Raw genomic sequence first — 1,153,433 nt, 5'->3', positions numbered from 1 at the left:
GTTTAGCTTTCCGTACTTTTTCAGTTTCTGCATGATGCGTATTATTCTTTTCGTTTCCTTTGGATTAATTCCTATCTCTTTGATCTTAAAGTCAATGGAATTTCTGCAGATTTATCTCGTGGTTGTTTCTCTAAGTGATGCTCTCAGATAGTAATACTTTTTCCTCCAAATGGAGGAATATCCTGGCATGTTATGTTTTCGGGCATGTATTTGCTGTAATGTTGGTTGTCCAACTATCAGACATACAGTGAAACTATTCTGCTACTGGAAAAAGCTATCATTTCTTATGTATCCAACCTCCACTTTTTACAGTCGCTGACTGTACAATAGTACTTACGTAGTTACTTGTATATACAAGAAACGCAAGGGAAACACTCAGAATAGTCGGCTGCAAGATTCGAGTTCCGGACCTTCTCGGTCGTTAAATAAAAACCATGATTTGGGTGGGGGGAAAATGCTTTAAAAAGAGAGAGAGAGAGAGAGAGGGGGGGGGAAAGAGATAGAGGACCATGCTGATTATCATACGATATTGAAGCGTGAACATTCCCCTCTTTAAAAAAAAAATCCGATTGTCAATGAGGGAGATCTTTTACACAAATCAATACTCTGATTTCATTTATTGTTATTGATTGAAGATTTTTCTTTCTTTCTTTCTTTCGTGCCAAGAACCCAAAGATGGAGGAAAAAAAGAACAAAGCAATTGATAGAGAACATGAGTGAGACGGGGAGATCTTGCAGAGAGAATGTATTAGCCCTGCAGCGGTGGGTGAGGTGCCCATGATGCAAATCTGTCTAGATTGTGGGAAAAAGATTTTTGTCCCATGAATATGCAATGTTCATAAAGCACCGTAGTCATCAATTTAGAGCAATATAAAAAAGCGTCGGGTCCGCCGCTTGTGACAGTAGCTATTAAGTGGACTTTACGTCAATATTTATGGAGAGTGTAAAAGCCAACTCGAGAAAGCAATAACTTGCATTTACGACCTACATTCAAGTGCAACTTTGAAGGTACTCACAAGTGCTCTGCGTTTTTAGTATATAAATATCACGTTTGTAAAGAACGTTATGTACTGTGTCTTGAAGGATAATGCGTCTACGAAGTTTTTTTCTTCGTCCATCCATCTGTCTCTAAGTGGAAGGCCCTTTTTCCAATAGGGTGGTAATTAACTCTTATTCGAAGGCTGTTTTCACGTCCCTCTCTCCTTCCTCTTTGCATTATTATTGGTAGAAAAATTGTTGCAACGTTTATGGTATAATAGTACTTCGTACTTTGTAGTGTAGTTGCGGCAAGGCTGTTGTAATGTTCGCTGTCTTATTTTAGTAAATCAAATGCGTCCTTGTGCTACGATTAATCTCGACTTATATATATATATATATATATATATATATATATATATATATATATAAAAGGGCGGATCCAAGGGGGCTAAGGGGCTATAGCTAAGGGGCTAAGGGGCTCAGGTTTACAGTGGATAAAATGGGCTTCAATTCTGCTTTACACTGGATAAAACGGCAAATTATGGTTTAGCCCCTCCCTTGATCATATCCTGGATCCGCCACTATATATATATATATATATATATATATATATATATATATACATTCTTGTAAATATTTACTTATTAACAGAAGGTTCCAGTTACCTTTACTCGGTGATCTTCAACCTGTGAGACAGTGCGGGCCCACAATTATATTTACGAGCCACTAAGCTATACAAGCGTACTACGGTATTAAGGGTTACTCATGAGACGAAGTGAGACGAGTTAGGGAGGAGATAAAACTCTTCAGTTCGAGTTTGTATTCGATGTAAGCATTCATGCCGGTAATCGAACCGCGGGACCACAACACTAAAGCAGAAAAGTGTTAGCTATTTCATCACAACTTATAAGTCAACAGAATTGAACATGTTGTAAGGAAATGCTGAAATAAAATTATATTATTGGTAACTAAAAGAATGTGTATGTGTGTATAATGATTAACTTTCTGAATGAATCAACTACAATATTAAGGGAACTAATATGCCTAAATATACAGGGTGTTTCAATACAACACCGATAACGTTTGGAAGGTGATTCCTGACACCAAGATAAGACCAAAAAAAAAAAAAAAAAAAGATAAACCAAACTGGGTGCACAAATGCTTTCTTTCGGAGTTATAGGCTGTAGAAAACATGAAAAAAATGAACTTTAAAGGTCCATAGCTCCAAAACTATGGGACCTACCGTAGTTGAAACATTTCCAGAACTAAATCTAAAACTTAAAAAAGTTCTTATTAGTCTTAGGACCAGCCAAAAGGCAAGCAGAATACTTATAATAATAATAATAATAATAATAATAATAATAATAATAATAATAATAATAATAATAATAATAATAATAATAATAATAATAATAATAATTCTTTCGACAATGAGATCTCGAAAACCACAAGTACTAGAAATAGAGATGCAAAAAAGCCGGCTTTTTTGAATTGATGGTTTTTTTCACATAAAAAGCCGGCTTTTTTGGGGAAAAAACGAGAATTTTGGAAATTTTGGCTTTTTTCAACTTCATGATTTTTCTATCTAAATAGCTTTCTTATAGTATATTCTATAGTTAGATAAGAATTCCATGACCTGAATGTGATATTTCGCTCTGAAATTCACCATCAAGATGGTTGGAGCACATGTTTTACGAATTAAAGCTAACATGAAGAATGTAGTACTTGAGGGCAATTTTAGAGGCTATTTAACTTTATTTTAACTTTTGAGTTATCGACGTCTTTTTTCTTCTCTAGATCATTTTAGTTTGTCATCCGTGTTTCATCTCTAAGAGCTTTTAGTACTCTAGCTTCTAGCGCAAAAGTTAAACTTGCCCGTTTTTCTATTTATCGGTCAAAGCGTACGTTTTTCAATATATCCGTCAAACCGTACTTCCACATTTCTGTTATACTGTAGCTGTGAAGTGATTTAGCAATAATTTTCCGGACACAACCTTGAATACCACTTTATACAAATAATCAGTAGCGGATTTAGAAAAGTACTTTAGGAAGGGTTTTTCTGATTGTTTCGTTTCCTAAAAAGTCCTAATTTTATTTGGGAGGTGCTTGAAGTTTATGAGTACAGGCATAACTAATATTTCGTTTCGTTTATATGTTTAGCAATAATCTTCCGGATACAACTTTAAAAATCATTTTATACTGAGAATCAGTGGCGGATTTAGAAAAGTATTTTGGGAAGGGTTTTTCTTACTAATGTTTAGTTTTTTTAAACATTCGTAATTTTTACATATTTGACGGGAGCTTAAAGTTTATGAGTAAAGGCATAAATAATAGATATTTCGTTTGTTGCAGACATTCCGTAACTTTGGGGAACGGGTTTCAGTCCGAAAAACCGCCCCCCTAACCTTCGCAAAACCGTCACTGCTGGTAATTAGTAATAATAACGATTTAAAAACAATAAGAAAGGAAGTCGCCCAACTCACAGTATACGCACTATTTCTACATTCACATGTGGAATGAAGAAAAGCTTTGTCAGAATGGTCGAATGCTGGTTGAATCCCGGACTTCCCGATAGAAGCGCAAAAGCTAATCACTCAGTCATGTTTGTTGTGCAGTTGTATTTAGCTTAACTTAAATATATTCCGTAGTCCTTTTTTTTTGGGGGGGGGGGAGTTCCGTAATGATATATTGAATCTCTCTCGTTAAAAATTCAGAAACTTGAGGATTGGGTAAACTGTGATGGTGGTTCTATAAAACTTAAATGTAGAATTTCAAGAATATACAGAACCAAAAGCTCTAGATGTGCAGCCTTTAAGTGTATCATATAAATCTAAGTATTTCTCTTATATTTTATTTTAATTTTATTTTGTTTCAAAAAGAGGGTATGGAATATTTTGAAGTAAAAATACTACATACTATTTTGCTAGTTATTTGTGTATTCTTTTAAAAGAAGTGTTTACTTTTAGGGTTGGCTGGTTTACACCAACTTTTTTTTTTTTAATAACTGGTTTAAACCACAAAAATAAAAAGAATGAAAAATGCGAATCGTGTGAACTTCATGGTGACGTTTCCAAATATCAAACCACCTGCAATAGTTTTATTTTCCTTTCTCCTTTTAATCAAGGTGTCCCATGTTCAATTCTCGGTCGAACCACAAACCTTCTTTCATGCGTAACCCAAGTAGCGGTTCGGATGTCAGTTTAAGCGAAAGTCTTCTCCTTGATAACCTCGGTATTTCGTAAGGATGTTAAGCCTAAATATGCGGAACAAACCAAATTGTATATTTCTGCATGCCTAAATGCGTGTTGTTTTATAAAGAAGCCAAGATTGCATAAATATATTGATAGAAATTGGCAAAATTTATCGATTGCCTACGTAGCTTCCAACATTAGCTTGGATTGGACTTTCAATGACATCTACGTACTAAATTTGTAATTTAATACCTCAGTTTTAGCGTACTGATTATGGTACGTTGACCTTTAAATTTTACATGCAAAGCAATAACAGGATTTTCCCGTTATTGTCTTACATTTCAAGTAATGACGGGATTTTCCCGATGGCTAGGGCGGGAGATTCTCAATTTAAGAAATTTACTGACCGGACTTCTTTAAGCTTATGGGAGTTCTTCCGGCATAACCCCGCTGTTGCATAATAACACCAAGGCGAAACAAACTTATTTCTGTGAATATGTAATATAAATACATAAAGCAAAATATCTAAATCAAAAAAGCCTGGTTTAAACCAAAAAAGTCTGGTTTAAACATCCCCCCCAAAACGGGTTTTTGGCATTTTCAAAAACAACCATGGTTCTTGCCAACTCTTCTTTCTTTTGTATATAGGAGGTTAAAAATTTCTTATTATATACATTGGTTAATCCTGTAGAATTCATAATGTAAATATGTTGAAGAAAAATTGTTTGAAATATTTTTTTCGAAATTCATAGTTTATTTTCGATGTTTTATATTATTATCAGCATCAACCACTAATTAAATGATTTTTTGTGTTACAGAGAAGCGATACAAAGTCTGTTTTATCAATTTAAAGCAGTATTTTGAAAAAAGCCCAAAAATTCCCAAGCAAAAAAGCGAAGCAGAAAAAACCGATTTTTTTTTCAAAAAAAAAAAAAGCCGTTTTTTTCCGAGCCCTTACATCTCTAACTAAAAACGTGTCGTTCTAGCTTGTCGATTCCAGATTTTGTATAGATTTGCAGTTTCATTCAAATTTTCAAAAAAACTTGTCTTTATGTTTCTATTTCACACTTTAGGCGTCGTTTTGACCCTATTGGTTTAATATTGCCACTAGGACGTTAAGGTTGATACCCTTGTAAAAGGGAACCAGTAGAGGAGCTACGTATAGCGGATTGATGGACATTTCAGGCGCTTTGCTTTAATCTGAATGACAAGCTGGCAACTTCGAAGGTTTGTTGACTCACAATGAGGCGTACTCGGATATAGAATTATAAGAAAAAATGGGATTTGGTATGATCTCGTATTACTTATCCAAGTTTGTCACAAATTCCCCTCAACATTCTATATATTAAAATACTACATTTATATATTTGTGTATAGCAATTCACTCAATTTGAGAGTTTTCCTGTCCTTTACTTGTGTCCGTAAAGGGACTTTCGGAGATATAGTGAGAAGTAGGAAGCAGATTCAAGCTTACATTAGAACTGTGCGCTGTTTAAAGAGCGCAGGTTTAGCTAGTAATAGTAAAAATAGTATAAAACATGACATTCTTGTCACAATCCGAAGTAATAGTGTTTTTCTCAGACAATCCTCTGAGAGGCAGATACGTAGCAAGCCCAAAACTGTAGGGGAGGGGGTACGGTAGAAGTTGGGGGGCCCGATCCAACCTAATTACAATTCATTACCATATTATCCTACCGTGAAAATTTTAGGGGGACAGTAAAAATTTTAGGAGGGCGGCCCCCCAGAGCCTCCGTGGACACGGGCCTGGAGAAGAAGGAATGAACAGCCCTAAGAAGACATTGCAAACTATTGAGATATAAATGAAATCGCTGTTGTTATGGTATTGATTAGTTTCTGCTTAGTCAAATTTACATTGAAGGTCCGTGTGCGTGGGTTTTCTCACGGTTCTCCCGTTTCCTCCCACCTTCTTCATTCCACCATTTCCTTCATATCTCATCATCAACCGTGGGACGTAAGACTTTACGTATGGAAATATATATACAATGGGCAAAGATAGGCAAGGGGACGGCGTGACGTCAAGCATCCCCCTACATTTTCAGATCCATTTTTACCCGTCCTCCCCTTGGAAAATATCCTGCGAAGATTTCATTTCATTTTACATAGAATATCAGTACTATACATAAAAATTATAATCTGTATCTACTTCGATGCCAGACAAGTTTCTGAATTTAACTGCCGAAGGTAAAAAATCTGTTCAGTATGACACTTTGTGTTGTCTAATTTACCACTATGAGGTATCTGTCCCACTTTATAAAGAAGAAAAGAAGGAAGTCATAAGAATAGGATAATCAGCCAACGTCGAGTAATTTCCACATTTGTCATTTTAACAAAATAGAATATTGTTAGAGTATAATTAATAACAGTAGATATCTATATCGATAACGTAGTTGTTTACCTGTCAGATGAGAAGTGTTATTCCAGGTGCGAAGCTACTAGCTACATCTTGAAGGTGGTGTTAGCTTCTGGAAAACGGCTGGTAAACGAAATGATGGATTCACGCTAAAAGGTACACTGAGAAAAATCCATTATCCGGACAGCGGTATATTGTACAAATACAAGGATTCGTTATGTTTACTAAGGAAATCTGTACGGAGCGTACTTTATCCATATACTACATAGGTACTGCCTTTTACCCGCTTAGATATTACATCATGTCTCTGCAGGATGTCTGATATCTAACAATCTTCTGTATTTTACATAGGTATACGTATGTTAAATACTTCAGCTATACGTTATATACGTCCATCTGTGTGTAAGATCCAGACCGCCTATAGACACTCTTTCTTTCGCCATGGCTGACGTCATTGAACTGCCGTCTTTTGCTTGCGAAACGAGGTTGTTTACAAACGGAACAGAAGAGAGGAAGGAAACCTGGGAAGCCTGGGTAAGTACAATAGTTAACTATTACTTTAGTTAAATATTCCCATTAATTATATATTCTTTTAGTGTAACTTGCTTTAATATAGTACTAAGTAAGTAATGTAGTTTATGACTACAATTCTTACTATTGTAACTCGTAAATGATTGAGGAGAATGGAATGGGTGAATCTGAATTTTGAAAAAACTTTGAATATTAATGTTTTGAAACATATTATGTTTCAAGGTAGCAAAATGAATGTTATGTGTTTATTCATTCCGTTTTATATGTGACGATTTATTACTTGGTGCAGATTTACTACAGGACTGCTTAACATAATTGCTAATAAACCGTTTTCAGCGCGGAAATTTCCTTGTGTAGTGAAGATTTAGGATTTAGATTTCTGGGCTTTCGGCATCAATGGCCTTGTTACCCCATATGAGGGATGACTTTCCTCGGCGAGTACACTATCCGGGGAAAGGAAGGGAAGAAAGGATTGGGGAAGGAAGAAAACGGCCTGGGACCTATATGTTAGGTACCACTCCGGCATTTGCCTGCTGTGAATGAGGAAAACCCAAGGAAACCTCATTCAGGATGGCTGGACTTAAAATCTTTTGATACTTTTTCGACCGAGTTCTCCCCCGGGATCGAACCCGGAACCGTTCGCACCGAAGGCGAGAGCGCTAGCGACTACCCTACGCGGGGCCACTTGTGTAGTCTAGAAAACTCATTTTTACTAGGATATTTGCAAAAATTTTTTTTTTTTTTTTTTTTTTTTTGCTTTTAGTTTAACGCCCCATGATTGTACATCAATGTAAGAGAGAAGGTGACAATGAGATACATGATAATGGTGGAATCAAGAAAATGTAAGGAAACTGGAAAGTCTTAAGAATAACCACACCTACAGTGTTCACCAAAAGGCTATTTGTCGGGAGCAGGAATCGAACCAGGGACCTAACGCGTCAGAGGTAAGCGCTCTACTACAAAGCTTTCTTTTGTTTAAAGAACTTGTTTACATTGAAATATATATATTTTACGAAGATACTAACATATTTTACAGCCTCACTGAAATTAAAAAAAAAAAAAAAAGTAGTCAGGGAGAGTTTACTTGTCAGATTTTTATTTTTTAATTTAATTTATTTTTATTTTTATTTATTTTTGCTTTGTTATGTTCCCTAGTTAATTAATGTTTGGGTTACTGAAAATTAAAACCTTTTTAGTATTATTGTTATGTCATCACTTTGGAACCAAAAAAGTTAGATTTTTTTTCTTGTGTTTTCATATAGGAAGTTGGTAAGTTTGTGCCTTAGCATTGGTTTGGTTTCTAGAACGTAATTGAAGGTCATGTTGAGTTGAGTCTTGGCGGGTTTAGAGTTCGTGAAGTGTCAGGCACTGCTTGTGCCCCTGTCTTCTGTCTGTGATGTTTCCTGGCTTTGGGCTGTGAGGTATTTATGTTGAGGAGTACCAACGCAGGCCGCGTGATATACAGGTAGCTTCAACAGCTACGAGTGCCAGATGTTCATCTTTCGTTACGGCGTGACTAATGCAGTATAGTACTAGGTTCAAATTCTATGGGTGGTAAAAATGGTCGTGGTGTGGTAAGAAATACAACGTAATTGTTATTAGTTTATTAGTGTTTCTTCATAGTATAGTTTCACTATTTCTAGAAGGAATTAAGTATTAACGAAGTAATAAATAAGCAAAAGCACACTTTGATTGGCGTTAACTATTTCTCATACTCCATTGAGAATGTTTTGATCCTCAGTTGCGCAAACATCCAGTGTGCGTTTTTTTGTTTGCTTACACTGCCTTATAGATGAGCTCCCTCGTGGCTAAGTGGTTAGTGAACACGCCTTTGGCGTGGGACACCCGGGTTCGATTCCCGGCCGGGGGCCGCGGTGGCTCAGTGGTAGAAGGTTCACCTCTGGTGCTTGGGGTCCCGGGTTCGATCCCAGCCCCGCCAAGTGAACCTTGTGGTGGACAAACACCGTGTGCGTGGGTTTTCTCGGGGTTCTCCCGTTTCCTCCCACTTTCTTCATTCCACTATTTAATTCATTACTCATCACCGTCTCCATTAGCCTAACCATCATAACCGTAGGACATAAAACTCAAAGATTTCATTTCATTTTTTCGATTCCCGGCCGGAGCTTATGTGGTTCGGATTCCACGTTAATCTGTAGGTCCACGTCTCATACAGCCTTGCTGCTGAAAGGAACGTTAAAATCAAATCAGCACTGTTTTACAGATGCAATTGTTCGATTCCGAGTTCGAATGAAGCTTTCTACGGGCAGGGGCCGACTTTTATATATACAATCCAAGGATTTTAGTTATTAGTCAGTGATGCAATATATAGACCTATATATATTACAAAATTGAAAGTGACTATGTGTGTGACTCTTAATCTCTTAAGAGCTGCGGTGGCTCAGTGGTAGAGCGTTCACCTCCGGTACTTGGGGTCCCGGGTTCGATCCCAGCCCCCGTCAAATGAACTTTGTGATGGACAAACACCTTGTGCGTGGGTTTCCTCGGGGTTCTCCCGTTTCCTTCCACTTTCTTCATTCCACCTTTCATTCATTGCTTATCATCAGCGTCTCCTTTAGCCTAACCGGCATAACTGTGGGACGTAAAACTCAAAGGTTTCATTTCATTTTTTCTTAATCTCTTTGGAATCTTGTACTTAGGTTCACAGCGGAAGCGACGAAATAACTCGACTCATCCATTGTAGCTCTCTTCGCAACCAGTTTCCAAAATGTTGGCAATAAGTTTGCGAAACGGGATATGACGACTCCAATTTTGGGTGAAAAGTCGCTATAAAAAATAATAGAGAAATTCATTGTCTATAAGCATTGTTTTAAAGTTGTAGATGTAAACTAAACAATATGTTCTACTCACTGGCGCAAATCCGTGGGGGGGGGATGACGGATACATGTCCCCTCCAATCTTGGAACTGAGGGGGACTTCTCCCCAATAATCCGATTTGAAATGTGTTTTTTGGGAGAAATTTGATTATTTTTGTCCGATTGCTACAAAGGAACGTGAGATAAAATAGATGTCCCCCAGATAAGCCTCAAATCTGCAGCCTCCCAACGCTGAAAACAACTCTGATCCTCCACAACATTGTTTTTCAACTTCATAAGTATTTTGGACATCGTCAAAAAAAAGTATGGTAACGGTCTTACCCCCCCCCCCTCCCAATGTTGAAGACAGATTTGCGCCGCTGGTTCTACTCACATCTTTGTAAATAGGGCGCAACCAATCCTTTAATTCAGGGATCATTTTTTTGTAAAAGAAAAAGTGCAGAATAATTAAAAGACCCCAAAGGACAAATATAACAAACATCTTCTTCGCCTTTATTCACGCAATCTATAGCTAATCTTGTTGCTATCGGTAATGATGTATTACGTGTGTTTCTCAACGGAAACTCTGCGAACTAAAGGACATCAAGTTTGTAGTTGTTCTTCGTTAGAGGGCAAGGGTAACATAACAATGCAGGATTGTGGGGCAGTGAGTATGCTGTATTTCCAAACTCTTCATCAGTTGCGCTGATTAAAACAAACAAACAGAAAAAAAGAACGTAAAAACTGTTTTGAACTAATAATGCTTCTCTACAGATGAACATTTTGTTTGGAGCAGAAAGTCGCTAAATGTGTAAGTAGGTAAATCGTCATTTAAAAATCACCCAAAAAAGTCTCCAATCGGAAAAAAAATATTTTTTGTCGCTATCGTAGGGCGACCATACGTCCCGTTTTGACCGGGACAGTCCCGTTTTAGTGGCGTGTCCCGGCCGTCCCGTCAGTAGATGGAAAAAGTAGTATTCGTCCCGTTCTATGTAAATGAAAGAAGTAAATAACAAACCCAGTATCTTTACTCCTTTTAAAAGTATTAATAATTAATAATAACAAAGAGGCAAAAATTGAACTGAAATTCCCTATATTAAACATACTCTATAGTTCGCAGTACTGCTCGAAAGGCAGCAGAGGTTTTAGCAGTTGGTTGTGTGTTGAACAAATTTCAACGTGTCTTTCCTTTTTCATAAGTACCCGTTCTGTAACAAAGAGAGAGAGGAGGAAATCTGATATCAAGGCACTGATAAGAACAAAGGTAGATCTAAAAGTCTAGGGTTGCAAGAACCTGTCCCGTTTTTAACTGAAAATTTTATGGTCAACCTACGCTATCGTTGAGGTCGAATTCCCCTTATTTAGCGACTTTACCCAAAATTGGCAACATTGACCCCCACCGAACAACCAGGGTTGAATTCAGGGGGTAGCCCGGGGGGAATCTCCCCCCCGAAGAAAATTCATTCCCCCCCGGAGAAACTCCCAAAATTTCAGTCACAAAATGTAGAAATTACTTCACCCAATTATTTGCTTTTCTGTCCGTGTACGTGCAGACGAAATCCGATCTCTCAATATACACATAAATGACGCAGACCCATTCTATATAAATGTTAACATGTAACATCTAAGATAGAATACCAAATAGTGAATAAAACTTGTATTTCTTAACGCTATGACTGAATTTGGCAGAACATGAAATTGTTAACTGTTGAAGAAAGGTTTGTATTTTAGTAGGTACTATACTCTCGCCCTATATTATATATTAGTAGGTAGCACTAGCACAGGTTGAGATACGAAAGGAAAGATAGGGAAGATCTTTCGATCATTCCATATAATCTCTCATGTCAGCAGACTTCAGTTCTTGAAAATATACAGTTCCTACATTATTTGAAATAGGGCGCCTAAATCCCATTTCTCGCATCGGAAGTAACAGACGTAAATGTGTTTTACGATTGTTAAAGTAAACACATCTTTCTTTAATTAAAAATAATTCAGTTAAAGGGTGAGATTCAGTGGGCGTCATTTAGAGGGATCAGGGAGGAACAGTTATCCCTCCTTGATTAGAGACTTATATAGAATTTATCAATATGATAATAGTATATAAGTGAAAGATTGCTATTGAAGGTGGCCAAGATCCTGCTCAGTGCCGTTCCATGGGGGAGGGGCAAGCGGGGCGACGGCCCCGGGCGCCGAAGTAAGGGGTGAAAAATTCGGGAGGGAAAAAGAAAAAAGAAGGAAAGAAAAACAGAGGAATGAAATACATGTGGACATATATAAAATGAAAGGAAAAAAGTAATGAAAAGTGCTCAAAATCAAGGAAAAGCAGGGTTTACTTTTTAAAATTTTCCCACCTTTGGCGGCTGGTCTGTCGACCTCACTCATATATACGGGGATGCCGTCGTATACTCTCGCGCCAAGCGCTGATTTTCCACGACACGGCACTAATCCTACTGAAGATTTCGTCAACTAAACTATTGATGTATATGCAGTGAAGAAACCAAGGCTAATATGTTTGATTTAGAATCAGAAGTGTGAGAAAGAATGATAACTTTTTATTAAGATATTCCTAAGTATGTTTGTTTTAGGAGAAAAAATATTTCAGTTAATTTAAATCTTTTTAAAAATTTTTACATTAGTAACAAACAGTAATTACTGAATATAGGAAATAATAAAAATAGTTACTGTAAATAGCAGTTAAAGTTTAGTCTAAACTATTTTTGCCAGTCTTTATTTAATGTTTTAGATGAAATCAAACGATTGTTTTCTTAAAATTATAATCTCATTGAATATTTATCAGCAATTAGTCTCAATATTAGGTAAGATGTGTATGTGAATGGAATTGTTAAATATGCTGCTTTCTTGAAAAAAATACAGAAAAATAACCCTCCCCCGAGCAGTTGACATTCCCCCCCGGATGTAAATGTCTGAATTCAACACTGCGAACAACACCCCGTTATCTTTAGCCTAGCCAGCATAATAGTGGGACGTAAAACTTAAAGATTTCATTTCGAACAACACTCCCAGAAACCTATTGTTATACCATTCCCAAAACACCCTTTTGTACAGTTCTCCCTATTCGAAAAAAAAATTGTAAATAGCAGTGTTCATATATAAATATGGAACTCAATTTCCCTGAATTTTCCAGGTTTTCCAGGTATTAATTTTTCAATTTCCAGGTCTAGTGGAAGAAACTAATAGTACGAGAACACATAAATTTTAAGAATACTATATTTATATATTTGAGAATGGCCACCCTTCTCCCCAATGAACGATTGCAATTAAATATTGAGTCACAAGAAAATAAATAATTAAAATAAATAAAATTTAAGTTGAAAAATATGAAGTTGAGAAACCTACTAAGGGAATTATATAATACTTTTGTTCCATACTTGAATACATTCAAAATATACAAAAATATTGGCTTGGGGAAGAAAAAAGGGCCCGCGAGATTTTAACTGATTCTTATAGTACTCGACAACAGAAATAAATTACTGAAAGAATTTTCAAAATCGGCGCAGGTAAACATGCAGAAAATCGCATTTTCATGTACCGGTTCAAAATGGGGAAGAAAAGACGACCGCGAGATTTTAATTGATTCTTGTAGTACTCGTCGAGAGAAATCGATTAGTGAAGGAATTTTCAAAATCGGCGCAGGCAAACATAGAGAAATATCATTTTCATTTTCCGGTTCAAAGTGGGGAAGAAAAAAGGGCCGCAAGATTTTAACTGATTCTTGTAATACTCGACGAGAGAAATCGATTAGTGAAGGAATTTTCAAAATCGGCGCAGGCAAACATGGAGAAAATGGCATTTTCATGTACCCGTTCAAAATGGGGAAGGAAAAAGGTTCCGCGAGATTTTAACTGATTCTTGTAGTACTCGTCGAGAGAAATCGATTAGTGAAGGAATTTTCAAAATCGGCGCAGGCAAACATAGAGAAAATCTCATTTTCATTTTCCGGTTCAAAGTGGGGAAGAAAAAAGGGCCGCAAGATTTTAACTGATTCTTGTAATACTCGACGAGAGAAATCGACTAGTGAAGGAATTGTCAAAATCGGCGCAAGCAAGCATGAAGAAAATGGCATTTTCATGTATCAGTTCAAAATGGGGAAGAAAAAAGGGCCCGCGAGATTTTAACTGTTTCTTGTAGTACTCGACGAGAGAAATCGATTAGTGAAGGAATTTTCAAAATCGGCGCAGGCAAACATGGAGAAAATGGCATTTTCATGTACCGGTTCAAAATGGGGAAGGAAAAAGGTTCCGCGAGTTTGAACCGCTACGATGTATGTTCACGAATGTCCCCGTCTTCTCAAATTTAGTTAATTACTGTGACACTGAAACATGTGACACAGAGTCACATTGTGGATGACTGCAATCGGCAACCACTGCACATATACTCCTCCCGCCCCACAGTTTGATTATTTCGATCCATTCCTCACGTGCTAACGGCATGGTTCAACATCTGCAAGAAAGAGGTAAATGTAACGTTCAATTGGCAATAGCTTTTCACCAAATTAAGCTGCATGAAATCTGATTGCATATTTGACATACTGAGAAAATTCTAGTCCGTGGCCATATGTATCACATATCCCATCAATTCATAAAAATTTTGAACACAAAATTACGGTCGTCCGTGTGACGTACTCCCAAAAGGCCTAATGTGTATCACCCACCTCACATTCAATGAAACCACATCCGTGTAGAATTTAGAAAGGAACTTCTTATGATGTATACAGGATGTCTCAAACGTTCCCTGACATAGGATAACTCTGTTATTATCAGAGTTACAACAAAATGTAAGAGGAAAAACATCTCGAAATATGACGTTTTCAATCTAAAGTGAACACTTTTTTAAAAAAATCGGACGAGATGTTTGTGCTGTATACTCTTTATGCACCCAATTTTAAATGAAAATGCAACGTTGTCATTTACCTGGACCCACAACATAAGTGAATGAAGTTACTGTTTGAAACGGGGGCTGGCCATCGACATGTTAGCGTAAAAGACAGTAACTTCACTCACTCACGTTGTGGGTCCAGGTAAATGGCAATGTTGCATTTTCATTTCACATTGGACGCATAGCGAGTGTACAGCGCAAACGGGTCATCCGATTTTAAAAATTCCTTCACTTTAGAATGAAAACATTATATTTGGAGACGCTTTCCAAAGTAGTATAATTTAGTTTGTTTAAATTTACAATTTAATACAAGTAGATTCGGATTTATATGCGTAGGATTTTGTATGCATCTAACTAATGAATTCTTTATTTTCATGCTTAACTTAGTGACTTGGCTTTGGACTGCAACTGATTATTGTAACCCATTATTGCTTGAGAAGAAACAAGATATCCGAATCTTCATTTTGGAGAAATCAAACGTCTATTGGAAAGCTGGGGATTACAATCATTAATTTCTACATTTCAAGGTGCGTAAATTATATATTCTGTGTTTGTTGTTAAATTACTATTACTATTATTGAGTTTAGAATCAATCAAGCACTTCATGGTATTTTATGGGGATCAAGATGGGTGCCGGATAGATAAGTATTTGAGCGTCAGGCTCTTATTTCTTTTCAATTTAATATTTAATCAATGATTATTTTTCTCCCTCATTATTCCACCAAATCGTATTCCAAGATCATATATCCATTTTTGATCGATATATCCATATTTTTGATCTCTTTCATATTTCTATATTTTCGATTTTTGATATTGTTTATATTTCGATATTGCTGTATTTTTCGATATTTCGAACAAGTTTCGATAGTTTGTCAATATCGATTATCTATATCTAAATTCGGATATCCCAAAGCCCTATCGAACCCCCTCCGAAATGAAGTTTTTGGCTATGGACCTGATTAGGGATGCGCACGAGACAAGACGAGACAGAATTTTTGTTACGAAATTCGAGACGAGATAGAGCTCTTCCAATAGAAACGGATCCAGTTTTCGAGACGAGACATAACTTTCGCGGCACCTTTTCGAGAGGAGACAACCTCAAATCTTTTCTCTTGCGCATCCCTACACTTGATCATGAGGTATCAAAAAAAAAAAAAAAAAAAAAAAAAGTTAATGAGAAATACCGGTAACATGTAAATACAATATAGGTAGCTAAAACATTTTTGTTTTCATTCTTCAGTAATGCATTATTATTAATCTCAGGGGGGCGCGGTGGCTCAGTGGTAGAGTGTTAACCTCCGGTGTTTGGGGTCCCTGGTTCGATCCCAACTCGCGCCGTGTGGACTTTGTAGTGGACAAACACCGTGCTCGTGGGTTTTCTCGGGGTTCTCCCGTTTCCTCCCACTTTCTTCATTCCACCATTTCACTCATTTCTCATTATCTCCGTCTCCTGTAGCCTAACCGGCATAATCGTGGGACGTTAAACTTAAAGATTTCATTTTTTATTAATCTCTGTATTTTATAGTGTATTCTCAAGCTTAAGGTGATGTATAATTAAATTTTGAATTCAGTTAACTTATTTTGTTTCTCAGATTGTTTTTAAAATGTATGTACAAACGTTTATTTTCATTCTTGAGAGTTTAAAGTGACGTATAGTTATTAAACATAGTATTTAATATTGTACTCTTAACGTGGAAGTGATATACAGTTAACTTTTGAATTCAGTTAACATTTTTCTCTCTGAAATTGCTTTAAAAAGTATGTAAAAACGTTTTTATTTTATTTCTTGAGTGCTAAAAGTGATGCAAAGTTATTAAGCTTACTACTTTATATTGTATTCTTAACCCTAAACTGATACACAGTGCGTTTTTGAATAAATTATGTCAAGTTATTTGAGTGACGAACACTGGTAGAAAATCCTGACTACTACTGGAACATTTTGATTTTAAGGTGACGACTACTGGTGCAAGGATTTTAAAATATTGTTTTTCCTCCAACGGCTACTCCTTTTTTAATTCTAACTACATGGTCATTATAGGAAGGATCAGTGAGTCTTTCCAACTATGGTACAGCTCCGACAGATTCACGATGCTCAGAGAAGAGACAAAATAGTATGTTTTCAACCTTAAAGTGAGAACCACTGGCGTTTTTACCCTGCTATGCAAAAGTAAGTGAGTACTCCAATGGAGTTCCAATGCGGTACTTAATTTCTGCGTTTTAGATATATGGAAATACATGTCTCTAAAATGTAAAGAACTGATTTTTTTTTTTTACTGAAAACTGCAACTCGGTAAGCCTTATGGATACCGAGGTATGGGAAAATAAACTATAGGTATGTGGGGCTTGCATACTTGACGCTACAATTCGGAAATTGAATTAAAATATGACTAACGGCTATCAAGATGTTGTCAAATAAAGGGAGGACCAACACAGTTAAGGGGTTTTCGTGTTAGATGCTAAAATTTTAGAAATCGGTCATGGAAAGTTAATAAACACCAGTAGCAATTTCATCTTAAAGTAATTAGATATCTTCATGGGGTGTTAGAACATCATGGAGTCTACCAAAATTAAATTTTAAAAGCTTTTGAAAATATAATCTGACATTTGTAAACAGTATTTGAAATATGTATTTACCCAAAACTTCCAGCTAGTACATCTAACATCTGGAGAAACACTGTGAAATAAAAGCTTGAAATTTCGGAAACAATTATTGGTCGCAACAAAATTAAATAAGATGGTACTTCTATGGGTTAAATCAGTACCTCAGTACAATTTCGATCGAAAGATTAGTTCAGTCCTAGGTTTTCTTCAGGCAATTCCAAGGGTTCATCGAGCTGTGCAAAAGAATGAAAATTCGCTGTCAATATCTAAGATAGTAAATAAGATATAAGGAATTATATATTTTATGACGTGAAAATAGAGATCTTTATGGATTTGTACTTTTGGGTCTTTCCTAAAAGAAAAAAATTCAGAAAACTACTGTATATACCTTAATAGACAATTCAGTGGGCGGGGACACAGTAGCTTAGTGGTAGGGTATTTAACTAATCTTTTTTTTTTTTTTTTTTTTTTTGCAGAAACTATTGGAGTATTCACTTAACCCATAGAAATACGATCATACTTAACTCCCTATTTAATTTTAAAATTAAATAAAAGGAAATATTTCAGTGTAGCGACCCACGATTATGCATTTTAGTCTCAGGGAGATTATGATTAAAGCAAGTGAATGTTGTTGACAGAATTGATGGAATGCAAAGGTGGGAGGAGAGTACCCCGAGAAAACCCACGAATACGATGTCCACTACAAACTGACTTGGCCGTGGATCGAACCAAGAACCCAATACACCAGAGGTAAGCACTCTACCACTAAGCCACTGTGCCCCCGCCCATTTAATTGTCTATTAAGGTATATACGGTTGTTTTCTGAAATTTCTTCTTCTTACAGCAAATACTCAAAAGTACAAATCCATGTGGGTCTCTATTTTTACGACGTCATAAAATACATAATTCCTTATATCTCGCTTGCTATATTAGATATTGACAAAAAATGTTCACTTTATTTCAGAGCCCGATGAACGCTTGGAATTGTCCAAAGAAAATTTAGAGCTGAATTAATCTTTCGATCGAAATTGTACTGACGAGTCTGAGGTTCTCACTTAACCCATATAAGTACCATCTTATTTAACTTTTGTTAGGATCAATAATTGTTTTCTGAAATTTCAAGATCTAATACGCTTTTATTGTATGGTGTCTCTCTAGCTGCTAGATGTACTAGCTGGAACTTTTAGGTAAATACATATTTCTAATACTCTTTACAAATGTCAAAATATATTTTACAAAACTTTTAAAATTTAATCTTGGTAGACCCCATGATGTTCTTAAACTCCATGGAAATACCTAATTATTTTAAGATGAAATTGCTACTGATGCTTATTAACTTTACATGACCGGTTTCGGAAATTTTACCACCTAACACGAAAACCCCATAACTATATGGATCCTCCCTTTATTTGACAATATCTTGATAGTCATATTTTAATTAATTTTCTAAATTGTACTGTCTAATATGCAAGCTCCACGTACCTATGGTGTCGCTTTTTATTTCACCATATTTCGGTAACTGTTAGGCGTACCGACTTGCGGTTTCGGTAAACACACACCTCTAACGTTCTTTAAAACGTTATTAAGACATATTTTAGAATATTTAGAAATGAGAGTTCTGGGAATATCATGGTACCCGAAAACCCCCATCAGGGCGTGTGTGTAGTGTATTTAATTGAAACTACTTTTGAGGTTGTTGTAAGCCCTCGTAATTACGTTTCCGAAACTGCACCATCTAGTACGCAAACTCCACAGTTCTGTAGTGTCGCTCTTTATTTTCCCATATCTCGATATCCATAAGGCTTACCGAGTTGAGGTTTTCGGTAAACAGATGTCAGTTCCTTACATTTTAGAGACATATATTTTCATATATCTAAAAAATACAGACATTAGGTACCCCATGGTAGCCCGAACACCATTGAGGTACCCACTTACTTTTGAATGGTAATACATTTTGAGTTGTTGTTCAGCATCAATAAACACTTCATAGTTTTTCTACGTGCAACCCAAAAGTCCATACCTGACCGAACAGATTTTGTCCATTTAATCTCAAAAATGTTAAGATACTTTGTATTGTTAAGTACAACCAAATTAAGCACACTGAATATAACATTTTAAATATTTTCTGATTTTTGTTGCAGGTATTTCGTGCATCAAACCAGGATTCTGCTTGAAAGACAGTCAAAAGAAGCAGTGTAGGTTGTGGCTAAAAGTACGCCCTTTCTGAAGACAGACTCAGTTGTACTTACATTATTTTGTACGAATATATAACCCTAATAAAGATACTGTACTACAAATTATTTCTTTCTTCCATAAATTATAATAAAATATTATCTCTGTTTAAAGAAAATGATTGTTAATGTTAAGTCATTTTAATTCTTTTTCTCTGTAATAAGAACATTATCCCTAGCAATATTTTTTATCTTTGTGCTATTGCGATTGGATGAAGTAAAATTCTATACGAAGCACTATTATTTCAGACATGCATTAATAACTAATGTATTGTTCTGTATGTAAGACAATGTGTATACTGAACATGTCTAGCGAAGGTGTTGTTTTAATACAGAATCTATAACTCAGCTTTTCAGTAGTCAACTTTATTGGGAATCCGAAGAAAGAAGTTTAAAAAAAAATGTTGGACTTACCAGCGTGTGTGTGTTCGAATTCTGGACTAATCCAAATTATCCAGAGAAATCATTATATATTTCTTTGTTGCTATTTCAGATGTATCCTTTATCCAAGTCGTATGAAACGGAGACTTCATACATAGCTATACTTTGTATGAACTATGTTCCGTATTTACTTAATCACTTTGTAACTTTCTCTAGTGTTGACAAGGCCGCAGGTGTCAATCGAATAGTTTAGTGTTTCACTCATGTCACCTTGTGACTAAGGTACGTCCTGTCGGTATATATATGGTACTGGGTTCAATTAGCGATAAAATACATTTTTAGCGTTAAACAAATGCAAAAATCTATACGAAATGAGATACCGTGATCTCTGACTTACGGATAACACCAAGCAACTAATGGTACTGAGTGTGATTGAGTTTACTAATTACTATTTGGCTAAAATCAGTGTTCCTTTATCTATAGTTCTTTTCGTGCTTTGAATTGCAAAGTTTGAAATAACCGTTTTAAATTATTGTGTATATATATCTTCCGAGTAATTCTGAGAATCATTGCTCTTTCTTTAAGCAATGTATGAGACTGTTAAATTGCTCTTTCCTTAAAATGTTGCACTAAGAAGGATGCATCCAGGAAAGTCCAAATTTGCAGAATGTCTATAGCAGGGAAGAATAAATATGTTTAGTCGATGGCTGCACAACGCCTCCGCTGTCACCACGTTGTCACACAGCGAATACAGCGAACGTTTAAGAGTATTCTGCACTTACTATTAGGTATCGGCCTGGGAACTTTGGCGCATCTACCCAGTCTCCTTCTTGGTGTTTCATTTTTAATGGCGAGTACTGAGTAGGAATAATATTGTAAGCGAATGCGTTTCCGGCTGACACCACACTTTTAATTATTGCGACATTAAAAAAAAAAAAAAAAAAAAAAAAAAACATACCTGTTAATTAAAATGTACAGAGAAGTTATTTCTGGAAAATTCTATTCAGGCCTCTTGTGGTAACAACTGCACTTTAGTAGAAGATACTATTAAGGAAAAGAATGAGGTAAAATAATCTTTATATCGTACAAGCAATGGATGATAACAGCTTAATAAATGATTGTACGTAAATCTTGTTTGAGTTTGAATATAGGATTGTATAAGGCTGTGCATTTTGCATTATTATTGAGGTGCTGCAACTAACTAACTGCAAACCATATGATAAATTCTTACAGTAATATATCACATATTGATTTACTCTGTATGGAAACGAAAATAGTTTAATATATGGTTAACCTCCTTTGTGCCAGGGGCGGATCCAGAGGGGGGCGATCGGGGCGATCGCCCCCCCCCCCACAAGAGGAAACTTTCTTATTTTATATATAAATAAACCCATCCATAACAAGTTTGGAGCTCTTAAAAGTAGCAGTATTACCGCCGACCGCCCCCCCCCAGAAGTCCGTCCTGGATCCGCCCCTGCTTTGTGCCCATAATTTTAAAATTAACGCTTGTGTCACTTTTCAACACTTGACTTTGCAGTAGCTTTCCAACGAATTAGCAGGAAGCCCAAACTTATAGGACACCCTGCAGGTAAATACATTTCTTTGGACAGTTTCACTGCTCCAAACTAAGATTTGAAAAGTGTAGTATTGTTAATTTTATTATTATTGGCACAAAGGAGATCAACCATATTTTAAGCTATTTTTGTTTTCATACAGAGTAAAACAATATTTGACAACATTACAGTAAGAATGTATCATGCACTTTGCAGTATGTTGCAGCACTTTAATAATGGTGCACTATACGTACACTCTAGATCCTGCATATGTCCGATCCATACATTACAAGAAGGCAATACGTATTCGATACAGGTAAAATCTGTATATTTCATATGGACAACCTATTAGCTATATACATCCAATCTATACATTACATATGGCCAACCTGTACGCGACATACGTATAATCTATATGCTGCATGCAGACAGTCTGTAAGCTACATATATGCACTCTGTATGGTGCATACGGATATTCTGTATGCTGTATCTGGACAAGCTGTGTGCGACATAAGGAAAATCTGTATAATACATACGTACAATACGTATACTGTATCTAGTCGTACGTATGGGGCACAAGTACAATATAGATGCTGTCTCGGGGTTGAACGCAAGAAACATACGTACAGAACGTATATTGCATACTTCTTGAAATCATGCTCCGTCCTGATAGTCAGTGTATGTCGTCATTATTAACCCACATGCTACATACGACCCTGACGTCACAAAGCTAGATATTACCTCCGTATATACTTGTTACTGCAGATAACGTCACACGAATGACGTCATTGCACTTGTGCAGACAGTACGTATAATACATACTTTTTCAGCTATACGTTTGCTGCAGGATGTTATATACGGTTGTACGTTAAGTCCAGAAACTACAGGAATTACGAATGTAACCTACGTTTTTAAGTATGCCACCTACATTTTTTTTTCTCAGTGTATAACTATCAGAAGCGGTCATGCGAAATGTAGTCGTTAGAACTTCTCTCTACCAAAAAGGAATTGGCATTACCTGAAGGGAGATTGCTTCCTCACGTTTTTTTTAAAGGATCGTTTTAATTCCAAAACATTTATCTTTTATTAATTGGATGATAAAGTAGGAAGGAAGTGGGATAAAAAAAATAAAAGTAAAATCGAAGGCATCTGGACAGCGAACTGAGAGATGATTACTTCCTTAGAAGATCACGCGAGAGCATCAACTGTTAGGGGCGAAAGTTAGCTTCAGGTCCTGTGTACCTTATGAAGACTTACTACGTTGATCACAGAAAAAAAAAAAATACAATCAAGCCTTAAGTTAACGTTTCACGATTACGCTTTATAAATTAAATATCATCATCTTAGGCATTTTGTCGTGAATCAAGAATCTCCAATGCTGCACGATCCTTATCTTAACTCTCAGAGCTATAAGAACTGGCAGTGCAAACGGTGGAACGCTCCGGAACCCCAGAACGAAGGGGGTCTATGTACCCACTGTTTGAAGTTCATATTACTTATTACTGAATACGTACATTTTGTTTACATAAGATTTCTGCATGATAATATTTTAAGTTAGTAGCAAACATTTTTTGACTATCACGCCCTCCCACTTTTATTAAATGCAAATAATGTTCAAAAGTAAAATAGGTCCGTAGCCAGAATAAAAAAGTAGGGGGGCCCAGTAGAAGTTAGGGGGCCCGATCCGACCATATTATAGTTCATTTGCAAGCCTACTGTGAAAATTTTAGGGAGCCGGGCCCCCATGTCCCCCGTGGGTACGGACCTGCATTTAATTATTAAAACATTTCAAATTGTTCTTATTGTACAATACACAATATCTTTGTTATAAGGAGCACTAAGTGGAGAGCTTTGCTTCTCGCAAAGGGCCCCTATCAAGGTTACCCGAAAATTAGAAATTTAAAGATATATAATTTGATACATCATTGAAGAGGTTTTGAAAGACTAAATATATATTTTTTTAAGAGAAAATTTTTCCTATAGGGCACCGTTTATGAGATGACCACCATTTAACTGCAAATTTTTTGCGCAATCAGATAATACTCAATTAAATATTGCTGATTACATAAACCATCCCCCACATGACAAACCTTTTCGTAGAAAAGCCTTGTTTTTCGGTTATCTTTTAAGCAATGTATCACATAAATATTTTGACATTTAAGATTTTCAGATGGTTCCCAAGGCCCCATGATAATGGCTTCTGTGGGGCAAGCAGATAATTACTAATAATTATTAATATCTCACCTTTGGCTTCATTCCTTTATCTCAAGCCTGTTGATGAAGGCACAGTGGCTCACTGGTAGAGTGCTTACCTCTAGTAGGTGAGACTCCGGTTCGATCCCCAGCTAAGCAAGTTTGTGGTGGAAAACGTCGTGTTCCTTGGTGTTCTGGGATACTCCCTTTTCCTCCCGCATTCTCGTTCCACCAATTCTTCCATAAAATCATTTACTTGCCTTAAGAGTCTTCATCCCGGCAAAATTAAAATACCGCTAATTTTACAGTAATTATGTGATATTTTCAAATAGATAAAAGATAATCGAAATAAGGAACAAGAGCGCCCTAGACAATATTATTTTACATGAGAAACCGTTATCACGACTCACTTATCTGCTTTCGATTTTGAGCCATTTTGAAAATCGGCATTTATTTTCGCGTTTCTAAACAGCTGAAAACGGAAAGCCACTAGATGACTTGTGATAACGGTACCTCATGCAAAATAATATTGTCTAGGGCACTCTTGTATCGTATTTGAATTATCTTTTATCTATTTGAAGATATCACATAATTACTGTAAAATTAGCGGTATTTTAATTTCGCCGGGATGAAGTCTCTCATCCGTCTCCCTTAGCCTAAAGGGCATGATCGTGGGACGTTAAACTCAAAGATTACATTTCATTTAATTTCTTTCTTTTCTTATTTATAGGAACTCGACGTTTTATCTGAAACATTCAGTATACGAGGCGCAGTCATAAATGTTCTAGTTTTGGTATTTTGTAATGCGATCACAATGAATCATGTAGAGCACAGTCCTTAGATTGCCCAATTCTGAATTTGACAAGTGCGAACAGGTCATAACAGACAGTGTACGAATAGAGTAGCTGAACGGAGGGGTGTGTGTGGTGATCAGTTGGCAAAACATAGCGGTTGGAGCAACGCGCAAACATCAACTTCATACACAAATTGGAGAAATCTGCTTCAGAGACTTTGAAAGCCTTAAAAACAGTTTAACACCATCGGATGTTTGGCTGTTCCCAAAGCTAAAAATGGGCCTTTTCTGTTTCCTCAACGCAGAAGAGATCAAAACCAACACGACGCCTGAACTTCGGAAGATACCAAAAGAGGATTTTCGCCAGTGTTTCCACCAATCGCAGGAGCGGTGAAAGAAGTCGGTGTGTTCCGAAGGTGCCAACTTTGCAGGTGATGAAGTAAATATGTACTTATATTGTGGTACCGGTAATAAAGAGCTACTAAACAATTCCGGGGCCTCGTGTGAATGAGAACAAAGAATAACAAGGAGGCTTTCTCATAGATTAAAAAAAAAGTGAAAAGAAATGTTTGAGTTTAACGTCCCACGATTATGCTTGTTATGTTAAGAGTCTTTATCCCGGCGAAATTAAAATACCGCTAATTGTACAGTAATTATGTGATATCTTTAAATAGATAAAAGATAATCGAAATGTGGAACAAGAGCGCCCTAGACAATATTATTTTACATGAGAAACCGATATCACGACTCACTTATCTGCTTTTGATTTCGAGCCATTTTGAAAATCGGCATTTATTTTCGCGTTTCTAAACAGCTGAAAACGAAAAGCCACTAGGTGACTTGTGATAACGGTACCTCACACAAAATAATATTGTCTAAGGCGCTCTTATTCCATATTTCAATTATCTTTTATCTATTTGAAGATATCACATAATTACTGTAAAATTAGCGGTATTTTAATTTCGCCGGGATGAAGACTCTTAAGGGAGACTATGATTGAAGCAAGTGAATGATGATGGAAGAATTGGTGGAATGGTGATGCGGAAGGAAACGGGAGTACCCCGAGAAAACCCGATGTTGTCCATCAGAATATTACTTGTCCAGGTATCGAACCATGGGATCCCACGCACCAGAGGTAAGCGCTCTATCACTGAGCCACCGTGCCCCCCCCCCTGTCATCTGATTTTTTGGACCAATTAGAGAAAGAAAATCCAGCCTCTTTTGTCGAGCAAATGAATAACTCTGAGGAAAGTGAAAACAAAGCAAAGCATTCTTTGGACCAAGAAGCAAGAGTTACTGAAACAAAAGGGAACGAAGGAAATTACAGTCGACTGTGGTGGGCCATGAAACGATTACACACTGTCCGTCCGCCAAAGAAGGAGGCAAACTGCAAAGTGTTACGTTGTGTTGTTGCTGAGAGGAAGGGGAGGCTGTTCTGAAGCTGCATGGCAAAAAACAAGGATGGTTGTTCACAAGTGCACCAGTCGTAAAAATGCAATAGGTCATAAAAACGACTGTAACGTCCACTGCTAATTATTATGTGGAATTTATGCTAATCGTATTACAGATAATTTGTAATTAAACTGCATCTTCGCTTGAAACATGTAGTTGGTCCTGAGTTTATTGCCGTGAAAAGTCTTACAGCGAAAAGAACTGAAAACATTTTTAAAAGAAAGGGAAGGGTCGAGTTAAGGAAAGATTGTATGAAAGAAAAAAAAAGACATAGCAGGGTACTCCAAACATGTCTAACGTTGAAAGGTGTGTATCATTTTTTATTTCCCATAAAACTTTAAAACACTGGCAGAATACGTACTGAAAATTTCCTTTACCCCTTCCATCTATTATTTTTATTTTTATTTTTACAAAGTTGATGACTGGTATGAATTCTTTATCGTACCAGATTTAGTTTACTTTTTTTTTTTTCCTTTTTACGTTCTATTAATCTGGTGCTAGGTCCACGTTCTGACAAACAATTTTGTTCTATGTTCAGTGACTTTTTAAGTGAGCTCATGTCTACATTTGTTACATTTGTAACAAGTTCACAATGGTATGTACAGAAACTATGTTGATTCTGAATCAGTTTTTTTCTTCTACGGTAAGACCAACGTAGGTCTTCAAAAAGAAATCCTGACCAGCATTTCTCTTCGAACAGCCCTGTACTTCTTTCTACTCACAGTCAGAATTAAACCGATGAAATGTGAATTTGTTTTTGTCAATTGAGATATTTGTTTACGTATAGCCAAAATATTAGTATTTTCTATAAACAAAGTGGACCTACAGCAACTATTGTCATTTATCTGGTTTAAAACCCATGAGCTTTCTCATATTGGGAACTGAATGTCCAACCCGGCCACATCGTCTCACAGACATAAAGGAGACGATATGGTTGAAACTTGCTCCAACCGAAGCTGGAGCCGTGGTTCTCAAACTACTTCTCTTAGAAACGAGATACTGTGGTGGTTTGCTACTTGTACTGTAAAAGATAACTTTGTATGATTGTTTTCAATTGTTCTAGATTTACACAGTACGTCGGAAGAGTAACGGAACTTTGTTTCTTTACAGATAACCAGTAGCTCCACATATTGAAGCAACAGATCATCTGAAAGCTAGATATCTACTCAACAAAAAATAAACACACTGCTGAACAAGACTGTACTTATTTAATAAAAACACATTTACATGTGACGTTTTGATCTTCATGCCAAGATCCTCTGCTCAACAAAACGAGACCACAATCATGAGAACCGATTAACGGAGTGTCAAGTTATAGTAAGAAAAGGGTGTGTATCTTGTGTCACCTCGTTACAGAAACAAAATGAAGCCAAGAGCCAATATTAAAGTTTGTTTCAAGCTAGGTAAAAAATTTACACAAACATTGAAAGTGATGAAACAAGTGTATGGTGATGGTATGTTCGAGTGGTAATACGCGATTCCGGAACGGTCGTGAGTAATTGCAAGACAACCCAAAAACAGGCAATGGTGTGCGTAAAATGATCGCCTACGATGCGAATTCGACTGTGAGATGGATGGTGGAGGAATTAAATACGACGACAGTCAGGCTTCACGAAAGTTTGACAAAGGATTTAAAGAAACGGAAAGTCTGTGCTCGATTTGTTCCACACACCTTAACTGATGACCAAGAATGAACCATCGCAGTTCGTGACTTTTTGGCTAAAAAACAAATCTGTGTGCTTCCACATCCTCCGTATTCACCTGATTTATCACCGTGTGACTATTTCCTATTCCCAATATTAAAACTGGTCATGAGAAAACAGTTTGCAATAGTGTTTCACACGTCCAGTCTGCCGTGACGAGGATCATTGAAGTGATTCCAAAAAAGGACATTAAAAACTCTACTCAAGCATTGGTTGAACGTGCCCAGGGTATATTGATGCGGAAGGGATGTATTTTGAATAAAACAAACTACAGTTGGTAAAATACCTATTTTTTAATTTAAAAAGTCCCGTTATTTTTCCGACATACTGTGTAAGACCTGCTCATGGTTCGGAACCGACATTAATAATAAATAGGTAAATTATCTCTTTCATAATCTAGGTGTTGCAGAAGAATGTAAAATACAAAACTCAAACTCAAATTGTAAGCCCCCAGGTTTCCCCAGTCATTCACTGGACAAAGACTTCATGAACCTCGGAGCAAGATTTGGAAGAGGGTAAAAATAGATTATAAATCCCGCCTCCACAGGGAATTGACCTGGTAGATAATCGCCAAGGCTTCCTCATATTCTAAATGAAATGGCATTGAAATTATGTGCTTCGTTGCGTGAGAAAACAGGTCTGTTATTGAGCTCTTATTGTCCCATATAAGTTTTAATACTCCACCACTATTGTGAGCTTCTTCGTGGCTAAGCGGTTAGCGTAGCGCCTTTGGCGTGGCAGACCTGGGTTCGATTCCCGGCGGGAGATCATGTGGTTCGAATTTCACGTTAATCAATAGGTTTCGTCTCATATAGCCTCTCTCCTAAAAGAGATGTTAAAACAAAATCAACTCAACTTCACCACTATTGTATTATACGTTTTGTTCCAGTAATTTTAATGCATAATCTTATAGTTTTTTCCCCTCGAAAGTGATAAAAATTTGGAATCATCACGGTTCTTCTTTTATCTTTTCCCTTTTGGAAGGAAGACCAGAAACTAACACACTTGAATTCACATGGCAGCACCGTATCAAGGCAATAAAACAAAAGAAATCTCAACAGCGAACATAAAAATTGTGGGAGGTTAACCTCTCATTGTGACCTCTCATAGGTCTCCAGAAGACGTCATGACATGTGGCCAATTTCCGCTGAAAGAGGGAGGGAGAGAAAGAGAGAGACCCAATCTCCCATTTCTACAACTTCTCGGACAGTATTTATTTCTACTGTTTTAGTCTCTTCCTTCATATACCTCATACCACGCTCCAGCACCATGATACACCCAATAACTTAGAAAATCGTACTCTGTTGCTTTTTCTGTTCCGGTGGCTCCACAGGAAAAAAAATGAGAGAGGAGAAGTCCAGGAGAGTTCCGACATAAGCCTCCTGGCCACATTAACAGTGGACAGACCGTAGACCTACTAGCAAATCTATAATCTCTGTGACAGGAGGCTTCTTGGGGAGGGGGAATTGAGGGGGGATAGCTATAAATAACGTGGAATCAGAAGTCGAGATAAAAAGTTGTTATAAGGCGCGCACTGAAGTGTTATGTACGACCCGATAAATCAACTCCTTAGATTCTTCTTCAACTATATCTTCTCCTTGCTTTGTTCTTGTTCGTCGTATTTAGTTTGTGACCCCCATTTTCTTTTCTTTCGCTTGTTTCTCTACGCCGGGAAGACAATCACATATTTTGCTCACCGACTGGGTTTCTTAATTACCACTCAAAGTTAATACAGCAAGGAGGCTTGAGTTATTAAAAACATGATGCTCATATACTTTTATAGAAGAAAAACTCGCTGTATACTATTAACTTAGCATGTGGTAACATAGGACTAGAGGAAAATGCTTGTTACTATTTCGGTCAAAATATTTTTTTTCTTACGATTAATATTTATCGAAGAAATTAAAAGTAAGAATTATTTGAAACGGTACGGACAGTGATGGGCATGATGCTTCTGGTTCGATCCCAGATCCAATGAATTTGTGATAACAACATTGTTTCTGTGGAATTTTTCGTGATTCTATTTGTCTTCCCACATATTTTTTTTTATCACTGCCTTACTAAAAATAATACAAAATTTACCATTTTTCTTTTGCTTGTTTATTCATAAGTGAAAGGAGATAGTGAAGTGCAACTTACCACAATCATAGATAATGTTATTCTACAACAGAAAATATGAACCTGAAGAATTTTCAGTGTTGCCATGTATAAAAATTACAGTGTTGCCAGTATAACAATTCCCCCGAAATCTAAGTTTAAACAGAGACTAGAGAAAGGAACTCAACTGCATTTGATTACGTATCTCGTTGTTTTAGTTTCCTGTGAACTACTTTTTAAATATCATTATTATTTAATGTTAATAACTGTGTGTTAATACAAACTAAATACAACTATTATTTAAAATAATAATTAACAGGATTGCAAGACAACATGATATGTAATCAAATGCACTTAAATTCGTTTCTCTAGTCGCTGTCTTAACTTGGATTTTTGGGGAAATGTTATTCTGGCAACACTATAATTTCTATGGATGGCAACACTGAAAATTTCGCAGGTTCATACTTTCTGTTGTAGAATAATATTATCTATGATTGTGGTAAGTTGCATTTCATTATCTCCTTTCACTTATGAAAAACAAGCAAAGGAAAAATGGCACATTTTGCACTATTTTAAATAAGGCAGGCTCTTAACCATTCACTTACATTAATCGAGGTTACAGTGGCTCAGTGGTAGAATGCTCATCTCTAATGTACGGGGTGCTTGCTTCGATCCCAGTGCCTCGCCAAGTGGAATTTGAGATGGGTTTTCTCGGGGTTTCCCGTTTCTTTTCCCTTTCTTCATTCCATCATTATTATCTCTCTTATTATCACTTCTCTCCATAAGCCTCGGAGTACAATCATCGAATGTTAAAAAAAGAAAACTTCCATTAGTCACCCATATCCTTTAGTCTAAAGAACAAAACCGCGTTAAGTAAAACTGGAAATTTCATTGATACGGATAATAGCGATCGAGACGTCACACGCATGGGTAATAAGTGCGGTAAGTACAGAGTCCTAATTGGAGACCCTGGTAGAAATGACCTTTGGGAAGACCGAAAGGAAGGTAGCATAATAATGTAAAGCAGAATTTGAGAAAGTTGGGTAAAGTAGTAATACGAGATAGTTTAGCTTAGCAGAGATTGTTGTTACCTGTTAAGATGTCAACGTTTGGACTCCATTAACAAACAGGGAGGCGCGGTGGTTCAGTGGTAAAGCGTTCACTTCTCTCTGGTTGGATCCCAACTCGCGCCATGTGAACTTTGTGGTGGACAAACACTGTGCTCGTGGATTTTCTCGGGGTTCTGCAGTTTCCTCCCACTTTCTTCATTCCACCAATTCATTCATTCCTCATCATCACCGTCTTCTTTAGCCTAACCGGCATAACCGTGGGACGTAAAATTTGAAGATTTCATTTTTTCCATTAACGAACACGAGCGAGAAAGTCTGTATAATTATCTATTTGAAAAACAGAATTTAAAAATTCGCTTTCGTTTAAAAATTATCGTGTGGTGTAATGGACAGAAATATTAACATTACAAATTTATGACTCCTACTAGGGTAATCCTAATAAAGAAGGGTATACATACTGGTAAGAGATTTAAATGTATTCTCTTTGCAGATGGTGTAACTCTTATAGAGGTCTAATGAAAATTAAGTGAACTTTAAAAAAATATCAGGAAAATTTATGAAAATAAATACTGAAACGAAGAAAGCATTACTGGTTGGAAAGAAGTGAACTGTGTCAATTATGCAAATCGGAGGGGAGAAGATAGAACAGATAGCTAGAAAGTACCAAACGGGAAATAAAAACAAGGATAGGAATGGAGAAAGAAGACTTTGGGAAGAAGAAAATCATTATTAGTAAAGATCTGAAATGTGAAGGGGAAATAAAATCAAGGATAGGAATGGAGAAAGAAGCCTTTGGGAAGAAGAAAATCATTATTAGTAAAGATCTGAAATGTGAAGGGGAAATAAAAGCAAGGATAGGAATGGAGAAAGAAGCGTTTGGGAAGAAGAAAAGCATTACTAGTAAAGATCTGGAATGTGAATAGGAAACACAATAGAAGTAAAGAGTGGAGAAAATAATCCTTTGGGTAAAAGAAAAGCGTATTTTGTGGGTCATTAAGTAAATAGTTACGAAAATGGAGTATTATGCTCTATATGACAGAAATATGAACATCAGGAAATATCAATGAGATACGACTAGAAGCATTCGAAGTGTGGTTGTGAAGAAGAATGGAAAACCGATTAGTTCATGAAGCAGAAGAAAGGAAAAGAAACTAGTTAGGATTTTATTTGAGAATATACTATTTTATTGGAGAGATGATTAAATGTTGATAGAAGCCGAAGGGAAGAAGAACGTTATAATTAATGAATGATATTAAAGAGGGCATTTCCTAAATCGAACCAAGATTAGCGGAACACCGTATTGCATTCAAGCTTCTAACTGTAAGTTGTGGCAAGTGGCTTTACAGTGATGGTAGGAGACGTAAGATGATGATATTTCTTGAGATTAGTCACGTGGTTAAGCACAGAGTTTTAGTTTAATACATTAGTAAGTTAACATATGTATAGACCTGAATAAAAGCTAACTGAAGTACGATTTAGGTTCAAAAAAATATCCACATTGTAGCTTACTAAACGAGATAGATTATATTCCTAGAAGTCAATTTACAATATAATGAACGGTTGCAATTTTTCGGAATCCTGATAACGAGTATATAGAGTGGTCTATAAAAATGTTCAGATTGTTTTCTCTCGAAACAAGGTATTGAAAATGACGTCTCGTCTCGGCAAGTGTATCTGTTTCTATTACAAGAACATCTGTCTCATCTCATATCTTGTTACAAAAATTCTGTTTCGTGGGTAAAACCTTTAAAAGACCATTGACGCTATTGCTGCGTGAAGGCTTTAAATCTCAATAGCCCCTAATTAAGCTAGAGAGATAATTTTTGGTCATTAATATATTCCTGAAGGATGAAACTTTCCGCCAATATGCATTGTATGTATGTGGGAGTATCACGGCGAAGGGAAATGTAAAAGTTCGTGTTATTTTTTTACCTCAGGTTTTTTTGGGGGCGATTCCCCCCTTGGGGGTATACTCATAAAAATTGGTATGTGAAAAATGAAGTAGTCTACTACATAGTAATATCCTGTATGTGTAGTTGTTGCTTATATGGGGGAGGAGGAGGGCCAATTTTTTCTGTCACTTTTGGAGGTAAATTACATTTATTTTCAGGTCTAGGAATGCGCACGAGACGAGTCGAGACAGAATTTTCTTGACAAAATTCGAATCGAGACATAGCTCGTCTAATAGAGAAGAATACATTTTTGGAGTCGAGATATCACTTTTACAGCACATTTTCGAGATGAGACAGCCTCAAATTTTGTCTCGTGCGCATCCCTATTCAGGACGGTTCCATATAAGACAACATATCTTTCTACTGAATTGATCTGCAATAATTGAAACCTTGTTGAAATCTGTGTTCCATAAGATTTCCAACGATGTATAAATCATGACTCTGTAATAATTAGGGGGGGAGGGTCACCAGGGTTCCCAACGTGAGAGTCTACAATTTTGTTTAAATCCCCGACGGGCGTAGACAGCTTGAAACGAAACTTATTCGAGGCACTGTGATGCTGGTTTGGCTAGGAAATTCTCCCAACATCAATTGATAATCTTCAGGAAACTATTAGCAGTTTATTGCTAACGAGGACGAAGAAAAATAACCAACACATTAGGCATTCATATAATGACTCTAGTGTGTATAAATAAAAATGAAAGTGACTATGTTTGTGACTTAATAACTCATGAACCATCCGACTGAACTCGATCAAATTTAAAATATTTAAAAATGATTAAAAATGACCGATATTAGTGTCGAATCCATAGTTTTCGGCGTCGCTGAGATGAACAGTGACAATTCCGATGGCGCTTAAATCCAAATTCAGTCCCGCAACTCGCAAAAATCTTGAAATGAAATCTTGGAGTTTTACGTCCCACGGTTATACGAGCTAGGCTAAAGGAGACGGTGATGACGAGAAATGAATGAAATGGTGGAATGAAGAAAGTGGGAGGAAACAGAAGAACCCGGAAACCCACGTACTGTCCCCTTCAGAGGAGAATACAAGTGCGGGGTGAGGAAGTGGGGAGCAGAGGGTATAGTTGTTGCCCTCTGAAAAGTTTTACGATAGTTTATTATTCTCCAAAAACAAACTTTTTTTCAGAGTTGCCAGGTATATGGTGAATGCCATGTTTGTGTAGAAATCCAAAGAAATGTTCCCTTCTGATCATTTGGAGGGAGGAGATGCTGTAAATCAAGCTTCAGTGACACCTGACACATGGCTAGCCAGCAGTTAAGAGTCTGTATCACCCCTCTCTGTAAAATGCGAAATAGAGGTTATCTCCTTTCATCCTTGAAGCCAATTCACACAACCAATCTTCATCAAAATTTGAGGAGAGCAAGTTGAAGGTTGAATGAAGGGTAGCCTTGATACATTTTGCTAATTTATTGTTTATTTCTGCTATTATTATTATCCTAAAGTTGTCAATTTTTCGAACATTACAAACGTGAAAATAGAAGTAAATTCATGAATTTTGATCAAGACCACCACAGAAGTAGTCTTCATTTGTAAAGTTCAAGCACAAGAAACATAATTATTTAATTCGTATATTCATAAACACGAAAAAAGCGAAGTACTTTATTCAAAATTATTGTGTCATTCGTTTTCCGTCTGTGATCAGTAAAGTGAAATCCATCTCCCCCTCTGGTATGGTCAAGCTTCCTCACTCTCCTCACCTCGTGAAGAACAGAGGAACCTTGCCTTTTCGTGAAGACCTTGGAAGCACACAGAAAGCAGGAGGGGGTGGATAACTCTGCAGGAGGGTGAGTGGCGCAAAGGCAATAAACCAAAGGACAAAACAAATGTCAATCGTTCGGTACCAGTCCTATGGTGGAGGAAAATGTTGAGATGGAACTAAATCAGGTTTAAAGAAGTTTTGATGTTTCAAACTCGAGCGTGATATAGGGAGGAGCCGGGGCAAGGGAGAATGTCCCCCTCAGATTTCAATATGACTGAGTTTATATATATATATATATATATATATATATATATATATATATATATATATATATATATATATATATATATATATATATATATATGCAGTGGCGGATCAGGATATGATCAAGGGAGGGGCTAAGCCATAGTTTGCCGCTTTATCCAGTGTAAAACAGGATTGAAGTCCATTTTATCCAGTGTATACCTGAGGGTCATGGGAAGGGGGGCTATAGCTCCCCTTGGATCCGCCCTTATATATATATATATATATATATATATATATATATATATATATATATATATATATATATATATACTGTATATAATTCTAAATAAGAATTTTTAAAAATCTAACTAATACTTATAAAAAGATTTAACAATAAAGTATAGCATAAATACAAAATTATTAGTACAAAATTTGAACTGTAACCAAGCTACTCTAATTTAAAACATATTGAAATAAATATACAATGACTACATAATAACATTTATATCTAAATTATTTTGTTTTAAACCTATACTACGTAGGTATGTAAGAAATAATGTACAAAGATAAGTATCTGTATTAATGGAAAATGTAGATGAAAGTGTGATTCTTAATTCCATACGATATATTATTATTATTATTATTATTATTATTATTATTATTATTATTATTATTATTATTATTATTATTATTATTATTATTATCTCCTTGGAGCAGTACAGTGTGTGCTTTTTTTTAAATGATTTTCCAATGGTAAGTTTTATTTATAGTCAGGAGTTGGTATTTCTGATACTGTTTTGGATGGCACCTCATTATGTTCCACAAAGCAAAATATCATTTTACTAGGATAATGAACAATGAGTAAACAATGTTTAGTATAAATTAAATAAGAAACAGAAATGCATGTAATGATTTAGGCCTATATTTATATTCATTGAGAGATGACACTGTTACAAACTGACAACAAAATTACTTTTTCTCTCACAGCATTCCATTTTGAACAAAGATATGTAATATCTACATTTTTCATTAGTATCACACCACAGTACATGAGAATCGTACATTGAATCACTGATTTTTTATGTTCGCATCAGCATCATACTACAATAAATGAAAATCATACATTGGATCGCTGATTTTTTTATGTTCGCATCAGCATCACACTACAATACATGAGAACCACACATTGGATCACTGATTGTTTATGTTCGCATCAGCATCACACTACAATACATGAGAATCTTACAATGGATCACTGATTTTTTTATGTTCGCATCAGTATCACACCACTAGGGGCGTCGTTAAGGGGGGTAAAGGGGGGAGCCTCCCCCCCCCCCCAAAGTTCCCAATCTCTTGACAAGTTGGCAAATTAAAATACATAGTTGGCAATTTGAAGAATGCCGGTTTGTTCAATTGATTTATCCGGTTTAACATTTTCTTAGGTACCCAGCTGCTACAAATTATCGGTTCTCCTATAGACTTGGCATAAGTTTTGTGTAGTGTCCAATCTTGAAATAAATTGATATATTCGTTTAAAGTTTCTTTAATTGTTGCAAGTGATTACACTTCACTTTTGTTCATTTGATATTCGTAAACATTTTGAAGAATCTTTAATGAAAATCGGGAACTGTACCACTGACAAAAGCAGAATAGAGTTGGCATGCAAAGACAGACAGAAGAGGCGTTTCGGTGGCAAGTAGAGCATTGGACGCAAAAGCATTTGATACAAAGCGTATACAAGGCAACAGGTAGTGTCTGGCAGAATTGATGTTAATAAAACAAGAACAAGGCAGTGACTGGTTAGTATTAAGCCTGACATACGTCCCGTAAAAAAACGGGACAGTCCCGATTTTGGACCCGAGAATCCCGCGTCCCAATAAATTTAGTCGGGACAGGCAAATGTCCCATATTTTAATTCCATCCCATTTCTGCTATCAATATAAGCTTATTCGAAAAGTAATGAAGTGGCTGGGATAATGTGAGTGAACAATAAAGTGTAGCATGTAACAGTTTTGAACAAGTTATCACAATACCCTGTCCGACTTGATAGCGAGCGAAATTTGCAACACTTGTCTTTTCCATTGTACCTGGTGGAAACTCGAACACACTCCAACATAAAAAAAAAAAAAAAAAAAAAAAGTAAGATGGCTTTGAGTGTTTCTACATGTATACAAGCACAGGAAAGATGAGTGACTTTTTCTTCAGAGAGACACTAAATAAAGTAACAAGAATTATAATATTTTTGAGAGGTTATGGGCACAGAATTGTACTTGGCCCAGGGCTTAAAAATATGTAAATTTGGTCCTGACAATTATACACGACACAGGGAGAAAAATCAACTTTTCATCAGATTAAACTGACAAACGTAATTTTTTTTTTCAAATACTACCATGTAAATAAATACTGCTAAACGCGCGAAGAATATTGAATGTAGATTGTGTCACTGATTTAAACACTTTGCATATTGTTTTTCTGTAAAGCATTTTTATAAGACATTATCTTAAGTTTCTAAGGGAATTTTTTTGTAGTTGGATTGTAAACATCTTCAGTCCGTAAAGTTAATTGCAGGGAAAGACGAGAGAAAAGTATCTGCAACTTAGGGAACTTATATTGTTGAAAAAGGGAGCAGGAAAATTCGGTGTAGGAAATTTCGGTGTAAGAAAATTCGGTGTAGGAAAATTCGATGTACAGAAAATTCGGTGTACGGAAAACTCGGTGTGGGGAATGTTCGGTGTAAAGAAAGATTCGTTGGTAGACCGTAGGATTTATTAAAATCTCAACTTTGAGGAGAAATGAGCGTATTAGTTTTAAGTTCAAACTTTGTGTAGAACGTACTTTTACTGTCTACTATACCAAATTTTGAAAAATTGTGATCATGAAATAATTTGAATTCTAGATTTCGACGGATTTTAACATTTCATGGCCCTTACATGACGAGAATTTTTTTTTTTATGTCCGTTCTTGTGACAGCGAAGCGACCATCGATACGAATCGACATTTTATTTAAAACAAGTTTTTATGCTGTTTTGGAAGATGTCTCCTAGAATTTTCTACTTAAAAAAAAAAAAGGTTACTAGACGGGTAAAGTTGAAAATTGTAGATTTTTCAAAAATGTTCTGACGATTTTATGTCTATTTTATAAATAAATATTTAAATCTAAATTCTTCAAAAATGACATTGTTTGTTTATGTTACTCAAAGGTGTAAAACTAAATGCCTCAACTAAAGTATCTACGGCTGATTGGAGGAGAAGTCAATAAGGAGTCAATAGGGTTGCAGTACTTGTTTACCTTAACTTAAGGCAAACAAACTAAAGTGTCTGATTGGAGGAGAATTCAACTATTTGTACAACTGTTATCTGATAAAACCATCCTGCTTTATATTGCCCTTTCCACTAAGACTTTTTTGATCAATATATTTTTTGCATCTTACATATGTATATGCAGATGTTCAAAACTCACGGATTCATTTGGCTCTAGAATTTCTAACTGAAGTCCGGTTTACTTGCGGTTTGTTGCAAATCATCAAGGAAGGATGGGAGATTTATGGGATTATGTTTACTGGTTTAAATTCATCCGGGATAATATCGAGCAGGCCGTAAGAAAAAGAGCAAATATTCGCCATTGTACGTAACAGTTCGAATGAAATATTGGATATTTGAAGCGAAATTGAAGAATACAAATTAAGTGTTAGTTAAATGAAATGAAATCTTTAAGTTTTACGTCCCACGGATATGCCGGTTAGGCTAAAGGAGTCGGTGATGATGAGAATTGAGTGAAATGATGGAATGAAGAAAGTGGGAGGAAACGTGAGAACACCGAGAAAACCCAAGAGCACGGTGTGTGTCCACCACAAAGTCCACACGGCGCGATCTGGGATCGAACCAGGGACCCCAAGCATCGGTGGTGAACGCTCTACCATTGAGCCACCACGCCTCCCAAAATTAAGTGTTAGTGGTAACACACATAAATCACATGTTGAATAGCCGTTTCTCGCTACAAATGACAGAGGGATTTCTTGGATGACTTAAAAGAGTCGGTAACTGACATCTTCCACAACATCCGCCAGCGAGGTCCGATGCTTCCCTGCCTTACTCAGAAGCGATCCCGTTTCCTGCAATTTATTCACTGGCGACCATATTATATTCCTGTTTGGGACAGAACGTAAGGCAAAGTTGCGTGTAACTACCCTTTGCGTAGCAACAACAGATCCCGGTCTCCAAAATTTTTTTAACGATAAAATCACTTTGTTCCAAAGAGTACATTATTGCAACTGTGTCCTGATCATATTGGTACAGTAGCACAGCATAATTCTCAATACAACGGCCCAGTTTCCTGTTTCTTATTGGCCGTCGCGAGGTTGCCATCTAACTAAGAAACTCAAATCTCCACACCGCACCTCACCTAATTCCAATTCGGTACAGTGGCGAATATTTGCTGCTTTTCTAGAGGCGTGGCCGATATTACCCCAAATGAATTTAAACCAGTAAGCATAGTTCCATAAATCTTCCAACGTTCCTTGATCATTTGCCATAAACCGCATGAAAATCGGACTTCAGTTAGAAATTCTAGACCCAAATGAAATCCATGAGTTTTAAAAGAATCACCTTGTATATGTTCTATGATGTACTATATAGGAAAGGTGTTTTTAGTTGTTCCTATAACTATTCTCTGAACTTGTAATTGTTTTATTTCTGACAAAAATGTCAGCTTCATTGTGTGATGAAAAGTAGTTTATAGTAATATCCAGCAAAAGACATGCAAGAGGTATTGGACTCAAGGCAGAAAAATAAATTTGCTTTTCTTGAAATAGGTAATAACATTTTATTCGTTACATTATATGGTTTTCGTTTTCACAATATGAAATGTCGTAAATTGTTGTAAGTGGTAATATTCAATATGTATTACACCGAATCTACCGTACACCAAAATTTCCCCACACCGAGTCGAGCAGAAACAGAAAGGTAACAATCAAATGATATTTCTGTTCATACTCTAAATATATGCCCTTTAATGTACAAACTATATATTTACTAACATTCAGATATAAGAAATAAATTACAAATTAAGAGTACTTTTTAAAAATGCTCACTTTTTAAAGGATGAACAAAGAAGGATTAAGAATGGAATACAATGCAAGCAATTACATACATTATAACCACTCCACCCGCAGTAATAAAAAAATCTTTCTTTAATTTCAGCCATCATATCTTAAATATATGCCTCTTTATCTTAAATATAATATACACTACTTTTTTTCGATTATGGAGTGGTGCTTTGTTGATGATTAACGAAAAGTAATTAGAAAACTTTTTCGAGTTAATCTTTTTAGGTTATGTTTCAGTTTGCGGCTCACATAAAACCAAAGACTTCTTCAACTCTAGACTAAATCATAACTAAAGGGAAAGGCCAGGCCGGTAGCCAGACCAAAAATGTAGAGGGGGGGCGGTAGAAATTACGGAGGCCCGATCCAACCATATTATAATTTATCTACATATTATAGTTCATTTGCAAACCTATCGTGAACATTTTAGGGGTCCGGCCCTCCTAGACCCCCTTGGATAAGTGTAAAATAAATAAGAGGAGCTTACGATAGAGCAAAACCCGTGCAACGATCTGACGGACAGCTATGTCTAATAAGTGCAATAAAAAGAGTTCTCTAAAGAACTTTCTTACCACACGACCTGGATCAAGACATACTTTTTTTTGGGGGGGGGAGGTGTCTTAGAAAATGTTTTGCATTTATCTATTTCAATTGCGTCATAATGCTTTTATGGATAATAGATTTAGCTGAGGACATTATTATTAATTAATATTCTTATATATAAGTTCATATGTAGAAAGGTGAGAAAACTTGCGATTGTTGGACATCAAAATGCCACTAGACTAAACTTCACATAGTTTCCTTTGTTGGCATCTTGCACGTATACTTTTATCTCAAGTTTAAATACCTGCTTACATTTTATGACATAAAATGAGGAAGAAAGTGGTTCAAGCTTTTCTAAGTGTCGGTCCCAGTATTTGTATGATATGAAAAAGGAAAACAGGAAGAGTTTGGGCATTTGGTATCCAACATAGAGGCGGGATCTTGGCCAAATGAAACGAAAAAGTTGCAGTTAGTATTCTTAGTTTTTTTCTATATTGTAGGATACTTTTATGGATGAATTATCAATAAGTGAGAAGATAATCCTTTATCTTGAAGCACGAATGGATACACACTTAAAGAAGTTCACTGGGAGGACTTAAAACGAGTTCTAAATTATCGTGAAATGAGAGTATTCTTTACAAATGTGAACCAGTAGCCATGTGATAAATGTGAAACAGATTGTGTCAAGTGCCATGTTGAGAATGGACAATACACACACCTAACACTATATGCCCTTCCTTTGCTTCGTTTTCTCCAAGACCCTTCCATTTCAAGAAATAGAGTTAGTCGTGTGTTTGTATATATAAGACTGGCCACCCTGAAAAAAATCTTCACAGCCGGGAGTGGGTGGAGCAACTCAGCTGGAAGGGTCGCGAAGATCGAATTCCGTAGACTTGCAACCTCCTGAGATACGGATATTACACGCTGTTTGTCCACCACAAAGTTCACTTGGCGCGAGCTGAGATCGAACCAGGAACCCCATGCACCAGAGGTGAACGCTCTACCACTGAGCCACCGCGGCCCCCGCAACTTGGAAGAGGGGAGGGGAATGTGTATATAATGTATATATAGTAGACCCTATATTCGTAGTATATAGTATATATAGTATAGTACGAGTATAGTATATATATAAGAGTGATCGAAAATGGCCTATATTAGTGCCCAATCCGTAGTTTCCGGGATCGCTGAGGTGAACAGTGACGCCGTTTAAATCCAATTCAACCTCGCAACTTAGGTGAGGAGGAGGGGAAAGATACATAAAAATGATCGAAAGTGACCGATAACAAAGTGCTTCAGTAATAGTAAAAAGTGACTGAGTAACGGGATATGTTACTAATTTTTTAAAATTATTTTAACCCAGTGAAACGGATAATTGATGCTAGTTTATAATGTAAACTCTTATTGCAAGGCTAGCTGGCTTAATAGATGATAAGAGAAGCTACTTGAAGAATTAATAGATAGCGAACTACGACTAGAAAGGCAGGAAAACTGGCGATGAGTTTCCAGACATCCCTCAACCCACAGTACTCAACTAACAGCAGTCTGGATAGCCGTAGCCCTTCCATACCTGTTAATGCAGGAGAAATTAATTTTATAATTTTGTGTTTGAAACAACATAAACGAAGTTCTTGCAGATCAGATATTGTAAAAATAAATTTGAGAAATACATAATATTCTTAAGAAAAATTGTTATTCCAAGAGTTTATCGTTAGTTCTAATAAATTGGTTTAAGATATATTATGTTGACATTCCAAGAAATTACAGCTTCACAAGACCTCCATTATCTTGTATATCGTAAACTTGAAGGAGGACAAAATAACACCGAAGATGCATTATTTATCTTTGAATTAGTAACTCCTTCTTTTAGGATTATGTGCAAAAATATTCCACGAAATTTCGAAGTCTTCGGCTGAAACTAATTTTGTACGCCTACCACCAGCTCTTTACTTGGAAGAATTTTTGTTTGTCACATCCTGTTGTTCTTCGCTCTTTGTTTCTATTTTGTTAAACAACAAGTAATTATTATCTCTTCTTTTTGTCATGTGGAAATAACCCGACGCAATATATTATTGAAGGGAATGAATGGTTCGAGAGTGTCGCAACGCACTGGCACAAAAATTCCCAGAACGAGATCCAATTGATAACCACCAGAAAATTAGTTGGTCTCTGCATAGAGGCGTTATTTATTTCCTCAATACGACAATTTCTAGCGACGCCCAATTTTTCGATCAACAATTTACGACTTTCCTGTCCTGATCAAAATACCAGGTAGGTACGTACCAGAGTGGACACACAAGGGAAGGGGAAGAATTTTTTTTTCAGTATGATTAAAAGGAAAAAAAACGGACCACATAGCAAGGACAAATACACAAGGACCTGTTGGACAGGAATTCTTGCCGTTGGACAGACTACCCAGTAATAATTACAGACCGAACATGTGCGTGCTACATTGAAATTCGTTGGAGTTTAGTAATGACAACACCTATGGTTCCAGGTGCAATTGCTCGTTGATATGTAAGCCTTCAGCCATTACTTTCTTCAGAGTTGGGTGCAGCTGATCTATAATACATTTGACAAAATGTTTCTTTGATATATTCTATTGAACAAATTTATTCAGATATACAGGGTTAGCATAAATGATTCATATATTTTGAAAAGGCTATATTTTCAAAAGTATCTTACATACATACATACATGAAAGATATATGAAAACAACCACAAATTCATCAAATTTATACACCCTCTACAAATGTTCAATATGTGTATCTTTGGTGACATGACACACGTTCAGACGATACTCCATGTATTATTTCTTGCTTTCCCTCCATTTTCGACAGGTACTAACCTCGTACTGCCACAGTGCTACACCCGATCGGTAAAACCATGGACTCCTGCTGCCACCTGGAATATACAATACAAACTTGGTGAGTAAGTATAATACTTTTGAAAATATTGCCTTTACAAAATGAATTAATCATTTATGCTAACCTTGTATTTTTCTTAACTACACGCTTATTCATAAAACATCATACATAATTTCCGTTAATAATTAAAAAAAAAAAAAAAATCCGTGATTTTTTAAATGTAAGTTTCCGTATTGTAAGATTGGTGACGGTAGCGCCATCTACAGTAATTTTAAGTGGCAAATATGGTAATATATATATATATATATATAGGGTGGTAGGTAACTCCACCGACAAACTTTGGGAGGTGATTCCTTATATGAAATGAAAGAAAAAAAATTCTAATAAACATGGGTCAAAAAACGTCTCCTTTCAGAGTTATGAACCGCTGAAAATTCACGTTTCGAAACGCTCTGCCTTAGAAACTACAGGACCGATCCCAAGCGGTTTAAGGAATTACAAAAGAACTAGTATGCGCTCTATCTAAATATCTATGTTCTACCGTGGTCCTTTATCGGCGAAACGAACTGTAAAAAGGAAGTTAAGGTATAGGGATACTCCTTTAAGTACTAATGGCGCATTTATTTCGCCGATAACGGAGGATGGTTAAACATGGATATTTAGATAGATCGCATACTAGTTTCTGTGTAACTTCTTAAACCGCTTAGGATAGGTCCTATAGTTTCTAAGGCAGCATTTCGAAACATGATTTTTCGGATTTTCGGCGGTTCATAACTCTGAAAGGAGACGTTTTCCGACCTATGTTTATCAGAACTTGCATTTCATATAAGGAATCACCTCCCAAAGTTTGTCGGTGGAGTTACCTACCACCCTGTATATAAATGGGTTGAGTTGAAAATTCCTTCTTTTTCTCAACTCGCTAAAAAAAAACAGATAATTGTTTCGAGACGAGGCCTTATTTTCACATCAAAGTTTGGAGCCGAGTCAGCCTCAACTATTGTCTCGCTGCATCCCTATAAATATTGGCGATACTTCGTCTTATAGAATTTGTACTTTTTAAGCGAAGTGTACAAAAGCAAGGCGTGATATAGATAAAAGATCAGAAACGTCAAGAGATGGAGGGAAGGCGTATAGAAAATACGACCATACAATTTTGTTAAACCAATAACTAACTATGTTCCCAACTGAGAAATCCCTTCTGGACAACAAGACAAAGTACATATTCTTTGCTGCTTTATTAGGATTTTACAGGCCACGGAAAAGAAGAAGAAGAAGAAGAAGATGGTGGAAACAAAACGGAGAGTGTCCAAGGATGGATAATTGTTCTACAATGTTTTAAACTTGTGATTACGCACTTTTCCTGTCACCATAAATCTTGAATGAAGGAAATAAAAGATTCTCTTACCTTCTTCAGGATTTACGTCCATTCCTTCGTTTAACGGTCTTTCTTAATTCTTGTAACATTGTCCCATGCGCCTTTCTATATACAACTAGTAATTTCTAAGAACAATAATTCAAAAGAAAATTGTTCTGAAATTCCTTCATTTTTTCTTTTAAGAAAGGAAAAGTTTCTTGTGATTCACCAATAGTTTGAGTTGCCTTGTATATAGAAACCTCTGACCCAGAGGACAATAATACATTCTCGGCGTCTCTCGCGTAACCATAGTATAGATAGCAAGCCTTATCTTTCTTGTGCATTGCTTCTTTGGGTCTTACTATTTATTACCTTAACCCTGAAGCATACATTTCAGTCAAATAACTAATTCCGGAAAATGATTCTTGTCATCTCATGTCACGCCATGTTGTGCTCTTGGCTCTGTTTAGTTTAGTACAACAAGCTTACAATTACATTTTGTTGTTTATTCTTACCGTTTATAATTACGCTTTGTAACTGATTGGTAGTAAGTTTGTATGGAGAATAGAAGTCGTGAACAGTGGCGGATCTAGAAAGTTAAAAACTGGAGGAGGCGGCCAGAATCAAGACTATGATAGGTATATCATAAGTTTACTACAAACTTCCAACAATATATAAATAATAGTTTAAATTATTTTTGTCACTGAAGAAACTGGGGGTCCTACACTGTAACCAATAACCGTGAAAATAAGTGCCTCCTACCAAGAAAAATATACGGTTTACCGTTTTTCTAAAAATAATGGTAGGAGACCGTTTTCCTGTTAGATGCTTGTGTCGGGCATGCGCATTGGAGAGAAAAAGCACATGTTCGAAGCGAGGATTGATGGCGCGTAGGTTCGGATGTGTTGTGCTTTGTTTTGCTTTGTTTCTTTCTTTTGTTTGCTTGTTTGTTTGTTTAGTGTGTGGTTTTCTGGTGTGATATATATACAGTAGGCCTACTACTGTTGAAGATATCCTGGAAATTCAACATTAAGCAAGGTAATGTATGGGAAAGCACCATGTTAATATTTGAACTTTGTTCGGTGACAAACAAAACTTTAGTTGGCTATCGTGGCAAGCAGATCGCTCCAAAGTGCAACGATTCGAAACCAAGAAGCTGCTGGATGTATTAACTAAATTCTTATGATAATGTAGCCAACTACGAGTGCTGGTGAAGCTAGAATTAGAATCACAATGTTGATTAAAAAAAAACAATTAGGAAAAGTGCTTCTTAGTTTACCGTACTTAGTACAGCATTACATAAATTGTGTTGCATCAACTGGAATTTTTCATGTTACAGAAATAAAAGTATACTGTCACTCGTGTGCCCGAAAGAGGGGCAGGGGGTAGCTCCCCTAGTTAATGAAAACGTATTAAATTTCTTAATACAAATAAAATAAAAAGTATCAAATGTAATAGGGTATATACTATATAGTAACCAGGGAGATGAGTCACCTAGAAAATTTTCATCGGGCGCCCATGCTGTCATTATTTTTTCTGGATAAATGAATTGTTAGATTTGAAAAATATTTATGTAAATGTTTTTACCTTTAATTTTGTTCTGAGTACCTATAATCTGTTCTGGTGTCTTGTTAATACATTTGAGCGTTTAATATATATGCAAAAGTTCGATACTCTGGAAGTTTGGTGACTTTTTTTTTTTTTTTTTTTGAGCATTGATACCACTGTTACATAATTATGCAAACACGTGTTTATTAATTTGGGATAGCGGATACTGGATACTGTAGGCAGTGTTGTGAGAAGTCATATGGTTTTACACTTGTTTAGTCGTAGTTCTGGTCATTCTAAGCTATGTTGTCGGATGCCTGCTTGGTTATCTGAAACCATAATGCGACTAATCGAATGAATCGCTGATTAGAATACTTGAGTTCTATTAGTCTACTGGTACTCATAGCGAAAATACATGCGATAAAGCTAGTCTTAACACTGCAACAGAATATCGATTTATGAATATCTTAAAAGAACATGGATGTTTGTTCCAACTACATTTTCAAAGCATGAGAAAACTCAGCTATAAAATTCAAGAAGTATTTCTTTTCTTTCTTTTTTCTTTTTTTTTTTTTTTGTATGTAATATCGAATTCTCTTCTGGTATTTTGTTCAATACATGAAAAATTGGTAATTTTGTAAAGAAGAAGCAATGTATGTTCAAGATGATATCAGAACAAGGGTTCGATATTACAAACTAAGAATTAATTTCAATTTTATTCTTATGGATCTTATGCACGTCATAGGTGTAACGCTTCTTTCGTTCACTTTTGTGTTTTCTTTAGTTAAGTAGTCTTTAACACCAGTGGACCAGTTTGCACTCTAGTTGCATCCATCCAGAAAAAAAATATTGCTAACTAGTGTGTGTACTGATACAGTTTCCAGCAATTCGATGAAACTTGGGTCAATATATATTGCCCAGCAAGAATTCTTACTGGATCTAGCAAGAGGGCAGGCTGGACCGGCAAGGACCTCTAGATAGGAAATCGGTGTGATAATTACCGTAAATCTTGTACGGTAATAACACACCTATGCTTTTTTTTTTTAAAAAAAAACGATCCCTAAATTTTACGGTAAATTACCGTAAAATATACGGTACCAAATTTGTTTCTAAACACGGCCAATATTATTTTGCTTCTAAATATACGGTCTGCCGTTTTTATGTAAAAACGGTGGTCCGTAAAATTTAGGGTAATCGGATGGCAGCGAGAGTTGACGGTAATCGGTCAGTAGATTTAAGGAGAAATTTTTTACAGTGTATGCCCCCGGCCCCGGACTAGATTCGTCACTCGTGAATAAGATACTTATCAACTCAGGAATTACTTTACTCGCTGATCTTGTGGCTAGGGCTTTGGTGTAAGAAGTCCTAGATTTGATTAAAATTTGAAAACAGGGCTTCCAATTCCATGTTAAACTGTAGATCCACGTCTCGTATAGTCTGTGTGTTGAAAATGAGTGCTAAACTTTAATAAACAAACAAATAAACACACTTGGGAATTGTAGATATGAATTTCGTTAGCTGTGTAGAAGTTCATTGGGTGTGTGTATTACAAATTCTCATTATATATTCATGAACATTAGAAATAAAAGGTAGAGCCACCACACTGAACTTTCTCACTCCAGTATCTTAAAATGAACTCACATAGCAGTTATAACTAAAATATCGAAATACATATCTATGCTTTAGAAATTCGCTTGTGCATAACTCGGGAAGCCAAAGCCTGCACGGTGTAATATTTCCCACGCTAACAAACACATCTAGGTCTATCACAATGCCAAGTTTGATCTAGATCGGACGCAAAATTTGACCGTCCGGCCGGATTTCGTCACGTGAGGTTTTGGCCAAGCGAAATTTTGGGTGGCGAGGTTTTGACCCCACAAGATTTTCGATTGCGGGATTTTGGGAGGCGAGGTTTCGGCTGCGAGATTTTGTACGTATACTTCTGGTTTAGAGTACTATACCATTTCTTTAGAGTATTATACCTTCTTTTTCTTCTTTTTCTTTTTTCTTTCTTTCTTTCTTTCTTTTTTTTTTTTTTTACAGGAATTTTGATTGAAAAGGAATTTCAGCTACTGCTAAGAAGAAAGGGTTAGAAATTGGCAATTATAGATAATAGCAGAATTGACTAAAATTATAGGTACTAGCCAGAGGCGGCATTTGAGGAAGGGTAGGGGGCAACTGTCTCCTAAGTTTTAGAAACATCTACTCTTTAATGAATTCTATACTCATATATATATATATATATATATATATATATATATATATATATATATATATATATATATATATATATATATATATATATATATATATATATATATATATATATATATATATATATAACATGAAATTCTTATGTCAGTGGATAACCTTGCCCAACTCCCTGGCCAAACCTGAAATAACGTTACTGGTAATAGCTAAACCATATTTCTATACCTTCTTGGCTGCGTTGCTTGTAGTTATCAGAAAATTTTGATAACTTCTTAATTACATTGCTTGCAGTTATCAGCAATTTTTAATAACTTCTTGGCTACATTGTTTGTAGTTATCAGTAATTTTTTATAGCTTCTTGGCTATGTGGCTTGTAGTTACTAGCAATTTTTCATAATTTTTTGGCTATATTTTCTTACGGGTATTCGCATTATTGCCCTCTTCCTTGAACTCAATTTAACGTTTAAAGTAAGAATCAAAAAGTAAACATACGAATAAATTTTCTCATTAAGTCCAAAACACATGTAGCGAGAAGTGTTCCAGAATAGAACCTTATTTGTATCTCATTTACTAATGATCTGAGCAGCGTAATTAAATTGTATTTTTTCTTTCCTCTAGCTTTTTTTCTTTTTTCTCATTTTTGTTTCTGCTGAGATACAAGATCTTACTGGTAGTCCTGACATCTAACGAGAAAATATGACAGCTAATATCAAAACAAAAGAAAATCAACGACGAGCCACGACAAAAGGTCTTTTGTGACTATCACGCGGCTTGTATAACGAAACGTGTTTGTGGAGGGTGGGGGGATGGAAGAATGGATAAAAATCAAGTGATAGCTATTTCCCCCATACCCCTCGGTTAGTTTACTCTATCAAAATGTGTCCTTCAACAATCAGGCAACGCCGCGCCTCGTTGGCGTCCGTTTTAATTGGGTCCTGAGCCACAAAAAGCCAATCTCATTTGCTCGCAGACCTCAACAATTGGTTTGTGTCCGTTGAAGGACAAAGCTAGTCCGCTGACCTGTCGCATCTTCCACATTAATCATATCGCACTCCCTCGAAAAGAAAAGGCTAAGAAGGTAGTTGATTGTCGGTTGGGGTTCTTCAAGACGATGCGACTTTTTTTTCCGGTAATTGTCTACAAGAGCGAGAAGATACTGCTCATTTGATTAATTTCCTAATCTACCTTCATCAAATACGAACTAATGTTAATTTTTTAATATTATGCCAAAGGGGGTATGAAACTTCATTGTGACTATATGCTTCGCATACGCGTCTTTCGGGCGGAAGATCCAAATTCAATTCCCTAATATGTTTGGGTACCAAAGCTGTAGGTCTATGCCTCATATACGAAGTATCCGAAAAGTAATGGTGAAGAATCAAACCACAGATTTCTTGCACCAAAACAAACAAAAAAAAAAAGTGTTTATATGACACATAGTCCGGAAGTGGACAGGGGCGAAGCTAGACAGCTTCGAATGTAAGGGGGGGGGGGGGAAGAACTTCACACCTGCCAGCGGAATAATGATAGGAGCTAGGATGGGAGTTCAGAAAGACATAAAAATCATATCGGCTTGACATGTTACATAACTGCGCCAGAGATTCTTCATACGTTATTTAGGAATTCTCCGAATGTCTATACGGCAGGGGAAATGGAAACCATACAGAAAAATGTTGTTATCCATGACACGATCGCACGCACATGTACAGTGGGAATCAAAGCAAAGATCACTGAGCATAGTTGCATAATCTCAGAGGGCAATGGAAAGTGGTATACCAGATAGAAATATACAGATGGAAGATAAAATAAGAACAGGTGTAATTAGTCGTGTCATGTAACGAAATAACAGGTAGAATCCAGAACGACGTACTGTATTTGTAACGTAGTATCTGATACAGAGTAGCACTACAAACCACTAGGTCATACGTGCTAACAATAAACGTACCTACAGAAGATGTTCAAAGTGCTGTCCTCCCACACCTATGCAACATGCTAATATCGTGAGTGTAACTGTTCACACGCATATTCAATGCGGTTTTGTAAATCGTTAAGTTCCTTTCCCCCACATTCGAAGCTGTCTAGCTGCGCCCCAGTCCACTTCCGAACTATGTGTCATATAAACTTTCTTTCTTCTTTTGGTGCCAGGAATCTGTGGTTTCATTTTTCAACATTACTTTTGGGACACCTTGTATCACCATGCTGCTGGAAAGAAGCATTTAATTTGAAATCAGCATAATAACTTTTATGTTAGTGCAAGGCATAAATGTGAATTTAGCAGTTGGAGCTAACTCGGGCTCACTACTCTTAATGGTGCTCACGCTCCTACTCTCAAGAAGGCTCATGCTGAGACTCGCACTCATTTGAGCTCGAGCTCACCAACAATGAGATTTTCGCAGACTCCATATCGCGTTCGTTACATTACACGTGGGTTCAGAAATGCGTGGATCAATAAAAACTTTGTATCACTTACTGTGACCCACGACCCACTCTCACTCACCTAAACCCATTGTCATCAATTTATTCTGACCCATGATCCACGCCCAACTCTTCGGACTAAAGAGTAGAGTTGATTTCAGTTTAGCGTCCCTTTCAGAAGCGAGGCTACATGAGACCTGGACCTACTGATTAACGTGGAATCCAAACCACATGAGCTTCCACCGGGAATCGAACCCGGGCCTCCACTGACTAAAGAGTTTACACTTATAATAAAACGAGGCTGTGAAATTATCACTAATCGGAGTTTGAATTTCTACGGTCAATCGCTCAAGCACCGCTCTGTTACAATACCAGTGGATCTGACCTTTACGATATAAAATGGTAAAGTGTTTGTCATAAGATGAATTTCAATTTAACTATCATATATAATTATTTTCTTGTTGAATTACAGATACTTTTCAGTGGAAAATAAGTAGTCTCAAATCAAGATAAAGTAACATAAAGGAGATAAAAAGTGTAAAGTTTGACTGTGTCTCCAAAGTCAAGTAGTAAATCCTGTTGCTGTTATTGCAATTACAAATATGAATATCCAAAAGTGCCTGAAGTTCTTTTTTCACTTAGATATACTCATCTCAAGTAAGTAAACAGAAACAAATAAAAAAGGAAGAAAATTGGATGCCTTAAAAGTAAAACGTAGACAAATTCACCAGTGTTCAGAAGATGATGTCTAGAATGCACTGAGCAGAGTGTGTCGGTGGGTCGTAAGAGTTGGTGGGTCGCAGAGAGTCATTCCTGTTGACCTACCACCCACTCACCAATCTTGACCCACTTGACCCATAATCCATTCTCCAACTCCACCTCTGTTCCGGTTTGGAAACTGTTAAATAAACTGTTAGAAACAGGCCCCTCAGGAAGACAGGGACGCTTGGAGAAGTGAAACCCCAACCTATACTTACTTACGTGCGTGCTGTACTGCATACAGTCAGTAAATCTGAAGCAGTATGTCGAATGTTGTCTATTCGTGAACAAGTACCAGTTTTAATATAAGTCATTTAAAAGTATTTTTACCATTACTTTTACTGTATCCGTGCTCTTGTTAAAAACTTTTTTTTAAAATTTTAATTTGAGACATTTTTGAAGCCACCATGATGATGAAGGGGACAGAACTAGCCAATCGAACAGAGAGTTGTCACTCGAAGTTAAACAAAAGTGTTGAGAATCCTCACTTCAATATATGTGGACTAATTGAGTTACTTATGAGGCTCCACCACGGCGAAATTAAAATACAATTTTACAATAATTATGTGATATCTTCAAATAGATAAAAGATAATCGAAAAGTTTAACAAAAGCTAGGTAGACAATAGGGTCTATTATTTTACATGACATACTGTTATCACGACTCACTTATCTGCTTTTGATTTCCAGCCATTTAGAAAATCGGCGTTTATAAAAGGCTGCAAACGGAAAGCTACTAGGTGACTCATGATAACGATACCTCACGCAAAATAATATTGTCTTGCGAGCTCTTGTTCCACATGTTGATTATCTTTTATCTATTTGAAGATATCACATAATTACTGTAAAATTAGCGGTATTTTAATTTCGCAGTGATTAGGCATCCTAAGCAGGAACAGTCCGAAATAGAATCTTCAATGACCATGCTTTTAGCCGAACATGCTTGAAGACATCAGAAGTGTAAGTGAAAATAACTCAACCAATCGCCTTCGTACTCTGAAATGTAAACTGTGTAGTGAACAAACATCTCTCTGTTCCAATATCTGGATGGTGTTGCTTGTTGTAAGGCGAGATTTGTTGTTGTTCAGTTAAATTTAACGTCGCGTTCAGCAACGAGGCTATATGAGACGTAAACCTACTGGTTAACTTGGAATTCGAACCACATGAGCTCCCGCCGGGAATTGAAACCGGGTCTCTCACGGCAAAGGCCCTTAGCCATGAAGGATTTTCCTCTTCGCCTTACATCAAGATGGAAAGTGGCGATTTTTTACATAAGAATTTTATTGCTGGAAATACATGAACCATGTATCATCTTAGTACAAATTGTTTTTCGTTAAACAGTAACTCTGTGTTACGTTAATTATATGATAGGATTAATTATCGGCGAATATTGCCACACCAATGAAGGAAAACTATTAAACATTTCTTCTTAACCAACTTCTCGGCCTAACAGTTTTTAACCTGTTAATTAAGATTGCCCACTTTTGAAAATGGAAATACCGGACAAAATATACTTGAAAAATAAGTCATCAGATTCGGTGGGGCTGGTAATATTTCATATCGTCTACATACTTTTACTGAATCTGAATGCATTATTTAATTGGAAGATGTAGCTGAGGGTGAAGCAGTGCTAGCCGTGCTCTTGAAAATGTACTTTTGTGGACCTTTAGCAGTTTTGATAAGTTTAGTATATTTTCTGCGTTCAACTCTTTCGCAAATTCCGCACAGTACAGGTTGATATCAAAGCAATTTATAAGCTCTGTTTTAACAATGTTCATCGACAAACGACACCTTTCGTTAGTTCAAAATAATCTGAATAGAACAGAGAATAGGACAAAAATTACCAGACATTTAATTGAAGTCGTACCAGACACTGAAAACAGGCCCGTATCCAGGGGGGATCTAGGGGGACCGGCCCCACTAAATTTTTGCTGCCCCCCTAAAATTTTCACAGTAGGCTTGCAAATGAACTATAATATGGTTGGATCCGACCGGCCTAACTTCAGCCGCCCCCCCCCCTAAATTTTTTTGGGCTGGCTACGGGCCTGCTGGACAAGGAGGTCCAAAACTGAACTGTCAGGTAAAATACCGGACAGTTGGCAACCCTATGTTCAACTTTTGAATTTGACATTAACGACTTTATATCCCGTAAAAAACTTTAAAAAAAACTCAAAAATCATAAACCGGATACTAAGAAGCACAAGAAAAGAAAATATTTTGTTTGATTTTTTTAATCACAGTATTCTGTCTTCAAAATGTGCAATGTATATTTTTGACATAGTGCCATCTAGGAAAATGAAGTGGAAATAAACTTCTCTTAAAAGCATGCTTGGAATAGCACAAAGTTTAGATAGATATAAAAGAGTGCGAGAGCAAGGGAAAATAGAATGGTTGTTAACATACAATGCGCTTGTGTTTGTGTGTGTGAAAGAACTCAGAAAAGAAGGGTACCAAGTTACTGAAGCATAAGATATTTGCATTCTGTCATTACTCTTGTTAATTGCTTAAGCATGTCTCTCGCATATGTCCCCCCAGAGAAACCCTAATTACTGCAGCTAAGTTTTCTTCAGTTTGCGACTGAATCATTTGGCCTCTTCTATCCATGTATTCCCCCCTTCTTCGTTTCAGATCGGAACCTTTCCATCAAGTTTTCTACCAGTTCCCCAAAATGTCTGCAACGGACGGAGGTCTAACGTTAAGATGGAATTTACTTAACCCTATTCCCGCAGCCAGCGCACGGTAACTTTTCCCTCTGATTAAGCTGGAGACATAATAAGTTCAAAGGCTTCTGTTGGAGTTGATTTCCTTAAGGCATGCTATACGGGATCAAGGTACGTACCTACGACAGCCGCACAAAGACACAGCCAAAGTTCGTTCCTTCCATTTCAGAAACTGAGAGAAGTTAGTCTTCGGTTTGACTGAAAGATCAGAGAGAACTAACTCTGCATCAGATGTTGACTTACGAACTCAATTTCTAAAATAAGTTTAAAAAATTAAAGGTGTTGAGTACTTGCACCATCATGTTGGTTTACAGTCCGTTGATTTGTGTAGGTAAGTATTCTTCTTTAAAGTGAACAGTACGTTTAATGGTTTGATTTTACTGGAACTCCAAGTCAGTGGCGGATCTAGAAAGTAAAAACTGAGGGGGCAGCCAGAACCCAGCCTATGTTAGCTGTATCATGACCTTATTATAAACTTTCAAAAATATATTAAATTATTTTTGTCACTCAGGAAACTGGGAAGCCTAGGCCCCCCTTCTCTCAGGCTATATCCGCCCTGCTTCAAGCCAAGTTAGATGTGTCTTGCTTTGCGAAAGGTAAATTATATGGAATCTGTATCTATATCTACAGTATATAAAAAAAAGATGGTGGCCTCCTCACTGGTCTAGTAGCAAGCGTGTGCGTCTTTGTTGTATTGGGGCCACGGGTTCGATTTCCGGTGAGAGGACTATGAAATTTGTACACATTACAGATGTTAGGATTCCACTTTAAAATGTAGATTCACGTCTCATATAGCCTCGATTGTGAAAAGGAACGCTAAATTCCAACCGACAGCTGAAAGAGATGGCTTCATTCATCAATGCCCACGCCATACAGGAATATAAAATTTCGACACAAAACTCCTTTTGTTACACAAACAAGGGATAGGACAGGATTTTTGAAAGTACTGGATGACTCAAAAAACGGAAAATTTTGAAAATTAAAAAAATTTCATGAAAACTATCTTTAAAAAATATTTATCTAATTTAATAGTATAAAGGTAACCAACAAAGTTCTATCGCTTTTTCACTAACCACTTTCGAACACTAATATGTCACCTAAGACGTACCTGGAAAATCAAAAACAGTCCCCATCAGTATCGACGACCTTGTGTCAATGTTCTAGAAGGCCAAGGATTCCATCGCGGTAGAACTTTGTGGGCCGTGAAGCGAAGAAGGTATCAAGTGCATTTTGCATCTCTACTAGGGATTTGAACTGGCGTCCTCTAAGGTGATAATAGGATGCTGCAACGTCCGGGGAGTATGGCGGATGTAATAGGGTTTCCCATCGAAGGGGTAGAATGGTGTCCTGGGTCATCCTAGCCATGTGGGGCTTCGCGTTGTCCTGAAACAGAAGGACCCCTTTGCGATTTAGAAGTGCTGGCTCTAGAATTTTGAGTTTTTTTAAAACACTACTCACCTGCTGACAGTACACAGTTGTATCGATGCTCTGATTAGCTGGTAGCAGTTCCTGATGCACGATCTGCGAGCACTCTACCAAATACACAGTAGGACCTTCTTCTGGTGCAGTGCTGGTTTCGGCTGTTTTGGAACCGGTTCATGGGATGCTAACCAATGATGACGTCGCCGTGGAGCTTTGTACAGGTTCCATTTCTCATCACATGTCAACACCCTGTCCACAAATGGCTTCTTCCTCAGACGAGACAGCAAAGAAACACAGGTGTCTGCTCGCGTTGCCTTCTGGCCCGGAGTCAAATCATGTCGGACCTATCGACCCAACTTGTAGTGCTTTCGAAGATGATGGAGGTGCTGCCGAATGGTCTCATACTGAATTGTATTCCTAGTTCCTCAAATGTCTGGCCACTGTTCGCCTCAATTGCTATGCCGAATATCTTCATTTTGTACATGTGTTGGTCTTCCGGTAAGTGGTGCGTCTTCGAGTGTTTCGTCACAATCCTTGAACTTGTTAAACTACCTCTACATTGTCCGACTAGTCACGACACCCACATCAAAGGCCTGGCATATCTTCCGCCCCACTGCAGTGGCGTTTGACCCCAGTTTTAACTCATATAGCATACACCTCCTTATGACGCTCTGTGAAGGTCCCATGTTCACTCTTTCCTTACGCAAGTTCACGGTGTAACTGAGCTGCCACAACCAGGTAGTATGTTGGCTATACCTGCACCAACAACTGACCTTCGCTTTATATCCATTCGCATTCAACTTACGATGTGATGGCCAACTGAACACAGACCTCCACAAAAAGCGATAGAATTTCCTTGGTTATCGTTATATTAAAATTTCTGATTCTTTATTTAGAAAATACAATGTGAAGATTCGTTTAAGCTTTGAATATGAAATTCGGTATATACACGCTTCATTAAAAATTAGTAAACCCTGGTTGCAGAGTTTTCGAAAACTACGTTCCTCAAAGAGGGATGGATCAATTTTTACAATATTCAGTTTTCAGATTTTATAGGAATGTTATAGAAAATAAAATTTATTCTTTACAGAAAGGTACATTTAACTAAGCTTGAAGAATAAATTAACAAATTCATCACTTAAATCCCGTTCATTTCAAATAGGAAATAATAATAATTCCTCATTTAAAACAGTAAGCTGATAAATCAAAATGGAGGAAATCTGCTGTACCGAAGAATCGCACTTTACAGTAATCCTTTTTATTTCCCCCAACTTATTTTATAGAATGGGTTACGTCAGTACTAGAGGACTATGGAATATTGATAGAGCGCGTTTCTGTGTAATTGCTTCAAAAAGCATGCGAGAGGTCATCTAATTTCCAAGCCAGGAAGTTTTAAAACGTGATATTTTGCATTTAAAGCAGTTTGTAATTTGAGAAGAAGTGTTTTCCGACCCATTTTTATTAAGACTTTTTTCTTTCATTCGATATAGACGAAAGGTTTCTACTTTGTGTCATTGTATCTCAGGGCATTAACGCCACTAGAGTGAGCAAGGGGAGCGAGTGTCCCTCCCCAGTGGCACCATCCACACTTCAACCGAACTCCCCCAGGCACGATCTGTTATAATGCACTTCAAATAATATAAAACTGCTATCTTTGATCTACAAAAAAAAAAAAAAAAAAAAAAAAAAAAAAAAAAAAAAATGGCCCCAAAATGTTTCTGTCCCTCCTCTGCTGCCCCCAAGAAATTAAAGCTGGCGTCTGGTGTCGTCACTGTCCCACGGTGCGGCGCGTTACTATCAAATGTATTGTGAGATGTTTTGTTATGATTTGAATATAAAACGCATGAAGAAATTATGATAAAGTAATACTATATTTTTTCAACGTAGTATTATTCCTAACCGCGGTATCAAATGTTGATTTGTACCATTTTCGCAACTAACATTCAATGATGATACGAGATGTCTCTGTTTGTAATATTGTATATTGGCGCTGTTTATCGGTTCGTGCAGGACCGTAATTTGTAGGGACAGGGAACCAACTGTCTTCCCATTTAAGCTTCCCGTCGTTCGAGAAGGTCCCATTCCAAAATCAAATTTTGTACTCCCTATGATACAATACGAACATACACCGGTGTAAATGTACATTGTATAAATGAATCATGGAATAGTTTCACATCTCAAAAACACTGGCGCAAATCTACTGAAAGGGTTAATCAAACAAAGGCAATACAATGATTGGAACGAAGAGATCTGTATCAAATATAGAAATAGGAGGGAAGGAAATTCAAAACGTGACTAGTTTGCGATATCTCTGTAGTATTATTATTGAAGATATGAAGTGTGAACATGAAATAAAAGTAAGGATAGGACTGGTAAAAAAAAGTCAGTGGGAAGAAAAGTATGTTATGTGGATCATTGAATAAACAGCTAAGAAAAGGAAGTTATAAAATGTTTCATGTCGAAAAAAAGTGAAATGAAATCTCTCAGGTTTACGTCCCACGCTTATGCCGGCTAGGCGAAAGGAGATGGTGATGATATGAAATGGCAGAATGAAGAAAGTGGTAGGAAACGGAAGAGTCGCGAAAAAACCCACGAACACGTTGTTTGTCCACCACAAAGCCCATTTGGCGCGAGTTGGGATGAAATCATAGACCTGTCACACAAGAAGTGAAGGTTGTACCACTGAGCCAGCGTGCCTCCATGTTTCAAGTCGAGTACTCTGAGGTGCAGAAATTAGCTCACTACTCTAAAGCGTCGAAAGAAGAAAAGGGGATTTCGAGATGTGGGCATGTAGAACGAAGAAAATTAGCAGGGCAGAACAGAAATCAAATGTGGAACAGTAGAAAAAGAAAACAATATTAAATGAAATTGGAAAGTTGATTAAAAACTAGTTGGAGCATTGACCGAGAATAAAATAATATGCATATTATAAATTCTTATGCGTAATTTTCGAGAAGATAGAGAAAAACGATTTATTACACCTGAGAATTGATTGTTACACCTGTGTGTGTAATAACCACAACATTATTAAGATGAAAGTGATGCTGAGGAGTACCTTTATTAAGCTTTTCAACTTGACATCCATCGGGTAGTTATTGACGAATACCACAAAACTGTAACTTGTGGACTTTAACCCGGAATCAGTTGTTTTACCTGAAGTACCGCGATTGGTCGCGTGTTGGATATTGTCTAACGTAACATTTTGTCTGTAATGTGCTTAGAAACTTGGTAATTTTAACTCGTACCCTTTTTCACATTTATCTTGTTCTCCAGACCTCTATTTTACACTAACTTATCACTGTTTACTTTCCTGTTGACATCCCACAATAAGCCAACAGATGTTGATGCAGAAGTCATGACGTGAAGAGCTCGTTTCACAACATCCCATAAATATTCTATACGGTTGAGATCCGGTGAATTAGAAGGCCAATTCCTATGCTGCAGCTCCGTGAAATGTTACACAAGCCAAGCAAGTATAGTCCTGGCTTGGTGGCACAATGCATTGTCGTGCTGGAAAATACCGTCTTCATGTGGGGAGAAGTGTTGTATTATGGGGATACGTGATTGTCTAATACCTGCAGGTACACAACGGATGTATCTTTGTGGTCCATGCACACCAACGATCCGAGCTAATGCCAACAGAAACATCCCTAAACCATACAACCGCCCCCACCAGCTTGTACAGTATACGCATCATGCACGAGGTATCTATAGCTTCGTGTTATTATCACAATATATATATTCTATTAAGAGAAGCAATGAAAAAACCATTGCGTGATAGGACATAGAATAGTGAGGGAAATTTGAAATTGAGTGATATTTTGAATATTTTATTATTATAATAATAGAAAGGACAGAGAAAACGAATATAATAAAATAATAAAATTTTAATGAAAGCGTAAATTATATTAATATTTAATTATTTCACATTGAAATATAAAATTGTAAAATGTAACAATGCAATTTGGAATAAAGTAAATAAAACACCAACGAAATACCGAAAATTGAACTTGCTTAATTATAGATGTCTCCTAAAAAAATATGTGGAGTATATAAGGTACATTCTTGTATTCTAAATCGTGGACACCCTTTATTTCTGTCGCTGTCGATAGATTATTCTGAATTTATTTATTTATTTATTTTTTAAGAACAACACAACAGGCTTAATGCCCAGTTATAGTATCATGTACATAATTATCTAACATACACTGTTATGTATTATATATACATAGTTTAATTATATAGAAGTTATTGCCTGACAATTGTTTTGAACTTGTTTTCGGACGTACTAAATACATCTACCACATGAAATCTAATCATTTCGTTATATGAAGCACACATTCTTCACAGAGAACACTTATGTAATATGTTAGTTCTAGCTTTTCTACAATAGAATGCCCCAGTGTTTGCTGTTCTAGTCTTACCTGTTGGGACACGTAATAGTACTTCTGAAACTAATTCTGGACAATCAATTTTACCATTTAATAATTTATGTAAGAATTTCAAATCAAAAGCCCATATCCTTTTTTCTAATGTTTGAAAACTAAAATTGGTTACTAAGTCTTCATAGGGGCCATACTCTAGGTAGAAGCTGGTTTTCTTGTATGCAAGCATTAAAAAAAAAATAAATAAATAAACTGTGTATTTTCTATTGCATCAGAGTACTTAGTGACTTTGTGTCCAAATAGCATAACAGTATTCTAATTTTGACCTCACTTATTAACATTTAAACTTACAAATGTTGATTCTTTGTAGAAATCCTGTCTTATAATATAAATTAAACCTAGGTTTCTATATGGACTACTCGCTATTGCGTCAACGTGTTGAGCAAAGGTTAATTTGCTATCAAATATAACTTCGAGATCTTTGATAGTATTTAGGGTAGACAAGGAAGTGCCACTTATTGTATAGGTAAAGTTAATTGGATTTTTTTTTCCTCGTAAAACAAAAGATACAGATTTATTCTGCGTATTCTTTGGCCAAAAGCCTGAATGAACATTTCCCTATATGTAACAAATTTTATCTCGTACTCAAGGAGCACACACAATATTCAAAAGGTCGAAAACTTAGCCTAGCAATGAAGCTTAAACGAAAGAAACAAAGCTTGCAAAAAATTGCAGTTAAGTTCTCGAGAGAGGAGCCTGAATTCCGTGTGTCTGAGACTTTAACGACATTTTACATTAAACGCTGATTATTTTACGATGTTGCAGGTTTTCTCTGCTAATTACTTCTCAGCTATTAATCAGATTGGAGGAGGGCATTCTGAACCATAAAAGTCAGGCTTTTGAGAAGGTATTTAACAATGGTGTCTGCCTGCCTTCGCATGGACATCTATGAATGACCTTCACATACAACAGTGTTTATCTATTTGAAACGCTAAGGATAGGTTTCCAGGAAAACAATGTCCTCACACTTAAATGTCGTTTATTTACAGGTTATAATAGTCTAGTGTTTCCATTTTCGCCTCTTTCGCAAATTTATGTTGGTGACACTGATGACGCTTGCAATCAATGGAGCCAATGAATATTTTGGGTTCTGGGGAATACTGACATCAAACATTATCTTACAATTACCTAGAAACTCATAGATCCTTTTGTGGTGCAACAGAAGATTTATTTTCACAACAACATTTTCAGAAGATAAAGTAGTTGTCTAAATTTTCTTTTTTTTTTTTTAAAAAAAAAAAGATAAAAATGCAAACACGTCCACCATATTTTGAAAGAGGCCCCATCAAGGCGAAATTAAAATACCCCTAATTTTACAGTTATTATGTCATATCTTCAAATAGATAAAAGATAATCAAAAGTGGAACAAGAGCTAGATAGACAATATTATTTTACATGAGATACCATTATCACGACTCACTTATCTGCTATCGATTTTCAGTCATTTAGAAAATCGGCATTTATTTTCACTTTTCTAAACGGTTGCAAACGGAAATCTACTAGGTGACTCGTGATAACGGTGTCTCATGCATAATAATATTGTCTAGCGCGCTCTTGTTCCACACTTCGATTATCTTTTATGTATTTGAAGATATCACATAATTTCAGTACAATTAGCGGTATTTAAATTTCGCAGTGATTAAACCTCTTAAAAGTGACACATCGCAGCAGCATCATGATGTACAGTATCTGAAGAAATTTGGTTTGGTTTGGGGTAAAACAAACTCCTTAACAAGTTAAAATTTACCGAGACTAAGTACAAATATGGTGGGTTGGGGAAAATCAGATGATGAGAGGAAATCAGGTCGGTCAAAAATATCCCCATCCTAGAGATACTAGGATTGAAGTTGTTACATTACTGCTGTGTGCAATGTGCTATCACATCTCAGAAGAAACTGTCACTGCCAGAACCCATTCTCACTTAGCCTGCATTCAGACCGACCGCATTGTTTAAATAAATATGCTTTTGCGAGTTGCAGCTTAAAAAAAAGAAGAAGAAGAAGAAGCAAGTGTAGAATAAGCTTTTTCTAAATGTATTTTTTAAATATAAATTTGAATTTCAATCGTGAAATTTCATTGAATTATACATACACAATAAACTGTTGGAGGTTTTAGCATTAAGTACATTAAGAACTACACAATCAAGGATTATTTACGAAAAAGTATTTCAGGGTAAATAGAATGATTGCATTCATCATAAATTTATTGCACTCAATTTAGCATAAATATCTGACATCTTTGAAGTAAATTGTGAGAAGCTAGGGATTATTTATCCCTGTACATATCTATGATCAACAGTTTCCAGTTGCTAACATATAAATGTCATAAATAATTTGGGATCTGTACCCAGCGAAAACACATTGATCTCCGATTAATCATCGTAATTTTTCTTAAAATTTTGCTTCATCATCTTAAAGCATAGAAGTTAGCAACAATAGCAGTAGAAAATGATGTGAAAACATTACGGGTGACTGGTTGTCTATTCTACTGATCCACTACCTATTCAATCCACTGGCTATACTACATGTCAAGTTTGTAGGTGAAATTAGAAACAACTCGGGCACTTCTCTTGCTCTAACTTGTCACCAGGGGCGGATCCAGGACCGACTTCTTGGGGGCGGGCGGTGGGTTGTCATACTGCTACTTTTAAGGGCTACAAACATTGGGATGAGTTTTATTTATATATAAAAAATAAGAAAGTTTCCTCTTCTGGGGGGGCGATCGCCCGATCGCCCCCCTGGATCCGCCTCTGCTTGTCACCCTTCTCCAAACAATTCTACCAGCTCTCCAGGTAATCATTATCATCATCATCATCATCATCATAGGTATTCTCCCATTATTGGCAGGACACTTGCCGTAACTAAGAAGCTTCCATGCTCCACGGTCTTCCGTTAACCTGTTCTTATCCACGTACGATTTCTCTGTTTTGATATCGTCCATTAATTGCAGTTTACTTCGCCTTCTCCGTCTCTTTCCTGACACCATACTCTCTAGCACATCCTTCATGATACAGTTCCTTCTGAGCCAATGTCCCAACCAGTTTCTCTTCCTCTTCTTAATAGTATCTATTCTTCCCCATAATTTCTAACATCCTCTCATTTGTTTTTCGTTCGACCCAGCTAATTCTCTCCATTCTTCTCCACACTCACATTTCGAAAGCTTCCAATTGTTTTTCATCATTTTTGGGTAATGTCCATGATTCTGATCTATGCAGTACAATACTCCACACGAAGCATTTTATGAGTCTTTTTCTCAACTCTTTATTCAGGGTCTAACAAAACAGTCTTTTCTTTCTCCTAAAGCAGTGGTTCTCAACCTAATCCCTATCACGACCCCCCTTTTTATCACATCCTGTTACCAGCTACCCCTTATAATTTCTGTTTTGTAATAAGCTTATGTGAGATTTTTAATATACTTATTGCGGAGATTTTACGATATCCATCTATTTCTATAATAGCATAGAATCCATTTCTTGTATATAGTGGATACAGTAACTTCTATAAAAGCGAATGGATTAAAACTAAATTTGGTCAGTTCATTCATATTACAAATTTCGAATCCGATCCGTCACACTGTTTCAAAATGGAGGCCGTTTCAAAATTTTAAAACTTTATAACTCTCTTAATTTTGGGTTATATGATAAAAAAAAAAGTGATTTCTAATTTTGGTTTAAAAAAAAAACTGGACAGTTGTTTAAAAAGTTATTGGGTATTTTTATTTTCGAGTTACCTCATATTGTTGTAAATTTGGTGCATTGTTGTGTATGTGTTCAGTGCCACCAAGCTGTTACATGCAAGTTGTTTTACATTTAAAATTTAGGTAACAAATAAAATCCCACACCAAAAATTTACCTTCATTGTGGCCAGCTTGCTGAAAAAAAAAAGACTATTCATTCACACACATACGTATCTCATTAGATTTTAATTTTAATTGTATTTCAATATGCAGGTTTCTTGCACTTGTATTTTTCTGGTATTTCAATATACAGTATAGTTCCATATTGTATCCCCTTCACTTAAATTGATTTAAACTCTGCATCTGTTGAAAATGTTTAGTAAATTTATTTTTTGTTGTTCTTAACAGTATGTATTAAAATAAAAATATGCCTGCCAGAACAAGATTCAAACTAATATTTAAAGATAATTTCCGGTGTTAGATTCTAATTATATTTATCTTTTCTGCTTATCTTCGCGACCCCCAGGTTGAGAAACCCTGTCTTAAAGGCTTCTTTCGCCATTCTTATCCCTGTTTTTATTTCATCTTCACATTTCAAATCATTACTAATAATACTACCCAGATATCGAAAACTAGTCACCTGCTCTATTTTGCCCCCTTCTGCTTCTGCAGTATATTTGACATCGAGGGCTGACTTGAATAAAACATTTCTACTCTTAAAAAAAAAAAAAAAAGACGCCAAACCATGAGAACTCGTATCTTTACTTCGTCTGACACCACCCAAAGAGGAAATACGGTAAGACAGAGAGGTACCAAGGAGGAAACCTTTCATCTGGTAGTACAAGTGCAGACACTGAAGACTACATATTAGTGAATATTGTAGAATGTTATACTATCATTAAAAAAAAAAAAAAAAAAAAAAAAAAAACGTGGTTGAAGATTGATACAGGTAGTATCAGATTTCCAAAGAATATTACCAGGACTGACATGTTAATGTCTTTGATAGAAAAAGAAATTATTTGTGTAACTATGATATTCTCAAAAATATATGATTCTACGTAATTACCTCATGACTCATTCAACTACGGATGGATTCTATTCCATTTAACGTCGTACATTTTGTGTAGGCTATACAATCAGTCTAGCTTTCTCTTCCACAATGTTTGCAAGTTTACAATAAATTCTCCCCAGGGCTAAACGTGGATCTTAAAAGGTAGAGGGACACACGATGTCATGCCGTCCTCCGTATCCATCTTAGCACATTGTAATATTATAGGAAGTGAAGGGACGGCATATTAAATGTTTTGGAAGTGAGAGAACGGCGGCATATTCCCGCGTTCCCCCTCACTTTTACTCCCTGCCTAACACTCACTATCCAACAAACTCCATCTCCTTAAAATATATGGGGACATGCTGCCTTAGTGATAGAGTCCGTAACTCTGGTGTTAGGGATAACTGGTTCGACTCCAGACCATGTGAGTTTGTGGTGAACAATTTTGTGTTCATGAGTTTTCTTAAGGATCTTCCGTTCCCGCTCTTCTTCTGATTCCACCCATTTTTCATAATCATTTCTCTTTCATTCATTATCCGTGTTCTTAAACCGTAAAATAGACATTTCATTTCTTTTTTGATTTTCTTGAACTATTTACATATTTTCACTAAATGACACCTTTCTGAAAATGCTTTTCCCAATACTTATGTTTGACTTTAATGAATTATTTCTCAAAACATTTTTAATGGTACCTTGAAAAAAAATAATGATTATTCTGTAAATGACATCTTTTGGTTCATAAATACAACAAATTACGTATTTACATATTACCCAACAACAAACTCTGAACTTTGACACTATGTGTTTTTTTGCGTTTCCGTTTTATTCATTGCAGTGCAAGATAGACCACAGATCCACTCCTCTAAGCGAGGGAAGCATTTATTAGAGACTAAGGGACAATAAGCTAGTTTGTTCCTCAGGGGCGAATATATACATTAAAAAAAGACTTAGAAAGAAAGAGAAAGAAAGAGATGAGGAGAAAGAAAGAAAGAATGTTGATGTAATGCATGACGGGTAAACTTTGCCTTCATCATTAGTAGCATCATAAACTTGTGGATGACAGAAGAGTTATAATGTCGCGGCTCGCTGTCACACACAAAAAAGGGTCTTTGCCAAGGATAAAACTTTGTAACGGAAGAAAAAATTAAAAAGTCCTTCGAGGTCCTAACTTGTTGAATAATGCACGTCGCACGGATCCCTACATTTACCAGACTGCCTCTGATTATGGCACAGGTGATAAAAAACGAAAATATGAAAAGATGTCTTGTCGGGAAGTTGTTAGATGTTTCTTCTTTTTTTGCTTTCTTTTCTAAAACATGTTCAAACAAGGGGAAGATAGTCTCTGTAGGGGTACAAACAGCGGTCCACGAAAAAAACAGGTAAAAAGTGCTGCTACTGCTCGTTTTTTGTGTGTATATACATATATTTAAACGTATATTATTTTCTTAAAAACTATCCCTTGTTTAGAAGTGGTGCTCAAACAGGGGAAATAGTCACTTTACACCCTTAAACAAAATCTTATGTCCTATATACTCTCTTCGCCTTATAACACACGGCAATTTGACCCCTTACGCTAACATGCTGTATACGACTTCTGATGCGGAGGTTTTCTCTTTTTCTCTCTCATGGATCCAAGATCAAGAAACCTGGGGAAGTATTCCTCGTTGCCTTTTCTTTTTCTTAAGGCTTCGTCTGCTTTGGTGGTTGGTTTACATTTACATCTTTCACTCCGACAAATTATCAAAACATTTTTTTTTATTAGATTGTTCCTCCTACATTGCTTTTATTTGTACCTTTTTTTACTCACGTTGCAACGTGTATACTTTCTATGCTGATCATGGTATCAGATTCGATTTACGGTACAGTACTGACAATTGAAGTTCGGGAGTAAGCACTCGCCCGCATAGAAACTAAGCATGCCATTTGAAGGAGCAATTCATGCTGATTACAACAAGCGAAGAAAATTCCTATATGGTTGGGAACTGTTCGAGAGATTCAACTTGGAAGCTTATATCAAAATCTGAGTATAAGGGCATTAAAACCCGATAAGTACAACATTATTAGCAATGAATATTGACATACGAATTGAAATCTGTCGGAGATTACAAAAAAAAAAAAAAAAAAAAAACTTTTGCAATAACTAAAGGGTTTGTTAATTAAAATTTGTCATTATACTGTTCGCAATAGTGATTGGTTAGAGGTGAAAATTGATCGCTGTTCTTTTGTTCCATGAAGAAATGACGTAGGCAAAAGACTTCCTTGCACCATGAACATTTTATATGTGCAATTGTGGTGCATCCGTCAAGGGATGCACCAAAGCGAAAAGCACATAACCAAAGCGAAAAGCAAATTCGACAACTGATTCAAAAATTATATAATGTTTTCCAATAACCTGCCTTTTTGAAAGTAAACTGAAAAAATCCAATGTATTTTGATGATCAGAACTGATTCTTTAGCACGAACACGAACTTTATTTGATTCTTTCTTTGGTACATCATAACGTCCGGATGAAGATGTTTCATACTATGTATATGCATACACATCTCCTGCCATAATCTTTGATTGATCGGAATCCAAACACATCAAATGGTTGTACAAATCGTGTGCAGTTCTTTGGTATATTCTAAATCATTACGTGTTTGCCATCCGTCATACAACTTGCAATAGACAATTTGTCTGTGAACGGATGGACCCCAGTGATCAAGCACTAGCAAGTTCGAATCATCAGGTCGCTAGGAGGAGCAATCGTGTGTTTAACATTGAATTTCACGAAAAGTTCTCAACCGTACAGGAATTTTATTAGCTTGTTCTAATCAGTATGAATTGGTCTTTAGAATGGCATGCTTAGTTTCTCTGCAGGCGAGTATTTTCTCCCGAACTTCCCTTGTGAGTCTTAGACGAAAATAAGAGCAGTTCGGACCCCAGTTTAAACATTAGATACCCACTTATCAGCAGTCACCCATTTGACAAGGAATGGGTGAACCTCTGATTGCGGATTGAATGGGGGAATTGAAGAATAAATTCCGTCTATACCGTGAAACAAACTCGGGCCATAGGTTCGCATATAGACACCTTACAGACTGCACAATCATTACGTGGGTACTATGGGGTCATTCCGTGTCAGAATACGCAAAATTTTGCATACAGCAACGCAACGCAAAAATTGCAAAAAATCATAATAATTGATAAGAGCAGCGATGACTCAGTGGTAGAGCGTTCACCTCTGGTGCATGGGGTCCCTGGTTCGATCCCAGTCAATGCCAAGTAACTTTGTAGTGGACAAACACTATGTGCATGGGTTTCCTCAGGGTTCTCCCGTTTCCTCGCACTTTCTTCAATCCAACATTTCACACATTTATGTTCAGCACTGTCTGTTTAGCCTAGCCGGCATAGCCGTGGGGTGTAAAACTTAAAGATTTCATTTCATAATAACTGATACACCGATTTATCGCAAATTAAATCGCAAATTTTGAGTTGGTATTGACCCAAATCGTTATGGAGTGTGCCCACCATATCTTGTACTTAATAACCAGAAGTTTCTTACGAATCTGGAGGCCGCGGTGGCTCAGTGGTAGAGAGTTCACCTCTGGTGCTAGGGGTCCCGGGTTCGATCCCAGTCCCCGCCAAGTGAACTTTGTGGTGGACAAACACCGTGTGCGTGGATTTTCTCGGGGTTCTCCCGTTTCCTCCCACTTTCTTCATTCCACCATTTCATTCATTACTTATCATCACCGTCTCCTTTAGTCTAACCGGCATAACCGTGGGACGTAAAACTCAAAGATTTCATTTCATCTTTTCTTACGAATCTGAACGAAACACATCTTTAAACACCTTTAGGTGTGTTTTGTCCGTGATTAGGGAAAATTACAAAATGTTGACTAAGGCTTTATCTAAGGGGGCTAGACAATATATTTTCTTTCGATTAGGAAGTGGGAAAACTTGGAGTAAACGTCAGTTGAATGGTTTCGTTTCTTTTACCCTTCTAAATCCCCTCACTTCAAAGTGCTGCCTCTCTCTCGCTCCAGAGTTTTTTTTCGCCGTTTTGCACACATCGCAGCTATTTAGCGAACCCTTTGTTCCAGACAAGTTACAAATGATGTGCTATTTCCAGTTGTCACAAGAATATTATTCGTTTCGTTGTTTTCGGACAAAGAGCTCTGGAGTCTTTTGCTTCAGAGGAACTGTGACTGCAATTAAAGCTCCTTACTGAACGCCCATTAATTCTATACACTTCTCTGCTTATAAGTTACCAGTGTACATAAACCGTGTCGCTATTTTAAAACTTGATCGCTAAACTAGTACGCCTTGGCATTACGTCCAACTTCGTGAATGGGAGATTTTTTATACAATGTGGGCTGATAAAACTGGCCAACTCAAGTGTTAAACTAGACGTATTCAATTCACTAGAATTTCAAAAATAAGATTTTGTAATTTTCTTTAAAAAACTAAATTTCTTCTATTAACAACAACAAATGGGTTTCGTTTCTCTTTGTGACGGTATGATAGACTTTCAAACTACAAATTAAAACCGGAAATGATAGATGTCTCACTTCCGGGTTTTAATAAAGAACTAAAGTCCGAGACGGTACGACATTGAATGCATGTCAAACATCATTTATCGCAATCTCTTACAACCTTAGATCTATGCAAATTAATATTGAAAGCAGAAATGTGAGTACACTTGTACCATTTCTAGTTGCAATAGGCAGACAAAGAGGTAAGATCGAGGATATTTTTGCATCCTGAACTGTACTGCAATCCTGATGAGCACTCTACTTTTAACCTTTTTGGAATTTATGGTAACTTTTTACCATAGCGTAGTGTTATCTTTGTCCGCTTATTTAGGTAATATAACAGGCATTTAAGCCGTTTCTTTTATTAATCAAATCAAGCATGGCCCAAAGAAACCCCCGGATGCGTTTTGAAACTGGATGGCCAACATGTTGTCGCCAAGTGAGGTGGAGGGGCGTGACATTTTTTTCTCAAGGCAAATTTCAAAATTTTTTTCCCGTCTGTAGTTTTCAAGATATCAGATTGAAATTTTACATAGTGTTGTGTGAATATTTGAGTATTTTTCATTTTTTTGAGATCCCTACGTTAACCTGGGCCCGAGGGGCGCAACTATTCCGAGGGCTGATTTTTTCAGCAAAGTTTCCGGATTTTCCCGAATTTTCCAGTTCCATTGTAGGATACGGACATGTGAATGGTATTGTCGGAAAGGGCGCATCATACTGAATAAAATTGCCTTTGAACTATGACTAAGGACCAAATAGTAATGACTCACAAGTCAGTAAACTTTATATATATGAGCCACCTTCAGACTTTAAAAATTTTTTCCACCCTTTGTTTTCAGGATACTACATTGAAATTTTGAACACTCATTGTGTACATAACTACGAATTTTTAAAGAGATTTTCAGATCCCCACTTGAACCCAAACCCGGGCGCAAAAATTTTGAAATTTTTATTTAATTTTTTTTTTTCGATTTTCCTGTTTCTGGTGTATAATAGAAGACAAGTGAGTAGTATTAGAAAGCAGTAGCTGTTGGACTGAAAATCTAAAATTTACCTCACAAAGCGGAAATCCTAAAAGGGTTAAGCTACAGCGCACTGGAAACAATAGAAAATTACAATTTAAGGTCCTAAAACTGCCTATGTATAAGGATGTACTTATATGGGGTCATAAAAGAGTTTACATCAACTTAAAGAGAAGAAGGAGAGAGCTACTAGTATTCTGGAAATAGCTCATGGAAAAGTTATAATTCAAAATTGATATTATCCATAAATCCTATATAAGGAGAATGAATGCATACTGAAGTAGTACCATCACCAGCAAAAGTTAAAAAGGCACTCTACGTAACTTCCGTGCAAAATAACCAATTGAAATACAGTTTCATGTATTGTACAAGAAATGACGTTTTATCTATGTCAAAGAGATCGAACTAAAATTGAAGACTTTGGGGCAAAAACCAGTTAAGTCCAAAAAGTGAAAGTGTAAAGGAGATAGCTTCACAAGGGTTTCTCTTCGTCCGATTTTCTTCAAACTTAGCACATATATATTAGACCAAAAATAAATTGACTCGTATTTTTTGTTTCTTTCGGAAAATAGGTTAAGGGGGACAAGGGTCCTCTTGACTAAAAGGGCCACATTAAAGAAACGAAACTCTCTCGATGCAAAGATGACTTCAAAGTAGGAAATACGGGTTTTGTCGATTTTCCCAGAAAAGAGTTTCAGGGGACAATGGCTCCCTTCGAAATGACAAAGGAACCCGCACAATCCTTAAGGAAATTAAATTTCGGTGGAATTGATCGAAAACGTGATATGTTGTAGATATTTTGTACCTGAGAAAAAGTCTCAATGGGTACAACCAAAAATCACTGACCGTTTGGCCACTACAGGGCCACATTTTTGAAAACAGAGAAGGTAACGATATTCTGGATTTCGGTAAAAATTAATGAAACCGTGTTGTGATGTAGATATTGTGAAGCTGAAAGAAAGTCTCAATTTGTACAACCATCTATCAGTGACCGTTTGGCCACTGGAGAGCTTTTTTTTAAAAAAAAATACCAGAAAGTAACGGTAGTCTGAGTTTCAGTGGAATTGCTTGAAACTTCGATATGTTGTAGATATTGTGATCCTGAGAAAACGTTGTAATTGGCAAAACTATCAATTACTGATCGTTTGGCCAGTGCGAGGCCATTTTTGAAATCAACCGAGAAGAAGATAGTGATATGTTGGATTTCGGTCAAAATGACAGAAACCGTGATATGTTGTAGATATTGTCATCCTAAAAAAAAGTCTTAATGCACACAACCACAAGTCACTAATCGTTTGATTACCACAAGATTACTTTCCTGAAAACAGCCAAGTATAACGATGTTCTGGATTTCTGTAAGAATGAGTAAATTTGTGATATGTTGTAGATCTTATCTTCTCATCTTGAGAGGAAGTCGTAATGGACACAACCATCAATAGTTGATGTATGGCCACTACACGCCCCGATTTCTGAAAACAGCTCGGTATAACGATATTTTTGATTACGGTGTAAATAAATGAAACTGTGATACGTTGTAGATGTCATGATCCTGAGAAAAATTGTCTAGCTTTTTCCAGGGTTTTCCTTTGTCCCTCAAAATGAACATCGGAATGTTGTCTATGCTTAAAAGATGTTAGCCGCTACTCTTACCATCCCTTATCCGGGTTGTTGGATAGGACTTTTCGTGACTTCATACAATTCCACCAAAATTCCAGAATATCCTTACCTTCTGCTGTTTTAAGAAATGAGGTCCCGTAGTTGCCAAATGGTCAGTGATTAGCGGTTGTTTCCATTGAGACGTTTTCTCAGAATCACAATATCTACAATATATCACGGTTTCAACCAATTCCAGAGCTCCTCCGTGGCTAAGCGGTTAGCGTACGCGCCTTTGGCGTGGGAGACCCGGGTTCGATTCCCGGCGGGAGCTCATGTGGTTCGGATTCCACGTTAATCAGTAGGTCCACGTCTCATATAGCCTCGCTGCTGAAAGAGACGCTAAACTAAAATCAACTCAACTCAACAACTCAACCAATTCCACCGAAATCCAGACCTACCTTGTGCTGTTGTCAAATAACGTGGTCCGGTTAGTGATGGGTGGTTGTGTCCATTGAAACTTTTTCTCACGATCCAAAATTAACATGTTATGGCTTCAAGCCATTCCACCGAAATTCAGAATACCGTTACCTTCTACTGTTTTCAAAAATGTGGCCTCGTAGTGGCCAAACGATCAGCAACATATCACAGTTTCAAGCAATTATATCGAAATCCAGAATACCGTTACTTTCTGCTCATTTACCCTTTATAGGATGAACGGCTCAAGGGTTAAGTCAGCAGTTTAAACCTTCTAGGTGTCTATCTCTTTAGAAAGAATCAAACTTTCCAACGGTGTGCATTTCGTCTACATCGGGAGTCCAGCAGCGGAAGGGTAGGGGGACAAGTTGGATGTACTAAAGCCTGTGACAAACATCTTGGCATTTCAGCTAAACGAATAAAACGCAAGCTCTGACGCGACGTTGCCAAGTGGTAAAGGCGTGTGGCTATGACTAAGTAGAGGAAATACAACGTGATCAGGTGGCAGAGGATAGACTTGGATGTGTACAAAATAAACGTGGCAATACTGTAGACCTCTCATTTGCTACCAGCATTTAAAGGGAACTTCGAGCGCCGCCTTCAAGTGCCAAGATGTTTGTCACTCCGTTTAGTTCCCTCTCTCCCTCAGCATTTGGGGGAGGGGACTCTCTCTCCAAGGGAGCTACAAGCATAAAAAGTGGTATCAACAAAGATAAATAAACATAATAACTAATGATACTCTGTGTATGGCCATTATTGCGTACGACAAATAACAGTGTTACCAACTTTTAGAAAATGTATTTTCTATTTCAAATTTTTTGAATTTCTTCTTCTTCTTCTTTTACGAATTGGGCACAAGAGTACAAAAGTTATCTCGTTGAAATATGTGTCTCACAAGCTTTCAAACGAGGTATAGCTTATATCTCTGTGCCAATTAGATACATCAGGGTAGACTAAAATATTTCGAAAAATTGCACAGGGTGATTCTCGTAGGAAACACATTCGGAATTTTTTCTCACTTGGTATTGAACTTTCACCCTTCACTTTTTTACAGGATTGTACCCAATGTCCGGCGTATACGTGAAAATATTCTTTTCCTCCGTACGAGAAGTAACAGTGTTGCCAGATTTTAACAAATCTCCAAAAACAAAAAAATCTCATTTTCTTCAAAACTTTCGTCGTCTCCTTCTACTAATTTGAAATGAGGGACACCAAACTCAGCTCATTAAAATCTTCGTTTCATGACCTTTACAACGAGGTATAGTTCATGTTCTTGTGACAATCAGAAGGGGTACTAGGGACACCAACGTAAAGGTCTACGATTTTCTTGAAATCCCTATCCGTCCTGTAAAAATATGGCCCTGTAGTGGCCAAACAGTCAGTAATTGATGGCTGTGCCTATTGAGACTTTTTCTCAGGATCACAATATCTACAACACATCACGGTTTCAGTCATTTTAATCAAAATCCAGAATATCATTATCTTCGGCTGCTTTCAAGAAAGTGGCCATGAAGTGGCCAAACGGTCAGTGATTGGTGGTTATGTCCGTTAAGACTTTTTCTCAGGATCAAAATATCTACAACATATCACGGTTTCAGTCATATTTACTGAAATCCAGAATATCGTTATCTTCGGCTCTTTTCGAAAAAGTGGCCCTGTAGTTGCCAAACGGCCAGTGATTTTTGGTTATGTCCGTTGATACTTTTTCTCAGGTACACAATATCTACAACATATCACGAATTCAAGCAATTCCTCCGAAATTTAATTTCCTTAAGGATTGTGCGAGTTCCTTTGTTATTTCGAAGAGAGTCATTGTCCCCTGGCATTCTTTTCTGGGAAAAACGACAAAACCCGTATTTCCTACTTTGAAGTCATCTTTGCATCGGGAGAGTTTCGTTTTTTTATGTGGCCCTTTTAGTCAAGGGGGCCCTTTTATGAAAAGGGGCCCTTTGCCCCTCCCCCTTAACCTATTTTCCGAAAGAAACAAAAAATACGATTCAATTTATTTTCGGTCTAGTATATGTGTGCTAAGTTTGAAGAAAATCGGTCGACGAGAAACCCTTATGAAGCTACTTCCTTTACATTTCACTTTTTGGATGTGGTGGACAAACACCGTGCTCGTGGGTTTTCTCGGGGTTCTCCCGTTTCCTCCCACTTTCTTCATTCCAACATTTCACTCATTTCTCATTATCACCGTCTTCTTTAGCCTAACCGGCATAACCGTGGGACGTTAAACTTAAAGATTTCATTTTTTCACTTTTTGGACTTAACGGGTTTTTGCCCCAAAGTCTTCAATCGGTTGTCTAGTTTCGTAGCTAATTGATAAATGTGCACGTATGGTATCTGTAAGTGTAATGGTGACTGTACAAGGCTCTTTGGAATTGAAATTTTGAAGGTCATCCGAGAATTTTAAAACGAAAGATATGACGTCTGCCATATCATGGAAAGGCTCAAGAAAAAGCAAATAATTTTTGCAGAAAAAAAGTTCGTGTTGAGCACCGTTTACGGAATGAACATCATATAACTGAAATGCAATATCGAAGCTGGAAGCATGTCCTTGGTCGTTATAAACAAGTGTTCCTCGTAACAAGTTTTCCCTACAAAAGTTGTTTGTTTCTCGTAATATTTTCAGTGATATATCAGATGGCACAACTTCTATTTAAAATTTTTGGGTAACCAGCCAGAACCCGGTGATGTGAAGACACCTACTGGACTGTAAGGTTGTTGTGTTGATTAATCTAATAAATAAATAAATAATTAAACAATTCACGTACAGGTTTACTTTTTTCACACCACTAGAAAGAATTGTTAAAAAATTATAATTCTTTCACTAACTTCCTTCATAATGTTCCCTAAAAGGTTTCCATGTGGCGACATGAAAATATCTCGCTTGGTATAGATTAAATTCAAGGGGACCACCAGAAGTAATTGTTGAAAAATTACAATTCTTTTACAATTTGAGTATAAATACGGCTTCCTGACGTGCAGCATAGAAACTACAGTATGAAAAGCAGAAACCAACCTGTCTAGATGGCCACTAAAAAGCACGAATGCTATCTAACCGAGTCAGGGCAGGGCGAAGCTGATGGGCTCGTGGGATTGCGTCCGAAGGGAGCAGAGTTGAGTATGCGCGCAAGGGCCCTAGCAGCACAGGATGTGCTAGGCATATGCCATTTAGGTGTCCCAGCTACTTTTTAGGTACCGACACTTGGCACATATAATATCCATGTGCTAAGTATGTACTTCAGCTACCTACAGCTTTAGGTACTTGTTACACCGATTTGATATTTGCAACAATGTACCATAAATATAGCATTTATATACCTGGCTAAGTTACGCACTCTAACAGTCATTTGTTTTTGTCGTCACTTGGGACATATATCTGTCATGTTCTAGGTACTTCTTTTAGGTACATATTATTTCAGATACATTAATTAATTAATTAATTTATTTATTTAGAAAACAACACAACAGCCTTAATGCCTAATTATAGCGTCGTATAATACATACATATACATATATAGTTTTACCCGTACAATTAATCAATGCACTTCGAGTGTCAGGTACTCGGTAATAATCCTGTTTCTAAATACATATTCTGACATACTGAATATATCTAATACATCAGTTTTATGACTTAATTCATTGTAGGAGTCACACATTCTCCACAGCGGAGATTTACTGAGAATATTTGTTTGTGCCCTTTCACAGAAAAATATACCAGTATTCCCTGGTCTTGTTCTGCCTGTTGGAACGCTCAGATATATTTTCGTGAGTAGCTCTGGACAGTCAATTTTATTATTTAATACTTTATATAAAAATAGTAAATCAAACATCTTTCGTCGATTCGTCAACGTTAGGAAATTCAAACTCCTTACTAAGTCCACGTAGGGAATCTGTTTGGGATAGAAAGCTGTTTTCTTGTACATAAGCATTTTTAGAAATTTAAATTGTATGTTTTCTATCGCTTGTAAATATTTATTTACATTCGGTGTCCAAATAACGCACGCATATTCTAATCGGGACCTTACGCACAAATTATAAAGTTTAATGAATGTTGACTCGTTTCTAAACTCTTTACCCATTCTATAGATAAAACCGAGGTTTCTGAATGCAGCGTTCGAGATTGCATCGATGTGATGAGAGAAGGTCAATTTTGAATCAAAAATTACTCCTAAATCTTTAACTGAATTTGGTTTACACAGAGATATGCCATTATTTATATACAGATGATTGATGGGATTTTCTTTCCTTGAGAACTATAAAGACTTGAATTTAGAGATATTCAATGAGAGTTTGTTTTTGGCACACCATTGCCCAACACCCTGTAAATCCTGCTCGAGTTGTGTGCAGTCATCTATTGTGCTTATTTTAGAATATAATTTGAGATCATCGGCAAACAACAGAAAGTGAGAGTTTTTAACATAGGTTGAAATATCATTAATTACAAGAAGAAATAATAGCGGTCCTAAGTGGGATCCTTGAGGAACACCTGATAATGTGGTAAATTTCGTGGTAATATATCCCTTGTAAGAGACAGCTTGCTCTCGATTGCACAAGTAGGAAGCGAAGTACTCTATTGCTCATTTAGAAAAATTGAAAGATGCCAATTTCTGTAGTAGCACGTCATGGTCAACTCTGTCGAAAGCCTTACTGAAATCCGTATAAATGACGTCCACTTGACCGCCTTTGTCTAACTCTCTTGCTATGTAATCCGTTATTATTGCTAGATTGGTTGTTGTGGATTTATTCCTTAAAAATCCGTGTTGATGTTCAGATATGACAGGCTTTACATGGTTTAAAATTTTGTTGTATAATATGGTTTCAAGAACTTTTGTAAAGGGAGATAGGATGGCTACGGGTCTGAAGTTCTCTATCTCATTCCTGTTTCCAGATTTAGGAATAGGGCAAATGAGACCTTCTTTCCATTTATTCGTAAATATATTGGTTTTAATGGACATATTAAAGATAATGTGGAGTGGATGCTTGAATATATCTAAACAGCCCTTCACCACATACGGTGGAATGTCATCTATACTACAAGATGTTTTGGGTTTCAGCGCTTTAATAGCCTGCTCAATTTCTTCTAATTCTATTTCCTTTATATGAAAGGTGTCTAATATACTACATTCCGAATTATTTGTTATTAGATAATCTGTGTCGTATTTAGCGGGTACACTACTATATACCGACTGAAAATAATGCGCGAATGCCTGAGAAATTTCTTTGTTATGTTTTAACTCGTTACCATTATATGTTAGAGAATATGACGAAAGATGCTTGGTTTTACTTTTAATAAAATACCAGAACTGCCGTGGGTCTTTTTCTACAGTAAATTCAGAATGTTAAATAAATGCCTTGTACACTCTCGAAATTTCTGATTTAATTTCTTTTCGTAGTTTTAGGAACTGTTCACGATGGTATGCAATATTATTTAGCCCCTCTTTCCACTTTTTACGATGGTAAGATTTCCGTTTGATTTTTTTGATTATTTGATTTTTTAACAGCACAAGATGTGCTAGGCATGCGCCATTTAGATGTTCTAAATTTATCTACCACATTTGATGCATTTGTTGCTTCTTTTTCTAAGCGATTGTGTACTAGAAGCAACAAACGCGTCAACTTTATTAGATGGCTACTGTCGCCGATCATTTGAAAGTGAATATTGAAGAACCATGAAATAAAGTAAATAGACACTCGCCATTTTGTTATAAAATTACGTGGTGAGCAGATTTTATCTGATCCTAAACGGTTTTCGTCTAAAACACGTGGTTAAAGGAGCACTCTGTTTAACCAAATTCAAAAGACCTCAACATTCTTTTCCCTTTACAAGCGGCATCCTTCTCATCGCCTCCGTGGTCAAGTCAGAAGAGCACACGGCTAGTAATCCAAAGGTTGGTGGTACGCGCCCACCCTTTGGTAGATTTTTTAAATTGTTTAAAGTGTCTTTTAGATCTACCTTAATGTAAACTTTACGCATATAGGCGATTTAACATTTTGGAGGAGTAATTTTGTGGTTCATTGACGCTTACTACGTGGAGAACATATCTAGAACATACTATTCACGTTCTGCAGGTACATGTCAGGCATATGCTTAGGAGCGGATATATACTGTGACTATCACTTGTCATCCATGTGATTTCTCCCTCAGAGGTACATAAGGCACATACTAGACACATTCCCATGTACCTGAGGGAATATGATAGGCATATGACTACTATGTAATTGTGCTGTTAGGGTGAGAACAGTAGAAAGAAATGGGTTTTGTCAATGAGACAAGTTTCAATAGCATTTGTCATAGTTTCATACTAGTAACACTCCGCTTGTAAACATAAAATACAGCTTCTGTACACTGTGCAGAAATATTCCACCAGCGGAAAATAGCATCTAATAGAGCCATCTTTCATATGCCTTCATTTATTTTATCCGTTGTAAAGCACTTGCAATGATTTTACACTAGTAGCCCTACACTTGTAAACCTAAAATACAGATCAGCACATTCTTATTTTTCAGTACTTTAATGTAAATTTTCACTGCTCAGTCTCTCTACTTACTCACCGAACCAAAGACCATCGAAGTCACGGATATTTATCAAGACGACTTTTCGCACAGTAAATCCAATGTGAATAACCTGCATGTTTTGTATAATCTTTTCATCAAGTTTAGTATGTATAACAAGCAACTTGTCAGTGATAACAATCATACTGACAGATATATTTAATGTACAACTTCCTTGATCACCCTATTCCCCTCCCCCTCCGATTTACCCGCTTGCTTCACCATCTCGAATTTATTTCACTCGCAATGCCATCCATGACACATCTTGGTAAGCATATTATACAGTGAATATATATGTATAATGCTTAAACATATTCAAAGAAGAGCAAAAACAGAATAAGAAGTTGATACAAGAAGGGGCCGAATAAAAGCAACACAAAAAGGAGAAAAATATAGATAGAACTGATGATGAAAGAGCTAAGGGAAGAAAGAGACCCCCTGCATGCAAACCGCAGGTAACTCCACCTGTTTTTATCTGGTCCCTCGTGGTAGACACGTAAATCAACAATAATTATGATCTTTCAGCGCTGGTGTCGATAACGAAACTCATACTGCAGCGGGACTCAACGGAAAGGAGAATAAGAACGGGAAAGAATATTAAAAGCAGTACCACAAGAGACAGCGAGAACTGGAAACAGTTATTATTGTGTGGGTAGGAAGATGGATGCTCTTTAGGAAATCTGAGCCCGTATTAGAAACTGAAATCTTTCAGTTTGACGTCCCACGATTATGTCCTTTAGGCTAAGGAAGACGGATAATTAAGGCAAGTTAATGGTGATGGGGAAAATGGTGGAATGAAATGTGGAAGGAAACGGGAATACCCCGAGAAAACTCATGCACACGATGTAGTCCACCACAAACTTACTTGGCAGAGGATCTCAAGGACCTTAAGCACCAGAATGAAATTACTGTTTGAAATGGAGACTGACAATCGACATGTTAGCGTAAAGGACAGTCATTTCATTCACTTATGTTGTGGGTCCAGTAAACGGCAACGTTGCATTTTCCTTTATCATTGGGTACATAAAGCGTGTACAACCCAAACGGCCCGTCGATTTAAAAAATGCCTTCACTTTAGATTGAAAACATCATGTTTGAAGATGACTTTTCCTCTTACATTTTGTTGTAACTCTGATAATGACAGTTACAATATGTCAGGAAACTTTTGAGACACCCTGTATCATGTATATAATATACAGTAGACTGCTAAATTTCATACATCCTGCAACAGCATGATGTAACACCTAAGCGGAAAAGTATGTAACATATGGATAACGTATCCTCGGTACTGATTTCCGTAGTGAACATAAGGATTCCGTATATTTGTAGAATATACCGCTGTCCGGATAATGGATTTTTCTCAGTGTTACTTGAATAACCAAGTCAGTGCTCAGGACGCCTCCGAAGAATGTCAGCTCCAGAACGGTGATCTTTCATACTACTAAGATAAATAACCTTGAATCTCGCGTACAGAACTGTTGACGCTGGTTAATTTTATTTTGATTAATTCCATTAAGTTAGGCAATGTAAGACAGTTTGAATTTGGGATTAGAAATATTTCATTAATTTTGCAAGAATTTAATATTAATATACAAATGTGAAGAAATATCCACGTCGTTCCAGTAAATTTGAATTTGAGTTTGCCGATTTCTCGAGAACTTTGCGTACGCGCCTTTGGCGTGGGAGACCCGGGTTCGATTCCCGGCGGGAGCTCATGTGGTTCGGATTCCACGTTAATCAGTAGGTCCACGTCTCATATAGCCTCGCTGCTGAAAGGGACGCTAAACTAAAATCAACTCAACTCAACTCAACTCAACTCTAGAACTTTGGGGAGTCCTTTAAGATATGCGATTCGTTATGAAGCAAAGATTTAAATATAGATGTTCGGATTCTGGGGAACCCAGACAAATTTTGCGGAGCCTCTTATATATAAGATTGATTCCCATAGGTGGGCGGGTCATGTAGCTAGAATGGAAGAAAGTAGAAACACTTTCAAAGTCTTGACTGGAAGACTCGAAAATGACCATTAGGAATACCTAGGAGCAGATGGGAGGACAATATTAAGATGGATCTCGCAGAAATAGGAACACAAAGTAGAAACTGGATCCAGTTTTCTAAGAATAGAAGTTAGTGGAGAGCTTTTCTGAACGCTACATTGAACCTCCGGGTTCCATAGGAAATAGAATTAGTTAGTTAGTCCCGTCATAGATGTAGTGAATGCTATAAATTTGACATTTTTCACGAGAAAAGAATATTTTTTGTGATTTTTTATGATTTCTCTCTGCACATAATTGTATATTGTGGTATCCCACACACGGTTCTATATGTAAACAGTAACATGTGCTCTTATTTACAAGCAATAGCACGTGCATTTACAAGCCCTACGAGACGACAGACCATCAGCACCACCACTCATTATGTGATGGAGAAAGAACACAAGTGCCACCGCTACACTGGAATAGCTATCAAATTCAGAGGACCATCGCAATAGGCATCAGTTAGTCCTTGGCTGGTCAAGTCCTCTTCCTTGCTTGCATTTGTGCTCTGCAAAAACCTTAACTTAACCCAAGGCTTCTAGCTTGTTGTGGAGCTCTAAGACCTTTCCTATTACACTTAGCCTGAAGCGAAGCTCTGTTCGGAACTTCCATCGGAGGTTTGAGATATACTTACCACAGAATCACCCAGCCTGAAGTGGGGCTTCTTGGTTTTCCTTTTTCCGCTTACTTTGCAGTGCAATTCTACGGAACTTTAACCGCTCTTTTTACTTGCAGCGGAGCACTGAGAATCCTATCCCATCTCACGTAGCTTGCAGCGGAGCTTTATGAAGAATTCTTCCTTTGGTCACCTGGTTTTGAGACACCTACTCAACCTAATAGTTAGAGAATTTTAGTGAAATCATACTGTGTTATACCTGGAAGCTTTGTAGTAAAATTGTTACAGGGAGAAAACGATTCTCATATGTAATTTATCTACTTTCTACCTCCTTCAACAGAACATTACAATATAGACGCCTCATTATACCTAGTAGTTATTCAATATTGGCTCAGTTATCTGATAAACTTTTTAAGCATACTTAGAGTATAAGTCTAACCAGTATTGTTTCGAATAATAATACATTTTGTAATTTAAATGTCTTCATATTTAATTCTTTGTGAATATTTTTCAATTTTAAATCCGGGTGTACTCTTCGAACAATATTGCTTTTTGCCAACTGGTGGAGGTATCTTTGTAGAGTTATTTTGTAACGAGTTTCGTCTTAGAAATTACGTGCTACGTTAGGATCAATGGGTTTTATTATAACACCACTTTATTTTTTTTTTTAAAAAAAAAGAAAAAAAAAAGAGAAAAACTTGTATGTGCTGTGTTTGATTTTAGACTTTCCTAGATACACTTTCCGAGATAAGACTTACGTTCAGAACGCCTTTTTCAAGACGAGAGTGTTTTAACTTTTGTTCCACAGACAACCCTATATGAGTGAAATGATATTAATAATAAATTCTGGTAAAGCAGTAACAAGACTCACTCGAAACACATTTTCATAAGTAAATGGGCTTGCGTTTACGGATTACGAATATTTAAATATTTTCACCTAGATGTTATGCAACCCGAAACTCTTGAACGTTTCTAAGGTTGCACTTAAGCGTTACATGAAATGAAAGAATGGGAAATCGATAGGCACCGTCAAAATGACCGTTACATGTGAAGGCATTCAGTAAGGATGATTCACACATAGCATGCCGTTCCCCTCCCATGCTCCGTCCGTGCCACGGCCGTAACCATTCACACAAATCATGCCCTGCCGTGCCGTCCCGATACTGCTTTCTACACCATTTTCCCAGATGGATCGCAAGAATGGTCAACTTTGCCCCGCTTCGAGTACTCCGAGGAAAGCCAAAGCATCGCGGTCGTTGAGTCGCGACGGGGCTGGTTTCTCTACAAGGCGACCTGTCGGAGCGCGGCATGTGAACGCCATAGACACGGCACATGACGTGTGCATTAAAGAAAAGAAAAGAAAATCCAATGAATATTCAATGCCAAAGCATGGAAAGAAACTTTGTGGAGCACGGCTAGGGTACGACACACTTTGTGTGAATTAACCTTTAATGAACTTAGACGAGATAAATGCAGTAGTTATCTATTGCTAACTAAACTAACTAAACTACCTAACTCTATGGGCTATGAAACCCGGAGGTTCAATGCCGCGTTCACAAAAGCTCTCCACTGACTTCTATCCTTAGCTAATTGGATCCAGTTTCTACTTGGTATTCCAATCTCTGCGAGATCCATCTTAATATTGTCCTCCCATCTCCGCCTAGGTCTTCCTAATGGTCGTTTTCCGATTGGTCTTCCAGTCAAGACTTTGAAAGCGTTTCTACTTTCTTCCATCCTAGCTACATGACCCGACCACCTAAGCCTCCTAGACTTAACGACCCTAACAATGTTGGGTAGACCATATAAATTATGTAGTTCCTCGTTATGAAGTTTCCGCCATTCCCCATTCCCGTTCCTCTTGGGTCCGAATATTCGTCTCAGGATCTTGTTCTCAAATACTTTCAGTCTATGTTCTTCCCTCAGAGTAAGTGACCATGTTTTGCAGCCATACAGAACAACAGGCATAATTATCGTTTTGTATATTTAAGGCTTCAAATTCCTCGATAGAATTCGCGACGACAAGAGATTTTGAACCGAATAGTAACACGAAATCCCTGCTTTTAGTCGACATTTAATTTCTTCGTGCATATGATTTTCCTGTGTTAATATTGATCCAGTTATCTATTGCAGAAAATAAAATTCAAAATTTCGCTTTCGTTCAAGAGTTATTGAGGGATGTTAACAGACGGATGGACGGAGATACTACCGTCACGATCTTTTAAGGCTCACTAGCATGGTCCTAATATTTATTAAGTGAAAGCAGAAACAATGTTAAAACACAGTCAATGTTTAAAGTATTTGTTGAGAATGTGGGAAATGTTTGGGATGTACAGTAGAGTACCGCAATCTCGGTACTCGATAACCTGGCTTTAGCCTCTTTGCCTTCATAAAGTACGCACTTTTCCTTTGTTAAAGGGTAATTGGGCAGTTTATTCTCTGTTGTATTCTCAAGCAACTAATATATACAAGTACAGTAGTATATTTTCTGAAGAAACACTGGTACTTATTCTTTTTTAACCCCATTACCAATAAACTGGCATTTTCACAAACTCGGCCACCCTTCGGTACACATTACGCCGAGTTTTAGGTAGCGGTACTCTACTGTATTTTCTCTAATCTTTAATCTTATTTTCATTATTTTTTTAAAAAATATATATATTTAATTTGTAACTCTTATTTCTAATAAAACGTTTGTCTATCACATCATCATTGTCATCGTGTCAGCAATATCTCGATTGGTTTGACGCAACTTTCTATCCTTCTGTATCCACGGCCAGATTTTGATTTCTTTATAGCTTTTTATCCCTATAAATCTTGTATTATTTCGTCTGTGTACTTGAATCGTGGCTTTCCGCTACGCATTTTTCCTTCTAAAATTCCCTCCGTAGCTACTAACGTGATTCCTCCATGTTTCATAATGTGTTCAGTCATCCTATCTCGTCTTTACGAAATGTTCTTCAATTTACTACTTTCTTCTCTTACCATTTTCAACACTCTCGCATTTGGTATCTTGTCCATCCATCTAATGTTCATCATTCTTCTATAACACCCTATTCCGAGGGATTCCGTTCTCCATTTTTCCTCTTCTGGTGTCCATGTCTCACATCCATATAATGTAATAGTACACACATATGTTCTCATCAGCCTTTTCTTCAGTTCTATGCCAATGCTTCCAGTCAGGAACTTCTGATTTTGTTGAAATGTCTTCTTTGTCTGAAATATTTTGAAACTTACATGCTTCTTTGCATCTGTTATCGCTCGTTATTTTACTCCCTAAGTAATAGAATTCCTCCGTAATACCGGAAAAAGATAGTGACAAAATGTACAACTCACAGATGACGACAAGAACCCTAAAACAGGGATAGCGGGGAAAGGTCAATGACATGGTCAAGTCCATTTTCGGTTTTTGAGGTGTGGTCTATACTTAGATGTCGTCTGCTACTCCGGGTAGTTATCTGTGTGCTATTCCGTGGTGTCATTTGAAACCCCCGTGCGAAAAGTGGGCGAGCCCATACCTACGTCACACTATTTCTGCTAGGGTTCTTTTCGTCATCTGTGAGCTGTAGGTGTTTTCTTCTGCTCTGGACAGGCTCGGGGCTTCTTAAAGACCGTAGATATGATGTATGAATTGGAAATGAAATGAAATCTTTAAGTTCTACGTCCCACGCTTATGCTGGCTAGGCTAAAGAGGGCGGTGATAATGAGAAATGAATGAAATGTTGGAATGAAGAAAGTGGGAGGAAACGAGTGAACCCTGAGAAAACCCACGCACACGGTATTTTTCACCACAAAGTTCATTTGGCGCGAGCTGGGATCGAACCAAAAACCCCATTTACCAGAGGTGAACGGTCTATCACTGAGCCACGGCGGTCCCAACTGTATAAATTGGATTATCGACATTAAAAAGAAAAAAGAGAGAGATTATAAAGTCGACGAATATCCTACTCACAATATGAAGCTTTTTTTTATGTTTTCGATTCTGGAAATAATGATTTAAATATTATAATACAAATGAATTCATAAACGGTCTCGTATCACTGTTAGAAGTACGTGTGTCAAAGTCAGGAAAGCACAAACAATTTAAGATGCGTAAAATTTGTTATTTTCTTTACGTGTAAAGTGTATAAATAGTAATGGGGAGGTTTTTGAGTGTTGAACACACGTTCGCATGGTCCCGGGTTCGATTTCCGACTGGTGCTTCCGAATTTTCGACATCCACCCAGCATCGTGAGGCAAACTGGGGGTCATGGGAATAAAAGACGTGACGGTCACTGGGTCTACAAACCTATTGATACGTATGTTCGAAACAGGGTTACGCAGCGCATTGACCACGTATACGTATTCGTCGCTACCTTGGATGTACAGCGTAATTCAGCGTCAGCCGGTCGCTAACGAAGTGTAGGAGCAGCTCAGACCCAAAAAAAACCGACTCTTACGCCAAATGGTTTGCTTTTAATATAAATAGTAAAACTATCTGTTAATATTAGCGTCGAATGACATGCCTTTTAAGAGTCTTCATCCCGGCGAAATTAAAATACCGCTAATTTTACAGTAATTATGTGATATCTTCAAATAGATAAAAGATAATCGAAATGTGGAACAAGAGCACCCTAGACAATATTATTTTACATGAGAAACCGTTATCACAACTCACTTATCTGCTTTCGATTTCGAGCCATTTTGAAAATCGGCATTTATTTTCGCGTTTCTAAACAGCTGAAAACGGAAAGCCGCTAGGTGACTTGTGATAACGGTACCTCACGCAAAACAATATATTGTCTAGGGCGCTCTTGTTTCATATTTCAATTATCTTTTATATATTTGAATATATCACATAATTACCGTAAAATTAGCGGTATTTTAATTTCGCCGGGATGAAGACTCAATGCTAGAAAAAGTTTTTTTTTTTTTAGATTTTCTCAAAAACTACGCATGCTATCATTTTGATCATTTCATCTTTCGACAATATTATAATTGGACAAAAATGAACGAGTTACTCATAATTTTTAGCTATATCCCATTAATCATACTCTATAAGGTCGTCTTGCCATTGTCACAACATAAGCTTGAGGAAAATATTTCAGTTTTAGTTTAATTTTTAATAGGCTCATAAATATACGTTTACCAAACATTCTTAGGGTCATCAATTCTAGCAAGTTCAACTGGGCAGATCATGTAGCCAGAGTGGGAGAAAGAAACAACGCTTTCAAAGTTTTAACCAGAGATCCAATCGAAAAAATGACCATTCGGAAGACCTAGGCGCAGATGAGAGGATAATATTTAGATGGATCTCGCAGAAATAAGAATACAAGGTACAAACTGGATCCAGTTGGCTAAGGACAGAAGTCACGGCTTTCGGGAATGCAGCACAGAACCTCCGGGTTATATAGGCCATAGGGTTAGTTAGTTGTAGGTGGCATGGTTATGGTAGAACATCAATTTAGGATTACAAAAAAAATATAGTTTATCTCGATTTTATCGAAAACTACGCATGGGAGTTATAATCCATATTTAACTGCTCAACACAAGGACGGACTTTTTTGGGGGGGGGGATTGTAATATTGCTACTTAGAGCTGGGATGGATTTTATTTATATATAAAATAAGAAAACTTCCTCTTCTGGGTGGGCGATCGCCCCCCCCCCCCTTCTGGATCCACTCTTGGCTCAACGAAAACTATAAACTGAAATATGAGACACACAGTATTTGGACATTTCTTTTCGTTACACGCTAAGAAGATATTGTAGATTCAAATTTTTATTCTGATTCGTACTGCTCTGCAGTTAACCCATTCGTTCTAGATGATATTGTGTTACTGCAGGAGTCAACGGAAGGGGGCGTGGTCATCAACTTATCTGCGAAAAGAAACTGGAACCCGGGCGTGATTCATGGGAGAACAGAGTTTGCCAAGGAACGGAGGTTCGCTGGACAGCTTATCTCGGCTTCAGTGACAGAGATTGAAGAATTTCAATTTTATCTACTTTCTATTCCCGGACCGTATGCTCTGGGCACTTTATCATCAGGGACATTACATTAACCTCGCAACTGACCGCAGAGCACTCTTGTGGCAGATGAAAGAAACTCTGCTGGAAGCCACTTGAGACCAGAAATCACGCACGTGTTCATCTTTGGTACTGACTGCAGTCACCGCAACACACGGAAATTTTGTTTTTTCATTTATTTTTTTTTAAAGGAAGGACATCAAAATGGAGCAAGAAAAATTACTTCTACGGTTTTTGCATAACTTTTCACGATTCTTTCCATATGTCTTCTTTTCGGAATATGTTTGAAAGGTTCAAACTATGGACGAAACCATGGCACTAAACATTCCAATAACTAAAAGTTCACTCATCGTACTCACTGCGAAATTAAAATACCGCTAATTTTACAGTAATTATGTGATATCTTCAATTCCAAGGTTTAATCTTAAAAGCTCTGTTTACTCGATTCATTCCTGTTTTGCCTAATTCCTGTTCTGCCTAATGACACTATAGCACTTTGTAACATGATTTTTATCTAATCTTATCTTAAGGCAGAACAGGAATTCCTGTTCTGCCTAATTTTCTAAAAAAGAATATTTAAATTAGATGGAAATTTATTAGTACCATTTTCCCTTGATTTTCAAATACCATTCCAGAACACTTTAAATTAAATTCTCTGAAATGTGAACATATATTCATTACAAAAAAAAAAGTCATACAGTAATGTTCAAAAAATTTACTTCTCAAAGTTCTATGTTTAGCATAAACCTCCCGCAGAAAATCACCCCCAAAACTGTTCATTGTAACATAAGTTTTACGGTAAAAACAATCCTAATGAGTCGTACACTATGGTGCAGTATCTTTAGAGTGTTGTGAGTGTAAGATCAAAAATCTAGACTTTACTTTCCTTCAAATGCTACTATATTATTGTATACTAACTCATATCCGGTAAGATTTTTTTTATAGCTTATTTCTTTCATTTTATCCATTTTATGGCCATTAAGTAGAAGACTATAACATAATAAAGTTGTTTCTTATATATGACTCTACCAACAAAAAGGGACCGCGGTGGCTCAGTGGTAGACGTTCGCCTCTGGTGGTTGGGGTTCCGGGTTCGATCCCAGCCCCCGGCAAGTGGACTTTGTGGTGGACAAACACCGTGTGCGTGAGTTTTCTTGGGGTTCTCCCGTTTCCTCCCACTGTCTTCATTCCACCATTTCAGTCATTACTCATTATCACCGTCTCCTTTAGCCTAACCGGCATAATCGTGGGACGTAAAACTCAAAGATTTCATTTCATCTTTTCTACCAACAAAAAGGTAAATTCTGTTTGAAATTAAAACTAAATTTGCATGTAGTTTATTACTGGAAATGCATTTAAAAGTAATACTTTATAATATTTATAAAACCGCCCCTATTAAATAATATAGTAAGAATAATTCAATTTACGTACTTTTGTCAGCTAGTAAGAGCAACTAAATTTGGGGCCTATAATGTCTCCTTATTTGAAATAAGCAACTTAGGTTTCAATATGGAAAAATGGTTGGCCAATTACAATCAAGAATTAGTTATCTAGTTTCGGCCAATGACAAGCAAGTATTTATTGTCGTTTAGAGCTACTTCGGTGAGCAAACTGAATGTCAACGAATTCTTGCTTGTAATAAGCCAAATATTCCTCCACATTTTAAATTAGAATTGTTATATAAATTACGTAGAATTCTCTAATGGTTTTCCACTAAGACATGTATATCATATTTACTCTGAATTTCAAATAAAATTTCATATCTTTGGTGTTAGTGCACCAAAGATATGAAATTTTAGCCCATTATAGGTACGGCATCATAGTGAACAACTCCTTAGAATTGCTTTTGCTGTACTTGAAAGCTAATCTTACAACAGTGTAGTTTACAACAAGCAGTTTTCCACAGAACTTAAACCACTATAGACATATTATGGTGGGTCGAGACAAACACATTTCTTGAAGTTCGATATTTTAATACTCCTTATAAAATAACCTTCCACAAAAATACCATCCACAACAATTACAAAAAAAAAAAAAAAAAAAAAAAATTCATTCTACTTGTGTAATTCAGAATTAATCGAATGGAATCAATCTCCCTCCTGTGAGTGGATTTCTCAGGAACGTTGTGCAGTAGACTTATTTTTTGATGCTGAATACTTGAAATAAATTTGAGTATTATTATTGTTCGTATTATTATTATTCTGTTATAAGTTGTATATACGATCATGAACACATTTCATTTTATCATGAGCGCACTCCAATATCATTTTGTAATTGCTTCAATAATATTTTAACCAGTTTACGCTATGGTACGGTAACGACACTACGGCACTTTGAGTATAAGATCACAAAATTCAAAGTACTTTTTTCTTCAAAAAATAAAGTTTTTATTTTATATTTTCTTTGTGAACTAATTCTCCCTTTTTCTTCATTACGAGTGTATATATAATTAATGCTCTCAATTTTTTTTTTTTTTTACACCGAAACATCCCTTACAGCCAAACGTCCTCACACCGAAACGTCCTGTAGCACCGAAACATTCTACACCAAAGCGTCCTAGACCTATTTGGAGTACGTTGTAATAGAATCGATATGTATAACCAAAAAAGAAAAAAAGAAAAAGAAAAAAGAAAATCAACATGTATCGCTTGACTACTAATGTGATATACAACACATTAACGTATGTAACGTATTAACGTATGTAACTTGTTCTCAAATATTTTCAATCTACGTTCTTCCCTCACAGTAAGCGACCATGTTTCGCAACCATACAGAACAACAGGCATGATTGTCGTTTTATATATTATAAGCTTCAAATTCCTCGACAGAATTCGTGACGACAAAAGATTTTGAACTGGATAATAACACGAATTCTCTGTTTTTAGTCGACATTTAATTTCTTCGTGAATATGATTTTCGTCTGTTAATATTGATGCTAGATATTTGAAAGTACCCACTTTATGAAAAGTATTATTTAATATTTTAACGCATCCATAATTTACAATTTTACGATCCATGTATTTAGTTTTCTCTGCATTTACTTCAGAACACATGTCCCTGGAAGTGTTCAGTAAGACCTAGAAAATCACGTAGTAACTTAAAAACTATGTGCAGATAGAATATTTCTTCTAATAAGGAATAAGACCTCTGTTATGTAGAAATGTGTTGACTCAATAATATAAACACTTCCTACATCGTCCAATCAGGAAACTCTTGCAATGTTAAGATAAGCGGAAGAATAATAACGCCACCAGAAACTAGGAAGAGAAGATAGATTGACTGAATTAATAGAGAACTCTTTATACTGGACAAGTGACCAATGAAGAGGCCCGATCTACTCCGCCATCCTCACAGAACGAATTTTTTAACTACAGAGCTGGCCCATGACTTGATAAACGCATTGCTATATATGACCATAATTGTTCATCTTTTCTTCTTTTAAAATTTCATTCCTCGATTTGTGTATGGTTACATATTGCCCAAAAGATAGCCAAAGGTCACAGCACCAGTTTTGAATATTTAACTAAATATAATGTCTTGAATTTTATTTAATAAAATTAAGACATTACTAACTTGTCGCAATACCTGCAATTATCTGATTTAAATGGCCAAGTTCATTATGAGTATATATTGAATTGCCCCCATAACTAGGCATGATCATTAATTTCTGAGCTACATATGGGTATATGCATGATGTCAGCGTCCAGGTTTCGATTCCAGTTAGTTAACATACGACAATATAGAAAACATCTGACTACAGCATAAGTGCCCTCTCAATTCAATACATGGGTCAATAATCTTAACACTTGTAGCCCATTGGAACCAACAGCGTACGCAAGGGGAGTTTCCCTTTTTAACCTTCGACTTTTGAGCAATACAGATCCCAGCTAGTGCCGTGTGGACTTTGTGGTGGACAAATACCGTTTGTGTGGGTTTTCTCGGGGTTCTTCCGTTTCCTCCCACTTTCTTCATTCCACCATTTCATTCATTTCTCAGCATCACCGTCTCCTTTAGCCTAACCAGCATAAGCGTGGGACGTAAAACTTAAAAGGTTTGGGGGAAAAGATTTTGAACAATACATTATTAGAAAAATTCAAATTTGCCATATTAAAATACGTAGATCAGCGTTTCCCAACCGATGTGCCGCGGCACACTGGTGTGCCGCCAGGAAATCGAAACAAAATTATTAATAGTTATCAAATTGCAAGTCATAAGGAAAAAAATGTATATTCGTATTTCACATTAGTATGAATCTATAATTTTAAGTTTCATACTGTGTAACTTTTCTCTACATTTTTAATGTTAAAAAAGTATTTGTTATCATTGTTATGACCATTTTTGCTTTTTTATTGTTGCAGACTATTTCTTAACTTCAAATTTTAACCTCTTCACGGATATGGCATCAAATGATGCTATATATTTATCAGGAAAATAATCCGAATTTTTTTTTTCACAAAGAAGAGTGCGAACTGAAGGTAAGTAAAAACAAGTGCTTCAGAATATTATTTTTACTGTATGTAAATACTGTATGTGGCATCATTTGATGCCATATCCGTGAAGAGAATAAAATATCATTCAGTCCTTTCGACAAAGCAAACATGCATACAGATAACCTACATGTGTGTTTTAAAAGTACAAGAGATTTATTTGTTCGTTCGTCATTTAGTGCTTCCTTCTTAGTGAAACAGTTTTCGAAAAAGAAAGCGTATTTGTATAAACCTGAGTCCAATATTTCATTGCAATTGTTTTCTATTTTTAAATTAGAATGGAAAATAAGCATAATGGTTTACCACGGGGGAAAACCAATGATAGAGCTTTCTTCTCTGTGGGATGGAGATCAGTAATCATAGAAAAAATACTACGGTATTTTATATTTACAAATAATATCTATGAGTGTGCCGCGAGAATTTAAGTTACACCCATACTGTGCCGCAAGTTGAAAAAGGTTGGGAAACGCTGACGTAGATTATACAAAAATACTGAAATGATATGAATTTCGGAGCTTTGATCGCTCCTTTGCAGTAACATAATTAGGTTAGTTGTCACCCGGGGAAGAACTCTCCTTAGCGCCCCCCCCCCCTTCGTTGACCAATTAAAACAAAACGTTCCCCGACTACACCTGGTATTGCCATCACACAGTAATTCTCTTATTTCATTTTTTCTTCAAGTGGTAAAGCTTGATTTCATAATTGCAGTAAATAATTTAATTTTTAGTACAAGGTAAAAAACCAAACTAATTAGAATTTTATTGACAAATAATCTGAGAGTAGCATGCTTTACATATTCTTATAGTCTTTATAATAACTGCATATCACAATGTGTTTAGAATTATATGAGAAGTGCATATTTATAGAATGAATCAAGTCTTGTGCTTTAGAATGGAATATTTAATTATGACAAACTGTCAAGCTGTTGTATCGAGTATTATATTCGGACATTTTGCAAATCTCTTAAGTCGATATAAGCTAACGTAAGTGAAGATACAAAAAACTGTGACTAAAATTTAACTTTGCCGGCTTTTTTGGCTGCAAACGCTTTTGCAATGCACTCAAAAGGTAGCTTTGAAGCTAACTTATGTTCTCTGGATTTGATCCTAAGGTTGGTGAGTCGTTCTTGTTCTGGTAAGTTTCTGAGGTAACTTTTTATGATTTTAGTTTGCTAAAAGTCTTTTATTTGCCTTATAGTGAAAATATACATTTGCCCAGTTTTGCGCCCCACTAATCCTGCGCCCGAGGCACAAGCCCCGTTTGCACCTCTTTAGTTACGTCACTGCTCTCCCGATGAAATTCTGCGTACTCTACTGACTACAGCTACGATTGTATAATCTCCTAGCAAAACCTTTGAATGAGAAAGCTCGGGTGAATCAAGAAGGAGAGATTGGGATGTGACTATAAATTATTTTTGACCAGTTTGCCTCACACAGAACAGAATTAACTGGCGAGGTTTTCTTCAGAGGCGATGAAGATATTACATAATGGATACCAGATTTAAATTTCCTGAAATTCTGCTGAAAACAAAGCTTCATATTTGGAGATATTGCCTCCCGTTCTTCTTTCATGTGTGCTCTGCAAAATGTGTTGTCCTTTATATGACAGTAAAACAATAGCCTTTCACATTAACTGTGGCAAATAACTACAATAGAACATGCTACAGACAATAAATGTGGATCCTTTGTTTTAATGAAATATTGAGGGAAACGTAGCGATAAGACAAGAACATGAGTTCTAAACCGGATAAGAACTGGTTATAGCGGTGAACAGGGTTTAATAGCTGCAAGAAACGCGACGACTCAAAGAGCACCGATCTCTAAGCATGGGGGTTCTAATCTTGCGACAAGTGCAGGACCATCATTCAAAACGTTGTCGCCGTATCTCTCTCGCAGGGAGGAATAAAGACAAGGAAAATCTTGAGGAAAATCCCGCTGAGAGGCGATGTCAACGTCATCCGACCTCCATGGGGGATGTCACGTGATGAGCGACCATTTTGTGCAGAGTCCCTCGTCCTGTTGTTAGATAAGGAATGAATGATGAGTTTAGCACGTGACATGTCCTCTCTTTGGAGTTTGGACTACTGTGTGGATGAATGGACCATAACCACTGCTGACTGTTGCGGTCTTCTTCGGAAGAAATGAGAATAACAGGTCATCTTCAATCGCTATTTTCTGTACTGACTTAGAACATTATCAAATGAAGGCTTCTCATATAGTTACATAAGACAAACCTTGGGAGGCGATTCTTTGAATCAAACGAAATAATAATAATAATAATAATAATAAATACATTACCATCACTATCAGATTTCTTGACAAAGTTAGTAACTTAAGTTTCTTTTTCCTAACGTCTCCGTTAACGTGCTATATTTTGACTTAAGAATTCATCTCTTGTATAATTAATTAGTTGAAGTTTTTTCTTCACCTCCTTCTCTTACCTTCTACCATACATTCTATTACATTCCACAAAAAGGTTTCTTCTCACATAATTCCCTAACTAGTGCGTTTTTCTTTTTTTAAAACTACTTCCGATATATATCTTATTTTTCTAACTTTCACCAACATATCCTTGTAAGATTTTCTTCCCACCCAGACAGTTTCATCATTCTTTTCTACACCGACGTTTTGAGTGATTCTAGCCATTTTTCGTCGCTCCTTCTGATTGACCATATTTATTTCGTTAATAGTACAATATTCCACACGAAAATGTTAGGAATCTTTACTGTAATATTACAAAATAGTTTCCTCTTTTCGCTTAAGATTTATTTTACCTCCATTATTGATTTTATATTCTATTCAACCTCACTAAAAGTGCTTTCCTTTTTGTATATGACTTCTTTTGGCATTCCTATCCTTGCTTTTGTTTCTTGTTCACATTTGATGGGCGTGAGACAACAACATGGTAACCCACAATTTTACTATTTTAAGAAGTTAGAGGTTTTCTACTACACAATTCATTTTAAAAGTTAGAAATCTGATTTTTCACATAAGACTATGCATGAAGGATTAAAGTAATTGTTCAAATCAATATAGCGAATTTCTAATTTTGTATGCTGTTGTATGGGCTACCATGTTTTAACATTTAAACCATAATTGATACAAACATTATTTTCTGAAGCTTGTGTGTTTACTTTGCGCCATGGCTTACATTTTGTATTGGATTTTCATATCATGAAACAATGTTTGTTGACTCATTAATACAAAACATGAGCATTGCAGAAATGTACCTAACGACATAAAGAAAACTCGAACGAGTGGATTTTAATTCAGCTAATGCAAATATTAGAAATTTTGTGAAAAACCTTATTTTCTAAAGAAATCGATTCTAAATTAAAAAGAAAATCTAATATAAAAACGAATTGTTTTCACAATATTCAAACAGAAATGTACACAAAAATGAATCTTGGAAATTCTTAAGCGGCCTCATCCCGGTGTAATTAAAATACCACTAATTTTACACTAATTATGTGATATCTTCAAATAGATAAAAGATAATTGAAATATGGAACAAGAGCACCCTAGACAATATTATTTTGCGTGACGTACCGTTATCATAAGTCACCAAGTGGCTTTCCGTTTTCAACCGTTTAAAAACGCGAAAATAAATGCCGATTTTCAAAATGGCTGGAAATCGAAAGCAGATAAGTGAGTCGTAAAAATAATCGTATCTCATGTAAAATAATATTGTCTAGGGCTCTCTTGCTCCACATTTCAATTATCTTTTATCTATTTGAAGATATCACATAATTACTGTAAAATTAGTGGTATTTTAATTTCGCCGGTTTGAGGCCTCTTAAGCTTTACGTCTCACGGCTATGCCTGCGAGGCTAAAGGAGATGAAAATGAATCTTGGAGTAAATTACTTTTACTCCATGACGTGTTGGTCCTATGTATCATCAAGTTCTCCTATGTCAATTTGATACACACATTAGAATATTAATATTTACTGTATTTCTGTTTTCCACGCCAAAGAACCATTTCTAACCTAACCTAACCCAACCCTAACTGTAGTCCAGTTCCACTCCATCAGTCTTGAATATTTGTCACAATTAGGTTTGTTTTCTACATCAAACGAAAATTATAGTTACTTAGGATTGGAAAAGTGGGATGTAGGCCCTTGTACTTCCCCAAACTAAAGCAGTGTTTAAAAAAAATCTCGTCAGGCGAAGTAACAATAATAGTTCTTTCGGTTTTTGAAGTACAAGGGTCACATATTAACTTTTTTGCCCAAGTTATAAAATCTTGCTCTACCAGCCACAATTCGGCATGAATTTCCAGAAAGGTAGAGCGGATTCCGGAAGAATGTTTGCGAATACATACTGTGCTAATGGAAGCTTGCTGGTGAAAAACATTGTTTTCCTGGATTTTTATTGGACCAGAAATAGGTCCTAGTAAATTTTCAAAAGACACACAATGTTGCTGGATATACATACTGGATTCTTGGTGGTCCAGCAAAAAAATCTGGGTGAGGTATACTGAAATTACTACAATGCAAAACTTGATATCCCACATTAACCACATATTATTGAAAATACAGGATGAGTCACTAAACACAATTACACTAGTTGGTAACCTTTATCCGGAAACAATAATGGAATATGCTAAAGCGAATGAAATTCTGCAAAATCTTGAAAACAGAACATGGTAAGCCACATACAGATCATAACAGAAAACACAGTGAAATATACCTCATTATTTCCTCACGATGATCTAGTTGTGTCATCTTCGCGACAATACTCACTTCCTGAGTCACTCAACAATAAATCATCTTATTGAATTGGTTGTAAGAAACATCTAGTGTTGCAAATTCTTTTCTTTTTAGATGGGAAGGTGTCACACGGCTTCTCATTGCCCTCCGTCTTAACTGTGGGTTACCGTCTTATGCATTCCAAAAAGATACAAAGAAGCTTACCATAAGTGAATATTGCTGCGATCTATAGATCACAATTTGATCCTGGACAAGATTAAACGAAGCAGTATTGCTTTGCTCTCTATCAGGTGTTGCATAACTCAGAAATTGAAGATTTGTGGGTTATCAACAAGGATCTTATAAAATAGAGGATCTGCCCTTACAACAAAATCTTGAAGCCATACGTCACAGTTTCGCCACCTCTACTCTGCCCACTCCACCCAATAGGATCGCAATGTTTTGAGCCAACAATCATGGCGAAAACGAAAGTAGCCAATCAGACGATGGCAGAAATGAGAGTAGCCAATCAGACGTGCCGATGCTCGGTTGTTTTTTGGCTTTATCGATTTAATAGGATGAAGATACATATAGGCACATCCTGTATTTATAACATCCTTTGTTACCATGTTCTTGCCTCACACCTTTCATTTCAGATCTCAAGTAATAATGCCTTCCGTCTTCCTAAAGACTTATTTTGCCATTCCTATCTCTAAGAGTAGTTCACCAAAGTTTTAGGTCTCAAACTCCGTTTTAGTGTTACATAATTCACAGCATAAAAACTATAAATTAATAAAGGGATTGTACGAACAAAATGAAGACCATGTATCAACATTTAAACGTACGCAAATCATTACAAATATACTTCAATAACAAATATTATTTAAATGTTGTTATACATATCTCAACCTTTGTTACATAAAATCATTCTCATAATTCGTAGATAAAATTAACCAAAAAATCAGGCCATAAATTTTGTGAGTAAATTTACAAAACGAAACGAGATGAGACGAAACTTCTATAAATTTATGAGACGTGAAAATTACTAAGCAACACTAATTAGAATTACATAGTTTAATTACTTGTATCTTACTGGTAGAAAATTGGTAAAACAGCAAAATCTCAAGAAAACTCATGAAATGTACCCTATAACGACTTATCAAAAGATAGTCGTAAACCTGGTTCGTTTGCTGGGATAAAAATCCGAAGTGGTAGTAATTCTTTGGCATAAAAATATTAGTTTCGATATTTAAATACCATTAATTTCATCTTTTTTTAATAAAACTGATAACGTCTATAAACGCTGTTAAACTGATTTATTATTTGATATAACTTATAATATCCTTTTCTTAAAACTGTTAAGTACACAAACTCACTGACTAGTTAACCATAAAACATGTTCATATCATCAACTATCCCATAATAATCACTTACATATATTAAAAACAATCTTCTTTTGTTAATATAAAAATGAACATTCTACTAAGTATAGTGCATATGTATGAGTACTTTCTGCCCAAGGTACAGGTAAATATTACACAAACCAAAGTATTTTGTTATATAAAAATGTCGCTCGACAAAGGGACTGAATATAAAAGTCATGAGTAGGCTTGGCTTTTATCTTCAAGAACCACTGGTCCGTTTACATTAGTGTTCTTATATTATATATGTCCATCATATTTTGATCGCACCTTGTATATCTATTCATTATATTTCACATATACATATATATATAAATACATTCATAACAATTCTTTCATTTCATCAATATTTATCTTTAATTACATTAATTATATTTATTTTATTATTATCCACTATATTATTAATATACTTCCTTATTAAAATATCGTCGCTTATTTAATTAATCGTCGACGGGTGCGATTTCGAAAAATGTAAAGGACAAACGTGGGTTACAAATAATATTAATCTTTACGGGCGCATTAAATAACAAATAAATCGGATGTTGCGTTTAAAGGTATACATAGTAACACTAAGATGTTATAATAAAGAAGAATTTCTTTCAAGGTAGTCGTTGGATAATTGATTTTATAGAATAGAGCTTCCTTTTAACGTAATCTTTGACAATTAAGTTTTCAACATAAATCAATCTAATATAAATAATCTTTGCTTTTAATTAATTATAAATCGAATTATAACTCCTCATATTAACAAGAAAGAATAAAAATCATTTGAAAATTAATTTTCCAGTCTATCTAAAACTCTATTTAAGCATTTCAAGTATTTTTAAGAATCGTTTTCATTATTGATATTAACACATAAACTTAAAATGAAAATTTACAGGAATCTACAACTAACATGAATTTAACCTAATTTCAGTAACGGTAATCAGGTTACATTCGAACTTGCATACGGTTCTAATAAAGTACACTGTACTGCGCTATCATGATTAGGTTCTACATTGTGTTGTACATGTCTTTCATCGTGATTCTGACTTTGGTATGAAGTCCCATCTCTTGATCTCCAATTACGTCTATTCACGTAGTTCGCTGCATTTCTGGAATTTCGCTCGGTACTTCGATTATTTTTATATCTACTGCTGTTGAGTGATCTGACATCATAATTACCATGATTAGTTAGGTTAAGCGGATTCCCTACATAACCTTGTCTATTTTGCTCATTTGGATTGCTAGAGTATACTCGGCTTAGGTTAGGTCCTGTATTATTCACACTCCGAATATTTAAATTCCGAACAGGCACCAAATGATCTGAATTATTCTTATTTTTACCCATTCCTGATTGTGGGTTCATGGCATGGTATTGAGTTTCGTAGCATTGGACAAGCATCAATAAATGGCTGAAACTCATACACTGTGTGGAAAATAAGATCTGTTGCAGTTTAAATGGAAGCAAATTTCGAATCGATGCTATTATTCTCGATTCCGATTGCAAAGGATTAACGACCTTTAAGTCGTTGTAGACATTTACAACAAACTCTACAAGAGATTTGTGCAATCGAGGATTGAAGTGTTGATTTCTAAGGGTGGCATCTCTATTTGCCAGCAAAAAGTCATTTTCATAATTTGCGATCAATGCCGCTTTGAATTCCTCATAGGTACTAATGTGATCACGTATTGCTTTAAACCATAAGGAACAAGGTGGGAGTAATACATGGGGTATTAATTTCATATATTGTGATCGGTCGATAGACATTATATTACATTCGTCTTGGAATTTCTCTAAGAAAGAAGTAGCATTCTCATTACACTTACCACTGAATTTGCTCATAGCTCTGATTTCACTCATTTTAACACTTAATTTTACCTTCTTTTTCTCATTCCTTGTTCTTGTTGAGTGATTGTTCCTATCTGTGACGTGCTGTATCATGACACCATCTATGTTTCGCTCATCAGTGCTCTTCGGACAACTTTCTTCTAGTATAATATCCACATCAGATCCGGGCGAAGGCGAGTTCATCTCTGGTGAGTGGGGCAACTCAAAGCGATCACTACCCGGAAAATGTTGTCTTTAGCCTGTAACATTCTAATCTCTTCCTGAATAGTAGCTAACAACTGTGTATTTACACGTATGTTATTAGAGTTGTTGCTGACCTGGATCTTTTGCTGTTTAATGGAAGATTCTATTACTTCTAAATCTTTTTTTACAGCACTAATTTCTTGGTTTTGTTGATTGTGCTTTTCTTGACAATCATCGGATATCCTTTTTAACTTTTCCTCGAACTGTGAGGAAATGTCGTTCACCACCTGGACAATTGTCTGTTTCGTTTCGTCGGATTTCTGTTCTATCCGTCTACTTAATTCTTCATATTGCTTATTAGCTTCGTCAAACTTCTGTTCTATCTTATGTTCCATGATCTTGTTAGATTAGTTGAATTTCTGTTCCATGGTCTTGTTAGATTCGTTGAATTTCTGTTCCATGGTCTTGTTAGATTCGTTGAATTTCTGTTCCATGGTCTGCTTTATCTCGGTAGACATCTGCATTATTTGTCGCTGTAAAGCTAACAAGATATCTTCCGATGCCAATCCTGGTGTTACACTAGTCTCATCGCTGTCACTAGTGTTTGATTCCTGCTGCATTGTTTCGTTGTCCATTTTTCTTATGATTACTTTACCACTTCGCAATATTGTTAAGTTCGTATTCATTAACTGTAATATGAAAGTAAATTCAGCCTTACTCTTCTTCGGGAATTGAATTTACAAAGTCCCGGGTGAGGTAAACCAAATTTTTATAACGACTTATCAAAAGATAGTCGTAAACCTGGTTCGTTTGCTGGGATAAAAATTCGAAGTGGTAGTAATTCTTTGGCATAAAAATATTAGTTTCGATATTTAAATACCATTAATTTCACCTTTTTTTAATAAAACTGATAACGTCTATAAACGCTGTTAAACTGATTTATTATTTGATATAACTTATAATATCCTTTTCTTAAAACTGTTAAGTACACAAACTCACTGACTAGTTAACCATAAAACATGTTCATATCATCAACTATCCCATAATAATCACTTACATATATTAAAAACAATCTTCTTTTGTTAATATAAAAATGAACATTCTACTAAGTATAGTGCATATGTATGAGTACTTTCTGCCCAAGGTACAGGTAAATATTACACAAACCAAAGTATTTTGTTGTAACCCCACAACCTTACATGAGGCATGAACGAACCAGGGCTCTTCATATCATATATATTACTGCGATATCACTAAATCAGCGTGTGTACCCTATTTTTTCCTATCATTTAAAATGTAAAAAAATAAATGGATTGGGAGTCACTAGCATTTTGCATATCCTGTAGGAATATTAACTACTAACTAACTCTATGGCCTATGGAACCCGGAGGTTCAATGTCGCGTTCATAAAAGCTCTCCACTAACTTCTATTCTTAGCCAACTGGATCCAGTTTCTACTTTGTATTATTATTACTGCAAGATCCATCTTAATATTGTCCTCCCATCTGCGGCCAGGTCTTCGTTATGATCGTTTTCCAATTGGGTTTCCCGTTAAAACTTTGAAAGCGTTCCTTCTTTCTTCCATTTTGGTTACATGTCGTGCCCACCTGAACCTCCTAGACTTGATGACCCTAACGACCTTTGGTAAACCATATAAATTATGTAGTTCCTCGTTATAAAGTTTCCACCATTCCTCATTTCCCTTCCTTTTGGGTCCGAATATTCGTCTCAGGATCTTGTTCTCAAATACTTTCAGTCCATGTTTTTCCCTCAGAGTAAGCAACAATGTTTTGCAACCATACAGAACAACAGGCATGATTATCGTTTTATCGACAGAATTCGCAACTAGAAAAGGTTCTGAACTGAATAATAGCACGAATTCTCTGTTTTTAGTAGACATTTACCGCCTTATGCAGAGTCGTTTTGACGTATGATTAGCACCATGCTAAAAGCCTGACTACCTGCAGGAAACATATGTTAGTCGAACTCTTTAGTATTGCACTAATCATGCGTCATTACGACTCTGCATAAAGCCCTTAGTTTCTTCGTGAATAGGTCTATAGTTTTGTTCTGTATAGTATTGACCCTAGATATTTGAAAGTATCCACTTTGTGCAATGTATTATTTAATATTTTAGTTCATCTATAGACCCTAATTTGCAGTATTACGATCTTGGCTAACTTTCATATGTTTTCTCTGCATCAAATTATGTAAGTTGATATTATTGCAAAATGGTAGGCAAATTAGTAATTTTTGAAAGAGAGAACTTTTGATACTTAAAGATTGCATTATAGAATTAATTGTTTAGAACTTTATAACAATGACTACAGGTTTACTGTCAGCAATCGAACTTGAACAAAACGCATCTAGAGTTAATCATTTGTAAGTGGAACCTCACTTCTTAAAAGATGAAAAAAAAAAAAAAATCCCGGAAATGTCTTGAGAAGTCCGTAAATCTTTCACTGTACAATACAACAAGAAACAGAGAAATCGATAAAATTTACGATGGTCAATTGTTAATCGCAAGTCTTGAAGGAAACAAAAAAGACATTAGAAATTCTTAAAGGGTTCTATTGTCTTTCTTTGCAATGGATTTTCGTGTCTTTGTAGCAAATACAGAAAAAAAAATCTTTGAGTGTAAAATATTTCTTGAATTCAGCTGTTGGGAACTATATTGTTCTGCGTAATAATATCAAAAGTTCTTTAGTACTATACATTTCTTTTGTCCATTTGGAGTATTATTCGTTGTTTTTATCCTTTGTGGAACAGGAAAATGGCAGTTATAATCGTGGACAACAGTTCTCACAGAGCATGAAATGATATGTGAGTGTAATTCGAACGTGTGACACTAATAATGGGGTAGGAACAAACGCTCCAGAATATATTTTTGTTAAAACAAAAGTCGATCGTTTTCCCTTCTCCCACATTTTATCATCTGCTCCCTTCTTTGTTCCATTCTATATCTCCAACTGATTGTTGTGTTCCTGTGTTGCGCCTGTCTCCAAAGATATACTGTTGCTATCTGGGTAATAAATTACCTCGCGAACACACTAATAAATTACCTTCAATCAAATGACAGTTGTTTTTCCTTTAGCATCTCTTTTTCCAAACTTCCTAATTTCTCTCTCTTCATTCACTTAAACAAAACATTATGCAAATATTTGTGTTGTCTTTCAGGGCATAATAATAATTATTACTGTTATTATATATTTCCCGTAATAAAAATGGATTACCCCCTCTTGTCTATTTGTTTTACACATGGTTAGTTGACTTGTAAATGTCCCTCTGTGTTTTTGAACTGAACTTAAAACGAAATGCTCCATAAGGAGTGTGGGAATGTCAGTTACAACTGTACAACATTTACATTTATGCAATTTCTCTTTGATGGTTGTGTTCAACCTTGTATACATCAAAATATATAATAGCAACGTTCTCCTTCTTTTTATTTCACTAGTACTATTAGAGAGTTACGCCATCTTTCAGGGAGAATGTTTCTGTTAACACACATTTATCGTATGGGACACAAGTTAGACACTGGGGTGTCCTCCGGATTCGGACCCACCCAAAGAAACTTCGTAACTCAACACACATTTCTACACCTTTCCAATAAAACTACACTCATTTAACAGGGAAATGGTTGATGTAGCATGAAAATTTGATCTTACACTTCATCTGTACTCTTTCTCTTATAAAAACAGTCTAGTTCTAGCTGAAACGGGCTCACACACGGGCGACCCATGAGGTCCGGATTCCCTCAAAACTTAATAACTCAGCATTCATTTGTACACTTTCTCAATAAAACTATACTTGTTTAACAGGGAAATGGTTGATGTAGCATGAAAATTTGATCTTACACTTCATCTGTACTGTTTCTCTTATAAAAACAGTCTTGTACTATCATTTTTTTTCCTGAAGATGTAGGTAGAACTATTTTTCATTTACTTATCCTCTTTACGGGTGAAGAATAATACCCGTTCAATACTACATAGACCAGGGATGCAAATAACCATTCGCCCACTCGCCCGGGGCGAGTGGTTCATCGGTGCGGGCGAGTCACTATTATTTATATCAAACTGTAAAGACTGGGATGAGGGATAGTAGATTTTTCCTTGGGCGAGTAAAATTTTGTTGCTTATTTGCATCCCTGACATAACATAGTAGTTTGTAGTATGGACCCCTGACCCCAAAGCTTGAACTTTTCCCAACAAAAATTTTTGGATGCGCGCCTGCACTGGTGTATGGAAGACCTGGAGTACTTAGATTATTTCACATAAGATTTGGAAAGTAGGTATAAGTAATAAAAATGTGACTGCAATATGTCTCAATGTAGGGAAATAATAGTACAATATTCTCTCACTCTCTTTCTTTCTTTCTGTACAGTCATGTGAATTTATAGCGTAGAGTATTACAAAATAAGCCTATCGCTTGGTGCTCTATTCAAAATTCTATAATATCAATTTTATTAATGTTTAACGAAAAAAAAATATCCAAACCTGAGACACATATCCATCAATTGATCTCATGAAGAGGATATGAGTGTCAGACGCGCAGCCAGAAATTTTTATTGGGAATGGTCCAATCTTTGAGGAAAGGTTTTGTAATACTTTAAGTCACTACGTCTATGTAGTAATAATGAACGGGTATTTTTCTGCACTCAAAAACACGATAAGTAATTGTAAAATACTTCCACCTATATTTTCAGAAAATAGAAAGTTAGAGTATCACGATTTTTTCTATACTAAGAGGAGTACAGATGAAGTGTAAGGTTAAATTTTTATGCTACATCAATCATTTCCCTGTTAAACAAGTATAGTTTTATTGAGAAAGTGTAAAATGTATGTTGAGTTAGGAAGTTCTGAGGGGATCCGGACCTCATAGGTCACCCGTGGGTGAGCCCGTTTTAGCTAGAACTAGACTGTTTTTATAAGAGAAAGAGTACATATGATGTGTAAGATCAAATTTTCGTTCTACATCAATACTTTGCCTGTTAAATAAGTATAGATTTATGGAGAAAGTGTACAAATGAATGCTGAGTTATTAAGTTTTGAGGGAATCCGGAAATCATGGGTCGCCCGTGGGTGAGCCCGTTTCAGCTAGAACTAGACTGTTTTTATTAGAGAAAGAGTACAGATGAAGTGTAAGATCAAATTTTCATGCTACATTAATCATTTCCCTGTTAAACAAGTATAGTTTTATTGAGAAAGTTTACAAATGTATGTTGAGTTAGGAAGTTCTGAGGGGATCCGTACCTCATGGGTTGCCCGTGGGTGAGCCCGTTTCAGCTAAAACTAGACTGTTTTTATAAGAGAAACAGTACAGATGAAGTGTAAGATTAAATGTTCATACTGCATCAATCATTTCCCTGTTAAACAAGTATAGATTTATGGAGAAAGTGTATAAATGTATGTTGAGTTAGGAAGTGTTGAGGGGATCCGGACCTCATGGGTCGCCCGTGTGTGAGCCCGTTTCAGCTAGAACTAGACTGTTTTTATTAGAGAAAGAGTACAGATGAAGTGTAAGATCAAATTTTCATGCTACATTAATCATTTCCCTGTTAAACAAGTATAGTTTTATTGAGAAAGTTTACAAATGTATGTTGAGTTAGGAAGTTCTGAGGGGATCCGTACCTCATGGGTTGCCCGTGGGTGAGCCCGTTTCAGCTAAAACTAGACTGTTTTTATAAGAGAAAGAGTACACATGAAGTGTAAGATTAAATGTTTATACTGCATCAATCATTTCCCTGTTAAACAAGTATAGTTTTATTGAAAAAGTGTACAAATGTATGTTGAGTTAGGAAGTTCTGAGGGGATCCGGGTCTCATGGGTTGCCCGTGGGTGAGCCCGTTTCAGCTAGAACTAGACTATTTTTATAAGAGAAAGAGTACACATGAAGTGTAAGATCAAATTTCCATGCTACATCAATCATTTCCCTGTTAAACAAGTATAGTTTTATTGAGAAAGTGTACAAATGTATGTTGAGTTAGGAAGTTCTGAAGGGATCCGGACCTCATGGGTTGCCCGTGGGTGAGCCCGTTTCAGCTAGAAGTAGACAGTTTTTATAAGAGAAACAATACAGATGAAGTGTAAGATTAAATGTTCATACTGCATCAATCATTTCCCTCTTAAACAAGTATAGTTTTATTGAGAAAGTGTACAAATGAATGCTGAGCTATTAAGTTTTGAGGGAATCCGGACCTCATGGGTCGACCGTTTGTGAGCCCGTTTCAGCTAGAACTAGACTGTTTTTATAAGAGAAAGGGTACAGATGAAGTGTAAGATTAAATGTTCATGCTACTTCAATCATTTCCCTGTTAAACAAGTATAGTTTTATTGAGAAAGTGTTCAAATGTATGTTGAGTTAGGAAGTTCTGAGGGGATCCGTACCTCATAGGTTGCCCGTGGGTGAGCCCGTTTCAGCTAGAACTAGACTGTTTTTATAAGAGAAAGAGTACAGATGAAGTGTAAGATTAAATGTTCATACTGCATCAATCATTTCCCTCTTAAACAAGTATAGTTTTATTGAGAAAGTGTACAAATGAATGCTGAGTTATTAAGTTTTGAGGGAATCCGGACCTCATGGGTCGCCCGTGTGTGAGCCCGTTTCAGCTAGAACTAGACTGTTTTTATAAGAGAAAGGGTACAGATGAAGTGTAAGATTAAATGTTCATACTGCATCAATCATTTCCCTGTTAAACAAGTATAGTTTTATTGAGAAAGTGTTCAAATGTATGTTGAGTTAGGAAGTTCTGAGGGAATCCGTACCTCATGGGTTGCCCGTTTCAGCTAGAACTAGACTGTTTTTATAGGAGAAACAGTACAGATGAAGTGTAAGATTAAATGTTCATACTGCATCAATCATTTCCCTGTTAAACAAGTATAGTTTTATTGAAAAAGCGTACAAATGTATGTTGAGTTAGGAAGTTTTGAGGGGATCCGGGTCTCATGGGTTGCCCGTGGGTGAGCCCGTTTGAGCTACAACTAGACTATTTTTATAAGAGAAAGAGTACACATGAAGTGTAAGATCAAATTTCCATCCTACATCAATCATTTCCCTGTTAAACAAGTATAGATTTATTGAGAAAGTGTATAAATGTATGTTGAGTTAGGAAGTTCTGAGGGGACCCGTACCTCATAAGTTGCCCGTGGGTGAGCCCGTTTCAGCTAGAAGTAGACTGTTTTTATAAGAGAAAGAGTACAGATGAAGTGTAAGATTAAATGTTCATACTGCATCAATCATTTCCCTCTTAAACAAGTATAGTTTTATTGCGAAAGTGTACAAATGAATGCTGAGTTATTAAGTTTTGAGGGAATCCGGACCTCATGGGTCGCCCGTGTGTGAGCCCGTTTCAGCTAGAACTAGACTATTTTTATAAGAGAAAGAGTACAGATGAAGTTTAAGATTAAATGTTCATGCTACTTCAATCATTTCCCTGTTAAACAAGTATAGTTTTATTGAGAAAGTGTTCAAATGTATGTTGAGTTAGGAAGTTCTGAGGGGATCCGTACCTCATAGGTTGCCCGTGGGTGAGCCCGTTTCAGCTAGAACTAGACTGTTTTTATAAGAGAAAGAGTACAGATGAAGTGTAAGATTAAATGTTCATACTGCATCAATCATTTCCCTCTTAAACAAGTATAGTTTTATTGAGAAAGTGTACAAATGAATGCTGAGTTATTAAGTTTTGAGGGAATCCGGACCTCATGGGTCGCCCGTGTGTGAGCCCGTTTCAGCTAGAACTAGACTGTTTTTATAAGAGAAAGGGTACAGATGAAGTGTAAGATTAAATGTTCATACTGCATGAATCATTTCCCTGTTAAACAAGTATAGTTTTATTGAGAAAGTGTACAAATGTATGTTGAGTTAGGAAGTTCTGAAGGGATCCGGACCTCATGGGTTGCCCATGGGTGAGCCCGTTTCAGCTAGAACTAGACTATTTTTATAAGAGAAAGAGTACACATGAAGTGTAAGATCAAATTTCCATGCTACATCAATCATTTCCCTGTTAAACAAGTATAGATTTATGGAGAAAGTGTATAAATGTATGTTGAGTTAGGAAGTTTTGAGGGGATCCGGACCTCATGGTTCGCCCGTGTGTGAGCCCGTTTCAGCTAGAACTAGACTATTTTTATAAGAGAAAGAGTACAGATGAAGTTTAAGATTAAATGTTCATGCTACTTCAATCATTTCCCTGTTAAACAAGTATAGTTTTATTGAGAAAGTGTTCAAATGTATGTTGAGTTAGGAAGTTCTGAGGGGATCCGTACCTCATAGGTTGCCCGTGGGTGAGCCCGTTTCAGCTAGAACTAGACTGTTTTTATAAGAGAAGGGGTACAGATGAAGTGTAAGATTAAATGTTCATACTGCATCAATCATTTCCCTGTTAAACAAGTATAGTTTTATTGAGAAAGTGTTCAAATGTATGTTGAGTTAGGAAGTTCTGAGGGGATCCGTACCTCATGGGTTGCCCGTTTCAGCTAGAACTAGACTGTTTTTATAGGAGAAACAGTACAGATGAAGTGTACGATTAAATGTTCATACTGCATCAATCATTTCCCTGTTAAACAAGTATAGTTTTATTGAAAAAGTGTACAAATGTATGTTGAGTTAGGAAGTTCTAAGGGGATCCGTACCTCATGGGTCACCCGTGTGTGAGCCAGTTTCAGCTAGAACTAGACTGTTTTTATAAGAGAAACAGTACAGATGAAGTGTAAGATCAAATTTTCATACTGCATCAATCATTTCCCTCTTAAACAAGTATAGTTTATTGAAAAAGTGTACAAATGTATGTTGAGTTAGGAAGTTCTGAGGGGATCCGTACCTCATAGGTCACCCGTGGGTGAGCCCGTTTTAGCTAGAACTAGACTGTTTTTATAAGAGAAAGAGTACAGATGAAGTGTAAGATTAAATGTTCATACTGCATGAATCATTTCCCTGTTAAACAAGTATACTTTTATTGAGAAAGTGTACAAATGTATGTTAAGGTAGGAAGTTCTGAGGGGATCCGTACCTCATGGGTCACCCGTGGGTGAGCCCGTTTCAGCTAGAACTAGACTGTTTTTATAAGAGAAACAGTACAGATGAAGTGTAAGATAAAATGTTCATACTGCATCAATCATTTCCCTCTTAAACAAGTATAGTTTTATTGAGAAAGTGTACAAATGTATGTTGAGTTAGGAAGTTCTGAGGGGATCCCTAGCCCATAGGTCACCCGTGGGTGAGCCCGTTTCAGCTAGAACTAGACTGTTTTTATAAGAGAAAGGGTACAGATGAAGTTTAAGATTAAATGTTCATGCTGCATCAATCACTTCCCTGTTAAACAAGTATAGTTTTATTGAGAAAGTGTACAAATGTATGTTGAGTTAGGAAGTTCTGAGGGGATCCGTACCTCATGGGTCACCCGTGGGTGAGCCCGTTTCAGCTTGAACTAGACTGTTTTTATAAGAGAAACAGTACAAATGAAGTGTAAGATCAAATGTTCATACTGCATCAATCATTTCCCTGCTAAACAAGTATTGTTTTATTGAGAAAGTGTACAAATGTATGTCTAGTTAGGAAGTTATTTTTTTTTTGGGGGGGGGGAGTCGGTGGAGCCCCTGTGGATGCACCCCTGGTGAATATAAAAATCTCATGCGTATTTTTTGAGAAAATCAAAAGAAAGGAATTTATTTGAAAATCTAAAAATTGATACTGCATTAGAGCTACGCTGCCTTTATTAAGGTGTAATAGATATTAAAGTATTATTCTCTTATCAAACAATTTATTGTACTCGTAAGACTAACAAGATAACACTACATAGGATGAAGAGTGAGATATAGCCCAAAATTGATGTTTACTCTTTAACTTTAAATTAAGTTTAACTTAAAGAATGTTCATAGTTGATGTATGAGTCGATAGTCATGAAATTGAAATAAAAAAAAATGATACGTAAGGTAAAGTTCTTGTGCTGAGTTTTATCAGAAAATGAAGAAAAATATTTTTTTGAACCGCGAGAAGACAATGTTTCCCATGAGACGAGAAAAATTTCTCGTCTCGTTCCCTTGTCGAGACGACAAGTTCAATTTCAAATTCGAGACGAGATGAGAACAACAATTCTTGACTCGGTTTCGAGACGAGAAGTATCATGAAAAAAGAATTAATTTCCGCCGCAAAGTATTTCCATACAGTTTAATACAGCTGTACTGGTATGTTGTGTTTACAATCTGAAACCACACTGTATAGGGTTACTAATCTGAAACCATAATGTATGCTATAGGATGGTTTAAATGGATGAGTGCAGATGAAGCAGCATTGTATTGGATGTTATTTTACCCGGCGGAGTATTTCTACACAATGTAGAGAAGCTGTATTTTTTGTTCACAATTGTAGCGTTACTATTCTCAAAGTATTACAAGTGCCATAGAAGCTCGTAACATTGCGAAACCCACATTCAAGTACTTGTGAATACAACATAGAAGCACTAACCTACCTTATCCTACTCAACTAACATAACCTAACCTACTTTACTAACCTACCCTACCGTAACTTACTCTCCTAACCTACCCTACTCTATTCTACTGTAATACACATTGGTTATCGTTTCTTCTTTTCCTTTGCTTGAATAATCGGTTTCATGGCACACGAGTTTGCACACATATACTATCAATCTGTACACAGTTTTTTGTGCATGCTCCAAGAAAATAATAATGCAGGATGTTTTACAAAAACCATTTAAAGCCAGAAAAGTGAAAGATTTAATTTGACAACGAAGATTGGAAAGTTAATCTTCAATTTACATGAAAATATTTAGAGAATATAACTTAAAATTTTATTCTCCTCTATACGTAAATATTATTAAGTAACATTAGCTGAAATATCAAACATTATACAGAGTGTCCGAAAAAGATTCTACCCTTTTCTTTATTCTCTTCTAGGTGTGGAGAAGGGTGTCAAGTTTTGATTGAAATACCCGCCTTTTCCAAGACCACAATATTTTCAAGACGGCGCCTAAGAGATGGCACAATAGAAGGGATTTTATGCTGTGAAATACTTAAACACAACGCCCGTTATCATAGTTCAATGCAACTTTTGGCGACAGTTTGGAGTCGATCCACCCAACAAGAATTCCATTCAGAGTTGGCGAACACAACTCGTGGAGACAGGTTGTCTATGCAAAGGCAAAAGCACCGACCGTCCTTCGCATTCAGAAAAGACAGTAGATAAAGTTCAGCAATCCTTCCAACGCAACACGCATCGAAAATTAAAAAAAAAAATTCCCGCTGTCTTTAGTGTAGACATTTTAATTCCTGAAAAATGATTATTTTAGGGACAGGGTAGTTTTCAGTAATAAGGCGACTTTCCAAATCAACACCAAAGTCAACAAGCACAATGTTCAAATTTGGGGTTCGAAGCTTTATGGGCCATTTTTCTTTGTAGAAATAAAAGGTAACGAGACACTCATATCTTGACATCCTCCAGATGTGGTTCATATCACAACCTAAAGAGGTCTTCCGAGATTTCATTTACCAACAGGATGAAGCTCCACCACACTTCCGGCGCCGTGGTGGTTCAGTGGTAGAGCGTTCACCTCTGGTACACGGGGTCCTTGGTTCGATTCCAGCTCGCGGCAAGTGAACTTTGTCGTGGACAAACACGTGTGCATGGGTTTTCTCAGGGTTCTCCCGTTTCCTCCCACTTTCTTCATCCCACCATTCCATTTATTTCTCAGTACCACCGTCTCCATTAGTTTCCATTAGCCAAAACCTAAAGATTTCATTTCATTTTTTCCACTCTACTTCCATAATGACGTAAGAAAGTATCCGAATGAACGTCTCCCATAATATTGGATAGGTCACACTATTCCTGATGATGAAACGTTGTTGAGATGGACTCTGAGATCTCCAGACATAACCCATGCTACATCTTTTTATTGGGCTCTCTGAGAGACCGCGTCTTTGTCCCACCATTGCCTCGAGATCTGACAAAGCTGAGAGAGCGGATAACAGAAGCCTTTGCTGCCGTTACATGTTGATTCGAGTATGGGAGGAAATGGACTATCGACTAGATATGTACGCTCATATCCAAAATTATTGTCGCATGTCTATAAATATATTGTTGTAGGAATATAATTTGATAGCGAATTCGCCCGGTATTTCTTATAATGTTAGTATGTGTATAATCGGCAAAGACATGTATGTGGCAAATTTCATTTCAAAAGAGCAATAAATAAGAACTATAAAACTAAAATAAAACTTTCTTTTCCATTTAGCAACATTTTGTTTTACTCATTGTAGTTTTCGTATGTATAATTCTTTTCCTATGAAATTTACCACAAATATATATATTCCGATTACACACATAGTGTCAATATTAAAAGTACCCTACAAAATCATAATCAAATTATATTCTTACAAGAAGACAGTTATAGATATGCGACAATCATTTTGGACATGAGTGTAACGTGTCATGAAGAGCGCGGTATATTGAATCTTTGTAAAATAAGTATATATATATATATATATATATATATATATATATATATATATATATATATATATATATATATATATAACCTACCTTACGTAAAACTTTTATATATAAACTTTTATAGCCTATACAGTATTAGTTGATTTTGGTATATAATGGATTCTAATACCATATTAGCAACCTCGAGAATAGTTTTTTGAAAAGAGTACATTCTTTTCCGGATACCCTGTACAGAATTTAAAAGGAAATCTAGACAGTAGAAGCCCCTGTTTGCAGTACACCACTGAAAACATGATTTACTTACCTCAATAATACAAAAACAGTTCCTTAGTTTATTTGCTGCATGCGAATCAACTAACTTACTGTTTAAGTTAAGCTTTATTTACTTTTAATTTCGGCTTTTACGTTGAAAATCTTTTTGTCAAGTGCTGTGCCACTTATGACACATGTATTTAATAAAGCGTTGTGTTCTGTGATGCTTTTGGTCGAATGTGAATGACACAGCAACTTGTGAAACGGGAGTCCATGCTGAAAGTGATCCATCACTGTAGTTGAAATTAACTCTACCAGAGGACAGGCCAGTCGAGCGGACAAATGACGGCGACAGCCTGCGCGTCATTCCGACACTTGCCGTTGTCACCTATATGATTGATTCACATACATTTTCTCTGTGACATTTGATCATAATGCACACAACTGAGCAACACCAGGAGGCGCTGTTATTTCTTGTTTGTAGATAAGATCAAAACAATGGTTCGACTAAAACAATATAAAATATTTCATGAAGTTACTTGTTAGGATTTAATAGAATTATTAGTGTATAGTTAGAAAAATATATGTAATTAAAGTCTATCCCATGCTGAAATGCATACCATCACTAGTGCATTCAGAATGGTTGTTTGGGGGAAGGGGGGGGGAGGATCACTAGGACGATGAACGTAGGCTGGAGGTGCGAAAAATAAATTTTACTTTTATAGCAAATACGCGCGGTCGCCATGGTAACTGCAAATACGACTTTAGCATCTAGATAATTTAAGTGCTAAATATGTAGTACAAGGTGTTAAAATTGGATTTATGTTACTGTATTCTGGCGCCTAATATTGAAATGACATCTTTGAGTTTAACGTCCCACGATTATGGCCGTTAGGTTAAGGGAGATTATGATTAAAGCAAATGAATAATAATGGAAGAATTAGTGGAATGAGAAAGTGGGAGGAAACCGGAGTAATCGAGAAGACCCACGGGCACGATGTTGTCCACCACAAAGTTACTTGAACGGGAATCGAATCAGGGATCCCATGCATCCGAGCTAAGCGCTCTACTACTGAGCCACCATGCCCCCTGCCTAATATTGAGAACTGCCGCCTAGATCAGAAGAAAATTTTGGAGCACTATATATTCATAGATAACTATTTTCAATCCACAGCTGGAAGAAAGTCTTCCTACTCTTCTTTTACAACCACCTATCTCAAGCAATTCTTTCCCACGTAACTTTTCAGTGTTTCTTGATTTTAACACCACCTTGTACGAATACGACTCCTTGTTTTTTTGTTGTCTCTTGGTATCCAATTCGGCAAGTCTACTTTAGACAAGGCAGTGAAAATAACCGGTTCTCGCAGTTACAGTTACAGTTCCCAAGAACGAATGACAGGAAACAACATGCCCTGCGGGACTCTAACCCCGCCTTCACTCGCTGACGCTCGCTCGACAATATTATGTGTATCAGAAACAGCAACGACATTACCGACGAATATCTATGTGAATAACGAACAACAAAGAATCAGTGAAACCTATGAATAATATTAACAGTGACAGCATATCACTGCTTTGCCTAAAGTAAAGAGTTACCTTCAGTTCAACTGCTTTCCTCCAGTTTAGAACTGTTAATTGAGCTGTCTGAAGCCAAACTGAATTAATTACATTTTTGTGCTGAGGGAGCATAGGCCCTATGGAAACATCAGCAACTTGACATGAACTGCTGCCAGAAACATATTTATATTAAAATATGTATAAAAAAAAACATGGACCAACAACACTCGTCACCTACACGCCACACCGTACTATAACCTTGCCGGGAACATCTGCGGATTGCGTCAAATCAATGCCGATTACTATTCGACTAGAACTGCATGTTCCGTTTCTTAACCTCGCTTGACACGTCAAAGCAACATATCTTGTACAGACCACCCCTCCGCCCGGCAGGCGATCAGCGATTTTGGTCAGAAAGCAATATTTTACTCTCTTCCAGATGATTGCTTACAATAAGTAATGGTAGGGTTCCATTTTAAATTAATCTTGTAACTGTCATAAAAAAAAAAAAAAAAAAAAAACTTGCAACCCAATCTTTCTGTTTACTGTTTACATGTAACAACTTTCTGAAAGCAAGAAAAATATCTCCACCTATGCAGCACTGCACTCTAGTGAAGAAATAGTGAACCTCCTCATTAAAAACATATATTTTTGCGCACTTCCCCTCCCTGTCCAAAAGAATCTGTTGGTTCGAAAGCGGCAAAACTGTTTTTTCCTTTAAGTCAGCGGGAGGGGAAAAAAATGTTGTAAGTCCCTTTCAGGACTATGTTTACATGGTGAAATATGGTAAGGATTTTTTTATAATAGCTACAAGATGTAACATGGCAATGCGGTCTAAGGCCTACCGCTCACTGGCAACATTTTGTCGGGCAACTATCTTGTTGCTCTGGCTAAATGCATTGAGTCTTATGGGAGTCCGCTCACTGAGGCGACAGCGACAGAAAAGTTGCCGAGGTGTCGCCAAGCAGGGCGACAGCAGGGCAACAGCTCGGCGACGGAACAGTTGCGCAACATCTAAAAATGCATTGAGTCTTATGGGAGTCCGCTCACTGAGGCGACGGCGACAGAAAAGTTGCCGAGGTATCCTCCAAATAGAAAGGTAAAAAATATATGTTTTCTACAAGTTTTTTCACGTAACAGTTCGTTCCGTGTGTAGCACGTGAAAAGAAGTGTTCGCAATGGAAACTAATACATTCTTTGATTAGTGACCAGCATGTCTTTAGTGATAAAGACTATGAAAAATTAATTAAGGATATAGAGAAACGCTCAGCGTTAAAGAAGAAATATATATAAAGGAGAAATTATGGAAGGAAGTGTGTTTCGCTGTTATAAGAAACTAGAATGAGCTTTCCAGCCAAGAAAAAACAACACAGGTAGGTGCATTTTTCGATAATGACATATCGCTGTCATACTACACAATACTACTTTCATTAATTTCCACAACTAGAAAAAATACAGATAAAATTATAATTTTCAAGTTTCTTTCCATTTCAAATATATATATATATATATATATATATATATATATATATATATATATATAAACTGTACTGCATAAAAATGACCGATTTTAAAACGTGAAGAATACGCGGGAAGAACGAGGATAGCCAATTTTTATTTTATGGCTATACGTAGAACATTGAGAGTACAGTTACTGTACAGTGTTATCGGATTGCCGCTTTTGTTAGTTTCGTTCTGTTAGTTATTTCCAGTCGATTTATATTTTCGTTGTTCTTGTTATCTTTTGATTCGAATAATTGTTCCCGTTCATATTAGCTTACACAATGCTGTTATTTTTGTCACTCATTGACGTTCAGGGACGTCATTTAGGGGGGCAGGAGGTGCAATTGCTTCCCAAGAGTTTGAGGAATATATATACTTTAATCAATTGTCTACTAATATACTAGTACAAAACATGAAAGTCTTATATCGGTGGTGCTCTTGCCCCCTCAAGTGAAGTCTGAAATAACACCCCTGTTGACGCTACCTTCGAAAGTTTAAATAATTAATTTAAATTTATTTATTTAACCATTGGAATGGGCGGTTTTTAATGTCCGAAACCAGCGATTATGCGAACTGTTCCGGTTGCTGATTATGTAAATTGTGATATCAAATGCTCGGCAACTTTTCTGTTGCCGTCGCCAGTGAGCGAGGGTATGGCAACAAAACTGTTTTGTCTCCGTGAAGTTGCTGACTGCAGGCGAGGAGCGACGAGATAGTTGCGCAACTGTTTTGTCGCCAGTGAGCGGTAGGCCTAACATTACTTGTGGGTATGACATTGGCGCCAAGTCTATTTCAATTGTAAAGGGGTGTTAACAACCAACCACACAAAAATTCGACTTTACTGTTCTTTTGAGTTTTTTTTTTTTTTTTTATCTCAGTCTGTACAAGATTCATTTTAAACTAATTAAAAAATCTTTCATCATAACATTTTCTTTAATAAATATTCACATTTAAAACACAACATTTATTTTTCAGTTTGGTGCTCTCTTCACTTGGCGCCTCCTGCGAACGCATAATTCTCAGGATTATAGATCAGGCCGTGTGTGTACGATATGGACATCTGAGTAGTACCGTTTAAAAGGGCTTGTTATACTGTTGACTCTAGGTCAAATGCAAATGAGGCAGTACATTTTTGAAGTGTATATATATGTATAATGGGTTGCCTTCAGACTTTCAAAAATTTCTTCCGACCTTAGTTTTCAAGATACAAGAATGAAATTTAGTGCACATATTATGCACAAAGCAATGTATTAGAAAAAAATCAGATCATTACGTGAACCTAGGCCCGGGCTAGAGGGCAAAAATATTTCTATTTTTTTTTTCAAAAATCTCCCGATTTTTTTTCTTTCGATTTTCCCGTTTCTGATGTGTAATACGGACAAGCGAGTGGTACCGTTGGAAAGTATGATCTATCTTGAAGATATAAAAGACGAGGTATGAACCATAATCCTACGATAAATAGTAAGGAAGCAGTAGCTGTTTGAGTGAAGTCTAAAATTTACCTCAAAGAGTGGAAATCCTAAAAGGGTTAAGAAAGATTCTTAGAGCACTATGAAATTAGGCCACTGGTTGCGCCACTGGTGGAGCTACCAGTGGACGGAGGACGTGATCGGGCATTGAAGTATGCAGAGCCAATTACACTAGATAACTGGTCTCGCCACCAAGAAATCGGTGGACGGCTGTTGGACGAGCTGAGCAACTGCTCTGGTAACCATTGGTGACGCGGGACACACTTGGGCCATTGTTCTTAACATAGCGCGTAGCATTTTACACTACGCCGCTGGTATCGCCACCAGTAGCAGGTTCAAGAGCTGTTTGATCATTGGCGCTCGGTCTGTAACTCATCTGACTGCAATATTTTGACACTGTTTAGTGTTGGTTGTTGCTTTTGATTCGAGAGAAAATAGCAAGTGACAATAAAGGTGATGGCGGAAATACAGAAAACCAGAGCAGAAGACAAAATGCAGGAATTAGGCAAAGTGATAGACAATAAAGTGAACACTGAGGATTTTATTTATCCAATTGAAAAATATCCTGCAATTTGGGACAGCACAATCGAAGACTATAGCAACAGAAACATTAAATTAAATGCGTGGAAATCAATTATAGAGTTATTCATAGAGTTATTCAGATTTTGAAGCAAGGAGAAGTATGCTTTCACTCACTGAAGACATTTTCTCATGAAAATATTAGTCTTATTTTGGTTACACCACTGATGGACAATTCGTGAGAGTGTGGTATTTCCACTAGTTGCGCCATCGGTGGTGCAACCAGTGGCGTAATATAATAGAGCACTTAACCTTCTACATTACAACTCCGTTTTCGGCATCACCTGATCAGATGATTTGTCTTCTATACATGATTCGATACAACATACAATATGTTATATATACTTCTGTTGCCAATGTAAATATTAGCAATACTAAATATCACATATCGTTGCTTATATGACGTACAGACGTAGGCGCTATAAGTGTGATTTTACAGGAGAGGCATTTAAAGAAATTTCAGTGAGAAATTGAACCGTTCTACACATACAGCTAAAAACTATAGCTTCAAATTAATTGCCCTGTGTAAATTATATATGATGGCTCTTTCCAAGACCTGTAGCGTGTTCATTTAATATGACGTCATCACGCTAGAAATTTGCCTTATATGGATATACGTCTGTTCGTCATATATGCAATCTAATACATTTGGCACTTACGTCTTAATTACTTATAACTTTATTAATACATGAATAAATGACTGGATTGTTTTTTTTTCATCCTAAACAAACTGGGAGCTTGTAAGAACGGGACATATAGATTTTGGCAAAGTAGGTTCTGATTCATTACGTTTAATAGGCTTCGGCGGGAAGTGAACCCGTATCCACGCTCTCAAAAACCGAGCGCACTTACTCCTTGGCCTCCCCGAGATCCATTAATACATGACTAAAGTTTCTTATTTTAACGTCGATTTTTATAAATGTTTTGAGTTTATTTATTTATATATTTATTAGGTACTCGTACAAATTGCCGACACAAAGGAATTTAAGAATGGTGTAAAATAAATTTGACATTGGTAACAAACTACAATAATAAATTTTGATTATGTAATCAAAGTACAAATTCAGTTGACAGTTTTTAAATAAGTGTATTACAAATTTTATTAATAGTTTTGAAAAATTATAAATGAAAATTATAATGCTGAAATATTGATCAAATGCCTTTGCCTTCCTTTATAAGTGGGGAAGATCTTCATAAAATTTTTGACAATTTTTTGTCACGGTTGATAGGTGTTAGTCCAGAGCACAGGTGCATTAAATCCTTGTATTTTTTGATCGATATTTGTGGATACATTAAGTTACGGCTGTGTGTGTGTTCCAGTGCACCCAATGTATTCCTTTTCAGCCATAGCTTCTCATAATGTTGACTGAGGTGACTTGTTTTTAATGAAAATAACTGATAAGTCCTCTTTGGTCACCATTACCTCCCGAACCATCATCCAATCCATTTTAATGCCAGAATCAAATTCTCTCGGAGATTTAAAACATATACTTTCCGAAATACTCTTATAGTCTTTAAAATCTTCAGCTTTCATGTACTAGAAATTGATTGAACTGTAGATGTACTTGAAACCGCCAATTCACCACAATTAGCAACATGTGCAAGCTTCTCATGTGGAGAAGGTCTGATCTCTAATTCTTTAGAAGAAACTGATGGGTCGTTTCTGCAGTTGTCAATGTTGGCAATATGCTTGAAGCACAAGAAATAATTACAAAGAGAATATTTTGATATTCACGTTTGCAGTTTAAGAATTCACACTCCTATATGTGCGGTAGGTCACTATCAGAATCATCACTATCAGGTAATTGAACACTTTCTTCTTCATCTTCAGAATAACCACCACGTTCGTTATTATTTTCATCTTCACACTGACTGTCACTTACGTTCTTATCTTCTGAGTTCTTCTTTTTCCAGTACGTTCGTTTGTGGAGTTTTCTTCGAAAACACTGAGAGGAACATATATAAATTCTAACTCGGATTGTCCTCACGCAGGATCCTGTGCTGAATATTCAATCACAGTTCCATAGTAATATATTTTTTTCTGGCAGCCAACTCCTTACATAATTCATTGTTATCAACAGTTTCAATATATTTGGATGATACTACATTCAAGGAGGTATCTTCCCACTTCACTAACAGATTTCATTATCCAGTAACCAGTAGAGAGAAACAAAGCTTGATTAATTCTTGACTGTCTCTGTTCGACTGTGTTTATGCTCTGCAGGGTTGCCACACTCGAGACTCGCGATGATGCCAAACACGGGTCTGAATTATGCTAGATTTTTGTAAATTATGCCAGATTTTCAAATTACCTTTCCTAACTAATTTTAAAGACCCACCCCTATTTATCTTCATTATTTTAATGAAGTGTATTAACTGTATTCATGTACAGCTAACATGATGCTGTTAGGAATGATAGTAAATGGCACTTTATAGGGGAGGATGGTCGAATTTCCGACATAGTCCTGAAGCATTTTGTTTTAGTGTATTACTAACTGTCCCCTGACAGTCATATCCCTCCCCTCCCAAGTTGTAAATTGAAATGGACAGAAACATTCCAGATAACCACACATTCAGGTTTCAGTTGACAGTAATAAAGCTATGCGTAAGTAAATGTGTTTTGCAGCCACGTTTGCTATTTTTGAACATTTGCGTTTGCTCTGAATTCAACAAAAAATTAGAACCGCAGAAATACTGACAGGTTTCATTGCTCCAACCATCGCTTCACCTAAAAGAAATAATTCCCGGCAGTCCTTGAACCATCTAAATTTTCGTTCTTTTTCTGTTCACCAGAGAGAAGAATGAAATTGTGCTAGATTTGGCCAGGATGCTGAAGTCAAGATGCTAGATGCTAAATGAATGTGGATTATGTTAGATCTAGCACCAAGATGCTAGATATGGCTTCACTAATGCTCTGACTACAAGTGTTCCCGGAATATTATTATTATTATTATTATTATTATTATTATTATTATTATTATTATTATTATTATTATTATTATTATTATTATTATTATTATTTTGTTTGTAGTAGTCGGCTTTACAAAGTCTTTAGTAACAGCCATTAAATGATACCGCATAAAAAGCGGCATTGTCACTGAAAAAAAAAAATCAGTCTTAATTGTATTTACTATATAGTGCCAGGGAACGTAACGACCAATTATATTACACATTGACGGAAAGACGTAAGCGACACAAATGGCGCTTAGGTCTTTACGTAAAACAACAAACAGTACAAGAGTGTCGCTTACGCCAGATGATAGACTAAGGTTTGAAGAGTTGAAATATCTCAATTTTTAAAAATTTGGCGCTTACGTCTCTACGTTATATAAGCGACGATATAGCGAATACAATTTAAAACAAGATCTCATCATCACTGTTCCAAATGTAAACAGTGTGCAACCGCATCTACTTAAGTCATCAAGTCTATTACACGTGATTACAACCTTCTTCTCAATGATTTGATTTTCTGTTCAAATCATCTCCTATAACTATATGTAAGCTTTGATTAATTCGGCTTCTTTCATACCTCCAACATTAATAGAAGCCCCATTTTCACTTTGTTCTTATTGTAAAAGTTGTACATATGTAAAAATACTTGGGTGTGCTTTTGTCAGTTTTCTGACGATAAAACTGTATTTTCTCCGCAGCTAGAGAATCGTGCGAAGTAATAAGGTCGATTGTATTCACAAATTCAGATATAATTGACCCTAAGCAATTTCAATTATTTTTCGTTTCCGTACAGTCATTTGGGTTGCGCGTAAACAGACCCTACATATGTAAATTACACTAAAGAAACATATTTAACCCACATATCCATATTAAAATATTTTTATTTCAACGATAAAACTGCCAGTTAGTTTAACTATCTTACATAGTACCTTTGTTAATCTATGGTCTTTGAGTTGGGAGGGAGTATAACATTACAATAGGCGCGTTCACAATTCACATCACTATGACTGCACCATGAATCAGAATAACAACATGGCTCAGTGAGAGAGAGTTCTTCTCTGTTGTATGGGGTCCCTAGTTCGATCCCAGCTCGCGCTAAGTGAACTTTGTGATGGACAAAAATCGTGTGCGTGGGTTTTTCTCGGGGTTCTCCAGTTTTCATCCCACTTTAATCACTTCTTTCATTTCTCATAGTCATCGTCTCCTTTAGCCTAACCGGCATAATCGTGGGCCGTAAAACTCAAAGATTTCATTTTTATTTTTCAGAATATGAACAATATTTAGGAAACCATTTCGCACTATAGATAATCATATATATAAATACCGACGGGTTATGGGAGCTTTAAAGTTAAACAAAAACAGAATTATAAATAAATGTACAGGAAGTCTATAACACTATGACGGTCGTCACACTAACCATCAATCGAAGAGTTTACGTAAACCTAACGTGGAGAAAATTTTGATATTGGCGTTTCTCTAAATAAAAATAAAATAAAAAATTTTAAAAAAATTAAAATAAAACAGGTAATATCTAAACGCTTCATAGCCTAGAAAACTGAAGAAATGAAAGGTGGAGCTACGCATGCTAACGTGGAAGGTAAAAGGTAAACAAACATAACAAAAGGGTCGATGAACGGAGTGTCTCTAATTTGGTCATGTTTTATAGATCAAAAACAACTCAGGCGGCAAACTTCAATAATTTCAAAGTGAAAGCCAAAACCTTTTTGGCAGCGAAAAGATTAATCCAGGGCATGATCTATTGACTAAACTACCGCATGATTATTGGTAATGCGTCTCTCCTATGGTTCGACATGGTAAAACACTAAAATGACCTCATGCGAGTTTCATAACGTCGCAAAATAAAACGTTTTGGAAAGAATTACCTTATTGTTAAGTTCTGCTAGGCATAAAAGTCCCTCTTAGGACTTGTACGACAGCCGAAACGATTCAATTAACACAGATCTTTGGTTTCACCGCAGGATTCTGATGTCTCAACACGTAGGTTCGACGAACCATAAATTCCAAGGTATCACTGTAACTTTGTTCCTTAGCTTCTAAATCGTTACAAGCATCAAACTAATGACTTTTTATTACTGTTTGAAGAGTTCTTCTTCACAAAAATCCTTAAGTTGTTCAAATGAAAAAGTGGAATGACGTGTTCTAAGCTCTCTCTCAGTTAAATTCAAAATTAATACGGTAGTTAATGTATCTTGTAAAGGCTGACACAGACACTCGTATAAATGACACACGAAATACATTACTCGAATATAAGTGATACATAAAGGTTGTCCGGGAATAACACTATTGAACTGTTATTGCAAGAAATGTAGTTTAACTCCCTACTTGCTTCCCAACGATGCAAGATTGATACCGAATATTATGTGCCTTCTGTGAAGACGCTAGCTTTAATTTCTTGAAAGGATTTCTGATTCGATCCATGACGAAGTAAGTTTGTGGTGGACGACATCGTGACAGAGGGTTTTTTTTTTTCAGGATACTCCAGTTTGATTCCACATTATCATCCCACCAATTCCTCCATCATCATCATCCACTTGCCTAAAATCATCCGTCTTCCTTAGCATAATATGTATAATTGTGGGACGCTGTTCGATGGGGAGCGGCAGGGTTGGATTAACCCATCTGGAAGCCTGTGGCTACAAAAAATGTATGGCCCCTTCTGACGTCACCTAATACATTTTTGTGAAAGTACAGTAGAAAAGTTAATTGAATATGTTTCATATTTTTGGTCATATTTTATTTTATGATGATGATTCTATCTTCATGATTCTTTTTCAATGACCAGTTGAGATTTTCATCAAACTTGAGGCCCTTATCCACTGGAGGCCCGGGGCTATAGTCCTCCTAAGACCCTCCTTAATCCGGCCCCCGGAACGATCAGAAAACGGAGTGGTAGACAAATTCTGGGGTCAGATATTTCTTTGTATTCCCAAAACAGTTTTATGTTTCTTGACCTACATTACAATACATGTTTGGGAGGGGGGGCCTTTTTTCTCTTGGCTTCTCTGCAGGGGCGTCATTTAGGGAAGCAGGGAGAGGCAATTCCCCCTCCCTAAGTTTGAGATTTCTATAGATTTTATCAATAAAATAGTAGTAAATCAGTGAAATATGCAAAATTTTACTTATATCAAGGGGTTTTGTCCCCCCCAAGCAAAATCTGAAATGACGCTTCTGCTTCTCTGGCGTCACCACTGTGTCCTCAGCGGAAATCGAAGCCAGTACAAAGCCACGCGCGCTAACCAATTGGACACAAGAAAAATCATCTTTCTAGCATACCTAATAATGCTTGTTCCTGGTCAAGTATTTGAGTAACAAGACAAAGTAACAAGGACGAAAACAAAAACAAAAAACAATCAACAAAGAACAATCGTGGTCTTCTTTAACAATTGCGTAGAAGATGAACTTCTTGAGAATAGTTGGTTCCTTCAGTTGACAAATGGGCTTTGTTGACAAGTAATCACAAGTCCTCTTTCAATTGCTGTTTTTCAATTTCCTTTCTTTGTCTTTCTAAACAATGAACGCTGCTTCTTTGTCGCATTTTCTCTTGTCCAACATACAACGGAAAAACAAGTTGCGTTCAAAAAGAACGAAGAAGAAGTCCATCAGTTCTAGGAACCCTTTGATTGCAACAATTCAAATAAAAAGTGCTATAAATATACATTGGAAGTGACAATGGTAGAGCCATTTATGACGAAAAGAATTTTCTACTTAGAATTGTTCAGTCGTGAGTAGTGAACACATTTCTTTAAAGACTCCTTGAAATTTCAAATTTATAAGCTTTATGGTCTGTTGCAATTTGCTTCTGTAAATAAAGGTGCACGAAGATGTCATAGTGTAGCAAATCCTTCATCTGATAAATGCAACTCTGTAGCTGGGTAGCAACAAAACTACAATACAACATATTACCTATACAGGGTGATTTAAAACAACACCGACAGCATTTGGGACATGATTCATGACACCAAGATAAGACAAAAACTATAGATCAATCTGCGTGCAGAAATCAGTCATTTCGGAGTTGTAGGTTGCCGAAAACATGAAAAAAAAAAAAAAAAAAAAGAACCTTATAAAGCTCCATAGGTAAAATACTATGGGACCTACCGTAGTCGGATCAAGTCTTCACTTAGGAACTAATATGTGCGCTATCCAAATATACATGTTGCAGAATCCTGCGGTACTTTCGCAACAACTTTTATAGAGGTAGTTGGTGAGTACTTCAAATTATATACCCGTAGCCAAACTCTCTCTATAAAAATTGTTGCGGAAGTAACGCATGATTCTAAAACATGCATATTTGGATAGGGCACATACTAGTTTCTAAGTGAAGTCTTGACCCGGCTACAATAGATCCTATAGTCTTGGAGCTATGGACCACTAAAGTTCATTTTTTTTGATATTTTTGGCAGCGTATAACTCCGAAAAGAAGCATTTATGCACTCAGGTTTGCCTATACTTTTTGTCTTATCTTGGTGTCAGGAATCATCTCCCAAACGTTGGCAGCGTTGTTTTGAAACACTCTGTATATAATACTAATGACATTTTTGTCTTGACGCTAGTAAGACGGTAATACACTGTATGGTTAAAGATATGGAGCCCGAAATAACTCTGAAAGTTTAATTTTGATTTAACTATAAAATTGACGAAAGATGAGACTTACAACAGTCCATAGAAGACATCGAGCTGAACAAAATGACATATTTGCGGATAAATTCTCATGCGTCGTTTTTGAGAAAATCGAATTTTTATGCATTAAAATACATTGTTCCAACCAAATAATAATTTATAAATAGTTTCTTTCTACTCTGTTGGAACAGCTTATTTACTTACTTATGCACTGTAATGAGTTAAAAAAAATACAGTTAAGTAGCAGACAATATGTATGTTAATTATCTTCTCCCCAACGGTGACACACACACAAACTACCTAGAATGTTGTCAAGCAATGAATAAGTTAATTAAAATATCCAAAGTTGCCCTTCTTATTGGAAATCGATTGATTTTTTTTTATTTGTATTACGTAATAGTTACTTGGGAACAGATGGTGAAAATAACAGCGTGAAATCCATTAAACGTTTTTAATAAATAAAACCAAAAGAAAGGGGAAAAAAGAACACACAGAGAGATCGGAAGTCAATATTAATAACAAGACATGGAAAATAAAAAAAAAAATCAAAGAAACCAATTTCCTTGCGGCTTCAAACATATGTGATAACAAATTGGGAGCATAAGTGCTTTTATTTTTATTTTTCAATCGTTTTCACACTTCATAGAAACAAACTCCACACAATACATCGCCGTTGGGTCCTCTGCTAACCAGTTTGAAAAGAATATTTATATATTGGGAGAAATCATTTGAAGTTATTCTCCTCCCATCTGCTCCACCGATTCGCTGTCTTTTTGAAAAGTTATGACAAGGTAAGTCCCCCCGAAAGCGATTTTTGCAGGCTGTTAAAAACCATCTAATTACATCACGCAAAGCTCAATATAACTTGTGTCTGCCTTTAGCACTGCTCTTATATATTGTATCTCAATACGCTTTTAATCAAGTAAGGCTTTACTTTACTCACACAGACACATATGCTGTTGAGGAAAAGGGGGGTTAAGGTGGAGAACAGAGCGAAAGCATTTTGTAATTAAGATGTTAAGTCTCACGCACAACAATCAGACTAATCCTCTGCAAGAATAGTTAGTCAGAACAATAAAAAGACAAGTACGTCTGGATCCTTATTTCAACCATCAAGAGATTTACGCATAATTACAAACGAACATTCATTTAAGAAATGTCATTCCAATCACGATAAGAAGTAATGAAATAGTGTAATACATTTTAAATTTAACACTAAGGTAAAATATTGAAGTAAACGTAAGCCTCAACTCGATTTAAGAGAGAACTCATTCGTGGCTAAGCGGTTAGCGTACACGCCTTTGGTGTGGGAGACCCGGCTTTGATTCCCGGCAAAGAGCTCATGAGGTTTGGATTCCACGTTAATCAGTAGATCCACGTCTTATAGACCTATAGTTTCGCTGCTGAACGGGGCGTTAAATTCAATTTAAGTAACTGAGGTTGAGATCTCGACAGAGCCCCTAAGCAGGCTAAGCCAAGAGGAAAGGAATAGCCAAGAGTCCCGAAGTAGGCTAAGTAACTGAGGTTGGGATCTCGACAGAGCCCCTAAGCAGGCTAAGCCAAAAGGAAAGGAATAGCCAAGAGTCCCGAAGCAGGCTAAGTAACTGAGGTTGGGATCTCGACAGAGCCCCTAAGCAGGATAAGCCAAGAGGAAAGGAATAGCCAAGAGTCCCGAAGTAGGCTAAGTAACTGAGGTTGGGATCTCGACAGAGCCCCTAAGCAGGCTAAGCCAAAAGGAAAGGAATAGCCAAGAGTCCCGAAGTAGGCTAAGTAACTGAGGTTGGGATCTCGACAGAGCCCCTAAGCAGGCTAAGCCGTAAGCCAAGAGGAAAGGAATAGCCAAGAGTCCCGAAGCAGGCTAGGCAACTGAGGTTGGGATCTTGACAGAGCCCCTAAGCAGGCTAAGCCAAGAGGAAAGGAATAGCCAAGAGTCCCGAAGCAGGCTAAGTAACTGAGGTTGGGATCTCGACAGAGCCCCTAAGCAGGCTAAGCCAAAAGGAAAGGAATAGCCAAGAGTCCCGAAGCAGGCTAAGTAACTGAGGTTGGGATCTCGACAGAGCCCCTAAGCAGGCTAAGCCAAGAGGAAAGGAATAGCCAAGAGTCCCGAAGCAGGCTAAGTAACTGAGGTTGGGATCTCGACAGAGCCCCTAAGCAGGCTAAGCCAAGAGGAAAGGAATAGCCAAGAGTCCCGAAGCAGGCTAAGTAACTGAGGTTGGGATCTCGACAGAGCCCCTAAGCAGGCTAAGCCAAAAGGAAAGGAATAGCCAAGAGTCCCGAAGCAGGCTAAGTAACTGAGGTTGGGATCTCGACAGAGCCCCTAAGCAGGCTAAGCCAAAAGGAAAGGAATAGCCAAGAGTCCCGAAGCAGGCTAAGTAACTGAGGTTGGGATCTCGACAGAGCCCCTAAGCAGGATAAGCCAAGAGGAAAGGAATAGCCAAGAGTCCCGAAGTAGGCTAAGTAACTGAGGTTGGGATCTCGACAGAGCCCCTAAGCAGGCTAAGCCAAGAGGAAAGGAATAGCCAAGAGTCCCGAAGTAGGCTAAGTAACTGAGGTTGGGATCTCGACAGAGCCCCTAAGCAGGCTAAGCCAAGAGGAAAGGAATAGCCAAGAGTCCCGAAGCAGGCTAAGTAACTGAGGTTGGGATCTCGACAGAGCCCCTAAGCAGGCTAAGCCAAAAGGAAAGGAATAGCCAAGAGTCCCGAAGCAGGCTAAGTAACTGAGGTTGGGATCTCGACAGAGCCCCTAAGCAGGCTAAGCCAAAAGGAAAGGAATAGCCAAGAGTCCCGAAGCAGGCTAAGCCAAAAGGAAAGGAATAGCCAAGAGTCCCGAAGCAGGCTAAGTAACTGAGGTTGGGATCTCGACAGAGCCCCTAAGCAGGCTAAGCCAAGAGGAAAGGAATAGCCAAGAGTCCCGAAGTAGGCTAAGTAACTGAGGTTGGGATCTCGACAGAGCCCCTAAGCAGGCTAAGCCAAGAGGAAAGGAATAGCCAAGAGTCCCGAAGCAGGCTAAGTAACTGAGGTTGGGATCTCGACAGAGCCCCTAAGCAGGCTAAGCCAAAAGGAAAGGAATAGCCAAGAGTCCCGAAGCAGGCTAAGTAACTGAGGTTGGGATCTCGACAGAGCCCCTAAGCAGGCTAAGCCAAGAGGAAAGGAATAACCAAGAGTTCCGAAGCAGATTAAAGGCTTTGAGGTTGAGTTCTAGTGCTCCAGGCAAGCAAGAGGAGTGAGACCAGAAGACTGGTGCCTGTCTGCTGGTTGCTGTCTAATATTTGGGCGTTCCGGCGGCTGCGACGCTACTGCTGTCATGTCGTCATATGGCTTGTAGAAGGTGCAGGTGGTCCGTCGTCTGATTCTTGTAGTAATCTCACGTGGTGTGTAATATTCCGACGTAAATACATGTGGTGATGTTTACAAACAGGAGAATATGACATTTTGTACACAGAAGCCTATGGTACATTGCATATATATGCCTTATATTAACTACGCTACAGTGACTATATTCAATTAAGGTTTGTCACAACACATCTATAGAGAAGTATGCTATCTTTTATCTTATCTTTTCTTTTTAATTATACAACTATTTGATCTTGTGAACATATTATGTGAAACAGAGAGCGCTCGCAGCTATGGTTAATGTTCCCGCCTTTGGCGTGGGAGACTCTATTCAATTTCCGTTTGAGCTCATGTAGATATGATTCGTATCCTATGTTAAGCTGTTGGTTCACATTCCATATACCCTGCGTCGTCTAAAGGGTCCCTAAACTTCAAACCAACCAATCCTCTTTTTGCTTCCTAAATATGCAAGCCAAATTATTATTTTGGTGTTTTGCATGGCCATGGCGAGCCAAAATGGCTTCCCTGTTGATCATCATCATCACAGATATTCTGCCATTATTGGCAGGTCACTTGCAGTAATTTCCATGCTCCATGGTCTTCCGGTAAACTTTTCGTCTTCACGTACTACTTTTCTCTTTTGATATCGTCCATTAATTCTACTGTTCTTCTTGCCCTTCCTTTCTTTCCTGCCACCATACACTCTAGTACGTTCCTCGTGACTTACACAATGTCCCAACTGTAAGGAAAAAACCCGGAGATAAGTCCATAATTTTGTTTCTGTATACAGATAGTCCTCGACTTACTCTTTTGCGATTATTTTCTATTATCTGAACTCAATCTACACTCCAAAATTCGTACTTGAATGACGTAACGGCCAAGAGGGCTACAAGGGTTTTTAAAAGCATTCCACAAAAGAACTTCCATTTATTCTTCTATGCAGTGACAGCCAATACGCAAAAATGTGTGTATGGAGGAGTGTGTACTTTGAATGAATAAAGATAAGAAACTTTCATATATTCACACGTATCATGATTGATCGTTTTGCCAACAAGTTGATACAAAAAGTCGCTAAATAGGAGATGAAATTACTCCAATTTTGGGTGGAAAGTTGCTAAAAATATGTTTCGTGGAATTTTGCCTCTTTCGTGTATATATATGAAATGAAATGAAATCTTTGAGTTTTACGTCCCACTGTTATGCCGGTTAGGCTAAAGAAGACGGTGATTATGAGAAATGAGTGAAATGGTGAAATGAAGATATATATATATATATATATATATATATATATATATATATATATATAGATAGATAGATAGATAGATAGATATATATATAGATAGATAGATAGATAGATAGATAGATAGATAGATAGATAGATAGATATGTGTGTGTGTGTATAAGATACGTGATCAATACAAGGCATAGTACTATATACGCTAAAAGAACGTATATGGAAGACTCATATATATCTAACAATAATTTCACTTTTATATATTTTTAACTTTATGACCAATTCTGCTTCAACGAAATCAAAAATGAGTTTAGAAAAACGAACAAAAGGTCTAGAAATCTGAAGGTCTAGAAAAAAATCTTACTTCACTTCTGCTCACGCTTCTACAGATAATTTGTTTGCTATCGTTAATGTATTATTTGTGCCTCTAAACGGAAGCTCTGTAAACTAAAGGACATTAAAATCTGGAGTTGGTCCTCATTAGAAGCTAAGAGATAACAACAATCAAAGCGGGAATATAGAAATAAATGTTATGTTTATGTACTTTCCCAGCTCGTCAACACCTGCACTTACCCAAATAAGCAGCAGGAAAATAAATATATATTTGAACTCATTCGAGCTAATAGTACTTATTTTATGATGTTGTTCGCAGCACAAAAATCGTTAGATTTGTAAGTTGCCAACTTGTCATTCCAAAATCAGCAAAAAAGTCGCTAATCGTAAAAATTATTTTCGTCGCTATCCTGGAATGCGAATCCCCTAGCTTTAGCGACTTTTTCCCCAAATTGGCAACTATGTGCTTGGTGTTGGATTTCTGCGCTGTATACACACACCTTGTTTCAGCAAAATTTAATATGAATTTCTTGGCAATTTCTAGATGACATCATAAACAAAATATGGCGAACAGAGTGACGATATTTGTATTAAGCGGAATGGCGCCAAACACGTACGGATTTAGAAAAACTCAAAGTAAAAAAGATTATAGAACAAGTCTCAAAACCCTTAAATTCTGACTCAAGTTGATATGTTCTTTGTATGCCTGAGAAGACATCTAGGAACTGGCATTAGAAAATAAAATTAATGATTCAATGAGAAGGAATAGGCAAGGTATTTTTCCAAAAATCCATTCGTGCGTTTTTTTTTTTTTTTTTTGTTTTTTGTTTGTTTTTAATTGCTAGAGGTTAGGGAAATGGGTATAATTGAGACGGAATAATCGATGCTACTGTCGAACATCTCCCCCAAATTTGCAAAATTTTGGAAGAATTTTGTTGTTTAAAAAAAAAAAGTGCTACCGCACTGAAGTTGTGCACGTTGCTAGGGCCGGATTTCCCAATAGGCCCGGTAGGCCCGGACCTATAGGCGCAAGCTCCCAGGGGGCGCACGGCCGAGAGAAAAAAATTAAAAAAAAATATCTAGAAATAAAAATAAATAGCCATAACTTAGCATTTTTTGAATTGATTTAAAAAATCAGGCTAATAAAGAATTCTGATTTTGAAGTTCATTGGAACAAATAATTGTTGGTAAAAACTATTTTTCAACATTATGCATCAACTTCGTTACAACATTGATCTCAAACACGGGAGAACTGGCTGTTTTTTTTTTTTTTTACTTATTTATTTTTTTACTACAGTTTTTTATTTATTTGCCCAAATGGCTAAATTGAACAAAACCAAAGTTATTCACCAATCTTTTGTTAATATATTAACGGTATTTTGTTAAGCCCAGAACCAAGTAAATTCCTCAAAAAACTTGCAATGATAAAATTGCATCGTGGAGTGGTGTTTAAGCAATTAACATATAGGCCTGATATATTTTTTTAATAAAGGTTTTTAGGAAAGTAACTTTAACCAGACTAGGGGGCGGAAAAAATTATTGGGCTTAGGGGCGCCAAAATGCTAAATCCGGCCCTGTTGCTATGACTAACAGTAAGAATACATAATTTCAAGGAGTTTATGTAATGTAATTTCAAGGAGTTTATGTAATGTAATTTCAAGGAGTTTATGTAACAGTAAGAATACATAATTTCAAGGAGTTTAGTAGAGATGTAATTTTATAAGTAGAGACCGGATGTTAGGCAAAATGCCTATTCTTTAATATTAAAGATATGATCAAAAGTAACGTTTTAAAGTTTATATGGGGGGTTATAGTTTCGATTTAAGCCAATTTTATTTTGCCTATTTTGCCTATTTCGCTCCTTACTGCCTAAATAATTCTTTAGTGCCTAATGTTGCCTATTCCGCCCATTTTCTTCAAAATAAGCCTTTATTGGGAAAATATACAATGTAAATAACACACACATATATACAGTATATATTATATATATATATATATATATATATATATATATATATATATATATATATATATATATATATATATATATATATATATATATATATATATATATATAATGCATATCAAACTTCGCTTTTATATGTACAGTGAAAGAAGATAGTAACGAACAAGTATGTTTCTATATTCTTTGAATATTATCTATGACTTTAATCTATTTTTTAATTGTATTGAATATTTGTCTTCATTGTTTTGAGTTACATTTTAGTGCCTATTTTATTGCCTATTTTTTAAATTTTAAGTGCCTATTTGCCTGCCTATTTTCCAGATTTTTAATGCCTAAACATCCGGTCTCTATTTATAAGCAATAAACAAATATAAGATTTTTTTAAGTTGGTAGTTCTTTCGGTTGGTAGATCACAATGGGATTTTTAAAACGGTACGCTAGCTCAGAAGCTTCATTTGTTTGACGACCACTGTTTTACAAAATGAAAGCGAGTGGAGTTTCCACATACTCCTTTTTTCACGTCCGATTCTATTCTCTCATATGCTAATTTTATTTCTCTGTACTTTTAGTTTCAAGCTGTCGGTAGGAGAGAAGAAACTATGGAATTCATTAAAATAATAAGGTTCTGAGACAAGGGCGCACATCAGGGGGGGCAAGGTGGGACGCTTGCCCACCTTCAGAGGAAATTGTTCTTAGGAAGACTGAAAACCCAATAGTTTTTTTTAGAATAGTTACCGTAAAATTTGAGACCACATTTGAAATGCCGCTTATATTTGCCCCCTCTTGGAAACCACAACATGGGCGCCCTTGTTCTGAGATACCAATGAATTTACACGTTTCATGGCCCCTATATCGAAAGAGTGACTTTTAGATGCCTTTCCACTTGTTCATCTGATTGTTCGTTCTTCCCGATGTATCTACACTCGCCTGCAGGCCATAACGTTCAACGGATCCAAACCGAATTTTAAACTTAAGGATTTTCTAAGATTTTCTAGAGGTTATGAGATAGCTTTTCGAATTTTCCTCCCACCCGTAAAAGTAGGGATAGTTTATTGGAGGCTGAAAACCAAAATTTGAAATTTTTCTCTGCAACAGCTCTAACGATTTTATTTATAGAGCTTATTTCATAATTCAATACTCTATTAACAACCTTTAATACGTCATACGTCATTTTTCTAGAAAAAATCCGAAAGTTCTATTTTCTCTTCTTTGTAGAAGATTGTCTCAAAAACAGCTCAGGCAATTTTGTTAATAGAGTCTAGCAAAAAGATCTCCCGTATTTCGAGAAGGTGCTGTGTGAATTGTAGTGAGGATATGGCGTCAGGGGAGGGGGGGGGGTACCGATCGATAGCGGTATACCTGCCATTTTTAGTAGTGCAATGGCGTGGCGCGGTGAGTATCGTGCATATTCGTAATGGTTGTTCTGTGATTACTACTCAGCGTTCCGTGAAAAAAATCGCCTGGTTGACCTATTTAAGAGCTGAATGCTTTGGAGATTGCTGGATGGACGCTCTCACGCGCGCCTCATTTTCCGGCGTTGTTACGGTCCGAGATTGGCCAGGCGATTTTTTTCTCACTGCAAAATCTGTTGCTCTTAAGCTTGATACCCTTGATACCCAAACTTGAATAGTTTTCTATCCGGAACACAATCATTCCGGCTAAGTCCGAGCCGAATGCGAAATGCTCACAGTAATCACAGAACCATCATTACGAATATATTCCTCCACAACAAAGACACGATACTCATTATGCCACGCCATTCCTATTACTAAGAATGGCACGTATACCGCTATTCATTGATATCCCCTGTACCGTATCCCCATCACAACTTACACAGCGCACTCTCCAAATACTGGAGGTCTTTTTTGCCAGACCTTGTATTTCATGAACAAATATTTCATTAACAGACATACGGTGTAAATCATTTCTCCTTTTAATAAAATCCACAATGTTATTTTACTCCTCGGGTGTTTGTTTAGATGAATTTTCAACAAACAACTAAAATGATTTTGCTCGTATTTCATAAATAAGTACGTGAATTTCATTATCTTGTAATGAGACGTAAGCCATTGTCCCTGAAAAATTCCAAAGACGTTAGTTTATTCTTGGAGATGAGATTTTTTTGAATGATTTTCTCAAAAATTTCTTTGACTATTTTGTTTATATTTCGTAAGTAGCTATATTTCATTAACAATGTTAGAACATGGCGTAAAGCAGTTTACTTTGCAAAGGCGAAGGGGTAGTTCTTACAAATAATAAACTATCTTTATGGCCTGGAACCCGGCGGTTCAATGGCGCGTTCATAAAAGCTCTCCATCGACTTCTGTTCTTAGCCAACTGGATCCAATTTCTACTTTTTATTCCTATTTCTGCAAGATCCATCTTAATATTCCCATCTGCGCCTAGATTTCGCGCATCTCATTGTTTTAAGGCATTATCGACGTGAAAGCTCGTGGGCAGGAGTTTTCCTACTCGGACGTTATTAGGGGATTCATTTAAACCCAGCATAATTACTCTAACTAGGTCTTTCGGTATTCCAAATTCCGCAATGTTTCCCTCCTAATCGAGACGTAGGCCTCCTAAAATCAATAAATAATGTACCGGGACATTGTATTCCCATTTCTTTTCGAGTATTTGAATATCTGATTTATAGTTGAACGATTTCGCCTAAATCTGCACTGATAATCTCCAATAATTTCATCTGCGTATGGGACCAATGTTGCTAATAGAATTTTTGAGAGGACTTTATAGGGTGTTGACAGAAGAGAAATGCATCAACAATTTTTACAATCAGTTTTGTAGCCTTTCTTGTGAATTGAAACAATGATTGTTTCAACTCTTGTGGTGAATTTTATTCAACTGATTTTCTCAGTTATTCAGCTGGTTTTGTTCATAGTATATGTGAAACAACTGTGTAATACTCTTCTGAAAAAAACAAAGGATTGTGTACTCTTGGAAGAAGTTTTTTTTTAAAAAATAGTTTTATCAAAAACAGCTCAAGGCATTTTGTTCAAATTTCATAAATAAATATTTCACTAACTGGCGTTAACCACTTCTAAGGAGTTTCTTTCGAAGATATCCACAACAGACAGTTTATTTTGGGGGGCAAGTTCTGTCATCTGAGCTCCCGCCGGAAATAGAACTCAGCTCTCCCACGCCAAAGGTATGAGGGTCTTTTCAGGTGCCTTTGGCATGGAAGATCCGAATTCGATTCCCGGTCGGAGCTATGTGGTTCGGATCCCTTGTTAAACTGTAGGTCCATGACTCATGTAGCCTCACTGTTGAAAAGGACTCAAAACTCAAAAAATCTAAATCTAAATCTTGTTTTCAAACGGTTTCATCAAAAACTTCTCAGCCGATTTTGTTTACCTATATTTTATAAACAAGACTATAATGTGTAATTTCTTCTGAAAATATACACAAGTAGTAGTATTCTTGAGGTGAGGTTTTCAGAAAATCTTCTAAAACAATTTCTCAGTCAACTTTGTTCATATTTTATAAATAAACACAATAACAACACTAAAATATGGTTCATGCCATTTCAAGTGAAAAATCAGCAGTAGTTGTAGAAGTAGTTTGTTCGAAGTTTTCTAAAAACGCCTATTACGAAGTTGTTAGTATTTCGCAAACAAAAGTTTTACTAATAACTTCAGGCTTGCAGTAAATTTTAAGGATATTAAGGAAATATTGACGGGATTTACGTTGATTTTCTATATGATGTGGCTGTCATGAGATAATATTTGAGTCGTTTGAGTACCGCTCAAAGAATCTAGAAAAGTCATACAGGAAGTCCTCTTACTGAGACATAAGTGATAACATGTAGAAAATTTTATGGGTAACTGTTCATAAATGTTATTTATGCAGTATCATCTACTTTTAACGTTAGGCTTATATTTTTAGGCCTAACAACACCTAAACTTTATCCCATATAAATAATATGTAACAAATAATTTAACATCCATTAGCATGTAGCAGACATGCACTTAAATACCATTTTGAATTCCCACATAAACTGATATAAATTATAACGCATATATAAAATTTAGATGTAAGAACCAATACATTTTATAACGCTGTAAAATCTATCAAAAACACATAATTCTTTTTCTTTTTTTAAACAATAATTTTACATTGCGATAAGCTGGCACCAATTACTGCAATATATTCCAACAATAAGGACAGGTATTTCTATTTCTAAGGAACAAAATGTAACTGGGCCTAGAACCTGTTGTGTTGAATAAATAAATAAATAAATAAATAAATAAATAAATAAGTGGGCATGGGATTTCACAGGATCTTCATGGGACGTCTACTGATAAAAGGACTCTCATGAACATCCCATACTCTTGGAACCAATATCCATAAGACGCTCAAGGGACGTCTCACCGTTTTGAAAACTATTTCTTGTTTTGACTTGACAGGAGCAGAGGTGGAAATGGAATTCCAGAACTTTCCATCCCTAGATAGGGGACGAGAAACTTCTCGTATGGTAGGTAACACTAGTCATGACCCCTTCCATTATAATTAACCCTCCAAATATCAAGACGTAAAGTCAAGAAGACAAAGATAATAACATGGAATGGTGTGTAAGTTTATTTAACTGCTTGAAAATACTCTTCCAGGAATATGTTTATTTTAAATTAAATTCACTTCTAGAGTAAGCTATAGTACATTATAACTCGTCATGTGTATAAAAGTGTAAATATATGCGAGTTGGCAATTGGTATGAACTTACTACAACTTTCTACTTATTTTGCAACAAATCAACCACTTATGATAACGGTACCCAAATACTCGATCATCCTGTATATAACAAGCACAATCGCAGTCCGTGATGATTTTAGGGGCTGGTCCATGAGAACCCCTCGAGCTATGAAATCCCTCGGGGTAAATCTTCGATGCTCAATAAGGTTTACCACTATTTTTGCAGTAATACATTAACCCTGTGCGTATTGAAATTTCCTCCCGCTAGAAGTCGCCTGAATGGCATCGTTTATAGCCGACTTGGCTAAACACAATCATACCATGTTTGCTATTGCTATTAGCCATTCGCTTAGAAAAGGAACGTGCAGTCAGAGGCTTTAGCACGAACCACAGAAGATGGAAATCTATCCCATCTATTCACAAATTAGAAAGTGTTCTAGGGAGGTTGCAGAGGAGAGAGATGCCTGATTAATAATGTTGATGATTCCAAAAGTGCCTGTGGGAAGACGCCTGCTTCCACAACAAGGGACGTTGGCTTGATATCATCTGAATGAAAAATCATCGTGCCTCGAACAACAAAGAAAAACAGCAGGTGATGTCCTTCAAGAATCACAGTGGCACCACCTTACGGATCTTCTGGGAAATGTTCTCCTCTGCTTATGTCGCGCGGCGTTCTTCTTATGTTTTATTTTTATTGTCTACAGGGAGATTCTCATTAAAAAGCCTGCTGATGTCAGCCTCCTTGGATTGCGACGAACTAATTTGAAACCGGTCTTGGGACGGAGGATGCCATTTGTTCATTAGCTGCTCTCTCTGTGCGACAGTCGAGGACCTCCCTCAGGGGGCGGGAACGCCTGTGAGTTGTGGATCCATACTCAACCCGTAGGGCGGATTCCATTCGCCCTGTGGTTTATTAATCTGCCCCCAGGAATTGTGGGTGCTTTGTCTCCCACCTGAAGACCCTCTCCCCTTTCAACTCACCAGGTAATGTGTTTCTCAAAGACAAATGAGTTGCGCCTTGAACAATGGTTGCAGTGTTGATTAAAGCACTCAGGTTCCATTGTTTTATTTATATATATAATATCATTCCCATTACACGAATACCTATAGCCTTCAACATTGGGTTGAAAAATTGCTTTCCTCAATTCGCTGGATATTTTCTTAAAGTAATAAAATAATCTTTATTTATTAATTTTTAAAAATGTGTCTAGTTGACCAAAAAAAAAAAAAAAAAAAAAAGTGGATTTTACATTGAAAATTGAATCAATATCCATAATGTATCTTCCAAGTTTAACTATAGTGCAGAAAACCTGGGTTCGATTCTTGTTGGGAGTTCATTTGGTTTGGATCTTTCGTTAGCTATAGGTCCACGTCCAATATAGCTTTGGAGCTCAAAAAGATAATTTAAAAAGTCTAGTTTCATTGTGAAGCAGAAAAGAGGCCCAATTTATTTATTTATTTTTATTTTTGGCCCATTAGTTCTGTGAGAGGAGGCGACAGAGTTATTTCTCTTTACTTGACTGCTGTGTGTAGCTTAACGTTCCATGCTGCACCAAGTTTAAGAGAGACTGTCACAATGATTATTAGATATAAGATTTTTATGCAAATGCATATTTTGTTTACTTACATGCATCTCTGTTAAACTTCGTAGGCGTTTCTAACAACGATAATACATATCAAATTTGAAGTTTTCTAGTCCATATAAATGCATATTTCAAAGTTTAGAGCATATATTAGACCTTAGGAGCATATTCAGCATGTCCTATACCGCTCAAAGAATCGAGAAAAGTCCCACAGGAAATCCTGTTACTGAGACATAAGGACAAATATTTCTATTTCTAAGGAACAACACTGTAACTGGACATAGAGCCTGTTGTGTTGAATAAGTAAATAAATAAATAAATAAGCAGGGATGGGGTTTCACAGGATCTTCATGGAACATCTACTGGTAAAAGGGCTCTCATGAACATCCCAAACTCATGTATGTTTGATAGTTCTAGTTTGTATTTTCAAATGCATTTATATGTCTATGCAGCAGAACGGCTTTTTTCATATGAGAATGGAAGAATGCCTAGTTTATGGAGGACCAGTAATATTAGCAACTGATCGGTAGAGCACAGACAATTGCCAAGACGTTAAGAGAAATCGGATCATGGTAAAGACATTGTAATATCGTGTCGACAAGAATTCAGAAACAAGAGACGACGGATGCTGCTCAGTGAATGCTTAAATGTAGCTGACAAAATTCAGCACGAGCTTCAGTCAGTTCCTGGTAAATTCGGACGCTCTAGGGAAAAGAAACGACCAATGATATTGCAAGAAACTGACTATAAAACAATTGAAGCCATGGGGAAATACAGTATCTTCAAGGATTAAATTTCAACTTGCTACAAAATATAGGTACTAAACTTGTTCCACTATAAATATTGCCCACTAACATCTATTGATGTTAACAGATCATTTTCAGGCTACAAATGTCACAAACGGACTCCAAAAAATGAAGAGAACCATCTTGTGATATAATGTAAATCTAATTATGGGAAGGAGTAAATCCTTTAAAACGTTTTTTTTTTTTTTTCGTAAAGTGAAAACGGGTAGTAAAGTGAGGCTCGTGTTATTTCGTGTAAAGTAAATGGACTCCAAAATACAAATATGAAGAAAAACTAGAAATCTGTTCTCATATCACTGTGTTTATTTTAATCTCATAATTTGTGTATTTTAAAAAATTAGGAGTATATAAATTGTAACTGTCATAAAAAGTAAATTCTGAAGAGAAATTTCTGAAAGCTAAAGTACTGTTTCGATGTTATATTTCACCTACATACTTTGTTACAACTTTGCTGCATGTTTGAAAATTCATTGTAGTGCATATTTTAACACACTTAACAGTATGGTTGCAGGCATATTTCATGAATTTTCAGTGCATAAAAATCCGATGTCTTATGATTATAAATTAAATAGTATAATGGAGGGAAACGGAAGAACCTTGAGAAAACTCACGCGTAAGGTGTTAGTTCACTACAAAGCCATTTGGGGGGAACTCGGATTGAATCAGATACCCCAAGCACCAGAAAGATGAGCGTGTACGCTCTGCAAATGACCCACCGCTACCCCGCTCTGTTATTGTAGAGGTTTCTGTCCATATTGAATTGACAACGATTCCTTTCATCGCTGAAAGAGACCTCGACTTAGTCGTTTCTTGTTTTCAGAAATGCAGGTGTTTTGATTGAACATTTTATTTATTGTGTTGGGCTGACTGTTCAGATATTCCATTTTTTTAAAATATATATGTTAATGGAAGTACGAGCTGGTTGTTTCTTCAGCAAGCAGACATATTTTATGTTCACTCGATATAATTACATTTTCAATTCGTAATCCATTTCCAGTTTTTGGAAGCTGTCAAAATTACAAAATTACTCTAACGGCTGTTAATTTCTCAATGCATTTTAAAGCCTCTTGTTGAAAAAAAAAACATCTATAAATAATGATCCAACTAATACTTTCTTGTAAAGCGAGTACTACGTCTCAAATTCTATTAAATCACCTGATCCCTTAAATTACTGATTTAAGAGTAGGCATAATCCTCTGAATCTCATTTAGAGGATGGTGGATGTGTTGGAAAGTAAAATATGCCATAACAATGGAAAGTAAGTGTTGTGGATGGATATAGTTAATGACAGATTCTAAGAAATAAAATAGATGAATGTAGATATAGGTATATCTAATGAACAATTTAAATGTGAAATATGAAAAGGATTGTGTTAATTGATAACAGATTCTGAGAAATAAAATAGATGAATGTAGATATAGGGTTATCTATTGAGTAATTTAAAAAATGAAAAATGAAATGAAATCTTTGAGTTTTACGTCCCGCGGTTATGCCGGTTAGGCTAAAGGAGACGCTGATGATGAGAGATGAGTGAAATGGTGGAATGAAGAAAGTGGGAGGAAACGGGAGAACCCCGAGAAAACCCACGAGCACGGTGTTTGTCCACCACAAAGTTCACTTGGCGGGGGCTGGGATCGAACCCGGGACCCCAAGCACCAGAGGTGAGCGCTCTACCACTGAGCCACCGCGCCCCCACCCTTGAGTAATTTAAATGTGAAATATGGAAAGGATTGTGTTAATTGATAACAGATTCTGAGAAATAAAATAGATGAATGTAGATATAGGGTTATCTAGTGAGTAATGTAAATGTGAAATATGGAAAGGATTGTGTTAATTGATAACAGATTCTGAGAAATAAAATAGGTGAATGTAGATATAGGGTTATCTAGTGAGTAATTTAAATGTGAAATATGGAAAGGATTGTGTTAATTGATAGCAGATTCTGAGAAATAAAATAGGTGAATGTAAATATATTGTTATCTAGTGAGTAATTTAGTTCTGAAATATGGAAAGGATTATGATTGTTAATTTAATAGAACATGTTAATAGGAAATGAGTTCTTATGAATGATAGTTTCCAACTAATTAAATGGAATTCGTAAATAGAAGACGAAATAATATAAAGGAGATGTGTAAATTATGGATGAAACATGAAATGCATAGTTGAGAGTACTTCGTGGCTCTATTATACAGGGAGTGCAAAACTAGATATACAGTTATTAGAGTTCTTGTTTTCTTTATTAGCACACTGAGAAAAAAACGTATGTTTTACGTATGTGGCGTACGTAAAAACGTAGGTTACATGTGTAAATCCAGTAGTTTTTGGGCTTAACGTACAGCAAACGTATAACTGAAAAATATATTTTATACGTTCTTTCCGTATAAGTGTTCCGAAGAAACCTACTTTCCGTACAAACGAAAGAACTGTATATAGGTGGCCAGAATCTCACATACATATTGACGTATGTAACATATACCGTATGTATACATATGTAATATACGGAAGACTGTCAGATGTGATACAACCTGCAACGGCACGATGTAACATATGCATTTCATCTTCTTCTTCTTTTCGTTATTATTATTATTATTATTATTATTATTATTATTATTATTATTATTATTATTATTATTATCGATAACACGCATAAGATAATGATTAGTATCTTTGCTTCTCCAAAGGAGAGCTCTGGGTTTGAATCAAATGACCTGTCATTTTTATTGAAGTTTTTTCGATGAGTTACTCCCATAATTTGACCAGACAATGCTGGGATAGAATCTTGTAACATAGAAACTGACTGACTTGCAAGTGGGGCCGCGGTGGCTCACCGATTGCCCCCCGGCTCGTTTAGTTGCTAGCGCCGTCTTTGGTCTAGTGGTCCGTATTTGGTGTACGGAGTCCCGGGTTCGATTCCCGGTGGAGAACCTTTGGAATTTTAACTGTCCTGTATATGTGTGTTCGTGTCCCTGTCGAATTTGGCAAAAGTTAAAGAAATCTTGTATACGAGTAAACTCGGATGCTCAGGAAACTGAGGTATGATCGGTTGATCTTTTCTTTTTCTTAAAAAGGAAAGTGATAGAGAAATCATCTCTCATACATCGGGTCCGAGGTTTGATATCAACTCGCGCCAAGTGAACTTTGTGATGGACAAACACCGTGTGCGAGGGTTTCCTCGGGGTTCTCTCGTTTCCTCCCACTTTCTTCATTTCACCATTTCATTCATTTCTCATCATCACCGTCTCCTTTAGCCTACCTAGCATAACCGTGGAACGTAAAACTAGAAAATTTCATTGACTTGCAAGCACTTGGCAATTTATTAGTCAACTTTTTTAAAAAAATATTTTCGGTGTGAATTAGCCTTGGAGACCATATGTTGAAAATAAGTTAATTAATACGCTAATTATTGATAATAAGAACTGATAGCAAGAATTCTTCAGCCTGTTTCTGCATTTCCAGAACAATAATTCGCCGTTTAACTGAACAAGAAATAAATGTCTAGTGGAACGGGAGAGGCTTGTTATCGGCTTTGATAGTCATTGAAAAGTCGATGAGTCACTGGAAGTAGTAAAGACCGTCAAAGACCAGAAGAAATTGCTGTCTCACAGCACAATTTCCGTTCGGTGACAAAATAAGTATGTTGGATTTTGTGGCAACCAAAACTTCTGGTTTTTAGTTCTTTCTTTTAGTGTTTTTTTTTTTTTTTTTTTAATATACTTTTTCTAGCTGAGAGATGATCTGAACCACGTCCCGTCTGCTTGACTCTTAATTTTCACGGCTTGTTTGGTTCTGCCACGGGAATGACTGTGTCCCAATGACCCGTGCGCCATCGCGTCCTGCAGTCACGTCCAGCGTCGGCTGCTGTGATCGAATTTAATCGACCAGAAACCCTTTTTTTCTTTAAGAATAAGAAAAACTTCGCTACAATCCTGTTGTCGTTGTAGTGTACATATACAGTACTTTACTACAGCCGCGACAAAGCGTGACAAAATTTAAAATTGCTTTATTACGTTATTAACCCTACAATTACATCAAAACATTGAGTTTTCTAACCAGAAATTATACTAAAATTCTTAGAAAAAAAAACCCACCCAATTTCTGGCAAATCTTTTGTTATAATATAGATATTAAATTACAGTCAACATAACAGCAGATATAGCGTTCATTAATAATGATTAATACAGGTTATTCAGAAAGTAAGGTAAGGATCTCTCACGGACATACTGTATTCCACGTACACAGGTAATATGACACACATGCACATTATTTTTTAGTGTACATAGTCACCACGTTTTTCCAACTATTTGTTTCGGTAGTACACCAAGACATCTTTACTGGTAGCGAAGAAATCTCCGTCAATTTTCTAAATCCACGTCACGATGGCTTTCTGAACTTTTCTATTCGTTACGAATAGACTATAGATAGAAGTCTTCAATGTCCGATGATCACTCCACTGAAGAATGTCCACTGGTGAAGTATTCTTTGGAAGCAAAGATCTGATTCTACAACACATTTATATGGTTGACTGTTGATCCTATTCTTTGAGCGAAGTCATGTTCCAACCAAGTGATATTGCAATTATCTGATTGAATATATACGTCATCTAAAGGCATGTAACAAAGCATTAGTTATCAGTTGCGACCTGGAGAAAAAAAATCGAATCATAGGACGAATAGGACATCCGTGAAAGGCCTTTCGCATTTTTAAAGATCACAATATTAGACTTCTTTCACACAACACACCGTGCCGTAACGGCGCCGGCCATGTGTACAAAACGTGACATGAAACATACGGCTTTTGTCGTGAACATCACAGCAGATTTTTTTTTTGCCGGCCAAACTGATTTGTCGTTTTTATGATAGAGACAGTATGGATGATCCAGATAGATTATTATATTTGTACTGGTTCTACTTAAAATCTAAAAGACAAAGGCACAGAGGAAGAAAATGGGTTCATTTCTTGAATATTCAAAGACCTGTAGCTATTATTTAATGACTTAAGAAGTGATGAAATGAATTTTCAAATTATCTTCGTATGTCTATGGCAACGTTTGATGAGTTGTTAGAGAAAATAAAAGGACACATTTTAAGGCAAAATACCCACTTAAGACATACCATTTCAACGGCTGGAAGACTTGTCGAAACTCTGAGGTAAATAGTTGGAAATTCTACGTTCCGAAAATGTTTGATCTTCAATATAAGATTAATATACTTTTTTGCTTAATTTATGCAAAAAATAAATGAAACACAAACCACGCATTGCACTTCATCAATAGAAAATTATTTGTTTTTCTTACTGTCGCTCAAATTCTCAAAATTGGAATTCAATCTGGTGCAAACCTCCCCCCAAGTAGCTGTTGTTTCGTTCTTGAACTTGTATGAATCCAAAGATTTGTCCCACAGTATGAGCCTTCTTCCACCAAACTAATTAATATTTCTATATCTTCCCCGAATCCACTTTTTAAAACCTAGAAAACAGAATTTTGTCAGGCTTACGCTGTCTATCTGCAGAAAACCATAAGGGACAATGGTAATCAACATGTCGTGTACAGCGCGGCGCCGCATCGAATCTTGAAATGCGCCGCGGCCAGATAATCTTAATAATCTCATATATACTAATAGTAATCAAATTATTATGTCGCCGTTCCGGATATTACACGTGACAAACGCCGTATAATCTAAAAGGGGCTTTAGTCAGTCATTGTTTAAGAATAATCACATTACTTGTAATATTTTACTTGTAATTTCATAGTAAGATGCTGACAACGTATTCGTCAGAAACTCTTTGTAAGTTTACGGTAAAAAAAAAAAAAAAAAAAAAAAAAAAAAAAAAAAAAAACAGAAAGGGGGAACTTTCATTTGAAAATTTGGACGAGCCTCGATTTAAGAGTTCCTCCTTACGATTCGCTTGGCGGAATTTATCTTAAGAACAACAGCTAGCAGTGTCACGTGTACAATACGTTAAGGAGTTTGATTTTGTGATGGATGAAATTTTCTCAATATTGAAATTCGAAAGGATAGTACTTTGTCGATGAAACGTATCCTTGAAGCGCTTAATTGATTCCAGGAAACCGCTTCTCGCTACCATATTACCATTTTTACTGTATAGTGTTCAAGATTAAAAACATGAAAATGGTTGATTTCTACCGTTGCCGGTGTTAATCGCCTATTTCAACGAACTCGCTTCCTAAAGTTTGTCCCTCTACAACTTGGTCAAAATTGATAGCTGATAGCGAAACTCAAACTCGGGATCTTTTTATTGTAATACAAGAATATTTACTAAGAGGGAATGTTGTTTTATATTTGAACGATGGTTCACTTTGAAGACTCGAGCAAATTTCTAGCACTTCCTCTTGAAGCGAAATTTATCGTCCCATTCTTATGCCCTTTAGGTTAGCCCTAGGCTAAAAGCTTTGGGTATGTTAATGGAACTGAATGATTATGAAAATTATAGTGGAATAAGAATGTGGGAGGAAATAGCTGAACCCAGGGATAGGGTGGTGCTCCCTCACAATGTCACACGACATGATATCGAACCACAGGACCTCTAGCGCCAGACGCGCACCCAGAAAATTTTATTGGAGAGTCCAAATTTTGGAGATTTTCGGGATCGGATTTTCGTTAATTTTCGGGATTAAAATTGAATTTTCGGGAAAATGGCATATCAATTATTCATGTATGTGTGAATATGAATCGAATGATACTCATTTTGTCCCATTGGTCAGTTGTCCGCAATGCACAAATGGTCCCATTTTTTATTTTTGACCTCTAATTTGGTCCTGAATCGGTCGGTTCCAGAAACACAAACTGGTGCCATTGGACACACCTCATCGAAATCTACATTTTAAACGCAAAAATTATGAAAAATACAGGGCCACGGTAACTCCCTTTTAACCCGTTAATCATTTCCCTGTTAAACCAGTATAGTTTTATTGAGAAAGTGTACAAATGTGTGTTGAGTTAGGAAGTTTGGGGGGGGATTCGGACCCAGTGGATCCTGGTGAGTGCTCTGCCACTGAGGTATCAATTATTCTGTCTCACTCACCTTTCTAATTCTTGAGCGCTAATATTATGAAAACAAGCTTCCCTTTTTCTTTTTCTTTTTTTTTATGTGTGTGTGTGTGTGCGCTCATGTACTCTTCCAAAGTGACAAAACGTTCTGAAAGGAACCCGACCGAATAAAAGGAAAAAAAAAAACATTTAATGAGTGAAATAAATAGTTTAGGGTTCAGAAAATCATATACCTTCTTGGTAAAATTGTTCGTCACGTTATAATTACGGGCAAAATAGCCAAAATGTTTTTCTTTTTTTTATTTTTAACGTAAATTTTCTTTTCCTGTCAGTAAGTTCGTACTATTGAGACAGTCCTTGAATTTGGGTTCTGTTTTGTGCACAAATTCTAGCCATCTGTTGTCTTTTAGGCCTACTGATAGAATGACTGTTGTGTGGCAGAAGGAGAGAGGTCCAAGAAACAGAACATGAGAGACCGCCTCTAATAACAGTGTAACACAGAAATAATTTTTGCTGTGGTTTCGCACAAAATTACTTCTACGTCTTAACACATTCCTCTAGAACTCCTCAAGCAGATGACATGGGGTAGGAAGATCATTTTAAATTGAACTCCCTGCCGTTACAACCAACGAGAAATTGTGGTTGGCCAAACGGAATTTTAAGGTGAATGGCGTGTGGTCAGTTGTTATATCTAGCTTTCTCAACCAAAATTAGATACCTCTTAATTCAAATAGCTCTTTGATTGATGAGTAAAATACCGGTAAATTTGTGTCATTGCCCGGAATCGAATCGATATCACGCATATAAATTATTGGGATATACGAGGTCAAGTGTTGAATAACATTATTTCAGGTTTTGGTTGGGAGAAGGGGACATGACACTCTGAAGTTTCACGTTTCTCGTTATTATATTACGATAATATACATTGTCATATCTCCATATCTGCTTACGAGCAGGATCATATTTTACATTTTTGCCATCCTGGGAAAATAGTAAATGCCGCCCACTTAGTATCAATGCTTGCAGCCTAATTTCAGCAATTTCAAGAACTGGAGTATGAAAAAAACTAATCTCAGAAAATTTGGTGGATCCTTAAACTTGCAGCCAACAGACATGGCCCATACGTAAATATGGACCTGCTTAAGAGGGCAATTAAAACTCCCCCCCCCCGCCCAATATACATACACATTTTTTAGATGCAAATTATAATCAGCTGTATTTCTCCTACATAAGCGAACTAGTTGAAATGCCTGTTTCCTCACAGGAAGAAACTGTTATGGAAAATATTTAAGAGGCCCCATCACGTCGAAATTAAAATACCGCTAATTTTACAGTAATTATGTGATATCTTCAAATAGATAAAAGATAATCCAAAAGTGTAGCAAGAGCTCGCTAGATAATATTATTTTACATAAGACACAACTATCACGACTCACTTATCTGCTTTCGATTTCTACCCATTTAGAAAATCGGCATTATTTTCGCGTTTTTAAATGGCTGCAAACGGAAAGCTACTAGGTGATTCGTGATAACGGTGCATCATGCAAAATAATATTATCTAGGTCGCTTTTGTTCCATATTCCGATTATCTTTTATCTATTTGAAGATATCACATAATTATTGAAAAATTAGCGGTACAGGTATTTTAATTTCGCAGTGATTAGGCCTCTTAAATGGGCATGGTAGATCAAAGAGTGATCACCTCTAGTGCATGGGGTCGCTGGTTCAATCACAACTCGCACCAAGTGAGCTTTGTGGTGGACAAATACCATTGCGACAGTTTTCTTGGATTTCCCCGTTCCCTCCCACTTTATTCATTCCACCATTTCATTCATTTATCATCATCACCGTCTCCTTTAGCCTAGCCGGCGTAACCGTGGAACGTAAACTCAAAGATTTCATTTAATTTAAAACCGGAATTAATAAACAAATCAATCATTTCGGGTTAGGGGTATGAAAGTCTACCATTGTAACTCATTTGTTAGTTTTATGCTCTCTGTCATATCAAGCAAACAAATCTTAAATATATAGCATTTTGTAATATATAGCGGATCTAATAGTAGAAGCTAGACTACGCTCGTTTTAATAAATTTATATTTTGTCAAATACGACAGTCGAGACACCGCATTTATGAACTAAAACCTCATATCTTGTTCGTCTTTGGCACATCATTTTACCTTTATTTTGCTCACGAAACGAGACGAAAATTAAGGTTTTCTCATCTCTTTTCGTAAATTTTGTGCAAACCTCGTCTCATCTCGATTAGTGAACATTGCTTTCTCTTAATGGAAAGGTTTTTCTCGTCTCGCCTCGTTTTGTAAATTTATGAACAAAATTTATGGTCTGATTTATACCTTTTCATCTTTAAGTTACCAGAATCGTTCTGAGCCACGAGTGGTCCACGAAGAGTGTGATATACAGAAATGAAAAATGAAATCTTTGAGTTTTACGTCCCACGGTTATGCCGGTTAGGCTAAAGGAGACGGTGATGATGAGCAATGAATGAAATGGTGGAATGAAGAAAGTGGGAGGAAACGGAAGAACCCCGAGAAAACCCACGCACACGGTGTTTGTCCACCACAAAGTTCACTTGGCAGGGGGCTGGGATTGAACCCGGGACCCCTAGCACCAGAGATGAACGCTCTACCACTGATGATATACAGAAATGAAGTACGTCAATGAAATTTTGACCCATGACCACTGACCCAATGTGATCTACCACCGACTTGCCCCAAGACTTATAAGTATACAGTGACCCACTTTGACCGACCACCCACCAAAACCCAAAGTCATCAACTCTGACCGATGACCCATGCCCTTTTCTCCACTGACTAAAGAATTTACACTTCTAATAAAACAAGGCTGTGAAATTATCACTAATCAGAGTTTGAATTTCTACGGTCAATCGCTCAAGCACCGCTCTGTTACAATAACGGTAGATCTGACCTTTACGATATAAAATGGTAATGTGTTGTCATGGGCCATGTTACGATGAGTTTCAATTTAATTATCATATATAATTATTTCCTTGTTGAATTACAGATACTTTATAGAGGAAAATAGGATGAAATTTCAGTCTTAAATTAAGGTGAAGTAGGCCAAGTCAAAGGGAAAAAAACTGTAAAATTCGACTGTGTCTCGAAAGCCAAGCAGTAAGTCCTATTACTATTATCACAATTACAAATATAAATATCCAAAAGTGTATAAAGTTATTTTTTCACTTAGATATACTCATCTCAGGTAAATAAATGGAAACAAATGAAAAACGAAGAAAATGGAGGCCTTGAAAGTAAAAAGTAGACAAATTCACAACTGTTCAGAAGATGCTGTCTACAATGCACCGAGCAGTGGTTCGTAATGGGTTAGTTCGGTCAGTGGGTCATAATGGGTCACAGTGGGTCACGTCATGTTAACCTACGACCTACTCATAAATATTGACCCACTTGGTCCACGACCCACCAACCCACTTCATCTCTGGTGCTATATAAAAACACTAAACTATGTTTATTATTGAAGCATTGAGTAACTATTTACGTATCTTTAAGCATTGATAAAAGCTCTTGATTGTGTTCGTATAATCATTTTATCAACTTATAGTATTTGTAATGTGAATCATATAACATGAAAACATGTTTGGGATCTAAGTCTTGGATGCAGTGGCGGCGGTTGGACGTTAAAAGTGGGGGGGGGGGGAAGACATGATCTGAATATTTGCATATAAATGTTAGTTTTCCTGCTTATTTTTAAATTTTGTTTGACAAAAGGTTGTATAGCTAATAGGATACTATATTTTTCAGTTAAAATACCATATATAGTATTTCATATTTTATTAAGTAAATTGACGAGAGCAAGAGCAACGCCAGTAGGTAGTAGCTCTTACAACAAAACTGTAAGAAGAGATTTGATTCCTTGCACACGAACATCTTAAAATTCTGTCTGGAAAACTGTGTGATCACATTATTGAATAACAAATTTGCAAAACAAATAAATAGAAAGGATAATATTAATCATAGTAATAAATAATGATGCTTGTTTCGCAAAAGTCATATTGAAACAGGGATTAATGAACAACTTAATTTTTAACTCCACACATGCTATTAAATGTATGTTATTACTCTTAGAAAATGAAAGACAGTAAATACTACAAGCATATGCTACGACATTTAAAGAAATATTTGCTTTTGCAACTTCCCGAAACATGTTCGTTGCCATTAGGTGCAGTTTTCTCTTTCAGGGAGCACATCAAAACACAACAATACATAAAATCACTCCATACTCCAATTATACAAAATAACACTAAAACCTAGAATTATGTTGAATTCACTAAATTGTATATACACTCGTACACACCTAACACCCCACTTCACTCATATATTGCACTACAAAACAATGGAAAAGATAGAAATTGTTTCTTATTACGCTTTTTCTCCTTACTTTAGAAAGAAGAAAAGACATTTTAGGAACTGTTAATTTTTGTGCAATTAAAAAATAACTTGTGAAAGTCTTTTTTTTTTTTTTTTTTTTTTTTTTTCGTGAAATGCTCTCTGAATTAGTTTCAAAGCGGCTGACTAATATATGGAGCCCTTGTAAGAAGTGAAAGTATGCTGAAATTGTTGTGCTCCAATAGGTTAATTTTGGGTTTATAATCTGTGGCAATTAAAACGCAATTCCTGTAGTTTTCTTTACTCCACGAGAAGACAACCAACACATACTCACGGAACGGCAAATATATTCCATCATTTCTTTCTATGAACCAGTAAATACATACAAAAACTTTACTTTTCTAAATGAAACTATATACATTAATGGATTACTTCAAAAAAGTGCGGGGGGCAATTGCCCCCCTTTGCCCCCCTAATCGCCGCCCATGCTTGGATGAACTAGTGTTGCTCGCGAGACCCGAGAAATGTCTCATCTCACGGTCAGTACTAGTTCACTTTCAAATATATGAGTATAGAAGATTGCATGAAATGATACTGATAAAAAAGGAAATAGTAGGCTCCCTCGCTACACATGAACCTATATATAGCTAACACATAATAGTGACAAATGTAAATGATTTTGTCTAATTAAGAACCCCACATATCACAATGTGTGGCCGCCCTTTGCCAGACGCTGCATCTTCACTGTCTAAGAACACATTCCAATCGCTGAAATAGTACCCAAAAAAAAAAAAAAAAAAAATCGGTCTAAGAAAACTATGGATCTTAAAGAAGTCCAACATATGTTTCTAACTAACTTATTACTCAGATCTTTTTCAAACTTTTTTCTTTCATTCTGGTTTAAATAAACGGTTTAATTATTACAGTTGTTAAGGATATCTAGATGACAATAATAATTCTTACTTAATTGCAATAATTATTTCTATAGCCATTCCGTTTTAATATACTACTGCAGTTCATTGCTATAATTCTACACAAATTATTAGTTTCTTCGTTTCTTTTTTTTAATGAAAATATTAAATATTATTGGCATTTTCCAGTTCCGTTCTTAAATTCATTAGAACACATTAACAGGAGTATAAAAGCTAGTGGTAGTACATTCTGTAGTTACGGTAGACTTACAAATTCAGTGTCACATCTAGTCTGGGGCCATGGACCCTAGGCCTCCCCAGTTTCTTGAGTGACAAAAATAATTGAAGCTATTATTTATATATTTTTGAAAGTTTACAGTAAACTTATGATATACCTATCATAGTCTGGGGTCTGAACCCCCACCCAGTTTTTACCTTCTAGATCTGGCCCTGTCAAAATTCTAGGGAAAATTTAATAAAAATTTAGTTTTAATAGGAGGGTCCAAAACGATAATCATGCCTGTTGTTCTGTATGGTTGCGAAACATGGTCGCTTACTCTGAGGGAAGAACATAGACTGAAAGTATTTGAGAACAAGATCCTGAGACGAATATTCGGACCCAAGAGAAACGGGAATGTTAAATGGTGAAAACTTCATAACGAGGAACTACCTAATTTATACGGTTTACCCAACATTGTTAGGGTCGTCAAGTGTAGGAGGCTTAGGTGGGCAGGTCATGTAGCTAGAATGGAAGAAAGTAGAAACGCTTTCAAAGTCTTGACTGGAAGACCAATCGGAAAACGACCATTAGGAAAATCTAGGCGCAGATGGGAGGACAATATTAAGATGGATCTCGCAGAGATTGGAATACAAAGTAGAAACTGGATCCAATTAGCTAAGGATAGAAGTCAGTGGAAAGCTTTTGTGAACGCGGCGTTGAACCTCCGGGTTCCATAAGCCATAGAGTTAGTTAGTTAGTTAGGAGGGTCCAAGTGAGATGGAACATATTCTTATGAACGCTCAAATATTTCTCACTATCCCTTACTGTCTTTGTGTGCGTCGGTAACACTCTCGTCTTTGGTGCGAGCGGTCCCGGACTTGATTCCCGGTGGGGACACTCGGTCGAAAAAGTGTAACAGCTTTTCAGGCCAGTCATTCTGAGTGAGGTTTTCCTGAGTTTTCCTCTTTCACACCAGGCAAATTTGGGAATGATATCTAACATACAGATACGTCTCATATAGCCTTGCTGCTGAACGGGACGTTAAACTCAAAACCAACTCAACTCAACTAATATACAGGTTCCAGGCCGCTTTCTTCCTTCCCTTTCCCCGACGAACGCCATCCCTCATATGTGACAGATTAATATGGCCACACATCCCGAAAGCCAAGAAATCTGATTCCTAAATCCTTATTGTCTTTGCCGTGACTTGATTTTGCTAAGCGGGAGGGGGAATGATTCTTCACGTATGTGAATTGAAAGTAGGTTTATCTTTCAGATTTCGTTATAGTAATGCTTAGGTGTGCATTCAGAATATTGTTGGTCACAAGATCGGATTTTAAGGTTCTCTCGTCTCGTCTAGTCTCATTTTCAACACTAATTCTGAATCACCCAACCTCATTACTCTTGGACTATGTTTGACAACTTAATAGCTGTCACTTCCTCGCCTATTTTAGGTTTTATCTCCTATTTGAAGGCACAATTTGAGAGCTTACACATCTATCATAGTGTAGCAGCGACCTTATGGAATCCAAGTTTCAAAGACATATGCAGCAAACAAGTAAATTTGTACAGGGATGAAATAGAGTCACGAGTAAGAGTATAAAATACAAGACATCACAAAATTGCTTAATGTAAACTGCTGTAAACTTAATACATTATCGTTATTCAGTAAAATCTTTCTAGGGACCAACTTTGTTATAAGGATGGTCGTTTCCTTTGTGGCGCTTTCTAGTTACATCTATGGGCTTTGCTGGATAGATGGACAGACATATTCGTACTTATTCGTAACATAATTTGAAAGCCTAAAAGTATTGTTTGCAGAGTAGGCCGGAACATAATCAGAGATGGAGTGGGTCAATGGGTCGTGGGTCAAATTGGTCAAGATTTGTGAGTGAGTCGTGGGTCAACAGGACGTGACCTATTTCTACTTACTACTCACCGTGACCCACTCTGACCCATCGACTTACCATGACCCACTCCAATACACCGACCCTCTCTGACCCACCGATTGACTACTACTCACCGAGTGCATTGCAGACAGCACCTTCTGAACACTTGTGAATTTCTCTACGATTTAGTTTCAAGGCTTCCATGTTTCTTTCTTTTTCATTTGTTCCTAATTACTTGCCTGAGATAAGTATATCTAAGTGAAAAAAAAAAAAAAAAAAACTTCAGGCACTTTCGATATTGATATTTGTAATTGTAATTAAAGCAATAGGACTTACTCTTGCCTTTGGAGACAAAGCTTGTGTGTTTTTTGAGGAGCTGACTACTGTAAAAAATATACATGTACTTTTGAATCACCTGTAATATATGAATTATGATATTTTAAAAAAATGAATGTAACTATGTGTGCGTGATCATTACGGCAAATTGTCAAAGCCAAATGATATGACTATAGTTAGACCCCAATCCCAACTGTGATGTTATCATATCGCTTTCGTTATAATATATATCCTAAGAGGAGAGTGCAGGTTCGAATTTTTGTGAAAAATTGAGTATCTCATGAGTGGGTGACGGTGGGTGGTGGACCAGCGGATCGTGGGTCAGTGAATCAGGGGTCAAGTTTTCATTGTTCCACACTATCTCTGAATATGAATATGATCGAGGATTACATTGCGCCCCACGACAAGGGCTACACTTCAGATCATTCTTAACATTTATTGATTTCATAAATGTTTCTTGAAGTTAAAATGCTTGAGAAGCTAAATTTGACAACATCGCAATATTCTATCTATGCAGTCACGGGATTTTATCACACACTAAAATGAAAGGGTGAATGATACATATTTCGTAATCAAAGCCTAAGGCACTCTTCAATACTTAAACTCTGTACAGGGCTACAAATAATGTTTGTACATAATCTCGAAGATCGCAATAAGTCACTTCCGCGCTTATTACAAGGTTATTGTTACTTTTTTTTTTTTTTTTTTTTTGTAGGAAGGGGAGTGAGAAAGTGAACTTTTAAATGTTCTGGAAACCCAAGTACATCAACTTACCATTTGCTACGTAATACCATATTTGTTTTATATATTTGCATGTGGATTCCAATGTAAATGAATTTAGCACGTTCAAAAAAAATGTATTAAGGAAGGAATGAGAAAGAAAAAGAAGAAGAAGAAGAAAATCAAAAGGAAACAAGATATTACAAATAAACGCATATATTCGGTAGTCAACACATTTCAAAATCTTGACGTTTGACAGCCTACAATTATATATAAACAGTGCGAAGAAACATATTTACAAACGGGAAACGGTTTGTAAAATTTTTCTCAACTGTTGCACTTTAGATTCTTTTTTTTTTTTAAAAAAAAGAAAGAAAATAATAATTTGTTTCTTTAAAAGAAATTGATACTATTTTTTTCCTGCTAATTTCTGGATGAAAAACAAAGGAATGTTCTTTTTAAAAAGCAAGGGAAGAAATAATATTTTCTTTGAAACTTCCGGCAACATGCCATGAGGGTTCCTCAACTTCCGCCCTTAGCACGAGTCAAGACATCGTTAAGACAACTGGAGACGGCCTCAAGAGCTGAACACAGTATTTCCGTTTTCCTATATCTAGAACGCAATGCTGTATACTACCATCATTTATGTATAATAATTATAATATGAATTATTATTATTCGCCTGGCTAAAACGTCTGCTAAGAGACAAGATTAATAAGACATATTTGAAACGCTGTACTCAGGGAGATGTTAAAGAGCCATCTGAAGGAATAGATTCAGACTTAGGAATACGTGCACAAGAATATATATATATATATATATATATATATATATATATATATATATATATATATATATATATATATATATATTGTAAACCCATACTGCTGGCTACTTTGAAGCCAACACAGAGGCAAAGCGTGGCTTGCTGCTTAGGGCAGGCTGCATTATTCTAAATACTTAGTACATTATTGTATTCTTTAAAATAATTCATTATTTTATTTACTCAAGGGAAGGAGTGCTTAATCAACTTCCATGCAGAGCTCCCTCGTGGCTACCGGTTAGTGTACGCGCTCTTGGCGTGGGAGACCCGGGTTCGATTCCCGGTGGGAGCTCATGTGGTTCGGATTTCACGTTAATCAGTAGATCCACGTCTCATATAGCCTCGCTGCTGAAAGGGACCCTAAACTAAAATCAACTCAACTTCCATGCACGTTACGCCCTTGATTTTAAACGCCGAAAGACGCAACTCCTACGTCAAAGCTTTAAACCTTATAACTCAGCTCCTAATTAAGGCAGGAAGATAATTTTGTTATTAATGTATTCCTGAAGGATGAAACTAGCCGCCTATATGCATTTTATGTATATGAGGAGTACCATGCCGGCGACGGGGGTGAAGTTTGTACTTTTTTTGCATCAAGTTTTTAGGGAGCCATTTCCTACCCCGTTGGGGGTACAGTCATACAAATTGGTGTGTGAATCAATGAAGTAGTCCAGTACACGCTAATATCCTGCAAAGGCATTTGTTGCTTGTATGAGGGGAGTAGGGGAGGGTCAAATTTGGCCAATGTTTTGAATTTCAGTGTTTTGACGTAAAGTACATTTATTTTCTGGACGGTTCCATGTAAGGCAAGATATCTTTTCACTGAATTGGTCTAGAAACATATATCTTGTTTCTGTATTTTCTACTGACAATAGTGAAAAAAATAGTGTGCATATAACGTGCTGCTATGGTTGGGGAAGGGGACGGGGCGAATGTGTAATTCAATGAATTGTTCTCCTATGCATATTTTTTTTAAAGAATATTTCCACATAAAACAAATTCATTACGCTTTTTTTTCAGTAAAACATGACACACACACACACACAATAATTTCTTGTAGGAAGAAAAGAGTAACTAACAAAGATTGCCAGGGCCCCCTAAATTCTATTTTATCATATTTTTTAAAGATTTTTTGTTTCTTCTTCTTCTCCTTCTTCTACGAAGAGAGCGGGAATTGTACAAGTGTCACCTCGTTGTAATAAATGTTCCATAAGCTTTCCAACGAGGCATCATATCATTACTCAGTGATAATTAGGTTGGGTCACCAGGACCCCCTACGCGAGAGTCTACGATCTCGTTCAAATCCTTGTCCGGTGTATAAAGGTTAAAGTTCATCAGTAAAATTATAACTCATTGCCAACAAACGTATTGCCACAATAATACTGTTAAATTCCAATCCAGTGTAACACGCGGAAAGGGGCTTATATTACGAAAATGATTATTAGAACTCCACAAGTAAGCGTATGTAGACTAGGGATGCGCACGAGACAAGATTTGTGGCTGTCTCGATCTCGAAAATGTGTTGTAAAAGTGATGTCTCGACTCGAAAAATGTATATTTTTCTATTGGAAAAGCCGTGTCTCGACTCGAATTTTGTCAGGATAATCCTGTCTCGACTCGTCTCGTGCGCATCCCTAATGTAAACATGTGGATTGAATTTCTGATGTTTAATTGGGATGTCCTACTTTCAAATTCGATGAATGGGATTGGTTTAGTAGGAACAAGAGTTAAATGTAATTTATTTGGACATATTGTGAAACATGTAGATATTCAGTCCATCATTCTACAATGTGTGCACCACCTCGATGGTATAGAAATATTCGTGTTGTTTTCAACGATTATTTTCCATGAGTTCGGACTGCACGAGGTGGTCCGATTCCTTGGATCTCAATGTAACTCGGAATAAGTACTTCGTAAAACAATTAAGCTAACTTTTTAATTTAAAGACCCACGATTAGGTCCTTCGTCCTTTAGCAGGGGCAGATCCAGGGGGGGACCTGGGCGATTGCCCCCCCAGAAGAAGAAGCTTTCTTATTTTATATATATAAATAAAATCCATCCCAAAGTTTGGTGCCCTTAAAAGTAGCAGTATGACAACCCACCGCCCCCCCCAGAAAACGCCCCTGGATCCGCCCCTGTCCTTTAGGCTATAGAAGACGGAAAATTAATGAAAGGAACTGTCGGCATTTGTTTTTACTTGCTATCTAACAAGGAAAATGATTTATTTCATCTGTTTTCGTAGATTTCTTTTTTTGAATATTTCGTGGAAAATATTCCCCATGAATTTACACTTTTTCTTAACATTCTGTTCGCGATGCATTTTCTATGAAAGCACTGATAATAATTTTTATAGTTTTCAAAATTTAAATTGTATATATCTATTAAGTATCAGATTGCCTGCTCTTCACACAAGGAGAATAATTTCATTTTGGACATAAAGGGTAATGGGGTCTGAATTTGGATTTAAACGACATCGGAAGTATTACTGTTCATCTCAGCGACCACGACAGCTATAGATTCGACACAAATATCGGTCCTTTTCGATCATTTTTAAATATTTCCCCTCCCGTACTTTGCACCGTCAAAATGAAATAACAAAATCCATCTCAGGAACGAACCTCATCTATGTTGAAAATTTGATCGAAATCGGTGGGGTGAATCAAAATTTATGAACTCACAAACATAGTCACTGTCAATTATATATAGGTTTGACTAGATAATTGCACGTTTATTTTATATAAGGAATTCATTTTACAAAATTTGATTGTTTTCGTCAGCCATGATACAAACCACATGTCTCAAAGAACTGCATATAGTATGTGTGTGTGTTATTTCTAAAAGAAACTTTCTGAATTGTACTCTTAAAAAAAAAAAAAAAAAAAAAAAAAAAAAAAAAAAAAAAAAAACTATCCACTCACTTCCACTTAAACGATCCAATTCTCTCAAATTAAACTGATCAAAGAAAATTACTTGATTCAAATTGCATGGAAAAAATTGATTGATTTGTTTGCAGTTTAATCCTTTCAGCTACGAGGATATCGGAACTGGATCCAGGCGCGCACCCAAGGTCGCCCATCAGAGGGGCAAGGTGGGGCGCTTGCCCCCCCTAAGAGGAAATTGTACTTGGGAATATCGAAAGCCCAATAGAATTTTTACATTAGTTATAGCAAAATTTGAAACTATATTTGAAACCTCGCTTATATTTGCCTCCCCTGGAAACCACAACATGGGCGCCCTTGCGCGCACCCAGAAATATTTTGTTGACGGTACAATACTACAAAGCACTACATCTTTGTAGTATTGAGCGGGAATTATTCTACACCTGAAAAGAATAAGTAATTGAAAAATACGTTCACCTATATTTTCAGAAAAAAAAATGATAGAACTAGAATGTTTTTATAAGAGAAAGAGTACAGATGAAATGTAAAATTAAATTTGCGTGTTACTTTAATTATTTTCTTAATAAACAAGTATAATTTTATTAAGATAGTGTACAAATATGTGTTGAGTTAGGAAGTTTTTTTGGGGGAAAGGGGTTCTGGCCGGTGGACCCTCTCTGTAGCTGCAATCGTGACTGAATCTACAAGATCAAAGTGAACCAACAAGCCCCAACTGGAATTTGAACCTGACTCTCTCACACCTATTAGGCCTGTTGTAAAGTAGTGTTGTAAAGGCCTGAAAAAAAAAAAAAAAAAAAAAAACGGAAAAATTAGAAAAAAATAAATTTTCCAATATTTTACTACATTATGCTTTTAAAATGAGAACTACTTTGTATTTACTAGTGTACAGTTAAGATCATTGAGTATTTATGTTTCTTGTATTAGAATAGGGAAAACATGTGGCAAGAAATATATGTGGACCACTCATTCAAACACTTTAAACTTAGCACCGTGATAGAGTGAAGATATGGCTACAAAAGATTCTAAAATATAATCCTAGTTAGATTAATTAATATAGACGCGTATAAGTTATCTTGAGTAATCTTATAAAGTTACCGTTTTATGAGACGGAAGTGTTAGAATAACAGGGTCAGAATCATTTTAGTTAACACCAGTATGTTATAACCAAATATAGATGTTTTATGGAGATTCGTATCTTCCTTGTGCTGCGTAAAGTTTTCGGAAATTTTGAACCCATTAGAAAAAAATCTTTTGTTCGGAAATATTGGCAAAAACCGGAAAATATAATTTAAAAAACTATTTCTTCGCCTGATGGTAGGGATGCGCTCGAGTCGAGTCGAGACAGAATTTTCCTGACAAAATTCGAGTCGAGACACAGCTCTTCCAATAGAAAAGTATATATTTTTCGAGTCGAGACATCACTTTTACAGCACATTTTCGAGACGAAACAGTCTCAAATCTTGTCTCGTGCGCATCCCTACCTGGTGCTAATCTTATTTGCTGTATCGTGTCTGTAGCATATATACAACGTAATTCGCTAGCGGGAAAACCACTTAAAGCAACAGCTGTTAATTCTACATTTTAGTTTTCTGATTTCTGGTAAAAATCCCTCATTATTATTTGAATATTTTTCGAACAACTCAAAAAGAGAGGATCTTATTTACACATACACCGCACAAGTGCGTAAATTTGAACAACGAGAAATATATTAAAGAATTTAACATGTGAAACTTCCGTTCGTTATTATTAAAGACTAGCAGAATACCAGTTCTTCGCATGGGGAGAATACGTTTCATTTTGGATATAAAAGGAACCAAAACTGTCACCAATGAACTTAGTTACCCAAAAAGCTATGAACTCGACACTAGTATCAGTCATTTTCAATCACTTTTATATGTCACCCTCCCGCTTTAGGAGTACTAATGGGGGCTGAATTTGGATTTAAGTGTTATCGGAAGTGTTATTATTCATCTCAGAACCCCAAAAACCATGGATAGGACACTAATATCGGTCATTTCCAATCATTTATATATATATATCTTCCCACTCCCCGTCCCCAAGTTACGAGGATGAATTTTGATTTAAACGGCATCGGAAGTGTTACTGTTCATTTCAGAGACCCCAAAAACTAAGGATTCGACACTAATATCGGTCATTTTCGATCACATTTATATATCTCCCCGCCTCCAAGTTGCAGGGATGAATTTGGATTTAAACGGCATCGGAAGTATCACTGCTCATCTCAGCGACCCCGAAAACTATGGATTTGATACTAATGTCGGTCATTTTCAGTAACTCTTATATATCTCTTCCTACCTGAATTGCGGGCTTGAATTTGAATTTAAACGGCATCGGAAGTGTTACTGTTCATCACAGCAACCCCAGAAACTATGAATTCGACACTAATATCGGTCATTTTTGATCATTTGAATATTTCTACCCTCTCCCCTGCCCCAAGGTCACGACGCTGAATTTGGATTTAAACGGCATTAGAAGTATCACTGTTCATCTCAGCGACTCCGAAAACTATGGATTCACACTAATATCAATCATTTTGCATCATTTTTATATATCTTCCCCTGCCTCAATTTGCGGAGATAAATTTGGATTTAAACGGCATCGAAAGTGTCACTGTTCATCTCAGCAACCCCGAAAACTATGGGTTTGACACTAATATCGGTCATTTTTGATCATTTTATATATCTCTCCTCCCCTTTCCCCAACTTGCCGTGCTGAATTTGAATTTAAGCTTCATCGGAAATAGTGTTGCCACGAGACGAGACATTTCTCGTGTCCCGTCTCGTCTCGTCTCGTAAACGAGACGAGACACGAGACGAGACGGAACCCTTTTAGACGAGACACGAGACGAGACAGACTACTTGTCCCGTCTCGAAAACGAGACGAGACACGAGACGAGACGGGACGTCTCGTGAAATGTCCCGTCCCGTCTCGTGTCTCGAAAATGCAAACGCTGGCGGGAATGGCCAAGATTGAAATTGTCAGTGGTCATATAGATTGCAAAAGGAAAATCCCATTTGTGAGAAAACATGTTGAAAAGCCTTCATAGAAAAGTGTCCTCTGTCTATTGAATGAAACAATCGTGATACATGAGCTTCCAGGAATATCATCCTTAATGTCTTGTCCCCAATTCCCCTTGCTGTAAACTGAGGAATTCTCATTTTTTTTTTTTCATTTCTGGCTGGAATGATGACAAACAAAATCAAAGAAGGGAAGATTTTTACAAGGTCAAGAAACCGAACTACCACCCCATCTATTCAATTTGAAAACTGGATAAGGCCTACACTCATTACAGACTGTAGTTGAAAGTTCTGGTTGAGAAGGCGGATTCTCTGGTGGCGGTATTCTTTTTGCTATATGAACCGAAATTAACCGAAAACGGCAATTGAAGTATGTCATCTTGCAACTAATATTTTGTCTTGTCTCTCGTTCTCTCTCTCTCTCTCTCTCTCTCTCTCTCACACACACACACATACACATAAAAATACACTTTTACCATTTTACCAATCGCTCGCTTATTATACAGCAGTCATGTTGTAAAATTCACCTCTTCGTTTGGAAGGCGGGCGCAGGAGAAAAAAAAGCAGATATTATCGACGAACCCTTCAAATTGTTTGCTTTCAGCAAATTTATGATACTAACAATAACACTATAAATGAAGAGGTTTTACAGGGGGACCTTCGTTTTGTTACGCGGAAATGTTTGATCTGACCAGTGTGCGAAATTGCCCTCTGCTTCCAAAGTTCGCAAACCCTACTGTTCCTTTCCTCTTTTAAGGTCGCGTCATAACTACCCTTCTTTGAAAACCGAAGATGCAGTAAAATTGTGACGTCACGGCGGGAGCAGAAACAGCTTTCGCCCAAGGTCCTTGTCATTCACCCTTGTTTGTTTCTTTGATTTTTGCAAGAAAGTGAGTGATTCTTGCTTTCCTGTATTAAGAAAACATTAATTACTGTAGTGCTCGTGTTAGCCTATAAGCATGTCGAATTCTACAGTACTTGTCGCAATTATAGTAGAAATACTACGGGTTGCAAAGTTATTTATCATGTATTTCCCTCGATTCCTTTGCGGAAAGTTTGGCAAAAGAATGCTGTCGGAAAGACATCTTTAAAGTTGAAAACGCCAGCGTCTATTCCGATCATTTTATTCCCGAAGCTTATGGACATAATTTAAAATGTGAGATTCTAAATATTCTACCCAAGAAAAAGTTTAAACAAGACGTGCCTTCACTAAACTTACCTTTACTATACGGAACCGTGTTGTAGTGATGAGCGCAAGAGTCTTGGTCTTGCAGTTTTTGCAAGAGTCTTGCATGCAAGACCAAGACCAAGACCAAGACCAAGACCAGGAATCCCGATGCAAGACCAAGACCAAGACCAAGGGGTGCAAGACCAAGGGGTGCAAGACCAAAACCAAGACCAAGACCATGCGCAAGAGTCTTGCACAAGTGCCGAAACTACTTGAATCACTGATTGGAAAAAGGGAATAAGTGCATCAGACCTAAGTTTTCAAAAACGCTAAAAAACCTTCCCGAGGCGTTGTTTGTACTTGTTGCAAAAAGTGTATAATTGATTACTTGTAGCAAAAGAACTAACAAACATTAAGACAAGAAGGAGAACCTTGTATTGCAGCACTGCAATTGGTTAAATAAGCTTACAAATGGAAAAAATATTCCCTTTTTCCAATCAATTAGAGTTGGACGCAATTGTAATTGTGTGTAGGGCATGTAATGTGCAATTTATGATAGAAAACTATGAAAATATGCATGCTGAATACAATGTTATATGTTATCTTGGATATATGTATCCGAACTATCACGCATGTTAGGCTTCTAACACTGTTATTGTCACCGTTCGTTTTTTTTTTTTTTTTTTTTTTTTTTGTAAAGCACATGTTATTCGTACAGCAAGAAAAGTAATACAATAGACAGCTGAAAAAATACGTTGTCAAAATAGAATGACTTTACATAGGGTCCTATCCGTCTTCTGCAGTTTCTTGGTCAGTGGTTTTCCATGAACAAATCATACTATAAAACTTTTTGTATTGGTGAGGTATGCATTTGATGTTTTGTGAAGAATCGTTTATCTTCTTCTGATTGATCGGGACTTGCCAATCGTATGCCTTTGACGTTGGCAGTGGAACGTTTGTGATATTACTTTTGAGTAATCGAAAAATATCAGTTCTTAGTTCATTGATAAACTTATGAGCTTGCACATAACCTAGAGATTCTGCTTTATAAACAGTGTCTCTATTTACTTACTTGGAATTTACTGTTTTGTCCACAATGCTCCCTGAAGATTTCTTGTAAACCGGTTACCACCAATGTTTAAAATCTAAGATTTCTTCATTGACAACTTCGTAAACCTGAAATGGAGTATTAGTATTTCTTGCATTCGTAATCATGTGATTATACTGTGCTGGTAAATAAATGCGATTGTGTCGTTTGAGTTCTACTAGCAGATGAATTTATTTTTAAGACCTTTAGGCAACTTTGGCCCACCTGAATGGATGATGATGGGAAAATTAGTGGAATGAAGAAAGTGGTAGGATACTAGACAACTTCGAGAAAACACACACATTCGAAAAATGAAATGAAATGAAATGAAATATTTGAGTTTTAGGTCCCACGGTTATGCCGGTTAGGCTAAAGGAGACGGTGATGATGAGTAATGAATGAAATAGTGGAATGAAGAAAGTGGGATGAAACGGGAGAACCCCGAGAAAACCCATGCACACGGTGTTTGTCCACCACGAAGTTCACTTGGCAGGGGCTGGGATCGAACCCGAGACTCCAAGCGCCAGAGATGAACGCTCTACCACTGAGCTACCGCGGCCCCCACACACATTCGATGTTTGTCCACCACAAAGCTCACATGGCACTAACCGAGATCGAACCGACTACCACATACACCAGAGGTGAAGGCTTCACGGTGTAGTTACCGTGACATTTCTTGTCTTTGTGTTCTGGTTAATACTTGTAACTTAGTTGTATCTTGATTAGCATGGTGCAGCCTGCTACATTTAACTTTCGTTCCCATGGTATGCTGCTATATTTTTTACGAGACAAGACGAGACAAAACGAGACAAACGAGACGAGACGAGACGAGACGGGACAGAACCTCTCGAGACGAGACACGAGACGGGACGAGCACATTTTTTTCGAGACGAGACATGCTTTGCACGAGACGAGACGAGACAGCCTGAAGTCTCGTCTCGTCTCGTCTCGTGGCAACACTAATCGGAAATGTCACTGTTTTTCTCAACAACCCCGAAAATTATGTGTTCGACAGATAATTTTCAATATATATCCGCGCTTCCTTCCTCCAAGCTGCACCTTCAAAGTGAAATGGTAAAATCCATCCCAGGCCCGAACCTCATCCATGTTGAAAATTTTTATCGAGATCAGTCTGGTGGCTCAAGAGTTGTTAAATTACAAATATAGTCCCTTATATATATATATATATATATATATATATATATATATATATATATATATATATATATATATATATATATATATATATATATATATATATATATATATATATATAGTTACGTAAACTTTTGTACATAAAGTTTACATTAAAGTATGTATTTGAATATTAAATAATAGTAATTATATGTGATAGTGCATGAGTATTAATGAAATTTGCCTAGACCCCTACTGCTCTTTCTTTTAAGAAGTAATTTGCTTAAAATTAACAAAATTTCACCAGATCAAAGAGCACATTAAGAACTTAGTTTTATTCAAGAGACCTATTTGTTGCAACAAAAACGCTTCATGATGGCAGAAGTGTATGCAATTGTAAAAGTTCTGTAATTAATGCACAACGAGGAGTGAACGACTAAAAAGCACATAAAGGAAATTAATGCAGACCATTAATTTTCAAAAATAATTACAATTTTATTTTCGAATACTCATTTTTTTTAAATATTCACAATATTGAAATTTCTCAACTTACATTTTTCACGCGTTCAAAAAAAAAAAAAAAAAAAAAAAAAACGGTTCCATTACTAGTAAAACTAACCTAATACAAAGATTTTCTGTTATTTTCCCAATTTTTCCGGAAAGAAACCGGAATAAACAGTTTTTTACCAACAGGTTCAAAATTTTCGGAAATTTTACAACACTACTCACGCCCAAGCCCATGTCTAACCACATAGCACAATCAATTATGGAGAATATATCTTTCAGTTTTAAGTCCCACGGTTATGCCGGCTAGGCTAATGGAGACAGTGATGATGAGAAATGAATGAGTTGATGGAATGAATAAAGGGAAGGAAAGGAGAGAACCCTGAGAAAATCCACAGATACGGTGTTTGTCCACCACAAAGTTCACTTGGCGCTAGCTGGGATCGAACCAAAGACCGCATGCACCAAAGGTAAACACTCTACCACTGAGCCGCCGCGGCCCTTAGAGAAGAATATAGTTCTTTCAAAAAAGACGGATGACTATTATTATTATTATTATTATTATTATTATTATTATTATTATTATTATTATTATTATTATTATTATTATTATTATTATTTTACAATTCTGTACGTTTACTAAAACTCTGAGCTTTCTTTTAGTGTGCAAAATTACTTCTCATAATTTTAATCAGCTGTAAATGATATAATACACGAAACAGAGAAGCGTTTTGTTACACTTAAATGGTTCGTTTTAAATCAACTTTTTCAAATGCTCCGTCCTTAAAAATAACAATTATAATAAAAAAAAGTGTTGTTCCCACGATTTTCGAATTGTCGTAACATATTTTGTTGCTCCTGTATTTTCCCCTGTAACCCCCGCAGAGTGTTTGACCAAAATCTGCACGAACATGTTGCCATTGGTGCAAGAATCTACATTATATTTTACGTGAGAAAATATGTTCTTCCATTGGGCAAACACAACAAAATAAACCAGTGAACATGAGATATAACAAAAGCAATTAGAGGCTAACGAGTTGTAAGGGGACGGCAATGTATAATAAAAATAATGGTGGAGGGGGATTAAAAGTGACCCACTTGACAAGTCGTGGAGTTTTCAGCGCATTCTCTCTTTAGTTCACTATTTCTGTCTCCTTTTTTTCTCTAAAAAAAGTCGTTTCTGGACAAGCACTTAAATTTATAGTTTTTGAAGTAATAAAACAAGTTTGTGACCAATCCTGCGACGTGAGACTTTCAATCTTTTAACTAAGTGCGTGAGACTTTGCTAACAGCCACTGAATGTTCACATTTCACATATTCAAGTGTATCCAACTGTGGGCACAGAGAAATTGTTGTAAAGTATTCCTTTCCTTATGTTCACATTATTTTAAACAGAACGATTAAGAAGACGGCCATAATGTTCACACTCTTCTTCTAGGTCATGAGGTACCACTAGACATAATATTCACTCTCTTTCAAGTTGTGAGGTACCACTAGTCATAATGTGCATTCTCTTCTAGGTTATGAGAAAAGGCAAGTCATAATGATCACACTCTTCTAGGCTATGAGGTACCGCTAGTCATAATGTCTACACTTTTGTAGGTTATGAAGTACGCCTAGTCATAATGTCTACACTTTTCTAGGTTATGAGGTACCACTAGTCATAAGATTCACACTCTTTTAGGTTATCAGATACCGCTAGTCATAATGTCTACAGTTTTCTAGGTTATGAGGTACGCCTAGTCATAATGTCTACACTTTTCTAGGTTATGAGGCACCACTAGTCATAAGATTCACACTCTTTTAGGTTATCAGATACCGCTAGTCACAATGTCTACACTTTTCTAGGTTATGAGGTACGCCTAGTCATAATGTCTACACTTTTCTAGGTTATGAGGTACCACTAGTCATAAAATTCACACTCTTTTAGGTTATCAGATACCGCTAGTCATAATGTCTACAGTTTTCTAGGTTATGAGGTACGCCTAGTCATAATGTCTACACTTTTCTAGGTTATGAGGTACCACTAGTCATAAGATTCGCACTCTTTTAGGTTATCAGATACCGCTAGTCATAATGTCTACACTTTTCTAGGTTATGAGGTAGTCCCTACGCCTAGTCATAATGTCTACACTTTTCTAGGTTATGAGGTACCACTAGTCATAAGATTCACACTCTTTTAGGTTATCAGATACCGCTAGTAATAATGTCTACACTTTTCTAGGTTATGAGGTAGTCCCTACGCCTAGTCATTATGTCTACACTTTTCTAGGTTTAGAGGTACAGGTAGTAAAAAGATTCACACTCTTTTAGGTAATCAGATACCGATAGTCATAATGTTCACATCTACTAGGTTGTGAGGAATCGCTAACGTTGCTCTAATCAAGACGTAAGAAATGCCTTTTTTAAAACATTTAAAAAGTATACATGAGGAATGATGCTTGCTCCTGTAATGCAGCTATTGAAGGCAAAATAGTGTGGTTAAGAATTGTCTATATGGTGAATTCTCAACTGGTCACCTATCTAGCGGCCAACTGGTTGCCTTTGTACCAGCCAACTGGTTGTCCATGCAACGACCAACTGGTTATCTATGCACCAGTCAACTCCCGGTCTATGTACCGGTCAATTGGTTATCTATGTACCGGCCAACTGCATTGAGTTCAAGTTACGGCCGTGGCTCAGAACCCATATTCATAATGCGCCCGTTCTTCATTACGTTGGTGTTACATTAGGACACAGAACTCAAATTCATTTAAAAAGAATATAGCATAGTACATTACCTGATGTCTTTAGTAATGTACTTGTACCTTACACTTTCTAGAAAGCATCTGAAGTCAGTGAAAATTTTATAAGGGTTGCCAGGAAAGAAATTCCTCATACCCCCAACAAAAATCCAACCTTGATAAACAAGGGTTATCAATTAGTATTTTTGAAATACTGCTTTAACTCCTTGTGTATTGCAATCTCCACCAGAGAAAATCGCCTGAAATTATCACTATCTATAGACCAGCAATTCTCAACCTATGAATCAGTATCCACTGGTGGGTGGCGAAATTCCTGTATGGCACTGTACTGTTACATAGAGGTTATTAATTTTTGAAGGTTGTAATTAACGGATGAATATTCAGAAATTTTAGATCAAATATTAAAATGTCCATGCCACTCAGCGCTACATGGTTGAGTCAAACAATCGAAACATCCTCGATTCAAGTGAAAACCATGGGGCCGCGGTTGCTCAGTGGTAGAGCGTTCACCTCTGATGCTTGGGATCCCGGGTTCGATCCCAGCCCCCGCCAAGTGAACTTTGTGGTGGACAAGCACCGTGTGAGTGGGTTTTCTCGGGGTTCTCCCGTTTCCTCCCACTTTCTTCATTCCAGCATTTCATTCATTACTCATCATCACCGTCTCCTTTAGCCTAACCGGCATAAACGTGGGACGTAAAACTCAAAGATTTCATTTCATTTTTCAAGTGAAACCAGGAAAGAAGCTTGATGCTTTTCATGTCTACGACTTAAAAGAGTGTTCACCACAGCAAAATTAAACTACTGCAAATTTTAGTTTTTCTGCAATATTTACAAAATGAAAATAATCGAAAAGCAAACACGTAGTGCACTAGAGAACATGATTTTGCGTGTGATACTTTTATCACATCTCCACCTGTCTGCTTTTGGTGTGTCGCTATTTAAAGAACCTTCAAAAAAAAAAAAAAATGCTAAATCTATCGACAGTTGCAAATCAAAAGCAAACAGATGAGTTGTGATAACAGTATCACATGCAAAATAATATTGTCTAGTGCTCTACTTCTTTGCTTTTCGAAATTTTTTATTTGTTTTGAAAATAGGTACTATTGAAAAACTCTAAAATTAGCTGTAGTGAAGACCCTGAAGTTAATTGCCATTGAACGCCCTATTCCCGAAACTTTACGAAGGAAACGGGAAGCCCTCTGTCACCTTAATTCCCTGAGTATAAAAATGGTTAATTGTTAGTTTCATAAGTAGCTAATACAATACTTTGTGAAATTTAATATCACTCAAGGTGGATTTCAAGCTGGAAAACTTTGAGAAACATTGCTGCGGATAAAAACAAGTAAATCATGATGGAATGATCTGTAGAATGAACGTAGTCAGCGAAAAATAGAGAAACTGAGTAAAACCCGTTGACATGATACTGTACAACACAAGGTGACACATTCTACTAATGGGAGGCGCTGTGGCACACTGGTAGAGCGCTTACCTCTAGTGCTTGGGGTTCTTGATTCGATCTCCGTCCAAATAAGTTTGTACTGAACAATATCAGGTCCGTGGGTTTTCTCGGAGATACTCCCTTTTCCTCCCACTTTCTTATCCCACCAATTCTTAAATTATCATTCACTTGCTTTAATCATCGTCTCCCTTAGCCTAAAGGACATAATCGTGGTAAGTTCAACTGAAATATTTCAAAGATTTCACATTCTGGTAATGAACAAAGAGCGCTTTCTGTACAGAGAAGTGTTCAATGATTGAACCATGACATCCCTTGAAGATTCTATTAGAGCATATTAAATGTTTCAGATAAAAAAAAAACAACAACAAGTAACTGTGTCGCGTGTACACTACGTGAAGAAGTTTGGTTTCTATGGTGTAATACTTTCTCAACTAATATTGAAACTGGAAGTATTAGTTCCAGTGTTGATCGACAGATGAAAGTTGAGATGGAATATATTCTTGGGAGCTTAATTGTTTGCAGAAAACCGTCTCTCGCTATCTATTATCGTTTACACTATATAGCTATCAGCATTAAATCAGAAGTAGTTGATTTATACCAACTCGATTTCGATTTGAATTGAGATTTAAGAGAGAGGATAATACTTGTTCTTAGACCACAAAATCAATTTCAAAAAACCGTTTCTCGCTATCTTTAATCGTTTTTGCTCTGTGTAAATCAATACTGAAAACGGAAGTTCTACTGGATTTTAACCTTTTCCCGCTTTAGTAAAGAGTTAAGGACAGGAGCGGATCCAGGGGGGGCGATCGGGGCGATTGTTCCCCCCCAGAAGAGGAAACTTTCTTATTTTATATAAATAAAACCCATCCCAAAGTTTGGAGCCCTTAAAAGTAGCAGTATGACAACCCACCCCTTCCCCCCAGAAGTCGTTCCTGGATCCGCCCCTAGTTAAGAATAGAGATTAAATGTATTCTTGGGACGCATAACCGATTTCAGGAAAGTGCTTCTCGGTATCTATTACAATTTTTGTTTGATTGTGATCAACGTTGAAAGCGGAAATCGTTGATTTAGATCACTTCCGGTTTAAATACCACCTCAACAAACACTACATATACTTTCAGGGCTTCTCCTAATAAAGCTTCCATAGTCCATTTTTAATAGCCTAGGGGTATGGTGGCTCAGTGGTAGAGCCTTCGACTCTGGTGCATGGGGTCCGTGGTTCGATTCCAGTTCGCGCCACGTTAGCGTTGTGGTGGACATACACCAAGTTGGTGGGTTTCCCCGGGCTTCTTCCGTTTTCTCCCACTTTATTCATTCCACCAAGCCATCATTTCTCATCATCCTTTAGCCGTCGTCATCTCATCATCATCCTTGTACCGGGCCACGTGGGGCGGTATCCTTTACCCTAGGCGGCATAATCGTGGGACGTATAACAGAAATATTTCATTTCAGTTTAATAGTCTAATAGCACTTCATGCGCCATTATTTCTCTTAAATCACAAATATTTTTTCTTAACTTCCTGATTTGATCTTCCCAATGCTTCTGTTCACTATTAAAGCATATCTCTTGCCACAAGCGATATTAGAGTAAGATTTATGTAGCCTACTCACTTCTCCTGAGTTCTACAGTATTTCTTAATATCTTATCAGTCTCTTGAGAATTCCTTCATCCATTTTTCTGCCACTTTCTTACTATACTCCGTTTGATTATAGGTAATATGTTTGTTCCTCTAGTGTTTCCATTCCTTTTTCGACATCACTTTCCCAAACTCGTCTCAAAGGATCCTATTCCTCAATTACTTTGTTTCTCCCTTTGAATATTAAAGCTACAGTGTCTATTCTTAATCTCACATTAAAAAATTATGAATATATTCTTTGCATCTTTCTAAAAATTCGTTTCGTTCACTATCTTTCCAGTCTCATTTGTTACTTTCTACTATTTTCCATTGATTTCACTTTTCTATTCTACTTCTTAAATTCTTGTATGTTCTCACATTTACTTCTGTAAGAACTCTTCCATAGTGGATGTAAAATAGATTACTTTCTCATTACGCAGAAGTAGTAAGCCTGCATGGGTTTTTGGATTACTTGTTTCCCAGTCGATGGGAAACTAAAAGAAAGAAGGTATGGAATGGCCACCACGCTCAACCAATCTGAATCTTACAGTTTTCGTGCTTTGTGGAATTTTAAAACCTTGGAAACATAGAATCTACATCAGCATTGTAACAGTGGCTGAAACACGATAGATAATAGTCTACCCTTTACAATTTTGTATTCATAAGTTTAGGTCTTTTCCTAACTTATTTTTTCCAAGTTGAAACTAGATCCTTTTGTAGAACCTGCTTTCTGGTAAGTAGGCAAATTGCCCTTTGCGTCTAGCTGAACCTTTGAACGTTATCCCTATGTTGAATTGATATTTCTTGCTACGATGGGCTATTGTTTGCCGTGCTACTATAGTGCTGCTGTTTACCTTAAATTTTTTTTGTCAGTGTTGCTAACCTTCATGAATTAGAACAACTTCATTGTCTCCAAACTTCATAATATTTGCTTCATCATTACTGTTACGTTGTTGTTTTCAGCAGCAAATAATTTCGTTAGTGCTGCTAAACTTCAAAAAATAAAACAACTTCAAACTAGCGTCAGTATGTAGTTAAACTGCTAATTCTCTCCAAAGTTCACCAAATTTGTTCCACCGTTAGTGCTGCGTTGGTGCTGTTTTCTGCCTTAAAATTATCATTTGTGTTACTAAATTATAAGGTTTCCAACAACTTTAAACTGGTGTCAGTGTGAAGTTGACCACAAATTGTTGCCAAACTTTACCAAATTTGTTGCATCGTGTATATGTTAGTAATATTTTTTGCCATATATATATATATATATATATATATATATATATATATATATATATATATATATATATATATATATATACTAGCAGCGTTCACCCCGCTTCGCTGCGGTCACCCCGGAACGCAATAAACTTTGTTACTTAGATAATTTTTACTTTTTCGCTTTCAAGTGATATGATAAAAACCATAGAAGATTGCAGTAAATCTTAACATTATATCGCCTGTCATTTATGTTAACCCGCCCCGCTTCGCTGCGGTCATCCCGGTGCTGGCATATTGTAAAAGTGTCTGTAAAAATAAGCAAATCAATTAAAAAATTTTAAACAGAAGATTCAAGCTATTTTGCGCTGTATATCGCCTGTCATTTATGTTAACCCGCCGAGTGACACGGTCATGCGGGTTGCATATAAATACGTTTATTTTTACCTATGATGAACTAATAACAAAGGATTTGTACGTTATGGACACCTGAATGGTCAATTATCTCAAGACACTGGTAATTAAAAATTAAAGTGATATGATAAAAACCATCTAGGGTCCAAATCCTAATAACCCCCCAAAAATGAAAGAAATTGGTTCAGCCGTATTAGCGTGATGAGCGGACAAAAAATTGTACGTTCTCTTTTATAATATATATATATATATATATATATATATATATATATATATATATATATATATATTGGTCTAGGAATTAATTCGTGCGGGTGGACAAGAGATGGCGCAACGAACGGAGCGTCCCACAGTTCCGTGTATCCACACATGTGTTGCAAACCCCTGTTATCGCGTATCGTTCGTAGTATAGGGCAGTGGATTAAAGCGTCAACAACACCAGTTTATAGTTAAGTGAACATGGCGCAATTTGTGCCTGATAAAGTGTTTTTGCGGGGTGTCCTGCTGCATTACTTTAACATGCAGAAAAGTGCGACTGAAAGTCATCGTATTTTGGTGGAAGTGTATGGTGACCATGCTCTAGCTGAGCGAACGTGTCAGAAGTGGTTTGCACGGTTTAGGAGTGGTGATTTCGGCTTGGCAGACCAGAGCGAGCTGGACAGCCAAAAAAATTTCAAGACGAAGAATTGACAGCATTGCTCAAGCAGGATTCGTGTCAAACGCAGGAACAACTTGCAGCAGCATTAGGCGTTGATCAAACAACAGTCTCCAAACGCTTGAAAGCCATGGGAATGATTCAAAAGATGTCACATTGGGTTCCACATGAAGTGGAAGACAGAGACGTTGAAAGACGAAAAACCATTTGCGAATTGCTGCTTCAACGACAGAGCAGAAACGGGTTTCTGCATCGAATTATTACGGGTGATGAGAAGTGGATCCATTACGAGAACCCTAAACGAAAAAAGGCCTGGGTCAAACCAGGTGAACCAGGTCCATCACAACCAAAACGAGATATTCACTGTGCAAAGGTTATGCTATGCATATGGTGGGATATGAAAGGTGTGGTGTACTATGAGCTGCTGCAACCGGGTGAAACTATGAATGGAGAACGTTATCGACGACAATTAATGCGTTTGAAGCAAGCTCTGGCCAGAACACGACCAGAATGGGAGAACAGACATGATAAACTTATTGTTCAACATGATAACGCTCGCCCACATGTCGCAAAACCGGTCAAAACCTATTTAGAAAATGTCGGATGGGAAGTTTTACCCCACCCGCCGTATTCACCAGACGTTGCTCCTTCGGACTACTATTTGTTCGATTGCATGAACAACGATTTGATTGGACAGCGGTTTACTTCTTCAGAAGATATCGAAACATGGGTCTCTGACTGGATCGCTTCCAAGGATGAGGACTTCTTTCGCTACGGAATCCGTACATTGCCTGACAGATAGGCGAAAGTGGTGGCTAGCGATGGACAATATTTTTCTTAAGGTATTTATGTATTTTGTGTTTGTACTACAGCTTCAATGTGTGCGTACCAACCGCACGAATTAATTCCTAGACCAAATGTATATATATATATATATATATATATATATATATATATATATATATTTGTTAGTGTTGCTAAACTTCAAGAATTAGAGCAACTTCAAAACAGCATCAGGGTGAAGGTGGCCTGCCATTTGTAGTCAAATTTCAAATTTGGTCTGCGTTAAAATTTTCGTTAGTACTGTTAAACTTCACGAATTAGAACAAGATCAGAATGTGTTCGTCTAACTTCACGCCACTTGTCGCCAAAATTTACCAAATTTGCTCCATGGGTAGTGTTACGGTAGTGTTGTTTTCTGTAGTAAAAAATCGTTAGTGCTGATAAACATTAAAAATAATTGCAACTTCAAAATGGCGTTAGTGTGAAGTTGGCCCGCCACTTGTTGCAAAACTTTATCAAATTTGCCCATCATTATTGCAACGTTAGGCTTTATTCTGCCGTACGATTTTTTTTTTTTTTTTTTTTTATAGAGCTAAACTTTCTAAATTAGAGGAACTTCAAAATGTGTCCGGTCACTTCACGCAGCCCGCCATTTGTCGCCAAACTACACCAAATTTCCCCATCGTTAGTGATACTTTGGTGTTGTTTTTTGCCGTAAAAGATCTCATTAATGCTGTTAAACTTCAAAAATTAGGGCAACTTCAAAACTGTGTAAGCACGAAATTCAACGCCCACTTGATGCCAAATTTCACCGAAAATTTATCCATCATTATTACTATATTGGCGCTGTTCTTTGCTAAATTTCATAAATTAGAATAACTTCAAAATGAGTCCGATTAACTTCACTCAGTTTACTACCTACCGGCCAAACTTCATGAAACTTGCCCTTGTTAGTATTGTCTACGGAAAAAAAAATATCGATAATGCTCTAAACTTTAAATAGTAGAGATACTTTAAAACGGCGTCAGTGTGAAGTTGGCCCGCCATATTCTGCCAAACTTTACCAAAATTGCTCCAGTGCAACGTCAATATCTTTTTCTGTCGTTAGTCCTGCTAAACTTAAAGCATTAGATCAAGTTCTAAAACGACGTCAGTGGGAAGTTAACTCACCACTTGTCGCCAACTATACCAAATTAGGTCTGTTGTTAGTGTTACGTTAGTGCTATTTTATGCCGTAAAATTTTCGTTACTGCTGCTAAACTTTATGAGTTAGAGCAACTTCCAAATGAGTCTCGCCAACTTCATGCAGCTCACCACTTCTGGAAAAATTTAATCAGATTTGCACTATCATTAGTGCTGCATTAGTGGTGTTTTCTGCCATTTTTTTACCAGTGCTGCTAAACTTCAAGAATTAGAGCAGCTTGAAAATGGCGTAAGTGTGAAATTGACTCGCAATTTCTAAGTTCTCTTCTTCGAACGCTGAATTCACACCAGAAAGCCTTTGAGGCACTGATATTATTAGGCAAGCTAAGCAGAACCAATCATAATTTGCGTTGCATATAACAGCCTTTAAGACATATGAAACAATTTGAAAACCAATAGTTGTTCATGATCGAACCTATAATTTATGCGTACTGTAGTAATTTTATTAATTATGAAATGTGCTATAGCAAAAGAAAGCTGTTGATAAATGAATTAAAAATAGGGAGAAACTGAAAAAAGGTAAAAATTCAATTTATTTTCGAAAAGAACAAAAAATCCTGTTATTTAAAAAACAACGAAAATTTCCCATATTTTCTTAAAGTGAAAAAAATCAAGTTATTTTGCGTAAAAGGGAGAATTCCCGTTATCGCAAATGATTCAACTTCTCGTTATTTTGCAAAGAGACGAAAATTTCCATTATTTTCCAAAACAAGGTGAAAATTTCTCTTATTTTCTAAAAATGGGGAAAATTTCCGTTATTTTTCTTAAAAGAACCTAAAGGAGCCTATTTCCGTTAGTTTTCTGAAAAGAATAAAATTTCCCTTATTTTCCAGAAACAAAACTCGTGGCTTCTACACAAAAAGACCTGCATTCTCAAAAACCAGGTTTTCTGAAACTGTGATGGGGAGAATTTAATTACATTGGCCAACAAACTTTAAACAATTTTCGATAATATGGAAAGTAAGTACTGCTTTATATTGATTTTGGGATACTGATTTCAGGCACGAACTAGGAAATCACCTAGCACATAAGGTTCTTTTGTTTGATAATCTGTATTTTTCCATTGTCATACAATTTATGTATGGATTTGACTTATTACAAAGTCCATTGCATAATGATTTTACATAGTTTTCTTTGCTCTTTACATCTAGAGTATGTAAAAAATATACAGCTACAATTCAACACTAACACAAAATATTAAATATAATTATAAATGTATAGGTTTACATATTGTAATGTACCACGTGCTAGTGTTTGTAAACAATCACACGTGCTCCTGTTTGTAAACATCACCCACATGTATTTACGTTGGAGTACTACATCTCACGTTGGATTACTAAAAGAAGCAGACGACGAACCAGCAGTACAACCTACAAGTCACATGACGACATGGGAGGAGCAGCTCCACCTTTGCCCGGTACGCCTATATAAGGAAGAAAATTCTACGGATAGGCACTAGTATTCAATTGATCTCTCTCTCCTCTAGCTTGCCTGGAGCTCTAGGAGAAACACAACCACAAAGCCTATAGTCTACTGCGAGACTCTAGGCTTCCACCTAGTTTCGCTTGCTCGCAGATCTGTCGGGATCCCAACCTCAGTTACAGTACTAAGATTGCTTCGGGGCTCTGTGACTCTTAACCCCTTCACTGTTTGCTGCGGAGCATTGGAGTTTCCAACGCCACTCTACTTAGCCTGTCTGAAGATCTGTAGAGAGGGATACGGACAAAATCTCGCGGCCGAAACATCGCCGCCCAAAATCTCGCCGGCCAAAACCTAGCATAGCCAAAACCTCGCCGCCCAAAACCTCATGGGACAAAATCTCGCCGGGCCAAAACCTCGCGTGGCCAAAACCTCGCCGCCCAAAACCTCGCGGGACAAAATCTCGCCGGGCCAAAACCTCGCCACCCAAAACATCGTGTGGCTAAAACCTCGCCGCGAATGAAACTTTTCTTTAAAATTTACCCAATGAGTTTCATAATATGCAATTCCACATTACAAATAATAATAATAATAATAATAATAATAATAATAATAATAATAATAATAATAATAATAATAATAATAATAATAATAATAATAATAATAATAATAGTAATAATAATAATAATAATAATAATAATAATAATAATAATAATAAGAAGAAGAAGAAGAAGAAGAAGATACAAAAACATCGTGTGCATGGGCTTTCTCGGGTTATTCCCGTTTCCTCCCGCTTTCTTTATTTGATCATTTCCTTCATCCTGGTCATCTACGTCTCCTTTAACCTACAGGACATAATCAAGGGACGTCGTAAAAACTCATATATTATTTCATACTTTCATAAATATTATTAGATTTTTGTTAAAATTTTAAGTATATATTATTTGAAGGTTGGCACAGTTCTCACAGCTTTGATTAAAATCAGTCAGGAATAAACGATGAATTTAGCCTCCAACTAAGGGCGAATTAATCCCCCTTTTCCCCGATTTAAAAAAGTTCAAATATGCAGTAATTTTCATTTAAATTAACAGTATTACATATTGACGCAATATGGCGCTTCTTTTTAGTTGTTTTGGAGACGAGGTTTTGGGAGACGAGGTTTTGGAAGACGAGGTTTTGGCAAGGCGAGGTTTTGGCCCCGCGAGGTTTTGGGCGGCGAGGTTTTGGCCAGGCGAGGTTTTAGCCCCGCGAGATTTTGGCCCGCGACGTTTTGGGCGGCGAGGTTTTGGCCAGGCGAGGTTTCATCCCGGCGAGATTTTGGGCCGCGAGGTTTGGGAAGGCGAGGTTTTGGTCCGCTGGGTTGTTGCCGCGAGGTTCTGACCGTGAGGTTTTGTACCCAAACCCTGTAGAGATCCTGTCCTAAGATTGCAAAGTCTTGGGCTACCTTTTTCCACTTGGCATTAGTGATAATTGTATTGTAGCATTTCTGTAACTTCTTAAAGGTAAACTCTCTCTTCGGTATATTTCTGTAAATACTGTTGTTATATTAGAGAACTTTTTTTGTAATAATAAAACACTAGTGGGAGTCGATTCCGAACTCTGATTTACTCAACCTAGATGTACCTATCCTTTCAAAAGGAAGAACTTTTACAATATAAATTAATAGTTTACATATAAGAAGTTTACATATAAGAAGTTTACATATATAATATAATTGGAACATAATTATAAGTTACCAAAGTGACCAAATATCTTGCTGAGGTTTTACTTCTTTCTTTTATATCATAAGGTCTTCCTTTTACAAACTAACAATAATCTCTCATTATCACTGGATTCCATCTTCCTTGGTAGCATTCTTCCATCACTCGAATGTCCTGGTGAAATCTTTTCCCCTTGCTCATCACTGACGTAGCCCAAGTTTTCTGGGAAGAAATAAATGGAGAAAATAGAGTAGCGAATGGAGAAAATAGATTTTCAGTGACAACTTCATAAGCTTTCACACAAATTTCTGGTTCTTAACAAAAGGTCTCAAATGGTTAATATTTTATTTCATATTGTTTTGTAGATAGTCTCTGGATTACTTTCTACATCTTTACATCCTTCTTCGTATATACTAACCGGATCACTTTCTACATTTTTACATCCTTCTTCGTATATACTAACCTGATCACTTTCTACATTTTTACATTCATATTTGTAGAATATTATCTTATAACTGACTGTCACCTCCTGATCCTTAACGATATTATTTTATCGTTGTTTGAGCCACACAATAAGTACACTAAATTGACATAATGCAAAATGTCGTTTATTGTTCACCTTCCTTTTTATAAACGTTATGATTCTTATAAGGTAATTTACATTATATCTATAACCTTACTTCTATTACCATGGCAATAACTAACTATGTCGTCTTGGTGATGATAACAACAACAACACACATTCCTTCTTTTAATACATTGATTTATAATATATATTTTCTTTTCTTCTTCTTCTTAATCCAGCTGGCTAGTGCATATTTTATATACAAGATCAGACATTTTGCCCAAAGAATACAAGAGTACAATTAAAAATACAAGATATCGTTGTAATCTGGAGGTAAGAATCCGTTATTAGTACCGTGCTAACTCGGAATATTGCCGATTGTTTACAGCAAAGTACGCTTTATTTCTTGTCCGTCTAGGAACTTTTTTTTTTTTTTTTTTTTTTTTTTTTTTTTTTTGTAAATGTAATTTCAGTATTTGTGATTCCATGGCTACTAAATCAATACCGAGCATGGTGCAGTGAAATACACCAGGGTTTGTGCAGGACTAACTTCAGTAGACGAAGATGTTTTCATTTGTCCCACATGTTTCGTGTAATATCGGTGTACTTTTTCTTCTTCTTAAAGTCACAGTACAGTGACACTGTTTGTTTATCTTCTTATGGACTAAAACTTTTCAGTTTGGAACTTGATTTCAACTTTAGAGATTATAGTTTTTGTATTTTATCTTTTCATCTTCAACTTACACTTTAGGTTTTTTTTTTTTTTTTTTTTTTTTTTTGCTTTAGCCATGTTGTGTAGTAATACAGTGAAACCTGTCTATGTTGGCCACCATCGGTTCCATCGAAAAGTGGCCAACTTAGACAGGTGGCCAACTTACAGAAAATAAGTGTGATTTGTGTATTTTTAGAATAGGATTTCTAGTATTACTTGATTGTAAAATTTTAACAAGCAGCGCCACGACAGCTACTTATAAATAATATAGGGCTATATAGAGTAATCATAAACATATACAGTTCTAGAAAATATTACTATAGTATTCAAGAGCGCCGATTTCTCTGTAAATTTGGAAGGGGGGGGCATTTAGATGCAATATATATATATATATATATATATATATATATATATATATATATATATATATATATATATATATATATATATGAAGATTTTAAGACAAATTGCACTCGAATTATACCAAATATTGTATACTCATAAATAAAATAGCAGCCACATGAGCTTTGGGGTGCCCGGGCTTCTCGGTCCCCCCAGGATCGGCGCTTTTGATAGTATGTTTAATATATATGCATACCTTTCTCTTCCTGAAAACTAGTCTGGTACATTGGATTATTCGGATTGAAAACACAATAACACAAACAACCATGAAATAGAAGTGTATGTACGCAGTTTATTGAAATTGATATTATAGCACACTGAGTTATTCAGATTGAAAACAAGAAAAGCTAAGTTATAAATTGAGAAATTCATATGCAATTTATATGACTTCTTTTCAGTTGTTACTGAATGGTGGTTCATTCTAGACCAGGCCCGTATCCAGTGGGGTCTAGGGGGCGGGCCCCCCTAAATTTTTGCTGGCCCCCTCTAAAATGTTCACGGTAGGCTTGCAAATGAACTATAATATGGTGATGAACTATAATATTATTGGAACGGCCCCCCTAACTTCAGCCTGGCCCCCCCCCCTAAATTTTTGGGCTGGCTACCGGCCTGTTCTAGACATATTTGCTTTATTCTTTTTGGCAGATATGCACATTCTAATATTGTAGTTAACTACCTCTTGTTAATGAGCTAGAAGTGTTTCCCTCGGAGCAAAAGATGTTTTGAGAAAATCTTGAGGGAATTCATATCTCAAAACCTCCGCTACATTTTGACATGCAGTCAGGTGCCAATAAATGACAATTGAGCTTTAACCTTGAGAATTTTTCGAATTTATAAAGCTTCCCACTGATGAAAGGATCCGATATAGCTGATGGTTTTACCAAAACAGACAGGGTAAACAAATACATACAACCATTTCCTGAATTCCTGTACGTGTTTTTTCTTATTCACATCTTCCTTCACCACCCTTTTATGAGGGTAGTATTCTGGCCAATGATCTCCAAGAACAAATCGTGCTAATCTATGCTTCATTGTGTCCAGCCACAAATACAGAACATCTGCCTCTCATATGGGAATTCGAAAAAGTTAAGAAAAATAACAAAACTGTATTTTTCGTGGCCAAGATACGCAGGTAAATTTATCATTATCATCATAGGGTAAACATTGCTTCAGTGTGGCCAACTTCCAAGATAGACAGGTGGCCAACTTATAGAGTAGCAAGTAACGAATGTCTTATGGGAATATGCAGGTTCAAGACGAACTAGGCCAAGATAAGCAGGTGGCCAACTTAGAGAGGTGGCCAAGTTGACAGGTTTTACTGTATTTGAGTTCGTATAATACAGACGATGTAAGCAGTTGGGAGATTTATTACAGATTTCTAGTAATACCCTAGACTTGGCGTAATAACCTGCAAGTGTTGGTAAATACGCCACTTTGAAACACTTTTTTCTTTTACCTGGGGTACAAAATAGAAGTGAGTCGCATCATTGAAACATTTTTTCTACACTCCGAAAAGGCTACACTCCAACGCACATGTCTTGTTCTTTGTGTTTCACCTAAATTAAGGCCACAAAAAATACAACATTCTTAACATGGCGTATTTACCTGCACCTATCTTAAGGTTGGTTTAAAGGGACAAGTTTTGCCGATAGATGGTACTACAGTTCTCGCATCTCTCCTATGTATTTTTTACCATTCACAAAAAGTCACGATTTATCTTACAAATTTCAACCTCAAACTTTAAGCTTTTAGAAAAGGAACTTCATAATCTATCGAAGGCAATAATCCGTGCCAATTTTTTATTTAGAATTTTCTTCATTGTTGAAATGGATATCCAAACCTTTAACAATGGAACTGTTTCAACAATGAAGAAAATTTTAAATAAAACATCGGCACGGATTGTTCCCTTTAATAGGTTATGAAGTTTCTTCTCTAAAAATTTAAAGTCTCTAGGTGGAAATTTGTAAGAGAAATTGTAAATTTTCGTGTAAAGTAAAGAATACATGGGAGAGATACGAAGACTGTAGTGCCATCTATCGGCAAAACTTGTAATTTTACACTAACCTTAATATTTTAATTTTGTTGTTATTATTCAACTTGTATTTTTCCTTCTTTACTTGTACAATCTTTTTTCTCCCTTCCAATATATAGACATAGATATCTATATATACATATTTCATATGTAATTGTATATGTATAGACTTCCTATGTTCCTTTGTAAATGGACTTTCGCTCTGTAGAGAACTATTATAAATTAATTAATTAATTGCATATTTTGTTCCAAATTAAAATTGAACAGGTTTCTTCTTTGCTTTTCTCGCTAATTCTATAGTACTCGCGCCGAGTCGTGAAGCTTGACCTAGATCTACCGATTTCACCACTCAATAGAACGCGAGGATGTGTTCCAGTCGTGAACCCCCACCCATCAAATTTTGTCAGTGTCTTCTCTCGCGCTACACGGAAAACATCTCCTGAGAGTGCAGTGTTGTCGGATTGGCGTCAAGTTCCGTTTTGTTAATTCTTTTTTGTTGCGTTATGTTTTCGTTATTACTATTTGTGCTATTGTTACCATTTTAGAATAGTTGTTACAGTAGTTATTGTGGTGCAGTGTTATTATTTGTAATTTTTAAATGCCTTGTTTATATACTCGTTTACTATGTTTTCAAAGTTTGGCAACATTGTTGGTGAATTTCAGCTGCTTGACATTTCCCCAAGTATGCGCACAGGAAGCGGCTCCACGAATTGTACCGAAGTTTTCCGATGTATTGGAGCTCAAGCAAAATATTTCTATGATTGGCTTAGAGCCCAAGCTTCACGACTCGGCGCGAGTACTATAGATCTAAATGACAATTAACGAAGTGCTTTTGCATGCTGTTGCCCCTGAGACGAGACGAGAAATATGTTAGGATTTCTTAACTCATGGTAAATTTTGCAGAAGTATCGTATCGTCTCGGTACTCGAAAAAAAGCTTTACTCGTGTCGTCACGTTTTGTACATTTATGTAGAAAATTTATGCCTTGATTTTTTTTTTTTAATTTCATCTAGAAGTTATCAGAATCCTTCCGTATTACGAGAGGTCCACGAAAGGGTGTGATATAAAAACATTTAAATTATGTTTATTATTAAAGTATGTTGTATAATAGCTTGCATATCTTTAAAAATTAATAAATGCAGTTCATTTTGTTCGCACAATCACCTTATCAAATTATTATTTTATACTATGCATTATATAATACAAAAACAGTGCTTGAGATCTAAGACCTGGATGAACTAGTGTTACCCACGGGGCTCGTAAAATTTCTTGTCTGGTCCTCGAATTTAAAAATTTACTTCTTGTCTCAATTTTCATTTCGTGGATAAATTTAATTTTGCAACAAAAAAAAAAAAAACTATGTCGAAGCTTCAATATTAATTGCCTGAAGACAAAATGAACAGAGGGAGTAACAAATGAAGATGCTTTAAAACGGTTAGGAGAGAAGAGGACGTTTTTAGCCAGCATCCTCTGTAGGAAGGTCAATTGGATTGGACACATCTTCTGAAGAAATTGTGTTCTTCATACCACCATAGAAGGAAAGATGGAAGGAAAATGAGGAATAGGAAGAAGAACACAATTGATCGATGAATTGAAAAATAGAAGAAAATATTGAGAGCTCAAAGAGCAAGCTGAAGATCGTGAAACGTGGAATTTCCAGGCCCAAACCTAAGATGAAAAACAAATAAACATACCTCATCGGTCCCAGGACCTGCCAAATGCAGAATATTTTATACTAATAATAACCTAGAAACCAATTATCTTCACTCGACAATGCAGTGATTTAAAAAAATTGAAAATTAAATACTTTCATGAAATCAATTTTTTTAAAAATTATTTATCTCATTTAATAGTAAAAATAATGCCGCTTTAGAAATAGTGGTGAACCTTTTGGTACCAAATAGTAAACCGTGGCCACTGTTCCCCAGATATTGACCAAAAAGTTCCGATTTCGGGAAATTTAAGAAGCAATACCTCGGGAACCGTAAGTCATAGAGAGATGATATTGATGTTGATCAACACCTAAGAGGATGGTGAACATTTTGGTACCAACTAGTAAGCGGTGGTCACTGGCCAAACCAGTGAGTAGTTAGCCAGTTTCCACTGGTTACTAAAATTGTGCTTCATGTATTCTAAAATGGCATTATTTTTACTATTAAATGAGATAGTATAAATAATTTTTAAAAATTGTTTTCATGAAATTATTTAATTTTCAAAATTTTCTGTTTTTTGTAATCACCCTGTATATTATCTGCACCGGAAAAGATCAGATTAGGTTTCATTGTGCTATACAATCATGAAACGTCCATTGGATGAGTTCGCAAAGAATCGAATCATTGAGTAAATTGCATAACGTAATATCTTATCAAGAGCTGTTGCACATGTCTAAAAAAAAAAAAAAAAGAAAAGAAAAAGAAAAAAATCTACTTTTCATTTCTTGGTATTATATAATTTGGAAGTTAGTTGGATCCACTGCTGACGTGTACTTTTAAATTCGTGTGTGATCATACAAAGAAACAGCGAGAAAGTTGTTCTTTTGCCTTACAATGTATTTGAATGTGGATTTTTTGAAAAATAAAGTAAGGAGTGGCTATGTTCACATTCTTTATATACATACACAAACACAAACACAACCAAAAGAAAATGTTGTGTCCCTTCTGTAAGGTCACGCCGTATGGTTGGAGGGAGGAAAAACTTCTTAAGCCAATGAGAATTATCTTTGAGACGATCTGGATCACATCAGCGTGCGTTATATCGTCACGATTCGCACATAAACCGTGTCGAGTGGAGTGCTCATATGAACCAACAGAGGGTAGGAAAATAAAGAAAAGCAAAATAGAAATTCTTGGGTGTAAAATGGCGTCGTTGTCTTCTTTTATCGTGACTCTGTTAACGTTGTTATATTCGATGCTAATTTTTCTTAATTTTACCTTTTCTTCAACACGAGAAAACTCCAATAGAGGGCTCATTGATTCTTTTTATAGTCAAACACCAATTCTCAGTAATAATCGCAAATGGTTGCTTCAAAATTGAACTGAATTGAATCGTAATTTCACTTTTCACATGCAGATTGGTTGTAGATTCAGAATATCCTCACTACCAATGGAAATTTTCAGTTAAAATTCAAATATTCCAGGAGAAGTAAAAGTGAATATTATGAAAAGTGAATATTCCAGAATATAAGTGAATATTTGGGAATAGGATTTTCGTTGCATAATATCATAGGAAAGGTCATTAGACTCTTTTAAAACTATTTAAACATTGAATTTCTAGCAAGGTAATCTCCCAGTTACATCCATTAGTAGCCTTCTCATTACAAATTTTACTAATCGGTGTACAAAAATAACAAATATACTTCACAATTCTCTAGTTTTCAAATAATGTATAATACACAACTCCATTTGTTCACGCCCCCGCCAAGTGAACTTTGTGGTGGACAAACACCGTGTGCGTGGGTTTTCTCGGGGTTCTCCCGTTTCCTCCCACTTTCTTCATTCCACCATTTCATTCATTTCTCATAATCACCGTCTCCTTTAGCCTAACCGGCATAACCGTGGGACGTAAAACTCAAAGATTTCATTTCATTTCCATTTGTTCACATTTTCACTTGGCCGTATTAAACAACTTTTGTTAACTCGTTGATTATGCACACAACTAAATTCGACCATTGCTATTACGAGCTTTAGTATGAAGCAGTACCATTCATATTACGCTCAGCTCACAGCGTAGTTCTCCAAATTAACACCTGGCGGCGCTGATAATCTTCAAGTGAGCTTCATCCCTCAATTTTTAAGTAACGACACATAACAAGTTGTAACAATTTTACTACTTCTCGCTTCGGTAGATTAATAACGGCTCAGGCGAAGTCTATTCTTGAGTTCCTTAATGTATTTAAAAGGGCATTTGACTCCTTCTGTTACCGTTTTAGGTCTATGGAAATCAATATTGGATCCCAAAGTAACAGTCATTTCTAACAGTAGGCCTACCCGTTGCAATGGAGGAATAAAGTCGAATAAAGAACCTATTCTTGCGGTAATGAAAGTGTTTATCGTTACCAAGTACCATTTTTTTACAACATGGTGATTAGTGTTGAAACCTGAAACTGTAGATTTGCACCATTTCCAATTTGATTAAATGTATAAAACTTCAGTTACATGTACAGCGGGGGACACTTCTAAATGGTACACCTTAGCCGTAAATCTCCATATGGCTGTACCATTTAGAAGTGTCCCCCGCTCTACATATGTTTAAAAGTTGTTCTTGGGACCCCTAATCCATACCAAGAATCCATTAATCTCCTTTTTTTTTTTTTTTTTTTTTGCCATTTTCGCTCTGGTAAAAAAAATGAAATGAAATCTAGTTTAACTTCCCACAATTATGTTCTTTAGGCTAAGGCAGACGATAATTAACACGTTCGCTGCGGCAGTGTAAAACTGAGTTTGGATCTCAGTGCTATACGAGTCACCGTGTGTCTCGTTGAAGGTTTGTCCGTCGGTGCGTTACGACTCAGCAGTGACTCGTGCACAAATCTTACTTTGAGCATCTCTCCACAGATGACGACACGATATTTCAAATTCACACTTCAGCCATCTGTTGACCGAATCTGAAGCTACATGACGCCAAAGCAGGACGCGTCACCAGTGTCTCGTGTAGGATGTGAATGCTAGTAATGTTAAAAATATGTTAAAAACGAAAATACACAAACGCAGAGAGGTAATACAAACAATACATAAAATGGCATCGCCCACAAGCGAAGTATCGTACGAGCTACCAGTGACTCGTAACGCAGCGAACGTGTTATGGCAAGTGAATGATGATGGAAGAATTGGTGGAATGAAATGTGGGAGGAAACGGGAGTAGCCCGAAAGAACCCACGAACACAATGTTGTTCATCACAAACTTACTTGGCCGGAAATGGAACCAGGGACCCAACGCACCAGAGGTATGAAATTCCGGTCACATTTTGAAAAAGTCACCATAGACTATTCAGCCTTTCACTTTCGTTTTATATAGGTATACTGTTAAGTCTTATATTATGTAGTAATATTTTTTAAGAACTGGAAACACTGTTTCTACGAAATTTAGATTTCATTTGTTATTCAAGATGGAAAGTGTTGAAGAGAGACGGTGCATAAGGCACGAGGCACGAACATTTCTTCCATAATTTTGAAGTTAAGTTTGTTATTTAAGTGCAATGAACACAGTGAAGTTATTATATGTACTTTGTGGTTTATTTTAAGTGTTAGTTAAAAAACCAGCGATTAGTAAGATACAATAAAAACTAAAAACAAGTATTGGAAGTTTCCATTGTTAGAAGACAGTCCATTACCAGTTAAGTAAATGGCAAACATTTAAGAACGTAAGCATAAACAGTTTTTTGGTCCTCCAGTGCCGAATGGAGGAAGTGTTGTGCCAAGAAAAAGAATAAGTGAATCATTCAAACATTCATATTGACTATGTGTGTGTAAAGACAGTGAGTGTTACGAATCAAGCAAAATTGACGTAGTGGACTTATCACGTACGCGCCTACGCATTCAGCTGTGCATTGCGATCTGAAGAAAAACAAAGGCGCAATGTAGCAGTCACGTAGCTAAGTATATATTTTTTTTTTTTTTGTTTCTTTTACTTGTGTAAAGGTCTGTTGTTATAAGGACTTCAGGTAGATATATCACAAGCAATGGATTCAAATACTAATTCTCTTATAAAGGCAAGAGGCCTAGCTAAAGCGTCCCTTACAAGAATGAAAACATTTGTTGAACAATTTGGGGCAGATGGTGATGTAATGCAAATGAAAGTTAGATGTGCACGTTTACCCAATATATTCAAAGAATATGATGAAGTGCAAAAACAGCTTGAATTAAAGGACGAAAACGAAGAATATACACAGGATAGAGAGTTGTTTGAAGTTACTTACTACGATACTCTTGCAAAAATGACGTCAATTGTTGAAACAGCTGAGAATGCTAGTAGTAGCAATAAAAGTTCGTCAGGTGATTCAACCGCGAATACAGGGTGTCTAAAATTACCAGTCATAAAGCTACCAACATTTAAAGGTCAAGTTATAGATTTCAGACATTTTCATGATACTTTCAGTAGTTTGGTTGTAAACAATCAAAGTTTAGATGATATTCAAAGATTTCATTATTTGTTGTCCTCATTATCAGGTGAAGCAAGCAAATTAGTTGAGAATATACCAGTGACAGGTGAAAATTTCAAACTTGCTTGGGAAATGATATGCAAAAGGTATAATAATCCAAAGCTAATAGCAACTGCTCATGTAAAGGCATTGTTTTCATTACCGACTGTCAGTAAAGATTCAGTGGCGGACTTAAGGACATTATTAAATCAAACTATAAGTAACGTAAATGCACTTAAGGCGTTACAGTTAGATACTCCTTTGGATGATATATTGTTATCGCACCTAATTTTGGAAAAGCTAGATGAACAAACACGTAAAGACTTTGAAAATCAAACAAATAGGGAACAGTTTGCTAGTTTAGAAGAACTTCATGTCTTTTTAGAAAATAAATGCCAGGCCTTAGAATTGGTAAAGTCTACACAATCAAAGTCGCATGTCAGTAAATCTAATGTTGTTAAGGATATAAAAAATGCTAGACAATCTTATGTGAGTACTAATGTTTTGTGTTCGTTTTGTCAACAAAGTCATGCGTTGCACAAGTGTAATGAATTTCAAAAATTAAGTGTATCCAAAAGATTAAGTTTTGCGAAACAAAACAAACTTTGTTTTAATTGTTTGAAAGTTGTCAACCATGTAGCGAAAGATTGTTCGCTAAGTGCATGCAAAATATGTAATCTCAAGCATCACACGTTATTGCATAGTGATTTTAAGAAATCACAGCCTAATCATGCTGCCAGTGTTGAAAATGATTCTGTTACGGAACCAGTAGGGAAAAAGTCAGTGTCTCAAGGACAGGAAGTTGTTAATACTAGTACTTATTGCTCTGTGAAGCCTAAAAGTAATGTGCGTGTTTTACTTTCAACTGCAGTTGTTCAAGTTAAAGATTGCAATGGTAAATTACATATGGTTAGGGCTTTGCTTGATAGTTGTTCCCAATCTCATTTTGCAACAGAATCTCTCATTCAAAGGTTAAAATTAAAGAAATTTCCTATCAATGTTCCTGTACAAGGTATTAATAATGTAAGTTGCAACGTTAAATACGGAAGTAAGTTACAAGTATTCTCTGCTGTAAGTGATTTTAGTGTAGATGTTGAGTGTTTTGTGTTGCCAAAAATAGCAGGAAATTTACCTGATGCTGATATTGACATTAAAGAATGGAACTTTCCACCGAATTTACAGTTAGCGGATCCTAATTTCAACAAGTCTGGTAAGATTGATTTGTTGTTAGGTGCTGGAATTTTCTTTAGTCTACTCAAAGCAGGACAACAGGTGCGTCCAGGAGCATTTCCAGTTCTCCAAAATACAGAGTTAGGATGGATAGTTTCAGGACAATATCAGATGCCAAAGCACAACTACTTCACGCCAGAACATCGAACATTCTTTTTGCACAACAACGATGATTTAAGCCATCAGTTGCAGAAGTTTTGGAAAATAGAAGATATTCAAGAAACTCCTTTATCCAAAGAAGAAAGGGAGTGCGAAGAACATTTTATCGCAAACACTAGAAGACATTCAACAGGACGCTTTATAGTGAGACTGCCATTCAAACAAGAAGTGACCCAGTTAGGTGATTCTTATAAGACAGCTGTTCAGCGTTTACAACAACTAGAGAAAAGGTTAAATAGATGCCCCAAGTTACGCACAGATTATGTCGCATTCCTTGAAGAGTATGAAGCTTTGAAACATATGAAGGAAGCGGAAGGTAGCTCTAATATTACTCAAGGATATTACTTGCCTCATCATCCAGTTATTAAGGAAGCTAGTACTACTACGAAGACTAGAGTAGTATTTGATGCATCCGCATGCTCAACTAGTGGCATTTCACTGAACGATGTTCTCAAAGTTGGTCCAACTGTGCAAGACGATTTGCAGTCAATTATATTAAGATTTCGCACCTACCCTATAGCTTTTACTGCAGATATAGAGAAGATGTATCGACAGATTTTGATTGATGAGCGTAACTGTAAATTCCAGAAGATCTTGTGGAGAAGATCAGAAGAAGAACCCATTAAGGTATATGAATTAAAGACTGTCACATACGGAACAGCCTCAGCGCCTTTCCTTGCTACTCGCTGTCTCCAGCAATTAAGTGCAGAAGAAGCTAGTGAATATCCGAAGGCAGCACAAGTTCTTAAGAATGACTTCTACATTGACGATTGTATTTCAGGGGCTGAAAGTGTGGAGGAAGCTTTAAAGATAAAGGACGAATTAATACAAATGCTACAAAAGGGTGGTTTTTTGCTAAGAAAGTGGTGTTCCAACAATACTGAATTATTGGAATCCATCTCTGAAGAATTGAGAGAAACACAACTTCCATTACGCTTAGACGATAAGGGTCAAGTCAAAACATTAGGATTACTTTGGCATCCAGCAACTGATCAACTTCAAGTGATGAATGGATTTACTCTAAATCAAAGGTCGAATAATAATTTAACAAAACGCAAGATGTTGGATATTATTGCTTCAATCTTTGATCCGTTGGGAATTGTTAGTCCAATAACAATCGTATGTAAGATAATTCTTCAAGATCTGTGGCAAGCAGGATTGGAGTGGGATGAAACATTTCCTAAAGAACTACAGCAAAGATGCAAGACAGTATTTGAATTTATTCCTTCATTATCAGATATCAGTGTAGACAGAATGGTTCTTCAGTCAGGTACCTTGATTGACATTCAAGTTCACGCTTTCTCAGACGCTTCAGAAAAGGCTTATGGGACATGTGTGTATTTAAGATCCGTCAACAAGGATGGTCAAGTTACTTCGAAGCTATTATGTGCTAAGTCCAAAGTGGCGCCCATAAAGAAGATTTCCCTGCCTTGCTTAGAGTTATGTGCAACAGTGTTGTCATCAAAACTTGTCAAGAAGGTAACTAAGGCATTAAAACAACGAATATCCCAGGTATACATGTGGACAGATTCTATGGTGGTCTTAGCATGGTTACGGGCAAGTCCAAATAGATGGAAAACATTTGTTGGCAATCGAGTCGCTGAGGTACAAGAAGTGGGAGGAGAATGGAGACACGTCGCTTCAAGTGACAATCCTGCGGATATTATATCAAGAGGAACAAGTCCTGACAAGTTAATACATAATAGTTTGTGGTGGAACGGTCCTCAATGGTTACAGTGTTCTTCACTTGATTGGCCTAAGACGGAGCCTGGCCCACTCAGAGAGATTCCTGAACAGAAAAAATTAAAATCAAGTTACTTAGTGACAACTCAAGATAATAGTATAATCGAAAGATTCTCTACTTTGAACAAACTTCAGAGAGTCTTGGCTTATTGTATGCGGTTTTCCAAGAATGCTAAAGTAGAAGCATCAAGAAGAAATGTAGACGCTCTTACTTTGGAAGAAATTGAAGAAGTTTTAATCAGACTAATACGAGAAGTTCAAAATTCAGTTTATGCTAAGGAAATGGCTGATCTTAAAGAAAGTGGAAGAGTTAGCAATAAGAGCAAACTCTTGTCTCTCAATCCTTTCATATGTGATCAACAATTACTAAGAGTTGGTGGAAGATTAAAGATGTCTGAACTTGAATTTGATGCTAAACATCAAATTATTCTACCACCAGATCATCACCTAACAAGACTAATTATAGAACATGAACACAGGCGATTGCTACATTCTGGATGTCAGTTAATGCTAGCATCACTAAGGCAAAGGTATTGGATACCTAATGGTAAAAATGCCATCAAGAAAGTTATTAGAAGGTGTATTACATGTCAGAGATTAAAGGCGTCTGGACCAGAACAATTAATGGGACAACTACCAAAACATAGAGTAAAACTAACAAGACCTTTCATAAATTCTGGAATTGACTTTGCCGGTCCTATTTACATCAAAACTGGTACCAGAAAGTCAAAAACAAAGGTGAAGTGCTACATTGCAGTGTTTGTGTGTTTAGCAACAAAGGCTATCCATCTCGAAGTTGTGAGTGATCTTACTAGTCAGGCATTTTTAGCTGCTTTGAGAAGATTCATATCTCGTCGAGGTAAATGCAAGCATATCTATAGCGACAATGGAACTACGTTCATTGGTGCCAACAAGGAACTTCAAGAAGTCGCGAAGTTGTTGCATACAGCTGACCATCAAGAAAGGATTAAGAATTTTGCAACTACTGAAGGAATCCAATGGCATTTTATTCCGCCATATTCGCCCAACTTCGGTGGTCTTTGGGAGGCTGCAGTTAAGTCCTTTAAATACCACTTAAGAAGAGTCATGGGAATGTCATATCTCACGTTTGAAGAATTAACAACTTTAACCACACAAATAGAAGCTTGCTTAAATTCGAGACCTCTTGTAGCATTATCCAATGATCCTAATGATCCAGTAGCATTAACTCCTGGTCATTTTCTTATTGGTCAACCATTGACAGCACTACCAGAACGTGACTTACATCAGGAGAAGATGAGTTCAATTCAAAGATGGCAAAGGATCCAACAACAATTTCAACAGTTTTGGAGAAGATGGTATATGGAATATTTGTCACAACTACAAGGAAGAAATAAGTGGAAGAGAAGCTGTGCCAACATACAGCCAGGTCAATTGGTGGTTCTCAAAGAAGATAAGTTACCTCCTCTATCATGGAAATTGGGAGTCATCGCTGAAGTGCATTCTGGACCTGACGGTTTGGTTCGAGTCGCTACTGTTAAAACTTCCAATGGTTTATATAAACGCTCAATTAGAGGACTTTGTGTTTTACCAAATAATGATGAATCGTAATGTCATTCATGTTAAAGTATATTTATTTCCTGTTTTATTCTATTTATTTGTTGTTATGTAAAGTTTGTTTTCTTTTCTTTTTTTTTTTAAAAAAGGTCACTAGCCCTTTTTTGGCGGGCGGCATGTTAAGTCTTATATTATGTAGTAATATTTTTTAAGAACTGGAAACACTGTTTCTACGAAATTTAGATTTCATTTGTTATTCAAGATGGAAAGTGTTGAAGAGAGACGGTGCATAAGGCACGAGGCACGAACATTTCTTCCATAATTTTGAAGTTAAGTTTGTTATTTAAGTGCAATGAACACAGTGAAGTTATTATATGTACTTTGTGGTTTATTTTAAGTGTTAGTTAAAAAACCAGCGATTAGTAAGATACAATAAAAACTAAAAACAAGTATTGGAAGTTTCCATTGTTAGAAGACAGTCCATTACCAGTTAAGTAAATGGCAAACATTTAAGAACGTAAGCATAAACATATACAAAAACACTTTTGTTTACCTTATCGATCACGACTTTGCCATATGTAACGCAAATGATGTACCCTATTAATCACGATCACTGTCGTATGTAGCAGACATGACATTACCAAATCACCAGCGTAAACCAGTTTTCTTTTTTGAACACAACCCTGAAAGAATGCCAAATTTAATGGTATTAGGAATTAGATGTACCATGATTATCCTACTTATATCGCCAGGAGATAAAAGAAAAATAACAAAATTTATTTTACTAGATATCTTGAGCGATAACAATATTTATGGATTAATTAATTGCATAAACAAAATGTAAAATAATAAAAGTACTTTTTGTATGAGTGTAGTGTAAAATAGTAAATTTGGTTCCTCTGCCATCTATGAATAACTTTATTATGCATTGAATTATATTTTCCATACTGTTGCGAAGTTGTAAGAAATCGGCAACATAAACTACTTTCTTTCACAGAATAGTATTGTATTTAACATCAAACACAATACCATATTTAATAGCCGAGTTTAACCATAATTAATAACGAATGTATTTCTTCGACCCAGAAATATTTAGTTACTTAGTTGAATTATAAAATACTTAAGAACTATAAGAATAGTGCAATATCTTACACGTCAACAATATTGGTGCTTCTTATTTATAAACAAAACTACATGTTTGTCAGTGGTTGATCCAGGGAGCAATTGCTCTCCCCCCAAAGTAAGAAACTTTCTTATTTTATATATATGTAAATAAAACCCATAACAGAGTTTGAAGCTCTTAAAAATAGCTCTAAGTAGCAGTATGATAACCCACCGCCCCCCCCCAGAAGTCGGCCCTGGATCCGCCCCTGATGTTTGTTAATTACTACAACTACTACAAGCAAGCAGACGACAGGAATACTCATGATCATCAGGTCGCGTGACAGAAGAGGGACACTAGTGCCATCGCTGTCCAGAAAAGACCATAAAACCAGCTGTAAGACTTCCATCGACATCACTTTCGGTTGGTTATCCCTACTTTCTTATCTTGCCTGAAGCTCTCAGAGATTTAACCTAACCCAAACCTTCTAGAATGCCTGGACCTATGAGAGATCTAAGCTAACACAAACCTCTTAGCTTGCCTGGAGCTCTGAAAGGTCTAACCTAACCCAAACTTCTTAGCTTCCTTGCTGCTCTGCGATCCAAAATAATCTAAACCTTTTAGGTTACCTGGAGCTTGAGAGATCGAACCTAACCGAAAACTCTTAGCTTCCATGTTGCTCTGAATGATCTAACCTAACCCAAACCTCTCAACTTCCCTGGAGCTCTGAGAGATCTAACCTAACCCAAACCTTTTAACTTGCCTGCAGCTCTGAGAGATCTAACCTAACCCAAACCTTTCAGTTTGAATGGAGCTCTGAGAGATCTAACCAAACCCAAAACTCTTAGCTTCCCAGGAGCTCTGAAAGATCGAACCTAACTAAAACCTTTCAGCTTCCCTGGAGCTCTGAGAGATCTAACCAAACCCAAAACTCTTAGCTTCCCAGGAGCTCTGAGAGATCGAACCTAACCGAAAACTCTTAGCTTTCCTGTTGATATGAATGATCTAACCTAACCCAAATTTCTCGGCTTCCCTGGAGCTCTGAGAGATCTAACCTAACCCAAACCTTTTAACTTGCCTGCAGCTCTGAGAGATCTAACCTAAACCAAACCTTTCAGTTTGAATGGAGCTCTGAGAGATCTAACCAAACCCAAAACTCTTAGCTTCCCAGGAGCTTTGAAAGATCGAACCTAACTAAAACCTTTCAGCTTCCCTGGAGCTCTGAGAGATCGAACCTAACCGAAAACTCTTAGGTTAGGTTAGGTTAGGTTCCCTGTTGCTATGAATGATCTAACCTAACCCAAACATCTCAGCTTCCCTGGAGCTCTGAGAGATCTGACCTACCCCAAACCTTTTATCTTGCCTGCAGCTCTGAGAGATCTAACCTAAACCAAACCTTTCAGTTTGAATGGAGCTCTGAGAGATCTAACCAAACCCAAAACTCTTAGCTTTCCAGGAGCTCTGAAACATTGAACCTAACCCAAACCTTTTAGCTTGCTTGGAGCTCTGAGAGATTTGACATAATCCAAACCTTTTATCTTCCCTGGAGCTCTGAGAGATCGAACCTAACCCAAAACTCTTAGCTTACGTGCAGCTCTGTGAGATCTAACCTAACTCATACCTTTTAGCTTCCCTGGAGCTCTGAGGGATCTAACCTAACCTAAACATTTTAGCTTGCCTGTAGCTATATGACCTAACTGAAACCTTTTAGCTTGAATGGAGCTCTGAGAGATCGAACCTAACCCAAACCTCTCAGCTTCCGTGGAGCTCTGAGAGATCTAACGTAACCCAAAAATTTCAGTTTGAATGGAGCTCTGAGAGATCTAACCAAACCCAAAACTCTTAGCTTCTCAGGAGCTCTGAAAGATCGAACCTAACCAAAACCTTTCAGCTTGCCTGGACCTCTGAGAGATCTGACATAACCCAAACCTTTTATCTTCCCTGGAACTCTGAGAGAATTGAACCTAACCCAAACCTCTTAGCTTCCGTGGAGCTCTGTGAGATCTAACCTTACTCATACCTTTTGCTTCCCGAGAGCTCTGAGAGATCTGACATAACCCAAACCTTTCAGGTTGCATGGAGCTCTGAAAGATCTAAGCTAATCCAAACCTCTTAGCTTCCCTGGAGCTCTGAGGGATCTAACCTAACCTAAACATTTTAGCTTGCCTGTAGCTTTAGCTTGCCTGGAGCTCTGAGAGATCGAACCTAAGCCAAACCTCTCAGCTTCCGTGGAGCTCTAAGAGATCTAACGTAACCCAAAAATTTCAGTTTGAATAGAGCTCTGAGAGATCTAACCAAACCCAAAACTCTTAGCTTCTCAGGAGCTCTGAAAGATCGAACCTAACCCAAACCTTTCAGCTTGCCTGGACCTCTGAGAGATCTGACAAAACCCAAACCTTTTATCTTCCCTGGAGCTCTGAGAGAATTGAACCTAACCCAAACCTCTTAGCTTCCGTGGAGCTCTGTGAGATCTAACCTTACTCATACCTTTTAGCTTCTCTGGAGCTCTGAGAGATCTGACATAACCCAAACCTTTCAGGTTGCATGGAGCTCTGAAAGATCTAACCTAATCCAAACCTCTTAGCTTCCCTGGAGCTCTGAGGGATCTAACCTAACCTAAACATTTTAGCTTGCCTGTAGCTATATGACCTAACTTAAACCTTTTAGCTTGCCTGGAGCTCTGAGAGATCGAACCTAACCCAAACCTTTTAGCTTCCGTGGAGCTCTAAGAGATCTAACCTAACCCAAACCTTTCAGTTTGAATGGAGCTCTGAGAGATCTGAAATAACCCAAACCTTTTAGCTTGCCTGGAGGTCTGAGAGATCGAACCTAACCAAAAACTCTTAGCTTTCCTGTTGCTCTGAAAGATCTAAACTAACCCAAACCTTTTAGCTTAGCTGGAGCTCTGAGGATCTATCCTAGCCCAAACCTTTTAGCTTGCATAGAGCTCTAAAAGATCTAACCTAACTCAAACCTCTTAGCTCCCCAGGAGCTCTGACGTATCTAATCTAACCTATAAATTTTGCCTGCCTGGAGCTCTGAGAGATCTAACCAAACCCAAATCTCTTAGCTTCCCTGGAGCTCTGAAAGATCGAACCTAACCCTAACCTCAGCTTTCCTGGAGCTCTGAGAGATCTGACATAACCCAAACCTTTTAGCTTGAATGGAGCTATATGACCTAACCCAAACCTTTTAGCTTGCATGGAGCTGTGAGAGATCAAACCTAACACAAACCTCTTAGCTTCCGTGGAGCTCTGAGAGATCTAACATAACTCATACCTTTTAGCTTCCCTGGAGCTCTGAGAGATCGAACCTAACCGAAAACTCTTAGCCTTCCTGTTGCTCTGAAAGATCTAACCTAATTAAAACCTCTTAGCTTCCCTGGAGCTCTGAGAGATCTAACCTAACCCAAATCTTTTAGCTTCACTGGAGCTTTGAAAGATCGAACCCAACCCAAACATCTTAGCTTTCCTGGAGCTCTGAAGGATCTAACCTAACCTAAACCTTTTATTTTGCCTGGAGCTATATAACCTAACCCAAACCTTTTACCTTGCCTGGAGCTCTGGGAGATCGAACCTAACCCAAACCTCTTAGCTTCCGTGGAGCTCTGAGAGATCTAACCTAGCCCATACCTTTTAACTTCCCTGGAGCTCTGAGAGATCGAACCTAACCGAAAACTCTTAGCTTCCCTGTTGCTCTGAATGATCTAACCTAACCCAAACCTCTCAGCTTCCCTGGAGCTCTGAGAAATCTAACCTAACCCAAGCCTTTTAACTTGCCTGCAGCTCTGAGAGATCGAACCTAACCCAAACCTTTTAGCTTCCCTGGAGCTCTGAAAGATCGGACCTAACCCAAACCTCTTAGCTTACCTGGAGCTCTGAGGGATCTAACCTAACCCAAACCTTTTAGCTTGGCTGGGGCTCTGAGACATCGAACCGAATGCAAACCTCTTAGCTAGCCTGAAGCTCTGATAGATGTTACCTAGCCCAAATCTCTTAGCTTTCCTGGAGCTCTGAGATATCTAACCTAACCCAAACCTCTTAGCTTGCCTGGAGCTCTGTAGTATCTTTCCCTTAGCTACGTGAGGCTTGGGATAAGTATTTAATCAAACTATTTAGAGAACTTTGTATTAGTCTTTGAACCACAATTTTACGAATTTGTGTATTATATTTGTATATAACAGGAATTTTATAATAAAAATATTGTGGGAGAAAACCGGATCCCCAGAGCTGAATTGCTGTACCTACCTAATCAAAATAATTTTACAATAGGAAATGACTGTTCGAAAGTAAGCGTAGTAGACTATTGAGAGTTGGGTATATTTTGCACCAGAATTTCCAGGTGCACATTTTAAATAGGGCTTCCAGTTGCCACGTTTTATTGAGGACAGTACCAGATTTATATCATACATTTTCCAAAATTGTTCGAAACTCCAAAACTCGCAGCTTTTCTCAAAAACGTATAATAAGTTAACATCAGTCATGAGGCATTTAAAAAGCCTTGCATTAAAACTTTAAAAACATCGATTCCCAATTAATGAGAATAATCTACTTTTTGTCATTCACTTCTGGTAAGTGTTGACATAATTAATTTAATAAAAATCAAGTTGATAACTATATCTATACCGTAAATTTTCATTCGGGGATTGTAGTAGTTTGGATCGATCCGCAATCCTGTGGTTCTGCTGGCTGTTCTTTTCTTTTGTTCAGTAGTCGAACTGGAAAAAATGAAATGAAATCATTAAGTTTTACGTCCCACGGTTACGCCGGTTAGGCCAAAGGAAACAGTGATGATGAGAGATGAGTGAAATGGTGGAATGTAGAAAGTGGGAGGAAACGGGAGAACCCCGAGAAAACCCGCGAGCACGGTGTTTGTCCACCACAAAGTCCACACGGCGCGAGCTGGGATCGAACTAGGGACCCTAAGCACCGGAGGTGAACGCTCTACCACTGAGCCACCGCGCCCCCGAGTAGTCGAACTGGACATCTCTGATATCAAAGGAGTAGTGTTCCGGTTTTTAGTGTAAACTTTTATAGGTTGTCATGATTTTTTAGGATGAAAATCTGGGAGTTCTAATTTTTAAGTATTTCTTGTTAAATATATTTTGCTAAACTTACTTTATAACCAAGATCAGAGCCGACTTAGAATTTCGTAGAGTTTGGAAAACAAGTCCGTATTTCGAAGCCGGGGACGTTGATCTTTGTTCAGTGATTTATCGGTCTGCTCGCTGTTTGTTGTGAATGTCTTCTCTGCTGAAGTTATTCTCTGTAACTTTGGCTTCGTCACCTGCTGATGGAGAAAATCTTTTTGTTGCTTATGTACTAGGTTACACCATAGATTCTTTCTACACTTGCTTCGATTTTAGCTAAGAGGGCGCTATGCATAGAGACAATATATTCAAAGACTATATATTGAATTTTCTAGAGTAGACCTATCTGGTATTTACACATTCGGTCGAGAAAATTTTGACATCCTTCAGAAGAAAACCATAGCTTTTCTTTTATTTAATTGTCATGCGTTTACAATTTGATACATCTTGCAGTTGTCTGTCAGTGTAGTGATTTGAAAAAAAATCACAAACCCACACAAGAAAGAAAGAAAGAAAATTATAATTTAGCAAGAAGAGAGAAAGAGAGGAGAGAATAATGTTTCCTAGAATTACTTTAGCTGCTTCATACTAGGGATGGCCAAAATTTTTCAGAATCGAGATTCCGAAAAATTTATTTTCCGGAATGGAAATTTCACTTTCAGGAATTCAGAAAAATTAAAAATCGGAAAACCGGAATTTTTTTCAATTTCCGGATTTTTTCCGATTTTACTTTCCATAACTACGAGGGTGTTTCGTTTTCTCCGGATATTTTCAGGTCAACGGATCGGAGTCTAACTGCTTCCGGTCTTCCGAGTCACGGGTCAGAAACTTCTTGACCCGTCCAATCGCTCCACAGTATAGAAGTTCAAGTGTCAGTGAAGGCATAATAAGGCAAATTATGGCCTGACCCATCATTTGAGTGATACCATTCGCCAATACACTAACTCTCTCTTAACTGGGGCCGTGGTAGCTCAGTGGTAAAACGTTCACTTCAGGTGCATAGGGTTCTTGGCTCAATCCCAGTTCGTGCCAAATGAGCTTCGTGGTGGACAAACACCGTGTGAGTGGGTTTTGTCGGGGTTTTCCCATTTTCTCACACTTTCTTCATTCCACCATTTCCTTCATTTTTCATCATGAATGTTTCCTTTAGCCTAACCGGCATAAGCGTGGGACGTAAAACTTAAAAGATTTCATTCCATTTCATTTATAGCGTACCTTCACTTCTCTATTATATAAAGCTACTTCAAACAAAACCACCAGAAAACACGGTAGACTCTAAATTTCTATTGCACCGTCTCGTATTTGAGTTTTATTCTTAGATGTGAAAACCATTTGTACCTTATTACATTCCTGTAGTCTGAACAAAATTGAAGGGGCGGCTGAAGATAGGGAGGCCCGATCCTACCATATTATAGTTCATTTGCAAGCCTACCGTGAAAATTTTAGTGGGTGCAACAAAAATTTATGGGGTCCAGTCTCCCCAGACACCCTGGATACGGGCAGTGTTCGTAGATTTCCTGAAGAAAATTTCAATCAATTGTCGAAACTTTTTCATTTTACTCTAGTTTGTTGAGTGTCCTATTCCCATAGTTTTGTATGATAAGATTATTTTAGCTATATTAAAGAAAGTATCAACCATATTTGTTTTATTCATTTACTTTCTGCTTCTATTATTTTTCTTTTTCCTTTATTTTATTTATTTATTTTTTACAAAAAATACACACAAGTACACCAAGTAAATAATAAGTGCAAATTATGCTACTTTGAACAGACACACACACACATACACACACACAAACTATTACAATTATATTGATTTATTTCTGTAGAACAAGAAAAAGTGTAAACATTTTACATTGGACAATCAATCAGTGCCAGAACTTCCCTGGATTTTTACGTTTTATCGGAAAAATAAATCTTTTCCCTTTTTGCTAAATTTACCTACGGAATTTCCCTTTTTGCTAAATTTACCTACGGAATTTCCCTTTTTGATAAATTTACCTACGGAATTTCCCTTTTTGCTAAATTTACCTACGGGATTTCCCTTTTTAAACTAAGAAAAATTCTCTACACAAAAGAATTTAGTTGTAAACTTTGGGTGATCGCCTTGAAGCCATTTCAATGTATTTCATTTTAATGCTATGAGCTCTAATTACATTGTACTTGAAGGAGGCATCTGTCCCTCTCACATTTTGATTTGGTCTGCAACGACTAGATATATACTGTATTTAACTCTTCAATTATTATTATTATTATTATTATTATTATTATTATTATTATTATTATTATTATTATTATTATTATTATTATTATTATTATTATCGGAATACCCGTCCTTCGCAAGGCAAGAATACGTTTAATTTTAGACATAAAGTGTAAATTTGGATTTTAACGGCATCGGAAGTATCACTGTTTGTCTCAGCAACCCTAAAACTATGGATTAGACACTAATATCGATCATTGTCAATTATTTTTGATCATTAATATCACCTCCTCCCCCTCTCCAAGTTGCGGGGATGAATTTGGATTGAAACTACATCGGAAGTGTTACTGTTCATCTCAGCAACTCCGAAAACTTGGGCATTGATATCGCTCATTTTCGATCATTTTTAAATATCCTCCAGTCCTCTTCTCTTAAGTTCCACCATCAAAGTGAAATGGTAAAAATCACCCGAGGCTTTAAGAGTCTTCATCCCGACGAAATTAAAATACCGCTAATTTTACAGTAATTATGTGATATCTTCAAATAGATAAAAGTTAATCGAAATGTGGAACAAGAGCGCCCTAGACAATATCATTTTACATGTGAAACCGTTATCACGACTCACTTATCTGCCTTCGATTTCGATCTATTTTGAAAATCGGCATTTATTTTCGCGTTTCTAAACAGCTGGAAACATAAAGCCACTAGGTGACTTGTGATAACGGTACCTCAGGCAAAATAATATTGTCTAGGGCGCTCTTGTTCCACATTTCGATTAACTTTTATCTATTTGAAGATATCACATAATTACTGTAAAATTAGCGGTATTTTAATTTCGCCGGGGTGAAGACTCTTAACCTCATCTATGTTGAAAATTTGATCAAGATCGATCATGTGTTTCACGAGGTATGAAGTTACAAACATAATCACCTTCAGTTTTATATAATATAGATTATTTACCAGTATTTTTGATTACTAGCGTTGTCTACTAACCCACCTGAAGTAGCCTTTACTATCACATGCTTAAATGTATTAATATCTTTCATGTAAGACGCATAAGCTAGAACTATGTGTTAAACCCTGAATTCTTAAAATATTTTTCATTCTTGGAGCTGTAATAAAACAGTTCATAATTAGAGCAACATATTTAAAGCTATTAATTAAAAACAATAATCTGAAAACGCATTCAAAACTTCATGTCTTTCCAATTGTTGGTTTCCAGCGGCTACGTTCCGCTTGCCATGTATTGACAAAAGGAACAAAATAGTAATCATGAATTGTCCCTAGGGAGTGGCTCTAACAATGTCATTTTCTATGTCGTGATGCTCTTTCAACTGAAGGGTTTCACTTCTTCCAGGTAATTGGTGTTATTTGGCATTCAAATCACGCAGAGAAGAGTTTCGCTTCTGGCCCACCAACATTCGTCTTGTTTTCTGGAATAAAGAATAAAAATGTGTGAAAAGAAACCAGCAAAAATCATGCAATTGTGCATAGTACAAGTGGCAAAATTATAATTCACATATCCCTCTTTAAATTTCTAAGCAATGTTAGGAGATTTGAATTTTGAATTTAGCGGCGCAAATTTGTCATCAACATTGGGGGGGGGGGGACAGGTAAGACTGTTCTTTTCTTTTTTCTTTTTTTTTTTTTTTTTTTTTTAGCGAATGAAGTTGAAAAACAATGCCGTGGAGGATCAGGGGAGTAGAGTTGTCTTCAACATTAAGAAGAGGGCAGATTTGAGGCTTATTCTGGGGGACATTAATTTCATCTCACTTTCCTTTGTAGCAATCGGACACAAATCATCACATTTCTCCCCAAAGAACATATTTCAAATCGGATTATTGGGAGAGGACAGTCCACCCAGTTCCAAGATTGGAAAGGGACATGTCTCCCTCATCCCTCCGACATTTGCGCCAGTGTTTGAATTCATCAAATTGAAACTCGCCCCCCCCCCCCCGAATACACATTTTTATAGATGCAAATTATAATCAGCTGTATTTATCCTGTATAAACGAACTAGTTGAAATGTCGGTTTTTCTCACAGGAAGAAAGTGTTATGGAAAATTCTTAAGAGACCTCATCACGTCGAAATTAAAATACCCCTAATTTTACAGTAACTATGCGATATCTTCAAATAGATAAAAGATAATCGAAAAGTGTAACAATATTTCGCTAGACAATATTATTTTACATGAGATACCGTTATCACGACTCACTTATCTGTTTTTGATTTCCAGCTATTTAGAAAATCGACATTTATTTTCGCGTTTCTAAATGGCCGCAAACAGAAAGCTACTAGGTGACTCGTGATAACGGTATCTCATGCAAAATAATATTGTCTAGGGCACTCTTGTTTTCCACATTTCGATTATTTTTTTTATCTATTTGAAGATATCACATAATTACTGTAAAATTAGCGGTATTTTAATTTCGGAGTGATTAGGCCTCTTAAAAAGGTATATTTGGATTGTATATTTTGAAAAAAAAAAAATATAGAAATTGCTTTGTCACCCCGTCCTTGTATAAGCAGAAATTTCTAAAAGCTGGGGCACATACACACTTATTTTCAATAAGGAATTTTTATTTTAAATTAATCTTTTCAACATGAGAGCATGTGAAATGCTCTATTATTGGGGTAAATCTTGACCCCTGTCTCCCCCTCTTAGGATACGTTTTTATCAAAGTTGTGTGATTAAAAGTAATGCTGAAAGAAACAGGATTTTCGGTTTTTAAAAACTTTAAAATCTGTTCGGATTTCCATAAAAAAAACTTTTATTGTTTTTATTTATTTATTTATTTATTTATTTATTTATTTTGCACTTCTTTTGTTCACTTGTTTGGACGTTAGTACAAGAACAACAAAGCACGATGACTTCGGCGAATAAGTTACTGGCTCCAGTAACAAAAAAAAAAAATGTAATTTCATTTCCACGATATGTACACATTATGGTGACAAAACGAATGGACTAACACCAATAATAGCTAATTCCGACTAATCACTTTTTGTTTAAAGGTATTGAGTAAGTACGCTACTTTTTGGATCAAAAAAATCAAATATACTGTATTTCAGTAAAAAATTTTCTTCTAAGCTTCATATCTGGAGAACTTCTATAATGTAGCCAAACCCAAACTAGATATTACTTAACTCAGTATGATGTGCTTATTCCGTAAGATACGAAAACTCGATTTAGGGGCCGTTCAAAAATTTTATGGACCCTGATGCAGAAACTAATTATTAGCCAAGATCGCAATCTTTTGATGCATTTTTTGGATCATTCGAAAATTCTTGACTAAGATCGCAATCTTTTGATGCATTTTTTGATCATTCCTAAAATTCTTATCCCATCGATTTACGAGTACATGTTGATTTATATGAGAATTGCTATTTTCTTTTCTTTTCTTTTTTTTTTTTTTTTTTTTTTTTTACTGTTTCTTTTATTAATATGATTTAGACATTCATTTTGCAAATTGAATTTGCATTATAGATTAGTTTTATCTTACTGAAATGAAATCTGGTTATAAAATACTAGCAAATGCTCACACGTGTTACTGTGGGCAATATAACCTTTCCGTCTCTTTCATACAGAACTCGAAGTCTCGCAAAGAATTCGAACGTCTTTTGTAGGTATCTTAAGGAAGCACCCTCATCCATTTTTCCTCTATTTGAAATTCTAAAATCACTGAAACATTTGTTTAATTGGTTTAAGTAAATGTCCAAATATCATATTTCACGTCTCTAACCCTAAGATATTTCGCATTATGGACTCCCATTACAGTAATCGTAATCACCACTCACTTTTTCTTCTCATACCGTTTCCTTCCCTTTTAAGTCAAATATCAAAAAAACGCTGAAAAACGTATGTTACTACTTTAAATGAGAAGTCCAAATATCAAATATTATGGAAAATAGTACTACAAAAATGTTGGTAATCTATATGAAGCATGATCGCAGATATGATTCTCAGAGCAGGGCCGCTCGCGGAATTTTTTCCAAGGGAAGTAGGAGACCAATTCTTAGGGGTGAAAGACTGTCACACAAGCACATATGCGAAAACACACACACACACACACATACACATTTTAATGCACTTGTGCACATAATACCTACATCACACTAAAAAAAAAAATGCAATTATTTTGGCACATATCCTTATTAACTACACCAAATAAACTACGATACAATAGTATTTAATGCAGTGGCGGATATAGCCCAGGGCCGGGGAATATGCTCTCCACCCCAATTTTTGTGACGAACATAATTTAAACAATTATTTATTGATATACCTAACAATCTGGGTTCTGGCTGCGCCACCTCGGTTTTTACCTTCTAGATCCCGAGATCCGTCTCAGATTTAATATAAATACATTAAGAATTATAATATGTGAGATCAAATTAGTATGTTTTGATATGTATTTCCAAAAAACTGGACACCCTTCTAAAATCATGGGGACAACCACTTTCCATTGCCCCCCTCTGTGGGCGGCCATACCCGGGGGGAAATTTCCCTACCAGTCATCCCCTGAAATACTAACACAAGGCTATTTTCTTCATGCAGTGATTAAATGCAGAAAGTGACCACTGAGATTTTACTGTACTCATTGCTACATTAAGAGATAATTCTTTTTGTTACTTTCTGCCTTGGTTCGCTGTTCTGGCCTAATTTAACAGTAAAATAACTGCAATACTCATTATCATATCATTTAAGCAGAGCGCCATTATAACATGGATATGGTCGTTGGGACCTCCCATTATGAATAACCTTGTAAGCTCATTGCATGCAGCTCTTTCGTACTAATAATATGTTTTCCGCCTGGATTATTGTTCTCTACCATTTGTCCCTCCCCCTCACTAAAACCTCTAACTGCAGCACTCACATATAAATATATATATCCATGCATATGTATATTTTATTGTTTAAAAAAACAAACACGCGGTTAGAAATATTTAATTAGCACTTTTCTGACGTCACACAAAGTAATTGGTTCAAGCACTTGATTACATTCTCTAAACTTAGAGTTAATCAATTATCGTGGCCTAAACAAAATTGTTAAATATTTTCCTTTTCTTTATATACAGTAAAATTTGAGTGTTTCGTAATACGATTTTCATAAATTCTAATACCAGAATGAAATCTAGTATATACATGTTATGCTCATGTTCAGTGAATGCTGAAACAACAGCAAAAAGGTTAGGTTTCTGAGGCGAAGTTAGAATATTGAATATTAAAAACACGGTTCAAATATCGAATAGTAACAGTTGTGTAATCTTATTTCAATATTCAAAGTTCGTAACTATCATCAACTTTTCCGAGCCTAGTGTCTCCTTGAGTAAATACGATTGTCCTAAGGTCCTACCCTCATCTTAATCCAATCTACTAATGGACAGAGCTGAATGTAAGATTTGGATCAAACAGTAACGAAGCAGAAAACGGCTTCAATTCTTAAAACCAGCCTTGAAGAATCAACATTATTATTAGTTTTAAAAAATGTATACGAGTAAACTTTCGATAATTCGTAAAATGCATAATGGCTTTCCTAATAAGAAAATGGTCTAGTAGGTCATGAAATCTCAAACTCACCCAATCGCCCCTTTTCCAACGCCCCCTTAGAAATCGGGGCACATTCCTGGCGGGTTGTTAATATCCACGTTGAGAGGGGTGTTTTTCGTTCCTTCTTAAAGTGTTCATGCCACAAACACTTTTATAATCACTTACTTTCACTTATATAATCCGCCTCCTTTATTTATTATACGTATACCCGTCAGTGGTTGAGTTAGACATTTTAATCTCAGCTCTGTCTAGAAACGGCCATTTTGTAATCGCGCCTCACTTGGGCAGAAGGTCACTGTCCTCAAATGGGTTTAATTGCGTACAGGTCCACTATCCCCAATTGGTCTCACTTGGGTACAGCCTCGTTATCCTCAATTGGGCGCATTTGCGCACAAATTCACTGACCTAAATGAGTCTCACGCTCACTTACTTCAATGAAACTCAAGGTAGCCACGGGCTCGCTATCCTCAATAAGACTTAGGTATGCTTGGGCTCACTAAACTCATTACGGCTGGCGTCCACGCTATCCACTTACAAAACTTGTGCTAAGATGGTTCGTGCTCATTGATTTTTCTGCAGAGCCGGGCTCGCGAATTTGGACATCCCTTTCTGAGAGTAGTTTTCAGGTCTTAATTTAATTGTTTCGTTGTTCGGGTCTCTCTTTTATATAAAACAACTCTTAAATTAAATTTTGTCATAATATGGCGGACCATTTACAATGATACGATAAAAAAAATGTCCGATAATGCTCGTTTAATAACAAAATATTTTAATTCCAGATGATTATACGAATTCATCTAGACACGGACACACTTTGTCACGTATTCAAAGCGTTAACCCTGTAAAGGGAAAGAATCACTTGAAACATAATTGCTTAGACGTAACGATAATTTACCTATTGCAAAGTTAATTAGTTGGCTGGTTTTTAACGTCTATTTACAGCACTAAGGATATATGAGACTGTTACTACTGTTTATAAAGTGGAATCTAAACTAGTACTCGAGGTAAAATCTAAATCTTGCAACCAAGGCAGTTATACCTAGTGGGGGATCCATCTAAAGATTACGTATACTAAAGATATGCCACATTGACTTGATCCCTAGTCTTCCGTTGCAAGCGCTGCTATCGGCTGAAGGAGTTCCACTCGCTTTCTCTCGCTTAGCAATAGCTGAACCCTTATTGGCTCAACGCGTAGGTGTGTGAGGACGTGAGCGTTAGTTCGCATTTTTGCCACGGTTCAAGACATTTGGCAGCACAGTATTTACTCATGAATGGAAGGAATATAATGTTTCAAAACTTATGACTATTATCTATACATTGCAGAAGGTTTAGGGGAATACAGGATATACCATTGTATTTCCTGCATTGAATTTCTAGAAATATAACAATTTATGTTCTAGTGGCATTAGATATTTGTAATATCCGAACAGAAACAAATATAAACGTGTTCACCAAAGGATCAAGTTCTTAACAGCGTAAAGGTCATTCGAATCAGGTCATTTGGATTTGATTTCGTATGTAGACGCTGTTACATACTGCTTACATTTAGAACAATGAAGGTTGTATATTAGAAGGTGTCAAAATATGTGTCAACTTTATGTGTTTATAAGTACGATTTTTAAAGTTTCAAGGTTCTGTTATCCTTCGAATGGACAACATATATACAGTGAATCCTCTAAGAAATTAAAACTGTGGTTCCTGTTGCGATACTTTAATTTGTTGGTGTTTCTTTGTACTTGTAAAGCTTTCTGCTGTAGATATTTGAAAGTATTTATCTGAAATAAATTATGTAATCATTTTACTCGACGTATTTGTAGTGTTGTGATTTTATATCATACTGGACGCTTTCACTAGATTTGTTATACTAAAAATGATTTTAAGGGCAGTTCGATCACATAAAACATTTCTTTCTGCTCATGCGTTCAACCTAACTAACAAAACGAGAGCTTCAATTTATGCCCCTCACTCGTGCGCTCAAATTGAATTTAAAGGGTTTTGGAATGATATTTGAAAATCAAGGGGAAAAAATAGTACTAATAAATTTCCCTCAAATTTAAATATCTCTTTTGCGAGAATTAGACAGAACAGGAATTAGTCAGAACAAGAATTCCTGTTCTGCCAAATGATTAGATCATTTAAAATATTTTCTATAAAGTGCTAGAGGGTCATTAGACAGAACAGGACGGAACCGGTTTTTATCTATTCCTGAAATTGAAGCATCACTTGCGGGGCAAAAGATTTGAATGTAATGATCATGACGTCATGTGAGTAACAAAGGAAAATTTATATAGCTTCGATAATTTATTTTTTGTTAAAGCGTGTAAGGGTTGGAACATCTACTGTCCAAGTGTGTTGGGGTCCAAGAGGATTACACTAAAAAAAAAAAAAAAAAAATCATCTCTCTTTTCTTTCTACAGGAGGTCGAATACTTATTGATCCACCCTCGTATCGTCATACTACAAGACAATACTGGATTCGATTGTGAACCAAGGGCGCCGATCCTGGGAGGCCAAGGGGGCCCGGGTCCTCTCCAAAAGCTCAAGTGGGCCCCTTACTGTATTTGTTAATATACAATATTTGGCATAATTTGAGTGCAATTTGTCTTAAAATCTTCATATATATACACCTTCTGCATCTGAATGCCCCCCTCCCCCCTTCCCAAATTTACAGAGAAATCAGCGCCCTTGCTGTGAACACGCGCTGTTTACTGCTTTTGTATTACTATTATTAAAAATTTGAATTGACAAACACTTTTGCCAATTCGTAAATACAGTAGAACACGCGCTGTAAGATCTCTCTAAGCAACTTATTCCTGTAGATATGTTTGTGTAATTAGAAGACAATTTGAACTGTGAATTCCGTGACGATGTACTTTACTGTATAAAATCTATGCAGTAGGTACATCTTCATATAAAAAAAAAAAGAAAAAAAGAAACTCTACGAAAGGTTAATAATCGTGTGTAACATGCAAGGCTTTCTTTTTAAAAACTTTTATGTCAAAGATTATGTTAAACCATAAAGCGAAGATTCACAAAAATAATTGCACTTCAATTTACGTAATTAAAGCAATATTAACACAGTATGATATTCACTCCTTGAATGAAATTATTTTGTTCCTCAATAGATGGCACGGAAAACAGTCGATAGCGAAATGTCTTAAAAAAGAAAATTGCGAAAGAAAAAAAAGCTCATTCACGGATGCAATAAAATATTTAGACAGGAAGTATGTAATTAAAAAGATGAAAAAGTGAAGCAAATTACTATATTGTTATATATAACTCAAATTAAAGAAATAGTAAAGCAGGAATTGTTGTTTTGATTTACTTGTCTCTTAAGCATATTACGAGATACATAAAACTCAAGAGTACTGAAATCACTTAATGTTGTTCCAATCAACGTTGTAGAAAGGTGTTATTTCTAAAAATTCTCAGTACTACTTGTTAAGTAATTATAATTTACTTAACTTTCTTTCAAAGTGATTTATAACTTAGGAGCTCTAAAGTTACCTTTTCAAGTGATTCTTTTCGTCGCTCGAAAGTAAAACAATAAATAGGTGTTTAACACGGATTCCTCAAAATAAAAATAAAAAATACCAATGTGTCATGCCTAAACTTCTTATCAAACTCAACATTATATATATATATATATATATATATATATATATATATATATATATATATATATATATATATATATAGGGTGTCGCAATATTTTCGAAACATATTTCTCACATCAAAATAAGGAAAAAGCTCAAATGGGCCTCTGTTCAAAAGTAGATAGTTTCGGAGTTATAGGGTGGCGAAAACGTGTAATAATTGAACTTTAAAGATCCATAGTTCCACTATTATGGGCTACCGTAGTCAGGTCAAGACATCACTGAGGAACTTGTATTTGAACTATCCAAATATCCATGTTTAAGAATGCTCCAGTACTTGCACAGTGATTTTTGTATATTTCAATAGTTCCTCAATGATATCTTCACCCAACTACGATAGGTCCCATAGTAGTGGAGCTATGAACTTTTAAAGTTGACTTGTTTCACGTTTTCGGCACCCTATGATTCCGAAACTATTCACTTTTGGGCACAAGCCCATATGACCTTTGTTTCTTATTTTCATGTGAGGAATCTGTTCTCAAAATATTGTGCTACACTTATGTAACACCCTGTGTATTGTAATCACTGTAACATGTTTATGTACAGCCTTGCTAAAATATTTCTGACCACTCATTCTTTTTCAAAACAAAAAGTCTCATCGGTAGTTCAAAGTAAATCAAACTAGCGCAAACATTACTTCGTTGTTTAAGACCTTTATTCAGGGCTGTATTGGTGCGGGAATGGGGATCCGGCCCCCCCAAACGTTTTTTGCCCTTCATATGGATCCGTCTCGTTTGTTTATTAAATTTACTTAATACTTACAGCAAATGAAGACTGTTTATAATAGAATATCAAATAAATAAATAAATAAATAAATAAATAAATAAATCACTGAACACTAATATAATTAAAGCAAATTAAACATCTTTCTCTTTTTTATTTTCATTTGCCTAGCGAGATGTACACAATTACAAATATATTATTATACTGTTTCACTACGTAATCTAAATGTGATCTCATTTTTTCTTTGATCTTTTTAAAAACAATTTATTTCCACACAAACGCAGTCAAATAAAAGGAATTACATACATTTTGTATCTTTATGAATAGTTTATTAGTCCTTTCCTGTATCTGTTATTTAACTTCTATAGAACGCTCATCTTTAGTGGGAGGGATCCCTGAATCGATCCCAGGACATATATTCGTGGACTTCTTCAAGGTCTTTCCGTTTTCCCACATTCTCATTCCACCCATGCTCTCATAATAATTCATTTTCATTAACCATCTGTCTCCTTTAATCTAGAGAGGACATAATCATCGGACATTAAATTAAAAAATTTAATTTCTTTGTTTTCTCATGTGACTTTGCAAAGGACTTTTTTTCCCCTATGACATTCGGTAAAAAGTAGCCAAAGGAAATGATTCCATGTAAATTTACAACTTTTCAAAAATGTCCACTTCATTTTGCCGCAATCAAGATCAATTATTATCAGAAAAAAAAACATAAAAAATACACTTTTGATTGCCTCCTTATAATGTTGTTGGGCAACTATTTGCTCTTATCAAAAGAAAAGAAGAAACAAAAAAAGGCGTCAATTTGTCGTGATACGAAATAGTTCTTGTCTCTGCGATTCTGTAATCCAGAGGTTCATTGTCCACTCGGGAGCTCATGCGATTATTATGACAGCATGACAAACCGAAATTACATAATAACGAGGAAATGAATATATAATTAGTAATTATCTGCTGGAATTGAAGACGATATAAATTAATGTTTCCAACAGATAAATAGTTAATGCTGGTAATTGTTGATATAATGTGTGAGAAGATTTTTACCGTAGAATTGGAAATCGTTTTATTAAGGCAGTGTTGCTAACTACTGAACATATTGTCTTAATTTTATTTTTTTAAGCTTCTTATGTTGAAAAGAGTCTTGTCAAAGAAAAATAGTCCTTTTAACTATTCGTTTTGCTTCTTGTTTTCTTGACTTAAGAAATGCAATTATTCAAAATATTAGTGGATATCTCGAATGTATATAAATTCAAATAATTCTTTAAGAAAATAATCCAACTTTTAACTGATTTTCAAGTCTTGCCAGTGGCGTATTTAGGATTTTGTTTCGTGGGAGGTTATGCACAACACGGAGAAGCAGGAGGGCAACTGCCCACCTGAGTTTGAGAATTAAATATATTTTAATTTATGCACAAATTGAAGTTTTAATGGCAAGAATTGGAGAGTGGATAATCTTATGTGATATGATACAAAAATTTAGCATGGAATCTAACCTTCTATTCTATTCAAGAAGAAAAAGGAAGCATTCTCTTGCCCTACTTAATTACCCAGGCTACTTATTCCCCCCTCTTGATTTTATTTAGTTCAAACATTTACCTTTCTTTATAACTAAAGGATGTAAATATTCCTTTGCTATAATTACTATAAAGTTTCCTTATGTTCATATCCGGGCAAGTTGGTGTACCAGTTTCGCTTATCAAGTCCTCTTAAGTTTGGTGTTACTGACTACAGTTGACTTGAATCACAACTAACAACGGTCAAAAGTGTGATAGAAGAAACGAAAGAAAGTAACAACTAAGAAAAAGAAACAGAAGAGTAAAATGGAAGAAAGAAAGAAAAAAGAACGCAGTTTTTACATGGAATGAAATTTGACAAATACAGTATTATTTCTGAACAAAGAGCATAAGAAAATGGAAAGTCAATGGCATTCTTAGAAATGGCAAGAAGAATTATTGTTAAACGTAGAATGCGAAAAACTATCAAATTTATTTCGGTGAGGCGGGGAGGCTTGAGCATGATGACCCCCCCCCCCCTAAATAGGCTATTGAGTCTTGCTATACGATATAATTCGGTAATTGATATTATTAATCAATTAAACTCTTTCAGAGACACCATCCTTACTTTGCTCCATGATCAATTTTTGAAATTCTCTGGAATCTCTCTCCCCCACCAAGAAAAGGAATATACATTTTTAATTTACTCAAATAATTCTTATCTTCAATAAGTCCCTTTCCTCGCTCAGGGTTATCTTAATTAAAAAGTGTTTTACATTTTACACTTATATCTTAGTTCTAACTGGCATAAAAGTTTGATATGTTTTTCACCCTCTGCTGTCAATAATAATAATAATAATAATAATAATAATAATAATAATAATAATAATAATAATAATAATAATAATAATAATAATAATAATAATAATAATAATAATAATAATAAATGATGCAGTTTGGGTCATGCCTCCTCTTGCAAATTTATTTATTTATTTATTTAAGTAGTGAACTACCAATAATTGCACATGTCAAGGCTAAAGATATAAGAATATTATATTCTAGACTGCAGTATCTCCACCCTAAAAATGAAATGAAATTTTTGAGTTTTACGTCCCACGAAGGAGACGGTGATGATGAGTAATGAATGAAATGGTGGAATGAAGAAAGTGGGAGGAAACGGGGGAATCCCGAGTAAACCCACGCACACGGTGTTTGTCCACCACAAAGTTCACTTGGCGGGCGCTGGGACCCCAAGCACTAGAGGTAAACGCTCTACTACTGAGCCACCGCGGTCCTTATCCCTATCCCCACCCTAGTCCCACCGGGTTAATTCCTTGACAATATCCCTAAGTAAGGAGGCCCTGGATAACCTTCTTCTGAAGACACACTGACAATAGATGGAGATTTGCTGGTAAATACAGATACTGTGACCCCGCGTAGTGTACTCGCTGAAGCTCTCACCTTCGGTGCGAGCGGTCCCGGATTCGATTCTCAGTGGAGGTACTCGGTCGAAAAAGTGTAAAAAGCTTTTTCAGGCCAGCCATCTTGAATGAGGTTTTCCTGGGTTTTGCTCATTCACATCAGGCAAATGCTGGGATAGTACCTAACATATAGGTCCCGGACAGCTTCATTCCTTTCCTGTCCCCGGATAGTGTGCTCGCCGAGGGACGTCATCCCTCAAACGTGACGAGCTAAATGGAAATAGAGGCCGACAGCCCAGAAATATATATATATTAAAAAAATCCTAGTGGCTAATGGTTAACATAGACGCCCTTTTTTCTCGGGAGATCCGAGTTCGATTTCCAGCTGCAATTCATGTAGTTCGGATTCCCCGTTAAGATGTAAGTTCATGTTTCGTATAACCTCGCTGCGACAGTTGTCATCAAATAAAGATGATGCGTTAGTTGCTTCTAGTACAAAACGAAGCAACAAATGCATCAAATGTGGGAGATGAATTTAGAACACCTAAATGGCGCATGCCTAGCACATCTTGTGCTGTTAGAATATCTGAAACAGTATGTATCTAAAGGACGTACCTAGACATAAAAACAAATGACTGTTAGAGTATGGAACTGAGCCAAGTATATAAATGCCATATTTGTGGTACATAGTTGCAAATATCAATTAGGTGTAACAAGTACCTAAAACTGTAAGTAGCTTAAGTACATACTTAGCACATGAATATCATATGTTCCAAGTGTCGGGTACCTAAAAAGTAGCTGAGACTCCTCAATGGCATATATCTAGCACATTTTGTGCTGTTAGAGCAGTGGTAGAGCGTTTATCCCTGGTGCTTGAGATCCCTAGTTCAATCCCTGGAAAAGTAAGTTTGCGGTGGACAACATCGTGTCCATAGGTTTTCTCAGAGGACTCCTGTTTCCTCCCACATTTTCATTCCACCAATTATTCCCTTATCATTCACTTGCCTTAATCATTATTTCCTTTAGGCTAATGAGCATAATCGTGGAACGTTAAAGTGAAAGATTTCATTTCAGTTCATTTTTTTTCCTTATTCAAAGACCCACCAACACGATGATGTCCATTACAAACTTCCTTGGCCGGGGATCGAACCAGGGAACCAGAGGTAAGAGCTCTATCACTGAGCCACTCAGTAGCGTAACGCAAAAATGTCGCCCCCCTCCCCTGCAGGATTATTTTTGGTCCCCGCTTCCCATGCCCATTTACTTCCCACTATATTATGTCCCTGTATAAGACAATGGTTAATAAATCCATGGAATATAATAAAATTACAATTAAAATTAATACTCACCGAAAAAGGCAAAAATTATTTTCCTTTAAAATTCGAGAGTTAAGATGATTTTTTTAAAACTGATGTTGCTAGAATGGATGAATTTTCACCCAGAGCATATTTTTCTTTTCTAAAGTAAATAATGCTCAGGGAAATGAATATTCCGTATTCAGCTAACTTTTTGTAGCCTATAGTTCTTGACATTTGCTTCGCGGTGGGCACCCAAACCCTGCGGGCCTTGCGGGCCCCTCAGTTACGCCACTGTAGCCACTGTACCTTCTTATGGTAATAGAGAAGTTAACGTGAACATTTCTTTAAAAAAAAATAACTGTCTGAGTGCTCTGTCCCAGGGCAGATTCTATTTTTCTTATTTAACGCATCTAAGGTTTAGGATGGTCAGTTTCTTTCAGCTGTAATTCTAACGAGTATACAGGAAGAAAGAAATTATCGAATGCGTGAGCCGAAAATTTCAATACATATATTTTTAATATTGTTAGTAAATTTCTCAGTATATGTATATGGCAACATTGATTACGATTGTGTTTTGTCTCCTACGAAGTCACTTTGGCGACAAGTCGTGTCGTGACAAGCATTGGGCCTGGCCTGCAATATAAAACAAATTTAAGGAAATCATCAGTCCACAATTACGCAGGACTACATATGTATTACGTACATACTAACCATGAGAAACGTATTCACTATAGTTTCGCAAGTGTCCTGACTTCATTACTTTGTTTTTGAAAAAGAAAAAGAGAAGAGACAGAATTCAAAGGAAATTTCCGAAGAACGCTATTTTTCTGTTAAGAAACAGAGAGTAATTTTGATTTTTGTTTTGTTTTGAACTTCAATATCATGATTATAGAGTAATTGTTATAATGGATAGTAATTGCCAAGTAAGTATTACATTTTTACAATTTTTTGGTAATTACGTATGGTATTTCTGGTATTTAATATACGTGGTTTGCTATATTATTTATATATGTTACGTACATATAATTTGTATTATTTCGTGAGCCAGGGGGGTCCCCTGCCCCACTTCAGGAGACCATGGCTAGAGTGTATCTTCAGGGCACGTGGTCCCGGAATCGATTCCCGGTGGAAGAATACAAAAGTTTAATTTGACAATTATCGCTTTCATAAATTATCCGTCTCCTTTGGTCTAAAAGACATAACCGTGAGACATTAAAGTTTAAAAAAAATCAAATTGGATGGAATAGAGCTAGTTCGGGTTATCGAAAACTCTAATTTACACAGGAATGAAGATAAGCTTTTGATTTCACAAATTTACTATAAGTACAGCATAGTATCAATAAACTACTCTGCATTTATTTTTTAACTAACATTTTTTAAAAATGTATACCTACGTAACATTTGCACTACAGTTTTCTTAGCCTGTGTACTACTTTTATCAATTATGAACTGAAGCTTCGGGAGATTGATGAATGCAAAACTATTCTATTTATTACGAGGTTATTTCGATTTCCTTCCAGTGGTGGATCTAGCCAGGGGACGAGGCGTCCTAGCCCCCCACCAATATTTTGAATGACAAAAACAATTGAAACTATTCTTTATATATTTTTGAAAGTTTATAGTAAACTCATGATATACCTATTATAGTCTGGGATCTGGCTACCGCCTCCCGCAGTTTTTTTTACTTTCTGGATCCGCCACTATTTCCTTCTGGAGTTTTCGAAACTTAGTATATCTATTTGTCAAGCTGAACTAAAATATTCACCCCATGTCTAAAGTGGATACATCTATTGTGGACAACGTACATTAGATGCTCACACAATTATCATTAGGGTTTTATAAAAATGCATTTTTTTCTAATTTATGATAACTCAGTAAGTGTATCATATGAAGCATAGCAATGTGTCAAATGTTCGTTTGATACATTTTCATGTTTCAGTGTATAAACAAGCTTTAATATTATTATTAAAATTTAAAAAAAAAAAAATACTTCTTTTCGCTAAGGTAGAATCGTATTAACATTTTTTAGCTTCTCTCCTTCCACTTGTATAATTCAAAGCCTGAAGTTATATGTCCTTTCTGAAAACCCAGAAAAACACTATCTGTCTGTCAGAGAACGAACTAAACATGGGGGAGTTTTACAGTATAAATGCCTCTTCATTTTCGCTGAAAGCTGTAATTTTCCAGTTTGCCTTTTCTTTTTACCTTTTTTTTTTATCGTATCCTGTAATGACACTTATCTTTTCTCCTTCCCCCTCTCCTATTCGGCAGGTTTCTGATTTGACTCTACCGCAGCATATTTTTGCTTGATATCAGTCCTTCAGTGTGTGTGTGTGTCGGTGCCACATTCCAATGTGGCACGATGGATCTTATAGCATTTATATGTGCAGTATAAACTCACCCATAGTCACAAACATACGACGCCCAAGTTTTTTCCCCCTTGTGTGTGCTTTTTAACAATTTTTTTTAAAAAAGAAAAAGAAATCTCTGCTTCTAGCAATAAATGGTTAAAACACGAAAGGACTCGTTTTTTACCCCTTAAAGAAAGAAAAAAAGAGTAACAATGCATTTATATAGTATGGTCGTCCAAAAGAGTGGGATTCCTATTTTACCTGTGGTTAATGATGCAGGTGTGACTTATCGAAAAAAGTCCACAAATATTGCCCTTCCATAAGTGAGTGTAGTGGGTGGATTTGCCCGAGGGAGGAATTCAATCGAAAGAAAATTGGGATGAAAATTATGAAGAAGAAAGGCAGGCTATAGTTACGGGTAAGGAGGCGAAAAAAATGATATAGCAGAGGACAGTAACTGTGCTTCCAGGACTTTTTTTTTCCTAAATTTTAATTTCAGTTTGAAAACAACGAACAGCCAGTAAACCAACCATTAGATAGAAAATATAGGGATGGGTGGATATTTATTCATATAGTACAGCATTCAGAGAAATTGACGTGTGTCTTCAGGGTACACTTGTTTCACCTTTCTTCGTTTTTGAATCTTAGAACTTATCTGAGATTGAGAAAAGATTGTCTTTTGTATAAGGTTACCATATGACAGACTTCGAAAAAGGCCCTTTTTTTTTTTTTTTTTAGATTTTAAAATGAAGCTTGTATATTATTTGACAATCTCTTAATGACATAGCAAGAAAATATAATTTATGTAACCTTAATTATTACAATACCGATTACGGAAATATCAAGTTTCTTTCCTTCTCAGTGACAACTGGATGTGTAATGTGAACATTGAATCAATATTAATATTAATTATATCATTTACAATATATAACAATTGCTAATATTAATAGATTATTAATCATATATTGTTTACATAATTCTAAGGCAACGCCTGTATTTTGGTATGACTTTCAGAGATTACTTCTCAATATAAGGATTACTTTTGTAATATATGGTGTCCAATATAATAAGACGTGTAGTAACAGAATAGAATCATTCAAAAGAAATGGTTAGATATATCTAGATTTTAGAGATTTTAAGAAATGTCAGCTTATTTAGATGACAATGAATCATCTAAATAGTTTAACTATGAGTTTCTGACAAACGGACCAAAACTATTGTAGTTAACATTCTTATAAAATATAAATTAATTAATGGCATCTTAGATCAGCGTTTCTCAAGCGCTGTGTTGCGACACATTGGTGTGTCGCGAATACATGTCAGGTGTGTCACAAGGTTTTTAATGTCTTCTAAGATTTTCCGCAAAGAAATTATCTTTAAAAGAAAATTTAAAAAATATCGCAAATTGACTTGATTTCACAGTTTCTTCGAAGTTCAAAACTGGATAATTTGGTTTTAATGCTGTTCATTTTTCTTTGGAAAGAAACACTGAACACAGAAATGTACTTTCAATAACAGAATTCTTGGTGGTTTCTTCCCGATAAACTCATCTCACTAGTTTTAAGTTTGATGTCTTCTTATATTTCTGATGGTAATATGTCGTTCTCATATTCCTGCTTAAGAATCATAAGTTTCTTTTATGTTAATATGTTTCTAGTCTAGAGTCTTACGTAATTTGCTTGTGAGATTTGTACCTCATAGTCGTTCCATAATTTTTTTAAAAAAATGTATTGTATGTATTTTTACGTGTTTGCTTTTTTGCATCTATGAAAAAAATCCCATGCCGGGCGTGTCGCGAAAGTTTGAAATGCATTTTGGTGTGCCTCAAAGCAAAAAAGGTTGAGAAACGCTGTCCTAGATAATGATGCGTTCTTGAAAAATATACAAATTAACGCATGGCCATGTAATCTGAGAACATGTAATCTGATAGTGTGTAAAGTATCAAGAACTGTTTTCTACAAAAGTTCACCTTTGTATTAGATTAGTACTACTTACAACAGTGTAGTACAAATGTGTAATGATTTGGATTTTACACTTAAATTTTCGATATTTCTAGAACTAATAAAAGAAGAGTATATTAAAATAACATGTACAAATACCAACATTAATATTTTTAAAAAATATATATGTATTTAGTATGAGTTTGCATTTTTGTAGCCCATGATATATATAATTATGTAGGGTTTGGCCATCGACATACTTAATTTTTTTCTATTACACAATACGATACACTCTAATAATAAAGTATGGTCACTATACAATACAATACTTTAATAAATATGATTTAAATGTTATATCCACCTTCGTGAAGGTCTCGTGATGACGAAGGAGTCTGATAATTTTAAGGTAAAATTAAGAAAAAAATAAAGAAACAATTTTTGTACATAAATTTACAAAACAAGACAAAAAACTTTTCGAGAATCGAGTGGAATGAGAAAGAATTTTTAGAGAATCGAGACACGACGAGACTTCTACAAAATTTACGAGATATTATTTCCCATCACGTAGCAATACTAGTGACGTAAATATGATTTCGAAATCATTGTGTGAGACTAATGAGAATGATATCAGACTGGTGATGTGAACATGACATAAAATTATATTGTAAGAGTGATATCAGACTGGTGATGTGAACATGATATAAATTGATATTGTAATAAGAATGATATCAAACTGGTGTTGTGAGCATGATAAAAAAGGATATTGTAAGAGTGATATCGACTGTGATCTGAGCATGATATAAAATTATATTGTAAAAGTGATACTAGTCTGGTGATGTAAGCATGATAGAAAATGATATTCTAAGAGCAATATCGACTGTGATCTGAGCATGATATAAAATGATATTGTAAGAGTGATATTAGACTGTTGGCGTGAGCATGATATAAAATAATATTGCAAGAGTGATATCAGACTGGTGATGTGAGCATGGTATAAAATAATATTGTAATAAGGATGATATCAGACTGGTGTTGTGAGCATGATATAAAATGATATTGTAAGAGTGATATCGACTGTGATCTGAGCATGATATAAAATGATATTTGTAAAAGTGATACTAGACTGGTGATGTAGGCATGATATAAAATGATATTCTGAGTGATACTAGACTGCTGACGTGAGCATGAAAGATATAAAATGATATTGTAAGAGTGATATCAGACTGTTGGCGTGAACATGATATAAAATAATATTGTAAGAGTGATATCAGACTGTTGGCGTGAGCATGATATAAAATGATATTGTAAGAGTGATATCAAACTGGTGATATGTGCATGATATAGCATTATGTAAGAGTGATATGGGATTGCTGGCATAGGCGCGAGATCCAGTAGTGTTAGGTCAAAATAGACTCGTATGGCTGACAATAAATAGAAAAGTGATGATGATAATGATATCTTATACATATAACTAAATGTTTGTCCCACTGTTTTACAAATCCATGCAGTGTCTCCGTTTGAAATGAATTTTTGAACATAGTTTGCATTTAGCTTCAGATGAGCTTTTATAATATCAATTTCATTAAAACGTCTATCCTAAGGTTTTAGAGGATTTAAAATTTATGCGAAAAATAGAGAATCTCACAAGCCTTATATTTATATCGTCTTGTAGGCTTATATAGAACTAGTTGTTCCAGCTGAGAATTCGTTCCGTGTAGACTATACGTTAAAATCATGCTAAAAACTCTACATTGAAGTCTGTGTGGACGCAGGTTTAGTGGAAGGTATTAGTGGCGGCTTGATTATCAGACGGGACCAAGAATTTTTAAAATTTATTGGCCCGGGCTCGGACCCATAACCCTCAAAATTTTCCGAGCTCGAGCTGGGCTGGGCCTAGGTACATTTGGGCTGAATTGAGCTTGTACCGAAAAATTCGGCCCGTGCAGGTCTCTATTAAACATACAAAATGCTCCATTACCTTCAATAGCTCAGGGTCTCATCAAACTTAAATCCGGCTCGGATACAAGATAAAACTTGTATATGTAATTCAGCGAGCTAGCACTTCCTCATTTGTGAATGGAATTTGTGGCACTACACTGAATAACACGTGTAATCCTGTTTATCCATTTCTGAAGTTAACAAATGTCTCAGCAGTTCAACATACATTAAACAATCCTGGATTAATGCTTGTTCTCAAAAACATCAAATATAAACTACCTGGAAAACTTCGGTAGACAACAATAAGAGAAAGAAGTTCGTGTGTTGATATACAGTAGGCTGTAAGTATGTTTACCTTATTTCTATCACGATAAACTATTAACATTCGTACTAGAAAGTTATGCTAGATTAATCCTCAACTCAAATCCTTCCAGTAACTAAAGCTGAATTAAAAGATCGCAGTCTAAAAAATTATCCAAGGACAAAACATAAACAAAGAACTGAACCGTACGGGCTATTATAAAGGATTGAACCACTGACTTCCGAAAAAAAAAAAGGCGTCAGGAGCTCGTAAATGCTGTTAAAGGAGGGTTTCAGTTAAAGATGTCACCCTTTAGGCTAAAGAAGACGGATTGAGCTCATAATGTTTTTGGTTGCCGCGAAACCGTTAATTTGAAAACTATTGGGAATTACATTAAGCTGATGTTCATTGTTATGATAACGTGGTTTTTATTGAGTACCTACCTAACTTCCGTGTACACGTCTGCAGGACATAAATTTAGCATTTTCAATAACGTGTGTTTTATTTCAAAGTCTTAGGACGTTTGCGTTCTTGATACAGGAAAAAAAAAGCGTTTATTGCTCCCCGAAACAGTGCCTCAGAGTGGAACGTATGTAAAATAACGAAATGTAGTTAGGAAGAATACTTATAGCTCATTTTATTCTCAATATTACTAATAAACAAAGTACATTATCAAAATTTGATCTCCACCCACACAGCACATATTTACGGGACGTCTTTTGAATGAACTTAGAGGTCTGCAAGAGCTCGGGCCGGACTCAGGCCTACAAAGCATATATCACTTCGAGCCCAGGTCGGGCTCAGGTCGTAAATTTTTAAATACACAGCCATATTTCTCCGACCTAACTTTGTAAATATACTGTACGACATTTATTGGACCGTGAACTTTTAAAGCACTACTACAAAATTAAAATTCTAATTGCTGCAAATAAAAATACAATTTTGCGTAAATTATTAAGTTTCTGTAATTCGGGCTTATTTCCAGCTCATTTGATTACCACACGAGCTCGGACCTGGCTCGAACCTAAATGCTAAAACATATTTCGGACTTGGTCGGGCCTCACATTATAAATTCACGAGCCGGGCTGGGTCCGCCTTAAAAAAAACTCAGCCCGTGCAGACCTCTACCCTATTTGTCCCACGATACTTAGACTCTCAGTAATGAAGATGTCCAAAGGATTTCTTTTAGATTACAATACGATGTGTCTATCAGATAAGATTTGTATCTCCCATAATTGTCCTTTAATTATCCCGCAAGGAGCACAGAATTTTCTACGGGAACCCAATAGAAAATCCCGTTTCCTGAACATAACCGGTCTGAGTTTCCATAGCATGTTTACAGAAAGTCCCATATACATCCATATGTACAACTGACGTCACCTGAACGTCCAATGTCCAGTGTCACCTGAACGGAATGTTTGTGCTGTGCTGATACAGAGATCTAGCACTTGGATAAAGCTATCAATTAAAATAGAAACGTGTTTCTAGTAAAGGTGTTAGCAATATATTATTATTATTATTATTATTATTATTATTATTATTATTATTATTATTATTATTATTATTATTATTATTATTATTATTATTATTATTAAATATTCTGGCTTTGCGTAGGCCCTGGGACTAAAAGAGTTTTTTTTTTCTTTTAATTTTAGATTTAGGCCTGAAAATGTTTCTTCCACGTTTTTCGATCCTCAGCTTCCTCTTTTAACTCCCAATATTTTCCCTTGTTTCTCACATCATCGATCAGTTGTGTTCTTCCTATTCCTCGCTTCCCTTTCATCTTTCCTTCTATGGCGGTGTGAAGAAGACAATTTTTTCGCAAGATGTACCCAATCCAATTGGCCTTTCTACGAAGGATTCTGGCTAAAAGTGTCCTTTTCTCTCCTATCAGTTTTAAAACATCTACATTTGTTGCTCTGTCTGTCCATTTTATCTCTCCAACACCACATTTCGAAGCTCTCTAAATATTTATTTTCTAAAAGTAATTTCCAAGTCTCTGAACCATATAGTCCAATGCTCCAGATATAGCACTTGACCAACTTCTTCCTAAGTCCAATACTGAGCTTGCTAGTTAAGAGTGATCTTTTCTTGTTGAATGTTTCTTTCGCTACGGCAATTCTTGACCTAATCTCTTTGGTGCAGTAATCATCTCTTGTCAAAATACTTCCCACATACTTGAAATTCTCGATCTCCTCAAGTTCTCTTTGATCTACTCTGACCCGCAAGGGCGCGATTCCTCGGGATATTCTCATGACTTTCGACTTTTCGATGTTGATTTCCATTTCAATATTATACAATGACTGCCTATTATCGATTATTTTTATGACTTCACTGATGGGCGCTCAGATTAGATCTATTATTATCTCTCTCCTCTCTTCCCTCACTCCATCTCTCTTATGGGTGGGTTGATTTTCGCAAATTAGTACCGTACTCAAAATCTAGGGTTTATGGTTGCTTTGAATTTTCAAATAGTTTGTTTCTAGTTCAATGGATGGCGCCACCGAAATCAATATTATTATTTGGAAACACTATCATAAAAGGAATCAACAAAATATTGAAATAATATTAAAAAATAAATCACCCAAAGCTAACTTAACTCATGACAATGGATTGTGCTAATTTCCAATATTGTTGCTTCTACTGTTGCTGGAGGCAAATTAAACTCCTGTTGGCAGCCTAGGCCTACTAGACACCTTGAGGCACTCACGCATTTGGTGTGATGTGTACTCGGCGCATAATACTGTAGGCTCCTCTCACCGTTAATGCTGGGTTTCTAGACTATAGTTCACTACTTCTTTCGTTCAAGTAGCTCCCGAATTGTCCTCACGACACTGAGTGTGACGCTACACTCCAAACACCATTTGGTGAGCACGAACGGCCACTCATCTTTTCTCTGACCAGCCCTGGCACTACTTGACTTCATTGATCTCATGTGAAATGGTGTTTCAGAGCAGCTACAGCACTGACTTGATTGATGAGGGCAGTTATTATTTAAAATGTAATTCGTTTCTTTTCAATCAAACTAAACATTACAATAGTATTTAAGGATTGGACAGTGTGGAGGTAAGATTTTTAATTTGTGAGCATTGTTGCAAGCAATGATGATTTCAGATTTTCTTCTGGGAGAATTCCAATACAATGGGGGTGAAAAATAATATTAAGAAAATACTGGGAATCCATATTGAGTACGATAAGATATATATGGCCCCAGGGGGTGGGTTCATGGCATCTAGGGAGGGGAATTCCCCTCCGGGTTACTCCTTGAAATTATCACTGGTTGAAAGCAGCTCATTGTTGCGAAATGAAGTAACATTCAACAAAATTTCAAGTTTTTAGATTCAACGGTTTCGCAAATCTGTGATGTGAATTTGTACACTTGGCGTTACGGCCCGATTCACGCCATCTGTTAGCGATTAGTGGAAGTACGTCCAGCCTAACGACCAATGCGTACTCAGCGCGTCGCGTCGCCCAATTGATAACCGGCGTACCGGGAGCTTTCTAGACCTAGTGACTGTCAAGTTTTTTTATTCACGTGACTCCCCAGTTTGCCTCACGACACCAGGTGGACGCCAAAAATTGGTGAAGACGGGACCACGCGGGACGAATCCAACACTCTAACCATTAGAGTACTTTCACCCAATGGGTTTATTATTTCAAACAAATATTGATTGCAAAATAGTATAGAAAATATAGTCTGTTGGTTCACTGTGTTTCTCCATAAATTTTCGCTTTCAATAAGGACAAAACAATTTAAGTTGGATGACGGTTTTAATGTCTAAAGCATACTTTTAGACAGAAATAATACATTCAAGAAAAAAAAACAAAAGAAAAATAAGTAAATTGTTTCTTTTGGGTTTACATGACATTTACGTGGATTAAGCAAAAGGCTTACAACACCACCAACACTGGAAGCAGATGTGAAATAAAAAACAGAGACAAAAAAGGGAAGATGTATGTGAGTACAAGGGATTTTTTCTAGTTAATGGACAGGTACCAGCAGCCCTTGTCGTTTTGGCACATGGACGAAGCATCTGTGAATCGTTGCGCCAGAGCGAATTTGAACAATGAAAGTTGTTAAAACACACACACACACAGAATAGTTGTTGTATAAAAGACGAGGGGATAGAGGGGGTATTAACAGAGAATATGGTTGGTCTTTCTTTGTCTTAGTACAACTCGCGAACGCCAAAGTTCTACAGAAAAAAAGAGCACGTAAGTAAACCATGCATTGCGTGGTCCTATCTTCATCAAAGCAAGATTCTCTTTTTTAAAACATTTTTTTCTGTTCTCGCATTGAGAGATAGGGATTGGTTGTGATGCTTTTTTTATCCTTGTAATTCTTTATGACGGTCTTCGTGAATGAGTTAAAAAAACTACTTCTAATTACCATGACAATACACTTGAGGGAAAAAAAAGTACCTACTTGTAGTATCCACCCTAAGGAATTGCTGACAGCTATCTTTCCCCCTCCCCTCACGTTTTCCGTCTCCCTGATTGCTAAGCATTTCCTGTCTTTTATTCTGCCACCATTTTGTATGTGTGAGTATGTATGTGTGTGTGTGTCTGATTGTTCATCAATTAATACTAATGACACATTTCTTAATGGTCTATCTTCATTAACTTTCAATATTAGCTATACTAATAGTCTCCACAATCGTCCATTATTTTGAGAACGCTTATTTTGAAATCGTTCTAACCTATGATTTTTTTTTTAAAAAAAAAAGGTGGTGGTCATAGGCGCCGACTTGAAGAAAATATTGGGGGGGCCAAAACAATGAGTAAATATATAATCATATTCAGTCGTTTTCTATCAACTGCTGGATAAAGGTCCCCTTCCCTCCAGATCTCGGTCTGCTGCATCTGCTCCGTTGCTAAATTCATGACCTAAGTCAAATTTGTGTAAACGCATTAAAACAAATTCAAATTCGAATTCTGGGAACTTCACTGCACCACATTGATCTTCACTTCTCATATCAGTGTTACCATAGTGTTGATTGAAGCTTCAGTGCTCTATTAACTCTTTTAGGATTTTTGGTAAGTTTTGTTACCATGGCGTACTATGGTCTTTAACCTCTTATTTAGGTTGTATAACAGGTACTTAAGTCATTTTTTTATTAGTCAAGTCAAGGATGGACCAAAGAACACCCCAGATGCGTTTTGGAACCAGATGGTCAACTTGGCTGCGCCAAGTGGGTGAGGAAGGGCGTGACTTTTTACTTTTTCTTAAGGCAAATTTCAAAAAATTTTCACGCCTGTAGTTTTCACGATATCAGATTGGAATTGTATGTACCTTTGGATGTTTCTCAAATTTTTCTGAGATCTCTACGTGAAGCCGAGTCCGGTCACGAGGGCCGTAAATGTTCCGAGGGGCTGATTTTTTTTAATGAGTTTTCCCAATTTTTCCGGTTCAGGAATACAATACGTACATGTGTGTGGCACCGTTGGACAGGGCTTGTTATACTAAAGAAAATAACGTTTAAGCCATGACTCTAGCCTAAATAGTAATGACGCAGTAAATTTTTATAATAAGTACATACGTATGTGTGTGTATAAAGAGAGAGAGCCTAAATTCAGACTTTCAACAATTTTTCTGCCCTTTGTATTTAAGATACAAGTTTGGAATTTTGCACACCTATTATGTACATAACGATGTATTTTTAGAAAAAAATCAGATCCCTACGTCAACCCAGGCCTAGGCCGGAGGGGCAAAATCTTTTGGTTGGATTTGCAAAAATACTTCCGAGTTTTTCCCTAATTATCTGGTTTAGGTGTATGATACGGACATGTGAGTGATACCGTTGGAAAGGGCTTATTATACTGAAGAAAATGGCGTTTGAACCATGACTCTAGGCTAAATAGGAATGATGCAGTACATTTTTTAAAAATATTTTATACCTAGGTATATATAGAGGAAGTTCGGGTATTATGGAATACCATTTTTGTTTCGCTTGTAACTCAGTTAATAATTGCACATTGAAACAAAAAGGAAAACAAGTATACGCCTTACATATTTGGCTTTATTTATGTATATCTTGATAAAGAAGTTTCGTTACAGGGGTAGGTAAAATTTATAATTTGTAAAGAAACCACTTTGGAGGGTATGAAATAGTCGGGTAATATGGAATACAAATGCTATATAGAAAAGAAAAAAAGTTTTCAGTTGAACATACAAAGAATACAATGACAATATATGAAAATTCTGAATGCCAAGCCGTAACTGATTGTGATTACTTACAAAAGTCATAAATATAATACTCTGCTTCAGGATCGGCACAGTCATTGTGTGCTCACATTAAACATGATGAACGCTGGACCCAAGCTCATCCCTTGTATCATCAGACAATTTGCTGTAATAAAAAAATACACTTAGCATTGTTGTCATCATAAATGTATGTTTAATTGCCCAATACCGATAGATATTTTTGTAATCGGAATACCATACGGAATACGGAATACCATGCTTTTCTTGCGGGTATTCCATATTGCCCTCCACGCCAGCTTGGAAACGAAAGAGCTGTTAAACGCATTCGAAGGCGTATAGGATAATGGCGCTTATCAAACTACCACTCTGTATATCCAACGTCATAGTAAATAAAGAATTGTTCTGTTACATTTCAATAGGAAAATACAGGTTGTAAACCATTTACCTGTAAAAGTATTCCTGAATAAGAAATCAGATTTTCACGTCTACCAACACAACGAATGTCACAATCACATGGAAACTGACTGTAGAGCATCATGGGGACGTGAGGTAGTAGTTTCTTTCCTCTGCGCTTGGAAGCAACACATCACAGGCGAGCTAATGAGGTATTCCATATTATCCGACTATTCCATAATACCCGAACTTCCTCTACTTATATACATATATGAAAAGATGGGTCACCTTCAGACTTTCAAAAATTTCTCCTGACCTCAGTTTTCAAGATACAAGAACGAAATTTTGCGCACGTATTATGTATATAACAATATTTTTTTAAAAGATTCAGATCCCTATGTGAACCCAGGCCCGGGCCAGAGGGACACATTTCGAATTTTTTTTCGAAAAATCTAATGCTTTTCTTTCAATTTTCTTATTTCTGGTGTATAATACGGACAAGAGAGTGGTACCGTTGGAAAGTATGATCTATCCTGAGAAAAACTAGGTATGAACCACGATCCTACGATAAATAGTAAGGAAGCAGTAGCTGTTTGAGTGAAAATCTAAAATTTACCTCAAAAAGTGGAAATCCTAAAAAGGTTAAACGCCGATTTGAAAATGGTGCTTTCTATCGAATAAGAAGGCTGTTCCTAATATTGAATTAAAGGCACGACGTAATTTACGACAGAAATTCTTGCTCCTCTTTGGTAATTCTTCCTCAACTGGATTATATTGGGGGGGCGAGGACCCCACCTTTAAATATTGGGGGGGCCAAAAGTGCCCTGCCCCCCCAAAGTCGGCGCCTATGGTGGTGGTATTCTCCACAAATATAATTACAGCAACTTTCACATATTTAAACATGTCCGACATATCCTTGTCGTCTCTAGATCACATTTTACTTTCGGTATCAATCTCAAAATTACATCATCGAAGTAGCCATGAATATATATACTTGCTAAGGCAAACATGTATCAAAAGTGCAGGCCGGTAGCCAGCCCAAAATTGTAGGGGGGCCCTATCCAACCATATTATATTTCATCACCATATTTTAGTTCATTTGCAAGCCTACCGTAAAAAAAAAAAAAAAAAAAAAAAATAGAAGATCAGTTAAAATTTAGGGGGGGGGAGGACGGCCCCCTAGACCACCCGTGGATACGGGCCTGGAAAGGCGGTCCTACTACCTTGATGAACATCAATGCAGAAGTACATTAAACAGCAGAGATGACCTAAGTGGAGTCACTATATGATTCATCTGAAAGAAATCCCCCTTTCACATTCAGTGGAACATATTGCAGTTGAATCCAAATTGTGGTTAAGAGAAGATACTATGTTGTCACTGACTACATCGATCTCATTTATTAAACTTTTGTCCGTAATTTTACTTTTAGTTCATTACTCTTCACAATGCCTTGCAAAGTATGGTGAAAGGAAATTTTGGTAACCTTAAAACTCATTTATGATTAACTTAATAACTCTTTATCTATAAAAAACTGCTTTGTGATTCTGTCTTTGAATTTATTCCACGCACCCGAAGTCACTACGTTACACAACGTCATCTTGTTAGTTCATGCATTAGCAAACATGATGATAAAAGTATATTTCTGTAGGTACAAATACCTACTATTTTAACCACGAGTTCACTAAGAATATGACCTCATCATTGGTTGAAAAACAAAACGACTTGGATTTTCTAAGTCGTGACATTACGATGTTATAGACTATTAGTAAGAGGAGGGCTCCGTATCCAACCTTGAATCCGACTTGAACATTTAGAGTTAGACTTACGAATACTGAATAATATCATCTACAATTATCTACGGCGGGTTTATTAACCCTTAACGCACCAAGCCTAAATCGTCAACGTTGTTGACCAAGCTGGGGTCTTCTAGGGACCTTAAGTATTATTTTAATTTCTCAACTTTTTTTCCACTTCTTTAACGAACGTATCGTTGATCTAATTATGTAACAGATATCCCAAAAGAATTCAGGGCACATATAAAAATCGAGAATAAATTGGTTCTTATATTTGCAGCAGTATTACCAAATATTACTTTCTGGGATCTCTAGAGAACCCCGGGATAAGGGTGTAGGTTAATGGTGCGTTAAGGGTTGATTTCATTAACCCGTGATGTGTTAAGGGTTAATGAAATCAATCCGTTATTATCTTCACAGGTAACGGTATTTTTAACATTTGCAATCCATTTCCTACCACGTTTTAAAATATGAAATATTTCCGAGCTTTTATGCAACCTGGACAATAGCAAATAAATGTTGGTTGCCTATACTAAAGGATATGTAGGTTTCCTTACTGTAAAATGTTCCTTCTAATAATTCTTGCGACTCTATTCTCTTTAGCAGAATGTTTACTGAGATCGAAAGTGAGAGAACACCGCCAATTTTAAATTCAATATTGATTTCAATAGATCAAAAATCGTAAGAGATTATGAGAAGCGATGTTCTAATATGAATTCAGTGTTCCAAGACTATATTCAATCTTCATCTTTATCATTACATTGAAACCGGAAGCGATAAATATCTGACACTCTCGGTTTTAATATTAGATCACCAAACAGGAAGACTGTTAAGAGATAGTGAAAAATATTTTTTTAAATATATTTTCAGCATACCAAGAATTGTCCCCATTATCTCTCTATTGAAAATATTTAGAAATGAAATGAAATCAAACCTTTAACGTCTCACGTTTATTCCCTTTAGACTAACGGAGATATATGATTAAAGCAACTCAATGGTGATAAAATAATTGGTAGAATGAAAATGAGGGAGGAAACGGAAGTATCCGAGGATCGAACCAGGGACCCCACACACTAGAGGTAAGGGCTCTATTACTGAACCACCGTGCCCCTTATAGGATGAATAATAAAAGCCAATAATTATGAAAGAATTCATTAAACCTTGAATGTGGAAAGAAAGGGGAAATCCACGTACACGGTGTTGTGCACCACAAACTCACATACAGTCACTGGAATCGAACCAGAAACCATTCGTAACAGAGGTGAGCAATTTATCATTAAGTCACACCATGCTACTTGCTTGGAAAAAGAATTGCTATATCTATGTTTTCTGTTTTAAACATTGGAGCCGTATTTTGCCAGTGTGTGTGAAAGTGTTTCATAACGTGACACAAAACTGACTTATTTGACGTGAATAAACACAATCATACTACTGCATTAACATAGATAATTCACATCTCAAATTAATATTAATAAAGTCGATTTTCATAAATTTCCCTTTACGTAATGCACCACGCACTATATAATTACGTGATGAGTGGAAGCCTTATGGTTTTTTTTACAGCCAAGGCAGGTGCTTTTTTTTCGCTTTTTTGTAGTTCGGATAGGAATGACATACACATGGCGTAAGCATAAAAAAATTTTTATATAAGAAATTTAAGAAAAAAAAGTAATATATGAAACTCAATCACTTACTAGAGAAGTCTTAAATACTCTTCCGCTCCACGTTGATAACAATGCACCTGGACAACCTAACCTGTATTTTCCATCGCAATATCATATCCACTATTCAACTTCTAAGAGTCTTTAAATCCTAACATTACTTTTTTAAAAAATGTTTATTTACCTTATCAATAACTTTCGTCTTCATGGTCATTTAACGTGGTCTTTTCTCTTATTTTTTTTTTTAAATTTAGATTTGTGAGATAGCAATATGACTGCAATATGCTGTTTTCTTCAACGTTCCGCTAACCCTCTAAGGGATACAGGTGTATCACTTTAATCTCTTTGAGACATGAAACAACCAGAAAGTTTGGTGTTAATGCTATAAATTAATTATATAATATAAAATATTAGTCATAAATGTGGTAGTAAAAAAAAAAGTAGATTTGTTTAATTTGGAAGGTTACACTCTCCGTTTGGTGTCGAAGACTGACACGATAAGAAATTTAATGACATGCTTGTGTATTTGTCAACTTGACTAACGCCTAATTTCTATTATTCTTTAGTTTGCTGTTATTGAAATTCATGTTTTAGAATTAGCTGTACATAATATTCTAAAACAAGAATTTTAAAGAAAAATGGATAAAAAAGTGCAATCTTGTCAAACAATTAATTTTCGGATCAGAGACCAAAAAATTTTTGAACGGCCCTTAAATCGAGTTATCTTATTTTCTACGGATAAGCACATTATACTGAGTTAAGTGGTTGTTTGGGTTTGGCTACACTATATGTAGTTCTCCAGATATAAGGCCTACAAGAAAATTTTTGATGGAAATATATTGGATCTTTTGGGCCAATTAAATATAAATTTTAGTAAAATTGTTCGGGTTGTTGCCTTTTGCAGGCGAGGTCGAGTTTGATTCTCAGTTGAAGTGCATGGGTTCGAAACCCAGTTAAGCTATTGATGCTGTTAGTCTTGCAAAACGAGACAAGACAGTAAGTAAGGTTTCTCTTCTTGTCTCGTGAATTTTTGTAGAAGTCTCGTTTTGTAGGTTTATGTACAAAGTGCATGTCTCTTTCTTGGTTTCAACTAGAAGTTATCAGAATTCTTCCAAGTCACGAGAGGGTAACGAAGGTAGAAGCGGATTAAGGGCGGGGCCAATGAAGCCAGGCTCCAGGGCCCTCAGGCTCAAGCCCCCCCCCCTAAATCCCTGTATTTAATACTAAATTATAGCAATCAACTTATATTATAGGCTTCAGACCCATGCTATTTTTTTTACTCTCGCGTTATCTTTAGAGTTAACTCTTCTTCCACCAGCGTCTTCACGATACTTACTTTGTAAGGTAGTGAGCTATTTTGGGCCTCTATTACAAACCAAATTATTAGCTTGTGGTGACAATTGCTTTGAGATATCTCTGTCTTTACTTAGAGCAAATCTAGGTCAGTTTTTCAAATCTCCTTAACTGTAAAACGTTCCTATTCAAATCAATTTCGGCTCTCTGAGATACTAAAAAGCGATTCCGTAACAACATGTTTTGGGAAAAGTTAGTTAACACGTGAAAAGCATGATGAAATGTTCTCCCATTAATTTTGAAATGTAAAAGTACAATTGGTATCTTGTTTATCAAAAGAGAATTTTGAGTAATTCCTTTCATTTATGTGTCGATATTCAATATCTTAGCCTTAGGTGAAACTAAATCCTCTTTAATCTGGGAAGCAAAATCTAATACTGCATCAGCATTCTTATCTTTATTCGTACCATAGGGCTTTCTTGACATAGTCGGCACCTGGGCCCCGAAAGCCTTAATCCGCCCCTGAACGAAGGGTCTGATATAACAATACTTAAACCATATTTATTATTGAATTATATTGCGTATCTTTAAACGTTAATAAATGCTCTTCATTATGTTCGTACAATCTCTTTATCAATTTATATCTTTCATATATGAATAATGTAACAGTAAAAGTATTTGAAATCTAACACTTGGTTGAACTAATGTTGCTATGAGAATCGGGCATATCTTGTATAGTCTCGTCTTGTATTATTTAGCAATGTACAGTCAGAGACAAAAGTTCTTTCCGTTTAATGAAATTAGTTTTGTAAAATAACTTCAGAATGGAAGGAAACTTTGAGTACAGTACAGTTTTCAGTAAATTAAAAAGAACGTAATTTTCAATACGTCTCAGCCATACCACTGTTGTATGTTCCAGCCATATCGCCGTTATTAACAAAATAACTTTTATCAAACGGAAAGAACTTTTGTCGTTGACTGTACCTCTCGTCTGGACTTTCGTGTTTTTCAACACGAGAAATATTCTGGTTCCATGGGCAATACTAGATGCTGTATATGATAGAAGCGAGCGTTCCTCCCTGTTCCACTTCATTAATTTCAACTCCAGATAGGTTGAAGTATGTCTCTAAACTTCAAAATAACAGTATGTTATATTTAAATCCGAGTGTTTCTTTTAAATTAAATTTTCACTGAAGATATGTTATATCAAATCGGGGAGAATACACTCCCTCAATATTTACTCCTTTCAAGTACAATCAATTGAGACGATTGGAAGTCCTCAGTAAAATATACGCTATATTCGACCCAAATCGATTTTTTTTTTTAACGAAAGCTATCATACGTGTAAAACATTTATTAGAATTTATAAATTTTGACAGCTTAATTGAATCCTTATATTTGATTGTTCAACTCCAAGCAGTAGGGATTATGAGAAAACATCAATAAATATATATCTACACACCGTGTTGTCTTAAAATACATTTTTTTAAAAGAAAGTCTTCAGGGAATATACTTTTCTAACACCCAGAAGGTGGGAGGAGCAAAGTCCAACTTCTCGTTGTTGTTAGATTTTAAGTCCAAGTAGTGATAATGATTGTAACACTAAAACAATATCCTCAATATTCCATGGAAATCTAATATTTTTACGAAACATATTGTGAATCATATATTTTTTTTAATTTAGGGGGGAGTAATCCATCTCATATTAACCAGATAAATTTAATGCTCATTCTTGACTTTCTTCAATCCCAAGCATTGAGGATTAAAAGATATCAGAGAGAGAGAGAGAGCTCAGGTATGGTAAATTCATTGCTTTATTCCTCACCAACTTCAGCTCGAAGTAGAGGAGGTTATTCGAAAGCCTCATAGAAAATGTACAACAAATTACACCAAAATATATCATTCTTTTAATGAAAATGATTGAGAAACATATTTTTTTTAATTGAGAGAGGGTATACAATATTTCATTCTCGACATATTTTAAGTCCAGGTTGTGGTATTATTCCCACTGTTTCAAAGAAATTATACATTAAGTTTAGTCATAATTGAATATTATTTACTAGTTTATGTTGTAAAAATTCCAGCAATTTATATGTTTAATCATACAACATTTATTATTTCAGCAAGTTAAAGGAAGACACACACCAAGTTTCATTAGAATCAGCTATGTTTTAAGTGTATTGCAATAGACTTACAAATGCAGATCGAATTGAATAGCAGAAGTTTTATTACGTTCAATTCAACTAAACAAATACATTTCGTGTTCTCTGTGTTGAAAATAGTCAATATTTCAAACAAACAATATATGTATGAATTTCAAATAAACGAAATAAACGTATTTCAGATAAACAATGTAAATGTGTTTCAAATAACCATATAAATATATCCCAAATAAATAATATGAAAGTGTTTCAAGTAAAAAAATTAATTTCAAGCAAACAAAACAAATGAATTGAAAATAACGAAGTAAATGTGTTTCGGATAAAAAATATATAAGTATGTTCAATATGGAAAAACTAAATTTACTTCACATAAACAAGATAAATTTATTTCAGGCAAACGAAATAAATGTGTTTCAAATAAAGGAAACAAATGTGTTTCAAATTATCAAAATATATGTAACAACCAAAATAAATTAATTTCAAACCAACATTACATGCATTTCAAATAATCGAAAGAAATGTATTTGAAACAAAAAAAACACTTCTAAATGTATTTCAAACGAACAAAATAAATGTGTTTCAAAAACAAAATAAATGTATTTCGAACAAACAAAATAAATATATTTCAAATGTTCAAAATAATTGCATTTCAATTAAATTAAACAAATGTACTTCAACTAACCAAAATAACTTTATTTTTGATTAAAAAAAATATAAACGTGTTTCTAATAAACAAAACAAACGTATTTCAAATATTTAAAATAAATGCTTTTCAAGTAAACTAAATAAATGTATTTCAAATAAATAAAATAAATGTACTTCAAATATACAAAATAAATGTATTTCAAACAAACTAAATGTATTTGAAATAAACGAAATAAATGTATTTCAGATAAACAATACAAATGTGTTTCAAATAAAGAATATAATTGTACTTAAAGAAAATGTATTTCAGATAAACAATATAAATGTTTTCAAAACAAACAAAGTACATGTACGTCAAATAAACAAAACAAACGTTTTTCATATATTCAAATTAAAGTGTAAACAAAATAAATTTATTGCAAAGAAACAAAATGTATTTCAAATAAACTAACACAAACGTATTTTAAATAAATAGAATCAATGTGTTGCAATGAATCAAAATATATGTAACAACCAAAACAAATCCATTTCAAACCAACAATAAGTGTGTTTCAAACAAACAAAAAATGTATTTGAAACAAAAAATACTTCTCAATGTATTTTAAACTAACAAAATAAATGTATTTCAAGTAATCAGAATAAATTATTTCAAGAAAGAAAATAAATGTATATCAAATAAACAAAATAAATGCATATCAAACAAACCAAATAAATGTATTTAATATATACAAAAAACTTTATTTCACATAAAATTGTTAAAAATGAAGAAAATAAATATATTTTAAATAAATAAAATAAATGTATTTCAAGTTAAGAAAATGATTGTGCTTCAAGCAAAATAAATGTGTATCTAATGATGAAATTGAAAGTATTTCAAATAAACGAAATAAGAGAACTTCAAGAAAACAATGTTTTCCAAATCAACAAGGGTAAGCGCTCTACCGCATCCACTGTGGCAACTTAATAATAGTATCTTGTGTTTGTACAGTATTTAATTTAAGGTCTCTTTGTTACAGCATTGGTAATATTTGTAATTAAATATGTAAGTTTATTTCCGTCATTAGCTTTCGCTTCTAACCACCCTCTTACTCGTTCCTTACTGCCCTAGAGCAAAAGCCGGTAAAAAAAAAAATAGGAAGTTTTTTTTCTTTTTAGATTCAACGTCTCAAGAATAGACTCCATTTCTGGAGTTATTACTCTATTAAAATCTCATGTGATAACATGTCTCTAAGAATGTTCTGTTTCTATCCTCAACGGACTGGCTGAAATCAGATATCCTGTACGGAAACGGAACTTACCTTTTAAAATGAAGAGAAGCTCTAATAGCATTTATAAAGAAAAGAGCACATTAATAGATTAGTCCTATGCATTTTTATTTCAGAGGATTATTTTCTTTTTTCTTTCTTTGTCAGTATGTTTTCTTTCGTATCTGGTTTTCTAATACTAAATTTAAGGATATGTAAAATTAACCCAGTGTTATTACTTTCTCTAAATTTAGAAAAAAAAACTAAAATAAAGAATTACCCAGGAGTAGAATAATTCGCAAATATTCTGACTAATAAAAGTGGTCCTCAGTTCGTTAAAGTTTGAGAAATGTTGTTCAAGACTAAACAGTGAGAGATACTGTGACATGGTTTTGTGTAGAAACGTTGGCCTGGAGTAAAACGGTAAGTGATATTCTGAAATTGTTTGTGTGTCAATGTTAGGAGCATGTGTGTCACTGTTACGAAATGCCAAACAAACAAAACATAAAATATGCTACTTAACAGTGTACTGTATATTGTCCATATATAGTACCTAAAAAATATGAACAGACTTTAAAAGAAGTTTCTAAAAGTAGAAAATGATATAGGTCTATTACTATTATTAATAAAAATTTTTGAAGTCGTGTCAGATCGAACAAATTAATGCCTATTATAAAACATTTTTGGATGACTATTTTATGAGACATCAATACATTTGGTTTTGCAAAACTTCAAAAGTTTTTCTTACAGATAATAGTAATAAATTATTTTCTGCTTTTAAGCCCGTTATTATTATTATTTTCTGTTTTTGATTTTCTGTTTTGGCACAGATTTTATTTTTTGTAGATAATAGTGATACATTATTTTTAGCTTTTAAATGCTTCATTATTATTATTTTCTGCTTTGACACAAATTTTATTTTTTTAAATAGATAATAGTGATACATTATTTTCTGCTTTTACTGCTTTCTTAAAGTCAGTTTATAATGTTAGTTTTTCATTTTCCGGTTTTCAGTGCATTATTGAAGTCGATTATATTTCTTTTAAAAGAAATTTATTTTCTGTCTTTTACTGCGTTTTTGAAGTCAGTTATTTTTCTTTTAAAAAGTTTTTGTTTGCTGCTTTGTCGTACGTTTTTGAAGTCAGTTATTTTTCTTTTAAAAAGTTTGTTTTGCTGCTTTTTAGTACGTTTTTGAAGTCAGTTATCTTTCTTATGAAAAGTTTTTTTCTGCTTTATAATGTGTCTTGTGAAGTTGGTTATTTTTCTTTTAAATTTGTTCACTTTCTCGATATCCAAGATGTTTCTCGCAGTAGGAGACCAATCACAGGAAAATGTGGATGATATTCTGCCAAAAATTGAACAAGACCAGCATGTAAGCAGTCATGAAACGCCAATGACCTAAATATCGAACACCAAACGGTGTTAAAAAGTAAAAAACTATTTGGAGAAAGCAGGCTGGAAAGACGTTCTTAACCCTTAGTTATATGCAACCCATTTTACTTTGATGATTATTTGGTTGCCGCATATTTTAAAAGTTACTTTCATCGCGCGTTTGCAGGATAATTTTGATTTTTAAAAATTAATTAATTAATGATTAAATTTTTTCACACTTTATATACGGAAGAATCTTCTTTGGGAATACTTGATTTTATCAATGAAAACCGCATTGAAATATGACCAACGTTTCTCAATATAATTGTGAACAAACGTATAATTGTAAACATACATATAGGTCAAACTGGAAAAGTTCTTTTTATCTTATTTTATTTAAGTTTTAAGACGGTTAAAAATATTAAATAATCTATTCCAGGAGAATATAAATTATCAAATGCATCAAACTAACAATGAAGAACTGATTAGAATATTTTCGAACGCCCTAAAAATTTTGTTGTTCTCTATTTTCTCAAAAACTACACATGAAAATTTGCCCTCAAATGCATCTCATTTTGTACGTTCGATATGACCTATCAATTCACACATGTCTTATCTTCACACAGTTTATCCATCTACGTATATAAATACATATGAAAGTGACTACGTTTGTGGCTTAATAACTCTTGAACCACCCGATCGATCTCGATCAAATTTTCAACATAGATGAGCTTCGAATCTGGGATGTTTTTTAACATTTCATTTTGACTGTAAAATTTAGAGGAGGGGAGATATTTAAAAATGATCGAAAATGACTGATATTAGTGTTGAATCCATAGTTTTCGGGACAGTAGTCGCTGAGATGAACAGTGATACTTCCGATGCCGTTTAAATGTCCTCTCTTTATGTATAAAATGAAGCAGATTCTCCCCGTGCGAAGAACGAGTATTGTGCTAGTTAGATCTGTAGATTGATATCCTTCATTTTTGAACATTTTTTTTTATTTCTTTGTATTCTAATAATATAATCTTTCCTTATTTCCATCCCGTTTCAATCCCAACCAATAATGGGAATTTCGAGATATACTTTTCCCTGACTCTCAAGCCCATATTGAATGAAAAAAATATTAAAGTTATTTGCGAAATAGACACACACATGCATATTCTGCTATATGTTGCATCTGGAAGCTTTACAATCAAATGACACAAGTTGTACGTTACCAATAAAGAACAAATTATTCCTCCGTTATCTGTTCACTTCTTTGTGAGTATTCCTATATTAACCGACTATTTTTTTAAACTTTATTTTTTTAATTGTTGTTTGTCTGTATATACGTATCTAAACTGTTTATTCCTTGGAGGCATACTGTTCCGTCTGATTCAACCGTACGAACAGACGGATAGATGCACAGAACAGTAAAAAAATGGAGGGAAGGAAAGAAAGAGGTAAAAAAAAACCTCGAAAAGGATGAGTCGCTTGGGGCACACACATTCTGCCTCTAATAACAGGGTTTCTTGTACTCTTAATGATAACTCTTTAGAAAAACAAGGGAGATAAAATGTTTGATGAGGGAGGGGGAGTTTAGGGGGTGATAGGCCCCCTCCTTTAGTCTTTCTACTGCTCTGTTCGTGCAGATAAATTACTCTTTGGCTATAAAGTTACTTTAGGACTCTATCTTTATATGGAAGGTCTGCAACTTTCCAGAAATTTAGCACTGTCAGCTTTTGAAGCACTTAAACTGCTATTTAAATGCCCCAACAACGATTTATCGGTCTTTTCTGTCTCTCTTTCGCTCTTGATTTTAACTTGTTCCTTTCTTTCTTTCTTTTTTTGTTTTCTTGAAACGAAATTATAAATAAAAAGAAAATTAGAGAGGTTATATAATTGTAATTAATTAGAGCAAAAAAGTGTAAGGTATTACAGTATCCACGATTGCCATTACTTCTAACAAATTGCTGCATTTTTCTTCTCTCTTATCTTCAAATTATTATTATTATTACTATACTTCTCAGCTGATGTAATGGCTAGCTCGTGCGCCTTTGGCTTATGGTGTCCCATATTCGATTCTCGATGAGAGTTGAAATTTCCATCTTAATAAACTGTAGACCCACGCTTCCTATAGTATTGGTGACGAAAGGATGGCTGAATTCTATTATTATTATTATTATTATTATTATTATTATTATTATTATTATTATTATTATTATTATTATTATTAATATCAGGGTGAAAAATTTCGAAGTTAGATGCACTCGTCAATCCAAAAATGATGGTCGCCAGTACCTCTCACGTACAAATTAGGAGAGGTCCTCCCCTTTCGCCCCGGTGTTTGGTTTGACAAAGAAAGAGATTACATCACGGCATAAAATTTCAAAACCAGACAATTAGATTCAGGATAATCAATTTTGAATTGGAGAACTCATATTTATGTTAAAAAATATCATATCTTAAGACTTCACGTGGGAAAGGACGGTCGAATTACAACGTTGTGAAGACTTCATTCCGTGTTTTCACTCACTAAGTGACAATTATTTTCGTGCGAAACAAAAACTGTGCAGCCCTGTGAGTTTAGGCAGAAACCATTCCAAATAAACACTGGTCGCCAGCTCTAAAATTCTAGTCGCCAATGGTAAAATGTCTACCGGAAATGTTTCACCCTGTTATTATTATTATTATTATTATTATTATTATTATTATTATTATTATTATTATTATTATTATTATTATTATTATTATTATTATTATTATTAATGTGGGTTCCTGTCACCACAGCATGGCACGTCCTCAGGTTGCGGATCGAGGAGAAGGCCTCTAGATATATAGGTTAACTGCGAATAGACAGACGACAAGGAGTGGTCCTCCAGCTTGGGGATTTTGGTGAGGCGAACAACCTCATCCTGTAAAAAAAGAAAAAGGAAAGAAACTTGTTCAGAAACATTCACAGAAGTCTCGGACCAAGACTGATAACTTGGCACGACCTCAGCAAAAGAAAATGGACATGAGATTTGAAACATGGAATATTAGAAGTCTTTATAGGGCAGGCGAGTTAAAATCCGTAACGAGTGAATTAGAGAAATACAGGATAGACCTAGTAGAATTCAGGAAGTTAGGTGGGAAGGAAATGAAACTGTGATTTCCGGAAATTTTACGTTCTTTTGCGGGGAAGGAAATAAAAATCACCAATTAGGAACAGGGTTTTTCGATCATAAACGTATATTACCAGCAATTAAGAGGGTTGAATTTGTTAATGATAGACTGTGACAGACAGATTTTTTTTATTACTCTTAAAAAATCTGACAGATTTTTTTTATTACTCTTAAGGGACGGTGGTGTGATATTATTATTTTAAATGTACATGGCCCAACAGAAGATAAGGATGACGATATAAAGGCAGTTTTTACGAAGAAGTGGAACGGATATTTGACTAACTCCATGATACCACGTGAAAATTCTATTAGGAAATTTCAATGCGAAGGTAGGATATTTTCAAACCGATTATAGGGAACGAAAGTCTGCATAAGGAAAGTAATGAAAACGGTATTAGACTCGTGAACTTCGTAACATCCAAAACCTTTATCGTTAAAAGGACAAATTTCTACATCGCGACGTTCATAAATATACTTGGACCTCACCAGACGGAAAAACACATAATCAAATCAATCACGTTTTAATAGATAGAAGAAGACAATCTAGCATACTTGATGTTCGGTCATTTATAGGAGCTGATTGGAACACTGATCACTACTTGGTAGCAGCGATAATAAGAGAGAGATTAGCGTTGAATAAAGGAAATATTCAATGTCTGAAAACGGAGATATTTAATTTAAAGAAATTAAAAGAGAGAAATATCATATTGAAGTTTCAAATAGATTATCGGCTTTAGAAGATTCGGAGTACACTAGTGTCAAGTATACTTGGATTGAAATTAGAGATAGCATTAAAATTTCACCAAAAATACCCAGAAATACGTAGCAACAAACTATGGTTCGACCAGGAATGCATTTAACTAGCGGAGAAGAGAAAACAGGCAAAATTAAATTGGCTAAAAAAATCCGAATGAAATAACTACACACAATTTCTAGACATCAGGCGGGAAACTTCCAGAAGTTTAAAACAAAGAAACGCGATTTTTTGAAAGCTAAAATTAAGGAAATTGAAGATAACAGTAAAAATAAAAACATTCGGGACATATATAAGGGGATCAACCAATTTAAGAAAGGCTATCAACTCATGCTTATATATTAAAGAAAGCTGACGGAACAGTTCTCACTGACACGGATAGCATCTTAAATAGATGGAAAGATTTCTTTGACGAATTTCTTAACACGCAGCCAAAAATTAGTGTGCGTGGAGAAAGAAAAATACACACCGCAGAACTGTATATCTCAGAACCTAACCGAATAGAAGTAGAAATCGCTTTAAAGAAATTAAAGAAACACAAATTTCAGCGTGTGGACTAAATTCCGGATGAGTTAGTGTTAGCTGGAGGTGAAAAATTGTGGAACAAGATACACACACTCATTCTGCTTATCTGCAACAAGGAAGAATTGTCATAAGAATAGAAATAATCAATCATTGTTCCAATTCACAAGAAGGGCGGCAAAACTGACTGTAATAATTATCAAGACATTTCTCTTCTGTTAACGTCCTATAAAATCCTCTCAAACATTCTATTAGCAAGATTGACCCCATAGGCAGATGAAATTATTGGGGATTATCAGTGCGGATTTAGACGAAATTGATCAACTATCGACCAAATATTTATAATTCGACAAATACTCGAAAAGAAGTGGGGATACAATACACCTGTACATCAACTATTTTAGAAAGGCTTACGACTCAGTTAGGAGAGAAGCAATATTCTTACAGAATTTGGAATACCGAAAAAGCTAATTAGATTAATTAAGATATGTTTAAATGAATCTCAAAGTAAAGTCCGGGTAGGAAAATTTTGTTCACGAACTTTCACGTCGAGAATGGCCTGAAACAAGGAGATGAGTTGTCGCCATTATTATTCAACTTTGTTCTGGAATACGCTATAAGGAAAATGGAGTTCACCAGGTTATGGCAGATGCTGATGATGTAAATTTAATAGATAGGTGATAGCAGAACGATAATAAGAAATGCAGAGGCCTTATTAACGTTTGCAGGGACATGGGTTTAGAAGTAAATGCAGAGGAAACTAAATACATGGAAGTTCTCAGGATCATAATACGGCAAATTATGAATGAGTTAAAATATCGAATAATACTTTTGATAAAGTGGATATTTTCAAATATCTAGGATCAATATTAACAGGAAATTCGTGTTATTATTCAGTTCAAAATGTCTTGTCGTCGCGAATTCTGTTGAGGAATTTGAAGTTTAAAATATATAAAACGATAATCATGCCTGTTGTTCTGTACGGTTGTGAAATATAGTCGCTTACTCGGAAGGAAGAACATAGATTAGAAGTATTTGAGAACAAGATCCTGAGGCGAATATTCGGACTCATGAGGAACGGGAATGGGGAATGACAGAAACTTCATAACGAGGAACTACATAATTTATACAGTTTACCCAACATTGTTAGGGTCATCAAGTCTAGGAGGCTCAGGTGGGCTGGTCATGTAGCCAGGGTGGAAGAAAGTAGGAATGCTTTCAAAGTCTCAATTGGAAGACCAACCGGAAAAAAGATCATGAGGAAGACCTAGGCGCAGATGGGAGGATAATATTAAGATGGGTCTCGCAGAAATAGGAACACAACGTATAAACTGTATTCAGTTGGCTAAGGATAGAAGTCAGTGCAGAGCTTTGGTGAATGTGGCATTGAACCTCCCGGTTCCATAAGCCATAGAGTTGGTTAGTTAGTTAGTTAATTCATATATTTTTGAAAGTTTGTAGTAAACTCATGATCTAGCCCTACCTATCATAGTCTGTGTTCTAGTTCCATTCCTAGTTTTTACCTTCTAGATCGACTGTTCAAAATGTACTTCTTAAAATTAAGGGAGCAATTGCCCCCTGCCTTCTAGAAATTATGCCACTTATTATTGGGCTTACGTATATGTAAAAAATCTCAGAGCTCTCTTTATCACAGAAGGATGTAAAATTTAAGAATCAAATTTAGACTTTAACGAACCGAATAGTATCCTAATAAAGAGATTGTATTAAAAATATGCGAAAATATTGTATTGGCATTGGGTTTACTATATGTACAATCATGTCCAAAATTATTGTCTCATGTCTTTAAATATGTTGTTGTAGGAATATAATTTGATAACGAATTTGCCCGGTATTTCTTATAATGTTAGTATATATATAATCAGCAAAGACATGTATATGGCAAATTTCATGTCAAAAGAGCAGTAAATAAGAACAATAAAACGAAAACAAAACTTTCTTGTCCATTTAGCAACATTTTGTTTTACTCACTGTAATTTTCGTATTTATAATTCTTTTCGTATGAAATTTACCACAAATACACATTTTCCGATTATATACATAGTTCAGTATTAAAAGTACCCTGCAAAATCATTTCAAATTATATTCTTACAAGAAAACAGTTATATTTATGCGACAATCATTTTGGACATGATCTCAGAACCCTAGTTAATATGGAAATTATTGACATTTAAGTTTCAAGATTTGTCTCTAACAACCAAGGAAAGTATTCGAAGAAAGGGATTGTAAAAAAAAAAAAAAAAAAAAAATGAATTTCGTAAGTAGCACCCTATATCTGTGTATTCAGAAGTTATATTTAAAGTAGCAAATGCCTTACTTATGGGCTTTTTTTTTTTTTTTTTCAACGAGCTGATGAAAGAGTTCTTGAGCAACTCATTGGAAAAGAGAAGAAGATATGTAAATAGCAACAAACGAGGAGAATAAGAAGATTGCGTTTTGTCATCATGACTTTGCGATTTCTGTGCAAAAGAAGAAGAAGAGAGACATTTAATATTATATTTTCCTTTACGCAGTCGGACAGAGAGTATTCAAACCGTTGATACAAAGTTCCAGAAAGACGAACGTTGAACAAACTATTGATTAAATATATATACGTAAGAGTGAAAAGAGAAACACTGTATTTATTCCTGTGTCTTATCAATATGTTGTTTTATATTGACGTGGCTTTACCGTCTCCTACAGTATAAGTTGTCATGCAGAGGGGATTTTACATTCTCAATATGAAACTGGAATGTCAAAAGAGCACCCAACACATGAAAAGAAGGGGGACGTGCCTATATGTCTTTTTTGTCTGTGTGAGAATGTAATATATGCATATGTATATGTGTGGACAATGATGAAAGCGAGTCTCTGTAATTTGGACATCATGCCTTCTGGTCGGCAGGCGGGGACGCCTTCAGAAGACAGATGAAGCGACCAATTAAGAAAGATGACTATTCTGTGCCTCGTTACGAGAGACTCTTCTCATCCATCGGCGCCTCTGGTGACAAAAGAAGAAGAATGAAATGCGAAAGAGGATAAGAAAAATAAACACACATACATAAAAGAAAGAGAGAAACGAAATCAAAAGTGAAGAGAAACCTCCTCCTTTTCGTTCCACAGCCGACAAAAGAATAACTTCTGCACACTGACATCAATTCAATCAAAACCGAATATGTATGCAAAGGCACCTTGAGTGTAGTGTAAAGGCAGATTCGTATCATATCTTGGAGAACGATCGATAAAATTACAGGTTTGTCACTTTCACAGTACGAGGCTGATTTAACGAAAAACTCGCACAAGTTTTGAACCTGATACTTAAAAGAAAATAAAACATCAAAAGGAAACTAGGTCCGAAAAATCACCTTCTTATATAATTATGGTGAGCGTGGATAAAAATCAATAAAAATATCAAACCTACTTTTTTTGTGAAAAGGGCTCGAATTGTAGTGATGGCTAGAAATTCTTTATGTAGTGTGTAGTAGCGGAAAACTACATACTACATAGACTTATGTAATTTTAAGTTAATGTGGTAGCGGAAAATTTTGTAAATGATAAAAGTAACAAGAAGCAGTGACACGTGTACATCACGTGAAGAAGTTTGGTTTGTATTGAGTGATATTTTCTCAATTAATATCTAAATCAGAAGTGATTGGAAATTAAATATAAGCTAGGGACACTTAATTGATTCCAGAAAACCGTGTCTCGCTATCTATTGCCTTTTTTTTAACTGTATAACGGGCAACGTTTAAAGTAAAACTATTGATTTGTGTCAGTTAAAGTTTGAATGGAAGGTTAAGAGAGAAAATTGTACGTATTAGAGTATTATAGTACAAAATCGATTTTTAAAAAGTGAGCATGGTTGCTCAGTGGTAGAGTCACTCACTACTGTCACACAACCAATTGTTACAGGCTATGAGCACGGGCGCAAATCCAGAGCAACCAAGGAAACCCGAGTCTCTCGAAGTTTGTTTGGGGCTCCCGATTTTATAACAAATACGAAAGACTCTTGAACGGCCTCCCCAAAGTTATACAGAAATAGATACAGATGGCGATGAGAAACGTATTCCTCGTTCTTTGCATTCATTCCAGTCACATAGCCAACCGTCACGTGTGCTGAAGAACATATTGCTGTTCCTCACACGCATTAGAGTCACACAACCAGCCGTGACCGACTTTGAAGAACGTGGTCTCCGCACACATTGCAGTTTCAATGCCAGCTGTAACAGACTCTGAGGGGAAAAATGTGTTCTTCACAAGTATTGCAGTTACACAACTAGCCGTCACAGATTGAGAAAATATATTGCCGTATATTGCTGTCCCTGACAAAACTAGCCATCACAGAGTTTTATGAGTAAGTTCCTGGTACCTCGCATGTATTAAAGTCACTAACCAGCGTCTTCGAATCTGATGAACTTATTACTGTTCCTCTCATGCATTGAAGTCATTAACCAGTGTCTTCGAATCTGAGGAACGTAGTGCTGTTCTTCGCACGCATTTCAGTCACACAACTAACAGCCATAGACTCTGGGGAATGTGTTGCTGTTTCTTTGCATGCACATAAAAGTGTAATACCTTCCTTCTTTACCAGTAGTAGTCCTAGGAAGGCCAGTAAGGTTTCTCGCTTAGTAATAGATGCTACAATTGACCAAGGATAAAATTATTTTGGAATATTCACATTGCGGCAGATCATGCAGCAAGGAAAATAGTTACGAAATAGCCTAGATAAATCTAGTATATCTCGCTCGTAGTGTTATGCCTTATTAAAACGAAATTAATTCTTTCAGTTTATCATCTCACAATTATGACATTTTGGCTAAGGGAGACTGACTATTAAGGCTAAGGGAACCTGACTATTAAGGCAAGCGAATGGTAATAGAAGAATTGTTCAAATGAGAAAGTGGGAGGAAACGGAAGGACCCCGAGACAACCAAGGACACGATGTCGTAAATCACATATTTACTTGGCTGGAGAACGAAGCAGGAATCCCAAACAAAAGAGGAAGGTGCTCTCCACTGACAACTGAATTTCGGTTAATATCTGAAAATTAACTGTAAAAGTTCGTTTTGGTTAATATCTGAAAATTAACTATAAAAGTTCGTTTTGGTTAATATCTGAAAATTAACTATAAAAGTTCGTTTTGGTTAATATCTGAAAATTAACTGTAAAAGTTCGTTTTGGTTAATATCTGAAAATTAACTATAAAAGTTCGTTTTGGTTAATATCTGAAAATTAACTGTAAAAGTTCGTTTTGGTTAATATCTGAAAATTAACTATAAAAGTTCGTTTTGGTTAATATCTGAAAATTAACTGTAAAAGTTCGTTTTGGTTAATATCTGAAAATTAACTATAAAAGTTCGTTTTGGTTAATATCTGAAAATTAACTGTAATGGGTTCGTCTTTTTGTACACTAATGAAACGCCTTTGCAAACAGTATTTACACGTATTAGAATCAAGATTTTTTCTATTTGATGGAAAGGCCTGGCGTTGCCCGACAGAGTGTGATGCAGTCAGCCAGCATTTTCTTCTAAGAAATTGAATTGTAAGAAGGATCGCGGTGGCTCAGTGGTAGAGCGTTCACGTCTGGTGCATGGGGTCCTTGGTTCAATCCCAACTCACGACAAGTGAGCTTTGTAATGGACAAACACCGTGTGCGTGCGATTTTTCGGTGTTCTCCAGTTTCCTGCTACTTTATTTCCTTCATTTCTCATCATCATCGTCTCCTTTAGCTTAGCCGGCATAATCATGGGAAGTAAAACTTATAGATTTCATTTCAATGGTAGGAAGAATAACAGAAATAAACAACATCAAAATACCAGTAAGTATAGATTTAGAATTATGAGTTTTTTAAAGTTACTCCTCCAAATTCACTGAATCGTTTTACACTTTTTCAACCAGCCACCACGTCTGCATTATGAATAAAAAAAATAAATATCACATTAGTAAATAAAATGTTGCAACTAATCTACTAGTAATAGCGAGTACTATAAATTACTGAACAGAAAGTTTTAGTTCTTGTGTACACGAAAGAACAGCATTGCGCTAAATAATTTGGTTAATTTAATTTAACAAAATTTGTAAACAATAGACTAACTATTTTGATGACAAATAATTTATGTTTGACCGACAAGTAAATGGTATCTTGTAAGCTTATTCGGTACTAAAATATGTCGTGGGATTACAGGTAGTGGTGAACAGCATCGTGTATGTCGGTTTCCCGTGATTCATTCTTTTATAAGGGCCGCGTTGTCTGAGTGTTAGAGCGTTCACCTCTGGTGCATGGGGTGCTTGGTTCGATCCCAGCTCGATCCAAGTGAGCTTTGTGGAGGACAAACACCGTGTGCGTGGGTTTTTTCGGGGTTCTCTCCCACTTCCATTATTCCGCTTTTTCATTAATTTCTCATCATCACTGTCTCTTTTAGCCTAGCCGGGGACAAAAAATTAAAGATTACATTTCTTTCATTTTCTTTTCTTTATATATATGTATATATATAATCATTAACTTTCATTAGTAATCTATCTCTTTTAGGAGAGAAAATAAACATAAGCGCAAGATGTTGAAAAATATAATTTTCATTTTAATAATAAAATGATTGGCTGAGTTATTATGAAGTCAAATTATTCAATGAATTGCCTAAAGTAAAAATCAGCCGATTCCCTTAAAATTTGTATTTAAGACTCTTGTCTCTCAGTAATATGAATGTTTCAGTCGTCCTGTACTGTACTTATCGTATGCTTTCAACTCGTCCAGGAAAGTAAAAATGGTTCAATCTGTTATTTATTCTTTTTATACAGATCTTACTTGTGGACATATGGTTAGTATACGGACCCGCCCTAGTAGCACAGACAACTTGCAAACCGCTTGCTGTAAGCTTGAATTGCAAGTCTGCCAAGCAGGTGCAGTTGACGAATACATAGACCAGTGGTTCTCAACCGATGTGTCGTGACACACTAGTGTGTCACACAGTCCCCTAAAGTAGTATTTCGCGAAATTTTAAAATTTAAAAATCGTGGAGATTTTAATAATTATTAGTTAAAATTGAGATAGACTGTACCAGTCTACACCTCCAGCGGTAGCAATAATGCTCAGTAGTATATAAAGTAATTATAAAACCTAATTGATTTCACTATCATAATAGATATTATTATTATTATTATTATTATTATTATTATTATTATTATTATTATTATTATTATAAAAATATCAAACAAGTGAATCACGATGTCCTGGACTTCAGTGAAGTGTGCCGTCAGTCACAAAAGGTTGAGAACCATTGACATAGACCATCACGCAACAAAAACTAACAACAGTATAGACGGTTCCCCCACAGAATTATTCCTCCACGAGAACTGGATTAGAGAGCCAAGCCACAAACTCTGGCTAGTGACGTCAACCGACTCGGCTCGGTTCAACTGAGCCAACAGCTCGAGCCGGCTCGATTTGAATGAGCCATTGGCTCGATTCGGCTAGGCTTAGATGAGCTATCGGCTTGAACCGGCTCAGGTGAGATGAGCCATCTGGTCTGTTCGGCTCGGCTCACGTGAGCCTTCGGCTCCAGCTGACTCGGTTGCAATGAGCCCTCAGCTCCTTTCGGCTCAGCTCAGGTGGTCGGTCCAACTGAGCCAAGGGTTCGAACCGGCTCGGTTGAGTGAGCTGTTGGCTTGGCTCAGTTCTTGATTCGGCTTGGTGGTGCCTGAGCCGTGAGTCGAGCCGCTCAGCAGTTGACAACACTAACTCCGTTTAACACAGTAGAAGTATGCATCTCAAGGAAAAGATTATGCTCGTAAACATTTAAGCATTATAATAAATAGAGTGTTTAAGAACATAGACAAAATTATGTGCAAAAAGATTTTACTCGTCTTAAAATAATAACTATTAAAAATATGTAAAAATTGCAAAATGTTAAGAAAGGTCAGATGGAAAGAAACTCAATAGACAGACAACAGAACTCATAAAATCTTTTTTTTTCTTCACATATGACTATATGGAGTGGAACACAAAGAGACATTCAGTTAATTACAAAGTTTGATGATGACGAAGGGTACTTATGCAGATTGCGCAAAGAATCTGCTACTCGCATCCCATCTTTTATAGCACTGAAGGATATTGGTTCGGGAATAACATTAACACACCTTAAAATACAGCAGTGGACGTGGCATTACGGCGTAGAACCACGAACATAAAAAGCGAGACGAGCGATTTCAAACCTATAATTAGCGTAGGACAATGCTTAACTTTATGACTTTCAAACAACATGGCTGCGACTAAAATACCTTTCTGTTTTCAGTTCTTTATATTCTTTCAGTTGCATTTTTTTAAAAAGTATTTTTATTTCTTTTTTGCACTTTTCCTTTCGTGTTGTTTTGTTTTACTAAGTGCAGTTAAGAACAAAGTTGCAAAACACTTTCATTGTCTATCCCCATACCTAATTGCTAGTGTGATTAAAGATTTTGCGAAAAGTGCCTTTACAACTACTCCATCTATTGTGCATTTCCAAAACCGTAAAAAGAAAAGTAAAACTATATTTATACATAAGGTAAAGTATACGTTTTAAAATGCTTTATTTTAAAAATATATTATGTCTTTAAAAAGAATACAGAAGCAAACTATTAAAAGTATATACTTATGGTCAGGCCCGCAGTCAGCCCAAAAATTTAGGGGGAGGGGCGATCCAACCACATTAAAGTTCATCACCATATAATAGTTCACTTGTAAGATTACCGTGAAAATTTTAGGAGGGGCCAATAAAAATTTAGGGGGATCCCCCTAAATATCCGCCTAGATCCCCCTGGATACAGGCCTGCTTATGGTTGAAAATGAAAGACCCATGAGACGGCAAAGCTGAAAACACTTTTTTTTTTAAAAAAAAAAGCAGATCTAATCCTTGACCGGGAGGGCCCAGGTTAGCCAGTTCTTTGAGTGACAAAAATAGTTGAAGTTCTACTTATATGTATATTTTTGAAAGGTTATAGTAAACTCATGATATACGTACCATAGTCTTGGTTCTGGCTGCCCCCTCCCCAGTTTTTACTTTCTAGATCCGCCACTGCCAAAGCAGCTAATATATCACATTAATTTTACAGAACAATATTCAATTATCCGTGAATATGTAAATGATTTACTATATCAAAAGTAAGAAGATAACAGAAAGCCATGGAAATACGTATGGAAGAGAAAGCATTGTCAATCCCAGTGTGCGAATTAGGTTATTGGTATTAAAGGGGGGGGGGGGGTAAAATGAGGACAAACATGAGGTGCAAGAGTTCAAAATGAGACAATTACGCTCCCTACCAACACACACACACACACACTAATATGATAATGAGGCAACAATGACGAACAAAACCATATTAAATCAATAAACTTAGCAACAATAATTATATTAATGACGTTTTCCTGACATACCCGCACTTAACCTTCCTGATTTTTTAAAAATAGAATTGAAAGTATGTTACATTGTATATATATATACAATGGAAGAGGTTTGGAAATACACGATTTCGATATACAAAGCTAGTATAATGTCGTGATCAAGGCGTGCACCCATAGACCTAATTTTTTTTGGGGGGAGGGATCCAATTTTCAGGGGTGTCCAATACTAGAAGCCTCTACGTCTGTATAGTATTGAACGGTAATTATTCAGTGGTGGGCACAAAAATAGGTTTTTCGGCTTAAAGGAAAACCGAAACTGTTTTTTGAAAATTATCAAAAAACGGTTTTTCACCGAAGAAAACCGAAACCAGTTTCGGTGAAAAACGAACAGTTTTTGGAGAAAAACGAACCGTTTTTTTTTGGATAAAACCGAAACCGGTTTCTGTGCAAAACCGAACCGGATTTGGAAAAACCCGAAATTTCGTTTTTTTCTAGAAACCGGTTTTTATTTTTTTAAAAAACGGTTTTGCCCATCCCTACTATTATTCTGCATCCGTAAAGGCGATAAGTAATTTCAAAGTATTTCCACCTATATTTTCTAAAAAAAAAAAAAAAAATGATAGAATTAGATTATTTTTGTAAGAGAGGCAGAGTACAGATGAAGTGTTAGATCAAATTTTTATGCTACTTCAATCATTTTTTTTTTTTTGTTACACGTGTACAGTTTAATTGAGAAAGTGTACAAATGTATGTTGAGTTAGAAAGTTTTGTGGAAGGGGGTCCGGACCCGTTGTATCCCTCGGGGGTTCACCCCTGTCGTCATCCAAATTCACCTCTGATGATAAACCGTTCATATGACAAAACGACTACAACTACTATAGGCACAAGAAAATAGACAGGACGACGGTGAAAACAGGAGGAAATAACTTGTATATTGTAGTAGCTATGAATGTAAGATTAGTAACAAATAAAAATACTAAAAAGAGAATTGTTTATATTTTTCATTTAGGGATGCAGCTGGCAGAATAACATTGTATGAAAAGACAAAAAAGAAAAAGCAGTAGGATCTAAGGATTTGTTTAAATTTTTTATCACTCAACGTGGAGGCAGGCCCGTATCCAGTGGGGTCTAGGGCTGCCGGGCCCCCTCTGAATTTTTACTGGCCCCTCCTAAAATCTTCATGGTAGGCTTACAAGTGAACTATAATATGGTGAGTATAGTGATTGGATCGCCCCCTTCCCTAAATTTTTGGACTGGCTACAGGCCTGGAGAGAGGTGAACAAGTATCCTCGGCAAGGACGCTTCAGTTAGCATCTTTGAAAGGGATCAAATGATTGAGGGAGGAAAATCTCGCTTGTCCCCCCCCCTCGATAACACGTAACCTGGAACGCATAGCGGAACGGAAGGTCCGTTACTAAATTTATTACTATTGTGAACGAACTACATGGTGTTTTAGTGTCACAAAAGGAATTTTCCTCGTAAACTACGCATTAGAATTTATCCATAAGCATGTTATTTTGTGCAACTCGATGGGATGTATTTGTCAGTGATACCAACCTGAAACAATATGAAGTCCCATGTCGGGAGGCAAAAAATCCCATTTTACGTGTGAATTTCCCACGTTATACTATGCCTAATTAAAAGTGTGCTTTAATATTAAAAATTAATTTTTTCTATGTTAGTCACTTTTTACAGTGTCTAAATGAATAAGCCGAAAATTTCGATCTTTTTGAAAAATCCCATACATGCTGCTTATTATCCCTTTCCGATAAAATAAGGTCAAAAACTTCCACGATATGGGATTTTTCCCACAGGTTAGCATCACTGATATTTGTCTCAGAAATTAAAATTCAAGAATAAATGATAATTTTAGGCCATTTCTCATTAACTGCTATAGCCTCGCTTTATGCCATAATAAATAGTTTAATATGAGGATATATCTCAATATGAGTATCGCCTCAATAAGCAGGATAGTACAACATTATCAGGTTTACAAAGAAATTCGTTTTTCTCGTTTCTTCAAAAACTACTCATGATGAGGGGGGCGCGGTGGCTCAATGGTAGAGCGTCCACCTCCTGTGCTTGGGGTCCCTGGTTTGATCCCAGCTCGCGCCGTATGGACCTTGTGGTGGACAAACACCGTGCACGTGGGTTTTCTCGAGGTTCTCCCGTTTCCTCCCACTTTCTTCATTCCACCATTTCACTCATCTCTCATCATCACCGTCTCCTTTAGCCTAACCGGCATAATCGTGGGACGTAAAACTTAAACATTTCATTTCATTTTCATTTTACTCATGATGATTTATTCTCATGCACAGCGACGCAAATATGTCATCAACATTGGGGGGGGCGAGCGGGTAAGACCTTTTTTTTTTTTTTTTTTTTTAGCGATGTTCAAAATATTTATGAAGTTGTAAAACAATGCTGTGGAGGATCAGGGGAGCAGAGTTGTCTTCAACATTGGGAGGCGGGCAGATTTGAGGCTTATTCTTGGGGGGGGGGGGAAGGACATCAACTTCTTGTCACTTTTCTTTGTGGCAATCGGACACAAGTCATCACATTTCTCCGCAAAAACACATTTCAGATCTTATTATTGGGGGGGTAGTCTCCCCAGTTTCAAGATTGGAGGGGACATGTCCCCCTCATCACCCTAAGATTTGCGCCAGTGGACTCATACATAACATTTTCTTCAACTAAGTGAAGATCTATAGGTTGCTGTCTGTCTCATCTTTGGTAATTATTTTTCATAAAAACGCTAGACCTAATAATATTTGTAGAATTAAATTTGTTGTACTGGGTGCCTGAAAAGTAAATAGACACTTTTTTAACACTATAAAAAATATTATTGATTTCATGTTGGAAATAGTGCCATGCTTCAGTTAGTTCAATCGTTCACCGCTGGAGTAATTACCACGTGACATTACGTCATGACCGCTTCGTGATGGACCCACTTCTTACTCTTCTGTTGATTTATAACGTCATTGTTTAAAAGGCCAATCAGAAATCTCTAGGTAAATGGTAGAAAAAGCACAATTTATGTATTATATATTACGTACAAGAGCAAATAAATATTATTTGCATCTTATTTTTAATAATAAAAGTGTTATGAAAAAAATTAGAAACTTCTCTTGGACCGGGTTCGAATCACGACTAAAGCGACTTTCATTACTAACCCGGCCGCTAGCATGCGCGGCTACGAGGACCGATAGCAACTGCCATTTGATTTGTGCCATATCTAGGCTACGTGTCGAGAAACGGATAACTTCAACCAATCAGAACCATTCTAACCCTAGCCAAAGTGTATTTAGCTCCTATAGCTAGGGCCGAGCATAATTAAAATATGTGCGGTGGAGCATGATCCATTTATTATTATTATTATTATTATTATTATTATTATTATTATTATTATTATTATTATTATTATTATTATTATTATTATTATTATTATTATTATTAACTACAGGTGTCATTCTACGCTAATCATTAAAGTGCTGCAGCTATTTAGTTTATTTACAGAGAAAAGATGTTTTTCTGTATTTATTCAATGTCTATTTGATATCTCATTTAGCAAAATTATAATTTGATTTGTGAGACCTATAGCCATTCATTTTATCAGTGGCGGCTCGTGGAATAAAAGGTAGGGTGGGCCAATCCCCGAGACAAATAGTTTATGGTTATTATTATTATTATTAGTAGTAGTAGTATTGCTGCTGCTGCTACTACATTATTATTATTATTATTATTATTATTATTATTATTATTATTATTATTATTATTATTATTGTTTGCTTATTAAGAGAATTGCTTTAAAAACGCGAAATTGCAGTCAGAAAAACTTATCATAGTAACACATTTTGTGCTAAACTTCTTTATTCAGGTAATATACTTTTTGTGCGAAGACAACATTGTTAGTGCATTTAGTCTGTCTTGGCTCATTCAGTTCCTTAGACAAGTCTTCACCTTTTTTAACCCTCGGATGCATGTCGCTTTTTTTCTACACTTTTACATATGTGGGGTCAATTTGACCCCACGCAATATTTGGTTGATAATAATATAACATAGTATGCATGTTAGGTTAATTAGATTACGTTAGGTTTGGTTAAGTTAGGTAATGCGGAGGTATGTTAAGTTTGTTTAGATTAGGTTACATTAGGCAAGGTATATAGTTCAGGTTATCGCGTTTTATTCATTAATATAAGGAATAAACCAATTACAAATATTGTTCAGATATTTTAACTGTTTTCCTCTTCCTCGCTTTCCGAATAGTTAAAAATAGTTCACTCTTCTTCATATTAATATGAGTAACAGTTCACTTACACTTATCCGAGCTGCAATTCAGCACCATAATCTTACTTGAAACAAAAGATTTCTTGAGCAAGGAAAACAACACTAAATATGAAGAAAGTACCCATGTTTTGGCTTTGTCACATCAATACACATCACTGACATTCAGAACACACTACTATGAAATTTGCACACATACTTCTCACATCTGCTGCAACGCTGTGATGTCTTCCTGTCCTCTTCCCTTGTACAGATCTGACATCTTACTCTCTTGTTCGAAGATGTAGGAGCCAATGCCTTTGTTTCCCTCTCTACACCGCAGAGTTTCATCGCATCAATCACTGGTTTCTTTAGGTTCAAACTGTGGCACCTCAGCCTGATGTGAGGAAGAATCAGTTCGTTCGCCAACTCAGTTAGAAAGACACGGCGCTTGTGACTGATCCCTGAATGATAATCCGGATGTTGTGATAAGTAGCATGTGTATGCATTGAGAGCGCCTACGTTGATTACATTATAAAAGAGGGCCATTGGCCAGCGACGCGTCTGTCTCCTACAGGTGTATGTTTGAACCAATTTGTCCATGGCGTCAACTCCACTCTTTGTTTGGTTGTAAAATTTTATGATTTCTGGCTTCTTCTTGGAATCTTCCTCATCCACGCCTGTGTCATGATGCATGGTGCTGAGTAGAATGACGTTCTTATTCTTTTTCGGTACGTAGCTTACTAGGGTAACATCTTTATTGAAGACGAATTGTGATGTGCTAGGCTGTCTTGACTTAACATTGACCAGCGCAGGTGGAATTTCACGTCTGTTTTTCTTTATTGTACCAACAATAGTTACATTTTGTACCAACAGTTCCTTAGCTAAATCATAACTTGTGAAAAACTGATCAGTTGTGATATTACTGCCGGAGTTCCGCAGCGTGTAGCACAATGTCTTCACGACGTTGCTGGCGAGGTTAGTTTGAACTGGTTCCCCTGGCTGTCGTCCCAAGTACACTAAACCGTCTTTTGCGTAAAAGTTCTCAGCATCACACAACCAGAAGATCTTAATGCCGTATTTACCTGGTTTACTTGGCATATACTGCACAAACTTGCATCTCCCACGGAAAGGCACTAACTGTTCATCAATCGTGAGGAAAACTCCGGGAACCATAACTTTTCGACAATTTTCTATGAAAAGTGTCCAGATATATCGAAATGCAGCCATGTGATCAGTTTCCAGACGCAAAGCGCGGGTTCGCTTGTCATCGAACCGGAGCAGTCTTCTGATATCTTCGAAACGATTCACGCCAAAAGTTGCTTTGTATTTCGGATTAGCGAATTTGTTGAGAAAAAGTTCGCGAATAGGAACATCCCAACTTCTCTCAGTACCTGCGATAAGAAGGATGCCAATAAAAGCCTGAAGCTCTTCTAATGTTAGGTCAGTCCACTTTTTCACTGATTTCACTGCCACTCTTCTTCCTTCTAAATTCGTGCACTGCACAATTTCCTCCAAAATGTTACGGGAAATGAACAAATCAAAGGCATCTTTGGGTGACGTCAAGACAAAGCCCCGCGGGAGACCTTGTACATTCCTTACGATGTTGTGCCTAGCAGTCTGGTGAACACCGGGTGGTTTGCTTTTCCACTCAATTCCATTCTTCGAAATCATACCGAAAGACGCTTGCTCATCCCTTGCATCTTCTTCTTCTTCTTCATCATCATCACCACCATTATCCATTTCAAAATCACTGTCTTCCCTCGGAATGTTTTCCTCCTCTGAAACTCCATCATCTTCGTCAAAACTGTTCAAGTTGCTGGCAACACCATTATCATCCTCCTCCGTAAGCAGTTCGTTTATTTCATTTAGAGACAATCCTTTTTTTGTCATTACTGTCTATGGCACTTTCAGTCTAATAAACAGGATTTTATAAAATCACGTAAAAGCAATAAGCATGCACTTGTTCAAACCTAAAATGCGGCGTTCTTTCACACACGGTGTGCAATTGTTTCTGCAACACAAACAAACATGAGAGCGGAGCACTGTAGAAATGTCGTCCGACTATACACGCGGTCTGTCAACAACAACTGATTGCAGTGTTGTCAGGTTACAGTGGAAAAAAATATTTTCAAATAAGATAAAACAACCTTTTATTCGCGACAAATTTTTACTATACTTGCAGCAATATGCGAATTTATGGAAATTTTACAAGAGCATAAGTTTATTCCCAGAGAAAATAAGATCTCGAAATCAAAACTTATAAAAGATATCCAGTTTTACAAAAAGATTCATCATCATCCCTCGATAATTCGAATGATGATGATTGTTGTTCTGCCCTAAGGCAGGTCTTTGACCCGAAGGTCCCTGGGCAAGATGAGCCCATGGTGGTTTTTCATTGCCTTCCATGGGATGATGATGACGTCCTAAGGACGGGACCTACAGTTTAACGTGGGATCCGAATCACATGTGTCCCCACCGGGAATCGAACCCGGGACCCCTTGATTACAAGGCGGTGAGAGTAACCACTTATCCACCGGGGAATACTGATTTTAAAAGATTTTCTCTACTTTGGGTATAGCTGAACATTATATCCAGGCCAAACTTTTTATTTTGAACGTTTCTAAACTATTTTGAAACTGGGGTCAAATTGACCCCACATATGTAATAGATGGGTAATGATAAAAAATGGTAAAAAAAAATAAATAATAATAACTTGCAAAACAAATGTGTTTACATTCTTTTGTAGTTGAAGCATCCTGCTTAGATGTCACAGAACATCAGGATTTTTCATTGAGATTTCCTTGTAATACTAGGAAATAAAAGCATGTTGGGGTCAAAATGACCCCACACATGCATCCGAGGGTTAATGTACTGAAACACTTTTCTGATTCTGCTGTAGCTACAAGCGTTGTCAACACTATTTCCACCAGCCAGTTTTGACACTCAGAGAATATATCTGTTAAGTCATTGTTACGCGGAAATAGTTATAAATCACTGGTCTTATTAATTGCGTAAAGAATATCGTTGCTGTATGTGGCCGATAGTTCGAATTTGGGCTTTTCTTTGTTCAATATCGCATAGGAACAGGGTACAAATGTTAAGTCATTTTCCGGGAAGGAATGTTTAAAAGTGGAGTTCTAAAGGGGTTCTGAGGATTCACCTATTGAAAACGCGCGTAATACTTTCTAAAAACACGTTTACTTTATTCAGTTTTGCACAACCACACGAAAACACAGGGGGAAAATAGCACAAAAGACACTAAGAAGATGCACGTCTGAACTGAATTATGGACACGCGGTTGATTTTTGGATCCCTTCAGCAGAAGTAAAAGAAGAGAGCAAGGTCAATGGACAAAACAACTGAAAGTGCGGAATCAACAACCTCTACAGACAAAGCGAATTTTGGCAACAAGCAAGCTTCAAACCTTTTCGTTCGGAAGAGGTTTGCTGCAATCGTGTGATTAGGGCCTATGATTCTTGGCTGAAGCCACCTAAGTTCAAGCTGGGTTTTCACGTTGTTCGCCACACTAGTCAATGCAAGACGATACTAAGTCAATACTGAAACAGCTCAGGCCCTTTCCCCCCCTTTATTTTGTACTGACCACGTGAGTTGCGTGCCCATAAGCGTAAGTAGTACATGGAAAAACTGATTTGAAGGAGTCAGAACTACTGTTTTTCGTTTAGAGGGAAATTATAGAGACAATACTAGCGGGATAACTTAAGATACTTTCATTTTTCTATGTTAATAAAAAAAATGATGGGAGGGGCCTTATGACGGACCGTCTCTGCATTTTATTATTGTAGGTGTCTTAGAATCGCAGAAATCAATGTGTTATGCTGTCCCTTTTTGTATTCCCAAATCGAACTTTTGGTATATCATAAAACTGGTATTTCTTTCTTAAATGCTTGTTGAATACGCATTTTTTTTATATACAGTTTCTTCTCAGAACCAGATCTGGCTTTAGTTTTCCGTAACAACGATTTACATGGATAGAGTTATGGATATTATTTTATTGCACTGACTTTCCGATAAACGAGTTTCCACGATTATTGATAAACCTTGAGTACAGTCAATTTTTGAGTGACTCTTCGTTTGTATCGCGCACCGGTGATAGCCATACTTACTTTTGATTCTCTCTTCCAAGAGATTTTGACCCTTCTTTAACTACTGTTGGTGCATCACTCTCTGCTGCAGTCCTTAAGAGGCCCCATCACTGCGAAATTGAAATACCGCTAATTTTTACAGTAATTGTGTGATATCTTAAAATAGATAAATGATAATCGAAATGTGAAACAAGAACTCGCTAGACAATATTATTTTGCATGAGGTACTGTTATCACGACTCACTTATCTGCTTTCGATTTCCAGGCATTTTGAAAATCGTCATTTATTTTCGCGTTTTTAAATGGTTACAAACGGAAAGCTACTAGGTGACTCGTGATAACGGTACCTCATGCAAAACAATATTGACTAGCGCGCTCTTGTTCCACCTTTCGATTATCTTTTATCTATTTGAAGATATCACATAATTACTGTAAAATTAGCGGTATTTTAATTTCGCAGTGATTAAGGCCTCTTAAACTCATTTGTGGAGCACAAATGTCAATGTTGTTTTAGGTATCTCCTCATGTGAGTCTTTTGTTTCTGTTTTGTTGTTACCACTGCATTCTTTAGCTTTCTTAGACGGTCTGTCCACTTTGATTTTCAACCTTGTACTTGAATTCACATAACCAGTTAATCAATTAGCATTGCTTTAGAGAAATAGGTCTTGTTTATAAGGTTTAGTGGTCCATAGTTTCTCGAACACCAATTTGAAAAATCTCACTTCACTTTTTGATTTCTTAGCGTACGCGCCTTTGGCGTGGGAGGCCCGGGTTCGATTCCCGGCGGGAGCTCATGTGGTTCGGATTCCACGTTAATCAGTAGGTCCACGTCTCATAAAGCCTCGCTGCTGAACGGAACGTTAAACTCAAAATCAACTCAACTCAATTTTTTGATTTCTTGATTTCCTTTGCTGGAGGATGACATTTAAAAAAAAAAATCCATATAATTTATCTTCTTGTCAAGAAAATGCTCGAAGCCCTCCTTAATATAGTCGTAGAATTTCCTTCTGGTAAATTTCATATCATTATCTTCGGTTTCTGTAAAGAAAATAAGTTACATGTTAATATTCATATATTTACGTAATAGCGCATCCTCAAAGTAACAAGATTGTTTTGGAAATAGAACCATTGGATGCTCGAAATATTCCTTCGCTAATACTTTGTTAAAAGGTTATACTTTAGTTTGAGATAATAATTTCTTTTTTTTTTTTTTTTAACACATACTGACACTGTGACGAAACACTATTCATTGTGAAATTCTGACTTAAAAAGTTCACAATGTATTAATAGAATATAATAGAATTATTCTATTTAAGTAAGTCTACACATTTGAACAGATGATATCTCTAGATTTTTTTTGAAGCTAGCTCAAATTTAAGATAACAAAGTATTGTATTGTTTCCGCTCAATATATATATATATATATATATATATATATATATATGTCGAGTTCTCTTATACCTTTCAAACGCGAACGATGCGCAATTTGAATTCACTTCTTACCCCACAAGTTTAACATGTTCTCACTCTTCTGCATCTGGAAGCCAACTAACATATCACATCTCGCTCAAACTCAATACTGCCTATATCAAAGGTTTAGGCTACCGAGCTTACTGGTCGAAATGGGTATAACATCGATAGATGGCAATGTGCAACTACATATATATATATATATATATATATATATATATATATATATATATATATATATATATATATATATATATATACTTATTTTATATATAACTCGACACCGACACATTTTACGCCACGACCCCTTCTTGTGAGGTCCTCCCTGCTGTTCTATTGGTTACAGCGCGTCTTTATGACATTTAAAAAAAAAATCCATATAATTTATCTTCTTGTCAAGAAAATGCTCGAAGCCCTCCTTAATATAGTCGTAGAATTTCGTACAGAGTCACTCGGAGTTGATTCCCGGTACGAAAGCCTTGGAATTTCAACGTATTACGGAGGTTCGGATTTCACCGTAAATTGTAGGTCCCTGTCTCATACAGTCATGGCACTGAAAAGAACGCTTTAACGTCAATCGAAATAATCATCAAACTAGTCCGTCTTTCGAGTATACCTGAACAAGAGTGGAGCTGCTTCGTGGCTAAGCGGTTAGCGTACGCGCCTTTGGCGTGGAAGACGCTACCAGCTCATGTGGTTCGGATTCCACATTAATCAGTAGGTCGAATGTGATGTAGGAAAGAGATGTGATGTGTTTCATACAGTCTCGCTGCTGAACCAGACGTTAAACTCAAAATAAACTAAACTAAACTGAACGACTGTGATAAAATAACAGAAACAAAGAGTTCATCTGACTAAATTTGCAAATATTGTGAAAATCTGGCAGTTTCTCGTACCAAGAATACCGTATTTTGTGTTTTGCCAATTTTATTTCTGGCATTTTTTTGCACAGTTACCGTATTTCCAAGAAAGACATCAAAATGACAAGATTTTTGTTTGGAATGAGATTTATGTTGTAAATTTAGTTAATATGTTATTGCTGGTGGCGCCACCTCATTAACTTGTACTCTAATTCACCTTAAAGTGGAGAATGAACTGCCTCTGTTTCAGCTAAGACAGGAAAGAATATGCACCTTGCCTACATTAACAAAGGAAGAACGTCCACTGGCTGCAAGACGTGCGGAGACGTCTCCGCAGAAACTGACACAAGCCTTGTAGCAGCAGCAGGATAAATTATTTAGCGTTAAAGCTCCATTAGTCCTGACACACTTTGACTTTTGCTCCTGGTTCAAAGCATTCCAGATGATCTTCCCGAGGGAACAAGTCTCCGCCCCATCGCCTCTTGCAGTTTCCCTATATCCTTCTGCTCCATCCCTAAGGATATGTTGTCTACATCCACTCTTGCTCAACACAGCACCAAGGGAAGAAGAGTTGGGGGAGAGATGGACCCGGCAGATAGAGAGGTTGGGAGGAAGCTGAAAATATTCTCTGACCACTTGACAAGGAAGGAGAAACCAAGAGAAAAAAAATCTTCATCTTCAAAAAGCTGACGTTTCCGATTTTGCATGCTTAGAATCTTGACATTTGTTTCATTTATTCAACGCGGCGCGGCGTAGTGCGTTTTGCATGTTTAGGTATTTCTTAGGCCAAATCTTTGAGACTGGGATTTCACTGTTGTGACAGATTGCCTCTTGCATTTCAACATACAACACTCTTAAACCTCTATAACTGTAAGCTTTGTGTTTGGTGATTTGCATTCGACTGAAAAATACGATTCCTTGTTTTCCATTAAAATGGACATTATGTTTTTCCTCGTAATCATCTCTTGATTCCCTGATATATCAAAGTGGTCTCTTGTAAAGAAAGAAAAAAAATCTTAAAACCCATCAGCTTTCTGCCACTACGATCACCAAACGAAGTATTATGGAATGACATTGTATTTTCAAATCATTGTTGTTGCTGTTATGTTTCAATGCAGTTCACGATTCAAAATGTTATTGGTTCGGGTTCCAGGACGACTGTGGCAATCTCATTTGACTGCCCTCTACCTTCAATGGTCACTCTCAAAGACGCCAATTTTTGTTTAACTTTGGGAAGAAGATACAGACTATGTCTAATTCGTTGTCAAGCATCTAAGCTAAGATACCGAGGTACTGGGGGCCCAAGCCTACTTTGGGAGACACGGTCCATCTTCGACCTTCAGAATAGGGGTCCGTGGTCACCAGAGATGGAGTGGGTCGGTGGGTCAATGGGTCAAGTGGGTCCAGATTTGTGAGTGGGTCAGTTTGTCATAGGCCAACAGCACGTGACCCACTGCGACCCACCATCCATATGATCCATTCCGAACCATTGACCCACTCTGACCCACCGACTCACTATGACAGACCAACCCACTATGCTCAGTGCATTGTAAACAGCATCTTCTGAATATTGGTCAATTTCTCTACGTTTTTCCATTTTTCTTCCTCTTTCATTTGTTTCTATTTACTTATCTGAGATGAGTATGTCTAAGTGAAAAGAGAACTTCAAGCACTTTTGGGTATTGATATTTGTAATTGATTTTTGCGAAAAATTGAGTATCTCACAAGCCGTTTAACTTAGGGAGCTGAAATTCAGTGTATCAACTCTATTAAAAATAAACAGAACGTGTTCTAGCATTTTTTTTTTTTTTTTTAATTTTCTCTTATCGGGGTCACTTTCTATATTAGGGAAATTATTACAGACTTGATCTGTAAAAATAATCGAAAACGATCGATATTATCTTGTTGAGAAACAAATTGAAAAATAATTATTAATTGATACACAAAACTACAGTGTTTCGCATTTTTTTATTCACTACTTTCTATCATAATAATTGCTGAAGCTTGTGTCAATTATATGAGGCGTTCAGAGCACAAGGCAATCAAGCCATAGAGTTGTGAGGAAAATAGACATAAAATTTGTAGGTCTACTGTAAGCTGAATTTCATGGAAATTTTAAGTTTGTACGGTATGCTTAATTATAGAAAATTTTAAAACCATTTTTCCTTTTACGTTGGCCTACTTTATCTTAATTTAAGACTTTCAAATTTCATATTATTTTTCACTGTAAAGTATCTGTAATTCAACAAGGAAATAATTATAGATGATAATTTAGTTGAAATACTTCGTAATTTGGCCCACGACAAATACTATTTTATATTGTAAAAGTCAGATCCTCCGGTATTAAAACAGAGCGGTGCTTGAGCGATTGGCCGTAGAAATTCAAACTCTCATTACTGATAATTTCACAGCGTTGCTTTATTACAAGTGTAAACTCTAGCCAGTAGATAGGAGGGCGTGAATCATGGGTCAAAGTTGATAACTATGGGTTTTGGTGGATCGGAGTGGTTCACAGTGGGTTATGGTGGGTCGCGGGTTACTATGAGTGGTGGGTCAGTGGGTCGTGAATCAAGTTTTCATTGACCCACGCCATCTCTGGGGTCACTGTTATTGTTCATATGTGTTCTATGAAGGATCCAAGAGAACACATACTTTTGAAGTTGGGTAGAGATGAGAGACAAAAGCCAACGAAAAGTCGGCATTGAGTCGATGGAGCTTAAAAAACAAAAACTATTATGAAACTTATATTCCTTTATACCTCTTCATTGAAGGGGAAAGGGTAACTTTCTATAACTCAATCACACTTCTGTATATTATGTACTTTTCTATTCAGTGGTAGTTTTAGAATAAAAGTTACTGTAATGACTGCGGCGACTCATGAAGCCTGATCTATAGTTTGTTTCTTCAGTCGAAGTGCACTTCACATACAAAGGATGCCGCCTTCTACGCATGGCGGCTCGTACCATAAATAAATCATCGTCCGCGTAAATTTTGATTAAAACACCCCGGATAAATAAATGGCCAAGCAGAACTCTCATTTCAAACAGTTGATAGTCGCTTGTCAACTCCACATGGAGTCAGTTGTCACAGTTCCAAACGCTGTCCTTTCAGTTAGTGATTAGAAGATTGCCGTTTAACATTGTGCGCGTTAAGACATTGCAATCCCGCAAATGAGAGATAAAGGGAGATAAAGGGAGGAAGGGATATTGTTATAAAATTCGGCATGGGAACTTCAAAGACATTTGCCGAACTGCACTCCTATTGAGTGAACACACTATACACAAATCATAGAATTGCTTTCCTCCTGCTGTGATGCATTGGAAGGATTCGGTACGATTCATGCAGCTGCTTCACAAATCCACACTTGACAAAAAGTAAAACAGCATAAGTGTACCAACAGTGTTGCCAAGCTTTTATGACACGAACACTAACAATTACTCGTGTTAAAGGAAACAAATAATGATACCAAAAATATAAAGCAATAACAATACCAAATTTAGTGGCAATCCGCCAACACTGCACCCTCAGGAGATGTTGTCCGTTTAGCGCGAGAGACGAGAATGTCAAAATATCATGAATTGGGGTTGATGACCGGAACACACCCTCGAGTTCTATTGGGTGACGAAATTGAAATCTAGGTCAAGCTTCACGACTCCTCGCGATAACTATAGTTGTTCACAGGTTATCACATTTGTTACACACAGGATATGACATACAAAAAAAAAAAAAAAAATTGCATTCTTTCGAAAAAAAAAAGTTTTCTTTTACTACAAGTTAACCAGTTTATGAATTACCGGTACCTTTCTACGTTTTGTTTACAATCGCCTAAAACGCTTTCGAAATTAAATGAATCAGGCTTTCAGTCTAGGGTTCCACGACCATGTTCTTTAGGCTAAGGGAGAAGGATGATTAAGGCAAGTGAATGATAATGGAAGAATTTTTGGAATGAGAATGTGGGAGGAAATGGAAGTACACCGAGAAAATTCACAAGTACGATGTTATCCAGCATAAACTTACTTTACCGGGGATCGAACAGGGAACGCCACGCACCAGAGATAAACACTCTAACACTGAGCCATTGTACCCCGCTGGCTACTGGACCAGTGAAGAGGGTTTTGTATAGTAGAAACTGGTTAATATGTGCTTTCAAAGGATCAATATTCAAACTGCACGCATCCCAAGTTATGGATTTTTAGAATTGCGCATAGGGATGCGCACGAAACGAGTCGAGACAGGATTTTTCTGATAAAATTCGAGTCGAGACACGGCTCTTCCAATAGAGAAGTATACATTTTTCGAGTCGAGATGTCACTTTTACAGCACAATTTCGAGACGAGAGAGCCACAAATCTTGTCTCGTGCGCATCCCTAATTGCGCAGTTTTTCCTATCAACTCTTCAATTGGAGGATTTCGTCAGCAATAATTACTTCTCATGCATCATCAATTATTTTATTATTAAGTATGTTCAGAGATACTGCGCAATTATTTGTGTGCTTACAGACAATTCAAAAAACGGTCAATACAAAAATTTAAGCATAAATTAATGATTTACGTATTTTCAAATTATATGCTTTTCCTTCTTCTTTTTCTTAATATCTTCTGTAAAACCAGCATTTTGTGGCTAAAAAATATACTATCTCTGAGGGATCTTTTTAACCATATAAAGTAGTTTTCATATTTCTTTGTTAATGATATAATTGGTTACTTACTTCTACATTTTAATTTGTAAACATATTTTTTTTAGTTTAAATAATTCAAACTGCCTCAAATAAATGACAGCCAATTTGTGGTAATTACGTTTTTTATGTTACCGTAATTCTTGCGATACGGTGAAGGCTCAAATTAAGTTTCCTGGCGTTGTTACATTGTTCTTTATGATTATTTCATTATATTTGTGCCTTGTAAAAATAATTTCTTTATGCATTAATGTAACATTTAAAGATCATACTTACTTTTTGAGAGACTTATATTTCTAAAATCGTTAATGTCATAAACGAAGAAACTTACAATTATTGCGAAGGAAAAAGTAACAAACTAATAATGTTTAATTCCGATTTATTTGAAAGTAAAACGTTGAATTTTCCCGTGAAATAAAGCAACATCGTATAGATAAACTAGAGTTTTGGAATAATGTGTCCACTTGAAATATATAAATGTGCTACCCTTCGGCTAGCTGGGCACTTGGCCCCCCAGACTCCTGCATTTGCTCGGCGTATGGCCTCACACTTCAAACATCCCTAACATATATATAATCTTAAGGGACTTCGAGATATGGCTATCTTATTATAACAACTGCAAGAATAACTCTTTATACTTTACTTCTAAGAGAAACATCAGAAACACTGAAATACGGCTTTAATTAAATTCAAAGCCTAAACATAAATTTTCACGAAAATAACATTAAGGGATTTCGAGATATGTCTATCTTATTTTTAACAATTGCAATCCTTTTATTTATTTATTTATTTATTTATTTATTTATTTTGCCTTTCTTCTTTCCATGTAGGGAAAATATCAAAACATGCTGAACCGCGCCTTTACTTGTTTTAAATGAAAAGTTTAAACACCAGTTTCAGGTCTCTAACCTTAACGAATTTCGAGACATGGCCATCTTATACTGATAATGATTGTAACTGTTACCCATTCTTTTTCCTTTACACCTCTTTTTCTTCCCTTCTAGCTCAAAAATCGAAAAATATTGGAAGACTTGTTTAATTATTTTAAATGAGAAGTCCATATAGGTATACCAAATTGCATGTCACTAACATTCAGGGATTCCGTGATATGGACATTTTAAGATAATAATTGCCACACCTTCTCTCCGCCCTTCCCCGTCGATTTACCAAAAATCCTTGCTCAGTTGGACCTTACGTTATAAAATCCTATACCTGATCAAATAAGAGGTTCCATCACAGCGAAATTATAATACCGCCGATTTTACAGTAATTATCTGATATCTTCCAATAGAAAAAAGATAATCGAAAAATGGAACAAAAGCTCTTTAAACAATATTATTTTGCATGAGATACCGTTATCACGACTCACTTATCTGCTTTCGATTTCCAGTCATTTAGAAAATCGGCAATCGGCATTTATTTTCACCTCTATAAATGTCTGCAAACGGAAAGCTACTTGTTCCATATTTCTATTATCTTTTATCAATTTGAAGATATCACATAATGACTATAAAATTAATGGTATTTTAATTTGGCAGTGCTTAGGCTTCTTAAGTGGTTTGGCCTGCGCTTTGATCAATCTCACTCAGTGAGTAAGTCAATCAAAACTTCTTTTATGTATAGAGATCACACTGAAATTCGGAATGTCCCAAATGATACATTTAAGAAACTTTTTGTAAAGTATTATTATGAAATAATTTTGAGTAACTATATATTTATTTTGTATGAGTTCATTTTTTTTTGTTTTTGTTTTTGTTTGTTCTGATTGTTATGTCAAAGCCAGGAATGATATTTAAAATTCTTCCATTACCTTACAGATTTCTCTGATCCCATATATTTTTAAAAATGTTTTTCCTTTTTTCGTTTCTTTCTTTGGAAATCGTCTGCGTGATTCGTTTGTGTGTGTGTGTGAGTGTGAAATAGCACGAAGTTGAACAAATGCTAGAAGCCATTTTCTGATAATGAAGTTACCAATACACTTGTAGTATAACATGTGAACATTGATTGAGGCGAGGCAACGCTTGAAATGCGAACAACAATTAAAAAGAATCATGTGTTCTTCCAAAAGCAAAATTAGCAATAGAAATCTTTTTTTTTTTTTTCCACGGTATTTATTAGTTAGTTGTGTGTGAACATATATTGGATGATTACTGTTATCTATGTACAATACGTTTACTAATTCTCTTTGTCTAACGATTTTTTTTTTATTATTTTCTTTTTCAGGTCAAGAAAATGTTCTTTTTTCTCTATCACTTCAAGGTTATTTGTGTGCTGTTCCTTACTCTCTTTGGTGTATGTGTGGAGAAGCGTGGGATCTCCTGTCTTTATCGACTTTTATTGGTACATTTTCTAAAGTTTTTGACATGAGAAAATATTTGTCAGCAGGCTCATCCAGGGAGGGGGAGGGGGTAGAACGGAAACTCTAAATGTGTGGGAGACAACACATGTGCAAGCAGGCGACTTTATGGACCAAAACTCTTTATAGCCAAGAGACGAATGAAAAAAGTGTTTGAATTAATGGGTTCTGATGTCTTCCCACGGGTAACTTACCTACGAGCAAGTCGTGTAAACAGTATTTCTTTTTTCATAGACTGCACAATTGCCTGACTTCCCTTATATGCCAAGAATGCATCCTTTAGACAATGGCACCTCCCCTTTGTTAGTCTCTAAAAATATTAGAAAAAAGAAAAAAGAAGTGTAAGTGTTGACATTACTACTGTTGTTATGAATAATAGAATTAGTTTATTAAATAATAACAATAACACTAAAAACTAACCAACTAACTCTATGGCCTATGGAACCCGAAGATTCAATGCCGTGTTCACAAAAACTCTCCACTAACTTCTATCCTTAGCCAACTGGATCCAGTTTCTAATTTGTATTCCTATTGCTGCGAGATCCGTCTTAATATTGTCCTTCCATCTGCGCCTAGGTCTTCCTAATGGCCGTTTTCTGATTCTTCTTCCAGTTAAAACTTTGAAAGTGTTCCTACTTTCTTCCATTCTAATTACATGACCTGCCTACCTAAGACTCCCTAACAATATTTGGTAAACGATATAAATTATGCACTTTCCGCCATTCTCCATTCCCGTTCTTCTTGGGTCCGAATATTCGTCTCAGGATCTTGTTCTGAAATACTTTGTCTACGTTCTTCCCTCAGCGTAAGCGACCATGTTTCACAGCTATACAAGACAACAGGCATTATTATCGTTTTATATATTTTAAGTTTCAAATTCCTCGACAAAATTTGCGATGACAGGTGATTTTGAACTGAATAATAACACAGATTCCCTGCTTTTAGTAGACATTTAATTTTTTTGTGAATAACTTTTTGGTTTGTTAATACTGACCCTAGAATTTGAAAGTATCCACTTTGTCAAAAGTATTATTTGATAGGTCTACTTTAACGCATCCATAATTTGCAGTATTACGATCCGGAAGATACTAATAATACATTTAAATCATGGGTGTCGTTTGGGAAGGGCAGGGGACGGTTCATATTTTTTATTTAAATAAATTGTATACTAATATATTCTACTATTAAATTACGTAAAACTATGGTCGTAGAGAGCCTTGCTCCTCCCCTCCCCTTGACATAACCGGACATGACGCCATTGATTTTAAATGCTAAGAAGAGCATTAGCAATTACAGCATAGCAATTTACAAGTCTGAAAGTATACACTTATTGTTTGGTATTCAAAGTACATACTCTGGGGTTCAGTGTTGCCCACGAGATGACAAATTTCTCTTCTTGTTTCATACTGTGGGTCTGACAAATCCCGGAGTACTTGGATTACATGAGATTTTTGAATGTTATTAATACAATTGTCTGACTTGAAAGTGTCTTAATGTAGGAAGATAATAACTAAACATTTTTTTCTACAACAGTTATGTGAATTTCTTGCATAGATGATCGCAAAGTAAGCCTATCATTTTTTTTTTTTACCTCGGTTCCAAATAAGCCCAAGTGTACTTTAGAAGACATGTAAATAGACACGCCACTCGCAATATTACATCATAGATTTTAAAAGATTTAGCACTTACAAAAGTATTTTTGAAGCTGACACTGGGAACTTAATTAACAATAAATTTCGATTAACTATCTCGTATAATATTAATTTATAGTAATTTTTTTTGGGGGGGGGGGGTTCAGAGCACAACGGAATCAACTACAATTACAAAAATTTTGAGAAGAGATCTAAAGTTTGGATGAGTTATTTACAAAATCTGGATTTGAATCTTTTAAACCCTGAAACGAGTTTCACATAGAGATCTTAAAAATGCAATACATCCAAATGACCCAAAAAAGTGCACTATTTAATTTGATTCGCTTGTGCACTATTTAAAATGTAGTCGAATTCCTATAAACCCTAGTGTGTACTTGTAGGGTTAAATACACTTGCACGCAACACTAGTATAAGCCAACATTTAATGTTAATGAAATGAAATGAAATATTTGTTTTACGTCCCACGATTATGCCGGTTAGGCTAAAGGAGACGGTGATGATAAGTAATGAATGAAATGGTGGCATGAAGAAAGTGGGAGGAAACGGAAGAACCCGAGAAAACCCACGCACACGGTATTTGTCCACCACAAAGTTCACTTGGCGGGGGCTGGGATCGAACCCGGGACCCCAAGCACCAGAGGTGAACGCTCTACCATTGAGTCACTGCGGCCCCTCATTTAATGTTAAGTACAGTATATAAGAGCAATAGCAAAATATCATAGTGTGAAAACAGACATATAAGGCAAAACAAAATCACTAAAATAGGTCTAAAAATTAGAATTATAATATCTATCTGATAATTGTTTAATAGTGAAATATAAACATTAACTATGTATACGAGAACCAAGAATGAATTATGAACAAATTCTTGACTTTAGCAGGATAAGAAATCGTAATAAAAGTTTTTTATAGCCCTAATCTTTGGGATTCTATTTGTTACTAAGCACCTAAGTAAAATGAGTTATAAGAGAGTACCATGTTCTATTTGCACACAATAAATCTTTTCCCTACTCTATAAGTTAGCACTATCAATGAGATTTTATTTACTAGATACTGGTTGTATAATTTATTTTGTAAAAGAGTTTAAGAATCAAACAGTCTTCTCTTGTTCTAGATAAAACGTAGGTTAAAGACCTCTAATAGTCGCTTGTAGTCACAATAATATTGGTATTAATGCAGTAGAAAACCACATATTGTGTAAACTTTTTTGAACCCTTTCTATAATACCAATAGAGAACATATAATAATAATAATAATAATAATAATAATAATAATAATAATAATAATAATAATAATAATAATAATAATAATAATTCTACAACAATAAAGTAAGAAGCAATTCTGGTCAGTTGTACTTAATCTCTACCTCAGTGGTTCTCAAAGTGAGGTACGCGAACCCCTGGAGGTCCGTGGGAACGTAGTCAGGGAGTCCGCGACGCCTAAAAATTGAAATGTGTAATAATAAAATGGAACTTTCAGCTGTTATACAAGAGGTATTTTTTTCAGTTACTAAAACGAAAGCAATTAGAAATTATACTTACGTTTCTTAATTTAAATGTTTTCCTACTTTACTAAATTTCTGACCTGTGAGTGTGAAGAGTTGTCTAGAAAGGCATTGCAACATTTGATGCCCTTCCTTACCACATACTTATGTGAACAATCCTTTTCTGCTTTTTGTAGTATTAAAACCTGAATGCGAAATAATCTTAATGTGGAACCGGACTTAAGATTAATGGTGACAAAACTTATTTCTGATAAAACAGAAAGAATTTCATTCCTCATATTACTGATCTCACATTTGAGATCATTGTTTATCAAGTGAACTTCCTTTTTTTTTTAAAAAAAAAAAAGTACATTGATTTTCAGTATATTTCGTTCACTAGGAAACAATCATGTATCTTTAGAATAAATTACTTATTGTAATATTTTTCTTGATCTGTTTCTTGTCAGTAGTAATTCTAAATCAGTATTGTTTTTAATACCATGTGAAATTTCAGATAGCATTGCAAAGGGGTCCGCGGATCACTTTCCGAATGCACAGGGGGTCCGCGTTATCGGAAAGTTTGAGAACCACTGTTCTACCTAACTGATTGATTTATTCGAATTTCAGATGCAGTATATTATAGTAGATTTAAATTTTAATAAAATACATATTGCTTGAAATTTTAACAACATATTACAAATTATGAAAATATATAAAAAGAGCAATAACTCAAACACTAATACGTTTCGTTTCATAAACCATTTTGAATGGTAACCAAATTTAGCTAGAGGACCATGAATATTCCCTTTAATATATATTAATCAAATCCCTAAGTGTAAAGAAGAGTTAATAAGAGATTCCCTGTTAATTATGCAAGAGTAGTTTAAATATTTGACTAAAATATATAAAACATGACAATAGCTCGTAACGAAATCATTCAGTATTAAACACTATTTATTAAGCATTAAACAGTATTCGTTCAGCATTAAACAGTATTCATTCAACATTAGACAGTATTTATTCGGCATTAAACAGTATTTATTCAGCATTAAACAGTATTCATTCAACTTTGAACAGTATTAATTCAGCATTAAACAGCATTCATTTAGAATTAAATAGTATTCATTAAGCATTAAACAATATTCATTCAGCATTAAACAGTATTCAATTAGCATTCATTAAGCATTAAATAGCACTCATTCAACATTGAACATTATTAATTAAGCATTAAACAGTATTCATTCAGCATTAAACAGTATTCATTCAGAATTAAATAGTATTCATTAAGCATTAAACAATATTCATTCAGCATTAAACAGTATTCATTTAGCATTCATTAAGCATTAAATAGCACTCATTCAACATTGAACATTATTAATTTAGCATTAAACAGTATTCATTCAGTATTAAACAGTACTCATTCAGCATTAAACAGTATTGATTCAGAGTGGGCGCGATGGCTCAGTGGTAGAGCGTTTACCTCCGGTGCTTGGGGTCCCTGGTTGGATCCCAGCTCGCGCCGTGTGCATTTTGTGGTGGACAAACACCGTGCTCGTGGGTTTCCTCGGGGTTCTCCCGTTTCCTCCCATTTTCTTCATTCCACCATTTCATACATTTCTCATCATCACCGTCTTCTATGGCCTGGCTGGCATAATCGTGGGACGTAAAACTCAAAGATTTCATTTCGTTTTAAGAATTGATTCAGCATAAAAAGTACTCATGCAGCAGTAAACGGTATTCATCAAACAGATAGAAAATAAGAGAATGAATATGCATTTCTTCACGCATAATTTTCAGCAGAGTGGGAAACTTTATTCTGCGCTGTGGCGCATAAAGTTTGAAAGCGGTGCACAAATACTTTTTAATCTGAATACAATATCAATTTAAACAAAAATCTAAAACATGGGCAGAAAGAAGTTAGTATTGTGGAAATGTAGCAGAGACGTACTCATGCAGTGGTCCTAAGGATCCGGACCAACCACGAAATCTGAACTTTTCTGTAAATTTAGCCTGATATTAGGGGTGATTTTACAAAATATAATAATAATAACAATAACAATAACAACAACAACAATAATAATAATAATAATAATAATAATAATAATAATAATAATAATAATAATAATAATAATAATAATAATAATAATAATAATATATTATAATTATAATATATCAGTATTGAATTTAAATCCACTTGAAAGCTTAGAGCGCTTCACGAAAAAGTTCTGAAACGTAAATGTCTCTTTTTAGCACCGAGGCTATCTGATACGTGGACCTACAGGACCGATCCAACCATATTATTGTTCATTTTCAAGTCTACCATAAAAATTTTAGGGGACCAGTAACATTTTAGGGGCACCGGCCCTCCTATCCCCTTCTCCCCCCCCCGTGGATACGTGTCTGGCCACGACTCTTCTGAAAGGTTGCTCTTCTCCTATTTTATTGCTTTGTATTTGGTATGTTTACTATTTAGACCCAGTGTAATGTATTTATTATTGTCATTTGTAAAATAAATTCTGTACAAATAAATTTGAAATTGTTTTTCGTAATATTTTTCGGTAGGGTGGTTGAAACAAATTTATATTATGTGCATTGTTTTATATGAGAAAATTCCGTTAGGAATAAGAATTTTTAAAGATATTAGTAATTTTCTGTGATGAATTAATCTCATGACTTCACATAGTAATCTAATAAATAAAACGTTTCGTTTAAAAGGTAATATATTTACGTAAATATCTTTCTATTAATTCATTCTAGTAACTTAACTTTCGAAGACACCATTAAAATTGTATATGAAATCAATTTATATGAACAAATAACAGAAGTGTGTTTTAACACTTCTAAACACGTATTTACACAAATGTAATGCGCACTCTTTTCAGATTAAATTATGCTTCCGAAATCAGGGTGTGCATTATATTCGAGTACAAAAAAAACGACGAATGTCTTTCACTTGTGATTGCGTCCTAATAATTATCCATTTCCGATACAGTATTTAGGGGAAAATATAACGAAAAATTTTATTTTTAAATAACATCGGGTATTTGTTTTCGATTCAACTCGAGATAAATGTATCACTTCTCATTGTATAAAAAAACTTGTATACAATATATTCCTCATATGTGTATTGCATTGTAAAGGATAAGCTTGTATAAAATAAATGCTCCATTTGTGTGTTACCAATTCACCCCATTGTAGAACAAACTTCTATAAAATAAATGCTTCATATACATATTACAATCACATTGTATAAGATAAACTTGTATAAATAAATTATTCAGTTATGTATTTCAATCACGATAAATTTGTATAAAATAAATTATTCATATGCGATTACAATCACTTGTACAAGATAAACTTGAATTTGTGCCTTACTAACTCACCCCATTGTTGAACAAACTTGTATAACCCTTTGTTTCCCAAAGAATGCATTTATGAAGAGAAAGAAAACAACAAACTTTCAACGTCAATTGGCTATACAATTTCAGCGCGAATGAAAATTCTGGAAATAATTTAAATCCCTGTCTTTAGATAGCTTGCAAAGTTCATACTAAGAGATGGTTTCCTTCTAAATCCACTAGGCTGCACGGAAAAAAGAGTTAAAACTGTGGTTTCACACTGAAACCACTGGGCCGGAAAGGGATAAAATAGATTATCGATATGTATATTACAATCACATTGTACAAGATGAACTTTATAAAACAAATGCTCCATATGGGTATTACAAACCCATTATGTAGGCCTACCGTATATGATAGATTTCTTGTATAAAACAAATTTGAATCTTCGAATTACAAAGTTGTTACTATACAGTTCTTCGGCCTATACACATAAATTACATAAATGTTCCATGTGCGTATTACAACCCCGCTGCACAAAAGATAAACTTGTATAAATAAATGTTCCACATGCATGTTACAAACCTATTGTGTAATATAAACTTGTTTAAAAAAAATCTGCTCCTTACAATACAAGTCCAATGCATTGTGAATGTCTAAACAAATGCATTGTATGATCTTGGTTCGTATGCTTCCGAGGTCACTATTTGTTGTGTATTGTGTATTTGTTGCGTAAAACAAGTATTTATTTGAGCTTTATGTTCGGTAATAAATACTTTTTTTTTTCGATTTCAGCATGTTGGAAATCCGAGTGAGCATGAGAAACGAATGACAAATTAGATTCGAGAATAGCCTGATTCTATAATACTTATAATGTTCTGGAAAAAGAACTTTTACGTGTACACCAGAAAGGTTGTGTGACTGGACTGTTATCTTTTGATAATAAAGCTTTTTTCAAGTAACTGGAGTAAAAAAGAAATCTACACAGTTTCTTGATTAGAAGAACGGACGCATAGAAACAATACTTTAAGGTTTAAAAGAATTACCCCCCCCCCCCAAAAAAAAATAAAATACATTATATTTTTCACGCTGATGATTTAAACTATTTTTCAGGGGGGAAACGGTAAAAAAAACTAAACAGTAGCATGGTTAGATTTTTTCTTTCAAAAAGAAGTAATATTAAATGAGAGATGCTCTCTGTCGGTTTGTGTTTACTACATGTTAAACTGAAGGTATAATTGCAGAGTTGTTTATTGACGGAGCAGCTTTAGTATACATGCTGTTGTTGCTTTGAATTATATCAAAGTACGTGCTAACCATCTGGGTATGTTGTTTAGTAGTTTTAGAGAGGAGCTAGCATGTTGCGAGACGTCCAGGACAATAAACGAATGTCTAAACAAATGCATTGTGTGATCCTGGTTCGTATGTGTGTCCGAGGCCACCATTTTTCTTAAACCATCATGCATGGCTTGTCGCTTGCTTAATTTTTTTCTCTCTCTTTTTAAGTTCTCGACCAAGGTTTATACTGTACTTTACAAAGCACGAAAACGACCGCAAGGCATGTAAAAGCATAGGGATTCGTGCAGACATCAACCTTTGGACCAATAGCTTTTTAAAACTTTATGTTCTCTGCATGTCAGTCATTATATGGGGCGTCTCCCTGAGGCGTGGTTTTTCGGAAGTACACTGTGTAAAATATATAACGTGTGTATGTATATACATACTCTTATGTCTATAGAGTGTTCATGTGTGTGTGTGTGTGTGTGTGTGTGTGTGTGTGTGTGTGTGCAAGTGTATGGTTGGCTGTTACAGGCTATAAAGGCTGTATACGAGAGAATGTGTGCGTGAAATTGTATTTGAGCGAGTGTGAGTCAAGGTAAGATCGAAAGATGACTTTCTGCAAAGAATTCTGGTTGACGAATGATTGGCCATGTGGAAAAGTAATTCAGTATTAACTCCATAAAGGACCAATGTTATTATCCCTTCTTAAAAAAATCTGTTGTTGTTTTCGTTTTCTTCTAATTTACCATCACTTATATCAGCACTTTTCTTTCCCTTCAAACGCAATTTAAAAAAAAAAAAATTGCAATCTTTTATTGATAACGAAATGAGAAAATGGCCACATAGCACAGTGACACATTAATCTGAATAATTTGAAGTTAAAAGTGCACTGAAATGCATCGAAATGAAACATATAACTGCATTAATTTCTCTATTATATTAGAAAAAAAGTACACACATAATCCATATAGCGTGTTCTTGGCGAAGGTTAGCAGGAAGAGTTTTAAATTACTCGGCAATATGTTTGGAGCTTTATCATGGGCATGTGTAGTCAGCAACAAAAGTTGTTTCCGTTTGACGAAATTAAAAATGAAATGAAATGTTTCAGTTTTACGTCTCACGTTTATGTTGGCTAGGCTAAAGGAGACGATGATGATGAGAAATTAATGGAACGGTGGAATGAATAAAGTGGAAGGAAACGGGAGAATCTTGAGGAAACCCACGCACACGGTATTTGTCCACCACAAAGTTCACTTGGCGTGAGCTGCGATCGAACCAATGAACCCCTGCACCAGAAGTGAATGCTCTACCACTGAAGTACAGCACCCCTTGATGAAATTAGTTTCGAAAAATAAGTTTAGAATGAACAGATAATTTGAGTAGGCCTATAGTTTTCAGGAAATTACAAAAAGAATGTAATTTTCTGACGTTCAAGTCATACTACCGTTGTACGTTCCAACCATACCACCGTTATTCCCAAAATAAATTAAACCAAACGAAAAGAACTTTTGTCACTGACTGTACATAACTTAGAAATTAATTAGCTACATTTCGACATATTTATTTGTGTGTTAACTTGCAGGTACTACCTGCGAAATAGATTTGCAATGAAATAATCAACGTTCAACAAACAATGAGAGGGGGACAAAAAAGCAGAATGGTGGGTGGGACGTTTGCCTCTACTGCTTTGATCCCTGGTTGGATCTCAAATCATGTGAGTTTGTGGGTGACAGCATCTTGTCCGTGGATTTTCCCGAGATTTTCCCTTTTCCTTCTCATTCCACCAATTCTTTCACAATAATTTACTGTTTTAATCTTTCCTCTCCATTAGCCTTCAAGACATAAGAAAAAATGAAATCGTTTAGTTTAACGTCCCACGATTATGTCCTTTAGGCTAAGGGAGACGATGATTAAGGCAAGTGAATGTTAATGGAAGAATTGGTGGAATGAGAATTATTTCTCTTCTCTTATAAAATGAAATCTTTTAGTTTAACGTCCAACGATTATGTCCTTTAGGCTAAGGGAGACGGATGATTAAGGCAAGTGAATGATGATGGAAGAATTGGTGGAATGAGAATTATTTCTCTTCTCTTATAAAATGAAATCTTTCAGTTTAACGTCCTACGATTTTGTCCTTTAGGCTAAGGGAGACGGATGATTAAGTCAAGTGAATGATGATGGAAGAATTGGTGGAATGAGAATTATTTCTCTTCTCTTATAAAATGAAATCTTTCAGTTTAACGTCCTACGATTTTGTCCTTTAGGCTAAGGGAGACGGATGATTAAGTCAAGTGAATGATGATGGAAGAATTGGTGGAATGAGAATTATTTCTCTTCTCTTATAAAATGAAATCTTTTAGTTTAATGTCCAACGATTATGTCCTTTAGGCTAAGGGAGACGATGATTAAGGCAAGTGAATGTTAATGGAAGAATTGGTGGAATGTTAAAGTGGGAGGAAACAAGATCCCAAGAAAACTTATGGACACGATGTTGTCCACCACAAATTTACTTGGCCGGAGATCGAACCAAGGGGGACTACGCACCAGAGATAAGTACTCTACCACAGAACCACCTTGACCCCCTTTCAGGACATAAGAGCGAGACGGATAACTGAAAGATTTTTTTTCAACAGTGATAATAAAAGTGTAAGAATAACGCACAGGGTTCTTATTTAAAGCCATTCATTCATCATTTCAGCCATTCACAAGATAATACTTACAAGGGACATCACCCAATTGTCCGGCTCCGATTTCAATGAAATTTTTATTGCTGATAGAGGACATGTATTCATTACTTGTGATGATAGAAATTTTTGCCATGGTGCATGTTTTCTATTTTTTAATAATTTTTAAAGGTTGTGATGTGGCTAATAGAGATTACTGCAGAAGTCCCTTACTACCCTTTGTAAACGGAGTGTTAATGAAAGAACAACCATGTAGATACGTATAGGGTCTAGGGAGAAGTCGTATGGTACGTATGACCTTGACGGCAGCCATCTTGAAATCCGCCATTTTGAATTAAGGTCAAGTTTTTTAAATGGGAATAGGGTAACGAGATACATAATTTCGGGCTAGAATTTAATCAGAAAGACAATGTTAATTAAGTTAATTTTAAGATGCACCCATTTGGTGAAAAGTTACAGGCATATTAATTGTTTATACCCACTATGTGCCCAAGTCCCTTACCTCCGCTTCTAACCCGCGTATTAATGATAATAAGTGGATAAAGGTTTCGGTAATACATATTATGCCTAGAGGGAAGTGATACGATAAGGGTATCATGGACGGCAGCCATCTTGAAATCCGCCATTTTGAATTAAAGTGAAGTTTTGAAAACTGAAAACCATAGCATGTGGCACCAAATTTTAATAGTAAATTTTCCTCGAAAGCCAATGGTATGCTTATTTTTGTTCTATAGTTGACCAGTATAAATTTATGACTCTTATAATGTGCACGAAACGTCCATTATTCGATCTTTCAAATTGGCAACATTCCTAATTTTCACCGCATGTTTTAAGATGCCAACTGGCACTTTGCAATTGTTGCCATGGCTCGTGTTTTCTAAATTTATTACATTTTTTAAGAGTTGCGATTTGTCAGTTCATGAATAGTGCTGGGATAAGCATCCAGCAATCTTTCTGAATTTTGAAGACTTGCCATGTAATTATTAATTTCATAGGCAATGTAATTATTTATTTTCTATACCTGCCCTTCAAAAACTCGTTTATTGACATGATTCATTGCAGAACGAAAGAACTCCAACTTTGCATTCAGGTAATACCGGAGACGTAGCTTGTAATGGATAGTACATGAGACGAGAAATCAAATGAAAATTCACTTCAAAAAAGAAAACGAAATATGATTGTTGTGTAAATCAATGGTCTTTTGTTTTGTTTTATATTTATTTGTTTATTGTATATTTATTTATTTATTTATTTATTTATTTATTTATTTTCTATAGCAATATTTTAGCTAGTCAGACAAAAAAGTCATTCGTTTTCTAGCGATTGTTGTCGATGGTTCATGTTTGTAAGATTTATAATCAGTATTGATCGGGAACTCGATTAAGTTACACCTCTTTATAAACAAGTTACCTGTTTTCATATTTTGTTCATGGTACAGTGTGTTGGGAACAGTCATATTATGTCTCGTTGATATGTTCTATCATTGCTGCTGATCCTTTAAAGTTGTAAAGTTGTATTTATTAAAAAAAAATACTGTTTGTCGTTTGCGCAACATGTAGGCTACATTTCATGATAATTTTGAGTTCGTGTTACACCAATTTCTTATAATTTCATTTGTATTTCTTTACATCACATAGGTCCATAGGTTCCTCATGTATTCTGGGTTAAAATAAATAATTACACTGCCTAGGAAATTAATAATTACATGGCAAGTCTTCAAAATACAGAAAGATTGCTGGATGCTTATCCCAACACTATTCATGAACTGACAAATCGCAACTCTTAAAAAATGTAATAAATTTAGAAAACACGAGCCATGGCAACAATTGCAAAGTGCCAGTTGGCATCTTAAAACATGCGGTGAAAATTAGGAGTGTTGCCAATTTGAAAGATCGAATAATGGACGTTTCGTGCACATTATAAGAGTCATAAATTTATACTGGTTAACTATAGAACAAAAATAAGCATACCATTGGCTTTCGAGGAAAATTTACTATTAAAATTTGGTGCCACATGCTATGGTTTTCAGTTTTCAAAACTTCACTTTAATTCAAAATGGCGGATTTCAAGATGGCTGCCGTCAATGATACCCTTATCGTATCACTTCCCTCTAGGCATAATATGTATTACCGAAACCTTTATCCACTTATTATCATTAATACGCGGGTTAGAAGCGGAGGTAAGGGACTTGGGCACATAGTGGGTATAAACAATTAATATGCCTGTAACTTTTCACCAAATGGGTGCATCTTAAAATTAACTTCACCATTGTCTTTCTGATTAAATTCTAGCCCGAAATTATGTATCACATTACCCTATTCCTATTTAAAAAACTTGACCTTAATTCAAAATGGCGGATTTCAAGATGGCTGCCGTCAAGGTCATACGTACCATACGACTTCTCCCTAGACCCTATACGTATCTACATGGTTGCTCTTTCATTAACACTCCGTTTACAAAGGATAGTAAGGGACTTCTGCAGTAATCACTATTAACCATATCACAACTTTTAAAAAATATTAAAAAAATAGAAAACATGCACCATGGCAAAAATTTCTGTCATCAGAAGTAATGAATACATGTCCTCTATCAGCAATAAAAATTTCATTGAAATCGGAGCCGGACAATTGGGTGATGTCCCTTGTTAGATAAAGTCCATTAGAATTCTCAGTTAGAGTTATCGATCACGGAATTCGAAGATACGACCTGACCACTGTACTATGTCCTCTGTTTCTGCTACATTGTAACGTTGATGTGATATTGTGTCCTTACAAGAATCAATCCCTAGATTCCTAATCCCTAGAATACATGTCTAAGCTCGGTACCGTGTATAGTAGAAGTAAGCGAATGTTGTATTTTATTTTATTTTTGTAAGTGGCAAGGAATTCACAGATTTACTCTTCATTGATTTCACTCTCTTGTTATAGGGGTGATTTTGAGAGTAGATAGGAAACACACTCATGCTACATGATAATTGAAAGGTTACCCTGAAATGTGTTCATAAACTTGGGCTGTATTTACCCCTATTCTTGGCTTATTTTAACTCTACGCCTTCTATTTCTGGGAAGTCTGATAGAAAGCACATGCCGTATTCAATTATATATTTAATTAATTAAAGGCCCGCATGATACATTGCGTCACCATTTTAACCTCTCTACTGAAATCGGAAGTAGAGCTCCTTCGTGGCTAACGGGTTAGCGTACACGCCTTTGGCGTGGGAGACCCGGGTTCGATTTCCGAAGGAAGGTCATGTGGTTCGGATTCCACGTTAAACTTCGGTCACGTCTCATGTAGCCTCGCTGCTGGAAAGAGCACTAAACTAAACAAAATAGAAAGTGGTAGAAATGTATTAGCATTTCCCGGTTCAGAAGCCAAACTCCTTCACGCCTTGTACACGTGACATTTTTACTTCTTAAAATTGGGCTAACTCATCCCGTTACTAATTTGTACTAAAAGCAATAAACAGGCTTCATTCAAAAATCTTAAAGACAACACAAGTTATGTTTCAATAAAGTTGGGTAAATTTTAGAACAGTATCCTTAAATTTTTGGGGTAAACACTATCTGGGCACATTTACTTAAACAAGGAAGGAACAGCTCCCCAACTTGCAAATGTTGGCAATGCATTTTTTACCTTAAGACAGAAGGTTGCAATACTGATGTGAAGAATAAAAGAAAGTTCATTCAATTATGAAGTACCAGTTCTGGAGAGGTGTGAAGAGCGATATTGACTTGCTGAGGGAGAAACCTAATTGTTCAGTGTGTTTTGGAAGATTATAAAGATAATAAGGTGTCCCACACAGACAGTTTTAACCAAACGTTTTCTTCTTTTTTTTTGTATGTGTGTAGTCGAATTCATTTTCTTCGACTGACTTCAAAAAATCCTGTGTAATACGGGTAATTCTCAACTTTGTAAGAGAAAATATATGCTTTGATTAACGGAAATTGAAGAAAAAGTTTTGCGAAATTTTACAGAAAGATACATTCTTTATTCTTGTCGAATTTAAGCCCCCAATTTTGATATGGAAATGTTTGGAAAGCCTCAAAGGAATACTGAATTATGTTTCTTCAGTTGTGTAACGTTTACAAAAGTTGCCTTCCATAGTTTCTTTTTTATCTCATTATTTACATACGAACTTTCAAGTTAGGGGTCAACCTTCTCTCTTACCTCTATTCTTGACATGAGCAGTTTCAATCGAAAAAAGAAAAAAAACTGATTAGCACATGCAATGTTTCATTAAAATCAGACAATATTACAGGAAATTTTTTCTTAAAAATCTGAGTACTAATAAAGATAATAGTCAAAATGTGAACTATATGATGAAAAATATTACTTTATTTCTTGTATTTTTTTTAAAAAAAAGACAGTATCGGTATCGCTTAAGAGTCTTCATCCCGGCGAAATTAAAATACCGCTAATTTTACAGTAATTATGTGATATCTTCAAATAGATAAAAGATAATGGAAATGTGGAACAAGAGCGCCCTAGACAATATTATTTTACATGAGAAACGTTTTCACGGCTCACTTATCTGCTTTCGATTTCGAGCCATTTTGAAAATCGGCATTTATTTTCGCGTTTCTAAACAGCTGAAAACGTAAAGCCACTAGACGACTTGTGATAACGGTACCTCACGCAAAATAATATTGCCTAGGGCGCTCTTGTTCCATATTTCAATTATCTATTATCTATTTGATGATATCACATAATTACTGTAAAATTAGCGGTATGTTAATTTCGCCGGGATAAAGACTCTTAAGGAAATCAAACGTATACCTCACGCCCACTTCATCATCTTAACCTCACACATACACTCGACCTCACGTTCACATCACCAATCTGACCGCACGTTCACTCGATCTCACTCACAATATCAGTTCGACATCACGCTCACTCGACCTCACGCTCATATCGCTAGGCTGACCTCACGCTCACTTACTCTCACGTTCACATTACCAATCTCATCTCAGGCTCACTCGACCAACAAAAAACAACATTACCTCGACATCACGCTCACTCAATCTCATGCTCACTTCGTAAGGTTGAGGTCGAGTGAGCTGTAAATTTTGAACTTCTGACCTCATGAGTTCGAGCACCTATGGTAAGAAGACTTTAATAACGTAACACGATTGTTCAAATTGCTAGTTAATTTAGCCCCCTTCTAATGATGTACAAAGATAGTGACTTGGGCTAACTTTTGTACCGTTGGATCCCTGGCTCAGGACTTATGGAGGTAAAAGCTTTGATTAGTATTAGGTGCTACTTGACTTCTAAATTAGCTGATTTTGTGTCGCCTCATCACACATAAATAGTCAAAAGTTGTAAATTTTGTTTCGATCTTCCGCCGGTTTCTTTCTTTTGTCTTTTTATGTTTCTTCCAAATACACACTTCTTTTGTTCGGTTTGCGTACATGTGTCATATTTTTGGGTGACGTCGCATAGCACGTATTATTTACAAGTGCAGAAATGGAAAAGAATATGGAATTATTTTATGCTTTTGTTCAATTCAATGTTTTTGTGTATTGTTAAACAATAAACATAGTATTATTTTATCTCATACATTGTTAATGACACGATTTTAGAAATGGGTAGTGCAAAGTACCATTACCGTGTAAAGACACTCGGCCTTTTTACTCCAACGACCCCTTGGCTGCATTAACACCCACATTGAGAACCATTTATTTAAATGGTTTCAACTTTTCCCTCAACTCCTCCCCAAAGATCTCCTTTCCAAAGAGTCCAGAACTAGAATTGTGGACATCTCGCGCATGTTTTCTACAAGAGTGACATATCCGATTATCTCAAGTTTATTAACTGTGTGATGTTTGGTGATACGTACGCATTGTTAACTTTGGCATTCTGTGACTTTTATATACACTTGATCTTCCTAGAATTGCCAGATCTGGATGCTAAATGGTAGAGTATATAGATACCTCAGATAATCGAAACCCAAATCTAAGATCAAGATTGGGCTATTCGAGGGACGAGAATCAGGGATACAAAAATCTAGACCTGAACTCCAAGACTAGAATATCCGAATTCTGAGATCAAAATCTGTAAATGTATTCAAAATATCTGGTTCTTTATCCCACAATCCGACTCTTTATTCATGAGTCGAAATATCATTGAATCCAAATCCGGGTATCTGATATCCGGATCTTTCTCTTCAGCCTACCCCAATTTGTTCGTATATTTTTGAGCGGAATATATATTTTCAACTAAATCTTGATCTCTTCTAAAGGTCCAACATACTTATATTTAAAATGTAGCAAATGTTTTATAATAGTCAAGTGCCTGTTTTGTAGAGTCACATTCTTGCAACCAAATATGTATATTTAGGTGTCAAAACTTGCTCTTAATTGGCGAAACAAGATAATACTTATATATTTGTTTGTTAAAATTCAACTTATGCACATACTAGTTTCTTAAGAGGCCTAATCACTGCGAAATTAAAATACCGCTAATTTTACTGTAATTATGTGAATCTTTAAATAGATAAAAGATAATCGAAATGTGGAACAAGAGCTCGCTAGACAATATTATTTTGTATGAGGGCACGAGCCACCGAAAGCAGATAAGTCAGTCGTGATAATGGTATCTCATGTAAAATAGTATTGTCTAGCAAGCTCTTGTTCCACATTTCGATTATCTTTTATCTATTTGAAGATATCGTATAATTACTGTAAAATTAGTGGTATTTTAATTTCACAGTGATTAGGCCTCTTGAAGAGTAGAATCTCCAGGTTTATCAACAAGATTGTATATGTATTTTCCTAAGGTATTGAGACTTATCTAGAAGATATAAGATCTCAGATTGGCTTTTGGAACATGAAGATTTTGTGTCACATACATGAAGATTTTGTGTCACATCATTGATCTCTAAAAAAAAGAAATATTCATAGATATTTCTGCAGTTTCAATGTAGAATTATCTGTCTTTTTGAGCCCACCATTTGTACAAAACATAACGTAGAATACAATTTCTAAGAACTTGTATGAAAGTGACAGACACTCTGTTTGCATGCAGGATGTAAAGAAAATAAAGAAACCTGAATAGAAGAAACAGACCTGTCAGTTAGCGTGCAGAAGTGACCATCTTTCAATTGACGCTTGCCGAAGGCGACGGAGCCATACGAAGCCTTTAGGTATAAAAACAATGCAATCCCACCATATTTTTTGATACTCCCATTTCCAGGAACATCTGCTGTAAAAACATTATAAGAAAAGAAATCCTATTGCAAAGTAAAAAAAGGAAAGACACATATAATTATACTGTTCACGTGACAGAGTCCAGAAAAGATGCCAAAGATGGCAGAACTTTTTATCCCGTTTTTATCTTAACATGAAAATCAACAGATAGAGTTGGGACATAAGACTTTTCACATGAGGAAAGGTTTAAGGGCTGCATCTGATACTGTAGATTAAATCTCTCCGTGATGGTCATATTGGTACTCAAGATGGTGACTGAAAAGATCACATTCGCAATCATGTGATCTTTTACTTTCTTGCCCTTCCCATTGGTCTAGTGGCTATAGTGAGTGTGCCTCTGGTCCACGTGATTCCCAATTCTTTTTCCGGTAAGACAGCATTAAAATTTGATCACTTTATGGTATTTTGCAAATGAAATTAAATATTTCAGTTTAACGTCCCACGGTTGTGACCTTTAGGCTAAGGGAGATTAACCAAGATGATTAACCAAGTAAATGATGATAGAACTGGTGGAATGATAATGTGGGAGGAAATTGGAGTTCCCGAGAAAACCTACGAGCACAACGTTGTCCACCACAAACTTACTTGGTCGGAGATTGTACCAGGGACCCCACGCACTATACCCTGGCCGGTGAACGATGATTTCTGACAGCTTTGCACAAGGCCACGGCGAGCGAGCAGAAGACAGCAGGTCAACCAATCTTAGGCTTAGAACCTGTCGCGTCTCCATGGTAACCACCGCACGTTGCCAAACTTTCACACACACCCTCCCACCCTCAACGAGGAAGAAGACGATTCTCCCCTTGAGCGAGAAGTACATGGCAACACCGCACTCCTCAGTCGTCCTCGCGAACTGAGCTGTCAGAAATCATCGTTCGCCGGCCAGAGTATAGAGGTAGGCGCTTTACCACTAAGCCACTGTGCCCCACACAGTATTTTGAATTCTACCTTAAACTGTAGGTCCACACTCCCATATAGCCTCGGTAACCAAAAGGGAGGTTGAACTCCAACAAATAACAGTAATAACTCTCCGTTTGAAGCGACGATAATGTGAGAAGGAAATAAAAAATGGTGATCGTAAAATAAAAATTGATTTTGAGATTTTAACGAAGATACACGTTTCATAACCTCTACTTTCTTTTAAAAAAATATTTTTAGTTGTCTAACTGTTCATTCGTTCATCCGTTCGTACTGATATGTATAATATGTATACAAGCTCAGAAGATATATAATTCAACGTGCCCGGACTGAATTTTAAACTTAAGGCTTTTATAATATCCTACACAGAAAGTATTCGAATTCTGTTTCTACCTCCTAAAATACATGTAATTTACTGAAGAGAGAAAATCAAAAGTTGAGATTTTATATACAAAAAGAAGGTACTAATTATTTTGTTTGTATTTCATAAATCTTGTACTGTATGGAGGCAGAAACATGGACATTACGTAAAACGACTGGAAGCTTTCGAAATGTGGGTGTGCAGAAAAATGGAGAGAATTAGGTAGGTCGAATGGAAAACAAATGAGAAGGTGTTGGAAATGGTAGATAAGAAAATAACAATTTTGGATATTATAGAGAAGAGGAGGAGAAACTAAAGCCTGTGACAAACATCTTGGCATTTCAGCTAAACAAATAAAACGCAAGCTCTGACGCGACGTTGCCAAGTGGTAAAGGGGTGCGACTATGACTTGGCTAAGCAGACGAACTACAGCGCAATCAGGTGGCAGGGAATAGACTGAAGTGAATGTGTACAAAGTAAACGTGGCAATACCGCAGGCCTCTCATTTGCTAGCAGCATTTAAAGGGAACTTGGAGCGCCGCCTTCAAATGCCAAGATGTTTGTAACGCCGTTTAGTTAGGACATTGGATAAGAAGGAATTGTATGATGAGGGACCTTGCTAGAGGGTATGGTGGCAGGAAAGAGAGGGAGGAAGCGAAGAAGACTATAATTAATGCACTATATTAAAACAGAGATATCGTATGTAAAGACGAAGACGTTAGCGGAGGACCGTGGAGCCTGGAAGGTTCTCAGTTGCAGCAAGTGAGCTACCCATAATGACAGTATACCTATGATAATGATGATGATCATAAATTAGTATTTCATTAATGTCTCTATAGCATGATATGTCTTCGAAACATTTTCATTCAACAGTATAAATAGTGTTTTTTAAGTCTTCAATAAAATTGTAAGTCCACTACAGAGAAGGCATAGAAATGCCGCTCGTATATTGAATACGTTCTAAATATTGCTTTGTGTAAAAGATCAAACCAGTCAGAAGATATTAACAGACTTTATAAGTTTCTTTCGTTTCTTTTTTTTTTCTAAGAGAAATTACTTATTGACGTGACTCTATATATAGGGCAAACTGACTCTACAAGGTGTGAGGAACATGACAGCTACTGTATACGTTTTAAACAATACCAAAAAATCGGGGCTAGAAGAACACGCACTGACGCAGAATCATAAAACTCTTCTCGATAGAATAAATTTAGAATAGGTATTCGGAATCTGTAGAAACGAAATACAGTAAAATATATATATATATATATATATATATATATATATATATATATATATATATATATATATATATATATATATATATATATATATATATATATATATATATATATAAAATGAAATTATAAATTTAATTTTCGTTACGGTTACCGTGCGAATCGGATTAACGGAGACAGAATTAAGATGACTAAACGCACAGCGAGATAGAGGGCTTCTAATAGAAAAAGGTGCACTTTCCGAGGCGAGACAGATCTCTTCCAGTAGAAATTGATTCACTTTCCGAGACGAGATTAGGCCAACCTCTCCCAATAAAAACAAATACACTTTTCGAGACGAGACAGTAACCTTCTAATAAAAACAAATGCACTTTCTGAGGCGAGACAGATCTCTTTCAGTAGAAATTGATTTACTTTCCGAGATAATACATGTCTCTAGATGGTCTGGCAAATTGTTGTTTCTGGTTGCCGACATTGCTTGCATTGTTGCTCTAGTCACAAACATTTCGATTGTTGCCTTAGTCTGAAGTTCTTGCATTTCTTCACTCTGTGTCTTATCATGGAGCAGTTTACTATAGCGCAACGTGTACTATTTGTGGAAACTTTTTATCAGAACCGAGAAAGTTACACAGAGAAAAATCCGTTCTCCGGACAGCGGTATATTGTACAAATATACGGTATCCTCTTGCTTAATATAGAAATCAGTACGGAGCATACGTTATCCGTATGCTACATAGGCACTGCCCTTAGATGTTACATCATGCCATTGCAGGATGTCTGACATCTAACAATTTTCCGTATATCACATGCATATGTATACTTATGTTACCTTCGTCAGCTATATGTTATATACGTCCATTTGTATATGAGATCCTGGCCGCCTACATTGTTTCATACGGAAACTACGTATAGATGGAACACTTATACAGAAAATATTATAAAACATGCGTTTTCAGTTATACGTCTGCTGTACGTTAAGTCCAAACACTACAGGAATTACGCATGTAACTTATCTTTTTAAGTACGCCACCTAAATTTTTTTTCTCAGTGTATGCAACAACTGTCAGGCGATTCGAGCGGTTCTAGAGCGAAATGAGGCACCGAATCAATCAACAGTTCGCAGACTTATGAAAAAATTCCTTGAAACTGGTCCAACAGTGAACATTAAAAGTCCTGAATTAAAGAAGGAAATTCGACAAGTCGTCGGCAAAATCCAAGTGAACACTTGTCAGGAGCCATAGAGAATTTTACGAAAAGAGTTATTGCATGTCAACGCAGTGGAGGAGGTCATATGCCCGACGTCATTCACCATACCTGAAATGGGAATGTATGATGAACATGTTTATGAATTTTGTTAGTGTGTTTTGAAAAAATAAATTTCATAATTTGATGTAATAAAACCGGCGAGCTTTTTGAATAACCCTGTACAATTAATTAAGCTGATTATAAAAGTGATTAATTTAATTTTCATACACATCTAAAGTATTAAACTTCAGAGTTATTTCGTTACGTCGTCATGCTACAGCAGTTGTAATTTCTTTATAAAACGATATATAAAAGCTTATTAGTGGATAACATAGTAATACCAGATAGATAGTTATGTAAAGTAATGATATATCGTTTACGGGTAATAACTAGAAGTGAGATCAGAAAGATTTGTGGATAGGCCTAATATTATTACCTATATAATTGTCAATAATATATATCATTACGGGACCTACAATTAACGTTAGCCCAGAACCACTATCAGGCCATGAATCTGTTGCATCTGATAGGTGACAGATCATCATGTAAGAGAAACCGTTCCCCACCCCATTATCTCGGCTCCAGGAGAACTAGAGTATCGAGCTTGGCCAGACTATCGAGCTTGGCTCAAATAAAGTTAAATGTTGTGAATAGCATAATCATCATACGTATTCTGCCCTTATTGGCAGGTCACTTGCCGCAGCCGAGAAGCTTCCATGCCCCACAGTATTCCGCTAACATCTTCGTCTTTATGTACGATTTTTCTGTTTTGATATCGTCCATTAATTGTAGTCTTCTCCGTCCTCTCCCTCTCTTCCCTGCCACCATACCCTCTAGGACGTCCCTTATGATACAGTTCCTTCTAAGCCAATATCTCAACCAGTTTTTCTTCCTCTTCTTAATAATATCTAAAATTGTTCTTTCCTCCCCCACTATTTTTAACACCCTCTCGTTCATTTCCGCTCGACTCAGCTAATGTCTCCATTCTTCTCTATACTCACATTCCGAAAGCTTCCAGTTGTTTTTCATCATTTTTGCATAATGTCCTTATTTCTGACCCGTACGGTACAATACTCCACACGAAAAGCTTTTTTCTCAATTCTTTATTCAAAATCCCACAAGATAGTATTTTCATCTTCCTAAATTTTTTTCGCCATTCCTATCCTTGATTTTATTTCACGTTCACACGTCATATCATTACTAATAATACTACTTCTTTTGTATCGAAAACTCGTCAAGGATAGATTTTTTATTCACTGTGCATTTTCTCCCAGGACAAATAACGATACTTATTTCCTCGTAAAAGAATAAATTAAGAGCATAAGAAGATATTGTTTCTTTTTTCCCTAATAAAAGAAGAAATGTTTAAAAGAATAGTAGAGCAAAGAAATTTGCTAAGAAAGAGATGAAGACAAAGACGAAACGCTTGTGAACCTAACAGATTACCGAGTGTCAGCCCCTTAACAATTATCACTCTCCACAATTCAATCTATATAGTCTACCCTCCCCCACGCTCCCCTCTCCTCCCTGTTTATTTAATATTAAAACAATAAATTGATAGAAGTGATAATAACTAGGTAGTATCCCCTCCCCAGTCTCCCCGCTTTGTCCCCCAATCGCGAAAGAACCTCCTTACATACAGTGTAACAAAAGTGTTTGCTATGAGAAATTAATTATGCCTTCGCGAGATACCAAACAAAAGATGTTTACCTTGGATAGGGAGAGAACATTCAGTGGCGGAGAGAAGGGTGTGAGTTTGGATTTAGAAGGAACATCAGAGAGAGACGGAGAAGGAGGGGTATGCAGGGAAGAAACGAAAAAAAAAACTCTCGAATGAAGTCGGTAGTAGTAGCTATAGGTGAAAGATTGGGATGAGGAGAAAAGAAGCAAAATGTCTATGGTTTTGGTTGCTGCATAGACTGCCAGAGGAGACCCAGACTGATGGGAGTTGTGGAATTCAACAACTGATATCCTCTCGCAAGTTTCAAGTTTCTTTTACGTTTAGTTCTCTGTGTATTGAGAGAGATGGAAGGTTTATATATATATGCGAGTATATCTTCCATTCAGAAAAACCTAGCAAACTAAGCAATAGGGCCGTAGGCTAAGAGCTATATTCTAGAGAAAACGTGGGTTCCAGGTTCCATTCTTCGTCCAGTATCATCGTTCAATACTCCACTGCAATATATATATATATATATATATATATATATATATATATATATATATATATATATATATATATACATACATATATATATATAGTGAAGCAAGTTCTTTGCCTGTTAGTGTTGACGTATACTGAATTATGAATTACACTAATATTAAATTTTGAAAGAAATCTACTAACAGTTTTAAATATTCTGAACCAAATAATGATTGATCATGTATTATTTGATTTTTCTTTAATTTAAAGTCGGACATTTATGTCCTTTAGTTAAAAGATAAAAAATTATTAATAAAATCGAGTGATTATTAAAGAGTTTGTGGGAGGAAACGGAATAACTCAGAGAAAATCCACAGATATAATAATGTTGACCACCAAACCTCACATTCCCTGCGCTTAGGATTGAACCAGGGACTTCTCGCTACCACTGAGTTACGATATCTTCTTTTACGAGATTAACAGAGTGTCGTAGTATAATATTGTTTTTTTTTTTAATGCCAACCTTTTCGTCTTAGAAAAGCCCTTTCTTTACATAGATGAGATCTTTATGCATGTTAACATACGTAATTCACTTCTAAATATTAATTTCACTGAAGAGAGAATGAAAATGAAATGAAACAAAGGAGACATAAGATTAAAGCAAGTGAATGATGATAAAAGAACTGGTGGAATGATAATGTAAGAGGAAACAGGAGAAAATCCACGGACATAATGCTGTCCACCACAAACTTACTTTGCCGGGAATCGAACTAAGGACTCCACGCACCATAGGTTCCTGGGAACAGAGGAATGACCCAAAAAAGGGAGTTAAGTACTAGTAAGGTATGTAAACAGAAAATTATAAAAGAAATAATAGAAAACATGACACAATTCAACACTTGCAATTAAACTATGGATTAAATTACAAACTATACACACTTTCTTACAAGGCTGTCTATAATCTTTATTATAAATTAGCTAGAAATGTTACAGTTTCGGAAGTATATCACTTCCTTCTTCAGACTAATTCTCCAACTGAAATCATAAATAATATTACATCAGAGAAAAAATGATGATTTCAGTTGGAGAATTAGTCTGAAGAAGGAAGTGATATACTTCCGAAACTGTAACATTTCTAGCTAATTTGTAAGCCTTGTAAGCCTTGTAAGAAAGTGTGTGTAGTTTGTGTTTAAGATGGACACAAGGTCTTTTTATCATAGGATTAAAGTAATTAAAATTGAAATGTGTAATTCATTAAAAAAATGTCAATAAAAGTGTTTCATGGATGGATGGATGTCCTATATAGGGACAATTAAGGAATGTAAACATTTCGAGTAAAATATCTGAGAATTACAAAGGACAGATTATAACCGTCAATGTGTTTATGTTATAGATTAAAAACTTATTGTGTTTTAAAAAAATAAGATAAAAACATTCAATTTTCCATGGGTACGTGTGTCATAAGCATAATAATTTTTGTAGATGCTCATTTGATGCATTTTGTATATTTTTTTGCACTAGCAATTATTCCCAAATCATTTAAAAGATAACACCAAAGATATAATTTCTAAATTGGTTCTTGTGCAATAACAAGATTTCGTATATTGTACGTACAGATTGAAATGACCAAAATGGATATTTTCAATTTGAAATTTTAATAAAATGCATGGACCATCACACTCTGAAACTTACTTTCTTCCGCCCCTTAAATTAAATAATTTCTCCTAGTAGCAGAGACAACTTGCAAACCACTTGCTGTAAGCTTGCATTGCAAATCGGCCAAGCTTGCATTTAGCTTGATAGGAAACGTGCAAGCATGCTGCAAGCTGAATTCCAGTAACAAAGTTATATGGGGGCAACCTTGCATTCAGTGTTCAATTCAACCTTGACGCAAGCGTTTTACAAGTCAACTGAATAGCCAATGAACGGCCAGTGATACTATGACGATCTGCGAAGGGGCTAAAGCATCACTTGCAATTACAACAAAAGGCAGGTTGTATAAAAGCATGCGTTTCAAGTGGAAGCGTAGAAAGCCAAAAGCCAAGCACGCACCAATCGGCCGAAAGGTTTCTTGCTACTAGGGTCATGCTGCATCTATCACGGAAACAATTATTTACGAAATATGAACAATATTTTAATAGGTGTTTTCGAAAAACTTTGTCCAAGATTAAAACTCACCCAAAAGATTAAGCCACTCTTTCTTGATTTTTTTAAGATGAGAAATGACACATTATATTGTAGATATATTAATGAAACGTTTATTTATGAAATTTTTACAAAATTGAATTATTCATTTTTAAGAAGATTGACCGAATAGAACTCATTCCAACAGTAAACCAGCTTTTCCGAACGATTTCATGAAACATGACATATTGAATATTATAGTTGGTATGAGACATTTACGTATTTATGAAATTTAAAACAAAATCCAATGAGTCCTTTCTGAGAAAATCGTCGTAAAAGAATTTGCCACCAGAAGTATTTTTTCTTCATATTTCCCTAAACATGACTAAACTATAGACAAGTTATAGGCTTGTTAATAAAATTTTGATTTGTGCAATATAATTAGTTAATTAGTTAAATTCGTTTTCGGGAAAAGTACATTTTTTTATTTCGACCAAAACGTCTACCTTTATATTTAGGTAGATTTTTTAAAAAAATAAACTTGGAGAATCATAAAAACCGTTTAAAATTTTGTTCGAACACATTGAACGGTATGACTATGACCTCTAAGTTATGCCCTTATGCCTCTCCTGAATGTTTTTGTTTTTAATATTATCTTCAAATTCATTGATACTAGCTTTCAAAAAAATCACGTTTCTTTATTCTAAAAGTTTTGGAAGTTTCCCACTTAATGTCAACAAAATCTTGTGTAATTTATCGTTCGGATTTTGTAGTTAATGCACTTTTGCCTGCTTTCTCTTCGCTATTTTAGTGCATTCCTGCTCAAAAAATATGGTTTATTCCTATTTATTTTGCGTGCTCCAATTTTTTCTTTTGCTGAAATTTTAATACTATCCCTGATTCCAACCCAAATATCCCGATTGGTAGTGCGCTCTAGACCTTCTAATACCGACAATTTGGTATTCCTGTCTCACTTGGCTCTCTTCTAATATCTTTTGTGCCGGTGCTGTGCCATCAGTTGTAGCTCATACTACTTATTAAATGAACGCAACGAAATGGGGATGAAACTGATGTACAACACGGTACTTAACTGTAAAATTATGGTTGAATTTAAATGAAATTCAAATGTTTTAGTTTTGAAATAAATGACTAGTTTTGGAAAAGGCAAGAGAAAGAGAAAGGTTTTAACTAAGATAAAGCAATGAACATTAGCCTGATTGTCCCAATGAGGCTGGCGTCGTCCTGATCATCTGGAACGATTAATATCTTTCTCTGGAGGAGCCTGGATTAACTGGAGTCAGTCAACATCTGGATCTCTATCCTGTTGATCTGCAAGGGGCGTCGAGTTCTCTCTTGACAATGCGACTTTACGATTATATTCTCCTACACCTTCATTCCACTAGTTTCAACTTAAGCTCGATGTATCTGCGGTGATAAACTAACAGAGTGATATTCTTGAGTTATGGAGTTGGCTGTTCTCCAATGGTGTGATCCGCTTCTCTTATCGATCCTGCACCATCCTAACTGTGTGTCCAACACCCTTTGTCCATGTGTCCTCCGTGATTTTGTCTGGCTGCAAAATGATGACATGAGTTCAATGAATGGGGAAGTATCAGGCTGTGCGGAAAGGTATGCGGAAAGGCAATAAGAAAACTAGTTGTGTTTATTAACAAATATGTGATTACAAAAGCTGTCTGGAAATGTACACTCTTAATAAAAGTTTTGTTCCGATGGATTTTAAAGAGTTCATAGTTCTGTCGTTGATAAATGTATTTTAATAAAATAATTGAATTTAGCGAATTAAGTTAAGAGTTTACACAATTATCACATGGTCACTTCACGTCTAATACACAGCTACTTCACACTTTAAATTAAACCTCTCAGTTTTCAGATGTTGAATATTTTTACTTTATTCAACGATAATCTCTCTCTTATTATCGCTGCTACCTTTTATGATCAGCTTCACAGGCAGCTTTGAACGACTGAACATGAATCATGCTAGACTGTCTTCTTCTGACTACTAAAACGAGATCAATTTGATTATGATTTTTCATCTGGTGAGGGTATGAACATCACAATGTGGAAATTTTGTACTCTTTACTATGTACATTGTTTTTGGATGTTGCAAAGTTCACGACTGAAGCACTGTTGTTATTACTTTCCTTATGCAAACTTTCATTCCTTATAATCAGTTTGAAAATATTCTTTCGTCTTACCTTTGAATTGAAATTCCCTAACAGAATTTTCATATGATATCGTGTAAGTTGGTCAAATACCCGCTCTCCTTTTTCGTAAAAACTGTCTTTTTATATATATATATTATCATCCTTATCTTCTGTTGGGGCAAGAATTTAGAACAATAATATCACACCAGCAGCCCTTAAGAGTAATTTTTTAAAAAAGTCTATTCCATTAAAATCCTGCAAACAAATTTAATCCGTTTTATTGCTGATATATTTGTGAACGAAAAACCCTGTTTCTAGTTGATGATTTTTATTTCCCTCGCCGTAAAAGAACGTAAGGTTTCTCTTATTTTACTGTTCCATTTCTTTTCCACATAACATCCTGAACTCCTATTAGGTCCAGCCTGTATTTCTCTAGCTCACTCGTTACGGATTTTGACGCCCCTGCCCTATAAAGACTTCTTAAATTCCATGTTCCAAATCTCATGTCCATTTTACTTTGCCGAAGTCGTGCCATGTTATCAATCCTGGTCCAAGGCTTCTGTAAATGTTTCTGAACAAGTGCCTTTCTTTTTCTACAGGATGAGGTTGTTAGCCTCATGCCAAACTCCCAAGCTGGAGGTCCACCCCTTGTCGTCTGTCAGCGACTCCTTATTCAATATGTTCGCAGCTAACCTCTTCTCCTCGATCCGCAACCTGAGAATGCTCAAAGGAACCCACATTACACGGCAATAGAAACTAACCTATGAAAACAATAAAAGCATGATGTGTCAAGTTGAAGAAAGTTGAAGAAATAAACAAGAGAAGGTAATTAATGGCAAACTTCGATATTATAATAATGTTTGGTATATGATTAATAAATAAATATTTATACAATTTGAGTGGTAATATAATTTTGAATCACCCTATAAATTAGGCAGATTTTTTAAATGTTCTACTGTTTAATTAATATGATATCAGATTTCGTATGTAAAATCGATTCGAACTATTTTATCAACCATATTTAACCATATATTTAAGAATACATAAGTACTCTTACTCATAAGTACTCTTTCTTTCTCAAATATAATTTTAATGGGAGAACTAAATTCATGAACATGTTTCCATTCGGTATCAGCTTTAAATGTCTAGAAACTATGGTGAGTCTATGATTTATAGGTTAATTCAAAGTAATGTGTAGTGTTAAAGTCAACTACACAGTGGTTATATACCTACATAAAGTTGAGAAATCAGTAGTCGTTCTGCAGAATTCAATTCAAATATTTGTTACAACAACTAAATAAGTGGTAATTGACAAATTTAATTTTCTCCAGGATTATTTTCGTTATTATTATTATTATTATTATTATTATTATTATTATTATTATTATTATTATTATTATTATTACCATGTCTGTAGTTGTGTTCCGAGAGTAATAGGGTCTTCTTTAAAACTGTTTAGGCTCAAATTTGAATTTTTGTTCTCGATTTTCAGCTTTCTCCTTTAATTCCCAATATTTTCTCCTAATTTTTTAAATCATCGATCAATTGTGCTCTTCTTCTTCTTCTTCTGCTTCTCGCTTTACTTCCATCCTTCCTTCTATGGCGCTATAAGAAAGATAATTTCCTACCAATATATGTCCAATTGAATTGGTTTTCCTTCGACGGATTCTCGTTAAAAGCGTTCTCTTCTCTTCTATCCGTTTTAAAACATCTTCGTTACTCTCTTTCCGGCATTACTCTAGCAGACGGTTCTACCAAATTATCACACATTTCTTGTATTTCATTTTCCGGTTTCTTTTTGCAGAACATGCACTAAATGAGGAGCTAGTGCATAAACCACGAACCAACTTGTGCTTGGTCGCCACTAAAAAGTACGAATGCTATCTAACAGAGCAGGAGTGCAGCAGGGTCCGAGCGGAGCGAAGGGGTGTGTCCGTAGGGATCAGGCGCGTCAGCGACGGGGTGCATACGCATAAACGAGGATAATGGAAAAATACAAAATATCCGTAATAATTTTTACCTTCAAAAACACTTAAATAATCGTAATAATTCTTACCTTCAAAATGGCTTCCTGCTTTCCAGAGTACAAATGGCCCCCTGCGAGGAGAAATTCGTCTGTTTTGAATTTTTACTTCTTTTCCATACTTTGCACGGTTGATTTTACGTTTCAGAATACCATGACGCTGAAAAACTTTATAATATGAAGTTCTTCATTACACAATTCTTTGTAATAAAACGTATGTTTGCACTACATCCATCGCAAATGTCATTTGCTAACACGAACAGAACATTCCCGTCGTTTATTTCCACCTTTTTCGCACTCTTGTATTCTTCTGCCCTCCTCTTCAGTAAATAATTACACTTAGAATACGTTCACTACCATTCAAAATGTATTTCAATCTCATATCCACTGACAGAAATTACTTATATTCACACCCTGCTTCTTTACGAAAAGCGTTTCAAATCGTATTTTACCTATAAATGTTGTTTTCGGTAGAACCGTCTGCTCGAGTAAACCCTTCTTTCCGTCCATTTTATCTTTTCAATTTTCTTCCAATTTTACGATGGTAAAACAAAAAAATTATCCGCAATGTAGCCATAACTTTTTTTACAGTGTTCATACTAACTTCTGTCCTTGTTTATTTTATTGTTATGCTGTTGTGATCATGTTACGAAAATCTGATCATAATTTCTCCATTTGTCTTCCTTTTGTTGCAGATAGATCATGGCCGCTCCATTAGAAGGTTCCACCAAAGAGGAACAACGAGCCATGATCCAGTTTTTGTGATTGGAAGGTGGTGCCATTACTAGATACCAGACTTTTGCCACTTTATCAATGGTCACTCGTCTGTCTAACAGAACCATGTACACTCAATGTTGTCATCAACTGTGGAGTAGATGATGGTCTGACTCCTTCCTCGTGCGTAACACTTGTGCGTTCGCGTTTGAATTTTTCAATCCATTCGGCAAGGCACTGTTCCCGTATTGTTTGATAGGTTGAGGACCCTGATACAATTTCCGATCACAAAAACCGGATCACTGCTCGCTGTTTCTCTTAGGTGCAAATTTCTAATAGAGTGGCCATGATCTATTAGCAAGAAAAGGAAGACAAATGGAGGAATTAGGATCAAACTTTCATACCATGATCACAACAGCATAACAATAAAATAAACTATGACAGAAATCAGTATGAATTTTGTAAGAAAAGTTATAGCTAATTACGGATAATTTTTGAGTTACCCGCGTTAGCTGCGGAGCTCTGTCGGATCCCAACCTCATTTGCTTAGCCTGCTTCGGGGCTCTGTGACTCTTAACCCCCTCATGGCTTGCTTCGGAGCATTAAGGTTTCCTACTCTACTCTGCTTAGCTTGCTTTGGAGCACTGTAGAAATCGTGCTCTAAAGCTGTACGGTCTTGTGCTACCTTTTCTCCACCTCACATTAGAGAAAGTTATATTGTAATATTTCTGTAGATGTTGTAGTATTTAAATTAGAAGATTTTATAATGAACCGGTAGTGGGAGTCGATCCCGGACTCTAATTTACTCCGCCTAGCTCTACATATTGCCACTAAGGGAAGAACTTTTACAACATTGGTTGAAGCATAGAATATTCAAGGAAACCCACCTCTTATTCTTTTTATTCACTAACTTATTCTGTCTGTCTTCTGAAAAAAAAATGGATCACCTCACCCAGTGAAGAATTGTTTTCTGCATCCTCCACAAAAAGTTATCCTATTGAAGGAAGTCAAAATTCAATAGAACTAAATCATTTTCTTGGGCTAAGAATACAAAATATACCAGTACAAAGTAAAAGCTTAGTGAATGTGTTATAAAATAACCTAAATTAGATTGACAAATTAGAATTATACAAAAAAAATATATGATTGCACGGAAGTATTGTTGAAATCTGTAGAAAGAAAAAAAATATTGTAATGTTAACATAAGAACTACGCTAGGGCTCAGGTGAGTTAAAGAAAGTCGAGTCTACTTTTTAAAAGTCAAACATTCTTTAGTTAAATTCCTTATTTTGGAATTTTAATTACCGTAAATTGAGGTTACTTGGGAAATCTGCGTTTATTTGGAAAACTGACGTTTTTTTATATATGGTATAATAATGAGAGAACTATGACAGATACGTCGTTTTCTTTCAGACCAATGAAAATTAGGCACCTGAAAGAAACAATATAAATGGTCATAAGTGTTGTGTCTTATTTATAAACTGGTCTAAAAATTCTCGTAATTGATCTCTTTGTGTGTTTTTTTGAATTTTCTGCAAATTGTTCCTGTGTTTCCATAATGAGAAGTGATTTTTACTCGATTGTGCTAAACATCGTTGCTTTCAGAAGTTTCCTAATTAGTTTTACATTTCCACTTCCTTTCTGGGACAATCTGTGGCCATTTCTCATTTCTTTCCGTTTTCCTACTAAAAATGATGATGTTGATCAGGGGATAGACGATAACATTATTGAAGTTTTGGCTGAACCTACCTACAACCGCAGAGAACTTATTTTTCCATATAACTTTGCAGCAAAGAATTTCAATATGCGAATTTTTGTCCTTATCGTACTGTATTACGTTATTATTATTATAACAGTACCATACGGTATTTTTGCAGAGTTAATGTAAAGGTACACTTGTAAAAATGGTAATATGTAATTTTGTAAACCAATGTAAGGCAATTACTGATATGTAACATACAAAAATTTCATAAAATTATGTAGGACATGTTTTATGTGTCTTAAAGAAGTTTCAAGAGCTTATGCTTGTATTGGCATTTGCCAAAATTTCCCATGTATTGTTCGAAAAACTATCGTTCATAAAAGCATATTACAAAAAAAAAAAAGAAAAAACTCGTTCTGTAGGCCTTCATTCTTACCACTGTACTTAGTTTAGATTGGTTCAACAATTTATTGTGTTTAACTAAAAGAATGTACAAAAAAGCGTCTCTTTTATTCAAATCAGCCTAGGTACACATTACTATGAAAGAAACATAAGCATGTTCCATATCAATCTTCTCAGGAAAGTGTGAACTTGCAAGTGGTTCTTTCCAAATAGTTCCATCGTTCACACAGCCCTTGCTACTATGAAAAGACATATATTTTCCAAGTAGTCCTAAAAGCGGGTCTACTTGGAAACAGCACATTCTGGCTCCTGGCAGGCTTCAGTCCCAGTAAAATTTTGTTACGACTACAGGAAAAAGTAACACGGACTAAGCTCTAAAGAAAAATTAATTGCAATAAATAACAAGAGGTAGTATTAAAAAAAGGGGGGGAACTTTCTAAGTTGGAGCTAAGGGGTTCCCTTGTAATTGAACAATGCAGATAAGTGCAGAACAATGTAGTCACTATGGGTAAGGACTATGGGTATAAATACATTACAGTATTAATTAAATCGTTAATTGGAAGAAAGAAAAATATATGCCAACTTAAAAATCGAATTTTTCCCTGAATTTGTTTCTGTTCTTAGGTTTATTAAATATATCCGAATCTTCTTCTGTAATTATGGCTAAGTCTCCCGAAGTTTGTCTTTTATTTTCTTGGAATGGTTACTGCACCAAAGCAACCAGATTAAGAATTCTCGTAGTCAAAGAGGCATAGAAGAACAAAAGACTACTCCTAATTAGCAGGTATAGCATTGGACAAAAAAAAAAAAAGAAGGCGATCTGATGCTATATATTGAATATAAGACTATGTGGTTCGAAGTCTTGGAGCTTCGAAATGTGCGAGGGTAAGTCAAAAATTATCCGTAATTATAGTGCTGCCAAAATGTCTTGAGCCGTGGCAAAAATGAGAACTAAAGCTCACACCCACGCGTTGTGCCAATAAGGGTTCAGGTGTTGCAAAGCGAGAGAGCTTGGAAGCCGTATACGCCAAAGGGAGTGGAATTCCTTCAACCGATAGCAGCGCTGGGAATGGAAGACTAGGTATCAAGTCAATGTGCTATATCTATAGCTATAACTTTTCTTACAAAATTCATACTGATTTCTGTCATCGTTTATGGTATAGCGTTCACTTCTGACGCGTAGAGTTCCTGGTTCATCCCAGTACACGCCAAACAGTTTTTGTAATGAACAAATACCGTGTGCGTAAATTGTCCCATTTCTTTCCACTTTCTTCATTAAATCATTCCATACATTCTCATCATTACCTTCTTTCTTAGCCTATACAGCAAAAAATGTGGGACGTAAAACTGAGAAATATCATTTTATGTAATAATATATTCATCCTTACATATTCTATGTCATTAATAAGAGTAATACTGTTGTGTTTGTATTATGTATTAAAAAGAGGGAAATCTTCTGGGGTGGTATCCCGTAGAATAATAATAAATATGTTCAGGGTGTTTTTAGCACGCAGAATCAACTGTCTTTTTTCTTTCATGTTTTCTTGGAAAATAAAAAGCCTATTTATAACAAAATGAGGAGAAAAGTATATTATATATTTTTTGGCCTAAAGAAATTTAAGATTTTATTCTACTACTAGTAGTAGTACTAGTAGCAGCAGCACTGTTGTTTCTGTGATGGCACCCTTGTGTGTGCCATATTGTGCACGTAACCGAAAAAGATATCCTTGAAATTGTAATACTGCGGGGTAGCCATAAATAGGTATCTCCTTTTTCTTGTTTTTTTTCTTTTTCTTTTTTGTTTTGTTTTATTGTTCTTATTCTCAGACAAAGAACAGCAAAAAACGAACGTAAGCAAGATAGAAAAAAGAGTGGAAGAAAGCTCAGAGTGATTTTAACGTGTGGTTGGAAAAGCAACAGTTCAAATTAAACCTGTTAGCAGCATTTAATTCATTCCGCTTGAAATGCAAGTTAAGAAGGTTATTTCTTGTCCTGCAATGTAAAATAACTACAGAAGACATAGATTTATTTTTAAAAATCTATTACGTTGATTTAAGGATGGTTTAAAGGAACAAGTTTTGCCGATAGATGTCACCACAGTCTTTGTATCTCTCTCATATATTTTTTTTACCTGTACTTTCCATGAAAATTCACGATTTCTCTTACAGATCACAAACTAGAGACCCCAAATGTTTAGAGAAGGAACATCATAACCTATCGAAGGCAACAATCCGTGCCGATTTTTTTTTATTTAGAATTGTCTTCATTCTTGAAACAGTTATATTGTTTTTCAAAAATCAAGCCATTTCAACAATGAAGAACATTCTAAATAAAAAATCGGCACGGATTCTTGCCTTCGATATGTTATGAAGTTCCTTCTCTAAAAGTTTGGAGTTTCTAGGTTGAAATTTGTAAGAGAAACCATGAATTTTCGTGAAAGGTAAACAATACATGAGAGGGATACGAAGACTGTAGTGACGTCTATCGGCAAAACTTGTCTCTTTACACCAACCTTAAAAAGTTTCAGACAGAACAATATGAGAACATTTTCCACATAGAATACTAATAATGAGAGACTGAAAGGACACACTGAGAAAAATCCGTTATTCAGACAGTGGTATATTGTACAAATATACGGAATCCATAAGTTGACTACGGAAATCTGTACGAAGCATACTTTATCCATATGCTACATAAGTACTACCCTTTTCCCGCTTAGATGTTACATCATGCCGCGTAATCAAATTTCAATGCTCTCGCGCTGGAAGTCGAACCGAGACCTCGAGCACCAAAAGCGCGTACTCTATTCACTAGACCAGCATAGAAGTCAGAAAGAATGTCTCAAGGAAATGTCGGTAGAAATTTATATTTTTTAAGGTACAATTTCGATGTGCATTTGATACATTGAGGAAAACTTTCAGGATACTTGATTCTATAATTAAGCGACCACAAAGGACATATTCAGAGATTACTTAGGGTGTGATAATGCTAAAAAAAAAAAATGCATGAGTTTATTCTAGCATTATATGGGGGTATACAAAAGAAACCGGAATATCATTGTGCTGGGCGGAACTTGTGTAGTACGCATTTATGTTGCTAGGCGTGTATAGCCCAACTCATTGCCAATTCAGTGCCGCCTGTGTTGTCGACCTGGCTTGTTGTGTTCATCTGCAGTGAATATTTTGTCTAGCGCTGTTATGTTTCTGTTTCCTTTTTTCTGATGGCAAGTTTAAGTGACCAGGTCAGACCGTCAATCAAACCTTTTATTTGGAAGTGTTAAGAAGATTGGGCAACAGTGTTCGTCAAAAAAGACCCGATTTATGGCAGACAAGAGACTGGCTCTTCCACCACGACAATGCACCCGCACACACAACCATTTCTGTTCGCCAGTTTTTGGCTAAGAATAACATAGTTCCACTGCCCCACGCACCTTACTCGTCTGACCTGGCTCCATGCGACTTTATCTTATTTCCACGCATGAAAACAGGCATGAAATGACACCGATATGACAACATATGAAGAGACCCCCCCCAAAAAAAAACGAGGAAGGAGCTGTCAGCCATTTCTCAAGATGACTACAAATAATGTTTCGAACAGTGGAAGCACCGGTGGGACAAATGTATTAGTTATAATGGAGAGTATTTTGAAGGGAATAAGGTTGTTTTGTAAAAGGTTTGAAAATATATTCTCCGTAAATTTGGGGGGGAGGGGCATTCAGATGCAAAAACTATGTATGAGGATTTTAAAACAAATTGCATTCAAATTATGCCAAATATTATAAATTTACAAATACAGTAAGGGGACCAAGATGAGCTTTGTAGGGGCCCGAGCCCCTCTGCCCCCGGGATCGGCGCCCTTGGGTGTTATAATTTGAATGCAAATAGTACTGCAAGAAGCAGAATTCAAAAATACGATTTTGTTCAAGAGTTATCGTGTGAACTAACGTACTGACCGACTAACATTACAATATTATAGCACGATCTTAATAAACGCAAGCTTAAATTACGATGTTTGAGTTGGATACCTTAGTTGTATACAAATTTATCAACTTGTGAACTCCTGAAGATAAGATTGACTATTTGTCTTTATCTTATTTATCAGCATTAAGGCTTCAAAGGACGAAACCGATGGCTTAAAATGGGATCTTCTTAATTATGTTCGATGCTGTCCCACCGGGAAATGAACCCAGAATATTGTGCATCAAAAGTGCGCACGTTGTCCAGTAGACCAGCGATGAGGAAGGACTACTACAGAACATTATGCCCAAATTAACCACTGCTTTACTGTATTATTAAAGAAATACACATATAATATCCCAGGTGTCATATAAACATTCAATTGTATTTCTAGCTATAATAAAACAATGCCTTCCTCTCATTTTGAAAACTGTTTCTACTCCATATTTGACACTCTTTCATTGTTTTCACCTTCATGCATTGTGTGACGGGGACTAATTAGTTGTTTAAATAAGATAATGTCACACTCAAGCATACATGCGTATCCGCACACACACACACACACATACCTATGTATATGATAAGGGTAAGAAAAAAGTAAGGACGGTTATTATCGGGAAAACGCAAATAAAAAGCTTAAAACAGAATGAACGGAAGTGTAAAATTACACGTTTCTCTAGCATACCAATTAAGATGGTTCGATTACAACAAGTTTTCCTTTTGCGGCTGGGAGGAAGAGGGAGACGGGGTGTCCCCCTAGTTGTTACATCTTGGATTATTATTATTTTCGAAAGGAAGTTGCGACGAATTTGACTGTTTTGACGAAAAGTCTTTTTATTTATCCCCCCCCCCCCAAACACACACAAAGAATGTCAGTTGAGATGCGAGCTGAGAAATTGAAGTTAGTTTACATCCAAACTCCCTGTCTGTCATTTTAAAGAAAGGAGTTTGTACACAATTCCTAACAATCAAGGGTTGCTGGTTCTTGAGCAAGATGCTCTTTCATGAAGTCTTTTAGATGGCTTTTCGGGACGGGGAGGAGGGGAGATTCGTGTAAAGGGAAGAAGTGAGAAGAATTTTATTCTTCTTATTGTTTTTTTTTTTTTTTTTTAGTGCATGGAGTGGAAGCAGCAGGAGGGGGAGAAATAATAACTTCAGCGAACGGAAACCAGCAATTGTTTAACAGTGAAGATCCTTTGCCACCCGTTCTAAGTGACCCTGCTCAATGCTCACTTTACGCCACTTATGTTTCTTTTTTACGGTCTTAACATAGCGAGACGATTTTTCCTCTTCATACATGGATATTCCTTTAAAATATGTTCTTCTAACTCCCCCCCTCTTTTAAAACTTTCTTCCGCAGTAGAAAATAGACAATTAAAAAATTACAATTATGTTCGTTTGTTTTGTATTCAATCTGAATTTGTTTCCGTTTTCCATGACACGGCTCTAGCTTGACTCCTGTTACTCTATAAATAGGACACAATTTAATCATCATAATGAATTTATTGGATCAAAAGATCCAATATATTTCAGTCAATTTTTTTTTTTTTTGTAGACCTTATATCTCGAGAACTACATATAGTGTAGCCGAATCCAAACTATCACTTAACTCAGTATGATGTGCTTATTCCGTAAAAAATATGAAAACTCGATTTAGGGGCCGTTAAAAAATTTGTGGCCTCTGATCCAAAAATGCATGAAAAGATACAATGTATTTCAATAAAAAATTTCGTGGGCCCTGACCCAAGATCCAATATATTTCAATCAAAAATTTTCTTGTAAGGTAGCCAGACCCAAACTATCACTTAACTCAGTATGATGTGCTTATTCCGTACTTGATTTAAGGGCCGTTCAAAAATTTTGTGGCCCCTGATCCAAATCTAAATTATTGACCAAGACCGCATTTTTTTTTAATTATTCCTAAAATTCTTGTTACATATATCCAACCAGAAGCATCCTTATAAAATCCCTATCCTTGCTTTTTATTTCCTGTTTACATTTTAGATATCTTGCTAATAATATATATACAATCTGGGTACTTAAAATAGTCATTTGTTCTACCTTCTTTGTTCAAACTTCTATAGTTGAACCCAGGTTTCATTCTTCATAATAATTGCTGTCGTTTTATATTATTTTAAAATTAAAACCCAATAAATAAATTATTACATTAATAATAATAATAATAATAATAATAATAATAATAATAATAATAATAATAATAATAATAATAATAATAATAATAATAATAATAAAGTTTGGTTTTGTTAGTACTGTTGACTACACGAAAATTTTTGACGTTGACATTCCCAAATTTTAATTATATGGAGGAAACTTCAAGAATAGATTAAATAAATTCTACTTCGTTAAGTACCTCACAAAGAGAACTTGAAGAGGTTGATAATTTCAATTTATCTGGAAAGTATTTTGACGAGAGACTTCTACTGGTTCGGAGATCAGGTCAAGAATTGAAATAGCCAAAGAAGCATCCATAAAGGAAAGATCACTCTTAACCAGAGGGTTTATTATTGAACTAAGGAAGAAATTGGTCAAATGCTATATATAGGTTGTTTCAAAACAACACCGACAACGTTTGGGAGGTGATTCTTGACACCAAGATAAGGCAAAAACTATAAACCAATAAACTATAGACAAAAACTATAGACTTGGGTGAACAACTGCTTCCTTTCGGAGATATAGGCTGCCGAAATCATGAAAAATTGAATTTTAAGGGTCCATAGTTCCAAAACTATGGGACCTAACGTAGTCGGATCAAGACTTCACTTAGGAACTAGTATGCGCCCTATCCAAATATCAATGTTTCAGAATCCTGTGGTACTTCCGCAACATTTTTATAGATGGAGTTGGTAAGTACTTCAAATTATATGCCCGTAGCCAAACTCGCTCTATAAAAACTGTTGTGTGAGTATCTTACGAGTCTAAAACAAAGATATTTGGATAGGGCACATATTAGTTCCTAAGTGAAGTCTTCGGTAGGTCCCATAGTTTTGGAGCTATGGACCTTTAAAGTTCAATTTTTCATGATTTCGGCAGCCTATAACTCCGAAAGGAAGCAGTTGTGCACCCAAGTTGGTCTATACTTTTTGTCTTATTTTGGTGTCAAGAATCACCTCCCAAACGTTGTCGGTGTTGTTTTGAAACACCATATATATATATATATATATATATATATATATATATATATATATATATATATATATAGAGAGAGAGAGAGAGAGAGAGAGAGAGAGAGAGAGAGCTTTGGACTGTATGATTCAGAAACTTGGACATTACGGAAATGAGAGATGAATATTTCGAGAACTTCGAAATATAGTGTTGGAGGCAGATGAAGAAGATAAAATGGACAAAGAGAGTAACAAAAGAAGATGTCTTAAAACGATAGAAGGGAAGAGGATGCTCTTAGCCAGCATTCTTCGTAAGGAGGCCAAGTGGATTGGATACATCTTGCGAAGAAATTGTCTTCATAGTGCCATAGAAAAAAAGATGGAAGGAAAGCGATGAGTAGGGAGAAAAACACAACTGTTTGATGATTTGAAAATTGATTATTGATTATATACAGGGTGGCCCAAAAGTAGGTATACAGCCCGGTACTGATCAATTCACCGCTTTTTTTATATAATTTCTTATTGTTATCCATCAGATAGACTTAGTTTCTTTATTAGTTGTTCTTAAAGCCTTTTTAGTTATATCTTCAGCTCAGAACAACCGTGACAAATATACCCATAAGCTAGAATGTTATATTTGATAAATGCAGGGGTGTATCCTATTTTTGGGCCACCCTGTATACTTACTAATCGACGCCTGACGGGTACTGTGTCTTGCATACACAAAAACAACAAGTGTAGTGAGTAATCAACACCCGAAACATGTGTTCATGCTAGAATTATACAAAGTTTCAAATGGCGTTAATACCCGACTGGCATTATTTACCAAAAACAAATTAATTTTGGGTCACTTTCAAAACCTAAGACAAGATAAATTTTGGTACATTATTTGGACCTTGATGCAAAAGTACTACTATCATTTTCGGAACATATTGCAAAAATCACGGAACAAGCTAACTTTCGAAACATACTACAAAAATAATAGAACGATTCAATTTTTTGAAGCATATTGTACGAAATAAAGTAAATTTTGGAACTTATTGCAAAAATAAGGAAATAAAATAAATGTTGGAAGTATTACAAAAACAACAAAACAGACTCATTATTGGAACTATTGCAAAAGTATCAAAACGAACTGAATTTTGGAAAGTGTTTTAAAAATCAAGAAAGCACACTGAACTTGTGAAACATGTTGCAAAAATAATAACAATCTAAGTGTTGCAACATGTTGTAAAAATAACAACAGGTACTACTTATTTAACTCTTGTAAAAATACCACAAGGACTTAATATTTGAAAAAAATTGGAAAAGTAATAATAAAAAATACTGGAACTTGCTAGAAAATTAATAAAACACGCGCACTCCTATTTTTGTAATTTATTTTAATATTCTTGCGCCTTTAAAATATTAACGTGTGCTACAAATTTTAAAGTTAATTGACTTAGTATCTTAAAAACTTTTTATAGTTGGGGACAGAGCGTAGCTCATCCGAAATTTGTAACACCGTGTATTTAGACAACTCAAGGATGGATTTAATTAATCTTCTTAGGATAAGAAATGAAATAATCAATTTCTTTTGGATATTTTCGACATCACACCACAAGATATCAAGATTCAAAATAGTTTTAACTATAAAATTCTACTAAATCGTAATGGCACAGAAACTTAACCATTATGACTATCCAACATCGTAAATAGATATAATACTCATAGGATTTAATACTCAGCTTTGATAATCTCCAATCGATGTCTTTTCACTATGCGATCTTAATTCCAACTCCCTAGTCCACTCTCCATACTCAACCAGCACAACTCCTTTCCGGGATTCAGATGCTTCCTGGTTGTAGCGTAGAGCTTAGCTTAGGTCTCCTTATGAAATGCCTTACTTTGTTATTTCCGTATAGGAAAACTTCCAATAACTGTGGTGTGATGCCAACGTTATCTGTTTTTATTTTCCTAACCAAATAGTCTGAACATCGCTTTCTTGTTTTACAATAAACAAAACAAATTTACAAAATATATGTTAGGATTTTGGGTACTTTACAATATGATTGAAGCAATCATATGGAGACTGTCAGTCCTATACAACAATATGATTTTTAGAATTTAGGACCAGGAGAAAATATTGAATATTAACGTAAAGAAGTGAATTATATGAATTCTGATCAGGATAAAGTATAGTCGTTAACATTTGTTTCTGCTGCGATAAATTTTATGACTTGTCAAACCACAGAGTAATTACTAAATTATAAACTAAAATCTTTAGATTTGTGAATGAAATTTAAAAATTATTCAAGAAAAACGCTGAAGATTCAGAAAAGCTCAGCATAAAATCCATTCCTCAAAATCCACCAAAAAGCTATTGGATAAGTAACAGTATCTCGTGTACACCACCTGAAGAAGTTTGGTTTGTATGGCGTGATATCTTCTCATTTTATATTGAAACCGGAAGTAGTAGTAGATTTGTACCACTTCCGGTGTTAGTAGAGGGACTAGAGCAGAAATAAAATGGATTATTGACATTGATTAATCAATTGCAGGGAAGCGATTTTCGCTATCTATTAACGGTTTTGCTCTATAGAGATTAGAATTAAAACCAGTATTTTACTAGTTCCGGTTTGAATACTATCTCCATCAATGAGCTCGATTCCCAACATCCCGATCAAACTTGATGGCAATTCATTAAGTAGTTCTTTCGAGTTTTTGTCTCTCGGACGGACGGACACACGGACAGACAGAATAAATATATAGTATAAAGAAGTTTTGGTAAAATAAACTACTTAAAAGTTAGAAATTACTCATACATTCCAGATAGAAATTACTTATATATTCAAGATAGAAATTACTTATATATTCGAAATAGAAATTACTCATAAATTCAAGGTAGAAATTACTCATACATTCGGGAAGAAATTACTCATATATTCAGGGGCTACTCAGTGGTAGGGCGTTCACTTCTGGTGAATGGGGTTCCTGGTTCAATCCCAGCTCGCGCCAAGTGAACTTTGTGGTGCACAAACCCTGTGTGCGTGAATTTGCTCATGGTTCTCCCATTTGCTACCACTTTCTTCATTCTACCATTTCATCCATTTCTCATCATCACCGTCTCCTTTAGCGTAGCCGGCATAACCGCGCTACATAAAACTCAAAGATTTCATTTTTTACTCATATATTCGAAATAGAAATTACTCATAAATTCAAGGTAGAAATTACTCATATATTCGAGGTAGAAATTACTCATACATTCGAGGTTCAGTTTTTTTTCTTGTAAGCATTACTATAACAAGAGTTAAAAAGTAGCCGTTCTTTCTAATAACCATTTCTAGATGTCAGTGAAACGTATTTCTAAAGTTAATAAATAATACGGTAAAAGAAATCCTAATTTGTTGCCATTCTAATGACATAAGCAACTTATTATTTACAGGTTTCAAAATTTGAAAGTTTAGGACATAGTTTAAGAGTTGTAGAAATGAGTCCAACATCTATAACAACAGTCGATAAAAATGAATAACAATATTAAACTTAAGTTTGTAGAATCAGTTAAGATGTCAGACCATCTATTTCCGAACTTAACTACGGCTTTTGTTAGATATTGGTATTAATTCTTCTAGAAAAATATACCCCATTTTCTAGCAAAGATTTGTTATTCACAAGAAATGAATTGCCAATAAACATGACTTTTGAAGAATGTTTTTGTTGATTCCTTCTTCAATAAAAACCTGATTGATGATTGATGATTGTTAATTCGATATCTCACATCTTAAACCGCTCTTTATAACCTTTAGGAAAAATTCTTATTATAGACGTTTATTCAGCATTGCACGTCTAATGCATAAGAAATAAAATGGAGGGTACCTAACTGTCGTAAGCTCCGAGTGTGTATAAAATGGAAGATAATTCCTCGATTTTTTCAGTATTCTTTGTACTTATACTAACAGTTCATAGTTATAATAATAACAAAAGAGTTTCGTTTAATAGTGTGAAATTACGGTAGGCTTCCAAACCATGCAAATTCATGAGGATGATTAGGAAAAAGATTGCAAAATAGTACAAGATGACTTTTGTGTTATTTACTGTAACTTGACGAAAGTTTATTTGTAGATTAATAACGTTTGTCTTGCAAGTTTGAGGCCTTCGGATTCTGACCATCTCGTATAGCCGGGAAAGAGGTATTTAAAATGGTAGTCAAGAGTAGAAGTGAAGTCAGTGTTGCGGTTTCTGTAGACCAAAAACACTACATCTGCTAACATTCTTAGGCTGATTGTGTACGTGTACAGGAAGGGCTCAATTTCAAGAAAACATATATCAAAGTGGTGTTGTGTCTTCAATAAAGGACAGCTCAATATTTTTACTGACAACCTTGGACACAGCGGTAGACCCAGTGCCTCAACCACTAACGTGGACTGTGATAGTCCGGACAGAAGAATAACATTCCCCTCAATATCAGCTAAGCTGTAACTTCCATATGATTTTGTGCAGTTCATTGTGGTTAGTGTCCTTAAGACCACATTGCCACGTTACATGAATCTTGTAGCTGTCATAAAAAAAAAAAAACTTGCAACCCGATCTTTCTGTTTACTGTTTACATGTTACAACTTCCTGAAAGCAACAAAAGTATCTCCACACATGCAGCACTGCACTCTATTGGACAAATAATGAACCTCCTCATTAAGAACGTGTATTTTGGCGCACTTGCCCTCCCTGTCCAAAAGAATCCGTTGCTTCGAAAGCGGCGAAACTGGTTTTTCCTTTATGTCAGCGGGAGGGCGATAGCAGGTAGCAAGCAAGACGTCCCAGAAAGTTGTACATGGTTCAACTCCTTGCAAGATGGAAAAAATGTTGTAAGTCCCTTTCAAGACTATGTTTACATGATAAAATATGGTAGGGTTTCAAGATTTGTTTAATGACAGCTACAAGATTCATGTAACGTGGCAATGTGGTCTATGTACAGTAAAGTGTGTGCGAAATGGATGCTAAATGTTCTGTTGAGACGTTAAATTGATTGCAAAAAAAAAAAAAAAAAAAAGCACTTTTTCTATCTGTTACCGTTTCTGATATATGGGATCAACATTAAAACCGGAAGTGATCGATTTCTTCTATTTTCGGTTTGAGTATAAGATTAAGAGAAAAGGTGTAGTATTTATTCTTAGAACGCTTTTAGAAATCTATTTTAAACAAAAAAATGCTTCTCTCTATGACTTATCCTTTTTGATATATGAAGATCTATACTAAAGCTGTAATTTGTAGTGGATTTCAAACATTTTTAGTTTTAGTTGAAAGTTAAGGGTAAAGATGAAATTTATTTGTGTGACGCTTAATCGATTCCTCAAAAGGATACTCACTATTTATACCATTGTCTGCATTACTATTTTTGCTCCATAATGATCAATGTAAAAAGCGAAAATGGTTGGTTACTATCACTACTACTTTGAATTTTACCTCCACCAAAGATCCTTATTCCTAACTTTTGGCCCTATACATTCTAGCCAAAATTAATGGTCACCCATCAAGTAATTCTTGAGAATTTTTGTCTCCCGAAGGGACGAACTAGCAACATATCAGATTTTGCCAGGTTGGGCAAAATTGTCCACGAACATAAGTGTTGCACCTTTTGTATTAGTATACAGTGGAGTGTCATTAATTCGAACTTGGATAATTCGAAATTTTGGATAATTCGAACAGAAGTCCATTCCCCTTGAAAACTGTATTGAAAACAAGAGTAAAAAATCGTGAATAAATCGACTTTTGAATCTATGTTTTCGATAATTCGAAGTAAATACAGTTGAAAAATTTTAATGTTGGACAGGCGTAAACAGAGAAATACAGTTTTAACGTGTTTTCAGTTATCCAGATGCAGCCATAGGGAAGAGTAATACAAAAGATAAATAGAAAATCTATGTAATGATAAAGATGAAGGTGAGTTGAGGAAGAAGCAAAGATAGAGAACGTGTGCCAATCTCATCTTGTTTCAGAATTGGTTGAAAATTTAAGATGAATTATTGATAAAGTCAACCAAATGTTATTAATATCGTATTCCACGAGATACATGAAATTCGAAATTTATTGACCGTACCAAAAGAATCAAATTTAAGCAAATGAGGTTTACGACTTCTTAAAAGTGAGAACAGAATATTCAAATTGTTACTAGTGTTTAATTGTTTGGGTTATTCAATGTATGTTGTAGTGTTATACGTAAATATATTTTCCATTGTACACGTAGCTTGAATTATGTGGAGTCAATGTCGTTTGTTAGTTTGCGGTATTCGATCACGCAAATAATAACCTGCTTTAAAGGTAATGTCTACACCATATAAATATGTTTTTGATGCACAGTACTTTCGTTTGTTTGTTGTTATATATGTGAAAATGAATGTTGTTGGATAATTCGAATTTTGGATAATTCGAAGTTTTTTCGTGTCCCCATGGATTTCGAATTAAAAAGAGTCCACTGTATTAATACTGTATACAATTTATTTTAGAAATATGTGTTTCTCGAATGCAATGGGTAAATTGACCCTGCTCTCCTCAAATGACGCCACTGCCACATACACAGACATAAACAGGGTAAATACATAAAGTAATTCTGAACGCCGACAAAACAAACTCTTAAAAAATATTTTTTGCTATCATTTGCAGTTTCTGATGTCAATAAACAGCCAGTCAGACAAAATAGTTCTATATGATTTCCCACGTTTAGTTTTGGAGTTCTATAAACTACGCTTTTCTTTTAACAAGTTATAAAATACGTAATAAAAAATCACAAAAGGGTGCAGTGTTACATTTGAGGAAAAGTGTAGTTTTTAGAGATCAGGGCGTCATTTGGAGAGAGTAGGAGCAATAGTCCCACTACATTTAAGAAACATGTCCTTTAAAAAAAAAAAAAAAGAAAAAAAAGAAAAGAAAAAAAAGAAAAAACTATGCTAATAAGAAAACGTGAACTTCGTATGTCGTTGGACACTCTTCCCCTCCCCCTAGCAAAATCTGAAATGATACCAGTATTTAGAGAGTCTCTCTTTAAATTTTCTGAAGTATTTTCTGCAACAGGTTCTCCGGAAAGAAGTAATCGAGATAATAATTCTTCGGAATAATGGAACAGTAGCTTCAAACCAAGTTATTCCAGCTAATTTGTGGTATCTATGCTATCGCACACAACATCTAAGTAGATAAAAAGATGATATTTTGTAGATTGAGATACATGCAATTCAAATTTATCCATGTTAGCCAAGATTGATTATATTGGAAGGTGATTAATATATAGGAAATAAATTTGGAAACAAAATCATTGTAATACAAGAATTTATAATGCTGTACCTATCTACAGGGAGTGAACAAAAATATGGAGCACCCGACAACAACCCCTACCTGAGACTAATATGGTTTAGGATGAATTTCGACAGGCAGAATGCTTGCAGTCTTCTTGGCATGGAAAAATACAAGTCATGTATAGTTTTCAGGGGAATCTTGTACCATTCGTGTTTCAAAACTTGCCCAAGTTCCTTTAGCGACGATGATGGTGGATAGCGTGCTGGAACATTCCTTTCCAACATTGACTACAAGGGCTCAATAATATTGAGATCAGATGATTGAGGAGGCCATTACACGTATGCAACTTCCTGTTAATGCTCAGAAAATTAGTCCTTCACAAACAGGGGCGTTATTACCTTGAAAAACAGCATCACTATCAGGAAACAAACTTTAGGATGAACCTTTACTTGTTAGAAGGGCTATGTACCTTTATCGTAAAAATAAAATACTATAACAAGAAACACAAATAATAAACCAAAACAACTTTAAGAAAAAAAGATCATCAACTGCAATTAAGAATCATCTACTGCGGGAGATCATCAACTGCAATTAAGAACCATCTACTGCGGGCCATATCTATCATTCGTCTAAAACTTATTATGTGATTATAAGCGCCTCTTAAGAATTTTAGTCCAGTATTTTGGAAAAAATGGACCCTTCCATTGTGTACGGTATGTAGTGAAGACATCTTTTGCAATATAACAATGTTAAGCGTAACTATGATTGTGTAATGTACGAAACGTCTATGATACATTTGTGATTTGTTAGTATTCTGCTCCTGCTATTATAAGGAGAAAAGATGTTTTGAATGCGTTAAAGAAAAAAAGTTAGCCATAACTTTATAAATCTTAACCTAGAGTGGACTCCCTATTCCGAGTTTTATATAAAGCTCGAGTCCATTAGTGAACTCGGTCGTGATAATCGCGATAACTATCTATTACGTAAAACAGAATTCGAAAATTCGCTTTCTTTCAAGAGTTATCGTGTTTTGTAGAGGACGAATATTACAATCTTATAGGCCCCACTACCGTGGTCCATTGGGCTCGATCTGTTCATAAACTTGCAGATGGTAGAGACAAAACGCAATTACCAACATATTGTTCTCTGCATTTTTGAATAAGTTGCTTCCAATTAATAAGCCTGCCTTCCTTGTTACGTTTCCTTCTGACTCATTGACTCTTGTTTATTGGTCTGAAACAGAGTACTTGTACATGATATTCTGGAAGAGTTTCTAAGAAATAAAAGGAATCACTTCCACTTTCAAATGTTCTACTTTAGATAGTCAACACATAGAAGCACAAGTAAATGTACCACAACAGGATAAAGTTCTTGTACTATCATGCAGCCAAGTTCCGAGATACATGGATGGTCAACTTACTGACAAGTAAACCTTACGTTTGGGTGAATCGAGTTGCTGACTGAGACACATATGAGAAAGTAGTACTAAATGTGGTCAGTATTTCAGTGAAGTTGTAGGTGCGAAGCTCCAGGGGTTTAGAAGATACAGCTACCAGAACATCACATGGAAGTATAGAATAGTCTTCATACAGTTGGAGGTAAAAGCTCTGTAAGACCTCTTGTAACAACAAAAGGTGAATAACAAATATATGGGTACATATTAGGACTAGGGGGAAGACATATAGTAAGGGTATACCTGACGGCGGCCATCTTGAAATCCGCCATTTTGAATTAAGGTTAAGTTTTTAAAATAGGAATAGGGTCATGTGATACATGATTTAGGGCGCAAATTTAATCACAAGAACAATGGTGATGTTAATTTTTATTTACGCGCAATTGGTAAAAAGTTACAGGGAAATTAAATATTGTTGCAGCATATGTATTAGTCCTTTACCCCACCTTGTAAATTTTTTGTTAATGATAATAATTAAATAAAAATCAGGTGGATAAATATTAGGTCTATGGAAGAGTTGCCTTGAGGCGGCCATGTTCAAATCCGCCATTTTGAATCAGACAAAAGTTTTAAACAAAACGCATACAAGTGACACCTTATTAGTAGCAAATTTTACCATAAATCCAACGGTATAACTATTTTTGCTTTATCATTAACCAGCACAAAATTAAATGGGAATAGATAATGCAATAGATGACTTCGGGCTAGAAGTTAATCAAAAATACAATTGTGGCGTTACAATGTTAGTTTTCTGATGCTGTACTTGCACGCCATTTCGTTGTTTTTCTTGTATCCTGTTCACATCTATTTCTCGCTCGCTATTTAAAACTTTTGTCTGATTCAAAATGGCGGATTTGAACAGGGCCGCCATCAAGGCAACTCTTACCATAGACCTAATATTTATCCACCTGCTTTTTATTTAATTATTATCATTAACAAAAAATTTACAAGGTGGGGTAAAGGACTAATACATATGCTGCAACAATATTTAATTTCCCTGTAACTTTTTACCAATTGCGCGTAAATCAAAATTAACGTCACCATTGTTCTTCTGATTAAATTTGCGTCTTAAATCATGTATCACATGACCCTATTCTTATTTTAAAAACTTAACCTTAATTCAAAATGGCGGATTTCAAAATGGCCGCCGTCAGGTATACCCTTACTATATGGCTTCCCTCTAGTCCTAATATGTAACCATATATTTGTTATTCACCTTTGGTCGTTGCAAGAGGTCTTACAGGGCTTTTACCTCCAACCGTATGAAGACTATTCTGTGCTTCCATGTGATGTTCTGGTAGCTGTATCTCCTAAACCCCTGGAGCTTCGCACCTACAACTTCACTGAAATACTGACCACATTTAGTACTACTTTCTCATATGTGTCTCAGTCAGCAACTCGATTCACCCAAACGTAAGGTTCACTTGTGAGTAATAGGTATTGCATATACATGGCGAGCATAAATGATTTATTCATTTTGAAAAGATTATATTTTCAGAAGTATTACAGGCACACACATAAAGATATATGTGTAAAGAACCATAAACTCACCAAGTTTATACACACTCTATAAGTGTTCAATATGTGCCCCTTTGGTAACACGACACACGTCCAGATAATACTCGGCCTCATTCCATACATTTTGTAGCATAGTCCTGTCAATTGTCTGCACCGTAGCATTGGTGTATTCTTTGAGCTCGAGTAAGGATTGAGGTAGTAGGAGTACGTAAACAAGGTCCTTAACGTACCCCCACAGGAAGAAGTCGCAGGGCGTTAAATTAGGAGATCTGGGAGACCAGGGAACTAAACTAGATTATTCTCACCAATACGCCCAACCCAGCGATGCGGAAGCTCATTGTCTAGCTAGTCAGCAACTGGGGTGTGCCAATGAGAGGGTGCCCCGACTTGTTAGCTTGTTGGACTTGTTTACGTACCCCAACTATCGCAATCCTTAGCCTAGCTCAAAGAACGCATCAGTGCTGCAGTCCAGACAATTGACAGGTCTATGCTACAAAACGTATGGAATGAGCTGGGGTATCGTCTGGACGTGTGTCATGTCACCAAAGGGACACTGAACATTTGTAGAGGGTGTATAAAGTTGGTAAATTTTGGATCTTTTTAAAAAACTTTCATGTGTGTGCGTGTAATACTTTTGAAAATATAGCCTTTTCAAACGGAATTAATTATTTATACTAGCCTTGTGTTATACGAAAATAAAATTTTATAAAAACGAGACTGAGTTAGGCAATTGATAAATTTAAAAAGTGTCTAAGATAATATATTTTCCTGGGATAAATTGCTTTAGATGTAAATTCAATTAGTGACGAACGATTAGGGAAGATGAGACTAATAATTAAACTCGGCATTCTATCTTTTATACTTCTCTTTGAATCTAACTCTCTTAGAGGCTAAATGTGTGGTGCGGAACAGCATACGCTGTGAGGACGATCTTGCTTGATTATTGAAGTTCGGCGTCCCTTTCCAGCACCGACAATGTCTTATATGCTGACCTACAGTTTGAAGTGGAATTCGAACCATTGTAATTCATTCAATGCTCTTCCACCAAGAATCGAACCAGAGATCACTGAAGTGAAGGTGTGAGCGCTACCCACTAGAGCAGGTGGTGGAGCGTGAGATTAATATTGCATGATGATCTGTGCATCCACCAAATACACTGGATTTTAACCCCGCTCATGATTCGGATCCCATGTTATTAGTAGGTTCCATCGTTCATAACCTCCGTACTGTATGAGAAGGAAAAACCCCAAAAACTCAAAACTATCTTTTACAGTAACAATATTTAAAAAAAAATGTGGGAAACACTAGTTTCAGATCTATAAATAAAGTTCTCTCACAGAAAGACAGTTTTGAAACATGTTGACATAATCTCCCTGAAAATAGGCAACCAAATATACATTATGGTATGGAGGGTTGCATGAGCGTCGGCAAAGGAATGAAGAATAATGGGGCCAGCAGCACTCTCAGAGCTTACATGAATGATACGCCTCTGAAAATTGCATATATTAAAAATGTTTCCACTCGAAATTCAGTCAATGTATTAACACATAAACGTATTTTGAAATACTTCAAGTAGTTCATTTGGATGTATTATTATTTGTTCTTCAATTACATGAGAAATTCATTAGTTTGAAACATTAAGACTGAAAAAAATATACTATTACGCTTTCTCAGACTAATAATTTACATAAAGAAAATTATGTATTTTTTCTTTGAGATGAGCTAATCCTTTTTATTTGATATGACTTGTTTTGTTCTTCAAATCTACATAGTTTTCTACTTTGTGAAAATTAAATCTTTACATATATAATTTTAATAGGATTACGCAACTGATACTCAAAAGATCGAACCAGGGACCTCACGCACAAGATGTAAGCGTTCTACTATTGAGCCACCGTGCAGTCCATATAATAAACTAATCAATTACCCGCTTCGCTGGGTTAAATAAATTAAAAATAGTAACACGTTCTGTTAGCCAGTCACTTTTTACTATTATCGTACTAAAGAGCTCTTTGATATCGGTCATTTTCGATGATTTTTATATATCTCCATGTTGCAGGACACGGCATTGGAAGTGTCATTAATCATCTCACTGTCCCCGAAAACTATGAATTCAAGACGGATTTTGGTCATTTCGATCATTTTTGTATATTTCCCTTCTCCCCCTCCCCTAAGTTGTGGGGATGAATTTGGATTTAAACGGCATCAGAAGTGTCACTGTTCATCTCAGCCACCTGGAAATCTATACTAATTCGACACTAATATCGGTCATTTTCGACCATTTTAAATGTATCTCCCTCTCCCTTAACTTACAAAGTGATATGACAAAAAACATCTCAGATTCGAACTTAATCTAGATTGAAAATTTGATCGAGATCGGTCCAGTGATTCAAGAGTTACTAAGTTTTATTTATTTTAAAATATCTCCCCATCCTATCCCCTTTCCTAATTTCTATCGTCAAAGTGAAATGATAAAAAAACATCTCAGGCCCAAACCTCATCTATGTTGAAAATTTGATCTAGATTGATCGTTTGGTTCAAGAGTTATTAAATTTTATTTAATTTTAACTAATCCCTCTCCCTCCCCCTAAGATCTATCGTCAAAGTGAATAGATAAATATCACCCCAGGCCCAAATCTCATTTATGTTGAAAATTTGATTGAGTTCGGCTGAGTAGTTTAAGAGTTTAGTTTATTTATTTTTATATATAAATCTTCTCTCTCCTCCCCCTCCCATACGTTCTACCGTCAAAGTGATAATATTAAAAGAAAAAAACTTTCCAGGCCCGAATCTCATCCTCGTATGTTTGAAATTTGATTGAAATTGGTCGTGTGGTTCAAGAGTTATTAAGTTACAAGCGTAGTCACTTTTATTTTTATTTATATTGAATTTTATATATCTCTCCCTCTTCCCCTATCCCTATGTTGTTCCATCAAAGTGAAATAATAAAATCCATCCCAGTTCCGAATCTCGTCTACGTCAAAGTTTGATCGAAATCGGTCGGGCGATTCAAAAGATTAAGTCACAAACATAGTCACTTTCAATTTTATACTTATAGATTAAGTCAAACCTTATATTAGTTTATCTCGATTTCAATTAGAGAAATGTTAAGTGATAGGAATACTTTGAGTCAAGTATCAAAATGTGTTCTACTCAGTTTACAATATTTGCTTGGAGCAGAGATTCTTAAATTTTCATGATTAATCAATCAATTAGTCTACACAAAGCTTTGGCTGGCCACGTGGCTTCATATCGAACTGAGTTTTTACCTGATTAGGGCATGAATCACCTACAAGTATAACTTTTAAAAAAATATAGGCCTAACTAATTTTGTTTTCTGAGTGGCCCCACCGCAGATCTTACAATAGGTTCAGTTAAAGCTATGGTTGCCAACCGTCCAGTACTGTACCGAACAGTTCGATTTTTTACCTTGTCCGGTGCAGGTCCGCAACCAGCCACAGAGGTTTGGGGGGGCCATGAATATGTTAGGGGGTCCAAGTCATTAAAAATTCTCTTACAAATAGCTAAATTGTATTTTTTATATTAATAATAGCATTTCGTGTTAAGGTCTGGAGGGGCCACGAAAAGTTTAGAAGGGTCCAGGCCCCCTAGCCCCCCTCTCGTTGCGGGCATGATCCGGTGTCAAGTACGATCTCGAATCCAAAAGTTAAATATCCGGTAATTTTTCCTCTTACTAGTCCCATTCTCTGTCCTATTCAGATTACAGTCCGCGGAAAGTAGATTTAGTTGAATCTAAATTCTAAAATGACAATGTTCCGTAGCAGTGATGTTGCAAGGTTGCAGTGATGCAAATTTGACCTATTTTTCACTAAATCTAGGATATTTGGAGAGACATTTAGCCTTACAAATATACACAATGCTTATAGCCTTAATATTTTATGAAACTCTTGCCATTTTTGGGGGGCGCGGTGGCTCAGTGGTAGAGCGTTCACATCTGGTGCTTGGGGTCCCGGGTTCGATCCCAGCCCCCGCCAAGTGAACTTTGTGGTGGACAAACACCGTGCTCATGGGTTTTCTCTTGGTTCTCCCGTTTCCCCCCACTTTCTTCATTCCACCATTCCACTCATCTCTCATCATCACTGTCTCCTTTAGCCTAACCGGCATATGCGTGGGACGTAAAACTTAATGATTTCATTTCATTTTTCATTTTCTTGCCATTTTTGGTCTTTTATAGAGTTGAAGATAAAAAAATTCACCGAACCTATGAAAACTACGAAAAGTTAACAAAAGTACATTTCCAAGAGCGCAGCTAACACTGCTTCATCTTCAGCTACATCTTGCAATTAAGGTTGGTTTAAAGGGACAAGTTTTGCCAATCTTCGTATCTCTCCCATATATTTTTTTACTTTTCACGAAAATTCACGATTTCTCTTACAAATTTCAACATAGAGACTTCAAATTTTTAGAAAAGGAACTTCATAATCTATCAAAGGGAATAATCCTTGCCGATTTTTTATTTAGAATTTTGTTCATTGTTGAAATTGCTTGTTTGTTGAAATGGTTATCTAAATCTTTAACAATGGAACTGTTTCAACAATAAAGAAAATTCTAAATAAAAAATCGGCACGGATTGTTCCCTTTGATAGGTTATGAAATTCCTTCTCTAAAAATTTGAACTTGCTAGATTCAAATTTGTAAAAGAAATTGTAAATTTTCGTTAAAGGTAAAAAATACATGGGCGAGATACGAAGATTGTAGTGACATGTATCGGCAAAACTGGTCCCTTTACACTAACCTTAAATAAGGCATCTAGATCCAGTAAAAGTGCTATGGCATTATGAGACATTACCAGCCCTAGCGAAGCTGGTAAGACGTATTTTTTTTTAAAGTATATTTTGTACATGCCCTAATTATATTGCAAATTATATTTGCTTTTCTGTATTATGGTAAACTACAAAAAAAAATTACATGTACCTACTCAACCAAAACTGGAATTAGTAAGTTTTAATAAATCCTTCAAAAGTAACTAGAGTTATTAAATTCGAACTCTGAATCCTTCAATTTTATGTTGTTCACAGTTTTGATGAGCGATGATGTCACAATCTTTAAGAGTCTTCATCCCGGCGAAATTAAAATACCGCTAATTTTACAGTAATTATGTGATATCTTCAAATAGATAAAAGATAATCGAAATGTTCATCAAGAGCGTCCTAGACAATATTATTTTACATAAGAAACCGTTATCACGACTCACTTAACTACTTTCGATTTCGAGCCATTTTGAAAAATCGGCATTTATTTTCGCGTTTCTAAACAGCTGAAAACGGAAAGCCACTAGGTGACTTGTGATAACGGTACCTCACGCAAAATAATATTGTCTAAGGCGCTCTTGTTCCATATTTCAATTATCTTTTATCTATTTGAAGATATCACATAATTACTGTAAAATTAGCGGTATTTTAATTTCGCCGTGATGAAGACTCTTAAGAGTATACGTACACCAAGAGGGGTCCGGTATTTTCATTTTCAAAAGTTGGTAACCCTAGTCAAAGCCAATCTAACACGGAGAATCGAACTTGGATTACACTTACACTGAAGAAAACATGCTATTCATTAGGACATGCGTGATCTCTTAGTGAATTTTCTACGCTACGTTTATTACCTAAAATATTGACATTTAAAAATAGTAAATGTGTTATTATTAATAACAAATTCTAGCTGAAAAAATATTTTAAATACATAGATATAACTATAAAAAAAACTTACCGCTGTCTTCAGAAATTTGGAGAAGCAATACTGAGCATATGCATTGTGAGTTATCTAGGTTTCCCTTCCATGACGTGTGCAATACCTGATAATGGCCCAAAGGATTTACCAACAGATGGGCAGTAGTTTCTCTAGAGTTTGTTAAAAAAAAAAAAAAATGAAATGAAAAGTCATGAATGGGAAGGGAGGAAGGACGACCAGGAAAAAAATTAATAAAAGTTTTTCCCGAACGAATTTAACCTACCCGTTGGGAATTTCCATTGGCTTAACAAACACACCTATATATATATATATATATATATATATATATATATATATGCACGCATTACATATAATACCTCTTTGTGCAGTAGCTTGTAGGGATGCCTACCTCCCTGAGAAATTTCATCAAGGTGTGTGTTTTCTGGCTAACTTGAGTGGCAGACGTTCAGGAATTTCAATTTGAAGGCTAACTTTTCTCTTGGTGATTCCAGATACTGGAAACATACCCTTTTCTCTTGGTTCCAACCGGTCACCACACTCTACAATAATTCGGTTCTTTTACAGTAGTTACTGACACGAGAACTTAACGTATCTCCACGAGAAAATTAAAAAAAGAAAAAAAAGCAGTCTACATATTTTTTTGGACTCTGTAACAACAATAACAGCAATTCAGAGGTTCTTCTGATAAGCACAACAATGCTGGTTTGCAGGTACAAACAAACAAACGCCCTCACAGCTAACAAAAATAAGTTTCTTGTTTCTTTTTACAGAGGCACCCGAGTGCTCTTCGATCTTGTGTTTTCACTGTATACCAAGAGACTATCTGTTTATAGCCCCGTTGATTCCCTTTTGGAAAGCACACATCCTGATTTCTGAATAGTTTCTCTACTTTTTTTTTTTTTTTAATTTTTCTTATTCAAATCATTCAAACGAAATGAAACATTGTCGGTTGCTTCTTTATTCTTTTTGCAGGTGTGCAATGGGTTCTATAAGCTGCCAGTCTGTCTGTTTGAACGTCCGCCACATCTATCATCCATCCCTGCCTCTTGTGTTCAACAATTCTGTTGTTGTTTCCGTTGTTGAATTAAATTAAAAGGGAAGCATTCAACAATGACTTCCGTAACGTTCACTCTGAGAGCAGGGCCCAGAAAATTCTCTTGTCTGTCTACCTGTCTATATACAGTACACACAGAACCAAACCACCACTTTTACTTGTAACTCCCCTACGCATACAAAGGGCAAACGTTTATTACGACGACTCTTAGCCATGTAATTACTTTATCATCCAAATGGCCAAGAAGGTTATACTAACAACATATGCAGAAGTAGTAGAAGGGTAGTAGTGGCGGTGCCAGCGATTTAAAGTTAGAGTGGCTGTTGAAATTTAAGACTCTCTTTCAACACAGAGATATACGAGATGCAGACATATAGTTAAAAGTGGAAAATCTGTAAGTTTTACGTCCCACGATTATGCTAGCTAGGCTAAATTAGACCGTGATGATGAGAAATGAATAAATGGTGGAATAAAGAAAGTGGGAGGAAACGGGAGAATCCCGAGAAAACACGCACATGGCGTTTGTCCACCACAAAACTCACTTGGTGGGGACTGAGATCGAACCAACGATCCCATGCACCAGAGGTGAACGTTCTACTACTGAGTCACCGCGGCCCCAGTAGAGTCCTAATCATTGCAATTAGTTTAAATTTCGAAGCTCCCCCACCAGGTATTGAACTTGTACGAAAAAGGCTATGCACTAGCCACTGGATCAGATGAAAGGTCACATTTAGAGTTACTCTTCCAAGGGAAAAGGTGATAAACGTTCCGGACTAAAATCCAAGTTCCATATAATCCGGTGTTATTATAGACTAGCACCAATTACCCGCTTCGCTGAGTTAAATTAACAAAAAATAGTAATATATTCTGTTAGTCAGTCACTTTTTACGATTACGAAAGAGCTCTTTGATATCGGTCATTTACGATGATTTTTTATATATCCCCCTCCCCTGCCCATGCTGCGTGGCACGGCCTTGGAAGTGTCATTGTTCATCTCAGCGACCCCCGAAAACTATGAATTCCACACTGATATTGGTCATTTCGATCAGTTTTATATATATCTCTCCCTCACCCAAGCTGCGGAGCTAAATTTGGATTTAAACAGCATCGGAAGTGTCACTGATCGTCTCAGTGACCCCAAAAGCTATAGATTCTACACTAATATCGGTCATTTTCGATCATCTCTAAATGTGTCTCCTTCTCTTACCGTCAAAGTGATATGATAAAAACAACCCCAGGTCCGAACCTCATCTATCTTGAAAATTTGATTAAGATCGGCGTGGTGGTTTTAGAGTGATGAAGTCACAAACACAGTCACTTTTATTTTTTAATTATTTTTTTTACATATATCTCCCCCTTCCGTCCCCTACGTTGCATCGTAAAAGTTAAATAACGAAAATATTCCAGGCCCGAAAGTTATCGAAGTTTAAACTTGATCAAGATTGGTTGTGTGGTTCAAGAGTTATTAAGTTTTATTCATTTTCATATGTTTCCCCTCCCCTCCCTCTCCACTAAGATCTACCGTCAAAGTGAAATGAAAAACTTTGCAGGTTTGAACTTCATCTATGTTAAAAATTTGATTGAGATCTATTGGATAGTTCAAGAGTTATTAACTAACGAACATAGTCTCTTTTATTTTTATATATACTGTATATGTTGATTTTTGTAATACTCCCCTCCTCCCCCTCCCCTGTGTTGCTCCGTCAAAGTAAAATGATAAAAAAAAAAAAACATCCTGGGCACGAACCTCACCTGTGGAAAATTTGATAGAGATTGGTCGTTCGGTTCAAGAGTTATTAAGTTGTGTTTATTTTTTATAATTCCCCTCCTTCCCCCTCCTCTAAGTTCTACTGTCAAAGTGAAATGATAAGAGCACTCCCAGGCTCGAACCTCATGAATGTTAAAAATTTGATCGAGATCACTCAGGTGGTTCAGGAGATTAAGAGTCACAAACATAGGCATTTTCAGTGTTATAATATAGATTAAAATTGTAATCTCTTTCTAATAATAATAATAATAATAATAATAATAATAATAATAATAATAATAATAATAATAATAATAATAATAATAATATGTAATATCGCTTTCTTATTTATCTTCTATATAAATAAAAATTAAAGTAACTATGTTTCTGACTTAAACCTAATAACTCTTGAACCACCCTACCAATTTCGATTAAATTTTCAACATAGATGGGCTTTGAACCATTTGTGGTTTTTATCATTTCACTTCGACGGTGCAACTTAGGAGACAGGGAGGAGGAAGGTATTTAAAAATGATCGAAAATGACAGATATTAGTGTCGAATCCATAGTTTTCCGGGTCGCTGAGATGAACACTGACACTTCCGATGCCGTTTAAATCCAAATTCAGGTCCCATTAATCTTTATGTCCAAAATTAAACGTATTCTCTCCGTGCGAACAATACGCAATCTCCTGGTAACGTATATAAAAGCAATCAACAAAAATATATTTCATGTAGGAAATTTACATTATGCTTTATAGGTATATATAAAACATTGCATTACATTGTTCTGTTTCAATGTACAATTCATCCATCACCCAGGAAGTTTTTTTTTTTTTTTTTTTTTTTTTGCCTTCTCGAAATGATCCTCCTGGATTCACGAAATGCATTATGGGATACTTGGAATCAACTTTATTCGTTTCTTGACTTTAGTTACATAAGTGACACTATAGCAGTACGCATCGTGATGTTATTTGTGCTCAGCTTGAGAACAATGGTACGGGTTATTTATACTTAATTGGCTTACTCAAGAACTTTATCATATATATGTCAAGTTGTCCACTATTTAAATATTTATTCACACCATTACGTACACATTACTTTAGCAAGTTACAAAAGTAAATGTTTGACTGGACCTATCCATTTTTTTTTTTTTCCTTGGAATGTTTAGAAACCGGAGGCAGTTTACTCACCACTGACATCTAGGGAGGAAAGTTTGACATTGTGATGACAAAGGCTGTTCGTTGAAATAACAATGGGGCGTTACAATTGAAATGTTTGCCGTTCTTTAAAAAAAAAAAAAAGTGTCAGAAGTGGCCTTCCATACTCGAATCGATACAGCAATATTTTTTCCCTACTCTTACTATTTTGTTCAATTGATTTCTATCACAGTCAGTTATTGAGTTGATGTCTTTTATTTTAGCATATTATTACATGCATTCTATTCAAGTACACTAATGCTTTTATGATTACCCTTAATTTAAGGAGGCACGGTAGCTCAGTGGTAGAATGCCTATCTCTGGTGCATGGGGTCCCTGGTTCGATCCCCGATCAACTAAGTTTGTGGCGGATAACATGGTGCTTTCATTTTCTCGGGATACTCCTGTTTCCTCCCACTGTGTCATTCCACCGTTTCTTCTATCATCATTCACTTGCTTTAGTCTTTCGTCTCCCTTAACCTAAAGGGCATAATCGCGGGACGTTAAACTAAAAGATTTCATTTTTATTTCATTACTTTTAATTTGGAATGGAGGCTCAGTAACGCACTAAAGCACGGCCAACAAGAGATGGTCTCTGACGTTTCTTACCACATGCGGTGGGACATTGCAGCCCCTACTTTGATACCAGTGTTACCAACCACGATCACTCTGTCTTATACCATTAATTAAATTGCCACTACAGTTGCACCGAAAAAAACCTTGACACGCGAGTAGTGGCAATGTCACTGCGAGCTGTCAGAGACGTTCTCTTACTGGACGCACTATAACAAACTTAGATAACACCACCCCCATATTTCAAGGACGTCATTTGGGGAGGGCATGGGAGCAATTGTCTCCCGCCCTGAGTTTGATGAGCATATACTTTTTAAAATAAATTATATACTAATAAATTATATACTAAATTTTACTTCCCCCCAGGCTAAATCTGATATCACCCTACTGTTGTATTTACGTATAGGTCACGGAAAGTGGTCGGAAAATTTCCAGGGTGCGACATATACTATTTGAAGAAATGAAATGAAATCTTTGAGTTTTACGTCCCACGATTATACCGGTTAGGCTAAAGGAGACGGTGAAGATGAGAAATGAATGAAATAGTGGAATGATGAAAGTGGGAGGAAACGGGAGAACCCCGAGAAAACCCACGCACACGGTGTTTTTCCACCACAAAATAACTTGGCGGGGGCTGGGATCGAACCCGGGACCCCAAGCATTAGAGGTGAACGCTCTACCACTGAGCCACCGCGGCCGCTACTATTTGTAGAGTCGAGATTGAAATACAGTATTCAGAAAAAGAGAAGAATGATTTCTTTGAGTTTAACGTCAAACGTTTATGTCCTTTAGACTAAGGGAGACGATGCCTAAAGCAAGTGAATGATGATAGAAGAAATGGTGGAATGACAGTGGGAGAAAACGAGAAAACCCACGCACATGATGTTGTCCACCACAAGCTTACTTAGAAGGGATTGAACCAGGGACCCCATACACCAGAGGTAAGCGCTCTACCACTGAGCCGCTATCCCCCCCCCACACACACAGAGAAAAAGAGGATGTTAAAGGGATAAAAATTTAAGGAAGATTTTCATACTGAAAATAAGATGAGCACTAGTTTTCTCGTTACGCCACTACTGGCGCTAGAAGCAGCTTAGGATGTTAGTTTTTGGTTTCCAGCGTGAAGCTATAATGTCTTGTTTTTTATATTTTTGTATTATTTTTGCTTATATATAATTGTATAGATCGTACCAACAAATACGGGGTTATGTTCTCGAACCCAGTAGGGCAGGCAAGGCCAAATTGTTAGAGGCTTAGACCCGGGGATCCAGGTGAAAGGTAGGGATGCGCACGAGACAAGATTTGAGACTGTCTCGTCTCGAAAATGTGCTGTAAAAGTGATGTCTCGACTCGAAAAATATATATTTTTCTATTGGAAGAACTGTGTCTCGGCTCGAATTTTGTCAGGAAAATTCTGTCTCAACTCGACTCGAGCGCACCCCTAGTGAAAGGGGGCCTCCACTATTATCAAAATCTCAAATGGCTGTGTAAAAAGAGTCATACAAGATACAATCATCATCATAAGATAAAATATGATCAAAAATATAAAACAAATTTCTTCGTTTATTACATCCACATCCAAAGCTCCATTAGGCATAATATAATCTACAGATGGTGATCAGAAAAATGGAAACACCTGAACGAAATTGCAACTTATCACATTAATATGGTGTCGGGCCATCTTTTGCCTTCAGAACAGGCTTGATGCGACGTGGGATGGAGGCGTAGAGGTCGTGAATGGTAGCAAGTGGAATTTTACACCATTCCTCGTGCAGGGCATCGGCCAGTTCTGTGAGAGAGGATGGAGGTGGAAATCGTAGCCGGAGTCGTGTTTCCAAAACGGATCACAGATGTTCAATTATGTTGAGATCTGGGGATTGGGCGGGCCAGGGGAGGTGTTGAACTTCATCCCGATGTTCCTCAAACCACGCTGCAACAACGCCAGCTGTGTGAATGAGTGCATTATCATCCCGGAAGATGGCGTCATTGTCCGGGAACAACATCCGGACCATAGGATGCAAGTGGTCTTCTAAAATTGCGACATAATCGTTGGCAGTGATTCGTCCGCTAAGCGTGACCACAGGACCCAATGAAAACCATGATATGGCGGCCCACAGCATCACTGAGCCGCCGCCATGTTTCACAGTTGGGCGGAGACACTGCAGATCATAAGCTTCTTTGGTCGTTCTCCACACATAAACATGGCCCGTGGTTGGGAATAGGGTGAAGGATGACTCATCCGACCATATCACACGTTTCTAGTCCTCAACGGTCCTAGTTGCATGGTCGCGGAACTATTTGCGGCGTGCGAAAGCGTTATGGTCCCTGATGAGCAGTTTGGCCCGTGCAACACGACCCCGTAAGTTCATGTCATGTAATTCGCGGTGGACTGTGATTGTCGAAACAGGGTGGAGGAGGTGCTGATTGAGTTCCTCCGTCACTTACTCCGCAGTGGCACGACGGTTCTGCGTGACAATGCGCTTTAATACCCGGCGTGACCTGTCACTCATGATTTTTTTTCCGCCCTCTGTTCCGCTTCCCCGATGTGGTTTTCCCGTGTGTTGTGTAGGCCGTCATCACCTTCGACACTGTCCCACGCGACACACCTAACACAGTAGCCACTGCCGTCACACTCACTCTACATAACCGCGCACCAACAATTTGCCCTCTTTGAAAATGTGAGAGGTCTCCCATTTTACACTACCTCCGTCTGCTGCAGCCACTGGACACTGCTGTTCCACTGCGCCTGACGTAGTATGGAGACCGATCTAACTCACCACCACCAGCGGTCCGGCGCTGCGGGCTCCACGACACCACTGCCAACCCATACATCTGACGTGTTGCCAACTACAGGTGTTTCCATTTTTCTGATCACCATCTGTATTGGATGACATGATTGATGTCATAGAATTACTTATATTCCCTTAACTTTCGTACTGTACTTTCACAGAAATATATGAGGCGAAATCAGTAGGGGCCACATATATTTTATAACCCTGGGCCCCCAGATAGGTTAATCCGGCCCTGAGTACAGGGGATTACATTTAATTGCCTCAGACAGGAAAAAATGCTCAATGTGACTCTGGTTAATGTATTTGTCTTTACTTTTTGTTGTGCAGGTTCGAGTCCCGATAGCTATATCCCCAAAATCTATAAAATGCCAAATAGTTTTATATCTTGGGCTTTATTTTTAAAAAATCTCCTCCAGGTTACGATTTACAAACAATACATAAAACTCGTAATTGAAGAATATTTAATATTAAAATTTAAGAGTAAATGATAATTTTAGGTTGTTATATCTCAGTAATCACTGTGCGGATTATTCTTTTGCTCAGTGGCGTACGCAAGGAGGGTTCGGATTTTAACTTCTTGTCTTTTGTACAAGATAATATGAAAAATAGTAATCATTCTTCATATAGAGATATATAAGGCTCTGAAATCATATAAACTGGTACCTTGAACCGTGTCTCCCCTTGATGGAATTCTTCGTATCCTACTGATCTTACTAGTAACTTTTCACAAAGAAAGGATTGTTTAGATGTGATTTAGTATCAATTTCACTTACAGTAGTTACTAAACACGAATAATATAATTTTTGGTAACACAAAAATTTATTTTTATCGGTTTTCTTGAAAACTATGCGTATGGCTCAGTGGTAGAGTGTTCACCTCTAGTGTATGGGATCCTGGTTCGATTCCAGCTCGTGCCAAGTGAACTTTTGATGGACAAACACCGTGTGCGTAGGTTTTCTCGATGTTCTTCCGTTTTCTCCCACTTTCTTCATTCCAGCATTTTCATTCATTTCTCATCATTACCGTCTTTTTTAGCCTAGTTGGCATAACGTGGGACGTAAAACGCAAAGATTTCATTTCATTTTTTCGAAAACTACGGTATGCATGAGGATTCATACCCTCACGTATGTTGTTTTGTTAAGCCCAATGAGACCTCTCAACTGATATGTCTCACCTTTAGACATAATATTTTAACTACCCAATGGCGCATAAACGCGGAATTCTACCGGGTTCAAATCTTCCCCAAAACTTCGTAATTTGATATATATTTATATACTTTCTCTATAAAATTATATTTGTTTAGTAGGGAAATAATTGATGTAGTGTAAAGATTTGATCTTACACTTCATGTGTGCTCTTTTCTTATTAAAAATATCTAGTTCTACTTTTTTAGACTATAGCTGGGAGCACTTATCATCTTTTCGGATACAGAGTGATACCGGTTCTATATTACATAGTAATGTCTTTTAGTAGTAATAGACTCCCCCCCCCCCCAAGAAAAATTTCTGAGTACGCGCCTGTAACCACAGTACGTGAACACACATATCTGTTTTTATAGGTATGATTGTGCAGATTATGTGCTATTTTAATAATTTTGGGCACAGTGGATCAGTGATAGGACACTCAGTTCTAGTTCAAAGAGTCTCTGATTCGATCCCAGCCCAAGTGAATTTGTGTTGGACAACAGCATATACGATGGTTATTGAAATTCTCCCGTTTCCTCCTACATCCTCATTTCATCAAATCATTCACTTTCATTATTCATCGGTCTCTTCTTAGCCTAAAGAACATAATCATAGTACATAATTAACATAAGAACATAATTAAAGCAACAGACTTAATTTAATTTCGATTTAATCCCTTTTAACTTGTAAATAGTCGAAAGCAGAGCGGTCTCTACAGAAGGCTTTGGTATGTATGGAATGCATCGATTACTAACTAATGAAGCACGAAATTCAGTATCGATTCACTTCCACCAATAAATTGGAAAACTAATTTAAATAAGACACCCATTGTCTCTCAAATTAGATTCCGCAGGCCAACTCAAGAATTCTAGAACACCTTTTTGAAATTATTTATATGTTAATACACTGGCGGAAATGTTCAAGAGCATTCTCAGTAAGAATTCATAGATGTGGCCATATTGACACAAGGAGAAAATGGTACTACCTATTTTATAGCAGGAATCAATAGGACATTTGGAATTAGTGTTTCCTACGAGACGATAAATAATGTTTTCTCTTCTCGTCCCGTCTCGAATTTTTTTTCAACTTCCCGTCTCTTATTGATTCTCGAAGAAATATTTCTAATCTCTTATCGATTCTTGGAAAGTTTCTCGTCTTGATTTGTAGATTTATGTACAAAGTGTATGTCCTAGTATTTTTCTTAATTTCATTTAGAAGTTATCAGAATCCTCCCACTTTAGCAAAGGTCCGCGAAGGGTGTGAGTAAGAACTTAAAATCCTATTTATTGTTGGAGTATATTGTGTAATTAATTACTTGTGTATCTTTAATCGTTGATAAAATCCTCTTCGTTGTCTTTATACAAATCACTCTAATAACTTATAGCTTTTACATATGAATTGTGCTGGTAGAGGAAAAGGCAGAAGGAAAACCAGGAAGAGGAAGACCAAGAATAAAATATCTAGATGCAGTTACGAAGAAGAGACTTTATCAAAGTATAAAACAGCTCTCCCAAGGGAGAGAAAAAGTTCCTCCCTTGTTGCCCACCAACTTATGGTTGAGGTGAACAAGAAAACAAGTAGGACTTGAAGAATCATGGTTTCCCCCGAGAGTCGAAAATCTATAATCTTGTAGGCAACACTTTACCGAATATGTTATACAGGGTGTTTAAAAAGTATTCATCTTTTATAGCACGTGTAATCATCCTGAGTGGTCATACGAATAACTGTTCGGACAAATAGCGGTCGTACAGATGTTGGATGTTTGTAATAATCTTAAAGTGTTCCTATAAGACTTCTTTTGCAAACAGTGCGAATCCTGGATAATATTCTCATGTGGTTTTAGTTGGAGTAATCTCGCCTTTAACAGAGGAAGTTCTGGTTAGATTACCAGCGGAGATCACGTGATTTGGTCTCCACGTTAAGCTGTAGGTTCACGTGTCATATAGAAATATTATGTCATGACCAACTTAATGAAAAAGTCAGTGTCCGGATGTTAAATAGAGATAGCGAGAAGCGTTTTTTTAATCGATTCAGCGTTCCGAGAATAGGTTCCATTTCCTCCATCAACACTCTATTGAAACAGGAAGTCGTGAAAATGAATCATTTCCATATTCAAAGGTGTTCACAACGATATTAGATAGTGAGTAGTGTGTTTTGGAATCAGTTCCACCCTACCTCTCTATTGAAACTAGAAATGGTAGATATTTGTGTTACTTCTGATTTCAATATTAATCTATAAAGCAGAAATTATAACAGATGACGAAAGATGGTCTGGATTCAGCGGTCTAATTGTATGTTTCGTCCACACCTCTATTCCTCTGTTCAAATCGGAACTAATACAAATCTACGATTTCCGGAATCAATACTGCTGTAGTGGCAAAATGGTCATGGATTGTGACAAACAATGCTTCAATATGAATTCTGTACCTCAAGAATTCATTCTATCACGTATCTTCTTCTTCTATTTCAACCAGAAGTCTTCTGTCATTTTCCATTTTAATACTGATCTTCGTAAAGGAAAAGGTAAGAGATAAACAAAAAGTAGCTTCCTGATATTGATTCAGCGACTCAAAAACAAATTTCATCTCGTTTTCTATTTATCTTTTTCAAACCGGATCTGGTGAAAACTGGTTTGGTTTCAACTCTTTTTATCGTCATAGTGAAGAAACGGTCATTTGAGAAACGTCATAAGTCAACAATGTCAATAATGTCGTAAGTTTTATGACGTTTCTCAACTCAGGGACACTTTTTGCAGCTCGATATTTCACGAGCTATTAGCATGACTTCTGACATATCACAACCCAACGGTATAGCTATCTCTCAAGAATCAAAGCTGAATGTAAACTCATTTTCGGCATATAGCTAACTTATGACGTTTCTCAAATCAGCGATTCATATATATTAATTTAGTCAGCAAAACAGGATACATCTCTGATCATATACCCTCGATTTCAACTGACTTTTTGATATGGATTCAGCGCCTAAAGAATAAATTTCATCTAAATTTTTACTTATGTTTGCTCAAACCGGATCTGGTGAAGACCGGTTTGGTTTCAACTCTTTTCATCGCCATAGTGAAGAAACGGTCATAGATAGCGAGAAACAATTTGTATATATGAATTTAGTCAGCAAGAAAGGTTATATGTGTGAGTATATGTCCTTGATTTCAACCGGCTTTATGACATGGATTCAGCGCTTCAAAAACAAGTTTATCTCGATTTTTATTTATCTATGTTTAAACTAGATCTGGTGAAAACCGGTTTGGTTTCAACTCTTATCGCCTTGGTGAAGAAACTGTCGTAGATAGCTAGAACCAGTTTGTATATACATATGAATATAGTCAGCAAAACAGGTTACATCTCTGACCATATACCCTTGATTTCAAGTGGCTTTTTAATACGGGTTCAGCGGCTCAAGAGCAAGTTTCATCTCGATTTCTATTGATGTTTGCTCAAACCGGATTTGGTGAAAACCGGTTTGGTTTCAACTCTTTTTATCTCCGTTGTGAAAAAACGGTCAAAGATAGCGAGAAGCAGTTTGTATATATACTAGATACATATGGACTGAGTTAGCAAAGCAAGTTATATCTCTGACCATGCCCTCTATTTCAACCGGTACTTATAGATCTAGCACTTTTGGCTCTGAAAGTGAAGTCCAAGTCATTTCTTTCATTTATTTATTGTTCATTTATTTATTTATTTGGAAGAAGCAATAATATGATATTACAACGAAACCATACTTTTATATTACTCCGAGCTATTTAAGTTGCATACGCTGTACATATAAAGATCATAGGAAAAGAGAACACAGGAAGTTTAGAGTTTACTACAACAAAGTAATTAGGAAAATATAGAATATTAATAAAGTCTTTCTACACAAAACGATGCTTGACAACAAAATTCGTCTGTCAAACAGACACTAGCGGAAATGAGTAAATTTATGATCAATATTCGTACCTTTTTTTTCAGCATCAACTAAGAGAGAAAAATTTATGAAAAAGGAAAGAAAGAACCAATGTTTGTTATCATTCTCAAAAATCTTTGTTTGCTTTCCTTGAAGCAGAGATATTGAAAAGTTACCGTCTCCTTACTTTTTTTTTTTTTTTTTTTTTTTTTTTAAGGAATCTATTTTCTTTCCGCTGATACGAATAATGACAGAAACTCTGTCAACAACAGCCAAAGTTTGCATTTTTTTATCTTTTTATTTTTTTAAGCTTCAGAAGACGGGAACGTGAAAGAAAGAAAGAAAGGAAGAGGCGCAAAGAGAGAGAAAAAGTAAAGAAAGTGGAAAGAAACAAAAGTTGAGAAATCGTCATCTGTTATTGAGTACCACGAAACAACTTTATAGAAGTTAACTTAAAAAAAAAAGAGAGAGAAAAAATGAAGCCACAATGAGAGACACATAGACTTTTAACAGCGACTGTCAACTTAAGATAAATTTTGCAAAAGCATTTTATAAAGAAGATCACAGACGTGTTCATAGACAAAAATCCGTCAGTTTAATTTATCCGTGCAGCTAATCAGATCAGTGCATTTGACTCATATTTGAGTGACTAGTGTTACTTAAGGAACAAGTTTTGCAGCTGCCTCGTCTCGAATCTCGTGACGAAAATACTGTCCTGTCTGATCTGGGCAACACCGGTGTTCCTCAAGGATCAAATTTAGAACCTTTACTACGAGGGAATGTCAGAAAGTTCTTATTCTCATCATGATAAAGATGAACTAGAAATCTACAATTTGGTTCATGAACTCGACTTCCTCTGAATTCATCTGCAATTTCTCACATCAATAGATCAGTTTGCTTTGCCACCTGTTGACTTGAAAACAAACAGATTTCCATTACGTTAATGACATCTTCATTATCCGCAGAACGCATAGAATGCATATGCATCTTTATATTTTGGTAGAAGAAATAATCGAATGGAGCCGATCGGATGAATATAGGGGATGGAACAAATATTTGTAGTCACGTTGGCGCACGAAAGTGTATGTTTCTGCTGCTTGGTTTGCGGGTGCATTACCGCTAGCAGCAGCACACATTTCAAGAACACACCCCATCTGTTTGTTTTGATAGTATCCCGTAAGCTTTGCAGCAAGTTTCCGTAATATATTCTTGTGATTCTAGCATTTTTCTGTAATTAATCAGCTAAGATTACACCTTTAAGATCCCAAAACAAGCACAACATGACCTTGCTGGATTAATTCTATAGTTCAACCTTTTTGGGATGAGGTACGTAGTATGTTTCCATGTTTTATTCATTTCTTTGGTTTCCAGGTTAAATAGGTATAACCAGTTTTATTCATAGCCCCTAATCTATTTGAAAAAGTATTCCAATTTCCCCTCATGTTGGAAAGCTCCCATATTATTAAACAAAATCACGTGCTTCAGCTCAAGCACCAGCAAGCAGACGGATGCCATCACCAGCAATGGGACATAACACTCCATGAGCAAGAGGTATTCTCACCTATCTCCGAGCTGCAACGGGTAGGAAATCTTAACCAGCAAACCTGAAGCTTCAGTGCTGCAACGGGCTAATTGTACTTAACTTAGAGGAAAGAACGTTTAGAGACAAATAGACAGTTATTACTTGTAATCCATGTACAAACGTTATAAACATCTTTCATAATAAGAGGTGAATGAAGAAAAGCATCCTTGTACGGTTACTTTACGGAACATTGTAGTTTTCTTGCCCTTATGGTATAGGCCCAAACTGTTTTGTACATGTGAACACATTGCTGTTTTTGATAAGGTATCAATCTTCGGGAAACCCACCTTGCTTCCACTTTACTCATATAATGTTGTGTAAACGGATTCCCCATTAATGTTCACCTCTCCAGACAAATGGTAATTAATAGTTACATACCTATCTTCAAGCACCAGCTGCTCAACTTTTGCCACCACGCTTTAGTGTGTAGTTGCTGAAGGACAAGCTTTTGTTGAGTTACACTGTAGACTTGTGGAACCCCATTTGAATTCTATCTTCCAGAGTTTCACTGTGTTGTAATATAGACATTCACCACCATACATGGTTGCCATCTCTTCACGTATCGTTTGTAGCTATTTTCCTTAAAAGTGCAGGAATCTAATCTCTAACCTTAGCTCGGTATTTGATTCTGTCCAATATGTTGCCGCTGCCTCATTTTCTGTTTGTAACACTAATTCCACAGGACCTGTAAAGACATAAATTAGCATACATATTAGTTAGATCCCAACCTAACATTATGCGTATATTTACATTCGTAGTCTCTGTCATGGTGAGGGTAGGGACTTTCTGTCCTCTTCTCGTGTTTGTAATACTGTAGAGTCGCGAAAATTCGGTCTAATTTGGACCGAAGAGTGGCCGAGTTTGTGAAAATGCCTGGTTATCGGTAATGGGGTTAAAAAAGAATAAGTACGAGGGTTTCCTCAGAAAATACAGTACTCTACTTGTATGTATTGTTTGCTTGAGAATACATAAGAGAATAAATTGCCCAATTACTCTTAAACAAAGAAAAAGTATGTACTTTATGAAGGCATAGAGCCTTTACTAGTATACATAAAATGAAAATTAATGAATACATACTGTACAGTAATTTACCTGATAACACAGACCTCAGAAAAATACCCGGCAATGGCCTTGAACGGGTCTTCGCGCGGGTTTTTTTGTCCTACCAGGATGAAGCCGAGTTATCAAGTGCTGATTTTTTTTAGAGATTCTACTGTATTTATAAACAAACTTCTTGGATACATAAGAGATTCCTAGTTATTATTATGCGCCCGTATCGCCTAAGTTAGGACGGAAGATAGGATAATATTTAAGCAAGGTCACTAAAGCATCAGCATAGGGGCAGGGTATGCAAGTGCCACTTTGGGTCACTTGTTGAGTTATATTGTGTAAAATGCTAGAATAGTGTAATTGTATTAGTATATAAGATTTATATATTATATATGTGGGGGAAATTGGCCAGATCTGTAAATATTATTTACTTCTATCTTAGTTTAATATTACACGTTAAGTGTATTTACAATTTGATATATTTATGTATTAATAGTGTAATATTATGTATCTTATTTAGCATATATCATATATCTGAAAAACATTTTTTACCTCTATTAAAAGTTTATTTAGAAAAAAGTTGATAATTCTATGAAATATCTTTCTTTAAAAGTGCATGAGATATACCTGTTGGGTACTTTATTAAGCTAAGGTTTCTCTAATTATGTGCTGGTGGTAGACAGAAGGGTTAGCCCTCACTAAAAGCGTCCTCTGTCAACCTTAACTTATAAAAGGCATTGACTCACTACATCAAAAGACCTGGCCCACAACCCTATTTCGTGTACTCCCTTAAATAGGAGATGCACTAGAAGGATATCTATCTAAATACTTATTATAGGGATAGGTGGGAAAGGAGAATGAGTTCGCCTTATAGTAGCGAAAGATCCTTAAATAGATGTGGCAAGTAAAGGTTAGATAAGAAATATACTCTCTGAAATAGGAGATGTAATTTTAAAAAAAAATCTAAAATCTCTATCAGTAGCCTCTCACGAGTCTACTTCGAGGGATCGAACCCAGGAATCTGTGTTCAGAGTATTCATTAAAACCTAATGTGTCCTGTAAGAGGAACAAAATACTTTATAACCGACCAAAGCCGTATACAGTTTCAGTTTTGAACACGTACTCAAAAATTCTAATATCAGGGAATTGTTAATCTAAATGCCATATTCACCTAAATATGGAATGTAGCATTTCAAGGATCAAATCCTGTCCCTATTCTACAGGGCCTAATTCCCTAGCAAAAATCTGTTTCTTGAATTAGTATAAGAATTATTTTTCTATATCCCTTCTTCTCACAGGACCTCATTTTAGTCCAAGAAAGAAGTCTCTTAAAAATGAAAACCTACTAGAAGGTAGAACCTAATATATGTAGCTCACGCCTTCTGCCCTATTTAAGACTCGGAGAACCTAACGAGTCTAAGCAAGACCTCCGTAACACTCCCCCTCCATTTACTTGAAGACCTAATCATCGCCGGCTACGATCCCTTAGAGATCGTAGCCGGCGATGACCTAATATTCTCTTACGGGGAGAAAAAAAAAAGTTTCCACTCGGCTCACCGAGCCGAGTCCTATAGACTACATTTTTGGAGACTGCCAGTAGTCTCCCCCAAGACTAACGGTCAACTGGCCCCTTCCCTGTAAAAATCTTCCGTTTATATAGGAAAGCTATCATATTATAAGCTATGTAGAAAAAACGAATGGTAGGGAGGAGGGTGTTCTCCTACCAGAAAGAAGCTTTCTCTGAATGCTTTAAAACTGTTATTCTCTGAAACAGAATTGCTATCTAACTATTGTTTTTACTAGAGGTATTTTTTGATGTAATAGCTGAAAATAGAAATAATATAAATATCATAGTAAATACAACAATTACATTTACATACAATTAATAATAATAATTAATCAACCAATGCCCAGATCTGGATTTCTTAACCTAATAATAATAATAATACCATAACTTAAAACATATAAATCTACACCAATATACAGATATAAAACAATATATAAATTTAAAAGCATTATTTAAACATAAAAACCAGCAAGTGATCCAAAAGTGTCACTTGCAGTTGGCAGGTTGCTTTCTCCCGTCTGGTTCAAGAGAACGAATATGTTAAGTGAGTAGATTGAGAATTAGGACCTGGGGGTACCAAACATAAACTGGATTGGTACATAAATGCAAATAAGTAGATGTCCACTTGTGAACGTCAATGTAAAATTCTTCTGGTGTAAAGCACACTATATATACTCTTAATTATTAGCGTCGTTAGCTTATAACATTGGGGGGCATACTACAAGTTACATGCGCAAGTTATTTTTTTAATGGTTTGGTTTAGTTTAATTTCATAGAGAATATAATGATTTTTCGTAACTCACCTAGTGCAAAGAAAGTCCAATGCTAGTCAATAGAAGTATGAATTTTCTCCCTTTTAATCAAGGGAATGATTAATTTTGTTTACAACTTAAAAGTACTGTTTAGTATTTCAATCGAATTTTACTCCTTTCAATTTACGAACGCAAGCTTAAGAGACCCCATCACGGTGAAATTAAAATACCGCTAATTTTATAGTAATTATGTGATATTTTATAATATATAAAAGATAATCGAAATGTGGAACAACAGCTGAATAGACAATATTATTTTACATGTGATACCGTTATCATGACTTACTTATCTACTTTCGATTTCCAGCCATTTAGAAAATCAACATTTATTTTCACGTTTATAAATGGCTGCAACCGGAAAACTACCAGGTGACTCGTGATAACAGAACCTCATGTAAAATAATATTGTGTAGCTAGCTGTTGTTCCACATTTCGATTATCTTTTATCTATTTGTAGATATCACATAATTATGCAAAATTAGCGGTATTTTAATTTTGCAGTGATTAGGCCTTTTAAACTATTTTCATGCATGTTTATTTACATAAAACTCAGAACTGTTCCAACTTGTCATTAAACATTGCCGTTTAATAAATACTTAATTATTACAAGAAGTAACTTAACAAAAGCTAATAAGTGAATTAATATATCAGAATATACAGATACATACACACAACATGTTTTATGGTAAAGCACGATAGGTCTTTTTCAAGTTTTAATGCTGTAATTTAATCCAACCACATTTAATTTCGTAGAAGAAATTAAACATTGATATGAGAGATGACTAGGATTATCAGCCCTAGAAAAGTAAACTGCCGGGACCCCTTTACAAATTGCCTATGATACCAAACTATCAGCAATATCTATCTCCAAATCTACAGGTAAAATATTGACCAGTTGGCAACCTTAGAGCTAATGCAGAAAATCATTGGCTGGGACATGTACTCCTCGTCCCCATCTTTATCAGCGCCATGCCCTTAACCGCTCTCAATATCTAAAATTATTTAAGTGTATCAAACGAGTTTGTGATGAAGTCCATCAAGATGCTAATGCAGTTGTTGAGTTGTGAAATAATGTTGTGTGGGAGATATAAATCAAGGAATGAAGGATGCTGTATTGGAGGAGTGATATGCTCGTAATGGACAGAGAAGATGGTGAAATCGTTTATGCATAGTGATTTAGTTTTTCTTTTTTGTACTTTATACTTCCTTGTATATTTGCTTTCCTTTTTATTTTCTCTCCTCTCTCTTTCTTATTCTCGATCGTACATTCCTTGTTTGTATTTGGGGTTATGCATGTGTTTTGCTGCAAATTTTATAGGCTACCCAAAATCTTCTTTTTCTTTTTACACTCTTCTTTTCCGCTACGTTTTTTTTTTTCTTTCGTTCATCTGGAGGAAGAAGATGATGCATCACTTTCTGACAAAATGTTGTTATAACAAGAGTTTTAGGAATGATCCAAAAAATGGATCAAAGGATTGAGATCTTGGCCAATAATTAATGTTTGAATCAGGGCCTACAAAATTTTTCAACAACCCCTAAATTGTGTTTTCGTATTTTTTACGGAATAAGCACATCATACTGAGTTAAGTGATAGTTTGAGTTTGCTACACTATATGTCGTTCTCCAGATATAAGGCCAACAAGAAAATTTTTAGTTAAAATTTATTGAATTTTTTGGAATAGCGGCCACAACTTTTTTGAAAGGCCCCTGAATCGAGTTTTCGTATTTTCTACGGAATAAACACATCATACTGAGTCAAGTGGTAGTTTGGGTTTGGCTACAGTATGAGGCGCTTAGTATTAGAAAAGCCGCCGAATCCTTTTTTTTTTTTTTTTTTTTTTTAAGCGAAATTGAGTTATATATCGCTTGTTAGACCCTATATGTTTGATCTAAAGGAATTCCATGGAAACAGAATTTTGTTCAAAAGCTTAATATTTCATACTAAAAAAAACTAGTTCAAATATGGGACTTTGTACGCGTGTACCCTGTATATGAAGCTTCGTTGCACGTTTTGCAAGATTACTCGAAACTAAGCGAAATGAAAATGAAATGAAATCTTTGAGTTTTACGTCCCACGGTTATGCCGGTTAGGCTAAAGGAGACGGTGATGATGAGTGTAATGGTGGAATGAAGAGAGTGAAAGGAAACGGGAGAACCCCGAGAAAACCCACGAGTACGGCGTTTGTTCAATACAAAGTCAACGAGCTGGAATCGAACCAGAGACCCCAAGCACCGGAGGTGAACGTTCTGCCACTGAGCCACCGCAGATAAAGATGAAGAATGGAGAAGATAAAATGAAAGGAGAGAGTAACAAACGAAGATGTTTTGAAACGGATAGGAGAGAAGAGGACGCTTTCAGTCAATATCTTTCGTAGGGAGGCCAATTGGATTAGACACATCTTGTGAAGAAATTGTCGTCTTCATACCGCTATAGAAGGAAAGATGGGAGGGAAATGATAATTTGTAAAATAGTAGAAAATATTGGGAGTTAAAAGTGGAAGCCGAAGATCAAAAAACGTGGAAAAAACATTTCCAGGCCCAAACCTGAAATTTAAAAAAAAATTCCCTCATTAGTCCCAGGACCTGTCAAAAGGAAGAATACTTAATAATAACAAGAGCAATCCATGTCCTGAACTGGATTCAAACCAGTGACAAGCTATGGCACTTGGTCACTCGGCCATGCTAGCCGACGAGTTGTATTTAGTTAGATAAAGTATATGCATTATACACATATGCTCATACCACAAACCGAAAATACGAAGTGAAGCTGAATGTAATTAAAATTTAATTTTAAAATAATCACATCCATGTATGACTAAATAATAGATTGAAAAAAAAACTTTTAAAAATACAAATAATTCTAAAGATATATATTTTCGTGAATAGACACAATAACGTAATAAATTCCTTAATTTAAAATTTTAAATGACAAACAATTGTGACGGAGATTGTAGTAAAAGAAAAAAATCTTTAAGAAAAGTTTTCCTGTACATATTTCAGCTGTTATGTTTTTATATTATTATCTTTTTAAAAAAATAAATAAAAAACAAATTTCTACTAAGTGTTCTCACAATTTCTTCAGATTTGTCGTTGGAAAAACATCACAACTTGACTCTTAACAATAAATTAAAGAAAAATAAAAAAACGCAAAAGGAACATTTAGAAGCCAAAAAATTTGCGTGTGAGCATATTAAGAGAAGCCCTATCAAATTCTTTTTCTTTTTTTTTTCTTTTTTAAGAATTAGGAGAATTAGAGAAGGAAAGAGGACGAATAACACAGCAAAAGTAATAATAAAGAAAACGTAAAAATAAAAACTCTTGAGTACAACCACCATTCCATTCCATCGCATGCAGTGGGTGTTATTATTTGATGGATGACCTATCAGGGACCTGCGTCTCGCTCAAGAGTCCTCTATTCGCCATCTTTTTAAGTTTTTTTTTTTTCATTTCGTTTTCTTTTAATTTTTCGTTTCGTCGTCATGTAAGCAAGGCATTGCTTGACCGGAAATTGATTCGTGCTGAGGAGTCTTCGCACGGCAAAGTCATGCTCACCCTCTGGCGACGAACCAAGCGAATTAAGCCAATTCAAGATGTTAGATGCTATCATAGGGTTGGCTGCGCAGACAAGATGAGGTGGAACTTCACGACACAGCAAATAACGTAATATTCTGCATACACGGAATTATATATATATTTTTTTCCTCGCCACTGGTGTCTGATCACTTTTTTTTTTTCCTTTTCCTGTTTTTGATGCTAAACAGTGAGTTCATGCAAGCTTTTACATTGCATTACAAAGTTGTTAATTGAAATTAAGTTAATTAATTAATGAATAAACGTTAACAAGCTCCATGATAACATGTTCTGCATATGCTTTCCACATACGCTGCTTCCTCGCTCGGAATCCATTCAGGAAATTGACCGACCACCCACATTCACACATATGTGAATTTAAATGGTCTGCATGTATATTGACTTGTGTTCTACACTAGCTTTGATTGCAAAATCGTGGTACTACTACTACACGATAAACGAAAAAAAAAAAATGTGTTTGATTGCAATCACACATTAATCTATATAAATCAATTCAACAATCAGAAACATTAAAATCCGTTTCTATTTAAACATAAAAGTGTATCAATTGAAGACATCGCAGGTGAGGAGAACAAAAATAGAGGTTTCCGGCAAAATAATAATAATAATAATAATAATAATAATAATAATAATAATAATAATAATAATAATAATAATAATAATAATAATAATAATAATAATAATAATAATAACGAAAATAACAATCTTGGGAAAGTGAAAAAAAAACGCATATCTTCATCCCATAAGCACCAAATTCTGTGATGTTGCGTCTAAATACTCTGAAGGCATGATCAGGAATTTTGTCGCAGAACATTGAATGATACCAAATGATATGCTATGGCTGTAAGGATGGGAAAAAACATAGAACTAGTGGGGGTTTGCCGGACTTAAATAAAAAAATCCCACTATCCAATGCATAATAATACTAGTGGACCTACAGATTAGGTGCCTCACGTTTAAAAACTGAAAATGGCGCCCCGGATCGTATATACCAGCCATTTTGAAGTTACTGGATCACCACCAAACTCTAGGAGGCAAATTTAGAATAACTCATGCTTCTTCCTACAAAATTTAGACTTAAAATACAGAAAATGGCTCCCTGTAGCCTCGATGCCCAAAATTGTGAAATATTGCTGTCATTTTGAAATATTCCGTTAGATCACTGTCAAAAGCTATAAAACTGTCTCGTGCTTCTATCCTCAAAATGACCAGTTAAAAGAACGAAAATTCTGTCCTGTAGTGTGGATGGCAGCAATTTTGAAAACTGGAAGCCATATTTAAATTTTACGACGGATCTTCGCCAAAATGTATACTACAACAAATTTAGAGTGTCCTGTTCATCAACCTGAAAATTGAAAGTTAAAAGTCCGAAAATGTCATTCTATTGCGTAGAAGTGCTCCATTTTGAAAACAACTCGCCATCTTGAAATGTTTGTCGGATCGTCGTCAAAATCTATACTGCAACTTTAGAATATCCGGTGCTATTACCTTCAAAATTTCAAAATTGAAAATTTCGCTTGGCCGCCAGTTTGAAACTATACCCGCCATTTGGACATTATACGCTGAATTGTCGCTAAAAGCTATACAGCAAATTTCTGGTGTCTTCTGCTTTCACCCTCAAAATTTCCAGTTAAAATATTGACAATTGCTATATAGCCTGGTACAGACAGACAAACAAACAAACGAACAAAATGCACATCGAGTCACCCCAAGAGCCTAGTGTTGAGCAGAACGCTCTCGCGTAAGCTGTTTGAAGCACCACTAACTTGTGAGGTTTTTGCCTAATCGCCGTATTTTTAGAGGCTTATAGAGTATGAACTTTTTAAAAATACAAAATCGTTTGTTTAATTCTGTGTTAATGCCAAGGGCGCCGATCCTGGGGGGCCGGTATTGTATTGTAAGCTCATGTGGGCCCCCATATTGTATTTATGAATATACAATATTAGGGATAATTTGAATGCAATTTGTCTTAAAATCTTTGTATATATACCTTCTGCATCTGAATGGGCCCCCCGAAATTTACAGAGAAATCGGTGCCCTTGGTTAATGCTGCACCCTACATGATGCCATCTCTAACTCTTTTTCGATTTTTCAGTGGTAGAGCTTTCACCCCTGGTACTTGGGGTTCCGGGTTCGATCCAGGCCCCCGCCAAGTGAACTTTGTGGTGGACAAACACCGCGTGCGGGGGTTTCCTCATCATCACCGTCTCCTTTAGCCTAACCGGCATAAACGTGGGACGTAAAACTCAAAGATTTTTTTTTTTGTTACGTTATGGGGTTTTGGCCGGCAACTCAGAAGTTAATATAATCAAAATGATATTCTTGAGACCAACAAATAAATACAATTAATATGTGCAAATGACACAATTGAAGTAAACAAAATTTCACTCAATTATGTTATTAACAAATTTCTTACATGGAGGTTGAAGTGATAGAATTATTTTTAATCAAATTTAAAAATTGGAAAAGTTAAAAAGCATCTTCTTGAATTATAAAAGTATATCAAATCTATGCAATTGAAGTAAACAAAATATCAGGATATATTTGAGGTGAACGAAAGGCACGCAATTATTTTATTAACAAATTTCCTTCAAGATGAGACATGTACGGAAGTCAGAAGAAAAACAGGGTCGAGAAACTCTAATTATTTGATTGTTTTTAAACTTGTATCGTCATTAACCAATGGAAGACGAGAAATATAAAATGAAATGATAGACGATGTATTAACATGCTTTAGTACCGAAGAGGGCACGGTGGCTTAGTGGTAGAGGATTACCCTAGTACATGGGGGTTCCTGGTTCGATCCCAGGCTAAGTAAGTTTGTGGTTGACTACTTCGTGTCCGTGAGTTTCCACGAGGCACTCCCGTTTCCTCCCACTTTTCCATTCCACCAATTCTTTCATCACCATTACCTTCTCTTAATTCCCTGTCTCCCTTAGCTTAAAAGACATAATCGTGGGACGTTAAACTGAAAGATTTCAATTCATTTAATTTGTATCTACTCCTGAACCAAGTACTTTCTCGTCCTTACTGAAATTATTCCTTCGCTGAGAAATAAATAACAAATAGAATGCAATCTTTGAGTTTTACGTCCCACGGTTATGCCGGTTAGGCTAAAGGAGACGGTGATGATGAGTAATGAATGAAATGGTGGAATGAAGAAAGTGGGAGGAAACGGGAGAACCCCGAGAAAACCCACGCACACGGTGTTTGTCCACCACAAAGTTCACTTGGCGGGGGCTGGGATCGAACCCGGGACCCCAAGCACCAGAGGTGAACGCTCTACCACTGAACCACCGCGGCCCTAAATAACAAATAGAATATACCAGCAGCGTAGCTAGAATGTGTGTTTGGGAAGGGGGGCAAGTGCTGTTAAGGTAAACGCACCTGAATTCGACAGGTACCCGAATTCGACATACCTGTGCTTAAATGTTGTGAAATAAGCGTAAGAGGTCATCCCTGCAATCGTGCATAGAAGTTGGCAACATTATGGGAGTGTCTTTTCTCGTGTCAAAAGTGCAGTTACAGTAGATGAGTCATACGCATGGAGAAAAGAAGTGCATTGTTGTGTGTGTGATATACTCTTCGAAAAAAACACATAATCTTAAGAAAATCATAAGACGGCAGGTTATTTTCGTAAGACTTTTATTAAAGTTAGGTTTGCTTCAAGCAAATAGTGGTACTTTAATGTTGTAAAGGAGTTTCAATCAGTGCGTTTTGTTTTCTTCTGTGAGGACAAAGGTTGTGGTGTAACACGAACGGGGGGTTGTCGAAAACACGTGCCTTTATTTGTAACGTGAACCGGATTTCGACAAGGTTGTCGAATTCATGCTCAGTAGTGCAAATATAATTTTAATTGAATACCTAAACTTACAAGTATGTTCAAAGTCTTTCATAAAGTTATTTGTTGCATAATTCTCAGATAGTTGTAACCTCAGTTCGATAATTAATGTCGAAATCAGGTTCCTGCATGTCGAATTGAGGATCATCGAAGTAACTACTCAGTTCAGAAAATTTAAGTTGTGTTCTTTTGTCCGTCTGATTATTTCTGCATAATAATAAAACAATATTTGAAGCTGAAAAGAGATTATTATTACTAATAATGCCGACTTAATGTTTTACATGGATATAATTGAAAGTGTCGAATTCAGGTACCGAAACTGTCGAAACCAGGTGAAGTGTGTCGAATTCGGGTTCCATTGGCGAGTTTCAGTTTCATAAAAAAATTTAACATTAGCATTTGAGTCTTGAAGTAACTTTTAGTATTTGTAGAGACTGTACATTTCAAGGAAAAAATGGACCAACACCGACCACTATTATGGCCACAATAGGCAATTTATTTTGAAAAACTGTCCTTAACCTGTCAAAATCCGGCGCGTTTACCTTATAGGTACACATAGAAAAATTACAAACAAAAAATATATAAAAAATTACAAACATCAAAGTAGCAAAGTATATTGTCGGACCTTTTTGGGAGGGGCGGCCTCTCTGCCTCCCTTCTCTACGCCACTGGAATATACTGATATAAATACCCTACTTGCGAATGAACAAATTCATTTAAATGATTTCTGGCATTTGTATATTTGTAATTCATCTCTGATTTTTTTAAGAAAAAAAAAACATGTTCTTGAACATAAGTTGACAAAATCACTACTTTATAATGAGCTATGAATATTAGTGAGACAATATATTAGGTGGTTTTGAAATATTTGACAAGTTAATTCCTTTATAATACTAGTTTTTCTGGGGGGAGGGGCTCAGTGGTAGAAGGGCTTATCTTTGGTACGTGGGGTCTCTGCTGCGATCCCCGGCCAAGTAAATTTCTGGTGCACAATTTCGTGGGTCTTCTCGGGATACTCGTTTCCTTCTAGATTCTCATTCCATCAATTCTTCTATCATCATTTACTTACTTTAATCATGGTCTCCCTTAATCTAACGGGCATAATCCAGAACGTTAGACTGAAATAAAGAAAAAGATTTAAAAATTTCATTTCAACTTCATTTCCTCATTACATGATTTCCTTGAGATTTCCTTGAAGATAACAAATTTGTACAAAATGATTTAATTATTAGCAATATACGTACATAATTAAGGTACAGTATGTATTCACCTCCATTCCATGTTTAGTTAATTACTCCATTCCTGCCAATTAACTTTTTTCAAATTTTTGGAAATCTTTTCAATAAATTCTTATGGAAACTTAAGAAAGCATTTTCCTAAAATTTTAAGAGACGATAAGTTAAAAAAAAAAAAAATCATTGAAGAGGGGAGATTATAAAATTAGAAATTGAAATTGAGCGATTTAATAATAATAATAATAATAATAATAATAATAATAATAATAATAATAATAATAATATCCACATTGTTTTGTATATTGTTTTCAAGGAACTTTAAAAAATGTTTACTGAATTCTCTATGTCTGTGCGTGTCTATCTGTTATTTGCGAATTTTTCAATTTTGAGCCCTCCATTCAACAGAGCATCAAAAACTATCTGAGGAAGTAATAGAATTTTTCGCGCCATTCTTACCGTTTCCGAGATACTGGTCAAAAAAGTTCCGATTTTGGGAGATTTAAGGAGCCATATTTCGAGAACTGTAAGTCATAGAGAGATCATATTGGTGTTGATCAATACCTAAGAGGATGATGAACATTTTGGTACCAAATTGTAACCGGTGGCCATCGGCCAACTGGCCAACATTCCCCAGTTATTGGCAAATAAATAAATAAATAAATAAATAAATAAATAAATAAATAAATAAATAAATAAATAAATAAATAAATAAAAATAAAAATAATAAGTTCAGATTTCCGGAGATCTTTTAAAGAGCCATATCTTGGGAACCGTAAGTCATAGAGAGATGCTATTTTGCGAATTTTTCAATTTTGAGTCCTCCAGTTTCAGCATTTGTCTTCGTAGAACAACATATCGTAGAACGTTTTAACAGAACCCTTAAACAAAACATGTTGAAAAAATTTAGTACTTAAGCAAATTATAAATGGATGGATATATTACAAGAATTGTTTAATGAGTATAATAATAAAGTATATAGAACAATTAGTATAAAGCCTGTAGAAGTTAATAAGAAAAATTAATTCTTTTAATTTCGTTCTGTCAATGCTATTGGAGCATTCTCAACTGGTTTTTCTTACATATTTCTGATAATTTCAATGAATTGTTTGTGTGACATATTAGAACGTTGTTAGAAGTTAGGAAAATCACAGAAAAAATGTGCGTACGTGATATACTATAAGATTTAACAATAAGACAATCTATCATACACTAGAATCTTTATCTTCCTATACCCAGTATCAAGATACTATATCCCATTTATTCCAGTATACGAAGCAATCATGTCTTATATATAATCAGAAATCGTGAATCAAATCAAGGACTTTAGTTTTATTCGGTATAAGAAAATAAAGTTTAAAATATTATTTTGCAAATATTCGTGTTTATTTATTTATTTTTTTTCTCATTTTTCGTATGATATCTTTATTTAGGAAATCTCTAGATGTTTTGTTGCGTGCGATCAAGCTAATATTTGGAATAGCTTTCAAGATAAGAACAATTTTACAATTCATTTACGTGAGAGAAATTATTTACTGACTCTGCATGAAAACTTGATAATCTTTCATCAGACGGTAATTTATTCCATTTTTTATCAAACATGGCTTTTCCTTTTCCCAGAAATAAAGAAAAATCTATAAAGGCAACAAGTGTTTGAGTCAGTGTCATGTAATTTTCTTTCAACACAGGCTCCTACTTACGAAAACTTTGCAGACCTTAGATAAATTTAATATAGAATAAATATGCAGAAATATTTTATTTAGGGTAATCTCTTGATACTAAGCAAGGACTTCTTAAATAGCACTAAACCAACAACTGGGCTGTGTTAGCTCACTGGTAGAACGCTTACCTCTAGAGTGAGGTTCCTGGTTCGATCCCAGCTCCCGTCAAGTGAGCTTTGTGGTGGACAAACACCATGCGCATGGGTTCTCCCGTTTTCTCCCACTTTCGTCATTCCACCATTATTATCTCTCTCATTAACACGGCCTGCTTTCAACTCAGTGCATAACCATGGAACGTTAAACTCTCTCTCTCTCTCTCTCTCTCTTATTTAACAATCACCAGATACAGTTCAGAGGCCATTTTACACTGGATATCTAACAACAACAATGGAAAGGATTTTGGGAAGGTATAGGCCAGGGCCTGTTTTTAGTAGATACCATCCCGGCATTTGCCTGGTAGAACTGAGGAAAATCCTGGAAAACCCCAGTCAGGATGGTCGGCAGCGGGAATCGAACCCGCGACCTCCCAAATGCGAAGCCAACGCTCTACCACTTCGGCTACTTCGCTCGGTTATATATATATATAAATGCGAGAATCTGAATGGGAATTATGTGGAGAGGTAAGGAAGGACCCAACTACTTATGTAAGTATAGCTTACAAATGTACCTTAGAAAAATAAATCTTTTACAGCTCAGGGAAACATATATTGAACGACTCACGTATAAAGACCACCATTTAAATTCTCAGATTATTTTAATCCTATTATTTCAGTAATTAACTATTATGAATTAGAATTAATCCAAGATTGGTAATTTTACAAATAAAAGTAATTAACTTGTAGACACTTAACAAAAAGTAAAAATAATTACTCAAATATTTAAATTTAAAATATAAGATTATACGGATTTTAATAACACTAATCAAGATACTTCCAAAGGCGGTTTTGAAAATGTTTTTAACGTGATGGCGCGCCTTTCCGTAAACCTTTTCTCTTTATATTTTTTTCATTTTTGTCTTCTACTTATGAATAATATATTACATTTAAAAAAAAAAGAATTAGTTATGTATAAATCCATATCTTTTCTAGTAAGATAACGAAATATGGTATGTTTGATATGGAAATCTTTACAAGAAGTCCTAGAAGATTACTTAGGGAGGTAACTGAAATTAAGCAAATATCTTAAGTAAGTAAAATGGAATTGTGTCTCTAGGTTGAGTGACTAATAAAAAGAAAGGGATTTTAGCATTGGTTTTGAATAATTCGCGAATTTTTTATTACAGCTGGTACTATATATTTGGTGTGGAAACAATTCTGAAATGGCTCTTCTGATTTATCTGATCCAAGTTCAAGATAATTTCTGAAAAAAAAAAAAACTCTGAACATTTCCCGAATATTCAAAAGTGTTTCCGAAAAATTTTGGGCTAAGCCACATGCTTGGAGGTTTGAGAACTAATCAATTCATGTAAAAATTAATGCTCGGCACGAAAACCGCTTTTGGAAAACGTTCGAAAACGCGCTTAAGAAACGCCGGTTCTGTTTTCATGAAACTTCGGTTTTGCTTTTTAAAACCGGTTTGGCTTTCTACTTTACCGAATTCGCCTCTCAATCAAAGATAATTTGGAAGTAAGTAGGTCGACAAAGAATAACGAACAGATAGCGGCTTCGAAAGAACAAAATAACGAAGATCACACTGGTTACAGTAAACACCGGAAACTCATTTGCATAAAACGGAAAACGTTTTTGATGGAATACCGAGCCGGTTTTCGAGAAAACCCGAATTTTTTTTTCAGTTTTTCTAGAAGTGCCAACTTCCTGTTTTAAAAACGATTTTGTCCAACCCTGAGAAATATGTCCTTTATTTATCTGTTGGGAATGCAATCATGATTTTTGAAAATGCATTTCTTAATCAGTCCACTCGAAGCTCAGAGGGCGTTTCTTATTCGCATATTTCTTTTAAAAAAAAATATTTTGATGCTTATGAAACCGATTTCAGAAAAGGTGTATTTAAGAATCACATTTTCATAACGTATACTCTAGTAGCAGAAACAACTTGCAAACCGCTTGCTGTACGCTTGAATTGCAAGTCGGCCAAGATTGCATCCAGTTTGATTGGAAAACGTGCAAGCATGCCGCAAGCTGAATTCCAGTAACGAAGTTACATGGGAGCAACTTTGCATTCAGTGTTCTATTCAAGCTTCACGCTAGCGTTTTACAAGTCAAGTCAACAACCAATGAACGACCAGTGATGCTATTAGGCTCTGCGAAGGGTCTAAAGCATGGCTTGCTAGTACAACAAAAGGCAGATTGTACGAAAGCATGCGTTTCAAGTGCAAGCATAGAAATTCAAAAGCCAAGCACGCGCCAACTGGCGGAAAGCTTTCTTGCTATTAGGGTAGTGTCATGCCATTACTCCAAACAAGACTATTGTTATCGTGAATGATGTCGATGGTAAAAGTAAAAATAAACTCTCGTAGTGCTCTGTCTTTAGTGCTCGTGTAGTGCTCTATCCCTTTAAATTTCACAACTAGAGCTCAATCGTACTTAAATAGTTAACGTACTCGCCTTTGGCGTAGAGACCCGGGTTCGATCCTCAGCGGAAGCTTATTTGGTTCACATCGAAAATTAAGCTGTAGGTCTACGTTTCTTATAGCTTTTTCGCTGCTGAAAGGGACTCTAAAATCAAACCAAACTAAAATCAAAACTATCTAGGGATGTGCACGAGTCCAGACATGTCTCGAATCTCGACTCGAATTGAATCGAATTCGAGTCGAGACATACTTTGTAAAATTCGAGACGAGTCAAGACAAACGCATTTCTCAACTAGTAAAAATCTCGACTAGACTCGAATGTCTTGAAAATATTTCTATAATTTTTAATATTATTTTGAAGAAAGTATTCACTCAGAAACAGCCTTGAAACAAATTCCCAACGATAGTGGCATTTTTCGACAACGTGATGCAAAATGTCACAATTCCAGGAAGAGATAGAGTTGTTCGAGGAAAAAAGAGGCGGGTTCCAAATGATGAGCTTCCCCCCTCCTCCAACTCGCCGGATCTCAACCTAATCGAACACATCTGGGATATAGTTGAACGTGACGTCAGAGTGCATCGCCCCCTCCCCGGAATTTACGGGAATTAGGTGGCCTGTGTGTGCACATGTGGTGCCAACTCTCCCCCGGGACCTACCAAGGATCATTGCGTCGATGCTAAGACGTGTCGCCGTTGTTATTCGTGCCAAAGGTGGACATGCTGACAAGTAGGTAGGTACACTGATTGAGGACTACTGTTGGTTGAGGAAGCTTTTGTCAGATTTTGTTGCAATTTAATATTAGTATATCGAAAGAAAAAATAAACAACACTAAATTAGAAGTTTCCTGTTGTAATTAAGTAAGAATTGAGGTTGAGCTGGTTTGAACTACGGGATTTGTAGTTTACATTCGTCGACGGATTGGATACTTCAAAGAATCTGTTAATAGTGATATGAACCATTTGAATCCATCTGCGATAAGTCGGGAGTCAGACCTCGGAAGGTTCCCAGGGATTCCCCCGGATATACAAGAATTATCACACGTAAATTAATCCACCGTAAATAAGAAATGGCCAATGAGGCGACCGCAATACACTTAGTACACCGACAAGTCGCGAGAGGTAGCCCGCAGTGGCCTTTGTCATTCTATCTATATCGTTCATTGTAATTGTATTATGATTTCCTCTAGCGGGCTAGTGAATAGATATTTAGAGCGCCAATGATTTCAGAAATGAAAAGTAGCCCTTCTATATATAAAGTTAGCCATCCCAATTTTAAATAAACGTTAGAAAGGCAAAAACCATGGTGATTGGATCGGCATCAAACGTAGAAGTTGTAGCGTAGAAAATAGAAAAGTAATTTTCGTTACTTGACTGATATTATTAGTAAGGATATGAAGTTATGAACTTGAAATAAAAGTAAAAATAGGAATGGCGAAAGAAACCTTTAGGAGAAAGAAAATTCTATATTATGAGTTCTTGAATAAATAAAGAGTTGAGAAAAACTCAGAAAATACTTCGCATAATATATTGTATTGTATGAGGCAGAAACATGGACATTACACAAAAGCGCTGGAAAAGGACTGAAAACTTTTGAAATGTGGGCATGGAGAAAAATTGAGAGAATTAGCTGTTGAACGGAAAACGGATAAGAAGAGTTTTAGAAATAGTTGGGGAGAAAAGAACAATTTTAAATGTAGGCCTATTGGAAAGAGGAAGACAATTTGTTTAGGACATTGGCTGAGAAGAAACTGTGCCATGAGGAACGTGCTAGAGGATATGGTGGCAGGAAAGAGAAGGAGGTGACGAAGAAGACTACAGATGATGGACGATATCAAAACAGAAAAATCATACGTGAAGACGAAGAACTTATCTCAAAAGTGTGATGCATAGAAGCCTCTCGGTTTCAAGCAAGTAACCTGCCAGTAATGGCAGACAGTGGCGAATCTAGAGGGTAAAAACTGAGGGGGGGGCAACCAGAACCCAGATTATGATAAGTATATGATGAGTTTACTATAAACTTTCAAAAATATATAAATAAAAGCTTAAATTAGTTTTGTTACCCAAAAAACTGGAGGGGATCTAGGACCTCCAGCCCCTGACTAGATCCGCCACTGGCAAAATACCCATGATTAGAACGATGGATTCAATACAGGCACTTTGATTGCTATACTTCAAGAAGCAAAGTACTTCAAAAAAACTAAAATAAATAAATAAAAAGAAAGTTTGCCTCTTGTACTAGTACGCTTCTGTGGCGATGAACTTTCAGATTTGTTAAGCCAAATTGGTTTAGACCACAAAACTGTAAGTAAGTTGAAGCCTAGAATTTTATTTTAAATGGATACTACAAGCCTGGAAAGTTAAAATAAGAAAAATCAAAGATTGAGATATATATAGTAAACATTTACTTTACAGTATGAATTTCCTGTTTATAAATAATACAAAACGAAATCACTAAAGTAATCACGTAAACATAAAAAAAGATGGAATAATCGAGGAAGTAATTTGACATTCAAGTATAAAGAGTAAAGTTAGAAGAATTTAAACTTCGTTGGTTGCTCTCATTAAATTTAATATCTATAATTATAAGTCATTACATAGTGTTTAAGCGATGCTTGCTTGAAATTTTAATACCAAGTTTGTTGTTGTTTAATTTCCCATGCCCTAAGCATCAATGGAAAATAGTTAACATAACCTGATGAACAATATTTATACAATATTAACTATCTATACTATATTAAAATTGTCGTGGTTGCAGTAGCGTCATTTTTATTATTAGCATTTTGCTCTCTTTGATTATAACGTGGATAAGAAAGTTTAGGGACAATTTTCTTAAGATAGAGGTGAAAAGGATTTTAAAAAGTTTAAGTTTTTAAAAAATTTCTTCAAGTATTTTGATATGACAACTGCCCTTATGTATGTTCGAAGTATGTTCAAAAAGTATTGAACCTCTGGTTGGCAAAAATGCATTATTGATTTGACTAACCCTCTTCAAAGTAGCCTCCTTGGTAATGCACACACTTCTCCCAACGCTCCCACCATTATTGGAAACACTTCTGGAACGCAGCTTTTGGAATAGTGAGGAACCATGCCGTAGCGTTCCGCATGATATTTTCTCTTGACTCAAATCGGGTCCCTTTTACTGTCATTTTCAGCTTGCGAAATTAATAAAAGGCACACGGAGCCATGTCGGGTGAGTAGGGTGCCTGACGACACACAGGAATGTTGTGTTTGGCGATGAAAACCTGAATCAAATTTGGCGGACACTCTCCTCATGCCCAGAATCTCGTTCAAAATTGAATGTACCAATCCGGTTGAATGGTTTCCTCTTGGGTATCGCCAAGCTTTTGGCAAAATTTAATGCAATATCGCTGCTCAAGTTTTTCTGTAATTTTTCAAAAAAACTGAAATCCGAGGACCCCTCACTACACGTCTTCACTCGTTGGCTGACTGCCACAGACTGACGCTTTCTATAGGCGGGAAAATATGTACGACTGAGCATAAGTGTCCCCCTCTACATCTACATTGAAGAAAATCTCCCGCTCCTCATTGGTTTATGCGGGGAAAATATGGTTCAATACTTTTTGAATACACCTCGTGGATAAATAGACTACATACGTACGTATATTAGTTGTTAGCACAGAAAGAAAAGACACAAAGTTATTTTAGTTAACTTCATTAAGCATCTCCAAGTTGCTGGATTTAAATGTGCTCATATCTTGAGATGAATGTCTGTAAATCCTCAAATCCACACAGACCAGTAGACCAAATTCACACAGAGTCAAATCCAGACAGACCAGTAGACCAAATCCACACAGACTCAAATTCACACAGACCAATAGATCAAATCCACACAGACTCAAATCCACACAGACCAGTAGACCAAATTCGACAGCATTCGGAGTCTTCTGAAGATTAACCAAAAGCTTTTCTTTCGCAAAACCATTTGCCTGTTCCCACGACAATCAATCAATTCGGGATTTTATTTTTTAAGCAGCGGTAAAAGAAAGGAGATTGGAAGCATATTAAGGGAATAAAAAATCCAAGGATGGGGAAGTGCACTAAAATTACCTGTATTCCTAACTGGAAGCAATATTTGAAACATCGGTCACATTTGGGAAGCTCGTTTTTGCTGTTAAAGAAAAATGTATGCACCTAAAATTCTTAGCCCTAATTATAATGTAAAGAATTACTCAGACGAGAAAGAACTGCTCTCAGACCCCTTTGTTCCAAGTAGATAACATTTGTCCCTTCTGAGATGGGCATATTTGTTTGGATATATATCCGAGCAAGGGTGCCCACAGATGGGTTTTAGGTCCAGATTACTTCCATAGATTTTTTTTTTTTTGTGGGGAAGAAAATTTTTCATTGTAAATGATACATTAGAACAATAATTATATCACAATAATGCTTTTAAGAACTTTAAAACTTTATTTTGGAATAAAGTTTAATCTAGAAGGCAAGTTATCGGTGTTTCAACATTATTTTTAGAAATGATCTAGAAATGAACAAAATATTATCAGGGATACTGCTAACAATGGTTGATATTAACTGCCCTTCTTAAGAGTGTTCAAAATGTTACCCAGTTCCAGGGCCGTGCCGTAAGGGGGTGCCAGCGGGGCGCCTTGTGATTTCTTCCTGCGGCGTTATGTTAAGAACACAGTTTATGTGCCCCAATGCTAAGAACGCTGCATGAACTGCGGGAACGCATCACTGCTGCTGTGATGGACACTTGACGGAAACATGCTAGTGAATGTATAGACAGAACTGGATTGTCATTGGGATGTGTGCCGGGTGACCAAGGGCACACACATTGAATATTTGTATAATGTATCAGAAACTTGGTGTGTGTATATATCTTTTCATGTATCATCCGTCTTTGAACGTCATATACTCGTAAATAAACAGTGCTTTGAAACCCGATGAATCATTTAGGCTAACCCTTTAGGCATTTGACTTCCAGAATACATTTGGGCCGCGATGGCTCAATGGTAGAGCGTTCACCTCTGGTGCATGGGGTTCTTGGTTCGATCCCAGCTCGTGCCAAGTGAGCTTTGTGGTGGACAAACATCGTGTGCGTAGGTTTCCTCAGGGTTCTCCCGTTTCCTCCCACTTTCTTCATTTCACCATTTCATTCATTTCTCATCATCACCGTCTCCTTTAGCCTCACCGGCATGGGACGCAAAACTTACAGATTCTTGCAGAAAATTTTTTACTGCAACGAACAATAGCTCACAAAGACGAAATTTTCTGTGTTGTAACAAACTTTCCTGTTGTAGTGTTTCTTGACAGTGTGGTTAATGATCGCGGACTTTACCTTGCGGTACTCCTGACTGACCAGTAACTAAGGAAGAGAGAGAGAAAAAAACTGCACTAAAGCAAACTTGTTCCAAGATTTTTTTTATGTATACATTTCTTTTTTTGTAGTGTCTAATATCCCTGTTCTCTGAGTGAGGTTGTTCGTTATATTCCAGTTTTCTTTCGGATTGCATGCTTCGTTGAAGCCAAAGTCTCGAGTTTCATGGCTGAAGGCTTTGCATTGCATTGAATGGTGAGATATGGTAATGCGGCAATATCCAAAAGTCAGTCTTAACATATCTCACCAGCACGCAATGGTTCCTGATACATCAATATTGAGAGTGGCCAATCACGGCATTTACAACAGCCCTAGCTCAGCTTTTTTTTTTCTTTCTTTCTTGGCCGTAGGTTAGTAGAAAAAGAGCTTTGAAACACCTGACAGTCCTCCACTTTGCGCTCCGAGGCGCGACATGAATACATCTTCGAAGGAGGAGATTTTGTTCTACAGGGGATGATAGCAGTGTTTCAGACTGACTTATATTATTACTAAACCTAGTAACTTTCAAAATATGGCCAGGAAAAGAAGGAACGCAAAGCAAATAAAACTTTAAAACGTCAGGCATTGGGAATGAAAGACTCATGTTAGGTCAAATGACTCAAGTTCAATTGAGTAATGTGTGGTCAGCACATCATCTAGCCTTTATTTTTGGCTTTCCAGATCAAAGTAATTTTATTGAAGTAACTGCTCAAATACCTTACCATGCTGGGCAAAGTAAAAATTTTGGAATTGAATACTGGAGCACGCATTTAGCCTATGCTAAAAATAAGCGAACATTATTTACAAGAAACAACTGTATTTGATTACTACTTGTAGTTTTGATTGAAGCCGGGAATAGTGCCATGGTACTATAATCAAGTTGTCTTAGAAAAAATGAAATGAAATCCTTAAGTTTTACATCCCACGATTAAATCTATGCTGGCTAGGCTAAAGGAGACGGTGATGATGAGAAATGAATGGAATGGTGGAATGAACAAAGTGGGAGGAAACGGGAGAATTCCGTGAAAACCCACGTACACGGTGCTTGTCTACCATAAAGTTCATTTGGCGCAAGCTGGGATTGATCTTACACGATGATCTGTACACCCGTCAACCACATAGGATTCAATTTCCAATCGTAGTTTAAAGTCCACATTAAAAGTATTGTCCTTTGAAACCTCGGTGTTGTACAAAACGCGAAACAAAAGCTCAAAATTATCTTTCATTGAAGTTCAAGGATGTTATTTACAAGTCAGTTATTATTCAATGTTTTATTATATGAGTCAAATACATACTACAATGCGAATGTCTTTAACTCAATCGACAACTATTCAAATACAATCAGGGGGAGATAGAGGCTGCCCTTCCCGCTGGTCTAGTGGCTAGTGCGTGTGCCTTTGGTGTACGTGGTCCCGGGTTCGATTCCCGGTGGGGAGAGCCTTTGGAATTTTAACTATCCGAGATGTTTCTGTGTTTGTGTCCTTGGAGTTTTAGGTTAATAGAAAAACGAGTTAAGCGAGTAAAAGAAATAAAAACCAAGTAATAAATAGCAAGTAAAAAATAGTGGCTAGCACTTCCGCCTTTGGTGTGCGGAGTCCCGGGTTCGATTTCCGGTTGGAGAGCCTTTGGAATTTTAAGTGTCCTGGATATGTTTGTGTTCGTGTCCCTGTCTATTTTGGTAAGGGTTTAAAAAAAGCCTTGTACGAGGAAAACTCGGATGCTCAGGAATGATAAATGATCTGTTGATCTTTACGAAAAAAGAAAAGTATCTCAGTGGTAAAGTGCTTATCTCTGGTGCCTGGGGTCTCTGGTTGGATCCCCAACCTAGTAAGTTTATGGTGGACAACATTGTGTCCGTGGGTTTTCTCGGGGTATTCTCGTTTCCTTCCATATTCTTATTCCACCATCAGTCACTTCCCTTAATCATGCGTCTCCCTTAGCCTAAAGCAGTGCTATTCAACCGGGGGTACGCGTATCCCTGGGGGTACTCGAAGATGTTTCTGAGGGTACATAATCCTAAAAATAAGCATATTCCCAATATTTATTGAATTTTCATATTTGGAGAAGTTTTTTTTTTCTTTCCAATGGTTAACATCAATAAAAATGAAGCACTTAAATTGCTTGAATCCAGAATCAGCTATGATTCTCGGATTCTCGAAGATTCGACCATGAATCGAAGAGTTATGAGTCCCGGCAACAAGCTCAGGCATCTCATTAACAGGTTAGTTTTAAAATTACTTTTAGTTCTTGAATTTTTAACATTGTCCTCAGTGTAGGAATATCAGGGAGGATGAGGAGAAAATCCCCGTCAGTAGAACTGGATGTCGCCCATATGTTTTGAAATTTCCTACGTTAACTTTTTCGGATGTGCACTTTATTCCCCTGTAAATAATCTTTTGATTGGCACACTGATTGTCCTTTTATTGGATCTCTGTTTGTTTCCCTTTTTAATCAACAGAACATGTGTATTAAGTTTAATAAGTTAATTTCGATTTAATTTCTTTTAAACAGCTTTAGGGGTACACAATTCAATGGTGAACTGTGTCTAGGGGTACGCGAGAAAAAAAAAAGTTGAATAGCACTGGTCTAAAGGGCAAAATCGTGGGACGTTAAACTGTAAGATTTCATTTTATTTTTTCAAATACAATCAGTAGCTCAGACAAGGAGGGTCGCGGGACACTAATCCCTCCTTGAGCAAGATATAGAAAAATAAAAATTTATTAGATATAAGTAACGTATGTATATACAAGAATCACACTTGTCCTGAAAGGATATAAAATTGAGTGCCTGACCCCCCCCCCCCTTCAAGAAATTCTGTGTGCGAAACTGAATGCGATACTATTCAATAACTCGTACTTGTAACTTTTGATTAACAAAATTCTTATAATTTTCTCTTATACCAATGGTTGTTTTATTCGATCAAATAAATGGTCTAATCTTTCTCATCTTGACAAATTAAATTTCCTAACGCTTTTTCCTCATTAATATGCTAAATGCTTTATTACTTTTTATAAATCATTCAATAATATCCTATAAATATCAAATTACCCTTAACTTAGTAAAATATTTTATAGCATATTTAACACGCTCAATTTCAATGTTCCAATGATTACATTAACTCATGCAAATTAATGTTTCAATGATTTTTAACTCATGCAAATTAACATTTCAAATGATCTTTAATTCAGACAAATTAACCTTTTCAATTATTTTTAATGTTGCAATAATTTCTAAATAGGGCAAATTAATGTAGTAATGAATTTTAAATTCGGCTATCTAATGTAGCAATAAATTTTAAATTTGGAAATTTAATGTAATGAATTTTTAATTCGGCAATTTAATGTAGCAATAAATTTTAAATTCGGCTATTTAATGTAGCAATAAATTTTAAATTCGGCAATTTAATGTTGCAATGAATTTTAAATTCGGCAATTTAATGTTGCAATGAATTTTGAATCTAGCAAATTGATATCTCAATTTTTTTATGGTTAGTTAAATTAAGGTTTTGGTAACTATACATGTGGTTCGTCATATCTCTTTCCAATTTCTTCAAAATTTTGCAGAAATCTTCCAAATTTGTAGAAACAGGAATTAAAATTTACGTTCTAATTTTCAAGTAAATACAAAATTTTAACTATTCTATCAGGCCTTGTTTTCATATTGTCCAACTAAATACAACAGTACAATGAGCAAGGCTGTGTAAAAAAATATATTAAAAAACACGAAAATGTAACAGTTTCAACATATTAACTGTGTCTTCATCACACTTCTACTCCTTCTCTGATAATGAATAAAAAGCTCGATCCCAAATATTTGTGTGTGTGTGCTGCTTCGGTCTACTCTAGAAATTAAGCTACTACTAGGCATACTTAAAAAAGAAAATGAACTTCAGATACTTTCTCAAGTTTGCGAATAAACTTCTATCTGGTAATATATGCATTTTAGGCCGGCGGACTTCAGACACTTTACTTTTAAATTCTCTCCACCATCAGCTTCAGCATTTAACATTTTTTTTTTTTTAATGTTGGGACGGTAAAATATTTTCGTTCTCAATTTTTATAAAAACAATAAGCAATGTAAACTAGACTATCATTGCACTCGCAGTTCACTCACTGAATGTATTGATCTTAAGCTGTCAAAATCTTCCAGGTGCTTGCAATCAGTACACATGATTTCCCTGAAGCTGTACTCATCTTTCAAAAACAGCAAGTGGCACTTAGATCTTATCTGTTTCTCTGTGTGTCGGTGACTGGCTGTCGGTCACTAACATAGTTCATGTTCCATTGCTCCATTCTGAAAAATTCTCTTGCAAGAAAGAAATATTTGTTTCCGAAAAAATATATACACACGAGTAGTATTGTAAATCCTCATCCGAAATGTAACTAGGTACGTTACTTAGATCTAAATATTTGTAATGCGTTACCGTTACAGTTACTTTGGAAAAAGTGTAACGCGTTACTTCCGTTACGTTACTTACCAAGACTGCCCATGAGCAAGAAGGAAATAACCTGTACAAGTATCTTTTAAACAATCAAACATATTATACAATAAATTAACAAAATCTCCTTCCTAAACTATGGGCATAGCTCTCTATATGTAGTTAGGAATAGGGTCTACACACATTGTGTTGCCCATGAGACGGAACACAATCTTCGGAGCGAATTACGAAACGAAATCAGGCCCACAATTAGGGATGCGCAGCAGGGAAACCTTTTTTTTCCCTCGAAACTTTCGTTGTTTGTTCAGATAAATTTGTTTTTTTTTTTTTTTTTAAAAAAAAAGCAGTCAGGAACGGGAACTGAAGTTATCCCCTCTTCCCAAAGCTGGACCCCGTATCTTAGTGCTGTGGCTATTAACCTGGACCAGACAGAAGCAAGCGTGCACCCATTTGCAGGGATGGGTCCAATACGTCTATGTAATATTGAATCTAGCATATTTTGCACCCAAAAATACAATAAATAATTGTTAGTTACTGATATCTATATTTTTTAGAAAAAAAAAAGTGATTTAACTAGATTAATTTTATAAGAAAAGAAAGAGTAAAAAATGAGGCTTAAAATCAAATCTTAAATCTGAGATATAGAATAGTTTTGATTTAAAAAATAAAAACTCGACAAATGTTAGTCGAATTACGAAATTTTTAGAGGGGGGGGGGGGTCCGGACCCGATGGACACTCATCCGTAGGTGCGCCGCTGGACAGTCCTCATCCAATAGAAACGCCTAAACTTTCGGATAGGGGACATCATTTACAAAAAAAAAAAAAAATCTGGTTGAGACAGCTTCTCTTCCTGGTCAACCCTGGCTAAGAAGAGTTTTAAAAAGAAGAATTTTAAGGATGATAAAAAAAAATGCATCAAAATATTGCGATCTTAGCCAATAATTAGTTTTTGGATCAGAGGCACAAAATTTTTGAACAGACCCTAAATCGAGTTTTCGTATTTTCTACGAAATAAGCACATCATACTGAGTTAAGTGATAGTTTGGGTTTGGCTACACTATATGTAGTTTTCCAGATATAAGGCCTACAACAAAATTTTTACCTGAAATATGATGGATATGTTACCGAACCTTTGATTTAAAAAAAAAAAAAATGAAAATTGATTCATCACCGTGCAAATATTTCTCTTATTCGTATCAACTGCTGTATTGAAGTCGAAAATGGTTCGGTAACAAACTGTATGTATGACAAATCAGTGTATGAGTATTCTTTGTATTTAGTGATCTCTTTACAGAGAAACAGATAGCCACACTGTCTGAGTGAAGGGGGTACGGTGCGATAGGAAGACTTGCAGAGGATGAGGCAGAAATATAGAAACGTTGCCAGTAGCTACCTTTGCATTTCTTCTTCTATATTTTTTTTTTTAACGAAACAAAGGGCGTGTAGGCCCTCTAGTTTCATTAGCAGCAAACTGCGGAAGATGTTATTTTAAGATATTATTAATGCTATTCTATCAGGTAATTCACACCACCTATGAATGTATGAATACACAATTGAAGCCGTTTGAATATGGATTTATAAATTCTACTGATAGATAACAGGGCGTTTCGCAATAATGCACACGGGAGATTCAGAATAAATAACAACATTATCTATCATTATTTTTTTAAAAAAAGATTATTCCTAGACATTTTGTGTTCTTATCACAATTAATTATGTATTTTGATACTATCTAATACATTTTTTCTTTCCGTATAATTTTCGAATTAAAAACCATTTATATTATCGATTAATAATAATTCAAAAGATACAATACTGGTGCTGGCAGTTGTAATCACGGAAGTAAAATGTTTCTTTTCTTTATTCAGGATTCATTTTCATGCAATAATATGAAATTGCGTGCAACAAAAGAAAACACACCGCCTGACTTTTCTTGAATTATTGAAAACCGTAAATTTGTCGTAATGGGTCCCCAATTCTGTATCAGCCATGCACTTCCTTGCATGTACACAATACTTCCTTCTCAATAGGCACTAAGGTCTGTTTTAGCTTTCATTTCTCCCGCTCCTCCCCCTCCCGCACCACGATCACATTTGAATATGAGTTGGAAATATTAAGAGTGAAAAAAATGCATTTTTGTCTTCTGTAAGAATGGAACGCTATTGACTGGTTTTGTAGGTGGATGAACTATGCGTATTAAAATAAAATCTATTTAGTTATGTGAAACGGAAGTGCATTTACGCACGAATATATATAGTATACATATTGTATAGTGTACTATGTAGATTTTGTAAAACCAGTAATCCTAGTATTCATACATAAGTAGCCACCTCCCCCAAATGCTTGGGTATGATCAGTGACGTAATTAAGGTGGAGGAAAACGGGGCTTGTGTCCCGGGCGCCGGATTGGGAGGGCACAAAATTGGTAAAATATTTGGGGGAGTGTTTTGATTCGTTGGTCAGGGGAACACTAAGGCGAGTTCTTGCACCTGGCGACAACTAGCGTATTTGCGTCGCTGGGTATGATTCCCCCCAAATTTACCATTTTCTTCCCTGCCCGGAATTGATTGTGATGAAACCAAGATAACTTGTATTTAGTATATTATACTAAATTTTATTCGATTTCTGAACTTTTTTCCCTTTTTAAGGTGGATCACTACCCGGAAGTCAGTACACATTTTAGCTCATTCCCTTAACTACTGCGCCATGAAACGTTACATATTATAAATATTGTACTATAAGATAAAGTTAATTTTCAGCTACAACACAAGTCACTGATTCATTTCGTTGTGTCGTCTGATATCGATAACAAATAAAAGAAAATATTTGATTCGTTTTACAATAAGCACACAAGATGGAACTTGCTGGTAGATCTTACTAGAAGTGCTCTGTTTTATGAAACGTTTATTTGTATGTGTAAAGTATTTTAAGGTAACAATCTTATAACGAAATAGATATATTGTTTGACCGTTTTTCGTGTAATGTTTCATATTTTATTTAAATATTAATTTACATTTAAGGAAATAGATTTTGAGACGAAACTGAATGCCATAATGCATTGTTGCCAAATTTGTACGTTTACTGTAACTGTAGTAGTCACAATAAGAAAATTCCTGGATTCTAGCGTTGCAGTTCGAGAAGCGGAATCGCGGTAAGAGTCGAAAACTAACTTCTCCAGTAAAGTATCTAAGCAGAATTCCATGATTACTCCCTTTATTATCTGGCATTAGTAAACACTCGACACTATCTGGTAATGCCGCACTATTCAAGCAGCGTTTAGCATAGCACCGAGAACACCTAGTGATCCACCTTAAAAGCAACGTTATAGTATAAATTGGATTGTGCCATTTTGAATGAAAAATTACGTCTCTCCCTCCTGAAACTCTCATGAGCGCAACTTAGATCTAAAATACCCCTGCAGGTAGCCTTGACTCAGACATCCAAAAGTATCGTGTTCAAATCTCTAAACCTTGTACTTTCTATGCGTGTGTTCCTGAGTTCGATGCTTCATTCCCAAGGGGGTACGATGACTCAGTGCTAGAGCTAGGGTTGCCAACTCTGGAAAGTAAAAAAATCCGGCACCACTTCAAAATTCCTTATGAAACAGGTCTAAGTTTGAAGAATCTCTGTCCAGACCCATCCATGAGAAAGAAATGTATTATCGTAAACAAAAGTGCATTAGCACCTGTAGGCTATTCTGTATATCCTTAGTGCATTCAATAATAAGCTTAGATCTACATTGTGCTACATTGTGCTACAAATGAGAAACTGAAATCGGCATTGATCATTTTATTGTATTTTCCAGTAACTGCCACTTCTTTAAAATTATCGAAAAAGGTGAACAAAAGTATATTAATTTTTACGTCACAATTTTGGATTTGGAAAATGAAATTTATTCTTTAAGCGTATGCTTCAACTACAGGGCCGTGGTGGCTCAGTGGTAGAATGCTCACCTCTGGTGTGTGGCGTTCTTGGTTTGATCTCATCTCGCTCCAAGTGAGCTTTGTGGTGGACAAACACCTTGTGCATAGTTTTCTTCGGAGTTCTCCCGTTTCCTCCCCCTTTCTTCATTCCACCATTCCATTCATCAGTTCATCATCATCGTCTCCTTTAGCCTAGCCGGCATAACCGTGGGACATAAAATTCAAAGGTTTCATTTTACAAGGAATTGCTTTAAGAAGATTTTTTTCACTCTCAATAAATGTATAAAATTCCTTACAGGTAAATTTTAAATTTTCCCTAATACTGTTCCTGTCATCTCTTTAAAATTATCTAAACAGATGAACAAAATATATTAATCGTTGATAGATGATGAAAGGTGACAGTTTTGGATTAACAGAATGAAAGTTACTTTTTAAATCTATACTTCGAACTAGATACAAATTTGAAAAAAAAAAAGTGATAAAGAGATTAGTAAGAAGTTTGTACCGGTCACCGGCTTTAATCAAAATAACAGCAATATTTCCGGCCAGGCTGGTGAAAAACTGGGCAGTTGGCAATAGAGCGCTTACCTCTGGTACAGGGGATCCCTGGTTCAATTTCCGGTCAACTAAGTTTGTGGTGCACAACATCATATCTTTATGTTTTCTCGGGGCTACTCCCATTTCCTCCCACATTTTCATTCCACCAATACTTCCATCACCATTTACTTGCTCTAATCATCCGTCTCCCTTAGCCTAAATGGGGTAAACGTGGGACGTTAAGAATTTATTTCTTTCCAAGGATCTTATAAAATGAGGATCTGCCCTTACAGCAAAATCTTGAAGCCATACGTCACAGTTTCGCCCCCCACCCCCCCTCTGCTCTGCCCACTCTGCCCAATAGGATCGCAATGTTTTGAGCCAACAATCATGGCGGAAACGAAAGTAGCCCATCAGACGATGGCTGAAACGAGAGTAGCCAATCAGACGTGCCGATGCTCGGTTGTTTTTTGGCTTCATTTACTTTATAGGATGAAGATACATATGGGCAGATCCTCTATTTTATATGATTCTTGTTTCTTTCGTATAAAGAACTGGAATAATAAACGATTTGACAATATTAAATAATTTATAGCTAAAGAGGAACAACATTTTGCTTTCTTGCTTGTTAACAATGAGAACAAAATCGAAGTGAGGGTAATAATATTTATTTATTGATGAAAGGAATACTACAGCCTAAATCTCGAATTGGTCATGTAAAAAAGAAAAACATATAAATGAATAAACAGGTCATGAATACCATATTACACAAAATTTAAAAACATACATAAAACAACATTATAGGCCTATTATTAAGTATTTTTCAATTTTAAGTTTCGGCCTGGAAATGTTTCTTCCACATTTTTCGATCTCCAGCTTCCTCTTTTTAACTCCCAATATTTTCTTCTATTTTTCAAATCATCAATCACTTTGTGTTCTTCTTCTTCCTGTTCCTCGCTTTCCTTCCATCTTTTCTTCTATGGTGGTATGAAGAAGACAATTTTAAAGTATTAGTTTATAGAACATAAAACTTATGTAAATTTTTAACAACACTATAATACATACTATACTTACATAGAATTGTACGAAAAGAAAAAAAGAGAAAAATAATACTTTGACTTTAATTACAAAAATTATATTAGAACTTTTATTTCTTCTACTCATTATTGAAGAAAAATATAACTAAATTGATCACTTTATAATAATAATAATAATAATAATAATAATAATAATAATAATAATAATAATAATAATAATAATAATAATAATAATAATAATAATAATAATAATGGGCAATTTTGATATAATATGAGCAAGTAATGAATTACTCTATGGAACATTCTGTCATAAAGGTCTTTTCCTTTGGTATATACACTTTATGTGCACTGAGAAGAAAAACGTATGAGGTATACGTAAAAACGTAGGTTACATGCGTAAATCCTGTAGTCTTTGGACTTAACGTACAGCAAACGTATAACTAAAAACGTAAGTTTTATAATACTTTCCGTATAAGTGTTCCGATTAAACGTACTGTCCGTATGAAAGAACTGTTTCTACGCGGTCAGGATATCACATACAGATGGACATACATAACATATAGCTCACGTATGTAACATACGAAAGACTGTTCGATGTCAGACATCCTGCAGCGGCAGGATGTAACATCCAAGTGGGGAAAAAGGCAATACGTATGTAGCATATGGATAACGTATGCTCTGTACAGATTTTCGTAGTAAACATATGAATGCCATATATTTGTACGATACACCACTGTCCGGATAACGAATTTTCCTTAGTGTGTCATCATGAACGTAGGAAGAGTATTTTTAACATTATCACGGGGGGAAAGGAACTCATAAATCCAGAGTTATACTACTGGTCTGTAATGGATCCATTTTTAATTTTTTTCCCCATAGTCATACTCTCTAGGCTAAAGAATACGGATAATTATTTAAAAAAAGTGGTGAAATGAAAATGTGGAAAAGAAAAGGAAAACCCCAAGAAAATACACGGACATGATATTCTCCATCACAACCTCCATGGTCTGGGATCGAGACATCTGGAATTGAATAAAGAGTTATGGAAAAGACCCACCAAATGTTTCGTGAATACTTAACATTAGAGATCGGATATTAGGCAAAATGTTTTTTCTTAATGTTAATAATTTGATAAAAATGAACGCGCTAAGGCTGAATTTTGTGGGCAGACGCTTCAATTTCAGCAAAATTTATTTTGGGTAGAATAAAAAAAGGTTTATATGAATTTCTAGTAATTTAAAAATAACAGAAACAAATTTTGCCCCGGTTAAGGCTAAACTCCATCCTGATACGTAGTCATAGTGCTTTTGCACCGAGAAATGCGAGTGAGTTTTTGAAGCTAATAGGGACTTGATAAATTACAGAATTGGATTAGTGTTTAACGGTGAATATATACCATCCAGTCTACATGTTCCTGTGTGCTTTTTAAATATCTCATCCGTAAAAATAAAGATTGCCATCTTGACCAAGAATTTTAGGAATGATAAAAAAAAAGAATGCATCAGAAGATTGCAATCTTAGTCAATAATTAGTTTTAAGATTAGGGGCCACAAAAATTTTGAATTGTTCCTAAATTGAGTTTTTGTATTTCCTACTGAATAAGGATATTATACTGAGTTAACTGATAGTTTGGGTTTGGCTACACTATATAAAGTTCTCCAGATCTAAGGCGTACAAGAAAATTTTTGATTGAAACATATTCGATCTTGAATCAGGGACCACAAAATTTTTGAACAGCCCCTAAATCGAGTTTTTGTATTTTCTACGGAATAAACACATCACACTGAGTTAAGTGGTTGGGTTTGGCTACACTATATGTAGTTCTCCAGATATAAGGCCAACAAGAAAATTTTTGATTGAGATATATTGGAGCTTTTGATCCAAAAAGAAAGGTGTTGTATAATTACAGACATCATAATTGGAAACTTCAAAAAATATCTCTCATCCTGTGGGATCGCAATTAATCCTTCTTTCTGGTAGACTACGAATATATACTAAATCAAAATATTCTTAACCACTTTCCGGATTAACCCGAATTATTACGGTAATATATGAAAATGATTCAACCCGAATTATTCCTGACATTGTTTTTTTGTACATTCTGATTTGGATTAATTCGAAATATAATTATTCCCTCGTGATATGAATCGTTGCACAGAGCGAATCTTTGCGCTGAATTGAAACGCACTACTCTATAGTTTGCTGATTTAACACCAGGTGGGAGTGTTGGTCATGAAAGAACACATTTATGATAGATTTAAAAAATGAAATTTAAAAAGTGTGACCTATTGCAATTATTTTTCTACATAAAAGTTGAGCGCAAAATAGTTAATTTCTATGTCGACTCTTTTGAGAATAACCAATAGGCCTATTTCATTTCTCTGTGTCCTAATGCGAAGGTAAATAATATTATATTCATTACATATACACAGAATGTATTTCTGTTTTTCGTTAGAATGTCTCAGAAAATCATATCACTATAAGTTTAAATCATTGTTTATTGTTTCCAGTATTCTAGTTAAATTTTAGTGCTTATTTTACTGCAAATTTCTTAAACTATACCTATAAATGCCTGTTTGCCTGACTGTTTTCCAGACGCGGCTTGTGAGAAAAGTCATAAGGGTAATTGACGCTTCAAACCAAAGAAAGAAAGTTACCTAATACTTCAATTATTTTATATAAGAAATAGAATATTAAGTAACTACTCTTCCCTGATGTGACTTCCCTCACGAGCACCTCTGCTACTTTCGATGTTTTAAGTAAGGAAATATCTATTCTCTAAGCTCTAAAATAGTACAAATAGTCTTGAGAAGCTGTTTAGTTAAGTCTATGATCTCCAAAAAAAAAAAAAAAAAAAAAAAAATGATTCTGAAACTTTCTTCTCAATAATGAACAAAATGAAGTTAGTAATAGAACTTAGCAATAATTGAAAGCTATTAATAGAGTTATTATTAGTTGTTAATAGAATATTGTTCATATTAGTAACCATTAGTAGAATTTTATAATCATTAAGATATTTTTAAAAATAGAATTATCCCGCTAGGAGTTTCTAACAGAAAGTTTAAGAGATGCTAGCAGAATGTCTGTTCTTCGCATGGGGAGAATAAGTTTCATAAAGGGCACCAAACATAAAGGGCACCAAAACTATCACCAATTAACTTAGAGACCGAAAAACTATGAATTCGACACTAATATCGGTCATTTTAATTATTTTTACAACCCCCAAAACTATGGATTCGACACTAATTGCGGTCATTTTCGATCATTGTCATTCGACCAATTAGACCTATTCCATAATCAATCACTTTCATAAATCGTCCACATCTCTTTTGTTCTAAAAGGAATAACTGTGGCACTTTAAATTACATTTGTTTATCTCCCTCGTGGCTAACGGTTAGCGTACATACCTTTGGCCTGGGAAACACGAGTTCGATTTCCGGCGGGAACTTATATGGTTAGGTCCACGGCGCTACTGAATGTCACGCTAAATTTACCATTGAAATGAAATGAAATGAAATGAAATGAAATCAAAATCAAATGAAACATAACGAAAAAATCAAATCAAATTAAATCAAATGAAATGAAATCAAATCAATGAAATGAAATGAAATAAAATCAAATGAAATCAAATCAAATGAAATCAAATGAAATGAAATCAAATCAAATCAAATGAAATCAAATGAAATGAAATAAAATCAAATGAAATCAAATCAAAATTACATTTTTCTAAAGAATTTACTAAATATTAGAAATTGTTACTATAATTTTGCAATGATTAAAGATTAGTAGCCAACTTTTGCAATTGTTAGAAATTATTAGCAGAATTTAGTAACTGCATGAAGTTATTGATAACTATACATTTTTGAGAGTCTTTGTTGTTTGTTTCTTGCAGTATTTAGCAGTTTATATCTCTTTATGTTTTACAGTTTTCTTTCAAAAATTTGACCAGGTTATTAGTGGCTAGTAGCTAGTTAGGATTTAAGAGAATACAATCATCTACCATTCACTTCTTGCATACGGGCTTCTCAAGTGAGTTCGGATCTTGTTCAAGTGATTTCAAAGTAAAACCAGTTGATAATGCTCCAAGAGCATTGCAAGAACGAACTTATTTTTTTTTTTTTCATATTTGTATGAAATTGTATATTAAATTTATTTGATTAACTAATGACACAATAATTATTTAATCAATAACTAATGACGTAATATTTATTGAATCAATATTGGTATTGATCAACACCAATATCATCTCTCTATGACTTACAGTTTCCGAGATATAGGGTATACCCAATGGCTCCTTAAATCTCCCGAAATCGGAACTTGTTTTGGCCATTATTTCGGGAACGGTAAGATTGAGAAACTTAAAAATTTCAGCACCTCTTTCAGATAGTTTTTCATGCTCTATCGAATGGAGGGCTCAAAATTGAAAAATTCGCAAAATATCATCTCTCTATGGATTACGGTTCACAACATATGGTTTCTTAAATCTCCCGAAATCCGAACTTTTTTGGCCAATATCTGGGGAACGGTGGCCAGTTGGCCAATGACCACTGCTTACTATTTGGTATCAAAATGTTCACCATTCTCTTAGATATTGATCAACACCAATATGATCTCTCTATGACTTATGGTTCCCGAGATATTGGTCCTTAAATATCCCGAAATCGGATTTCTTTTTTCAATATCTCGGGAAGGTAAGAGTGACGCGAAAAATTCCATCACTTCTTTCAGATAGATTTTGATGCTCGATCGGACAGAGGGCTCAAAATTGAAAAATTCGCAAATAACAAACAAACAGACAAACACACACACACACACACACACACACACACACACACACACAATTCAGTAACAAACTTTTAAAGTTCGTTGCTCACAAAATTCTTAATCAGGATAAATGAAACTTGTCTACAGATCGAAACCTGAACCTTCAAAATACAAGACAAATGTGCAGCTTTTGTATAATTCTTACACGTACACGCAAGGATTCTTCTGATATGCATTATGTATGTAGTAAGAGAAAGTGTGTGTTGTTTTCCCAGAGAAGGGAGAGAAAGAAGAACACAGGTGATCCGTGTCTGCGCCCCGCCCCCTGTTGCTGACCTCTAACAGTCGGGCAACGTGGTCAGATGCAGTCGTCTGATAACCCAGAAGTCACAAACCATAAGACAGCCGGTAGGTGGAGCCTCACTGCAGGTAGTGCCCACTGACAACACCACGTGGGCGGGGTCAGCATACAATAACATACACACCTGACATTTCTACGATCGACAATCACACACCATAAAGCATTGCAAATCTTTTATTTGAGTCCATGCGAACTGTCACTGGCTTCCTTTCGTGATGCCATGTTTTACGGTCCTCCTTTTTATTCTGACCTGTATTGGTCTTCTAGTGAGAGAAGAATAGTCACGAGATGGTGAACTGTTCGTAAAGACTAGCTATAATAAACTGGGGGAGATTTTAACAAGCACTACTCTTCATCTTCCATTGCATTTCGTATGTCAACTTTCTTAACATCAATAGATTTTTTTAACATTCGGTGGATCTAAGAAGTTAAGATGGATTGAAGCATGAAGTAACTGGGAAACTTTTAAAATTATGATTTTTTTTTACATATATTATAAGAAAACCATATTAAAGACGAATATAGGGAAAATTATCGCTGAAGTGGTGGAGGTATATAATAACTTGTGTGTCTGTGATGAGATGCTCGTATAGAAGTTATCTAAAACCACCAAATTTGTTACATAGGTCTTTTGTAGATCTAGTCACGTACAAAATAATTTATACAGTCTACCAAACATTCTTAGGGTCATCAAATCTAGGAGGCTTAGGTGGGCAGGTCATGTAGCTAGCATGAAAGAAAGTAGAAACGCTTTCAAAGTCTTGACTGGAAGACCAATCGGAAAATGACCATTAGGAAGACCAAGGCGCAGATGAGAGGACAATATTAAGATGGATCTCGCAGAAATAGGAATACAAAATAGAAACTGGATCCAGTTACCTAAGGATAGAAGTCGGTGGAGAGCTTATGTGAACGCGGCATTGAACCTCCGTGTTCTATAAGCCATAAAGTTAGTTAGTTAGTTAGTCGCGTACAAAGCCGTTCTTTTTAAAAAGAAAAATTGGACTAAATGGGGGTTTGGGGGATCAACATTTAAAGAACATATTTACAGCGAACGACATTGCCTGTGAGTTAGTCAACCCAACCGTTCTCCCTGTCGTTCAGGTTGCGTTCCGAAATCGGTAAGGGCAGAAAAAAAAGCACTTCTGCTAGTATAGGTTCTAGAACATTCTTATTACAAACACATTTTTTTTTTTAAATATACGCCACTTAAAATAGTCATAGGACTGCTTTAAGTAAACTTTCGGTGGGCTCAGTGGTAGAGCGGTTACCTATTGTGCGTGAGATTCCTGGTTCGATCCCGGGCCAAGTAAGTTTGTGGTGGACAACCTCGTGCTCGTGAGTTTTCTCGGAGTACTCTCGTTTTTCTCCCACTTTCTCATTCCACCAATTATTCCATCATCATTCATTTGCTTTAATCATCGTCTCCTTAGCCTAAAGGGCACAATCGTGAGACGTTAAACTGGAAAATTTAATTTAATTTCATTTCCTATAGACTTTCACTGGTTCGTTGACCTAGTAGGAAGTCAGAGTGTTTTATGTTGGAGGAAGTTTAATTTTTGCATAGTTTTTGTTTTATATGTAGCAGAAGAGACGGGAGTAGTATAAAACACCACTAAAAATTAATGTGTCTGTAACTCTGTGTGCATGTCTGTCTGTCATCAGATTTTTGCATAGGAAAGAGTGACTTAGAATCACAAAATTTAGTGAATTACGGCACGGAGGGTCAAAAAGTACGCATAAAGAGAGGTTATAAATAACCAGAACGCCCGGATATTAGTGTCAAATTCAGTTTTTGGGGTCGCTGAAATGAATAGTAACAACTCAATGCTGTTCAAGTCCAACTTTAGCCCTCATCGTTGTGATGGGAGCGTCACAAATAGTAGGCCTATGTTCAAAATGACCGATATTAGCATGAAATTCATGATATTTTTACGTGATAATATTTATGTGTAAAAGCGCACGGGCTAACCACTAGGCCAGCAGTGAGAATTGTGATAAATTCCTACTTCTGTTGTTTCTTTTTCTTTTCTTTTGTTTTTTCTTTTTTGTTATTGCCGGGATTACACTACCTTTACCTTAAAGTAGCTCTCAAATCTTCCCTCAATGTTGCTTAAACGTTAAACTGCCATCTTTGAAATAACTCTCTAGTCATACCTTAACGTTGGGCTAAACGTTAAACAGATATCCTTGAAACGGCTCTCTATTCATCCTTCAATGTTGGTTAAATGTTAAACTGACATCCTTGAAACGGCTCTCTAATCATCCTTCAAACGTTGATTAAACGTTAAACTGACATCCTTGAAACGGCTCTCTAATCATCCTCCAACGTTGGTTAAACGTTAACCTGACATCCTTGAAATCGCTCTCTAATCATCCTTCAACGTTGGTTAAACGTTAAACTGACATCACGTTATTTCTCCCAACATCATCGAGATTTCAAAACTCCTAATCGTCTCTCGTCGATACGCCCATGTTCCTGCGCTGTGGGGAGGAAACATTTCACTTCCACAAAACCATTTCATATAACTTTTTCTTAACTCGTTATTCAAAAACCTTCATTTGTCTGTCTTAAAACTTCTCAACAAGAATTCAATTATCTATCTGACCACTGCTCATTTTTTCATTTGGTTTAAATTACCAAACCACATAAAACGTACGGATCACCATACTAAACTTCTTATCTAGTTCCTTAAATCAACACAAGTGTTGCCGAAATATTTATATGAAATGTGAACAAAATTATAACATGTGACATGTTATAACATATACTTTCGGAAAACTTCAAACTTACGGATTTTCTTTTCAGAAAGAATGACTTAAACTACATTGTAAGGCAGCCATGTGCAATAGCCGGCCCACGGGATAATCTCGGCCTACTGAACCCTTTCATCCGGCCAGCCTGACCCCTTGTATACTTCTTACATGATATTAAACTGAATTGAAAATATTTCCTGGATAACTTATGTCCACCTTCAAAAATATCATCCGCGTTAGAACAGTCAGCGTACTACGGACTAGTTCAGAATATGAAGAATCATATTTCTCACTAAAATGATAGACTATATAAATATTTTTTCTTTTTTTCTTTAGTAAATAAATATTTTAGTCATCGTTATAACAGTTTTTTTTTTGTGCCTGTGATATTAATATACATTGAATGAGTTTCACGATTAAATATAGCCATTCGATTGTTATGAAAATGTTATACACTGTCTCATACGTCCGTCGACCCCACTAAGTCCTCAGTGACTGGTCCACATTCTGTTCTAACTTGCACATACCTACTATAAGGTTTCTAATGAAGTATTTATGAAATTGCCTGAGAAAACTGAAAATTTTGATTTTGACCCTTCAGCAAACTTGTTTGGGAAATTCGGGAAACTTGTTTGGGAAATCCTATGAAAACATTGAATTTCAAATGTGTTCTGGATACATTGAACGGTATAGCATAATAATTCCATAATTACACTGAGAAAAATCCCTTATCTGAACAGCGGTATATTGTACAAATATATGGAATCCTCATGTTTACTACGGAAATCATATGTTATCCATATGCTAATACTTTTCCCGCTTGGACGTTACATCATGCCGTTGCAGGATGTCTGATATATAACAGTCTTCTGTACATTACATACATATACGCGTGTCACATACATCAGCTATATATTATATACGTCCATCTGTATATGAAATCCTGGCTGCCTACATACAGTTCTTTCTTTCATACGGAAAGTACGTTTATTCGGAACACATGCGGAAAGTATGCTTTTCAGTTATACGTTTGTTGTACGTTAAGTCCAAAAACTACAGAATTTACACATGTAACCTACATTTGTACGTACGCTATATACGTATTTTTTTTTCAGTGTACATCTGGACAAACAGACCAGTGAACATCCAAAAGTGTCTTTTTTCCGTATAAGGGGCCATAAGTATAACGTGTAAATACATCGAAAGCTTGAGTGTAGTTCTTTTCACGATCAATATACGTTCTTTCCTATCGTCTCCCGAAAGTTAAAAAGGAGATGCCTAGTTTGTATCATTGCAAATTTGCAACGGTAAGTGAACACTATCTCTTGTTTTGGAGGAAATGGGGGAAGTGTATAAAATGCATCCATTCACCCACCCTTACACACGCACTAAATAAAACTTAACTTTAGGGAAATACATTTTTTGCACTACTGGTTGACATGCAACGTGTGTACCAGACACTTTTCGGTACCAAAGTGAATGAAAAAATGTTTGTCCTCTCGTGCAGACATGACGTGACACTATTTCAAAGAGGACGTTTATTTTTATGTTAAGTTCACATGAGTGTAGTTCTATACAAATTACAGGAAGGAGAATGGTAAACTTCAATATTCAACATTGTTTTCTTTGGAAAGGTCTTTAAGAAATAATATACCGTAATTTCTATTGATTAGTTGATAACGTTATTAAGTTTTTCTTTGGAAAGGTCCGGAAGAAATAGCATAAATTAAATTTCTGATGATTAGCAGTTAAGAAAACTAGATAACGTTATTCTATTTTTCTTTGGAAAGGTCTTTAAGAAATAATATACCGTAATTTCTATTGATTAGTTGATAACGTTATTAAGTTTTTCTTTGGAAAGGTCCGGAAGAAAAAGTATAAATTAAATTTCTGATGATTAGCAGTTAAGAAAACTAGATAACGTTATTCTATTTTTCTTTGGAAAGGTCTTTAAGAAATAATATACCGTAATTTCTATTGATTAGTTGATAACGTTTTTAAGTTTTTCTTTGGAAAGGTCCGGAAGAAATAGCATAAATTAAATTTCTGATGATTAGCAGATAAGATAAGAAAACTAGATAATGTTATTCTATTTTTCTTTGGAAAGGTCTTTAAGAAATAATATACCGTAATTTCTATTGATTAGTTGATAACGTTATTAAGTTTTTCTTTGGAAAGGTCCGGAAGAAATAGCATAAATTAAATTTCTGATGATTAACAGATAAGAAAACTAGATAATGTTATTCTATTTTTCTTTGGAAAGGTCAGTAAGAGATAAGATAAATTTTTATTGATTAGTAGATAACGTTACTTTGTTTTTCTTTACAAAGGGCCGCAAGAAATAAAACAAATTAAATTTATGTTGATTAGTAGGTAAGATAAGAAAAATAGATAACATTATTATGTTGGAAAGATAAGTAAGAAATAAGGGTGTCTTCCTATTTCGCTTTACACAAATTTTCCGGCTTTTTCTGCTCCTGGCATCTTTATCAACATAACAAGATCAAACTTTGATTTAAGGTGTAACAGAAATTCCTGTTTTGCCTTTTCTTATTTATCTTACAATTTGAAGGGAAATTTATGATAGGTGATTTTAAAAGGATAACTCATTTATGATAGGGGATTTTAAAAGGATAACTCATTTTTTTAAATATTATTAAAATAAAAATGTTCTTAAAGTTACAAAAGGCGAGTTGTGATTTGTTTACACAGTAAGGGAAACTGAAGCTATTGATTCAGTGGGATTAGTTTCAAGGAAGAGTGTTATTAAGAACATAAACAATCAAAGAGAGTGGGACTTCATCAAGTGCAGTACAACATCCAAGTAAATTCTGACAAAATAGACAAAACCCAAGCAAAAAAATCCAAAGGAAGGAATCATAGGCCCGTCCTTAATTTTCAACTGCCAGAGCTCCTTCGTGGGTAAGCGGTTAGCGTATGCGCCTTTGGCGTGGGAAGCCCGGGTTCGATTCCCGGTGGGAGCTCATGTGGTTCGGATTTCACATTAATCAGTAGGTCCCGTCTCACATAACGTCGCTGTTGAAGGGGACAAACTCAAAATTAACTCTTCGACTGTTATGCAACTAAACTGTTATTGAAATCTATATATATAAAAGAGAACGCACAAAATCCTTTGTCCGCTCATCACGCTAATACGGCTGAACCGATTTCTTTCATTTTTGGGGGGTTGTTAGGATTTGGACCCTAGATGGTTTTTATCATATCACTTTAATTTTCAATTACCAGTGTCTTGAGATAATTGACCAATCAGGTGTCAATACGTACAAAAAATCCTTTGTCCGCTCATCACGCTAATACGGCTGAACCGATTTCTTTCATTTTTGGGGGGTTGTTAGGATGTGGACCCTAGATGTTTTTTATCATATCACTTTAATTTTCAATTACCAGTGTCTTGAGATAATTGACCATTCAGGTGTCCATACGTACAAATCCTTTGTTATTAGTTCATCATAGGTATAAAAATAAACGTATTTATATGCAACCCGCATGACCCTGTGACTCGGCGGGTTAACATAACTGACAGGCGCTATAAATCACTTGAAAGCGAAAAAGTAAAAATTATCTAAGTAACAAAGTTTATTGCGTTCCGGGATGACCGCAGCGAAGCGGGGCGGGTTGGGGTGACCGCAGCGAAGCGGGGCGGGTTAACATAAATGACAGGCGATATAATGTTAACATTAGTGCAATCTTCTATGGTTTTTATCATATCACTTGAAAGCGAAAAAGTAAAAATTATCTAAGTAACAAAGTTTATTGCGTTCCGGGGTGACCGCAGCGAAGCGGGGTGAACGCTGCTAGTTCTTCAATAATTGTCTTATATTTTAAACGCGGAAAACCTAATAAAACATGTAGGACTGTTATAATAACAGGGCAGATGAGCTTTAATTGAATCGGTCATTGTTAAAAGAGGATATGTGTCATTAGAAATACATTACACATACCCTCTTTTAATAATTATAAATTTAATTACTTTTTTGCATACCCATACGAAAAGTTAAGTTTTAATTGCCTAGTTGCTCATACCCATGTGTCAACTTCTGGCTATTACATTCAGCATATTATTGTGACTACTCGCTAAATTATGAAATTAAGAAGTAGCAAATAGATCTTTTTTTTTTTTTGTTCTAGTGTTATATAAATATTAATTTTGTTTTAGTTCAAAAAATATTGATTTTTTTTTTTTAAGTAGCAAATATCACAATGTGAAATGTATAATGTGAAAAATGTGAAAGTCCAAGTGACAGAAATGTTTTATCTAAAAACAAGACTATAGTTCGCTACTTCTTATTTTCAAGTAGCTCCTGAATTCTCCTCACGACACTGGGCACACGCCGGAATGCCAACGCCATCTGGTGAGTATGAATGGCCATCCATCCTCTGGCTAGATCCGGTATTGCTTAACATGTCTGAACTCACAGGAAACGGTATTCCAGTCCAGCTAGGCCGTAGACTAAAATAATAATAATCTGAAATCACCAATAATTCGTAAACTGTAATTTTAAATATCTTTCACTTAATATTCTTAGAGTTCTACATATTTTTCATAACACATTAAGTGTATTAACGTATAGCTATACAACAAGGGTTATTTTTTAACTAAGTTCTGTGTATTTATAAGTGTTTTTTTTTTTTTTTTTTTTGTAAGCCCATAAGGTATATGTATGTCTCTCTTCTTGAAAGCTGGTTCTTGAAACGTCGCCATTACACACATTCTCTCTCTTCAAAGGAGAGGACCAAAGTGGTTCTGTGATTTTTATCTTACTGAGAGCCTGCAGGTTCCTCTGAGAGAAACGAGTATTGGTCCGCCAAGAAACAGAAACAAACGAAAAACTAGATGTCTCGAAGGAAAAGCTTTTTTTAAAAAAATTTTCTTCCTGTTCATTCCACCTGCAATATAGCACCTGCCTCCGAGCTAAGAACATCTCGATTTTAGTCCTTCTTTTCACTCGTCTGCACGCTAACACACACAAAGGGAGTGTCAACTATGAAATTATCAAAGCGGGGCTGAAAAACAGGCTTCAATTACAAGCCAAGCTGGAGAACAGGGGCCCCATTCATAACAAACTAGTATCTAATACAAAACACCATTGTTGTGTGTGCGTTTTATCGTATTTGTTTTTTATTATTATTATTATTTTGAAATTAAGATTACCGCCAGTTTTTTTCATTAATTTTTTCCCCTTCCCCACAAGGGAGTAAGCTCCTAAGCTATAGCTTGTTTAGCTTATACATAAATCCGGCACACTGTCTCTAATCTAGACATGGCTTGTAAATATGGGTTAGAATGTTTATCAAAAATTACAGTAGAAAGACGTTTTATTGCGCCTCAAAACAACATGATAAATAAATCAGGGACATAAACATACACTATGTGATCAAAAGTATCCGGACACCCCCAAAAACTTATGTTTTTCATATTAGGTGCATTGTGCTGCCACCTACTGCCAGATACTCATTATCAGCAACCTCAGTAGTCATTAGACATCTTGAGAAAGCAAAGTGGGGTGCTCCGCGGAACTCACGGACTTCGAACGTGGTAAGGTGATTGGGTGTCACTTGTGTCAGAAGACTGTACGCGAGATTTCCACATTCCTAAACATCCCTAGGTCCACTGTGTCTGATTGATGTGATAGTGAAGTGAAACTTGAAGGGTTACGTACAGCACAAAAGAGTACAGGCCGACCTCGTCTGTTGACTGAGAGACCGCCGACAGTTGAAGAGAGTCGTAAAGTGTAATAAGCAGACATCTATCCAGACATCATACAAGAATTCCAATCAGGATCTACTCTAAGTGCTATGACAGTTAGGCGTGAGGTGAGAAAACTTGGATTTCATGGTCGAGCGGCCTCATAAGCCACACATCCGCAGGTAAATCCAAACGACGCCTCGCTTGGTGTAAGGAGCGTAAACATTGGACGATTTAACAGTGAAAAAACGTTGTGTGGAGTGACGAATCACGGTACACAGTATGCCGATGCAATGGCAGGGTGTGGGTATAGCGAATGCCCGGTGAACATCATCTGTCAGCGTGTGTAGTGCCAACAGTAAAATTCGGAGGTGGTGGTGTTATGGTGTGGTCGTGTTTTTCTTGGAGGGGGTTTGCACCCTTTGTTGTTTTGCGTGGCACTCTCACAGCGCAGGCCTACATTGATGTTTTTAGCACCTTCTTGCTTCCCACTATTGAAGAGCTTTCGGGGATGGCGATTGCATCTTTCAACGCGATCGAGCACCTGTTCATACTACACGACCTGTGGCGGAGTGGTTACACGACCATAACATCCCTGTAAATGACTGTCCAGCACAGAGTCCTGACTTGAATCCTATGGAACACCTTTGGAATGTTTTGGAACGCCGACTTCGTGCCAGGCCTCACCGACCTACCTCAATACCTCTCCTCAGTTCAGCACTCCGTGAAGAATGGGGTGCCATTCCCCAAGAAACCTTCCAGCACCTGTTTGAAAGTATGCCTGCGAGAGTGGAAGCTGTCATCAAGGCTAAGGGTGGGTCAATACCATATTGAATTCCAGCAGTACCGATGGATGGCGCCACGAACTTGTAAGTCATTTTCAGCCAGGTGTCCGGATACTTTTGATCACATAGTGTATCAGTCAAAGTCTAGTAAAACTTGAAACTTTTTATGCACACAGTCTAGTTCGAATTTCTAATACCTTTAGCACCAAGAATTGTTGTATGTAGGCCTACGTGTTGAGAATTCATTCCTGGGATTCGGAATTCAAACCAAAAATCTTTTGTCCCCTCCTATTACCATTTTCGATCTATGGAAATCATTATTAGAATCAAAAGCGGTAGATCACTTCTACTATTTGGGGTGGGTGTGGAGGGTGGCACTGAACGGAGGACAGAGAGGTTTGAGATGAACAGTACAAGCACTGTTCAACCGCAAGGTTTAATTTTAATTGTTGGGGAGATATTAGAATTCTGTTCCGTTATTTATAATTCATATATTGCCATTTGAGTGCTACAAATGATTCTCTTTTATTTTTCCTTCGTTGCTTTGTTGTTCTTGCATAATGTAACCAAGAATACAAATAGCATGAAAGGAAAGGAACAGAAACGAATGAGGGAAGAGACACTCCAAAGAGGAAGTCCCGGTTGATGGCCCAATGTTCCTGATGACCTCCTACACTCTCTTCTGTGGTCCATGCCTCATTACACCAAGATCACCACCAGCTTCCTGTCAGCATTGCACCATTACGTCCCAACTCCAATTTTGGCCTCCGTACTCACAAACAAGGTTGCTACCCTACACACGTTTACCAGCGTCATTTTCTTTCTTTCTTTTTCCTTTTCTTTTTCTTTTTTCTTTTTTTTTTTTGTTTGGATAACTGCACCCAGTATGCATTAGTAATCTCACAAGTTGATTGTGTTAAGAGTCTTCATCCCGGCGAAATTAAAATACCGCTAATTTTACAGTAATTATGTGATATCTTCAAATAGATAAAATATAATCGAAATGTGGAACAAGAGCTCCCTAGACAATATTATTTTACATGAGAAACCGTTATCACGACTCACTTATCTGCTTTCGATTTCGAGCCATTTTGAAAATCGGCATTTATTTTCGCGTTTCTAAACAGCTGAAAACGGAAAGCCGCTAGGTGACTTGTGATAACGGTAAAATAATATTGTCTAGGGCGCTCTTGTTCTATATTTCAATTATCTTTTATCTATTTGAAGACATCTCATAACTAAAGTAAAATTAGCGGTATTTTAATTTCGCCGGGATGAAGACTCTTAAGTCGTCAAACAGGACTATCTGAATGGTTTAGAATGTTACTACTGTTCTGTAAGCCAATTCTGTATGAACAGGAACTAAGATAAAGTTTGCAAATGAAGGGTACACGGAAAAAAGGGGCTCATTGCAATTTTTGCGAAAAAGCCGATATGGACACTACCTGTTGGTGCCAGTTTGTACTTCTAAATGCACTACAAATATTGTGAAAAAAGTGACTCATTGCAGCGAAATTTACACAAGAAAAACAGCCATACAAGTTAAGATGGTGCCAATGAACATTTTAAAACGCCTCTCCTGACAAAAATGTAAAATGTCGATTAGCCCCTTCTTTCCGTGTACACTTCAAATGTTTTTATTTTTTAATTAGCGTTTATAAAATTGTATTTCTTCTATGTTTCACGCGATCCTGGGTTCGGTTTCTAGGTGAGGAACAGAACTAGACGAAGTAAGGGTAGCGACCATTGATCTGAAAAGTCAGAAATAGTAATCCTGGTGTCAATGTGATCGCCTTGCATCTGGTAAATGAATGTGAGCTATCTGACCGGCCATAGTTCACCGTGGATGTAGTCAGAGTTTTTATTATTCCCCTATTTTAAAAAAAAAGTTCTCTATTTATTTTTTAAAGAAAAAAGTTCTTATAATAATCATGATCCTAGGTATTCTGCCATAAGTGGCAGGTCACTTGGCGGAACTGAGAAACTTCCACGGGCCACGATTTTCAGCTAACCTCTTTATCTTCACATATAATTCTTTTGTTTTAATACTGTCCATCAACAGTAGTATTTTTTGACCCTCACTCTTTTTCTGCAACCGGAACCTATAGTACATTCGTCATGAGACAGTTCCTTCCAGGCCTGTATCCAGGGGGTCGAGGGGGCCACCCCCTAAATTTTTGAAGACCCTCTAAAATGTTCACGGTAGGCTTGCAAATGAATTATAATATGATGATGAACTATAGTATGGTTGGATCGGGTCCCCCCTAACTTCAGCCTCCCCCCCTGCATTTTGGGGCTGGCTAAAGGCCTGGTTCCTTCTCAGTCAATGTCCAATCAGTTTCTCTTCCTCTTAACAGTTACATCTAAAAATTTTCCTTTCTCCACCATTATTTCTAACACCTTTTGATTCGTTTACCGCTCGAGCCAGATAATTCTCTCCATTCTTCTCTATACCCACATTTCGAAAGCCTCCAGGTTTTTCATCGCATTTTGCATAATGTCCATGTTTACGTCCCATATATTACTCTACACGAAGCATTTAGTGAATCTTTTTCTCTAAATCCTTTATTCAAAAACCCACAAAATAGACTTTACTTCCTGTGACGTAAATGCTATTTTTTTCACCACTCCTGTCCTTGCGTTTCTTTCATGTTCATACTTCACGTTGTCACTAATAATACTACCCAGGTGTTGAAAATTATTCATATGTTCTATTTTACCCCCTTCTATTTCTATATTTGACACCAACCGCTTCGTTCCAATCACCATAGCTTTTATCTTTCTAACGTTTATTTCCATCTGATTTTCTTCACATTGTATCTAGGTATATATATTTAATATAACGTTCTTTTTTGTATTTATACATATTTCTGAGCATTAGTAATATCGTTGGCATTAATCCCGTCCCGCCATCCCGTAAGCACCCTATTCGGGGTAGAGGGGAAGGAAGGAAGCAGCCTTGGACCTGTATCTTAAATGCCATCCCGATATTTCTTTAGTGTGAATAAGGAAAATGCAAGGAAAACCTCCCCCAGGTTGGATGACCTGAAAAAACTGTTACACATTTTCGAACAAGTGTCCCCATGCGCAATAACTGCCTTCACCTGACCAGGATATATAAATCTTATCTATGGTAATTATGAACATCTGTACTGTGCAGTACAAATCATCATCAAGCATTTCTCAGAGTCATAGTTGTGATATCTTTAACACCTCTAACGTTCATATTGAGCTTCTTGGCTAAGCGGTTAGCGTACGGACCTTTGATGTGAAAGGCCCGGGTTCAATTCCTGGCGGGAGCTCTTGTGGTTCTGATTCCATGTTAATCAGTAGGTCCCGTTTCATATAGCCTCGCTGCTATAGAGGGAGTTAAACTCAAAATCAACTCAACTCTAACGTTCATATTGCAATGTTTACTTTGTATATGCAAAAATCGATACTAATAACTTATAACGCCTGATAAGTATACAATCCGGTAAGTCGAAATGTTTGGTTAGTTGACTATGTTGTAGGATATCATTGCATATTCAAAATATTTCAAATTAGCATGAGTTATGATATTATCTATATGATTTATTATGTTTAATGACGGTAGTTAAAATATTAAACACCTACCTTAAGAGGTATGCAGCATGTATTTATTATGTTCTTAGTACAGCACAAAATGCTCTTTCTAGTAAAGACTATTCTATAAAACGAAATATCAGAAAATCTGAGAACGATACAAGGGTAATAGAATATCTATCTTGTAAGTGCTTCTATAAGGATAAACAATTACCGCATGTCCTTGTTGTCTGTGGAGCAGGGTTCAATCCTGATGGAGATACTCAATTTTAGATGTTGATCCAGCATCGGCGGGCAAAGTGGAATCTACTTGCAATAAAAGGTTCTTTAACTCCGATCTGAAAAGCTAGATATAATATCGAAATCGATGTATTGATCACATATTCAAATAATAACTAAAAGCCATCTGGTCATTCGTGACTCTACATAAGTTGTAACGCCAGAGAGAATTTCAATTTGTCTACAATTTTATGTAATATATGATATTGCAACACTGTCTGTTAATGGAGAAATAAAATCAACATAAAGCTTTAAGCACAAGAAGTAGGACTTGGGACACTACATAGATAATGGCGGTCGGAAAGGACCAACAAAGAGATAGAGGGGGAGGGTATATGTGTATCCCCCCTCCTCCGCACCAGTGTTCTCTTCTCTTGGCCATTACTGAAGATTCCACAAACAAAGTCCAGGTTTTTATTTTCGTTCTCGTTGGTGCGTTGGGTCGTTACTTGCGTTGGGTCGCCTGGTTTGATGACCTCTTCGACACCGTTGAACAACGCCATCTGCTTTGGGCCAACACCTCATCATTTCAGATTCAGGACCAATTATCCCCGACGGCTAATAGCCCAGCAGGAGAATGAAATGCCCTACTGAGTGCCCATTCGCCAACTGCAATTTCCGCTTTCGAGGAGAACTTTCGTTCTAGGACATGATACTCGCATTTCCGAGAGTCATATGAGCTATTTCCAGTCCCCTATGTACGATACGCTATTGTCTTAGTGACAATACCAAACCAAGCAGAAAAACAAAGACAATTTTCCAAGTATACTGCTGTAAAATTTTGTTCTTAAACTACAATAAATCAATGATAATTTCACAATGATTAAAACAAAAACTTCCTTGATTCGTAGCCCCAAAGGCTATGGCCAGCCATACTGGTTCTTGTAAAATTAGGCTTTCTTAACACATTCTTCCATCATTGTTAACCCTAAAGTTTTAGACCAAAGCTCGTTGTAATACAAGAAGCTCGTTAATTACCACACGAAGATGAGTCAAGACACCAAAGATCGAACCAGGAGGAAATGTTGCCATTATTACTTACTTACTTACTTACTGGTCGGCGCTACAGCCCTTGAAGGGCCTTGGCCTCCCTAACCACTCTCCTCCATTCTTCTCGATTCTCTGCCTTTCTTCTCCAGCCTCTAATTCCTAATTTCTTTACATTCTCTTCTATGTCGTCTATCCATCTTTTCCTGGGCCTGCCTCTTCTCTTTCGACCGTCTGGTTTCCCTACAAACACTTTCTTAGCAGTTCTACTTTCCTGCATGCGCTGTACATGTCCTGCCCATCTTAGTCTTCCTTGTTTGATTCGTGCTATTATATTTGGTTGGTCGTATAGTTCCTGCAATTCTAAATTCGTTCTTATGCGCCATGCATTATTCTCCCTTATTGGTCCATATATTTTTCTCAGGACTTTTCTTTCCCATCTCGCTAGCCATTCCTCCTCTCTCGTATTTATTACCCAACTTTCCGAACCATACATAACTATTGGTTTTAATATGGTATTGTACAGACTTAACTTTGTTTTTCTACTGTATATCAGTATCTCTTCAGGAAATCACATCGACAGAAAATAAAATTTTATTACTACAAAATAACGGGAGAAACCTTTGCTAATATTCTGAATGCCTTAGGTTGTAGTGAAATCAAACCGGTCCACTGTAGAGTCTTTCAGCCTCTTATAGATTATTTTTTTTTTATTAATGTTTCTGGGACATGAGTAAGCAAATTTGTTGATCTGCGTTTCTGACATTTTTCAGTAACTGACTGCACCGAAATAGGGTGGTCAATTTGAATTGCGAGAAAAGTTGATGTATAACGAAAATTTCTACATTTTCCTTCTTTTCTTTATCTCTAAGATTCATCTTATAATATTCTGAATCTCTACAGGAAATAAAATTCAAAACAAATGAAAAGTTGTTTATGTTAAAATAAGATTACATTTTTCTTGAAATAATGATTTTGGAGAAATATTTAAGATAGAAAGATGGACACATAACTGAAAAATAATCATAAATTGTTAGCTGGCATGCGTGTATGTCTATAGAAGTTTTTAAAAACAGGAAAAGAAATCTCGTTTCAATATTACATGTATCCTGTATATACGTATAGAAATGTGTGTATACATATAAAATTATCTTTCGGCCATTTCAGAAATGTATTGCCATGCACATCTTGTAACTTTAATTGACAGCACAGCCCCAAGTCATTTGCAGAAATGCTTGCATTACGTTCATGCAATGTAATTAGATTATTCTTTCAAAAATTTTCTTCTTTTAGCACGGACAAAAAAAAAAAAAACTCTCTTTGATTTATTATACAGTGTATATTCACAGGAAGACGTATTTCAGTTTTTCGCTAAAAGTCTTGTTCGTAATTGCTAAAAATGCAGCTAGTAAATTGACAATCCGTTGTTACGAAATCATTGTTAAATTACATTAAAGTCTAACTTGCCAAGTGTAATGGAAATTAAAATAAGGTCGTACTTAGTGAAGAATCTATTACAGTGATTTTTTTTATAGGTTATAAAGTTCATTAACAATCTCACTTGACCTAGAGCAAACTTAAGAACTGAACAATCTGGTCGTACTCTACCAGAATGCCGTATTACATTCCAAGAAAAAGTACGATGGGGACACTCGGTCGAAAAAGTGGAAAAGTATCTCCAGGCTAGCTATCTTGAATGAGGTTTTCCTTGATTTTCCTCATTCACAGCAGGCAAATACCGGGATGGTACCCGGTACTTAACATATAGGTCCCAGGCCGCTTTCTTTCTTCTCTTTCCTCGTATAGTGTAATCGCCGAGAGTCGTCATTCCTTATACGTGATGTGCTAACATGGCCATAGATGACAAAAGCCCAGAAATCTAAATCCTAATCCTAATCGAAGAAAAAATATTGACTGAAGTTAAAGCAACGATCAATAATAATAGTGATCAATTAGCGTTCATAAATACACTAATTGCCAAAGTTTTAAATACAATTTAAATTTGTTCATGTTTTTTTTTGTATGTTCGTAGGGAAAGTAAGAATAAACGTTGGTTAAGATGATAAAGAGGATGACGCATAGAAGGTTCAAATTCGTCCGGTAGATGTCAGCAGTTGTAGGATCTTTCCTGCCATCTAACGGTGTGATGTATAACTTTTAGCATCCTACAATTATACACATTTGTTTCAATTGTAGAAAATGGAATATGCATAACTACCATTGAAATTTACGTTACCCCTTAAGATATTAACGGTTTAGATCCATTAGCGATTGAGAGAAAGATAATTGCTTTAGCTATTTATTGCGAAAGAATAAATGAAAATTCACTTTCGTTCAAGAGTTATCTTATGGTCTAACGGATTGACGTAATCACCGTTACTCGTTAAGAAGTTACCGCATTGATTCCATTAAAGAACTCGACGGAGGAATAGTTCCCTAGTAGCAAAAAAACTTTCGACCAGTTAGCGTGAGCTTGGCTTTTGGCTTTCTATGCTTGTACTTTCAAAGCGTGCTTTCATACAACTTGTCTTTTGTTGTACTTGCAAACGATACTTTAGACCCTTCGCAAAGCGTTATAGTATCACTGGCCCTTCATTGGCTATTGACTTCAGTTGACTCGTAAAACGCTAGCGTCAAGCTTGAATGGAACACTGAATGCAAGCTTGCTCCCACGTAATTTCGTTACTGGAATCCAGCTTGCGGCATGCTTACGCTTTTCCAATCAAGCTGGATGCAAGCTTGGCCGACTTGCAATTCAAGCTTACAGCAAGTGGTTTGTAAGTTGACTCTGGTACTAGAGACATCTTTGTTTCAATAGTGGAAAAAGGTAATATGCATAACAACCGTTGAAATCTAATATGTTAATGTTGTTAAAAATATAATGGATTAGCTCCATTAGCAATCTAGATAGAGATAATTGCTTTAACTATCTATTGCAAAAAAAAAAATCGCTTTCGTTCAACAGTTATCTTTTATTTATTTATTTATTTAACATACAATACAACAGGCTTAATGCCCAATTACAGTGTTGTGTACATACAGTAAATGTTACATATATAAATTTCCTAATTATTTCTACAGAAAATTTCTTGTTTCACATGTTATCTGAACCTGTTTTATGAAAGATTAAATACATCCACTTTATCAAGCTTATTTACTATATCATTGTATAATTTATACAGCCTCCACATAGGGGATTTATATAATATATTGCTCCTGGCTTTTGCACAATAAAATGTCCCCATATTCTCTACTCTGGTTTTGCAAGTGGGAATCCGCAATGATATTTTCGAGACCAACTCCATACAATCAATCTTGTTATTTAATAACTTATATAAGAATAACAAGTTCAACATCCATCTTCTTTTTTCTAGAGTTTGAAAATTAAAGTTGTTTACTAGATCATTGTAGGAAAAATATTTGGGATAATAATTAGTTTTTTTTTTTTTTTTTTTTTTTTTTGTATGTAAGCATTTTCAAGAATTTTGTTTGGAAGTTTTCCATTTCTTGAGAGTATTTTTTATTATTGGGGGTCTATATAGTAGAACAATATTCTAATTTTGATATAGTAGAATAATATTCTAACATATGCAAAATAAAGTGTTGTAAATGTTGTCTTACTGAAGAAGTCTTGCCCTAGTCTGTAAATTAAACCTAAGTTTCTATATGCGCTGTTTGTTATCATATCTATGTGTAGATTGAAATTTAGTTCAGGATCAAAAATAACGCCTAAATCTTTGACAGTACTTAATTTAGACAATTTAGTTTCCTTCAGTGTATAAGCAAAGGTGATGGGATTTCTATTTCTCATAAAAGAAAGGGATTTACACTTGGACACATTTATTACTGATTTGTTGTCATTGCACCATGTTTGAACTCGCTGTAGATCTTGTAGTTGTATGCAGTCTTCAGTTGAATTAATTCTAGAATATAATTTGAGATCATCAGCGAATAGGAGAATCTCAGAGTTTTCAATAAAAAGTGGAATTTCATTAATAAGTAGGAGAAATAGAAGAGGACCCAGATGAGATCCTTGAGGAACCCCAGACAGAGTAACAAACTTTTCAGTGACATGCCCCTTGTATAGAACAGATTGTTTCCGGTTACATAAATACGATACAATATATATATTCTGTTGCCGACTTTGAAAAGTTTAGGCTTGCTTATTTCGCCATTAGAACATCATGATCCACGACATCGAATGCCTTACTCAAGTCGGTATAAATAACGTCTACCTGGCCGCCTTTGTCTAACTCCGTTGCTATAAAATTTATTACAACTGCTAGGTTTGTTGCAGTATATCTATTGTGTAAGAAACCATGTTGATGTATAGATATAACTGGCTTTACGTGATTCAGAATTCGTGTATATAAGATACTCTCAAGAATTTTGGCAAAAGGAGATAATATAGCTATAGGTCTGAAGTTTTGTATTTCGCTTTTATTTCCAAACTTTGACACTGGACACACTAAACTTTCTTTCCATATGTCCGGAAAAGTGCCTGTTCTTATGGACATATTGAATATGGTATGGAGCGGATGCTTGAAGATATCAATACAGCCTTTGACAACATACGGAGGAATACCATTAGGTCCGCATGACGCTTTTGGTTTGAGTGCCTTTATAGCCACTTCAATTTCACGCAGTTGTATTTCTCCAAGTTGAAAGGTGGCCAACAGGCTAATGCATTCCGTCTTGTTAGATATAAAACTGTCTATATCATATTTTGCTGAGACATTGTTATAAACATATCGCAAGTAATACGCGAAGGCCTGAACAATCTCACTGTCCTTATTTAGTTCTTTCCCATTGTAAGTCAAGGAGGCTGATGACATATGCTTGGCTTTGCTTTTGACAAAACTCCAAAGTTGGCCCGGATCATTATGAATGGAAAGTTCAGATTCTAGAATGAATGTTTTATACGCAATTGATATGTCAGTCTTTATCTGTTTACGTAACTCATGAAATTTTTCACGATGATATATCCTAGGCTTGCAGTTATTCCACTTTTCCATTTTTTATGATGATATGATTTAGATTTTATTTTTTAAATTGTACTATAAGTGAACCAGCTCGGATAATTTGCATTAACATATTTCTTATGGGGAATGCACATGTTAAATAGGTCATTAATCGTGTTGTAAAAGTTGGATAGAACACTATTGATACGCGTGAAGTAACGGTGAATGTAAGTCACCGTTACCCCTTAACGACGCTAACGGATTGTCTCCATTAATGAATTCGGCCGAAATAATAGCTCTCGTTATCTATTGCAAGAAACATAATTGAAACACTTGCTTTTCTTCAAGAATTATCATGGAGAGTAACGGACGTAACATGGAGAGTAACATGGAGAGTAACATCGTTACTCGTAACAATGTTATGAATGCGTAAAAGTATAAAATAATACTTCCGACAAAGTAGATATTTTCAATTATCTAGGATCGGTATTAACTGACCAAACTCACATCCACGAACAACTTACATGTCGACTAAAAAAGTAAGGAATTCGTGTTATTATTCAATTCAAAATCCTTTGTCGTCGCGAATTGTCAAGGAATTTGAAGCTTAAAATATATAAAACTATAATTATGCCTGTTGTGTTGTATGGTCGCGAAACATGGTCACTTACTCTGAGGAAAGAACGTAGACAGAAAAATTTTGAGAACAAGGTCCTAAGACGAATATTCGGACACGAGAGGAGCGGAAATGGGGAATGGCAGAAACTTCATAACGAGAAACTACATAATTTATACGGTTTACCAAACATTGTTAGGGTCATCAATCAAATTTAGGAGGCTCAGGTGGGCAAGTCATGTAGCCAGGATGGAAGAAAGTAGGAACGCTTTCAAAATTTTAACTGGAAAACTAACTGGAAAAGGATCTTTAGAAAGACCTAGGCGCAGATGGGAGGACAATATTAAGGAATACAAAGTAGAAACTGGATCGAGTTGGCTAACGATAAAAGTAGTGTCGTCAACGGTTCGAGCGGCTCGGCTCACGGCTCAGTCACCACAGAGCCGAGCTGAGAAGTGAGCCGAGCCAACAGCTCACCAAACCGAGCCGGCTCTAGCCCTCGGCTCATTTGGGCCGAACCGAGCCGAGCCGATGGCTCACACCAACCGAGCCGGCTCGAGCCAATGGTTCACCTGAGCTAAGCCAACCGAGCCGATTGCTCATCGTAACAGAGCCGGCTCGAACCGATGGCTCACCTGACCCGAGCCGAACCGAGCCGATGGCTCACCTGAGTCGAACCGAACCGAAGGTTCATCTGAGCCGAGCCGATGGCTCAGTTGAACCGAGCCGGAGATCGAGCTGAGCCAATGGCTCAGGGCTCGAGCCGAGCCGGTTGACATCACTAGATAGAAGCCAATGGAGAGCTTTTGTGAACGCAGCATTGAACTTCCGGGTTCCATAGACCAAAGATCTAATTATTTAGATAGTATTTATCATATAGTGTCTACAACTACCTAATGAGCAATTTCAATTTGTGTAACCTCTCTAACGGATACCTTTCATTTGTGGACAAATTATCATGTGACATCGATGCCCATTACTCAGAGGTTTCAATGTATTGTGTAATCACCTTGCCTATCTTTGAATATTGACAAATGTTCTTCACTACGTTCGTACAATCACTTAATCAATCTCTAGTTTTTGTATTATAAGTAAAGTAAGACCAATACAGTGTTTGAGACCTGAGACTTGAGTAAACTAATTTGCTCACGAGACTCAAGAAATTTATCGTCTTGTCTCTTGGGCAACACTGCTGGTTCGATCCTCGGACTTATGAGTTTTTGTTGGACATTTTATCAGTAGGTTTTCTGGGAGTTTTTTTCGTTTCCTCCCACATCCCAATCCCACCAATTACTTTACATTCACTCCTTTTCAGTAATCGTACATTTCCTTTATCGTAAAGAGCATAAGAACAGGACTCTAACTAGGGGCAGATCCAGGCCCGACTTCTGGGGGGGGGGGGGCGAAGGTTGTCATACTGCTACTTTTAAGGGGTCCAAACTTTGGGATGGGTTTTATTTATATATATAAAATAAGTTTCCCTCTTCTGGGGGGGGGCGATTGCCCCGATCGCCCCCCTCTGGATCCGCCCCTGACCCTAACTTAGTATATATGGCTGACATGTTACTCATTACTGTAGTTCTTTAACACTAGTGCCATCTGGACGATAATTCTATGAAATACCTGAATTCTTCTTATCACTATTCGTGGTTTCTTTGTGATTTAACTACTTTCAGCTACGGCCTGAGAGGTCAATACAATTAGCAAACCATAAATAACCACAACGACGTGAAAAAAGGTGAATGGAAGCCCACCAGGGTCTATATTTAAAATTACCACAGCGGCTATCCTACGTCTGAGTATATTTGAGCTCCTTTGGCCAGTGGCGGATCTAGAAGGTAAAAACTGGGATAGGAGCAGCCTGAACCCAGACTGTGATAGGTATATCATGAGTTTATGCAAATTATTTTAATTTGAAATCCGCTTACGCACTTTGTTAACACTCGGTGGCTCAGTGGTAGAGCGTCATCAATGATGCTTGGGGTCCCGGGTTCGATCCCAGCCCTCGCCAAATGAACTTTGTGATGGACAAACACCGTGTGTGTGGGTTTCCTCGGGGTTCTCCCACTTTCTTCATTCCACTATTCTCATTCATTACTCATCATCATCTTCTTTAACCTAACCAACATAACCGTGGGACGTAAACTCACATATTTAATTTCATTTCATTTTTGCACTTTGTTAACAGGAAATGTAATATCTAATGTTTCAAAAAAAATTCAATAAGGAATAGACCTAAAACGCATCGCTTACTATATATTGTCAAAAATATATATATATATAATACTTTAATTATTTTTGTCACTCAAGAAACTGTGTGCCATACCCCCTTCCCCCTTTGTCCCGGTCTAGATCCTCCACTCTTCGTGGCTCTATGAGTTTTGAGTTTTTCTGTTTACTGTTCTTATCCAGCACAAAGGTTATGAAGGAATGAGCCTATTTTTAATGTGAACTCCAAACCACGATGAGGCCTTTCACCGGGTGCACAGATCGTTATACATGATCAATTTTCATAGTATATAATTCCCTACCACAGTATCTCGCCTTCTAGATCGACTATGCGGTTAGCGGTTGACGTAGATGCACGGGTGATTAAGGTGTAGCCAACAGTGAAGGCTCACGTGATTTGGGTTCTACGTTAAACTGTAGGTTTACGTTTCATGTAGCCTCGGTGCTGAAAAAGAATGTTAGTCTAAATTCAAATCAATCAACAAATCAATGGGCACGGTGTCTCAATGGTATAACGCTCACCTCTCCTACGTGAGGTCGCTGTTTCGATCGCGGATCAAGTGAGTTTATGGTGGACAAGATCGTGTCCGTGGGTTTTCTAGGGGGCCCCCGATTTCTCATTCCACCTCCATCTACATTCTACGTCCGCATAATAGGGTCTTCTTCACTTTTGTTAAGAGTCTTCATCCCGGCGAAATTAAAATACCGCTAATTTTACATTAATTATGTGATATCTTCAAATATACATATAATCGAAATATGGAACAAGAGCGCTCTAGACAATATCATTTTACATTAGAAACCGTTATCACGACTCACTTATCTGCTTTCGATTTCGAGCCATTTCGAAAATCGGCATTTATTTTCGCGTTTCTAAACGGCTGAAAACAGAAAGCCACTAGGTTGACTTGTGATAACGGTACCTCATGCAAAATAATATTGTCTAGGGCGCTCTTCTTTTATCTATTTGAAGATATCACATAATTATTGTAAAATTAGCGGTATTTTAATTTCGCCGGGATGAATCCTCTTAATTATCCATATCCATTAGCCTACAGGCCGTAATCGTGGGATGTAAAACTTACAAAGAAATCAAAGCAACCAAGCTGGTTGCATTTAATTTACTTGTTTTGCAGCAGTATTATCCTTAAGGATGATTTCGCTTTGTGAGTTTTTTTTTCATTTTTTACTTTTTCTTGTTTGCGCTTAAGGACATCCCGTCTTCCACAAGTATTATTCTTGTTTCTATGAGTTGTTTTGTATAACCCTTGCTAACACATGATAAATGGTGACGATTATGTGACTCTCATCACATATTATCAGCACGTCTCTGGCCGTGCTCACGTGGGGCGGGACCACCCAATCCTTCTGGCCCTGGGATTGGTTCACGATCTACACACAAGATAACAGCGACATCCTGTGTCCGTAACACACACACACACACACACACACAAAGTCTTGACTCGAACACCAGGTGACTCTTCAGCATCATGGCAAACAATCTGGCGGTGGGTTTAGTCCATGCAGCTCACGTGGAAGAAGCAAATGATATGGGTCTGTTACAGGGACAGGGGAGGGGGAAACCTAAGAACAAAACACATATACATATAAACAAAGTCAAGTACAAAGACGTAGGCCTTCATCAGTAGTCAATAACATAATTCATCAGATTTTGTTCTTTTGGGTTTCTATTTCTTTTAAAGTCATTTTTTAGGGATCACGGTGGTTCAGTGGTAGATCCTTTACCTGTGGTTTGCGGGGTCCTTGGTTCAATCCCCGGCCAATATGGCGGACAACATCGTGTCCATGGGTTTTCTCGGGATTTTGCCGTTTCCTTTCACTTTCTCATTCCACCATCGTTTACTTGCCAAAATGATTCGTCTCCCTTAGACTAAAAAGGGCATGATCTTGGGGCGTTAAATAGAAGGATTTTATTTTCATTTTGAAGTCATTTTATATTGTTTTCTTTCAATTTAACATCCCGCGACTAATGTTTTTAGACTAAGGGAGACGGATGATTAAGGCAAGTGAATAATGATGATGATAATGATGGAATAATTGGCGGAATGAGAATGTGGGGGGAAATGAGAGTGCCGCGAGAAAAACCCACGAACACGATGTTGTCCACCATAAAGTTACTTGGTCGGGAATAGAAGCAAGGACCCCACGCACCAAAGATTAATGCTCTACCATGTCCCTCCAAAAGAAGAAATAGCATCCACAAGGATTATTTTATATTTGGGTGAGCAAGATGGATCACTAGGTGTTATCGGTGCTATGCTAAACACTGCTTGAATAGTGCGGCGTTGCCAGGTAGTGTCGAGTGTTTGTTGGTGCCAGATAATAAAGGAAGTAATCATGAAATTCTGCTTGGATACTTACTGGAGAAATTAGTTTTCGACCCTTACCGCAATTCACAGCTAAGCTCCGCTTCTCGAACTGCAACGCTAAAATCCAGGAATTAAACGTACACATTTGGCATCAACGCATTATGGCGTTCTCGCAAGTTTCTTCTCAAAATCTATTTCCTTAAATATAAATTAATATTTAAATAAAATGTGAAACATAACACGAAAAACGGTCAAACAATATATCTATTTCGTAATAAGATCGTTACTGTAAAGTACTTTACACATTCAAATAAACATTTCATAAAACTGAGCATTTCTAGTAAGATCTAACAGCAAGTGCCATCTTGTGTGCTTATTGTAAAACGAAACAAATATTTTCTTTTATTTGTTACCTTTGTCGATATCAGAAGGCACAACGAAATAAAGCACTGTCTTGTGTTGTAGCTGAAACATAACTTTATCATATAGTATAATATTTATAATATGTAACGTTTCATTGCGCAGTAGTTAAGGAAATGAGCTAAAATATGTTCTGACTTCTGGGTGGTAATCCACCTTAAGGTGATTTTATTCATGTTTTACAAAAATAAAATCCATTAATAAGCCTACATGTGGCGTAGATGACTTCTCATTTTAAAGACCCACGGAAGGTAGTTTACACCTGGGGCTGAGATATTTTCAGTCTATTATATGAAATATTATTAAGGAAATTTTGTTCATATTTCATAAGTAAAAATTTCATTGACAAATCCAAAAATATAGCATAACCAGTTTCCCATGAAAATATCTTCATGGGGTTTGAATCTTGTGATGAATGAATTTTCTTCGGACAAAGTTCTCCGAAAACACCTGTAATAATTTTGATCATATTTCATAAATAAAAGTTGCACTAATAACTGCAGTATGACATGATTTAATATAAGGCATAGGAGTGAGAAAATTTAGTGTAGTGGTCCGTACCTTTTATTCGGACTTTGGAAAACATGTTTACAGACTACTTTGTAAAATTAATGTAAGAGAGAACGTGACGATATTCATAAATGACGATCAATCTGTTGTTTTCTCACGCTAATAAAATGTGATTTTGAGAAAGATTATATGCAGACAAATTTGGGAAAATTCATTTCGGGAAGGGGCTAATTCTTTAATGAAATGAGGTAAATCTGGAGCTTTCGCATGCGAGAAAGAAACTTTGTCAGATCTCGAATTTGGGGAAAATTTGTTTAGGAGCAAATTTTAAGAGAATATCTATGGTGCTTTGAAATGTGGTTTGAAAAAAAGGAAGTTTGTTCTTTATTTTAATGTTGAAACGGCACTGAGAGCCGTAGTGGCAGTGGCGTACCCAACAGGGTTTTCGGGATTTAAAGCATCTTTTGAGCAAGATATTATGGAAAAATGAACATTCACTACAAAAATCACGTTTGTCATGAATGAATGTGAGATTTAGTGCTTAAACTCTCTCCCCTACTTGATGAAATTCTACCTACGCCACTGGTAGTGGCATGATCAGTAAATATTAGGGAGGTCACAAAGTTTCGGTTCCAGCGGAACAGGTTCCACGAGGAACCGGTTTTTGGAAATCCGGTTTTCAGAACCGGTTCCGGATCCGGTTTCAGACCTGGATCCGAAGAACCGGTTCCAGACCTGGATCCGAAGAACCGGTTCTAGACCTGAATCCGAAGAACCGGTTCTAGACCTGGATCCGAAGAACCGGTTCTAGACCTGGATCCGAAAAAACCGGTTCTAGACCTGGATCCGAGAAACCGGTTCTAGACCTGGATCCAAAGAACCGGTTCCAGACCTGGATCCGAAAAAACGGTTCCGGAACCGGATCTTCTAGAACCGGATCCGTTCAGACCCGAAAACCGGTTCCACCAGGAACCGGTTCTGGCCATCCCTAGTAAATATACAGGATTTTAGTTAGTTAAACATCATTTTTTGATCCTTGCCCTTTGTTGCCACTTTTTGTGTATGGTTTAGAATTATTTGAACTAATGTTATGTATTTGTATGTTGTAAGTACCTTGGAGCTCAGTGTCTGTCTTTTACCTGAGGCCATTTCAGGCATGGACCTACAGTTTAAGAGAGAGTCCAAACCACTGCATTTCATTAAAATTTCAATGCTCTCCCACCGGAAATCGAACCTGGAACCCTGTGAACCAAAGGTGCGCGCGCTAGCAAGTAGACCAGTGGGCAGAGATCCTATATGCTATAAAGAAATGTTCTAAATATTATGAGCTTTCGTACAAGTACAGTTATTAACAACATTGCTCAGGGGCGGACCAGGACGAACTTCTGGGGGGGCGGTGGATTGTAATACTGGTACTTAGAGCTACATTTAAGAGCGTCAAGCTCGGGGATGGGTTTTATTTATATATAAATTAAAAAAAAGGTTCCTCTTCTGGGGGGGCGTCGCTCCGATCGCCTCCCTGAATCCGCCCCTGACATTGCTACTTCTTGCATGTATCGATTTTCAATTTTCGCCGATTTTATTTTATTTTTTTTTAGATAGAACATTTAGTCACCTAATAATATGTGTGTGCAGCAATACATATACGTATGGGGGAATCACTTATCCTAAAAGACCCCGTCACTTTGTAACTTTTAGATTGATAGATAAAAATCGCTGCAATTTTGTACGTTTCACGTAGTGACAAGTATGAATCGTTTGACATACTGTTCAACACCACAAGGTTAACTGTATTTTTTATTATTTTTTTAATTGCACCATGTCCACTGAGAAAACAACCTACATGGCGTACGTAAAAACATAGGTTACATGTGTAAATCCTGTAGTTTTTGGGCTTAAGGTTGGTTTAAAGGGACAAGTTTTGCCGATAGATGGCACTACAGTCTTCGTATCTCTCCCATGTATTTTTTATCTTTCACGAAAATTCACGATTTCTCTTACAAATTTCAACCTACAGACTTCAATTTTTTAGAAAAGGAACTTCATAATCTATCGAAGGCAGTAATCCGTGCCGATATTTTATTTAGAATTTTCTTCATTGTTGAAATGATTTGATTGTTAAAATGGATATCCAAACTTTTAACAATCGAACTGTTTCAACAAAGAAGAAAATTCTAAATAGAAAATTGGCACGGATTGTTCCCTTTAATAGGTTACGAAGCTCCTTCTCTAAAAATTTGAAGTCTGTAGACTGAAATTTGTAAGAGAAATTGTAAATTTTCGTGAAAGGTAAAAAAATACATGGGAGAGATACGAAGAGTGTAATGACATCTATTGGCAAAACTTGTCCCTTTACACTAACCTTAATGCACGACTGTATGTAACATAATGCAGCAAACGTAGACTATAACTAGAAACGTATATTTTATAATAGTGTCCGTATAAGTGTTTCGAGTAAACACACTTTCCCTACGAAAGAAATATCTGTATATACGCGGTCAGGATGTCACATTCAGATGGACATATATAATATTTAGCTGACATATATAATATACTGAAAGTTACTGAAGAATAATAGATGTCAAACATCCTGTAACGGCATGATGTAACATCTAAGCGGGGGGAAAAGGCAGCACCTATGTAGCATATGTATAACGTATGCTCCTTACAGATTCCCATAGTAAATATATGGATTCCCTATATTTGTACTATGTACCGCTGTCCGGATAACGGATTTTTCTATGTCTGGTTATTATTACATATTTCATATTTACATGTTTAACGAAATGTTACAACACTGCATTTAGTATTAGGTTTTACAAGCTAAGGACTGCACAATATCTCAAATATGCAAATTTGGGGGGCCTGTACACAGTAATAACGTAATTGAGTTGAACGGAGCTATGCACGTTAAAAGTATCTTAGCATCAATTACTATGGTGTATTTTCTATTAGTAGAAAAAAAGTTATAAGAGCTTGAAACCGATATTTTTCAGAAAGTTTCATTTCGAAAAACTACGATATTTCGGTTTTCAATAGACGTTAAGATCATAATATTTTTTACAGCAGGGGCGAACCCACGGGAGATGGGGCACCAGGGTCAGGACCCCCTTAAAGAAACTTCCTAACTCAACATACATTTGTACACTTTCTCAGTAAAAACTATATTTTTTCATACTTGTTAAACAGAAAAATAATTGATGTAGTATGAAAATTTGATCTTACACTTCATCTGTACTCTTTCTCTTATAAAAACCGTCTAGTTCTAGCTGAAACGGGTTCACCCATGGGCGACCCATGAGGTGCAGATCCCCTCAAAACTTCCAAACTCAACATACATTTGTACACTTTCTCAATAAAACTATACTTGTTTAACAGGGAAATGATTGATGTAGCATGAAAATTTGATCTTACACTTCATCTGTACTCTTTCTCTTATAAAAACAGTCTAGTTCTAGCTGAAACGGTCTCACCCACGAGAGACCCATGAGGTCCGGATCCCTTCAAAACTTCCTAACTCAACATACATTTGTACACTTTCTCAATAAAACTATACTTGTTTAACATGGAAATGATTGATGTAGCATGAAAATTTGATCTTACACTTCATCTGTACTCTTTCTCTTATAAAAACCGTCTAGTTCTAGCTGAAACGGGCTCACCCATGGGCGACCCATGAGGTGCAGATCCCCTCAAAACTTCCAAACTCAACATACATTTGTACACTTTCTCAATAAAACTATACTTGTTTAACAGGGAAATGATTGATGTAGCATGAAAATTTGATCTTACACTTCATCTGTACTCTTTCTCTTATAAAAACAGTCTAGTTCTAGCTGAAACGGGCGACCCATGAGGTCCGGATCCCCTCAAAACTTCCTAACTCAACATACATTTATACACTTTCTCAATAAAACTCTACTTGTTTAACAGGGAAATGATTAATGTATCATGAAAATTTGATCTTACACTTCATCTGTACTCTTTCTCTTATAAAAACCGTCTAGTTCTAGCTGAAACGGGCTCACCCATGGGCGACCCATGAGGTGCAGATCCCCTCAAAACTTCCAAACTCAACATACATTTGTACACTTTCTCAATAAAACTATACTTGTTTAACAGGGAAATGATTGATGTAGCATGAAAATTTGATCTTACACTTCATCTGTACTCTTTCTCTTATAAAAACAGTCTAGTTCTAGCTTAAACGGGCTCACACACGGGCGACCCATGAGGTCTGGATTCCCTCAAAACTTCCTAACTCAACATACATTTGTACACTTTCTCAATAAAACTATACTTGTTTAACATGGAAATGATTGATGTAGCATGAACATTTGATCTTACACTTCATTTGTACTCTTTCTCTTATAAAAACAGTCTAGTTCTAGCTTAAACGCGCTCACCCACCGTCGACGAATGAGGTCCTGATTCCCTCAAAACTTCCTAACTCAACATACATTTGTACACTTTCTCAATAAAACTATACTTGTTTAACAGGGAAATGATTGATGTAGCATGAAAATTTGATCTTACACTTCATCTGTACTCTTTCTCTTATAAAAACAGTCTAGTTCTAGCTTAAACGCGCTCACCCACCGTCGACGAATGAGGTCCTGATTCCCTCAAAACTTCCTAACTCAACATACATTTGTACACTTTCTCAATAAAACTATACTTGTTTAACAGGGAAATGATTGATGTAGCATGAAAATTTGATCTTACACTTCATCTGTACTCTTTCTCTTATAAAAACAGTCTAGTTCTAGCTTAAACGGGCTCACACACGGGCGACCCATGAGGTCTGGATTCCCTCAAAACTTCCTAACTCAACATACATTTGTACACTTTCTCAATAAAACTATACTTGTTTAACATGGAAATGATTGATGTAGCATGAACATTTGATCTTACACTTCATTTGTACTCTTTCTCTTATAAAAACCGTCTAGTTCTAGCTGAAACGGGCTCACCCATGGGCGACCCATGAGGTGCAGATCCCCTCAAAACTTCCAAACTCAACATACATTTGTACACTTTCTCAATAAAACTATACTTGTTTAACAGGGAAATGATTGATGTAGCATGAAAATTTGATCTTACACTTCATCTGTACTCTTTCTCTTATAAAAACAGTCTAGTTCTAGCTTAAACGCGCTCACCCACCGTCGACGAATGAGGTCCTGATTCCCTCAAAACTTCCTAACTCAACATACATTTGTACACTTTCTCAATAAAACTATACTTGTTTAACAGGGAAATGATTGATGTAGCATGAAAATTTCATCTTACACTTCATCTGTACTCTTTCTCTTATAAAAACCGTCTAGTTCTAGCTGAAACAGGCTCACCCATGGGCGACCCATGAGGTGCAGATCCCCTCAAAACTTCCAAACTCAACATACATTTGTACACTTTCTCAATAAAACTATACTTGTTTAACATGGAAATGATTGATGTAGCATGAACATTTGATCTTACACTTCATTTGTACTCTTTCTCTTATAAAAACAGTCTAGTTCTAGCTTAAACGCGCTCACCCACCGTCGACGAATGAGGTCCTGATTCCCTCAAAACTTCCTAACTCAACATACATTTGTACACTTTCTCAATAAAACTATACTTGTTTAACAGGGAAATGATTGATGTAGCATGAAAATTTGATCTTACACTTCATCTGTACTCTTTCTCTTATAAAAACCGTCTAGTTCTAGCTGAAACGGGCTCACCCATGGGCGACCCATGAGGTGCAGATAACCTCAAAACTTCCAAACTCAACATACATTTGTACACTTTCTCAATAAAACTATACTTGTTTAACATGGAAATGATTGATGTAGCATGAACATTTGATCTTACACTTCATTTGTACTCTTTCTCTTATAAAAACAGTCTAGTTCTAGCTTAAACGCGCTCACCCACCGTCGACGAATGAGGTCCTGATTCCCTCAAAACTTCCTAACTCAACATACATTTGTACACTTTCTCAATAAAACTATACTTGTTTAACAGGGAAATGATTGATGTAGCATGAACATTTGATCTTACACTTCATTTGTACTCTTTCTCTTATAAAAACAGTCTAGTTCTAGCTTAAACGCGCTCACCCACCGTCGACGAATGAGGTCCTGATTCCCTCAAAACTTCCTAACTCAACATACATTTGTACACTTTCTCAATAAAACTATACTTGTTTAACAGGGAAATGATTGATGTAGCATGAACATTTGATCTTACACTTCATTTGTACTCTTTCTCTTATAAAAACAGTCTAGTTCTAGCTTAAACGCGCTCACCCACCGTCGACGAATGAGGTCCTGATTCCCTCAAAACTTCCTAACTCAACATACATTTGTACACTTTCTCAATAAAACTATACTTGTTTAACAGGGAAATGATTGATGTAGCATGAAAATTTGATCTTACACTTCATCTGTACTCTTTCTCTTATAAAAACCGTCTAGTTCTAGCTGAAACGGGCTCACCCATGGGCGACCCATGAGGTGCAGATCCCCTCAAAACTTCCAAACTCAACATACATTTGTACACTTTCTCAATAAAACTCTACTTGTTTAACATGGAAATGATTGATGTAGCATGAACATTTGATCTTTCACTTCATTTGTACTCTTTCTCTTATAAAAACAGTCTAGTTCTAGCTTAAACGCGCTCACCCACCGTCGACGAATGAGGTCCTGATTCCCTCAAAACTTCCTAACTCAACATACATTTGTACACTTTCTCAATAAAACTATACTTGTTTAACAGGGAAATGATTGATGTAGCATGAAAATTTGATCTTACACTTCATCTGTACTCTTTCTCTTATAAAAACCGTCTAGTTCTAGCTGAAACGGGCTCACCCATGGGCGACCCATGAGGTGCAGATCCCCTCAAAACTTCCAAACTCAACATACATTTGTACACTTTCTCAATAAAACTATACTTGTTTAACAGGGAAATGATTGATGTAGCATGAAAATTTGATCTTACACTTCATCTGTACTCTTTCTCTTATAAAAACAATCTAGTTCCAGCATTTCTTTTTTTGAAAATATAGGTGGATATATTTTACAAGTACTTATTGTCTTTCCAGATTCCGAATAATACCCATACAATACTACAAAGACGTAGTGACATGTAGAATTAGACCCTCCCCCAAAGCTTGGATCCCTCTCAACAAAAATTTCTGATTGCGCGCCTGGTTTGCAGCAATTTAATATGTTAAATAGCTCCGGAAAGTTAAAAAACGTAAATGGAGATTGATAACTGCTTAAAAGATGGCGCATTTATGACATGGTTTTAAAATGGTTGCTAATTTCCTTTGATTTTAATACATTTTAACTTTTTTTTTCTTTTTGATAATTATAATTACAAGTTATCGCAATTATATAATTTTAAGCACCCAAATTAGGTTATTTTCCATTCAGAGAAGTTAATTCTGTGTATGTATATGCTAAGGATCTACCCATTCTTATACTGATTAACTAACAACATATGATGCTCTATCTTTCACCAGATGACAAATATACAGCAAAAAAAAAGAGAAAGAATTTCCTCTTGTTTGAGGTGTATATAGAGTTTATGAGGCAGGCGCCAAAACCCAAGTAGAAAACGAGAGAAGATGCTTATCTTGTATAAGCTTACGTGTTTACACGTCTGTCGAGAAACACGCATGATGCACACAGGTGGTATATTTCTGTGGGTTCCTATCAGTCAAAAAAATACAATTATATATATATGCAATCAAGGGACTGACTGTCCTTCATGAGGAGGAAAAATCTAATTTCCGTTTCTTGTTTGATCGCATGGAAATTTAACCACGCTATTTCTGAGGATATACGTTCGAGGAGGAACAGGATTGTGGAAAGGGAACAAAAATACGAAGGTAACCAAAGATAGAAATGGCAAAAAGAACCTTTAAACAGATAATGAACGATGAAATGAAATCCTTCAGTTTAACGTCCAACTGTAATGCCTGTTAGGCTAAGGGAGACGTGTGATTAAGGCAAGTGAACGATGATGAAAGAACTGGTGGAATAGTAAAGTGGAAGGAAACGGGAGAACCCCGAGAAAAGCCAATGATACGATGTTGTCCACCACAAACTCACTTGGATTGGGAGGGATCCTACGCACCAGTGGTAAACGCTCTATAACTGAGCCATTGTGCCCAGTTTTAAGTATGTTGTTAAAGCTTGAAGGGTTAGATAACGAGATCAATGACCCAGACTTCACTCTTAATAAGCAGAACTACAATGAGTTCAAAAGCTTCCTTGTGGCTAAGCGATTAGCGGACGAGTCTTTGACATGGGGCACCCAGGTTGGATCCCCGGCAGGAACTCATGTGATTTAGATCCCGTGTTAAGTTAGGTCTACTTTTCATATAGCCTTTCTGCTGAAAGGGACGACAAACTCAAAAGCAGATCAAAATCCACACTCGGTTCAAAAATAATAAAGAAACAAGTGATGTAAGTGTAGTTTTAACTGACTTTAAAAATATATAAGTAATGTATAATTCGCTCTTTACCTCGAAAACTGTTGGTCCTAATTCAATGCGATTTTCATTGATTGAATAAGCTTTTATATATAAAATAGTTCAACAAATATGATAATTAATTAATTATTAGTTATAATTGTTTGTTTGTTTGAAATAAAGAAAGTGAATTTGTTAAATTCATAATATCCTGTAAGTTATACACCTCTGTACCTTTCTGTAGTATTTTGGGTTGCTTACCAAATAGGGAAAAGTATTTTTATGGTTCGCACTGTCTCTATTATTATTCCATAGAGGTCAACAAAAATAACAGACTTTAAAAAGCAAATAGTAATTGAGTTCAAGAAATAACTTTAACTAAAGAGCAAATAATAATAATAATAACAATAATAATAATAAAATATATTAACAATAACATAACTAGAGCAATAATTATCTCGACCGAATTTGTTAACGGAGTTAAACCGTTAACGAATTAGAAGATAACGGGAATCTTAATGGTGCACCATGGTGGCTGTCTGTAACCCATATCGATAGCAATGTTGAATTATCTTTTTATTGTAATAGATAGATAGATTATCGGTTTATAGGTTTCGTTATCTCGGGCAGAGACAAGCTCGTTAATTAACTCTGTCAACATATTAACGGACAAGGGTTAGTTTAACGCATTACATATAGTCCGCACCCCATATAAGTAAATTTTGAAATTCTTTTCTCTTTTTTAATAAAAAATCCAATATATTTCAATAAAAAAAATTCTTGTACACCTTATACCTGGAGAACTACATATAGTGTAGCCAAATCCAAACTATCAGTTAACTCACAAGTAACGCTTACCAAGTGTAACATTCCGATTTTGACAAAATCTGGCAGGTAGATACTACACATGAAATAAACGAATACGTGTTTCTTATTTTCTGCGGAAATAAACGATTTTAGGGGCCAAAAGAATCAATCAAAAATTTTGGAATTTAACGTCAGAAAGGCAAGAACAAGTAGATCGAAGTCAACGAAATTGTGCATAGATATTGTATACATAAAATAAGGGATTACGGGTTTCATATTTTCCCGAAAAAAAAAGGTTGGGGGCACGAACGCCTCCAAACCTTTGATCACGAAATATCAAAAGTCTAATAACTGTATGTCAGATGTGTTTAAAGGACATGAAGAATTGTAACAAAACTTTGTGTAGGGACAATACGCAAAAAATAAACGAATACTAGTTTTTTCTTATTTTCTGCGGAAAATCGGTTTTGGGGGGCAAAAGTCTCAATAAAAAGTTTTGTAATTTGAAGCCCGAAAGGCCAGATGAAGTGAACCGAAGTGAACGAAATTGTGCACAGATATTGTATACATAAAATAAGGGATTACGGGTTTCGTATTTTCCTATATTAAAAAAGTTTGGGTGGGACACAGACCCCTCTAAACCTTTGATCGCGAAATATCAAAAGTTCTAATAATAAGATGTCAGAAGTGCTTAAAGGACATGAAGAATTGGAACGACACATTGTGTAGAGACAATACACGAAAATTAAACGAACACGGTTTTTTTTTTCTGCGGAAAAATGGTTTTAGGGGGTAAAATCCCAATCCCAAAATTTTGTAATTTGAGGCCCAAAAGGCAAGAAGAAGTGCATCGAGTTGAACGAAATTGTGCACAGATATCGTAGACGTAAAGTGAGAGAATTGGATTTTGTATTTTCCTGGAAAAAATCCGTTGAGTGGGGCACGGACCTTCTAAGCCGTTAATTACAAAAATGCAAATAAGTGTACGTCAGAAGTTACTAAAGAATATGGAGAATTGCAACGAAACTTAGTATAGAGACAATTTGTAGAACAATAAATGAAACGTGTTTTAATTTGTGCTGAAAAACAGGGTTGGGACCTAGGTCCCCTCCGAAAAAAAGTAAATATTACCATAATAGCGCAGAAAGGAGTGGACCGAAGCAAATGAAATTGTGTGTAGATATTGTATAGACCCTATGTAAAACAAGATCTTTCGATTTTCTCAAGTGTCCGTATCCGTTTTGCTTCAAATTTGACACATCAACAGCGAACAGGAAATTAAAAAAAAAAAAAAGTCTTTTTTCATGCGGAGAAACATTGTAAGGGTTAAAGGTGCCTCCTGAAATACTATAAAATATGCTATGCTGTTTGTGCTTGTTGTTGGTCTGCCAAATATGAAGAAATCCGATGGAGACACTTGTGAAACACGAAAGACCTTATTTTACATATTCAATATCCATATACAATTTCATTCGCTTCAGTCCACTCCTTCCGCCACTCAAGAGGTTTTATATATATATATATATATATATATATATATATAGCTATATATATATATATATATATATATATATATATATATATATATATATATATATATATATATATAGAAAAATACGAAACACGTATTCCCTCATCTTGCCTCTACAATATTTGTGCACAATTTCATTCGTTTCGGTTACTTCTTCTTGCCTTTGGGGCATCAAATTCCAAAATTCTGGGTAGGGGCTTTTGCCCCCTAAGACCATTTTTCCGCAGAAAATAGAAACAACCTTATTCCTTCATTTTTTGCTTATTGTCCCACACAAAGTTTTGTTACAATTCTTCATGTCCTTTAGGCACTTCTGACATACTGTTACTAGCACTTTCAATATTTCATGATCAAAGGTTTGGAGGGATCCGTGCCCCACCTAATCGTTTTCTTCCAGGAAAGTACGAAACTCGTGTTCCCGCATTTTTCGTCTACAATATGTGTGCACAATTTCATTCACTTCGGTTCACTTTTTCTGGCCTTTCGGGCGTCAAATTCCAAAATTTTAAACGTGGGCTTTTGCCCCTAAAACCGTTTTTCCGCAGAAAATAAAAACTATATTCGTTTATTTTTTGTGTATTGTTCATACAAGGAAGTTTCGTTGCAATTCTTCATGTTCTTTACACACATCTGACATACTAGTATTAGCACTTTTGATATTTCGTGATCAAAGGTTTGGAGGGGTCCGTGCCCCACCTAACCGTTTTTCCAGGAAATTACGAAACATGCATTCCCTCATTTTTGTCTACAATATCTGAGCACAATTCCGTTGACTTCGGTTCTCTTGCTTTTGCCTTTCGTGCGTCAACTTTCAAATTCTGGGTGGGAGCTTTGGACCACTAAAACCGTTTTTCCGCAGAAAATAGTAAAAAAACACTTATTTGTTTATTTTATGTGTAGTATCTACCTGCCAAATTTTATCAAAATCGGAGTGTTATACTTTGGAAGTGTTATTTGTCAGTATCATGTGCTTATTCCGTAGAATATATGAAAACTCCGTTTAGAGGCCGTTCAAAAAATTTGTGGTCCTTGATCCAAGATCCAACATATTTCAATGAAAAAGTTTCTAGTAGGCTTTATATCTGGAGAACTACATACAGTGTAGCCAAACCCAAATTATTACTTAACTCAGTATGATGTCCTTATTCCGTAAAAAAAAACGAAAACTCTATTTAGGAACCATTCAAATATTTTGTGATCCCTGATCCAAAAATGCATCAAAAGATTCAATATATTTCAATCAAAAATTTTCTTGTAGGTAGGGTTGCGCACGAGACAAGATTTAAGGTTGTCTCGTCTCGAAAATGTGCTGTAAAAGCGATGTCTCAACTCGAAAAATGTATATTTCTCTATTGGAAGAGCTGTGTCTCGACTCGAATTTTGTCAGGAAAATTCTGTCTCGACTCGTCTCGTGCGCATCCCTACTTGTAGGCCTATATGTGGAGAACTACATATAGTGTAGCCAAATCCAAACTATCACTGGTGCTTGGGGTCCCGGGTTCGATCCCAGCCCCCGCCAAGTGAACTTTGTGGTGGACAAACACCGTGTGCGTGGGTTTCCTCGAGGTTCTCCCGTTTCCTCCCACTTTCTTCATTCCACCATTTCGTTCATTATTCATCATCACCGTGTCCTTTAGTCTAACCGACATAATCATGGGACATAAAACTCAAAGATTTCATTTCATTTTCAGTATGATGTGGTTATTCAATAAAAAGTACGAAAACTCGATTTAGGGGCCCTTTGTGGCCCCTCATGCAAAAACTAATTATTGGCCAAGATCGCAGTCTTTTGATGCATTTTTGTTGGATCATTCCTAAAATTCTTGTTTGTGAAAGATCGCAAGAGCGAAAAAATCAATGAAATCTTTGAGTTTTACGTCCCACGATTATGCTTCTAGGCTAAAGGAGACGGTGATGATGAGAAATGAATGAAATGGTGGAATCAAGAAAATGGGAGGAAAACGGGAGAACCCCGAGGAAACCCACGCACACGGTGTTTGTCCACCACAAAGTCCACTTGGCGGGAGCAGAGTTTGAACCCAGAACTCCATGCACCAGAGGTGAACGGATAGCAAGAGCGATTATTTAGGCCGTCTTCGTTAACAGAGTCAAACTGTTAACACCGTAACGGGCAACAGTGACCAACAGTGTCTCTCCATATCCCATACATGGAAACATTTCACATAATCCATTTTTCTATCTTTCCCAGAGTATATTGTATACTGTTGTAGAAGTGATTATCGTGATTTGCAGAGGGAAACGGAAACGCCGGAAGAACTGGTATACAAAATAATTTGGTGTGATATTGGAGAAACTTTTTATACTCTATCAACATTCTTTAAAAATACTCTTTAAATGTTTCTTTTTTCTAAAAATGAAAAAGAAAAAGAAAAATACTCTTTAATGTTCCTTAAAGCTATCTTCATATGTGACATATTGAGTTATGATGATTCAATTTTTCATCTTATGTTAAATAATTTTACAGTCAATACATCAACGCAAACAACTTCAAGAATTTGACTACTGCTTTGACACAAATTTTATTATATTGCAATGTTCTGTAAGTAGAGTCTAAGTATTTTTTCTAAGTTTTTAAATATTTCCAGCGTAGGATAAGTATGAAGCACGCGGTACATAATGTGGCCTCGGGAATAAAGGATATTTGTCTTAGCCCACAACTGCTTCAGACGGGATAGATTATACTTCGGAATTCATAGCAGCCCCGGGACTAGGTATTCAAGGAAATCTCTGTCACTCATAGCAACCTCGGGAGAAGGTCTTAGAGGATTATACTCTGTAGCTCATAGCAGCCTCGGGAGAAAGTCTTAGAGGATTATACTCTGTTACTCATAGCAGCCTCGGGAGAAGGTCTTAGAGGATTACACTCTGTAGCTCATAGCAGCCTCGGGAGAAGGTCTTAGAGGATTATACTCTGTTACTCATAGCAGCCTCGGGAGAAGGTCTTAGAGGATTGTACTCTGTAGCTCATAGCAGTCTCGGGAGAAGGTCTTAGAGGATTATACTCTGTCACTCATAGCACCTCAGGAGAAGGTCTTAGAGGATTATACTATGTAGTTCATAGCAGCCTCGGGAGAAGTTCTTAGAGGATTATAGTCTGTCACTCATAGCACCTCAGGAGAAGGTCTTAGAGGATTATACTCTGTAGCTCATAGCAGCCTCGGGAGAAGGTCTTAGAGGATTATACTCTGTAGCTCATAGCACCTCAGGAGAAGGTATTAGAGGATTATACTATGTAGCTCATAGCAGCCTCGGGAGAAGGTCTTAGAGGATTATACTCTGTAGTTCATAGCAGCCTCGGGAGAAGGTCTTAGAGGATTATAGTCTGTCACTCATAGCACCTCAGGAGAAGGTCTTAGAGGATTATACTCTGTAGCTCATAGCAGCCTCGGGAGAAGGTCTTAGAGGATTATACTCTGTCACTCATAGCACCTCAGGAGATCTTAGAGGATTATACTCTGTTACTCATAGCAGTCTCGGGAGAAGGTCTTAGAGGATCATACTCTGTCACTCATAGCAGCTTCGGGAGAAGGTCTTAGAGGATTATACTATGTAGCTCATAGCAGCCTCGGGAGAAGGTCTTAGAGGATTATACTCTGTTACTCATAGCACCTCAGGAGAAGGTCTTAGAGGATTATACTATGTAGCTCATAGCAGCCTTGGGAAAAGGTCTTAGAGGATTATACTCTGTAGCTCATAGCAGCCTCGGGAGAAGGTCTTAGAGGATTGTACTCTGTCACTCATAGCAGCCTCGGGAGAAGGTCTTAGAAAATTATACTCTGTTACTCATAGTAGCCTCGGGAGAAGGTCTTAGAGGATTATACTCTGTCACTCATAGCCGCCTCGGGAGAAGGTCTTAGAGGATTATACTCTGTCACTCATAGCAGGCTCGGGAGAAGGTCTTAGAGGATTATACTATGTAGCTCATAGCACCTCAGGAGGTCTTAGAGGATTATACTATGTAACTCATAGCAGTCTCGGGAGAAGGTCTTAGAGGATCATACTCTATCACTCATAGCAGCTTCGGGAGAAGGTCTTAGAGGATTATACTATGTAGCTCATAGCAGCCTCGGGAGAAGGTCTTAGAGGATTATACTCTGTTACTCATAGCACCTCAGGAAAAGGTCTTAGAGGATTATACTATGTAGCTCATAGCAGCCTCGGGAGAAGGTCTTAGAGGATTATACTCTGTCACTCATAGCACCTCAGGAGGTCTTAGAGGATTATACTCTGTAGCTCATAGCAGCCTCGGGAAAACGTCTTAGAAGATTATACTCTGTAGCTCATAGCAGCCTCGGGAGAAGGTCTTAGAGGATTGTACTCTGTCACTCATAGCAGCCTCGGGAGAAGGTCTTAGAAAATTATACTCTGTTACTCATAGTAGCCTCGGGAGAAGGTCTTAGAGGATTATATTCTGTAGCTCATAGCAGCCTCGGGAGAAGGTCTTAGAGGATTATACTCTGTAGTTCATAGCAGCCTCGGGAGAAGGTCTTAGAGGATTATAGTCTGTCACTCATAGCACCTCAGGAGAAGGTCTTAGAGGATTATACTATGTAGCTCATAGCAGCCTCGGGAGAAGGTCTTAGAGGATTATACTCTGTCACTCATAGCAGCCTTGGGAGAAGGTCTTAGAGGATTGTACTATGTAGCTCATAGCAGCCTTGGGAGAAGGTCTTAGAGGATTATACTCTGTAGCTCATAGCAGCCTCGGGAGAAGGTCTTAGAGGATTGTACTCTGTCACTCATAGCAGCCTCGGGAGAAGGTCTTAGACGATTATACTCTGTCACTCATAGCAGCCTCGGGAGAAGGTCTTAGAGGATTATACTCTGTAGCTCATAGCAGCCTCGGGAGAAGGTCTTAGAGGATTATACTATGTAGCTCATAGCAGCCTCGGGAGAAGGTCTTAGAGGATTATACTCTGTCACTCATAGCACCTCAGGAGGTCTTAGAGGATTATACTATGTAGCTCATAGCAGCCTTGGGAAAAGGTCTTAGAGGATTATACTCTGTAGCTCATAGCAGCCTCGGGAGAAGGTCTTAGAGGATTGTACTCTGTCACTCATAGCAGCCTCGGGAGAAGGTCTTAGAAAATTATACTCTGTTACTCATAGTAGCCTCGGGAGAAGGTCTTAGAGGATTATACTATGTAGCTCATAGCAGCCTCGGAAGAAGGTCTTAGAGGATTATACTCTGTAGCTCATAGCAGCCTCGGGAAAAGGTCTTAGAGGATTATACTCTGTAGCTCATAGCAGCCTTGGGAGAAGGTCTTAGAGGATTATACTATGTAGCTCATAGCAGCCTTGGAAGAAGGTTTTAGAGGATTATACTCTGTAGCTCATAGCAGCCTCGGGAGAAGGTCTTAGAGGATTATACTCTGTCACTCATAGCAGCCTCGGGAGAAGGTCTTAGAGGATTATACTCTGTCACTCATAGCAGCCTCGGGAGAAGGTCTTAGAGGATTATACTCTGTCACTCATAGCAGGCTCGGGAGAAGGTCTTAGAGGATTATACTCTGCAGCTCATATCAGCCTCGGAAGAAGGTCTTAGAGGATTATACTATGTAGCTCACAGCCCATCAGGAGGTCTTAGAGGATTATACTATGTAACTCATAGCAGTCTCGGGAGAAGGTCTTAGAGGATCATACTCTCTCACTCATAGCAGCTTCGGGAGAAGGTCTTAGAGGATTATACTATGTAGCTCATAGCAGCCTCAGGAGAAGGTCTTAGAGGATTATACTCTGTTACTCATAGCACCTCAGGAGAAGGTCTTAGAGGATTATACTATGTAGCTCATAGCAGCCTCGGGAGAAGGTCTTAGAGGATTATACTCTGTCACTCATAGCACCTCAGGAGGTCTTAGAGGATTATACTATGTAACTCATAGGAGTCTCGGGAGAAGGTCTTAGAGGATCATACTCTGTCACTCATAGCAGCTTCGGGAGAAGGTCTTAGAGGATTATACTATGTAGCTCATAGCATCCTCGGGAGAAGGTCTTAGAGGATTATACTCTGTTACTCATAGCACCTCAGGAGAAGGTCTTAGAGGATTATACTATGTAGCTCATAGCAGTCTTGGGAAAAGGTCTTAGAGGATTATACTCTGTAGCTCATAGCAGCCTCGGGAGAAGGTCTTAGAGGATTGTACTCTGTCACTCATAGCAGCCTCGGGAGAAGGTCTTAGAAAATTATACTCTGTTACTCATAGTAGCCTCGGGAGAAGGTCTTAGAGGATTATACTCTGTCACTCATAGCAGCCTCAGGAGAAGGTCTTAGAGGATTATACTCTGTCACTCATAGCAGCCTCGGGAGAAGGTCTTAGAGGATTATACTCTGTCACTCATAGCAGGCTCGGGAGAAGGTCTTAGAGGATTATACTCTGCAGCTCATATCAGCCTCGGAAGAAGGTCTTAGAGGATTATACTATGTAGCTCATAGCAGCCTTGGGAGAAGGTCTTAGAGGATTATACTCTGTCACTCATAGCAGCCTCGGGAGAAGGTCTTAGAGGATTATATTCTGTAGCTCATAGCAGCCTCGGGAGAAGGTCTTAGAGGATTATACTCTGCAGCTCATATCAGCCTCGGAAGAAGGTCTTAGAGGATTATACTCTGTAGCTCATAGCAACCTGGAAAGTAGCCGTAATTAATGGAAGTCTCCGTAGTCCATGGTGGCCTTGGGAGAAGAAAAAATTAAATCTTTAAGTTTTACGTCCCACGTTTATGCCGGTTAGGCTAAAGGAGACGGGGCCTTGGGAGAAGGTTTTGTTTGGTGAGCGATCATCACAGGCTCTGATAACTTCTTGGTTCTGTCGTTCTTTTTTATAGCCATCCTCCTGCAGGGAGGGGTTGTCGACTTTCTTCGTTGTTCTCTGAATTCTCTTCGTTACTTTCTGGAGGTGTAGTCTTCTTTTGTCGTCTGCCACGGTTTGTTTATAATTGTAAAAACACGTATTTGTAGTGAAAACATGTGGCTTGCTTGCAGTACGTGTGGGTACATATATCCTTGCAATATTTAAGTGATCCCTTTTGTTTTCTTGAAAAGCATGCACGTGGTAGAAATTTCACATAAAGTCAGTGTCTGTCACATTACCATGTCTTACGTTGAGCACGTACGCAGGAATTTCTTTCGGGAACTGTCCAAAGCTTTTGTGAATGTACAAATTCAATATGAAGAAAAACTACAATATTAAAATTTTTAATAAAATATCCCTAAAATTTCATTAGATTTATAGAAAGGTCAGGATTTCCAAGGTCCCCACAGTCCATCCCCTGCGCAGTGGCGTCGGAAGTATTTTTCAGCTGGGGGGGGCAAACTGCTGTCTAGAAAATAGACACGGGAATGTAACATAGGTAAGATAATACGAATATATGTTTGTAATATAACAATAATTTGATTTGATTGGTTAATAATAATAATAATAATAATAATAATAATAATAATAATAATAATAATAATAATAATAATAATAATAATAATTATTATTATATAATGAAGCTGTAAACAGTTTCGTTAGAGTGAAATTTCCATCTATTAGAGGCATCTTAGTTTACATCTTTAGATTAATTAATCCCGTGTCAGTTTTGTGCTGGATTTTGGCCTGGTGCAGAAATTTTCAACCACTGAAATCAAAATTAAAAACACATAAAATTGTAAACTTTGTACTGCTCACAATGACTGTAAGTACAAATTTTACTATTTTATATACTGGTACATATTTTTAACTGTATTGGATATGGTCACACGGACAATATTAAAGAATCTTAAAGCTACTTAAATCACTTGGAAACGAGGAAATTAAAATTATATTTTTAAAAATCCAGTTCTGGTGTTGCAGTACACTGTAATATTACAGTTAGAACTACAAACTTTGTAGCACCTTGTAGTAGAAAGTAACTTGTACATTATAAAACAGGCTACATAATTAAGTAAAAAATAAGAAAAAAATTTTTTTTCTTTCTACTTGACTTCGTACCAGAAACGGAAAAATGGAATTTTCACTAAAGACTTCATAAAATTTATATAGAAAATTCAATTACACTAATTATCCAGTTATATTTGTATTTTTTACTACACTTACTTCAGTATATCCAGTTTGTTATTACATTCACCTCTCTTCCTAATCTCATTATATTCACTTCACTTCACACTAATAAAGTACGACAAAATTAATAAGAAATAATTCAAGTTTATATTGAATTTTAAGTGCTATTTTATAATTTAAATAATTGGTTATAATACGCATAATATTTTCACTTACGTAATTCTACATTTATTTCTTTTCAAAATTGACCAATAGTATCTTTTCTTTCGCTTGTCTTTGATATGAATTCTCTTGCAATGGTGTTTAAATCTGGTCGCTACACATATGCAACAACAGCAGATGAGCCAATCTTTCCTGCGTCATGGACGTTCTCAAATACAGTATGTCTTTAGACTACGCAAACAGTAACATCATTTCAGATTTGGCTTGGGGGGCAAGACCCCTTGATATATGTAAAATTTCGCGTTTTTCACTGACTTACTACTATTCTATTGATAAAATCTACATAAATCTCACTCAGGGGGGGAAAATGCCCCTCCCTGCCTCCCCTAAATGACGCCCCTGTACGCAAATAGCTGAATGATCTTTCGCAAATGCTCAAGAAGCTGGCATAGTGAGAACGAAAGTCCCTAGACGAACAACTTGGTCGAGAAGACTGTGAGCAGTTGGGGTTTCAGCACTAATAGTTTTTAATATTCTGATCGTCATCAGCGACTCAGTCGTCATCAAAGTGGGTGGAAGCAGCCTGAGCTGAGCTCATAATCTATCCAGGTTAAAATCCGACAAGTGAACTCCCAATTCCTGCTTCAAATATTCTCTTGAGAGAGGCTCACCAGCACATAGCTCCTCCAGAAAGTATCTTCTAGAGTTTTATGAGTTGTTTGAGGCCTGGCAGATTGAAACGACACTGCACTTCATTCACCAAAGAGTCAATGATTTCGACGTACATTTTTCGAAGATCTGATACAGGTTCTAGGGTAGCTGCTATAGAAGGATTATCAGTCTCCTCCAACCTAATTGGTGTTCTCTTTGATCTTGATGAAATGGGCAATTTTAAGTGTAGTATATCTGCATTTTCCTTTGCTTCCTTATAGATGTTTTCAAATGCACTGTCCGTTCGTTGCTCAGAGTGTTGCTGCTCTTTTAGCTCCAGAAGCAGAAGCTTCAAAGCACGTGTACTGACTATTAGAAAAAATATCATTCCGAATTTGTTCATTCTTTTCAAATGTCCTTTTAGAATTACTTTTTGATCATCGTTTGGACCACTTGTATTATTGATGATTCTTTTCGAACGTGATTTGAATTCGTTTGTAGTAGATTGAAATCTGATTAGAGATTTTCGCCTAACACACCAGTGAGTAGGACAAACAGGTAGTAAATGTTTAGGATTACTTTAGTTGATAGTTTTACAGGGTTCAAGAACAATGTCGGCGTGCGTATATTGTCTATCGTTTTGCAGAATCCAGGTTGATGTTTCAAACGTCTTTCACTATGGCTCGCACGTCACACAAAGGTTCGCATTTTCGTGCTACTTCTTGCAATGGAAGATATAATGCATGATTACTGCAATGAATGTATACAGCTTTCGGATGTTGAGTCGAAGTTATCTTCTGCGCACCACTCACTCGTCCTGACATGATAGCTGCACCATCATGACACTGTTCGCGTATATTTTCTGCATTCAGGTTAGGTTTCGTTAGAATATCTTGGATCGTGAATTCTGTTTCCGATTTTGTGACATGTGGGGTGATCATTTCCATAAATATTTCGTTGGGTTTCATGAATTAGAGTCAATACAGCGCACACAGATACAACTGTTCTTTCTTTAAAATATCAGTCGTGGAATCGGCTATGATTGCATAAAATGGAGACTCTTTAACTTCTGCTACCAAGTCTCTCTATATTGCATGTCACATAATCTTTAAAATTCTTTCAATCAGCACTAAGCCAGTTATCCTGTCGATTAATCCATTGGTTGAGAACAGGCACATCCATTTTTCTTTCATCCAGGAGTGACATCAAATTACCCGTACTATGCAAATGTCCACTGATTGCTTGACCACTGCGAGCTAAATATCTAACACTACTAGTTATTATAAGCAGTGACTGTCTTTCTTATTCTTGTTTACAAACTTGGTCTGAAAGGAGAGCTGAAATAGAGGTTCTGTTTCTGCACTCATATCTGAACCCTTTCACTACCACTGGGATATATGTGTCCCACGATACATTCTCAGAGAACCCTTGTAATTTACCACATTTTATTGCTATGAATCGATGTTCCACTGGTAAAGAGAAGCCCGCTAATGGTTCACAGAATTTCTTATTAATATTATCCAATAGACAGTAGTGGAAGTGAACGTGAACAATGAAAGTGATAATGGAACCGATTAAAGTGAGGAACAATGTACTAGTGATAAAGCAGTGGTTGCATGTACTGTAATTTGGAAAAGTATTCCGAAATGTAAAATATTTGTAATCATAAATACGACCCAATTGTTTTTCTGACAAAATACATTTCATAATTGAAAATACAAGATGATCATTCATGTCAATACCACTGGGACATATAGGACCCACGTAAAAATATCAGAGGGATACATAATGTCCTACCCTTCCCACATCGAAAAACGAAACGGTGGAAAATGTTTTTTATATATATTTATACGTTTGAAAACAACTTAAAATAGCCATATATTAATGTTTTTCACTCCGAAAAAAATGGTAGTGAAAGGATCAAACGAACGGAACGACAATAGAGTTCGCATTTTTCATATGCTCTGAATTATTAATCCTACCTTATACATTTTTCCTTCTCACTGTAACTCTTACTGCACTCTGCATATTGTTTGTAAGAACATTAATTTAACTTTATGGAAAATGTATTTAGTTCCTAGATGTCCTGTTACTCATTTAAACTGTTATATTTTTCAAACTTTAAAATCTCGCTCGACGACTCGTTTCATATTGCAGACTTACGATTACTTAAACAAAAATTTTAAAAGAATTTACAGTGTTTTGAGAATGTACACCAATGGAAATAAAGATAATTTTCAATTCTTTTTCCTAACTCTTTCTGTCTAACATGGGGGCAGAAAAAGCGCCCGGTCTCTTGTTTCAAAGAGAAAGATGAATCTGGAATAGATAATATTTCTCACATTACTATAAAAAGCAAAATTTAGTTCATATAATCAGTGTTGTGTGATGTTTCTACAGTCTGAAAGTGAGGGGGCAAAAAGGGTATCTTGCCCCCTTTGAAAATTTCAGGAGGGGCAACTGCCCCCCTTGCCCCCCCCCGGTTCCGGCGCCCCTGCCCCTGCGCACGTCCCTCTCTTATGACTTTTAAACAACGAATAGGTACGCAATCTTGCCTCAGCACAAATACGAGTGTATCACATGCGTAATAACTAATCTTTTAACTCTGATAGATCTATTTTTTTTAATACGCACAAATCGAGCAGATTCGATATCAGGCATTCTTTATACTTCAAAATATAGAGATTATAAAAAATCTCTGAAAAGAATAATCAACTGTATAGCTTTTGCCTAATTCATACTTTTCTCCTGCTGCTATTACTTGAACGTGAAATTACAACAATTACACCCACCTCAATACTACGTGTATGAGCATTTTAAGCGGCAAATAAATTAGCGAAGGCATAAAAATCAATTGTGTTAAATTGAAATTTATAATTTTTCTTTCCTATGAAACATTGGGGATAGAACAGCATAATGCTGTAATCAACGTAATCTCTGGTTCTGCTAATTAAAACACAGTTAAGAGTAATACTTTCACAACTAAACAGATTCAAATAATAGATTCGTTGGTTTACTTATCTTTCAAGGGGAGTAAGTTGAAATATTTCGAAAGTTTTCTTCCATAGAAATATCAGATTGTTTCTTTTTACCATTTACTCAGTTTTATCAAAAGTTTATCAGAATTTTCTACCAAACAAAGATTCAAAGGCCACCTGAACACCGTAAATAAATATCAAAGTCTATTTAGATTCGCTAACAAATAATATAACTCTTAATCACTTTTACTAATGAAATCTCGTTGACTGATTCATTATTTGTAGTTTGAAGTTCGTTTCCAGCAGGTACGCTATGAAAGACGAAATCCACTTTCTTAAAATTTGAACGGAAATCTCTCGAGCTTATATCCGAGGGAAGTTCCTCCATTGCGATTAGAACCTAGAACGCACGCAGGCTAGCCATCAGACCAATCTTGTAGTGAGTCAATTCACTCAGCATTGTGTAACATGGTATTATCATCTTGTACTACTCTGAGGGAGAAATTTCTTTATTCATTGCATATCACCTTTCAATGCGAGAGGGGAGTACGGTGGCTCAGTGGTAGGGCAATTACCTCTAGTGCGTGCGGTCCCAGGTTCGATCCCTGGTAAGTAAATTTGTAGTAGACAACATCGTGTTCGTGGGTTTTCTCGAGGTACTCCTGTATCCTTCCTCTTTCTTATTCCACCAATTTCTCCATCATCATTCACTTACCTTTATCATCCGTCTTCCTCACCCTAAGAAGCACAACCATGGAACGTTAAACTGAAAAATTTCATGTCCATATGAACACTTTCTGACTCCATTGCTATACAAGCATCTTAAGTGGCTGTGTCAGACAACTGTCAGAACCAAAACTTTTTCCCTCAATATGTAGTTAGGATATAATATAGTTAGCTTTTACTAAGGCATCTCATCTTCCCCAAGGGGGCGCGGTGGCTCTGTGGTAGAACGTTCACCTCTGATGCTTGGGGTCCCGGGTTCGATCCCAGCCCCCGCCAAATGAACTTTGTGGTGGACAAACACCGTGTTCGTGGGTTTTCTCGGGGTTCTCCCGTTTCCTCCCACTTTCTTCATTCCACCATTTCACTCATCTCTCATAATCACCGTCTCCTTTAGCCTAACCGGCATAACCGTGGGACGTAAAACTTAAAGATTTCATTTCATTTCCATCTTCTCCACCCAAATGGACGGACTTTCAAAGGTTAATTAATGTTCTAGTATCCACACTGGAACACCACTGAAGGCAGTGTTGGGTCTGATCAGAAGAAAAATGGTTCTGACCATTCGTAATCATGAGGAGTTGGCATTGCAATCTCCAGCCAGCGTTGTGAGGAGAATTTGGAAGCTACTTGAAAGAAAGAAGTATCGAACTCCCGTCTAGAAAGTAACGGCGAGAGTACCCGATGTGCTGATCACACATTACCCGAAAGGCATGAGTGCCAAAGCCGGTTGGTAAGCCATGACCCACTAAGGGCTGTTGCATCAGTTTTTTATATATATATATATAATATTACGCTTGTTTGTAGCCAGCGATATTTATGCATCTGGGGATCGAGAAAATCATTAACAAATTGTTACAAATTAAAATGTTAAGAATTTGGACTCTTATATCTTATCATATATTCATAATTATAGTTTTTTTTAAAGAAAAATCTTAACCTCTTTCACGTACGTAACTCACTTGTTTAAAATATTACAAAGAACAGAAACAGTACAATGTACTATGAAAGTATTCAGAAACTTTGCAGTACAACTCCTGTGCTCTTATGCAACCATAACCACACTAAAGAATGTATGGTTGCCTATAAACATGTTACTTTGCCATTACTAACCAGCTAACCAGTTTGATAGTCTAGTTTCAAATGTTATCAGATCCTAAAGAAATGTATATGGAACCACCAAGAAGGTATACTCTTCCAAACAAAAAAAGAACCACCAAAATCGGTTCACCTATGTCGAAATTATGTGTGAACATACTTACAACACATGCAAGAAGTGAATAGAAAGAAAGATTTACAAAGCCTGCAGTGATACATGTATATATTATTCCATACAACTAATACAGCCAATAATTAGTACACGTACATGCATTAAGCCACATTGCGACGTTAAATGAATCTTGTACCTGTCATAAAAAAAAAAAACTTTCAACCCGATCTTTCTATTTACTCTTTACATGTTACAACTTCTTGAAGGCAAGAAAGGTTTCTCCACACATGCAGCACTGCACTCTAGTGGACAAACAGTGAACCTCCTCATTAGAAACGTATATTTTGGCGCACTCTCCCTCCCTGTCCAAAAGAATACGTTGTTTCGGAAGCGGCGAAACTGGTTTTTCTTTTATGTCAGCAAGAGGGCGATAGCAGGTAGCAAGCAAGATGTCCCAGAAAGTTGCGCATCATTCAACTTCTTGCAAGATGGAAACAATATTTTATGACCCTTTCAAGTCTATGTGTACACGGTGAAATATGGTACAGTTTCAAGACTTTTGTTTATGACACCTACAAGTTCTTCTAACGTGACAATGTGACTTTAGGTTATTTTTCGACATGGTCTCCATATAGATTGAAACATTTGTCACTTGGTGGGAAGAACTTGAAGATTTTCTAAACCCTGTTCTTGTTTGTTCAGTTACGTTAACCCGAAGTGTTTCACCTCCTCGTTTGAAGTGAAGCGACGGCCTCCTAGGTGCTCCTTCAAGTGCGGGAACAGACCCAATAAATCTTCTATGATTGGCCCATCCCCTAATTCAACTTACACATAACCAAACAAACCAAAATGCTCCCCGACTACACCTGATATTGGCGCCACACAGTAATTCACCTATTTCATTTTTTCTTCAAGTGGTAAAGCTTGATTTCAAATTGCAGTATATAATTTATTTTTCTAGCACAGGATAAAACCCCAAGCATTAGTATTTGATTGCCAAATATAATCTGAGGGTAGCATGTTTGACATATCCTTATAACAGGGGCGGGGGCGATCGGGGCAATCGCTCCCCCCCCCAGAAGGGCGAACTTTCTTATTTTATATATATAAATAAAACCCATCCCAGAGTTTGGAACACTTAAAAGTAGCTCTAAGTAGCAACATTATAACCAACCGCCCCCCCCAAGAAGTCCGTCCTGGATCCGCCCCTGCCTTATAGTCCTATCATTATAACTACAAATCACAAGGTTTTTGGAATAATATCGGCATGTGCATATGTGTAGAATAAATCAATTGTGTGTTGCTTTAGAGTAGAATATTTAACTATGACAAACAGCCAAGCTGTTGTCTCGAGTATTATACTCGGATATTTTGCAAATCTCTTAAATTGATGTAAGTTAAATGAAAACACAAAAAGCATGAAATAAAATATAACTTTGTGGGCTCTTCTGGTTGCAAAGGTTTTTACAATACCCTCAAAAGATAGCTTTGAAGCTAACTTGTGCTCTATGGATATGATCCTAAAGTTGGTGAGTCATCGTTGTACTGTTAAGTTTCTGAGGTAATTTTTAATGATCTTTAGTTTGCTGAAACTCCTTGCCTTGCCTTATAGTGAAAATAAATATTTGCCCAGTTTTGCGTCCTCCAATTTGACACCCGGGACACAAGCCTCATTTGCCTCTCACTCTTAGTTATGTCACTGCAAATTTCTGCCTTAAATGTAACCCCACGACTTATAAACCCTTGGCCCTGACAAGGGGTTTAATAATTCAACAAACAAACAAGTAAACCAACAAATCCACACCTATGGTTGACGTTCTAATGTGGAGAATCTAGGCTAGTTATTCTGTGGAAGTTTAAAACACAGGAAGCGAATTGATTTCTAACTAAACTTTTAAAAGATAATTGTGAACTTATTTACGAGGGAAAGCTAATACCTGTGGTGAACAAGTTAATAAAAAACATTACCTTCATTGTGAGAATAGCACCACGTAATATATAATATGATACTTACACATACGAAAACCAGTACGGAAAAGCCAAAAATATAACATCTTAAAAAGATAACTCAAATGAGGCAATGTTAAGTTACGTGAAATGAATAACAAAAGCGAAAAAGCTATTTTTCAAACAAATAACATACGCAACTTGTCGTATTAAACAGCGATACTTGCTTGAAACTTGTTTCTAAAGAGATTGCATCTTATGTTAAAAAGTTATTACTCAAAAGACAACTACATATGACAGCATGTTCAATATAACAGAGGTGTAGAAAACGTTTCAACACTTTGACAGATATTCATTAACGTTCAGAGCGGAAAATGAACAAAAACAGAATAAATTCGATTGTTTTTAGCTGATTGCTGTTTCTTCTGTACAATTGTTTATATTATTTGTTCTAATTTGTGGTCCTATTACTCAGTAATTACTAATACAATAACTATATATTATCCTAAGCAATTGTAATTATGACTTTTCCTTTGTTATTGCTAATAATATCTAGTTCCTCATTCCTCATATGCATTCCTCATTTAAGCGAATACTTAAGATCTGGTAAAGACTTCTACATATACGATCGTCATGTTTCACAGCTTTATAATAATAATAATAATAATAATAATAATAATAATAATAATAATAATAATAATAATAATAATAATAATAATAATAATAATAATAATAATAATAACACAAAACCACACTATAGTTTCTGAGTGTTATGTATAAACTGAACCATGCCAAGCTGCAGTTATTAGGGAAATATTTATTTACGAAATACTAGCCGATACACTCCTTCTAAACATAGGGAAAATAGCTTTGTGGAAATAATTTTAACTCCCTTTCCACTTAGCAAGAAAGTGTAATGATAAAAATCCGTAATGTCGCCTTCTCCCATTTCCCACCCCTTACCTCTTCTCACCTCCACGTCGATGAGGACTGAATTTGCACTTAATCGACATCGAAAGTATCGCTATTCGTCTCAGCGACCCCGAAAACTATGGATTGGATACTAATATTGGTTCTTTTACATTATTTTTAAATGTCATTCACTTTTCATTTATATCCCTTACCCTCATACCGATGGAGAATGACTTGGGAATTGAATGGCAACGGAAGTATCACTATTCATCTCAATGACCCCGAAAACTATGGATTCGAGGCTAATATCGGTCGAATTTTCAAATGTCATGGAAGGAACCTCTATGTCAAGTTTTACAAAAGGAGACGAGCAAACTTTCGAAAAATTAAATGAAATAAAACCCTTCATTCAGTTTAGCGTCCCATGATTATGTCCGTTAGGCTAAGGGGACAGATGATTAAGACAAGTGAATGATGATGGATGAATTGGAGAAATGAGAATATGGGAGGAAACGGGAGAACCCCGAGAAAACCCACGGACACGATGTTGTCCACCACAAACTTACTTGGATGAGGACGAACCAGAGACCCCAAGCAGCAGAGGTAAGCGCTCTACCACTGGGCCACCGTGCTCCCCAAGAAAACTTTGGAGACACGCGGAGAAAAGGTTTTCAAGAAACGAGACGAGAGAAGAAAGGATTCAACGGGAATCAAGGAACCTTATCATTGGTTTGGTCCCGTTTCATGGGCACCATTACTCTCAAATTTATCCAATCTCCTTAAAATGAATATGCTGGAGTAACCTTGGGAATTAAAGGATCTTAAACTTGATGTTAAACACACTGCCTCCATGAGTGCCGAGGTCAAAAGACTGTGGATCCTTTACCTTCGCACACAATTGCGGCTTCAGAGCCTGTCCTGAAAGAAAAGAACCTTCACTTGAGTTGTATTACTATTCACTATTTTTCTTATTAATTTATACATTCTGTTTCTTAACAAAGTAAATATGATATTCCACAAAGCAATGGAACATTGTAAAATAGGGGTGATCAGAAAGTAAGGTCACAAAGCTTGCCGTGAAACGTGTATATATTATTTCATACAACCAATACAGCCAACAGATAGAACATACATTAGGTTATTTTTCGACATAGTCTCCATATCGGTTGAGGTACTTATCGCATCGTGGGGTGAGTTTGAAGATTCCCTTCTGGTAAATATCCTGTCTTTGAATGTTCAGCCACGAGAAGTGATCAGAAAGTAAGGTTACAAAGCATGCAGTGAAACGTGTATATATTATTTCCTACAACCAATACAGCCAACAGACAGTACATACATTAGGTTATGTTTCTGACATAGTCTCCATATCGGTTGAGGCACTTATCGCATCGTGGGGTGAGTTTGAAGATTCCCTTCTGGTAAATATCCTGTCTTTGCCTGTTCAGCCACGAGAAGTGATCAGAAAGTAAGGTTACAAAGCATGCAGTGAAACGTGTATATATTATTTCATACAACCAATACAGCCAACAGATAGAACATACATTAGGTTATTTTTCGACATAGTCTCCATATCGGTTGAGGCACTTATCGCATCGTGGGGTGAGTTTGAAGATTCCCTTCTGGTAAATATCCTGTCTTTGCCTGTTCAGCCACGAGAAGTGATCAGAAAGTAAGGTTACAAAGCATGCAGTGAAACGTGTATATATTATTTCATACAACCAATACAGCCAACAGATAGAACATACATTAGGTTATTTTTCGACATAGTCTCCATATCGGTTGAGGCACTTATCGCATCGTGGGGTGAGTTTGAAGATTCCCTTCTGGTAAATATCCTGTCTTTGCCTGTTCAGCCACGAGAAGTGATCAGAAAGTAAGGTTACAAAGCATGCAGTGAAACGTGTATATATTATTTCATACAACCAATACAGCCAACAGATAGAACATACATTAGGTTATTTTTCGACATAGTCTCCATATCGGTTGAGGCACTTATCGCATCGTGGGGTGAGTTTGAAGATTCCCTTCTGGTAAATATCCTGTCTTTGCCTGTTCAGCCACGAGAAGTGATCAGAAAGTAAGGTTACAAAGCTTGCAGTGAAACGTGTATATATTATTTCATACAACCAATACAACCAACAGATAGAACATACATTAGGTTATTTTTCGACATAGTCTCCATATCGGTTGAGGCACTTATCGCATCGTGGGGTGAGTTTGAAGATTCCCTTCTGGTAAATATCCTGTCTTTGCCTGTTCAGCCACGAGAAGTGATCAGAAAGTAAGGTTACAAAGCTTGCAGTGAAACGTGTATATATTATTTCATACAACCAATACAGCCAACAGATAGAACATACATTAGGTTATTTTTCGACATAGTCTCCATATCGGTTGAGGCACTTATCGCATCGTGGGGTGAGTTTGAAGATTCCCTTCTGGTAAATATCCTGTCTTTGCCTGTTCAGCCACGAGAAGTGATCAGAAAGTAAGGTTACAAAGCTTGCAGTGAAACGTGTATATATTATTTCATACAAGCAATACAACCAACAGATAGAACATACATTAGGTTATTTTTCGACATAGTCTCCATATCGGTTGAGGCACTTATCGCATCGTGGGGTGAGTTTGAAGATTCCCTTCTGGTAAATATCCTGTCTTTGCCTGTTCAGCCACGAGAAGTGATCAGAAAGTAAGGTTACAAAGCTTGCAGTGAAACGTGTATATATTATTTCATACAACCAATACAGCCAACAGATAGAACATACATTAGGTTATTTTTCGACATAGTCTCCATATCGGTTGAGGCACTTATCGCATCGTGGGGTGAGTTTGAAGATTCCCTTCTGGTAAATATCCTGTCTTTGCCTGTTCAGCCACGAGAAGTGATCAGAAAGTAAGGTTAGAAAGATTTCAGTGAAACGTGTATATATTATTTCATACAACCAATACAACCAACAGATAGAACATACATTAGGTTATTTTTCGACATAGTCTCCATATCGGTTGAGGCACTTATCGCATCGTGGGGTGAGTTTGAAGATTCCCTTCTGGTAAATATCCTGTCTTTGCCTGTTCAGCCACGAGAAGTGATCAGAAAGTAAGGTTACAAAGCTTGCAGTGAAACGTGTATATATTATTTCATACAACCAATACAACCAACAGATAGAACATAATTAGGTTATGTTTCTGACATAGTCTCCATATCGGTTGAGGCACTTATCGCATCGTGGGGTGAATTTGAAGATTCCCTTCTGGTAAATATCCTGTCTTTGCCTGTTCAGCCACGAGAAGTGATCAGAAAGTAAGGTTACAAAGCTTGCAGTGAAACGTGTATATATTATTTCATACAACCAATACAACCAACAGATAGAACATAATTAGGTTATGTTTCTGACATAGTCTCCATATCGGTTGAGGCACTTATCGCATCGTGGGGTGAATTTGAAGATTCCCTTCTGGTAAATATCCTGTCTTTGCCTGTTCAGCCACGAGAAGTGATCAGAAAGTAAGGTTACAAAGCTTGCAGTGAAACGTGTATATATTATTTCATACAACCAATACAGCCAACAGATAGAACATACATTAGGTTATTTTTCGACATAGTCTCCATATCGGTTGAGGCACTTATCGCATCGTGGGGTGAATTTGAAGATTCCCTTCTGGTAAATATCCTGTCTTTGCCTGTTCAGCCACGAGAAGTGATCAGAAAGTAAGGTTACAAAGCTTGCAGTGAAACGTGTATATATTATTTCATACAACCAATACAGCCAACAGATAGAACATACATTAGGTTATTTTTCGACATAGTCTCCATATCGGTTGAGGCACTTATCGCATCGTGGGGTGAATTTGAAGATTCCCTTCTGGTAAATATCCTGTCTTTGCCTGTTCAGCCACGAGAAGTGATCAGAAAGTAAGGTTACAAAGCTTGCAGTGAAACGTGTATATATTATTTCATACAACCAATACAACCAACAGATAGAACATAATTAGGTTATGTTTCTGACATAGTCTCCATATCGGTTGAGGCACTTATCGCATCGTGGGGTGAGATTGAAGATTCCCTTCTGGTAAATATCCTGTCTTTGCCTGTTCAGCCACGAGAAGTGATCAGAAAGTAAGGTTACAAAGCTTGCAGTGAAACGTGTATATATTATTTCATACAACCAATACAACCAACAGATAGAACATACATTAGGTTATTTTTCGACATAGTCTCCATATCGGTTGAGGCACTTATCGCATCGTGGGGTGAGTTTGAAGATTCCCTTCTGGTAAATATCCTGTCTTTGCCTGTTCAGCCACGAGAAGTGATCAGAAAGTAAGGTTACAAAGCTTGCAGTGAAACGTGTATATATTATTTCATACAACCAATACAACCAACAGATAGAACATAATTAGGTTATGTTTCTGACATAGTCTCCATATCGGTTGAGGCACTTATCGCATCGTGGGGTGAATTTGAAGATTCCCTTCTGGTAAATATCCTGTCTTTGCCTGTTCAGCCACGAGAAGTGATCAGAAAGTAAGGTTACAAAGCTTGCAGTGAAACGTGTATATATTATTTCATACAACCAATACAACCAACAGATAGAACATACATTAGGTTATTTTTCGACATAGTCTCTATATCGGTTGAGGCACTTATCGCATCGTGGGGTGAGTTTGAAGATTCCCTTCTGGTAAATATCCTGTCTTTGCCTGTTCAGCCATGAGAAGTGATCAGAAAGTAAGGTTACAAAGCATGCAGTGAAACGTGTATATATTATTTCATACCACCAATACAACCAACAGATAGAACATAATTAGGTTATGTTTCTGACATAGTCTCCATATCGGTTGAGGCACTTATCGCATCGTGGGGTGAATTTGAAGATTCCCTTCTGGTAAATATCCTGTCTTTGCCTGTTCAGCCACGAGAAGTGATCAGAAAGTAAGGTTACAAAGCTTGCAGTGAAACGTGTATATATTATTTAATACAACCAATACAACCAACAGATAGAACATACATTAGGTTATTTTTCGACATAGTCTCCATATCGGTTGAGGCACTTATCGCATCGTGGGGTGAGTTTGAAGATTCCCTTCTGGTAAATATCCTGTCTTTGCCTGTTCAGCCATGAGAAGTGATCAGAAAGTAAGGTTACAAAGCATGCAGTGAAACGTGTATATATTATTTCATACAACCAATACAACCAACAGATAGAACATACATTAGGTTATTTTTCGACATAGTCTCCATATCGGTTGAGGCACTTATCGCATCGTGGGGTGAGTTTGAAGATTCCCTTCTGGTAAATATCCTGTCTTTGCCTGTTCAGCCATGAGAAGTGATCAGAAAGTAAGGTTACAAAGCATGCAGTGAAACGTGTATATATTATTTCATACAACCAATACAACCAACAGATAGAACATACATTAGGTTATTTTTCGACATAGTCTCCATATCGGTTGAGGCACTTATCGCATCGTGGGGTGAGTTTGAAGATTCCCTTCTGGTAAATATCCTGTCTTTGCCTGTTCAGCCATGAGAAGTGATCAGAAAGTAAGATTACAAAGCTTGCAGTGAAACGTGTATATATTATTTCATACAACCAATACAGCCAACAGACAGTATATACATTAGGTTATGTTTCTGACATAGTCTCCATATCGGTTGAGGCACTTATCGCATCGTGGGGTGAGTTTGAAGATTCCCTTCTGGTAAATATCCTGTCTTTGCCTGTTCAGCCACGAGAAGTGATCAGAAAGTAAGGTTACAAAGCTTGCAGTGAAACGTGTATATATTATTTCATACAACCAATACAACCAACAGATAGAACATACATTAGGTTATTTTTCGACATAGTCTCCATATCGGTTGAGGCACTTATCGCATCGTGGGGTGAGTTTGAAGATTCCCTTCTGGTAAATATCCTGTCCAGCGGCGTGCCGTCAAGGGGACTAGGGGACTAGGCTAGTCCCCTGGCATTTTAATTAAAGTACGTTGTGATAAATATATACGGAAGAAAACGGAACCAGTGTTTATATTTCTCTATTTTCTTCGTAAAATAGCTGTTTGAATTCCCACACAACTTAATCCGCGCCCGTCCGCTGGCTGCGATAGCTAGTAGAGATCGGAAAAGTTCGGGCCGTAATCGGCTCTTCTCGGGGAAGGGAACAGGTTCCGGTCAGCTAGTCCGTGTATCGCGCTGTGTAGAATATAAGTGTGGGCGTTCCGTCGTAAGTAAATTTAATGTTCGTTTGCTTTTTACTAGTTATAGTATTGACTCAATTAAACTTACATTATTATTCTTGACATTATAAGAGATCTAGTGAAGTGTGAACTTGTTGCATTATCAATATATTTTGAAAGTGAGTTGAAGTGTAAAGTATGGAAGGGGACTCGGTTGAGAAATCTAGTCCCTTGCAGCAGAGGGATGGCGCAAGCAATGGTATTTCAATTGATACAGGGGAGTGTAGGAGTGGGGATCGGGCCTTTCAATGCTGTGTTCTGGACAAATTATTCATGGTATCGTTTGGGGGCCTTAGTTTTCAGGAAAAACAACAAATAATAACCAATGGTAGACCAACTCCAAGTATTTCAATCCAGACAAAAATGAAAGATTATACACGTAATTTCAAAACTGACTATTATGCTTCTTCAAAATGGATAACTGCATGTAAGTTAAGAAACAAACTATACTGCTGGCCTTGTGTTCTATTCCATACAGAAAAAGACGTGTATAATAATGATGGATTTTGTGACATGAGCAATTTTCACAAAGCCAAGATGCGCCACGAAAAGTGCTATTCACACCTGTCCGCAATAACAAAATTGAAAACTTTTGGGGAGAACCAGAATTGATTTTCAATTGAGCGAGCAAAGAAGGTTAGATGTTTTAAAGCATAATGCAGAGGTTGATTCAAACCGAGAAGTAATGAAGCGATTGATAGATGTCTGTTGTCTTTTGGCTAAACAAGAGCTGCCATTTAGAGGACATAACGAACAGGAAGATTCTGTCAATCAGGGAAACTTTATTGAAGTAATTCAGTTACTCTCTAAATACGATAGTAAATTGAATTCTCATCTTCATAGTGCGGGAGTGTTTAAAGGGACATCCAACAAAATTCAGAATGATATTATTAAATGTGTTGGTGACGTAATTCTGGATAAAATTAAGTTAGAAATAGACAATACACTTTTTATAGCAATAATGTTGGACGAAACTACGGACATTGCAAAGCTCTCTCAACTTTCAACCGTCGTTCGGTACGTTAATGACGGCACTATTCATGAAAGGTTCATTGGTTTTATAGACGTCAGTAGTGATCGCACTGCGACTGCTCTAAGTGAGCATGTTTTCGAAGTTCTCTCTCACTTTAATTGTGAGCGAAAGCTTGTAGCACAAGGCTATGATGGAGCTGCCACGTTTTCTGGACATTTGAACGGCTTACAATCTCTTGTGAAAAGGAGGTGTCCCAGTGCACTCTTCATACACTGCTATGCTCACAGACTCAATCTCGTTCTTTCACAGTCTGTTAATTACATCAAGGAATGTAAAATATTTTTTAAAACATTGAGTGGCATTCCAAATTTCTTTTCGCATTCATCGAAACGCGTTAATGCTCTTGCTGAATCGGAGGTAAATAAACGATTTCCAACGGTCGCCAATACAAGATGGAATTACAATTCAAGAATTGTGAATGCAGTGAATGAAAATCAAACACAGCTCTTACGGTTTTTTGAGGACATTGCAGAAGACCCAGATAATTGGGACACTGAGGCTTTTATGACTGCAAGAGGTTACGTGTTATCATTGAAGGATTTCGATTTTGTATTTCTATTAAAAGTTTTCAGTCATATTTTTTCGCTCACGGACACATTATTCAACATTCTTCAAAGTAAAACATTGGATGTGAAATACTGCATCGAAAAAGTAAGAGAGACGATATCTCATCTTAGAGATGCAAGAAATTATTTTGAAGAGATTTATAGAAAAGTAAAAGTAAATGATAACGTGGCAGCTCCTAAGAAAAGACGTAAAGAAGATGACCAAGCAGATCCAAAAATTAAATATGTGCGTCTCTACAATGAAATTATTGACACTGTGATTGGACAAATGGAGGTGAGATTTCAAGATCTAAGTGAATTGCAGTTTCTTGAACTGTTAGATTCAAAGAAATTTCAGTGCTTCAGAACTCGATTTCCTGATTCCTTGTTTTTGACTCTTAAATCAAGTTACGGGAGTTTTTTTCGATTTCAGTAATTTGCGGAGTGAATTGACATCAGTTTACAGGCTCTCTGATTTTTCAAACAAAACTGTGACTGAAATGATACATTTCTTGAAAGAAACAGGTTTAGCAGAAGAAGCGTTTCCAGAAACATATAAATTATGTTGTTTAGTGTCAACAATACCAGTCAGCACTTCCACTGTAGAGCGAACATTCTCTTGTTTGAAACGTGTAAAGACGTCTGTTCGTAATACGCAGAGCGAGAATAGAGTTTCTACATTTTCCCTGTTATCTATTGAAAAAAGCTTGCTAGATGAACTGCAAACTCAGGGATCCTTCTACGACGCAGTAATCGAAAAGTTCCTTCAGATGGGTGACAGGAGAATTCCATTAATATATAAATAAAGGTAAGTTTGACAGTATTATATATATGATTGTTTCACATTTTATTTGATTAATTTACTAACTTGCTTCTTTGTTATTAAATTATGTAAGGCTTATGTTTATTCGATTTCTAATTTTTTTTACACCTGATAGAAATGTCTTCGAACCTAGTCCCCTATGAGAAAAGTCACCGCACGCCACTGATCCTGTCTTTGCCTGTTCAGCCACGAGAAGTGATCAGAAAGTAAGGTTACAAAGCTTGCAGTGAAACGTGTATATATTATTTCATACAACCAATACAACCAACAGATAGAACATACATTAGGTTATTTTTCGACATAGTCTCCATATCGGTTGAGGCACTTATCGCATCGTGGGGTGAGTTTGAAGATTCCCTTCTGGTAAATATCCTGTCTTTGCCTGTTCATCCACGAGAAGTGATCAGAAAGTAAGGTTAGAAAGCTTTCAGTGAAACGTGTATATATTATTTCATACAACCAATACAGCCAACAGATAGAACATACATTAGGTTATTTTTCGACATAGTCTCCATATCGGTTGAGGCACTTATCGCATCGTGGGGTGAGTTTGAAGATTCCCTTCTGGAAAATATCCTGTCTTTGCCTGTTCAGCCACGAGAAGTGATCAGAAAGTAAGGTTAGAAAGATTTCAGTGAAACGTGTATATATTATTTCATACAACCAATACAACCAACAGATAGAACATACATTAGGTTATTTTTCGACATAGTCTCCATATCGGTTGAGGCACTTATCGCATCGTGGGGTGAGTTTGAAGATTCCCTTCTGGTAAATATCCTGTCTTTGCCTGTTCAGCCACGAGAAGTGATCAGAAAGTAAGGTTACAAAGCTTTCAGTGAAACGTGTATATATTATTTCATACAACCAATACAGCCAACAGATAGAACATACATTAGGTTATTTTTCGACATAGTCTCTATATCGGTTGAGGCACTTATCGCATCGTGGGGTGAGTTTGAAGATTCCCTTCTGGTAAATATCCTGTCTTTGCCTGTTCAGCCACGAGAAGTGATCAGAAAGTAAGGTTAGAAAGCTTGCAGTGAAACGTGTATATATTATTTCATACAACCAATACAGCCAACAGATAGAACATACATTAGGTTATTTTTCGACATAGTCTCCATATCGGTTGAGGCACTTATCGCATCGTGGGGTGAGTTTGAAGATTCCCTTCTGGTAAATATCCTGTCTTTGCCTGTTCAGCCACGAGAAGTGATCAGAAAGTAAGGTTACAAAGCTTGCAGTGAAACGTGTATATATTATTTCATACAACCAATACACCCAACAGATAGAACATACATTAGGTTATGTTTCTGACATAGTCTCCATATCGGTTGAGGCACTTATCGCATCGTGGGGTGAGTTTGAAGATTCCCTTCTGGTAAATATCCTGTCTTTGCCTGTTCAGCCACGAGAAGTGATCAGAAAGTAAGGTTACAAAGCTTGCAGTGAAACGTGTATATATTATTTCATACAACCAATACAGCCAACAGACAGTACATACATTAGGTTATGTTTCTGACATAGTCTCCATATCGGTTGAGGCACTTATCGCATCGTGGGGTGAGTTTGAAGATTCCCTTCTGGTAAATATCCTGCCTTTGCCTGTTCAGCCACGAGAAGTGATCAGAAAGTAAGGTTACAAAGCTTGCAGTGAAACGTGTATATATTATTTCCTACAACCAATACAACCAACAGATAGAACATACATTAGGTTATTTTTCGACATAGTCTCTATATCGGTTGAGGCACTTATCGCATCGTGGGGTGAGTTTGAAGATTCCCTTCTGGTAAATATCCTGTCTTTGCCTGTTCAGCCACGAGAAGTGATCAGAAAGTAAGGTTACAAAGATTGCAGTGAAACGTGTATATATTATTTCATACAACCAATACAACCAACAGATAGAACATACATTAGGTTATGTTTCTGACATAGTCTCCATATCGGTTGAGGCACTTATCGCATCGTGGGGTGAGTTTGAAGATTCCCTTCTGGTAAATATCCTGTCTTTGCCTGTTCAGCCACGAGAAGTGATCAGAAAGTAAGGTTACAAAGCTTGCAGTGAAACGTGTATATATTATTTCATACAACCAATACAGCCAACAGACAGTACATACATTAGGTTATGTTTCTGACATAGTCTCCATATCGGTTGAGGCACTTATCGCATCGTGGGGTGAGTTTGAAGATTCCCTTCTGGTAAATATCCTGCCTTTGCCTGTTCAGCCACGAGAAGTGATCAGAAAGTAAGGTTACAAAGCTTGCAGTGAAACGTGTATATATTATTTCATACAACCAATACAACCAACAGATAGAACATACATTAGGTTATTTTTCGACATAGTCTCTATATCGGTATAGGCACTTATCGCATCGTGGGGTGAGTTTGAAGATTCCCTTCTGGTAAATATCCTGTCTTTGCCTGTTCATCCACGAGAAGTGATCAGAAAGTAAGGTTACAAAGATTGCAGTGAAACGTGTATATATTATTTCATACAACCAATACAACCAACAGATAGAACATACATTAGGTTATGTTTCTGACATAGTCTCCATATCGGTTGAGGCACTTATCGCATCGTGGGGTGAGTTTGAAGATTCCCTTCTGGTAAATATCCTGTCTTTGCCTGTTCAGCCACGAGAAGTGATCAGAAAGTAAGGTTACAAAGCTTGCAGTGAAACGTGTATATATTATTTCATACAACCAATACAACCAACAGATAGAACATACATTAGGTTATGTTTCTGACATAGTCTCCATATCGGTTGAGGCACTTATCGCATCGTGGGGTGAGATTGAAGATTCCCTTCTGGTAAATATCCTGTCTTTGCCTGTTCAGCCACGAGAAGTGATCAGAAAGTAAGGTTACAAAGCTTGCAGTGAAACGTGTATATATTATTTCATACAACCAATACAACCAACAGATAGAACATACATTAGGTTATGTTTCTGAGATAGTCTCCATATCGGTTGAGGCACTTATCGCATCGTGGGGTGAGATTGAAGATTCCCTTCTGGTAAATATCCTGTCTTTGCCTGTTCAGCCACGAGAAGTGATCAGAAAGTAAGGTTACAAAGCTTGCAGTGAAACGTGTATATATTATTTCATACAACCAATACAACCAACAGATAGAACATACATTAGGTTATGTTTCTGACATAGTCTCCATATCGGTTGAGGCACTTATCGCATCGTGGGGTGAGTTTGAAGATTCCCTTCTGGTAAATATCCTGTCTTTGCCTGTTCAGCCACGAGAAGTGATCAGAAAGTAAGGTTACAAAGCTTGCAGTGAAACGTGTATATATTATTTCATACAACCAATACAACCAACAGATAGAACATAATTAGGTTATGTTTCTGACATAGTCTCCATATCGGTTGAGGCACTTATCGCATCGTGGGGTGAGATTGAAGATTCCCTTCTGGTAAATATCCTGTCTTTGCCTGTTCAGCCACGAGAAGTGATCAGAAAGTAAGGTTACAAAGCTTGCAGTGAAACGTGTATATATTATTTCATACAACCAATACAACCAACAGATAGAACATACATTAGGTTATTTTTCGACATAGTCTCCATATCGGTTGAGGCACTTATCGCATCGTGGGGTGAGTTTGAAGATTCCCTTCTGGTAAATATCCTGTCTTTGCCTGTTCAGCCACGAGAAGTGATCAGAAAGTAAGGTTACAAAGCTTGCAGTGAAACGTGTATATATTATTTCATACAACCAATACAACCAACAGATAGAACATAATTAGGTTATGTTTCTGACATAGTCTCCATATCGGTTGAGGCACTTATCGCATCGTGGGGTGAATTTGAAGATTCCCTTCTGGTAAATATCCTGTCTTTGCCTGTTCAGCCACGAGAAGTAATCAGAAAGTAAGGTTACAAAGCTTGCAGTGAAACGTGTATATATTATTTCATACAACCAATACAACCAACAGATAGAACATACATTAGGTTATTTTTCGACATAGTCTCCATATCGGTTGGGGCACTTATCGCATCGTGGGGTGAGTTTGAAGATTCCCTTCTGGTAAATATCCTGTCTTTGCCTGTTCAGCCACGAGAAGTGATCAGAAAGTAAGGTTACAAAGCTTGCAGTGAAACGTGTATATATTATTTCATACAACCAATACAACCAACAGATAGAACATACATTAGGTTATGTTTCTGACATAGTCTCCATATCGGTTGAGGCACTTATCGCATCGTGGGGTGAGATTGAAGATTCCCTTCTGGTAAATATCCTGTCTTTGCCTGTTCAGCCACGAGAAGTGATCAGAAAGTAAGGTTAGAAAGATTTCAGTGAAACGTGTATATATTATTTCATACAACCAATACAGCCAACAGATAGAACATACATTAGGTTATTTTTCGACATAGTCTCCATATCGGTTGAGGCACTTATCGCATCGTGGGGTGAGTTTGAAGATTCCCTCCTGGTAAAAATCCTGTCTTTGGCTGTTCAGCCACGAGAAGTGATCAGAAAGTAAGGTTACAAAGATTGCAGTGAAACGTGTATATATTATTTCATACAACCAATACAGCCAACAGATAGAACATACATTAGGTTATTTTTCGACATAGTCTCTATATCGGTTGAGGCACTTATCGCATCGTGGGGTGAGTTTGAAGATTCCCTTCTGGTAAATATCCTGTCTTTGCCTGTTCAGCCACGAGAAGTGATCAGAAAGTAAGGTTACAAAGCTTTCAGTGAAACGTGTATATATTATTTCATACAACCAATACAGCCAACAGATAGAACATACATTAGGTTATGTTTCTGACATAGTCTCCATATCAGTTGAGGCACTTATCGCATCGTGGGGTGAGTTTGAAGATTCCCTTCTGGTAAATATCCTGTCTTTGCCTGTTCAGCCACGAGAAGTGATCAGAAAGTAAGGTTAGAAAGCTTGCAGTGAAACGTGTATATATTATTTCATACAACCAATACAACCAACAGATAGAACATACATTAGGTTATTTTTCGACATAGTCTCTATATCGGTTGAGGCACTTATCGCATCGTGGGGTGAGTTTGAAGATTCCCTTCTGGTAAATATCCTGTCTTTGCCTGTTCAGCCACGAGAAGTGATCAGAAAGTAAGGTTAGAAAGATTTCAGTGAAACGTGTATATATTATTTCATACAACCAATACAGCCAACAGATAGAACATACATTAGGTTATTTTTCGACATAGTCTCCATATCGGTTGAGGCACTTATCGCATCGTGGGGTGAGTTTGAAGATTCCCTTCTGGTAAATATCCTGTCTTTGCCTGTTCAGCCACGAGAAGTGATCAGAAAGTAAGGTTAGAAAGCTTGCAGTGAAACGTGTATATATTATTTCATACAACCAATACAGCCAACAGATAGAACATACATTAGGTTATGTTTCTGACATAGTCTCCATATCGGTTGAGGCACTTATCGCATCGTGGGGTGAGATTGAAGATTCCCTTCTGGTAAATATCCTGTCTTTGCCTGTTCAGCCACGAGAAGTGATCAGAAAGTAAGGTTACAAAGCTTGCAGTGAAACGTGTATATATTATTTCATACAACCAATACAACCAACAGATAGAACATACATTAGGTTATGTTTCTGACATAGTCTCCATATCGGTTGAGGCACTTATCGCATCGTGGGGTGAGATTGAAGATTCCCTTCTGGTAAATATCCTGTCTTTGCCTGTTCAGCCACGAGAAGTGATCAGAAAGTAAGGTTAGAAAGATTTCAGTGAAACGTGTATATATTATTTCATACAACCAATACAGCCAACAGATAGAACATACATTAGGTTATTTTTCGACATAGTCTCCATATCGGTTGAGGCACTTATCGCATCGTGGGGTGAGTTTGAAGATTCCCTTCTGGTAAATATCCTGTCTTTGCCTGTTCAGCCACGAGAAGTGATCAGAAAGTAAGGTTAGAAAGCTTGCAGTGAAACGTGTATATATTATTTCATACAACCAATACAGCCAACAGATAGAACATACATTAGGTTATGTTTCTGACATAGTCTCCATATCAGTTGAGGCACTTATCGCATCGTGGGGTGAGTTTGAAGATTCCCTTCTGGTAAATATCCTGTCTTTGCCTGTTCAGCCACGAGAAGTGATCAGAAAGTAAGGTTAGAAAGCTTGCAGTGAAACGTGTATATATTATTTCATACAACCAATACAACCAACAGATAGAACATACATTAGGTTATTTTTCGACATAGTCTCTATATCGGTTGAGGCACTTATCGCATCGTGGGGTGAGTTTGAAGATTCCCTTCTGGTAAATATCCTGTCTTTGCCTGTTCAGCCACGAGAAGTGATCAGAAAGTAAGGTTAGAAAGATTTCAGTGAAACGTGTATATATTATTTCATACAACCAATACAGCCAACAGATAGAACATACATTAGGTTATTTTTCGACATAGTCTCCATATCGGTTGAGGCACTTATCGCATCGTGGGGTGAGTTTGAAGATTCCCTTCTGGTAAATATCCTGTCTTTGCCTGTTCAGCCACGAGAAGTGATCAGAAAGTAAGGTTAGAAAGCTTGCAGTGAAACGTGTATATATTATTTCATACAACCAATACAGCCAACAGATAGAACATACATTAGGTTATGTTTCTGACATAGTCTCCATATCGGTTGAGGCACTTATCGCATCGTGGGGTGAGTTTGAAGATTCCCTTCTGGTAAATATCCTGTCTTTGCCTGTTCAGCCACGAGAAGTGATCAGAAAGTAAGGTTAGAAAGATTTCAGTGAAACGTGTATATATTATTTCATACAACCAATACAGCCAACAGATAGAACATACATTAGGTTATGTTTCTGACATAGTCTCCATATCAGTTGAGGCACTTATCGCATCGTGGGGTGAGTTTGAAGATTCCCTTCTGGTAAATATCCTGTCTTTGCCTGTTCAGCCACGAGAAGTGATCAGAAAGTAAGGTTACAAAGATTGCAGTGAAACGTGTATATATTATTTCATACAACCAATACAGCCAACAGATAGAACATACATTAGGTTATTTTTCGACATAGTCTCCATATCAGTTGAGGCACTTATCGCATCGTGGGGTGAGTTTGAAGATTCCCTTCTGGTAAATATCCTGTCTTTGCCTGTTCAGCCACGAGAAGTGATCAGAAAGTAAGGTTAGAAAGCTTGCAGTGAAACGTGTATATATTATTTCATACAACCAATACAGCCAACAGATAGAACATACATTAGGTTATGTTTCTGACATAGTCTCCATATCGGTTGAGGCACTTATCGCATCGTGGGGTGAGTTTGAAGATTCCCTTCTGGTAAATATCCTGTCTTTGCCTGTTCAGCCACGAGAAGTGATCAGAAAGTAAGGTTACAAAGCTTGCAGTGAAACGTGTATATATTATTTCATACAACCAATACAGCCAACAGATAGAACATACATTAGGTTATTTTTCGACATAGTCTCCATATCGGTTGAGGCACTTGTTGCATCGTGGGGTGAGTTTGAAGATTCCATTCTGGTAAATATCCTGTCTTTGCCTGTTCAGCCACGAGAAGTGATCAGAAAGTAAGGTTACAAAGCTTGCAGTGAAACGTGTATATATTATTTCATACAACCAATACAGCCAACAGATAGAACATACATTAGGTTATTTTTCGACATAGTCTCCATATCGGTTGAGGCACTTGTTGCATCGTGGGGTGAGTTTGAAGATTCCCTTCTGGTAAATATCCTGTCTTTGCCTGTTCAGCCACGAGAAGTGATCAGAAAGTAAGGTTAGAAAGCTTGCAGTGAAACGTGTATATATTATTTCATACAACCAATACAGCCAACAGATAGAACATACATTAGGTTATGTTTCTGACATAGTCTCCATATCGGTTGAGGCACTTATCGCATCGTGGGGTGAGTTTGAAGATTCCCTTCTGGTAAATATCCTGTCTTTGCCTGTTCAGCCACGAGAAGTGATCAGAAAGTAAGGTTACAAAGATTGCAGTGAAACGTGTATATATTATTTCATACAACCAATACAGCCAACAGATAGAACATACATTAGGTTATTTTTCGACATAGTCTCCATATCAGTTGAGGCACTTATCGCATCGTGGGGTGAGTTTGAAGATTCCCTTCTGGTAAATATCCTGTCTTTGCCTGTTCAGCCACGAGAAGTGATCAGAAAGTAAGGTTAGAAAGCTTGCAGTGAAACGTGTATATATTATTTCATACAACCAATACAGCCAACAGATAGAACATACATTAGGTTATGTTTCTGACATAGTCTCCATATCGGTTGAGGCACTTATCGCATCGTGGGGTGAGTTTGAAGATTCCCTTCTGGTAAATATCCTGTCTTTGCCTGTTCAGCCACGAGAAGTGATCAGAAAGTAAGGTTACAAAGCTTGCAGTGAAACGTGTATATATTATTTCATACAACCAATACAGCCAACAGATAGAACATACATTAGGTTATTTTTCGACATAGTCTCCATATCGGTTGAGGCACTTATCGCATCGTGGAATGAGTTTGAAGATTCCCTCCTGGTAAAAATCCTGTCTTTGGCTGTTCAGCCACGAGAAGTGATCAGAAAGTAAGGTTACAAAGATTGCAGTGAAACGTGTATATATTATTTCATACAACCAATACAGCCAACAGATAGAACATACATTAGGTTATTTTTCGACATAGTCTCCGTATCAGATGAGGCACTTATCGCATCGTGGGGTGAGTTTGAAGATTCCCTCCTGGTAAAAATCCTGTCCTTGGGTGTTGAGTCACGTTGTTATCTCCTTATCTGAAGCAAAGCGACGGCCTCCTAAGTGCTTTCCAATGACATTCATAATATCTGCCATCAGATGACGTAACGTGATTCTCCTGTTGTCCTGAATCAGCACCTCAACGTGAGCTGTTGATGCCGTGCTGTGTCAGGCACTGCGCTCCTCGTTGCGGACGTTTTCTCTAGCAACCGTAAACTTTCGACACCATTCTGCAACATGCTGACGAGAATTCCAGTCTCTCCATAAACCTCTACCAGCTGGCGGTGAATTTCAGCCGCGATTAGATATTTCACCCACAGAAATAAATAAAAAAAAAAAAAAAAACTGAGCGGACTTCTTCACAAGACCAGTTTTCGAAACGAGTCGCCTACTTTTGTTGACGTACAACTAACGCCGTAGGTGGCTGAAAATCTGCACAGTTGCCAACTCCATGTATTACAATTACTGCATAGTCTTCATTCCTCTATAGTAGACGAAACTCCAGAAATAACGGTTTTGTAATCTTAGTTTCTGATCCTTCCTATATATATATATATTAGGGTGGAGTGAAAAAGAGGCCAAAACCTTTTTTTCGAAATTCGATTTTGGATAGGGGGCAAAAGTTGCATCATATCGTAGTACTTTACCATGCAAAATTTCAATTCTCTAAAATAATTTTTAACCGGGGCGCAATGGGCCTCAAATTTGATAGATTTTGTAAATGAGTGAAAAAAGCTCATTTTTTTTAATTGAATTCGGATATAGAGCAAAACTTGCATCATATTGTAGTACTTTATAACGGTAAATTTTAATTATCTAAAATTTTCTTTAGCCGGAGCGCAATTGGCCTTAAGTTTGATAGATTTTGTAAATAAATACACGTTTATTGTGTATTTGTGTAATTATTAGGCAGCTCTTTGCTTGAAAGAGACTGTAATTTGAAGGTGTTAAGATTTGTTGTCGTGTCCAGGTGGATTTCTAAACCTATCGAAGCTCATATTCTATGTTACAGGCTACTCAACCCAAAAGTCACCACGAGGAGGTAGCTGCTGTCAAGGGCGCCGATTTCTCTGTAAATTTGGGGGGTCCCACTCAGACGCAAAAGTTATATATATGAGGATGTTAAGACAAATTGCATTCAAATTATGCCAAATATTGTATATTCATAAATTCACTAGGGGGCCCACATGAGCTGTGGGGAGCCGGGCCCCCTCCCTCCCAGGATCGGCGCCCTTGGCTACCATCGAGTTCCATCCCACCCACCCACGAATATTAGATTGAATGTTTCATAAATTTCGTTAGCAAAATTCATCTTCAAGCAAAATTCTGCAGTCATGTATTTTCTCAAGTCAATTTTGGAACGAATAAAGAAATCTCTCGTGGCTCATATACTGACGAAGAAGCTTCACTAACTATTTTCACTAATCTTCCCACTACTTGCATATGACATGGAAACTCAGGGATATCAACACGTGTGCTTTCTGAAGAACAAATTTCTCGCAATTTGTCACCTGTCATATGAGTCAGAATTAGCGGTTTTGTTGCTACACTCATTTCAGTTTATCACTCCTGTTACTAGCCTCGAAGTTTAATATTAGCACTTGGAAGGAACGAATTTCAGAACGTTTACATTGTTTTCTGGATTGGAGGATTTTATCGGCAGCAAGGATTCGCGTAGCTGATCTGTCGTCACCAATCATGGCAATAAGAATATTTTCATGATTCGCATAGAATGCATTTCTGGAAATTACTTTATTAACAGAAGTCTTGTATGGTTCTTGCCAACATCGCGAGTCAAAAACAAATATTTAGCTCTCTCTCTGTATTTTACTTCTGTCAATTATGTTTCGCGGCTGCTCTTGACTCATAATATTAAAATCTTCCAAAACTTCAGTAGCAATTGCTGCAATTTTTCTTCCATAGTCACGCCGGTTTTCTCCTTCACGTTTGCTAATGTTGGGAGGAATTTTCTCATTTCCGTGCATCTAATCTGTCATCGCTTTCTTGTCTTTGAAGGATACTTCCAACTAAAATCACAATCTCCTCCAGCTTCAGTGTGTTCTTTATTGCCTTCTTTTCTTGTTTCCAAAGATGACAAGAAGTCTGAAGATTCAATAATGTAACTGGTACTGTTTTGGTTGAAAGTTTGACCGCTAGTTGCTTTTTGGCTTTCCTTTCTTCTCTTTTCTTTGTCCAAGTAACATCAATATACCACCAATTACCATGTTTCTACTTGTCCTTTTGTCTGATAAAACACTCTTTCCGATACAGGCACTTTGAGTGTCCTGTACAACGACACATTGCGAAATCTAAGCACTTGCAAGCTGCTATGTCAAACGGTTTATTGCCCTGCTTCTTCAATTCTTGTAATTTATTTCTTTTTTCATACTTCCTCTTACTGCCAATTTTAAAAACATTTTTCAGTTTTCTGTGGTAACTGTTGATCACTACTGATATACGGACGAGTAAAACAACAGGAATTGAAACACGTTTCCAAATATCTTGTACCATTTCTGTTACCTTCCTGGAAATTAAATTCTCTGCTGGTTCTTTGCTTCCGCCTCCTTCAGTTGCTGACGCGTAAATAAATAACATGCCATAACATCTTCGTAAGTTGGAAGCGTTCTTCAGTCGACATCTTTAGCACCACAAAACATCTCTCCTGCTCTTGATACATTCTATGTGGTTGATTTTGCCATCTTTCTTCTTTAAAGAACAAAACAAAAACACCAGATGTTAGGCTGTAACACAGTGGTAGTAAACCCACCAGTAACTACAAAAACGCAAAACTAATCAGATCACTAACGTAGCAACATGGCCGTTAACCAGACTCGTGTCCCGTGCACTCGCAAAACACTCTTATCAAAATCGTCGCGCTGCCAAACAGTTCCGCAAGACTTTAGCACCTGCACAAGCGCGCACCCTGATTTACTTCTTTACCCTCGTATCTGCATTCACCGAACTATTATACTAGTGACTTAATTCTGCCAATAAGTTCATTATAGGATATCAGATTACTTTTCGTCTTATTATTCCCAAATTTCAGGGCTATTGCGCCCATTCTAAGAATAATTTTAGAGAATTAAAAATTCTTGTTCTTATCTACTGATAAAAGAAACATTTTTGCCTTCATCCACAATACAAATTATAGTTTACTTTTAGCGAAGATTTGGCAAATCGTTGTATAGAAATGGAAATTGATTTACAAAATCTCAAATTTAAGGCCCCTTGCGTCCCAGCTAAAAATTATTTTAGAGATTTGAAATTCTCTATGGTAAAGTATTATGATATGATGCAACTTTTGCCCCCTATCCAAATTCGGATTTCGAAAAAAGAAATTCGCTCCACCCTAATATATATATAAAGGGACTGCATAGCTTTGCCTATGGAAAACGTAATGGGAAACGATTAATTGAGATTTCGAGGACTACGAAATAATTAAAAAAATAAAGTCCGAGCATGAAATTATTTTCTAAATTTTCTATATTATTCCGTATATCCTTATATAGGGTGTTTCAAAATTATTGTTTCTGTGATTGGAAAGTGATTCTATTCACACACACAAAAAAAAAGAAAAAGAAAAAGGTAAAAGAAAGAAAGAAAGACTGCAATTGCCGATGAGTTGATTCAATTCCTTACAGTATTTCGTTAGACCCATATTCTTCGTCGAGAAGATTGTTTAAAGCATTAAGGCGGAAAGATATTTAACATTTTGCGGTTTTTTTTTTTTTTTTTTTTTTTTTTTGTCAAATTGGACTCGCGAATCATGCTTAACGTGCTTTTCACGGTTGATTTCATTCGTTTAAAAATTGCATATTACAAACGTGCATTGTGCATAAAGTGCATTGTCCCTTTGTTCTGGCTAGAAAACTGTCACATTCTCGCGACACGTGAAGTAAGATCTAACGTCTGTCGCGTCGCGGGTGTGTGTCGAATATCAGCGACGCAACGACACAGCCTGTCGCGCGTCTTCGACACTCGAAGTCGCGTAGTCTGCGAACGTCCTAAACCATCATTTTGACCCCTGATTTAATATATAGCGTTAATGTAGTACGTTTGAACTTTGAAGACCTATCATTATGCAAGGAACGCTGTAATTTGTTAAATTAATTCAAACCAGTTAAGACAAATTCGGCAAATATAAAAGGTCTGCAAAGGGTTAATAAGTGTATATATAATTTTGAATCACAAGAAGATATCGGCTATATAAAACAAGTGTAGCTGAGACGCGATAGACATTGAAGTGGAAGAAGTAGGTTAGAGGCATTGAAAATAGATATGAGTAGCTACTAACATTTTCAGTGGCTTACACGAGGCATGCGATCAATGGATTAAACAAAATGTTTCCTCTCGTTCTTGATCTGAAATTTCTAACTAATTAGTTAATTATTTATCTAAGCTTCCTGTATCCAGCAAGTATGCACAGTTTCAATTGTACATAACAGTTGCATTTTTAGTATACGGACTGCAGAACTTCTTAGGAGTATATAGAATCTTCAGTCACTCCCTTCAAAAGTTGGAGTAATTGTCAATATTTACAGTTAAATAAAGCTTTTCTGATTTAGATTACTACCATGTTAAGTACACCAATTATAGAGAGTAAGTAATACCGTTTCACGACAATATTTTGCACTAAACTTCAACAATATTGTACACATAACATTTACAGAGATGCTGTCATCTGTTGATGAACCATGCATAGTCTTTGTATGTACTTTGGTATTGGGTAATTTATTTCAAACAGAATGAAAACGATTAGAACAGGGATGCAAATAAACAACAAAATTTTTTTAGCTCAAGAAAAAAAAAGCTACTACCCCACATCCTACAATAGAAATCATTTACTTAATACCTTGGATATCATATTAAATACTCGCCAGCACCAATGAAGAACTCGCTTCGGGCGAGTGGTTATTTGCATTCCTGTATTAAAAGTACGTGATTTTAAAATTGTAAAATTGGCAGATTGTCCTAGCAGTTTGTAACAGTGATATTTATTGTTTGTCCGACAGGTGGCAGCAGCTAATTGGAATACTAGAGGAGGGCAGAGCAGTGATAATAAAATGGCGACACTAATAGCAACATGAATTAAAGAGAAAGAAAATACTATTGATTTGATGCCCTTCTATTAAAAAAAAATGAGCAACTTTTTTGAGTATGAAGAAATAAAACTCACCAAATTCATCCAAGGTGCGCTATGATTACGAATCGCAGTCAATGCGCGAATGCGGTAGGAAGTTTTATTTCTGTGGCATATTGGCATAGAATTGGTTTTATTTCTGTGACAACGTCTTTTGAATACGTTGTGGGTGGTGAGGCCATTTTACGCTATTCGACCTCATTGTCACTCTTGAAACCATGTCTATCATGTTTCTGAATGTTACCACAGTATTAAGATTTATATTTGATTCTCTTCCGTAAATCAAATAAATTTTCCTTCAGCACAATATAAAAATTGCTTCTTTCATTACGACTGAAATAAATAATTTTCAAAATAAATACATCCACCCTCCATATCCTATCCACCACATTCCGCTTGGTGTAACAGCTCTTTTTTAGTGATGAGCGCAAGAGTCTTGGTCTTGCAGTTTTTGCAAGAGTCTTGCATGCAAGACCAAGACCAAGACCAAGGGGTGCAAGACCAAGACCAAGACCAAGGCTCTTGCGCAAGAGTCTTGCACAAGTGCCAGTACTACTTGATTTTTTTATATATAGAATGTAAAAAGGAAGGGGGAAATAATTACATCTTTCACTTGAATTTCTTGGCTTCAGTAAAAATGCCGCTGAAGTCAATGTGTTCCAAGTAGTTTATGCAATATATGTGATTCTATCTGTCCCTTTAGGATACAGCTACAGAATGTCGTTTTCTGAATCGGTTGTTCGCGTTCTCTGAAGTTATTACTCGTTTTCAAGTCATACAGGTATCATTCTAATCAAAGCTTGATGCCAGGGCCGGCTTTAAGCCGATTGCTTCCAATCGGGCTCCGCTCCTAAGGGGCCCCACGCTAGTGTTGTCTACTCTACTCTCCAGTGCCGTTTTAACAGCATATTAGAGCCCATAGCAAACACGTATGTTGTGATCCCTATGAATAAATTTTCCTAATACATGCCATTCTCCTCGTGGGGCTCCGGCCACCTGGCTATGGTACCGTTAAGATGGCTCTGCTACTTACACACAACAACCAATTGCAATACAAGTACATCCATGGACTCCACAAGAGAAGGTATGGCTCTCCCTAACAAGTAAGTGAATAATTAGTATTAAGTTTCCGGGCATAAGCAAATATTTTCTGAATTTAATGCTGCAGTAGTTTCTTTATTTTTCTACGTTTACAACTTGTGTTGTAAAAATACGAGGATTAATCCAGAAATAAGGTTCCCAAAGAGCTCCAGCCGCATGAAAAGGTGCGAGGCGAAATCTGGCAACATCGCTGTGCACGGCTCTTCCCACTCTCGATTCCTCCTGGCTACGCTTCTCTGCGCCGTCAGTCTTGCCTCAGTAGTCGTTCGAGATGGAGGTGCCCATTGTTGCTCCCGCCAAATGCGAGATTCGTTAAGTAATTCGCTTATTGTACGCCAAAGGGACTCCATCCGTGAATATTCATCGTCAAGTGACAGAGGTATATGGCGATAATCAACTAAGACAATTACTGTGCAACACTACGAAACCTCAGGCGAGCTATCCAGAACCGCCGGCAAGGACGACTGACAACCAGTGTAACGGTGCTTCACGACAACGCCCGACCTCACGTCTCCGTCAAACCCAGGACCTTATGACAAACTTTGAGTGGACTGTCATGCACCCCACCGTACAGTCCTGACCTCGCGCCAAGCGATTATCACTTATTCCCGAAGTTAAAGGAACACTTGAGTAGTCAACGCTCCGATGGAGACGATGAAGTCGTAGACGAGGTGAAGCGCCTCCTCAACGGGTTGGCGGCAGAGTTCTACGACATTGGGATACAGAAATTGGAGCACCGTCTGCAAAAATGCGTAGAAAAAGATGGCGACTATGTCGAAAAATAGAGCAAAGTGTCTTCTTTCCAACGATGTTACATTGTTATGGGAATAAACAATGTTGTCTATTTGTAAAATTGAAGGGAACCTTTATATGGATCGACCCTCGTAGATATTATGTCCAGGGAGTATTCTGCACTGCACATCCCCAACACCCCTAATACTCCCTCAAATTTCCTTACACATACCCCTGGGCGTATAAATATTGTTTTCCTTGAGTTTGAGTAAGAATGTATACCATTATTCTGGGCGCACGCCCTTTTTTATTTTGAACATCCAACTAAGTAAATGTTCCTGGCGTTCTAACTGATTATGTCATGTGATACTATCGTGAATACCGAGATGATATCAAATAAATCAGCTTTAGTGCGACTTCTTTGCATATCCTCTCTTTTATTATAGCTATATTAAAAATACAAAACCAGAGGACAAACTTTGCAGTCTCCTGCGAAAAATTCCGTGGATGATTTGTTGTTGTTGTTGTTGTTTTTTTTTTTTTTTTTTTTTTTTTTTTTAATCAAGCCAGGAAAACCGAATGTATACTAGTGCGTACTGAATAGGTGGCTACTTACGAAGGTTTGTCTTCTAACTCAAATAATCCAATGGAAAATATCTCACATATCTTCCATCAGTTCCTTAAGGCTTGTGATCGTCTCACCACCATTTCATTTTGTCTGCAGTCGATAACGATTTCAAGCTGATTATTCCTTCCATAAGTAGCTACCTACGATGTTCTCATTAGCGTACATTAGGTTTTCCTGACTTGAATTCTTTTCAAAAAGATACAGCTGTTAAGAAATCTTTGAACCAACGAATTCATATTAATGTCCATTTCATTATATCTTACAACTATAAACTTACGGAAACAGATTCACCATTGTATTTCTAGTAAAATTCTAGCCCAATTTGATATATTACAGGAACCCCTTCCTATTTAAAAAAAAGTCGAGCAAGATACAAGATGGCCGACTTCATGATAGCGGCCACGATAAGCATGCCCTCAAATAGATTTCTATCTTCGTCCGGTGTCGGTTAATTTTTTTCTTTCATCCCTTTATCCGTTTTACAAATAAAATGAAATTTTCAAACTTGAAATACATTGTTATTTTTTATTCTGATCAATCAGGTTTTTTGGCCACTGTGGCCGTCTTTATGGACGGAAGCACTTTAAATTTTGTTTACGCTCGTTTCTTGATATTCCACACTTCTCTGCCAAGTTTGGTTAAGAAACTAGTTTTCGACATCGATAGGTTTATTTGTAAGAGAAGAAAAATATGAAATGCTGGTACAGAACCTTCTTGAAAAATTGCGAGGCACGAGGGTGAAATAGGTATTTTAAAGTGCATGAAATGAAAATGAAATCTTTGAGTTTTACGTCCCACGGATATGCCGGTTAGGCTAAAGGAGACGGTGATGATGAAAGATGAGTGAAAGGGTGGAATGAAGAAAGAGTGAGAAAACGGGAGAACCCCGAGAAAACCCACGAGCACGGTGTTTGTCCACCACAAAGTTCACTTGGCGGGGGCTGGGATCGAACCCGGGACCCCAAGCACCAGAAGTGAACGCTCTACCACTGAGCCACCGCGCCCTCCACGTATTTGAAAGTGCATTCACTGCTTGCATTTCCATTTAAATTATTTCCCTGAAAAATTAGCTGCTATATACAATGAACAGGGTGATCGTTTCTACCAGAACGTTTTGCAAATGGACAAACATTATAAAGGGAAATGGGACCTGTCCATGATGAGAGATTACTGTTAGTTCCTCTTGAAAGAGAACTCCACAACGTAGAAACGGGAAAATGTTTCGAAACTCTTTTCCGTTAGTCATCTTTCTTAATCAAGCTTATAAGTAAGCATGCAGGGTACTCCGGGTATAAACTCACAAACGTATCATATGTGTTTAGGATCTCAATACAAGAAAAATGATTTTCTGCGACTTTGCTCGGAAACACTTAATTACGGAGATAGAGTTAATTAAAAGTAATAACTGGAATTGGTCATTTCTCTTACCCTTTTATTATCCCTATATCCGTAATTAAGTGCTTTTGATCAAAGTTGCAGACTTTTTCTTGTACTGAGGTTCTGAATACATATGCAAAGTTTGTTGGCTTTTCCCGGAACCCCCTGTATATGAATACGTAATAACGATGTACACATAAATTTGTAAATGATGTGTTTGCAATGTTTAGCATCACATTCACGTATTTTTTCATTAAAACCTAGAATTTATCCTCATAAATACCTTTTATTTTATATCTTAAATTACATTTACTCCTGTCAGCAGTTAATTATCATCATTATCATAGCAGAAAAACTGAGTGTAATGCGAAACAACTGACTGCATTTTCGTTTTCAGGACGTTTGCTTTAGTAAGGGTAGCATTGTTTTATTTTAACAACTCTTCAAAATTTCCGGGGGGAAGGGAGGTCACTAAAACAAGTAGTATTATGACTATGTCATTTTCAGATATGATAAACTAATATCGCTAGCTGTAGATTTACATATATATAATTTTATATTGAAATGTACCTTATATATGTTTAGTCTATTAACATTCACGCACTATTTAAGAGCACATTTTGATTTCAATCCATTCTGACTGCAAAATGTCTATTCAACTTTTGAAATAAATGAAAATGATTTTTTTTTCATTTGACGTCCCAGGATTTGTTCTTATAGGAGATGGATGATTAATGAAAGGGAGTGACTATGGAATTAAATTTTGTGAGCTCTCCTACCGGGAATCGAGCTCGAGACTATGTACACTACAGGTGCACGCGCTAACCACTAGACCAGCAGGGAGAGCGCAATATATATATATATATATATATATATATATATATATATATATATACAAGGGCGGATCCAAAAAGGGGCTATAGCCCTCCCCCCTTGACCCTCAGGTATATACTGGATAAAATGGACTTCAATCCTGTTTTACATTGGATAAAGCTGCAAACTATAGTTTTAGCCCCTCCCTTGATCATATCCTGGATCCGCCACTATATATATATATATATATATATATATATATATATATATGTATGTATGTGTGTGTGTGTGTGTGTTTTACAGACCTTGGTGCTAGTTAGTTGTAAACCGGGGGCCCCGTAAAATGTTCCCAATCGGGCCCCGCACCATCTAAGGCCGGCCCTGCTTGTTGCACACAAAGAAATGAGTCTTGCGCCATGTGAACTTTTTTGGTGGATAAATACCATGTACAGGGGTTTTCTCTGAGTTTTCCCGTTTCCTCCTCCTTTCTTCGTTCCACCATTTCATTCATTTCTCGTCATCACCGCCTCGCTTAGACTCGGTGCACAAAACGTGGGACGTTATACTAGATATTTCATTTCATTTCAAGACATAGTGGCGTTCTTCCAAAACTAAAGAGAAATGTAGTATTGAATATCGGTAATTCCGTACGCCATAGGTGCCCACTACATGAGTATGGTCTTGACTCCGCGACTCGAGCATCCGTTGGAAATTTTTTATTTGTGCTCACAAAATTAATATTGAAATAACATTTTCATGATATTAACAAAAATTTAGTGCATGTAACTGCAAGTTTGATTTCATGGGTGGATGCTTATACGTTGAATATTTTTTTTTTATCAATCTAACTTTTAGCATCCTCACAAGGGAAGGTCTCGAACTGGCACCGCTGAGATTCGAACGAGACAATTGTGTTTGCATTTGATATGTTATAACTAGACGAATCCCAAAGTTATACGTGCCACCGGTTGGGATATCGTGAGTTAGAACATATTTTGTAATGTAAAATCTATTAGCTGGCAGAATAGTTGGAACCGGGTCATTTGTTCGGGAACGGTTGGGTATATGGAAAACTTGACGAGCACATATCCCATCATTTTTAAAAGAACACTTTTTGGGGTAAAAAAGTTTGCCGCAGGATCCCAGACGGGGTCCAACTCAAAAGCTTCGAAGGCAAGGAGTGTTAAGTAGCACATCATTTGAAAGCTGTTGTAAAATGAAAGAAGATGAGTTCATAATGAGGGATTAATTTATGTAGACCCTATGATACAATAGGATAGAAAATGAAAGTGAGAATGACAACGAAATAAGAAATAATCGAAATAAATAAATAAATAAACAAAATACTAGTCTCCGTTCCATGCTGCTTCCAATCGTCTGCTGCGGCGGTTAGAGCTGCCACCTGGTGGCAACAACTTCCGTACTTCAGACGGGTCGTAGATCTCTTTATTTCAAAGGGTCGAATGAAGGAAGATCCAACATAATTCTTAGCTGTGATTGTTAGATGGAACATAATTGTCAGCATTTATATACAAACGCATTTTTCACGATGGCAGCTATATTGGATTACAGATGATACGTCTTTGACTTTTATGAATATCTGCTATTGATAATAAACGTAAATATCACATTTCGCTTCTCTAGCTCCAGTCGTTTCAGCTGGACATGCGTGTGATATATAGTGCGGCATTTTGAACCCAAGATGTCGCGTTTTTTAACATTTCCTATCGTTTAGTCACCTACGCTTACTGATCAACATTCATGCCAAATTTAGTTTTCAGCTTCAGCAGTTTGGAGTGTCTATACTTTCGACAAAGTTTTTAAGCGGCTATCTTGGATTCAAAGTGGCCATAGACTTAATACACAAATGTAAAGTTTGTATTTACATTTTGATCTGTTACTGTTTTGCATAGGTTTGTCGTAAAGAGTCGAGACTTGCTCCATTTTCTTTCATTTCACAACAGCTTTCAAATGATGTGCTACTTAACCCCCTTGCCGTTCAAACTTTTGAGTTGGACCCCGTGTGGGACCCTGCGGGGCACCTGGGACAAACTTTTTTACCCCAACGATTGTGCCCTTGAAAATGAAGAAATATGTGTTCGTCGAGTATTTCATATACCCAACCGTTTCCGAATAAATGATCCGGCTCAAACTTTTCTGCCAGCTAATAACTATTACATTACAAAATAGGTTCTAAGTCACAATATCCCTCCCGGTGGCACGTAGCTATAACTTTGGGATTCGTCTAGTTATAACGTATCAAATGAAAACACAATTGTCTCATTCGGATTTCAACGGAGTCAATTCATGACCTTTCCTTGTTAGGTATACGGCACATCGAGAATTGAGCGATATAACATTATACAACAGTAAATAATCGATATTCACGAGTGAGAGTGAGTTTGATTTATTATTTTGTATTTCTAATATAGGTGAAAAGTATTTATATAAATTGAGTTTACACAAAAGACATAGACAGTTCAGTCGTTTTCAGTTTTCACTCAATTTATTCTAAAATATGAAGAGATTTGATTATAATCATTATTATTTTAATTTTTTTCTCTTTTTTGGCCAAAATTGCTAAACATATCATCATTATCATCATAACTATTTTGCCATTATAGGCAGGTCACTTGCTGCAACTGAGAAGCTTTGATGTACAGTGATCCTCAGCTACTCTCTGCATCTTGACGTAGCAATTTTCTGTTTTAATACCTTCCTTCAGCTACAGTCTCCTTCGACCCCTCTCTCTCTTTCCTTTCACCATACCCTCTAGCATGTCCCTTATAATACAGTGCCTCCTCAGCCAATGTCCTCCTCTTAATTACATCCAAAATTCTTCTTTTCTCCCCTACTGCTACTACTTCTAACATCCTGTTTTCCGTTCAACCTAGCTAATTCTCTCCTTTTTTCTCCATGCCCACGTTTCGGAAGCCTCCAACGTTTTACGTCGCTTTTGCGTAATGTTCTTGTTTCTGCCCCATAGAGTACATATTGCAATCAGTAAAACAAAATCTCAATATTTAATCGGAAGTTTGACAATACAAAGATTAGTTAATCGTGGTTGAAAAGAAGAAAAAAATCTGACGCCTTTTAAGTGTAAAAATAATTTTGTAGTATTTCAATAATCTGTGCCGTCTTGATTTTCTTTCATGCGTCCCAGGGGTAGACTCCCAGTTTGGGAACCAGTTTAGTATTGGATCTGTTAAGTAACTTTTACTTCTGTTTGAGTAATCTTAGCTTCAAACTATAACTCTGGTTTCCTAGTAATAGTAAAAGAATAAATGAATCGATGATTTCAGAAAGGATCTAAGTCACATTCTTCTGAAGATTGTTTTATGAATTTACCACTTTATGTATAGAAAGGGCAAGTATAGTTGCTATTAAAAAGGTGTAAACGCAACTTGAACTATAGGTCGAGCGTAAGAGAAGTCTGCAGTCCTGGACTTAAACAGTTTTAATATCTCAAAAATGCAGAAAATGGATTTAGACCCTTTCTGCAATTGCTGATTGAAATACAGTAAAACTTTCTTTTTAAGAGGAAAATCCACAACGATGTTCTATTTACGGGGAAAAGCCACCAAATTTATCACGACGTGAAATCATAGGCACCGACTATGCCGGTGCTCGGGCATTCATTCAAGGTATTTAATAGGAGCTGAACACCCATTGAATTTTTTAGTTGGAATTACCTTCGAAATTACATATTTATGCGACGAATAATAAAAAGAAATTGTAGTGCAAGTGATTCCAGGTTAAATTTTAGAGATAGGGATGCATATGTGTTGAATAATAATTTATCTATACCTATTTTAGATTCTTCAGGTTTACGACACATCGAGAATCGAGCGATATAATATTACAACGATAATAATCCGTAAGTGCAATTTTGTATTATTATTTTTTTTTGAAAGAACTTGGTGTTTGATATGGTTAATTTATATTTTTAAAAATGTAAAATCCTTTATGTAAATTACAAGACAGTTGAATCATTTTCTATTTTCACTCAAATTATTCTCAAATATTCTAAAGATTTGACTGTAATCATTATTATTTTAATAATTTTCTGTCTCCTTCTTTGGACCAATATTACTAAACACGTTTGAAATTCACAAACAAAATCTTAACGTTTAGGAATTTTGTTCAATATAAAGTTTAGGAAATAGTGCTTTTTTTTTTTTTTTTTTTTTTTTTTTTTTTGCCTTTGCCATTTAAAAATAATTTCACAGTTCACTTCATTTCAGCAAATCTTGGTAATCTTTCTCGCCTCTCAGGAAGAATTTGGGAACCATTAGTCAATTGGATATACTAGAAAGATTGGACATTTTACTGCAATTGATAGTATTTGTCCTTTCTGACAGCTCGCTGCGCGGACGTGGTGCTCAATGCTGTGTTGACAGATTTTGCGTCGGGTATTGAAACATGAAATTATTCACTGCAAGTAAATCTCATTTTTGTAAAATTAAATGACTCAGAAGAGAACTAAAAAGAATTCAATAACCTGCAGGTTCACTACTCAAGTTGACATTCGATTAAAACATATGCATTTCTTCATATTCAAATTGGCAACGTGCGGAAAGGATGGAATGTTTACCATTGCAGAGCGAAAGAAATGAGCCACTATAATTGGCTGAACGTGCTGTTGCCATAGAAACAGTCCTTTTTGCCTGATTATTATGACCATGTGCAAGAAAGAAAAACAGAGAAAAGCAACTATCAGAAAGGACAAATTGTATCAAAGGGACTGTAGTGGCGAAGCCTAAGTACTCGTTGGAAAACTTACTAAGTCGGGGCCTATGCGTGAAATAGCGACGAAGCCAAGGCTGTGAGCCGGTACTGTAGTTAATCGTACCGTTCCACCTATACTAACATGATTATTATCATTCTTGCTTAATCCAAACATTTACAAATAAAGGAGAAATCTAATGGCTACCAGTCTCTTGAGATTATATATATATAGTTTAAGGAATGAAACACAGTTTTTTTTTTTTTAATTTCCAACTGAGACGGACATTATTTTTTTCTTTTCTTTATTATTAATTATTTACAATGACATCTAACGAACGCTTCACAGCACACTTTTTTCTTAAGTATATAACAGTAATTAGGGAGGATTTTTTTTAAAATCTTGCCTTATAAAAAACATAACCCTACAGAATCACTGAATTTTTTATTTACTTTCCCACATAGAAATTGAGAGAATGTGCATTTTAATTTTATTACAAAGAAAACAATAAATTTCTTTTTTCTTTAACATTTTTCAAAAAAAAAAACAGAAAACGTATGACATTTCAAAATAATTTAAATTTTCTAGTAGCTTTAGCAAGGAGAAACTTTTCTTAAGAGGCTTTATCACGGTGAAATTAAAATACCGCTAATTTTACAGTAATTATGTGATGTATTCAAATAGATAAAAAAAAAAAGAATCGAAAAGTGGAAGAACAGCTACCTAGAAAATATTTTACATGAGATACCGTTATCACGACTCACTTATCTGCTTTCGATTTTCAGTCATTCAGAAAATCGGCATTTATTTTCACCTTTCTAAATGGCTGCAAACGGAAAGCTACTAGGTGACTCCTGATAACGGTACCTCATGGAAAATAATATTGTGAAGGGCGTTCTTGTTCCACATTGCGATTTTTTTTTATCTATTTGAAGATATCACACAATTACTGTAAAATTAGCAGTATTTTAATTTCGCAGTCATTAGGCCTCTTAATGACGTTCCTTCGATGTTAGAAATTGCTATAACCGCTCTAATGAATTAAATGAAAAATAGATATATTTCTGTTGCAAATATCAAAAATTTATCAAAAACTTTTTAAGGAAACTTCTTTAGAGTGACAATTTGTTAACGTTTAATTGAAAATCAATGTTTTAATATTGAAATTTACAATTTGAAACCACATAAAAATTTTGAAAATTAACAGACCAAAAAAAACACGTATTTGAAACAAGTTTTGAAAAAATAATCATTTAACATCGAAGAAACAATCTTTTTCTTTTTTTCATTTCATTGAAAATGATTGGAAAACACCATATTTGATTTCCATACTAACATATTGGATTTCTTTTTTTTAAGAAACAATGAAAATAATAATAAATGGACCAAAAGCAGCCAAATATATACACATGGAAAATAAATATTGAATATAATTTTAGCACACTGCTAATCTTCAATAAACACAAATACTCACATATTGTACAAGATCAAAAATTTTGTACTTCAAGTCAATATATTATGACATACATCTTCTGTTTAATTTATGAGGAAAACAAACAAAAAAATTCCTCTTCGAAAAAATTTTCGAAACGAAAAATTTTAACAAAAAAAATTGTTTTTACAAACAATAATATACATATGACAAACACTTTATAAATGTTTCGTTTGTAAGTTTCCGTTACAATTTTTCACCTTTTAAAGAAGTACAAGGGCTAATCGAAATTTAACAAATTTTCTTTGCCTTTCTTTTATTTTAATCAAAAATGAACGTGGTGGGAAGTAATGGAAAGACTTGTGCAGTAGCCGCTCTGAAGGGAAGCCATGTTGGTAAAAATTGAAAATATTTATGGCTACAACCTAAGAGAAAAATTTTACACAAGAAGTTTTCTTTTCTTAGATTGATGCGAAAAAAATTCAAATTTTACCAACATGTCTTTCCTCAAGACCTGCCACTAGACTTGTGGAAGATATTTATTTTTATCAAATTTGTTTTCGAGATGTAACTCCTCTTGGTTGTGTTTTTTAAGATAGTTGTACAACTTTATTTTGTTTTTCGTAATACTTTGAAGAAACATCGCTAAGAAAAACAAATTTTCTTCTTAATTATAAACAGTTCCTTTTTATTTTTAATTACTTTTTTCTCTTATTACTTTAAATGAATCTGTACATTTATACATGTGGACACGTATCAATAGTAATAGTAATAATAATAATAATAATAATCACATATTTTTTCTGTATATCCGCTCTCCATTTAATGTGTGGGTGTAAAAAGTTCATTTACTTATTAATATTTATATACCTGCAATATATATTTCTTTAATTCTTTCTTTTACCAATCACTGGGCTGCTAAATAGAACGATTTTTATTTTTTTTTTTAATCTTTTGTGTACACAGTACATGTCTTCGCCTGCGCCACAAGGGCGTATAGTCTTTTTTTATTGCACTATTCAGAAAATGTATTTTTACATCACATTTTTTGGGTTTATTTTCTTATTTATTTTTTACATGTTCAGTATATATATATATTTTTTTTTCTTATAACCAACACATATAACAGTCACTTGGTTTTCTTCATTGTACACTTAACAACAATTCAGTTCACTTCGATCATACACACGCACTAAAATCATTTTTTCTGTTGAACAACCATCTACCCTCGACAAAGTTCGTTTGATGTATTTTCATTGCTTGATCGTATAGCACCAAATCTTCCTGTACAATTTTCACAGCACAGCAAAATTGTCTAAGATGGTTCTGTCATGCACTGGAGCGAGGTTCAATTTCCGTGGCCAGCTACTATTTACGACTTCCATTAATCGGTGGTCATGCCTAAAGCATCTTAACTTAATCAACAAAAAGCTGTAAAAACGTACCCTCTTTTTATGTATACCATTTAAAATGGATATATTACTTTTTGTTTTCTTGAAGGATCGTTTGCAGCCCGCTCCGCGGAAGTTACTTCCGAAACTGGCATCATCGCCGCTCCTTCCAAAACTACAATCCAGGCACATTCTCACTTCGGATTCATTGAGGCCGTTACAACGGTGAGGATGTATGGGAGGAAGCCCATATTCTCACACAGTTTGCTAACAACGATCTCCAGCATCATAAGATATTTATTAACTAGTCGCACGCTATCGAAAACAAGCATCGTTTGCTCTAGTTACCCTGAATAACTTTTTGATCCTTTCTTTTGTTACCACCAAGTTGGCACAAGGTTAAACCTCATAGGAGTGTTCTGATGACTGTGTCACGAACAGTCAGCTGACGATGAAGTGTGCCGGTGGATAGCCTCGTTTTGACTGTGTAGGTTTCGCTTTTTCCGGGAACTAAATACTTTATTGCAACCGTCCACTGTACACCTAAACATTTCAGGCAGGTGCAAGTGTTCGTAATGTTCTTTCAACGCAACACCGTCAGGGAAAGTCTTGTGACAAAATTTACACGGTAGAAAGCCATCACGATCGGGAGTCGGAAGATCATCTTCCAAGCTGTAGACCACTTGTAACGCTGCAGACGAGATTCCAGAGGAAGCTCCTACGTTCGTGGTTATTGTACTAGGAGACGATGACGTCACAGGAGGTGACGGTGACTCTGATCCAGAAGACTGTTCTTTGCCGGTGGGTCCAGTTCCGTTCACACTGGCCAAGTGACTAAAGCTGTTCAGGCCGCTGAAGCTAGTGAGGCTTCCGAGGTTGGCTGCCGCTGCTGCTGCTATGCTGTTAACGCCTAGTGTGGGCAAGAGGAGGGGCGGAGGAGGGAGACTAGTAGGTAGTGATGTGGCTGGCGGCAGTCGGTCTCCGTTGACCAACATTTGCTCTGCTAGACTTGCAGGGAGGTGTTTGTACGCCTCAAGATTGAGTGGCAATGCTTGAGTATCAGCATAGAGACGTGCAAGGAATTCACTATGTAACGACGGGTTTGTAGCAAGTGTTGCAAAAGGTGATTTATCCAAAAATAAACCAGCCTTGTCGGAGGACGTTGACAATAATTTCCTATGTAGGTTTAAATTAGCACTATGTCTATCTCGACTTCGTTTGGAAGGGAAAGCTGCATTACAACCCTCCACAGTACATTTATGCATTAGTTTGAGATGAACATTTTGATAATGTGTTTTCACGCCGAAATGATTTTGGAATATTTTGCCACACGCTGTACATCTGCGAGGATTGTCTTTATCGATGGGAACATCAACTGATCCAATAAACGAAGTATCTCTAAAATGAGACATAGAATGAGACAGTGCACTCTGACTGTCCCCAGATGGAGAACCTGGATTCGACAGAGAACCACTTCCGCCTTTGTCCGCATTGCTGTCTTTGTCTAATGACTTAGCTGGGCTCGGAGGCCCCGTAAGTCCACCAACTAATCCCAATGGGAACTGAAGGGATCCTGGAAGAAGTGATGGTTGAGGAAGAAGATTTCGAGACACTAAATCACCAAAATGACCTTGAGACAAGTTTTCCAGGTGTCTTAGAGCGTTTGAAGAGTCCAGGGATTCTTCACTGGCAGATTCTTGTGCGTTTTTGTCAGGCGAAGCTGTGTCATTTTCTGGTTTATCTTGTTTTTCTCTTTTCAGTTTGTCTGCTGGGATCAAAGGTGCTAAGCTAGTTTTAATCTCGCTTTGTTCGGCGTGATCCTCTTGAGCATTTTCCAGTTCATCATTCTCTTCTTGTATCTTTTCTTCTTCTTTCGGTTCGTTTTTTATTTCATTTGTCTCCTCTTTATCTACGTTTTCATCTTCTTCCATTTTATCATCTAATTCAGCTTCATTTCTTTCTTCAGATGCCTGTTCTTCCTTTTCTTCACACACATTTTCCATCTTTACATCCGATGTTTCTTCTCTCTCTTCCTGTTGCTGTTGTTGTTGTTGTTGTTGTTGCTGCTGCTCTTCTTGTTCATGCTGCTGTTGTTCGTGCTGCTCGCGTAGTTGTTCTTGTTCTTGCTGCTGGAACTGTTCTCTGTGTTCTCTTCTTAACTCGTCTCTTGGATCTTCGGCAAAAACAACGTCATTCGAGGAATCGTCCGTCGAGAGATCATCATCTTCTTCTAGTGGGAGAGCACAGCGAGTGGGATTCTGACTTTTCCTTTTCCGAACACCTTTGGAAGACGGATTTTCAATATTTTCAATACTTTCTTCTTTTAAGCTTTGGTTATCTACACTTAACGAGTCATTGCTGTCTAAATTACTCATTTCTTCGTCCATATCTGACTCGGAAAGCTTGACTCTTTTTACATTATTATCAAGATCTCGTTCCTCACGTACACTATCCTTTCGGGCATCGATGACATCGTCCCCATCCCCTCCACCAGCGTCGTCAACATCATCTGTATCACCTTCGATACCTTCCTCGTGATCACCATCATTGTCGTTATTTGTGTTTGTAGAAAAGGCGATATCGTCTGATGAGGTGGTTGTGTTGCTTTGGACGCTGAGATCCATTCTTCGGTCAGAGTCTTCGTACCGCGGCATGCTGAGATCCAGGCTCTGCTTCAAGTCCGACGATTGATGCCGTTGAAGATCTGGAGGTGGCGTCAAAAGTGGAAAGGAAGTCATGGGATTGAACGTACTTCCAATGGGGAGGGGAGCTCCAGTAAGAGGATTCAAGGTTGGGAGGTTCAATGATTGTGTCATGAGGAGGGGATGAGGTTGTGCACTTCGTCCATCATGAGGAGATATCTTACGTCTTAGGTGTGGAGAATGGAGCTTTGGATTAGGATTCGCACTATGTCTGTTGCGACTTCTTCGTGAACTAAACATCATGTTGCAACCCTCCACCGTGCATTTGTGCATCTCACGAAGATGAACCGCAGAAAAATGGATTTTCAGAGCACCTTTATCACAGAAGGTCTTCAGACATACGTTACACTGCACACGTTTCTTACCAGTCGCAGGATTTATTAGTTGCGTACCTAAGTTAACTGGTGTCCATTGACGTTTCATTGGCGTAGATGCTTTACGAAGGTGATGACGCCTTTTCTCGTCAGAAAACGGATCCAAACTACTTCGATCTCGGCTAAGGTTCAAAGCGCTCTGAGAATTTTCATCTTCGGAACCGTATTCGCTTGCACTCAAGTCCGATTTACTGGTTACAAGCCCTGAGAATGAGGTCATGTTCAGAGGAGCAGGAAGGCCAGGGAAAGGCCCTGGGGGAAGACAAGAGGGACTCGTGACACTAAGATTGAGGCCAGGACTGGTATCTGATGTCTCTGACGTCCGCCGATGGTGATGTTCTTGTTGTTGTCTCTGTTGTTGAGATTGCTGTTGCTGCTGTTGTAAATGAGATTGTCCCTGATCCGGACTGTGTGTTCGTTCCTTTCTGAAGTCGAAGGGTTGCATATTTTGTAGGCGATTTAAAGGAGATACACTGAGAGGGCTTGTTGAATTTACAGGTGAACTCACTTGAGACGTCGGTCCATTGGGTGCTGTACTGGTTATACTTGGTAATTTGAGAAAGTTAAGACTTGCAGCCGTACTGCTCGGAGTCTGTGATTGTGGTAGAGGCTGGTGAATACTAGTAATTATATTAGGTGGTGGGGGAGGAGGAACTTGGCTCCGTTGAGAGAAAGGTGGTGGTTGTGACGCAGGTTGATGTGTCGAGTGATGGTGATGAGTCGATTGGTGGTCTTGATGATGTGATGATTGGTGATGGTGAGAGGAGTGGGAGGAGTGGTGTGTCCTTATCGTTGGAGGTGGGGAAAGTTGACGCTGACTTCTCTCCGGTGGCGGTGGTGGTTGATGATGATGATGATGATGTGACGTCGGTGGCTGTTGTTGCTGCGGCTGTGGCTGCGTCTGCTGCTGCTGTTGAACAGGAGTTTCTTCTTGTTTCACTCGTGTCGTTCGTTCAATGAATTTCTTTATATCGGAGTCGATTCGAGCGTTCCGTTGCGGAAGGAGATCAATGGTGTCTTGTGACAGGAGTTGCTGGGTGATTGCCCTCGTTTCTCCAAACCTAAGGAACTGTTGCAGGACTAATGGTTCTTCTTCGCGGCTACACATGTTCCATCGATCCAATACTGCGCCATGAGGATCCTGAAAAAATACAAAGAAACAGAGAATTTTTAAGATATGTCTCTACCTGCACGATACAATATTATCATATACAAAAATAAATAAATAAATAAGTTACTAGCTTATCTTAACAGTAAATCACTGGAGCAAGATTGACATGAAAACACTGTTTTTGCACTTACAATGTTCAGAAAAAATTGATAAAGCAATTTCACCTTTATTTCAGCTCTACTATACAACCTGGAACATTTGACTAGACATACCCTTGTAATTTCTAAACTAATTGATCTCAAAAAGCGCTGAAATTTTGAACGAATGAAACAGCAAGACGCGTCTGACATACTTAGCAATACAGCCAGATAAGTAACGAAAACCTTTCAGTTTAACGTCCCACGATTATGTCCTTTAGATTAAGGTTAGTGTAAAGGGACAAGTTTTGCCGATAGATGTCACTACAGCCTTCGTATCTCTCCCATGTTTTTTTTTTTTTTTTTTTTTTTTTTTTGTTTTACCTTTCACGAAAATTTACAATTTCTTTTACAAATTTCAACGTAGACTCTTCAAATTTTTAGAAAAGGAACTTCATAAACTATTAAAGGGAACAATCCGTGCCTATTTTTTTAAATTTAGAATTATCTTCATTGTTGAAACAGTTAAAAGTTTGGATATCCATTTCAATAATCAAGCCATTTCAACAATGAAGAAAATTCTAAATAGAAAATCGGCACGAATTATTGCCTTCGATAGATTATGAAGTTACTTTTCTAGAAATTTGAAGACTGTAGGTTGAAATTTGTATCTGATATCGTGAATTTTCGTGAAAGGTAAAAAAAAAAAAAAAAAAATACATGGAAGAGATACGAAGATTGTGCTGCCATCTATCGACAAAACTTGCCCCTTTAAACCAACCTTAAGGGAGACAGATTATTAAAACACGTGAATGATGATAAGAGTATTGGTGGAATGAAATGTGGGAGTACCTCGAGAAAATTCACGGACACGATGTTATCCGCCACAAACTTATTTGAGTGAGGATGGAACCAGCGGCACCACGCATCAGAGGTAAGCGCTCTACCACTAAGCCACTTTGCTCCCTGGAATAGCAGTGTTGCCACCTTAACATAAGCTTGTATTTTTTTAAAATTATATTTTGTCAAATTATTATTATTATATATTTAAAATTTACGTTATACAAAAACGTATGATACCAAGTTTATTAGTCAATGTTTCCAATTAAGGAAGCTACACTGCCACAAACAATTGAATGATACAGCAACATTCTACAACAGTAAGAGTATTGCAGATAGTCATGGTATGTTGGCTTGAGACGCTGAGTTTCTTTGAAAAAATAGCTTCTGGCTATGTTACCATTTTTGTTCTATGACGATAAACGTTGAAACCGGAAATGACTAGTCTGAACCACTTCTGGTTTAAATAGAGAATTAACGAAGGAAAGGAACCTATTCTTGGGACGCTGAATCGACTGCAAAGAAACACTTTTCGTATCTCTCACCGTTTCCGCTCTGACATCTGTGGACAGACGAACAGACGGACACATTTGTCCCGTAATATTATACTTCTGATACTTGTGCGTAGCAAATTAAAATAATAGCTGATTGATAACGATTTTGTAAAAACAAGTTTCAGGCATTATGGAACTAATTTTTACTTCGTTTTAATACAACACTCCTTTAGTTAAAAATACGTAAAATCTATCTCGTAAAATTTTTCTTTGGAGTTCTAATAGAATAATTAATTTATCTTAGCATTTTACTTTATAATTTATCAAATACAGTTTTATATTTGATGTGAGAATTTTAGGGATTGCTGGATATTTTTTTAGTATCACATACTGGATAAGGGGTTAATTTCTTACTGTTTTATTAACTTACAGAATAATAGTCTAAGAAAACTCATAAATGATTATTCTCTTAGAGAGTTAGGACAGTGACGTATTTAAGGGGGGTTTCCGGGCTTAAGCTCCCCCTCCCCGAAATTTTATTTACTATATTAAAGTACATGAAATATCTTGCAGAATTTTCACATTTCGAAGAATAAAGTTAGCAAAGTTCCCCCTCCCCGAAACAAAATCGTAAATACGCCACAGAGTTAGAATAAGCAAGTAACTAGAGCACGAACACTTTCGGAAGCATTTTTCAGGATTAACAGACAGAAACAACAAAAAGATGGATAATTTTATTGGTTAGTATGCATATAGTACAGTTAGCGATGAAAGTTATTTCCGTTTGGTAAACTTTATTTTAGGAATAACAGTGGTACGGCTGAAACATACACCGGTGGCGTGGCTGGAACGAACAAAAAATTATATTCTTTTTAATTTATTGAAAATTACTCAAATTGTCCTTCCATTCTGAAGTTATTTACGAAACTAATTTCACCAAACAGGAAGAACTTTTGTCGCTGATTGTGACAAGTGATTTCTTTCATACGTTTCATAACCACTTCCATTCTGAAATTATTTACGAAACTAATTTCACCAAACGGGAAGAACTTTTGTCGCTCATTGTGACAAGTGATTTCTTTCATACGTTTCATAACCACTTCCATTCTGAAATTATTTACGAAACTAATTTCACCAAACGGGAAGAACTTTTGTCGCTCATTGTGACAAGTGATTTCTTTCATACGTTTCATAACCACTTCCATTCTGAAATTATTTACAAAACTAATTTCACCAAACGGGAAGAACTTTTGTCGCTCATTGTGACAAGTGATTTCTTTCATACGTTTCATAACCACTTCCATCCCGAAATTATTTACGAAACTAATTTCACCAAACGGGAAGAACTTTTGTCGCTCATTGTGACAAGTGATTTCTTTCATACGTTTCATAACCAAGATAATAGCTTCAAAATTACGATCGCAGTGGTGCAGCCAATCAAGCGTCTACCTATCAATTGAGTATCCCGGGTTCGAACCCTGGTACTCATTCTACTTGTTCCAATACGGCTCAGAGGTTCACTCAGTTTCTTTAAAAATGGGTAACTGTGTGTTAAAGGTAGCAGACTACAACATCTCCAAAGAAAGCGCTGAATCTTGCAAGCAGCCAATCTTTGGGCCCCCTATGACCTATCCGGAATGGAGGGTCCCCTTTACCAATAGCTCCAAAGCTGATTTAGCTATAGTTAAATCAGAATCTTGTAGATAATATATCCCTAGTTCTTTAGTGGATACTGTATCATCTTTTGAGAATAATAATTTCAAAATACTGTATTTTATAGCTAACTTGGAGAACCTTTTCTGTTAAAGAAAAAGAAACAGTTGACATGTGAACGTACAGACTGGTAAAGAAACTCATGTTTTAAAAAAAAATACCTTCGTTACAGCTTAGATTCTCCCATGTATATAATTTATGCAATGCCCGTCACTTTGACGAATCGTCTTTCCTCTATTTATAAACCACAATTAAAACACATGATGGATTATGTCATAACAGCAGCCATCACAACGCTCTACGTTCGTAGATGTCAAGTTTGCGGATGGTGATGTCACGTTTAGATATATTTGGAGATATTAGCCTCGTGCTCAGCGTTGTCATTGGATGAAATGCGTGAAATGTAAGTAGTGGGAACAGGATTATATGAATCTAGTTCTTGGAAGCAACACTGTTTAAAACGAAATTAATATCACAGGTACACGGTGAAAGAAAATATACATACTACAGTATTTCGATATTAATTAGAAAATTTTTTTCTTTATGAATCATAAAAATAGGTAGTGTGCTTATTTCTACTTATAATTCAATTAATAAGCTACCAACGTTTTTCTACTTATGATAATCCAAATAATAAGCGACAAACGTCTTTCTACTTATGGTAATCCAGATACCTTTGTAACAAGTGATAAACGTCTTTCTACTTATGATAATCCAAATAATAAGTGACAAATGTCTTTCTATTTGTGATAATGCAAATAATAAGTTACAAACGTTTTTTCTACTAATGATAATCCAAATAATAAGTGACAAACGTCTTTCTACTTATGCTAATCCAAATACCTTTGTAATAAGTGATAAACGTCTTTCTACTTATGCTAATCCATATACCTTTGTAATAAGTGATAAACGTTTTTCTACTTATGCTAATCCAAATAGTAAGCGACAAATGCCTTTCTATTTGTGATAATGCAAGTAATAAGCTACAAATCTCTTTCTACTTATAATAATCCAAATAATAAGCTATAAACGTTTTTCTACTTATCCTAATCCAAATAGTTACCTTTTAGTAAGTGACAAACGTGATAAACATCTTTCTACTTATGATAATCCAAATAATAAGTGACAAAAATCTTCAGTACTTCATGTAAGGTAAATTATGTATTTGTAAAACGTAATATAAAATATATTGGGTTTTGTACTTAATATCAGTATTTCTTTGTTTCATATTGCTTTTATGATTATTTATTTATTTATTTTGTAAAAAAAATCGGTTATATGATTACCCCCAATCCTGAATTATTGGATAATCGATGCTCTACTGTAATTTCTTTCGTTTTTGTTATTTTTTTAAAAAGTTAACATGTTACTTCATGTCCAAAAACTTCATTTTTTATGACATATTTACATAAAATGGTATATAACTGTATACCAACTTATTTTAATATTTTCAAAAAATCAATATGAACTTGTGTTGATGGTTGTACAAATAAATAAATATTAAGAGCTTTACATGATTGCCTACATAAGCAAGACTATGTTAATAAACATATCATATGTAGTCTTTAGGTATGATACCATCTTAACACCAAACGATCCGCCTATTTTACCCGTGGGAAAATAAACTTAAGATTCTTTTTTTAAGGGTAGCTACCAGATTAAGTTTCATTTACTTTTTTCTTTCATTTCGTTATTTCATTTTCTGATCTGTAACGTGACTAAAATGTATGTAATTTGATTGGTTCTGATTGAGAAACAGAGACGATTGGTTTATTATTATTATTTTCGTTTTCTTATTGGAAGTCAGAAAAGTCCTGCATCTAAAATGTCCTGTTTACTTCAAATTACTATTACGCCTTTGCAGAGGGCCACCTTTGTTTTCATTATTCAACTAATTATAAGGTTAATGTCTGAACAGAAAGTAAGTTTTGCCCCTCCTCCGTACATGTACTGCATTGAATGTATTAACTTTTCCTTTCTCAGTCAGTAACAAACGAAGAACCGCCCAATGAATTTTTTTAAACAAATTTTTGTCTGCTCTGTTATTTGAACAAAAAGCACAGAATAAAAACTTGTTTCAAAATAAAGGGAAAACAAAATCAAAAATTAAATTCTGTATCACAATGACAATTACACACAACAACAAAAGCTTTTAATAACAATTGAAGGTAGCTTTGTCGTTAAAAGAGCGAGATTACATCGATGCTACGTTATATTTAATAATTACTTTGTTACGATCGGAAAAGGGAAGATAATTTTCTGTCGCCATTGAGATTTGAAATCGTGAAGTAACGTATCATTACACAATTTCCACAGCATCTTTATTTATTCGTGTCTCCATTGACCTTAAAACGTATCTTGAATACTCAATAAATAAGTGATTCTTAAAAAACGGGGGGAGGGGGGGAGGTAGTCGTTTAACTAGTAAGAATTGTCTGGGTGTCAACATTAATTTTTATAAATAGGCGTATTATGTCAGGTTATAATTTGGGAAAAAGGATTCGATCAGTAGACCCTGAAATTAATACTCAAAAACAATCTCAAAAAACCGCTTCTTTCAAAGTTTTGTTTCTTTTCTGTGCTGCCTTAATGTCAAAGCGAAAATCCTGCAATTTTCTTAAGACTAAATAACATACGTTGGTTACGCGATAAGCATTCATGGTTCAAGATCTTTTTTTTTTAATACTAACTGAAAAAAAAAGGGACTCGTCTTTAGACGGCAAAAGAGTGGGGGGATTATAATCATTTTTTATTTTTTTTAATTTTGGTTTTATTTTAGCATTTTTGCATTTCTCAGCAGTATTTATATCAATTTCCGAAATCACAGTGTGTCGTTTTGTATCTTTCTCTTAGATCCCGTGATTATTATAAAGAACGAAAAATATCGTGTCCCCCCCCGCTCATCTTCCTTTGATAATATGGACCCGAAGCAAAAATAATTACATTGAATGTCGCCTTTATGCGTCAGTTTGATGGTGCCCGCCCATTTCTTTACTGAAACTACCAATCAGAAAAGACACCGAGTTACTCATTATCTAGAAGTGGGACAATGTACGATTTGTCTTGTATTGATGAAGGAAAAAAACACAAAATTCCTACTTAAAGTGCCATATTATTATTAAGAGACAAAAAAGTAATAATAATAATATTAAGGAAGGGCTCTTTGAACAGTATATATGTATGTATAAAGAGGAGAAAATTGTCGCGCACTGGCTGATGGGAAAACGATGGTGCTTCATCATTGAAGAAGCCATGCAAGGTTTAATAATCCCTGTGTTTACCTCCCCCCAGCCTTGCCTCCACCTCTTGGGATACAAGAAAACGGATGATTATTTCCTTAACTACTCACGGATGGAAGTTTTTTGAAAACATCTGTGAAGCTTCTTTATCGTTTAGTCTGCTGTGGCTAAACCTTATAATTTCGAACAGCACGACTTTGAGATCTTCTGAACACGGTCGCTTACTAGTCAGCTATACCATCTCTTCTTCTGGTTTAGTTTTATAGCAGAAGCTTCCTTTAACTGACCTTCACGTTTCTTTGCTTTCTTTTTTCTCTCTCTCAAACATCGTATTTTTCTCGTTGTTGTTATTTAAAATGTCGGTTATAGATTAAAAACCTATTACCGTGTGTTTTTCATTATGTGGAATCCTGTGATACACGGTAATCTACATTTTTTCTTCCATGGAATTACGACAAAATTAATTTGGGAATTCGACTACAATTCGTTTTGAATAAACATCAAACGCAAGAACAAGGAGACATGGAAAATACGTATTCTGTCTGTTTTACTGTCGAAATGGCTAAAATGGTTAGCGTGCGTGTCTTGTTAATGGAAACCCGGGTTCGAATCAGGCCCTAGCCAGCCCAAAAATGTAGGGGGACCAGTAGAAGTTAGGGAGGTCGTCCCAACCATATTATAGTTCATTTGCAAGTCTACCGTGAACATTTTAGGGGGGCAGTGAAAATTTAGGGGCGCCGGCCCCCTAGCCCCCCGTGGATACGGGCCTGGTTCGAATCCCAGCGACAGCTTGTGTGGTTTGAATCCCACATCAAGTTGTAGATCAACGTGCCATATTATTGTCGGTGCTGAGCACGGTCGTCTCTGACGGGGGAACGAGGTGGACGCGTCTCCCCAATATTTTGAAGTACAAAATGTTCAATATTTTATTCTAATTTAATATATTTACTAACGACAGAATAACATATAAGTAATAATTATCATATTTATTTGGAATATAATAACAGGCTGTGAAACGATTATAACATAGTTCTTATATACCTCAGGGGGCCAGAGGCTCCGTGAAGGTAAGCGGAAAGGTAACAAATTGAATCGAAGATAATAAACAGGTCGGGCTAGCTAGTATAATTCAAATCACTTTCTTTGATATCCCCCCCTTCCAAATTTTACATGCCAGAGACACCATGATGCTCAGCAAGAACGCTCAAGCACGACGAAACTAAAATCTGTCGGTGACGGGGAAAACTACTAAATGTCAATTTAAATGCTAAACTTTTTCTCAGTTGAATTCTCAAGCTATTTGTTTTGGTGGCTCGAAAAGCCTCTCTACGACACAAGGATTGACGCTGTCTCGTCTCAAAAAAAAAACATGTAATGTCTGTCTCAAAAAGTGTACACGTTTCTGTTGGAAGAGCCATGTCTCGTATCTCATCACAGTAATTGCCTCGTTCCGTCCAATGGGTGACCTTAGAATCAAACAAGTGTGTCATTTTAGCTTACGAAATTAAGTAGTAATTACGCCTACTCTGTGTTCCCATGTAGTGGACAATGTTAGTCCCGCACTTGATTCCCGTTGGAGCTCAAAATACTCGGTACTGACCTAGCATTAACTATAACTGAATACGGTTTTCTGAATTTTTAAAGAGAGGCAGTGTGACTCAGCGGTACAGTGCTTACCTCTGGTGCGTGAGGTCCCTACTTCGATCCTCAGCCAAGTTAAGTTTGTGGCGGACAATACCGTGTCCGTGGGGGTTTTAGGGGGAACTCCCGTTACCTTCCACATTTTCATTTCACCAATTTTTCCATCATCATTCACATGAGTTAATCATCCGTCTTCCTTAGTCTAAAGAGCATAATAATGAGATATTAAACTGATATATTTCATTTCATTTTGATTTTTTAAAAAGTAACAAAAGCAAAAAATAGTAATATATTTATGTACTTCTTTTCCTTAGGTATTCTGCTATTTTTGGTGTACATCGCTTTTTTTTTTTTTTTTTTTTTTTTTTTAAAGTGTTGAAAGATACTCTATTCAACTTCAGCTTGGTGCTGTAGTCCCGAGTTATTTTTTCCCAGTGGGGAAGCCTTAAAAGTTAAACACATTACGGTGGTTCGGGTTCTTTTTCAAAGTGTAAGCCAGCGTCTTATATAGTAGCATCGGTGCTGTAAAAGAAGCTAAATTCCAAATAACTTTCACGAACAGAATATGAACTCTGGACTCCATAATTCACGGAACATATACACAAATCATTCCATTTGATTGATTGATTTCTGTTATATATTCTTTGTCAACAGCGAGGCAACATATGACCCACAAGGAATCGAAACCGGAACTTCATACAACAAATACAACCGCCAATCGCCGGACCATAGCAAGCAGAGACACTCCATTTCACAGCACTGCTTTTGTTCTGTTAAAAATAACGATGAATGTAATATTAAGAAAGTGTCTTTCTGAGGTCCAATCTGGTTCACACACGTAACTAGTACATCTATCATTTATATATATATATATATATATATATATATATATATATATATATATATATATATAAAGAGGAATCGGCGCACTTGATAGGCACAAAATAAAGCAAAGAAAAAAAGGGCTTTCAAAAGAGAGTGTATGTTCGTTGATTTTGGCACACGGGGACTATTTTTGGCCACTACTTTGAATGGTCACCCCATGAGTCCTCCACAAGGCATGGCCTGGAAAATGTCTCATAAGGAATGCATAAATAAACTGCGTTCGGCCAGACGTTTTTGTCGTGGAGGTCGTTTCAAGAGGGCTCGTCGTTCTTCACCGTCATTCCGCCCACATTAGTCCCCCCCTCAACCCCCGAAGTATATTATACACCTCCACCAGAGACTTCTTTCCTCTTTTTAACAAGGAAAGCAAAGATAAAAAAGCCAGACTGTCCTGGATCGCTGTGAGATAAACATGACACTTCAATCTGCTTTTATGTATGTCTGTGAGTGTCTCACTAGTCTAGAGATGAAAGGGATGACTTGTGTTTCGGATTATTGACACGAAAATCTTTACCATATACCACACACACAGGCACGTCTTCTCCCCCTCCACATCAAAACTCCCTCATGGCTTGGAAAGATGAGTGTGTCTGCTATAAAGTGCACGATGCAATTCACATGTTTGTGTAACTAACTTAGTTACCTTCTGCACCAGTGACACTTGGGAGCGAATATATGTAAGTGTGTGAATACGAAACTCTATTCCAATGGTTTTCAACGCATGGCCCGCAAAGCTTGCCGTGGCCCCCGCCTATTGACTTTTAAATCAATTTTGTTTAAAATAAGTTTTAAATCAATTTTGTTCACCGACGAAGCTTTGTATTTACACTGTAGTTGCTTGTAAAACGATAATCATGCCTGTTGTTCTGTATGGTTGCGAAACACGGTCGTTAACTCTGAGGGAAGAACGTAGACTGAAAGTATTTGAGAACAAGATCCTGAGACGAATATTCACACCCAAGAGGAACGGGAATGGGGGAAACTTCATAACGACGAACTACATAATTTATACGGTTTACCCAACATTGTTAGGGTCATCAAGTCTAGGAGGCTAAGGTAGGCAGACCACATAGCCAGAATGGAAGAAAGTAGGAACGCTTTCGAAGTCTAAACTGGAAGATTAATCGGCAAGTGACCATTAGGAAGACCTAGGCGCAGATGGGAGGACAATGTTAAGATAAATCTCTCAGAAATAGTAATACAAAATAGAAACTGGATCCAGTTGAATATGGATAGAAGTCAGTAGAGAGCTTTTGTGAATGCGCATTGAACCCCCGGGTTCCATAGGCCATAGAGTGAGCGAGTTAGTTAGTTTAGTAGCTTGAAAAGGATAATGAACTGTGATGGCGCTATTGACTTGGTTAGTGTTGCCAAGGGAGACGAGACGAGAAATAAGGTTTTGTCATCTCGTCTCGTACATTCTGAATATCTCTCGCTCCATTCTCAAAAAATATTTGTCATTTTGTTACGATTCCTGAAACCTCTTTTCGTCTCGTGTCTCGTTTTCTAAATGAATGTCCTGCTTTTTTTTTTCTAGAAGTTATCAGAATACTTCCGCTTCACGAGAAGTTCACGAAAAATGTGATATAACAATATATCAAAACCCTATTTATTAATGGAGTATATTGTGTAATGACTTGTATGTCTTTAAACGTTGATAAATGCTCTTCATTATGTTCGTATGATCAATTTATCAATTTGTTTTTATACTAGAAATTACGTTAACGCTAAAAGAGGGCTTGAAGGTTAGGATTAGAAATTAGATTTCTGGGCTTTCGGCATTTATGGCCATGTTAGCCCGTGACGTATGAGAGATGACGTCACTTGGCGATCACATTAACCGAGGAAAGATAAGGAAGGAATCGACCTAGGACCTGTATGTTATGTATGTACCATCCCAGCATTTGCTCGTGTGAATGTGGAAAACCCATGTAAACCTCACCTAAGATGACTATTCTGAAGAAGATTTTACACTTTTTCGCCCTAGTGTTTCCACCAGGAATCGAACCCGGAACCGGTCGCACCAAAGGCTTCAGATCTAAGATTTGGTTAAGCAAGTGTTGTCACCAAGTCTTGTGAAATTTGTCATCTCAAACACTCGTTTCGTTAGACAACATTAATCTCGGTACATATCTAAGACTATTGATGTACATAGAAAACAGTTTTCAGGTTTCTGTTTTTCAGAAAAATAGAGCCGGTTCTTGAAAATTTCCTTTAAAAAACCAGGTTTTCAAAATAGTTCTGTTTACTATCAAAAACTGGTTTCGGTTTTAAGTCCAGTTTAATTTTCTAACAGAAACTTTTTTGCTTCTAACGTTAAACTTATTTGCAAATCAGTACTACAAGAAAAACTAAGGTATAGCTTCGACAAAAAAAAAAAAAAAAAAAAAAAAAAAATCTTCGCTTGGTACAGCTTGGAATTCAATCAAAACCCCAAAACTCTTTTGGAAAAGGCTGAAAATAGTTTCGGTAACAAAACCCGACAAGTTTTTGAAGAAATAAACTGAAGTGTCGTTTATCGTTTTTTTTTTTTTTTTTTTTTTTTAATAAATCGGTTTCTGGGTTTTGTTAAAACCGGTTTTGCACTACTATAGACTGTCTGGCCCAGAAAATTTCCAGAGCACATCTGTTTGCATATCGTGCAATCAAAAAGTTTGGTATAAAGTAATATCCACAGACACACACACACATAATTAATTTATTTTTTCACTAATAAATATATAAGTAAATTTAAAAAAAAAGAAAGTAATGATTTATTGTTAACCATACTTGAATGCATATTCCTGCTTTCAAGTTTATAGCGTATCGTCGTATTGAACATGATACATTGTATACCATACATTGGACACTGTATACATATTATGTTTCGAATGGACAGAAAGTGAAGGGATCCTGACTAGACTCCTGAGGCTGATTTTTTTCAACCTTTCTGTATTTTTTTAGTTTCTCTCTCTCTCTCTCTCTCTCTCTCTCTCTCTCTCTCTCTCTCTTTCTCCTTAACCCTTCCATGCGAGCGAGGAGTCCCTGAGACGTTAATGGCTGATTCAATTAGATGGTTCGCACTGACGAACTCCCAAGCAAGTCCCTCGTGGTTCGAAAGCTTGTTATGTTCCAGCAAGCTCGGTTTTCCAGGTTCTCCAGTCGGATAGAAAGGGGTTGAGAAGGGGGGTTGAGTGCAGCTTCTCCTATAAGCTTGTCACGGTGGACCTTGTACACATGGTTGCCAGGGCTCTTCTTATATGTCTGAAAATGCTATCTACTCTCATAAATCAGTACGTACTTCATCTTAGCGCGATATGACACACGATCTCAGTTGTCAATAAACAGGACTAATTTCATAAATGTATTATATTTTGATACAATGCAATATAATCTCACTTGGTGTGATATTTTCATAAATTACATTTTCATCTTGACAATGTGACAAAATCTCAATTGTGAATAAAGGATGTGCCTTTTTTCTTAAATTATAACATTTTCCTCTTAACGCAATGTGACACATATCCATAGTCAGTGTTGCTTCATCTATTAAACTTATTTTATTTTGATACTTTGACACATCATTTCAGTTGTAAATTCACAAAGTGTCAATTTCATAAACCACAACATATTTCATCTTCACACAGCGTGACACACAATCTTAGTTGTGAATAAAGAGCTATTTTCATAAATTCCTATATATTTCACCTTAATACAGTGTGACATATAATCTGAATTGTGAATAAAGAGTATTTTTAATCTTGATACAATGTGACACACAGTTTCAGTTGTAAATAAGCTGCACTGAGAAAAATCCGTCTTCCGGCCAGCGGTATATTGTACAAATATACATAACCCTTATATTTACTACAGAAATCAGTACGAAGCATACGTTATTCACATGCCACATGCGTACTGCTAGTTTTACACTATGCCATTGAAGGATGTCTGACATCTAACAGTCATCCGTATATTACATATGTATACGTATGTTATATACGTCAGCTATATGTTACATACGTCCATCTGTATGTGAGCTCCTGACCGCCTACATACAGTTCTTTCGTTCGTGCGGAAAGTGCATTTATTCGGAACACATATACGGGAAGCACGTATAAAATATACTTCTTCAGTTACGCGTTTGCTGTAGGTTAAGTCCAAAAATTACAGGATTTACAAACTTAAAACCTACGTTTTTACGTACGCCACATACGTTAGTTTTTCTCAGTGTTCTTTGTCATGTTTCCTTCACTTTGCCATTCTTTCTCCAATTTTCATAATCGTAACAATAATTCCTCATTATTTATTTAGGGCTACATTAGCAAATGGAAAGCGTAATCTTGGTTACCTGAAATGTCTATCTTTTTAGCTTCAAGATACATTTTATTTTTCGTAATAATTTGCTTTCGTTATAGTTAATAACAATGCTTTTGTGAGAATAGGTGCATCTTAGAAGTTTATTGATCTCTACGTGTGGGTTTGGTGTTCGTAGTGCTAGTTTCGATTATCAATTCGGGCATAAAATGTTAGGTAGTGAGCCACAAATAGTGAGCGAATTGGGAATCTAAATGAAATTATGGTATAACAATAAGCTACCTGGTCAACATAATTTTGAAAATCATGTTGAATTCAGTAATATAACTTTTTATACTCTGCGCCACGTATAAGTACAAAAATATGACATCTTGAGTAAATCAAATTCCAGCATTTAGAGATAGGGCAATGCAATACAATAAATTCCAGCATTCATGGATCAGGCAACGCAATACAATAAATTCTATGATTCAGAGATAGGGCAATACAATACAATAAATTCCACTATTCAGAGATAGAGCAATGCAATACAATAAATTCCAATATTCAGAAACAAGGCAATGCAATACAACAAATTCCAGCATTCAGAGATAGGGCAATGCAATACAATAAATTGCAGCATTCAGAGATATGTCAATGCAATACAATAAATTCCCGCCTCCAGAGATGGGGCAACGCAATACAATGTATAACTTACATAAAAGAGAAAGAGTAGATATTTAGAACTTTAACAAGAGAAAACTGATATTGTCTTTGCAAGGACATCTACGGAAGCACAGAAGCAGTGTTTCTCAAGAGACGAGAAAATAGTTTTCGTCTCGTCTCGTAATTTTTTGTCGAATTCTCGTCTCGATTCTCAAACAATTCTTTCTCGACTCGTCTCGATTCTCGGAAAACTATTCTCGTTATTTTTATCACACTCTCAGTAACTTCATGTCCTAGGAAAGACAAGCGTTTATTACTATAGAAACAAAACTATGTCACAAACAGTGATTTTTGTGACACGCAATCTCAGTTATAAATAAAGACTGTTATTTTCATAAACCGCAACATATTTCATGATGATACAATGTGACACACAATCTCAGTTATGAATAAAGACTGTTATTTTCATAAACCGCAACATATTTCATGATGATACAATGTGACACACAATCTCAGTTATGAATAAAGACTGTTATTTTCATAAACCGCAACATATTTCATGATGATACAATGTGACACACACAATCGCAGTTATGAATAAAGACTGTTATTTTCATAAACCGCAACATATTTCATGATGATACAATGTGACACACAATCTCAGTTATGAATAAAGATTGTTATTTTCATAAACCGCAACATATTTCATGATGATACAATGTGACACACACACAATCTCAGTTATGATTTGAATAAAGTGTGTTATTTTCATAAATCGCAACATATTTCCTCCTGATAAAATGAGACACAATCTTAGCTATAAATAAGCTGCATCTACGCGTTTTTTTTTACTTTCCCCTCCTTTCGTCAATTTCATATAATAGTAATAATGATTTTATATTTGTTCATGTAATGGTCCCGCTAGCGAGTACCACATTCTATATCAAACAAATTAAAATTGTATATAATCCATCGCTGAAAAGTCTAGATTTATTATCATGCTCCTATCCTATTCATAATTAAACGAACACATTATATTCTAAACAGACCTTTTAAACTATTTTTGAAAGATGTTGTTTCAAACGTAAACAAAATGTAATAGCTCCTTTCGTAAACAAAAATCATAGGTGTAAGCCAACAAAATATGTCCTAAATAAGAAACAGGAATTAGGTTCAATGTGTTGATGAATTTGGTGAAATAAGATAGATAAGACCTGGCAACATTTCTTGTAACCTTCTCTCCTGGTTTGTTTACGCTTCATGCAACACACCAGGAAAGTTACGACCACCGAGGGCGAATCTGGTCAAGCCTTTCGCTTGGACGATCTCTGCATCCATCCCCCCACCCCCGCACCACCTTCCCAAAAGCTTACTTTTCTTCTCGTCGAGTTTCCTCGCGGGCATCAACAGAATAACTGTTTCCTTAGAGATGAGATGAGATGAGCAGCATCCGTCCGTCCGTCCATCCATCCAAGCAACCCTTGCTTCTTGTTTGTGGCATGCTTGAGGTCGCCACTGTTTGCTTCTGCGAATACTCTCTATGTCCTGCCCCTCCCATTCTGCAACCTTCTCGAATATTAGAGAAAACTGTGAGAGTGGCGCGAATTGAGAACATTTCCCTTTACCGTCTACAGTTTTTTTAAAAGTAATACACCATCAAGGAAGTAAGGAATTATTACACCATATATAGAACGGTCAATGGATAAACTGTTCCAACGACATTGATAATTGTTTCAAAGTCTTCTCTAATCATTTCTTCTTTCTATTTTCTATTAGAACTTTCTCATGACATTACTTCATAAATTTTCAGTTCTACGTAATCTAGCAATAGTACTACTAAGTGCCATATAGTAATAAATAATACTATCGCAATGCTTTATACAAAATAAGAAACCTTATAAACATTTGAATTTTTTAAACTACTTTTTTTAAAAAAAACATTGTGTAACATTTCCCACCTACTGTATATTCTAATCTGTGAAGCAGGGACAACCACCGTTGACTTCGGTGAAAGCAAAAACTTTACAGCTGCTCCGCATGGTGTCACTATTGTCTATAGTTAAAGTAAATGGTTTAGACACAGTTCCCATTCTATTCCAATACATACACTCTTGTATATGTTAACAACAATGAATAGTAACGTACTAGGTAGCACAGTAATTTAAGCATACTTCATTCGAAATTCGTTAGAGAATCGGGGCTGTTAAAATTGAGTGCATATTTGAATTTGGATTTGTAACTCTTTATTTGTTGAAGTATTCAATTCTTTAGATAATATGGGACCTGTTAAAATTGAGTGCATATTTGAACTGGGGATTTCTAGGTTTTTGGATGCTGAATTATTGGATTCTTTAGATAACCAGGGGCTTTAGCAGTAGTACTATATTTGATGTATTGTTTAACTTTGTTTTCCAACGTTTGGTTCAGAGATGCCAACGTTTTTAACTATTCGGAACAACTCTGTGAAGGCCTTCATCAGCATTAAATTAACCAACGGCAAATAATTCTTGGACGAGGATACGAAACAGGATTTCGTTCTGTCAATACATCTTTTATTTCAAGAGTATTGTGTGTGTGTGTGTGTGTGTGTGTGTGTGTGTGTGTGTGTGTTGACTCCTTTTTATTTGTTGAATTCGATCTGCAGTCAACGAATGCAAGGATGAGAGTTAATTCATTGTAACCATAAACACGAATTGACGTAAACTCAGCTGGACATCGCTAAAGAAACTTCTTGTCCGGTTCATTGGTAGCAAAATGGTTTATAGCCTCGGTTCTTCTTTCTTTCAAAAGCTACGATTGCATGTTTAAGCATCATACATCATCATAAAGAACGTTTCACTTTTTGTTCTTTTTCCAAAGGTTGAGATCGTCTGCTGTTTGTACGCATTTATCAACTTCCAAGCTTCTTCGCTGGCTACAGCTTCGCAAGGCGATTTAGTTGTAATAAATTCATCAGATCTGTTTTCTATTTCATGAGCTCCTGCTTTCTATGGATGACATTGTAGCTCCAAAGAACAGTGACATCTTGCGGTCAACGTTGCTAACGAAACTGCAAAGTAGTGGTACCATGTTATATGTAGAAGCACTTGTCTTTGGACACCATCCAAAAGCGATTCCCATGGCTCGTTCTGAAAGGATTTAGCCAAACAAGTTGGGTTATTTATGATCCGCCCAAAAACACATTACACCTATGCAACATCTCTATTTGATTCCTTGCAACGTCAGTGACGTAGCGTTTCTCTCTACCACGTGGTCTTGCTAGTCGAACCATCCATGAATCAGAGGAGATATGGAAGCTACAGAGTGAGCAGAACTTTCGATGTATCATGACTCTCAGCATGTTGATACCACAAAAGCAAAATGATTATGGAATCTGTTTAATATTTAAACAAGAAAAGAGTTATCCCGAATCGATACTGCATTAAGAGGTTTACAACTGAATGAATCAGGTACATTATTAGCTTATTCAAGAATGAGTTGCCATAAAATGCATACACTATCAGATGTATAATATCTAAAATTATAAATATTTATACTATTTATAGAATAATAGAACAAAACGTAAAATAACACAATAATACAATGGAAGATTTATAAATTGTTAAGAAAATATGTATAAACTACTAGCAGAATACTCGTTCTTCGCACGGGGAGAATACGTTTTATTTTGAACATAGACCACCTAAAGGGCTGAATTTTTATTTAAACTGCATCAGAAGTGTCGCTGTTTATCTCAGCGACCCAGAAAACTATGTATTCGACGCTAATATCTATCAGTTTGATCATTTTTAAATATTTCCCCCTTGCCTAAGTTGCACCATCAAAGTGAAAGGATAAAAAAATATCCCTGGCCAGAACCTCATCTAAGTTGAAGATTTGATCGAGATCGTTCAAGAGTTAATAAGTCACAAACAAGAATTTCATCTTTATATATAGAGAGAGGTTTCACTGTATAGCACAAGCTGCTAAACAGATTTTACTGTATGATCTTTTTATGCTTAGCTATCAATCGTATAAATTCTCACAATACTACTTATACGCAGTGAATGATTGGGCTCATATCATTTTTATAAATTTTGCATATATTTAAAATAGTTCGACGATAAAAGGATACATTAGCAGAACTAAAAGAATAACATGACGATCCCATTTCTGCAAAATAATTCCTTTTCATATGTAAATTACGCTCATGCAATGACTTAATATAATGTCAAAAAAGGGTAGCGTGCCTTTTTATTAAAAGACAATAAGGCGAGTAATAAACGAGTTTGAACGTCTCACATCTTTCGAATTAACATACGACACAACTCCTAAGCGTAAAAGACTCCGACGCTAATAATATATGATTGGAAACCGAATGTTATTTGCATATGTTCCTGCATACGAGGGTCACATAAAGCATGGAATTAAAGTCTAATTGTTTGTACGGGGCCAAGGACATCCAATCAAGTCAAGTCGTAAAGACATCAAGTCTTTTTTTTTTTTAATATTATTTGTGTGTGTGTTCTTAATGCTTAATAATAAAACTTGTGACCTACCACAAGGGAATACACACGATATACTTAGATCGTATTCTGTTCACATAATGAACATCCGATATAAGACTATATTGAATGATAGGTTGTGTTTTAACAGCATGCAAAGAAATTCAACTGGAAGTGAACATACCTAGGTAGAGTATATCAGTTACTAGGCAATTGCAAAGATGATAAAGCACGCTACGCTGCTCTCGAATACTGAATGCACTTCTTTAAGAGGCCTAATTACTGCGAAATTAATATACCGCTAATTTTACAGAAAGTATGTGATATCTTCAAATAGATAAAAGATAATAGAAAAGTGGAACAAGAGCGCTCTAGACAATATTATTTTGCATGAGATACCGTTATCACGAGTCACCTAGTAATTCGTGATTGCAATTTAGAAAAGTGAAAATAAATGCCGATTTTCTAAATGGCTGCAAATCGAAAGCAGATAAGTGAGTCGTGATAACGGTATCTCATGTAAAATAATATTATCTAGGGCGCTCTTGTTCCACTTTTCGACCATCTATTTGAAGATATCACATAATTTCTGTAAAAATTAGCGGTACTTTAATTTCGCCATGATGGGACCTCTTAACATACTGTGAATAGGGAAGCGAAATATATATATATATATATATATATATATATATAGAGAGAGAGAGAGAGAGAGAGAGAGAGAGAGAGTTCTCTTTGGTCTTAAGTTCCAATCACAAGATGCCGAAGAGGTTAACAACACCGATAATCAAGGACTGTTGAGATGCGAAAAGTTACATTTCAACAGTTATACAAATAGACATTTTTTAATTTTTTTTTTTTTTTTTTTTTTTTTTTTTTTTTTTTTTTTTGTAAATCAGCATTTGTCTGAGAAGAAAGAGAGAAAATATAAAAAATGTATCCATTATTAGGAGATGCATGAATCTTGAACTACGAAATTAGGGAAATAAAAACAAAATGAAATCTCTCAGATTATGTCCCATGGTTATATCCTGTGGGTTAAAGGAAATAGATAATTAATGAAAGCGAATGACAATGATGGAATGGGAAAATAGGAGTAAAAGGAAGAATCCGGAGAAAACTCACAAACGTTATGTTGTCCACCACATTCACATAGCCTAGAGTCAAACCAGGGACTCATCACACCAAGAGGTGAGCGTTGTTACAATGAATCACTATGAACCTCCATGAAACTAAGAGTAAGGCAAAATGTGACGGACAAAAGTCACTCAAGAATCACGCAAGCATTTATTTATGAACCACGTAATTACGAAATAGGTAATATGTAATATTCGCAAAGAAGAATATTGTACATTAACAGAAAATCATGGAATTAATATCCTGTTTTAACACCATTAGAATGTTTACCATGAAGATTTTCTTCAATAATTAATTTCCTTTCATAACAGCAATAAGTAGCCGTAAGTTTTATGTTATGTAGGTTTATGTTATTTTTCATTTATTTTTTATTTACTAATCGTTACGCTTCTTTTCATTTATTAATAAGGCTGATATTATTTTCCAGTTGTTTATTTAGTAATGTTTAAGCTTTTTTCATTTATTAGATAAAGGTTATGTTATTTTTCCATTTATTTGTTTGTTTATCAATAGTTAAACTTCTTTCTATTTAAGCTTCTTTTCATTTATTAAATAAGGCTGATAATATTTCTAAATTTATTTGTTTATCAAAAGTTAAGCTTCTTTCCATTTATTAAATAAAGCTAATACTATTTTTTCATTTATTTATTTATTTAGTGTTACTTCAGTTCCTTTCCATTTATTAAATAAGGCTGATAACACTTTTCTATTTATTTAGTACAACTTAAGCTTCTCTCTATTTATTAAGTAAGGCTGATACTACTTTTTGATTTTTTTATTTACTATTACTTATGTTTCTTTCCATTTATTAAATCAGGTTGATGCTATTTCCCATTTATTTATTTATTTATTTAGTATTGCTTAAGCTTCTTTTCATTTATTAAATAAGGTTGATATTATTTATTTATTTATTCATTAGTTAGTAATACTTTTCTTCTTTTCAAATATTAAATAAGGCCTATATTACTTTTCCTCTTATTTATTAATTTCAGTAGTAACTCTTATGATTCTTTCAATTTAGTACATGAGGCTAATGTTATTTTTTCATTAATTTATTTAGTAATGATTATTCTCATGGAAGTTAGCATAAAAAATGAAATATTTAAGTTTTACGTCCCACGGTTATGCCGGTTAGGCTAAAGGAGACGGTGGAATGGAAGAAATGAATGAAATGGTGGAATGAAGAACGTGGGAGGAAACGGGAGAACCCCGAGAAAACCCACGAGCACGGTGTTTGTGCACCACAAAGTCCACACGGCGCGATCGAACCACGGACCCCAAGCACTGGAGGTGAACGCTCTACCACTGAGCCACCGCGCCCTCGAAGTTAGCATACATTAAGACATTAAGGCTATACATTATAGTTTATGCATGGTTCCCGAATTTTAATCTTTGTTTAGACTATATTACCTGGATTGTAATTACGATTACCTTGTTCTGGTTCATAAACAAATATCTGTGAGATTGTTCCTTGACTCATTTTATTATTTGTCATTTAACCATTACTTCAATTTTCATAATTCTATCATTTAAGCATTTCTCTAGCTTTCATAGTTGTAGATTCAAATTTTTTCTTCTAATAATATTTATATGGGTACAATTTTTATATTATTTCTTCTCTTTGTTTTCTCAGGCTAAAATGCTGATTGTATGAAATCATTTCTAAAAGCTGCTACATTTGTGTCACCGTTCTAATATTGATGTACTAAGTAGAGTGTAAAATCTTAATATAACAATAAATATAATTATCAGATAAACAATAATGTTCCTCAATACTATATAAGTAGTTATGTCAGTGAATTTACGTAGGATTCATAATAGACCAGGGAAGGATGGAAGGGGAGCTGCAGTTGAGAACCCTGTACTTTTCATATAACAAGTAAGGTTTATTTTAGTCTTCAATAATTGTTGTAAAATATTCATGGCACTATTTTCATTAATTAAATAAATTTAATGTTATTTCTTAAAATTTGTTTGGTAATGTATATGCTCATCATTTATTAAATAAGGCTTATATTATTTGTTTAGTAGAGATTATGCTACTTTTCATTTGTTGCATAAGGATATTTTTTAAAAAAAATTAATTATCAATACCTATGTCCTGTTCCTTTTATTATACTTTATTTATTAACAACTATATTCTGTTCATTTTATTTTATTTAGTAATACTTATGCTTTGTTCGTTTATTTTCTTTTATTTATTAATACTTATGCCCTGTTCCTTTTATTTTCTTTTATTTATTAATGCTTATATCCTGTTCCTTTATTTCTGCTATTTATTTATACTTTTGACCTTTTTATTTAGCAACATTTATGCTTCTTTTCATTTATTAAGTATACTGATGTTATTTTTTCATTTACTTGTTTAATAGTTCTTATGATGTTTCTTTTCATTTACGAAATAAATCTGATACTATTTTTCCATTTATTTATTTATTTATTTATTTAGTATTACTTAAGATTCCTTTCTATTATTATATAAGGTTGCTGTTATTTTTTCCATAAGCTTCTTTTTATTTATTAAATGAGGCTGATACTATTTTTCCATTTATTTATTTATTTAGTATTACTTAAGCTTATTTTCGTTTATTAAATAAGGCTGATGCTATCTTTCCAATTTATATATTTATTCATTAGTTAATAATGCTTTTGCTCCTTTTTATTTATTAAGTAAGCCCTATGTTACTTTTCCTTTTATTTATTTATTTATTTCAGTAATAACTCTTATGATTGTTTTAAATTAGTTGGTAAGGCTAATGTTATTTTTTCATTAATTTATTTAGTAATGCTTATGCTACTTAAATAGTTAATCAAATAAAACTGAACGCGGAAAGTTGACAGCTATTTTGTTTCGTGTAATATTTCAGAGAAAGAGAAATGGAGTTCCCCCACTCTTCTCCCTACGAAAGAACATGAGATCCCTGAAGATGTTGCATTGTTATCATTGTTATCTCTGTTGCACACGAAATGAATTCAAAATGTATATAGTGTAGTCGCAGCAACGAATTTTTCTCTTAAAATTTTCGTTTCCTTTTATATGTTATCAGCACTCAAGACCAGTTTCTCTATATATCGTCTACTTTCGCCCCCCCCCCTCCTTTTCTTTACACACACACACAAAATACAGTGTATATATATATATTCTGTATTTTTTCCCCCTCGTTATTCATGACAAACTTCCAGGCGAGAGAGAGCATGACGGGATGTTTTAATTAGGTTTTCCCAAATAAACGCAACAGCGGCACAAAGGCATGACCAACGAAACAACAAATCCATCAAACAAAACACGCCCGAAGACAAACGTATCAACCAAAAGCTTTAAAGATAAAATCAGTTAAGAAAAGGATCCCATAAAGTACAACGAAAAATACTTTTTCGTTTCTTCTCCCCACCCCACCCCGACCCTTTCCTTTTCACAAGCCAAGGGTTTTTGTCGACAGAGTCCCGTATTTCATATTTTAGTTCATCCATTTCTTCACTTTCCCAACATGAATCTCTTTTCCACCAACTTATATGTATCCCAAATCTTCTTCAAGAAAGAAATATGACACTACTTATGGGAACAGTGTGCGTTACACTATTCCCCCCACCCCTTTTCGTATCCACCTTATACACCATACCACATCCTTCCTCCTCGTGCAAGTGCTCTTGGACTGGTTCATTTCCTGCACTGCATGCAATAATAACCAATGAGATGTTAGCGCACGCATTCATCACCAACAGTTTTTTAAGCCCTTATCACTGAGATGATGTAATATACACGGGCATGTAACAACAAACGCTTATATATAAAGAGAGGTTGATTTTTTTCTAAATTGTTTGTCACGGAATACGGCTAATCATCCATACGCTCCTGCTTCTGTGGATCACACTACAACTACAGTCCGAAGAAATACTCGAAATAAAATCAGGCAGGTGACGATATTTTTTTTTTTTTTTTTTTTTTTTTTTGCTATTTAAAAGATACGAAAAATTGATACATTTTAACAATAAATTTTCTAACATCTTCGGCCATTTAAAAAAAAAAATCTCCATCCAATATTGTTTGCGTCTGACGAGAAAATAAATGTAAAAAGATAAGATATTATACCAGTCGATAGCTTTTACTGAGCCAAACAGAATAATATTGGCGAGTCTAAATTCTCATGAGCAATTTTCGAATTTTTTTAAAAAAGGCAATTTTTCTTGTAAACTTAAATTTGATGGTGCACGACATTCATCTAATCCTTTAACAAAAAAAAAAAAAAATACTGAAATACATCATCTTCAACATTTTTTTAAAAAATTAAGACTCTAGAAAACGTTCTAGTTTGAATACAATTATCGTTAATTGGTTTAAGTTCTACAATGATCATCTTTTTCGAACACTCTAAAGGTTCAATGACGCAATCTGCGTCATATGTTTTCCTTAAGATTAGGATTAGGAATTAGATTTCTGGGCTTTCGGCGTCTATGTCCATGTTAGTCCGTCGAGAGATGACGTCCCTCAACGATCACACTGCCCGGGGAAAAAATGAAATGAAATCTTTTTAAGTTTTACGTCCCACGATTATGCCGGCTAGGCTGAAGGAAACGGTTATGATGAGACATGAATGAAATGATGGAATGAAGAAAGTGGGACGAAACGGGAGAACCCCGAGAAAACCCACGCACACGGTGTTTGTCTACCACAAAGCTCACTTGGCTGGGACCGAACCAAGGACCTCATACATCAGAACTGAGACACCACGGTCTTCTCCCCCCCCCCCCCACACACACACACAGACACTGCCCGGAGAATTAGAGAAGAAAAAATAATGGGTAAGGAAGGAACCGGCCTGGGACTATTTAGTATGTTAGGTGCCATCCCAGTTTTTCGCTGGTATAAATGAGGAAAAACGCTCACTGAGAATGGCTGGGCTGAGAAAGCTGTTATGCCTTTTCGACCGAGTATATATGTTTTCTTTATAGCTAACTACAGTATTCTCAAGAACATACTTACGCCTTTATGAAAAACTCTTTAATGTGTGTATAATAACACTAAAAAACCAACTAAACATTATAAGATACTTTCTATTATGAACTAAATGTATTTTATCTATTACAACATTCTCTATGTTTATATGTATGAAGGCATTACTAAATCAAATTTTTAAAAAGATCCCCTTTTCTTGTAAAACCAATGAAACGTTGCTTTTCAGTTACAGTTTAGAGAGTCTATGCTTCATTAGCAAAAAAATAACAAAATAGAATCTTTTTAGTTTCCCCATACAAGAGGCTAACGAAGTAATAGTTAAGACGAAGATGACCGCCATTATGTAACGCCTCAAGAAATTAAATGACCATCCATTGTTCTTCATTCAATGCATTTGAAAGGAAACATGGACGGGCAATACACTACCGCCATCTCTGTTCTACACCGAGACTCTATTGTTTTGCTTTTGACTCGTCTTACAGGTGATATAATGTTACAAAGAGATGTTCGGCGTGGCTAAACAAAACACTCAAACCAAACTACAAGCTACCAAATAACAACAAACTACAAAAATCCACAGATGGCGGTACAGTTCGCCCAACAAAAGCGTTGACTTCACAAGTTTCTTGATGCTGATCAACAGGAATATTTTCTTCCTTTTTTTTAAAAAAAAAAAAATTTTTTTCTTCTTGAAGAAGCACTAATTAGCATTAGCAATGAAGCGTAAAAAAGTATTCATTAAAACCGAAATGAAGCTATTGAGTCATTTGCCTTGGCTGGAAAAAGAAAAACAAAAAACCCTCAAAACCCATCAGAGTTGCGGGAAGAATGAGGAAGCTTCAGCTAGAAAAGGATTAACGCCATGGTTGATCTTCAGCTAAAAGTTAACAAATATGTGCAAATTTTACATCATTAGCGTACAAGGAAAACACTGTCCAAAGATGAAACACTGTATATTGCTCGGTAGATCTGATTAAGCTGAACAGGGTGAGTGTGATTCCAAATACATAGATATGAGTGGGCAGTGGCGTATTTACGATTTTGTTTCGGGGGGGCTTTGCCTGAAAATGTGAAAATTCTGGAAGATATTTCATATACTTTACTATAGTAAGTAAGATTTCGGGGAGGGGGGCTTAAGCCCGGAAGCCCACCCTAATTACGTCACTGTGAGTAAGTGTGAATCTGGATACATAGTTTTCAAGGACCCACGTTTAAGCTGTAGGTCCAAATCTCATATAGCCTCGCTGCTGAACGGGGCGCTAAACTGAAAATCAAACCAAAATTACATTAATTGAAAATGTAACATTTTTTTTCCAAGTGACTTCAATAAATAAAGGCAAAATTTTGAAACTATAATACAATATAAAGCGGCCAGAACTTAATCTCCTGTAGGAGATACGTAGGAGTAATCCTATAATTAATCCCTCCCGGAATTGACACAGTGAGGTGGGAAATAGCCTACGTTCTTGAAAGGTGGTCTTGCAATGAATCATCTGCATTTATATTCTAGTATGGTTCGTTAAATCCAGAAGTCAATGTGAATATGTCCTGTCCTTCATAACTTTTGAGGTGCATTAGCGAAACAAGTCAAAGGGGGAGGGGGAAGATATTTATTCCTTTTACAAAATTTGCGCTCTTAGCGGAAATCGAACTGGAACCTACGCGCATTAAAGGATCTGGGCTAAATATTCAGCAGGTATTTATTGCTTTTACAAAATTTGCGCTCTTAGCGGAAATCGAACTGGAGCCTACGCGCATTACAGTATATGGGCTAAATATTCAGCTCACCCAATACACCTAATACATACTTTTAAGGATTTTGCAGGTGTTCGTTGTGTGAATGTTGGTCGGATGTATGGATTTATGTCTATTAGTGGAGTGACAAGAATACAGGAGAAAATGCACAGAACAATCTCCGTACAAAGTTCGAAAAATTCTAGCCTTTATGCCAACACTGGATATCTGTTGACAATTCAACGACCATGGTACTATGTTATATTTACTGACACAATGATAAAATCTCATTTGCATCTCCTAAGCTCATGGGAAAACCGCCATCTTGTGTAGCCGTTGATTAGTCCGACTGTTAATAGGGTGACCTAGGGCAATCCAGCGGAAGAAAGGGTTCTGCCACAAATGTCACATTATCTGCTCTCAAACTCTACGTATAATTCTCAATAGAAAACACTGCTTGGCAGGGTGGCTAACCTAACATAGATTACAGTAAAAATGGAAGGTTTTTTAAAAAAATAAAATAGTAAAATTTCCTTATAATTTCGTGAAAGCCAGACAAAAATAACCTTAAAGTTGCAGATGAAGTAATTAGGATTAAACTATTAAAATATGAATGATTTTTATAATTTTTAAAAAACTTTATTATTATTATTATTATTATTATTATTATTATTAAAAATTTAACGTTCCACGATTATGCCTTTGAGGCTAAGGGAATGATGATGGAAGAATTGGTGGAATGAGAAAGTGGAAGTACCCCAAGAAAGCCCACGGACAAGATGTTGTCCATCACAAACTTACTTGGCCGGGAATTGAACCAGGGACTTGAATAGTCAGGGATGTGCGCAGGGGTGGGTCCTGGCGACCGGAGCCCTCCTTCTCCGAAATCTTAGTTTTTCTGTAAATTTAGTCTAATTTTAGGGGTGATATTATAAATTTTCTTCATATTGAATTTGGACATGTTTCGAAAAACTTTGGTCGCTCCCCCGAAAGAAATTTCTACATACGCGGCAGAATAGGATATATGTACAAAAGGTTATGAAAAAAACTTCTACGGAGAATATTGTACTGGTCAGAGAAGAAATACGAACATTTTGGAAACGAGACAAAATAAAAAAAAGAAAAGAAAGAAAGAAGGAAAAAAGACAAGAAATAGCGTACAGTTGAAAAAAATGAAATATTTAATTTAACGTCCCGCGATTATACACCAAGGCTAAGGGAGACGATGATGATGAGAAAAGAATTGGTGGGATAAAGAAAATGGAAGAAAACCGAGTAAACCCACGCACACGGTATTTGTCCACCACAAAGCATACTTGGCGCGAGCTGCGATCGAACCAGAGAAATCACGCACCAGAGGTGAACGCTCTGCTACTGAGCCACCGTGGCTCCAGAGATACAGTTGAACTTCCTTATAATAATATCGGTTTCTAGGACAACTCGTGTATTGCGTCAAATATTCAGTGGGACCAACTAATTCCTCATAATGTACGTAATTTTATATACCATGCTTCATACGACATTTCAGAAATGTATCAGATTCGTATCTGTAATATAGGTTTGATCGAGTGGTTAAATACAAAACTTTGATGTATGATACTGCTTATTACACACCTAGGTTACAACGACACTATTTTTTACGTCCTTCTTGTAACGTTGTAACCGAGTTCTACTGTATATGTGGGCCGCGATGGCTCAGTGGTAGAGCGTTCACCTCTGGTGCTTGGGGTTCTGAGTTCGATCCCAGCCCCCGCCAAGTGAACTTTGTGGTGGACAAACAACGTGTGCGTGGGTTCTCTCGGGGTTCTCCCGTTTCTTCCCACTTTCTTCATTCCACCATTTCATTCATGCCTCATCATCACCGTCTTCTTTAGCCTAACCGGCATATTCGTGGGACGTAAAACTCAAAGATTTCATTTTTTCTACTGTATATGTTTAGAAATGTGAAGAAAAGACTACAACAACCCGATCAGCACGTATTAAATTTGTAGTCTTCAATGATATTGCTTGCTTAATTTGCTGGTTTAATTCCCAGGAAGAAAAGGATAATTTATTATAATTTGCACGTTCCTTTGGTTGGAGTTCTTTTCTAGAATCTACACTACGTAACACGTGGAGCTGTGGGTTAAGGTGAAACTCGAAAATCTTTCACCTTTTAGTTTAACATCCAGTGATTATATCCATTAGGCTAAGGGAGACGAATGATTAAGACACGTGAATAATAATGGAAGAATTAGTGGAATTATAAAGTGGAAGGAAACAGGAGTACCACGAGAAAACCCACGGACACGATGTTGTCCACCACAAATTTACTTGGCCGGGAATTGAACCAGGGACCCTACGAAAGTGAAACTCGAAAGAACAGTAAACCTACCTCGCTGGTCTAACGGTAAACGCGCATACTTTTTCTGCACGAAGTACCGCGTTCGATTCCCGGTCGGAGAGCGTTGAACACACTATACTGGTTCAGATTTCAGTTTAAACTGCACGTTTCGTCCTATATAGCCTATCTGTTGACAAAAGGACGTAAATACAAAGCAATCAATAGAACCACGCGAGGATCAAAGCTGGATACCCACATACGAAAAAAAAAAGCCATCATTTACCCAGCTGAAAAAAACAAACGAATGGCTATCACCAACACAGCAGCTTCGTATTTCTGTCTTCTTCAAAGTTCCCTTTTTTTCAAAAATTGAAGATGGCAGCACTGCTTCCTTCCATCAGTAGGAAATCTCTCGCTCCACCAAACGTAGTGGATGTCTCTCTCTTCCCCCTCTCTCCTTTTTCCGGGATTAACTCCACAAGAAGGAAAGGATTCTCTACGGGTACTAAATAATGCATCGGCCAAGAGACCCAAAAGCACGCTACTCGACTCGAGGCGAGTCCAACGTCCTAGCTCATTGAAGCAAGACTCAAGTGCCATCTAGTGAGCAAACAGTTCAATTAAAAACAAAAAAAAAAAAACCTTAAGCACTTGTGTTAGTGCCACTATAATGTTTATATGCATAAAGAGTGCAGTGCTTGTTTCGGAAGCAAAAGAAAAAGAGAAAGATCTTAAGTTATGTAATGATTTAACTTTGGAAGTCTTGAAAATGAAAATGAGATGAAAGCTTTCAGTTTAACGTCCCACGATTATGACCATTTAAAATAAGGGAGATTATAGTTAAGGCAAATAAACGATAATTGAAGTATTGGTGGAATGAGAATGTAGCAAGAAACGAGAGTATTCCGAGAAAATCCACGGATACGGTGTTGTCCACCACAAACTTAATTCGCCAGGGGTCGAAGCAGGGACCCTATGCACCAGAGGTAAGCGCTCTGCCACTGAGCCACCGTGCTCCTCGTTTAAGTTCTTGAACAGGTGAATACTCTACTCTATGAGGCTCTTAGGGATGCGCACGACACTAGATTTGCGGCTGTCTCGTCTCGAAAATGTACTGTAAAAGTGATGTCTCGACTCGAAAAATGTATATTTCTCTATTGGAAGAGCCGTGTCTCGACTCGAATTTTGTCAGGAAAATCCTGTCTCGACTCGTCTCGTGCGCATCCCTAGAGGCTCCGAGTTTGATGTTTACAGAGCCCAGGTTTTCATTGGCCTACATAAGATAGCTAACCATGGATAAACAACTGCTTTATTTCACATTGGGAAGCTACAGTAGACGACCAAACTATGTGGATTCAATGCTGAAATCGGAAGGAGGAGATAGAGTCGTAAGATCGGAGACAGCATCTCTTCTTCAGACGCTGAATATATATCAAAAGCAGCTTCTCGAATATCTATACAATTATTATTACTATACAGGAATCAATATTGTAATTTTGAAAAGTATAATATGTTTGCCTACGAAAATAAAATACTTTCGGTTGCACTCTTGAAAAGAAATCTTTAAGTTTTACATCCCACGGTTATACTAAAGGAGACGGTGATGATAAGAAATGAATTAAATGGTGGAATGAAGAAAGTGGGGGGGGGGGAACAGGAGCCTACGAGAAAACCCACGCATACAGTGTTTGTCCACCACAAAGCTACTTGACGTGAGCCGAGACCGAATCAAGAACCCCATGCACCAGAGATGAACGCTCTACCACTGAGTCACAGAAGCCCTACTAGAAGAATAAAAGCTCAGATTAAATTTGTCTTTGAGATCCTGATTTTACTTCAATATCAAAAAGAAGACTACCAATTGTGGACGGTATTGAAGAGGGCAAATCTCACGTCAAATCGAAGAGTTTAACACAAGATTGTAGCATGAGAGCATTGTGGCTAAATGTAGAGAGCGCACTCCACCAACGGAAGTCAAGTGATTTATCCAGTCTCTTCAATTTCGGGGGAGAGGGAAAGATGTAAAGTTCTAGGTGGAAGACCCTATTCGTCACCTACATGGTACACCTGAGTAGAGTTATACGCAAACGTTCATTTTTCACCTAGAAAGTACTTAACACTCTAAGTACACTAAGTACTCTCGTTGAAGTAATGAATATTTTAATTACTCTAAGTACATGCACTCTAAGTACTCTTGTTGAAGTACTGAATATTTTTTTTATTAATTGAAGTGCAAGGGTTTATTTAACATTATTTATTACGTTTTTTACCGGTACTTTAGAAACAATTACTGACATGTAATTACTTAATTATATTTACTTGTGATAGCACTGCATTGGACATTGAAAATGTATAGTCTCATTACTCTGTGTTGCCCTTTTTACGTATATAACATTGAAAGTACTTAGTTTTGGTACTTAGAGTGTAATTACTTTCAAGGTCAAAAACAACGATGTTTGTGTACAACTCTATTCACCTGTATCTTCAAAAATTTCAGGAAAAATTCTAGAACTTCGGGATAATTCCTCCTAGCATGTCTAGATAAAACATTGGTTAAAGTTATTCGCCTCGCGAGACAACAGTTGTGGCTCTATCGTGTCGAAAAAGGTTTCGTGAAAGTGACCTCGGGAAATGTATCTATTTCCAGTGGAAGAGTTCTGTCCAGAGATAGAGTGGATAAGTGGATCGTAGGTCAAGTGGATCAAGGTCTGTGAGTGGGTCAATGGGTCATGGATCAGCAGGACGTGACCCACTGCGACCCACCACTCACCATGACCCACTCTGACCTACTGACCCACTCTGCTCAGTGCATTGTAGCCAGTGTCCTGTGAACACTGGTGAATTTGTCTACGTTTTACTTTCAAGGCGTCCATTTTTCTTCATTTTTCATTTGTTTCTATTTTCTTACCTCAGATATCTAAATGAAAAAAGAACTTCAGGGACTTTTGGATATCGATATTTGTAATTGTAATAATAGCAACAGGAGTTACTACTTGGCTTTGGGTAGAGTGGGTCCAATGGGTCATGGGTCAAGTTTTCATTGACTCACATCTCTGGCTCTGTCTTATCTCGTTTCGCAGTCAACCATAAGTGACTCAACATTATAGGCAGTGATGAATTGAGGGATATTTCTCCCTTTCTTATTTCCCTCCCATCTCACCCCCCGAAAAATATACTTCTGAGAATTATTTTTAAAACTCCATTTTACAATTTTTACAAATGAAGATAGGAAGTTTTTTTTTAAAAAAAGAAAGAGTTCTCTATGTTTTGATAGAAAGATTTTCAGAGTCCAATATTTTTTTATGAAAGGAGATTAACTATCCTTAATTAGCGAAAGAGAAAAAAAAAACACAATATTAAGAAAGCAGTTAAACATTATTAATAAGGAACATATAAAGCAAGAAATTAAAGAGAATTTTTATTTTTAGAAAAAAAGAAAAAAGAAGAAAAGAAAGAAAAAATGGTGATGGCAGTAGTTGAAACAAAAACCCGGGGATATAAGTGCCATGATTTGACTTCAAAATGGAAAATTTTCAGTTTTATTTTTCGCCCTAATAAGACGAGAAAGCAAAGGAAATAGCACATTAAAATAATAATAAGAAGAAGAAAAAAGTCTTGAATAGAAATTAGTGTGACTATAGACCAATCCTTGTGCTCTTCAGTGCAAGAGTCTTCCCCATTTTTTTCTAATTGGCTTATTTGGAAAGGAAATTAAAAAGACTGAGCAATTATTATTAGTTATAAAACAAAATAAGAAAGAGAGAGAGAGAGAGGAAAATGAAAGACGAAGAGCGATCGAAGGAAATTGCGTAATTTCTTCATTATTAGGAGGGTTTTTTTTCCTTTCTTTTTAATAAGTGAGACTTACTTGGTATAAAAGGGGAGGGGTTAGAGAGACCTAAAAATTCAACGTCAGTCACTTGAGTTGCTTTGTTATGTCTCCAAGAATCCACTCAGAGCCAGTAACCAAGACGTTTCTCCTTCAAGCAGGGTTGCCAATTACATAAACTCAAATACTCGTATGAAAACTTTTATTTTTGGTGGTCAATGTATGTATTTGATTGTCTAATATACAGGATAATTACATTTTATTCCATTGCTTGACTGTAATTCTAAAATACTGACGCGCAAATGTCAATGGGAATATATATATTGGCTATTATTATTATTATTATTATTATTATTATTATTATTATTATTATTAGTAGTAGTAGTAGTAGTAGTAGTAGTAGTAGTAGTAGTAGTAATAGTAGTAGTAGTAGTAGTAATAGTAGTAGTAGTAGTAGTAGTAGTAGTAATAGTAGTAGTAGTAGTAGTAGTAGTAATAGTAGTAGTAATAGTAGTAGTAGTAGTAGTAGTAGTAGTAGTAGTAGTATTTCTTATTATTATTATTATAAGTTACTCAGCTGTAATGTTGTGAGTAAAGGAGACAACAATATTGTCACAAAGGGAAAGTGAAGTAACAGCAATAAAAAACATAATATCCGTTGGTTTCTCGGAAAGAGGCCGCGGTGGCTCAATTGTAGAACGTTCATCTCTGGTGCATGGGGTCCTTGGTTTGATCCAAGCTCGCGCCAAGTGAGTATTGTGGTGGACAAACATCGTGTGGGTGATTTCTCGGGGTTCTCCCGTTTCCTCCCACTGTCTTCATTCCACCATTGCATTCATTTCTCATCATCACCGTCTCCTTTAGCTTAGCATAATCGAGAGACGTAAAAGATTTCATTTCATTTTTCGTCTCCTTTAGCCTAAAGGGCCTAAAGGGACTTACTTTCATATTTAGGGTAGAATCCTAAAATTTATTTTATAATGTATGAGGATTACTGTTAGGTCTGGCAACTCTGACTGGAAGAAATACCCTTTCAGTGAGTTGCCAATGAAAATTGGAAGTCTTGAATAAAAAGAAAGAGGAAATGAGGGGGACCTAATTAAGAAAGAACAAGGGAATTAGATACGAAAAAACGAAAAAAAAGAACAACCCAAATGAAAAGTATACCTGTCAACAGTCAATCATATTTTTTTAAAAAAAGAAGGGGGAAATAGAAGTGATTTTTCAAGGATTGAGCACGATCTATATAAGTTATAAAAATCATTCTCGACAAAAGGAAGTATAGAAAAGGGGATCTGCCAAAAGAGATTTGGTAATTTACAAGAAAAAGAAAGAAATGGAATAAAATAATGTAAAAGAATTAAGAAAAAGATCTGCTTCTACTTAAACAAAAAATAAAAATCAATAGAATGAAATTAAAATAAGGTTCTTCGTCGTCTTATCAATACTTCAATAGTATCTATTGATGAGCATTAATTTTTAAGCACACTAAACAAAATACGTTTTCAGAAATGCAAAACAATTGAATTCAATACGTTTAGTTTTGAGTTACGAGTATATACTTAATTAACAAAATTTCTCGGTTCTTTCTTCAATAGCATTGGCTGGCTGAAGTTCTTCAACACACTCGATAAGACATGTTTAGTACGCCTGTAACTGCTTGAATACAACAAGAAAACCCATTCATTAGTGGTGGCTGGTTTGTAGATTCCAATTTAACGACTCTGCTTAAACTGAGATAAAAAACATTAGTGGGGGATTTGTATTTAATGCAAGGTTCTACCGGGAATTAAGCCACAAGTCACCTAGTGGCTTTCCGTTTTCAGCTGTTTAGAAACGCGAAAATAAATGCCGATTTTCAAAATGACTCGAAATCGGAAGCAGATAAGTGAATCGTGATAACGGTTTCCCATGTAAAATAATATTGTCTAGGGCGCTCTTGTTCCACATTTCGATTATCTTTTATCTATTTGAAGATATCACATAATTACTGTAAAATTAGCGGTATTTTAATTTCGCCGGGATGAAGACTCTTAAGAGTTTAACGCTGTTTCAACACCAAGGCTACATAAGACATGGGCCTACAGCTTAACGTGGAATCCAAAATCATATGTGTTTCTACCAAGAATTGAACCCAAGTCATGACGAAGGCCTGCGTTTTTAGAGATACAAGAAATGTCATACTCATTAATCATCCGTCTATGCTTTAGTCTAAAGCGCATAATCATGGGACGTACAGAAAAGTAGACACTTCGTTCTATTGTGAGAACTTTGGAATAACCGCAATTAGAATTATGCAGGTGATATTTGAATCTCTTGAATATGGTGCACGAACATTACCATCAATCCACTAGTACAAATACACCCTTTGGTAAAAATATATAGAATTGTGTATTCTGAACCAGAAGGTTAGGTTAAGTGCAATATTTGCTTTTTCTTTCTTTTGCTTTAATATTCTTCTGTTAAAGTTATTTTCTACTTCAGTTGAATAAAATTTGACTAAGTTCACAGCACATATATTAATAATGAAATACCTGTATATCTATACGTCTAAAATTTTAACTATGAAAAACAAAAATATTTAGATAAGTTACGTGTGAAGAGAGGGAAATCCTGATTTGAGAAAGTGTAAATTATCGAATTTCAATGTCGGAAGTGAAAATTAACCTAAAGTGTACATTGCTACAGGCTATATTATTGTTTTAAACTAGCGCCTTTTGTTATTATAAACTAGCATTATTCTAAACATTTTATTTTACATTAGCATTAAAAAAGTGAAACAAATTCACCTGCTCCGTGTTTAACTTATGTTTTTTAAAGGAATATTTTAAATTTATAGATGTATTGATTAAAGGTTAGATTTGCTTATACCAAGGGATCAAGCAAAACGTAGAACCTATCCGGAAAAAAATTCTTATACGACCATTAATAATAGTTTTATACCTTTGAAAACTGAAGGCTTTTGTTTTAAAAGACACGTGCTCGTGTGTGTGTTCTTAAAAATACTAATTTTTTTTTTACTTTATTTTAAGTTGCGTGTGGAGAATTTTTTGATATTCATATGTTACCATAGCCGTGGGATATATTCAGTGATATTCACCACCAAAAAAAAAAAAAATACCTTTTGGACATGGAGTATCACTTAAGTTCTTATCGTATCATAAGAACAGAGAAAGAAAAGAAAAGGTGAGGGACAGCTGCCCATACCTGGAGAATGTAGCCCCTGGCGTAGTCCTCGTAGGTCCAGCCGAACCCGTGGAGCACCTGAAGAACTTCTTCGTGTTGGAGGACGGAGAACAGTCGGTCGAGCAGGATTTTCAGTCGAATGGGCAGCGCCTGGCACCCGTACAGGACAAGGCTTGCGATGTCGAACGCCACGTTCGGTTGTACAGGCTCCACTTGGCTTTGGTTGTATAAGTGACGAAATCCTAACTTGTCAAGAGCTGGAAAGTAAAAAAAGAAAAGGTATAAGACACATATCAAAGTAAACAAAACCACTATTACAAAAAAATAAATAAATAAATAACCTATAAAATAATCGAAACTATCATTGCAAAGAAAAATAACAATAAGAAAAATATCAAAATAAATAAAATAACTATCACAAAAATCACTAAAAACACATCAAAACAAACAAAATAACTATCAAAATGACAAAAGAAAAAACAACACAAAACATATCAAAACAAAAAAAAATAACTATCACAAAAATCACTAAAAACATTCGAAGCAAATCAAACAGTTATCACAATGACAAAAACAATAAAAAGAAGCTTATGGAATAAGGAAAACCAAAATCACAAAAACAAAGATAAGTTCCAGATAAGAAATATCAAAATAATCAAAACCTTTATCACAATGAAAAAATGAAAGAACAATAACAAGAGACAAAAGAAACAAACAATAGCACCATCTCAAAAAGCAAAAAAGTGATATTTTGATAACTTTATTCAATATTTTACTGAGTTAAGAGGCTTAATCACTGCGAAATTAAAATATCGCTAATTTTACAGTAATTATGTGATATCATCAAATAGATTTAAAAAATCGAAATGTGGAACAAGAGCGCGCTAGATAATATTATTTTGCATGAGGTACCGTTATCACGAGTCACCTAGTAACTTTCCGTTTGCAGCCATTCAGAAACGCGAAAATAAATGCCGATTTTCTAAATGGCTGGAAATTGAAAGCTGATAAGTAAGTCGTGATAACACTATCTCATATAAAATAATATTGTCTAGCGAGCTTTTGTTCCACATTTCGATTATCTTTTATCTATTTGAAGATGTCACATAATTACTGTAAAATTAGCGCTATTTTAATTTCGCCGTGATGGGGCCTCTTAAGTTCAATTTCAAGACACACAAATGACTATGAAAAACAATATTTAATACATTATGTATTTTGTATTACTTTCATTTATTAGAATTCCAAACTATGCTATTCATAGGTATGGGAAATTTATTTTAAAACAGTTATTTTCGTTCGTCGTCAGAGCAAAAGCGGAGTGAGATAGCAGATTTTTTGTATATGAATTCTGTATCTCAAGAATAAATTAGATCTCCTCTTTCAACACTGTATTTAAACCGGAAGTGGTGGTAATCTTTCTTTTTTCGGTCTTAGAAATGATAATCAGCTAAAACAGTAATAGGTAGCGAGAAGTGGGTTTTTGGTATAAATTCAGTGTTGCAAGAGTGCGTTCTATTTCCGCCTTTAACTCTGTACTGAAACCAGAAGCAGTACAAATATTCTACCACATCCGGTTTCAATATTAATTTCATACAGAACCAGGAATAAGTAGCGAGAAACCATTTTCCATATATACGGAATTCTAAGAATAGGTAACATCTCAAATCTTATCCTACTACTGAAACCGGAAGTGGTACAAACCTACCCTAACTTCCGGTTTTAAATATTCATTTCCCAAAAAAGCAAACACCGTAAGCGATGGCGAAACCCTTTTGATCAGGATTCAGTGTCCCAAGTACGAAAGTTCAATCTTCGAGCTAATTTCTGTTCTGAAACCGGAAGTAAGGCTTACTACTTCCGGCTTCAATGTTAAATTTCCATCGTTTCACAATATATAATAAAAATCACTTGTTTTTTGACTAGTTTAATTAAAAACTGCCCAATTCAGCTTGGAAGACCGATTTACTCTGTAATATCCAACTTTATATAACAAAAATAAAAATAACAAATATGGGAAAGGAAGTTGATCAGGGTCTACATTTAAGATATTATCCACGAATTTGCTTGTGGAACTGAAGAAAAGGAATAGAAGAAACTTCAGTCAGGAGGCTGACCATTAGATTCGAACCCGGAATCACCTAATAGGGAAGTAAGAAGGAGAGTCCATTGTACCTGAATTATTTTTCCCTCCTGCGAAATGAAATGAAATATTTCTGTTTCATCTCCCAGGATTATGTCGGGTAGGCTAAAGGAGATGATGATGATGAGAAATGAATGGAGAATGATGGAATGAATAAAGTGAGAGGAATCGGGAGAACCCCGAGGAAGCCCACGCCCACAGTGTTTGTCCAGCACAAAGTTCACTTTGTGCGAGCTGGGATCGAACCAAGGACCACGTGCACCAGAGGTGAACGCTCAACCAGAACCACCGGGGCCCTCGTCCTCCGAAAATCAAAATCTTTTTTATTGTGAAATGAGAAAAAAAAAGAAGAACGTCATCCTACTCCTGTATTCCAATTAATATCATTAGAAACTTAATCCAATGGGATTTAGGTGAAAGTGACGTCACAATTATCCCCTCTCCTTTCTTTTCTCCATCCGTATGCCTCTTCTCTACATACCTAATCTGAGATCGTAGTAGTAGATGGTCCAACGAACGTCCAGAAGAGTTCTTGTGTTCAGGGAATAGCGAGGAGAAGCGATGCTTGACTTTGAATGGCATAGCAGGTACCGGTCACTCGCATTAAATGACAATAATTGGATCTAATACAGCCGAATCTGACAGTTTTGATTATTTAGTGATGGTGTCTGTTATGCAAAACCTTCATGTAAGTTGCACAAGGCGAAGTAAAGAAGGGGAGTGGAGGCAGCAGTACGTGGAGAGACAGAATTTTAGTTAATGATATTTTCCAGCTGAAACCCATTCTTACGGGATTAGGCAAACACGGTAAATGACGTCCACTTCCAAATATATCCGGACGGTCAGTTACTTCACAAAAGGAAATTCCCTTAAGATTTATCTGGAATCAACTTATCTTCTCAGTAATATCCCACAAAGACGCAAGTATCATCTTCTGTTGTTGTGTTCATTCCTCGTTGTTATTCGCTACTGCGTGACCATCTTGAGCAAACCTATCAAGAGATTGCTGATCCAAGAAGGAAAAGAAGAAAATGATAAAGAAAAATACTCACTTATTCCACTTTCTCTCTCTAATTCTATGCACGACAAACTCCCTTTTATATGACATTACAGATCCTATTTCACGAAAATTCAGTAGAGTGCTATTTTCATAATCACATAGTTACCCAATCATCAGCTTTCTAGACCAGAGTTGTCTATCTCTTAATTCAAGTTAACTGCCTAGTTACCTTAAACACTGAAACTCTACCGTAACCACTGATAAACTGAAATTCTACTGTAAACACTGATAAACATGGAAATTTTACTGTAAACACTGATAAACATGAAACTTCTACTGTAAACACTGATAAACATGAAACTTCTACTGTAAACACTGATAAACACGGAAATTCTACTGTAAATCGAACTCGAAACCACGGACACGAAATAAATACGTGTTAACCATTGGGGTACCAAATGAATACATGTTAACTACTGGGGTACCAAATGAATATGTGTTCAACTATTGTGGTATCCAAATGAATACATGTTAACTACTGGGGTATCGAAATGAATACATGTTACCTATTGGGATACCAAATGAAGATATGTTAAGTACTGGGGTACCAAATGAAGACATGTTAACTACTGTGGTACCAAATAAATACATGTTAACTATGGGATATCAAATGAATGTGTTTAACCATTGAAGTACTAAATGAATACGTGTTAACCATTGAGGTACGTGTACACAGTAACACAATAAAAATAAACGGGTTTGGAATCTAGTCTATCATGTGTTGGTTCCACTTTGAACAATGGGGAAAGAGCAAAACTCAAAGAATTATGTATTTCGTTTTTCCTTTCTTTCCTTTAAGTTTATTTTGCTCTCTTGATCATTCGCTTATAGCACACCTTTCGGCAAGTCAATTGTTCAATAGTGTACGGTTAATAGTTGTTGGCCGAAACTATTAAATGGGCCGTCAACAGATGGTGTTGTTAGAAGACATCAAATTGATGTTCAATGGTTTTTCTTTCATCATCATCATTTCACGTTTCAACTTTTTTTCTTCCCCACCTACCTACCCCATTCAGTGTTGCCATATATGAAATGGAATTTATAAACATTATTTGTTTCCACATATAATTATTTCCAATATTAGGGCTAAGGGGGATGCAATTCAACATTTCTCATTAAAAATGTACGCTGCTTTTGAATTTAAAAAGTTTGACAATTGGGTCTCGGTGTTCAGATAGCATTAACTCTTTGCGAATCATTTGAAGGTATGTCATGTTAAATATTATATATTTAGAAGTACAGCAATTAAAATGTAGAATGTACCAACCGCTTTTTGCTGTAAAGCCAATACTGTCTCTCAGTTTATTGAATTGAGTTGATTTTGAGATTAACGTCCCTTTCAGCAGCGAGGCTATATGAGACGGGACCTACTGATTAACGTGGAATCCGAAGCACATGAGCTCCCACCGCGAATCGAACCCGGGTTCCACGCCAAAGTCGCGTACGCTAACCGCTTAGTCATAAAGGAGCTCCCTTAGTTTATTTTAGGACATACTAGAAAGTACGTATCAACTCTGATGCGAATTGTATTTTCCCTTACATATATTTTTTGTCTTGTTTTTGAGTTAGAATCATTCCCGAACAGAGTTCTGAAACTATGCTTATTATTTTAACTATAACATTCAGTAGAAGAACTTCAATGATTTGCGAGAAAAAATATTTTTTGAGCATGCACTAGTTGCTGGTCAACAAATTCTTGTGAGATCGCTAAAGTCAAAATCTTTTAACATCCCACGATTATGCCTGCTAGATAAGGGAGACGATGATTAACGCAAGTTAATGATGATGATGATGATGATGATGATGATGAAAGAATTGGTGGAATTCGAAAGTGGGAGGAAACTATAGAATTCCGGGAAAACCCACGAGCACGATGTTGTCTACCACGAAGTTACTTCGCCGGGAATCGAACGAGGGCCCCCAAGTATCAGAAGTAAGTATTCTACCACCAAGCCACCGTGCAATCTCGCTAAAGTCAAGTATTGCAGACCTGACCAATGATGTTCCTGACGAAATGAAAAATAAAGTTTTCTCGTCTCGTAAAACTATTGTCTCGTCTCGATTCTGGAAGAATTATTTATTGTCTCGTCTCTCTTTTCAAAATTTATGTACGAAACGTATTTCCTGATTTCTTATTTCATTTAGAACTTATCAAAATGCTTCCACGCAACGAAAAGTCCACGAAGGGAGTCTGCGCATAAGAACATTTAAACCATATTTATGATTGGAGTATATTATGTAATGCTTTGCCTGCCTTTAAACGTTGATAAACGTTCTTTATTATGTTTGTACAATGACTTTATCAACTCATTCTTTTTATATTATGAATCATTTAACACTTAAATAGTGTTTGAGAAGTAAGTCTTGGGTAAACTAGTGTAGCACACAAGACTCGAGAACTTTCCCGTCCCATATCGATTCCAGTCTCAGGAATAAGACGAGAATTCTTATGTTTCTTACCTCATCTTCAGCTTGAAAGTATATTTCTCGTCTTGTGGGAACACTACTTGCCATAACTTGGATGGGTAGTCAATTGAAAAAGATAAAACTTGATGGTGTTGGCAGTTCGGTGCTTATGCAGATCCCATGAGAACAACTGGGAAGATACCCGAGAAACGAAGTAACCTAAAACAAGGAATAATGGCGATGGAACTACGGATGTGCTGACCACACATTCCTAGTTTCAAAACCCCGGTTAGTTGACGTAAGAAGCCTTATCACTGCGAAATGGAAATACCGCTAATTTTACAGTAATTATGTGATATTTTCAAATAGATAAAAGATAATCGAAATGTGGAACAAGATCTCCCTAGATAATATTATATTGCATGAGGTACCGTTATTACGAGTTACCTAGTAGCTTTCCGTTTGCACTCATTCATAAGCGCGAAAATAAATGCCGATTTTCTAAATGGCTGCTAATCGAGAGTAAATAAGTGAGTCGTGATGACGGTATCTCATTGTAAAATAATATTGTCTAGTGAGATCTTGTTCCACTTTTGATTATCTTTTATCTATTTGAAGATATCAAATAATAACTGTAAAATTAGCAATGATGGGGCATCTTAAGCCCTTCGAGACTTCCTGCCAGACAGTTAATACATCTCGATTTTAATATATCTTTTAATAATTGATATTTTATAATTTATAGTTTAGCAACACTGATACTAGAAATTTCTGCTCTTTTTTTTTTTAATACCTGAGCGTCATCTGCAGCTGGAAATGTCACACAGGTATTGTTATTTTTAGGGGATAAAAAATTTAAAGAACTTTTAAAAATACTGATTTTGTTTGAGGTACGGGCAAGGGGAAAATCAATTGTTTGACTAGTCTGACGTGTCTTTAGAACTTTTTTTTTTCCTTGTCAGATGGCATACGCACTCATGCTATGAAGATCCATGGAATTTAATGTTATTGTGAGAAGTTTTCTCTAAAGACAAATCCGAATAGAACTGGCTGTGGATTTTTCACATAAACAAAAAATACGGATCAAGATTTGTTAAAAGTTTTGTCATTAATCATGTAGTTAGATTTTTTTTTTTTTTTTTTTTTTTTTTTTTTTTTTTTACTGCATGTTAACCAACTTGAGATTCGGCTGCTGAAAATGCAGGATTCCACTTTCGCTTTCAATATCGGAGAAAAAGATTAAAAAAAAAAAAAATGAAATGAAATCTTTCAGTTTTACGTTCCACGCTTATGCCGGTTAGGCTAAAGAAGACGGTGATGATGAGAAATGAGTGAAATGGTGGAATGAAGAAAGTGGAAGGAAACGGGAGAACCCACGTACACGGTGTTTGTCCACCACAAAGTCCACACGGCGCGAGCTGGGATCGAAACAAGGACCCCAAGCACCGGAGGAGAACCCTCTACTACCGAGCCACGCCCCCTTCCGAAAAAGATAAGATATAGTGAGATTAATATATATTAATAAAAAAAAAGGTGGTGATAGATCTTCCCATTCTAATATTAAACTTCCGATTTCAATATCAGACAAAAAGGTAAGACATTACTTGATATTATTTTTTATACGGATTTAGTGTCCTAAGAAAATTTATTTCTCATTTCCCATCTTTAGTTCCCACTACAAATTATGGATGCGTTAAAATCTCAAACGATACTTTCGATGAAGTAGATATTTTCAAATATATAGGACCAATATTGACAGATCAAAACCATATTCACGAAGAAATAAAATCTCGACTAAAAGCAGGAAATTCTTGATATTATTCGGTTCAAAACTTTTTGTCGACGTGAATTATATCGAGGAATTTGAAGCTTAAAATATATAACATGATAATCATGCCTGTTATTCTGTATGCTTGCGAAACATGGTCGCTTACTCTGAGGAAAGAACATAGACTGAAAGTATTTGAGCAAATCTTAAGACGAATACTCGGACCCAAGAGGAACGAGAATGAGGAATGGCAGAAACTTCATAACAAGGAACTACATAATTTATACGGTTTTCCAAACATTATTAGAGTCATCAAGTCTAGGAAGCTCAGGTGGGCAGGTCATGTAGCCAGGATAGAACAAAGTAGAAACGCTTTCAAAGTCTTAACTGGAAGACCAATCGGAAAACGACCATTAGGAAGACCTAGGCGAAGATGGGAGGACAATATTAAAATGGATCTGATAGAAATAGGAATACAAAGTAGAAACTGGATTCAGTTGGCTAAGAATAGAAGTCAGTGGAGAGCTTTTGTGAACGCGACATTGAACCTCCGGGTTCCATGTGCCATAAAGTTAGTTAGTTCTTATCCTTGCGTTGAAACAGACAGTTATATAGACTTTCCCAGCGCTCATCCAGAAATTTTTGCTGAGAGGGGTCTAAACTTTGAAAGGGGCCCAATACTATAAGACAATACGTCTTATAATATTAAACCGGTGTTTATAGCATTAAACCGATGTTCTTTGTACCTGAAAAGACGATAAATAAGTAATGCCACTTACATTTTCAGAAATATTCATAGAACTATATTTTTTCTATAAAAATGAAAGACCAGAGATGTAATACGTATTCATGCCACATCAATCATATCTCTGCTAAAGAAGCATAATTTTATTACGAACGTGTACAAAGGTATGTCAAGTTGCTAAGATTTTTTTGGGAAGGGGTCCGGATTTGGTGGACCCCCCGCGTGGGTGTGGCCCTGGACCTTCGGTTTCAGCATTAGATTCAGGCCCGTAGCCAGCCCAAGAATGTAGGGGGGCCTCAGTTGAAATTAGTTGGGGCCCGATGCAACTATACTAATGTTCATCACCATATTATACTGTTCATTTGCATGCCTAACGTGAAAATTTTAGGGGGGCAGTAAAAATTTAGGTGGGGGTGCATCCATGTGCCACGGGCCTGATTAGATTCCAGTTCCAGTTCCAATATCGGATTCTACATTTTGAGATCACAGTTTCAGAATGTGAAATCAATATATTATTATTGAATTGGTTTACAGAAAATAGATCTATCGTATGTCATCACGGAGTTACCGGTATCTGTATCATCTTCCACCTGTTTTTTTTTTTTTTTTTCATTTGTTTACGGAAATTGCTTGTTTACGTCTTTCGTTACAAGTTGTTGCCCCTATGTGAGAAAAGAAAAAGAGAACGTGTGTTGTCGGCCGGCGTATTGTAAACAAAAAGCGATCGGGCAACAGAAACAGAAAGAGAGAGAGAAGACGAAAATAGAACTAAATAAACATTAACCGATTACTAAGTGCTTGTTCGGTTTTCCTAATCGCCTTTCCTTCTTCGTTCCACGTACTCACTGAGGTAACATTTTTTTTTTTTTTTTTTTTTTCTGTATTAGAACCCCTTCCTTGTTGTATGGAAACCAGTCAGGTGCTAAAGATTCACGGAATACACACACACTTGTAGATACATATTGTGGTCTTTTCCATATATGCAGGAGGCATACGTAAGCGAAAAAAACAGGATTAAAGTTGATCCTCTGTTAATTCTAACGCACCTTCGACCGCTATCCTTTAGCTCACGTTCGGCGACGGACATGTTTTCTTTTCAATTAGTACTACGGGTAAGATGAAGGAGGGGAGAGAAAGGAGCAAAGAAAGATCACTCTCTCCACACATACACATACATATGTAGACATTATACATCTCAGTAACGATACAGAGTGAACGAGAGAGAGAGAGAGAGAGAGAGAGAGAAAGAGTTTATCATGTGTTGTGTCCGTGGGCAATCAAAGCTGTTAGCAATCCTTGCATATAGCAAAGAATATATAATTTAAGATGTTGTACACGCTTTCATTAATTCTTTTTAACACACGTATCACTTACACACATCTTAAGACGTATACTGCTTAGGCGTGGTATACATTCTCCTAATATTGAACATAATTTACAAATGCTAATAAAGCCAGCTGAATAAATAAATACATACGGTTTGACGTTTTGTTTATCTACAAGGTTTGCATAATTATATTGTAGCGAAAATATTTCCGTAGTTTACTGAATGCCAATGTCCATACACAGGGTGACCCATATGAATCTTCATCGCTTTATTACGGATCATGCAATGTTAGTAAGTCCGTACATACTACGTCATCTGTTATTTCACAAGATAATTATTGAACGAAAGAGAAATGTTATTTATTTATTCAATTATTTTTGCAATACATAGCTAGAGTGACTATCTCGGCCATGTTTGTAAATAAAGTCCATCCGTTAACATTTTCACATGTAAGGGTGACTGTATCGTTTAAAATTCCCATTCCTTAGTTCCTATGCAACCTGTATAGCAACAAAGTATTGTTGGTTGTCTATGCCAAAGGATATGCAGATTTTTATTACTGTAAGAAGTTCATTAGCCTTTGATTTTGCTTGATTGTCTTACTCACAACAAGCATGTGCAATCGGTTGTGAATTATAAAATAAACGTCAGAAAATAATTTTGTCAAAGCAAATTTTTGGGAGGTTAGATCAGGTGACTTGGGAAACCATTAGTTGTTCTTTGAAATTATGCGCTCATTAAGCAAGTGGTTGTAAGTTCTAGTGATAGCATGCGTCACCAGATCACTAGGGTCGCTATTTTTGTCCGGTTTGAGTCTCACGCGTCAAATCCGGTAACCCAGACAGATTCGAAACCGGTCTGACCTCGAATCAGCTTTAGAGAGAATGTTATACCATTACTTGAACTCGAACAATTCACGTATTTCATTCCCGATGTGATATTGTTTCTTAATCGCGATACATTTAATCTTATCGTACGTCCTGAACGAACGAACGATCATTAGAAGAAAGCACCAGGCTTTTGTTTAAATTCTTTGGCCTTTATCATTGTTTTTAAGTTCTTGTAGGTTTGTGTGTGTGTGTGTGTCGTACGGATTTTTCGTTGAACGCCGCCGCCACTGTCGAAGGTTTACAGCCGTGGAATCGGAACCAGATGCAGTCTTAACAGCAATCGAATCTGTCTCTCCGGTTCTTGGGGTCCCTGGTTCGATCCCAGCTCACGCCGTATGGACTTTGTGGTGGACAAACATCGTGCTCGTGGGTTTTATCGGGGTTCTCCCGTTTCCTCCCACTTTCTTCATTCCATCATTTCATTCATTTCTCATCATCACCGTCTCCTTTAGCCTAACCGGCATAACCGTGGGACGTAAAACAAAGATTTCGTTTCATTTCATTTCGAATCTGTGTCTAACGTAAAATTGTAAACTGAAACCAACTTTGCTCACATTTGTTCACAGAAGTTTAACTTTCAGTATGAAAAGTGTATATATACAGGCTAGTAAAAAAAATGCACGTAAGGACACCTAGTAAAACATTTACGGATCTGACCCAAAGCTGATACGCATAGATATGATGGTGAAGAGTTTAAACTAATGATGAGCAAACTCTGGCCCATAGACTAAATGTGTCCCTCTGGAAGGTCCTATGCAGCACTAACAGTTCCTAATCTGACTAACGAAAAGAAGAGAGCTACTTCGAAAGATTTGTATTACAAACAAACTGACAGATAAGCATTTACTTACACTGCTGAGAATAAGTCCATTCCAGTTCGAAACATATTGAGAAACTTGAATAATTAAGGGGGTTAGAATTACTAGAATTTTATAGCATGTACCATTGTTGTTTGTAATAAATTCAAGAATTTTATAGTATGTACCATTGTTGTTTGTAATAAATTCAATCTGACCTAGAGCATTTCCATTTCAAGTGTGCCCTCGGAAGATATGTGAAACATTCTACGCCCTCTCACGGAGGAAACCTTTCCTTTGCTTTGAGGAACGAAGAGAATGACCTCGGCTGTGTTGCCAATTTGTCATTCAGTCCTTTGGTCTTAACGAGCAGAGCAAAGGTCATAGGCTATTTAGAATGGCTAACAAGACAGTGCACAGCGAAGTCCGTGAAATAATTCAATGTGGCTGTCGTGCTTGCATCCAACCATTGAAGGATATCGGCCCCAGCAACTTGTCCCTCCTTTTGCGAGTGAAGCACGGGAAAACACACATCCACAGCAGCTCCAGAAGGGGCACAGTTGAAACAGAAAGGCTCTACCTATTTTTTTTCGTTTTCATTTGGCCCTCTCTTAAAAAAAAAAAAGTTTGCCCATCGTTTGTTAAACAAAAATGTTTAGGTTGGTCCCAATGCATGCGCAGTCATAATCAGTGTGATCACCGCTAGTACTTTCGTACTAGATCTAGTACCTTTTATAATATTTTAGTGTTCAAGTATGTTCAGCAACAAATCTAGTACTTTTCTAATCTTCTTTTCTCATAAATACATTTGGGAGAGAAAAAGGAATATCATCAAAATTTGGCAATGCACGAAAATTTCACTGTTTCTGGTAACTTTTTCTGTCCCTTTTTTTTCTTTTTCTCAACGGTGGTATTTACAAGAGCGGAAGTGGACATAGGTGCCGTCCGGTCGCCTCCTCCAACGAGAAGGAATTCTGGTTAGGGATTCGCACGAGACGAGTCGAGCCAGGGTTTTCTTGACATAATTCGAGTCGAGACACGGCTTTTCCAATAGAGAAATATACTTTTTTCGAGTCGAGACATCACTTTTACAGCACATTTTCGAGACCGGACAGCCACAAATCTTGTCTCGTGCTCATCCCTAATTTTGGTAACTTATAGTTCATTCTATTGGGGAAAATAGCAAGTACAAAAGTGTCAAAGAACGAAGGGTTAAAACTAATAAATGATCACAGTAAACAATATTACATATTTGGTGATCCGTTTAAACAGTAGGCTATTAAAGAATTAAACCTCGATTTTGTCAATAAGCCCATTTTATGATATTTCTTGTTTTCTCCCAACATCCTCTACATTTGTCATACTTGTGTTAATTTACCGGTTTTACTGCGAGTTCTAATACGACAATTAAGCAGGGATTCCACCAGAATTTTTAGTTTGGGGGGTGTAAAGTAAAAATTTGGAGGGTGTAAGTCCTTTGCACGGTTTGTATCAAATTTTAAAAGTAAACATTTTAAAGTTGAGGGTAATGTCAAGAATGTGGGAGGTCACTTCCGCACGCTAGAGGGTTTCCGGTAGAACGGAAACCTTTTAATAAGATATTAATATCGTAAAATGTCATAAATATAGTGAAACGCGATCACATAAAATGTTAGTTCTTTTTCCTCAGATCTAGTACTCTTTTCTGCATAGGTTAGTACGAAATATTTTTGCTGGGTGGTCACACTGGTCATAATAAAAAAAAAATAATCCGAGGGTAAAGAAGCACGTACATTGCAATGAGAAGAGAAAACTGAAAACTCTCTTATCCATTGTTTTATTTATTTAGGAATAAAACCTCAGTTAGTAAACTTTGTGCATGTGAAAGGGAAGGTATTTCGAAAGCGGTTAGAGCATACCTCCCTCTTGTAAAAACCCTTTTCGTACAATTGTGTTTTTAGAGATTTAAAAGAATACAAAAAATCTTTCTTTTTACTTTTCATCTATCTCTAGCCTTGCGCTTTATTCAGAGAAGTTTTCCCGCGGATTTCGGACAGGAAGTTGGTGGCGCTGCAGTCGCTGTTTCCGCTCGTTGATGGAAGAGAACGGAAGCGGTTTCCGGTTCCTTGCGTAGGTGGATTGCCTTCTCTCCTTCGTCTGATCCACTTTCCTCTTAGTCTGCAATGCAAGAGATGGAATTATGGTCTCTTCCCCCCCGCCCCTCCCCCAACCATTACTTACACAAAAAAAGGCAACTTCTATATACTCTTTATGCCACTTACCCCTATATCTCCTGCCCCCGCGCGCTACTCCCCCTGCTTCATGCACAAATTATAGGTTCTGTCATTTTGTGAGGAACTCATGGACTGCCACGTCTTTTAAATTATTGAGATCATTCCGTCTCTCGTCTGCAAGATTACTAAAGGGGTCGGAAAAAACTTCTGTACTTAATGCAAACTTAGCTGGTTTTACTGTAAATAAACTTTTCATGATGGTAGACTTTTTTTTTAAAGGAAAAAGATACTACTACTAGAGATGGCGGTCGTAAAAAAACAGGTATCCTATATTTGGTAAAAAGAGATCTTTGAATTCGCGAGATTTTTACAATTTAGAAGAATAAAAAATAAATAAATAAATGGACATGTCAATTCTAGTGCTCTGAATGGAGACACGATGGGTCAGTGGTAGAGTCCATAGCAATGGTGCGTCTAATCCCTGGTTCCATCCCCGGTCAAGTAAGTTTGTGGTGGACGACGCCATGTCTAGGTTATCTCGGGATACTCCCGTTTCCTCCCACTTTCTCATTCCACCAACTCTCACATCATCATTCACTTGCTTTTATCATTCTCCCCTAAAAGAGCATAATCGGGATGTTAAACAGAAATAATTCATTTATTTTTTTCTAGTACTCTGGATTTTTACAGTAAATTTACAAGAAACCATTGTCATCGTATATACTAATTTAACAATGATAACTGCTAAGATTTTGTTTTTAGTTTAACGTCCCACGTTTATGCTCCGAGACTAACGGAGACTGTGGTGATGATGACAATGAACGAAATGATACAATGGAAAAACGTTAGAGGAAACGAGATAACACACGTATACAATGTTTGCCCAACACAAGGCCCACTTGACACGAACTGGTATCGAATCAAGGATCCCACGGACCAGAGATAAGACTCTAGCACTAAGCCACTGCAGCCCAATTCTAAGAACAATTTAAATATATAGTAAGTTTGTTTGTAATAAGATCTTACTTTTTCTTTGCATTACTTTTTATCATCAGTATTGTTTGTGATAAAATATTATTTTTTATTGCTTTCTATCCACATAAAACAGTAAAATACAGTGGAGTCTCGTTAATTCGAACTTGGATAATTCGAAATATTGGATAATTCGAACAGAAGTCCATTCCCCTTGAAAACTGTATTGAAAACAATAGTAAAAAATCGTGGATAAATCGAACTTTTGAACCTATGTTTTGGATAATTCGAACTAAATACAATTGAAAATTTTTAATGTTGGACAGATGTAAACAGAGAAATACAGTTTTAACGTGTTTTCAGTTATCCAGTTGCAGCCATAGGGAAGAGTAATACAAAAGATAAATAGAAAATCTATGTAATGATAAAGATGAAGGTGAGTGCGGAAGAAGTAAAGATAGAGAACGTGTGCCAATCTCATCTTGTTTCAGAATTGGTTGAAAATTTAAGATGAATTATTGATAAAGTCAACCAAATGTTATATCGTATTCCACGCAATACATGAAATTCAAGATTTATTGACCATACAAAAACAATCAAATTTAAGCAAATGAGGTTTACGACTTCTTAAAAGTGAGAACAGAATATTGAGATTGTTACTGGTGTTTAATTGTTTGGGCTATTCAGTGTATGTTGTAGTGTTGTACGTAAATATATTTTCCATTGTACACGTAGTTTGAATTATGTGGAGTCAATGTCGTTTGTTAGTTTGCGGTATTCGACCACGCAAATAATAAGCTGCTTTAAAGGTAAAATCTACACCATATGAATATGTTTTTGATGCACAGTACTTTGGTTTGTTTGTTGTTATATATGTGAAAATGAATGCTGTTGGATAATTCGAAGTTTTTTCGTGTCCCCTTGTACTTCGAATTAAAAAGAGTCCACTGTATATAGGTTAGTAATATTATCCTACACTGCTGAAAATGCAACACAAAGCTTGCAATGCAAATTTTCTTCACCAATTACAAAGAATGCAAATAATGCAATTAGTGCATTTTAAGCCAAAACTTTTGTTGTTGGTTGTACGTGGAAAAGAAAGAAAAAAGATGGGCCCACATATAACTTGGCTACCCACAGAGCTGACAAAACTGAAAACCGTTTTCTGGTGTCAACCACACCATTAAAAAAAAAAAAATCCTTTTCGGCTAAAGTTTTAGAAAGGTATCCTGCAGAAAATAATCAAGTAACAAACGAAACTGGTGGCCGCGGTTTCTATTCACAAACAGTCAAAGTCAGGCAGGTAAACCAGAGGTTGGGAGGGGAGGACAAGTGAACGGACAGAAAACTAATTGCTCAAGTGACCATATTTTTGTCTCAGAAATCTAATTTTCTTCTGCCTCCCCCCCCCCCCATTCTCCCACCGAAACCAACAGATTCAACAATGAAATGTTAGGTCAACGGTTATTGTTATAAAGACTGTTTGTGTATTGTGGATGTTATATGGAGAATCATGTATAACATACCTTTTCCCATTGTCCAAAGAGAGACCCAACTAAACGAGGGCGTCGGAAGAACTAAGAAACACGGGGAAGAAGAGGAGGAAAGGTTTCGTCACCTGTAATTTAAAATTTTCCGATTTAATTCTCGGAGTGACCAAACCTTTTGCGGGGTTGGCTTCATTTCCTGCTAATTTGGCGGAGCGACTTCAAAGCAAAGCGACGTCAACTAAATAGTCCTGTCGTCGGTTGACAAACGACTGTCTTACTTGTCTTTCCGCCTTCCTCCATCAACTTCTTTTTTTCTCTTCCTTCGTCTTGTTTATTTCTTTTTAACCTTCTCTTTTCCTTTTGTATTCTGTGTTGTTCAAAATGCCAATATAAAATCCACTGGTTTTCTGTTCTTCATCTACCAATGGGCCGTATCCATTTGTTCTTTTGTTACGTGGAAAAGCAGTCCAAAACAATAGTTGCCATCTAATATGATTATTTACTAATTAATATAAGCATTTACTCGTTTTCGAAATAAAAAGCAGTCCCAGGTTCGTTTCCCGGTGGAGGCACTAGATCGAAATGAAATTAAATGAAATCTTGTAGTTTAACGTCCCACGATTATGGCCTGTTAGGCTAAGGGAGACGATGGATAAAGCAAGTGAATTATGATGAAAAATTGGTAAAATGAAAAAGTGGGAGAAAACGGGAGTAACCCGAGAAAACCCACAAACACGATGTTGTCCACCAAAAACGTATCTGACGGGAGATCGAACCAGGGACCACACGCACGAGAGGAAAACACTACCACTAAGCCACCGTGCCCCCACTCGGTCGAAAATGTATAACAGTTTTTTCAGGCCAGTCATCCTGACTGGGGTTTTCCTGGATTTTCTTCATTCACACCGGGCAAATCCCGGAATGGTGACAATAGTCCTAACCCGCTTTCTTCCTCTCCAATTCCCTGGGCAGTGTGACGTCATTTCTCACATGTGTGACGGGCTAACATGGTCATAGATGTCGAAAACCCAGAAATCTAAATCCTAATTCTAATCTGTTTTCGGCGGGGGGGGGGGGAGAAAATGACCCATCAAATGTTTCGTTTCTTTATTTGTGTATTTTGACTTCTGAAGGACAGACCTTACTATTAAGGTGGGCTTCGAACCACGGACTGGGGCATCGGTGTGGTGCAGTAGACAGTTGCACAGACCATATATTCACAGTATACGTAGACCTTTCCCCACCACGATATCTTGTCTGCGAGAGAGCTGGATAACAAGACCACGTCATCAAACGTGCCCAAATATTTGATTGGTTAGTTGCAGTTGGACTGGAAGTTTATGGTCCCCTCCAGCACCGAGGCTATATGACATGTGGGCCTATAGTTTTAAGAAGGAAACTGAACCACCGTAACCAGTGTAGCCAGATTGGACTACAAGTAACGGATTAGGCCATTTTTAAAATGCTCTCGCTGCCAAAATTTCAAAGTGGCTGCTTTTGGGCTACTACTATATTGCTCCGTCATCTCTTGTATTGTTTCTTTCGTTGTGCGTGTTTTCTGTACTGTACTGTGCAGTTTTTAATGCTTACTGTTCGTTTTTTTTTTTTTTTTAACTGTACAGCGCAATACAGGTGTTTATGCGTTCAGAGTGTTTATTTTACTGTAAATCCGTATTTTTCTATATTTTCTGATAATCGGGCTTTTCTTTTTTTTTTTTTTTTTTTTTTTTTTGTTCCGACCATACCTCCAGTCACAAAGATGACGGATTAGAGGGGCTCTATTATAATTATGTTTCTTTGTCAGTCTTATTTTGGTTACATTTTACAAGCAAGAGCTAGAAACACTGTCATAGATTGTCTCCTGATTCTTTGCTACTCATTATCTTGTTGATAGTTCTCTAAAGGTTAAATCATCTGCTTTCTTTCGTTCTTCTCAGAGTCATTCTGATTTCTTTTACACAAATTCTGCAACATCATTGGATGCAGGTAGACGGCTAATCGAGAAAAACCAATTCTCAAAACAACAGAACTCGAATGTCTTGCCCTCTTTCCAAAAAAAAAAAAAAAAGAAAAGAAAGAAAAGAAAAGAAATACGCTTTCCAACTGTTTACCTTCACAGTTACGCTTTTACGCTTCTTTGAAATTATCAAAACAAAACATTATTATCAAAGAATCATTGCGTAGCATTGAACTCTGGTCTTTCGCAACAATAAGACAAACAAATACATTTTTTCCATCAACAATAATACGAACATAAACATTGTTGATTGATTAAGTTACGGCTATGATACGCGAGGGTAACTTCTCCCATTTTATTACCTTCCACAGACTATTAAAAAAAAAAAAAGTATTCAACTTTACGCACTCTAAGATTTCAAAATAATATTACAGTCAACTACTGTCAAACATGTTGCAAATTAATTATTACCAAATTACAAAAATTGTTAAGATATGGAATAGTCGTGTAATTAAACAAGACAAAGATTGACTGGTATTATTAGTGTTCGTTCTCTTAACATTCATCAGTGTTATATTAATATCAATCTATTTCTTTAATTACGCAATACCGTAATTTAACAATGATACAATGTCTGTGTGTTGGCAGCTCTTAGCTGTAATTTTACTGTTCTTCTTAATGTTTACGTTTGATCTTAATTGAGGGAGTATTAAATAGTTTGAACTTCTGTTCAACAGATGACGTGACTTACATTGAGGCCAAGACAGAGAACCAGTGAAGTTTAAAAGTGTTCGAATCAGAGACAGTAAAAAGGTGAAATCTTACACAGAATCATTGCCAGAACTCTTCTAAAGCTATGAGTAGTATGAGTTGATCTATGACCGTAAACAATCTGTATCACCAATCAATAGAATGAAATGAAATCTTTCAGTTTAACGTCCCGCGATTATGCCCTTTAGGCTAAGGGAGGCGATGATTAAGGCTAATGAGTGATAATGGAAGAATTGGTGGAACGAGAAAGTGGGCAGTACCCCGAGAAAATGCACGGTTACAATGTTGTCCAGCATAAACATACTTGGGCGGGGATCGAACTACAGACCCACGTAACAGAGGTAACCATTCTCCTACTGAGGCACCGTGCCCCCCACCAAAGAATAGAATCCGAAGGTTTGTGTAGGGAGTCATTCACAGAGTTTACATCTGATAGCCAAAACTATAAAGCCAATATACAGTATTCTCAAAATAAAGAAACAAAATCATGAAACGTTGACATCTCCTCTCTTGTATTGCACAGAAAACATCTTAAGCGTCTTCATCCCGGCGAAATTAAAATACCGCTAATTTTACAGAAATTATGTGATATCTTCAAATAGATAAAAACTTAATCGAAATGTGGAACAAGAGCGCCCTAGACAATATTATTTTACATGAGAAACCGTTATCACGACTCACTTATCTGCTTTCGATTTCGAGCCATTTTGAAAATCGGCATTTACTTTCGCGTTTCTAAACAGCTGAACACGGAAAGCCACTAGGTGACTTGTGATAACGGTACCTCACGCAAAATAATATTGACTAGGGTGCTCTTGTTCCATATTTCAATTATCTTTTATCTATTTGAAGATATTACATAATTACTGTAAAATTAGCGGTATTTTAATTTCGCCGGGATGAAGACACTTAATGTGTAGTGTTTTTCGTATCTATATTCAAATCTTTCGTCAGATCATTAACTTAGTTCATACATTATTATTGTTAAGCTAAAGTAAAATGGCGGCACATTTATCTCTATGCTTTCAATATAGTTTTTAGGAAGAAACCATATTTACAAGAGACTAAAAAAATTCAAGAGATACTGATAATCTATGCAAAAGATAACGTCAATCATTAAGAATAAGATAATTCTATTTGCATTTTTCTTTGATTGAGTTCAATTTTACTTTTCAATGCTAAGGCTAAACATAACAACGAATCCTACTGATTAAAGTTCTATCCAAATAATTATCCGGGTTTGTATCATCTCCTTCTCTTTTATTGTTAAGATCAAATAATTGTTGCAGCCTCATCCGCTACCCTTCATTCTACGATCCTGATATGTTGCCGTTTAGAAGAAAATTTATAATCTATATGAATCGATTCTGACAAGTTTTCGGTATTTTGATACTCATAAAATGCTTCGTGTGGAGTATTGTTCTGTATGAGGCAGAAACATGGACATTATAGAAAAATGAAGAAAAACGACTAAAAGGTTTTGAAATGTGGGTGTGGAGAAGAATCGAGAGGATTAGCTGGGTCGAACGGAAAACGAATCAGAGGATGTTAGAAATGGTAGGGGAGAAAAGTACAATTTCAGATATTGTTAAGAGAAAGAGAAACTGGTTTGGACAATGGCTAAGAAGGAACTGTATCATGAGGGACGTGCTAGGGGGTAAGGTGGCAGGAAAGAGGGAGAGGGCGAAGGAGACTAAAATTAATGGACGATTTCAAATTATACGTTAAGACCAAGAAATTAACGTAAAACCGGGAGCATGGAAGCTTCTCAGTGGCTGCAACTGACCTGACAATAATGGCAGAATACCTATGATAGTGATGATGATGATGAGATCTTTTGATTGTTGCAGATTTTCACCAACAAATTGTGATTGTAAGGAGAGCGCTGCAAGTGACTTTTACTCTGAGTTCCAGCTGATATAAAAAGTCTCTTTCGACAGAATTAAATTCTCTTAAGTATGATAGTCTTTTATGATCCTAAAGGACAAAGGAAGTTCAGGTTCATAATTCATCCTCTGGAAAGAACCTTATTAAATGGACAATTTAGACGTGGAATGGTTCGTAATTTCTTGAGGAAGTTCATCTCCAGAGGAGTTGGTGAACAGAACATTACAGGGGCTAACTAAAGTGTCATTGTGATAAAGCATTGTCAGATGGTTACCGCAATGGAAGGGAGACATACTGTTTGTGGTCTCCGCAATGAAAAGCCGCGGTAACTACCGTCATTTGTTGTCCTTTTCTGTTGGAAGTAAGTCCATAACGAACCCTCAAAAACATTAAGACTTTACTCAAATCAACCCCTCGTCGCTTCTCCAATACATTCTCCCGTACAACTGTTTCCCAGAAATGTTTGAGGGATACAAACAAGTGTTTCCAACTCGTCAAGTAATAGAAAGAAATGCTTAAGAGGCCCCATCACGGAGAAATTAAAATACTGCTAATTTTACAGTGATTATGTGATATCTTCAAATAGATAAAAGATAATCAAAAAGTGAAACAAGAGCTTGCCAGATAATATTATTTTACATGAGATACCGTTATCACGACTCACTTATCTACTTTCGATTTCCAGCCATTTAGAAACTCGGCATTTATTTTCGCGTTGATAAATGGCTGCAAACGGAAAGCTACTAGGTGACTCGTGATGACGGTACTACATGCAAAATAATATTGTCTACCGCGCTCTTGTTCCGCATTTCGATTATCTCTTATCTATTTGAAGATATCACATAATTACTGTAAAATTAGCGGTATTTTAATTTTGCAGTGATTAGGCCTCTTAAAAGGATACTAACGTCAACGAAGAAGATTGGCCGGTCAAACGGGCTGTTAAATGGCTTATATGTGGTTAGTGCATCAACTATCGCTGCTAGTGTTCTAGATTGTCCCCAGCTCTTAATTTAAATAAGTCCTTAATTGCCTCACGATGCTGTCAAAAAAAAAAAAAAAAAAAAAAAAAAAACTGTGGCCTATCTCTTGCAATCAAAGCTGGAACTACGTCCTAAGCATCCGGATCATAGAAGCAACAATGTCAAAGGTATATGCAGCCCCGGATTTACGTATAAAAATGAAATGAAATCTTTCAGAATTACGTCTCACGGTTATGCCGGCTAGGCTAAAGGAGACGATGATGATTAGAAATTAATGGAATGGTGGAGTGAATTAAGTGGAAAGAAACGGGAGAACCTCGAGGAAACCCACGCACACGGTGTTTGTTCAGCATAAAGCTCACTTGGCGCGAGCTGGGATCGAACCAAGAACCCCATGCACCAAAAGTGAACGGTCTACCACTGAGCCATCGCGGCATGTTCAGACTATAGGGTCATATGACTGTAAGAAGATGCGTTGATACAAAAAATAATAATGCTTACGTATATGATAGGTCTTCGTTAACCATAAAACACAATAGGTTGTTAACACTGTGACCTCAAACAAAGGGAGTGCTAATGCGGACGTTAAAGTAATCGGCAGTACCTCACGGCGAATCTAAGAGGAAGAAAACGAGCTGTGCAATATTGACCGTGTCCAAAGCGACAAAGGACATTTTCTCCTATTTTGGGAAGAGAGTATATAACTCAAATCAACGTTTCGACGGGGCCGGTAGTCAGCACAAGCGGCGGTCGGTCGTGCCTTCTTCAAAGTAGGGCGAATTGAATGTATATGCAACAAAAGGACCACCCAAACAGTTTTCTACTTTGTCCAGAGGGCATTATTTCCTAAAACAATAGCAGGCTTTGGAAATCCGTCATCAACGTTTTGAAGAAGAATGATGTAAAAAGAAAAAAAATTAAGTTAATGTTGTTTGTCGTTTTGTTTTCTGCGCTTAAATAACAATGTTCTGATACGTACTTTCGGCGACCTTGTTTTCTTACCTTCTTCAAACGTTCATGGTGAGTTGCAATTAGGTATAGTGTCATAAATATAATACAAGTCACAATTCACATTTTTAATCATGGGATATTCTCTAATAGTCTCAAGAATAGTCGGATGACAAGTAGATGCATCTTTGTGCGCCTGATTGCAAATTTCTCAGTAACAGCATGGTCTGGTTCCGTATTTAACTGTAGAACTTCGTTCTGGCGTTGGAACAGTACTCATTTCAGGTTATGATTGCGGAAAGGGGGAGGCAAGCCATTAGTAGATATATGAAAATGAACTTCCTCGTGTCTAACATAGTGATTAGCTTACACGCCTTTGGTGCGAGAGAACCGCGCTCGATTCTTGGTGGGAATTCATGAGGTCCGGATCCCACATTAGGCTGTACCTAAACATCTCATATGCCCTGGATGCTGAACGGGTTGTAGAATTCCAAATCAATCAGGAAACTTAATCCAGCAATCAGAAAACTTAGTAGAGATGTATGGCTATCTCAATGTTTATTTATTTATTTATTTATTTATTTATTTTTGTAGTATTTGAAAAACCACAAACCTGTTCAATTAGCATTAATTGTATCTATGTTAGAAAATTTATCATCATAATTCAATTACCTAAGCAGTATTTGGCCAAAGTTTAGTTGAAGGGAGTCAACTTTTCTTTTCGAAAAATACATGTTACAATTTCGGTAATTTCTGTTAATGCTAGGTTAGGTTAGATTAGATTAGGGCTAACTACTTGCGTAATTGTATTCATATTCCATTATCTGCGCTTCCAGTAAGTACATGTAGTCTCTACAGCATTTCGCATTTCTCAGTTCTACAACATGTACTTCTATTCCATCCTTAAATGAGACACAAATCAATTATGCTTCCCTTCTTCAACTCATTTCTCCTGTTAATCTCCTAATTTTTTACCTACTTTTGGCCCCTTTCATCTAAACATAGCCCTTGTAATTCACAATAATTGCAATAATAAAACTCATCAGGAAATTAAAAACCTGTGATCATTTCAATTGCTTTTAAATTGACATCCATAATTTCAAAGTATACTTTCACTCAGATCTAGCTGAGCAAATGACTGTACAGGAACTAATAGGGCACAAATGAACCACATTAAAACTGAAATTTCTCCCTTGCCCTTTTACCCTCTGTTATGGATAGTGTGTACAGTATACTTTAATATTTCATTTCCTGAAACCACTTTCCATCAATTCTAGAATATATCATTCTTCTGAGTCACTCAGTTTTACTTTTAAGCAGATACATAGATACAAAGGCACAAGTTACTAATATGTACAAAGGCACATACGGTAAATAGATACACTAGGTAAAGCTCATCAATGAATTCTGTAAATAATACAGATAAAAGGAAATTTTGCTTTGAAAGAATATCAGAACACGTCCTGCAAATCTTTACCTAATACAACTGGCCACACAGTGTTGTATAAAATATTTGGAAAAGAATTAACTGACCGTAGAGGTAATTCTCCTGACCACTGACTCCCACAAGGGAATACAGCTCTCATATCCAGCAAAAGTCTAACACAATGCTCCCGTTGCTTTCTAAGGCATGTAACAACTGCCCTATTCCCGTCTCCCCTTATTTCATCCCTTACACATATTACATGTATGGTATACGTACGCTATAACTTCTCTTTCAGGTTTTATAAAGCTCACTGCACTTGAAATGACCAGAAAGTAAAGCTTAGCCGGAGGATACGAAACCTTTTCTCGTATGCTCGGCCTCTTTCCGGCTTACCGTAACAATTCTCCCTCTCCCCTCTTATCCACCTCCCACCCTACAATAACCGTGTATGACATGTTCCTTCAAAAAGTCCTATACACTAGTGCCTACTCTTAGCTACCATGTGTGTGTTTTATCATGTATGTATGTGTGTGTGTGTGTGGACCAACCAATTCTTATACACAGGCGAACCTTATACAATTACCTGAGAACATATATATATATACATATATTGCTTGCTTGGTCCCCGTCCAGAAACAAAAGGCAGGGTCTTTCAATTATTCACAGTCAGCCGCAATGGAATTTTTAATTTTTACTTTTGTGTAGTAGTTGTACTAGTAGTAGTAGCAATATACATATACATACGACGTTTACTTCCAGTGTGTCTGTATGGGATGGCTTGGTATAGAGGAAGGGGGTGGAGGAGGTAGCATAGAACCCACGACTAATCTTCCAGTTCTCTGAATTCTCTGCAAAGTCAATTAAAAGGCCGATTTTTCTTTCTATTTTTTTTTCAGAAGAAAAAATGGAAGGATTTTTATTCTAATTTCCTCTGGAAGAACAGTTTGCTGTTACGTTTCGTTGGAGTTGAAAAAAATTATATATGTATATCTAAAACCCTTCTTTTTCCCGTTTTCCAGTTCAGACTAAACATAGGTGAGCCCACGTATATATATGTGTGAGATGGAAATCCAAGAGCCTTTTATTATATATACATATATAGTGTTGTGTGTTTCTCAGTTGAGGAACTGTTTGTAATAATTGTGGTATGTACGCTGCTACAGTATCTGGAGAAGTTTCCCAACCTTCGACATTACCGTAGAAAACTGAAAGAAAAATATAAAACGTCCGAAACTTTTTTTTTTTTTTGGTTAAAGAAAACACGGTTTTAAAAATTAACAAGGCAGGAACGTGGTGTACGAAAGCATAAATTAATAACAATATTACAGATTTTGTTGGTACAAACACACTTTATAAAATCATACAGTACTAAAGCATATGTACAGTTTTCTTTATATAACGTCCAAAACAGATAGAATGGTTTGGTATAACTCTACCTACGCAAAGAAGTACGGTATATTTTTTTGGAAAGAAATCTAGTCTTTTTTTAAAAAAAAATGCATTGTAAGCAACATAAAATAGAGTTGGAACAAAGAGTTATGTTTACAAAATAAGTGCAAGGAGCAAAAGGTTATCAAACAAACCTACTTTTCTGTACATAACATTTTAATGTAATTAATTAGTAACATTGCATAGTTTTGTGTATCTACTGAAACTGAATAAGATATTTTGTTACCGAGTTTTTAATCTGTTCGGATTAAATTCTATTACGAATTGATGGTAACAAAATTTTAAGGAAAATGTTACATTGACTCACTGAAACATGTTTCTATCAGATTTTATAATGTCACAAATAGTTTATAAATATAAAATTCGAATTAATGTATTATATTCTCGGATCAAAAAATCCAATATATTTCAACCAAAAATTTTTCTTGTAGGCTTTATACCTGGAGAACTACATATGGTGTAGCCAAACCCAAACTACCACTTAACTTAATATGATGTGCTTATTCTGTAGAAAATACAAAAACTCAATTTAAGGGCGCGTTAAAAAATTTTGTGGCCCCTGATCCCCCCCCCCCAAAAAAAATCAAATTTTCTTATAGGCCTTATATATGGAGAACTACATATAGTGTAACCAAATCCAAACTATCACTTAGAAAGTACGAAAACTCTATTTAAGGACCGTTCAAAAATTTTGTGTCCCCTGATCCAAAAACTAATTATTGACCAAGATTGCAATCTTTTGATTTATTTTTTTGGACTATTCCTAAATTTCTTGTTAAATATTGTAAGTTGGTTATTGAGAAAACATGAAACATTCCCATCCATACGTTTTAATTTTTACTTTTTTTTTAAGGTTCATAAGCTTAGTACAAAGTATAACTTTTTTTTTTTTTTAAATTAAAATAACTGACCTTACAGAAGCAAAATAGAGAAAGGAAGTTATGACTACTTGAGTAATGAATCATGTCGAAATTAAAATTTAAAATTACTTAGTCTAAGACGATATAAATTTCAGACGGAAATAATATTATATTTCTCTTTTTACATTTTCATGCGAGACTTCACCAATGTATTTTAAAAAAATGAAAGTGACAGTGACGTTAAGTCCACGAAGGCAAAAGCCAATTGGATGTCGTTGAATCGAGAGATTTGTAGTCGTATAGGATTCCCCAACCCCGTTATCTCTCCAGCTTTCTTGACAGGTAGGAATAACTAAATTTTCACCGTATCCCTTAACTAAAAAAATGCCAGAGCCAATATTTTTAAGCTTACAAATGAACTACAATGTATAAGGAGGTGCAAAATCATTATTATATAACCTCGATAATAACCAAAGTGATCTATTTAAGATTTAATGATCAGTTTGAGCTTGGATTTTAGGGATCAAGAATTGCCTACCTTGTTCCCTCTTCTGCCCGCCTACAGATAGTACTGCTAATTACTACAAGGTTCTGTCTTAGCGTCTGTTTTCCAATTACACGGTATATCGCAAACTGTGAGTGGTTCCTCGTAGCTGAGCGATTGATATGCGTGCTTACTGTATATATGGTTCAAGGTTCGCTTCTCGGTCGGGAAGTTTATATCGGATACAACCCCGCGAAGGGGTCAGCTGTAGATCGTGTCTCATATACTCTCAATGCCGGAAAGGAAGGTGGAAGTTAACTGAATCTAACCTAATCATAAATGTTACATGTTTGTAGCACGAAAATCAACAACGAATAGTGTGTGTGTGAGTGTGTGTTATATGTGATCGTTTGAATGGTATCAGAACTGATACTTGGTCGTGCTGTGTGGAACCAATTTCTTCACCGCTCTAATCGGTTCAGAAATAAATGTACAAATTGGTATTTCTTTTTCTTACTTCTCAACAATGTTTCTTCCAGACATGTTTCTGGGGGGTTGGGGACATTGCCTCCTGGAGCTCTGAGAGTGTCCCCCGAACGAGACCAAAATAATTCGTCTATAATTTAATAATAAATAGAATAGTACGAGCAGTGCCCCCGGAATACTAAGTGTGCACCCCGCCCCCGGAACATTGTTTCTGAAATAATAATCCAAATAACTTCTATTTTGATTTTAACACTAGAACCACGTTGTTCTAATAAACAACTATTATGTTTAGTAATTACAGTACTAATTAAATTTACGGTATTTCAATATAAATGCACGTACTCGTAATGTAATTCAATTTGTAGCTAACATGTCGCTCTAATATCGTTTCAATGAAAGAATGTCTAAAAACACATACTGAGTGCAGTGAACTGAAGGACCTTCCTGTCCCTGTTTTTAACACTTGGCTGGTTCCTTCCATTAAAAAAGAAAAGAAAAAAAAACTGGCAACGAACTTGAAAGTGTCTGGCGGAACTGTCACTGCATCATATGAAGTGATCATTTCATTAGAAGTATTATGGTCACTAACACTTGTCATGGTACCTTAAAAGCACTGCGCGATAAATATCAATGGGTGTCTGTCTCATCAAAGCTTGTTAGACAATGTTTTTCTCCAGTCTGCTGTCTACTACCGTGGAAGGCGAATCTATTAAAGAAACAAAAAAGAAACGAAAGACTGCAATGTCATCTTGAAACCCACAGTGAGGAAAAGAGACAGAAAGATACGCCCCACTAAATTTACCCAGCTTTGGTAGAATCTATTGTGGGCCGGGCCGGTACAAAATAATTTTTTACGATAATATTTCATATTCTGTACTAAAACCACGGCTACTCCTTATAAATTTTACATTCTTTCCTAAAATTTACTGCTAGGTGTAGGGCCTGGTTATTATTTTTACAAGATAAATTGTTCCGTTTTTAATCCACTTTTATCAGGATGTCAATAATCTATTTCGTTATTTGAAACTGAACCGACAGTAAACACTAGGAACGAAAAATAACTAACAAAAAGTTTACGGAAGATAATAATTTTAAGTGGTTACTACCCTAGAACTCTATTCCTTGTGGCTCGAAATCAAATGAAATGCTAAGTTCACAGTTACTTTCATCATCGAATAAAGCATATAAATGTTAAATCAATGGTGAAAGATGGGATGAGACCCCATCACGTCGAAATTAAAATACCGCTAAGTTTACATTAATTATGTGATATCTTCAAATAGGTAAAAGATAAAAAACAAAAAGTGCAACAAGAGTTCGCTAGAAAATATTATTTTACATGAGATACCGTTATCAAGACTCACTTATCTGCTTTCGATTTCCAGCCATTTAGAAAATCAGCATTTATTTTCCTGTTTCTAAATGGCTGCAAACAGAAAGTTTCTAAGTGACTCGTGATAATGGTACCTCATGCAAAATAATATTGTCTAGGGCAACCTTGTTCCAAATTTCGATTATCTGTTCAAGACTCTATTTGAAGATATCACATAATTATTGTAAAATTAGAGGTATATTTAATTTCGCAGTGATTGGGCCTCTTAATAGTGACACTTATTGACATCAGGGCCATTCACAAAGTCTCAGAAATGACGATACGTCAACAATCATTACCTGTGTGTTTAAAACTTTATATTATTTTCCCTCCTATCTGATAGGAACGAAAAAAAAAGTGGTAACAACTTTTTTTTAAAAGAAAAACACACACTATGATTTTACACAATATATATTATATGAATCCCTTTTGCTGTCTTAACTGGATGTGTCCTTTGTTTTCCGTAATGGATGCCAGGTAGGGAAGAGAATTCTTGCTTACTAATGGCGCTTCAGATAAATTGTTCTTTTAACTTTACTTTGTAGGAAAGAAAGAAATAAAAGACGCTTGGTGAAAAGTTGTCAAAAGAACCATAACAGTAGCTCAGTGTTTAAATGTCTTTAAGGCACATTCACTTTTCAATTTTAAGTTCAAGGTAGGGTTTTTTTTTTTTTTTTTTTTTTTTTTTTTTAATATACATAGTGATTCAAACGTCTGATGTAGCCATAGCTTGGAAATGACTGTAAGGTTTGGGATTACATCTGCGCTATGTCTATTGAGGGTAGGACTCTACCTAATAGGGCATACGACGTCAATGTTATGCTTAAGGAGTTTAGTGTATTCGGTTCATCTACCAAGAAAAAAAAACGAAGATGTTGACATGAAGACGTCTTACAATGGCATATGAATCACTAACAGAAATATTTTTTTTCTTTATTTAAAGTTTTACATCCCACAGTTATACCGGCTAGGCTAAAGAAGACGGGGTAATGACGAGAAATGAATGAAATAGTGGAATGAAGAAAGTTGGAGGAAACGGGAAAACCTCGAGAAAATCCCCAATACGATGTTTGTTCACCACGAAGCTCACTTGGCTCGAGTTGGTTCGAACCAAGGACCCGATACACCAGAAGTGACCGCTGTACCACTGAGCCACTGCAGGCCCGCTTACAGGAATAAAATTAGGTAAAAAACCAATATCGAGTCTATGGTCTTGGAGACTTCCTAGCGCCAAATAATACTGCATGAGACTGTTCCCATTTGAAAAATTTCAGTTGGATTCAAGATGTCAGACTTTGATTTGATTTGAGTTTAGCGGCCCTTTCAGAAGCGAGACTATACGAGACGTGGACCTACAGCTTAGCAAGAGTCCGAACCCCATGAGCTCCAGCCGAGAATCGAACTCGGGTCTCTCGCGCCAAAGGCAATACTGTAATTTAGAGTAGTACCCGTGATAGTCATATGCTCTCTTAGGTTGAACCCAAAAACCATACCTCAGATGTCATCCCAAATCTTGCAGTAATTTCTAATTTACAAGGGTGTATCCATAATTTTGAATTATATACAGTGTAGAATTAATTATTTTCAATACCTTTACTTCTCCCATTTTCCCCTTGAAATACACGTACTTGTACAGTCACGTTACAAGATATAATCATCCACAGCGTATGCATGTTTTGTTACATAGACTAAATGTAAAAATAAGAAAGATAGCATGCCATTTGAAATAAAAATGTATTATTGCGAGGGTAAGTGAACCTGAATGCCACTTTAAAATCTTCGAAAGCATGGGTATCGTATGATTTCCAGTTCATTTTGAGAGAATTTCGGTTTTTCAACGTTAGTGAAAATTGTATTCACATTGCTTCATTCATTTTGAAGTTATCGTCGATTTGGATATAAAATTTCCTCTCGAACTGTTCAAGGCATTCATTATATAAATGAAATCACAAGGGGTTTAATGGGAAATAATAAAAATAATTTCTTAAACATACTTAACACGATGAGTAAACAATATACATACAGTGAAATTCAATTAAATTCTGTTGTTTCGCATAATTTTTCGCCACCTTTGTATACTATTTTTGTTTCTATTACATGAAACCTTTTGTTGTGAAATACAAATTAGATTACAGATAGCTTTTCTTCGAAATATGTTAATGCTTATCAGGCAGGTAGCCAAAAAGGGAAGGGGTCCGGACTCCCCCCTTGAAACCAGAAATGAAAAAAAAATAGGCTAAAAAAGGATTAAACAAAAAGAAACAAGTAAAACAAAAAAATCAGAGTGTTTTATTGTCTGTTCCAAATGACAAGTTAAATAAGCAGTAGTTAATGATATGCAAACTTGAGCACAGTGTTGTTGGCTTATGCCCTTCTCATTGTTTCGTCTTCACTCCAGCCTTACGAGGAAAGCATTAACCGAATTACTTGTAATACATGGTGTCAAATGAGCGGGATATCCTGGGAAAGTCAGAGAATCTGAAATTTCTAGAAAAAAGTACGGAATTCTCAGAATTTCTGCTACTAATCAGGGAAATTTCAATCTTTCAATAACATAGAGTCAGTTGTGTAATAGTGGGACATTTTGATCATAATTTTTCGTCATCTCTTCTCTGCAGTATCAAACATGTTATTTCAATAACAGTTTTCTCTACCGCTTCTTTAACTTGTCATTTGGAACAAACAGTATTTGACGTAATAATAAAAACAAAAATTTATGTAAAAAGAAAGTTTTGTTAACATTTGATTCAACAGCGAAAGGAATGCAGATATTGTAAAAGATTTTACAAGTCACAGGATCTGTACTTTTTTAATAATAGTTGAGGTCATAATGAAAGGAAAATTGTTAGATTTGAATGAACAGAGAAAGGAACGTAGATACTGTAAAATCTTTTTCAATACTTTTTTATATTCTTTTACTCGAGATTTCTTCATAGTTTGTTATTAAAATACTAACATATATTTATTTTATTGTCCTAACAAACCAATATATGTTGCCAGTAAAATAGTTTAGATTCATCGAGCCCCTGGTGTCGTAACCACAGTATTCCATGTCACTCCCCACCCCCCCACCCTCTCCTTACGAAATCGTGCCTGATACTTATAATCAATCAATATTGTATTGTATGTAATGAACTTGTCATACAAGGTATATACTAGGTTATTCTAACAGAAAGAAAAAATTGCGTGTTCGTATCCACTAACATATAAGTGCAAATGAACTATTTTTATGAAGTTTATGTAGCGAATAGGTAATATTGTTTTTCTCTTCTCTTTCCAACGAGCAATTAACAAACATACGTAAATTTCCTCTGTAAGTTAATTACAAAATTGGAGTTATGAATGAGATGTGACACGAAATTGTACGAGGTTCATGGACATGTTACATGAATATTAAAAAATAAAAAATAAAAAAATAGTAGTAAGTATCTTAAAACATGAAAGATATCCCGTCATTAAGAGCACTTCCATGTGTAGATAGTTAATTATCTCAGGTTGTGACGCAAGGAGATGCCATTATACATTAATTGTAAACATAATACTTATGTTAGTAACAACACACACACATTGACCACAGATGCGCGATAATTGGCTGTTGTAATGAGTAGCCACTGTAAAATTTCAAGGAATTGTGAATGTAGCGTGTGTCATAAATATTGTCGCGCTTTACTGCTACTGTCTGCCCTGTTGTGTCTTGGTTAGATGCAGTTGTGCGACAGCCAACATAAAAGGTTGTCTGGTATTTGAATCGGTAACGCTGAACTGATTCGTTTGTCGGCTGATGATAATGTTACCTGCTCTTTGCGAAACTTCATTTCCTTCTCTTTCTCCATGAACATAAAAATCACGAATTCAAAAATGGCGACTTACTACATTTCGCATTAAAGTTAATCGCCGTTACAAGATTGCAATCGGAACTACTTGGTATAAACAATATTACGCTTTGAGTTAAATGCACAGACAAATTATTTTGACCTACCCTTTTCTTGGCTTTCTCATCAATAATGCAAGGACAGTTCAAATCAAATAAGGATTTTTGAGTTTATAAGATAAAACAACAAATTTCGGGGAGTAGAAATTGATTGATTGATTTATTTATATATTTCGACATACATAGTTCCCTGGTATCTTTATATTTTTGGATCAAAAGATCCAATATATTTAAATCAAAAATTTTCTTGTGGGCCTTATCTGGAGATCTACATATAGTATAGAAAAACTAAACTATCACATAACTCAGTATGATGTGCTTATTCCGTAGAAAATACCAAAACTCGATTTAGGGGCCGTTCAAAAATGTTGTAGCCCCTGATCCAAAAACGCATTATTGGCCAAAGTTGCATCTTTTGACCCATTTTTTGGTTTTCCTGTTTCTTTTTGACATAGTCTATATGCATATTTTAATGCCTGAAAAGCTTTGGCATAGAAATTTGTCAATACTCTTGAACTATTCTAGGGAAGGCCGCTTCAATTTGTTCTCAGTGCTAAAATGCCTGACTCCGAGAAACGCTTTTAGAGATCCAAACAAGTAGAAATCATTCACACCAGGCACTCCATGCGGTGAGTACATATATGGCATATAAACACACGCTCATGAGAATTTGTCCTCGCCCCCCCCCCCCAAAAAAAAAAAACTTCCTAACTCAACATACATTTGAACACTTTCGCAATAAAATATACTTGTTTAACAAGGAAATGATTGATGTAGCACGAAAATTTGATCCTAGCCGTAATCTATACTTTTTCTCAAACAATCAAGTTCTATCATTTTTTTCCCTGAAAATATAGATGGAAGTATTTTGCAATCACTTATCGTCTTTTCGGGTGCAGAATAATACGGCACCCTTGAATACTGCATAGACGTAGTGGCTTATAGTATTAGACCCCCCCCCCTCCCAATAAAAATTTGTGTGCGTGCTTGGTGTCGACAATTAGTGATTAGCCCACTTGCTGCTTTCATAATGAAAATTGAAAAGCTTCATAAGAATATACTGACGATGGTATGGCTAATGTACATCAATTTTTAGGTTTAGAAAGCAAATAGCTTCTCTCGATTTTCTCCAAAAAGGGCGCATGAGAATTTTTACACCCATCCATATTATTTTGGTTGACGGGTTGATTTGGAGTTTTAGTGTCCCATTTAGCACCGACGCTATATGAGACGTGGACCTACAAGTTTACTTACGTGGGGGTCGGAATCAAATGAGCTCCCACTGGGAATCGAACCTGGATCTCGCGCGTCGAAGTTGCGTATTCCACCCATATAGTTACGAGGGAATTCATATCAATTTGTTCGGCTCATTTTTGGACATATTTTCTTTTCGGTTAAGAAGTCCCATCACCGCAAAATTAAAATACCGCTAATTTTACAGTAATTATGTGATATCTTCAAATATAGGGTGGCCGAAAAGTAGGTATACAATCCTACAAAGTATGACATTTTAAATTTATTAAGATAATTAGTTTATTTGCTTCTGTCTGTTCCAAGCTTAAGGTATGAGTGAAGAGAGATTAAGAACAAATAATAAAGAAACTAAGTCACTACTTGAATGGATAACAATAAGAAAATTATATAAAATGTCATGAACCGGTCAGTATGGGACTGTATACCTACTTTATGGCCACCCTGTAGATAAAATATAATCGAAAAGTGGAACAAGAGCTCGCTAGACACATGCTAGAGCTCGCAATATTATTTACATAAGATACCATTATCTTGACTTACTTATCTGCTTTCGATTTCCAACCATTTAGAAAATCGGCATTTATTTTCGTGTTTATAAATGGCTGCAAACGGAAAGCTACTAGGTGACTCATGATAACGGTGCCTTATGCAAAATAATATTGTCTAGGGCGCGCTTGTTCCACATTTCGATTATATTTTTATCTATTTCAATATATCACATGATTACTGTAAAATTAGCGGTATTTTAATTACGCAGGGATTAGGCCTCTTAAACGCCTATAATATTGCAGTATTTGTTAAATCTGTCTTACATTACCTTATAGGCACTGTACCTCGTGTCTTTGACAACGTCCTGTTCTGTCGAAAACGAAAATAAAGTTGCTTCACCTTTTTTTTCAATTCTTTCGTTTTTTTTTTCCCGTTGCGCCATTCACAACCTTCTCTTATCATTTCCATCAAATACTTGGAGGACACTAGTTTCCGCCGAAGGTGTTGCGGCTGATAACAATAAGTGGGATCTTTTTAGATAACTATTCTTCCTTCTTATCTGATGGTGATGAGAGGGAGAGGGCTGCCTGCGTGTGACCATTTCTTCCACCACCAGCGACGGTCGCAGCGGTCGATGATGATGGTCTCTGATAACAATCGACCATCATTTTTTTCTTTTTCATTATTGCGGCATGACAGAAGTACTTGACAACAAGGCCACTTCTTTTAACTAAAATGGAACGCAAGGATGGCACGATCGTCTTTTTATATCTAGAAAGCAACATCTATCCTTTTAACTCTCCAGTGAAATTGCATTTCTAGGAAGGATTCAATTCCATTTTATTTCACGTGAATGCTAGAAAATTAAAATAAAATAACAGTAAAAAAAATATCTCAGTTACTTCAATTTCTTGATTCCTGAGTAAATTTTGCTTTTGCCAGGGACGTACGCAGGGGGTGGGTCCTGGGGGTCCGGACCCCCCCCCCCCGAAATTTCGACTTTTGTGTAAATTTAGCCTAATTTTAGGGGCAATCTTAGAAATTTTAATATAAAATACTCTCATATTGAGTTTCGACCCCTTCCGAAATCAATTCTTGCGTACGCTACTGGCTTTTTCCTACCTAAGTTATTGTTGCTGAAGTGTATAAACATTGCAGCAATAGTTAAATACTGTCTTCTTGCTAGACGCACCCTCTCCCCTCACGCTACTCTTAGCCCGACGTACCAATGGTTTGATTTCCGAAGACAGAGTATTAATCTTTTTAAAATTTAACGACTCTTTCAGCAGCGAGGCTATATGAGACGTGGACCTACTGATTAACGTGTAATACGAAACACATGAGTTCCCGCCGGGAATCAAACCCGGGTCTCCAACACCAGAGCATTGAAATTTGAACGCATCGTGGTAGTATGAATCTGATCTTAAATTATACTAGATCCACACGTGACGTATCCAAAGGGAGCTCTCAGAGTTTTAACCTCCACCCCTCGAGCGAGACATTATGGAAAAATAAATATTTACTATATTAAGATATACCTATAGGACAAAAATCACGTGGTCTTGAAAATATAAGATTGAGTGTTTCAACTCCCCCACTTTGATAAAATTCTGCGTACTCCACTGGATCCATGTATCATTTAGCCTCGGTGCTGAAAAGGGATGCTAACCTCTAATGAATCAACCAACCAAGCTCTTGCTTGCTGTCGTGTACCTAGAATTAAGGATCTCCTGACTAATTTCCATGGACTTTGCTGACTACTTTCCACGGAACCAGTAAAGACTATTAGAAATCCAGAAAGTTTTTTTCCTATAGACCAGGGGGACTGTGATACCTGAGCAGTGAACTCGAAAGCTACTGAAATACTGTGCCGTATAGACTACACGAGATGAGAAAAAAATATATTCAATGTATTTTTATCTAATATTGAACCCGGAATCTCATAGTTGAAGGTTAGTTACAGTACTAGATCAACAACAGAGGGTACAAACTGATTGCTATGAAGTTCAACGTCTCATTTCAATCACCGAGACCATACAAGACATGATCACGCCTAACATATGATTGGAACCCGAATCTTCACTGCCAATGGCGTTTTTGTGACAAGTTATAAGGGGTTCAGAAAAGGAAGGGAATCGTTTATATCAGGTTGAAAAAATCATGATTAAGGCAAATTAAGATTCCATGATAATTTTCACATTAAAACTGAGTGCAAGACTTTATGTTTTCCTTGTGTAATAACCGGTAATTAGAAATCAAGAGGTACATTACCGACAAGAGTAAAAAAAGAAGCGTTTATGAAGTTAGAGCCTAATCAGTTCCAATAAAGAAGTTACAAGTTACATACATTTTTTAAAAAAATCTTAATCCCGTAGTAGAAATGTCATACCAACGCTGTACATATTCTGTTTGGTCACCACGCCCCTCAGCAAGAGAGACACTGACATGTTAAAGTGTTGTCAGTCTTTGTTGGAAGAAAAAGTATCGAGCCAATGTTGTAAGCTGTCGCTCAAAAATGTCTTTCCGTTGGATGCGTTGCCACTGACAACCTATCATCGTCTCTAACAAATTCCCACCGATGTCTCTGATTGGCTGTCAACATACGAATGTCACTTCCTCCTCCACAAAAGGTGTCGCGCCCATCAGGAAATGGAAAAATAAAGTTAAAAAAAAGAAGCTTATCTGACATCCGCCAATTGAATGACACATTTTCGCTCTTGCCCTGTAGAGTACAGAGAGAGAGAGAGAGAGAAGGTGAACGCTGTCAGTTAAACGTCTGCGCGCTCAACGTCCTTGTTCTGCCACCGCCCTTCATGTGATCATTCAAACTGTGCGTTTTTTTTAAACGAGGGATTATTCTCTTTTTTCTTTTCAAGTAGGAAGTGGGAGGGTCTATATACATTGTCATCGTATTGTCTGACATCTGCCCTCGCTGTTTGTCCATTTTCAACCCCTTTTGAAGCAGAGTGCTCTCCCCTTTTCATCCACAGACCAACAGGGATGTCGAATTGTCCACATGGTTGGGTGCACACTGAAGAGGATTTGATCCCGAAGCCTTCTTTTACGAAGAGTCTTTGTCCTCCATTTTTTTAGAAGCAGAAGTCTTAAAAAAAAGGGTCCTCAATCCGTTTGCCCTGTCTCTGTGGAAACCACCAATATGAAGCAGTCTTACTAATGCCTTTGTCCTGTTGAATGCACCTCAACAGTGCCACCTCTTTCTGTTGAAATAAAAAAAAAATCTTATCATATACTTTTCCTTTTTTTTTTTTTTTTCAAGATAACAAACCCTTCCTTTTTATTGTCGCTGTAATTGTGCAGTGACAATCAACGAAAGAGCCCTTGGTGCTCCAAAAACACTTCGACCCCTTTGATTCCGTGTGGTTGCTAATGCCATTGGGCCCTTGTACAGAAGGACAAAAGGTTCTGCCTGTAGAAAATCTTGTTTAGACAGGTTATGAAGCAAACACTCTCATTGGATAGAACCTGACCCCGTTTTATTTCCTAAATATAAAAAAGGGGTGGGAGAATAATAACAATAATAATAATAAAAAAAGACAATAGATCTACTTTTTTTAAAAATGTTCCTGTATGGCTGTCCTGTTTGAAATGGGTTACTATATTATCCAAAAAGGCTTTTCTGTACAAGGGACCCCATGGTGACTGTTCTATGCCGGTGGACACCAATCTATGGTTTATTTTCTAAAGGGTTACTCAGTCGAACCAGATTGCGACGTTTCCTGAATCAAGCTTCAGATGATGTCTTTTTTTTTCTGTTGTTGATGATTAAAGAAAAAAAAAAGTCTTGCAGATTTGTACCAAGTCCATATTTCCTGCTTCAATGGACACTTTGATTGATGGGGTTGCGTACCTTAATAAAGAACCAGAATGAATGACAATATACTTTATGGGAGTTCATAATATACAAGAGGGAACATGGCAGACAAACAGATTATTATTTCTTTTCAATGTCATCCATGACATCAGGGAGCAGCTACGTATAAACTAACGCTTGAACAACCAGTCAGCTTGAACTGGTAAGGTTTCGGGTAATAGTACATGATGGTAAGTTTCTCTAGAAACCAAGCAGTACTGGGTTTGATACTTTCCACATTCAAATACTTTGATGCGAGTTAGACCATACAAATAGGGGAAAGTAAGTAACCGCTTTCATCAATCCGCTTTCTTCATGACTCATAGTTATTGAACTAGGTAGTCTTAAAGCAGTAGCGTTATTCAGATTCTACTTCTGTACTAAAACTCAAGGAGAAAGGTAGGAGTCAATTACACTCTAAATGGCACCCCTGATTTCCATTTTTTCTGCGTCCAGTATTTTGTGGTTCTGAAAAAGTTTTCGACTCTCCCATCATCTTTCTCCACGATATCAATGGATGGTGGATATGAACCGGAATAATACCCTGAAGCAACGAGATCTGTTAAAAGTAAAGCCATTATATGTTAACAAATAACTCAAGAACATTGTAAACAAGTACGTTAGAAATACCGTAGGTACAAATAGTTGAAGATAATATAACAACTTTTACATTTCCGTGAATACTAATGTACTACTCTTTAAAGTACCTGTTGATTAACGGCATGTCCAGAACTCATTTGTTAATGGTAGCAAAGTTGAAAGTATTAGAAGAATTGACCGTACTTTTCCCTTCATCAGTTGCTCGATAATAATCTCAACAACTAAGCACAACCTCGCATGGTAGTTACTGAGTTCGACATTAGCTCCTCCTACAGTTTAAAGAGAAATATCTCATTTCGAATGCTTCTTCACAATGTAGTCCATCAAGAGATTTATTGATAAAGCAGTGACACTTTTGAAAAAGTAATCTTGTAAAATATCTTTTTCTTCTTTCCTTTCCTGGAGATTGCTTCTTCTGAGGCAGTACCGCCCTCGTCTTGTAATTCTCAGCTTGTCATTTTAAATGAAAGAGGACAGCGACTGGTTCTCTGTAGCCGTGATCATTTCAACAATTCATCTACTTTTCACCTGTACTATAAACAGCAATGTTTGTACTTTATACAGGGTGTTCAAAAAGACTATCAACATTTTTGGGGAAATGAATCCTCACAACAAAGTACGATTTAAAAAGATTAACGAACAGTATGGGTCCACAACTACGTGATTTCCGAGCTATAATCCGCCGAAAATTGACGGAAATGATGAAATACAGCACGAAATGTCAGATCAAGGTCTAGTATTAGAACATAGTTCTTAATTTGAGCCTAGATTCCGTTAATATACCAGTGAATGTGGAATAGGGGCGGCGACAGGGTTAGCCTCGAAGTATCGAAGGAAATTCATGAGGTCTTCTAGAAACAACAAAATGATAGATCAGAAACTGAAAATTAGCACATACTCTCCATATCCAACTACAACTTAGATCTCTTACCCTAAAGCAATAACTCTAAAATACACCCGTGCAAGATTTCCATGCAAGTGACGAGTCCCGCCCACCTTACGAGTCTTGGTCTAGCAACTCCTACAATGTCTGGTGACGTGCATACCTAGGTATATATTGTGGCGATTTACGTTGCATAACTTTCCGATTAATCCGTTCTTTTAAAGTTCTTTTTGGTTAAAAAAAAAAAAGTTTCTTCATTATTATTATTTGCTCCAACCTGGTGAAGACCGCAAGACATGTCCCTGACCTGATCACCACTAACTGAGAAAAAAAACCTGATTAATTTAGTTGCATCAATCCAGTAAGCATGTGTGAGTACATGTTTGTTTGTGTGTGTGTGTGTGTGTGTGTGTGTGTGTGTGTGTACATGTGTAAATGGGAGAGAGAGAGAGAGAGAGATCATTATCGAAAGGGAAAAAGCAGTCACTGGTTGTTCCAAGGACAAAAGATTATAGAAAAAGGATGTGTCGGTCGGTCGCTTGAAGGAAAAGACAGGACGCTCTCCAATTGTCGGATGTCCAGAGAAGATATGGCGAACTGCATCATCAATATTTATAAGCCAATTTGTGCTGGCAAAGGTTCCTCTCTCTCTCTCTATCTACATTATAAATTCAAATTTTTCACTCGCACGAAGGGAGTGGGGGAAGGACAAAAGAGATATGTGTGAAAATTACCTTTCCTCCCTCACAGTTCTCTATAATCATTTCTCCGGATCTCCCAAGAAAACTCCTCCGAAGGACAGGAAGTAATCTTGAGAATGTTTCTTTCACATTCACGACATACCTTTTGTTCTAAAGACACACATTATACGAATAAACACACATATATAACGCATATTCAGAGACGTGACGCGGCGTTGCCAATTAGCCTGGAAACACTTATCTTCTGTTCATGAAGTTATAATTCTACGTTTCTCAGATTCGTAAGTATTTTTATTATGTCAGAAAACTAACGTTACCTACGAAACGAGGAAGGTATTGTCTCGTATCTACTCTCGTCTCGAAAAAACCTTTTCGAGACGAGATGTGAATCACCTCTTTAAATTCGAGACGAGAGGAGAAATAAAACAATTCTCCTCTCGTTTTCCAAACGAGAAATTTCACGATTATCGTGGGGAACACTAGTTCACCTAAGTCTCAGCTCTCAAAACGCTGTTTTAGTGTTACACAATTTATAGTATAAATACTATAATTTTGATAAAATAATTTCATCATTGAGCTCTGAAAAATTCATATTAGAAAGCACATTAACACACTGCAAATGAGCTGTTACTACATCAGAAATAGAGCAATTTATAGAATTAAGTAAAGGATTAAATATATCCTCGAATAAAATTAATTGATAATTACTTTGGCAGATAAGTGCATTAGATTTAGGATCTAATAGATTTACTCTTCTTTTTCTAATGCTTACTAATCCTAAAACTCTACTATTCTCAACAACGCTTATCCTAGGGTTTTCATAGAAGAAATTCCTATCCTATCTTCGTTGGCTAATATTGAAATTGACGTTTATTACGAAAATAATGGTAACACAATGAGAAGCAAATTATCAACGTTTAAAGACATACAAGTCATTACACAATATACTCTAATAAATAGGGTTTGAATGCTTTTATATCACACCCTTTGTGAACCTCTTGTGACGTGGGGGGGGATTCTGATATCTTCTAGATAACTACAAGAAAGGGTCAAGTAAATGGTTCACCTTGCAAATATCTTTCTGAACCACAAGAAGAAAATTGACAACCCTATTCCTTCTTCTATTTGTTTAGTGGCCCCCACAGAGCTACGTTAGGGTAAATAGGCTAGAAAATGCCTTCAGGCAGAACACTCTCAGGCATAAATCTAGTTAGTGTTGCCCAAGAGATGAGACGGGAAATAAGGTTTTCTCATCTCGTCTCAATTCTCGTCAAGAATCACTTCCCGAAATGCTTTTCTTGGCTCCACATACACTCATGTCCAAAATTATTGTCGCATATCAATAACTGTCTTCTTGTAAGAATATACTATGATAATGATTTTGCAGGGTACTTTTAATACAGATACTGTGTGTATAATCGGGAAATGTATATTTGTGGTGAAGTTCATAAGAAAAGAATTATATATACGAAAATTAGAATGAGTAAAACAAAATGTTGCTAAATGGACTAGAACGTTTTATTTTCGTTTTATTGTTCTTATTTACTGTTCTTTTGACATGAAATTTTCCACATACATGTTTTTGCCGATTATACACATACTAACATTATAAGAAATACCGGTCGAATTCGTTATCAAATTATATTCCTACAACAACGTATTTATAGACATGCGATAATAATTTTGGACAGGAGTGTACATAATTTTCGGCCATATTTTGTTCCTACTTGTAACTGGAAGTGATCAGAATTCTTCCATAACGCAAAGTATACGACAAGACTGATATAACAGTTAAACCGTATTTATTATTGGAGTATATTGAGTATCTATAACTAACTGATAAATGCTATTTCTTATGTTCATGAAATCACTTTATCAGTTTATGGTTTTTATACTATGAATCATGTAACAGGAAAAAAAGTGTTTGATGTATGTCTTGGGTGAACTAATGTTGTCCACACGAGACTAGTAAAACTATCTCATCTAATCTCTCTCGAATTTGAAAATGCACTTAGTATCTTGTTTCTCGTGTCTTTCCAGAGCTCGTTCGTGGCCAAGCGGTTAGCGTACGCGCCTTTGGCGTGGGAGACCCGGGTTCGATTCCCGGCGGGAGCTCCTGTGGTTCGGATTCCACGTTAATCAGTAGGTCCACGTTTCATATAGCCTCGCTGCTGAACGGAGCGTTAAACTTAAAATCAATTCAACTCATCTCTTTCCAAGTGAGGCGATACATTTATCGTCTCGTGGGAAATACTAGAGTCCAGTGGCGTAGAGAAGGGGGGCCCGGAATGGCCAGGCCCCCTCAAAGAGGTCGGACAATGTACTTTGGTACTTTGATGTTTGTAATTTTTTATATATTTTTATGCTTATATATTTTTTTGTTTGTAATTTTTCTATATGTATCTATAACAGCACTTGCCCCCCCCCCCAAACACACATCCTGGCTACGCTACTGCTAGAGTCTAGCGTTCTTACAGGATTCCTTACCAAGTTCATCCTTTCTTCTTGTTAAAATAAAAGGATTCCAAGTTACCTACATAATTCTATAATTATCACACAAGTACTGGCAACACTTCGAAGACGATAAAAAAAAAAATGGAAAATTTAAATTATAGACATACAAAACAAAGTTACCTGGTGACATTCATGTTTTAAAAGAACACTAACGTGGGATTTCAGCATCAAAGGGGGAGAGTTTGTAATGGAAAAGCACACAGGAAGAAAGAAAAAAAAAACAGTAATTATATTCTTGAAGGTGCAAGGACAAGACAATGAGATACTTTGACGTAGAATATTACTACCTGGATAACTTTTTTTTAAAATTATTTTTGTTTTTCTCAAAAAGTTTAACAAGCTTTTTCAATGTCATCTACTTGTAGAAACAGAAGTCACAAAAATTAAAAATGGCAGCAAAAGATCTTAATCTGATTTTTGTCTCTCATTATTTTATTAGTGGGAAAGTGTTGCGTAAATATGCGAAATATTGCAACACATTCGCATGACAAGAAGAGCAGGAAAATACATTTCATGTCACAACAGTTTAGAATTTCAAGTACTTAAGTAAATGATTAGAAAATATAATTCTTCAATAGAAGCATTCAGGCATTTTATTCTATGGTTTCTAACTTATTATTAAGGTATTAATAATTTATGGCCTTATTTCTATTTAGAAAGCAAAGAGAGTTTTATTGAATTAATCCTTTACGGTCCTATTTCTTATTAAGAAAGGAAAGGGAGTTTTATTGAGTTAATCCTTTATGGCCCTATTTTTTAAGAAAGCAAAGGTAGTTTTATTGAGTTAATCCTTTATGGCCCTATTTCTTATTAAGAAAGCAAAGGGGGTTTTATTGAGTTAATCCTTTATGGTTCTATTTTTTAGAAAACAAGGAGAATTTTATTCAGTTACTTCTTTACGGGCCTATTTCTTTCTATAAAGCAAAATGAGTTTTATTAGTTAATCCTTTACGATTTTATTTCTTTTTAGGAAGCAAAGGAAGTTTCACTGAGTTAATCCTTTATGGCCCTATTTCGTTTTCGAAAGCAAACGGAATTTTGAGTTAATTTTTTGTTTTTTGAGTCCCTATAGGTTATGAAGAACAGGACATATTATTAACATGGGCTCTGATCCTCGACCAGGGCTTGAATCCCTCGGAGTTGGCGGGTACATAGAGCGTCATACATGATAAAGTTTCATTGCATTTTCCAACTTTACTTATGGAAAGTTAATCAGCAGATAAATCGGCTAGTAATAACGGATGTAAGAGACCACAATCAAATTATTTTTGCTGTATAACTCTTTGAAAAAGCCATGCGGCACGCGATCTACAAAGCCCTATTTCGAAGCTGAAGATACGGATTAGTGACGACGCTAGAGTGGGGCAAGGGGAGAGTACCCCTCTGATGCTACATCTTCTCACGACTTCCTCAGACATTTTGTTTTATAATGTAGGCCAAATAATATAAGACGATTATTTTCCGTATATAAAAAAGTCAGCTGCCCTCCAAAATTACTTTGCCCTCTGCTTGCCCCCCAAAAGAGAAAAAACGAGCGTCATCACTGATGGGGAGACAAAACTTTTTGTTAAAGTGTAGAAATGAATTCCTTAATTTAGGGTAAGAAGAGATGAATGGAAATGAATGTTTATGAATAGTGATGAGCAAATGCAAGACCAAGACCAAGACCGGGGTGGTCTTGGTCTTGGTCTTGGTCTTGCACACCCAGTCTTGGTCTTGGTCTTGCACTGGAACCTTCGGTCTTGGTCTTGGTCTTGGTCTTGGTCTTGCATACCCAGTCTTGGTCTTGGTCTTGGTCTTGCACACCCAGTCTTGGTCTTGCTTGCAAGAGTCTTGCAAGTTTTGCTTTTAAGAAATCTTATGTTTTTCATAGGTAAAATTTACTCTGGATATAAGGGATAATAAATTCTACAATGCTCCAATAGTAACGGAAATACAATATATGTTTTTAAATGTAACATACTTTATCTTCGTGTAAGTATGATAATAGTGTACAACATAAGTGATGACCTTTATTTTTTTATTGGGTGCCCACGCTTCACTAATCTTTTTACATTTTTTAACAGATCCAACATTCCACAGGTTCCGAAACTGGGGAGGCTACCCCTGAGACGAATGAAAGAAAATCAAAACGGTACAGATAATTGAAATACCATGAAATGCAAAATTATTTTTACACTCTAAAGGCGTCAGATTTTTCTTTTCAACCACATTAACTAATTTTTGTGTTAAACAAACTTATAATTAAATATTGAGATTTTGTTTTACTGATTCCAATGGGGCAGAAACATGGACATTACGCAAAAGCGATGGAAAAAATTACAGACTTTCGAAAGCTGGGCATGGAGAAAAATGGAGACAATTAGCTGTGTTGAACGGAAAACGAATGAGAAGGTGTTAGAAATGTTAGCAGTAGGAGAAAAGAGAAGAATTTTAGATATTGATAAGAGAAGAAAGAGGAACTGGTTGGGATATTGGCTGTGGAGGACGTGCTAGAGGGTATGGTGAAAGGAAAGAGAGAGAGGGAGAAAAGGAAATTGTAGTTGAAGGAAGATATTAAGAAAATTGCTACATTAAGACGAAGAGACTAGCTGAGGACCACTGTATATCGAGGTTTCTCAGTTGCAGCAAGCAACCAGCCGATAATGGCAGAATAGCTTTGGTGATGGTTATGATGATATGTTTAGCATATCGACAAAAAAGAGAGAAAAAATAAAATAATTATTATAATCAAAACTTAATATTTTAGAATAATTTAAGTGAAAACTAAAAACGACTCATCTGTCTGTCTGTCTATGTCTTTTCTATAAACTCAATTTGTATAAATACTTTTGACCTATACTAGAAATACAAAATAACGACATCAAACTACAAGTTATTTAAAATAACTGTATAAAATCAGTCTTACTTGTGAATATGGATTATTAGCATCAATTACAAACTTCGTTGGGTTAAATTTTAAATAATAATAATAATAATAATAATAATAATAATAATAATAATAATAATAATAATATGTTTCGTTAATCAGTCACTTTTCATTATTACTAAGCGCTTTCTGATATTGGTCATTTTCGATTATTTTTATATTTCTCTCCCCCTCCTCCCCAAGTTGCGGGGCTGAATTTGGGTTTAAACGGCATCAGAAACATCACTCTTCATCTTAGAGACACCGAAAACTGTGGATTCGGCACTAATATCGGTCATTTTCAATAAATTTATATATCTCCTCCTGCCCCATGTTGCAAGGCACGGCATCGGAAGTGTCACTGTTCATCTCAATGACCTCGAAAACCATGAATTTGACATTGATAATAATGGTCATTTTCAATAATTTTTATATATCTCCTTCTTCCCCCTTCCCCAAGTTGCGGTGCTGAATTTGCATTTAAACGGGATCGGAAGTATCACTGTTCACTTTCGTGACCCCAAAAACTATGAATTCGACACTAATATTAATTTTCGATCATTTTTAGATATCTCTCCTCCCACCGCCAAGCTAGGGGCTAAATTTGGATTTAAACAGCATCGGAAGTGTCATTGTTTATCTCAGCGACCCCAAAAACTGTAGACTCCACTCTAATATCGGTCATTTTCGATCATTTTCAAAATATCTCTCCTCTCCCCGGCCCCTAAGCTCCATCGTCAAAGTGATATGACAGAAACCATCTCAGGTCCGAAATTCATCTATGTTGAAAATGTGATCGAGATCGGTTGGGTGGTTCAAGAGTTATTAAGTTTTATTTATTTTTGTACACTTCCTCTCCCCTCCTCCTATACTTCCTCTCCCCTCCTCCTATCTTTAGTTCTACTATCAAAGTGATATGATACAAAACACCCCAAGTCCGAACCTCATCTATGTTGAAAATTTCATTAAGATCGATTGGGTGGTTCTAGAGTGATGAAGTCACAAATACAGTCACTTATACTTTTATTTTTTACATATATCTCCCTCCTCCCCATCCCCTATGTTGCACCGTCAAAGTAAAATGATAAAAATCGTGAAAGGTCTGAGCTTCATCTATGTTGAAAATTTGATCGAGATCGGTCGGGTGTTTCAAGAGTTATTAAGTTTTATTTATTTTTATATATACCTCCCCCTCCCCTCCTCCTCCCCTAGGTTCTACCATCAAAATGAAACTATAAAAAACTTTCCAGTTAGGCACCTCATACATGTTAAAAAATTGATTAAGGTCGGTCTGGTGGTTCAAGAATTATTAAGTCACAAACTTAGTCACTTTTATTTTTATTTATTTTGATTTTTGTATACCTCCCCCTCCTCCCCCCCCATACGTTGCTCCTTCAAAGTGAACTGATAAATAACATTCCAGGCCCAAACCTGATCTATATTGAAAATTTGATCGATCTCGAGCTGGTGGTTCAAGAGTGTTCAAGAGATTGGGAGTCACAAGCATAGTCACTTTCAATTTTATAATATAGATTTTCTGTTGTTGTGTAATGTTATATCGCTCAATCCCCGATGTGCCGTATACCTAAGGAGGCTAAAAATTATATGAATAAACAATTATTCAACGTATAAGCATCTGCCCATGAAATCAAACTTGCGGTCACATGCACTAAGTTTTTGTCAATGTCATGAAAATGTTATTTCGATATTAATTTTATGAGCACACATTAAAAATTTACAACGGTTGCTTGAGTCTCATAGCCAAGGCCATACTCATGTAGTCAGCACCTATGGCGTACGGAATTACCGATGTTCAATACTACATTTCTCTTCAGTTTTGGAAGAAGAACACCACTAGTATGCTTTGAAATGAAATGAAGTATCTAGTTTAACGTCCCACAGTAATGCACCAACGCTAAGGGAGACGGTGGTGATGAAAAAAGACTGAAATGGTGGAATGAAGAAACTAGAAGGAAACGGAAAAAACCTAAGAAAACCCACGCACACGATGTTTGTCCACTAAAATAGCTTACATGGGCAAGATGACACCTGTGTGGCTTGAGAACGAGCAATATCTACAGAAAACGCGAACAACCAATTCAGGAAACGATATACTGTAGCTATATGCTACAGGGGCAGATCGACTCACACGGATTGCATAATACTACTGGGAACACATTCACTCTAGTGTCACTTTTACTGAAGTCAAAATATTCAAGTAAAGATGTAATGAATTTTCTCCTTTTTTATATTGTATAAAAAAATTCAAGTAGTACCAGTACTTGTGCAAGACTCTTGCGCAAGAGTCTTGGTCTTGGTCTTGGTCTTGCAGGTATGGTCTTGGTCTTGGTCTTGTTCTTGCACACCTTGGTCTTGGTCTTGGTCTTGCACCGCTATTCGTGGTCTTGGTCTTGGTCTTGCATGCAAGACTCTTGCAAAAACTGCAAGACCAAGACTCTTGCGCTCATCACTATTTATGAAGAGAATGGAGAAGGAAGAATTAGAATGCGGGAAAAATGGACACGAAGCAGGATTTTCCTGACAATAGAAACAGATACTTTTCGAGATGAGACATCACTTCCACGACATCTTTTCGAGACGAGACAGCATCAAGTCTTGTCTCATGGTCAGGACAACCCAGACAAGGTGTTGTCCATTACAAACTTGTATGGCTTCTGGCTTTTATCGAACCATGACCCCACGCACCAGAGGTGAATGATCCACCACATCTTATATTATTTCGAGTGATCTACCAGTGACAACAGAATACAGATCTGGATAAATGAGAAATATTTATTGCTGGGAATCTCGTTCTTCAAAATTACTTCTATGAATGAGACATTGAATATTTCAACCTGTTAAGTAAAAAAAAAAAAAAAAAGAAAAAGAAAAAAAGAAAAAAAAACTCGATAAGTAGAATTAAGTTGGTTGTCCCTTTCAATCCCACTTATTGGGGTTTGACTGTATTTATTATTCTAATGACCCCTAATCTTAGCTGCTGCAGTCTAATACAAAATAGTTAACAACATATCAATTCATACTATAATTTAACTTGTCATTCTATAAAATAATTTTCATATCCCCGTCCGGGTTCAGGTAAGAGTTCATGTGACCCAAGGTTAATCAAAATTAATTAAAATTAATTGCACTAGAGCTATCCATGATCAAGAGAAAAAATGAAGCTGAAAATCGTAATAAAACTGATTCGCTGATTCAGAAGTTATTGGCAAACGAGTATTATAGAATATATATGCATTTCTGTTGTTAATTAACGCAATACAATATATATGTTTAGAGATCATTTGGTTATAAAGTTATATCCCTACAGATTAGTTGACCCAAAACGCACAACTGTTAAGTGGGTTGTATATTCACTAGGCGTCACTATTCATTAGTTCCCATACTATAGAGAGTTTAGCTTCTATTCAACAGTGAGGCTATTTTATGAGACGTAAACCTACATCTTAATATGAGATCCGAACTGAGCTTTTGCCGGGAATCGAACTCGAGTCCCCCATGCAAATGACGCATACATTAACCATATTGCCATGAGGGAGCTCATTGATTTTATGTTATTTGTTGACGCATAGCATCTCTCTTTTCCCAACAGAGGCTGCATAAGACGTGGACCTACGGTTTAAAGAGGAATTCCAACCAAAATAATATGTGTTCACCTTTTTAATTCTCTCATACTGGAAATAGAAACCGTGACCACGAGCCGCTAGATCAGCTTAAAGGGCTCTCCGTTAATACGTTAAAATTTAAAAATAAGAATGATATACTTTAAAATAACAACCAAACATTATTTAATATTAACTGCACTGGAGTGCACAAGGATTATATTTCCGAGTTATAACGTCCTTCTATTGGCATTGTTCAAAATGAAGAAAAGGCTATTCAAGAGTCCCCATGCGACTCATTCAAGATTATGCACATAAGAAAAATATAAACGGAGTTACTTCATTTAGCTAGACTGAAATTGTCTTTCTCTGCTGATGGCATATACACGTGTATATTATACACAGGTTATATATGAGAGAATTTAGTAATACTGAAGGAAAAAATACGAAGGTATTCTGTTATTATTTGCAAGATGGTTTCTCGTTTGGAATTATGTTAACGGGCAAAATTACTAGGGAAAAGTTTTTTTTTTTTTTATTTCAGTAAAAGCCTAAACTATGCATTATGAGGATCATATCGCTGGGAGATAAGGGAGGGGGGAAAGGAGAATAAAAGTACTGTAGAATGCAGTACAGCAGCCGAAGGTTGTACGCACAAACTAACGAAGCAGAGAGAGAGGTTTGAGAAGTTAGGCGGGGACATCGTGGGGTGATTACACCTAGGAAGATGACCATGTGATATTACTCAGAGGCAAGGCATTCGCTCTCTAGGTATAAGCAGAAACTTTGGCTTACAGAAGAAGTTGATGGGGAGGGGGAAAGAGGGAGTATAAGTGAGAGGGAGTTTGCTGGAAAACAACCGAGAGAGACGAAGAAGAAAAAATTTCCTCCGGAGCTGATGGACTTAGGTCGGTTTTGCAGAACGTGGTTTAATTAGGCGGAAAATATTCGCACGTTGCTGCCGGTCGGACAAATATTTACTGTTGGTCGGAGCCAGCCTTAGGCATTCCATTCCGAGCCAAGCGCCTTTGTAGAGAGTTGGTAGAACCACGCTAATCAGGTAAACATTTGCAGTCCTGTCTGGCCCACGGGCAGTTCTTCTATACGGCTGACTTTTCCACCAACCTCTCTCTCTCTCTCTAAAGTGGACCGAGTATCCAGGATCCTTTCCTCATCTGCCAGCCTCGTTCATCATTGATATCCTCGCTATGCATATGCATACGCGTCTCCCCGCTTTTATTTACTGTATCATATATGCACATCTAATAACCATCTATAATATAACAAGCAAAAAATAAGTTCTGTAGGGGAACACACATGTGCAGCGTAAGAGAACGTTCTTATTTTGTGTCTCAAGTACGAAAAACTCATATTATTTCGTTCTGTATCACGAAGTTTTGAAAAAAAATAAACAAACAGCAAATATGAGAAAACTTTTACGAAATGAAAAATCTACGTAACCAGGATCATGTCCCGTAAAGTAAAGATGTTGCCTTACGAGACAAGAGTTCATGCTGTATGCTCTCGTAAAGCTATAATGAAAATGATGTCTTGTCTCGGAAAATGCTGCTTCTATTGGAAGAAATTTGTCTCGTCTCGTATCCCGACACGAAACCGTTGTCTGGTAAATGAAACGTAATGAAATCTTTAAAGTTTACATCCCACGTTTATGCCGGCTAGGTTAAAGGAGACGGTGATGTGAAGAAAGTGGGAGGAAATGGGAGAACCCCGAGAAAACCCACGTACACGATGTTCGTCCAGAACAAAGTTCACTTGACGCGAGCTGGAATCGAACCAAGGACCCCATGCACCGGACGTGAATGCTCTACCTCTAAACCACCGCGGCCCAATGTTGTCTCATTTCGTTTTGTGGGTAAAACCCTATGCATGATTAATAATTCTCTCATGTAGCTACTGGGATACAGAGTGGAAGGACCCAGGAACATTCGAAAATTAGCCGAGACGAAAAGCATCGCTTTAAATTCGAGATGACTATAACACGTCAATTCTAATCTCATTTTCGAGTCGACACGAGAAATTTGTCAATTCTCGTGAGCAACATTAGTTCACATAAAACTAAGACCTCAAACACACTTTTAATGTTGCATGATTCATAGTATAAAAATTATAAATTGATTATACGAACATAATGAGAACATTTATCAACGTCCAAAAAATACGAAGATCATTAGACAATATACTTCCATATTAAATCTTGGAGTAATAGGAAGTTGGTCGACGGTGGTACTTCATCTCTAGTACAAAGGGTTCCTGGTTTGGAACGAAATTTGATTTGACTTTGTAGTGGAGAACAAGGGTAATTTTGTCCACGAGACGAGAAAATAAAGTTTTATCTTCCATAGTTTTTGCGGTCTTCCATAGTTTATGTTCATAATTTATGACCATATTGTTTTCTCAGAATCCTTCCGTATTACAAGAGGCCCACGAAAAGTGTGATAATACAACATTTAAACCGTATTAAATATCAGTCATAAATCATATCCAATGGTAGTCCCAAAATTATTCCCCTTTATACCAAAGGGGACTTATGATTAATAAAAGTGAACGCTAATGAAATAATCGGTAGAATGATAATGTGGGAAGAAAAGAAAGAAACTCCAAAGACACGATGTCGACTATAAACTCACAAAGATCGAACAGAGACCTTTTGCAGCAGAGATGAGCGTTCTGCCACTAAACACTGTTAATTTCAGGGGTGTCCTGGAAAAGTTCTTCCGGGCGCATACTCTCGATCGTGCCCGAAGTCTACTTTATTTTCCCTCCTTCCGTTAGGTTAGTGCCCCCAGCGCTAATGAGCCGTAATGTCCCATTATTATTATTATTATTATTATTATTATTATTATTATTATTATTATTATTATTATTATTATTATTATTATTATTATCATTATTATTATTATTTATTTATTTATTTATTTATTTATTTATTTATTTATTATCTGAAATACCCATTCTTCGCATGCGTCAGATAAAATATCTATGTAAGCGAACTGAACAACAAAAGGAAAAAAATATTGGTCATTTTCTACTACTTTTACATATCCCGGTAAACGCCCCCTAAGACCTCCTGGTTCGAATTTTGAAAAAAAAAAAACGCCTCTAGCCCCCAGCCAATAGGTGCTGTATTTGGAAGTCAACGCCTGTAGGAGTATCACCATTCATCTCAGTGACCGCGAAAACTATATTAATTTGACACTAATATCGGTCATTTTCTACTACCTTTACATATCCCGATAAACGCCTCCTCTGAGATCCCCCTGATTAGAATTAAAAAAAAAAACGCTTCGTCTTGGTCAGGGGCCTCAACCAAGGTACCTGTGACCAAAATTTGGTAACTCTTGGTCCACTCATCTGGTTCCCAGGCCGCACACAGACAGACAGACAGAGAAATTATTTATTTTATATTATTATTATTATTATTATTATTATTATTATTATTATTATTATTATTATTATTATTATTATTATTACTATTAATAATAATAATAATAATAATAATAATAATAATAATAATAATAATAATAATAATAATAATAATAATAATAGTTGTAGTATTGGAACTTCATATAAAAGAAAAGTATCAATTATGCCTCTTAGATACAAAGACGGAAATTTGTCAGAGAATTCTTCTGAAATTACAAATACAAGAATTTCACCTTGCAACATAGAGAAAAGACAGAAAAAATGGATTGTTTATAAATGAATCCGCTCACACAACCGGCGGGAGACTTGTCAAAATGGTGGCTGTGTGTTGCGTTTCTTTTGCAGCGAGAACAGGTCACACTGCATCGCTCTGCAGGACGCCGACCAAAAATAACCAGATTATTTGGAAAAAAACAGAAGACAATCTAAAGAGAAGGTCGATTTTCTTTCGGTGCCTGCCATGTTTATGTGACGCTCAAGAAGAGTCGAAGATCCATCCTTCCGCGAGGGGAGGAAAGCGCTTCCACATCTAATCATTGGAAAAGCTTTTGACAATAACACATTTGTTTATAGTGAGTTTCAAACAGCATTACGAAATGCTACTGTCAATGTTCGGTTACGTTTGCCACATTTTACAAATTACCGTACTTTAACAAATACTAAAATACACAGTAGCTTATTCATAAAATATATATATGTTAAAGTGGAATATGTAACATCTTATAATTGTGCAGTACTGGAAACAAGCATCAGTACTGTAGGATTTCTGACAAAAAATTGCAACAGATCAATGACAAATATTCTGCCCATATTATTCATCTTATACGATTTATATAATGTACCGAAGAGCGAATGACAACACATTTGTCAGGTATTCTTTGTCATTTGCTGAAGAAAAAGAAATGCGTGCCACAGGAATGACATATAATGAAATCAATAGTCATTAAAATTATACAGTACAGGAGCTAGAGAAAAAAGAAGAGGTTACAATAACAGATAACGAATTCTGGCTAGAGAGAACAAGAATAACAGATAAAAATTCAGGCTAAAGAGAAAAAGGATAACAGATAACAAATTCAGGCTAGAGGGAAAAAAGGATAACAGATACGCAGGCCCGCAACCAGTCACAGAGGTTTGGTGGGAGGCATGAATAAGTTAGGAGGGCTAAGTCATTAAAAATTCTCTTACAAATAACTAAATTGTTTTTTGTATTAATGATGGAATTATGTATGGAAGTCTGGAGGGGGACAGGCCACCCCTAGCCTCCATCTAGTTCCGGACATGCAAATACGGTAGAAGTTGCAATAACAGATGTGCTGACCACGTTAACTAATGTGATATATGATCATCTAACAAACCATTTAGCAGGTCAAAGCCCTTCATAGACTTAACGTCTTAAAATTTATTTAAAAAGTAGCTTAGTTTTTCTACATACAATTCTCAAATAGGATTACCCTATTTTGTTCCATTCTTTAACTTTAGACCTTAAATTTTAAGATACAGGCGACATTACTTTTGTAGTCCCTGTAATAAGGGGCTCATTTTGATCTCAAATCTATATATCTATATATCTATATCTATATCTATCTATCTATCTATCTATCTATCTATCTATATATATATATATATATATATATATATATATATATATATATATATATATATATATATATATATATATATATATATATATATAAACGAAAGACACTATTTTTGAGTCTTACAACTATTGAACCATCTGACCGATCTCTATCAGATTTTCAACATAGATAAAGTTCGGACCTGGGATGATTTTTATAATTTCACTTTGACGGTGCAACTTAGGGGAAAGAAAGGGATATATAAAAATGATCGAAAATGACCGATATTAGTGGTGAATTCGTTGTGTTCGGGGTCGCTGAGGTGAACAGTGATACATCGGTGCCGTTTAAACCCAAATTCAGTACTCCAAAGGGGGATGATGTCATATAAAAGTAATTGAAAATGACCGATATTAGTGTAAAATTCACAGTTTTTGGGGTCACTAAGCTGATTATTTTTGGTGTCCTTTATATCCAAAATGAAACGCGTTCTCCCGTACGAAGAACGGGCATTCTGCTGGTAATATCATATTTTTAAAGAAAGGCAGCAGATGGCTATATTATTATTTCTACCTGTCTCCGTGGGTTTTAAATATAAAGAAAGAAAGGAACAACCGTATAACGACGCCTTATTAATCAAACCAAGTTCTATGCTATTTTGCGTCAAAGCGTGGATCCCTCCTACTGATTTCTCCTTTGTGTACCCAATCTCAATTGACAAAAAGAACCAAAAGATTACAGCTATAGTCCTCTTATTGTTATTATTATTATTATTTCTTCAATCATAAGAAAAAAGAAAAGAAAACATTGTCGCAGCCCACCAGAAGGTCCCGACAACTTGCAGTTCCTGGAAAATGGGACACCTCTCTATATTTCTACCTAGTATTTGTTGTTAATGAACATAAGGATCCCTGCCGCCCCATTTTTTATTCTCTCTCTCTCACACACAGGAATCTGTGTAGTCACGATGCGTAATCAGCGATAAGGTTGTATACGAATCTCTCACCCCCTTCCTCATTTCTCCCATAAATGAACCCTTTTTCTCAGAGATATCCGTTACTCTTATGGCAGTGTTTCCACTTCTAGTTATTGTATAAAATACATCATCTAAACAATTACAATAAATATATATTTTTACAAAAATCTTTTAATTAAGAATTTTTACTATTACATTTCATTTATAGTGTAAAATGTATTAATTGCTCTATAAGAAATAATCAATAGTATTATCCAGTGGCGTATTTATTGGGAAGCTTTCGGGTTTAAGCTCCATGGAAATTTTATTTACTATTTTAAAGTAAATGAAATATCATCAGAATTTTCACATTTCCAGGAATAAAGTTAGTAAAGCCCCCCCGCCGAAACAAAATCGTAAATACGCCACTGGTATTATCTAATTAAACTCTATAACTGAAAGAATTTGAAAGTTCATTGTAGCAGAAACAAAAGTCATGTTACTGTATCCTATCCAATCTTACGAAACCTCTGGTGCGTGGGGTTCTTGGTTCGATACCCGACAACGTAATTTTCTGGTGGACATCATCATGTCCGTGGGTTTTCTCGGGGGTACTCCCGTCTTCTTCCACATTCTCATTCCACCAATTCTTGCATGATCATTGACTTACTTTAATCATCGTCCTTTGTCGTGGGAGACCCAGGTTCGATTCCCGGCGGAAGCTCATGTGGTTCGGATTCCACGTTAATCAGTAGGTCCAGTCTCATATAGCCTCGCTGCTGAAACGGCCGTTAAAACTCAGAATCAACTCAATATTTAATCATCGTCTCCCTTTTCCTAAAGTATACAAACGTAGGGCATTAAACTAAAAGATGTCCTATCTTATCAAGCCAGTTAATTAGGATTGTTATTCGGAGTACCTAGAGTTGCCTACAAGAAGAAACGATACAAGACAACTTTCATTATGAGACAAAAGATTTTATAATATAAATATAAGACACTTTCTGAGACAAGGAATCATTTTAATACATGTTTTCGAGACAAGTATCACTTTTATGATACCTATTTGAGACGAGACGACATTTCTGTGATACCTATTCGAGACAAGAGAGCTTCAACTCTTTCGTGGACGACCCTAGGCCTACCCATCTCATACGTTCGTGCGTTATATTTACAGAGTTCTCATGTTTTTTTTTTTTCGATCTATGCCCAAAAGTTCTCCAAATTTAACTCAATGTATTTTGCAAATACTTCCATTGTGATTAATCCGTTGTACTAGTCCTAGGTCGCTCCACATAATTGTCCATATAAAATCCAGGAAGTTGTAATACAGATACAAAATTATAGCAGAAAATAATGTATTTTTAAAGTTACGTATTTTTAAATTATGTGAATAATTGATAATCCCCAGCTCATACATGTAGTAATAGTTGAATTTCTAAAGGAATGTCATACATACTTTTGTTGCCAGATGGACATCACGTGCATTCTATGAGAGTGATCTCAAGTTCGATTCCTGGTGGCGGCACCAAGACTTCAGCATAACCCCAAGTAGTAGAGTACACAAAGGGCGTTTTCCTTGTCCATCGAACAAGATAGATAAAATAATAAACATTTTCCGTATTACTATAGTATGCAAAAATCCTATAATTCTATGAACTTCAGGAGCTTAAACCCCTTGAAGAAATTATGCATCCGCTACCGATTCGAAGTAGCAAATCGATCCCTCTTTAACCACTAGGTTTGGTATCATATTAGGATGACTACTATATAAAAGTTGAGGCTGTTGTGACCCGTGAAAGTGATCTCTCTTCTCGTCTCGTCTCGTCTCCTTTTGTGGGTAACCCTAGTCTCATATAGCCTTTGATTTGAAAAGAAGCGTTAAAAGGAACTAATCATACAAAAATCAGCACTTCTGCTCAATGTATTACTTTAGGAGACCGTTGTTTGACTCTCTAGTAAGGCACGTGCCTAGTGGATACCAGACAATATGAAGTACCAGCTCCTGAGCCAGTACCTTCAAATTTCCAACTTGTTACTCTAACTTCGTAACTATTTCCTTTTAGTCGCTTGCTTGGCTAACAAAGCTATTAACTAGACAGTGGCGGACCCTAGTCCGTTGCCGGGGGTCCTAGGTCCGCCCAGTTTGTTGAGTAACAAAAATAATTTAAGCTATTACTTTTATATTTTGAAAGTTTATAATAAACTCATGATATATCTATCATAGTCTGGGGTCTGACTGCCCCACCCCACAGCTTTTACTCTCTAGATCCGCCACTGTACCTAAATTCCATAAAGTAGACTTTTGTAAGCGTAGCAGCTTTGATCCTATGGCATAGATATATTGAGCATAACCATAAAAATGTAACATTAAAGAATTCTCATTTTTAAATATACTCATGTTTCCAGACTTAAGAGTGGACTGGAGCATGATTCAGTTTCTACATTCTAGCTTTCTTGTTCTTTTGGAGCTGTCAAACAGCGCCCTGTGGCGGAAGGCAGAAGCTCCAGGTATATGGAATATCGCTTGGCTGCCTCTCCCCGCCCCTTCTTGAACGCAGCAGGGGTGCCCTTGCAGGAGGAGGAGTACTTGTTTCGGGAGTGAGCCCTGACCCTCGAAAGAGAGAGAAGGCCGTGGGTGAGAAGGAAGCTTCTTACACTGTGATGAGGCGGGGAAAAAAAAACTTACTTTAGCTCGCTTTGGAAAGATGGCATGGTTTTTTTTTTTCCTTCCTGTTTACGATTTGAATACAGAAGAGAATACGTATTTGTTTCGTTTTGCCAATTTCATGTTAGAAAATGAAAATAATAATAATTTTGAAATCCAATATCTCGTTAGTAGAATGGATTTCGCAATCAATTTATCTCGTTATCTCCAGGCATGTTAAAACACATTACATTACATTTGGAACAGTAGCATAGACAGGATGTGTGTTTGGGGGGGGGGGGAAGAGTTTTGTTATAGGTACATATAGAAACATCATAAACAAAAAATATATAAACATAAAAATATATAAAAAAAATTACAAACGTCAAAGTACCAAAGTACATTGTCAGACCTCTTTTGGGGAGAACGGCCCCTCTGCCTCCTCCCTTCCATACGGCACTGATTGGAAAGAAATGTCGCATGTCAATTATATGCCTCACTGGCCAATTTGTTGATAGGTCGTGGAAAACAAAAGTGATAAATCATCAATTTCAAATAGTTCTGCGTCAGTAATTCATATTTGTTATGTTCAGTACGTCATATCCAAACCAAAGAATAAACTACGTGCATTTCTCCTTTTTTTTTCACTCATGTACAAAAGAGTAGCGAGAGCTCCTTCGTGGCTAAGAGGTTAGCATACGCGCATTTGGCGTGTGAGACTCGGGTTCGATTCCCGATGGGAGCTCATGTGGTTCGGATTCCACGTTAATCAGTAGGTCCACATCTCATATAGCCTCGCTGCTAAACGGGACGTTAAGTTCAAAATCAACTCAAAAGAATGGCGATCCGTATTATTTCTACATATTTTAAGATTGAATACATTCTCGTCGCCAGAAAAATATTTTTTTTCCTCGTTCATGTTGGTGCAACTATTTTTCTTTCAACAAATGTTGCTTCTCGTTTGAGATTGAACAGCAATTGAAAGACATGATTGTTTCTTTTCCGAAACCATATATAGTTCTGGAATCCATTTTCCGAAACCATATATAGTATGTTTGCACATTTATGAAGCTCTTGTAACAGAAAATAGTCATTAAATTCGGTTTTAATATGAGTTACCTTCATTTTTCTACATCTTTGCACTTCTAGAGGCGTTTTCACCTCCTACCCTTGTACGATTCTCTTCCCCAAAAAACTTGACTTGTACTTTGAACCATAATAAGCAATGTGTGAAAGTTTAATTCGAATCGGTTCTCATGTTTGGCAGTTATCGAGTCGACTATTTCGCTATACTCAGTGAAAAATAAATACTTAGTATTTTAATATTTTTTCTTCACTTGTACTAACGAAATGTAACTAAAACCAGGCTCTGTGATTCTCGCAACGAGCTACTCTGTAAGATCAAACCAAGGACTTCCAAGCACAGGCCACACGAGAAAATAAACAGCGTCTCAGCACTATGTTTGATCATTACCTCGACGTTATATCCACGGATTGAGTCCGGAAACTCTCGCCTGCTTTCGACGTGTGTGGTCGCAGGTTTAAACCCTGCTGGAAGTCCAACGCTTCGGATGAATACCCAAGTAGTGGTTCGGGTTCCACTTCAAACTGTAGGTCTCGTCTCTGTATAGCCTCGGATCAGGAGACCTATAAGCACAAACAGCCGGGATTCTGATACTTGCAAATCGTCACGGAAAGCCTGTTCTACTAAGCTGTTGTGTCAGGAAAAAACCATGAAGACCTAACCCAAAATTACACTATATCTAAGTATGTACACTCATGTTCAAAATTATTGTCGCATATCTATAAATTTGTTGTTGATTGTTGAAGGAATATAATTTGATAACGAATTCGCCCGGTATTTCTTATAATGTTAGTATGTATATAACCGGTAAAGACATGTATGTGGCAAATTTCATGTCTAAAAAGAAGTAAATAAGAACAATAAAACGAAAATAAAACTTTCTTGTCCATTTAGCAACATTTTGTTTTACTCATTCTAATTATCCTATTTGTAATTCTTTTCCTATGAAATTTACCACAAATATACATTTCCCTTATACACATAGTATCAGCATTAAAAGTAGCCTCCAAAATTATCAAATTTTATTCTTACAAGAAGACAGTTATAGATATGCGACAATCATTTTAGACATGAGTGTACCTAGCTTGAGGGTCCTGAATCTGAATTTTCCATTTTGGACATCTTGTTTTTCATCAATTTCACATATGTTTTTACATTCTTGTTGGAATCACCCCCCCCCTCCCAAAAAATATATAATTCGGTCGCCATATTGATAAAATGTTCCAGAAAAATTCTTATCACTTTTACAGGCGCCATCTTGAATTACTGAAAATGCTCAAAATGTACATTTGTATACCAGGTAAATTCCGATTCAAGACCCACAATTTTGGTAGAAACACTCAAGAAACATCTGACACAGCAGCGCAAATCGGTCTTCAACATTCAAAGGGGGCGGGGGTAAGACAGTTCCCATAACCTTTCTTGTTTGTTTGTTTTTTTAAGAGATTTTGAGGCTTATTGTGGGGGGACATCTGTTTCATCTCACTTTCCTTTGTGACGATCGGACACAAATCAACATTTCTCCCCAAAAACCACATTTCAAATCGGATTATTGAGGGGACAGTCCCCCCCCAGTTCCAAGATTGGAGGGGACATGCCCCCGGGATTTGCGCCAGCGATCTGACATACTGAATTTTTTTGTTTAGATGAATTTCCTCCAGACTATATATAACAACAAAGGGTTGAAAACTCAAAGGAAAGATCCTCCCCCCCCAAAAAAAAACAGTACTCAAATAACGCCAGCGGACAACCCTCCCGCTGGCAAAACCGACCCATCAATGCTGGTACGACGTTGCCTTATGTCTTTCCAAATTGTCAAGAAATGGTCAGACTATTTTTCCTCTTTTTTTTTTTTCAATTTTTAAAAATCATTTTCGCAACACACTTTTATTTTCCCGGAACTCAGATAAAGTAAACATTTTGCTGCGAAACTAGAGCAATGTAACACAGCAAGCATAAACAGCTATAGAATAATAAGCGAAGCGCTATGTAAATAGTACCTATTGACTACAGCAAAACCAAAGAAATGTACTATAATAGACGCACTCTCCAATTTTGATAAACATTGAAGTCTATTCTGTAACACAGATCGAATACTATTATCAATATAATAATAAATGTGTCTGATAGAGTGCTGTTCACTAGAAGAGACGAGAAATAAGGTTTCCTTATCTCACCTCGTAAATTTTGTAAGTCACATCTTGTCTGGCTTTCGAAGATTTTGTTTCTCTAGTTTCGAATATCGAAAAAGATGTCCTCGTCTCGTTTCATTTTGTAAATTCACATACAAAATTTATGAACCGATTTTTTAGATTTCCAAACTATGCTATGGATAAGTGTCGGAAGTCTTACAGAACGAGTTTGTCTGCCTGTTGTAGGGTATCACAGCCAAAACAATAGGAGATATCGAGATGCGGATTTTGCAATCGATTCAACATCCCACAAACAGGTTTTGTCTTCTCTATTAACCCTCTATTCAAACGAGAGGTAATTAAAATTAATCATTTCGGAATGGTAATAGATAGCGAAAAACATTTTTCTGCAATCGATTCATGGTCTCAAAAGTGTATATATTATTACCTTCAACACACTATCGAAACCGGAAGTGGTTCAATGTACAGTACTTCTGGTTTTAATATTCATTTTCCGAGCAAGAACTGTAAAAAATATTGAGAAGGGCATACCTTTTTAGGAAAAGGATATACCTTTTTTGCAATCGATTCAGCGTCCCAAGAATAGGTTCTATACCCTCCCTTAACCCTCTATTCAAGCTGAAATGGTTCAAATTAACGCTTTTGGTTTTAACACTTATCGCCACTGAACAAAACCAGTAAGAAACAGCTTTATATATATATATATATATATATATATATATATATATATATATATATATATATATATATATATATATAGATAGATAGATAGATAGATAGATAGATAGATAGATAGATATAGATATAGATATAGATATAGATAGATAGATAGATAGATAGATAAATATATATAGATCTAGTATGAACTCAGGAACAGGTTCTTTCATTGATACTATTCCTCTATTACAACCAGTTTTAGATGTAACCGACTACTTCGAAGTTTGAGCATTGTATTCAGATGGTTTGGGAGTCTTCCGTAGTTTTAAAATTCACTTGTCTTAATTTCATCTACAAGTTATCAGAATCCTTCAGCGTAACGAGAGGTTCACGAAGGGAATGATATAACATTCAAACCATATGGAATAACGACATGCGTATTCTTCAAAAAAACTGATAAATGTTCTTCACTGTGTTCGTACAATTAATTTATCAATTTATGATTTTTATGCTATGATTCATGTATCAATAAAACAAAGTTTGAGAACTAAGACTGGGATAAACTAGAGTTGCTCGCCAGACTCGTGAAATTTATCGTCTTGTCTCGATTCTAGTCTCGAAAATGAGACGAGAATTGTCATTTTTCTAATCTCATCTCAAATTTACAAAATACTTACCATCTCGGAGGCAACACTAATATAATACTATATATACTAACAATAAATTACGCTTAATTTGCTCAAGTATAAATTAGAAATGAACATCTGCGTGAATTTGTTATTGTGTTTTTGTCATACTCATGATTTTTTGGGCTGCACAATTCCAATTGGTTGTTTCTTTCAGTCATTACGGATTCAGTAGTTAATTTTTTAACAAATCAAATGTGTTCATTTAAAACCTACTTAGGCAGTCTGTAGGACAAACGTAATACGTAAATAATGATAATTATTATTATCCCTTACTGATCACTTTTTTATATATTAGGTATTTTGCAATCGTTTCCTCGTATACAAAATTCTTAGGTATTATGTTTTAATACAGTGCTTTTTTTTTTTTAAAAAAAAAAAGAACTTTAGAAATAACACAAAAAGAAAAATGTGGCAACTACAGATCTGTCACTCTCACCCATTTTCCTTCGACTAGCAATAAATAAGCTCTCATACTGGGTTTGGTGACATCCTACACCACCCGCGGTGTGTCGGCATGGGACAGAAACCCGGTCCCGGAAGACGAAACAAGCCTGCTTTCTCCGGCTGCATTTTTAACAGAGTCATCTAACGGGAAAATGCTGAACTTTTTAAACATTAATTACTACGAGAATGTGCACTCTTTAATTTAATTAGCATTTTCTCTGTAGATAATAATTAATAAGAAATAAGAAAATTATAGGTTCAATAAAGACGAATCAAAGATTATGAAGGTATGCGCCTCAATTGCTAATTCTAATTACTTTCTCTAAAAAGCGGTATCGGGTTTAGTGGTAAATCTTGATTTCCTTATGGGGAATTAAAAAATGATATTAATAATTTTGAGCAAATTACACACACATAGTTTATGAATACTTCGTGAATTTGAATAATATTGTTAAATGTGTAAACCTGCTTTACGATTTTCTCCAAATGAGCAGTGTAGGTCGTGATATCATGCAAAATTGAAAAAATCCTATGTTAAATTTATCCCATTTTTCACGGCATCCTCGCAAAGCTCCAGTCCACTCTTAAATATATTTTTATAAAATGAATAATAGCGAAAGACTCACAATAAACGTCAATTTATATAATAGTCTTGAAAAACAGTAAACAAATTCTCCTCGAGACATTTATTTTTTCATAAACTTACGTTTTAGAACCTGATCAAAATTAAGAAGAAAAAACAAAAAAAAAAAAGAAAGAAAAGTGTTTATCTTGGTTACTTGTTATTACAAATGCAAAATCGTGAGTTGACTACTAACTTCAACAGTTGTTCGCTAGATGGCAGACAAGTCGCTAACCAAGCTCAATATTTAGTACCGGATTACGTGAAAGGGTTACACATCTCACTTCAATATACACGTTCAGCGTATAGCTTTAGCTTCGCCGTTCGCAGGAATACAACAAACTTTTATTTCATTATTTTTTAAAAAAGTCTTAATATACTGAACAGAATAGTAAAGAGCACCCATCTCTCTGTGCTGTCACGTTGTCTGTACGGTGGTTCTTTTCCTATTTTAACGCTCCCTTTTAGCTCCAAGGCTATAAAAGACGTGAACCTACAGCTTAACGAAGGATCTGAACGAACTACTACTCTCAGGAATTAAACTCGCGTCTTCCGCTCTCATAATTATTGTAAATAACCATGTCCCATAATGTGTCCGTTATTTAGAATTTTAAGTTTGGGATTTCCTCATTTTATAAACATATAATTATATCCCATAATGTGTTCATGGTTCAGAATTTTAAGTCTGGAATTTTCGCATTTTCAGACAAGTAATCATGCCACAATATGTCCATTATTCAGAATTTTAAGTTTGGGATTTCTCATTTACGGACAAACAATCATGTCCCATAATGTGTCTGTTGTTCAGAATTTTATGTTTGGGATTTTCTTATTTACGAACAAATAACCATGTCCCATAATGTGTCCGTTATTCAGAATTTTAAGTTTGGGATTTTGCGCCTTGTATTCTTACGTAAACCTAGGTTATGAGGGACGTAACCTACTATTAAGAGGCCTCATCCCGGCGAAATTAAAAAACCGCTAATTTTATAGTAATTACGTGATATCTTCCAGTAGATAAAAAGATAATCGAAATGTGGAACAAAAGCGCCCTAGACAACATTCTTTTGTGTGAGGTACCGTTATCACAAGCCACCTAGTGGCTTTCCGTTTTCAGACGTTTAGAAACGCGAAAATAAATGCCGATTTTTAAAATGGCTCGAAATCGAAAGCAGATAAGTGAGTCGTGATAACGGTATCTCATGTAAAATATTGTCTAGGGCGCTCTTGTTCCACATTTCGATTATCTTTTACCTATTGGAAGATATCACATAATTACTGTAAAATTAGCGGTATTTTAATTTCGCCGGGATGAGGCCTCTTAACGTAGACCCCGAACGACGGCCGGGACTCTATTTCGGTGTAGTTGGCGGGTTCACAGTTCATCATATTATGGGTCGTGCCCCACTACATTATCTCGCCTTCATGAGAGCTTAGTTATAGGACCATGCCACCGTCCCCAGCTCCGTTATTCACAGGTTCCACTATGTATACATAATATTTATTGTTCACAGCCATAATAAGTATATTAATGTTATACATACGTAATACAAAAACATATGTGGGCCTACTTTAAAAGCCCGGAGAAGTAAGGTGGAACTCGAAGCACTTTGTCCTCTTAATGAGGGCGATTTTCAGACGAAATAAACGACATTGGGGAAACCTAGCATTATACGTGATAGAAGATTCTTGACTCCGCCCTGGATCGAACATTATGTCTTCTTCGTTATTTAAAAGACCATAAAATTCAAGCGTATATCTTTCTGATGTGAAATTCTCTCTCTCCGATAATTGTGCATTTCATTTGGAGTCTCTCTCTCTTTTTAACATTATACAGATAGATATAGGTGTATATTCTCCATCTGATACCTTTTTTTTTCGTCGTTGTATAAAATTTGTGATGCCCCCATTTTTAGAAGGCGGGATCCCTGTAATTTTGTATCCAACCCGACAGATAGATGGAGCAGATGTTGACCCGGAGGTCACAACGGCTAGTCCAGTTCCTCAGCTCATCGGATCGACAAGACATTTAGGAGAAGAACCGCGTGCACTTTTCGATGATCATAAATCTTATGGCAGATGGACGGCTTTCATACCCACCCCACACTTCCATATTGTGGCTTCATTTTGGTTTTAAGAGAGGTAGGGGAGGGGGAGGGGACGATAAGCAAGGTAAACAAGATTGAATAAAAAGATGCGTGAACAGCACAGCCTATAAAATTCCACATTAATACTGTATTTGGTATGAATATATCAGTGACTTCAGAAGTTTCAATATTGTTTGTTTACATGAAGACTAAAATATTTTGAACAAATATTTCTATGATTGAGTTCTTTTTACCTGCGAACAGATTGAACTCTGATGCGGATATATCTTAGCGGATTCATAGCAGAAATATAGTCATAACTGGCAGTGGCGCCCGAAGAAAATTTTCTTGGGGGGCATCTCTATGGTTACTACATTATGTCTGTTATTTCTGGTATTTAATATGCGTGGTTTGCTGTATTACGTATACATTTTTCGTGAACCAGGGGAGCCCGGTCCCCCCTGTGCTCCTTCGATTGCCCATGATAACTGGGGAAGCAAAGCCAAGGTTCGAAATATCTTGGCCAAAGAGAAGTAGGGAAATGCTTCTTGGTGAGTTACTATGGGCAAAATTGTCATTTCATATCTTTAGTATCATATGACACCAACAACGTCGGTCTGTACACAGCAAAAATAATGTGTTAAAACAACACAAAATGCCATATAATACCATACTTTAGCGTATTATATGTGTGTTATTTCGACAGAAGAACATAAGAACAACATATGGCAGCACTGCTACTCACGTAAATGTTATCAGGCAATTCATAGGCTTACAAAACTATTTTCGTGACCGAATAAAGAAAAACATAGCACGTTGTTCGTTACTTGGTATAAATGCCAATGTAGTGTGTAAAGCTTTGATCATGGCAAAAAATACAAACCAATGAAAATTCTCACACTGACAGTTATTAGTTAATTATGATACACTCAATAGAATTCCGCTAAATAAAGATTAAAATCATCAAAATTCCATTAGATAAAGAACAAATCCATCAAAATTCCGCTAGAAAAAGATAGAAATCTATCACATTGTGGTGGACAGTGTTGTCAGTGGGTTTTCCCATTTCCCCAGTACTTCATTCCATCAGTTTTCATCCGATCATCTAGCTAGATTTGTCATCCGTTTACTTTGACCTGCACTACATATTCGTGTAACGTTAAATGTTTAATTTCACTTCAAAGACGATAACCACTTGGTAGGAAAACCACGAAATTGGCACCCATGACACGAAATGCTAACGATATCTTTCTGGAAGGCTACCCGTAAGGCTGAAAATGTGCGATAACAGCATGTTGCTACAAATTTGGTGACGGTTATTCTCCAAACGCTAGACTGTGAGACAGTCCTCTGGGATTCTATGTCCCTTTACGTGTGCAAATGTTTACTTCTTTTTTAAAAAAAAGTCTGCAAGTCACGTGACGTCAGAAGGGAGAGCAAGGGGAGGTCTCTGGTGAGAGAACCTCTTCTTGGATTATTTAGTAAACATGTCGGTCCTGGTTTTATCCAACGCCAAGAGAATTCCCTTTGGTTCACCACAAATGCTTAAAAGAACATATACACAGAGAGACACCGCACTCAAAGATACATAGGGAGAAAAAAAGGAGGAAATACAAGCAAAATCTAGAATCCTCATGGAAACAGTACACCTTAACTCCTCGAATCTTTACAGTTAGATTTCCTCCTAATCTTTTTAAGAAATGTTGGTTTTGATTTCCAACTAATTAAGCACGGAAGCATTTTAACATTTTCGTTATTAATTTAAGTAAAACGGTGTATTATTTTTTTAAGTAATACAATAATAAACATAAGTAATTAGGCCCTATTAAATATATATATTTTTTAAGGACGTAAAATGGCAGATATAATATGTGACTACTCCTTAAGAGCCTGACATACTAAAAATAATACAAAATTTACCATCTTTCTTTTGTTTGTTTTTCATAAGTGAAAGGAGATAATGAAATGCGACTTACCACAATCATATATAAATGTTATTCTACAACAGAAAATATGAACCTGAAGATTTTTCAGTGTTGTCATCCATAGAAGTTACAGTGTTGCCAGAATAACATTTATTCCAAAATCTAAGTTGTCAGCGACTAGAGGAACGAACTCAACTGCATTTGATTACGTATCATGTTGTTTTGATATTCTGTGAACTAATTTTTAAATAACATTATTATTTAATTTTAATAATTGTATGTTTAAACTGTTTTGTTTTATTAAAAACTAAATACAACTAACTATTATTTAAAAAGTAGTTCACAGGATATCAAGACAACATGATAAGTAATCAAATGCAATTGAGTTCTTTCCTCTAATCACTGCCTTAACTTGGCAGTTGTTATTCTGCCAACATCGTAATTTCTATGAATGGCAAAACTGAAAATTCTTCAGGTTCATATTTTCTGTTGTAGAATAACATTATCTATGATTGTTGTAAATTGCATTTCATTATCTCCTTTCACTTATGAAAAACAAGGAAAAGAAAAATGGTGAATTTTGTACTATTTTTAGTATGTCATACTCTTAAGAATTAATCCATGGTTCAACTGAAAATTGATCTTTTTGTTTGTTTAAATTTATCATTCAATTTCAGCACAGAGGCAGGCTGTATGAGACATATTTCTAGACCTACGATTTAAGGTGCAACGCAAACCACCGTAATGAGTTCAAAAATGTTCTTCCACCGATGATCAAACCTAAAACCATGTTCTCCAAGAGCGTGCGCGCGCTAGCCACTAGACTAGCAGAGAACATTCTGGAATCTATAGCCCGCGTCAACTGAACTGGTGGAGGGTGTGAACCAATAATTCCGCCGTGCGGTGTTGCCAAATCTTAGGTGAGAAAGTGGGCGCATGTTGCATGTATCAAAGGCACTAACTAAAGCCTGTGACAAACATCTTGGCATTTCAGCTAAACGAATAAAACGCAAGCTCTGGCGCGACGTTGCCAAGTGGCAAAAGGGTGTGGCTACGGCTAAGCAGACAAACTACAGCGCGATCAGGTGACAGGGGATCGACGTGGATGTGTGCAAAATAAACGTGGCAATACCACTGGCCTCGCATTTTCTAGCAGCATTTAAAGGGAACTTGGAGCGCCGCCTTCAAATGTCAATGTTTGTCACGCCGTTTAGTCTCACTAGGGTCATTATGTATATATATCTTATTACTAATATTTCCTTCTGTTACGAATGTAGTATGAATACTATATTTCATTTGGTTTACATGGTAAGCAAATTAATGTAAATACTACTAGGTATTAGTTGGCTTAATGAATCGCTTATAATCCCATTCAATCCATCCGAGAATCGAACTTGGGATCCCGCAAACCGAAATCCAATGCCCTACCATTTTGATTTTTTTTTTTTAAGTTCCAAGACAAAGGAAGTCTCGCAACAAGAAAACAATTACATATTGTGCATTAATTTATGAAAGATATAGTATCGCTGAAAAGTTTTCGAACATCCCGGATTTTTGTAAGCATTTACTGTGATTCTATTATTTTGGCACGAGAACTTTACCGTCTTGCAACAGAGGTACTCTACTCCTGCCTAAAGCATAGAGTTTGACGACAGTTGAATCGAGGTCTGAGAGGTATTGCAGATGATATGTCAAATTATAATTCTTAAAATTGAAACCAAAAAGACAATTATATATATATATATTGCACAGTATAAAGAAAAGTGTGGATATTGAGGCAAGATAGTTTTGTTTGGAAAGTGTAGACATATAGGATCAATATAGTGACAAAAATTTGAAAGAGAAAGTGGCTTTCCAAATTTTGCAGTTCTTTATAGCTTGTTGGTATGCTAACGTTTAAAACGCCAAAAATACCATACTTCGAAAAGTGTTTACGATGGTTTCCTATGTTCCATTGTTGCTCGTTTGAAATAGTAACGACGAGCATTACATATACGCTTCCACTGAGCGACAATTGAACAGAGAAATATGTAGGTATATTGACCGTCGTAAACATGTTTCAAAGAATGGCGTTTATAAAGCCAGCCAGAATAAAACTGTCGTAACTCTGAAATGTCAATTTTAAAAGTAAGACATGTATAAGGTATGAATAATTGCAAAATTTAGAAAACTACTTTCTTTTTCAATTTTTTGTCATTGCATTGACGCTCTATGTCTACACTTTCGAAACAAAACTAATATTTTGCCTCACCTTCCACACTCTTGTTTATACTATGCAATATATAGGCTGTATCAAATTGTCGTTTTTGGTTTCAATTTTAAGAATTATATCTGCAGTACCTCTCAGACCTCAATTCAACTGTCGTCAAATTCTATGCTTTAGGCAGAAATACATCTGATGCAAGGCGGTAAAGTTCTCGTGCCAAATGAAAGGATCACAGTAAATGCTTACAAAAATCCGGGGTGTTCGAAAACTTTTGAGCGGTAGTGTACATCAGGAGTGCACCGTGTTCAAGTGATAAGGCACTCACCTCTGATGATAAGCGTGATATATAAGCAGTGGCGTATTTAGGGGGGTGGCTTCCGGGCTTAAGCCCCCCCCCCGAAATCTTACTTAGTATAGTAAAGTAAATGAAATATCTTGCAGAATTTTCACATTTCCAGACAAAGCCCCCCCCCCGAAAGTTAGCAAAGCCCCTCCCGAAACAAAATCGTAAATACGCCACTGTATATAAGTAACTATTTTAGTGCCCTGACTAATTCTCATCAGTTCGCCTTTACGAGAGCAAAATTTGCTACTATAGCACTACTTGGGTCAAAACCTGATATATTTGTTACAAAGTTATATATACATGTAAGTATCATGGTTGATTTGAATACATTTCTACACGTTTACCATAGCTGTAAATTTCTTTGAGAAACACCCATTCTTACATTTGCATTTTTTCCCTTCCTTTTTGTAAACAAGTACGAAAAAAAAAAGAAAAACAGTTCATCATCTTTATTGGAGTAGTGAAATGATTCTAGCAGTGTCATAATGACGGGGTTACAGCTCTTTACAAGTACGAGAAGGCGAGCAAAACTACTTTACTTTGAAACAAAAAGGAGAAAAAAAGCTTGACCAGAAGGTATTCCGTTAAGAGAGAACATTTTATACCAGCACGACAAATATTATAATTTGTAAATGGAGGTAGCTGCGAGATACAATTCGGTATTGGTAAAAAGAAAGAAAAGAACACGTGTATGGTCATGGTTTATTAAACCAACAGATAAAAATCTTTTGGCGCAATTTTTTCCCCCATGTTTCAGCTGTTTAATGAGCAACTTTCTGTGCGATGATGATTTGGCAAAGGCATGATCTTTTCAGTATACATTGGAAGAACCTTAATCATAATGTAGTCGTCTTGCGAAGGATTTAATACATATACGAAGTTTGTATCTACAGTACATCACCAGCAACTAACGGATTGTTTGTTATGCTAGAAGCTCGTATTCATTACTTACAAGGCTATGGCCTGGAGACACTTTATGTAATGTACTGTCCAATTTGTAACATGATGATGACGCCGGAAAACTGTTGGAAGAAATATTCTTTGTGAAGAAGGCTATCTGTTCAGTCGAAATTCTGCACAAAAGAGAGAGAGAGAGAGAGAGAGAGAGAGAGAGAGAGAGAGAAATGTAGGGTATTTGGTGCTACTTTCTCCAGCCGACCTCAACGGAACATACGATTTAACCCCCCGTAAGTGCTACTTGGAACCCCGCCTTTTCCGAAAAATTGCCCCCGATCTTCTCTCTTCCTTGATGATTTCCTTCGATCAATAACCACGAGAAGGCAGCACTGTTCCAGGTCACGGAACTTCCTAATAGCTCCCTCTCTTTCTCTTTCTCCCTTGCCCTAGCTGTTGGGGCTATCTTGGTTGCATCTTATAGGTTTTTCCCTTCAAACTACACGTCTCCATAACAGTGTTTCTGATCAACAGCCAAGATTGCAGGGCAGCTGCTTCTATCCACTGCAAAAGTTACACTCACAACACAATCCAATATTACACTTTAGTCAGCAATGATTCCTATAATTTTTGGAATAGAAGAAGAAAAAATACTCCAGATTTTTACTTTTTTTTATTTTAAAGAAGTGAATCACGAAGAAGTTATCACGTTCTAGAAAGACCAGTCAATAAGGAACCATTTTCACGACAGCTTCTCAACTACCCAAATATTTCATAAATTAGTTATTTTAAATGCGTGAAATAAATTTTCTTTTCGTAATAACTACTGAATAGAATTAACTAAACACAACTTATCACAACCTCAAAATAAACTCCATTTTTGTGATTTTTTTAAAAAAGTTAATGAAATCAGTTGTTTTGTTAGAATAAAAAAATCCAGAGTAGAACCAGAATTTTAACTTCTTTCTCTCTTCCTAGGTATACGGGTAACCTAATTTAAATAGAACAACAGTTTGGCTACCGTTTAGGAACGGTGGAAACCGATCATTCTATAAATATAAGTCCATATGCCTAAAGTAAAGAGAGGGATATTCGACACACTGTCAGTTCGTGAGAATTTTATCGTTACAAGCTAAGGGAAGACAACTTACCTAATGTCCTAATTCTTGCTAACCCAAGGGAAAAAATTGTCTGCTTAACTTTTGCTAACTAAGAGAAGAAAACTTACCTCATATCGTAACTCATGCTAGCTAAGAAAAGGACACTTACCTCATATCGTAACTAGCTAATATTTTAATTCTTGCTAGGTAAGGGGAGAAAACTTACCAAGTGTCCTAACTTTTGCTAGCTAAGGGAAGAAAACACCTAACACCTCTAATTCTTGTTAGCTAAGGGAATAAAACTTACCTAATATCCTAACTCTTGCTAGCTAAAAGAAGAAAACTTACCTAATGTCCTAACTCTTGCTAGCTAAGGGAGAAAACTTACTAATATCCTAATTCTTGCTAGCTAAGGGAATAAAACTTACCTAATATCCTAACTCTTGCTAGCTGAAAGAAGAAAACTTACCTAATGTCCTAACTTGCTAGCTAAGGAAAGAAAACTTACCTAATATCCTAACTCTTGCTAGCTGAAAGAAGAAATCTTACCTAATGTCCTAACTTGCTAGCTAAGGAAAGAAAACTTACCTAATATCCTAACTCTTGCTAGCTAAAAGAAGAAAACTTACCTAATGTCCTAACTCTTGCTAACTAAGGAAAGAAAACTTACCTAATATCATAACTCTTGCTAGCTAAAAGAAGAAAACTTACCTAATGTCCTAACTCTTGTTAGCTAAGGGAGAAAACTTACTAATACCCTAATTCTTGTAGCTAAGGGAAAAATAATCTAACGTTCTAACTCTTGCTAGCTAAGGGGAAACAATTAATCTAATATACTAATTCTTGCTAGTTACGGAAAGAAAACTTACCTAATACTCTTATTCTTGTTAGCTAGATGAAGAAAACTTACCTAATACTCTAATTCTTGTTAGATAAGGGAAAAAACTTAATATCCTAACTCATGCTAGCTAGGAGAAGAAAATTTGCAAAATGTTCTAATCGTTGTATACATGAATTAGGACATTACATAATCTTTGGTAAGTTGTAGCTTTTACCGACGTGTTCTCCCTCATCAGTCGCCACTGCTTTCACGTGCTGGTATACTTTCTCTAATTATAATATTCCTTACTGTTCTATTACGTGAGAACTACAATATAAAACACGATGAGTGAATATTTTTTTTTGTTTTCTTTTGCATATTAGGGAATTAACGCTTCTCCTCATCACCACTAAGGTTATGAGAGGAGGACCTACATCTCAAAGTGAGATTCGAACCACTAACAACGAACTGGAAATTAAGTTACAGTCTTTTACTCCTAAGCAGTATTTTTTGTTTGTTGCAGTAAACAAAGTACTGCTTTGTAGCGAATAAATGACTGTGCTGAAATAGAAGAAAGCAAATTAGATGAAATATCACTTTTATTAAGTATTTATAAAATGTTTCCTGTTAAATTAAGAAAATATTGTGTATAATTTAATTGTCCATGTTGTAATTTGGATCTTCCGGTGAAATTCAAGAAATTATATTGAGAATTATAGTGTATTGGCACTTGTAGAAATTATTTATTTTCCCTAGTCCTAGTTGGTAGTTAATGTCTAATATGCAAACGTTGGTTCCATGAGAACTGTGATGCATGATCGGTTATATGAGAAATGAAAAAAAAAGTCATAAAGTTATTTCTTTTTAAGAGTGTCGAGCGAGAGAGACCTTTTTGTACTACGAAAAAAAAACCGACTAAATTTTAAGTTTCTTTTTGTATGTATAATGCAATATAAATTATCTTTAATACACAGTATGCCCGTCACATTTGGTTGCATTTAATGACAGGTCCTTATATAAAAGAACTGCGTTGTGATTCGTTCTTCTAACATCCATATTAAAAGAGAAAAAAAGATACTAGCGTTAAAAGTTGCTAAGTGATTCACAAGGTGAAACACATTTAGAGCTTTATAATTTTTTTGCTTACTAATTAGCTAAAGGGTTTATATTGCATATAATAATAATAATAATAATAATAATAATAATAATAATAATAATGATAATAATAATAATAATAATAATAATAATAATAATAATAATAGGCGGCAATGCATACAGAATTTATAGTTTGTGTAAAGCAACATAAACTTTACCCTAATCGATATCCATTTGTGATTTGTCTGATTTCAATATGCAAGATTTAACATCATCATTACTTAGATTTTCATCCCCAAAAATTTTACACATTTAAATAACTGAAAGTTATAAAAATAGAAGACCAAAAGTATAAAGAATTAAATTTTTAAATAAAAAAAAAAGTATTAGAACTTATAGAAGTAAAAGAATTATAAAGTTCATTAGAGCAATACCTTTTTCTAGAGGTAATGTTAGTTAGATTAGGGTTTACCGCTAATTTTACAGTAATTATGCGATATCTTCAAATAGGTAAAAGATAATCGAAATGTGGAACAAAAGCTCACTAGACAATATTATTTGGCATACGATACCGTTATCACCAGTCGCCCAGTAGCTTTGTTTTGCAGCCATTTAGAAACTCTAAAATGAATGCTGATTTTCTAATTGACTGGAAATCGAAAGCAGATAAGAGTGAGTCGTGATAACGGTATTTCATGTAAAATAATATTGTCCAGCGAGCTCTTGTTCCACATTTCGATTATCTTTTATCTATTTGTAGATATCATGGTATTTTAATTTCGCAGTGATGGGGCTTCTTAAGTGTCCTTTTCAGTATCGAGGCTATATAAGACGTGGACCTACAGCTTAATGTGGAATCCGAAAGACTTGAGCTTTTAGATCCGCCACTGGCACAAAATTCATTTTATTTTCCATTTATTTGATTGGTCTGCCTCAGAACCACAAAGACTCAATGTCCAGCTTTACAAAGAACATCTATGCTTCTACAATTGAAATGTTTCGATTTACCACGCCAATTCCCAATAAAGAATGCCACCATGGATAGGCTTCATACTAAGGCCGCGCCTCCATTGCATCCGAATGCGACTGCGAACGCGAATGCGAATGCGAACTGCGAATTCATGTGCCTCTACTACATCCGAAGTTTTGTGAATGCGAATCAAGTTGTAATATCTCTTTCAAACCTTCAATGTGAAATATTTTTGCTTGAAAATTCATATCTTAAAGTTTTCAGAGCAATAACAATAACAATAACAATAATAATAATATTAATAATAATAATAATAATAATAATACTGTATTAATTTCCTTTGTGTGCAAAATAGAGTGAATGTCGCAAATGTCGCTCCTGTTATTATTATGCTTCTGTGGTAACCGCTATGTTCACTTTAAAATAAATAAACTAAATAAAATTAGAGATTGCAAAATCAACCAACTTTCTAAGAAAATTTTCTCCATGAGTAAAAAACCCGTTTTTGCTATTTCAAACATATTAGTCAATAATTATATGTATTCGTAAAATCATTATTTGAGGAACAAAGAGGAAATATAAATTGAATAAAAAGTTGCGGTTCATGTATTAATTAGATCTTCATATTTTAAAGAGAAAACAAATAAAATTATAAATATCTTCCACTCCAAGTTCTTTACTTACATCTGCCCATAATTTGTTCACGACGTGTCGTTTGTGGTAATCTGGATGACTTTGGATCCAGAATGAAACTTTATAAAAAACACAATTTATTAAAACATCAACATCTATTTCCATTATTATTTTCATTTTTATCTCCGCACCATCGACTACTTTCACGCAAAAAGAACTTTCTTCTCTCATGTAGCGCTCAATTTCTCTGCAGACGACGCTCCATTCGCATCAATTCGGACGAACAATCCCAGCATGTTGGGATCGTTCGCATTCGCATCTTTTCGTCGGTTTTCGCAATTCGCAGGTCGGAACTAGTCGAGGCACTCCAATTCATTTACACGTGCTGGGAAATTCGCATTCGCATTCGCAATCGCATTCGGATGCAATGGAGGCGCGGCCTAAGAAAGATATTGATCTGACGTAGAAGAAGAAAAACAGACTAAAAGAAATGATGTAGAAAAAAGGGGCATAAACTGTGTTCGAAAGATCCTGGAAATTAAGTATGATTTTGCTTTCTTCTTTTCGGCGTGGCTACGTGATTCTCTGTATATTTTTGACATTGTCGCTGTGGCTTCTGCATAGCTGCACACTCTTAAAAAGTTGAAATTACTTAGTCACGCAAGAATGCCCTCTATTGTCACTTGCGGTGGAGATAATAGCCCCGACGAGTGAAAACGTAGAAGCCCACAAGAGCTCTGACTCAACCAATCATCAACGACCAAGTGAGCCCTCCATTTCATTCCATCAGGCTGTATGCTTCGATGGTTTTTCTTCTTGTAACCTTTTATAATAGAATATGAAGAAATCACAAAATAACTTTATGGATAAATAATCATGTTCTATCCAAGAGTATAGTATATTGCATAATTGAAAATTTTCCTCTTCTTTGCCATATTGTTTCGTTGGCATATCACAGTTTATTACTTAATAATTTTTATCTGTTAAATATTAATCAACATGGCCAGTATTGGATTTATCTCCCTTTCTTTGGTATGACTCTGTAAGTGCAGGTGCACTATGGCTCAATGCCAGAGACCTAATCTCTGCTGGAAGAGACCTTTGGTGACCCCAAGCAGAGTAAATTTCAAATTTTCCCCAGAGAATATTTTCAATACACGGAAGCTGGAAGTAATACTGCGAAAATATTGGTAGACTGCATTGAGATCGGTCGGAAATATGCCCCCGGAGCAGTAGAGGATTTAGCCCGGGACCTGGGGTCTAGGTCTCCCCAGTTTTGGGATGGAAAAAGTAACTTAAGAGACCCCATCACGGTGAAATTAAAATATCGCTAATTTTACAGTAATTATGTGATATCTTCAAATAGATAAAAAGGTAATCGATAACTGGAACAAGAGCTCGCTAGACAATATTATTTTACATGAGATACCGTTATCATGACACACTTATCTACTTTCGATTTCCAGCCATTTAGAAAATCGGCATTTATGTTAGCATTTATAAATGGATGCAAACGGAAAACTACTAGGTGACTCCTGATAACGGTACCTCATGCAAAACAATATTGTCTAGCGCTCTCTTGTTTCACATTTCGATTATCTTTTATCTATTTGAAGATATCGCATAATTACTGTAAAGTTAGCTGTATTTTAATTTCATAGTGATTAGGCCTCTTATGCTATTATTTATACATTTTTGAAAATTAAACTAAACTCACGATATACCTTTCATAGTCTGGGTTCTGGCTTCCCCTTGCAGTTTTTACTTTCTAGATCCGCCACTGCCTCGGAGGGTATTCTAGCTATTTTTCGCCTGAAATCATCACTGATCTCAAGCAATGTGAGTTTAGTAAATGGTGGACATAATTCCGTTCGTGGATTTACTCGGAGGCATCCCATGTGAACCTGTTTTTTCATATCACCAATTCTTTTATGATCGATAATTTCCATTTACCACCTCTGTTCCCTTCAATCTAAAGAGCGTAATTGTAGGATATTAACTTTAAAGAATTTATTTAATTTTATGAATTATTTGATTTAACTTCCATTAGTGAGAGTGAGAAAATTTAAATACCTAGGTATATAAAAATAAAAATGACTATCTTTGTGACTCAATAACTCTTGAACCACTCAACCAATTTCGATCAAATTTTCAACATAGATGAGATTCCGACCTGGCAGTTTTTTTTTTTTTTTTTTTTTTTTTATCAATTCACTTTGATAGCGAAACTCAGAGGAGCGAAGGAAAAGATATATAAAAATGATCGAAAATTACTTATATTAGTGTTGATTCCATAGGTTTGGGGGACGTTGAGTTGAACAGTGACACTTTCGATGCCGTTTAAATCCAAATTCAGCCCCCATTAGTACTCCTAAGAGAATTATGATATGTAAAAATAATTGAAAATGACCAATATTAGTATAGAATTCATAGCTTTTGGGGTCCCTAAGTTGATTGCTGACAGTTTTGGTGCCCTTTATGTCCAAAATGGAACACATTCTCCCCGTGCAAAGAACGGGTATTCTGCTAGTCGTAAATAAAATAAAGTTTAAACATACAGAGGGGAAGAAGGAAAATTAAACAAACGAACGAAAGCTCTGTTCATGCTTAATGGAGTTTCCAACAGTATTTTCTAAATGTGCCTCTGAAGCATTTTCGCAGCCTTCCGTGCATGTAGTCCCGGGTTCGATTCCCAATGGTATTTATCTCAGATACAAACTTCAGTTGCGATTCGGATATCGTTTTGAAAAATAAGTCTCGTCTCATATGGTCTCAATGTTAAAATGGGACATTACGATTAACCCTTTAACCGCCATGAGGCATCAACGCTATACCTCGCTGTTTTTATAAATTTGTGTCGCGTGGCACTTATGGACGCCTCAAACGTTTTTGTTTTCGAAGATTATACACATGCAGTACGCAGAATCGGTTCAAATAAAATTAGAAAAATCAAAATTACGTTTTGACCTTAGGGATATAGTTTCTGCTAATAAAATGTGGCAGTTAAAGGGTTAATCAATCTAGATTCACTTGCATAATAGTGTGTTCTAGCCTCGGTGGTGAAGAAGTGGAACATTCAGCTCCAATCAATGTAAATTGTACTTGCATAAAAGCATGTAGGCTCTACTTTCATAAGTTGGCGTGGGAGACCCGGGTTCGATTCCCGGCGGGAGCTCATGTGGTTCGGATTCCACGTTAATCAGTAGGTGCACGTCTCATATAGCCTCGCTGCTGAAAGGGACGCTAAACTAAAATCAACTCAACTCTACTTTCATAAGTCAGAACACAGCCTTAAAACCTCTTAGCGTAACAGCTCTTGGGGGGCGCGGTGGCTCAGTGGTAGAGCGTTCACCTCCGGTGCTTGGGGTCCCTGGTTCAATCCCAGCTCGCGTCGTGTGGACTTTGTGATGGACAAACACCGTGCTCGTGGGTTTTCTCGGGGTTCTCCCGTTTCCTCCCACTTTCTTCATTTCACCATTTCACTCATCTCTCATCATCACCATCTCCTTTAGCCTAACCGGCATAACCGTGGGACGTAAAACTTAAAGATTTCATTTCATTTTTTTTTCGTAACAGCTCTTTCCAACGCCATCTGTTAGCGACCGTCTGAACTACATCTAGCTTAGCGAAGACCACGTGATCAATTTGATGCGTCACCCTGTCTCTAACAAGCGTATAAGGAGCTTTCTAGACCATTTTTTATTCACGTGACTCTTCATTTGCCTCACGTCGTCGGATGGACGCCGAAAATGGGAAGCATCGGCCTGGAATCGAACCCGGGACCACACGGAGATGAGTCCAACGTTCTAACCACTAGGACAATGGTGCCCCGAACACAGCCTAAACCTACATTAAATTAAGGTATCCAATAACTCATTAATTTTCTCATATTTAAAGTAGAAGATAAGACTTACGGATATTGCCATCAGTAATATTTCTTAATTATATTGAATATATTTCAGGCAAAAAAAAGTCGAAGACAAAGAAATAAAGGACCGTCCATTGTTAACTGGTGATACACTAAAGCGTATGAACAGATCAAACAAAAATAAAGCATATAACTTGATTTTCCTGTTAGCTAACAAAAGGATAGCTCTTGAGGCACGGCTGGGAGGGTTCAGATGTATAATCAAGACGAACCAAAGAGATGGGGTAGGCAAAGGCAACACACCTTCTGGCGAGTGGATGAGTAGAAGTAGGAATCAAGCTGGGAGGATGTTAGGATAGCCAGCTGGTCAACGAAGACCTCTTGCTACGAAATGCAGAAGAAGACCCAACGAAACGTGATTTACGCCTGTGCCCCAGACAGCGTATGTCCAGGGGATTCTGTCCTGTTACGTCGTAATGCAGAGCGGACAGGAGTAGAAGAAAGATGGCCGAAACACACGCAGCTTCGCAGGTGATTGCATCGTCCCTTAACGACCCACGGGCTTCTTCAACTCACCAGGAGATCAGACTTCTGACATGCACAGAAGAACCTCTTTATGTTCAGACACACAAAATGGATCATTCGAAACAAAAGCAGGGAAACCGAATGAATTTTTTATTAACGACAAGATGTCACTAGGTGCTCCACATAAAACCCTTAACACACACTTAATTCAAGGGTATTCCTACCAAGACTTTTTAAAAATTGAGTTTAAGTTGTTTATGCTATAACATATTAGGCTTCAATAAAATGACTCAAGTAAATTTTGAGATCTAAAATTAAATTTTGTTTTTTGAATTTTGAATCTTGCATTCTCTTAGCCAATCAAATTATACTTTTTTTTATGCGAGTGGTCTCAGATTTGATTCCAGTAGGTGTACTAAGTTGTTTCAATCTGATTTTAAAGAAATAAGTTCCGTTTCACATAACCTCGGTTACATAATTCTTTCATATAGATACCTACCGTGTAAACTAGATATAGCGATGAACATGCATTATAATATGTTGTAATGCTAAAAATCAAAGCATATAGGAGACGTTAACGACTGTTAACAAGGAATTCGAACTATTTGAACTCCCACCAAAATCGAACCGACTTCTCTGGACGCACCAACCAGTTATCGCACGAAGTCTCAATTGTGGAGCAATTACCTCTGATACGAGAAGTCCTTGGTTCGCTCCCAGACCATATGAGTTCGTGATGCACACCATCATGCCTGTAAGTTTTCTCATGGTTTTCCAATTTCCTTCTACACTCGCATTCCATCAATTCCTTTGATAATCATTCATTTTCAGTAATTATCCGTTTCCTTTAGCCTACAGAGCATAAATTGGAAGATAAAAGTAGAAATTTAATTTTTTAACCACTTAGGCATGATAAAATTCCAAGAATAGTTGATATGAATATATTGCAGCGCAGTTTCCTGGTATATTAAGTAATTCTATACTCCAAGAAACAAATCAGTGTTTGGACAATTTTCAGAAACGACCTATTTTATAAGTTCATTTTTCCCGCTATAAAATAACAGGTCTTATTCTATATAATTGTGGTGCTAACACAAGATCCAAATGAAAATGAATCTTACGAAGCTGTAACCCAGTAATCATTAACTACAACATACTTAATAGAGCCGTAGATCTTACCAATCGCCTGATTCTCCGATTTTTAACATTTTTCTTTTTACTTTTGCGACGTCAGCAAAGACAAGAAACTTAATCGACTAAGTGCTACTTAGCTTTTGGCCGCTGTTTCTTTTTATTGAAGTGTAAAACAAAACATCGATGCGTCTCTTTATAGTTTTTCTGTCAATTGTCGTGAGCAGCAACCACAACTTTCTTCTCAAGAACCACCACCTGATCATTGCTCCCAGTTGGCAACTGATGGTAGGACTTGAACATTGTGGCTTAAGATGAATAGGAAGGCCCCCCAATCCCCACGAGGCAGATGCCAGTTGACCGCGAACGAAGTACATCAACTTGATGCAGCACCATGTCTGTTCTGATGGCCATTTTCCTTCCGAGCGTAGATCGATGGACTCCAACGACTGACGCTAAACGCGGACACCAAAACGTAAAGAAAATAACAGACGGCGCAGCAAAGAAATGGACGAAAATGAGGAGGACCGAACAAACTCAGAAAAGAAATCAAGATACATGCTCCGTTACAGCCAGAATCTAAGTCTTAACATTTCGCTAGATAAGGATGAAGACTCAGAAACTGGATTTCTCGGAATATCGTTGGGATTTGCCTAATATGATTATCTTTACCCGTTTCTGGTCACGAATACACCAGTCTCAAAATGAGTTGAGTTGACTTTGAGTTTAACGTCCATTTCGGCATCGAGGTTGTATGAAACGGGATCTATTCATTAACATGAAATCCGAACCACATGAGCTCCCGCCGGGAATCGAACATGGGTCTTCCACGCCAAAAGTGCGTACGCTAACCGCTTAGCCACGAAGGAGCTGTTGTCTCAAAATGGATTCGAACTCTGGACTAAATTCTCAACTGCGTGTTGCTACAAGCTTAGACTTCGAAAATTCTTATTTGGTGTCTGAATATGTTGTTCATATGTCTTGATTTACGCAACAAAGTTCCCAATTGCTTTACAATGCAGCGTTAGCAAACAACAAATATTATTTCCACTTCAACCAACAATTGAACGTGGGCCACAAACGTTAAGTATGAACATGCTAGATATTTCGAGTTTATGGTGTCTTGTAACGATTAGCTTTTTACTTACAGCAATTTATTTTGTTCTAACAAAATAATAATAATCATAATTGAGTTTCTTGACATCTTATGAAACCACGGCAGACTCAAACTATGAAGTTTTAATACTGAAGTGGTAAAGTATCCATTCTGCTTTCAATAAAACGATATGGACGGAGAAGGAATCTGTCTTGAGACAATGAATTCATGACAGGAAGGTGTATTATCGTTTTTATTCTATGGAAACTCAATACTGAAACCGGAAATTATAACAGAATTCTACCGGTTCCGGTTTTAGTAGGGAGTTAAGGAAGAGAGATATTCTTGCATTTGTTGAATTCCTCGTTGTGTACGAGTGATAGGGGGTGCCAACCTGGAATCGAAACTCCAATCGTGACAACTGGAACGGAATAGAAAGATTTGCACATACTTCGGGATACGATTCGTAACATCAAAAGAAGACAAAATGTCCTCTTGCATATTGTCGAATTCCATGTCGTGTACGTTGTGCATATCTTTCTATTCCGTTCCATTTGTCAAGGTTCAAGTTTCGGTTCCAAGTTGACACCCCTGTCATTGTTGCATGACGCGGAATTTGGCAATGTGCAAGAGGACTTTTTTTAAATCTTCTTTTGATGTCACGAATCATCTCCCGGAGTTTGTGCACATCTTACAGGTTCACCCTGTATATATTATAATTGCTTCGCATTATCTATAACAGTTACTATTCTATGATAATGAGTTTTGAAACAGGAAATCGAAGATTTCTATTACTTCCGGTTTGAACAGTGATAAGAAGAGTGGATATGGTATTTATTCTTATAGCGCTGAATTCATTTCGTGAAACCGCTTTTCGCTATTTATTACCGTTTTGCTCTATAGTTACCAACATCGAAACCGGAAATGGTTGATTTCTACCACTTCCGCTTTGGATAGAGGATTAAGGAAGGGAAGATGGAATATATATTCTTAGGACTTCGAATTCATATCAAAGATAACATTTGGCAACCTATTTTAGCGGTTTTGTTCTTATATCTGTCGAAGGTTAAAAATGGTAACAGCGAGAAACTTTCAGCAATTCAAGAATAACTTCGTGTTTATTCCTCTATTGAAACCGGAAATGGTACAGATTTATTATTTCCGGTTTCAGAAATGATCCCCAAAGAAAAAATATGATAAGAGGTAGATGTTTTAAATATACAAAAAATATATATAGAAAATATATAAATGAAAGTGACTATGTAATGTCATAACTCTTGAACCACCCGATCGATCTCGTTCAAATTTTCAACATAGATGAGGTTCGGGCCTGGGATGGTTTCTAATATTTCACTTTGACGGCGCAACTTAGGGGAGATGAGGGGGGAGATATTTAAAATGATCGAAAATGATCAACATTAGTGTCGAATCCATAGTTTTTGGGGGTCGCTGAGATGAACAGTGACACTCCCAATGCCCATTAAATTCAAATTCAGCCCTTTATGTTCAAAATGAAACTTATTCTTCCAGTGCAAAGAATGAATAGGGCCCTATTCTGCTAGTAGTAGAGATTCAAATCTAAAAAATATTCAAAGAATATGTTATTTCCGCTCTTGTCTATTAAAACCGGAAGTGGCGAATTCGTTGCTTCCGGTTTCAATAGTGAATTCCTGTACCTTATAAGTTTATTATAATTTTACGATGTGGAACGAAACACGCTTGTTTCTTTCATATAATCTAGAAAGAAAGTAAATTTTGAATATATGTATACGAATGTTAATGAAGATACTCTTCTGGAATTTTGTACAGAGAAAATGAAGGCTTCCTTTGTTTGATAATAGTATCGTTGATCTTCTGCACCAGAGGTCGCTTTAGCTTATTATTGGCTGGACACAAGTCGACTAAAGCAGGAAACTATCTTTTCAATTCTCTCCTACCCCCAAAATGTAGCATCTCATCCACATCCTCATCAACGAACGTTCTATCTCTCTCTCCCCTAAATTCAACTTACCCCTTCCCCTCGTAAGAGTTCGCAGAAGGAAAGCGTAGGGGTCAGGTAGAAAAGGATAGGAAAAAGCCGTGGTTACCCATGGTACATATTGAAATTGAACCTTAGAGGGTTAATATGACTCATTTGCAGAGGCTGGATGGTTTTAATCTGGATCGTAGAGCAGAGTGGACGGTCGCCTTTTGGTATGCTCCGATGAGCATATTCGAAGAGAATTCACTGAACAGGCGAGCCACAACCTATATTACCAAGGAAAACGCGCTCGACTTCTTGTAACAACAGCTGGGAGACATTGTTTTCCAATTACGATGAATGCACACAGCGCTTTTTTTTTCCCAACATTCCCTCCTCCGCATATTATACACACTTTAAAGACAACAGTATTGTATGCGTACTTTCTGAAGGTTGGAAGTTCCTAGTCTACCACCAATGAAACTCTCTCTCTCTCTCTCTCTCTCTCTCTCCAGTAGCCCTCCTGAAATCATTTTCCACGGTCTCTGGGGAATGTCCGCATTTTCCAGACGCAAGAGTGAAGGCGATTATCGCATGTAGCTTCATTTTCTCATCATCTCACCCTTCCTCCTTCCCCCCCCCCCGAACTCACCCTTTTATTGTAGAAAAAAAACTTTGTGCCTGAAAGCAACGAAAAAAAAGTAACAATGGTAAAAAGGATGCTTCTTAGGCACGTGCTTCCATGTCAATCGGCAGATGAGCTACAGTGTAATCTTCTCAAGAGAAAGATGCAGGATTATTAAGCTGTTTACAAATCTATAGGAAAGAAGTGCGCTCTCGTATGGCCTAATAGTTTTCATGACTGACTTTCACAACTATAGCCTTGGGTTCGATTCTCACTGAAAGCACAGAGATTTACTGTATTTGTCTAACAACGAGAGGTAATTTTAATGTTTTTATTAATTAAGACGGTAACAAACTTCAATGTAGATGAAGGACAATTTGAATCAGTGGTAGATCGTTCATTTTTGGTTCCATGCCACCCTTGTTAGTTTGTGGTGGATAATATCAGTCTTGGTGGATTTTCTCGAGGTTCTTCTGTTTCCTCCCATTATAGCCTAGAAATTATTTCATACTAATTTCCAATCATTAATCATATGTCTACTTTAGCCTACATGGCATAATCGTGTGACATAAAACTTAAAGATTCCATTTAGCATTTACTTTGTGGCATTATAGTGACCAACTTAGAATAGTTTCATTGTATAAGCCTAATCACTGCGAAATTAAAATACCGCTAATTTTACAATAATTACGTGATATCTTCAAATAGATAAAAGATAATCGAAATATGGAACAAGAGCTCCTAGACAATATTATTTTGCATCAGGTACCGTTATCATGAGTCACTTAGTAGCTTTCCGTTGGCAGCCACTTAGAAACGCGAAAATAAATGCCGATTTTCTAAATGGCTGGAAATCGAAAGCAGATAAGTGAGTCGTGATAACGATATCTCATGTAAAATAATATTGTCTAGCGAGCTCTTGTTCCACTTTTCGATTATATTTTATTTATTTGAAAATATATTATAATTACTGTAAAATTAGCGGTATTTTAATTTGGCCGTGATGAGGGGCCTCTTAACATAAGTATTAAAAATAGTTAATAACTCACTTACTTACGAAAACCATATTTCTCAACCACTCAACTTGTAACTCCTGTCAACTTACCTAAAAGGAAAGAAATAAACGAGATTAACATACCATTAAATTAAGGTTTATTTATTTTGCAGATAAACAAGGCTGCATTTCAGGTACAGTTTCGGCAATCTTAATAATCTAAATAGAGCATACTATTATTATATGAATATATTATAATATATAAAACACTTTTAACGTAACACACAAATAAAGCCGTGGTAGCTTAGTCGGTAAGTGTCTACGTAAGAACTGAGCGAACCAATTTCGATCCCCGTTGGGGGTGGGACATTTTTCTCGTTCTACCCTGTTCTAATATAGCTTTGCAGATCACTCAGCCTCTTTAAAAGGATACCTGGGGCAACAGGGGGAGTAGGGCAAGCATGAGCTTCGTGCTAACTACATTGCCTCCATGCGTGTCTTTCCTCATCTTATCTCCTTACACAGTCCCTTGGACCAGAATGACCTGTCCCAAACGGAAGGTGACTACTAACGTAACACAATTAAGAGATCTTAATATGATTCATCGAATTATCTTTGAACTGGGAAATAAGCAAGGTGCAGGCGTGTACCCAGAAATTTTTGTGTGTGTGGTGGTGGTGGGGGGGGGGTGCAATACAAGCCACTGAGTCTATGTAGTATTGGACGGGTATTATTCTGTATCTGGTAAGTAACTGTAAAATACTTCCACCTATATTTTCAGAAAAAAAAGAAAGAACTAGATTGTTTTTATAAGAGAAACAGTACGAATTTACATGCTACATTTTCCTGTGAAACAGGTATAGTTTTATTGAGAAAGTGTACAAATGTATGTTGAGTGAGCCCTTCCCCCCCATCGTGGATGTGCTCATGGAAAGATGAATGGGAAATGAACATAATGTGAACGCAAAATGAATATAAAGCAAATGATAGGAATGGCGAGATAAACCTTTATGAAGAAGAGACGCGAATAACAGTATGGCTCGTTCAGTGAAGAGATACGTAGAAAACTCACCAATAGTTCGTATATGAAGGATAGAAACATGTATGTTACGGAAATACAATGAAAAAACGAGTAGAAGTATTTGAAATGTAGATAATGAGGAGAATTAAGGAAATGAGCAGGGTGAAACAGTCAGAGAAGTCTTAGAAACAGTACGGGAAAGAAAAGAGGAATTATAGAAATAATTGAAAGTAATTAGGAGCATTAATTCAGAATAAGTTGTTGAGTTGAGTTGATTTAGAGTTTAACGTCCCTTTCAGCAGCGAGGCTATATGAGACGGGAACCTATTGATTAACGTGGAATCCGAACCATATGAGCTCCCGCCGGGAATCGAACCCGAGTCTCCCACGCCAAAGGCGCGTACGCTAACTGCTTAGCCACAAAGGAGCTCAGAATAAGTTGTGTTATTAGAGATATGGTAGGCGGTATGGTGGAAAAAAATAAATGAAATATTTCCGTTTAACGTCTCACATTTATGCATTTTAGGCTAAGGAAGACGATGATTATCGCAAGTAAATTACAATAGAAGAATTGATGGAATAAGAAGCTAGAAGGAAACGGGATTACCCGAGAAAACCTATGAACACGATGTTATGCACCACAAACTTACTTGGCCGGGGATTGAACCAAGGACCCCACGCACCAGAGGTAAGTTTTCTACCACTGAGCTACCGTGCCCCCTCCCCCCCTCCGGGGGAGATATGGTGGAACGGCAAAAGTAAGTGTTGGAAGAAAGAAGAACAATACCGGAGATAGATAAAAACAGAAAAAGAAATTGGTTGCTGCACGTTTGAAAAGAAACATATTTTGAAGTGATTGTAAGCATGGCGAAAGAGGGAGATGAAGAAAAAGATTACAAGAAATGGAATATATTCAAGAAAGTAAGAAGAGATCCGCAGTGGATAAAAGTTTGTAAATTCGCAGTAAGTAACCAGCAAGTGATACAAAACCATCTCTGATAATGATGATGATGATGATATAAGATCCGTGAAGGACACCAATGGCTATGGCAATGAGCCAGCCAGCATCTGATGCTAGAAGCACAAATCGAAATTATAGGATCACTGCAGAGAAGGACCTTGCTTAACCGCATAGAAGCTATTATCATTGTTATTAGCTGCATGTCACCCACAATTGATTTCCCGGATGTAATCACAAACATTGCGACATTTTTCTCTCATCCCCCTATCATTTTCCGTCATTATAACTACAGTAGTTATCCACGAATTCAATTCATGAAAACCGGAAAAAAGAAGTCGATAAAAAAATTGTATCTAGATTTTTTCTATCTCCTGTCCCACTGTCCTGAAATGAATTCGTCAACTATAAACCAAACTCAATCGTTTTTATAGGTTAAGAAAGACTATGGCTGGCCAAACGGATTTTAGTTCCTTTCTATTGCCTTTATATCTTGCTTCTTAGATCTTCTATTATTCACTAACTAACTCGATGGTCTATGGAACCCGGAGGTTCAAAGCCATGTTCACAAAAGCTCTCTATTGACTTCTGTCCTTAGTCAACTAGATCCAGTTTCTACTTTATATTTCTAAATGAAAATGGAATGTCTAAGTTTTACGTCCCACGCTTATGTCGACTAGGTAAAGGAGACCGTGATGGTGAGAAATGAATGAAAATGATGGAATGAAGAAAGTGGGAGGAAACGGGAGAACCTCTAGAAAACCCACGCACAAAACTGGGATCGAACCAAGAACCGCATGCACCAGAGGTGAAGTTCTACCACTGAGCCAGAGGGGCCCCATCTGGAATGATGTGTGTTGACAGGTTTTATTGTAGAACGCGCTCTAATTACGGGAGAGCTGAAAAGATACAGTATGTGTTTATGAGCTATATGGTAGAAGGTAGGTAGACCATGAAAGATAATGGTTTACGAGTTATATTGTGGATATAGGAGTGGACAACCTTTTTAGGCTTGAAATCTATTTTTCATTTCAGAAGTCACTGGCAGTCTGCTTAACTTTTCCTTAGCCCGCTAGACGGAATCAAATAATAATAATAGTGATCAATATACACAGTATAACAGACCACAGTGGGCTACCTCTCATGGTTAGAGGATCGCAGTCGACACCTCTGACGTAGAAGATTGACTAAAGTTTATTCAAGGAACGTTCAGTACCTCATGTAAACAAATACACGTGGTGATTGTTTGATTTTATTGGTTAGAGAGACTTAGAACACCCATGCGGCAGAAGAAAATAGTCCTTGCTTATAAGGCTCATTACCAGAATTCCTTAGAATTAGACACAGAAACAACACTTTATCTAAGAACTTAATTGAATGAATGCAATAAAAGAGAATACCCATGCATTGAAAGTGGTTTTGACCCAACTTTAGCGCGAATCACAGTTAACAATATGGCCACATGCGGGGAATAAGTAAAACATCGACAGGGTACAAGCACGTGCTTCTCGAAAGAAGCGCTGACCGATAGCCAATCATCCGATGACTGGCGGAGTAATACAATTCTGCAATGTTTACATCAGGATCAGAAGGTTCGTTGAATGAACTTTAGAACACACTATTGTAAAAGGGGTTGCATATCTATCGGGGGTCTGAGTTACGGAGCTAAACATTCCTTTTAAACACAGAGTGTACATATGAGACGTGGAAACTGGACATATAGCTTAAAGTGGGAATACGAACCACATTAGCTTCCACAGGGAATGGAGCCTGCCTGGCTCATTCATGCCGAGGGTTTGGGCGCTAGCATATTGCCGCGAAAAAAGCTCATCTGTCAGGGATATAAAATACTGTTAATACATTGAGATATCCTCTTAAAATTTATGGACTCTTGCCAAAACACATCTTCAATAATTAAAAGAAAGGCTTAACTACTTTAAAAAAAACTAAGATAAGAAATAATGTATAAAAATGCAATCAATGTTCGTCTCTTGCGGAGAAAATTTGGGAATAATAGTAATATACAAAAAAAAAAAAAAAAAAAAAGAGTAAGCAATTTTTAAACTATTGTTCCTTTAAACGAAAAAACAGAACATCGCCACTAAACACCAACCAGATGCAACAATGAATGTGTTTCAGAGAGCACACTGCCAAAAGGCACGTTCTATAATTTGATTGACTTTGAAAAGCTTGTGGCTTGCAACCGCACTGTGGCACTTTCCGACCGCAGGCGAATGTCTATCAATTGTCGCCTGAATTCTGTTAGACAGTGACACATTGGGGGCACCGAGTGACGCATCATAAAACACATCATATATTCTTATTCCCTCCCCCACCCCCTTTGGCCTTCTCCCCATTCCCTCTTTGCTTAAAAAATAAAAAAAAGGATCGAGGGGAGAAACGAGAGCTTCCGATCTCTTTTTGCTAGCAAGCAGGGATCGTATCCCCTTTCCCCTCCCTTCTTTTTTTATCTCGTTCTGAATAGCTATCCATAGACATTAACATTTCAAATGGTCCAATGACAGCTCTCGTGACTCCAGTAAGTTTTCACTTTGAATGTTCTGTCGGTTAGTTGCAGGGTGGAAATCTTTAGGATAAAAACAATAAAACTTGTAAATATCATATTTTCTACTGTACCAATACAATTCTCCTTTTGTAACCAAAACTATGGTATGACAAATATGAGTCTAAGAGATTGTGTGCGCCAGGATTTTTTTTTTTTTTTTTTTTTTACGATACAGATTGCTTCTTTAATCTACAAATTTGTCCTCATACAGTAAAATATGAATTTAACGGAATCTCATGCTATAGCATAACATTTTCCATACTTCCTTTAATGGGAATGACTAACCTTGTCGACTCACCATATATGTGCACCTCCTCTTCGTAATCGAGGGGTTAGCTCACGTAGTACCAGGTTCGATTCCCGGTTCGGATATTTCTTCGGACTCCAACCCAAATGCTTGTTTGGACCTCACTCTAATCAGTAAGCAAGCTCCCTCGTGGGAGCGTACTCGCTTTTGGTGAGGGACACCCGGGTTCGATTCCGGGTTAGTGTGGTTCGGATTTCAAGTTAAGCTATAGGTCCATGTCCCGCATAATCTCACTGCTGAATGGGATGCTAAACTCAAATCTAACCCAATCTAATCAACCCACGGGGGAGTCCATTGGGTCTGGACTTCCCTAATCTTCGTAACTCAACCTACTTTTTAGAAGAGAAATACTTGATATAGACTAAAAATGACCTTACTCATCATCTGTACTCAAAGGCGTACCCAGGAGGTGGGTCCTGGGGGTCCGGACCCCACCGAAATCCTGAGTTTTTGTAAATGTAGTCTACTTTTAGGGGCAATTTTAGAAATTTTCATATAATTTAGCCTCAAATTGTATTTGGACCCCCCGGATCCCCGCTTTTCTGGGCGATTCCATACACCCCAGTCCTTTGGTAGTCTGTCCCCCACCCGAACAACTTTATGTGCTGCTGGCGCCAGTAGAGGAGGCTAATCAAATCAGTTACGCCCACTTGGTAGATGTAACAACGGTTGTGAATTGCGCGATTTAAAAGAGCTTTTTCTCCCATAAAAATTATACAGTTTCCTATCCTGTCCTTCTTGTCTCTTGTTTGTTGCAGAGATACGACATGTCAAGGCAGAAGGGGGAGAAGATAACCCAAAAATAAAATAAAAAATGAAAAAAGTAGAAAAATCGCTAAGGGGTTGTCAAGAAATGGTTGTGGAAAGAAGGGTGAGGGAGAAAGGAATAAAAAAAAAGGGAAGAGCCAATGATTCGATTTGTCTCCTGGTGATGTGACATGAGACAGAGAGAGAGAGAGAGAGAGAGAGACTTGTCACACTCCGTTCGGAAGAAGCAAGCGTCCACGAGAAAAATAGAATTACCTTTCTTTTTGACATCAATACTTTGTTTCATGCGAATAGACCTGTCATATCAAAATGCCAACTCTTATCCAGTTCTCAGAACGATCAAGAAACAACAGGGTGCATCAAAAATACATCAATTTTCCTTCAGAGTGACAAAAGAGTCAAATTATATTGGACTGGTAAAAAAAAAAAAAAAAAATTACATCAAACGATACATTTATCTGTGTGAAACTGATATAAATATTTTTTTTAAAAAAATAATTGGTAAGTACTCATACAAAATAACAGACTTTTGTTATGAGATTTCGCCTTATTTTCGAGCACCCACAAAAGTAAAGGAAGTTTTATCTAATGACATTTTCTCTTATTTTCAAGTATTCACAGAAGCGAAGCAAGTCTTGAGATTTCCTCTTACATACGTTGAATACCTAGAAAAGGGAGTCCTTTTATAAGATTCTCTCTTACGAGTACTCATAGAAACGAAGAAATTCTTGTTACTTGTTTTCGTCCTACGCTCGACCATCCCTTAAAATAAAGGAAGTATTATTATATTTCCTCTTACTTTTGACTACCCTTAAAAATAAAGCAAGTCTTGTTACGAGATTTCCTCTTACTTTAGACTATTCATAGAAGTGAATAAAATCTTGATACGAGAGTCCCTCTTTCTTTCAACCACCCTTGGGAGTGAAAGAACTCATGTTATGAGATTTCCTCTTATTTTCGACCACAAATGGAACGGAAGGAAGTCTTGTCATGAGCTTTCTTCTTACTTTCGACCACCTATGGAACGGAAGGAAGTCTTGTCATGAGCTTTCTTCTTACTTTTGACCACCTATGGAATGGAAGTAAGTCTTGTCACGAGATTTCTTATTACTTTCGACCATCCATTGAATGGAAGTAAGTCTTGTCACGTGCTTTCTTCTTACTTTCGACCACCCATGGAATGGAAGTAAGCCTTGTCACGAGATTTCTTCTTACTTCCGAGTACCATGGAACGGAAGGAAGTCATGTTATGAGATTTCTTCTTACTAATACTCTACCATAGTGTTTGTAAACACCACCACATGGTTTTACGACAGTGTACTACGCACCACGTGGATTTACTATAAACAGCAGACGACGGACCTCTGGCTCCTCCTATGAAGTACATGATGACATCGGAGCACAAGCGACACTACCACCGTGGAGACCTATAAATTTGGCAGCAACCAGCGGACCCGTACCAATTCTCTGGTGTCCCTCCTACTGTTTGCCATGGAACATTAGGAGTAACCTAACCCCAAAGCCTCTAGTCTGCTTCGGGATTCTTGAGTATTCCCTTTCTCATGGCTTAGCTTGTTTCGGGGCTCTGTAGGGAATCCTACCACAGTTGCTTAGCCTGCTTCGGGGCTCTGTGACATCTAACCCCCTCATTGCTTACTTCGGAGCATTGGGGTTTCCTTCGCCACTTTGCTTAGCTTGCTTCGGGGCTCTGTAGAGACCCTGTCCTAGGTCTCACGGTCAGGGACTACCTACTTTTTACCTGATAATTTCTGATCTGATAATACCTGACAGTATTTTCTGTAAATACTGTTATATAGTGAATTTTATAAATAAACTGGTAGTGGGAGTCGATTCCGGACCTTGTTTCAATACCAGCTCTTCCTATCAAGAAAGTTATTTTTGTCACTCGAAAAACGCGGGCTAGATTCGCCACTGCTCGGTGCTTCTAAATCAAGGCTATACTATTAAAGCTTTCCGTTAGGAAATTCGTATATGTCGTAACAATGCTATCTAAAAAGAGACATTGAAGTTGTAATAACACAAATAGAAGTTGTAAAAGACAACTGAAGAGTTGGGAGGGAGGGAGATAATAATAATACATGGTGATCCATTACGCAAGATTCTACGTGATTAACGAACGATCGTAAATTGTCTAATAATAATAATAATAATATTTTGAACTGAAGAGGGAAGGAAAAGATCTTGTTTGCCTGCTGTGAAGTAACCTGTGTTCAAATATGTTGGTATTTGTCCTTCACATAAAAGCACATTATGATACCTAAATCTCACCTAGAATAATGGATGCTTTCCGCAACACAGTATCTAATGGTTCATTAAAACAGAAATATGAGTAAAATTGTTCATCATATATGGCCTTCCCTTTTCTTTGTTTTTTTCCTCTCTATCAGGTGTCTCTAAATAGCTCACCGGAGGCAATTGTGTAAATGTGGACATTATTTCGTACCTGAAGTCATTTACTATTGGTTGTTCTTATGTATGTAGAAGCAAATCTGACAAGAATGATAGAAATTATAGCCTCATTAGGAAACCAGTTCAGTAGCACATAGATGTCTTAGTTTTTATATGTAAGGCAGGAAGAATTAAATTGTTCGACGTCTGGAAGTCTCAGCCAAGCTAAAACTAAACCCAACAGTTAATTCTGTGGCCAACATTAAGATTGTAGTAGGGGATGCGCACGCGTAAAATGGTTTATGACGGAGTTATCGCGGCTCGTGTTTTTAACAATGGTATGGACACAACAATGGAAATATGAGGTAATCAATATTTTAGATGGGTAATGCAGTAGAGATTGTAGTATCTATCATCTAGTCATTATGCGTCCGAAATCCAGCATACCTATGAGAGCTCTACCACCTAGCAATTATGCGTCCGATATCCAGCGTACATTTAAGAACTTTATCACGTAGTCATTATGCGTCCGATATCTAGCATAGATATGAGAGCTCTATCACCTAGCCATTATATGTCCCATATCCAGCATAGATATGAGAACTCTATCACGTAGCCATTATATCCAGCATGAAGCTGATTCTCTCAGGATAGTTTAAGATCTGTTTGTGTAGTATCTCCCCAACATCTTCGCAGCTGATCTAGTGACTACTGTGCGTGTTGGGGAGGGGGGAGACGGGGTTCCAGATGTGATTCTCACTGGTACTTTTAAATTTGAACGCAGAATTCCGTCTCAAATTGTAGGTCCCCGCCTCATATCGCCCCCAGAAAGCAGAAAGGCGCTAAGCACCAAAATGCAAATTTCTCATGAGAGCATAAAAACGAATGAAACACTAATTAATTCCGATTCTATCTTTCTTCTACAATTCATATTTCACTGTAGACCTTTCATATTGTATTCTACCACTTGTCTCCTTTCTGCACAACATTAAAAATGAAATGGGTAGTCAAGATATGCACTTAGTTGGAAATCAAGGAAAGTAGCGCTTAGCGTCTTTCTGCTTTCTGGGGGCGATATATTCTAGGTGCTGAAACGGGACGACTAAACTCCTACCAACCCAAAAGACTCTTTTTCACACAGACTTTTGATCGGGATGATGTCAGCTAATCTCAATCGTGGTTGCGTAACTGCCAGCTTTGATATCCTGAGCCACTTCAACTGATTTGTAATATTTTTCCCTTTTTTTTTTTTAAATCCTCAAAGCACATACACACACATTTATTATATATATAATCGTGGGTTTGTGTTTGCGTCTTATTTTCAGGAAGTACTTAGAAAAATGAGTCCTTGAAATGGTGAAAATCCAGCAAACTATTTTCTTTTTGTTTCATCTTAAATTCTGAACTCTTTTGGATCTGTTGAAGTTAATAGGATTTATGTCTTGTGATAATCTTTCCTTCTGACATATTATATCCTCCTCCAGCCTTTTGTTTCCATTAGATGCTGTCAATGTGTGTGGGGGGGGGGAGGAGGTATTGAATAAGTGAAAGGGAGAATGAAGAAGATCTCCGTGACTTGAAAATAAGGAAATGTGGCTGTGACTCCCTTTTAAGAAAAAAGTGTCAAGGATCTTGTTATAAGCTTTTGTCTCTGCCATTGTCTTTCGGTTTTTAAGACTCGATTTTCGTCCACACGACAATCACAGGTCTTCCTTTTATTTTTGTTTAGTTCTTTTGATAATTGAAGGTACTGTGAAGGCTGCATTACTTGTTAAACAAATAGGATTCCGGGGTATTAATAGGAACTTCCTTTAAACTTGAACATTCATACAAGGTGCAGAGCAAGGTTACCCACGAAACGAGACGAGACAGCTCTTCCAATAGAAGCATACACATTTTTCGAGACGAGACACCTAGTGCCCCATTTCGGAGCTCGGTGCCTCCAATAATTACATGTTTCATCATCCCTAACTTAAAACATATAATTAAATTTATGCTTAAGAGGAATAATCACTGCGAAATTAAAATACCACAAATTTTACAGTAATTATGTGATATCTTCAATTAGACTTCAGAAGATAATCGAAATGTGGAACAAGCGCGGCCTAGACAATATTATTTTATATGAGGTTCCGTTATCACGAATCACCTAGTAGCTTTCCGTTTGTAGCCACTTATAAACATGAAAATAAATGTTGATTTTCTAAATGGCTGGAAATCGAAAGCAGATAAGAAGTCGTGATAACGGTATCTCATGTAAAATATTGTCTAACGAGTTCTTGCTCCTCTTTTCGATGATCTTTTATCTATTTGAATATATTACGTAATTACTGTAAAATTAGCGGTATTTTAATTTCGCCGTGATGGAAACTCTTAATTAGTGAATTAACAATTTATTACAATTAAATACAGTACCACTCACTAGGTGCTACGGCTACAACTACATAACAAAAAATAACAAATGGGAAACTTTTTAACACTTACACATTTTTAAAATATTTAATTTTTAAATTTTGCGCTCTAGGCACGGGCCTAGTTGGCCTAATGGGTAATGCGGAACTGAAGACATCATGTTCACACCCTTTCGAGACAAGACAGCTTCAAGTCTTGTCTCATAGGCGACCCTAGTGCAAACCCTGAAAATAATTTTAAGGTGGCAATAATGTGCATGAAGGCTCTGGTAGGATAGTCTGCAAGAGCTCTATTTACAAATAGACAGCGCGGGTTCGATTCCTGATGGAAGCGAGAACTTTTCTTCGCTCTACTCTTGAGTTCATCCAGTTTTTGTAAAACATGTATACCTGAAAAAACCTGAGGACTATTAACATACGTAGAATTTTATCAAGGGGAGTTAAAGCTCCCAAGTTCGTATCTTCTTAGATAATTTTATATGTACATATTTTAATATTATATGATAAATATTTTTTAAATCTTTCTCAAGAGGAGGAGTTTAAACCAAGAAATTCCCACTTCCGTACGCCACTACTGAGGAGTAAACGTGAACAGAGAGTGTTGCAGAGTGCATCATTTCATGTGTGCCTAAAGTTTAAGGTGCAGTGTATCGTCTCCTATATGTGCCTAAAGTGTAAGGTGGACGGAGCGTGGTTACAGGGTATATCACCTCCTGTATGTGTCTAAGTCAAAGGTGGACGGAGCGTGATATAGAGTACATCACATCCTGTACGTTGGACGGAGTGTGTACAGAGTGTATCACATCCTGTATGTGCCTAAAGTCCAAGGTGGATGGAGCAGACACTAAGCACTCTAATTACAAAAACTAATTGAAAAAGGTGACACACTAATTGAAAAAATAAATACGAATGGACATTAATCTACTGAATTGTTTGCAGCTGTGAGGTATCCAATTTTGCATTACCACCGTCTGCCTGTTTCAGGATACGTCTGCCTTCCTACTCCGCCTGACGTACTACAAGACGATCAACAGCCAGGCGCTACATATTCATTCTCATTATTGCCACTTCTAATATTTTAATAGGTGCTTCCATTAATTTGATATCAATCTATATGCATACAGATATTGGAACGCAATAATTGGAAGAACAGTAATTCTGTTGCAAAAGGAAGAAACCAGATCCAAATGAATTTAAAAAAAAATAAAGAAAAATAAACTGAAAATTAGCTTTAAGACAGCTGTGAGCATCAAACAACAGAAATCCCAGATTAAGTTAGTTTCCAGTCCCCCTGCCCTTCCCCCTCCGAAAAATGGGGAGTAAATGACATCTATACACAGCCATTGTAACTCGAAGACAATGGCACACACATAAATCGGAACGTCTTAATGTCACATATTTCTTTCTTATTCTGTTCCGAAGGCCACGCACAAACCACTTAAGTCCCCGGCAAAAATCTTCGAATAAAATCTTGGCTCCAAAATAGAATCTGACAACAGAACAGTCGAATGTCACTGTAAGTGTTGGTCGGCCCACTCTCACGACAACAAAACGTGTCATGATTAATGTCAAGCGATATTCGCTTCAGATTAACATGTCTTCTTCCAAAGGTGACATTGGCTGCAACAAGACAGAAGAAACCACACGCATCACTGCCGGTTCCATTTTTTTTATTATTGTTTCCATAGTTTTATTTTTGCTTTAAAGAAATGCTATTGTCCTATTGTAAAACGGAGCAAGAATCTAGATTAGAAGTTGGTTCGTTAACAAAGAAAAATATTCATGGTATTTTATAAGTCCTATATCAACAATTGGTATCAACAATCGGAATTTTTATACAGAACTAAAAGCTCAAATAGGAAAAAAAGAAAGAAAAATACTGTACATAATACTCAGATTTACGACCGGTGACCTGTTAGCCCCCCATGTAAACAAATTTGATTGGAATTGGCCCAGATAGTTTGTCGCCACACGTATTGACCAAGGACGCCAATCCTGGGGAACCGAAGGGTCCCCTGTATTTTTATGAATACCGGTATATATTTTTGAATGCATTTTTTATTGTTATATTTTTTATGAATATACAATATTTGGCATAATTTGGATTCGATTTGTGTTAAAAATCCCCATATATGCCTTATTAGACCCTTGTCTGCAACTATATTTGAATGCCCCCTCTGAAGTTACAGAGAAATCGGCGCTGTTGGTATTGACGTACTAAAAGTAATTTTGTCGGAAGGGGGGCAACGGGTTAACTGGTTATCTTCCCCCCATGGAACCAAAAGCGTGGTTGTGAATCAGTGATACTTAGCGATCAAACGCGATAAAACGACGATGAATCGATCTTATTCAATTTTGATCAAGTTTGCTTACATCGGGGTCTAACAGTTAACCTGTTGCCCTCCGCCCCGCGACAAAATTATGTGGAGTACATCAATACGTGTGATGATGAAACGATAATTGTTAGCGGTCAAACATGATCAAAAAATGATCAAACGATCTGACCCGATTCAGATCAAATTTGGTTCTATGGGGAGGGCGGTTAAGAAGTCAGCAGTGGTTTATAGCAGATTTTTCGTGATGATCTACGTTTATACGGGAGCTCAGAAGTAGAGTGCTCGCCTCTGGTGCGAGAAGCCCTTAGTTCGATCCTATCCTAATCATTCACGTCCGCATTAATCATTCCGTCCACAATGGCTCAGTGGTAGAGCATTCAACCCCGGGTGTATGGGGTCCTTGGTTCGATTCCAGCTCGCGCGCCAAGTAAGCTTTGTGGTGGACAAGCACCGTGTGGGGGTAGGATTTCTCGGGATTCTCCCGTTTGCTCCCACTTTCTTCATTCCATTTATTCATTCATTTCATATCATAACTGTCTCTTTTAGCCTAACCGGCATAATCGTATGACGTCAAACTCAAAGATTTCATTTCATTTCATAGAAACTTCCTTTCACTTCGTTTCAATCAATTTGTGTGTATGTTGTCGGACATTGAGAAACTAATCAATAAAAAAAAGAAGATTCCTCCCTCAATATTAATTTTAAGAACACAAAAAAGTTTCGATTGAAAAAAATAACCTTCATATTTTTTTATTCTTTCTTTTAGAAACTTCACATCCTAAAGGCTGAAAATAAATTTAAGAATGGAAAAAGGACCCACACACTCCATACGTTGAGAAGAACACATGTTTCTGCAGCTCTTCAACAGCTATAAAGTTGACAAGCGGTTGAACATCGAGGACCAGAACCCTCCTTTTATACCCAAAGTTATATTCATTCATGTTCCTACTTTTTTTTTACAGGCTCTTTAAAGGACGTTTCACATGGGAGAGGTCCTTGATCGAATTGGAAGCAGCTCCTTCAGTTCTTTTAAAAATGAACTTTCGTCTTATAAGGCATTTGCTGGAACAAAGGTTTGGACCAAAAAAAGAAAAAAGAAAGAAAGAAAAGAAAAAAGAACCAAGTATTTCTTTAAAAAACAAAAAGTACAAAGAATATACTATACTTCTCATCATAAAAGTTGTTTAGGAACATTACTGCTACAAAGATATAAAACATAATGCAACATTTTGTCGACTATTTTTTCGAAAATGAAGAGAAATTTTATGTTTTTTTTTTTTAAAAAATATCGTATTGTCTGCTTTCTAGTGTGTGTGTGTATGGTGGAACATTTCTGAAGATGTTCAAGTGGCTTGATAAATAAAGCAAATTTTGATACACAAATGTCTCATGTAAAGATCTTCCAAAGTGGATGGTCTCTTTTAAAAGAATTATTTCCGAAAAGTACTTGAGGTCTCACTAAATAAGGCCAAGAGACACATAAGGACGCAAAAACCTTAAAGAAGCCCTCAAAAACATTTCACATCAGAGCCACACAAGCAACACACACTGTATTTCTTTTTAGGAATATGTAGAGAAATTCTTATGCTAAAAAGTACCAGAGAGACTTCTTTTAAAAATATATATATATTTATGGTCTTATGTTGTTAAATATGGTGCATGCCTGCCTTAAATCGTATAATTTAATTCTTCGAACGACCCAAGTAATTTTGTGGTCATTGATAACGGTTCAGTGAACAGGTGTAAAACTTTCACTTCTTGTTTTACGACTGGAAGCATGCTGTAAGAATTAACTACCAATTTCGTCAAAGAAACAGTAACTACAGTATACATAATGGCTGTCAATGTTTGAAAAAAGAAATGGACAAGCACACCTAGACAATTATTTATTTCATTATAATAATTTATTTGTTATAAAGAATAATCTCGTCACAAATTATTGCTACAATATCTGTAATTCAAAGGTTTAGCTTTAGTAGTTCAACAGTTTATCTGTAAGCCAAAGAAAATTTAAGGCAGAGATGTTGCAGTTCTACATTTTATCTGAGTTAATACCTAGAATAGATTGGTTTCTACAATTTATTTATAGATATATTGTTTAGGAACAGATTATTTTTTCAATAACTTATGTGAAATTCCAAGTTTTATCTAGGAAGAGAGTTGTGTTTGACAATTTAACTTAAAAAAGTGATCTAGGTATAGATTCAATAAGTAATCGAGAATCTCTCTCGTGGCTAAGCAGTTAGCGCACACACCTTTCGAATGGGAAATCTGGGTTCGATTCCCGGCGGAAGCTCCTATGGTTAAGATCCCACGCCTCGTATAGCATCGCTGCTAAAAGGGATGCTAAACTGAGATCAGATCAAACCAAAAAAATAACGAATCAATTTATCAGAAACTCAAGAGGCTACAGTGGTCCCGTGGCAGAGTGCTTACCTCTGGTGCGTGGGGCCCCTGGTTCGAACTCCAGCCAAGTAAGTTTGGGGTGGACAATATCGTAACCATGCGTTTTCTCGGGGTACTCCAGTTTCCTCTTACTTTCTCATTCTACCAATTGTTCCATCATCATTCACTGGCCTAAATCAAGCGTCTCCCTTAGCCTAACGGGTAATCGTGGGATGTTAAACTGCAAGATTTAATTTATTTTCATTTTTTATCAATAACTAAAAGCCCAGTCCAGAAATAGGTGAATAACTTCGACTATTTCTGTACAATTTAAAGAACTTTAGAGATAGGTCAGTTCAACAACTTATCCGTAATTTAAAGAATTATCTAAGAATAGATTCATTGGTTCAATAAGTTTATTTGTAATTTATTGAATATTTATTACTTCACCAGGTTATCTTTAATCTAAAGAAAAAGTAGATGTCATAGCTCAACCCAGATTTATATTTTTTTTAAAAAAAAAAATCTAGATTTACATGAAATATCTATCATGTAAACAGTTATTAGACAAATTTTACTTTCAAAGGATATTATTTATATCAACTAAAGAATTATTTAGTATACATGTCGTGGACAGTAGCAAGGCATCGTATATTAGTTTCTCACTGCGAATGGAAGCCGAGAGCACAAGTGCAAACCGTTTCGTTATATCGCGAAGGCGCCGTGGCTCAATGATAAGAGCGCCCACCTCTGGTGCCAGGGATTATCGGTTCGATCCTAGATTATGTAAATTTCTAGTGGACAACACCACCATGATCGTGGGGTTTTCTCGGAGTTTTCAAGTTTTCTCTTATATTCTCAATCTACTCATTCTTCCATAATCATTCACTTCCATTAATAACCCGTCTCCTTTAAGGGTCTACTCGTGTGACAAATTAAAAATTTCATTTTTGGATCAAAAGATTCAATAGATTTCGGTCAAAATTTTTTGTAGGCCTTATATCTGGAGAACTACATATAATGTAGCCAAATCCAAACTATCACTTAACTCATATGAAGGGCTTAATCTCGTAGAAAATACCAAAACTCAATTTAGGGGCTGTGTTAAAAATTTTCTGGCCCCTGATACAAAAACTATCTATTGGCCGAGATCGCAACCTTTTGATGCATTTTTTCCCTATAATTCTTGTCATTCTTTCTTTTTAGTTTGGACTGCATGGTTGTGTAGCTTCTACGGTGGCAAAGTGCCTCAGTAGCTTCTGATCGTTTTTAAAGGAGAAATTCTCTCTACGGCAGTCATACTTGAGCGATTCAGCAAAAGAAGAACAGAACAAAATGATAGAGATCCCCTTAGTTATTAGTTCAAGCATGTGGTTTCTTCCTTTAGATGGCATCGGACGAGTCCTTCTTCCTTTCCTTTTCATTTGAGTATTGCCATTTTATGTCTCCATTCAACAACAAAAATCTCCAGGAATAAAGTTAACAACCCACAGAATGATAAAAAAAATGACAAACGATTCTCAAAAAGAACAACGAAAACAAAAAAAAAGAATCTTTCTGAGGCTCATCTGAAGTAAAGACGATTCATCCACCTAATCGATTCCATTTGTCTCCAAAAGCATGACGAGAATATTTTTGCTTGGCCTTGCACAGACCATGAATCTTCCAATCGTCTACTGCTCCCTGACAATAATATTTCGTGCCAGCTTTCTTTCAGCCTTCTTCACGTATACTGTATATTTTCGATGGTCGAAGAAGCCTTCTTCAGTGCTAACTTGTTTGATATAACCCGGATATTATCGACTGTAGTATAGTGCTTGTCATAATCTAGCAGCATTGGCACATCTACTTGCTTAGTCATAACCGCTTTAATTTCTTTCAGAATTTCTTTTTTTCTTTCACATGAATGATAAAAAAAAAAAAATCTTACCAATAGTTTCGTCACTTTTCCTTGCTGACACCTTCCGTTCAAAGATGGAACTAAAAGCCATCTCGTTCTGCATATCATCGTCCCAAATAGCGTCCATAATGAGACCTGACATCTGGATGATAGCTGCGCACAGTAACAGGCAGTTGTTTTTCCAAGATCGTCCATGGTCACGACAAATCAGGGTTGCCATTTTGTTTTCAATTATACAGCGTTTGTTAGAATTTCACTCTCATCTTCTATAAGATCAACTGTCATCTGTTCTAAAACCTTCCATACAATAAACTGTATCATCTATTCTATTCGTTGGTATATTTCACTACATGAAAAAAAAAAAAAGGTAAACATCTAAATGGATTGGAGGTGTCGAAGAAATACTTTGGTCCCTGAATAATTATTTTGTTAAATTCCTAATTGCATATCAAAAGTTGGGATGAGTAAAATCAGGAAAACGAAATTAGCCTAGGCCACTGGTGCAAATCCTGGAGGAATGAGGGAGACATGTCGCCCAAATATTGGAACTGGGAGATTGCCCCCTCCAATAATTCGATTTGAAAAGTGTATTTTGGTTTGGAGAGGAATGGTATGATTTGTGTCCGACTGCCACAAAGGAAAGTGAGATGAAATTGATATTCCTTGCTGTATAATATACAACAGGTTCACCTCAGAAATCACATTCATCTACTGTACTGTGAGTCTCATCCCCTTCCCCCCCCCCCCCCCAGAGAATAAGCCTCAAATCTGCCCGCCTACCAATGTTGAAGATAACTCTGTTCCCTTGATCCTCCACATTGTTTTTCAAGTTCATAAATATTTTTGACATTGCTTTTAAAAAAATTATGGGAACGGTCTTACCCGTCCCTCAATGTTCAACACAGATTTGCGCCGATGGTCAGACCACTAGTGGATCCAGAAGTATCGGACCCTGAGAGGACGTGACACCCAAAATTTGCCTGGACCTTAAGATCTCGATATATTCACTTAGATCTTTGGCTGGATATCTGACAACATACCATATTATATATATAAGAAATGACAAACAATGACTATAACAAAAGAACGGCTTTTCTCGACGTTATACTGAAATCGGCGCCACTGTGCAAAAGGGTAATTTAGAACGGATGGATCACCTCCTGGACGATGAGTGTAGGCTGGAAACACAAGTTTTACGTCATAACAGAATAAAATAGTGCAATATATTGTACAGAGGCGCACCCGCGGGGAATCCACCGGGTCCAGATCTCCCCAAAAGAACTTTCTAACACACATTTTTGTCCACTTTCTCAATAATACTATAATTGTTTAACAGGGAAATGGATGATGCAGCATGACAATTTGATCTTACACTTCATCTGTAGGTGTATCTTTCTCTTATGAAACCAATCTAGTTGTATCATTATTTTCTGAAAATATACGCTGAAGTACTTTACAATTACTTATGGTATTTTCGAGTGCAGAATAATACCCGTTCAATATTACATAGACGTAGTGACTTGTAATATTGGACAACACCCTCCCCCCCCAAAAAAAGCTTGGGCCCCTCCCAACAAAAATTTCTGGATGTGCTTCTGATACTATATATTATAATAATGAATAAAACTCATATATTATAATAATGAATTGTAATGTGATTCAAAACAATATGACACGTAGTGTTCGAAGTGAGCCCCCACAAAGGTACTAAAAAAACGTTTCTTATCTGGTAGTTTCAATTTATCTTTATAGCAATGTAAAGTTTTGCACAATTCAAAAGAAAGATAAAAATAATACACAAATTGTAATTTTGAAAAGTAGAGGATCACTGTTTTGCCCCACTTCAAGTAAGGATGCGGTGACGCAGTGCTAAACCCCTCACTTTTGGTACGAGGTGTCCTTGGTTCGATCCCAGGGTATGTCACTTTGTGGTAGACAATATCGTGTTCTTCACAATCAATAGCTTTCATTAACCATCTGTCTACTTTGGCCCACAGGGCATAAACGTGGGATGTAATAACTGAAAAATGTCCGTCAAGTACTTAGCATGTGAACGTTGTATCAACTACAGTCTATAGCATACTTAAATAATACAGATACAGATGTATGCTAGTTTTTCGTAATGTCTAACATATTAAGACATGTGTACAAAAATGTCTCAGGTCTTGAAAAGTTATTTATTTATTTGTGAATAACACAACAGGCATAAGCTCAATTATAGTGTTGGTGTGTTACAAAATAAATTTACAATAGTTTTCTTAAATAAGTTATACTGTAGTTCAAATTACAGATGGTAATTTCTTTGTGTTCGATACATATTTTGTTATAGGAAAAGATATTCTCCAGATTGCTGACTTCAACAATACGTCGGTCCTTGCTTTTTTGCAATACAACAGGCCAAAGTTGCCAACACGAGTTTTTAAGTATCGGGACACGAAACTTTAGTGTCGATATCAGATCCATATAGACACGGTTAAGCTTGTTTTGTATTATTTTATGGAGAAAAATCAGATCAATCACATTTCGCCTTTGTTTAAGTGTGGGGATACAGAAGTTGTCCATTAACGTAAGATAGGTAGGTTCCAGTTCTCTTGTATGCCAAGTATTTGATAAATATATACTGGACTGTTTCCAGTTGGTGCTGGTATTGGTGTTGCGATGGGTTTCAGCTCACAGAAGCATAGTCGAGTTTTCATCGGACATACGACTAATACATTTATATTAGTGTGATAATATTGCTAAACTCCTTTCCAGTTCTAATTATGAACCCTAACATCATAAAGAGATTCGCTTACTATGTTCATGAAATGGTAATTACAGGTTAGTTTCGTACCAAACGTAACTCCAAGATCTTTGATGAGTTTAATCTATTTAATAAGATGTGATTCATTGAATAGTTAAACTCTATTTGGTTTTGGTTTCTAGTAAACGATATAATGCTACATTTATTTATGTTTGCATTCAGTTTATTAAGAAAACACCAGTAACACTATTTTCTATGTTATGTTGTAAATTGAGACGGTCATGGATGATCTTTATTCTAGCGTATATTTTGAGGTCTTCTGCGAAGAGAAATTTGTCACTTAATAATATATTATCAGGGAGATTCGTTAATGAGTAAAAGGAATAATAACGGACCTAGGTTGGAGCCCTGTGGAATTCCAGAAATGAAAAAATGAGATCTTTAAGTTTTACGTCCCACGATTATGCTGGTTAGGCTAAAGGAGACGATGATTATGAAAAATGAATGAAATAGTGGAATGAACAAAGTGGGAGGAAACGTGAGAACCACGAGAAAACGCATGAGCACGGTGTTTGTCCACCACAAAGCCCACACGGCGCGAGCTGGGATCGAACCGGGGACCCCAAGCACCGGAGGTGAACGCTCTACCACTGAGCCACCCTGTGGAATTCCAAAGTATGTAATATATATTAAGTTGATTTAAACTCTTTATAGATAACATTTTGTTTACGACTGCTTAAAATATAATGAGAAATATTTGATCGAGGAAGAAGAGAAATTATAACTACTTACTTTATGTAATGTTACTCTGTGAATGACTGTCAAACGCCTTTTCAAAATCTGAATTCGGGTGCTTGAACCGTCCATTTGATGAAATTCTATGCACGCCTGTAGTCCGTGGGTGTTTCCTACTTAGTGTTCTCTAGTGTTTCCCCCACATTTTCATTTCATCAACAATTCCTTTGGCCTATAAGACATAACCATGAGACGTAAAACATAAAAATATTTTAGAAATAATTCTGATTGCTGTTAATATAAAGAAACAATAGTTTGCAATCCTGCTATAAAAAAATTCTTGCGGACTACCGCGGTAGTAAGATTGGTGTAGAACAGTGGTGACACGTGATTCCCATTTCTTTCTATCTCTCTGCATTTTTTCCTTTTTTTAAATGTAAGATCAAAAGAAAGAAATCTCCCTTCTGTTATTATGACGATCATAACGCTCGGTGGCTGAGAGGAAAAGAGAAGAGACGCGTTTTTCCACAAGAGTGATACAAGTAGAAGCCCATCACTCGGTTCTCTGTTATTGTTATTATTATTATTGTTATTAGTATTATAGCTTCTTTTTTACTACCTGGAAAAAATAATAACGCGCGCTCTTTTCTCTTCTGAGTTCTCGTGCCACCCAGGACAAAAACGACCAACAGGAATTTCCTTTTCGAGTGATGTCTTTGATGCTCAGAGCTCCGCCTCCTCAACTTTTCGGTCGGTAACTGTTCTTTCTCATTCTCAATAAAAACAACGCTTGAAATACGTACAATCCCTTTTCAAAATCAGGACCTAACACAAACGATAGTCATGGAACAAGATGAAATTGTGAAGATTATTTAAAGACATCGCGTTGTGATTTTAACTTCATTTACGTTCAATTTACGGTTTGTTTATTAAAGTTGAGCGCCCCTCTTGAGGCTATATGAGTAGGAGACGTCGATCTACAGATTAAAAAATTCGAACCATCGTAATGAGTTCAAAAGCGCTACCATCGGGACTTGGGACCATAGAATCGAATCTGAGACCCGTGCACCAAAGGCGAACTCGCTAACTACTAGACTAACTGTAAGGGCCATTCAATTACAGTTTAGATTTTTACGGTTTCATTAGTACCCTCAAGTTAAGGCCCACAATTCCGGCTTTGATTTCCGGTCGCAGTACAAAATTTGAAGTACTTTTACCCCAAAATCAGCAGGTAATTGAAAAGAAACTTGAATTAAGCTTCTGGGGGGAAGCACAGCAGCTCAGTAATAGAGTGCTTACCTGTGATAGATGGGGTCTCTGGTTCGATCCCCGATCAACTAAGCTTGTGGTGGACAACATTGTGTTCGTAGGTTTTCTCAGGGTACTCCCGTTTCCTCCCACATTCTTTCATTCCACCAATTCTTCCGTCATTGTTCACTTGCCGTAAGAAGCCCCATTACGGCGAGTGAACAATGAAATCATAAACTTTTTGAAATCATAAAATATCACTAATTTTACAATAATTATGTGATATCTTCAAATACATAAAAGATAAATGAGAAGTGTAACAAGAACTCGCTAGACAATATTATTTTGCATGAGGTACTGTTATCATGACTCACTTATCTGCTTTCGATTTCCAGCCATTTATAAAATCGGCATTTATTTTCGCGTTTACAAATGGCTGCAAACGGAAAGCTACTAGGTGACTCATGATAACGGCATCTCATGCAAAATAATATTGTCTAGCGCGCTCTAGTTTCACATTTCGATTATCTTTTATCTATTTGAAGATATCACATAATTACTGTAAAATTAGCGGTATTTTAATTTTGCAGTGATTAGACTTCTTAATCATCGTCTCCCTTAGCCTAAAGGCGGTAATCATGGGACGTCAAACTAAAATGTCATGAAAAATGATTATATGAATTAAACTTTTTCACCTTCGTTTGTAAAACTAGCTCCCCTGAAAGTATTAGCAATCATGACAAAACCCTAGTGGATAGAATGCGTACTATAAAAATAACTTAATTTTACAAAATAGAGATGTTTCGCAAGGTGTTATAGCAACGCACAAACATATCGGTGGCTTCAATCAAGACAAAGTTTGAAATTATGACAACAAGTAGGAATTTGGAAGATCACATAGAGATTACTTTATATATAGTTCTCTATATGTGATATGAAAACAGAAGATACTTGTGGCTGAAATTTTTTAAAAAGTAGAACTCATATAACATGAAAATTCCCCCATCTTATACACAGTTTCGCGAAAATAACAGAGAATCATATTGCTGGAGGTGCCACATGGACCTCTTTATTACAGTGATTAAATTTTCAGATTGGATCAAAATATTTAAACTCAATATTGTGTTTTAAGCGTTACACTTGGACGCACATGAAATGTGCAGGTTTCATATATTCTATAACAAGAAGATCACATGAGCTCATCTGCAGGATACGAAACATATCATTTCTTTATAAGCGGATGGTTTTATCCACTGAGGCGTCAAAAACGATGACGATCTTGATGATGATGATGATATTTTCCCTTCTTCTTCTTCTTCTTTATTCATCTCTCGTATGCATTGTCGACTGCTTCCAGAAGGTGCGTGAACCTTTTGCATAGGAAAAGCTCAACGATGCATACGTTTGTCCGAATTATTCATGAAACACTGAGAAAATATGCTGTCAAGCTTTTCGAGGCGGCATTACATTGCAGGAAGGACGTCCGTCGGTTATATGAGAGGAAAGGGAGGCTGTGAATGCTTCAAGATGTATTTTCATGGCTGACAGAAGATTGCTTGTCAAAAGAAACCATAGAGAAGGATGACATAAAAATTTGCATCCGAAAACTTGGGACGGGGGACGTTCGCCGCAGCTCTCAAAAAAGGAGGACAAAGCGATTTGACTTTTTGACGCAAAAAGTTTCTTTTTTAGAGGATACTTCTTCCACCCCACTCACTTGTTCGTACAACTTCAGAGCATCGCCAGAGGGCGTCGTTTTGCCGATTTTTCTTTTCTTTTCTTTTAAAAGAAAGAGCATAGTACTAGATAGGTAGAATCCTATAATTGGCGTCCAGAGGCTCGTCCTGACATAGGTACGGGCAAAGAGAAAAGAGAAAACGCCCGACATCACTTTTTTCAAATGGTCATTGATCATCAAACAGGGGAGTTTTCCGCGTAAAAACATAAAAAGAAAACGAACAAGGGTCAATGACAAAGTTTTTTTTTTTTTTTTTTTTTTGGACATTTCTTGTGCGGAATATAAGTTGCTTCCAATTATAGTGGCAAAACTCAAGAAAGCATGAATTTCAGCGCTGAGTGAAGTGCTCCGACTTCCAAAAACCCTCATTCCCTTTCTCTCTTGGCGTTTCCCACCCCATCACAAACTCTTGATGACACAAGTGAAGGCGTCTTTGTCATGATAATAGGTTTGTTTTGTCATCTGGAATCCAAGAGGCCGTGGCTGAAAAGTTGCCACAAGAGAGAATAAAACCGTCATTATCATTCCAGGGTTCTCTCCTCTGTCATGTCCTCACCACCCCCATGTCTCTGGCTCCTTTTCCAAAAGTTGAAAACACCCTCTCTCTTCTCTTTCAAACGAGTGACTGACACTTTCTGACTGAGAAAATGTGTACGATATCTCTTACTACTGCCTTTAGTGTCCCAGTTAGAATAATTTCGCTGCGTAAGTTTCGAACACTCCCACTTGAATTTATATTATCCTGTTAACTTTTCATTTCCAAGTAAATTCTTAAATACGACGATACGCAACATTTCACACTGAATCTTTTCCACATGTTATGGAACAGCACTGGAAAATATACAAACGATTTTTTTTTTTAATCTCTAGGCCGACATGAAATCGAACCCCTGCCTCTTGCACACTCATAGAAATTTATTCAAAATATTCCTCATAATATTGGTTTGACTGCTTCTGAACTTCATAATATTTTTTCTGAACTTTATAATAGAAAACCCAGCCTGTTTTAGCTGTCAAATTAAACTCAAAGCTCAGTTTATTTGAGCTATCAATCTGAAATTTAAACGTGTCATTGCTACTAAGTAGAAACTCGGAGTAGCTTAAGCTATTAATTAAATGCGCTTTAGCTGTAAAGATGAAACTTAGCAAGTAGTAGGTACAGTAGGACGTCGATAATTCGAACGTCAAAAATCCGAAACGTCAAGAATCCGAACACCGTCCCTAGAAGCTTTTTTACATTTCATCTTAGTGCTAGCGATAAACAAACAATAGGGTTGTCCGTCGGCGTTGTGTGAAGTCAGTGTATTTACAAAAACTCATTCATATGTAATTGTTTGTCATATATATTAATATTTTTATTTTCCCTTAGACCTATATAAGTTAAGTTTTAAGTGTGAGTTACAAGAAACAGTGTAATTTAGTGTACGAGCAGGTACTTCAGAAACAGTCAATGTAAGTAGCCTTACGTACGGTATTGTAATTATTGTTTGTAGTGTATAACCACTGTATCGATAAAAGAGCATACCGTACAGTATATTTAAGCCGAAATGGCATTTTTTTGTTCATTTTTGATAATCCGAACTACCTTTAGTCCCAGTTAGTTCGGATTTTCGACTTCCTACTGTATTAAGTAAAAGCTGAGAGTAGTTTCTGATAATTACTCATAACCAAAAACCTCACAACAAAATTCACATGGTCATAATATCGTAAAACAAATCTCGCAAGACTTACTATTGTAAAAAGTGTATGCTTAAACCTCTGATATACCTAAGAAGCACAATGGCTGAGTAAAAGCTAATTCATCCAGCAAAAGAACGGGTGAGGAAATTCGATGCCCAATAATGTAAACTCTAACTTTATTAAGCAATACATCTACTCACACCACAACAGACCAAGTAATTTTCTTCACTTACGCCAAGCGCTCTGGAACTTACCTGCAAAGAGAAGAAAGAAAAAATAAGAGATTTCAAAACAGTATGCCTTATAAATTTCATACTATATACAATAACAAACCTTTGTTTAAAGTAGACAAAAAGAATGCATTCAATTTGGTCTATGTATTCAAAAGGAATGCTTCACTGCATGTTTTTCAGTAATACTAAACAGGCTAAATAAGAATTAGTGGCGTACTGTAGGTCGATCCTAGCGTCAAGTTTTTTTATTGATTGATTGTGTACGTCCTGTGTCAGAATTCGTCTAATTTGACGGAAACTTTACGTGGACATGTAAGCACTTGTTTCAATAAGTTGGGAACGCATTGAGTGTTTTCGGTATTTGTATTTTACAGACGATTATGTTCCCTCCTTATCCTTTAGCAATATGGACTTAAAAAAAAACACACACACACATTCATAATAAATTGACAGTGATACGCACGCACGGTAGCATAATGTCATTTTTTTTTTCAGATGATTGATTTACCAAGCAAAATCGCTTCATATTCTATATTATATATATATATACCCTGTCTGACTGTCCGTCCGACCCTAGGGTATTCTCAAGATCTACTCGGTGGATCATCATTAATTATTGCCAGTCTGTAGACGGTCAGAATTTTTAAGAATAGAATTCGTTCAGTTGATTTTAGCGTCTCTTTCAGCAACGAGTCTATATGAGACGTAGACTTACTGATTAATGTGGAATCTGAGGCACATGAGCTTCCGCCAGGAATCGAACCCAGGTCTCTCACGTCAGAGGCGCATATGCCAACCGCTTAGCAACGAAAGAGCTCCGGTTTAGTTTTCGAATTATTGGCCATCAAGATGGAGGTTTGCACTTAGTTAAGTTTTAACAACAGAACAAACTATAGTATATAATTAGTGGAACAAACCCGTTAAACGTTAGTTTGAAATATATGGTTTATTAGCTATCTTATAAATATAATCCGCCTTATGCAGAGTCGTTTTGATGTATGATTAGCGTCATACTAAAGGACTGACTATTGCAGGAAACATATATTAGTCGAACTCTTTAGTACGGTACTAATTACGCGTCAGAACGATTCTGCACCATTGTATCTGCTTATTATAAAGATTTGCTGTAACAACATCAGTGAAGGATGATCTTTCTCACAATAGGAAAAGTTATTAGATCATAGAATAAATTTTATAACACGTAAAAAAAAAGAATCTTTTTAAATATAAAACAATGGCAACACTGTTATTTAGAGGGGGGGGGAAAGAATAAAAAAAATGTTCTTTCATAAATTGCTTCTCCCTGGAGCGCATTTTTCTCTCCGTTTTTTATTATCATCTTTTTTCTCCCTTTTTTCTCGTGGCCTATCCTTTTTTTTGAGGTTGACATTCACGTGTTGGACGAATCAACAAGTGTGACGACGAACGTAAAGAGTCTGCTCAGGGGGAAAATGTCATCCCTGGATGTCGGGATGGAAAGGGGAAGAAGAAGAGAATTGTTCTCCCACGGGATAAAAAAACACAAGGAACCAAGGGGGAATTCCAGAAAGAACAGCAATAACGACCAAGGAAACTTAGAAGATTGTTTGGAGACAGTAAAGAAACTCAGGGGACAGGCAAAACGCCGGGACTTAGAACACGATTCCGGTGAACGAATCGTTTAGAATTTCTTAATGGTTCACATCTGAATTTCAGTGACAAATATTCGCGAATTTTTACTTCCAAGCCCGGTTCTCAAGCGACCTCAAGCTGAATAATGTAGCACGAGCAGTACAGTGGTGGATCTTGTTCAAGGGGAGCTAGGACCCCAGTTTTTTGACTAAAAAAATAATTTAAGTTATTATTCATATATTTTTGAAATTTTATAGTGAACTCATAATATACGTATCATTGTTTCGGACTTGGCTGCTCCTTCCAGGTTTAACCTTTGGGATCCGCCACTGGACCACTAGCAAGTGCCAATTCGCGCCAAATTAACTATATAGCCACAGAGTATTTTTTAGAAGAATGCTTAGTATTGGCTGGAAAGCTGGTAGGAAAAAGTGTCTTGAGTAAGCCGAAAATGAATTAGCATAAGACAATATTTCTCAAAAAAAAAAAAAAAAAAAAAAAAAAAAAAAAAAAGGAAATGTTTATTGCCTCCTTCGCAAAGAAAAATTACGGACATTTCCTACAGTTTGCCATCTTTCCAAAGAAAAATGTAGCAACGGGAATCAGGGTAGTATTGACGAGATTATTTTTTTTTCGTAATAATGAAATATAAGTCTTTCTAAAGTGCATAGTTTCAGAGCTAGGGCTGTCAAAAATCGCAAAAAAGCCAAATTTCAAGAGGTCCTATTTCGAATTCGAGAGACTGTGGACGGTGGTCCTTATCAGCGTAAAGGAAGTCACGCGTACGCAATCCAAAAATGCATATCTCATGAATTTTCAATGAGTGTACAGAGTATTCCCAGACATGCAATCAACCAAATTTTGAGATATGCTCTGACTTTATGATTGGTCCAAAGTAGGTAAACGATAAGCTTTGACAACGGTTTACGAAATCCTTTGGCGGGATGTCGGAAGTGTTGTGGACCGTCAGCAGTACGGTCTCTTGTATTCGGGAAAAGGTGATCATCGATGGTTTTCTTTCACGCTTATAAGTGCATAAAACGTGAAATATATCGTGACGAATTACATCCCAGAACACGTTATTCCGAATGCCCCCCCCCCAAAAAAAAAAGTAGAGCTGCCGGTTTCTAAAACTTCCGACTTATCTCCGAAGCATTGGGTATCCATTGTTGTCAAGTCTTACGTATTGCCTATCTGGATCCACCTTGTAATCAAGGCATATCTGAAAATACTATTGCGAGAATATCTGAGGATGGCACTCTGTAGAGAATACCCTGCACACATATTGATCAAATATTCATTTTTGGATTGCGTATGCATAGCTTTCCTTATGCTGATAAGGACCACCATCCACAGTTTCTCGAATTCGAAATATGGTCTGTCAAAATTTGGTTTTCTCACGATTTTGGACAACCCTAGCTCTGAAACTGTTCACTTTTTCCATATGAACTTTTTCTCTTATTTTGATGTGAGGAATCACCTCTTACAGTTTGTTGGTATAGTTCATTAAAACACTCTGAATATATATATAACAGGAGAGTTGAAATAATATAAACCGTATAAAATATAATATATAATAAAGACATGGCCAATTTGAACAGTACGTTGCCTATATGTAAGCTTATATTACATGTTACGTACCTAAAAACATGCAAAGTGAACAATAGAAATAGCAAAGTATCCCAACACTTTAATAACAATTTGTTGTAGGAAGAGCACCATTTGTTGTTGTTATTGCTTCAGCTGCTACCACTCCCAGGTATACTGCTGCTGTTACTTGCATTTAAATATTTATTTCTGATTACCATGAGAAGTCGAGCTTCACCATGATGGGTCTCGACACTTAGCTTTGGAAAGATGGCAATATTTTAAATATTTTTTTGAATATTTTTGGAATAAGGCTTTCCTATCACCACCAATAAATTATTGAGGAATGACAGCATTGTCAGCACTTTGCATATTATTATTATTATTATTATTATTATTATTATTATTATTATTATTATTATTATTATTATTGTTATTATTATTATTATTATTATTATTATTATTATTATTATTATTATTATTATTATTACAATAATGCACATGTAAATAACATGTATCTCAGATGTAATTAACGGATAAACTCGTAGTATTATAGTTAGTGGTACCCGTAATATCATAGTTTCTGAGAGGTCCCACGACGGCGAAATTAAAATACTGCTAATTTTATAGTAATTATAATATATTTTCAAATAGATAAAATATAATCGAAAAGTAGAATAAGAGCTCGCTAAACAATGTTATTTTATATGAGATACCGTTATCACGACTCACTTATCTGCTTTCGATTTCCAGCCATTTAGAAAATCGACATTTATTTTCGAGTTTCTCAATGGCTGCAAACGGAAAGCCACTAGGTGACTTGTGATAACTGTACCTCATGCAAAATAATGTTGTCTAGCGCGCTCTTGTTCCATATTTCGATTATCTTTTATCTATTTGAAGATATCACATAATTACTACAAAATTAGTGGTATTTTAATTTCGCAGTGAATAGGCCTCTTAATCATAGATGTTCAAATATGTGAACTATCTATGTCGAAGCATTTCAATGCGACGAGCTTTTTTTAAATTTATTTATTTATGTTCGTTTCTTCACCTCAGCCCCAGCTCGACTGTGATAATTTCACACCGTGCAAGTAACCCCACCGTAAATTGAAGCCAGGATCATGTGCTTAGAAAACCACTTATATTAGCCTATAACGATGCACTTGTTGGTGTTTTGTACGTAAAACTCCGGGTAAATTCAAGCAAAAATACGTGACATAATACATCTGGAATGAACCTGAATCGAAACTAGTTTTTGTCCTACCAATTCCAGCTCCAGCACAGATTTCGTCTTAGAGAATAAAAGTGACATAACAGAGACGTCGTGTGGAAGGGGAAAAGGGGAATAGAAGAGGAAGGGGAGGGGGTAAAGCACTCTCCTGCAATTTCAAAGCTCTATTTCTTCCTCTACATTAGTGGGATGTAACAGAAAGAGAGAAAAAAGTATTTCGGGGGACTTTGACAGATGTTGTAATCTGGGTGTTACTCTTCTCTTAGAACGATTAATATGGTAGTACTTAAACTTCGCAACCGTCTCCCCCTGAGGGTGCTGCTGTAGCTGACAAAGCGACTTTACGTAACCTGTAGTCACTCCGTTGGTAGATCTGATGTGATGGAGGAGTCAAGTGACTGAGTATCTTAAGGGAAATAGAGGCATGGCTTTTATTTATTTTTTTCTCACGGATTTAAAAAAGACATCCTTCGACAATTTTCGCACGCAAACTTCCAACCGTGTCCTTGATATCCTATCTATATGTAATTAGTGACATGGTGATACACAATTATTGTACTAGTCATATCCTTATTATAAAATGGTTTCAATTTTCAAAGGAATAACACGGGATTAATTAGCTTCAAAAAGTCGCATCACGACAAAGAAACGTCAAACACACTTACAACTGAAGCACAAAGAAACGTGCTTCGTCGTGGTATAATAATAAAAATGTTATTTATTACCCACTTGAGACAGAGTTGGGAATACTGAACTATTTATGGTTATATACTTGCTTAGTTACTTGGTTAGTAAAACAGATTTTTTTTTAATTAAACAAACTTAATTAGATTTGATTAGGACTAGGATTAGAAATTAGATTTTTGGGCTTTCAATATGTATGGTTATGTTAGTCCGTGACATATGAGGGATGACTTCCCTCAGTGATCACGCTACCCAGGGAATTGGAGAGAAAGGAAAAAAATGGGGCAGGAAGGAAGCGGTTTGGGACCATTATATTAGTTACTATCTCAGCATTTGTCTGGTGTGAATAAGGAAAACCTAATTCAGGATCGCTAGCCTGAAAAAAAAGCTATTCAACTTTTCAACTCAACGAAAAGCTACATCGCAGATAAAAAGCCATGCGGTAGATGTACCAATCCATCAAATAGTTACATCGATTCTTGTCAGATGGCAGTTACAGTCAATAGAAGTTCACACTAGCACCACCTATTAGCGAAACAATCAATGTAACTGCTTGATGGATTCGTAGAACAATGTTAATTATTGCAAGTTATTCTACAACGTTGCTACGTACTGAAATTTTTGATTCCCCGTAGTGGTTGAAGAAGGCCCCGGAAATTTTTGAATGGCCCCTAAATCGAATTTTCGTATTTTTTTTCGGAATAAGTACATCATACTGAGTTAAGTGATAGTTTGGGTTTGGCTACATTATACGCAGTTCTCCAGATGTAAGGCCAATAAGAAAATTTTTGATTGGAGTATATTGGATCTTTTGATCCAAAAACAAAGAAGTAAAAATTGTCCCCTCTCCTAGAGAAAAGAATTTGTGGACGTCAATGAAGGTGACACAGCAAAATGCATTAATATCTACAACCATATTTTTTTTTCTTAACTTAAAACAACTCCGTAATTAAGAAGTTAACATCAGAAGAAGGATAAAATGTCATTTTTAACATGGTAAAGAAAAGCACTAACCACTGAGCATGAGAACGCAATCTGAAAAAACAAATTCCAGCGTAAGTGTGGGCATTGTGTAACAGGGCGTGTTTCCTCGTCTAACAACGGTGACACGAAAAAAGCACAATGAATTATATAAAGTAAGAATAAAAATAATAATAATAGTAAAAAAAAAAAAAAAAGAGGGTTCAAGAAGTCCCGACCGACCGACCGAAAAGTGGATGGCTTTATCTTCTTCCGCAGCGTGACCGCAACGCCAGAGACCTCTTTTAGCGTCCTGGCTAATCACACCATCGAATCTTCACACCTACCTGCTAGTCCCTCGTCGGTGTCATAGTTTGAAAAGATTTCCCCTCCCCACTTTCTTTTAAAATAAAATAAAATAAAATAAAAAAGTGCACGAACGAAGAGGCCTGGGAAGAGATGGCACCTGCATTGTGAAACGGGGGGAGGTTATGTTAGTATCTTGTTCCTTCATTGTGGTCACTTAGTAGTGTGTTATCTGTCTAACGCTCTGTCACGTAGAGTGCTGTCGGTGCATGCAAAGACATAGAGAGAGTCAGAGACCAAACAAAAAGCAACAAGAAGTCTGGAAGAATAGTTAGCACCTTCAGAGACCCGCGTGCACGCTGTGTTATGGTCGACAACACACAACCTTTAAGACAGGAGACGAAAAATAATAAAATACACATACACAGGTACACACATTCACTTTTATGCTAAAAAAAAATCCCCCTTAGAGGTGCTTTTAGTATAGTTTTTCAGATAGAGGACAGATGAAGACTGTAATACCCTGTCGTGATACAGGAACACCTTTGTGTTGTTTTGATATTTAAAGATACAGAGAGATGAAACTTGTTTCAAACGTGTCAGACAATTTTCGACAAGAGGTTCCTGAGTTGAGCTTCTTGTGCTAATGTTTCTCCTAAGTTTAAAAAGGAAATCAGTTTCACATCTCACGATTATTCCTTGTAGGCAAAAAGAGACCGAATGGTTAATGCAAGTGCATGTGCATGACTATAGGAGAAACTGATGGAATAAAAATGTGTGGGACAATGAGAGAATCCCGAGAAAATGACCGAACAAAGATATTATCCTGCACAAAGTTACATGGTCTGGGACTGAACCACAAATCCTTGCATCAGAGGTGAGCGTTCGACGACTGAGACACCGTTACCATTTCTGAGTTGAGTTCCAACCAGGGGAGTCATTTCAGACTTCGCTTGGGGGGGGGGAGGGCAAGAGCACCACTGACATAAGACTTTCATGTTTTGTACTAGTATATTAATATACAATAGATTAAAGTATGTGTGTTCCTCAAACTCTTGGGGGGGCAATTGCCCCCTCCTGCCCCCCCTAAATGACGCCTCTGGTTCCAACAAAGTGTTAAAAGGTAAACTGAATTAAATCCGATAGAACATCTTGTTCTCGAGCACCAATGTAAATTCCGTAGAAATTCCTCGAAAGTACTTTTCTTATTTTTAAATTTACTGTTGCAGTATTTACAGTATTCAGTGGTTATAGTAAATAGCCCAATAATTGGATTGGTTGATTGGCTCACAGCTCAAAGGCTAATGAGTTTCATGAGAAGGAACAAGACAGAATTTTCTTGATAAGATGCGAGACGAGAGAGAGATCTTCCAATAATACATATATAGGGTCTATACTTTTCGAGACGAGAAAGTACTTAGACGACAGCATTTCGAGACAGCAACACTATTAAAGACCGTTATAGCAGCAAACTTATGCCAGACTTAGACCTACAGCTTGACATGGGATACGAACCACATGAACTTCTACCGGAACTCGAACTCCCAAAGCTGAAGCTGCGAATGGTAACATGAAATCTTTTAGTTTTACGTCCAACGGCTATGCTGGCTAGGCTAAAGGAGACGATGATGATGAGAAATGAATGAAATAGTGGAATGAAGAAAGTCGGAGGAAACGGAAGAACCCCGAGAAAACCCACGCACATGGTATTTGTCCACAACAAAGTTCACTTGGCACGAGCTGGGATCGAACCAGGGACTCCATGCACCAGAGGTGAACGCTCTACCACTGAGTCACCGCGGCCGTTACGAATACATATAGCCACTACTGTGTTGATCTAGTGGTTAGCGCGCTCACATTTGGTACGCGTGGTCTGAAAGAGATACTAAGATACCAAACTCCAAGCCAAGAATTGAACTCCCCCCTGGCTAAGCGGTTAGCGCACGCGCCTTTGGCGTGGGAGACGCAAGTTAGATTCTCGGCTGGAATTCACATGGTTCTGATCCCATGTTAAACTGTAGTTCCACGTCTCTTATAGCATACTCATATAGTTCCTCGCTGCAGAATGGGACGCTAAACTCAAAATCACATGAAATCAACTCAAGAAACCAAAGCCATGAAGCAACAATAACTGCAAAAACTAAATTATAATGCTATGAAATAAAGTTAAAAAAGAAATGGATTCCTGGGAAGTGGATGGTAGTCACTATTTTCGGCAACAAAGTGGGGTGAATGTTACTAGTCATTCACGATAAACATCAATTCCTGTGAAATAACCTTATATGCACTTGTATACTATAAGATTAGAGCATCAGGAAAGATTTCTCCCTTTAGTTTGAAAAGTTTAATTGTTTGCCAATACGATTTCCGTCAAGAGCCGCCACTGGTAAACTATATTCTTATTTTTTTCTGAGAGTCCTTTTCTTTTTCTTTTTCTTTTTTTTTGGGGGGGGGAGTGAGATGAGGAAATATGATTCGTAGTTTGCATGTGCGCCCTTTCTTTAGCGTTAAATTGAAAAATTGTCGATTTAAAAATGTTCCCATCGCAGCTGACAGTTTCACCAGAGGAAAACAATCGGCGTTGAAAATAAGACGAAAGAGAGAGAGAGAGAGAGAGAGAGAGAAACAGACAGTTGGTTATTTTGGATTTTACCGTCGTCGCAGGAGTTGATATTACGAAGGGAGAAAATTGTACCATGATAAATTTTCACGACAATTCAGTAACTGGTGAGGTATTCCACTCAGGAGGATGGGGTAAAGAAAAGGGAACGAGTGGTGACGACAACCAGCCAATTAGACTAATCAATCATTCTGACATCACATTCCTCGATCCTCATTGCGTCACTGTCCTCTCAAGCACAAAACATACAGTGTTGCTACCTCGGTTTATTTTTTATTTATGATTTCAAATAATGTTCACAGTTCCAGGTATTAGTTTTCGTTCTCTTTGGTGTTTAAAGTACATTTTCAGCAGAGGAGCAAAATGAAGTTTTGGACAATTCGAACGTATGATTAGAAATATTTGTAGACTGACTATAAAATCCGTGCTAAGTGCCAAAATTAAAATGTTGATTATAAAGCTCAGATTTTACTTCAGAACTGGCGGTACATAGGCCCACGCGCATTCTTCTGGCGATTATTTGAGCTACTTCCACATGGAATACTAGATAACCCGATTTTAACTGAGCAGTGTTAGGAACATATCCCACATTTTGACATTAAACGAAATTTTCCATTCTTGACACTTAGCATGATTTCATTTTCAGTCTACATTTGTGCTCCTTCCATGGATCAAAACACGAACTGCTAATACGTGTTAGCTACTTAAATATAGCATATTTTATTGCGTCTTTTTTTTGTTTAATTTTAGTTTATCTACCAAAAGTATTTTCAACAATAATACAATTAAACAAAACGAACTCCATTGTTTCGTTCTGTAGACAACATTCTATTGATAATTCTCCAAAGGTTATATCACTTCTATCCATTAGCCTCATTCGACGATTTTTCTATTATCATTCACTAGCATTCGTTTCCTCAGCTTACAGAGCATAACCACAGGACGTTATAGACAAGGAGTTACAGAGATAATTTTTGCTTTCTACAGACGGAGCTAGATATCTATTACCTTCTAGATAATTAGATATTTACCATCTACATAAAGAGTAAATATTTATCATCTTTTAGATAAGAAGTTAGATATTTATCATCTTCTAGATAAGACGTTAGATATTTATTATCTTTTAGAAGGGAGTTGGATATTTATCATCATCTAGATAAGGCGATAGATAGACTGTTATCTTCTAGATAAGGAGATAGATAGCCTATTATCATCTTCTAGATAAGGAGATATATACTTATCCTCATCTAGATAGGTAGATAGCTATGTATCATCTTCTAGATAAGGAAAAATCTTTGAGTTTTACGTCCCCCGGTTATGCCGGTTAGGCTAAAGGAGACGGTGATGATGAGTGATGAATGAAATGGTGGAATGAAGAAAGTGGGAGGAAACGGGAGTACCCCGAGAAAACCCACGCACACGGTGTTTGTCCACCACAAAGTTCACTTGGCGGGGGTGGGATCGAACCCGGGACCCCAAGCACCAGAGGTGAATGCTTCTAGATAAGGAGTTGGATACTTATCATCTTCTAGATAAGGAGCTAGATATCTATCACCTTCTAGATAATTAGATATTTACCATCTACATAAAGAGTAAATATTTATCATCTTTTAGATAAGAAGTTAGATATTTATCATCTTCTAGATAAGAAGTTAGATATTTATTATCTTTTAGAAGGGAGTTGGATATTTATCATCTTGTAGATAAGGATATAGTTAGACTGTTATCTTCTAGATAAGGAGATAGATAGCCTATTATCATCTCCTAGATAAGGAGATAGATATTTATCCTCATCTAGATAGGGAGATAGCTATTTATCATCTTCTAGATAAGAAGTTAGATATTTATCATCTTCTAGATAAGAAGTTAGATATTTATCATCTTCTAGATAAGGAGTTGGATACTTATCATCTTCTAGATAAGAAGTTAGATATTTATCATTTTCTAAATAAGGTGATAACTATTTACCATCTTTTGAATAAGGATTTAGTCAATACTTTCCTTCTTCTAGATAACGAGTTAATAGACCCTAAACATAAGGATCATTTCTGTCTTTTAGATAAGGAGTTAGATATATCTTGAGCCAAGTATCCACACAAAATAATATAGTATATAGGGCATTAGGATCTTAAGTTCTATGTTGCTTTGGGAATCGAACCTGCACCGAGAGTACACAGAATATTCAGAAGGGCATACGTGAGATAGAAATTGCAATATGTTTTAGTGTTAAAAATTGCGGGACATGCTTGCATAGTTTCAATTAATAAAACTAAGAGATAAATAGTGGATCTAAAGGAAAGGTATATATATATCCAGGGATGCAAATAAGCAACAAAATTTTACTCGCCCAAGAAAAACGCTATTAGCCCACATATCTCAGTAGAAATAATTTATTTACCTTCGCTATGATACTAAATATTCGCCCGCACTAAGTGGCTATTTGCATCCCTGATATATGCAATTTTGTTAAAGCAAACTAGGTTCATACAGCTCTAGAAGCCCGAATACAAGAACTAAAGCTTTAGTTAAGTTTTCTTCTCTTAGCCTGTAGCCATAAAACTATATTTTCCGATGTGACTTCCCCTTAAGAACCGTCACTGGAAAGAGTGAGAACTATACTCTTATTATGGTAGCGAGGTGATCCGGCTTCCTTTCATTAAATTTGAAACTATTTTGTCATCATCATCATCATAAACAGTTTGACACGTCAATCAACATGTTTCTAAAATGTTTAAAAATTTAAGGAAAATATAATATAGGATGAAATAAATGCTAGAAACTAAAAAACAATAGTTACAAGAAAGCGATCTGCTTCAAAAATGAAAGCTGGAGCGACAAATAAGAACAGGTGAGTGGTTTTCACGTGTATGCTACGATTATTGGAAGAATGAAGTGATATCATGAAATTAGAGCAAGGATATGAATGGTGAAAAAAGTATTTGAGGAGAAGAAAAGAAAGTTAAAGAAAAACTCGAATGGAGTATTATACTCTACAGACCAGAACGTGAACATTACGGAAAAGTGGCACAATATGACAGTGGAGAATGGAGAACATTTGATGGGTTGAAAGGAAACTCAGTCAGGAATGATCGGGACATTATTTGGGACAGGTTGGGAGAAATCCTGAGACGTGGTAAAAAGCATGCCACAAAGAAAAAGAGTGAGAAGTGAGGCAACTGACGAACAGTGTTAAAACGGTACACACGAAACGAGACAGGAACTCTTACAATAGAAACACATCACATCAAACAGCAATTTCGATATCAACATTTGATATTTTTCTGGTATCGATATCAACAACATCGATACCAACGATATCGATATATCGACGTCGATATTTTTGCGATATCGATTACCCATATATCGACATATCGCACAGCCCTATTCGAGACGAGACCTCTGGTTCCGAAGGCACTTCTAAGAAGTAAAGATGGTTGCTTATATGTTAAGCCATAGAGCTTAGCTGAAGACAGTGACACAATCGAGTCCTCTCAGTTTGCAGAAAATGACCTGTCAATGTTACCAGAATACTTTTGACAGTGCTGATGATGATAAATAAAAAGCAATCTGACTTACAATGACCGAAAAGCTAAAATCAGTTAAAATTCTCGTTGAGTAGTTGGCGCTATTGTTGGAAAGTACACCTACAATGTATTTTGTTGTGTCAAGGACTCGGAGACTGCCAAATCAAGTCTTCTTCCTTGCCGCTGCGTCCACCGTACGTTATAATAATAATAAAAGCCGTTTGCGGATTGCCAATCGCTTTGACTTGTCTCGGCGTCGCTGCTGTTAGTTTAGACTCAGAGGCAAAAGCTGAAGGACTGGTTTCCTCTTGCGCAATTAACTCCTACAGCGAAACAATACTTCATTCGCTCGATTACAAAAATGCTCACGGAGACTTCTTTTTCCAATTTTTTTTATTACAATAATTTTTAAAAGAAATATGTCATAATGATAATAATGGCTGAGAAAAGGAAAGGAAAAATTGAGAGTTTCCTGGAAGTCCGGGTCTTTTTAAATCCAAATTGGGCTGTCTATTAAAACATCGACACATAATCCAGTTGCGATAAATACCTAACGCTCTTTTTTTTTCTTTTAAAAATTACAGACAAGGCAAAAAAGAAGAAGAAAATCTCATAGTGGCTGCAATTATATTCTGTTGAAGCCTGATCTGAACTGAACGAACCCTGAGCAACGATGAATGAATTACGACTCGACACAGAAGTCTGGTCCAGTTTTAAAACACTCGCATTATTAGTCACAAATACAATACATTAATTTTGTTGGCAACTTACTACAACCATTCACCTGTCGCCCGCGGGACTTGTTTTACCAACTTCTGCCATGTTCTTTCACTATCTTGTTGGTCCCATTAGATTCGGCTGATTTCAAAATAAGAATTATAAAAAGAATAAACTCATTTTTCATGTGTAATTTGTCTTACTACAATGGCCTTCCTCTTTATAGGCTCTTTGGTTATTAATGTACGGGAGACTAGATCGGAAATGAACCACACAACTGAATGAAATCATTCCTAATCTGCTTCGTTGAAAAGTAGCCGTAACCCATTATACGCGAACGTCATATTTATGAGGCATCATATTTTTGTTTCAGATCTCAAACGTTGTGATCAGTTTGCAACCATCAGTAGAACGCAGTGGCGGATTTAGAAGGTAAAAACTGGGGGAGGAGGCAGAAAAAAACTCAGACAGTGATAGGTATATCATAAATTTACTATTAACTTCCAAAAATATATAAATAATAGCTTTACTTATTTTTGTCACTGAAAAAACTGGGGGGCCTAGGCCCCCGGCTCCGGGCTAAATCCGCCTCTAGTAGAACGGATTGTTAACTGAGAAATACAAATCTTCACATAGAAGTTTCACGCAATAATTGGTTATATATCAGAGCCAACAATAGATATACAGCTACTGAATTTGGATGAAGCTGCTTCAAACTGATTTCCATTTAGAGAGTTTCAACTGTTTCTATTTATACGAGAAATACACTTTTTGAACCTGATTTGAGTTTAGTGTCCCTTTCAGCAGCGAGGTTATATGAGATTTGGATCCCACGTTAGATCCACACCACCTGAGCTCCCGCCAAGAATTGAACTCGTGTCTCCCACGCCAAAGGTGCATATGCTAGCTCATACGAAATATACGAATGTAGAACACAATAGAACTTAGGAATGACCATGAATTGGAATTTTATGAAAAGAAATTGGGAGATTATGATGACATACTAGAAAGATCTATAAACAATTTCCTCGGGAACAATAGATGAAATACGAGGATGTCCGTAAACTTGCTCTAGCTTGATTTTCTACAATTACGATTTATTTTCCTCTTGAATTTCTAAAGAGTTGTTCCAATGCTGGTAACTCTGGCTCCTAATAAACATATTTACCATATTTTTGCAGTTCAGTACGGTTTCTGAAACTAAATGTTTTGTGCTGTAGACCGATATGCCAAGCCTGGTATATATGCAACCCAACTTACAATGTGTTTGGTTGGTTGCCTATACATTAGGATGTGAACGATGGGTATAATACACAGGTGGTCTATAAAAGTAATTTCCAACCACAGGTATCAAAAGTCGCGAGACCGGCACCTGAGTTGAATCAAGTTCGAGCTCAATAATTGAGCATGGGCTCATGTGAGCCCATACTTATAACTGAATAACTAGCCAGAGCCCCAATGAGGATAACAAGCCCGAACTCGAGAACGTGTGAGCCTGAGGTAGCGTTATCCTCCTTAACGTTAGTGAGCGCGAGTCTGATTGAGGAAAGTATGCCTGAACATGTGTGTATACCAGAGAGCCCGGATTACAAAATACCTATCACTATTCCCAATTCACTGCTCTGTGACGTCACAGTCTCTACTAAAACAGATCTGTCTCGTCTTGTATCATGAAGAATCCCAGATTCTTGAATTAAGAGACAGGAACTTTGGTCTAGAAAGCCAGAAATTGACCACAAATTATCCAAATAATGTCCTTTGGTTGGCCTATAAACGCCCACGATGTTTGGTTTGGTAGTTTAAATGTGTGATCTTACTTCGAATATTCTAAATCTAATTTTGTTATTCTTCTATGATGTAACCGCCCTCCTCGATGGTCTAATGGTTAGCACGCGTGCTTTTGCTGCAGGTAGTTCCAGCTTCGATTCCCAGTGGGAGATCATTATATTGAAATTTGAACACATCAGAGTGAAATTTGACCTTAAACTAGGTTCACGTCTCATAGAGTCTATGTGTTGAAGAGGACACTAAAAACTTGATCCAATGACGTAGCTGGGATTCAATCTCCGAACGTCACGGCTATTAAGTTTAAAGAACTAACTGAAAGAAACCGGACAGAGAGGAAGAGAAAAAAAAGAGTTATTGTATCATATACAAGCATAATAAACAGCTTCTAGACACAAATTATGAGTGTTATCTGAGCAAAATCAACATTCAAAGCCCAAAATGTTGGCGTACAAAGTGGTCACAGAACAATAATTCATCTTAGCAGCCACCTGTTATACAAATCTCTTTAGTCTTTTTTTCTTTCTTTCTCTTATTTTTACTTAAGACGACGACAACGAAGAAAAAGAACAAACCCAATTACGAAACAGCTCCAAAAAGGACGGCAAAAATAAGAACAAGAAAAAGGACATAGTCACAACAGGTATTTGTTCTAATAAGGACAGTGTCACCCGGTTGTTGTAGTTTTTTTCAACATCGTGTGTGTGTCGTCGATCCATGTATCTCTCGTGGGCTCTTTCAGTTTTCCAACCCAATGCATCTACAGCAACACCCATTCCACCAAAAAGAGCAGGAAAAAAACGAAAAAGAAAGAAAGAATAGGAACTGGTTTCATATCCAGTTACAACAAAAAAGAATAAAAAAGAAAACCAAAGTTAGATAATTGAGCAAATGACAAATAATCTTTTACTGAATGGCCTAGATATAAGGGAATAAATAAAAAAAAAGTAAATATTCAATTGTAACGGTGAAAGTTCCTTTGAAGTTGAAAACTAATAACAAAAATATATTTCCTCATATTGCTTAGATACGTTCCCACAACAAACAGTCCATTCTTACAAGACAAATTAGCGTCTAAATTCTTTTTCTTTCTTTCTCTCTCTGATGTTCAAGTTCTTCACTGCATCACAGGTGTTAGTTAGGTCAAATGAACATATAACACACATCGAGTATCGTACACGCATATATGAAAGTAACAGCGTTGCATAATATTATCAAAAATGGCTTTTTGATTGCATAGTTGAATCGCATTTAGTACGAAAATTAGCGCATATTTTCCTTTCAATGTATATACTATATACAAGTTTACAATAAGTGTCATTCAACCATTAATGATTTTTAAAATCGAGTCCTACATCATCACAATGAATCATCTATCAACTCAGAGTAGGTGATTCGTAAAGCTATGTTCATTATTACTATTATTATTTGTGCATTTCTCGTCTGAACACATGATACAGTAATATACGAGCCATCCAAGAATATTACTGGAACTGCTTGAGTTTGTTTACTTGCTCTGAGTTTAAAAGCCTCTTATGTCAGTACTGTGCCATAATTTCATATATACAGTATATGCTTATATATACCTATATAAAAATGAAAGTTTGTATGTTTAGGGATGCGCATGAGACAACATTTGTGGCTGTCTCGTCTCGAAAATGTGCTGTAAAAGTGATGTCTCGACTCAAATTTTGTCAGAGAAATCCTGTCTCGACTCGTCTCGTGTCGTGCATCCCTATGTGTGTTTATATATTTTTTCGACGTACAAATTCACACTGTTGGTTTGACATACTTCAAAATAATTTTATCGACGAGATCATAGTCTAGAAGGCTGCATAGAACTTTTTGGTTCGTACCGTAATGACGGAGGAGAAAGCTTCAAAGGAGAAGAGATGGTTTAAATGTTAAGCCAAAAATAGTGTGTCATGAGCTATTCATGTTAGAAGATAAAAAACTCGGCATATAAACTATTTTTTTTTAAAAAAAGACAAGTGCATACACACATATGACTTACACTTAGAAAGATGCATTTGTATTTGTATTTATTTACTCCATTTAAAACCAATATACATTTGGTATTTGGAGGGTTCAGACAGTCCTCTTTCTTACAGTAAATACACTTAGAAAAAGAAATATGTTACTACTATTTAATATACATTATTGTAAAGATAATCTGTTACGCTGTAATATACTTTATCCACCAGGAATCTCTTGAGTTTCTTTTTAAAAACATTTATATTTTCTTCATTTTTTATTTCTCTGGGCAGCTTATTGTAAATTTGTACTCCCATATGGCTTGGGCCTTCCTGAACTAATGTTAGTGTTGTAAAATATTGTCGTCTTTCATTTTGTTGTCTGGTATTATATACGTGATTTATTTGGGTTCCATCTTTCAGTTTAGCTGCATAGATTGCAGTTTCATATACATAAATAGATGGTAGGGTAAGGATGTGGTGCTGTTTAAATTTTTCTTTGCATGATGTTCTCATGTGTAGACCAAATATTATCCGTATTGCTTGCTTCTGTTTCATGAAGACTGCTTTGCTGCTTGAAGATTTGCCCCAGAAAATGATGCCGTAATTTAGTATAGGGTGTATAAGCCCGTAGTATACTTGGATCAAAGCTTTAGTATTTAACGTTTCTTTTAGTATCCTGAGTGCATAAAGTCTGGAATTTAATTTTACTATTATTTCTTTAACGTGGGTTTCCCAAGTTAGATTTTCATTTATATGTAATCCTAAAAATTTAATTTCATGGGTGAAATCTAGTTTTAGATTGGTCAATTTATTTTTGGTTTCTTTTATTTTCGTGTTTTGTTTTGTGTGAAAAAGTAGGTATTTCGTTTTTGTGTTGTTTATGCATAAGCAGTTACTTTCGAACCATTTTTTGGCTTGATCCAATACTCTACATGTGTTGTTCCTTAGCTCACTTACGGTTTTACCCTCTACAATTACGCTTGTGTCATCTGCATATAAAATTACTTCAAAATTCTTCAATATTCCAGGAAAATCATTTATATACAGTAGAAATAGGATTGGACCTAATATTGAGCCCTGAGGCACGCCGTTGCGGACTTGTCTTGGGTTTGATAAATATGTTTTTACATTCCCATTTTGTATGTGGGAGACTTCAACTGCTTGCGTCCTCCCCTGTAAATAGGTTTCCATCAGCTGTAGCACTTTTCCCCTTATGCCATAATGCTCAAGTTTTCGTAAGAGTATTTTGTGGTTAACTAGATCGAAAGCTTTGCTTAAATCATAGAAAATGCCTAAGATTAGTATTTTATCGTTTAGCCCTTTTAGTATGTTTTTTATAAGCGTATATGTTGCCGTAGTTGTGTTTTTTCCAGTTACAAAACCGTGTTGTTCATGGCATAGTATCTGCTGTTTGTTCAAGAAATTTATTAGTCTCTTTTTAATTAGTTTCTCAAATATTTTATTTATTGGGTGTAAGAGTGATATCGGTCTGTAATTTTGTATCAATGTTCTGTCTCCCTGTTTAAAGATTGGTTTTATTTTAGCTTCTTTTAATTTTGTTGGATATTTTCCTGTATTGAGACTTTCATTAAATAGGTATGTAAGTATAGGTACTAAATTCTGGCTGTTCTGCTTGATTATTTCAATTGGAATTTCGTCGCTTGTAGCTTTATTTGGGTTTAATCTATTTATTTCATAAAATACCTCATGTTCTATTATCGGCATGAGGAACATAGTTTTGCATGTCCTAGGTTTAAAATTTCTTAATAGTTTAATAGCCTTTTCGCTATCTTGCGTCTTATTCGTTAATTTATCTGCAATATCGATAAAGTAATCATTAAATATTTCTGCTATTTGGTCAGGATTCGTGATCTGTATCTGATTGACGTAAAGACTAATATTGTTTTGTGTACGTTTATTTTCCCTTCGTGTATTTTGATTAACTACCTTCCACAATGTTTTTGTTTTGTTATTTGCTGTCATTATTTTGTTTGTGTAGTAACCTTGTCTAATATTACGTAATTTTCTTTTGTATTGATTTATAAATACTTTATTTAGTGTAGTATTTCCTGTTTGTTGGGAGTTTTTCAGTAAACGTCTTTTTATTTTGCTGAGTTCCCTAACTTCTGGTGTCACCCAACATTTTTTAGTGTTTTTTGTATTATTTTTTATTATTATTTTCGGGAAGGATACGTCAAAAATACAGTGAATACGATCAAAAAAGGCGTTATATTTTTCGTCAGTTGTGGATTTGTTATACACGTCCACCCATGTTTCGTTTGTTACTAATCTCGTAAATTTCTCTTTATGTCTTAGCCTGTAGTTTCTGATTGTGCGTGTTTTGTGAGTATTGTCAATTTTTTGTTGTGTTTCTATGTACATCATCTGGCATGTGTGATCAGATAGCCCATCAATTATATCATATTTGATGTCATCTTTTACATTAGTAAACACATTGTCAATAGCCGTTTTTGAGTGCGTGGTTATTCTAGTGGGTTTATTTATGATGTATGTTATGTTATACATGTTTAGAAGTGTAATTGCGCGTTCTTTTTCTGAGGAGTTTTTTAGGAAATCTATATTGAAATCTCCGCATATTATAATTTTTTTCTTATGTATATTCCGTATGCCCTCTAGGAACATTTTGAGTGAATTAAAGAAGGTGTCAAGAGATCCCCGTTGGCTACGATATATTACAGCTATTATTAAATTTAACTTTTCTATAGTAATGACTGCACTTTCATAAGCAAACTCGGTACTTCGCATGTCTATTTTTTTAACATCTTGTGTCAAGTTTTCTTCGACTAGGATTACTGATCCTCCCCTGCTGTTTATTTCCCTACAGAAGTGACTAACTACTTCATAGTTTTGAATTTTTATTTGTTCAATATTTTCTTTTGTTAACCAATGTTCGGTCAGGCACACGATTTGCGGTTGTTTGTTTATTGTATGTAAGAATGTAAGAATGCAAAGGAGATGTCGTGTAAAAATAATCGAAAACGACCGATATTAATGTCGAATCCTAGGTTTTCGGGGTTGCTGAGATAAATAGTGATACTCCCGATGCCGTCTTAAGATCAACTTCAACCTTCCCCCCCGACCCTGAAATGCGGGGAGGTGAGAAGTTAAACATCCGAAGTAATGATGACTCAGCGGTAGAGCGTTCATCTCTCATGCGAAGGATTCCTGGTTCGGTCCTTGGCCAATCCAGTTTGTGGTAGAAAAATCGTGTCCGTAGGTTTTCTCTAGGTTCTACCGTTCTAGGCTCTAGGTCCTCACACATTTTCATTCCAACAATTCAGTTATAATCGTTCACTTAGCCATCTCCCTCAGCCTACAAGGCATAACCGAGAGACGTAAAGATAGAAATTTAACGTTATTTTAATTCCTTAAAATCGAAAAAATCACGTCTTCGAAAAATAATGAAATATTTCCAAAGTAAGAAAAAATTATTGGAACGCAAAAATGTATTTTCAAAATTGGAATTGAAAATAAAAAAGGAATTTCCAAAAGTGTACTTGTATCTTGTATTTTGGGGGGAGTAATATATATCGCTCATAAATCAGGAAGAAAAATTAATAATATCGGAAAGTGTAATACACAAAAGAAAAGTTGTCGTAGACACGTAGGCGCTGGCAGCATAGGCAATGAGTTAAAATGAGTGGAGTGTTTTCCATCCTCTTTACAAGACACACACACACGCACGCTTTATTATATGTATATATAAACGCATACACACATTCATACGTGGAGTCAGGTCAACTTGTCGCAGAGGACAACTTCAGATTTTTTTGTTTTTGTTTTTCAGCCTCCATATTTATATATATTTTTTCCTTGCTTTGATTAAGTGAAATAAAAAAATAAATAATAATAAAAAAAAAGTATCCAAAACATGATTTTATGATTTGTCGGGACAACTTTTGCCCGAACCAATGTCACGCTTCACTTAACCATCTCTGGAAGGGCCAGCTTAGACCCCACCAGAGGCTAATTGCGTCGCTGGGAAACGGCTTTGTCGGTAGAAACAAAAGAATAGAAGAGTGCCATGACTGCTGAAAACGACAACCAGTTACAACAACGTATTTTGTCGTTTTATTTTCCTTGCTGTTATTTATGTCTCTTTCGGAGATTTAGTTCCCGTACGACATCCACACGAAATACTGTATAGCCTGGGACACATTGTTTTAACAAAACCGGAAGCAATGAACAAGAACAAAAAAAAAAAAAAAAAAAAAAAAAAAAAATTAGCAAGAACAAATTTGGTAAAACTAATTGGATGGGGAACAACATGAATCCTTTCCTTACATGAAATTACTTTAACAAATCTCAACTAATAAATATATTTATATATGCACAATTAATTTAGTATCCAACATAAGCGAATGGAAGATTCTCTTATTCATAGCAAAACCGCCCTTGGTGTCTAAATGACTATAGGAGAGCACAAAAAAATTAATTTCACTTTCATTAAACATACTTACCCTTTAGCCTAAAGGATATGATGTTAAGCTTAAAAAAATTCATAACAAGTAGATGTATAGAATACTTATATTGATATCCTAAGACTTAGCCCCTTTTTGTACTCTATTAATTTAACACCCTGCAAACCAGGACTTAGCTCCTTTCTAGCTTCTTTCTAGAAACAACTAGAAGTTTTCGAAAATGGAGAAAAATGAAATGTGGGTGTGGAGAAGAATGGAGAGAATTAGCTGGGTCGAGCGAAAAACGAATGAGAGAGTTCTAGAAATAATGGAGGAGAAAAGAACGCTTTTAAATATTATTGAGAAGAGGAAAAGAAACTGGTTGGGACATTGGCTAAGAAGGAACTACATCATGAGAGACGTGCTAGACGATATGGTGGCAGGAAAGAGAGGGAGAGGACGAAGGAGACTACAATTGATGGATTATATCAAAACACAAGAATCGTACGTGAAGACGAAGAGGTTAGTGAAAGACTGTCGGGTACGGGAGCTTCTCAGTTGCGCAAGTGACCTGCCAATAATAGCAGAATACCTATAATGACAATGACGAATTTAGGATCCAACACTCTAGGATTTAGATCCTTTAGGGACTCTGTTAGTGTAACACAGAACAGAAAGTCACATAAGAATTTCTCTCTTTAAGCTTCTAAATGCTGAGAGCTAAAATAATTTAACGTATTTCACTGGTTTTAACGCATATAAATTCGCTACCTATTCATCATTTGGCACAGTGGTGGCCAAACTTTTTTTTAGAAGACGTCCAAAGAAAAAACTTAGGTGGACCAATACAATGGTACATTTTACAAAATTCTTGTAATAGTTAAGAGGTCTAATCACTGCGAAATTAATATACCGCTAATTTTACAATAATTTAATGATATCTTCAAATAGATCAGAGATAATAGAAAGGTGGAACAAGAGCGCGCTATATTTTGCATGAGATACCGTTATCACGAGTCACCTAGTAGCTTTCCGTTTGCAGCCATTTAGAAACGCGAAAATAAATGCCGAGTTTCTAAGTGACTGGAAATTGAAAGCAGATAAGCGAGTCGTGATAACGGTATCTCATGTAAAATAATATTGTCTGGCAAGCTCTTGTTTCACATTTTGATTATCTATTTGAAGATATCACATAATTACTGTAAAATTAGCGGTATTTTAATTTGGTCGTGATGAGGCCTCTTAAGCCCTATTAATGATTGAGGTTTCTCATAATCTAGTTCGAACCAGAATGCACTGATTCTCAGAAGTGAAGTTAAATATTCATTTGTCAATCTGTTTCTAATACAACTCTTTCGAAGTAACCCTATTTTTTCATTCATTAGAATCAAAGACGTGGCAGTGATGCCAACCCGCCGGAAAAATCCCATTTTGTTGAATTTTGTGACAATAATTTCTCCAATAAGGATAAAGGGAATTTTCGTAGAAATTGGTAGCACATAGTTCTGAGATTTTTCATACATTTGTTCCATCGGTGGCAACAAAATTCTCAGTGGGCCGAAAATAGACAAATGAGCCTTCAATAAACACGAAATCAGTGCTAATTGTCAAATTTTATTACTGTAAAATGCATCTACTAGTATGGAAGTAATTTATACAGTGACCTCAGAATCTTTAAAATAAGCTCCAAAAGAGTTTATTAATAAGTCTGGTGTTTAAAATCGAGAAGCAACCATCTTCCAAAAACGTTCCACACGAAATTATTGGAGAATGAAGCTTGTCTTATCTAGTATCGTTACGTTCCATCGAAATTTATGTTACAAAAGCTTGATAGAAATGCTAATTTCTAACAACAAAATGTACTTGTTTTTGTCAATGTTTTCGGTTCTCTCTCTCGAAAAAGTGTAAAAATCTTTTTCAGGCCAGCCATCAAAGGCCGGGTGGTACCTAACTTATAGGTCCCAGGCAGCTTCCCTTTCGCAGATAGTGTGATCTCCAAGAGACGTCATCCCTCATACGTGACGAGACAAATGGCCACAAATGCCGAAAACCCAGAAATCTAAAAATCCTAAAAACGAGTGACATATAGTAGGTTCACTTTTGTTATTTTAAGAATTTTGAAAATTTTGTAAGAGGTTGGGAAATTCAAGAGCAAAATGAGAATTTCTCCTTCTAGAGATGCGATTTTATAACGTTTCAGGTTGTATCACTGAATCGTGTAGCAGGTTGGACAGAATCTTTCAAGGGTCCGTAACTGGCCCGCGGGCTGTAGTTTGCTCATCACTGGTTGAGCACATCAAGCTTAGCTCCTTGTTCCTTAGTTGCCTTTAAAAGATTATAACCAAATGTTAAGCTCTTTATTGATAGAATCCATTACTATATCACTCAATGTACCATTTCTTATTTCTTGTTCGTTGAACGTTACTTAAGTATGATTAAGGATTGATAGTGTTAGATAATTTAATTAAGCTTAAATAATGTTAGTAATCTACAGTGGCGTATTTACGATTTTGTTTCGGGAGGGGCTTTGCTAACTTTCGGGGGGGCTTTGCCTGGAAATGTGAGAATTCTGCAAGATATTTCATATACTTTACTATAGTAAGTAAGATTTCGGGGGGCTTAAGCCCGGAATCCCCCCTAAATACGCCACTGGTAATCTATATTGTTTCATTCTGAAGTTTTTGGTCTGCCAACTGAACCAGATATTCTGCCACCTTTTTATAATGACAGAAACAAAAGACTGTAATCAAGTCCGAAAATAAAAAAATATATATAAAAAAATAACATTCTCCAAATTTGTAGACATCATTAACTTAAAATTTCTACGAAGTAATAACCAAACATAAGTTTGTTTTTTCTTAAAGTCACGTTAGCATCTACTGTCTTTTTGTTTCGTCTCCTAATACAAAGTGAACCACATTTCTGCCAGCTTAAAATTTCAAGGCGACAACCTGCGTAGAAGAATTTAATTAGGCTTTAGAAGAACAAAGAGGGCGGGGCGAAAGGCTCTTATTGTGACGGGATATTTCATGGTGTTTTGTGTCCAAATGGTCACATTTTCATTTTATAGCCGCATATCCGTGCCACGGGGCCCACGGAAGTCAGTAATCATGGAACGTAACGTTTTCTTATCTCTGCAGTGTAGATCGTCAACAGGAAGCTTACAGATCATCCGGTAGGCTAATGAAAGACCAAAGTATTTTAGGTTCTCCCTTTGCATTCATTGTTGCCATCCAGACTTTTTCTATTTTATTGTAAACAAAATACACTGAAGATTTTTCTAAGTTAAGCGTTGTAAACCTCTCTCTTTCTAGTTTTCTTTTCCACATCGGATTCATTCTAAAACTGTATTTACAATTTATTTATTTATTTATCTTAATATACTTATTATTCTTCACCAACAAAAATTAAATTAAATTAAATTAAACTGTAAGTTTTACGTCCCACGCGTATGCTGGCTAGGCCAAAGTAGACGGTGATGATGAGAAATGAACGAAATAGTGGAATGAAGAAAGTGGGAGGAAACAGGGAAACCCCGAGAAAACCCACGCACACGGTGTTTGTCCACCACAATTTTTCTTGACGCGAGCTGGGGTCGAACCAAGAACCTCAAAAACCACTACCACTGAGCCACTGCGGCTCCATCAACGAAGATGAAGATATAATCAGAAAAACAAAATCTTTCAGTTTAACGTCCCACGATTATGTCCTTTAAGCTAAGGGAGACAGATAATTAAGGGAAGTGAATGATGATGGAAAATGGTGGAATGAGAATGTACGAGAAAACGGGAGTACCACGAGAAAACCACGAACACGATTATGTCCAACACAAACGTACTAGGCCGGGGATCGAAGGAGGAACTCCACGCGCTCCGAAGTGCTCTACCACTGATCTACTATTCCCCCAAGATGTAATCAGGAAGCAACCTTACAAGATTTTCTCATAAATGCTAATGAAGTGGTTATGTCTGCCCCCTGTCATGTTGTATAGTAATGTAGATAAAGTGATATAGAACTCTCTTTTTCGGTACGCAAAAAGTAGCTGTCTTCACAAAAAATTCATTGCCCCCCTCCGTTTGTATCCCCAAAATATTAGAGTTGGAATCATCCCTGGAAGGAATTAGGGATTTAAATATCAGCTTGAGCGGTTAAAACAGTATATCAGTGGCGTAGCGAGAAATTTGAACTGAGCAATGTTATCTGACAGTAGAGTTGCCATCCATGTTCTTTTTTTATTGAAACAATTGCAATTTTGTTGCATAATGCCTCGTACCCGTTCTTAACCACTTTATGTTCCGACATTTTACGCAGAATGGCACTAATAAAATATTGATATCAAATGCCTAAGTTTGCTAATAAATAAAATATATACTCTTGAGTGATTTATAAATGAACATCCCCTTAAACTTGAGTTCTAAACATAATAAAAGTGTGAAATATGAAGAACAAGAAGAAGAAGAAGAAGAAGAAGAGAAACAAAGATATCAATAGTGAACTAAAAATCTGATCAGAGTTTAATACTTGGAGACCTTAATAAATAAACCTTGTAGTTAGCAACACTGAGAATTTGGTTAAGAGGAAATACATATATTGAAACAATAGCGTAGTATAGTGCTCCGTTTTTGCCTTTGCCGATACAGAAAAAAAAAAAGAAAGAAGAAACAATGTCACAGTTTGAAGTAAGCATCAGCTACAACAATGACCCCTGCATGGGCTGAATATTGTTGCAATTTGAGTGTGTATATAGTCACTAATTTGTGTGTATGGTAAAAAGAGAAACACATATATTCGAAACCAAGACATGGAAGAAACGTCTTTAAAAGAAAAAAAAAAGGCGGAGACGAGAAAGAGAGAAAAAAGATAGTCGAACGGAAAAGTGGTTTTGTTTATAAGAAAATGGGAAGAAAGACGTGGGAACGCCAGATGAACGGAAGAATAATTTATCTAAACGAAAAAACAACAACAGGAAAAAAAAAATATGTAGTTGTTAAAATTGTGTTCCTGTTAGTTGACAAGTCGTCATTTCATGTTAGAGGTTAAAAATCTTGTCTATTTTGTGTTTATTGTTTTCTCTTCCCTTTTCTTTTGTTTCTTCTAAATTTTTGCTTTGTTTTGTATGAAGTGCAAAGCAAAAAAAGACTACAACAATGTTAAAAGATGCTGTTCTGCAGTAATAATTTGTTTTCTATTTAGAATTTTCGGTTTTTCCTTTTTTTTTCCTTGTGCTAAACCACGAATTCAATTGAAACAAGTACTTAAGACAATATACTATACTTCTTTTTCTTTGTTTCAGTGTGTTCCATTTAAAACTACACTTACTAAAGACTATACCAGCCGGAAAAAGTGAACCATGTAAAGAATAATACAGTTCACAGCATTTAACTCAGTTTTTCTTTTTTTACTTTCGAGCGACAAAAGTACAGAAACTAAAAACAAAAAAAGCAAGTTTGTGATTTCAACGGATATACATCTTCCATCAGTGATGTAACTAAGGTGGGGCAAACAGGGCTTGTGCTCTGGGCACCGGATTGGGTGGCGCAAAACTGGGCAAATATTTATTTTCACTATATTGCAAAAAAAAAAAAAAAAAAAAATACAAAAACTACTTTTAGACACAGTAGGACACTGTAAATATTACCGACATTCTTTAAACACCTCCAGATTACACATATTCACTCCTTGTAGATACTGTGTTGTCCAAGTATGTATGTCCCAGATGTATGTACAACATGTGCAAAATATATGTTATCACTTTGTTTTCGAATTGTTTGCCGGGAAGAAGTGTTTTAAATATGTCATACGAGATACTAGTTTCGGAGAATGAACGCTATAGTACACGCTAAGCACACTTTATATATTTCCCCTTCAACTTCTGTATTAAAAGTGTTTATTTATTTATTTATTGGTATATAAGACAAGGAAGGGACTTTTAGCAAAATTAAAGATCATTTAAAAAATATCTCAGAAACCTAACATCAACAATTCACCAATCTTAGAATCATATCCATAGAGCATAAGTTAGCTTCAAAGGTATCTTTTGAGGACAATGTATAAACCTTTGCAGCCAAAAAAAAAAAAAACCGCAAAGTTAAATTTTAGTTCCATTTTTTTGTGTTTTCATTTAACTTACATCGATTTAAGATGCGACATTCGCAAACTGCCCGAGTATAATACTCAAGACAACGGCTTGACTGTTTGTTATAATTAAATATTTTATTCGAAAGCAACAGGCTGTCGATTCATTCTACATATATGCCAAATATATACCAAATATGCCAAATACATATACACATATGCCACCAAATATAATTCCGATTGGCGGAATGAGAAAGTGGGAGAAAACGGGAGTATTCCGGGAAAACCCCACAGACATGATGTTGTCCATCACACACTTACTTGGCCGGGAATTGAACCAGAGGCTACGACTAAGCTACCATGCCCTCCGTACACTCAGAGATTATTTATTGTTAGTGTTGGAGTATTATTGAAGATTATTTACTGTTAGAGTTATTGATGAGATTCAATAGTTCACTATAGGCCTATTATTTGCAATAAGACCATGATTTATTCCAAGCTGTGACAACGATTAAGCGTAGTGTCAAACTTTATAAACACTTTGCATAATAAATTCTTTAATAAAATTACAAAAGTATGTATTATGATGGTATGTATGTCATATCGCATTTCTTGCAGTTGTTTTGTGTCAATACGTTGAATGGTCCTCGGAACCACCTTGAGGCAATTGAAATGACCTTTCCAAATGACCCTTGAGGCTATTTCACGTTTTTCTCAGGAAGGACATGTCTTAGGTTTCCTTTATATGACTTTTCATTACTCCCTTTAAATATGGTTTATTCTCTTTTATGCGTTGCATCAATACCAGTGTAGACACCCTGATTAGAAACACATTAAAATTTCTGTTTGCTCAAGGTGCCTATCTAACGTTACTGTAAACGTGGAGCGATGTTTTCGATAGAAACTGGTTGTCTGGAAGAGTAGGGTGTAAATGAACTGCATTTTCTCAAAAGCAGAATTAAATTTACTATCTTAATGTAGCTAATGAACATATTCGCATAACTTTATTATTAATATTAATAATAACAATCAGGGCCGGATTTAGTGGGGTGCACCGCAGCACGTGCACCCCCCTTCGTTCTAAATATACACTGTCTAAAATGAGAAACTAGCAGTGAAAACAGGATCACTTTCCGAAAATTTCTTTCGTCATGTTTCCGTTTGGGGTTTAAAAGAAAACGGAGTTTTTCAAAACCAATAGTTTAAGTCGATTTTCTGAAGGCTGAAGGAAAAGGTTTCACCAAACAAAATGAAATTCCTCATTCACACCACAGATGTCTAAAGGCAGTTAAAAAATTTTAATGTAGTGGTAGTTAATGGTGCACCCTCCTCAGAAAATCCCGGATCCGGCCCTGATAATATTATTTTACTTGACCGTGGCCACCACAGAATGTAATATCAAAGCAAAATGTTTATTGCTTTTCTCTAGATGTATTGCTTCCAGTGTTGTAGCGATTTCTTTTTATTTTCTAGTATAGTTAAAATTGCAACTACGAAACTTGTATTTTATGAGATAACTGATAATGAAATACAGTAAAGCATTTTAGGAAGAAGGTTGACCATACAACCTACATGTTACTAAATTCCATATCTGCGTACATCCCATGGCATTGAGGAAATCCCTGGAAACTTTGATTAAGATTCGAACCCATGACTTCCTGGCTGTGTAATCAGAGCCTTATCCCTTTTACTACAAGAGCTATTAACTGTGGATATGAAACTGACCTTTTTCCTCTTCAACAAAACTAAAACGTTCTATAAGAATTGATTTTTATAACTTGAGGCAGTTCCCTGAAATTCGTTCTCTTCCATGCACCGCGGGATCTGCGGTACCGTCATCACCGCCAATAGCCTATTAAACGTATTTAATTTCATTATTATAAAATTTCAACACAGCGATTTGTCTCCAAAAAATCAGTGTCATACTGAAGATTGAATATCATACGGATGATAAAGTCGTCATCGAATATCATACAGACAATAAAGCAATCACCGAATATCACAAGGAGAATAGTCACCAAGTAATGCCATATGGATAATAAAGTCATCATCGAATATCAGATAGACAATAAAGCCATCACCGAATATCACAAGGAGAGCAATTCCACCAAGTAATATCATGCGGGTAATAAAGTCGTCATCGAATATTATACAGACAATAAAGCCATCACCGAATATCACAAGCAGAGCAAAGCCACCAAGTAATATCATACGGATAATAAAGTCGTCATCGAATATTATACAAACAATAAAGCCATTACCGAATACCACAAGCAGAAAAAAACCACCAAGTCATATCATACAGATAATAAAGTCATAACCAAATATTACACAGATAATAAAATGGAAACGCCCAAGATGGGCGGTACACATCGTTTACACAAATAATATGCACGAGGTGCACAAAGTTTTAGTCACGAAATCCAGGAAATAAGACCTTTAGGACGACCAAAAATGAAGGCGTGAGAGGAGAACATACACCAGGATCTTAAGAGATGTGTAAACACTCTAGAGTGGATTGGCTTGTGCCAGAGGTTAGAAATCAATGGAAAAGTTTTGTTTTAGCGGAGATAAACCTTCGTTTCTTAATCCAGCGTAAAACAGTTTTTTTTGTAAATATAGTTTTTTTTTTTAAAAATATTGCAACAATTAAGTTTTGAAGAATAAATACATTTTTCAGCTTACAATTCCAATTAGTAGCATTACTCTTTCTTTCTATACTACTGCCATCTGCAGGACAATTCTATGAAACATTTGATGTTTGTACATGGCTGTTTTAACAGCTGTTGTTGATGTGTGTTATCTGTAGTTTGTCACAATGAGACAGAGAACAGGTTGCAACAGGTATTAGCTCCATCCCCATAAATCACCAGGCATTAATTCCATAAGCCAACTAAACCATATAGAATTTAATACTCCAACTAAACCATCAGTGGTGGATCTAGAAGGTAAAACCTGGGGGGAAGCAACCAGACTTCATCCTATGAGGGTGTATCATGAATTTATTATAAACATTAAATATATATATATAAACAATAGCTTAAATTATTTTTGTCACTCAAAAAACTGGGGAGGCCCTAGGCCCCCGGGGCTAGATACGACACTGTAAACCATACACAAGTCCATAGGGCAACTAACCCTACACAATTCCAAAAGCCAAACTAAACTTTGCACAATTCCATACGCCAGTTAAACCATACACAATTCCATACACCAAAAAAATTTCATACTACAACTAAACAATACACAAATCCATAGAACAACTAAACCATACAATATCCCTTTCCTCCCACTTTCTTTATTCCACCATTTCATTCATTTCTCATAATCACCCTCTCCTTTAGCCTAGCCGGCATAACCGTGGGACGTAAAACAAAGATTTCATTTCATTTTTTAAATCATACAATATTCCATAGGTCAAACTAAATCATACACAATTCCACACACCAATTAAACCATACACAGTATTTCATACTCCACCAAAACCATATACAAGTGTAAAGGCAAATAAACACACATAATTTCATACACCAAATAAACCATACGCAATTTCAAACTTCAGTTAAACCACACATAATTCCATACCCTAATTAAACCATGTATCATTCCATACGCTAACTAAGGCATGCAGAATTTGATACGCCAACTAAACCATACAAAATTCCATACACGAATTAAATAATACACAATTGCATACACCAACGAAACCATAGACAATTCCAAACACCAAATAAACCACGCAAAATTCCATACACCATGTAAAGAACACATTTTCGAACCATCTATTTAGAACTTTCTCTAGGACATTAAAAACAACAGTAGTTATTAAATAAAAGCATTTTAGAACTAATAGGGGTACTATATGTTGTAAAAAATTGTAACGAAAAGTAACAAGACAAAAAAGATTGTGAGCCATTACTTTAAGCCAAACTTAGTTGATATTAAGAGGGTTATAAACTTATTTGTTTAAAATGCTACAAAACATTTGCTATCCGGAGGGGGGAAAGCAAAGAGAAAATCACAGTTACAAAAAACAAAGCTAAAAAAGAAAAAGAATAAAACAAAAATATAGCCGGTTAACAAGTACTATTTAATCGGAAGTATCACCGTTGGTAAACCCATTGCATTGCACTCTACATTTTGGTATGTCAATTGTTGAGTTTTAACAATGTAGATAAAACAGCCCGAAGCCAAAGCGCTGTCGACAACTTTTACCAGAAATCTTGTAAGACATCGTTAAGGCAAATTCCTCTGTGACATCAGCTTTTGATTATAAGATTAATGTTCAGACTACTGAACCGGGTAATTTGCTGGAACTTGTTCTAATGGGATGGTGTGGTGTCTTTATATGTATTTATAGTAGAAGCAGTACTAGTAGCTAAGTTGATACAACGTGGGAAGTATATAAGAGAAAGATTGAGACACCCCTTTCCGGTAGAAAAGATGTCTTTTTGTCAACAAGTGCAAAGACCTTTTGATTTTCTTGTGATTTCGCCTTCAATAAGCGCTTCCGTCCCTGCAGCCATATTTTACGAAGAAAAAAAGGGATAGCAGGCACCCAACAGAGTTCATTCTGTACGGAAATCAGAATTCAAGAGCAGCCGCAATTGTAATTCAGTGATCCAAGTCGTTACCGCAGTTAAATATTGGTTATTACAAATGCAAATCATTTGAAATTCGAGACGGCCTGTTTCAACCGCCCAATCATCGATTGCATTATTTACTCTTCCATCACGTACGACAGAGAGGAAAAATAAAAAAATAAAAACTAGAACATACAGAGACAAGCTATGCGGGTAACGGGGAATGGAGGCAGAATATATTTTCATTTTACAGTAGTTGTTTGTTTCAGTGTACTTTAATGGTCCTAACAGGCTCCATCACGGTGAAATTAAAATACCGCTAATTTTACAGAAATTATGTGATATCTTCAAATAGAAAAAAAAATAATAATCGAAAAGTGGAACAAGAGCTCGCTAGACAATATTATTTTACATGAGATACCGTTATCAAGACACTTATCTGCTTTCGATTTCCAGCTATTTAGAGAATCGGTATTTATTTTCGCGTTTATAAATGGCTGAAAACGGACAGCTACTAGGTGACTCGTGATAACGGTACCTCATGCAAAATAATATTGACTAGCGCGCTCTTGTTCCACATTTCGATTATCTTTTATCTATTTGAAGATATCACATAATTACTGTAAAATTAGCGCTATTTTAATTTCGCAATGATTAGACCTCTTGAAAGTGTCCTACAGTTTAATGAAATATCCAACCAAAAGAAATAACAGGAGGATTCGAATCTGGATCTTTTACATCACACTAAAGATCGGAACACTAATTATTAAGCCGAGCTCTCTTGTGGCTATGTGGTTAGTTTCTATAATGAGTAGCATCATGTAGTACGGAATCCACGTTAAGATATAGGTGCACGTCTCATATAGACTCTCTGTTGAGAGGGATGATAAATAAAACCAAACTAAGAAAAAGAACAACAGTCGGGAATGGTCCAAAAGTATTGCCGCATTGCCAGAACAAACTTATAAAGAATAAAGGGATGTAGTGGTAAGGATAACTGTGGTTGTTCCTGCATGTAAAAGTAAATCTTTTTTTCGCATCTTCTTCTGTTTCTCGAAAAAAGTCATTTCCCTATGACTTGCGGTTCCCCGAGATATGGCTCCTTAATCTAAAGCAAATCGGAACTTTTTTGGTCAATATCTCGGGAACCGTAAATCAGAGAGAGATGACATTTTGCGAATTTTTGCGAGAAACAGAAGAAGGTGCGGATAAAAAGATTTAATTTTACATGTAGGAACAACCACAGTTATCCTTGCCGCTCCTTCTCTCCATTCTTTTTAAGTTTGTTCTGGCAATGTTTTTGGAGCATTCCGAATTGGTTTATTATAATTAGTATTAAACAGTCTGTATAAACACCTGGCAGGGTTTGAAGAACTCTCTAAGACACAGATTACGCAGACGACACCACCACTTCAACAGCAATTTATAGTTTCCGTGTATTTGATAGAATTGTCGTACAGATGGAGATGGTGTAGAACTAACAATATATTATTTTAGGTAGTTTTACTTTGAGACTGTTATAATTTCAGATTTCGTAAACCTGCTTTGAAAAATATTCGAACAGGAAGTTTAGAAGAAGAAATATATGTTTCATCCGTTGCCCCAATTATTTTCCTTTGACACTAACTCCATCTATGTGACTATTCTATGAACTATTTGAATCTCGATGTCCAAACAATCATTCATCGGATTGTCTGTGATACAGGTCTACAGAGGTCTCAACGTATATTAGAAAGCTTATAGCCATGTTAAGAGGTACTCCAGGATATGCATTTTTCGTCGAATGTGTTTTACCCTGGTGATACAACCCTTTAAACCTTTGTCCGCTTCCCACCATCCCAAAATAAATTTAAAAAAAAAAAAAAACAAGGCGAGGGTAGGGGGTGGATGGAGCTCAAGTAGATGTATAGACAATCAAGGTACCACTATGACCCTGTCCGTGTAGTACACCTCTCTTTTGAGCTCTGGAAAAAAAAGAACGAAAAAAATCCTCCTCGCCATTTTTACCTCCGTAAGCCACCCCCTTAGCTTGTTTTCTCCATCACCGTCTGAACTCCCAGCTCAGAGTTTTTGGCGACTATCCACAGGGAGCGTACAGCAGTACAAGGGAGGATGTGTAGGAATATATATATATATATATATATATATATATATATATATATATATATAGTATTAGTAGTAGAAGTAGCATGAGAAAGGGCGCTCGCAGAGAAGAGTATTGCTCCAAGCATCCACGCTACAATTATGTGGAAATTTAATCATCTGCATACTTGATCGTTTTCCGCGTGAACGATCAGAAGAAGCGAATACAGCCTCTCGTCTGCAGCCTACCCTGGCGGGGAACCCCCGTAAAAACCTCAGTTTCCTTTTGTCCCGTTTGGAAAATTTTGGGGTCGTCCGCGAAAAGGCAAAAAGGCAGAGACAGAGAGAGAGAGAGAGAGAGAGAGAGGATATAATGAATATACATACAAGAGAGAGAAAGAGAGAGAAAGGGCTTTCCTGTTCCCTTCCCGTCATCCTTTGGGGCTCTCTCCTCGTCAGAACACCCAGAAATTCCCTCCACAAAACCTCGTATATACATACCTCTCTAGTTCTTCAGTTTCCTGATCTCTAGGAAAGAGAGTGTGTGGACCACACTACGTTCCCTGTTCAACATCCACACAACACAGGTTTTTTGCGATCGCCATGGACACCCACGCATTTCCTCCTTACCTTCTCTCAGAGATATACGGATATCTTTTACTCTTTGCATGCATTTTAAATAATAATAATAATAATAATAATAATAATAATAATAATAATAATAATAATAATAATAATAATAATAATAGAACTCGGGACTACGTTCATCGAAGGCGCCCGCTCTTGCCACTACACCTGTGGAGAGGGCAATATTAATAATTATAATGAGCTCCTTTGTGGCTATACGCATATGGTTAGCGTACCTGTGTTCGGCGCGGAAGACCCGGGATAAATTCCCGGCGGGAACTCGTGTCGTTTGGATCCAATGCTAGACTGTAGGTCTTCATTACGTACAACTTTGGTATTTAAAGAAACGTTAGATTCCACTTCAACCAACTAATAACAATAATCATATATATATAAGTGACTACGTTTGTGACTTCATATCTCTTGAACCACTCCACCGATCTCGATCAAATTTCCAACATAGATGAGATTCGGGCCTAGGATGCTTTTCATCGTTTCATTTTGATGGTGCAACTTAAGGGAGAGGGAGGAGGAGGGTACATATATAAAAAATAATCGAAAATGACCGATATTAGTGTCGAATCCATGGTTTTCGGGGTTGCTGAAATCAATAGTGTCATTTCCGATGCCGTTTAAATCCAAATTCAGCGTCCATTGCCCTTATGTCCAAAATGAAACGTATTCTTCCCGTGCAAAGAACGGGCAATCTGCTAGTAATAATAATAATAATAATAATAATAATAATAATAATAATAATAATAATAATAATAATAATAATAATAATAATAATAATAGCTAATAGAGACAATTTATTCCTACCATCATTGTGGAGTTAAGAAAGCTTCGCAGTTTTAATATCATTGTCTTCATTAGCTTTCATTTCATTTTCTGTGTGTATGTACTGATACATTTGATGTGAAATTCACAGTACATAGTAGTTTGTCAAATACACTCGTATGTAATTTACAGATCATTTTCGCGTGGTTCTTGATTTCGAGTCCCGACAGGGGAAACGTAATCCTCGGTATTGGTAAACATCGTGAACAATCGAGGAGCTGTTGTTTAAATTAAGATTCAGAGTAGACAGCTGAAAAAAAAAATGCAATGAGATTCGATTTGCTGGTCCCACTCGACATCTCTCAGCATCCAATGAAAAGCCATCTGGTCGGCTACACACATCTCTGTGGGCTGCGACATCAACGCAGATCATTTCTGTATTAACAAACAAACTAAGCCTAACTGTTCTAACATCAGTACAAGAGTGCAAAATTGATTGATTTGCATTCACGTCTTAGACTGTATGGAACGAAGCCAATGCCCTAGATGCCCTGGAATATCGCGTCCCGTGTGATCAGCGAAGTCAAGCTGTGCAGGGTTTGGTCAGAGGAATGATGGGTGGAATTTCATACTCACCAGATGGCGTTGGCATTCCGGCGTCCACCCAGCGTCGTGAGGATAATTGGAAAGCTATATGGAAGAAAGAAGTAGTCAACTGTGGCTTAGAAAGCCAGTATTAACGGTAAGGTTAACTGTTGTGCAGATCACACATCGCCCCAAAGACTTGAGTGCCACAAACCAACGGATGGGTTCTGGTTCCCTAAGTGTTGTTTCTCCGGGAGTTAAGTTCCATATAGAACGAAAACTACAGTTCAAAGTGAGAACTGAACCTAGATTCTACTGGGCAACAAAGGCACTCACTTTAGCCATTGGACTAGGGAGTAGGGCTAAAAGCAGACAATAAAATACACGGAAAAACAAGTATAGCAAAACTCTTACAGCTACATGGGACAATTTTCTATGGAAAGCTCTCTATTCGAGAATAAAAAATAAAATATTGCCAACGAAAAATAAATTATGTTCACAAGACAAATAAATTGTAGCCACTGTCGTTAATATTTCAAATGAATAGATATCAACAATGCATATTGATACTTGTACCCAAAAAACCCATTGAGTTGCATTGTTCATATTCACTTTTGGCCATCTTCGAAAATATATTTAAAAAAAGAGAGAGAGAGAGAGAGAGAGAGAGAGAGAGAAACGCCGACTGTATAGAGAAGAAGAATAAAAGAGTGAACAGGTATAGAAATGGGAAGATACCCCGAAGTGAATAGACTAGAAAAAAAATGCATGCCTCATTTGTCAACAATAACCACTAAAAATATGATGAATAAGTTTCGTAAACAATGAAAGGACAAAGGGCCTCCTAAGACTTCTTTTTTGTCAATATTATACACTGACTGTGAAGAAAATTTTCTTTCAAAAATATTTCTCAATAAATAGAATATTGTAACGAATAGAAAGAGAGATGAATTGGAACATCTGTGACGAAATATTATATATTTTGGACATAGATCGTGCCTCTTTCCGAAAAAAAAAAAGAGCTAAATTAAAGAAAAAATATATATCCAAAAGTAAATACTGGTGGAACGTTTTATAAAAAATAACAAGTATTCTCTACGGATGTACCCTTGGAACTACGTTCCTTTTTACCTGTCATTGAAGATTTTAAAAAAATACAAAAAGAGAAAGATAATGAAGAAAAAAGGTACTTAGCTGTGGTAAAAGATTTTTTTTTACAGCGCCCTCTATTATGACAGGCATAGTGTTGTACAGTTATAAAACTTGGTCCCTGCTTCTTTTTCATTTCGATTTTTTTTAAGTACGAGAAAATTTTTGCTGGTCCAGTTCTTCTAAAACTTTAGTAACAAGAAAGTAAAAAAAAGAAAACTTTTTTACGATTCTTTTTTTTATCAAGTCTCGAAGCTAACCTAAAACGACCTGCAGTCCTTTTTTCCTTTTTATATTATTTTGTTTTGTTTTGGGGACAACAAAGAATTTGTATTTTTGCTTTAGTTAAAAGCTTTACGGACCATATTATCCTTGTGGTGTGTACGCATAGAAAACTTTTTTTATATTCTTTTTTTAAAATTCTATAACAGAACTCTAAAAATGGTGTTTTATGGTAAGGATATATTTTGAGGGCTATTATAGAGTAAGTTTTTAATTACGGTGATAATTGACTGAAACAAAGATCTTAAAACAAAACACATACATTGAGTAAAGAGTTAGAAAAAAAAGCAACTCAGAAGTGCATTCCTGCCTGTTCCACGTCCGGCTTTTTATTATATTGTTCCCGTAACATGATAATACAGAAACTATAATTATGAACGAAGTTCATAAATGAAATACATCTTTCCTTTTTGTTTTGTAATTCTAAACTTTTGTTGGTACTTCTTTACTATTGTTGCATTACAGTATATTGTATATACATTTTTTAAAAAATAATCTTTCCTGAGCACAATAATTATTATGTTGTAGACAGAGCCACACCACATCATTAGTGGTCGTAGAGTTTACGGAACAAACTTGAGTGATTTGAGAATCATTATAAGCCAATGAAACGTAGTGTGTAATTTTAACAAAACACTGATAAACATAATTATAAAGCCTTATAAAAAGTGCATCTATTATGAAAAAGTGCAACTGCTACGGTTGACGAAAATTTGACAACTTTAAGAGAAGATGATACTAATTTTGGAAAGAAATTCATTTTTTAAAAAATAAATGTTATAACTACAGGGTGTTCCACAAAGAACGTAAGTTTTGAAATGTCCGTCATTTCTGTTCTAGTAAAATGGCAGCATTGAACGTTACACAATTTTCATCTGTTGACTTCAGGCTTGCCAACCATATGGTAATTTATTGTAGAACGATAATTTAAGTTTAAATGCTTTATACAGTAATGCCCTTACGATAATAGGTGAATATACGATAATTTTAGAACGCACACTTCTTTTTGTAGTTTTTGAATGTACAAATAAGTTGTAGATTGCACTAAATAGTTGTTAAATACACACACACACACTAAGGTTTTTAACAGCCATTCCCTCTAAAAATAAATCAATAACGATTTGAGAATTGGCAAATGGCAACCCTGTATACATTATTTAAATTCAATTACATTTACAAGAGGGTTGGAAATATTGTTGTTGTTCAAAGTAGTGTTAATAATGACTTTTTTTTTTATGGTGAGGACATTGGCCTGATTTGTAGTTCGAAACTGAAGATTAGTAAATAAGTTTATATCGTATAACGAATATACGATAATTTTAAAGAAAAAAATCGATGGTTTTATTCTCTGAGGTTGGCAGTTTTGGTTGTCTTTGAGGTCAGTAGTCAGAGAGTGCCGAAAAGAGCATGATTCGTCATTAGTTATCTCTACGGGTAGGAATGGAGCTCTTCACGGCGGAACAGTGTGTTGTCATAGTGAAAATTTATTTCAAATGTGGTGAATTTTATGCAGAGACTGTTCACAAATTCCGTGGGATGTTCGGTCAACGTAATGCACCGAATAAGTCGACTGTGCTAACGTTCACCAAACATTCCACGGAGTTTGTGAAAACAAAATAATGCTTTTTAAATTTACTAAAACTAAATACGTTAATCTCCTGGTGCAATAGCTTTTGCAAAACCAGAACCTGTAGAACCCGGCTTATAGAACTTATGCCTTTGGTATGGTATGTGGTCAGTACATCGACTCCCTGGACTCTAATGCTGGCTTTCTAGACCGAAGTTCGCAACTACTTGCTTCACATCGCTCCACAATCGTCCTAACGATACTGAGTGGAGATCGCATAAACCAGCACTATTTGTAGAGGGCGAAAGGTCCTATCTTCCCTCGGACCAGAGTTAGCACTGCTTGACTTCGCTCATCTCGCGAGATGCGGTATTCCACTGCAACTATTTGAAGATAAATTCAACTCCTAATTTAGACAAAATAGATAGTTTTGCCTTCAAATTCCGGAAGAGAAAAGATTAAATTTTTAAAGATGATTAAATATTTTGTGACCTTTTTGGATGTCATGACAGTATAGTTGACAGCAACTAGTTATAATTTGACTGAAGGAAAAATACAACATGGTAGATTTGGGAATAAAAGTACAAACCCGCTTCACACATGTTGGTTTCCCAATAACTTCGGGAAAATGGATGAATTAAACTTCGATTTACGGTAAAATCCAAGAACCATGGTAAGAAAATGTGGTACCTACACTAGTAGTCTACATATATAGCAGAATTGACACACGAATGTACAGTACGTGGCATGCAATTTTGATATTGACTCTGGTTGTACTTGCAAAAGTATGCAATACCGGCACATTTTTCCTGATCTTTTTACAAATATAATTCATACAACTTTTTAAAATCTTTTAGTATACATGATTTTTTTAAAAAAATAAGTCGATTTGAACTTGAAAGGGAGAATATTATATGCATTTGATCAATAAATGAAATGAAATCTTTCAGTTTTACGTCCCACAGGTACGCCAGCTAAGCTAAAGGAGACAGTAGTAATGAGAAATGAATGAAATGGTGGAATGACGAAAGTGGGAGGAAACGGGAGAACCCCGAGAAAACTCATGAACACGGTGTTTGTTCACTAGGTGCGCGTTGGGGATCTTGATCAATAAATGTGAGATTACTAAAAATTTCGTTCGTGTTAAGAATACTCTTTTTGCATTAAGTTTTAAGTGTACGTACACAATTGTCCATGTACGCACTTTTGTCTTCAATTTTGAGACAGCTTCATGGTTCGATCCCTGTAAAATCCTTTAACAAAATAACTACAAGTTTCCTGCATAATGCGAGGAATTTTGTAAGTACGAAAATTTAATATATAATATGAATGAGGAAACAATCCGTTTAATAATGACAACTTACAAATAGCAATCTTAATTTAGTTAACAGGAAGTTGTGGTTGTTTTTATTTGATGATGAGAGGTGACCCAGATCGAATCGTAAAAGTCCTATCTGCCATTACAGACTCTTTCAACCTCCCCTCCTCCCAAACCCCTAGAGATTCCAAGAAATCAACTGAGAAAGAAAAGAGGAGGGGGAGAGAAACAGCCTCCTCTTGACATTTTGTATTAGCCTTTGCTCTCTCGTGTGTGGAAATTATCTGCCGAACGCATAACACTCGTCTTGTATGTAATATGTCACCCCGTCCAACAGTTTTTTCAAAGCTTGTCCTCCGATTGACTCACTACTATAAATAACACCTTTTTAAGCGCTCGATGACGTCTACAGGGCCAGAGATATTTTTACTCTCTCTCGCGGAAATGCTTGATTCATTGAAAACTTATCAGTCGAACACGGAAAGAAACGACTCGCTTGTTGTTAAAACACAATTATTTGGCTTTGGGTATTTTTATAGACAGTTTTCAATAGGACATGACAGAACTGTCCATGGACATTCAAAAAATTCCATATAAAGTTGCTCTGACACACGAGATCGTTCATAAAGGTCTAACATTTGATGTAAATTGATCTCATTTATTAATTAAATGATCTGAGTTGAGTTGAATTTCAGTTTAGCGCCCCTTTCAGCAGCGAGGCTATGTGAGACGTGGACTTACTGATTAACGTGGAATCCGAACCACATGAGCTCCCGCCGGGAATCGAACCCGGGTCTCCCGCGCCAATGGCGCGTACGCTAACCGCTTAGCCACGAAGGACCTTTAGGGAGACATATCAATAAGACAAGTAAATGATGATGGAAGAATAGATGGAATGAGAATGCGGAAGGAACCCGGAGTACCCGAGAAAAACCCGGACACGATGTTGTCCACCACAAACTTACTTGACCAGGGATCGAAGCAGGGACACCAGGCACCAGAGGTAACCGCTCTATTACTGAGCAACCATGTCTCCCAATAAATAAAAATTGAAATACTACTGGTACATACTGAGCCTCTAACCTATTCGAACAAAAAATCCCTGATTACATCTGAGTATTACTATTAGCTTTGAAGTTCTAGTTGAAGTATTCTTTGCACAGATTGTATGTATAACAATCAATATATTCATAATAAGAAGTAGAGCTAAGATGGCTCAGTAGTAGAGCGTTCATCTCTGGTTCATGAGGTCCTTGGTTCGTTCCCAGCTAGCGCCAATTGAGCTTTGTGGTGAACAAACACCGTGTACGTGAGTTTTATCGGGGTTCTTCCGTTTCCTCCCACTTTGTTCATTCCACCATTTCATTTATCTCTCATCTTCACCGTCCCCTTTAGTCTAGCCGGCGTAAATGTGGGAAGTAAAATTAAAAGATTTCATTTCACTTCATAATAAGAAGTAGACGTCGCCGTGGCGTGTTATTGTTATCCCACTCTCATGGAGGCAAGGTAATGTGATGGGGAACGGCTTGTATTGTGGTCCGGAGCTCACTTCCTGTGATTCATAACCTCGCGTAAGGTCGTAAAAATACAAAAGGTTGAAACTGATAATAAAAAGTGCGCCTGATCGTTAGACATCAAAACACAATTTTGTTGTTTGGGTTGACTACCATCCAGGATAAAATTATATTGTGTGTTAATGTATAACTACAAATAATTTCAGAAATTGATTTTGTGAACATTCTGCCAGCAAAACGATCATGTAAACATATAAGAAATCAAATAACGAAAATTCTTATTTTTAAATCTATTACAGTGAAAAATACAACGGTGTTATCTGAAACACCCGGTATATAGGTATATAAAGCAGTGCTTATTTGATTTACAGAATAGCTCATGCGCATGTAACTAATCTGATTAAAATGTTGCATCTTGTTATTGCTACAGGGTTCCGACATTACATATTAACAACATGATTAAACAAATGAATAATCCTATAACGCATAAAAAATGTAAAAAAAAAAAAAAAGTCACCCCAAAGTCACTGACAGCATAATTGTATGATATACAAGGGACAGACATTTAGACAGATGTTTTCTCAGAATATAAATAACAGTGAGTGTAATGTGCATACATACATATATTGTATCATGCTTCGTAATAATTAGTCTGTTTAAGCGACACAGTGATTACAAAGATGGATTTTGTGGAGTGGTCATCAGTCAAAAAAACACTGTCAACTAGTGAGGGCGGTAATTGCACGTTGCTCTCCACAGAGATTAAAAAGAAAAAGCTTGGGTTGCGGGAGCGGATATGTAGAGTTTCCATGTCACACGTAATAATCTACGTATTCAAATTCTACCCCTGACAGACTGCGTGCGTGATAATCTCTTCAACCGTTCTGGGTGACACAGAGAACAAAATGTACTGCTCGTTTAGTTTGTTGTTTTCAAATGTGACGTTTGAAATGGGGAAATAATTTTGTTTTATAAGCAATGTAATATACTGTTGAAAGTTGAGGAGATTTACTAGTAATACAACATTCGATACTATTCTCAAGCAAAATAAAAATAGGCCTAAATACCAGCTATAATTATTTCTGAATAGTTTTGAAATAAAAAAAATACACCAATCTCGTATATAGATGGATAGTTATAATATATAATACTTTAACGTCCTTTTCCAGCATCCGAACATACGAAAGTGTTTTCAACTCATATCTTCCATAGTGATGACAGTGGATCGAACTTTGAGGTACGCCTACTTATTTCAAGGACATATAATGCATTTTCTGTTAGCACGTAGCTCTCCCCTTGTTCCTGCTGTACAATAATCTATCTGTGACTCAGATGAGAAATTATTCTAATTAACACCACTTTCTTCGTTTAAAACAGAATCCACTAACTTCCTTAGATCACTATGTTGGCAACTGGCCGGTTTTTCACCGGCCTTGCCGGAAATATTGCTGTTATTTTGATTAAAGCTGGTGACCGGTACAAACTTCTTACCAGTTCCTTTATGGCCGTTTTTTTTTTAATCTAGTTCGAAGCAATTTCATCTAGTTCGAAGTATGGTAAAATTCTGTAAATCTGTAAATCATTCTGTCTTTCATTCTGTAAATCCAAACCTTGTCACTTTTCACCATCTATCAACGATTAATAATTTTGTTCATCTGTTTAGATAATTTTAAAGATATGACAGGAACTGTGTCAGGGAAAATTTGAAATTTACTTGTGAGGAATTTTATATATTTATTGAGGGTGAAAAAGGACTTCTTAAAGCAATTTCCTGGAGTTGAAGTATAAGTTTAAAGAATAAATTTCATTTCCCAAATCCAAAATTGTCACGTAAAGATTAATATACTTTTGTTTATTTGTTACGATAATTTTAAAGAAGTGGCAGTTACTGGTAAATACAATAAAATGATCAATGCCGATTTCAGTTTCGCATTTATAGCACAATGTATGATATCTATTAAGATTATTAGTGAATGTACTAAGGATATGCAGAATACAGGTGCTAAGTACTTTTGTTCTTGATAGTACATTTCCTTTCCATGGATGGGTCCGAACAGAGATAGTCTACTTCACACTTAGACCTATATCTCAGAGAATTTTAAGGGGGTGCGGGTTTTTTGATTTTCCAGATTTGGCAACCCTATTAGAGTTCCTTCATGCATGATCTCGAACCTCACGGACCCAAGTGACAAGATGTATACGTACAACACAATAGTTGGAATGAATAAAGATAATGATTTCACTTGAATATGTGATTCAATAATATAATAAATATATTAACGTGGAAATCTCCCAAGCACTCCAAGAACTAAAGAACTGCCAAACAAGAAACACTATCTGAAAATTAACAAGGAAAACTTTTAAGGACTGAAAGAGGAAAAAACAAGCTAGCCAGACAATTGTGTTACCAACTTTTTTCATACCAAAGAAATCTAATTTATCTTTTAGATCCGCCACTACTGTTTTGGCTCCTCAGTTTTTACCTTTTAAATCTGCACTGCTGTTTTGCTCACACAGATTTTACTTTCTGGATCCGCCACTGCTGTTTCGCCCACCCAGTTTTTACCTTCTAGATCCGCCACTGCTGTTTTGTCCACCCAGTTTTTACCTTCTAGATCCACCACTGCTGTTTTGTCCATCCAGTTTTTACCTTCCCGATCTGCCACAGCTGTTTAAGTCAATTTTTGGTTAAATAACATTTTATTTTATTAAAGAATAAATACAAATAAATAATAAATACATCTACGTTTGACAAAAACAAAGACGAGATGTCAAGGTTGGTTGCTGTCACTTAAAAATGAATTATAAACGCAAAGACAGTAAATGTTGTCATACGTCACAAAAATGTCATGCTGTTTAACCATTGTTGTAAGCTCAACAGAGGGGAAACACTACATCTTCCTTGATTGTCATTTGTCAAGGAAGAAAAAGAAACAACAAGTTTCATAATTTTAGTCAGACAACAAATGAAAAAAAAAAAGATAATGACTCAATGAGGAAACGTACGTGTGGGGGAAGAAACAAAGGGAAACAGGGGAAGGGCACAACAGATATCTTTGCAAGCTGTTTCGCAGAGAATCTTCCTCTTCGTGTGACAAGCCACGCCGTGACACAAAACGTCTGTCCGTGTCATTCGTGTCTAAGCAGGTGATCATAAGAAAACAATGCCTTTACATATCCATTTGTGCTTGTGCCTTTGATGAGGGTGGGTGGTTGACTGTTGACATGTCTATGTATTTTAAAGGCCCTTAGAGGTCAGTCAGTGTCCTAAAAGATTAATGGCGTTACGTCACGAATGAATTATGATTTGCATCAACGAAATGGAATCATTCAGCTATCTAAAGCACATATAAAGTTCATGTAATTATATTCACGAGCACTAGATTATAATTTGAAACTTTTCATATCGCTATTTGCATAAGAAGCAGGAGATTTTTAAAAATATTTTTTTACGGACTTCGGTGAGCCTAAACTCCTTTATATACGGTAATTTCTTTGTTTGTTCCTGTGTTCGTCCGTCCAGCAGACAAAAATTTCACTAACAACTTGGTGAGTCACCATTAATTTTGGCCAGGATATACAGGGATCAAAACTTAGGCAACGAGCTATTTGATTGACTAATGTTCAAACCGGAAGTGGTAGAAATCAACCACTTCCAGTTTTAACGTTGATCGCTATAGAGTAAAAACGGTAATATATATATTACCGCGTCCCAAGAATATATTCCATCTCCACTATAATCTCTCTATTAAAACCGGAAGTAGTAGAAATCTATTACCAATTTTGATTTAAATATACAGATAATATCACGCCATACAAACCAAACTCCTGCATGTGGTGTACACGTAACACAGCTACTTGCTCACACATACAAGAATAGTACTAGTAGTAAACTTGGTATAGATAACTCATATATCCTATCTTTGCTAAACTTGGTATGGATAACTCATCCCCTTTAAACTTGGAATAGGCCTAGATAACTCATCCTAAAATTTAGATTTCTGGCCTTTCGGCATCTATGGCCATTTAGTCCGTCATGTATGAGGAATCACGTTCCTCGACGAGCACACTATCCAGGGAAAGGGAAGGAAGGAAGCGGCCTGGGACCTATAAGTTAGGTACTACCCCGGTATTTGCCTGGTATGAATGTAGAAAACCTCATTCAGAATGGCTGGTCTGAGAAAGCTTTTTACACTTTTTCGACCGAGTGCCCCCACCAAGAATCGAACCAGGGACTAGATAACTCATCCTATCTTTACTAAAGTTGGCATAGATAACTAATCCTATCTTTACTAAACTTATCATAGATAACTAATAATATCTTTACTAAACTTGGCATAGATAACTCATCTTATCTTTATTAAACTTAGCATATATAACTTATCCTATCTTTATTAAACTTAGCATATATAACTCATCCTATCTTTGCTAAACTTGGCATGGATAACTCATCCTATCTTTGCTAAACTTGGCATATATAACATCCTATCTTTGCTAAACTTGGCATACATAGCTCATTCTATCTTTACCAAACTTGGCATAGATAACTCATCCTATCTTTACTAAACTTGGCATAGAGGACTTGTTCAGAATACATTTGAAATATTTTCCCATGAAGACGTTTGGTTTTTGAGTTACGTGTCATTGAAGTTGGGGTGAAATATTTGCACGCATAAATCACTCAATAATTTTTAGGACAACAATTAGAGAAAATACATAGAATTTGTGAGTTGTACATTGCGGACCAAAAGTAGTATATTACCTTTTTGTTGACGTGGAAAAATGAAATTTCTAGATTTATGTCCATTGATTATGCCTTTTAAGGTTATAGAAGACGGATGATTAATGAAAGTGAATAGTTATGAGATAATTGGTAGAATGAAAATGTGGGAAGAAACGGAAGAACAGAGAAAATGCACGGAACTATGAATGTTCACCACAAACTCACATGGCCTGAAATCGAACCAGAGACATTCTCACACATTCTCATTCCACCAATTCTCCCACCATCATTCACATGTTTTAATCATCGTCTCCCTTAGCCTAAAGGGCATAAATTGTGGTACGTTAAACTCAAAGATTTCATTTCATGTTTTTCAAATCCCTCGTACATGATATGTTTAATTGAAGAGAATTCTTCAGAAAATTTGGAGAGTACTATGTGTAGATAAACTACGGTGCTCAAATAGTATATTCGATTCATTTATTGGTTTAATTTGGAGTTCAAAGTCCCTTTGGGAATCGATAAGTCGTGGATCAACACAAATATGTTTTTTTTTTTTTTTTGTTAAAGGAGGATTAATGGAAGGTTAATGAAAATGAATATATAGTGATAGTATAAACCAGTGGTTCTCAACCGATGTTTCGCGACACACTGCTGTATCATGCAGATCCTTAAGGTGTGCCGCGAAATTTTAGAATTTAAAAATCACGAAGAATTTAATAATAATTAGTTAAAATCGGGACAGACTGTACCAGCCAACACCTTCAGCGGTAGTAATAATGTTCAATGCTATATAGAGTCATTATAAAAAATAATTGGTTTCAATATTATAATACACATTATTATTATTATTATTATTATTATTATTATTATTATTATTATTATTATTATTATTATTATTATCATCATCATCACTGACTAATAGTTTTTAATCAATGATTTAGAAACATTAAGCCAAATGTAATTTTATGACTGCTGTTCTTAGCTTCTTGTTGTTTCAGATGGATGGAGAACTTGATAAGTTTCACTGCGTTGGCAAGGAATTATTTCTACTTAACTGACTTTTATCTACATTGTGTTTTATATTAGTACCATTCTTTCTTTTTTTGTTTTCTTACTTATTATTATTTTTAGTAGTATTATTATTCCATCGTAATGTAATACTCTGATACCACGTGCTGTATTTTTGCCAAAAGCTGTTCGCGGCACTAAAATAAAGATTATTATTATTATTATTATTATTATTATTATTATTATTATTATTATTATTATTATTATTATTATTATTATAAAACATCAAACAAGTAATTCATGATATGCTGGACGTTTGTATAGTGTGCCGTCAGTCAGAAAGGTTGAGAACCACTGGTATAGACGGATACAATGTTGCCCACTATAAACTCACTTAGACTGGAGTCGAACCATCAAGCTCTGCATACCAACAACTTAAGAGCCCCATCACGGCGAAATTAAAATACCGCTAATTTTACAGTAATTATGTGATATATTCAAATAGATAAAAAGATAAAACCGAAAAGTGCAGCAAGAGCTCGCTAGAAATTATTTGACGTAAGATAGCGTTATCACGACTCACTAATCTACTTTCGATTTCCAGCCATTTAGAAAATCGGCATTTATTTTCGTGTTTCTAAATGGCTGCAAACGGAAAGCTACTAGGTGACTCGTGATAACGTTATTTCATGCAAAATAATATTGTCTAGCGCGCTCTTGTTCCACATTTTGATTATTTTTTTTACCTATTTGAAGACATCACATAATTACTGTAAAATTAGCGGTATTTTAATTTCGCACTGATTAGGCCTCTTAAGGTTAGATTCAAGCCAAATACGCTCTCACCGGGAATTGTACCTGAATTTCTTTTGGAGTAGCCGTGTATAGACTCCTCGTAACCATGCACACGGGAACTTGAAAATATTTTCAATTTCAGTAATGTAAAGGTTAAACCAAATAGATATATCATTAACCATAAAGTCTATATGATGCTTAGTATTAGTATTGCGGGATCAGATTTCCCTGAAATCCTCCAATTTATTGAATAAAGTGCATAACTTACTTTCAAACCTCAATTGTTTATTTTCGTGTTTTTAAAGATACCTCCGCCCCGATTTTTCCCTCTTGAGTACAGTTTTGTACGAAATAGAGTTGTACTTAAATTTTCAGTCCAACATTGTAATGCAAGAGCTACTTTTTCACTAACACTGTATGAAAAAGAGCTCTTTGTGTAAATTTATCGTGACTGCAACATGTAGATAGAGATGTAGCAATATATTACATGCATTTACATGCATTTATAAACTGATGTGAATTGGTATATTATATACAATGTCTTTAATATAATGAAAAAAAATCGTCATTATAAGGTAAAAGAACTAATATAAAGTTAGTTATTGGCAATAAAATGATGTGTAGTTTGTAAATCGTGCTGCAGAAACAGTAGAAAGTCCTATGTCCTGGTCATTGGGAGAAAACGCCTCTACAACGGGACATTGTTTTTTCCTTTTTCAACAATCACGATGAGATGTATGTTCTTTATATGTGAAAATTATGAAACAAAATTAGCTTATTTACATGAATGGGAGACGTCCTTCAAATTTATGTATTATTACGTCTCGTCTCTCTCTCAAGACACACACGCACACGCACAGTACATATAACCTTAATTTTCTCTCGGATGGTCCCGTTATTTATTAGTGTTCTGAAGACCGTATTAACACTACGATTGACATTAGTAACACAATTTAAAATTCATCCTTGGGATTTATCTGTTTTTTACCCTCTGCCACCTTTTTAACATGGAAATTCGCTTATCAACTTTATGATTTTGTTCTTCTTGTAGATGTAAATTTTTCTTCGACAGGGATATTAATTTTACTGCCAGAGATACATATTTTAACACACATTTGTCAGGCATCAGTGGTTCTAAAGTATCAACGAATCATAATTTTAAGATATAACCATGGGCGGAGTTAGGAATTGTCTACTGGGGGGGGGAGACAGACCTTTTGGTCGGTCTTGCAAATTTTGACAGATCTTGGTAGGTGGCCATCTTATAGGTGACATTTTTAATTTTTGTTAAAAAGTTGGGGGTGGTGCCCCCATGCCCCCCATAGCTCCACCCATGGATATAACCCATCTCCTTTCTTTTAATATCCTTCATTTAATATACGTTGACGTTGGCTAACGTCTGTTCAACATCGATGCTATGTGGATTGTGTACGGCTTAAAATAGATCCTATAATCAGAGCCACTATTCGGGGTTTGCATATGAGGAAGTACTCTCAGAGGAAATCGAACCAAAGACGCACTCAGGAAGCACGCGCTTTAGCCAGTTGCCTACCCGGATGCATAAAATAGAATTTGGAGAAAAGAAAACTGGTCCTATTTAGATGTATCTCCATGCTAGATCAATTCATTTTCAAATAAAAGAAAAACTCAGAGAAAAACCTTTCAAGAAAACCAACTTCAGGCCTCTGAATGAAGATACTAATATATTTCTACTACTTTATCTAATTAAAAGTTCCGTTTTGTCTGTTTTTCTTTTCGTACACGAGAACCATATATGAGTTGTAAAGAGCTCCTCTCTGAAGATATTTTTTTTTTTTTTTTTTGCGTTAGATCTCTGATTTGCAAAAATCAGTTTAACGTCCCACGATTATGCCCTTTAGAAGAACAGAGACGATGATTAAAGCAAGTGAATGATGGCGGAAAAATTGGTGGAATGAGAGTGTGGGGAGGAAACAGGAGTATCCCGAAAAAACCTGCGGACACGATGTTGTCCACCACAAACTTACTTGGCTGGGAATTGAATCAAGGGCCTCACACACCACAGGTAAGTGCTATACTACTGAGCTACCATACCCCCCTGATTTACAATATATGCAATATATACATATGAAACATATGCTAACAGAAACATATGAAGGACTTACACATTATAGCCACATATGTAGAATCTACTCAGAATCTGCTGTACACTTACCTAAAAGATATCAAAAAAGACATAATTACTATTTAAAAAAAATACTTTGTAAAATTAATCTTAAGGTAAATCGAAAAAAAATTTAATAAGAGATTAAAATTTCATAAAGGATAAACAAATATAATATTGTTACAACTCACAAGCTATAACAAAGCAGTTTCAATATATAAATCAGAAACTATAAAGTTTATTATCAAGAGAGTCAAATATCTTTGTGTAACTAGGAAACCCTGCAGGTTAATAATTAAAGTTAAAAGAGATGACAGCTGAAATGAAATACTGATTACGGAAATTTTTTTCGTACTTTATAAATAATAAATGCTTATAGTTTTGTCGAAGAAAGTTCTGCACTATCTATGTTTCACAACAGTGACCTAAAAATAATTCATTTCTTTCTAAATTAGATAATAGAATCTTGGCCCACAATAATCGAAACTAAGATACTGTGGACCAAGGACGGACCCTTGCGGCACACCTGAACTTAATGAAAAAGAAAGAACCCAAAGGTAGGGCAAGGGAGGGAAGGAAACACGTTGTTTTTGAATATGTTATAGGAAACGAGACACCAGTCCTGAAATTGAGCGAAGTCGGGATTTGGGAAGATAGAAAAGACTCGCTCGTAACTTGAGCAGGAGGGGGTCACTGTCACGCCCCTCAACGCCACATAATTCATAGCTGGCCGACAAGCCTAGATGCTCCTTTTTTTTCTCTGCTGTGGCCGAGGACCTTGTCTCCCTGGACAAGCACATTAAAATTTAAATTGAACTCTTTGGGGAAAGAGTGACAATGAATTTTTCATACCTTCTAGGCAGAGAGTGACATGCTGTGGATATGGCGCCACTATTAAAAAAGAAGCACTGCATCCACAAGAAAAAAAATGCCCACGAAGATATTTTTCCAAACACTCTTGCTCACCACGTCTCCCTCTTCGAGGTTCATTACTATTACAGCAGTGGAAAAAGAGTAGCATAGTTGTCGGAAAACTACACAACAAGAAAGAAGGGGATGCTTTATTAGTTAATCCAAAAAACAAACAGGAAAAAAAAAAGAACGAGGTACGTATTCAGCTGGTTTAGCCAAAGAGGAAAAATTTGGAATTGTGGAGTCTAGAGACATAGGGAGACATAAATGTTGCGTTATTTAACTCTGTTGCCAATCATACGGTCAAGTTAAACGTTGCACAAAGCGACACAACAGCAAAACTGTAGCTTTTATATGACTACATCAGAATCTTGAAAAGTAGGACATCTCAGAAAAAATAAAAAATTAGTAAAATCTGAAATAGAAAATATCTAGCGAGATGATAAACAGTCTTTTGTTGGAAACCTAGGTCGGTGTATGTTCAATTGTTTATTATTTATTTATTTTGTTAAATAGTATGTGAATCTATGCCAATATGGAGCAATCATGATCGTAAATTGGTCGGTTGGTCGGAATATATGAAGTTTATCGTTCCTTTTCAACACTGTAACTATATGAGACATTTACCTACAACTTAACGGACGATCCAAACCATGCGGACTCCCATCTGGAATGAACTCGGGTCCTCCTTCCCGAAGGCAGCAACGCTAACCGTTTAACCATTGGAAACCCCATCGCTGTGGAGAAGGTCGGTAGGTACTCATATAAATGTAAGATCTCCCAACTAACTACGATAGGTCTATTGAGCACTGTGCGTTTGATTCTCCGATCAGATTTGAGGTTTGAGCAGGATTTCCAACTAAATTCCAAAATATGCTAAGTATGAGATTTAAGACACTAGTTGTTTAACGTCCTACGAGTATGAACCGAGGGGAAGGGATTCGGTGATAATGATATGCATAATAATGGTGAAGTGAGAGAATCATGAGAAAACCTTCGCATATGCTGTTTGTCCACCATAAAACCAGCTGAGCTACTACTGTGTATACTTCTGTAGTGTAAATCAATAAATAATCAGTGTACGACAGAATCCGATTGCGCTGACAGAGGGCAGAAGAATTCAATGATGACTTCTTTGTAACTGCGACAATTAGTAATTGGGGTGCTCATGCTACAGAATGAAAATCAGATTTATCACAGAATTTGTGGATATTTCAAGTCCAACTACTGCAAATAGATAACTGAAATTTTGTTTATTTAGTGATATAGTATTTAACATACAGATGACGTGAAGTCTTGTGCACTAGAAAATTAATGATGGAAAGAGGGAGAGAAAATTTGGAAGACAGCTTGAGGATATTATATATAACAGTTCACTTGCCTACTGGAACTTATATCACTAACCACATAGGTCTACCAATAGCGGGATACGAACCCGGGCCCAGTCAAAAAAAAGGAATAACCTTATTCCCGCTTGGACATAGTAAAATCCTGACTATATATAAAACTACATGAACTGACATAAAATAAAGGGGTACTTCCGGTTGACGTGGGAAGTTGAAATTTGGCATGATTGTGGCTTTCCAGTACCAACCCACAGAAAAATTGCCAAAAGTGAATATATTTTTAATTTTTGTGAGGCCTTAAGCGGGGATGAAGAAATTTCTCATGTTATCTAAATGGCCCTTATTTTGAACTTATAATCTCATGTTTTAGGTACTTGGAATTGGAAGAAAAACTTGAAGTTTGGTATGCTCGTACATTTTCGTTAGTGTTACCTAAATGAATCACCAAAAATAAAAATTTCCAACTTTTATGGGCAACTGAAAAATCTTTCCCATGTTATTTATATGGGACATCATTTACAACCAAAAATTATTGGGTACTTCCTGTAGGGCTACAATGATTAAATTTGGCATGATTGTAGCTTTTCAGGCTAACCCACAAGAAAATTGCCAAAAGTGAATATTTTTAATTTTTAGGGAGTCTAAAGGGAGGATGAAGAAAATCCCCATGTTATTTAAATGTTTTTTTTTTTTTTACCTATAATCTCATATTCTAGGTACTTGCATTACCTAATTAAATTAATAAAAATAAAATTTTCCAACTTTACAGTGGTTTTATAGCGAACTGAAAAATCTTTCCCGTTATTTATATGGGACGGGACTCTTCTATATCCCAAAATGTTTAGGCATTTCCGGCAGGATTAGAAATTTGGCATTATTGTAGCCTTCCAAGACCAACCCACGGGAAAATTGCCAGAAGTGAGTATTTTTAGTTTTTAAGGGGTCTAAAAGGGGGATGAAGTAATTCCCATGTAATTTAAATGGATGTTTTCTCGGGATACAAACTCTTATCTTTTAGATTGAGTTTAGAGTTGGGGGAGGCCGTAGGCCGAGCAAACGCGGGGATCTGGGAGCGAGGCACCCAGCTGGCCAAAGGCTAGTTTAAATTCTGGAACTCCCTCTCTCAATTTTGTTATTTATTTCTTTTAAAATCTTTTGTAGATGAAATAACTTAACTGTTAAAGGGAAATTTTCAGAGATGCTCTGGCTATTTTCCTCAGAGATTTAACAAGTGGTAAGATGCTATTTATTGATTAAATAATAATAGTCGTAGGCACTACCTTGTCCTTAAAATGGATAGGCGAGATTTTTTTTTGAAGAGAAACATACGCAGTTGTTCCATCTACGTAGACGGCGTTTCATTTCTTCTGACAGGAGAAAATGTTGACTGCTTTCCCTTTAATTTCTACACGTACTGGTGTTTCGTTATGGAAGGATAATTGCTTATGGCGAAGGACGGATTTGAAGAACTGACTGTCATGCAGTCACAAGAACTCTCCATTTCAACTCCCACAAAGTCCGTTCTCTTTGTAGACATCACGGATTCTTAGAATATTAGAAACTGACCCGTCGTTTCACGAGGGAACTTCTAGCGCCTCAGGTTAGGAAGAAGACCTTCTGCCGTGGTTGTGGAAATCCTATGAATATGTATGCAATTGTTGGTGGGTCGCCGTTGTGGACGAGCGGAGATCCCCTCATCCCTTTTAGAATGTACCTGTCCTTCTCCTAACTATTCGCCCTCCGATCATAAATGATTCAGATTACGTTGGTAATAGGGAATTTGCTAAGGCTTATCTCGTAGATTCGTTGGATTAGGGTTTAATCTCCCTTTTACCACCAAGGCTATACGAGAGGGATACCTATAATATAAGTTGAAATCCGAATCATCGCAATATGTTCAAATTTCAATGTTTTCCGGTCAGAAATCAAACCCCAGACCCGTCCACCAAAGGTATACGTACTAGTCACTATACAAGCGGGCAGGGCCTATCTAAAGAGACTTTAGACTTCCTTCCTAGTACCATGAACTTGTTAAAGTTGGTCGCCTTTATAGTATGACCAAAGTAGGTTGAGTTTCTGTCGAAGCACGATTAAAACAAGTTGGCTACCTCTTTTAAGCTCGGAAACGTAACTTGGAACCAGGTACACACGAGCATGCCACCACTCGAATACGTAAGTTGACCATTACTTGAATACGTTATACATTTTATGAGAACAAAGATTGCATTTTACATAGTATTAAGATGTAGCTTGACTTAAGTTGTTGATAAGCACACAAAAAATCATGAGCTTTTGGGCAAAGCTTGAATATTCATATCTTGAAATTGATTGAGTTCTTGTGAATGTTGTCGCTACATACGAAATACATTGTAAACAAAGGGATACGTCCTTCCATCCGTTGCCGAGATTCGAACCTTTACACACTTACCTTAAGGATTGATTGAACGCGTTGTTGAGGAATGGTAGCTAAAAATGTGTCCGACACACTATAAAAATTGAAATGCAAATATTTATTGTATCGGTGATCTTTGTCGTAGCTCATACTTGGTTCAACATTTTTCTACAAGAGGACACTATTTGCAGCGATCCTGTTTGCGCCATCTTGCAACTGAAATAAGAAAGACTTCTCATTAGATACCTTGATAGTGTTGAACCAATTTTGAGCCACTACGTAGCTCAATGTTCGTAGTTTGAGGGAGATTTCCCTAATCTAGGGATATTTTGTAGGTAAATTTAGCAAAAAGGGAATTTTTCGTTAAAACGTGAAAATCCACGGAAATCCTCACACTGATTGATTGACCAATATAAATGATTATATTTTTCTTCGTTTTTCAGAAATAAAACAATATAGTAGCAATAGTTTGTGTTTGTGTTTGTGTATGTGTTTGTGTATGTGTATGTATATGTATATGTGTATTGTGGTGTATCTCTTCAAAGTAGCATAATTTTCAGCAATTGTTGGCTGGGTGTACTTGTATATCAGTGGCGTATTTAAGGAGGGCTTCCGGGCTTAAGCCTCGAACAAAATTTATTTACTATTTTAAAGTAAATGAAATATGAGGGGGGACCCAAAAGAAACCGGATTGAAAGAGCGCTGCCGTTCCTAGGCGTAGTAGAGAGTTCTCCTGCTAGGTGGGTCTAGTAGAGATCAGATCAGATCAGTTTGCCAAGCGGCGTCTGCGTAGGAGGTTAACGTTTGATCGTATTATTATTTTTTTTTTCTCAACTGTTCTCGTTTGCCGCCTGCGAAATCGTTATGGCAGATTCAAAGGAGCAAGTAGTGTGTTTGCTTCCTACTTGGAAAATCGGAAACGAAAACTTACCAAATGCTTCAACAGGCTTTCAAGAAGAATACTATGAACCGCACACAATTTTTTGAGTGGTTTGGGCGCTTTAAGTGTGGTGAGATAAGTGTTGAAGATCATGGTCGTTCTGGGTGCTCTTCATCATTTCGAAACGACGAAAACATCGAACAAATCTGCCCCAAAATCAGCGAGGATCGTCGTTTCATGATCGATGATATTTCAAAACAGGCAAGAGTGAGTAGGAGCTCGTGCCAGCGTGAGGTTTTGCAAATGAGACATGTTGCCGCTAAGTTTGTTTCTCGCCAGCTCACACAGGATCACAAATCATTCGTCTGAATTTGAGCCAGGACTTGAAAAATCAGATTGAAAGTGATCCAAACTTTTTAACCAACATGATGATATTTTCCTAGAATTAAACAAAATCTAAAAGGAAAATGTTTTGATGGCGTAGAGGCTGTAAACAGAACTTCGCAGAGCGCATTGGACGATATAAAAGTTCCAGAGTTCCAGAGGTGCTTCAAGCAGTGGGAAAGAAGATGGGAGAAATGAATTGCATTTAATGGAGAGTACTTTGAAGGAGACTGAAAGAATTTTGTAAAAAATGTAAGAAATTATTTTTTTTAGAACAAAAGTCTGGTTTCTTTTGGGTCCTCAACCGTATCTTGCAGAATATTAAGATTTCCAGAAATGAAGTTAGCAAAGTCCCCCCGAAACAAAATCGTAAATATACCACTGTTGGATAACGGGTCAATTGGTATAATATTTTAATTTCTCACTTTGTCTCCAACTTTGTCCTGGAGTATGCTGTAAGGGAAATCAAAGATAGCAACCAGGGCCTAGAGCTGGAAGGTATTCACCAGGTTATGGTGTACGCTGACGACATAAATCTGATAGGAGATTATAGGAGAACAATAGAGAGAAGGAAGGTCTTATTAAATGCTTGCAGGTACTTAGGTTTAGAAGTAATGCAGAGAAAACTAAATACATGGAAGTACGCAGGAATCGTAATACTGGAAAAATTATGGATGCGTTAACATATCAAACAATACTCTCGATAAAGTGGAGACTTTCAAATATCTAGGTTCAATATTAACAAACCAAAACCATATTCTTGAAGAAATTAAATGTCGACTAAAAACAAGGAATTCGTGATATTATCAGTTAAAAAAAAAATTGACGTGGGAGAATTCTGTCAAGGAATTTGAAGCTTAAAATATATATGAAACGATGATCATGTCTGTTGTGCTGTATGGTTGCGAAACATGGTCGCTTACTGTGAGGAAAGAATGTAGAAGTATTTGAGAATAAAAACCTGAGACGAATATTTGGACCCAAGAGGAACGGAAATAGTGAATGGCGGAAACTTCGTAACGAAGAACTACATAATTTATATGGTTTACCAAACATTGTTAGGGTCATCAAGTGTAGGAGGCTTAGGTGAGCAGGTCATGTTACCAGGATGGAAGAAAGTAGATACACTTTCATAGTTTTAACTGGATTATCAATCGGAAAATAACCATTAGGAGGGCCTAGGCGCAGATGGGAGGACAATATTAAGATGGATCTCGCAGAAATAAGAATACAAAGTAAAAGCTGGATCCAGTTGGCTAAGGATAGAAATCAATGGAGAGCTTTTGTGAACGCGGCATTGAACCTTCGGGTTCCATAGTGTTAGTTAGTCTTCATAAAATGAAGAAAGTGACGAAAGAATTGAACCGTTTAAAATGAGTTTTTGAACAGTGTGCAGTTGAATCAACCTGCGTTCTTATCTTTTAACTTCGATTCAAATAGTTGATTGATTCATTCCAAAAGGCAGAAGGGGATTCAAATATACCTCCCAAATATTTACCATAAACTTAATCTTCCCGTGCGAAGAACGGGATTGAAGCTAGTAGACTATATAGCATAACTACCTCGATAAAAATTTAATTTTTTTAGTTCTAAGAAAATGTTCATTTTAAGTTCAAAATCCCTCGGGGTAATACAATGATAATGTACATCTTGTCATGCATTTTCATTATGACTTCAACGTCAATACCAAACAAGGCAATTATTGCGCAGAAAAAATCTTTCTTCAAATGTATATATATATGTAACCGTCCATAATGAAAATAAAAAGACGGTGAAGAAGGTGAATTAATTCATCTTGGCATCTCTCATAACTTCCACGTGAGTTTTGAGTAGAATAATTTTTCGTTGCTCAGTTGTGTTTATCCATCAGTTGCGCTTTTCGTTTGTTTCTTGTTTTTATTTTTCTTCTGAAACATCAGACATTTGCTCATGTCTTATTTCTCCGTTGGATATTTTCATTTCTCGTCTTTCTCTCTGTTATCCATCTCCCCAGAGCGGATCTTTTTGAGCGACCCTTACTCTTCGCTTTAATAATCAAGCCTTTGGGGAAATTTTCGTCTTTGTTAATTTTTCTGTTTGATCCCATTCACAGCGCAGATAATGCTCCTCGAAGACTAATTATGAAATTTATTATGGCTTGTACACGCCGGAAGTTAAAGTTGGAGATCTAGAAAAGCGTCCCGACCTCCAGGCGTTTCTTTGTCTTGTGTGGAAAAAGAAGTAATTGCCTGGAGTAGTCCGGGAACAGGGACAGAGTTCCCTCGGGAACGAGGAAGGGTTTGCTGGGATGGAAGGGTAAAAAGGAAGCCGTAGGGACTTGGGCGTTGTGTTGAAGAGGTTTCGTCCGTATCTTCTTCTCATTGGGCCTTTTTGCCTCCTTCTAACGCCCCTCCTTCTCTGGCGCATCTCATCTCAAAGAACCCGGGTTTCTTTGTGTTGCTTTCCTCAAGAATTATAAGTAGCGTTTCTTCTTCTCTTCAATGCAGACTGGTAATTCTTTATATTTCGTCTCTTCTGCGACGACTCAAGACTCCTCCTCCCCCACTGCGTTTTAGTGTGTGTCGTCATCTCGTTATAAATGTTATTTGTTCTTTATGAAAGGGGCTCACACATAGACAGCCGCTTTTTATGTATGCATTGAGTTGACTCAGAAGCGAAACCAAATGAGACGGTCGCCTGGTTGCAGTAACTTCTGCTCTGCCACCAAACATGGCTTCCTTTTATTTCTACCGTCCTTTTCGTTTCTTTCGCTTTCGAGTTTTTCTTTATTTTCTTTGTTATTCTCTAATTTCGTCGGTATTCTGCTTGTTCTCTTACAATCATTGCATGAAGAGGCTAATGCAACGTCTTGGAAGAGTCCGGAGGTTCATGGCCGCAGAAATAAAACAACGATATTAGATCTATCCAGTTGTGGTTAGTACACCGTACTTCCTCAATGTCTTGTAGATATATCCTGTAGTAGTCCTATCTCCGGAATATTTTACCATAAGAAGATCCAAAGAGCTATTCATTTTTCTGTTTCTTGACAGTGTGTTTTGCGGAATAGTTATGCGTCCAATCATAAGCACTTACACAGGAATTTAATTCGGAACGAGTCCAAATCTTTATTATTATTATTATTATTATTATTATTATTATTATTATTATTATTATTATTATTATTATTATTATTTTAGGTTTGGGTCTGGAAATGTCTCTTCCACGTTTCTCGATCTTTAGCTTTCTCTCTTAACTTCCAATATTTTCCTCTATTCTTCAAATCATCGATCATTTGTGTTCTTCTTCCTGTTCCTCGCTTTCCTTCCATCTTTCCTTCTATAGTCGTATGAAGAAGACAATTTCTTCGCAAGATGTAACCAATCCAATTGGCTTTCCTATGAAGGATGCTGGTTAAAGGAATCTTCTTCTCTCCTATCCGTTTTAAAACATCTTCGTTTGTTACTCTCTCTGTCCATTTTATCTTCTCCATCTTCCTCCAACATCACATTTGAAAGCTACAGTATCTAAATACTGTATTTCTTCTCTAACTTCCGTAATCTCCATCTCTCTAAACCATACAGTCCAACGCTCCATATATAGCACTTAACGAATTTCTTCCTTAGTCCAATATTAAGGCTGCTAGTTAAGGGTCTTCACTACAGCGAAATTAAACTACCGCTAATTTTAGAGTTTTTTTCTGTAATATCTTCAAAACGAATAAAAATATTCGTAAAGCAGAAACGTAGTGAACTAGACAATACGATTTTGCATGTGATACCTTTATCACAATTCACCTCTTTCCTTTTAGTATGCCGCTATTTACAGAATTCACAAAAAGTGTTAAATCTATCTACAGTTGCAAATCGAAAGCAGATAGATGAATTCTGATAACGGTATCACATGCAAAATAATATTGTCTACTTCACTACGTTTTTGCTTTTCGAATATTTTTATTTACTTTGAAGATATTACAGAAAAACTAAAATTAGCGGTAGTTTAATTTCGCTGTAGTGAAGGCCCTTAAGAGAGATATTTTCTTGTTAAATGCTTCTTTGGCTATGGCAATTCTTGACCTGATTTCTTTGGTGCAGTAAGCGTCTTTCGTCAAAGCTTTTTGGGGTATCCAAATTCAGTGAGGATAAATTTATTATTTTTTTTAAAAAAAAAAAAATCACCCCAATAATTAGACTAAATTTACAGAAAAGTCGAGATTTCGGGGTCCGTATCCCCAGGACTTGCTCCGCATCCAATCACTAAGATGCTGGACGACCACACATACCTTGATTAGCAGGTTATCGGAGCTAGCCGAGAAGAAAACTATTCAGATCTACCAAGCTTCCCCCATCTTTAACCTGCAAGAGAGATGTCATCTTCAAGGAATTACACTTTGATTCCTCGCCGTAAACTCCCTTTCTACTTAGTGACTAACGTGTATATATAAAATGTAAGCTTAAAAAAGTTAAAATGTCTTAGTCGTTGGACTTTTTATTTGTTGCTTTCTGCTAATGTGGGACCAAAAAGGCTTTTATTTATACTTTCGCTAACTCCCCAGCAACACATGTGTCATCGCTGGTGCTCATGTGATGTTAGAGCCAACATCGACAACTGTCGCCTGCGAACATTGAAGGCGTGTGCTCCGCTCGTGTAAACACTCTGCACGAGATGGGTACATCTGGTGACTCTGTCGCTTCTCCATCCACGTGCTCTCCATTTACTCTTTATGGATGGAACACCACCAAATAAATAAACAAAATAAAATAAAAAAAAATATATAAATTAAAATAAGGATAGCTAATAATATGCAGAAATTTGATGATAACAATGAGATTTAAAAAAAAAATCACAAATGACTTAGGTTTAACAAGAAAAAAAATTGCAGAGATGAGTGGTCCTATTGAAGTGAATAAAATATGAGTGTGAAATCTCATGTGTAGTTTTCGAGATCATCATCACAGATATTCTGCCATTATTGGCAGCTCACTTGCCACAACTGCGAAGCTTCCATGCTCCACAACTTCTTCGTATCCACGTATGATTTTTCTGTTTTGATATCATCCATTAATTGTAATCTTCTTCTCCTCCTCCCTCTCTTTCCTTCCACCATATCCTCCAGCACGTCCCTCATGATATAGTTCCTTCTCAGTGAATGTCCCAACCAGTTCCTCTTCTTAATAATATCTAAAAATGTACTGTACCGTTCTGTTGACAAAGGTTAAGTTATACGTTTCTTCATGTACGTGGTTGGAAGTTCAATTTCTATTGAGATCTCAAATTTAAATATCGTGAGGTAATCGGAGAGCTTATCGAATTAAGAAGTAGCGAACTGTAGATCTAGAAAGCCAGAAATAATAGCATAGGTAGCAGGTGTCCTACCCACGCTTCACTCTATTAAAGATTGGCTATGTGGTCAGGTGGTGGCTCTGTAGGGAAGTCAGATCACTAAAAATTCAAATGTTATCGCTACAACTTAAGAGTCTTCATCCCGGCGAAATTAAAATACCGCTAATTTTACAGTAATTATGTGATATCTTCAAATAGATAAAAGATAATCGAAATGTGGAACAAGAGCGGCCTAGACAATATTATTTTACATGAGAAACCGTTATCACGACTCACTTATCTGCTTTCGATTTCCAGTCATTCAGAAAATCGGCATTTATTTTCGCGTTTCTAAACAGCTGAAAACGGAAAGCCACTAGGTGACTTGTGATAATGGTACCTCACGCAAAATAATATTGTCTAAGGCGCTCTTGTTCCATATTTCAATTATCTTTTATCTATTTGAAGATATCACATAATTACTGTAAAATTAGTGGTATTTTAATTTCGCCGGGATGAAGACTCTTAAGGGAAGAAAACTTACCTAATATATTATTTTTTTATATAGAAGAATTAGTATATTTTAAAGTTTTCTTCCCTATGTGACTTCTCTCAAAATCCGGAACTGTGTCAACTAGAGATTTGCATAAGCTTATTGAAACATCTTTTTTAAAAATTATTGTTCTTGGGCTAATATTGAACAGTCAAATAATAATGAGAGTTCACGTAATTTCAGTATGCAGTTTCATTCTAAACAACATTAAAACTGCTCCCATAATGATTCACAAATTGGACAAAACTTCTATATTCTGTGTAAGATCAAAGACGGTGGGTGTCTGTGTCTAGGAGACTTTCCCCATTGTTTCAACCACACCTTCTGACTGATTATGAAGTCTTTTTATTGGTCATTTTGTTCCACCTTGTTACCTGAATCCTTTCAAGCGTCAGTATTCCCCCCTCCCTTCCCCCACCCCCACGCGTCTGTATAGTTGCCTGGGCTAACTTTAAGTGATGTTTATTCATGGCAGGAGAAACCAGCTTGTCATTCAAATGCATACAGGAAATTGTGATCACCCACTAAAACGTATACAGAAATAACAATATTATATCAAACGAGGGAAAGGATAAGCTCTGTCAGCTATACAAAGCCCACAAGTAAATAATAATAATAAAAACTAAGTCTATGTGCCTACTAGAATGATGATAATTCAAAGAGTCATTTTAAAAAAAAACTATCCTAGAAATGTCTGAATGTCCAAATGATTACGAATTTCGCCATTGATCTGAAAGACTCAATTTCGACTCCGGATGGTAGTAGCCTACACGTGAAATCGTTTTACATTAAGCTGGTGCTGGAAACGGACGATGAATTTCAAAGCACTAAAAATTATTTTTTGTACGTGGGGCGTCAAGTTACATTTTTCGTTGGTGCCCCAGCATTATAGTGACTTATCTTTTCAAAATAATAATTTAACTTAATTGTTAAATATAGGAATAAAAAAAAATAAAAATTTATACTGGATTCAATTACATTTCTTCCTTTATACTTCGTTATCAACACATAAAGCTGGTTCGTAAGTTTCTCCCCACTTTCTGTGCTATTGATGATATACTTGAATTTGGACGTTGCCTCGTCCAATGTATTATTTTTAATATTTTAAAAATTCTATATTCATATTATCACTCACTTATGCAAACTCAATATTGAAGGGAAAAAGATAGTCACCTCTCTGTTCGTAGGTTTCCGTAAGAAAAATTCCCTCGACTGACATAAAATTTCCCCTTTTCTTATCAAATTTTCCCTAGTTGAGTGTTCAATTCCTATGACAAAAGTTATGTAATAAGATAAATTCAGCTATACTAAAGGAAGTGCCAACCACATTTGTTATATTCATTTGCCTTTCGCTTTTATTTGTTTTTACTTTTTCCTTCATTTTAATTTAAATTATTAAGATAACTAATCGATTCTTAACACGTATAAAATATTATTTAGAAATATATGTCATAATTAGTGTACATTTTCTATTTGGCCATCTGCTTACTTAGTAGTGTGTATATGGAAGTACAATCTAATTAAAACAATAGGGAAGGGGAATGTTGACGGACAGTCCACAAAGTATTAAAAATTCTCACGTTTATAGTGTACAAAATGGTATTTCAAGTCTCTGAAATAAAATGAAATTTCTAGATTTACGTACTATGGAACAGATAGACAAATACACAAATGCCAATCTAGTCGAATGGTGGAAGTTCGTTAACGCTCGCTTCAATAACAGAAAACGTAGGAGAAATTTGTTTTTGGTTTCCTTTACAGTACTGAGAATATGAGACATTGGTTTTTAGTTTATAGTGGATACCGAACCACCGTATTGCATTCAATATTTTCCCAGCGGGAATCGAACCCAGGACTGCATCTACCACTAGATCAGCAGGGATGGCCGAGAGAGATTCACAGTCAAAGGGTAGGACAGACCAAGAGATTTAGCATTTTTTGCGAGTTCTGTAAGTAGCGGGATACCAAAAGCGGACAGCTAAATTGTGGTAAAGGTATCACATGCAAAATTGTATTGTCTAGTTCACTACGTTTCTGCTTTCTGGATATTTTTATTTATTTTGAAGATATTACCGAAATACTCAAAAATTAGCGGTAGTTTAATTTCGCTATAGTGAAGACCCTTAACTGCCACCTAGAAAGAATCAATGTAACTATTTGATGGATTGGTAGATATACTCTGTGGTTCTTTATCTGCGACGCCACATAATGCAATTCGTGTCTCCAGATGAGAACTCGAAAGGTATACAATACAACTATACAACAAAACCATATATATATTGCATGGTTTTGAGTTATTGAATAGTGCACTGTGATCCACGGACGCCATTTTAAGAACATCCGATATACACATATACTTGAGGCTTTGATTTTGAGTTTAACGTCCCTTTCATCAGCGAGGCTATATGAGACGGGACCTACTGATTAACGTGGGATAAGAATCACATGAGCTCCCGCCGGGAATCGAACCGATATTATATATATAAATAATAGTGTGTGTGTGTGTAGCCCTAGTCGATGCAGTGCTCCTGTTATCCAGAGCTCTTGGATGTGAGGTAATGTGATGAGGAACGGCCTAAACTGCTAAACTATAAGGGTTGATCTTGCATGATAGTCTGAGCATCCGGTAGATGCACCGGATTTAGGTCCTGCTCGTGGGTCAGAGCTAATGTTAGTAGTACGTTCCGTCCTTCATAACCTACACAATTATGTATTGCACACGGACGCAAAAACACAGAACCTATATAAATGTGTGTGTATATAGTTTCTGTGGATTTGTATGCGTAAGGAATCCATATTTAATCATAATCACTTTTTAAACTTATTGTTTCTGTGAAGCTGCGATTGGCAGGAGGCAAATGATGAGGACGATGATTGGAGATGGAAGATAAGAGACCTGGCCACTCTGATGTTGGTGATTGTTATTCATCATATGTCACACAACCTCCTCTTTCATTGTCTGACAGAGACTGGTTTCATTTTCATCTGCTCCGCCTCCCCCCACGGAAAACGCCCCTCGCATTCAATCATCTCCCTGTTTCTCTTCCCCCCGCCTCACTTGCTTTGGATGCTTCAACTTTAAATATATAAATCCCTCCTTTCACATATGCTTATTCCTCCTTTCTACATCTCTCTTCTTTCTAACATATCAACCTGCAGGGCACACACAAAGACAATCAGACATACGAACACACAAACACATTACACGAAAAATGCCTAAAATGAAATCTCACGAAGTCAACATGAATTATTATACAGTTTTCTTTATAAAACAGGTTTCAAAGTCATTGCACGTGAGTACCTTTCATACGCATGGTCCAGGGTTTGACTCCTGGTAAAGAGTACAAAATTATCGGTTATGACTTAGCGTTGTGAGCTAATATGGGTTAAGTTAGTTGAACTTAAAAGTTAGCGAATTTTAGTCTCGAAAGTCAAAACTACTGGCGTTGAGAGATCACTGCGAAGAAATACGTACCATCCGGTTGAACATGAGAATCTTGTAGGGCACAACTCTTCATGAAAGAACTATGCTTTTAGTTTAACATTAGTTTAAAAGCATCACACGATGTGCTTCTATTAATGTTTATGCACGAGACGAGAAATGAGATGTTCTCGTCTCATAATTGTTTGTAGAAATGTCTCGTCTTGATGTTGGGAGTGTCACTATTCATCTCAGCGACCACGCAAACTATGATTTCGACTACAATATCGCCCACTATATATAGTTGTCTGAGCTCCACAGTACTTGTTTCCAGATTGTAAGCCATATGCGTACAAAGTTTGGCCAATTGCCGTAGACGTTGCAGAGTTATATTGGAACATACATAATATAGACACAAAATCACCTCCCTTAAAACAAAAAATTTCAAAAACGCTGGAACACCTTACCGTATATTTTTAATGAGGAGTTCTTAGCTTGAAGTACGTGAGATACTAAATTTTTCGTATCAATTATGACCCCCGCCTCACTTTAGGGTATGCATTTTAATCAATGTAAGATGATAAAAACCCAGTTTGAGGTAGTTGATAATTATTAGGGATGACCAGCTCCGGAACTTTTATTTTCCGAAATTCGAAAAGTAAAATCGAAAAAGTTCCGGAATTCAGAAAAATTATGTAATTAAGGTAATTCCGAAATTCAGAAAAAATCCGGAATATTTCCGAAATCCGGAAAGTGATATTTCCGATTAGGAAAAATAAATTTTCCGGGAATCCGGATAATTTCGACCATCCCTAATAACTACAGGGTGGCCCAAAAGTAGGTATACAACCCTGCATTGACCAAGTAGAACATTCTAGTTTATGGGTTTATTTGCTTCGGGTCTTCCAAGCTTTAGATATAAGTAAAAACACATTAAGAATAAGTAATAAACAAACTAAGTCTACCCGCAAATAAATAATAAGAAATGCATTAAGCTGACCGGTACGGTACTGTATACCTACTTTTGGGCCACATGATATATTCAAAGATTCATATCAATTGATTAAGTCGTTTTCACGGGATTCGATTACAAATAATATTACTTTTATTTTTATATAATAAATTAGATAAACTAATCATTGAGCAAAATAAATCTAATTTTTTAATATAAAAATAATGATTTATTCTATATTGAATTGAATATTACCATGAGCGCTGTAGCCCAAGAAAAGTTTTCTTGCCCAGCGGATTTCGATATCTTTTCTTGCACATCTAACAACGAATCCCCTCTCCCTTCTTTTGCTCTCTAAGCTATACAGAAATCAGTGTCACTGAGTATGACGAATGTAAATATGTATGGTGTATTCTAAAATAGTTTTATTGCTGACACAATAAGCTTATCTTTTTCTTTTCTTTCTTTGTTTAAAAAAATAATGTTTATAAATAGACTAATTTATAATCATTTTGAATGTTTTAAATTTACTAATTTAAGCGGCTTTTCGTGACAACTTTATCTTAATTATGTTCTCATGTAGAACTAACTGGAGTTTCTGCCATTGCTCCGGGGAAAAGGACAAAGCTAATATTTATACTTAATTTAAAGAGAAACATTACAAGATTTTTTCCCATGTATATTTCTTCTTCGTTATTCCTCCATCCCGATTTCCCTAAACCAGTGGTTCTCAACCGATGTGTCGCGACACACTGCTGTATCACGTAGACCCTTAAGGGGTGTTGCGAAATTTTAGAATTTAAGAATCAGGAAGAATTTAATAATAATTAGGTAAAATCGAGACAGACTCTACCAGTCAACACCTACAGCGGTTGCAATAAGGCTCATTATAAAAACTAATAGGTTTCATTATTATAATATATAGACCCTATTATTATTATTATTATTATTATTATTATTATTATTATTATTATTATTATTATTATTATTATTATTATTATTATTATTATTAATGTCAAACAAGTGTGTCGCGAGTCCTGCACGTTCAGTAAAGTGTGTAGTCAGTCAAAAAAGGTTGAGAACCACTGCCCTAAACTAGATATGGTAAATTCAAATAACACATTATAAGAATATATTGATAAGCTTTCAATTTAGCGTCATCAGAAGCCTAATTAATGCAAAATTAAAATACCATTAATTTTACAGTAAGTTTATGATATCTTCAAATAAATAAAAGATAAGCGAAATGTGAAACAAGAACGCCCTAGACAATATTATTGTGCATGAGGTACCGTTATCATGAGTCACCCAGGGGCGTCATTTAGGGGGGGCAGGAGGAGGCAACTGCATCCCCTAAGAATTTGAGGATTACATATACTTTAATCGATTGTCTACTAATTTACTAGTACAAAACGTGAAAGTCTTGCGTCGGTGGTGCTCTTGCTCCCTCAAGCGAAGTCTGAAATGACGCCCCTGGAGTCACCTAGTAGCTTTCCGTTTGCAGCCATTTAGAAACGCGAAAATAAATGCCGATTTTCTAAATGGCTGGAAATCAAAAACAGATAAGTGAGTCGTGATAACGGTATCTCATGTAAAATAATATTGTCTAGTGAGATCTTGTTCCACATTTCGATTATCTTTTATCTATTTGAAGTTATCACATAATTACTGTAAAGTTAGCGGTGTTTTAATTTCGCCGTCATGGGGCCTCTTAAGTTATGTTTGTGATTTTATGTAGCCTTTTCAGGAATGGAAATGGTTTTTATATATCACAATTACAGATTATGCTTTAAAAATATATATTGAAAATTTCAGGGTCCACTGAAATATTTGAAGGCCCAGTGTGACTTACCCAGGAAAAAAGCCTGACATTGCCTTCTCATTCTCGAGGCAAACGGAGGTATAAGTTTTCTTGAGGCGCCATTGGAGACATAAATTTCATACTTTAGCAGTCTTATTTGAATACAGGATACTCACTCCCCTCTTCAATAAGTAAGCATGAGAAGAGGGGAAGAAGTATGTGAAATCACACTGAAAGATATTTAGAGATTAGGTAACTTAAAGCAAACCCTTTTGAATGAAAATGATGTCTGGTGCGGATAGATTACTTCTTCCCGGCAACAGATAACGGGAGAGCAAATAAAAATCGGATAGTTACTTCGAGACTTATCTTCAAGCCTGACTTTTTTTTCAGATTGCACTTTTGAATGGACGGTAAAATTGAATCCAGATGCGAAAATACAGCGTAGCTAAAGGAACCTTTGTCAGACAAATGAATGCGTTTTAAAAGTACTCCTTTTTTTTTTTCCATTTTGTTGTAAAAAGAAAATTTTGTTATTTTTGTTGTAGAAGAAGGAACCAGCCTGCAATGATGGTAACACAATACGGCTGCTTCGAAATTCTCTTTTTGACTTTTAGTCTCTCGGCGTCAGTTAAACTGAAGGACCCTGGACTGACGGAATAAGGCCATCTAGTGTCTTGTGACATGCAACAGAATACGACTCTTAAAAACCTTAAAAACTTTAGCTCTTGTAAAAATAGTGGTATAAAAGTGTGATACAATCTGCTTTCATTACAAAACAAGAGTCCTTGTTTCAATTTTTCATAGATATTGTACAGTCGGCCCAAAAAAGTCATACTGTTTGTCAGTGCGCTAACAGAGATACATACAGAATACCTTAATACCACTCATTCTAGCTTTGGAACTTCTTGTATAAATTAAGAGACAAATTCTGACCAAAGCATATATATACTAATAAATAATAGCGTATTATTTATTAGTTAATATATGCTTTGGTCAGAATTTGTCTGTTAAGTAATACCTTGTTTCTAAATGTTAGCAGATAATCTGAAGAAAGAGTTTCTTTTTTTATCTTAGAGGAGAGAAATTAACTGACTCATGTAACGGAGAAAGTTTGGAAGCTCAGAAAAATGCTCCTTCTCATCTTACAAGTAATATTCCGTTCTTTGTTCTTCGTTCAGTTCGGATACCTAATGAACATATCTAGTGCCATATTTCCCAATAGGCCAACTAGACCCGTGCCTAGAGCGCAAAATATTTGAAGCGCACAACTTTGTAAAAATTAAATAAAATTTATTATTATTTTTTTTTTTCGTGCGAAAGAGTTAAAAAAATCAAGAGCAAATAGAGGATTTTTATATTTGATAGAAGCGTCGTGCTCTTTGAATCTATGCAGTAATAAATACAAAAACAAACTCTCATCTACATTAGAGTCTTCATCCCGGCGAAATTAAAATACCGCTAATTTTACAGTAATTATGTGGTATCTTCAAATAGATAAAAGATAATTGAAATATGGAACAAGAGCGCCCTAGACAATATTATTTTGCGTGAGGTACCATTATTACAAGTCACGTAATGGCTTTCCGTTTTCAGCTGTTTAGAAACGCGAAAATAAATATCGATTTTCAAAATGGCTCGAAATCGAAAGCATATAAGTGAGTGGTGATAACGGTATCTCATGTAAAATGATATTGCCTAGGGCGCTCTTGTTCCTTATTTCAATTATCTTTTATCTATTGGAAGATATCACATAATTACTGTAAAATTAGCGGTATTTTAATTTCGCCGGGATGAAGACTCTTAACATAGAAGAGCTCCGAATCTATGCAGTATTGATGCAACATGCTCTAGCATCGTCTTCCTCTGCCAGCGTGGTCTCCTCGACCCTTCAATATTTAAAGAAAAAAGAAAAGATCATATTCCTACCTTTGCATATCGTCGAAGATTGTAATTTGCAAAAATTTTTCCAAACGTGGACATTATTCTCAGAATTGTGTTCAATATGGCCCACTTGTTCAATATGTCTGTTGACACTTACTTTTTTGTCTCAAAACTTTATAGAGCCCAGGAAGGAAAACCATATGTATCAATTCCGATACATACGGCCTGAACGTGTTACCTTTTGAAAGTACATCTTGGCCCGGGAGGGGGGAACCAGCAGAATTTTCCTTGGCGCTCAATACTCAAATTTTCATTTAAATTAAAATTGGCCAGCGTGTCTCTCTCTTAAATCTGTCAAAGAAATGGAACATGTATACCTTCTTTTAAGCTTCCAATATTCCTAATCCTTACTCCCTTTCTTTTAAAATTTTATTAAATACCAATGCAATCATCTACTTTTCCTTTCCATTTAATAACAAGATTAAGTCATCCTTATAACTATGCAAAACTGTTTACATGTCAGCAAGACGGGAAGTCTACGTTTAAGGATATGTCAAATATTGCTGCATAGAAGCTATATCCCCTCTGTAAGTTCTTTAGACGTAGAAAAAAAAACTAACGTTATCTCTTCGTTATACGTTGCAGGAAAGTGCCTTCGTGTTGATGGTAGTGAAGAGTGGGAGGGGCTACTGTCTCGGAGAATTATCTCCGTGCAGCCACCAAATGCAAACATTTCTCCCTTCTCCTGGAGCACAAAAGTCGAGGCCTTACAAACAGTGTAATGTCTCTGGAAGCCGGCCTCCAGCAGTGGCATATAATTTGCGTCGTCTATTTCATTAGCCTTTGTTTGTCTTGGAGACGAGTCGGAGGACGGGGAGGAGGAGCAAACCTTGTGTAAAGCACAGAGAGTCAGTCCTCTTCCCAGAGACAAGAGGACGATGGGGAAGGGATATATGTATATAATGAGGAGGAACGTCCCTTTGGCGATGATTCGTTATACTTGGACGCATTAGGCTGCTGACTCTGTGATTTTACAGTGTTCTAAATTTCGCTGGGGGGACGACATGGAATAAAAACAACAGAAATGAACTCCTCTTCCTCTTACCTTTCCCCTCACCCTCTCGCTACTTTTCCACTTGTCTTTTGTTTTTGCTCGATTTTGCTACTCTCAATATTTGAGGTAGAGATAATTCAATTTATGTCAATCTTGTATTACAGTATTGACAATAAGGATACTCAGAGGAGACAAGAACTCTGCAGCTACGAACACAAGAAATTAAAGCAGCAGATAACTAAATCTGTTTTATTTCTTATTAAGTTTCATTTTCACTCATCTTCGTTTGTTTTATTATAAATATGCTTTAATTTCAAAGGTGATGTTTTAAACTATTCAAGGTTCCCTTCGGAAAAGAGTATAGTCACGTTATCTCTCACTCTCTCTCTCTCTCTCTCTTATATATATATATATATATATATATATGGATGTACGCAGGGGGTGGGTCCTGGGGGTCCGGATCCCCCCGAAATTTCGACTTTTGTGTAAATTTAGCCTAATTTTAGGGGCAATTTTAGGAATTTTAATATAAAATACCCTCATATTGAGTTTGGACTCCCCGAAATAAATTCCTGCGTACGCTACTATATATATATATATATATATATATATATATATATATATATATATATATATATATATATATAGGGTGTTTTCAAAGTGGCGCCCAAGGACCACACAGAGCACTATTCTACAAATCAAAGCCAAAAATGTATATATCTTGGTTCCTCGTCTGAAGACACTAATTGCACTATGTGGGAACATCGCATATATATGTATGTAGAAACATAGGTTAGATCTACCATTCATCAAATAGTTATCCCAATTCTTGCTAGATGGCACTTAATGTAGATCCATTAACACTAGCACCATTTATTAGTGTAACAATCAATGTAACTGTTTGATGGATTTTTAGAGTAATGCTAATGGTTCCAAGTTAATCTGCAACGTTGCCACATAGTGAAATTTTAATTTTCCCATAGCGGCTGAAGGAGGCCTCGGAGGGTATACCGTTATAAGTATAATTCGCTTTATTTTAGAGTGAAGAATATCGCTCTGTTGTCCGTGGGCGCCATTTTTAGAACACTCGATATATATAAATGGAGCTATCCTTTTCTTCATCTATTTAGAACATGTCTTAGAACTACATTAGATTCACTCAAACTCTTGCCTACTTCAGCCAATCGCGTGTAAAAACAGAAATCCAGTGTTGCCATGTCGAAGAGTCACTTTAAAACATGGAAGGGTAAGGCAATTTGTATGAATTTGTAATCTATGCAAATGGCTTACTTATTCTCTGTCAATCAATAGTTCTGATAAATTAAAAGAACGAATAATTACTAACAAAACAAACCAGAAATGAAACCAGAACATTTGACAACAGAGGGAATACTCTGAATAAACGAGATTTCGCGATAGGCTCCAATAGCTTACTACGTAAGTGTTTCTGTCATTGGGTGCAGTGACGGCAAGAAACACAAGGTTATAATGCATCGGGTACACATATCAAAAATAATGTTACATAGATTTAAGAGAAAAGACATGAAAAATATGAAATGAAAAAATATTAGAAAGTTGGAACAATGAAAATTGAGAAGAAGAAACTATATCATATATGTATATAAAGTTCAAAAGTAGAAAGAGGTGAAACAGACAACAAGATTACATTTACCTCATTTGGTTTATTTATTTACCATATTTCCAGATAATGTTGAGAAAGTCTTTTACATTAAAGACAATTAACAATGAAATTTGGGAAGTCAATCATGACGTATTTAAAGACATTATTCCATCATTCGCCTAGTGCTACGTTCTTCTAGCCAATTTGATGGTCAATTAAGGAGTTCAAATCCACTACTTACACCAGATCTTTTACCATTCACTTATTCCTATCTTTCCTAAGAAACTAAGAAATTAGTCAGGAAATCTTGAAAGCAGAAATATGGCAAAGAATGAAGAATATTGCATAAGTGGAATATGAAAGCAAATAGGATAGGTTAGAAAAACTGAGAAAGAAAACGAAAAATATTGGAAGCAATGAGGACAGGAAAGGGAACTTCTAATATACTATTTGAAAACAAGCTACGTATATTCTAATGGATGTAATGTCAAAAAGTGCATGGAAGAAAAAACATGGAAAACAAGATGATTGCTATTGAAGATTTACTGTTCTTATTCCAAGACAGTGATGAACAGGGGATCAACCCAACCCATCGGGAAACAGAACTCTATACCACACAGCATACAAAACACACTCATATAAATCACTGGGGAATTCAAGATGCCTAAACACGTCATTGTTCGCATAAGAAACAAAACATTCATATACATGAATAAATATGTATTAATAAAAATACAATCAAATGCACCATTTTTATGCACTAAAACATTGGCGACAGTAGCACAAACTTTAGGGAGGTCAGACTACCGGACGGACTGGGGTATATTGAATCCCCCAGGATAGCGGGGTATTCGGGGGTCCTCCCCCGGAATTTTTTAAAAATTGTCTTCGTACATTGCATTTTAAAGCATTTTTGACTTAAAAAGCAAGCATAAACTTTTTTTTTTTTTTTACCTCTGATGGTCTAGTTTTTAAAGAGAATGTGATACTAAAAAGAACAAAAAGACACATGCACACACAGTTTACAGTTTGATGGTTTATTCAAACGGTAGAATTCAACCTTGTTTTACAATTTTAGTTAATTGATAGGAAGTGTATGTCAAAAACAAAATAATGAAAGGTAGAGTGAAGTGAATACTCAAAGTTTTGAAAACAGGTTTTAGGCCTACAAGCCTACAACTAATGTAAATGAGGCTCAAGAATGTACAGTAGTTAACAAATTAGTTGAAAATTATGATTTTTAAAGCTGAATTGACTTTGCTGCTCGCTATATAAATGAAAACAGTTTGTCACCTTACGGTTTACTCCAATCGCACCTTCATAGGGTAAAAAACTGACTCCTTTTCTTTATAATTGGAAACAAATGTTGGTACTACTTTTTTCATATCATAGCAAACTGCTGCAGTTTGAGCCTCTTTAGAGTCATAGTTAACCTAAAGTACTTGAAATATTGGGGGAGGGACGAAAACCGTTTTACAAATATTGGGGGGGCACGTCTCTGGTGTCCCCAGTGGGATTAACGCCCGTGCACCAAAATGCATGAACACGTCAATGTTCGTGTAAGAAACAAAACATTCAGATACATGAATCAAATATGTACTAATAAAAATACAACCAAATGCACCACTTTTATGCACCAAAATGCGTAATAATGCATTTATCATAAGAAACCATTTAGTGCATATTTTATTGACTTTTATTCCGATCAGCGTGTCATTAGCGGTGAAAATGCATTTTCTAAGTACATGGGTCAAATTTCTGTTAAGTTGATTCTGCCAGGATAGAAGCAAGTGGACTCTCCCTCCGTTGAACGTGATATTGAAGAAAGGAAAAAGAGGAGCGAGTCAAAGCAAAGGCACCTGACACAGTGTTGGGTGAAAAAGACCAAACATGATGGGCATTGATGTCAGCCATATTGGAGACGAAAGGCTTGGATCGAGCCCTGTAGGCACCTCCCACGGGCCAGTTACCATGGAAACCGAGAGTCTAAGGCCACATCTTCGAATCTATTGACCATTATAATGACGTCATCAGCGTCGAATCTGATATCAAGTAACGCCCGAAGCAAGGGAGTAATTATTCACCACAAAAGTGAGTTAGAGAGAGAGGAAGGGGGGCGACAGAGGAGATGTCCAGGCACTGGCTGGCTTCGAAGGTAATGTGATGATCAAGGGAAAGGGTTACGCGCGGTGAGGGACAAGGGACGACAGAGTTACTCGAGAGGGAGGCCCTTTGGTCCAGCGCGTCGCAGCACTGCGTCTCCAAGACAACACATCTTTTTATCTAAAGAACGCGAAGGGAAGGGTGAGAAACGACAACACAGGAAATGAGATTCTTAGCTTCAAAAACCAAACATTAGCCTTTGTGGACAAACTTTGTGGAAACGATTCTCTATGTATTCAGCTGTTCTCATACGAAGGACGTACAACTAGCAGCAGGAATGTATTAGAATATTTAATTTCAATTATTTGTCGCATTAAAACTCAAAAAAGAATTTTTTTCTGCTGCTACAACTTACGGACTATGGCTTGCCAGACGGCTTCTACTTAGGAAGTGTGACGTCAGCAAAACATCGACCACCACTATCATTATTTCAGCTCTTCAGACCGCGGTTCGCTAACTCTTAATTCAAAATTAACACTATATAAATCCTTATACACATTTCATATACATAATTATTTAGGTATTTTTTGTGGCCAAAGTAAATGTCAATGTAGCCTTCCCCACTGATCTTGTAGCTAGCTCATGTACGTTTGTTTTACGGGGGTCCCAGGTTCGGTTCTCGGTGGGAAAAAGTATTGAAATTTCAACATGGTTCAGATTCCATCTTAAACTGTAGATCCACGTCTCATATAGCTTCGATGCTGATAAAGGATTCTGAACTTAAACAAACATCAACCACAATAACTTCAAATAGACACCAGTCTTATGTATGCACAACTGAAAGGAGCTCTGCAACCAACATGACGTCTACATACAGTTGGGTTACATATAACCAAGGGGACGTCTACGTACAATTGGTTTGCATAGAAGCAAAGGGCAATAGCACCATATCTGGGTAAATACATGGAGGGCCATAACTTCGGATCAACTGGATGGATTACCCCCACAAACAAACATGATTTCTTACCCTCAACCCTGTACATCCTGGCCAAAATTAATGGTGATCCATCATGTGGTTCTTGAGATTCTTTTGTCTTCCGGACAGACAGATATGGTAAATATATATAAAGGAATTTTGATAAATCCAAATTGTCAATAATCTCAATCAATCTTATAAATCATAACCACATGATATATCACCTCAACACCTTAATAAAAATAATATCTAACCAAAGCAGACACTGATTATTACTAATCTGCTTTACGGTTTCGGCAATATTTCATCATTCCCATTACTAATCAGTGTTACAGTTTCGGCAATATGTCATTTTCCTCATTACTAATCTGCGTTACAGTTTCGGCAATATGTCATTTTCCTCATTACTAATCTGCGTTACAGTTTCGGCAATATGTCAATACCCTCATTACTAATCTGCGTTACAGTTTCGGCAATATGTCATTACCCTCATTGCTAATCTGCGTTACAGTTTCGGCAATATGTCATTACCCTCATTACTACTCTGCGTTACAATTTCGGCAATATGTCATTACCCTCATTACTACTCTGCGTTACAGTTTCGGCAATATGTCATTACCCTCATTACTAATATGCGTTACAGTTTCGGCAATATGTCATTACCCTCATTGCTAATCTGCGTTACAGTTTCGGCAATATGTCATTACCCTCATTGCTAATCTGCGTTACAGTTTTGGCAATATGGCATTGCCCTCATTACTAATCTGCGCTACATTGCCCTCATCAGACACATGATCACTGTAATAAAGATTAGTAAGAATCAGTGTCTGCTTTGTTATTTGTTAAAGTTATACGAGTTGTAAAGTCAAAACGATATGCACACCATTCTAATGGAACAACAACAAATCTCAGTATGCTTTTTCACCCGAAATTTTTAGATATAAATTTGGCAACACTGTGTTTCATGTGCACTGTGTGTAAAGTGTATATGAGTTGTTTAGTGTGAGTGTGTTAAGGTTACAAACCTTTTAACCTGGTCGTCGTCTTCTGATAGCATTTTGCATTTATGTTGATGACTGCAGATGGAAACGGTCTTCCCTCTGCCATATTCGTGTGTGTGTGAGTGAGTGTTACGTGGCCGCTCTTCCTTTCAAAAGGGACAAACGAAAAGTAGCTGCCACTTTGTTCTGAGCCATTTACTTTGACTTCTGCATTTTTCCTGTGATTACATATTAAGTAATTGTCTTCGTCTTGATGGACATCGAAGAGATTTCGGTACCATCTTCATATGCAAGAAAGAAAAAAAAAACCTTTTAATGTTTCTGTCGTGGAAAGCTTTTGTCGCCAGTCTTTTGAATCTTTTTTTTTTTTTTTTAATCATATACTTTTTCTTCCCGTAGGCTAGTTATGAGGTAAGCACATCCACACACACACACACATTATATACGAGTAAATGGCATGTGATTTTTGCTTCATGTACGCACCTGGTCTCCTTTTAATGTTGTCATTTACCAATTCACTTATAGCGTGTCATCTAAAACAGAATAGTAAAGTGTATTTTTTCTTATTATAACCAATCATGTGAAGTGTCACGTAGTCTTGTTTGACGCTTTAGCCGACATATCTTTTTTCCACTTTAAGTTTTTAAAGCAATTTCCTTTACACAGAGTGTTTCAAAACAACACCGACAACATTAGGAAGGTAATTCCTGACACCAAGATAAGACAAAAAGTACAGAACAACCTAGGTACACACATGCTTTCTTTCGGAGTTATAGGCTGCCGAAAACATGAGAAAATGAAGTGTAAAGGTCCGTAGCTCCAAAACTATGGGATCTACCGTAGTCGGGTCAAGACTTTACTAAAAAACTAGTATGTGCCCTATCCAAATGTCCAAGTTTCAGAATCCTGTGGTACTTCCGCAACAATTTTTATAGAGGCCGTTGGTGAGTATAGATTACTTCGTCTATACATGTGCAGTTCGGCAAATTCTTCAAACTTCCCTGCTGGATTTTACAACGATATTCTTTCCTCCCTCCATCCCTCTTTTAACCTCATTTTCGGGATTGCAATATCTCAACACCCACTGTGTCTCTGTATCTCACTCTCTCTCTCTCCCAATACTATCGCTATTGTGAAAAAGATGTGAACAGTTTATATCACTATATAAGACGACTATATAAGAAAAATATATATCAGGACCTTCGAAGAGAAAGGGAGAACCCGAAAAATTGATTTTTTTGGTTTGTTTTCTTCCTCGCATCAGACAGGTCTGGGCAACACAAAGATATCGCGTTTTGCTCTGGTTCGCTCTTAGTTTTCTCTCAGTTTCAAGGTAAAGAAAGATTCACTCTTGTTATCTTAATGTCCTTGCAAAACTTTCAGCTTGATTTCATATCACCCCGATTTCAGGATTTGTCCTCTCTCTTCCAGGGTCCTGATATGTTGAACAGCAATCTTCTAATCATTAACTGGAAGGACAGCGTTTGGAACTGTGGTAACTAACAAGTAAGTGTCCACGTGGACTTTACAAGATCCACGCTGTCAAATGCTGGAAATGAGGGTTCTGACTGGCAATTTAGTTATCAGGGGTGTTTTCCACAAGTTCCTGCAGATGATGACTTCTTTATAGCAATAGCCATCACACGTAGAAGGCGGCATCATTTATACACAAACTGCACATGTATAGAGGAAATAAACTTTACTTCAAATTATGTGCCCACGGGCAAACGTCCTCTATAAGAATTGCTTGGCTAGTACTTTAGGATTCTAAAACATGTAGGCCTATATTTGGATAGCACATATACTAGTTCCTAAGTGAAGTCTTGACCCGACTACGGTAGGTCTCATAGTTTTGGAGCAATGGATCTTTTAAAGTTAATTTTGTTCATGTTTTCGGCAGCCTATAACTCCAAAAGGAAGCATTTGTGCACCCAAGTTAGTCTATACTTTTTGTCTTGTTTTGGTGTCAGGAATCACCTCCCTAACATTGTCAGTGTTGTTTTTAAACACTCTGTATAAGTACTATACGAATGCCTGTAACGTCACACTCCATTATTGAACTAATGGAAGGAAACGGGAATTATATACAATGAAAAATAGAGTTTTCAAATATTGCGTATGTGAAACGAAATTCGATATGGCAAAATTATAAACTATTTCAATCTCAGTGAAGGTTTTTAGAGGGGTTCGGCGGCTCAGTGGTAAAGTGTTCATCTCTGGTGTTAGGGGATCGCTGGTTAGATCCCAGCCCAAGCGAGTTTGTAGTGGACAAGATTGTGCCCGTGGATTTTCTCCTACATCCATCTTTCATAAACATTCACTTTCCATAATGCTAAGTACACAACAATTGACTCTAAATAGCATTTTAATTTCTAAGTACAAAGTGTAATATTCTGTGAAGATTACTTTCCAAAGCATATAAATTTACAAGATGAGACAAAATAGAATCCTTCGAGAAAAAGAGACGAGACGGAAACTTATTTCTCGTCTCGTCTCGTAAGCAACACTACTCCTTTTAAAATAATTGAAATCACTCTTACTTTCATTGGGAATTGAACACGGGACTCCTTAATCAAAAGCGAGAACGCTAACCATTTAGCCACAATTATTATAATTATAATTAATAATCATAATAAGCTGTATAAATAAAAATCACTGGATCTATTGAGAGTAATATAATGTCTGGCCGTGTCTGTTGCTCGAACGAGTACATAAAGACAGTTAACATTCACACATGAAGGTTAAAAAGAAGCCGGGGTGTAACTTGAGATCACTATATAAGACCTAAAGGACGTGTTACAGGGCTGGGAGTGAGCACACAACGGTGGAGTGGGATGACTCAAAAAGGAGACAAGATTTGTGTTTAGTTGAAGAAGATCCCCACACGCTCTCATCGAAATACAATGAACTCACTGTTGGTACAATTAAACGTAGTCAGTCACATAGGACTGTCCGCTAAAGAAAAGAAGTTAAAAAGAAATCACGCTATAAATATGCGTGTGTGTTTGTGTGTGTGTATGTGAGTGTCTTGAAACAGCTTCTTTGTGCGTCGGGTCGCCTGTGACCAGAGATGGACCATCTGACTTCAATCGGGTCGTGTGTCGGCCTTATCTCAAGTCGAGAGAGAACGAAAAATCCCGTATGTTTGGATGCTTCTGGAAAGTGTAGGAGATCCAAGAGATGAGACACAAACAGCTAGACCAGTGTTGGCGGTTCTTTGCTTCTTCTTTTTACCTTCTTTTCTTTCTTTCTTTTTTTTTTTTCACTGCAAAACTGGTTGATCTAAACGCATTCCCAAACGAGATGCGCTTCAAAGTAGAAAGACATCTGGATCTGGACTGCTACACATAACATCATTGTTTTCATTATCACTAAACACATAAATGTCTTTAAAATGTATGAAATGATTTAAGCTCCACATGGCGATTAGAATGAGCTTCTGACGACTTAGGAGGGCCATTATGACTCAGTGGTAAAGTTTCATCTCGAATGCAGAGGCACCAAATTCGTGTTTTTTTTTTAATCACATGTATGTTTGGGGCGTCTAAAGCCGATTGAAGGGGGGTCCGAAATGGTGGAATGCAGTGTGTGCGCTCCTGGTGCACACAAAGCAATAAGCCTATTATTTAAAAATAATTAACAAGTGTTTTTGGGGTCTGGACTCGATGAACCCCCGTGAATGCACCCCTGATACGCACAATGAGTCATGAGAGCTCAGGGTGGAGTGCTCACTTCTGGTGCGACGGGTCCCTGTTAGATCCCAGATTATGTGAGTTTCTGGTGGACAACATTGCGTCCATGGGTTCTATCGTTTCCTCCTACATTGTCATTCTACTAGTTTTCCATAATCATTTACTTACATTAATCAACCGCCTAATTAGTCTACGGGACATAAATCGTGGGACGTAAAACTGAAAATTTATAATTTCATTTTACAATTACTAATATTCTGGAATAATTAACAACTCAAAGTCAACAATGAAAAAAAATTAAAGGAACTCATCCAGGATCTGTATGTAAAGACACCATTCCGTCAGTCGCCTAACATAACGGACAGAAAACTTTGGATGGCCGAAAAATGGATTCAAACCCAAGAACTCGTACCTTTCAACAATTTTTTTGAAAAACAGTAGAAATTTTTGCCCACTTGTATATATGTATAACTAACTGTATAGCAAGCATCCGCATGGTCGAATAGATAGTGTGAGGAGCACCTTTAAAACGTCAAGTTCCGGGTTCAATTCCCAACGAAAGCACAGATGTTTCGTACTGATCCAGCATCGTGACTCAAGTGGAAAGCAACCGTTCTTTCCATGTGGTCATCAACGACCTCCAGGGGCGTTCTTGTTTCCAATGGGGGCAACAGACTACTTAGAAGTGTTTGAAATTTCAAGACTTCTTACATTTTTGTCTTCTTATTATTGAACGAAAGCATCTTACAAATTATAGAAGTTTAGACTATTTTTTTCTTTACAAACAGTAGCGTAGATTCCTCAAGCCTGATTTTAGGAATTGAAGCCTTTTTCTGGTCCTTACATTGCTTCGTTCATGTCTTAACTTCAGACTTGTGCATGGATAGATTAGAATAAGATGACGGAATCACTAACAATAATCGCATTCATCCAAGATCTCGAAAAGTTTGAGAACCACTGGTCTAGAAAGTCAGAAATTATGTCACTGGTCACGTACCACTCAGTTAAACATGCCCCGCCATATAGTTAGGAATATACCTTCGTAAGCTGCAGTGTCAGGAATTTGTATATGTTTGTATCAATTTTTAATAACGGTATATCACTGTGCAAACTAGGAATTCCCTCACAACTGGGGGTAATTGATGGGGTCCGTGAGTTTGTCATTTATGCCACTGAATATAAACACAGTAGAACTACTAAGGGAATAGAAGTATATCGTAGGTGAACGGAACACTTAGTTGCTAAACGATTCCGAAGTGGAATCCCACAGTCTGTTATTTTAAATTGACGAATATCTCCCTCAGTACCATCAGATGAAAGCCGCAGTTGAGATATTACAGATTCTGACTTTCTTTAATTGAAAAATTACTTTCGATCTCAAATTACTAATGTTTACAGTGTACAATGGTTTCACACCAGCTAGAATTTTATACTTTCCAAAATCAGAAAAAAAATCTGTATTTATTTATTTGAAAATGAGCCACCCCTATATCAACATTTCTTTCTTATAGGTGATCAGCGTCTCAAAAAAGACACAAGATTTAAAATGACACACCCTTGTTTAAGCACCTGTACCCAAGTGACCAGATCCAGATAATGCTTATCAGAGCTGGAATCACTGCCAGAAGACATGCAGTTATGAATCTTCCCCTTCCAAATCTCGTTCTTCTTAACTAACACCGGCATCATCTTTATAAAGACTTTCTTTTATTATCATTTTGTAATTTCTTGATTTTTTCTATCTTTTTTTAATTTTATTTTCGCTGCTGTTCTTGTTTCTTCTCCATGGGCGAAACAGGAAGACAGGTGCTGCCGCCAACAATCGGTGACACCCACCGTAATTACAGCCAGGGCTGGTCTTCTCTTCTGTATGTTGTCCCGGATGACACTGGCTTTTCCGATGGCCATCCAGGCACGCAAATGCATTGAATAGGAAAAACAGCTCTTTGGGTCGCAATACAACACAGATGGTATCTCTAGCGCTTCGTAAATGTAATTATGCTGACACTCCCGAAGTATCATTGACCGCTACGCGCAATCTTTGCTGTACAATGTGTATCCTCTGGACATGGAGTGCGAGAGAGTTTTATGTTGGAATTGGAGCCCACCCAATTGGGAGAACGGAATTCGACGCCTCTATAGCTACAGGCCTATTAAATAGCTTCCTGCAGATAAAGTAATTATGTGCTCCAAGGAGCGGACACATGTCTTTCTTTGGTCCACCGATCTCTGTGGTAATGAATGGTATTTATGTTTTTCTGCGTGTATCCCATTTGGATTACAGGATCTGATTACGATTTTAGGTTAGATTTCCTCTCGAAGCATCGTCCAGAGTAATCTGCAATTTTTGATTGATTGATTGATTGATGCATTCGAGTTTGAGTTCCTTTTTGAGTACCGTACCTATCTTGAAATCTTTGAGTTTAACGTCCCACGATTATGTCTGGAGGCTAAGGGAGACGATGATTAAGGCAAGTGAAGAATTGATGGAATAAAAAGTGGAAGCAACCCGAGAAAACCCACGGGCACGATGTTGTCCACCACAAACTTACTTGACCGGGGATCGAACCAGCGACATCACGCACCAGAAGTAAGCGCTCTATCACTGAGCCACCGTGGACCGTGCCTCTGTAGCTATCTGGGTTGGGACCTACTCGTTACAGAGGAATCCATTACTTAGATTTTTGTTGGGCAACATCACGGGGATCGAATCAGAAACTACACGTAAGGAAGGCACACGTCTTAGTCTTCAGCCAGTAAGAGAACTAGCAATTTGTTGTTAATTGTTAAATTGATTCGCGTAGACAATTGCTTAAAGCGGAGTCCTTGGCTCGTGATTTCGACTTTTTCGAATTACGCAATGGGAATTAAAAGGACTGAGCCGTTAGTACGTTCGTCCGTTACTCCACACCATAACACTTGAACGAAAGCAATAGACAGGTAGAGCTATTATCTCAGCCGAGTCCAATAATAGAGTCAATCCGTTAGCATCTTAACGGGTAACGGTGGCTATCTATATCCCTTTAAAATCTATAATATTCCCTAGCTTCTATGCAACCTGCACAGTACCAAAGAAATGTTGGCTGCCTATAATAAAAGGATATGCAGGTTTTCTTACTGTAATTATCTCGGCCGATTTTGTTAACGGAGTAAATTCATTAATATCTTAACGGGTAACGGCGACTTTAACGATTTCTATGTCTCTCATACATGCAAGTTTCGCGTGTTTCTCTTTATTGTTGTAGCAGAGTTTTTTTTTTAATTGGTATAGCCTCAATATAGTCATGTAAGAAGGGATTTACATTAAAAAGTATCGTACTTCAATTTAGAAAAGCTGAAATAAAATCATGGGTAGCCTAAGTGATGACCACGTATCAGCACGCTGACATTGCTCCATCTTCGTGGGTTGCACTGACAAAGAATTTAGTTCACTGCAGAAAGTCCCAGATAAAATTTTTATAATCCAATTTCCTTAAACAAATATAGAAACAGACACGAGAATTTCTCTTGAGTTAGCAGCAAAAGTATCTAAAATATGATAATATGGGAAGAATTATTTGCAGATGTCAACTAGCAACCTCCAAGGTAAGGTCAATGCCTTTGGACATTTCGGTATGACCTGCCCTGCCCTTCATTACAAACTAACACAGCATCTGGTTAATGGACAATCCAAAGTTCATGGTACTTAAACGTAGTATGAAATATTACACTTGTAAAGTATTTAGTGTTTCTTTGTGTATGTTTGGGGTAACTAACCCTTCACAATAGTTCTTAAGTCTATCAGAATATACTTTTCACTTTTGATAAAAAATTAAATAAACTTCCTTGTACATGAACACGACACACCCAATATATATAAAGCGTAAATATTTCGCATTAAGAAGTATGACAACAACTTAAAAAGGAAGTTGGAATATAAAGCGTTTGATTTCATATCCCTTCAGGGGATATCTTAAAAGCGAGACTTCATATGCATTTTATGACTCTTGTGTCGATTTATTAAGTCCAGTGCAATGACACAGTTACATCACCGAAACAAGATCGCTTCTCATATTTACAATCTGTTTGTTCTTTGTATTCAATTAAACCATGAACGATAGACGCCGGGTGTGGTCTTTTGAGTTTAGGAATAATACACTCCCTCGAAACTCAAATCTGTTCTGCATTCGATTCTCTTATAGAGCACTGCTGTTGCACTTTGCAAGAATTACATAAGTTAGAAATCTGATTATGTTCAGAGAGAGAGAGAGTTTACATTTTCAAACTCTCTCAGACTTCAATCTTGATTATCCTTTACTCCAGTGGCGGATCCAGCCCGGGGCCGAGGGGCCTTGCCCCCCAGTTTATTTTTAGTGACAAAAATAATTTAAGCTATTATTTACATATTTTTTGGAAGTTGATAGTAATCTTATGATATACCTACCACAGTCAGGATTCTGGCTGCCCCCTCCCCCAGTTTCCAAATTCTAGATCCGCTTCTGCTTTACTCTATGAGTTACCTTCAAGAATTGTTGAATTCAGGGAGTGGTTCGGGAAGAAATTTTCCTTCCCCCAAAACTACGAATTTATCCCCGGGGTATATCTCCGATTGTGCTCAATAAGAATTACCAGTATTTTCTCCGTACAACTTAACCCTGTGTGTCTTGAAATCCTGTTCCCCCCGGGAGAAATCTTCTGAAACCATCACTGTCTTCAGGTTCTAATTTCGTATTAAACCAGATCTTCTATTCTCAAAACCCTGTATATTTGGACCTTAACATTCAAATGCTAATGTTATTTTCACATTAACCTTCAGATTCTAGTTTTAATACTGGCAGTAAGCCTCAGATTGTAGTTGTGTACGAGGGAAGCATGATAGCTCAGTGGTAGAGCGTTTACCTCTGGTGCATGGGTCCTTGGTTCTTTCCTCGGCCAAGTAAGTCTGTAGTGGACAACATCATGTCCGTAGGTTTTTTTGTTGGAGTACTTCCGTTTTCTCCCATACTTTCATTCCACCAATTCTTTCACCATCATTTTCTTGCCTTAACGAAATAGCAACTACCAATTAGTACTGGCGAGGAGTGATGTATATTTTAGCACTATAAGATATTCTCCATTTTGTCTCAAAACCACGCCAGGCCGGCAGCCAGTCTAAAAATGTAGAAAAGGTAGGACCGATCCAACTAAATTATAGTTCATCAGCATATTATAGTTCATTTGCAAGCCTATCGTGAAAATTTTAGGGGAGACAGTAAAAATTTAGGAGAGCCCGCCCCCTTAGACCCCCCTTGGATACGGGCGTGAACGACGCATGAGAATTTATCCTCAACATCTCGTTTTGATCAGCACGATGTGATCTACTAATTAACGCAGGTCTAATCTTTGCACAATATTATACTTACAAGACTTATAATTCAAGAGTTAATCAAAATTTTGAGTTACACTCGTTAACCATAGAATACTGTATACTGTGATAATGTAAAGTTTGGTTAGTGTATTCTTTATTATCAGTTTCATCTTAGTAGATGGCGTGATTACGGCTCACAAACAATTATTAGAGTTACATGTAGGTTTTATTTTCGATTTTTGTCAAAAACTGCGCATGACGATATACGAGGTGTAATCAAAAAATAAAGCGAATAATTTTATTACAAACAAAGCAATAAGCTTACACGGAATTGGATTTAATCTCCTTCAAAGTACTGTCCTTGGCTAGAAATGCACTAACCCTTACGTTCAATCCATGACTGGAAGCATTTCTGGAAGCCTTGTTTCGGAAGGGCGTTCAGCTGCTGTGCCGTGTCCCTCTCAATGTTGGGAATGGTGTCAAAACGGTTTCCTTTAAGCACGGGTTTTAATGTTTGGAAAAAAAAAAAAACAGAAGTCGCATGGTGCTATATCTGGTAAACACAGCGAATCTGCACAGACGAATATTTTTTCGGCCCAAAACTTGCGGATCAAAAGCAACGTGCAACACGGCGCGTTTTCGTGGTGAAGAAGGAAGCTATTTGCCCATATAATCGGCGGTTAAAACGCTTTTCACAGACCCAGACGAGATGTTTAGTTCTTCGGAAAGCTCTTGAATAGTCATTCGCCTGTTTCAACAAAAATCATTTGTTCTTTTTTTTTTTTTTTTTTTTTTTGCACATTTTCATCTGTTTTTGACGTCAAAAAAAGACGTCTCGATCGTTGCTCGTTCTCAACCGACTCCTTGCCGCTTTTGAATAGCTCGTACCACTTGTCAACAATCTTCAATACCACCGCTTCGTCGCTTTACACAGATTTTGACACTTCGTCAGCTTCTTTGACCATTTTTTTGCAACTTAAAAACAAAACTTAATGTTGGCGTGCGACAGACACTTTTAACACGTCCTCACTCTTCTGCCTCTGGGAACCCAACTATAGATATACCAGATTGACTTGATACCTAGTCTTCCGTTCCGAACGCTGCTATTCGCTAAGGCTCTTAGCAACAGCTGAACCATCATTGGCTCAACGCGTGAGTGTGTCGAGGGTGTGAACTTTTAATTCGCTTTTTTCCACGGTTCAAGACATTTTGGCAGCACTATAACATGTCCCAACTCGTTCAAACTCGACCTTGGCTGTACCAAAGGTTTAAGCTACCGGGCTTACTACGTAGTTTAAATGGATATAACACCGATAGATGGCACTGTGCAACTACATTCACTGTACTTTTTGATCACACCTCGTACATTCACTCATATCAGTTTGTTCAGCTAAATGCGATATATGAATTAGGTTTGAATATCATCTTTGGACTTTTTTTTTCGTTTGACTCTAATAACATTGTACGATATGTTTTAAATAGATGATATCAATAATGATAGCACTATCAACATATCGACTGGACATCTCCCTGTTGACATGTGTTATTATACATATGGGAGGACTTTACTTCTTTTTTTTTATTTCTTATGTAAAGAACTAACTCCAAATGGTCAGTGCACTCTAGCCGTTATGGCTTTCTCTAAAATGCAAGAAAAAGAGCTTCCGCATAGAGAATTAAAAAAAAAAGCAATAATTAAAGATTGAAATCAGAAAACAGGGTGACAGCAAGAATAACGAATGCATTTATATGCCTGTCAGACCAACAGGGATACCACAACAAGAAGATGGCAAATATTAAAAAAAAAAGAGAACATATTCCTCTATAATTGTAGCATAATATTTTATCATTGCAGCAACCAGGCCACCACATACTTTACGAGAATATCATCATTTCCCGATGCCAGAGCCCTCAGGCGGCTGGAACAAGAAACTAACTGAACAAGCCCTAGCGAAATAAAATGCAAATGACGAAAGCGACAACTAACAATTACTAATGTCTCTAAACAGAGGGTTTTGCAAGCTTAATGAGCACATAAAATTCCCCTGACTTTTTTTTTCCCCTCCCAAGTCTTGAGAAATTTGTTTCAGGGCAAAATATGTTGCTGAACTTCTTGAAACTAATAGAACCATTGATTGAGTATTGCTTCAAGAATGTGCACATGTAACATTACTGTTTTAGGCTTCCGGGGAGTTTAGTTCAGGTATCTCACTACGTACGTATTGCAACCGAATTATAGATCATAGCCAATCATGGTAACTGTAGTTATAGATTTTAACCAATTATAGAGACTGTAGTTACAGAACATAGTGAATCATAGGCATTGTACTTATAGATCATAGCCAATTATAGGAACTGTAGCTATAGATCATAGTCAATCATGAACATTGAAGTTATAGATCTTAACCAATCATGGGCAATGTAGTTACAGACCAATGCCAAGCATGGTAACTGTAGTTATAGACTTTAATCAATCAAGGGTACTATAGTTAAAGATTATACATTGTGTAGTAAAAATTATAGACATTATAGTTACAGATCATTGTCAATCATTGGCATTGAAGTTATAGATCTTAGCCAATCATGGGCACTGTAGTTACAGATCATAGCCAATTATGGGAACTCTAGTTGTAGATGACCGCTAATCATGGGAACTGTAGTTATAGATCATAGCCAATTAAGGCATTAAAGTTATAGATCATAGCCAAACGTGGTTACTGTAGCTATAAATCTACTCAAGCATGTGGACTAAAGTATTAGATTTTAGCCAATTATGAGTACTGTACTATAGTTATAGATCATAGCCAATTATAGACACTGTAGTTACAGATCATAGTCAATCACGTACGCTGTAGAAGAACACAAAGAAAAGAAGTATGTTATGTTAGAAGCATATCAAACCATTATCACTAAAACATTAATTATGCTCTGCCTGGATGTTTCAACATATTTCTTGTCCTTTCCCAACTGGCAATAATATTTTTTTCTGTTTACAGACGATTCCTTCCTTTGCGAATACATGACTCTAAATGCCAATCATGAAAAACGTGTATGTCCGAAGAGAGGTTCTAGCTCATTTATCTTAACGTAGCTAGACAGGCCACTAAACCATTGAAGTAGGGGTATGATGATCCAGAAGTCTGACGTTGGTGAGATTGAGTTATAGCCTTACGTGCGATTTTGTCCACCACACGCAGGAAATGATTACCATCCTCGCTCCGATTTGAAAGATCACGGATTCGAATTCCGCTACTCACCATCTTAAGAGGCCTCATCTCGGCGAAATTAAAATACCGCTAATTTTACAGTAATTAAGTGATATCTCCCAATAGATAAAAGATATTCGAAATGTGGAACAAGAGCGCCCTAGACAGTATCATTTTACATGAGATACCGTTATCACAAGTCACCTAGTGGCTTTCTGTTTTCAGCCGTTTAGAAACACGAAAATAAACGCCGATTTTCAAAATGGCACGAAATCGAAAGCAGATAAGTGAGTCGTGATAGCGGTATCTCATGTAAAATAATATTGTCTAGGGCGCTCTTGTTCCACATTTCGATTATCTTTTTATCTATTTGAAGATATCACATAATTACTGTAAAATTAGCGGTATTTTAATTTCGCCGGGATGAAGCCTCTTAACCAAGGATTCTCCACCTTTTCCCATCACTCTCACCAGACAAATATTCGGATAATTTATTTAAATGTGCGTCATGACTGATTTCTGACTAAATTGGTTTCTAGTAACTAAATGTCCACCTCTGGGATACGATTGGATTCTGCATTGTGAAAACCTGAGGTGGATAACATCGTGTAGATGGATTTCTTGTAATCTACCAGCAATTTTGTAACCATCATTGGTTTGAATTTATTATGCTTTATTCAAACTAACGGCCAAAACAATGTTAAATGTAATATTTATAGATATAACCGTGATGCGAAGATTTCAGAGTGTACTGACCATGAGACAAGACATTTTACATTTTTTCTTCTTAATTTAATCTAGAAGTGATCAGAATCCTGTGTCACGAGAGATTCACGAAGGGCGTGATATAACAACATTCAAGAACTCCCTAATGACTATATGGTTCGTAAATCGTCTTCGGTGGGGGAGACCCGGGTTAGATTCTCGGCGGGGACTGAATTTATTCGGATCCCACGTTTAAGCTGTAGGTACATGTCTTATATAGCTCTGCTGCTGAACGGGACGCCAAACCATATTATTAGAGTATATTGTGTAATATCTTACGTATCTTTAAATGTTGATAAATACTCTTTATTGTGTTCGTATAATTACTTCATCAATTTATAGTTCTTACGCTACGAATAATGTAACACTAAAACTGTGTTTGAGGTCTAAGACTTGGGTGAATTAGTGTTACCCATGGAACTCATGAAAGATATGTTATCTCATTTTTCTCGTTTCGTCTCGTCTCGTCTCGTCTCGAATTTAAAAAGGTACATCTCGTATCGACTCTAGTTGTTTTCGAGACGAGAAATGTCTCGTGTGATGGGTAACACTACTCAGTAACTGTATTTGTTTAAAAATAAGACATTCTTTTCATCATAGGTAATTTATCCAAGGAATGATGAACACGAAATCTTTCATGTGTGCCAGACCTCCGAATCATGGCTGACTCATAAACAATGAAATATATCCAGAGTGTATCAAATAAGAGCAGGGTTGCAACATATTTATCGGAAAAGAAAAGTGTTTAAGTATTTTCCCTTTCACATGGTAATAACAACAATGCAAGAAGTAATAGTGAAGGCAATGCCAATTTATTTAGTACACACACACATAAGGCAAGAGGGAGATGGTTTTCTATAATAAAGTTGGCATTTCGTTACAACAAGACAGCTCCACAACTTCACCACCTGACGGCTACAGGTATCTATTGTTGAAACTTTTTATTGTTACAATGATGACTGAGTTGTAACACACATGGCGCCGACTTTTCCCCATTCATCCTTCCTTTGGACATCTCATCCATGTCAGATTGGGGGAGGAGGGGAGAGGTCATGGTGACGTCATATATCCTCGACTTCAGCCGTGACCTCCGTGATGGCCGTCAAGTATTGAAAAGAACAGATGACTGTCGAAAAAGGCTCATGTCAATATTTCAACAGAAAAATTATGCATTTACAATGTCTCCTTTTATATATGTGTTCATACATGATTGTTAGTCCCCAGTGTTGGCAACTTCGAAAGTTTCGTGGTTTCTTTGTGAGTAAATCATTACACAAAGAATAACCTCATATATTATTATAGGGATTTCTGAAGCTTAATGCAGAGTTTAATTTTATTTATAAATAGTAATAAAAGCTAGATGCTAAACTGAACACCATCGCTCTGCAGTCTATAAAAAGGCTATGGATGGTCAGATGGTTCACTTTTTATTGGACAATCAGCACTGACTCCAAACGTTATTAATTATTGTGATTCTGGATCGAAGTAATCACTCAAAAATTCAGGCCAGACTTATTACAGTTGTAAAATTTGATTCTTAGATAGATCCTGAAAAAAACAGGAAACCATATGGACATTCATATGGATAAATAGGGATTGGAATTACAATAATACAATAATTCAAATATCCTATATATTTTCACCATATAGACGATGTCAGAGATTTTACACTGTACCAACATATTATATCAAAAATAACATTCTACTTCACCTTGGGAAATCATTTAGCGATTTTAAGAAGGTTATCTTTGGGTTATTCGGAATGTCGATATATCGGGAAGTGAGTTAGCAGGATTTTACTGTATCTATAATAACTGCTCTTGATTTATTACCCGCAGATATCCAAGTGGGAAGGATGTGACTTAAGATATATAATTTTGGAGAGGACACTTCAGGTCTCCTCTTAAGCTATTTGATGATTGCATTGCTAAAGCCTAAGAGAAATTTACTATTCATCTTGAAATCTATATAAATAAAGATGAAAGTGACTTAATAATTCTTGAACCACCCGACCGATCTCGATCAAATTTTCAACATTGATGAGGTTCAGGCCTGGGATAGTTTTTATCATTTCATTTTGAAGGTGCAACTTGGGAAAGGGGTTGGGTGGAGAAATATAAAATGATCAAAAACGACCAACATTAGTTCGAATCCATAATTTTTGGAATCACTGAGATAAACAGTGATGCTTCCGATGCCGTTTAAAGTCAAATTCAAACCCTATTAGCAGTCCTAAAGCGGGGTGGGTGGGTGACGTAAAAATAATCCAAAATGACCTATATTAGTGTCAAATTCATAGTTTTTGGGGTTCTTAAATTGATTGGTGACAGTTTTGGTCCCATTTATATCCAAAATGAAGCGTGTTCTTCCCGTGTGAGAACGGGTATTCTGCTAGTAAGCTATATAATCGCAAAAGTAATAAGCGGAGCTGCTTTTTGCAAAAATCCTACAAGAAAATATAGCACAAAAGATAAACTCGGTCTGGTGGTCAGCTGTTTCAAAGAGAATTGATAGTAAAAGACGTTTTAGATTATATAAATAGTCCAGCTATCCTTCCGCTGATAAATGGACACTTGTCACATGAGAGAAATAAATAAATAAAAAAGTATTTTTATCTTATATATTTTTCTAAAAAAAATGATAAGTAAAAAATCATAATTTTAACTAATAAAGACAAACGTTTTATTATAAACAACACAACAAGCAAATGACTCGCAAATAGTTTTATTTCTTTATTTATTTGAGTGTTAACGACGTTTCGTCTCTCATTTAGAAAACATATTTCGTTGTCATAGATCATGCCTTTCCGAAGTCGTTAACTGTCACCAAAGCATAAATCACTATTAACATTTCAGGTCTTCCACAGATAACCCCTCGGCACATGTTAAGAAGCCGAGCGACGCGTTTTCCTCTTATTTTTAATGATTTACTAATAATTAATTCCACTCCGATTACGTCAACATTTATAATTATATATGTATAAACTCTGTTTCTCTTCCCCAACTAATTACTGAGTACAATTCTTGCTTTATATATGTTTATGAGTGTTATATTTTTATGTTTATCTGCACTAGTTGTAGTTTACAGAGAAATTGCCTTGTTTAATTCGTTTGCTTATATAACCAAGAAGCGTCAGCACTATAATAGGGAAAAAATATTCCACCTACACAATCGCTATACACATGCAGATCCACAACGAAATTACTTTAAGGTTATGTAAGCCCATAGACGAATAGCAGTATCTGTCTATCATTAATAGTTTCTTCTCTGCAATTAACATATTTCATTGAAACAAAAACAGTTTTGTCAAATTCGATAAAATCAGGATGAAGATTAGGAATAAACTAAACTCTGACAGTGGCGGACCTAGAATGTAAAAATTGGGGGGAAGAGCAACCAGAAACCAGCCTATGATAGGTAGGTATATTATGATTTTACTATAAACTTTCAAAAATATATAAGTTAAGCTTAAATTATGTTTGTTACTCAAAAACTTGGGGGCTTAGGCCCCCGGTCCCGGGATAAATACGTTTCTGGATCCCGAATCTCTATAGACCTCAATGAAAAGGGGGTTCCAGGACTTGAGGGCACGAAGAAGGAAATTGAAGTTTTTGACTTTCACGAGACAAGACCGAGACACTTTCTTCGTGACGAGATACAAAACGAAAATGAAATGAAATGAAGACTTTCAGTTTAACGTCCCACGATTATATCTCTTTTAGGCTAAGGGAGACGGGCGGTTAAAGCAAGATAATTGGTGGAATAACAATGTAGGAGGCCCACGGACATGATGTTGTCCACCTCAAACTAACTTAGATGAGGATCGAACCAGAGACTCCACGCACCAGAGGTAGACGCTCTACCGCTGAGCCAACGTAAAAACTTTAAGGGCAGTTAAATCGCCCATGTTCTTAGGTGGAAATGGAACCTACTGCGAGTTTTGCCTCAAAATTGTCAGCGTAACGACTCAGACACCACTCAGTGTGACATACAGTTCTCCTTCGTCCTTATTTGGAAATAATATCAACTCAGAGGTATTCGATGGTGTATACACACACAGAAACCCGTTCCCGTTACACTGTTCAGCATTCTAGTAACAAGTGACTAGAGCGTGTGCCTTTAGTGTATGACGGCCCTGGTTGGATTCCCGGTGGGACATTCCAGTGCTTTCGATACCAGTTTAAGTTGTACGTCTCATCCTACATAGTTCCGTTGCTTACGATGAACATACGTAGAAATCAATCAATCATTGTTAATTCCAAATCAATCAATCATTAGGAGCTACCTCGTGGAGACCTGGGTTTGATTCTCGGTGGGAATTCATGTGGTTAGGGTCCCACGTTAAGCTGTAGGCCCAGGTCTCATATAGCCTTGCTGCTGATTGATACGCTAAACTCAAATCCAATCCAATCAATCCAAATGCAACAAATAAATAAATATATGTACAATCAATAATCATTATAGTCCAATCAATCAACCAGTCATTATATTGTGCGTGCAATCAGTCAACACAAGCCTAGTCAATCAGTCAATCATTATAGTTCAACCAATTAACCAATCATTATATCGTAGTACAGTCAATACACGCCCAGCCAATCAATCAACCAATCATTATATCATACACCCAATCAGTCAATATAGGTCAAACCAATCGATCAATCATTATAGTTCAATCAATCGACACTTTCTACTAGCTCCAACCGACAGTGAAGTTGGATTCAAAAACTGCCAAGAGTCCACCAGATTGTTAAATTTAAGAAAAAACTTAATTTCATTTTCTAAATATTTCAGACTTTTTTTATTTCGTTACAATCCTTGCATTTTTAGATTAAATACTTTTTTTTTTTTTTTTGCTTTTAAGGATATAGTTTTTCGTTCATATTTAGATTTTTTAAAAATAGAGTTCCTCCATTCTACTGATTTAAAAAATATATATACTGTCAGTATTTTTAAAATTTTACGTAACACCTTAAATTCTAAACAAAGAATATAATAATTTATTTAATGGGTATATTTCAACAAGACTCGCTTTGTTGGAGCCTATTGTTAAAAAAGGGATAACTTTTATTTTTGTTGTTTTAACATTACATATGTATATTTTTTTTACAAAAAATATTTTGTCTCGTCTCATATCCCAGCTACTTTGTTTAAAATAAAATTAAAAAAAAAAAGACGTAACATTTTCCCTTGAGTAATTGTCCTTTGTGAATATTATAGAGGCATACATATGAATATGCTTTGTCTTTTGCCAAGCAAACGGTAGTAGTGGTGGTGACGGCGAGAAAGACGAGAAAATAATTGCAGAATGTCTTTCCGCATTTGCAATGAAACAACTTCAATTAGATACGCCACAGGGTGTTTGGTTGGTCTATAGCTTCGTGCGTCACGATTCAAATAAATGAACATCGCAAGATAATCATACATTCATTACATATTGCTCATCCATTTATATTGTATTTTTTTTCCTCTAGATGGTCTATCGTCTTCCCTGCAGACGCTTATGGCCATTACAAAGACATATGCAACCTTTCGAATATATGGATAAATATAAATATTATTATAGCTGAATGTTTGTACATTTGTTTGTTTCTTTGTCCTGTGCACATGATGATGATGATCGTCATAGGTATTCTACCATTATTGGCAGGTCACTTGCAGCAACTGAAAAGCTTCTATGCGTCACGGTCTTCAACTAACTTTTTCGTCTTGACGTACGATTCTTGTGTTTTGATATAATCCATTAATTGTAATCTTTTTCGCCCCTCCCTCTCTTTCTTGCCACCATATCCTCTAGCACGTCCCTCATGATACGGTTCCTTGTCAATGTCCCCACTAATTTCTCTTCCTCTTCTCAATATCTAAAAGTGTTCTTTTCTCCCCCACCACTTCTATCACACTCTCATTCGTTTTTCGCTCGACCCAACTAATTCTCTCAATTCTTCTCCACACCTACATTTCGAAAGCTTCCACTCGTTTTTCATCATTTTTACGTAAATTCTCAAATCCACTGAGAATTTTGAACGTAGAGTCGGTTTAGTTTTTATATTACACTTGGACTAAAACGTGTATCCTGAGGCGCGAAAGAGCTTTCAAAATTTTCACAAAGCATAAATGATTCCATTCAGGTGACATGAATTTTTTTTCTTGTTGTTAGCACTTGTGCCAAGTTAGTTTTCGATTCAAATACAAATCCTAAGTACAATTGTGACTTAATTTGAGTTTACCGTCCCTTTTAGCAGCGAGGTTATATGAGACATGAACGTACAGCTTAACGTGGGATTCAAACCACATGATCTCCCGCCGGTAGTCGTACCCGGTCTCCCGCGAAGCTCAACTTCGTGGCCAAAAAGTGGTCAGAAAGCAATTCATATAATTTTAACGCTCAGAAATTACTTAACACTGTAATAAACTTTCGCAGCAGGAGTACCCCGAGAAAACCCACGGAGACGATGTTGTCGACCACAAAGTTACTTGGCCGTGGATCGAACCAAGGACCCCACGCACTAGAGGTAAGGGCTCTACCACCGAGCCACGTGCCCCGCTAGAACAGTAACGATTCTATATTTTTTGAATGAGTGACGTGCTTGCGCGACATAGAATTAATTCTTAATTTAAGAAAAAAGAAAAGAAAAAACGGTGTATACTTGAGTGACTATATATATATTATATCTCGGAAACAAATAACTTAGTTGTGTCGCCGTTTTATCCAAGGTACTTAGGAAAGCATGACATGGAAGTTATATATCACGCGTAACAGAGAGGTTATGTGGGTTGCAGAATTACAAGGCATCAACAGATGTAGAACTTTGTGCTGTAACAAGAAGTTTACATACTCTAAACATCAATTTCCTATTCCTAATTTTTTGTATTTTTTTTAGAAGTACAATACAAGCCGCAATTCTAAAAATAATGTGCTCATTTCAATAAAAAAAAGTTTTAATTGTTATTTAATTGTTTGTCGCTAGTGTTGTTAGCTGATCGGTAATTTACTAATCTCGTATTCGGAAGTTTCTCACTTTCCGAGGTCGTGTAATCGCTAATGGACATCATTGCTTATACGTGACGGGCTAACATGGCTATAAATGCCAAAAGATCACAAATCTAATTCCTAATTCTAATCCGAAAATCCCAATTTTCATATTCTGTTGTACCTAACATTTTTTCAGCAACATCTTACAGAAGTAGTGAAAAATGACGAAAACTGATATTTTTTGTTTAAGGTTCCACAAAATATCTCTTTCTTTCTTTCTTTTCTTTTCTTTTTTTCTTTCTTTCTTTCTTTTTTTTTTTTTGAATTATAAAAAGACTAGTTGAAGTACCCGATGATGTCCTACTTGCGACAGTCTTATGTGCGACAGGAACTTTTAACTGACCTAATGAGCGACCGATTCGATCTGTTAACTAGCCTATAAGTCACCGATTCGTTCATCTCTCACAGGACTTAACACTTCATCTAGCTATAAGGGATTACATCAGATTGCTCTACAACAAGCTTTTATGTATTACTCAAAATAAGGGGAAGGCGAATTAAGCAATTAGTTTACGTTTTGACAGCTTTCAAAAGGGGAAGGTAATTTAAAGAGTTTGTTTATCGTTTGGATTGTTTAAAGTGCACTGCATTGTAATTGGTGAAATTTGTTAGGCATAGCCTATCAGATGTAAGGGATCTCAAAGCTGTCTTTTATTATTTATTTTTTTTTTCATTTTATTTATAGTTTTTGAAAGTCTAAAAAGTCGATAATTTGCGAAACTGTTACACGTTTAAGCTTTCCAAAACAAAATATATTGCTTTGCTTAGTGAGTAATTATATTTGAGTTAGATTAAGTACAGAAAGCAGAGTTTTGAAGGAGGAGGATGTTACAATTGGATTTTCAATAATTAATTACATGGGAATATACTTTTCATTGAAATACCCCTGTTGTATCATTAAGTTATTTGATATGTTTTATGTCAAATCTAACTTAAAATTGAGATAAGTTTTATTTGCACCTACAGTAAAAGGGAAATATATTTGACGAACAGTATGATCGGCACATACATTTTTTATAGCAAGGTTGTTCGAACGCTAATAACGCCTGAAGCAAACATAATTTACGAGAGGGAATCATATCATCTTCCATCATTCCAATGTAAATGAATAGGTCGCTCATAGGACAGATAACAGTTCGTGTCGCTAATATGACTGTCGCTTCTAGGACTAATTTGAAGTACCCGGCCTACCCTGAGGATAAAGATGTGACGTTAAGAAAGGTTATATAACTTATGGTTTCTTCTGTTTCTAGACAGCCCACAGCAACACAGGTAAAACTGATACTTGATTTCTTTCGTAGATGTCATGAAGGGTTTGTTACCAGTATCAGACCGGAAAATTTTGGAAATGCCCTCATAACTACAACGCAGAACATGACCCTTTTGGGACTCTTATAGTCTGTCGCGAATTAAGGTCCCCTTTACCTTTTAAAGTTACTATTATAAAGGAAGTTCACAATACCGAAAATCACATATACCTATAGTATTTAAAAGAATGTGCAGAAAAAGAGTTTTTATTAACACAAGTACCTCTTTTCAGTTCTCGTAAATGTGTTTGAGAAGCAAAAAATGTGCACAACATATCTCAATCTTCTTCTCCCTCTCCCTCTTCATTCTTATTTTATTTGATCTTTTGAAGTACATACTTCATCCAGAAGATATGTGAAGGGAAAGTGCTCCTTAGGGAAGGGTGATCAATGTCAAATACGCTTCTGGAAAATAAATAAAAAGAGAAAAAAAGACGCTCGATCCTGCTGGATATAAAAGGCAGAGGATGGAAAAACGGATCAAGATACGGGGGATAGAGTGGAGAGAAATCACTCCGCACACACATAACCATTCTAAGGCCCCCCCTCCTCCTCAACCTACACCTATTTTACATTCCGCTTTTTTCTCGTGGTCAGCAAGTAGTGAGGTTGGCTCCCTACTCGCGGAAAACGGTGTAATGAACTGCCAAACTTCTTTGAGTTATTGATATGTTTTTGAACTCTTTTTTTTTCCTCTATTTTTAGCCTGGTACTTCAGGTTTTCATAAGTTTTTTTTTTTAACTCTTATATCCATGAATAAATTTGCATGATTCATTGCGATTTCCCTTTCTTTTGCTTCCTCCTTTTTATCCGCCACCGGCAAAATCTGGATTGCATAAAGTTACATCTTTTTTAAAATGTTCTTCTTAATTTCTTCTTTGGTGCTCGAGTGTAGCAGTATTACTATCGAACACAGTCCCAAGTTCGACTATCGGTAATACAACTGCCACCAATTTAATAGATACTATACATGCCTTCAGTACAAGTGGTCCTAGGTTTGATTCCCAATGGAACAGCATTACGGTGGTTCGGATTCTGCTTTACTCTAGGTCCACGCAGTAGCGCACATAGAATTTCATCAGGAAGGGACATCAAGCTCCCAAGATCATAATGGTTTAGAATTTTTACAAACACAACTTAAGAGTCTCCATCATGGCGAAATTAAAATACCGCTAATATTACAGTAAGTATGTTATATCTTCAAATAGATAAAAGAAATGTGGAACAAGAGTTCGCTAGACAATATTATTTAATATGTGATATCGTTATCACAACTCACTTATCTGGTTTCGATTTCCAGCCATTTAGAAAATCCGCATTTATTTTTGCGTTTTGGCTGCAAACGGAAAGCTACTAGGTGACTCTGATAACGGTACCTCATGCAAAACAATATTATCTAGCGCGCTTTTGTTTCACATTTCGATTATCTTTGATCTATTTAAAGATATCATATAGATACTGTAAAATTAGCGGTATTTTAATTCCGCAGTGATTATGGTAAATGTTTCTTTTTTATAGTATCTTGTTCAATGCCACTCCTTTTACATATGCCACTCGGTCCACCTCTCATATATTCTCAGTACTGAAAAGGAACATGAAATTTCAAAAAACAAACTACCGGTAGTGGTACAATATATTCAACATAGACATAGTATTATGAGACAATTGGGAGCCTCTTGGATTAAGAGGGAGAGAATTCCGGTATACAAAGCTAGAAATATGAGTTCTAAGGAGTGATGCGCATACCATACATTACTCACTTGAACAGTGGCTATCTGGCTAGCTATAATCCTTCACAGCATGTAACAAGGGGGAACTCATTTTTGTCTTATAGAATAAGAGTAGACTAGTGCTTCTAGTTCTTGACAGGATGTCCAACGTTTGAATACGGTAACCGCTCATCCCGGCAATTTCTTTCTTTCTTTTTATTTTCAGATTTGTTACCGACACTTTGTAATTTACTGAAATATTACGTTGCCGTAAAAGTTTAGATCAAGTTCAAGTTTTAGGTGTTATTATGGTTTACAGGTAAGACTGTACATCGCTCCACTGGTTCAATCCCAGATCGTTTAAACACGTAATGAATGCCATAATTTCTTCTATTTTCTTTGCGATTAATTATTTCAGAGTTCACTATTTGCATTTATTATCCTAACTCCCTTAGTTTACGAAGCGATGAGAAACTAAAGGGTTACTTCATAGGTGAAACTAAAGGTCGTCCCAAGCTCCGAGGCGTAGGAAGGAAGAATTAGACCCTTCATAATAATAATAATAATAATAATAATAATAATAATAATAATAATAATAATAATAATAATAATAATAATAATAATAAGTTTACTTCATTGTGATCCAAAAGTTGGTATCCCCAACCTTGTTCCGAGGTAGCTACATTTATTATCAGAATATTTACACAATACAAAAGCTCACAGTAAATGCTTGAAGTTACCACCTTGTTCCCCATGCTGTTTTCTAACCTGCTCTAACCAGTTAGAAAACATATTCCGTTGTATGAGAGGAATAATAACAGGAGAACACGTGGTTCGAGTTGGCTCAGTGGCAGAGCGCTCATATATGGTGCATGGAGTCCATGGTTTGACACCAGCTCACGTCAAATGGGCTTTGAAGTGAACAAACACCGTGGGGGTAGGTTTTCTCGGGATTGTTCCGTTTCCTATCATTCATTTCATTATCACTGTCTCCACCAGCCTTGGGGCTTAATCATGGAACCTTAAGGGGCCCCATCACGACGAAATTAAAATACCGCTAATTTTACAGTAATTATGTGGTATCTTCATATAGATAAAAGACAATCGAAATGTGGAACAAGAGCGCGCTAGACAATGTTATTTTACAAGAGATACCATTATCACGAATCACTTATCTGCTTTCAATTTCCAGTCATTTAGAAAATCATCTATTTTCGCGTTTCTAAATGGCTGCAAACGGAAAGCTACCAAGTGACTCGTGATAAAGGTACCTCATGCAAAATAATATTGTCTATCGCGCTCTTGTTCCACATTTCGATTATTATCTTTTATCTATTTGAAGATATAACATAATTATTGTAAAATTAGTGATATTTTAATTTCGCAGGACTCTTAAACTATATACAAAAAGAACATGGTTTGAAGCTGAACCATTACATGGCACAACCTTCGCCCAATAGAAATATATTAGAAAATCGAAAAAAAGATTGGGGCACAATAATTACTTTATTTACAGCAATAATAAAACCAAACTTAGAACATTACCGTAAATCAACATTATTTAGTGCATTACCCATGCAAAATTTTGATTAAGTCATTATTTCCATTGTTGCAACCATTCATTGTTGAAAACGCGGGACACGATATCTTAGTCAGTAATTCACCAATGGATGTCAAATCACGCAGACGTATGTTCTAGTGCATTACCAGTGTTTTACACTTCTTGTGTTCTATGTTTATCACGACTAACCTGTTTCTATACAAGTTCCCACAGTAAAAGGTCAGGAGAGCTTTGGGACGAATTTACTTTCGCCCCAGGGCCGCAAAATCAACGGCACAGCCCTATCTGAAGGCTTTATTCTTTAATACATTGTATTTAGCTCGTATTCATTCATACTACCTGTAAGTGGACTTTATCAAAAATACATGTCTCGTAAATTTTTTCAGGGCAAAACGTCAACTGGCCATGAAAAGAATCAGACGTCCGTCAACTTAGCTTAATCTTTATATGTTGTAAACCAAAACGGAAATGTCTATACGATTTCCGGTTCATGGAATCGTAATCTGTCACTTAGTTATATTAACTTCTTCCCTGCTTCTTTAAGTAATGAAAATCTTTCTACAGTAACATAGTTAAAAATAATATCTTCCATATTTTTTATAGCATTCGTCAAATGCAAATTCTGCTTTCGCTTCAGTGTAACTAAATTTATGCATCTCGTGCGTTCATTTGTTTGTCTCTCTTTTTTTTACTTTTCTTTCTTTTCTTCTTTCTTTGTTTCGGGACAAAAATTAAGAAAAATCCCTTTCAATGTCACGTCAATGTAACTCGAATGGTTGTGGCGTTTCAAACGTCATTTTTTCTTGCTTTTAGTCATAAAGATGCTCTGCCGACCAAAAAGTGCATTCAACTGTAGTCATTCCACGTGCACATAATGAGCAGTCTCCTTTGTAAAAACGCATTATATATATATTGCTTTAATAAAGTTATATATAACTGCAACGTTTTTTTTCTTCAAATTCTTGTCCTCCCTGGTGTCACCCTTGGTGCAGGAAAGGGGATTACACACGATACGAAATGTAGTTAAATATGAATTTGGAAATGGGAACATATTCTTTTTTTAACTTGGATACGTACAAACAAAGACAAAGGCAAAATCAATTTAATTGCAGTCAGGAACGCACCCACGAGGGGTCCACCGGATTCGGATCTCCTCCAAAATTTGATGTTATACTTCATCTGCACTCTTTTTCTTATAAAAACAATCTACACTGAGAAAAGTCCGTTATGCGGACAGCGGTATAATGTACAAATATACGAAATCCATGTGTTTACTACGGAAATCTGTATGGAACATATTTTACGTTATCTGTATGCTACATATGCACTGCATTTTTCCCGCTTAGATGTTACATCATGTCGCTGCATGATGTCTTGACATCTAACAGGCTTCCGTATATTACATACGTCAGCTATATGTTATCTACGTCCATCTTTATATGAGATCCTTGCCAAATATATACAGTCATACGGAAAACACTTATATAGATGGAACACTTATACGGACAGTATTATGAAACATACGTTTTCTGTTATACGTTTGCTGCCGGATGCGTCGTACGTTAAGTCCAAAAAATACAGGATTTACGCATGTAACCTACGTTACGTGCTCCACATATGTTTTTTTTTCTCTGTGTAATTATATTTTTTTTCGGAAAATATAGGTGGAGGTATTTTACAATTAGTTATCGTCTTTTCAGGTACAGAATAATACCCGTTCAATACTTCATATATGTAGTGGCTTATAGTATTACACCCTCCTCCCCAAGTTTGGACCGCTCCCAACAAAAATTTCTGTGTGTGCCTGATTGCCTGATTACAGCAAGTTTGCGTTACGTAAAGAAGCAATTTTCTGGAACGTTTCATCATATTAATGACATTTCATTAAAATAACCATGGCCAATTTTAGAAGTACAAACTGAACTCTTTCGTACGCAACGCAGTGTATCATTTGAAGCATAAGAGTAAATAAAACTGCCACTTGATACACTGTGCATCCTATGGATAGTTGTGATCTGATTCAAAACAAGCCAAAATCTGTGCTTTGGTTTTTGATAGACTATGTCGCTGACAATTACGGAGGTAAATCCTTCCGTATGTCATCAGGAGTAGTTGAGAAGATTTCGATCAACATAATTGAAGATGCATTTAATTCCATTCCATTGTATAATTTTGTCAAAATAAGATTTTTTTTTTCAAATCCTTCAATCTTTCGACCTTTCCCTGTGAATGAACGGTGATAATAAAAATAGTAACAAAATGAAATTGTTTGTTCTTACCGTGAGGAACCCAACCGTGTTTGCAAGTTTCACAGTAACGAATCTGCATCTTGCCTGGCGTGAAACACTCGCAGGAGCAGCTAGGAATTGTGCAGCGGATTGCCTACAACCAAACAAAAACAAATTATCAATTGACAAGTCAAACAGATATGGTGTACTAAGTCTTAGCTATCTAAAATTCTTTTGCAATACTTAGGAATAGTACAGTCAGCGACAAAAGTTATTGCCGTTTGACAAAATTTATTTTGCGAATAACGGTGGTATGACTGATATTTTGAGAATAACTATGGTGGTAACGCACAGTTATTACATTCTTTTCAATTTAATGAAAACTACTCAAATTGTCCTTCTTTTCTGCAGTTAATTATGAAACTAATTTCATGAAACGGATAGAACTTTTGTCGTTGACTGTACATAACTTATCATACTACCTTTCAAACCTTTGATTTACGGTTATTTGTGATTTCACGTTTAACAAAGACAAATATTTTAAAATATGTGCACTTTAAAAAATATATTTAAATAGACCTTTTTCATAAAGTTTATTTGTTTTTAATTATTGTTCAAAGCCTTTGTATTTTAATAAGCCTTTTCCAAAATAATGCAAATGAATTGTGCTGCCATCTTTGGAGTTTTTTTAAAACTATACGTTTGTGGACGTTTATATGTTTGTGGCCAATCCTTTCGACAATGAGATTTCGGAAACTACAGACTCTAGAAAAATGACGTTTTCACTGATTGATTGCAATTTTTTTGTAGATTGTTCAGTTTTAATTGAATATTTTTTTAAAAAAACATGGCCAGTATTTCTTTATTACATTTTTACAGGTACACTGGAAGTGTTGAAATTAGAAAAAAACTAAAGCATCATATCCTCCGCATTATACATTCCAACATAACATAATTGTACATGGGGGTTGCATACCTCTCAGGCGTTTGTTTCGTGGCCAAATGATAATGAAAAACGAAGAATAACCATTTCTCCACTCTAAGTTGAATCCTTATTGTTTGGAGTGTTTTGCCCGATGAACACCATATATCACTGACATTATAATTAATTGTGTGTGTAATGTATTTGCTTATTACATACTGCATGCAAGAAGAAAGAAAACACTGATCATACATGAATTAAGAACTCCAACCGGAAGTAGCCTCAAATCTTGCAAACGGTGCGAGACATTGAAAAAGTAATCGAAAAATCTCCCCTTTATGGTATCTCTTGCCATTTGTTTCCACTTGTGCCTGTAAAGGGACATGTACAGATGTAAGGAATAACAAGGAGATTCATGCTCATATGTGAATGAAGCGCTGTGTAGAGAGTGTCAAAACGATGCCTAAAATGTGGAATAGAAAAATAAAGACAGTGTCTTGAAAATTTGAGTGAGAACTGGCAAAATCTACACAAAATTTGGAATAGACTAGCGAAAACGGCTCGTTTCTAGCACTTATGGTTTCCGAGATTTCATAGTCGAAAGGATTTGGCCACAAACATATCTAAACTTTTCTTGACCACAAACTATAAACCCACCTCGAAATACCAATATGTATATAAAATTGATATTTCAGTATAATCATCCACAATATACACAAATAAAATCTGGACTATTCTTAAGCGTTGCTTTCATCAAACAATTTATGCTTTCTAATTTCATACATGTTGTTGCTTTTCCTCCTCCCGAGAAGCAAAACAGAAGAAAACAAAACCATAATAAAAATGAAGGGATGATACCATGTGATTTAATTTGAATCGATTTCATCTTACGTGGACGTAATTGGCAATTTTGTCTCCCGGGGAATTGAAAAAAAAGTATTCGAAAAAGGAAATGAAAAAAATTAAAAACTAAAAAAAAAATGGCAACTGTTTATTGATGTAGTCTGAAATAAAGCTTTTGTTATCATTAATCAATTCATTTTCTTTTAGATCAAATGTTTTACTCAATTTTACGATCATTCTCAGGACCTTTTTTTTGTTTCGTTTCCAATTATTTTTTGGTTTCGTTTTTTTTTCCTTGTCGGGGAGGAGAGGTAATAGTAATGTTGTTTTTCAGTACACATGTGTGTATCGTTTCGTCTCGTTTCAGTTGCCAGATCATACACAGTTAATTAAAAACATAAAGACAGAAATAGAAAGAGATAGGGAGATGCGTAATTGTTTCCAAGTACGAAAAACGTCGAGATTGGCCTGTCACATTTCCATACATAACGGGAGGAAATATTTGTAATTTATTCCTTTTGGTCTCGATAAATAAGAGATGTTTTTGACCTCTGGGAAAAATAATAATAATAATATAATACAATATCAAAGAAACATGTTGATATTTGCAATTGTTTCTGTATTACTCAATATCGTTAGTAAATTAGTATTATCCTCAGAAATATTGTCATCAGTTGTTAAGTGTCTGACTTAGCAAAAATAATACAAAATTTACAATTTTTCTTTTGCTTGCTTATTCATAAGTGAAAGGATATAATGAAATGCAACTTACCACAATCATAGATAATGCTATTCTACAACAAACATATGAACCTGAAGAATTTTCAGTGTTACCAGCCATAGAAATTAGTGTTGCCAAAATAACAATTCCCCCAAAATCTAAATTAAGGCAGCGTCTAAAGAAACTAACTCAACTGCATTTGATTACGTATCATGTTGTCTTGGAATCCTGTCAACTACATTTTAGGACTACTTTTTAAATACTACTGCTTGTATTTAGTTTGAAATAAACAGAACAGTTCTAACATGAGTTATTAAAATTGAATAATAAATGTTATATAATTCATGTGTGTGAGTTTTCTCGGGGTTCTTCCGTTTTCTCCCACTTTCTTTATTCAATCATTTCATTCATTTCTCATAATCACAGTTTCCTTTTGCCTAGCCGGCATAACCGTGGGAAGTAAAAATTAAGAATTTCATTTCATTTCACTTGCTATTCATATTATTATACTTTATTTTTTGTCCTCATGCTTCATGTTATTATTTGCAATACCAAACTCCCTTGCGACTATATGATTAGCGTACATACTTTTGGCGTACGAGAGTTGCTTCAATTCCTGAATGGGAGCCTGTGAGGTACGGACTCACAAACTTCAGACCAAATTAAGATCTAGGTCCATTCATGCATCATAATAGCCTCAGTACTGAACGAGGCATTAAACTCAAAAACTAGTCGAATTATTATGCTTGCTTTTTACAGTATATCTTATGAGTTTTTGTTCCCTCGCGACTTAAAGAATTGGTTAACACAAACTTCAGGCGCAGAAAAGGTTTAGGGAAAAGTCTTTGTTTCCCCCCTACTACGATTGTCCACGAGAAGAAACAACAATTTTCGTGATGAGATTAGAGACGAGACAGAAATTTTACAACAGAAACTGATAAAGTTTCCGAGACGAGGCAGAAATCTTCCAATAGAAATAAATACATTTTTTAGGAGACGATACATATATATCTTCCAATAGAAACAGATACACTTTCCGAGACGGGACAGAAATCTTTCGATAGAAACAGATACACTTTCCGAGAGGACACAAAATCTTCCAATAGAACAGATACACTTTCCGAGACGAGACCTCAATTCTGAATATATAAGTTGTTAAGTGCTTTGTACGGTTATTGTTTGTTTATATATTTATTAAAGTTTAGCGTATTTTTTCAGCACCGAGAGTATATGACCTTTAAGGTGGAATCCGAACCAAATTGCAATGTTCTTTCACCTATAATCGAACCCGGGATTACGTGCAGGAAAGGCGTGCGCGCGCTAGCCACTATACCAGCAAGGAAGGCTTTGCGTGGTTATGTCACTAGTAAAAGATAGCCTTCACAATCCAATATAGGTCATGCAGAGAAGAAACGACGAAGTGTATGTCCTTGGAAACAAAGTGATAAAATGAGTAATGAATCTTCATCCTCGTAGCTGTTGGTGTTGTGACTCATTGTTTTGTAGGCAACTGTGACCATCCTGACACCTGCTGACTTTCTAAGAAACTGCCAATACGAGTTTTCCGCTCTTTTATTATTAAGTTCATGCGCAGTTTATAAGACACGATAATTGCGGATAAAATAACTGGATACGCCATTTATTGAAACACTTTTATATCTTTCAGATATCTTTTAAGAATTGTTCCAAGACAGGCAGGCTTTTAATTTTTGTTTCTGTTGTAGAATACTCAAGAAATGATTTTATCTTCGCACAATATGATACAAACAGTGGTGTCATTTCAGATTTTGCTCGGAGAAGGGGAGGAGTGGAAGATGCTCCACCGCCATAAAAATTTCACGATTAAGAAGTATGAATCTCTTAAACTCAGGGAGGGACAATTGTCCCCTTCCCTCCCCAAATGACCTTCCTGGATGCAAATATTTTGACAAGTTTCTTTTGTTGACATCCTGAAAGAAACAATGCCTTCTAATCAAGAGAACATTTTGTAGCTGAGAAGGTGTCAATGAATGACTTCTATGTAGTGGATAGAACTTAACTTACAAGTCTGCATCGACTGATCCCAAAGTTTTGACAAATACGGGTTTGATTACTAGCTAGGCTTAGTAAGTGTACCTTATGTCAGGGCAATTTAAAACTTAAAATCAATAAGTTAAGTTGAGCTCAAATTAGGTTAGTACTTGTAAGAGTAGCTAAGGATAGTTTTAGTTAGTTTGGCTTAGGTAAATGTAATTTAGGAAAGGTTAATTTCGTTTAACTTTGGTAAGTATGGTTTAAAATAGTTTCGGTTAGCTTGGCTTTGGTAAGTGTATATTAGTCAAGTTCCGTAACTTCATGTTCACTATTAACAGACTTAATCACTGCTAAATTAAAATACAGCTAATTTTACAGTAATTATGTAATATCTTCAAACAAATAAGAGATAATCGAAATGTGGGACAAGAGCGCGCTAGATAATATTATTTTGCATGAGGTACCGTTATCACGAGTCACCTAGTAGTTTTACGTTTGCAGCCATTTAAAAACGCGAGAATAAATGCCAATTTTCTAAATGGTTGGAAATTGAAAGCAGATAAATGAGTTGTGATAACGGTATCTCATGTAAAATAATACTGTCTTGCGAGCTCTTGTTCCACTTTTTGATTATCTTTTTGAACACATAATTACTGTAAAATTAGCTGTATTTTCATTTCGCCGTGATGGGGTATCTTAATGATTGCAAGCAAAACAATCTACGCGGTCAGTTTGTGTTTGTTTGGCCACAGCAATCAAAATGCAACATAAAAGAGATGCATCCACAGAAAGTAGATCCAATTTTAGAACCCATAATACACCACAGAATACGTTTTTCACTTATTCTTAAACATTAAGATTCAAACAAGGAAAAGGTCATGCTAATGTAAACAAAGTGTATTAGTCATGCTAATGTAAACAAAGTGCAACTATCCCTCCATCATTAGAAAGAGGTAGATTAACGAAAAATTTCAACAGTCGTGTATTACGTCAATCGCTGGTCTTTAACTTCAACAATGATAGAGGGATAGTTGCACTTTGTTTACATTAGCATGACTAATAGTCAACAAAGTGTAAATTGAGTGTGGTAAGTGTTGTGTAGGATAGCTTCCATTATTCTGACTTTATAAGTATAGTTTAGAATAGACTCAGTTAGCTTGGCTTTGGTAAGTGTACTTTTAGGACTATTTTGGTTTGTTTGTCTTTGATAAGTGTAACTTAGGGTAGCTTGAGTTAGCATGACTATGGTAAATATAGCATTGACTAGCTTGAGTTAGTGTGGCTTACGTAAATGTAGTTTAAGATAAGTACAATTCGTTTGCCTTTCGATTAGCATAACTTAGCCTAACTAAATTTACCGTAAGTTTAGTACGTGTATGTTAGATTAGATTGGCTTCGGACACCTTAGCTTTCTATTCAGCTGTATGCTGGAGGACCGAATCGAAATATAATAATATAGTTCTGTAGGAACAGATTAACCTCTTTGTCAATACTACAAATAAATGTTTCGTTGCTCCATTTTTTTTTTTTTTTTTTTTTTTTGTTTCGCTGTTAGTAACGTGACGAAAATGTGAACTTTTTGTAGACCAACTAAAAGTTAAAAAAGAAAAAAAACTAACATCTTCTGTTTCACATTTCTGACGTACTCATATGTATTCAATTGAATTTTCTGTAAGGTCATCTCTTCTTGGTTTTGAACCGTGGATAGAATACTGTTATTAGTTTTTCCTTTGCATGTTTCATCCTATATATTCATATCCTGTTACGGTTTCTATTTTTTTTCCCTAAAAGTTTCGGACAGACACAGAGACATGGACAGCCTCCCACTCTCTCCATCTTTCTTCCCTCCCCCCCCCCCGCTTTTATTACATTCTTTTTCACAAAGACAAGAGAATTTATCTATCACCAGAATATTATTCTACACAAAAGATACACACCCCGCGCTTACTATGCTATCACCAGCATTACAGGTCTTCCCCATCCCTTTACCTTAGAATCTAGTAATGTGTTCTTTTCATCCTCTTTTTACCAAAAAAAGGGGGGGCATAGGAGGCTCTCGCTTCCTTGAAAATTAGCTTTGAAATTCATATCGACAGCGAATTTATTTCTCATGTCTCGCTTATTTTCAGCCCCCAATCCGACCATGTTCCTCATATATATATATATATATATATATATATATATATATATATATATATATATATATATATGTGTGTGTGTGTGTGTGTGTGTGTGTGTGTGTGTGTGTGTGTGTAGGTTCGGAAAAGTCGCTAGTGACTCCAAGTTCTTTTTTCCCCGCACACGAGAGAGTACGCGAAAAAGAAAAAGAGAGATGGTATAGGCAAAGGAAGAAGGGTCTGTATCTACGTACGTAGTAGTTGAAGAGAGACCGAGAGTCCCACGGGAGCTAACCGAAACCCCTCCCCTATCAGCCCTATATATTTTTGTGTAGAAAGAGAGAGCAGCAAGAAATAAAGAGGAAAAAAAAAAAGACATTGCTTTATGACTAAAATTGCAGTCAACCTCAATGTTACCTTTGGGGCCCCTTAACGAGGCCAATTTGAATATATTTGACATGGATTTTAAAAGACTGTGAATTTTTATTAGGCGTCATCTGTAAATATTGAGCCCTCGAGGCCCCTGACTCGGTCTGTCTCTTGCCGAAAAAAGACACACACACACAAGAAAGACGTACCTTAGGGGGAAAGTCCCACCCCCTTTCCTTTGACCCCCTTTAACTCAAGGGTGAAATTCATATAGGTGTATGTGATGTATGGAATATAGTCGTAGAGGGAGAGAAGATTAGTGAGTGGTCAGCAGCACTGGAGGCTGAAGACGATGGATGTTGGCGCTGGTGTTCGACATCCAATCCTTTTACAGACGTGAAAGCATTATCGCCAAGGATCGGCAGAAACGGAAAACAAAAGAAGCAAAGGTTATTATTTCTTTTCCTTGTTCCTCACACTAAATCTTATTACTGACAATCGTTGAGGCTCTTTCCGTTTCAAGTATCATCTTTCTGTGTTCTTACAAGTCAATAGGAAGAAAAAAGGGACCGAAGAAAAAGGAGCGAAAAAACAGGACGAAATGGAGACTTGTTATTGGTTGGTTAAGTGACGAAAGGAAAGAGATCAGACGACCTAACCACGGATTCGTCTTGTCACTTTTTCTAGCACTTCTAGACCAATGAGGTGTTACGTCATTCACAGGAGATTTTGTTGGTTCTCTGGTAATTTACTCTGCAAATGCCTAAACAGCATTCGAACAAGCATCATGTGCTTAGATACGAACCAAGGATTACCAGGAAAAATTTTCAATTCATGCTTTATAGAAGTTATTTCTAACTGACTGCCCTCTCACGTCATAGTCTGCTGCTCATCTTGTTAGTAAACCATATGGAGAGGGGAAGGAAAAGGCAGAAGACCTGATGTTGATAAAAGACAGTAGTGACAGGTACACACAAATATCGATAGCATAATCGATGGCTTTTCAAGCCTGCTACCTGTGGATACATGGCAACATGTACAGTACCAACAACTCTTTATTTTCTTATCCTATCTCATTACATTGGTAACGCCTCTTTATTTTCTTATCCTATCTCATTACATTGACAATACTTCTTTATTTCCTTATCCTATCTCATTACATTGTCAACGTTCTTTATTTCCTTATCCTATCTCATTACATTGTCAACATTCTTTATTTTCTTATCCTACCTCATTACATTGTCAACACTTCTTTATTTCCTTATCTTATCTCATTCCCTCCTCTTCTTTGTCAACGTATTTCTCACTGGGATTTCTATCGTTGTGAAAACACGTTTCTACGCCATATGTAGACCACTTAGGAATGATTGCATTATAGCTTCAGCAATACCTATATTCTCATTTGATAAAAAAAAAATCCAGTGTTGCCAACGAGACAAGAAATAAGGTCTCGTAATTTTTTGTCGAATTTTCTCGTCTCGTTTTGCACCTAGTAGGTACAAAATGTAGGGCAAAACAACTAAAGAAATGAAAAAGATCAGGATATGGAAGAACAGAAAATTGAGTTCAACCAATCCAGTGCTGACCTAAGGAGAAGAATATAAAGTTCAATCAATCCAGTGCTGATCGAAGGAGGAGAATATAAAGTTCAACAATCTAGTGCTGATCTAAAGAGAAGAATATAAAGTTCAATCAATTCAATGCTGATCGAAGGAGGAGAATATAAAGTTCAACCAATCTAGTGCTGATCTAAAGAGAAGAATATAAAGTTCAATCAATTCAATGCTGATCGAAGAAGGAGAATATAAAGTTCAACCAATCTAGTGCTGATCTAAAGAGAAGAATATAAAGTTCAATCAATTCAATGCTGATCGAAGGAGGAGAATATAAAGTTCAGGAGTAAGTAGTCATATACAGGTACGTAGTCTTTTGAACCATTTTTATGCGTAATTCACAAGTGCAAAACTCTGGGTCCGAATTGTAAGAAAAATTTGAGTAAGAATAATGAGTAATTATTTATTGAAACAATCGATAGGAAAAAACGACCTTTTATTTGAACAATGGGACAGCTATTCAAGTAATTTTAATAGCATTTTTTTGGACCAGTGTCCGACATGGTTGGACTATAGTTCAGCGTTTCTTTCAGCAGCGAGGCAATATGAGACCGGGGGCTACGGCTTAACATGGAATCCAAACCGCTTGAGTTTCAGCCGGGAATTGAACCCAAATCTCTTGGGACGCAAACATGTACGCTAACCACAACGCTACGAGGGAGTTCTGTTCAGATATAGTCTATGATAAGTAAAATCTAAGAGGTGAGGCAGTTCCAATGACTACAGGTCTTCTCTAACAGAATGTTTGGAATTTCTCTATTTCGTCAATGGAATATCACTATTACAAAATATTCTATGCAAGTGCCACCGAAGGATATAAATAATTCTACTCAAGTTGTATTGAGACTAATGCTATGTATTTCAGTCCTCTAAACTCACCCATCCATACAAAAATAAGCTTTATTCTCTCTTTTTTATTTGCAATTTCTCTCTTCCCTTGTTCTTTCACTTACGTTTCCCCATCGTCCCCTCCCCTGTGCAGTTTCCTTCTATTTGGACAGTTCTTTACCGCCTGATACAGCATCTTCCTATTGTGTTGTGGAGCCACGAATTAGCATAAAAGTGACAGATACAATGCCACGGAACAGCTCCACTTTCTTGGCTCGATGCACGCGCAACAGCCATGACATTCGACATTGTTACGTTCCCTCCTTTTGCCCCCCACTTGTCTTCTCCTACCCCTGACATCTGCAGTCACAATTGACTCGACACTAGAGTATGTTGTGGATGTCAGTACACCTTTAGGCAAAGCAATCCCGTTTTTTGAAAACAAAAATCCCTTAGGGCAGCGTTTCACAAACTTTTTTCAAGTGGGGACCACTTTTAGAGTTGTATACGAGACAAGATGTGAAACTGTCTTGTCTCGAAACGGTGTGAAAGTGATGTATCGTCTGGAAACAAAGGTATGTTTCTATTGAAAGAGCTGTCTCGTCTTGTCTGCAGGACAACCCTAGGATCGCGATCGCTCAGTGATAGAGCGTTCACGTCTGGTGCGGGAGTTCCCGGTTCTATTCTAGCTCTCACCAAGTGGGTTTTGTGGTAGACAAACACCGTATAAATGTTTATTCGTGGTTCTCCCGTTCTTTCTCAGCTTCTTCATTCATTTATTCATTCCATTCTTATCATCACCGTATTCTTAAGCTTACCGGCGCTAGGGTGAAATGTAAATCTGAAAAACAGTGGAAGATCTAGCCCGGACCCGGGGGGCCTAGGCACTCTAGGGTTTTGAGTGACAAAAATAATTTAAGCTATTATTTATATATTTTTTAAAGTTTATAATAAACTCATAACACGGTATATCTATTATAGTCCCCAGTTTTTATGTTTTAGATCCGCCACTGCTGAAAGACTTCATTAAGTGCAACTCTAACCCCTTTTATTACTCAGAATGTTCTACGCCTCATAGGCTGCTGTACCGATTATGATCACTTTAGTAGCCTACATCCACTGGCGTATTTACGATTTTGTTTCGGAGGGGGCTTTGCTAACTTTCGGTGGGGCTTTGCCTGAAAATGTGAAAATTCAGCAATATATTTCATATACCTTAATATAGTAAGATTTCGGGGGACTTAAGCCCTGAAGCCCCCTCCCCCTAAATACGCCACTGCCTACATCAATCGACATTGGTCTGGCGTAACTTACTTGTTTATCATATTATTCCCGAGAGGATTCCCTAGGAAGAGAAAACGCCCAAACCAACCTTCCAATATTTACTTACATACCTGGTAGTATTTAACGAAAACAGGTTCATTCTTGCTTCTTGAAATTGGTTTTGCTTTTCCTCCTAACACATTCAAACTTTAGTTTATTTCTACGAGTGTAACGCTATTGAACATATTAGTGCCGTCTGCAATAGCAATTCTCCTTTCAATACGCAACTACACACAAAAATTACCGTTGAAGCAGGTATAGAGGGCTAACATATATTATTCTACTTATTTGTTACGCTTTGAGAGCATGTTAATACCGACGTTGGTTTCCATGCCATCTATTGCGGAGTATATTATTAACATTGTTTTGTTGCAATAACCCGGTAGATGGAAGCGACACTTCTGCCCCCTAGCTGCTGTGTGATGAATTAGTTTAATTCACTTCAGTTTCGTTTGTAAATGGTAGCGTACTAGCTGCAGTGTGAAGTGATTACAGGACAACATACATTTTCCTAGATTTTCTGATATTATACAGTTGATTTAAGAAATAAAGACGGAAACGTGTATGGCTGTATTTGTGGCTGAAAACTATTAACCAATCGAGATATAACCAAAACAGAACATATTCCCTCCAAGCAACCAGTATACTTATATTTTTAGAATGGTATTATTACAATTAGGAAACATCATAGTCTAGGGGTTAGAGCGTTGCACTCATGTCCGTGTGGTCCCGTGTTCGATTCCCGGCCGGTGCTTCCCAATTTTCGGCGTCCACCTAGCATTGAAAGGCAAACGTGAAGGTGTTTTTTTTTACGGCTGTAGATGCGTGTTATGCCCAGAAATTTGTATAAATGAATTATTAAATATTTATAATCTATTCATGTTTTATGTACTCAACTATAGTGTGTATGGGAGCACGGTGGTTCAGTGGTAGAGCGCTTACCTCTGGTGTGTGGGATCCCTGATTCGATACCCGACCAAGTAAGTTTGTAGTGGACAGCATTGTGTCCGTGTACTCCCATTTCCTCCCACATTTTCATTCTACCATCATAATTGACTTGCCTTAATCATCCGTCTCCCTTCGCCTGACAGGCGTAATCGTGGGACGTTAAACTGAAAGATTTCATTTTATAGTGTGTGTATGATACTTAATCCACTTAAAATGTATTCTTTCTATTTTTTATGGGGGGGGGGGAATTAAGGTTCAATCTAGAAGGACCACAGTTTGAGAAACGCTGCTTTAGAGTATTGTATACGTAGTACGCAGGACACTTCTTTTTTCAAAAAGAATAAAAAAGAAATAAAAAACATGTCCTTAGCCACTTTATTTTTTTCCTGTTCTCTTTTTTTCCCTTTATTTATCCCCTACTTTTTACTGGCTTGATTATGGCATTCATGAATGGAATGTCAAAACATTTTTTTTTTCAATTAAAAAGGAAGTTCGTTAGATATGATGCTCATTTTTTGATAGCTGCTCAATTGGTCTGTAGAGGGTCACATGAAAAAAAAAAAAAGCTTTAAAAAAGTTGTTGTTGTGCCTTTTCACCACAACAGTATTCTGTCGTTAACGCTATATTCGTATCGTACCAGTCGCATGGGATTTGCTGTTGTGGGCAATTTGTGGTAGAAACCGTTTTAATTTTCAAGTCTCCTAATCAGCATTGTCACTCTATTGATCAGTCATTTCAACAATGCGTGCCCCCTCCTTTTCCCCTGTTTTCCCCCCATTCCACCCCCTCAAGCGTTGCTGTTGAAACTTCCATCTCCACGTTTTTTTTTTTTTTTTTTTAAACTAACCTATACAACAAGACCACTTAATGTTTAGCAACATACAGTAATTGAAGGTAAGTGACACAGTTTTTTTTTTCATTTGATAAAGCAAATTATCCCGAATAATCCTCCCCAACCCTCTTTTTTTTTATGTGTTTCGGTGTGCTTCCCTTTTAAACCCATAATAACAATTTTGTCTTTTAGGGGTTTTGTAATGAAAGGGTTATACAGCAACTGCTACTTCTATAAATCGCATTTTTATAACAAACTACAACTGATCACAAACTTATCTTCGTTGATGGGTATTATTAACCAATTAATAGGTATTTGAAACAATAAATTTACACACAAAATAAGTACATCTTTTTTTTCTGCTTCACAGTGTGAAACTACGATTTTTAAAACTAGACGAATTCAATACTGAAACCGCTATAGTAGTTCTATAAAACCAGGTGAATTCAAACTGAAACCGGTATAGTAGTTCTATACAACCAGGCAAATTCAATACTGAAACCGATAATAGTAGGTCTATAAAACCAGGTGAACCGCTATCTTAGTTCTATAAAACCAGGACAATTCAAACTGAAACCAGTATGGAAGTTCTATAAAACCAGGTGAATTCAAATTGAAACCAGTATAGTACTTCTATAAAATCTCTATAAAACTAGCCAAATTGAAACTGAAACCGGTATAGTAGTTCTACAAAACCAGGATAATTCAATACTGAAACCGGTATGGTAGTTCTATAAAACCAGGCGAATTCAAACTGAAACTGGTATGGTATTTCTACAAAACCAGTCGAATTCAAACTGAAATCGGTCTGATTGTTCTATAAAACTAGGCGAATTCAAACTGAAACCGGTATGGTAGTTCTATAAAACCACGCGAATTCAAACTGAAACCGGTATAGTACTTCTATAAAATCAGGATAATTCAATACCGAAAGCGGTATAGTAGTTCTATAAAACCAGAATAATTCAAACTGAAACAGGTATAATAGTTTTTTTTTTTAAATCAAGCGAATCCAATACCGAAACCGGTATGATAGTTTTATAACTTGGAAGGATAAAGACAGAGGAAACCTGTTTTTTTGGCGCTGACTCCGTATCAGAAAAACTTCTACTTGTTTCCTATAGTTATTACTATATAGGAATCAATACTGAAACCGGAAATTTTACAAATTTTTACTACTTCCGGTTTGAATTGACGGATAAAGACGAAACTTGTTCTTGTGACAATGAATGCATTAAAAAAAGCTTTCTTGTTCTCTCTCTTACTGTTTTTGCTCTATTAAGATGAACATTGAAACCGGAAGTAGTAGTAAAATTTCTACCTCTTCCGGTTTTAGTAGAGAGATGAGGGTGCGGATGAAATCTATTTTTAAGACGGTGAATCTATTGAAAAAAGCTTCTCAGTTTACCAGATAAGCATTAATCTCATTACAGAAATACGGGGGCAGAGTGGCTCAGTGGTAGAACGCTTATCTCTGGTGCGTGGGATCTTTGGTTCGATTCCCAGCCAAGTAAGTTTGTGATGGAGTTTCCGCGGAGTACTGCCGTTTCCTCCCACATTCCCATTCCACCAATTCTTTCATCATCATTCACTTGACTTAATCATCCGTCTCCCTTATCCTAACGGGCATAACAGCTCCTTCGTAGCTAAGCGGTTACCGTACGCGCCTTTGTCGTGGGAGATCCGGGTTCGATTCACGACGGGAGCTCATGTAGTTCGAATTCGACGGTAATCAGTAGGTCCCGTCTCATATAGCCTCGCTGCTGAAAGGGACGTTAAACTCAAAATGAACTTAATTCAACCTAATGGGCATAGTCGTGGGACGTTAACCTGAAAGATTTCATTTCCAATTACAGAAGCTGAGTTAAGTTTTCAATCAACGTCCCGTTCACAAAGGAGGCTATATGATACGTGGACCTACTGATTAACGTAGAATTTGAACCACATGAACTCCCGCCGGGAATCGAACCCGGGTTTTCCACACCAAAGGCGCGTACGCACAAGTGTTTCCGGGTACTGTGGAAAAGAAATATAATCTTATTATAATATTATATTTGTCTTTGTTTTTCTTTTATTTAAAAAAAAACAGCAATATGATATTGTTTCCCCTCTCAGGAAATCATGCTTTTTAGCCATTGAAATGAGAGGGGGAGGGGAAATCCTATCACAAGCGATGAAATCAAACTGAACACAACACTAGGAAAAAATCTTTTCTTTGGACAGAATTGTATCTCTCTCTCATCCAAATGATTCTCTCTATATGACCTTCACATTAGTATGCGTGTAAGCAAGATGACGACGTGTTTGGTGTGGAGTGAGGGACGAAGCGAGGAGGGGATATCTTTTCTTGTAATTACTTAAGGTGAACACTTTATAGACAGACCTGTTTGTAGTTGTATATGTAGGTGTTGGTAGATATCTGAGTATATATATATATATATATATATATATATATATATATATATATATATATATATGTGTGTGTGTGTGTGTGTGTGTGTGTGTGTGTGTGAGAGAGAGAGAGAGAGAGAGAGAGTAGGGAGAGAAGAAAAGACTTAGAAGATTTTCCCACAGGAGTACTAGTTCCATTACCGGAGGTCAAAGGTCAGTTTACCGAGAACTACCTCCCACCACCACCATTCATTTGCTTTTTTTTTAAAAAAAATCATCTATTTAAATAAATGTATCTTTTTTTCTTTTCTTTTCCATTCTTTTTGATTTCTTACAGAAGCTAACTAGAGGAGCTTCGGTTTAGAGTTCAAGAACCACACCCAAAATCATTGCCTCTCCTGAAAGAAAAAATGTCCATCTTATTAGGAAATGTTTATCAGCGAAAATTAGTTCGTATGTTTTACGGTGATTATTTTTATCTTTCATTTACATTGATTGTTTGGTAAATATCTCCTCCTACTTATTACATTCAAAGTAAATAGAACCTTTAAAAAAGTGACCATAAAATGAATGTTCGTGTGTGTTATTATGGAATTTGGTTTACCAAAATTTCTTTGTATATTTACTCTGTCCGTTTGTCCGTTCACACGTCTAGGAGACAAAAAAAAATCCCAACAACTACTTGATGTATCACCTAGGGATGGCCAGAACCGGTTCCTGGTGGAACCGGTTTTCGGGCCTGAACGGATCCGCTTCTAGAAGATCCGGTTCCAGAGTCGGTTTTTCGGATCCAGTGATCTGGAACCGGTTCCTAAGATCCGGTTTTGGAACCGCCTCCCGAACCGGTTCTGAAAACCGAATCTAATAGAACCGGTTTCTCGCGGAACCGGTTCCGCCGGAACCGCAACTTTGTGGCCATCCCTAGTATCACCATCAATAGCTACCAGAATGTAGAGGATCAAAAATAAGGGTTCGAGTTTATGGATAGACGTGATATTCAAACAGCAAGTGGTACAAATTAACCATTTCCGGATTTAACGTCAACTAACCACTGGCATGACAGCCCTTATGGGCCTGAGCTGCTCCAACGCCATCTATCAGCGACCAGCTGAACTACTAGTACTTCCAGCCTAACGACGAACATGAGGTACGTCGCCCTGTCTACTACGAGTTTTCTAGACCTAATAGCCGTCACGTCCTTTGTTCACATGACTCCCCAATTTGTTTGACGACGCTGGGTTGGAACCGAAAATTGGGAAGCAGTGACCAGGAATCGAACCCGGGACTACGCGGGCGTGAGTCCAACGCTCTTACCACTACACTACGGTGTCCCATTTAACCTTGATTGTTATAAAATAAAACCGGAAGTATATAGCTACACGCGATTTTCTGGAATAAATTAAGCATACTAAGAATGTATTCCATCTCTACTAAAGCTGAGAGAGAGAAATTTTCTGCCATTTCTGGTATCAATATTAATTGAGAAAATATATTCTATCACCCCATATAAACCAAATTCCTTCACGTGATGTATACTTGATGCACCTATTTCTTTTAAAGATTATATCAATGTTTAAGAATATATTCTAACATGTTAAATGTTTCTGCGAGCTTTCTGGAATGTAAGTATATATATATATATATATATATATATATATATATATATATATATATATATATATATATATATATATATATATATATATATATATATGTGTGTGTGTGTGTGTGTGTGTGTGTGTGTGTACATCCAGAGAAAACGAACAAAACGATGGATACTTTCCACTGAGCTGGTGGCTTCCCCGCGCACCTTTGGTACATGGAGTCCCGGTTCGACTCGCGGTGTGAATGACTGAAAAAATTCTGACTTGCTGACCAACGCCTAAGCAAAAATGCTTAAGGTAAAAACTTGAATTTTGGACAGTACATAGGTTTTGTGGCGTAAGGTGTCCCTAAGAAAATATATACTTAAATTTTACGTAGAAGGGAAGGGGTAATTGCAATTATTATAATAAAATGTCCATATCTTAGAATCTCTTGTTACATACATGAAATTAGGTATGGGGACTTTTCATTCAAAATAATTAAACACGTATTTCGGGATTTGTTTATATTTCAACTTGGAGGCAGTAACGGTTCTAGCCCGGGGCAGAAAGCCTAGGCCTCCAGTTTCTTGAGTGACAAAGTAATTTAAGCTGGTCCCAGATCCGCCACTGGAGGGAGGAAAAAAGTGCGAAAATAGTTTATTAAGATGCATATACGAGGAGTTCGAATTTCGTGTGAGATTTCGAGCTCTCACGAATTCTGTAGGAAAGACTGAAAAGGAGGAATGCAAAATTTTGTCTACAGTCACGTGGGAGCATCTAACTAATACAATAATGAGATTTGAACATTATAAAGGTTAACACCATGGGCGCCGGAGGGGAGGGGGCAGGGGACCCGAAAATGTATACGTAATATAGCAAACTACGTATATTAAATACCAAAATTTTCTTCGGGCGCCCCTTGTTAACACTCCCTTGATTCATAATCATTTTCTTAAAAGTAAAACAAATTATCATTTAATTATACTACATGAGGACTACAATATATTCTCTGTTTGTCTATGGGGCTCTGTTGTCAGTCAAGCACTTTGAAATGCTATTGTTACAAAGGATTTTATCTGTAATTGTAGAAATCGCTAAAAGGGGGATGAACTTGTAATGTATATATTTTTAAAAATATATAACGTTTTAAAGCTTTAACGTGGAAACCTCTAGACGTGCGTATACCTACGGGAAGGCATCCAGAGAGAGAGACAGAGAGATACTTTGGGTACTCATCATATTGATAGAGAAAAGGAAAGCGAATAAAGAGAGGTACAGACACCCATCGGCTGTGGAATCATATTTCATCTTCTGTCACTGAATCGTCTGAAAAGGGCAAGTGCTATGAGAGATAGGCTTCAGTAGATCTGACACACCGTCCATCATGCGTCTGCCATTAATGTCCCCCCGTTCTCAAGAGTTTCTATTATGCATACAAACCCCAAAAATCCACGAGGCAGTCGCCATTTTCTTTTCATGATCAGATATCCTCTTCTTCTTCCACTCTTCGTATAGCGTACAAGTAGACACCGAGAGGTCTATTTTGTGCCCTCTATTCCACCCCCGAAAAACACGGATAGATAGACAGACAGACAAACACAAGGAGTGCCAGAGTGAGTCCATTTTAGCCTCATTAAAAATCCATTTCTGCGGAAAGGACCCTTTTTTTCCCAGAAAGAAATTGAAAAAAAAAGAAACGAATTTCTTTTAGCTAGATACTACCGCCATCTCTTAGTTATCAATGGTTACGAAAGAAAGAAGGAAAGAAAGGTAGCATCAATTTTTCATTACTGAGAAACTGTCCCATTTTTCTTCATGTTTGTTTCTCTCTCAACTTCTCTGTATTTATATCTTAATTAATTATTTCAACAAACAGGAAAATTAATTATTTTCAATATATATATACAGAGTCCACCAGAAAAATGTATACATTCTTTGTCATTTTGTATCAGGATATGGCATGGACAATTGTTCTGAAAGTTAACTATGTTGAAGTATGGTTTTCCGCCCAACAGATGGCGTTGGTTTAAGTTAAAATTATGTTGTAGTACGGTTTTCCGCTCAACAGATGTCGGTACTGTCAGTGTGGTTAGTGAGATAAGAAAATGGCAGGAGCACGTTTGAAGTTCGAGCAGTGTAAGTACGTTTTGAAGTGTTTCATCAGGTTTGGGAATGCCATCGAAGTGCAGTGTCAGTGAAGAGAGAAGTTTGGTACTGAACCACCAACTCGCATAATAATCAACCGAATTGTTGACAAGTTTGAGGCACATGGAACGACGAGCGATCGCTGCATCTACACGGTCAATGTGTCAATGGAGGCCGATGCACATGCTTCTGTAATCTTCTGGCGAAGGTTCTCGAGTGTCCCAAGCAAAAGCCATTTTGAACATCTAATGTAAACATATGCTTACTTCCAAGTTTGTAACACATGTTTAAACAGTAATTAAATCTAAGTAAGAAATATGATATATATATAGATTTTTCTTAAACAGTGTATACGTTTTTCTGAAGGACTCTGGGTGTGTATATATATATAGGGCCTATATACAGTGGCGGATCCAGGATATGATCAAGGGAGGGGCTAAACAATAGTTTGCCGTTTTATTCAGTGTAAAGCAGGATTGAAGCCCATTTTATCCAGTGTATACGTGAGTGTCAAGGGAGGGCTATAGCCCCTATAGCCCCCTTATATCCGCCACTGTATATATATATATATATATATATATATATATATATATATATATATATATATATATATATATATATATATATATTATAAAATTGTTAAGGCAATCGTCATCATAATAATAGCTTTTCCCGTTCATGTAGTGGCTAGCGCGCGACTTTCGTGTATATATTCCTGGCGGGATGGCACTGATAGAATATTTGAATACATTACTGCGGTTTGCATTCCATCTTAACTGTAGGTCCACGTTAAGACATAAAAAAGAAATAAAGAAAAAAGGACGCAGTGACTCATTGATAAAGTGCTTACTTCTGGTGGAAGGGGTGTCTGATTCGATCCCAGACCGTATGAGTTTGTGCTGGGCAACATCCTGAAAACAAATAAAATCTTTAAGTTTTACGTTCTATGGTTATGCCGGCTAGACTAAAGAAGACTGTGATAATGAGCAATGAATGAAATGAAATGGTAGAATGAAGAAAAGGAGGAAATGGGAGAACCCCGAGAAAGCGCAAGGCTCATTTGGCGCAAGCTGGGATCGCACCAAGGACCCCATGCACCAGAGGTGATCACTCTACCACTGAGCCACCGCGACCTCCATTGGGCAATATCGTGTCTGTAAGATTTTCTTGAGCTTCTGTCGTTTCCTCCCACATGTTCATTTCACGAATTATTTCATAATAATGCGCTTCCTTCAGCCTACAGCCCATACTGTGGGGCGCAAACCTAGAAATTTCATTCCATTCAGAATTCATTGGAAGGGAGATGATAAACAAACATTCTAGAGATACGACCTATAGACTATATATTCACCGATAATGTCAGAACGTATATCATTTTCTTTAATTTTCTAATGCAGAAAGACCAGTATTGAACGTAAATTTTCGAAGTAAGTAAGTTCATTCGCTGTGAAATTACTAGTACATGAATATTCGTGCCGTATTTAGTGAAGCTTGACAATATATTATTAATGTAGTCCGCCTTCTTCAAAATATAGCTGGATGGATCTATTATTACACGAAATATCATGTTAACATTATTTCGTGGCTTTTGGTTAGTATAAGCGTCTTCGCTGCGGAAGACATGAGTTTCGATTCCCGGCGGGGCGGGAGCTCAAATGATCGGATCGCACGTTAAGCTGTAGGTATATGACTTATATAGCCTCGCTGCTGAAAGAGGTTAATCTCGAATCCAACCAAGAGAGTCTCGTCAACAGGTTAAAAAAAAAAACTACAAATCTTAGGAGCAACTGATATATAATAATACAAACATTAGATCCTTAAACTGGCCTTATTATTATTATTTTTTTTTACACTTTCTACAGCTAAAAGCATCCTTGTAACTGACAATCATTAAAAAAGAAGTCAAAACATTTGCATAATAGCTCAAATATAGGTTCTTCCTGAATATTTACATGATTTTTCCCAAGAGTCATTTCATGCATATCATCCGAAAATCATTTCGGTGGTGAAGAGATGCGTTATTTATTCTGTCCGTTCGTATAACACACGTATGCACATAATATATCGTCTATATATTACCCTCTCTCTCTTTCAAGTCTTATGTGCTATGTCTATATGTCCCTCTGTAACATAACCACATCACATCGTTGCCAACTATAGAAACTAACATTGTTACAAAATACATTTTGCGTCTACAATCACTATTATTTAATAAAATGCAAAATTAATATATACAGTATATATGTACGTTAAGTTGATTTTTAGTTTAATGTCCCTTTCAGCAGCGAGGCTATATGAGACGGGACCTACTGATTAACGTGGACTTCGAATCACATGAGCTCCCGCTGGGAATCGAACCCGGCCAAAGGCGTGTAAGCTATGTATGTACGTGTGTGTATGTATGTATGTATATATTTTATGTATATAAATGACATACATATACATAAAAAACGAAAGACATTTAAAAAATGCCTGGCGTGGGAAACTTGGGTTCGATTCCCGACGGGAGCCCATGTGGTTAGGATGTAAGTACGTAAGTACATATGATGCAAGTATATATTTTAAGAAGACAAACATAAAATCATTCGAGCATGGTTGAGCATAAAAGCAACCTTGCTGTTGTCTGTAAGTCCGCGAAGGTGTACACTTTGGGAAACCCTGCGTATACGATCCACTCGAGATTTTGTTTAAAAAAAAAAAAAAAAAAAAAAACTTGTAGCCCTTTTATCATTTCAACGTTTATGTATCACCATTTATATATCATCCATCCGTCACCTTGTCTGGCGAAAAAAAAAATAGCTTTAATTAAGACATTAAATGTTCGACATAACTTCCACGGAGATATCTGTAATTAAATAAATACAAACGGAAAACCATAAAACTACGTTTTTTAAAAGAAATATTCAAGACATTATTTAAAAAGAAAGTGAATTCTAAGGGATGAGATTAAGGTACGTTGGAAGGAAAAAGAGGAAAGGGAAAACTGATAATTACTACATTAAGAAGACTACCATAGTGTATGGAAGCTTCTTAATTTTCGACCAATGACCTGCCAGTAATGATATAATACATATGATGATGATTGTTTAGTTTGGAAAAGGACTGAACTGCAGACCATAAATCAGAAAACTCTATTTCATTTATAGGAAAATAAACTATTGTGAAACTTCAGTTATGGTTTGATGAGTTGGTAACCTTAGCTTCTCATCAGGATGGACCATGAGACAGCTATACGGTCTCTGTTCAGCTCAACTACACAACTCGCCCTACCTCGCTGTGATTTATTACCAGCTCGACAGTGCACTTCAAATGCAAATGTAGAGATCCGTCAACAAAACTGTTTGTCCGCGAATTTCTCCTCCAAAAAATAGAGCGAGGAGGACAAGATAGACGGGTGGACGGACAATGAAATGGAAAGTCCATCATCTGCTAGAGAAAACAGAGTAGATGAATCAACGTGGAGGGAGAGAGACATTGCTCTCAAAGTGTTACTGGAAGATGCCTCTTTAAGTATCCACGCAAGAAGGTTACTTCATTTACGTACTTTTATATATATAATGTTAGGTTACATAATGAATAACCCATTAATAAATACTGAAATACAAAGTATGAATACAAAAAAAAAAAAAAAAAAAAATCAATTTGAAAAGAATTCATTATCAAGAAAAATTTCAGATTTGTTCTTTTAGCTGTTGTGCCCTGTGGCCTAAGAGATTAATGAAAGTGGACGATTAATGGAAGAGTTAGTGGAATGAGGACGTAGGGGGATCCCAGTATAGTATAACAAAAGCAGCCTAATACAGTAACTATAGGTCATGCCTGTTGCTGCATGAGGTTCAGGGTTCCATTTCCAGTGGAAGAGCGAGCTCCCTCTCGGTTATGTGAATAGCGTACACGCTTTCGGTGTGGGAGAGCCGGGTTCGATTCCCGACAAAAGCTCCTGTTCTTCGGGTCCCATGTTAGGCTCATGTCTTACATACCTCGATGCGCTGGTGAGCGGGATGCCAAATTCAAATCAAATCCGGTGAGAGAGAATGGAAGACACTAGAGTGGTTGAGATCCCACATTCCAAAAAAATAAATCAGTGTTTCAACATTCTTAAGACGGGTTTCCTCCAGAAAATTGGTAAAACTATTTAGTAACTTGTATTTCCTGCGTCCCAAACGTGTGCCATCTCGAAAATATGTTCTACAAGACCAACTTTTAACATATATCGACCACTGTTAAAAGACTTTGATAATACTACTAAGTTACATTTTAGAGGCGCACTCTGTACATTGCTGAAGCATCCAGTGTTACTTTAACCGTACTAATCTGTAATTCTGATATAGGCGAGTCAATTATTGCCTTTTGCCGTACTAATCTATGCTTCTGATATAGGCGAGTTAATTATCGCCTTTTGCCGTACTAATCTGTGCTTCTGATATAGGCGAGTTAATTATAGTCTTTTGCCGTACTAATCTGTGCTTCTGATATAGGCGAGTCAATTATCGAAGGTTTTAATACCTTCATCCAAATACCACCTATAAGTATACGATATAAATTATTTTGCTCTCTTATCATCCCTTTAATCGATACCGTTCAATTCTCATCGATTTTTTTTATTATAAACGAGAATCGAAAACGTGAAATTAAAAATATATAGAAAGACATATTAAATTTTAAAATACATCAAATAGTAAATTAGGTCCACATATTTTATTGCTATTAACATCAATAGTGAAGTACTAGAATCAATGAGCTATGTATTTACCTGTAACTTCATTGTTTTTCACGAGCTGGGATAGCTCAGTGAAGTAAACGCGGAAATATTGTGCATGAAGTTCTTGGTTCGATTCCACCATTTGTATTTTTTCCATGCGTAATTGCATAACGTTAATGTCCATTTACAAAAAAAATATATATCTTCTCCACAAAACAAAAACTTTGTTGTATAGGCTTGGGCAGATGCCTAAAAGTATCTACAAAAGGTGAATACGAAGTATGATTTGAGGTTGTTCAAAGAGTATCGGTAATGCTTATAAAGTGTCCTAACATTCTTTAAAACTCGTTTCTATTCATATACTAATTGGGCATCTAAGAAGTTCAGGTACATTTTGAATACTCTTAGATAATTCAAACTAACCACTGTTAGAAGTGATACATTTTTGGGCATGTGAAACAATGACCGAAACTAATTACCACAAGATGTCCAAAGCATGTTCAAACACTGATTTATTTTTTGCAGTGCATTGTAAAAATTAGGCATCTCTTTCGTACCGGTATATAGCCTCGCCTCTCTCTAGTAGGGTACATAGTCTTGCCTCTCTCTTCTGTATAGTTTCACCCCTCTCTTCTGTATAGCCTCGCCTCTCTTCTCTGTATAGCCTCGCCTCTCTTCTCTGTATAGCCTCGCCTCTCTTCTTTGTAAAGCCTCGACTCTTTCTTCTATACAGCCTCGCTTCTTTTTTCTATATAACCTCGCCTTTCTCTTCTGCATAGCCTAGCCTTTCTGTCCTATATAGCCCCCGCCTCTTGCTTCTATATAACCTCGCCTCTTTCTTCTATACAGCCTCGCCTCTCTTCTATATAGCCTTCCCTCTCTCTTGTATATAACCTCACCTCTCTCTTGCATATAGCCTCGCCTCTCTCCCCTAATATAGCCTCGCTTCTGACAGAAGACGCAATACAAATCAATTGATCAATCAACGGGAAAGGAAGTGGAAATAACTTGGTCAATGAATATATTCCCTAACAGCATAGACTATCAGGTTAACTGTGAGAAACGGTAGGCTATCCAACTCCCAACGTTGGATTTATGTTTGTAATTGACTGCTTTGTCGACTAATTGCCAACCAACTGAATCGCCATGGTAATCCTCACGAAAGAAATAAAATTGCCTTCAAAGATTGCGAAGTTGGAACTAATTGATAAATGATGGTAAATTGTTGGTTGGAAAAGATACAGTTTTAAACTGTAGTCCAACGCATTCTTCAATTTTACTGTTGGAATTTCTAATTCTCAATCATGTTGACCGTCAGGCTGCGCAGTGTGGTGCTGGGTTTAAAGGCACCATCCTGCATTTTACTGGTGAAACTAAGCGAGAAATTTGGAGCAAGCACAATCAAAATGACCCGCTACTAGACTCTAACCTGGGACGTCCCGAAAATGAATCAATAACGCTAATTACTGCCATAGGTTCTCTTATGATTTCGTTGTTTTTTGAATTTTGAAGTGGAAAGAACTGATATAGGTAGATGTAAAATGTACTGAAGAACTATTTCCGTGCCTTTGTGTCGGTGATACGGCTGATGGAACGACTTATGCCCTGAAGAGTTTAAAAGATTTTTCCGAAGTGTCAAATGTAGTTATGTAGTCCACCAGCACAGCACGCCAGATATTCACGCAAACGTGTTTCCTACCTTCTTTCCAAAGACAAACACGCGACAACGCAGCTAATTTCGTCAGATGTTCTTAAAAACAAAAGTGAAAAAGAAATGCTATTATAGACTTACAATGGTAGGTAAATCACATCCATTGCGCAGGGAAGTCACTAGATCTAGCCAAGGAAACTTAATTCTTTATGAAAAGACTCAGTTGAATGTGTTTTCACGGATGGTCACCAAAACATTCCGTGACAATATATAAATGTCGATCAGTAATGTTTCGAAACGCAGGTAGATGTCGTTCGTGTTCCTGGTTTCTTCATTCATTTTATGACCTGTGAAGTGATTGAATATTGTTACCTAATATCAATATTGGCGAAACACTTTTGCATTTAAATTTTACATGACTCTATTCAAAGAAATAAAAAAAAATGTAACCGAAATGTGTTGAGGCAAAGTATATTAAATGACGTAATAAAAAGTTTCCATGATTCAAAAACAGAAGAGCAGAAGGAGTTTGCTGATTTATCATAAGAGATTTCTGCTTATTTCAGCGGCAGATATTAAAGATAAAAACTGGGGAGAGAAGGGGGAGCCAGAACTCACACTATGACATGTAGGCTATATCATGAGTTTACTATAAACTTTCAAAAATATATAAATAATACCTTAATTATTTCTGTAACTCAAAAAGTTGGGGCCTAGGCACCCCCCGGCTCGGGACTAGATCCGCCACTAGCTTATATATCAATATCCAAAAATATACTTAATTGTTTATGTGCCTTCCTTTGCCCACCGTGTGTGTGTGTGTACTTCCAGTGCATTTCTGGAGGGATAACTAAACTAAAGGTGGCCAGGGGAGTCAGACCTACCTCGAATATGTTGGGCTACAGGTCCAACCTGTCACTTGTCAGAAATAAGGAGCCATGCCCTCCCTCTAGTAAAATATCCTAGTTACGTCAATGTACTACGGCTCACAAGAACCGCTTGAGTTGTTTCATCAACAGCAATGGGAAAATTGGAAGGAAAACTGGATTCATAGAGTGTGTGAATGATACTTGTATGTAATTGAGAAGACCAAATCAATGCTTAAATTCCATGCTAGAGTAGGGATGCGCACGGGACAAGATTTGAGGCTGTCTCGTCTCGAAAATGTGCTGTAATAGCGATATATTTCTCTATTAGAAGAGCTTTGTCTCGACTCGAATTTTGTGAGAAAAATTCTGTCTCGACTCGTCTCGTGCGTATCCGTATGCTAGAGCCTTTTCATTTCAAGTCTGCCTTTGTTGGCACTGCTGTCGATGTGTGATTTCACGTATTTCCCTCGAAAGAGAAGAGACAAGTTGCTGTGGTCGAGATCCTTCAATAGTTGGATGCGGACAGGGCTCTTTTCCCAAAGCCCGTGAGAGGGCGGCAGGGAAGGGGCCTAAGTATGTTTCACTTATTTTCCGAAGGTACACTTGAAATAGAAAAGCCCCACCTTCATATTTGAGCACTCACGTGACAGTTGGTTAGTGCTTTACACTGGAACTACTAGCAATAGGAACAATGGAACAGAGAGTGGAAGTAATTTGTCTAGGACATATATTTAAAGCTACCACCCCGTATTCATCCTGGAGGAACTGAGGAAGAACTGAAGGAAAACCACCAGCTAATGGATTCAAACCAGTGCTGTCTCAGTTGCAACGCAAGAACGTACATTATACTAGCAGTCTACATACTTAAATAATTGTGTTTTCTTACGTACACAGAGTATTTGGAAGTCTCAGAAACTGTATATAGATGGTCAGGATCTCACATAGTACAGTGGACGGATGTAACATGTACCTGACGTATGTAATATACGGAAGACTGTGAGAAATCCGAAATCCTGCAGCAGCATGATGTAATATCTAAACGGGGAAAATGGAGTACGTATGTAGCATATAGATAACGTATGCTGCATACAGATTTCCGTAGTAAACATATGGATTCCGTATATTTGTAAAATATTTGGCTATTCGGATTTTTCTCAGTGTACGCACAATCAGCAAAGAGTCGTCTCAGGAGGGGTCAAAGGAGCAAGGTAAAACGTAAATTGGCCACAAGTATGATTCTTATTTTCTCTACTAACTAGAAAATTTAAGCAGGCCAATGCCTAGTGATGTAACAGTTTCTTCTGTAGACAGTCATCTGCTCTTATTGAATATATTTCATAACAATAGGGACGTTATTATTAGCTTTAGTTGAAAGTCAAAATAACTTATGAACATATTACAGAACGGGAAAGATTATTCCCTCCACTGAACTTCATCCGTATAACCTGTTTTCTCTCTTTTGTGTGTATTGACTTTACAACGAAGTTGTCGAATAAAGAAGTTCATTAAAATTGAGTATAGAAAAAAAAAAGTTCCAGGAGAAGGGGGGTCGTAAGGGAATACCTACCTACCTATCCCTGAAAGGGTTGAAACACCAAGAGAGAGAGAAGAGGAGAGTGACAAAGGGGTGGGGGTTACGCTGCTTAATGGATTAATGCAGGGTATTGACCAAACTGTCAGCTTCCCATCCAATCACAGTAGTTAAGACGGCCATGCTTGGTACACTGCAGCCATTGGCAAAATGCTGAGACAAGATTGTCTAAAGCCGTGTAAGGCACATGACAACTTCTCTAATGACGTTCTCGTGCATTGGGAGGAGGAGAAAGGGAGAGAAATCGAGCAGAGAATAATGAACCATTATAGTACCTCCCCATTATAACCCCCCTCCTCTCGCCCCTCATCGCCCGAGTCACCTCAACGAGACGTGTTACTTCGATTTACTTCCCCCAGCAATTAATTTTGCGGGGCGGGGAGGCAGGGAGTGAAGGGACTATCATCCGCCATATTGGGTAAATGTTTGAGAGGAGAAATTGTAAACATTTATGCTGAGAGGTCAGCGACTGTGTATACAGAGGCCTTGTGTATTTGGAATGTACTTGCATTTACACGAAAGACCTAATACATCGAACGACAAATCTAATTTCGAAACAAATTAGTTATACTCTCATAGTTCAAACACACGTCCTACGAATATTATGTTTGAACGCTATGATAACACAAATATGGACACAAGCACCCTGGAACATAACAAACATCGAAACTTTAGCATAATTATGAGCGAGATAACCGCCAATATAAATTCATTTGCCATCTATCAGCTAGGATAGTTTCACAGTAAATATCCTTATGTATAAAAAGACATGCTAGCTATCCAGTGGCGTTGGAGCTGGAGGCAGAATGGGAAATTCCCTCACTCCCATTTGCACTATTTTGTTCATCTCTAATGTAATACATAAAATTATATATATATATATATATATATATATATATATATATATATATATATATATATATATATATATATATATTAACGACAATTTTGTAGCTTTGTCAAAAAGGATTAGATCCTTTTGAAACTCCTCCCTCCTTCCCAGGCAACTCAATTTTGATCTGCTACACCATTTTAAAAACTGATTATCCATTTTGTTATTATTCATTTATCATCGCAACAACTTAAGAGTCTTCATCCCGGCGAAAATTAAAATACCGCTAATTTTACATTAATTATGTGATATCTTCAAATAGATAAAATATAATTGAAATATGGAACAAGAGTGCCGTAGACAATATTATTCTGCGTGAGGTAACGTTATCACAAGTCACCTAGTGACTTTATGTTTTCAGCTATTTTGAAACGCGAAAATAAATGCCGATTTTCAAAATGGCTCGAAATCGAAAGCAGATAAGTGAGTCGTGATAACGGTCCCTCATGTTAAATGATATTGTCTAGGGCGCTCTTGTTCCACATTTCGATTACCATATATTTTATCTATTTGAAGATATCACATAATTAATGTAAAATTAACGGTATTTTAATTTCGCCGCGATGAAGACTCTTAAGCTATTGGACTGATGCATCAAGTTGTTTGCCAAATTTATTGAAATATATACAGTATGTTTAAAAAATTGGTGATTATTCAAACTCCGCGAAATGATTACTTGTATCAAAGAAAAGAAAAACGATCTTAATAGGTCTACATGTAGGTCGAAAAAACGCCTTCTTTCAGCGTTTTAAACCACCAAAAATGCGACGTATCACGTTAAAAAAAAAATGCCCTGACTTGAAAACTATGGAACATATTACTCAGGATATTATAGAAATTACACAAACTAGCATCGCTCTATCTAAATATCCACGTGTTACAATCTTTGCTATTCATGTTTGACAATTGCATTTCAAATTTTAATTACATTGCCTATATTAAGTCGCATCATGTAAACGATCCTTCAGTCGATTGAAGCTCATAAAATTGTACTTGCGTTCATGGGCGGAGTTATGGGGGGCATTGCCCTCCCCCCCAACTTTATGACAAAAAGATAAAAATGCCACTTATAAGATCCTTTAATTCTCATTTGTATTCACTGTGTCCCCCCCCCCCCCAGCAGACAATTCCTAACTCCGCCTATGCTTGCGTTCCATTATGAGCCAAGAAAGACGTATAAATTTGACTGCTCTTTCTATCAGCCATGAAATACCATCAACTTCGGATTTTGAGGATATAATTAAGACTTTGACAGCTACCAAAGCATGGAAGTTTTCATCCTGAATGTTAACTCAAAAACAGACTAACGGGATACGGTAGTTGGAAACATCATTTCATGTAACAACGTATACTGAATAGTCATTTAGGAATTTAGGAATTTGATTTCTCGGCTTTCGGCATCTGTGGTCATGTTATCCCGTCATGTATGAGGGATGACCGTCCCTCGGCGATTACATTATCTGAGGAAAGAGGAGGAAGAAAGATTGGGGAAGGAAGGAACGAAGCGGCCTGGGACCTATATGTTAGGTACCATCCCGGCATTTGCCTGGTGTGAATGAGGAAAACCCAGGAAAACCTCACTCAGGATGGCTGGCCTGGAAAAGCTTTTACACTTTTTCGATCGAGTATCTCCACCGGGAATCGAACTCGTAATAAACAGTCTTTATGCAAATAATACGGCACATAAGCATACCAAAATATTTTAAAATAAAAATACAAGAAATAAAAATATATACATCAAAATAAATACCGGTCAAAATGTGACTAGTTATCTCCATGCAGTGACGAGTGATAGTAAAAAAAATTAAAAAATCCGGCAAATTGTAGCAATGTGTACTCAGGATGCTTTCGCAAACTGAATTTCGTCCAGGGCCACAGTTTGCTTACGTGGTCTCTGTTCTGAACCATTTGCAGTAGTATCCTGTTTTCAATTAATTGTGTTGCACCTCACAAGGAAACCTCTTATTGAGAGGGACAACATATACACGTACACACAATGAAAGTACAATTGTAGACTGAAAGTGAAATCCGTGCTAAGTGGCAAAAACGAAAAAGTTCGGCTTAATGTCAAGATGTGGCCTATGTGCCTAACACTGCTCAGTGAACAACGGGCTACCTAGTATTCACTGTGGAAGTAATTCAAATAATCACAAGAAGAATGCGGGTGGGGGCCTATGTACCATCCGTTCTGAATAAAATCTGGGCTTTTTACTCAACATTTTCATTTTGGTACTTAGCACGAATTTTATGGTCAGTCTACAATTGAGAAATATCTAAAATATAATCCAGCAAGTAATGAATCTGCAAGCAGCAGTAATAACTCAAGCAGTAATGAATCTGCAAGCAGCAGCAATCTGCAGTAATGAATCCAGCAAGTAAGTGGAGCAATTCACTTCACTCCTTTCGTCTGTTATTGTGAATATCCTCAGAAATTTAGTTATGTTATTTGGTTAGCCGTCATCAGGAAGATATAACAAGAGTTATTACAATAACAATTTTGTGTAGAAATCCACTGACTACAATGCATGTGATAAACGGAAGCGCAACTACAAATAGACAAACAATGGATTTTTAAAGAGACAAGTTTTGAAGCCCGATTTTTTCTTCCAGTGGAAGGCATGAGACGTAGACCTACAGTTTAAGATACAAACTATTTATTCCCCATTAGAAATCCAAACAATCTCTTACATAAAGACAAAATAATAATAATAAAAAGAATACATTTATAATTTCCTCCAGATTAATACAAATGGAAATAAACAGTACAAGGTAATATTTTAAAAGATTTGTTATTCTAAAAAGATTCATTTAATTAAGTACGATATTAAAACAATCTGAGATGATAATGTATAGTTTTGGAAATAAACACATATGTTGATGAAACATTACAGAAAAGAGATGAGAACTGAAGAATCTTTACAAAAATATTAGATTTCGTCAACAACATGTTAATTATTTTCTTTCCTTCTTCACCGGTAAATGATTACGAATTATACCATACCTCTCGGTTTCCAATTGTTTATTATTATTATTATTATTATTATTATTATTATTATTATTATTATTATTATTATTATTATTATTATTATTATTCGTATTCATCTTGAATCAACGATATCTCACATGTTTACATAGTTCCCCTCAAACCTTTCCCACCCTCCCAGTACGTCTACACAAAAACACATGAAGTAAAATATTAATTTCTATGTTCACAATTTCTTGTATGTATATTCCAATTAGAAGGTTGTGTCCTCTCAGCAATCAGTTCTCACAGATAATTAAAATGTACCACATTCAGAAAGGAAAACAACATTTCACATTGATTTGCTTATATGCTTTTTTTTCCTTTCTTTTATTTTTTTTTATGCCATCTATTTCTCGTTTCTCATATATATATTTGGTATTGAAAACAAGAATATGTTTCGATCATGGAGAGAAAAATTAACAAAAGAATAATTTTGGTGCGAATCAACAAGATTTTCTTTCTTTCTTTTTTTTTTTTTTTAAATGCAATGTTCAATCAGATAGAATATTACAGATTGAAATATTGGAAACACCGGAAAATAAAAAAGGAAATTAATAATTATAATTTCTGTTTATGTTTAAAGTATTTTTGGTTTTCTTAATAACAGTTAAGGTAGACTGTGGATGTTTGTTTTACATTAATACAGGTTGTATATTGAATTATTTCAAAGCATTTTTTTTATTAAAAACATTACGAATATTAATGTTTTTGGATCAAAAGATCCAATATATTTCAATAAAAAAAAGTTCTTGTACGCTTTATACCTGGAGAACTACATATAGTGTAGCCAAACCCAAACTATCACTTAACTCAGTATGATGTTCTTATTCCGTAAAAAATACGAAAACTCGATTTAGGGCCAGTTCAAAAATTTTGTGGTTCCTGATCCAAAAACTAATTACGGGCAAGATTGCAATCTTTAGATGCATTTTTTTTTTTATCATTTCTAAAATTCTTCTTCTCGAGACATCAGACGACTTTTTAAACAAGAATTAGTTTTTGGATTTGGGGCTACAAAATTTTTGAACGGCCTCTTAATTGATTTCGTATTTTCTACGGAATAAGCACATCATACTGAGTTAAGTGATAGTTTGGGTCTGGCTACACTATATGTAGTTCTCCAGATATAAGGCCCTACAAAGAGTTTTTTGATTTAAATATATTGGATCTTTTGATTCAGAAAAGGGGCAATCCCGGTCTTGTCGCTCTAGGTTAAGTCAACAATTGTGGCAATGAGAAACATGTTGATAATTTAGTGGAAAAAACATAAGTATCTATTTCAGCAACATAAATCATACGCTCCAAGACAGAAAAAAAATTGCAGATGGACTGGTAATTATGGATGGCACGATACTTTTTCTCCCTTATACGTAAATGGAACCTTAAGGGTCTTCAATACAGCGAAATTAAACTATCGCTAATTTTAGAGTTTTTCTGCAGGATCTTCAAAACAAATAAAAATATTGGAAAAGCAGAAACGTAATGAACTAGATAATACGATTTTGCATGTGATAGCGTTATCACAATTCACCTATCTCTTTTTGGTATTACAGAACCCGCAAAAAATGCTAAATCTATCTTCAGTTCCAAATAGAAAACAGATAGGTGAGTTGTGATAACGATATCACATGCAAAATCGTATTGTCTAGTTCACTACGTTTCTGCTTTTCCAATGTTTTTATTTGTTTTGAAGATTCTGCAGAAAAACTCTAAAATTAGCGGTAGTTTAATTTCGCTGTAATGAAGACCCTTAAGTCATGAGAATATCCCGAGGAAATGTGCTCTAGGTCAGAGTAGAACAAAGAATACTTGAAGAAGTCGATCATTTCAAATATCTGGGAAGTATTTTGATGAAAGAGGCATATTGAGCCAGAGATCAGGTTGAGAATTGCCATAGCCAAAGAAGCATTCAACAAGAAAAGTTCACTCTTAACTAGGAGCCTTAATATTGGACTAAGCAAGAAATTGCTCGGTGCTATATATGGAACAGAACTTTACGGTTCAGAGACTTGGACACAGGGGCGGATCCAGGACCGACTTCTCGGTGGGGCGGTGGGTTGTCATAATGCTACTTTTAAGGGCTCTAAACTCTGGGATGGATATTATTTATATATATATAAAACAAGAAATTTCCCTCTTCTGGGGGGAGGGGCAATGGCCCCGATCGCCCCCTGGATCCGCCCCTGCTTGGACATTACGAAGTTAGAGAATAAATATTCAGAGTGCTTCAAATGTGCTGTTGGAGGAAGATATAGAAAAATAAAATGGACAGAAACAATAACAAACGAAGACATTTTAAAATGGATAGGAGAGAAGAGGACGTTTCTGGCCACCATCCTTCGTAGAGAGACAAATTGGAAATGAAATGAAATCTTTGAGTTTTACGTCCCACGGTTATGCCGGTTAGGCTAAAGGAGACGTTGATGATGAGTAATGAATGAACTGGTGGAATGAAGAAAGTGGAAGGAAACGGGAAAACCCCGAGAAAACCCACGCACACGGTGTTTGTCCACCATGAAGTTCACTTAAAGGTCAATTGGATTAGACATATCTTACGAATAAATTACCTTCTTCATACTGCAATAGAAGGAAAGATGGAAGGAAAACGAGGAACAGGAAGAAGAGCACAACTGATCGATGATTTGAAGAATAGAGGAAAATATTGGAAGTTAAGAGAGGAAGCTAAAGATCGAGAAACGTGGAAGAGACATTTCCAGACTCAAACCTAAAATAATAATAATAAACATCTCATTAGTCATAAGACCTGTCAAAACGTAGAATACTTAATAATAATAATAATAATAATAATAATAATAATAATAATAATAATAATAATAATAATAATAATAATAATAATAATACGTAAATGATGCGAACACCATAATCTACAGCTGAGGAACAATGCAAAAACCAATTTCTTGTTCTCCTCTCCCCCCCCTCTGCCCCACCATGAACTTCCTCATGTATGTTAGTTCTTGTGCCATTCGTACTTCAAATCACGTCCAATGTACGACTTCATTCTTCCAACAACCATTAATATAGTCTATTGAAAGAAGGAAGCGTAGGAAAAGACAGACAACCAAGATAGTTCCGAATCACAAACCGTGCGGCGCGGTGAATACTTTGTGTTGTTGTTGTTTTCTTTTTATTAAATGAAAAAAAGATTCCGTAAATAAAGAACTAATTTTCTCTTCCCCCCCCCCTCCCTTCTATTAGTGAACCTCGCAACTTTTACTTTATCACTACTTGAGTTCCCTCCTGCCTCTTGTAACCCGTGCTGATTCGGTCCACTATCTTATAGTTTGGACGTTCACCACGCGCCTGCAATTAAACCTTCCACAATACAGTGGACACAGAACAATGGGATTTTCATTTTCGCCTGCACGAGCTAGTTAAGAAATGTTCTTTTCCTTCCTTCCTTATATCAGACAGAAAATTTCTTTCTTTTATTATTATTATTATTGGAGTTGTTTGTTTTGTATTGTGTCTATAAAAGGGTTATAGCTATTGTTGCTGACGTTTGGTCTCAAAACTTCCAGACACTTTCCGGGTATTGTTTTCTTTCTTCTTTTTTTCCCCCCTTAAGCTCTCCGTTTGGTTTGGAAGTGTTCCGTTAGCTGGGCTTTAGGACAAATCTATCATAATAGTATATAGTCTGGACGGGAAAAAGAAGTGGTTTTGGAATAGGAGATAATCTAGCTACCAGAGGATTCTGCTGGACTGACCGAAGGCTCTCTCTCTTTCCAAGTCTCTTGGGGACAACCGCTGTTCGATCAGCGAAGAGGCATGGCCGAGCAAATGCCTGAAGCCAGAAATCGGCCATTTGATTCAATTCCCAGAGTGACCAAGAAAATAGCCTCGTCCTGGTCCTCAACTACTATTACTACTACTATCAACCCCTACCTTGCTTGCTTTTCCGTTTCTTTCTCTCTCTCTTTTTCTTTTTGTGCTTGATCTACGCTTCTCTCTCTCTTTCTCTGGTCATTGAAGGTCACATGGGACCTCCTGAGGTCGCCTGTGGTTGCTGGTTGCCGAAGAGGCTGGAAGGAGGGAATGATTGCTCTTTGGGTTTCCGAAGAAGAAAAAGAGCTTCTCCAGAAGAAGAGCTCAAAGAAGAAAGTTCTGGAAAAATTGAAAGCACTGAATGACTTATCTTGTGGTTTTCCGGAAATTGTTATAACCTACATCCATCCTCCCAGAACAAAACTCGATCCATACAAAAGGTGGACGTAAATTGCCAGCGCTTCTTGGAAAGTTTCTTCCACTATTTTGTGGTAATTAACTAACCCTTTGTTCCCTCCTCTTTTAAATTAATAAAAAGCCAGAAATTGTCCAATGATGTTACTCTTGTTAATTCCCATGGTACAAAGCTTCAATCAAATATAAACAAAATAACAGTTCGTTTTTGTGGTGAGTTCTTGTATATTACATTATATATTGGGTGTTCTAAAAAAAATGGCGCCTACGGACCACAGAGCACTATTCTACAGGCCAAAATAAAGCGAAAATGTTATATGATGGGATGCCCTTCAAGGCCTCCCTCAGCCGCTAGGGAGAATCAAAATTTTACAATGTGGCAACGTCGCAGATTAACTTGGAAAACTTACCATTACTCTACGAATACATCAAGCAGTTAAATTGATTGCTACACGAATAAGTGATGCTAGTGTCAATATATATCGACTTAGCTGTCTTCTGGAATGAATTGATGTAACTATTTGATAGATTGGTAGCTTTACTTTATGGTATATCTTTTAGAATAGTTCGTGGGCACCATTTTTAGAACACCCTATATATATATATATATTCTTCTTTAATTTCTATTTGTGCGTGAATTTAACAGATCAACAACAATTTCAAAAGCTCCTGACGGCAGCAGCTCATTCATTGGTTACAAATTGAAACTAGTACTTCTTCATAGCCAAATAGCTTTTATGAGGTGGTTCTGGATTCGATTCCCAGTGGTTTCATCATCTAATAAATTGAACTGTTTTCTTCCGGAGCAAAAAGTAATCAATATTTAAGAGAATTATTCTTTAATTTTTTGTGCTTTCTAAAAAGTATCCCTGCCTCGCAATAATAATAATAAATAAATAAATAAAAACTAAAATTTATCGAACAACTGTAATTGGTCAAGGTCTTGTCTCAAAATCGAGAAACGCTGTGTTCCAAACTCACCGGTAAAACTGTCCAATATTTTCGTCTCAGTTCAAGGGTACGAAATCTTGGCGAATGGGGAATTCCACCACTTAATAATTTTGGAACAAATTCCCCTCCCCCCCCCACTAGTGAGTTATTGGGGAGTAAGTAAGGTAACACTATCCTCAGAAGTTTACAAATTTATTAAAGTAATACGTGATTTACATTATTTCGTATTTAATTAACGCGTGGTTAGTGGATAGCGGTATTTCTAATCTTTTGTAGTTTAATAAAACTACGGATGTTCAAATATTGTGAACTCTCCACATCGAAGCGTTCCAGTTCGAATATATTACACTCCTGTCTTTCACCATCCTCATTTCGATTATTACCATTTTGCACCTTCCCCACTTCTACAAACTGAATACAGGGTAGTACTTTTCAACATAGCTCTACGAGGAGCTAATATCCCTACGAAGGTGGTACGGTGGCTCGGTGGTAGCGCGTTCACCTCTGGGCGTGGGGTCCCTGGTTCGATCCCAGCTCGCGCCAGGTTGGCTTTGTAAACGTGATCGTGGGTTTTCTCGGGGTTCTCCCACTTTATTCATTCAACCATTGCATTCATTTCTCATCATCGCCGTCACCTTTAGCCTAGCCAGTGTAACCGAGGGACATAAAACTGAAAGATTTCATTTCAAAGGATATCCATACGACCCTTCTGTTCCTATCCCTATTGCTACTGTTTCTTGTACTTGTAGAAATGACTTCATGACTCAAGATTTCTCTGATTAATAAATAAATATTCTCTAAAGCTCAGACCTACAAAATACAGTACCTCGAAATTTTAACCTAAGTTAGTCTATAGACAAAGTTGTATGCTTATAATTACAGAAGAAGACGTGTAGAACGCATGCGCTCTAATGATAATAATAGAATCGACCGCCTTTTAAATTCGCTGCATTATATGAGTACGCCATACTCATTATGGCAAACAAGACGGAGAGGACAAGGAGTAGGAGGAGGAGACAAATACAAGACGAACACAAAACAACTGAAGAAGAAGATCCTTGAAAGAAAATTTCATAATACACGCACAGATACAAGTCGTTTCGATACAGTCACTTGTTATCCTCGTGTGACAGCCACGGACCGCCTACTTCTTCATTAGAGACTGACAACTCATCTCCCTCTCTCTCTCTCTGTCTTCCCCCTTCCCCTGCAACCAACTGAACATTCTTTTATCTTTGTTACCATGTCCCAAGATGGCAGTCGTTGTTATAATAGGCATTCCTACAACATGCGAAGAGACATTTTACACCCACAACGTGGATTGTTTCATCAGCATTAAGCGACGATTAGACAGCAAATACATGAAAAAATTAGGAAGCCCATTGACTACAAAATCATCTTCTTAGAAATGCTGGTCAGTATTACGAAATATAAAAACAAACAAAAAAAAACTTACTAAATTCTGTTGAAGAAAGAACAATTTGTTCACATTTGACGCTCGCGTAAACTTAAAAAAAAAAAAAAAGTTACTTTTCTTCAGAATAAATTCTGACGAGGGTGAAACCCAGTATTATACTGTATATCCAGGTATTATCTTGTCTCTTTTATATCTACTTTATCCTCTATTCTATTTCTTCTTTCTTATCCTATACTGTAACACCTGATGACGATGTCCATTGATGTTCGGCGAAATATACTCATTATCTATAATTATACTCGATCTGTTTTAACCCTGAGATTTTCTCGCTACAAGAAAATACGTCACTAGTGGGTGTGGTCACCAGACACAGCGAATCACCTGGAGTTGTCAAGTTTAAAACTGTAGCGCAAACTGCTCAAAGCTTAGAGGCCATCAGTTTTGCTGGTACTAACCGCGTTTTATTCCTGCATTTTGACAACAATGCTCTTAGATCACAAGTGCTAACTGGCGCAAAAAAGGCGTGGGAGATCCGGGTTCGATTCCCGGCGGAGCTAATGTGGTTTGGATTCTACGTTTATCAGTAGGTCCCGTCTCATATAGCCTCGCTGCTAAAAGAGACGTTAAAATCAACTCAACTGAAGCAAAAAATTCAACCTGATCTCACGAAGAGTATAAGCCTATATATATATATAGAGTGTGTGTGTGTGTGTGATTGCATTGATTTGCTTTGCAATAAGTGAATAATGGATTTTGAAACATTGCTGAAGTAATGGTTTTTAAGAGGCCCTATCATGTCAAAATTAAAATATCACTAATTTTACAGTAATTATGTAATATCTTCAAATAGATAAAAGATAATCAAAATGTGGAACAAGAGCTTGCTAGACAATATTATTTTACATGAGATACCGTTATCATGACTCACTTATCTGCTTTCGGTTTCTAGCTATTTAGAAAATCGGCATTTATTTTCGCGTTTCTAAATGGCTGCAAACGGAAAGCTAAAAGATGAACCCTAAGTAAGAAAAGAGACAATGGGTGTAGCAGAAGGCACCATTCTGTAACAAGTCCGGTCTTAATTGCAAACAATTATATGTTTCAATATAATTACCGGTATATATGTTTTGTTTATTACCTTTTTTGAATTTTTATTCCTTGCTCTAGAATTTTCTACTAAACACTGAAACAAAATCTTCAAGATTTCAAGATCTCATGCCATCCTATTCTGACGTTAACAACCAGAACAGTTATAGAATATGCGAGAACAGTTATTATATATATATATATATATATATATATATATATATATATATATATATATATATATATATATATATATAAAGGGACGTACCTAGTAGATAACTCACGATGCAATGGAGTTTTGGCCACTTTTGGGAGGATAAAATCCTCCTAAGATGAACTGTGTGAGACAAACCATGCGTGTCTGGCCCTAGGGGTGAGGGCTAAGAGAAGAGACAGTACCACAAGGGAAAGAACTCCCGGCGAAGAGCGCTGGTGCAAAATTAGAAGTTCTCAGCAATTGCCATTTAATTAGCTCGTTCGATGACCGCCGATCAATACTAGGAAAGGTCTGTTGTTTCCTCTCAACAAGAGAGGACTCCCCCTCTTTCTCTCTTCCCTGAAGCCAGTAGAAACAGAACAAAACAAGGAAATACTCTTTTCCAACAACGTTGCCCTTTGTCCTCCCTCAAAACATTACAACCTAAAGTGTTCCAAAATACCACTGACCATTTATATCTATACTTATGCCTTGTACTTGTAAATGCAATTATTGACTTTATACGAATGTATATATTGTAGTATTAGATTATGACTGTCCTTTTGAATATATACGCGGTTAATCTCGCTAATGCACAGTAAACAGTTCATATTATAGTCCTTACAAAGTTCCAGGAATTAATTTGAGTGTCAGTCATCAGTCAAAGTTGGTGAAATCACTGTGCTTTACTCTGCATAAGAGGTTAGTAACTTGCAGTCTATGGAGCGTAATGTTTTCCCTGAAAAAAAAAATGATGAAATTACTTTATTTATTTATTTTTCTATCTTAGAAATTGGGATTAATGTCCTCATCTGGAGATACAAAATATTTACAAAAAAAAAAAAAAAAAAAAAAAAAAACTACTTACAGATATCACACCAAGACAAATTCCACGATACACGTCCAAGATTTTACGTAGAACAAGTTCAAACAGTTGGTTTAGTTTGATAGTACAAAGAGGTATTAAAGAAGCAGATGTCAATTTATAGTATTTACACTTTATTATCAAACAGTTTAGATAATGTTCCCAGCACAGTGAAACACCTTCCGGGAAAGGAGGAAAGCAAATTCCCCGGAGACAGTAAACATTTAAGATCCTAGATCTACGCCCTCTTTTTCCATGCTTTTAAATAAAATGCTATTTTCAAGTCCTCAAGCCACATAACAAGACACAAACCACAATTATCCGCAGGGTTTAAGTAAAACCACAAGCTCTACCGTTCCTCTGTTTTGCTAAATAAATACGTGTCTGAGTCTGAATGTGTGCAACGTAGAATATTGCTCAAGTACTGATAAAGGAAGAATGGATACAACGAAACAAGGAAACCTACTTTTAGTCATATCTGTTAAATAATGAGGTTCATTTCTACACAAAAGATTCGAGAAAGACCGTGACACAAAGTACTGACTCGTTAAGTTCACAGAATATGAAATTTTGAGGCAATTACATATCTACTTATAAAAATCGTTATCAACACATGTATTTGAACGGTCGTTATAAAAAGTTCTTTCGTTTTTCTTTACTAGGATCCACCACGATGAAATTAAAATACTGTTAATTTTACAGTAATTATGTGATATCTTCAAATAGATAACATTTAATCGAAATGTAGAACAAGAGCTCCCTAGACAATATTATTTTACATGTGATACTGTTATCACGACTCACTTATCTGCTTTCGATTTCCAGCCATTTAGAAAATCAGCATTTATTTTCGCGTTTGCAAATAGCTGCAAATGGAAAGTTATTAGGTGACTCATGATAACGGGACCTCATGCAAAATAATATTGTCTAGGGCGCTCTTGTTCCACATTTCAATTATCTTTTATCACTTTGAAGATATCACATATTTACTGTAAAATTAGCGGTATTTTAATTTCGTAGTGAATAGACCTCTTAGCGTTCTTTTGTAACTAAATCATCGTTTTCTTTTTTTCTTTCTTTTTTTTAGCCCATCAATCCGTAATAGTTTAATCTCTCTGATTTCTTCTTCATGTTTATTTATGTTGTCATTTCCGTCGCGAAAATTAAATTCTGTTATGTATAATTTTGTAAATCAAACTGAATTTAGGTAATATTATACTACGTATATTTATATTTAGGTAATAAAGTCTATTTCGACAAAACAATGAACACTCTTTAAGGAAAGTCTTATTTTTTTTTACAATTCTATTTATCGTTAATATTTCCTTAATCACTTTTGTTTTACGCTAGATAATGTGTTGTTCTACGAACAGTTTTTTTAAAAGATGATAGTATCTTTTAAGTTATTTAATATTTTAAAAAATTTTTACAATTAGGCGAGTTTTTTTATTTAGAGCTATTTTTTAAAAATCTCTATATATAAAAATTAAAATGATTACCTTTGTGGGTTAACTCTTGAACCATCCGACCACTCTCGATCAAATTTTGAACATAGATGAGGTTCGGAGCTGGGATACTTTTTATCATTTCACTTTGACAGTGCAACTTTGAGGAAGAGGAGGGAGGAGGTATTTAGAAATATTAGTGTCAAATCCATAGTTTTCGGAGTCGCTGAGATAAACAGTGACGCTTCCGATGCCGTTTAAGTCCACATTCAGCTCTTTATGTCCAAAATGAAACGTATTCTCCCCATGTAAAGAATGGGTATTTTGCTAGTAAATAAAAAAATAAAAGAAAACTGCCCCGTTAAACAACCAGTTTTATAATATATTTGATTTTCTGCCATGTATTAACAACTGTTTCGAAGACTTTATTGGTTCTACAATACGTCGTTTTGAATATACATATTGGGTTGTTATCAGAGTAAGTGGGATGCTGGAAATGTTAAGTTCCACTAGATGATGATTCTTATAGTATTGAAAGCTTACACGGAAGTATAGTTAAAAAAAAAAAATCTCAAGGATTCGGCAGGGTGCTTGTCCACTGCAAAACTCACGTACTCTGCAATCATACTTGTTATTCAAACCCATTTCGCTCACCACGAATGTCATTATTGAGTTGTTATATATTAATAATGTATTCAGTGACATTATTATTATTATTACTTCTTTTCTGTATTCAGAATAAACATTAACAAATGACACATGACATGGTAAAGAACTAATGATCGTAGTACGTAACACATAAAACATAATATTATTTCAATAATTGATGTTATTATTTGGTATTAAACACTGTTATACTTTGTGTTATTTCAAAGAGTAGTTCTGTCTTCGTTAAGCCTAACAAATAATGCTCTTAGAAGCTAATTTCTGTAAATAAACATATGCAAAAATAAATAAAAATAGACACTGGCGATCGTTACACTTACAGATCTGAGAAAAAAAATATGTGCTATGGAGAACTGTAAAAATATTAATTGTCCATAAAAATTAAAAGTACTTCGAAGTACAGTGCAATTGTGCAACACTTCACACGAAGAATATTGTTATGTAATTATAGGACGGTTAAATCGAAAAAGATACTTTTCCAAGGACGTATACAATAAGTGTACGGTAAAAGGAAAAAAGAATTTATTGGAAATAAGTATGGATAGCATCATTACACACAAGGCCAGGTAATAAATGTGTGTCTATTCTCAGTACTTGGAGCTGAGCTGCATATCGCGTAATCGGCTGCAGATTTACATTAAGTTTACCTTGGTTCTCACTCATCAAGAGGTAGTGACGTACTCAGAATGTGCATGACAGGTACATTAAGGGAGAAATATAAATAATTACCGAGAGTAAAAAAGTCGGCATGTAATTATAATAAGCAATTAGTGTAATTGACAAAGCAATACCAAAGAGTAATTCTAAGATACTGACATGTACATTTCATGTTCAAATATATAATAGGTTTGATGTTAACAGAAATTAATTCGAGGCAAAAGTATTAAACTGTACAAGGGAAAAAAAAGACATAAAACAGTAAAGCATTATATTTCCGGCTTATTATATGAAGCACGCCAATTGCAATACACACATTTTCTGAAATTGTTAAAGTACATATGGGGGCATCTATCAAACACAACAGTCTCACTGGTAAATGGAACTTTCGTTTCCAAATTTGAGACGAAATAACCTATTTTAATGGAAATAACCAATTTGCTAAAACGCTCTTCATTTCTTGTGGCCATCATGAAGAAAGGCTAAATCACAACGTTCTTCGGGTTACGACACACTGATATATCCCAAATTTTGATGTAAATTGAAACAGATCATATTCTAAGTCACTTACTTATCTTAACACAGTTGCAAAATTATAACGCAGAACATAAAAAAAAGTACCTGACCACACAAAAAGAAAAAAGATATAAATATGTTGCCCTGTAGTATTCTTCCACCGTGCGCAACCAAAAACTAGTTTTCCCACGTAGACCGTAATTACAACACTAGCGGCGTAAGCCTAAAAACTAACGTCTTAATTTCTTGAAGGTTTACGGAAGTGAACGTCATAAACTGGAAACGTTGTATGCCAGAACTATCGTAACTTGAGGATTCGATTCGATATATAAGTAATTTGTACTATGCCGTAATAAATTCATCTCACGAACAATTGAGGAGTTTGATGCAATAAAGGCGTAAGTCTGAAACGTGCAGTTGGAGAAAAACGATGTTGAAAATTTAAGTACTGTTTTTTCTTACATAAAACAATGTAATATGCACCATTTTATTCCGATATTGAATTGAAATGTTACCAAGAGGCTAAACAAGCATGGCAAAAGCCACAAATGCGTTTGATGCAAAAAGGACGTAAACTCGCTTATGATCTTACTACATCAAACTCCTCAATTGAGAATTAAAAATTTAAATTTCGCTCGAAATTGGTATGTTGGTTTAGTATTGAAACAACTACTGGGATGGAAAAAAAATACCTATTATAGGTCCACCTACGGCATACAGCGTGAAATCCGATCCAAGTCGTGGTGAGTCCTAGTAGGCTCGGCATTCTTTTTATGAAGTTTTATTTTTAGTGAACTATTCGATAGACAAGTGGTACAGATCTTCTACAAGTATATGCCGCTACTGGCATTCCGAAAAACACCATTATATTGGTTATAGTGTAAGTCGTCACTCATGTTTTGAAATGCATGCCAAAAGGATACAAATTATTTTACTTGCTTTCTATTGCACTCATCAGTATGGTACAACTGTAGAATATTGTAGAACACATCGAAACAGCATTTTGTAACTCGTCTGATATTTTATATATTGTGACTGATATTCTGTACAACGAGGATAGTGAATTTCAATGGTTTACTATCACCTTCATTCAGAACTCAAGATACAATTTACGTATAAATCAAGATAAGTAAATAAAAGAATATATCATGTAATAAAGCATAACTTTCCTTATGATTTTATCTTCCTTTTTTAAAGATAAACTTCATATCTCTCATAAAGGTGCACGAAATATAAGACATATTACAGGAGTTCAGAAAGAAGACTTGGAATTAGGCCTGTTTTCCTTTCATGATCTCTTATTTTCAAAGCATCATAAGAAAGATAATGTATCTAAAATTAAATAAATTACCAAAATGGAAATAGAGAATATATGCTGCTACCAGAATGGTAATATACACTTTTGAAAGTATCTCGATTTTTTAAAAGTATAATTAATTATAAGCTTTTTGCTAAATTTTCTATTCGATTCTTAACGTGGTAATGATGTATGTAAAAGACCAATGTATTCACAATGGGAGCACGCAGAGACAGACCAAACGAACAGATGACAAGAGAGGGATATGAAGAATGGGTCTACACACAACTGATGCCATATACACAGGAAAGAAAGAAAAAAGGGAAAGAAAAGGGAAGAAAAAGAGGAAAAGGAAAAGAAAGACTAGTTTGAGCGAGTTTGCCTCATCTCTCTTTCATATTTATATATTTTTTTCTTTTTACCGGGAACAGAGAGAGTTAAACAAAAGACCAACAAATAATGTTAATGTGACAGTGTCATGTGCTTATAGAAAATAAATTAAGAGTTTATTATTTTTTCACGTTTCGTCTTTACAACTAAAAAACTCAGAAGCGAGCATATAATAGAATTCTAATAACCATATATTTAGTTCTAAAGAACAACAAAGCATTTGTAGCTTCCCTTTTTCCGATTCAAACACCAGCACAAACAAAATGACTGAAAGTAAGGATGATAATAATTTCCTAACAATATTTCTATCAGACAAGCATATCTACATGCTGATTATGTACGTGCACATCAGATGAATATATTACAGGAACTGCCTCGCAGCGAAGCAGTTCTTGGTTTGCTTCTGTTGGTATTCTTAGAGTTGTTTTATTATTAATCTACATTTTATGGACGTTATTTATTTCAATCTCAACCTATTTCGACGAGCAATCATATTTGGTTTTATTACCAGCAAAGTAATCCACACAAGTCTCGAACTAATAATCTATCATAAGCAATTGATAGAGTCTTTAGTTTTCCTTTATACATGTGTACCACTAGATACTTGAACCATCATTAAAAAAAAAGAAAGAAAAAGAAGGAACTGATTAATCATGAAGATGCCATGGTCACAACTGAAGTGATTTTACTTTAGCGTTTGACAAAGAAAATGGACGTAATCATGGAAATGACAATCATTAGTTTGAGTTGCGTTGTCTCTCTTCAGTACTGAGACACAGATCAACAACGTGGCATCCTAATCATATAAGCTCCCACTGAGGATAGAACCCGAACACAAGAACGTTACTCATTGGCCACAACGGATTTCAACACCGTTGGTGTCGAGACATAAATGAATACGAGGCACTATGTTCTAGAAGGTTCTGGTCAATATGTCCCTAGAGACTGTGTGATTTATATATATATATATATATATATATATATATATATATATATATATATATATATATATATATATAATTTTTTTTTTTGATCCAATTCGATGATGAATCGTACTTGATTTCGACAAACTCTTCCAGATAAGTTAGTAACAATGTCTAACAATGGAGACAGAAGTCCCTGCGAAATAACTGCTATGGAGAAAGATTATTTCACCCATTCTGGATAGGGAGAATGACTATCTCTGCACTGTGCTGAAAATACTCAATGGACAATTCTTCGCCATCCAGTTGATTCACGAAGATATGAAATGTAAATATCTTTGGAGATGTTACTGTACTTCAGGCAAGTGATGAGGAGTCGTGATACATTAGAACCATCACTTTCGTATCACCATATTTCCGTCGCACTACCAACACTATTTTCGTCTAATTCCCGCCTAAAAGGTACAATAAATGATTAGATGTATTGTTAAGTTCCCAGATATTAAGAACCAAAAAGAGTGGCTCTAAGAAATCTTAAAACTATCGTCCATCAAATGGGATGCTGTTGCATAACGCAAGCACTAAAAATCTGTTCTCAACTTAATTTGAGAAAGTGAACTGTGTTTTGCAGACCAATAAACAAAGCTGACTTACAATTTTATGATTCTTTTTTTTTTTTTTTTAATGCTGATCATTGAGATCATGTTCTATTGTTATTATAGTTTAAATAAAAATAAAATGTGATCAAAAACAGATTACTAATAATAAATGTTTACTTTGATCAAATTTTTAATCTTTTATTTCAGTTATGTATAGTTCTAAAACTATAATGAACACTGATACAACAACTTCAAGCAGCTCATAGTATTTAGTTCTTGTATCCAAATGATAAACACACAAAAGATGCAATTTAAAAGAAGAACCGTACAAATATATCCGTGAGATACGAGATAAAAAGTTTTAAAGTCGGTAGTATTTTGCCAAAATTGGGACGACTAAGATCTCTATATGTAGATAAGTAACGTGCTTCATAAACGTATCCAACTTTTACACTAAAAGTTGAAGTTATATAGGTAGTATGAAAAGCAAAATTTGTGTTCATGTCTGTCCTTAAAGTGCTAAGTTTTTAAAACACCAAAGTGTCTCTCTTCTCCTCCCGCAAATACCCTCACTTCACTTCCTTATTCCAGCTGCAAGGAAAGGGCGTACTTTGTACTTTTGTCTCCTGAAATCCAAACAAATCCTTCCTTGCTTTGAAAGAGTCGCCGACTTTTTACCATCCTTTTACAAATCAGTTTGCTTTTTATGAAACATCGCTTTTTTTCTTTCTTTTCTTCAAGTGTTCTTCCTCACCTCTCCCTCTTCTTCATCTTGTTTCTCTCTCTCTCTCTCTCTCTCTCTCTCTCTCTCTCTCTTCAACTGTTTGTGTAGCGTGTGACTTGCACTTGAGGACAGATTCTTTGTTGTTGATTCTCTACAAAGAGCTAAAACCTTGTATTGCCCATAAGAAAAGGACCATGTTTAACTTTCTGAGATTCTCTTTAAATAAAATACAGCTACCGGAATTAGTTTTTAAACCCATTCTTCTCACTTTCATATGTTGATATAGTGTGTGTATACATACATGCAAAACGACAAAAAACACACACAGAAAAGCAAATATTAAACAGTAAACCAACATTTTTTTTTAATGTATGGTATGTATAGTAGTTTTTAATGTTAGAAGCGACTAAAGGAACTACAGGGGATTGTGTCCTTGTGGTAAAAAAAAAAAAAAAACTATTTTGTATCACAGTTAAAAAAATATATATGCAACTGTGTACTCTGGTGCCATTCGTATTGACATAGTGTTTATGCATCTCTTTTGTATGTGTCCCAAGGCACGGATAGGTTCCAACATATGGTATTTTTGTGTATGTGACTGTATGTTTAATGTACCCTACGTCTAAGAGATTTTCTCCCTATGTATGAATGTATGTGTGTATGTGAAAAAAAAAGTTAACTCGCCTGTGGCATGTTTGCGGATAGCTGAGAACGTTAATCAGCCCTTGTACAAATGGTTTATATCCAGTATCTCTCTTAGTGAATCTTTAGCCCTTGTATCAAAGAGTGTTTCATGTAATTTTTTTTTTTTAAAAAAACTTTTTTCTCTCTGTGTTCTTGTGTTAGTCTTCCAATTTTTTTTTAAGTTACAATTTTCATTACCATATACTATGTATGTGTGTGATTGCATTCGCGCAAAAGATTCAACCAAAAGTTATGTTTGATGTGTCGGGAAGATAAACAGAACATAAAAAGATTTCTACCTACGGGATCATACGATATGTATACACACAAGAATAGGCACCCACAAATTAGCTTACACATTCATTGATGTTATTTCAAATTGAACGGTTCTTCTTTCAAAGCTCCAATGATTCCGGTATGTTTCGAATCAAACCAGGCGAAACACATCTCTTTAAAAAAATACTTAATTCGAAATGTAATGTATCATACAAGATGCAAGAGTAGAAATTTGAAATTATTTTTCCTAGTGAAACGGATTAGCATTGTTTTCATTTTACGAATCAATCGGTGTCCATGTGTGTGTGTGTGTATAAAATAGAAGTTTTCCCTTGTCTTATTCTGTTAGCTAAATAACCAACAACAGAGCATTGGTAGCCAATTTGTTGGTCAAACGATGAAATATGTGATGTGAACAAGTTAGGGAAACATGCATATCCTCTAAAAGAAGTCTACGAACAAAGATTGCCCCTCCTGGATTTTCGAAGGGGATTTTGTTTTTCGAAATATACAGGGTGTTTCAAAACAACACCGACAACGTTTGGGAGGTGATACCTGACACCAAGATAAGGCAAAAAGCATAGACCAACCTCGGTCCACAAATACTTCCTTTCGGAGTTATAGACTGCCGAAAACATGAAAAATGAACTTTACAGGTCCATAGCTCCAAAACTATGGGACCTATCATAGTCGATTCAAGACTTCACTTAGTAAATAACATGTGCGCTATCCAAACATCCATGTTTCAGAATCCTAAGGTACTTACGCAACAATTTTTATAGAGGGAGTTAAGCTACGTGCATATAATTTGAAGTACAGTACTTACCAACTACTTCTATAAAAATTGTTGCGGAACTACCACAGGATTCTGAAACTTGGATGTTTGGATAAGGCATAGACTAGTTTCTAAATGAAGTCTTGACCCGACTACGGTAGGTCGCATAGTTTTGGAGCTATGGACCTTTAACGTTCATTTTTTTCTAGTTTTCGATAACCTATAACTCCGAAGAGAAGCATTTGTGCACCCAGATTAGTCTATATTTTTTTGTCTTATCTTGGTATCAGGAGTCACCTCCCTATCGTTGTTGGTGTTGTTTTGAAACACCCTGTATATCAAAATGACCAATATTGTTCTGTATAATGGTAAAATGAAATACGTAATAGGATTTATTTCTACCTTTTCTGTATTGAATCAGAGATATCTTTTTGCTGGATATGTTAAATAATATCCATCGACTCACTAGAAAGCAACAAGTATATACACAATATACTATCCTTCAATGTTAGTCAAATCAATATTATGCATAACATAGGAAAGAATATACGTTTCTTAAAGACAATTCTGCTGTTGGGCATCTCAACTAGTTTACACATACTGTTTATATGCATCTGTGAAAGTTTATATTTCCCTTAGACTGTCGATAACGTTGTACGCTACCTCATCCATCATCATACGTTACAGTGGTTCCCGCTCACACCCTCACCCTCTCTTGACTCATGAATGTGTATCTCATAGCTCAATCAGGGTTGGGGTCTTCTCTCTCTCTCTTCTCTATGTCCCCCTTCTTTTCAAATTCACGCATATGTAATCCCTGTTTGTTTGGAAAAATGAAGTTCTTTAATGATACACTATGAGAAGTGGGTATATATATGAGTATCACATCTCAAAAGTTTATTATAAAAAAAGAGAAGGAGAAAAATCTGTGCACAAAAATTAAAGAAAAACTCGGAGGCAGAGTAGGTAGATAGATGAAGAAGAAGTTAGAGGACACGAGATCCTGTCACCAATTTACAACGTTAATCCAGGCACTCAACAGCAATTAATTAGAGATATGCTGGGAGACGCTTCATTAACAACAAGTCAATATTCAAATGAATCCCCCCTCTATTCCAACCAACATCCTTTCACATACATACATACGGTGCGTTACATACATACATACATACATAAATACATACACATGCATACAACAAACAAGTAGGTTTCCAACTTTCCATATGTATATACAGAATAAAGAGAGGGGGGATATGTTGAGTAGAGAATATAGATGGGGTGGGGTTGGAGCCCAGTTCTATCTACCTTCATCCACATGCTAATGAAGCAGTAGAACGATAGCAACGGGAGTTATACAGCACTGTTCTACATTTTTGGTTATTGTTTTGATGTCTTGCACTTATGAAATAGAACCTTTCTTTTATATACAGTATATGCATACTTTTATTATGTTTTCATATTTCGCGTGTCAATCTTTCGGAAATGGCCTTCAAGACAGGGATGTAGGTAAGAAGACGGGCTAGGCTATGATTATTCGTGTAGTGTATGTGACACAAGAACACACACACACACACACATATTACATATAAAAAGGAGTGAGGGTAGGCTATTTATCTTCTAGAGGAAGTTTTCTCAGGAAGCAGGTATCGTTGCGACTGTTGTGTCTGGAAGGAAGTGGAAGGCGGGTTTATGACTCTCGGGGAGAGAGATTGAATTGTTGTGACACATACATTCAAGGAACGACAGCGAATTTACATATGTAAGGAGGAAATACTAGGAAAGCGATACAGGAATAACAAAAGAAACAAAACTTGGCTGAAAGAGATCAATATTACACACAAATTATAACAAATTAACATATCCTTGCATCTAAAAACACTTTGCGTGCGTTTGTGAAAAATCCAAGACCTAGCCCAATTCAATGCATCGATTTCAAGAAGTTATTGTTGAACGGTCCTTCTTAGGACCATCTAGTGGCGGCTCTTGAGGGAAGTGACATTGGTATTAATGTTTAAATTTTTCTGTAAATTGTCTGCAAACTTGACAGTATACGTCATTCCCCACCACCCTTTCTCACTTCCAAGAGAGCTGGGTTATACGACCACGTCATCGACCTGGCATAGCAATAAAGAAAAGAACTGTTTCCACAACATTAGAAATGAACAAGTTTCCATTACATTAGGCAACTCAATTTGTCTATCAAACAATAATATAATTAATGGTGGAATTCACTGATGTATTTGGGAAATTATTCTGATCGTTTCTTTGAAATGAACTGGAATGTTAATGGTTTGATCTTATCGATTTCTACTTCAAGTCTAGTTAAACATTTCTTAATTTTTGAAAATGAATTTATATTAACATTCAAATTTAATATTACTTAAATTTGATTCATGAACATTAAAAATATGTATCACCAAATTGCATTTTCACGAAGGAAGTGTCTTTTACACAGGTTTCGAGAAAAATATCAGTAAACATTAAAGTACTAAATTTAATTCCCTTAATGACTGGAAACTTTTGAAATGTGGATGTAGAGAAGAATAGATATATTTAGCTGAGACGAACGGGAAACGAATGAGAGGGTCTTAGAAATGATGTAGGAAAAAAATTAGATATTTTTGAGAACAGAAGAGAAACTGATTTAGGACATTACCTAAGGAGAAGCTGTATCATGAGGGACGTGTCAGAAAGTATGGTGGCAGGAAAGAGAGGGAGGGGGAGAAGGGAATTACAATTGATGGACGATATGAAAACAGAAAAAATGTAAGGGAAGACGAAGAAGTTAGTGGAAGACTATGGACCATGGAAGCTTCTCAGTTGTGGTAAGAGACCTGCCAATAATGGCGGAATACCTATGATGATATTGATGATGATGAAATTTTCAGTTCATTTCAAAGAAAAGAGAAGAATAAATTTCTATATAAATCACTGAGCTATAGAAACAAAGATGACGCAGGTACTCAACGCCCTTAGCATCTAACTGATGTACAAGCTTGTTAAAAAAAACTTGACCACCCATCTCTCTGTGAACAGCTCTACTTGGCCACCCATCACTCTTTGAAAAGCTCTGCTTTCTTATTTATAGTTGGAATTAAGTCAAACGAATGAGGACATTCCTTCGTCGATTGAAATTTTTATTTACAGCCCAAATATTGGAGTTTCCTATATACTGTTACCAGAAAATAATTTTCTAAAGTAAGAATGGTATTTAAAAAAAGATCTACCCTGTTTTATTCAAATTTTGCAATATTTTGATTGAATTCTTGCGTTATTTTTCCATTTTGTTTAAAAAAGAAGAGTTTCATACATTAATTATATTATTACCTGATAGAGATAATAAATATGCATTTCTGTACGGTAATGTAAAAAGATATTCTCTCTTTTCTTGATAAAAAAGCTAATGTTGAAAATCTAACTTTCCATTACAATTATCTCCAATGTAGACTATTGATGACCCTTAACTTCCGAATGTTTCAAGCCAGAAGTCACAGAGTTGCAATACTTAATTTATCGCCTACTTTTGCCTAAATGTTACAACAAATCACAGGCCTTACACTATTTAATTCGACAATTCGAAGTATTTCGATTTTCAATTCAATATTCACATTCTTTCAATAAGGATATATTTCCATGCTGAAAGATATAAGGATATTTCCATGCTGATAATAGAGTGCTTGCAGATTTATAGTGCATACATAACAAACGTTTCCATCCTCAGCAGTTATATCGTATACTCATAATGGCTAAATCAAAGTTGCTTTTGTATTTCGGTTATTCCAAATCATGAATTCTGTATATAGAGAATAGGAACTATGTGCAGTTCATTAGGTGGTAGGTACGGCCCCTTGTGTTGACCAACAGCTGAGGTAGTCTCTGGTGAATCGTTTGAGGATTATTGAGAAAATGGACAGACGGACCTTCCCCTCTTCATTCATTCTTCTCGGGAGTTCTTCAGAATCCTGTTAGTGCTTTTTCCCTTGGGTTCGTGATATGTTGACCTGAGACTACAAAGAGACAGCAATCGATAAAATGGGGAGAGGGCTGAAGTACTTCCTCCCCCTCCCAAACTAAATGTTTCCCTCAAAGCAGCGATAGAGTTGTCCAAGTTTAGCGGGTGCCTGATGGGTGTTAATTGGACCAGGTCTAGCCCCATTCGCTTGCCTTGTCATGGCAAGAGAGCAGATTGAGGGTTCGGGAACTCAAGCGATGTCCATCCTGATCTTGCGGTAATAGGCTGCTGGCAGTTGTTCTTCCAGTGACTGACCTCCCCCGTCCTCTGACCTCATGCCAACGGAGTTCTCCACAAAATGCTTTTTCCTTGTTTTCCTATCATGTGCCACTTACAACAACACTATCCCTTTCCTAACTTTTTCCTACTTTTGGTGCTGAATTTTGCACTGAAACGGACAGTTTACATTAATTCAATATATGAAGTAAAGTTATAATGCATACGTGTAACAAAAGAAAAGAACGTTATTCGAAATACTTAAACACAGCATACTCAGAATTTTATAAGGTGAGGGTTCAAACATCTGTCATATCATTTCAGAACATAGCGATTTTAATACAGATATTTTAATACGACAAATATTTATTTTCCTATAATATCTTCATTAAGAAGGATTGTATTGTATTATTTATTTTCACCCTTTTTCATACGTTTTCCATAGTGTTAGAATGCACCTGAAGTAGATATGTCATTTATAGATAAATACAAAAGTAAAAGGAACGATAAGAATGTAAATTGCATAGATTATGCTAATAATTTTGAATGATATCATTATTAAAACTAAACTAGATAATTATTACTCGCAGTGTACGTCGGTGTCCTTGTACATTTCTCTAATGCTAAAATCAAGTAATGACACCCATCAGGTTGTCTAGATCATGTAAATTTTAATGTAATTAGCAATTCATGTATTTCTCAATCGAGTAGAAGCAGTGGTGTAATAAAAAAAATTCTGGAGCTCTTATTTGAATTTAGGAACAGAGAGTCCTGAGTCTTTAGATCTTTGAGAAGTTTATTGTAAATCATAATATCCGTCATCCTTTTTCATTATAATCTAGTTCTACGTTCTACAATAGAATTTTTTTCTTGTATCATAATTATGCTGTTCTCGTACTCGCATAAAATCACCTTCTAGATGCCTCTTTACGAATATCAGTAAATGTAAGATATGAAAACTGGGTAGGCCCTACTGGAAATATACGATTATTATTATTATTATTATTATTATTATTATTATTATTATTATTATCATTATTATTATTAGTTTGCAGTAATCTTTCTGCCTTAATAGTTGATATCATTCTTACAATTCGATTCTGTATTATAAAAAACTACTTTGGCTTTGCATGTATTTCCCCCAAAATTTAATGCCACATATTAAATTAGACTGGGGTAATCCAAAGTAAGTTATTTTTAAAGTGGAATCTTTAAACATATTTTAAAGTTCTTTAACTACGAAATAAACCTGATTTTTTTTTTTTTTTTTTTTTTTTTTTTTTTTTTTTTTTTTTTTTGCTAAGCTTAGTTATATATTAAAGATAGGAAACTCCTCCCTTGATTATGCAACTGACCTGTGAGGATACTGGTATTCCTTTACTAAGAGTTGAGTTGATTTTGAGTTTAACGTCGCGTTCAGCAGCGAGGCTATATGAGACGTGGACTTACTGATTAACGTGGAATCCGAACCACACGAGCTCCCGCCAGGAATTGAACCCGGGTCTCTTTACTAAGAGTATCATGCACTGAAAGCAAGATAAATCTATTTGCAATTGATTCTTGTAATTCTAAAGATACAATCAACCAATACCACTGAAAAATAATAATCCCTCAAAATTCTTCGAGTTGTCACAGCTCATGAAGGACTAAGGCCGACCAGATAGCTATCAGTTGGTCGATATATGGTCAACACTTCGACTACCATGGCCGTTAATTAAGGCTTTCTAGACCGAAGTTCCCTACTTACTAATTTAATCAGACCAACACCGGAAACTTGAAGTATGTTTCTAAAGCTTATTTCTAAGCAGAAGTTAAATGAAGACCCAGACGGAATGAAGAATTAAACCTCAGTACAGTTAAATCAAAGTACTAACCTACTTTCGATCTAGTTCACCATCATAGATGAACAATGATGAACAATAGGAATCTACCTAACACATACCTACAGTACTTGAAATACGCATCTATCATGCAAAGCAACATGATAATGCAAAGCCACGTGATATCGCTATTCTGCCATTATTGGCAGGTCACTTGCCGCAACTGAGAACCGTCCATGCTCCACGGTGTTCCGTTAATCTCTTCGTATTCACGTACGATTTTTCTGTTTTGATATCATCCATCAATTGTGACATCCTTCGAACTCTCACTCTTTTTCCTGCCACCATACCATGTAAAACGTCCCTTATGATACAGTTCCTTCTTAGCCAATGTCCCAATCAGTTTCTCTTCCTTCTAAAACTGTTCTTTTCTCCTCTATCCTCTCATTCATTTTCCACTCGACCCAACTAATTCTCTCCATTCTTCTCCACACCCACATTAGACAAAAATATATATAAAAAGCCATATGAAAGGACAACATCGAATTCCCGGACCACTTACAAATGTATCTTTCGGGCACTTGACAACCTTAAATCAATTTTAGTAATTTGGTTTCCTGCATGTATTATTAAAATATACAAAACTTAAGTCCACGTAGAAAGCTAGAGAAAGCACGCTAATACAGTTAACAACTGTCAGGTGAAAGGAAGAACAGAACAGTTAAACTTTTAGATGAGTAAAGCATGCTACAGAATTCGAACAAACGAGCACAAAAAAAAAAAAAAAAAAAATGACGACATAACCGTTAAATAGGAGCCAAATGCAAAACTGAAGAAGGGAGCTGGAAATTGTAATAACAATAACAATAAAAAACGAATATCGTTATCACATAATATGGTCTCGTGTTTTCACAGAACGAAATGGGTTTAGGGTAACGTGGGGTAATGCCAATAACGGGTAATTTTGCGGTGCGCAGAGCAGGTGGAAGAACAGATAAGACCAACAGAGGTGGCAACAGACTAATAAATGAGTAATGGTTTAAAAAGGAAAGGAGGAAAAAGTGTTCAGACAGAATGTACTTCGGATTATTCTCCTCGCAGCTTACGCGGTTCATCAAACTGTAGATATGTAGAGTAGTTGTGTTAATTGTAGGTAGGTAGATTTGTCATGAAAAATTAAAATTTGACTGAGAGAAAAAAGAAGAAAAATGAACTAGTTTAAAGGACGAAAAAACTAATGGATAGATATGTTGTATATTCTTATTTATAGATGATAAATCTTGCAACACAAACAATTATCATGCTAGATTAACAACTACGTTATGCATGTAGTTTTTAATTTTTTACATTAAGACGCCTAATCACTGCGAAATTAAACTACCGATAATTTTACAGTAATTATGTGATATTTTCAAATAGGTAAAAGATAATCGAAATGTAAAACAAGAGCGTGCTAGACATTATTATTTTGCATGAGGTATCGTTATCACGAGTCTCCTGGTGGCTTTCCGTTTGCAGTCACTCAGAAACGCGAAAATAAATGCCGATTTTCTAAATGGCTGGAAATCGAAAGCAGATAAATGAGTCGTGATAACGGTATCCCATGTAAAATAATATTGTCTAGCGAGCTCTTGTTCCGCATTTTGATTATATTTTATCTATTTGAAGATATCACATAATTACTGTAAAATAAAAGGTATTTTAATTTCGCTGTGATAGGGCCTTCTTGCAATTTTAGAACGAATTTCATCAGAACAAAAGGAAGCTAGTCGGTAGTCTACGAGTTATATAATCATGATTCACCTCCTAATTGGAAATGCACGCTATCTTCAATGCAGAAGAGAATCTGTGCTTATTGATTGAGTATTGAAATATTGATGGAATACCCTCAGGTGGTATTGATTTATGACCGGTTAATTACATTCCATTTTTATTTTCACCAGTGGCCAAAATCTCTTGTTAACTATAACAGTTCCATAAACACAAGCTTGTTCATATGTTTATAATATATACATATATTTTTGTGTGTTATGTTACTAGTTTGTATGTAAGCCCATATATAATATAACAAACGATGAAAGAAGTAAGTAGATACAGTACTTTTTTATTTATTAGCTAAGGTCCTAATACGGTGATGAGACATTTAAGATGAGACAATGGAGGTAGAAAGAAACTGTTGAGTGGAAAACAGGTCCTCAGATTGACAGTTTCAGCAGGAATTTCATGGTCATATTTAACATTATAGGATTTTTGCTGGTAGCAAGAGGAATTTTTAAGCAGTGCTGGCTCTGGAAAGAGGAAAGATGGATAATCGTTGCTAGATGGTGTTAGCATTGTTGTGTCGACAGGTGGTGTCGTGAGGATAATCGGGGAGCTACTTGAAAAAAGAAGTACCGAATTCGTCTAAAATAGCAGCGTTAACGGCCAGAGGAATTGATGTGCTGACCACACATCGCTCCAAAAGTATGATTTCCGGTTGTTAGGTCCTGGCCTCCTAAGGACTTTGCGCCAGGAATGTGTTTTTAACAAGAGGATATTCAATTTCGGTTCCACGTGATTCTTCGTTTTGGCACGGCATTTGTATGGATTTAGTAAAAAATTCGGGGAAAAAATCAGTCAATACGTCCAATAGTGTACTGTATGAGTTGCATTCACTCATTATTCATAAAAGAAATAAAAAAATAAAGAACATTTAGTAGAAAACTTTATGGCAAACCAAAATGTGTCTGAGGCCACTCAAGCCATCAACGATATTGTACCCAGAGTGGGTCTGAGGAAGATCGAGCCATTTATAATACAGTAGCCAGTGTGTGTGTCTGAAGAGGTCGAATTGTTTACTATCAAACCAAATTTGGTTGATTTTAAGAAAGCTCTTTTAACAGCTCCTCCAAACATAGGTTTTCGCATTGTTACTGGTCCAGACAGCGCATGTTCAACTGGGTGATGCATGGTCAGTATCTAGTTTTCTGGATCGACTTACCATGTATTTTAACTCAAGTAACTCTCTACTTCCTACACAAAGTTGGACCAATACTGAAACTTTTCTGCTATTTCCTGCATAACACAATAAGTAGAACTGATATCGTAACCGACAACTTCATCAGGGGAAGAAAATTCTACAGGTATGCACGAAGTTCATAGTTCAGCTGTAAAATGGCGCAGATTGTTGCAAGTAGTTCTCTTTGTTTTGGAAATTTTCGTTTTAATAAATTAACAATTCCCAGTAGTTCGGGAGTTATTTAGTGTGTTGTTGCCAAGGATGTTATAAAATAAAGGATTTGCCCATACGTATCTTTATCACATGAACTCAGTGAAGCCAAAAAACAACTGAGCATCGTCTGAGCCGGCATGTCTGATTGGTTACTCTCGTTTCCACCATGATTGTTGGCTCGAAACATTGTGATCTTAGTGACCCGGAGTGGGCAGAGTAGGTGTGGCGAAGCTGTGACGTATGGCTTCACGATTTTGTTCTATGGGCAGATCCTTTATTTTATAACATCCTTGGTTGTTGCAACGATAATATGCAACTATCATATGTATGTGTTGTTAAAGACAATGGTCTGGTACGCAAGATACTATTTTTTGGTGGACAGCTCTGCACATTTATGCTGTTAGATTTTGTGGCCATACTTATTCATTTATGCTGTTAAGATATAATAAGTGAGGACGCCATCAATGTTAGATGCGTTTTTGAGATATACGAAGAAGAAATGATAAATATTCAGGAAATATAAAGTTTTAAAGGAACAAAATTAGTTTAATTTCTTGCAGTAATTATCGAAGTAAGTTTTGGTGGTTGTTAAAATTAGTTTTATCGAACTGTGGACCTTATATCTAATTGTGTACATAGGCTGCATGGAAAAGGAAGTCCAAATATCAAACAAATAATACCGTAATAGGCCTAATTTTGGGTTAAATATATTAGATGTGAAGTTACTAAAAGTTTAAATTGAAGAGATTTCTAAATTTAAATATGGACTTGAATTAGAAATGGCTGACACCTTTCAAAAGATCATATTCTGATTCGTATTCAGGTACCTCGTCCAATCAATTGAGAAAGTTTTTCTTTTCAATTTAAAGAAAACAAGTTTGTTATACAGATACAATAAAAGTGTAAGTAAATCCTCAGAGACGATGCCATTTATGTAAATATATCTGTTGTGGAAAATAATTAAAATTAACTTTCATCTTTAAAAAAAAAAAAAAATTAAAGTAGCATTTGTTCTTTTTTCCTTCTGGGGAAAAAACGGTGGAAACACATGTTGTGGCACATCACCAAAATTGCTTCAGTTCCAGAAAATTGTTTCTGTTAGTACACGAGTATATTGGACAATATTAGAAAATGGTCGTTTCGTTACGGTAAACAAAATATCTCATTTTCTCGACCAATTACCCGCCATTTTGTGTAACCTCATTTCAGAGCCACCGGCAAGAGACCTCTGGTGATGATTCCTCCCCCTTCCCTCTGTAATAATAGTTATAATAAAAAAAAGAGAGAAAGAATTTGCTATCAGGTCAAATGTCAATTGCTGGGGTTGTCCCGTAACTACCATCTGAAAGCTTCAGGGGACAGCGCAGTGACAACTGCATGCTTGCCTCCAGGTCATAATCAGTGGGAGAAAAAAAAGGGGGGAGCATAAAATCCTCGGAACTTCATATGATTCCGTCATATATATTTTTTCAGTGTGTGTGTATATATATATGTGGAGGGTAGTATATGTAACTTGCAGACCTTTCAGATACACATATGAAAACCAACTACAACCACGTATGTGAGGATACACTCACACTACCCCCACCCTCACCTCATTAGTGTATCCTCAATTGTCCATTTGCATCGAACTTTGCTTACTTAGTTTTTTTAAGCCGGAAGTTGCATATGCAAATAACAAATACTGCTGTATACATATACTATATGTAGATATGAGGTAGTTTGGGATATTAAAAAAAAAAAGAATTAATATGATAAAAAAAAAAACTTTCGTATCAAGCCGAGAGAATATAAGCTGACAAGTTTAGTTGCGCCTGAGAGAGGCATCTCGCTAAAACAAATGGATGGAATTGACAACTACTTTTAATTAAAACTTCTCGTGAAAACGGTGCCCTAAAGTGTACTAGACAAACGACGGGTTCATAACCAGTCGCGTAATTCTCAGCCACTTTAGTACTGCACTTCCATCTGCGCTTTAATCCTTTCCTCACTCCCCTCCACCCTTTGGAAAGTGTAACCCAACTTTTCTATTCCCTTGCCACCAATTTTCTCCGAACACTAGACGTGTCCCATAGACCTTATATATGACTTTTTTTTTTCAAGTTTTTAAAATTCTTTCTTTTCAGCTTACTTCAGATTCATAGTAACTTACTTTTGGGGATAAGTATAAAGTTTAAGAGCTCAACCATACTTTTGGTCAAGAATTTCAAGCAGGGGCGGCGATTGAGGGGGCAAGAGGGGCAGTTGCCTCCCCATTTTTTTTTTTGAAGTGACCTCTTAATGTATAATTATAGTTTCATTTGAAAATGTAAAGTTTTTGTATGTATTACTGGTTCTTAGAAAAAATGGTGCCAAATAATATTTGCCGTTGCGTGAGTACGAATTGGTTATTTGTCTTCCCGTGGAGTTAAGAAAACTACAGGAATTGCGTTTTAATTGCAATTCAAATAAATTAATATTGCAATTGCGTATTTCTTTAAATGTCGCATCATGTGCTTGTAGTATTTACTGTCTTTCATTTTCTAAAAGTAATAACATACATTTAATGGCATATGGAATTAAAAATGTAAGTTTTTTAGTCCCCAGTTTTAATATAACTTCTACAAAACAAGCCTCATTATTCAATTACTATGATTAATATTATCATTTCTACTTGTTTTGCAAATCTGTTAATAAATAATCTAATCACACAATTTTCCAGACAGAATTGTAAGATGTTCATGAACAAGGAATCAAATCTCTTCTTACACTTTCGTTGTTTAAGAGTACAAAGGCACAGCCTTCATGCTCACGCGTACTCGCATTTAATTATTGACCCAAGAGCCCGGCTTACGACTTTGGATACATCTGACTACATACCAAGAGTCAAGAAACAAGCTAAGAAACATCCTCATACAAGATATGACGAAATCAAAATCACTGCACAGGTTAAGGGAAGAAAATGCCCAAGATAGATGGTTGCAGGAAAGACCACCGTTAATTTTGAACATTTTATTAAACAAGAGATCTTTGTTTCTGTGCAGCGGAGAAGCCGATATTAGCAGTGGACAAAAGCTGGATGTCCTGCACTCATTATGGAAGGTTGATGAAAAGAAGTCCACGCGGGTGATTAAAATTTTTTTTTCTCCTTTCAGAGCTCGAGAGAAAGGACAATTTGAAGGCAGGCACCCAGCTGAGCCAGGGGACCACCCTGCAACTTCAGTAGAGTGATGCTTATTATGGAAAGCTGTTGCTGAGTGCTGATGCCTCTGTAATTGCTCTATTGTTTTCCCGAACGAGTGAAATGGTTTCTGGTCCACAGGTTCCTTCCGTGTCTTTTACTATGCTCAATTGATGCACCGCAATACTACGTGATTTATTTTTCAGCTTTTTTTTTCCTTTTCATCTAGAAAGTCAGTTAGGCAATATATATCCGTGTATGATATATTTTTACTCATATTTCTTTTTGTCTTACATTCTTCCTTATTCAGTTCTCTTTACCTGTCTTCTTTTTTTTCGTTTCATTTTCGTAACAATTTTATTTTTTAAAGTGTCAATAAGAACGAAACTTTCACCAAAATATTCCAACACAAACACAAAAAATCATAAGTCCTAAATCATATTTTTTATAAAGTAGATTCCTGTTAGTTTTCGTCATAATACGCTTCAAACCGAAGATTGCTTGAAATATGGTTTCTCTCCATGTTTGTTGTTTGAAAATTAACAGCAATATTGTTCCTCCAACATCTGATGTTCTTTTCATGCCTATAATCAGTAGAATCATTTCATAATTTTTCGAAGGAGAAGGGGGGGGGGGACAAGATTATTCATCAACATGGAAGTTTCACGTTTTTATTAGTATTTTAGCATACAACTAGCACAATATCCGTTCTTCGCACGGGGAGAATACGTTTCATTTTGGATATAAACAACTTAATTTTGATTTAAATGGCATCAGAAGTGTCACTATTCGTCTTAGCGTCCCCGAAAACTATGAATTCGACACTGATATCGGTCATTTTCGACCATTTTAAAGTACCCTCCCCTAAATTGCACCGTCAAAATAAAATCACAAAAAACACTTCCAGGCATGTAACTTATCTATGTGTCAAATTTGATCGAGATTTGTCTCGTGGTTCAAGAGTTATTAAGTTTTATTTATTTTTATATATCTCCCCCCTCTCCTACGTTATACTTTCAAAGTGAAATGATAAAAACACTTCCAGGCCTGAATCTCATATATGTTGAAAATTTGATCGAGATCGGTTGGGTGGTTCAAAAATTATTAAGTCACAAATATAGTGACTTTCATTTTTTTACATTTATAGATTTATTAAAATGCTTGAAATTGTCAAACCCATGGTCTGCCTTTCCCAAATGACGCCCCTACCTATAACTGGAAATTTTTCAAACTAATGGTGAAAAATGCCGTACACAACAACTTGTATCTGCTGAAACTAAACTTAGAGATCCCTCCTTGCACTAAAACTGAGTAATAATTTACCTCTAAACTATCATTACTTTCTTAAAATTAGTAATGAATCTTAATTACAGGAATGGTTAATTTAATTTGCATAACATTACAGTAATTCTAGTTCAGTTATATGCGACTAAATTGAATAGGTCAGTAAAAAGCAACTTTTTTGTTGAGTATATTATGTTTATGTAATGTTCTGGTAGTCTTTTTAAACTTTAATCTAGTGGGAAATGTTCGTAGTCTTTTTAGCCGACATAAAAAAGAGAAGGACTATGAGGTTCTCAATTCAACCTGTTATGATCTGACGATAGTCTGATAGTCTTTAGAACTAGAATATGAAACATCTCAACGAATGCTGAGTAATTATGACCAAGTAACATACTTATAGACAACCATACATTCTTTAGTGTGATTGTGGTTGCATAACATCACAGGGGTTGTATTGCAAAATTTCAGAACACTTCCATAGTACATTATAGTGTTTCTGTTGTTTGTAACATTTTAGAGAAGTGGGTTACCTGTGTTAAGTAGATTTTTAAATTTTATAATTATTTATATCTTCAATATATTTTTGTTTTATTAGTCTTTGAAATGTGCGAAGTTTTATTGGGTCATCCTGTATTAAGTATAACTGAAATACTAGTATTGCTTGAAATAATTGTAATACTTGAAACACTTTTTAAGTTCCTGTAATATTTGAAACATTTCGCAATGTTTAAAAATAGGTGTTTTATTTGAGACTTAGATATTTGTGAAATAATTGTTAATTTTCAAACACTGCTTATACACTATTGTACTTGAAACAATGACAATCCTTAAAATACTTGTAATATTTGAGATCGTATTTAAAATATTTGTAATAGCTGTAATGCTAACATTTCAAGTACTTGTAATTCTTGAACACTATGGAAAAACTTGATATTTTTGTAATACTTAAACACTATGGTAATACTTGCAATATTATAATTCATGAAAGAGTATGATAACAGTTAGATACTGTACTTGTAACCGTTAAATATAATAATAATACTTGAAATGTTCGAAATACTCAAGCTGTACTACTTGAAATACTATGGTAATACTTATAATGCTCGTTATACAGGATGGTTCCAAAGTAGGTATACACCCCTGCTTTGGTCAAGTATAACATTCTAACTTATAGGTTTATTTGCTTCGGCTGTCCCGAGCTTAAGATATAAGTAAAAACACATTAATACAAATAATAAAGAAACTAAGTCTACCTGATGGATAACAATAGGAAATGATATAAAAAGCAATGAGTTGATCAGTACGGGACTGTATACCTACTTTTGGGCCAGCCTATATACTGTGGTAATATGTGAAACACTATGAAGAATACTTGAAAGATGGGTAATACTCTCTATTTCAAATACTTCTAGTATTTGGCACAATTGCATTACGTCCAGTGGCGGCGATTGGACGTTAAAAGTGGGGAGCAAGGGAATCTGAATATTTTAGTATATCAATGTTACTTTTCCTGTTTTTTCTAAAACTTTGTTTGACGAAAAGTGTTATAACTAATAGGATACTATCTTTTTCAGTTAAAATATCGTATATCATATTTTGAAATTTTATTAAGTAAATTGGCAGGAGCAACGCAAGTGCGGCGCACTCACAAGATTTTAATTTTAATAGAAACAAAATAAAATATATATTGCTTGCTTCCAATTATCAAAAAATAATAAGCAATTAAAACATTGAGATGGAAGTTAAAATTTCTAATCTTACATTACAATAACTTGTTCTTAACCTTGGAATCTGGTTTGAACCCGTTTCTCTTGTGTTCAAGTCGGTCGTGTTATCGACTGACCTACGTCAGTCCCAACTTATTGTTATAGTATCGGTATATTTTACTTTATCATAGCACAGCCCTTTATGACAGTATTCATAGAAATTTTAACGAAAAGGAAATCAATCAAAACATATCGAGGCTCCTCTGAAAACATATAACATGTCCCGCCATTGATGTGCACCCACATAAATTTTGGAAATTCGGCGCCGTTGCACAATAGTGAAGTTTAAAAATTGCTAGCAGCTATTCTAAGAAAACTACAGGGTTTAGAAATCATTAAATATTTCAATATTGTTTGTCATTGAATTTATTGACTATTGCTTCAGCATAATTTACCTGTATATTTTAAACTGTTCAACTTTTTTGTAGTTGGTTGATCATAGCTATAGAGTGAGAATTTCTTCGAACAAAGATATCTGCATATAATTTTCTTCGGAATAAAAAGAAGCAGAAGTATTGACACAATCAGTTTCTGAACATAATTAAAGAAAGTCTTCTGAAGTTGCGACACGACAGAAACATTTTACAAAAGAAATCTGTACAAAAGGAATTTTACACAAAGATTAAAAAAAAAAAAAAAAACTATTGGCAATTTTGTAGTGAACAAACATTGTTTAAAAAAGAAAAAAGAAAAGAAAAGAAAGTAATATTTTTTATTATTTTTTGTTTGTTTCTGTTTGATCGTTGCTCTTTTGAGCAAAGTAACAATTCCGAGGGATCCGGACGGCGGCAAAGCCTTTTTATTTCGTCCTTCTTTAAGCACTACAATCGGGTGACACTTACACAAAGCTCCGCCACTCTTAGGAAAGGTGACATCACAACTCAAAGCAAACTAGCTTTAATCTGTTGGAGAAGAGACTTTTCGCTTTCTTTTTGTCTGCATAAGAAGTGGATGATTCAGGTGATATCAAACGCTTTTGCGGTCGTAGATTTTTCTGTATTATTATTTTCTTAGAAAAAAAAATGAAAAGGCATAAATTAAAGATGGGAAATCAAGCAGTCAATGATGGGGCTAGATACAGTGAGTTTGAGGAGGGTTGTCTTTAGAAGGCGGGAGACAAAGATAGAGAGAGAAATGCATTCATCGATGTCTGATGCAGGTCCCTTTTTGACTTTTTCGGGAGGGGAAGGAGGGGAAGCATTATAAGAAAAGAACACGGAGAATTGAAAGAGAAGACTGAACAGTGTAAGAGGGACATTTTTAGCTGGAAGGACTTATCAAGAAAGCCCGTGAGTCAGCACAATCTACTGTGCGTATAAGAAAGAGAAGACGAAATTCTATGACAAGTCAAAAAAAAAAAATCTTTTTCGTCTTTTTATCTGATTGATCTCCAGTGTTAACAACTCAACAAGTAACTTCCATTTGATCGATGAGAAAGAAAAAAAAAAGCCCCATCAAACAAATAAGAAAAAGTAATAATTTGTACAGATATAGCTCTAGAAATACAGGGGTCCATAATTAAAGCAGAATGTTTTAGAGTTCTGACGTATAAAATGTATTGGGAGAATGTGGCTGGAATAACACTATTCCTAGGATATATATCACGCAAAGATAAGAAGATAATAAGGCCAACGTTGAAAAATATGGTTAGGACTAGAGGTTTAGTACTCAACATCAAATAACACTGGTGACCTCATATTCATTCACTCACGTCCTCACCCAACTCCCTCACACTTAGACTCACTAGCCCTCACCATCGTGTACCCGAATGACTGTGAAGGCGAGGGCAAAATGAGTAAGAATTGTCATCTCTGGTTGGAACACCGTGTGTAAGTCCGCTTGATCGACATACAAGTATAGCCAACCCAAACGAGGTTTCCCGATTATTTCGTGAACCTCAGTCAATGAATGTTATAGGCCTACTCGAAAATCCAACACAGCAGAACAGTTCTTTGTAGTTTGTCCATTAGCTATCAAAAATAGTGATACAAACCAACAATTCGCGAGATGTCGACAAATGTTTGCTTTTAGCCCGACCACGGACAGCAGGAAACTTTAGAAGGAACGTTGGAGTAGACTTGCCAATGTTTTGAAAACCTTTATCCAGCTCCTCTGTCTGCTTCTACCTTCCGTCTAACTCCCCCCTTCCCTCCTAAAATATGTTTGTGTTGTTCTTTGCAACTCATTGTTTAGATTTAAGCAAGGGCGCCGATTTCTCTGTAAATTTGGGGGGCCCCATTCAGATACAGAAGGTATATATATATATGAGGATTTTAAGACAAACTGCATTCAAATTATGCAAAATATTGTATATTCATAAATACAATAGGGGGCCCACATGAGCTTTGGGGGGCCCGCCCCCCCTTCAGATCGGCGCCCTTAGATTTAAGTATGAAGTAGTATAATTATTTCTTTTTAGAGGATGGGGTCAATCACTAAACCACTGAAAGCAAATTTTTATCAGAAGAATAAAACCTTTCCTTGGCATTACAACACACGAAAGGCTATGGCAGTGGACTGGTGTGTGATTAGCATATCGGCTCACGATCACCGTTATTTCTGGGTTTCTAATTACGAGTTTTTAAATTAAATTTTAGTTAGTTTAATTTAAGCAGTTCACCAATCCCACAGTATTGGATCGACATAAAGAAATATACCCAACTGGGAATTTAATCTGGGACCACGTGCACCAAAGCATATACCCTGACCTTTCGGCTACACTGGGAGAAAAACTTTTCGTTAATACTGAAGTTAATGCGAATACTACTTTTCTGATATAAATCATTTCAAACAGTATTGTCTCTGAAATTAAATTTGGTTCTCTCTCGTCTCGAAAAGATGTAAAAGTGTTCTCTCGTTTCGAAAAGGTGCCATGAAAGTACTCTCTGGTCTTGTAAAGGTGTTGTGAAAGTGTTCTCTGGTCTCGAAAAAGTGTCGTGAAAGTGTTCTCTCGTCTCGAAAAGGTGTCATGAAAGTGTTCCCTCGTCTCGAAAAGATGTCACGAAAGTGCTCTCTCGTCTCGAAAAGGTGTCACGAAAGTGTTCTCTCGTCTCGAAAAAGTGTCGTGAAAGTGTTCTTTCGTCTCGAAAAACTTGTTTCTGTTGGGAGAGCTCTGTCTCGCTCTCGCCTCCTTTCATTTTATGCTCAACTCTAATTCCAAAGATTATCGTTAACTTAATGTTGTTTATCTCCGAGATTTTACGAGACATAATAAGCGGTGATAAAGAAATTATTACGATTGTTTTAAGGAATATTCTTGATTGCTATGATCTCTGATTCACATACACAAAATGTAAATTCACTACATAAGCTATATAAAGAAATTGTATCCCATCACCAACCATCATTAATAAACTATTTTTAGAATTACCTCATCCTTCAATAAGAATATGACGAAGATGTCTACAAAGAGACAAGACCAGTCTATGCAACTAATTTTGTGTTATTAATCTTTGGGAAATTATGTTTTCGTCATTGCGTCACTTATTTCTTCGAACCAACCTTCAAAAGCTGGCAAGTTCATTTTTCACTGTGTTCTGTCAATTCTGCAAGTGGAGGTGGCTGCATTAAATGACCTCTGTCTTGACAAGAAGCCATTTACAATGTCTTGAAGGCACAGTCGTTTCATTCTCTCCTGGAATTGCATGAATAATAATCTTTCTTTGGAACTGATACTTTAGAATTTCATTTCTCTTCAAAACCAGAGAACTAATCATGAAGAAATTAGTAACAAATTTCTCGCATTTAGGGCGTAATTATGCTACTTCATTTGGTTATGCCATCTCTGCAAAATACAGTGTACGACATTTATTGGATTTCCAGAAACAACTCAAAACAGTGGCGTAACTAAGGGCTTGGGGACCACTCCGCAGACAACATGGAATGGGGCCCCTTCTCTACGTCCTACATCACGATTTGGCGCCCCGTGATGGTTTGGGGGCCCCTGCAATGCGGGGTCTGCGGGACCCTTATTAACGCCCCTGACTCAAAAGTATTTCCAATGCTCTTGAAGCAGGTTTCTGCCAGGAGTTGAAACGGGATAAGAGCTATCCTAGTTCATGTTAGCTTGCTTTAGTAATTCAAAATAGAAATAAGGCATACCCTTTGAGCAAAACACAATGTTTTTATTAAAATATCTATATCCATCACTAAGAGGTATTAGATCATTTCTGTAGACCCCGCCTAAAGAAAAGAACTTACTAACTTCTACCATTCACATTAATAGTGCACGGAATAACTCAATTACCGAGATCTTCCGCACACTATTCTGGAAGTCTATGCACATACGGTTAAAGAACTAGTATTCAACTAATAGGCTATAGCATAAACAATTTTCGAGACATACTAGCTACATCTTGAATTCAGAAAATAAAACGAGATCTTTAGTTTAACGTCTCCAGGGTTACGAGAAACGGCCGAAAAAAACCAGCAGACAATATGTATATCCGAATAACACATAACCAGAAATCAAACAAGCACTCTACCACTGAGCTACTGAGCATCCTTTAGGTACAGAAAAAAAAAATATTTTCGGTGCTGGAATGTAAGGAAAGGGTTTTAATAGGGTAACCATAACATTTTCAGCTGAAAACGGAACAGGTTCTGGCTTTTCAAAAATCATAAGAAATTAGAAACAAGTCAGTGCGTAAATTAGTTCCTGTTTAACTTAGCAATACCTTATACATTTATATTGCAATATAATATATATAAGCTATAAAATACAAACACCATTTACAGTGGCGTATTTACGATTTTGTTTCGGGAGGGGCTTTGCTAACTTTCGGGGGGGGCTTAAGCCCGGAAGCCACCCCCCTAAATACGCCACTGACCATTTACCTTACAATATAGTAGGACATAATGCTGCCTGCATTTCCTCCTTTGCCATAGCTCGAAACCTTGATATTGCATTGGGTGAGAAGTTGACTCTTGAACTGAAGTATTTCTAAGAAGAATCTATCTTCTCAAGAATAGCTTTATTCTTCACTAGTCTTCCACAAAATTCACTGCAGTTCTCTGTGAAGTTCACCCGTACCAGTAACATAGATTTCATTGTTGCAACATGTAAGGAAGTGTCCATAATTATTCATGATTGAAAAAACTCGCTCGACAGAGGTGGATGTACTAGACAGCATAACACCATTCCTACTGCTATCAATAGAATATCAAACTTTATATTTCGAGCAGTACTGCGAACAATAGCTCATGTTTAATGTATGGAATTTTAATTCAATTCTTGCCTCTTTATTATTATTAATTACAAATACCTTTACAACGAGTAAAGGTACTGGGTTTGTTATTTACTTCTTTCATTTACATAAAACGGGACATATACTACTTCTACTGACGGGACGGCCGGGACACGTCCCTAAAACGAGATTGTCCCGGTCAAAATGTAACGTATAGTCACCCTAGGTTTAAATTATCTTTGCTGGGGTTTTCACAACTATATCGAGATCATTGAGTATATAAATTTATCAGAAGAGTCGGAAAGGTTATTATTAATTACCACGACTTTTGAATGTCATCTTTCAAATAGTTCCCAAGCAACCATTCTCATTATGATCAAGGCACTATAACAATAACAACAGATGTCGGTCGCAGAAGGCTTTCTGGCTGGAGAATATAAGAAAAAGAAGAGAAAGAAAGAAACTATACGAAATCATCCATTGATAACAACAACTAACCAACGATTGTATCAAACAACGAACATTAGATCACGCCAATTTAAAAGACGCGGTCTCCCAGTATCGTAATTAAAATCTATTGGGAAAAGGTGTCTGGCAAGAATGGCGACGATGGTGGTGACAGTAAAAAAAAAAAAAAAAAAAAAAAAAAAAAAAAACTGAAAGTCAGCACTGTGAAAAGAAGAGCCTTCTTCACAATGTCTCTCCCACCGAGGTTTGGCCGTTTGAATCTGTTGAAGATTACGCGACGTATATAGTGTACAAAAGCAAATGAAAGAGTTAAAGAAGAAGAAACGCTGGTTGCACAACAGGTGCTCGTCATAACAAGACGCAGCGGGTGCTTTTAACTCTCTCATTCCTTGAGATTCAAAAAAACGGCTTATTGGCAGCGTCAGGGAGTGAGTTACGTTTCTAGTCTACCACTGGAGGCGTTGAAATCCTCGATTTACAGCTTAAAAGACAGGCTTTTTAAGATGACAGCACTTCTCCGCAACGACTCTTAACAATCATTAAAGTCGGAAAACTTTTCAATTTTGTTAGAATCCAGTAGCAGAAAAGAAAGACTTTCCGTTTCCAAAAAATCAATTGCATTTGGGACCAAATGATTGGTATACGACGATACGCAAGTGCCTTCAGATTATCAACGACGCTGTTCTGCCTTTACAGTCATATAACAAAGATAATGTTTTTTTCAGAAACGTATCTGCAATTTTTCTGTCATTGAATTTTTTGTTTGTTCAAATTTGGCGTCCCTTTTCTGCACCGAGACTATGACGGACGTTAACCTATAATTTAAGGTGGAACCCGAACCAACGTAATTCCGTTCAATATGCTCTCCTACCGGTAATCGAACCCGAGACCCGGTGCACCAAAGTCATGCGAGCTAGCCACTAGGCCAGCGGCTAGCGTTAAGAGTCGTGTAATGTTTATTTGTTTATCGGTTTAAAGTTCAAGTGCTTTTCAACTCTGGAACGACAATTAAGAGACCTGGAAATAGTCTACCAGGAGCAGAATCCCGGGACAGCTATCTCGTATTGTAATGTTTATGGTATATAACTGACACACTACGTGCTGTGCAATACTCAATGTTAGTAGGAAATGCTACTGTCTCCTGATAAATATCCTTCCCTTCGTACATCCTTGTATGTTTGGTTGACTATATTGAGGAGAATGATCTTAGCATATTTAAGGAAGATTCCTATTCCTCCGAGAGAAGCTAGGTCAATACAAATATTTTCGAATATTTATTTACTTATTCTATAAATACGTGTTTTTTTAGAATTAAAGAAAGCCCCTCCCGGTAGTCTAGCGGTTAGTGCGCGCGCGCTTTTGGTGCACGAGTTTGTCGTAAATAAATAAAATAGTGTGAAGAAGCATTAAAGGAAATCTCTTATATGATTCAGATCAAGAGTCCTCATCATCACAATTTTGTGCCAAAAATCTTCTCTACTCTTGGAATTACGATTGAGAAATACCAAAACAGTATTTCCCAAACTCTGCACTTTGACTAATTTACGAAGGTGCCGTGAAATACATGAAAAATTTCCTGGAATGATTTTTAACCTACGTTGTTTCCGAGCTCGGTCATACTTTTACTGATCTTATGTTTGTCTTCTCAAAATATGCAGTTACATGATGCTTTCGCCTGTTGGAAAATCGTGGAATTGTCAGGTGATGTAAAGGGAAAAAATTTAAGTAGTACTGCACTAGGGTATCACTAGTGCATTTATACATTACGAAATAGTTTCGTATTTTAATTTGCTTAATCTTTCATATATACAAAAGCCAATTGAACCGATGCGCATAAGTTAGAGAGAGTAATAATAAAATTTTAATTTCACTCTTTTCCGAAAAAGAAATCTTTGTACTTCCTACAACACCCTTGTAGGGAGGCCTTTCTACAATTGTATCATTTTGTACTTTACCAAATTACAGGTGATTGAAAGATGTGTATAATTATCATAATATTAACACAAACAATTTAGGCCTCCCCGCTGATTTAATGGCTAGCGCGCGGGACTTCGGTGCATGGGGTCCCGGGTTCAATACACGGTGTTTAAATTTGAAAGCATTATGTTGGTTTAGATTTCAAATGAAACTGTAGATTCACGTCTCATATAGTCTTGGTGCTGAAAAAAGACTCTGAACTTTAGCAACAGCTACAAGAACAATAACAACTTTCCAATTGTAAATCTTAACTTGTTGCTAAATTAAAGAAAAACTCAAAACGAAATATTTTAGTGAAAGATAACTTTTTGCCTTATTTTTAATTTCCGTAAGTACAAAGGTAGCAGTTCGCCACGGCGACGGAGTTTTGAAAGAAATACAGTACTACTTTGATCTACCTGAGGAACATTGTTTCACATTCCGCCAAACAGAAACAGGGTTGAGTACCGGTTTATCAAAGTACACAGATCCCTTGCGTCAGGCGGTCACTTTTAATATCAGTGTTGGAAGACAATATGAAGTCTAAATGGCCAAACATAAAAGCAATTTCAGAATTGATGTTGCAGCGACAGGTCAAGTTGAGACCTCCGGGAAGCCATTAACGCAACAATCCTACAGAGTAATCGCAAGCAAATGGCATCTTTTACCGTTCTAATCTGCAAAGGTCGGGGCTTGTTTATGTCTGTAATATTTCCTTCCATGTTTCGACGTACAAGCTGGGACAGAGTTATACACGAGAATAAACCCATCAACCGTGTACAGCAAGATTAAACAATCTGTGTTATATCCGCCACCGTGTTATATCATTTCCAAGAAACATGTCCTTTATTGTCAAATTAGTACTGAACTTTCCAGTCAACAACGTCAGGTTAGTACATATCATTTTGAATGTTAATCAAATATATAACAATTTATGGTATGTACTTAAAATGTGTCTCTAATAATAATAATAATAATAATAATAATAATAATAATAATAATAATAATAATAATTGTAAGCTAGTAGTAATAATTGCTCCTGTTGAAGTTACAATATTTTATAATGACAGAGTTCCGGTTTGAAAAAAAAAATAGAAACGGAATATGCTATTATTTTAACTGGCAATTCCGTGTTTATGGTAGAATTGATTACTTAATGTTTTCTAAGCACACAAAGGAACTTATTATAGGGATGATATCTAATTACAAAGTGACATCTATAATCTGTCTTAAAGTAAAGTAATTGGGCAAAGAGTATAGAGAATGATATTTCTTAAGAGCACTAATTGACATAAAACGTCTTCCATCGCTCGAGATGAGTCACAAATCCGGATAAAGTGAACTTTCGAACACTGTTGGGGTCACGTTTTTCGCTTCGAAGGTCTCTACATTTTTGTTTCACTTTCTCCAAAGACAAAACAAGAAATAAACAAGAAAAACGAATATCAGCATCCACGTGCTGCTTCAAGTGATTTTTTTTAAAAGAAATTTCCTGAAATCAATATTTCGGCCTAAAATCGTTATCAAAACAAGTATCCATGCTAACACGTGCATATATAGAGATTAATATTAAAACTTAAAATAGTGAGAATGGATTATTGCAATGTAACCACAAAACACAAACTCCTACCCCGAAATTCGCATGCTCTAATTCCCTAATTACATTTACATGTGACCAGGAACATTATTCTTATGTAATTTTAATACAAACATATGGTAAAACTGGTGGAATATGTTATATATATATATATATATATATATATATATATATATATATATATATATATATATATATATATATATATATATATATATATATATATATATATATATATATATATATATATATAGATAGATAGATAGATAGATAGATAGATAGATAGATAGATAGATATAGATATAGATATAGATATATATATGAAAGAAAATAAGATGATTGTGTGGAGGGAACATGGTAGCTCAGCGGTAGAGTGCTTGCTGCTTGTGCGAAGAATCAAGTGGTTTGGTGCCAGACCATCCGAGTTTGTGGTACACTGTAACCAATAACCGTGAAAATAAGTGCCTCCTACCATAAAAAATATACGGTTTACCGTTTTTCTAAAATAATGGTAGGAGACCGTTTTCCTGTCAGATGCTTCTGTCGGGCATGCGCATTGGAGAGAAAAAGCACATGTTCGAATCGAGGATCGATGGCGCGTAGGTTCGGATGTGTTGTGCTTTGTTTTGTTTTGTTTCTTTCTTTTGTTTGTTTGTTTGCTTGTTTAGTGTGTGGTTTTCTGGTGTGATATATACAATAGGCCTACCACTGTTGAAGATATTCTGGAAATTCAACATTAAGCAAGGTAATGTATGGGAAAGCACCATGTTAATATTTGAACTTTGTTCGGTGACAAACAAAACTTTAGTTGGCTATCGTGACAAGCAGATCGCTCCAAAGTGCCACGATTCGAAACCAAGAAGCTGCTGGATGTATAAAGTCTTATGATAATGTAGCCAACTACGAGTGGTTTTTGAAGCTAGAATTAGAATCACAATGTTGAAATACTTAAAAAAAAAAAAAAAAAAAAAACTTTTAGGAAAAGTGCTTTGTAGTTTACCGTAACAGCATTACATAAATTGTGTTGCATCCACTGGAATTTTTCATGTTACAGAAACAAAAGTATACTGTCACTCATGTATGCCCGAAGGAGGGGCAGGGGGTCGTTCCCCTAGCTAGTGAAAACGTATTAAATTTCTTAATACAAATAAAAAAATATCAGTCCCCTAGAAAATTTTCATCGGGGCCCATGCTGCTGGATAAATAAATTGTTAGATTTGAAAAATATTTCTGTAAATGTTTTTTATCTTTAATTTTGTTCTGAGTACCTATTATCTGTTCTGGTGTCTTGTTAATACATTTGAGCGTTTACTAGTCTAAATATGCAAAAATTCGATACTCTGGAAGTTTGGTGACTTTTTTTTTTTTTTTTTTTTTTTTTTAAGCATTGATGCCACTGTTACATAATTATGCAAACACGTATTTATTAATTTGAGATAGCGGATACTGGATACTGTAGGCAGTGTTGTGAGAAGTCATATGGTTTTACACTTGTTTAGTCGTACTTCTGGTCATTCTAAGCTATGTTGTCGAGTGCCTGCTTGGTTATCTGAAACCGTAATAATGCGACTAATCGAATGAATCGCTGATTAGAATATTTGAGGTCTGTTAGTCTACTGGTACTCATAGCGAAAATACATGCAATAAAGCTAGTCTTAACACTGTAACCGAATATCGATTTATGAATATCTTAAAAGGGCATGGATGTTTGTTCCAACTACATCTTCAAAGCGTGCGAAATCTCAGCTATAAAATTCAAGATTTTTTTTTTTTTTTTTGTATGTAATATCGAATCCTCTTCTGGTGTTTTGTTCAATACATCACAAAATTAGTAATTTTGAAAAGAAAAAGCAATGTATGTTCAAGATCATATCAGAACAAGGGTTCGATATTACAAACTAAGAATTAATTTCAACTTTTATTCTTATGGATATTATGCACGTGGTAGGTGCAACGCTTCTTTCGTTCACTTTTGTTTTCTTTAGTTAAGTAGTCTTTAACAGCAGTGGACCAGTGTGCATTCTAGTTGCATCCATCCAGCAAAAATTATTGCTAGCCAGTGTGTGTACTGATACAGTTTCCAGCAATTCGATGAAAATTGGGTCAATATATATTGCCCAGCAAGAATTCTTACTGGATCTAGCAAGAGGACACAGGTGTACCGTAAATCTTGTACGGTAATAACACACCTGTGCTTTTTTTTTTAAAAAAAAAAAACGACCCCTAAATATTACGGTAAATTACCGTAAAATATACGGTACCAAATTTGTTTCTAAACACGGTCAATATGATTTTGCTTCCAAATATACGGTCTGCCGTCTTTATGAAAAAACGGTGGTCCGTAAAATTTAGGGTAATCGGATGGCAGCGAGAGTTGACGGTAATCGGTCAGTAAATTTAAGGCGAAATTTTTTACAGTGTAGACAACAGGAGCGTACCCACGGGAGTCTACCGAGTCCGGACTCTCCCTTCAAAAAACTTCCTAACATACATTTATACACTTTCTAAATAAAACTATACTTGTTTAACAGGGAAATGATTGATGTAGGATGAAAATTTGATCTTACACTTCATCTGTACTCTTTCTCTTATAAAAACAGTCTAGTTCTAGCTGAAACGGGCTCACCCACGGGCGACCCATGAGGTCCAGATCCTCTCAAAACTTCCTAACTCAACATACATTTGTACACTTTCTAAATAAAACTATACTTGTTTAACAGGGAAATGATTGATGTAGCATGAAAATTTGATCTTACACTTCATCTGTACTCTTTCTCTTATAAAAACAGTCTAGTTCTAGCTGAAACGGGCTCACCCACGGGCGACGCATGAGGTCTGGATTCCCTCAAAACTTCCTAACTCAACATACATTTGTATACTTTCTCAATAAAACTATACTTGTTAAACAGGGAAATGATTGATGTAGCATGAAAATTTGATCTTACACTTCATCTGTACTCTTTCTCTTATAAAAACAGTCTAGTTCTAGCTGAAACGGGCTCACCCACGGGCGACCCATGAGGTCTGGATTCCCTCAAAACTTCCTAACTCAACATACATTTGTATACTTTCTCAATAAAACTATACTTGTTAAACAGGGAAATGATTGATGTAGCATGAAAATTTGATCTTACACTTCATCTGTACTCTTTCTCTTATAAAAACAGTCTAGTTCTAGCTGAAACGGGCTCACCCACGGGCGACCCATGAGGTCTGGATTCCCTCAAAACTTCCTAACTCAACATACATTTGTATACTTTCTCAATAAAACTATACTTGTTAAACAGGGAAATGATTGATGTAGCATGAAAATTTGATTTTACACTTCATCTGTACTCTTTCTCTTATAAAAACAGTCTAGTTCTAGCTGAAACGGGCTCACCCACGGCCGAACCATGAGGTTCGGATACCCTCAAAACTTCCTAACTCAACATACATTTGTACACTTTCTCAATAAAACTATACTTGTTTAACAGGGAAATGATTGATGTAGCATGAAAATTTGATCTTACACTTCATCTGTACTCTTTCTCTTATAAAAAAACAGTCTAGTTCTAGCTTAAACGGGCTCACCCACGGGGACCCATGAGCTCCGGATCCTCTCAAAACTTCCTAACTCAACATACATTTGTACACATTCTCAATAAAACTATACTTGTTAAACAGGGAAATGATTGATGTAGCATGAAAATTTGATCTTACACTTCATCTGTACTCTTTCTCTTATAAAAACAGTCTAGTTCTAGCTGAAACGGGCTCACCCACGGGCGACCCATGAGGTCCAGATCCTCTCAAAACTTCCTAACTCAACATACATTTGTACACTTTCTAAATAAAACTATACTTGTTTAACAGGGAAATGATTGATGTAGCATGAAAATTTGATCTTACACTTCATCTGTACTCTTTCTCTTATAAAAACAGTCTAGTTCTAGCTGAAACGGGCTCACCCACGGGCGACGCATGAGGTCTGGATTCCCTCAAAACTTCCTAACTCAACATACATTTGTATACTTTCTCAATAAAACTATACTTGTTAAACAGGGAAATGATTGATGTAGCATGAAAATTTGATCTTACACTTCATCTGTACTCTTTCTCTTATAAAAACAGTCTAGTTCTAGCTGAAACGGGCTCACCCACGGGCGACCCATGAGGTCTGGATTCCCTCAAAACTTCCTAACTCAACATACATTTGTATACTTTCTCAATAAAACTATACTTGTTAAACAGGGAAATGATTGATGTAGCATGAAAATTTGATCTTACACTTCATCTGTACTCTTTCTCTTATAAAAACAGTCTAGTTCTAGCTGAAACGGGCTCACCCACGGGCGACCCATGAGGTCTGGATTCCCTCAAAACTTCCTAACTCAACATACATTTGTATACTTTCTCAATAAAACTATACTTGTTAAACAGGGAAATGATTGATGTAGCATGAAAATTTGATTTTACACTTCATCTGTACTCTTTCTCTTATAAAAACAGTCTAGTTCTAGCTGAAACGGGCTCACCCACGGCCGAACCATGAGGTTCGGATACCCTCAAAACTTCCTAACTCAACATACATTTGTACACTTTCTCAATAAAACTATACTTGTTTAACAGGGAAATGATTGATGTAGCATGAAAATTTGATCTTACACTTCATCTGTACTCTTTCTCTTATAAAAAAACAGTCTAGTTCTAGCTTAAACGGGCTCACCCACGGGGACCCATGAGCTCCGGATCCTCTCAAAACTTCCTAACTCAACATACATTTGTACACATTCTCAATAAAACTATACTTGTTAAACAGGGAAATGATTGATGTAGCATGAAAATTTGATCTTACACTTCATCTGTACTCTTTCTCTTATAAAAACAGTCTAGTTCTAGCTGAAACGGGCTCACCCACGGGCGACCCATGAGGTCCGGATCCCCTTCAAACTTCCTAACTCAACATACATTTGTACACTTTCTCATTAAAACTATACTTGTTAAACAGGGAAATGATTGATGTAGCATGAAAATTTGATTTTACACTTCATCTGTACTCTTTCTCTTATAAAAACAGTCTAGTTCTAGCTGAAACGGGCTCACCCACGGGCGACCCATGAGGTCCAGATCCTCTCAAAACTTCCTAACTCAACATACATTTGTACACTTTCTAAATAAAACTATACTTGTTTAAAAGGGAAATGATTGATGTGGCATGAAAATTTGATCTTACACTTCATCTGTACTCTTTCTCTTATAAAAACAGTCTAGTTCTAGCTGAAACGGGCTCACCCACGGGCGACGCATGAGGTCTGGATTCCCTCAAAACTTCCTAACTCAACATACATTTGTATACTTTCTCAATAAAACTATACTTGTTAAACAGGGAAATGATTGATGTAGCATGAAAATTTGATCTTACACTTCATCTGTACTCTTTCTCTTATAAAAACAGTCTAGTTCTAGCTGAAACGGGCTCACCCACGGGCGACCCATGAGGTCTGGATTCCCTCAAAACTTCCTAACTCAACATACATTTGTATACTTTCTCAATAAAACTATACTTGTTAAACAGGGAAATGATTGATGTAGCATGAAAATTTGATCTTACACTTCATCTGTACTCTTTCTCTTATAAAAACAGTCTAGTTCTAGCTGAAACGGGCTCACCCACGGGCGACCCATGAGGTCTGGATTCCCTCAAAACTTCCTAACTCAACATACATTTGTATACTTTCTCAATAAAACTATACTTGTTAAACAGGGAAATGATTGATGTAGCATGAAAATTTGATTTTACACTTCATCTGTACTCTTTCTCTTATAAAAACAGTCTAGTTCTAGCTGAAACGGGCTCACCCACGGCCGAACCATGAGGTTCGGATACCCTCAAAACTTCCTAACTCAACATACATTTGTACACTTTCTCAATAAAACTATACTTGTTTAACAGGGAAATGATTGATGTAGCATGAAAATTTGATCTTACACTTCATCTGTACTCTTTCTCTTATAAAAACAGTCTAGTTCTAGCTGAAACGGGCTCACCCACGGGCGACCCATGAGGTCCGGATCCCCTTCAAACTTCCTAACTCAACATACATTTGTACACTTTCTCATTAAAACTATACTTGTTAAACAGGGAAATGATTGATGTAGCATGAAAATTTGATCTTACACTTCATCTGTACTCTTTCTCTTATAAAAACAGTCTAGTTCTAGCTGAAACGGGCTCACCCACGGGCGACCCATGAGGTCTGGATTCCCTCAAAACTTCCTAACTCAACATACATTTGTATACTTTCTCAATAAAACTATACTTGTTAAACAGGGAAATGATTGATGTAGGATGAAAATTTGATCTTACACTTCATCTGTACTCTTTCTCTTATAAAAACAGTCTAGTTCTAGCTGAAACGGGCTCACCCACGGGCGACCCATGAGGTCCGGATCCCCTCAAAACTTCCTAACTCAACATACATTTGTACATTTTCTCAATAAAACTATACTTGTTAAACAGGGAAATGATTGATGTAGCATGAAAATTTGATCTTACACTTCATCTGTACTCTTTCTCTTATAAAAACAGTCTAGTTCTAGCTGAAACGGGCTCACCCACGGGCGACCCATGAGGTCCGGATCCCCTTCAAACTTCCTAACTCAACATACATTTGTACACTTTCTCAATAAAACTATACTTGTTAAACAGGGAAATGATTGATGTAGCATGAAAATTTGATCTTACACTTCATCTGTACTCTTTCTCTTATAAAAACAGTCTAGTTCTAGCTGAAACGGGCTCACCCACGGGCGACCCATGAGGTCCAGATCCTCTCAAAACTTCCTAACTCAACATACATTTGTACACTTTCTAAATAAAACTATACTTGTTTAACGGGGAAATGATTGATGTAGCATGAAAATTTAATCTTACACTTTATCTGTATTCTTTCCCTTATAAAAACAATCTTGTTATATTATTTTTTCCCGAAAATATAGGTGTAAGTATTTTACAATATTATTTATCGTCTTTTTGGGTGTAGAATAATATCTTTCCAATATTACATAGACATAGTGCCCTCTAGTATTAGTCACCTCCCCCTAAGAATATTTCCATCCCCTCGTAATTGTCGTATATAGCATTAAGGCTTAAATTATCGTATATCACGATAAATTATCGTATGGCTGGAAACCCTGTTGTGAATATTTGTTACTTCGTGCTGCCATCTCTGGATGATAGGTGCAAATTTGCACTGTCCTTAACCCTTTATTGGGAAGTGATGCTCTGAAGCAACATCGCATTCTATTATTGCTTTATCCACACGAACTATTAATTGGCATTATTGCTTTCATACAATATTCATATACATGATTTATGGGTCGCTTCTCTAGATACTTATAATCTTCGTCAACAGGGGACAGTCAAATTTAGTACGGTATTGTAGAAGCTTTATCTCCTATGTTCCGCGGGAGTTCTTTTTTATTTTATTTATTTTTTAAAATTTCTAGTTTCTTGCTCTGTAGGAAAATATTTGAACGAAACTGTTGGTATTTACTGAGAGTATTCTTATGATATTTTACCATAAAAGGGCAATGCTGTTCAGTAGCTACACATAAGACCTATTTTATGGCAATGGTGCTTTGAAATAAACACCCTCTATTTTGTAACCAAAGTACAAAAATACTTTAAAAATTACGGAATTATGACCAGAAAGACATGGTTCAGCCATAAATGCAAACTAAATATTTTAATGGTAATGCTATCAATGCTTGCCAATTAAAGTTTTTTTTTTTTTTTTTTTATACATGGCAAAATCTACTTTTAACAATTATGTTGGACTACATTAAAATAGCACTCACAAAGATGACTTCTTGACAATGCCACGATAATTAAATTTAGTTTTTTTTCAAACATTTATTCTAAAGAAATAATTAGAGTAAGATAGCATATAATACTTAAGGAAAATAATTAGGTATTTTCTTACATTAATGCTTTCAAATTCTATCCCAACACAAACAAAAACAAAACGAAACCCGAAATCTGATAATGATATTTTGTCTTGTGAAACATTGGAAGACATAAGAGAATTACACAAACAGGAGCACAGCGTATAATAATAATTATTTCTTTGATCCCCCCTCCCTCTCTTTTTTTGTTTGTCCGCCTCATGTTGCTAGTGAAAATTAGTGCAGAATCAAGTTTCAAGGTATTACAGGAAAATTTTTGTCCCTATTTCCCCACCACTGCAAAAAAACAACCCCTTCTGCCTAACTCTCGGTAAATTGTAAGCTAATTTGCTGTCACCATGGGAGTACATAATAAGACCCCGTTCATTCTAGCTTCCACTGCCTCTACACCCCAACCCCACTTTCACCCCCCACCTCATCCTCAACGCCATGCTAATGAAACCGTATCCCTGGATACATACCGTTGACGGAAACCGTAATTTCAAATACCATCGACGTGGCAGCTTTAGGCACGTGTTCGCAGACAAAAAGGAAATATTATCAAGATGTAATACAATTTTAAATCTTATTAAAGCTCTTTTTTATTATTATTATTATTATTTTCATTCTTTTTTGAATCAAAAATCAAAGAGAAGGCAAATGAAATTTTTCAGTTTATTGAGGTTTTCTTTTATGCGAAAATATTAGTTTATTGGTCTCTAATCTATGTTATTTCTAAACTATTTAAACAAATCAAGCGGGTTAGAAAAAGGACTACCTTTCTCTCTTCCTAACTGCAAGGTCCTGAGATCAAGTCCTTTTCCACACGACCATTGTGACTGTGATTCTTATTTCCGTCTCACTAAGAAAATGTCGGGATAGAATCTTTAACTACATGGGCCCTAACCGAATTGGTACCAAGACATACAGTACTATTGTGGCTTCCATTTATTATTGGTTGTAAAGAGGATGCGTGATAATGCATGCCACCGTCGAGCATCTTCTTTGCTTCAGCTGATCATTTGGAACATGTTTCGTTTTGATAATGAGTGGCAATCTACGAACATTGTAGATAATCTACCTACAAATTTCAAGCATTAAGTTTCTCTACTCTACTTTTTCTGTGATAATGTATGTAACCTTATGCTTCATAAAGTATAGTACTGTATGTGTTAAATTCAGTTTCAGAAACTCCCAATAATCCGGCACTTTCGCTAACCAGCACTCTTCTTTGCAAGAAATGGACGGATTAGCGAAAGTCTACTGTATATGTAAAGTAGGTCCTTTGAAGTCCTGCGACTACTGTGGCACAATTCGGAGGGTGTAACCCTTATTCTTGAAGCAGGGCTTACATTACGAGCATAATCTAAAATGTTGTGCTAGGGTTTATTTTTTGGTTGGATCCCATTTTCAGGAAAATACGATATTATTTCGAAAATATTTCTTAGTGGAAAAGCTTCTGTTATCAGTAAGTTCGTATTTTGAACGAATATGCCATTATAACGTAGAGGTTTGGACAACCTCTTGAACAACACTGAAAATCACCTCAAAAATATTAAATCAAAGTTTTCAGTTTTACGTTCCACGTTTATGCCGGCTAGGCTAAAGGGGACGGTGATGACGGGAAATGAATGCAACGGTGGAGTGGGAGGAAACGGAAGAACTCAAAGAAAACCCACGCACACGGTGTTTGTCCGCCACAAAGTTCACTTGGCTCGAGCTGGAACTGAACTAGGGACCCCATGCACCAGAAGTGAATGCTCAAAAATATTAAGTAGCTTACTCCGTAGGATTTTTCTATTTACTAGAAAATTGTGGGTGATAAAACTGTTGACCTCTTTAATAATAATAATAATAATTAAAATAAAAGATTATGTAAATTCAGAGTTTAAAAAATAGAATTCGGCAGACTGACACAGTATAATTAGTATTTGAATGAACGATTTTACTTTGAGACGTCTGCTGAGTAACTGAAGTGCTGGTGCTGATAACTCCACATGCTTTCTACTTCACTCGCTAGATGGCTGGCACGTCGATCATACAAAACTAGTATCACCGCTGCTCATTCAAATGAGAAAGTTTTTTCCTGTTACGTGTAAGAAACATTAAATCGAATGTTCAAATAGGACTTTACTAATTTTTTTATTTGTATTTTGGAAGGATCTAGTATTTCTGTAATGTTAATCTATCTCTGTTGGGAAGCTTTCTTTGGTTGATTTTCCGAAGAAGAACCAGCTCTAAAAGAAAAGGCAATATCTGGTGGCAGGAAACAAAAACAAAAGCAGAAAAAAAGGCTAAAAGAGAGAAAGAACTGGTGGTCCATTCCCAGCATCCGTGGACCATCACACTGGAAGTGCTGGAGTCCTCGACCCACGTCACGTTCCCGGAATTCCAGGCGAGACATTCTCTCACTGCCTGCTTTTCCAGTAACCCCTTCACTCTTTTTCCCCTCTCTGTTCCACACACACACACACATTTCGACTGAGTCTATCTATCTTCACTTTTTTTTAAAACAATAGAACAACACAACTGGGTATTATTTGCTACAATGAACTATTTTAATTACTTTCCAGCAACTACAGTAGTTTAAAAAAGTGTCTTTTATTGGTTAAATCTATGGTATTGAAAACTGAAGGTTCGTCGATGCGGAAATAAAAGCAAATCATATGTCAGATAACTGTGTGCAACTATCCATATTTATTAGATAGTATTAATCAGAAAAATTGATGTAATTTTAATTTTTGTAAACATTTATATATTAAGAGGCCTCATCCCGGCGAAATTAAAATACTGCTGATTTTACAGTAATTATGTGATATCTTCAAATAGATAAAAGATAATTGAAATGTGGAACAAGAGCCGTGAGGTACCGTTATCACAAGTCACCTAGTGCCTTTCCGTTTTCATCCGCTTACAAACACGAAAATAAATTCCGATTTTCAAAATGGCTCGAAATCGAAAGCAGATAAGTGAGTCATGATAACGGTATCTCATGTAAAATGATATTGTCTAAGGCGGTCTTGTTCCACATTTCGATTATCTTTTATCTGTTTGAAGGTATCATATAATTACTGTAAAATTAGCGGTATTTTAATTTCGCCGGGATCAGGCCTCTTAAGATGTTGTGGCCAATGCCTCTCGACAATGAGATCTCAAATCGCGAATTCTAGAAACGTGCCGTTATGGCTGGTCGATAACAGATTTAGTGAAGATTTGCCAGTTACTGATCTTTCGTTATCTTTGTACTCAACTTTTTCGGGGTCGTGGCGGGGGCTCAGTGGTAGAGCGCTCACCCCTGGTGTGTTAGGGTCCCTGGTTCGATCCTTAGCCAATTAAGTTTGTGGTGAGCAACATCGAGTCGAGGTACTGCCGTTTCCTCCAACTTTCTCATTCCACAAATTCTTCCATCACCATTCACAATCATCGTCTCCCTTACCCTAAAGAGCATACTCTGGGACATCAAACTGAAAGATTTCATTTCATTTCATTGTTAGGAATCGTTTTGAGCCCATAAGATTAACATTCTCTAGAACGTTGATAAAGTTGATATCCTTGTGTTATGCAACCAGTAGAACTACGTACAGTGGGTTGACGGACATGGCAGGCGCTTTACTTTAATATGAACGGCAAAACGTATTACATGCTGGCAACTTCAGAGGTTTGTAGAGCATTAATGGGGTGTAATTATAGATTCACAGGGGGGAAAAAATCGATTTGAAATCATCTACTGTATCATTTCTTCAAATTTGCCACAAATGCGCCATCTTGTATTAAAATCCTGCATTTATATGTTTATCTATAGTAATTCACTCTATTTGTGGTCATCTCGTCTTTCACTTGAGTCTTTTAAGGGACATAATACAGATACAGTGAACGTATACAGATATAATGAGGAAATGGGAACGAGATTCAAACTCATATAAGAATGATGCACCGTGCCTTACTAGCAGGTTCAGTTAGCGCTATTTAAAATACTGTAATTATCTGTGAAAAATAAATATTTTTCAGTTCATAATCCAAGTTAGTGGCTGTTATACTAACGCCATCTATAGATACAATTTTCTAAATTATTTGAAGCCTGTGCCTCGACGTGAAAAATACCCTTTGTTCTTCTGGAATATCTATGATAAAAGTCACGTACTCACCACGCCTTTCTGAACTAATCCTTCGAGCAGGAGACTCATTCAAAATACTTACCTACAAAAGAAAGAAAAAGAATTAATATTAGCATTGCATTTCATAACAAAATGATACACAATGTTACAAATATCCAAATACTACAAACAGCTAGCACAAGAAACGTAAGCCAACTAGTAAAGCTTATTTAAGATGTTAAAATTATCATCGTTATGTACTCATCAGCAAAAATTGCTATATACACATACCTTACATGCTGTTTGCTGATAATTTTCGCAGTTTCGATCATTTTAGACTTTCAAACTATGCTATACATAAATAATGGAAGTCTTATGGAACGGCTATGACCTTCTGTCCGTCTGTCTGTCGACGGGGATCAGAGCAAAATCGGTAAGGTATACCAATAAACTACTTTCTGATATGGATTCAGTAACCAAAAAATAGGAGCCACTTCTGCCCTTAGGTCTCTATTCCAACCGGAAGTGATGGAAAAATACTACTTCCGGTTTCAATGTTAATCGCAATAGAGGGGAAAATATACTGTATAAAAGGTAACGAAAGGTGCACTCCAATTGGTCAAGTTATTGAAACTGACTGTCAAAAGAAGCTCCAGGTACGGGTGCATATTCAGTTCTGCTAATGATTCTGCATCTTGTGCAGTCTTTTGGGGGAAAAAAATCGGTCCACCTACTTCTCTTTAAAACATATTATTTTATCACGATCATACCAATAGGACACTTTAGTACTTTGGATTGAAACACATACCTTTAAACTGCCAAAGGAAACTAATATAACTTATTTAGATTTATGGATTAAAGTACAGGACATTTAAAGTGCGGTGGGTGACAACCATTTTTGAAACAAGACTGTACACATTATACTCGTATTTCTTGATTAGTTAATACATAAACTCTTGAACTGTGAATATGTTTCTAGAAAATTTCAATACCTTCTACGGGGATATACAATGCTTTATTTAAATCAACTACTGGCTTTATTTAATAACGGTAATAGTAACAATCAGAACGGTTGTAACAGTGCTTGCAAATAGACCCGATATCATCATCATCATCATCATCATCAATAAAATGGACAAAGAAGTAACTTTCATAGATATAGCCATAGTGCCATTGACTCAACATACGTACAACGTTTTGTATGAAAATTAGCAAATTATAAAGATCTAGCAGACGAAATCAAAAATATATATATTTGGAAATGTCAGAAAGTTACAGTAAGACCAATCATTATCCCAGCTACAGCTATCGTTACTAAAACTACTGTGATGCAACTGAGCAGATAAACGTAAAACATCTTACAAACTTACAAAAATCAGTAATTCTAGATAACCGAAAGTCATAAAATTGTGTTAATATGTTTTAACTTAGTCCAGAGAAACAAATCACTGATGCAGTGTTACATGAATTAGCTAAAAGTATTTTTCTTTCTTGGTAAATCCGATATAGATTAATGGTCGACAACGTTGGTAACTAGTAATTGCAACATATTAGATGAAAAATAAATTCCCCCGACGTAATTTAAAGTATATATTGACCAATCAACAATTTCCTATCGTTTATATAACAGTTTGGACGCCGCAATCGTAATTTTGCTTCTTTTGCTTGGTTTACGTTGGCAGCTGAGTCAGTTGGTAAATGGTTCGGCAAAGCGTAGGGCCAACGTAGACAGTTGGGTAAGCTACCATTTCCCATCGTTGGGCCTACTGTCTGTGCTGTTGGGGTTCATGCCTAAGTCCATTCTCATTTATTGAGTCTATATAAGAGTATATGAAGTTATATGAGACTATATGAGATTAAATGATGCTATATGGGGCTATATGAGACTATGTGATGCTTGCTATACGAAGCTATATGAGGCTACATGATGCCACAAGAGATTGTATGAGGATATATAATGCTACATAAGACTATATGATGTTATACTGTATAAGGTTATATGATGCCATATGGCACTACATGAAGCTATATGAGACTACCATTTCCCATTGTTGGGCCTACTGTCTGTGCTGCTGGGGCCATGCCTAAGCCTATTCTCATTTACTAAGGCTATATGTGAATGCATGAAGTTATGTGAGGTTACATAAGACTTTATAAGGCTATATGAGATTATATGGGGGTATTCTATGCTATATGAGGCTACATAAAACTACATAAAGCTATATGAGACTATATGATGTTATACGAGACCATATGATGCTATACGAGAGTATGTGAGACTATACGAGACAGTTAGAAGGTTAGAGATGCAAATAACATATCCTCTAACCAGGGATCGAACCCTGAATCACTCACTTACGCAAGTCAATACGCTACACCTCTCAACGAAGTAACTCAGACTCTCTTCCAAGCTGTAGCTACTAGGACCTCAAATCCGCTTTTCTTACAAAGAAACTGAATCAATAAAAACGCTCAGAACAGCCTTTCTATGATATACTCACAAAAGAATAGAAAACATTAAAAAAAAAAAGAGAGAGAGAAAGTAAAACCAAAGATTTTGAAATTTTCTAAAGAGACACAGAGAGAAATTGAAACTTTTTCTTTGCAAAATTATGACGTTTGCGTGACGTCTTCAAACGATACCGCTTTCTTCCCCTCCCGTTCGCCGCCCGCTTCTATCTTTTTGTAAAAAGTGTTGATATCAAGAAAATGTCGCGTGCCTCTCGTGCAAAACCCAATACGACGCTTTGTGTGTATATAAAACGTAATAATGCACGAATAAATAGTAAAAAGTAAACAAACAGATTACGAAGAGAAAATACATTACATGTTAACCAACTTCTCTCTCTCTATTCAATTCTATTCTTTTCTATTTCTTATCTATTATGGTTTCTCTATTCTTTTCGGATTAAGTTGTACAAAATGTTGGCCACCATATTAGATTGATTTATTTTTCTAAAAAAAAAAAAAAAAAAAAAAAAAAAGAAGGAAGGAAATAGAAAAATTGATGGCTTAAATAAAAATTAGAATATTTACAGCGTCACGCACTACAGAAATCGTGATAAAGAAAAGATTTTAAAAAATCGTCTAAAGCGTAGATTGGAGAATATGTTCAAACAATTTTAATTCTTTCTTTTGTTACTGTATTCCTATAATCTATGTGGTTTCAATTTTATTTCAATACATTTTGATTTTAGTCCAATACAGGACTATGCAATCATGACACCAAATGCGTCACTTAAATTCTAAGGAAGATCAAGAAATAAAATTGCATCCTGTTAGGAATGAACAATTTTAATAAAACACTGTATCTTGATAATAAAAGGGAAACGTCTTAGTCTATGCCTCACGCTGTCATACAAGTAATGTAGCTGTCTGACTGCTTAGTATCCGAGTGTGTCGCTGCCTGACTGCTTCATTCGAGTAGATGTCGCTACCGTATAAGTAATTTGCCTATTTAAAAAGTATTGTGACGATTTAATTTCAACTTAACACTGAGTTTTGGCATCCAAGACAGACCTTCGCAAGAATGCTGGCTTTTTTCCCCCTACATTAAAAAAAAAAAAAAAATCAAATTTCAAAATCTAGACGCGCAAAAATTAAATATCATACACTGCAGGAAAGTTACACTTTCCTCCTTAATTTGATATATCATATTTTACATTCCAAAAATAAGGCAGTATTGTAAAGTGCATTATGTCTTGCATAAAATACACAAACGAATACGATAATTAAAAAAGTTGACACAGCATTTAATATACAAGTATTGCGCAGTGTGATATGCAAAATTTTACGAAAAGCATTGGAAGTTTATTCACTCATCCACGGGCACTGCTCTGTTGAAAGGATTTCTTGTTTTATACCATACATTGAGCTTTTACATCCGTAGCACGTCGCTATGAACCTCAAAAGAAGTGCTTTTTTTTTTCTACATTTGGATAAGAAATCTTGATTACAGAAGGTAATATAACATGTGGAAAATCTCTCAATCAAAAAGGTCGCCGTAGCATTTTGATGATTTTTTCTTCTAAATTGAGGCGTATGACATCGTCCGAGAGATTTTCTTTTTCGTCATTTTTGCCGTATAAACAACATGCACATCGCTTTCAGACAAATAAGGCTACAGAACGGTAGGAAGCATTATGTAATGATAAAATTGCGAACTCTGAATTCCAAGGAACGATTCGAGATTACTAACTCCGTACAAATGTGAAAGAAACCTGATAAAACAGTTTGAATGGAAACATTTATACGTGATCCGAGGTCTTCCGCGTAAATCAATGAAGCGCAATTCAGTGTAGATATAGAGGCGACACTCATGTGTAGTCATGAATTTTTTCCCCGCCCGCAGAATGCCGCAGTCGTAGACAACCGGCAAACGAGTGAAGACGTGTAATGAGCTGTCGTCGAGAAAAACTTGAGTGAGCAGCGATATTGCATCAAATTTTGTCAAAAGCTTGGCAATATCCAAACGGAAACCATTCAATTTTGAACGAGAATCTGAGCATGAGGACAGTGTCCGTGAAATTCGATCCAAGCTTTCATCGCCAAACACAACATTCCTGTGTGTAGTCAGGCTCCCTACTTATCCGACATGGCTTCGTGTGACTATTGGTTATTTTCCAAGCTGAAAATGCTACTGAAAGGGACCCGATTTGAGTCAAAAGAAGCAAGGGCGCCCATGTTGTGGTTTCCAAGGGGGGGGGGGGGCAAGTATAAGCGACGTTTCAAATATAGTTTCAAATTTTGCTGTAACTAATGAAAAAATTCTATAGGGTTTTCGATATTCCCAAGAACAATTTCCTCTTAGGGGGCGAGCACCCCACTTTGCCGCCCCCCCTGATGGGCGCCCTTGAAGAGAAGACATCATGCGGAATGCGACAACACGGTTGCTCATCATTCCAAAACCTGTTTCCAGAAGTGTTTCCAAGAAAAGCGCTGGGAGAAGTGTGTGCATTACCAATGAGACTCCTTTGAAGGGGATTAGTGTTTTGGATTTCCAAATCAATAAATGAATTTTTTACGACCAAAAGTTCGATACTTTTTGAATATACCTCGTATACACTGCATTATCATCTGTGTAACCGTATGTTGGTTGCTGGGTAAATTCAAGAGAGAAATAAATAATAATAAATTTATCTTATATATAAAAGAGAACGTACAAATCCTTTGTTCCCTCATCACGCTAATACGGCTGAACCAATTTCTTTCATTTTTGGGGGGTTATTAGGATTTGGACCCTAGATGGTTTTTATCATATCACTTTAATTTTTAATTACCAGTGTCTTGAGATAATTGACCATTCAAGTGTCCATAACGTACAAATCCTTTGTTAGTTCATCATAGGTAAAAATAAACGTATTTATATGCAACCCGCATGACCGTGTCACTCGGCGGGTTAACATAAATGACAGGCGATATAATGTTAACATTTACTGCAATCTACTATGGTTTTTATCATATCACTTGAAAGCGAAAAAGTAAAAATTATCTAAGTAACAAAGTTTATTGCGTTCCGGGGTGACCGCAGCGAAGCGGGGTGAACGCTGCTAGTTAAATATAAACAGTTAACTCGTTTACTTTAGCACAATTTTAACGAGGTAGTGAACAACGGGACGAAGGATTGGACGCAATATGACACTATGTTTTAAGAGCCTGACCTACTAAAAATAATACAAAATTTACCATTTTTCTTTTGCTTGTTTATTCATAAGTGAAAGGAGATAATGAAATGCAACTTACCACAATCATAGATAATGTTATTCTAGAACAGAAAATATGAACGTGAAGAATTTTCAGTGTTGCCAGCCATAGAAATTACACTGTTGCCAGAATAACATTTACCCCAAAAATCTAAGTTAAGGCAGCGATTCGAAGAACAAACTCAGCTGCATTTGATTACTTTTCATGATGTCTTGGAATCTTGTGAACTACTTTTTAAATAATAGTTGTATTTAGTTTGTGCTAAACGAAATAGTTTTAACATACAGTTATTAAAATCAAATAAAAGTGTTATATATAAAAGTAGTTCACAGGATTGCAAGAGAACATTATACATAACCAAATACAGCTCGTTCCTCTAGTCTCTGCCTTGACTTAAATTTTGAGGGAATTGTTATTCTGGCAATACTGTAACTTCTATGGATGGTAACAATGAGAATTCTTCAGGTTCATATTTTCTGTTGAAGAATAATATTATCTATGATTGTGGTAAGTTGCATTTCATTATCTCCTTTCACTTCTGAAAAACATGCAAAAGAAATATTGTAAATTTTGTATTATTTTTGGTAAGTCAGGTTCTTAAGTATGCTTTCAGTATTTGTACTACAACAGATGTGCATAGTGTGAACGATGAAACAGGCTATTAGCAACATATATCACATCACCTCTTTGTTTCGAATTGTCATCTGCCGAAAGAATAAGTTTATTATTGTTATTATTATTATTTTAAGAAATGCTTCAGATAAGAAGCTCATTGGAAACTTCTCACCATTTACTGCCAGATGAATATGGTAATAATCTTTCTCTTTAATTGTATCATTTGTTTCGCCTTTCCTCTTGTTGTATAGCCTGTGGGAAGTCCTTGTCGTTAACAATATCTTTTGTTTCTGGTTGTTGGATGTCATAAATGCCACACACATTTATTCTATACTCATCAACACACAAGTCCTCCTCACGACAAAACTTATTCCTGCGCCAAATGCTCACAAAAGAGATCACTGCCACTTTTTTTTCTTAATTGTTACAATAACAAAAACGAAAACTTACGTGCGACTTTGTATCAAGTGTTGCCAACGCCTACATTTTAAAATATAACTTAATGAATACAACACAGCAGTGATGGGTCAACTACGACCAATACTATCCAATAGTGTGGGATCCAATACTGTAGGATCTATCGTAGTCGGGTCAAGACTTCACTTAGAAACTAGTATGTGCCCTATCCAAATATCCATGTTTCAGAATCCTGTGGTACTTCAGCAGCACTTTTTATAGAGGTAGTTGGATAGTACTTCAATTATATGTCCATAGCCAAACTCCCTCTTTAAAGAAAAATATTGCGCGAGTACCTTAGGATTCTGAAACATGTATTTTTGGACACTCCACATACTAGTTCCTAAATAAAGTCTTGACTCGACTACGGTAGGTCCCATAGTTTTAAAGCTATGGACTCTTAAAGTTCATTTTTCATGTTTTTGGCAGCCTATAACTCCGGAAGGAAGCATTTATGCACCCAGGTTGGTCTATACTTTTTGCCTTATCTTGGCATCAGGAATCAATTCCCAAACGTTGCTAGTGTTGTTTTGAAATACCATGTATATATATAATTGTTGATTATTTTATTCTTCCCCTCTCCCTGTAATGTCTAACTTAGTGACAATTTCATTCATTGCAATCTCCTTCACACTTTTGCAATCATTAATTAAAAATGGGCCTGAGCCACTCCAACGGCATCTGTTAACGACCGGCTGAACTATATCCCGCCTAACGTCGAACACTCTGTCTCACCCTGCGTCAGCGTATCAAGAGCTTTCTAGACTTAGTGGACGTCACGTCTCTTATTTATGTGGAATCGAACCCGGGAGAACGCGGACATGAGTACAACGTTCTAACCACTAGACTTTCCCCTTTCAAGCATGAATAGCGCCTAGTATTACAAGAAATTTTTTAAAATGTATCATTGTTTTTGGTAATAAATTATCTTTTCTTTGCCCTCTCCCCCTTTAAAAAGTTTGCCCATCACTGGCGTACAGTACACCACTTTTTAAAAAAGGATCCTGGCGCAATAAATCGTTAAAGGGTTATGCATTAAGAATTTTTACTTTATTGACTCCAAACGCCGTAATCTCTTGCGTCCTATCAGGGGCGGATCCAGGGGGGCGATCGCCCCCCAAAAGATAAAACTTACGTGTTTTATATATATAAAGAAAACCCATCCCAGAGTTTGGAGCTCTTAAAAGTAGCTCTAAGTAGCAATATTACAACCCACCGCCCCCTAGAAGTTCGTCCTGGATCCGCCCCTACTCCAACGTTGTTTTCTCTTAATTCAATTACTAGTAACTTACACACCGATACTGCGTCTCGATATTAGGAATGGAATTCGACACCTTTTTATAGAGCCCAGTTCACTCTTGTTGTTTGTATGAATTAAATTCAATAAATAAACTCACACTCACTAAAAAAGCTAAAAATCATTTGGTGCAAATTTAGACCAAGTTCTAGCGAGTTGACAACACTGATATCTCACGATGCTGCACGATGCAGCTTCAGAGTGGTGTATATCCTTAAAGAAAAATACCAACACAACCACACCTATGTAAAAAGGTTGCCAGCAATGAGAAAAGGTTAATACTTGTAATTTGGGAAGTTTTCGCTTCACACAAGCAATATAACAAAAGAAATCCAACTTCCACTCATTTCTTTCTCCGCAGATGCGATATCAGTGCCGACAATCTGTCTCACGGCAGAAGACTTTCAACTGATTTGAGACACAAGAAAAAAAAAAAGATGTGTTCTTCAGATAAGATATGTTATATGGCCGTGTCATAACTCGATTTAACCTTCTATATTCCGACCAACGCTTCAATTTTCTTTAATGAACTTTCTTTTGCACTCGAAAAAGCATTTGAAAAAAAAAAATAGCTAATTTATATAAGAAAAACTGAGAAAAATGTACTACACGAAATAATACATGTGTTTTTTCGGAATTCCTCTTTTGTCTTATTCAAGTTGTTTAAATTCTGATTTATTAGTTCACATGACACGAAGATGGCTCTGAGTACCTCAATACTCAAGTAGCTCATATAGACATACAATCTGGGAAAAACGCAAGGATTGTTTTAGCTGTCAATTCTATTTGATACTAATTTGTTCCTGCTCCTTAAAGAATATTTTCAGCTTTCATTCTTAATTAAAGCATAAACACAGCTTATTACATCAGGCCACACGATAATGCTAGTTTTGCTTTGCTTTATATAAGAAAAAACTTGAGCGAAATCAACGCCCGGGGCGAGAGCATACGACGGCGCCCCAGGCTCGCAACCAGCCACAGAGGTTTGAGGGGATCAAGTCATTAAAAATTCTCTTGCACATATCTAAATTGTGTTTTGTGTGTTGAGGTCTGGAGAGGCCACGAAAAGTTTAGGGGGGCCAGGCCCTCTAGCCCCCTCTAGTTCCGGGTCTGCGGCGCCCCCGTAGATATGAGTGAGGTCAACAGATCAGTCGCGAATCGTAAGAAAATTTTCAAAAATAACCCATGTTTTCCCTTGCTTTTGAGCACTTTTTATTATGTTTCCTTTCATTTTATAGACCCTATATGTGCACATGCATTTTCCTAACATGAATAACATTATAGGACCACTTTCTGAAGCAGGAAGAGGATTTAAATACATACTAGTAATATTCCAAGCAATTTCTCTCTTTCTTTCCTTCCTTTCTTTTCCCTCCCGAATTTTGCGTTTTCTTATTTCGGCGCCCAAGGACGTCTCCCCCCCACTGAGCGAAATGGTTGTGTAAAAATGTTTTCAACTTAGACAGTATTTAGCGTCCACATAGTTGATCTCAAGGGTTAAGGAGCTGGAATTCTTGCTAGTATCCTATTTACACTGCAAATAAATCAGTGCCTGTATATTATATATATATATATATATTTAGAAATCACTTTTGATCACCGTTTAGCATATCCAAAAAAATCCAGAAGCGTTCTATCAGGGCAGAAAAATGTCTAGAATGTATCCTAACAGTAGTTAATACGAATTGTTCTAAGAGTGTTCAATATAGTACATCTGAAATTCTTATGTATGCACTGAATATAGAGACAGAAATGACTTGAAAATGTGTAAAGCGTCTTAACACTGTTTAAAAGTAGTTTCTGTGTCCTCGGTGGTTCAGTGGTAGAGTGTTTACCTCTGATGCCTAGGGTCCCTGGGTCTAGTAAGTTTGTGGTGGACTACATCGTGTCTGTAAGTTTTCTCGCGGTAATTCCGTTTCCTCCCATATTCTCATTCCACCAATTACTCCATTATCATTCACTTGTTTCAATCATCCCCTTCCCTTAGCCTAAAGGACATAATCGTGGGACGTTAAACTTAAAAGCTTTTAATTAGTTTTTTCTGATGTAGTTTATATGCTCTGCTTATGTTTAGTTAATAAATTATATTATGCTTCACATGGAATAAATACTTGTGGACTTTATATAAGTAATTACAACCTAATATATATTTAATATGGCCCTTCTCTAAGTTTTATTAAGGGGGCCGCGGTAGCTCAGTGGTAGAGCGTCCACCTCTAGTGCTTGGGTAGACTTTGTGTTGGACAAACACCGTGTGCGTGGGTTTCCTCGGGGTTCTCCCGTTTCCTCCCATTTTCTTCATTCTGCCATTTTCATTCATTACTCATCATCACCGTCTCCTTTAGCCTAACCGGCATAATCGTGGGATGTAAAACTTAAAGATTTCCTAAAGCTTTATTTGTAAACTCATGCGCAACACTATATTTTGTATTATAAATCGATAGTATTCATATCGCTGTAAATTAAGCAGATAACTTTACTGTGTATGTATGTGGACAACACTGCAAACAGGGAAAAAAGTTACTTCATTTTAGTGCATCACATGACTGTTTGTCCACATATCCTTTGTCCCATACTTTTGTATATGTGTACCATGTCCAAACATACCAATTACTTGACTTCCTGCCATTAATCAACTCTTTATTTCACTATAAGGACATTCCCCTACCTTAAACTTAGTATTTTTTTTTTTTTTTTGATCCTTTCTAATAAAATTTAAAAAAAAAAGAACAAAAAATAAACTCTTGTCCCTGCAGAAGAAGTAACATGCGCTCAAGACAAAACAAGCTGAAGGCGGAAATTATAGACGTGGACCTTCATTTTGATTGACAACTCTTGTCTTGATACCCCATCATTTCTGGTTCTGGGAATGACACGATAGGACGCCGGGGGGACGGGAGGAGGACATCAAAATGGTCTTTTTACGTTTGTGGGTGGAGTCCCAACTACACGCTTGCGGTCTGACGTTCTTATGTGGATAAACAAGTGACGTCTTGGAGGAAAAATATCACCACTATATATATAGAGAGAATTTCTCTAAGAATTCCTACTTTAGTCCTTGGTTGAATAGATTGTCGCATTGCTACAGACAGTTGACCGCACGCTAAATTAGTACCCTCGATGAAATTAAAAGCTTATTTGTTGAAAAAAAAATATATAAAAATACAAGGCTAAAAGACACCTCCCCCTCCCCTCTTACAAATACGACTAACATAGTGGAACGTGCACAATCAAACGTAACAATAACGACGAGACGTGGAAAACAATATTATATAGAAAGGTCAGGACTAAACCATACCAACTGTCATTTACTTCTCTCTCTCTCTCTCTTTTTTTTTTTTTTTTTTTTTTTTTGTTACATAAAACAAAATAATAATAGTTGCAAATTAAACTGGATCTAAAGACCGTCTTTTTTATTTTAAAACAAGATAAAATATAATTATTAAGATTTTAAGAAATACATTTTATATATTTTTTTACTATCATTAAGTGAAAAAAATATATATTTTTTTTTGAGTTCCGTAACATGTGGTTAATAGCACTAGCAGTATATAATTGGAGTGCATGATAACCAATATCCATGCTTCTCGTTTATCAGCTCTATTTAGTAATACAGTGAGGTTCTTCAGTGGCGGAGCGCTTCATTCTTGTGGCCCCCTGCAGATTATATCCCACTAACATAATCCTTTCTATAATTCCACTATTCCTAGACTCCTTTCCGCCCTAAATTCAAGGCGGTACGTGCACCTATATTTTCGCCACTACTTTCCTGCACTAGTCGTATTTTTGAGTGCTCCTAGGAGTCGCGGTGGCTCAGCGGTAGAGCGTTCACTTCCTTGCATAAGGTCAATGGTTCGATACCAGACGATAAGCACCAAGTGAACTTTGTGAAAGGCAAACACTGTGTGAGTAGGATATCTCGGGATTCTCCCGTTTCCTCCCACTGTCTTCATTCCACCATTTCATTTATTTTTCATCATCACCGTCTCCTTTAGCATATGGCTTACCCGTCGGACGTAAAACTTCATTCATTTTGGGTGCTCCTGTGAATTATTATTATTATTATTATTATTATTATTATTTTTTTTTTTTTTTTTTTTTTTTTTACACTCAGCAGAAAATGAAGTTTTAAATCTAATAAATAATATGAGCATAAAGGCAATTGTCTTCTCTGAGTTTCCGATATTATATAAAGGCCTATATATATAATACAATAGTATAGTGGTTGTTGTATAAAATAGTAAACTAACTAAAAACACGAATCACTACAGCAGGGACGCACCCACTGTAAGGGATCCGAATCCTTGCCCCAAAATTTCGTGGCTCGTCTAACATTTGTAGGCTTTTTAAACAAAACTTTACTTGTTTAACAGAGAAATGATTGATGTAGGCTAAAAATTTGATTTTAGGCCTCATCTGTACTCTTTCTTTTCTTATAAAACTAATACAAGTGGCGGTAATTAACAATTACTTATTGTCTTTTCAGGTACAGAATAAGACAGGTTCAATATATTGACGTATTTGACTCCCTCAAATATTTTGGATCCCTTCCAGCAAACATTTCTTGGTGGGCGCCTTCATTATAGTATGTATCTGGTGGAGAACCTTCTGCCCCCCCCCCCCAAGCAAACCTTGAATGGACGCTGCTATCGATTTCACATAATTTTAGTAATGGCAATAAGCAGATAGTTTTTTTTTTTTTAAATTTAACTGTAATTAGATTGCGGAGGAAACTGATAATACGGATATATTAGAATTTGAACTGTACTCTTTATCTTCCCAACTAAATTAACATGTGGCTTTAATGCGGAAAGTTAAGTGCCCTAATCAAAAATTAGAATCGATTGGTTTGTTTTTAGTTGGACGGTCCTTTTCAACAAAAATGCTATATGAGTCAAGGACTTACAGTTGGAATCCAAATCATACGAGCCCCACAAGGAATCGAACCTTGAACTCTTTCATTGACGGCCAGATGAGATGCTCAGTAATCAAATTGTTTATTTGTTGAAATTGACAGTGAAGCTATATGAGAGTGGACCTACAGTTTAAAATAGAGTCCAAATAGGATTGCCAACGGAAAAGTTGCTGTTATTTTGATTGAGGCCGGTGTCCGGTACAAACTTCTTACCAGCCCCTTTACGTCTGTTTTTTTTTTTTTTTTTTTTTTAACTTTTCTCTAGTTCGAAGTGTAGATTTACAAAGTAACTTTTATTCTGTAAATCTAAAACTGTCACCTTTTACCATCTATCAACAATTAATATATTTTGTTCATCAGTTTAGATAATTTTAAAGATATGACAGGGACTCTATCAGGGAAATTTTGAAATTTACTTGTAAGGAATTTTATACATTTATTGAGAGTGAAAAAGGACTTCTTAAATCAATTTCCTGTAGTTGAAGTGTAAGTTTAAAGAATAAATTTCATTTTCCACATCCAAAATTGTCACATAAAAATTGATATACTTTTGTTCATCTGTTTCGATAATTTTAAAGACATGGCAGTTACTGGTAAATACAATAAAATGATCAATGCCGATTTCAGATTCTCATTTATAGCACAATGTATCTATTAAGCATATTAGTGAATGTGCTAAGGATATGCAGAATACATGAACTAATGCAGAATACAGGTAAACATTTCGTTCCTATGGATGGGTCCGAACAGAGATACTTAACACTTAGACCTTTATCATAGGGAATTTTGAGGGGTGTCGAGTTTTTATTTTTTTATTTTCCAGAGTTGGCAACCCTAAGTCCAAACCACCGTACTCTTCCATCGGGAATCGAACTCGGGATCATATGCAAAAAACAGCCCGCGCTAGCCATTAGACTAGTGGGAGATCAGAAATCAAATTGCACTGTTAAAAAAGTAAGTACAGGAATTGGGGAGGAAGGACTTCACCCAAATCAGCAAATGATAACTTTTCTTTTTGTTTATAGACACCTGCGTCGGTATTTTTTTTAAAAAAAAAAACAGTCTGGATTTCTGGTGGTAGATGAATAGTTACACGCGCACACATACACACACACACACACACCACGTTATGTGCGAAGAGGAACAGAGAAAAGAGCGCTATTCTACCCAAATTTCAAAATAAACAAATCCAAAGTTAGCCGGCTCGCTATAAAGGAGTGACGGGTTTCTGTAGTGAGTCATAGCTACTGCAAGACGCGGAACAGTCTCATGTCGTCACTCAACGCATCGCATCGCGTCGCACGCTGCAGGAACAAGGAACAAATACGAACAAAAAAGTTTCCACCTTCTTTGATGCAGCCCTTTTTGTCTACACAAAAACAGAATGAAGATCTTATGAGGCATCGCAGTCATAAGACTGAAATGGGTAATAACCCATAAAAATGGTCACTTAACAGTTGCTTATATAAAAAAGATAATAACTTGGGCCTCATGAATGTCATCTTCTAAATTAAGTGACAAAAATGCTTTTCGGCGAGCTTCTTTTTGTTGCTACGTCGTTTCTCATAATCTACTGTTTGTTTTTTGTCATAACTGATTTTAACAACGGTCTTTGAAACTGTTATTACAAGGTATTTTATCCTCTCAAAATATGATTACACAAGCCATACTGAGAGTTACTTGATTTTTCCCCTCAGAACGATTACCGTTTACATATTTTGATGCCGACCATTTTTGTTTGTTTGTTTAGTTTTATGAGGCCGTTGATTTTACAGTAATTATGTGATATCTTCAAATAGATAAAAGATAATCGGAATGTGTAACAAGAGCTCGCTAGACAATATTATTTTGCATGAAGTAACGTTATCACGAGTCACGTAGTAGTTTTCCGTTTGCAGCCATTTAGAAACGCAAAAATAAATACAGATTTTCTAAATGGCTAGAAATCGAAAGCAGATAAGTGAGTCGTGATAACGGTATCTCATGTAAAACAATATTGTCTAGCGAGCTCTTGTTCCACATTTCGATTATCTTTTATCTATTTGAAGATATCACATAATTACTGTAAAATCAGCGGTATTTTCATTTCGCAGTGATGAGGCCTCTTAATGGGGAGTGATGTAAGTCTGTAAATAGCGGCAAATGATGAGATGTAAGATTTAGAGGGGAGGGATCATCTTTAGTCAATCTTTTAAACACATACATTTTGAACAAATATTTGGTTTAATTCAGCGGTTTTCATATTTTTGTGAAGTGGAAACCGTTTTTATAGTCAGGATATTTTATGGACTACCCTAGTCTTGTCCATGGGCACCGATCCAGTGGTGGGAATCCGGACCCAGACACCCCCAACGTTTGCTTGGGCCCCTTTTAGGATCTGGATATTTTTCCTTGAGTTTTTGCTTGGATATATGTTAACGAAACGAAATTCACATACCCGAACGGGTCCACCGCAAAAGTAATTCAGAAATAGAAGCCACTGATCTTCTCTTCTTCGAAAACAATTATATCAGACTTTTTTTAAAAAAATGTTTTGATCACATGCCAATATACCAATTATATTTAAAAAAAATTAATATTAATTAAAATTACCGAAGTTTTGCAATTGTATTAAGAGAAGAGAATATTTATAACTTTAAAAAAATAATTGAATGCTACTAGAGATATTTTATAGTAATAAATCTATTTAGGCTATTGGCATTTGAATAATCTTTACTTAATGTTAATTTGTATAATCTATTAATTGTGTATAGCTTATAATTTATTAATTTGCTTATTCTTTTTTTTTTCTTTTTTACATGTTTAATCTAAGGACTACGAGGACAATAAAGGCAGTCCTCGAGGATTACTTGTGAATGTGGGGCGGGCCACAGATGGAGAAACGTATAATGGGTATTCGGGAATGGAAAGACAGAGCTAGGGAGAGAATCCAATGGCGAGGCGTTGTTAAGAGTATCGTAGCACACAATGGGCTGTAGCTCGAAAGAAGAAGACAATTGGAGAAACCGTGCTATACGAGAACCATTTGACCCTATTAAGGTAAAAGTAATATTAAAATATACGCCCATCCATATTAAGCCTTACACACTAGCAACAGGACAGAACACGTGATCGTTCATAAGATATAAATAGAATTATCATTAACTCCTCATGTTTTAATTATGTAATGTACACAAAACAAGGAATAAAATCTGAAGTTTTATCTCCTACTAGTGTTTTCGTCTCGTCTAGTATAAGGAGATATGGTGGCTCAGTGGTAGAGCGCCTACCTATGGTGCGTGGAGTCCTTGGTTCGATCCCCGGCCAAATAAGTTTGCAGTGGACAACATCATGTTCGTGGGTTTTCTCAGCGTACTCCCATTTCCTCCCACATTCTCATTCCACCGACTCTTCCTTCATTATTCACCTGCCTTAATCATTCATACCCCTTATCGCCAAATGGGCATTAGGGATGCGCACGAGTCGAGTCGAGACAGAATTTTCCTGAGAAAATTCGAGTCGAGACACAGCTCTTCCAATACAAAAATATATGTTTTTCGAGTTGAGACATCACTTTTACAGCACATTTTTGAGACGAGACAGCCTCAAATCTTGTCTCGTGCGCATCCCTAACGGGCATAAACGTGGGATGTTAAAATGAAATATTTGACTTCATTTCTTTTTCGTATAGTCCATTTTGTGGACATATCGTCTCATCTCGATTCTTGCAAGAAATATTTTCGTCTTGTCTTGAATTTTTTTTCTTGTCGAGTTTTGTAAATTTATGTACAAAATTTATGCCGCGATTTTTTAAAAATTTTATTTAGAAGTTACCAGAACCTTCCGCGTCACGAGAGAATCAAGAAGGGTGCGGTATAACAACATTCAAACCACATTAAATACGTACAGTGTGTAATGACTTGTGTATCTTTCAACGTTGATAAATACTCTTCACTTTGTTCGTACAATCACTTCACCTATTTATGATGTTTATATTATGAATCATGTAACACCTAAGGAGTGTTTGATATCTAAGATTTGGGTGAACTAGTGTTGCCCACGAAACTCTTGAAATTTTTCGTCTCGTCTCGTCTCATATCGTCCCGAATTTAAAAATGTACGTCTCGTCTCGTGGGCCACATTAACTCACACAGTTATACCCTTAGGCTAAAGGAGACAGACCATTAATGAAATTACTGGTAAAATAAGAATATAGGAGGAAAGGGAAGAACCCCAAGAAAACCCGCGGGTACGATGTTGTCCATCACAAACTCCTATGACCTAGGATCAAATCACGGACACCTGGTGTCACCTGTGAACGCTTTACCACTAAGCCACCATCTTTTCCTCCCACCTATCCCAACCATCTCCCATATCTTCAAGGGCATAACCGTTTGGTTTTAAATTAAACATTTTATTTTCGTCGTAATTATTATACTCCCTGCCGCTTTCTTATAGGACCTGTATATTATAAATAATACTCGGTCTCTCTTTCTGTCGTATTTTGTCTACAAAGCAAATTGTGACCCTTTTGCTGGAATACTTTTCCTTCACCTCTTGAGCAGAATCTCCGAACCCTGTTATTAGGTCTGTTCATGAAGGCGATCAATCTAGGAACCCGATCATTTGTGTCAAAAGCTGCCTCGACACAGGGACCTTGATAAGGAAGGGAAATGGAGAAGAGGGGGAAGAAGATTTTTTTGTTTTGTTTTGTTTGTTTGTGTGAGATTGGACGGTACCAGCAGGTGACACCTCTCCTTCAAGCCCTTTTAGAGAGCGCGGGGAGGGGAGAGACGGAGCGTTGATTCGTTCGTTTGATCAGCCTTTGTCAACGTTGTTCTTCATATAATCCAACATTCTATATAGCCAACCCTTCAACGACATCCTATGCTTTCTTTCAGACTATAGGTGCTTCCAGCCGAAGTCAAAAGGTGACAGACACTAACGAATTGAAGAAAGGGTTCATACAATGCACTGTAAATTACCCAAATAGCATTAGTGACTATATAGGCTTTACAAACAATAAGGCCGTATTTTCGTTCAAAAATCGATCAAATAATACTGTCTTCATACTAATTTGAATATTTACTTTGTTTCCTTCTTTAGACAGTTTGATAGTTTCCTCAGATAAATTTATGAGGCCTAATCACTGCAAAATTAAAATGCCGCTAATTTTACAGCAGCTATGTGATACCTTCAAATAAATAAAAGATAATCGAAATGTGGAACAAGAGCACGCTAGACAATATTATTTTGTACGACGCCTTATCACGAGTCACCTAGTAGCTTTCCATTTGAAGCCATTTTGAAACGCGAAAATAAATGCTGATGTTTTTTTTTTTTTTTTTTTTTTTTTTTTTGAATGTCTGGGAATCGAAAGCAGATAAGTGAGCCATGATAACGGTATCTCATGTAAAATAATATTGTCTTGCGAGATCTTGTTCCACTTTTCGATTATCTTTTATCTATTAGAAGATATCACATAATTACTGTAAAATTAACGGTATTTTAATTTAGCCGTGATGAGTCATCTTAAAAATTTCCTTACAAAGTAGCTATACTTGTCTGCTTCATCGGAACAAAAAGAAAAAAAAAAGAAAGAAAAGGAAAAATGAAATATTTTTTTTTCAGTTTAAGTCCCACTTGTATACCCGTTAGGCTAAGGGAAACGATGATAATGGATGTTAATGATGATGGGAGAATTAGTGAAATGTGAGCGTGGGACGAAATGGGAGTACCCCGAGAAAACCCACGGATACATAATATTGTCAACCACAAACTTACTTGGAGGGGGATTGAATCAGGGACCCCATGCAAAAGAGGTAAGCGTTCTACAGCTGAACCACCGTACCCCATTTTTTTGTACTTTTTAGAGAGAGAGATAGAAGAGTCCCTTATTAACGCAATATTCTTCTTATTCATTCCGAATCTTGTGACTCTGTTCGTTCCCTGCATCACCGTGTTACATAAGCGGTTGTCGCAATAAACAAGATAATGTCACAACTGAGATTTTTGAGTCTAGCGATTGCGAGTCGATATTAGAAGAAAAAAAACGTGACATTCACATTTGGTTCCGTGACAGCGTTTTGACTCACGAATGTCTTGAACAAGAAAATAAATATAAAAAAAAGGGGTTTAAAAAAAAGCGCTATGTGGAGAAGACATGGGGGGAATTTGTCGTGTAAGATTGAGTTCCGGTCTTAAAGGAAAATACTTCCGGTTTCGACTTTCGGATATCAAGCGACAATCAAAATTATATGATCATGCTGGAAGTGGGGGGTGGATAGACTGTTAGGGAGGGGCATTTCCTTTATATAATCTACATGTCTTTTACCTTTATGTTTTTTATAAGTATATCGCACAAAAAATACATTTTTTTTACAAATAGTTTTCTGCATGCAGGATAGATTATGAATTAAAAGGACTTTGTCACTAGTGACATTGCATGTTTAGAACCAATTTTCGTATAGTGAAAACGCAAGTATTTGAAAAAAATTAGTTATTACAAAACTTGAAGAAGTCTTATCAAATATCTATCAATTTGTGTGGTATTTTCATATTATTATTATTATTATTATTATTATTATTATTATTATTATTATTATTATTATTATTATTATTATTATTATTATTATTATTATTATTATTATTATTATTATTAACTAACTAACTAACTAACTCTATGGCCTATGGAACCCGGAGGTTCAGTGCCGCGTTCACAAAAGCTCTCCACTGACTTCTATCCTTAGCTGATTGCATCCAGTTTCTACTTTGTATTCCTATCTCTGCGAGATCCATCTTAATATTATCCTCCCATCTGCGCCTAGGTCTTCCTAATGGTCGTTTTCCTATGGGTCTACCAGTCAAGACTTTGAAAGCGTTATTATTATTATTATTATTATTATTATTATTATTATTATTATTATTAAGAGACGGAAGAACTGTGCTGAAAGTACGCGTGCAATGTGGTAACGATGAGGAGCAGACATGTTTCTGTGTGTGTCAAGAATGGGGCACGGTGGCTCAGTGGTACAATGTTTACCTCTGGTGCATGGGGTCCCTGGTTCGATCCCAGGACAAGTAAGTTTGTGGAGGACAAGATCGTGCTCGTGGGTTTTCTCGGAGTACACCAGTTTCCTCCCACTTTCTCATTCCACCAAGTATTCCATCATTATTTACTTGCTTCAATTATCCCTCTCTCAGCTTTCTCTGCACACATAGATCTTCACAATACCTAATAACTTACGAAGCCGAGTTTTCGATTTTCGATTGCAAGAGAGGAATTCTGGGGGGTCACACTTGTGTATCTTCAAAAAGTACTGAGAATCCCCAGATACCCCTTAAGTTAGACAACTCAAACTACTCCGTTGTGTCACAGGTTGCATACTTTTCAGTTTATGCTAACAACTACTACGTATTATTGAATCAAGAGCAAAATTCACGAGAAAAATCTGCAGGTGACGTAAGAAAACTCAAAATTGCACTGCTTGTGAAAAATAAATATTACGAACTATAGTTAATAATAATAATAATACTAATAATAATAATAATAATAATAATAATAATAATAATAATAATAATAATAATAATAATAATAATTTGTTCATATTCTTGAACTAAATACCGGTACATACCCTAAACTGGACGTGGAAAACTCTAGAGCCACTGTCACCGTGCACTAAATATACATGTAACTCGCCAGCTTCAAGAAACAACAGCTTACAGAGTAACAATAATTTCTGGAATACATTTGTAGCATAAAATCATGATCACTTAATTGAGTGGTGGTTCTACTCTAGTCATGTTCGGAATAATTAGCAATCTCATTTCTGGTTAATCATATTTCACTGTCCCTATTTGCACCCCCTATAGATAGAAAAGCGGAATATGCGACAGTTGGTGGACGGCATTTACAAAAAAAAAAAAAAAAAAAAAAAAAAAAAAGCTACGTGAAAACGAAGAAACTACTTCCAGAATGTAGTACAGGGGTGGATCTAAGGGTGCGAAACAGAAGAGGAAACTTTCTTATTTTATATATAAATAAAACCCATCCCAAAGTTTGGAGTTCTTAAAAGTGGCTCGAAGTAGCAGTATTACAGTCCACCGCTCCCCACAGAAGTCCATCCTGGATCCACCCCTTCTGTGTTGCATGAAAAATTCTCAATTCATGGCAAGTGACCTGCCGACAATGAGAAAATATCTATAATGGTAATGTTGATAAATCCAGGGGAGGGGCTGTTCGATATTAAAACCACTGAGTCGGTTCAAAGTCGGCACTTCTTTTGCGGAGGAAATGTCAGCAAAAGATTTTCGATGGATGTATCATAAACCGTAGGGGTAGGCATGCTTGCTGCGAGGTGTTTAAAGTTTTTTTTTTTGGGGGGGGGGGGGTCCGATACGACTATTTAATATTGAACCTGTCTTATGCCGGACCCGAAAAGACGACAAGTAATTGCTAATTACTGCCATTTATATTTTTGGAAAGAATTTATAGAACTAGATTATTTTAATAAGAGAAAGAAAAAATGAAATGTAATCTTCCAGTTTTACGTCCCACAATTATGCCGGCTAGGCTAAAGGAGACGGTAATGATGAGAAATGAATGAAATGGTGTAATGAATAAAGTGGGAGGAAACGGAAGAACCCCTAGAAAACCCACGCACATGTTGTTTGTCCACCACAAAGTCCACTTGAACGAACTGGGATCGAACCAGGGACCCCATACACCAGAGACGAACGCTCTACCATTGAGCTACCGCGGCCCAAGAAAGGAAACTGTACATATGAGGTGGAAAATCAAAATCTTTGGCCTACATTAATCATTTCTCTGTTAAACAAATATAGTGTTGTTAAGAAAGTACAAATGGAAGTCGAGTTATGAAATTTCGAGGGGCCCGGACCCAGTGGACCCCCGTAAATGCGCCCTTATATATTGGGGGACATACTTCCGCAAAAAGGCAGAAATGTCATACTCATTGATATGACTTTAATCTGAGTCTGAGTGGGAGCAGCAGGTGATACTTTCTTATTGCATATATACTAAAGTAGTTTTATTATTTTCCTCAAGATGAAATTACAGTTCTTTAAAAAAAAAAGTTGAATATTCCTTCTTATTTCTGATTGATTACGCCTTTTAACCAAGGAAGGATAATACAAGAGACCTTGTGGCAGATTATACCGTAATCAGCAACAAAGAGGGGGGATAACAACAGGTGAATGTGGATGATGGAAAAACGTGCCCCCACCCTCTTTCTCTCTTTCCTTTCCTTTTTTTAAAAAAGTAATTTTCTTCATTCTGACGTGTTATAGGAAGGAGAAGGCGAGATAGGCTTTGATTGCAGGGCCACGATGTAGGTCAATCGCAGCTCTCCTGTAACCCCTGGGGTCAAGGACGCGCCGCGACCCCGAACGTATTCGCTGAACACATCAGGTGATCAAGACATGGCTTTTCTTACTAAAAATATTACGTAAAGAAAAATCTATTCGGTGAGTTACGTAGTAAAATATATGACTGTATATGAGGGTTGTTTTAAAAATATTGCAAAACTATTAATCTTATTATATTACGACTATACCCGTACGTATTCTACCGTGAGTGGCAGCCAGACACCTCCTCACCGGAAGGTCTAATGGGTAACGTGAGCCTTTGATGCTCGTGGTCCTGAATTCGATTCCGAGTAGGATAGCATTGATTTTTGAGCACGGATTGCACCTCATATCATAGGTCCCCGTCTCATATATCCACAGTGCTAAAAACAGATACTGAACTTCAATAAAGAAACCATCAAATTCATTGCAGATCATATAATGCAAAGTATGAGGAGCTTCCATGCATTAGCGTACTCAGGTAGTTTCGTCTTCAACTAAGATTTGTTTGCTTTAATACCGCCCAGCTACTATAGTCTATTCTCTTCTCAGCCCTCCTCATAGGTTTAGTAGTGTGTGCCTCTAGTGAGTGAGGTCCCGTGTTCGATTCCCGGTGAGAAGACATTGAATGTATATAATGATTCAGATCCTACTTTTAATTGTAGGTCTTGTTTCATATAGCCTTTCTGCTAAGAAAGGGCACAAATAGAATTAATCAATCTTTTCTTCCCTCCGTTTTTTTTCATCGGTCTCGTTTCTGCTAACAAAGGGCATAAATAGCAATCAAGCAACCTTTTCTTCCCTCAGTCGTTTTTCCCTAGGTTTCGTTTTATATAGCCTTTCTGCTAACAAAGGGCATAAATATCTACCAATTAAAATTAAATTTCCTAAGTTAATTTTCCTTAAGTATCATTTTATATAGCCTTTCTGCTAACAAAGGACGTTAATAACAATCAATCAACTTCCATCGGTTTTTCTTAATTAAAAAATACGAATTAACAAAAGTTGATGAAAATTTAATATAAATCCTTCATATTTTGACAGAAAGAATGTAAATGATTCAACTACCGAATACCTATTGACTTTTGTAGACAATATATTCTGAATCGTTGTTTCTGATAAAACATTGACAAACTACTGGTTGGGGCTGTAGTCTACAAGTCATTTCGCTGATATTTCTGCCTGAGTTCAATATATATATTGTGTGTTATGACGTATTTTCGAGATGAAACAATCTCAACTACTCTCCAATGGGAATCGAACCAGGAACCATATGCAATAAAGGCATGTGCAATTACAGTTAGTTTACATGGAAAACATGTACTGTTAGCAACTCAATTTATTACCAGAAGTAACTGTAGGTAATCGATTTAGCCGTGAATATTTCTTTAACTACAATTATATTAAGTATAGTACAGTATATTTTCCAAACGCAAACATATTATATATATATATATATATATATATATATATATATATATATATATATATATATATATATATATATATATATATATATATATATATATATATATATATATATATATATAATTCGATTGGTGGTGTTTGCCAATAGCATTTACTATAGAGAATTAAACACTTCAAGTATATCAAAGTTATTTTGATTTTATCCATATTCGTATTTGAATAGCATTTTAACCTTCCTAAAGATGATCAGCAGACTTTTTTTTGTTCACTTAAAGCTTTAAGACATACAGCCTTTTTGATATTTTTAAAGTGTTCACATTAGGAACATTTCTGGGCAAGGAATGCACGGTGCTCAATGGTAAAGCGCTTACCTTTCGTGCGACGGGTCTCTGGTTCAACTCCAGACCAAGTGGGTGTGATTGTTAGTTTTTTAGTTGAATTTCAGCGTCCAGGCTATCTAAGATGTAGACATATACAGCAATGGCAAAATTTGTGTCAGTCCTATGATTTCCCACCGGGAATCAAACATGGGACACAGTGGAGCAAAGGAGCACGTGGTCAGTGCCATGCCGTGGAAAAATCAGCGCCCTGGGCGAGAGTATACGATGGCGCCCCAGTACATATGAGTAAGGTCAATAGGCCAGCCGCGAAACGCCACCATAGTTGGTACGAACATAAGAAAATTTTCAAAAACAAACCCTCCTTCTCCTTGATTTTGAACACTTTTTATTAGTTTTTTTTTCTTTCCATTTTATACATGTGCACATACATTTTCTAACATGAGTAACTTTATAGGAGCACTTCCCGAAGGAAAAAGAGGATTTAAGTACATACTAGTAATATTCCAAGTAATTTTCTCTCTTTTTTTTCTCTTTCCTTCTTTTATTTTGTTTTTTTTTTCCTTCCGAATTTTGCGCCCCCTTACTTCGGCGCCCAGGGCCGTCGCCCCGTTCGCCCCCCTCCCCACGGCATGGTGCTGCACGGGTAGCCTTTAGATAAGCGGACAGAGCACCGTATGGTTTTGTGGTGGACAACATCGTTATTGTGGATATTCCAGGGTTCTGCAGTTTCCTCCCATATTCTCATTCCACCGAATATTTCATCAATCATCAGTTTTTTTTGTTAACTCTAAAGGGCATAATCGTGGAACGTTAAATGAATGATTTCATACCTATTAAATTTGCGTTAAAATTAGACTTTTTAGCTTTTCTTTTCTTCTTCTTCTTCTTCTTTTTTTAATGAAATAGAATCTCTCTCAGGTACACAACCTGAGGCAATTCCCTTTTGTCACACGACATGACATCTCCCCCCCACCCTATCTACCTTCTTTTTCCTCTTATGTTCATCCTTCTCTTCTTCCCCAGCTTCCGAGGAGGATGAAGTAACTACGAACGAAGAGGGGGAAAACCATCAGATGACATAAGAAGCTTGCTTAACACATTGTGTTCTCGGCTTTTAAAAAACCAATCTGTCTTTCATTTTTTAAACGCAATTCGTAGCAATCTTAAGACCCACAGGGAATTTCTTAAGAGAGAGGGGGCGCAAAAAAAGTGACGAAAAAGAAGTGATATATATATAAGGAAGACCCCAGTTTGAGAATGAGAAAGACACGGTTGGTGAAACTTGTAATAGTCTCAATACGCCTTTTAAATTTAATCACTCCGGCATTTGAGGAGGGTTTCTGCCCCTGAGGAAGAGAGAGAGAAGGTAACACGATGGAGATAAATAGATAGAGAGATAAAGAGAAAAGAAAGTTAAAAATAATATCCGAGAAAAGTTTTTAATTTACTTTTCTCCCCCTTGCTATTTTTTTACTATTTTTTAAAACATTTTTTTTACCGTGAGTAATGGCGAGAGGATGTCAGCGAATCTGCTTGGTCTAGCTGTGTCGCGGAAGAGCCAGGATGCAACAGATGACCACTGCAAACAGAAACAGGGGAATGCTTAAAAAAACAGGAGTCGACCTCTTAAAAGAATCGAGTAACAAAAAATATTCAAATTTACTTTTAATAAACCACTACAATTTCCTATAATAATTTAATTTTTATGAGTCTGTCATTAGTTATATATTACATGCTGTATACTTGTAAGCATATTTAAAATTTGAAATAACAAAAATCTAGCCAAAAGAAAGTGAGTTAAAACTCAAATTTTTATACGAAATCCAGAGAATACAATACATTAATTAACTAATCTTACATACATTAGTGGATAAATTGCTTCAAACTATTACATACAGAAGAATAGAGAAATGAACACAAAAGATAAACCTCCTATTTTTATACAGGGCTAGCATAAATGATTCATTCATTTGGGAAAGGCTATATTTTCAAAATTATTACACGTATGAAACGAACCACAAATTCACCAAGTTTATACACCCTCTACAAGTGTTCAATATGTGGTGACACGACACACATCCAGACGATACTCGGCCTCATTCCATACATTTTGTAGCATAGTCCTGTCAATTGTCTGCACCGCAGCACTGATGTATTCTTTGAGCTCGAGTAAGGATTGAGGTAGTGCGGGTATGTAAACAAGGTCCTTAAGATACCCCCACAGTAAGAAGTCGCAGGGCGTTAAATCAGGAGATCTGGGAGGCTAGGGAAACAAAGCTAGGTCATTCTCACCAATACGCCCAATTCAACGATGACGGAACTTCATTAAGGATTGCGGTAGTGGGGATACGTAAACAAGGTCCTTAAGATACCACCACAGTAAGAAGTCATAGGACGTTAAATCAGGAGATGTGTGAGGCAAGGGTAACAAAGGTAGGTCATTCTTACCAATACTGCCAATTAAACGATGAGGAATTTCATTAAGGATCGCGGTAGTGGAGGTACGTAAACAAGATCCTTAACGTACCTCCACAGTAAGAAGTTGCAAGGCGTTTAAATCAGGAGAGCTGGGAGGCCATAGAACAATGCTAGGTCATTCTGACCAATACGCCCAATCCAGCGATGCGGGAGTTCATCGTTTAGGTACTCACGAGCTGAAATGTGCCAATGACGGGGTTTTAAACTCTACACAATCCAAACTTGGTGAGTATCTTTCATATGTGTACGTGTAATACACTTTGAAACTATAGTCTCTTCAAAAAGAATAATTCATTTATGCTAACCTTGAATATGTTCTCTAACTTAGAATTTTTCTACCCTATGTACTTTCTACCGTATGTACTTTCTTTTCAATATTTATGGTTTATTTATTTAAAAAGTAGGTACAAATAATATTTGAAAAAGGTAGCCAACAATAATACATCACAAGTAGTTAAATACTTTGTAAACAAGTTGCTAAATACGACAAACTTTAAAAAATATTCAAACATCTTTGATAATTTAATATCTACTACTGTATAAAATATTTTGAAGTATTTTTTTTAAAAATAAATAGCACATAGTTTAAATAAAGATAGTGCTGAACTACGATTCTATATTGTTACTATCAGAAGTTATGGTAACAACCTATAGTTATGGTTATACACTATTTACAATAATTTCATGCATGCTTTGATCTTTATATTCCCACACTATTTTTACAAAATACATTTTTATATATATTAATACTGAAATACCTTGATGAAAAAGGCGATTTGAAAGATTTTTCTAGAGTGGTACACAAGATTTATAGATTTCACGAAAATATTTTATTTTGAATATTTTAAATAAAGATTTATGATATTTTGAATAAAAAGAGAAAGAGGAAAAGAAGGAGAGAAAGGGGCAGAGGCGGATCTAGAATATGAAAACTGGGGAGAGGGACAGCCAGAACCCAGACTACGATGTGTGTATCATGAGTCTACTATAAACTTTTAAAAAACATACAAAAAATAGCTTAAATTATTTTTGCCACTCAAAAAACTGGGGGACCCAAGCCCGTAGCTATTCCAAAAATGTAGGGGGGCCCGATCCAATCATATTATAGTTCATCACATATTATAGTTCACTTGCAAGCCTACCGTGAAAATTTAAGGGGGCCAGTAAAAATTTAAGGGGGACCCGGCCTCCCTAGACCCTCGTGGATACGGGCCTGCCAAGGCCCCTCGGCCCGGACTAAATTCGCTACTGGAAAGGGTGCTTCTCAACAGATATTTCTGCATCTAAAGAAGACAGTTTAAGAAGTCGATGTTAAACGAAATTATTGAAATAAGCGGTGAAATGGTAGCCAAAGAAGACGTTGGGTGCTTCTCCATCTCTAAGTAAACACAATTTGGGAATGGGATCGAACCTGCAATCAGGCAACTTCTTTTCCGTATAATAAGTCGTTGAGAAACGTCGATCTCTAGCCAAAGAGCAAGTTAAAACTCAAATAAATTTATTTTAAAAAATAAATAACAAAAAAATACATTTGGCAAAAGGATCAAGGTACGACTCAAGATATTTTAATTTTTCCCCTAAAAATCTTGAACTAGCTACAACACAAGAGATCGGACATTTCTAGATAAAGACGAATTAAAACACGTAAATGTAATGCGGTACTTTAAAAAAAAAAAAAACAATATTAACTGACTTTAACGGAAGTGCTAAAAATTAGAAAATAATGTGTTACTATTATCTATTCAAAAAATTGAAATCTGTGTCAAGTTAAACAAGTTAATGATTAACTAACATCATATTAGTGTGAAGTATAACTAAGTTTATGAGACATTAATTTGTTTGGTTCAAAAGCTCTGACGCTCCAAAGTTCGGGTTGTGCGACTTTACGGACATCCTGTAGCTAAAAAGACTATCGTTAAATCCTTACGAAGTTTACGTAAGACTGCAAGAAAAGAATGGTCTTTCAAATAATCATCAAAAAATAGAATCGATTGGTTTGTTTTTAGTTGAACGGTCCTTTTCAACACAAATGCTATATGAGTCAAGGACTTACAGTTGGAATCCAAATCATACGAGCCCCACAAGGAATCGAACCTTGAACTCTTTCATTGACGGCCAGATGAGATGCTCAGTAATCAAATTGTTTATTTGTTGAAATTCAGCATTGAAGCTATATGAGAGTGGGCCTACAGTTTAAAATAGAGTCCAAATAGGATTGACAACGGAAAAATTGCTGTTATTTTGATTGTGATCGGCACAAACTTCTTACCAGCCCCTTTCTGACCGGTTTTTTCAAACTTTTCTCTAGTTCGAAGGAATTTCATCTAGTTTGAAGTGTAGATTTACAAAGTAACTTTCATTCTGTAAATCTAAGACTGCAAGAAAAGAATGGTCTTTCAAATAATAATAATAATAATAATAATAATAATAATAATAATAATAATAATAATAATAATAATAATAATAATAATAATAATAATAATAAACGGATCGAATTGATAACTTTCTTCTTTCTGAAATTGGTAAAATGAAGTATTTCAGTGTTACATCCCACGATTATGGCGTTTAGGTTGAGAGAGACCAACGTTAAAGCAAGTGAATGACGATGGAAGAATTGGCGGAATGAGAAAGTGGGACGAAACTGAAATTCTCCGAGAAAACCCACGGACACGATGTTCCTTTAATATTCCGTGTCATCGGACACGGACACGACACAAACCCACAAATTTACTTGTCCGTGGATCGAGCCGGAGAGATTAAAAATTTTAAACAATGAAATAGTAATAACATTTCTTTAGCTAAGACCGAGTTTTTACAACAATAAACTACAGTTCTTTTAGCCGAAAAGTGAGATTAAACTCATATAAATCAAACACTTTAAATGACGAAAACACGACAAATTGTATTTCTCTACCCAAAGAATGAAATAAAACTAAGATAAATTTTAAAAAAAACTCTAGATAGCGAGGAAAAAACATTAATTTCTTCCGCTACAGAACGAAATAAGATATTATTTTATTGAACAAAAAACTTTAAATAACAAAGGAAACAAGTCTATTTCTTTAACCAAAGAGCGAGTTAAGAAACAGATAAATTTAAAATCTTTAAATAACGCAAACAAAAGAGCCTATATTTATTAATTGTTTAATTTGTTCTCCTACACTAACTTCTCTCTCTTTCTCTCTTGCGGATGAGAATTGTTTTTCTTGACAAACAAATTACCAACAAGCGAAGGTTACAATTTCAAACGAGTGACAATGCTAGAATCTACCACTTAATACAAGCCAAGAGTGTTTTTAATCGATAGGCGTTTCCCTTTGTATTTCGTGTGCACTGATTAGCATACAATAGCCTCAAATGGTTGAGGTCTTCCCATATTGATATGCCACTATCTGCCGTTGAATTACGCGGATCTTTAAGTTTTGTACTTGATAGGAGTCAAAGGTCAACTTCCCTCCTACACAAAGGGGAAGAATTAGTGGGTGGGAACTGAGCGATTGAAACAGAAGAAGAAAAACGTTTAATAAATATAATTATTAAACGGAATGACTGACTAGTGAAAGGAATTTTAAGAAAATAGTTATTAAGGAACATATAGAACAACCTGAATAACTTTTAATGCTAACCCACTTCACGACGATATACTACAAACATTGTTACGGTACGGTATGTTTCAGGTCACTTTTCTCATGACTCTATGGACGGACATATTTAAAAATTATTTCACTGAATTCAGGATTCTTAAATTAGCATAATCCTCTTACAATTAGAAATATATGCAAGCGCAGTCAATTTTTAGCGCCGTCATGAGCGTTAGTTTTTTTTTTTTTTTTTTTTTTTTTTAAGTGGTAGGGTTGTAATGAAAAGCGTTGTCTTAGAGATGAGTAGACAAGATTTGGGTACTGTATTCTATAATTTACATAAAATTAGTTACCTTCTTTCTGAGTTACCGTATAAAAGATTTCTCTAAAATTACGAAAATATTATGCACGTTTTGCATATAACTACGATTTTTTTAAAGTTCTTCGTCATTGTTGTTATAAGTAAATTATTTCCTACACTCTAGTCTACCCACAATACAAAAGAACGTGGTGGGTTGTCTATAGAGCAGGAGTTTCGAAAGAAAATTTTTCAAACGTATCGCTGCAAATCATAATCTACAAGATCAAGTGCTATTTTATATATGAGTGTAAATTCGTATTTCAGTGTCATTGTGATTGTGAGATACATATTAATCAAGAACAATCGTTTTTACATTATTTTATTCAACTTACTTCTTACAACATTTGTCTATTTCATTTACATCTTTAAAAAATCATTTTTCATTCTCTCTCTTCGAACTGGTTTTCTTCCTATTCGCATGCATGGTTGTATTTGATTACCATATAACATTACATTAAAATCCGATTCAAGATTTAAACGTTAGATGTTATAATACTTTTGATAACAATACATGAACTAACTGTATGGCCTATGGAATCCGAAGGTTCCATGCCGCGTTAACAACATCTCTCCATTGTTCTCAAATACTTCCAGTTTACGTTCTTCCCTCAGAGTAAGCGACCATGTTTTGCAACCATATAGTACAACATGCATGATTATCTTTTTATATATTTTAAGCTTCAAATTCCTCGATAGGATTCGCGACGACAAGAGATTTTGAAGTGAATAATAACACGAATTTCCTGCTTTTAGTCGACATTTAATTTCTCCGTGAATATGGTTTTCATCTGTTAATCTTGATCCTTGATATTTGATAATTATATACAGTTCCAAATTCAGGATTTGTATACAAATAGTTTTTTGAAGGGTTGAAGTTTAGTCACTCTTTTCAGCATTGAGAATGATGGAATCCAAACCAGCGTCATACATTCAAATTTCAAGGGTCTTACACCGGGAAGCGAACCTGAGATCCTCTGCACCAAAGGCACATCGCTAGCGAATAGACCAACTCAAAATGCACATCTCAAATAAGTCTCTTATAGTGAAACTACCATCTTTACATAGACCCTGCTTCAAGATAGAGATCGTAGGCAGCAATTGAAAGTTGAAACAATACATTTTATTTCAAGAAGAACGTTTACGACAATTTTAGAGATCGCTGCTCATATAAAGCAGACCAAATTAACATGATTATGTGATATTATCATAATCCATGCGTAATGAAAACAGAAGCTGGTGTTCTCTTTATAAAGATATTATATGTATATATATTTTTTAAATATTTCAAATGTTTCATATTTAGATACATACACGCATTTACATTCCATAACTAACGCAAAACTCCTCTTCCATAAATCGAGTGCTTTGTCATGTACCGAGAGTTGTGTCGACTTTTTTTCTGTCCGTTGGCAATCGACATAGCAGTGCAAGTACGTAGGTTCTCATTTACCACTGCAACATATACGCAACAATCTCTCCTTTCTTTCTCTCTCTGTCCAACACATACACACATCCACAAATATATATGTTTAGTATATGTGTCTGGAGGTGGGTACAGAAAAAGTAGGAAAAATAACACCCAGCCATAAAATTCTCCACAATGCATGCACATATGCACATGTAGCATTAGGTCCACGCACGCTCAAACCCATTGAAGCTATTAATAAATGCGTTACTAAAATACACCCCCTGTAGAAAGAGGGAGAGAGACAAAATCTACCGCCGCGAGTGGCGCTGGTTTTAACAGACAGAAACTTCACAAACCGTTCGTTGTTTTAGCAGATCTACCGCGAGAAAAGGGTTTTAACGGACGTAAATCAGCTCACTCACTCACTCTATACAAACAGTCATTAAAAGTGTTTTGCTGTTGAATGCACGGAGACGGCGATATCAACAACACTCCATTGACTTCCAATTAATTTTACATTTGACCTTCTTATGATATCGTAACACTAATGACTCCGTAGAGGAATCAAATCATTAAAACGTAATATATAACAATAATAAAAAGCCTGTATCTCTATATCAATTCATAATCCAATAATCCGTTTTATATATATATATATATATATATATATATATATATATATATATATATATTTACATCAGCTAATGCTTCTAGCAACAAATACTATTCGAAGCTTTCTTGCACCCACTGGAAAACGTGAAGTATATTAATATTTATTTGCATATATTGTTATTGTAGACTGTTCCCATAATGCCCACCGACTTCGATTTTACAAAATTTGAGAAATAAATTTCACTTTTTATTTAGTGGTCAATTTGAAGGCATTTTGTTATACTACCATTAAGAAACCCATATACATCATATTACGAATCAATCATTATGGAACAATCTCATGTGTGACACGCAGCAGTGGTACCAATCTTTGAAAGTTTCATTTACAACTTTTTTCTTTTTTCTTTTTTAACTGATTTTGTGAGTAATGGTGCATTCAGTATAAAGGTACAACAAGATATTCTCTTTCTCTCTCTCTGTCCCTGTGTGTGTGTGTGTGTGTGTTTGTTTCTTTCTAGTTTCCGGCGTAAGCGTGTGGATACTACCAGGTATACTTTCGTGTGTACAAATGCTAGTGCGTGTGTGTGTGGCGCGTATATATGAACTATTAATTGGGATCGCGTAGTGGAATTTATCAATATTAGTACGTACATACAAACGGCTGTTACTTCACACGATAACTTTGGACGAATGCGAATTTTTAAATTCTGCTTTTTGCAATAAATAAGTAGAGTGATTCCTCTCGAGGGAGTTCCCCTAAATGGTAGCCCCTACCATGTCCAATTAAATCACAAATTGCCGCAATCGTTTGTACATTCTTTGTACAGAAATGTACAGGCCAAACTTTCGTTTGTACACTATTAGGGGCGCCGCCAGAACGAAAACAAATTGGGGCTGTTTAACTGGTACCCCCCCCCCCACCAACATGTTCTATTCAATCACTAATTATCGCAATCGTTTGTACTTCGTTTGTACAGAAATGTGCAGGCGAAATTTTCGTTTGTACACAATCAGGGGCGCCGCCAGAACAAAAAAATGGGTCTGTCTAAGTGGTAGCCCCCCACCATGTCCAATTGAATCACAAATTGCCGCAATTGTTTGTACTTCGTTTGTACAGAAATGTGCAGGCGAAATGTATGTTCGCACGCAATTAGGGGCGCCGCCAGAACGAAAAAAAATGGGGGCTGTCTAAGTGGTAGCCCCCGACCATGTCCTATTCAATCACAAATTGTCGCAATCGTTTGTACTTCGTTTGTACAGAAATGTGCACCCGAAATTTTCGTTTGTACATAATTAAGGGCGCCGCCAGAACAGAAAAAATGGGGGCTGTCTAAGTTGTAGCCCCCCCCAAAAAAACCAATTCAATCACAAGTTGTCGCATTCGTTTGTGCATCGTTTGTACAGAAATGTGCAGGCGAAATGTTTGTTTGAACAAACTTAGGGGCGCCGCCAGAACGAAAACAAAGTGGGGAGCTGTCTGAGTGGTAGCTCCCCCCACGATGTCCAATTGAATCACAAAGTATCGCAATCGTTTGTACATTGTTTGTACAGAAATGTGCAGGCCAAATTTTCGTTTGTACACTATTAGGGGCGACGCCAGAACGAAAACAAATTGGGGGCTGTCTAGCTGGTAGCCCCCCACCAACATGTCCTATTCAATCACAAATTATAGCAATCGTTTGTACTTCGTTTGTACAGAAACGTGCAGGCGAAATTTTTGTTTGTACACAATTAGGGGCGCCGCCAGAACAGAAAAAAATGGGGGCTGTCTAAGTGGTAGCCCCCCCCCCCACCATGTCCAATTGAATCACAAATTGTCACAATCGTTTGTACTTCGTTTGTACAGAAATGTGCAGGCAAAATGTATGTTCGTACAAAATTAGGGGCGCCGCTAGAACGAAAACAAAGTGGGGGACTGTCTAACTGGTAGCCCCGCACCAACATGTTCTATTCTATCACAAATTATCGCAATCGTTTCTACTTCGTGTGTACAGAAATGTGCATGCAAAATTTTCGTTTGTACACAATTAGGGGCGCCGCCAGAACAGAAGAAAGGGGGCTGTCTAAGTGGTAGCCACCCCACCATGTCCAATTCAATCACAAATTATCGCAATCGTTTGTACTTCGTTTGTACAGAAACGGGCAGGCGAAATGTTTGTTTGTTCACAATTAGGGGCGCCGCCAGAACGAAAACAAAGTGGTGGCTGTCTAAGTGATAGCCCCCGACCATGTCCAATTCAATCATAAATAGTCGCATTCGTTTGTACGTCGTTTGTACATAAATGTGCAGGCGAAATGTTTGTTTGTACACAATTAGGGACGCCGCCAGAACGAAAACAAAGTAGGGTGCTTTCTAAGTAATACCTCCCCACCATGTCCAATTGAATCACAAATTGTCGGAATCGTTTGTACTTCGTTTGTACAGAAACGAGCAGGCGAAATGTTTGTTTGTACACAATTAGGGGCGCCGCCAGAACGAAAACTAAGTGGGGCTGTCTAAGTGGTAGCCCCCGACCATGTCCAATTCAATCACAAATTGTCGCAATCGTTTGTACGTCGTTTTTACAGAAATGTTCAGGCAAAATTTTCGTTTGTACACAATTAGGGGCGCCGCCAGAACGAAAACAAACTGGGGGCTCTCTAAGTGGTAGCTTCCCACCAACATGTCCAATTGAATCACAAATTTTCGTAATCGTTTGTACATCGTTTGTACAGAAATATGCATGCGTAATTTTCGTTTGTACATAATTAATGGCGCCGCCAGAACGAAAACAAAGTGGGGCTGTCTAAATGGTAGCCCCCACCATATCCAATTCAATCACAATTTATATCAATCGCTTGTACATCATTTGCACAGAAATGTGCAGGCGAAATTTTCGTTTGTACTCTATTAGGGGCGCCGCCAGAACGAAAACAATGTGAGGGTTTGTATAAATGGTAGAAGCATTAAAAAAATGTGTCACATTTATGGAGTATTTTTCTAACAGGACTTTGTTCACACTATTGTGTGGTTTGGTTTGTTCACACTATCGTGTGATTCACTATATTGATCTTATCCTAACGATGATGGAATTAAATGATTTTTTTTGTTTTTTTATATTTATATTTATACTTACAATCATTATTGCTGAGTTAGTTTTTCACTCCTCGGCTCTTATTATTAAACTTATTCATTATTTCTTACGTGAACTGAATCCTTATGAGAAAAATGTATTTTTTTCTTTCTATCTTGCGCAGAAACCGTTATTCTCATCTCGTACAGGAAATTGATAAGTGGAAGATATAACAAATGCACAAAGCAGACTGTTAAAGGGAAAATTATAACACAGTATTTTGTTTTATTTGATCATCTTCATTAAACTCATTTTGCAGAAACTATAGAATGCATGGTGAAGTATTTTGGTGCATTCAGCATTCTGATTTACGAGTAGAGTTGCTAACTGGCCGGTATTTGCTGTAATTTTGATTAAGGCCGGTGACCGGTACAAACTTCTTATTAGACCCCTTCTGACCGGTATTTTGGAATCTGCAATCCAGAATATAACATTGAACATCGAAATTTTTCAACAGTGCCTTTACAAAAACAAATTTCGGTTGTATTATACATTATCGATATTTTTTTAACGTATGGCAGTTTTTTTTTTATTTATTTAACATAACAAATTTGATAACACTTATATTTTATTGTAAAAGAATTTTATTCATTTATTGAGAGTAGAAAATGACTTTTTAAAGCAATTTCCTTTGTTTGAAGTGAAGTTTATAGAATAAATTTCATTTTATGAATCAACTATTGTTACATAAAGATTAATATCCAGTATTATTCATCTGTTTCGATAATTTTAAACAAGTGGCAATTGCTGGTAAATACAATAACGATCAATACAGTCTTCAGTTTCTCATTTGTACAGAGAATTTTGAGGGTGTGCCGGTAATTTTGTTTTCCTGAGTTGGCAACCTATTTACGAGGTTTTGTTTCAACTCTGCTACGTAGTGGCTCCGTACTGACACTCCGCATGCAAATAAGTATGTAAAGCTACCATACGCCCCGGTTTCATAAAATTTGTCCCGGTGTGCAGAAATTTTCCTTCTTGTCCTGTTTTTTTCTTTATTATTATTATTAATTACATATCAAAATTTCTGAAAAGATAATAAAATCAACTTATTCCTTTTGCTTTCAATTCCGACAATACTATAGGAACAATTTCATTCTAATCTTTATTATTATTGCAATCGCTGCTTCCCCGGATATAACATGCAATGTTCAAATCCTCCTAAGTAGCACTCTTATCACTAAAAGTAAGAATGTATACCCCGAGGTGGCAACAAATTCTTGTGACGTTGCAGACCAGCCCCGAAAACACATTTTTTTTCTGCTTCAGAAAAACAATTATGCAAATTGCTTTCTTTTAGTTCGCATTTTAGGTTAACAAAAATAAATCAGCCTATTGAAATTTTGAAACAACTTCATAAATCTGGATATTTTTCTTTACAGACATGTAGAGCATGTAAAGGTGGTATGCGTAATAATATTGAAAATATAATTTTTGCCTAAATATTGTATGTTCACTGATTGCGTTTATATTGTATAACAGCTTCTAGCTTCTATAATAATTTTTAGCACTGTTGATTAAGTATGGACAGTGGCGTATTTACGATTTTGTTTCGGGAGGGGCTTTGCTAACTTCCGGGGGTGCTTTGCCTGAAAATATGAAAATTCTGCAAGATATTTCATATACTTTACTATAGTAAGTAAGATTTCGGTGGGGGGCTTGAGCCCGGAAGCCCTCCCCCTAAATACGCCACTGAGTATGGACTATATTAATACATTATTTTAAGTTGTATAACTAGTGCGATGCTGTAGTAAAATTCGAAAGATAAAATTAATACAAAATGCAATATTTACTACTAATTTGTAAGATGTCCCGTTTTTTCTGTTTTCAAAAAGTATGGTAGCCTTAAAGTATGCTAAACCATACAAAATAAATTGTACTGTAAATAGTACCCCTCTGATAGTGCTCTCAAACGGGTCGGGTTACGGGTCGGGTTGTCGGGTCGGGTCAGTCGGGTTAGCTCGTGTCGGGTCACTCGGGTCGGGAAGTCACATTCTTCACTTATTTTCTATACGGAATACTATAAAGAGCTTTGTTGTGGAATTCAATTCGAAGTTGGTGAATGAATGATAAATGTGACTAATTGAAGGTGAAATAGTCATAAAATTTTAATTTTACCCTATATTAACTAATTGGCATTGTAATTGTAATTCATTTACTACTGACGTTTTTCCTTTCTGCGTTTCTATGTCAAGTTAAATGTCACATTAAGTGAAATTAAAAGGAAATATCTAGTTAACGTCCCACGTTATGCACCAACGCTAAGAGAGACCGTGATGACGAGAAATAATCGAAGTGGTTGAATGAAGAAAGTGGGAGGAAATGGGAGAACACCGAGAAAACCCATGCACATGGTGTTTGTCCACCAGAAAACTTACTTGGTACGAGCTGGAATCAATACCCATGGACCTTCGGGTCAAACATCTGCCTTTGGGCAGGACACATTATTATTATTATTATTATTATTATTATTATTATTATTATTATTATTATTATTATTATTATTATTATTATTATTATTATTATTATTATAACTTTAAGAGTGCCCAAGAAAGTTCCGCCGCCTTTTCACCAACACCTTAGAACATTGGTGTGTAACCTACGACGTACCTGGAATATCAAAAATCGTCTCCATCAGCCTCGACGACCTTCTGCCGACGTTCTGGAAGGCTATGGATTCCATCGCAGTCGAACTTGGTGGGACGTGAAGTGAAGAAGGTATCAAGTGCATATTGAACCTCTACTAGCGATTTGAATTGGCGTTCTCTAAGGTAATTGTCCAAGGAATGGAACAGGTGATAATCGGACGGTACAATGTCCGTGGAGTAAGGCGGATCCAATAGTGTTTTCCATCCAAGGCGTAGAATGATGTACTGGGTCATTTTAGCCACGTGGGGCTTAGCGTTGCCTTGTAATACGAGGACCCCTTTGCGATTCAGAACTGCTGGATCCAGACAGTACACAGTGACAGTACACAGTTGCATTGATGATCTGACCAGCTGGTAGCAGTACCCGATGGACGATGCCTCGAGCAGTCCACAAAATGCACAGGAGAACCTTATTCTGGCGTGGTGCTGGCTTGGGCTGTTTTTGAACCGGTTCATGGGATGCTAACCAACAATAACGGCGCCGTGGAGCTTCGTACAGGACCCACTTCCCATCACATGTCAACACCCTGTTCAGAAATTGCTCCTTCCTCAGACGAGACACCAAAGAAACACAGGTGTCTGCTCGCGTTGCTTTCTGGCTCCAAGTCAAATCATGTAGGACCTATCAACCCAACTTGCAGTGCTTCTCAAGTTGATGGTGGTGGTGCCGAATGGTTTCTCCACTTACACTGAAATGTAGTACCAGTTCCTCACATGTCTGTCTTCGCCTCAATTGCTGCCCGAAGATCTTTATTTTGAACATCTGTTTGTCTTCCGGCACGTGGTGCGTCTTCGAGTGTTTCGTCACTGTCCTTAAACCGTCATACCACTGCACTCTCCGCGTAGCCACGACACCCTCACCAAAAGCCTGTCATATCTTCCGCTCCGCGGAGCAGGAATTTGAACTCGTACAGCAAACAAGCCCTTATAACGCTCTGTGAAGGCCCCATGTTCACTCAGTCCTTACGCACGTTCACGGTGTATCTGAACAGCCACAACCAAGTAGTATGTTGGATATACTTACTAGTGTTGCTCACGAGACCTGGTTTGGGGCATTCTCGTTTCGAAAATGTGTTGTGAAGGTAGTCTCGTCTGGAAAAGTGCATATGTTTCTATTGAAAGAGCTCTGTCTCATCTCGTACCCTTTCATGAAAATTCTGTCTCGTCTCGTCTCGTCCAACAACTGACCTTCACCTTATATCCATTCGCATTCAACTCACGGTGTGAGGGCCAATTGAACACAGACCTCCACAAAGAGACAGAACTTTCTTGGTCACCTTCAGATTATTATTATTATTATTATTATTATTATTATTATTATTATTATTATTATTATTATTATTATTATTGCTGGGGTAGTGATTTGACTTTCTCCGCAATAAAATACTTGCTAATTTTATATAACGTTGCAAATATCTTCTAGATAAATTAATCAAGAAAAAATAAAAGGTAATTCCCTACAGAATGATATTTCAGTGCAATTAGTTCCTTATGATTCTATCAGACAGCAACGCTGTTTTTAAATAGAAAAATCGGAATGTTAACCTGATGAAATTGTTTGTTACACAGCAAAAAATATTAAAAGAATTCTATATACATTCCTTACTAGAAAATAATGTTGTCTTCAGAACTTTTATTCTTTTAGCCTTCAGAACTTGTCTTCAGAACTCAGTCAAATTTTATTTTGACTTTTGAACTTGATTGCCTAAATTTTAACCTTGGAAATTTGGATGTGGAGTAAAATAAAGAAGGTTAGCAGGGTAGAGAGGAAAACGAATTAGGAAATGCTGAAAAAATGCAAGAGATGAGAGCAATATTAGACGATATAAGGAAGCGAAAAATGGACGGATCACAAGTTTTGATCTTGCTAAGGGATTGCATTCTGAGGGATGTAGTAAAGGGGGTGATATCAGGAGAGCGAGAGTGTGTAAGAAGGTTGGAATTGATAGATTGTAATAAGGAGGGTGGTACTTTATGTTGGGTTGCGAGGCAAATATTAGCGGGAAATCGCAAAAATGGAAGCTTCTTACCTAATTCACGGAAACTGGCCTGTTTATTAATGGGAGAACACTGAGGAGGAGGAGGAGGATAATTATACTACAAGTAAAAAAAGCCGAAACAATGGTTTATGCATAAGAATTGGTCAGCATTTTTTTTTCTGGTGGCAGTTTTGTAAAGTTCTAGCTCTCTCAAACTGGTTAGATTGTAAGGTCAAGTCACTCGGATCGGTTGTCGGGTTAAGTCACCTCGGGTTGGTTCACTCGGGTCACTTTGGGTCGGGCCAATCGGGTCAGCTCGGGTCGGGTTGTCGGGTCGGGTCAGTCAATTTGGGTCACGGGTGGGGTCGGGTCGGTCTTCAACACATATAATTTCCACGAAAATTACAATATACCACGGTTTATACCTCATTGGACTTCCAATAAAACGTTTTCAATGATGTGTACACCATGTCACCATTTTTGTATGGGGGAATGTCTAGAGGGATTTTGTGGGAATTTGATGGAGTGTAGATTCCTGTGTGTGTGTGTGTGTGTGTGTGTGTGTGTGTGTGTGTGTGTATGTATGTGTGTGATACCTTACAGGATACAAGATGTCGAGGAAGTGTGTAAATAAACCGGACAATTTCTGTTATGTATGTGGGGAGCTGATATTTAAATCACAACGTCGATGTTTTACTCCACTTGTGAGGAAGTGTTATCAGTTATATTTTGGTTGCTGTGTAGGAGACCAGGATAAGAACTGGGTTCCTCACTACATTTGTTGTACTTGCGTGAAACGTCTGACTGGGTGGGCAAATGGTGGACGAAACATGAACTTCGCAGTACCGATGATCTGGAGGGAACCAAAAGATCATTCTTCAGACTGCTACTTTTGTATGACACAGATAAAAGAAATAAGCAGTAAATCTAACCACACAGTACATTACCCTAATTTGCCATCAGCAATTAGGCCAGTTCCACACAGTGCAGAATTACCTGTACCGGTACCTCCTCCTCATCTTACGGTAAATGAGGATTACGTACTTGAGGCAACTATTGAAGTTCCAAATGAAGATGATGATCCTACTTATGTAGGAAGCACATCTACATTGGATTCCCATCTGATAACTCCGGGTGAACTAAATGACCTCATACGGGATTTAAAACTCTCAAATACACAGACAGAACTTCTTGATTCTAAACTTAAGGCTGGAATCTGCTCCATCGTGACACTAAAGTGTGTATTTTTCGAAACCTTCATACAGAGTTTCAAAACTACTATTCTCAAGAAAATGATTTAGTGTATTGTAATAATGTCTGTGCTGTGATGGATAGACTTGGACATGCACATATAAGTACAGAGTAGAGATTGCTTATTGACTCTTTGAAAACTAGTTTTAAGGCTGTCCTTTTGCACAATAGCAACAAATTTCCTTCAGTGCCTTTGGCTTATGCAACTAATATGAAGGAAACCTATGAAAACATGGAAATAGTGTTACAAAAAATTCAGTATGAGAAATACAAGTGGACCGTTTGCTGTGATTTACAAGTCATTTCTTTGTTAATGGGTTTGCAGCTTGGTTATACGAAATATTGTTGTTTCCTCTGCGAATGGGACAGCAGGAACAAAGCGGAACATTACATCAAGAAGGAATGGCCAACGCATGTATTAACTCCTGGACAGAAGAATGCTGTTTATTCCTCACTGGTGAGCCCTGATTAGATAATTCTACCTCCTCTTCACATAAAGTTGGGGCTCTTCAAAAACTTTGTTAGGACAATGGACAAAAGTAATGCAGGATCTTGTTACCTCAAGGAAAAAATTCCTCGGGTTAGTGACGCTAGGGATTTTTGTAGACCCCCAAATAAGATGTTTGATTCGTGACCAAAAATTTGAGGATCTCTTAACTCTGGTTGAGAAAGCAGCTTGGTGTCCATTTAAATGTTTAACAGAGATTTTTTTAGGAAACAAGAAAGCCCCAAATTACCGTGAAATTGTGAGTGATTTCCGGCAATCATTCAATGAAATGGGTTGCAACATGTCCCTTAAAGTTCACTTTCTAGACTCCCACCTGCATTTCTTTCCTGAAAAGCTTGGTGCTGTTAGTGATGAGTATGGGGAACATTTTCATCAGGACATTTCCTCCATGGAGACGAGGTACCAGTGACAGTGTAGTTCAAAAATGCTAGCTGATTACTGTTGGACACTTAAAAGAGATGTTCCAGAAACCAAACACAGAAGAAAGTCGACAACTAAAACATATTAGTTGAGGTAAGTAAGTGTCCATTTATTAAGAAGATACCACTCACTTCTTTTGTATTATTTATTAAGTAGATATAAAATGGTGACACGGTGTATACATCATTGAAAATATGTTTTATTTCAAATCCAATAAGATATAAACCGTGCTTATATTGTAATTTTCGTGGAAGTTATATGTGATTTTATCTGCACTAATGAATATTGTAAAATGAACAGTACACATAGCATATTTTTTATATAAATATGTTTATTTCTCTAGATAGAATAATGCTATTCTTATGAAACTTAGAGGGCTTACTAAGTATAAATCAGGCTAACATACAATATAATTTGTGCGTTTATATACCTAAGGTACCCAAGCTACAAGTATGAAAATGGTTTTAAAAAAAGAAAAAAAGAAAAAGAACAGAAATTTGAGGGGAAATTTTCCGAAAACACCTCTGTCACGGGAAAACTGAGGGTGATGGAGAAAAACTGATTGCAGATTCGAATTCTACGTGAAAAGTTCTATTAGAATCAGGCATTTTCTTCCGTGTGCCAGAGAAAAAGAATTTTTTTTCAACTAGTGCAATAGGAACCATTTTCAAACTCATCAACCGTTATTCAAACCGGTTAATGTTGATCGCAGATATTAAAAATACTCACATCCGTATATTCTTTAATACAAACGAAAATTTTACCTGCACATTTCTGCACAAACGACGTATAAACGATCGCGACAATTCGTGGTTCAATCGAACATGGTGGGGCTAGCACTTAGACAACTCCCCTTTTTTTTCGTTCTGTCCACGCATCTGATAGCTTAGAAAAAAAAATTTCGCCTGCGCATTACTGCTCAAACGATGTGCAAACAATTGAGATGATTTTCTTTTGAATCGGACGTAGGGGGTGCTACCAATTAGGTAGCCTATACTTGGTTATCGTTTTGGCGCGCCCGCAATTGTGTACAAACGAAAATTTCGCCTGCAAATTTCTGTACAAAACCGTAACAAACAAGTGCGACAGTTTGTGGTTGAATTCGACATGGTGGGAGGCCTATCAATTAGAGAGCCCATAGTTTGTTATCGTTTTGGCGGGGCCACATTTATGTGCAAACGAAAATTTCAGCTGCACATTTATGTACAAAGGCGTACAAACAAGTGCGACAGTTTGTGGTTGAATTGAACATGGTGGGAGGGCTAACATTTAGACAGCCCCCCACTTTGTTTTCGTTCTGGCGGCGCCCCTAATTGTGTACAAACGAAAATCTCGCCTGCACATTTCTTTATAACTATATTCAAACGATTGCGACAATTTGTGATTCAATTGCACATGGTGGGAGGGCTACCATTTAGACAGACCCCCCCCCCCTTTGTTTTCGTTCTGAGGTCGCCCCTAATTGTGTACAAACGAAAATTTTGCCTGCATATTTCTGTACAAACGATGTACAAACGATTGCGACAATTTGTGATAGAATTGAACATGGTGATTGGGCTATCACTTAGAAAGCCCCCCACTTTGTTTTCGCCCTGGCGGCGCCCCTAATTATGTACAAACGAAAATTTTGCATGCACATTTCTCTACAAACGATGTAGAAACGATTGCGACAATTTGTGATTGAATTGGACATGGTGGGGGGCTATCACTTAAACAGCCCCCACTTTGTTTTCGTTCTGGCAGCGCCCTTAATTATGTACAAACAATAATTTAGCCTGCACATTTCTGTACAAACGATATAGAAACGATTGTGACAATTTGTGATTGAATTGGACATGGTGGGGGCTACCACTTAGACAGCCCCCCCTTCGTTTTCGTTCTGAGCTCGCCCCTAATTGTGTACAAACGAAAATTTTGCCTGCATATTTCTGTAGAAACGATGTACAAATGATTGCGACAATTTGTGACTGAATTGAACATGGTGATTGGGCTATCACTTAGAAAGCCCCCCACTTTGTTTTCGCCCTGGCGGCGCCCCTAATAGTGTACAAACGAAAATTTGGCCTGCACATTTCTGTACAAACAATGTACAAACGATTGCGATACTTTGTGATTCAATTGGACATCAGTAGAGGTAGGACCAACAAGTAGTTCAACCCTTTAGGTCCAAATTGAGACTTCTGGCATTGAGTTAATGCTATTTATTGCGTGATTAGAGGGGTGTCTGCTATTTATGAGTGTTTTTTATGTTATTTATTGCGTTGAAAATATGTGTTTATTGACAATTTATGGCTGTGAAAGTTGAAATTCGTAGAAAATACAATTTGACTGAAGGTTATCTTGAAAAAATAAAACTTTATTGATGTTTTTGGTACGTTCTTTCATCATTTATTATTGAATTTTTAATAGAACACCTGAATTCTCAGAAATGAAGCTTGAAGGTTTTTTTGAGAGTTGATGCAAGGCCAAGTAACGCTTTATTATTGCCCATATACGAATTCTTTGAAGAATTCTTTGAAGATTTAACCATCTTTGTTGGAGGATATACTTATGATTTGTGTTGGTATTTATGAGATCCTGTCCTTCAGCCGAAAGGAGCCGTGAAAAAATTAGGATTCACCGTTAGATACAACCATCAGATTTAATTAGACAGTGTGACCTTCACATAGATACCAGAGTCCCCCTCAAAAAGATTTTTGGAACACAATTGTGCAATTTAGTTAGTGTTAAAAAAGAAACTGTTAGGGATTATTGTTTACTTTTTTAGAGAGCTTTGTGAAGATTGCATTCTAGATGTCCTTCAAGAAATTTTTTACTCCCTTACAGAAAAAAAGAGAAAATAAAACCCAAAGTTGACATTGAACTTTGAAAAAGCTTTATGTATTGTTCCCCTTTTACGTAACAGTTAGGTTGTTACATGAATTTGTTTTCCTCGAGTTTTTGTAAAGATTGTATTGAAACGAAACATTCTTTCTTTTAATGGTTAAGACCGCTGGAAAAGAAAGAGACCCGCGCCGAAACACATGTTGCAACGGAAGGGCGGGGAACTGAGTTGCCCAAACTTGTTTTGACGGGAAGATGGGTTTATAAAATTGTTATTATGAATGAATATTAACTCCTACGATTAAAAATGTATATGCATTATGTAATGGCCATGATGTATGATGAAATCATTTCATGATTTGTAAATATTGTGCCGTATGGTTATATCACCTAGGTTATCTTATATCAGTTTACTCTTCATATCATATCATATCATATACTTCATATCATAACAATCATATCATAACAATCCCCTTATGATAAGTAAAATGTTGGAATGAAGAAAGTGAGAGGAAAACTCATGAGCAAGGTGTTTGCTCACTACAAATTTACTTGATTGGAAATCGAACCAAGATATCTCAAGCAGTGGAGATATGGATTGTAGCAGCAATACACTAAATACTTAGAAAATGTTTAAATAATTTGTGTGACCTAGGATTTCCCAGCTAACAGAGAACAAGACTTTTTTCACTGTGGTACTAGCCCTTAGAAAGTGAGAGGAATCTTTATTTAGATATTATTGATTGACACTTGTTTATGTTGAGTTTAGTAAAATGGTTTTGACGAAGAAATAAACCAAGAACCTCATATACTAGAGACTTCTTTACCACTGAGACTATATGAATTTATTAAATTTATTGTCAGAGAATTATTCTGTTAGACTAATTTATATGAATCCATTTTTGTCGTAATATTTCCTTTATGAAAAATAAAATAGCGGAATGAGGAAGTGGGAGGAAACGGGGAACTTTAAGAAGACTTATGAACTTGATGCTGATTAGTACAATTTATATAATACATTTTTTTTGTTATAAGAATACTAAAAAATGATTTGACCATGCTTGACATGAGAAAATCCACCAGCAGAGGTAGATGCTCTACCATTGAACTAGTTTGTACCATTATTAATTATATTAATTGGGTTCCGCATGAGCCGATTGATACAGAATTTTTATAACTAGATTTGATTTGTGTTGATTTTTAGATTAGTGTGTCTTTTAACAACGAGGCTATATGAGACATGAACCTACAGTTTTATCGTAGAATTTGAACTATACACCTCCACCGGGAATTGAACCCGGTTTTTATGCCAAAGGCACCTGTTGGGAATTGTGTTGAGTTGTGTTGATTTTAGATTAGTGTATCTTTTAGGAGCACAGCTATATGAGACGTGAACCTACGTGGAATCCGAACCACATGAGCTCCCGCCGGGAATCGAACCCGGGTCTCCCACGCCAAAGGTACCCACCGGGAAACGAATTGGAAACGTTACACATACTATTGAAAATGAACTTAGGACCACATGTATTAAAGGCAAGCATGATATAAGGAAAAAATAAGTGTTGAATGCATGGACATGTATGTCATGTGTACAGTAAATGCAATACAATGTTTGTTATGAAATTGATTAAAAATACATACTTGGTGAGGTTCTTAGAACATAATTAATTGCCATACTTTAATGAACTTTAGTTACACATATACTAATTATATAATGAGAGAAAAAATACTCACAGAATCTATAAAACCCGATGGTAGACTATTGGGCGTCTTATTGCAGTTTGAAGGACAGGATTTCTTACCCTCGGAGTAAGAGGGAAGGTAGAATTGCTTCTTTTTTCTTTTTCTTTTTTAAATGTTTGTATCCATTCCGTTATTGCTATGAGGGTTATCGTCCATATAGAATTCCAGAGAGAGAGAGAGAGAAAGAGAGAGAGAGAGAGAGAGAGAAAAAAAAAGTGGTTTACAATCTTTTTAGAGGACTCTTTTTTATTATTATTGTATGGAATTGTGAAAATTGGCGTGGGTTTCTTCTGTTCAATATAAAAACTGAATTTTGAAGATTTTTGTCATTTCAAGTTAGTTGGATAGATTGTGACGGTGTTCTTGCTTCGAAGTTGTTTTTTTTTTATCGGCGCTACTTCATTTGTTCTTATATTTGAAAAGGTAAGTGGACTTCTGTCTTCTTAAATATATTCAGATAAAAATTCATTTTCATTAATTGATTACAAGATATGAAACATTTTTAATATTATTATTATTGGAAAATTATCTTAGAGTAATTTTTGTTGATTGTATGAATTCATTTGGAAATTATTATCTTCTTTTTGTTTCATATCACATTTATTTTACCAAATACATGCAAGCTGACTTATAGTATCCTGAAAACATGACATTTTGAGAAATAATTGGATTTTGTTTTTAATTTCTTAGACTTAGCTCATTGGATTGAAAAATTTCTTCATTTTCGGAAAGGATTAATTTTATAATAAATATTCATTTGATTTTTCTTAGCACTGATTATTTTTTGTAATAGAAAAATTCAAATATAGTAATTCATTTTTTCTTTCTTTTTTAGATTATACCATTTCCAGGAGTTTGAACCACGCTTCAGAAAGAATTACCAGGTAAGAAAAATAATATATTTCTTATTATCATTATATAATATGTAATGTTGAAGACATACAAATGTTTATTTTTTCATGGAAGACCACAGAATGAAATCAATATTATTAGTTGGATATTAACCGTATCTAGAATACATATTGCTTTTAAAGTTTAATTGAAAACAAACATTTGTCGTTATCATAGGTATTTTGCCTTTATTGATAGGGTACAGCTGAGAAGCTTCTATGCTTCACCGCTAACCTTTTTTTTTTTTTGCGTGCGATCTTTTAGTTTTAATATTAACCCTTTCCCTCTTTTTCCGTTATTATACCCTCTAGGATATCACTCATGATAGATTATTTTTTTAGGCAATGATACAACTAATTTCTCTTCCTAATAATGTCTAAAAATATTCTTTTTCACCCAACACTTCTAACATTCTGTTATTTCTTTTTGCTTTACCCAACTAATTCTTACCATTTTTTCCACATCTACATTTTGAAGGCTTCCAGTTGATTTTTTTCCCCACTTAGGAAAGCGTAACAAGCATGAGGAAAACGTAAATTACAAACAGTAGACACCAAATCCATGTTTTTAGCTATGAAATGAAATCAGTGCAGAGCTTTTACGTATTAGTTGAATTCATATTTTATATTTGGACTGATCGGAAGACAAATGGTGTATTATTAAACCATGTTTTATATACGAACACATTTATAAAAATTATTGAGTTATCGAATTAATAGCCTTTTCACAACTAGACTATATGAGACGGGGACCTCAAGTGAAATATATCTTTTTCTCGTGAACCAAGTTAGGATTTTTGTTAACGATAAGTATAATAACTAAGTACGATTTTTGTGCAATAACTAGGCTATATGAGACGGGTCCTAGTGATTATCATTGAATCTGAACTACATGGCTTTGCCGAGAATTGAACACCGCTCTTTCACGGTAAAGGGGTGCACGATAACTAAGAAGTTACAAGTAAATTTTATGAAATGTAATGTTTTACAGAAGATTAAGATCATGTTTTGAATTATAAGTCAGAATTACATCTATTTTAACACGTTTGTACAATATTTCCTTCAGTAATCGTACTATTTGCGGAAAGATATAAAGTGATAGTTGTTTGTGTGTATGATGGACCAAGATTTGAGCATTTATTTGTTCTGAATGAAAGAAATCTTTATATTATTTTGTGAAAATGGTAGATGTTAGATACTGTATGTGATTACTAGGTTGTTTGAACAAAATATATCATAATATTTAGTGAATTTATCAGAAATAGTAATGAATTATTCATGCTAGATTAATCGATTTTTCTTTTTATATTTGGTCTTCCTGTTGGTGTTTTTTCCATATATTGACAGAATAATTAGATTGTTGAATAGAGTTGAACAGTATTCACCAGTTATGGTATATACTGATGATGTAAATTTAATAGGGGATGATAGGAGAACATTAGAAATAAATGCAGAGATCTTATGAAATGCTTGCAGGGACATGGCTTTAGAAATAAATGCAGAGAAAAGTAAATACACGAAAGTGCGTTGGGACCGTAATACTGCATTTTATGGATGCATTAAAATATTAAATAATACTTTTGATAAAATGGTTAGTTTCAAATATTTAAGATCAGTATTAACAGAGGAGAAAATCAAATTCACGGAGAAATTAAATGGCGACTAAAACCAGGGAATTCGTGCATTATTCGGTTCAAAATCTCTTGTTGTCGCAAATTCTGTTGAAGCTTAAAATATATAAAACGTTAATTATGCTTGTTGTTCTGTATGGTTGCAAAACATGATCGCTTACTCTGAGGAAAGAACATAGACTAAAAGTATTTCAGTACAAGATCCTGAGACGAATATTTGGACCCAAGAGGAAGGGGAATGTTGGAAACTTTATAACGTAATTTATTAGATTGTTTATTAAACATGATTAGGGTTGTCAAGTCTAGGAGGGCGTATGTTATGTAATATAGTCGTAATAAAAGAGGAAAACGGTCATCAGGAAGACCTAGGCGCAAATGGGAGGATGGATTTCGCAGAGATACGCATACAAAGTAGAAACTGGATGCAATTATCTAAGGATGGAAGTCAGTGGAGAGCTTTTGTGAACGTGGCCTCCGGGTTTCATAGGCCATAGAGTTAGTTAGTTAGTTAGTTACTTGAATAAATAGATACTTATTAATGATAATAAGAAAACTTTTAAGAATATTATTTCACACTTTTCTAAAATAGAACTGATTGCTTAACAGATTTGGATTGCTTGTTGTTTTATAATATGATATCGTATTCTTAATTTGATTGACTGATTTACATATTTTTTTCATAAGTAATTATTTCCCAAACATTTTAGTAATGTTATTGGAAAAAATGAAATCTTTAGTTTCGCACAATTATATTAGATTAAATTATAATGAACGTAGAAAGCGTTTTCCACGAGAAAATGTAGAAACATGATGTTTGCGGAAGATCTAAACTGACAACATAAATCAAGTAATCCATGCATCAGAAACGAAGGCTTTACCATTGATTTTTGCGTCACCCTTATTCATATTATTCTTATTGAATTAGGAATATAGTTTGAAATATAAACAATGGTTAAATTCCTTTACAGAACACAAGATTTTCCCGAATTTTTTATCATCTAAGAATATGTTATACCGTTAGAACTCATGACATGTACACAATTCAATGAAAGGGTATCTTGACATATGTTGCCTTGCATTGCCTTTCGATTAAATGATTTGACAGTATATATCGTAGAAAAGTGTATATATCATTACATGTAGGTATAGAAAAGAATTCCGAAATTAGAATATAGAGTTGGACATCTAATCTTATTGTCCCCTTGAGGGATGATATCTCTCGGAGAGAGAATAATCCGTAAAGAAAAATGTTTGTATAATCCCTACATGTTAGGGTACCCAATATGTTTTACTGTACTGTTGTATAATTCCTACATGTTAGGCAACCCAATATGATTCACTGTACTGATGGGTTATCTAATCTGAACGATAACTGAGTTTTACGTCTGATGGTTATACCGCTACGCTAAAGGAAACTGTAATTTGTTAAACCATCACTTTACAAAAAGAAACCACATAAAAGTATATAAAACCCCAACAAAAGCAAAGTACATGGTGTTTGTCCACCACAATTTATAAAAAATAAATCCAAACTTAATGTTTGTTATAAAATGTTGAAATAATTCGCAGACGCTAAGATTAAACCGGGACCACAAGCACCAGAGGTGAACCCTGTATCACTGAATCACCAAAAACCCCCAGAAATTATTTGAATTCACTAAATTTTAGTTATTATTCTAAGCTAGGATAAAACACTTGAAAATAACCTGTGGGATAAGGAAGAATTGTGCTTGTTTTTCGTAACGAAATAATTTGATTGTACTGTCCAACTGACTTGATTATTTTCTTAAGGTATAATATGCGAATTAACACATATTTTATTCCAAAGACCGTTAAGAATGATACTTGAGATGATTAAGGCAACGGTCCGTACGATACCTTCATATTACAAGACCGATATATGAAATTAAACTTACATAGACTTTTAATTTGTAGAACTGAAGTTTAGTCTTGAAAATTTGTTGACTTAAAAGATCAAAAATTAATAGTATTAGAGAGTATGGTATTGCTAAAAAATGTTGAGTTCTGATTTTTAGAGGATATAAATTTACCTCTTTTGTGATAAATGATTAGCCATAAGGATACTTAAGTTAAAATAAGTAGATTTGTAAATTTCAATTACTGATAATTTTGTTTCTGTTATTTTGCAGGATGGCAGAGGGTAAATCTACCTTTGAACTTCTTCAATCAATTGAAGAGATTGATTGTATTTTAATAGACATTGAGGAAGAAGAAAAAAGAAAAACATCAGAAATGGAAGAAAGCAGAAAAAGGAAGGAAAGAGAGGAGGACGAAGAAGAAGAAGAAAGGAGAAAAAGAATGAAGGAGGAGAACAAGAACTCGCAGAAGCAAATCAATTATGTCAAACTAACCAAAAGTGATACGCAAGAACTTTTCCGTATTTTTTCTAAATACGTAAATAAAGAAAATAATACTATTCAATATGGTGCTGTTCTTAAATTTATAGCATTAGAACGACGGATGGGAAAATTATAAAAAACTGTAGACAATGAAAAGCCAAAAGTGAAAAAAGTGTACATAGAAATCAAGATTTGTAAATAGTAAAAATAAAATGATTTCTAGTTTAAAATTAATTATATTGAAAATTTGATGGTTTTATTTCAAGAAAATGTGACTCGTTCTTTTCCCATTTTAATATGTGTGAGTTATTTTAAAATATTGTTTTCAGCAAAAAAAGACTTTTTGAGACATGAACCTGCAACTTATTATCTGATTTCAATCAGCTCAATTTGAATTGTTTTTTTTTTTCTTTTAAGAATTTTAATCCTATTTGAGACATGAATTTACAGAATAAGTTGATATCCGAACCACATAAACAATCAAACTCAAAATTATCGTTGTCAAATGTGGATATGAAGAAGATTTATTATTATTATTATTATTATTATTATTATTATTATTATTATTATTATTATTATTATTATTATTATTATTTTATTTAACAGTTATGATCTTTAGGCTAAACTAGACTATTGATTAAGGAAACTGAATGACAGAAATATTAATTTTGTGCTCTCTCGCCAGATATCGAACCCAGAACCACGTGTACCAAATGCACATACACTAGTTACTTGGCCAATTATTATAATTATTATTATTATTATTATTATTATTATTATTATTATTATTATTATTATATTTATTGTAACCGTATGGGACTTGTACGGTTATTGAAGCTGCTAAGATGACTAGAAATTTAATGGAAAAAACAAATCCTGAAATTGATGGTAAGTAAATTAACTGAAAAATATTCTTTGTTTACATTTGCTAACATGGAAAGATTCAGAAACGTTTCCCCATTTATAATTTAAGGTGAAGATCACTTCACACACTCATAATCACTTGAGAAAACAAGTTTTAGTTGAATACGGTGACTTCTCGTTCCCTCCTCTGCCTTCACCGCCCCTTGAGCGGAGTTTTACTGTTTGGGTGTTTTTCTAAGAAAAGAGGGTCTGGTTTTGGGAGGTGGGATTCTTTCGAAGAAAGCGAAAGTGGTGGGAATAGCCTTTTAAGTATAAAATACTGTTAGGAAGGAAGGAAGGAATTCTGAATGTCTATAAGATTTGAAGGTTATCTTTTGCTATGAATTGTCTGCGCTTTCCAATGTATTTTTGTTTTTATAATATCATAGCAAAAAGTCTAGCAGGGTCGTTCAGATTTATATTGCTATTAGAAATGAAGAATAAAAATATTTAGTTGAACTTGAAATATACAAATCACACGGTGTCCTGTAAGACTTATGGCATTATTGAAAAATCTTATGTGATTCTTTCGTTTTGAGATTGATTTGCGAAAATTGGAATCGAATAGGATTAAGATTACAATTTAGATTTTTGGTCTTTTAACATCTAAGACCATTTACCACTTCACGTTTGAGGGGTAATGTTGTTCAACGAGCACACAATCTCGGAAGGGAAGGAAGGAATAAAGGATCCGGGGAGGAAAAAAGTGGTTTGGGACTTATAAGTTAGGTATCACCAAGGCATTTAACTGGTGTGGATGAGGAAAATCCAAGAAAAATTCATTCAAGGTGGATGGCCTTAAAAGTATTGTACACTTTTTTTGACCGAGTGCCTCCCACCGGGACTGCTTGCATCAAACTGGAATCGAATCATTGTGTCCAACTACATGAATATTTTATGTCAGTCTATTATTTTTCTCTTTCTATATTAATTAAGTAAAAATATGGTCGTTATTCCATATGTTTGAGCAATAAATATTCTTTGGATCGCTATAGAATTTTAGTTAAAGTATCATGGAGAAGTCCATTGAAATGAATTAGTGCTATAGCTTGTGATTCATTAAATTTTATAGAGAATCATGTGTTGGTTTTTTGAAAAATACTATCTTCAATGAAACAGTCCAAAGCAAATGAATGATCAATGATTAAATTACTTACATTATGACATTCTTTGTAAAATATGCATCTTTTAACGTCATTTTAAAAATGTGGTTGTAAAGAAGAATGATAATTTCTGAAACAACGGAAAATCTTTTAATGGTGCTTGTAGAACGAAAAAAGTTGAGAAAATTTGACACCTTGAGAGAGTGTATATTACAGAATGTATATTACAGATAAAACACAATTTGAATAAAAAGTATTAGTTAGGATTGAAACTGATGAGTTTGAGTATTGAAACTGATGGGTTTGAAGGATAATATTCTTTAGGGAGTACACAATTCGGGAAACAATCTGAAAACTATAAGTAAAGTACCATCCCGGCATTTTCTTCAAATGAATAAATAAAGAAAAAACCTGGAAAACTTTATTCAAACTTTTACAAATTTTGAGAGAGCAAAACCGTAAGCGGGGTGCAACATATGCCAAAACGATAACGAATATACTACGTGAATTACTGTAGTATTAATTCAAGAAATATACCAAGTAGCTTAGCAATTCTTCAGGAATAAAATACCAAAAACCTTATTATTTTTAGATTCCGTTTACCAGACATTGTTAGGGTCATAATAAAAAGAGGAAAACAACCGTTAGGAAGACCTAGGGAAGATGTATCTTGCAGAAATAGGCATACAAAGTAGAACCATTTGAGTATGAATAGAAATCATTCAGGAACTTTTGTGATTGATGCAATGAATTTTGGGGGGTTTGTTTGTATTATTCGGGCTAAAAGATAATGAGTAAGAACATATAGAAGTAAAATACACTTCCACTGAGTGAGTGTTATAAAAATTAAATGAGTAAGGTACTTTGTAGCATAAGAAATCAGTCTATCACTGACTTAATTTGATGGAGAGACCTCAAGTATCATAAGGAAACATTGTACCACTAAGCCATCATGGGTATTAAAAATGAACACGTTGAAGATTAATGATGCAGTCTCAAGTTATATAAGGAATCATGTAATGTAAGGAATCAAGTAATATAAGGAATCAGTTTATTACTAAATCAGTACATTCAAAATTCAATCAGGGACCTCAATTAGCGCAAGGAAGTACTGTATCACTGAGTCATCATGTATCATAAGTAAGCATTCTACTACTAATTCTTCATGAAGAAGATTAAATGATGCATTCTCCATAAGAAAACAGTGTATCACTGAAGTCTGCATGGTGAAAAGAACACATGTACCATAAGGAAACAGTATAGTCCTAAATCAATCTGATAAAAGACCAAAAGAAGTAGATGCAATCTAAAAACATGAAACTTAAATTACTATTCACTTCAAAATCTCTTAGTGAAGAATGTGAAGCTTAAAATCATGTATATTGTTCTGAAATATAGGGAAATTAGGTACTCATGTCCTATACCCGAAAATAGATTTTGAAGGAAGACTTAGCCAGTAGATGTGAAAACAATATTAAAATAGATATCGCGGGTAAAATATAAATTAGTATAGAATAATTGTGATGTTCCAGATTTCATACCGCATAGTTAAAATCTATGTGTTATATTGTGTTATAGAATGTATTTATTTACGTTATATTTATCAATTGTAGTGAGAAATAAAGTCTTTGGTATTACAGCAAAGCCGTAATCAGTTCAAAATCTAAGGAACATGTATAGTTTACCGTAAAATTTCTTAGGGGATCTTCCTTGAATACAAACTTGTGTTATACAAAAGAGAAGGCAAACGTCATGGGTATTAAAAATGATTATATTCAAAATTACGATATTTGCATTCTACAGTAAGACTAAAAGTACTTTCTTACAGATAGTCCGTAAAATACATAGATAGAGTAAAAACAAGCTACAGATACTCAAAACATGCAGATACATCATCAAATACATAGATAGAGTAAAAAACAAGATACAGATACTCAAACTTGTAGATACTCCATAAAATACATAAAGAGAGAGTAAAAACAAGGTACAGATACTCAAAACAAGCAGATACGTCATCAAATACATAAATAGATAAAAACACATATAAACGATACGTGCAAAAGAGAGAAAGAGAGAGATAAAGAGAGGGATATGTAGATACTTAAAAACACTCAGAAAGGATGACAACAAACAAGCTACAGATACTCAAACTTGTAGATAGTCAGTAAAATTCATAGAGAGAGTAAAAACAAGTTACAGATACTCGAAAAACATGCAGATACTCCATAAAATACATAGATAGAACAAAAACAAGCTACAGATACTCAAATGCAAGCAAATACGTCCTAAAATACATAGATAGATTAAAAACAAGCTACAGATACTCAAATACAAGCAGATACGTCATAAATACATAGATAGAGTAAAAACAAGTTACAGATACTCAATCTTGTAGATAGTCAGTAAAATTCATAAAGAGAGTAAAAACAAGCTACAGATACTCAAATGCAAGCAAATACGTCCTAAAATACATAGATAGATTAAAAACAAGCTACAGATACTCAAACTTGCAGATAGTCAGTAAAATTCATAAAAAGAGTAAAAACAAGATACAGATACTCAAATACAAACAGATACGTCATCAAATACATAGATAGAATAAAAAAACAAGCTACAGATACTCAAATGCAAGCAAATACGCCCTAAAATACATAGATAGATTAAAAACAAGCTACAGATACTCAAATACAAGCAGATACGCCATAAAATACATAGATAGATTAAAAAACATATACAGAGGATACGTGGAAAAAGAAAGGAACAAGCAGAAAGGAGTTCAACAAACAAACTACAGATATTCAAGCTTGCAGATACGTCATAAATACAGATATAGATAAATAGATAGAAAGAGAAAGGGTGCTACATCAGCAATGGACTTTGTTTTGGGAACCGTGTAAGAATCATTTGTACTGTACGTGCAGTGCAAAAATGATCACAAATTTATTTCAGGAAAGAATACCAACTTAATATGAGAATATTTTATATTAAATATCTTCTCTACACACAAAATAAAATTGCGTGACATGTCCAGACTTACGCCCTGCGTAACTTCTTCTATTTTTTCTATTCCATAGTTAATCAATTAATTAATATGAGTGAGATAAAACATACTAATAGTATATTACATCAATAGGAATCTGAACCTTTATTATAAAGCTTTGAGAGCAAAAATGGTCTATAGATAGTCTAAAAATAGTCTTCCGTTGCAAGCGCTGCTATTGGTTAAAGGAATTCCACTCGCTTTCTTTCGCTTAGCAACAGCTAAACCCTTATTCGCTCAACGCGTAGGTGTGTAAGGGTGTGAGCGTTAGTCTACATTTTTTTGCCACGGCTCAAGACATTTTGGCATCACAATAGTAATTATTAAAACAAAGTGATAAACATATATAGTACGAGCAAAGTTGACATTTTCTTTTCAGTATAAACAAGCAAAAGTAAATGTATATAACATAATACTTAAAGAATATAGGGTTATATTTTATAAGAATATAACTAGTAAAAAATAAACATATTTCAATGAACGTGTTAATTCCTATATTTACAATGAAGTCACTAATATGAATTAAAAATATTAATTTCAAAATTAAAAATGAGTCGAGTGAGTAGTATTATGTTCAAATGTGGTCATACTTAAAAAATAAATCAAGTGAGTAGAGTTGGTACAAAATGTCATATCAATGGAATTATAAGACAATAAGGGGAATCATACAGTAATATTTTGCACATTACATATTCTAATGTTTGTAAGTAAAATTGGAAACATCAGTGTAAACATATACGGATTACAGGAGTTACATATATAGATGTGCGTATAACAAGTAAATATTGCAATTTATTACTTAACAACCACCTAATAATATAAATCCATTTTTCCGCACATGCGTTTATATTTCTGGCACGGATATAAACGTAAAACTGTACTAACAGGCCCCGCGCGCGCCCGGCATGGGTATATTCGTGAAACCGCACTCACCGGTGCCGCATGCAGCCGGCGCGAATATAAACGTAAAACTGTACTCACCGGCGCCGCGTGTGCCCGACGCAAATATAAACGTAAAACCGTACTCGCCCGGCCCCGCGTGCGGCATCCGCGTATAACAACACGCGCAAATTTCTTATGGCTGTGCAATGCCATGTCACACTAGTGCTATGCATCCGATTGGCAAACAAATAATAATTAGTATTGCCAACTTTTCTACATAAATGATACATTATCATTATCAATTACATATTGTATATTAAAGACTATCTTCTCTTAATGTCATGCTCTGTGTATGAAATCATAGATATTAATTAATGCGTAGTAATGTAGTAAATGTCAAATGTAAAGGAATTCTAAGTGATAGAGTATTGTATATACATACATACATACATACTGAATAGTAAAAGCATTGGGTGTCAACAAAAATGCCTAATATGTTATACTCAACATACAAATTGTATAAGAAAAAATAGCATTCACAATATACACTTCTTATAATGTTAAAAATAAAAACATCGGGTTCCCTACATAATACATGCATTGACATGCAGTGAATGGTATGCCTAATGTCTACCATATAGTTTACTTTGATTTTATTTATGTTTAGCAAATAGAATTGGTAGGTATATATGAAGTCAACCATTTCATATTCACACATTTTTTTAAACCGATTTTTTATTCACCGTACCTAATAAAGCATATCACGCAAAGCAAACATACAAGATATCATTTAGTATTGGTATGAACGATATATATTAGTATCTAATAAAGTATAGGAGTTCTGTGAGTATAATAAAGTATTAGTACATCATTGTACATATACACCCTAGCAGTTTGTATCGGTTCATTTCTTGCGCCATACATATATTTGTACCTTTTATATTTTATATTTAAGTATAGTAAATATATGTATTGATATGCGTATATATTGGATAGTAAACATCATGTCAAACATTTTTATTTCCTTTCCGTTATATATCATAAACTATACAACACATAAATAAATAAGATGAAAATATGTGTGTTGTTTATACTGTACAAATTAAATATTTACCTTATAATGTATGTCAAATCATAAAATATGATTTTTTCTCATTATTGCAAATATTTTAGGGGAAAGTCGCAATAAATAAAAACGGTAAGTAACGTTGTCAGTTACCGATAAACTAAACTGAAAATTTCCCCGCTAAAATTATAATACCTGTAATAATCCTTTTGAATATTTCTTAATGTAACATTTCTTTCAAAGCAAACTTTCTTATATTAAGCAATACTTTTTTCTTTAAGTAATATTTTTCAGTCAGTAGGTATATCGTTGCTTATATTTTTGTTCTCTTGTTTGTGTTTGCCATGTAATTTTAATTGTTAGGCTTCTTGTAGGAACAATACTGTTGGGAAAATATTAATTATTTTTCTTTCGTATCTTTTTAATAAATCGCTTTTTACGAAAACTCCTTATTTATTTAACCTCTCGTAATAAATAACTCGAACACTTCGTGTGAGCGTACTAAAAGTTCAAACATATATAAAAATGAGTGAACGTTTCAAAAATAGTTGTTAAAATGTTTTCTTTCTTCTATTGTTTTTGATTGCAACTAATTCTTTTCCATTCTCTTTATATTTTAACCAACTAACTAGATAACTAACCTGATTTTATTTTCTTTCTTTTCTTTTGTTGTCTCTGTTTGCTACTAATTATTTTCCATTCTCTTTATATTTTAATTAATTAACTAAATAACTAAGTTCATTTTATTTTATTTATTTATTTTTTTTTCTGTTCTTAGTGTATGCTACGTAATTTTAATAGTTATGCTTTTTGTAGGAACAACACTGTTGGGAAAATATTATTTTTTCTTTCGTATCTTTTAATGAATTGTTTTCTACGAAATCTCATTATTTATTTAACCTCTCGTAATAAATTACTCGAACACTTCGTGTGAGCATACTAAAGATGATCAAAATACTAATTATTTATTGATTCGTATTATGAACTTTAGTTGATTCGTATGCCAAAGCATACTCGGTAAAACAGCTATTCTGTGAACCTGTAAATAAAGTATTTGCTTTTGCAACTTGTATTTTGATGTATCGATTTCAGTGAAATCTCCTTATTTATTTAAACTCTCGTAATAAATTACTCGAACACTTCGTGTGAGCATACTAAAATGTTCAAAAATATTAATTATTTATTGATTCGTATGGCAAACCATACTCGTTAGAACCGCTACGTTGTAAACTTCTTAATAAATTGTTTCTGTTATACATGTTGTTGTTGTTAGTTATCGTTTAAGTTACAAATTATAATAATTATTAATTCAACATGTGATAAACACAAGATTCTAACGATTATGGATACGAAATTTTTCTTAATGCAATTGCGTACGAAATTACAAACTAAATGCGTCTGGGTACGAGATTTCAAACTGAATGCACCTGGGTGCGAGATTACAAATTGAATGCACCTTGGTGCGAAAATACAAACCAAATGTGGCTGGGTACGAGATTACAAACCAAATGTATCTGAATACAAAATTACATAGTAAACTTATCTGGATATAAAATTATATAATAAGCGTATCTGAATATAAAAATTATAAACTAAATGATTCTAAAGAAATCAACAACGCTAAAATATTTTTATTCATATAATATTTATTTTTTTTTCCATATAAGATAAAGTGATTACATATATATCAAATAAAAAAATGTAATAAAGATATGTATGTATGATCAAATAAAAATGTATTAAAGCATCATATATATTATGAATAGTAAATAAAATAAGTTATTTTAATTTTGAATTCAAGTAAATGTTATTGATAATAAAAATTGTAATATATATTTTCAATATATAACTTTCACTTCATTTAGTTATTTCACTATCACAAACAAAGAAATGAATTAAAAATTATAAGTGAAATCTTTTTTCAAGAGAAATTCTAAAATTAAATTGATGTAGTTTTTCTTTAATAAAATATTAAATAAAGCATAATCAAATGTCCAATCGTCAATTTCAGTCTCATGATACGATGAAAAGAGTTCGTACAGTTCATCAAAGGTATCTGGTCGCACCATAACACACCATGCATTATAACACAACATTTCACGGTCTAAAACAATGCATTCATGTTCATCTATAATACGACTGTTTTGATAGCATCCGTCGCACAGAAGTTTATATTCCGGTTTCCATCTTGATATACATTCCAGCACACACAGTTCATTCACAGAAAGAAAAGTACATTCATACGTACATAATTTGTTTTGCAAACACATCTCTGTCTTTCTTTAAAAACAGTTCAACTAAATCATAAATATATGAATCTGAAAATGTAACTGATTCATATGCTAAATTAAATCTATTTAAAACAGTTTTGTTTCTTCTATAATTCTTATCCGAAGAACTAAAGTGTTTCTGTATGTAAAGTTCAAACACTATGTCACGAGTTTTCTTCTGAATTAAAAATTCCCACACAGTTTCTTTCAAACTATTATTAAATATTAACAAACATTTATGTAGTTTTTCGTCTGGTATTCTTATTGAACAAGGAAAGCACAGTAATGGTTCACTCAGCTGATAATTCTGAAAAAGTTCTTTCACACACAAATCACTTATTTTAAAACGATTGCACTTACAATTCACATTGTCTAATTCTTCAATTTCAATATGTGTATTAGGGAACACTTTTTCAAAATGGATTTCATCATCATATCGATAAAATCTTCTAAACGATTCTTCTATTTCCTGTGTAGGATATAGTATTTTCACTTTATCTTGTTCTTCTTCAGGAATATCAGGATCCCATGGGTGTTGATAAATAATTTTCTGATGCTTTTCACACTCAATCTGTCTCTCTCTTGGAGAGATATACTCAGAAACAGATACTCGCTTACTACACATCTTCACGAATACTGTTAACTTAAGTAATGTTCCTATGTACACAATCACAAGTCTGCACATGCGCACAAACTTTTAACGAATGCGCATGCGCACAAACTTTTAACGACTGCGCATGGGTCCTACGACGTTCCAATTATTTAGTTGTATTCTTGTACACTCCGTGTAAAACATCTTTATGTAAAAATATAAGTCTTGGAAAATCGGAATCAGACATTATCACATGAAATAAAATGCTTTCATAAAGATTATTAAAAATGCATTGTGTAAGAATATGGTCTTTCTTACTATGGATATTGTGTAAATCCATATAGATTTTCATAATTTCTTTGCACGTATCTTCTTTTAATAAAATACTACAAGCTTCCAAGTCCAACACTTCTTTGCTTTTCAACATACACATATGTCTAATGTCATTTTTGAATAAATAATTATAATAACATGCTCCACAAAGTAACACTTTGTTCGGTACCCATTTAATTATTGCTAATTTAATACAATTAATATCAATACTTGATTTATCACACGCACAATTCATTCTTGCACAAAACACGGTTCTTAACACCACGAAAAAGTACGTGTTCTAACAAGAAAATATTCTCGACAACTAAAACAAAGTATCAAAATCGTTTGTTCTTTCTTTACAACTATTGCACTCTAGCGGAAAAAATCTTAAGTTGTAAAACAGTGTTACTAACTTATATAAACTCTACACAAAATAATTTTTAACTACATAAAACTCATAAATCTTAATGTAATTTTTCCATGTTTCCTTTCCTATCTAACTTTAGTTAGATCGTTTCCTGTGCAATTTTAATTGATATGCTTCTTGTAGAAGCTTTACGAACAATAGTCTTGGAAAAATGTTTCGAAATATTAAATATTTATTAATTCGTATTATTAACTTTAGTTGATTCGTATGTCAAAGCATACTCGGTAGAACAGCTATTCTGTGAACCTGTAAAGAAAGTATTTGCTTTTGCAACTTGTATTTTGATGTATCGATTTCAGTGAAATCTCCTTATTTATTTAACCTCTCGTAATAAATTACTCGAACACTTCGTGTGAGCATACTAAAAGTTCAAACATATATAAAAAATGTGTGAACGTTTTAAACATAGTTGATAAAATGATTCAAACACTTTGTGTGAGCCTATTAAAATGTTTTGAAATATTAATTATTTATTCTTTCGTGTTATTTAATATAACACTTGCAAAGTTTTTAATTATACATTTCTTCAAATATGTTCTTGTCTGCAATAATATTTAATTCCAAATAATTTTATTCTTTAAATGTTTTCTTAAGATGAATTAAACTAAAATGATAAATTAGTATAATACAAATATATGAAATAAAACTGTGTATCAAATAATATAAGAAAATAAATATAAAGATAAGTATTAAACATGTATTAGTTTCCAACATTTCTTCTTAAAATATTTGATAATAACATTGCCTGACATCAAATGTTGTAAATAATATTTTGTATAAACTTCACACCACACAAACACACACACACACACACACACACACAAATTAATTTCTTCCGTAATACAAATATAGTTACTAGTAATTTAAAGTTTCTTCTTCTTTTATGAAATATTTGCAAACGTTAAATGTTTAAACGCGTTTTTTTCACAAACACCATAATTTTACTTATGTACATAAAATATTTGTTTTTATTCAGCACTTTTACTTTTATCTTTATCAAGAAGAATATCCACAAGATCACTTAAAAACACTTCACTTTTCAATAATTTAAAGTATGTGTTATAAAACGATTCTCTTGTTAGCAAACCGATAAAATGTGATTTCGCATACGTATAAAATATATTTTCTTCCACATCTATGTTTTCCATAATATCCTTTACTCGTGATTTCATAACGTTTTCATCCAAAAATAAACATTCATGTTCCATTTCATTAAAATATCCATAACTACAAGCAGCACATAGCAAAATATCTTTTGTTTTCCACTCATGTATTGCTTTCTTTATACAGTTCGTGTCTACTTTATTTACACTACATTTACATCTTATATCATTCTCCGAAAATATTTCAGTATCATCCATATATGATAATATCATCTTATAAATTTTTAAATTAATTTTCAAACACTCAAAAACAATTTCACGTAACTGTATTAAACTTTCCATAGTTATTTTACTTTTTATGTGAACAATGTTTAAATAATGCTATTCAAACACCAAACTAAATAATTTTTATAACGCCCAAACTAAATCGTTCGTGTATCTTCGTAAAAGTTCAAGAAAGTTCTGGAAATTTTAACATCATTCGGAAAACTTCGGCAATCTTCGGTAATCTTCGTATAAAATTCTTAGAATTACATAAAATTCTTGGAATTAGGTAAAATTCTTGGAATTAATTAAAATTCTATGAAATTCACGGTCATTTACCTTTTAATCACTTTTCCAGAAATCTCCAAACATTCTTCAATATGCCTACGTGACTAATCAAGTTCAAACGATATTCCTGAATACAATAAAAAATTTAAACGCACACCTGTGTTCTACCTCTCCCCCAAAACAATATAAGCTTTTCTTAGAATTCCAAAACAAACCTCTGCGTACGTGACTATTCAAGGTCGAACTACTTCTCTGTCACAATAGAAAAATTTAACGCACACCTGTGTTCTTCCTCTCCCCAAAACAAACAAAAGCTTTTCTTAGAAATTCCAAAACAAACTTGTGCCTACGTGACTATTCAAGGTCAAACTACTTCTCTGTCACAATAAAAATTTTTTAACGCACACCTGTGTTCTACCTCTCCCCCAAAACAATATAAGCTTTTCTTAGAATTCCAAAACAAACCTCTGCGTACGTGACTAATCAAGGTCGAACTACTTCTCTGTCACAATAGAAAAAATTTAACGCACACCTGTGTTCTTCCTCTCCCCAAAACAAACAAAAGCTTTTCTTAGAAATTCCAAACAAACTTGTGCCTACGTGACTAATCAAGGTCAAACTACTTCTCTGTCACAATAGAAAATGTTATAAACAATATACGCTTCTCTCAACTCCACCCACTACATTCTTCAACTACTTCTCTGTCAACAATAAATCGTTTAAAAGATTACATGTACACACATTTGCGACATCCATTGTTCCCACCTGCGTACGTATATACTCAAGGTCAAACTACTTTTCTGTCACAATAGAAAATAATATAAACAATCAATAAAATATAATAAAAAATAAAACATCTATTGTATACAAATATCGTTAAGGTTAAATAACATTCCTGTAAACAATAGACCTATTGTCAAATAACCTTCTCCTAACGCCAATGAATCAACTCGCTCTCTGATTGGTTAAACTACTTGTTGGTCCTACCCCTACTGACATCGTGGGGGGAGCTACCACTCAGACAGCTCCCCACTTTGTTTTCGTTCTGGCGGCGCCCCTAAGTTTGTTCAAACAAACATTTCGCGTGCACATTTCTGTACAAACGAAGTACAAACTATTGCGACAATTTGTGATTGAATAGGACATGGTGGGGGGGGGCTACCATTTGGACAGCCCCCACTTTGGTTTCGTTCTGACGGCGCCCCTAATTGTGTACAAACGAAAATTTCGCCTTCACATTTCTGTAGAAACGATGTACAAATGATTGCGACAATTTGTGCTTGAATAGGACTTATTGGTGGGGGGCTACCATTTAGACAGCCCCCACTTTGTTTTCGTTCTGACGGCGCCCTTAATTGTGTACAAACGAAAATTTCGCCTGCACATTTGTGTACAAACGATTGAGACCATTTCCGATTGAGTCTGATAAGGGGGGGGGGGGCTGTCTAAATGGACGTCTCCTTTTCACCTCTACTGTAATTAAATTCTTCCTCGAGAAAATCTGTAATCAACACTGTCAGTAGCTACGTCCTCGACTAATATACCTTAACAAGTACAACTTTATTTTCGTATATTTTTCAACAGTTAACCAATTTAAAACTATCGCAAACAAAAATATGTAGTCAACTTCTTAAATACTTCGCTCGCCGAAACCCGTTCAGCGCGTGCAACAAGCAAAAACAACATGTTTGGCGTCTCACGAATGGAAAAGGGGGAAAAAAAGAGAAGGAAAAGCAGCACGGCAGTGCCTTATCGCAGTCAGAGCTGACAACATAGTCTGACAACATAGTTTCGGTCGTCACTAACGCGAATAGACCTACTAGCGGTGTACAAGAGTTATACAGTTACAATATACGTCGTGCCACAGTAGCGCTACAGGCGGAATGTGCACGAACTACAAATGAATATGTTCCCTTACAAGCATCAGTCACTGTTGCACCCTCTTTACATTCTACACATCCTTTTTTCTCCCACTTTTTGACCTTGACAAGCAGAAGTACCAGGCTTTCCGAGTTCACAACCATAAACTGTTTGTGTACAGAGTACGTTTTCAGTTCTTCGAATGACTGTGCGCGCGAAGAACAAGGGTGATGATCGGGCTACCGTATACGGAAGTCAGTAACACCCGGTTGCAATAATAAATGTAAAATACAAATATAGAGCCTTGACAATGCCGTGAGGATGAATATATATATATATATATATATATATATATATATATATATATATATATATATATATATATATATATAGGGACACTGTCAAAGTTTTAACTGGAAATCCAATCGGAACAGGACCATTAAATGGTCCTCCCTAGGCGTAGATGGGAGGACAATATTAAGATATATCTCCCAGAAATAGGAATAGAAAGTAGAAACTGGATCCAGTTGATTAAGCACAGAAGTCAATGGAGAGCTTTTCTAAACGCGGCATTGGACGTTCGCGCAAATGTATGCAAAAGAATCATCCAATTGCTTCATTATAATTTGTGACGAATAGTATGAAGCTGATTTGACGTCTGATGTTGAACCAATCTATACTATAGAAGACAGGAGAGTCCCCAGACAGTTTTAAGAGCGCGAGTTGCGCCCATGGGATTACCTTCTGGGGGACATCATTTTTCATTGAAAATGGTACAATCAAACTGGAAAATGTGAAATTTGTGGGAAAATGATAAAGTGGGGGAGAAAGACAAATTTGGGGGAGGGGCTTTCACCCAAGAACTTGGAGGGATGGGCATCCCTGCTAGTAGTCCATTGGTTAGTTTATTGGATTTGACTTTACCATCCATTTCAACATCGATGCCATATGAAACATTGATCTACAGCTTAACGTGGGATATGAACCACATGAGCTCCCATCGGGAATCAAACCTGGGTGTGCTGTGCAGAAGAAGCGTAGATCATAGGGAAGATAGAAGTTTACCAATCAACATCAATATCAGTGGAAATGAAAGTAGCCGAGGCCTACATTTAAAGTTATAGCCCCAATATAATCATTTATCTTGGTTGGACAAATCTCTTCCAGGCTATTCCACAATATTTCTTGATTTCGTCACATCATCTAGTACACGGACGTTTCCTAGATCGGTTCTTGTCTCTTGGCAGGCAAGACGTGTTTTTGTCCGTCAATCATAATTTCGTCTTGGAATACGTCCAGTCTACTGTCACCTCAATGCTTTTATTTTCATGATAATATCCATCACTCTTATCATCTTTCTGATCCATGTAATTATCTTCGTATCTTTGCCGGTGATTGGTAGCGTGCACTTCTGTCCATGCTTTCTTGTGTAATATATGGAACGGTCAACGTCCACGTTTCCAATCCATGTTAAAACAGTCAAAGTTTATTCTTGCAAATTTTACTATTCATGTTAAAACAGGCAGAATATAGTCTTGCAAATATTACGATCCATTTCAAAACAAGCAAAATATATTCTTGCAAATTTTACATAACAGGCAGAATATATTCTTGCAAATTTTACGGTCCATGTCAAAATTGTCAGAATATATTTTTGCAAATTTTACGATTCATGTCAAAACAGGCAGAATATATTCTTGCAAATTTTATACTCATGTCAAAACTAGTAGAGTATATTCTTGGAAATTTTACGATCCATGTCAAAACAGGCAGAATTCTTGTAAAGTTTATGATCTATGTCAAAATAGACAGAATACAGTCTTGCAAATTTTACGTTTTACGCAAATGCGCATTTTACTTTTCAATATGATCCTCTTCATTCCTAACGCATTCCAGTCTAGCTTAATACATGTGTTAATTCCCTCCTTTATGCTACCATCCATTAATATAATTTGTCTCAAATAAATGTAGGAATTCACTTCTTCCGATTCAGAATTTTCAACTTGAATTATTGACTTTCTTGTGAAGTTGTTGAACATTCCGTTACTCCTTTCCAGATTTATTTTCTTCAAATTTAAGTTATCTTAATTATAATAGTATATAAACTTTGTTCTTTGTACTGACAATACTGCTATTTCCTCTCCTACTCATCTTATACATTTCCATTTATATTTGACACTATTCTGTTTCCAAAGATAGTATTCACTGACCTTTATACCAGATTGCTCTAAATAAATATCAGGTCTGTAAATCTACAATATGTGAATTTTGTTACAAATATTTAAATCTCTTTCTCTCTATTTTATTCATGCATTTAAAGAAAAGCAGAAAAAGACGCAATCGCAAAAGTTCATCGAGGTAACTAAGCGGAGATAAGCTTATCTTTCAAAACGTATTGATTCCTGGAATGAAGTCAGAGAATGCGGTAAATCTTTCCAACTAGATATGCATATTAGTAGTTTATGTATTATTACAAGAATGCCGCAATCCAAGCAACTCGGCCGGACAATGCCTTGGCATCGAAGACCAGCCAGTTCAACTCATTAGCTATCCTCCTTCTAAACGCCCTGGGCCAGCAAGTTTATAGCTGAAATCTCTCCTCCCCTTCTCGACGTGATGTTATTATGTTGAATCCTCAAGCACATTTCGTCAACGAAGTCGCTGGACACATACTCAAGCACTATATACATACATATATATACAGAAAGATACAATATGATCACGAAGGCGTTGGAGGAATTCCTTTTCCGTATGCATAAGTACGTTTTAAAAGACACGATATATCCCGCTAGAATGAAAGCTTGAACATACATTGTAACGTTCCCTTAAGGATCAAAAGATTAGGATCATGAGCCATACCCCAACCTAGCACGCCAACCGACGAAACCATTGGTTTCGAGGATGGACTCCACCTTCCTCGTTGGACCTGTTTTTTCTCCACGCAATCTTCTCCCTGGAGAGTTATCAAAATTTTACAGACCTTCTTTCGCTTTTTTTACATTTTTCTCCACTGCCCGATAAAAAAAAAAGAAAAAAGAGAGAAATCATAAAATGATAAGGAACTATGATACCACATTTCTTCGCAAATTTAATGGTTGCGATTTTTTTATATACCTCCTCTATCTGAATGCCCTAAACACAGTTTCTTCCTCTATCTTCAACTTCATACGAATCAATTTCAAGCCCATTAAGTTCATTATGATGGGCATGAGATAAAGCACATTATTATGTTCAAATTACATCAATTCCATATCGGATATCAATAAATATATAGCGATACTTTAAGAACTTGACCGCAAGCACATAATTTTGATGGGTGTTGTTTGTTTTTAAATAGTTCCATAAATATATAGATATTGTAATTATGTATTGTAAAACTAAACTTCCTGTATTTACAGCCTACGAAGGCTTATGGCCTGCTAGATGTCTTTCAGTTGAGTATTGTGCGGTTAGCACATTGGATCTTATAATGGTTGTTTCTTCCTTGAGAGAGCAGCTAGAACCCCTTAACTGTTTCAAAAATCTTTTAGTTTTTGTTCTAGCAGGCTAAAGAAGATGGACGAGTAATGATAGTGAATGAATGGGAAAGGTTTGGTGAAACGAAAATGTAGGAGGAAACAGGAGAATCAAGAGAAAATCCAGGGACATGGCCTTGGATCGAACCAGGAACCCTTCGCACCAAAAGAGAGTGCTTTACCCTGGGCCACCGCAACTCCTGGGAACAAAACAATATTCTTCGAGTTTATATACTTTCCTTGAAACCTGGAATTTCTAATCAAATCACTTTAGGTAACTGTAAACATCAGTGTTGTCAGATCCGAAGATCAAAAAAGTAGCGAATTCGAACTATTTGTGGCCCAAACATAAAAATGAATTAGTTTGCAGCTATTCATTTCTAATTATCATATATCCTAACCTATTGGATACAATATACAAACACCTAGATTTTGAAATACGCCAGATATTTTGGTTAGCAACGGTCAGGTAGTGGCTGCAGTTTGGCGGTTGTATGTTTGGGCAAACTCCATACTACATCAAGAGAGAACTGCCGTGTAAAATGAACTGCATAGATTGTAATAGTTCATAATGGACGACTTTCAGATTTTCAAGCAGACATGTTTGCTTAAGTCACTTAGTTTTGTAGGTTGCTTTACAATGTTTACACTACGTTATTCACTGATATTCTTCACTTCTTTAATTCGTTTGCTAAATTCTTTATCTCGCAGTTATGAATTTGGAAGTTTTTATGGTAACTCCACTTCCATATTAAGTTAATATGGATAATACAATAACACAATTAAATATACGATGTTCACGTTTACACAGCTCGGTCGGTATAACTATAAGGCCTAGGCATTAACTAAGATACCAACACGGTCCGTGATACTAAAACAGTACAACTCAACTAAAGTCTAGTGTTGTCAGATGTGGACATTAAAAGGTACTAAAGCAAGAATTAAACTAGTCGAACATGTTAGTTTTACTAACAGTGTTGTTTTTGTTGTAAACAGAATATTCTGCAAACAAAACTTTTATTGTATTATATAAAACTAATAATTTGTGGTTTCATATATGTAAAAAGAAAGTAGCCCAAGGTGACCAGAATTTTTACTTGCGAAAACGGGACGCATACGAATCGGCCACGGGGGAAGGGGGATATCTGACTTCCAGATTGCATTTTGGGACTCAGCAGTGTTCTCAATTTACAAAATACACAAGTAAGAATGATAACGCACCGTTTCTAACTTTACGTGTACCACACAACAAATAATGGTCCCCGATTGCAAGTTCTACCCAACAATTCTTTTAACTAGTTGAACACTCAGAATTCCCACTCAATTTCCACTTGAACCACGAACACTCAATTCCCATTTGAAAATTCAGAAGTTCTAGACATGGCTGAACCTTGGCAACGAGTATTGGCACGGAAGAGAGTAGATTTATGTTTTGAATAATAATTACGGGACACCTAGGTCATTTTTACTTAAAAACAGGACATTTAGGCGTCCCGTTCGAGAGTCAGAAAAAAACGGGACGTCTGGTCACCTTGAAGTGGCCCATTCTTAAGAGTTACAACCTGTCTAAAATTAAAAGTAGTCCAAAGAGTAGTGTGTGGCCCAATTTGAAATTTTGGTAACGAGGGCACTTAAAAAATCGTTAACCCGCTACCTGTAGCCCAATCTGGCAATACTGGTAAGATATTTACTAAATAATCAGTTGTAACTTTAATAATAAAATGTTTCTAATTTTTCTTCCATCATTCGAACAATTGTAATTTGAACCAATTCTTCGATACTTGAATAAAAGTTTTGTTCGAAGAATATCAGAACTTTATAAATATTCTAGTATGGATGGAGTCTTTACTACACCTTCCGAAAACGAAGTACAGTGAACACTATATTTTGTATAGCGACATTATAACGTATGTTTCTCTCCAGATCTTGTGACTCCCATGTTCGCAATCTAATCCATTCGACATAAACCGCCCCTAACGCACCAATTCTCATGTGTCGCTTGGGTAACTTAAACGCAACCGCCGTGTTGAATAACACTGTCCAGTCACCGCGTTATTCTACCAAAGGGATGGGAGGCGCTCCTTTCTGTAGTTGCCTCCCCCTCCTTACCCTCTCCGATGTCAGTGTTTGGGATCGGTTGACCTGAGTCGTGCCAAACCAACGTTGACCTTCGTCACCTTACATCCTTGACCCCTGCGACACTCCTCCACACCAACCAACACCAGATACATTCCAGACACGAGAACTTTTTTGTTTGTTAGTTAGTTTGCGTGCATGTGTGTGAGTGAGTGTGTCCACAGGCACAGGCGTCCCTCTTCTCTTGAAGCTCACTAACAACCTATCAACTCTCAATGCCAAACGCTGACATCGTAGACCTAAAACAGTCAACAGAGTAAAATGTCCGGAGAAGGGTTCCGTTGTGCTTTCACACTTTATGCAATGCAGCTCGAAACGAGAAATAAAAAAAGTTAGGTCAAGCGTTTGATCTCCCGGCCCAACCTTTTAGATTTTTATGTAGCGTTTAGGTATTGTCCTTGCGAGTGTATACTAACAGGCACGAATTTTTAATCTAATGAATTTGTAGCCATCACGATTCCGGAGATATTAGTTCGATTCCTGACGCTAGCAGTTTAAAATGAGATAATTTTGCACTTTTGTTAGTTTTGTCTGAATATTGCTCATAGCAGTCTTGAAACTACAAATAATTTCAATAAAAATAAAATTTGGGCAAAGGAAACACTTACTATTAATAATGTGTATTTTAATTTCGGGAATATATCGTTGTCTTCATCAGATACATTATATGAAAGTATAAGGTAAGGCTGTTAAGAGGCTCCATCACTGCGAAATTAAAATACCGCTAATTTTACAATAATAACGTGATATCTTCAAATGGATAAAAGATAATCGGAAAATGGAACAAGAAGTCGCTAGACAATATTACTTTACATGACGACTCACTTTCGATTTCCAGCCATTTAGAGAATCGACATTTATTTTTGCGTTTTTAAATGACTGCAAACGGAAAGCTACTAGGTGACTCGTGATAACGGTACCACATGTAAAATAATATTGTCTAGCGAGATCTTGTTCCACATTTCAATTATCTATTTGAAGATATCACATAATTACTGTAAAATTGGCGGTATTTTAATTTAACTTTGCAGTGTGATTAGACTTCTTGAGTTGTTAGAAGTGACCTCTCATTTTCTTAAATATACAAGCTGAAGCGTCAGATTGTACCGTCGTAATGAGTCTGATGAAGGCAATGGTATATTGCCGAAAAGTAGGACTTTGCTTTGATAATTTATTTTTGTTTATCAGCTGGTTCATTGAGTAGGCGTAGATGAACTATTAGGGTGTCCTTAAGCTGCGTTATGCAGTCAGCTGTTTCATGTAGTGATTTGAATCACTTCCACAAGAAAATGTCGACATATTGGGTTGTATTAGGAGAAAATTCGTTAATCAAGCGTTAGTAACGGGATTAGTTAGTACCGTATTAGCTCTGTACTAAGCATAGTACTTTCTGATATTTAAAGTCTCCCTGGAGCTAACTAATAAGTTGATATGTATGATTTAAATGTGGCAAATACGGAAATCAAGATGTGCGCAAGCGTAGTCTGTAAAAATTAAAATATGTGAAATAAGAAATTGGAAATGTTTTATTTGTGGTTTGACATCGCACCAACTTATAAATAGTTCGAAATCGAATTATAATTAACGTGTTCATTTCTGAATTACCGGTATATATTTAGAAGTCAATTAATATTAGCGACAATAGAAGGATTATGTAGTAATTATAAGGAATGATAATTTATTAATCAGTTGTATGTATTCTTCAGAAAACTGGGAATTTTCTACTCATCTCTCAGTAGAGTACTCGGCTTAATAGCTGCTTCATAGTTTATTTTTGACTAATCCAGGGTATCCTATGCTTTTAATTAGCTAGTCACATGTGATTAACTTAGTCAACTACTACGTACTAATTAGAGATTCCGAATATACTTTTGATAACCATGCATTAGTCAAACCGTAGTGGAGGCCGCGGTGGCTCAGTGGTAGAGCCTTCACATCTGGTGCATGGAGTTCTTGGTTCGAAACCAGCTCGCGCCAAGTGAACTTTGTGGTGGACAAACACCATGTGCGCGGGTTTCCTCGGGGTTCTCCCGTTTTCTTCCACTTTCTTCATTCCACCACTTCATACATTTCTCTTAATCACCATCTCCTTCAGTCTAGCTGTAAACGTGGGACGTAAAACTTAAATATTTCATTTCATTTCAAACCCTTAGTATGGTGCTAATCATACGTTAAAACGACTCTGTATAAGGCCCATTGTCTTTAACTAAGCACTTATTTAGATCTATGCGAGGATTGCAAAACATTTATAGAGGCAAGCAAATTACCACATAATGCATTAAATTTAACATACTTTCAATCCACTGGTGAAAACATTGTCTTATCGGACTCAACAATTTCTTAGTCTAAATTTGCTTTCACCATATTCTCGAAAAGCTTTAGCTCGTGTTCACACTCAGACCAACGTTCGTAACCATATAGTACAAATGGCTTAACTAGACGTTAAAGTTCTGTAAAGTTTCTTCAAATGTAAATTAAAGTAATAAAAGACAAAACATAGAATAAATAAATAAATAAACCAATAAGAAAACTAAAGAACCAGGAGAGTACAAACAGAAAACAGAAAGCAATGTTTCCATTGCAATTGTCTGGTGCATCTCTACACAGTTCCTGAGGCTCTGCTGGCTGTGTGAGCGCGACTTAATAGAATGATCCATTATCACCTACGTGATGAGGCTGTCACGTGGTATGGTTGTAGAGGCAAAAGGTGCACATTATAGCCTCCATGACAAGTCACTTACAGGGACAAAAGACGAGAATCTGCGGCTGTCTGTCTGGTTAAAAGAGCTTCTTTCTTCCAGCGTTTTCACTCCTGTACGAAATATATCGTTTTTATTTTTCTCCCAGCCGTGGGTATAGTATCTCAGCCAGAGCACTCCTCGTCAGCCTGCAATTCTTTGACGCATCACACAGACAGACCCAAATAGAAGTGATATCTGAGGCGTGTCCTATTTCTAAGGTTTTTCAAATTTTGGTTTGAACTTACGAAGCTCAGAATTATGAATCTCCTGTATGCATGTTAGTTTGTTTGCTGAGGTTTAGCATCTCTCTTCAGCACAAGGCTGTACGAGACGCGGACCTACAGTTTAAAGTGGAATGCGTATCACCGTTCAAATTTGTTAACGATCTCCCAGAGGAAATCGAATCCAGAACCCATGAGCACTAAAGGCGCATGTGCTAGCTATTAGACCAGTGGGAAGGGCTATTTATGATCTTTTTGTTATTACTTTAGGGGACACCGTAGTCTAGTGGTCCCGGGTTCGATTCCCGGACGGTGCTTTCCAATTTTCGGCCTCCACCAAGCGTCGTGAGGCAAACTGGGGAGTCGCGTGAATGAGAGACGTGACAGCCAATAGATCTAGAAAGCTCTAGATATGCGGGTTAGTGACTAGGGATGGCCAGAACCGGTTCCTGGTGGAACCTGTTTTCGGGTCTGAACGGATCCGGTTCTAGAAGATCAGGTTCCGGAACCGTTTTTTCGGATCAGGTCTGGAACCGGTTCTTCGGATCCAGGTCTGGAACCGGTTCTGAAAACTGGATCTACGAGAACCGGTTCCGCCGGAACCGGAACTTTGTGGCTTAGTGACAGGGCGAAGCAGTGCGCTGACCACGTGCTCGCCGCTAGGCTGTACGTAGTTCAGCCGATTGCTGATAGATGGCGTTGGAGGGCTCTGGCCCTCAAATAGACTGTTACGTCATGTGGTTGGTGGCAGCATCCATGGAAACGGTGCAATTCCCGCTTCGCTTGAGTAAACAGAATTATACATTAAAATAAATTATGCTAGCGGTGTATGCAAGGGAAGGCGCATGTTTTAATCTTCCATAGAACAAGATATTGTAAAAAATAAGCGTTTACCGTATTAAAATAACTATACAAAAATCCTGACTCCATATGAACTCGGGGGTTTAATCCCCCTAGACTAAATTCTACGTACGCTTCTATTGAATGGTGCAAGAATGATTTGAGCACAACGCACAATAATGTATTAAAAACCTCTCTGAGTAGAAAACCACGCTACGCCACTGATTGACATAGTGATGCTCATTCTCTTACGGACCATAATGTGCTCCCTAAGGTCTTTTGACAATGTTATTACTCTCAGTCCGAGAGTCTTGGGAACAAATGTGGTTCGAATTCCTTGTAAACGCGTTTCTTGCCAGGACTGTTTCATCAATTTCTTCCTCCTACGCCAAACTGGTCACGAAATTTTTGAAAATCAATCGAAATCTTTGAGTTTAACGTCCCATGATTATGCCTCTTAGACTAAGGAAGACGATGATTAAATCAAGTGAATAATGCTGGAAGAATTGGTGGAATGAGAAAATAGGAATACCCCCAAGAAAACCAACGAGCACGATATTTTCCACCACAAACTTACTTGGTCGTGTATCGAACGAAGAACCCAACGCACCAAAAGTGAACGCTCTACCACTGAGCCACCGTTTCCCCTGGACTTTTATTTGAATTAAGTCGAAACAACAAGATATTGATGCTCAAATGGCATGTAGGGCCGCGGTGGCTCAGTGGTAGAGTATTCACCTCTGGTGCATGGGGTCCTTGGTTCGATCCCAGCTCGTCCCAAGTGAACTTTGTAGTGGAAAATCACCGTGTGCGTGGGTTTTCTTTGAGTTCTCCCGTTTCCTCCCACTTTCTTCACTCCACCAATTTTATTCATTTCTCATCATAGTCTCCATAATCGTGGGACGTAAAACTTAAAGAATTCATTTCATTTCAAATGGCATGTTTTCACGACAGTGTTAAGATTCATTGAATTTAGTAGATTTTAAATACTACAGCATACGTACTGAGTACAGGGGTCAGAAGAATATCATAGTAAGTTGTTCAAAATTAGCGTGAAACGATCTTTCACAAAATAAAATCTATTTATATAAATTTTATACAATAGTAGCCATTATAGTAACGCAACAGTTATATAATTTAATTCAAGAGAACCTTTATGTGACACCATCAAAGGCAGTTCATCTTCTATTCTAATGGTTTATGAGGCAATCTCTCCATAAATGTCATCCTCTATACCTCTCCCCTCTCCTCCGATTCCCGAGCTACCGTCTCCCTCTCCCTCCATTATGACCAATTTCAGAAAATTGTTAATAATATACGGCGGGGGTATGTGACGCAAGCAATTCTCTGGAGGAAACCTATAATCAACTGGAGTCAAATTAAGGACATAGGAAAATAATTATCTTATTCAATGCCATTTCGTCAGGTTCCTTATGTTATGTTACTCGTAAGAGGAGATTACGATATTCTTCTTAAGATCTGTTGGATTTATAGCAAAATGTCCTTGACATGGTATGAAAAAGTAGTAGTGTCACGTGTACACGACGTTAAGAAGTTTGGCATATACGACGTGGTATTTCCTGAATTAAAATTTAAACCGGAAGTGGTAGTAGTTTTTTTTAACATTTTCAGTTTTCATAAGTGGAAATGAAACATGTTCTTATGATATTTAATTGGTTGCAGGAAACTCTTAGTTATCTATTTCCGTTTGTGGTCTATAGTGCTCAACATTGAAACCGGAAATGGTTCGTTCTCACAATTTCCGGTTTGAGTATCACCTCCATAAACGAACTCAATCTCTGTACATCCTGGCCAAAATTGATGGTGCTCCATCAAGTACTCCTTGAATTTCTTTTTATCTGCCGGTTGGAAAGTAATGGAAGGGAATATTTTGATTTATCCCCCCACGATTATGCCTTGTAGACTAAAGGAGAAAGTGATTAAAACAAGTAAATGGTGGAATGAAAGTGTGGGGGAAACGAAAGTAAACCGAGAAAACCCAAAAACATCATGTTGTCTACCACAAACTTACTTAGCTGGGGAAAAACGAAGGACCCCACGCACCAGAAGTGAACACTCTACCAGAAATGGCGTGGGTCAAGTTTTCATTGACCCACAACCCCCACCAACCGTGACCCACTCTTACTCACAATAACCCACCACCTACCAAAACCCATCGTTATCACCTCTCACCCATGATTCACGCCTTCCTCTCAACTGACTAAAGAGTTTACACTTGTAGTAAAACAAGGTTGTGAAATTATCACTAATCGGAGTTTCAATTTCTATGATCAATCGCTCATGCACCGCTCTGTTACAATAACGGTGGATCTGACCTTTACGATATAAAATGGTAATGTGTTGTCATGGGCCATATTACGATGAATTTCAATTTAATTATCATACATAATTATTTCCTTGTTGAATTAATCCAGTGGAAACTATGATGAAACTTAAAAGTCTCAAATCAAGGTAAAATAGGCTAACGTAAAGGAAAAAAAAGTGTAAAATTCGACTGTATCTCGAAAGCAAGTCAGTCCTATTGCTATTATTACAATTACAAATACCAATATCCAAAAGTGCCTGAAGTTCTTTTTCTTTTCATTTAGATATACTCATCTCAGGTAAGTAAATAGAAACAAATGAAAAATGAACAAAAATAGAGGCCTTGAAAGTAAAACGTAGGCAAATTCATCAGTGTTCAGTAAATGCAGTCTAAAATGCACCGAGCAGAGTGGGTCGGTGGGTGGTGTGTCAAGTCCTGTTGACCCATGACCCACTGACCCACTCCATCTTTGCGCTATACTCCTGAACCACTGTGTCTCCTTATATAAAATTTTGGTTCGTAAACCAAATTCCTTAAAAACAGTTTACAAATGGCCACACGGAATGAGCAGTCACTTCGGTTCGTTCTTTTAGTGACCAAGATTTTTTTTTTTTTTTTTTTTGCTTTCTCTTAATGTTTAGTTTTTTTCTCCGTGACTTTAAAAGTGTCCACATATAACAATAATAAAAGAAAATTCATTTGATACTAAAACTATTTATCCCATTATGGAACAATTGACATAAAATAAATAAGTTAGTGTCTCCCTGTAAGCAATACCTACGGGAAAGCAGGGGGTAGCAGATGTGAAACAAACCCATTACACGACACTTAAAAATATATATATATGAAAATTTCATGTATGTTTTTATTACTATTTACACAAAGAACAAAGACGGGTACTAGTTGTGTCCACAGGTCCCAATGTAAGCATTGTCATTATAAATTACAAAACAAATTTTCCTAAAATTATATTTTTTTAAAACAGTTTTTTTTTCACCGCATCTGTATACAATTCTAAACATGTATAATATACGAGCATTGAAATGTTAAAATGCGACTTGATGTAGCAAATTCAATAGAAGAAAGGGGGGGGGGACTATATAATATCATTAGCGATAAAAAGTTGAGTAACAGAAAATCATGCAGGTGGTATGCCGGTAGAAAAAAAAATGCGTATGAGATGTGAGGGTGAGAGAGAGAGAAAATGTTATAATATCAGAAAGCAAACATGGCTTTTGTCGCCTGATCTTCTGTTGTTATGCAAATGCTAGAGACGTTAGCGTGGATATAAAACGTCCACTCACTCACTTGTTCTCGGAGGAAAAAAAAAAAACTTCCAGTTCGATAAAGTACTTATCTTGTGCCTTCCCGTCTCCCGCTCCCTGTAGTCAACGTGGGGTTATTTATGATGATAAGACCCTTGGATTGGCAAGAAACAGTCAGGTGATCAATATTCGTTTCACATTTGTTTGTATCTTGAGAAGCTATCGTAGCCTAATCTAATTTCAGCTTTCAGAACAGCAAATTTCTGATAAAAGTATGCCTTGTCTTTATAGGTTTATATGCCAGTCGTTTTGCAGTTGAATGTTCTATGATGCCGAGTTTTATGCTTCCCTTCCCAGTAAACCACGTGGATACGAGACGGAGCTAGCAGGCAAATCTGACGGCTGGAAGGAAATCTGACGTTGATAAGAGACGGCGGAGACAAGCAAAACAACAACATCGATACTAATCAATGGTTTTCCATGCATACTACTCGTGGATGCAGAATTACTCGTACATTGACAACACTTGCTCATTGCCTTTTCTTCCCACCTTTCCTCATGGTGTTTCTCTCCGCTATTTTTCAAATTGTAAAGTCACACTCCTACGTCTAATTGAACACCGTTGTTCCACCAAGTGAAATAGATTAATGGGAAATCTGAAAAATACGTATGAACCCTTTCTTCTCCTTAGGATGCGTGTTTCAATTGAAACCGAGAAACCTGCTCGAACCTAGTGTTTAATACGTATACCTCTTGTTGTCGAATCGACTCCGTGTATTTCCTCTAAGTCTGTCGTTGGACAAAGCATATATTTTTTATATAAGAACAAACCATGATTTTCCTTCTTAAGAGCCTGATACTGAAAAAATACAAAATTTATCGTTTTTCTTTTGTTATTCTACAACAGAAAATATGAACCTGAAGAATTTTCAGTGTTGCCATCCATAGAAAATGAAAATGAAATGAAATCTTTGAGTTTTATGTCCCACAGTTATGCCGGTTAGGCTAAAGGAGACGGTGATGATGAGAAATGAATGAAATGATGGAATGAAGAAAGTGGGAGGAAACGGGAGAACCACGAGAAAACCCACGAGCACGGTGTTTGTCCACCACAAAGTCCACACTGCACGAGCTGGAATCGAACCAAGGATCCCAAGCACCGGAGGTGAACGCTCTGCCACTGAGCTACCGCGCCCCCATGTCATCCATAGAAATTACAGGGTTGCCAGAATAACATTTCTCCTAAAATCTAAGTTGAGGCAGCGACTAGAGGAACGAACTTAACTGCATTAGATTACATAACATGTCGTCTTGGAATCCTATGAACTACTTTTTAAATAATAGTTGTATTTAATTTGTAATAAACAAAATAGTTTTAACATACAGTTATTAAAATTAAATAATAATGTTATTTAAAAAATAGTTCATAGGATAGCAAAACAACATGATATGTAATGAAATACAGATTTTGGGGAAAATGTTATTCTGGCAACACTGTAATTTCTATGAATGATAACCCTGAAAATTCTTCATATATTCTGTTGTAGAATAACATTATCTATGATTGTGGTACGTTGCATTTCATTATCTCCTTTCACAAATGAAAAACAAACAAGAGAAAAAATGGTAAATTTGGTATTATTTTTAGTATGTCAGGCTCTTAAGTTCGTTTTTTCACTTGCATTCTGTGGTTTATGTTGAAAGAACATCCCATGTTGTCACCAGTAAAAAAGCATCCATGCTTGGCTAAATTTTTAATTGCACATTTTTTTAGAATATAATAATTTGAGGGTGCTAAATACAATAGAACTACTTTTAAATGTGTGCGTCCATGGGGTCACGCGACATAAGCGGTACTTCAAAGACCCTAACTTTGAGGTAGTTTTTCTCGTTACGCCAGAGACGGATAAGTTTATAAAGCTTTTTTTGGATTCAGCGTCCTCAATTTAGTATAATTAGAAATTTATCCAAGTGTGGGTACTTTTTATTAGTGACAGGATCGGATGTTCTTTACGCTAGGAACACTGTAAAAAATAATTTTATGATGTGTAACAATGACAAACAGGTAATATTTAAATTTAATAATTAAACATATTCAATCACATTACTAATTGAGAGAATTTAGCGAAACCGAAGAAAACGAAAAATGAAATCTTTGAGTTTTACGTCCAACGGTTATGCCGGTTAGGCTAAAGGAGACGGTGATGATGAGAGGATGGTGGAATGAAGAAAGTGAGAGGAAACGGGAGAACCCCCGAGAAAACCCACGCACACGGTGTTTGTCCACCACAAAGTTCACTTGGCGGGGGCTGGGATCGAACCCGGGACCCCAAGCACCAGAGGTGAACGCTCTACCACTGAGCCACCGCGGCCCCCGAAGAAAACGAGTGGCAGACACAAAATATGTATATTAAGTTACCGTTCATGATCATGAATTTTGATGTTGTAACAGAGAAATAAAGCTATCTTACAACATAATAAGACAAGAGCTTAGCAAATCATGGGTTTCATGTCAACATATTTAGAGACACTTGCAGTGGAAGATAAAATTACCTTTATTCTTCCAAGATCTTTAAGAAACTACCAATGTAAAACATGTATGCAAATATGGTTTATATGTTATATGAATCCTCCCACTTCATGTCGCGAAAGAGTTTTATTTCAACGAAAAGAACAGCCTCAAAAGAAAATAAAGGAAACGCTGGCAATATGACTATAGAGGAGTATTTATATGAACTGCACGACATTTCGACGGTGGTTTTTACTTTTAAATAAAGTGTCATACAAGTGGACACGATGTCCTCAAGTCATATAGGTATCTCCGTATATGTCTTAGGAGATGTCAATGAAGGGGCAGGGCAGAAAACAGAAGACTGGACAAAGGTTTTTTAATTTTTTTCTCTTTTTTTTTGCATAACCACTACCACAGTACCAAACACCATATGGTTAACGATAGTGTTTTTGGGCTAATCTAACAATGCAATTCTATCCAAACGGTCCTTTTGTAAGTGAAATAAGCTTATCTAATTGCGGGGTTTTCTGCTGCTTACAAATGAGCCATCGCTACCCGCCCAGCATTGTCTAAACAGTGAAATGAACTCCTGACTGTTGCAGGCAGGGAGACCTGCAGAAATAAGGTGTGTACTTCTGTGTCGCGTAGGCAAAGGGGGTAGGGAGCGAAGTGTTTATATTACCGAGCATGTCACTGTGTCACGACCATGCTCTTCATCAGGCTATAAAAAGAAAAAGAAAGAAAAAAAACAAGAAAAAGACTGGAAAAAGACAATCATGTCGGAAGTCGTTTATGGCTTTCTTCCGCCAAAGGTATTTTTTTTCTTTTTGCGAAAAAAAAAGTAAAAAATGGAGACAGTTATTGCACACAACATGCAGAAAATTTTGAAAGTACACAACTCTTGTTATTAGATCACAAAAGCAACGGCATTGTATTTAATTGGGACCATTAGAGTCTTAACAATTGTGTTCGGACCACCTCGGAACGACATCGCATTCACGCCTTAAGAGACAGACAGACATTCAGTTGTTTTTTCCTTCTTTTTCTATAGCGAATTTATGATCCCAGACAGTACATAGCGCCAATAATATCATGTACTGTTCGGTATTCCAGGAAGTATAAATATTTGCATGTATGAATTGAATGGGATACAAATGTAATATACAGAAAGTTATAATATGTGTACAGTTATATTTTTTCTAATATCCATATATAAGAGAAGTACATATAGTGACAGGGCCCAAACCATATGACGGAAATATCATAATCAATTGTAGTAATGTGGAACAGACGAATAAATTTAAATATTTAGACGCATTGGCAACAAATAAAGAACGAAGACGACAGAGAGACGCAAAAGATGATTAAGAGTCTTCATCCCGGCGAAATTAAAATACTGCTAATTTTACAGTAATTATGTGATATCTTCAAATAGATAAAAAGATAATCGAAATGTGGAACAAGAGCGCCCTAGACAATATTATTTTACATGAGAAATCGTTATCACGACTCACTTATCTGTTTTCGATTTCGAGCCATTTTGAAAATCGGCATTTATTTTCGCGTTTCTAAACAGCTGAAAACGGAAAGCCACTAGGTGACTTGTGATAACGGTACCTCACACAAAATAATATTGTCTAGGGCGCTCTTGTTCCACATTTCGATTATCTTTTATCTATTTGTAGATCACATAATTACTGTAAAATTAGCGGTATTTTAATTTCGCCGGGATGAAGACTCTTAATGGCGCCAAATACATGCTACTGCACTCAAAAAAACCGCTTGGCGTAACAGCTCTTTTTGTGGTTCAGAGTTGCTCCAACACCAATTGTTAGCGATTGGTGGAACTACGTCCAACTCGTTGGCGAACACGTAGTAAGCGTTCTGCGCGTTGCCCTGTCTCTAACAGACTTATCAGAAGCTTTCTAGACGTATTTTATTCATGTGACTCCCCAGTTTGCCTTCACGACGCTGGGTGAACGTCGAAAATTGGTGAAGCACCAGCAGAGAATCGAACTCGGAACCACACGGACGTAAGTCCAACACACAAACCACTACACTACGATGTCCTCCTAAATGCATGCTGCTATTCTGAAAAAAAAAAGTGGAATGGAATTTGAAGTTTTATGTCCTACATTTATGTCCTGCAGGCTGAAGAAGACAGATGATTAAGAGGCCGTATCACTGCGAAATTAAAGTACCGCTAATTTTACAGTAATTGAGTGATATCTTCAAATAGATAAAAGATAATCAAAAAGTGGAACAAGATCGCCCTAGACAATATTATTTTGCATTAGGATCCGTTATCACGAATCACCTAGTAGTTTTCCATTTGCAGCCATTTAGAAACGCGAAAATAAATCCCGATTTTCTAAATATCTGGAAATCGAAAGCAGATAAGTGAGTCATGATAACGGTCCCTCATGCAAAATAATATTTTCTAGGGCGATCTTGTTCCACTTTTCGCTTATCTTTTATCTAATTGAAGATATCACACAATTACTGTAAAATTAGCGGTACTTTAATTTCCCCGTGATGGGGCCTCTTAAGGAAATTGAAAGAGTATCAAATAATTGGTGGAATGAGGATGTGAGAGGAAACGGGAGAACCTCGAGAAACCTTATGAGCACGATGTTGTCCACCACAAACTCATATTGGGATCGAACCAGAGGCTCATTTCACTAGAGGCAAGCGCTTTATCCCTACGATTAGGAATTAAGTTTTGGGGGTTTAGACATCTATGTCCATGTTAGGTCGTCACGGATAACGGATGACATCTCTCGGTGATCTCACTATTTGAGGAAAGGGAAGGAAGGAAACGGCCTGGGACCATATGTTAGGAACCATCCTGGCATTTACCTAGTATGAATTAGAAAACCTCACTTAGAATGGCTGACCTGGAAAAAGGTTTTAAACTTTTCCGACTGAGTGTTCACACCGGAAATCGAACCCCGGAACCGCTTGCACCAAGGGCGAGAATGTTAGTGACTACACTACACAGGGCCACTCTACTACTACGAAACTGAGCTCATCCAATAGAAGATCTACCTTTCGAGACGAGACAACCTCATTTCTCGTCTCGTAGTACACCCTAAAGAGGACTTCTAAAAGCCAGTAGATCTGAGCTTCCGTTGTTCAGAAATGCTAATGAGGTTAGGGGTTCCACATACAATATATAAAAGTTGAGCTATTATGGCATACTTACGAAAATATTCAATTGCAGACGTCAAAATTCAGTTACCGTAATCTAGAACTCTAATTTCTTTAGTGTTACGAAGCCAGATTCTTAAGGGAGTCCCGTATAAGCCACTTTCCAACTGGTCATTATATGAAGTGTGTATATTACACATACGAGGAACCACTATCAATACATATTTTCGAGCCGAGGTAGTCCTACACCTAGTCTCGTGGACAACACTATTTACAGGTACCATTAGGACATTCGTCTAGCGAGAATTAGGAAACCAGTTGGAAAAAAAAACCACTCAATACGGCTGGTTGTTGAATTCGATAGGACCACCAACCTATTGCCTTAAGTTTGCTCATGTCATATCAAGTAATTTACATCATGGTGTGTAAATACGGAACATCTAAGCAATTTAATAATAGTTTGCCGCAAAACCATCGCAGTGTTGAAATATTCACAAAAAAAAAAAAAAAAAAGGTGGGTGAAATTATGTCAAAATAAAACATGTTGCGCTTAATACATTTCCTAGAAAACGGTACAATGCAGCTGGAAGGATTTTTTTTTTTTTTTTTTTTACTTCGATCCTTGTCCTTCAAGAAATATGTATTTGCGAGGAAACCAACTCTTAATTCAACTGCTCTCTCTCTCTCTCTCTCTTTTTTTTTTTTTTTTTTTTTTGAAATGTTCTATTGTATTTTCACACTTTAGAAACATGTCCAAATTAACGCACCACACGTTGCCCCCTTGACAAATAATATGGAACACACATTTGTCGTGGGGTTTAGCGTGTGTATGCCCAGCGCTACGGTGTGGAACGAACCCGGAAAGTGCGTGCTTGTTCTTCTTAACTCGAGAAAAAAAAGGTGGAGGAGGGGGGAAACATCAGAAACACGTTTGAATTTAAATTTGCTGATTTTTGTTACGCCCTTTGTTTGCACCTGTTTGTCACTGCCGATTCGCATACAAGAAAGAAATTCTTTTGTGTGTGGGATCGCTTTTTCCCCCTGTGTATTGTATTCTGATTGTAAACGGAAGATGTTTTCTTTAAATGACTTCTCTTGTGTTATTGATGTTTTTTGATTGTATGTATGCCCTGAGGCATGGGCTGGTAAATGATCCACCATGTTTTGCATTATTCCTCTCTCACGAAGAGTTTATATGAAAAAAGAGAAGTTTGGCTTAATTGACTCCGTTATTCTTTTGGTTTTGAAACGTATGTTTCAAACATGTAGCGGAAGCCCCCTGCTTTACAATCCGAGAACGGTTAGCACCGCTATATGATCGAATTATATAATCAGAACATCGACTCCCATCGCTCGGTTTACCAGAGTTTTCAGAGAAGAAAAGGAAAGATTCTACGATTTTTTTAGCAGAAAATACGAAAGGTATGTGATATTCAGAATGTACAGATAACGTATATGGTTTCACATAAAAACGTATAACAATTTCAACTGCTAAATCGACAGTTTCATTAAAAAAAAAAAAAAAAAAAAAAAAAGTAACACAATCACTGGCGGATCTAACCCGGAGCCGGAGGAACTACGCCTCCCAGCTTTTATTTAGAGTTGACAAAAATAATTTAAGCTATTATTTATATATTTCTGAAAGTTTATAGTAAACTTATGATATACCTATCATAGTCTGGGTTCAGATTCTCTCCCCCCCCCCCCCATTTTTACCTCCTAGATCCGCAAATGTACATAATAAACAAAAAAAAAAAATGTATTGCAATTCTTCGTGGAACCTCATGTAGTTCGGACCCTGCGTTAAACTGTAGGTTCTAGCTTCAGGATTCGGATTAAGAACTAGGTTTCTGGGTTTTCGGCATCTATGGCCATGTTGGCCCGTCACTTGTAAGGGATGACCTCTCTTGGTGGTCACACTATACGAGGAAAGGGAAGAAAGGAAGCGCCGTGGGACCTGTATGTTAGGTACTATCCCGGCATTTGCCTGGTATTGCACGGGGTCTCGGATTCGATTTCGTAATTGAATACATTGTATTGATCGGAATCAATCTTCTATGAAAATGAATTAGGCTGATCCCCTACTGTTTATACAATCTAGATTAGCCTACGAGACGAGAATTCATGACGTCTCGTCTCAGAAAGTTCTCTCTGTCTATTGGGAAAGATCTATTTCATCTCGTTCCCAGGTTCGATTCCCGGCGGAAACACTCGGTCGAAACCAGCCATCGTGAGTAAGGTTTTTCTCATTCACACCGGGCAAATGGTACCTAACTTACGGGTCCCAGGCCGCTTGCTTCCTTCCCCAATCCTTTGTTCTCTCCCTTCCGTCGGATAGTGTGATAGCCGAGGGACGTCATCACTCATACGTGACGGGCTAACATGGCCACAGATGCTGAAAGCCCAGAAATCTAATTCTAATCCTAGTGACGGGCTAACATGGCCACAGATGCCGAAAGCCCAGAAATCTAATCCTAATCCTAGTGACGGGCTAACATGGTCATAGATGCCGAAAGCACAGAAATCTAATTCCTAATTCTAATCCTAGTGACGGGCTAACATGGCCATAGATGCCGAAAGCCCAGAAATTTAATTCCTAATTCTAATCCTAGTGAAGGGCTATAATGCCCATATATACCGAAAACCCAGAAATCTAATTCCTAATTCTAATCCTAGTGAAGGGCTAACATGGCCATAGATGCCGAAAGCCCAGAAATCTAATTCTAATCCTAGTGACGGGCTACCATGCGCATAGATGCCGAAAACCCAGAAATCTAAATCCTAATTCTAATCCTGTTTCGTCTCGTATTTTGTCACGAAAATTCTATCTCGCCTCGTACTAGCTCCATGGTTTAGATAGGCGAATAAAAAGTGAAGATCCTTCACATTAATTCACACGTACTCGTCATATAGAAATTAGCTATACTAAACAATACAAGCTCATCTGAAAAAGAAATTTCATGAAACGAAAAATAATAAAATATTGTTAAATTATCTTTCGTTTTCACGTGATTCTGAGCAGCTACTTCTCAGCGCCTAACTCCTATAATTTCCTCTTTAACAATTGTCCTTTGGCGTAATTGGACTTATCTTGATTACTGTAATTTGGTGCATGATACGAAAATCAGCCCAAAGTATCTTTCCACAGACCACTCCAACATTTATTTAGAAAAAGAAATTTTAAAAAAAGAAACGAAGGACAATTTGGATCGGAAATTACATAGGGAAGATTTTTTGACTTTTAACTTTGTGTATTTCATTTAATAATAATTTCCCGTACTTCTTTAAAGGAGTTACTAACACGCAATGTTACATTTTGCAAGTTAAAATAGTTTGCTGTCTCTGTTTTGTTGTCTTTAGCGCAATTGCCCTCTTCGTATTTAAAATGTATTAAAATAAACCTCCAGTGACATGAAGTGTTGCCAAATTAGAATTTTACTGATAAACTCAAGTCATTTTTCAATTGACTGTAATTATCCGGTCAAATTATTTTACATTATTGAACTAATTTAAATCAATATCCATATTTAGGTATCTGAAAGAAGCATTTAGATTGGAGAAAATTGGATTTTGTATATTATTATAGAATTATTAAACAAAGCGATTGAATATTTTGCGTGCACTATTATACGTACCAAATAGGGCTCAACTATTGATACTACGCAACATGTTTTTGTTTATTTATTATATTTATTTATTATCGAGGAGTGCAACATGAGAGAGAGAGAAAAAAACTCTCTTCTTCTCATTATTCAGAACCACTTCTGATTTCCAGTAAATCCGCAAGAAATGCTGTGTGATCAATTGTACATTTTGTTCTTCAAATTTATATAGACGTTTATAGTCATGCATATCTGAGTCTCTCCGAATTTTGTACACTTTTCTTCTTGGCTCCACATCCAAAAACTCATCCATTTTGATCCACTCTCACACACTGTGAGACAGGTATTGAGGAAGTTCGAAAAAATTGTAGAGATTATACTCTAGTTGAGATTATACTCAACTTTATGCATACGAAAAGTGAGAAATCACAGTATGATTCATAAGTTCCAAGTATTTACTCAGGTGCCTGAGATTAAACTCAAATGACGTCACGTTATCTCGCTTTTTATGCATACAATCTTGAGTGCATATCGCCGATTATTTTCACGACTCTTTTATGAGCTACCACATCCACGACACCATTTCGAGACGAGGCAGTAATTTTTTCATTCTTTGTCACCCCTACTCATGAATGATATTACGTAAGGAGGACAATTGTGAGTTGCTCAAAAAATCTGAGAAAATCAGAAATCATTTTGAATTAAACAGATACATCGAATACCAACGTGGCAATCCAGAAAAGCGACAATAAAAATTCTGATCACACATCAAACATCACCCAACAAATAAGGTAAAGCCTTCAATGTGATGCAGCATCATACATTTTATCTAATAGCAACAACAACAAAAAATGCTTCATTATTTCTAAATATTGTGCCTTATTTTTTGCAGCTTTTAACCACACGAGTTAGAAACACTGACGTCAAATTGTCACCGCGTAACATACAAGTTTGACAAAATAGATTTTTTTTCTTTTTTAATTTTCTTTCTTCCAAAAAGCGGAAACAACACAATATAATATATTAAAATCAAACGGTGAAGCGTAGAATGATATATATCTCATATGGATATATAATTTTGTTGCAGCCTTCGGGGACTTTTTTTTTTTTTTTCAACTACCACAGAAGGAACTACAGTAACATGGCGCTTTTAATTTTTACATCACAATTGTTACTAAGTGTGTGTAAAATGTCGCATAGCTATCGGGGCTTTCATCTTCTTCAACTTCTAAACTGAACAAATGTACAAATGTCCTCTTCATGTGTTAAATAAATGGTCACCTGTGAATGTGCAATTTGCCTTTAGCAGTATCATTTTGTGATTTTTTTTTTCTCAAAGCATGAAAAATAGTAGCTACCACTTGAATGAATAGGAACATGACATTTTCTGTCTTTTTAAACTTTAAGGGTCGCCTTGGGGTCATCTTTTGCTTTCATGTCACACATATGGTCAGGAAATTGTTTCTACAACTTAAGTGACCATTGCCGGACAAGGAGACATCTTATTTTTTCATTATTATTATTATTATTTTAAAAAGGAAAGAAAATATTTTCGTTTAAAGTAATCTTAAAAGCAAAAGCTTGGGAAAGGCTAGACACAAATTATTATAATTATATAAATCTCTCGGCTAAAAACCTATTATCGTTAATTTGGAAATCACTGAAGGGAAATAATAGGTTTTAAAATTGGTAAAAAGAGAATAATGTTAGTGTATATTTCAACAAATGAATTTACTTCTGTTATCAACAACAAGACATGAAAATTAACGCATATCTGATGTCCATAGGCGCCCGAAGGGGAGGGCAGGAACTGCCCCGCCCCCCCCCCCCCTCTGGCTCACAAAAATGTATACGTAATATATTAAAACAACGTATATTAAATACTAGACGTAATATAGAGATGGGCCCCCTCCTAGAAAATTTTCTTCGGGCGCCCCTGCTGATGTCCTAATATAGGGGACATCGTAGTCTAGTGGTCTCAGGTTCGATTTCCGACCGGTGCTTCCCAATTTTCCTTGTCCACCCACCGTCGTGAGGTAAACTAGGGAGTCGAACGTGAATAAAAGACGTGACGGCTAATAGGTCTAGAAAGCTGCCGATATGCCTGTTAGAGACAGAGGGACGCAGCGCGTTGATCACGTGTTGGTTGCTACGTTGGACCTAGTTTAGCCGGTCGCTAACAGATGGTGTTGGACCGACTCAGGTTTACAAAGTGCTGTCACGCCAAATGGTATTTGTAAGTACTGCTATATTTTTCATTCAAGAGAATGGGTCCAAATTACTAACTAGAACAAACATATTACATTGTAAGATATTTCTGTAACACTGTAACTCTTCTCTCTCACAGAAGTTGTTGATACCCGCCCTCTCTATCACTTGCACCACACTCGTATATTGACCAGACAACAGGACAGCCGAACCGACACGATGGCTCAGTGGTCGAGTGCTTTCATCTGGTGCGTGGGGGTCCTGGTTCGATCCCCAGCCAAGTAAGTTTGTGGTGGACAACATGGTGCCCGTGTGTTTTCTCGAGGTTCTCCCGTTTCCTCCCACATTCTTCATTCCACCATTTCATTCATCTCTCATTATCACCGTCTCCTTTAGCCTGACCGGCATAATCGTGGAAAGTAAAACTCAAAAATTTCATTTCATTTTTCCTATTGGTAGCTCTTGTGGTTCAGCCATGAATTTCTATAAATGGCATACTTCCTTGTGCCATGAATTTCTATAATTTGCATATCTCCTTGTGGCATGAATTACTATAAATGGCGTATTGCCTTTTGCTATGAATTTCTATAAGGGCATACCACCCTATTCTATGAATTTCAATAAAGGCATACCATCCTATGCCATGAATTTCTATAAGGGCATACCACCCTATGCCATGAATTTCAATAAAGGCATACCACCCTATGCCATGAATTTCTATAAAGGCATACCACCCTCTGCCATGAATTTCTATAAAACTACAACTTTGTTCCAAGAAGAGTGGGACATACAGCAATTTGAAACAGAACATTGACATTTCTATGAGTCCATTTAATCAAAGAGAATAGATCTAAATAACAAGTCGAAAAAAAAATGGAGAGTAGATTTGGACAAAATACTGTCAGAACAAAAGAAACCTCCAGGAGCACATGTGATGGGGGAGAAAAGGAAGATCCTGGATCAATGTTGCATTGGACCCACTGACAATGGTCGCTTGTTGTTCATTTACAAAGCAATGACAACAAGAAGCAAAACGGAAATCATGTTTCACTAGAGACAGTTGACACCGTAACAACGCCCCCTTAATTCTTTTGTTCTTCCCATCGATGAGCTCTCTTTCGGTTGCCAATGTTTTTATTTCTCTTATTTTTCAGTTGGTGTATGCGTGTGTCTGTGTTATATATCTCCAACAATTGTAGCTACAGTTAAATCTACCATACACATTGTCATAGAAATGAAAGTGACGCAACACAATCGAAATCCAAATATAAGGTATGCGTATATATGAACTGAATGGAAGGCTTTTTATACGATTAAAATGTCAAAAGTTACTGGAACGTATCGCCTAGACAAAAGGTTCGCTTATACTTTCAAGAATTATTTCATAGTTTAGCGAGGCATCTATCTTACTGAGAACAAAATGGTGTTCAATAGTCCATTTATTTAAATGTTTTTATGAAGTAACTTGAACATTTAATGGTCTCGTTTAGAATCAGACAATTCTCCCGGGTTCGAATCCCATTGTGAGTAATCCCGATTGGGACTGGAGAATTTTCCTCTGTCCCACCATTTAGTAATATAGCATTCATTTCCAACTGAGTGCTCTGAGGAATCATCATTTGATGCTCTGCTTCTCATAAAAACACACGATAAGGAGACGGAGCAGGGAGGAAACTTGTCCTTGAGAAACTGCAGTGGTGACAGGTACTCAAGAAGATCCTTGACGAAGTTGGTGGTTTTGTAAGCATATTACTCATTGATCCATAACCACGCGCACACTGGCAACATTTGCTCATTTCATTCTCCTCCTCCTCCTTTCCTGTAGAGTTTCTTTTGCCACTTATCTGATTCTGGTGCTCCTACGTCATACACTGACCAGTTGGAAATTACAGGTAGGTAGGGTCTATCTAACTTGCTTCTGAAAGTGTCTTCTCTCTCCCAGTCTTAAGAGTTCAGCTTGTCTCGTCTCGAAAAGGTATACAACTGATGTCTCGTCTCGGAAAGTATACCGGTTTCTACTGGCAGAGCTTTGTCCAACCCTATTATTATTATTATTATTATTATTATTATTATTATTATTATTATTATTATTATTATTATTATTATTATTATTATTATTTACGGACTTCATTATTAGTTACAATTTCCCCACTTATGTTTCAGAAAAATACATTCTAATCAATCATCATCATTATCATCATCATCATTCTGCCATTATTGACACGTAAATTGCCACAACTGAGAAGCTTGCATGCTCCATGGTCTTCAGATAATCTCTTCGTCTTGACGTACGATTTTTCTGTTTTGATATCGTCCATTAATTGTAGTCTCCTTGGCCCCCTCCCTCTCATTCCTGCCATTGTACCCTTTCTTTAACAAGTCCCTCATGATACAGTCCCTTCTTAGCCAATGTCCCAACCAGTTTCTCTTCGTTTCTGTATAATATCTAAAGTTGTTCTTTTCTCCCCCACCATTTCTAACACCCTCTTATTCGTTTTCCGCTCGATCCAGCTAATTTTCTCAATTCTTCTTCATACCCACATTTTGAAAGCTTCAGTCGTTTTTCAACAATTTTCCGTAATGTCCATGCTCCTGACCCATATAGTGCAATACCCCACACCAAGCATTTTATTCAAGGTTCTAATCAATAGTATATATAAACCTAGTAATATTTTAATGAAAAGCATGAAACAATTTATGTCCATGAAGCGTTTCCACTCTCAAAGAAAACCTGAAAAGACACTCTGAAGTCACTTTTCCTAAAATCAAACTCAGAACCACCTTTTATCATTCATTTTTCTTTGATTTAAACGTAACATTTTACTTCATTAAGTTGTTATGATAAACGAATTACACAGTACTTTAAAAGAAACACAAGTACTATAAAGTGTGAATATATAATGGAGAGAAGAGAAGAGGAACATGAAAAAAATGGAGAGTGGACTGTATGTACGTAAAGTCTTTCCTTTCAACACAGATTCTCTCCGTCCCAGTCAGTGTTGCCAACAACCTCTGAAGAAAATAGGCTAGACAATCTTCAAAAATAACCCATAACCCATATTGTAGATTTTAAACCCATTTTTTATGCGTAGGATTATAAGTAAAGTTTGAAATGTTGAAATTTATTCGCTGAAGACTAACAAGCAACATACATGAAATTACAATAAAATCCATTAACAACTCATCTGATTTGTGAAAGTCAACAGACATATTATCAGTTGAATTGAAATAAGTCATCATGGATGACGTCACAGATAGCCGAGGAGCTGGAATTGGACGCACCATCGTTGGATTGTGGATTGGTTGTGTTTGTGTAGACTTGCATTGTCCCAATTTTCAGTAGTAATTCTTTTAGCAGGTCATAGTCCTTACAAACACATGTTATTTCTCCGTAGGCCCTACACTCACATGAATCATCACGATTGCATTGAGATTTTACAAGCTATTAGGTATACTATTTGTTTCCTTTAATAAACAGAAACAATCTCTTTGGCTTGAAGAACCGAACAGTTTATTAAATTTATATTAGAAAACTTTCATTCTTGCAATGAAATGGGAAAAATGTCGTTACGGGAGCGACATTCAAATTCTTTCCAAATCGATAAGTATTGTTATGTACAGTAGTTGTAAATCTGTGGGTGGAGAGAGTGAAGAAGAATGAAAAACAAGTTATTGTTGCGTAATAAAACGCTCTCTGTCCAGAGAAATCAATTAAAACGATAATATAAAATGACAAATAGATTAATTTTTAAAAATTACACTTTATTTTCGAAGAAAAAGTATTTTTAGAATTAATTTAACGGCTAACAAGAAACCCCAAAATGGTAAAAGAGTTCCATAAAATAAGCTATATTTAAGGCTAGAAACATTTCGTAGACTTGTATGGCTGCTAAATGCCTCTCCAAATAGGCTAGATTTAGCCAAAAATAGGTTAAATTGGTATCACTGGTCCGAGTTCGCTGTTGAACCTCTAAGCATAAGCAGGGAGAGCCCAACTTCCCGCGGGCTGCTTGTGAATTATTACCGTCTGATCCGAGCAAGCAGTACATTAAAATTGTGCGTGCGACGAGGCTTTTCCAGATTGAGCACCTGCAACTTGAAGTCCCAGGGAGAGCATGTCTCGGTGAAAAATTGAATCTTCAATTAATCCTCTTCCTAATTAATATTTCAGTATTAGAAGGTGGCGATGAAGATGTCAGAGGAAAACGTCACACGTTATATACATGTACAAGCGTTGTTTCAACGAGGGACTTTGCAGCATTAATAAGCTAAGAGGCGATGGCACTTTCCACCGTACTCTAAGCTTATTTTTTGTTATTTTTTTTTACAGCAAGAAAAAAGGAAGAACAAAAAAAGATATTTCGCATATGGGAGCTACTCAAAAGTACCGGTAAGTGCTTTAAATATTCCACACTTCATTAAAATTTTCATGAAGTCCCATAACTAGACGAATGTTCATGCTTTCTTACTGTCATTAATGACCATCACAAAATCATTAAACGCGGAGCAGGAAAGGGAACAAACACAATGTCACATGTTACGAATTCGTGAGTTGGATTGATTTATTCTCAAATATTATCTTTATAAAAAACAAATCATAATACTAGGTATGCATTAATTGCAAATTTGGAGCGAAGCGATCGATCTTCATTGATTATACATAGATTTTTTTAAAGTGCATCAATTATTTTCACGAACGAATACGACATGCAAATAGTTGAATTTGTTATATCAGCGAAAAGTATAATAGCTTTGAAAAATTTTTGTTCGCAGAACAAAGTGAATAAACCTTTACCCTATTTCTAATACTGACAATTCTATTTTCTGTTATTTACAATGAGAAGGTTAAGTCTATGGGCTTCCTGTTTTTTGGTGATTATTCCTCAATAAGATGTCCGATGAAAACTTGCGACCCCTTACGACAATCAGCGCGCGCTCTCGAACCACCATGTCAAATTTGGTTAAGAACGGTTCATCCCGGCGAAATTAAAATACCGCTAATTTTACAGTAATTATGTGATATCTTCAAATAGATAAAAGATAATTGAAATATAGAACAAGAGCGCCCTAAACAATATTATTTTGCGTGAGGTACCGTTATCACAAGTCACCTAGTGGCTTTCCGTTTTCAGCTGTTTAGAAACGCGAAAATAAATGCCGATTTTTCAAAATGTCTGGAAATCGAAAGCAGATAAGTGAGTCGTGATAACGGTTTCTCATGTAAAATGATATTATCTAGGGTGCTCTTGTTCCACATTTCGATTATTTTTTTCCGGGGAACTGTATACGCACAGTTAGGCTTTCCTGTCAATTTTTCGTCTGCATTTTACTTTTATAACTGTGAGGTAACCAAATGTTTAGCACGCGTGGTTCATACTTCGATTCGCTGTGACGAAATAACATTTTTAAAGAGTTGATACATTTCTCCTTTATTTTATAAAGTGACACTGCTATATTTTTTTTAGAGGAGTGAATTGAATATTTGCACTGCAGCAGTTTATCAGGAACAGACAAATAACACAAATGTTCCCTGGGGGAAGGGGAAGACAATATGTACCTTCACCTGCGTAAGGGGATGAGAGGATGCGTACCTTCATCTGGGATGTTTTTACGCAAAACCCTCCTAAAGCTGAAGATTGTTAGATAAATCAATTCAGGTACCCCACGATGGTGGGCCAATATCGAATGTTTTGCTTCTCATTGGTAACTGAACTTGAAACCACGGATACAAAAGTTTAAACTTGATATCAATCATCTACACAACAGGTATCCATTGCCGTGATGACAATTTGCAAATTATCATATATCACGGGTGCAAATGATTGTCAGGAGATCTACTGTTAAAAGTGCGAACAGATCAGAACCACTCTAGTGCGACCGATGCTCTTCCGTCCGGAATCAAACCTAGGATCTCATGCGCAAAATGAACACGCTACACTAGGCCAGTGAGGATGGCTTTAGTTTAAACCGGGATCTGAACCCCTGATGTTGTCCCAACGCAAATTGAACCTGAGGCATCGTGCACCAAAGGGATGTGCGCTAGCCATTAGCCCAGCGAGGAAACCTAGTAATTATTAGAAGAAATGTAACTTATCCTGAATAAAGGAAAAGGGCAGCTGTGGCACAGTGGTGAGGCGCTCATCTCTGATGCGTAGGTCTCTGGTTCGAAACAAGTTCACGCAAAGTGGACTTTGTGGCGGACAAACAACGTATGCGTTAGTTTACTCGGGATTCTTCCGTTTCCTCCCATTTTCACCATTCCACAATTTCATTAATTATCTTCACCGTCTCCCCTTAGCCTGGATGCATAAACGTGGGAAGTTAAACTTGATATTTCATTTCTGAATAAAGGAATTCCTGGCGTACAATACAGAGCGAATTAAATTATCACTGAATTGATAATCCCAACAGGATTCACAATCTGTAAATCTTTTGAAGTTCGATTCTTGGCGATAGGAAGTATCTGAATACGACCAATGATAGAAGAGCAGTTACAAAGACAAAGCGCAGCATGCTTCTGCAGTATTTTACGTCGAGTGAAATATGTCCTGGGAAAGGTCAAGATGTACTTTACATTTCTATTAAAGGAAAACCAAACTGGAAATAGCTGGAACACAACAGAAAGCGCATGATTGAAAAAAAACAAGGAAAAAGAAAAAAAAAACTATAGACTGTATGTAACAATGCATTTCCTCCCATTATCCGATTCTTACAAGAAAGTTCAGGATAGCACAGGGTGCTCTAAGGAAATGAATAAACAGATTACAATCCAAGATTCTCTCTCCACATACTTTAAAATAAACAATGCAAAATGACCGACCTCTTCTGTCATGAATGACGTAATACACAAACACGAATGCATGACATGTTGGTGTGTTGCTGCAAATATCTTGTTGCTCATGGATAGTAAACATTATATAGAGAGATACACACACACACACACACACACTCAAGCGCACAATTACCACGAGAGGCAGACAACACAATAGCCAGACACAATGTGTGAACATGCACGACAAAACGGGCGACATGTCATCAAATCATCTCTCTAGTGATAACAACAATGGAGGGGGCTTAAACAACAATTAGTTAATAACATAGTTGGGGAAGAAGCGACAAAAGCACCCGGATGCCAAGCTCTGTCACTCATGTGTACGCGGATTCTATGCTGTTCGTGTGTGTAATACTGGAATTTGTTTGTTTTAGTGATCTCATCATAAGATGGACGACGCTTTACATGACGCATCTGTCAACGCCTATTGTTAACATGTAATCAACAACAATGAAGACAAAAATATGTTGCTTTTTTTGTTGTTTTCTGTACTTGGTGACACTTCCTGACATTTTTGCTTCCCCCCTTTCTTTTTCTTGTCTTTTCCTAGCATCTTCACGGTCACATAATTAACCGTTTAAGTTAACGACCGTATTGTCTTCTGCTGGTAATTGATTTATCTAATCTTGCACCTCGTTTTCTGGACATTAACACTTTTTATCTACGTAATTAGCAAGAAAAATGAACAATAAATGTATGCACTGTAAACGTTCTAAATAAAACAATTACATACAAATTGTCCTTCGCAACTTTTATTATATTATTATTATTATTATTATTATTATTATTATTATTATTATTATTATTATTATTATTATTATTATTATTATCGCGATTTCGGACTATTTTCCTATTTATAAGAAACTAACGTTAATTGTCCGTTTCACTGAGATAAGAAAAATGAGTAAAATGTTCCGTTAGTTAGTTACTTTTTACTATTACTGAAACGCTCTCTGATGGACGAATTTTTTCTCTTAAATGTTACTATTGCGGGCTGAATTTGAATTTAAACGATATCGGAAGTGCCACTGTTCATTTCAGTCGTCCCGAAAACTATCGATTCGACACTAATATCGGTCATTTTCGATCACTTTTTATATATTTCCCTCTCCCCAAGTTCCAAGGTTGGATTTGGATTTAAACGGCATCGGAAGTGTCACTGTTCATCTCAACAACCTCGAAAACTATGTATTTGGCACTAATATCAGTCATTTTTGAGAATGTGGGAGAAAATGAAAGTAAACCGGGAAAACCTACAGACGCGATGTTGTCCACCTCAAAATTATAGGGATGCGCACGAGACGAGGTCGAGACAGAATTTTCCTGACAAAATTCGAGTCGAGACACAACTCTTCCAATAGAAAAAAAAAAATATTTTTCAAGTCGAGACATCACTTTTATAGCACATTTTTCGAGACGAGACAGTCTCAAATCTTGTCTCATGCGCATCCCTACAAACTTACTTGGCCCGGGATCGAATCAGAGACCTCACGCAGCAGAGGTAATTGCTCTACCACTGAGCCACCTTGTCACCAAACCATGCTCTTGCTAGGGCAGCATTCAAGACTGCGCATGTTGATAGTTATTAAACTAGGGATGAAAATGACACAAGATGTGATTTCGTCTTGAAATTTTTTTGTCTCGTCTCGTCTCGTGCCCAACCCTAATTATTTAAGGGATTTAAAAGTCTTCTGAAAAGAGCTGAAGTGAAGGAGGTTTTCTTTTTTTAAAAAATCAATACTATACTCTTGATATATAAAAACAATCATGAACACTGCTATTGATATAACATATATATGACATTAACTGTGATTAAATCAAGGCATAAATCCTTTTAGACTAAGATTGAGCTTTGAAACAATGCAAGATATTCCTTTTGTTATTTAATGAAACTGGTATTAGTCTGCACGAGAAAACTACAAAACTCACGCGAAAGTGCATGAGAAAAAATCCTCAAAATTTCCCATTCACCTCGAAGTAAAAGGTGGAGGAGGATAAGAAGAAGATTAACAAACGAGAACAGAATCAGATGGAAAAGAAAAAGATTAAAATTATATTCTTTTATACACCCTGTTTCATTGTTTCATTCGTTTTTCTTTCTACACACTGCCTGGCTTATTTGAATATGACTATCGTGCACCTTCTCCAAAACTAATATTTTACTGACAAATAGTATTCTGGAAACAGATACTGCGCTACGGAGCTATAGTTACTGGGAAAATCTATCAAATAAACTATTAAGTAACTACCATTGCCAGGTATTCAAAGGTCCATTGCCTCAGAAACAAAAGTTCTTAATGATGAATTCTGTATAAAAAGACAGTGGCGTACGCAAAGGGGATATCCGAGTTGTATCCTTCCCCGGTATTAAGTAGGGATGCCTAATTTCGGAATTTTTACGTTCCGTAATCCGGAAAGTAAAATCGAAAAAATCCGGAATTCGGAAAAATTTCGGATTTCTGAATTACGGATTTTTTCGGAAATCCGGAAAATGAAATTTCCGATTTCGGAAAATAAATTTTCCGGATTCCGGAAAATTTTGACTATCCTTAGTATTAAGAAAAGAAAAAAAACATTTACTACATTAAGATATGTATACAAGAAATCCTAAAACAATATGAATTTGGGAGTTTTAATTCCCCTTGAAGAAATTTTGTATACGCCACTGGTAAAAATAGAGAAATATTGATTGCTATCCATTTCACCAACATCAAGACCACCTTGTTATTCTTACAGAAAAGTATTTTTAAAAGGCTTTCCACCTACAACACTATAGCCCATACGTAAAGAGTATAGTTTGTGAAACATCACGTCTATTCCATTTAAGACCGAGTCAATTTAATACATGTGTACAGTCTTATTTAATGACCATCTATGCTCATTCTGTAGTCATATTCATAAAATTTATACGAAAACCAGTTTTTCTTTCTTTTTCACACACCTTGCTGCAAGATTCACTAGCAAAAATGAAAAAAAAAATGACTTGAAATCTTTTATTTAATATCAACGATTATGCCCTTTAGCAGTGGCGGATCTAGAAGGTAAAAACTGGGGGGCAGCCAGTACCCAGACTATGGTAGGTATATATAAACTTTCATAAGTATATAAATAATAGCTCAAATTATTTTGTCACTGAAAAAACTGGGAGGATCTAGGCCCCGGCCCTGGTCTAGATCCGCCACTGCTAAAAAAAAAAAAAAAAAAAAAAGAAAAAAGAAAATCGATCAAAGCGAATGATTATGAACTACCCAAATGAGATGCGGGAGGAAAAGGGAGATTCTACACAAAATCCACAAGAACGATATTGTACATAGCGTTTACGAGACGAGAGCTTTCGTAAAAATTTCGCAAGCATCTCGATTCTCGAAGAATTGTCTCAACCTGATTCTCGGAAGGCTTTTCTTTTTTTGGTCCTCGTCTCGATTTTTTTTTCTCGTTTTGCTTTGTAAATTTATGTACAAAATATATATGCCTTGATTTTATTCTTAATTTCATCTAGAAACTATCAGAATCCTTCCGCACCACGAGACGTCCATGAAGTGTATTATATAATAACACTTAATTCATATTTATTATTCGAGTATATTCTGTAATGAGTTGGTCACTTTAAATGTTGATAAATACTTTTCATTATGTTCGTATAATCTCTTTATCAATTCATAGTTTCCATAATGTGTCATGTAACGCTAAAACAGTGTCTGAGATCGAAGTGAGTTAGTGTTGCCCAAGAGAATCATGAAATTTCACGTGAAAGAAAAAAAATGAAATGAAATCTTTCAGTTTAACGCCCCACGATTATGCCCGTTACGCTAAAGGAGACGGATCATTAAAGTAAGTGAATAATAATGGGAGAATTGGTGGGATGTTAATGTGGGAGGAAACAGTGTCATGAGAAAACTCACGAACACGATGTTGTCCAACACAAACTTACTTGACCGAGGATCAACCAGGGACCACACACACTACCACTGAACCACCGTGCCCCTTCCGAAATTTCACGTGAAAACGATTCAAGGATTGGTATGTTTCTCCTCTCATTTTTGAGACAAGAATCGAGACGAGACGTTGGACAACACTAGTTGTCTATTACAAGCTCACAAGAACTGGGGTCGAACCATAGAACCCTCGCACCAGATATGATCACTTTACCACTGAATCACAGTGCTGGTGCACAGATAATCATGTAAGATCAACCTTCACCGTACTAGCCGTTTCCCATCGCACTATCTCGCCTACAAGAAAGCTACATTACAGGACAATGCCACTGATTCACGAATTTTTATTATGGATTTGATAGAAGGTAAGAGAGGGGAGGGGATAAATAATGATTGTTTTATACAGGGTGTTTGGAAACAACACCGACAACGTTTGGGAGGTGATTCCTGACACCAATATAAGACAGAAAGTATAGACCAACCTGGGTGCACAAATGCATCCTTTTGGAGTTATAGGCTGGCGAAAATATGAAAAAAATGGAAATTTGAAGGTCCATAGCTCTAAAAGTATGGGACATACTGTAGTCGGGTCAAGACTTCACTCAGTAACTAGTATGTGCCCTATCCAAAAAAAAAAAAAAAAAAATGTGTGTTTCAGAATCCTCCGGTACTTCCGCAACAATTTTTTATAGAGGGAGTTTGGCTACGGGCATATAATTTGAAGTACTCACCAACAACCTCTATAAAAATTGTTGCGGAAGTAACTTAGATTCTGAAACTTGGATGTTTGGATAGGGCATACTAGCTCCTAAGTGAAGTCTTGACCCGACTACGGTAGGTCCCATAGTGTTGAAGCTATGGACCTAAGTGCACTTTTTCATGTTTTCGTCACCCTTAAACTCCGAAATGACGGCTTTCTGCACCCAGGTTGGTCTATACTTTTTGTCTTATCTTGGTGTCAGGAATTAACTCCCAAATGTTGCCGGTGTTGTTTTGAAATACCTTGTACATATATATATATATATATATATATATATATATATATATATATATATATATATATATATATATATATATATATATATATATATATATATCTTAATTCTTTTATCAAAATTAAGAGATTAGTTGAGAGCGAAGTAAATGGAAATAACTAGCTTGTGGCAAGTGATGATGATGATGATCGAATAGAATAGCATACATTAGTCTATTTTATGTCATTGACCGACCCATCTCCAAGTCATTGGAAAAGAAAGTCTACATCTCGACTCTTTATTCGCAATAAGAATGTTAAGCTAAACTGGCTAATTTAAATTACATTCTGTACCTTTATATATATAAAAAAGAATGTCTGCCTGTCTACTACGACTACCCCTTTCACTCCGAACCCGTCTCTCTTCAGGATAACAAACTACCAATTCTTGCTTGATTGTTCCAATTGATGGAATTCACACGTTTTTGAACAAGTATTGTTCACACAGGATTAAGAAGACTTAGTTCCGGTTGGTTCCAGCGAGTGAATGCTCTCCTATCAATCTTCGAGCGAAGACGATTTCCGACGGGCTCCCCTTCTCCTTATTATTGTCTTCCGGCGCCATCTTGCTTGACTGCATTGTCCACTTGCTACAATTAAGGATTTTGCTTTGTATTTTTTTTATTTTTAGAAAAAAAAAATGTCACCGGAAATACCGCCTCTTCTGACGAATGATTTTTTTTTTATTTCGAATGAAAATTACAAAAGTTAAACAACCAATAACGTTGATATAATACAGATGACGTATTTTTCAGAATTGCAAACTAATATTTTAGCAGAAGGAAATGTTAATACATTTTCAGATTTATTTATTGAGAGAAATCTGCGTGTGTTATTGATTTGACCCCAGGCCGGTAGCCAGCCCAAAAATGTAGGGGGGGGGGGAGTAGAAGTTAGAGGGGCCCGATCCAACTATATTAAGTTGATCACCATATTATAGTTCATTTGCAAGCTTACCGTGAACATTTCAGGGGGCCAGCAAAAATTTAGGAGTACCCGCCCCCTAGACCCCTCTTGGATACGGGCCTCTTTGATCCTACTCTTCAAATCAGAACTTCCACGCTTGTGCTTCTTAGGCCGAAATAGTACCTGCGTCTGGGAAATTATTCACTCGTTAGGTTCATGTCTTCGAGTGGTCCAATTAGGGAAAAAAATAAAATCTTCTGAGTTTAATATCCCACGATTATGTCCTTTAGGCTAAGGGAAACGGATGATTAAAGCAAGTGAATGAAGATGTAAGAATTGATGGAATGTGAATGTGGGAGGAAACGAGAGTAGCCCGAGAAAACCCTCGGACACGATGTTGTCCACCATAAATTTATTTGGCTGGAAATAAAACCAGGGACCACAGAGGTAATCGCTCTACCACTAAGCCACCATGCCTCCTCCAATTAGACCAATAGGCACGTAAACAGTGATACCTTAAAATCTGAACTTAATCCACTTCAGAACCCCTTTGAGATCCAACACATTTTTTTTCGCTTAAAAATAATATAAACTGGATTAAGCCGAATGAGAATTAGCATATTAAGTAAATTTTATTCCCGTAGCTTAGCGATAAAATTGTGCATATTACCTATATGACTTCATTTAAGAACTCCACATTTGGTATGTTTTCTTCCCTTAGCTTAGCGATAAAATTGTATATATTATCGATATGACTTCATTTAAGAACTCCACATTTGGTAAGTTTTCTTCCCTTAGCTTAGCGATAAAATTGTATATATTACCGATAGTGATGAGCAAATGCAAGACCAAGACCAAGACCGGGGTGGTCTTGGTCTTGGTCTTGGTCTTGCACATCGAGTCTTGGTCTTGGTCTTGCACTGGAACCCTTGGTCTTGGTCTTGCACATCCAGTCTTGGTCTTGGTCTTGGTCTTGCTTGCAAGAGTCTTGCAAGTCTTGCATTTGAGAAATATCAAGCTATTCATAGGTAAATTTTACTATAGATATAAGGGATAATAAACTCTACAATGCACCAATAATAACGGAAATACAATGTATGTTACTAAATGTAATATAATTTAACTCCTGTAAGTATGATGATAGTGTACATCATAGGTGATGACCTTTATTTTTTTAATGGGTGCCCACGCTCCACTACTTATAAGATATACCTAAATATGTTTCGTAATCTGTTTATATTTTTTAACAGATCCAACACTCCACTGGTTCCCAAACAGGGAAGGCTACCCCTGAGACGTATGAAAGAAAATCAGACGGCACAGATTATTGAAATACCAGGAATTGCAAAATTATTTTTACACTCTAAAGGCGTCAGATTTTTATTTTCAACCACGATTAGCTAATCCTTGTATTAAACAAACTTCCAATTAGATATTGAAACTTTCTTTTACTGATTCCAATATGTACTCTCTGGGGCAGAAACATTGACATTACGCAAAAGCGATGAAAAAATTGCAGGCTTTCGAAACATGGGCATGGAGAAAAAGGAGAGAATTAGTTGTGTTGAATGGAAAACGAATGAGAAGGTGTTAGAAATATTAGCAGTAGGAGCAAAAAAGAATTTTAAATATTGTTAAGAGGAGGAAGAAGAACTGGTTAGGATATTGGCTGAGGAGAACTGTATTATGAGGGATGTGCTAGAAAGTATTGTGGAAGGAAAGAGGGGGAGGGAGCAAAGCAGACTAGTTGAAGGAATGTATTATAACAGAAAATTGCTACGTCAAGACGAAGAGACTAGCTGAGGACCACCGAACATCGAAGCTTCTCAGTTGCAGCAAATAACCTGCCAATAATGGCAGAATAGCTATGATAATGATGATGATATGTTTAGCAATATTGACCAAAAAAAGAGAGAGAGAAAATTAAAATAATAATTATTATAATCAAACCTCGTAATATTTTACAATAATTTGAGTGAAAACTAAAAACGATTCAACCGTCTATGTCTTTTGTGTAAACTCAATTTATATAAATACTGTTGACCTGTATTAGAAATACAAAATAACGGCATCAAACTTCAAGTTATTTGAAGTCTCACTTGTGAATATGGATTACTAGCATCAAATAGCTACTTCGTTAGGTTAAACAACAACAACTACTACTACTAGTACTACTCAGGCCCGTATCCAGGGGGTCAAGGGGGGCCGCCCCCTAAACTTTTACCAGCCCCTCCCAAAAATTTTCACGGTAAGCTTAAAAGTGAACTATAATATGGTGATGAAATATAATGTGATTGGATCGGGGCCCCCTAAATTTTTGGGCTGGCTACAGGTCTGCTACTACTACTACTACTACTACTACTACTACTATTATTATTATTATTATTATTATTATTATTATTATTATTATTATTATTATTATTATTATTATTATTATTATTATTATTATTATTAATAATAATAATAATAATAATAATAATAATAATAATAATAATATACTTCGTTAGTCAGTCACCTTTTACTATTAGTAAAGCGTTCTCTAATATCGGCCATTATGTTTCTCGCCCCTCCTCCCCCCCAAGTTGCGGGGCTAAATTTGGATTTAAACGGCATCACAAGTGTCACTGTTCGTCTCAGAGATCCCGAAAACTATGGATTCGGCATTAATATCGGTCATTTTCAATGAACTTATATATCTCCTCCTCCCCCATGCTGCGAGGCACAGCATCGGAAGTGTCATTGTTCATCTCAATGACCTCGAAAACCTGAGTTCGACATTGATAATGATCATTTTCGATCATTTTTATATATTTCGTTCCACCCCCAAGTTGCGGTGTTGAATTTGCATTAAACGGGATGGGAGTTTGACTGTTCACCTTAGCGACGCCGAAAACTATGGATTCGACACTAATATTTGGTCATTTTTGATCACTATTATGTATCTCCCTCTCCCCCAAAGTTAGAGGCTGAATTTGGCCGTAAACGGTATAGGAAATCTCAGTATTCAACCCAGCGACCTCGAAAACTATGGATTCGACACTAATATTTGTCATTTTCGATCATTTTTATATATCTCCCCTCTCCTCCGCCAAGGGGCTGAATTTTGATTTAAACAGCATCGCAAGTATCATTGTTTATCTCAGGGACCCCCCAAAACTATAGATTCCATTTTAAGATCGGTCATTTTCGATCATTTTTATATATCTTTCCTCTCCCTCTCCCCTAAACTGCACCGTCAAAGTGACATGAAAGAAACCATCTCAGGTCCGATCGTCAACTATGTTGAAAATAAGATCGAGTTCGGTTCGAGTTCGGTGGTTCAAGTGTTATTAAATTTTATTTATTTTTGTACATTTTCCATCCCCCCCTCCCTCAAGTTCTACCGTCAAAGTGATTTGATAAAACCACTCCAAGTCGGTACCTCATCCATGTTGAAAATTTGATTGAGATCGATCGGCTGGTTTAAGAGTGATGAAGTCACAAAAACAGTCATTTTTTTTTTTTTTTTTTTTTTTTACATATATCTTCCTACTTCCCTTCCCTACGTTGCATCGTCCAAGTAAAATGATAAAGATCGCTGCAGACCTGAACTTCATCTATGTGGAAAATTTGATCAAGATCGGTCGGCTGTTTCAAAAGTTATTAAGTTTATATATATATATATATATATATATATATATCCCCTTCCCCTCCTACTCCCCTAGGTTTTACCATCTAAGTGAAACAAACTAAAAAACTTTCCAGGAAAGAACCTCATACATATTAAAAATTTGATTGAGATCGGTTTAAAAATTATTAAGTCACAAACTTAGTCATTTTTATTTTTATTTATATTGATTTTTGTACATCTCCCCCTCCCCTAAGTTGCTCCGTCAAATTGAACTAACATATAACATTCCAGGCTTGAACCTCATCTGTGTTAAAAATTTGATCGATATTGGTCGTTTGGTTCAAGTTATTAAGTTTTATTTGTTACTTTATAACCCCTTTCTCCTCTCCCCTAAGTTTTACCGTCTAAGTGAAATGATGAAAACACTCCCAGGACCAAACTCCATCTATGTTGAAAATTTGATCGAGATCGGTCGGGTGGTTCAAGAGATTAGGAGTCACAAAAATAGTTACTTTCAATTTTATAATATAGATTTATTGTTGTAATATAATGTTATATCGCTCAATCCTCGATGTGCCGTATACCTAAGGAGGCTGAAAGTTATATTGATAAACAATTATTCAACGTATAAGCATCCGCCCATGAAATCAAACTTGCGGTCACATGTACTAAGTTTTAGTCAATGTCATAGAAATGTTATTTCGATATTAATTTTATGAGCATACTTTAAAAATTTCCAACGGATGCTTGAGTCTCGGAGTCAAGGCCATATCCATGAGGTCGACACCTATGTTGAACGGTATTACCGATGTTCAATACTATATTTCTCTTCAGTTTTGGAAGAAAAACACCACTAATATGTTTTGAAACGAAACGAAATATCTTGTTAACGATTATGAATCGAGGCTAAGGGAGACAGTAATCATGAGAAATGAATGAAATGGTGGAATGAAGAAAGTAGGAGGAAACAGAAAAACTTCGAGAAACCCCACGCACACGGTGTTTGCCCACCAAACAGTTCCCATGGTGCAAGCTAGGATCCAACCAGGGACCCGTATAACCACATATGACTGCTCTACAACCGGGCCGGTATCTGTGCAAGACTCTTGCGCAAGAGTCTTGGTCTTGGTCTTGGTCTTGCAGGTATGGTCTTGGTCTTGGTCTTGGTCTTGGTCTTGGTCTTGCATCGGGATTCCTGGTCTTGGTCTTGGTCTTGGTCTTGCATGCAAGACTCTTGCAAAAACTGCAAGACCAAGACTCTTGCGCTCATCACTAATTACCGATATGACTTCATTTAAGAACTCTACATTTGGTAAGTTTTTTTCCCTTAGTTTAGCGATAAAATTTTAATTTTACTAATGTGACTTCCCTTAAAAATTGGCACTGTTTGTGATATAGGGTATGGTGAATTTTTATTGAGCTTCCTGGTCCACCTGTGGCCTTCGCAGAAAAAAAAAACAATCTGTCATCACCCTTGGATTATGCATGACGTTCGTAATAATAATAATAATAATAATAATAATAATAATAATAATAATAATAATAATAATAATAATAATAATAATAATAAATGTAAGTCTTACTTTTCTAGAACGAAAGAACTGAAAATCAACGGAGAATCCGAAATGACTATTTAAGAAACGCTTAATCAAACATTCTATTAGTAGATATGATTGCATTTGAATTACTGCCAACGTTTCGACAACGGACAACTTAGTTAACAGAGCTGTTTTTACGACAGAGAAATTAAAGAGTGATTTACAAAGACAATTTTATTAAGAAAAACCAAAATTCAATATTCTAGTTGTATTTTTCACTCTGTAACAAGGGTGCGGCAATCAGAGAAGTGTATTAAATAATCTACAGAACGATTGACCAAGTTTATCAACAGAAGACTAAACTGTGTCAAACTTCATCATAATGTTGAATCTAAGAAGACGTTAGATATTCATGGCAAACCGTCACCTAGTTCATGGGAGAATGTCCTTAGCTTTGGTTCCTCTCGCCAACTCTGTTGGCTGATTTAATCCCGATTTCATCTATTGGATGATACAAACGATTCTCCCAGATATCCTGTAATTTAATGGCCTGTAATATTCATCTCATCACTGTTGTCTACCCCATTTACCTTAATGTAGCTAGGTGAGGCAATTTAAGCTAGTCAGTAGAGCTAGAGTGGAATGGCTAGTTTCTTTCCTGTGTCGTTTTTCATAACCTTGGTGTTGCACAAGGACGCAAAACACAAAAATTCAACCCTTTAATTGATAATTGCTTTAAATTCAACTCTTTAATTGGTAATTGGTATAAACTCAGTCCTTTAATTGATAATTGATTTAAACTCCATCCTCTCATTGGTAATTGATAGAAACTCAATTCTTTCAGTGGTAATTGATATAAATTCAAGATCATTTTATTGGTAATTGTTATAAACTCAATAATCTAATTGGTAATTGGTATAAACTGAATCCTTTTATTTGTAATTGATATAATTACCAATTCTTTGAGTTTACATCAATTATCAATTAAAGCTCTCTCTCTCTCTCTCTCTCTCTCTCTCTTTTTTTTTTTTTTTTTTTTCAAATATAAGCTGGGTGACGCTCTCCCAATGTGAAATCACTGCTTGAAGGCTTAAAATATGGATTAACGTAATCTTGTCGAAATTCTTTTAATAATAAAGGAAAGACTGTTAACTTAATTCTTTCGTGATTCGCCGGTTGAAGGCCCATATTTCTGTTATATTGTTAACGCTATATTGATTGAAACATTGGACCGGGCGGCGCCATTTCCGAAACAAACACCGGAAGTATTGTTGATAGAGGAGAGGGAACATTCCACACCTTAAAGCTATATTATGATTAGGTCAACCAACACCAGAAACAAAAGCTCAGCTTGGCAGCTCTGGAGGTGACGACAAAACCTCGAACCAAATGACCATGAAGGAGCGAAAATGGATTGATTTCTCGGCACAGAGACCCCCATTGTCTTCTGGGTTAAAACCCGTTGACAGTTAGACAGAATCGAAATTAGAGAGAGAGAACTTATTGGGGGGAAGGAACAAGAAAGAGTTCTTTATTTATAATTATTTTTTTCTTTGTTTTAACGTTGGGGGTGGCTGTGAGGAACGAAAAGGCTCCAGATTTAGAGCTATTTCATTTGTTTTTGATGGATTCTCTGGACAAGCGCCATACGGTTGTTGATTTGTTATACTTTTGACACGGCGAGCTGTTCGAGAACAAAGAAACGCTTGTCCAGGTAATGCGTTTTCTCTCTGCTTCCAGTCATCACAATTCCTGACAACATGTTGAGATGATGGTTTTTTCCTTCTCGTCATCATCATTTCCGTCTTTTTGGAAAGAAAGGGGATGGAAGAAGAATGCAGGGTGAGAAGAGGAAAGAAGAACGAAAACAACAAAAACGAAGCGAACATTGCTGTAGTGTACGAGAAAAGGAGAGGGGGGATAAGTCTCGGAAAAGTTTCAACAGTTATAAAATTAGATAAATGTGAAATCCCTGCGTAACTCTCTTCTTATCCCTTTGAGAACCGTGCCGCTGTTTGGGAAAGATTTAGGCTGCGGAAGATTCAGGACTTACTTGAAATTTATTGAGGATTTAAAAATCTGAAAAGTCGTAATTCTTTATAGAAATAATCCTCAACTGGCCTAATCACTGCGAAATTAAAATACCGCTAATTTTACAGTAATTATACGACATCTTCAAATAGACAAAAGATAACAGAAATGTGGAACAAGAGCGCGCTAGACAATATTATTTTGCATGACGTAATGTTATCACGAGACACCTAGTAGCTTTCCTTTTGCAGCCATTTAGAAACGCGAAAATAAATGCCGATTTTGTAAATGTCTGGAAACTGAAAGCATATAAGTGAGTCATGGTAACGGTTTCTCATGTAAAATGTCTTCTTTAGCCTGGGAGCATAATCGTGGAACGTTAAACACAATAAATAAATAAATAATTCATTCATCAAGTAACTAATTTTCTTTTGAACTTAGTTTGAAAGTCTAAACATACATTTCTCTTTATCTTCAACCCCATAAAGAATTACCTGTAAGTAATGCACTTGTAGATATATTAAAACAGATTTACAACAAATAATATATACAAAATACTCACACGTTTATTTAACTTAGAATCGGATTAAACCCATGTAATGTCTGATGCAAGTAAAACGCTGTGTATGCACCACACGACAGATGCAGTAGTCGCTACGGGCAAAACTGATTACAAACATCGTTGTCAGGGCGGGAGTGCGCCGCCTGCTTGGAAGGAAAGGGTTTCGATGCCCTGGGCTAGGCCTCGTGACGCTGTCTCTTCTTTTCGTTTATTGTTCCGACGGTGTCACTGATTATGTTAAGTCCCAGAGGTTCCCGCTTACTTCTTCGATAATGGTCGTATAACGTATTAAGTACATTATTTGTCATAAAAATAATAATAATAAAAAGGTATATGATATACTGGGAGGAACAACACAAGAATACCAACATTGCCCTAAGAAACTTCCGGTACATTCAGACGAATGCACAATTGACTTTACGTAAGTCTTCCAATACACAATGACTAATTGTCACACCTTTGTGCGATAGGGTAAGCGCACGCCTAGAATTTTATTACCGGCACCATCTGGCAATTGTGTTAACAGATAAGCAGAAATTATTAGAGAGAAAGAGAGAGAGAAAAAGAGAGAACTAAATGTCTGCCCCAGGTGTAGAATGTGGTACAGAACCAAATTGTGAAGACATTGTTAAAGATCTACTGCTCCGCCCAGTACTTGGAACTGTAACTGCTAGTTAAATAGTAATGAACTGATTATATACATACGCGTAAAAAAGAAAATAACTTGTCATGTATATTACAGCTACCTTCTATGATATACGGACTGGATAATGAAATAAATTCTGCTAAAAGATAGTAAGAGGATGATACACTTTTATTGTAGGCAACCAACATATCTTTGCTACTATGCAGGTTGCGTACAAACTAGGGAACGTTATAAATTTTAAACGAGATATAGGTATCCACCGTTGCTCATAAAGATATTAATGGATTAACTATCATTAACGAACTCAACGACATTGAGTTCGACGACTTATAATGTAGAGTAACGGACGGACGGAAGGACAGATTAATCGTGTAATTTTATAAGTCTTACTATGATCCTGATAATACATCGAGGGCGCATAGTGGCTCAGTGTTAGAGCAATCATCTTTGGTATGAAGGGTCCCAAGTTTGATCCCCGATCACGTGAGTTTGTGTGAACAACATTGTGTCTGTTTGTTTTCTCGGAGTTCTCCCACTTTCTTTACCCCACCAATTATTTCAGAATCATTTCCTTTCGTTAATTCATCCGTTTCCTTTAGTATAAAGAACATAATCGTGGAACGTAAAACCAAAAATTTCATTTTAATAAGGTATCGAATTGAGAAAAGTAAATGATCAATAAAATAATATACGCTCTGCAACAGAAAATTACAATCGGTTATTTGACGGATTTTAGTTGATTAACACACGGTTGCAGTGGTGTACACGGGATTTCATTTGGAAAGAGATTCAAGTAACCAACTTATATCGATTCAGGACACGAGCAATTTTCTTTCTTTCTTTCTTTCTCTCTCTCTCTCTCTCTCTCTCTCTCTCTCTCTCTCTCTCTCTCTATATATATATATATATATATATATATATATATATATATATATATATATATAATTTATACTAGGAATGCAATGGATGTACCCGATTGCAATGAAATGAGCTGAACGAGCTTAAACTACGTAATCATTCCTGGCCATTATGCAATAATAAATGCCATTTTTAATTGTTGACAAAAAAATCGCGTGAAAACTTTTTCCCCATGTTAAGTCTATGCAAGAGTTTTTCGGTGATTATTCCTCGATGGTACATCGGATTTTTGATTTCGACCTATGTTGTCACTCAGCACGACATACTCTATCAGCGTGGTAAGTTTTCTTGAGATCGGCCAAACGGTCTAGGAGGAAGCGTTTTTCGGTCAGTATTCCTCGATGGTACATTGGATTTTTGATTTCGACCTATGTTGTCACTCAGCACGACATACTCTATCAGCGTGCTAAGTTTGGTTGAGATCGGCCAAACGGTCTGGGAGGAGTTCGCGGACAACCAAACGGCTAACCCGAGTATAAGAGCTTCGCTTCGCTCAGCCCAATAATTTATTTTAAAATTTATTCTCCATAAAATTTTGTTAAACAAGGGAACGGAGATTAAAACTTGGGCCGGGCACCCCCAAAATTTTCACGGTAGGCTTGCAAATGAACTATAATATGGTTGGATCGTCCCCCCCCCTCCTAAATTCTACCGGGCTCTCCTACATTTTTGGGCTGGCTACGGGCCTGCACTCAACACGGAATTATGGACACTAAATTAAGCACTTACAGAAGCATCAGGACAGATCCTAACAAATATAAGGCATCTAGTTCATTGCTCTCTGCATGCATGACAAAGCAAAAAGAAAGTGTAAAACAAACAATAATATCATAATATTGGTTTACAAGAGTTTTGGAGCTTAGGAAAATGCAATTTTGAAATTAATTGGGGCAGGGGAAATTAGGGAATTCGATTTCTGGGCTGTCGGCAACTATGATCATTTAGCCTGTCACGTATATGAGCGATGACGTCTCTCGGCGAACACACTATCCGATGAAAGGGAACGAAGAATGGATTGGGGAAAGGAAGGAAGCAGCCTGGGACCATTATTTTAGGTACCATACCGGCATTTGCCTGGTGTGAATGAGGAAAACCCAGGAAAAGTCTCACACTCAACATGGTTGGCCTGAAAAAACTGTTACACTTTTTCGATCGAGTGTCCCCACCGGGAATCAAACCCGGAACCGCTCGCTCCAAAGGCGAGAGCGTTAACGACTACGCCACGCGAGGCCATGTCCAAATTAGGGATGTGGACGAGACAATATTTGTGGCTGTCTCGTCTCGAAAATGTGTTGTAAAAGTGATGTCTCGACTCGAAAAATTTATATTTCTCTATTGGAAGAGCCGTGTCTCGACTCTTGTCAGGAAAATCATGTCTTGACTCGTCTCGTGCGCATCCCTAGTCCAAATATCATCTATTGGTCTGCTTACATAAAGATTTTCTTGTAAAGTGACCAGTTTAATACCTGAACTTTCCCTCTAAAATTTATTGTTTAAAAAAGGGTGAAAAAAGAGAGAGAGAGAAAAGAAGATATGTCCACTTCCTTGCTCCAGATTTGCATTTTCTCCACTTACTAACTAATATGAAGCAAAGCTACTAACGTCTTCCGGTTACTTTTTATGATGAGAAAATAATCTCGAGGCCATTTCCAACGTCACACATTGAAACATTTCTCAGTAATAAAGACCTTAATTACACCATAATGACAACGAAGACGGAACATACAAAACAACTGCTTTATGAATAGCAAAACAAATATCATTAACACAAGACATAGCAAAGTTACAGGGAAAAACAAGTAAGCTGTAGAAAACTAGACAACTTACACTGGTTATTGGACTGCAGTTTAAGTACCTTCCAGCACGGAGAGTATATGAGACCTGTACCTGCAGGTTAATGTGTAATCCAAACCACATGGACTTCTATCGAGAATCGAAGGCGGTTCCCCGTGCCCAAGGCACTTACGCTAACGATATAGACAAGATCAGCTTCAACTTCCGTAACAACAGCCATGAATTTTCAAACCAAAAATAAGTGCGTTAATCTATAAATAACTGGCTAATTTATAAAGTAATAGCAACGCAACACATTTCGTATGAGTTCAGCTGTACGAAAAATAGATGATACAGGTGACCAAGTTGGAGACCTAGGCCCTCCCATCACCGACCTAGATCCGTCAATGCATAGTGATTGTTTTGAGAGTTCCAAAGAATGCAACAATGGCAGGCAATTGGGTTCAGTATTAAAGTTAAGAAACAAATGACAATTTAGATGAATAGCTGTAAGAAATAAGTGTATTTATCGCTGTGTTCTATTTTAATACGAGATGTATATATAACACGTATATATAACACGTGATGTATATACACAGTGGCGCATCCAGGATATGATAAAGGGAGGGGCTATACCATAGTTTGCTGCTTTAGCCAGTGTAAAGCAGGATTGAAGCCCATTTTATCCAGTGTATACCTGAGCGTCAAGGAGGAGGGCTATAGCCCCTATAGCCCCCCTTGGATCCGCTACTGTATATACATACATAGCTATTAGTAGCCTAATTTTGGCAACAAGGTCACAATTTCCTATGCTCCTCTTTAACAATCAATCGCAAAGGATATGTTAATACACATAACCCTTGAAATTAACTCTTATTTTGTGGGGGAAGGGGAAAAAGGAGACATATGAAGAGGAAGCAAATATGAGAAATAACTTTCTCATACACACACAAACATATTCATATGTTCTCCCATGAAGAAGGTCGCTCATATACAATAAGTACGTATTCTTTTGTTTTTCTTTATTTTCTGCTTTAATTAATGCAAAAAAAAGTATCATTGCGCAACAGGATGACTTTTATTTTCAACTTCCGCACAAAACAGTGCATAAAATTTTTACTCTCAATTAAAATAAAGCAAAACCCACACAATAAAACGTGTTCTAATTAACATTATGAAAGTGTTGATGTTCTTATGCATAAGTTACATATAGTAAAGCGTTTATTGTTTATGGTCATACGATTGAACGTCTAAATACAATATTTTCGCTTTTTAAAACAGAATGGAAAGTTTAATCATGGATGCGTGGAGGATGGGTAAAGAAGGTGAGTTATTTAATTCTCGTTAACACGCATCGATGATGCGATTTTTAAATGTTTATTTGTTTTGCTTATGAAAAGAAAGTCTATTTGTCGCGTTATCATTAATAAATATATAACTTTTAAGTATTGCGTAAGTTGTAATTTTCTTAATTGACCAATAAATATGAAGAAATTTACATTCAAGTGAGTTTAAAAGCGCTAATTGTGAACAAACAAGGGAATACTTAAACAATAAATTATAAAAATACAGTTGTTTCTATTCATTATTACTTAGTATTGATTACTTTCTTTTTAAAAATGAGTTTTGTGTTTGTATCCATTACCAAGGTTATGAAGAATATGAACAATTTTTAAGAGGCCTCATCATGCTGAAATTAAAATACTGCAAATTTTACAATAATTATGTGATATCTTCAAATAGATAAAAAAGATAATCGAAAAGTGGAACTAAAGCTCCGTAGACAATATTATTGCGACTCACTTATCTGCTTTCGATTTACATCTATTTAGAAAATCGGCATTCATTTTCGCATTTATGCAAACGGAAAGCTACTAGGTGACTCGTGATAACGGTACCTCATGCAAAATAATATTGTCTAGCGCGCTCTTGTTCCACATTTCGGTTATCTTTTATCTATTTGAAAATATCGCAATTTATAGGTATTTTAATTTTGCAGTGATTAGGCCTCTGAATGGGGGCTGCAAACTATGACCAGGGCTTGAATCTTGTGAGTGGCGGACCTATACAAGATCAAATCTGACAGTACAAACTGTTCTCCATTACTGTATAAAAAACAGATGGATTGCAAAACCACGTCCCCCCAGCTGAGTACAGTAAACTCGCAATTATCCGAGGTAACTGGGACCGTCTCTACTTCGGATAGGCAAAAACTCGGATAATTCGGAAATCCGCTATTATTAGGTACAGTAGTACGTACTGTAAATGACAAAACACTTTTTTTTTATGCAGGAATTTTCGATTTGGATTTGTTTTCAGTTTTAGAGTCTCTTTCAGCAGAGAGGACATATTAAACGTGAATCTATAGCTTAACGTGGGATCTGAACCCCACACGCTCCCGCCGTGAATCGAACCTGAACAGTTATGGGCTGATAAATGCGCCCTATATTTGAGACAACTTCAAACAACCCAAAATCCAGACCATTATTTTCATATTAGCTTTCCTAAAAATATGAGCTATAATGATTTTTTCAAAAAAATCTATCGAAGTGAAGAAAAAAGTTATTTGAATAATCGGTAGTTTAATTGCTTGCTCCTGCTGTTCCTCTACCTTCAATGTTTTTTAGATTCTTGTCCGTCAACCAGAACAGAGAATCACTTAATTACGATACGTGATGCACTGGTTTTAGCGCGTGTCAGGGCGACAATCAATGCTCCAGATTTTCATCTCTTTCTCTCTCTGGTGCACATGAGTTGGTTATCTCAATTTGTGCTCCCATTGTCTAATTTGTGTGTGAGGAAAGGGAATGAAGACACACGAATCAATTGCATGTACTCGAATCCCCGTGTGCGGGAAAGGAGTCGACAAATACTGCCAAAACCACAAGTGCCGTGGAATTATGGCCTCAAGACATTCTCTCTCTATTGTCGATTCAGAAACAGAATGCTATTGCTATTAGTAGCAACCACACCACTGCCTCTCAGACAGAACTCGACTTTTTTTTTCTATTTTCAGCAAATGAAAATGCGCTCAGTTTCATGGTTCATTATTTCTAGTTTCCTACTAGAGAAATTCCGTACCATATACACATTAGCACTGCCAGCATTGCCAGCTCCAAATAAAATATCAGATGTCGACAAAAAACGATAGAAAAATGACTAACTGCTTCATACTAGTTTTACAATCTTAAATAACTTGAAAATATCTTAAATAACTAGAAAAACAAATAACTGAACAAAGTAACGTTTATTTAATAATAATAAATGTGTAACAGTTTCGCCAATTAACTAGCCAACTAACAGTTTCGCCAACTAATTGGCCAACTAACAGTTTCGCCAATTAATTGGCCAACTAACAGTTTCGCTAATTAACTGGCCAACTAACAGTTTCGCCAACTAACTGGCCAACTAACAGTTTCGCCAACTAATTAGCCAACTAACAGTTTCGCCAACTAATTGGCCAACTAACAGTTTCGCTAACTAACTGGCCAACTAACAGTTTCGCCAACTAACTAGCCAACTAACAGTTTCGCCAACTAATTGGCCAACTAACAGTTTCGCCAACTAACTGAACATATTGGCTTCATCATCAAGGTTACAGTGTCTGATGAAGCCAATATGTTCAGTTAGTTGGCGAAACTGTTAGTTGGCCAGTTAGTTGGCGAAACTGTTACACATTTATTATTGTTAAATAAATGTTGCTTTGATCAGTTATTTGTATTCAAATTTAAGTAAAATAAAAAAAAATAAAATCTTTATTTAACGTCCAGGCAAAGGAAATGGATGATTAATGAGATGCATTATTATGAACAAATGGATGAAGGAGAATATGAAAGCAAACGGAAGATTCACAAGAAAACTAACGCTCTGTCGACAGTCTAAGGCAGTGTTTCTCAAAGTGTGGGTCGCGGGCCGTTTCTTTGGTAGGTCGCGAGAAGTTTTTCTTTTTAATTGTAAAAATTTTATTTTGATGCAGAAACATATGTTGTAAAGCAAGTACCATTCAGGAAATGAAAATTGAAAGCGTTTGTTAATTGAGGTGAAGAGTCAGTGGTTATTCAGAGCCTGTTGTACAGTCAGTAGAGATGCTGTGTTAGGATGGAAAGAGAATGGGTGAGTCAAAATCTGTCACGGGGTAGGGCATTGCGTTGAGAATAGCGTTCGCTCTGTGTTACCTTTCCATGGAAAAATTAGAATTATGATTTACAAAATTGAAATACCACCATTACGTAGAATGACACTGTGTATTTGAATAAAAGTAGGTGGGCCACAAAGTACTTTTTAATATTTAATGTGGGTCGCGGTAACAACAAGTTTGAGAACCACTGGTCTGAGGGATATGGTTGACTAGATGGCGCGCGTTCAATAGAGATGAGTGGTCAGCGCATCGATTCTGCCACACCATTACTTCTAGTTTTCTAGACCGGAGTCCCCTACTTCTTAATTCAAGTAGATCTATGCTTTTACCTGCCGCAACAACTACGAATGGGATTTACAATTATGAGCAAGAAAGATACGTTGGCCTGATATTCGTCTACATGGGGCGTGATTGAAAAATAGGCACCCTTAAGTGTTCAACGAATGAAATTTATGAAAGTGTATTACGCGTGGACAAAACATTGAATGATACCTTCTCTTACTTATATTGTAGAGGACCGTCCTCCTTGCTTCAGAACAAAGTGTATTTTTTGGTGGGATACAAAATATACATAGTTCACGATGGCTGATCCCAAACAAATCGAGAATTCAACTCAGAACCAAACAAGCCAAAGGTTAGACAAATTATGCCATAGGCAACTAGAGAGTCTCAAAAAAGAGAAACAGGAACTATGGTTCTGCTGAAAATCTGAAATAAATCATTTTGAGTACCTCAAGCAACCAATTCATACAGGGCAGTTTATTCTCTATTGTATTCTCAAGCAACCAATTCATACAGGGCAGTTTATTCTCTGTTGTATTCTCAAGCAACCAATTCATACAGGGCAGTTTATTCTCTGTTGTATTCTCAAGCAACCAATTCATACAGGGCAGTTTATTCTCTGTTGTATTCTCAAGCAACCAATTCATACAGAGCAGTTTATTCTCTATTGTATTCTCAAGCAACCAATTCATACAAGTACTGTACTATATTTTCTGAAGAAACACTTGTACTTATTCTTTTTCAACCCCATTCCCGATAACCTGGCATTTTCACAAACTAGGCCACCCTTCGGTCCACATTAGACCGAGATTTCGGGGCTCTACTGTATCCAAGAATAAGGTGAAATAAAATTATCCCCCCTCCCGCGGTCCCTCCTATCTTAGTGTTCTTGCTAAGGACTTGGCTGTAATAATTTACTTGTCTTAAAAAAAAAAAATAATAATTTTAAAAGCAGATTATGTGGCAACCCTGCCTACTGTGGTGTTTCATGCGAGAGTGCTGAGATCAGTGGAGAGCGGAAATCGTGTGTGATGTTTGACGATCCATGATCTGGCTGCAAAAAGGAAGGGCGAGTCATCTCGTCGTGTGCTGAACGAGGGGGGACAGAGGGGGGAAAAGAAAGAGAGGTAGCAGCGCAGAATATACATGGAATTATGGGTGAAAGCTAGTGGCGGGGGGGGAGTACGGGGTCTCTCTCTCTTTCCTAGATCTAACACGAGAGGTAGGAAAAATAATAAACATATTAATTTTTGATCGGCGATGCGTGATTGCGGGCAATGCCGTGTTTTTGGTCTGTCAATGCGCTTTGATAAATGGAACGTCGAGTTCCACGGAGACACGGATTGGGGGAGAGTGGGAGAGGATGTTTGTGTGCTTAATATCATTGAAAGAAAAATATTACGTATAACTTCTCCTCAACCTGTCCTCCTTCTGTTGTTCGGGACGTGGGTGGGGTGTCGGGAGAAAATCATGTTACGAGCACAAATCGCTGGAACAAGACAAATTGGGCTGTCTTTTCCTGTTTTCTCGCCAAACTAAACAAAAATGAGGCTTTTAGTGGAATTGGCCCGCTTATGAGAGAAAGAGCGAAGGGTTAGGCACGAAAACAAAAAAGAATACAAGGGTGAAACAAGAAAAAGTAAAACCCAGCGAAAGAAAGAAAGAAAAAAAAAAAGGGTTGGTTCCGGCACCTTAAGTAACGCTAACGAATACGTCACTATGGCGCAGTTGACAGCATAACTTACCGATGATGGCTGAAGCCAAGCGATCTTCAGACTATTTACTCTCCACTGCGCACAATTTTTCAACAATACCTTTATCATTATTTTTCTTCTCTGATGAACTTTTTTTCTTTCCTTTTCTTTCTTTCTCTTTCTTTCGTTATAGGTCCAATTCGATCAAACCACATATTCCGTAATACGGTTATAGAAGTAAGTTGCAGTGTCACGTTACACCACGCGACATTTAATCTAGATGCAAACTTTCTGTTCACCCGCATTACTGTTCGTCGGATAGAAACGAAGCACTACAAGAGCGCCACTTGGAGAGTGGAGAACTAAATATGTCTGGTTGCATATATAGGCTATATCTTGACGCAATAATTCGAATTGGCATGCAATAATCGGAATATTTGGTATCAAATTATAAACCGAGATAATCGATAATCATGATAATCGAGTTCTGTAAGTTGAAACAGATAAGGGGCGGCTCGCGTCCTAGTTTTTGTAGTCAAGTGTGCTTCTAGGGGGAAAAAAAAGGAAAATTAGATATTGATATGGAACAAGATATTTGAGAAATATGTACAAACAATTCTCATGCAATCCGACTGGTATATGGAAGGGTCCAGAGGCAGGAAATCTCTTCTGTAAACTTACGCCAATTTTACTTAGTCTTAGAATCGCATTCATTATTTCCACAGACTCTCCTAATGAGGATTTAACGAAGTTGTGGTAATCGAAAAATGAGATTTTACTAAGTTTATGAAATTCTTAGGGAAGTTTTCAAGACACATCTCAAAGCGTCCCGAAAACATATTTTTGTATATTAAGAAAACTCCCATAAGCGTTTCCTCAATGTTGAGATCTAACTAGATCTCCCTAAACGGATTTTCCCAATGTTTAGACATAGCTAGATCTTTCTAAAAGAGTTTTTTCCAAAGGTAATACCTAGTTAACGGTCCTAAATGAAGTTTCACAAAATTTAGACATAATTAGACGCTCCTAAACGAGATTTTCCAGCGTTGAGACCTAGCCAGACACATCTAAATGGGTTTATGTAATCGTGAAAGCTAGATAAATGTCCTTAAGTATGTTCTCCCTACCTAACAAAATCTCTGTGTTGCACTCGAGAACAAGTTTTTCAGCCGATTTCATGAACAGCATTAAAATAGGTTTCAACTTAAATATTTATAACTTAAAGTATCTACAAAACATTGCAGAGCTACGCCCTTGCAAGGAGCAGGAAAGGATTTAAAAAAAAAAAAAAAACCGGAAATATTTACACATCTTAACTGGAAACAAGGCTGTATCCAGATAACTCGGAAAGTTATTATTTAAAAAAAAAAAAAAAGTATTGAAATGACAATTCTGTAAAAGTTTCAGAATTTCCGGATGACATATGTTTTGAGTCTTTCCTCCTTTTATCTCCGTCGACATGGTCTTGATTGAAAAGTATTTTTATTTTAACTTACCCTTTCCATTTAATAGTATTGATTTGGTTTTAATGTTCCTTTTGTTTCAAGACCGAGATGAGATCTACTCTTTAAATCGGGATCCATACTAATATCTGGGTTTGTATCTTACGCAAATATCCACACCAAAAAGTCGAACCCAGGACCATATGCATAGCAGAAATGAATTCTTTGAGTTTTACGTCCCATGGTTATGCTGGCTAGGCTGAAGCAGACGGTGATGATGAGAAATGAATGAAACGGTGGAGTGAAGAAAGTGGGAGCAAATGGGAGAACCCCGAGGAAACCCACGCACACGGTGTTTGTCCACCACAAAGTTCACTTGGCGGGGGTTGAAATCGAACCCGGGACCCCAAGCACCAGAGGTGAACGCCCTACCACTGAGCCACCGCGGCCCTTATGCGTATATAGAAAGTATCGACTATGAAGATGTACTTGTTACTTTGATGTTTTCCTTATTAATTAGGTGGAAAATGTAAGTTATAATAAGCAAGTAAGCTGTGTAACGGAATTTAATAAAAAGAATACAACAAACATTACATAGGCACAAAGCTATATTGTAATAGTAAACGACTTGAAACTTTAGAGAAAAACGACAAAGTAGTGTAATTTCGTTGCGCTTACAATTTTCGATCTGTCTTTTGTTTCTTTGCACAACGTTAATGACAGTAATTAGGAGTTAAAAGAAGTAAATAGCTATTCCTAATTCACTCAGAGGCTTAAGCTGCTGAGTGAAGTTGAGAAACCATATAAGTCTTTTATGCAAATTCATGCTCATATGTTAGCAGAGGAGTTACAATGCAATTAAAAGGTTTCAACGTTCGAATATGTAATGATGATACCTGTGAGTGCCTGTTAGTGCTAAAAAGACGTTTTGTAAATACAATATGGTTTAAAGCAGTGGTTCTCAATCTTTTTTAACTGACGCCACACTTTACTGAACACCGCGACATATTTAAAAGATTGTTGGGCTAAGTTAGGCAAGATTCGGACGTTCATTAGAACAAATTCAAACGAAATGAGATCTTTCAGTTTTAGTTCCCAAGAATGTGTCTTGTAGGTTAAAGAAAATTGATGCTAAGGTGTCATTTAGGCAGGGCTGGGTTAACCGACCTGGAGGCCCGCGGCTAGAAAAAATATGTGCGCCTACCAAAATATATGATTTTGGTAGGTAGGGAGAACATATATATACTTAAGTACATCTATCTAGCTTTCACGATTACATAAACCCATTTAGATATGTGGCCTGACTTGACCTAATACATTTCTGTGAAAGTACAGTAGGAAAGTTTAAGGTTAGTGTAAAGGGACAAGTTTTGCCGATAGATGTCGCTACAGTCTTCGTATCTCTCCCATCTATTTTTCACCTTTCACGAAAATTTACGATTTCTCTTATAAATTTCAACCTAGAGACTTCAAATTTTTAGAGAAGGAACTTCATAACCTATTAAAGGGAACAATCCGGGCCGATTTTTTTTATTTAGAATTTTCTTCACTGTTGAAACAGTTCCATTGTTAAAGGTTTGGGTATCCATGTCAACAATCAAGCCATTTGAACAATGAAAAAATTCTAAATAAAAAATCGGCACGGATTGTTCTCTTTAATAGGTTATGAAGTTTCTTTTCTAAAAATTTGAAAGTCTCTACGCTGAAATTTGTAAGAGAAATTGTAAATTTTCGTGAAAGGTAAAAAATACATGGAAGAGATACGAAGACTGTAGTGCCATCTATCGGCAAAACTTGTCCCTTTAAACCAACCTTAAGGGAATATGTTTCATATTTTTGGTCATATTTTTATTTTATGATCATGCTTGTATCTTCATGATTCTTTTTAGATAGCCAGTTGAGATTTTGATCAGAGTGCAGGCCCAGGGCTATAGCTCCCCTAAGCTCCTCCCTTAATCCGGCTCTGCATTTAGAGTAGGAAGGAGACAACTGATTCCTGAGTTTATATATATATAAACCAATACAAAAATCTATTGTATTGTCCTACATAAAAATGAAAGTGTATGTTTGAGACTTAATAACTCTTGAACAACCCAACCGATCTCGATCAAATTTTCAACATATTGATAGATGAGGAAGGGGCCTGGGATTGTTTTTATCATTTTAATTTGACGATGAAGCTTAGGGGAGGATTATATATGGGCTATATATGATCGAAGCTGGATGATATTAGTGTGGAATCTATAGGTTTCGGGTCGTTGAAATTAACAGTGACAATTCCGATGCCGTTTAAATCCAAATTCGCCTCTTTGTGTCCAAAATGAAACGTATTTTCCCCATGAGAATAACGGGTATTCTGTTAGTAGTAAATAAATCAGTAATATATTAATGGAAAACATTAAACTACTAGTGACGGTGGAGAATATTTCCTTTTTCGTCATCCCCCTGAAATGACGCTGCTGTGAAAGTAAAGGATTGTGAAAGAATCGGTAGAATGAGCATGTAGGAGGAAAGAGGCCCATTGACACGATGTTCTCCATCACGTGGTCTGAGATCGAACCATAGACCTCTCGCACCAGAAGTAACTCCCACAGTCTGTCTCGAAATTTATTTTAACTTACTAATCAAGACTTCATGATACAAAATTTTATTTTATCCACAAGGCTTAGTTTTAAATTCTAAAATTTCGCGACACATTCCATGGGGGTTGCACGATACACCGGTTGAGAAATAGAGAGATTCAAATAAATACTTTAAAATTGCACTAATATTTACAACATTGACAACCATGATTTCAAAAGTGGTCGATAGATGGCAACACAAAATTGAAAAAGAGTACACGAAATAGCCAACTAACCTGTATTTTCCCGCTTGACCTGTATATTTGTCAGGCTCAACTACACTACATTGTGTGTTTAAATATTTAAATACATTTATTCTTAACCTATTTTGAATATTCGAGCGGGTGCCGGTAATTTTATTTTTTCAGAGTTGGCAACCCTATAGGATTGCTGAGCAGTAAAATCTGAAAGATTTAAAAAGAATCACTCGAGATTAAGGGCTAATAAATTTTTTGCAGTTTAGATGTAGCTAAGAGAAGCTACATATCCTTATACTATAGGCAACCAACAATTCTTTCATACTGTACAGGTTGCATATAAGCTAGGGAACGTCACAAAATAAATTATACAGTACAATAAAGTCAGCGTTACCCGCGAAGATTGGCTCGACTAACGAACTCGCTGAGATAACCATTAAAAAAAATGGAATTCCAAAATTCGTTTTTGTTCAAGAGTTATCGTGTAAAAAACAGACGGACGAACAAACCTTATAGGTTCACTTCGTGATTCTAGCAACAGTTTACTTTATATAGTAAGCCAATGGCGTAGCCGGACTGGAATACCCTTTCTCGTGATGTCACAGGAGTTAAGCAGTGTTGGAACTGGTCAGAGGAATAATGAATGATCGTTCATATTATGTAGACATTGTGGCGTCCATTCAGCTTCGTGAGGATAGTCGAGGAGCTGCTTGAAAGAAAGAAGTAGTGAAGTTCAGTCTTCCTAGTAAAAAAAAGCCAGTATTAATGACGAGGGGAGCCGATGTACTAGCCTGAACACTTATGTGTTGTTGAGCCAAAAGTTCAGATCAGTTCATGTAGTAAATCGATATTTACAAACATGTTATTATAAAGATGTAATATTATGTTGGACAACCTGAAAATAAATTTTGCAGCATTTTTTATTTATTTTAGAAAAGATTTTACTTTCCTGACGAAATTAACGTAAAACAAAAATGTAATATCTTCTTGTGAACATAACAAAGTTTCAGTAGAAAAACAAAGCTCTGTTTGTAAGCGTTGAGTACAAAACAAAGATGACACAAATCTCGTGTAACAAATCCAAGAAGAAAGAGGAGCATGGGCTGTCTGGTGCACACACACACACACGAGGACAAAAGAAGACAGTGTTTCGAAACGCTGCTCTATGTAATTAGTGCATAGTTGTTAGTAAATATGCGTTAAGAAGACCGTGTATAATGTCCACTAATGTGTGCTGAACAAAATGGGCACCATTCTTATTAACGTTTTTGCATCGTTTCGTGCGACAAGTCGCCAGGCGTTAGAATAAGTGAAAATTAGTTTAGTTGCGTCATGACTCATGGGATCTCTTCAATCGCTTACTCAATACGACGTTCATTTTTCTTTTCCTCTCGTCCAAAAAGTAGAACTACCAATATCATACACAGATATTATTTTCTTTCTTTTTCTTAATAAATAAATAAATAAATAAAATAAAATAAAATAAAATTTTCTCCATAAATTACAGTTTAAAAGTAGTAAATAAGTTAGTAAATAGTTTAGAAGACTGTTGAGAAAACAAAGTTGTTTGTGTAAACTATTACTTTATGCAGGTAAACTATGAGAAAATCAAGTTCTTTGTGCAACTAGGCCTATTCCTTTACGTAGCATACAAGCAATACGAAAACAAAGTTCTTTGTGTAACTATTCCTTTACGTAGCAGATAAGCAATAAGAAAACAAAGTTCTTTGTGCAACTATTTCTTTACGTAGCAGATAAGCAATGAGAAAACAAAGTTCTTTGTGCAACTATTCCTTTACGTAGCAGATAAGCAATAAGAAAACCAACCATTACATCTTTGCGTGCTATGCTTCAGAATAAGAGACCCACGTTAATTTCCTAATTTTTTGTTGAGAATTCATGTTGAGCTGTAGGCCCACGTCTTATATAGCATCGGTGCTGAACGGAACGTTAAATTCCAGGTCATCCCATCAACCAGGTAAGAAAAGTAATTTAAATTTTGTTTATATTAATAATCTCCTTTACCTTATACCCATTCTCTCATATCTAGCACGCTTTGTGCTTGTCACATACATTAAGAGGCCCCATCACTGCCAAATTAAAATACCGTTAATTTAACAGTAATTATGCGATATCTTCAAATAGATAAAAGATAATCGAAAAGTGGAACAAGAGCTCGCTAGACAATATTATTTTACATGAGATACCGTTATCACGACACACTTATCTGCTTTCGATTTCCAGCTATTCAGAAAACCGGCATTTATTTTCGCGTTTCTAAATGGCTGCAAAGAGAAAGATGCTAGGTGGCTCGTGATAACGTTACCTCATGGAAAATAATATTGTCTAGCGCGCTCTTGTTCCACATTTCGATTATCTTTTATCTATTTGAAGATATCGCATAATTACTTTTAAATTAGCGGTATTTTAATTTCGCAGTGATTATGTCTCTTAAATGGGATAAGCAGAGTTAGCAGTTGATACTACATTCTATGTGACACCAATCTGCCGGGGGTGCACAAGCTACATTGCACCAAAAATGTCAAAAGCGAGAAACTATGTATAAAACTTCCACAACAGGACAAACATCTTCAAAGCATTTGACAGCACCTGACACTGCGGGAGCACACAAAAACCAGAGCATACAAGGTGGATAAAACGAGAGAGAGAGAGAGAAGGGTTGGAGAGGGGATGAGGAGGGAAAGTAACGAAACAGGGAACTGCTTACTTCTCTTTGTCTACTCTTGTCGCCCAGGGACACAAAAACACTAAAACGTATATCCTTGTGACATGTGACTTGTAATACGGGACACCCTGTCACAGACAGACTCAAAACTCCTGTGTGTCTTGATGCTAAGCGTGGCCCGCGGGCTATAGGATGATATCTCGCTGAGATGGTCGCTTCTACACAAACTTTGTGTGGTTGACAACGAAAGTGTTATACTTGTCTCCCTTTCATAACTTTTTTGTAAATAAAAAAATATATTTATAAAAGTTTTTAGTCGGTTTCGCCTTTCATGTCACCTGGAGCTCAGGAAAATTATTCTGTTTAAATTAAAAATTAGAAGAAAAACTCTGTGTGATGGTATCTCTAGTAATATAGATCGTATACACAGTATACAGAGAGTGGTGAACGTGTAACTTCCATGGAACGAAATTAACACTACACTTTTTTCTCTTTTTTTTCAATTCTTTCTTTTCTTGACAAATTAACACGACAGACAGGTTGAAAGCTTAAAAAAACAGACGAAAGAATAAAAGCAAAACATAAAAAAGTACAGTCATAAAAGCATATTTTTCCACGAAAACAGCAAAAAACCAAGGTGACATGTAATTTACACATTTATGCGTCATATATTCATTTTCCAAGTTCTCATTTGTTTTTCTAAACAGAGATGTCAATTGTAAAGAAACTGTTTTTAAATGTCATGGACTAAGGATAAAAGGTCTAACACAGGTACTTCAAGACAAACAAGAATTCGGTAGTGACGGATCAAGTCCGGGGTGGGGTGGGGGCGTAGGACCCCAATGTTTTGAGTAACAAAAGTAATTTAAAATGTTATTTATATATTTTTGAAGGTTTATAGTAAATTCATCATATACATATGATACATGGGTTGTGGCTGCCCACCCAGTTTTTACGTTCTAGATCCGCCAATGGAATTTGGATATAAAGTGAACTCTAGATTTCTGAACCCTCAGTTTCCGGATAATTCGGTTTACGTACAAGCTTTGTACATAAAAAAGTTCACTCGGCTTACGAACAATATTTCGGAAATATACGCCAGTCCCTGTACCGAGAATCCCACGAGTCTATAGATATACTACACTGACTTGACACCTAGTCTTCCGTTCCAAGCGCTGATATCGGCTGATGGAATACCACTCGGAGGCTGCAAGGCCCTCTCGCTTAGAAAAAGCTGAACCCTTATTGGCTCAACGTGTGGGTGTGTCGAAAGTGTGAGCTTTAGTTGGCATTTTTGCCACGGATCAAAACATTTTGGCAGCACTATAGTAGTGCTTTTGCGTGTTTACCGTAAACATTATCCGTTAATGTTCACAATTCAAAACTACTTTTCTTTCTTTCTTGCACTTTTTGTGTTTCTAACCAATAGCATATTTAGAAAGTAAAAACTGTGAGGGCCGGTCAGAACCCAAACCACGATAGGTAGCAGCAGCGTACCCAGGAATTTATTTCGGGGGGTCCAAACTTAATATGAAGGTATTTTATATTAAAATTCTTAAAATTCCCTCCAAAATTAGGCTAAATTTACACAAAAGTCGAAATTTCGGGTGGAGGGGTCCGGACCCCCCGCATCCACCCCCTCCGTACGTTCCTGATAGGTAGGTATATCATAATTTTACTTTAAACTTTCAAATATATCATGATTTTACTTCAAGATATAAAAGTAATAACGTAAAATATTTTTGTCACTCAAAAAACTAGGTGTTCTAGGCTCCCCGGCCCCAGACTAGATCCGCCACTGTTTTTAGGCCTCATATTCTCTTGTTTAATATAATGTTATTTATTTGTCTTGAAAAGCGGATTATGATATTTTCATTCCTTATTCCTCGTCACAGTAAAAAGCAGGTAAAAATGAAATACGTTGAAGACCCTTAGTATACATTTAACAATAGATAGCATCTGGACATTTTTGCTTGGCAACGTAGGCCTACATACCCCATTCCCAGCATATACAGAAGTTGCTGCGGATAACTATAGTGCGTTCGATGTACCCTCTGTGATTCAAGCCTGGAACCTAATGCACCAAAGGTACATACATGTGCTCCGTGTAAAATCCATTGTTTGCAGTAACATATTTGAACGGTAAAATTACCCATTTTCAGTAGGTCTAAAGTAAAGCTGCACCCAATACCAGAAAATATTAGAAAATAAATAATATTAATAGTTCTAGTATGGATAATATATTTTAACTCTTTTCTGCATAATGGGTAAACAACAAGAAAAAAAAACATTTTTAAGAACTGCACTGGTATTGTTCCCACCTTTTTTCATTCTATTAATGTTTATTGATTCGCTGAATCACAGTATAAGTTTCTAAAGACAAGGTATTGTTAAACAGAATCATCTGAACGCACTTCCTCTTCCTTTAGTACGCAATAACAACATTTCTTGTTTAAAAATAAATTTTATTGATTGCAATCACATCATTGGAAAGTTTTTTCTAACATTTTATTATTACATTTTGACACGCCACTTTGAAAGCAATAAATCTAAATTCGTCCCAAGCTGAAAAAGATAAAAAGTTCACAAACACATACAAATAACGCGTTTCATGAAGCAAACAATATTGTATTGTCACCAACCATCGAGGTTGCACTCAACAAAGAAAAAACGTGGACATAAGGAGTCCATCAAATAACTAACTCCATTTCCAAGTTTTTTCTCTTTCTCTTCTTCTTCTTCTTCTGATTTGAAAGGCGTAATCACTTCTAAACTGACAACTCTGTGAAGTGCTGTGACAAGTTTGGACGGCCCCTTCCATCTTCAATATTATTATTTCAGTCTTTTTTTATTCTATCATCTTTCTTTTAATAATATAAAGAAAAGACGATCGTGGAGATAAAGTTTTACAATAGATGGCAATGGGTAGTATATTTGCCAGGTTTTTCTTTTGTATTTGGGAAATCAATAATAAGAGAGAGAGAGTGAGTTCTATTCTGCGGATTGATTATTATTAACGTACGGTTAGTTTATCTCTTCTTCAAACTTTGATAAATTACTACAAATTAAAATGAGCTTAGAAGCGCAATTTTCGCAACAAAATCTTATTAATTGATTATTAGTAACATAACGAAATGACACTTCAAAGATGGTATTGAAAACAAGTCTGTTCGTTACTCCACACAGCAGCTAGAACGATGATCTCGGCCGAGTTCGTTATTAGAGATAATCCGTTAACTTCTTCACAGGTAACGGCGGCTATTCATGTCCAGTTTAAAACATATTACATTCCCTAGCTTGTATGCAACCTGGAAAGTAGTATCCAAGAAATGTTTGTTGCCTAAGGATATGTAGAAAAGTGGTTATCCATGTCCCATTTAAAATTTATAACATTCCCTGGCTTATATGCAACCTGCACAGTAGCAAATAAATAATGGTAGCCTAAAATAAAAGGATATGTAGAAAAGTACCTATTCATATCCCGTTAAAAATCTATAACATTCCCTAGCTTGTATGCAACCTGCACAGTAACAAAGACATGTTGGTAGCCTACAATAAACAAAAGGCTATTCATGTCCCGTTTAAAATCTATAACATTCCCTATCGTTTATACAACCTGCATAGTAGCAAAGATATGTTGGTAGTCTATAATAAAAGGGTAGGTAGAACAGTGGCTATTCATAGCCATATACGAATAGTGTTATCTTTGTTATTGTCTCTAGTGGAGGTTATTTGACCTAATAACATGGGTCATACTGTTGCCAATGATAAATGCATTGGTTTACCGATTCCTATTAGATCATTTAAATCAAGTAGGTGGCACAGGCGCTAGCGGATTCAGAACAGGTGGTCATTTAACAATCGGGGTTTACTCGAGCTCAGGGTCACTATACTGAATGGACTAGTGCTGACTAATGTTAAGACTCACTCCCGCTTGTGCAATTGAACTCCCCCCCCCCTTCTGGAGCCCCAAATTACGCCTCTGGTATTTATCAATTACACTTGCGAAAACGGTAAATATATAGCATATGTGTACACCATTGATCAAAGATAGAACCACCACAGAATGTGGAATCACACAACAAAAGCTATGATAACATAAATTTAGGAATAGAACAGATATTAATAATTTCAAACTCACATTATATATTGCTGTTTACATACTGTTAAATGGAATGCTGCACTTGAAGTACTCTGCAATTTATTATGATGATTTTTTGGCCTTAGTTTCAATATAAAGCTTTTTATACGGTAAACCAATTTTGCCTACAAATGTCCTAGGAAATGCCTAGGTGGCACCAATTGATGAGAAATACACAAAGTCAACTAAAGCTAAAGACCTATCAATGGTTGGTTTGTTAATATCAAAATCTATCTTCCATTATAAATCAACGACAGCCAATCCCGAGTATCAGGTAATCATGACAGTTACACTATGGTTAATCATAATCTGGGTCGTCGGTTTCTATACGACCTGGCAACGATGTTTGTTCCGCTCGTTCAGTCTTTCTTCGCTGTGTCTGAGCGCACAATAAAGCACGGGAAGGGTTCATTTGTCATAGCTTGTTATGCGACAAGATTTTTTTTTCTTTTGTCACACAAGAACCTTAAAGGAAGACTTGTCGATTTTGTTATCAGTTCTCAGAAATTCGATCAATAATTTCGTACATGAGAAAAAAGGAATGTTGGCAAGATCAATGAAGCAATTATTAATTCCTGTGAGATTATGTATGGTTTCAACCATCTTCCAAATTCAGTGGTTATTCCCATATTTAAAAAAAAAAAAAAAGAGTGCCTAAGGTACAACTTAAATACGTTTTTTAAAACAATTGACTTTATCAATTCAAATAGAAATTTTTATAATTACATTTTGTGAAACAGTCGCATATATCATGTTTAAACATCTGATAAACGTAAAAACAATCTATTTCATCACACACTTCTACACCTAGCATTCCATTTTCGACAACCACAAACACATTCAATGTTACCAGAACACAGAACAGAAACTGGAGACCACAGTTTAGCACTATAAATTTATATATATATAAAAAGAAAGAAGTCCGTCTAAGTTCAACATCTTAGGCAAATCTTTTCGGAATTAGTGATAAAAAATTGAAATCAATTCAAAACGCTCATTTAACATTTATTATTGCTAGATTTTTTAAAATTGTTGATTCGTATATGCATTGCGAAATAGGTCACGTGTGTTTTGAGAAGGAGCTTGTCAAGTTGATGGGGGTCACGACGTCATCTGTTTGGCTTTCAAAAGTACAACGCAAAAGGCTTATTTTGTTCTCTCGCAAAAGATGTCTAAAATGTTTTATAGGATCCAAGAACACGTATATATGTCATCAAAATGACTATCGACAGAGTACCAGTGTTATAGCTTCTTTCCTCCTCCTCCTCTCCCTTCCCCCTCTACAATTTCCTTATCATTGTTTGCTTGAGTTAAAGGGGACTGAACTTTTGAAAAGGGATGTTTTTGAGAAAAAAATCCATCCCGATTTTTCTCTAATTTCCCTTTTCAGGTATATGATACGGACATGCAAATGGTACCATTTGGAAGGTTCCTTTATTCTAAAGAGAATGAAGTGCGAACCGAAATCCTAAGGCAAATACTGATGATGCAGTAGCTGCTTGACTGAAAGTCTAAGATTTCTCTTAAAATCCCAAAAGGGTAAACAAAATACTTTTGAAACATTAACAAAACGTACCCTCGTGGTAGAGCGTTCACCTCCGGTGCTTGGGGTCCGTGGTTCGATCCCAGCTCGCGCCGTGTGGACTTTGTGGTGGACAAACACCGTGCTCGTGAGTTTTCTCGGGGTTCTCCCGTTTTCTCCCACTTTCTTCATTTCACTCATCTCTCATCATCACCGTCTCCTTTAGCCTAACTGGCATAACCATAGGACGTAAAACTCAAAAGATTTCATTTTTTACACAAAATTAATATCTTAAAGCCGTCAATGACCGCGTTCGACATGAAAAGTAACTATATAACCTCTGTAACTCGAAGTTGTGAATGTTCCTTAAATTAAACAAGAAGATTGTAAATACTAGGCATAAGTAAACCATAATTACAGTACACACTAGCAACAATGACAATTACATAAAAGCATAGAGCAGTAGCGTACGCAGGAATTTATTTCGGGAGGGGGTCCAAACTCAATATGAAGGTATTTTATATTAAAATTCCTAAAATTGCCCCTAAAATTAGGCTAAATTTACACAAAAGTCGAAATTTGGGGGGAGGGTCCAGACCCCCAGGACCCACCTCCTGCGTACGTCCCTGGCATAGAGCTATAACTTCGAGTTATCGAGATTACATTGAGAGAAATTCGACCTATAGAAATAAACTTCGTCTCGTAGAGGTTCACAAATACGAAAAGTTCGAGATATCGAAATTTTAAAATATGATTATAAAACCCTCAAAATCCGACTTATTGAGGCTCTAATTTTTAAACATTCGACTTACAAAGGTTATTTTAACATTAAGTGTTATGGAGAGATCAAGGAAATGTTTGAAAAAATCGAGTATTCACGGAATTCGAGTTCGAACTGTGGTCCAACTACATTATATCCTCAACCAGAAGTGGATCTAGAAGATAAAAACTGGGGGGCCAACTAGAACCTAGTCTATGATAGGTATATCATGAGTTTACCATAAAGTTTCAAAACAAAAAATAAGTAAATAGCTTCTACTATTTTTGTCACTCAAAAAAATGGGGGCCTAAGCTCCCCGGCCTGGATTAGATCCGCCTCTGCCCTCAACACGTTTAATCGTTTATGCTGGACACAAATGCACACACATATATACACTTGATTTTGTTCTCTCCTAAGTATTGCACTCTTAATAACATTATGATTAAAGAAACACAGTAATTCTGTACATTAGAACGTTAATTTCTCTGAGAACTGTAACTAAAGAATATGACTAGTTCCTACTCGTCCTCCCTACAAGAGATTTGCAGAGGGTGAGGTGAATAAATAGGGCACCGTGTAGGGTTTGGATGGTTAGAGGAAGAGGGTAAGATATTCAGAAGGGGAAGTGATGTACGCTTTATATGGTTCCCAGCCTTTATTAAATCTAGACCCAATGGACCCCTTATTTTATAGAGTTCTCAATGCTGATGGCATCAATATTGATTAAAGTGTCTTACTGTAGCAAGGAAAAAGGCTTAATACAACTGAAGAAGATGAAACCTTGTTGTATACAAATATGTTCATTAGGCTTTGTGTTGGACGAAGGCTAAAAGAGTCGCCGAAATGTTACTCCTTTCTATTTAACACAAAAAACAGGGCGTTTGTAAGTTATTTATACAAATTAGCGTTTCATTGTGTCGAAAACAGGATTTTCTGATATATATCTGATTGCAGTATGCTTGAAGTGCACAAGTAGTATTGCGAATTTGGTAGAACTGTGTGTGTCACAGATTCGTGACACTGTTAAGAGAATGTCTGTCACTACTAGGAGTATATGAGTTACTGTAACTGTCAGGGGTATTGTGTCAATGTTAGAAGTAATGTGTGCCACTATTAAGAGTACTGTGTCGCTGTTAGGAGTACTGTGTCGCTGTTAGGAGTATTGTGTCACTGTTAGGAATATTTTGTCATTGTGAGGAATATTGTATTACTGTTAGGAGTATTGTGTCAGTTAGGAGTATTTTGTCACTGTTAGAAGTATTGTGTCACTGTTAGGAGTACTGTGTCACTGTTAGGAATATTGTGTTACTGTTAGGAGTATTGTGTTACTCTTAGGAATATTTTGTCACTGTTAAGAGTATTTTGCCACTGTTAGGAATATTTTGTCACTGCTAGGAATATTGTGTCACTGTTAGGAGTATTGTGTCACTGTTAGGAATATTGTGTCACTGTTAGGAATATTTTGTCATTGTGAGGAATATTGTGTTACAGTTAGGAGTATTTTGTCACTCTTAGGAATATTTTGTCACTGTTAGGAGTATTGTGTCACTGTTAGGAATATTGTGTCACTGTTAGGAATATTGTGTCACTGTTATAAGTATTGTGTCACTGTTAGGAGTATTTTGTCACTGTTGGGAGTATTTTGTCACTGTTAGGAGTATTTTGTCACTGTTAAGAATATTTTGTCACTGTTAGAAGTATTGTGTCACTGTAAAGGTGCTCAAGCTTTGATACATTGCTAGTTGATTTTTTATACTAATCTGAGAACTCTAAATCTAATGAAATTAGTTTTAAACTTGTGGGTCTCTCGGGTGGTATAAGAAAAAAATACCTCAAAGCTGGAATTTTGGAAGCATCGCTTATGTCAATAATAAAAACTGCCCCTGATCTCATGGACTACACAAGAAAAAATCGTATGTTATGTACACTCATGTCCAAAATGATTGTCGCATACCTATAACTGTCTTCTTGTAAGAATATAATTTGATAATGATTTTCCAGGGTACTTTTAATACTGATACTGTGTGTATAAATAGAAAATGTATATTTGTGATAAATTTCATAGGAAAAGAATTATAAATACGAAAATTAGAATGAGTAAAACGAAATAGGCCTATTGCTAAATGGACAAGAAAGTTTTATTTTCGTTTTTTCGTTCTTATTTACTGCTCTTTTGATATGAAATTTGCCACATACATGTCTTTGCCGATTATAAACATACTAACATCATAAGAAATACCGGGCGAATTCGTTATCAAATTATATTCGTACAACAATATATTTATAGACATGCGTCAATAATTTTGGAAATGAGTGTACGGTATGTAAAAACGTAGGTTACATACGTAAATCCTGTAATTTTTGGAATTAACGTACAACCCTATGTAACATCCTGCAACAAACGCGCCATCTATACGTACTCTTCGTATGAAAGAAAGAACTGTTTCTAGGCGGTAAGGATCTCACATACAGATGACAATTTGTAATATACGGAAGACAGACAGATGTCAGACATCCTGCAGTGGCATGATGCAACATCCAAGTGGGGAAAAAGGCAATACGTATGTAGCATATGGATAACGTATGCTCCGTACAGATTTTCGTAGTAAATATATGGATTTCAATATATTTCTACAATATAACGCTGTCCGGACAGGGTTTTTTCTCTCAGTGTAATAAGTTTAAAAATAGCTTCATCGAATTCAGCATTTTAAAATTCATATAAAAAGTGTAATTAGAGATTTATCCACGCGTAGGTACTTCTCACTAGTCGCATTGTTAGTTCTTTTCGTAATGAACAAATTTAAATTAAATATCACAAGTAAATAAAAATCTCGAAGAATGTGATTTGTCATAGTTGGTACGAAATAACCGCACTATGATTCGTGTGTACTTTTTTTTTAATTGTCAGTCGAAAGTTTAAAAAAAGAAAAGCCGAAAGAGAATAAAATCTGTGAATTGAATCGCAGACGACAGTTCGTTTTCATTTATTTATTTATAATTAATATGCACTGAGATACAAATGATTTTCTTTGTGACTTGATTACCTATTGTAAATTCTTACAAGAAGTCTTGTTTGACTGAGTTTCTCATCTGAAGATAGCCATTTATCTCTCGGAACAACCTATGAGAAGAAAGAAAGGAGGAGAAGAAAAAAACTGGTCACAGCAGGGACACTTGGAAGAACACGACCGTCAGAGGAAATGACGTGCTGGCAGCCAAGAAATTTTCATCGCCAGTCAATGATTAATCTACTTTGGTTAAATGAAGGAAAAGAGCTTGTGTGATTAGTGGTTATTCTAGTAGATGGCAAATATTACTGAAGTTCACAAGTTTTTCTTGTAGACTAGTTAATATAGTTTGTTGTACTGTTCCTGAAACATGTCTAGTATGCAGAGACAGCAGTAAAAGTTATTTATTTGGTGTGCCTAGGTTGAATATGTAGACGATGTTCTTCGAAAGTACTTCATAGTGACATGGTTTGTATCTTGTGGTGACTATTAGCCTTTTACTTACGTTATTTCTAATTATTATCACCGCTCGCAATATAGTGATAATGAATATACAATGTTCGTATTATCTAATTATGATCAAGAATACGAAGGTTAGGCTCATCCTCGCCTTTAGTGTATGGGATCCCTGGTTCAATTCCCGGTGAGAGAGTATGGAAACCATTATGGTGGTTCGGATTTCACTTTGAACTGTAGATTTTACGTCTCATATAGTCTCGGTGTCAAAAAAAGGACACAAAGCTTCCACGTACCTAGAATAACAACTGACTAAAGAGAGGGAGTAATGGACCCCGCATAGTTTCGGTGGAAGTGAAATCCTTTTAAAATATTCTAAAATTCTTGAATATCTTAAATAAGTATAAAGAAAATTCACTCAGATTTTCTGTAATTCTTTGGGAGGAGAGGACACACTGTTCAGAATATTCATCTTAAATCTCCACCTCTCCATGGTTATGACACTCAAATAATTACAAAAATCATTTGCTTAGAGATAACTGACACAAGAATTAGGTTTATTATATTCTATCTAAACGTTTGTTACCACACGAATGTCTGAAAGTTCCCTATGGCTATGACACTATTTATTATTATTATTATTATTATTATTATTATTATTATTATTATTATTATTATTATTATTATTATTATTATTATTATTATTATTATTTTACTTTCAGATGGCGACATAAAAACTACAACCCATTTGGTTAGATGAAACTAATCATGTTTCGGACAAAGTGTTTCTGAGAGGTCGAATAGATAAGGCTCTGCTCATATGATCTCAAATGGCCTTAACGCAATATTGATTTCTCATCTTGTAACAATGCCTCATCAGCTATTATTAAGAACTGTCCAAGACAAAGTCCAGGCATGTGATCGACTGAAATATTCTGTTCGTGTTCTATTTAAACCTTGAATAGAAGACAAGGAAGAGAAATTTGTGTCTCGAAAGTGATGAAAGTAATAATGACTTGACGTTGTTGAACAGTAACATATCTATTTAGTTGCTTGCGATGACGTAGTGGATTTCATCCCTTCCCCGTACGTTGTTACAAACGTGTTCCACAAAGAGGTAACCAAGAAATTCGGATCACCCTGTACAAGATGATAAATTGAAGATTAAAAACAAAGTATTTGTCTACATTCAATAAAAGCACCAATAAAAAAGAAAGAAAGACCCGACGTAGAAGAGAAAATCATGCCGTACTTCATCCCAACGTAAAAAAGATTGGAGATTCTAAAGATAGTAGTCTTAAACGCGACTAAGGGCCCCATTTTGTAACGGTATGCGCCAACCCAACGCAACGCAAAATTTATGTTTTAGGTTGCAATAATCGGAATGAGTTACAATATTATTTATATTTTGTATTGCGTTCTGGTACGTATAAATTTTCGAAGAGTTGTACGGAATGACGCCTGTGGTCAATTAGAACCATAATAAACTGTATGTCCAAATATATATCGTTATAAAAATAAGTATTGCTTTTTGCAAAGTAATTCTTTGTATATTTGAATTTAGATTGAGTGAATTTGATATCCGGCTCGTCTGTATCTCGGGCTGTCAGCGATACATAGTCGTTCCAGGTTTGGGAAGGGAATGGGGTTCTGTTAAATGGCCTATTTGATCACCTAACCTCAACTCCATTACCATTACTGTATGAAGGTTTTAGAAATAAAAAGTGTATGCTTTGAAAATATCATCCCGTTACTATGCTTCTCACTGGTATAAAGAAAAAGTACACAGAAATGACCAAAAGGATGCTGCTTGAATACAAAGACTACCGAATTTTACAGTAATTATGTGATATCTTCAAATAGATAAAAGATAATCGAAAAGTGAAACAAGAGCTCCATAGACAACATTATTTTACACGTGATACCGTTATCACGACTCACTTATCTGCTTTCGATTTCCAGCCATTTAGAAAATTTGCATTTATCCTCGCGATTCTAAATGACTGTAAACGGAAAGCTACTAGGTGACTCGTGATAACAGTATTTCATGCCAAATAATTTTGTCTAGCGCGCTTTTGTTCCACATTTCGATTATCTATTTGAAGATATCACATAATTACTGTAAAATTAGCGGTATTTTAATTTCGCAGTGATTAGACCTCTTTTAAGAATAAGCACACTACTCGGTAATATGTAGACCACTCAGTAGAAATAATTTATTATACAAGAAACAAGCATCGACGAAAATAAGTTTTTCATTTCTTTTTTTTTAAAAAAAGTAAAAGCAAAATGCACAAATCTTTGAAGAAGGAAAAGAGTAACTCCACACCATTGATGTCTCCTTCTTCCCCCTCCCCCTCTTCTCTTTGGTCCTTTCATAATAAATACATATAGCAAGAGGACGAGAAGCATTAAAAAACACACAGGGAGAGAAAGAGGAGAAAAAAGATAAACGAAGACTAAAGAAGAAAGGATTGTCAATCACATGGTATCTAAGCAACGAGCAGCCAATTAGATTTCCCGAGAGATCTTATTAACAAGCTGTAAATCACCAATCAGAATTCCCGACATTATTTAATACCCGGAGTTCTCACTGCAGCAAAAAAGAAGAAAAAGTGCTTAAAGGAGGGAGAGATGAAAAAGAGTAAAGAAATGAAAAAAAAAAGACTTCAAAAGAGGATAGACGAGTGGAAGAAAGAAAGACGGTGTGAGGAGGGGGAAACTGTTAGAAAGAGGTGAAGAGGGAAAAGAAGAATAAACGGCCTCGTGTTTGCAAATCTACAGTAAGTACATTGACGGGACAATATAAAATAGATGTACTCTTCTCGTACAGTGTTGCCATCTCTTCTTAATTTAGAACCTAGCTTGCTCTGAACGTATTCTTGGTGCAGAAAGTTAACAAGAAAGAAGTAAAAATCATGGGAGTATTTAATAACTTACATCGATAGAAGTTCCACAAGGCAATATGATGGCTACCCTAATTACCGATTTACATATTCATAATTAAACGCTCTTTTTTGGTTTTCTTCCGTTTTTTTTTAAAGTAGGGGTAATGTATGAAACGAGGATCTAAACTGGCTCCGCATAGCGTAGTCGCTAACGCTCTCGCCTTAGGTGCGAGCTGTCCCAGGTTCGATTCCCGGTGGGGACACTCGGTCGAAAAAGCTTTTTCTGGCCATCCATCCTGAATGAGGCTTTCCTGAGTTTTTCTCAGTTATACCAGGCAAATACCAGGGTGGTACTTAACTTATAGGTCCCAGGCCGCTTCCCTTTCCCCGAATAGTGTGCTCGCCGAGGGACGTCGTCCCTCATACGTGACGGGCTAAATGGCCATAGATGCCGAAAGCCCAGACATCTAAATCTTAAGGATCTACACTGGAACAAGATGACACGCACGAAGACACATGCATAGAAGGTATGGCCTTCCTTCAAACGCCTTGTTTTCGTATAAAGTATAACTTAAAAAATACAAACTATATTTGTTATCTGCTTCAAGTAACTTAACAAGTTTTGGAAGAACGGTAGATCAGTAGTAGCCCCTCTTGTACGACACAAATGCTTTCAAAAATCAATCATTTTTGTCCTTCAGCGTATAGCAGGTACAACAAACGCTGAGCTTCTTAGCTTTAAGAAAGGGCATAACAGCGGGACGCTAAATGAAAACGAATTTTCCTTCGATCCACATTCCATAACAGCTATGATGCACTTTACTCCATGATTTCGCCTTAAGTAGAGCTTCCGACAGAATGCAGCAGCGTAATTTCAGATTTTGCTTGGGAAAGGGGGGGGGGAAGATCCTCCATCGATAGGCTGACTAGTTATTGTTTTTAACTAATAGTACTATGCTCTTATATATAGCTCAGTGTAGCAATAGCCTTCAGCCCTCTCCTAAATGACGTTCGGGTATAATGTAGAAATATCTATTGAAACCTAAGACAACTTAGGGTATCCTTAGAATAAGCTAAAAAGAGTACTTCAAAACAGAAAATAATGTTTACATAGGGCCACATTCCGTACAGTGGCGTCATTTCTGATACGACGTCAGAATTTCACGTTTATATATAGTATACAATTAATTTAAAAAAAAAAAAAAAAAAACATGTAACTTTCAAACTCGGGGAGAGCAATGCTCCCCTGTCCTGTCCAAATGACGCTCCTGGTTCTGTAACTGTTTTCGTCAACGCAACGCAACGCAAAATCTGTATTTTAGTTTGCGATAAAAAGGCATAGCAGTTATAACTGATTTTCGCAAACTGCCTTGCGTTTCACTCTGCAAATTTTGTGAAGACTCGTACAGAATAAGGTTCATTGTAATTAACTAATCTAGTAAAAATTACACGTCTCATAATTAGCGCAAAAAATAATCCTTAAACGTGCTGTAAAAAGTTCAACAAGTGCTCATGTATGTCCATTGCTTTGTATGACGCTTTTTATGGTAAAGTAGAAAATATATTATCATGGCAACCCTGATTACATATGCTGCTTCACTAACATGTCCCTCGTCTTTACTCACTCAATGGAGACATGGACAATTTACCCCTTCCATCATTTTGCTAACCCCTTCCGCCCCGTATATCACTCAGCTGCTTGCGAGGTACGCAACAAAGGCAGTCCCAATGCGACCAGAGGAAACCTTTGTTAATCAGCGTATAACAGATTCAACATACGCCGAGCTTCTGGCCCCAATACACTCTAAAGTCATTAACTAGATGTCACCACTGCATACATAAAGCAAAATGGCAAATGGCTCCACCAGAATGATTATCCTGTCAAATGAGCACTTCTTTTTTTCTTTCTTTCTTTTCGAGATCTGGAGAATGTTTTACTACAGTGACATCTGTCGATGAGCACTCTAATTAATGTATTATTAATACGAAAGAAACATATAATTAGTTTTAAGAATTATATTATGTCTTGTCCATTGCAAAATTTTCATACAACATGCACACATTGTTGAAACCTTTACGGTCTGCTTGCTGTAAGAGCGAATTTAATGTTTTGTCATGCATACATTATTTCACTTTCTCCGAAAACGTTTCATTAACATATTTCTTCAGTTTTCTTAATGGCTTTTACAAAAACATAACAAGTGCAATTCGACGATAATATTCATTGTCGTATTACGCAGACTAATAATAATAATAATAATAATAATAATAATAATAATAATAATAATAATAATAATAATAATAATAATAATAATAATAATAATAATAATAATGAAATCTTTCGTTTTATGCCCCACTGTAGGCTAAACGAAACGATGATGGTGATGGGAATTAATGAAATGATGGAAGGAAGAAAATGGAAGGAAATGGGAAAATCCCGAGAAAATCCGATGTTCGCCCAACATAAAGCCCATTGATTGCGAGCTGGGATTAAAACTGGAACTCTATGCACCAGAGTTGAACGCTCTGCCATTGAGCGACCACAGTCCTGATACTAATAATATACTTGATGTTGAGTGTAAAATAACACGATGTTAAACCTCTGTTCGTGTATATATTAGAGGTCATGGTAGTTCAGATTTATAGATTTCATCTCTGGTACGAGTGGCCCCGGTTTCGTTTGCAGGACATATGAGCTTGAGCTGAACAACATCATGTTCGTGGCTTTTCTTGGTTTTTTCCCGTTTCCTCCAGGGTTGTCCCTTAAAACCTACAACGATATATTATTATTATTATGGTATTATCAATCTGTACCTGTTTTGTCGACATATGATCAGAGGCGCAATAACTGAACATATATACAGTTAAAAGAGAAAAGAATTAATTAATAGGTTGTCATGAAAAAAAATGTTGTTGATAATATAACTTATAGATGTATAGAAGAATAAACGAGTGTATCTAGGCACGATCCTTATAATAAAAAGGACGAAAGGGAATAATTATGGTCAGTAATTATTAGTTAATATACCGTATTTAATGTTATAGCTTATTAACCTTTAATCTAAAATTAATATATATATCAACGAACTTGGGCTAAAACGAGAATTAAAAATATTATCGTTTTAAACCATAGTTCATCCGGAATAGAACCCCTAATGGCGAAAATATTAATTCATCGCACCACTCTCTCTTTATTATGCTGAGTTTGGTCCAGTCTCCTAAACCTGTGCTGTCACATTTCCTGCTGTATTCCTGCCATGTCACCACTGTTCGAAATAAACAACAAAAATTTTATTTACACTACCGAACTGGTACAGTGTCCAAGATGAAAGGAAAAAAATAAATCACTTTTTGGTTTGCAGGTTATTCGTGCATGTATTTCTTGGTAAAAACTACGATTGAAACGACTAGAAATTTTGAATACATGTAAACTGAGCTCCCACAACTAGCAGTGCGCGTGAAATAAGCAGCAACAATTGAAACGCAACTAGGGCCGAATTAAGAGGGTTTAGGAGGCTGTAGAACCGGGCCTTCAGATGGACGGGGGAGCCTCCACTCTGAACAAAATCTCAACATATTTTTTCCTAGCCCTGGACCTTCAGATGGGTTAATCCGGCCCTGAACACAGTTGTAGTATAAACACTGTATATGGTCGATGTTTTACACGAACTGACGAATATCCCATTTCCCATGCATCAAGAACCGGCGAATTTGAAATCTAGATTATGGGAAAAACGATGTTGAAAGCAGTGGCGGATTTAACCCGGGCGAGGGGGCCTAGGCCCTCCCAGTTTTGTGAGTGACAAAAATAATTTAAGCTATTATTTATATATTTTTTAAAGCTTATGGTAAACGCACGATATACTTATCATCAGGGGTAAAAGTGGATCTGGAAAGGTAGAAGGACGGTAGGTAGCGGCATTACGTCACGCCGTCCCCCTACGTATAGCAGGGGACGCCCTACATATTTTTCGGAGGTGAGGGGACGTTGTTCCCTCGCGTTTCCCTCACTTTTATCATAGTCCGGGTTCTGGCTGTGCCTCCCCCCAGTTTTTACCTTCTGGATCCGCCACTGGTTGAAAGTCGTAAATTTTGCATTACTCCTGAAGAAAAAATATTCGAGGCAAACGTAATGGAAGCTTTACACATTGTCAGAAAAATAAAATTATTCCAATATAAACAGTGACACAAAACTCAACATGTCAAATTTTGTACAATCGACAGTTCGTGATTCATAGGAAATAGATTTCTTCGCCAGTTCGTGAAAACACCAATCACATGCTTGTGATTTTCTTATGTTAAACCATTACTGTGGAAAATCAATAAACATTCTAGATTATTGGTGTTTTTCCATTTATTTGCGCAGTTTTATCCGGTGTTTAGCACGAATAATCGTGAGTTTACTGTATATTCTTTCTTCATTTCGTTTTCTTAAAAAAAAGAGGAAAACTTACTTAATAAAAAGTTTGGGAATAAAAAATACTTAATAATTGTAAATGAGCGTGATAAAGGAAAACGTAAAATAAGTTTTAAGTTCATGAATATAATTCACAAAGTTTCCAAACGAAATGAAGAAATTAAGACAAAATGACACGCAAAATCTTAACACGTTTGTGAACTCAAATATTATAATATTTGACTAATAGATGGCGCAGTTAAAATTGTAAATGACCTTAAGCTCAAGTGAGAGCAATTCAGATATTGCATTCTGTCTTCTACAATAAAAAGGCGAAGACGCAAAATATTGTATAAATCAAGAAAGACGTAGAGCTTTATTCTGTAATGAGACCAAATAGTAGGGCTTACATTGCTTATGGATCGCTAATTGGATTTACCATCATTAATTGTTCAAAGAGTTAAGATAATATTGTTGTCCCATCAGCTCACTTAAATTATTGTTACTAGAGATGATCAATAACAAATGGATTATTTCAGTTACATAACTTCGTATATACCAGGGTATGGCTTGTCTTGCGATCAATGTGCACTGAATGTACATATCTTTCAAACAGTTAAATTATTTTTAGTTGGCTGTCCCCTTTATGGAATCCTGAAAATTAGATGTCCCATTCCCGTCCCATTCCTAATGCTGCTCATGAAATGAGAAATTTCTCGTATTGTCTCAAGAACGAGACAAGAAGTATCGTATTTTCAAATATGAGACGAGCCAAGAAACATGACAATTCTCGTCTCATTTTCAAATCGAGACGAGATTGGAAATTTCTCGTGTCTCGTACCTATTACTAGATCACATAGGTATTAGATCTCAAACACTGTTTTAATGTTACTTGATTCACAGCATAAAAACTATAAATTGATTTAGGATTTAGATTTCTGGGCTCTCGGCATCTAAGGCCATTTGAGGGATGACGTCCCTCGGCGAGCACTCTATCCGGGGAAAGGGAAGGAAGGAAGCGGCCTGGGACCTATAAGTTAGGTACCACCCCGGCATTTGCCTGGTTTGAATGAGGAAAACCTCATTCAGGGTGGCTGGCCTGAGAAAGCGTTTTACACTTTTTCGACCGAGTGCCCCCATCGCGAATCGAACCCGGGACCGCTCGCACCGAAGGCGAAAGCGTTAACGACTACGCTACGCGGGGCCACAAACTATAAATTGATAAAGGAATTGTGCCAACATAATGAAGAGAATTTATCAAAGTTTAAAAATACCCAAGTTATAACAGAATAATACGCTCCAATAATAAACATGATTTTAATGTTTATATATCACTCTCGTTACGCGAAAGGACTCTTGATAACTTCTAAATGAAATTAAGAAAAAATCAGGCCATAAATTTTGTACACAAACTTACAAAACGAGACGAGAAAACCTCATCGAGTGGAGGCGAGATTTGCACAAAAAAATTGTAGTTTGCGCTAAACTTGTGAAGAGGCGACAATTCAACGTAGCAATGTAGGAAATAAAGCTTTAGAAGGAGGCAGCTCAACGTAGCAATGCAAAAAATAAAGCTATGAGGAGATGACAATTCAACGTAGTAATGTAAGCAATAAAACTACGAGGAGGCGACAGTTGAACGTAGCAATGCAAGATATAAAACTATGAGGAGGCGGCAATTGAATGTAGCAATGCAGGAGATAAAGCGTTGAGAAGGCGGCAATTTAACATAGCAATTTCAGAGATAAAGCTGTGAGGAGGCGACAATTCAACGTAGCAACGCAAGAGATAAAACTACGAGGAGACAACCATTCAACGTAGCAGTGCAAGAGATAAAGCTGTGTGGAGGCGACAATTCAACATAGCAATCCCGGAGATAAAGCTGACATGAAGCAATAATTGAAGGTGCCAATACAGGAGATAAAGCTGTGAAGACAATTGAACGTAGCAATACGTAGTCAGTACATGAACCGCTTTAGTCTTATTTTCTTCCAGACCTGAGTTCATTACCTTTAATGTCTTCTCCCAACTGTCTCGCAGAGATAGATCAACAGCGAAAAGTCTAAATTGAAATCGAACTCAGGTCTGCTAACACCAATGCAATTTGACTACACGCGAGCATTGTATAAGTATTGAGCACTAACAATAAAGATGAGAAACTTGAACACTCACCATAGAGATTACGTGCTTACACACAGAGAAATGAAATGTCAAAAGATCGAAAAAATGTTGAAAGGGAAAACAGTATGCAAATACTTGCTGCTAAAGGTGTCACGACGCTGAAACTTACAAAGAAACGTAGAACTAATAATAATAGTAATAAAAAAGGACAAGAAACTCAAATATACAGTAGCATATCACAGGACACACATATACATACATATTTGAAAAATTCTTTGTAGAGTTTACCTTCTTTATTTTTTGGTCTTTTGCATATAAGGAAGTTTTCCGAAAAATCCTATACATTTTTTTTAAAAAATAGTATTATTGCAGATCACTTTATATGTCGTGACACAAAGACGCCCAATTGTAACAGGTTACTTTTTTTTATTTTTGTTTTATCCTTTTTTTTTCATTTTAGAATGAAGTTCTTTGGCGACACAAACCGTGTCGCTTTCTGAAGGGTAATGTGCCCTGATGTCCTCAACTGTGAAAAGTTCAGGGGGAGAAAAAATAATAATAATAAAAAAAAGAAATAACAGGCCCTTTCCAGAAATCACATTGCGTGTTAGAAGTCCGTTTAACTAAGTCCAATTCCGTATTCTTTTAATGGCCATAAAAGTTAAGCGACAGGAGACCGTCCAAAAAGGGTGGGGGATTAAATTTAAGAGACATCACATAAAGAGAGAGGATGAGGGAAGAAGACAAAATGAACATATTTATAAAGTTTTCTACATATATTATATCTACGGAGGCATTCTGAACCCGATGACGGAATATGCTTATACGAGTGTGTGTTGGATAAAAGGATAGGAAGAAGGAGGAGGGGAATTTGTGATATATACATACATACAGGAAGGCCATGGGCAAAATACCGCTTGATCTTCTACATATATAACGCGACTCGACTTCCCAAGAAACAAGACAGGGCTGGTCTCTTAATTTTCAACCGTGAAAAGGTGACATTCTCCTGTAGGAAATGTCAACAACAAAACTACTTGTTGTTGTCTGCAAGGGTGGGAAACGAATAAAGACGCTCTTAGCTTGCCATTGTAAGCTAAAGAACATTTCCTTCGCGTCGTGTTATAGGTACAGCTTGGTTCAAAAGTTAAAAGCATCATTCGTGTAGTCTCCCAGCTGAGACATGAAATTTTGGGATAAAAATATTGAATATTCTCATGATACATCAGGAAATGGTATCTAAAGTAAACTTTCGAATGTTGAGGTCCACGAAGGGCCATCAAAAGATACAGAATTTAGGAGGAGGAAATGAAAATGTGGAAGGAAACGGTAAAACCTCGAAAAAAATGATGGACACGATGTTTTCCATCTGAAGTATATTTAACCTGAAATCGAACCAGGAACCCCTAATACCACAGACCAACACTGAGCCGCCGTGGTATTGTCTCACAGTTAAATATTTGTTTTTGTCTCACAGTTGTGCCATTTAGCATAAAAGAGACTGTGGTGATAACGAATGAAATAATGGAATAGAGAAAGTAAGAAGAAACGAAAAAAACCCGAGAAAACAAACGCACACGGTGTTTGTCAATCACAAACCCCACTTGGCTCAAGCACATATGCTGAGATAAACATGTCCCCTAATACAGTATAAACAGCCAATGTGATTAGTCACCTGCATTTCCCTGAACACTCGTCAACGTGTTATTACCAGACGTTACGCGCTGACGTAACTTATCATTTTAGATATTAAAGCATACTGAAATGGACCGACCCTGATCCCCGTTATATCTGGTTTTCTAGACCGAAATTCTCCACCTCTTAGTTCGTGTAGCTCCCCAGTTGCCTCAAGATACTAGATCAACTTCTATCGGAAATCGAGTCAGGAACCACGTATAGTAACTAGCGGTTACATGTAAAAAATAACCAGGATATAACATCAGCCAATAAAGAACAGAATTTGTTCTGGTGTCCTTCTTAAACTAATACTTACTGAGTAACCCTTATATATATTAAAAATTATAATGAATAAGAAATTCACATTTCTGAAAGCGGAAATAAATCAGATGCTCCCCATAATGCCTTGTTACATTAAATATCCCCACAGCCTTGCTCTCTTCATGACGTCAGCGCGTATTTCTGTTGACCTCGGAACGTCAAGTATTTCCAAAAGAGAGGACGACGCCAAATAATAATAATAACAAGAATAATAGGAAAAAACAGAAGGAAATTAACAGGTGAAACCGTCTAGAGATTTTCCCAGCGACTAAGGACACCAGCGAGATGTGTTTTAATTGCCAAGTAATTCTGTCCTTGCGTTGCGTTTCCTTTTGCCCCTAATGATCGGTCATGGGGACAAGAGCTCATGAATAAATATGAACACCTTTATTTCTTCTTCTGTAAAGATTCTTTTTTTTTCTTTCTTTCTTTTTATTCGGGTGGCAGCAGTCCATGTCGCGATCGTAAGTGGCCCGCGACGAAACCACAACATGCCATGCGATCTCTGCCGTCCTGTGTATAAATAAGGCTCTCTCGCTCTTATCAAAGCCGCTTTTCTGAATTGCAATTGTCACACATACATGGTCAACGCAAGGGAGACAGCAATTCCAATTATATAGGCCCTAAGCTGTAAATTACTTTTTCTTCTTCTTAATTTACAGAAAGCTGCAGGGTTTCCAACTTTGGTTATTTATTATGTTAAGAAAAACGGGAGTATCAGTTCAAAATGGAAACAAGACGAAATATTTAGAAATAATTAAAGGTTACATCCCTTCCTAGTATAAATTTGCCTTGGTGGAAGTGAGGAAATCATTGGCTGAAATCAGAATAGCCGTAATGGGATTCGAATCCAGTCTTTCCCGAATTTAAATTAAAACTACCATGCCGATATATTGACTCTTCTTGGCGGAAATAAGGAAAATATAGGATAAAAATTGGAACAGCTCCTACGGAATTCGAATCCAGCACCTTCCAAATGAAATGAAATTAAATCTTTAAGTAAGTTTTACGTCCCACTGTTATGACGGCTAGGCTTAAAGAGACGCTGATGGTGAGAAATGAATCAAATGGTGGAATGAACAGGGAGGGAGGAAACGAGAGAACCCAGAAAAGAACCACACACGCGGTGTTTGTCTACCACAAAGCTCACTTGGCGCAAGCTGGGATCAAACCACGGACTCCATGCACCAGAGGTGAACGCTCCATCACTGAGCCACTGCGAACCAGCACCTTCCAAACTTTTTGACTTGTGGAGGACTCTTCAGGAGAAATCATTGGCCATGCGAAAACTTATCACGTTAAGAATTCAATTAAATGTTACTCCGATCCCTTCAATCTCTTCGGAGGACACTTAAAAATTTCCTTGTAGAGTAGTTTACACCCTGCAGAACCCAGTTTGGAAACAGTGGTTTTTAGAATAATGAAGAATATTCTTCACTTCACTTAACCCTTTCGTGGGCCAATTTTTTCTACAAGTGATAGAACGATACCTCCTCTATAATACCCAACACACACTCAAAACAACCAAGCAATCAAAATAAATGATTTCTCAAGTGCAATTGTCATTTATATGGTGAAAACGACTCATAATCAATGGGAATATTGCTTCCCAGTGGAGCAAATAAGACCAAACTTAGGTTCCCTTGGCGGGAACTCTTCTTCCCATTGCCCACGAAAGGAATAGTTTTACATGACTAAATTGTACTGTATTTCACAGTTACATATAGTAGTAATAGCGTAAATAAATTATACCTGATATATATACAACCCACAAAACTTAGCTTCTCTTCGGGTTGTGTAACCCCCAGGATATGCGGATAATGGAGAGGTGGTAGTAGGTTTGCTATCCCTTTTCGGAATATCCAAACCTAAAACTTACAGATCCATATAGAGATACATTCTTATTTTTCTTCTTTTTGGTTTTTGGAAATAGAAGTTAAGTTCAACTTCTTCAGAAGAGTATATATATATACTCTTCTGAGTTATATATTATATATATATATATATATATATATATATATATATATATATATATATATATATAAATGGGCCGATACTGTTTTGTGACTGACAGTCCCGTACCATGATAGAAGTGAGCAGTGGATTTTAATTTAATTTGGAGTGATTTCACTCCCTTATCGGTGATAGATTTGAACTTCAAGTAGCAGATTCAACTGTAAAGCTTAAATTGCACACCTCGTTTCATGAAAATTCAGAAGCATATTTGAAATGCTATCGTTAAACTTTATGTATATAAGAGAGAGTGAATTCATCTCCTTAATCTGTAAGATTTGAACCCCACAAGAAACAAGTCCCATTGGGCGTGAAAGAAAACCTTACACAGTGACTAACTTAAATAATTTTCAGAAAATATTATTTTATTTTATTTTTAAGGTGCTACGCTCACTACCTACTTGTACAATTTCAGATGGAAACCCGTTGAGAATGCTCCAAGAGTTGCTAGAACGAAGTAAAAGGAAATATTTTTTCTTAACTTCTGCAGGCTTTATAACAATTGTTCTATGTACTTTATTATTATACTCATTAAACAATTCTTGTCATACATCTATCCATTTATAATTTCCTTGAGTACTAAATTTTTTCTACGTGTTTTGTTAAAGAGTTCTGTTAAAACGTTATTCGATATGTTTTACGAAGACATATGCTCGAAATTGAAAAATTCGCAAAATATCATTTCTCTATGACTTACGGTTCTCGAGATATGGCTCCTTAAATCTCCCGAAATCGGAACTTTTTTTTTTTTTTTTTTTTGGCTAATTCCTCGGGAACGGTAAGACTGACGTGAAAAATTCCATCACTTCTTTCAGATAGTTTTTGACGCTGTACCGAAAGGAGGGCTCAAAATTGAAAAAAAAGAAAATGCGAATAACAGACACACACATACACAGCTAGAGAATGCAGTAATGAATGAATTTTTTAAGTTCGTTGCGAATGATAGAACTAGACCAGGGATGATGCAAATAAGCAACAAAATTTTACTAGTCCAAGAAAGAAAGAAAGAAAAAAAGGATACTAGCCCACATCCCACAACAGGAATCATTTACTTACATTTGGTATGATACTAAATACTCGCCCGCACCGATGAACCACTCGCCCGGGGTTATTTGCCCCCCTGAACTCGACTGTTTTCATCAGAAAAAAAAAAAAAAAACAGTACAGATGAAGTGTGGGATCAAGTTTTCATGCTACATCAATTTCTGTGTTAAACAAGTATAATTTTATTGAAAAAGTGTATAAATGTATGTTGAATTACTAAGTTTTAGAGGGGTCCGGACGGAGCCAGTGCATCCCCGTGGGTACGCCACTGATCCACAGTGTCCTCATTGTTCTTATCTTTCTTTGATAAGTTATAGTGCTGCCAGAATGTCTTGAGCCGTGGCAAAAAATATGAACTAAAGCTCGCCCCCTCGCGTTGAGCCAATAAGGGTTCGGCTGTTGCTAAGCGAGAAAGCCTTGCAGTTGTCTACACCAAACGGAGTGGAATTCTTTCAGCCGATAGCGGCGCTTTGAATGGAAGACTAGGTATCAAGTCAATGTGGCATATCTTTATTAACAAATTTCTTTCGCAGATTATACAATATTAATCCGATGCGGACTGTAGTTTGTTCGACTAACTTTAAAGATTAGGATTCCTTTTATTTGAGTATTTCGGTTATTGACCTAACAAACATGTGCAACTGGCTACATAATATTTTTTTATGATACTCTAATTACAGAGGTAAGAAGAAAACTTCTTGGTGAAATATGGTGCCACCTCATAAGACACGCCACAATCACTAACAATTCCTTCGCTATTTATCAAATATGAAAGAAAGAATGATTGGTGCTAACTAATCGCATCGTAGTAGTCCCTCATCAACACTTTCTCTCACTTTTTTTTATCAATTTTTACCATCAACGTTACATTCTTATGCATATTAGTTTGTCATCTGCACGGTAAGTGGCTCTGTATGGTCAAATAATCACAGCGAAAGTTAATACATTGTTCTTGTTAATTGCTATTATTCAAGCTGTAACAGCGTAATATCATTACAAAAAAGGAATTCTCTTTTTATTTTTTTTTAAATACAGATTTATTATCTTGTTTATATTTTCCTTCGATTTCTCTTCTACAAAAGAATTATGAAGCTCCATTTTTTAAAAAAATCTATAATATTATAGCGTCCAACGGAAGAAAAACAGATACGAGGGTAGTCCGAGAAGTACCCGATCTGACGTATAAACATATATTTAAATCACGCTCGATCCTAGGCATAGGAGCTAAATACACGGTTCTGATTGGTTGGAGTTATCCATTTCTCACCACGTAGCATACATATAGCCAGATACTGTCGGTCCTCGTAGCGAAACATGCTAGCGTGTTGGCTAGTAATGAAAATAGCTTTTGGTGTGGGTTCAAACCCGGACCAAAGAAATTTTTTCTTTTAATTTTCATAACACTTTTTTTTAATTAAAATAAGATGAAAATAATACTCATAAATTGTGCTTTTTCCACCATCTACCACCACCACCACTAATAATAATAATAATAATAATAATAATAATAATAATAATAATAATAATAATAATAATAATAATAATAATAATAATAATAGATATAACTAGGAACGTTAACTATAACTCGCAATAAACAAACAAACAAGCAAGCATTAATATTGTTTATCGTACAGTTTGCAACGCTCTTTAAGAATCCTTATCGATATATTAAGGTTTAGTAACAGCGAAGTCATACTCGTGGAAAATTTTCCAACCAACACAAATTCTCAGAAGAAGACGAGAGAGAGAGAGAGACTGGACACCGAGCGTAGCTAACGAACGAACGAAGAGAGAGAGAGAAAGAAAGAAAGATATTAAGAGTATTTCGTTGGGTGACCGTCGTCAGCCGTGACAGTTATCACGGGGAATATTCTTCATCATTTAAATACAACCGTGAAAAAAAGTGTTCACGAAAACGACCAACAATTTACAACATAGCTTCTTGCTTTTTTTTTCTTCTTCTTACTTATTTTTGTTAGTTCCTGCTTATAAACAAACATGCACGCTACCGTGATACCTTTTTTCTTAGGTATATTATTATTTTTACTATTTATTTACACGTCACGGTGTTATCGGAATGTCTTTCATTTCATTTTTTTTTTAAATTTTCTTTCAAGAGAATTAAGAGGGTTAGTTCCTCTGCTTGAAATAACAAGCTAAAAGGGCGTGTAGTTAATGGTCGACAGTGCAAACACTGTGAACACATTCTAATCAAGTTACAGAGGATATATTAAAAAGAGTTCACACTTGAAGCTTCGTAATCAAAGGAACTCATGTTCGATTTCCGATGTGATGAACTCAAATTTTTCTTAGAGTTCTAAAGTTCAAGCGTGACCTTCAAAAATAATTATATACACGGTGGCTCACTGGTAAAGCGCTTATCTCAGGTGTGAAGGGCCTCTAGTTGCTAATCAAGACGAGTAATTATTAGTAACCAACAATGATTTTTGTTTAAACGTACTATCGCCACATTCGCCTGGTGAAACTGAAGAAAAAACTCTGGAAAACTTCAATACGAATAGCCACCTCCAGATTCTAACCTGAGACTTCCCTCATGTAAGCCCCATGTATATTTATGAATATGTAATTTTTATAGTTATATGTACTTTTTTTATGAATATACAATATTTGGCATAATTTGGATTCAGTTTTTCTTAAAAGCCTCATATATGCCTTCTTAGACTCTTGTCTGTAACCAAAGACACATCTGAACACCCTCTCTCCCAAAGTTACAGAGAAATCGGCGTCCTTCCTTGTCTTTGAAAATTGTGAGTGGAAAAGTTCAACGAGGGGTTAAAGAAGGGAAGGACATTTTTAAAAAATCATTTTGCGTATAGATCCTATAGGAAAGCTGCTTGCCAACGCTTCGATCTGAACCCACTTCTGTCAATCTGCAATAAAAATATATTACCCACGTAACATAGTTTCAAAACATAAGTCATGAGTTCGTTCACCGGTTGCGGTAAAAGAAATATGGTGTTGACCTAGAATCACGATACAATTGTGGAAGCATTTATACTCAAACGTAAGAAACTGCTATGGAAAGGAAGAAAAAATCAAATGAAATCTTTCATTTTAACGTTCCACCATTATGCCTGTTAGGTTAAGGTAGACGATGATTAAAGCAAGCAAATGATGCTGGAAGAATTGGTGGAATGAAAAGTGGGAGGAAATGGGAATGCCCTGACAAAACTCACGAGCAATGTTGTCCACCACAAACTTACTTTCTCGGGGATCGAACCAGGTACCCCACGCACCAGAGGTAAGCGCTTAACCACTAAGCCACCATGCCCGCTGTTCTATGGGAATGGGAGCCCAATTCTAATTTATATTCCATCTTAAAATCGTTCAGACAGTGATAGACCTTCATTGGTTGTATACCAAGGAGTTAACGTTTTATGTTTTGGAAGCGTATATAAAGAATTATTATACTTTGCTCCCTCTCCCCCTTTCCACACTTTGGTCGTAGCTCTTAAGAAGCGGCGAAATTAAAATGTCATTAATTTTACATTAATTATATGATATCTTCAAATAGATAAAAGATAATCGAAAAGTGAAACAAGAGCTCGCTAGACAATATTATTTTACATGAGATACCGTTATCAGCAGTTACTCATTTTGCTTTCGATTTCCAACCATTTAGAAAAATTGGCATTTATTTTCGCGTTTATAAATGGCTGCAAACGTGAAGCTACTAGGTGACTCGTGATAACGGTATCTTATGCAAAATAATATTGTCTAGGGCGCTGTTGTTCCACATTTCGATTATTATTTTTTCTATTTGAAGATATCATATAATTACTGTAAAATTAACGGTACTTTAATTTCACAGTGATTAGACCTCTTAAGGGAAACCGCATCTGTAAAAACTATTGTTTTGGCTACTAGTTAAGGGAATAAACTTCACTAATATCTGCAAATTTATACAGAAAAACTAGGACATTATGAATTGTTTCTTCCTTTAGTTTCTGACGATATAACTTTTAATTGTTACAGATACGACTTTCCTTAAAGGCCGCCATTGCCCGACTTTCGAAAGCTCGATATTTAACGGAAAAATAAATTCGTATCAAAATCGCTTCAAAAGGAAATTATGACTGTGCATAGACACATTTTACAATCGTTTTCACTGTGTCAAGCAACATAAACTTAGATGCAAACTTGTGATGACTCAAGAAATATAAGAAATACGTAACATTTATGTCCATCCGTCAGCCCACATACGTACACATTACAAACATGTAAGCACATCCTTTTTTGTTTTTTTAATAACAAGCTTGCTAAAGACAGAAAGAGAGAAAGGCGCTAAGAAAAATAGTCAGTCATAAAGTAATAAAAACATAAGTAAATCGAAAGTTTGTCTTTACTGAAGAAAAACCACAATTAAAAAAAAATCTACACATCCAGACGAATTTATGACTTTATATCTTCTTACATAGGTAATTGTTTCATTCAGTTGTTACGAGAGGGGAGAAAGTGAAATACAAATATCATTATTATTACGGTTTACAGTGGTCAGTGAAATTAACGTGCATATATCGTGTTGACACGTATAAGCCAAGGTTTCTTATATAGATTTGCTCAAATGAGTGAAAGTATACTGATATATCTTTTGTAATGAATACAACAGACCAGTGACCGCATATGCTTTATAACCTATAAGTTTTTTTTTCTTTAAATAAGAAAAAAATAAACACATAATATACTTTGGCTCTCAGTACAATGACATTGATGTCTCTGTCCGCTCAACCATGAGACACACTGCTGATTAGATAAGAAATCACGTAAAGTATTTCAGTTAGAAATTCTTACGAAGTTTCGAAAACTTCAAAATAATAATAAAATAATACTAAACGCTATAAGAAACTATGTTCCTAAATGTGAACCTAAATTTGTTCAGAATGTCTGCCATGTTGATTGATTGATTTTGTTTGAAGTTACGCAAGGTGTGGGGTTCCTGAGGTTCCGGACCCCCCCCCCCCCCGACATCTTGACTGTTTTGTAAATGTAGTCTACTTTTAGGAGCAATTTTAAAAAGTTTCATATAATCTAGCCTCAAATTGTTTTTGGACCCCCTACCCCAGAAACGTTTTAGACCGCTCCCGAAATAAATTCCTGCGTACGCTCCTGGGTACGTGTTATGAGACGAGACAAGAGTTAGGTGTCTTATCTCAAAAACTTATGAAAGAGTGATGGATCTAGAAGGTAAGAACTAGGTGGGCAGCCAGAACCCAGACTATGATAGATATTATGAGTTTACAATTTTTCATGGATCTCCCGATGGGTATCATTTCTAAGTTGGACGTTGACATTATGGACCTCAAGTATTGTTTTACATATTGCGTAACATAAAAACTGCAACTGAATCTATATCTAATGTTTCAGAAATTTTCCTTTCACGCTTACTATAAAATTTCAAAAATATATGAATAATAGTTTGAATTATTTTTGTTACTCAGAAAACTAGGATGGCCTAGGTACTTCGGCCCCGAGCTAGATTCGTCACTGGTGAAAGAGGTGTCTTGGACATAGTTTGTGTTTGTATTAGAAAGGTTCTGTCTCGTCACGAAAATTCTGTCCAATCTAGTGAACAAGACAGAAGTTGTGAAGAGCGAAAGCCTGTTTACGTGGCCTTCGTGCTCATCAGACTTCAATCCAGTGCAAATTAATGTTGTGTACAAATCACCATTGAAGATCAACTCATACAGAGCAGAACCTTCCCCACCTCCAAAAGGAATTCACCAACACAAGGGTTGAGACTGTCTCAATCGGAAAACGTGTTGTGAAAATGACGTCTTGTTTAAAAAAAAAATGTATCGCTCTTGGAAGAGATGTGTCTCATTACGGAAATTCTCGTCTCGTCTCGTGCGTAACCGTAACTGGATTACAGGAGCGAGCGACAAGCCACCATAACCACATTCTTAACTACAACCGAGGTGGCAAAAAGTCTTATTTCTGAAATTTATTATTCCAAATTGGTCCGTCATATACAAAATCTTGTTTCATACACAAGGCTTTTTTTTTTTTTTTTACAAGGAACCCACCATTTTTGTCGTCAAAATGAGAAAGAACACTCCCACAATAGTATCACGCAATTGGTCGTTTGTGTGTAGCTATGTAAAAATACTTGTCCCGTGATGATTTCCCTTAGGGTGAGATCAGGGTTTCGTGGTGACCATAATAACAGTGAAGTGTGGGGGCCAATGTGGTGTGGTGAAATCAAGTGTAATAACCAAGACAAATGGTTGCAGAGAAGAGTTGGATAGACTTTCATCCAGCACTGAACTGACAATGATTGCTTATGATGATGATTATGATGATGATGACGACGATCATAAACAAAGAATAAACAATTACGCAACAAAGAGGAAAATAATAAATAAATAATTAAAAATCCAGCGTCTGTCAGTTTTGCCAAGAAATTACATTAATTTTCTTCTTTTGCCTGTAGGTTTGTGCCCAAAACCCTCTTCGAATACAATTTCTATGAAGAAACAGTAGCTAATGAAGATTAGACACTAGACCTCATTAACACAAAATTCTTACGAAAAGAAGCTTACGAAGCGGAGATGCATAGATTCAATTTTAAGGGCTCATTGATCCTTCGTAAAGAATTTATAGGATACCATAATTATGCTTTTCCAAACACATGTTCAAAGAAAAGCAAAAAAGAGAAATAACATACAAAGTATTATATAAGTAAAATCAATTACTTCTATCCTGTTGCAAGGAAAGTGTTAAAATGCTGAATTATATACACAATCTTAAGAAGTTTGGTTTACTTAAAACTCCTTTATATATTTGTTCTGTTCGTGTGTCCGTTTGTCCGCCGCAACTAAGCTTCCATGTTCCACGCTTCTTCCGCCAACTTCCTCATCTTCACCTATGATTTTTCTATTTTAATATCCATCAATTCCACCCTTCTTCGTCCTCTCCCTCTTTTTCCTGCCATCATACCCTTTAGTACCTAATGATACAGTTCCTTTTTAGCCAATGTCCCAACCAGTTCCTCTTCTCAATGATACCTAAAATAATTCTTCTTCCCCCCACCATTTCTAACACCCTTACAATCGTTTTACGCTCGATCCAACTAATTCTCTCCTTTATTCTTCACACCCACATTTCGCTAAATTCCAGTCCTTGTTAATAATTCTTGCGTAATGTCCATGTTACTAACTCATACAATAAAATACTCCAAACGAAGCATTTTGTAAGTCTTTTTCTCAACTCCTAATTCAGGGTCCCACAAAATAGTATTTTCTTTCTCCTAAAGGTTTCTTTCGCCATTCCTATCCTTGCTTTTATTTCACGTTCACATTTCATATCATCAGTAATAATAATTAATTAGCGAAAGGGATTTCCCTGCAATCGATTAACCGTCCCAATAATACATTTTTATCTCGATCCATAACTATCACAAAACAGGAAGTGATAGAAATGTATTGCAAGTTCCGGTTTCAATATCGATCGATAGAGTAAATATGATTAAAAGATCGTGAGTTTTTAAATTGATTTAGCTTCTAAGACTAAGTGTACAGGCTTCACTTTTAATACTGCACTCAAATCGCAATCCTATAAAATCCTTTCAAATATTCTGTTAGCAAGATTGACCCCATACGCAGATGAAATTATTGGAGATTATCAGTGCGGATTTAGACGAAATCGATCAACTATCGACCAAATATTTACCATTCGCCAAATACTCGAAAAGAAGTGGGAATACAATACCCCGGTACATCAACTATTTATTGATTTTAGAAAGGCTTACGACTCGGTTAGGAGAGAAACATTATACAACGTTCTTACAGAGCTTGGAATACCGAGAAAGCTAATTAGATTAATTAAGATATGTTTAAGTGAATCCCAAAGTAAAGTCCGGGTAGGAAAATTTTTGTCCACGAGCTTCCACGTCGAAAATGGCCTGAAACAAGGAGATGCGTTGTCGCCATTATTATTTAACTTTGTGCTGGAATACGCCATAAGGAAAATCAAAGATAGCAACCAGGGCCTAGAGTTGAACGGCATTCACCAGGTTATGGCATATGCTGATGATGTAAATTTAATAGGGGATGATAGGAGAACAGTAGAAATAAATGCAGAGATATTATTAAACGCTTGCAGGGACATGGGTTTAGAAGTAAATGCAGAGAAAACTAAATACATGGAAGTGCGTCGGGACCGTAATACGGCAAATTGTGGAGGCGTTAAAATATTAAATAATACTTTTGATAAAGTGAATACTTTCAAATATTTAGGATCAATATTAACAGACGAAAATCATATTCACGAAGAAATTAAATGTCGACTAAAAGCAGGGAATTCGTGTTACTATTCGGTTCAAAATCTCTTGTCGTCGCGAATTCTGTCGAGGAATTTGAAGCTTAAAATATATAAAACGATAATCATGCCTGTTGTTCTGTATGGTTGCGAAACATGGTCGCTTACTCTGAGAGAAGAACATAGACTGAAAGTATTTGAGAACAGGATCCTGAGAAGAATATTCGGACCCAAGAGGAACGAGAATGGGGAATGGCGGAAGCTTCATAACGAGGAACTACATAGTTTATACGGTTTACCCAACATTGTTAGGGTCGTCAAGTCTAGGAGGCTTAGGTGGGCAGGTCATGTAGCTAGAATGGAAGAAAGTAGAAACGCTTTCAAAGTCTTGACTGGTAGACCCATAGGAAAACGACCATTAGGAAGACCTAGGCGCAGATGGGAGGATAATATTAAGATGGATCTCGCAGAGATAGGAATACAAAGTAGAAACTGGATCCAATTAGCTAAGAATAGAAGTCAGTGGAGAGCTTTTGTGAACGCGGCACTGAACCTCCGGGTTCCATAGGCCATAGAGTTAGTTAGTTAGTTAGTTAACTCAAATCGCAAGTGTCACAAATCAACCAATTCTGGTTTTAGCGTTAATCTCTACAAAACAAAAACGATAATAGATAGCGAGAAACGAGTTTCTGTAATCAACTAAAGCATTCCAGGAATATATCTCGTCTCTACTCTAGTATCTCTACTAAAACCAGAAGTGATATGAATCTACCAGGAAATCCTGTTTCAGATTTAATTGAGGAAATATCGTGCCACACAAACCAAACTCCTTCACGTGGCGTACACGTGGCAACGCTACTTGTTATCAAATAAAGCAATACTTTTTTAATAGATGATAGCTTAAATGTAAATTAACTTCTATTATTTCTAGACAAAGTCTTATGAAATAATAGCAAGCAAAACAAACATCCAGCAATTAAGAGGCCTCATCCCGACGAAATTGAAATACCGCTAATTTTACAGTAATTATGTGGTATCTTCAAATAGATAAAAGATAATTGAAATATGGAACAAGAGCGCCCTAGACAATATTATTTTGAGTGAGATACCGTTATCACAAGTCACCTAGTGCCTTTCCGTTTTCAGCCGTTTAGAAACGTAAAAATAAATGCCTATTTTCAAAATGGTTCGAAATCGAAAGCAGATAAGTGAGTCGTGATAACGATATCTCATGTAAAATGATATTGTCTAGAGCGCTCTTGTTCCACATTTCGATTATCTTTTATCTATTTGAAGATATCACATAATTACTGTAAAATTAGCGGTATTTTAATTTCGCCGGGATGAGGCCTCTTAAGTTAACGGGCGTTGCATACCTACGCTAACATTAATTTTCAGCTCACTGGCTTAAACTGATAGTTATTTTCTGTGGAACAGGGACGGATTCAGAACGAATTAATGGGGGCAGTGGACAGAGGGCTATGAAAAATTCTCCGTTTTCTTTCTCTCACCGGGCTTTTTGGAGCACTGGTTCCTATGCGGCGGAGAGAGAGGGAAAGACCCTTGCTCCCCCTCCTGGATCTGTCTATGCTTAGGAATAAACCAGAATTTTAATATCTTAATTTTAATGATTTCTTATTCAATACATTTCAGTAATCTTTCCTTCGTGAAAATTAAGTTTCGATAAATATGTATTTTTAATATTTAATGACCAAATTTAAATATTACAACAATTATCAATAACCGAAAGTCAATTTGAAAAGCAAGAGACATTTACTAGAGTTGAAGGGAATAAATCAGTAAAATTACATTCTTAAGTTTCAGTTCATTTCGGAGAAAACAAAAATAATTCCTATCGAAATAACTGGTTATAAATAAATAAATATGGTATAGACACTCAAGAGTGTTAATGTAACAAATAAAGAACAAAAACAATAAATAAATAAAAATACATTATACGTATATAGGCACGGCGACTCAGTGGTAAAGTGCTGACCCCTCCTGCAAGGGCTTACTGACTTGATCTCAGGTCATGTCCGGGGGGTCTTGATATTACGTACTCATTGTTTTGTACAAAAAATAAATAAATAAATAAAATAAAATAAATAAAGAAAATGCAATTTGAAAAGCGTTACTGAATCAGGTACTCTGATTTCCTTACTGTGTCCAAAAAAAAGTGGTATACTATTGTAATAACGCAAAATAGATAAGATGGATAATTACATACAATTATCTATTTAAGATCTATTCATACATTTAGGTCAATTTGGTTAATCTTTAAACACACTAGGAGTTTAAACAGGATGAAATAATCTATAAAATGATGTTAGGTCTTAAAAATATATTTTTAACAAAGCTAAAGGTTTTTAAATGAGTAAAGAATAAATGTAATAAAAATATGACGTGTCTAAGATGGTGTAATTTGTATATCGTACAAATTATTATTTTATGAAACTATGTAATTGTCCCCTGCTTTTCTTAGTCAGGACATGTTGTTAAGCGTGGGACTTTTCATAAGCAGACTTTTTTTTTTTTGTTATTTATAAAAACTTTTTATTTTTCGTCGTAACAGAGCACGAATAAACAATTAGGTATTATTATCACTTAATTTAATTAATGAAGGTAATTGTGGTATAAAGAGACGAAAAGTGGCGGCTTTTTACAACGCATGTGAGTGCTGTAATATCACATATCCCCCTTCCTCTCTCTCTCTCTCAGAAACACATATCAGAGATATGTACGTAACGTATTATATACACACACATAATACTCGACACATATTACTATCAAAAATGACCGTCCAAAGTTTGCCTGCATGTTTCATGCGAAAAAGGAGGCAACATGCAAACAGTCATGATAGTACCCCTTCCCTCACTTCTTCTTGATGTTTTTTTTTTTTTTTAAATAAACTTCTTATATGCCGTCCTTTTCCCTTTCCTTTCTATCAACTTTGTTTATCTATACCTTCCATGTTTCTATATGCTATTTTTGACAACTTATTTACATTTTATGGGGACATTATGTGAGTCATTTAGAATCCCTATTATCCTTTATTATGTGTTTAAAAATAAATTACCTCTTTTTTCTGTTTTCACACAACAATTTTGCAATTAATTACATCAGGCATATCACGTAGTTTTCATTTATAAGGCAATCTTTTGTAAAGTATACATAAAGACATATATAGGTGGGTCTATATCATTCTTTTTTTTTTTTTTAAGTGCCATATGAACTTTAAATGTATGTTTTGAAACGAAATTAATGAAATTCTAGTGTTATATCCCACTATTATGCCTTTTGGACTACAGAAGATGGTTGATTAATAAAAGCGACAAACTGATGCTATGAGATTGGGGGAGGAAATAGATCGACACCTCCTTCCTAAAAATAACATCGGCACACTGTACTCCACCACAAATTTACACGGCTCGAGATGGAATTAGGGTCCCCTTCTCCCAGAAGTGAGCGCTCTAGCACTGAGCTACGGTGGTCTCCTGTATATTATTAGTGATTATGTAAGTCCAATGACTCCGACGTCGAAAATTTTAACAACGGTAAAGCTTCGAAGATATTAGTTTTGGGAAAAGTCCTTGGAACAATTTATTCTCGTAATTTCACAATTTTCGCAGGACGTCCCTTTATGATCCTCCTAAAAAAATCTCCACAATGAAAGAAAATGAAATTTTTAAGTTTTACGTCCCACGATTATGCCGGCTAGGCTAAAGGAGACAGTGATGATGAGAATTAAATGAAATGGAGTGAAGAAAGTGAGAGGAAACGGGAGGATCCCGAGAAAACCACACAAGCGGTGCTTGTCCACCACAAAGTCCACTTGGGGCGAGCTGGGATCGAACTAGGGATCCTACACACCAGGTGAACGCTCTACTACTGAGCCACAGCGGTCCCTAGGATACTCCAAAGTCATCCTTTATTATGTGTGGTCAAAGCATTGGCTCCCAGGTGCCATTATTTCTGGCTTTTCAGACATACTTCCTGTATTCCTTAATTCATATAGCTTCCCTATTGTCTAAAGATTTTGGGTAAACACCCGAAAGCCTATATTCCACCGGAAATTGAACCCAGGACCACCCGCTTATCATTTACCTAAACGGAAACTAACAGTAGGAAATTGTAAAGGTGGTTGAAATATTCTTGTGATTTCCGCTGGATTTCATGGAAGTGCTTGTCTCAAGACAATACTACAGGATGTTTCGGAACTCGATCGTGATTATCCTCCAAAGAGACCAGAAATGACCACAAGAAGGCCCATTTTCAGTGAATGAGAGAACATGTAGATAGTCAGTGGTAAATATAGGACATCCTAATACCCTGGGACTGGGACGTCCAAGAGATGTCTGTGCTATATGACATAAGAAGCTCATTTAGAGGGGTCAGCACTCAAATGTCCTTCCGTTCTACACCACTACTCGGTAACTCCTTTGAAAATAAATAGTTTACAAAACTAATAAAAAAAAGCAATAAAATTATTATTTTATTCACGTCCTTTGCCAGCAGCGAGGTTAATAGGACGAAACCTACAGAATGAAGTGGGATCTCGACCATTGCAAGGGGTTCGACACTATTCCACTAGGGATCTAACCGAAACCAGACAGACCATAGACGCGTGCTGTGTTCAACAGGCGAGGAAAGAGATCAAAGTACAAAAAATGGATTGACTCAGTGTATGGCGCTCACCTCCGGTGTATGGGATCCCGGATTTGATCACAGTTTGCGTCAAGTGGGCGTTGTGGAGGCTTTTCTCGGGGTTCCTCCGTTTCTTCTCATTGCCTCTATTTAAGTATTTCGTTTCTTAAGCATTCTCTCCCCCTTAGCCTCGGAGCATAACCGTGAGATGTTAAATTTTAAAAAAATCATTAAAAAAAACACTTATTAAATGGCAGCAGCTTTTATGATGACATGCTACGCTTTTATTCATTTTTTCATATGGTTTTCTTCTTCTTTCTTCGTAGTAGGAGCCATCTGTTGTCCTCCAGAAGAAGATAAATAATCAAAAGTAACAAAAAAAAAAAAAAAAAAAAAAAAAAATACAGTAAGCTCTTAGAAATACGCAACAAACACAGTGCTCTATAATGCTGGCAACACATTCATCAGCGACAGAAGGCATTTAATGCTAACCACCAGTTTGTGCTAATGCTGCAAAATAAAATGACTTTATTCAAGTAGACGAGTGTCTTTGGGTACTTGCCCCTTTGCTTAAGGTCTTTTATATGAAGATGTATACAAACTTTTACAAAGATTTTGAATTTGCAGAGCAATTAGCCTACTTGAGAGGGTAAGAAGCTAAAACAATATTTACAAACTCTTTGTAATAAATAACATAATTGCATAAAGCACATTAAATGAAAGGAACTTCCTAGTTTTATGCCCCAAGATTATGCCCTTTACGCTAAAGGTGACGGTTGATTAATTAAAATGAATAACAAAGTAATTGGTGGGATGATAATGCGGGAGAAAACTAGAAAACCCACGCACACGATATTGTCCGCCGCAAACTCATTCGAGTTGGAATCGAACCAGGGACATCTAGCGATCTACCAGGAGCTGCCATTACCCGTGTTCTTTCTGTGTAAAGAACGGGCGTTTCAGCTAATATCGAAATGAAATATTCAAAAGCATAGCTTAGTAATTGTATTATATGATTATCGAAGTTGATCCCGGTGAGGACAGACTCAGAAGATTTTCGGAAATGAAGCTTTAGCAGAAAATATTGTTGAAAAAGAAGAGAGTCAGATGGCTAAATGAAGAACGCTAAATAATTCGGAGCTATTTTCGTTTCAGACTATCCTGAGGATCAGTGGCGGATCCATGGGGGACGATCGCCCCCCCCCCCCAGAAGAGGAAACTTTCTTATTTTATATATATAAATAAAACCCATCCCAGAGTTTGGAGCTATTGAAAGTACCTCTAAGTAGCAGTATTACAACCTCCCCCCCCCAGAAGTCCGTCCTGGATCCGCCCCTGTTGAGGATAAAACGATTGGAACCTCTAATATGGATGACCAAAGTACGCGAGAATTGTAGCCGAAAAGCCTTTGGTAAAAGAACCTCTGAATGGGTCGAGAAAAAATATACGACACTCAATGATAGAAAGGTTGGTAATAAAACATGATCAGATGGATTTTGTACAGGAAAGTACATTCATTTCGTGGGAAGTACATTCAGGAGTGATGAATCTTCTGTCTTCTTAAGAGTCTTCATCCCGGCGAAATTAAAATACCGCTAATTTTACAGTAATTATGTGATTTCTTCAAATAGATAAAAAATAATTAAAATATGGAACAAAAGCGCCCTAGACAATATTATTTTGCGTGAGGTACCGTTATCACAAGTCACCTAGTGGCTTTCCGTTTTCAGCTGTTTAGAAACGCGAAAATAAATGCCAATTTTCAAAATGGTTCGAAATCGAAAGCAGATAAGTGAGTCGTGATAACGGTATCTCATGTAAAATAATATTGTATAGGGCGCTCTTGTTCCACATTTTCATTATCTTTTATCTATTTGAAGATATCACATAATTACTGTAAAATTAGCGGTATTTTAACTTCGCCGGGATGAAGACTCTTAAGTGTTGCCCACGAGACGAGACGACATATTTTTCGTGAAAATGAAATGTTTTAGTTTTACGTCCCATGTTATACCGGTTAGGCCAAAGGAGACGGTGATGATGAGAATGAAAAAAGTGATAGGAAACGGGAGAATCCCGAGAAAACCCACGCACACGCCATTTGTCCACCACAAAGTGCACTTGACGCGAGCTGGGATCGAACTAAAGACCACATGCGTCAGAGGTGAACGCTCTACTACTGACCCATCGCGGGCCCAAAACATAATTTTGGTGACGAGTAGCTCTTCCAATAGAAGTATATACACTTTTTGAAACGAGACTTTCACACAAGATGAGACAGATACAACTTTTGTTTAGTAGGCAACGTTATTTAGAGTTTAACGCACATTTTAGTACCGAGGCTATATGAGACATAGCCCTACAAGCCTTACTCGGAATCTGATCCATATGAGCTCAGGCCAGGTCTTTTTGTACTTTAAAGTCCCCTTAATTTAAGATAATTCCTTTCATCTTGTCTATTGGAGAGGCGGGGCGGTTCCAGGACGGATTTCTGTGTGGGGGGGGGACGGTGGGTTGTAATACTGCTACTTAGAGCTACTTTTAAGAGCTCCAAACTCTGGGATGGGTTTTATTTATATATAAAATAAGAAAGTTTCCTTCTTGGGGGGGGGCAATTGCCCCGATCGCCCCCTTCCCTCGTGAACCCGCCCCTGGTCTATTGCCATAGATTTCATAACCTCAGTTACAACAAAATACTTTGGCTTGAATAATATTTACCTGTACCTAGGGCAGAAAGTACTCATACATATGCACTGTGCTTAGTAAAATGTTCATTTCATATTAAAAAAGGAAGAATGTTTTTAATATATGTAAATGATTATTATGGGATAGTTGTTGCTATGTACATGTTTATGGATACCGTGTCAGCAAGTTTCGGTGCTTGTCAGTGTTAAGGAAAATATATTATAAAAATATATCAACTAATAAACCATTCTTTGTTGCACTGTTTATCGACGTTATTATTCATATAAAAGGTGAGAACGATAGTATATAATTATTAAAGACTACTACCACTCGAGACTTATATATCTTACTAAGCCGAACCAGGTTGACGATTACCATCGGTAAGTCGTTATAAAAATTTGGTTTACCTCACCCGGGACTTTGTAAATTCAGTTCCCGAAGAAGAAGAGTAAGGTTGAATTTACTTTTATGAATAAGAACTTAACCATATTGCGAAGTGGTAAGGTAATCATAAGAAAAATGGACAACGAAGCCATGCAGCAGGAATCAAATACTAGTGACCGAGGTGAAACTAGTGTAACACCAGGTTTGTCATCAGAGGATCGACTCTTGTTAGCTGTACAGCGACAAATAATGCAGATGACTACCGAGATAAAGCAGACCATGGAACAGAAGTTCAACGAATCTAACACGACCATGGAACAGAAGTTCAACGAATCTAACACGACCATGGAACAGAAGTTCAACGAATCTAACACGACCATGGAACAGAAGTTCAACGAATCTAACATGACCATGGAACAGAAAATAGAACTGAAGTTTGACGAAGCTAACAAGCAAAATGAAGAATTAAGCAGACGATTGGAACAGAAGTTTAACGAAATGGAACAGAAGTTTGACCAAACTAATAAGCAATATGAAGAATTAAGTAGACGGATAGAACAAAAATCCGACGAAACGAAACAGACAATTGTTCAGGTGGTAAACGACCTATCTTCACAGTTCGAGGAAAAGTTAAAAAGGATATTCGATGATTGTCAGGAAAAGCACAATCACCAAAATCAAGAAATCTGTGCTGTAAAAAAAGATTTAGAAGTAATAGAATCTTCCATTAAACAGCAAAAGATGCAGGTCAGTAACAACTCTAATAACATACGTGTAAATACACAGTTGTTAGCTACTATTCAAGAAGAGATTAGAATGTTACAGGCGAAAGACAACATTTACCGAAATAACTTGGGTAGTGATCGCTTTGAGTTGTCCCACTCACCAGAGATGATCTCGCCTTCGCCCGGATCTGATGAGGATATTATCCTAGAAGAAAGTTATCCGAAGAGTACTGATGAGCGAAACTTAGATGGTGTCACGACACAGCACGTCAAGGATAGGAGCTATCACTCAACAAAACCAAGGAATGAGAAAAAGAAGGTAAAATTAAGTGTTAAGATGAGTGAAATACGAGCTATGAGTAAATTCAGTGGTAAGTGTAATGAAAATGCCACTTCTTTCTTAGAGAAATTTCAAGATGAATGCAATATAATGTCTATCGATCGATCACAATATATGAAATTAATACCCCATGTATTACTCCCACCTTGTTCCTTATGGTTCAAGGCAATACGTGATCATATTGGTACATATGAGGAATTCAAAGCGGCATTGATCGCAAATTATGAAAATGACTTTTTGCTGGCAAATAGAGATGCCACCCTTAGAAATCAACACTTCAATCCTCGATTGCACAAATCTCTTGTAGAGTTTGTTGTAAATGTCTACAACGAATTAAAGGTCGTTAATCCTTTGCAATCGGAATCGAGAATAATAGCATCGATTCGAAATTTGCTTCCATTTAAACTGCAACAGATCTTATTTTCCACACAGTGTATGAGTTTCAGCCATTTATTGATGCTTGTCCAATGTTACGAAACTCAATACCATGCCATGAACCCACAATCAGGAATGGGTAAAAATAAGAATAATTCAGATCATTTGGTGCCTGTTCGGAATTTAAATATTCGGAGTGTGAATAATACAGAACCTAACCTAAGCCGAGTATACTCTAGCAATCAAAGTGAGCAAAATAGGCAAAGTTATGTAGGGAATCCGCCTAATCTAACTAATCACGGTAATTATGATGTCAGATCACCCAACAGCAGTAGATATAAAAACAATCGAAGTACCGAGAGAAATTCCAGAAATACAGCGAACTACGCGGATAGACGTAATGGAAGGACAAGAGATGGCACTTCATACCAAAGTCAGAATCACGATGAAAGACATGTACAACACAATGTAGAACCTAATCATGATAGCGCAGTACAGTGTACTTTATTAGAACCGTATGCAAGTTCGAATGTAACCTGATTACCGTTACTGAAATTAGGTTAAATTCATGTTAGTTGTAGATTCTTGTAAATTTTATTTTTTAAGTTCATGTATTAATATCAATAATGAAAACGATTCTTATAAATACTTGAATTTACTTTTATAATTAGGTGGACTGAAAAGCTAATTTTCAAATGATTTTTATTCTTTCTTGTTAATGTTTTTAATATATGCAAGAATTATAATTCGATTCATAATTAATTAAAAGCAAAGATTAATTATATTAGATTGATTTGTGTTGAAAACTTAATTATCAAAGATTATGTTAAAAAGAAGCTCTATTCTATAAAATCAATTATCCAACGACTACCTTGAAAGAAATTCTTCTTTATTATAACATCTTTGTGCTACTATGTATACCTTTTAATGCAACATCCGACTTATTTGTTATTTAATGCGCCCGTAAGGATTAATATTATTTGTAACCCACGTTTGTCCTTTACATTTTTTTGAAATCGCACCCGTCGACGATTAATTAAATAAGCGACGATATTTTAATAAGGAAATATATTAATAATATAGTGGATAATAATAAAATAAATATAATTAATGTAATTAAAGATAAATAATGATGAAATGAAAGAATTGTTATGAATGTATTTATATATATATGTATATGTGATATATAATGAATAGATATACAAGGTGCGATCAAAATATGATGGACATATACAATGTAAAAACACTAATGTTAACGGACCAGTGGTTCTTGAAGATAAAAGCCAAGCCTACTCATGACTTTTATATTCAGTCCCTTTGTCGAGCGACATTTTATACAACAAAATACTTTGGCTTGAATAATATTTACCTGTACCTAGGGCAGAAAGTACTCATACATATGCACTGTGCTTAGTAAAATGTTCATTTCATATTAAAAAAGGAAGAATGTTTTTAATATATGTAAATGATTATTATGGGATAGTTGTTGATATGGACATGTTTTATGGTTACCTAGTCAGTGATTTTGTGTACTTAATAGTTTAAAGAAAAGGAGATTTAAGTTATATCAAAATAATAAACCAGTTTAACACCATTTATAGACGTTGTCATATTTATTAAAAAAAGGTGAGATTAATGGTATTTACATATCGAAGCTAATTTTTACATGAGGAAGAAATACTACCACTTCAAATTTTTATTTTAGCAAACGAACCAGGTTTACGACTATCATTTTAATAAGTCGTTGTACAGTCAATGTATTATTATGTATCAGATACTATGAACACATAACCAATAACTGCTAAACCTTGCGCGTTTTTCTGACCTTTAACTATGAATGAAGCAACGCGGAAAGTAGGAAAAAAAAAAGTTCCGTCTTCCAGTTCCAACGATATTTATCAAGGGAAAAAACTCGTACATTACAAGGCTTTCTGTTAAGTTCAGGGATATAATATATACGAAAGTATATGTACACTTTATAGCATATACTTACTGTATGTAGGATAAACAATGCTCAAAGTCAAGGAGGTAAGGACATATTCTTGACAAAATCCCTTTGCTCGCACGTCACACATACACACACACACATACACGCTTAAAACATAATAATAACACTAATAACAATAATCAGTAACAATGGTTGCGAAGTCGTCAAGGCATGTTAGATGGGAACGTAGATAATGTTTTCCTGAGAACAGCCTTGTCTCCATGTCAGTGAAGAAATTAGAGTACTTGGCTCGGGTCTTCCTACCGTTTTCACAATCATTAATGTGGAAAACAAAATGGTTTCAAGTTCGCTTTTTTTTTCTTTCTTTTTTTTTCTTCTTTACATAGGTACGCAACAATGACAAACGTGAATTGTATTATCTGTATAATTTCATGAAAGTGGATAAAACATATTTGTAAGATACACATATAACCTGTTTTGTTTAGAAACAGTTATCGAAATAGGATGTGTGTAACCGATGGTTTTATTGTTGTTTAAACGTTCACCGCAGGGCCACATGGTCTTCATTTTTCAAAATTTCGAATCGCCTGGAGAAAAAGAAAAGACAATCTTCTCCGGTGGCCATTCCATTCACCAGATCTGAATCCGTGTGGTTTACGTCGGGGATTTCGTTAATGAACTCTTTAAGAAGCCTAATCACTACGAAATTAAAATACCGCTAATTTTACAGTAATTATGTGATATCTTCAAATAGATAAAAGATAATGAAAATCTGGAATAAGGGCGTGCTAGACAAGGTTATTTTGCATAAGGTACCGTTATCATGAATCACCTAGTAGCTCTCTGTTTGCGGCCACTTAAAAACGCGAAAATAAATGCCGATTATCTAAATGGCTGGAAATCGTAAGGCAGATAAGTGAGTCGTGATAAAAATATCTCATGTAAAATAATATTGTTTAGAGAGCTCTTGTTCCACTTTTCGACTATCTTTTATATATTTGAAGATAATCACATAATTACTGTAAAGTTAGCGGTATTTTAATTTCGCCGTGATGAAACCTCTTAATTACTACTCTAATCAGAACTCTTTAGAATCATACACCTTGTAGGATATAACCTATTCCATTAGGAACAGTTTTCAAAATTGGAGAAATGTTACTTTTTGAACCCTCATTGTAGAGTCACAACGCCTCAATTTCCAAAATCTCGAATCAGCAGAAGAAAAGAGAAGACAATCTCCTCCCGTAGCCAATCTATTCACCAGATCTGTCACCATCGGATTAGTTTCGTCCTGGTTGCCATTAACGAAATAATTACGTACCACCTTTTCTGTAATCATACAGGATCTTAATGTACGAATAACTACGCATTGTAAGTGGGCTACTTCGAAGCACATTCTTTAGAAGACAGCACACATATTACTATTTTACACTGTTTAACTGTGATTCGAACCTTAGCTTACACAAACGGAATCGAACCAATAATGTACAGTGAAATAAGGTTTTACAGAAGTTACTATAAAGAGACAGAAGTCTATCTCTTGTATTGATTAGAAAAGGTTTGTTAATTTAATTCATGTTAAAATGTGCAAAATTACAGCTCACCAAGGCTATATTCATAAAGTATGTGTGGTCCGTTACCTATGTTCTAGTTAATATATATAGTGTGTTCAAAAAGTATCGCTGCAGTGGATGTGGCAAAGTGGCTACAATGTGGCACTAACGTCTTTGTTGCCCAGTGCACGTCTCTGTTGAGTTGTAGCGTAAAGTCTGGCCTCGTTCATGTCTGAATCAGACATTTACATGGTACAACATACATATACACAAGCAGAAAAGTGTACCGGTATGTTTTAATATTTTTCTCGCAATAACAAGTACCTTATCTCTAGAATTCACGAGATTTTAATACAAGTAGCTTCTCATTTAAATCAGTGTGATGAGTGAACCGAAATTCGAACCCAGGACCACACACGACAACTACTCAGGAACCGATATATTTTTAGAAATGAAATGCAATTAAAAATTTAATTGAATGCCGTTAGACTAATTAACGAACGGGGCTGGTTATTAAAGAACTAGTGGAATGAGAATGTGAAAGGAAACGGAGAACCCTGAGAAAACCCATGAACGACATTGTTGTTCACATGAATTCACGGTCTGGGACTGAATCAGGGGCCTTTACACACACCACTCAACCACTGTGTTCCTTCCTGATCTTAAGTCTAAGGATAATGGTCTCTTGAAGGTGACATAGTGTGATGGGTAACGGCCTATACAGTGGGAGATCTAGAAGGTAAAAACTCGGAGGGGGGGCAGCTAGAGCCCAGACTATGATAAATATATCATGAGTTTAGCATAAACTTTCAAAAATATATAAATAATAGCTTAAATTATTTTTTCATTCAAAAAACAAGGAAGGGGCTAGGTCCTCCACTGGGCATATATTGTAATGGTTGATTTTGTAGAGTACCGGAGTAAAGTTCAAATTAATAGAGGTTCAGAGCCCATTCTTAGTAGGTCCCGTCTTTCCCTTAGTATTTGCATAAGGCAGAGGAGGATCTAGAAGCTAAAAACTGGGGTGGGCAACTAGAACCCAGACTATTATAGGTATATCATGATTTTACTATAAACTTTCAAAAATATATGAATTAGCTTAAATTATTTTTATCACTCAAAAACTGGGGGGCTAGCCCCCGACCTAGATCCACCACTGGCATAAGGACGAAAAATGAAAAACTACGCCTAATTGAATTAAGAATTGAACCCAGAACCACGCTTGCCAGCTGCCTGCATTGTAGCCATTTGAACAAATGCAGAAGCCTCATAAGATATCTATGCGTGTTAACTGAGTGACAGTACTCAATGCACATCGTGGGATGGGAAATCGATAGGAAAGAATAACAAATAGCCCTATATTAATACAGAGATGATTATAATAACTGTTATTAACAATTGACGTTCTGCATGATTTCATATCATATAAATTCAATTATTGCTTGTCATTAGTAAAATGACGCTTCAATCTGAAATCATAAGTATCTATGTATATGTACAGATGAATGTGACCCAAACCTGCTATTATAATTACGTGGATCGTATTACACAGTTGATCTACTGTCGGATTGTGTAACAACGCTCTCGAAGTGGATCTATTCAAAGCGCTGAAAACCGATCACTTAAATTAGTTGCTGTAATTGTTACCGGAACTTCACGTAGGGAGACTTTTTTTAATTTTTCAACATTTTGCATATTGTCTTCTCAAACATTATTCTTTTGCAGAGGTTAAATGAACCTAAATAGTCTACATTATTAGAGTTTTTAACTATATTATGTGGGAGGTCTTATAAAACGACTATGTCCGTCCGTCTGTCCGTTTGTCGACAGGTATTAGACAAGAAGTAAGAGATAGCTAGAAATGAGTTTTGATATGAACTTAGCATGAGATAGAGGTAAATTATTTTTGGTATGAATTCAACATGAGATAGTAAGAAATGCTTTCTGATACAAATTCAACATGAGATAGAGAAAAATGATTTTTGATATGAATTCAGCATGACATAGTGAGAAATAATTTTTGATGCAAATTCAGCATGGAAGAGCGAGAATTGATTTTTGATATGAATTCTGCATGAAAGAGCGAGAATTGATTTTTGATATAAATTCAGCATGAGACAGAGAGAAATGCTGTCTGATATGGATTCAACATGACATACAGATAAATGATTTTTGATATGAATTCAGCACGAAGGAGCGAGAATTGATTTTTGATATCAATTCAACATGAGATAATGAGAAATGATTTTTGATACGGATTCAGCATGATCTAGAGATAAATGGTTTTTGATATGAATTCAGCATGAGATAGTGAGAAATGATTTCCGATACGGATTCAGCATGAGATAGCGATAGATAATTTTTGATATGAATTCAACATAAAGTGAGAAAAGATTTCTGGTATGAATTCACCATCCCAAGAATAGATTCAATCGTCAGCCATATTCCTCTCCGAAAGTGATATATACGCCCAGTGGTAAAGCGCTAATTTCTGGTGTAAGAATTTTAGGCCCATGGTTTTAGATAGTAAAATAGTTTCCGAAAGTAAGCTTGGGTTTTGGATGTCGAGAATTCATTGAGCTTTTATCTTTATAGATAGAATAGGATCTTGAAGTAAATATGGTCTCTGTCGTCAGTACTACAGACAGTTTCTAGTAATATTGTATGTAGTCCGTAGGGGATTGTGTTCTTGAGAACCTAACAGATACCTAAAGCCAAAGGTCCTTTTTTTGGGGGGGGGGGATTCATCACTGAATTTTAGCTGAATGTATGATCGAAAGAGATCAGTTTTGTCATAAAGAAAAGACACATATTAGACTGTTTTCTGTTGCAAAGATTAACGAACTTTAGTAATCAACTGTGCTTATAAATGTATCAAAATTTGCGACACAATTTTTCGTTTGCATCGCATTTCCAGAATTTTGTGTAGCAAACTGTGATGTGATACCGCTTAAATAAAACGCTGGTGTATATATTATTGAAACAAGGCGTCGCAATATTTAGGAGTATAAAAATGGATTTCTTATTTTGTGAAATCATATAAGTGTATAATCAGCAACTTTGGCTTGTTTTCCCTTACTCCTTCTCATAACATTAAGGCCTGCCCTCGTTAAACTTTACAATACGGTTTTAAAAATATACATATATCCTTCTATCCAATTACTATATTTGTGGAAGCCTCCCTTATCCTGGAAAAAGAAGGGCAAATATGGCCATTAATAACACATAAGTCTGGCCTAGACAAACGAACGATTAGCCAAATTAGGGAAATCTGGAATAAAGTGGGGGTGGAGGAAGACAAATGGAAGGGAAAGTAAAGACAGGGTAAGAAAAGGGGAAAAAGAATCGGGAGTTGTTTTATTACTCAATGGAGCATTTTAATTGCTTTCCCTAGAATGAGGCTAAGAAAGGGGATGAAATTATGTCCACATTCCTTTCAGTCTTCTAATTTAAGGCTAAGGGTAAGAGTTAAACAAGGACAGCCGTTAGTGCGATGAATTTCTAGGCTTTCTGAGTCTTAACACACATTGATCCTGCTATGCTTGCAGGGGGAACATATGATAGGGACTTTTAAAGCACAATTTTGAAGAAAATGTGTTTATGGCAGAACAAAAAAGGATCAACGGGTAAATGCAGAAAATTAAATATAGCCAAAATCTTGTCATCGAATACACTACAATATATAACTATTTAATAAGAATTTTTCTTAATTTTTGGTCTTCACTTAGTTTTAACACCTTCTTGATATCAGAAAAAAAAAAAAATCTTTTAGATTTCTGTCCGACGGTTATACCAGTGGACAAAGGGAACGGTGATGTTGAAAATGAAGAAAGTAGAAGGGTACGGCAAAACCCCGTGAAAACACATGCACATGGTGGCCTAATAGGAGATTGGTCATCTCTGGTCTGAGGAAGGCCTTGGTTCGATCCTACTTCAAATGAGATTGAGGTGCAAAAATTGGGTTCCTGTTCTATTAGGGGGTTCTCAAGTTTCCGTTTTTACATTCTCATTCTACTATTTCTTTGATAATCATCCACCCACCTTTCGCCACTAACAACCATTCGAATTAAACTGTCACAATAATAATAGCAAAAATATAAAACAACTACAATTACAATATCGAAACGAAACTTAGTGACAATTTGATAACACTGTATTCTCGGGAGAGAGCGCGAGAGACGACATTGGCAAAATTTCTTGGGTGTGAGTTAACGACCGGGACACATCCTCACGTTCTATTGGGTAGTGAAATGGGTAAATCTAGGTCAAACTTCACGATTCATTGCGATCACTATAGGTTGTCCACAAAACGAGACAGCATATTTATGGCGAAGTACGAGACGAGACACCCTCAAGTCTTGTTTTGTAACCTCCGCAGGCTTCTGTTTCTGCGGTGCTGAACATTGCTAGTTCCTTAAGCCATACTTTTAATGATATTGCATAGAATTTACGCAAATTGTTGTGTTGCCGGCCTGAAAAATTGTGCGTAATATATATCAGTAAGAATGGCCCTCGTTACTCTAATTTAGAAACGAAAAAAACTAATGTGGTTATTAGAAACAGAGGTCGAGATGGATATAAACTCTATAGGACAATCTAAAGTTAGAAGGGCAGAAAATTAAATTTCATATCCCGGCTGCAGTGACATAATTTCATTCTATATTCCCCCTCCCTTTTCTGTTTCCATTGCATGTTAAACGTATTCTCATTCATATATATATATATAAGTTGGGTTAATATCAATCTATCACGTCGTCTGCCTCTTTGGTTCTTATTTATTTCCTTCCCCCCTTGTCTTCCTCCCTCATTTATTGCGTTCATTTCCTTGCCTGTATATGGTACCCAAGGCGCACAAAACGCTTTCATTACAAGGGTGTAGAAACCCTTGTACTTCTTTTAATCTATATCTGTAGAATGGCCTAATTTCATCTTTAGAAAATGACTCGGATTTTTAGTTCGTTCGTTTCCCAGTTTTTCTTGTGTGTGTGTGTGTGTGTGTGTGTGTGTTTTCTCTTCACCTCAACCAGAGGGTTGCAACGTCACTGTTCTGCGAGGACACAATTAAATTTTACAAACATCATTTCGTCAGGAAGCACACACACACACACACAATCTTCTCACTACCCTATCAATTCTACCTTGGTTAGATTTTCTTCCTTTTTTTTTAAGAAAAAGAAAAACGTAAAACGAGGGTATGTGAAAATAGTTTTTTGGGGGGTAAAATCCCTTGGTACACACTAAACTCGAATTAAGTGACAAGCTATGTTGGTCGTGAGAATGGAAGGAGGATGAGAAAAGCGAATAAAAAGAAAAGAAAAGAAAAACAGTATAAGGAGATGAAGGGAAACTGTTGGGAAATACGTCAACTGCGAGTGGTTTAGTTAAGACGGTGGTAAGGGTAAAAAAAAAGAATTAGCCAGAGGGGAATTTTGTTCTATATCTTTTAAGAAAGAAAAATTAAGCATGAAATTTCTTTTAAAATGCCCCTCCCCGAAGAAAACTAAAGCTAAAAAATAATGACACATAACGTTACTATGTCGAAAAAACTGTTCATTATGGTACAAATGTAAAGAATTAAAACACCATGCTAACATTTTAATCAATTCGAAAAGTTTGTACATGAAACTTCTTGAATATCGGTAAAATGATTAACACTCATGTTCCCAATGCCGCGAACTCAAATTCGATTCCAGTGACGACGAAAAGCTTTCAATTCTCAATTTAATTCGTAAGCAATGTTTTAAAGTAGAATTGCCCATGAAACAAGAGATGTCTCGTCTGGAAATGGTGTCGTGGTAAAGATATGAAATATAATGTTGCGTAGCCCTTTGGTTCCTTAGTTATAGATAATCAAAATTGGATTTCATCACCATCATAGGTATTCTGCCAGTATTGGTGGCAACTGAGAATTTTCCATGCTCCACCATCTTCCGCTACTGTTGTCACGCACCACTTTTCTCTTTTCATTTCGTCTATTAATTGTAGTCTTCTTTTCACCCTCTCTCTCTTCCCTGCCACCATGCGTTCTAGCACGTCCCTCATGATACAGTTCCTTCTAAGCCAATATCCCAACCAATTTCTTTTCCTCTTCTTAATAATATATAAAAAGTTCTTTCCAACACTCTCTTATTTCTTTTCGTTCGAAACAGCTAATTCTTTCCATTCTTCTCTACACCCACATTTCGAAACCTTCCATTCGTTTTTCATAATTTTTTCGTAATGTCCATGTTTCTGATCCATACAGTCCAATACTTCACACGAAGCATTTTATGAGTTTTTTTTTTTTCTCAACTCTTTATTCAAGGTCCCACAAAATAGTATTTTCTTCCTCCTAAAGGCTTCTTTAGTTATTCATATCCTTGCTGTTATTTCACGTTCAAACTTTCATATCATCACTAATAATACTACTTAGGTATCGAAAACTAGTAACTTATTCTACTTTCTCCCCTTTTACTTTTGTATTTGACACCGACCCCTTGTGCAATCACGTATTTGGGAAGAATTGCCATAGCAGTGTCGTATCTTCCACACTGCTTATTACATTTTGGCGAGCAAGATGGAATTGAGATTGATGAAAAAAAATGTGTGGTATAGTACTCCAAAATAAACACAATACTTGTAAATAAAGTGAGGTACGAGCAAAGATTCACATATTAAATGCAGAATAACGAACAGTAGCACACTGGGGAAATAATAGTAAAAGCAAAAAAGTATTTTTCCATGGCTTATGTAAGAAGTGAATGAAGATATGACATAATGCTTTTTTGTTGTTATTGTTGTTAAGAAAATGTGGGAAATTGCATCTACTTAACAATGGAATTTTTACATTTTTTCAGTTAAGAACGATCGTTTATTTATTCTTCGCAATAAGAGGATTTTCAAGTTCACTTTTCTGTTCGTGTAGTGTGAGACACTCTTCTAAGCCGTTTAAATTATGTTTCAGGAAAGCTAATTAAAATTGAAATAACGTATTTACTGAAGACATACCAAATACTCGACTGTACATTACTTACAATATGGTAATACCGATTTGCACAACTATTAGCTATTCATTTCCCTCATTTTCTGTAATAAATTCTATTCTTAATACTAGCTACTGATAAAAAAAAAAAAAGAACACGGCGTAACAGCCCAGTTTGTGGGTCTAAGCCTGCTCCAGCGCCATCTGTTAGCGACCGGCTGAACTACATTCAATCTAGTAGCGAGTGTGTGGTCAACGCGCTGCGACGCTCTGTCTGTAACAGGCGCACCAGGAGCTTGCTAGGCCTAATGGCCGTCACGTCTTGTTTCCACATGACTCCCCAGTTTGCCTCACGACGTTGGGTGGACGCCATAAAATGGGAAGCACCGGCCGAGAAACGAAACCAAAACAGCACGGACATGAGTCCAACGCTGTAACCACTAGAGTACGGTGTGTCCCGCAACTTGATATACATAAGTAAAAACTGAAAGCAAAAAGTAAAGAGCGTAGTGGGGTCTCAGAAACCCCAATGTTTAAGCACAGGATTAAGGGTCTTCACTACAGCGAAATTAAACGACCGCTAATTTTAGAGTTTTTCTGTAATATCTTCAAAATAAATAAAAAATATTCGGAAAACAGAAACGTAGTGAACTAGACAATACGATTTTGCATGTGATACCGTTATCACAACTCATTTATTTGCTTTCGAATAGCAACTGTAGATAGATTTAGCATTTTTTGCGGGTTCTGTAAATAGCGGCATACCAAAAGCAGATAGGTAAATTGTGGTAAAGGTACCACATGCAAAATCGTATTGTCTAGTTCACTACGTTTCTGTTTTACGAATATTTTTATTTGTTTTGAAGATATTACAGAAAAACTCTTAAAATTAGCGGTAGTTTAATTTCGCTGTAGTGAAGACCCTTAAAAGGTTATCTGTACTATGGTCAAATAGTATACCAGCACTAAAACACTGTTCAGTTTATGCACTAGTTCTAAGTGAAGTTCAGCCAAGAGTTTACAAGATCTACGTGTTGTATGATATAGATAATGTTATGATTACAATAAAACACGCAACATTACGATCTCCAGCCTATTTTCATTTCAGAGCATATTTCTACTTAAAAATGAATGCAACCACAAGCCATAATACGCATAGACATTTCGCATACAAAATGTAACCGTGTACATTAAAAAAAAAAATATTACTTTTTCTTAGGGAAAGTTTATTTTATAGGCTTAACAAATATTTACAAATATGCTAATTTGATTAGTAGGTAAATATTATTTTTAAAAGTGAAACTAGTACTGCATATTTATTACAAACATTGCAATTATTATAACACGTATTATAGAAAAAGAAATTATTTTTAACTTTATGTAAATTCATGTTAAGAGTTTGCACTGGACTATGCATCGTAGAGAAATACTGCAGCAAAAAGTTAATATTTAACTGGAATATTTTTATTATTATTATTATTGTTACTAATAATACTCTATGCCAGTGGTTCTCAACCTAATTTCTATTACAACCCCTATTTTATCACATCCATCCAGCGTCCCCTTATAATTTCTGGTTTTAATAAGCATGTGTGGGATTTTTAATATACCTACTGCGGAGATCTCACGATATTCATCTATTTCTATAATAGTAGAATCCATTTCTTGTTTATAGTGGATACACTAACTTCCCTAAAACCTAACGAATTAAAACCGAATTTGGCTACTTCATTCATATTACAAATATCGAACCCGATTCGACATACTGTTTCAAAATTGAGGCCTTTTGAAAATTTTAAAACTTCATAACTCACTTAATTTTGGGTCATATGATAAAGAAAATAAAGTGATTTCTAGTTTTGGTTTTAAAAAAAATTTGGACAGTTGTTAAAAAGTTATTGAGTATTTTAAATGACTTGATAATGTACGTCGCGAAGATCGAACGGGCAATTGCTGCACTAGTAAAATCACACCATGCTTAGGTATCTCATTAGCTTTGAATTTTAATTGTATTTCAATATACAGGTTTTGTTGCATTTGTATTTTTCTGGTATTTCAATATGCAGTGCTGATTAGTTTCATATCGTACCTCTTTCATTTAAATTGATTTTTAAACAGCTCTGCACCTGTTGAAAATGTATGGTAGACCTATTTTGCTGTTGTTCTTAACAGTATGTACAAAAATAAAAAAAAAAATACCTATCAGAACAAAATTCAAAATAACGTTTAAAAATATTTCGCCGTATTAGATTCTAATTACATTTATTATCTCTTCCGCTTATCTTCGCGACCTCCACGTTGAGAAACCCTGCTCTATGCAGTTAATACTACATATGGTGCTAGAGCAATGTTGAATATGTGGTTCTTATGAACTGTTGATGTAGTAGAAAAATTCTAGGTTGTAGCTAGCACTCACAACGAAGGCTACATTCAATATTAAAAAATGAGCCAATGGCAACGCAATTACTAAGGAGTTTCATTGAACGTTAAAAGCAAATTAAAAAATAAATAAAAGAAATTCGCAGGATAGAATTCTTCAATTTATTTTATATTATCTTGTGCCAGCAATATAATGTTAGAAGTCAAGAATATAACAAAACGCTTGAACTGTAACAAATAAGTTTTATAATAAGTGCATTTGACGCAAATACTTGATCAATTTTTGCACTAATTTCCAAATTATGCATGCAAATATAAGTAAAACATTTTAATAAAAGCTTACCAACGACAAAATTGGTAACAGAGCCACCTAGAAGGCTTTATATCAATTGCTTTGATCAAATTAGTTGAATAATTCATCAAACAGAATAGAAATAATGGGACAGAAAAACGTACTGTATAATTGAAAATATGTATAATTAATATTTCTTTTAATGTTACTTAAATATGAGATAATTACTTAATATATAGCTATAATGAAACTTACGCATAAAACTATTAGTTTGTGGATATTAAAATTATCATTATTTCGAATATTCAATTATTTTCTTTTAAAAAAACTATAAATACAATGTTTCAAGAGAAGAAAAAAAAACTTTTTCTCGTACAAAAAATAATTTCTTAAAAATTAAATTTATGAAGTAGTTAAAATTCTTGCTATGCAAATCACATGTCCACGAAAGTACAATTCCTGTCATTTAACTCTGCTATTCGCATTTTAATTAATATCTTTTGCACAAACATTATAATTCTTCGATTCTCCTCGGTAACTCTTCTCTTCTATTTAATGTTCATTTCTGTATATTCTCTGAAATTAACAAAACAAAATCGAATTGTGTCCCTGTTATATACTTGCATTATTATTATTATTATTATTATTATTTGAATTGCTTCACAATAATAATAATATTACATGTTTATTAAACATTATTCGTATGTATAGCTTCATTCATATATTAATATGGTAAATTGATTTTTTTCTGTTTGCAACAGCATGTTTCATTTTTTCTTGTTTTTTTTTTTAAATGAACAATTAACATAAACCGGTCGTTCAAGTTATTTAATACGGAATTATGTAGAATCATAAAAAATAGTGTTGATAATTTAAGCCTTGCGAAAAGACAAAGTGCTTCGTTGGTTTTCTAAAAGAAATTTCTGAATTTAAATAAATTGTTACAATTTTAATAAGGTCTTAATTTATGCTCTTTCCACACCAAATTAAAAAGTAAAATAATAATAATAATAGACAAATCTTGTGAGAAATTTTTAATAAATATTTTCCAACCGAAATGTGTATTTACAATTATTTTGAATTATTTTGTTCCTTTGAAGCAACGAGAATTAGTTATTCCAAGAAAGAAAAAAAAATATCGAAAATACATCCTGCTGCGAATTACGCTATAAATTTGGGTGCCCAACCAAACACCAGGACCGGATTAAGGAGGGGGCGCCCCTCCAGATGGACAGGGGCCTCCATTCTGATCAAAATCTCAACTGGCTATCTAAAAAAAAATCATGAAGATACAATCATCATCATAAAATAAAAATATGACCAAAAATATAAAACCTATTTCCTTAACTTCCTCCTGTACTTTCACAGAATGTATTAGCTGAAGTCAGCAGGGGCCACATACTTTTTTCTAGCACCGGACCTCCAGGTGGGTTAATCCAGCCCTGCCAGGCATGTATTATTTATTTCTGGAGGGATCCAAAAGTTTTGGGGAGTGGTCCAAATTTAATATGAGAGTAATTTATATTAAAATTTGTAAAATCATACAAAAAATTTGACTAAATTTACAGAACAGTTGGGATTTCGGAGGGAGTCTGGACACCAAGGACTACCTACTATACGTGCCTATGCACAATAATTATAACATAATTGCGCATTCAAATTTCTGGTCTATAAGAAAAGGTTTGGAAACAGTTTATTTGTTTATTTAAAAGCATTATGTAGACGTCTTCACTATCTTTGAGCTATTTGCTAAAATTAAAAAAAAAAGAAAAGAAAAGAAAAAAAGATAAAAAGAAAAAGAAAAGCAAACAGTACAAAAAGTATGTTCAAGCTTATTAAAGGTACTATTTATAACTGCCGGAGAAAATAAACACAATGAATTGCTTTAAGATTGTCATCTTATTTTTCATGTATCTACGTATTTTTAACTATATAAAAGACGTAAAATTTTACTGCAATTATTTCTTAAGAGGGCTTAATCATTACAAGAATTTTGTCTATGTATCATTGTTGGTTTTAATAAATTACTTTGATCTGCCTGAGTTTACTTTCTATTTTCTTCGCCTCACTCTTTAAAAAATCCACCATTGGTGTGGTACATTAGACGCTGTGCACTAAGAAAACTACAGGAGCGGCGTCATTTGACATACCCTAATGTTATAGCTGTATTTTACGCACTGTCTTGTCCATTATGAAAAATGCTTTTATCTACACTATCATGTCACTGATATTAAAAATTACAATGTTTAATGAACAAAATGTACCAACTGTGCAATGAATATTATTAGTTCGTTTCCTCCTTGATCTATTGCATGTTTATTATACACACTGACACATCTGTATGGTAATTTTACTGTAAAAACATTTTGAAGATCATAAAGAGGGCAGTTTACCTGTAATCTAGAGTGTGTTTTGACTTTACGTTATGCCATACTAAATGGGGAAAAACGTAATAAATAATCTTAAGAAGCCCCATCACGGCGAAATTAAATTACTGCTAATTTTACAGTAATTATGTGATATCTTCAAATAGATAAAAGTTAATCGAAATATGGAACAAGAGCTCGCTAGAAAATATTATTTTACGTGTGATACCGTTATCACGACTCACTTATCTGCTTTCGATTTCCAGCCATTTAGAGAATCGACATTTATTTTTCTGCAAACGGAAAGCTACTAGGTGACTCGTGATAACGGTACCTCGTGTAAAATAATATTGTCTAGCGAGATCTAGTTCCACATTTCGATTATCTCTTTATCTATTTGAAGATATCACATAATTACTGTAAAATTAACGGTATTTTAAAATCGCAGTGATTAGACCTCTTAAAGTAATATTAAATGTAAGGTTAGAAACTTGACAATGAAAAAGAAATAGAAATTCAGAAGAAGAAAAAGAGAAAATCAATAACTCACAAAAACCTCGAAAAAATTGTTAGGAAAAAAAGAAAGAAAGAAAAATCTTTACATCAATTTTATTTTAAAAGTTAGTTAGCAAACACGAAAAGATTGCGTGTCAATTTAAGTTTTGTGGATTATGCTATCAATATCTGGAATTTGTTCGTGATTAAATCCTATTGTGTGCTATTAATTTATGTTCGTTCCTAATAGAGGTCATATGAATATTTAGTTAAAATATCGAAGAAAGAAACAGATTTCAACGAGAGACCACACAGTCTCGAATTAACTAGGATGAAACGCAACCTATTTTATTTGAAGACTTAAAGGAAAAAAAAAGGCAAGAGTAGTTTAACCTTCGTGTGTTCCTCACCCTCATTTCTCACAATTAAATATCTTAAAAGCTAACAGATATAGAATTGAATTTACTCAGACGTTGTATTCCTTCATTTTCTAGGTAGTCACTGTCATTCAATCTACAGATTCAATGTGACAAACATCAATACTCCTGAGATTTAATTAAAATCTTTCGGATCAAGTGTGCTTATCCCTTCAAAACTTATCATTTTTCTCCAAATTTACCATTCTGTCTCCCCAAGTTTACCATTCTCTCTTCCCAAATTTATACTTCTTCCCTAAATTTACCATTCTTCCCCAAATTTAACATTGTCTCCCTAAATTTAACATTCTGCCTTCCCAAATATACCATTGTCTCCCCAAATTTAACATTCTGCCTTCCCAAATTTAACATTTTGTCCTCCAAAATTTAACATTCTTCTCCAAATTTACCATTCTGCCTTTCCAGATTTAACATTTTGTCCTCCAAAGTTTAACATTCTTCTCTATTTACCATTCTGCCTTTCCAGATTTAATATTCTGCTTTCCCAAAATTTACCCTTCTAGCCCCAAATGTACCTTTCTCTTCCCAAATTTATCATTCTCCAGTTCGATTGTTCCATTTTCAAGGAAAACTTGACCTCGCCCCCGAATATTCTGATAGATGCAACGTGCGCCCTAAAATAGGCTTCTGGACACCCCTGTTTCGAACCAAAGAACGGAGATGCTAATTATGTATTAACGTGAGATCTGAAGCACCACTAATGGGTATTACAACGCAAAGTGCTTCAGATGTGGGATGGGCATCCACAAACGATTATCATAACGCAAAGCACGTCATGTAAAGAGGTGCCCTAAAAGGAAATTATAACGCAAAATACATCCTTTAAATTTTTAGAGGTGGCGTATGGTTGCCCAAGAAACGAGACGAGATCTTGCAATAGAAATAAGTAGGCAGGCCCTATTCTTCCGAAGACAAGATATCCCTTTGACACCTTTTAGAGACGAGACAGCTTCAACGTTTTGGGTAACAGGCAACCACGTAGGGGTGGAGAGAAAAGAATTAGCCTAAAACATTTAGGCTAGCTGTAGGCTAATTAAATTGTAAATAATGCCTAGAATTGTTTATGACGTCACTGGATCTTTTACATTATGTGAAATATCTCAAAAACAAATTTAGGGTTGATTTAGATAAGACCAAATTTGAAAATGTAACAAATTTGATATTTTGCAGGAAAAATTTTCTGTTCTGTCTTTCTTTTTTTCATTGTTTTCGTTTCCGTGTCATATTTCAAGCTTATATTAGTAATTTAGATGAGTATTTGGGAAACACGATCAGTCAAAATTACAGAATATAATCTGTAAAATATGACATGAAAACCAAGAAAGGAAATTTATTCTGTAAAATTTCAAATTTGTTACCTGACCCAGTATCCTATATAATCAATCCTTTCAAATATTAGTACAGTTCATAGCATGTGTATTTTTGTACGTGTTAATATTACTTGCCAAAATTTTTGTATTGGTTACTGCACAGTTCATAGCATGTGTATTTTTGTAAGTGTTAATATTACTTGCCAAAATTTTTGTATTGGTTACTGGACAGTTCATAGCATGTTTATTTTTGTAAGTGTTAATATTACTTGCCAAAATTTTTGTATTGGTTACTGGACAGTTCATAGCATGTGCATTTTTGTAAGTGTTATTATTACTTAACAAAATTTTTGTATTGGTTACTGGACAGTTCATAGCATGTGTATTTTGTAAGTGTTAATATTACTTGCCAAAATTTTTGTATTGGTTACTGCACAGTTCATAGCATGTGTATTTTTGTAAGTGTTAATAGGCCTATTACTTGCCAAAATTTTTGTATTGGTTACTGCACAGTTCATAGCATGTGTATTTTTGTAAGTGTTAATATTACTTGCCAAAATCTTTGTATTGGTTACTAAGTTATTTACAAAAAAGAAAAAGCAAACGTGGTGTGTGAGGATCCTTACCATTCTGTCTTATCATCACGTTTTGCCTTTTCCTAAATAAGAATATTCTATCAAAGAAGGAGCTTTCCTTACTAGGTTGCTGGGCTTGTGATTTCTCAACAAAAATTCCTATTTGCATAAACCCAAGTGTGTGATCGTCGCGTGTTTTATATATTGAGGAATAAAACATCGTCAGCAAATGTCCACATATGAGAACTGGAAAAAGAAAAACTTGGTATGTAACACGTTTTCGCTCGACATGCCTATATATCAAGTTACGCAAAATACAAAAATGTGTCATAAAACCGATTGTAAATGAAGTATTGATGTTTATAAAGGTGTGTACTGGACACGAACTCGATTAAAGTACATGCTAACCTCTCCTAAGGACACAGAGGACACAAAACCAATAAAATACTGTTGAGAATTTAACACTAGAAAAAAAAAATGATTTTCTTCTCTCTGGTAAGCGGGGACTATGTGAAGACGATTTGTCGGCGTTTGGTGACGGGTTCAGCCGTTGCTGTGTGACCACAGCCAGGCGTTCACAAGACTTTCAATCTTCGATTTTTTACCCCCTCCTTTCCATCACTGGCGCTTGGGAGTTCTTTTAAAAAAGAAAGAAAGATCTACAAGCTGTGGGAAAGCTATTGTCCCTCACGAAGAAAATACCTTTGAGGGTAGCGGACACAACACACACACAAAAACCAATTAGCCTCGAACGGCGATTAAGTAAACGAAAAGTTAAAAATATAGTATTATTTAGCTCAGCTGGATATTATTGTATTACTAGCATTGATTCTAAGACTTTTCACTTTGTCTCAAATTTGTGGATCATAATTTGGTACTGATCTCATTGTGAAGAAACTACGTTTAAAACAGATCCTATTTGTCGAGTATACACCCCTATCTTCATTTTCGCTACTATTTAGAGATGCCTGGCGTCAGTTATTGTACTTGAATTCCTCTAATATGGCGCAAGGTTCTTCTTTACGTATCAACCTGACATAATTATAGTAATTATTAATATTATGTAAATGAGAATACTTAAAATAAAAATAAAAAAAATAATTGGTTTAACGAATACACGTCGTATTGTTTTCAGTCCTTTATACTATTTGAAAGTTAATCACACGTATGAACATTTGACATGAACAAATATTGTGTAAATTATGACGTATTCAAACTATTGCTGGTGTTATTCTCAAATGTAGGCGACATAGAACTGTGAACATGGATGATTTTACCATCGTAGAATAAGTGTGATGATATATAGCCAACTGATTTGCAAAAAATGATCTGAAAGTAGCTACTTTATATTAGATCTTATTATATTGTGCCGGAATGGAAAGGGGGAAAAAAAAAGTAACCTATTTCTTAAAATAAGTCTCTAGAAATGAGAAAATGCAAAAAAAGCTACATTTTTAAAGAATAACATTTCGATGTTTTTATTATGCTGTTTTCAGACGCACACCCAGAAATTTTTGCTGGGTATTCAAATACTACAAACCAGTACGTCTATATAGGATTGAACGGGTATTATTCTGCACCCGAAAAGACAATAAGTAATTGTAAAATACTGTACTTCCCCCTATATTTTCAGGGAAAAAGTGATAGTTTTATTGAAAAAGTGTTCAAATGTAGGCCTATGTTGAGTTAGGAAGTATTTTTTTGGCGGGGGGAGAGGGGGAGTGGACCCGATAGGCGTGTCCCTGGCTGTTTTTATTGAAAAAGTGTTCAAATGTAGGCCTATGTTGAGTTAGGAAGTATTTTTTGGCGGGGGGAGAGGGGGGACCCGATAGGTGTGTCTCTGGCTGTTTTCATCCATGGTTAATTACTTTTAGCATTCCGTTAAGGTACTGTTACTAACATGGATTAACACTATTTATCAAAACTGTAGAAACACAGATTAACAACACGTTATATATTAGCAGAAATATCGAAACAAGTTAATGGAACTTTGTATACTGTTTTGTATAAAGAGAGACTAACGTTTCAACTGTAGATCAAGTTTTATTTTTTACCTAATTCAAAAACAAACTCCAAGTACTGCAAGTATTTTGTATAGCCAAGCTGAGCTATAGAAGGTTAGCCTAGGTACCTATTTTACATAAGTTCGGTGAATTTAGCCTCATTTCGATAAGGGTAAAACGAAAGAACAATTCTGTCTCCTAGTGGCTCGAACCCGGGTCCTTCGGTTGGCGCCTACATACTAATGACACCGTAGCTCATAACTAACTCTATAGTCTATGGAACCCGGAGATTCAATGCCGCGTTCACCCAGAGCTAGCCATTGACTTCTATCCTTAGCCAACTGGATCCAGTTTCTATTTTGTATTCCCGTTTCTGCGAGATCCAACTTAATATTTGTCCTCCCATCTGCGCCTAGGTCTTCATAATACTCGTTTTCCGATTGCTCTTCCAGTTAAGACAACGTTCCTACTGTCTTCCATCCTGGCTACATGACCTGCCCACCTGAGCCTCCTAGACTTAATGACCCTAAGTATGTTTGGTAAACGGTATAAATTACGTCCTCGTTATGAAGTTTCTGCCATTTCCGTTCCTCTTGAGTCCAAATATTCGTCTCAGGATCTTGTTCTCAAATACTTTCAGTCTATGTTCTTCCCTCAGAGTAAGTGACCATGTTTCGCAACCATATAAAACAACGGGCATGATTATAGTTTTGTATATTTTGAGCTTCAAATTCCTCGACAGAATTCGCGACGACAAAGATTTTGAACTAAATAACAACACGAATTTCCTGCTTTTAGTCGACATTTAATTTCTTCGTGAATATGGTTTTCGTCTGTTAATATTGGTTCCAACTCATATATTGACTATAGTAAACAATGAAAAAAAAATTGAAGAACTGAGTTTCTGAAAAATATTTTAATTACAACGATACAGCTAATTCAATATTCACAACATAATAATGGTTTAAAATTAAAATCGCAAACATATTAATTATGATATTAAACATGTATATATCACGTACTAAGGACAATACAAAAAAAAAAAATATATATATATCATTTGACGCAAATGCCAAAACTCCTATTTTAATGCATTTTGAAGTGTCATATAAATATTCAATTGCACAATTTCTTGATTTTAATGCAGATTAACCTGCTACACGATCAGAAAAATGTATAAATCAATTATTATTATTATTGTAAAAAATTATTGACCCTATTAAACCTTTTGTTGCTTAATTTGGCTTTTTCCAGCCAGGCGTGTTAATATATATATAGCTGTAGGCCCAAATAAAATATCCACAAACTGCCTTTCCCCTTGAGACAGGGGAGGAAGAATATAAGTGTTAAAATGGAATGTCGATTGAACAGGATTTTCAGCCATTACACATTTCTGTAAAATTCATTTAATTAGACTATTATTGTGGCAAAAGCGCTTAAATCTATATAAAAGGCTCTCATAGCAACTTCTTCATTAATTGTTATACGCATCATTGCATTTTACTTATTTACGCCTGAAGGGCAGATATAAGTTTAAAAATGACAAGCAAATAAAGTCAATATTATATAGACTTCTGTTCTTGTTATAAAACTAAGATTGTGTACCTACACATCTTATATGAGCGTTCAGAGCATAAGTCAAAATCTAATATACTGAAGGTGTGAGAAGAGAGGCAAAGTTTGTAGTATGCGGACGTACACTCATGTCCAAAATTATTGTCGAATCTCTATAAATATGTTGTTGTAGGAATATAATTTGATAACTAATTCTTCCGGTATTTCTTATAATGTTAATATGTATATAATCGGCAAATACATGGATGTGGCAAATTTCATGTCAAAAGAGCAGTAAATAAGAACAATAAAACGAACATAAAACTTTCTTATTCATTTAGCAACATTTCGTTTTTACTCATTCTAACTTTCGTATTTATAATTATTTTCCTATGAAATTTACCACAAATATACATTTCTCAATTATACACGTAGTAACAGTCTTAAAAGTATCCTGCAAAATCATTATCAAATTATGTTCTTACAAGAAGACAGTTATAGATATGTGACAATCATTTTGGACATGAGTGTACATAAGTACGTTACCACTTTTCTTTTTAACGAGTTATTTACAATCTGGAGATGCGTCTTTTAAGCTTTAAAAGGAGCTTTAGATAGAGATCAATCTTTTAAGCTTTAAAAGGAGCTTAAGATAGAGACCAATCTTTTAAGCTTTAAAAGGAGCTTTAGATAGAGACCAATCTTTTAAGCTTTAAAAGGAGCTTTAGATAGAGATCAATCTTTTAAGCTTTAAAAGGAGCTTAAGATAGAGACCAATCTTTTAAGCTTTAAAAGGAGCTTTAGATAGAGACTGATCTTTTAAGCTTTGAAAGGAGCTTAACATAGAGACCAATCTTTTAAGCTTTGAAAGGAGCTTAAGATAGAGATCAATCTTTTAAGCTTTGAGAGGAGCTTTAGATAGAGACCAATATTTTAAGCTTTGAGAGGAGCTTTAGATAGAGATCAATCTTTTAAGCTTTGAAAGATGCTTCAGATGCAGATCTTAAAGATGAAATATATCCAAAATGACAAAATTTGACTTAATTCCTTGTGCATTGGACGTGTGATATATAGCACAAAGTGCTTCTTACAAGTTACTCAACCTTTGAGCTACAAGTCAGTGGCGACGCCAGATTTTCTTGATGAGGGGAAAAGTACGGAAAAGATACATATAGAAGCTCGCAATAAATTATGATTATTGCTATTTCTCCAACTAAGGAAAATATCAATATATTCTAAGAAAATATAGACAATCTACTAAATTGAGCTATACTTTTATATCAAACAAGAAAAATACCAAACGTTTATTCTCAGCTAGAAGAAATTAAGCTCAAATTTCAATAGACAAGATATTCAAACATCAACTGAACCAAGATCACTTATCAATTTGATTTGTTTTATAGCACTCTCACTTCTCCCCTAAATAAGATATCGTTTACAAGGTTATGGCTCATTTAGAGCCAACGATTCTTAGGGTCTACATGGCCATTTTGTAATGTACCATTACAGTTGAAAGTAATGGCAATTTTTTTTACGCACCCTGTACCTAGTAATTTTTTTTTTATTCAATTTCGGTTTAGCTACACAATTTATTTACTCCCTTTACTTCGAATTAAATATAATGAATCGAAAGGTTTCATTAATAACCATATTTCCCACTGTATAATATATTTATTTATATTTTGATTAAGTGTAAATCCCATTTTCTGATATATAAGTTGAAAAGTTTCCAGGTTTACCATTCTGACGTCATACCGAAACATAGTTCTGTCATTGGATATAAATTTTCTTAATTTCAGACCAATGTAGAATTTAGTCAGGTACCTAACCTTTTCCCTCACCCCCTCTCAGTAGTCCTTAGTCACTTTCAGATCCGGTTATATCTGGATTTACCAAATTTCCATTCGCTTTGTAATTTCCGCGGCTAAAGTTTTTTTTCTGATTGGAGGAATTCTCCTACCTCTGGCTTTTTCGGCGCAATGTTATCAGAATAATCGAAGACGCTGATGAGAGGCGTAGCTTGTGACGTTGATTGACACATTTTGATGGGAAGAAGCTGACATGTTAAGGAAAATCCAGGTAACATTAACTTAATTGCATAGATAAACGTCGTGTGATCAATCAGAAGCCAGGAAATCCATATTTTTGTTCAAAGAACTGAAAACCAGGGGAAAATATCTGACTTCCGGATTTCTGTTTTCTAGGAAGCCATGTTTGCTGCCTATCGAGAATAGACAACAGTGAAAGAGTGACTTTATTTTTTTTTTTCAAACTCAAGTAGGGATTAGGGAAATTACGACCTGTTTGGTGCATGTTGTTCGTGTATTAAGTAAATGTGACTTTCTATTATTTATTCAGTAATCGCATGTACGTAGGTTTGATGGTTGTAAAGTGAATAATAATAATGGCAGCTTAAGTTAGCTTAAAAGGGCTCCTATCCCCTTTTCCAAATTGAACCAGGTTCTAGCGGGGGAATGGGTTAGTTATTGTTCGTTTTAGGGCCTTTTCCCCTTTCAGGGGAAGGGTCCCTACATAAACCTCGTTAAGGTGCCCCCCGGGCATCAATTTTTGGCAATCATTATGTAAACAATTGGTCAGGTCAATTAGACCTAGTGTTACCTTTCTCATTTTTGACCCCCTTTAAATTAAATAGAGCCGACTGTATATATATCGACGAGGGAGTAATGTATTTTAAATCTAATGTGTTAGGTTATTTTCGTCAAAGTGCATGTAACTAAATGGTGCATGTTTAGTTTAGTTAGTTGTCTTTATGTATAGTACTAACAGTGGTGTATGTAGTTAGTAGGTTTGTGTGAGTGTGTGAATTTTCGATTTGGACAGTGTATAAATATGCTTTAATTTAGTACCATTTTTCTAACATAAATAAACCAGAGTAAATATTAAACTTCTGATTAATGAGTACAAGTATATATTTCAGTACACGGTAAATTATGCCTCCACTACAGCGCCATAGCGTCCGGTTTCGGTACTCAATTGTTTGTTGACATTACGACATCGCATGACTTAGTGATTTAGATTGTTTGATTTTGGACATTTATTCTCAAATTACTTCCCGTGGACATGGTTTTCGGTTCGGATGAGTATACCTTCCTATAAGATAGCATGAGATCTTACTGTACTGAAAATTTCAGTTTGCTAGGTCCAATAGTAAATGAATAATCCGCTGAAATAAAGAACACCTATTTTCTTAATAGAAGTAAAGCCCATATGCTGTTACTGTTTGTTTCAAAATGTAGTATTAAATTCTTTTTTCCCGTGGCTGTCGAAAATTCCATTGTTGCTTCAGTTTTATCAACAAATCAGAAATAGATTAATCATTGACAATTTAACTTTCCGTAAATACATGTATGATTTTTTTTTTAAACCTGCAAGGTAAATACAATTTGGGTGCTTCGAAATAAAGAGTACGTGGTTCGATGAATGTGATCGTGTGGTGGTTTGAGCGTAATAGATTGTGATAGTTATATATATATATATATATATTTATTACTGCGTAATGTAGATATGTGTATGGCCTGCGTGTAAAATGTACGAAATAGGGTGTTTATAAAATATTATTTCGTGCGGAAATTAGTAGATAATGAATGAATGTAATGAAATGTTAATAATATGATATATAATATGAATAAGATGATGACCCCTATAGTTAAATGAATAGGCCTAGTGAATTTTATATAGTGAAAATACGAATGTGTTTACGAAGAAAAAAAAAATATCTCTCGCGTTTAGACTTCTACACCGGTGCATTCATCCAACCGAGTTTGCTACTTGGATAGTAAATTATAGTTGGGAATTGTGTGTTACTTTGCATTTATGTACCTCATAATAACAGCCCCAGATCTTAAGCCTTTCAATAGATAGAGTAGTATCATGTGGGAATTACTTCTAAAGGTTGACAGAAATGATAATTAAGAAAAATAACTGCTATTTCCTGTGATCATCGAAAAGTACAGGTTTCGGTCATTTGTACCTTTAACATTCATAGCCTCTCCGAGATTTTTTTTTTTCCGTTGCTTACCTTATTTATTTATTGTGCAGTGTTCATATAACTCAGTTCGGACTATCCGATTAAATCAACTGCTACTAAATGTAGCGTACCCGGACGTCGACCCCTAGTCCCCTTGAGTATTTTTCATGTCTTTTCTTAGTTTAATTAGATGAGGGAAATTAACGACGTCCCAGACGGTGGCATGTCTGCGCTGGGTAGCCATCGGTGATGTTTCGGTAATTGAAATCACCGATCCAAAATTCAGTTTATTTATTTAATTTTTTTTTTAATTTTGGCGAATTACTAATTAGGGATACCTTAGCTATTACTCTAATTTCATCCCTATTCTGGAATCTTCTAGTTTCCAAGAGGTCGGATGATTTTTTTTTTCTTTCTTGAAATTCTAAATTAGCGCCTTCTCTAACCTTCCGGACGATATCCGGGAACCTGCTGGTTTGGGCCGGATACGGGGATCGGATTTCAATCTTACAACCAAACTCTTGTGGGATTGGGATCTGATGGACACAGAACTTGCATCCTTGGCAGCAGGGCGTTCCTTGAGTCTACGTATTTGAGTAGACCACCCTTTTGGCATGTTAAGAATATTTTGGCTATGGATTTTGTTGAGAGCGAAATTCGACTTTTATCTTTGTAGCGTTAGTTATTTCCCACTTAAGTCTTTGGCGCCCCTATTCTTCGTCTTCCTTCTTCTCTATCTCTCTCTCTGTCTTCATTACTTCGAGATTTTTTTTTCTTTTTTCAAATTTTTCAACCTTGCCCCCCCCCCGGTTTCTGAAACTCATGAAAATGTACAATACTCCATATCACTTATTTCGATCGTATGTACTAACTGAGACATCGAGGGATGCAATTCGTGGAGGTATTGCAGCACATCTCAGGACCATTTTCGCGATATTCAATCCACCACTGGAGAAATTGATGGGAAGGTACACTATGCTTTCGGATTCCTAGAAACATTCGTTATTCATGGATCATACAAATTATATCCATTGACAACTGATTTCTGGTTTTTATTTCTATTGATTGGTCATATAGTGTGTATGTATTAGTAGTCTGGGCCCACTAGTTTCCAATAACATTGATTTTTTTTTATATACATCTATATATGTGCTTACATAGTTTTAAAAGTTACGTGCCTGCTCAATTTGTTACATTTCCACCTCTTATGTCACTAAATAACACCAACTATTTTTTATATATATATATGCGGATCTTTAGTAAATTGAAAATGATTATTGATTATCGGGTTTATATATATAAAGTACAATGTTGCAACCTTATGATGAAAAAAGTGAATTTTGATAGTCAGGGTTTTTGTTTTGTTTTTGAGCCGATAAAATATGGATACTTATTGAATATAAAAAGGTTATGTAGAATTTAAATGTCGACGAAATACTACGATGGATATTAAAGTGAAATTTATTATATTGAGTAATATGAATATATATATATATACGAGTATGTATGTAATGGGCTCGGTATTTACCCTGGTTTTGTTTAGGTTGCCATAGGTTTTTGACACCCGACCGTTACCAACTATTTGTGACATATAGTGTTACCGCGTATATTGTAATAAATTACATTTTATTGAGTGGTTACTGATGTCTGTAACTATTAAAGTTGAATATAATGTTAAATACCGCATGTAAGTAAAACAAGTAGCAGGTCGTAAGATAAGTAAAATAACCCTAATCCTCATCCAAATTTATTCGCAAGATCAAAGTGAAATTAATAACCTACGAAACAGTGTGCCCCACCAACGAATCTTCTATCAGTAGACTCTGAAACAAATCCTTCCCCTACGATCAGAAATTTAACTATTCAGTGACTAGAATCTTTTGACTACAAGATCTATACTATAAAGAAAATTACTGGTCTTAAATTTAAAAAAGAGAAATTTAGTTGATAACTTAATGTGAATACCGGAATATGGAAATATGTTCTCAATATCTGTGACTGGATTCAAAATTTTTTTAACCTTGATAAACTTTGAAATTTTATATTGAGTGCGTCGAGTGACGAAATGAGAAATATAAATATATATGTGATATGAAGCGACTATTTGTCTATAGCTAAAACAAAAACAATTAAACACTCTCATGGACACAAACCACAGTGCAAAAAGAGAGTTGGAAAAAGGAGCTATTATCGATGTGAGAACAAAGACTCATAAAATCGTCGAAATGTCTCCTCTTGGGACAGAGACCTAATAAAATGTTACTAAAGTGTTTTTTTTTTAGAATGATTAACCAATTATATATATATATATATATTTTTATTTATTTTTTCTTTCTTTTTCCGCAACGATATATATATATATTCATTACATTGAATCCTAAATGTATTGATCTTTGAATTTTTTTATTTTTGTCTTTCATTTTTTTTTTTTTTGTCAAATTCTCTTTTATGTAATTCAACTTTTAATATATATATAGGAAGAGAAATGTGTTATTTGGTCTTGATAAAATTAGCGAATTTCTATGCATGTTAATGAAACATTCTTTCCATGTATTAAATTTTTTCCCTGTTATATCCAACTAATTTTTCTTTTATTGAAATGTAATAAATGTGTATAGTAACGTAGTTAGGTTAGTTTAATTTAACTAAATACAACCCGAAGTATACATTGTCCTGTATGAATGTGTGTGTGAGTGAAATGTAGGTTTAGTATTAAGTGCATCCATTATTTTGACATATATGTGTGACTTATTATAATTAATGGTAGTTATCAATTAAACTCATTGAATGTTAATACTAACTTAAGTTGGCTCTATGAAGGAAGTAAAAAGGACTGAAGTAGCCTGAACGAATGATCAGCATGGGAGAACTGTGAGAGTCAAAATCTTCTACGAATATGTAATACTCTGATTTTTTTTTTTTCTTTGTGGTCGATTCTAACATGCCATCAACTTCGTCGTTTATTTTTCAAATATTGGATATTAGTGGAAATATTGAATAAACTGTAGAATTAAACTTTCTCATCTATCTCAGATCTAGATCGGGATAATTTGGTAGTTAGGGTTAAATGGATCTAGATCGGGGATGTATGGGTTAACATGTGTCTACCCTTGATCACCTTAATACCAAATATTAACCCAATAGCTATTGGAATTCGATAATTATTCACTTTTCTTTACCATATTTTTCAAAATATTCAGTAACAGCTTCCTCTTTATCACCTTCTTACTTTACCTCTTTCCTTTTCTATTTTCCTTTTCCTTTCTTCATCTTCTTCTTCTATTTTTTAATAAAACTGAAAAGGGGGTCGTGACTGGGAATCCTAGATGTAATAAACACGGTCATGTATTTAGTTATTTTATTTCATTCTCTTTAGAAGTCCGATAAAAAGTTTTCTCGTTTCAATCGAATCTAGTATGTTCAAAATTAAGAAACGGTGGTTTCTATGGCAACGACGACTTTCCCTTTTACAGTTTTAAATTGGCGACACGTGACAAGACTGTTGCTATGGTAACCATGTTTACTGTGGTAACGGATCTGAAAATGCTTATTGAATAATACCAGTTATCATGCCAATCAGTTTGAGTTGGTGAACCGCGATAAGAATGGTTGTTATGGCAACGTTTGTTTCCATGGCAACGGATCTCAGTTTGAATGGCAACCGATAGATTTGAAATTTTTTTAAGAATGTCAAAGAGTGAGGTTGAAGGCATGTTGAATTGATTATAACATTGAAATTAATACGAGAAATTTTATAGTGAAACAAGTAGAGTCGTTGGCTACTTTGTCATTTTTGTTTCCTTTTCTAAGGGGGAGAAAGAGAAGGAGTGTCCAAATTTTTCTAAAATTAGAATTAAACGCTAGAAGGGTTTCAAGGAAGGAAAGAGAATGGGAGTCCTTTAAGTCATGAATAATACTTGTCTGGATAGCGAATAAGTATTTTATAGTATATGTGTATTTCTGATATATATATCTTGTCTTTTGTAAAGTGTAAAGTGTCTCAAAACTATGGCAACAAAAAAGGTTGTGTCACAGGACGAGTGTGATGTCACGTGCACTCAATGCATATTAAACGAAAAAGAGAAAAGATCTCGCGCCCCGCGGAGACTTATAAGATGTACCGGTTGTGGACTAAAATGGATCCACTTTGCTTGTTCCAATTTGGACGATACTGCTGAAAATGCAGAAAAAGTTCAAACCGGCGAAATAGAAAAATATTGTGAGGACTGTGAAAAGGACCGAGGCCAAATATCTCCAGCGGAGATATCTGACCTCGACGATGAGGAAAAAAATGAAAATCACAGTGATTCTCGGGATCAGACGGCAAACCCGAAGGAAGGAATGTCATCTGGAGGGTCTGACACGTCTGCATTAATTCGCCAGATGATGGAAATGATGCATGAAAAATTTTCTAACATGGAAGTTAAAATAGAACAGAACGGTGCAGAAATGAGGCGTGAGAATGCAGAAATGAGACGTGAAATAAATGAGAAGTTTGATACCTCGAAACGAGAGACCGACGCTCGATTCGAGGTATTAAACAATAAAATTGACCAGATCTGTTTGGACTTTGCTTCTTCGATGAGCAAATTGAAAGAGCAGACATCTACTGAACTGGAGCAGGTTAGATACCGGGCCCAACAGTCCACCGAGCAGCTCAGAGACGAAACAAATGAGAAATTCAACGAAATAGATATAAGGTTTGAGAGTACAAACAAAAGATTTGGTGACATCGAACAAAAAGTTGAACAGCAGCAGGCTGAAATAAGTAGATTGAATGTTGTAGTATCCGACCTATCAATAGAATCTAAACTAGAGTCGGTTGACCAAAGAATTAGTCGAATTCAAACCGAAGTAGACAGTATTAAGGGGAATATTACTAAATTGCAAATCGCCAAGTCTGATATTTCCTATCCTTTTCCTGATGGCGATTCTCCAGGGAAAATTCTCCCAGAAAGAAGTAACGTCCTCCCGGGTAAGAGTCAAGTGTTGCCTGATGCACGGGACACAGCAATGTATTGCCCCCCGCATCAGCCAACCTCGAAATCATGGTTGAGTAATTTTGATGTACCGATGCAGTCGAGTGTTGTGACTACAACAGTCACTAGCGTAAATGCTCACTCTACCTTTGGAATGGTACAATCTTACAGCGTGCTGCCAGGAGGGGAAAGGAGATGTGCCGGACCGTCAGTTACTGCAGTGGTGGGTCCTAAATTCGAACCTTACATGGTCAATACTAATTATAAAACCTCTCTTGGTCATATGGGAGCGTTCAGTTCAGTGACCACTCCGTCGGTGACAAATCCGGTGACAACCCCAACCGCTCAGGATAATGCGTTGATTCCACTAGATTATTTTCCTGCCCCGTATAGTATGAGCTCTAAAGTTTCCCTCCGGGATATTGAACGTTTTCCCACTTTCGATGGGAACATTACTAACGGGTTACCTCGAGTTTTCCTGCGGAGACTGCAGCAATATTTAGACATGTATAAACTTACTGATGGGGAACGCCTGCAGATAGTTGAAAAATGTTTGATCGCCGCTTCGGGCGCATGGTTTGCTTCGGTTAAATACCAAATCCGGACGTTTAGTGATTTTTTGATTCTTTTTAAAGAAGAATATTGTAATGAGCACATCGAACGGCTCCAAAAGAGAAACTTACAATCACTCCGGTATGATCGCTCCAAGTATGGATCCCTCTTGGACTATGCTTGGAAAATTATCGAACTATATTATCAGATAGCTGAACATCCCTCTCAGGCTGAACTTGTAGATATTATAGTTAACGCTCTTCCACCCGATGAGTCCCGGGCCATAGCGTCCCACTTGTGCCAAACGGTGCGAGAAGTCACCTCACGTTTAGCTGCCTTGTGCGGCAAGGAAGTTGGTGGTCCACCAAAACGATACTTCGCCCGACAGGCAAAGATTCTAAAACCGACGAAGACGAAGGTAACGGCAAGTTGCCAGACAGATTTCCTGAGTTATACCCAAGCTGGATCTCGTTATCCTAGTGGGTATGGCTCAGAAAACAACAATAATGGCCGGCGACTATTTAGGAATCGGCCCATGTTCAACAATCGCCGGAGTTATCGTCCCTATGACCGTACCAACATGGCATCGAACCCGGATAGGGGCGATAACACCAGGAGGAATTTTAACAGGACGTACGGAAGAAGGGAGAACGGTAATAGTCAGGGCAATAATAATAACAATAATAGTAACAATAATGTAAATCAACCCCAGAATTCAATCCATTCGCAAGTGCGTGGTAACGGTGAGCCTAGAACAATATTAAATGGGAGTGATAGTCGCGAAACTGCGGTAAAGTCGACAAACTAACGCCGCAGTTACCTGATGAAATGGGGGAGGATAACTGCGGGTACATACACCCCATTAACCACAAAATGCAATATTCTAATAATAGTAACTCCGAGTTTCAGATACAAGAATACCCCTCGCCGAATTCCTTAGAATTTATAATAAAATTCGTAATCGATGAAGAGCCATTTGCGGTGGGGGAAGAACGTTATTTCTCGGCATCTCCCAGCCTAAAAGGAAGTATCGGTGGCGTTGAACTTGTTGCTACCATCGATAGTGGTTCGGAGCTCTGCCTAATGGACTGGGAGGTGTGGAGAAGATTGAAACAGCGCTTCCCTTCTGCAAAATTAAGGCCGTACACGGGTCTTACACTGGGTGCATTTGCGGGGAAGGAAAGTTTTTCAGTTCAAGGGGTTCAAAATTTCAATTTTAATATTCAAGACCATATTTTTGAAATAGCTATTTTTGTTATTAAATACTTGCGAACGGATTTAATCTTGGGTTGCCCATTCTTAGATAAGTTCCATTGTATCATCGACCGTGAAAAGAAAGAAATTCGTATGAAAGATAGTCTCGGGAATGCAGTTACTGTTTCAACTAATAAACCAAATGTAATGTTAGTGGGAATACAGGAAAGAGAGATTGCAATCGGTGAGTCAGGGCGGCCAGTGATGGATCAGCCCATGCTTGACCCCAGGTTTATCTGTCAAGCTGCCTGTGTAGCGACACCTCTCAATGGGGGAGAGGTTAACAGGGACGATCAGCTGGATCCATTCCTGAATGCCGAATGCAATGTCTCTCCACAAGACATCGACACTTACATTACTACTCGGGATGACTTACCACCACCAATTAGATCAGGTCTCCGTAAACTATTATTACAGTACAGATCTCTCTTCTCCGAGTACCCACGTCGTGTTAATGCGCCTCCATACAAAATTCAACTAAAAGATAACGAACCAGTTGTCGGACCTTGCTATTCTGTCCCACAAGCAATGCAACCCGAGTTTGAGGCCGAATTGAATAAATGGTTACGGTTAGGAATTGCTATAGAACAGATGTCCCCATACAGAAATCCTATTCATGTTGTCAGAAAGGCCTCTGGGGGCGTACGTCCCGTTTTGGACCTCAGGGCTACCAACTCAAAAATTATTTCTCCACAAGCACAGGTTGAACCGATAGACGATTTATTACATCGTGTTTCACAAGCCACTTGGTTCTCATCTTTTGATGCGTCTAGTGCCTATTATGGGATCAGTTTACACAAAGAATCATATCAATGTACTAGCTTCGTGTATAAAGGAAGGCAATATTGCCTTACCGTTTTGCCACAGGGATTGAAGAGTAGTCCTGCTGTTTTTCAATCCGTTATGACTAATTTTTTCAACGACTCAACTCGTTCTTTTGTAGTTTTATACCTTGATGATGTTATGGTAAAATCGGTCACGGAAGAAGAACACTTATCTCATTTAGAAAGAACCTTTGAAATTTTCAAGAGGGCAAATTTTTCCTTAAATTTTCAAAAATGTAAGTTCTTCGCACGGGAGATAAAATTTTTAGGTCATATTATTAGTGGCAAAACGATAAGGGTCGACCCTAAATTAAACGAACCCATTCGTTGTTTCCCGGTTCCGAAATCAAAGAAGGCATTACAAAAGTTCCTAGGCCTCATAGGGTGGAGGAGAAAGTTTGTACCAAACTTTTCTGGACTTACCGCTAAATTATATCAACTACTAAAAAAGGATCAAAAATTCACATGGAACGATGAAACATTGGAAACTTTCCATAAGTTAAAAGAGCTTATTAGCAATCCGCCTGCTCTAAGTCAGCCAGATTTCTCCTTGCCATTTCACATACACAGTGATGCGTGTATGGAAAATCTGGCTGGCTATCTTGCACAATATCCCCCAGGTCAAGAAGATCCTAATGTCATCGGATATGCTAGTCGACGGGTAAAGCCTTACGAATTGTCTCTGTCGATCTCTCAGTTGGAACTACTGTCCGTTCTGTTCCTATGTGAGTACTTTGAACAATATATTATGGGTCGTATCACGTATGTTCATACCGACAATGCAGCAGTTACTCATGCTTTCACTCAGAAGAACCTTGAACCAAGAACCACCAGGATCCTACTTAAATTACAAAAATTTGACTTAACATTTCAGCACTGTCCAGGCCGCGAGAACAATATCGCCGATACACTTAGTAGGTATCCGCCCGAGGTATTGCTTGAACCCGAAACCCATTATGTGCATTTCCTAACGAAAACACAATATGCTGACATTGATTTAAATCATATCAAGAAAAATCAAGAAACGGATGAATTATGTCAAACGTTCTTAAGGCAATTTGAAAATAGTGGTAATCAGAATAGAATCGCAATGCATTGTGGGTTAATGTATATAAAACCGTTGCGAGTTCAAAAATGGCTTTTAGTAATACCTCAGGCTTGTATTCACCAAATTATCAGTATTGTTCACTCCACAGGTCATTTTGGAGTTCAAAAATGTTATCGCTTTTGTCGCGCAATCTTTTATTGGAAAAATCAAAAGGCTACCATAAAAAATTTCATCCGAAACTGTATCCAATGTGCGGAAACAAAGTTCGCAAACCGAACCATAGCTCAGCAAGAATATCACATAAGAGCAAATGTACCCCATGAGACTCTGGGGGTGGACCTTATTGGGAAATTACCACCTAGCCAGGGATACTATTATATTTTATCACTAATAGATATTTACTCTCGTTTTGTTACTTTTCTTCCGCTCAGAAAAGCACATACTAAAGAAATAATAACGGTACTAGAGAGAAGATATTTTCACCTTTTACCATATCCTCAAGAATTCTTAAGCGACAGGGGCCCACAGTTCCAGTCCAAACTGTGGCAGGATTTCTGTGCTAAGTATAAAATTAAACACAAGAAAACAGCTAGCTATTCCCCTCAGGGTAACAGCATAACAGAGCGCAGCCATAAAGAGCTCAATAGGTTAGTTCGGTTATGGTGTAATGAAGATCAAACCACCTGGTATAGATATCTTGTAAAAATACAGGACCTTCTTAATAATTCTTATTGCTCAAGTATTGGTTGCACGCCGGCGGAACGCTTTCTGAGTTACTCTGCTGTTGACAACTACCGGAAGGTGTTCCCATGGCCAAAACAATTAGATTCCGTTGAAAATAGGTTTAAATTTACGGAGATAGATATAAATTCACGAAATTCTAGTAAACGGTCAACACATTCTGTTACTCTGGAAGAAGGTCAATTAGTAATGCTGAAATTACACAATTTATCGTCAATAATAAAGCAGGAATCCGCCAAATGGATGAAAATTTTCACTGGCCCGTTTATCGTGAAAAAATTATTAAAAAACTGCGCTGTTTTGTATAATCTCAAAGGTGAAAGTATCGGAACTCACAATTTCCGAAATTTAAAGATTTTCAATTGTACAGAAGATAAACGTAGTGAATTACTTGTGCAATACCCCAAGTAGGTATAATATACTGTCCTAGAGTGACTGGTAACGTTTGAATGGGATGAATGAGTGTGTTAACTTAACAAGCATCATTAGTTAGTATTCCCAATTAGCAAAATTTTGTTATTCTAACAAAATTTTGTTAATGGGCCGGGGAAAACTGTAATGTACCATTACAGTTGAAAGTAATGGCAATTTTTTTTACGCACCCTGTACCTAGTAATTTTTTTTTATTCAATTTCGGTTTAGCTACACAATTTATTTACTCCCTTTACTTCGAATTAAATATAATGAATCGAAAGGTTTCATTAATAACCATATTTCCCACTGTATAATATATTTATTTATATTTTGATTAAGTGTAAATCCCATTTTCTGATATATAAGTTGAAAAGTTTCCAGGTTTACCATTCTGACGTCATACCGAAACATAGTTCTGTCATTGGATATAAATTTTCTTAATTTCAGACCAATGTAGAATTTAGTCAGGTACCTAACCTTTTCCCTCACCCCCTCTCAGTAGTCCTTAGTCACTTTCAGATCCGGTTATATCTGGATTTACCAAATTTCCATTCGCTTTGTAATTTCCGCGGCTAAAGTTTTTTTTCTGATTGGAGGAATTCTCCTACCTCTGGCTTTTTCGGCGCAATGTTATCAGAATAATCGAAGACGCTGATGAGAGGCGTAGCTTGTGACGTTGATTGACACATTTTGATGGGAAGAAGCTGACATGTTAAGGAAAATCCAGGTAACATTAACTTAATTGCATAGATAAACGTCGTGTGATCAATCAGAAGCCAGGAAATCCATATTTTTGTTCAAAGAACTGAAAACCAGGGGAAAATATCTGACTTCCGGATTTCTGTTTTCTAGGAAGCCATGTTTGCTGCCTATCGAGAATAGACAACAGTGAAAGAGTGACTTTATTTTTTTTTTTCAAACTCAAGTAGGGATTAGGGAAATTACGACCTGTTTGGTGCATGTTGTTCGTGTATTAAGTAAATGTGACTTTCTATTATTTATTCAGTAATCGCATGTACGTAGGTTTGATGGTTGTAAAGTGAATAATAATAATGGCAGCTTAAGTTAGCTTAAAAGGGCTCCTATCCCCTTTTCCAAATTGAACCAGGTTCTAGCGGGGGAATAGGTTAGTTATTGTTCGTTTTAGGGCCTTTTCCCCTTTCAGGGGAAGGGTCCCTACATAAACCTCGTTAAGGTGCCCCCCGGGCATCAATTTTTGGCAATCATTATGTAAACAATTGGTCAGGTCAATTAGACCTAGTGTTACCTTTCTCATTTTTGACCCCCTTTAAATTAAATAGAGCCGACTGTATATATATCGACGAGGGAGTAATGTATTTTAAATCTAATGTGTTAGGTTATTTTCGTCAAAGTGCATGTAACTAAATGGTGCATGTTTAGTTTAGTTAGTTGTCTTTATGTATAGTACTAACAGTGGTGTATGTAGTTAGTAGGTTTGTGTGAGTGTGTGAATTTTCGATTTGGACAGTGTATAAATATGCTTTAATTTAGTACCATTTTTCTAACATAAATAAACCAGAGTAAATATTAAACTTCTGATTAATGAGTACAAGTATATATTTCAGTACACGGTAAATTATGCCTCCACTACAGCGCCATAGCGTCCGGTTTCGGTACTCAATTGTTTGTTGACATTACGACATCGCATGACTTAGTGATTTAGATTGTTTGATTTTGGACATTTATTCTCAAATTACTTCCCGTGGACATGGTTTTCGGTTCGGATGAGTATACCTTCCTATAAGATAGCATGAGATCTTACTGTACTGAAAATTTCAGTTTGCTAGGTCCAATAGTAAATGAATAATCCGCTGAAATAAAGAACACCTATTTTCTTAATAGAAGTAAAGCCCATATGCTGTTACTGTTTGTTTCAAAATGTAGTATTAAATTCTTTTTTCCCGTGGCTGTCGAAAATTCCATTGTTGCTTCAGTTTTATCAACAAATCAGAAATAGATTAATCATTGACAATTTAACTTTCCGTAAATACATGTATGATTTTTTTTTTAAACCTGCAAGGTAAATACAATTTGGGTGCTTCGAAATAAAGAGTACGTGGTTCGATGAATGTGATCGTGTGGTGGTTTGAGCGTAATAGATTGTGATAGTTATATATATATATATATATATTTATTACTGCGTAATGTAGATATGTGTATGGCCTGCGTGTAAAATGTACGAAATAGGGTGTTTATAAAATATTATTTCGTGCGGAAATTAGTAGATAATGAATGAATGTAATGAAATGTTAATAATATGATATATAATATGAATAAGATGATGACCCCTATAGTTAAATGAATAGGCCTAGTGAATTTTATATAGTGAAAATACGAATGTGTTTACGAAGAAAAAAAAAATATCTCTCGCGTTTAGACTTCTACACCGGTGCATTCATCCAACCGAGTTTGCTACTTGGATAGTAAATTATAGTTGGGAATTGTGTGTTACTTTGCATTTATGTACCTCATAATAACAGCCCCAGATCTTAAGCCTTTCAATAGATAGAGTAGTATCATGTGGGAATTACTTCTAAAGGTTGACAGAAATGATAATTAAGAAAAATAACTGCTATTTCCTGTGATCATCGAAAAGTACAGGTTTCGGTCATTTGTACCTTTAACATTCATAGCCTCTCCGAGATTTTTTTTTTCCGTTGCTTACCTTATTTATTTATTGTGCAGTGTTCATATAACTCAGTTCGGACTATCCGATTAAATCAACTGCTACTAAATGTAGCGTACCCGGACGTCGACCCCTAGTCCCCTTGAGTATTTTTCATGTCTTTTCTTAGTTTAATTAGATGAGGGAAATTAACGACGTCCCAGACGGTGGCATGTCTGCGCTGGGTAGCCATCGGTGATGTTTCGGTAATTGAAATCACCGATCCAAAATTCAGTTTATTTATTTAATTTTTTTTTTAATTTTGGCGAATTACTAATTAGGGATACCTTAGCTATTACTCTAATTTCATCCCTATTCTGGAATCTTCTAGTTTCCAAGAGGTCGGATGATTTTTTTTTTCTTTCTTGAAATTCTAAATTAGCGCCTTCTCTAACCTTCCGGACGATATCCGGGAACCTGCTGGTTTGGGCCGGATACGGGGATCGGATTTCAATCTTACAACCAAACTCTTGTGGGATTGGGATCTGATGGACACAGAACTTGCATCCTTGGCAGCAGGGCGTTCCTTGAGTCTACGTATTTGAGTAGACCACCCTTTTGGCATGTTAAGAATATTTTGGCTATGGATTTTGTTGAGAGCGAAATTCGACTTTTATCTTTGTAGCGTTAGTTATTTCCCACTTAAGTCTTTGGCGCCCCTATTCTTCGTCTTCCTTCTTCTCTATCTCTCTCTCTGTCTTCATTACTTCGAGATTTTTTTTTCTTTTTTCAAATTTTTCAACCTTGCCCCCCCCCGGTTTCTGAAACTCATGAAAATGTACAATACTCCATATCACTTATTTCGATCGTATGTACTAACTGAGACATCGAGGGATGCAATTCGTGGAGGTATTGCAGCACATCTCAGGACCATTTTCGCGATATTCAATCCACCACTGGAGAAATTGATGGGAAGGTACACTATGCTTTCGGATTCCTAGAAACATTCGTTATTCATGGATCATACAAATTATATCCATTGACAACTGATTTCTGGTTTTTATTTCTATTGATTGGTCATATAGTGTGTATGTATTAGTAGTCTGGGCCCACTAGTTTCCAATAACATTGATTTTTTTTATATACATCTATATATGTGCTTACATAGTTTTAAAAGTTACGTGCCTGCTCAATTTGTTACATTTCCACCTCTTATGTCACTAAATAACACCAACTATTTTTTATATATATATATGCGGATCTTTAGTAAATTGAAAATGATTATTGATTATCGGGTTTATATATATAAAGTACAATGTTGCAACCTTATGATGAAAAAAGTGAATTTTGATAGTCAGGGTTTTTGTTTTGTTTTTGAGCCGATAAAATATGGATACTTATTGAATATAAAAAGGTTATGTAGAATTTAAATGTCGACGAAATACTACGATGGATATTAAAGTGAAATTTATTATATTGAGTAATATGAATATATATATATATACGAGTATGTATGTAATGGGCTCGGTATTTACCCTGGTTTTGTTTAGGTTGCCATAGGTTTTTGACACCCGACCGTTACCAACTATTTGTGACATATAGTGTTACCGCGTATATTGTAATAAATTACATTTTATTGAGTGGTTACTGATGTCTGTAACTATTAAAGTTGAATATAATGTTAAATACCTCATGTAAGTAAAACAAGTAGCAGGTCGTAAGATAAGTAAAATAACCCTAATCCTCATCCAAATTTATTCGCAAGATCAAAGTGAAATTAATAACCTACGAAACAGTGTGCCCCACCAACGAATCTTCTATCAGTAGACTCTGAAACAAATCCTTCCCCTACGATCAGAAATTTAACTATTCAGTGACTAGAATCTTTTGACTACAAGATCTATACTATAAAGAAAATTACTGGTCTTAAATTTAAAAAAGAGAAATTTAGTTGATAACTTAATGTGAATACCGGAATATGGAAATATGTTCTCAATATCTGTGACTGGATTCAAAATTTTTTTAACCTTGATAAACTTTGAAATTTTATATTGAGTGCGTCGAGTGACGAAATGAGAAATATAAATATATATGTGATATGAAGCGACTATTTGTCTATAGCTAAAACAAAAACAATTAAACACTCTCATGGACACAAACCACAGTGCAAAAAGAGAGTTGGAAAAAGGAGCTATTATCGATGTGAGAACAAAGACTCATAAAATCGTCGAAATGTCTCCTCTTGGGACAGAGACCTAATAAAATGTTACTAAAGTGTTTTTTTTTTTAGAATGATTAACCAATTATATATATATATATATATTTTTATTTATTTTTTCTTTCTTTTTCCGCAACGATATATATATATATTCATTACATTGAATCCTAAATGTATTGATCTTTGAATTTTTTTATTTTTGTCTTTCATTTTTTTTTTTTTGTCAAATTCTCTTTTATGTAATTCAACTTTTAATATATATATAGGAAGAGAAATGTGTTATTTGGTCTTGATAAAATTAGCGAATTTCTATGCATGTTAATGAAACATTCTTTCCATGTATTAAATTTTTTCCCTGTTATGTCCAACTAATTTTTCTTTTATTGAAATGTAATAAATGTGTATAGTAACGTAGTTAGGTTAGTTTAATTTAACTAAATACAACCCGAAGTATACATTGTCCTGTATGAATGTGTGTGTGAGTGAAATGTAGGTTTAGTATTAAGTGCATCCATTATTTTGACATATATGTGTGACTTATTATAATTAATGGTAGTTATCAATTAAACTCATTGAATGTTAATACTAACTTAAGTTGGCTCTATGAAGGAAGTAAAAAGGACTGAAGTAGCCTGAACGAATGATCAGCATGGGAGAACTGTGAGAGTCAAAATCTTCTACGAATATGTAATACTCTGATTTTTTTTTTTCTTTGTGGTCGATTCTAACATGCCATCAACTTCGTCGTTTATTTTTCAAATATTGGATATTAGTGGAAATATTGAATAAACTGTAGAATTAAACTTTCTCATCTATCTCAGATCTAGATCGGGATAATTTGGTAGTTAGGGTTAAATGGATCTAGATCGGGGATGTATGGGTTAACATGTGTCTACCCTTGATCACCTTAATACCAAATATTAACCCAATAGCTATTGGAATTCGATAATTATTCACTTTTCTTTACCATATTTTTCAAAATATTCAGTAACAGCTTCCTCTTTATCACCTTCTTACTTTACCTCTTTCCTTTTCTATTTTCCTTTTCCTTTCTTCATCTTCTTCTTCTATTTTTTAATAAAACTGAAAAGGGGGTCGTGACTGGGAATCCTAGATGTAATAAACACGGTCATGTATTTAGTTATTTTATTTCATTCTCTTTAGAAGTCCGATAAAAAGTTTTCTCGTTTCAATCGAATCTAGTATGTTCAAAATTAAGAAACGGTGGTTTCTATGGCAACGACGACTTTCCCTTTTACAATTTTCAGAATAACTTTGAGCTATTATTGATTTAATCAGAGCCATATGTAAAGTTCACACCTTGCCTTAGCGAAAATCTATTTAATTATTAAAGTAAAGCTCAAAACTAACTCTGCACACGACGATAATTTAGGCAAAGAAAACCACTAACTATAATAATTCTTAAACCTCTAAATTATTTTTCGACTAATTAATTAATTGTGGAAACATTCTTTTGCTTTTATTTTTCGGTTGTATGTATTAAATCAAAAAGCATTTTCTAAATGTCAATTATGTGATCATCCCACCTACCGAACAACTATTCGTGATTCCTTCTCTTTCACAATTTGGACCAAGAGGACGCCAAACATTTCAGTTAACATTAAAAATATATATATATATAGAGAGAGACTCCATTTATTTTAACGGGAACGCCTATGCTAGTTTTGGCCGGTGATGGTTAGTATTTGACAAAACTGATCAGCCTATAACTAATTTGCAGATCCTAGGGAATTACAGGCGAACAATAGAAAGAAATGTTTTATTAAACGCTTTTAGGGACATAGGTTTAGAAGCAAATTCAGATAAAACTAAATACATGGAAGTTCATCGGGATCGTAATAAGGCAAATTGGATGCGTTAAAATATCAAATAATACATTTGATAAAATGGATACTTTGAACAGGGTCGGATTTCCCAATAGGCCAGTAGGCCCGGGCCTATGGGCGCAAGCTCCCAGGGGGCGCACGGCCGAGAGAAAAAATTTTTAAAAATATCTAGAAATAAAAATAAATAGCCATAATTTAACATATTTTTTGAACTGATTAAAAAAACCAGGCTAATAAAGCATTCTGATTTTGAAGTTCATTGGAACAAATAATTGTTGGTAAATTTCACCAATCTTTTGTTAATACATTAATGGTATTTTGTTAAGCCCAGAACCAAGTAAATTCCTCAAAAAAACTTGCAATGATAAAATTGCATCGTGGAGTGGTGTTTAAGCAATTAACATATAGGCCTGATATAATTTTTTAATAAAGGTTTTTAGGAAAGTAACTTTAACCAGACTAGGGGGCGGAAAAAAATATTGGGCCTAGGGGTGCCAAAATGCCAAAGTCCGGCCCTGACTTTGAAATATCTAGAATCAATATTAACAGACGAAAAACATATTCATGAAGAAACTAAATGTCGACTAAAAGCAGAGAATTCTTATTATTCATTGAAAATCTTTTGTTGTCGCGAATTCTGTCGAGGAATTTGAAGCTTAAAATACATAAAACGATAATCATGCCTGTTCTGTATGATTACGAAACACGGTCGCTTACTCTGAGAGAAGAACGTAGACTGAAATTATTTGGGAACAAGATTCTGAGACGAATATTCGGACCCAAGAGGAACGGGAAAGGTGAATGGCGGAAACTTCATAACGAGGAACTACATAATTTATACCGTTTACTAGACATTGATAGGGTCATCAAGTCTAGGAGGCTCAGGTGGGCAGGTCATGTAGCTAGGATGGAAAAAAGTAAGAACGCTTTCAAAGTTTTAACTTGAAATTCAATCGGGAAACGACCATTAGGAAGACCTTGGCGCAGATGGGAGGACAATATTAAGATGGATCTCGTAGAAATAGGAATACAAAGTAGAAACTGGATCCACTTAACTAAGGACAGAAGTCAATGGAGAGCTTTTGCGAACGCGGCATTGAACCTCCGGGTTCCATAGGTCATAAAGTTAGTTGGTTTAGTCTAGGGCACGTCAGTAAATACAAAATTCCATTTCAAATTCTAATTTGAGAGAAAAAAGAGAACTTCGACAATTATATTCCCTCATGATCAGTAAACCGAAATACAGCAATAATAATAATAATAATAATAATAATAATAATAATAATAATAATAATAATAATAATAATAATAATAATAATAATAATAATAATGTAAACGTTTTGTGAATTTGAGGAAGAACGAAAAGAGAATACTCTGTGAATGACTGAATAACTAAGACTTATTTCAGGCATGTCTTGACGAGTATAGACTTATGCAGAAGTAGCAGCTTCCACATTGCAAAATAATAATAATAAAAAAAAAATCAAATGTGGATGTGGAGAAGCATGGAGAAAATTAGCTGAGTTGAACGGAACCCAGGGAGGAAGTATAGCGAAGACAAGAAAGTATTGGAAGTAATTTAAAAGATGAAAAAGAAATTGGTTAGCATATTGTAACACAACAAGCTGCATTCGAAGGAATGTGATAAAAGGTATGGCGAAAGGGGAAACATAATAAAAGACCAGGGAGGAAAACCTAGAATTGATTAAAAAAAAAATATTTAAATGGATACATATCGTCGCCTAAGTTAGCTGACGATCGTAGTTCATGTAAGCTTCTTAGGCTGCAAGTAATTTGGCAGAGTCGAAGGCACATCGGAATGATGTCAGTAGAAATTCACAATTTATCGCTAAATCTTGTATTCAGCTTCTAGTGTAAAAATGTACTGATTCCATTATAGCTTGAAGCAATAGAATATTAATTTTTAACAATAAGACTTTCCACAAGAGCCGCCACTGCTTGGAGTGATACAGTGCTCATCACTGGTGCTTGCGGTCCCTGGTTTGATCTCAGTCCGCGTCAAGTGAACTTTGTAGTGGACAAACACCATGGTGTCTGGGTTTCTTCGCAGTTTACCCGTTTCCTCTCCATTTCTTCATTCTACCATTGATCCATTTCATCATCACCGTCACCATGGGACGTTAAACTCCAAAACATGATGGAGCTCCTTCGTGGCTAAGCGGTTAGCGTACGCGCCTTCGGCGTCGGAGACCCAGGTTCGAATCTCGGCCGGAGTTCATGTGGTTCGGATTCCACGTTAATCAGTAGGTCACGTCTTATATAGCCTCGCTGCTGAAAGGGACGTTAAAATCACCTCTAACTCCAAAACATGATACATTAGATTAACGTTCTTCAAAATATTGCCAAAAAATCGGATAATAATTTTGTAATTTCTGGGAGTAATTTTAACATACTTTTTTTTAAAAAAAGTTTAATGTCCCATGATTATGCACCGAGGTTAAAGGAGACGATGATGATAAAATGGATTATACTAGTGGAATGAAGAAAATCTGAGAAAATGAGAGAACCCTGAACAAGCTCATGCACACGGTGTTTTTCACCACAAAGCCCATTCGGCCTGGGATCGAACCACGAACGCCATGCACCGGAAGTAAGGACTCTACCACTAAGCCACTATACCCCAGAGTGCATCTAGAAGGTAAAAATTGGAGGAGGGGCAACCAGACCCCAGACTTTGACAGGTATATCATGTGTTTACTATACACTTTCAGAATATATAAATAATAGCTTAAATTATTTTTGTCACTCAAAAATTGGGGGGCTAAGGTTCCCCCGGCCTCGGGCTGGATCCGCCACTGCTACAGCCCCTTAATTTACTTATGAAATGCCACTTAGTTAAAAGTTAATATTTGTGAAGTATTTATTCAATTACTAAATTAATTGAATTACGTCTTATCAACACCGATATCATGAAGAATGCAGTGTTATTTTCTCGGTTATTTGGTATTGTGCTAAGATTGTATTGTGTATTTATCTGGTTACACTGTTGAAACGGCCGCGTGGCCTGGCCGAACAAAGAACTCTGAGAAATGAGGGATTGTGCCGAAATTTTATTTAAAGTAAATTCTTCCCATTTTGAACAAATAAAAACAAACTCAGTGAGATATTTGTGCCAACAGATGTGCTGTTACTTTCGAGGATAAATATCTTAAAGTACTATGCTAAGCAAATAAAGTTTAATAATGGGAGAACTGGGGGCGGAATAAGGGGTTATTAGAGAATTATAGAAGAGCAGGATTGTATTTTCAATTGCCAGGTATTTTAAGGCATTTCTATGCTTCCTTGGCGTGATTTGTTGATTTCATACTTATTAACATGCTAATAGACAATAATGTGTAAGAGGCGCGCACCCAGAAATTTTTGTCGGGAGGGATTCAAGCTTTCTGGAGGTAGGTCCCAGGGGCGGATCCAGGACGGACTTCCGGGAGGGGGGTTGTAATACTGCTACTTAGAGCTACTTTTAAGAGCTCCAGACTCTGAGATGGGTTTTATTTATATATATAAAATAAGAAAGTTTCCTCTTCTGGGGAGGCGATTGCCCCAATCGCCCTTCCCTGGATCCGCCACTGATCCTCAGGATACTCTGAAACGAAAATAGCTCCGAATTATTTAGCGTTCTTCATTTAGCCATCTGACTCTCTTCTTTTTCGACAATATTTTCTGCTAAAGCTTCATTTCCGAAAATCTGAGTCTGTTCTTTCTGAGGTCATCTTCAATAATCATAAAATACAATTACTAAGCTATGCTTTTGAATATCTTATTTCAATATTAGCTCAAGTTTCCTGTTCGGGGGGGGGGAATCGCCCCCCCCCTGGATCCGCTCCTGGTAGGTCCAATACTACAAGGTATTACGTCCGTGTAGTTTTCAATGGGTGCTATTCTGAACCCAAAAAAGACGATCCGTAATTGTAAAATACTGCCATCTATAATTTCAAGGGGAAAATAATAGAAATAGATTGTTTTATAAGAGAAAGAATACAGATGAAGTGTAAGATCAAATGTTCATGCTACATCAATCATTTCCCTGTTAAACAATATAGTTTTATTGAGAAAGTGTACAAATATATGTTAAGTTAGGAAATTTTGTTTTTTTGGGGGGGAGAGTCTGGACCCGGTGGCTCCCCTGATGTGTAAATACGGTTTTGATATTTGCTATATTAAAGAAAACATATTTCTTATGGAAATAGGCCTCCCTGCTGTTCTAGCGACTACTGAGTGCGATGTTGGTGTATGTGGTCCCGAGTTCGATTCCGGCTGGGAGACCTTTTTAAAAACTTGAAAGCGATACGGTGGTCCAATTTCCACCTTAAATTGAACAAACAAAAGTCAATTCATATGTCTTCATTATATATGACATTTTAAATATTTTGTTAGTGTGACTGCGGTTATCTACGAGATGAGACGAGACGAGACGAGACAGAACTTTTCCAATTGAAACATATATTTCCCTAGATGAGATATCACTTTTGCGAGACGAGACAGACTCAATTCTTGTCTTGTAAAACCCTGTGATTTTGCTTCGTTAAATCCAATTCAATACACTCTTATGCTTTGAAATAACAAGAAAGTACGGTATATCAATCCATTTTAAAAGATAAAGGTGTAGACTATTTTATGATGCATACTGGTGCTTGTGAAATAATTTTAATGCCTGTATAGGTCTGATTTGATTTTTAGTTTAGCGCCCCTTCCAGCAGCGATTCTATATGAGACGCGGAACTACAGCTTAACATGGAATCCGAACTACCCGGAATCCCGGATTCCCGTCGGGAATCAAACCCGGGTCTCCCACGCCAATGGCACGTATGCTAACCACTTATCCACGAATAACTCTTATGCCTGTATAGGAATGCACATTTTATTAAATACATACAAAATTCTAACTAATTTGAGAGTACTTTTATGGCAAAATAATTTCTACAGTTATTACAATTTGAAATAAATACGGTAGATGTCCTTCTGAGCAGTTTGTTAATGTGCAAGGGGGAAATAATAAACATGAAGGTCGAGAGAAGAAGAGATCAGAATTTCACAAGGAACACAGAATTGTGGTAATAAAAGCGACTTTTAAATAATAATAATTATTGTACCCTATTTGAAATAAGTTTGTCTGTTCCGTGTCCCTGAAATGTCAAGACTGTGAATATTCCTGGGTTTAATTCTCGTTGCGGTTACAGAAATTCAGTATTATGAGAAAACAGGTCTCTCAGAAGATTTTATAAGATAATTACAGTTAACATCCACTCATACAGTTCATGAAGGGTTGTGGCCGGCCAGACGGATTTTAGTAATGTAGTAAGTGGTCCCTATCACAACTCCTGGGGACACAGTGACTCAGTGGTAGAGCGCTTACCTCTGGCGCGTAGGGTCCCTAGATCGATCCCGGCTTCCGCTAAGTGGATTTGTGGTAAATCCACCGTGTCTAAGGGTTCTCTCGTTTCCTCCCACTTTCGTTATTCCACCGATATCATCAATCTCGTCATAACCATCTGCTTTATCCTCGGTGCATAATCGTGGGACCTAAAAACAGTTCCTGTAATTATGATTTACCGGAATTCGCTATTTCTAATTCGAGTAGTTTCCTAATTGCCTCATTGTCGTTTTCGAGTTCAACGTCGCGTTCCTTTCAGCACCGAGGTTATATGAGTTGTTAACCTACGTTTTAATGTAGGATCCAAACCACATGAGTCCTACCGGAAATTCTGCCCTTCTCCTTCACGTTGAAGATTCGTACGATGTGATGCGGAGACTATATTGAAAATTTTGTGCCACTATAGCAATTCTAATTAGCTAACTGCATGGTTTAAGAGGCCAAAAAGTCCATCGTTGTAGAAGCAAAATCTTATTGGATCGCATCTTGTGCGGAGCTAATCCAGTTTGTATAACTTCGCTTCTCGAAACGATATGGTTATTCCCCCACCGTCTTTTTGTTACAAAGGTAACTTCCCGGATGATTTTCTGTCCAGGACTCTATGTACTCCCCCCCATTTCTCATACAAGCAACGTCACGTCTTAATTTTATCCTGTGCAATATTCGGTCATCCCTAGATGTATAAAGTTCTGCTTTGTGCAACTTTCTAAATTCATTTATTAGTATTTTTCGCGTCAATTTCTTTTCTGAAAACTTTTGTCTTCGAAAACCCCTTTTTCTCCAACCTGCAAAAACTCCCTTAATCAGCTTCAAGAGCATTTAAGAGTGATTTCAACTTTCTTCGAATAAAGAATTGGACTTCAAGTCAAAACTGCAAAATTAGGGCTTACAAGCGTCTGTATTCAAAATAAAGTTTTCTGGAAAATATCTATGATGTAAAGTTTTTAAGATTTTCAATCCAGAATTTGTTTTATGTAATTCTTGATGTTTCGACTATATTATTGCTTTCATTTTCATAGAGTTAAACCATATTTAATCTTCGGCCCAGTTGCAATCTTTTACTCTTTCAATTTTCTTGGATGTACAGCTACATAGGATTTGCCGTTATAAGAAAAATATCGATTATATGCCAGATATACTGAGAAACAGAAGATATAATCGATATTTCTCTTTTAACAGCAATTCTGTGTAGCTGTACATTCAAGGAAATTGAAAGAGTAAAAGAATGCGACTGGGCCGATATTTATATAAAATAACTGATAGTTTTCAACTGTTAACTTGTGAAAATAGAAGTAATAAGATATGTCAAATTCATCCATACATTAATAAGATAGACTCTATGTAGGTTGTCCAAGTATGTTAGTTACCAAGTTTAGTACATTCAAGTGGTCATAAGGACTGAACAAGAACCCAAAGAGAAATCTGGGAAAATTTCGGGTAGCATCGTGGTTAAAACAGCATGGATTCGATATCCTCCTTGGTCAAACTTCTCCACTCTACGAACTTCACTTGGCTTCATACCTGCAGAGAACTTGATGTTGCAAAATACCGGTAGTTTCCTCTATTTATTACACACATAATTACAATATTGTTTCAAAGTTAATTCGAGAAACAATACTGTTGTCGAACCAATCAATGTTTTTAATTACCTAAGTAACGGCAGATATTTAGTATTATTTTCCATCAATCACTTATGTTCGGATTTGAGAGTTGAAGAAGTTAAAGGGAAACCCTTTATGATGGCTATCCTAAAGTAAATCTACACGCTAGCGACTAGTTGCTTATTGATATTTGCTTTAGTACGGCATAGAGAAGTATAATCTTGCAAAATTACAATTTTTGGACAAATGTTTATGGTATTTCCGTTAAAGTAAACATGTACGCTTATGATCACACATAATTTCGAGGAAATTACCAAGCAAACAATAGACGAGACGTCATCAAATAAACGTACTGTATTGGAAGTAGATATTAACAAGTGAGTGGAAGATATCGGAAATGATTATGTGTTCTACTGTCAATGAACCAGTTGTGTTGTGAGCAGCGTGTTTTACAATAAAGAGACACTTAATTACCTTAAACATTGAGATAACAAGTTGTAAACAGAAAAAGAAGAAAACTTTCATATTCTAATGAAGCAATACAACGGTCTACCCGATACTAATGAAGAAATTTTTAGGACGATTTGTCATTGTGGATGTTAATAGGTGTTATACATGGCTTTTTAATACCTTTTTCCTTGGTTACACCAGCATATAATGAATCGTACAATAGCATTTTCAGCGCAGGAAACAACGTGCATAGAACCATTCAAGAAACACAACTATCAAACTTTAAAAAAAAGAAAAAAAAGCATAAAACCATAATTTTAAAAATACCAATCATAAATTTAGTCATTGCAGTTGCTAATTCGACCATTTTTTAGTGAATGGATTTAAACTCGTGTGGGATATTAAAAACAATAACTTTGTGACTGTATACAATTATGCTCAGCGAATGATTACCTCTTAAAGAAGAAACAAAATACGTAATAAACGCACCATAATATGCAGAAGAATTCCCAGGAATCGTTTTGCCAAGCCTATTTTTTCTTTCTTTTTGGATCAAAAGATCCAATATACTTTAAAAATCACACATTTTCTTGTATGCCTTGTATCTGGAGAACTACTTATATAGTATAGCCAAAAATTCTGAAGATTGTTCCTTCTAGCTTTAAACTCTACATTTGACTTAAAATTTGACCAAAGCAGCTACTCATTATTAAAATCTGTCTTCCAGTTTCGGCATAATTGACATTGCCTTCATCAGACACGGATAATGTTTCTGATTACGGCAATGATGAATTCGGCAACGATATCTTGCCGAAACTGGAACAGATTTAGCTGCTTTGGTCACATTTTAATTTTATTTAAAACAACAATGTAGGATTTTATTTTAAAAAGAAGGCTTTCAATACTTAAAAGTGCAATTAAATAAACTGCATGATCTTTCATATTATGAAAAAATTTTGAATGTCTGATCATTACGTTCCCATAAAATTCTTGGATTTCTAGCTTATAAGCGAAGACATGAGAGCAGTTACAGTTCATATAATAGCATTTTGTACATACTATCTGCCTCGGTTTCTACATTTGTCGTTTCTTTATTATATTTGAAAGTTTCTAACTAAAATTGCTAACATGCCTTAAGAGCCTGACATACTAAAATGATATTTTTCTTTTGCTTATTTTTCATAAGTGAAAGGAAAAGGAGATAATGAAATGCAACTTACTAGAGTCATAGATAATGTTATTCTACAACAAAAAATATGAACCTGAAGAATTTTCAATTTTGCCATCCATAGAAATTACAGTGTCGCCAGAATAAAATTTCCCCCAAAATCTAAACTAAGGCAGCGACTAGAGGAACGAACTCAACTTCATTTGATTACGTATTATGTTGTTTTGGTATCAGTTGCTATTAAATAATATTAAATAATAGTCGTACTTAGTTTGTAATTAACAAAATAGTTTTAACATACAGTTATTAAAATTAAATTATAATGATATTTAAAAAGTAGTTCACAGGATACCAAAACAACATGGTACCTAATCAAATACAGTTGAGTTCGTTTCCTCTAGTCGGTGCCTTAACTTAGATTTTTGGGGAATTATTACTCTGGCAGAACTGAAATTTCTATGGAAGGCAACAGTGAAAATTCTTCAGGTTCATATTTTCTGTTGTAGAATAACACTATCTGTTATTGTGGTAAGTTGCATTTCATTATCTTCTTTCACTTATAAATAAATTCAGGCTTTTAACTTTAAAAATTTCATTTCAGTATGAAGAATGTATTAGTACCTTATTGTGCATTTCTAAGGAGGACAAACAAACACGAATATTTTATACAAATTTAGCTTGACGGTCTCTCTCTAAGATAAAGAAGAGTGAAATCAGTTGAAATTCTCAAACAGAATCATCACCATTTCCTCGTATGGGAACTCGGTCTGATATCAATAAACCATCAGAAATAAAACAGATATTGGAACCCAAAGGCAATATCATAAATTTGTAAATGTAATGATTTAGAATTCTGAATTGCTAGCAATTACTTAGCACTTTTCCTATGAACAATCACCAAAAGTATTCCACGCATCATTATAATAGTCTTGAAATTTCTTTAATTTAGAATACTTAATAATATATTTCCTATCTGTAATGAATACTTAAAATTTGTCAGTAAATATTAGAAGAAAATGTGAGACGTCAAGTTAATTTTTATACTACTATCCCTGCAACCAGAATTGGCCTCTGAAAGACCATATGCCAAAAAACTATTATTGTTATTATTTGGAAGCCACACGCTCCTGTTATATTTTTATGATTATAAAATTATGACTTCTTAAATATCGTAATTTGTCGCCAAAGCTGCAGTGTCTGTTGCAGAGCCTTAGGCAACAGCGCCACCAATACTCCACGTGCTCTACCCAACTGTGAGAAGCCAACTCTTGTTGCACGGATAATAGTATCAATATAAGATTTTAATAAAAAAAATTATACCGAAACATTGGCAAATATCCTGTCAGCTTGTGACTGTTGACTCTAGCGGTGTATATTAAGAGAAATATTGTTCATATTAAAATAATAATTACTATTGATATTAAACTCTATGGACTATGGAACCCGGAGGTTCAATGCCACATTCACGAAATCACTTCGTTGACTTCTGTCCTTAACCAACTGGATCCAGTTTCTACTTTGTATTCCTATTTCTGCTAGATCCATCTTAATATTGTCCCGATTAGGTTTCCAGTCAGAATTTTGAAGACATTTCTACTTTTTTTTTTACCCCGTCTGTCTATATAACCTGCCCACCTTAATCTCCTAGATTTTATGACCCCAACGTTAGGTAAACGTAATGAGCTCGTCTGGCTCTTAGATCCGAATATTCACCCTAGGATTTTATTTTCAAATATTTTGAGTGTATGTTCTTCTCTCAAACTAAGCGACAATATATATTTCACAACAGGTATACCTGGTAATTAAACATTTTTTAAGCTTCAAATTCTTCGAAAGAATTCGCGAATATTTTTGGTACTTACATGACAAATAAACAGTAACTATTATAATACTAACCCTCTCCTAGTGTTATTCGTTGCTGTAAAATTTACAAGAATAGAATGACAGTATTTTCTGCCAATGGTTCGCTGTAATTTTAATCGAAATTCTAATTAGCCTATTAATATTGTGATGTTAAAAGAACATTTATTTCAAAATTGCAAAAATAGAAAACTAGTTTCGGCTAAATTCGATCAAGAGAACAGGTTCGATGCTAATATACTTGATTGATTAACTGTTTTTAACGTGTTTTCAACATCGCAGCTCTATGAGAGAGGGCCTACTTCTTAAAGCAGGGTCTCAAAAATTCAGTGGGGATCCAGGGGAGCGATCACCCCCCCCCCCAGAAGAGGATTTTTTTTTTTTTACTTTATATATAAATTAAACCCATCTCAGAGTTTGGAGCTCTTAAACGTGGCTCTAAGTAGCAGTATTTAACCCCTCCCAGAAGTCCGTCCTGGATCCGCCCCTGCAACAATTACCCGGATTTGCATCTCCACCGCCTAATAGAGCGTTTAAATTAATAGTATTACAACTGATGATTAGTATATTTCAATATTATATTTCAATTTCATATATTTGCATGTTAGATTTAAACTTTATATAAGGTTACATACATCAGTTATTTTGCGTGTAGAATTTTTGAAAGTCTCTGTTCACGGAGTAACAGCAGAATATAGCTTTTAATTTTTGTTCAGTATGTTGACTACATTCTAGTGAAAAGTTTTTTTGTACCCTGCCAACGGAATAAAACCGAGCTATGTAACTACTATCTTGGAAAGAAAGACATTAAATCCAGCCATCTATGTGACAAAGTTGCAATTTGATAGCTATCTTCGTACTCTACTTAATGAGTACATTTAAATGCAATGATCAGACCCCACACATATTGTATTAATTGTCTTTCTTTTTAGTCTTGTCGTGTGCGATTCAGTCAAATTTGTTATTAAAATTGATTTTGAAATTTATAGTTTTTTTTTTTTTTTTTTTTTGTATCCACGTTTTTCAAAACAATAGAATTCAAACTGTAATCCAAATCCTAACCAGAGAAATCTCTGTGAAAAATCAATGTTGCAAATAGGTGTCTCTAAAAATTTCAATAGCTAAATGACACACGGAATCTATCTAAAAGTAACTGCTCTTTTAAAAATTGCAACTAATTTGCTAACAGAATTTATCAATACAACCAGCAAAATTTCTTATAATTTTACTGTACAGTTTTAACATACGTGCATTGCTTAATCAATTACTTCTAACCTTAACCTATACCTAAAATATTTATAATACACTTTTCCTGTATCATTGACACATATGCCTACCTAGTGTACTGTTTTGCGAACATATCATTCGTAAAGTAGTTACTTATTGAAACTGAAACTAGCTTTGGAAAGTTGGTATTTCCAGAATCCCTATTTGCTGTGGTAGTAAGGGAGTAGAAGTGAGGGGGAACGCGGGCTGACGTCGTCCTCCACTTTCAAAAATATCTATGGCGTCCCCCCACTTTCTAAAAAGATACAACGGGCAGAGATAGACACGGCGTGACGTCAAGCGTCCCCCTACCTTTTTATATCCACTTTTATCCCAGCGTGAAACAGTGCTAATAACAGCAAATGATAAATAGGATGCGTGAAATATATTGTGGTGTGGCAATGTAAGTACTAGAAGGAGCACAATGATTATTAAAATAGGAAATATCTCTTTCTATTCATAATTTTATAGAAGCTTTTGATAGATACATGCATTAGCTATCGCTGAACGCAAATGACTAGAAATTGGCAACTTTGAACGCAGAATTAGCTAAAATTATAGTTAATGGCCAGTGACGTAATATGAGAATTCTAGGTGAGTATACCCTCGACCGTTTTCAACAATATACCGTATACCGACTACTGAATAGGCAGGAAACCATTTTCGACAATACAACGTATCCAGAGTACCGAATAGCCCTGCTCTCTCAAATTTAAGGTAAATATATGCTGTAACATCCATATACTTCCGTATTGGGTTCTATTACGTCCCTAGTAATAGTTAAACTACTCTTTTATTGGGTAAATATCAGATATAAAAGGGTAGATTTAGGCATACAATGTCTAAATTGGCCACAATGTAAGAAAATATTATCAAGACGTTCCTAAGTATGAAAACAAATTATAATGCCGGAGGCTTGGACCCAAAATGATTATCTTAGAAAATAGCGTTCGACTAGCTTAACCCCTAGAATTTTGTACTTACTAAAATTCACACAAAGAAATTTTTATTACAAGTTGTATGTTTGTAATTTTTAGGAGAATATGGGTCACTACTAAGAATGTGCACATCATTATTTAGAAGACGACACGATCTGTTACTTCTTTAAACATTTAGATAACAATCAATTCTTATCTTCTAGCGAACGACTATCTTGAAGCGCGCTATAAAAGCTCATTTTCGTCATTTTTTCGAAAACTGCGCATCAAAATTTTCCCCTTAGCATGTTACATTGTTACATATCGATGTAATTTATCGGCTGATGTATACAGAATATGCCTTTTCTTTAATTTTAATTAAAGAAAAAATGTTTCAGAGTTGATCACACAGTTAATTTTGGGCTATACCTATCCCCATAACCATATTGGACCCTGTTCAGAGTCTGTTTAGCATTAGTTAAGTTAACAAATGATTTATATGGAACAAGACCAGCCACGACTTTTTTACAGGGTTATCCAAGCGTATTACTAGAAATCATGGCAGACCTTAATAGACAAGTATTCTCTCTTACCTTGACTTCTCCTAATGTGTTTGGACAACCCTGTGAAAAGATCGTGACTGGCCCGTTTTTCGATATCAATCATTTGCTTACTTAACTAACGTATTTCTAACTACGGGAGTTACAATCAAGCGTTAGTCAAACTCTTAATACGACTCGGAATAGGCCATGTCTTGCTAGGGTCATAATGAAAAGCTTCATGAGAGCGCAATTCATTAGATGACGTCCTTGTGGTAAAGCATCAACTTTTGCTTAACAAAAAAATCCGTTTTTCTTGATTTTTCTCAAAAACAACGCATAAGAATTTATACTATTTTGTTCAGGTCGGTGATATCTGTTCTATCTTTGTACTTTGTTTTATTTTTACACTATAATAATATTACAATATAAAAAAATATACGGCTTAGCAAACATTGATAGGGTCATCAAGTCTAGGAGGCTCAGGTGGGCAGGTCATATAACCAGAATGGAAGAAAGTAGGAACGTTTTCAAAGTTTTAACTGGAAGTTCAATCGGAAATGGACCATTAGGAAGTCGTAGGCACAAATGGGAGGACAATATTAAGATGGATCTCGTAGAAATAGGGATACAAAGTAGAAACTGGATCCACTTGACTAAGGCTAGAAGTCAGTGGAGAGCTTTGGTGAATGCGGTATTGAACCTTCAGGTTCCATAGGCCATAGAGTTAGTTAGTTAGTTGACAATGTTACAAAATTATCGTTTGATTTGCACAACATTTTTCGAGAATTGAAACAATTGGGACGGAGAACATTATCTTTACAATGCTGGGAAAAATGAAAAAGCCATCTCTAAATATGCTACATTTTGTCGAAATTTTCTGGAATATCCCTTTTATTTTTGTTACAGAAAAAATCGCCGAAAATAGTAACTCCGAATCCTATATTATATTAAGAAAATAAAATATCGGCATATTTCGAAAACATGCTTATCAATCCTATGTAACAAAAATCTATAAATATGGTAAACAAACACTATGTGAGTAGGTTTTCTCAAGGTTCTCCCGTTTCTTCCCACTTTCTTGATTGTATCACTATCATCCAATCTCATAATCACCGTTTCCCTTAGCATTGGTTTATAATCATGGGAAGTTAAGCTTAAAATAAGTATCTATCAATCATTGAGTAATTAATACTTCATTCTTTACATATTCTATATGATATGCCCATTCCAGTTCAATTGATTTACACGCGTGAATTCCGTGTAATTATACGATACCGGCTTCGATTCCCTATAGTTGCCTTGAATCCCACGGTTTTCAATCTCACTTTTAAGCACTGCTTCCCATTCGGTGCTGATACATGACGTTAACTACAATAAACCAATCAAGTCACTTACATTAATTTATCCAGAATTGTCATTTGGTCATCAATTGTTATTGCCATAAGCTTTGAAAATTATCCGATCATTACAGAAATTTCAATTTAACAATGGCTGCGATCACTAAACTTCAAATGACACTACGTTAAATGCTGAAATATACGTAGATAGAAATATAAATCAACAAGAATTCATATTCAAATCTGGATAGAAGGCGTAACTACATTACAGTCATACCTCTTCGCGAAAAAAAAAAAAAAAAAAAAAAAACTATATAGGAATATATGAAACTATAATAATTTAGAATATTCGGAGACCCAAGTGGATCGGCAATGGGGAATGGTGGAAACTTCATAACAAGGAACTACATAATTTATACCGATTACCAAACATTGTAAGGGTAATCAAACCTAGGAGGATTAGATGGGCTGGTCATATAGCCAGGATGGAAGAAAGTAGGAACGGTTTCAAAGTTTTGACTGGAAATCCAATCTTAAAACGTCCATTAGGAATACATAGACGCAGAAGGGAGGACAATATTAAGATGGATCTTACTGAAATAGGAATACAAAATAGAAACTGGGTCCAGCTGGCTAAGGATAGAAGTCAGTAGAGAGGTTTTGTGAACGCGACATTGAACCTCCGGGTTACATAGGCCATAGAGTTAGTTAGTTAGTTTAATAAATCGGACTAATCTACAGTTGGTAAGTTAATAATTTCATAAAGGCTAAATAGCAAACAATTTTACTACAAATGGTTACATTACTTCGTTTCTTTCATTTATAGGAATAGTGTCGATTGCAAAATAAGAAATTTCTCATGCCAAAAAGGAGACGATTTCAAGACAAGATATGAAATTTCACGAGTCTGGTGGGCAAACTATTTCACCCAAATCTTCGATCTCAAACACTGTTTTAGTAGCATTACATGAGTCGCATTATAAAAGTATAAATTTGATAAAGTGATTCTAAATACAACGAGCAAGTATCAACTTCACAGAATATTCTCCAATAAAAAATATGGTTTAAATGTTAAATCACATCCTTATGGACCTCTCGTGACGCAGAAGGATTCTGATAGCTTCTGTAATAGATTAAATTAAGAGAAGAATCAGGTTATACGCTTTGTACATAAATTTACAATACGAGATAATTTTTCGAGAAACGAGATGAGAAATCTTATTTTTAGACTTGTCTGATATGCAACACCAATTTCAAGCAGTTACAGATTTAACAGCTATAGTACATTGTTCGATACGATTCCATACGATTACTATCGCCGGAGATTCATATAATTCAACCAAGCAGTACAAATGACTGAAATATATTATAAAAATATTTTCATTGAAGTGTAAATGTTAAACTATAGTACGCAATGACCTGATACGACATTTTATTTCGTACAGAGTCATTAAAGTTTATGCGAATCGTAATATTTTTCTGTCGTTCAAAGTCGGGTGACTAACTTCACGAAGACGCAAATAGCAAATTAAAGTGTAAATAATTATTTAATTACATGAAAGAAAGTTTCGAAATTATTTTACTGTAAGAGGACACATTTCGAAAAAGATGTTGAAATGTGAAAACAGATTCATCTATTAGCAGTGTTGATTTAATTATGAGTCAGCAATATTTGTGGAAAAGGAAAGACAACAATAAATGGTGTCAACGGATATTAACATTTTTGTATCGATAAGAATAAATTAACAGAAATATGATCATAGTAAGTTGGCCTCGTATTAATATTACTACTGCATGATTATATTATTATTAATATTCCGATGATACTAGTAACAGTGATTAAATCATATAGAAATTTTGTATTAAAATTGTTAGATTGATTTTTACCAGAGAATTTCGACTGAATTGTACACTGCCCATTTCAATTAGTATTCTCAAGCAGACATGAGAAATTACTCTGGATTGTACTGCACAGAGGTTGTACTGCAATATTTCGGAACACTTTCATTGTGCATCATTCTGTCTTTCTTTCTATTTGCAACATTTTAAACAAATGGATTAAGTCAACGCGTGTGAAGCCGCTTAGGACTTTTCTTTTTTGAACAAACTACAATTATTATTCTTAGCACTCGTTTTCTAGGTACAATCACATTATCAATTTGTAATTTTTATACCATGAAACGTGTAACCCTAAAACACTTGTTTAAGATCTAACACTTGTGTGAATTAGTGTTGCCTAAAAGACTCGTGAAATTTTTCGGCTCGCGTCGAATCTTGTCTGGAAAATTAGACGAGAAACTCAATTTTTTTCCCAATCTTTAGAGGTAAAGTGAGACCTCGCTAATCCGAATTAATTGGAACTAGTGCAAGTTCGGATTATCCGAAATTATTGCCGTATTTAAGGGTAATTTTCTTTATTTAATATTGCAGGACATGTTATATTAAAATACACGAGTAAAAAAAGGAGTGACTGACATTCTATAATCTTTTGACAATAGTGAAGTGCTTCTTGCGTTTTTAAAACTAACTAGAAAGCTATATTATATACGTAATTCATTTACATTTGTAAGTTTTCCACTTCTTTGAATTTTCTGAAAGGTATTTTGAATTCTATTGCGTAAAATTCTACCATATTTTTTAGAGTCAACGAAAAAAACAATAGTCCAAAGATGAGGCATTATAATAGGGTGACTAGACGTCTCTTTTTTAACGCGATTGTCCCCCCCATTTTTCCGGAAAGTTCTCTGGTATCCCGAGAAAAATGTAAACGAAACGTAAAATGTCCATTTTTGAAAAATAAGCGTTTCGTTTTGAATATAGTTACGTAGTAGAATTACAAAGGGTCATGTGAAGCATATTTCTTGTATGACTTCCAGAGTTTGCTTGAAAAAATACCCAGCAACTCTTCTACAAGGAAATTCAGTAATCAGAAAACATGACATTGAAGGCGCAATGGATATCCCTAATTCTGGTTATCGTTAAATATTAAAATGTAACGTAACAATTAAAATTACAATAAGGTTAAAGGTTAGATCAATAAAAATTTGGTTGCTTTAAAAGACTAGAGGTTTGTTCCTCTCTGGCCGAATAATCACACAATGACCATATAGCTACGTGAATTGCCAAATCACTCGAATTTGGTGAGTGTTGCATTTATTATTATTATTATTATTATTATTATTATTATTATTATCGCTTCCACTCCATATGGTTCGAATTGCGGAATTTTGCAAATTTAGAATCTATAAGCATAAATCATATAATGCATAGCAGCACTTGTTAATTCCTTGTGTTTTTGTTGCAATCAGGGTAAGCGTTTTGTAATTGGTTATGCACCCTTGTACATATTGTTTACAAGCGCAAAGATTAAGGTAGGTTAAATTAGCGATAAAGTTAAACTAACCGTACCCCTAAACTATATTTTAGAGAAAAAAAAGCTCTGATTATTATTGTTATTCTGAAATCTTGTCAACCTAGCATGTAACAATGGGTAGTAAGTGTAAAACTTTTTGCGCCGTTTTCGATAAAATTGAGAAAAAAAGTAATTAATTTATAAAGATTAACACTATATGAGAACCATGTCATTTATTGAGATGAAACTGATGTTGACTTTACGGTATAAGCAAAACGATAGTACTAGTATGATTAATTAGAAATAGGCTAAAATCGTAATTAACTCTTAAAAAGTTTTAATTTTTGTATAACTAAAATATTGTTTAAAGATAAGACATAGGCACAAAATACATCTAGATGAACCGAACAAAATGTTTGGGTATAAATTCTCATGCGAAGTTTTCCAGATTTTTTTTAAACGACCTTTTATGGTGTTAAAAATATGTTGTTAATAATTAATGATTTTTACTTTCCGGAAGAAACATGTATTTAATTATTTACTGTATATAACGTGAAGTACGCTGTTAAGTGGAAGATAGTGTTTTCATAACGAGGATACAAACTCTTCACGCATATATTAAATGTAATGTTATTTATGAAGAGAGAAATGAAAATGAAACCTTTCAGTTTAACGTCCCACGTTTACGCCTTTTAAGCTACAGGGGACGGATAATTAAGACAAGTAAATGATGACGTAATAATTAGTAGAATGAGAAAGTGGGAGGAAACGGGTTTACTCTGAAAAAAATCCACGAAAACGGTGTTGTATACCATTATGAAAAGCAAGTTACTGCATATGTACTATACAGTATTTAATGCTTAAAGAAAAGGTGCAAAAATGTGCAACATACGTATACACAATCTATCATAATTTTCTTTGAATTAGCCCCCGCCAAGTGAACTTTGTGGTTGACAAACACCGTGTGCGTGGGTTTTCTCGGGGTTCTCCCGTTTCCTCCCACTTTCTTCATTTCATTCATTTCTCATAATCACCGTCTCCTTTAGCCTAACCGGCATAACCGTGGGACGTAAAACTCAAAGATTTCATTTCATTTTTTTAAAATTAAATTCAATAAAGAATACCACATATGCCATGAAGTTTGTTCCACGTTTATGCCCTGGATGATGGAATGAGAATGCGAAGAAAACTCAGAAAACCCACGAACATGATATCACATACAAATTTATTGGCTGATTTACCTAGGTTTATACTCAAATACGATAAAGAATCTTATGTTTTCGTTTACCGAAGTTTGATTCGCTTATTTTTTTAAAAAAAAATCGGGTAATGGGAGTTGAAGTATATTGAAAACAAAAAGAAAGGTTTGACAATTGAAACTGGATATTACTTGGACTCCTCTCCCCCAAAACAAAAGGAATTCTGGCGACAATGATAAATGGCTATTTCTATTTTTGTCCAGCGACTTCAACAGCCACCGCATGGTGTTCTTTCTTTATTGTTTACGCTGTGTTCCGACACAGAAGAGGGTAAGGGGATGGGGGGAGATAATGGTCAGTCTGGTGACAGACGTGGGTTTTTAAGCACTTGTCACGGCGACACGACCACCAACCTAGAAAGCACCCTGTCACTTCAAAACACTTTGTTCTGGTCCCCTGAAAAAGGACACTTTTCCAATTTGGGAATTTCACAGCAAGCGACAACCAAACAGTCTGACCACAAGAGCATGAGAAAAACAAAACCACAACGTCCTCGGCTTTTCTCCACGGCTGCAAATTCTCGCGGATGAACAGTGACCATAAACGTATGGGGGAGGGGGGTGGAGAAAATGAATGTGTGTGTGTGTGTGTGTGTGACAAGTGTGACGTGAACTCTCTTGGAGCTCATGTGGATACGTTGATGACGCTAGTTTAACGAGTCGGTCGGTAAGCGTACATATGATGCATATATGCAGCGTGTCTTCCCCTCCCCGCGGCGACCTGCCCTTACAGAGACTTTTCCCATAAACAAGTTCGACGATGCGATAGGCCAGTCTTCCCCAAGAAAAGAGCTTTTTAGAATTAGTTGTGCGTTCAAAATTTCTACAAAAATACAATAAAATTGCACAAATTAACAAATTCAAAAACTGACATCCATTGTGCACGAGGAGGGTGGGTATGTATGGAAACCTGTATATCTGCCGAATCTTTCTGTCATGTTAACCGAAATCGCGGCAACAGTTTTGTTTTTATGTCCATGGATTTCGGGTAAAGAAAACAAGAAAAAACCTATGGGCCACCTTGGACGAATCCAAGCTCAAAAAGGAACACAGTATCCATTTCGACAACCCTATTGTTCCGAACAAATTACTAAAAAAAAAAAAAAAAAAAAAAAAAAAAAAAAAAAAAAATATATCATATACAAGTTTAATGTAAATATTCTTTAAGAAGCCTAGAGCTAATCACTGCGAAATTAAAATACCGCAAATTATACAGTAATTAAGCGATATCTTCAAATAGATAAGAGATAATCGAAATGTGGAAAAAGAGCGCGCTAGACAATATTATTTTGCATGAGGTATTATCATCACGAATCATCTAGTAGCTTTCCGTTTGCACCCATTTAGAAACGCGAAAATAAATACCGATTTTCTAAATGGCTGGAAATCGAAAACAGATAAGTGAGTCGTGATAATGGTATCTCATGTAAAAAATAATATTGTCTATTGAGCTCTAGTTCCACATTTCGATTATCTTTTATCTATTTGAAGATATCACATAATTACTGTAAAACTAGCGGTATATTAATTTGGCAATGACGGTGCCTTTTAACCCCCTCACATCGTCCAATTTGGCAAATTTTCTTCTAAGACTTTTAAACTTATTTTTGTCCTCAAAGCAAACTATTTAGAATCATTAATAGGCCTATGTAAAGTTAAGTGTAATATCTCATGCATATATTCAAAGTAAACTCTCTGAAAAATTGCTACACGTTACGATATATTTTTTTCCATATCAAGTAAAAAATATTCTATCAATTTTCGAGAATAAAAAAAATCACTTTGTAGCATCATTCACTGCTACTTTTGGTCATTCTTTCAAGATAATAAAAATATTTGATAAAAGTGACATCTTCAAGGCATCACACATAACAATCACACGTGCAATCGTAAAAAACAATGTATACACCAAGCAAAAAAAAAAAAAAAAAAAAAAAAATCCAAAACATTGTTGTTTTGAAAAAGAAAAACATACGGAAAGTCACACGTGTTTCAAGAAAAAAAAGTAACACACTAAAACACACAATAACACACTAAAAACACAATCACTTTTTTTCATTTTCTTTTTATCCATTTAAAAGAGAGAAAAATACGTAATGACATGTAATTCACACATGTCGCCCACATTGTCGCGCGAAAAAAAAAGTGCCCAGAGGCAAGAAAAGAGTGTTGGCCGCTATAAAATGCAAATTCAATTGCGGAACTATTCTCAATAAATTTGAAAACTAGATTTTTGCAATTTCACTTTTTATGAATACATTTTAGGACTCTTGTAGCGATGACTTTGAAAGCTCTTATTATGTATGAGGGTTGTTTCGCAACTTTTCAAACACACAGAGGACAACACAGATTTTTCCTAGAAAATATTTGTTGGGGTACACAAATTCACACAAAAACACACACACAAAGATAGAAAAATAATATTAAAAAATAAATGCACAAATATAATTTAAATCGATAATGGCACAACACCAACATTACGTAAACAAGCATATGTAGGAGACAAAATATGAAAATATTTTTTTTATATAAGGGAGGGACTATTTTTTTGTTTTTAATTTTCACTCACGTTCAATGGAGCTAGTCTTGGTGGAAATCGGACGCTGACATCCGACATCATCTGATGAAGAGCCTGCCCTGTGGGAAGCGCCTGATGCAACATCAAAATCATCGATGGACGTTCATGTGTGAAGGGTTAGGCGTCGAGGGGTGCGGGTGGATAGACCAAGGGAAAAAAACAGAAACTGTGTTAAAATGTGAGAAACCGCGTGTAGGGACACAGAAACTTCGTACCACTCCCGGACCGAGAACTAACGTTCCTTGAGGAACAATGAGGATCGGACTTCACAACCGGAGGACTCTTGCACCGAGACACACCGACAGAAGCCGAGGCTTGCCGATCACGACGACCGCTGCCTCGTAATTTGTCAAACAAAACAAAGTATAAATAAAAGTGCATGAACAGAGCAAAAAGCGGGCCGTATAGAGTGCGCGGGGAGGGGGTTGGTTACAAAAGAAGGAGATAGAGAGAAATCGCTTCTTACCACTTCCATCATCAAAGCCGCTCCGTTTGTTGTACTAAGTTTCAACCTGGCCGGTGATTGGTCATCAGGCTTGCTCATGCGCGCTGGCATCTTGGGTCCCCTCTCCCGACCTGGACTGCCGTGGTCTTCACCTGAAAAATCAGATCAGTAACGCTATAAATACTGGAGATGGAAAAAGGGAATAGGTTTTGTCAAAGTTGAAAACACAGAGAAGAAGAGACAAAACTATATATACACACTCTTTTCATAAGACATCTCGGGCGAAGAAACAAAAAGTGTTCTTCCCACAAATAACACATCCATCATTTTCAGAATCCGTCAGATTTGCATCCTTTATCAATTCCTTTTTGTGTTTTTCTTCTTTCTTTATCACTCACTTCCTCCAGAAGTAGTATGCGTGCTGTGTAGTTCATTGTTTTTAAAAAACCCAACCAAATTAAGAATAACAAAACAAACATTAAAACTATTTTAAAATCGAAATAGCTACAGCTTTTCCACGGAGCAAGTTACTAAGGACAAGAGGACAATCTCTTAGCTCGGAAATCTCTGGTTAGATAATCGACCCACCACTCTTTTTGTTTCTTTCTTTGTAAAAGATCAGAGTGTGCTATTTCTTAATTCAAGATGTTTGCCAGCTGATTGTATTTACATTCTTTGCCAGTGGCGAAGTTGTAGTTTAAAATGAACCATTGTAGAACGATAGCTTCTCTTTTACCAGGAATCGAACTCAAGACCTCGTGTACCAAAGTCATGCGAGCATCTAGCCGCTAGACCGGCAAGAAATGATGTTTGGCAATTCAGTCTATACCGAGGGTCGAACCTATAATTCTAATATTTAATTGCGTTTATCTATGTTTAGTATTATATAATCTCAAACTGCGAGACGGTTTCATGGCATAATGGATCCGGGCTAATCTGTTTATTAGTTAACAATAAATCCTATCTTCAAATCTCAAGGAACAGTGATTTCAACGAGGTAGCTCCAGGAAGAGAATCATCCAACGCGGGCCCTTCTTTGCCTGATGAAACTGAGGGTGAACATCAGTAAAGATGCTCCGCCACTGGATTCGAATACTAAACCTCCAGATTTTGAAGCTAACCACCACCTTATTCTTGCGTGGTGTATGGTGCTATATATATATATATATATATATATATATATATATATATATATATATATATATATATATATATACATATATAAGATCAATTTCTTTCACACAATTCCATTAGTTAAAACTGAGAAGAGAGTTTGAACCGAGCGATTCACCTCTTGAATAATTCCTGTGAGGTAATATTATCATAATTAATTAATTAATCATTATGTTATTACCAATCATTTGTAGTTACGTGTGGACTAATATGATTTACAGTATAACCATAGAGCATTGAACTTGGGCGAACGAAGAAAATTTTCTAGAGGGGGCCCATCTCCCAGGGTCCTATATTAGTTTGGTATTTTTTATTTGTATTAAGAAAATCTTCAGAAATTTAATACATTTTCGTGAGCCATGGGGCCCGGGCCCTCCTTCGGACGTCCATGTCATTGAAGTCAATCTGCAATCCCTCTTGTAATCTTTATTTCAATCTAAATTCAATTATATAAAGATCATTCAAATTATTCGAACTATCCGTAGAAAAAAAAAGGTTTATTACATGGTATTAATGACACCATCCTCGTATTCGACTGGGTAGGATTCAGAAAAAAAAAAATTGCAATGAGTTGGGCGTGAAATTCTTACCGGGACTTCCGAGTTTTAAAAAAAAATAATCGTAAATATTTACCTACCAACTTACTCGTTTATTGTGGTCAACTCGTTTATTGTGGTCAATTTTTATAATACAGAGTTTCGGGAAAAGTTAAAACGGGTATGCTGGGGTGAGGTGAGAGTGAGATTACTTCTACTATACAATCGGAAAAACAAATTTAGGAAAATAACTCTATTAGCAATAAACTATTTCTGTGGAACACATGCAGACCAAAGGCCAATGGGAAGTGTATGCTACATAAGATACAAAATGTATGAAAAGAAAAAAACTAAGTGTGGCTATTTTGCTTCTCTCTTATACAAATTTCAGAATAACAGAAAAGAAAATAAATATTGGAAAATAAATACATATAGGATCCTACATAAAACATGTAGGATCTAGAAAATATGTCCTATGAGTAAAATAGTGCATAATAAAAATACTGCGTTTGATATTAGTTTTTAGATACTAAACCATCGGGATTTCCTAAGTTTTGACTTTATTTATTTTCTAAAATGGAAGGTTATGTTGTTGAGATCACAAGCTCTAAACAAGCGAATGTTTATTTCTTTATTTATTTATTTATAAATACTGTGACTTCACTACGAACTTTTTCCGATATATATTTTTCTATTTGATAACAACGGTTCTATCAGACAACAGGGTAAAGCATCTTTTAGCCTACTAATGATTCTTAATATTACGGGATTTCTGAGTTGAAGCGGAAGAGGATACCGCTAATTAAATGTAGGAGATAAAAACTCACTTTCTGAAAAGTTCTTTACAAAGTTTCCCACTTATTTGGCGAACACGAATTCCCTGACATTTCCAAGTTTTCCAGGTAACGATCTACAAATTTCCAGATTTATATATAATGTAAGAAAAGCAACCATATTTTTCCCGACCAGGGGATTCCTCATATACTATGCATATAGATGTATATAGAGTGTGTAGTGTAGGTAGAAAAGTTTTTCAAAACTAACTAATTTATTTTACAAAATATCCCCTACCAAAATTTAGTCAAAAAGAGAAAGAAGCAAAAATCCTAAAATTCCCTGATTTTTTCAAGTTTTTCAGCTTTTCAAGAAATTTCCTGACTTTTCCAGGACCTTTTACGAGTAAATTGATTTCCTAACGTTTATAGGTTTTCTATGTTCTCTAGGTCGGTGGGAATCGTGGTTATATGCACGTAGCAGGTTGTAAGATTTAGTAATTTTAGTTGAGATAAAATAAATGTTTCTCCAGTTCCCATTTCATACATTTAGTCGTAGTTTTTTTTTTTTTTTTTTTTTTTTTTTAATAATAATATATATGATTTTGAACATCATTCAATGGTTGAAATACAGTTTTTATTTCCCAAGTCGTGAATTATTATTGTCTACAGCTAAGGTCATACATATAATATATTTTGTTTTCCCATAGTTCATCATCTGAAAAATATTGGAACAGAATACGGAAGCATATACTGAGGTAAATTGTTTTGAGCTAGCAGTTCACCAATTTGCAAGTTGTTCTCGGCACATTACTCTAGGATCAAATGATCTTTCATATCCTATCAACAATAATTTGAGATCATATAATATTAACGTACTGCCGATATAAGAAAGCGCGTAGCAGACATGGACAATTTTAACAGTTTGTTACAAAATTATTTTGTCATAAATAAAAACTGTACGCAGTTTACTTCACATTGCTTGATATAATTTATACAAATCTTCACAAAACATGACAGAGCTAACATCTATAGTTAATTATCATTATTATTATTATTTTTATCAAGCAACGAAAATGGCTCCATAAAATGTATTTCAAACTGTATAAATATAGGATATAAGATATTAAGATTTCTGTCGTAGAATGTTAAAGCCTGCTTAATCAAATGATTAATTTGTAATGTATTGATCGACCAGACAAATATTACAAAACAGAATAAACATGTTGGAAAATATGAAAATGTGTCACTTGCCTGTTTCCTCTGGAAAGCCGATTTAATAAACCACTTTTATTGAAAACTTAGGACAGATTTCAATATCTTAAAAGAACGCATGACAGACATTTTGGTAAAAGCCTATCGATACTTCGAAATTAAACCACGTTAATACTCTTGTACTTCGTTTTGTTCATCGTGATTATCGAAGATTTTTAAATACTTACTTAGGATTATTAACTAGCAACCCCCCCCCCCAAATTTACCATACCTTAAAGGAACGAAAAAAAACGTAGCAAAGCAAACTGAAGTTGATTGTAATAAAACCAACGCAGCTTGCTTTAATTATAGACTAAACTTTATTAAACTTCGTTACATTGCACAGATCTTGAAAGCCTTATTATGGTATAATTGAAGTTCGATTTTGCCATTTTCAATGAAAAATGTTGTCCCCTCACAAATATACAAATATGAGCACAACCTGTGGCCTAAAACCCGCATATGGGCCAGCACAATCATTTCAGATTTTGCTTGAAAGGCGGAGGAGAAAGACCCTTTGATATAAGTAGGAGATTCGCGTTTTTCATTGGTAGATTCTAGGCTATATTAATTAAATTGATTAAACTGTATCTGAATCTCCAACTCAGTGTGGAGTCCAATTACCCCCTGGAGCCCAAATGACGCCCTTACTGTGGGCACCCTTTGTTGTCAACCGTTCCAATACCACAATAAGGGACATTATACTCGAATTCGAATCAAACCCAACTTACAGATATTTTGTTAATCCACTATACAGTACTTTCTTTTTAAAATTTATTACTAATATGTCCAGCGAATAACAAAAACTATATAGTTCTCTGCGTGACAAAATTTCCTGGTCTTGAACTCACACTTAGAATACAAATATACCACTTAACGATAATATTCTATAATCCAATGATAGTTTACTAATATTAGGCCCTGAGACAATAGTAAACTTTAGCGGGCCAGCAAATCATACGGTACCTTCCGTAAATTTTGGTATTATTATTCGGAATGCTTACAAGGGCAGGGAAAATTTAGGAAGACGGATTGTCCCCAAAAGAAAAAAAAAATTTCTCTTCGATGATGAGAAAGATCACAGAAGGATAAGTGAAAGATGAATACCTTCCAATTTACTGTAGGTGTAACTCAAAATTCTTAAACCGTGGTCCACAGAGCTCTCGAAGTCCTTGAAAGTATAGTCGAGGGTCCGCAAGTCAAATCTATGTTTATACAGCAATTACGATTTTTTTTTTTTTGTTATTAAGCTGGTCTTGGCAATCTTTGTAATGTAAACTTGAAATTGTAACAGCTTGTTATTTAAAAAAATCATATACATAAATATACATATTTTCTTACCTTCTATTTTTTTAAAAAAATGGTTAGGGGTGAGATAAAAGTGGTCTCGAAATCACAAAGTTTGAGAAACGCAGTAATTACATGGGTGATTATTAATTTACATTGTTCTGTTTCAACACATTTGTTAATAGTTCAGTTAGTTTGTCTTATACCTAGGACATATTTTGTGTATGCAATAAAGTAAGCATAAATACATGCATTAGAGGTTTAAGATAAAAGAAGCAGTAATTATTATATTTTTCTTCTGTGCACGTGTTTGCCAATACAAGTAGTTTTGATTATTTTTTATTTATTAAGTAAAATAATTCAGTTCCATTACAAACAGAATAATCATTGGACAAATTTAATAGTTCAATATTAGTGTTACCATGCATGGAATAAATATTATACTATCGTAATGTACCCCCTAAGAAGACATCGCATATCCCTATTAGTACTTGTATCCCAGGTTGAATATCATACGCATTTTTTCTTCTTTCTTTTTGCTTTCACTGACGCAAGGCTAAATTCAACATTAAAAGAAAATAACTTACTGAAACTTAGTGGATAGGAAATTTATCGGATTTTTTGGCTTTATTTATTTATTTATTTATTTATTATGAAGACAGACTTAACGACAAAACTAGTCGCAATTTCAATTAAAACTTTTTTGTCTTTACTTTTAATGAGCATAAGAAAGGAAACAAACCCCGGACTGTGTCTTCCACTTACCATTTACAGTATGGCTTCCGGAGGATTTCATTGGATTCTCAATCTTACGTCACCACCACAATTCTAAATGCGCGTATTGGCACTACATAACAGTAGCAGTTCCATTTGAGAAAAATCACAGGCGAGAACTGAACACAGGTACAAAAGCTTGAAAGAATACAAATCATTCGAGCTGTCGAATCTTGGCATAGGGAAAGGGGTTGATAGATATAGAATAAATATATAATTTCGGAAAGTTTATTTATCTTAGCAAGCAGACCACTTTCCGCTGCAAATCTTGTTCTTCAGAGGAAGGGAGAGGATGTAAAGATTGTCACCCGCTAAGATAGACTAGTATCTCCCCTACCAGTCCACTTAAGATAATACATATTCACACACTGAAAAAAAAAAATCACTCTAGTACATATACAAACGACACAGACGTCTGTTCTATATTTAACTGAGCTGTGTGGAAACCCCTTCTTTACAACTTGTCCAATGTTTACAACTGAGAGCTTAAGTTTCACATTCCTTCGTCGTCACAATTCTCGCGTTGTGTGGCCAGCCCTGCTTCTGCGTCTTTGTCGCCGACCTGCTCGCGAGTGTCTTTCGAAGATGTCTTGGAAGCCAGGCCCTCGCTCAAAAACAGACGGCTGCTGCACGAAGACGCCACGGGGGTGTGAGGGGGAAGCGGAAAAGGGTGGCCAAACAGGTGACGACGCCTTGTGTCGCGGCGCAGGGGTCGTCTCTCTGTCTCTCTCTCTTTCTCGCAGACATTGGCGGACAACGCGGGGATCATGCGTATCGCATGGGTCGACCCTTTGATCACACGCCGCCAATCTGAGACGGTGACATTACACAGGGACATCTTCCCGTTGGTGCGACATTGGACCGTCCACTTCCCCCAATCAACGACTCTCGGGCGACAATTTTCCCGTCTTTTTATGCGCTGACAAGTGTGTGCGGGCATCGACACACACATACGCGCCGCTGCGCATTTGCATAAAACAACCCCTTTTCCAAGTGGTGGCAAAATCTGAATTAGAGGATCTTGCGTTGTCTATTAATTGCGAAAAAAGGACTCTATAATCTAAAATTAAGGCTTTTGGACTTAAATATCGGCAAAATGGAGATTTATTAAATCGCATATTTGACAAGACGCAATTGACGTCTCCAAGAAATATTATGTGTTTATAATTTGAACTTATTCAAGCTAGGGAGTGAACACCTTTCCCCAACATAGCTAATCAAACTACTTCTGTTTCTGCACCAAAATTTTAGATTTTCAGAAATCAAAATTGGAAATTAGAATACACATTTAATAATTTATTTTTACTTAACTAATTCTGAAATATTCAGACATATTTTGTTACAACTTTATTCCATTAAAAAGATCCTAGAGAGGTCCAAATCTACGTGTGTAGATTCGAACAAGGATACATTACATACCGTCAGCCAAAGGTCAGTTGTCTTGCGAGGGTTTCGCCCTCTATCAGGAGTAAGGTTTCTAGATTATGTTCGATATTTAAGGTATTATAATTGAACATTAAATCGGGAAACGGTTCACCGCTTAATTATAATTACAGCTAAGCAGTTTAAAACACTCGTTTTAAACGATTAATGCTCGGGCTACAAGCGCCTTACGGACAGTACTAGTCATAGAGATCTGCTCCCTCGAAATCACATCGGTAACTAACATTATATTTCACCCTTATCGCAAAACGCGAAGTCAATTCGAAAATATGCCTTATAAAAATAAAGAAAATACAAAAATATTTTTCCATAATAGCTTTCTATCATCGCAATAAAGATATTTGCTTTGTTGACAATTATTTTTATTTTTGAACATAACCATACCAACAGTATTTATTATTTCAACACATTTAGTTATCGAAGTAGACGAATTTTATTTTTAAATCTGATGTTTCATTACATTATTTTGACAAAAAAAAATATGCGAAGTAGCTCGGTACGTGACATCAACAAATGTAATGTTTTTAGCCGATTACAGGATCTAGCCACTACAAAATCTCGTAGAAATTATTGAAATACGCTACATGATCGGTTTGTGCTTTTAAAAAGCGGAAACTCTTTTAAGCAGTCTTCTCTCAAACGAGAAACATTCTCAGAAAAAAAAAAATATTTGTGCCATTACTTATAACGCAAAACTGGATTTTTTTTTTTTTTTTTTTGTAGTTTGACGTCTCACGATTATTCATTTAAGCTAAAGGAGACAACGAATATGCTAATGTACGAAATGGTGGAATGAAGAAAGTGCGAGAAAACGACAGAATCCCGAGAAAAAAAATATTCGATAAATTTAGCCCATTTTACGCAATGCATTCAAAGCAAAAAAAAAAAAAAAAAAAAGGTCACTACAGCTGAAACCGCATTTCCCTATAACCACAGAAAAAAAAGCGATTGGTCTAGATAGAATCTTAAATTGCTTTTGCATGAAGAGTTACCAATGTCTCATCAAATGAAATTGGTTTCACTGTACAAACTACGAATATTACACCTTATAGAAATTTATCGTATGAATTTGTAGTACTAAGATTCTAATATATAGACTATATTCCAATTGGTATCGCCATATCGTTTGCTTTCTGAGTGCTGGTGCTCAAACTCGAATAGCGGTCCGGACCTTAAGTTTACTTTAAGGACGGTGCAGTAAAGTGACAATTGAATTGCAATTCATAATATTTTGAATGGCTCCTTTGCGTAAACATCGACTGTTTTTTTTTTTATTAGCCCATTGAATTAAACTTATAATAATAATAATAATAATTTTTAATACGCTACATGAAATTGCTTTTACGCTTAAAAAGAAAGCGAAAAAATTTTAGTTTACAGACTTGTAGAATCCTGTCGCACGGAGGTACAGTACCTACGGGTCAAAAGCATAAGAAATATCTAATTTAACTTTTTAAAAAAAGTGTTAAGATCGGAAGGACATTTTGGTCTTTTCTTTTTTTTTCTTTTTTTGAAGGGGGGAAGGAGTCGGGATTCAAAGTTTAAAATGCTGTATAAATAAAATACTGCGCATATGTAGTAGAAATCCTTTGGAAATTTGAGCTTTTACCTTGATATTTTGGGCTCCATGTTAATTTTCAATATTTGCGGCAGTTCCAGTCAATGATAGAAATATTTTTAAAATTCGCCTGACTTCAAAACTGAACTGACTGGGCAAATAACTTTTTAAGGTATTTTTAAAAATAAAGATTTCTTGTCTTTATAAAAATAGAATTTGTATAGTTCTTTTAAAACATTATTATGCTACTCTTTGATTTGGACTCCGATCCTTGTGTGATGCATTCTATTGGAGATTGTACGCGGGACCACGCGTATAGCAAGCACACGTCCTAGCCACTCAACAGCTATACGGTCACACGAATGTATTATTGATTCCCTATTTTAGATCACATACATTTTTTTATAATAGTAAAGATATGAAAACTAATCCTGAACTTTATTAATAGATCGTTCCGAAATATGATCTCATCCTCTATTTATTATAACAGTAATATTCCGTCATCCGTTGCGGCAACGTCAGAGGTCCTTGGTTCGTTTCTTGCCTAGTACCTCTTCTGGAAGCCTATAAACTCAAAACACAAGTAAATCAAACTGACATCTTTGCAAGAAAAAGCTAAAAAAGAGAACGAACTTCAGAATTCTGATCGCTTGCGTCAGAAAGTTCAAACCCTGAAAACAATTCCATCTCTCACCTACGCATTCCCCTGCCTAAACCGAATCCGAAGCCCCATTAAGTATTCTTCGTACAAGAAGCGGCTCCCCTAGTCCACTTTTATTGGGAAGGAAGGCAGAAGAAGGTTTTAATCAACAAACCAGCCTCCGCCAGCTGAGAAAATTTACTTCGGGCTAGTCTTTCTCGCTGCCCGGTAGATGGGAGTAGTGTTCACATTGCACTTGCGGGAGCACTGGGCCCATTCGGCAACACGAAAACCAAGAGTGGATTTTCGGTTGTGCTTTTGCGAAAACAAAATACTATCAAATTGTGATGGATTGTGCAAACTTTTAGGTAAGAAATAGTGTTATTTGTGCCTGTTGTCATGTATTACTTTTTTGTGTTAACTGTGATACAAATCCACAAAAAAAGATTCTGACACGCTTCCATCGTAAGAAGCATCGTTCTAACAAATCGATACGCGTTGGTTGTAAGAAAGCACTGGAAACATTTCTACAAGAAAAAGTACGTAAAAAAAAATTATACCTACCTATTCCCATATCGGCGTAAGTCGCGGTTTTCTTAGAAACCATTCACTCTGTGATGCGTGTATATCGTAAACAGAAACCACTGTCACTTCACCAAGCTTATGAGTTTTTAACAAAATCACACAGTGTAATGCATGTATATATTCATATAGCCTTTTTATTATATATGTATAATATATATTAATTAGGTGTCAGTAGCAAACACAAGAAAAAACTTATCATGGTTTGACCACATTTTTTTCTCCACTGTACATCACATCACACAAAACAACACACAAACACACACTAATTTATTATATTTGTTTACTTTTTTCTATTTTCAATCTGATTTTTTTTTTCTTGTATCACTGTCACAAACACTTCTTTACGAACAAGTTTCAGCAAGCTGGTTGACTCGATAGATGCGCAGCGGAGCGGCAGGTCTGGCCGAACAGGCGAGTTCTCGTGCAGTCAATGTGCAAGGTCTGGCGTAAAAACTCCACATAATTTCTTCGTTTGCTGTATGATCCATTCGTAAATGACATAACCAAAGTAAATTAGCTTCACTTACTAAAACAGTCAAATAGATTATTTCTCCATTAAGTAGCGGGGAGCTGCAATTGACTTGAGAAGTAACGAAAAAGAAACAACAACGTTGGGATGTGTTTTCGTGTCTCAGGCGCTATACATACGCGCTCGACCGCTATGCCGTGTGTCACTCTCCCGACTTCACAGCAGTCACTGTTGAGCGCGACGCGACTGGATTGTGAGACGGGTACCCTCCCTCCCTGCTGCAACACGACTAGAAAATTTTCCCCCTATCCCCGTGGGACTGCCGGAGTGTCACCGTATCGGCGAACCAGCGTCAGCGAAAGCGGCAAAGGGGCGTTGACTAAGCAGCCCGACCAGCGAGTCCCAGGTGAGAGTGCTCGATGACACTGACACTCTGTAACCACCCACCGACAAATGACATTGAGGAAGACGTCGTCTTAATCCCCCCTGTTCCCCCCTTTTATCTTGTGCAAATCACATACAAACAGCATATAAATTCTCTCTTGAACAAGGACGCCGTAAAAAAAACAAAAACACTTGACAGTGTTTTTTCACTTAATTGAAACAGGAATTTTAGATTTTACAAAACACTTGCTAAATCGTTTGTGTGTGTGTGTATGTCAAACAGAATTGTATGAGAAGCGTTTTTCTTTGTCACTCTGCGGTCCTTGCATCAAGGTTAAAATGGCTGAAGTCAGTTTGTTGAAGTAATTTCATTAGAATTTTCCCTTGAAAGAGTGTGCGAAATTGAATAAATAACCGCCTCATATTGTTTGCCTTTTTTTTTTTTTTTAAAGTTTGTTTGTGGTGTCTTCCGTATAATTGATATTGTAATTTTCAATCGTGAAAATTACTATGCATTGCCTTTTTTTTTTTTTTTTTTTTTTTTTTGAAAATTGTCCGGAACATTTTTGAACACGAATTTCTGTTCACATACCAAAATAAATAAATATATTTTTTCTTGTGAGAGATGTATAACCGATCAGTGCGTCTTTCGTAATCATACAAATGTTGATTTTTAAAGAAGAGAATGTGAAAATGTAAGATAAAATAAAGATAAAAAAGAAATAAAGCAGTGGCGGTTTTAGCGGGTAGGGCAGGTAGGCACGGGCCTACCCAAAATTTTTGAAAAATATATAAACGCTAAAAGATAAAATAAAGAGTAATATATATTTCCCACTATTTATATTAATGTTAGATAATTATTTAACAAATAGCATCAACCCTACTTTCCTACTGTCATTAATCAAATGTGTAAATGTATCCGTAAGCGAGAGAGCGGGCCTACCCAAAATTAAAATCCTAAAACCGCCCCTGAAAGAAAGAGGGAAAGTATTTCGAGCTAACTTTGTCCCGACATTTAAAAAAAAAAAAAATCATATTTTGATGCTTTATTATATACTGTAAAGGCTATTTTTTTAAAAAAATGTTTTTAAGTTTATGCAGAAATCTGGCTACAAATTCGTTCAATAGTTAGACCCTAATTGAAATACACTTTACAGAGTTGCTCTAGGGACTTTCATTAAACAAACAAACAAACAAACAAACAAACAAAAAAAACTACTGTCTAGTGACCATCAAACTGGGTTTACATGAGATTGAGCCCGAGACAAGATGAAACAAAGCTTTTCCCAATAGAAACAGATATATCTCCCGGGACGGCACGAATACCTTTCCGAGCTCCAGCCAACTCATGCCTTGTGGGCAAATCTACGAGGTCCTGGGTTTGATTCCCCCAGTGGCAGAGCCTAGAAAATTTGAAAGCACTATAATGGTTTCGATTTCACCCTAAACTGTGGATGTACGTCTTATATAGCCACAGTGCTGAGGATGGATGCTGAATTTCAATTCAATTAAATCATAGGGAACTCAAGTTTGAAAAGTTTTGTTTACATGGATGCCTTATTATTGATTGTGTCTCCTATTGAATCCAACTGATTGTCCTGGAAAGAAACAATTTGAACTTATCCATTTAAGAAACAATGTCCATGACTATCTGTTTCCCTACATCTTCTAGTGGCGGATCTAGCACGGGGCTGGGGGGCTAGCAGCCCTAGTTTTTTTGAGTGACAAAAATAATTTAAGATATTATATATATATATATATATATATATATATATATATATATATATATATATATATATATATTTGATAGTTTACAGTAAACACATGATTCTGCGTTCTGGCTGTCCCCCAGTTTTTACCTTCTAGATCCGCCCCTGACACCTTCCTTGATAGACTAAATAATAATGAAGTAAAGAGACAATAGTAATATTCGTCATAAATCTTGGAACAAATTAGTTCTTAAAACAAATGAGATGTCATCCCGCACAGAAATGCAGATTTATTTATGGACGTTTTATTGCCCTATCATATTACCCACTTTCCCAATACCTGGCATCAAACTGATATAACCAAACTAAAGCAGTGATGACCAGAATTAAGACATTTACACCACCAAGAACTTCTTAAATTTCAGTATACAGTATACTCACAACAGGCGCACACTAGGGATGCGCACGAGACGAGTCGAGACAGGATTTTCCTGACAAAATTCGAGTCGAGACACGGCTCTTCCAATAGTAAAATATACATTTTTTCGAGTCGAGACATCACTTTTACAGCACATTTTCGAGACGAGACAGCCACAAATCTTGTCTCGTGCGCATCTCTAGCGCACACCCAGAAATGTTTGTTGGGAGGAGTCCAAGGTGTGGGTCCCTTGTCACCAGTATTTCTTCCAGACATGTTTTTGGGTGCATTGCGCCCCCCGGACCTCTGAGAGTGCACCTCGCCGGAGGAGACTGCAATAATACATCTATAATGTAATAATAAATAGAATAGTACCAGCAGTGCCCCCCGGAATACTAAGTGTGTCCCCCCGGAACATTGTTTCTGAAAGAAACACTGCTTGTCACCACTGACACTGTGTTTATGTAGTATCGAACGGGTGTTATTCTACAGCCAGGGCCGGCCCTAGGTAATTTGCAGCCCCGTGCAATGCCATCATTTGCCACCGCTCCCTTTTCACCAGAAAGAACAAATCTTAAAAGCCACTATGGTACCACGTCATGAATAACGAAGGGGGGAAGTTCACTTGCACTCAGAAAGGCCTAGACAGTACAAATACAATCTCTTTGTTACTGTTTTTTTCTTTAAATAATAATTGACCTATATTATGCTAGTGAAAGATAAAGCAAACACACCTGCAGGCGAAAGATGGCAATCCTTTTATAGGGTTCAACATGAAGTTTCAATCTCAACATATCAGTTTGCAATTACAGTGCAACTAGCTCTTTTATCTTTATTTCTTGATTTTCCTTCTATATTTGTTAATAATAATAATAGTAATAATAATAATAATAATAATAATAATAATAATAATAATAATAATAATAATAATAATAATAAACTTGTTTCCATCTTCAATGATAAGGAATTCGTTTGTGATAAAGACAGACTAGTTTTCATATCAAAACTGAACTGTGATAACTAAATGGAACAGGTGTTTCGAGAATTGAGTTCTTGTATTTAATAACGATAAAACAATTCATGCTGGGATTTGTTTGACCCTTTGCTTTAGAATTAGGGCTAAGCTTTATGTTATTATTTTGTTTATTGTAAAATCGAATGTGTTCATACTGTAAAGCAGGGACACATCTGTGGGGGTCTACCTAGTCCACAGCCCCTTCAAAAAATAAATAAATAAATAAAAAATAAAATATAATAAAAAACAAAGTTCTAACTCAACATACATGTGTACACTTTCTCAAGAAAATTACACTTATTTCACAGAAAAAAAATATTGATGTAACATGAAAATTTGATCTTAAACTTCGTCTGTACTCTTTCTCTTATAAAAACAATCTGGTTCTGTCATTTTTTTCTCTGAAAATACTGTATAGGTCTAAGTATTTTACAATTACTGTACTTACAGTCTTTTCTGGTGCAGAATTATACCCGTTCATAGAGATGCGCACGATACAAGATTTGTAGCTGTCTCGTCTCGAAAATGTGCTATAAAAGTGATGTCTCGACTCGAAAAATGTATATTTTTTTCTATTGGAAGAGTCGTGTCTCGACTCGAATTTTGTCAGGAAAATCCTGTCTCGACTCGTCTCGTGCGCATCCCTATCCGTTCAATACTACATAGGTGTAGTGGAACTCCCTTTCTCAAAGCTTGGATCCATACCAACAAAAATTTCGGGATTCGCTCCTGCTGTTAAATTTACATCATTTTATGTTTCCTGCAATTAAATTAGACATTATAAAAAAAAAAGCGCATTGCAGTAGCCCACATAATATAAGCATACATTTATAAAATACTGGCCTGTATTAAGGGATCAAAAAATATGAATAATAACGGGTTTTTAGTATAAAAAGTGTCTTTAATGGAATAGGTGGGGAGTGTTTCTTTTAGAAGAATATGTTCCGGGGGGCACACTTAGTATTTAGAGGGACACATACTATTTTCACACGGTACTATTATTATATTATAGATGTATTGTTCTGGTTTCCTTCGGAGGGGACACTCTCAGAGCTCCGCGGGAGCAGTGCTCCCCCAAAAACATGTCTAGCAGAAACGCTGGGTGCGGCAGGAAGTCTACTGTGCTTTATAAGTCCAGAGTTTATACAGTACGTATTTACAAAGGGACGAACTTGTTTTCTCCCGGAGAAGGGGAATTTAACCCCGTATACCCCTGCAACTTATTTCTTGTGGCGAGGCCAATTTTCCCTAAAATAGGGGAAAATATGGGACAAAACAGCTTTTCTAAGAGGAAAATTCGTTTCTACTTCAAAACTGATACTCTTATAATAGAAATACTTGTACAGACGACAGCAAAAGTGTCTCTTATTATTGTCGCGTCTACATCAATAGACCTGTTCTTACAGCTTTTCCACTAACTTCAAAAATGTGTTTTAATCAGAATCAACACAAAATCATACTTATGTTGGAAAGCTATTTTTATAAAGGCAACAAAATTAGTAAGTCAATAATTGTTCGCAATTAAAAACACACACTATTGGATTGTGTGCTCCATTGCAGTGAATATGTGACAATATAGATAAATAAATAAAAAGGGACGCGGCGGCTCAGTGGTAGAGCGCATACCTCTAGTGCGTGGGGTCCCTGGTTGTATCCCAGCTCGTGCCAAATGGAATTTGTGGTGGCCAAATACTGCGCACATGGGATTTCTCGAGATCCTTCCGTTTCCTTGCACTATGTTTATTCTAATATTTCATTCATTCTCATCATCATCGTCTCTCTTATCCTTGAATCATAATCGTGAGAAATAAGATGATTTTTTTTCATTTCGACAAAGAACGAGGATCGATTTGCACGAGAATATACAATCGATATGTATCGAAATCGAAACTCGTAATGTGTCTATAGTAGACCGTATATATATTACGTAGACACAGACATTATAAACACAGAGTTTCTAATTATTTAAAATGTGAGACATCGTTCTGAAATATCTTGGACTCTAGAGTATAAATACCCTCCTGTTGTGCTTTTTTCGTATAGTCTTTTGTTCGATTCTTGATAAGGCACTAAATTTTTCAGTATTGAGTTAAGCCAGTTGTGGGCCATTTTAAAGCGGGAAACAACAGAAATCCGAAGAGAGACTGGCTGGTCGTAACCTTTCATGCATTTCTATAGTACTCGCGCTGAGTCGTGAAGCGTGGGCTTTAAACCAATCATAGAAATATTTTGCTTGAGCTCCAACACATCGGAAAACTTCGGTACAATTCGTGGAGCCACTTCCCGAGCGCACACTTGGGGAAACGTCGAACAGCTGAATTCACCAATAATGTTGCCAAACTTTGAAGACATAGTAAACGAGTATATAAAAAAGGCATTTAAAAATTACCAATAATAACACTGCACAATAATAATTACTGTAACAACTATTCTAAAATGGAAACAATAGCACAAATAGTAACAACGAAAATATAACGCAACAAAAAGGAATTAACAAAACGGAACTTGACGCCAATTCGACAACACTGTTCTCTCGGGAGATGTTTTCCGTGTAGCGCGAGAGAAGACACTGACAAAATTTGATGGGTGGGGGTTGACGACTAGAACACACCCTCGCGTTCTATTGGGTGGCGAAATCGGTAGATCTAGATTAAGCTTCATGACTCGGCGCGAGTACTATAAGCGGTTAGCGTACGCGCCTTTGGCGTGGGAGATCCGGGTTCGATTCCCGGCGGGAGCTCATGTGGTTCGGATTCCACGTTAATCAGTAGGTCCACGTCTCATATAGCCTCGCTGCTGAAAGGGACGCTAAACTAAAATCAACTCAACTCAACCTTTCATGCATTTGTAACACAGTGAGTTTCTTATTGAAGTAAAGAACCCGCTCCGTATGGAACAAGCCATGGAAGGCACAAGAACAGGTATGGAGATCGATCTTAGCTTTACACTCTTCACACATGGGCTTATGTAAGGCATGGTGTAGTCAGAAACCTCACTCTACCTCCAGGTTTCCACAGGTAGGCCTATCCGTTTTATAGAAGCTAGGTAAATCCCTGCTCGGCCGGGTAGAACAAGAAATACGGCAACTTGGTTGTTATTCCCAGTAGCGGATCTAAAAGGGAAAAACTGGAGGGGCGAGCCAGGCTCCAGACTATAGTAGGTATATAATGAGTTTTCAATTTTCCATGGGTTGTGCAAACGTTTCCAATTTAACTCCCTCCCGACGGGTATTATGGCTAGGTTGGACGATGACATTGTGGACCTCAAGTATTGTTTTACACATTCCACAACAGAAAAAATTCAACTGAAACTATATGTAATGTTTCAAAAATTTCCTAACAAAGAATAAAGAGCAACACTTAAGAGTCTTCATCCTGGCGAAATTAAAATACCGCTAATTTTACAGTAGTTATGTGATATCTTCAAATAGATAAAATGTAATCGAAATGTGGAACAAGAGCGCGCTAGACAATATTATTTTACATGAGAAACCGTTATCACGACTCACTTATCTGCTTTTGATTTCGAGCCATTTTGAAAATCGGCATTTATTTTCGCGTTTCTAAACAGCTGAAAACGGAAAGCCGCTAGGTGACTTGTGATAACGGTATCTCACGCAAAATAATATTGTCAAGGGCGCTCTTGTTTCATATTTCAATTATCTTTTATCTATTTGAAAATATCACATAATTCCTGTAAAATTAGCGGTATTTTAATTTCACCGGGATGAAGACTCTTAATATAAACTTTCAAAAATATATAAATAACAGCTTTAATTTTTTGTCACTGGAAAACAGAGGGCTAAGCCCCTCTCCCGATCTCAGGGTAGATCCGTCACTGGTTATTCACTGAGATAAAAGTAGATATCTTTAAATGGACACAAAATTTCATTCAAAATTGAATCCAATTTATATTCACATTGTCAGTCAAATGGTTGACCGTTTTAAATTTATCTATGCCTATAGGCCCATTTTAAAAAGGAAAACGTTTTAATAAAATCAAGTTTATAGCGTCAAAATTCGTTTTACTGAATAAAGTTACTGTCACCCTTGATTGGTATAGGCCTATGTTTCATTTTTGGACTTATATTTTCATTCCGTATGGTAGCTACTGAACAGCCATATAATTTTTATCACAATAATTAGTGCAACTCAAATTAACAGAATAATAAAACATGAAAATACTGCAGTAAAGTGAATTCTCAACCTTGTTCTACTATAAGCCTATATCACATCATAGTGCAAATTATGCTTAATCCACTTTTTTTTTTCTAATTGGTGTACCCTAAGGATTGGCATTGTCACCATTTCTTTTGGTCTACTTGTATATATATATATATATATATATATATATATATATATATATATATATATATATATATATATATATATATATATATATATATATATATATATGGGCAATATACGTGACACGCGACATGGGGCGTGTATTAAGCACACAGTGGCGAAACTATTGTCTCCGCAGAGGAGGAGAGGGTGATAATTAGGCAAAGAAACCTGGCCAGATAATTGAAGAAAGATTACTTTTGAATTTAGCCAGGAAGAATTAATTAATTTTTAAATGTATGCCCTAAAGTGTAATGGTTATCTAATTGATTCAGAGCACAGATGGAGTGGGTCCTGGGTCAAATGGGTCAGGTGAGTCAAGATTTGCGAGTGGGTAATTCGATCGCGGGTCAAGAGGACGTGACCCATTGAGACCCACCACCCTCCGTGACCCACCATGACCAAACCTACCCACTCTGCTCAGTGTATACAGCATCTTTTGAACACTGGTGAATTTATCTCAGTTTTACTTTCAAGGCCTCCGTTTTTCTTCCTTTTTCATTGGCTTCTATTTACTTACCTGAGATGAGTATATCTAAGTGAAAAAAGAAATTGAGGCACTTTCGGATATTGATATTTTTAAATTATAATAATAGCAATAGGACTTACTGCTTAGCTTTCGAGACACAGTCTAATTTTACCCTCTTTCCCCTTTACGTCGGCCTACTTCACCTTGATTTGATACTGTCAAAATTTCATTCTATTTTCCACTGAAAAGTATCTATAATTTAACAAGGAAATAATTCTGTATATGTTAATTGAAATTCGTTGTAATATGGCCCATAACAAACACTTTACCATTGAATATCGTAAAGGTTAGATCTACTGGTATTGTAACAGAGTGGTGCTTGAGCAATTGACCGTAGAAATTCAAACTCCGATTAGTGATAATTTCACTGCCTTGTTTTATTACAAGTGAAAACTCTTTAGTCAGTGAAAACTCTTTAGTGGATCATGGGTCAGAGTTGATGATGATGGTTCATGGGTGGTAGGTCAGAGTGGGTCACGGTGGGTCGTGAGTCAATGGGTCATGTTTTCATCGACCCACGCCATTTCTGATTCGGAGTACTGTAAAGATTATATATTAAAAATTGTAAGATTTAAATTTATGTCTGCATTAAATTCTTAAAATTACCTGATTGTAAAATTAGACCGCTGTGTTACTTGTCGTAGAGAAAGCATATTAGTTTCGAATGCAATATATGAAAGTTATTGATAATGGACTAGAAAATTTAACGGTTATGTAAAGTACTGGAAAGCATCCAAGTTAATAATTTACTAACAGACACTGTTGTTGGAAGAAGACCCCAGTTAAAGACAATACTTCGTTTTAGCCCCGCTAGTTCACCGGTCGAAGTTAAGCAGCACTGTGTCTGATCTGTACTTGAATAAGTGAACGTTCGGTAAACCAGATGATGTTCACTAAATGCGTTCACCCCAATCTTGAAGACAGTTTTGGAGATATTTGAGTAATAGAAAAAGCAATCTATTAGCAACCACAGATGGACTCCTGGATCCATTATGGGACTGGGTCTCCTGGATCCTGGACAACGATTATGGGACTGGGCCGCGGTGGCTCAGTGGTAGAGCGTTCACCTCTGGTGCTTGGGGTCCCGGGTTCGATCCCAGCCCCCACCAAGTGAACTTTGTGGTGGACAAACACCGTGTGCGTGGGTTTTCTCGGGGTACTCCCGTTTCCTCCCACTTTATTCATTCCACCATTTCATTCATTACTCATCATCACCGTCTCCTTTAGCCTAACCGGCATAACCGTGGGACGTAAAACTTAAAGATTATGGGACTCGCAATATGGTGACCATACATCGCACAGTTGCTTTTTGTAAGTGCGTCGGAACTTTGCGACAGGGAATTAATTTTTTGTTTAGCTTTTGGAACAGAAACGACTTTGACACGTAGCAAACATTCCAGTGGTAGGCTATCGTATTTGAACTTTCGTTGCTGTGATGAGTCGAGTGAACGAACTCCGTATTCAGTGGCGGATCTGGAAGGTAAAAATCTTGGAGGAGGCAGCCAGAACTCAAACTATGATAGATATATCATACGTTTACAATTGTTCATGGGAGTTTCCAACTTAACTGTCTCCCAATAGATATTATGGCTAGGTTGGACGATGAACACTGAAACTATATCTAATGCTTGAAACACTTTCCATCAAAGAATAACAAGCAACACTTACCATAAACTTTCAAATTTTTTTATATAATAGCTTCAATTATTTTTGTTGTTCAAGAAACTGAGGGGCCTAGGCCCCCCTTTCCCTAGACTAGATCCACCACTGTTCGTATTGCGAAAAAAAATTCTTCCTTCATTGATATTTAAGCCCTCGCTGACAAATCGATCTCATTATTTACTTTCTTGTCCGAAAAAGTAACATTTAATAATAGGTTTATTGGCTGTAGCTTTGTTCTAATTAACATTTTAGTCCTGCGCATCTTGATATTCCATATGCATACTAAATTTGTCAAGTTCTCCCACTATACTAAGTTTGGTCAAAAGCAGGGCGGATCCAGGGGGCGATCGGGGTGATCGCTCGTCCCAGAAGAGGAAACTTTATTTTATATATCAATAAAACCCATCCCAGAGTTTGGAGCTCTTAAAAGTAGCTCTAAGTAGCAGTATTACAACCCACCGCCCCCCCAGAAATCCGTCCTGGATCCACCCCTGGTCAAAAGATCGGAGGAGCTTGATCGATATTACATACTGTATAACATTCTCGTATCCATTTGAAACTTTAGATTGATATAAAGCTTTTAGTTTGTTTAAGCGAAATTTAAGTAACGGTTCGTTATCAAAATATAAAAGGGGGGGGGGAGCAATGGGAATATTTGCAGGAAGGATATAGCACATTAAGAGAATAATTTTTGAAATTGAAGTTTCACTGTACAGCCGGGGACGCAGTAGCAGTTATCCCCAATCTTCTCTCCTAAACTATCTGCTTCCAAGAAATTGATCGCCGGAAGACCCTCTATAGAAATACGGTGATCCAGAAATACTGCCCTCTCCACACATGCACACACACAAGTACACATACAAAACTATGCTTCATCAATTAACTGTGTATATCTGGTATGGAACGGGTCACGAAGTTTTTGACCCAGAAGACGCAGAGGCAGTCACATCCATGACTTACCCGACTTGTTGACCCAAAGTGACTCGTACACACCCATGACCCGAAGTGATCTGGTCTAACCCCGAGACGACGAAACATCATCATATACACATAAGGATGATAATTTGATTCTAAGAAACACGACTATCCTCTTTCTGTCTCCTCACTAGATCTATAATTTTCTTTGTCACTTGCTGTATGCACTTGTGTGTGTGTGTGTTTATGAATGTATGTATGTAGATATGTCAAAGCATTGCACTGAAACATAACTGCAAGGTTTATCAAGAAATGAATGTTCGAGCTCGAGTAGTGGATAATGGACATTATTAGTCAACTATACAATTCTGCAATAATGTTGCAGACTTAATATTCTGGCTCTTTCGGGTCATCAGGTTTGTCTGGGTCAGATCGGACTGAGAAGTGACACCCAGATCTGGATGACTTGGTCAAAAGTTGTGACCCATTTCCCGTTCCATCATTGATGTGTCTACTTCTGCAGGTGACAAATGAAAAATCATAAATGTATAAAGTATTTAGTGGGGTTGTAAAATGGAAGAAAATTGAAGTGGTTCATAATGGTTAAGTCTCTTCATCCCGGCGAAATTAAAATACCGCTAATTTTAAGTAATTATGTGATATCTTCAAATAGATAAAAGATAATCGAAATGTGGAACAAGAGCGCCCTAGACAATATTATTTTACATGAGAAACCGTTATCACGAGTCACTTATCTGCTTTCGATTTCGAGCCATTTTGAAAATTGGCATTTATTTTCGCGTTTCTAAACAGCTGAAAACGGAAAGCCGCTAGGTGACTTGTGATAATGGTACCTCACGCAAAATAATATTGTTTAGGGCGCTCTTGTTCCATATTTCAATTATCTTTTATCTATTTGAAAATATCACATAATTACTGTAAAATTAGCGGTATTTTAATTTTGCCGGGATGAAGACTTTTAATAAAAATTTTTTCAGGTTTATGTCCCCCGATTATGGCCGTTAGCCTAAGGGAGACGGATAATTAAGGCAAACGAATGATTATTGAAGAATTGGTGAAATGAGGATGTTGGAGGACACGGGAGTAGACCCAGGAAACTCACGGACATGATGTTGTCCACCATAAATATACTTGACCGGGGAATCGAACCAGGGACTCCACGCACCAGAGGCAAGTGCTGTACTACTGAACTACCATGCCTCTCCCCATAATGGTTGATAACCAACTCTGGTGACTACTAACAGTGTGTTACTTCAATAAGTAAAGCCATTCGAGTCAAATGGACTGATGGAATACAAAAATATATTTTTAAAAATCTATAAATACAAGTGTACAGCTTAGAAGCTAAAGAAAACGTAGATTAGTAATACTAATTCTTTAAATGTTAAAAAAAATAATTCAATTAAATGCAATATTTAGTTTTTATTGTACAGAAACAAGATCCACAGGAAACTGTATGGTTATGAGAGAAAAACTGAATTTTTTCTCAGCCACGTTCTTGGATTTTCTCTTGCCTTGAGAAGTAAAGGACGAAAAAAAAAGGAGGAAGGGGTGGCGGGGGAGGAGGAATTTGAGGTTGCCATTTAATACTACCGTAGATGAATGTTTTAGGGAGACTTTGCGTGATGGGATTCATTTAACAACCAAGAAATATATGAATGGCCGACAGAAAGTAAGAAAAATATGTATTTTTTTTTTTTGTTTTATTCCCCCCTTTTCTGGTGCGCTAATTTAAAACAAAACAAAAGTATGAATGAATTGACCTCTTGAGGTTACTTGTGACCCCACAATATTATAGTATGTTTACAAGATGTCCTCATGGACCTCGTACATGTCCCATACCTGTCCCAGGACATTGAGGTTCATAGTAGGCACTTTAAGAATAATGAAAACATCCACGGGAGTTCTGTCTTGTATTTCAGTGGGATGTGCCTGTCTTTACGTATTTGGATGTCCAAATATCGTTTTGTGATTATCTCCCAAAGAGCCTAGGAATGTCCCACAGGATTCCTGGAGGACTACCCATTTCCGGGACATAAATGGGACATATGAATTTCCACAGGACGTTCGCTAGTAAAAAATGAGAGGTCCCATGGATGTCCAAATATATCGGGACCGACGTTCCTTGGGCATCCAAATGAATTATCTTTGCTATATAGGGTTGTCCACGAAAAACGACAAGCAATTTTTGTGACAAGCTACGAGACGAGATAGATCTCTTCCAGCACAAATAAATACTTTCCGAGACATTACTTTCATAAGGGGAAGCACGGTGGCTCAGTGGTAGAGCGCTTACCTCTGGTGCGTAGGGACCCTGATTCGATCCCCGGCCAAGTAAATTTGTGGTGCGCAGAATTGTGTTCGTGGGTTTTCTCAGGGTACTCCCACATTCCTATTACAAAAGTTCTTTCACCGTATTCACTTGCCTTAATCATAATAAAATCAGTTGTAATGGTTGCTGTTCACGCCTTTCGTCCAAGAGACCTGAAATAAATTCCTTCTGGAAGTGTTTGCTCACGAAATAAGAAATTTATTGTCTCGTCTCATTTTCAAATTCGAGACGAGACGAGAAACATGAAAATTCTTACCTTGTTTTCGAGAGAAGACGAGACGAGAAATGTTTCTCGAGTCTCATAGATAATAAGGTACTCGCGCCAAATAAGGCCCACCTAAGTATAAATGCTTTATTACTTAAATACATATAATGTAGTACACAAAAATTTATATCCATTTTATTTGTCAATATTTTATCTATCTTATGGTATATTTCCTTTAACTTAAACATTGAGCTAAATGTATGAAAAACGTATTGAAAGAGAAACATACAAAATGGCCTTATTACCCTCACGGTACGTAAATAAGGCCCACCATTTGGAAAGTAAATTTTACAGCCTCAGAGACCACTCGAACTCAATTAATACCTAACATTTTTTGCAGCACTTCAAATACTAATAATAAAACGATATTTAGTAACAATATGGATATGAAATATTAAGGATATGGGGTCTAGGTAATTTCCCTTGTGTTATGCAATTGTTAGTTAAGTCGTTGCAACTTACGTAAATTTAAAGAATAAGCTTGGACACACAATAAACAAACCACCATTCGAAACACATTTCACACTAACTTTCAACAATGTTTACACTTGACAACACTTGTAGGAAATGAATTCTTCATCATTGGTGTCGACCAAGCCAATGCATTCGTGGTGTATCCATACATCGCACCTTTTACAGCTTCGCATGTCACCGATCCATTCTTTGTCACATAATGAACGATGCCATTGATACCTTAAATGCTCAGAACCACACGAAAATGTGCTTAGCATATACCCCGAAACAGTGGTATGAGCCATTCGTATGTATTAAAAATAAAGATTTACATTATGAAAGACACCAATGTAGAAGTCGAACCTGCGAATCCCCATAGTCAACAACTAGGCCACAAACACGATAGACCGGTCTATTACAGAGACTGGCACTGGCCAAGAAAGAATAACAAACTAACACACATTCAAGTTGCCAGTTTTTTTAAAGTATTTAACAATGTATACATGTTTTATAGGGTAATGAGGGCCACTAGATTTTTCATGGGTCTTATTTACTGAAGATGTATTCGTCATTTTATAAGCTATTATCTTCAAAAATGTTTCGAGCTAAAACGAAGTAATTGCTCTCCCAAATACTAAACACTATGATCCTCACAAATAAACACGATGTTTCAGATTAGCTTTATTATACACAGAAAAAATGAACTTACTTTGCCATCCTAAATTATATCAACACATAGAAACTGACATCTCGATGCTTCAACACTGCCAGTGTTCCGTCTAAACATGCACAAGAAGACGAACTCTCTCAAGCAGTCATTGTGTGAGTAATTGCTACTTGTGATGTTGTTAGATTTCTCCTACAGTGATTCTAACCTATGAGATTTGGCAGTAGGCCTTATTTCCATCCGGGCCTTGTTTGCCGCAAGTACCTTTTCTAGTCCACCAAAGTGTCAAATTTCAAACAATGTTTTTGAGTTACATGATTCATGCTATAACAGCTATCAATTGATAAAGTGATTATACGACCACAATGAAGAGCATGCACCAATGTTTCAAGATATGCAAGTCATTACGCAATATACTCCAATGATAAACATTTTTTGAATGTTGTTATGCCAGTCCCTTCGTGGACTTTTCGTAATGTACAAAGAATCTGATAACTTCTAAATGAAATTAAGAGAAAAAAATAGGGCATTAATTTTGTAAATAAATTTTACAAAACTAAGTGAGACGAGAAAGGGTTTAAGAGAATCGAGACGAGATGAAAATTTTACGAAAATTTACGAAACGAGAATAGATCTTTTTTCTCAACTTGTGGGTAACATTAGGGTTGTCAGATCTTACGTTTTTACCGTAAATTTTACATTTTTCCCCAACTTTTATGTTATGCATTTTCATTTTTCCTGTAAATGATATCTTCTGTTTTCCTTAAAATATTCTTTACAAGTTAGTACGAAAAGTAAAATTAAATTAGAGGGACTAATTTCTTACACATTCTTAACAACGTCACCTAACGATGTAACATAGTATTCGAAGGGAAAATGCAACAGGTTGCGTTTTTATCCCTTATCTAACAGACAACCAATGTTATATTTAAGAATAATTGGTTTTAGCACCTTACTCTTCATCTGTCAACAGCATTTCGATTATATCGCAGTTTCAGTTGATCACGATATACTGATGTCATGAACAGAAGCTACTGTGAACTAATAAAAGCAGAATATACTGATGTCAGAAACAGAAGCTACTGTGAACTAATAAAAGCAGAATATACTGATGTCATGAACAGAAGCTACTGTGAACTAATAAAAGCAGAATATACTGATGTCATGAACAGAAGCTACTGTGAACTAATAAAAGCAGAATATACTGATGTAATGAACAGAAGCTATTGTGAACTAATAAAAGCAGACTATACTGATGTCAGAAACAGAAGCTACTGTGAACTAATAAAAGCAGAATATACTGATGTCATGACCATAAGCTACTGTGAACTAATAAAAGCAGAATATACTGATGTCAGAAACAGAATCTACTGTGAACTAATAAAAGCAGAATATACTGATGTCAGGAACAAAAAAATATTGTGAACTAATAAGAAAACAACTTCAAGTACTTGTGAATTTAGATTTGTCCTTTTAAGATTTTTTTAACGTATAAAATGCACGGGGACTTTTAAGAGATGTAAAATCTTCATTAAATAACAAGTTAATTTTAGTGTCTCTTTCAGCACCAATGCTATATAAGACAAAGACCTACAGCTTAACTCGGATCCGAACCACATCCCACTGGGAATTGTAATATATTTTTGTTTTTTGTATTAAAGTTGTTTTAATTGAAACAGATCCATTTTCCAATTAAATTATTCAATATTACTATTTGAAACCATGGGAGCGCGGTGACTCAGTGGTAGAGCGTTCACCTGTGATGCATGGGGTCCTTGGTTCGATTCCAGCTTGCGCCAAGTGAGTGTTGTGGTGGACAAACATCGTGTACGTGGATTTTGTCAGGGTTCTCCCGTTTCCTCCCACACCTTTCATTCCACCATTTAATTCATTTCTCATTATCACTGTCTCCTTTAGCCTAGCTGGCATATCTGTGGCACGTAAAACTTCAAGGTTTTATTTCATTTGATATATGAAGTCATGTTATATGCGCACACATACACATTTGTATATATATATATATATATATAGAGTCTATATATATATAGGCAGAGGCTCAAATCTATCTTCAACATTGGGGGGGACAAGTAAGACCGTTTATTTTTTATTTTTATTTTTTCTTTTCTTTTTTCTTTTTTCTTTCTTTTTCTTTTTTTTTTTTTTTTTGTTAAGCGATGCTCAAAATAATTGTGAAGTTGAGAAACAGTGTGGAGCAGAGTTGTCTTCAACATTGGAAGGCGGGCAGTTTGAGGCTTATTCTGGGGGGACATCAATTTCCTCTCATCTTCCTTTGTGGCAATCGGACACAAATCTTCACATTTTTTCCCCAAAAAACACATTTCAAATCAAATTATTGGGGGGAACAGTCTTCCTCAGTTCAAAGATTGGAGCGGACATGTCCTCCTCATCGCCTCACCCGGGATTTTCACCAGTCTGTATAGGGACGACCGCAGGATTTTCCAAAAGGGGAAGACTGACACACACTTTGATGCATGCATACACATTATTAATTACAGTAAATCAACTATCCCTATAGTTTTATATTATGTATTATAGTATGTCAGAGCAAATTAGTATATCTTGAGATGTATCCCAAAAACTGAACACTCTAGCAATTTATTTCGGATAGTAGGGACCGAAAACTTTTCGGGGAGGTCCAAAATTAAGTTGAGGGTAGGTTATATTTAGAATTTTTAAAGATCACCCTAAAGTTATACTAAATTTACAGAAAAGTTTGGATTTCAGATGGGTCGGAACCCCCAGAACCCACCCCTCCCTATGTAGTATATTAATGTAAGGTAAATTAAGGTTAACCACCTCGCTCCCCCCTTCTATCTTGGTGTTCTGGCTACAAGCCTGTAACATTACAGATTCACATCTACTTGTAATAAGCCATTTTTTGAAAACAGACGATAAATTACACGTAACACACACAGTTACTGATTAATTTTCGCATGTTTTGTGTATCACGCGATTATTACAATTTCAAGATATCTATTATGAACTTAACACATTGAAATTATATAATGTTATTGATACCATGAAATCAAGTAGCATTTATATTCTTCATACATAAAAATACATTTTCACCTCTTAAATAAAACGTGATCACAGCATAAGTTCATTTTTCTTTCAAAGATTTAGAAGATTCGTGGGTTCACCTCATTAAAAATTCAAGCTGTTAACACGCGAATGACTTAACTAGACCGTGTTAAAACGAATTGAAGAGCTGTACTTCTTTTCAAATGGAATATTTTCTTAAGAAAAGAAAAATATGTATAACAATGCTTTATAATAATAAGTAGAAGTAACAGTGGGAATATCTCGACAAATATTCTTATGATGGATATTGTTATTGTCTAACTTGGAGCATAACTTCTAATTGTCATGTTTGATAATAATTATAATTAATACTAGTATTCTCCGTTTGCGACAGAGTGTAACAGGAGGATCATTTTTAATAACAAAGAGGAATGCGCCATCTATCGATTTTCCACTTAGATGATATAGAAAACGAAATTTTTAGTGACACGTAATGTTTTTTTTTTTTTTCTGTTACTTGGTTTAAAATTCTCGTAACTTTCTCACTTTGGTATCGTAATAATACTACTAATAATAATATATACGTAGTAATGTATATAGCCTGCAATAAATTTAATCTTTGGAGCGAGACGGATTGTAGTAACCAGCAGCCGTGATTGGACTTGACAAAAAAAGGAGAATAAAGAACTTGCTTTGGTGTTATAAGTTGGATAATGGTTGTTTGGTATTTTCGCTTTCACTGCAGGTGCGGTGCGAGGCGATTGCCCGATGCACTCTTCCGAGCATATACAAAAGGAGTTGTGTTTTGATGGACCTCACGATGGTATTGCACCGTTATGATAATGTGGGTAATCAAAGTATAGTGCCATCTTATGAGGTATCACCATTTATCTGATAACCCTTTTATATATATATATTGTGTACGATAAGTTTAAAGACACCACTTGAAATAATTGTTTAAAAATTAATTCTTTTTAAGTAATTAATTCTCTTCTTTGTTGAAGGTTTACGCAAGGTGATATGGCGCGGCCCCTGCGAAGTGCAGCCTTAGCAGCGATGTTGTAAGGAAAGGGCGAATCCCTCAGGACCAAGTGCGCAAGGGCACCGATTTCTCTGTAAATTAGAGGGGGGGGGCATTCAGATGTAGAAGGTGTGTATATATATGAGGATTTTAAGACAAATTGCATTCAAATTATGCCAAATATTGTATATTCATAAATAGAATAAGGGACCCTCATGAGCTTTGGGGGACCCAGGCTCCCTACCCCCTCCCCAGGATCGGCGTCCTTGCAGGTGCGCACCCAGAATATATTGTTGGGAGGGGTCCAAGCTTGGGGGGAGGGGTTTCAACACTACAAGCCACTACTCCTATGTAGTATTGAATTGATACCGTATTATTCTGCACCCGAAAAGATAAGTAATTGTAAAATACTTCTACTTATATTTTCAGGGGAAAAAAATGATAGAACTAATTGTTTTCATAAGAGAAAGAGTACAGATGAAGTGTTAAGAGTCTTCATCCCGGCCAAATTAAAATACCGCTAATTTTACAGTAATTATGTGATATCTTCAAATATATAAAAGATAATCGAAATGTGGAATAAGAGTGCCCTAGACAATATCATTTTACATGAGATACCGTTATCACGACTCACTTATCTGCTTTCGATTTCGAGCCATTTTGAAAATCGGCATTTATTTTCGCGTTTCTATATGGCTGCAAACGGAAAGCCACTAGGTGACTTGTGATAACGCTATCTCACGCAAAATAATGTTGTCTAGGGCGCTCTTGTTCCATATTTCAATTATATTTTATCTATTTGAAGATATCACATAATTACTGTAAAATTAGCGGTATTTTAATTTCGCCGGGATGAAGACTCTTAAGATAAAATTTTCATTCTACATCAATCATTACCATGTTAAACAAGTAGGATATAGTTTTATTGAGAAAATGTACAAATGAATGTTGAGTTAGTAGGTTTTGGTGGGGTCTGGACCCGCTAGACCCCCTGTGAATGCGCCCCTGTCTAGGAGCAATTAAATTTTCCTTTCCGGGGCATATCTCTGATCGGCTCAACGCGACTGAAACTGGAATGTACTTACTCTTACAAGTGAATTAAGTGCTCGTCTGTCATTCTGTTTCTAATAGAACTCTTTTCTTCTTCTTCTTCTTTTTTTATTTGTGAGAATAAGAATCCTGTTACAAATCGCAAAGAACCTTTCAGGAAGCTGTATCTATCCCTCGGGCCGTAGTTTCCCCACCCCTGATGTAGATTATACTGAGCAGATCCTTCAGTAACATGTCTATGAATATTTCTCTGTAACAACCTTTACTTCATATCTTAAAGTCATTTAGGGGGGCAGGGAGGAGCAATTGCCCACCCTGAGTTTGAGATTTATATAGATTTTATCAATAGAATAGTAGTAAATCAGTGAAAAACGGGAAATTTTACTTATATCAAGGGGTGCTGCCCCTCTCCAAGCAAAGTCTGAAATGGGTCTCCTGCTTAAAGCCCGTGTTCTTTTACTTATTTCTAATTTTTTACTATATGAATACTTGCACAAAGGAATTTGTTTCGTGGCTCACCGGAAAGTGTTAGGAGTAGGAGCGAACAGAAGCAGGCGAACTCCAAAATCATATTTACGAACTCCAAAATCAAAAATCAAAATCGAATCATATTTACGATAAATTTTATTCATATCTTGGGAGGATCTGAAGATTTAGAAGCTCATTAATGTATTCTTTGCTTTTATATACACGTTCAGTAACATCTTACACTTAAATTTGATTATGTAAATTAGGAACGAGGAAAGTGCGTAATGAATTTGCAAATGGGCTGTAAAACTGAATATCAATTAATTACTTTACACATGCTTTTTAAAAAATGGAATTTCACTTATTTTCATTTTCTTGTTTGTTGTTGTGTTGAATTTTGACATTTCTTTTTTTTATCACTGAACGTACGCCTAAGACATGTGCTATTTCTCGCTATTGCTCGTACCGGAAGTTGTAGTTGATTTTAGTACTTCCGGTTTCAATAGAGGAGCTCATCCGTGGCTAAGCGGTTAGCGTACGCGCCTTTGGCGCGGGAGACCCGGGTTCAATTCCCGGCGGGAGCTCATGTGGTTCGGATTCCACGTTAATCAGTAGGTCCACGTCTCATATAGCCTCGCTGCTGAACGGGACGTGAAACTCAAAATCAACTCAACTCAACGGTTTCAATAGATAGTTAAGAACGAAGATGGAATACATTCTTGGGACGGTTAATCAATTGCAGACAACTGCTTTTCGCTATCTATTTCTGTTTTTACTCTATAGTGGTTAACGTTAAAACCGGAAATGGTTGATTTCTACCACTTCCGGTTTGAATATGACCTCTTCAACGAACTCGACTCCTAACCTTTGACTCCCTACGTCCTGGCCAAAATTGATGGTGGTTCTTGAGATTTTATTTTGTCTCTCAAACGAATGGATGGACAAATAGGGTGAATACGGTACACCAAACTCCTTAAGGAAAAGCGAATAAACAGCCTATGCCTTGAGGTAATGGAATACAATTTTGCAGTACGATTCCCGGTGGGAGCTCATGTGGTTCGGGATCCCACGTTAAGCTGTAGATCAATGGCCCCGCGTAGCGTAGTCGCTAACGCTCTCGCCTTTGATACGAGCGGTCCCGGGTTCGATGTCTGGTGGTGACAATCGGTCGAGAAAGTGTAACGACTTTTCCAGGCCAGCCATCTTGAGTGAGGTTTTCCTGGGTTTCCGTCACTCATACGAGACAAATGCCGGGATGGTACCTAGTATAACAGTCCCAGGCTGTTTCCTTCGTTCATCAATCCTTTCCTCCTTTCCTTTCCTCGGATAGTGTAATCGCCGAGCGACGTCATCACTCATACCTCACGGGCTTAAATGGCCATAGATACCGATAACCCAGAAATCAAATTCCTAATTCGAAGCTGTGGGTCCACGTCTGATATAACCTCGCTGCTGAAAGGGATGCTAAATCAAAATCAAATTCAAATTCAAATTACTGTACTGTAGCTTCTACCAAAATTTCTATTAAGAAGAAAAATGCATTTTTGTTTTGATTTACGGCCAAGACTGCTTAATACTTTGATTACAATCGCAAAGAACTATGGGCAGAGAATTTCGTCATAACAAGCAAGTATTAACTGCTTGAGGGTGTGTTTTTTCGCTTTCCAAACAAGCATGAAAAAAAAATGCAACTGATGAAGATGCAGCTATCATTAACGATTATTTAAATAAAGTGAACAAAGAGAAAAACAGCTTTGTAAACTCGTTAAATTAAGCCTTTTAGGAACCACTTTCTACCACCTACGTCACTGTAACGATAAGAGCTGTTAAAAACATGAAAAAAAATCTTGTTTCGCCAACTTGCATTGTAATTTCGCGATTTATTTATGAGGTGAAAATATGGGGCGAGATATCTCAAAACGACACGGCACGTATCTACTGTGGCACTTATTGTAACTACAGGGCGTTGACCTATGCGGTACAGGAATTATAATATCGAGGGTTGAACTCAAGATTCTTCACTGCCAATGGATAATATAGAAATGGAGTTCAGTATTTAGGTTAATACGTCACAGCTGGAGGAGACAAATGATAAACATGAAATAAATGAAATCTTCCAGTTTAACGTCCCACGATTATGCCTTTTCGGCTAAGGGAGACGGATGTTTAAGGCAATTGAATGATGATAAAATTGGTAGAATGAGAAGTTGGAGGAAACTGAAGTACCTCAAGAAAACCCACGGACACGCTGTTGTCCACCACGAACTTACTTGGCCGGAGGATCAAACCAAGGACTCCACACACCAGGGGTATGCACTCTACCACTGTGCCACCGTGGTCCCTGAATGGTAAAACATATTTGGTGGGAATGTAAGTTATTACTAGAAGGGAGCATAAGACATAGTAACAATAGAAAATATAGCATATATGCCTCATCCAGTCGTCCACCATAATCACACATGAACACCTCTGGCTGATCTGTGGATAGCGCGTCTGCTTTCGGTGCACAAGGTCGCGAGTTTGATTTCAACTTGGAGAACATCGAACGAACAACAGTTGTTCAGACCGTACTTCGAAACTATAGGTCTCCTTCTGAACAGCTGTTGATGAAGGACGTAAATACCAAAGTAAAAAAAAAAAAAAAAATGTTACCCTAGATTCACGTTAAGGATAGTTCACACAAGATTTCACCACGATTTAAGAATAAAACAAAACTGAAGGACTATGTTTTAGTTTAACGTCCCACGATTATGTTCTTTAGGCGAAGGGAGACGATGATAGAAGAATTGGTGGAATGAGAAGGTGGAAGAAAACGGGAGTACTCACGGACACGATACTGTCCATCACAAACTTACTTGGCAGGAAATTTAACCATGGATCCCACGCACCCGAGGTAGGCGCTCTACCACTGACTCACTGAGTTCAATTTCTTACAGTTGCGTACGAAAAGTTTCTTTTTTCAGCTTCTAACACCTCCTTCAACGAGATATTATGGGAAAATAAGCAATTATTGTATTAAGGTATACAGGATGTTTCAAAACAACATCGACAACGTTTGGGTGGTGATTCCTGACATTAACATAAGACGAAAAGGATAAACAAACCTGGGTGCACAAACACTTCCTTTCGGAGTTATAGGCTCCCGAGAACATGAAAAAATGCACTTTAAAAAGGTTCATAGCTCCAAAACTATGGGACCTACCGTAGTCAGGTCAAGACTTCACCTAGAAACTAATATGTGCACTATCCAAAAATACAAGTCTCAGAATCCTAAGGTACTTACGCAACAAATTTTATAGAGGCAGTTTGGCTATGTGCATGTAATTTGAAGTACTCACTAACTAACTCTATAAGAATTGTTGCGGAAATACGCAGGATTCTGAAATATGGATATCTGGATAGGGCACATACTAGTTCCTAAGTGAAGTCTTGACCCGATTACGGTAAGACCCTTAGTATTGGAGCTATGTACCTTTAAAGTTCTTTTTTCTTTCATGTTTTCGGCAGCCTATAACTCCGAAAGGAAGCATTTGTGCACCGAAGTTGGTCTATACTTTTTGTCTTATCTTGGTGTCAGGAATCATCTCCCAATCGTTGTCGGTGTTGTTTTGAAACACCCTCTATATTAACGAAATTTCTGTTTTTGAGGAAAGAGATGATGATTTGAACACCGTCGCATCAGCCAATTCAAGATTCTCCATTAGAACGGTCAAATCGCTTTAGTGGCTGAAATTAAGGTCATATCCAGAAAAGAATCTCGAAGACTAATTAAAAAGTACTTGAAACACCGTTTATCCACCAGAAACTTATGGATTAAGGGAAACCTTTGAGCTTGTATATCTTCCGCTTGGTATTGCATTGGCTATAGTGTTCAGGAGGTCTTCCACACTAATTTCCCTAAATGTTAACGCGATGCAAATGGCGTGGATTAGTTGATTTATATTTACATCTTTCTCAGCAGCGAGGCTAGGACGAAATCTACAGTTTAACATAGAATCTGAACTAGTACTTTTGATGCCTTTTTGCAACGAATCGAACCCGAGATCTACTGGGCTTTCTCTAACCAGTAGAAAAGCGAAGGAAGACTCAATGACGTGAGATTTTCAAGGTGCTGGCCCTGAATACTATTCTAAGTACTGCAAACTCGTATCCAATATTTTAAAATAGCGAATCGATTATGAGTACTACAATTTTTGTCCTTATTCATATTTCTTCAATGAATATTTTTTCACTTCTTTTCTCTATCCTTCACATACATTTCAAAGTTCCGTTCCTTTTAAATTAAGTGCTTCCGCATATTGCATGCCCCTTGTATAGTGTTGCAAGGTAATTCACACTAAAAGAAACAAGTGAACACGTTTAATTAACTAATTGGGCTTCTCAACGTCAAAGGACAAGGGAAACATTAAAAAGGATGACCTCCACTACCCAGGAGACATACAACAAAGCCCAGATTTACTCACTCGTAAAACCCATATTCATAAAAGGTAACTGTGAAGTTAGGGTGTTGTAAGTGAAATTAAACAATGAATTAATAAATAAAATTAAATTAATAATAAAATTAATAAATGAAATTAAACCAAATCGTTCAGTTTAACGTTCAACGTTTATGTCCTTTAGGCTAAGGGAGACGACAATTAAAGTAAGGGAATGATAATAGAAGTATTGGTGGAATGAGAAAGAGGAAGGAAACGGGAGAATCCTGAGAAAACTCACAGATAAGATGTTGTCCATCGCAAACTTACTTGGTTGGGGATCGAACCAAGGACCCTACGCACCAGATGTAAGCACTCTATCACTGAGCCACCGTGGCCTCCAAGTGCATTATAAGTTGAAGACTAAAGCAGTTTCGTTTAAACCGATATTTTACCTTCGGTGCGCGGAGTCGATGTTTCTCAATGGTAGAGCGTTTACCTCGGGTGCTAATACTTCCTGGTTCGATTCCCGGCAAGTTTGTGGAAGACAATACCGTATCCGTGAGTTTTTTCGTTTTTTTCCCGTTTCCTAGCACATTCTCATTCCACTTGTTGTTTTATAATCATTCACTTCCTTTAATCCGATTTTTTTTTTAAAGAAAGAAAGAAAAGAAATGGGACACCTAGCAAATTGACATGCAAGTAATTGGACGATTCCCTAGGTATAATCATTGTTATCCTGTTATCCATAGCAGTGAAAAAATCGTCTCTATATTTTAAAATAACCAGTTTCTTTTATTTATATAACCTTACTCTAATTTTTATAAGGGACAGTAGTCTAGTGGCCTAGTGCTTAGAACATTGGACTTACGTCCGAGTGGTTCCGGGTTCGATTCGATGCTTCCCAATTTTCGGGGTCCACCCAGCGTCCTGAGGCAAACTGGGGCATCACATGAACAAAAGACGTGACAGCTACTAGTTCTAGAAAGCACCTGATGCCCTTGTTAGAGACAATTCGCTGACTACGTGTTAGTCGCTAGTTTGGACGTATTCAGCTGGTCGCTAACAGATGGTGTTGGAGCGGCTCAGGTCCACAAAGGGCTGTCACGCGAAGTGGTTTGGTTTTTACTCTAATTTTAATCTTTAATTACCTTATAAAGTGTAATAGGAACCAGGATTAAGGGATCGATTGCCTCTTGAACAGAGATGGCGTGGGTCGATGAAAAGTTGACCCACTGACCCACCACCACCGTGATCCACGACCCACCGTAACAAACTACCCACTCTGACCCTCCACCACTCAATCCATCGTTATCAATTCTGACCCATGATCCACGCTTAGAAATGCGCACGAGACAAGATTTGTGGCTGTCTCGACTCGAAAATGTGCTCTAAAAGTGATGTCTCGACTCGAAAAATGTATATTTCTCTATTGGAAGAGCTGTGTCTCGACTCGAATTTTGTCAGGAAAATCCTATCTCGACTCGTCTCGTGCGCATCCCTATCCACGCCCTCCTCTTCACTGACTAAAGAGTTTACACTTGTAATAAAACAAGGCTGTGAATCACCAGTTTGAGTTTGAATTTGTACGGTCAATCGCCCAAACACCGCTCTGTTACACTACCAGTGAATCTGACCTTTACGATATAGCTACAATGGTAAAGTGTTTGTCATGGGGCATATTACGATGAGTTTCAATTTACTTATCCTGTATAATTATTTCCTTGTTGAATTACAGATACTTTTCAGTGGAAAATAGGATGCAATTTGAAAATCTCAAATCAAGGTAAAGGAGGCCAACGTAAAGGGGTTAAAAAAAAAAAAAATGTAAAATTCGACTGTCTTGAAAGTTAATAAGGAGATTCTATTGCTATTATTACAATTACAGATATGAATATCCAAAAGTGAATGAAATTCTTTTTTCACATATATATTCATCTCAGGTAAATAAATAGAAACAAATAAAAAGGAAAAAACGGAGGCCTTGAAAGTAAAACGTAGGCAAATTCACCGGTGTTCAGAATACGCCGTCTACAATGCACAGAGCAGAGTGGGTTGGTGGGTCGCAATGTGGGACAGAGTGGGTCATTGTGTGTTGATGGGTCGCAGTGGGTCACGTCCTATTGATCTATGTCCGACTGACCCACTCAAAAATTTTAACCTACTTGACCCACGACCTGCTGATCCACTCCATCTCCGAATTATACAGAGATACAAAGAGATTGAATTAGGTGTCTGGAGATCTTTCCTTTACTAAGGTCCATTAAGTTAAGCATCCTTAAATTCTGCTTTAATGGGAATTGGAGATTTCAAGATAGGAGGACAGATCATTTAACAAGATCAGGTATACAGATGGCACGGTTATTATGGCTAGAACCGAAGAAAGACTGCAGGAGAAAGTAGTTGACACTGGAAAAATATGAAATGGAAATCAACATAGAAAAGTCGAGTCATGAGAATATCAAGTGGAAGCGCGCTCTTACGGGCCAGTGTGAAACAAAGAAAACTTGAAGAAGTTGATAATTTCAAGTATGTGGGAAGTATTTTGACGAAAGACGCTTACTGCAGCAAAGAGATAAGGTCAAGAATTGCCACAGGCACAGAAGCATTCAACAATAAAGGGTCACTCTTAACTAGCAGGCTCAATATTATACTAAGGAAGAACTTGGTCAAGTGCTATATATGGAGTATTGGACTTTATGGTACAAAAACTTGGACAATGTGAAAGTTAGGGAAGAAATAATTACTAATTAGAAAGCTTCGAAATGTGGTATTGGACCAGGGGCGGATCCAGGGGGGGCGATCGGGGCGATCGCCCCCCCAGAAGAGGAGACTTTCTTATTTTATATATATAAATAAAACCCATCCCAAAGTTTGGAGCCCTTAAAAGTAGTATGACAACAAACCGCCCCCTCCCCAGAAGTCGGTCCTGGATCCGCCCCTGTATTGGACGAAGACGGAGAAGATACGTGGTTCGTTCAAAAATTATTTGCACTACATTTTATTTATTTATTTATTTATTTTTTTGGTATATGTGTTCACAGGAAGCATTTACTGAACAAACGAATACAGATTACAGATATTCCCCGCCAAAGTCTATGCTCTTTTGTCATCATTCTGGCAGCTTCCGTATTTGCGTAGCAAACTCTTCTTTGGGGATATCCCCACGCCACTGGTGGACAACTGTATGAAGTTCTTCATTGGCGGTGAACTGCTTACCTCGGACGACCTCTTTAATTGCGTCAAATAGGGCGTAGTCGCTCGGAGCCAGATCTGGCGAATATGGAGGCAGCACAGTAAATTCTAGTTCACGCACGGTGACAATGGTCTGGTGACTGGCATGTGGTGGCGCATTATCGTGTTGAGCAAAACGTCACGGCCCCATTTTTCGTGGAGGCGCTGTTGAATGTATTGGCGGATTTGGTGCAGTGAACTGCAGTACTGATCAGTTGAGGGCTGTATTGGGAAGGAGCCAATCCACCAGTAGTAATCCCTTCCTGATCCCAGAACACGGTCGTCGATCCACATGCCGGCCACTACGTCTGTGTAGTATTGAACGGATATTATTGTGCGCCCGGAAAGACGATAAATAACTATAAAATACTTCCACCTATAGTTTCAGAAAAAAATGATAGAACTAAACTGTTTTTATGAGAGAAAGAGTACAGATGGAGTGTAAGATCAAATTTTCGTCCTACATCAACAATTTCCTTGTTAAACAAGTAGTGTTTTATTAAGAAAATGTACAAATGTGTGTTGAGTTAGAAAGTTTTGGGGGCGTCCGGAGTCGGTCGACCCCCGTGGGTACGCCCCTAATCTCGCCCTCACCCCTTACCAAGTCTACCTTAGCCTTGGTAAGTAACGTGGGACATTTAACTAAGAAAACATGTAAATAGCTCGTATCTGTCATTTTCTGTTTTCTTTAGTTCAGAGAACATAACCATTAAATTTTAAACTTAAAGAAAGAAACTGGGGGCCGCTGTGTCTCAGTGGTAGAGCGCTCACCTTTGGTGCATGGGGTCCTTGGTCGATCCCATTTCCCGCCAAGTGATCATTGTGTGGATAAACCCATGGGCGAACCAAGGACTGGGCAACCTGGGCGACTACCCGGGGCGCCACAGTCAGGGAGCGCCAAAACGAGCTTCAAATACGTTTTCTAGTGACTTTCTAGTGACTTTTATAATCTTGTAAAGTAGCGTCAATTATGTCATCTTTTTCCATTTCACCATGGAAGAAGAGAGGTTCAAAGTACTAACGGGAAGGAGGGGGGGGGGGGCTGTATCGACAAATGGAGATATGGCATTTAGAAAATAGAGTGGAGGAGGTGTTGTTATTGTTTATAACGACCTATGTTGTTTGTAAACTTTTCCCAGGCAATTAATGTTATTGGTCTTGTAGAATAACTCCTGCTGTTATTAATATAATAAAACAACTTACAACATAGCAGTAATCATGTCGCCATTAGTAGTATTCAATAAATGCTGTTCGATATTGTTTTTGTTTATACATATCGGTACATAACTAATAATCTTAATGAAAATCACAATGTAATTGATACTACAGTTATATGTATATTTTTTAAGTACTAAATATATCTATATCATGTGGACTTATTTAAGTATTTATTTTTCTTTTTGAAATGGGTTTAAAATATTAAAATCATTTTAATAAAATGTAAAATACAGGCTAGGACTAGGGGGGCACCAAAAAGTCGCTTTGCCCGGGTGAAAATTTTGCCTTGCTCCGGCCCTGGATAACCATCATGTGCGTGGGTTTCCTCGGGATTCTCCCGTTCCCTTCTACTTTCTTCATTCCACCATTTCCTTCATTTCTCATGATCACCGCCTCCATTAGCCTAGCCGGCATAAGCGTGGGACGTAAAACTTAAAAATTTCATTTCAAAGAAAGAAACAAAATATTCGTTTCATATAATATATATCAGTACTTCATTTGAACAACTACATTACACTACTTAACTTTTATTGCGCTGTTTGGTAACATATTATAACCAATATATGCTCACCTCTCAGCTTATTAATTTGATTACTTTAACAAGTGTGTTCGGCCTTGGCTGGAATTAAAGCCTGCCACGCTATTTGTTAAAGGAATTTAAATGGAAAGCAGTCAATACGAGAGTAAAAGTCTTCTGATTAACGCTTCACTGCAATCGTGTGTGCTCTTACCGTTTTAATAATTTTCTTTCCACTTTGTACGTGTAATAGTTTATTATGCGAACGACGATGTCCATTAGCATGTAACGTAAAATGTCTGGCTAAAGAAAAAAAAAGTTGATAGCCCTATATCAACGCCAATAAAATGTTTTGACAATTAATTTAAAATATTAAATGAGAACAGAGTTTTAACGTTATGCATGAATCCGCACTTGTATTGTTCATAATGACAAGTTTTGTTATGAAATTTTGTGTTTTTTTTAAAATAATAAAAGTGTCCTTGTGCAGTCGATCAGAGCTAATTACATACATTTGTACGTATGTCGTTTCTCGCTAATTAGTGTAATTACAGCCATCAGAGTGAGTGTCCAGAGAAAGTTTTCCGCTTGGTTATTAGTCAGAGTACAGTCATTGCCATCTAGGGGGCAATTTTTAATCTTATGGTATTATTATTTGTATTATTGTTACAAAAATACATTATAGGTATATCAACAAAGTTGCTAACTCACTGGTATTTGCACTAAAGATTAATGTTCACGCAAAGCAGGCCTTTATTGTTTGTTTGTTTGTTAGTCAAAATTATATTTACCACTGTAGCCAGTTCGTATATTTTAAAAAAAAATGTTAAAATAATATGCTTAATACTCAAATTTGTGGTCCATATATGTATGAGAGACTTTTAAAGTGTATGAATTTCTGTGACTCGTACATTCTCAACAAACTTAAAAAGTTCGTTACTGCAGGGGCGGATCCAGGACAAACTTCTGGGGGGGTGTAGTAATACTGCTACTTAGAGCTAATTTTAAGAGCTCCAAACACTGGAGTGGGTTTTATTTATATATAAAGTAAGAAAGTTTCCTCTTCCGGGAGGACAATCGCCCCCCTGGATCCGCCACTGCGTTACTGAATTTTCTCTCTTTCTGTGTGTGGGTGAGTCTGTTATTTGCGATTTTTTCAATTTTGAGCCCTCCATTCGATAGAGTATCAAAAACTATCTGAAAGCAGTGATGGAATCTTTCGCGTCACGCTTATCATTCCCGAAATATTGGCCAAAATGTTCCAATGTCAGGAGATTTAAGGAGCCATATCTCGGGAACCGTAAGTCGTAGAGAGATGATATTGGTGTTGATGATGCAATTTTGAGCCCTCCATTCGATACAAAATCAAAAACTATCTGACAAAGTAATAGGGTTTTTCGCGCCACTGTTACCATTCACCAAACATTGGAAAAAAAAAAAAAAAAAAGAGCAACCATATCTCGGGAACCGTAAATCATAGAGAGATCATATTGGTGTTGATCAATACCTAAGAGGATGATGAACATTTTGGTACCAAATAGTAACCGGTGCCCACTGTTCTCCAGATATGGGCCAAAAAAGTTCGGATTTCGGAAGATTTAAAGAGCCATATCTCAGGAATCGTAAGTCATAGAGAGATGATATTTTGAGAATTTTTCAATTTTGAACCCCCTATTTTGAGGATGTGCCTTTATAAAACAACATATGGAAGAACGATTTAACAGAACCTTTAAACAAAACATGTGGAAAAAATGTAGTACTCAAGGAAATTACAAATGGATGGCAATATTACAAGAATTATTTAATGAGTATAATAATAAAGTACATAGAGCAATTGGTATAAAGCCTGTAGAAGTTAATAAGAAAAATTAATTCTTCCTAAGTTCGTTCTGGCAATGCTTTTGGAGCACTCTCAACTGGTTATTCATAGAATATCATTTTAGTTGGGCTTTTCGTCATCGATGGCGCCAAAACAGAATGAGCACTTATCCTTCCAAACAATTTTGAAATGGGAGATTATCTCCCATCTTTCTTGTGTACAAGCAAAAATACAGGGTGGTCCAAAAGTGTGGAAAGATTCGAATAAAAGGCAGAAATTTAAAAGACTTACTAAAGTAACACTCTAGGTTAGTAGTACAAGTGGAGAGGAAAACTTGTAGGACATGTGATGTAAATGGCTTCTATCTTGAAATCTACCATTTTGAATTTACTTTCATTTTCTTATTGTAATACCCAGTTTTTATCCGAAATTTCCACAGAAATTCAATGCTGTGTTTATCATTTATTATAACAAAGTTATGACTATTTTTTTTTCACAGCGTGAGTCACATACCACACATTTCTCCTGATTAAAGAATGTGTTTGATGTGTTTTCCTTCACCTGTTCTACCGATCTAGTGTTACTTTCGCAATTCTTTCAAAATGATGCCTTTTATTGGGATGTTCCATATTTTTGGACCACCCTGTATTGTATCATATATGTGCAGAATTGAAAAACACAGAACTCTGGAACGAAGAGGGGAAACTCGAACAGCTGGTTTTAGCGGGGAGATTCAGGTGTCGTTCGATACTCGAACGGGCGATCGTCCGGATAGATATGAAGGCGCACTAAGACTGGAGCATAGTTAACTGTGCCCACACCCCACACTTTGACGAAACCCGACAAAATTAATATTTAATTGTATAATTTAAGAATATTCTCCTGTAGTAGAATACTTTTAGGTTAGGTTGATTGGGTTAGGTTTAGCTTAGGTTGACTTAGCGTATGTTAGCTTAGAATAGCTTAGGATAACTTAGATTAGCTTAACTTCACGTGATTTGGAATAGTATGGAGCGTGGCAAATAGGCCTATATATTTGTAGCACACGTTAATATTAAATAGTAATACTAATAATAATAATTGTACCAAAGTACTAATGGGTAGGGAACTTTTTGTTTGTAGTTCTTTATAAAATAGAGTGATGGCTCATTTGCTCAACGGCTAGCTCTGTGCTAATGTTTAACTCTGCGTCATTTCAGATTTTAAGTGTTGAGTTTCACATTTTTCATTGATATAAAATTATAATCCTATTGATCAGAACCCGCTACAATTATTTTGACATTCTTGCATGAAATATTTCGGCTCATCCTGTTTTTCCTATCTTATGTTTACCTAAACAAAACAAAAGAAAACCTCTGTTACTTTCCTGAACTAAATACAGGGTGTTTTAAAACACACTGACAACGTTGGGGAGGTGATTCCTGACACCAAGATAAGACAAAAAGTATAAACACATCTCGGTGTGCATAAATGCTTCCTTTCGGAGTTATAGACCGCCGAAAACATGAAAATGTGAACTTTAAAGGTCCATAGCTCTAAAACAGTGGGACATTACCATACTTTGGTCAATACTTCACTTACGAATTAATATGTGCACTATCCAAAAATACATGTATCAGAATCCTAAGGTACTCACGCAACAATTTTTATAGAGGGAGTTTGGTTACTTGCATATAATTTGAAGTACTCATTAACTACCTCTATAAAAATTGTTGCTGAAGTACCTCAGGATTCTGAAACATTGATATTTGGATAGAGTACATACTAGTTCCTAAATAAAGTCTTGGCCCAACTACGGTTCCTTTAAAATTCATTTTTTTTTCATGTTTTCGGCAGCCTAAAACTCCGAAATGACGGATTTCTGCACCCGTGTCAGTAATCACCTCTCAATCGTTGTTGGTGTTGGTTTGAAACACCCTGTATAAGTTAATGTCAATTCGATTTTGATTAACTAGGCTGTGAAGCATGCTAACATTGTATGGAAGGTTGCTTTAATGTTTTATATAGTTTGTCGTAGTAACCGTTCATCGTATGCTACAAATTCGGCAAACCAAAATAAAATAAATAAATAAAAATAATAAAAAACCCGGCCCAACTAAAATTTGCCACTCTAGGCGACTACCTAATTTGCCTATATGAACGAATCGATCTTGTTATTGATTCAAATAGGTAAATCTCAAACCCAGGGGAATAATTACCTCCGTCCTTGGAACAACAAATGACACCCCTGGTTTACCTGCTGTAAAGTTGCAGTCTCACTGAATTTTCCAAATTTACAATGACATTTGTAATGAAACTTACATTAACCCAAATGAGACTACGGTGAAATCGTACGGAAAGATACGGAGCGAGGCAAGTGTAGAGTTGCAGAAAGACCTAGCTGTTAATAGATTGGCAATGGGCCGCGGTGGTTCAGTGGTAGAGCGTTCATCTCTGGTGCATGGGGTTCCTGGTTCGATCCCAGCTCACGCCAAGTGGAGTTTGTGGTGGACAAACACCGTGCGTGTGGCTCATACAGCCACGCTGCTGAAAGGAACGCTAAACTAAAATCAACTAGACCGTGTGTATGGATTTTCTTGGTGTTCCCCCGTTTCCTCCTACTTTCTTCATTCCACCTTTTCATTAATTTCTCATCATCACCGCCTCCTTTAGCGTAACCGGCATAACCGTAGGACGTAAAATTCAAAGATTTCATTTTATTTTTAGGTTGGCAATATTGCCGTGCATTCTGGAAAGCACAATGCTAATATATTTACTTAGCGCACTTCCTTTGTTTTAGTTTGGTGCTTGATTTGTCAAGTTTTATTATTATTATTATTATTATTATTATTATTATTATTATTATTATTATTATTATTATTATTATTATTATTATTATTATTATTATTATTATTATTATTTTAAAAAATAATAATAATACTTGTGTTATCTTTTATCATAAAATTTCCAAGTTAGTGCCCGACTATTCTTAAAACGCACTCAAAATATTAAATACAATTTATAATTGGGCTTGGATTCATTTTATAATCATTTGAAACGTCAAGTTATAATTACCAGCTCATAAGTAGTGTAAAAATCCCAGTATTATACACGTTGTTGCTTTTTTTCATATGTAAAAATCATGAATTTTAAATGAGGGAAAACGAGTTTGTGTTATCATATTGTAGATATATGCATAATTGTGTGACATCGTTTTGCCAGGTTTAACAAGGCATAATCATCGTACAAACTGGTAACAGGTACTCGGTTAGCTTCATCGTTAACTATGTAATATAATTTAAATAGACGTTTAAAGTAAATTAATCAATATTACAAAAGGATATTTCTTTAAGCATGTAATTAATACGAGTTTCTTCTTTTTGTCTTCAATAGAGTGCTTACATGTGTATTTATTTATGGTAAATTAAATAACAGAACAATTAAACATTTGTTTCAAAGTTTGCTAAAGATGAAATACGAGTATGTTAAAATATTTTGTATGATATTGTATAAAGTACTGTTTTACACGGAGGCTGCAGACTACTAAATATTTTTGAAGAACTAATATTTTTTCTTTTGCCCGTTTTTTCGTAAGTGGAAAGAGGTAATAAAATGTAACTTACCACGTTATTCTACACCCGAAAATACGAATTGGAAAAATTTTCAGTGTTGCCATCCATAGATATTACAGTGTGACCAGAATTTGAATTACTCAAAAATCTAGGTAAAGGCAGCGACTAGAATAATGAACTCAAGGGTAATTGATGACTTATCATGCTAGGTTCCTTGTTTACTACTTTTTAAATCATGTTTCTATTTATTTTGTAATGACTTATTTATTTTGTAATAATTTATGTAAGGTTTATAAAATAAATAGAAATATTATTTAAAAAGTAGTAAACAAGGAACACAGCATGATAAGTCATCAATTACCGTTGAGTTCATTTTTCTAGTCCCTGCCTTAACCTAGATTTTTGAGTAATTCAAATTCTGGTCACACTGTAATTTCTATGGATGGCAACACTGAAAATTCTTCCGATTGGTATTTTCGGGTGTAGAATAACATTATCTATTATTGTGGTAAGTTACATTTTATTACCTCTTTCCACTTACGAAAAACGGGCAAAAGAAAAAAAAAATACTTTTTCAAAAATATTTAGTAGTCTGAATGCAATAAATTGCTTTTTACTAGTGATGTAATGGAAGTTTTTTTTTTTGTGAGTATTTGTCTAACGATTCTTCTAACGTAAATTTAAAGTGAGTGTACGCTGGGCTACAAAAATATTAGATAGGTTGCGTTGCATTACAACCCTGCTTTATAATGCTGTAGTACCTGACAACTTTACCCGTAATTGGACAAGTAACATATCAGACAGAATTAAAAAAAAAAATAATAATAATAATAAGCTTATTGACAAAATTGTTCAGTTTATTACTCATTCTTCTTCAAAATTGGTTTAATGGGGCCGTTATACGTTGGTATGGCATTCCGATAGTACAGCTTATCCATAAAAATACTATCACATTTTAAAGCGGTATTATGTCGCTTTGGATAATTGTATTTAAATTAAATTGGTCACATTTGAAAGAAAACTTCAGATATTTTTTACTAAACCGCATAAAACATTGAATGTGGGCCCCTGGAGTGGCGATACAGACATCAAGACGATACTCATATTAACGCTACGGCAGCACTGATACGAACTTGCACTTCTTGTAGGTTTTGGGGCAATGGGAGTACATAGACACAATCCTTTACGTAACCCCATAAAAATAAGTCACAGACTGACAAGTCAGGCGACCTCGGCGGCCACTTGTAGAAAACATTATCATCATTTCCCGCATGTCTAATCGGTCTTCCTGGAAGCCGCTTATTCAAATGTATCCGAACATGTAAATGCCAGTGAGGAAGTGCTCCATCTTGTTGGAAAATAAAGTCATTTCTTTCTTCTTCTTTCAATTGTGGAAGTAACCAATTAGTGAGTATGTCAAAGATAAATTGCACCTATAACAGTGGCCTCTCGAAAGAAAAATAGGCTATAGACTTGACGTTTCGATACGGAACAGAAGACATTCACTTCAGGGGAGTCTCTTTCAACTTCTAAAATGGCATGTGGATTCTCGCTCTCCAAATCCTAACATTATGCCTGTTCACTTTTACACTAACGTGGAATGTTATCTCATCGCTGAAAAATATCCAACAATGAACCCATATCGACTAATCACAAAGCAAACATTAGTGAATTTACTTTTGCTGTCTTTGATCCCTTTTTTTATTGACATTGTTTTCCATTGTTGACATTCACAAAAATATTTGAGTTTTTCTTTGTAATGTAACCATTTTATTCAAAGTGACGTAATACTACTGTAAAGTATAATAGTATTTTTATAGACACGCTGTATATTAAGACCTCAAAAACCGGAACCAAGTACTTGGATAAAACCTATATATCGTCTGAAAGCTCTTGCCATGAGAAGTACGAAACCGTTTTCAAATCACGGGCAAATCCACAACCTCACCCTACAAGGGGCCAGTTTGTTGGTATTTGTTACCCTATTATAACATATTCGACAGAAGTAAAAACGAATGTTACCACCCATAACACGTAAACATCTGAGCCCATTATGTTCATTTTTCGCTCGTTGCTAGAACGTTACTCGGGCAAGGGTTTGGTAATATCACTTTGCACCCAGACATACCTATTTGGTCAGTGTTGCCAACGAATTGTAAATACAATTTGGCAAAGGGTTTCTCTACACTGAACGTATATCCATGTAACGTGGCATAAACACCATTCGTCACTAGAGAAAATATACTATGGACGTATTCCTCTTTCAAGGACCACAGTTTGTCAGTGTTGCCAACCAATTGTCAAAATGAGAAGGTGTAAAACAAGTTCTGTACGATGAGAAATTTATACAACAAGCTTGGCAGAAAGATCACACGACACTATAGCAAGAAGACGTTGAGTGTGACCATTTCTCAACCATTCTAGGTTGTCAGTGTTGCCAACCTAATGTGAACATCACGATGTTGCAAGTGACGTGCTTGTAATTGAACCAATATATAAGAAATGTGACATAAGCAACATTGGACAATGGAAAACCTAGAATGGGTCACAGTCTAATTCGCATTAGTTGGTAACTCTGCTAAACTATGATGCTTTGGAGACGGGGACTTTCATAGTATGTTTTCCATTGTCCAATGCTGCTTATGTCACGTTTGTTTTATATGCGTTCCATGGAAAGCACGCCATTTTAACATTGTGATGTTTACACTTGGTTGGCAACACTGACAACCTAGAGTGGTTGGGAAATGGCCACATTTAACGTCTTCTTGCTATAGTATCGTGTGATATTTCTGCCAAGCTTGGTGTATAAACGTCTTATCGTACGGGACCTGTTTTACACCTTCTCATTTTTACAATTGGTTGGCAACACTGACAAACTGCGGTCCTTGAAAGAGGAATACGTCCATAGTATATTTTCTCTAGTAACGAGTGATGTTTATGCCACGTTACATGGATATACGTTCAGTGGTAGAGAAACCATTTGCCACATTGTATTTACAATTCGTTGGCAACACTGACCAAATAGGTATGTCTAGGTGCAAAGTGATATTACCAAACCCTTGCCCGAGTAACGTTCTAGCAACGAGCGAAAAATGAACATAATGGGAAAAAATGAAATAAAATCTTTAAGTTTAACGTCCCACAGTTATGCCGGTTAGGCTAAAGGAGATGGTGATAATGAGAAATGAGTGAAAATGGTGGAATGAAGAAAGTAGGAGGAAACGGGAGAACCCCGAGAAAACCCACGAGCACGGTGTTTGTCCATCACAAAGTCCACGGCGCGAGCTGGGATCGAACCATGGACCCCAAGCACCGGAGGTGAACGCTCTACCACTGAGCCACCGCGCCCCCCATAAACATAATGGGCTCAGATGTTTACGTGTTATGGGTGGTAACATTCGTTTTTACTTCTGTCGAATATGTCATACAAAGGGTCACAAATACCAACAAACTGGTCCCTTGTAGGGTGAGGTTGTGGGTTTGCCCGTGATTTGAAAACAGTTTCGTACTTCTCATTGCAAGAGCTTTCAGACGATATATAGGTTTTATCCAGGTACTTGGTCTCGGTATAGAATCATCCCTAGTAAGTGAATTAAACAAAGTGGGTTTCAATTCGAGTATTTACACGGACACGAATTCGAGTTAATTTTGCTGTTTATCTTTTCTGTTTTATTGAACGCTTAGCTCTGATGTGTGGTGTCCCTGGTTCGATCCCCGGATAAGTTTGTTCTGGACAACATCGTGCTCGTGGGTTTTCTCGGGGTACTCGGTTCCTCCCACTTTCTCATTCCAAAAAAATATTTGATCATCACTAACTTGCTTTAATCATAGTCTCCCTTAGTCTAAAGGGCAGAATCGTTCTAAAAGGCAAGAAATGAGGAAGATAGAAAACCTCAGAGGAAATATATTCCATATTGCACCAAAATTGGATTAATTTTTAATGAAAGTTGGACTGGAGAAATATTTTCATGTAATTATAGCTATATGCAAACTTAATGAGGTTGGATTTACCCTATTTTTATCTTTTTATTCTTGAGGGATTTCCATCCGAGATAACAGATTACGGATAAATTTTATGAAAGTTATCGGGAAACACATTGAGACAGACAGACACGCAGTTCCTGTTCGCTTACGGAGAGGCGCACTCACGGGGGGTCTACTGGGTCCGGACCGCCCCAAAACTTTCTAACTCAACATACATTTGTATACTTTCTCAATAAAATTAGCCATATACTTGTTTAACAGGGAAATGATTGCTGTTGCATAAATATTTAATTCTACACTTAATCTGTATTCTTTCTCTTATAAAAACAATCTAGTTTTATCTCTCTTTTTTTTTCTGAAAATATATTTAGAAGTATTTTACAATTACTTGTCTTTTCGGGTGCAGAATAATACGAGTTCAGCACATACACGTAGTGGATTGTAATATTAAATCCCTCCAAAGCTTGAATTCTTTCTAACAAAATAATTATGGGTGCGCGCCAGCGTTTACGCACCTACTTCAATTATAAAATTCATTAGAACCAACAACAATTCGATGATTTATGTGTATAACTATCGAACATTTTTTGTTACTTCAATAATTCAAACAGTTGATTGTTGATTGAGTGACATTCGAACAATTGTTGGTTATTTGAATAATATTTGAATAATTGATTGTTATTTGAATAACATTTCAATAGTTGATTGTTATTTGAATAACATTCGAAGAATTGATCGTTATTTGAATAACATTCGAAGAATTGATCGTTATTTGAATAACATTCGAACAATTGATCGTTATTTGAATAACCTTAAAACAATTGTTCGTTACTTGAATAACATTCGAACAATTGATCGTTATTTGAATAATATTAAAACAGTTTTTATTATTTGAACAGATATTTGAGTAATTGATCATTATTTGTATAACTATTTGAACAATAATTCGGTCTTATCGGAATATTATTGGAACAGTTGGTCGTTTATTTTAAATAATTACTTCATTAGAACATTGAGAAAAGTCAAATAATTTTAATTATTGAATAAATATGCTAAACTGATTATTTTCATTTCCAAAATAAAATAAAATAAGCGGATTTATATTTATTTGTGATTATATCTTGAAAATAATAATACCAAAAGAACAAGAGTTTATTTTGTTGCGGTAGGAATAAGTTGCAACCGTCTTTTGTGCTAAGCAGCAGGTCGAGAGGTGGTGTTACTGTCACAAAGGGAATCAATATAGCAGCTACCGAAAGGGCTCCACCCTCACCTTCTTCATGTGAATGGATTCTGAAACGAAAATAGGACTCACAGAGAGAAAGAGAAAGAAAGCGTTAATGCATCTCTCTTTTCCTTCTTTTCTTTTTTCTTTTTTTTAAAGAGCATGAAACGATTGCTTCGGAAGGGTCCAAACTCTTTAGTCGGCTGTTTTCTTAAAGATTCACTCTCGTCTCGAAAGATAACGGTTCTCTTGTTTATGATTAACATACGTGTCTATATTTCCCATTATTTCCCTAAGAAGCGAGGTTAATTAGTATTGTTAGGTTCATGTTGAATTAAATTAAGATGCAAACAGGTGCATATCTATCCAAGATCTTAAGCGAAATCCCACAAATATACCACTCTTTTCCCCAAAATTTACTATTCTTTCCTTCAAATACTATAGATACCATTCTTATCTCAAATTTACCATTTTTCGAAATAAGTTCACTATTCTTAAGTTTCATTACTCTTACCACACATTTATCAATCTTTCTCGCAAAAGTTACCTTTCTTCCCAAGTTTATCATTCTTTCCCTGATATTTATCACTCTTACCCCCAAATTTATAAATTTCTTCCCCAAATTGACCATTCTTCTTAAATTTACCACTTTCCCTCAAATTAATAATTCTTTTCCCCAAATTTACCAGTCTGCTCTCCAAAATGTATCATTCTTCCCCAAAATTTATATTTCTTCTGCAATTTACCATTCCTTCTAAAATTATCATTATCCCTCAAATTTACAAATCTTTCCTTAAAATTTACAAGCCTTTTCCCAAAAATTTACCATTCTCTCCAAATAAACCTTTCTTTCCCCCCAAATTTGCCATTCTTTCCCCTAAAATGAATCATTCTCCGTCAAATTTATCTTTCTTTGCTCAAAATTTACCTTTTTTTCTCCAAAATTTATCATTTCCCCCAAATTTGTTTCTCATTCAATTTACAATTCCTTCCCGTAAAATTTATCATCTCATAAATTTACAACTCTTTTCCCAAAATTTACAAATCTTTCTCAAAATTTATCATTCTTCTGCAAAAGTTACAGTCATTCTCCGAAAATTTAGCAGCCTTTCTTTCAAAATGTACCATTCTCCCCCAAATAAACCTTTCATTCTCACGAAATTTACCTTTCTTTCTTCCAAAATGTACCATTTTCCCCAAAGTTTAAATTTCTTCCAAAATTTATCATTCTTCTACAAATTTACCAGTCTTACTCCTAAAATTTATAATTCTTCTCCAAAATTTACAATCTTTCCTCAGCATTTATCACTCTTTCTCTCAAATTTACCAGTATTTCCCCCAAAGTTAATTATATTTCCCCAAAACTTACCATTCTTTCCTCCAAAATTTACTAATCCTTCCTCCCAAATTTATTATTCTTTCTCCCCAAATCACAATTATTCTCTACAAGTTTACAATTCTTCCCTTAAAGTTATGATACTTTCCCCCAAATATACCACTTTTCTTCCAAAATTTATTATTCTTCCTTAGAATTTACCATTCCCTCCAAATTTTCGATTGTTTCCTCCTAAATTTACCATTCTTCCCCCCCCCCCCAAATTTAACATTCTTCCTTCCAACTATACCATTCTTTCCCTAAATTTATCATTGTTCCTTCCAAATATACCACTCTTTCCCTAAATTTACCATTGTTCCTTCCAAATATACCATTTCCCCCCAGAATTGACCAATCTACCGCTACGTTTTCCATTGTTTCTTCCATTCTTTTCCTGAATTAACTATTCTTTCCTTAAATGTACCATTGCTCCTTGCAAATATACCAGTCTTCCCTGAATTAATACTCCTAAAAGGGAATGGTGACATGTAAAATAATTGAAAATGACCGATATTAGTGTCGAATTCATAGTTTTTGAGCTCCTTAAGTTGATTGGTGACAGTTTCGGTGCCTTTTATGTCCAAAATGAAAGGTATTCTCCCCGTGCGAAGAACGAATATTCTGTTAGTCCTTATTTAAAACGCGAGCCCATCTATCCATAAACGTACATTTTCCGTGATCTTTGTATTGTCTTTCGCAGAGTTTATAATCAATGCCTGTTTTAGATTTTCAGCTATAATCTGCAATATGGAATTCACTTCAATTATTATTATTATTATTATTATTATTATTATTATTATTATTATTATTATTTTGGTTTACTGTTCTATCTCAGACGTGCAAAAGGGCAAACCTCGAGGACCACAGTTTGAGAAACGCCACAGCAAACGTTGGAATTTGTTCTGAAATTTGAGCTCTTAAATCTTTGATAGAGGTACAGCGATAGAGTGAGCAACAAGTGCATAAGGTAAGTGCACCAATAGCTGACACTTTAAGGATGCATTTCTAAATGTAATGCTTTGGTTTGTAAATAAAACAACATAGGAAAATTATGCCTTTAGTAACTGAAAGGTTTAAGTTTAAGGAATGGATTTCAATTGATATAAGAAGTTCAGATAAACATATATGAGTTACCGAAATTTATATGGAACACAACCCACTTGTACCAGTTGCTGACACGCAGAAAATACCAATGATCCAATGCCTGACATAGTAGTGTACTAAAAGCTGACAGTAAAATGAAATCATTTATTAGTAAGAATAACATCACGTATTCTTTTAAAATATAGGTTAAAGAGAAGTAACAGATTTATAATAGGTAGAATATGCTTTTTGTTTAGTATTTATTCAAATATATCCATTTAAAATTTCAAGACATTTCTTACCTTTTGTTAACGCGATAATTCTCAATTTCTTCTATCAGATATGCCCCCAACTTGGAATCAAATCAGATTTAGGTGAATTGATTTTTTTTTCAATATGTCTTCATATGCATACAATAGCTTGTCTTCAACTTTCGGCCAACACCAGCCATATCTAGTCTTTAGCGTAACTTTGACGAAAGCTTCGTTTTGCTTAGTCTTCAAAATCCTTCCTGGAAAATATTCACTTTTATATTATATTATATTTCTTCCACTCTGCCGATGTTGCGACTGAAGCTCTTTTCTCTCTCCTACTCTTTAAGGTAGGCGTGATTGTATGGTGCGCCAAATTAAAGATCTTTTAAATGGCGAGGGAATTAATAGTATCAGTACCTTTCTTTGCTCCCTGTTCATGGTTAGGAACGTCAGTTTCTGTAGTTTTCGAAGTCCTTGGAACTGAAAACATAGTTTCACTTATATTTTGATGAGTAGAAATTTTAGTTACTTCTGCAACTTGTTCTTGCGTAGGAACGTGTGTTCCTGTAATTTTCGAAGTGCTTGAAATTGATATATTAGTAGTGTCATTCGTATTTTGTTGAGTAGATATTTCATCTCTAACTTGTTTGTTGTCTATTCTGGGTGCAGAAACATGTCTGCTACACTTCTCTGCATCCATAGAAGGAAAAGATTTTTATCTTCTATGTTGCCTAAAAGCGTGCCATCACAATCGGGGATTTTTTTTAACTTTCTCAGTACAAATTGTTTGTTCTAGGAAACGCAAGAATTAATTTATTTGGCCGTGATGAGTTTCATTGGAGAGATTTCCGGAAGATATCTCTAAAGTTGTTCCTCCTTTCCTGAACTTTTGATAGTCTACATTATCAGCGTTGAATGGGTAGAGACCACATGCTCTGAATCCATTTTGTATTGCAGTTGGAGTTATTGACATATTTTTTTTTTTTTTTTTTTTTAAGAGGTGCAAAGTCTTTATTTCTTAGCTTTCTACCGTCATGTTTGATTCTCCACTGATGCACACCACATTTCCAAGCGCTCTTGAGTGGATGGAAAACTGAAACATCCATCGGTTAAAGAACATGAGTGGAATTCGGATACAAAGCTACAAGCACAATACCATTGTTACTACAAAAAGTGCTTAGAGGTTCAGTGAGATGCTATGCATGACCATCAAGGAAAACCAACACAAGAGTTTTGATATTTGACTTTTCAAGCCATGGTTTAAACACATTAGACATATATTCATAAAATGTCTCTACTGTCATCCAACCTACTCAGATCTACCAATACCCCAATTCTTAGGCATTGAATTAGCTACAGAAGCTGGTATTCGTTTGCAATTCTATACAACCATCGAGGGAGCCAAAATACATGCACTAGTTGTAATCAGCATTGTAATCATACATTCTTTTTCATCATTGCTTGCATATGTGTATATAGTTTTTTTCTTCCTTACGAACTAACACCTTATTTCCTTTCGGAAACGAAAAGGATGCAGTCTCGTCTGCGTTAAGAATTCTGGATGGATCTTAAGGTGCCTGGATAAAATACCGCACTCTCGGCTGTTCACACACCTCGGCTCATCTGGTTTCCAACTACAGGAGAAAGTGCCACTATCTATCTGTGTTTGTTCTAATCAATGAAAAGTTAAAAAGAAGCAGATCACGAATTTTTATTTTGTCTTAAATATGTTTCAGAACAACCACATTTTCTTTCTGTAAAATGATGTTTGCATCATTGCGTTGCTCAAATCCATTGAAAATGTTTATGTCAGGTCTTGGTACAAAACAGTATTTTGCTGCTCTAATAAGTGACAACTCCTGTCAGCTTTTGGACCGAGACATCCAAATTTAGTGAAATTGATACCAGAAGACAAGTGTTACTTTCTCGTGTAAATTATGTATGAAATTCATAAATTAATGCCGTTATGCTGTTTACCAGTGCCTGACATGCAGTGTCAGCTACTGGAATAACCCTTCACAAAAGGACACCAATACCTGACACCCCCCTTCTGAAGCTTTAGAATTTGAAATTGAACAAAATTTTCCTCCCGCAATTCACTACACTGTTTCACCAACAGAATACATATTCAACATGCTACTGAACTAGAAAAAAATCATAAATTAACATAAGAGTAACAAGGTAAGTAGGCTTACCGTTTTTCTTAAGAATTCTTCTCATTTTTGCATATTTCTTCACAGCACGTTATTCAACTTTGTCATACTTCTATCAGTTGGCACGCAAATTAACCACGACTAAGCAAAATGTTGCTAAACCATCAAGAAAAGTGTGTGCGCTGAGAAATCTGTTAATGATCGCAATTGACCTTATTGTGTTCAATTTAAGATAAAAGTGTCAGCTTTTGGAACAGTGTCAGCTACTGGTGCACTTACCTTACTTTTGGGGAAAGGTATGGATATCTGAATTCCAATTGTCAAAGTTCCATTTTTTAAAGATTTCTCCCCCCAAATTTTAACTCAAGAAGGTCCAACAAAGATTTGTATATCCTCGCCCTAACAGTTTGAAGGTCTTCAGAATTCGATTTGGAGAACATCTGCACCTGTAGGACGGTTGTATATTTTAACAGCAATTAGTGAACTTTTAAATCTTCAAATTTTCTGACATTCATCGATGTACAAAATTTTAGAAGGCAGTTCAGTGATATAATTCTCTCATCTGAAGTGAGGGGTTTAGTGGTTCGATTCAAAACCATGTATACTAAGCTTGTGGTGGACAGCATTACGTCTGTAGTATTCTCGGGATTCTCCCGTTTCCTCCGATATTTTCATTCATTTTTGTTAATCATCTGTTTCTTTGAACAAAGATCAGTAATTAGAATTATTCAAATTTTCAATAAATTGCTTAGCAAGGACCCTCAATACAATAACATGCATTTATAAATATATATTCAAAAAATCCGAACTGGAGATATTTCAGTATGATTTACTTTGTTGCAGCTTCGGGAGATCTGGTTGCACTACTACTTTCAAGAAACTGAATATATTGACTTCTTTCTGGATTCATAAGGAAATATCAGAAGAAAAACTTGATGTTCATGTGAAATACTTAATATTTAGAAGTACTCAGAAAAGACCAGAAGTGTGTAATTTAGAAGTATGAAATAAGCCTGTCATCTCGTAACTAAATTTGTACTATTTTCTAATCCGTGCGTAAGCATGGTATTTGCATTCTGGAGCCAGGAGGTACTGTGGTTCGGTGGTAGAGCGATCTCTAAGTCTGGCTCTGTACTCCAATGCCTAATAAATCTGGTCTAAATGTTAAATTTCACCCATCGTGGATTCGTGGACCCTTCGGGACGTGAAACTTCTAGATGAAATAAAGGGGCGAAATCAGGGCATAAATCCTAACTATATATAAAACTACACGAACTGACATAAATTATTGAGCACTTCCTGTAGGTTACAATGATTAAATTTGGCGTGATTGTAGCTTTTCGGGACAAACCCACAGGAAAATTACCAAAAGTGAATATTTTTAATTTTTAAGAGCTCTAAGAGGAGATGAAGAATGTTCCCATCTTATTTAAATGAGCCTTTTTTAAAACTATAATATCATGTTTTAGGTACTCAGAATTGGAATAAAAACTTGAAATTCGCTATGCTTGTGTGTTTTCGTTAGCGTTACCTAAGTGAATCATCAGAAATAAAAATTTCCAAACGTAGAGTGGTTTTATGGAGAACTGAAAAATCTTTCCTGTTATTTAAATGGGACATCTTCTACACCCCAAAATGTTTGCACTTCCGGCAGGATTAGCATGATGAAATTTGGCATGAATGTGTGTCCTGTAGGACTAAGCGACTGGAAAATTGCCAAAAGTAAAAATTTTTAATTTTTTAGGGATCTAAAGGGGGATGAAGAAATGTCCATGTTATTTAAATGGGTGTTCCCTTGGGATACAAAATCTTATCTTTTAGATAGTTGAAATACGAAAAGAAACGATAGAATTGTGGGTTCAAGAGCTGCGAGGCCCTAGGCCGAGCAAAGACAGTGTGTGGGGATTCAGGAAATATGAAGAGCAAGTTCACGGTTGATGCAAAAGCCGATAAGAAATGCGAGACCGTAGGCCGAGCAGACTCGGGGTTCTCGGGGCTGAGCCCCAGCTAGCCAAAGGCTAGTTTTGTATATATAAATTTACAAAAAGGAGACCAAACTTGTACTAAATTCACGAGACGAGACGAGACGAGAAAATCTTATTTCTCGTCTTGTGGGCAAAACTAATAGCAGTGCTTCTTCCATGGGGGGGGGGGGGATGAAGGACACGTTGTTAACAAAATAGTATTCCAGTGTCTCACATTTTGATCTACCCCCCTCTGGACACAATTTTCTGGAAGAAAACCTGCCTACTCAGGAAGGTTTATAGATTAGACTAGTGGTTCTCAACCTAATTCCTATCACGATCCCCATTTTGTCACATTCTCTTGCCTGCGACTCCATTATAATTTCTTGTTTGTCATAAGCTTGTGTGGGATTTTTAATATACCTGTTGTGGAGATCTCACGATATCCATCTATTTCTATAATAGTAGAATCCATTTCTTGTATATAGTGGATACAGGAACAGTAATATATTCCCTACAATCAAAATGCTGGTTCAAGATGGATATTAAACCTGTTCATTGAAGAGACCATCAAAGTAGATGATCTAAGGTCCACAATTTCTTGACCAACTAATAGAATTATCGTGCGACAAGCCCTTGCAACTGGTTTTCTGTAACAGAGACTTGGACAAGTTCTGGCTGAAGAGGAGAGAAGAATATCCTGGTCTGGTATATGCTGCTTCAAAAGTAATAATTCAATTTGCTACATTGTACCTGTGCGAAAGTGGGTTTTCTTCCAAGGTAAACATTAAAACAAAGGTAACAAATCGCTTATCAGTTGAAAATGACTTGATAATGTGCTCCACGAAGATTGAACAAAACATTGCCACACTAGTGAAATCTCATTCTCAGGTATCTCATTAGCTTTCAGTTTTAATTATATTTCAATATGCATTTGTATTTTTCTTGTATTTCAATATGCAGTTCTCATTAGTTTCATATCGTAGTTTCATTTAAATTGATTTTTAAGCAACTCTGCACCTGTTGAAAATTCTTGTTGTTCTTAACAGGATGTATACAAATAAAAATATGCCTATCAGAAGAAATTTCAAAATAATATTTAGGACTATTTTCCGGTATTAGATTCTAATTATATTTCTCTCTTCCGTTTATCTTATCGACCGTCATGAAACCCTCTCGCGATGCCCCTAGGAGTCACGACCCCCAGGTTGAGAAACCCTGGATTAGACGTACGATTGATTTCAGATATATCATTAAGAAGAATTGCTATATATATATACTAGCAGCGTTCACCCCGCTTCGCTGCGGTCACCCCGGAACGCAATAAACTTTGTTACTTAGATAATTTTTACTTTTTCGCTTTCAAATTGCAAGCGCCTGTCATTTATGTTAACCCGCCGAGTCACGTGGTCATGCGGGTTGCATATACATACGTTTATTTTTACCTATGATGAACTATGGAGACTTGAATGGTCCATTATCTCAAGACACTGGTAATTAAAAATTAAAGTGATATGATAAAAACCATCTAGGGTCCAAATCCTAACAACCCCCCAAAAATGAAAGAAATCGGTTCAGCCGTATTAGCGTGATGAGTTCACAAAGGATTTGTACGTTCTCTTTTATATATATAGATATCGTACAAACGATTAAGTTAGAAACTTGACTCTATTCTTAAGCGATCTGCTTCGATTAACAAAGGAATGTATCACATACTGATATCTTTTGTTAATACTTGCGTAAAATTAAGTCAATAAAAAGTGCATTAGCCCTACGATACGAATCTATTATAAAACAAAATGTTATTTACACTTCCAATGTAATTCTCTGATCACATGCGTAATTGTACTTTCTAAAATTATATTGAGCACTGAAGCAATGTGTAATAGAATTGTAATTGATGCTCTTTGCACTGCATAAGCTTATTAAGAATGCTCGCTGGGAACATAGGTACCGTCACAATGATTGTGCTTATAGCAAAAATTTCTTTTAGAGCTTTGTACGTTGTTCAGGAGATAGCACTGCCCTTGTCCACTTCAAGTAATGTAGTAATGTTGCTTTAACGCTAGAATTTTTTTAACAAATGGTTGACTAATTTACATTTTGATTATTGTTTCGTATACCTTTGACTTGCATTATAATTCTACTGAATACATCATACATGTAATATTTTTGTATGTTTCATCTCTTGGTAACGTCAGAATTAACAATGGTGGATAAAGTCGTTTCGTAAGTTGTATTTCTACTAAATTCTAATTTTAGTTCAGTATTAATAACTTCAACGGTAGTTGATACTTTAGAGAGTAGATGATTTACGCGCTTGCTGTATAAGAACCAATATTCACACAAGTCAGTTTCATTTCACAGTGTGAAACTCCGATAGTCTTCCAAACTATGGGCATTGAATACTCAAACTCGAAGTACTACACTTTTAACTACTGTTTGCAATAGATTAATGAGATCAAAGGTAGAACTTGTTCCTCGGACGCTGAAGCCAGAGATGGCGTGGGTCAATGAAATCTTGACCCACTACCCACCATGAACCACCACACACTGTGACCCACTCTGACCCACCACCACCACCATGACCCATTCACAAATTTTATGTTTATTTTTCTCACAACTTAATTGCTTTGTGCTATGAACGCTGCATATAATAAACACAAGCTTCAACAATTATTAGCTATAATAGAAAACATTGGATATATAATGTGAAGCACTGTATTCTTTGTTTCTCAATTAATAATTGTTTCTCAACTAATATCGATCGTTTTCGATTATTTTTACTAGTCAACCCACTACTAATTTCTCATCTATAGAAAGTGCTCCCCATAAAAGAGAATTTAAAAAAATGCTAGGACATGTTGGGCCTTATACAGAGTCGTTTTGACGTATGATTAGCGTCATACTAAAGACCTGGCTACTGCAGGAAACATATTAGTCGAACTCCTTAGTATGGCACTAATCACGCGTCAAAACGACTCTGCATAAGGCCCGTTCTGTTTACTTTTAATAAAGAGTTAATATACTAAATTTCAGCCCCCTAAGTTGGACAATTTGTGAAATACTCAATTTTCCGCAAGGGGGCCGCGGTGGCTCAGTGGTAGAGCATTCACCTCTGGTACTTGGGGTCCCAGCTTCGAACCCAGCTCCCGCCAAGTGAACTTTCTGGTGGGCAAACACACGTGCAAACACGGGCAAACACCGTGTGCGTGGGTTTTCTCGGAGTTCTCCCGTTTCCTCCCACTTTCTTCATTCCACCATTTCGTTCATTACTCATCATCACCGTCTCCTTTAGCCTAACCCGCATAACCGTGGGACGTAAAACTCAAAAATTTCATTTCATTTCATTTCAATTTTCCGCAAAAATTCGGACCCCTACTATCCCTCCTAGTGGGATAGTTTGGGTACAAAACCCCACGGCCAGAAGCTCGCGGACTAAAACTTCGCCTGTCCAAAACGTCGCTGCCTAAAGCCTCGCGGCCCAAAATCTCGCCGGGCCGAAACCTCGCCTGGCCAAAACCTCGCGGGACAAAATCTCGCCAGGCCAAAACCTCGCCGCCCAAAACCTCGTGGGTCAAAATTTCACCGGGCCAAAACCTCGTCTGTCTAAAATCTCGCGGCCCAAAATATCTCCAGGCCGAAACCTCGCCTTGCCAAAACCTCGCGGTCCTGATTTCTGGACACAGAATCTCGCCTGGTCTAAACTACGCGGGACGTAATCTTGCCTGGGAAGAAATGTCCTCAGTATAAAACCTCGTCATGACGATTTCTTCGATGTAGAATGCTCTATATATTGCTATATGTATACATTTTGTAGTAACACATAATTGCATTAAAATAATGACAACCTGTATATCTGCTTTGAAAATCTGTATATATAAAAATGAAAATTACTATGTTTGTGACATCATACCTCTTGTGCCAGCCGACCGATCTTGATCAAATTTTCAACATAGATGAGGTTCGGGCCTGGGATGTCTTCTGTAATTCCACTTTGGCGGCATAATGAAGTGAAGTGAAACTTAATAAGTCTTGAATCACCCGACCTGTCTCGATCAAATTTTCAATATAGATGGAGTTTGAGCCTGGAATGATTTTTATTTCACTTTGACGGTGACCTTAGGAAACTCTAACAAAATCGAATAATATTTGTGAAAGTATGAAATAATATGTGAGTTTTTACGTTCCTCGATTATGTCCTGTAGGTTAAAGGAGATGTAAATGATCAGGATGAAGGAAATGATGGAATGAAGAAAGTGGGGAAAAAAGGGGAATACCCCAAGAAAGCCCCCACACGATGTTTTGTATATTATTATTATTATTATTATTATTATTATTATTATTATTATTATTATTATTATTATTATTATTATTATTATTATTTGTAATATGGAATTGCATATTAAGAAACTCATTGGGTAAATTTTAAGGAAATGTTTCATTCCGCAAATTTTTGGCCAAGCGAGATTTTCGTCCGCGAGGTTTTCACGAGGCGAGATTTTGGCTCACGGGGTTTTGGGCGGCGAGTTTTTGGTCATGCAAGATTTTGGGCGACGAGGTTTTAGCCACGCGAGGTTTTCGGCGGCGAGGTTTTGGCCCGGCGAGATTTTAGCCCGCGAGGTTTTGGCCACGCGAGGTTTTGGGCGGCGATGTTTCGGCCGCGAGATTTTGTCCGTATCCCGAAAACGATATCATAATATATCAGTTGGATTGAGACCTAATTATATTCAAAAAGTAATTTCATTTGATTTTGAAATTTGGCCGTGATGATCAGGCACACAATTACATTCATTTTTTAATATAATAATTCATATATTACAAGTGATTCAATTATATATTTTTCCAGTACTTATTTCCTCTAAAAGTTTACAGGCTGTATCTCGAAAGCCAAGTAGTAAAGTTTATTGGTATTACAATTACAAATATCAATATCCAAAATTGGCTGAAGTTCTTTTCCCATTTAGATATACTCATTTCATGTAAGTAAATGAAAAAGGGAGAAAAATGTAGTCCTTGAAAGTAAAATGTAGACAAATTTACCAGTGTCCAGAAGATGCTGTCTACAATGCACTAAGCAGAGTGGATCATTGGGTCCGAGTGGGTCATGATGGGTCTGTGGGTTAGAGTGGGTCATGGTGGGTGATGGGTCATGTCTTCCTGACTCAGGACCCACTGACCCACTCCATCTCTGACTGAATCCATATCAAAAAGCCATTACTTGCTATAGACTACATTACTGCTTTTGTTTGAAACGAAATCATGAATTTGAACCATTTCTGGTTTAAATAGAAGGTTGAAGATGGATCCTATTCTTGGGTCAGTGAATCGATTGCAAAAACCTATTTTTTTTTTATTTGCATGACACACCTTATAAATTTATTTTTACGTCATGCCCTATTATCTCTATTTATTTATTAATTATATATTACTTTTTTCAAAATAAACAGTGGAAATTTTTTACAAAATAATTTTCAGATCAGACATATAGCAAATTAAATGTATAATAAATAAATAAATAATATAAGCTTCCTACGCAGGACGAAACGTTTAACACCAATTTGCCCTACATAAAACTGACACGTGATATGTTTATAATAGCTATGAAAACATATTGGAAATTTCTCTCCTTAAATATACAATCGCTGATAACAGGGAAAGATCAATTTTCTCAATTGCTTCAAAAATTAAAACAGAACAGCTTTGTTTTGAATGAAACTTTTTGATTCATAAACAACTTACGTACCGTACATTCCGATTATATATCCTCATATGGTATGATAGAGCATAGAGAGCTAGTAATTTGGAACCACATTTGTAATCAAATTCCATGTTGGGAATACACATCTATTTTTCATAATATTTCCGAGCATTGTATTCATACGAGTTTTGAAGTTTTCAAGTAGATCTGGTACCATAGCTAATTTAGATGTCCGTCCTTAATGTTATTATGTACTTTGAAATTAATTTTCGCAGCGATATAGTCGATCGATATAAGTATACACTCGCAGCTTAATAACGTTAGAGTGGCCAATATAACTTCATTAACACGGTTAAGAATATAGCAAACTTTGTACATTACCTTGTGCAATTCGACCGGGCACCATCAAGTTGTTTGAGTTGTTAGGGTGGTGGTCACAACTATCTGTTGCAGGTTTGAATCCCGTTCCGAATACATAAGGATCATGTCCGTTCACTATTACGTCCGTCCGTCATGTCCGTCTACTTGACATTTCTGGAATTTCGTCTGTTATAGAGTAATGAAGAGTGTGAGGTAATGTGGAGTGTGTCAAGTAGAATCTGTTTAACTTTTCTCCAACTATTTTCTACATTGTCTACCGTATCGCCAATCACACAGAATTTTTCTTCAATCTCTTATTTCACGTCACTGTCCATACTTCTTAGTCGCTCTACGTTCCTTTTTCGATTTTTCCTCCCATTTTTCTTGATTGTCTTTAATCGGGTTTGCACTTCCGCCACTAGGAGGTTGTGATTCGAATCGATATCTGCTTCCGGTAGTGTCTTCACGTCTCGTACACTATTCCCGAAACGTTGCTTCACAAGAATGTAATCGATTTGGTAGAGTTTCTTATCTCCTGGACTTTTCCATGTGTACAGCTTGGTTTTTCTTTTCTTAAACCACGTGTTCGTCACCACTATATCATATTGCCTACAGAAGTCGATAAGCATTTGGACCCGTTTGTTTCTTCTACCTAGTCCAAATGGTCCCATCACCTTATTCGCGGCTCCTCCTCCTACTACGTTGTTGAAGTCTCCCACTATGGCCTTGACCTTACCTCTTCCCTCCTGGTGCAATATGTCGCTAATCTCATCATACAGTACTTCTGCTTCACTGTCATCATGGTCGCTTGTTGGCATATATGCTTTTATTACCACGATATCCACTGGTTTTGCACGTGGTTTTACAAACATCAAGTGGTTACTGCAGCGTTCCACTTTGGTTGCACTTCTTTTACTTCGTTCTTCATTGCTATCGCGACACCATTCTTGGCCTTAACGCCATCCGAATAGAATATTGTGTAATTTCCCGATACTGTCTCACCTTTTCCTGTCCATCTCACTTCACTTAAACCCATTATGTTCACTTTACATTTGTCCATTTCCACTTTTAAATTTTCAAGTTTCTCCACACGCCGCAGTGGTCCGAATAGCGAAAAAGATGGACAAAAATGGAAGGAATTCTTGAAATGTTTTGAAATTGTGTATATAATGGTTTGTAAGGTTGACGATTACGAATTTGATATCAAAAATGAAAAATTCAAAATGGCGGATCCAATATGGCGGACCAAAAGGTGACAGATTCATAGTATGGATCTCAAATTGGGCACAGAGGGTTTTGCACTGTCACAGATTACGAAGTTTGATAAGAAAATTGTAAACTTCAAAATGGCGAATCCAATATGGCGGAAAATGTAAGAAAATGCATGTTACGGAGCTGAAATTGGTATGAGGCAAGTACGAATCTCATATTAGGAGTAAAATTAAATATAGAGTATCTAATATAGCGGAGCAAAAGGAGAAATAGTTGATTATGCTAATGAGCACTCACCTGGTTACAAGCCTAACTCGTCTTCAGATGAAGTATTTGCAGAATCGTCATCTTGTGTGGTTATTTTCAGTAGCGCAATCACATCCTGAGGCAGTTTATGGCTTTTCTTCTTTGGGAGTCCTACCAAGGTGGAAATTACTGGATCCGAACTCAACAACAGCCTTTGAAAGAGATCCAAATTACTGGCTACTCTTGATGTTTTTCGAGTGTTGTGTTCTCTGTATTTCCGCACATCCTTGTGTCTAGATTCAAGGGCCTCCTCTGAAAGCTCCCCAATCGGTAAAAGAGCTGCCTGCACAATTACTGACCCGTGAATGAGAACTTTGTGCACGGTGGGTGGCATGTAGTACCAGGGATATAATCGCACAAATAACTGAGCAGTTTTGATGCAGTACGTGTCGAATTTTGCAACATCTATGTCATGTCCACAGGAAATTGTTGTCAAGATTATTTCCAAAACGCGTGATTAACTGCTGATCCACTCCTGTTATCTCCGAAGCTATTTGAGGAGCTGCAAAGAACCTGCGGGCGGTATTCCGTCATTGGTAGTTCCATAGCCATGTTTGGGAATATCCACACTGTGGCCTAGTATGCATCTGAACCTCTCTTGGATAATTTGTTTTCTGCTTTCGAACATTTGACGAGTTCCATCTTTCGTACTCGCTTTCCACTTTTGAAAATCTAATCTATACGAGATATGAAGGATATACTCAAAAAATCTAATATGTGCATGGAGGATGGAAAGTCCGAACTCCAAATGGGATAGATCTTGTGGCACATTTGTCATTCTTTTAAGATCATTCATTTGTGAAATTTTCGCGCCACAGATGTAACATTTCAGGCTTGATGTGTTGGTGATGGCATTGCATATTTTGCTATCAACCATTGATAGTATAAGGGAGTAGTGTACAGTCAGGGTATTGTTTCTTAATGGCTGTAAGCTTTCTATCTGTTTGTTTATATAGTCTCTTTCTTCCTGGGCAACAGTAGTGGTTTCGTGAATACAACGGAGATGAATAGGTCTGCAGAAACGTCTTGATGATGGTCTTTCATTTCTCCACACGCACTCTCCTGTTTCATTATCAACCAATCGCAAAGGAACGATCGCTGTCATAAATAAACTTGCGTCACTCATGCCACTTTCAGTCCATGTCTGTTTATATTGTGAGTGACCAGAACTCCCGTCAAAACCCCACTTGCAATGCAATATATACGCTCTGTCTCTTAATGATGGCCCATTGTCCGACAAAAGTTTCAAAATTCGGTTTGCAGTATGGTCTAGTAACTCTTGAACTTTCACCTCACATTCACTTTCACTTACACTTATATTTTTCGGATATGTTGCTTCTTTTGCTTGCAGAATAGCGTAGTAGCTCGGATATAGCGTGTGACCATGTTTAATTGCCGTGGTTCTAATTGCCTGATATTGGTGTTTACTTAAGTTCGTAGAGACAATCATCGATAACGCTTCCTCGTCTGATAGCTTCGTTGCTTCTTGTCGTTCCTTTATCCAAGTGTCACGAATTCTTTTGCCCCTGGTCGGTGTTGTTGTGGTTACTTCTTGCAACAATTTTGCGGCTTGTTCATCCCCGTCAGATCGCAACTTCATCACCGTAGCATATGCAAGTTCAGGCGTACTTGTATTACTTCTTAACGATTGCGTTTTTCGTCTTTTAGTCCTGTCACACACTTCGTGAAATTCTTTGGAAGGACGTCCAGTTGTTGCCGACGACGGAGTGGAAGGAACATCTGTGATTGTAAGATGTACTTCTTGCTTCAACCAGCCCGAATATTTACATAAGTGCATAATAATTACTCCGACACTTATTCCAGCGCCAATAATATGGAATAAAGAAATGCAACCTCATTACATGATACAGCGATTTTGTGGCTTCGCTATCTATATCTAATCCACACTTGTTTTTCACATATTGCACAACACTTTCTTCTTGCTGCACACGGGTTTTCCTTCTGTTTTCTTGTATTTTATCATGCAACTCCAGACGCGATATATGTATATCCATTGTTTACTTCCCCACACTACACAATGCTGAAACACACACTGCAAACACTCAATAGCTTTGTGATAGCTACCGTACACGCGGCTCTGTCGTTTTCAACTAACTCCACGTGCTTGCACTGTCAAACAAACGCTATAACTTACGTGCTTATCTTCTGCTCGTCTCGCCACCTCAAGCGGACACCTTCAATATCATAATTCCAAGGTCATATTTCCTGCAGTAGACGGAAGTAGACAATGAAACTTATACAGCTTATTGACAACTATCGACTGTTATCCATGTTTAAATTTCGTGGTATACATGTGTATCCATTTTTTTAAAACTCTACGAGAAGTCTGTGGTACTCCAATACATACGAGTACTAATATATGTATTTATTATAACTACTACGATGCAATACACATTGCTCATTCTAACTGTGTCACGTACATAATACTATACCAAGTGCATAATAATTACAATATGCCCCCTCATTCTCATGGCTGCTCGGAAAACAATTTCCCAAACTCAAGTCACAAATTTGCTAATTTCCTGCAACGAAGCTTCTGCCATTTTGGGACGTCTATAATTACCGGTACTAAGAGATAATTCAGTCAATATCATGTTATTCTCATGAACTGACTCTCGATGATGACTGTTACACTTCTTTTGTGTCTGTAACTTCAACTTCATAAAATGACTTTTGTCCACCTTTTTCGCTATTCGGACCACTGTGCGCCGTAAAGTCCGTACTTTCCATGTTCCTATGCTGAAATGAAAGTTATTATTATTATTGTTATTTTCTCCTCTGATGATTCTTCTGGAAGTAGTCCCCACCCGGAGGTCCGAACGGGGGACTATTTTACCTCCGGAATTTTTACCTCAGGAAAAACCATCGAATTTATTTGTTCTCCTCCTTCGTTCGTTCTGGGAAAAAGATAATGTGGTAATATTCCTATTCCCTTTCTACATCTCCAGGCCGTTGACCACCTTGTGATTCATCTGCCTTTTAGGTTAGTTTCCTCTCCTAAGGGCAAGAAGGTGCCCTGACCTCCACCCACGCATCTGCCCTTCGAAAAGGCCGTTGGCACTCGGTAGAGGCTGACTCCTTATCCCGGGAGTCAGTCGGTCACCACCTACATTAGCCGCCTATGCCGTTGCCCGCTTTCTCCCGCGAGGAGGTGTAGGTTGGGATTTTCCCCTAAAAATTGGTATGTAATTACTGGGGCATTCTTAAACATGGATATTTAGATAGTTCACATATCAGTTCCTCAGTGATGTCTTGACCCGACTACGATAGGTTCCATAGTAGTAGAGCTATGAACCTATAAGGTTCATTTGTTTCATGTTTTCGGCACCCTGTAACTCCGAAACTATCCACTTTTGAGCACAGGTCCATATGAACATCTTTTCTTATTTTGATATGAGAAATCTGTACCCAAAATATTGAGACACATTTTTGAAACACCCTGTAGACATTATTATTATTACTGCTATTGTTGTATTTTCAGTGTACTAACTTATTGAAGTATGAGCGCTAACAGTGTGTGAAGTTAGAACCACAGGTTGTTTGAAATACAGGGTGCGGCACGTAAAACCGGCCCGTAAAGTGAACACATAAAATGAAATGTAATGTATTGAATATGATTAACTACAACACATAAATGAAATGTAATGTATTGAATATGACTACTCACCTTCACAGCAGCCTTCACAGCAGGTGCTGAAAGTGTCCTCCGCCCACTTCAACACACATGTGAGCACGATTGAGGAAATTCATATATACCCTTGTCAGTTCTTGTGTTGTAATGCTATTGGTGACATCCTGGATCCTGGTCTTGAGTTCTTCAATTGTGTGTGGATTTGTTTCGTATACTCTTCCCTTTAACAGTCCCCGTAAGTAAAAGTCACACGTGGACAAGTCTGGTGACCGAGGAGGCCACAAGCCTTTGCTGATTGTCCTCTCTGGTGTAAACATCTCATGCACAAGGGACAATGATGCAGCTGATGTGTGGCATGTTGCACCGTCCTGCTGAAAGTAACATAACTGACGCTCCTCTTCGGTCAAGTGTGTATAAAACTCCTCCAGGATTCCCATATACACGTCACTGTTCACTGTCGTCTCTAAGAATATGGGCCCAATAACGCGTGTGGCGGAAATGGCACACCAAACACCAATCTTCTCATCATGCAAGGGTACCTGGTGGATTTCGTGTGGATTTTCTGTCGACCAATACCGGTTGTTTTGGGAATTTACGTACCCAGACAGGTGGAACCACGCCTCGTCACTCATGATGAGCATTAGTGGATCCAAGAAACCACTGGCAACATTGCTCAACAGCCATGAACAGAAATGCACCCTCTTCTGCAGGTCAGGCTCCTTCAGTTCTTGCACAACACTTATCCGGTACCGTTTTAACTTCAGTCCCCTTAAAACACGTCTGCAACTTCTCTCACTCGCATGAACCTGTTGACTCAATCTCCTGGTTGACTTTCGAGGACTTCTTGTCATTATCTCCTTCACCTGCATCTTTAATTCAGGTGTGCAGACAGATGGTCGTCTGTTCCTGGGAGCATTTTGAACCGATCCTGTACGCCGCCATTTTTCAATCAATTCCTGAATGGTGCTTTTTGCTGGCACAGAACGTCCTGGAAATTTCTCCCGAAACAAATTCTTTGTTTTCACAAAAGATCCAGTGAGAATGTACCCTTCAACAATGGCAACACGCTCGGATATCGAATACGGCATTATCACACACTGACACTCGCCCGGCTTAACAGAACGAGGCCTTTTTCTCAACTGGTTTCGACAAGTTTCACTGGCTGCGGCTGCACGTGACTGCTGCAGGTCACGTAAGTCGACCCGACCTCGACACGCCATCTCTTGGTAGGAAGGTAGATTATTTAAGTGTTGCCAAAAACACAATATACCAGAATATTACGACGGGCCGGTTTTACGTGCCGCACCCTGTATATTAATAAAATATTCGTACGGAAATAAAAAATTGTCTACGAAAATATACTTTTAACTAAGGAACACTTGTAGACAAATTAAGATTAAACTGAGAAACTGTTATGCAATAGCAAGAAAATAATCTGTAATAATATTGTGTTTAATATAAATAGGTATATATTAAGTACCAGAGCCGGATCCAGGATTTCTTGAAGGCGGGTGAACCAATAACTACCACAACATTTGATTTAAATTTCTAAGTTTTTAAATGCCTTTACGTATCTGTGGTATGAATGACGAATATTACTCTATTCAGTGAATCCTTTTCCTTCAACCTTCAGAAAGTAGACTTAAACTACCGGTATTGCTTTTGCAAAACTAAGCTTTCTTTTAAGCCAGAAAAGGACACATGAGAGCAGAAAGTTTCGGAAAATGTTCCTTTTTCACTGCTAGGTTCTGATTTTAGATAAGTGTATATTTACAGTGAAGGGGGGTGCATGTGCTTCAGTTTACCTCCCCTAAATCCAGCCCTGTTAAGTACTGCAGTATATAAGAACTAATTACTATTTTCAAAGAACTGATTATTCCGAAAATCTAGGGACCCCACTATCGGCTGTCATTTGCAATAGTGGGGTGAAGTATTCGCGAAGAAAATAGATATAAAAAATTACTCAAAATAGTATGGTGATATGGTTAAATTTAATTCTATTTTCTTTAGTTTTCTATTACAAGTATTCTTCATTTCCTAAAAGTGTTACCGGTAAACGAGTTTAATAACTGAATAACAGACAAACTCGTTTGAAAAGGAAACAATTCTGAATTTTGTTCATGTAGCCGCACCCCTGGCTTCATACAAAAAGTGTAACAGTAATTACTATTTAGTACTTTTAGCTCAAGTGTCATCTGTGCGACACTTCTATGATACATTTGATTCTGTATTTAACTGTTGTAAGTAGTATGGCCTATCTGTTAGGAGAAGTCGAACAGCAATCTGCTACATAACACTCATCATCATACGTATTTTGCCATTATTGGCAGGTCACTTGCCGCAACTGAGAAGTTTCCATGCTCTACGGTCTTCTGCTAACCTCTTCGTCTTCACGCACGATTTTTCTGTTTTGATATCGTCCATTAAGAGTCTGCCTTACTAAAAATAATACAAAATTTACCATTTTTCTTTTGCTTGTTTATTCATCAGTGAAAGGAGACAATGAAATGCGAGTTACCACAATCATAGATAATGCTATTCTACAACAGAAAATATGAAACTGAAGAATGTTCAGTGTTGCTATCCATAGAAATTACAGTGTTGCCAGAAAAATAACGTCCCTAAAATCTAAGTTAAGGCAGCGAGTAGAGGGACGAACTCAACTTCATTTGCTTACGTATCATATTGTTTTGGTTTCCAGTGAACTACTTTTTAAATAATAGTTTTATTTAGTTTGTAATAAACAAAATAGTTTTAACATACAGTTATTAAAACTAAATAATAATGTTAATTAAAAAGTAGTTCACAAGAAACCAAAACAACATGATACGTAATCAAATGGAGTTGAGTTCATTCCTCTACTCGCTGTCTTAACTTAGATTTTAGGGAAATTGTTTTTCTGGCAACACTGTAGTTTCTATGGATTGCAACACTGAACATTCTTCAGGTTCATATTTTCTGTTGTAGAATAGCATTATCTATGATTGTGGTAACTCGCATTTCATTGTCTCCTTTCACTGATGAATGATCAAGCAAAAGAAAAATGGTAAATTTCGTATTATTTTTAGTAAGGCAGGATCTTAATTGTAGTCTCCTTCGCCCCTCCATCTCTTTGCTGCCACCATACCTTCTAGCACGTCCGTCGCGATACAGTTCCATCTTAACCAATGTTCCAACCAGTTTCTCTTCCTTTTCTTAATATCTAAAATTGTTCTTTTGCCTCCCATCATTTTTAACGTCGTCTGATTCATTTCATGCTCGACCCATTTAATTCTCTCCACACCCACATTTCGAAAGCTTCCAATCGTCGTTTTTCATCATGTTTCCATAATGTCCATGTTTCTTACCCATTCAGCACAATAGTCCATACGAAGGATTTTATGAGTCTTTTTCTTAACTTTTTATTCAAGGTCCCACAAAATAATATTTTCTTCTTCCTAAAGGCTTCCTTCGTCATTCCTATCCCCTGCTTTTATTTAACGTTCACACTTCATATCATCACTAATGATACTACCCATGTATCGATCACTAGTCACCTGTAGTGCATAAATAAATAAATGATCCATTCCAGCACAATTAAAACGAGCGATTACATCGGACTGGAGACAGACGACATACTTTTCAACGAAATAAAGAGTTCGTTTTTCTCGAAAACTACGCATGAGAAATTCCCCTTAAAAGCACCTGATTTTGTTTAGTTTAATGTGGTCTTTGAACGGATACGTCTCTATCTTCACACAGTATTACACTGAAACAAAAATAAAAGTAATGATGATGATCAGGCCCGCAACCAGCCACAGAAGTTTGGGGGGGGGGGCATGAATATGTTAGGGGGGCCAATTCATTAAAAGTTCTCTTACACATGGGGGCCGCGGTGGCTCAGTGGTAGAGCGTTCAGCTCTGGTGCTTGGGGTCCCGAGTTCGATCCCAGCCCCCGCCAAGTGAACTTTGTGGTGGACAAACACCGTGTGCGTGGGTTTTCTCGGGGTTTTCCCGTTTCCTCCCACTTTCTTCATTCCACCATTTCATTCATTACTCATCATCACCGTCTCCTTTAGCCTAACCGGCATATGCGTGGGACGTAAAACTCAAACATTTCATTTCATTTTTTTGTCTTACACATATCTAAATTGTGTTTTTTGTGTTGAGGTCTGGAGGGGCCATGAAAAGTTTAGGGGGAGGCCCTCCCTAGCCCACCTCTGGTTGTGGGCCTGATCATAATTTCCAGCCATGCGATACACTGCCACAATAAAAAGTTTAATCAAGGGTCTACTTCAGTCTCATACTTACTATCAATTTTTAGCTTTACACAAAAAGTTTTCCTCTCCTCGACTTTCTCGAAATCTACGCATGAGGATTTATAATTATTCTTCTCATTTAATTCAGCTCAATGGGATCTATCATTTTTTAATTTTTTTCAAGGACTGATAATACTGTAGAATTGTTTCAGATTTTTCCGTTAGAAATGAAAATGAAATCTTTAAGTTTTACGTCCCACGAATATACCTTCTAAGCTAAAGGAGACGGTGATGATGAGAAATGAATGAAATGGTGAGTGAAGAAAGTGGGAGGAAACGAGAGAACTCCGAGAAAACCCCCACACACGGTGTTTGTCTACCACAAAGTCCACTTGGCGCGAGCTGGGATCGAACCAGGGACTCCATACACCAGAGCTGAACGCTCTACCACTGAGCCACCGCGACCTTTTTTTTGTATTAGCATGTAAGGTACTTCCGAGTCAGGTTATTACCAAAAAAAGGAGGATGGAGACCGTAAACTTCTTTTGACAATAACTTTAAGGTGGCTAGCCCATTTTAATGTTGAAGGAAACGGAAGTGCTCCGAGAAAACCCACGACGACGATGTTTCCACAACAAATTTGCTTTGCTGGTGTTTCCTGTATAGTATTTAGAATCACCTTCAACGTGAACTTTCAAAAGATTCCAATACAGAACACACTAGATTAGCATATCCATTCTTTGCAAATAATTGCACATTGCCTCAAATTTCGACCTAAACCATTTTAATGTGCTTTCTTTTGAAGAGAGTTCAATATTAAGATTATTCAATTTTGAACTATCTTTAATATTAGTGTATCCAGTAATTGTTCAAACAGTTGCATCAAGTATTTATTGTGACTATAACAGGCCTTCAAACATTTCACAAATAAACGAATAATCATTTTAAAAGGAAATAAATTGTCCCATTATAAATAATTAGCAGAATGCCTGTGCTTCGCACGGGGAGAATACGTTCCATTTTGGACATAAAGGGCACCAAAACTATCACCAATCAACTTAGGGACCCCAAAAACTATAAATTCGACACTAATATCGGTCATTTTCAATCATTTTTATATATCTCTTCCTCCAAATTCCCTAAGTTGCACCTTCAAAGTGAAATGATAAAAAACATCCTGGGCCCGAACCTCATCTATGTTGAAACTTTGATGGAGATTGGTCGGGTGGTTCAAGAGTTATTAAATCACAAACGTAGTTACTTTCACTTTTATGGTATAGATTTACTCTTGTAGTATATAGATTTGAACAACGTTTTTTCTCCAATTTTCATCCTTTTTTCATTAAAATATTTTATGATATATTTCGTAACAATGAATATGTCTTCTTCTCAAAGTATATGAAGATTGGACTTTTGTTTTTAAGTGTGTACCTTAAATCTCCTGCTATAGCAAACTGCATATTATGCTTGTAGCCATTTCACATTGTTCTCTGATGAAATATTAGATAATTGCTGTAACATTAGTTTATAGAGAAGATTATTATAAATTATTGTCGGTGTTTCCAATACTGTCATTATAACTATTCGTGAAATGTAGATCCAGTCATACTTTTATTATCTAGTGAACTCCTTTAAGTTCAAATACACATATTTATAACTGCTCTATACGAATATCTTTAGTCACTCTGTTTGATAATCATGTATAGTTCGTTTCGTCAAAACTTTCCTTAGCACGTCAGCGATAACGCTTTAAATAGCGGGTGTGATTCTCATTTTCAAAATGAAATCTTTAAGTTTTACGTTCCACGGTTATGGCGGCTAGACTAAAGGAGATGGTGATGATGAAATAATGAATGAAATGGTGGAATGAAGAAAGGAGGAGGAAACGGGAGAACCCCGAGAAAACCCAATTACACGGTGTTTGTCCACCACAAAGCTCATTTGGCGCGAGCTGGGATCAAACCAAGTTACCCCACGCACCAGAGATGAATGCTCTACGACTGAGCCCCCGTGGCCCTGATTCTCACTTTCAGTTATGGGATACTTGCAGGTGGAGAAGAAACAAGAATCTTGACTGACGCATGGTGTTCTCTGCATGAACAAAACCATGCTGTTTTAGGTCTGGAGAACTAGCTGGCCACGAAAGTAGCTCTGATTATAGTTGGTCCATCGTAACGCTAAACGCTGATTCAAAACTCACCTGAATTCTCTATTACCTTGGAGTGGACTCCGTCCTGCGTCAAACCATTATGAAATCTTAATATCGTAGTTCAATTGCGGAAGGAGATATTCCATGGACATTCTTATTTTTACAGCTGATTTATTACGGAAAACCTTCCCTTACTTGGTCCAGTTCTGTACCACATGGACGGTTACTACTCTTTCCACGTACGAATAGAATTAACTGATATCGGATTCCTTTTGAACTGAATGTCCTTTGCACAGTAATAACTCAGTAACTTCAATGAAATTTCTAATCACAACTGACTCGTCGCTTTCACATTGCATCATCCAGAGTACGAATAGCAGCCATTTTGAACAGGACCGTAACTTGTGGGGGGCAGGGGTAACTGCCCTCCCAAGGGAAGCTTCCCGCCGTTCGAGGGGGGCCACTTTAAGACAAAATTTTCTCATTCCATATACGATACGAACATGAAATTATAAATGAAGCATCAAACTGGTTCACTACATTACGTAAACAAAACACCATACAAAAGATAAATAAAACAAAAATGAGTCGTGGGCCCATTTCAGTAAAAAAATATCTACTATTAGGGGCCCTAAAATAATATTTATTCGAATGACTTTAAGATGTGTCAATATTGTCCCCTTAATTAATTTATCGTGTATGGAAGGGGTCCAGGAGCGTAACTAACGGCCCCACAGACCTTGTCGTGCAGGACAGCCCACAGGCTCCGAGGGGCCATAAAAAGTAAGAGAAAGATGGAAAGAGGGGTCCCAGGAATTAGAAAAACAACTTTTTAGGGTGTTAATGCTTCCCCCCCCCTCCCAGAAAAATATCAATGTTATGGCGCTGATTTTGAAGGTATCTGGGAATGGTATTGGACATTTTGTTTGGTATCTGTTTCAGCTTTCTATTCATTGGCCATTCCATTGTTGATTGAACAATGAATTGGCATTACTCGTACAATTTCCATTTTCATTTCGTAAAACCTGACTCCCAGAACGAAAGCTGGAACTTCTGGACTCCTGCTGAAACAATAAATAAATAAATAAATAAACTTATTGGGCCTTATTCAGAAACGATCTTTCTTGTGATTAACGTCATACTAAGAGTTTGACTATTGCATAATTAAATGGTTGATCAAACCATTAACATGACGCTAATCACATGTAATAACGACTCTGGATAAGGACCAGTATGTTTTCTTTTGTCCATTAGCCTTTGCAGTTACGTGTTTCATATCCATCGTACAATACAAGACAAAACTGAAACCCCGACAATCATTTATAATAACCTTACAGTAAGGATATTGCTTGAAATTTATACATTTTTTGTTTCTTCTTTTCAGGCAAATGCAGCAGTTGAATATCATCTAACGTGGTTGTTCAGAGCCAGGCGCGCACCCAGAAATTTTTATTGGGAGGGATCCAAGCTTTAGGGACAGTTCAATGCTACAAGCTTACTATCTCTATGTAGTATTATTCTGCACCGAAAAATGAGTAATTGTAAAATACGTCTACCAACATTTTCAGAAAACAAATAAAACAACCATTTCCCTGTTAAACAAGTGTAGTTTTGTGAGTACAAATGAACTTTGAATTAGAAAGGTTTTTGGGGGGTGTTCGGACCCTTTGAACCCCCGTGGGGTGCCCTTGTTTAGAAGCATTTTCATTCAGTCACATTCTCAGTCTTTAATTTACACTCGAAATGGTTTTGAATACCTGCTTCATTTTCTTTTTGAAGTCCATTGAGTGCTTTCTACTGAAGGATTGTAGGTATAAATAATCAAAACACTGTATAGCGGGACCTTACCACTCACAGGTATAGTACGGTAGAAATACAAAATGCAAAGTCCACTTTTTATCACGCAGTAGTCCATAAGGAAGATATGATGAAGTGAAGTGCTATGTGAAGGTAGTGTACAGTCAGCAGCGAAAGTATCACCTCCTGACTGCCACAACTCCATTGGGTTGGATCCAGTACTTTTGCTGTTATCACAAACGCCTGTACAGATGCAACCCAATTTACATCTAATATTTCAACCAGCAGACGGCAGTTGGTAAGCTTGTAGAGCACCAAAACAGGTTTTTGCTGCGGATTTGATGTGCGAAGAATTTTTCTCCGTTATCAGATAAATCTCTATTGTTTGGAGCATGTAGTCCAATGAGTGCTATATATCAATATTAGGGTCTATTATCAAAATTATTATATGTATCGAAGGTATATATTGTTGTGTGCATAATATGCTATTCCAATATATTCGGCATGTAAGAACAAGAAAAACACTGATCACACATAAGTTAAAACATGATTGAAATTAACCGAAAATATCAAATCTAAAACAATTGAAAGAAGTTTGTAAATTATGGTTAAGTGATAGAAAACCTATCTCTTGTGCCTAAGGTCTCTGGTTTGATCCTCATCCAAATAAGTTAGCAGTGAACAAAATTGTGTCCGTCGTTTTTCCTCGCAGCACTCCCGTTTCCTCTCACATCCTCATTCCATTAATTATTCCATCGTAATTCACTTGCCCTAATCCGTCTTTCTTAGCCTAACAGGGACACTCGTGGGACGTTAAAATCAAATATTTCATTCCATTTTTATCTTCTTTCTACTTCCTCAAGTTCGTCTATCTCATCCTCATCATTTATTTTTTCTTGCAAATGTTCTTTACATATATTTTTTAAATATGTCTTCGAATTAGGCTTCCTTCTTTGTTCTTGCATCCAATTTCTCTTCGTAAGTATCTTTTACTCATCTTCTTCCATTACTTCTGGTCACTTTTTCAATCATTTTCTTCCTCGCATTATTCTTTTGTTTAATTACATTTCGACCTTCTTAATCAAACCAATCTGTTCTGCTTGTTCTTTTTTTCTTTACCAATAGCTTTAGATTAAAAATATAATTATAGGGTTATTCAATTTTGCCTTCTTGGTTTTCTGTTGTTTTTTCTTTTTTGTTTACTTTAGGTAATAATACTCACAGTTTTATTTATTTTAGTATCACTTTTCTTTGTCCAATTCATGACATGAAATCTTTCAGTTTTACATCTCACGATCATGCCCTTTAAGCTAAAGGATAGGGATGGCCAGAACCGGTTTCTGGTGGAACCGGTTTTCGTGCCTGAATGGATCCGGTTCTCGAAGATCCGGTTCCGGAACGGTTTTTCGGATCCAGGTCTGAAACCGGTTCTTCGGATCCAGGTCCGGAAGTGGCTCTTCGGACCCAGGTCTGGAACCGGTACTTCGGATCCAGGTCTGGAACCGGTCCCAAGATCCGGTTCTGGAACCTTGTTTCCGGATCCAGGTCTGGAACCGGTTCTGATAACCAGATCTCCAAGAACTGGAGCCGAAACTTTGTGACCATCCCTACGCTAAACCCGAGCTGCTGGAAGGCTGTGAACAGTGTGCTAGATGAAATGGTGGAAGCGACAGGTAGGCGCCCAGGCGGCGGCCGCTTGTCTCATTTGGATAAATAAACTGGGTAACTGGCAAACTCATTGGCTAAACAGGCAAACTGACCAACTCATTTGACTAAACACCCAGTGGTGGACCAACATTTTTTTTTCTGGAGGCATAAGCGGGTCTGGGCGGGGAGGGCACAAGCGCATGGTCCTTTTTGCAGTGTTTTGAAGGTGAACTTTGTGCCTCCTTTACGGGTCTTTGGGGGCTTTCGGATCCAGGTCTGGAATCGGTCCCTAAGATCCGGTTCTGGAACCGGGTTTTCGGGTCTAAGTCCGGAACCGGTCCCAGAACCGGTTCTGAAAACCGGATCTCCAAGAACCGGTTCCTCGTGGAACCGGTTACCGGAACTTTGTGGCCATCCCTACTAAAGGAGACAGATGATAAAAGCAAGTGATTGATGATGGAAGAATTTTTGGAAAATGGGAATGTTTGAGGAAACATTAGTAACCCGAAAAAACTCACGGGCATAATGTTGTATACCACAAACTTGCTTGGCCAGAATCGAACCAGAGACCCCACACTCTACCATTGTAAACCACTATGTCACCCTTGTCCAAATTCAGTTACTACTTCAGGCGCTTCAAACGTCTTCCATTTACTATCTGTTGTTTCATTATCCTATCTGTGTACTATTTCATCCAATATTTTTTGTAGTTGTGGAGTTGGACTTTACGCTTTCCCATTTACCTTTTATTTCCTTCTGGTATTTGTTTTGATATTTTTCTTCTCTTAATTTTGCTTTGATCAGATAGTGACCTGTGTCGCAATTGTGTCCTCTGTGGCTTCTAATATCTATTGTGGTTGATGCGTGTCTTTTGTCTATTAGAGCGTGATAGATTTGATTCACTATTCTACGTCAGACGACTTCGAGGTACCTGGTGGAATGAAAAAAGTGGGAGGAAACGGGAGAACCAAGAGAAAACCCACGCATAAGGTGTTTGTCCACCACAAAGCTCTCTCAGCAGGAGCTGGAATGAACAAGTCATCCGACGCACCAGAGGTAAACGCTCTACCACTGAGCCACCGCAGGCCAATATTCCATAATTAAATCCATTATCATTCTGAGCCTGTGGTGTAGTTTTCTGGAAATTCTATGTTTAACAAAAGAAGTTATTAGCTCTTTGCGTAATCCCAAACTTGGAGGACCACAATCTTTCTTCAGGGTTGTCTATCCTTGCCTTTTCAGATCTCTCTACTACTCTACAGGGCTACTGCTATCTTCAACTGTCAACTGAATTTTTAGGCCTCAGCCGCATCTCGTACACAAAAGGCTTATATATATATATATATATATATATATATATATATATATATATATATATATATATATTATACATGGCGTTTCAAGACAACACATTAACGTTTCGGAGGTGATTTCTGACATCAAGTTAAGACGAAAAGTATGGAACAACTTGGGTGCACAAATGCTTCCTTTCAGAGTTATAAGCTGCCAAAAACACGAAAAACTGAAGATTAAAAGTCCATAGCTCCAAAATTATGGCACCTACTGTAGTCAGGTCAAAACTTCACTTAGGAACTAATACGTGCACTATTCAAAAATACATGTTTCGCAATCCTAAGTTACTCACGCAAAACAATTTTATAGTGGCAGTTCGGCTACGGGCATATAATTTGAAGTACTTACCAACTACCTCTATAAAAATTGTTGTGGAAGTACCACAGAATTCTGAAACATGGATATTTGGATAGTGCACATACTAGTTCCTAAGCGAAGTCTTGACTCAACTACGGTAGGTTCCAAATAGTGTTGTCAACGGCTCGAGTGTCTCGGCTCACGGCTTAGTGACCACCGAGCTGAGAAGTGAGCCGAGCCAACAGCTCACCCAACTGAGCCGGTTCGAGCTCTCGACTCAGTTGGGCCGAACTGAGCCGAGCCGATAGCTGACTCCAAACGAGCCGGCTCGAACCGATGGCTCAACTGAACTGAGTCGAACCGAACCGAGTCGATTGCTCACCTGAGCCGAGCCGTACCAAACCGATGGCTCATCGCAATCGAGCCGGTGGCTTACCTAAGCCGAGCCGAACTGAGTCGATGACTCATCTGAGCCGAACCGAGCCGATGACTCACCTGAGCTGAGCCGAAATGAGCCGATGACTCATCGCAACCGAGCCGGCTCGAGCCAATGGCTCAGTTGAACCGAGCCGAGCCGAGCCAGTTGACATCACTAGCTCCAAAGTATTGGAAGCTTTAAAGTTCATTTTTTCATGTTTTCGGCTGCCTATAACTCCGAAAGGAAGCATTTGTGCACCCAGGTTGATCCACACTTTTCGTCTTATCTTGATATCAGGAACACCTCCCAAACGTTATCGGTGTTGTTTTGAAACACCCTGTATATATATATATACCCTCCCTACTGATTTACTAGGTAGTATACGTGATCCCGGGTTCAATTCCCAGTGGGATAGCACAAAAAGTTTTAATATCCCAATCATTCATTTTCATTAATCATCTGTGTCATTTAGCCTAAAGGGCATAACTATTGGCGTTAAACTAAAACAGAATCATTTAATATAAAATATGTATATGTATGTATATAGCTTTGCAAGCCTAGAGCACTAGTAAGTTTATAGTTTTAATTTAGTTACAAAGAAGATGACATAAATACAGTGAAATAACGTGCAGGGAAACAATAAAAGAAAAAAGAGTGAAATAAATCTGTGAAACAGCATGGAACAAGAATAAGAGAAAGTATTGAATATGTAATACCAAGGAACGAACACATAACAATTAAACAGTCATTAAGAATTATGCATTATTCTTTCTTTCAAAACGTTTTCTTTGGTAATAAATCATAAAGGAAAAGTGTAGATAAGCATCCAACAATTGACTACGACTGTCACGCTTTTTATTCACTATATATACATAAAGCAAGTAGTATTAATAAAATAATGTTATTATTGTTGCTATTATTATTATTATTATCATTAGCTGCACCGTGACATGTAATATGATGCCAGTTAGAGCATTTTTCACATTGACTGAAAAATACTACTCTTTCGTAAAGCAATGTGGTCATTTACATTTTCGTTTGTCTCCCATACAAAACGCTGTATCACGCTAAAACAAAACGTTATGTGCTAATGCATATGGATTGGAGAGGAGGGCATAGACACAAGCAAACGGCTTTGACAACCTAACATTAACACCTCGTGACTGGTCCAGTCCAGTCCAGTGCGGTGCGGTGCGGTGCTGCATCCTCTACATTTGCAATTCTTTTATATGGAACCGAGAGGGAAAAATGATTGTCCAAAGAGAGCTTGAAAAAAGAATAAAAAAAGATGAGTGGAGAATAAATAAACAGAATACTAAAACAAATTGTGGTCTTTTTCCGTGTCAGTGCTCCTCCTACTAAACTCTTTCTACACAGAGAAAACCATGAGCAGTATTTAATTCCATGGTTTGTGCTGGCCGCGTTAATTACTTTCGCAAATAATCAAGATGTTTTTGTTTTCTCGTGTACCGGCGTGGAATTTTAACGCATTGACATTTCAAATCTGAAAAGAAATACGTTTAAAAAAAGGAAAGTGAATGACGAATGGGAAATATTAGTGCCTTCTAGCGTGTTCAGGTCTCACGCTAAACTGTAGGCCTTGCCTTATATAGGCTTACTATTGACAAAGGATGTAAATAGAAATCAATCAATCAATCAATGGTAGATTCAGCTTGTTGACAAAGGATGTAAATACAAATGAATCAATCCTTGATAGATTCAGGTTATTGACAAAGGATGTAAATAAAAAATCAATCTATTATTGATAGATGCATATTATTGACAAAGGATTAAATAAAATCAATCGATGATTGATAGATGCAGGTTATTGACAAAGCATTAAATAAAATCAATCGATCATTGATAGATGCATGTTATTGACAAAGGATGTAAATACAAATCAATCAATCATTGATAGATTCAGGTTATTGACAAAAGATGTAAATACAAATTAATCAATCATTGATAGATTCAGGTTATTGACAAAGGATGTAAATACAATTCAATCAATCATTGATAGATTCAGGTTATTAAGAAAATATATAAATGCAAATCAATCTATTATTGATAGATGCAGGTTCTATGAAACAAATGTCTCTGAATATAAAATTTGTGTTGGACAACATCGTGTTCATGAGTTTTCTCGGAGTACTTCCACTATTTCATTCCACCAATTCTTCCATTATTATTCACTTGCTTTATTCATCCGCCTCCATTAGTCCAAAGGGCATAATCGTAGGACGTTAAAGTGAAAGATTTTATTTCATTTCATTTCGATTGAAATTTAACGTCCCTTTTTAGGACTGAATCTACTATGTTCCTACTGTCTAAAATATAATCCGAGTTTGTTTGAGGGACATACTCTCCACCGAGAGCACGCTCACATAAAATATGTTCCTTAGCTACTAATCTACATAGGGCCCTCTTATGGAAAATAAAAATTATGTGCGCAGGCTTAAAAAAAAAACTGTGCCTGAGAGTCATCTATATTTTGAATTCAATAAAATTTATAATTCTTATTTTTGGAACCAAATTGCTTCCAAACGCCAAATTTCTTGCATTTTACTCGATCTGGTAAATAAAAATAATAGGTCAGTAATAATATTGTATATAGAGTTGTTGGACCCCCACCACTCTTATCTTTTAATGGGTAAATTTCCAAAATTCTATTGTGGGCCGCGTAGTGTAGTCATCTTTTGTGCGAGCGGTTCTGGATTCGATTCCCGGTGGGGATACTCGGTCGAAAAAGTGTAAAAAGCCTTTCAGGCCAGCTCTCCTGATCGAAGTTTTCCTCATTCACAGCAGGGAAGTACCGGGATGGACCTAACATATAAGTCCCTGACCACTTCCTTCCTTCCCTTTCCTTGGATAATGTGATCGCCGAGGAATGTCATCCTTCATATAAGACAGCCTAACTTGGTCATAGATGCTAACAGGGGCGGATCCAGTACCGACTTCTGGGGAGGGGGGGCGATGGGTTGTCATACTGCTACTTTTAAGGGCTCTAAACTTTGGGATGGGTTTTATTTATATATATAAAATAAGAAAGTTTCCTCTTCTGGGGGGGGCATCGTCCCGATCGCCCCCCTCTGGATCCGCCCCTGGATGCTAAAGACGCTAAAATCTAATTCCTAGTCCTAATCCAAAATTCTAGGAACATCAGCCCTATCTCATGCAATAAATAAATAAAACGATCTAATGTTTTTTGTGAAACTCCATCAAGCAATCGTTGCGAATTGGAAGTCGTCCAATTTGAACTCAAGGTTATACATACTAACTTTAAAGTCCCTTAGGAGTTACGAGAAATTTATCGTGGTCAAGTTTTCTTCTAATCCAATATTCATTACCTAGTAACCAATATAACCAATATTGAATTGTGAAACCAATATTCGTTACCTAGTAAGTCTGTAAATGAAACAATCCGTATTAATAGTATAATACAATTCGAATATAACAATATTTGTTTAAATAATATAACTTATTTTGTTAGTTGGGGTAAAAGTGAGGGCGAACGCGGGGAGATATCGTTCCCGACATCGAAAAAATATGTACGGCGTTACCCCAGTTTCTAAAAAAAATTGCAATGGGCAAAGATAGGTATGGGGATGGCATGAGGTCATGCCGCTATCTACCGTCCCCTTACCTTTTCAGATTCACTTTTACCCCTGTTTGTTAGTAACCCGATAATATGTATATCATATAGTCTGGGGGCCAAAAAACGGACGTTAAACACTTAAATAGTGGAAATAATAACAATGGAATGTTAAAATAACTCGTTAGAACTTACATTTAAAGGATTTGTGCCCGCATTTGCTTGCTGAGTTTGCTAGAATATCCTGAGAATGCTTCAGTGTGGATCCTTGGATCCGGGTCTCGAATCGGGTTCGTGATTTCAGATTTTGTCAGGAGGATGAGAAGGGGAGAAAGATTGTCCATTGACATACGAATTTCAAACTTTTTTAAAATTAGTATATCAATATACGATTCTTTAAAAATAATGTGTTTCTCAAATTCAATTGGTCAATTGCCCCCTACACTCCCCACATGACTCCCGTGACCTGATACCTCACTTTTGCAAATCCTAACTTTCGTATACATATTCTTTTATAATAAGAATTATCCTAAAGGGCGATATATCCAATATATTAATTCTTTGTGTGGTAAATGAAAAATATCATTACCTGGTACATGTAGCAATACTGTTTTCGATAATACGTTTTCTGAATTTACGTTGTTATATAGCTAGTAATTTATTTTAAAAAAATGACAAGAGGGAAATTATTTCTTATTTTCTGTAATGAGCGTAATGAATATTTCTTTGCTAAGCCTGTGTATTTATTTTAATCGGATTCGTTTCTGCTTCCTTATAGTTCAATTTTTGGTTATTTTGATGCCATATTGCTGCAGCGTATTCTATCTTAGATCTTAGGCCTAACTAACTAACTAACTCTATGACCTATAGAGCCCGGAGGTTCAATGCTGCGTTCACAAAAGCTCTGCATTGACTTCTGTCGTTAGCCAACTAGATCCATTTTTTTTCTTTGTACTTCAATTTCTGCGAGATCTATCGTAATATTTCCTCCTATCTGCACCTAGGTCTTCCTAATTGCCGTTTTCCGATTGGACTTCCAGTTAAAACTTTGAAAGCATTCCTACTTTCTTCCATTCTGGCCACATGACCTGCCCACCTAAGCCTCCTAAATTTGATGACCTTAACAATGTTTGGTAAACCGTATAAATTATGTATTTCTTCGTTATGAAGTTTCCGCCATTCACCATTCTTGTTTCTCTTGGGTCCGAGTATTCGTCTTAGGATTGCATTCACAAATAGTTTCAGTTTAAGTTCTTCCCTCAGAGTAAGCGACCATGTTTCACAACCTTACAGAACAACAGGGATAATTATCGTTTTATATATTTTAAGCTTCAAATTCCTTGGCAGAATTACTAAAGCACTGATATTTATGGGGTTGTTACTAGCCTCATTTTAAAGCACAAATTTCTAGAGGCTTTAATAATTACATAATTCATATGAACGTCATGTTGCATTATCTTGCTTACGTGATCACACCGGGGCAAATGCGTCATTTAGGAGAGGCAGGAGGGGCAATTGTCCCCCAAGAATTTGAAGAATGCATATATTTTAATCGATTGTCTACTAATATACTAGTACAGAACGTGAAAGTCTTATGTCAGTGGTGCTCTTGCCCCCCTCAAGCGACGTCTGAAATGGCGCCCTTGCTCCGGGGTCAGAACAGAAACAAATCTGCTACATTTATACCCTTTTAAACTAAAGGACTGATTATTAGTACAAGCGAGTGATTATGAAAGAATTTTTGAGATTAGTATATGTGAGGAAACGGGAGAATCTCGGGAAAACTCGTGGAAATAAAAAATAAAACGAAATTTTTAAGTTTTACGTCCCACGCCTATGCCGGCTAAGCTAAAGGAGACGGTGATGATGAAAAATGAATGAAATGGTGGAATGAAGTGGGAGGAAACGGGAGAACCCCGAGAAAACCCACGCACATGGTATTAGGCCTATTCTCACGTGGCTTGGAGTCAAGTTCGGACCTTTCTCACCAGAGGTGAGTACCATACAACTAAGCGACCATGTGCCCTGAGATAATTCTTGTTAGTTATGAATATCATATTCATAGGCCTATATAATATTTACAAAGGTTTGCTTATTTTAGTCCAATCTGAAAGCAGAGAGCACCTTGGTTCAGTAGTAAAGTACTTCTCTCTGATAAGAGAAGTCTCTAATTCGACGCTCGGTCACGTCAATTTGTAGTGGATAAGAACATATATATATGTCGGTTTTCTCAAGCCTCTCCTGTTTCCTCACACATTCTCATTTGAACGATTGTTTTGTTAATCACCCGTCTCCTTTAGCCTGCAAGGAATAATAATGAGACGTAAAACTAAAGATTTCATTTACAGCGCGAAAGTTCGTCATTTTGCATCATTGAATGACAGTAACACGTTAAATATTCAGATCATTATCATTTCAGGTTATCGTGACTTCGGTCTTTCAAATCCACTTACTTTTTGGACCACCCTGTACACACGGACTGCAGATGATATTTATGTGTGACAGAGATCAAAGTTGAGCTTGAATATTATCATCATCATCATCTTTGGAACAGAGGACAACCCGTTCAATGCTCTTGCGATGTAAAACAGCTGGTAATTATCTGAGGAGATGGAGTAACAAGTTTTTTTGTTTCTTTTTCTCATGAAGATACATGAAACTAATTAGTTCATATGTCCTGTCCGTTATCAATACACGGATTCTCTTTGTGAGAGCTTCTGCCGACAAGAGTTGTCAGTCTATACCAGAATTGCCAACCATATACATTTTGTTGATACTTTTTTAACGTTTGTGCTGTCTGGCCACCTACAAATTGCCTGGAACATGTATAGAAATAATGACATTTCAACCTCAAGAGCTCCCTAATGGCTATATGGTTAGCGCATGCGTTTTTAGTACGCGAGCCCCGGGTTCGATTCCTGCTGGAAGCTCAAAGTGGTTCGGATCATACATTAATGGCCTAATCACTGCGAAATTAAAATACTGCTAATTTTACAGTAATTATGTGATATCTTCATATAAATAAAAGATAATCGAAATGTGGAACAAGAGCGCACTAGACAATTTTATTTTGCATCAGGTACCGTTATCACGAGTCACCTAGTAGCTTCCCGTTTGCAACCATGCCGATTTTGTAAATGGCTGGAAATCGAAAGCAGATAAGTGAGTCGTGATAACGGTATCTTATGTAAAATATATTGTCTATCTAGCTCTTGTTCCACTTTTCGATTATCTTTTATCTGTTTGATGAAGGTATCACATAATTACTGTAAAATTAGCAGTATTTTAATTTCGCCACGATAGTGCCTCTTGAACTGGAGGTCCATGTCTCACATAGCCTCGCTGCTGAGCGTAAACGCTAATCAATCACGCAATTCAAACCTAAACTACTTTCGTTTTTCACGTGAGAATGTGTACGTAAGACAAAAGATGGTGAGCAGTGATGACGCCAGCTTTAATTTCATGGTGGGGGCAAAGGGAGGGACAGAAAAATTTTCAGGGGAGAGCTAGTATTCATTTATTTTAATATATCTGGGAAAGTTTTAACATATCTGGGGGACAGAGCTCCTTCGTGGCTAAGCGATTAGCGTACGAGCCTTTGGGGTGGGAGACAGGTTCGATTCCCGGCGGGAGTTCATGTGGTTCGGATTTCACATTAATCAGTAGGTCCACGTCTTATACAGCCTCGCTGCTGAATGGGACGTTAAACTCAAAATCAACTCATATCTGGAGACAGTAGAGAAGCAGACATATCTATCGAGGGTGTTTTCCCTCCGCTTGGCGTAACCAGTGTTCGAAGTGGAAAAAAGCAGGTGGTATGTTTTCTTGCGATTTTAACTTTACATACCGGCTATCTAAATGTTGAAATACAGTGAGGGTATGCTTGCCTAAAACATTGCATTTCTATTTACATAAGACTGAAAACCACTGGAAAGCTTCTCTTTAGTTACAGTAAGGGGGGGGGGGGTCATGGAGAGACTTTGATCCCTCGCCAACAACTTTCTGAAAAAAAAAATATTCCCTCATGTTGTATCATAGAGAAACAACATATTTTACCATACACGAAAAATGATCAAAAACCGAATTTTTATATTAACAATTTCCTGCGGGAATGCTCCCGGACCCCCACTCAACTGAGGGGTGTTCCAAATCTCCTAAAGAATCACTCCCACAGCAGGCAACCCCTAAATCCGCTCATGTTCGAAACACGACCTTTATATGAATTAAGACAAGAAGACACACACTCATACATACGAAAAAAACAATTCAATGTGGCACATCAAAATATAAATTAGGCGAACTTCTTTGAAGACACACCATTTTAAAAACAAAAGGTAGGAAATAAATAATAAAAATATCGATGTTGTCAACTTAAAAATTATTTCTACATAAGAAATAAAATCTTTTTACGTGCAAAATCATTCATCAATTACTATCTATAAAAATGGATTTATTAAAATGGATTTATGTAGCATCTACTCTCCCGTGACGGTATGTCTTGATCACTACAAAATCAGAGACGGTATGACTTCATCACTGGAAACCCAGAGGTGGTATGGCATACCACCACATACCGTCTCACTTCGACCACTGTGTGTAACATACTGAAGAGACGACGTAAACATGCGGAAAGTTGAAGAGAACAGAAAGGTATAAAAATATTTAAGCGGGGGGAGGGGGGCACGGATCATAAGGGATGGGCTTTCTGCTATACTTTGTAACTATTTTGATATGATAATAATGTGTACAAATATTTTCAATTTACGCTCGATACGCTTTCAAACCATAAAATCAAATTTTTAAAGTTTTACGTCCCACAGTTATGCTGCTTAGGCTAAAAGAGATGGTGATGATGGGAAGTGAAGGAAGTGATGGAATGAAGAAAGTGGGAGGAAACGGGAGAATCCCGAGAAAATCCGCGCACGTGCTGTCTACCACGGGTAGTTTGTCCACCACAAAGTTCACAATGGCGCGAGCTAGGGATCGAACCAAGGATCCCATGCACCAGAGGTAGTTGAGCCACTATGGTCCTTAGCTTTCAAACCAAAGCAATGCGATAATTTGGGCTTTAGCTGGAAATTTATATTAAAAGACTAGGAATAGTTTTAACTTATTCTAATGAAGTTTTAAAATAAAGCAGAAGGAAAGAAAAAGCACTATAGGAATAAAATATTTGAACACAAGATGGAAATATTGATGCAGCTGAAACTTATGCATGGTGGATGTGTCGAGGGCATATTCTTACAAATGACTCAATGCTCACTTTAAGATATTACTGCGACCTTGAACTTCTGCGGAATCAAGTATTTAAAAGAAAAAGAAAGACAGAAAGTGTGTTCATCACAACTTTTTTAAAAAAGAAAAAAAGTTAATTTAATGACATTTACTAGTTTTCTGAAAGAAAAGCTCGTAAAAGAAATTAAAATCACGTTGATGTCATACGGTTTCTTATTAAAAGTCCCTTTGTTACCATCATGTTCATACATGTTAACACTACATTAAATGTAGGAAGTACAACTCGTGCTAATGACGCAATTACTAGAATCCCTGCAATGTTAATGATGAAATTGAGCGGTTCCCATATCCCCAAAGCTTGGGCATAATACCCCCCCCAAAAATGACCATTCATCTTTCCTCAAGTAATAGGGGAGACTGCATTCCCCATCGCCTTCGGTGCGAACGGTCGCGGGTTCGATTCCTGGTGGGGCACTCGATCAAAAAAGGTGTTAAGATTTTTTTCAGGCCAGGCATCTTGAATGAGGTTTTTCTGGGTTTTCATCATTCACACCAGGCAAATGCCGGAGTGGTACCTAATTTATAGGTCCCAGGCCACTTCCTTCCTTTCCAATCCCTTTCTTCCTTCCCTTTCATCGGATAGTGGGCTCACCGAGGGACGTCATCTCTCATACGTGACGGGCGAAATGGCCATTGATGCCCAAAGCCCTGAAACCTAATCCTAAATCCCTAAAAATCCCACTTTCCCCAGAAAATATATACTGAGTTTCCTACACACATTTTCATGTCAAATACATAAGAGACTATTTCATTTCGCAACTTGTGTCCTATCTTTCTAAACAGAATTTGTTTATATCTGCTGCTTAAGCCTCCCACCACAATTTTGTGCTTTCAATCAAAGAAATAAAAAAAATTCAGTTTAATGCCCCCGATTATGACTTTAAGGCTAAGGGAGACGATGGAAGAATTAATAAAATGAGAATGTAGGAGGAAACGGAAGTACCCGAGAAAACCAAAGGACACAATGTTGTAATTGTAAACCACAAACTTACTTGGCCGTCAATCAATTAAGAATGCATTCTTTGCTATGACAATACTTATTCTAAAATTGTATTCATGGCAAGTTCTCCATCATAATTTCTTAAAAGTATCATTGTGATATAATTAAAATTCGATTTTGCCATTTTCAGTAATAAGAAAAATGTTCTCCTCAAATCTCATGGGCACAACCTGTGTCTGTGGGCACCTCTGCTAAAATTGATTTTGTTATTATTGTATCGATAAGGATGGTGAGGGATCTTTGTGAATATGAGGACGACTTCTTTCTTACTCGGGGCTGTATCATATATGCGTCTCGCCGTGGGAGAATTGTATTCGATTTTCGCTGTGATTTGCGTGGTTCAGTTCCAGTGGCGGATCTAGGCGCCGGGGGGCCTAGGCCCCAGTTTTTTCGAGTGACATAAGTAATTTAAACTATTATTTATATATTTTTGAAAGTTTATGGTAAACTCATAGTGTACCTATCATAGTCTGGGTTCTGGTTGCCCCACCTATTTTTAGCTTCTAGATCTGCCATTGTTTGGATCCTACTTTAAGATATATGTCCACGTCTTGTAGCCTGTGGGCTGAAGAGGAATCTTAAAGTGGAAATCAATAAAGTAGCCTCTTCTGTAGTTTTTGGTCCGATCGGAAATGGATTCCATTAGGCTTTTCCTTGATTTTACAATAATACTCGACAGTAGTCAATTTGCGACCCTGGTACTTGCGCTCAACTGAGCTTCACTTCAATAATTCACAGGAAGCCTAATTGTCGACAGCAAGGCAGAGAGAGAGAGAGAGAGAGAGAGAGAGAGAGAGAATGTCGAGTTCCATCGAAAAATGAACGGGATCCTTATTTGTTAGTAGCGAGTCTGAACAGAAGTCCAAGCAAGCCCCAATGCTAAATGGTTTTCTATGTTATAGCCTTGATGCAGAAAGAATCTTAAGCTCCAAATGAGCTAACCCAAACACATAGAAGTCGCACGAGGATATATTAGTGCAGTAGGCTGGATGAGCCAGGACCTTGCATGACTCGATGATAGCCGCCATTATTACGAAAGATAATGACAGCTATCATCAAGTGACCTCACTTCATGGTCTCAATTTCCTGAAGCAACAATGTATAGGTTTTGCTATACAAGTTCTGTCTAAAGGCTCCTGGGATGTATGGAACCAATAGTGCATAATGGTTATGCGGGCTTGCATAACAGCAGAGGATCGATACCCGGGAATAGAATAGCTATGGGAAAATTCTTTAAGGATATTTTTCTTCCTTTTTTAAAAAATCCAGATTCTGCATTAAGATCGGAAACGACAGGAGCTTACAGCTAATTATTTATATAATGAACAAGCATTCTGAGGAATATATTGTTTTGTTCGATAACCTTTAGCTATCTTTCGGTGAGTTTCATAATTCCTCATTCATAGAAGGACGTGTCTTGAAAGAAGGAACTGAAAAAGATTATGTCTCTCTTCTGGTTAAATGTTATACCGCACAAGGGGTTTTGAAGAGAGCTGAACAAGTGGATGTCTGATGGTACAAAATCAGGTAAGTATGATGAGTGTGGCAACACGTCCCATCCATACTCCAATGTTTTTTGATGAGTGGTCAAACAAAAGCTATCCGCATAGTGACCGAGGGACAGGACAGCCACGTCGAGGCGCAATACATTCCGGATGCTATGGACAATGGAACAAAGCTTGGAACTACATACTCACCTGACCAGTGCTACATAAAAAATGTCTCCAATGTTCTGATTGAAACATGGGATCAACGCACTCAGGCTTCTCTCTCCGCATAATTTCGTGTCTCCCTCTGCTTCAAATTTGGTGCCCTGCCTTTTAATCAAAATGCGACTAGCATTAGGTGTGGTTGCGAATTATCGTGATGGAACAGAACTCTTTTACAATTAGCCTATGGCTCACGATGATGCGTTACCGATGCGTTATCCCCTGCAGCGAACGCGACCTTGGTGGCTACTCGGTAATTTTACTTTCACCGGAGTTATAAATCATACTGTGAGCTAGTCAGGGTTTCCAGGTCTTTTTTTTTTTAATATTTCCCTCGCCGGAGCAGTAGAATCACAATGATCTGCTTCAGTTGGTTTGTTGTGAGAAGACATGAAGGTCTTGCTAAAATCCCCTTGCTTGGCAACACATCTTTCCTTTTTTCCCCTTCCTTTAGACATCCTTTACTAACTCCGAAACAGCAGGCGGTCTATTGTTCCGAAACGCACCCAATACGCTCGACCCGACGTATTTTGCGTGTTTTTTTTATTGCTTTCGCGTTTGCAGTGCATTGTGATTTAACATACACATGGTCAGCGTATTCCAAGCGTACGCATGAGCGATAAAAACACGTTGCAAACGGATGGAGTAGAAGTGCACTTGATGTGCTATCGGCGTTTGTCAATGGTAGATTTATTCAAATTGTCTAACTGCTGACAGTACATATTTGAATTGCTTGTTTAGTTCCTTGGTAGTAGTCCTTGAAACAACACAGCTTTTAAAAACCCCATCAAACTGAGAACATAATTTTCCTCTGATGAATGTTTGCTTTTTATATGGTATTAGGCATAAAGATCCTTTGCACACACGTTGTTGTAAACTATTCAGTTCAACTATTCAGTTCAAAAGCAAGAAACACTAGTCACCTTCAACAAGACTCATGGGGCTGCAGTGACTCAGTGGTAGAGCGTAGGATCCATGTTTCGGTCAAGCTTTCGCCAAATGAGGTTTGTAGTGGAGAAGCACAGTATGCGAGGGTTTTCCCGGGCTTCTTTCATTTTCTTCCATTCTCTTCATTCCACCATTTCATTCATTTTAATCATCATCGTCTCCTTTAGCCTACCGGGCATAACCGAGGGAAGTAAAACTGGAACATTTAATCTTATTTTGTTTTCAATGAGGCTGATACTAGCTCAAAGTTTCCTCGAGCTCGTCTAGTTCCATCTCACGCTCGTTTGCCTCAAAGGGAACGCGTTTGCTCATGCTGACGCTCATTAACTTCATTGGGGCTCGCACTTGCTCGGATAAGGCTCTGGCACACTAGCGGATCCAGAAGATTTGTTTTCTGGGAGAGGAGGATCAGGACAGTATTAGAATGTTAATAAACCAGGGGTCAAGTCGCTATGAACACTAGAAATACGAGTCTAGTACCTAGATAATTTAAAGGCAAATAATTTAGGCCCATGTATTATATTGAATTTGTGTTATTTTGCACTGAGAAAAAAATGGTAGGTGGCGTACGTAAAATCGTATGTTACATGCGTTATTCCTGTAGTTTTTGGACAACGCACAACAGACGTATAATTGAAAACGCATGTTTTATAGTATTTTCTGTATACGTGTTCCATCTATACGTACTTTCCGTATGAAACAATATAGGCGGTCAGGATCTCAGATACAAATGGACGTATATAACATATACCTGAGGAATGTAGCATAACTATATGCATGTGATATATGGAAAACTGTTAGATGTCAGACATCCTGCAACGGCACGATGTAACATCTAAGGGCAGTGCCTATGTAGCATACGGATAACGTAGAAACCCTATGCTCCGTACTGATTTCTGTAGCAAATAAAAAGAATCCGTATATTTGTACAATATACCCCTGTCTGGAGAACGGATTTTTCTCAGTGTGGTATTGAGAATTGGCGCATAGATCAGAAGAAAATTTTTCGAGCACTAATATACAGGGTGTTACAAAAGTGCGTCACAATATCTTGGCAACAGATTCCTCAAATCAAAATAAGAAAAAGAGAACTTCATATTGACCTGGGATCAAAAGTTGATAGTTTCGGAGTTATAGGATGCCAAAAACGTGAAATAACTGAAGTGAAGTTCATAGCTCCACTACTATGGGACTTATCGTAGTCGGGCCAAGACATCACTGAGAAACTGGTTTGTGAACTATCAAAATATCAATGTTTAAAAATGCTCCAGTACTTGCGTACTAATTTTTAAAGGTAACTGGAAAGTAATCAAGTACTCCCAAATAGCCTCTCTAAAAATGATTGTGCAGGTACCAGAGAGGTTCTGAAAGATGAATATTTGAACAGTTCACAACACAGCTCCTCAGTGATGTCTTGATCTGACTACGATCGATTCTAAAGTAGTGGAACTATGGAACTTTAAAGATTATTTTTTCACGTTTTCGGCACCCCATAACTACGAAACTATGCACTTCTAACCACAAGTCAACATGAGCGTTTTTCTTATTTTGATGTGAGAAATCTATTCCCAAAACATTGAGACCATTTTTTGTAATTCCCCATATATATATATATATATATATATATATATATATATATATATATATATATATATATATATATATATATATATATATATATATATATATACTCATGTGCAAAACTTAAGAATAATGCTATTCGCATGATTTATTGCACTCAGAGAATGGTGAATCAGCCATATATTATTGGAATGTTCAATTGCAAGTGGATACAGTCCGAAAACACTGGAAGAGAGTGCACAGGATGGGCATGGGAAAAATTCGGAAATATACCAATTTCCGAGGGTTTTCGAGGGTTAAGCGTGAGATACAGGACATCAATAGTGTGTGTGATCGCCCCGCACTGCAACACATGCATCACAACGTGATCGCATGCTGAGAATGATATTATCGAGAAGTGGCTGGGGTATGTTTTGCCATTCCTGTACAAGTGCCTCCCGAAGATCAGGAATGGATCTTGGAGCCATTTGATGACGCGCAATTCGCCGGTCAAGCATGTCCCACGCATGCTCTATGGGGTTTAAGTCCGGTGAGCAACTGGACCAATAGAATCACCTGATATCTTGGTGCTCAAGGTATTCATCCACTACGGCAGCGCGATGGAGACGTGCGTTATCATCCATTAGAATAAAATCAGGACCCACTGCTTCCCGAAACAGACGAATGTATTGGTCCAAGATGCCATCCCGATACATTGCACCAGGGACGGTACCCCGTGGGAAGACATGCAGAGGTGTACGGGACCCCAGGATGATCCCACCTCATACCACAATTCCTCCGCTCCTGCACTGGTTTACAGCAGTCATGTTAGCTGGAAGGAACCATGTTCCTGCTTCTCTCCAGATGAACACACGTCGAGAATCACTGGTGAGACTGAACCTGGATTCATCTGTGAAACAAAACATGACACAATTGCTCCGGGGTCCATGCGTGATGTTCTCTGGACCAATTCAATCGAGTTCTTCTTTGCTGTGGGGTCAATGGAACACACCTTGCTGGTCTTTTGGCATACAAGTGTCCCTCAGCTAATCGTCTGTACACTGTAAATCTTGACACTGACGTTCTTGTAGCAGGTGCAAGGTCCCTAGAGAGATCTGAGGCGGTGCTGTGTCTATTGCGCCTGGCAGTTAGACGTAAGTAACGCTTTTCCTGGTCACTGGTGCTCCTTGGACAATCTCCGCCGAACCTCCGAGAGACGTTTTCACCCGTTTAGAATCGTTGCCAGATTCTCGAGATGATACTTTGTGGGACACACAATTCACGAGACGCGTCCATCTGGTTTTGACCCCTCTCGAGTCGCCCGATGACTCTTCCACGCATAACATCATCAATATAGTCTCTTTGTGCCATTCTCCTACACGTACACTGGCACTATGTCAAGTAATGCAGCTTTGACTCACAAGTCTCTAACGTCTCGAACACAAGTGCTTGCGTGTTGAAACAGCGCTCATCACTAACTATCGTTCAATGGGTGTATGCAGCATCACCAAGCGGCAACATTGGGAGTTACGCGTGTCAAGCAGTCAAGTATGTGTAATAGGATAAATTATATGCATTTACCATACTCGCAAAAACTGTTGTTTATGTAGCTGGATGAAAATCTTCGAAATCGTTTCCTCGCAGCTATCTATCTCGGGCAATTGTTTTCCACGTTACTTTGAAGTGTTTCTTGATTTCGTCTTACTACCTTATACGAAGATGTTTCTTGGCTTCTTCTTGACTCTCGGCTACCTGTTCAAGAATTGCGAAACAATAAATTACCGATTCAAATAAAAGACGAAAGTAATATGAAGAATATAAAAATGTTTGATTTCAAAAAGAACAGACAATATGACAAATTTAAAAAAAAGGAATATTAACATAAGTAACGTCCAGCCCAAATTATTGTATTAATCCATTGATCTATAGAAGTTGACTCACACACAAACATCTGCGCTTATGTGCTTCCTCATGTCATACAGGAACCCTATTATTGGAATCAATACATGGCGAGCTATACTGCCCGGGATCAAAAGATGGAACTTCTAGAATTCGAAGCCCTATCAACTTTAGAATAGCGATGGGGTCGCAGTGGCTCAGTTGTAGAGCGCTTACCTCTGGTGCGTGGCGTCCCTGGCTCGAGTCCCGGCCAAGTAAGTTTGTGGTGGACAACATTGTGTCCGTGGGTTTTCCCGGGTTACTTCCATTTCCTCCCACATTCTCATTCCACAAACTCTTCCATCATCATTTACTTTCTTTATCATTGTCTCTCTTAACTAAAGGGCATAAACGTGGGACGTTAAACTAAACATTTTTACTCCATTTTGGAATAGCGACTATGTTAAACATTATTGGTATAGGAAAGCTTAAACTCCGACTTCCTTTAGTACACGATGAAATAGGAGGAAGTATTGACTTAACCAATTTGCTTCGAGTGATTTCAATTTCCTTTTCTGTTTTGTTTCTTTTGCTTGTAAATTGTATTTCTGTATTACCATACTGTTGTTTTATAATTTGGATATACATCTCTACACAGGGGCGGATCAAGGATACGATCAAGGGAGGGGCTTGGGCTAAACCATACTTTGCTATTTTATCCAATGTAAAGCAGGATTGAAGCCCATTTTATCCAGCGTATACCTGAGCGTCAAGGGGAGGCTATAGCCCCTATAGCCCCCCTTGAATCCGCACTATCTCTACATAATCCTCATTGAGATTCAGGCATTTGTCTCACCGTTGTACAAATTTGTCCAAATCCTTTGCAGAAAATTAGAGCTCTGGCTATTTAGAATTTTTCTCCCATTCTGCTTCACTTCTTCATCGTCAGTTGAAAGGGGGCCAGTCGCTTATGTTGAATTTGAAATCATCTTCAGGGAAACGCAATTCCATATAAACGACCTGGTCTCTTTTGTCTTGACGATAACACGCACTCTTACTCAGCACGCAAACAAGGCACAAAATTGAAGAATCACGGCAAGAAAGGCTGTCCCATTCCCCATACAGCCTTAATTTAGAGCCATTTTACTGCTAAATGCATGTTTTTGTGGTTTTAAAGTCTGCATTGCAAGGTGAACGTATCGACATAGATGAAGATAGAAGTGAAGCGAAACGTGAGGAGAGTGTTAGAGTTGAGTTGAGTTGATTTTGAGTTTAACGTCCCTTTCAGCACAGAGGGTATTTGAGACGGGACCTACTGATTAACGTGGAATCCGAACCACATGAGCTTCCTCTGGGAATCGAACCCGGGTCTCCCACGTCAAAGGCGCGTACGCTTACCGCTTAGCCACGAAGGAGCTCTCGAGGAGAGTATTAGAGACTTGATTTTTTGCAAAGGGTTTGGACAAATTGCTGCAACGGTGAAACAAATGCCTGAATCTCAATGGGGATTATGCGAAGAGGTGAGGAAGGACCCACCTACACATGTATATATTGTTTACAAGTGTATCTTAAGAAATAAATATTTTACAGCTTAGGAAAATTTATAGGCCTATATTGAACGATTTGTACATTTGAAATTTCCAATATACCATGGTAATTTGTATAATATAGGGTATAGTAATTTTTATTATTTAAATAAATAAATGGATAATTTTAGTTGTTTGTTGGTATAATGATATAATTTATTTTCTAATATTTTAACATGAAGAGATTAATTAAGTAAGATCAATTTATCAAGCAATTGTAGCAATATTTACACATTTTTTAAAACAAATATTATAGGAAACAGAAATTAACTTTTTTTAAAAAAAAATATACACACACATATACATAAAATCTAATAATACAAAGTGTTACATTTTAACGTTTGGCAAATGGAGTTATCTTAGCGTTTGACACGAGCATTTACTTTTTTTTTTTTTTTTCATATTTGCAAGTAAGTGGCCTTTCCATCTCACAGTCCAGTCTGTGTCTGACCTCCTTCACGTGGTATGTGTGTATTCGTTTACATCCTTGGTATTATTATTATTATTACATGATAGACGCATCAATTAAACAGAAATATCAATTCATTACTGTCATGTAATCTTGTTAAGTTTAAATTAATTTTTCTTTCACGTCTTGGACTCTGGAATTGCTAAAGTATATATTTATGAACGTTACTAGCTGTCAAACACATTTGTATCTCGGATAATAATATCATGTTTAGAGTGCATCCGGAGACTGTAGGCATATGAATAGAAAATACTATTAGAGTTCTTAGCCTGTTAACGGAAAAGAACATGGGTGCACGAAGGGGGGCCCGCCCCTGCTCTGGCTCACGAAAATGGATACGTAATATAGCAAACCACGTATATTAAATACCAAAAATACCAGTCGTAATTTAACAATGGAGATGTCGTAATGGAGATGCCCCCTCCCCTAGAAAATTTTCTTCGGGCGCTCATGGAAAAGAACGAAGCTAAAATGAATAAATAATCCTTCTAAGAATATATCCTGATAAAAAATATTTAAATTGTTTGTTTTGATTCTCTGAAAAAATAAATTCAAAGTGGCCTCTACAGAGACCTACATTTCTCCGATGAATACGGTTAATATTGTCAATTATTGAATGAAAATGAAAGGAAATATTTCAGTTTAACGTTCCACGATTACACCCTTTAGGCTGAGAGAGACGATGATTAAAGCAAGTGAATTATGATGGAAGACTTGGTGGAATGAGAAATTGGGAGGAAACTGGTGTACCCGAGAAAACCCACGGGCACGATGTTGTCCACCACAAACTTACTTGACCGGGGATCGAACCAGAGACCCCAAGCACTATAGGTAAGCCTCTACCACTGAGCCACCGTACCACCTACTGGGCAATTCACTAGTTAACAAAGGTTTTGTTACATAAAAAGAAATACCTGTTCTTAAAGGAACTTTTTGCGCTGAATTCGAATATGCACTCGGTTTTTCTCCATCACGTACGATTTTCCCTAACAGAGGGATTTTCGGGAAAATCCCTCAAAAATTTCCCTTTTCGTTTATTTTACACCCCAAGATCTTGTCCCCTTGCATATACTAACATAGAAATTATATCTAAGTATACTTTGATTCATATTTAACAAACCCTCCAAGTTTCGTAATAATCGCTTTATTCTTTCTAGAGAAATAAATATGTTTGTATGTATACTGTGTGTACTGTTTATTGCACCTTATAGTAATGCTTTCAGATCTCTTAAGTTGAGGTAAAACGTTTTGCTTTATTACCACAAACACATATATAAAATATAATACAATATAATTTACAAGTGTGGCAATTTACAATAAACAATAATACAAATGTACCAAAAGGTCATGAAAAGACAATCAAAACTATCACAATATATGAAACTTCCATTGGGTTACAAAAACGTACACTACTTCCTTCTTTTGTAAGAAATGTTGCATTCTCTAACAAGACCCCAACAATAGTCCCCCATCATTGAAGGATCCCATCGTCCCTGGTACCTTTTCTCCATTGCCATTATATCTTGGTGGAATCTTTCCCCCTGTTCGTCGCTGAGAGCACCTAGGTTAGCAGGAAAGAAGCTGAGGTGGGAGTGCAAAAATTGGATTTTTAAAGACATCCTACAACCCAACTCTTTGCATTTCTGTATCATGTCCTGTACGATTTCTGTGTAACTCTCAGCTTTGTTATTGCCCAGAAAGTTGCGCACAACACACTTAAATGCTGTCCAGGCAGCTAGCTCAGCACTGTTTAACTTGCTGTCAAAGCTATCATCAAGCATTAATTTCCTAATTTGGGGACCAATAAACACTCCCGCTGAAATCTTAGCATCACTCAGGTTAGGTAACTTATCTCGCAAATACTTGAAACCTTCACCAGATGTGTCCATGGCTTTGACAAAGTTTTTCATAAGTCCTAACTTGATATGAAGTGGCGGTAGTAATATCTTATTAGGATCTACCAAAGGAGCGTATTTGACGTTGCATTCTCCAGGTACGTAATTCACTCTAGGTTCCCATTCCTTCACTTCATAATGTTTGTCATCAGCTCGGCTATCCCATAAACATAAAAAACATTGGTACTTCGTGTAACCGCACTGCAGTCCTAATAAAATACCAACTACCTTGAGATCACAACATATTTGCCAACAATGGTCCTTGTAATTTATAAGATTTAGCAAAGTTGACATGGTGTCATAGGATTCCTTTATCTTCACTGAGTGCGCAAGTGGTATAGAAGGTTTTTTATTTCCATTATGTAAAAGGACAGCTTTAAGGCTGACCTTTGACGCGTCGATAAATAACCTCCATTCTTCTGGAACGTAAGGAATTCCTAGCTCCGCCATCAACCCATTTATATCCGTACATACGCACACATTATCTAGCATTGAGAAATAGCTTGAAAATTGAACATGCCTTTTCCTGTACACTGATATGTTCGTTTCTGCATCCAATAAGTTCCACTGCTGGAGCCTTGATCCCAGAAGTTCCGCCTCTTGTTTTGTCAGGTGCAAATCACGGACTAGGTCATTAAGTTCACATTGCCGGATGAAATGTGGCTCGCGAACACAGTCAGGGATGAACGTTGGATCCTTGGATGTGCATGTTGATGTCGATGGTTCATCAAGGTCATGATCATCATCAGTGTCTTTTGGCCATATCTCTTCCCAGTTGGTAGGGGGCTCGGGAAGTGGAAGTTCATCCCCGTGCGGAATAGGTCTAATTGCGGATTTAACGTTGGGATAACTTATTGTGTATTTGCTTTTTTTAGAATGTCCCTTAACTACTGTGAGACAAAAATAACAATCATCCAGATGGTTGGTGGGTTCTCTCCACACCATTGGTACAGCAAATTTCATGAACCTCCGTTTCCCTTTGGCCCATGCAAGTAAAGTGACGTAGCACGACGCACAAATTATGTTGGGTGCCCAAGTTTTGTCCTGATCTCCCACACGACATCCGAAATATATATAATATGCTAGTTTCACCGATGGCGTAATGGATCTACACTGTCCTTTAACTACAAACTGGCCACACACATAACAAAAACTATTTGGTGAGTTAACACACGAACGCCGTCCTCTTGACGCCATTGTACTGATCACAAACTAAACTTCTGGTCTTAGTTGGGTATAATGCCGTTAAGATCAAACATGAAAGCACTCTTAGCAGCAAAGACAACTTTGAAAGTGAAGTAGTGTTAAACCACACGTCAATATAAAAATGTACAAAACTCCCTCACCAGGTGTCAAGAACACAAGAAAGAAAGAAATGCGCGGGGGAGGGGGGAAACGATACCGTAGTGGAAAATTCAGACTGCATTAGTTCATTGTTGTCAACAATGAGTCTGTATTCCATTCTTTCTTTCTTTTGCATTCTGTTACATTTGATAACAAATATTGATAACCATTTCATGAACAAAACGAAAAAACTTGGAGAATTGTATATATATATATATGTATTAAGATATACATATACTGTACGTTTAAAAAAAATATACGTTGGAAGTACATTCTATTTTTATACACGTTTCTAATTTACAGAGAGCAATACAAGTGTGTTGTTGACTATTGTAAATATTCATTTTTATGTCTGTGTTTGTAGTAATAAAGCAAATCGTTTTTACCCCAACTCAGGAGATCTGAAAGCATTACTATCAGGTGCAATAAACAGTGCACACAGTATACATACAAATATATTTATTTCTCTAGAAAGAACAAAGCGATTTTTACGAAACTTTTAGGGTTTATTAAATATAAATCAAGGTATACTTAGGTATAATTTCTATGTTACTATATGTAAGGGGACAGGAGCTAGGGGAATAAAATATCTGAAAAAGGGAAATTTTTGAAGGAATTTCCCGAAAATCCCTCTGTTACGGGAAAACTGTACGTGATGGAGAGAAACCGAGTGCATATTCGAATTCAGCGCAAAAAGTTCCTTTAAGATCAGGTGATTTTCCTCATGTAACAAACAAAAAGTTTAAATTTGTTAACTACTGTTATTGACGATCTTATACCTTACTTGATTTGAAATGAAATCTTTGAGTTTAACGTCCCACGATTATGCCCTTTAGGCTGAGAGAGATAGATGATTAAGGCAAGTGAATGATGATTGAATAATTGGTGGAATGGTAATGTGGGAGGAAACGGGAGTAGCCGAGAAAATCCACAGTCATAATGCCTTCTGGCCCGAAGTCAAATCATGTGTGACCCGTCGACCCAACTTGTTCCGAAGTTGATGGAGGTGCTGTCGAATGCTTTCTCCACTCATACTGAATTTCCAACCCTAGTCCCAGTTCCTCACATGTCTGGCCACTGTTCGCCTCGATTGCTGCCTGAATATCTTCATTTTGTACATGTGTTTGTTTTCTGGCACGTGGTGCGTCTTCGAGTGTTTCGTCACCGTCCTTAAACTTGCTAAACCACCGCTGCACTGTTCGCATAGTCACGACACCCTCATCAAAGGCCTGGCATATCTTCTGCCCCGCTGCAGCGGCGTTTGACCCCAGTTTGAACTCGTACATCATACACGCCCTTATGACGGTATGCGGAGGTCCCATGTTCACTCTGTCCTTACGCAAGTTCACGGTGTAATTGAACTGCCACAACCAGTTAGTATGTTGGATACCCACAGCAACAAATGACCTTCGCCTTATCTCCATTCGCATTCAACTGACGGTGTGAGGGCTAATTGAACACAGATCTCCACAGAAGGCGACGAAACTTTCTTAGTTACATTCAGGCCCGCAACCAGAGAGGGGGGCTAGGAGGGGCCTGGCCCCCTAAACTTGTCGTGGTCCCTCCAGACCATATCACAAAATGCTATTATTAATACAAGAAACACAATTTAGCTATTTGTAAGATAATATTTAATGACTTGCCCCCTAACATATTTATGCCTCCCCAAACCTCTGTGGCTGGTTGCGGACCTGGTTACATTTATAGATTTATTACACCCGGTTTCAGTATATTGAGTCCCCTTAGTTTGGAAGTCTACCATTCTTTCAAATATGGAACGAAACTCAATTGTTATTTTTGATGTGAGGATAGAAAGCATACTAATGTTAATCTATAAAAGTAAATCTATGGACCGTAGAACATTTATTCCAAGTTTCCGACAGAATTCTTCAGTTCCACTTTTGTTGGGGCTTGTTTTCCACGCGAAGGACGAGTTGGATTATGTTTTCGATTTTTTTTTTTTAAGACTACAATAATTTCATAACGCAACAACTAATGGTAAGGACTATGATCAACTAGCCGACTATCGTCATGTACTTTGGGTTGTTGCGTGGTTAGCACATCAATTTTCCTTTGCCAGTGCCGAATCTAGAAGGTAAAAACTGGGGGAATGGCACCCAGAAACGATTATGATAAGTATAACATGAATGTACGCAAATTATTTTAATTTGAAATTCGTTTACGCACTTCGTTAACAGGAACCAGGAATATCTAATGTTTCAAAAAAATTTCCAATAAAGAATAGAAGGCAACTATTTACTATAAACTTTCAAACAATTACTTTTGTCACTTAAAATACTGGAGGGTGGCTAGGTCCCACGGCCCCAGACTAGATCCGCTACTGCCCTATCTGTTTAATTCTATTAACAGTCTCCTTACTTCAATTCCCCCTCTCTCTCTCTCTCTTTTTTTTTTTTTTTGTTTGTTTAGGTAGTGTCCTAATAGCCCTCACAACACCGAAATATTACTATTGTTCCGATGATTCCGAAGATGTACCCACCTGGTCACTGACCAAACCCAGCGATGTTTGATTTCTGTGCTATCGTGAAATCATTAGACCAGCATAATTTTCGTGACGATATACGAAAGGGGACAAACTCTACCAATAGTAACTTTCGGAGACGAGGTATCACTTTCACAATGCCTTTCCGAGACGAGATAGCGTCAACTGTTATATTGCAGGCAACCCTAGTGCACATGAGTGGAGATTGAGCTCTTCTAATAAAAACAGATACACTTTCCGAGACGAGATATCACTTTCACGCCTTTTCGAGACGAGGTATCACTTTCACGCCTTTTTGAGACGAGACACTCTTAATTCTTGTATCGTAGGCAACCCTAGTTCTCCGAGACGAGATATTACTTTCACATCTTTTCGAGACGATGTATTACTTTCACGTCTTTTCGAGACGAGACAGCCTCAAATTTTGTATCGTAAGCAACCCTTGTGCAGTTAAGTGCAGACAAGGCTCTTCTAATAAAAACATATATAATTTCCGAGACGAGTCATCACTTTCACGCCTTTTCGAGACGATGGAGACAAACTCTTCCGATAGATATAGATACTGTCCGAGATGAGGTATCACATTCACGACGCCTCTTCGAGATGAGACGGCCTAAACTCTTTCTTATAAGCAATTCTAGTGGTTTCACACTAAATAAAACTGTAATCAGTTTAGAGAGCGGCCAACTACACATATGTAGACTCAGTGTAATAATATATGACTAGGTCTACGTGGTTTCGCACCAAATTAAAAGAGGTAGCCAACTGCTACTGACTTATTGTTGTAGAACAAGACCAAGTCTAACTGATTTCACAGACCAAATTAACCAGGAGTCAATTTAGGGAGTTAATAGGTTTGTAAAGTACTTATCAAACAACAATGGGCAACAACCAAGACTGGAATACGAATTTAGTTCGAGTTTTTGATGCGAAGCGGAAATGAATTAACGCATCGTGGAAATGTGATGACGGTCGTTTTTAATAATATTTCTAGTAAATAGTGTCTAGCAATATTTTTCACGAGTGGGTTAAAAAGCAAAGAAGTGTTGAGCACGCGCTAACAAACAATCCTTGTCACTTGGCTCTGTAGAGTTTTTGTCATTGCACGTGTGGAAAATTTAAGAAACCCTAAGCACGAGCCATCTATAATTTCAGTGATGAATGATCAGGATTGCCAGTATGTTAAGAATTTTCTCGAAGTATTGCTTTTTGACAAACGGATTGTTTTGTGTAATTTATTAGCAAGGTTAAGGGCGTAAATACAAACGTTGTAAAAAAAGAAAAAAAAAAAGAAAAAGGTATTTATTCCGAAGTAGATCGTCCTTGTAGTTTTCGACAAAAAGCGTAATAACAGCTACGATAATTTAAAAATAATACATTTTTAGCACCGATTTAAAAGGGTACAACGTACAAGAATGTAGGATAGGGTTAGGGTGGACAGATATCCTGCTTTTGGCCGGACAGTCCGGCTTTTGGAGGTTCTATACCGTGCCCGGCTTTGTAGTCGAGCCGGCCGCCCATTTGTCTTCTTTTCAGTTGTCTCATTTCAAATGTTTAACTTTCCATTATCCTGATAGCTCTTCCATTCTGAAGTTATTTACGAAAGTAATTTCTTCAAAGGGAAAGAACTTTTCTCACTGATTGTATATGTAAAAGGAAAACTTGTCATAAGTAACGACACTACAGTAGAAGAAATATTGAAAAACAACCCTATTTTGGAGGATTCTGCAACAGTAATAACACAATTGAGACGGACAGGGTAATGTACTCAAAGTACTATCATGCCGAATACTACAGTCATCATATGACGTAATTATTTTGAACTAACAGAAACAAAGTTAGAAGAAATTATAAAATTTGACTTTTTCACATGATTTTATTTTGGTAAAATGTTTAGATAACAATCACATCGAATTACTTACAATAGACACACAGATCATAATGTCATTTACAGTAATACATCTCAAATTAGCGGCGTCACCTTATGTAGTTCACAAGAGCACGTGTACCACCAAGTATTGTGCGCTGTTTGTTGCTTCTTAAGATATTTAATAATTTGTTTCTTTCTTTTATTTCTTTAAATTTAAATTAGACTATTCACTTGCTTTACCCCTTGAATATACGGATTCCATCATCACACCACGTTCACAACAGTGCTGCGAGCGTGATAGGCTACTCTGTGCGTAGTGCAGAAGGGTTAGCGCGGGCAGCGTAGCATAGGAACTTGCGGTCTCCTGACGTTCAAACAAGATTTGAACGTGCAGCATTGACAGCTGTTATTGACTAATTTTCAGTAATGTATAAGAAAAAAGTTATTAGTGTTACACATGAGACGATACGAGACGAGAAATAAGGTTTCCTTGTCTCATCTAGTATATTTTGTACATATTTAGTCTCGTGTCGATTCTCGAATAGTTTTTTTTTTCTCGCTGCCTCGTCTCTTGAAAAGTTATTCACTCTTTCTTTTTATAAATGTATATATTAAACTAATTGTGAGTGTGTAAATATATGTGGGAAAAAATGTGAAACAGTGGAACCTCGATGACTTCAAGCTGAAGGGAATAGAAATTCGAATTCTCGAGTTCTCGATAAAGGTTCGACTTATCAACATGGTCACAACAAAATTTTGAGATATCGAGGTTCTACGTTCATCATGAAAAGTGACTATATAACATCTATATCTCGAAGTTTTATTGCTTCAACTTCTGTAACTCGAAGTTGTGAAAGTTCCTCAAAATTAAATAAGATGACTGGTAAAAATAAAATAATTATTAGATAGGAGTAAAACACAATTACAGTACACATTAGCAACAATGACAAATACGTGATAGCATAGAAATATAGCTTCGAGCTATCGAAAATCACATCAAGAGAAATTCGACTTATAGAGGTAAACTTCGACTCGTAGAGGTTCGCAGATACGAAAGTCCGAGTTACTGAGGTTTATAAAGATGATTATGAAACTCATAAAGTTCGATTTTTGAGGTTGTAATTTTTAAACTTTCGAGTTACAGAGGTTATTTTAACTTTGAGTGTTATGGAGAGTTCAAGAGAATGTGAAAACATTCGAGTTATTATGGAATTCGAGTTATCGACATTCGAGTTATCGAGATCCAGTACCGGTACACTCGTACGTTATGTTCGTACAATTAATTTATCTATTTATAGTTTTTATACTGTGATTCATGTAACACCAGAACAGTGAGTGATATCTAATACTTGGGTGAACTAGTATTGTCCACGAGGCTCATGAAATTTCTCGAATTATCTTGAATTTAAAAACGTACTTGATCTTGACTCTCGTCTTATTTTCGAGACGAGACGAGACGGGAAATTTCTCGTCTCATGGCAATTACTATCAGATAACACACTCAAAAATCCAATTTACTAAGTATGGCCTCTCTACTCTCAAGAGAGGTATATAATAATACAGCGTACATTTCTGAATGTACTTGCAACCCTGTTACTCGGCTGCTAGATGTGTTGCATATGCACTCTACAACCCTTCATCTCTCTCTCTCTGTTTTCTTTTTCTGATCTGATCTTTTTCTGTAGCTTTTTCTTATTATTTTCGGAAGAAGCTAAGTTCTAATGCTCTTAGAACCATGCTTTTTCATCGTCAAAAGAATTGACATTGAACGATGACATGTGCGCATGCGTCAGGCGAGAGACGGTCGTAAACATTTTAGGCGCAACTGGAAAATGAACTCTCTTCTTCTTGCCCAACACAAAATTCAAAACACAAAGACGTCTTTCAAAGCTACAAAACGGTGGTGGACACGTTTTCAAGAAATCATTTTCATTCCTAACGTTAAAATGAGAAAAACAACTGTTCTCACTAATTATGAATGTTTATCCAATCTCTCACCAGATGTCAGAGCTGTTCTTTCAACTATTTATTCTTAATGGTGATTGCTTTCGTTGGAGGAAAACTTGAAGTTTATTCTTTACGATAATTTATTGGTTCCTCTTCACAATTGCTCTATGATTTTACCAACACAATTTTAAAGAGAACAATGCATCTTGTCTAGGTGCGTAAGTAGATCAAACCATTATGATTACAGATAGTCTTCGGCACTGGCATCTCTGGCATATAAAATTGGGGGGGGGGCATCAATCGTTCCACAGCCTGAATATTATATTCCAAATAAATACAATTATTATTATTTATATGATATTCTGTCGTTAGTAAATAAATTAAATTAGAATAAAATATTGAATATTTTGTACTTCAAAATATTAGGGAGGACGCGTCCCCCTCGTCTCCCCCCCCCCGCCAGAGACGCCCGTGGTCTTCGGTCTTTTCCCGAAGTAGTGTTTCTAGATTAAGGGAATTTTCGCTAATCTATTGATATTTCCACTTCGAAGAGGAGGGGGAATATTTGAAACTATACTAAATCTAGGGAAACTTTTAGTATATAAATTATATTAAAATATACATGTCAATAGAAACGTTAAAAGACTGTAAAGTGCTTCAAAATGACTTGAAAGAACTAATAATGGGTTGGTGTAAAGAAAACATCATAAACGTGAGTAATAACAAATCTAATGTAATGTCCTTACAAATCGCAAAATCTCTCAGAAATTTTCGTATAAGATAAATGACATTACTTTGCAAATCACGGGCACTGTCAGGGAACGGCGTCGACTTTCCAAAATTTATGTGAGTGCATACTTTACCGAGCGAAGTAGCTCAAGTGGTAGAGCTTTGGCTTCGCATTCGGAAGGTAGCGGGTTCGATTCCCGATGCCGACCATCCTGATTGGGGTTTTCCAGGGTTTCCCTCAATCCTACCAGGCAAATGCCGGGATGGCACCTACTAAGACAGGCCCTGGTCGACACCTTCCCAAATCCTTTCCATTGTTGTTGTTGTTGTTATTGTTAGATATCCAGTATAAAATGGCCTCAGAGCTGTATCTGGTAATTGTTAAATAAATAAAATAAAATATCAATGGCAGGAAGTCTCGATATTTGATTGATTTATTTCTAGTTAAAATCTTTTATGAACACTGTCGTAAAGGTCTCCTATGATAAAGTAAAATATACCGGTAGTATAAGGGTAAGTTGGGGCTACCCTAGCTCAGTCCTTAATACGGCTGACTTAAACGCAAGAGAAACGAGTTCAAACCCGGGTTCAAACCAAAAATCTTGTGGGTGTGGCGCACTCACAAGATTATTTGTATGGGTGCCGGAGCATCCACGTAGTCGGCGCGCGTGCTGTCAGGGATTTTCGAGTGGTGTATGATAGAAATTTAACATTTAACAATCACATAAACCATATGATTACCAGACGCGTACAGAAACCTTGGATTCATTATCAAGATTAGCAAAGCGTTTACCGGTATTACCGCTAGCCAAAAGCTATATGAGCACTACGTTCGTAGCAAGCTTGAATACGCTGCCATTATATGCAACCCTCACACAAAAAACAAATATAAATAATGTAGAAAAAGTTCAGAATAAATATTTAAGGTACTTGGCATACAAGGAGATACAAATATATTCCAAGTCAATCTTCAAATTTAAACTTCAATACACTAAGTCTAGAACAGTGACGAATAATGCAAGATATGGTGTTTCTGTAAGCTATTTAATAATAAAATCGACAGCTCTGACTTACTTTACACACTCCTACAACTCGTCTTAAAAATTTCAATTTCTTTTACTGCGGCAGATTACACACGAATGCAAACAAGAGGACACCAGTATGGAGCTTGAGTACAGCCTAAAATAGATTAACAAAATACAGAATAGATTTGGATATTAACATTAACCGCGTAAGTCAATTCAAGCCAGTTAATTTGTAATGTAATAAGAAATAATTGCAGATGAATAATTGTATAAGAACAACATTAATGATATTGCAAATGCACTATAACTATATATTGCAAGGATCCCCACATCACGACAGACGCACGTGTCAACTCAACAAGTGCTATTGATTATAAACAACCTAGCAGACAAGAATTCGACACAAAGGACACCGAGGAACGCCGAAGGAAGACGGACCTCACGGAAGGACCCGAAGAGGACAAATAAAAGGAGGACCACCGAGGGACCCAGCATCAGTCGTCCAACTGATCAAATCACCTACACCGCCCTGATGTATTATATGTATTATAATATGAAAGTATGAATGTGTTATAATTACTTAATACATGTAATGGACACTGTAATTCGATTATGTAGCCTGTTGTGTCTAGAAATAGATTTGCTAAATAAATAAGTATTCTTCGCTTAATTTTATCTATACTTATTTCATCACAATAAAAATAAACAAACAAGTGAAATACTGAAAGAAAATATAGACTAAATGCTACTGAGCTCGATACATATTCCATCCTAATCAGATTTTTTTTTCACGTAGCTGAATTTCTATGACTTATCACAACAATTCAGCTATTTATTATTCGTTCTGTTTGCGTAATCAGTGTACAATTTTTCGTGCGATTTTCACACGAAGATAAGTTTTATTTCACGTTCGAAGCATACGCCCGTTTAGACTAAAGGAGATGGATTATTAATAAAGGGGAAAGGATTATGTAATAACGGTGGAATGAGAGTGTGGGAGGAAGCGGTAGCACCCTGCGAAAACCCTGTGATACTATGTTGACCACTACAAATTCACTCAGCCTGAGATTGAACCAGAGATCACTCTATCACTTTTCAAGAGTTTAGTTTACCAAACCAAACCTTTTGGTTTGTGAGTCTGAGCCGCTCCAACACCATCTGTTAGCTACCGGTTGAACTACGGATAGTCTAGTGACGAACACGTAGTCAGAGTGCTTCGTCGCTCTATTTCTAACAGGTGTATCAGGAGGCTTCTAGATCTAGAAGCCGTCACTTCTTTTATCCCCAGTTTGCCTCATGACACTGGGTGACGCAGAAAATTACGAAATGCAGACCAGGAATCGAACCCGGGACCACGCGGACGTGAGTCCTACCTCTTTAACCACTAGAGTATGATTCCCATTTAGGAGTACCAATCGGTCCTCTCCGGTACGAGTGGCTACGTAGCTAATACGCTCTAATCGCCTACCTCATTATCTCCTAAGACACTGCAGAAAGGTACTACATACACTTCTTGGCCCAATGGTCCGTGTAATTGACTCACTTATAACGATGGCAGCTTCTTTTGACTCCTTGCCTCCTCCGTGGGAGGAGGGGAGGAGGTTCCCATCATCACCTCCATCATATCCAAAGCTAAAAGACATCGAGGATAGTTAAAAATCACCGTTGCTGCCACAGAGAGACTCAAACTCCCGAAGGGATTCTCTTAATGATCGTCAGCCTTACGTCTTAGGCCGCTCGACTACAGTCACCGACTTACCACTGAGCCACCGCGCCCCGCACTAAATGTGAATGAATACGAAAGAATTGCTAGAATGTAAATGTGGGAGGAAACAGGTTTACAATCATGTGTTGCGTTTGCTATTGATTGATTATAACGGCCCGATTTGTGGACCTGACCCGCTCCACGCCATCTGTTAGTGACTGGTTGAACTACGTCCAGCCTAGCGGTCAGCGCTCTGACTCGTCCTATCGCTAACCAGCGTATCAGCAGCTTTCTAGACGTAGTTACTGTCACGTCTTTTATTCACATGACTCCCCAGTTTGCTTCACGACGCTGGGTGGACGCCGAAAATTGGGGAGGTACCTCCGGGAATCGAACCCAGGACCACGCGGACATGAATCCAAAACATTGATTAATTATATTTTGGCATCTTATAGCCGTCTTTGTTGAACTTTATTCACGGTTTTCATATCCAAAGAATCATATCATACAATAGATGTCCAAAGGATTTATTTAATTAGTATCCATGCGTGGGAAATTGTCATGTTCTAGGGATATCCATTGATCAACCCATGGAGATTGACATTACACGATATAACGATCGTCCTTAGCGTTGAAAGTTCTACTGGTACTATTTGGATAATAAATAATTAGAGCATGCATAATAGTTGGAAAATCCTTTGTGGGTGTAAGTGTCATAGGGTAAGCAACACTGACAATTTTCCGGTGTGGCTGGACACAAGAAAGAAAGGCAATTTATAATGTTTGAACTATTTATTTGAACTTTTGAAGAGGACATTCCTTAAATGACATTTTCCTTTATCCAAAATAATCATCTTTCTTTCTTGTCCTTCCTGTGTACATATATTGTTAGTAGATCGCTCAGTAACCTCTGTGGGGGAGGGGAGGAACCTTCTCTATTGTTTTAGCGAGAATAAACGCGCAATGAAACTTCCTGTTCTTCGGCGGCACGTGTTTGGCTTGTCAAGTGGAGATTTGCACACAATGCTCCAGTTAAAGCCTCGAAATGTTGAAGGAGCCGAACCGAGACCTGTAGTTTCCTCCCATGCATCGTTCCTGCTACTTTTACTCCAAAGTCCTTTCAACTATGTATATACAGCGACCGTTCATTCATTCTGTATAGCAAACAATGTAGGAATAATATCTATATAAAATATAATGAGATAGATCCAAAACGCTTTTGAACATTTTAAGTTTAAGGCTGTGTATTTGATACTTTTTAGGCTTCCAAACCATGCTATGTATAAGTATGGACAGTCTGATAGAAAGGTTATGTCCGTCCGTCTGTTTGTCTGAGGATAGGTATCATAGATGGAACGGCTACATATTTCCATGTATCTGTCTGAGGACAGATATCAGAGATGAAACGCTATATCCGTCCGTGTGTCTGTCCAAGAACGAGTATCAGAAATGGAATTGCTATATCCGTCCGTGTGTGTGTCTGAGAACAAGTATCAAAGATGGAACGGCTATATCCTTTCGTGTGTCTGTCTGAGCACAAGCAGGGTTCCCGCCAGGATTTCAAAATCAGGGTGGTGTTCAAAAATTTAAGGGGGGTGTAGGCGATTGACTTTTAGAAAACTTATATTAGGCCTATTATTTTTACGTTTCTCGTATTATCCTAAAATTTTGCAATAACACAAAAGATGACACCTTTCCACTGCAATCCTAATTTCAACAAAGTAGAAAATGTTGAATTGACCTTCTTTTCGTTTATTTATTTATTTATTTATTTATTTATTTATTGTTTTATTGTTTTGCGTGAATACCCATTATAATCAAGGTAAGTTATAGTATTAACGAATTAATTCACTTGACTGATGTTGAACTAAAATCCGTCGTAGTTTTCTTGATGCATGGACAAATAAATGTCGGATGTTGTAAATTTATCACTTCTGTTGTTGTTCTTAGATTTCTATTTGATCTACCTAAAATGAAAAATTTTTACGACTGAGATGAGTCAGTGATTAGGTTAGGTTAGATTGAACTCGATCTGATATCTGAAGTGCTAAACCGACAATATGATATACTAGAACATTTATTGGTAATTGCAGATATTATACCTTTATCGCAATATTGTAGGTAACTTAATTCGTTTAAATTTATAGCCAATGTAATTTTGTAATTTTTTACCAATGTGACTCATATATTCACAAATGTATTAATAGTCTTGATGACTACCGTATGCATATTTTGACAAACTCTCCTCTGAACCGTCTAGGCTTCTTAACATTTTCACACATTGTAACACCACTTTATAACCTATACATGTCTGCGGGTTCGTTTAATAGTCAAGTTAAATGCTTCTTATGTTTCTAATGAAAAAAAAAAAAAAAAAATGGAAATATATTTACAAGCATACTTGTGAACCGCGGCGCAGTCGTACAAAGAATCACTGTTCCAAGTTCTTTAATGTTCTTTGAAAAGCAAATTCATTTATTTTGATTCACTCATGGCGCAACTGAACCGATGCCACTCATTTAGGACTTTTCAACCATTCGTTGTATGCACAACTTATAAAATTTTCAAAATCAGCCTCAA

General features: G+C 36.2%; 2 protein-coding genes and 3 long non-coding RNA genes across 12 annotated transcripts; 2 read left to right on the top strand and 3 right to left on the bottom strand.

The window, feature by feature from the left end:
- Positions 1-201,454: 201,454 nt before the first annotated feature.
- On the bottom strand, positions 201,455-327,381 carry LOC145665681 (uncharacterized). Of its 2 annotated transcripts, XR_014127591.1 has the most exons (4): positions 326,972-327,381; positions 271,076-271,191; positions 201,741-203,345; positions 201,455-201,710 (listed from the first exon to the last, which is right to left on the bottom strand). It is a non-coding gene; the product is annotated as an uncharacterized LOC145665681 (long non-coding RNA). The 2 variants fall into 2 exon arrangements; XR_014127590.1 differs by having other exon boundaries at positions 201,455-203,345.
- Positions 327,382-391,508: 64,127 nt separating this feature from the next.
- On the bottom strand, positions 391,509-391,928 carry LOC145667139 (uncharacterized). Its single transcript, XM_081734879.1, has one exon. The coding sequence runs from the start codon at positions 391,926-391,928 to the stop codon at positions 391,509-391,511; it is 420 nt and encodes a 139-aa protein (XP_081591005.1).
- Positions 391,929-463,599: 71,671 nt separating this feature from the next.
- LOC145666311 (zinc finger protein basonuclin-2-like) lies at positions 463,600-1,049,870 on the bottom strand. 6 transcript variants are annotated; one of them, XM_081733401.1, is made up of 6 exons: positions 1,049,090-1,049,870; positions 1,039,109-1,039,239; positions 830,997-831,077; positions 719,705-719,807; positions 504,420-504,655; positions 463,600-468,897 (listed from the first exon to the last, which is right to left on the bottom strand). In XM_081733401.1, the coding sequence occupies exons 1-6, from the start codon at positions 1,049,130-1,049,132 to the stop codon at positions 465,112-465,114; spliced, it is 4,380 nt and encodes a 1,459-aa protein (XP_081589527.1). In that variant the 5' UTR covers positions 1,049,133-1,049,870; the 3' UTR covers positions 463,600-465,111. The 6 variants fall into 6 exon arrangements, with proteins under 6 accessions (XP_081589527.1, XP_081589531.1, XP_081589528.1 ...); XM_081733405.1 differs by lacking the exon at positions 1,049,090-1,049,870 and adding an exon at positions 1,048,580-1,048,711; XM_081733402.1 differs by lacking the exon at positions 1,049,090-1,049,870 and adding an exon at positions 1,044,876-1,045,469.
- Positions 851,755-857,550, top strand: LOC145665680 (uncharacterized). The gene is made up of 3 exons (XR_014127589.1): positions 851,755-852,846; positions 853,259-853,307; positions 857,095-857,550. It is a non-coding gene; the product is annotated as an uncharacterized LOC145665680 (long non-coding RNA).
- Positions 1,048,756-1,115,889, top strand: LOC145666312 (uncharacterized). 2 transcript variants are annotated; one of them, XR_014127713.1, is made up of 4 exons: positions 1,048,756-1,048,893; positions 1,068,342-1,068,487; positions 1,092,050-1,092,181; positions 1,115,671-1,115,889. It is a non-coding gene; the product is annotated as an uncharacterized LOC145666312 (long non-coding RNA). The 2 variants fall into 2 exon arrangements; XR_014127714.1 differs by lacking the exon at positions 1,092,050-1,092,181.
- The last annotated feature ends 37,544 nt before the right edge of the window (positions 1,115,890-1,153,433 follow it).

This window comes from Thermobia domestica, chromosome 12 (assembly GCF_964235325.1).
Source record: "Thermobia domestica chromosome 12, izTheDome1.hap1.1, whole genome shotgun sequence".
NCBI classification, from domain to species: Eukaryota; Metazoa; Arthropoda; class Insecta; order Zygentoma; family Lepismatidae; genus Thermobia; species Thermobia domestica.
The sequence above is the reverse complement of the archived record's forward strand: the minus strand, read 5'-3'. Positions and strand labels throughout refer to the sequence as shown.

Coding starts and splice junctions, on each gene's coding strand:
- LOC145667139 (XM_081734879.1), bottom strand. CDS start 391,928: ATGTATGGTTCGGAAAGTTGGGTAATAAATACGAGAGAGGAGGAATGG.
- LOC145666311 (XM_081733401.1), bottom strand. CDS start 1,049,132: ATGGTTTCTAAGAAAACCGCGACTTACGCCGATATGGGAATAG. Junction 504,656..719,704: donor ACACGGTTGGGTTCCTCACG/GTAAGAACAAAC, acceptor TTTACTTTCCAG/CTCTTGACAAGTTAGGATTT. Junction 468,898..504,419: donor CCAGGGGCTACATTCTCCAG/GTATGGGCAGCT, acceptor GTATTTTTTCAG/GATCCTCATGGCGCAGTATT.